Here is a 1,002,844-nt window from a genome sequence, read left to right as displayed (position 1 = left end):
CTTCACCAAACCCCAGGCAGCCACCCCCACCCCCGGGTGAGTCTCTCTATGGCCCTATTTACGTTAAACGCAAACGGCAGGTGTTAAAGTAGTACAAATATTTTGGTCACGGAGGTAGCCTAAACTGGTTTTAAGTATATTATCAGAAAATGTATATTTAATAAACCAACACCAGCCAAGAACACGAGCACTGAAACCAGTTGTGCGTGTTCGCCATTTTGCCCCAACGTGTAAATGGGATAGACTCGAGGCCCCAATTCTGTTAAGGAGTATGTGGTGCAAAGAGGGCGGGGAAGGAGCGCTACATCAGTCACTCCATTTGCCCTTCAAGGGGTTTGAAGATCATATTTTCATAAAGTGCTGCACAACTGGTTTGTACAAATGAGAAAATAAAACAAGCGACCATCACTTGTGGGGATGGGGGTTATGTTTAAATCAACCACACAGCGCATTAAATCAGCACCGCTGTGAAAGTACCACGAAGGCCCTATGATCATGAGGTCTTGCACACTTTGTAATGTATCAGCTGGGTACTAAAATAATGTCATTTAGTGCTAACCTATCACAGCTGCCCTGGGAGGGCGCAGTCTACGGGGTAACCTATAAACCCTCCTCAGCCCCTTGTGATGGCCGGGGGCTTGGCAGCTCCGTGGTTCTGAATCCTGGCGCCTTGGTATCTCTGTAGCCTTGGTCAGAGTGACACGATCAGTCGCACCTTTAGCAGAGACCCAGGGGCGTAACTAGGCCTTAACCTGTTGGGAAGGGGGGGTTCTAACCTGAAACAAAGGTGCAAGGCTAACACATCAGTCAAGTGGGCGCGTCAAACATGGCAGACAATGGGGAAGGGGCAATGCTCAAGCCATGCCGAGAAAAAAGAAGTGACACATTCTGCATCTGAAACTGGACAACAATTATAGCTCATATTTTTGTTAATTTGATGCATTTATTTGCTATTGGTCTATGAAAAAGGAACAGAGTGTACTGAAAAATTGAATTAAAAGGCTGCTTCTATATATTTTCCTACAAAGCACTTTAGTAACACAATAGAACCAAGGCCCATATTTATACTTTTTGACGCTAACTGTGCTAACACAGCTCAGCGTCAAAAAGTTTACAGCCAGCTAGCGCCATACAAAGTCCCCGGCCGGGCATCATATTTATGGTATGACGCTAGCCAGCGGTAAGGCCCGGCTAGCGCCATAGAAAAGGATGCTAGCTGGGTGGGGGAGGTGTAGGGGGAACAGGGGGTTTAGCGTCAGAGAATGACAGTAGTACCGGCAGAGGCAAAAAAAATGCCTCTGCCCATACTAGCGTAATTTTTTGATGTTAAAACCCCATGGACATGACCCCTGTCTCAGTTAAGACAGGAGTGATGCGCCCCAGCCCAATGGCCATGCCCAGGGGCCATTGGACACAGTGCCATGTATGGGGCCCCAAGTTAGGCCCCCCATGGCCATGGCCAAAACAAAAATGCTCAAGTCTACCGCAAGGGCCATACCGTAATTTTCTGGATAGGAATGCCTACCTTGCATCTCATTGATGCAAGGTAGATTTTCACATCCAGAAAATGACTTTAACTCCATAACTTTGGTGCTAGATGTGTCTAGCGCCAAAGTATAAATATGGAGTAAAGTTTGCGCTGAATTAGCGTAAAAAAAATGACGCTAATTCAGCGCAAACAGAGTATAAATATGGGCCAAGTTTCATAATGCTATTTCAAGGTGTCGACTCATTTTTTGCCAGTTGATCAACAATTGCTTCTGTAGGACAATGTGCTTGTGAAATGTATATCATTGCCAATCCATAGAGTCATTCTTACCCCATTGTTGTCTGAAGATAGGTTTTCAGTCTGCGAAGACAACTGAAGCACTATTCTGGGGATGCGGTTGTCACTAGCAAAGTGGCAAATATTCTTAGCAGGTAATATATGATGGGATAGAAGTCAATGGGACCATGGCTTAAGGTATTCATTATATTCTTGGGCCTTTCTTCAATAGGTACCTTTAGCCATGTCATTACCCCTGTATCATACTCGTATTTTAGATCCTCGTGTGTACCAGGTAAATCGTCCTCATATAAGTCAAGCGCATCCTTCAAGTTTTTAAAAGACTCCTGGTTGACAAACCTTAGTGCCAGATACTGCATTGTGCATGCCTTTTTCACATGTTGGCTGAATCTCTGTCAATTCATTCAAAAATTGTCTATTAATGGTACAAATAGTGAAATCCTATAGTAGGCCTCAGGATCGCTAGTCTTGTAATTGGCCTGTTGTGTCTGCCTGCCGGTAAGGCGTAGCATGGTCAGATATTCCCGTGCAGTGGTTTGGGCTTTCACAAAATTTCATGAAGTGCTTCTTCAGCTTTGTCTCTACTTTCTTGAATGACCTGTTTGACGTTTTCAATCTGCCTTATGCACGCCAATGTATCTGTATTAGGATTTTGGAGTGCAGCTGAAACCAGAAGCTGTAGCCCAAAAAATCGGGCTAGGATATGTAAAGCAACAATTAAGTTATGGGGCAGAACTGCTGTGAGAAACTGCTGAGCCTTGGAAGAGGCATTGTGATCTTGCCAGTCTGAGATCTCAAGCAAAAAGACAACCACAGCTGGGTACATATCAACAAAATAAACAACACAATCATTTCTTTCAACCCACTGTGTCTCCCATAAACTACTTAACAGTTTACTTTTTGTATCTGGTAAAATAGCAAATTTTGCCTTTAGCACAGCCATCTGTTTTGCAGAGCCTCTTGAAAATTTGACACTTCTTTGAGTGTTGAAAGACAATTACCGATTTCACGTATTTCACATGAATGTCCAATCTCAAGGTTCAATGAATGACTTCCACAATGTACAAAAGAATGCCTTTGGAATACGCTCTGAAACTAGTGCTTGTGCACCTTTAACAGCACTTTTCTTTGCAGTACAACCATCGTATGTTTGCACAAGCATACGATCAACATCCAGGCCGTGTGATTTTAAAGAAGTGAGAATTTTCTTACCAAATCCAGCCCCTGTTCCATCCTGAAGCTCTTTGAAGCCAAGGAATTCTTCATACACAGATGCACCCTCTATAAAACAAATTACTAGAGCAAGTTGCTCTATAGTGGCACTGTCAGTTGTCCAATCTACTAAAATGGCAAATAAATCTGGCATAGTTTGCACGTTCCACCACTCTATTTCTCATAAGAATGCTGCAAGCAGAGATAATCTTGTTCTGAATCTTTCAACTTGTGTAAGTTGCACTGGAAGGACATTTTGCCAGATGCCATGACAGAAATCTATCATCAGCCTGAAGCCATAGGCGAAGAGCAGCACAGTAATTGCCATCATTCTCCTCAGGTTCCTTTGATGTAATGGGTTGCCCATTGTCTCTGTGTCCTAGAAGAGCTATACCTTGTTTGGCACAATGCAGTATTGATTCAACTATTGACACAAGTCTTTTTCTGTTTTCCAAAATTGTTTTCTTCGAGTTGCTCTCGATCATGGTTGTAACAGCAACAGACTTCCCCTAAAAAACAGATGAGAAGTTATCTGCTACTGTCATACTCTCTTTGTGATAAATGGAGGACTCATGGAAACGAAAATCACTTTGTTCATTTTTCCATTTTGTCAAGGGCTGAAACACTGATTTCTCCCACAGCTTGATGAGAACCTATTCCAACTTATTGCTGAAAGCAACATGTTTGATTTCCGTGCTGAACTGCCATAAACCTGTATGATGTCTCTGGTGTCCAGGACGAGTGCAGAAGTTGGTAGCGTAACTCATCTGGTTTTGATGATGAAACTGTGCTGAGTCTTGATACATCTATGTGCTCTCCTATATCTAAGATGTATGAACTTTTTGACTGTTTCAAACATGGACTAATAGAAGTTGGCACACCAGGTATTGTATATGCAGCAGACCCAGAATCAAGCACAGATAAATGTTCTCATGGAGCATATCCTGAATTTTGCAGGGCAGGTTCTTCACCTAACACAGCACAAGCTGTCAAAGGGTCCTGTGTGCCTCACCGATGAGTGAAAAAATCCTCTATCTATCGCTGTTTAACATATTGTGGTCCAAAGCATCTGGTGCCTGCCATCCTGCTGTGTACGAATAGTGATGTCTAGTGAACTATACAAAAAATACAAAGGTCCTCAAGTCAATTACTTCATCTTTACAACAAAATTGAGGGAAAAATAGAATACTGTAATTTTCGACAATAAACAACAAAAAAAGCCAAGAAATGCCAGTTAAACATTCAGTACCTCCCTAACTTATCCTAAACTCTTTAAAGAAGTAAGCAAGAAGTAGCCTGATTTCTGTACAATGAATGTGCCACACACTTCCCAAATGAATAAATGTCACACAAATGGCAGGGATTTCTTATAATATAAAAATGTCCAATGCAAATCAGCCCCACACAATTGTGCAAAACCATCTGAGTATATAATTAGAAAATTACAGTTTCCAGTGTTCAACACAAATACTTCTGCCCTCTTGACATTCAGACATATGCATGTCTATGACCAAACGAAGGAACAGGACTCAAAAATACTTAGGCCAAGATATCCTAAACTTTCACACACCGCAACGTAGCCGAGGAACATGCTGCCCTGCATTGCGTGAAAGGGAGAGAGAACAAATGTGCCATATTTACATAAATCTGACACATTTTGTCTGTCTCCCTGACTGACTGGCTCACTAAGTGCAGTATAGCGCCAATGCAGATACTATGGTGCAGGGATGCCAGCATTAAGAGAAGGATTCTGTTTGTGAAGGAAGAGATACCTTCCTTCACAAAAACAGTCTGTAAAGGCATATTCATCTTTCTATGAAAGAGGAAGTAACAAGGAGAAAAAATATATTTCTGCTTGTAATGCCTGGGTCTGGGAGGTAAACCATTTGGACACAATCCCACATTTACTGACGTTAGTAATTGTGGGATTGCGTCAGAATCCATAGGAGGATGCATGGTATTCCCTAGCTCCACCCATGGAAAGACTTCCCAATGCAAGGTCACCCAAAGCAGCTCTATGCACTGCCTCACGTTACTTTGGATTTACTAAATTACACAAAGCAACACAAGGTGTTTTGTGTGGTTTAGAAAATCCCAGGTAAGGATTTGCGTTGCCTTGTGATGACTTGCATCATGCAAGGACTACCCAAGCACTTAGTAGATCTGAGCCTTATTAGCTTAACACACCTTATGTTGGGGTGTGGGAATTGCAAGTCACAGGTTTGAATGCTGCAGCTTTTTCTTCCTTCCAAGACAAAGTGAGGACCAACCGTTTGGGTAAAATTACTACATATGTTAAATAACAAAATGTTTGTTGTTATCATCCAACATTGAGTAGTTCCTGTAAAAATGGCATTTGAAATAGAGTCTGCCATTGACCCAGGAATAATAAAGGAAATTATTAGTTCAACGCATTTAAGAAAGTACTGGAATTGACATATTAGAGACAATGCTTGGCACGATCATACTAGAGGTAATGCTTACAAGAGATGTAGATACCTGTAATACCTGGCATATGGGACACCAGGACCGGTTGTGAATTCCCTTGCTTTAAAAGCTACAGCGAGGGTTGGGGTTCTTTATGGGCAACTTGGCAGATAAAACCTCATAATTAACACTAAAAAGAAACAAACAGATGGGGTTGATAGAAGGGGGAAAGAAGGATGGGCAAGTGAATACATGAGTGGGTGAAAGTATGGATGGATGAGTAGGTGAAAGGATGAGGAATGAAAGGATGGATGGATGAATGAATAAATGGGGTGAAAGGATGGATGAGTGGGCGAAAGGGTGGGTGAAAGCATGGATGATGGATGGAACGGTAAAATCAGTGGGTGAAAGGAAGGATCAGTGGATGAAAGGATGGGTGTGCAAAAGGATGGGTGGGTGAATGAAAGGATGAGTGAGTAAAAGGATAGATGGATGAGTGAGTGAAAGAAAGAATGGGTGAGTCAAAGGATGGAGGGGTGGGTGAAAGAATGGAGGAATGGGTTGGTGAAAAGATAAGTGGGTGGAAGGATGGGTAGATGAGTGAATAAAATGATTGTGATGAGATGACGAGTAGATGGGTGCTGATAGAATTGCACAGTAAATTGAAATATGAGAGGATGACTGAATGAATGGACAAAAGGATCAATTGATGGATGAAAGAATGTATTGATGCATTGGTAAGTCAAATAATGGATGTATGGGTGGATGGATGGATGCATTTATAGATGACGGATTTGTAAACGGATGGATGAAATGGGCAACGGATGCATGGAATGGTAAAAGACTGACTGATGGATCAAAGAATGAATGGATGACAGAATGTAAAGGTGAAATAGTTGATATAAACTGGTGGATGGAAGGCTGAACGGATGAATGATAGAAGTTTGCATGTAAGAGAAAAGGAAGCTGCTGTAGGGAGGTTCAAGCTCACGTGCTTCGCTTGCTTTGTGCCATCAGAGCTTTGGTTCCAAGTGGGGGGTATTTTAATTTTCTGGCTACTCCCTTGTGGAACACCCATGGCACAATACTAACACAGGCATAGTTGATGTAATTTGTGGTGTTATTAGCATAGCTGGAACAATACTGAACCCCATGGCAAAATGCCGACACTGGCAAACCAGAAGTACTTCTTGGTATGTGCTTTACCTGTGGAAAAATGATGTTGCTGACCTACTTGAGGCAATTCTTGGTACAAAGGGAACCTGTAGGAAAATGTTTGTGATCGCACATTGGAGGTAGTTCTTGGCATATGGGAGGATGAGATATGCATATCAGATTGAGGAAAACTGCTGTCCCTGATAATACTAGAGGTTTGCTTTTATCCCGTTTTATGTGCCAACAGTGCTGTAGCTTGATGTACGTTAGTATAGCTTCTGTAAACTGCACTGAAATCAAGCTACCAGTTGGCAGAAAAGTGGTGCCAGGCGTTTATGCAGACTGAATTAGTTCTGTTTCTGTCTACCTCAGGCTAATTATTCATTTTGCCCACGGTTATACAACCACCGACAAGAGCCACTGGCTCAACTTGAGTGCTTCCTCTTAGGACCTCAATCCCAAGTGAAGCAAGCTTTCACACGAGGAGATGTGGCCTAGTTGCTTGAGATACCAACCCCAAAACATGGGAACCAGGTTCAAAATCCAGTCTTGGCTCCACATCCTTTGTATCCAGGGCAAAACAGTTCACGTCCTTCAAAAAAGAAAAAAAAATGTACAACTGTTTTGTGACCTTGGACCAAGTTTGTGCTGTCGAAAACTGAAACAAAAGTAGAACGCTCTAACATTGTATGCCAGAATTAAACAAAACATTTTGATCTGAGAAAGAGATACCAATCCAGTTGCCAAATAGCACAGGATGAAACTAGAAAACTTTAGATTAATCACAGCTTCCCCTTCACCAAATTGTGTGATTCTAGGAACATAATTAATTTCACAGTTTTTCTACTGCAAAATATGTATGAGAGTGCTTGAACTACTCGAAAGTAGTAATTTAACATCCCAGTGAATTATGGAAATGCTTGGGTGCATTCCGTCATTTGCACTAAAGCAATGGTGGTGGAACAATTTTCAGAGTGGGGGGTGCTGACATCAGTGGTAATCATTGAAGTCATAGCAACTGTAAAAAATGTAAGCTTCATGCTAATAGAACAAGTGTAGCAATTGAGCTGCACTCATTCAGCAGAAGAGTAGTAAGGATGTGTTATATTGCCAGTGGTGCATTTTGTAGCACACTACTGTATATATATTACTAAATCATGGTGTGGTAGCACACTGTCAGTTACGGACACCAGGGCCTAGATTTACAACCTTTTTACACAACCCAGTACAGCAGCCAAAAATGCTACGCTGCGCTGCATGAGAAGGAGAGAGCAAGAGAGCACTACACTTACAGAAACATGGCTCTCTCCTCCCCACTCACTAGCACCGGCAATGATTTTAGCTGTTGTGCGCCACACACACAACTTTGTGCCATAGTGCAAGGATGTGTGCATGATTCTAGCATAGGTTTTGTACTGAAAGAGTACGCTTCCAGTACAAAATACTATGCTTAGACACACTTTAAAACTTTTCATACTTTGTGTGCGTGCTGCACAGTGCAGCACACACGCAAAGTATGAAAAGAAAGGAGAAATGTTGTGCTTTTAACACCTCCTTCCAAATGGTGTTAACTTTTGGGGCAAAACCCTGTCTACTATTGTTTGTAGATAGACTTTTGCGTCAAAAGGCGTGGGTGGCTACATGGGAATGCCCATGTACCACCCATGTAATGCCCCCTTGGCGCTAAGTAACACAAAGCAGTGCTTTGTGCTGCTTTGCGGTACATATAGGGTGCTTTCCAACACAAAACAAGTGTTGCACTGGAAAGTAAATTAGTAAAAAAAACATTTGTGCTGGTTAATGGCACTTTTGTGACGCTAAACCAGCGCAAAATGTTTGTAAATCCCCCTCTACATTTTCAATTAAAATGGTCATTGAATTTGAAGAGACATCCAGTTTTTTTCCTGACTGAGCTATATAGCACTTAAACAGTAATGTGGGGAAACCGTATTTCACAATATTTATCATTTGTGCATCATCAAGTGAAATGCCTTGATTGGTTTTGATAGGATTAAAATCTTTATCATCATACTTCCCAATTTAAAAAATGAACTTTATTTGTGCTTTCCTGAAGGCTGATATATATTGAATATTTTGTACAGTAAAGTTATGTTTACTTAAGCTTTGCTTTGCATTAGAAACAAAATCACATTCTATAAACTTAACATTTACATTTCCCATGCCCCTGCAAGATTGTGACATAGTTCACTTTGCAAATTCCTCCCACTTGGTTAGCAGTCAGAGAAAGTAAAGTAAACACCAGTCTCCATGTTAGAAGACTAAGCACCAATGTGACAGAAGACATAGCCTGACATTTGTCCTCTAACTTTTAATCCACAACAAATGCATCCTGATACAATCATAATATAAAGCATCTTTATTTTTCTTTCACTTTTTGAATTCCAACATGGTTATTTTGGGGGTGTTGCAGCACCCCAGGCACCTCTACTTCTGGCGACTATGCATTAAAGGGGTGGATGTAAGGGTGGTGGGATGCTGCACAGCAGAACACCAAAAAACAGGTTAGAATTCAGAGGGTGAGTGTGAAATAATAATACATTTATATTTTGATGATATCATGTTGAATTTGCTGTTCTTTAAAAGACAGAGGACAAAAGCCCAGCTATGCATTCTGCGAAAAAACACAAAACCTGACATTTAGGCTGTCCTTTTGTTTGTGTTCTCTGGAGTCGGGTTGATCAGTAGCACTGTCGTCCTGGCATCCAGCCCCTCCCGAAGATCTCGTTGTCCAGCTACAGGTCAAGAGTTTCCTGTGTTCACCTTGCCCTGCATCTTTGCCACTGTCCTTGGATGCAAAAAGAGACAGATCCACGTCACTGTTGCCCATTTATCTGGTGAGCAGCACTGTGGATGTGTTTTTTCAACAAGTGCACAAACAGCAAAACCCTGGATATTACGCCAGCAGGATTCCTTTCCAAAGGAAAAGCTTTACCTGCACTGGCCTTCACTTTCCCTCTGCTGGGCACACCTTCCCACTCCCACCCCATGCTGCAAAGCACTTCAAAAGTGCCGAGGTGAAATCCCTACCTTTCTGCAAGGCCATCAATATGCTGTAGCCCCTCCCCAAAGAAAACAAAAGGTGGGGGGCAGGGAGGGTTGCTGAAGCCCTTTAAAGCTAACTGGCACGTGGGCACTAAAAAAAAATCTCTAGCTTTGAAAACATCAAGTTAACTGAAGTGCAGCTTCAGTAAGAATGAAGAGGAAAGGAATTCTTTCACTTTTATTAAGAAAATAAACGTGAAAGAGTTCCTTTCCTCTTCGTTCTGCAGCTGATTCCATGCTCATTTCATTAAGAAACGAGCATGCAATAGGCTGAACCTTGGCAGCCCGGACTGAAGAAGATGATGGGGGGCTGAAGCCCTTTTAGCCTAATGGCTTTGGACGCATGCCGAGACCCCTACAGCTACACCCACTGTTGCTTTGTTGTCCCCCCTAGCACTTCGGTCTCCAAACCCTCATTGTAGGAAGTTGGCTCTGTATATACTATCTCAAAGTGAGAGATAGTGTGCACAGAGTCCAAGGGTTCCCCTTAGAGGTTGATAGTGGCAAAATTAGATAATACTAATGCTCTATTTTGTGGTAGTGCGGTCGAGCAGTAGGCTTATCAGATGGTAGTGTTAAGCATTTGTTGTACACACACAAGCAATAAATGAGAACACTCACTCAAAGACTTAACTCCAGGCCAATAGGTTTTTATATAGAAAAATATTATTTACTTAATTTATTTTAGAACCACACGATTCAGAATTTAGGTAAGCACATAAATTGCAAGGTACTTCACACAGGTAGGTATGGAACTTTGAATTAAAACAGTAATGTACACAGTTTTGGCAAAAATGGCAATAAGCGATTTTAAAAGTGGACACTGCAAAAATCAACAGTTCCTGGGGGAGGTAAGTATTGGTTAATTTCTCAGGTAAGTAAAGCACTTACAAGTTCAGTCTCCTGGGCATAGGCAGCCCACCGTGATGGTTCAAGTCAACCCCAAACACCCAGCACCAGCAACACAGGGACAGTCAGGTGAAGAGGTCAAAATAGGGCCCAAATAACTTAGGCGCCTATGGAGAACAGGGGTGCTCCGGTTCCAGTGTTCTAGCAGGTAAGAACCTGCATCCCCGGGGAGCAGACCAGGGGGTTTTGTAGGTCACGGGGGGTCCAAAGAGGCACACAAAATACACCCTCTGCGGTACAGGGGCGGCCGGGTGCAGTGTGTGAACAAGGCGTCGGGTTTTGTGTTGAAATCAAAGGAGGGACCTGGGGGTCACTCTGGCGATTTAGGCAGGGTACAGGGGGGCTTCTTGGGCCAGCCACTTACTGGGCTAGGATGAGGGCCGCCTGCTGGTCACTTGTGCACCAGTGGTTGATTCCTCTCTGTCCTGGGGCTGCGGGTGCAGTGCTTCTTCCAGGCATCGGGTTCCTTTGTTACTGGGCAGTCGCGGTCAGGGGGAGCCTCTGGATCCTCTCAGCACGCGTCGCTGTGGGGGTGCAGGGAGGTCAACTCAGGGTGTCCACGTCGTTGGAGTTCCCTGGTGGTCCTCTCTGCCGTGTTGGTTCTTCTGGACACGAGCCGGGCGTAGAATGCAGTGTGGGAAGACTCGCGCTTCCGGAGTAAGGCTGGAGTCTTCTTTAAAGATGGTTTCTTTGTTGTAGTTTTGGACAAAGCCGCTGTCCTCAGGAGTTTCTTTGTCCTTCAGGTGCAGGTCAGTCCTCTGAGTCCTCAGAGGTCGCTGGTCCCACTGGATGCGTCCCTGTGCAGGTTCCCTGAGTCTGGAGACAGGCCGGTAGGGCTGGGGCCAAGTCAGTTGTCGTCTCTGCGGGGCTTTCAGGTCAGCAGTCCTTCTTCTTGTTTCAGGTTGCAGGAATCTGATTTCCTGGGTTCAGGGTCGCCTGTAAATACTCAATTTAGGGGTGTGTTTAGGTCTGGGGGCAGTAGCCAATGGCTACTGTCCTAGAGGGTGGCTACACCCTCTTTGTGCCTCTTCCCTGTGGGGAGGGGGGGCACATCCCTAATCCTATTGGGGGGAATCCTCCAAAACAAGATGGAGGATTTCCTAAGGCAGGGGTCACCTCAGCTTAGGAACCCTTAGGGGTTGTCCTGACTGGTGGGTGACTCCCTCCGGACTTGCTGCCAAAAGGGGGGGCTAAATCCCGAGGGGTGGGCCTCTCCACTAGCTGGAGTGCCCTGGGGCACTGTAACACCAGACTAGAGCCTTCGAGGCTCACCTCCAGGTGTTACAGTTCCTGCAGGGGGAGGTGTGAAGCCCCTCCACCCAGTACAGGCTTTGTTCCTGGCCACAGAGTGACAAAGGCACTCTCCCTATGTGGCCAGAAACCCATCTGGATGTGGCAGGCTGGCAGAAACTGGTCAGCCTATCACTAGTAGTTGGACTGGTAAACAGGGGGCATCTCCAAGATGCTCTCTGTGTGCATTTTTCAATAAATCCCACACTGGCATCAGTGTAGGTTGATTGTGCTGGAAAGTTTGATACCAAACTTCCCAGTATTCAGTGTAGCCATTATGGAACTGTGGAGTTCGCGTTTGACAAACTCCCAGACCATATACTCTTTATGGCTACCCTGCACTTACAATGTCTAAGAATTTGCTTAGGCACTGTAGGTGCATAGTGCACCCTGCATTAGGGCTGTAAGAGCTGCTAGAGGGGTAACTTACCTATGCCACAGGCAGTGGGTTGTGGGCATGGCACTCTGAGGGAGTGCCATGTCGACTTAGTCATTTTCTCCCCAACAGCACACACAAGCTGTGAGGCAGTGTGCATGTGCTGAGTGAGGGGTCCCCAGGGTGGCATAATACATGCTGCAGCCCTTAGAGACCTTCCCTGGCCACAGTGCCCTTGGTACCAGGGGTACCACTTACAAGGGACGTGTGCCAATTGTGGAGACAAAGGTACAGTTTAGGGAAAGAACACTGGTGCTGGTGCCTAGTTAGCAGGTCCCAGCACACTTTCAATCATAACTAGCATCAACAAAAGGCAAAACGTTAGGGGGTAACCATGCCATCAGAGGCATTTTCCTACACTCATGAACATGAACTTATGAGCCGCCTTCTCCACTTTCTTTCTCAGCCAACCATTAGCCAGTCCTCTGAAAGCCTTATACTGCCTGGGCTGTTTCATAGCGCTTTACACTGCTCAGGAGTGTTTCTCTAGAATCATTGTCAGGGGGTGTTAGACACCACTTCAGTGGTGGGTTTGAGCACCGAGTGGTGCACTGAAGCCACTGGTCTAGGTGCTGGTGCAATTTGTGCCCTTGGCCCCCACCTCACCTAGGAGACAAAAGAGAAAGAAAGGCAGGTGGTGGAATTCTACTCCTGGATTCCTTCTCACAAGCGGAGAAGAGCAGGAATGATCTGGCGGCTCTCCTGTCTTGGACAGAGGGAAGAGCAGTAGTTGCCTCACCTGCAGATTGTCTTTAGTAAATAATTTGAACTTCACCACCATTTGAGTCAGAACCATTTGCAAAAGTAGTGTGGAGGAGCACCAGCAAGGCCACAACATAATTGTCAATTGGATGTTTCAATCACAACCATAAACACAATTACAATGTTTGGAGTCAACAATAAATGCTAGTTGTCAACCATAATGGCACAGGCCTGCACCCATAGGGGGCATAAGGGGCCAATACAACAAACGCAACTCAGAAGACATGGAAGCAGCGTCCCAAGGGGACGAGGCACAATGGGGGCGGAAGTGGCACTCCCTCCCCATAAGTTATACAAGAAAGGGGTCAGGCCCAGTAAAGTGCACCAAAAGATAACGGAGTGGCATGAAACGGCCGGCCAATAGGAGACAGAACATCTTTTGAAATGTGGCTGAAGGGCATCATGGTCATATTAAAAGGGGGCAGAAGCTGGGGCCAGCCACTTTTGCAGCTGGGACGGTGCCTCTGGAATTCCTCAACACTGCATGACGAGGTACCTGCTGGAAGGAATAAAGAATCATCAAGAGAAGGACCAACAGCTAGCGTCTCCAAAGAAGGCTCAGGTTTACAAGTTTACAGAGGACCGTTGCTCTAGTAGCAAAGCAACTCTGCACAGTGAAGGGTGCAGCCAGATGAGGGAGCAGCTGGAGGACCGCTACACTGGTAGCAACTTGACTCCCGGCAAAGCAAGGCTGAGTAGGAGTACTACCCAAAATCCAAACACCTACCTCCAGATGGCCTTAAAGGGGAAGCGTTGTGCAACAGTGAGCAGCCTGCAAAGAACAGCCTGCAGCGGGGCCTCGCTTCATGGGAGAGGCATCAACAACGAGGTGAGCTACAGCGGGGGAAACCAGCCTGAGTACACAGCGCTTATCCTGAAGCAGCCATTGAGTCCACATCTGAATCACCACATTGGGTGATGGCGCCATTTTGTTATTGTTACCACAGCAACGCACCAATACACAGGCAGATGCGGGGAAGGGGTGCTTGGCAAAACAGTTTAAACGTCTAGGCAACTGGGGACTTTGTCCTGCAACTGCACGATGCATATTAAAAAAAAGTTTCGACCACAGAAGCTCAAACGGGGAGAGGCCCAAGGCAGAAGACTGGGGACTAGTGAAGAGTAAAAGACTGGAACTTGTATTTTGCCCATTTACTTAATATCAAACGGACTGCAAGTAAAACGGGGAGTGGTCCTGGGCAAGGACTGCAGCTTATTGGCAATTAACGAGGAGTAGCCCTAGGAAAAATAGCAGTGAAGGGGCTGAAAGTCATTTGAACTCAGAAGCTGGTCCACGCTTTAGTGGTCAGTGCTAATTATAGTAAAAGGGGGGTAGGAGCACACTGACTCATATCCGCGCGACATTACCCCTTTGCATGCTGGTCAACGTAGTGCAGATTTTCAAGCTAATTTCAAAGTTCAGCAAAATGTTTACCAAAATTGGTGCAGCCATTGCTGTATCTCTAGACACGTGTTTCTGGATTATTCCGTCACCAGTAGAGAATTATTCTGGGGTTGTTGAACATGCTGCCACAAATTTTTTCAGGTACCAATGCCACTCCGGGCACGTAGGAGCTCCAAAGTTCGTCAGCTTGTAGGCTCTCGGGAGCCTTTTTTAACAGTAAAAGGGGGGTAGTAGCACACTGCCTCATATCCGCGCAACATTACCCCTTTGCATGCTGGGCCACATAGTGCATATTTTCAAGCTAATTTCAAAGTTCATCAAAATGTTTACCAAAATTGGTGCAGAATCCAGAAACACGTGTCTAGAGATAGAGCAATGGTTGCACCAATTTTGGTAAACATTTTGATGAACTTTGAAATTAGCGTGAAAATATCACTACATTGACCAGCATGCAAAGGGATAATGGCGCACGGATATGAGGCAGTGTGCTCCTACCCGCTTATAGTGCTAATTATAGTTCGTCAACCCTATGACCCCACTACACAAAACAAGGGGGAACAACATACAGCTTGGGACAGGAGGCTGCACAACGGCTCCAGAAAGAAGGCAGAATCTACGAACGGTGAGCAGATAAGCGTAATTGTGCAGGCTTGTTTGAAATCTTTTGTGCCTTTGCTGTATGCCTACAAGAGGGGGGCAGAAGCACTGGGGGATGACAGGGTAGAGGCAAGTGATACACTTACATCCACACTGGTCATGTGCATAGCGGGTGCTAGAGAAGAAGCTCCATCTACAAGCAGCGCACAACCAGTACCTACAGGGGCATGGGGTAATAGATCTGCGGGTAGAGTAGGAGGCCAGGAGGATGGTGATTTAGCACCAGAGGCCTATAGGAGGGGTCAATTAGTCACACGTACAAAGTAATGAGGGCCATAAGCCCAGCAAGCTTGATATCTTTGGCAATAAAAGAGAGCATCTGGCGCAAAGAGTTTATAGACATTTTCAAGCTACTAAAAATCCAAAAATAGGGACTAGACCCCATGATGTGCAAGAAGAAGGAGTAGGATGGGAGAGAAAGGGCACACATGAGAAAAGAGAGGAATTTCAATAGTTGGCTAGATGCCTTCAGGATGATGGCCTGCATGATAGCTGAGAAGTTTCCACATTGTGAAAATATTTATGGGTATGACTCAAAAGGTTACAGGCCTATAGACTGTTCGCATGGAGAAAAATGGTTTGACTATTACAAGAGCTTTAGGATGAAGCTGCAGGCTCACCCAGACATGGAATGGGATGAAGAAGATGTATCAAGCAGCTTGCATAAAATAATGGTGGCTAGGGAAGCCAGATCTGGGTCAGGAAAACAGGATCACTCCTTTCGGAAGGGCAAATTTAAACGGTAGCAGGGAAAGCGGAAGTCCTTCTGTAAGCATAAGCACTTTCAAAGATGGTGGGCATCAGGGACGAGTTCCCCAGCGGTATACTACAATTACAAGAACGATTAATGCACCTAGGCCCGGCATGTACAGAGAGTGCAGAATTATTAGGCAAGTTGTATTTTTGAGGATTAATTTTATTATTGAACAACAACCATGTTCTCAATGAACCCAAAAAACTCATTAATATCAAAGCTGAATATTTTTGGAAGTAGTTTTTAGTTTGTTTTTAGTTTTAGCTATGTTAGGGGGATATCTGTGTGTGCAGGTGACTATTACTGTGCATAATTATTAGGCAACTCAACAAAAAAAAATATATACCTATTTCAATTATTTATTATTACCAGTGAAACCAATATAACATCTCAACATTCACAAATATACATTTCTGACATTCAAAAACAAAGCAAAAAAAAATCAGTGACCAATATAGCCACCTTTCTTTGCAAGGACACTCAAAAGCCTGCCATCCATGGATTCTGTCAGTGTTTTGATCTGTTCACCATCAACATTGCGTGCAGCCGCAACCACAGCCTCCCAGACACTGTTCAGAGAGGTGTACTGTTTTCCCTCCTTGTAAATCTCACATTTGATGATGGACCACAGGTTCTCAATGGGGTTCAGATCAGGTGAACAAGGAGGCCATGTCATTAGATTTCCTTCTTTTACACCCTTTCTTGCCAGCCACGCTGTGGAGTACTTGGACGCGTGTGATGGAGCATTGTCCTGCATGAAAATCATGTTTTTCTTGAAGGATGCAGACTTCTTACTGTACCACTGCTTGAAGAAGGTGTCTTCCAGGAACTGGCAGTAGGACTGGGAGTTGAGCTTGACTCCATCCTCAACCCGAAAAGGCCCCACAAGCTCATCTTTGATGATACCAGCCCAAACCAGTACTCCACCTCCACCTTGCTGGCGTCTGAGTCGGACTGGAGCTCTCTGCCCTTTACCAATCCAGCCACGGGCCCATCCATCTGGCCCATCAAGACTCACTCTCATTTCATCAGTCCATAAAACCTTAGAAAAATCAGTCTTGAGATATTTCTTGGCCCAGTCTTGATGTTTCAGCTTGTGTGTCTTGTTCAGTGGTGGTCGTCTTTCAGCCTTTCTTACCTTGGCCATGTCTCTGAGAATTGCACACCTTGTGCTTTTGGGCACTCCAGTGATGTTGCAGCTCTGAAATATGGCCAAACTGGTGGCAAGTGGCATCGTGGCAGCTGCACGCTTGACTTTTCTCAGTTCATGGGCAGTTATTTTGCGCCTTGGTTTTTCCACACGCTTCTTGCGACCCTATTGACTATTTTGAATGAAACGCTTGATTGTTTGATGATCACGCTTCAGAAGCTTTGCAATTTTAAGAGTGCTGCATCCCTCTGCAAGATATCTCACTATTTTTGACTTTTCTGAGCCTGTCAAGTCCTTCTTTTGACCCATTTTGCCAAAGGAAAGGAAGTTGCCTAATAATTATGCACACCTGATATAGGGTGTTGATGTCATTAGACCACACCCCTTCTCATTACAGAGATGCACATCACCTAATATGCTTAATTGGTAGTAGGCTTTCGAGCCTATACAGCTTGGAGTAAGACAACATGCATAAAGAGGATGATGTGGTCAAAATACTAATACTAATAATTCTGCACTCCCTGTAATTTAGACACGTGCTCAATCTGTGGTGGTGGGGGGGGGGGGGACAATGCTTATCTGTGTCGTAGGAGAAGCATTGGATGGGAGGGCTTTCAGCTAGCGCGCTCCCCCATCAATACCCACAGGCTAAGAATACTAGCTAATCAGTATGATAATAAGGCAGACGCACAGTTACTATGCAAAGGATTTAAGAAGGGCTTCAGAATCCCAGTGTTAAGGCAAGTCCATTCAGGGGAAACCAAGAACTTGTGCTCTGCTCTACAGCACCCAGAAATTGTGCACAATAAAATCAGGAAGGAAAAAGAGTTGGGCAGGATAGAGAGCCCCTTGGGTTTGGAGAAACCAAAAAGGCTAGTAATTTCTCCAATCAGGGTGGTACCTGAGAAAGAGCAAGGCAAGTATAGGCTAATTCACCACCTCCAACTCCCCGAAGGAAAGTCTGTTAATGATGGGATCAACCATGAGGACTGCTCAGTTGGTTATGCATCAGTAGAAGACACACTTGATCTAGTGCACGCTTCGGGACGGGGGCATTGGTGGCCAAGGCAGACATAGAATCTGCTTTTAGGCTTTTGCCATTACACCCTGATAGGTACCACCTCCTGGGCTTTCAATTTGATGGGGAGATCTACTTCAACAAGTTTCTAGCGATCAGGTTTTCAAAATCCTGTGCATACTTTGAGAAGTTCTCCACTTTTCTAGAATCGACCCTGCACAGAAGACACTCATGTGGTGGCAGAGTCCACTACCTGGACGACTACTTATTTGTAGGCAAGCCAAATAGCGGGGAGTGTGGGAGTATGCTTAGTGCTTTTCAAAGGCTGGTAACTAATTTGAAAGTGCCACTGGCTGCGGAAAAAACTGGGAGACCTGCTACCAGAATTGCGTTCCTAGGGATAGAGCTAGATTCCGTGGTTGGCACCTCCCGAATCCCAGAGGACAAGGTTCAGGACTTAAGAGGCAAGATCAAGGACTTGATCGGAAAAAAAAATGGCACACCGGGCAAGCTGCAGAAGCTGATCGGTAAATAAAATGTTGCTGCAAGAGTCATCCCGGTAGAGAGAGTATTCCTGAGAAGATTGATACAGCTAACCAAAGGATCGAGGAAGCAACACCATGTCAGACTTAGCCCAGGAGCATTACAAGATTGGAGGACTTCAATGGGGTGCTCATATGGAGGGATGGATGGGTTTCCAACAGGGAGCTAGCTCTGTGCACAGGATGCCACGGGCAGCATGGGCTTTGAGGCAATTTCGGGAGACAAATGGTGTGCAAAGAAGTGTCCCCAGGAGTGGGCATAGACAGGAATAACGAGGAACATATTGTTTCTGGAAATGTTTCCCATCATAGTTGCAGTGACGATCTAGAGAGCATGGCTATGTAATATTAAACTGACCCTATGGCTGTATAACCGTTTTAGAGGTACTTTTCAGCACTTAGCAAAAGAGTAAGAGAAGAAAAGCTAAACTTTTTGGTTAGATGTACATACACTGAACTTGTTTTGTATATTTTTCTCTTATGAAAAGTACAAAATGACAAAGTGGTAAGTAGTTGCAAGTACTTATCCCACCGCTGCACAACCAATGTAGGAGGCTGGACTGGCTTGTAGTGAGTACCATGGGGTACTTACACCTTGCACCAGGCCCAGGTATCCCTTATTAGTGTAGAGGGGTGTCTAGCAGCTTAGGCTGATAGAAAAGGTAGCTTAGCAGAGGAGCTTAGGCTGAACTAGGAGACGTGTAAAGCTCCTACTATACCACTGGTGTCATATACACAATATCATAAGAAAACACAATACACAGATATACTAAAAATAAAGGTACTTTATTTTTATGACAATATGCCAAAGTATCTCAGTGAGTACCCTCAGTATGAGGATAGCAAATATACACAAAATATATGTACACAAGACCAAAATATGCAGTAATAGCAATAGAAAACAGTGCAAACAATGTATAGTCACAATAGAATGCAATGGGAACACATAGGTACAGGGGCAACACAAACCATATACTCTAGAAGTGGAATGCGAACCACGAATGGACCCCAAACCTATGTGACCTTGTAGAGGGTCGCTGGGACTGTAAGAAAACAGTGAGGGTTAGAAAAATAGCCCACCCCAAGACCCTGAAAAGTGGGTGCAAAGTGCACCTATGTTCCCCAGAGAGCACAGAAGTCGTGATAGGGGAATTCTGCAAGGAAGACCAACACCAGCAATGCAACAACGATGGATTTCCGGACGAGAGTACCTGTGGAACAAGGGGACCAAGTCCAAAAGTCACGATCAAGTCGGGAGTGGGCAGATGCCCAGGAAATGCCAGCTGTGGGTGCAAAGAAGCTGCCACCAGATGGTAGAAGCTGTGGATTCTGCAAGAACGAAGAGGACTAGGAACTTCCCCTTTGGAGGATGGATGTCCCACGTCGTGAAGAAGCTTGCAGAGGTGTTTCCGTGCAGAAAGACCGCAAACAAGCCTTGCTTACTGCAAGGGTTGCGGTTAGGGTTTTTGGATGCTGCTGTGGCCCAGGAGGGACCAGGATGTCGCCACTTGGATGAGGAGACAGAGGGGGTGCCCAGCAAGTCAGGGAGCCCTCACAGAAGTAGGCAGCACCCGCAGAAGTACCAGATCAGGCACTACGAAAAGGAGTGAACCAGAGTCCACCCAAAGTCACAAAAGGAAGTCCCACGACACCGGAGGACAACTCAGAAGGTTGTGCACTGCAGGTTAGAGTGTCGGGGACCCAGGCTTCGCTGTGCACAAAGGAAATCCTGGAAGAGTGCACAGGAGTCAGAGCAGCTGCAAATCACGCGGTACCCAGCAATGCAGTCTAGCGTGGGGAGGCAAGGACTTACCTCCACCAAACTTGGACTGAAGAGTCACTGGACTGTGGGAGTCACTTGGACAGAGTTGCTGAGTTCAAGGGACCTCGCTCGTCGTGCTGAGAGGAGACCCAGAGGACCGGTGATGCAGTCTTTTGGTGCCTGCGGTTGCAGGGGGAAGATTCCGTCGACCCACGGGAGATTTCTTCGGAGCTCCTGGTGAAAGGATGAAGCGATACAAGGTTGCTAGTAGTCATCTTGCTACTTTGTTGCGGTTTTGCAGGCGTCCTGAGCAGTCAGCGGTCGATCCTTTGGCAGAAGGTGAAGAGGGAGATGCAGAGGAACTCTGGTCAGCTCTTGCATTCGTTATCTGAAGAATTCCCCAAAGCAAAGACCCTAAATAGCCAGAAAAGGAGGTTTGGCTACCTAAGAAGGAGGATTGGCTACTAACAGAGGTAAGAGCCTATCAGAAGGAGTCTCTGACATCAACTGCTGGCACTGGCCACTCAGAGCAGTCCAATGTGCCAGCAACACCTCTGAATCTAAGATGGCAGAGGTCTGGGGCACGCTGGAGGAGCTCTGGGCACCTCCCCTGGGAGGTGCAGGTCAGGGGAGTGGTCACTCCCCTTTCCTTTGTCCAGTTTCGCACCAGAGCAGGGCTGGGGGATCCCTGAACCGGTGTGGACTGGCTTATGCAGAGATGGGCAGCATCTGTGCCCATCAAAGCATTTCCAGAGGCTGGTTGGAGGCTACTCCTCCTCAGCCTTCACACCTATTTGTTACACCCTCTTCCTTTGGAAAAAGGTGTTAGGGCTGGGGAGGAGTAGCCTCCCCCAGCCACTGGAAATGCTTCCATGGGCACAGATGGTGCCCATTTCTGCATAAGCCAGTCTACACCGGTTCAGGGATCCCCCAGCCCTGCTCTGGCGCGAAACTGGACAAATGAAAAGAGATTCTAATATTACAATAGCAAATGAACCTTAAAGAACCTCAGTACAGAATACTCAATACATCACCTATTACAACAGTGTGATCGCTATAATCTCATCTATCTAGAAATACAATCTGTAAACTTTCTTCCCAGAGTTCACAAGATTTTGCACTATGACCCACATGTTTTGGTGTTGTTGCCATTGAAACAGAATAAAAGCAAATTCTCACTCAGAGGCCCATATTTATACTTTTTCAGCGCCGCATTTGTGTCATTTTTTTATGCAAAAGCGGCGCCAACTTACAAAATATAATTGTATTTTGTACGTTTGCGCGCTTTTGCGTCAAAAAATTACACAAATGTGGCGCTAAGAAAGTATAAATATGGGCCAGAGTGCGATAAAGTTATTTGAGCAACTCACACAGTGGCTGAATGCAGATGAGCAAGGGAGGCAGGATAGTTGAGAAAACGCTTATGATAAAACTGCACTTTTTCAAGTGGTTCGGTCACACTTCTTATGGTGCAGCTCCGAGCTCAGTCAGGGCAGGCATACTGGTTAAAACAGATAAGACTGATCCTTTCATCAACAAATCTATAGCCCAATACACTAAAAATAGCACACCGTAATTTATAAAACGCTCAAAATTTGGCAACCCACACAAACCAATATTCTAATGCACAATCGTGAAAAATGTAGCCCAATCTGGCAACACTGGGTAGCGGTGTGAAGAGGAGTGGACTCTCGCTTTCTTTCCGAAGGGGGGGGGGAGCGGTTGGTCTCATTGGATTATTGTCACCTGTCGCAGGAGAGAACCACAGGAACAGGAGGGAGGACCAGTCCATTCACTGCAGTGCATCTTTGAGCGCCACTAGCTGCCGTGCCACAGAAATTCAAAACTTTCAGAGTTGCCTGAAAGGTGGGAAATCACTTCTCTATAGCCTAGGACAACAAGAACCATTACACACGTGGCGCCATTAACACACACTTCTATCCCGAAACACCTCCCCAATAATCATTTACACACACACACCTGTGTGTACAGCGTTACGGTGCTCACTTGAGAAAGGTGGCATCGCAGATGTATACAATTTAAATATATGAGCAAAGGTGACAGTTGGCACGCTCTCCACCGGCAGCAAAATCACCATCGGAGATGGCGTCTAGGGTGGGGCCAGATATATAAATGAAACTTGCAGGACTACGACTGGATAAAGCTTCACGCAACTGCAGCCTACAAGTCCATGACTGGTGGAACAATGGGGGGACAGACAAAAGGTGTGTTTAAAAAATTCAAAGTACGCATGCATGCAATAGCACACAGGTGCAGAAAGGGGGCACAGACGGGTGTTCAAGAATATTATATTTTGCATGTGTACAATAGTACGGATTCGCAAAACACTGGGGGTCTGTGACAGATGGAGTGTGTAAAACATATCATAGTGTGCATGCGTACAATAGTACGCATGCACACAAAACACAGGTGGACTGAAAGATACGAGGGCCTGACACCATTGGAACACTGGCTTCCAGGTGCCCTCTCAATGTTCAATGTTCCTGTACACAGTTACAGTGTTGAATCGCATTTCTGAAGCACACCTATAATGGTGCTCTCAAAGACACATCCAGACAGCAACCAATCGTGAAAAAAATGGTGTACTAGTGCATTGTGGGCTTCTGGGGACATTCTTCCTTGAAAGAAAAAAAAGCAGTAATCAGCAGTTCACCACGAGTTGGCAGGAATCTGTAAAATATGCCGTCTATAGCCAGACAGCACAAACTGATCCTTACTGAAGCCAAGTAACTTGTCCTAATAGATACGTTCTGCAAATTCCTTACCTTTTGAATATTCCCCAGGTATCAGACTGGATCCTGAATGTTTTTCATCAGTTCTGTTGCTCACCCCTAGGTGACGCTGCACAGCTACACACTGACACTGTTCTGCTCTGGAAACAACATGCTTGGCCTATATAAACTTTACTCCCCAGCGGTAACATCAGTTACTTCAGCGGCTGTCTGCGCCACAAGATGCAGAACCTCAACAGCAAATTGGTTTTGACCAGTGTGCAGATTCCTAGACTTGCCATCTTTTGAATGAGTACAGCCCGATTCACAGAATGAGGAGGACGAGAAGGTGGATGAGAAATCTGCTGGTTAGAGTAAGTCTCTACCAGAAAGTGTGTTGCCAAAGGTAAGAAACTTGTTCTTCTGATAGAGACTTTTAACCACAGACTCGTCACCTTTTGACAATCTGCAGCACCCACCTGTCCAATGTGATAGACTGCCAACCCGTCAAGAATAGTCGGATCCTCTCTCCAACCGTGGTTCCTGTGCTCCAGTAAGGGTCAATCAGCTATTACAATGCAGCTGTAGCCATGCTTAGCCTTAACCACGCATGTGTTACAACGCATGCACCTTTACCATGCATATCCTTAACCATGCATTTTTTTTTACACTGCATATGCCTTTACCAAGCATGCCTTTTAAACATGCTTGGTAAAGGCATATTAAGCTGTAATGATATGCATGGTAAGGGCATATGATTGGTACTAGTGGTAAGGGCATATGTGTGGTAAAGGCTTGGTAAAGGCTATCAGCATCGCAGGTCGTAAAGGGGAAACAGAAGGATCTCTCAGTTTTCTCTTTACGACCTGCGCTCCTTCTCGGGAGAGATGGCTCATCGTGTGGAGAGTGAGATAAGGGGAAGGGGGAGACGGTTTTAGGGCTGGCGGGGTTAGGCTTTTGAGCGGTTTGGATTGGTTTTAAGGCTCAGTGGGGGTGGGTATTTTTTTTAAAGGGTTGGGGCTGGGGGGGTCGCACTGGGGTCTGTTTTTAGGGTTCAGGGCAGGGGGTGTTTGGCTTTAGGGCTTGGGGTGGATGATTTAAGGGTTCAGGCAGGGGTCGGGTATTTTTTTAAAAACGGGTTGTGAGTCGGGGGTGCACTTAGGTAAGGTTTTAGGGCTCAGGGTAGTGGGATTTGGCTTTAGGGCTTGGGGCAGGGGGGACAGTTTTAGGCTTTAGGGCAAGGGTCAGGTATTTTTTAAAAAGGGTTGGCGATCGGGTGGGTCAGGTTTTAGGGCTCCGGTTAGGGGGTTCGGCTTAAGGGCTTGGGGCTCGACAGTTTTAGGCTTCAGGGCAAGGGCTGGGCATGTTTTTTAAAACGGCTGTGGGTGGAGAGGGTCACATAGGTATGGTTTTAGGGCTTAAGGCAGGGGTCAGGGAAAATCTTAACCATGCAAATGCATTTAACATACATGCTTTAACAACAACATTTATTGTAAAGGCATGAGTAGTAAAGGCATATTTGTTGTAAAGGTTATGTGTGGTTAAGGAATCCCCATTGTACCGCATGTGTGATAAAGGTGTTGTTCTATCAGAAAACTCCAGTAAGGGCACGCTAAAGGGGTTTGGCAGGTGGGGCTGCAGAGGGAGAGGGGCAGTAGACTGAGTGGTGTCCTCAGCCTGACTGTGGGGTCAACAGGTGCCACGGCCCCAAAACTGCTGAGCAACTTGCTGGGGCTGAAATTGCTGATGGAATGGGGTACCACTGCCAAAGCTGCCAAGGCCCTGCTCTCCTTGAACCGCTATACAGCAAAATGTGGCCTATCCACAAACAGAAGAGTCGCGTCAAAGGGCACGTCTATGAGGGGTGACTAGCAGCCAAGTGTGATGGCGAATGGCAACACTGGTGCCAATTGCCTGCCCGATGGAATCAGTGGTGTCCAAGCCACAACAAATTGTGAACTGTGCCGCTTCACAACTGTACTGCATGGCTTGAGTACAGACATGCTAGAGGTCTTCTTGGATACCTGGATGGACGTGAGCCACTGAATCCCAAAGAGTGTGGGATTAGCAGCCCAGGAGGCAGCTGAGAGCCAAACTGGTGGAAGAAAATACAATTTTCCCAGAGGTTTCCACATGTTTGGACTCTCCATTGGGGGGCAGTAGTCGGAAAAGTATTTTTGCTCATCCAAATTGTGGACACCTACACAACCAAGCTTTCAGGGGAGGGGTGCTGAGACAAAAACACATAGTGGTCAGGGGAGGGCAGTAGCATCTCACAATTTGGTGATTGACCGAAGGACCAGAGCACGGTTTGGCCCAGCCCCCTAAGAGGGTATCTGTAATTGCCTCACTGAAGGGCAGGAGGGGCTTGGTAGATGTTAGCCCCAGCTAGAGTACCTCCCTCAAGTCACTGTTTTTAACCTTTAAGGTCGGGGAGGTGGAGTTCAGAACTTTGGCAGCCCTATGCATAACCATTGCTTAAGAAGCAGTCTCCTCATTGACAGGACCAAAGGGTTAAAGAAAGCCCAGTTCAGGAGACATGTCAAGAGCACCGGCCCTTGAAGGGCATCATACCAGTTTTCCTTGTAATATGGTTGTCTAATGTCATCATCCACATCGCAATAATTGTTTGAGTCCGAATTCGTATGTGTCCTATCTTGTGGAGGTTGCAAGGCAAATAGAGAAAGCGGCACTTCGACAAAAGTCGATTGTGGCTTTAATCAAGGTAGTAACAGCGCCAACACAGAGTCAGGCAGCACAATGGACAACTTCTCCTCGAGCATCAGTGAATTCTGCATCTGCAGCAAGGCTCTGGGAATTGGCATGGAGCCAGAGGTGGAGTAATAGCAGGAGCTGGAAGCCCCTTGTAGATTCAGAGGCTCCAGTTGGCATGAGGGCAAACCCGCTAGCTGTAGCCCAGAAAGGGGGCCTTTCGAGCCAGAGGGAGTCAGTAGGAATCCAGTGAGTCAGAGCATGGCCTCACAGAACTCTTAGATCTGCCTCAGTGATGCAAACTGCCCCAGAAACTTGGGTTGTGCCAGAACAATTTAGGGGTGGGCTCCAAGGTTGACTGACCTCAGAAAGCCAGATCAAGTCATGACAAATGTGAGTGTCAGGAAGGGGCTGAGGCCCGCTTAGATTTTTTATGTTCTTTTTCAGCTTATCCGAAGGCTTGGGGCAAGATGACGCCCAATCTCGGGAATTACTTTTACAACTTCTGGACCAGGAACAGGACTGATCCATTGACTGGGACTGATCTCATGGCAAAGTCTTCTACTGCTTGCCAACGTATAGCTTTGTGATCTTGTATGGCATTTGGATTTATCGATGAGCAGTTACTGCAGGCCTTAGAGTTGTGGCTCAACCCCAGGCACTAGAGGCAAACCTGATGAGGGTCTGTCACAGATATTTGTTTGAAACAGTCCTTAAAGGTTTTGAATCCTGTCATCTTGGAAGGTGCCTTTTCTCTTGCACACTGTAAAATTGTGAGAGGAAACGGTCTCAAAGAGATAAGAGGTAGCTACGGATCTGCATCTGTTGGCACAAAAAGAAAGGAACTGATGTCAGTGTGCCAGTGTGGCTCCTATATGGACCTCACTAGTCATTTTTGGAGTGTAACGGAACGGCAAAGGTGCAGTGCTGCATAATGCCACGCACCAGCGTGCAGAGGTACTGCTGAAAAGGTTCCCAGCATGATGGGAGCACACATCAGATAGGTGAAGACCAAATTCAAATCCCACTGGGGCATAATGAAAGGCAAAGATGGGAAAATGTGCTTCAAACCTTTCAAGAAATGAGTCACAACAGATGACTTGAACAGGAATGGCTGATCCAGAAACTGTATAAAGGCCGAGATAGCCAATAAATACCCCTTAACTGTGCCCAGAGCAATTCCTTGCTGGGCCAATGAGAACACAAACAGCAACACCTCAGAAAAATTGGCATGAAGTGAGCCCACATGCTTCGCTGAACACCAAGCCACAAACGTGTCCCAACGACAGGTGTATACACACTTCATCAAGGGACGCTTGGCTGCCAGAATCATATCAACAATCTCAGAAGGAAGACTGAAAATACTCAGCTGTTGGCACTCAATTACCAAGCATAAGGTTGAAGCGTGTGCAGGTTCAGATGTAGGACCCTGCACCGCTGCTGTGACTGGAGATCCTCCCGAAAAAGCAGCCCAATTGGAGGCCTGGATGCTCGTGACTAGGAGTTTGGAAAACCATACCCTCCATGTTGATTAGGATGACTTACCCATTTGGTCCATATCTTCTTGAGAGTTCAGGGCAGGAGTGGTATCACTGGGAAGACATACAGGAGTCTTGAGTTCCACTCCAAGCGGAATTTGTCTCCAAGAAATAGCAGCTTTAGGAACCCCAACATGCAGAAGTGCTGACACTGCATGTTCTGGGAGGTGAATCGACTGAGCCAAGAATCCCCCAAACATGGCCCGCAAAGTGTCAAAGGCTGAGTTAGTCTGCCCTGGTATACAGATATCCTACCAGGTGTCATACGACCAAGAAGATGTCCTGACAATCCAACCATATCCAGATGCGCAGGGCCTCCTTGTACAGGGTCCTCGACCCCACCACACCCTGCTCATTGCAGTACCACATGGCAGTGTTTTTGTCTGTTAACGCCTGAACTGGCCTCCCTGTGATGGATGGCAGGAAGGGTTTAAATGCCAGGCAGTTAGTAATAAGCTCCAACAGGCTGAATTGAAACCAGGTCTCTGCCAGAGAGAGACCAGAGTTCTCTGATATCCACTTCTCCCACACGGTCACCCCATGCATCAGTCACTACTGTCAACTCTGGGACTGGTAGGTAGAGGGGCCTGTTGCTGATAATTAATGAGATTCAGCAACCACCACTTCTGATCTTTTGCAGTCTCCTCCGAAATCTGTGCCCAACCAGAGAAATTCACCTGGTGTTGTGCCTACTGGGACTTCAGATCCCACTGTAAAGCCTGCATAGGCCATCTAGTGTGCTTTACCAGCAGGATGCAGGAAGCCATCAGCCCCAACAGCCTCAGAGTCAGTCTCACAGAAATCATTGACCAAGGCTGGAACGTCAGGATCATTGCCCAAATGTCCTGGACTCTCCGCTCTGGAGGGTTGGCCCAGAATCATGCTGTGTTGAGAATGACTCCAATTAAAGGAATCGTTTGAGAAGCAGTCATGTGTGACTTTGGGACATTGAAAGTGAACCCCAACAAATTTATAAGGTTTGCAGCAACCTGGAGGTGGGTGACGACTGCCTGTAGTGAGCTTGCCTTCCACAGCCAGTCATCCAAGTAGGGGAAGACTGGGACCCCTGAGCTCCACAGATGAGCTGCAACCACCGCCATCACTTTTGTGAACAGCTGAGGAGCACTGGTGAGGCCAAAGCAGAGCACAACCAACTGGAAATGCTCCTGGTCCACTATGAAATGAAGGTAATGGCTGTGGGCCTGCAAGACAGGGGTATAAAAGTAAGCATCCTGCAGGTCCAACTCTACCATCCAGTTGCCAGGGCAGACAGAACCTGGGCAAGGGTGAGCATCTTGAATCTGTTCTTCTTCAGTAAGGTGATGGGTGGGGTGAAGGTCTAGAATAGGAAAGAGGCCTCTGTTGATTTTGGAACCAGAAAATAGCAGAAGTAGCAACCATGACCAACGCCTGGCATTGGTGCCCTCTCGATTACTTATTTGGCCAAAAAGAGCCTGCATCTCTAAGGACAGGTGGTCCTCCATGAGTTCTCAAATGGTGGCATAGGTGGCAGGGTTTCTAGAAATGGAAAAACACATTCCTGTCAAACAATCTGTAGCAGCCACTCATTTGAGGTGACAGCTTGTCAGTCTGGTAAAAAGTACCAGAGCCTGCCTCTTACTGGAGCCTGCCTCCTGCTGGATAGTGGTGTGTCGCTCAGGGCATACCACCAGATTTGGAGGGTGTGGTAGTTGGTGGGCTGGAAGACTGGGCTGCAATTTCTCCCTGGTGTCCACAGGATTTGTTGGAACATCTATCATGGCCACGAAAAGGGTGGGAAGCAGGCTGGCCTTGTAGGCATGGTTAGTATTTTGGATGAGACTAAAACCTGCTGCTGTAACCATCGAAGGGGAAAAAAGAAGAGATTGGTTGTTGGGGAACAGTAAGCATGTCCAAAGATCGAGCTATGTCTTTGCTGTCTTTAAAGCATTCCAGTGCTGTATCTGTCTCGTTGCCAAACAGGCAGGCACCATCACAGGGCATGTCTATAAGGCTTGATTGGATACCTCCTGAAAAGCCTGTAAAGGATCGCATGCACCTCCTCTGGACCAAGGGCAGCACCTTCCCCACTGAATCCCACAATGCGTGGATGCAGTGGTCCAATAGACATGCTGTGTTCACCAACTGGAAGGCCAGACTGCTGTAGGAGTAAAAACTCTTCCCAAAAAACTCCAACCTCTTGGACTCCCTGTCAGGAGAAGTGGTAGGGAATGTACTTGGGTTAACCTTGGCTGCCAAAGCCTGCATCACCAGATTCTTAATCGGGTGGAGTGCTTGGTGAGGAACGCCGAGTACCCTGGTTGCACAGCGACAGTATGTCAATTGACTGGGACCCCTGATCAGGGTTCGGACCAAGCCTGCATTAAAATACCTGTGAGGGCTTTGTTAAATGGAAGCAGGGTCTCAGTACTGGTGTGCTCAGGCCGAAGCACCTTAATTAAAACATACGTTTTAACTTCCACTGATGGAAGGTGGAGATTAAGGACTTCAGCTGCCCTCCTCACCACCATTGCCAAGGATTCACTCTCCTTAGTGGCCGGGCCAGGTGGGAGACTAAACCAGAGTCTAGTGAGGTGTCTAGCCAGCTGGAATTTCCCAGCTCCTCATACCAATTTCCTGCATGGAAAGAAAGGGCAATATCATCAGCGGGGTCAAAGGCCCTATAATCAGCATAATCATTCCTAAAGTCCATTCCAAACTCTGGACTGCCAAAGGACAGGGGCACTATGTGCCAGCCAGATGGTTGTTGATGTCCGGTTGTCGCTAGTCTTGACTTTAAGTGGGGTTGTTGCAGCACTGTCGCAGACTCGGAAAAGATAATGGCGTTGTCATCGTCCTGGGGCGTCTGTGACGTGGGTTGAAGCACCAATGGATCAAACTCCTGCAAGGACCACTGAGCTGAGATAGAGCTTAGGACCGTAGTTGGCCTGGACCAGGAGCAGATTCACAGGGCCCAACTGGCATCGGAGGAGGTCCGGGTGGCAGTGACCCACTTCGGACACCTCTTGGATCCTTGGGGACAGGAGGAGCGCCAGAGGGAATTGGTTGGCCAAAGAGAAAGGACATAGCCTGAAGAAACTTCTTAAGTTGGGCAGCAGTCGATCCGGCTCCTGGAAATTCAGGGAGATGCAGAGTTGGGTCTGGCGCCACAGGAGGAGTGTGGGAGCTGGGCCTAGAGGCAGTGTGTTGTCAGGAAATTGGAGCAGCGGCACTTCCACAACTTATTTTTCTTTGATCTACCTGATGGCAACTTGAACTTTGAGGCAAACCATTCACAGGAATGGCTCAGGGAATTGGTCCGAGATCGTCCACAGAACTGAGATTTTACATGAGTCTTGGAGCAACATGGGGTCTTCCAATGCTGTGCCATGAGGAACTTAGTTTCCTGTTCCCGAAATTGCCTTTGGGTGCACCAACAAGCAGTCAGAGCCTATGGCTCAACCTCAAGCATCAAAGACAGACCAAGTGGGGATCAGTCACAGACATCTGTCTGTGAGATTTCCTGCACAATTTAAAACCCAGAGATTTTGTTGGAGACATGTCCCTACCATATTGGGAACAATTGCAAAAAAATGCCTTGATAAAAGTCAGGATAAAGCTGGTCAAAAAGTGAGAGGTAGCTCTCTAGATCTGCCACTGCTGGTGCGTAAAGAAAGGAACTAATGTAAGTGCACTCGTGTGACGCACCTATATAGGCACCTCACAAGTCACGTCTGGCATGGGCGACATTGATAGGGAGCTGTCGGCACCCCCTCCCGACATACAGAGGTACTGCTCAGTGGAATCTGATGCCAGGGGAATATTCTAAGGTAAGGAATAAGCAGTGACAAGTCTCTTCCAGAAATTGGCATTCTCAGTGGCATTGCTTTCCTTGAAGCACTTTAGCGCCAAATTAAATTCATTGCCAAAAAGCCTTTTGTCAGAGTCTTGGCATTTTGCGTTTACTGGGCTTGTGGACAAGTCTTTGCTTGGTGTGCCCCATCTCCTCAAAGTGTTGGCAAGCACCTCTGGTTTTAGCTCCTATTCATGGGAGATGTTCATCCGTCTGCTCCAATGTTCTGGTCGCCTGTGAGGTTCATCACCACCAGCGTTGTGTTCCATTGAACCACCCATTTCCATTTATCCTGTGCTAGTTAGGGGAGCTGGAGCAACATTGTGCCCCCTTAGTTGAGGTAGAACATCATTGTTGTGTTGTGGGTCTAGACCATCACCATTTGATGGCCTTCAATGTTAGGAAGACTGTCTTCAGTTCCAGCAGGTTTATATGTCTTACTGCTTCTGCAGGGCTCCAGAGACCTGTGACTTTTAGGTTGTCCATGTGTGCTACCCACCCCATGTGGGATGCGTCCACCTTTATGGTCACCAAGGGGGTTGGGCAACTTGAAAGATCTCCCTATTGTTACATTCCTTGTATTCCACAAGTATATTTCTTTCTGAAACCCTTGCAGTGACAACCACTAGATCTTCCCAGCTCTTTGTGGTTTGTGACTATTTTGCAGAGCCATTCCTGTATGGGTCGCATGTGTAGACTTGCCTGTGGTGTGAGTGGAATGCAAGATGCCATCATGCCCATTAGTTTCATTACAGTCCTCACTGTCAGACTGATCCTTCTGGTAAAGGTGAGCTTGCTGTGTTATTGCCTTCGCTTTCTTGGTCACCAGGTAGCAATGTGCCATCCTTGAGTTGTGTTGCTCCAGAAACACTTTTTCCTATTCTGTGCACTGGGATGATTGTTTATGATTTATGGTGAACCCCTTACTGGTGCAATGTGGAGATGACTGTGTGTATGTCCTATAGGCACGTCTGTCTCAAACCTCGCTTCACTAGCCAGTTCAGTTATGGGTAGACGTGTCTGCCTATTCTCCCCTCAAGTGTGTTGCCACTGCCACAAGGCATTCTGTGAACACCATTCGTGCAGATTTTATGCTGCAGGGTAGCACCTTGAACTAATAGTTTACCTTGTCTATGATGAATGAGATACTGCTTGTGTTCTCGATTCATTGGTATGTGCAGGTAGGCATCCTTTAGGTCTATGGTGGCCATGTAGTCCCCCTTTCTTAGGAATGGAATTAGCTCTTGTAGTGTTGTGATTTTGAAGTGTTGTGTTCGTATGAACTTGTTTAGATATATGACATCCAGTACTGGTCTCACTGTTAGGTCTGACTTTGATACTAGGAAGTATGCTCAGTAGATGCCTATTTCGGAATGGGCAGCTTCTTCACAATGGCAAAGGAGTGTAATCCCACTGGCTGAGCCAGCAGCTGAAAAATAAAATGATATTTTACTATTTTAAATTTTCAGCGGCTGGCTCAGCCAGCCTGTGCAGGGCGGGGCATGGGAGGGGGCAGGGGGAGTGGAGTGCACCTAAGTGCGCATGTTAGTTTGGCCAGACAAACTGACATGCGCTCTTAGGTTTCTCCAACCCAGCTGTGTTGCACAGCCGGGTTGGAGAAACTGCACAGATTCCCATTCACTGTCTGAGCGGCAGACCAAAATCTAGGTATAGCATGAGAGCAGCGCCAGAATTGCATGGGGAGCATGTGCTGGTGGCTGGGACTGCTGGGACACCAACACCATCGAGGAAAGAGGAGCAAGGTGGCGGCAGAAGCAAAGGTACGTTTTTTAAATTTATTATTTTATTTCCCCCCCATACCCTTGCTGTCCACCTCGCCCCTTGAGATTGGCAGCAGCCGCAGCTGTTTTTCTGTCTTCCGTGGGACAGTTTTCCTGGTGTAGTTGTATGAGCTATTGCTTCCTTAGTAGTCTTTTCTTTGGGGGTGCAGGAGGCGGTTTCTTGTTGAGGTCTATTCAGTAGCCTATTTTTTTATGTTTAATATTTAATTATCTGAGGTGATTGACCTCCATTCTTAGAGGAATCCCATTATTCTTCCTCCCACTGGTGTTCTATGTTGTGGATGTGAGCTAGAGGAGTCATTTGCTTGTTTGCCACCCCCTCACCCCTTGCCAGTTGGCTTCACCCTCTCAGCTTTCTGCAAAAGGGCTGTCTTGCTGGGTGCTGCCATCATTTTAGGGGGGCAGCTGCCCAGTTTGCTGGCTCAATCCATGCTGTTGGTCGGAGGGTGGTTGGAAATCTTCCCTGCCTGCAGGGTTCCTGGGGGGGCATAGTTCCACTCTTAAAGGACCCTCAGAATTACAAAGTGCCTATTGTCATTGCAGTTCCATTGTCCTTCTTTATTTGCTGCAGTGCATTATCAACTGATGGGCTGAAGAGTGCCTCTCCTAGGAAGGGCATGTTGACGACTAATGCCTGGTGCTTAGCCTTGAAGCCTGAGACCTTCAGCCAGGCGTGTCACTTGAGAGTTGTCCCTGTGCACCTTTGTCTACTGGCCATGTCTGCTGCATCAAGGGATGATTTTAGGAAAAAGTTTGAGATGTTCCTGCCCTGCAGAAGAGGGCCTTAGCACTCTTTTTAAATTCCTCCAGGAGGTGTCCTCTTGTTCTCCTTTTCTGGCAGTGGCCTGGTTGACGTTAGGGGGGTGCCCTTTACCTGGCTGTTGCCACAATTATAAAGTCTGGGAGTGCAGTCTCTTTCATGTAAGGAGGTTCTTCATGGCTTCCTGGAATGTTTGCATTCCTTTTTGACCCATGGGGTTACAGCCCATGCTGTGGCTAGCTTCCAGTAGGTCTCTTTGCCTTCTTCAATGGTGCTAAGTGGCATGGGCAGGAATATGCTTTCCTTTTGCGATGGCATCAGTGTCTCTAGGAGTAAACAGTTGCACTTGATAGGTGTCTGCTGCCATTTTGATGAGACCATTGTATATGGAGAGGCTGTCCAGTGGTGAGGGTCTCAAGGAATATATGTTGTGGCTTTCCTCAGGTGATTCAGCATCAAGGTCTTGCCACATGTACTTGTGCTGTTCCTGGCCTTCGAGGGAAGTGGAGTGTTATTCGACATAGTCAAAGAGCAATTGGTCTTCTTCATGTTGCCCTGGCATTGAATTGGCTTGATGTTTGGCTGTTCACTCTTTCCCTCTTTCTGCTCTGAAAGTTTTAGCCGGATGTAAAATCCCTTCAAGGAGTCATTGAACTCCTTTTCACTCTGGAGGAGTGCTGCTATTTCGACTTTGAGCCAATGTTTCTTATGCTCAACTGTGAGCACTTACTGTTCAGTGTTGGTCGTCAGTGTTGCCTTCTTCTTCCAGGTTGGAAGCTTCTTGGCATTTGGTTCTTTCTCCTGTGCCCCTTCTCCTGTACCTACGGACATTGAAGGATCATCAGAAGGCTTACCTCCTTTGGGCAAGATCCATGTGGCTCTTTTTCTTTGTGCCGTCCTTTGACTGTCGAGTGTTTGACATCAAGGCAGTTTTTGAGGACTTGGAGACTGCACTTTTCGGCATTTTTGTTACCTTCTGATGCTTCTTTTTGGCGTCCTTCACCAGTTTTGTCACAGACTTGAGCTTCTCAACTTTAATGACACTTTAGTTGGCATCTAACCCTCCCTCTGGCCAGCTTAGCTTTTTTGATGTTTTCTTCTTCTTCCTCAGACTTGCCATCAGCGTCTTCAGTGTGAACTCTGTGCAGACCTCTCAGTCTTCAGCATTGTGGTCTTTCAGGAGACATGAGTTCCAAGCCTCGTGTGGGGTCTCTCTAGGCAAACATGTGGTGGACAGTTGGGGCAGAACTTAAAAGGGGTATTTTCCATTTCCCTTTGTTGCCTCACCTTTGTGCATTCTCCAGCCATGTGAGTGTTGACCTATAGGATTGCCCGTTGGACTGAGAAGGCTCCCCTCCTCCATTGTTCCACCTTCTGTGGCCTTCAGTGATATTTAGGCCCTCATTATAACATTGGCGGCAAATGCCGCCTACCACCACGGCCGCCAACATACCGTCGCCTTGGCTACCAACCATCCACAAACTTATGACCTTAGCCAGAGTCTGGCGGAATTCCGGCTACGGTCATGGAGGCAAGAGCGCCACGCCAGCAGAATGCCACCGACCGTATCATGACCCATAATACGACCTGGCGGTGTTTTTGCTGGCGGATGCTGCTGCTGGCAGTAGCACCGCATCCTGTCTCCTGCCAGAGGACCACCTGCAAGCAGGTAAGTCGGGTTCTCTGACAGGAGAGGGGGGTGGTGTGTGTGTGTGTGTGTGTGTGAGACTGTGTTTGAATGCGTTCATGCGTGTGTAATGCATGTGTGCATGAATGGGTGTGTGCATACGTGCATGTTGTGTTGTGTGATTGCATGTGTGCCTGGATGTATGTTAGTGAGTGTTGTTGTGAGTCTGTATGAATGTATGCATGCGTGTATGAATGTGGGAATGGGTGTGTGTATGGGTGTGTATGTATGTGCGTGTATGTGTGTATATGTCGGGGGTAGGGAGGGGAAGGGTGGGGGAGGACTCTGGGGAGGGAGAGGGGGCGGAGGAGACCCCTATCAGTGCCAGGGAAAAAATTCCCTGGCACTGATAGTGCCTACCTCCATGGTTTTCGTGGCGGTACAGAAACCACGGAAACCATGGCGGTGGGCCGGGTCAAAATGCCATGGGCGGACTAGTGACGGCCGCCAGGCTGGAGACTGTAGTCTCCAGCCCGGCGGTCGTTACCGCTGTGGCAGTCAGTGTGTAAACTTGGCGGTTTGGCTTTGGCCAAACTGCCAATGTCATAATAGTGGTGGTATGTACCACCAGCCTGTTAGCAGTACTACTGCCACTATTACCCCGACTGCCGGGGTCGTAATGACCCCCTTAGTGTTTTCTGTGGGAAATCTTCGATGTTTGTAGGTTTTCCAGTCAAATTTCTCTCAATTCTTCAGAGCTCCTAAAATGGGCTTGCAGACCCAATAGCGGAAAAAGAACCTTAAGATTGCAATCATGCACAGAAACTTCTGTGGCGCATGTCAAAAGAGGATGGACGATTGGCAAAAACAAAAAAAAAGAGAAAGACAACACATGATTCTGGACCCAACTACTAGATGGCAGAATACCTTGTGGGTAAATTCTTTAGGGAAAAACGCTTGTCCCACAACACCAGAACAGGATCAGAGAGAGGCTTGTTGAATGGGAGCCAGAGCTTGGAGACAAGCAGTTTTCTGCAGAATTTTGGTCACCAAATTAACTATTACTTTATCTTCAGGCAATGGGGCTCTCAAATCCTTTGCCACCTTCTGGTTAACAGCAGTAAAAGAATCAAACTCCTTAGCGATTGGACCCAAAGGGTAATCCAACTGAAGCTCCTAGGGGGGATGTCTAGCCCTCTTGCATTTTCCTCTGTCAAAATCAGTGACTATGATCTGTATGCCTCAGAGGTAGGCGATTGAATGCGTTATTTTTCCACTTATGAGTAACTATGGATAGCATTTATGCAGCATCAGAATCTTAGTTGAAGAACACTTTCATCCTAGCAAAACATGGGGCTCTGACCTAGTTCTCAAGAGGAGCACCATTCGCAAAAGAAGCACTAACTTTCTGTTTATACTATAGCACGATTTTCAGTGAGAGAGGGGACAACTCCAGCTGGCAACAGCACCAGAGACATCGGTGAGGCCTTCAGGGGAATGATGAGGGCGTGAATCTTGGAGGGCACCAAAGCAGCTTTAGCATTGCTCTCCAGGCTCAATCACCAGCAGAGCCATCCATTAAAGAAGGGTCTGTAAGTCTGAAGACTTCACAGGGCCAGGAGAGGCACCAGTAGGAGGCGGAGGAGAGGTCCTAAAAATCTGTGTCATGGCCTGGGGAAATGCTAAAAACTGTTGCTGATCTGCAGTAGGCACTGGAAACTCCAGTAACTACTTTTTCAAAATTAGCACCTGCTCAAAATCAGATTGTGATGCCGGAGTGGTAGAATTGTACCACTCACAATCAGGTGACCCAGGAAGGGGTACAACTTCTGGGGGATGAAGACTCACCTTTATGCTTCTTGTGAAGAGACTTCTCTCTGGATATCTCTCTTTTCTAGGACTTACCTACAGACCGAGGTCTAGATTGATTCTGTATCTGGTCGGCTTTGGCCGTGTAGAGTGCAGCCTTCCATCCTAGATTGCCTTCAAATGCATAGGAGCACATTTGTTGCAATAACTAGAGCTGTGCTTAAGTCCAAGCCACCACAGAAAGATATAGTGAGTGTATGAAAATGAATGGTTACTGCTACAAAATAAGTGTAAAGCATGTGAATCCAGAAAAGATTCACACTGCAAAACGAAATGTTTACTTACTAGTATTAGTGGTTTTGAAAACTTTTCTGGGTCACATGCGACCCACTGTCTCCCCAACAAATGAGTTGCAAAAAAGCTGGGCAAAGACTGCAATAACTTTCAAACATAGGAGGAAGCCAATAAGGACAAGGCAAGTTGCCTAGGGGGAGAAAAAAATCTGCCAACAGCGACCACGGACAGGGGTTTGCCGGGAGCACGTCTGACATCATGGAGGGACAGACATAACACAAAATGGCCACAGATGATGCCCAACAAAAACCCACCCCGGACCTAACCACTAGATGGTGGAATAATGCATAGCATGTGAATCTGGAAAAGATTCACGCTGCAAAAGAAACAAGTTACTTACATATAGCAATGGTTTTACAGCCTAATGCTCTTTTAGATTCATATGCGGTGTATATTCCATCCTCTAGTGGTTGGAAATGTAAAGTCCTACTTGTTTTAACCTTTTTTCCCTCTTTCCCTCTTCTTGGAGATTGATGTAACTGGTGGAACCAGAACCACGAGAGCAGGCTGTTAAACCCTCCTAATTGTAGCCAAGCCTTCAGATTATTTTTTACTACATGAAATTGTGTATGATATAATTATCGCTGTATTATTTGTTAGCTGTTTGCGTGTCTGTACCGCAAGGCTATTTTTTTCTAAGTGTCCTGTGTGATAGTGCAAAATTTTGAAGTGGTGTTCTTGGGCTTTGACGTAATTCGGTATATTATTTGAGGTTAATGGGAATGTTTAGACGTTGATTCCAGATATTTTAGCTCTAATGGCTCCGCATCAGGAGTCATTATTCCTTTAGGATGTAGATATTGATCCTGCAACTTATTTATATATTATTTTTATAATATTATGTGTGTGGCTGGGTACACACTGAAACCCCCCTACTGCATTTGGACCGGTTTGGCAATAAGTGCCCTGCCACATCCTCTTACTGATCTAACACTACAGTATACAGAGATACAGTCTGTATTTCATTAAGGCAGTAAGGTATGAGTGACTTTTTAAAGACCTTTACCCTCTGTTGCTGTAAACTGAGTTTCATTTTGTGTACTGTTACATTTTAGCACAAAAAAAACACTATGGGGCGGATTTACTAACCTATCACCCAAAGCAGAGCAGCAGCCAAAACTAAAACAAAACTAGCACTGGTGCAAATTTTAGCTGCCAAAGGCCACGCACACACCTTTGCGCGATAGTACAAGGGTATACAAGGGTGTGTGTGTGTGTGAGTCTAGCATAGGTTTTGTACTGGAAGTTTAGCCTTCCAGTACAAAATACTATGCTTAGACTTAATTTAAAACTTCCAACTTTGTAAGTGTGCTATACAGTGCAGCATGCATGTAAAGTCGGAAAAGAAAGGAGAACTAAAAACATTTCTCTTTTTAATGCCTCCTTTGAAATGGCATTACTTTTGGCGTAAAATCCTGTCTACTATTGTTAGTAAACAGGGTTTTGCATGATACCCATGTACCACCCATGTAACGCCCCCATTGGTGCTAAGTAACGCAAATCAGTATATTGCGCTGCTTTGTGTTACTTTTAGGGTATTTTCTAGCGCAGAACAAGTTTTGCACTAGAAACTAAATTAGACAAAAAAACATTTTGAGCTGGTTTCATTACTTTTGTGATGCAAACCCAGAGCAATACGTCTCTAAATCTACCCCTAAATATATAGAATATGTTACTTACCCTGTAAACATCTGTTTGTTACATGTAGTGTTGTGGATTCACATACTCTGCATACTCCTGCCATCTAGTGTTGGGCTTGGACGTTGGAAATTGTTCTTCTTCAAAGAAGTCTTTCAAATCATCAGATCTCACGGACGTCACCTCTGAATGTAGATGTGCATGGTCAACAACTCCATTGTTAGATTATTTTTCACAGCCCAATTGGTGAAACTGAGTATGGAGTACTGTGTACAGCAAAAATAATGATCATGCAAGTAGAAAGATTCATGTTAACAAGAAGCATAGCTGTACCAAGCACTGGTTTCCTGTGGGAAGGGTGGCTGCATGTGAATTTACATCACTATATGCAACTAACAGATGCTTACAAGGTAAATAACATATTCTGTTTGTAACATTTATGGCTGTAGATATACATTCTCTGCATAGACTGAAAATCAGTCAAATCAATAAATTCATTGGGACTTCTTAACCAATTCTGGCTTTTTCTCTTGATAGGATGTTTACACTATAATATTTTGTAAAAGAGTGAGGAGAGGACCAAATGGCAGCTCTACTTGAGTCTGCTATGGGTGCGTTTCCCAGAAAAAACATAGTAGAGTCACGCTTGCAGGTGGAATGGGACCAGGGGCAGGAAGGTAGGGTTCTTTTAGTTTTAGCACAGCAGGCCTGAATGCATTTAACAATCCACCTTGCAGTTCCTTCCTTCGAAATGGTGTGACTTTTATTAGGCTAAGAGAAAGCTACAAACAGCTGTTCGGCCTTGCAAAAATATTTGGTCCTGTCATTGTAATACAGAAGAGCATGCTTAACATCAAGTGTGCAGCTCTTTCATCTACCAAGTCAGGTTGTGGGAAGAAGACTGGGAGCTCAATTGACCGATTAAGGTAAAATGGAAAGACCACCTGGGGCAACAACGTACGATTGGTTATGGAAACCACTGTGTCTTTGTGGGCTTGGAAAAGGTGTTCCTGAATAGTGAGGGCCTGCAATTTGCTGATGCGTTTTAATGAGGTGATTGCGATAAGGAAGGCAACCTTCCAAGAGAGGAACGGCAGGTGCATGTATGCAGGGACTCAAAGGGTAGCCCTGTTAGACTTGTGAGGATAATGTTAAGATTCCAGACTGGGGCAGAAAGTACCCTAGGTGGATTCGCCCACTTAAGGCCCTCTATAAAGGGTTTGATAATAGAGATTTTAAAGAGAGAAGAGTGTTCTCTGTTTTGCATGTATGCAGCAATAGCAGCTAAGTGCACTGTGATTATTATATAACCCAAACCCGATATCTAAAGGTGTAGGAGGTTACAGAGAATATCCTGCTTTGTAGGAGTGAGTGGGTTAATGTTGTTTGGTAGTGCACAAACCATTTCTATTTAGTAGTTTAGCAGGTATGTTTGGTGGGCCTGCATGCTTCTCTGTATATGTCCATGCACTCCTTCAGCAGGCCAAGGGGAACAAATTCTATGACTTCAGGAGCCAAATCGCTAGTTTGATCCGCCTGGGGCCTGGGTGCCTGCCCGTGCTGTGGTCTTGAGTGAGAAGATTTGGCCTGCTGGGGAACTTCTTGTATGGGACAATAGACATCTCAAGCAGAGTGAAGAACCATGGTTGTCTGGCCCATTTTGCAGCTACCAGGTTGAAGCTGAGGATTGTGTATATCAGTTTCCTACCCACATATGGAATCAGTGAGAGAGAAGGAAAAGCATGGGCAAAGATCCTTGACCAATTCATCCACATAGCATTGTGCATGGACTGGGAGTGTGAAAACCTGGCGGCGAGGGTTCAGCATTTTACATTTTCTGCCATGACAAAAATGTCTGTCTCTGGGGTGTAGGAAAGTACCCTCTTTTTGGCATGGTTACTCCTACTTTTTGCCTGCTATCAGTGTGCTTTGACAGTTTTCCAATGGGATCCCGTTAACCAGGACCCCAGTTATTGTACTCTCTCCCTCTAAATATGGCTGCCTAGGACTTTGCACACCCCACAATTGGCATTCTGGTGCCCTCATATAAGTCTTTAGTATATGGTACTTCGGTACCGAGGGCATTGGAGCACCAGGGGTTCTCCATGTGCTGCAGCATGTATTATGCCACCCATGGGAGCCCATGCAAAATGTGCAGGGTGCATGAAAAGGTGCATGCAACTTTTCACTACAGGTCACTGGACCAGGTCACTGTAAGTCACCCCTATGGTAGGCCCTCCTAGCCCAGAGGGCAGGGTGCAGGTACCTGTGTGTGAGGGCACCCCTGTATGAGCAGAAGTGCCCCTATGAACCCAGCTCCAGTACACTGGACTTCATAAGTGCGGGGAAGCCATTTTACCTGTGTACTGGACACAGGTCACTACCTATGTCCACCTACATAATGGTAACTCCGAAATTGGGCATGTGTGGTATCAAACATGTTGGAATCATACCTCAATACTGTTGCCAGTATTAGTTGTATGATTCCATGCACTCTGGGGGGACCTTAGAGGACCCACAGCATTGCTCCTACCAGTCTTCAGGGTTCTTCCGAGCTGCCCGCACTGCTGCCACTCATTAGACAGGTTTCTGCCCTCCTGCTGCTTGACCAGCTCAGGCAGACAAAAGCAGAACAAAGGATTTCCTGTGGGAGAGGGAGGTAACACCTTCTCCCTTGGAAATAGGTGTGATAAGGCTTGGGAGGGGTAGGCTCCCCAAGCCACCAATATGCTTTGAAGGGCACATTTGGTGCCCTCCTTGTATAAACCAGTTTGCACCAGTCCGAGGACCTCCCGTCCCTGCTTTGGAGTGAAACTGGACAATAGAAAGGGGAGTAACCACTTCCCTGTCCATCACCACCCCAGGGGTGGTGCCCAGAACTCCTCCATGTGGCCACTTGATTCTGCCATCTTGAATCAAAGGTGGACAGAGGCCCGTGGGAGCATCTGAGTGGCCAGGTCTTGCAAGTGGCATCACAGCCCCCACCCAATAGGTGGTCACCTTACAGATGATCGATCCCCCTTCCTGAGCTATTTAGGGTCTCCTTCTTGAGTGGGTCCTTAGATTCGACATGCAAGATTACAGCAGGCCTCCTCTGCATTGTTTACTTCATAGCCTGGCCACTGGGAGTGCAACTGGACCCTCCAGGAACCGATAATCTGCATCTTCAGTGACAACTCCGCTCTGAAACATTGTTTCTACAGCTCCTTCCAGCAGATGCAATATTTCCCCGGCTGTGCATCCTCTGAGGGCGGCGAGTCTTCTGCCTGCACAAGAAGTAAGAAGGAATCTCCCTTGGAGTGCAGGAATCACTCCCCTTCATCTGCAGGCACCAACTGCAACGGCGACCGGCTGCGTCTGTGGTCTGGTGGTCTGGAGTGGTCCCCTTGGTCCTCTCTGCCAGCTGCCCAATTTGGATGATGGTAAGCCCTTGCCCTTCCTTGCAGGACAATACCCCTGTGCACCACAACTCTTGCAGCTACCAAGACTTGTTTGCTCCTCCTCCAAGGGATCTTCTAGCTTCTTGTAGTCCCAGCCCCTAGCACTTCTTTCTGCCAAGAATAGTCTCCTTTCTGCTGCTCCAGCGATTTGGGACTCCTTTTCAGGTGTGCTGAGTGGGCCTCACTGCGACAGCTGCGCCTGCTGCCAGTGGGTTGCCTGTGGAGGCTGCCTCCTCTTCTTGTGACTCTCCCAACTGCTGACGGCCACACAAGACTTCCCTCCTTGGCTCGAGTCCCCTGGGCCTTGCTGGTCCTCGTCAGCCTTGCAAAACCCCTTCTCAGTCTCTTGCATTTGCCAAGACTTGCTGGTGGTTCTTCAGCAACACTGACCCATTGCAATCTGACAGCGGGCGTGGGACACCATCTGCATCACTTCAGGGACTTCTCTTCAGCTCGTGTGCTGCACAGCTGGTCTTCTCGTCCACCGACAACCTGGTCCTGCATCCACAGAAGGGTGGGTAGTGGCTCCTGCCACCAACGGACACTCCATCACAAACTGGACTTGGTCCTCTTCCTTCGCAGGTTCTCTTCTGTCAGAATCTACCTTTGGGTTCTTCCAGTCTTGTCTGGGTCTTGCACAATTCTTTTCCAACATCCTCCTGTTGGTTTTGGGGTAAACCAGGTACTTACCTCTGCTCTCCTGGTCGCTGGGGGTCGCTCTAGTACTCACCTCTTGCGTTCCTAGTTCCTCCAGCTCCCCTCTAATGATTCCACATCCTTGGGTGGGGGACTGTTTCTCGCATTTCACTTTCTTAGTATATGGTTTGGCCCTCCCCCAAGGCCCTCACTATTTTCTGTTGCTTTTGCCAATGCCTATTACTTTTTATGTTATTTACTGATTGCTAATGTGTATATAATAGTATGTTTATTTACATCCAGTTGGGGGCACTGCCTTATAGTAGTGTAGTGTTTGTGTTACCACAATAAAGTCCCTTTATTTTTGTAACACTGTGTATTTCTTTCATGTGTGTTAGTGCTGTGTGACTATAGTGGTACTGCATAAGCTTTGCATGTCTTTTAGATAAGTCTTGGTTGCTCATCCACAACTACCTCTAGAGAGCCCTGGCTTCCTAGACACTGCCTACACCTCACTAGAGGGGATACCCAGACCTGGTGTAAGCTGATAGGTGCTCACCACACATCAGGCCAGCTTCCTACATGGTGTACCCCACCTGTGAAAGTAAGGGAGCTGAACTTATGAGTGTTGTTCCCACTCGTGGCCTTGCTGCTGCCTTCTCCTAAGCAGGTCTGAAAAGCAGTTGTTCACTCCTTGTTGATACTCTGCCAGGAGAAAAACCTGGTGATGGATGGCTCAGAGCCAAGTCTGATGGGCTAGAGCCGACAGGGGAGGTGAGTGTCTCCCTGCTGCTTCAGACAGAATATTGTGGTCATGTTTTTGGTATGCACAAGGACTACCTTGCCTTGAATCTGAAGGGGAAATGCTTTGAGAGCTAGTTGAATGGCTAGCAGCCCAAGTGGGTGACGTGGAGACCTCGTAGATGAGGTGGCCATATACCTTGAACTCTTACTGTCATGTTCATTAGGTGTGCCCTCTAACCGGCTAGAGATGTGTCGGTAGTAAAGGTCACCTGTGGGACAGGGTCGGCAAAGATGTACCCAGAAATAGGTTGTTGGTATTTCACAACTGCAGAGAGCAATGGATGCTGGTTCCTCCACTTGAAGCAGTATGAGATGCTCAGGAATGAGGGTGTGAGTGCAGGAGGATGATTGGTGGGGTCATGATGAGATCTAGGCAGCAGATGTGCTCGATGATGGACAAGACCCACTGGTTGAAGGTGATCCACTCCCAACTGAGAAGAAATCCCTGAAATCTCACCCTGACAGGTGTTGTGTGATGAAATTGTTGCTTCAGTCTGCAAGCATGGAGATGATTGGCAGGTTCCTAAGACCACTTATATTGGACCCTTCCTCTCTATGAGATAATACACTTTTCCATGCATCCTTTTTGAATCTAGGATTTGTCTCACTTTGCACGCTTTTTTACTATCAACTTCTGTTGGAGTTGGGGATTGCTCCATAAGCACACCTGGTTGGCAGAATTTGAGCAACGAAATGTGGAACACCGGGGGTATTCGCAGAGTTGTGGGAAGCTTGAAAGCTACTGTCATTGGATTGATTATCTTTGTTATCTGGTATGGCCCAATGTGTTTGGGTCTCAGCTTTCAGTGAGAAATGTTTTGAAGACAAATGTCTTTGCCCACTTTGTAGAAAAGTCTTGTGTTTTTTTTATATCAGCATGGTAGTTTGTTCTTACTTTTGCTTTTTTCAAATGTTTTTGTGTCTGCTGGAAATTGACTTGTAGGTTCTGATGATCTTCCTGCACCAAAGGATTAAGGAAGATAACCTGCCATTCAAAATGATGATACTCATAAGTTATGAAAAAAATGGGGACTATCCTAGGCTAGACTGTTTTGAGTTGTTGTAGACAAACTCTGCCACCCATAAATGTGCACTCCACTAATCCCTTTGTTGTATTGCTAAACATCTAAAGTATTGTTCCAGAGTATGGTTTAGGCATTCAGTAATGCCATCAGTCTCTGGGTATTAACTGGTTGACAACCTACACATCTATTTTCAGTGCCTTGCATAGGCGTTGCCAAAAATGTGCTGTGAACTGTAAACAATGATCTGTTAATATTACACTTGGAATAACATTGTCAGATGATATGTTGAGTAAAAACGTGTGCTATTGTGAGAGCTAAGGGCAGTTCTGGTAAGGCTTTGAAAGGTCCCAACTTAGTCAAATGGTCTACTACCACTAATATTGTTGTTTCCTTTACTGCCGGCAGTTCAGCTATGAAGTCCATTGAAATGGTGTCCTTGGGACTATGTGGGATCAGTATGAAATTTAACTTTCCAGCAGGTTTTTTATGTTCAACTTTGCCTTGGGCTCATACTGTGCAAGTGGCTACACAGTATTTTACGTATTTTATTAGGGTTGGCCACCAAAAGTATCGCTGGACTGCCACCTTCGTTTTATGTATTCTTGTACGCACAGTTAAGTCACACTCATGCATCCAAGTTAATACTTGACAATTCAGGTCAGGATCAGAGATAAAAAGAGCTACCTGATGGTATTACAAACCATCCTTCACAACCATGTTTTGTTCTGCTCCTAACCAAGTGCTCTTATCCACCTAAACAATATGGTCCTTTAATTGAGCTAAGAAGTTTCTTTCTGTTGTTATGAGCTCTACTTGGAGATCTATGTCATTGTTTTGAGATCCTTGAGACAGTATCAGTGCTGGGTCAATTAATGGAGTGACTTTTTCTTTATCTGATTGAATAAGGAACCTTGATAGGGTGGCAGCCATGCCATTTTGCAGCCCTGGGTGATATTTGCTTCTAAAATCAAAATCTGAGAAAACGAGTGACCAACAAAGTTGTTGAGGAGTGAGAGCCCTAGCAGACTTCAGGAACTGAAGGTTTTGATGATCAGTATATACCTCTAGTGTATGCCAGGCCCCCATCAAACAATGATGCCACTGTTCAAAATAACGTTTAATGGCGAGGAACTCCTTGTCCATAATGCTGTAATTCAATTCGCTCTGAGAAAATTTCCAGAAGTAAAAAGCTACTGGATGCATCTTAGTCGTAGCCAGGTATCTCTGTGAGAGCATCCCACCCACAGCAAAGCAAAAGGTATCTGCTGCTTCTAACTGGAAAGATTAATTCACGTCTGGGTGTTGTAACACTGGGGCTTTCGTGAACTGCATCTTTGGGATTTGAAAGGCATTTTTAGGCATTCTCAGTCCACTTAAAGGACACTCCTTTTTGCAGCAGGTGAGCAAATGAGTTGCACTATAGCTGGAAAATTCTTGATAAAACACCAACCGAAGTTTTCGAACTCCAGGAATGTTTGCAAGGTTTTTAAATGTGATGGTAATTTCCACTGGGTTATCCCTGATACTTTTCTCCCATCCATTTAAATGCCATCTGGATTGATGACATAACTCCGGAACTTTATCCCTGAGATGTGGAATTGACATTTTAATAGTTTGTCAAAGAAGCTGTATTCCTTCAATCTAGTGAGGTCTGCATTAGCATGTCAAACGTGTTCCTGAAGTTACTCTGAATAGATCAGTATGTGGTCTACATAGATAATCCAAAATACAACCAAGTATCCTTGCAGGACATCATTCATGAAGTACTGGAATGCTACTGGGGCGTTGAAGAGTCCAAAGGGCATGACTTGATACTCGAACAGCCCAAACTTGGTCCAGAACTCTGTCTTCCACTCATCACCCTGTTGAACTCACACAAGATAAGTACCCTGGAGGTTCAGTTTAGTGAAAGGAGTTGCACCTTTTATCTGTTCCAAGAGTACTGGTATGCGTGGCAAAGGGTGTCTGTCTTTGACTGTTATTTGGTTGATTGCTCTGTAATCGATATAAGCACATACCTCTTCTCCCTTCTTGCATACAAAGATGAGGGGAGAAGATGCTGGTGATTGAAGCGGACATATGAATTTTGATGCTATGTTTTTGTTTAGATATTCTCAGAAATCTTGTGTTTCATGCTCCGTCAGAACATAAATCCTACTGCAAGGAATGGCAACCCATGGGATCAAGTCTATGCAGCAGTAATACTCTCTATAAGGTGGCAGTTTACAAGCTTTTTCTTTATCAACACCTCTGTTGGAAATGGGGTCTCTAGCTGGCAGTGGTTTGCACCCTGTCCAACTAGGGACCCTCACTCTAGTCATCAGAGTAAGGGAGCCACACAGTTAAGATAACCCCTGCTCGCCCCCTTGGCACAAGCAGCCTGGCTTATCTCAGAGGCAATGTGTAAAGCATTTTTACATACATACACACACACACACAGTAACACAGTGAAAACATTACAAAAGGACTCCACTCCAGTTTAGAAAAATAGACAATATTTATCTGAATAAAACAAGACCAAAACAACAAAAATCCAATATACACAAGTAAATATATCACTTTTTAAAAATTTAAATGCGTCTTAATCCTTAGGAATCACTGATTGTATCTTTTTAGCACAAAGTACCTGGGATGCATCAAAAACAAAGATGATGCGGGCCATAGGGCAGGTGAATCGCCGAAAATCAAAGCGATGCTTCGGTTCCCTACTGCACAGGGAAGGTGATGCGTTGATTCTTTCCTCGCAGGAGAGGCGATGTGTCAGTTCCTTACTGGCAGGGGAGGTGATGCCTTGATTCTTTACTCACAGGAAAGACGATGCTTTAATTTCAAGCCCTGCAGCCTCAGTTCCTTACTGCGGTGCACGGTCGATGAGAAACTGACACTGCAGGGATGATGCATGAAAAATCCAGACATGCTGTGTTGCTGGAGCCACGGTGAAACAGGGGCCGGGTCAATTCTGCAGCCGAGAGACAGGCGCTGCATCAATTCTCTGGCCGTGGGACAGGCGCTGCATCGATTCTTCAGCCATGGTGTGTCAGTGTGTGGACTTTTTCCTTCAGGTCACCAGCTTACACTTCCAAGGTCCCATGGAGTTGGCACCACTTTGCAATTCAGGATGCTCAGCAGAAGAGTCCAGGCACTGGCAGATAAAGTCTTTGATGTCCCTGAGACTTCTTAACAGGAGGCAAGCACAGTTCAAGCCCTTGGAGAACCTTGGAAAGCAGGATGTAGAAAGCAAAGTCCAGTCCTTTCCCTCCCAGGACATAAACAGCAAGGAGCAGGCCAGCAAAACAAGGAAACAGGCAGGCAGAGTGGCAGTCCCTTTTACTGCATACAGCTCTTCTTGGCAGAATGTCCTCAGTCCAGAAGTGTTCTAACTTTGTGGTATCAGAGGTCCAGTGCTTTTACCCATTTCTGTCTTTGAAGTAGGCAAACCTCAAAGAGAATTATATGTAGTGCGCAAGCCCCTGCCCTGCCCTTCCCTGCCCTAGCCCCAGACATACTCCAGGGGGTTGGAGACTGCTTTGTGTGTGGTCAGGCACAGCCTTCTTCAGGTGCAGGTGTCAGCTCCTCCCACCCATCGTCCTACTGCTGGAAAGGACGTGGGACCCTTCCACCCCCCTACTACACTGGGGCCTGTCTGGGTCACTGCAACCCTACCCATCACTCTATTGGGGAAAACCTGAGCCGTCCTCCTTGGTATCACTCCCCAATGACATCTCAAACACTTTGGCACTCACCCAGAGGTCTGCCTCCAGTGCAAGCTTCCTGGGGTCAGAGAACTCACACTTCACTAGGTGTTGACATAGCTCTGGAAACCTGTGACTGAAAATATGCTGTCCAGCTATGGAATTGTTCAGCCCCTCACCATACTACCTTTCACCTAACCATCCAGTGCCTTGTAAGAGTACCCCACATCATCCCCCATCTATTGAGACAGAGTCTGACAGTCCCTGAAACTCAACCTCCTCTGGAGTGACTCAATACTCTCTAACCAGGGCTTCCTCTATGGGGGTACATATCTCCCTGTCACTCCCTTCTAGAGCCAGTAGAGTGTTCCTCCCACCACCAGGAATATGACTCCCCTTGCCAGTTCCCTAGTCCACCCCAGGGACCCTATGCACATCTGGGGCTACCTCATATGCCTAAGCCCACTGGTGCATGTCACCCCCTCCTTAGAAATCAAGTCTCTGGGTACGTGGACACGTTCTTTATTACTGGACATGGTAAATTCACTGTCACCGTCTGAGCTGACTTCAGTCTTCCTGGCTTCCAGCTCCCACAAACTGAGCTCCTGAGTTAAAACAGCTTCCTTCTCGTGAGACTGCCAGTCTCATTTCCTTCAAAGCCTTTTCTCTCTGCATTAACCTGAGCTTTACCAGCTCCAACTCGAGCTTCCTGGCTCTCCATCTATTCACCAGTTCCTCTGGAGAATGACCTGGAGAGGAAACACTGTTGCCAGCTCTGTAGGGAGCTCTTCCACCATTCTAGTTAGTCCTCCACCCCTACAGACGATGCTGGTTCCTCCTGCCATCTCAGGTGCAGACTTTATTCCTCCTCCTCCACAACATCATTCCTATCCTCTGGATGCTCACCATTCTTCCTGGCTGTCAACCAGGCAACTTGGTACATTTTGCAGCACCTCCGTCCTAGTGAGGCCTTTAAAAGGACATTTGAACTTCCAGCAGAACGTTTTGAGCTGAGGCACCGTACAGGTTCCCAACCTCTCCTGCACAAACACCAAATCTGAGGCTACAGCTGATGGCTTCCCAGACTGAGACATGATTGTGGCCAAAACTCAATAGTTGCAAAAACAAAAAGAGAACAACAGTATGCTGGTATGTAATGGCCTGCAATATGGAAGTAGTGTACCCCAATCACCGTATGTCAAGCACAAATACAAGTCCCATCCTCACCACTGATCACCAATGTTAGAAATATGATCTCTAGTTGGCAGTGGTTTGAACCCTGCCCAAGCAGGGACCCTCACTGTAGTCAGGGTAATGGAGCCACACAGCTAGGATAACCCTGCTCACCCCCTTCATAGCTTGGCAAGAACAGTCAGGCTTACCTCAGAGGCAATGTGTAAAGTATTTGTACACACACACGCACACACACACAGTAACACAGTGTAAACATTGCAAAAGGAATCCACATCAGTTTAGACAAATAGACAATATTTATCTGAATAAAACAAGACCAAAACAACAAAATTCCAATATACACAAGTAAAGATATCACTTTTTGAAATTTGAAATGAGTCTTAATCCATAGAAATCAATGACGGTATCACTTTAGCACAAAGTACCTGGGATGCATAAAAAACAAAGACGATGCAGGCCACAGGATAGGTGAGGCGCAAAAAAGCAAAGTGGTTCATCAGTTCCTCACTGCGCAAGGGAGGTGATGCATCGATTCTTTCCTCGCAGAAACGCGATGCATTGATTTCCAGACACACAGCCTCGGTTCCTTACTGTGGTGCGGAATTAGTGGAAAATTGATGCCCCGGGGACGATACATGGAAAATCGAGATGCGCTGTGTTGATGGAGCTGCGATGAAACAGGTGCTGTTGTCAATTCTGCAGCCGCTAGACAGGCGCAGCGTCGATTCTGCAGCCCGGGGACAGGCAATGCGTCAATTTTTGTGCTGCGGCACGTCAGCACCTAGATTTTATCCTTCAGGTCACCAGCTTACACTTCCAAGGGCCCAGGGAATGGAGTTCACCACACTTGGCAAGTCAGGACTTTTAGCAGAAGAGCCCAGGCACTGGCAGAAGAAGTCTTTGATGTCCCTTAGACTTCTTAACAGGAGGCAAGCTAAGTTCAAGCTCTTGGAGAACCTTGGAAAGCAGAATGCAAAAAGCAAAGTCCAGTCCTTTCACTCCCAGGACAGAAGCAGCAGGCCAGCACAACAAAGCAACAGGCAGTGGCAGTCCCTTCTACCACATCCAGCTCTTCTTCCTGTCATAATGTCCTCAGTCCAGAGGTGTTCTACCTTGGTGGTGTCAGAGGACCAGAACTTTTACCCATTTATGTCTTTGAAGTAGGCAAACTTTAAAGAGAAATCTTTGTAGTGCACAAGACCCTGACTTTCCCTGCCCTGACCCCAGACACACTCGAGGGGGTTGGAGACTGTTTTGTGTGAGGACAGGCACATCCTTCTTCCGGTGCAAGAATCAGCTCCTCCCACCACTCTAGCTCAGGAAGACCCATCAGGATATGCAGGGCACACCTCAGCGCCCTTTGTGTGACTGTCTAGAGTGAATTTACAATCAGCCCAACTGTCATTCTGACCCAGACATGTATTCCATAGACAGTCAAAGGCACAGAATGGATAAGCAAGAAAATGCCCACTTTCTAAAAGTGGCATTTTCAAACTTACAATTCAAAAACCAACCTCACCAAAAGTTGTATTTTTAAATTGTGAGTTCAAAGACTCCCAAACACCACATCTCTAATATCTCCCAATGGGAAGTTACACTTAAAAGATATTTCAAGGCAATCCCCATGTTACCCTACGGGAGAGATAATCCTTGCAATAGTGAAAATCGAATTTAGCAGTATTTCACTGGGAGGACATGTAAACCACACCGGTACATGTCCTGCCTTTTAAATACACTGCACGCTGCCCATGGGGCTGCCTTGGGCCTACCTTAGGGGTGACTTACGTGTAGTAAAAAGGAAGGTATGGGTCTGGCAAGTGAGTGCACTTGCCAGGTCTGTGATGGGGCACCAACTCCACCACGGACTCCAGAGGACATCCGGTATCCCAGGACGCACGGCGAGTGCCCCGGGGGGACGACAGAAAGCAGAACGCCAGACAAGTCAGAAGAGTATGACCCCCGTAAAAAGGAGGAGACACACAGAGGAAGCGTCATCGTCAACTGGAGGAGCAGAGCGGAAGCCGGGAGAGAGGCAAAAGGAGACAGACGAGAGACCGAGGTGAAGCGTGAGGTGAAGGAGAGACAAGAGGAAGACCACGGCGAGGATGAGAAAAGGATAGCGCATCGGAGGGTGAACCCTCCGCCTTCCTACCAACAGAGCTGGGGACCATTGAGAGGGAGTCACAGAGAGGAGCCCAATGCGGAGAAGAGCCGAGAGACCCGCCACGCCCCAGGAGGGACGTGGTTCATCAGGTACAGTCCCGGGACAAGTTTTCCTTTGGTTTGAAGAGGGTTGGGTCGGTAAAAGAGGAGGGGAAGCCAGATGGGAATCGCGGATCACCAGGGGTCTGGCACAGGGAGTCATAAAACAAGTTCAGAGCACAAAAGAAAATATTTTTGGCCGCATGCGGTTTGTTTGTGGTCGGGCACAAGATATATATGTATATTTGTAAGATCACCTGGTGTGCACAATAAACCCCCTTCACGACCCTCCCTTTTTTGCATGAAAGAAACATAAAAGAAAGAAAACACTTACCTGAGTGGTTCCTCTGTTCTCTTGTTGCGCATGTTCTTGGGGCAGGGAGGCACAGCAAAGACCAAAGAAAACAAAATCCCTAAAGAAAGAAAAGGAGAAAACCAAGCGAAACATCAGTGAGAAATAACTTACAGAGAACCTGGGACAAAGATAAAAAAAGAAAGAAAGAACAAACACTGAACTGAGACACAGGAAGTCCTTTAGTAGTTCCTAGTTACTTCTGTTATAGTTTATATTTTTTCTTGCTTTGGTGTTGTGAGAATCAGAAGAACACTGAAAGGATGACCAATCTGGAGGACACAATAAACATAGTTTGCCCGAGCAGATCGACTACCTGGCCTCTTTGTACACCATTTAAGACGTGTGGAGTAGGGATACAGCAGGGACCCTACTACAAGGACGAAACGGCAGTTAAAAACTGCCCACACAGACACTGCAGTGGCAGGTCTGAGATGTTTACAGGGCTACTCATGTGGGTGGCACAATCTGTGCTTCAGGTCCAGGAGTAGCATTTGATTTACAGGCCCTGGGCACACCTGGTGCACTATACTAAGGACGTATTAGTAAACCAAATATACCAATCATGGATAAATAAATCATCATCATTTGTAGAATGTGACATTTACCATTAAAGGCATCACAGCGCTATAGTGAGCACAGCAGAGTAAACACTGAGAAAAAATGTAGAACAGGCCTATCAAAAACCCCTGAGAAACCACTCTAAGGTCCCTTCACTTATTTAGGAAAAAGACAAGTTTGTAGATCTTTCCTGAAACTGGACAAATTCCTATTGGCCCTAAGTTCCTGCAGCAAACTGCCCTGTGGACTATGCAGAGGGATTTGAATATTATGTGTTTCTTCACAGGCAGCCAGTGTAATGCTCTTAAAGCTGCAGATGCATAGTCCATTCTAGATATGTTCAGGGCCAATTTGTCTGCCAACTTTGGTACACTAAACGGTCTGTTTGTAAGATATAGGAGCTCTCCCAGCATCAGAAGATTGCAATAGGCCAGTCTACTCAAAATAGACCCTTGGACCACCAGCTTATGCACTGGCTGAGGCAACAGGGGGAGAATCTTTGTCAATTTTCTCAAAAGCCCAAAACAGGTCACTGGTGTTTTATTTATGTGCGTCTCAAGAGTCAGACGATCATCCATATAGAAGCCTAGGTTACGCACCATTTGGGAGGGCTGAACATTATTAGTGGCTGCCTATGGCCAAAAAACTCTCAGGAGTACCTTAGGATGAAAGGAAGGGGTGCAGAGAAGGAGTTCTGTTTTTTTAGATGATTATTTTTTGATCACTCAGCCATCTCTTTTATACAAAGCTGAACATTTTCAATTCACTTGAAATTGTTCTTCTCATAAGTTACTATCAGTTGTGCATCATCAGCATAGTTCACTAAGGTAATCCTATAGGATCTTATCATCTTTAACAGGGGGCGAATGTAAATGTTAAATAAAATGAGGCTCAAAGCTGGTCCCTGTGGTACACCTTGTTCCAATTTCTTGAATTCAGAGCTGAAAGGGGGGATGGAAATTGCTTGATATCTGTTGGTCAGAAAGGATTCAAATCATTGCAGACAACTACTCATACCTCCTATTTCTCTGCAACATGGTTTGATGGTTAACAGTGTCAAAGGCCGCAGAGAGATCTAATAGAATTCATATGGCCATTTGAACCCCTAAACTGCCATCTTCAGTTCATCCAGTGACCCTGTCAATGCTAATTTGGTACCATGGGCTGGACGGAGACCATTTTGTTCGGTTTCCAGAATATGATTAGCTTCCAGAAAGTCAACCAATTTTCTGATCATATATTTTTGCGCTATCTTTGAGGGATAGGGAAGAAGAGATATAGGGCGGTTATTACTCATTTCACTCTGATCTGCTAGGTGTTTTTTTTCAGAAGTGGAGCTACCTGGGCTTTTTTCCACATCTCAGGCACTAGACCAGGCTCCAGGGATTGGTGACTAATATCCAACAAGCCTGGGAAGAGATCCTCTTCCCTACCTTTCCATACAAGTGTGGGTCCAGTAAGGACCCTGATGAAATACTCCATGCCAAACACCTAAATTCCTCCTGTTGTATGGGTTCCGCTCTATCAAGACTGGCTTTGGTTTCCATTGAAAGGGCCCTGTGTGCTCTCACCACTTCTACAGAATGATCCAGGTTGCTCAGCATCAAACTAATGTTAGCTAAAATACTGTGGATTTTATGATGAATATAGTTTGAAAGCATAGCACATAGTTCCTGAGAGGGAGTTATTGAATAAGAGTACATGGTGGTTTAGCTAGACTGCTAACCACACTGAAAATCTTCTATGGTGCATTTGATGCTTCAGCATTGATTTTAGAATAATAATCTTGCTTAGTTTTTCAGATTTAATTCTTATAAACTTTTAGTGCTGTATTTTATCCAAGTCAAGATGTGATATGATATGCACCATACTTGCTCAAGTTTCCTACGAAGACTCCTCTTCTCTCTCAAAACATCCACATACCAATGCTCAGATGGTCTCTCACACTTAGCCATGATTTTTTCAGGAATGGCTACATTTAAAAGATGAGTTATATGTTCATGGAGGACACTGTAATTCTCGTCCACTGTCCTCTCTACCCTGAAACCAGCTCTGGCTATCAAATCTCCTGTAGCTTATTTAGCTTGAACCAGGGTCTACCACAAACCCTATGTTTCCCCCTTAATTCACCTGAGTCTACATTTGGGTTCTCAGTAATGAAGGCGATAAATACATGATCTGATCAACTTAACGAAATAGAAATTGTAGAGCTGACTAGGTTAGGAGAGCCAAATATCAAGTCTAGAGTATGCCCTCCTAGATGTGTAGGTGATAAACCTGTCACTATTACAATGTAGACAGAGAGCACTTGCACTTTAACACTAGTCAGCAGAGGTAAAGTGCCCAGAACCCTAAAGCCAACAAAAACAGGTCAGAAAAAAATAGAAGGAAGAAGGCAAAAAGCTTGGGGATAACCCTGCAAAAAGGGCCAGGTCCAACAACCTCCTTGAAGTCTCTGTACCAATCTGGAAGGTGATTATGGAATAAACATGAGCTCTACAATCCCACATGCCTGATACCATGCTGGATTGTCTCTGTGTGACTGTTGGAGTACAACAGTTGGCAATGGTGAGTAATATATTCTGAATTCAATTGGAAGGATCGTGCAGCCCACTGTACCCAAACGTCATGTAATATTAGCCATGGCATTCCTGATATCAATCTAAAAATAAAACTTTTGAGCTTGTAGTGATTCAGCCTAACTGCATGATTACTGTGCACGTATGATATCAAACAGGACCTCGTGACGGTTTAATCTATGGCTTTTTCTGGCTCTAGCACATCCTTCTTAGTGCATGGTACTCTCAGTTTCTGGGCGAAAGGAAACCGCGTAGGAAACGGGGAAATGGGACAAAATAAGAAATTCGGCCATCCACTCACCACGCATTGTCACACTTGCACTTCTCTCTCTTAAGTCTTGATTCCCTATGTTACGACTCTGAGGAACTTCAGTCCAAGGTGTTCGTGTGTTTCAACATGGGAATATAAATACATTAACATACAGCACCTTTTAACAGTCTATGTGCTTTTTCACTTGTTGTCATTCCATTACACCTCCAAATGTGTATAAATGTCTTTATCTGGTTGGCCTTTCCAGAATGCAAAATGCTGGTTTGAGGTGATAACGCAAGACCCACTTTTTGTCAATGTCGGTTATTGTTAAACCAAGTTTTTGGCTGAATCCGCAATAGTTTTGGAGCACTTTCAATTTGTCTTGTCTTTACACAATGTCATTCAAAGTTTTAGAAAAAAAAAGTCAATTCACGTTCATGTACTAAGTCTTTAAGAAATGATTTCCACTAGGTTCTTACTATTGATCCTGTGTTAACATTAATGGCAAATTCTTGTGCTGCTAACTTTGTGATTATTAGCCTGTTAGGAGGTTAGGGGTAACTCTGGGAAATGCGAGCCATGGAAGTTAAGATTCAACTTATTGTTTTTTCTTTTCCTTTACAGTTTTTGACTTTGGAAGCAAATCTGTATAAGACTAGAAGCTGCTATAGGATCACATGGTGGGCATTCTGGTAAAGACCTTGGATAAGGTAACTTCTAACTGAGCTGGTATCCTTGCCAAGCGCCGATTGCCTTGCACTGGGCTCCGTGCAAGGGTGTGGCTTATATAGCCAGTGTTTCCAAGATGTCCACTGAGATTTATACATCTCGCAAGAGCTACTTGGAACCTTCTAGTGCTTTTTTGACTTGTCTTGGTACCAGATATGGGACCGCTTACGGTTGAGCTTAGTCCTTGCTTTCTGGTGCATATATTGTATTATATGGCATATCTCTTCTGATATATCTCGAAGGCATATTGTGACACCATATCAAGGTGAATACATAAGTTCTCATCCTGAGGGCATGCATGCTGTACATCATTGAGTTACTATTTATCACGCTGACTGGCCCACATCTTGTATCTCAAGTGCATAGTCTTGTGTCCTGATTGTTCCATACTGGGTATAGATCACATCTGTATCAGATGGCAGAGAAAAACAATAGAGTCTGTGAGGAAATGGGATGGATTATATGGTGTGGTTGTGCAAACTCACTGTGTAATAAACTCACTAACCCCTTCAGGAACCTTACGTTTTTTTTTTGTCAAACCTTCGGCTCAACCCTGAGTAGCTGAGCAGCAAGGCTTACACAAAGGAACAGGGAATAAATGTAAAGCATTTAAACCGCAGTAAAGCAATTGAAGAAGAAATAGTTGAGATAGTCAAGAAATCCAACACCAATTTATAAAAATAGACTACATTTTTATGTATTTTTAGACACTATAAAGAAAAGGATCCACTGTAGGGTCCAGCAATATAGAATTTACAAGGTAGGGTAAATCAAAGCTTTTAACTCAATTGCGAACAAGCATTGGCCAGTACAACTAATTTGACATCTAGAAACATTTTCACTGAAAGGTTTGGGCTAGTTGTAATGCAGTCACTTAGAGTCACTTTAGGCAAACAACTCCAGGGGGACCAGAAACAGAAACAGTTACCTCAGCAGGCGAAACAGTCTTTAGTCTGTTCCAGGCACTCTTATCCTTTCCAAGGCTTTCATCTGGAAGTGGTCCTGATGCAAGGGATGAAGAATGCTGAAGATGCTCAAGAATGGTTGGGGTGCAATGGGGTAACCAGGGGTCTTGCTGCAAGTACTGCTCGGTCCACGAAGGGGGTGAGGTGGTCCTAGTCACACAGTCAGTGTCCCTAGAAGTCCTTTCAGTGCTGGCAGAATTCCAATCGTCACTGGACTACCAGTTGCCCAGTAATGCAGTCATAGGCCAAGCCTTCCTGGGTCGATAACTCATTCTCTGGGAGTCCCCATTCTGTGGCATTCCAACAACACTCTTGGGGTCAGTAAATTCAGTGCAACTTTGTGAGTTGGGACCTGGGGCCAGATGTAGCAAAGTGTTTGCGCCTCGCAAACGTCGAAAATCGCCGTTTGCGAGGCGCAAAAGCCACTTTGCTATTCAGAAATGCATTTTGCGAGTCGGCTCCGACTCGCAAAATGCATTTCCGACTCGCAAATAGGAAGGGGTGTTCCCTTCCTATTTGCGACTCGCAGTGGGATGCAATTCCATTTGCGACCGCGTACGCGGTCGCAAATGGTGTCGCAGTTACCATCCACTTCAAGTGGATGGTAACCCACTCGCAAATTGGAAGGGGTCCCCATGGGACCCCTTCCACTTTGTGAATGGACCCAAAATTATTTTTTCAGGGCAGGGAGTGGTCCAAGGGACCACTCCCTGCCCTGAAAAAATACCGAAACTAAAGGTTTCTTTTTTTTTTTTAAGTGCAGCTCGTTTTCCTTTAAGGACACGAACACGGAGGTCTGCTGACTACAGCAGGCCTCCATGTTTGCGAGTGCCTATACTCGCAATGGGGCCGCAAATTGCGACCCACGTCATGAATATTGATGAGGTGGGTCATTGCGACCCCATTGCGAGTCGCAATCGGTGTCTGAGACACCGTACTGCATAGCAAATTGCGACTTGCAATTTGCGAGTCGGATGGACTCGCAAATTGCAAGTCGCAATTTTGCATTTTGCTACATCTGGCCCCTGGTCCCTGGTGCAGCACAGTGGAAGTAGGCGGTGTTCGAAGATTTTGGGCTTCCAACTTTCCCTGGCAAGCAACTTCAGCTATCAACTGGCCCTTGGAGTCTTTTTGCTTTAGCAGGGCTCTGGAGATGACTTCCCCTTGAGCAGGACACACCAGGCACAGTTTCTTTCTTTGCTAGCCACCAGGTGCAGCAAATGTAGTCCATGACGCAATGATACAGCCTCTCTTTGCCAGTTCCACTGTGCAGTAGGGCAGTCCTTCCTCGGTTGTTCTTCCAGTCCAGTTGAGATCTGAGTTCAGGGTCCTGGTGGGTGCCCCACTCATGAACAGAAAATGCCCTCTGGGCAGGATAAGGTTGGTAGCCAATAGATTACCAGGTACCCTCCTGCCTGATGACCTCTTCCTGTTAAGCGTGGCATCTGGGCATCCCGGGATGCCACATTCTGCCAACTTTCAATATGGCAGGACTCATCTCTTGGAATGTGGAGCTCCCTAGCCAAGCCCAGAGGTGTGGCTACCAAAGGCTGCTGGAAAACCGCTTTGGCAACTGGTTTCCCCTCTCCTGTCACTAGTGCTAGCCCGTCTGCCTAAACATTGGAACATCCACTCTCTCAAGTGTTACCCATTTGCCCTTCAAAGGTAGCTTCTCCTTTGAATCTTGCTTTTTGGTCCAACATCTGTGTGGCTTTCTGCAGAAGGAAGGTGACACCCCCTTCAAGAGAAGGCTCCTATTGTACAGGGAGTGCAGAATTATTAGGCAAGTTGTATTTTTGAGGATTAATTTTATTATTGAACAACAACCATGTTCTCAATGAACCCAAAAAACTCATTAATATCAAAACTGAATATTTTTGGAAGTAGTTTTTAGTTTGTTTTTAGTTTTAGCTATGTTAGGGGGATATCTGTGTGTGCAGGTGACTATCACTGTGCATAATTATTAGGCAACTTAACAAAAAAATATATATACCCATTTCAATTATTTATCATTACCAGTGAAACCAATATAACATCTCAACATTCACAAATATACATTTCTGACATTCAAAAACAAAACAAAAACAAATCAGTGACCAATATAGCCACCTTTCTTTGCAAGGACACTCAAAAGCCTGCCATCCATGGATTCTGTCAGTGTTTTGATCTGTTCACCATCAACATTGCGTGCAGCAGCAACCACAGCCTCCCAGACACTGTTCAGAGAGGTGTACTGTTTTCCCTCCTTGTAAATCTCACATTTGATGATGGACCACAGGTTCTCAATGGGGTTCAGATCAGGTGAACAAGGAGGCCATGTCATTAGATTTCCTTCTTTTATACCCTTTCTTGCCAGCCACGCTGTGGAGTACTTGGACGCGTGTGATGGAGCATTGTCCTGCATGAAAATCATGTTTTTCTTGAAGGATGCAGACTTCTTCCTGTACCACTGCTTGAAGAAGGTGTCTTCCAGGAACTGGCAGTAGGACTGGGAGTTGAGCTTGACTCCATCCTCAACCCGAAAAGGCCCCACAAGCTCATCTTTGATGATACCAGCCCAAACCAGTACTCCACCTCCACCTTGCTGGCGTCTGAGTCGGACTGGAGCTCTCTGCCCTTTACCAATCCAGCCACGGGCCCATCCATCTGGCCCATCAAGACTCACTCTCATTTCATCAGTCCATAAAACCTTAGAAAAATCAGTCTTGAGATATTTCTTGGCCCAGTCTTGACGTTTCAGCTTGTGTGTCTTGTTCAGTGGTGGTCGTCTTTCAGCCTTTCTTACCTTGGCCATGTCTCTGAGTATTGCACACCTTGTGCTTTTGGGCACTCCAGTGATGTTGCAGCTCTGAAATATGGCCAAACTGGTGGCAAGTGGCATCGTGGCAGCTGCACGCTTGACTTTTCTCAGTTCATGGGCAGTTATTTTGCGCCTTGGTTTTTCCACACGCTTCTTGCGACCCTGTTGACTATTTTGAATGAAACGCTTGATTGTTCGATGATCACGCTTCAGAAGCTTTGCAATTTTAAGAGTGCTGCATCCCTCTGCAAGATATCTCACTATTTTTGACTTTTCTGAGCCTGTCAAGTCCTTCTTTTGACCCATTTTGCCAAAGGAAAGGAAGTTGCCTAATAATTATGCACACCTGATATAGGGTGTTGATGTCATTAGACCACACCCCTTCTCATTTCAGAGATGCACATCACCTAATATGCTTAATTGGTAGTAGGCTTTCGAGCCTATACAGCTTGGAGTAAGACAACATGCATAAAGAGGATGATGTCGTCAAAATACTCATTTGCCTAATAATTCTGCACTCCCTGTATTATTTCCTGGTAGTCATAAGCACGTCTATGCAGGAGAGCAGAAAGCTATCTAAGTGACAGGACACAAAGCGTAACTGGTTTGGGCACAGGGAAATAAAGGCAACAAAACAACAAATTTGTTAAAGTTGCACTTCACAACTCATTAGAATAATTTTGACTTGAGGATTAAGTTGGGCTTAATATAACAAGTTGTTTGATACATTGGATGACCCACTTTGGTTGCACCATTCCAGACTTAACACAGCTGAGGGGTCAGTGTATAACTCTACACTCGCCAATTGGGCGACCAAGCCTTTCCACTATCAGAACCTGTAAAATACATGTTCTGCCGTGAGATATGTTGCAATCTGCCTTTGAATGCAATAAGCCTGCCATTGGGGTGACTCACACATATAACAGGGGAAGTCTGACTTTCGTAAGAATTAGAGGCACTGGGAGTAATCAAGGTCCAGCATACACATTCCCATATATAACTATCAAACATAATAGAGGATGCTGTTCCCACCCTAATCAAGGGAGATATTATTTGTGCACCTAGGTAAATAGGTAGTTGGTGAGAATGTTTTCTAATTGGAGCAAGAGCCTTCACCCACAAAAAGGGGTGGCCTGTTTCATTGTCAGGCAGCTCCTTGTTGGTCCGGCACTGCAATGCCTAATGGGTCCCTGAGATGGGGTTCTTTGCTAGAATTCTTTTACTTAATTTAAAGTGAATTAAGCTACATGTTGGATAGGAACTGATTTGAAAGTGTAGATTGGTGAAACCTTGAAAGTCAAATTAAAAGTAACTTAGGGCCATATGTAGGAAAATTGCAAATTGCGACTTGCAATTTGCGAGTCCGAGCGACTCGCAAATTGCAAGTCGCAATTTGCAATGCAGAACGGTGTCTCAGACACCGTCTGCGAGTCGGTATGGGGTCGCAGAGACCCACCTCATTAATATTAATGAGGTGGGTCGCAAATTGCGGCCCCCATACCGACTATAGGCACTCGCAAACATGGAGGCCTGCTGTAGTCAGCAGACCTCCATGTTCGTGACTGCTTCTAAGTAAAGCAGTTTTTTTTTTTTAAGTGTAGCGCGTTTTCCTTAAAGGAAAACGGGCTGCACTTAAAAAAAAAAAAACGAAACCTTTAGTTTTGGTATTTTTTCAGGGCAGGTAGTGGTCCCTTGGACCACTACCTGCCCTGAAAAAATAGTTTTGGGTCCATTCACAAAGGGGAAGGGGTCCCATGGGGACCTCTTCCAATTTGCGAGTGGGTTACCATCCACTTCAAGTGGATGGTAACTGCGATACCATTTGCGACCGCATATGCGGTCGCAAATGGTATTGCATACCACTCCGAATCGCAAATAGGAAGGGAACACCCCTTCCTATTTGCGATTCTGAAATGCATTTTGCGAGTCGGTCCCGACTCGCAATATGCATTTCTGAATAGGAAAATGCGATTTGCGAATCGCAAACGGCACTTTTTGCCGTTTGCGACTCGCAAATGCTTTCCTACATCTGGCCCTTAGTTACCCCACTTAGAGTGCTTTATTTTGGGGGTCTTAACTGATAAAAGCAATACAAGATATACAGGAAATAACGTTCCTTCATATCCTCTGCAGCTGGTCAACATTATTCTTTCCCTCTTTAGTCTATGAAGATCTATGGCAATTTATCAGGACCTTAATAATCTATTCTACATGGAATAGGACCATAACTCAATTCAGATGGTGTGGTTCAGCATGTTTGTGTTCACAAGATTTTCTACCTCTTTATATTTGAAGAGATAATCCAAAACATTAAAATGGACCTAAAAGATAAAGAATAAAATGCAGATTTTCCACAGTTTTAATGGGAAGAAAGTCATTATTTTTTTAAAGGCACAGAGGCTAATATCATGGATCATTCATTTTATTGCCTCATACACAGCAGCAACAAGGACTTAGGGGGTCATTCTGACCCTGACGGGCGGCGGAGGCCGCCCACCAGAGTTCCCCCCTCCGAAATACCGCTCGACCGCGGAGGGTATTCTAAGTTTTTCCCTGGGCTGGCGGGCGGTCGCCAAAAGACCGCCCGCCAGCCCAGGGAAAAACTCCCTTCCCACGAGGATGCCGGCTCGTAATCGAGCCGGAGGAGTGGGAAGGTGCGACGGGTGCTGTTGCACCCGTCGCGTATTTCACTGTCTGCCAAGCAGACAGTGAAATACTTGTAGGGGCCCTCTTACGGGGGCCCCTGCAGTGCCCATGCCAGTGGCATGGGCACTGCAGGGGCCCCCAGGGGCCCTGCGACCCCCCCTACCGCCATCCGGTTCCCGGCGGGCGGACCGCCGGGAACTGGATGGCGGTAGGGGGGGTCGGAATCCCCTCGGCGGCGCAGCTAGCTGCGCCGCCTTGGAGGATTCCAAAGGGCGGCGGTACACTGGCGGAATGCCCTTGGGAGCACCGCCGGCCTGTCGGCGGTGCTCCCGCGGTCCTCCAACCCGGCGGTCATTGACCGCCAGGGTTGGAATGACCCCCTTAGAATTAAAACATTAAAAACACTCTAGAACCCTTAGAACATGCATATACTCACTGAATGCATAGCCATCTTCCTTCTTGTTTGCTGTGAGGTATCCAAATGTAAATGTCACATTTCTCTGAAAATATCCAAAATCTTCTCTGAGAACTTTGTCCTGAAATATAAAATCAAACATATCAGCAAGGTTGGGTACAATGTAGGGAGGGATAATATTAGCCTTCGTGCCTTTAATAAAATCATGATTTTCTTCCCATTAAAACTGGGGAAAATCTGCATTTTATTGCAAGGTCCATAGGCCAATATTATGCAAGTTCAAAGCTCATCCAATACCCTTTTTGTACAGCATTTTCAACAGGTTTAAAATAAAAACTTTTAAATGTTGAATCATTGATGGGACTGCCCTCCTGGGCACTGACTCTGGCGGTGGCCTCCTGGCCAGTGACGATGGGGCTGGCGGTGGCCTCCTGGGCAGCGGGGATGATGGCGTTCTTCTCCGCCGTGCTGCTCTTCCCAGACTTTGGCGATTTCTTCTGCCCCTTCCCCACCTTGGGAGGAGTCACAGCTGAGTGGACACTCCCCCTGGGACCCTTGTGAGCGGCTTTGCTGGCTAGAGCCTTCCCCCACTCCCACCGGGCACTGTCCAACTTCTGGTGCTTAACACGGGGGGGACTGGCTGTGCTGTGGCTCCGTGTCACACTGTCTGCCCTGGTACCCGGTGCACTCCACATACCTCTAACAGGCACCACTGGTACCGGAGATTTTTGGGCTGAGGTGCTAGTACGGAACCTATGAATTTGAGGGGGGGTGGGAAAGAGGTCAAGCTTGGTCAGGAAAAGTTCCTTGGGAACACTGGGACGGGTAGCTGGAGGGGGACTGGGAGTTTAGGAAGAGGAGGTGGTTGTAGGAGGTGTAACTTTTGTGGCTTTGGGTGCAGGTGCATGCGCTGGAGGCTGTCGTGAGGTGGATGTATGTTGGGTGGGTGTGTGCCTGCGTTTGTGTACTTTGGGAGGGGGCGTCACAGACATACTGGGAGAGGACACAGGGGACGTGTAAATGGTAGTGGGGGTGGTGAGTGCAGGTGAGCGGGGTGTGCTGGTGGGTGTGCTGGTGCGGGACCTAGTGGCTGTAGTGATAGTGCATGCAGGTGAGAGTGTAGACGACACTGGGAGGGAGGAGGGAGACGACGAGGAGGGGGACACAGTGGAGGCAGTGGATGTTGCTGTGTCTGTATCTGTGTGATGCTTGCGTGAGTGCCTGTGGGATGTGTGGTGCTTATGTTTCCCTGAGCTTCCCTTGTGTGTTGAGGTGTGTGCAGGCTGGTCTGATGGTGTGCTTGGGATAGGCTGGGGTACAGGGTATTGGGTCTGGGTGGAGGAAGTTGGAGGGGGGGGGCTAGAGACAGGGACAATGGCTGCCATCAGTGCTGAGGCCAGAGTTTGCAGGGTTCGATGAAGGGCAGCCTGACCAGAATTAATGCCCTCCAGGAATGCATTTGTGTGTTGCAATTCCCTTTCTACACCCTGGATGGCATTCAAAATGGTAGACTGCCCAACAGTGAGGGACCTGAGGAGGTCAATGGCCTCCTCACTGAGGGCAGCAGAGGTGACAGGGGCAGGGGCTGAGGTGCCTGGGGCGAAGGTGATGCCCACCCCCCTGGGTGAGCGGGCACGGGGCGAAGGCTGAGGGGCTGCTGGGAGGGCGGTGCTGGTAGGGGTGGTGGCGGCTGTTCCTGTAGAAGTGGGGGGCACAGATTTTGCTGCCACCACAAGGGAGCTCCCATCGGAGGACGAGTCTGTGTCGCTGGTTTCAGATCCTGTGACCGCCGTGAAGCTCCCCTCGCCCTCCGTCCCACTGGTGTATTCAGAGTCTGTAGTGTGGCTCTCCATGGCCATGTGGGATGCAGCTCCCTCGTGCTCCGGTGCCACTGTACCTCCGCCTGATGATGCTGATGCACACAAGAACAGAGAGACCACAAAAAGGGGGGGGACGACAGAAGAAAGACAGGTTGAGTGCATGGCTTACCGCTACCTTTGGCGGACAATACAGACACAGCAGCCCCCTGCACTATGCCGCGCTGTTGGGCTCTACAGATGCAGTTCCTGGGATATAGTCTACATGGGTATAGTGGACATCAGCACACATAGATGACACAGGGGCATGTATACCTGTACTTGGCACTCTACAGAGGTGGGGTGGAGTGCCACATGGCCTGCATTACGGAGGGGCCTAGCCTACGGAACTCGCCCTGGCCTAGGGAAACCCACAGCCCTCCTCCTCCACCCAGACACCTTCACTGCGCGCAAAGTCCACAGAATGATGTTGTACTCACCCCCTTGTGTCTGCTGTGATGCCCTCAAGTGCCCATCCAACTCAGGGTAGGCCACCGCCAGGATCCGGAACATCAGGGGGGTCATGGTGCGACGGGCACCCCTCCCACGTTGGGAGGCCATCCCCAGCTGAGCCTCCGCCGTCTTCTTGCTCCAGCGGCAAATGTCCTCCCATCTTTTCCGGCAGTGGTGGCTCCGTCTGTGGTGGACCCCCAGAGTCCGGACGTCCTTGCCGCTGGCACGCCAAATATCCTTCTTCTGGTGGGCGCTCACCTACATGACATGTACAGGGGAAGAAGAGAAGTCATTACCAACTGCACTGTCAAAGTGAGTGGCCCACATCCCTACCCTTGCCATGTGGCCCATGCATTCACAGTCCTTCATGCATGCAGAACTGTGGCCCCTTCCTTCTTACAACCAGCCCTCTCCACACAGGCATAGCCCATACAACATGCTCCCTGTGTACTACCTGTTGGTCTGGAGGACCGTAGAGTAGCGTGTACTGGGGGAGGACCCCGTCCACGAGCTTCTCCAACTCCTGTGCAGTGAAGGCAGGGGCCCTTTCCCCAGACGCACGAGCCATTGTCTCTTCCAGACCCAGGTCACAGCAGCACTTTCAGTGTAGGTCCTCTCCTGTCGAAGATCAGGTATCGAGTGATTGCACAGATAGAAAATGGCGGTCACATCCGCGGCGGTGCGTATCATCACCGCCGCCGAACTTCGTCATTGGCTCCTGGGACCCATAGGGTCCAATGTTAACCAATGCAGCATTGCGCCGCGGTCTTCGGCCGCCTACCGCGACGGTGTACAATGCCAGCGCAGTTACCTCACATCCCATTGTCCCAGTTTAGAGGTCAGGCAGCCGCCATTTCAGGGGCCCACATGGCTTCATTTTCAACTGCGTCACACATACCTAGGCCTAGACTCAACACACATACAGACAACTTTTTGGATTATGTTTCATGTTCTGTGTAGACTGGGGTACATACCTCTGAGTTGTTTGATTCTGTGGTCGCTGTTGTCCTTCCTAGGCACCGTCCGCTGGGACATGTGAGGAGATGGCGGAATCCTCCGGTGTACCGACCGCTGGTGGACCTGTTGACAATGGAGGAGCGACATTTAATCATCACCTACAGGTTTGACCGTGCCACAATCCAGGAACTGTGTACCCAGTTGGAGCCTGACCTGATGTCAGCAATCCGCCATCCCACAGGGATCCCCCCTCAAGTGCAGGTGCTATCAGTGCTCCATTTCCTTGCAAGTGGCTCATTTCAAACAACAGTGGCCATGGCTTCAGGGATGTCCCAGCCTATGTTTTCCAACGTGTTGTCCAGAGTGTTGTCTGCCCTCCTGAAACACATTCGGAGCTACATCGTTTTCCCTCAGGTGGAGGATTTGGCTACAGTTAAAGGTGACTTCTATGCCCTTGGACATATCCCTAACATCATAGGTGCCATTGATGGGACCCATGTAGCTCTGGTCCCCCCCCCCGCCCACACAGGAGTGAACAGGTGTACAGGAACCGGAAGAGTTATCATTCGATGAATGTACAGATGGTATGTTTGGCAGACCAGTACATCTCCCAGGTAAATGCTATGTTCCCTGGCTCTGTGCATGACGCCTACATCCTGCAGAATAGCGGCATCCCTTATGTGATGGGTCAACTCCAGAGGCACCAGGTGTGGCTATTAGGGGACTCTGGTTACCCCAACCTGTCATGGTTACTGACCCCAGTGAGGAATCCCAGGACCAGGGCAGAGGAACGCTACAATGAGGCCCATGGGCGGACTAGGAGGGTGATCGAACGCACCTTCGGCCTCCTGAAGGCCAGGTTCAGGTGCCTCCATATGACAGGTTGTTCCCTATTCTACTCACCAAGGAAGGTGTGCCAGATCATCGTGGCCTGCTGTATGCTTCACAATCTGGCTTTGCAACGACAGGTGCCTTTTCTGCAGGAGGATGGTCCAGATGACGGTGTTGTGGCAGCTGTGGAGCCTGTGGACAGTGATGAGGAGGAAGCAGAGGAAGAAGACATTGACAACAGGGACTCAGTTATCCAGCAATATTTCCAGTGACACACAGGTGAGAACACATTCCTGCCTACTACAAGTACTTTCACACTTCTACCTCTATCCTGTATGTCGATTCCTTGAGTTCCAGTTCGCTTCTAAATTGCTCTTCCCTGGAATATGCTGAGTCTGCACCATGATCTCCCTGTCCAAACAAAATTTCCAAAATTCTCTTGCCATTTCTGCTTGCCCTGTTGTTCGAGGACCCCTGCTGACACTGTCCATTTTGAACAGCATACAACATTTCACTTGATCCTTCAAGAAGTTCCTCACAGCGAACCAACTCATCATCAGTTCCGAACAATTGATATGCATCTCCCTCACTGTCTTCGACCATTGTACCCGTTATCACTGAACCACACTTGGCCTCCCAACAATACATACTTGCATCTAATTAGATCACCACTTCTGAGGCTTCCCCAAACATTGCTCTTCCATTCCATACATCCATGTTCATCAACCCCCATTCCAACCCCTCTATTTTCTCCTGTCCATCCTGACTTTCTAGGAATACTTTGCCCCCATGCCTAAATGGTAACCTTTGTTTAGCCCTGTAAAGCAGGGGAGCAGAACAAAATTGCCTGAATTGACGCTGACAGAAGACCCAACAACCTCACCAATTGTCACAACAAGATCCAATCCTTATTCTTCACTCTCTACACCCTGTGAATATTTCTCACTTTCCCCATCTGTAATTTCAACACACCTTCCAAGGTCTGTATCTGAAAACCTAAAAAGTTCATCTCCTGCGCCAGTAGCAGGCAAGACTTGTCCCTATTTACTACAAATCCTAAATTCTCCAGTATAGGTGCAGATAATTCTGTCTGCCCCAAAGCCAGCACCCTCTCTACTGCCATATTTAACACATCGTCCAGATAAACTAATAGACAAACTTCCATCACCGGTCTCATGACCTGCGTAAACCTCCATGGTGCTGAAGACAGTCCGAATGGAAGGCTCTTGAGCCTCCAACGAGTCCTTTTCCACCTGAACTGAAGGTAATACCTGTGCTCCACAAACACTGCAATTGTCAGATAAATCCTTCAAGTCCAATCTCGTCAACCAGTCTTCTCTCCTTAACAAATCCCTTAACATGTGTATCCCTTGCATCTTGAAGTGATTGTAACACACACAATCATTCTATTCTCTCAAATTGATCATGGGTCTCATCTGTTTGTCCTTTTTCTTGACTAAGAAAATATTGCTCACAAACCACAGTGGGCCTTTTGCTGCCCTTTCTATTGTACCTTTCTCAAAAAGTGCCTTTTCCTCCTGAGTTACCAATTCCTCCTGTTCTCTTGAAAACCTCAGCTTCCTTAGATATACCTCCTGATGTGAGACCTCCACAAAATCTATATGATAACCCTGTACTGCACTCAACACCCAAGGATCTTGTGTAATTTCTTCCCATTTTAACCAAATGGAACCATTCTGCAGCCCAGTTTTATATAGTTACATGTAAGGTCTTTGCTTAAACTCACTGTTGTACCTCTTGCTCTTCTCTCACTCTGTGTCCTTCGTGACATTGCCCTTTGCCTTGGAAGATAACAATCCACTGTACTCTGTTGTAAACCCATAACCACAGGGTCTGAATCCCCGTGTGAAAGAGCTCAGAATGATCCCTTGACCGCAGCCAGGGAATCATCCCTGCATTCTCCAAGCCCCACCAAAAACCTTCTGAACCTGCTGTAAAGAATTAAAAGTGCCTACATATCTAGACATATCCCTGATGAATTCCTTGCCAAATAACATGCCATTGCTCACCACCCCGAATTGTTTGCTTGCTAGCTCTTCCAACTGGGGGTCTATCTTCATTAAGATACTCTTACGCCTTTTCATGCATAGTTCAGTATTTACATTTCCCAGAAGACAAATTGCCCTAACCCATTGGCATAACTCTGCCACATCCACCCCTGTATTATTTGCATGTGCTTCCTCACATAAATCAAACACTTTTGTGAGGGGTCCTAAGATATCCAACAGCCTGTCCTGGCACCCTGTCAATCCTTTGTCCAACCCCTTCCTAGGGTCACGACCTGAATGGTTGAGGAAGCTCAATATTTTGGGGTCTAACTCCGGTGTATATGATACTTTTGTTTGCAAAGTCGATCTTCGACACTCAGAATGCAGCTGAGTCTGCACCTCTTTAGGAATTTACTTGCGTAACCAATAAGATATATATTGAGCCACATGCTCTGCCGGAGACCACTGAGGCGACAGCAGATGCTGTATCAGAAGAGGGTCAAGCAATTTCATCCCAACGGGTCAACAAAATCACCCTGTTCTACCTCCTCAGAATCATCAAACTCTGAAGAGCAGGTTAATTCCACAATTCCACTTGTGGATGAACCGTCACATTATGATTCTTCTCATGTGCATTTATAGCATCCCCTGTTGTCTTTATCACAACCCCTGCCTCTGGAGCCTTACACTCTGAGTCTTTATTTTCCTTATGCATTTCTGCTTGCTTCCTTTTATATGTTCTCCTAGAGCCCCGGCCCTAGAACCACCTGCCACTGGCTCAACCTCCTCTACAGACCAATACCTCTCATCCTCCACACTCTTAATTACACTTTTCTCTTTTATGTGTCTCTCTACACAAATGTCAATCTTTTTATCTATCCTTTCTGCTAACTTCCCAAATATTTTTTCCATGAATGCCTTAACCTTATCATCCAAAACGTACTCCCTTTTAGGACTGATGTCCTTCACTATTTTCACCTTAAAGTGAATCTCACTCAAATATCATCTCGCTGTAAGCACTACACCTCTGTTTAATGAGAAATTTCCTAGCTATCGAGAAGGAAAGTTTCAATTCTATTAAGGACACGGAGGCGAGGATTATGCATCATCTTTCTCCACTTTTTATTAACAGCAGGTTCAAAGTTCAACAATAGAAAAACGAACTACAACACCCATGGGACATATCACCATGGCAACCAATGTCCAATCACTGTACTATCCGACAGTCCGCATATATATCAGTCCGTGCCGATGTCCTTCCTCGACTTCACTGCGATAGGAAGTTAAGGTGTCCTTAGGTTGGTGCAGTTTCTGTTCCTAGGAAGAAAATGAACAATGAGATTGGGACCCATGTCCTGCAATGTATAAACAGGTAAGGTAAACCAAACAGAGCAGAGATCCTACTCCCCTCATGACAAGGAACGATAATGTTTGCAAACATCATTATCCGGTTTGAACAAGTTCAACCTTAAACAACCTCATTCTCAAATCAGGAAAACCTGACTACCAACTCCAGGTCCGGTAAATCTGCTCGTGGGTAGGCGACATACCAGTAATGTCGGGCGGGATAATCCTCACCTCTGTGTCCTTAATAGAATTGAAACTTTCCTTCTCGATAGCTAGGAAATTTCTCATTCTGTGTCAGCACCGGAGGCAAGGATTATGCATGTTTAAAGCTTACTTACCACCAGTTAGGCTGCCTCGTGAATGGGTTTAAAATAGAATCTTTTAAACGTAGACTCTGATGACCTGTCGGACGCGTTCATGATATCTTCCAGCCTTCCACCTACCTGAATGGCTTTGGAGGCCATGGCCCCCCGAGTGGAGTGTGCTCCGAAGACTTGTACATTGATGCCGGCTTCCATCAAAACCCATCTGACCCACCTAGCAATGGAGGTAGAGGAAACTGCCCTGAAAGGTTTCTTTATTGAGATCAACAATTGTCTTTCCCCCGGCGGCCGGAGGTCGGCCGTCACTTCTTATGTCTTCAGACACATTACCACACACAGTTTGGGTGTATGTTCAAAAGCTGGATAAGTTACCGACCTGGTATTACACTTTGTCCATCTGGATATTGTGAAGGTCACACCCTCTGGAGGGAAAACCCTAGCGGATATATCCAGAGCTCTCACATCCAAGACTCTCTTGCACGAGATGAGGCATAGCAAAATAGCTAGCTTTGCTGACAACGTCTTCCGTGAAAGATACTGGTTGCCCTGCCAAGAGGTCAAAAGACGCAGCACTTGGTTGACGTCCCACAGCTCAGAGTATCTGGGTTCGGGAGGATGGGTCAACCTGATGCCTTTCAGCAGCTTGCACACCCAAGGGTGCTCTCCCACCAGGCAATTGCCAACAGGGGGATGTCCTGCCGAAATCGCAGACCGAACCAAATTAATCGAGCACTAAGACTGACCGGACTCCGCCAGCTCAGCCAAGAAGTTTATGACATCTGTAATTTAGGCCCCCATGGGATTGACGTGCCTGCCCACACACCAACGGGCCCAGCGACTCCAGGCCGATCTGTATCTTTTACAAGTGTTCTGGGCCCAGGCTTGTCCGATAAACTTTTCAGCTGCCTGTGAAAGTCTGTGGTCCAACCAGCGAGACCGGAAATCCTCCAAGCTACCAGAGAGAGATGGCCCTGAAGGACCAGGGGGTGCAACTGTCCCTCTGGATTCAATAGAATGGTTGAAAAGCTCGGAAGCTGAATCGGAAGGTCGCAAGAGAGTTCCAGAAGGGAAGGGAACCACACCTGAGACCTCCATAATGGAGTAATGAGGATCACTGTCACCCCTTGGCGACGTATCTGCTCTGTCACTCTCGGGATCAAGAGGAAGGGGGGAAACACGTAACTCTGATCCCGACCCCAATCCTGAACGAATGCGTCCACCGCCGTCGCAATGGGGTCTGGGCGCCAGCTGAAGTACTGCGGTAGATAAGCATTCCACCTGGATGCAAAGAGATCCACGGAACAGGGACCGCAGCGCTTCATGAGTGCGAGGAATACCACTCTGTCCAGACGCCAATCGCTGGAATCCTCCAGGTATCTGGAGTTCCAGTCCGCTAGGGTGCTCTGGGGGCCCAGAAGGTACTCCGCCATCACCGATATCTGTCGCTAGAGGCAGAAGTGCCAGAAGTCCTTCGCCATCTCCGCAAGAGCCTTCAAGCGGGTGCCCCCCAAACGGTTCACATACTGCACCGCCGATATGTTGTCCATTCTCAAGAGAATGCAACAGGAGACCTTGTCCCGCGTCAGGGACTTGATCGCGAAGGATCCCGCTAGGAGCTCCAGGCAGTTGATGTGAAGATTGAGTTCCAATTGGGTCCAACGTCCCCCAAATGAGATACTCCCACAACGAACCCCCAGCCGTAACGGCTGGTGTCCAACTCGATCACGAGGTCCGGCGAGGCTCCAAAGATCACCCTGCCGTTCCATGCCTCCATGTGGTCCAGCCACCACTGGATCTCTGTCTGCGCCTCCTGGGAGAGAGTTATCAGCTCGGAATACCTGAGGCTGCGTCGCAGGTGATGGGCCTTCAGACGTTGAAGGGCCCTGTAGTGAAGCAGGCCCTGGAGATGGCCTGAATCGAGGATGAGAGGAGTCCCACTACTTTGGCCAATTGCCGGAGTGAGATCCTGTCGCGCCTCAAGACCTTCGACAACTCTTTCTTGATTTTGGCTATCTTCGAGTCTGAGAGACTGAGGGTGGCCGCTTGGGAGTCGATGAGGAAACCCAGGAAGGTCATGGGCTGAGAGGGAAGAAGATCCGACTTCTGGGTGTTTATCACAAACCCCAAGTCTTGGAGGAGCTGAATAGTTATGCTCGCATTGGACACTAGGCACGCGTAAGACTGGTCCACCAGGAGGAGGTCGTCGAGGTAGATGATCAAACGGATCCCCCAAGACCGTAGGTACTCCACCACTGGTTTGAGCAGCTTCGTGAAGCACTAAGGTGCCGACGACAGGGTGAACGGCAGTGACGTGAACTCGAACACCTGATCCCTCCAGAGGAATTGCAGGAATCGGCGATGAGGGGGAAAAATCGGGACCGTCAGGTAAGCATCCTTGAGGTCTAGCCGAATCAGCCAATCTCCGTGCAATAGGAGGTCCCTGAGCATGTGAATGCCTTCCATTTTGAAGTGCCGGTAAACAACCCATTTGTTGAAGGCTCTGAGATTGATGACCTTTAAAAATGGCCGCCGCGTGCGCCTCTGTATGGTGGCCTCATTCTGTCAATTTCCTTTGCTTATGGGTGCGCTACGTACATGTGCTGCCCGCACTTGAAGGGCTGGAGCTCGTGAGCTCACTGTAGTGTTGTGCCAGTGACGGAACTGGTCGCCCGGCACTACCATGTAGCATGGTGCAGAAGGGGTGTGTGTAGGAAGTTGGCTCTGTATGTACTATTTCAAAGTAAGAAATAGCATGTACAGAGTCCAAGGGTTCCCAGTAGAGGTAAGATAGTGGCAAAAAGAGATAATTCTAATGCTGTATTTTGTGGTAGTGTGGTCGAGCAGTAGGCTTATCAGAGGGTAGTGTTAAGCATTTGTTGTACACACACAGGCGATAAATGAGGAACACACACACTCAAGGACAATTCCAGGCCAATAGGTTTTTATATAGACAAATATATTTTCTTAGTTTATTTTAAGAACCACAGGTTCAAGATTTACAAGTAATACTTCAAATGAAAGGTATTTCACTCAGGTATCTTAGGAATTTTGAATCAACAAAATATCATGTACAGTTTTGGCAAAAATGGCAATAAGCTATTTTAAAACTAGACACTGTGCAAATTTCAACAGTTCCTGGGAGAGGTAAGTATTGGTTAGTTTTGCAGGTAAGTAAAGCACCTACAGGGTTCAAAGTTGGGTCCAAGGTAGCCCACCGTTGGGGGTTCAGGCCAACCCCAAAGTTACCACACCAGCAGCTCAGGGCCGGTCAGATGCAGAGGTCAAAGTGGTGCCCAAAACGCAGAGGCTTCAATGGAGAAGGGGGTGCCCCGGTTCCAGTCTGCCAGCGGGTAGGTACCCGCGACTTAGGAAGGCAGACCAGGGGGGTTTTGTAGGGCACCGGGGGACACACAAGTCAGCACAAAAAGTACACCCTCAGCGGCACAGGGACGGCCGGGTGCAGAGTGCAAACAGGTGTCGGGTTTGCAATTGGTTTCAATGGGAGACCCAGGGGTCTCTTCAGCGAAGCAGGCAGGCAAGGGGGGGGGGGGGGCTTCTCAGGGTAGCCACCACCTGGGCAAGTGAGAGGGCCACCTGGGGGTCGCTTCTGCACTGGATCCTTCAGGTCCTGGGGGCTGCGGGTGCAGTGTCTTTACCAGGCGTCTTGTTCTTTGAAGCAGGCAGTCACAGTCAGGGGGAGCTTCTGGATTCCCTCTGCAGGCGTCGCTGTGGGGGCTCAGGGGGGTCAACTCTGGCTACTCACGGGCTCGCAGTCGCCGGGGAGTCCTCCCTGTAGTGTTGTTTCTCCGCAGGTCGAGCCGGGGGTGTCGGTGCAGAGTGGAAAGTCTCACGCTTCCGGTGGGAAACGTGGAGTCCTTTAAAAGTTGTTTCTTTGTTGCAAGTTTTAGTCTTTGTGGAACAGGGCCGCTATCCTCTGGAGTTCTTGGTCCTTTTAGATGCAGGGCAGTCCTCTGAGGCTTCAGAGGTCGCTGGATCCTGGGGAACGCGCCGCTGTTGCAGTTTTTCTCGAAGTGGGGAGACAGGCCGGTAGGGCTGGGGCCAAAGCAGTTGGTGTCTCTGTCTTCTCTGCAGGGCTTCAGGTCAGCAGTCCTTCTTCGTCTTAGGTTGCAGGAATCTAGTTTCCTAGGTTCTGGGGAGCCCCTAAATACAGATTTAGGGGGGTGTTTAGGTCTAGGAGGGCAGTAGCCAATGGCTACTGTCCTTGAGGGTAGCTACACCCTCTTTGTACCTCCTCCTAGAGGGGAGGGGGTCACATCCCTATTCCTAGTGGGGGAATCCTCCAAAATCAAGATGGAGGATTTCTAAAGGCAGGGGTCACCTCAGCTCAGGGCACCTTAGGGGCTGTCCTGACTGGTGGGTGACTCCTCCTTGTTTTTCTCATTATCTCCCCTGGACTTGCCACCAAAAGTGGGGGCTGTGTCCAGGAGGCTGGCATCTCCACTAGCTGGAGTGCCCTGGGGCATTGTAACACGAAGCCTGAGCCTTTGAGGCTCACTGCTAGGTGTTACAGTTCCTGCAGGGGGGAAGTGTGAAGCACCTCCACCCAGAGCTGGCTTTTGTTTCTGTCCTCAGAGAGCACAAAGGCCCTCCCCACATGGGGTCAGAAACTCATCTCTCAGCAGCAGGCTGGCACAGACCAGTCAGTCCTGCACTGAACAATTGGGTAAAATATAGGGGGCATCTCTTAGATGCCCTCAGTGTGCATTTTTTAATAAATCCAACACCGGCATTAGTGTGGGTTTATTATTCTGAGAAGTTTGATACCAAACTTCCCAGTATTCTGTGTAGCCATTATGGGGCTGTGGAGTTCGTTTTTGACAAACTCCCAGACCATATACTTAATATGGCCACAACAATGGCTAAGAATAGACTTAGACACTGTAGGGGCATATTGCTCATGGAGCTATGCCCTCACCTGTGGTATAGTGCACCCTGCCTTAGGGCTGTAAGGCCTGCTAGAAGGGTGACTTACCTATGCCACCGGCAGTATTTTGTGTGCATGGCATCCTGACGGGAATGCCGTGTCGACTTTGCCTTTTTCTCCCCACCAACACACACAATCTGCAATGCCAGTGTGCATATGCTAGGTGAGGGGTCCCTTAGGGTGGCACAACATATGCTGCAGCCCTTAGGGACCTTCCCTGGTCACAGGGCCCTTGGTACCACTGGTACCTTTTACAAGGGACTTATCTGTGTGCCAGGGGTGTGCCAATTGTGGGAACAATGGTACATTTTAGGTGAAAGAACACTGGTGCTGGGGCCTGGTTAGCAGGGTCCCAGCACACTTCTCAGTCAAGTCAGCATCAGTATCAGGCAAAAAGTGGCAGGTAACTGCAACAGGGAGCCATTTCTTTACAGTGTGTTACCCTCTTCTCACCTCGTGGTGTTTCCCCCTTTTCACGGGGCTGTATTGGTGGTGACCCGAGGTCACGTGACCTGGGGTCACCACCAATACAGCCCTGCGAAAAGGGGGAAACACCACGAGGTGAGAAGAGGGTAACACACCTCTTCTGCACCACACTACATGGTAGTGTCGGGCGACCAGTTCCGTCACTGGCGCGACACTACACTCACCACACCTTGACGATGTATCCTGACTTACGGCCTCCCCGCGTGCTGCCTGCCTCCTGCGTGAAGGCAAACACAAGAACTGTCCCGGTAAAACTGGTTTTGAATATACATGCGGTAAAAAAACACAGTGTAGCCCAACAGTTGTATTTGGCCTCCTCATTGTATTTCGTTAAGAGCCCAAGGTGCCCAATAAACCAAGTAGATGCACCGACCTTTAGCTGTCACCCAACAATCTAGAATAGAGGTGTTCCTTGTACAGCACCGCGTAAAACCTCAAACTCTCATCCTATGCAATTCTGTCTCAGTACTGTTTGCTTCTAGGAGAAACCATACCTAGTTCCCCATTCGTACCCCGCCAAGATCCTAGTGTAAAACAACACCCCAATTCAGACATGCCTCTATCTTGGCTCGTAGCATCTCAACAGTCTAACCACTGCTTAAACTCAGACTCTACACACCATTTTCATACCATTATATCTAGAACGCCTAATGCGTGGTTAAACTCATTCAAAACATGCAAACTTCATACATCATCTTAAACAAATGATAAACTGTACTTCTCTGTGTCTGAGCAGCAACAAAAGAAGGAAGATGGCTACGGGTTCAGTGATAATATTCATGTGCTAAGGGTTCTAGAGTTTTTATTAATGTTCTAATTCTAAGTTGTCATTGCTGCTGTGTACGAGGCAATAAAAGAGATGATGCATAATATTGGCTTCTGAGTCTTGCTAAAAAATGGGTATATAACCCTTAAAATGTGGGAGGTAAATATCACAGACTAGAGACCTATATCCTCTTTTTACATTTGGATAAGGTTCACCAGTCATGCCAAGAATATCCCCTGGTAAGTGTTACACCACTATACTGACCATCACAAATCTGCCCAAAACACCTCCTCATAAGTTCTCAAATGTAAAGAAATGTGCTAGTTCTTTAATGTAAAATCCAGAAAAATACCCATGAAATGAATAAAGGCTAAAAAAATAATTTAATTACCCAATCACCACTGGAATCCAGACCCTTAGTACACGTGGTATTGTGAAACCACTCAATGGTATTTTCTCTATTAGCTACTCATAATATGGGGATATTATTAATATTACAGTACCCAAAGTGTACCCAATCCTTACTGCCCTGAAAATTTCTCATCTCAACTGCTTGTGTACACTGCCAGCGTCCTATTCCGCTCCCACAGACTCGAAGGTAATGGTACAAATGGTTGAGTGATATTTTGACTCATAGTCTTGTATATCCATTTTTTTTTCATAAATCTGTTTATTAGCATTTTATCACATCTTAACACCAAGTAGGAACCACTGACATGTGGATAATTATAATTGTGCAGTTACAATGTACTTGGATACCCACACAAAATAAAAAGAAAAGGAGAAAAGTCAGGCGTCATAACAAGTTGTAGCCAGGCATCTAATCCTTTCATTAAGCCATGTCAAGCCCGAGCTCCCATAGCATATTGCTGACAAATATACAACACAAGTGCAAGATGTGCTTATGCCAGGGACTCAAAGCATGAGCGTCCATGGAGTAATGATAAACAAATGCATGGTTTAACGAATCAGACCGCAGTGTCATTACACCCCCACCCATAATTGAACATGGGCATTTCTAGCTGGTAGGCAAATACTGTAAACAGGTTACAAACAGTAAAAACAATAACAACTGCTGGTTACTAGTCATACAGGCAACAAATTACCATTCAAACGTGTCCTGACCGGCATGAGAACTAATCCACATCAACCCAGCATACCGGCGGAGGGGCAGAGCCCAATCGCGGAACCCGGCCAACATCACCCTTCAACTCACTAGTGCTGCATCAAATCACGCCAACGGGCACACACCACCCCATCGCAGCACACTATTCCCCCAGTGGACGCCCATCCGCACTAGACTGACTCCCCCACAGCAGTGCCCCCCTCATACTCCGCAGGCGCAATAGCAACTCCTCCCAGCTAGCCAACAGCGGAAACTTACGCAGCCCTAACACCTCTTCTCTCTTCAACGCCACTCCCTCGGCCCCCGCCCACACCTCAAAGGAGCATTTCCAAGCCTGCACTGATGGAGGGCCCGACGACTTCCACCTACGAGTTACCAGACGCTTAGCTGTGATCAGTCCCAGGTCCGTAAATCACACCTCAGCTCTATGCCGCTTGCCTCTGGGAAGAAACCCCAGTATAACGCCTCCCAGGTGAACGGAACCCGCTGAGTCGTGCACTCCGACAGGCAGTCAACCACTGCTTTCCAATAGCAGCACACAGGAGGGCAAGACCATAGCATATGGAGCAAATCCACATCTACACAAAAACAGCGGGGACAGGCTGCATCCTGACGAGCAAAATATCTGTTCACTCGAGCCAGAGTGAGGTAGGTTCTGTGGACAATGTAGAATTAAATTAAACAAAATCTGGAGTTGCGGGTATGTTAAGGTGGCCAGAAAGAGCTGACCTCCAATGTGCCTCTGAAATTGAGTTGCCTACATCCTCCTCCCAGGCCGCACGCAATGCACCGCACTCCAGAACAGTAGGTGTCCGCAATGCATCTGCGAACCAGCTAATCAAGCGCCGACCCCGGCCCATCACCTGCAGGGACTGAATCAGCAAAGGCGTGGGCGGAGCCACCAACACATCTCCCCACTTGGAACTCAGGGCCCTCAACAATGAATTATATAGCAGAAACTGCCCTGATGGTAGCCCCAATTCCTGAAGCCTAGAGAACGAAAGCAGCTGGCCATCCTCATAAAGATCACCTAGCGTACACAACTCCACTTCATGCCATGCGCACAGCTCCGAGTCTGACGTGATCCTGGGGCCTCGTGGTGTGCCCAACAGCGCTAAGGCCGGCGCGAGCGGGACCACCTGCCCAGTGAGCCGGAGGGATCTACCAAAACAGCTATACGCCACCCTGAGGAACAGTTGTGTAGCCGGCACGCGCGCAAGCGGATGAAATAAGTGCGAAACTTGCAGCAGAGACCAAGGACCCCGCTCAGATGCCGTATCAGCCAGCTGAAGGCCCGCCAGCCACTTGGACACCCACTGAAGCTGAGAAGCCAAGTATTAGCGCTCTAGGTTAGGGACCGCCAACCCGCCCCTCTCTGACAGTAAGTACAGTTTTTTCAGGGCAACCCTGCAACGGCCTCCATTCCAGATAAATTCCCTCAACTCTGACTCCAAAGTCCTAAAGAAGCTGGGGGGAACATAGTGCGGAAGGTTTGAAAAGAAATACAATAGACGCTGCAGGACTACCATTTTCAAAAGTGCTATTCTACCGGCCACCGACAGCGGCAGCGTCCTCCAGAATGTCATCTGAGATTTAATCGAGGACACGGCTCTCGTAGGATTGCCATCGACTAGGTCCCTCTCCCGATGGTAAATACGGATACCCAAATACCAGATAGTGTGTGGCTGCCACGGAACAGGACCCCCAGCAAGACAGAGCCCTGGATCCAGGAGCGCAGGATCAAAAGGAAACAGGCATGATTTGGACCAATTGATCCTGGGACCAGATATCATCGCAAATCGCTGCAACAGCGTCCCAATCTCCGAAGGGATCCGCGTAACATCCCTAAAATACAGGAGGAGGTAGTCGGCATACAGCGATACCACGTGCAGGCCGTCCCCTAGGGCAGTGCCCCATTCAGCCCCCCCTCCACGCAAGGCCGCTGCCAGCTCCATGGCGAGAGAAAACAACAATGGGGAAAGACCTGCCTCGTGCACCTGCATACACGGACCGGCTCCGATACCATGCCCCCCAGCTTTACCCGAACCTGCGGTCTGGTATATAAGAGCTTAACCGGTCGAGTGAAGGAGGGTCCGATGCCAAACCGCTGCAGTACCCTGAACAGGTAAGGCTGGGTCCCTCCCAGGCTTGGAAAGAGACAACAGTAACGCCTCCCTCTGGGACGCTGACAGACAGCCCCTTTGAACTGCCTCCTCATATACACGGAGCAACCGGGGCGCCAGTTGAGATGCAAAGACCTTGTAGAAGTCAGCCGGTAAACCATCTGGGCCCGGCGTTTTACCTGATGCTAGCTCACCAATACTAAACTTGATCTCCTCAAGATCAAGAGGCTCCTCAAGCGCTTCCATCGGCTCCTCCTCCAGACATGGAAGATCCTCACCAGTGAGAAAGTCGCTACAGAGACTTTCCATGGGATGCGCACCTGAGGCATAAAGCGCCTCATAATGCCTCATGAACTCAGAGTGTATCTCCCCGGGTGTATGTACCATTCCTCCTGCTTTCGAATGAATCTCCACGACCGGTCCCTTCTCGCAGTCACGTCGAATCAACCAGGCCAGTAGCCTGCCCGCCTTATCGGCCGAAGCATGGTTTCTCGCAGAGTGCGCAGCTTAATTCAAACAGCGCAAGCGCTCAAGTAACGACAGACGCTCGGTACGAGCCGCAGACAGCAGCAAATCTTCCGCCAAGCTACCAGCCACTTCCCTTTCTGTTCGCAGCATGACACGCTCTACCCGAGCCAGGTCACGTTCGATGGAGCGACGCAAATTGCACTGAGCCCCCAGGCAATGCCCACGAACGAACACTTTAAAGGCATTCCATTCCAACAAACCCGACAAAGTCGTGCCATCATTATGCTAGAAGTACTCCAGGATCGCTGCGTTCAGTGACGCTCTAAAGGCAGCGTCTTCTAACATCTCTGGTCTAAGCCTCCAAGTAGGGACAGCTGGAGGAGAAGAGCCCCAGCTCAGTCTCATAAGCAGCGGATTGTGATCCGAGTGCGTACGCCCCAAATAATCTGTGTCAGCAATCACTGAAGCCAGGTTCTGAGTGCAAAGCATCCTGTCTAAGCGCACATGCAGGGAGTGCGGGCAGAATAGAATGAATAAACCCTGTCCCAGCGTCCCGCTGCCGCCATATATCTACTAACTGCCAATGCTGCATCCAAGTCACTAAACCAATCACAGCCGCCACAACCGGGGAGGTGGGCAGCGGAGGAAAGGAACGGTCCAAGTCAATATCAAGTACACTATTGAAGTCTCCACCCAGCAACCACTAGAAATCACTCCAACCCCCCAAGTGTTGGGACAGCCCGTGCAGAAAGGAGGTCTGGTCTACATTCGGAGCATAGATAGAACCCAGCACCACAGCATGACCAGCCAGCCTCCCTCGAATCAGGACAAATCTACCCTGTGGGTATATGATCTTGCTCTTCCACCGCAAAGGGAACGCCCGCTTTAATCCAGACCACAGCACCCCTAGCATATGCTGAGTGACCTGTCCCATATAACTGCCCTCTCCAGCGCCGCTGCAATCAGGGGATCTCCGAGCGTGCCTAGTGCATCTCTTGCAGAAAAGCCAAATGGACTGAGTGCCTTCTAAGATAGGAATATATAGCATACCGGCGCTTGGGAGTATGCGTGCCCCTCACATTCCAAGTAATCGCAGTGTATGAAGACATGTCACAGAGAGCCAGCCGCCCCCGCCCACAACCACCCTACCCCCGCTTATCGCTACACCAGCGTTAACAGATTCCCAACCTCCGATCGGACGCACCGCATATGACTTCCAGCATAGCCAAAACATAACCAATACCATCAGAGCAGATAGACAACAGGTCAGCGCCCAGACCCAACAACAAAAACAGTAGCATGCAACATCGCAACCACACATTATGAATCTTCACTAGTAGGAGTATGGGGTAGGCCAATCCCACGAGGAAGCAAGCCCCACACAAACCATACAGCCCGGATATAGTGGATAACAGACAAGGGGGGAGAAAAGGAAGGCCCCAACAGCCGACCACAAGAACTAACAGCAAACAAAGACAGGCACAGTACCAGCGGCAGCCCACTCAACTCTTCAAGGCCAAGGGCCCACATTCGACAACCAGACCTGCCACACCGGCACATTTTGCTCTGCCGTACAGCCAGAGGCGCGGCCCATTGACTTGAGCCACTCCCATGCCGCCTCCGGTGTAGTAAAGAAGTGTGATTTGTTCTCAGCCACATTACGAAGCTTGGCGGGAAATAACAGAGAGTAGTTCAGGCCGAGAGCTCTGAGTCCACGCTTCAAAGGCAGGTAGGAGGCCCGATCCCTCTGCACTGCCAGAGTGTAGTCCGGAAACAGCAGGACCTGAGCATCATCCACACGAGTGGGTGGGGAGGATCTCACAGTTCTAAGTATAACGTCTCTGTCCGCATAATGGAGGAGACGGATGATGAAAGGACGGGGACCACTCCCCGCCGGTCTTGGCCGCGTGGGAATCTGATGCGCCGGCTCCACAAAAAAAAAGGAAGTTAGCGTGCCCGCCAGCACCAGCCCCCGCAGCCAGTTCTCCGAGTAGGCCACTGCATCCTGGCCCTCAGTGCCCTCCGGCAAGCCAACCACTCGAGTATTGTTCCTCCTGGAGCGCCCCTTCGCATCCTCCACCCGACGCTCCAGTTCCGCTACACGGGCCAGCACGCCCTCCATCTCCAACTTCAAACGGGATGTCATCGGCGTCAACTCATCTACCCTTGCCTCAATCGCGCCAGTTTTGTCCGCCAGCTTGCGATGATCAGCATGCAAAAGAACAAGGTCACTGGTCACCTTATCTATCTTGGCTTCTAACGATGTGCGGGCCCGCTCCAACGAGTCTCCAATGCGCTCCACCGCAGGAAAAACCGCAAGAACTTCTGCCTGTCCTGTACCGCCGCGTCCTGCGACCTCCCAGCTCCAGTAGCAGAGCGCAGATGTCCCATCCCGCTATGTTCCAGGCCACGAGGGAGTCCAACCTGTTCCCAATCTGACACCAGGCGCCACTCCACCAGCTGCACCCGCTCCGTACCTTTAATTGATCGCAGTTGGTGCAGAGGAGCCAAGCCAAAAGACTGCCACCGACAGTACAACAGTCCGATGCTGAGTGGAGCACCCAAGGCACACTCCCAACTCCACTAGCGCCCGCTGGCCTCTGGTTCCACAGTAACAGGCACCAAAGAGGATCCTCCACTCAATGCTGTCCTCGCTGTCAATAAATGGTCCACCACTCAGACTCCTTCAGCTCCGCCTCTCTCACCGCTGATCCAGACCTTGAATCGGGCCGGGTCCGCTTGCCGGCGCTACCAGTCCACTACCGCGGCGCAGCACGAGCAGCCCAGCCCTCAGTCACTGCACCGCTGGGCTCCCACCGCCGATCTCCAGCTCCACAGTCCACAGGTGGTCAGCTAGGCCAGGGGCAAATCCGCTCGCTAGTACGTGGCTCCAACGGGGCCCGTCCAGCCCCAGCCGCGCCAAGGCGCCCGCCTCAGCAAGTTAGCACACGCGGCCCTGCTTACAACTCATTCACAGAAATGAATGTTGTGCCCCAGACGAGGCACCCACTCCTCAGGGTGCCCTCCTCTAGCTGACCCCCTCTGTCAGGTCTGGCCCAGGTGCGACCGCACCCCAACTAGGCCCCAGGGCTCCGCAGGCCCAGTCCTGATCCTTTTCCTGCTCCCGGGAGGCGCCCGCCGGCAGTCCGCCCATTCTCCTCACCTGCCGCCGTATCCTTACCCCCACGGGGCATCAGCATTTGTGGGAGAGCCTCACTGCGAGGCCGCCCCCGCGTGCAGGTCCCGCCGCTGCCGCACACACAGCGCGGCCGCACCGCCGGTCAGCCCAGCTCCCCAGGCCGCCGGCCCACGCGGCCCCGGCCCAACTCTTCTGCAGTCCGCTCCAACGAGTCGTCGCGCAACACCAAAGTAATCCGGTGTCGCTCGGGCTCCTGCCCAGTCACTTGCAAGGCATTACTGGCCTTCTGCCCCCCCAGATGGCGTCGGATAAGCTGAAGGCATGGCCACCATAGTCTTGTATATCCATGGGTCAGATTAGGATAGGAACAGTATACTCTTTGTTTTGGAAATCTGGTTTTGCAATTACTTTAAAAGGCACAGTTAGACTAACAGTTTTAGCAGCTCTTCCAGATTGCAAATGGCAGGCTGGGATTCCGTTTTACTCGTATCAAACCCAGGATGACAAAACCAGTGCTGCAGTCCCTGGGGTGACCCTCTAACCTACATTTACTAATTGAGTATGAGCAAATTTGACAAACCTGTTAAATGGTAAAGGCATGGGCACTGAGATCTGGTTAGCAGGCCTCAGTGCACTCTCAGTCGAAAAACCAGCAGCACCAGTCCAAAAACCTGGGGGATGACAATACGAAAAAATACATTTCCTTATAGTGACAATGCACAATTACTTTCAGAGGAGTAGTCCCCCATACCTTTGAAGAAAAATGTGCAGAGCATGTGAATCTACAGCAACACATGCTTCAAAAACACATATATAGGTATGTATGCATATATATATATATATATATATATATATATATATATATATATATTCAATGAAAAAAACAACGTTTAAAGCTATAGTTCTAGTTAAGAAAACTTATTTTTCCAACCAAACCAAGTTTAAACTACACAAACTTCAGAAATTCTAAAGTTATAGTTATAACTTTCATTTACAATTTATCCACCACCTTCAAATTATTATAAGTAGTGGACCTTGTTACACACTCTTTTCAACTTGCTAACCAGAGAACACTAACACTATATAACTTCAGACCCATATCCCTCCTCCCAGCAGCCACGAAAATTCTGAAATCTATAGTCAACAAACTACGCTCCAAATTCAACCACCTCCTGCATCCCTCCCAATGAGGTTTCCTTTCGCATCACAGCAACAAAACAGGCCTGCTGGAAGTCTAAGAGCCGCTACAAATGTCCTTGGATCACAGCCACAATGCCACACTCTTTTTTTGTTTTTTAGCCCTGTTGGAGGCTTTCAGCACCGTCCCTCGTTACATCCTTTTGCAATGTTTATTTAACACTGGTGTCAGGAATCTGGCCTTAGACTGGCTAACCTTAGTCCTCTCTGAACGAGAGCAATCAGTCTAGGTGAAACCCCACCTTTCCAAGACTAATGGGGTCATTACAACCCTGGCGGTCAAAGACCACCAGGGCTGTTTTGGCGATTGCACTGCTATCAGGCTGGCGGTGCAATCTTGGGTATTTTGACCGCGGTGGAATCCCCGCTGTCGCACCGCCGGGGCCGGCGGTTTCCCGCCACATTTGCCCCGGTGGTGATAATCCGCCAGGGCAGCGCTGCTTGCAGCGCTACCGAGGGGATTACGAGTCCCCGACCGCCAGTCTTAAAAGGCTGGTGGTACGGGGAGTCGTGGGGCCACTGGCATGGGCAGTGCAGGGGCCCCCTGACAGGGCCCTGTGCAGCTTTTCACTGTCTGCATAGCAGACAGTGAAAAGCGTGACAGGTGCAACTGCACCCGTCGCACGGCCGCAACACCGCCGGCTACATTTGGAGCAGGCTCCTGTGTTGCGGCTGAGATCCCCGCTGGGCCGGCAGACGGAAACCAGGTTTCTGCCCACCAGCCCAGCGGGGATCTCAAAATGACTGCGGCGGAGTGCGCCTGCATTGGCGGCCGCCCGACGGTCAGATCTTTGCGGGCGGCTGAATCCGCCCGCCAAGGTCATAATGAGGGCCTAAATCACTAAAATGTGGAGTACCCCAGGGATCCTCACTTTGCCCAAATGTATTCAATGTGTATATGTCTCCACTGGCAACCCTGATAATCGTTCAGCAGCTCTATAATCTCATATGCCCATGCAACACCATGCAAGGGTACCATAATCCAATAATACAGCTAGGCATTAGTTATATTTTGGGCCATGGTAAACCGTGATAATTTTGTAGTATACCATGGTACATGGTGATGACAATTCAGTGTATAATTGGATAATGACTACACTTTGGCTGTGTTAAGTGTTAGGACCTTAGTTATAGGTATGTAGTAGGTCCCTACCTGTTACCACTTTGTTTTTTACATATTTTCAAAAATGTTTATGGCCGTGTACCGGAGTAGTTTCACAAAATTTAGTGAAATTCTGCCAAGGTACTGTAGTGACAGATGATGCTAAGTTTAAACACCTTATAACTTAAAAAATACTTACTCTACTTAACTGCAGTACACCCAAAAAGCATCATCTCTACACCGTAATGTATAATCCTGCCAAATTTGATGTAAATCCGTTCAGCTATGTCAAACACAATAGTCTATGGAAATTACATTGGTTGAAAAATGTGTTTTGGAACCCCCCTTTTATCTCTGCAACGATTCACCACCAAAATTTACATCATCTCAAAATGCAGAAAATGCTATAAGTCTGGAAAGCTTTGTGGTGATTCGTCAAATGGGTGGAAAATTATTAGGGAGGTAATGTCCAAGGATTCCTATCTTTTAGAATACTAACTATAACTACAGAAAGGCAATCAGATTTAATGTGATTTTTTTCTTTTTATCTATTGTATTTGTTATGTATTTTGTTGCACAGGAGTACATAAGGAAGATTGTTTTTGTATGGCTTGTTGGGTACAGTTTTATTATTAGAGAGCATGCAAAGAAAACGTATGTAGTTTGAGATGTATTCTATTCGTTATGTATTTGTTGATAGGTTTCAATCAGCACGTGACCATAAATGGGTCTTTCAGTTGTTCATGTAGTAAATCTGAAACTTTTACATATGCAGTTTAGTTCATCTTTTGGTCTTCCTTGCTACTTTTAGTAGTAATATGCTGCACGATATCACTAGGTTGAAAACCTTATAACTTAACATTTACTTACTCTACTTACCTAGAGTACCCAACAGAGTAATCTCCGGCCCTTAATATATAATACTGCCAAATCTCATAAAAATTCAACTGACGCTTTTTGCGCAAAGCGAAGTCAAAATTCTATGGCGTTCACCAGTAGGTAGTTATAGTTAGGTCCTAGTTTCCATAGGGAAAGCGTTTTTTGACTTGGCTATATCTTTGGCGCCGTTTGACGAATCTCAATTACGTTTTCAACAAAAAAGGGTCCTCTTGGGTTTTGTTGTGCATAGAAAGTTTCGGGCGATCCATCAAGCAGGGGCTGAGAAAAAGGGGGGATCCTCCATGTTAATTTCCACATAGATTTTAGACAAGACTGCCGACCTAACTGCTGAACGGAACTACACCAAATTTGGCAGGAAGGTAGCTCTTGGTCCAGAAAGCACGCTTTTTGTTATTTGGTGTAAATCTGTTCATCAGTTTTTGAGATATGAAAGGAAAAATAAATTTGTATTTCTGAGCGGAGACTAAGCAACTACCTTATGGTGAGATCTGATTGGCTGTCAGCACTACAACCAGAAAGCGATGGCAGCCATTCTGGGACCAATATACATGATAGCACCCTATTGAAATGCATTGTAGTGAATGGCAGGTTTTGAGGGTCACAAAAAGGAGAATGCACAAAGGGTGATAACAGATTTTAGTTACAATATAAAACATTTGTTGCTAAGCTGATTTTATCCTGTGAAAAAGCTTTCTGCTGGAATTTCATGAACATGCTTGAGAGAAAACTGTTTTCTTGTTATTTTCCCATTGATGTTATGGAAGGTGCTCCAGAAGCTAAAATGAGAGCATGTTTTCTGTAAATTCACATTATCTTTCTCAGTCATATAAGAATGAAGTCTGACATTCTTAATAAAATATGTGCTTCCAACATAAGAAGCCTGTCAGTTGATTCCCTTGTGTTCTACTGCAGCCTCCCAGAGTGTCCTAAAGAACAACTAGTGCGCTAACAGTCTTACTCATGACAAAAGTGTGGCACACCTGAAGCCATCTTCATTGAGTCAAACTGGTAAAACTTGAAACATTTAATTTGGAAAGGAGCAAAATGAGGGGTTTAATTTTGTCGAAGAAATTATGGTTAGTGCTGTAGAAAGAAGAATTAGGACACGTTTTAAGTGAGTTCTCAAACATATTCTCCTTCTATTTCATTAAAAGATTCCAACATGTAGACATGCACTTTTAACACCAGCAGCAGACTGCATGTTAGCTCCCTGTTGATCAGCAGTTTAATACAGTTTTCTAATGAACAACAGAGTCCTAAAATTCTGAATTTATGCCAAAAGCTTGCCACTTCTCACTGCCGCTTTGATGGAATAAAAGTGGAAAACTGAAAGCATTTTTACTGAGGATACTGCGGTACATTAGATTAGGGAGCTTCTTAACAAATAAATCTCCAATGATGGCCACCAGAGAAAAAGAGCCCACTGTAGCCCACATATCATCCAAATGTAGCTCAAGTATAGCCCAATGACATAAGTGTGCAAAACTCTTAATTTTTGTTTGCTTTTTTGCAGTTTTATGTAGTACTGACGTGACCTGAAGGTATTGGAGTGCTTTACATGAGCATCAGTTACACTACACAAGGACACATTCCTTTTGGGCTTTGAGGTTTGGGAAGATTAAGTCATTTACCCAAAATCATAGGATGTTGAGATGATGCAGAAACTCAAAACTGGTTAACCCGTTACATGGTTGGCAGGTCTGGCCGTAACACCACATTCTCTCCCCTAAGTGTAACATATAATCAATTGGACATAAAAACATCAAGACAGCAAATAATTTAAAAGTGCTTTCTCACTATTTGAGAACTCAGAAAATATGTCCCCACTTTAGTTTTTTAGAGCGCTAACCATAATTTCTATGGGGATAAGATCCTCTCATTTTTATAATTTCTAAAGGAAATGCTTTAGGTATTACAGTTTTGATTACATCAAGATGACGTCAGGTGTGCCACACTTTTGCAATAAATATAGAATGTTAGCAATCTAGTTGTTCATCATAATACTGTGGGGAGGTAGATGTCAGGGACATGGACTTGGATAATTAAGGGCAGGGAGTAAGGTGCAGAGGCAGCACGTTGACCACACTGGGCAGGTGGGAGTGTCAATGGCAGCACAATGGATCATGGAGGGAAGGGGAAGGGGTGCAGGGGCAACAAACCAACCAGGCAGGACAGGCAATAGAGGCTGTGGCAATGTAACAGACCATTGAGGGCAGAAGGCAGAGGCAGTGAAACCATACATGCCAAAAGACCCAATTCCGGCAGGAGACTCCTGGGGTTTTGAAGCCCAAAAGGGATTTATTATATCTGTCTCCTGAATAAAATCTCAGCTTTTTCAATGTAAGTTGTGAGGAAAATCAATTCTCCTGGTTTTTTTTCAAAATCTCCCTCTTACCGAGTTCAAAATGTTGGCAAGTATGGTACATTGGATCACTGAGGGCAGGAGGAATGGTGTAGGGACATGGACTCGGAAGACAGAGGGCAGGAGGGAGATAGGCTGGGACACCAAACTGACTTTACAAGGCAGGCATCAGGGGTTGCAGTAGCACAATACACCACACAGGGCAAGCGGGATGGCAGTGCAGCACAACAGACAATGGAAAGCAAAAGGGAGGGGACAGGGCCATGCACATTGACAACAGAGGGGAAGAGGAAAGGGCAGCAAGCTGACCATACCAGACAGATAGAAAGAACAGTTGCAGCATAACAGACCATGAAGGGCAGGAGGAAAGGGGCAGGGGTACAACAACAGACAAGACAAAGCAGGAGGGAAGGGATAGGGGCCTGCAAATGGAAAATGGAGGGCAGGGGCAGAGTTTGAACAGAAAATTGACAGTGAAGGGCAGGCGGGATGGGCACTGGAACCAAAGCACGCCATGGAGGGCAACATTGAGACTATAATGGCATACACACAAACAACGGAGGGAAATTGGGAGGGGGGCACGGGCATCAAGCTGACCACAGTGGGCAGGTGGGAGGGGCTATGGCAGCACTGAAGGCCATGCATGGGAAGCGGGAATGCAGGGCAATGATGGGGCATAGGATTAGGCAACAGAGGACAGGAGAAGTGGGCAGGCCCATCAAGCTAAATGGAGGGCAGTGGGAGCACATTGGGTCATACAGTTCAGAAAGGGGTGGGGGCTGGTGCACTGACTCAGACAGCAGAGGGTAGGGAGGAGGTGAATGGGGCAGTAAGCTAACTGTTCAGGGCAGGCGGGAAGGGCAGTGGTAGAACAATGGCCACACATTGCTGTAATGATGGAGCAGGGGCATAGACCCGGACAATATATGCCAAGGGCTTGGGGACAGCAAAGCTTGGGTGGGGGGGCAGCACAATGCCAGGCCAAGCCCTGCGTCCAATTTCACTTTAAAAAAAACGAAGTTTACATGGAAGTTATAGTAAGGCTCACATTTCAAATGTACAAAACCACAGGAATTCAGCAGTTAGAGTTATTTCAAGTAACTATAACTTGTGCCTTAAAGTAACTATACCTCGCACCTCTGCCCTGCACAGTTTTTTCATCATTACTTTTACTGCAAATATTGCAGTGATATTATCAATTATGTTATAGACTATAGGATAGTTAGCACTGTAAGTCAAAGGTACAAGTTATAGTCAGCTTAGAGCACGAGTTGTAGTTGAATAACAAGTTGCTAACCTTTGGTAATGATTTATCTGGTAGAGAAATATTCTAGTTGCAGATTCCTTACCTTAGAATTTCCCTCAGGTGTCAGACTGGATCCAGAGTTTTTTCTTCGAGCAGTACTCTTATGCGCCGACATGTGGCGTTGGTCGACTCTTATGCGTTCAGGGCGTTGTGGTCGCCATGATGACTTTGCAGTCATATATAGGCGCCACCCCCGCGTGCTGACATCAGGTTCTTTTCACATCAGTAGCGCACAGCCATGAAGAACACTGAGAATTGTGCGCCAGAACTAGGGCCCTGAAAAGGGAATCTCTGTCCTTAGAAATCAGTTCGCAGTGAGGGGAGGATGGGTGGGTCAGTAAGGAATCTGCAATTAGAATATGTCCCTACCAGATAAATCGTTACCGAAGGTAAGTAACTTGTTCATCTGATAGACACTTCTAGTTGCAGATTCCTTACCTTAGAATAGATACCCAAGCAATACCATCCATGGTGGTGGGCTGCAAACCAGGACCATACTAGAAAGTCCTGTTGGAACAAACGGCCAAAGTAGCTGTCTCTGGGGACCTGACTGTCCAGGCACTAATGTTTAGTGACCATGTGAAGGGATGCCCACATTGCTGTCTGACAGATATCCAGGACAGGAACTGCATGCTGACGCTGTGGTGGTAGCAGTTGCTCTGGTGGAGTGAGCATGCAAGCCCTCAGGGGGTTGCTTCTTTGCTAAATATTTTGATGAACAGCAGTACCCATTGGGAGATGGTACGCTTCTGCACTGCCCTCCCTTTCTTCGCACCAACATATCCAATAAAAAGTTGATTGTCCACCCAGAAATCACTAGTACGATTGAGGTAGAACGCCAACGCTCTTTTTGAAACCAGACAGTGGAGCCTCTCTTCTTCATGAGAGAGATGTGGAGGTGCGTAAAAAGTAGGCAAAGTGATGGATTGGCCTATGTGAAAAGGCGTAACAACCTTAGGAAAGAAGGAGACACTTGTACGGAGCACCACTTTGTCAGGGTGGACAGACAAAAATAGTGGCTTCGAAGAAAGTTTAAGGCTCACTTACTCTGGGAGCAGAGGGGATGGGAATAAGAAAAGATTGTCTTGATTGTTGGGAGCTGCAAGGGACAATTCTGCAACGGCTCAAAGGGGGCATACATCTGGTAAGTAAGGATTACGTTCAAGTCCCACTGGGGCATAATGAACGGGGTCAGAGGAAACAAATGGGTGGGTCCCTTAAGGAACCTTCCAGCAATGGAAGACTTGAATAAGGAAGGTTGATCTGGCAATCTAAGAATGGCTGAAATAGCAGTAATCTTTAAGGGTGCCCAAAGCAGAGCCCTCCTAAGCCAAAGAAATAATGAACAAGAAAACGTAATAGAGAGAGATGCAGAAAGGGGATCAGCAGACTTGTTGCACAAATTTATGCCAACAACAGGCGTATACCGTTTTGGTGGAGGGACGCCTGGCTGCCAGAATAACATCACAGACTTTGGTCAGAAAGTCGAAAGCTCTCAACTGCTGCTGCTCAGTCTCCATGTAAGAAGGCGAAAACTTTACAAGTTCGGGTGGAGAACCATTCCCTGCTACTGCAACAGAAGATCCTCCCGAAGGGGCAGTCTGATCAGAAGATCCGTAGCCATGCTCAGTAGCTCTGGATACCATACTCTTTGTGTCCAGTCTGGAGCCAGAAGGATTACTTGGGCCTGGTTGATCTTCTACAGAACTCTGGACAGAAGTGGTATAGGCAAGAAGGCATAAAGGAGACCTGAGTTCCACTCGAGATGAAAAACGTCGCGGAGCGAGTTCTGCCTTGGAAACTCCAATGCACAAAACAGTTGACATTGCGTGTTCTCTGCAGAGTCAAACAGATCTAACCAAGGCTCTCCCCACTGCTGAAAAAGGCCTTGCACCACCTCCGGATAGAGACGCCATTTGTGATTAACTATGCACTGACGGCTGAGTTCATCTGCTCTGGCGTTCAGAGAGCGTGCCAGATGTTGAACCACCAGGATTATGCCTGGATGTTGCAACCACGTGCAGAGACGCAGAGCCTCTTGGCAAAGAGTCTGTAACCCCACTCCGCCTTGCTTGTTGCAGTACCACATGGTGGTAGTGTTGTCCGTAAACACTTGCACCACTTTCCCTTTTAGAGAGGGAAGGAGTGCTTTCATTCGAAGCTTGATCACCTTGAGCTCCAAAAGATTGATGTGGCGTCCGGACTCCGCAGGAGACAAGAGACCTCTGTTCTCCACCCCTCCCATGTGGCTGCCTCATCCCAGGAGTGACGCATCTGTCACTACTATAAGGTCTGGTTGGAGAAGGGAGAGGGATATTCCGTTGACCCAATCATCATTCGAAATCCACCACTGCAGGTCTTTCGCAGTTCCCTCCGAAATCTGGACCATGTTGGAGAGATTTCCCTGATACTGCGCCCACTGGAACCGCAATACCAGACTGGAGGAAGAAAATATTTTCTTCCCAAGTTGATCCAGCCTTTTTGATTCCCTATCGGGGGAAGCGGATGGGTAAGAAGAAGCTATCAGTTATAACTAATTGTATCTGCTGAATTACTGTAGTTTTGTACGTTTGAAATGTGAGCCTAACTATACCGGTCCCTGTAACCTTTGTTTTTTTAAGTGAATAAATCAAAATAAAAATATATATATGTATATATATATTACCTATTGGTGGTCGCCACCAGGTAGTTATAGTTAGGACCTAGTTTCTATAGAGAAAGCATTTTTTGTACTTGCCTGTATCTTTACTGCCAGTTGATGAACTTTCATGAAATTCCCAAAAAACAAAAACGATGCTTACGTCAACTGCTGTCTGGAACGTTTCGGCAAGCGGGGACAGAGAATAGGGGCAGGTCCCAAAACATGTTTTTTCATGTTAATTTCCATAGGGATTTTGAACAGGAATGGAGTCCGGAACCCTGGTCGGAATTACACCAAATTAGGCAGAAAGGTAGCTCTTGGTTCAGAAAGAGACCTTTTTGTTATTTTATGTAAATCCATTCAGTAGTTTTTGAGATATTAAAGAAAATTCAAATTTGTGCATATAGAGATGCAGATCCTCCTCGAATTCGGGACTCCATGCGCCATCAGCAGTGTTGTGATTGGCTGACTGCTACCTGGGATGAAAGTTGCAGCCGCCATTTTGTTTACCTAGACTCAGTCCCCAAGGGGGGAACATAAAGATAAAAAGCAATAGAAGGGGGTCAGGTTAGAGGTATTGTGACCCAATGGGACTAAAGGATGGGTTTGTGAGGGACCCCTCATGGGCAAGAAATTGCTAAAACCTTTTTTTTACCACGCAAGGGTCTGCTCATCGGATCCTCAGAGATTCAGGTAGATTCAGGGATGATTCAGGGATCCAGACACCAATTAAAAAAAAAAAAAACATACTCAGAGATCCACACATATATTCACACACTCACTTACACACCCACACAACCACACACACCCATTCAGCCACAAACACACCCACTCACTGATCATCAAAACCACTCATACCCATCCAGCTTTCACACCCATACAGCCACTCACACAACCACTCATAGACCCTCAAATCCACTCACAGAGCCACACACCTTTCACACACCCACTTACATACCCACACAACCACTCACACACCCATACAGCCACTCACACCCCCTCACAGCCACTCACACTCCTACTCACACACCCACACAGCCACTTCCTCACAGACCCAGGAGGTTGCAGGGACATTATAGTTAAGAATTACATTTTTTTTTTAAACCTTAGAAAATCACTAAAAAATCAAAGGTTACAGGGACATTATAGTTAGGCTCAGATTTCACTCGTGCAAAACCACTGCAATTCAGCATCTAGAGTTATTTTAAGTAACTATAACTCGCGGCCTAAGGTAACTATAACTTGCACTCCTGCATGTACTGTTTTTTCGTCAATAATTTGACTTATTTAATGTTTCATTGATATTTTTATTGATGTTATAAAAGTTGTCGTGAGAACTGTAATATCTGGGGTAATTAGCAGTGCATGCCGGAGGCGAGAGTTATAGTTACCTTAGGCAGTGAATTATAATTACTTTAAAGATCTCGAACTGCTGAATTTCATGGATTTGTACGAGTGAAATCTGAGCCTAACTATAACATCCATGGGAAAAGCGTTTTTTTGCTTTGCTAATAACGTTGGCGCCATTTGATGAATCTTCAAAACGTTTACAAGACTAGTTGGAACTAATTCAAAACTTTGCCGCTCGTTCTAGCTGCTATCTGGGAAGTTTTGGGGTGATTCGTCAATCGTGGGCTTATTAAAAGTGTGGTCTGTAAATGATTTTTCCCTATGCAATTCCTCAGAGGGATTTTAGAAATGAGAAATGACTACAGCCCGAACTGCTGAACAGAATTGCACCAAATTTGGCACAAAGGTAGTTCTTGGTCCAGAAAGCTCACTTTTTGTTATTTGGTATAAATCTGTTCAGTAGTTTTGTAGTTATTAAAGAAAAAAGATTTATGTATATCTAGGGATGCGAATCCTCCGCAGACCCGACAGATCTCATGGTGAGATGTGATTGGCTGCCACTACTGTAACCAGGAAGGGTTAGCAGCCATCTTGGGACTTGGATCTGAACCCTTGTCCCAAAAAATGCGAAAAAACAGAAGTGGGCAAGGTAGGAATACCCTGATCCTACTAAGCCTGGTGGTGGGTTCAAAGGCACCCCGCCTGGGGCAAAAAATGTATCAGCAAATCCTTGGCAAAAAAAAAAAAAAAGTGGTCTCTTGGGCTTGTGTTTTTTTTAATGCCTCCTGGGTGGCCAGGTCCTGGGGGGAATTTATATATATATATATCTATATAATTGGGAGGGGTGCTGCTCTTGGCACCGCGTTGGGTACTGTTTTAAGACAGCAGTTACTTTTGGCGATACATGGAGCAGTGCTTAATTTGTGCTTGTTTCCCGGGTGGAGCATTGACACTTATTTTTGAGGGCCGACGCCTATTTTTCTGCTCTAAGCATTTACTGGGAGCAAAAGACACATGTGGGAAAGACGGAAGAAGAGAAAAACTAAAAAGCATCACAGTGGGAGAACGCAGAAAGCTGCAAGAGTGAGCTGAAGGGGCAGGGAGTGGCGTTAAATGGATTAAAGAGGCCCGAGATGGCTTCAGGATTACTCTGCCTCAGTATTCCGTGCTGACACATTAAATTGCAGCAGCCGCGTGCTTAAGAGGAGGGCTTCGGATACCGGCCCGTTTTTATTTACAAATTAAGCACTGACACTGAGCACTCTTTTGAGTCTGTGGCTGCGATTAGTGCAGCTTTGGGAGCTGTATAATTCAGTGGCTGCTGTTGGCACCACTTCTAATGAAGATGCCGTGACCTGTTTTTGATGGATATGATCTGACCTGTGTGGGGAAATGAAAGGTGGGCCTCAGCAGAGCCCGGGCCCATGCTCCTATATTGATCCAGCAGAGAGACTGGATTATGTGCCACTAACACAGCGCCCAAATTTTAATTGCTTGTAAATTCCTTTGCCATATTATGCATTTGCGGCACTCCTTGGTGAATCAGCGCGCTGACTGCGTGTGCTTTATAAATTATACCATTTTAAATGGTTACGTTCTGCATATTACTATTCTTTCCCGTGGGCGGGGAGGTACATACATTCTGAATGCATTAGAAAGAGGAGTATAGGTGTAGTTCATTCCAGAGTTTCTTAAAATTCCACGTTCTACTGCTTGAATTGCGATTATTTTGCTCAGAATAATAAAATCGTACATTAGTCCACACTTTGTATAAAGATCGTCAGCTGTTCACTGTGGACAGCGTTTTTAAGGATATTTGTGGGCAAAACACGATTTTATGGGAAAATGTTTCCACACTTTTAGGTTGTTTTTTAAATGTTTTTACGACTTGAGCGTAGAATGAGGAGGCCACCTGCTAAGTCTTAGATGTAATTACATAAACATGGAATCTACCCTAAACCACTGTTTCTTAACCATAATCGTTCCAGATTTGTTGATGTTATACTTTGCAAGTTAGTAAGTTTCATATATAAAGTTATTTTTCGATATAGTGTGCAAACAATACCTATACCTTCGGGATCAGACATCTGCACCAACCCAGTGTAGCTGGGAATGGGTATTGAAATAACAGATGCGGTATGTCAGACTGGAAGGCCGAAGAGAGAGCTCAGGGAGCTGTAGGCCTGCTGCTGCCAAATGTTAGGGTCTTGATATCGTCCTGAGCCTTCCACCTTTTGTGGTAGTAACCACCATAAAATGGCTAATGTCTGTCATTTAAATTACAGTGCTTAGAAAAAGATAAGGTATGCTTTTCAGTGCTATAGTCGCAACTTGGTGGTAATTCGGTTATGGTGCTTAACTTTGTAAGGTGTACTGTGGGGAAATCGACTCCTAAATATATGCAAAAAAAATATAACCAGAATAACCTGAACATAGGTTTGTTATACTTAACTTCACTCATAGGTATCATACCAACATATATCTCCAAGGATAATGGGGTTTGGAGCCAAGAATAGTAAGTATGCACTACCATTCACGCGTTCGGCATGTTATATTGTGGTTATGACATCTGTGCAGTGAACATTCTGATATATGACATTAGTGTTGCAAGGAAATTTGGTTGTGTGCGAAGGTGACATGCTACATCCATACAGACCTATTGTAGTTACAGCTAACTTGTGATAATCTCCTGAAAATCGTGAATACATCTGGCCTGTGGTCGACCATTCGCTACATATGAAACATTAACACCATCGTCAAACACACTGGTGGTCATGACGAGCTTGGCGGTCTTTTCCGAAGACCTCCATGTATGCGGGAGCTGAAAGACCACCAGTGATGCCAGTCTGAAGACCGCCGTATTACGAGTCACCAACACAACACCGCCAAAAAACAGGCAAAAATCCGACACCATTGGTCTGATCGATGGTGAGAGAGAGGCGGTTTCACCACCAGCACCGCCACACTGACAACATTCTGCCCTCCAAAGTACGATGAACAAATCAGCACAGCGGTCTTAGCACAGCAGTAATCCATTGGCGGTACGAACCGCAGCAGACAAAAACGCACCTCCACCAGAACACTACATCGGACAATTCCAATAGCCCACACCTTATACCCATACACACACACCACACAAACCTAACCACAGCACTATATACCACCCCCCACACATACCCATAATCGTTTGCACTCAGAAAGTCCGACATAGTGAGGCAAGACCACAATGACAAAAGGAACTGCACCTAGACATCACGGGCACCATCACACTGAACATGCATCACACAACACACATCAAGAGCAGCACAATATGCACATCACCACTGCACACACACACCACAAACCTCATGCACACCCTAGCACTCACCCTCACACCAACAAACAGCACACCCAGCATCCCTGCACATCACACACCCCACCACCCACAACACAACCACCATGGCACCACAAAAACACCCTTGATTCACAGCCGAGGACTTGAGAGTCATGGTAGACGAAATAGTCAGAGTGGAGGCGCAACTGTTTGGAGCACAGGTCCAGCAGACATCCATAGCCCGTAAAACAGAGTTATGGCAGAGTATCATCATCAGGGTGAACGCAGTGGGAAACCATCCACACACAAGGGACATCAGGAAGCGGTGGAACGACCTATGGGGGAAGGTACAGGCCATGGCATCACAACACCAAATCACTGTCATGAAGACTGGTGGTGGGCCCCCACCGCCGCCACCAGAGTTCTGATTGTGGGAGGAGAATGTATTGGTCATCCTACACCTAGAGGGGCTGACGGGAATACTAGGAGGACTGGACTCTGGTAAGTCAACAACCCTGTCACCCCCTCACACCACCCTCACGTGCACAAAATCAACATGGACCCAATACCCTCCCTTTCATGCCATAGCTCCCTACTAACACCATTCCCTCATAGGTCCACCTAGTGCATGGATTCCCCACACTGCAGGAAGTACTACAGCTATCATAATGCAACACTCCCTACCCTTGTATGACTGCAAAATCCACTCCACCTTTTAACACCTGCACATATAATCATGCTACCCTCTTCACCAACAAGAAATTGGAATGCACATCAGTACATGGCAATGACAGTAGGCAAGACCAATATCAACTATAGAGCCAAATTGTACCATAGCAACTTTCAACTGATGCAAAAACAAGCAGTAGTCAAGAAACTGTCAATGCCATTACTGCTCAGCAAATCCAGACAATGATGGCAAACAATCATGTGTACCACTAATACAATACCATAATGCAATACAATACCTCTCATTACACAGTTATCCCAAGTACTGCCACACAGCAAAGGATGCCAAAGACAGAAAGCCCAGCCCTGGAAGTAAGTCCAATAGAGGAGGAATCCCCTGAATGTCTGGATAGGGATAACTTACCTGGCCCATCAGGCATGACTGGTCAGTCCACCACCGCCAGCCTCACCCTGCCCACAACTGAGTCCACCTCCCCTGTGACATCCATTGCACAGCAGAGCCCACATCCACAAACCTGTGTCCAAAGGACAGATCAAACATCAGTGTGTCCCACAAAACAGGGTCATGAGTCATCATTCCAAACCCAAGACAATGAAGGTCCTGGTGTGAGTCGGAGGGGGCACACTGCACCAAGGGCACAGGCACAGGGAGGAAGGGCCGGGGGATGGCAATTGTGGGCCAAGGGATCAGCCAGCAACAGGACTCGACTGGCCAGGAGGTCATCTCCAGAGTCCTGGGAGCCTACCAGTGGTCCCAGGACTCGATGGGACAGATACTCACCATGTTGCAGGAGAACCAAAGGCTGCAGTGGAAATGCAGCAGTGGCAGGCACACAATGCCACCATGGTATCCATGTTAGTGGTGCTCAAACAACGCAACACCATCCTGCAACCATCCTCCGCCCAACAGCAGGCCCCATCCAGTGGTCACACAACACCTGTGCCCTCTACATCTGTACCTGCTACTGGAATGGAGGCCCAGCAAGAGGATCCACCGGCCACCAGCATCCCTGCCCTTGCAGCTGAGGACCCCCCCGTAATAGAGGTTGACCATGCAGACATCATACTGGACCTGGGGCAAAGACTAAACCCACCGCCAGGAAGTGATCCCTTTCCTGAACTGTCACCCTTGTGTGCCTCTGTAACACCCTGTTGACTGTCAAATGCTGAATGCCCATCCTCCCAAGGCAAATGGATAAAGGACCTGTGTAACATACAGCTGGACCACCCACTCTGATGATCACAGAAACCATGTCCCCACTCCCTCCTCAGAACTGTGATGTGAAACATTCAATAAACACCAATGAGCACAAGTAATGGTGTATGTGTCGTCATTGTTTAAAGTGGTATCTTTGTTAACAAGCAACAATCAAATACACATATCTGGACAACAAGAATGTCAGAGTGACAGATGTAGCAGGAATCTCCAGCAGGTGTGTAAGTACATCCATTTGGTAGTAACATCCAATGGCAAGGGTGCCAAAAGCCATTTCAGAAAGCAAATTGCAAACAGACGTGACCTGAAGAGGAAAAAACATGGGATAAGGTTTAATGTAGTAAGCCGTGAAGGCTGTAATTAAACATCAACAGCAGTATTTCACATACACAGGATAATTGCTGCAGCAGCTATGATACCACATATGTATAGGCCGGGATTTTCAGTCACACACATGTGTAGTAATGGTATAATTCCTTATAGGTGACATCCTCTACAGAACACCACCTTGCGTAGTTAGAACAGGTAGATGCCAGACAGCAGCTCACAATGCAACATGATAGGCCTTCAGAACAGGACAAGTCCAATAAGTGTATCTTACATTTACCCAACTATTCAGACTTAGGACCGATAAACTTGGGTTCATCTATAGGGATGAACCGTGATGGCACCAGCATTAATCACATGTAATTGGCAGCAATGCATTTCCACTTCCCCTCATGTTAAGTCAGCAACCTTTCAGGTTTGGAAACCAAGATGCAAGGCAGTAGTCTCCACACACACACATCTTGATGCATGCAACATTTAAGAACAAACTTGCATCTTCAATACATGGTCCAAGTGCACATTACATTTAAATAGCACATACCTGAGAATCATTGAAAGTATTGGTGAATCAGGTCAGTCCTGTTGTCATCTGCCTCCTCCTTGTCTGCCTCCTCTTCAGTATCATGGTCACCAGCCTCAGCCACATCTCTTGGAGTTATGTCCCCCTCCTCCAACAGTGGGATGTGCCTTCTGAGGGCCAGATTATGTAGCATGTAGCATGCAGCAATGATCTTGCAGACTTTCCCTGATCGGTACTGTAGGGCGCCCACCACTGGACACATGGAGTCAACTAAATCTAGCTTTCGAGAGGCCGAAAGCCCTCTCTATCTCCCACGTTGTCCGGCTGTGTGCCTCATTGTACCTGTCCTCCCCACCTGTAGTTGGATATCTACCAGGTGTCAGGAGCTAGGGCAGGTTGGGGTATCCGGAATCACATGAGTGGAAATGGGAACATTACAATAGGAAACAGTGATAGGCATAGTGCAGACTGCAGGGAGGTAGATCAAACGTCTGACATGGACAGCAGTAGACGTACTTATGAGCCAAGCCCTTTCTTGCTGTAGGTGTAATAGCAATGCGGGGACACTGCGGTTCCTCAGGATGTAGGAATCATGTACCAAACCAGGGCATTTCGCTGTCACATGTGATATGTATTGGTCTGCAAGACACATCATTTGTACATTAATCGAATGTGTACTCTTCCGGTTTCTGTACACCTGTTCATTAGCCCTCGGAGGTACCAAAGCAAGGTGAGTCCCATTAAAGGACCCTATTACATGTGGGATATTTGAAATGTAGTAAAACGCTGCCTTAACAATGTTCACTTCTGGATGTTGTGGGAACCTTAGGTACCTGTTCATATGCTTTAGTAGGGCATCCAGCACATCCTGTAACATCATTCTGAACATCGGCTTTGACATCCCTGCAGCCAGTCCCAGAGTCACCTGAAACGAACCACTGGCCATAAAATGCAGGACTGACAACACCTGTACTGTTGGAGGGATGACATGGGGATTTCTTAAAGCTGGCAGGAGGTCTGGCTACAACTGGGCAACCAGTTCCCTGATGGACTGACCGTTCAGTTGATAGGTGTAAGGAAATGCCTCCTTGGCATGGTTACCCCCTGACTTTTTGCCTTTTGCTGATGCCAGTTATGATTGAAAGTGTGCTGGGACCCTGCTGTAGGAGGCTGGACTGGCTTGTAGTGAGTACCAAAGGGTACTTGCACCTTGCACCAGGCCCAGTTATCCCTTATTAGTGTATAGGGTGTCTAGCAGCTTAGGCTGATAGATAATGGTAGCTTAGCAGAGCAGCTTAGGCTGAACTAGGAGACGTGTGAAGCTACTACAGTACCACTTAGTGTCATATGCACAATATCGTAAGAAAACACAATACACAGTTATACTAAAAATAAAGGTACTTTATTTTTATGACAATATGCCAAAGTATCTCAGAGTGTACCCTCAGTGAGAGGATAGGAAATATACACAAGATATATATACACAATAGCAAAAATATGCAGTATAGTCTTAGAAAACAGTGCAAACAATGTATAGTTACAATAGGATGCAATGGGGACACATAGGGATAGGGGCAACACAAACCATATACTCCAAAAGTGGAATGCGAACCACGAATGGACCCCAAACCTATGTGACCTTGTAGAGGGTCGCTGGGACTATTAGAAAATAGTGAGAGTTAGAAAAATAACCCTCCCCAAGACCCTGAAAAGTGAGTGCAAAGTGCACTAAAGTTCCCCTAAGGACAAAGAAGTCGTGTTAGAGGAATAATGCAGGAAAGACACAAACCAACAATGCAACAACGATGGATTTCCAATCTAGGGTACCTGTGGAACAAGGGGACGAAGTCCAAAAGTCACAAGCAAGTCGGAGATGGGCATATGCCCAGGAAATGCCAGCTGTGGATGCAAAGAAGCTTCTACTGGACAGAAGAAGCAGAGGTTTCTGCAGGAACGAAAAGGGCTAGAGACTTCCCCTTTGGTGGATGGATCCCTCTCGCCGTGGAGAGTCGTGCAGACGTGTTTTCCCGCCGAAAGAACGCCAACAAGCCTTGCTAGCTGCAAATCGTGCAGTTAGCGTTTTTGGACGCTGCTGTGGCCCAGGAGGGACCAGGAGGTCGCAAATTGGACCAGGAGGTAGAGGGGACGTCGAGCAAGACATGGAGCCCTCTTAGCAGCAGGTAGCACCCGGAGAAGTGCCAGAAACAGGCACTACGAGGATGCGTGAAACGGTGCTCACCCGAAGTTACACAAAGGAGTCGCCGGAGACCAACTTAGAAAGTCGTGCAATGCAGGTTAGAGTGCCGTGGACCCAGGCTTGGCTGTGCACAAAGGATTTCCGCCGGAAGTGCACAGGGGCCGGAGTAGCTGCAAAAGTCGCGGTTCCCAGCAATGCAGTCTAGCGAGGTGAGGCAAGGACTTACCTCCACCAAACTTGGACTGAAGAGTCACTGGACTGTGGGGGTCACTTGGACAGAGATGCTGGATTCGAGGGACCTCGCTCGTCGTGCTGAGAGGAGACCCAAGGGACCGGTAATGCAGCTTTTTGGTGCCTGCGGTTGCAGGGGGAAGATTCCGTCGACCCACGGGAGATTTCTTCGGAGCTTCTAGTGCAGAGAGGAGGCAGACTACCCCCACAGCATGCACCACCAGGAAAACAGTCGAGAAGGCGGCAGGATCAGCGTTACAGAGTTGCAGTAGTCGTCTTTGCTACTATGTTGCAGTTTTGCAGGCTTCCAGCGCGGTCAGCAGTCGATTCCTTGGCAGAAGGTGAAGAGAGAGATGCAGAGGAACTTGGCTGAGCTCTTGCATTCGTTATCTAAAGTTCCCCAGAGACAGAGACCCTAAATAGCCAGAAAAGAGGGTTTGGCTACCTAGGAGAGAGGATAGGCTAGCAACACCTGAAGGAGCCTATCACAAGGAGTCTCTGACGTCACCTGGTGGCACTGGCCACTCAGAGCAGTCCGGTGTGCCAGCAGCACCTCTGTTTCCAAGATGGCAGAGGTCTGGAGCACACTGGAGGAGCTCTGGACACCTCCCAGGGGAGGTGCAGGTCAGGGGAGTGGTCACTCCCCTTTCCTTTGTCCAGTTTCGCGCCAGAACAGGGCTAAGGGGTCCCCTGAACCGGTGTAGACTGGCTTATGCAGAATTGGGCACATCTGTGCCCAAGAAAGCATTTCCAGAGGCTGGGGGAGGCTACTCCTCCCCTGCCTTCACACCATTTTCCAAAGGGAGAGGGTGTAACACCGTCTCTCAGAGGAAGTCCTTTGTTCTGCCATCCTGGGCCAGGCCTGGCTGGACCCCAGGAGGGCAGATGCCTGTCTGAGGGGTTGGCAGCAGCAGCAGCTGCAGTGAAACCCCAGGAAGGGCAGTTTGGCAGTACCAGGGTCTGTGCTACAGACCACTGGGATCATGGGATTGTGCCAACTATGCCAGGATGGTATAGAGGGGGCAATTCCATGATCATAGACATGTTACATGGCCATATTCGGAGTTACTATTGTGAAGCTACATATAGGTAGTGACCTATATGTAGTGCACGCGTGTAATGGTGTCCCCGCACTCACAAAGTCAGGGGAATTGGCCCTGAACAATGTGGGGGCACCTTGGCTAGTGCCAGGGTGCCCTCACACTAAGTAACTTTGCACCTAACCTTTACCAGGTAAAGGTTAGACATATAGGTGACTTATAAGTTACTTAAGTGCAGTGTAGAATGGCTGTGAAATAACGTGGACGTTATTTCACTCAGGCTGCAGTGGCAGGCCTGTGTAAGAATTGTCAGAGCTCCCTATGGGTGGCAAAAGAAATGCTGCAGCCCATAGGGATCTCCTGGAACCCCAATACCCTGGGTACCTTAGTACCATATACTAGGGAATTATAAGGGTGTTCCAGTAAGCCAATGTAAATTGGTAAAAATAGTCACTAGCCTGTTAGTGACAATTTGGAAAGAAATGAGAGAGCATAACCACTGAGGTTCTGATTAGCAGAGCCTCAGTGAGACAGTTAGTCACTACACAGGTAACACATTCAGGCACACTTATGAGCACTGGGGCCCTGGTGAACAGGGTCCCAGTGACACATACAACTAAAACAACATATATAGAGTGAAAAATGGGGGTAACATGCCAGGCAAGATGGTACTTTCCTACACAACCCCCCCCCCAAACGAAGGACAATAAGACTAGCCATGACCTGATGAGTCTTCATTGTCTAAGTGGAAATATCTGGAGAGTCCATCTGCATTGGAGTGGCTACTCCCAGGTCTATGTTCCACTGTATAGTCCATTCCCTGTAGGGATATGGACCACCTCAACAATTTAGGATTTTCACCTTTCATTTGTTTTAGCCAAAGTAGAGGTTTGTGGTCTGTCTGAACAATGAAGTGAGTGCCAAACAGGTATGGCCTCAACTTCTTCAGAGCCCAGACCACAGCAAAGGCCTCCCTCTCTATGGCAGACCAACGCTTTTCTCTAGGGGTCAACCTCCTACTAATAAAAGCAACAGGTTGATCCTGGCCCTCAGAATTAAGTTGTGATAGGACTGCCCCTACTCCTAATTCAGATGCATCAGTTTGGACATAGAATTTTTTAGAGTAACAAGGGCTTTTCAGGACAGGTGCAGAGCACATGGCCTGCTTCAGCTCCTCAAAAGCTTTCTGACAGTTTGCTGTCCATAATACCTTTTTAGGTATTTTCTTGGATGTGAGGTCATTAAGAGGGGCTGCAATGGAGCCATAGTTCTTAATGAACCTCCTGTAATACCCAGTGAGGCCTAGGAAGGCTCTCACCTGAGTCTGAGTGGTAGGGGGAGCCCAATCAATAATTGTTTGGATTTTCCCCTGTAGTGGTGCAATCTGTTCCCCACCAACAAGGTGTCCCAGATAAACCACCTTCCCCTGCCCTATCTGGCACTTTGAAGCCTTGATAGTGAGGCCTGCCTTTTGCATGGCCTCCAAAACTTTCCATAGGTGGACCAGGTGATCATCCCAGCTGGAGCTAAAGATAGCTATATCGTCCAAATATGCTGCACTGAAAGCCTCCAGCCCTTGCAGGACTGTGTTCACCAACCTTTGAAAAGTGGCAGGTGCATTTTTCAAACCAAAAGGCATTACAGTAAACTGGTAATGGCCTCCAATGGTTGAAAATGCAGTTTTAGGTTTAGCATCTTCTGACAATTTGATCTGCCAATACCCTGCAGTCAAATCAAAAGTGCTTAGATACTTGGCAGATGCCAGTGTATCTATGAGCTCATCTGCCCTGAGTATAGGGTGAGCATCAGTTTTGGTTACCAGGTTGAGACCTCTATAGTCTACACAAAACCGCATTTCCTTCTTTCCATCTTTGGAATGGGGTTTTGGTACAAGTACCACAGGAGAAGCCCATGGACTTTCAGAGTGCTCAACCACTCCCAGTTCTAGCATTTTCTGCACCTCTTGCTTTATGCAGTCCCTGACATGGTCAGGCTGCCTATAGATCTTACTTTTGACAGGTAAACTGTCTCCAGTATCTATAGTGTGCTCACACCAAGAAGTGGTACCTGGCACAGTAGAGAAGAGTTCAGAAAACTGACCCAGGAGATTTATGCAATGGTCTTTCTGCTCAGCAGTAAGACAATCAGCCAAAACTACACCTTCCACAAGAGCATCTTGTTCTGTGGAAGAGAAGAGTTCAGGTAGAGGATCACTGTCTTCTTCCTGTCCCTTATCAGTTGCCATGAGCAGGGTGAGATCAGCCCTGTCATAGTAGGGTTTCAGGCGATTGACATGGAGCACCCTAAGGGGACTCCTGGCAGTGCCTAAGTCAACTAAATAGGTGACTTCTCCCTTCTTTTCAACAATTGTGTGGGGACCACTCCATTTATCTTGGAGTGCTCTTGGGGCCACAGGCTCCAAGACCCACACTTTCTGCCCTGGTTGGTACTGAACCAAAACACCCTTCTGATCATGCCATTGCTTCTGGAGCTCTTGGCTGGCCTGAAGGTTTTTACTGGCCTTTTTCATATACTCAGCCATCCTTGATCTGAGGCCAAGTACATAGTCCACAATATCTTGCTTAGGAGCTTTTAAAGGTTGTTCCCAACCCTCCTTTACAAGTGTGAGTGGACCCCTAACAGGATGTCCAAAAAGAAGTTCAAAGGGGCTGAAGCCCACTCCTTTCTGGGGTACCTCCCTGTAGGCAAAAAGGAGGCATGGTAGAAGGATGTCCCATCTCCTGCGGAGTTTTTCAGGGAGACCCATAATCATGCCTTTGAGAGTTTTGTTAAATCTCTCCACCAGTCCATTTGTTTGTGGATGATAGGGTGTAGTGAACTTGTAAGTTACACCACACTCCTTCCACATGGCCTTTAAGTATGCAGACATGAAATTGCTTCCCCTGTCTGATACTACTTCCTTTGGGAAGCCTACCCTGGAAAATATTTCCAGGAGGGCCTTTGCCACTGCAGGTGCTGTAGTGGTCCTTAAAGGAATAGCTTCAGGATATCTTGTGGCATGGTCCACTACCACCAAGATAAACCTATTGCCTGAAGCAGTAGGAGGGTCAAGGGGGCCAACTATGTCAACCCCTACCCTCTCAAAGGGAACCCCAACCACAGGCAGTGGGATAAGGGGTGCCACCTGTCTTGCCACTGGCTTGACAGGTGTCACAGGACTTACAAAATTCCTTTGTGTCCTCAGACATCCTAGGCCAATGAAACAAGGGAACAAGTCTGTCCCAAGTTTTCATTTGTCCCAGGTGTCCAGCTAGGGGAATGTCGTGAGCAAGAGTTAGGAGGAACTTTCTGTACTCCTGAGGGATCACTAATCTCCTGGCAGCTCCAGGTTTAGGATCCCTTGCCTCAGTGTACAAGAGATTGTCCTCCCAGTAAACTCTGTGAGAGTCACTAACATCCCCATTAGCCTGTTTGACAGCTTGCTGTCTCAGACCCTCTAATGTGGGACAGGTTTGCTGTGCCACACTCAGCTCCTCCCTGGCAGGCACCCCTTCACCCAAAAGCTCAGCAGTGTCTGCTTCAAGCTCCTCTGGTGTAGGTTCTGCACAGGGAGGGAATTCTTCTTCTTCCTCAGAAGTTGAATCCACTGTAGAGGGAGGGATAGTAGGAAGTGGTTTGCTTCTACTAGCCCTAGCTTTAGGGAGCACTTGGTCCATTGTTCCAGGATCCAAGCTTCCCTGTCCTTTTTGCTTTTTGGCCTGAGCCCTTGTCAAAGCAAAAATATGCCCTGGGATGCCCAGCATTGCTACATGGGCCTCCAACTCCACATCTGACCAAGCTGATGTCTCCAAATCATTTCCTAGTAGACAGTCTACAGGTAAATCTGTGGCTACCACAACTTTCTTTGGACCAGTAACCCCCCCCCCAGTTGAGATTAACAACAGCCATGGGGTGGCTAAGTGTGTTGTTGTGAGCATCGGTTACTTGGTACTGGTGACCAAGTAGGTGTTGTTCAGGGTGGACCAGTTTCTCTATGACCATGGTCACACTGGCTCCAGTGTCCCTGTAGGCCTGAACCTCAACACCATTTATTAGGGGTAGCTGCTTGTACTTATCCATATTAAGGGGACAAGCAACTAAGGTGGCTAAATCAATAGCCCCCTCAGAGACTAACACAGCCTCTGTGGCCTCCATAACAAGGCCAACCCCAACTAAGTTACCAATAGTGAGCCCAGCTACTCCCTTGGATTGGCTATTAGTAGGTTTGCTCCCACCACCACTGCTATTAATAGGGACACTAGGGATAGCAGTAGGGGTTGTAGTGGTAGGAGGCTTGGTGCTTTTCTTTGGACAACTGGGATCTGTTGTCCAATGGCCTTTTACTTTACATAAATAGCACCATGGTTTCTTTTCTTTGTTTTGATTAAAGGAGGATTTGGACCCACCACCCCCACCAGAGTGTTTTTGTGGGCCTGATGAAGACTCATTTTTAGATTTGTCCCCACCCTTGTCAGAAGACTTACCATCCTTCTTTTTGTTGCCATCTTTGTCACCCCCTGTATGAACTTTTCTGTTCACCCTTGTTCTGACCCATTTGTCTGCCTTCTTTCCCAATTCTTGGGGAGAGGTCAGATCAGAGTCCACCAAGTACTGGTGCAACAAATCAGACACACAATTATTAAGAATATGCTCTCTCAGGATCAAGTTATACAGGCTGTCATAATCAGTAACTTTACTGCCATGTAACCACCCCTCCAAGGCCTTCACTGAATGGTCAATGAAATCAACCCAGTCTTGTGAAGACTCCTTTTTGGTCTCTCTGAACTTTATCCTGTACTGTTCAGTGGTTAAGCCATAACCATCCAGGAGTGCATTCTTAAGAACTGTAAAATTATTGGCATCACTTTCTTTCACAGTAAGGAGCCTATCCCTACCTTTTCCACTAAATGATAGCCATAGGATAGCAGCCCACTGCCTTTGAGGGACATCCTGTACAACACAGGCCCTCTCAAGTGCAGCAAACCACTTGTTAATGTCATCCCCCTCCTTATAAGGGGGAACTATCTTATGCAGATTCCTGGAATCATGCTCTTTTGCTGGATGACTATGGGGAATACTGCTGCTGCCACCATGGGTTTCTAAATCCAGTTTCTGTCTCTCCTTCTCTACTTCTAAAGTCTGTCTATCCAAATCCAGCTGTTGCTTCTTGAGCTTCAGTCTGGTTTGTTCCACTCTCAATCTATTGAGCTCCCTTTCTAACAATCTGTCATCAGGGTGGGTGGGAGGGACATGCCTTGAAACAGAAGTATGGTGAGAATGGACAGAAGGAGACCTGTCCCTTACAGAGGGCACCCTAACAGCTTGGCTGACAGTGTAATGTGAGAGCACATCATCTGTATGATGTGACTCCACCTCAGTACCAACTATGCTAGACTGTCTTGTAATGGGAAGGCTAAGAAGTTTCTTTCCTGAACCTTTACCTGGGGGAGTCCCTGGATCAGATTGGGAACCATTAGCTACTTTTTCAACAGATAGGGCACTTTTAGCCTTATCTTGTTCTCTAAGCATGTTAAGTAACAATTCCAAGGAAGGATTCTTCCCTACACTCAAACCTCTTTCTACACATAGACTCCTTGCTCCTTTCCAGCTAAGGTGGTCATATGCAAGTTTGGACAGATCAACATTTTGGCCTGTGCCAGACATTTTTAGAAAGAGTTAAAGTGATAGAAAAAGGAAAAAAAGTTTTCAGAACTTTTAGAAAGACAGAAAAAAAACTTTTTAAACTTTTTAGAACTTTTTAGAAAGTTAGAAGTACTTTTCAGCACTTAGAAAAGAGTGAAAAGAGGAAATGCAAAACTTTTTGGCTATATGTATATACACTGAACTTGTTTTGTATATTTTTCTCCTATGAAAAGTACAATGACAAGAGTGGTAAGTAGTCTCAAAGCACTTATCCCACCGCTGCACAACCAATGTAGGAGGCTGGACTGGCTTGTAGTGAGTACCAAAGGGTACTTGCACCTTGCACCAGGCCCAGTTATCCCTTATTAGTGTATAGGGTGTCTAGCAGCTTAGGCTGATAGATAATGGTAGCTTAGCAGAGCAGCTTAGGCTGAACTAGGAGACGTGTGAAGCTACTACAGTACCACTTAGTGTCATATGCACAATATCATAAGAAAACACAATACACAGTTATACTAAAAATAAAGGTACTTTATTTTTATGACAATATGCCAAAGTATCTCAGAGTGTACCCTCAGTGAGAGGATAGGAAATATACACAAGATATATATACACAATAGCAAAAATATGCAGTATAGTCTTAGAAAACAGTGCAAACAATGTATAGTTACAATAGGATGCAATGGGGACACATAGGGATAGGGGCAACACAAACCATATACTCCAAAAGTGGAATGCGAACCACGAATGGACCCCAAACCTATGTGACCTTGTAGAGGGTCGCTGGAACTATTAGAAAATAGTGAGAGTTAGAAAAATAACCCTCCCCAAGACCCTGAAAAGTGAGTGCAAAGTGCACTAAAGTTCCCCTAAGGACAAAGAAGTCGTGTTAGAGGAATAATGCAGGAAAGACACAAACCAACAATGCAACAACGATGGATTTGCAATCTAGGGTACCTGTGGAACAAGGGGACCAAGTCCAAAAGTCACAAGCAAGTCGGAGATGGGCATATGCCCAGGAAATGCCAGCTGTGGATGCAAAGAAGCTTCTACTGGACAGAAGAAGCAGAGGTTTCTGCAGGAACGAAAAGAGCTAGAGACTTCCCCTTTGGTGGACGGATCCCTCTCGCCGTGGAGAGTTGTGCAGAAGTGTTTTCCCGCCGAAAGAACGCCAACAAGCCTTGCTAGCTGCAAATCGTGCGGTTAGCGTATTTGGACGCTGCTGTGGCCCAGGAGGGACCAGGAGGTCGCGAATTGGACCAGGAGGTAGAGGGGATGTCGAGCAAGACAAGGAGCCCTCTTAGCAGCAGGTAGCACCCGGAGAAGTGCCAGAAACAGGCACAACGAGGATGCGTGAAACGGTGCCCACCCGAAGTTACACAAAGGAGTCCCACGTCGCCGGAGACCAACTTAGAAAGTCGTGCAATGCAGGTTAGAGTGCCGTGGACCCAGGCTTGGCTGTGCACAAAGGATTTCCACCGGAAGTGCACAGGGGCCGGAGTAGCTGCAAAAGTCGCGGTTCCCAGCAATGCAGTCTAGCGAGGTGAGGCAAGGACTTACCTCCACCAAACTGGGACTGAAGAGTCACTGGACTGTGGGGGTCACTTGGACAGAGATGCTGGATTCGAGGGACCTCGCTCGTCGTGCTGAGAGGAGACCCAAGGGACCGGTAATGCAGCTTTTTGGTGCCTGCGGTTGCAGGGGGAAGATTCCGTCGACCCACTGGAGATTTCTTCGGAGCTTCTAGTGCAGAGAGGAGGCAGACTACCCCCACAGCATGCACCACCAGGAAAACAGTCGAGAAGGCGGCAGGATCAGCGTTACAGAGTTGCAGTAGTCGTCTTTGCTACTATGTTGCAGTTTTGCAGGCTTCCAGCGCGGTCAGCAGTCGATTCCTTGGCAGAAGGTGACGAGAGAGATGCAGAGGAACTCGGCTGAGCTCTTGCATTTGTTATCTAAAGTTTCCCCAGAGACAGAGACCCTAAATAGCCAGAAAAGAGGGTTTGGCTACCTAGGAGAGAGGAGAGGCTAGCGACACCTGAAGGAGCCTATCACAAGGAGTCTCTGACGTCACCTGGTGGCACTGGCCACTCAGAGCAGTCCAGTGTGCCAGCAGCACCTCGGTTTCCAAGATGGCAGAGGTCTGGAGCACACTGGAGGAGCTCTGGACACCTCCCAGGGGAGGTGCAGGTCAGGGGAGTGGTCACTCCCCTTTCCTTTGTCCAGTTTCGCGCCAGAGCAGGGCTAAGGGGTCCCCTGAACCGGTGTAGACTGGCTTATGCAGAATTGGGCACATCTGTGCCCAAGAAAGCATTTCCAGAGGCTGGGGGAGGCTACTCCTCCCCTGCCTTCACACCATTTTCCAAAGGGAGAGGGTGTAACACCCTCTCTCAGAGGAAGTCCTTTGTTCTGCCATCCTGGGCCAGGCCTGGCTGGACCCCAGGAGGGCAGATGCCTGTCTGAGGGGTTGGCAGCAGCAGCACCTGCAGTGAAACCCCAGGAAGGGCAGTTTGGCAGTACGAGGGTCTGTGCTACAGACCACTGGGATCATGGGATTGTGCCAACTATGCCAGGATGGTATAGAGGGGGCAATTCCATGATCATAGACATGTTACATGGCCATATTCGGAGTTACCATTGTGAAGCTACATATAGGTAGTGACCTATATGTAGTGCACGCGTGTAATGGTGTCCCCGCACTCACAAAGTCAGGGGAATTGGCCCTGAACAATGTGGGGGCACCTTGGCTAGTGCCAGGGTGCCCTCACACTAAGTAACTTTGCACCTAACCTTTACCAGGTAAAGGTTAGACATATAGGTGACTTATAAGTTACTTAAGTGCAGTGTAAAATGGCTGTGAAATAACGTGGACGTTATTTCACTCAGGCTGCAGTGGCAGGCCTGTGTAAGAATTGTCAGAGCTCCCTATGGGTGGCAAAAGAAATGCTGCAGCCCATAGGGATCTCCTGGAACCCCAATACCCTGGGTACCTTAGTACCATATACTAGGGAATTATAAGGGTGTTCCAGTAAGCCAATGTAAATTGGTAAAAATAGTCACTAGGCTGTTAGTGACAATTTGGAAAGAAATGAGAGAGCATAACCACTGAGGTTCTGATTAGCAGAGCCTCAGTGAGACAGTTAGTCACTACACAGGTAACACATTCAGGCACACTTATGAGCACTTGGGCCCTGGTGAACAGGGTCCCAGTGACACATACAACTAAAACAACATATATACAGTGAAAAATGGGGGTAACATGCCAGGCAAGATGGTACTTTCCTACACCTGCTAACCAGGCCCCAGCTCCAGTGTTCTTTCCCTAAACTGTACCTTTGCTTCAACAATTGGCACAGCCCTGGCACCCAGATAAGTCCCTTGTATATGGTGCCCCTGGTACCAAGGGCCCTGATGCCAGGGAAGGTCTCTAAGGGTTGCAGCATGTATTATGCCACCCTGGGGAGCCCTCATTCAGCACATGCACACTGCCTCGCAGCTTGTGTGTGCTAGTGGGTAGAAAATGACTAAGTCGACATGGCACTCCCCTCAGAGTGCCATGCGAACCTCACACTGCCTGTGGCATAGGTAAGTCACCCCTCTAGCAGGCCTTACAGCCGTAAGGCGGGGTGCCCTATACCACAGGTGAGGGCATATGTGCATGAGCACTATGCCCCTACAGTGTCTAAGCAAAACCTTAGACATTGAAAGTGCAGGGTAGCCAGAAAGAGTATATGGTCTGGGAGTTTGTCATACACTAACTCCATAGTTCCATAATGACTACACTGAAATCTGGGAAGTGTGGTATCAAACTTCTCAGCACAATAAATGCACACTGATGCCAGTGTGGAATTTATTGTAAAATGCACCCAGAGGGCATCTTAGAAATGCCCCCTGAATACCAGTCCGACTCCTAGTGCTAGGCTGACCAGTTTCTGCCAGCCTTCCACAACCAGACGAGTTTCTGGCCACATGGGGAGAGTGCCTTTGTCACTCTGTGGCCAGGAACAAAGTCTGTACTGGGTGGAGGTGCTTCTCACCTCCCCCTACAGGAAATGTAACACCTGGCGGTGAGCCTCAAAGGCTCACACCTTTTGTTACAGCACCCCAGGGCATCCCAGCTAGTGGAGATGCCCGCTCCTCTGGCCACTGCCCCCACATTTGGCGGCAAGGCTGGAGGAGATAATGAGAAAAACAAGGAGGAGTCACCCACCAGTCAGGACAGCCCCTAAGGTGCCCTGAGCTGAGGTGCCCCCTGCCTTTAGAAATCCTCCATCTTGAGTTTGGAGGATTACCCCAATAGGATTAGGGATGTGCCCCCCTCCCCTCAGGGAGGAGGCACAAAGAGGGTGTAGCCACCCTCCAGGACAGTAGCCATTGGCTACTGCCCTCCTTACCTAAACACACCCCTAAATTTTGTATTTGGGGGCACCCCAGAACCCAGGAAATAAGATTCCTGCAACCTGAAACAAGAAGAAGGACTGCATACCTGAAAGCCTTGCAGAGACGACTACTGCTTTGGCCCCAGCCCTACCGGCCTGTCTCCTGACTGGAAGAAAACTGCAACAGCGACGCATCTGACAGGGACCAGCGACCTCTGAAGCCTCAGAGGACTGCCCTGAAACCAGAAGGACCAGGAAACTCCAGAAAACAGCAGCACTGTTCACCCACAGCAACATCTTTGCAACAAAGAAGCAACTTTTAAAGAACTCACTCTTCCCACCGGAAGCGTGAGACTTCACCCTCTGCACCAAAAGCCCCCAGCTCGAGCTCCAGAGAACCAACACTACAGGAAGGACTCCCAGGCGACTGTGACCTCGTGAGTAACCTGAGACGACCCCCCTGGAACTTAACAGTGACCCATGCAGAGAGAATCCAGAGGCTCTCCCTGACCGCGACTGCCTCTAACAAGGAACCCGGCGCCTGGACCAAGCACTGCACCCGCAGCCCCCAGGACCAGAAGGAACCGAACCTCAGTGCAGGAGTGACCATTAAGCAACCCTCTGCTTAGCCCAGTTGGTGGCTGGGCCGAGAAGCCCCCCTGTGCCCTGCCTGCAACGCTAGTGTGACCCCCGGGTCCCTCCATTGATTCTAATACAAAACCCGACGACTGCTTTGCACACTGCACCCGGCCGCCCCTGTGCCGCTGAGGGTGTGTTTTGTGAGCCTACTTGTGTCCCCCCCAGTGCTCTACAAAACCCCCCTAGTCTGCCCTCCGAGGACACGGGTACTTACCTGCTGGCAGACTGGAACCAGAGCACCCTTGTTCTTCATAGGCGCCTCTGTGTTTTGGGCTCCTTTTTTACCTTTGCACCTGACTGGCTTGTGCTGTTGGTGTGGTAAATTTGGGGTTGCCTTGAACCCCCAACGGTGGGCTGTCTATGCCCAGGAACTTGAACTTGTAAGTGCCTTACTTACCTGAAAAACTAACCATTTCTTACCTTCCCCAGGAACTGTTGATTTTTGCACTGTATCCACTTTTAAAATAACTTATTGCCATTTTAACAAAAACTGTGTATATTACTGCTCTAATTCAAAGTTCCTAACTTACCTGTGTGGAGTACCTTGCATTTTATGTATTTACTTCAAATCTTGAACTTGTGGTTCTAAAATAAATTAAAAACATTTATTTTTCTATCTAAAAACATTTGGCCTGGAGTTAAGTCTTTGAGTGTGTGTTTCTCATTTATTGCCTGTGTGTGTACAACAAATGCGTTACATTACCCTCTGATAGGCCTACTGCTCGACCACACTACCACAAAATAGAGCATTAGAATTATCTAATTTTGCCACTATCTTACCCCTAAGGGGAACCCTTGGACTCTGTGCACGCTATCTCTTACTGTGAGATAGTCTATACAGAGCCAACTTCCTAGAATAGGTCATCAGGATGTGCCTCTCTTCCATAGTTTCAAGGTCTACTAAGGGCCGGTAAACTGGTGCATTCCTTATCATTTCAATTTGGCGGTATTTGGGCAGGGAGACAAACAACAATCTGAACATATCTCACAATGTAGTGACCTGTGTATGACATATGACAATCAGGAAGTATTGGCCATGTAAGTTGTCTGTCATGTTATAGAAAGACATTTCTCCACACACCACTCCTACCCAGACATTATGGCAATACCTTATATTGCCTTAACTGTGTACAGGACTTGTAGTGCTGTTCAAACAAAGACCTTCCATATGTTTCACTATACGGAATGTCAATACAGAAATGTACCAACAACTGTAGTAATGTCAGCTGACACCAACTACATATATGAGTGTTGACATATTGTAACCTACAACTAGGCATATTGTGATGATATACAGGTAATGATGCAGTGGGAACACAGGAAAATAATTAAAATATGTAAAGTGGCAGTCTCCTATCCTGCATGCAGAGGAGAGATGCAAGTGACCTTATTCTGCTGGTGGGATTCGTTATGGCAGGAGGCAGTCTGAACTGCCAAGCAACACCTCATTGGTTAACATCGATGTCTATGGGTAACTGAGGTCAATAACTATCTCGCCGGCTGTGACATTCGTGACCGCCATGTTTTTAGCCCAGCCCACTAGACTCCTGGCACTCGGGCAAGAAAGACCTCCACTTCGTGCTGCTGTGTCCTGTATCTTGGAGTGTCACGGATTCGGGCGGGTCTGATCAGGACTCTGGTTGGGACACCCCTTGAGGTCACTGAATATCCTAAAGAGGTAGTGTACTGGGGCAGAAGAGCAGCTAAAGGCATACACGGAAAGGAGAGCTATGGACAGGCACAGGAAAGTAAAAGCAGAGCAACCCTTGTGTGAACAAACAGGAAAAGGATTACTAATGGACAAACATGCTGGGGTTGTACACAGAGTAGGGCACAGAACCTCCCACAGTGACAGGGAATGTCAATGCCTCTGTGCAGTTTGCTCTTACAGATAGTCACCCTACCAGCCCCATAGAAAGGAGGCAGCAGAAGTGATTCTGTCTCTAGACCCTAGAGCACAAACACGGATAGTACTTACATACACAAGACAAGTTTTGTGGGTCCAGCTGGAAACACAGTGGTGATTCCTGGAAAAACTGCAATAGCACACTGTCACTGTTAGGCACAAAAGACAACGTATAACACTAGACAAGGATGGGGGCTGGAATTGCCTCCTGGAAACCAGGAGCCAACCCAAGTACAAAGGAGGACACTTATACACTGGTGAAGACTGATAGAACACTTACCAGACACAAATACTGAGAGGGAACAGAAACAGAAGGGACAAACTAAGAGACAGAGGCAGGAACTGGGAACAGGCTCAGGCTGAAGCAAAGGGAGGACTACGACTGGAAAATAGGGCGCAAACTTCTGGCTGGAACAAACAGAGACAGGACTGGGAAACAGAGAGCAGGCACTGGCTGGAACAAGCAAGGACAGGGCTGGAATAAGCAGAAAACAGGACTTGGAAACAGAGAGCAGGTTCAGGCTGAAACAAGGCAGGACAGAGAAACAGGGAGTAGGCTCTGGAAGAAACAAACAGGTACAAGGCTAAGAGATAGGGAGCAGACTCTGGCTGGAACAATCAGGAGCAGGGCAGAGAAACAGGAAACAGGTTCAAGCTGGAACAGAACAGGAACAATACTGGAACACCATCCAATAAGGGGTCTGTAACACAAAGGAATCGAACTCCAATGCACAACAGGGATCTTGAGGAAATGGCTGCTTTTAAGCAGTTCCAAGCCGCAGAGAACCCCAGGTGGAATCACATGACTGGGCTGCACAGGAGAGGTTTCAGGTGTGTGTAGTTTCAGACACTTGCAAGTCCTGGAGGAGAGGATCTGATGAAAAGGAGCAACTGGACTTCTCCCATAGAAAACAATGGGAAACAGAATCCAGGCTTTCCTGACTACCAGACTGTGCCTTATGGGATTTGCAGTCCCAGGAAGCAATTGTAATACTACAAAAGCATACCATGGTAAAAAGAGAAACAAATGGGAGTCAGCAACGGACTCTAGATAAGTGTTCAAGGTGATTCCCAGGCTTCTGACAGTCCCCTTACAGCGCCCCCTAGAAATTGGATGACAGAGTCGTAACATGGAGCCACAGTAGCATGCACTGCAGGGATAGGGCCCCAGCTTTTACTGCTGAGGAGCTGGATAAACTGGTGGAAGGGGTTCTACACCTGTATGAGCGGTTGTATGGGGCTCCAAAGTAACATGTCAGTACAAAGTTCGTTAACTTGCATTTTGGGTCATGTTGACAGCGAAAGTGTGTGCACATTGACCTGTGATGTCTGAATTGGGGAATTGCAGGCACATGATGTATGTGGTGCTTGGAGTATTGGCTATGTGCATGGGATGTGTATGTTATTTGTCGACAAATGTTGCAGCTGTATAGGTATGATCTACATTATAGTCTCCATTTTCTCAATGTTTCCCATGCAGGTCAGCACCCACCAAGAGAAAGGGTTATGGAGTGCCATCGCCAAACAAATGCAGACCCTGGGGGTCCACAGCCGGCGGAGCACCCACTGCAGGAAGCAGTGGGAGGACCTGAGACGGTTGGCCCACAAGACCACAGAGGCCCAGCTGGGGACAGCCCTCCCAATGTGGAATGGCCCACGTACTGGCCTACCCAGAGTTGGATCAGCGCTTCAGGGCAGCCCAGCAGCCACAAGGGGTAAGTGCAGGCTGTCAAGTGACTTCTGTATGGTTGTCTACTGTGTCCCTTACTGGACTTAGGTATTGACGAGGTCTGATGGGTTTTGGGGAGTATACATTCCTGGTTGTCACTCCAATTATGATGCACTGCAGTACAGTAGCTATGTAAATCCATGCAGGAAATTATGTGGTGGTACTGTACCACAATTTCTAACTGTAATTGTGAGGTACTCTAACATTGAGGCATTTTACTGCCTTCATACTCTATCCCTGAGTCTAGTGTACTCACTCAAAGTGATCTTGTTGGCACTGTATTTGGGTAGTGACAAGTATGTGTAGTTTTCATTGAGAGTGGAATCATTGCAATGTGACTGGCCATCTGTACAGAATGAATTCCACACATACCTGTCATATCATTTGTGTACACAGTACCTCTGAAGTCAGATTTCTTTCATCCTGTAATGACTGACATGTAGGTGAGTATGTTCATGGATTAAATTGATAGGTAAGTGAGTTGGGTAGTTGACATGAATGTAGGATGTAAAACCATGTGTCTAGGCTAAAGAGGCGAGGTAATAGGTGATAAGTTTGGTTATAGCTTCCAGGACTCTATCGTTCATAACTGTATTATGAGCTCTTATTGTCACGACTGGGGCAATTAGGTATCTTGTTAGTATGTGTACTAGATGGGTAGGTATTTACCCTATCGTCCCTTTCTTTCTCTCTCACCCTCCTCTCTCCACCTCTACGTGTGCATTAGCAACATCTGCTGAAGGAGGAAGGGCACTGGCGAGTGGGGAAGCTGCAGCCCATGGGACCCAGGATGCTGGCACCAGTGGAGCTGAGGGGACGAGTGGGATGGAAGGCGAGGGGAACACCATGGGGGAGACTAGAGCTACTAAGACATCTTCTTCAGATTCCTCTTCCGATGGCGGCTCCTTGTCGGTGGCGGACCCATCTGGGACCACCACAGCAACAGCCCTGTCCGCCACCCCCTTACCAGCACCGCTCCCCACCCAGTTGCCTGTGCCAGCTCAACTAGGAGGGTGGGCGTCTCCCTCGCCACAGGCACCTCTGCTTCCGCATCACTCATCCCTGCTGCCCTGAATGAGGAGGCTATTGACCTCCTGTAGTCCAACACTGTGGGCAGTCAACCATTGTGAATGCCATCCAGGGACTGGCATCCCAGATGCAGCAAATACCTACCTGGAAGGCATTCACAGTGCCTGGTCTGGCCTAAAGAGATCGTTTCAGGCTCTGGCCTCCTCGTTGATAGAAGCCAGTGACCCTTCATCTTCCGTCCCCACTCCAGCTACCTGTTTCCAAACCACAACCCCTTTCCCTTCACTCATTCAGAGCACGCCTACAGACCAGCATACACCCACTACAACAGAGAAGGTGTACAAAGACAAACAAAAGCACCACAAATGAACCCACAAGCATGCACACACACAACACACATCTGCATACTCAACAACAGATACTTCCCGCAGTACCTCCTCCCTTAGTCGCATCATCACTCACACCTGCTGTCACTACATCATCACACCCTGATCCTGCCACTATTACTGTCATACCCTTAGTCACCACAACAGCAGACTCACAGACACCCACCCCATACACCACTTCCACACTCACCACGACCACCTTCACTACCACCTGCAGCACATCCCCCTTACTTGCACACACCCAGACATTCACTCACACATCTTCCATTCCCTCTCTTTGCATCCCTCCCCCCTCCTCCCAAGATACACAAACTCAACCCCTCACCCACCCAACATACACCCACCACACACATTGCACACACGGCATCCACGTACAGCACACCAACATATCACATGAGCACTCCCTCTACCTCTACCTCTCACTCCAATCCCTTTTTCATGTGTCCACCCTGTGTTCCTGAAAAAAGTCTTCCTTGTCTCCCTTGGGCTGTTCCCTACTCCTTTCCCACCTTGTGTTGCCCCTAAACGTCATTTTCCCCTGCCCCTACCCGGCCCTTCTACCTCCCATTCCTCCACTGCCCCCATGGTGTTGCCCCTGGTCCTCCATCCAGTAAGAAGTCTACCCCTCTCAGAGCCAAGCCTAAACAGAAACACCCCCCTTCCCAACCCAAGCCCCCCATCCACACTTCTGAGGTGCTTGCCTGCCCCATTGATGCCCCTATGATGTGGAGCCCTGTTTGCTGTCAGGAGTACAGTTGGGGCTGTAACAAGTGACTATGGGGGTTATTCTAACTTTGGAGGAGTGTTAATCCGTCCCAAAAGTGACGGTAAAGTGACGGATATACCACCAGCCGTATTACGAGTTCCATAGGATATAATGGAGTCGTAATACGGCTGGTGGTAAATCCGTCACTTTTCCGTCACTTTTGGGACGGATTAACACCTCCTCCAAAGTTAGAATAACCCCCTATGTGCTTTGTGCACTTTTGCATGTTTGACTTGCCATTTGGCACTATTTGTAAATAGTTCATTTTTTTAAATAATGTTTCAAAATACATCTGCCCTTATTGCTGTGGTTGGCAAGATGAGATACTTGTCCTGGTTTCCTTCTGCATGGTGGTGTGACATCTGTGTGCAAGAGTGTGTGATGTTTGTGTATGGGTGGTGTCTGTGTTGTTGCATACGCTTGGTAGATAACTTGTGCCGTGTGCATGTTGTGATGTGTCTGAATGCTGGCTTGTGGGATTATATGGGGTGGTGTGTGCATCCGTTGGTATGGTGCTGCATCTGTGAATTACTTTGTATGTAGGTTGTATGTGGCATCTCACCTGTGTCATTGTTTGGATATCTGTTTGGTGATATTGATTGTGTATTGTTGCTACATACAGCTTTTTGTTTTGTGGTGTTTCTCAATATGCCTGTCTCTGACTGCGTTTAAGTGTTTGTAGTCTAGTTGTCGATTATGGGGTGGTGAGTTTGGAGGTGTATGACTGTGTTGGTGGTGTTTGTGTGCTTTGTGCTGTGTGTTTGACAAATGTCTGGTTGGCGTTGTGTGTATTAGGTACTTGGCTTTTTTGTATTTTGTGTGTGCGTGAGATGTGTGTGCTGGTACAGAACGTTTGTTTGCATGTGTGTGTGGCCTTCACTGTTGGTGCCGTGTGGGTGTGTATAACTGCCCTTCCCTCCATTGTGTGCTAGGCAGGGGTGTAGGAAGTTGGCTCTGTATTTACTATTTCAAAGTGAGAAATAGTGTGCACAGAGTCCAAGGGTTCCCCTTAGAGGTTGATAGTGGCAAAATTAGATAAAACTAATGCTCAATTTTTTGGTAGTGTGGTCAAGCAGTAGGCTTATCAGAGGGTGGTGTTAAGCATTTGTTGAACACACAGGCAATAAATGAGAACACACACTCAAAGACTTTACTCCAGGTCAATAGGTTTTTATATAGAAAAATATATTTTCTTAATTTATTTTTAGAATCACGAGATTCAAATTTTAGGTAAGTACATAAATTGTAAGGTACTTCACTCAGGTAAGTATAGAACTTTGATTAAAAACAGTAGAACACACAGTTTTGGTTAAAATGGCAAATAGCTATTTTAAAAGAGGACAATGCAAAAATCAACAGTTCCTGGGGGAGGTAAGTAATTGTTATTCTTTTCAGGTGAGTAAAGCACTTGCACAGTCAGTCTCCTGGGCATAGGCAGCCCACCGTTGGGGGGTTCAAGGCAGCCCCAAAGCCACTGCACCAGCAACACAGGGCCGGTCAGGTGCAGAGGTCATAGGAGGGCCCAAAACACATAGGCACCTATGGATAACAGGGGTGCTCCGGTTCCAGTCTGCTAGCAGGTAAGTACCTGCGTCCTCAGGGAGCAGACCAGGGGGGGTTTGTAGAGCACTGGGGGGGGGGGGACACACAAGCACACAAAACACACCCTCAGCGGCACAGGGGCGGCCGGTGCAGTGTGCAAAGTAGGTGTCGGGTTTGCTGTAGAAAACAATGCAGGGACCAAAGGGTCACTCTGGCGATGCAGGCAGGGCACGGGGGCTTCTTGGGCAAGCCACCGACTGGGCTAGGATGAGGGCCACCTGCTAGTCTCTCCTGCACTGGTAGGTGGTTCGTCTCGGTCCTGGGGACTGTGGGTAAAGTGTTTGGTCCAGGCGTCGGGTTCCTTTGTTACCAGGCAGCCACGGTCAGGGGGAGCCTCTGGATCCTCTATGCAGGCGTCGCTGTGGGGGTGCAGGGAGGTCTACTCAGGGTGTCTATGTCATTGGAGTCACCTGGGAGTGTTCTCTGCAGTGTTGGTTTCTCCAAACTTGAGCTGGGGGGCGTCGGGTGCAGAGTGGGAAGACTTACGCTTCTGGCAGGAAGTGAGAGTCTCTTTAAAGTAGTGTTCTTGTTGCTGTTTTGTAGTTCTTTCTGGACAGAGCCGCTGTCCTCAGGAGGTTCTTGGTCCTTTAGGTGCAGGTCAGTCCTCTGAGTCCTCAGAGGTCGCTGGTCCCTCTGGAAGCGTCGCTGTGCAGGTTCTTTGAGTCTCTAGACAGGCCGGTTGAGCTGGGGCCAAGTCAGTTGTTATCTCCATCGTCTCTGCGAGGCGTTCAGGTCAGCTGTCCTTCTTCTTTCTTCAGGTTGCAGGAATCTGATTTCCTGGGTTCAGGGTCGCCCCTAAATACTCAATTTAGGGCTGTGTTTAGGTCTGGGGGGCAGTAGCCAATGGCTACTGTCCTGGAGGGTGGCTACACCCACTTTGTGCCTCCTCCCTGAGGGGAGGGGGGCACATCCCTATTCCTATCGGGGGAATCCTCCAAAACCAAGATGGAGGATTTCTTAAGGCAGGGGTCACCTCAGCTCAGGGCACCTTTGGGGCTGTCCTGACTGGTGGGTGACTCCTCCTTGTTTTACTCATTATCTCCTCCAGACTTGCCGCCAAAAGTGGGGTCTGTGTCCGGAGGGGCGGGCATCTACACTAGCTGGGATGCCCTGGGGCGCTGTAACAACAGGCATGAGCCTTTGAGGCTCACCGCCAGGTGTTACAGTTCCTGAAGGGGGAGGTGAGAAGCACCTCCACCCAGTGCAGGCTTTCTTCCTGGCCACAGAGAGACAAATGTACTCACCCTATGTGGTCAGAAACTCGTCTGGTTGTGGCAGGCTGGCAGGAACTGGTCAGCCTAACACTAGGAATTGGACAGGTATACAGCGGGCATCTCTATGATGCCCTCTGTGAGCAATTTTCATTAAATCCCACACTGGCATCAGTGTGGATTTATTGTGCTGAGAAGTTTGATACCAAATTTCCCAGATTTCAGTGTAGCCATTATGGAACTGTGGAGTTCGTAATTGACAGACTCCCAGAACATATGCTCTTTATGGCTACCCTGCACTTACAATGTCTAAGGTTTGGCTTAGACACTGTAGGGGTATAGTGCTCATGCAACTATTTTTTTAAATATGTTTATTGGTATATTAACAACAAACACAGGGAAAGTCAACATCCCAGTTAAACAACCCCTCCCTGGCCCCCCTTTGCTCAGACTCCATATTCAGGTTACTTCTTGTGTTCAAGTAGTGTCTTCTTGAACGGCAGGTTAAAGTCAAAGACAGCATGTTCTGCGGACTGTGGCCTTCATCGCTGTCTGGATCATCCGATTATTTGGTTTGCCCCCGTGTATCAGTGGTTGGATCCTTAAGGCAATCCAACAATTGGTCCCATTGCCGTGAGGATTCTACAGACCCTGCCCTCTTCGCCACTTCCTGGTGCAGAGCCCTCCCTTCTGCTTCAGCCCATTTTATTAGTGTGTCCCGCCAACTTTGTATCTGCGTACCCCCTAGGATCCTTCCACTGCATTGTGATCTCCCTCTTGGCCAGGACCAATGCCAGGTCAATGTATTTAGTCATCGTTCTCTCTGTATGGGAGCGAGGAAATCACCCCCTGGAGGGCCACCAGTGGGGAAGACCGAAGTTTCCTGCCTGTTACCGCAGTTATGCTTTTTAGTACTCTGTTCCAGTATTGCTCCAACCTCGCGCAGCTCTATAGCATATGCACCAGATCTGCGTCGAGTTCAGAGCACCAGGGGCATCCACTAATCATAGTGTTGAACATCAACGCTATCTTGGAAGGAGTGAGGTATGCTCTGTGAAATACGTATAGATTGATCAGTTTGAAACAAGCATTTCTAGATACTGTGTTTATATGTGCTGTGATTTTCCCCCATTGAGGCTCATCTATGGCCGTCCCAATGTCCTCTTGCCAGAGAGCTCGTAACTTATCAAGAGGTAGTAGAGTGTCCTTATGCAATGTTTTGTAAAGTGTGGATACAACTCTCCTATCTCCTCCTATTGTGCAGAAAGCCCGACACCCAGTATGAGTGGGAGGTTCACATAATAGTGCTCATGCAACTATGCCATCACCTGTGGTTTAGTACACCCTGCCTTAGGGCTGTAAGGCCTGCTAGAGGGTTGACTTACCTATGCCACAGGCAGTGGGTTGAGGGCATGGCACCCTGAGGGGAGTGCCATGTCAACTTAGTCTTTTTCTCCCCACCTGCACACAGAAGCTGTGAGGCAGTGTGCATGTGCTGAGTGAGGGGTCCCCAGGATGGCATGATACATGCTGCAGCCCTTAGAGACCTTCCCTGGCCACAGGGCCCTTGATACCAGGGGTACCAGTTACAAGGGATTTATCTGTGTGCCAGGGCTGTGCCAATTACAGGAACAAAGTTACAGGTTAGGGTAAGAAAACTGGTGCTGGGGCTGGTTAGCATGATCCCAGCACGCTTTTAATCATAACTGGCATCAACAAAAGGCAAAAAGTTAGGGGGTAACCGTGCCAAGGGTGGCATTTCCTTACACAGCCCCCCCACCTCCAAACGAAAGAGGATGAGACTAACCTTTCCCAAGAGAGTCTTCATTTTCTTAGTGGAAGAACCTGGAAAGGCCATCAGCATTGGCATGGACAGTCCCAGGTTTGTGTCCCACTACAAAGTCCATTCCCTGTACGGATACGGACCACCTCAACAGTTTAGGGTTTTCTCCCTTCATTTGCATCAGCCATCTGAGAGGTCTGTGGTTAGTTTGAACTGTGAAGTGAGTACCAAACAGGTATGGTCTCAACTTCTTCAGGGGCCAAACCACAACAAAGTCCTCCCTATCAATGGCACTCCAACACTGCTCCCTGGGGAGTAACCTCCTGCTAATAAAGGCAACAGGCTGGTAAAGGCCATCATTATTGGTTTGGGATAGAACTACTCCTATCCCATCCTCAGAGGCATCAGTCTGCACAATGAACTGCTTTGAATAATCTGGAGCTTTCAGAACTGGTGCTGAACACATAGCTTCTTTCAGGATGTCAAAGGCCTTTTGACAATCCAAGGTCCAGTTAACTTTTCTGGGCATTTTCTTGGAGGTATGTACTGTGAGAGCTGTCACTATGGATTCATATCCCTTCACAAACCTCCTATAGTAGCCAGTCAAGCCAAGGAATGCCCCGACTTGTATCTGACTTTTTGGACCAGTCCAGAATAGTCTGGATCTTGGGTTGGAGTGGTTGAACCTGACCTCCACCTACAAGGTTTCCCAGGTAAACCACAGTACCCTGCCCTATCTGACATTTAGATGCCTTGATAGAGAGGCCTGCTGCTTGCAGGGCCTTCAAAACCTTCTTCAGGTGGACCAGGTGATCCTGCCAGCTGGAGATAAAGACAGCAATATCGTCAAGATAAGCTGCACTAAAGGACTCCAAGCCAGCAAGGACTTGATTCACCAACCTTTGGAAGGTGGCAGGGGCATTCTTTAAGCCAAAGGGCATAACAGTAAACTGATAATGCCCATCAGGTGTGGAGAATGCTGTCTTTTCTTTTGCTCCTGGTGGCATTTTGATTTGCCAGCACCCTGCTGTCAAGTCAAAGGTACTTAAGTATCTGGCAGCACCTAGTTTGTCAATCAATTCATCTGCCCTTGGAATGGGATGGGCATCTGTCTTAGTGACAGAATTAAGTCCTCTGTAGTACACACAAAACCTCATCACTCTCTTACCATCCTTGGTGTGAGGTTTGGGGACTAAGACCGCTGGGCTAGCCCAGGGGCTGTCAGAGTGCTCAATGACTCCCAATTCCAGCATCTTGTGGACTTCCACTTTGATGCTTTCCTTAACTTGGTCACACTGTCTGAAAATTTTGTTTTTGACAGGCATGCTGTCTCTTGTGTCTACATCATGGGTACACAGGTGTGTCTGACCAGGGGTTAGGGAAAAGAGCTCAGCAAACTGTTGTAAGACTTTCCTAAAGTCAGATTGCTGTTGGCCAGAGATGGTGTCTGAATAGATCACTCCATCTACTGAACCATCTTTAGGGTCAGTGGAGAGGAGATCAGGGAGAGGTTCACTCTCAGCATCCTGATCCTCATCTGTCACCATCAACAGATTCACATCTGCCCTGTCATGAAAGAGTTTGAGGCGGTTCACATGGATCACCCTTTTGGGGGTCCTGCTAGTGCCTAGGTCTACCAGGTAGGTGACCTGACTCTTTCTCTCTAGCACTGGGTAAGGGGCACTCCATCTGTCCTGAAGTGCCCTAGGAGCCACAGGCTCCAGAACCCCAACTTTCTGTCCTGGCTGGAACTCAACCATAGCAGCATTTTGATCATACCACATCTTCTGGAGTTGTTGGCTGGCCTCAAGGTTTTTACTTGCCTTTTCCATGTACTCTGCCATCCTGGAACATAGGCCCAGTACATAGTCCACTATATCTTGTTTAGGCTCATGAAGAGGTCTCTCCCAGCCTTCTTTTACAAGAGCTAGTGGTCCCCTTACAGGATGGCCAAACAGAAGTTCAAAGGGGGAAGACCCTACTCCCTTCTGTGGCACTTCTCTGTAGGCGAAAAGCAGGCATGGCAAGAAGACATCTCATCTCTTTTTGAGTTTTTCAGGGAGCCCCATGATCAGGCCCTTCAATGTCTTGCTAAACCTTTTCACAAGTCCATTGGTTTGTGGATGATATGGGGTGGTGTAGGAAAATGGCTCCCTGTTGCAGTTACCCCCCATTTTGTGCCTGATATTGATGCTGACTTGACTAAGGAGTGTACTGGGACCCTGCTAACCAGGCCCCAGCACCAGTTTTCTTTCACAAAAAATGTACCATTGTTTATACAATTGGCACACCCCTGGCACACAGATAAGTCCCTTGTAAAAGGTACCAGTGGTACCAAGGGCCCTGTGACCAGGGAAGGTCCTAAGGGCTGTAGCATGTGTTGTGCCACCCCAAGGGACCCCTCACCTAACACATGCACACTGTCATTGAAGATTGTGTGTGTCAGTGGATAGAAAGAGGGAAAGTCGACATAGCATCCCCCTCAGGATGCCATGCACACAAAATACTGCCTGTGGCATAGGTAAGTCACCCCTCTAGCAGGCCTTAACGTCCTAAGGCAGGGTGTACTATACCACAGGTGAGGGCATAGCTGCATGAGCAATATGCCCCTACAGTGTCTAAGCCAATTCTTAGACATTGTAAGTACAGTGTGGCCATATTAAGTAATGGTCTGTGTGTCAAAACAAACTCCAAAGTTCCATAATGGCTACACTGAACACGGGGAAGTTTGGTATCAAACTTCTCAGAATAAGAAACCCACATTGATGCCAGTGCTGGATTTATAAACAAATGTACACAGAGGGCATCTTAGAGATGCCCCCTGTATTTTACCCAATCCTTCAGTGCAGGACTGACTGGTCTGTGCCAGCCTGGCACTGAGACGAGTTTCTGACCCCATGGGGTGAGAGCCTTTGTGCTCTCTGAGGCCAGAAACAAAGCCTGCACTGGGTAGAGGTTATTCACACCTCCCCCTGCAGGAACTGTAACACCTTGCAGTGAGCCTCAAAGGCTCAGGCTTCGTGTTACACTGCCGGAGGGCACTCCAGCTAGTGGAGATGCCCGCCCATCCGGACACAGACCCCACTTTTGGCGGCAAGTCCGGAGGAGATAATGAGAAAAACAAGGAGGAGTCACCCATCAGACAAGACAGCCCCTAAGGTGTCCTGAGCTGAGGTGACCCCTGCCTTAGGAAATCCTCCATCTTGGTTTTGGAGGATTCCCCCAATATGGATAGGGAAGTGCCCCCCTTCCCTCAGGGAGGAGGCACAAAGAGGGTGTAGCCACCCTCAACGACAGTAGCCATTGTCTTACTGCCCTCCAAGCCTAAACACACTCCTAAATTCAGTATTTAGGGGCAACCCTGAAGCCAGGAAATCAGATTCCTGCAACCTAGCACAAGAAGGAGGACTGCTGACCTGAAAGCCCCGCATAGACATCGGAGATGACAACTGACTTGGCCCCAGCCCTAAAGGCCTGTCTCCATACTCAAAGAACCTGCACACCGACGCATCCAGTGGGACCAGCGACCTCTGAGGACTCAGAGGACTGACCTGCACCTTAAGGACCGAAAACCTCCTGAGGACAGCGGCTCTGTCCAGAAACAACTACAAAGCAGCAACAAGAGACCAACTTTAAAGAGACTCTCACTTCCCACCAGAAGCGCGAGTCTTCACACACTGCTCCCGATGCCCCCGGCCTGAGTTCAGGACAACAAACACTGCAGAGAGGACTCCCAGGCGACTCCAATGACGTGGGCACCCTAAATTGACCCCCCTAAACCCCCACATTGATGCCGGCATAGAGGATCCAGCGGATCCCCCTGACCGCGGCTGCCTCATACAAAAGGAACCCGACGCCTGGACCAAACACTGCACCTGCAGCCCCCAGGACCAAGAGGAACCACCTACCAGTGCAAGAGTGACCAGCAGGCGGCCCTCATCCTAGCCCAGTCTGTGGCTGGCCCGAGAAGCCCCCTTGTGCCCTGCCTGCATCACCAGAGTGACCCCCCGGGTCCCTCCATTGTTTTCCACAACAATCTTGACATCTACTTTGCACACTGCACCCGGCCGCACCTGTGCCACTGAGGGTGTTTTGTGTGCTTGTATGTGTCCCCCCAGTGCTCTACAAAACCCCCCTGTTCTGCTCCCCGGGGACACAGGTACTTACCTGCTAGCAGACTGGACCCGGAGCACCCCTGTTCTCCATAGGCGCCTTTGTGTTTCGGGCCCTCCTTTGACCTCTGCACCTGACCGGCCCTATGTTGCTCGTGCGGTGGCTTTGGGGTTGCCTTGAATCCCCATGCTATTTCCCATAGTGATTTTAAACACTACTACAGCCCAAACTGCTGAACAGAATTACAACACATTTGGGAGAAAGCTAGATCTTGGTCCAGGAAGAGTGCTCTTTGTAATTTAGTGTAAATCTATTCAGTAGTTTTGTAGTTATTAAAGAAAAAATATTTATGCATCTTTAGAGATGTGAATCCATGCGCCAGCAGCAATACAGTGATTGTACTGGCCGCAACCTGAGAGAAAAGTTGTGGCTGCCATTTTGTGTATCGGGATACTGTTCCTGACGCGGTGTGATGGGGGGATAAAGTAGAAACAGGAATTAAAGGGTCAAGATAGAGGTGTCCAGACCATAGGAAACTGATGTAGGGGTCTGTTAAGGACACCTCATGACCAAGAAATTGCCCAAAAATATTTTTTTGGAGCATGAGGATCCACCGAGGTGCTCAGCATGGCCCCACCATGTGACTATGTGGCAGATCCGGATCCCAATTAGGAGAAACAAAATACACCCTCTCACAGACTCACAAAACCTCTCACCCACTTCCCAGACTCAAAAAGCCAATCACACACCCACAAAACAACTCATACACCCACTCAGACCTATACACCCACTCACAGACCCACTCACTTACACACCCACACATATAAATCTGCTCACGGACTCACTCACAGACCCACAAAACCACTCACACACCCACTCACATATTCATACACCCACTAACATCTATTCACAGACCCACAAAACCACTCACACACCTATACAACCACTCACACATCCACTTACAGGCCCACAAAACCACTTGCACACCAACACAACCATTTGCTCATCCATAACACATTCAGACACACAAAACCACTCACCCACCCACCCACTCATAGACCCACACAGCCACTCAGACCCACAAAACCACTCACATACACTCTCAGCCACCATCACACCTACTCGCACACCTGGTTCCTCACCCACTCACAGACCCACACAGCCAGTCTCATTCACACACACACACACACACACTCACACCCATACCCAGACAAACACTCACACTCCCAGGTTGCAGGGACATTATAGATGGGAACTAAAGTTTAAAAAACCTTAGAAATTCACTGAAAAAAAACAAAAGTTACAGGGACGTTATGGTAAGGCTCAGATTTCACTTGTACAAAACCACTGAAATTCAGCAGAGTTATTTCAGGTAACTATAACTTGCGGCCCATGCGCCCCCGCCATGCAGTTTCTTTCTTCAGTAATTTGACTTCTGATGTTATAAAAGTTATTGTGAGTACTGTACTACCTGGGGTAATTAGAAGTGCATGGCATAGGCATGAGATAACTAACCACTGAATTTCATTGGTTTTGTACGAGTGAAATCTCAGCCTAACTATAACAATCATGTAAGCTTTTTTTCAGTGAATATATATACTACTGGCAGTCACCAGTAGGTAGTTATAGTTAGGACCTAGTTTCCATGGGAAAGGCGGGTTTTGCTTTTCTAATAACTTTGGCACTGTTTGACGAATCTTGAAGAAATTTTCAAAACTAGTCAAAATTAGTTCAAAAATTTGCCGCTCATTCCAGCTGCTATCTGGGAAGGTTCGGGGTAATTCGTCAAGTGGGGCTGAGAAAAAGGGTGGTCCCAAAATGATTTTTCCCTCTGCAAATCCCAACAGGGATTTTAGAAACAAGTACAGCCCGAATCTCTGAACCGAATTACACCAAATTTGGCAGAAAGGTAGATCTTGGTCCAGAAAGATCACTTTTTATATTTTGTTGTAAATCTGTTCAGTAGTTTTTTAGTTATTAAAGAAAAAGTATGTATGTATCTCTAGCGATGTGAATTCTCCATGGATCTGACAGAACTCATTGTGAGATGTGACTCGCTGCTACCACTTTAACCAGGAACTGTTGGCAGCCATCTTGGGACTCGGGTCTCAGCATGTGTTCCAAAAAAGTGCAAAAAAAAACAGAAGGGGGTAGGGAAGAAATATCCTGACCCTCCTAGACCTGATGGTGGGGTCAAAGGAACCCTGCCTCGGGCCCAAAAACTTTTTTTTTTAAATATGTTACCACAAATTCGCTGAGGAGCCGCAAATATGCGGCAAATTGTTTTTAAAAAAAAAAAACAAAAAGCGGTCTTTTGTGCGTGTGTTTTATTTATGCCCCCTGACCCAAGGGAGATTTATAAATATAATTGGGAAGGGGCCTGCTCTTGGCACTGCGTTGGGTACTGTTTTAAGACAGCAGTTCCTTTTGGCGCTACACTGAGTACTCTTTAGAGCCAGTGGCTGCGATTGGTGCCGCTTTCTGTGCTGTATAATTCAGTGGCTGCTGTTGACACCACTTCTAATGAAGATGGCATGACCTGTTTTTGATGGATATGATCTGACCTGTGTGGGAAAATGAAAGGTCGGCCTCACGCAGGGCCGGGCCCCTGTTCCGCTACTGATCCAGCAGAGAGGCTGCTTTGTCATATTATACATTTGTGGCACTCCTTGGTGAAGAAGCGCTCTACAGCTGTGTGCTTTTTAAATAGTACATTTATATTTTTGTTTATACCATGTTAAATGGTTAACCTCTGCATATTACTATTCTTTCCCGTGGACAGGGATGTACACACAGTGCTTTAAATGGGCCAGTACTGTCCGGTACTGAGTACCGGCACTTTTTTATTTTGAGAGGGAGAGTACCGGCACATTTCAAGAAAAACGTAATACTTTTAATTGGAGAGTGCCGGCACTTCTCGGAAGCAAGCAGGTACTCTGGCACAGAGTACCTGCACTTTAATTTTTCCATTTCAAGCACTGTGTACACACATTATGAATGCATTAGGAACAGTATAGGTGTAGTTCAGTCCAGAGTTCCTTAAAATTCCATGTGTGACTGCTTGAATTGTGTTTGTTTTGCTCAGAATGATAAATTCTTACTTGAGTCGAGCCCACAACTTTGTGCAACGATTGTCAACTGTTCAGTGTGGCCAGCGTTTTTAGGTCGAGCGCGCAATCGCTCTGGCGTGTTGTAATCTATCTTGGGGCTTTTAACTACGCCCACCATGATCACTCGTTCATGGGCTTGCCTCTCACAAATCTGTTATCATCATTGGTAAATGCTTCTGTTGTTATCATTGGTAAATGCTTTACGTTTGTCCCTCCTTGGGACAGTTTTGTTACCGCCTTGGCCAGCCACCCTATTATATGGATAATTACACTTTTGCTGATATGTTTGACTGCAAGCAAACTTCTTTTTCCTTTTGTGTCTCTCCTTTGCACTCATGGCAGCTGTGGTGATTTGAATCGGCTTGCTTATGTCAACTGTTTTACTTTTTATTTTCAATTTATGGGCAAGAAAAGTCCAATTAGGAATTTACAATGCTAATAGCTGTAACTCAAGCTAACGTGAGACCCATTGCATTGCAAAAGCTTGCTAAGTAGATTTTTAGGCTAAACACGATTTTATGGAGAACTGCTAGAAACAACTGTTTCCACACTTATAGGTTGTTTTTCAATGTTTTTACGACTTAAGTGTAGGAAGGGGAGGCCACCTGCTAAGACTTAGATGTACAAGTTACGTACCTTTGGTAACAAAATATCTGGTAGAGACATATTCTAGTTGCAGATTCCTTACCTTTGAATTTCCCGAGGCGTCAGACTGGATCTGGAGATTTTCCTTTGAGCAGTACCTCTGCGCGCCATCAGGTGGCATTGGTCGACTCCACGGGAGTCGTTGGTGTCGTGCTCACCGTGAGGACGTTGCGGTCATATATAGGGGCCACCGCGGTGTGCTGAGCACAGTTTCTTTTCACAACTCTCCACGCCAGTAGCGCGGAGCCATGAAGAACAGAGAGTGGTGCGCCAAAACTAGGGCCCTTAAGGGAAAGTTCCTGTCCCTAGAATTCAGTTCGCAGTGCGGGGAAGATGGGCGGGTTGTTAAGGAATCTGCAACTAGAATATGTCTATACCAGATATTTCATTACCGAAGGTAAGTAACTCGTACATCTGATAGAAACTTCTAGTTGCAGTTTCATTACCTTTGAATAGATACCCGAGCAATACCATCCCCGGTGGAGGGCTGTGAACCAAGATCACACCAAAAAGTCCTGCAGGACCGAACGGCCAAATGTAGCCGTCCCTTTGGACCTGATTGTCTAGGCGGTAGTGTTTGGTAAAAGTGTGCAGAGATGCCCACGTTGCTGCCTGACAGATATCCAGGACTGGAACGTCCCGTGCTAGCGCTGTGGTAGCAGTAGTAGCTCTGGTGGAGTGAGCTCGCAAACCTTCGGGAGGTTGCTTTTTAGCCAGAGCGTAGCACATTTTGATGCATAAGAGTACCCATTGTGAAATGGTCCTCTTCTGCACTGCCTTCCCCTTCTTTGCACCCACATATCCCACAAAGAGTTGATTGTCCACCCAGAAGTCTTTGATACGATCAAGATAGAACACCAACACTCTTTTTGGGTCCAGGCGGTGGAGTCTCTCCTCTTCAGGAGAGGGATCTGGGGGTGCATAAAAGGTAGGCAAGGTGATGGACCGTCCAACATGGAAGGGTGTCACTACCTTAGGTAGAAAAGAAGCCTTTGTGCAAAGCACCAATTCGTCAGGAAGTGTGGCAAGAAAAGGAGGCTTAGATAACAGAGCCCGGAGTTCACTAACTCTGCGGGCAGAAGAAATGGCAACTAAAAAGGCAGTCTTTATAGTTAAGAGCCGTAAAGAATAGTTGTGAAGCGGTTCAAACGGGGTACACATAAGGTATGTTCAGACCAGGTTGAGAACCCATTGGGGCATGATGAATGGGATAGGAGGAAAGCGATGTGTGAGGGCTTTAAGAAATCTCCCAGCTTTGGGAGATTTAAATAAGGAAGGCTGATCCGGTAACCTCAAGAAAGCAGAGATAGCAAAGAGATATCCCTTAGGAGTGCTCAAGGTGGAACCCTGCCGGGCAAGGGAAAGATTAAAGAGAAGAACTTGAGAAAGAGGAGCAGATAGAGGAACCACAGATTTGTCAATGCACCATGCCACAAACTTCTTCCAATGACAGGCGTATAGTTTTGGATGAGGGACGCCTGGCTGCCAAGATAATGTCACAGACTTCGAGTGGCAGGTCAAAAGACATCAACTGTTGCCGCTTAATCTCCAGGTTCGGGTGGAGGACCTTCCCCTGCTGCTGTGACAGAAGATCATCCCGAAGGGGCAGTCTGATCGGAGGAACTATGGCCATGTTCAAGAGCTCGGGATACCAGACTCTTCGTGCCCAGTCCGGAGACATCAGTATTACTTGGGCCCAGTCTTGCCTGATCTTCTATAGAACTCTGGGCAGAAGTGGTATAGCCAGAAAGGCATACAGGAGGCCTGAATTCCACTCACAACGTAAAGCGTCGCCGAGCGAGTGCTGCCTTGGAAACTCCAATGTGCAAAACAGCTGACATTGCGTGTTCTCTATGAAGGCGAACAAGTCTAACCACGGTTCTCCCCACCTTAGGAAGAAACCTTGTGCCACCTCCGGATGGAGACGCCATTTGTGATCGACCACGCACCGTCGGCTGAGTTTGTCTGCTCTGGCATTCAAAGAGCCTGCCAGGTGTTGAACCACCAGGGAAATGCTCTGATGTTCCTGCCAAGTCCAGAGGCGAAGGGCCTCTTGATAAAGGGTCCACGACCCCACTCCTCCTTGTTTGTTGCAATAGAACATGGCAGTGGTGTTGTCTGTGAACACCTGCACTGCTTTCCCCTTGAGGGAAGGAAGAAATGCTTTCAATGCTAGTCGAATTGCCCGCAGGTCCAGGTGACTGATATGGAGCCCAGTTTCTGCAGGAGATCAGATGCCTCTGATCTCTGCCTCTCCCATGTGGTCACCCCATCCCAGGAGTGACGCATCTGTCACGACCGTAAGATTTGGTTGGGGAAAGGAGAGGGATCTGCCCTTGACTCAATCCTGATTCGTTAACCACCACTGCAGGTCTCTTGCAGTTCCTTCTGAGATATGGACCTTGTCAGAGAGATTCCCCTGATGCTGCACCCACTGGAACTTCAGGTCCCACTGCAGAGCCCGCATATGCCACCTGGTATTTTGAACCAGCAGGATACAGGAGACCATGAGGCCCAGCAGCCTCAGTCATTCTCACCGAAATCCAGGTCAGAGCCTGAAACATCAGTATCATAGCCCGAATATCCTGGACTCGCTTTTCTGGAGGATATGCCCGAAACTGCACTGTATCCAGAACAGCTACAATGAAAGGGAGCGTCTGAGTAGGAGTCAGGTGTGACTTTGGCACATTGATAGCGAACCCCAGCAAATGCAAAAGGTTCGCTGTAGTCTGGAAGTGGGAGATGACTGTCTGGGGTGAGTTTGCCTTCAACAGCCAATCGTCGAGGTAGAGGAAGACTGGGACCCCTAACCTGTGCAGATGAGCTGCCACCACTACCATCACTTTTGTGAACACCTGAGGGGCACTGGTAAGGCCCAAGGGGAGCACGGTAAACTGAAAGGGCTCGTGACCTACCACGAATCGTAGGTAACGTCTGGGGGTCTGCAAGACGGGAATGTGGAAGTATGCATCTTGCTAGTCCAATGCTACCATCCAGTCTCCGGAATCCAGGGCAGATAGGACCTGAGCCAATGTCAACATTTTGAACTTCTCCATTTTGAGGAAGAGATTGAGGGACCGAAGATCTAACATAGGCCGAAGACCTTTGTCCTTTTTCTGAACCAGAGAGCAGCGGGAATAGCAACCACGACCTAGTTATGGCAACGGAACCCTCTCTATAGCTCCTTTGGCCAAAAGGGCTTGGATTTCCTCGCAAAGAAGTGCCATATGATCCTCCGATATCGGATTGTATGAAGGTGGCATGGCTGGAGGAGATGTCTCAAAGGGGAAGGAGTAGCCCCTTCAGACAATTTGGAGGACCCACCTGTCCGAGGTAATGGATTGCCATTGGGGCAAGTGATGGCGTATCCTGCCACCCACTGGCTCCTGGTGTACCCACGGACTAGGAAGGATTAGAGCCTGAAGAGGTAGTGGGGGTGGACTGGGTGACCCCCTGATCCCCCGGGGGCATGGGATCCCGCATCCGCGCAGGGGCTGTACAGCATGCACAGGTCGGTGGCCGGGGGGGGAAGGATGCAGTTGGGTGCCTCTTCCGTAGCCATGAAAGGTGGACTGCTGGCGTCTAGGTGCGGGCGTGAGGCCAAGGGACTGGGCTATGGCTCGGGAATCCTTAAAGCTCTTGAGGGCCGAGTTTGCTTTGTCTCCGAAGAGACATGTGCCATCAAAGGGCATGTCCATCAAGGATTGCTGGACATACCCTGAAAAGCCAGATGTTCTCAGCCAGGCGTGGCATCTCAATGCCACTGTCGATGCAACCGATCTGCCCAGAGAGTCGGTCATATCCAGTCCACAATGAATCATGAACTTCGCTTCATCCCTCCCATCTGTTACGGCTTGGGAAAGGACAGTAAGAGCCTCCGCAGGCAGCACTTGTGCGACGTATCCCAGAGAGTATGGGAATAGCGGCCCAAAAGGCATACGGTGTTCACGGACTGCAGCGCTAGACTGTTGAAAGAAGAAAACTTCTTCCCCAAACTATCCAGTCTTTTTGATTCCCTATCCGAGGGTGTGGCAGGGAATGCGCCAGATAAAGGAGCAGCCTGGATGACAAGGCTCTCAGGTGTGGGGTGTTGGGTGAGGAATTTCGGGTCCAACGGCACAGGCCGATGGCGGCGGGCAATCGTCCTATTCACAGGAGCCCCTGTACTGGGTCTGGACCAAGTACCCAAAAAGACGTCTGTCAGTGCTTCATTAAGGGGTAGAAGGGGTTTGGAAGAGGAAGACTCCTGCTGAAGCACATTGGTTAGGATATTAGGCCTAACCTCCACAGAAGGTAGCTCGAGGTCCAGGACCTCAGCTGCCCTTCTCACCACCATGGAATAAGAAGCAGCCTCTTCCGTAGCCACACTAGGAGGAGAGAGCATACCAGTGTCAGGGGAGGTGTCTAGACCACTGGCATCACCCAATTCCTGCACCCAGTCCATTTGGAGGTCAAGCTGGTATTCTAAAGGGTCCAGCGTCCCTTCCATACTCTCCCTGTATCCATACCCACAAGAATAACGGTCTGGATCAACCCTGGGCCCAGAGAGCCAATAGAGAACGGAATGGGCGTCGAGCGTCGTTGTTCCAGCCCCGGTTTGTCAGGTATGCGGATGGAATCAACGTTGATTGTGGGCCCAACCGACGTTAGGAGCATTGGCGTCTGACCTGACGCAGGGAAAGGTCTCTGTGGCATGACCGGCTTTGGGACGGATCCGCGAGTGAATCAGGAGGGGCCCTCCGGAGCCGTGGCCGAAGCCAACGACTTTGAAACTGAGGGGACCCCAACCGACTCACCTGTTCCTGAAGGCGCCGTAGGTGGGTCAGACTGCCCAAAAATGAGGCGCATGGCCTCGTAAAATTCTTTAAGTTGGGCGGCGGTGGCTCCAGCTCCCAGGAAGTCGGGGAAGCGCGAAGCCGACCCAGATGAAGGGTCCTTTGACGGAGGCCTAGAGCGTTGACGCTCTTCCCACGTCATATCATCCGTTCGACGGGGTAAAGTCGAAGAACGCTTGTCCTTCTTCGACGACTTCTTTTTGTGACCCGATGACTTGGAGGACGAGGAGTGGTGGTGACTCTGCAGCCAGTCTCAAGACCTTCCTCTCAAACGAGATAGTGAGTGCCGCAGAGTCGAGTGTCAGGCTGCCATGAGCTTTAGGGACCGCTCCCTCAAAGCTTTTGGGTTCATGGCACGACACTCGGAGCACGACTTTGGGTCGTGATTGCATTCCAGGCACCAAAGACACACGAGGTGCTGATCCGTCACCGACATAGTACGGTAACAGGAGTCGCAGGGCTTGAATCCGGTCTTGCTGGACATCCCTTGACGCATCCAGGAACTCGTCAAAAACTTTGACAAAAGCGTTGACGTAGTCAAAAAATGACTGAGGTAGCTCTCTGGGGATCTGCGCATAGGCTGGTGGAGAAAGAAAAGAACTGACGCGAGAGCGCCAGGGTGGCTCCTATATCCGAACGCGACATCATCATAGCAAGCACAACGCCCCAAGAGTCGACCAACACCACCTGACGGCGCGCAGAGGTACTGCTCTAATGAAAATCTCCGGACCCAGACTGACGCCTGGGGAAATTCATAGGTAAGGAATATGCAACTAGAAGTCTCTGTCAGATGTAGGTATCTAACATGGGACTTACTCGATACGATTGTTTCTTAAAGTGCCTTCTTTACCTTAATCGTTCCAAACTTATTATGTTATACTCTGCAAGTTAGTAAGTTTCATATGTAAAGTTATTTTTTGAAATAGTGTGCAAATAATACCTGTACGCTTGCTGCTGCCAAATGTTAGGGTCTTGATATCAACCTGAGCCTTCCACCTTTCTGTGGTAGTAACCACCATAAAATGGCTAATGTTTATCATTTAAATTACAGTGCTTAGAAAAGGATGAGGTACAATATTCAGTGTTTTAGTCTCAACTTGGTGGGAATTTGGTTATAGCACTTAACTTTGTATGGTGTGCTGTGAGGAAATTACCTCCTAAATATAAACTATAAAAATATACCCAGAACAACTTGAACATAGGTTTGTTATAGTTAACTTCACTTTTAGGTACCATACCAACATATATCTCCAAGTTCCATAGGGTTTGGAGCCAAGAATAGTAAGTCTGTACTCCCATTCACTGCGTTCGGCACGTCAAATTGTGTTTATATTTTTCCACTGAACATTCTGACATACAACATTAGTGTTTCAAGGAAATTTGATTGTGCACGAAGGTGACACGATACATCCATACAGACCTATAGTATTTACAACTAACTCGGGATGGTCTGCAGAAAATCTTGAATACATCTGGCCTGTGGTCGACCATTCGCTACATATGAAACCTTAACGCCATTGTCAAACACATTGTATTAATGTTTTACATGGATCAAACCAATATGACGTTTTGCAATCTGGTTGACATTTGCAAGATATTCTTTAAAAACAAATAGAATAACATTGTGTGCCAAACGGCGGCTTGTTGGAGGGAAAAGAGGCGGTGTTGCTCGGCGCATGGTGGGGGGGGGGGGGAGGGGGAGAAATAAAATAAAATAATATATATAAAAAAAAACACGTACCTTAATACCTCGCTGCTCCAACCTCGAGTGCAGGCATAGGCTCCCAACCTGCCCTGCGGCCTATCCTGATACTGCTCTGAGCAGCGTCAAGATTGGTTGCTGCTGTTGGGGGGAGAGGGTGACGCTCCTCCGCCCCTGCGCATGTACCTAGACCGCCATAGCAGGTCTAATAACAAATGTTGGTTATTAAAGAGAAAATGGCTAACGTGTTCGCCAGCACTGGAGCTTGCGTTATGTAGTGCAGTGGGTGTATTCTGTCTTCAGAAACTGGTTTCAGCATTCGAGACTCACTATTCTAGTCTCAAACTGAAACGTACAATGGTAATATGTAAACCCAAATTTACAATATCTAGTACCAACGCCTTGTTATCCTGGAGTCTATAGTATGGTCTGGGCACAGTCACCTCCCACCGTTCAACACACCCTGCTACATTATAAATGTTCTCTCACCCCCCCAACACAAACTACTCAGGTGGAAACAGATCTGGTTGAAAAAATAATGAAAATGAGCAGTTGTAAACCGTTGTAAGTGTGTAAAGCTCTGATTAATATACAAATATATAATACCTACTGACAGTTGCCAGTACATAGTTGTAGGTGCTGTTTGACAAATCTTCACGAAACTTTCAAAACAAGTTTGCCACTCACTTCAGCTGCTGTCTGCAAAGTGTTAGGGTGATTCATGATTCGTGGGCCGAGAAAAAGAGTAGGGGCCCAAAAACCTTTTTTTCCCATGCTATTTCCCATAGAGATTTTAGACACGACTACAGCCCAACCTGCTGAACAGAATTACAAGACATTTGGACGAAAGCTAGATCTTGGTCCAGGAAGAGTGCTCTTTGTAATTTAGTATAAATTTGTTCAATAGTTTTGTAGTTATTAAAGAAAAAATATTTATGCATCTTTAGAGATGTGGATCCATGCGCCAGCAGCAATGCAGTCATTGGATTGCCGCAACCCGAGAGAAAAGTTGTGGCCGCCATTTTGCGTATTGGGACACGGTTCCCGGCGAGATGGGGTGAGGGGGATAAAGTATAAATAGGAAATAAGGGGTCAACATAGATGTGTCCTGACCATAGGGGACTGATGGAGAGGTCTGTTAGGGACCCCTCATGACCAAGAAATTGCCCCAAAATGTTTTTTTTGGGAGCACTCACACACCCACTCAAACCTATACAGCCACTCACGCACCCACTCACTTATACTCCCTCACATATACAGCCGCTAACACACCCACCCACTCATAGACCCACAAAACCATTAACACCCACTCACAGACCCACACAGACACTTGCACACCCACTCACACACCCATACACTCACATGCCCACTCACCCCAAACATCCTCTCATGCACCCACTTACACACCCACACAAACACCAAAACCCACAAATCCACCCACACAGTCAGAACCCCTCACACAGCCACTCACACATCCATACACCCACTCACACACCTATACAGTCGAACACCCACTTACAGACCACAAAACCACTTACACACCCACTCAGACCCACACAGCCACTTACACACCCACATAACCATACACCCTGACACCCATTCACAGACCAACAAAACCACTCACATACCCACTCACAGACCCACACAGCCACCCATACACCACCCTCAAACATCCATACACCCACTCACACCAACACAAACACTCACATAACCACACACCCACAAAACCATGTACACACCCACTCAATGACCCACACAGCCATTCACACACCCACTCACACACAAATATTAATTTAGGTTAAAAACTAGAAATTCACTGAAAAAAAAAAAAAAAAAAAAGATTGCAGGGACGTTATAGTTAGAGAACATTTAAAAACTCTTAGACATTCACTGAAAAAAGACAAAGGTTACAGGGAGGTTATAGTTAGGAAAAAGCATTAAAAACATAGAAATTCACTGCAAAAAATAATGGTTATAGGAACGTTCTAGATGTGAATTGGAATTAAAAAATCAGAAATTCAATGAAAAAATAAAGGTTGCATGGACGTTCTAGTTAGGATCACACGAAACGATAGAAATTGAGCAGTTATATATTATCTGAGCTAACTATAACTTATGCCCTTGCAATGCACTGCCTATGACCTCATATATTACATCACTCATGACATGGTCAGTGACATCAGTGATGACATCATCCAGTGAGTGTGTTTTATAAATGTTTCTGAGACTTACAGATATATACCAAGCTACTGCATGAGTTAAATTACTATTCCTTCTGTACTACTGAGTGATACTATTTAACATATGTCATCTCATCTATAATCTTGTTTTTAAATCAGATTTACTATTTATCAGTAAACTAGCCTCTACACTGCCATGTCCCTTGCAGATAAATGTGTATGGTTGTGCTTTTAACAGTCTAAGCTGTTCATTGAGACTTCACTCCACATAGATGGCCGAGTATGGTTCTGAATTATGACATACTGACCAGGTTCCTTAGACCTCTCTCCTTTGTGATGAATGACTATAGTAGCAGATTACAATAAATTCATCTGTTCACTAAGATCTTCCTCTAGTATGATGGCTCAGTGTGTAGTACACATATACAACATACTCACTCTGCTCACAGCTTTCTCCAGGATAAAGAACCATTATACTAGCGGTTTGTGACATAGTGGCCTGTCAACTAACACCTGCCTACTGGTTGTATGTTTTAGTGGTTTGTGTAAATCTGCCATTTGCACTAAACCCTCTTTCCAGGTTCACAAATAATGTTGTTGTGGTTTGCAATGGACTAGCCTGTACAGGTATACAGACATTTTACTTTGGTCATTAGTGTTTATTTTAGTGATTTAGAAAATACAGGACTATCCACTGTGGAGTGCTTCTTACGTGATACGTGAGTGTAGTAGTTGATAAGATTACAGTGAGCTCTGTGCTGCACGTCTCTTACCAGTGTTGTCTTCTTACTTTAAAAAAAATAAATGGCATTTTATTAAGTATATTGAAACTTACTTTGCTGGATGATGTCATCAGTGATGTCACTTGAGATCTCATCAGTAATGTCAACAGTGATGTATTCAGTGATGTCACTGACCATGCCATGAGTGATGTAATATGTGAGGTCTTAAGCAGTGCATTGCGGGGGCATAAGTTATAGTTAGGTCACGTAACTATAACTGCTGAATTTCTATAGTTCTGTGTGTGTAAAAAAAAGCTTAACTATAATGTCCATGGAACCTTTGGTTTTTTTCAGTGAATTTCTAAGGTTGTTTTTAAATTCTAATTCCTAACTATATCGTCCCTGTAAACTTTGTTTTTTAGTGAATATATATATGTATATGGAAAAGGTCACTTACCCAGTGTACATCTGTTCGTGGCATGTAGTGCAGCAGATTCACATGCTATGCATTATTCCACCATTTAGTGTTGGGCTTGGAGTGTTCCAAGTTGTTTTTCTTCTTCAGAGTCACGGGATCGAGTGTCTCCTCCTCTCGGTCATACTGCGCATGGGCATCAACTCCGTTGTTGGATTGTTTTCCAGCGAAAGGGTGTGGGAAGGAGTGATAGAGTGTAGTAAATATAATGTATAGAAATAGTAATTAACCGCTTCTGTGCCGCGGACGTAACAGTTACGTCCTGCAGCACAGTGCTCATGTGCCGTGGACGTAACCATTACGTCCTCGGCACTGAGCTCGGTGGGAGCGCTGGCACTCCCTATGTGGGCTTCCCTCCCACCCCCCAAGGCAGGGATGGAAGGGGAAGCCCTTCCCCTTCCATCCCGCCCCCCCAACCCCCTGTAATGACGTCAGCGTGCTGGCATCATCACAGGGTGCCGGTCGCACTGGAAGCCATTTGCTTCCAGTGTGACGAGGGAGAAACAGGTGAGTTTCTCCTCTGGCGGGTGGGGGGTTTGGAACAAAGAGGCACCGGGGGAAAGGAAAGGCTTTTCCTTTCCCCTGGTGTCTCTTTGTGAATGCCCACTAGACGCCAGGGATTTTCTTTTTTTGTTTTGTTTTATTGTGCTGTATGTGTCGGGAGCGGCCCCTTGGGCAAGGGCCGCTCCCATTTTTGGGGCATGTTACCTGTGACCATTTCTGCCCCCTTTGGGGGCAGATCTGCCTATTATTTTTAGGCTGATCTGCCCCCAAGGGGGGAAGAAACCACTAGAACACCAGGGATTTTATAAAATATGTTTATTTATTTGGGGGGCGTCCCCTTGGGCAAGGGGCACCCCCCCAAGGGCGGCATTCAACTGTTGGCCATTTCTGCCCCCCCTTGGGGGCAGATGGGCCTATTTCTTATAGGCCCATCTGCCCCCCTTGGAGGCAGAAGGCACTTAGACACCAGGGATAGTGTGTGTGTGCGTTAGTGGAGGGCCGCCCCCCTTTGGGGGCACATGTACCCAGGCCATTTCTGCCCCCCTTGGGGATGGATCAGCCTATTATTTTTAGGCTGATCTGCCCCCAAGGGAGGCAGAAACCACTAGAATGCCAGGGATTTTTTTATATGTTTATTTATGTGGGGAGGCGTCCCTTTGGGCAAGGGGGGCATTGAACTGTTGGTAATTTCTGCACCCCTTGGGGGCACATGGGCCTATTTTTTTTTTAGGCCCATTGTCCCCAAGGGGGCAGAAGCCACTTAGACACCAGGGATAGTGTGTGTGTTTTTTTTTGTTGGGTGGGTGGCCCCTTGGGCAAGGGTCGCTCCCCGTGGGGTCACACTACTAAAGGTATTTTCTGCCCTCCTTGGGGAAGATAGGCCTATTTTTTAGTAGGCACATGTGCCACTATGGCAGAATCCACTTAGGCACCAATTTCTAAATGCTTGATGGTGGGATGTTTGTCAACTGACGAAGTATTTGCATTTGTGCTAATTTATTTTCCTCCTTTTTGTTCTAGTTCAAAGCTTTTGCTTTCTTTGCTGTGGCTCCTTGCGGTTTTGGCGGTGGTTGACCTGCTGTTTGCATATTTGCATGTTTTAGGTAAGTAAAAACAATTTACTCCAAAGGAGTACTGTTGCCATGCATGAATGACATGTTTGTAGGTGGTGTACTAAATGCAGGTTTGTGTGAAATTGTCCTTAGATTTGTGCACAATGATATTTGTGTTGTCTTATTTCTAATTTGCTTTTCTTTCTTTCTTCTTAGTGGGATATCATTAGTGATTGCTGTGTCTGTGCAGAGCAGTTGCTGGTGATTCAAACTTTTTCAGGCAAGTGAGCAGTATAGTTTTTGAGTTTATAACTCTTACTAATAAAGCTACTCTTTGTTACTTATCTTACACAGTGCTGGTTGTTTGTGGTGCATTTGTCCAGTTAATTTTCGTAAGAAAGATCATGGCTAGCCGCAGGATGACCGCTCAGCAGGTGGCTGGTATGCTTTTTGAGTCATTGTCTGATCATGATTATGAGACGGACTCTGCATCTGAGGCAGAGGAGGAAGTGAGAGATTCTGGCAGTGAAGTTTCTGTCGGAGAGGAATCTTCTGATGAGGAAGCCACACTCAATGCAGATGAAGGGCCTGTTTTAGAGGAGGACACTGATGTGCCTTTAGTGCAGCAACCTGGGGCTGAAAGGTTTCCCGTTAGAAGGCCTGAACTCTGGGTTGCCCCAAACATGGAGCAGCCAGAGTTGCCTGCCTTTACTGGTCTCCCGGGGTGTAGAGTCAATACAGAGAACTTTTTGCCTGTCACTTTCTTTGAGTTATTTGTGGATGATGTGTTTTTGAAAAAGATTGTTGAGCAGACTAATTTGTGTGTGGAACAGTATTTGAGGGACAACGCTGCTAGACTTATGCCACACTCTGCAGCTACCCAGTGGATTCCCATAAATTTGGAGGAGATGAAAAGGTTTTTGGGTTTGACTCTTTTGATGGGGTTGATAAGGAAGCCGTCACTGGCTTCTTATTGGTCTACTAGTCCCTTGATGGCAACAGCTATATTTCCTGCAACCATGAGTCGTAATCGGTATTTGCTTCTTCTTAGGATGCTGCATTTTATTGACAATGCATTAGCCTTGCCACGAGATCACCCTGATTTTGACCGTCTTTTTAAGATTAGGCCTGTCCTTGATCATTTTGTAGATCGGTTTCCAGAGGTGTATGTTCCAGGAAAAGAAATAGCTGTGGACGAGTCTTTGGTCCTCTTCAAGGGTCTTTTGGTTTTTAGGCAGTACATTCCTAGCAAGAGGGCACGATATGGAATTAAATTGTATATGCTGTCTGAAAGTAGTACAGGGTATGTGTATAATTTCCGTGTCTACACTGGTAGGGATTCCAGTATTGACCCCCCGGTTGTCCTCCCACTTTTGGAGTTACTGAGAAAATTGTGTGGGAACTTGGTAGACGACTGTTCAACAAAGGTCACCATTTGTATTTAGATAACTTCTACACTGGAGTGCAGTCGTTCAAAGAATAGTTACGAGTGGACACCGTTGCTTGTGGCACAATTAGTTGTAACCGTAAAGGCTATCCAAGGGAGCTTGTCTGTAAAAACGTGAGAGGGGACAGTGCAGTGCCTTGCGGAATGATGAGCTGCTAGCTTTGAAATTTTCAGACAGGAGGGATGTCTACATGCTATCTACCATCCACGATGAGAGTACTTCCCCTGTGACTGTTTGGGGCCAGGTTGCTGAAGTGCGCAAACCTGTGTGTATTTTAGATTATAATAAGCACATGGGAGGTGTAGATAGAGTTGATCAAAGGTTGGAACCTTATACTGCTATTCGTAAGTCTTACGTTTGGTATAAGAAGTTCAAAATTCACCTCTTCCACTAAGCAACTTTTAATGCTTTTATTGTGTTTAAGAATAGGTCTCCAGAGTCAAGGATGACATTTGTGAAATTTCAGGAGTCAGTGATAGAGAGCCTTATTGTGGTGGAACAGGCCAGAGTTCCTAGAGAAGCAGTGGTGGAGGATATGGCTAGATTGAAAGATCGCCACTTTGCTGAGCACATTCCTCCCACACCCAAAAAAACTTTCCAGCTAAGAAATGTAGAGTGTGTTTTCGAAGAGGTATCCGGAGGGAGACTCAAATGTACTGCCCAGATTGTCCTTCAAAGCCTGGGCTGTGTGTAAGTGGTTGTTTTAAGAATTACCACACCCAGAAGAATTACTGGGAACAACCATGAGTGTAAACTGCCTGTTTTGTATTTTCATGTGTTCAGTTTCATGGTTGGTATTTCTGTCATGTACTTAGTTAGAGCTTTTGTGTTTGTAGTTTTGTAATTATTTCTAATTAGTTAGTGTTTTTTTGTTTAAAAAAAAAAATGATGCCATTGTGTGTGGAGTGGCGCTTGGCTGACGGTGTACATATTGACTTGTTGGCTACTGCAAAACACTGCCAGCCAAACACCAGTCCACACACTCCCATCAACTGGTGTGATTGCTGTATCAGGCATGTGGGCGCATGTAAGTGATGGGCCCTTGACTGGCGCTGTCTGTCGATGCGAGTGTTGTAATGTGCTGGTCCTCGTTGCTGGCGGCGTGAATGGTCTTGTGCATGTCATGTATGAAAGGTGTGTGAATGGACTGTAAAGCGGTTGGTGCTGTGCTGTGGCTTTACAGCTCACAAGCTGTGAGTCACTGGTTCAGTTTTTGGCCTTTCAGTTATTAGCAGTGCATTTCATTTTTGTGAAATCTCTTGTTAATAAAATTTGATCCACTGAACCATCACTCACCCCCGTGCGAAATCCAACCAGTATGTGTGGTAAAAAAAATGACAAAACCTGCTCCGCTGTAATCAGGCGTCGCAGCACACCTGTGACACGCTAGGTGCCTCGGGTGGGACCCCGATGATGAAGCACGCCACCAACTTAGTTGGTGGGTGAGGGGTCTTTTTAACATAACCTAAGTGCATTGCTTTTCACAATTATAGTGTTTGGAACATCACATAAGTATGTGGACACACCAAAATGATCTATTGCAAAACTACCTGTGTTTGGGGGGGGCACCTATGGTTTTGGTTCCGGGTGCGGCATTCATCTAGGGAAACCTACCAAACCCAGACATGTTTTAAAAATGGACACCCCAAGGAGTCCAAGGATATGTGGCTTGCCTGGATCCCCCAACATTTTCTTACCCAGACTCCTGGGCAAACCTCAAAATGTGCATAAAAAAATCATATTTTCCTCACTTTTCTTTGTAGGATCACCGCTGCGGCACAAATTTCCTACCACCCAGCTTTCTCCTCAGTCCCCCAAGTAAAATGATACCTCACTTGCATGGGTCCCCAAAGCAGAGTCAGCCAAAAAGATGTATAAAAGAAAAATATGTGCTTATGAACTCGCTGTGCTATCCCCTCAATCTCTACAAGTTTTTGGCCTTTTTCTGTTGCAGGCACTTGGCCCACCCCCACAAGTGAGGTACCATTTTTATTGGGAGACTTGGGGGAACGCTGGGTGGAAGGAAATTTGTGGCTCCTCTCAGATTCCAGAACTCTCTGTCACCGAAATGAGAGGAAAAAGTGTTTTTTTGGCCAAATTCTGAGGTTTGCAAAGGATTCTGGGAAACAGAACCAGGTCAGAGCCCCACAAGTCACTGCATCTTGGATTCCCCTAGGTGTCTAGTTTTCTAAACTGCGCAGGTTTGCTAGGTTTCCCTGGGTGCCAGCTGAGCCAAAATCCACAGCTAGGCACTTTGCAAAAAACAGCTCTGTTTTCTTTGTGAAAATGTGATATATCCACGTTGTGTTTTGGGGCTTTTCCTGTCGCGGGCGCTAGGCCTACCCTCACAAGTGAGGTACCATTTTTAGCAGGAGACTTGATGGAACGCTGGGTGGAAGGAAATTTGTGGCTCCTCTCAAATTCCAGAACTTTCTGTCACCGAAATGAGAGGAAACGTGTTTTTTTGGGCAAATTTTGAGGTTTACAAAGGATTCTGGGTAACAGAACCTGGTCAGAGCCCCACAAGTCACCCCATCTTGGATTTCCCTAGGTGTCTAGTTTTCAAAACTGCGCAGGTTTGCTAGGTTTCCCTAGGTGCCGGCTGAGCTAGAGGCCAAAATCCACAGCTAGGCACTTTGCAAAAAACAGCTCTGTTTTCTTTGTGGAAATGTGATGTGCCCACATTGTGTTTTGGGGCTTTTCCTGTTGCGGGCGCTAGGCCTACCCCCACAAGTGAGGTACCATTTTTATCAGGAGACTTGGGGGAACGCTGGGTGGAAGGAAATTTGTGGCTCCTCTCAGATTCCAGAACTTTCTGTCACCGAAACGAGAGGAAAAGTGTTTTTTGGGCCAAATTTTGAGGTTTGCACAGGATTCTGTGAAACAGAACCTGTTCAGAGCCCCACAAGTCACCCCATCTTGGATTCCCCTAGGTGTCTACTTTTCAAAACTGTGCATGTTTGCTAGGTTTCCCTAGGTGCCGGCTGAGCTAGAGGCCAAAATCCACAGCTAGGCACTTTGCAAAAAACAGCTCTGTTTTCTTTGTGGAAATGTGATGTGTCCATGTTGTGTTTTGGGGCATTTCCTGTCGCGGGTGCTAGGCCTATCCATGCAAGTGAGGTACCATTTTTATCGGGAGATGTGGGGGAACACAGAATAGCAAAACAAGTGTTAATGCCCCTTGTCTGTCTCTACATTTTGTCCTTCCAAATGTAAGACAGTGTGTAAAAAAGACGTCTATTTGAGAAATGCTCTGTAATTCACATGCTAGTATGGCCACCCCGAAATTCAAAGATGTGCAAATAACCACTGCTTCTCAACACCTTATCTTGTGGCCATTTTGGAAATACAAAGGCTTTCTTGAGGCCTATTTTTCACTTTTTATATTTCAGCGAATGAATTGCTGTATACCCAGTATAGAATAAAAACCCATTGCAAGGTGCAGCTCATTTATTGGCTCTGGGTACCTAGAGTTCTTGATGAACCTACAAGCGCTATATATCCCCACAACCAGAAGAGTCCAGCTGACGTAACAGTATATTGCTTTCAAAAATCTGACATCGCAGGAAAAAGTTACAGAGTAAAACGTGGAGAAAAATTGCTGTTTTTTCACCTCAATTTCAATATTTTTTTATTTCAGCTGTTATTGTCTGTAGGAAACACTTGTAGGATCTACACAAATGACCCCTTGCTGAATTAAGAATTTTGTTTACTTTTCAGAAATGTTTAGCTTTCTGGGATTCAGCATTGGTTTCTCACCCATTTCGGTCACTAACTGAAAGGAGGCTCAAAGCACAAAAAATAGTAAAAATGGGGTACGTCCCAGTAAAATGTAAAAATTGTATTGAAGAATTGGGTTTTCTAATTCAAGTCTGCCTGTTCCTGAAATCTGGGAAGATGGTGAGCTTACCACCGCAAACCTTTTGTTGATGCCATTTTCAGGGGAAAAAACACAAGCCGCCTTCTGCAGCCCTTTTTTCCCATTAAAAAAAAAAAAAAAAAAAACTTTTCACTGTATTTTGGCTAATTTCTTGATCTCCTTCAGGGGAACCCACAAAGTCTGGGTACCTCTAGAATCCCTAGGATGTTGGGAAAAAAAGGACACAAAATTGGCGTGGGTAGCTTATGTGAACAAAATGTTATGAGGGCCTAAGCTCGAACTGCTCCAAATAGCAAAAAAAAAGCTCGGCACAGGAGGGGAAAATGCCTGTCAGCGAAGGGGTTAAAAATAGATGTCCATGCAAATGTAAATGTATATATATATATATAAATATAAAAACTGCAACGACTACAGGCTTCCGTGGAGGAAGGAGAATGCATGTGAATCTGCAGCACTACATGCAACAAATAGAAGTACACTGGGTAAGTGTCAGTCAGTCAAAATAACTTTATTCTGCGTTTTGCCATAAAAGTACACATGCATACATAAAAGTCATCATAAGATACAATACCTATTACATACATCAAAAGCAAATCTATTAAATCTGAGCTTACCGCCCAAGCTTACTAGAATGGTATAAGATAATAAATACTTATAAAAACATATATAATAATAAGACAATATGGTAATAAGACAATGTCTAGTTTCTCTTAGTAAATAGTCACATTACCAGTTCATATCGGTTCCTAATGGTGATAGCAGATTTAATAAAACTAAGAATAGAAATGCACATTTGTTTGGATGAGGGGCTTTGAATGCCAGTCAATCCTTCTTTGTAGGAAGAAGTGTGCAAGTTACGCAAAATGGGTAATAGAAAGGTTTTCCTGGGAACTGAGTAAAGTGTACAGAATAGAATAAAGTGGCAAGTGCTTTGTTTTGAAAAGTTATCGCAAGGGCATGGCGGTAGTGTTTTTTCCCACACGCATTTTATCGGGAACGCCACTCTAAAATGGATCATGTTAAATCTAAAAAGTACAAGTAAAGAGTATAAAGAAGGGGTCGGGAACCAAACAAAATAAGGTTCTAACAAGTCCGATGATAGAATTTGTATGTATGAATTAAAAAAACTCAATTTCTCTGCCACTTGGTATCTAAGATTCATAACATGCTCTTTATGTCGAAATTTAACAATTTCTTTCGCATTGGCCGGCAGGAGCTCTGGTTTAAAATACATATACTCCAAGTCCAAGTTTCGGAAGCCATTGTGAACAAAATTTAGCCATGGGATTTTGTTACAATTTGTTAATGAAATAAAGGTTAACCAAACTTTTATCCATAGCAAAAGGGGGGCAATATCTATCAAATCCGTAATGTAGCAGATTCCCAGTTCCTCATGGCATAAAATGTTCACTATGTTCTTAGGTACCATAAGTAACCGATGAAGGAATTTATTCTCTGCAAGCTGTAAAGTACTTGGACTGGTATATCCCCAAAGGCCACCCCCGTAAATCGCCGCCGAAACACATTTAGAGTTGTAGAGCGTGATGATCTGGTGGACCGGTCTGTGCCCTAATCTACGGGCAAAACGGAAGATTGCCTCAACGTTTCTTGCCAGTAGTTGGAACTTAAAATTCAGATGGCATTTCCAAGACCGAGTGGAACTTAGATACAGACCTAGATAGCAAAAGTCTTTTACCTTTGTCAAGGTGTTCCCCCCCCATTGTAAAACATTTGGTGCAAGTGTTTTTAGGACCGCAAGTCATAACGTGGGTTTTTTAAAAATTGACTTTCAAATCAAGCTCTTGTGTATGTGTTAAAAAAAGATCCAGGAGGGTCTGTAGACCATTGGCCGTGCGGGCAATTAAAACGGCATCATCGGCATATAATAAAATTGGCAACTGTCTAAAACTCATCCTTGGGAAATCCTTACCGTTTTGGACCAGACAATTATACAAGCCATTTATGTACAGTAAAAACAAAAAAGGTGCCAGTGTGCAGCCCTGTCTAACACCTCGATTGGAAGCAAGGGGATGAGACCTTTCACCATGCTGTCCAAACTGAATTAAAATAGAGAGGTCAGAGTATAAACGTTTGATCAGATTCAACAAATCTTGCTCAATCCCCATTGTGTCCATTATATCTCACAGTTTTGCTCTATTCACCATATCGAATGCGCTGGACAGATCTATAAATGCTAAGTGGATAGGTTCCCTTTTGGCAATAACATATTTATTAAGGATAAGATGTAAATTTAGGGCCTGATCCACTGTGCCTAATCCAGGCCTAAACCCGTATTGAATTGGCGATAAAATGTTTGTCCCTACAACCCAATCCTCGAGCCGGGTCAGAATGACACTCCCCAGTATCTTTGCCGTGGAGTCTATTAAAGAGATGGGTCTATAGCAGAAAGGTTCAAGCCTATTACCCTTTTTGAAAATCGGGACGATTATTGCCATTAACCATGAAGAGGGGATAGCACTTTGAATAGCACTGTTCAGAACATTTGTGATTAATGGAACCCACAGATCAGGTAGAGATTTAAATAAGTCCACCGGTATCCCATCGGGGCCAGGGGCTTTCCTCAATTTCATTTTAGTTATTGCTGCACTGATCTCATGTGCCTCAAGTAAAATGCCGCTCTTAATTGGAATTAGAGTAGCCGAACATGGGAGGCCACGTGCCTCCCCTCCATCGTTAGGATTATTTGCAGATTGGAATACGGATGAAAAATGGCCTACCCAAACCCCCTCTGGTATCAGACAGTCGTCGTCCCTATTTACCTTTCCTGAGAAATATGGGTGATTTACCACCTTCCAAAATTGAGAGGGATCCCGTAGTTCCGTCGCTGCCATAAGGTCTTCCCAAGCGCTAGTGCGTATTTCATTCTTTCTTTCTTCAAGGACTGATTTGTATCGGCCCCTGGCCTGTTTAACTAAATCAGTGGGTAAGTAACATTTTCCGTTCAATGGCATGTGTAGCTGCAGATACACATGCTATGCATAGACTACAAAGCAGTTACTCTCCCCAAGAAATGCGGTGGTTAGCCTGTAGGAGTTGGAGTTGTTTGAAATAATGTTCTTAAGACAGTTTAACCTACACTGGCCTGTTGCTTTGAAAATGTATCTATACAGTAATGCTTTGTAAATGTATGTGGTGATACCATGTGGCAGCTTTACATATGTGTGCCATTGGTATGTGTCCTAAAAATGCCATAGATGCACCCTTTTTCCTAGTGAATGTGCTTTAGGTGTGATTAAAAGTTGTCTTTTTGCCTTAATGTAACATGTTTATATACATTTAACAATCCATCTTGCTAATCCTTGTTTAGAGATAGGATTCCCTTTATGTGGCTGTTGAAAAGCATTGAAAAGCTGTTTTGTTTTTCTGAATTCTTTTGTTCTATCCACACAGTAAGTACACAAGAGCTCTTTCAAGGTCATGAGTGTGAGGGGCTCTTTCTGCAATTGGATCTGGCTGTGGGAAGAAGACTGGCAATTCCACTGTTTGGTTTATGTGAAAAGGTGATACCACTTTTGGCAGAAGTTTTGGATTAGTTCTAAGTACAACTTTATATTTGTGTACTTGGAAAAAAGGTTCTTCAAGAGTGAATGTTTGTATTTCACTAACTCTTCGTAATGAAGTAATGGCTATTAGGAAAGCAACTTTCCAGGTTAAGAATTGAATCTCACAGGAATGCATGGGTTCAAAAGGTGGGCCCATTAGTCTCATGAGTTCAATATTGAGATTCCAAGCAGGAACAGGTGGTGTTCTAGGTGGAATAATACATTTTAGTCCTTCCATGAAGGCTTTTATAACTGGGACTCTAAAGAGTGAGGTATATGGTACAGTCTGCAAATATGCTGAAATGGCAGTAAGATGAACTTTAATAGAGGAGAAAGCTAAATTTGACTTCTGTAAATGAAGTAGGTAGCATACAATATTTTGTATTGATGTAAGTGGGTCAGTATTTATAGATTGACAGTAAGAAACAAATTGTTTCCATTTGTTAGCATAGCATTGCCTAGTTGTAGGCTTGCATGCTTGTTTGAGAATTTCAATGCATTCTAAAGGAAGTTGTAAGTATCCAAATTCTATGACTTCAGGAGCCAAATCGCTAAGTTGAGAGCACTGGGATTTGGATGTCTGATTTGTCCTTTGTTTTATGTTAACAAATCCGGTCTGTTTGGAAGTTTGTAGTGAGGTACTGCTGACAGGTCTAGGAGTGTTGTGTACCAATGTTGTCGTGCCCACATTGGGGCTATGAGTATCATGGTGAGAGAGGTCTGACGCAGTTTGTTGACCAGAAATGGAAGTAGTGTGAGAGGGGGAAAAGCGTAAGCAAATATCCCTGACCAGTTGATCCATAGAGCATTGCCCTTGGACAGAGGGTGTGGGTGTCTGGATGCAAAGTTTTGGCATTTTGGCTTTCGCTTGTTGCAAATAGGTCTATTTCTGGTGTCCCCCTCTTTTGAAAGTACTGATGAGTGAATTTCCCATTCGTGTATCTGTTGGTGTGTTCTGCTTAGGAGATCCGCTAACTGATTGTGTATTCCTGGGATGTATTCCGCTAGTAGATGAATTTGATTGTGAATTGCCCATTTCCATATTGTTTGGGCTAGAAAGGACAGTTCAGATGAATGTGTCCCGCCTTGTTTCTTTAGGTAATACATGGTCGTCATATTGTATGTTTTTATCAAGAAACTCTTGTGTTTGAGAAGTTGTTGAAATGCTTTTAGGGCAAGGAACACAGCTAATAATTCTAAATGGTTTATGTGATAATTTAGCTGTTTTTAATCCCATTCCCCTTGAATGGTAAGGTTGTTGAGATGAGCTCCCCAACCTGTCATTGAAGCATCTGTTGTTATTGTGGTCTGAGGCACAGGGTCTTTAAATGACCGCCCCTTCATTAGATTGCTGAGATTCCACCATTGAAGGGACCTGTGCGTTTGGCGGTCTAACAATACTAGATCTTGCAACTGACCCTGTGCTTGAGACCATTACTGTTTGAAGCACTGTTGTAGTGTTCTCATGTTAAGTCTTGCATGCGGTGCGGTTGCTATGCAAGATGCCATCATTCCCAAAAGTTTCATGATACATCTTACAGTGTATTGTTGATTTGGTTGCATTTGTGGTATGAGATTTTGGAAAGCTTGTATCCTTTGTGGATTTAGATACGCTAGAGCTTGTTGAGTATTTAGGATCGCACCCAAATACGGTTGTACTTGTGCTGGTTGAAGGTGTGACTTTTGGTAGTTTATGGAGAAGCCTAAGGTGTGTAGGGTTTCTATTACATAACGTGTATGATTTTGGCATTGTGTACGACTGCTTGATTTTATTAGCCAATCGTCTAGATATGGAAAGACATGTATATGTTGTCTTCTTAGGTAAGCTGCTACTACTTCTAAGCACTTTGTGAATACCCTTGGAGCTGTTGTTATTCCAAAGGGTAACACTTTGAACTGATAGTGTTTTCCTTGAATGACAAACCTGAGGTATTTTCTGCGAGCAGGGTGGATGGGTATGTGGAAATACGCATCTTTGAGGTCTAAGGCTGTCAAAAATCTTGTTTTTGTAGCAGTGGGATAACATCTTGCAGAGTTACCATGTGAAAATGTTCTGATAGGATGTAAAAATTGAGGAGCCTGAGGTCTAATATTGGCCTGAGGGTGCCATCTTTTTTGGGAATTAGAAAGTATAGTGAATAAACTCCTGTTCCTAGCTGTGACTGTGCAACTAACTCTATTGCTTGTTTGAGTAGTAGAGATTGAACCTCTTTTTGTAACAGAATTGTATGTTCTGAGGTTAACTTGTGAAACCCTGGTGGAATATTTGGAGGAGTGTTTATCAATTCTAGGCAATAACCATTGCGGATAACTGATAGCACCCAGTTGTCTGTTGTGATAGTTTGCCAATGTGTGTGGAACTGCTGTAGTCTTCCCCCCACAGGAGAGTTGTGGAGTGGAATGGAGTGAGGGAAGTCACAGTTTTGTCTGGGTTGCAGGCTGTTTAGAGGTTTGGAATTTACCTCTACATCTAGAGTATTGTACTCTATATGTGCCTCTAAAACCACCTCGCTGGGTTTAGTAAGGTGGTTTTGTTTGGGAGGTTGATGCCTCTGAAGGTTGTGGTCTGAAACCTCCTCGAAACTGAGTCTTACGAAATGACCCTCTATATGGTGTAGAATAGAGTGCACCCGTTTCCTTGGCTGTGTCTGAGTCTTTTTGTAGTTTTTCTATTGCTGTGTCTACCTCTGGCCCAAAAAGATGTTTTTTTTATTATCAAAGGGCATGTTTAACACAGTCTGTTGAATTTCTGGTTTGAAACCAGAGGATCTCAGCCATGCATGTCTACGAATAGTGACTGCTGTGTTTACACTCCTTGCAGCGGTATCAGCTGCATCAAGGGCAGATCTTATTTGGTTATTAAGAATAGCTTGCCCTTCTTCTACTACCTGTTGAGCCCTTTTCTGGTGCTCTTTTGGAAGATGCTGTATGATATTCTGCATCTCGTCCCAATGGGCTCTATCGTAACGAGCTAGCAGTGCCTGTGAATTTCCTATTCTCCATTGGTTTACTGCTTGGGGCGCGACTCTCTTTCCTGCAGCATCAAATTTTCTGCTTTCCTTATCAGGAGGGGGTGCATCTCCTGAGGGCTGACTATTCGCTCTTTTGTCTGGCAGCACTAACCACTACTGAATCAGGTGGCACCTGATGGGTGATGTAATCAGGTTCAGAAGGTGCAGGTTTGTACTTTTTCTCTATTCTAGGTGTTCTAATTCTTGCTTTCACAGGCTCATAAAACATTTGATGTGCGTGCTTTACCATGCTTGGTAGCATTGGGAGGCATTGGTACCTAGAAGAAGTTGAGGATAATGTATTAAACAAAAAATCTTCCTCTAGTGGTTCTGTGTGCAGTGTAACCCCATGTTGGCTGCAGTCCTAGCTATCGCCAGATTATATACTGTAGTATCTTCAGGTGGAGATGGTTTAGAGGGGTAGCTGTCTGGGTCGTTGCTTGGGATGGGATCAGGGTCGTAAAGATCCCATGGATCAACAGTGTCTTGTTGTGAGTCAAAAGAATGCGTTGGGGAATGCAATGGTGTAGGACTCATTTGAGGAGAAGTAGGTAGGTGTGGCGAATGAGAAGACTGAGGAGGTGCTGGCTTCCCTTTCTGTTTTAGCACTTTAGCTGGGGGCTACGCAGTGTCCAATTCCTCCTGAAATGCCAGCTTTCTTTTTGTTTTTAAAGGAGGTGCTGTGATGACTCTCCCTGTTTCTTTATGGATGTGTATCCTGGACTGTCTCTCATCCATAATTTCAAGGATTGGTTCAATCTCTGTCTCTTCCTCAGAGGTTTTATGGCTTTCTCTGTCTTTTGGAAAGTCCTTGTTCCTCTGTATATCCCGTCTTTTTCGGCTCCGAAATGTGCTGTTTTTTCGGGGATCGAAAATGATGAGGAAGGTCTCGCCTCCAAAACTGTTTTTCTTATTTTCGAGTCCGAAAATTGTTGTTTACTGGAGTCTGAAAAAGAGCTTTTAATGGTTTTTGTCTACTCCGAAGTCTTCGGAGGGGTGGCCTTTTTCAGTGCCGAACCCGAGGGTTGGTCACCAACAGTCTTTTTCCATGCCTAGCCATAGCCTTCCTGCAGTGGCGTACCCAAGGCCTTCTGTTTTTTCTTATGTAGGGGTGCAGGGGCAGACATACTCACATGCTGGCCGGCTGTGACGGGTCAGTCTTCCTTGGATTCCTGCTCCGACTCTTTATCTCGGATTCAGACTGCTGTCTGCATTTGTTCTTCTGTAACGTCGAAATGTTCTCCACTCTTTGACCCCATTTCCAGCCATCTTAGTCTTCGGTCTGCCAGAGTTTTTCTGGATCGGAACTATCAACAGGCCTCGCAGTTTTCCTCCCGATGGTCTGGAGAAATGCAGAGGTTGCAAACCAGATGTTGTTCTGTGTATGGGTACTTCGTGTGGTACAGAGGACAGAATTGGAATGGAGTCCGATCCGTGATGCTCTCCACACAGTCAGCCCAAATAGGCCCGAGTTGGGCGTGCGCGCCCCAAAGGGCGAACACAATTGTTTACCAACGGTACTGCTGTCTTGATGGCAGAAGAATAACACAATGGATACAATACCGACGAAAAGGAAGGTTTTTTAAAGTTTTCCGAATCGAAATCTCTGAGCGAGAGAAAACACGTCTGAACCCGACGACGGAAAGAAAACAATCTAACAATGATGTTGATGCCCATGCGCAATGGAACCGAAGAGGAGGAGTCACTCGATCCTGTGACTCTAAAAGACTTCTTCAAAGAAAAACAACTTGTAACACTAGATGTCGGAATCCATATGCATAGCATGTGTATCTGCAGCTACACATGCCATCGAACATGGAAATACGTATCCTTGAGATCTAATGCAGTCATGTAATCTTGTTTTTGTAGTAGTGGAATGACGTCCTGCAGAGTTACCATATGAAAGTGTTCTGACTGGATATATAGATTTAGGGATCTGAGGTCTAGGATGGGTCTGAGAGTGCCGTCCTTTTTGGGTATGAGGAAGTATAGTGAGTATACTACTGTTCCTTGTTGAGAATGTGGGACCAATTCTATTGCCTGTTTTAGTAGTAGTGATTGTACCTCTTGCTGTAATAGAAAAGTGTGTATGGGGACAGTTTGTGATAACATGGAGGAATATTTGGAGGGGTAGAAATCAATCCTAGGCAATAGCCATTGCAGATAATTGACAATACCCATTGGTCTGTGGTGATATTTTGCCATTGGGAGTGGAATTGCTGCAGTCTGCGCCCTACAGGAGATGTGTGGGGTCGAGGGATGGTTAATAAGTGTAAGGAAATGCCTTCCTTGGTATGGTTACCCCCTGACTTTTTGCCTTTTCTTTATGCCAGTTATGATTGAAAGTGTGCTGGGACCCTGCTAACCAGGGCCCAGCACCAGTGTTCTTTCCCTAAACTGTACCTTTGTTCCCACAATTGGCACAGCTCTGGCACACAGATAAGTCCCTTGTAAATGGTACCCCTGGTACCAAGGGCCCTGTTGCCAGGGAAGGTCTCTAAGGGCTGCAGCATGTCTTATGCCATCCTGGGGACCCCAGCACATGCACACTGTCTCACAGCTTGTGTGTACTGGTGGGGAGAAAATGACTAAGTCGACATAGCACTCCCATCAGAGTGCCATGCCCACCTCTCACTGCCTGTGGCATAGGTAAGTCACCCCTCTAGCAGGCCTTACAGCCCTAAGGCAGGGCGCACTTTACCACAGGTGAGGGCATATGTGCATGAGCACTAAGCCCCTACAGTGTCTAAGCAAAACCTTAGACATTGTAAGTGCAGGGTAGCCATAAGAGTATATGGTCTGGGAGTTTGTAAAACACGAACTCCACAGTTCCATAATGGTTACACTGAAATCTGGGAAGTTTGGTATCAAACATCTTAGCACAATAGATTGCACACTGATGCCAGTGTGGGATTTATTGTAAAATACACCTAGAGGGCATCTTAGAGATGCCCCTTGAATACCAGTCCGACTCCTAGTGCTGGGCTGACCAGTTTCTGCCAGCCTGCCACAACCAGATGAGTTTCTGGCCACATGGGGTGAGCACCTTTGTCACTCTGTGGCCAGGAACAAAGCCTGTACTGGGTGGAGGCTCTTCTCACCCACCCCTGCAGGAACTGTAACACCTGGCAGTGAGCCTCAAAGGCTTGTGCCTTTTGTTACAGCACACAAGGGCATCCCAGCTAGTGGAGATTCCCGTCCCTACGGCCACTGTCCCCACTTTTGGTCGCAAGGCTGGAGGAGATAATGAGGAAAACAAGAAGGAGCCACCCGCCAGTCAGGACAGCCCCTAAAGTGCTCTGAGCTGAGGCGACCCCTGCTTTTAGAAATCCTCCATCTTGAGATTGGAGGATTCCCCCAATAGAAATAGGGATGTGCCCCCCTCCCCACAGGGAGGAGGCACAAAGAGGGTGTAGCCACCCTCCAGGACAGTAGCCATTGGCTACTGCCCCAGACCTAAACACACCCCTAAATTTAGTATTTAAGGGCGACCCTGAACCCAGGAAATCAGATTCCTGCAACCTGAAGAAAGAAAAAGGACTGCTGACCTGAAAGCCCCGCAGAGACGACGGAGACACCTACCGGCCTGTCTCCAGACTCAAAGAACCTGCACAGCGATGCATCTGACAGGGATCAGCGACCTCTGAGGACTGCCCTGAACCCGAAGGACCAAGAAATTCCAGAGAACAGCGGCACTGTTGAAAAATAGCAACAACTTTGCAACTTTCTAACAACTTCCAAAGAACTCTCTCTTCCCGTCGGAAGCGTGAGACTTCTCACTCTGCAACCGACGCCCCCGACTCGAGCTCCAGAGAACTAACACCGCAGAGAGGACTCCCAGGTGACTACGATGACGTGAGTAACCTGAGTTAACCCCCCTGCACCCCACAGCGACGCCTGCAGAGAGGATCCAGAGGCTCCCCCTGACCGCGACTGCCTGGTAACAAGGAACCTGATGCCTGGACCAAGCAGTGCACCGCAGCCCCCAGGACTGAGAGGCACCACCTTCCTCTGCAGGAGTGACCAGCAGGCAGCCCTGTCCCTAGCCCAGTCGTTGGCTGGCCCGAAAAGACCCCCTGTGCCCTGCCTGCATCGCCTGAATGACCCCAGGGTCCCTCCATTGCTTTCTATAGCAAACCCGACTCCTACTTTGCACACTGCACCCGGCTGCCCCTGTGCCGCTTAGGTTGTTTTTGTGTGCCTGTTTGTGTCCCCCCCCCAGTGCTCTACAAAACCCCCCCTGGTCTGCTCCCCGAGGACGCAGGCACTTACTTGCTAGCAGACTGGAACCGGAACACCCCTGTTCTCCATTGGGGCCTGTGTGTTTTAGGCCATTCTTTGACCTCTGCACCTGACCGGCCCCGTGTTGCTCCTGCGGTGACTTTGGGGTTGCCTTGAACCCCCAATGGTCGGCTGCCTATGCCCAGGAGACTGACTGTGTAAGTGCTTTACTTACCTGAGAAACTTAACCAAACTTACCTCCCCCAGGAACTGTTGATTTTTGCACAGTGCCCACCTTTAAAATAGCTTATTGCCATTTTAACTAAAACTGTGTGTACTACTGCTTTGAATCAAAGTTCTATACTTAACCTGTGTGAAGTACCTTGCATTTTATGTACTTACCTCAAATCTTGAATCTTGTGGTTTTAAAACGAATTAAGAAAATACATTTTTCTACATAAATACTATTGGCCTAGAGTTAAGTCTTTAGGTGTGTGTTCCTCATGTATTGCCTGTGTGTGTACAACAGATGCTTAACACCCCTCTGATAAGCCTACTGCTCGACCACACTACTGCAAAATGGAGCATCAGTATTATCTAATTTTGCCAATATCAACCTCTAAGGAGAACCCTTGGACTCTGTGCACACTATATCTCACTTTGAGATAGTATATACAGAGCCAAACTTCTACAATAAGTCATTGTTTAGATGGGGTAGTGGCTTGTTCTGAGGCCTGGAATTTGCCTCTGGTTCTAAAGTGTTGGCCTCTATAAGAACCTCTAAATCCCCCTCTCTGGTATTGCTGTTTTTGCCCTTGTTTTGCCTGGGAGATAGAAGCCTCTGTGGATTGTGGCTTGAATCCTCCTCTAAATTGTTGCCTACGAAAGGAGCCTCTGTAAGGTGTTGTATACAAGGCACCCATTGCTTTGGCAGTGTCTGAGTCCTTCCTGAGTTTTTCTATAGCAGTGTCAACCTCAGGACAAACAGGTGTTTTTATTGAAAGGCATTGCCTGCTGTATTTCTGGCTTGAAACCAGAGGAACGTAGCCATGCGTGACAGCAGTATTCACGCTTCTAGTTGCTGTATCTGCAGCATCAAGGGCAGACCGTATTTGATTGTTATTTATGGCCTAACCCTCCTCAAGAATCTGTTGTGCTCTTTTTTGGTGTTCTTTTGGCAGGTGTTGAATGAGTTCCTGCCTCTCGTTCCAGTGGACTATCATACCTTGCCAGCAAGGATTGCAAGTTGGCAATTCACCATTGGCTTGCAGCTTGTGTCGCTACCCTCTTGCCAGCAGTCTCTAATTTCCTACTCTCTTTGTCAGGGGGAGGGGAGCATCCCCTGACGACTGGCTATTAGCCCTCTTCCTGGCGGTACTCACAACCACTGTGTCTGGAGGTACTTGGTGGGTAATGTAAGCAGGTCTGTAGGTGCAGGCTTATATTTTTTGTCAATGCGTGGTGTTAAACCCCTAGCTTTGACTCACTGAATATATCATCTGCATGCTTAATCATGCCAGGTAGCATTGGGAGGCACTGATATCATGAGTGCCTGGACGATAAGGTTTTAAAAAGAAAATCCTCTTTTAAAGGTTCAGTGTGCATAAGCACCCCATGGTATGCTGCTGCTCAAGAAATAACCTGTGTGTATGCAGTAGTGTCTTCTGGTGGAGAAGGGTTTGAAGGGTATAAGTCCGGATCATTGGCAGGAATAGGATCCAGATCATAGAGAACCCAAGGATCAACTGTATCACCATGAGAATATTGTGATTGAGTTGGTGAAGGCAAAGGTGGTGGGGCTAGTGGGTGGTGGCAAAAAAGAAAGTTGTGGTGAATGAGGGGGAGAAGTATGGATAGGTAATGGCTTCTCCTTCCGTTTGAAAATCTTTGCTGGTGGTGGAGCAGTATCTAAATGATCTTGGAAAGCCAACGTTCTCTTAGTCTGTAGAGGAGGTGCAGTAATTATTCTGCCAGTCTCTTTATGGCTATGTGTGAGGAAATGCCTCATTGGCAAGGTTACCCCATAACTGTTTGCCTTTGTTGATGCTAAGTTATGATTTTAAAGTGTGCTGGGACCCACTAACCAGGCCCCAGCGCTCTTTCCCTAAACTGTACCTTCGTCTCCACAGTTGGCACAACCCTGGCACTCAGGTAAGTTCCTTGTAACTGGTACCCCTGGTACCAAGGGCCCTGATGCCAAGGAAGGTGTCTAAGGGCTGCAGCATGTCTTATGCCACCATAGGGACCCCTCACTCAGAACATGAACACTGCTCCACAGCTTGTGTGTGCTGGTGGGGAGAAAATGACTAAGTCGACATGGCACTCCCCTCAGAGTGCCATGCCAACCCCACATTGCCTGTGGCATAGGTAAGTCACCCCTCTAGCAGGCCTTACAGCCCTAAGGCAGGGTGCACTATACCACAGGTGAGGGCATATGTGCATGAGCACTATGCCCCTACAGTGTTTAAGCAAAACCTTAGACATTGTAAGTGCAGGGTAGCCATAAGAGTATATGGTCTGGGAGTTTGTCAAACACAAACTCCACAGTTCTATAATGGCTACACTGAAAACTGGGAAGTTTGGTATCAAACTTCTCAGCACAATAAATGCACACTGATGCCAGTGTGCAATTTATTGTAAAATACGCCCAGAGGGCATCTTAGAGATGCCCCCTGCATACCTCCCCGACTTCTAGTGTAGGCCGACCAGTTCCTGCCAGCCTGCCACACACCAGACATGTTGTTGGCCACATGGGGAGAGTGCCTTTGTCACTCTGTGGCCAGGAACAAAGCCTGTACTGGGTGGAGGTGCTTCTCACCTCCCCCTGCAGGAACTGTAACACCTGGCGGTGAGCCGCAAAGGCTCACTCCTTTTGTTACACACCCCAGGGCATCCCAGCTAGTGGAGATGCCCGCCCCTCCAGCCACTGCCCCGACTTTTGGCGGCAAGGCTGGAGGAGATAATGAGAAAAACAAGGCGGAGTTACCCACCAGTCAAGACAGCCCCTAAGGTGTCCTGATTTGAGGTGACCCCCTGCCTTTAGAAATCCTCCATCTTGAGTTTGGAGGATTCCCCCAATAGGATTAGGGATGTGTCCCCCTCCCCACAGGGAGGAGGCACAAAGAGGGTGTAGCCACCCTAAAGGACAGTAGCCATTGGCTGCTTCCCTCCCAGACCTAAACACACCCCTAAATTCAGTATTTAGGGGCTCCCCAGATCCCAGGAAATCAGATTCCTTCAACCTGAAGAAAGAAGAAGGACTGCTGACCTACAAGCTTGCAGAGAAGGGGGAAGACGACAACTGCTTTGGCCCCAGCCCTACCGGCCTGTCTCCAACTTCGAAAACCTGCGCCAATGACGCATCTGACAGGGACCAGCGACCTCTGAAGCCTCAGAGGACTGCCCTGGACTACAGGACCAAGAAACTCTCGTGAACAGCGGCCCTGTTCAAAACCAGCTACTTCTTTGCAACAAAGAAGCAACTTCCAAGGACTTCACGTTTCCTGCCGGAAGCGTCAGACTTCATACCCTGCACCCGACGCCCCTGGCTCGACCTGCAGAAAACCAACACCTCAGGGAGGACTCCCCGGCGACTGCGAGCCCGTGAGTAACCAGAGACAACCCCCTGAGCCCCCACAGCGACGCCTGCAGAGAGAATCCAGAGGCTCTCCCTGACCGCGACTGCCTGTAACAAGGGACCCGACGCCTGGAACCAACACTGCACTCGCAGCCCCCAGGACCTGAAGGAACCGAACTTCGATGCAGGAGTGACCCCCAGGTGACCCTCTACCTTGCCCAGGTGGTGGTTGTCCCGAGAAGCATTCCCTGTGCCTGCCTGCACCGCTTGAGTGACCCCCGGGTCCCTCCATTGAAACCTATACAAAACCCGACGCCTGCTTTGCACACTGCACCCGGTTGCCCCTTTGCCGCTGAGGGTGTGTTTTGTGTGCCTACTTCTGTCCCCCCCAGTGCTCTACAAAACCCCCCTGGTCTGCCCCCCAAGGACACAGGTACCTACCTGCTGGCAGACTGGAACCGGAGCACCCCTGTTCTCCATAGGCTCCCATGTGTTTTGGGCACCTCCTTGACCTCTGCACCTTACCGGCCCCGAGTTGCTGGTGTTTTGAATCTCTGTGTCCTCAGAAACATGATCAGATGGTCTCTATGACTGTTCATCAAGTGATTTTGAGCTCTGCTTAAGATGGCTCGGAAGTCCTTGTTCTTCCGAATAAGAAGACTTTTTCGGCTCCGAAGATGATTGTTTTTTCTGGCCCGAAAATACAGCCGGTTGTTTCAGGAGTTGAGCTTTTGATGAACTTGCTCGGTATCGATTGAGGTGTGACCTTTTTTGACACTGAATCTGAAGGTCGGTCGACGAGAGTCTTCTTTCGGGTCGAACCTTGGCTCTCTGGCAGTGGTCCACCCACGGCCTTCGAGGACTTTTTATGAGTGGGCGTAGGGGCAGTCCTACTCACTTACTGATCAGCAGTGATGAGTTTATCTTCCTCCGAGTCTTCTTCGGAGTTGGTGTCTCTGATGGAAAGTGCCGTCTGCTCCTGTTCTTCTTCAGTTGTCGATATGTTCGGTACCCTTCAACGCCATTTCCAGTCTCCTGGCTCTCCGATCACGCAGGATCTTTTTGGATTGAAATGATCAACAGGCCTCGCAATCCTCTTCTTTGTGATCGGGGGAAAGTCACAGATTAAATACAAGGTGTTGGTCTGTCTATGGAAATTTTGTACGCCATTGGGGACAAAATCGGAATGGAGTCTGATCCATCAGGCTTCGATGTGGTAGGCCCGAGTCGGGCACCCAGAAGGGCGAAATCTATTTTTCGACAGTACTATTGGTTAGAGTCTAGGTGGAAACGTGATTGAAACAATATCGACGGTGAAAGAGGTTTTCTAAAGTTTCCGGTTCAAAATCTCGGAGCGAGAGGAAACACGTCCGAACCAGATAGCGGAAATAAAGCAATCTAACAATGGAGTCTATGCCCATGCACAGTATGAGAGGAGGAGTCACTCGATCCCGTGACTCCGAAAAGACTTCTGTCACCAGGCAGGTCGCTCCCCCCATCTGCCACGCAGCCCCCTGTGGGTTGAACCTCCGTTGCCGCTTTTGCCGCCTGACTACTCGCTCCCTTTTTTCTGTACCCCTGCGCTTGGCTTCTGTGCCACTTCGTTTTTTCATTCTGTGCCCCTGTGTTTTGCTTTCTGTACCCCTGTGCTCTGTTGTCCCTCTCCCACCGTCTTTTCCCGCAGTTTTTTCCCCGGGTTTTTCCCTTGCTGCTGAGCCCCTGCTGCCCCGCCCCGCTCCCACCTCCCACCTGCTCCTCCCTCCCTCTGCCCTCATATGGAGGCCGCAAAGCAGTGGTAGAGAGCGACCTTTGACCCTGTCATCAGGCAGGTCGCTCCCCCCATCTGCCACGCAGCCCCCTGTGGGTTGAACCTCCGTTACCGCTTTTGCCGCCTGACTACTCGCTCCCTTTTTTCTGTACCCCTGCGCTTGGCTTCTGTGCCACTTCGTTTTTTCATTCTGTGCCTCTGTGTTTTGCTTTCTGTACCCCTGTGCTCTGTTGTCTGTCTCCCACCGTCTTTTCCCGCCGTTTTTTCCCTGGGTTTTCCCCCGGATTTTTCCCTTGCTGCTGAGCCCCTGCTGCCCCGCCCCCTTCACTCCCATTGGCCACCCCGCTCCCACCTCCCAGCTGCTCCTCCCTCCCTCTCCCCTCACATAGAGGCCGCGAAGCGGTGGTAGAGAATGACCTTTGACCCTGTCACCAGGCAGGTCGCTCCCCCCCATCTGCCACGCAGCCCCCTGTGGGTTGAACCTCCGTTGCCGCTTTTGCCGCCTGACTACTCGCTCCCTTTTTTCTGTACCCCTGCGCTTGGCTTCTGTGCCACTTCGTTTTTTCATTCTGTGCCCCTGTGTTTTGCTTTCTGTACCCCTGTGCTCTGTTGTCCCTCTCCCGCCATCTTTTCCCGCCGTTTTTTGCCCGGGTTTTCCCCCGGGTTTTTCCCTTGCTGCTGAGCCCCTGCTGCCCCCTTCACTCCCATTGGCCGCCCGCTCCCACCTCCCAGCTGCTCCTCCCTCCCTCTGCCCTCATATGGAGGCCGCGAAGCGGGCGCGCCTAAGTCAAGCCCGTCTGCACCCGTCCGCGCCTGGACCGCACCCAGCACCAGAACCCCTGGAACCCGCACCCCCCGCAACACCAGACTGCACTATGACGCAAGCACCCTCCACGCACTCAACACCAGACGAGACCACCCCTGCTACCGGGCTACCCCGAAACGCACCCAGGGGCCTTTCACCTGCCGGAACTGCAGATTCACCAGCATCCAACCCTCCACACCACCCGCCAGAGAAACCAACCACCTCCGCTGCATCCTCTTCAACACCCGCTCCGCTCGCAAGCACGCCATCGGACTTTGGGACCTCCTAGACTCCACCGCCCCCGACGTAGCCTTCCTGACGGAGACCTGGCTGAACGCCACCCCAGCACCAGACATCGCCATAGCCATCCCACAGGGCTACAAGATCTCCCGCAGAGACCGCACCAACGGAGTGGGAGGAGGAATCGCCATCATCCACAAAGACTCCATCAAAATCTCAACGAACACCGATGACACCCTCACCACCGCCGAGAACATGCACTTCCAGATCCACACCGACCCCAACACCACCCTCAGAGGAACTCTCATCTACAGACCTCCCGGATCCCGCCCACAGTTCAGTGACACCATCGCCGACCTGATCAGCACCCACGCCCTCGCTTCCACGGACTACATCCTCCTCGGGGACCTGAACTTCCACCTCGAGAACAACGATGCCAACTCCACCGCCCTGATTGACAACCTCGCCAACCTCTGACACAAACAGCTCGCAACGACACCCACTCACGCCGCTGGACACATGCTCGACCCCATCTTCTCCGCAAGCCCCCACGTCTCCTTCAACCACACCACCGAACCACACTAGACCGACCACAGATGCGTCCACTTCACCTTCAGAAAACCCACCACACACCACTGCACCAAACGGCTACAATGCCGCTGCTGGGGCAAGGTCACCGAGGACCAACTGACTACCGCCTTCGCCCTGAGACCACCCACCGACCCAGACACCGCCGTGACCAACCTCACACAGTGGATCAACGACTGCGCCAACACCCTCGCCCCTCTCAAGACCTTTACAACTAACCACACCAACAAGAAAGCCGCCTGGTTCACCGAGGACCTCCGGATCTCCAAGTACACCTGTCGGAAGCTGGAGAAGAAATGGCTCCACGACCGAACACCAGACAACCACACAGCCCTCAAGGCGCCACCCGCAGACATCACCAACTCATCAGGACCGCCAAGAAGACCGCCTTCAAGGACCGCCTAGACAACGCACACAACACCAAAGAGCTCTTCAGCATTGTGAAAGAACTCTCCAACCCCAGCTCCATCACCAACGACATCCCACCATCTCAAGACCTGTGCGACTCCCTGGCCACCTTCTTCCACCGCAAGATAACCGACATCCACAACAGCTTCAACCCCGACCCCCCCGCACCCACCACCGAGTCCACCACCCATGCGACTACCACTCGCACCAGTCGCCTGACCGTCTGGTCCAGCGTCAGCGACGAAGACACCATCAAAACCATGAACTCCATCCACTCCGGATCCCCATCGGACCCCTGCCCTCACCACGTCTTCAACAAAGCCAGCGCAGCCATCGAGCCCGCCTCTGGAAAACAATCAACTGTTCCTTCGAGACAGCAACCTTCCCAGAAAGCTGGAAGCACGCCGAGATCAACGCCCTTCTGAAGAAGCCCAAGGCGGACCCCAAGGACCTCAAGAACTTCCAGCCCATCTCCCTGCTCCCTTTCCCGACAAAAGTGACCGAGAAGATTGTGAACAAACAGCTGACCCGCTACCTCAAAGTCAACAACATCCAGGACCCTTCCCAATCCAGTTTTCGCAGTAACCACAGCACCGAGACCGCCCTCATCGCCGCCACTGACGACATCCGGACCCTGATGGACAAAGGAGAAACAGCCGCCCTCATCCTCCTGGACCTATCAGCAGCCTTTGACACGGTCTGCCACCGCACCCTATCAGCACGCCTCCATGACGCCGGTATCCAAGAGAAGGACCTGGACCACATCCTTCCTCTCCGGCAGAACCCAGAGCGTCCGCCTCCCACCCTTCCGCTCCAAAACCACCGAGATCATCTGCGGCATCCCACAGGGATCCTCCCTCAGCCCGACAATGTTCAATATCTACATGGCCCACGTCGCACCACAACACAACCTCAACATCATCTCCTACGCCGACGACACCCAGCTGATCATATCCCTCACCTAAGATCCCCGCACCGCCAAAGCTAACCTCCACCGAGGAATGAAGGCCGTAGCCGACTGGATGAAGGACAGCAGACTGAAGCTGAACTCAGACAAGACGGAGGTCCTCATTCTTGGACCCACCCCATCAGCCTGGGACGACTCTTGGTGTCCCACGTCACTAGGCACAGCCCCAGAACCAACGGACCACGCACGCAACCTGGGGGTCATCCTCGACTCCACTCTCTCCATGACCAGGCAAGTCAACGCCGTCTCCGCATCCTGCTTCAACACCCTCCGTATGCTCCGCAGGATCTTCAAATGGATCCCCCTCGACACGAGAAAAACCGTTACCCAGGCCCTCATCACCAACAGACTCGACTACGGGAACGCCTTCTACTCAGGAATTACAAACAAGCTCCTGAGACGACTCCAACGCATCCAGAACGCCTCGGCCCGACTCATCCTCGATGTCCCCCGCCGCAGCCACATCACACTCCACCTGAGAGGCCTGCACTGGCTCCCCGTCAACAAAAGGATCACATTCAAGCTCCTGATCCACGCACACAAAGCACTGCACAACACCGGACCCACCTACCTCAACAACCGACTCAGCTTCCACACCCCCACCCGAAGCCTCCGCTCAGCCAACCTCGCCCTCGCCACTGTCCCCCGCATCCGAAAAACCACCGCCGGCGGCAGATCCTTCTCCTACCTCGCCGCCAAGACCTGGAACACTCTCCCGAGCATCCTACGACAGACCCAGGACCAGCTGGCCTTCAGAAGACTCCTCAAGACCTGGCTCTTCGACCAGTAGCAGCACCCCCCCCCCCATAGCGCCTTGAGACCCTCGCGGGTATGTAGCACGCTTTACAAATGCAGTGATTGATTGACTTCTTTGAAGAAAAACAACTTGTAACACTCCTGGGCCAACACTAGATGGCGGAATAATGCATAGCATGTGTATCTGCAGCTACACATGCCATAGAGCATATATATATATTCATTCTTAATATTATTGGTTTTACTTTTTTTGGGGTATGTTGCAACAGAAGAGCAATACAATTGTTTTTTGGGCCTCATCATGCTACCTTTTGATAAAGTAAACATTATTGTATGAAAGTATAAAGAAAATGTTACCCTGTAAGCATCTATACGTGGCATGTAGTGCCTTAGATTCACATGCTTTGTATACTCCTGCCATCTAGTGTTGAGTTCAGGCGTGTACAATTAGTTTTTCTTCGAAGAAGTCTTTAGAGTTACGAGGTATAGGGACTCTTCCTATGACTGGTAAAGGGCATGGGCATCGGCTCCATTGTTATAATTGTTTTCCCGCACAGCAGGTGAGGATGGAGATGGAACACAGAAGTGACAAAAGATGACCATGAAAGTTAATGTTGAAACGAAAAGTGCAGTAAAGCAAATCATTTGCAACAACCAAAGGCTTTGGTGGAGGAGGGTGGGTGCTTGTGAATCTACAGCATTACCTGCCACAAACAGATGTTTACAGGGTAACGAATAAGTTACTTACCTTCAGCAACGCTTTTTCTGGTGGATACAGTAACTACCTGTGGATTCCTCACCTAAAGAATTCTCCCCTCGCGCCAGCCTCGACGGAAATTTCTTCTAGCTCTGCATGTCGACGATGATGTCACAATAGCCCGACTCCACACGACGCCGTATGATGTCATCTAGGCAATAAGAAGCCCTCGTCGACGTGCAGACGTCAGTTATCACCATTTTTTACGTGCCTTAGAGGCGAACAGGTTGACCTTAAAGAGAGCATAGTCACATCAAATAAATGAAAACAGAACATTTATTATAATAAAACATAAATTTAGATAACAGTAATAACTGCTCTATACAAGAGTAAAATATGTCATTCAAGTCCAAACATGTTCTCCTTGAGCGATCTAAACTTGAGAAAGAAATGTATATACAGATGCCACAACTATATACATGATTCAGGTATATACATATATACAAGGCAAAGGATGCTCACCGAAGGATTTCATGGTATGACCAGCCAGGCAACGGGGAGGCGGGCGTTACCGTGAGGAATCCACAGGTAGTTACTGTATCCACCAGAAAAAGCGTTATCGAAGATAAGTAACTTATTCTTCTGATGGATACACCTAACTGTGGATTCCTCACCTAAAGAATAGAGTCCCAAAGCAGTACTACCTCCGGAGGTGGGTGCCCAAATGGTCAAACCAAGAAATCCTAGAGCACCGAGCTAGCAAAATGGCCATCCCTCCTAACCTCAGAATCCAAATAGTAATGTTTAACAAATGTATGGAGGGACGCCCAAGTTGCTGCCCTGCAGATGTCAGCCACAGGAACACCCCTAGCCAAAGCCAAAGAAGCAGCCTTAGCTCTGGTGGAGTGGGCACAAAGCCCCACAGGTGGTTCTTTCTTCGCCAAAGAATAACAAATCTTAATCCATAGAATGACCCACCTGGATAGCGTTCTCTTGTGGACAGCTCTACCTTTCCTCTTCCCCACATATCCAACGAAGAGCTGATCATCTTGCCTGAAGTCCTTCGTCCTGTCGACATAGAAGCTCAGCGATCTTTGTGGATCCAACCGGTGGAGCCTCTCTTCCTCCTTGGATGGATGAGGTGGAGGTTAAAAGGAAGAGAGAGTAATAGACTGCCCCAGGTGAAAGGGTGTAATAACCTTCGGGAGGAAAGCCGCCTTGGTCCTTAACACCACTTTGTCCCTATATAAAGAAAGGTATGGGGGCTCTACACTAAGAGCCTGAAGCTCACTGACCCTTCTGACTGATGTTATGGCCATCAGGAACACAGTCTTGAGAACTAGCAACCGCAAAGAGCAAGAATGCATCGGTTCAAATGGGGACCCCATTAAAAATGTTAATACCAAATTAAGGTCCCACTGAGGCATAACAAATGGTGATGGAAGAAATTTGTTAGTAAGTCCCTTTAGAAATCTTAAAACAATAGGAGATTTAAAGAAGGAAGGCTGATCAGTAAGGCATAGAAAAGCCGACAGTGCAGATAAATAACCCTTGACTGTGGCAACCGCACAACCCTTCTGTGCCAGGCAAAGAGCAAATGACAATATGTCAGACAAACGAGCCTTTAAGGGATCAATTCTGTTCTCTCCACACCAGCATACAAATTTAGCCCAACGACTTGCGTAGATCGATTTGGTGGAGTGTCGCCTGGCCGATAAAATAACATCCACCACTTCTGGTGGGAGAGAAAAAGCACTCAGATTGCCCTGTTCAGTCTCCAGGCATGAAGGTGCAGGCTCTGGAGGTGGGGGTGTAGAATCTGCCCCTGCGATTGCGAGAGGAGGTCCACCCTGTAAGGGAGATGGAGCGGAGGGCACTGAGAGAGTTGGAGAAGGTCTGAATACCACACCCTTCTTGGCCAATCCGGAGCTATTAAGATGACCTGGACTCGGTCTTGGAGGATTTTCCTCAGAACTCGAGGAATCAAGGGTATGGGGGGGAAACGCGTAAAGTAACTGACCCTTCCAGGACATTTGAAACGCGTCCCCCAAAGCTCCTTGCACCGGATACTGGAGACTGCAAAATAGCGGGCACTGCGCATTCTCTTGAGTTGCAAATAGATCTATCTGTGGATATCCCCACATCTGGGATATGTACAGAACCAGATCTGGATGAAGACGCCACTCGTGGTCGACCGAGCTGCGTCGACTGAGAACGTCCGCACGTACGTTCAGAGCCCCGGCCAAATGATGTGCTACCAAGCAGATCTTGTGATCCTGAAGCCAGGACCAGAGACGAAGAGCTTCTCTGCAGAGAAGATACAATCCCACTCCTCCCTGCTTGTTTATATACCACATTGCGGTAGTATTGTCCGTTAGGATCTGGACTGACTGACCACGAATGTAAGGGAGGAAGGCCTTGAGAGCCAGACGTACTGCCTGCAATTCCAACAGATTGATGTGAAAACTCTGTTCCACTGGAGACCAAAGGCCTTTGACCTCCAGGTCCCCCAGATGAGCTACCCACCCTAGAGTGGAAGCATCCGTTACCACTGTGGCCACTGGTGGTGGCAGCGAGAACGGCCTTCCTTGTGACAGGTTGTCGACCGCCGTCCATCACTGAAGATCCACTGCAGCGTCTCTGGAGATCTTTATCGATTCCTCGAGATCTCCCTTGTGCTGAAACCACTGCCTGCCGACGCACCACTGAAGAGCCCTCATGTGCCAGCGTGTATGAGTGACCAGCAGTATGCAAGAAGCGAACAGACCGAGCAGCCAAAGGACCTTGAGGACTGGAACTACCGCTCCATTTCGAAACATTGGAATCAACGCCTGGATGTCCTGAACCTGCTGGGGTGGAGGAAAGGCCCGATTCAATGTTGTGTCCAATACTGCCCCTATGAACAGGAGGCATTGAGAGGGCTCCAGGTGAGATTTGGGCACATTGATTGAAAAACCCAGGTCGTACAACAATTGAGTTGTCGACTGGAGATGACGCCGCACGAGCTCCGGAGTCTTGGCTTTGATCAACCAATCGTCCAGATAGGGAAATACCGCTATCCCCCTTCTTCTGAGCTCTGCCGCTACCACCGCCATCACCTTTGTGAAGACTCGAGGTGCTGAAGTAAGACCAAACGGGAGGACTGCAAACTGATAATGCTGCGATCCCACCACAAACCGGAGATACTTCCTGTGCAATTTGAGGATCGGAATATGAAAATATGCGTCCTGCAAATCGACAGACACCATCCAATCTCCTTCGTTCAACACCAAAAGAGCCTGTGAAAGGGTGAGCATTTTGAACTTTTCCTGCCTGAGGAACCAATTCAAAGTCCTCAAGTCCAGAATCGGTCTCAACCGACCATCCTTTTTGGGGATCAGGAAGTATCTTGAATAACAGCCCTGACCCCTCTCCTGCTCGGGAACCAACTCTAACGCGCCTTTTGCCAATAGGGACAACACTTCCTGTTGTAATAACAGAAGATGGTCTTCGAACAGAAGGATGGGCGGGGAGGGAAGGGAGGAGGGAATTCCCGGAAGGGAAGAGCATACCCCTTATTCACAATGTCGATGACCCAGGAGTCCGTTGTTATAACCTCCCACATCGGAAGAAAACGGGCAAGTCTCCCCCCTACCGGAGACAAGTGGACAGGGAGTGGAGGAGGACTACGGCTGCTTGCAGAGCTAGAAGAAATTTCCGTTGAGGCTGGCGCGAGGGGAGAATTCTTTAGGTGAGGAATCCACAGGTAGGTGTATCCATCAGAAATGTGCTTTTTGTGGCCTGTCTAGCTGCAGATACACATACTATGCATGGATTGTAAAGTAGTTCTCCCCTAAGCAATGGTTAGCCAGAGTATGTTGCACAGAATTGAAAAAGTGTAAGTAGTATAGCCTGGCCCACTTGAGCTTCTTGATGTGGTAGTACATCTACACAGTAGTGTCTGGTGAATGTATGTGGTGTGGGCCAGGTAGCTGCCTTACAGATATCAGTTATTGGAATGTTACCAGGAAAAGTAAAGGTGATTGCCTTGTTTCGTGGCAGAATGTTGCCCAAGGGGAGCAGTGGCTGACTTTTGGGCTTGGTGAACCAGGTCTGAATAAGATAAATGGGTGCCTTGGGTCACTTGCTGTCTTTCCTGTTGGTCGGGCTTTAAATTAGCGGTGGAAGCGCTCTTCCTTGAGCATTTTAATGAGCCACTTTTTCAGTTTAAAACCTGCATGGCCAAGGATGTTTTACCATGCCAAAATATAAATCTAATACTTATTTATTAGCCTCAACAAGGAAAAGTTCTGAGGGCCACGCTAAAAAGCAGCTGTAGGGAAATGCCTCCTGGGCATGGTTACCCCCTAACTTTTTTGCCTTTGCTAATGCTAAGTTATGATTTGAAAGTGGGCTGGGTCCCTCCTAACCAGGCCCCAGCACCAGTGTTCTTTCCCTAAACTGTACCTTTGTCTACACAATTGGCACAACCCTGGCACTTAGTTAAGTCCCTTGTAACTGGTACCCCTGGTACCAAGGGCCCTGATGCCAGGGAAGGTCTCTAAGGGCTGCAGCATATCTTATGCCACCATAGGGACCCCTCACTCAGCACATGCACACTGCCTCTCAGCTTGTGTGTGCTGGTGGGGAGAAAATGACTAAGTCGACATGGCACTCCCCTCAGAGTGCCATGCCAACCTCACACTGCGTGTGGCATAGGTAAGTCACCCCCCTAGCAGGCCTTACAGCCCTAAGGCAGGGTGCACCATACCACAGGTGAGGGCATATGTGCATGAGCACTATGCCCCTACAGTGTCTAAGCAAACCCTTAGACATTGTAAGTGCAGGGTAGCCATAAGAGTATATGGTCTGGGAGTCTGTCAAACACGAACTCCACAGTTCCATAATGGCTACACTGAAAACTGGGAAGTTTGGTATGAAACTTCTCAGCACAATAAATGCACACTGATGCCAGTGTGCAATTTATTGTAACATACACCCAGAGGGCATCTTAGAGATGCCCCCTGAATACCGACTTCTAGTGTAGGCTGACCAGTTCCTGCCAGCCTGCCACACACCAGACATGTTGCTGGCCACATGGGGAGAGTGCCTTTGTCACTCTGTGGCCAGGAACAAAGCCTGTACTGGGTGGAGGTGCTTCTCACCTCCCCCTGCAGGAACTGTCACACCTGGTGGTGAGCCGCAAAGGCTCACCCCTTTTGTTACAGCGCCCCATGGCATCCCAGCTAGTGGAGATGCCCGCCCCTCCGGCCATTGTCCCCACTTTTGGCGGCAAGGCTAAAGGAGATAATGAGAAAAACAAGGAGTAGTCACCCACCAGTCAGGACAGCCCCTAAGGTGTCCTGAGCTAAGGTGACTCCTGCCTTGAGAAATCCTCCCTCTTGAGTTTGGAGGATTCCCCCAATAGGATTAGTGATCAGGGAGGAGGCACAAAGAGGGTGTAGCCACCCTAAAGGACAGTAGCCATTGGCTACTTACCTCCCAGACCTAAACACACCCCTAAATTCAGTATTTAGGGGCTCCCCAGATCCCAGGAAATCAGATTCCTTCAACCTGAAGAAAGAAGGACTGCTGACCTACAAGCCTGCAGAGAAGGAGGAAGACGACAACTGCTTTGTCCCCAGCCCTACCGGCCTGTCTCCAACTTCGAAAACCTGCTCCAGTGACGTATCCGACAGGGACCAGTGACCTCTGAAGCCTCAGAGGACTGCCCTGGACTACAGGACCAAGAAACTCCAGTGAACAGCGGCCCTGTTCAAAACCAGCTACTTCTTTGCAACAAAGAAGCAGCTTCCAAAGACTTCACGTTTCACCGGGGAAGCGTGAGACTGTACACTCTGCACCCGACGCCCCCGGCTCGACCTGCAGAAAACCAACACCTCAGGGAGGACTCCCCGGTGACCGCGAGCCCGTGAGTAACCAGAGACGACCCCCCCTGACCCCCCACAGACGCTTGCAGAGAAAATCCAGATGCTCCCCCTGACCGCGACTGCCTGTAACAAGTGACCAGACGCCTGGAACCAGCACTGCACCTGCAGCCCCCAGGACCTGAAGGAACCGAACTTCAACGCAGGAGTGACCCCCAGGTGACCCTCTACCTTGTCCAGGTGGTGGCTGTTCAGAGAAGCCCCCCCCTGTGCCTGCCTGCACTGCTAGAGGGACCCCCGGGTCCCTCCATTGTTCTATACCTGAAACCCGACGCCTGCTTTGCACACTGCACCCGGACGCTGAGGGTGTGTTTTGTGTGCCTACTTGTGTCCCCCCAAGTGCTCTAAAAAAATCCCCTAGTCTGCCCCCGAGGACGCAGGTACTTATCTGCTGGCAGACTGGAACCGGAGCAACCCTGTTCTCCATAGGTGCCTATGTGTTTTGGGCACCTCTTTGACCTCTGCACCTGACTGGCCCTGAGCTGCTGGTGTGGTAACTTTGGGGTTGCCTTGAACCCCCAACGGTGGGCTGCCGATGCCCCAGAGGTGAAATTGTAAGTGTTTTACTTACCTCCTAATCTAACCTTTACTTTCCTCCCCCAGGAACTGTTGATTTTTGCACTGTGTCCACTTTGAAAATAGCTTATAGCCATTTTTTACAAAGACTATACATGATATTGTTTTCATTCAAAGTTCCTAAAGTATCTAATTGAAGTACCTTACATTTAAAGTGTTTGATGTAAATCTTGAACCTGTGGTTCTTAAAATAAACTAAGAAAATATATTTTTCAATATAAAAACCTATTGGCCTGGAGTAAGTCATTGAGCGTGTGGTCCTCATTAATTACCTGTGTGTATACAACAAATGCTTAACACTACCCTCTAATAAGCCTACTGCTCGACCACACTACCACAAAATAGAGCATTAGAATTATCTGCTTTTGCCACTATCTTACCTCTAAGGGGAACCCTTGGACTCTGTGCACACTATTTCTTACTTTGAAATAGTATATACAGAGCCAACTTCCTACAGCAGTGCAGTAGGCTGGCAACAAAAAGAAGTGCATCCTGTGCTTCTGAAAAATCTAAAGTCCATCATGCGATTCTTAGGGCAAAGGGGGCAAGTGGCTTTGTGGCTGTTTGCCGGTTTAAAGGACTGGAGGTAGTCAAGAAAATAAATGCCTGTCTTTTCTTCTGAACAGGGGGTACTCCGAAGCCCAGTCACAATACAGAGACCGAGCTCCCTATGGTCATTGAGGATCAAGAGGGAAGAAAGTCACTAAGGACTTGTAAAGATGTTTCAGACCAGCTTCCCGCTGAGCCAAGAGGAGCAAGATAGTGGGGGCCAAACAACTAGAACCTGGAGCAGTGGCATGGATATCGAGGAGTGGGGCAGTAGGGAAGCTGCAGGGGTTGATTTAGTCTCCGATATGATTGAATCAGACGGGCTTGGACCTGGTGTGGTGGTATCTAGTTTAACTACTTCATTAAATCGGAACACAGCTATAGCACCTCCTCCTTTAGCTGTTACAACTTCACTTCAGTCTTTAATCAACCAAATTCAATTTCTGGGGAGAAACTTTTTCTACTGTTTAGTGTGGTAAATTGAGCTGCCACAAATGCAAAGTTTGTAAGACAAGGAGGGACAGGTGAGGCTGAGCAACATTTCTCCAGACTCCTGCAATGGAGCCCAACCTCTAATGTTGTGGAGCTGTGTGGAACGGATTAAGTTAAGTATGAGGCTGACAAAAAATGAATGTATAATGGTAACAATTCTGACTGAAATTCAGGCAGTTAAGAATTTGCTGGGTCAAACACTCGTTACTAGAATAGCAGAAATGGAGAAGACAAAAAAGGATTTCGGATCTTGAAGAGACTCAAACTGAAATGCTGAAAAACCAACAGCACCAGCTCAAGGAATTTGAAAACCGTACAAGAAGGTATAATCTGATTTGTGAGGATTCCAGAGTGGGAGGAAGGAAAGGCAGCTACAGCTGTTTAATTCGTGGACGATTTATGGACGAGAATTTACAGATGATTTGACAATAACTCATGCCCATCGTACTCTCTTTTTAGAATATGCAGATTATGCACATCCCCACTCAATGTTGGTAAACTTTAGGGATTATAGATTTCGGGAAAGAATGCTTGATAGAGCGAGTAAGCAAAGAGGGATAAAAGTCAGAGATGGATTTCATGTGCAGGTCTTTACAGATATGTCGTTTGAGACCTCTAAAAGACCAAAGGGGCTCAGGTAGATCATCTCTGCTTTTCAAGCTGCAGGATTCAAGCTAAGCTTCTGCATCCTGCTAGACTGAAAGTTCCTTATAAAGGAACATTTAATGTTTTAAACTGCACTGATATGGCACAAAGTTATCTGTCTGAAATGCACTCTTAAACATTATTAAGGGTGATTTGAAGATGTGCTTTATGAATTTGCATTTAAATAAGGCAATGGGTGTATTTGGAGGGGTTGGAGTTTAGCAGGGGCTGTTTATGTATTTCAAAAACGTTATAATTATACTGCAAGAAAATAGCAAGTGAATACTATGTAGTCTGTTACTTAGTAGCCTCTAGGTCAGCTTTTGTATGAGTTGAAGTGAAAGTGGTCCCAGTGAAATAGGGCAGCAGGATGGTGCATACACAGCATCAAAATGTGGAAGGCAGGGGTGTTGTGACTAGGCAACCTAGAGTCATGGCGGGAGGGTAGAGGGCTAGAGAGTATGGGGTTGAGGGTGTTTTTTTTTTTTTTAGTTGTGGATTGGGAGGAGTGTGGGGTAGGAGTCGGGGTTGACTAACAGCCCCCAAGTGGGGCTGTGGCAGGTTCCTGGGGGGAGAAAAGGGTTTCTTGCAAGGAGTGGTCATAGTAATCTAACTAGGTATATATTCTGGATGGTAAGGAAGTAGCAAAGTGTTTTAGGTACAGGGTGGAATGATTAGTCCAACATCTGGTCTGAGTGCCAGTACTGCCTCTGTGAATGTTAACGGGTTGAATAAGCCACACACGTGCGGGGCAGTTATCCAGTGGTTCATGGAGCGGAAAACAATGCTTGCTTTACTGCAGGAGACTTATTTAGAAAATCCAAAATAATGTTATCAGATTGGAGCCCTTTTCAACTTCTGGTTTACTCAACCATTCGCAGAGAGGCGTCTGCCTCTCTTTCAAGGGTCGAGGTACTCACCAGTAGGAAGATTGTGGGTAGGGCAGAACAAGGGTTTTTTGATTCATCTGGTAGATGGGCAGTGATAGAAATTCAAGTCAATAGTGAGAAGTACTCTGTTCACATTCTACGGCCCGACCTCTGATGACCCACAGCTACTACATCACTTGTTGCTTCAGTTGGTGAGTGTAGGAAGTTGGCTCTGTATATACTATCTCAAAGTGAGAGATAGTGTGCACACAGTCCAAGGGTTCCCTTTAGAGGTTGATAGTGGCAAAATTAGATAATACTACTGCTCTATTTTGTGGTAGTGTGGTCGAGCAGTAGGCTTACCAGAAGGTAATGTTAAGCATTTGTTATACACACACAGACAATAAATGAGAACACACACTCAAAGACTTAACTCCTGGCCAATAGGTTTTTATATAAAAAAAATATTATGTTCTTAATTTATTTTTAGAACCACAAGATTCAGAATTTAGGTAAGTACATAAATTGTAAGGTACTTCATACAGGTAAGTTTGGAACTTTGAATTAAAACAGTAGTATACACAGTTTTGGCAAAAATCCCAATAAGCTATTTTAAAAGAGGACACAGTACAAAAATCAACAGTTCTTGGGGGAGGTAAGTAATAGTTTCTCAGGTAAGTAAAGCACTTACAAGATCAGTCTCCTGAGCATAGGCAGCCCATCGCTGGGGGTTCAAGGCAACCCCAAACCCAGAGCACTTGCAACACAGGACCGTTCAGGTACAGAGGTCAAAGGAGGGCCCAAATAACAGGCACCTATGGAGAACAGGGGTGCTCCGGTTCCCGTCTGCTAGCAGGTAAGTACCTGCGTCCTCAGGGAGCAGACCAGGGGGAGTTTGCAGAGTACTGGGGGGGGGACAGAAGTAGGCACACAAAACACACCATCAGCGGGACAGGGGCCGCTGGGTGCAGTGTGCAAAGTAGGTGTCGGGTTTTGCTTTGAAAGCAATCGAGGGACCCTGGGTCACTCTGGCGATGCAGGCAGGTCACAGGGGGGCTTCTCGGGCCAGCCTCTGACTGGGCTAGGATGAGAGCCGCCTGCTGGTCACTCCTGCACTGGTAGGTGGTTCCTTTCGGTCCTGGAGGCTGCAGGTACAGTGCTTGGCTTAGGCGTCGGGTTCCTTTGTTACCAGGCAGTCGTGGTCAGGAGGATCCTCTGGATCCTCTCTGCAGGCGTCGCTGTGGGGGTGTAGGGAGGAGACTCTGGGTGTCCACGTCATTGGAGTCGCCTGGGAGACCTCTCTACAGTGTTGGTTCTCCTGAACTCGAGCCGGGGCCGTCGGATGTAGTGTGTGAATACTGTGAGGCGAGAGTCTCTTTAAAGTTGGTTTCCTGTTGCTGTTTTTGGACAGAGCCGCTGTCCTCGGGAGGTTCTTGGTCCTTTAGGTGCAGGTCAGTCCTCAAAGGTCACTGGTACCGCTGGATGCGTCGCTGTGCAGGTTCTTTGAGTCTGGAGACAGGCCGGTAGGGCTGGGGCCAAGTCAGTTGTTGTCTCCGGTGTCTCTGCAAGGCTTTCAGGTCAGCAGTCCTTCTTGTTGTAGGTCCTCAGGAATCTGGTTTCCTGGATTCAGGGTTGCCCATAAATAGCCAATTTAGGGGTGTGTTTAGGTATGGGGGGCAGTAGCCAATGGCTACTGTTCTTGAGGGTGGCTACACCCTCTTTGTGCCTCCTCCCTGTGGGGAGGGGGGCACATCGCTAATCTTATTGGGGGAATCCCCCAAAGTAAGATGGAGAATTTTCTAAGGCAGGGGTCACCTCAGCTCGGGACACCTTAGGGGCTGTCCTGGCTGGAGGGTGAATCCTCCTTGTTTTTCTCATTATCTGCCCTGGACTTGCGCCAAAAGTGGGGGCTGTGGCCGGGGGGGGGGGGGGCAGAGGGAGGCGGGCATCTCCACTAGCTGGAGTGCTCTGGGGCATTGTAGCACAAAGCCTGAGCTTTTGAGGCTCACTACTAGGTGTTACAGTTGCTGCAGGGGGCGGCGTGAAGCACCTCCACCCAGTGCAGGCTTTGTATCTAAACCCGTCTCATTGGTAGGCAGGCACAGACGAGTCAGTCCTGCACTGGGGGAATGGGTAAAATACAGGGGGCATCTGTAAGATGCCCTCTGTGTGCATTTTGTAATAAATCCACCACCGGCATCAGTGTGGGTTTATTATTCTGAGAAGTTTAATACTAAACTTCCCAGTATTCAGTGTAACCATTATGGAACTGTGGAGTTCGTTTTGACAAACTCCCAGCCATATACTTAATATGGCCACACTGGACTTACAATGTCTAAGAATAGACTTAGACACTGTAGGGGCATATTGGTCATGCAGCTATGCCCTCACCTGTGGTACAGTGCACCCTGCCTTAGGGCTTTAAGGCCTGCTGGAGGGGTGACTTACCTATACCACAGGCAGTATTTTGTGTGTATGGCATCCTGAGGGGGATGCCATGTCGACTTTGCCTTTTTCTCCCCACCATCACACACAATCTGCAATGGCAGTGTGCATGTGTTAGCGGAGGGGTCCCTTAGGGTGGCACAACACATGCTGCAGCCCTTAGGGACCTTCCCTAGTCACAGGGTCCTTAATAGCACTGGTACCTTTTACAAGGGACTTCTCTGTGTGCCAGGGGTGTGCCAATTGTGGAAACAATGTTAAATTTTTAGTGAAAGAACACTGGTGCTGGGGCCTGGTTAGCAGGGTCCCAGCACACTTCTTAGTCAAGTCAGCATCAATATCAGGCAAAACGTGGGGTATAACTGCAACAGGGAGCCATTTTCCTACACCATGCATCTCTGGACATGGCTGGAACAGCAGGGCATAAACCTCGCGGTTCAACACCTGGCAGGTTCTCAACGCCAGGGTGGATGAACTCCGCCGTCGATGCCTAGCGGATAACAGTGGCGCCATCATTCGGAGGTGGCACAAAGACTCTTTCAGCAATGGGGAAAGCCTTGATTAGATATGTTCGCTTCCAAAGAGAACCAACAATGTTAACAGTTTTGCACGTTGGAGTTTCCAAGGTGGGTATCGCTCTGAGAAACCTTTTGTCTCTAGTGAGTTCAGGCCTCCTGTACGCCTTTCTGCCCATAACACTTCTGCACAAAGTTCTCAAGAAGATCAATAACGACTGAGCCAAAGTCATTCTTGTGGCTCAGGACTGGGCAATGAGAGTCTGGTATCCAAAGCTTCTGAAAATGAGCATCGATCCTCCCATCAGCCTGCCCCTTCGGGAGACTCTTCTGCCACTGCAGCAGGGGAGGGTTCTCCACCCGCACCTGTCAACTCTTCGCTTCCTTGCATAGAGATTGAGTGGGGGCAGTTTGCTCCCTCCTATGCTGGCCATGGGCCGATGTGAGCGATAGTATTCCTGGGGCTGATTTGCCTCTCCCTGGGTGGATTTCATTGTCTTTTGAGGGAGGTAAATCGATGACATCATTATTTTGTGGCAGGGTGCACTATATCACAGTTGAAGGCATAGCTGCATGAGCAATAAGCCCCTACAGCGTCTAAGTCTATTCTTAGACATTGTACGTACAGTGTGGCCATATTAAGTATATGGTCTGGGAGTTTGTCAAAGCGCGCTCTACAGTTCCATAAGGGCTGCACTGAACACTGGGAAGTTTGGGATCAAACCTCTCAGAATAATAAATCCACACTGATGCCAGTGCTGGATTTATTACAAAATGCACACAGAGGGCAACTTAGAGATGCCCCCTGTATTTTACCCAGTTCTTCAGTGTAGGACTGACTGGTCAGTGCCAGCCTGCCACTGAGATGAGTTTCTGACCCCATGGTGTGAGAGCCTTTGTGGTCTCTGAGGCCAGAAACAAAGCCTGCACTGGGTGGAGGTGCTTCACACCTCCCTCTGCAGGAACTGTAACACCTAGCAATGAGCCTCAAATGCTCAGACTTCGTGTTAAAGTGCCCCAGGGCACTCTAGCTAGTGGAGCAAGTCCGGAGGAGATAATGAGAAAAACAAGGAGTCACCCACCAGTCAGGACAGCCCCTGAGATGTCCTGAGCTGAGGTGACCCCTGCCTTAAGCAATCCTCCATCTTGGTTTTGGAGGATTCCCCCAATAGAAATAGGGATGTGCCCCCATCAGGGAGGAGGCACAAAGAGGGTGTAGACACCCTCCAGGACAGTAGCCATTGGCTACTCCCCCCCCAGACCTAAACACCCCCTAAATTCAGTATTTAGGGGTGACCCTGAACCCAGGAATTCCTGAAACCTACAACAAGAAGGTTTGCTGACCTGAAAGCCCTGCAGAGACGACGGAGACGACTGCTGTCTTGGCCCCAGCCCTACCGGCCTGTCTCCAGACTCAAGGAACCTGCACAGCGATGCATCCAGCTTGACCAGTGACCTCTGAGGACTCAGAGGACTGACCTGCACCTAAAGAACCTCCCAAGAACAGCAGCTCTGTCCAGAAACAACTACAAAACAGCAACAAGAAACCAACTTTAAAGAGACTCCAACTTCCCGTCAGAAGCGTGAGTCTTCACACTGCACCCAACGCCCCCGGCTCAAGTTCAGGAGAAACAACACAGCAGAGAGGACTCCCAGGCAACTCCAGTGACAGACACCCTGAGTCGACCTCCCTACACCCCCCCACAGCGACGCCTGCACAGAGGATCCAGAGGCTCCCCCTGACTGCGACTGCCTGGTAACAAAGGAACCCAACGCCAGGGACCAAGCGGAACCACTTACCAGTACAGGAGTGACCAGCAGGTGGCCCTCTTCGGTGGCTGGCCCGACAACCCCCCTGTGCCCTGCCTGCATCGCCAGAATGACCCCCGGGTCCCTCCATTGTTTTCTACGGCAAACCCAACACCTACTTTGCACACAGCACCCGGCCGCCCCTGTGCCGCTAATGGTGTGTTTTGTGTGCTTGTGTGTGTCCCCCCAAGTGCTCTACAAAACCCTCCTGGTCTGCTCCCCTGTTCTCCATAGGCGCCTATGTTGTTTGGGTCCTTCTTTGACCTCTGCACATGACTGGCCCTGTGTTGGTGGTGCTGTGGCTTTGGGGTTGCCTTGAACCCCCAACAGTGGGCTGCCTATGCTCAGGAGACTGACTTTGTAAGTACTTTACTTACCTGAAATACTAGCCAATACTTACCTCCCCCAGGAACTGTTGATTTTTGCACCGTGTCCACTTTAAAAATAGCTTATTGCCATTTTAACCAAAACTGTGTGTACTACTATTTTAAATCAAAGTTCTATACTTACCTGTGTGAAATACCTTACAATTTATATACTTACCTAAAATTTGAATCTTGTGGTTCTAAAAATAAAGTAGGAAAATATATTTTTCTATATAAAAACCTATTGGCCTGGAGTTAAGTCTGAGTGTGTGTTCTCATTTATTGCCTGCATCTGTACAACAAATGCTTAATACTACCCTCTGATAAGCCTACTGCTCAACCACACTACCACAAAATAGAGCATTAGTATTATCTAATTTTGCCACTATCAACTTCTAAGGGGAAACCTTGGACTCTGTGCACACTATCTCTCACTATGAGATAGTATATGCAGAGCTAACTTCCTACACATGGCCTCTTGACAAAGTGTCCACGACCCCATCCCACGTTTTGCAGTGCCACATGGTGGTGGCGTTGTCCATGAACTTCCTCCTGACAGAGGGAAGAAGTGCTTTCAATGCTAGCCGAATCGCACAAAGCTCCAGCAAGTTGATGTGGAGTCCGGACTCCGCCAGAGGCTAGAGTCCTCTGATCGCCATCTTTCCCAGATGGCCACCCATCCCAGGAGTGACACATCTGTCACTACTGTCATATGTGGTTGGGGAAGGGAGAGGAATCTGCCTTTGACTCAATTGAGGTTTATCAGCCACCACTGCAGGTATTTTGTAGTTCCCTCCGAGATCTGAAACATGTTGAAGAGATTACCCTGATGCTGCGCCCACTGGAACTTCAGGTCCCACTGCAGAGCCAGCAAATGGCATCTGGCATGATTCACCAGAAGGATGCAGGAGGCCATGAGGTCCAGCAGTCTTAGAGTCATTCTCACAGAAATCCAGGATAGAGGCTTACACATCAGCATCATTGTCTGTATATCCTGGACTCGCTGCTCAGGAGGTTAAGCCTGAAATTGCACTGTGTCCAGAACTGCTCCAATAAAAGACAGCATCTGAGAAGGAGTCTGGTATAACTGTGGCATATTTATTGTGAAACCCAGCGAATGCAGGATGTCCGCCCTAGTCTGAAGGTGGGAGATGACAGCCTGGGGTGAGCCCACCTTCAACATCCAGCGTGGAGGTAGGGGGAAGACTGAAACCCCTGACCTACATAGATGAGCTGTGACCACCGCTATCACCTTGGTAAACACCCGAGGGGCGATGGTAAGGCCAAAGGGGAGCACAGTGAATTAAAAGTGCTTGTGGCTTTAACTTAAACCACAGGTAACGCATTTGGGCAGGCAGGGTGGTTATGTGAAAATACATATCCTTTAAGTCCAACGCCACAGACCAGTCTCCTTGGTCTAGGGCAGGCAAGACCTGAGCCAAAGTGAGCATCTTGAACTTCTCCTTTTGAGAAAGAGATTGATGGTTTGGCGGTCTCGAATAGGGCATTCTTCTTATGAATCAGAAAGTAGCATGAATAACAGCCACTGCCTACTTCTGATATTCAAACCTTCTCTATAGCTCCTTTGGCCTAGAGAGCTGTAACGTCCTCTCGGAGCAAAGACAGATGATCCTCTGCCAGCCGTTCTGGTGTTGGCGGTATTGGGGGAGGTAAAGATTGGAAAGGGAGGGAGTAGTCCCTCTAAATGATCAGCAAGATCAGTTTGTCTGATGTAATGGACTGACAGGGGAGGAGATGATGTTGTATTCTCCCTCCAACTGGACCCCCATGGTCTTGCAGAAGCAAACTAGAAGGGCTTAGAGGCTGCAGCTGCCGCGGGGTTAGTGTTGGACAACTCCGGCTACCAGGCCCACGGGGTCAGAATCCACTGTGTCCACATCCTCTCACAGCTTGGGAAGCTTACACAGGACGGTGGCTGGCATACAGCTGGTGTAGTGGCATGCCCCTTCCGTAGTCACAAAAGGGGCGAAAGGCAGACTGAGGGTGAGGTGTCACTAAGAGGCCTAAGAACTTAGCCGTAGCCTGCAAGTCCTTGATACGCTCCAGCGCCAAGTCTTCCTTCTCTCATCGAAGGGCATGTCCATGAGGTTGGCCTGGACATCACCTGAAAGGCCAAATTTTCTCAGCTTGGCGTGGCACTTCAAGGCTACTGTCAAGGAAACCGCTCTACCCAGCAAGTCAAGTCATATCCAATCAACACAAAATGGTGAACTTTGCAGCATCCCTCCCGTCTTTCACTGCTTGGAAGAGGATGGCCCGGACCTCCTCCAGGACCTGTGGCAGCACTTGCGCAACCAAATCTCAAAAGGTATGGGAATAACGGCCTAACAGGCATGTGGTCTTCACCGACCACAGTGCTAAGCTATTCGAAGAAGACATTTTCTTGCCTAAGCTATGCAGCCTCTTGGATTCTCTGTATGGGGGAGCAGCAAGGGAACACACCATGGGAAGCTGAGGCTTGGACTACCAAGCTCTCAGGGGTGGGGTGTTGGGTGAGGCAACTGGGATCACCCGGGGCAGGGTGATGGCAGCGATCAACTGTCCTGGTTTCAGGAGCCCCAGTGCTGGGCTTGGACCAAGTTACCAGCAGGACATCAATCAGTGCTTCATCAAAAGGCAATAGTGGTTTGGATGAGGAAGCCCTGGGCTGAAGCACTTTTGCCAAGGTTAGTCTTGACTGCCAATGAGGGAAGTTAGAGGTCAAGGACCTCCGCTGCCCTTTCACCCCCATTGCATAAGATGTTCCCCCTCCTCTGTAGCCACGGTGGACAGAAAGAGCAAGTCAGTATCTAGAGGGAAGTCCAGTCCAATGGCATCTCCCAGTTCCTCGTAACAGTCCAATGAAGTTGGGGTCTCCAACTGGTATTCTAAAGGGTCCAGTGACCCCTCCCACTCGTATCCCATGCCTGGCTGCTTCAGAAAATGCTCAGACAATGACCTAGGATCAATGGGTCCTGATGGCGCTGGAATCAGCATAAATGAACGCTGTTCAGACTCCAAGCTGCTAGGATAACCACTGGAGAAAGTTGTGTTGGTACGAATGTTGCCGATCTTGATTGGATCTGTGAGACCTCTTCAGAGCAGCGGCCAGAGCCGTCGGCGCAGAACCTGATGGAGCCTCCTCCAACCCCGCGAGGTGCAAAGGTGCTCTGGAGGAGTTGCCGGCTCGAGTATGCGGCGCATGGTATCCTAGAAATCCTTTATTTGAGCAGGGGTTGCTCCGGCTCCCGGAAACAGGGGGAGGCGCGGAGTCAGACCAATAAACGGCTTTGCAGAACCCTGCCAGGAACGCTGATGTTCCTCACTCAGCCGACGGATGAGGCGAAGTCAAAGTCTTTTTAGACGACTTCTTGTGCTTCTTCCCGGAGCATCCCAAGCCCTCAAGTGTGAGGAAGAGGACTTGGGGCTCCCGGAAAGGTCCCATGACCTTCTCATTTGGGACCACGACCTTCTAGAAGTTGCGCTAGCTGGTGCAGACTGCTGGACCACAAACAGCTTTATGGAACGCTCCTTCAAAACTTTCAACGCTATGGCCCGGCAGTCAGATCACAAATTCGATTTGTGGTCACGCTTAAGACACCACAGGCACACCAAGTGCAGGTCAGTTACACAGATGATTAAGTGGCCAGCACCACACGGCTTGAAACCTGCCTTCCTGGAGGACATCCGTCAACACACTATCAAAACTAGTCCAAAAAAAAAAGTCAAACAAACCTGTCAAAAACAGACAGAGAGGTACCTCTTATCTGGATCGCTGCTAACTGGTGCGGAAAGAATAGAACTGAAGTCTGAGCGCCTGAGTTGTGTCTATTTAAGTGATTGCACCACCGATACTGCACAGAACAGAACAAAGTTACCAGACATTCCACAGAGGTACTGCTCATGCAAACGTTTCTGGATCAAGTCCGACACCTGGCAAATTCAAAGGTAAGGAATCTGCTGCTAGAAGTCTCTATCAGATGACTGGTATTCAGAACAATGAAGCATGTTCTCTGTATTGTAAGTAGGCAGCTACAGCAGCCAAATGTACACTATTGAGGGTATTGGTGAGGCCTGACCTTTGTAGGTCCTGCACCAATGCCGTGAGAGGATTGGCATTTTTCGGAGACAGTAGTGTACAAAGTGTTTCTACTTGGCTGTGTAGCAGGCCTGTGTGCCTCTTTGAGAATAGACATGCTTTCTTACTGTAAGTTAAGGTAACAAAACTCCTAAGACCTCAGGTGCCAAATGAGTTGTTGAGGGTTGGGTTGTCAGAGTACTACAATGTTGCATAAGATGGTCCCAATCTATTGGGGAGCTTCTTGTGAGGCACTGGAGAAAGTTCAAGCTGGGTAGTGTGCTTTGGTTGACGTGCCCAGGTTGATTCCACTCAGTTAAGAGCCAGGGATGTTTGCCTCCGGAACAAAAACAGTAAAAGTGTGAGACGGAAAAGCGCAGTGAAATATCCCTGACCAGTTCATCCATCGTGCATTGCCTATGGACTATGGGAGCCTGGCACTGAAGTTTGGTCATTTTGCATTTTTGGTAGTGGGGACAAGTCTATTTGCAGAAATCCTGAATGCTGGAAGAACAGAAGGACTGGAGAGTCCAGGTCCCAATCGCGGACTTTGTTGATGCCTTCTGCTAAACGGGTCCGCTAAATCATTGTAGACCCCGGGAGTGTGTTGTATGAGCAGATGAACTGTATGGTGTATCTCCCACCGCCAGACGCCCTGAGCTACAGTGGACAACTGCAGTGAGTGTGTGCTCTCGTTTCTGTAGGGTAATCATGGTATTTGTGTTGTCTGTTTGGACTAAAACTGTTTTGTGCTGTATGAGAGGATGGAAGCCCTTGAGACTGAGCTCAATAGCCAGCAACTCCAGGTGACTGGTGTGGGGGGATTTTTGTACAGGTGTCAACTTCTGAACAGTAAGGTGATTGAGAGGCAAGCCCCAGTCGATATGTGAGGCGTACATGGTAAAGTTCTCTTGCAAGATGGCCCCAAACCAACTCTAGATCCTCTATATGACCCTCTACTTGAGACGACTGTGCCGGCAGGTACTCTTGCAACGGGCACATGTGCAATCTGACATAAAGAATTATGGCTATGCAAGATGCCATCATTCCTAACAGTCTCATTACAGTTCTGACACTTGGTGATATGGCTCAAAAAACGCAGCAGGTTTTGAAATACTTGCAATCTTGCTGGACTGAGGCAAGATTTCCACAGCTGGGTCTAGGATGGCCCTGAGAAAGGGCTGTACTTGAAGAGGATGGAGGTCAGATTTGGTCAGACTGATCGTAAAGCCTAGACTGTGCAAGGTCTGAATAGTGATTTGGGTGTACTTTAGGTATACCTGCTGCAAGGTGCTCTTGGTCAGCCAGTCCTCCAGGTAAGGAAACATGTGAATAGTGCTTCTCCTGAGATGAGCTGCCACCATGGCCAGACATTTGGTGGAGACCCTTGGGGCTGTGTAACCACAAACAGAAGTACTTTGAACTGGTAATGTTGCTCACTCACCATAAACTGCAGGTATCTTTGATGTGCTGGGTGGATATGCATGTGAAAGTAGGAACCCTTCAGATCAAAGGCAGTCGTGAAGTTGCTTTGCTGCAGTAGTGATGATGTCTTGTACAGTCACCATATGAAAGTGCTCCGACAGAATGTATTTGTTGAGAGTTCCGGGATTCAGGGGGGGTTTGAGGGAGCCATTCTTCTTGAAGATAAGGAAATATAGGGAATATACCGCTTTCTGCAGTTTTGTGGAAGAATCGGTTCTACAGTCCACTTGGCAAGGAGGGACTGTACCTTTCCTTAAGGAGCTATAAATGTTCCAAGGACAGTTTGTGATGACAGGGTGGGATGTTTGATGGCGTATTAATACCTTCTAGACAGTAATCCACCTTTATTTATTTTAGTAAGACTTTATTTCAGTTATTGCCATAAAGCAGATAGAACAATATATAAATAATAAAATCATTAACACATTAAAATCCAAAAAGTCATGACAAATAAAAAGTTAGGACGGTTCAAAAGCATAGAACCTAGCAGCATATGAGGGAGGCATTACACAAGTTAAAATATAGACCAAAAATTCATTTCAGAGCTCTGAAACATAATTATATACTGTAACATAAACCAACAGTCCATTTGAAAAACAGCATAACATTTGTGAGATCATAGAACTGCAGAGTACAACATAAGCTCAAAAAAGCCTTGAGCACTAGGTGCTAAGCATGGACTGGGCAACCCTTTTCTGTCTATGTCTCCACATGTATTCAGTAAAAAGCGGACAACGGCAAATACTATTGATTGAGCAGTGTCTGCCTTAAGTATCCTAATTGCAATTTTGTAGTTCCTGGTACCCATATTGCAGCACAACAGCAAAATCCACTTCCTCCTGTATGCATGACATTGCAGACAAAAATATAGGACATTGTAGGAAGTTGGCTCTGTATATACTATTTCAAAGTAAGAAATAGTGTGCACAGAGTCCAAGGGTTCCCCTTAGAGGTAAGATGGTGGCAAAAGTAGATACTTCTAATGCTGTATTTTGTGGTAGTGTGGTCGAGCAGTAGGCTTATCAGAGGGTAGTGTTAAGCATTTGTTGTACACACACACAGGCAATAAATGAAGAACACACACTCAAAGACTTACTCCAGGCCAATAGGTTTTTATATTGAAAAATATCTTTTTAGTTTATTTTAAAAACCACAGGTTCAAGATTTACATTAAACACTTTAAATGCAAGGTATTTCACTTAGATACTTTAGGAACTTTGAATAAAAGCAATATCATATACAGTCTTTGTAAAAATGGCAATACGCTATTTTCAAAGTGGATACAGTGCAAAAATCAACAGTTCCTGGGGGAGGATTAGGAGGTAAGTAAAACACTTACAAGTCTCAGTCCTGGGGCATAAGCAGCCCACCGTTGGAGGTTCAAGGCAACCCCACAGTTTCCACACCAGCAGGTCAGGGCTGGCCGGATGCAGAGGTCAAAGAGGTGCCCAAAACCCATAGGCGCCTATGGAGAACAGGGGTGCTCCGGTTCCAGTCTGCCAGCAGGTAAGTACCTGCGTCCTCGGGGGCAGACCAGATGGGTTTTGTGGAGCACTTTGGGGGGGGGGGGGGGGGGGCAGGGGACAGACAAGTAGGCACACAAAACACACCCTCAGCGGCACAGGGGTGGCCGGGTGCAGTGTGCAAAGCAGGCGTTGGGTTTCAGGTAGGAAACAAGGGAGGGACCCGGGAGTCACTCTCGCGGTGCAGGCAGGCACAGGGGGGGCTTCTCGGGACAGCCACCACCTGGGCAAGGCAAAGGGTCGCCTGGGGGTTACTCCTGCATTGAGGTTCGGTTCCTTCAGGTCCTGGGGCTGAGGGTGCAGTGTTGGTTCCAGGCGTCGGGTCCCTTGTTACAGGCAGTCGCGGTCAGGGAGAGCCTCTGAATTCTATCTGCAGGCATTGCTGTGGGGGCTCAGGAGGGTCGTCTCTAGTTATTCACGGGCTCGCAGTCGCAGGGGAGTCCTCCCTGAGGTGTTTGTTCTCTGGATCTCGAGCCGGGGGTGTCGGGTGCAGAGTGTGAAGTCTCACACTTCCGGCGGGAAACGTGCAGTCTTTAAAAGTTGCTTCTTTGTTGCAAAGAAGTAGCTGGTTTTGAACAGGGCCGCTGTTCACGGGAGTTTCTTGGTCCTATAGCGCAGGGCAGTCCTCTGAGGCTTCAGAGGTCGCTGGTCCCCGTCAGCTGCGTCGCTAGAACAGGTTTTCGAAGTTGGAGACAGGCCAGTAAGGCCGGGGCCAAAGCAGTTGTCATCTTCCTCCTCCTCTGCAGGCTTGTAGGTCAGCAGTCGTCCTTGTTTCTTCAGGTTGCAGGAATCGGATTTCCTGGGATCTGGGGAGCCCCTAAATACTGAATTTAGGGGTGTGTTTAGGTCTGGGAGGGCAGTAGCCAATGGGTACTGTCCTTGAGGGTGGCTACACCCTCTTTGTGCCTCCTCCCTGTGGGGAGGGGGGCACATCCCTAATCCTATTGGGGGAATCCTCCCAACTCAAGATGGAAGATTTCTAAAAGGAAGGGGTCACCCCAGCTCAGGACACCTTAGGGGCTGTCCTGACTGGTGGGTGACTCCTTGTTTTTCTCATTATCTCTTCCAGCCTTGCCGCCAAAAGTGGGGGCAGTGGCCGGAGGGGCAGGCATCTCCACTATCTGGGATGCCCTGGGGCGCTGTAACAAAAGGGGTGAGCCTTTGAGGCTCACCGCCAGGTGTTACAGTTCCTGCAGGGGGAGGTGAGAAGCACCTCCACCGAGTACAGGCTTTGTTCCTGGCCACAGAGTGACAAAGGCACTCTCCCCATGTGGCCAGCAACATGTCTGGTTTGTGGCAGGCTGGCAGAAACTGGTCAGCCTACACTAAAAGTCGGATAGATAATCAGGGGGCATCTCTAAGATGCCCTCTGGGTGTATTTTACAATAAATTGCACACTGGCATCAGTGTGCATTTATTGTGCTGAGAAGTTCGATACCAAACTTCCCAGTTTTCAGTGTAGCCATTATGGAACTGTGGAGTTTGTGTTTGGCAAACTCCCAGACCATATACTCTTATGGCTACCCTGCACTTAGAATGTCTAAGGTTTTGCTTAGACACTGTAGGGGCATAGTGCTCATGCACATATCCCTCACCTGGGGTATAGTGCACCCTGCCTTAGGGCTGTAAGGCCTGATAGAGGGGCGACTTACCTATGCCACAGGCAGTGTGAGGTTGGCATGGCACTTTGAGGGGAGTGCCATGTCGACTTAGTCATTTTCTCCCCACCAGCACACACAAGCTGTGAGGCAGTGTGCATGTGCTGAGTGAGGGGTCCCCCAGGGTGGCATAAGACATGCTGCAGCCCTTAACCTTCCCTGGCATTAGGGACCTTGGTACCAGAGATACCAGTTACAAGGGACTTACCTGAGTGCCAGGGTTGTGCCAATTGTGGAGAAAAAGGTACAGTTTAGGGAAAGAACACTGGTGCTGGGGCCTGGTTAGCAGGGTCCCAGCACACTTTCAAATCATAACTTAGCATCAGCAAAGGCAAAACGTTAGGGGGTAACCATGCCAAGGAGGCATTTCCTTACAGACATGATCTACGGTTTCCCTGGGACAGCTCAAGTCCAGTTTGACATCAGCATGGGGACAATGCAACTTAGCAGTAGAAGAGTGGCAAGGTCATGATGCAGAACTTAAATTAGAGCAATCTGGCAGCTAGGGGCTCAACTGCATCCATATAATCTTCCAGGCAAGAGGTACCTTTAAATTCCAAGAAACGTAAGGTACCTACCTTCCCAGACCTGTGGGATATCCTAATTACATGCCTCCAATCCAACTCCTTGAGCACGGATTTGGAAACCCCCCCATGACGTTCCTGGGTGGGCCCACATATTCTTGCACCCAGTCTCTTCAAGGCAGCACCTGATGAACCCCAACCATGGGATCCTAGTAGCCCCAGGGCTTTATAACATCTAGAACTCATTGATTCCAGGTGATTCCTGTTCAACCGGGCATAAATCTCTGCAGCCTTCCTCCGACAGGCATTTTTTGGGGGGAACGAGAAGAGAGTCAGGAATTTTGAAGGAAAAGTCATTTTTAGTGCATTGTTACAACTGTATCCACAGTAAAAAAGTGAAAGAGGTTTCCACGGTGGGTTTTTGGGCTGCACCGCAGTATTGTGAGCAGCAAAAGGAGCCATGCCACAAAGAACATGTTTGTAGGGCACCCATGGCTTTGCCTATATCAGTACCTTATTTGATCTTCTTCTGCATTTTGTTGACCTGAGAGCTGAAGAGATGCTGGCCAGAAATGTGCAGTCACACGTGGCGGCGCAGAAGAATGCTGTTGTTTATTGCCATAAGCAGCTGTGTCTGCGGCATCAGTGCACAGCGGACGCTGGTGTTGGAGGTAATCTTGTCCTCTGCCACCAACTGTTGCCCCCTTTGTGATACTGTTCTGGGAGATGCTGGAGGAGGTCTGCCAACCGATCCTAATGGGTGTGGTTATGCTGGGAGAATAAGCCTCTGGTGTTAGCTATTTGCCGATGAGTAGCAGACTGCACCATTACCCTTTTGCCTTAGCATCAATTTTCTTACTCTTCCTGTTTGCAGGGGGTGCGTTCCCTTGTCATCTGTGTGTTAGCTTCCTTTCTGACTGTAGGAACAACCAGAGTCAGGGGGCAATTGACCCCAAATATATTGTAGGTTAGTGGGGAAAGACTTGAACTTCTTATCAACCCTCAGTCTAATCACTCTGGCTCTCTGAAGATTTCCTTGGCTGGCCTAAGAACTCCCTTGAGCATAGGGGGGGTACTGTAGAGAATATGGGGTGGAGGAGAGAATTTCCATGAGGAAATTATCCTCCTCATGTTGCACATGCATCTCTACCTTCTGAAAGGTAGCTGTTCTGTGCAGGACGTCATGGTGCGAGGTGACATTCTCTGAAGGTGAGGGCATTGTGGGATGCAGGTCTGGGTCTGTGTCCAGTTGAGGATCATTGTCATAGTTGTTCAAAGGGTCTGGATCCTGTGTGTGATATGTAGGGTCATATGATTGCCATGGACTGTCACCACCCCACCAAGTGGAAGGAACTAGCAGAAGAGTGCTGAGGAGAACACACAAGCAGCAAACGGGAGGAAGGGGAAAGAAGGACAAGCAGGAGGCAGTGGCGAAGCAGCCCAGTCGAGTCTCTTAACCTTCTGGCCACAGGAGGATTGATGGCTTCTTCACAAGTCATTTTCCTCTTGTGAGAAACTGTGTCTTTTAGCACAAGCTGCGTCAGGATCAGACCAATGCCCATCTGGATATGGATCCCTTGCTGCTTGGCATCAAGATGTTCTTGCAGCCACTGAACGAGTCATTGTTTGAAATCCTTGGAAGCGGCAGAGGATGTAGTTGCAGAGGGCGGTCATGGTGGAGCCAAAGAGGTACGATGTCCAGATGGCACCAAAGTCTGTCTCGGCTACGAATGTTTCAGGTTGGCGTCTCTAAGATCTAAATGCTTCAGGTTACAGTGTCTTGGCTCCGAATGAATAAGGTTCACCTGTTTTCAATTCTGAAAGTGGCCGAGCCTCAATGTCAGCGATCAACACAGAGGCTTCAACAAGGACTTCAGCGCTGAGTGCGCTACTGGTGTTGGTCATGGCCGGAAGGCAGTGGAGCACCGGAAGCCTGGAAAGGTGCCCGGGAGGTCGAGACAGGTGCCTCTTTGGCAAGTAGGGAAGGTGCTAGTACTCACTGTGGTATTTGCCAGAAGCTTCTGGGCATTGACGTCAGCCTCGGAGTCACTTTCCGGATAGAATGCTGCCCCAATTTTGACAGCTGGAACCTCCAACTGTTGGACATACGACTATTCTTTCTCTGTCTACAAAGAGGTCTGGGGTGACTTCCACTCCCTTTTGTGCACCATGAAGGACAACGCAATGTAGCAAGCCCTTCGGTTCCCAAAGGTCTTTTTATTACAGACCACAAGACATGCTGAACAGGGATCTTCCCTGCGGTTCAGGGGATAACACAGATTGCAGACTTCGTGGATGTGTCTGTCTTCAGATATTTGACGTGGCAAGTAGGGCAGAACTGAAATGGAGTTGTGGGGACATTCTTGACATCAGTGATGGTGTTCCAGGAGGCCGTCTACCAAGATGGAAAAGAAGATTACGCAACCGGGAGACTAACGAGAAAGCATGATTGTTTCCACTACAGAAGAGGAACAGATTTAAAGGCCCGGCAACACCACGTAGCATTGAACTGGAGCGCACAGACACGTTTGAACTCAACAGCAAAGAAAAAACAATCCAACAGCTGTGCAGATTCCCATTGGCATTACCACTAATGGGTAGAGTCATGGGGTCCTGTGACTCGAAAAGACTTATTTGAAGAAAAACAAGTTGTATATGTCTAAGTCCAACACAACATGGTGAAAGAATGCACCTCATATGAATGTACAGCTACACATGCCACAACATACATTTTTAATAAAATCCCATCCTATTCCCATAAAAACCCAACAACCCAGTGCTAAAATATAAATTGCTAGCAGAAGTACAACAATTAAAATATACCTTGTCATGTTCAGAGAATGACTGCAATGAATCTAGGAGGCAGGAGAACAGTCTAAATGTACAAGTTACTTACCTTCGGTAACTAAATATCTGGTAGAGACATTTTCTAGTTGCAGATTCCTTACCTTAGAATTTACCCCCAGGCGTCAGACTGGATCCGTAGATTTTTCTTCGAGCAATACCTTTGCACTTGGGTAGGTGGCGTCGGTTGACTCCGCAGGCGTCGTAGGTGTTGTGGTCGCCGTGATGACGTCAGTAGTACACAGACGCCGCCCTCGCGCAGTGACATCAGTTTCTTTTAACTACTTTCCACGCCAGAGCGCAGAGCCGCTAAGAACACTGATTGGTGCGCCAGAGCAAAGGACCTGAAAGGGGGAATCCCTGTCTCTAGTAATCAGTTCACAAGCGGGGAGGATGGGTGGGCGGGTAAGGAATCTGCAAATAGAATATGTCTCTACCAGATATTTTGTTACCGAAGGTAAGTAACTTGTACATCTGATAGAGACTTCTAGTTGCAGATTCCTTACCTTAGAATAGATACCCAAGCAATGACATCCTCGGTGGTGGGCTGCGAACCAAGAAAATACTAGAAAGTCCTGCAGGACCGAACCACCAAAGTAGCCGTCTCGACGGACCTGACTATTCAGGCAGTAATGCTTAGCAAACGTGTGCAGGGATGCCCACGTAGCTGCCTGACAGAAATCCAGGACAGGAACTCCGCTTGCTAACGCAGTGGATGCAGCAGTGGCCCTGGTAGAATGAGCCCGCAAGCCGTCAGGAGGTTGCTTTTTCGCCAAAGCATAGCACATTTTGATGCAAAGAAGCACCCATCGAGAGATGGTACGTTTTTGCACCTCCTTCCCTTTTTTCGCACCCACATAGCCAACGAAGAGTTGATCATCCACCCGGAAATCTTTAGTACGATTGAGGTAGAACGCCAAAGCTCTTTTTCGGTCCATACGATGGAGTCTCTCCTCCTCATGGGAAGGATGTGGGGGTGCGTAGAAGGTAGGCAAAGTGATAGACTGGCCTACATGAAATGGTGTAACCACCTTAGGAAGGAAGGAAGCACTACTGCGTAACATTATTATGTCAGGATGTACAGACAAGTATGGAGGTTTTGAGGAAAGGGCTTAAAGCTCACTCACTCTGCGAGCAGAGGTGATAATGACCAGAAAGACAGTTTTGAATGTGAGGAGCAGCAAGGGACAGTTATGCATTGGCTCAAAAGGGGGTACACATCAAATAAGTAAGTACAAGATTAAGGTCCCACTGAGGCATGATAAATGGAGTGGGAGGAAATTAGTGAGTGAGCCCTTTAAGAACCTACTCACTATAGGAGATTTAAAGAGTGAGGGCTGATCAGGTAGCCTAAGAAAGGCGGAAATGGCAGATAAATACCCCTTAAGGGTGCCCAAAGCAGAGCCCTGCTGGACTAAAGAAAGAATGAACAGAAGAACCTTTGAAAGAGGAGCAGAAAGGGAATCAACAGATTTGTTGGTACACCATGCCACAAATTTATTCCAACGACAGGAGTATATAGTTTTAGTCGCTGAATGCCTGGCTGCCAAGATAACAATGCAAACTTTGGGTGGAAGGGCAAAAGTCGTCAACTGTTGCCACTCAATCTCCACGCATGAAGGCGGAGGTTGGACAGGTTCAGGTGCAGAACCGTCCCCTGTAGCTGCAAGATCCGCCCGAAGAGGCAGTTTCAGTGGAGATCGATGGACATGCTCAATAGCTCTGGATATCACACTTTGAGCCCAGTCCGGAGCCACCAAGATGACTTGGCCCCGGTCGTTCTTGATTTTCTTGAGAACTCTGGGAAGAAGAGGGATAGGCGGGAAGGGGTAAAGGAGACCTGAATTCCACTTGAGACGAAAAGTGTCTCTGAGCGAGTGCCGCCTTGGAAACTCCAACGTGCAAAACAGCTAACATTGTGCATTCTCTGCGGAGGCGAACAGATCTAACCAAGGCTCTCCCCACCACTGAAAGATACATTGTGCCACTTCCGGATGGAGATGCCTTTCGTGATCTACTGTGCTCCGACGGCTGAGTTTGTCTACTCTGGCATTGAGGGAACCCACCAGATGTTGAACCATCAGGGTAATGCCCTGATGTTCCAGCCATGTCCAGAGGCGTAGTACCTCCTGACAAAGGGTCCAGGACCCTACTCCGCCCTGTTTGTTGCAGTACCACATGGCGGTAGTATTGTCTGTGAACACCTGCACCACTTTCCCTTTGAGAAAGGGAAGGAAAGCTTTCAACGCAAGCCTGATCGCCCGGAGGTCCAGCAGATTTATATAGAGCCCCGATTCCGCCGGAGACCAGAGGCCTCTGATCTCCGCCTCTCCCATGTGGCTGCCCCGACCCAGAAGTGACGTTTCTGTCACTATAGAGAGATCTGGTTGATGAAGGGAGAGGGATCTGCTGTGGACCCAATTCGGATTTGAAAGCCACCACTGCAGGTCTTTAGCAGTCCCCTCCGAGATCTGGACCATGTCGGATTGATTTCCCTGATGCTGCGCCCACTAGAACTTCAGGTCCCATGCAGAGCCCACATATGCCATCTGGCATGTGTCACTAGCAAGATGATGGAGGCCATGAGGCCCAGCAGCCTCAGAGTCAGTCTCACCGAAACCCAAGACCGAGGCTGAACGATTGGAATCATAGCCTGAATGTCTTGGACTCGCTTTTCGGGAGGATAAGACCGAAACTGCACTGTGTCCAGAACTGCTCCGATGAAAGGGAGCGTCTGAGAGAGAGTTAGGTGTGACTTTGGCACCTTTATAGTGAATCACAGCATGTGCAGGAGGTTCACCGTAGTCTGAAGGTGGGAGCCGACTTTCTGGGGCGAGTCCACCTTCAACAGCCAGTCGTCGAGGTAGGGGAAGACTGAGACCCCTAACCTGTGCAGATGAGCGGCAACTACCGCCATCTCTTTCGTGAACACCCGAGGGGGGGCTGGTAAGGCCGAAGGGGAGCAAGGTAAACTGGAAGTGCTCGTGACCTACCACGAATCATCGGTAATGTCTGCGGGCAGGCAGAATGGGCGTGTGGAAATAAGCGTCCTGCAAGTCCAGCGCTACCATCCAGTCTCCTGGGTCTAAGGCAGACAGAACCTGAGCCAGGGTGAGCATTATGAATTTCTCCTTCTCGAGGAAGTAGTTCAGGTCCCGAAGGTCTAGGATAGGACGTAAGCCCTTGTCCTTCTTTGGTATCAAAGTAGCGGGAATAACAACCACGACCTACTTCTGGCACAGGGACCTTTTCTATAGCTTCCTTGGCCAAGAGAGCCGTGACTTCCTGGTGGAGAAGCGCCAAATGATCCTCCGGAAGATGATGGAAGGATGGTGGCATGTGTGGTGGAGCAGATTCAAAAGGGAAACCCACCCGTCCGTGGTGATATGTTCCCAGTGGGGCAGGTGATGGTGGATCCTGCCACCAACTGGGTGGGAGTGAGGGGACGGACTAGGAGGGTTTGGAGGCTACAGCGGGGGCAGAGGTGGACTGGACAGACCTCTGGTTTCCTGTACCACGACCACTTAGGATTCCACGTCCTCGGCCATGAATAGGCTGGCCAGGGTGCGTGGCAGGGGGGCTGGGTGGAGGACGCGACGGGGCGCCCCTTCTGTGTCCACAAAAGGGACAAAAAGCGGACTGTGGTGGGCGAGTGGCTGAAGAAAGTCCGAGGGACCGAGCTGTAGTCCGGGAATCCTTGAATCTCTCCAAGGCCGAGCCTGCTTGGTCTCAGAAGAGACGGGTACCATCAAAGGGCATGTCCAGGAGTGACTGTTGGGACATCCCACGAGAAACCAGAAGTGCGTAACCAGGCGTTGTGCCGTAAGGCCACTGTCGTTGCAGCCGATCTGCCCAGAGAGTCGGTCGTTGGGGGTAATTGTGGCCTCACGCAAAAATTTGAAAAAAAAATATGGCTTAAAACAAAGCTGTTTACTAGTGCCTCTAATTTTTTCATTACATGTGGCTGATCTGCCACAGCAGATGGACCTTATAGGAGGAGATTCCCTAAAGGTCGGGTCCTACTGGACAGGGTCATCCTATACACAGATGATATTATATTACTGGACTTGGACCCCTAAAGGTTTGCAGAAGTGGTCTAGCAGCTTTTGTGGATAGGCACTTGAAAGCTAATGTGGATAAAAGTAAAGTGATTAAATTTTATAGTAAGAGATGACACCTGAGGACGAACTATAAATGGCTTCTGGGTACAGTGCCTTTAGAATTATATAAATCTTATCCATATCAAAGAAAAATTGTCTCAATTTGCGCAAGAGGACATATTGTCCACCTGACAAATACAGCTTTATCTCATGCAAATGCACTTAAAGGCACTTTATGGCATTACTGGCAGAAGGCATTTTTTTCATTTTCTGACTGTTTACAAGATGAAAATTCCACCTACACTATTATATGGAGTGGAAACTATACACACTAGGCACTGGCACTTTATGCACTGAGTAGAAGAGAATTTTTTGTGATCATTGTGTAATTTAAATACCATGGCACAAACAGAGGCATTATGTATCAAAATGGGGCTGGTCAGCACCTTTGTAAGACGGTCAGCATCTTTAGTACCTTGGGACTATCAACCTATGCTATTCAAAAGAGAACTCCTTAAGAAAAATTATAATTATTGAATGTTTCATTTCTATAATGGGAAAAAAGACTTTGATATTTAACCTTATTGAAGCACTTAAGCACTTTAGTCTAAAATTGGTAGATCTGCAAGATATTTACTATTAAAACCTTAGAGACTATCTAAAATCCTCCATGAAATGTAAATATATGGTACAGGTTAGTCACTACTGCAAGAGACCGAAAAGGCTGGAGGAAGTAACAAGGGCTGGAAGTTTTTCAGCCCTAATTAAGGTGAAATTCGGAACATGGGGTTCGTTGCTGCATGCTTATGTTTAAATTAACTTATCTTCCTTAAAGCTGTGTTGTGGATGTGTGGCAGTGAATAAGGTGGGCTGAAAGGCGGTGTAACCTTTGCAAGGGCGCAATACAGACGATTGACCATGCATTATTCATTTGCCCGGTTTAAAAGTCTGATAGATGTCGTTTTTTAAAACCTCTGTTTCTGAAACATTGTATTAAACCAGCCAGAGAAGCCGCTCAGTTCCTTTATAACCCAGTCAATGAAACAATGTGCTATAGAATTTCTTTTTTTTTTTTCAAGAGTTTAAGCATGTATTAACTTTTGATTTATGTATTTTAACTGGCAAACCTTACTATATGTGAATGTAATCTTATGGTATTATGTTTATTGTGTTGCTATTTTACTGCTGATTTCTTTGTAGATCTAAAACTTTAAATAAAAAGTTGTAATATACAAACTAAACTTAAATACAATAAAACAAATGAATGAATTAAATATTTATTTTACAATAAAATATATTAACCATTAAAATAAATGAATTAGAATTCACTTATCACACCCTATTCCTCAACACTACATTATAAATTACAAATTAAATTAAAGCAAAAAGAAATAAACATTTAAAATTGCAACTACATTAAAAAAATAACCATTATACTAATGATACTAGCAGTTAAAGTTAATATACTAAGTACAACATATTGAAGTAAAACTGATATTTATTCCATCCATTGCAGAGTTAACGATGTTAAATACAGCACAATTCTCAAAAACAATATTACATAGCAAAAGAAATTATATTCTTACCTTAGATATTCTGTTCTACAATATTTTGGCAGTCACAATATTTTTGACACAATATTCATGTCACACAGTATTTTTAATCCAATATTTTTGTCATTCACCTTTGCATCTTAATGCAGCTGAAGACTAGACTGACGTGGCCATATCAAAAGCCCGATTTATTTCTTTTTTACCCATAACATTGTAGGTCTACTGGTTAGTACAGGATGATTGTCTTGTTGCATAACCTACTTCCACCGCAGCATAGAAAGCCTCATTCACATCTTCCTTAGCAATACCCTGGCATAGAAAGGAAATCTAGCTATGGGTGTGAGCAGACCCACATCACCAGCCCTCCACCACTATGCTTGATTTGATACACAATATTTTAGACAAACATGTTAATTACATGCAAACAACTCCATTTTGGTCTCATCTGTCCAGAGAACATTTAGTCATCAGTCTTCTGGTTCATGCAGATGCTCTTTTGCAAACCAAAGATATGCAGTAAGGTTCTTTTTGGAGAGATGAGTATTTTCTCAAATACAAATGCCAAACCTTATCAGTCTTTTCATAATGGTAGAACAATGAACTTTTAAATATTTTGTTTTGACGCAGACATGTAGTTGATTCCTGGATATAGCTTTATACTCATATCTAGTGATGAATTTGCTGGAATGCCAACTCTTGGGTAGTTTATAAATGGTCTTGAATGTTCACATTTGTAACAAAAATATTCTCTTTAATGCTTGTTATGCCAGATTCTCATTCTTTGAATTCTTCTGATACCTACAGTTAGTGTTGGAGCATTTCAAGTGATAGAAGATTTACGTTTTGGTTTTGAGAATGACTTGTGATCATTAAGCCGAAAATCACATAAGAAGGCAAACTCCTTTTATTTTAATATTTTTCTTCATCTGAATAGGTGTGTATGCTTGTGGTTCTGAAGTTAAAGATGAAATGCTTAACAAAGCTAAACTAACAGCCAACGAATTTCCATCCACAGAGGAAACGGGTGACATGAATCTACAACGATAAGCAGCAAACCGTTGGTCACATGTAACATGTTTTGTGTTGTTGTTGATCACATGCTTTGCAACAAATTAAAAGCTATGTTCCATGCCCTTGAAGTTGATGTGGACAACAAGCTGAAGCAGCTTTAGTTAATGTTCTTGAAACGATTTGCCTTATGGATGTGTTATTTCCAACATGATGGTCAACTCAGTAATATTTTGGGAACGCGTGAGCAGATAAACATATATATTATTGGCTAGCAGATATCTAAAAGGGGAAGTTGCCAAGGAAAGTCATGGTAATCTATTTGTGTAGGGATTGGTTTTTTGAATGTCCGTGAATTGCCCTTTTTTTTTTTTTGTGCAAATTCATAACAAAACTGTCTGCACAGGACAATGTACCTGATTATGCCTCCTTTGGAGATGTGTTTTCCAAGGTGTATGGGTGTTAACAAGATCAACATTTTTCTTGAAGACAGGTCTAGTCCTATATTAAGTTATGAAATACGTGAGGTCTTGTCTGACCTCTAGTGAATGCAATAACTGTTCTGCTCTGCTTAAAGGCTTTTGAAAGAACACTAGTCATTCAGTGGTCTGAGGTGAAACGGTGGTAGTGCTTTTGGAAGAAATTGTGGACATGCGCGTAGGACCACTGTATGGATTACAATGCATACATAGCCAAGACACATGCTGATACTAACAAATCTGGCAGGCGGCTCATCTGTCTCACCAAACAGGATCAGGTGAGGATTACCATCTTCTCAATTGCCCTTTCTCCCTGCACCATAGGAAAATCACATCAATTTCCACAAACATTACTGCAAGTGCTATGGCTCCACCTTCGAGAGAACCAACAAAGCTATTATGAGATTTCTGGACGGTCTAGTCCCATTAGAAAAAAGGGAAGATAGGGATGATCAAATCTCAGACAAAGAGATCAGTTTTGCTGTCTGGGAACCTGTGAACAGCAAATCTCCAAGAGGAGATGGGCTCCTACTGAGCTGTATAAAACATACACTGAGCTCCTGGTACCTAAATTAACAGAAAGGTACAGGATGGCAGCAGAGGCTAGGACATTAGAGCCTACCATAAACAAGGCTATCCATTCCTCGTTTCTTATGGATGGCAGAGGTTCCCTAGACGTGGCATCCTACAGGCTTTTTGCCATCCAGAATAATTATAAATCACTAAGCAGAATTTTGGCAAGCAGACTCATGATGATCCTCTATGATATTGCTTGCTCAAGTCTGCCCCTTCAGCCTGGCCTTACCTTGTGTATCTTGTCTTAGATGTAGAAAAAGCCTTCAAACCCCTTCAATGGCATTGTGTGTTCACTTAATCAATTCAAGCTATGTCAGGAGATGCTTCAATGGATTATATGATGTATAGTATATGCTGTGCCAATGGCTACCTACAAAATTAGCTATCTCATTCTGACATCATTGAAGAGTAACAGGGGTGGCTACTTTCTTCCTTACAGTTTGCTCTGGCTACAAAGCTGATGACAGCTAACCTTTGTCTGCTAGGGCGTGACTGGAGGATCTTCCTTGACGAGGATACTCATGTTGTCTCACTACATGCTGATGACATGATGATGTACATCTGTGATATCCACTCTTACAATGCGCTAATATCACACATATTGAATGAATTCAAAATTGTTTCTTACTTAAAGAGTAACTGGGCCAAGTTACGCCTGTTGCCCCTAAACTCAACCTGTCCACACCACAGGGCGCACAAAAGATGTTGAAAGATTGGGTAGAAAAATAGAACTTTCCAGTATCTTGGGTTACACACCTATCATTCAGACCAAGACCATCTGGATGGCAAACTGACAAAAGAAGTGGCTACCCTAAAACTGCTGATCACATTTTGGAAGTCTTCTCCCAGAGTTTCTAATATTTTCTTTCATATAAAAGCTGCACAATTAGACATTAGACAGCATGGATTATGGTTCAGCTTAGCTATTTTTCCAAAGCAAAACAAATGAACTTCAGAAAAAGTTGCAGCAGAGAGGCAGCAATTACCATCTGCATTTATGCTGGCCAATTATTGTCCTTTTAAACTATTTATTGATATACATGGCCAAGACTAATCAAGTGCTTAGGACTATCAATGCAGACCCTCTACTACTGCACACTTAAGTAATCAATCTTGGCTCACGCAAACCTACAGTCCAGATGAGGTGCACAAATGGCAGAGAAGGACTCCCCACGTGCCAAACAACATGTAAACAACCACCCTCACTCAAAGGCTGGGGTGCACATGGGGATCCAGCTAAGCCGTCACAGACTGCCAATTCCCACAGAACGTTATGTAACCCAATCAAGGTGTGGCTTCTCCTATGATCCCGCCACACACAACACGCTCCAATCCACCAACCACAATTCCACCCACAATACCAGCCATATATCTCTATTGTGCACTAGGTTGTGGCCGGCTAAGTCAAAGGGACTGCCTGTAGTACTTGGGCTGCACCAACTCTACTCAGACCCCAGGATGGCAATACAACCATGTGCCCCAAAGCTTCCTGCCACTAAGACAAGACACAAATGTGACAAAACTACAGTGGGCTCTTTCAAGAAAATTACAGGGGATGCTTTGTGCACACAAGCATCAGGCCTAAACTGGGCCCCTCTCTAGTTGATGTCCACTTACTAAGTAAGACACGGTCTGACTACACTCATGGCCCCAGTGGAAACACCTAGATATTACTAAGCAGTAGTGTAGGCCCTCACTCATACGAGAAATGGCTCTAGAGTTAGCAGTTGTATATTGCAAACTGTTAGCCAGATGATGCTCCTAAACAGACAAGGACACAAAGAAATAGAATTCATACATCTACCTCTTCGGTATTTATATGTTACTGCCTCAGTCACCAGAATTCGGGCCAAATTATCAGCAATATATTTAGCTTTACTTCTGACACGTCATTGATTCAGATTCCCAGTTTTTGTTCAATATCCATCTGGTGTGATGTGGTCCAGCCCCAATTCCCAGAGTTCTTGATAAACTTCAGTCGTTTGACTCACCTCAGTTCCCACAGCCTAATTTATTAGGAACCTAATGCAGTAGTGATACAATAGCTTTCCTATATCTGTATAAGCACATCAAAATATTGGTCATGGCTATTACGCAACATTTCCAGTATACTCCTTTGTGTTTAATGCAAAATCTCCTGGCTCAGTTCCTATCAAGACACCACCTCTTCCCTCGCATTTGTCCAGAGAACAGAAGATTTTAATTTCTGATGCGATCTCTATGAAATTGCAAAAACATGCTTAACTGTGGGACCCTGGCTAGCACAAGCTGTAGTTAAATGGTCAGCCACGTGCTTAGGTTTCTTTTCTTTAAATAGTTTTATGCTGGGTTTAGGATTCCAACATGGATAATCAATTAGTTGAGAAAAGGGAAATGCACTTACTCCCTGGACCCTAGAAGTGCAACATACTATCACTGCATTTAGACCGAAGCCACAGCAATTTTAACAATAAACATCATTATGTTCTAATCAAATACCAAGGCAGAGAGTAATGTACAAAGCCATCAGAATAGAGGTTGTGTGTGTGAGTGAAAGGTAAACTAATGAATCAACAAATGAATCCGGTATATTTTAGCAAAGAGCATTTTTATTGGTTAACATCCCTAACTTAGCACTTGATACTCTCCACAGTTATTATAAAAGGCAAAACAAGCTGATAAACTAACTTCAGTAAAACAACATAACATGTGATAAAAGACACAGAATTAAAACCACAGAATCAATTTCCTTGAGCAGTTCCCATCTTTATCACATACTGATTATTTTACGTATTGTTTACATGTCTCAGCCCAGGTCCAGCATCTGTTCAGCACCAACTGATAAAGGGCTGCCATGGCTGAAAAAGCACCCTTGGAATTTGAATACATTCCAATTTCTTTCCAGCTTTAGGGGGTACTGAGGCCAGGCTGAGAGGGGCAGAGGGCACTCCCATCAGTCAGACAGAGAAGGCAAAGGAGGGTGAAAAGGAAGCCCGTCAACAAATAGCACCTATACACTATAGCTACTATTTCTGTTCCTTCTACATTGGAAGTTTAAAAAACCACAAAGTGGGCACCTAAACACAGCCTTAAATTAAAAAGCATACTGAATATTCAGGTTCTAAACTCTATTTCTAAAAAGCAGGTGCATAATTTAGTGTGGGTTGCATTTTTAAGCACTCCAAATAAACTAAATCTGGGGAGCTATGAAGGTGTCCAAAATAACAGCTCAATAGGGAATGCAGACAAATGTGAAAAACAAATTATGTGAAGAACCCCTTTAACAGCTTTAGGTAAACCAAAGTTTCCCTTAAACCATACAACACAGAACACAGTCCATAACTATTGTGTCACTAAAACAAGGAAGATTATAATTTTTACTTACAAGGGATAAAAATTACAGTATAAAATTGACAAAACTGTTATCTGTTTCTTCCTGACAGAAACATGCCCGAGTCATAATCACATGAACTCTTCTGCTGCGGTTTCATTTTGAGAGGGAAAGAGAGTGGGGTGGGGACGTTAAGGGAAAATAACTGGAAAACAATGTACAGAAAACACATCATAAGAAAGAAAATCTGGAAGGAACCATTATCTCCCTTCATAGCCATTTGGGTGAGCAGAAGAAAAAAATCTATGTCTAAATAGAACACACATTTCTTTTTTTTTACTGAATGCTTCTTCAAAAATGTGAAGGAAAGTCTGGCCTTAAAAACTAACATCAATTGACCTTTATAAAACATGATTTTCTTACTCCCCTAACACATTTTTTACTTTTATTTTCTGAATATACATACACATTTTGCTTTACTTCCCCCGCAGGGATTTCCTCATGTTGGTTTTACCCTTCGAAGACGGCTTGGACGCCTTTCCAGCATCAGCATGTTTTTTAGATGCACTTGCTGCTGGTTTTTTAGCAGGTGCTGGCCTTGGTTTCTTGGTGGGGGTACTGGCAGGCTTGGGTTTCTTTGCTGGAGAAGGAGCTTCTTTTGCTTTCTTTAAAGGTGTTGGGAGGGCTCTCTTTGGGATGCTTTTGATGTTTCCACGTGGTTTGGGGGGTCCTCTTTTCGGTTTAGGTTTGGTCACCTGCCTTTTTGGAGGGGCAGTGGCACGACCTCTGGAAGCAGACTTTTTCTGCATCCTGTGAAGGAGAATATATGCAGCACTGGTTAGAATTAACGGAACCATATAAAATAAACAATTACATTTTTTCCTATTTTTAAAATAATGTAAGACAAATGAAAAATGCTTTCAAATGTAATAAGATAATATCAAAATTATCAGTGTTCACTTTTTTTTTGGCTCCAAAGACTTACCCTCCTCTCCCACGTGAGGGAGCGATTAGCTGTGAACCTGGTGAAAATTGCTTCAGTTATAGTTAATTAAGAAACCAATTTCTTGCCTGAAATGGTATTGCTCCTTGATGTGGTACAGATAAATAAAACGCATTGTACTATCATGAAGTGGTTGGGTTGAAAATTCAACACATTTTGTTCACTAAGGACCTGATTTGCATATTGGCGGTAAGCATACTGCGTCACAATTTGGACCGTTTATGCTTACTGCCAATATAATGGTCCGCCCACTGAATTTATATAGGGCAGACCATAGTTTGGCTTGGCGAAGTCTACTCTGTCTCAGCCATGGCCAAACATCTCAGACAACACAACAGAGTAAAGAACCGAGTAAAGGCTGTCAGAGAACTGGCTGTCTGCCCACCAAATTTACATGGATGGACATATCTATAGCCATTTTTCTTTACTGGCCATCAATGTCAGGCAAACCCCGGCAGTAAGGGGCAGTAAAACAACTATTAAAAATGCCCCCCTGCCCTGGGAGTTATCTCCCATGATAAGGGAAGCACAGTTTTTTATTTTCAAAAACAAAAACCTACTATGGAGTTTTGTTTTTGAAAATAAAGAATTGAAGATTTACCTGTGGCTCTGTCATGTTTCACAAATCCGTATGTCAAAGTTACAATAAAACGGTTTCTGTGAACGGTAGAAATGTCTGTCGCCGACGGACATTTCTAAATTTGGCAGGCAGATAATGAGTCAGGGCGATGGAGTAATTTACTATCGGTCCATCAGAACATAAATCCACCCTTAAGTATTTTCTGGGCAAAGGGGCTTCTACTGGGCAGTGTCTATAATAAGAAACATACAATGATCTGCTTTTCTTCACCTAGACTCTCCATTTGCACCATCTTTAGAATCGCTTTTGCACCATTAATATGTGCACTTGTGAATGAATATTTCAAACTGTTAAAGTGCAGGTGGGTTTCACCTGTGGATCTATTTAATCCAAAACTGCAAAAAGACAAAGTTACTAATAAAGTAATTTGGATAGATTTTAAAACCTAGACTGTTTCTCATTATTAGTCTTTGGGTATCACTTCCACTATGTCCTCCATTACAAGTTACACCAAGCTGTACCACTGGTGGGGACATCACGCACTTGATGACTCAGAGTGGACCAGTGTTTCCAGACAATACGTTTTCAGATATAGCAGACCACTGTTATCGGCCCGGGCCCACCTAACATCCCAAACTACTTGCCCAGAAATTTACTGACTGCCCTGAGGTAGCAATTTCTTTGTTGAACTCCACGGACTTGAGGGGAAGCTGTGCAAAAGGACCCACTAATCCTGTGCGCGACCAGGTATTACTCCATGCCAGGTAATCTCATTATTCTCATTAATTCAAAAGGAGATAATGTCCAGAACCATAAGTTCGGTCGCAGCTCCCCAACAAATTAACCAGGGATCTTTTAAAGGAGGTAGTAGACCCAGAAATTGCTTTGCATCTGGACCTTCCAACCCATTTTTTTCGCCCACTGTCACTCTAGACAGAAGCTGCCTTATGCAGTCTGTACTGACTGTGCTCCTCCTGCGAGCAATCCATCTCAAACTGCAAGGCTAGACCAGCTGTGCCCATGAGAAGAGGGGTCATTACAAATTTGGTTGGTGTGCCAAATCCAGAGCGATTAGTATAATATAAAGCAAAGTTGCCAAGAACCTTCCGCGTTGGGGGGCAGGGGAGGCAGGAAGCATAAGCAAATATCTCAGACCTATTCACTGAAAGACGATCCACCTTAACATTTTGTGTTTGTTGCTAATACATCGATGTCTGTTTTTCTAAACTGAGTGAATACCTCTTTTACAAATGGTTGAAGTCATTGATATTGGTGTGTTAATGACAGAAGGTGTCTTCAATTACATTTTTATTCTTATTCCTGGCCAAGTGGTAGGTAACAACATGGATTTTTTCTAAACTGTCCACTACTATATTTAGCCAACTTCGAGAGAGGAAAGAGTTTAGCCCTTACCCAACATAGCTTTGATCTTTTCTGTCATAAATGTTACCACCAAACTTGTATCAGTGCCTAACATCTTATAGCACCAAAAACATGTTTTTTTTATTCTAACCATGACACGTTTCACTGCTTTGTCCAACATCCATTGACCTTGTGTGCATGTAGACAGTTCGAATGTGTGTGCCACCAACTCAATGAATGCAACATCTGTTGTAATTGTCACATTCTGGAACTGATCTGTGAAGGCTCTGCAACTAACTGTTTGTTGTATTTATCATTTTAAGTTTTTTACCACGTTGTAAGTTATTAACAACCACTAGATCCTCCACGTCCCACCGTGAGTGCAACTACTGATTCGTGAACAAATCTGCAAGTTTTGTATCATGACACAATAAGCACATGGCATCAAACATATATGAAAGCTATTACTGATATTAATTCATCACCAGTCTTACTTCGGAGATGTCAGGAAAATTTGAATGTATTATAATTCCAGACCTTTCCCCATAAAAGGAATGGCAGATGGTCTCAGTGTCTATAAGAAAATAAGTTACTTACCTGTAACTGTGGTTCTCCAATATTGGTATCTTTCATAGAGTCACATGCTTGAATCATTCCCCATCGTCAAAGTGGGAGTCCCACGGTACATAGAAAGCAGTAGATTAAAATGTTTACATTGAAGTCAATGGAAAAGATACATTCACTTTCATATCTTCATTAGAAAAGACCATAAGTCCAGCCAATCAGGTGAGATCACCCTTTAGAACCCTCAGCACAGAGGCTCAGTCTCTCAGATTTTCCAGCTTGAGTGACATACGAAATAAAGAACAAAAGAGGTGAGCCTCTATGGGGAGGAGGGTGCGTCGCATGTGAATCTATGAAAGATACCAACAAAGGTAAGTAACTTATTTCCTTCTCCAGTATTGGGGTATCTTTAAAAGATTCATATGCTTGAATCAGAATAATCAGCACTAAACATAAAATGTTAATATCTATATGTATAAACATCATACATATTCACATAAATACATACATATCTATAAATATATACATACATATCTAATAATATATATTAAAATCTTTGCAAATTCACCTGCAAACATTAGGATTCGAGGATGGTGGGTAAAGAAAATTGTTGGCTCACCTTATGCAAATAAATTACGCAAAACTGCTTGTCCTACCATTGCGTCCATCCTATCAGTGGCTTCTAGGCAGTAGTGTTTATTAAAGGTGTGGCTGCTAGTCCAAGCTGCCGCTCTGCAAATCTGGTGTAGAGGCACTCCTGCGAAGGGAGCTGCGGAAGTAGATACCGCTCTAGTGGAGTGAGCCTTGACGTTGGATGTTAGCAGTTTTCCCACTAGCTGGTGACAAAACTGTATGGCAGTGGCGATCCACCGAGCTATAGATTGTTTGGTAACAGCAGTCCCTTTACTGAGTTGTCCATAGCTAACAAACCATTCATCACCTTTACGAAAGCTTCTATTCCTTTGGATGTAGAACCTGAGACATCTTTTGATATCTAAGGAATGTAGCGCTCGTTCTGCTGGAGTTCGAGGGTTTGGAAAGGAAGTCTTTAATATTACTGGTTTGTTCAGATGAAAGTTCGGGGGAACTTTAGGAATTAATTTAGGATTAGTTCTAAGAAAGACCATATCCGATTTAAATTGAAGAAAAGGGTGAGATTGTGAATGCCTGGATGCCACTAACCCTCTTCACAGAAGGAAGCAGAAGAAAAGTAGTTACTTACATGTAACTATAGTTCTCCAGTATTGGAACCTTTCACAGATTCACATGCTTGAATCATTCCCCGTCGTCGAGATGGGAGCCTCCAGTACAATTACACAAGTAATGATGAAACATATCAATACAAGGGCCTTGGGCCTCTTTACTTTAATAGTCTATCACAGTTATTTTAAGAAAAGGACCAAACTTGAGCATCCACCAATCAGACAATACCACCCTCTAGAATCTTCCTGAGAGAAGTTCCAGCCCCTCAGATTTTCCAAGCACAAGTGCATTAGGGAGGGAAAGAGAGAGAGAGAGAGAGAGAGAGATTCTCCGGGGAGGCGGGTGGGTCGCATGTGAGTCTATGAAAGATTCCAATACTGGAGAACTATAGTTACAGATAAGTACCTAATTTTCTTACTCCAGTATTGAAACTTTCATAGATTCACATGCTTGAATCAGAGTAACGAGCAGTACTTATGCACATTGGAATATTGCAGCCATGTACGTCACAAAACGCCTGTGTGTATGTATATATGTGTATATATATATATATATATATATATATACATATATATACACATACATACATACATACATACACACACTCTAAACAACATATCGTCTGTTCACCCCATCTTTACTTCTCTCCCTTTACTCTTTTTCTTTTTTTAAACGCATAGGATCCGTATTCAAAAGTAACAGGACATAAACAATGTGCATACCTTATCTAGGATGGAGGGATGAAAGAGATGGCTCACCTTCACCTGAAGAGGTTCCTGAGGACTGCTTGACCCACTGCTACCTCTCCTTGCGATAGTGCTTCCAGGCAGTAATGTTGTGTAAATGTATGGCAGCTTTTCCATGTCGCTGCTCTGCAGATGTCTTGCAGAGGAACCCCCGCAAACAGTGCTGCTGAGGAAGAAACTGCCCTTGGAGAGTGAGCACGGACCGATGAATGCAGTGTTTTTGCCCGTCGCTTGATGGCAGAAACGAATGGCTGAGGGTATCCATCTGGCTATACTCTGTTTGGAGAGCGGTTGACCTCATCTGGGTGCACTGTAAGCTACGAACAATTGATTGGAGCGGTGGAAGGACTTAGGGGCTGATTCTAATTCTGGCGGGCGTAATCGAGCCGGCGGAGTGGGAAGGTGCGACGGGTGCAGTAGCACCCGTCGCGTATTTCAGTGTCTGCAAGGCAGACACTGAAATACCTTGCGGGGCCCTCTTACGGGGGCCCCGCGACCCCCCCTACCGCCATCCTGTTCATGGCGGCTTTCCCGCCATGAACAGGATGGCGGTAGGGGGGGTCAGAATCCTCATGGCTGCGGAGCGCGCTCCGCAGCCATGGAGGATTCAAACGAGCAGCGGAAAGTCGGCGGGAGACCGCTGACTTTCCGCTTCTGACCGCGGCTGAACCGCCGCGGTCAGAATGCTCGTTGGAGCACCGCCAGCCTGTTGGCGGTGCTCCCGTGGTCGGTGGCCCTGGCGGCCACCGGCCGCCAGGGTCAGAATGACCCCCTTAGTCCTATCCAGGTAGAATTTGACACATCTCTTAATGTCTAAGGAGTGTAACGCTCTTTCCGCAGGAGTAGATGGATGTGGAAAAAAGGTTTTAAAAACGAAGGGCTCGTTCATGTGAAAATCCGAAGGGACCTTCGGTATGAAATGCAGGTTTGTGCGAAGTAGTAGTTTATCTTGCTTGATCTGCAAAAACGGCATCTGTATGGAGAGGGCCTGAATCTCACTGACCCGTCTGGCTGATGGGAGAGCCACCAGTAAAGCAACTTTCCAAGAAAGGTATTTGATAGGAGCAAGATGGATTGGTTCGAATGGAGGCTTCATTAACTGTGCTAGAACAATATTCAGGTTCCACAAGGGAGGAGGAGGTCTGAATGGAGGAAAAACCCTAAAAAGTCCTTTTAAAAACCGTTTGATTAATCTAGAAGAATACAGTGAAGATGAAGAGTCTAAACGTCTGTATGAAGCTATTGCCGCCAGATGCACCTTTCTGGATGAATGCGTCAGGCCTGATTGCGCTAAATGTAATAAGATTATAATTGTTTTGGGGGTGAGGACAGTGGATCAATTTGTCGCTGGTGGCACCAGAATCAAAATCTTCTCCACTTGCAAGAATAAGCCTTATTAGTGCTATCTGCTCTGGACAAAATGTCCCTACATTCCTGTGGGATATTCAGATGTGCGAAGAACTCCCTGTGTTCAGGAGCCATGCTGACAATCGCATCGACTGAGGATCTGGGTGCCCTTTGTTCATTGTTAGCAAGTGCAGAGATGGTTTGAGCGGAATGTGAGGCTTCATTGACTGAAGAAGCTCTGCGAACCAGTGTTGGAGAGGCCAGTACAGAGCAATCAATATCAGGGTGCACAGCTCTGTTTTCATCTTAGTGAGGACTCTTGGGATCAGTGGAATTGGAGGAAAGGAAAAAGCAAAGATGCCTGACCAAGCTATGGAAAACGCATTCCCCCAAGATCCTTTTTGGAGATGCCAGGTTGCGAAGTACCGGCATTTGGCGTTCCATTTCCTGGTGAACAGGTTGATTTTGGGCATTCCCCAATGGGAAAAGATGTAGTCCACTGCGGACTGGTCTAGCTCCCATTCGTGGAAGCTCGATCTTTGTCTGCTGAGTGAGTCCGCTATCTTGTTCTCTATCCCCGGCAGATGCACCACTGTGAGTCTGATGCCTTGCTGCGAGGCTCCATTCCAAATCTTTTGGGCTTCCCTGGAAAGGGTGAGAGACCTCGTGCCTCCTTGTTTGTTGAGGTAATGCATCGTAGTGGTGTTATCTGTTCTTATGACTAAGTCTGACCCCGCTATCTTTGGAAGAAAAGCCTGCAAAGCGAGATAAACTGCTCTGAGCTCTAGCAGGTTGATGTGCATCGCCCTCAACTCTAGTAGCCACTTGCCACTTATTTAAAGATCTTACAAAACAGCTTCCCAGCACTCCAGAGAGGCGTCGGTCGTGATAGTCCAAGGAGCTGGACGATGTAGGAAGGAAAGGCCGACAGACAGATGATGCTTTTGAGACCACCATGTCAGAGCTTTGACCATTGCTGGGATTATGTTTATCCGATCTTCGAAGCTTCCCGAAACCTGGAGCCACTGAAGATTGAGTTGCTCCTGGAGCGGTCGCATTTTCAGTCTGCTGATGGGAACCAGAGGTATGCATGATGACATCATGCCCAACAGGGATTTGAAAAGGCGAACTGAAACGGAGTTTCTTCCCTGTATTGACTTTGCTAGAGTCAGTAACTTCTGTTGTCTCTCTACTGTGGGACACGCCATGGTGGATTGAGTGTTCAGGTTTGCCCCTAAAAAGGTGATACTGCGTGATGTTAGGGGTTTGGACTTCTTCCAGTTGATGGTGAGGCCTAGACTGTTGAGTAAGGAAACGCACTTTTTTGTTGATCTGCGCGCTCCTGCGTAGGTGTTTGCTTTTATCAGCCAATCGTCGAGGTATGAAAATATCTGGTGTTTTCTCTTCCTGAGGAAAGCTGCGATTGGCGCTAGACATTTGGTAAATATTCTGGGAGCTGACTTTAGGCCAAAAGGAAGGACATGAAATTGAAAATGGCTTCCGGCTACCATGAATCTCAGGTACTGTCTGTGGGCAGGGTGGGTGGGAATGCGGATATATGCGTCTTTTAGGTCTAGTGTAGACATGAAATCTCCCTGGTTCAGTCGCAGAAGGACATCCTGTATTCTTATCATGCGGAAAACTGCTTTTTTAAGTAGATGTTTAATTCCCTTATGTCGAGGATCGGCCTCCAGTCTTTCCACTTCTTGTGAATAAGGAAGAACCTGGAATAAAACCCCCTTCCTCGCTGTGACAGAGGTACGTTCTCTATAGCTCATTTGAGGAGCATCTTGTTGATCTCCCTCTTGAGTTGTTCTGGATACCTTGATGGAATCCTGCGATGAGGACTGGAGGGAGGTATTTGGATAAACTCCAGAGTGTGGCCCTGTTTCACTAATTGGAGGACCCACTTGTCTGATGTGATGACTTGCCATTTCTTGAGAAACAGGGATAACTTTCCGCCTAGAACCAGAGGAGGAGGGTTGGATGTAGCCGGCGCCTTGTATGTATCAGGCTCTACGAGCCGAGTCTTTAGCAGGGCAAGTTGAGTGTTCCCTAGTGCCAGATCTACCATAAGCTGCTTGTGGTGGCTGCCTTTGTGGGTAGTATTCACGAAACTGCTGGGAGGAGGAGGGACAAGTTGAATATCTATATTGCTGATAGCCTCCTCTATATGAAGGCAGTCCACGTCCTTTAGCCCAAAAGGACGGCTTCCGAAACTGGAGAGTCGCTAGCGATCTTGCTGTATCCGTGTCGGATTCCATAGATTGTAAGGCCTCATCAACATGTTTACCAAATAATGCTTGGCCATCAAAAAGTAGGTCTAAAATCTTATTCTGTACCTCAGGCCGGAATGATGTAGCCTTTAGCCAGCCTTGCCTTCGAAGTACAGCCGCACCTGCGAGCTGGCAAAATGCATTTGTGGCTACGTCCAACACACAGTCTATGAGCTCAGCTGAGGTGCACTGACTTTCCTGTAATGTCTTCCTTGCCTCTGATCTTCCATCCTCTGGCAACTGGTCAATGTGCGGGGCAATGTCTGCCCATAGCTGTCTGTCATACCTAGCTAACACCGCTAGAGAGTTAGCAGCTCTTATCACTAAGCTAGCCATCGACGAGAACCTCTTTCCAATATTGCCCAGCCGTCTACCCTCTCTGTCTGGAGGTGCGGAAATAGGAGCAGACGGATTCTTGGACTTTCTCTGTGCCGCCTGGGCCACCACTGAGTCCGGATGAGGATGACCAATTAGACATGCTAAGGCATTTTATGGTGCCTTGTATTTTTTATCTAGCCGTGGCAGTACTGCTGTGACAGTAGCAGGGTTATGCATCACTTTCAGCCCTTCTTCCCATAAGTAGCTGACGATTGGAATAGAGCGCACAGATTTCTGGAACAGCTCTTTAAAATCATATAGGAAGCAATCGGTTTGCTTGGACGGCATTGGCAAGGCGAAACGTTTATCTGCTCTCTCCAGGAGATTATGAAATCCCCCAATGTCATCTGGCGGGGATTCTACCTTTGACTGTGAAGGAGAAGGAGGAGCAGGAATAATGTATTCATCCCACTCCGAATGAGTGTCAAGGAGCTCTCCTTCTTCCTGATCCCCTTCCGACATATCGGTGTCCTGAGGTAAAGTCATATCCGGCGTGGTAACATTTGTCAGTGGTAATGAGGTCAGTCTCTGACGTGGGGTAGTCACCCTGGAGACTGGCGACGGCAGAGGTTGCTCCCCTTGAGGAGAAAAACGCCTGCTATAATCAGCCAACATCGCACGGAGGTCAGAGAGCAAAGAGTTTGGAATGTATGCTCCTTCCTGATATTGTTGATCTCCTCCATAGTACTGAGGGTCATAAGTTTCCTCAAATTAGTCTTCGTCCTGATATTTTACGTTCAATTGAGAGGGGCTATGGGCTGTCGTCGTCATAACAGCAGTTGACGGTGTAACAGTGGAAGTCGCCGTCGGTGAAAAAAACACTCACCGACGGTCCCGACGACGCTGAGTCCGTCGTCGACGGTACATTCTTAGCTGCCGAAGTAGATGAAGGCCTTTTGAAAGCCAAAGATGGTGGTACAGAGGATGATTTCTTATGCTTCTCAGAACTGCTGGCATGACCTCTCTCGCCCCTTTCCTGGAAGATTTATGAGGTGAAGTAGATGGGCTGTGGCCCTTTTAAGACCCTGTGGTAGTCTTTTTGTGGGCTTTTCTTGGTTGTTGGGAAGGGGATCTTGTGTCTGATCTCGCCCTTTTTGATGACTTTTTGGATGTTGAAGAGTCCTCATTATCCGAATCAGAGACTGGATTAACTCTGTACTTAAGTTTCTGCAGCCAAATTAATAATCTGCCTTATCTATCCTTAAGAGTCTTAGAGGAAAAGGTACGACAAACCTTACAGTCCTTGGCTGAGTGGTCTGGAAAGAGGCAGTATATGCAATCCTGATGAGTGTCTTCTGAATGTAGACTTTTCTTACCACAGGTTTTATAATTTCTGAATAAACCCTTCTTCTCCTTGTCAGACATGCTGTAGGTGTTAACCCCTATCAGTCAAAACAAGGTTTAGTAGAGAAAAATTACTTCAAGGCAATCCAAAGGTGTGAAGAAAGAGCAGAGCTCTGAGGAGATTCCCTAGCACGACGTGTGGTAGAAAATCTGAGGGACTGGAGCTTCTCTCAGGAGGATTGTAGAGGGTGGTGTCGTCTGACTGGTGGAAGCTCAAGTTTGGTCCTTTTCTTAAAATGACTGTGATAGACTATTAAAGTAAAGAGGCCCAAGGCCATTGTGTTGATATGTTTCATCATTACTTGTGTAATTGTACCGGAGGCTCCCATCTCGACGACGGGGAATGATTCAAGCAGGTGAAAGTTCCAATACTGGAGTAAGAAGTGCTGTCTTCCAAGAGATATATTTTCGATTCAGCTTTGTGAATAGGCTCAAAGGGATGCCTCATCAATTGTGACAGAACTATATTGAGATGCCAGGGAGGAGGAGGATGGAGTTTAATGGGAGGAAATATCCTGAATAATCCCTTTAGGAATTGTCTTTATTATCCTAGAGGACCATAAAGATGATAAAGCTGCAGTACGGCGGAATCGAGAGATGGCTGCCAGGCGAACTTTGATAGATGAGTGGGAGAGACCTGATTTTGCTAGTTGCAGAAGATACAGAAGTATCTGCTCTGGGGAAGACGATAGGGGATGAATACTCAAGGTTTTACACCACATGCAAAATCTTTTCCACTTGAGTTTGTATGTCTTATTCGTAGACTGAGCTCTGTCACTGGCGAGCACCTCTCGACAGTCTGGTGGAATATCTAGGTTGGCAAATTCATAGAATTCAGGAGCCAGGCCGATAATCGAAGAGATGTCGGCTTGGGCTGACGGACCTGGCCTCGAGTCATCGTTAGCAAGTCTGGTATTGGTCTCAATGGAATGTGAGGATGTTTCAAAAGAAGTAGTAGCTTTGTGAACCAAAACTTGTGTGGTCATCTGGGAGCTATCGATAGTAATCGGCAAGGTTCTCTCTTCATCTTCTGAAGAATTCTCGAGATTAGTGGGAGAAAAGCGTAGGCATAGATCCCAGACCATTTGATCAAAAAAGCATTCCCCTTCAACCCCCTCTGCGGTTGCCAGCTTGCCGAGTACTGGCATTTTTTGTTCTCTTGTCGCAAATAGGTCCAGACTGAGCTTGCCCCAGTGAAGAAAGACGATAAAGAGTTGCCTAGTTGAGCTCCCATCCATGGCAGGTCATCGATGTTCGTCTTAGTGCATCTGCCAAGGTGTGGGATATTCCTGGGAAGTGTTCTGCTCTGAGAGTTATATGATGATGATGGGGAAGCGCCCAATACCACAGCTCCTAAAACTGGAGAGACAGCGCCGGCTATCTTGTACCCCCCTGCTTGTTGAGGTAATGGATGACTGTGGTGTTGTCGGTTCAGATCAAAACCGATGAGCCTTTGATCTTGGTGAGGAAGGCTTTGAGCGCCAGGAACTCTGCCTTTAATTCCAACGTGTTGATGTGTAGCACTGCTTCCTGTATGGTCCATTTCCCTCTCACTGTTAGGTCTTCTAGGTGCACGCCCCATTCCTCTAGAGACGCACCTGTAGTCCAAATATGCACTGGTTTGTCTTTCAGAAAAGAGAGACCTTCTAAGATGAGGGGGGTCCTCCTCCACCATTCTAAGGCTTGTCTCGTTGGTGTGATTATTAGGACAATATCGCCGAAAGATCTGCTTATCTGCTTCCACTGATTGTCTAATTGTTGTTGAATTGTTCTCATGTGAAGATTGCAGTTTGATATCAACGGAATGCACAAGGAGAGCATCCCCAGAAAAGATTTGTAAGTCCGGACAGAAGTGTACCTTCTTTTGCTGAGATAGTACACGCTAGACTCCGAATTCTCTTCCGCCTGTCCTGAGAGGCGAGAGCTTTTGCTGGCTCCGTGTCTAATACGGCTCCTAGAAAGGTGATGTTGTTTGACAGTACTAGGTGAGACTTTGGGTAGTTGACTGCTAGTCCTAACCTTTGGAAGAGGGACAGGCACTTTGCTGTGTCTCTGGCCGCCTAGGACGCTGCTTGTGCCTTTATGAGCCAATCGTCCAACTATGGAAACACTTGGATTCCCATCTGCCTGAGGTGGGCTGCCACCGGAACCAAGACCTTGGTGAAAACTTGCGCGGCTGATCTGAGGCTGAAAGGTAACACTCTGAACTGGTAGTGTGTGCCTGCAACCTTGAAGCGTAAGACTGGGATGGATAGGGATGTGGAAGTAGGCGTCCTGGTATACAAGGCCGTCGTGAAATCTCCTTGGTTGAGTAATCTTAACACATCTTGGGAGAGTGATCATCCAAAACTACTTGTTTTTTCAGGAATTTGTTTAAACTGCAAAGGTCTAAGATAGGTCGCCAGTCTCCTGTCTTTTTCTGTATGAGGAAGAAGCAAGAGTAGAAGTCTGTTCCCCTCTGAGACTTTGGTACGATCTCTATTGCTTCCTTGTCTAACAAATTGGCAATCTGTACCAGGAGCTCTTGTAGATGGGAAGGTGGGGGGTCCTCGTGGTGGTACTTCTGGAGGAGATTGTTGAAATTCCAGGGTATGTCCTTTGTTGATAATATCGAGGACCCATCGGGTCTGATGTGATCTGGAACTATTGGTGGGAGAATCTGGAAATTCTGTTCCCTATTAAAGTGTTGGGATAGGGGTTGGTTGCAGGCAAATGATGAAGGTCAGTGTTTTCTGGCCGCATCCTTGCCTCTATAAGAGGACTTTCCTCTTGTGGTGTGTCTGAAGGTTGCAGATGGTGGTTGCTGATAAGGGTGTTGCTGCTGCTGACTGGCGGTTGGACAAAATTGGCCTTGGTAGGGTTGGAACCGCCGATACTGGTGCAGGCCACCTTTGTAAGAGTAAAGTCCCCCTTCCTCTTGCCCGCCGAAAGGGCTGCTTTTTAAATTGCAGCGTACCCAGTGATCTAGCTGTGTCGGTGTCTGCAGGGCGTCTTTGACATGCTTGCCAAATAGCAGTTATCTGCTGTAAGACATGTGTAAGGAAATGCCTTCCTTGGCATGGTTACCCCCTGACTTGTTTGCCTTTTGTGGATGCCAGTTATGATTGAAAGTGTGCTGGGACCCTGCTAACCAGGCCCCAGCACCAGTGTTCTTTCCCTAAACTGTACCTTTTTTCCCACAATTGGCACAGCCCTGGTGTAGGAAGCTGGCTCTGTATTGAAAATGTCACTTACCCAGTGTACATCTGTTCGTGGCATCAGTCGCAGTCGATTCGCATGTTTCGCTGTAGATACGCATGTTTCGCAATAGCTCGCCATCTGGTGTTGGGCCGGAGTGTTACAAGTTGTTTTTCTTCGAAGAAGTCTTTCGAGTCACGGGACCGAGTGACTCCTCCTTTTGTCTCCATTGCGCATGGGCGTCGACTCCATCTTCGATTGTTTTTCCCCGCAGAGGGTGAGGTAGGAGTTGAATTGTAGTAATAGTGCCCATGCAATGGAGTGACTAAGTATGCACCTATTAAAGGTTGAGATGATACATATATAAATAATTGAAGGTAACTTCCAAACTGCTACAGGCTCCCGGGGAGGCGGGTGGGCACATGCGAATCTACTGCGACTGATGCCACGAACAGATGTACACTGGGTAAGTGACATTTTCAGTTCGATGGCATCTGTCGCTGTAGATACGCATGTTTTGCATAGACTAGTAAGCAGTTATCTCCCCAAAAGCGGTGGATCAGCCTGTAGGAGTGGAAGTAGTCTGAAATAATGTTCTTAATACGGCTTGACCTGCTGTGGCTTGTTGTGCGGATAACACGTCTACACAGTAGTGCTTGGTGAATGTGTGAGGCGTAGACCATGTGGCTGCCTTACATATTTCTTGCATTGGGATGTTTCCTAGAAAGGCCATGGTAGCACCTTTCTTTCTGGTCGAGTGTGCCCTTGGTGTAATGGGCAGCTGTCGTTTAGCTTTAAGGTAGCAGATTTGGATGCATTTAACTATCCATCTGGCTATACCTTGTTTTGATATTGGGTTTCCTGCATGAGGTTTTTGAAATGCAATAAATAGTTGTTTAGTCTTTCTGATGTTTTTTGTTCTGTCAATGTAATACATCAATGCTCTTTTGACATCTAATGTATGCAGTGCCCTTTCAGCTACGGTATCTGGCTGTGGAAAGAACACTGGAAGTTCCACTGTTTGATTTAGATGGAACGGTGAAATAACCTTTGGCAAAAATTTAGGATTGGTCCTTAGGACGACCTTATTCTTGTGTAGTTGTATAAAAGGTTCCTGTATTGTAAACGCCTGAATCTCGCTTACTCTTCTTAGGGAAGTAATGGCGATGAGAAATGCCACCTTCCAGGTTAGGAACTGTATGTCGCAGGAGTGCATGGGTTCAAAAGGTGGACCCATAAGTCTAGTTAGGACAACATTTAGGTTCCATGAAGGAACAGGTGGTGTTCTTGGTGGTATAATTCTCCTAAGGCCCTCCATGAATGCTTTAATGACTGGTATCTTATATAGGGAAGTTGAATAGGTAGTCTGCAGGTATGCAGATATTGCTGCAAGGTGTATTTTAATGGAAGAGAAAGCCAGGTTAGATTTTTGTAAGTGAAGCAAGTAACCCACTACATGTTCTGGAGTTGTGTGTAATGGTTGTATTTGATTAATATGGCAGTAGCAAACAAACCTCTTCCATTTACTTGCATAGCAGTGCCTGGTGGATGGCCTTCTGGCTTGTTTTATGACTTCCATACATTCTTGGGTAAGTTGTAAGTGCCCGAATTCCAGGATTTCAGGAGCCAGATTGCTAGATTCAGCGATGCTGGATCTGGGTGTCTGATCTTTTGGTTGTGCTGTGTCAACAGATCTGGCCTGTTGGGCAATTTGATGCAGGGTACTACTGATAGGTCTAGCAGCGTTGTGTACCAGGGTTGCCTTGCCCAAGTTGGTGCTATCAATATGAGTTTGAGTTTGTTTTGACTGAGTTTGTTTACCAGGTAAGGAAGGAGAGGAGGAAAAGCGTAAGCAAATATCCCTGACCAATTCATCCATAGGGCATTGCCTTGGGATTGTTCGTGTGGGTATCTGGATGCGAAGTTTTGGCATTTTGCGTTCTCCCTTGTCGCAAACAAGTCTATCTGAGGTGTTCCCCAGAGTTTGAAATAAGTGTTCAGAATTTGGGGGTGAATTTCCCATTCGTGGACCTGTTGGTGATCTCGAGAGAGACTGTCTGCGAGTTGATTTTGGATCCCTGGTATAAATTGTGCTATTAGGCGAATTTGGTTGTGAATTGCCCAACGCCAAATCTTTTGTGCTAGCAGGCTTAACTGCGTGGAGTGCGTCCCCCCCTGCTTGTTTAGATAATACATTGTTGTCATGTTGTCTGTTTTGACGAGAATGTATTTGTGAACTATTATTGGTTGGAAAGCTTTTAGTGCTTGAAAAACTGCTAGAAGTTCTAGGTGATTTATATGCAGTTTTGTTTGATGTACGTTCCATTGTCCTTGTATGCTGTGTTGATCGAGGTGTGCTCCCCACCCTGTCATGGAAGCATCTGTTATTACGTATTGTGGCACTGGGTCTTGGAAAGGCCGCCCTTTGTTTAAATTTATGTTGTTCCACCACAGAAGCGAGAGGTAAGTTTGGCGGTCTATTAACACCAGATCTAGAAGGTGACCCTGTGCTTGTGACCATTGTGATGCTAGGCACTGTTGTAAGGGCCTCATGTGCAGTCTTGCGTTTGGGACAATGGCTATGCATGAAGACATCATGCCTAGGAGTTGTAGTACCCTCTTTGCGTGTATCCTTTGTGTTGGATACATGCGTTGTATGATGGTGTTGAAATTTCGAATTCTTTGTGGACTTGGAGTGGCTACTCCTTTTGATGTGTCTATTATGGCTCCCAGGTATTGTTGTACCTTGCGCGGCAGAATTTTGGATTTTGTGAAATTGACGGTGAACCCTAGTTTGAAGAGGGTTTGTATGATATGATTTGTGTGATTTGAGCACTGTATTAACGAATGGGCCTTGATTAGCCAGTCGTCTAGATATGGGAACACATGTATTTGCTGCCTTCTTATGTGTGCAGCGACTACCGCTAGGCATTTGGTAAAGACTCTTGGTGCGGTTGTTAATCCGAAAGGCAGTACCTTGAATTGGTAATGTATTCCTTTGAATACAAACCTTAGGTATTTCCTGTGCGATGGGTGTATTGGTATATGGAAATAAGCATCCTTGAGGTCTAAAGTTGCCATGTAGTCGTGTAGTTTTAGCAATGGCAATACTTCTTGTAGTGTGACCATGTGAAAGTGGTCTGATTTGATGAAAGTGTTCACTACTCTGAGGTCTAGGATTGGTCTCAGCGTTTTGTCCTTCTTTGGTATCAGAAAGTACAGTGAGTAAACTCCTGTGTTTATTTGTGTGTTTGGCACTAATTCGATTGCATTCTTTTGCAATAGTGCCTGCACTTCTATCTCCAGGAGATTGGAATGGTGTGTTGTCAAATTTTGTGCTTTTGGTGGTATGTTTGGAGGGAATTGTAGAAATTCTATGCAATAACCATGTTGGATAATTGCTAGAACCCAAGTGTCTGTAGTGATTTCCTCCCATGCTTTGTAATAATGACTTATTCTTCCCCCCACTGGTGTTGTGTGGAGGGGGTGAGTGACATGTGAGTCACTGTTTAGTAGTAGGGGTTTTGGGGCTCTGAAATCTTCCTCTATTTCTAGGGAATTGCCCTCCTCTATATTGTCCCCGAAAACCTCCTCTATACTGTCCCTGGTAACTGGACGGTGTTGCTTGTGAGGTGCTGGCTTGTGTGCTCTGACCCCGAAACCCCCCTCGAAAGGGCGTTTTACGGAATGTGCTGTAATTCCCTCTGCTCTGCGGGGAGTAGAGTGCGCCCATGGCTTTGGCAGTGTCTGTATCTTTTTTGAGTTTCTCAATCGCTGTGTCCACTTCTGGACCGAACAGTTCTCTTTCATTAAAAGGCATATTGAGAACTGCTTGTTGAATCTCTGGTTTAAATCCAGACGTTCGGAGCCATGCATGCCTTCTGATAGTTACAGATGTATTAATTGTCCGTGCAGCTGTATCTGCAGCGTCCATGGAGGAGCGGATCTGGTTGTTGGAAATGGTCTGTCCCTCCTCAACCACTTGTTTTGCCCTATTTTGTAAGTCCTTGGGCAGATGTTCAATGAGATGTTGCATCTCGTCCCAGTGGGCTCTGTCATAGCGCGCAAGTAGTGCCTGGGAGTTCGCGATGCGCCACTGGTTTGCAGCTTGTGCTGCGACTCTTTTACCAGCTGCATCGAACTTGCGGCTTTCTTTATCTGGGGGTGGTGCATCTCCAGATGTGTGAGAGTTGGCCCTTTTCCTAGCTGCTCCTACAACGACAGAGTCTGGTGGCAGCTGTGTAGTGATGAAAACCGGGTCTGTAGGAGGCGCCTTATACTTTTTTTCCACCCTTGGTGTGATTGCCCTACTTTTGACCGGCTCCTTAAAGATTTCTTTTCGCGTGCCGGAGCATACCAGGGAGCATAGGCAGGCTTTGGTATGAGCTGTGGGTGGAGGAGAGTGTGTTGAATAAAAAATCATCCTCGACCTGTTCTGAGTGGAGGCTTACGTTGTGAAATTGTGCTGCTCTAGCCACCACTTGAGAATACGCGGTGCTGTCTTCTGGTGGAGATGGCTTTGTAGGGTATGCCTCCGGACTGTTATCTGACACTGGGGCGTCGTATAGGTCCCATGCGTCTTGATCTTGGTCACCCTGGCTTATGGTGGTGTGAGCTGGGGAGTGTGATGGAGTTCGTGCTGGTGAGACGTTAATCACGGGCGGAGGAGAGGGTGGTGGGGTAACTCTTTTCACCACTTTTGGTTGTGGTGTCTGTTCAGTTTGGAACTCCAACCTTCTCTTTCTTCTAATGGGGGGAAGGGTGCTTATTTTTCCTGTCCCCTGCTGTATGAAGATACGCTTTTGCGTATGGTCCACATCAGTTGCGTGTAGCTCTTCCTCAAACCTATGCTTTTGCATTTGGGAGGTTAGCGAGTGCTCTTCTGTATAAGAGCCTGAAGCTGGGTCGCTTGCAGTTTGTTTCGCCATCGAAACCCTGTCTGCGTGTTTTTTCGGCTCCGAGGTGACTTTTTTCTTTTTCGGGGCCGAAACCTCTCGGCGTCGATCTTCTTCGGTGCCGCTGTCTCGGCGTCGAGCCGTGTCCACACCGGCATCTCGGTGTCGAGGCTTGTCTCCAGCACTTTCTCGGTCCCGAGAAGGCTGCGTGCCGGTGTCTCGACCGGAGTCGGACGACCTCGGCACTGTTTGGGCCTTTTTCGGTGCCGACGGTCGGTCACCGAATTTATGGGTGGAGCCATGGCCTGATGGCAGTGGCGTCCCCTGGGCCTTGTAAATCTTTCTCTGTGTGGTTTTCGACGTCTTACTCACGGTTTGTGTATCGTCGAATCCTTCGGAGTCCGATTCTTGGATCGAGAAGGTACCTTCCTCTTCCTGCTCCTCGAACTCTCGGTGGGCTGTCGGCGCGGACGCCATCTGAAGTCTTCTGGCTCGACGGTCTCGGAGTGTCTTTCGGGACCGGAACGCACGACAGGCCTCACAGGTGTCTTCACTGTGCTCAGGTGACAGGCACAGGTTACAGACCAAGTGTTGGTCTGTATAGGGGTATTTATTGTGGCATTTGGGGCAGAAACGGAACGGGGTCAGTTCCATCAGCGTTCTTCAGCACGCGGTCGGGCCGACCAGGCCCCGACGGGGGGATCGAAAAAGTACCCCTAAGGGCACCGGAGCTCTTCGATCTTCGATGCGGTGTTGAATCTAAGTACGCCGATCCCGAACGCAACAATACCGACGAAAATCTTCTGAAATTAGCTAATTTTCCGTTCTGAAACTCGGAGCGACAGGAACACGTCCGAACCCGATGGCGGAAAAAAAACAATCGAAGATGGAGTCGACGCCCATGCGCAATGGAGACAAAAGGAGGAGTCACTCGGTCCCGTAACTCGAAAGACTTCTTCGAAGAAAAACAACTTGTAACACTCCGGCCCAACACCAGATGGCGAGCTATTGCGAAACATGCGTATCTACAGCGAAACATGCGTATCTACAGCGACAGATGCCATCGAACATACTATTTCAAAGTAAGAAATAGTGCGCACAGAGTCCAAGGGTTCCCCTTAGAGGTAAGATAGTGGCAAAAGTAGATAATTCTAATGCTCTATTTTGTGGTAGTGTGGTCGAGTAGTAGGCTTATCAGAGGGTAGTGTTAAGCAGTTGATGTACACACACAGGCAATAAATGAGGAACACACACTCAAAGACTTACTCCAGGCCAATAGGTTTTTATATTGAAAAATATATTTTCTTAGTTTATTTTTAGAACCACAGGTTCAAGATTTACAGTTAATACTTTAAATGTAAGGTACTTCACTTAGATACTTTACCAACTTTGAATGAAAGCAATATCACATACAGTCTTTGTAAAAATGGCAATAAGCTATTTTCAAAGTGGACACTGCAAAAATCAACAGTTCCTGGGAGAGGTAAGTAAAGGTTAGTTTTAGAGGTAAGTAAAACACTTACAAGTCTCAAGTTTGGGGCATAGGCAGCCCACCGTTGGGGTTCAAGGCAACCCCAAAGTTACCACACCAGCAGCTCAGGGCCGCTCAGGTGCAGAGATCAAAGAGGTGCCCAAAACACATAGGCGCCAATGGGGAACAGGGGTGCTCCGGTTCCAGTCTTCCAGCAGGTAAGTACCTGCATCCTCGGGGGGCAGACCAGGGGGGTTTTGTAGAGCACCGCGGGGGGGGGGGGGGGGGGGGGGGGGGACACGAGAAGGCACACAAAGTACACCCTCAGTGGCACAGGGGCGGCCGGGTGCAGTGAGCAAAGCAGGCGTCTGGTTTCAGGTAGGAAACAATGGAGGGAGCCGGGGGTCACTTTAGCAGTGCAGGCAGGCACAGGGTGGGCTCCTTGGGGCAGCACCACCTGGGCTAGGCAGAGGACCATCTGGGGGTCACTCCTACGTCAAAGTTTGGTTCCTTCAGGTCCTAGGGGCTGCGGGTGCAGTGTTGGTTCCAGGCGTCTGGTCCCTTGTTACAAGCAGTCGCGGTCAGGGGGAGCCTCTGGATTCTCTCTGCAGGCATCGCTGTGGGGGCTCAGGGGGGGTCCTCTCTGGTTACTCACGGGCTTGCAGTCTCCAGGGAGTCCTCCCTGTGGTGTTTGTTTTCTACAGATTGAGCCGGGAGTGTGAGGTGCAGAGTGTGAAGTCTCACGCTTCTGGCAGGAAACGTGCAGTCTTTGAAAGTTGCTTCTTTGTTGCAAAGAAGTAGCTGGTTTTGAATAGGGCCACTGTTCACGGGAGTTTCTTGGTCCTTTAGTCCAAGGTAGTCCTCTGAGGCTTCAGAGGACGCTGGTCCCTGTCGGATGCGTCGCTGGAGCAGGTTTTCGAAGTTGGAGACAGGCCGGTAGGGCTGGGGCCAAATCAGTTGTCTTCCTCCTTCTCTGCAGGCTTATAGGTCAGCAGTCCTTCTTTCTTCAGGTTGCAGGAATCTGATTTCCTAGGTTCTGGAGTGCCCCTAAATACTGAATTTAGGGGTGTGTTTAGGTCTGGGAGGGCAGTAGCCAATGACTACTGTCCTTGAGGGTGGCTACACCATCTTTGTGCCTCCTCCCTGTGGGGGATGGGCACATCCCTAATCCTATTGGGGGAATCCTCCAAATTCAAGATGGAGGATTTCTCAAGGCAGGGGTCACCTCAGCTCAGGACACCTTAGGGGCTGTCCTGACTGGTGGGTGACTCCTCGTTTTTCTCATTATCTCCTCCAGCCTTGCCGCCAAAAGTGGGGGCAGTGGCCGGAGGGGTGGACATCTCCACTAGCTGGGATGCCCTGGGGCGCTGTAACAAAAGGGGTGAGCCTTTGAGGCTCACCGCCAGGTGTTACAGTTCCTGCAGGGGGAGGTGAGAAGCACCTCCACCCAGTGCAGGCTTTGTTCCTGGCCACAGAGTGACAATGGCACTCTCCTCGTGTGGCCAGCAACATTTCTGGTTTGTGGCAGGCTGGCAGGAACTGGTCAGCCTAAACTAGAAGTCGGGTATGTATTCAGGGGGCATCTCTAAGATGCCCTCTGGGTGTATTTTACAATAAATTGCACACTGGCATCAGTGTGCATTTATTGTGCTGAGAAGTTTGATACCAAACTTCCCAGCTTTCAGAGCCGCCATTATGGAACTGTGGAGTTCGTGTTTGACAAACTCTCAGACCATATACTCTTATGGCTACCCTGCACTTACAATGTCTAACGTTTTGCTTAGACACTGTAGGGGCATAGTGCTCATGCACATATGCCCTCACCCGTGGTATAGTGCACCCTTCCTTAGGGATGTAAGGCCTGCTAGAGGGGTGACTTACCTATGCCATAGGCAGTGTGAGGTTGGCATGGCACTCTGATGGGAGTGCCATGTCGACTTAGTCATTTTCTCCCCACCAGAACACACAAGCTGTGAAGCAGTGTGCATGTGCTGAGTGAGGGGTCCCTAGGGTGGCATAAGACATGCTGCAGCCCTTAGAGACCTTCCCTGGTATCAGGGCCCTTGGGACCAGGGGTACCAGTTACAAGGGACTTACCTGAGTGCCAGGGTTGTGCCAATTTTGGAGACAAAGGTACAGTTTAGGGAAAGAACACTGGTGCTGGGGCCTGGTTAGCAGGGTCCCAGCACACTTTCAAGTCATAACTTAGCATCAGCAAAGGCAAAACGTCAGGGGGTAACCATGCCAAGGAGGCATTTCCTTACACAACGTACAAGCAACACAGGGCTGGTCAGGTGCAGAAGTCAAAGGAGGGCCCAAAACACACAGGCGCCCACTTTTAAAATAGCTTATTGCCATTTTATTTTTACAAAGACTGTAGATGTTGTGTTCATTCAAAGTTCCTAGAGTATCTAAGTAAAATACCTTTCATTTGAAGTATTACTTGTAAATCCTAAACCTGTGGTTCTTAAAATAAACTAAGAAAATATATTTTTCTATATAAAAACCTATTGGACTGGAGTAAGTCTGAGTGTGTGTTCCTCATTTATTGCCTGTGTGTGTACAACAAATGCTTAACACTACCCTCTGATAAGCCTACTGCTCGACCACACTACCACAAAATAGAGCATTAGAATTATCTCTTTTTGCCACTATCTTACCTCTAAGGGAAACCCTTGGACTCTGTGCACACTATTTCTTACTTTGAAATAGTATATACAGAGCCAAATTCCTACACAGTGACTTTGGGGTTGCCTTGAACCCCCAATGGTGGGCTGCCTATGCCCAGGGGACTGACTGTGTAAGTGCTTTACTTACCTGAGCTACTTAACAAAACTTACCTCCCCCAGGAACTGTTGATTTTTCACTGTGTCCACTTTTAAAATAGCTTATTGCCATTTTAACCTAAACTGTGTGTACTACTGTTTTTAATCAAAGTTCTCTATTTACCTGTGTGAAGTACCTTGCACTTTATGTACTTACCTCAAATCTTGTGGTTCTAACATAAATCAAGAAAATATATTTTTCTATATAAAAACTATTGGCCTGGTGTTAAGTCTTTGAGTGTGTGTTTCTCATTTATTGCCTGTGTATGTACAACAAATGCTTAACACTACCCTTTGATAAGCCTACTGCTCGACCACACTACCACAAAATAGAGCATTAAAATTATCTAATTATCTAATTGTGCCACTATCAACCTCTAAGGGGAACCCTTGGACTGTGCACACTATCTCTCACTTTAAGATAGTATATACAGAGCCAACTTCCTACACCAGTATTGGAACTTTCATAGATTCACATGCTTGAATCACACTATAAAGCAGTATTCAGAGCACAGTGCATTGACTCTACATCATTCAAATTAATCGGAGTACTGAGCTGTTCCTAATAGCATGAAAAACATTACCTTCCATACATATAATATCATTTATGTCAACACATACTTATATATTATGAAAAAAGAACATATGCAAATGAACCCTAGAAAACATAAACCATGCAATGTGCCTAATAGAAAAGAAGGATGGAGGGAGGCAATGTGAGCTCACCGTTACTTGGAACAGATGTCACAGTACTGCCTGACCAACCGCTACATCTCCCTTAGGAATGCCGTCCAGACAATAGTGCTTCGTAAACGTGAGCAGTATTCCAGGTGGCTGCTCTGCAAATGTCCTGCAGGAGTACACCCGCAAACAGTGCCATGGACCCTGAGACAGTTCTCGTAGAATGTGCCCTTACCGAGGATTGTAAAGGCTTTCCAGCTGCTTGGTGGCAAAGGTTTATAGCAGCTACTATCCACATGGCTATACTCCTCTTGGAAAGGGCATGTCCCTTCCTAGGGGCACTATACGCGACAAATAACTGAGTAGTCTTTCTAAAATTCTTGGTTCTTTCCAAGTAAAATTTGAGATTTCTTTTGAAGTCCAACGAGTGCAGAGCTCTCTCTGCTGGAGATGTTGGGTTTAAAGATTTCAAAACCAACGGTTGGTTAATATGAAAGTCTGGCACCTTTGGAACAAACTTAGGTTTTCGTACGAAGTATCACTCTATCCTGTTTAAATTGGAGGAAAGGCTCTTGAATGGTCAACGCCTGGTTCTCACTGACCCATCTAGAAGACGTAAGGGTTAACAGAGCCACTTTCCATGATGATTGCTTCAGATCCGCTCTGTGTATCGGTTCAAACGGGTGTTTCATAAGCTGAGAGAGAACCGTGTTAAGTTGCCAAGACGGTGGAGGAGGCCTTACCAGCAGAAAAACTTGAGTCCTTTGAGAAATTGTTTAATTAATCTAGAAGACCACAGAGATGGGGATGTCGGCGAACATCTGAAGCGAGCCGCTGCCAAGAGCACCCTAATGGACACATGCCCCAAGCCTGTAGACACCAGATGGAGGAGTTAAAGCAATATTCGCTCTGGCGGTGATAGTAGTGGATCAATCTGCTCCTTCTGACACCACAACAAAATCTCTTCCATTTTAAAGACTACGATTTGTTGGTGCTATATGCTCTGGCTTTTGCCAAAATATCCTGACACTCTTGGCGAATGTTTAAATGGGCGAACTCATTGTGTTGAGGAGCCAGGCCAATAATTTCAGTGATTTGGGCTCCGGATGTAAAATCTGGCCCGTTACTTGTCAAGAGCTGTGGTGAAACTTTCAGCGGAATGTGAGCAGCCTCTGAGAAGAGGAGGAGTTCCGAGAGCCAATGTCGGCAGGGCCAAAACGGAGCTATTAGGATCAGCTTGCAATGCTCACGTTTGATCTTTGCAAGTACTCTTGAGATTAGAGGAATGGGTGGAAAAACTTAGGCAAATATTCTGCACCATGCCATCGAAAAGGCATTCCCCCAAGAGCCCGGCTTGTGAACCCAACTTACATAATAGCAGTGTTTAGTGTTCTGTGGTGTTGCAAAAAGATCCAGTTTGGGTTTCCCCCAGCTCCTGAAGACCTGGTAGAGCATCTCCTGGTTCAGCTCCCATTCGTGACAGGAGGACGTCAGTCTGCAGAGAGTGTCTGCTGTCTAGTTCTGCCTTCCTGGTAGATGTTCTGCTCGTAGACTGACGCCACTGCGAATGGCACAATCCCAAATAGTCTGCGATTCCCAAGATAGGAGAAGAGACTTAGTTCCCCCTTGCTTGTTTAAATAATGCATTGCTGCAGTATTGTCCGTTCTTAATAGAACTGATGAGCTCTTTATTCTCGGGAAGAAAGCCTGCAGGGCCAGGGAGACCGCTCTCAACTCCAGGAAGTTGATGTGATATTTTCGGAAGGAGTTGGTCCACTTTCCACTGATCTGAAGATCTTGAAGATGCGCTTCCCACCTCTCTAGGGAAACATCCGTGGTGATGACTAACGGAGGCCGAGGCGGTAGGAAAGGAAGACCGACTGCAACGTTTTTCCGGTCTTTCCACCAGTGGAGCGCTTGAACCATCCGAGGAGTTACTGTGATTAAATCGTCGAATGAGCCCTCTCTCTGTATCCACTGAAGATCTAGTTCTTCCTGCAGGGTTCGCATTCTTAGTCGACAAAAGGGGACTAACTGTATGCAAGAAGACATCATCCCCAGAAGCGACTTGTAGGTGTGTACAGAAAGATACTTTTTTCTTTGTACTCTGCTTGCTTGGCAAACAAGTTTTGCTTGTCTCTACATTGATGGGAAAGCTCTGTCTTTGATGGTGTCGATTTTTGTTCCTAAAAAGGTTGTCACTCTTGTTGGCAAGATGCTTGACTTGTTTCTGATTCAGAGTGAGACCCAGCTGGTCGAATAATGCTATGCAAGCCGTTGTTGGTTCGTGAGCTGCTTGAGATGACCGTGCCTTTATGAGCCAATCGTCTAAGTAGATAAAAATTTGAAATCTTTTCTTTCTCAAGAAAGCCGCTACCGGAGCCAGGCACTTTGTAAATATTTAGGGGGCGGACTTCAGGCCAAACGGAAGAACTTTGAATTGGAAATGGCTGCCGGCTACCACGAAACGGAGATATTTTCTGTGGGCAAGTGAAATCAGAATATGAAAGTAAGCGTCCTGTAGATCCAGGGACATCATATAATCTCTGTGGTTCATGCGGAGAAGAATATCTTGCAATGTGACCATGCGAAAGGTTTGACGTTTGAGCTACTTGTTTAGGTCCCTTAGATCTAGAATGGGACGCCAAGATTCCCAGTTTTTGCACACCAGAAAGAAACCGGAGTAAAAACCTTTGCCTTTCTCCGAAGAAGGAACGCTCTCTATCGCTCCCTTTCTGAGCATGGTCACGACCTCCAGCCGGAGTTGTTTTAGATGCTTCTGAAAGAAGGTATGAGGAGGACAAGAAGGTGGGTGTTGAATGAACTCTAAAGTATGGCCAAATCAAACAATCTTTAAAACCCACTGATCTGATGTTATTTGTTCCCGCTTCTGATAGAAGTGTGATATTCTTCCCCCTATCTTCTGACTTTGTGGTAAGGCTGTAGCCGGAGCCTGAAGCATGTCATTGACATCTGGCCACCTCTTTGCCCTGACACGGTCTACCCCTAGGAGGGGGTCTGGAATAGGACGCCTGAGGTGGTTGCCTTTGGGTATATTGAAGCCGAAACTGCTGGGTAGCATAGGAGGGGTAACAAAAACTCGACCTCTAGAGACACGAAAAGGCATCCTCTTAAATTGAAGTGTCCCTAAGGACCTTGCAGTGTCTGTGTCTGACTTGATGGTTTTTTGCAAGGCTTCATCCACATGCTTGCCGAACAGAGCCTCTCTATCAAAAGGAAGGTCCAACATCTTATTCTGAACCTCTGGACGAAAGGAGGTTGTCCTAAGCCAGCCCTGAGGCTGTTGTTGCTATACCCATAGCGCACTATCACCTCAACCGAGGTGCGCTCTCCCTCCAAGAGGACTTTCTTCAACTCCGTTTTAGAGTCGTCTTAAAGGTGGTCCAGATACGGGGCAATATCAGCCCACAGCTGTCTGTCATAGCTCCTCTTGATTGCCAATGAATTTGCTGCTCTTTCTATTAGACCAGACATGGGAGAGAAATGCTTCTTGATGTTGTCCAGTCTTCTCTCCTCTTTGTCTGGAGGAGCTGAAAGTGGCGTTGATGGATATTTGGAACGCCTCTGCGCTTCCTGGGTTATAACGGAGTTCGGCTTCCGGTGACTAACTAGCCACAGCGGGGCGCCCTATGGGGCCTTATACTTTTTGTCCAACCTAGGCAAGACTGCTGTTATCGTAGCTGGATTTTTTATTACTTTGAGACCTTCCTTCCAGATGTAGCCTACTATCGGTATAGAGCAGACACTCTTTTGAAGTCATACAAAAAAACAATCCATCTGTTTGGATGGCATGGATATCGCAAATCTCTTTGCTGCCCTCTCAAGCAGATTATGGAAACCCCCAATAACTCCTGGGGGAGAATCCACCTGAGTAGGCGATGGAGATGAGGGTGTCAGCAATATACAGTTGTCCCACTCCGAGTTGGCATCCTGCAACGCTACTTCTCTCGCTCTTCATCCGAAGAGTCAGTAACCTGCATGAAAGACCTTTGCGGGGTACTTCTGGCCGATCTAGGAGATGATCTAGGCCGTGGCACTGGAGTGGCAGGCATCGAGGGAGGAGGCACCGTTTGAATGTCCGATTGTGGCGCTGATGGAAACCTCTTTTTGTAATCTGATAACAAATTTGTAGATCAGAAATAAAGGAACTCGGGACACAGACCATGTCCTCTGTACATATGCCTGCTGTCACTGAGGAGAACAATATGTTGATAATATTCCTCTTCATCCTCTTGACACTTAACTTGAAGTTGTGAAGGGCTATGGGCTGCCCCAAACGGCCCATCCTCATCGGAATCTTCCTCCAAAAGATGAGTTGGGATTAATGGTGTAACCTTGCTTGGGGATGTAGGTCTTGGAGTGATATCTCCCCTCCCAGAAACAGACTGCATTTTTCTTGATGGTGTCGACGACAGTACTGTCGATTAAGTTGTCTTCGATAGCCCTAGTGCTCCAGTCTATGGTGTTGCAGACGACAGCGTAGACATCCTCGTCAGAGTCGTCGTCATCGTTGACGATGTCTTGATCTTCAACATCGACGGCCTAGATTTTGTTACCGTCGTCGTGGATGTCGTCGACGAGGAAGAAGTCACCATCGGTAGACTGGTTACCGTCGTCGATGCAGCCGCTGTGTACGTTCTCGGCGACAACACAGTGGAATCGTCACCAATGGTCTGTCTTCAGAAGCTGAAGGCTTTCTGAACACCGTCAACACCTTTGGAGGGGGAGTAGAAGGCTCTGAGGAAGATTTAGGTAACTCTTTGATGCTGAAGGTCAATGCCTGGATTTAGAGGAGGATCTTTTTTCCTGAGGTGAGGATGAGAGACTGCGGCCTTCACCAGATTGTGAGGTCTTTTTGAAAGTCTTTGAGGGTTGTTCTGAGCCCTTTTCAGAATGAGGTGATCTTTGCCTCTTTTGTGACTTCCTAGAAGGCAATGAAGACTCCTCACTGTCAGAGGACGAGACAGGGGTTTTTCTTGAATTAAGCTCCTGGAGCAATATCAATAACCTCCCCTCTCTATCCAACATACCTTACAGTCAGTAGCAGAGTGTTCAGGATAGAGGCAATATATACGATCTGTGTGAGGGTCTTCTGAATGGAGCCTTTACTTCCCACAAGTGCTGCAGGCTCTAAAGATAATTTTTCTCTCTGTCAGACATCCTGCTGGTACAACAGGCTCCAGAAAGTATGAGTGTCAGAAACACTCAATGAGCAAATAGAAATTCAGATATAGTGATTAAATCTTCTTCTAAAATGTAGAGGTTTTATGTTATACCTGTTATGTCTTTGGGACATTGTCTTTTCTAAGGTACTGCAGACTCCCAGCTCGACGACAGGGAATGATTCACGCATGTGAATCTATGGAAGTTCCAATACTGGAGTAAAGAAAAGAACTGACGTCAGCTCGCTGGGGTGGCGCCTATATACAACTGTGTCGTCATCACGTCAAGCACAACGCCAACGGGGTCGGCCGACGCCGTCTGACGCTGCGCAGAGGTACTGCTCGAAGAAAAATTCTCTGGATCCAGTCTGACGCCTGGGGAAATTCAAAGGTAAGGAATCTGCAACTAGAAGTCTCTATAAGATACAGCAAGTGTTGGATCAAGTCTCCCATCTCATTCCACTGTTCTCAATCGTACCTAGAGAGTACGATGAACAAGTTGGCAATGTGTCAATCAGTGGCATCCCTATTGACTTCTCAAGTCAAGAAAACTTAAGACCTGGCTGTTCGAGCAGTAGCAGCACCTCCCCTCCTTAGCGCCTTGAGACCCTCACGGTGAATAGTGCGCTTTACAATTTCCTGATTGATTGATTGTCCCAGTTTGCCTGTGCCATCAATCTTTTTACTTTTTCAGGGGGAATGGGATCCCCAATGAATTTGCATGTTTGCAGGCGGCATGCACTACCAGAGAAAAACCCTGGGCATAATTAACCAAGCCCCTAACAGGTACTTCAAAGACATCACAAGTTGATTTTCACTTACCCTTAAGCATGGGTAGGTATTGTGTTGAGCAATGAGGGCCTGATTCACAAAATACCTCTGCACTTTTGGTAGAGGCTCTGCAGTTGTGTGGGAGTCTTCATACTTGGGGCAGAATTCTCCTGAGAATTCTCATTAAGATAATCGTCTCCCCGGGTCTGAAAACTGCCACAGGTACGGAGGCCCTTTGTGAATCAGGCCTGGAGTATGTGATAGGGTTTCTGCTAAGAAGTCATACTCCTCTGTGATGGTGTGTAAGAAAATCAGTTTCTTTCTTGTAACTGGAGGTCTCCTGTGTCTTTCATAGATTCACATGTTTGAATCACTCCATCGCCGAAATGGGAGTCTCACAGTACCATAATAAAGCAGTATGTATAATTACCATAGGCGCTAATGGCAATGAACAACCACTTTAATAGCTTATCTATGTCCTTTTTAAAACAGGACTAATCTTGGACTAAGAACAATCAGGCAACAGCACCCTGTAGAATACTCCCAAGAGAGACTGCATCGCTCAGATTTTCAAGCATATGTGGTATAACGTCACTCAAGCTATGAGGGGAGCCTCTGAGAGGAGGAGGAGGGTGGGTTGCACGTGATTCTATGAAAGCTACCAATACTGGCCAACTGCAGTTACAGGCAAGTAACTCACTTTCTCCTCCAGTTTTTAATCTTTCATAAACTGACATGCTTGACTCAGAATAGCAAGCAGTTACTGTAAGTATACCTTGAAGCAATGTAAGTACTCTTTGAGGATGGTGGGCAACAAACTAATACAATTACACAAACATATATATATATAATAATATATAAATATACACAAATATATATATATATATATACACACACACACACACACACACACACACACACACACACACACACTCTATATATATCACGTTTAAATACTCCAGATGTGGTGAGACAGTTATGGAGTATAAAACATAATTATATGGGTCTATACCTAAATAACAATACACACCTTCATGAACAGAGGCGCACCTTACTGGAATAGATGGCGTGACAACGCCTGTCCTACAGTTGCATGACCAAAATGTGCTGATTCCAGGAATGTAAATGTGTGGGTGCTCTTCCACGTCGCAGCACAGCAAATCTTTTCCAATGGAATGCCTACAAACAGAGCAGCCAAAGTGGATACTGACATTGTTGAGTGTGCTCTGACTTTGCCCATATGTGCTTTGCCCACCTCTGAATGGCAAAACTGGATGGCAGCAGAAATCTATCTTGCTTCTGTGACTGAAGTACCTTGTGGAGTTTGTCCATATTTTACTTAAAGTTGATCAGTTCTACCAATTTGCATAGTACAATGCAAATCGAATTTAAGACATCATTTGACATCTACAGTATGGAGAGACTTTTCAGCTGGTGTAGCCAGTTTGGGAAAAAAAGTGTAATGGGCTCAGTAATATGAAACTGAGATGGAATCTTGGCAATGAATCTTGGATTTGGTCTGAGAAATACATAATCCTCAGTCAAACAAAGAAACGGTTCCTGCATTGTGAAAGCCTGTATTTTACTAACTCCTCTCCCCGAGGTGATGGCCATTAGTAACCCCACCTTCCATGTCAGAAACTTTAGGTCTGCTATGTGAATGGGTTTGACTGTTGGTTTCATGATCTAGGAGAGAACTATATTGAAATGCCATTCCAGAGCAAGAGCTCAGATTGGAGAGAAAGCTCTGAATAATCCCTTCATGAATTGTTTGAATATCCTTGAGGAACAGAGGCAAAGAGTGTGACGAACGTCTGTATCGTGATATCGCTGTGAGGTAAACCTTGACAGATGCATGCACTAGTCCTGATTTATCAAGTGATGGGACAGAGTCAGAATCTATGCATATGATGCTTTCAAAGGGTGCAAGTTAGATTGGTGATACCATGCACATAATAGCTTCAATTTTAGTCTGTATGTTTTGTTTGTGGATTCAACTCTTGCTTTGGATAGGCTATCCCTAGAGTCCTGAGGAATGTCTAGGTCTTTGAATTAATTAAATTCAGGAGCCATGCACACAAGTGGAAAGAGGCTGGTTCCAGATGCAAGATATGGTCCTCATTCATGGTCAGTGTTGATGTTGCCGGGAGGTGAATGAGATTGCATTCAAATACCAGGAAGAACTCTGTGAACCAGTGTTGCCTGTGCCACCTAGGAGCAATCAGGATTAAGCAATAGTGTTTTACTCTCACTTGCCTGAAAATCTACGGTATGAGGAAAGGAGTGAAAAGTATACGAATAAACCCCATACCATCAGATCAAAAGAGCATTCCCACAAGAGCCTGGGAGCAGATGCTGACTGGTTTAGAACAGGCATTTGGTGTTCTTGTCTGTTGCAAAGAGATCCAGTGTTGGTTTGCCCCAACATGAAAATATCTTGTCCAGCTCTGTTTGATCTAGTTCCCATTCATGGCAACTGTCTTTTATCCTGCTGAGTGTGTCTGTTGAAGTATTGCTGACTCTGGACACATGCTCGGCTCTCAGAGATTGTTTGTGATTTGTGAGCCAATTCCACCAATCCTGGGCCTCTTGGGAGAGGTTCCGTGAACCCTCTTATCTTGTTGATATAATGCATACTGGTAATACTGTCCATATGAACCAGCAATGAAGAACCTGCTATGTGTGGAAGAAAAGCCTGCAGCGTGAGAAAAATGGCTTTTAATCTAAGTCTGTTTATTATGCATGATCTTCTGTTGTGTCAACAACTTCCCCTGAATCTGCAAGCCCTGAAGTTGGCTACCCCAGCATTGTTGACAGGCATCTTTTTTTTTTTTTTTTTTTTTTAGTTTATTCGGTCTAAAATTAGACCATTGAAAAGTGTAAAAACGAACCATACATCCAAAGAAAAACAGAGATACAATTAATACACTCCTTGTCCAACAGACCAAATGTTAAATGATACTCCTTAGTTGATGGCTCCTAGCTTATTGGATACCATTTACCAAGACAGTTTAAAAGAGAAACAGATAATATACTAAAACTTTTCTGATGTTACCTATAAAAACTGTTTTAATGCAAATTGTACATAAAAAGTAGTTTGTAGTACTTAATAAAATATTTCATACTTGCGAGAATTAAAAACTAAACATTTAAAAGGGTACCATAGAATTAACCTCATTTCTTGAATAAATTATTCCTGGGAATTGAATCTTGCCATTTACAAAGAGCTATATGAATCAGTTAAATGAGAAAACCCAATAAAAAACCGAGACAAGGATAAAATCTGATATCATAGGTGAACCAACACAAATTATCGTATTTAAGTTCCCTAATCGTCTAGAATCCTCGTCCAGTAATGGCTGGACCTCTCCTCAGCCATTAGACTAGGATCTAAAATAGTCCTGCTACGAATTGTCCATGCTGCTGACAAATATTTGGAAACAGAGCTTACTATCAACGTGGAAGTATCATATTTGCATAATATATAGGCACAGGTTCGATCATGCAGTAGCAATACCTTGCACAAAGGGATAATCCACTTTCCTCTAGGACATTTATACAAGGGGCAGAAAAATAAAACATGCTCAGGAGTTTTCTTACATAAGTGGCAGTTTATGCATTTATCAGACATGGGGCTGTTGGTCGACCAACGGGCCGTGTAACTGTTAACTGCTAATGTTCCATATCTGAACTTAAGGAATAAGGCTCGGGCACGTGCTGGTATGGGGAGATCCAGGAAATTCTCGGGCCGGGGTTCGTGTTTGACCAGCAGAAACTCTACTGTCAGCCGACCTAGCCCATTACAGTGGAAAAACTCATCGTAAATTGTTCCCCAATGTTGCTCTTTGCTCAACTTTCTAGCGTTAGCAGGGATCATCTCAGGATTCTCCCAATAACGGGGGAAGCCCAGCTTAACCAAGGCTGATTTCATCTCCCTCAATTAACGAACTTTTTCCCATCCCTGGGAAGGTGGTATAAGATCTTTGATTGCTGTCCTGAAGGGCTCAAGTTCTTCTGTTTTCCATAATCGAACCCAATATAAAAGTGGCCTTAAGCTTGCTGTGTCTTTAATGCTATTTATACTCAGGTCTAATCTTAGGGGAATCATCGGCGTGCCCTTCCCTAGCCTAGATATGTGTCTGAAAAAATTGTTTTCTTTGGTTTGTAGGTATCCAATTTTCTGTATGAACCCCAGAGTTCCGCTCCGTACAGGGCAGCAGCACGGATTTGGACTTTATAGATTTCGGAAATAGGGATCAGAGGGGGGCTTGCTACGGTATTAGCCTTTCGTTCTAGCACTCCACCTCTTTGGCTGATAATAAGTGCCCCTTTTCTTATGGCTGCATCCCAACTGCCCTTGTCTGATAATCTAATGCCCAGATAATCGTACTCCGTTACCCTCTCCAAAAGGACTGAATCCATCACTATATTTGCTTTTATCTTCTTGTTCGGGGTGCTATATATCATAAGTTTTGTTTTCTTGGCATTAATATCCAGCCCATAATCTCTGCAAAATACACAAAACTGATTAACCAGATTTTGAATTCCCATAGATGTTTTGGCCAACAGGATAGTGTCATCCGCATAAAGCAGGCGTGGCACTTTATTCCCGGCCAACTTGGGGGAATCGTTGGTACAGTTTGCTAGATAATTAATGCAATTGTATAGGAGGAAAAGGGTAGGGGCTAGGACACAACCCTGTCTGACTCCTCTTTCAATGGCGACTGGATCTGTTAAATCGCCGTCCTTACCACTCCTGATTTGTTGGTAGGTGTTCTCGTGTAGTCGGACCATAAGTTTCAGAAGACCATTTGGGATGCCCACATCAGCTAATGTCAGCCATAGCTGGTTCCTGGGGACCAGATCAAATGTGGCTCTGAGGTCAATAAAGACCACAAACATGTTACCCCCTCCTACTTCCACAGTCTTCCATTTGATTGTTAGGAATCTTAAGACTTGATCTATGGTACTAACTGCTGGCCTAAACCCTGCTTGCAAATTAGAGATGGCATTAGTTTCTAGAATCCATTCTTCAAGATGAAACAGGACTTGCTCTGCAAAAACTTTTTGGAAATTGTCAAGTAAGGAAATTGGACGATAGTTGGCAGGGTCAGAGGGGCTGCCTTTTTTAAAAATAGGAACTACTCTGACCACAAAGGGAAGGAGGGAGGCTATTTTCCATCCTGGAGAATTCTGTCTGGGCTGGTGAAAGGATTAGTGTGGGGCCTCTGATATCTACAGTAAAGGTCTGGTCAGTCTCAGGACTATCTATTCCTATTCCTTGTGTTCCGATAGTTCTGGTTACAAGATAGTTCTTATCGCAATTTCTAGTTCCTTGAGCCTTAGGTGGGCCATACGCGGGACTGACTTTTAGTCAGTCAACTTCAGAAAGAGAGGATGAGAGGGAGCTGCATCCTATCTGGGGGGCAGGCTGCGTCTGGGAACTAGTAGAACCTCTGAGTGGCATTGGCGCCCTCTTAATAACTGATGTAACTGTGTGAGGGTAAAAAGCCTGGAGTCTACACAAAGATACTTCTTCCCCTAGAGGATTGGATTTGCACAAATTCAAAGAGCTGCTGAACAAGGGTGGGTGAATCAAAATTGATAATACAATCCCCCGTACTGGGGTTCTTAATTGGACCCACCCAACCCACCCTCACCATTATTATTGAGGATACCATATGGAATGCAAATCTGGCGTTACTGTGTAACCAATGTATGACCTTATTTTTCAGTGCTATATATGATTCGGAGATGTTAGTTTTAAGCTTAGGGACACTCGTGATAACAAGAACATATGGGCAGGATTCCGGCGGTAGGTGTAAAGTTCTCAAATTGGTTCCTTCGTCCCTATACATCCGATCTATTGATGAATAGTTCTGATCAAGAATGTCTTTGTAGGATTTCGTTCTCATAACATTGGAAGGAACAGCTCCTCCATTCCCCCTCGAAAAGGGGATGGCAATCTTAGGACACTTGTCCTTTGAGGCGGTAGCCAGCCTGCCAGTTAAAACCCTCTCTGGTTGGTACAGAGGATCAGGACCGTTCATTGAAGGGTTGTGATCCATACCCGATGGTAAGGGGAGGTTACTGGCGCTGTTGCCCAGTAGGCTCGAGGGGAGAATTTGGCAGGGAAGCTGCAGGTCCGGTGAATGGCCATCTGCTTTGACTCAATAAGACCTCCCAGTTTCTCCTCAATGGCTTGTAGGCAAGCTACTATAGGGTGTAGCCTCTTGGAAAACTCATCTTTGAAGTGTTCTATTATATAATCAATTGCTGGACAATCATCAGTAAATGCTTGAGCTAATATGTGGTCCTTGTTCCGAGTTGATACGCCATGTTTGGGGGAGCTCAAGATGCGGGCCCGTTTGTTCCTTAAATTTACCTCACCTCATTTTCTTTTACCCTTTGTATTGTGCTCTGAATTGGGTACGGACCTAAGAGCGGCTGTGTCAATTCTGGTGGCTGGGTGGCATTGTCCTGGATCTCCACAATAGACTCTTGGGAAATTGGATGTGCAATAGCCGGAGCAGACTGTAAATCGGGTGGGTAAAGGGGTTGTGTTTGGATTTGCGGTGGGGATAAGGATAGGCGATTAACTGCCATCGGTGGGGAGGGGGGGGGGAGGGGGGGGGGGGGGGCGTTAGACGGCGCTCCACCATTTCAATTTCCTTTTCTAATGCTCCGACCGCTTTCTGGAGATATCCATCTAAGGTCTTATTGTTACCGGCCTTTTCCAAGGGTGCCCCCCCCCCCCCCTTTCTTCTGCCCATCTTATCTCTTTAGGTTCCTTTTAACCAACAGGTGTTTTTTAATCTCCTTGGTCAGCCTTTAGCTATAGGCACTTGCCTCCCCTGTTCCCACCCTATTTCCACCCCACTGGGGCCTTGTTGGGAAGACTAGAACGTCAAAAAGTACAAATAGTGCAAATACAGCTCACCTATAGCGGTATATTGTCTTCACGTCTGCGGTGGATTCGACCGCTGGTCACCAACCCCAATACCAAGAAGAAAATAGTATGGCCCAGCCCAGCCTCCTCCGGTCGCTGAAGGGGGCACAAAAGTTCTTAAAGGGGCCTTCGTCCCGCCCATGCTGCCGTCTCCAGGAGCGTTAATTTAGTACCCTCGGGTAATGTCCATGCAGGTTGGGAACTTATGAACTGGGTCCTACGTTCGCGGGGAAGTTCTCAGAGGGGTGGCCCAGCCCAGCCTCTGCCAGCCGCTGAGGGGAGCGCGAGGATTAATTTAAAGGGCTCCTGCCCTACGTCAAAGTGGTGCCGCCGCCGCCTCCAAACAATTGCACGTCCCGCGAAGCGGGTGCGTGAGGATTAATTTAAAGGGCTCCTGCCCTTCGTCAAAGTGGTGCCGCCGCCGTCTCCTACTCCAAACAATCACATCTGCCGTTATGACTAACTCGGAGATCTAAAGTAAAAACGTAAGCCCTCAGACAGATGAGAAGCTTGGGACCACCACTCTAAAGCAGGGCTCATTTTTGGAGTGGTAGTCATGATGTTGTCAAATGAACCTTCTGTCAGGATTCACTGTTTCTGCAATTCTTCTTGCAATGGTCTCACTTTCAGTCATGCAAGAGGCACTAGACTGATTATGGAAGACATCATGCCCAGCAAAGACTTGTACAGAGGTTTTCAAGTGGTCCTTCGTTTAGACAGCTTGACTGCCAGATTTCTTAGCTTTTGTTGTCTGTCCCAAGATAACCCATGCCTTGTTGTGTACCGTATCCAGAAGAGATCCTCAGAAACGTATAGTTTGTTTTGGAACAGTTGCAGATTTCCGAAAATCGAGATCCAGCTCGTAAAATAGTTTGTGACAGACTTGTGTGGCTCTGAATTCTTGCTGTGGTATTGGGGCTTTGAGTAGCTAATTGTCCAAGTAGTGAAACACCTGGTGACTTTGGCTTCTGAGAGTGGCTGGTACTGGTGCTAGGCACTTGGTGACTACGCAAGGTGTCAACTCGAGTCCGAATAGGAAGACTGTGAATTGGTAATGGATACCAGCTACAATGAAGCAGATATATTTTCTGTGTTTAGGACGTGTAAATATGCATCCTGCAAGTTGAGAGTCGTCATAAAATCTTAGTTGTTTAGGAGATCAAGGATATCGGAGAGGGTGATTATCTGAAAAGAGTACTTGGGTAAGAATTTGTTCAGTTTTCCTAAGTCTAGGATGAAGCTCCATTCACCCTGTTTTCTTTTGTATTAGGAAGAAGCAGGAATAGAAGTCTATGACCCTCTGTGAAAAAGGAACTCTCTCTTTTGCTCCCTTTGCCTTGGGGGATTGTTTGGCAGTCCTTGTACAAATTCTAGGGTATGACCATATGTGACCAGGTCTAATACCCATTTTCCCAATGTTATTTCTTTCCACTGGGGTAGATGATTGGAGCTCTTTGCACCCACAGGATGGGATGTATCGTCAGTAGCTGGCATCCAATGTAGGTCACTGTTCACGACCTGTGTCTCTACCCTGGCAGGGCTGCTTTTGGCAAGGGCCTTGCGTGGTATAGCCCGCTGCAGGAAGCTGACGATACTGCTGTTAGTAGGCAGGTCTGTATTGGGCTTGAAGACGCTGGAACTGTTAAAAGCATTGGCATAACCCTCTCTAAGTGGACAAACTCTTTCCACAAGCTCCACGAAAGGGCAATTTCCTAAACTGAAGGGTGCTGAGGGACCTAGCATTGTTGGTGTCCATTTTTATTGCTAGTAGCGCCTCATCTATGTGTTTCCCAAAAAGTGTTTCTCAGTGATAGGCCATATCGAATATCTTAGATTGAACTTCAGGCCTGAAAGATGTGGATTTAAGCCACCCTTGTCGTCTGAGGACCACTGCACCAGCCAGTTGACTGACGCCTCTGGAGGCGATGTCCAATGCGCAATCGAACACCTCGGAGGAGGTGCGCTCTCCTTCTTGTAGGATTTTTGTCGCTTCCTGTTTCTTTTCCTCAGGCACGAGGTCTATAAGGCTGCAGATATTGGCCCACATCTGTTGATCATAGTGACTGAGTCCGGACCACCAGAGAGTTGGCTACTCAGGGTGCATTATTACTATAAATCCAACACTGGCATCTGTATGGTTTATTGTGCTGGTAAGTTTAATACCAAACTTCCCAGACTTCAGTGAAACCATTTTGGAGCGGAGGAGTTCGTAATGACAAACTACCAGCCCATATACTCACTATGGCCATAATGCACTAAGAATGGGCTTAGACACTGCAGGGACATATTGATCATGCAACTATGCTCTCACCTGTGGTATAGTGCACCCTGCCTTAGGGGGTGGAAGGCCTGCTGGAGGGGTGACTTATCTATGCCACAGGCAGTTATTTGTGAGAATGGCCCCGTGTCGACTTTGTCTTTTTCTCCCCACCAGCACACACAAGCTGCAATGGCAGTGTGCATGAGCTTGGTGAGGGGTCCCCCAGGGTGGCATAAAACATGCTGCAGCCCTTGGGGACCTTCCCTGGCCACAGAGCCCTTGGTACCATGGGTACCTTTTACAAGGGACTTAACTGTGTGCCAGGGGTGTGCCAATTGTGGGAACAATGGTACAGTTTTTGGAAAAGAACACTAATGTTGAGGCTGGTTAGCAGGATCCCAGCACACTAAATCAAGTCAGCATCAATATCAGGCAAAAGGTGCGGGGTACCCATGTCAAAAAGGGCACTTTCCTACAGGTTGCCTGTGGGGGCTGTGACTGCTTCTGCTGACTCCCCTCCAAGGGTCGAGTCCCCCAGACCTTGCTGCGGTCTTCACTGCAAATCTCCCTTTGCTCCAATTTGCATGTGCCACAGCTTGTTGATGGCCCTCCTGACCACTGACCATCTGCGACCGGCGTGGTACATCATCTGCACAACTTCAAGGACCTCTCTGCAGCTCCTTGGCTCCACAGTTAATCTTCATCTTCCCCTGTCGACCCAGAGCTTCAGCCACAGAAGAGTAGTGACTCATGCCCAGTCTGGACACTCCTATTTGGACTGGACTCTGACCCCTTCTTTTTCAGGTCCTCTTCTTCCGGAATCCACAGTTGGGTTCCACCAGACTGGTCCTAGTCTTGCAATCTGCCTTTTTCAAGTCCCCTTGTTAGTCTTTGGGAAGACCAGGTAAATTACCTCTGCTCTCCTGGTCGCTGGGGGGTCACCTAGGTACTCACCTCTTGGGGCCAGAGTTCTCCCAGACCCCTTCTACTTACTCCACATGCTTTGTGTGTGTGTATGTGTGTGTGTGTGTGTGGGGGGGACCTCACTTCGCATTCCACTATTTTAGTATATAGCTTGGTGTCACCCAGTGTACATTTGTTCGTGGCTTGTTCTGCTGCAGATTCACATGCTGTGCATTAGTCCACTATCTAGTGTTGGGCTCTGAGTGTTACAAGTTGTTTTTCTTCGAAGAAGTGTTTTCGAGTAACGGGATTGAGTGACTCCACCTCTTCGGTTCCATTGCGTATGGCATCGACTCCATTGTTAGACTGTTTTCCCGCAGAGGGTGAAGGAAGGAGTGATAGAGTATATAGGTATAAAGTAAGAGATGTCCATGCAAATGTAAATGTATAAACACATGTACAAATGTTTGTAATTTAAACGACTACAGACTTCCGGGGAGGAGGGAGGGTGTATGTGAATCTGCAGCAGAACATGCCACGAACAGATGTACACTGGGTATGTGACATTTTCAGTTGGATGGCATGTGTAGCTGCAGATACACATGCTGTGCATAGACTACAAACCAGTTTGTCCTCCCATAAATTAGCGGTGGTTAGCCTGTAGGAGTTGAAGTTGTTTGAAATAATGTTCTTAGAACAGCTTGACCTACTGTGCCTTATTGTCGTGATAATACGTCTACACAGTAGTGTTTAGTGAATGTATGTGGTGTTGACTATGTACCTTCTTTACATATTTCAGCTATTGGTATATTCCCTAAAAAAAGCCATTGTTGCACCTTTTTCCGTGTAGAATGTGCCTTGGGAGTGACTAAAAGCTGTCTTTTTGCTTTAGTATAGCATGTTTGGATGCACCTTACAATCCATTGTGCTAAACCTAGTTTTGATATAGGATTGCCTGTATGTGTTTTTTGGAAAGCTACAAGTAGTTGTTTAGTCTTTCTAAATGGTTCAGTTCTGTCTATATAGTACATTAAAGCTCTTTTGATGTCTAATGTATGTAGAGCTCTTTCTGCCACAGAATTTGGCTGTGGGAAGAAGACTGGCAGTTCCACTGTTTGATTTATATGAAATTGTGATACAACTTTTGGAGGAAATTTTGGATTTGTTCTTATTACAACCTTATATTTGTGTACTTGGAAGAAAGGTTCTTCAAAAGTAAAGGCTTTTATTTGACTTACTCTTCTTAAAGAAGTAAGTGCCACTAGGAAGGTGTCAGGAATAAGACTAGGCGCGGTTCAGGTCTCACCCGAAATTCCGCTGCGCAACTCTGCGGCGCTTCATGCGCACCACTGGTCAACCCAGCTTGTTCCAAGAATGGCCATCAGCGTCGTCTGCCCTGTGGTAAAGCTCACGTAGCTGCAGGTTCAGGGCATTGGTGGACAAGATGCACTTATCAGTGTTATCTTATGAAAGGACTACATTTCCCATGTTTTTAGAGGCAGCGGCCATCTTGGGGTGTGGCAGGCCTATAAAGTCCAGCCACACCCAAGCACGTTGCTCACTATTTTGAAGACTGATGTAGCCAGACCTCGTGGAGGTTTCTCTGGAAAAGTCCAGAGTTTCTGAATGGCAGAGTATCGTCTAACCAACGTCCATGGTGCATCTAAAAACGAGTAGGTCGTAGTTGTAGTTGTAGCGGTAAGGCCTCGCTGAATCCAAGTTTGGAGGAAGTTAATACTTCCAAGAGGTAACGTGCTTAGAGCACATGTAATTCATGGCGTTTTCAGTTCACAGATGTAAAGCGCTCTTTTGGCTCAGTGATTCAAAGCGTTTCAGTTCACAGAGATAACGCGCTTAGTGCACATGTAATTCATGGTGTTTCCGTTCACAGATGTAAAACGCTCTTTTGGCTCAGTGATTCAAAGCATTTCAGTTCACAGAGAACGCGTTTTGTGCACAAGTAATTCAAGGTGTTTTAGTTCCCGGATATAAAACGCTTCAATTCACAGAAGGAAAAGGTTCTTGGCACAATGATCTAAGTGATTAAGATTACTTAAGTAAAAGCGCTTCCTAGTGTTATTAAGTAAGGCGCTTTAGGTTTTATAATTAGTAAAATCTTTTTGACATTTATTATTATGAATGTGAAAGTATTTTGGAGATAAAACTAATCAAAGTTTTCATTGTTCTTTGAATAACTTAAGATATGATTTCTAAGTCATGATCAAAGGTTTATGATGTGAATACATAAATGTTACAGGATTGATATTCTGTGTAAAAATCATAGTTCAACGTTCTTGCCATCTCTTGAATCTGAGGTTGAGTTTTCACAAGGGGCTTCGCCAGCATTTCAGAAGAGATCTCGGAGACACATTTAGTCAAGAGTCTATAAATGATTTACGTTTTCTATGAATGAGTAAATGCATATTGTTCTAACCATTTCCTTTTCAGATCTCTCTCCCTGCTGTTCCCTTTCCTAAATTCCCTTCCCCCGACTGGCTCCACCATAACTCTGTGCAGATCCCGAGGAAAGGACCCCGTGACAAAAGGCAACTTTCCACGTTAGAAATTGACTTTGGCACAAATTCATATGAACAGATGTACACTGCGTAAGTGAAATTTTCCGTTCAATGGCATGTGTAGCTGCAGATACACATGCTATGCATAGACTCCAAAGCAGTTAATCCTCCCAAAATAAAATAGCGGTGGCTAGCCTGTAGGAGTTGAAGTTGTTTGAAACAATGTTCTTAAGACAGTTTGGCCAACATTGGCCGGCTGCTTTGAAAATACATCTACACAATAATGTTTTGTAAATGTATGAGGAATAAACTATGTGGCAGCTTTATATATCAGCCACTGGTATATTTCCTAAGAATGCCATAGACGCACCTTTCTTTCTTGTAGAATGTGCTCTAGGCGTGATCAAAAATTGTCTTTTTACCTTAATGTAACATGTTTGTCGGCATCTAACAATCCATCTTGCTAACCCCTGCTTAGAGATGGGATTGCCTTTATGTGGGTGCTGAAAAGAAACAAAAAGTTGTTTTGTTTTTCTAAAATCTTTAGTTCTATCTATAAAATACATAAGAGCTCTTTTGAGATCAAGAGTATGAAGGGCTCTTTCTGTAACTGAGTCTGGCTGTAGAAAGAAGACTGGCAATTCCACTGTTTGGTTGATGTGAAAAAGAGATACTACTTTTGGTAGAAATTTGGGATTTGTCCTAAGTACAATTTATGTTTGTGTACTTGGGAAAAAGGTTCCTCAAGAGTAAATGCTTGTATTTCACTAACTTTGTAATGAAGTAACAGCTATGATGGAGCCAACCTTCCATGTCAAAAACTGAATTTGACAAGAGTGCATGGGTTCAAAAGGAGGACTCACGAGTCTGGTAAGTAAGATATTTAGATTCCAAATAGGAACAGGTGGTATTCTAGGTGGAATAATGTGTTTTAATCCTTCCACAAAGGCTTTTATAACAGGAACTCTGAATAGAGAAGTGTGTTGAATAGTCTTTGAGTATACTGATATTGCAGTAAGATGAATTTTAATGGATGAGAAAGCTAAATTTGATTTCTGCAAATGAAGTAGATAGCATACAATACCTTGTATTGATGCTGTAAGTGGATAAGTGTTTTTAGAATGACAGCAGTAGACAAATCTTTTTCATTTGTTAGCATAACATTGTCTAGTAGTAGGTTTATGTGCCTGCTTAAGCACTGCCATACATTCTAATGGAAGTTTTAGGTATCCAAATTCAATGACTTCAGGAGCCAAATCGCTAAATTGAGAGCATTCGGGTTTGGGTGCCTGATTTGACCTTTGTTTTCGGTTAATAAATCAGGTCTGTTTGAGAGTTTGGAATGAGGTACTACCGACAGGTCTAGGAGTGTTGTGTACCAATGTTAACGTGCCCAGAGATGGCTGACATAGTTTCTTGACCAGAAATGGAAGGAGAGGGAGGTGAGGGGAGTGGGGGGGGGGGAGGGGGGAAGCGTAAGCAAATATCCCTGACCAATTGATCCATTTAGCATTGCCCTTGGATAGTGGATGTGGGTGTCTGGATGCAAAGTTTTGGCATTTTGCATTTTCGCTTGTTGCGAGTAAGTCTATTTCTGGTGTTCACCACTTTTGAAGTACCTGAAAGTGAATCTCCCATTCGTGTGTCTGTTGGTGGTTCCTGCTTAGGAGATCCACCAACTGATTGTGTATTCCTGGAATGTATTCTGCTAACAGATGAATGTGGTTGTGAATTGCCCATTGCCATATTGTTTGGGCTAGAAGGGACAGTTGAGATGAATGTGTCGCGCCTTGTTTTTTCAGGTAATACATGGTTGTCATATTGTCTGTTTTTATCAGAACTGTCTTGTGTTTGAGAAGGGGATGAAAAGCTTTTAGGGCAAGGAACACAGCTAATAATTCTAAATGGTTTACGTGAAATTCTTTCTGTTTGGAATCCCATTCCCCTTGAATGGTGAGGTTGTCTAGATGAGCTCCCCAACCTTTGATTGATGCGTCTGTTATTGTGGTCTGAGGCACAGGGTCTTGAAATGACCGCCCCTTCATTAGATTGATGAGATTCCACCATTGAAGGGACCTGTGCGTTTGGCGGTCCATCAACACTAGATCTTGCAACTGACCTTGTGCCTGAGACCATTGTGAAAGGCACTGTTGTAAAGGCCTCACGTTGAGTCTTGCATGTGGTACCATCGCTATACAAGATGCCATTAATCTTAAAGTATATTGTTGATTTACTGTATGTGTGGTATGAGATTTTGGAAAGCCTGTATCCTTTGTATTTGTATATGCTAGGGCTTTTTATGTATTTAGAATAGCACCTAGGTAAGGTTATACTAGTGCTGGTTGAAGGTGAGTTTTTGGTAATTTAGAGTGAACCCTGGTGTATGTAGGGTTTCTATTACGTATTGAGTGTGTTGTTGGCATTGTGTAAAATGGCTTGATTTTATTAGCAAATCATCTAGGTATGGAAAGACGTGAATGTGTTGCCTTCCTAAGTAGGCTGCTACTACTACTGCTAGACATTTTGTGGACACTCTTGGAGCTGTTATGCCGAATGGCAGAACTTTGAAATGATAATGTTTTCCTGCTATGATAAACCTGAGGTATTTTCTGTGAGCTGGATGGATGGTTATATGGAAATATGCATCTTTGAGGTCTAAAGCAGTCATGTAATCTTGTTGATGTAGTAGTGGAATGACGTCCTGCAGAGTTACCCTGTGTAAGTGTTTTGACAGAATGTATAGATTGAGAGACCTGAGGTCTAGGATAGGCCTTTGAGTGCCATCTTTTTTGGGAATGAGGAAGTATAATAAGTATACTCCTGTTCCTTGTTGAGAATGTGGGACAGATTCTATTGCTTGTTTTAGTAGTAGCGATTGTACCTCCTGTTGTAATAGAACGTTGTGTTCTGGGGACAATTTGTGGTAACGTGGTGGAATGTTTGGAGGGATGGAGTTCAATTTTAGGCAATAGCCATTTCGGATTATTGATAACACCCAATGGTTTGTGGTGATATTTTGCCAATGAGAGTGGAATTGCTCTAGTCTTCCCCCCACAAGAGATTTGTGGGCCTCCATAAGACCCTCTAAATCCCCCTCTCTGATGTTGTTTCTGCTGTTGTCCCTGCTTTGCCTGGGAGGTAGAGGCTTCAGAGGATTGTGGTTTGAATCCTCCCCTAAATTGTGGCCTGCGAAAGGAGCCTCTATACGGTGCTGTGTATAATGCTTCCATTGCTTTGACAGTGTCTGAGTCTTTCCTCAGCTTTTTTATGTTCTTATCGACCTAAGGTCCAAATAAGTGTTTCTGTCAAAAGGCATGTTGAGTACTGCCTGTTGGATTTCTGGTTTAAAAACAGAAGAACGTAGCCATGCATGCCTTCTTAAATAATGGCAGTATTGACACTTCTGGCTGCTGTATCGGCAGCATCGAGGGCAGACCTTATCTGATTGTTGCTTATGGCCTGTCCATCTTCTACAATTTGCTGTGCCCTCTTTTGATGTTCCTTTGGGAGGTGCTGTAGGAGTTCTTGAATCTCATCCCAGTGGGCTCCATCATATCTAGCGATAAGTGCTTGCAAATTTGCAAATCGCCATTGGTTGGCTGCTTGTGTGGCCACTCTCCTGCCAGCAGCATCACATTTTCTACCTTCCTTATTAGGTGGAGGAGCATCCCCTGAGGATTGGCTATTAGCCCTCTTTCTAGCTGCACTCACTACCACTGAATCTGGAAGAACTTGATATGTGATGTAGTCTGAGTCTGTAGGAGCAGGTTTGTACTTCTTGTCAATACGCGGAGTAATTACTCTAGCTTTGACTGGCTCACTAAAATATTTGGTCTGCATGTTTGACCATTCCAGGCAACATAGCAAGCCACTGATATCTAGAGTGAGTGGAGGACAGAGTGTTGAACAAGAAATCCTCCACTAAGAGCTCAGTATGCATAAGCACTCCATGATAAGAAGCTGCCCTGGAAACAACCAGCGTGTATGCAGTAGTGTCCTCTGTTGGAGAAGGCTTGGAGAGGCATAAGTCAGTATCGTTATCTGGAATAGGCTCCGGGTCATATAGATCCCAAGGCTTCACTGTATCCGCATGAGAGTACTGTGAATGCGTTGGTGAAGGCAACGGTGGTAGATTATTGTATGGAGGTGCAAAAAAAAAAAAAAAAGCTGTGGTGAATGAGGAGGAGAAGTAGGGGCCGGTACTAGCTTCTCTTTTTGCTTATACATTTTTGCTGGTGGTTGAACAGTGTAATTCTTCCTGAAAAGCCAGCTTTCTCTTAGTTTTGAAAGGAGGTGCAGTAACAATTCTGCCAGTCTCTTTTTGGATGTGGATTCTGGATTGTCTTTCATCCATAACCTCTAGTATAGACTGAATCAGTTTCCTCATCAGAAGGACTATAAGATTCCTGCATTGATTGCGAACTTCGTTTGAGACGGCTCGAAAGTCCTTGTTCTTCTGTATAAGAAGATTTCTTGGGTTCTGAACTTTGGATCTTTTTCGGTCCCGAAAATGGAGTTGGTTGTTTCAGCTCCAAAGCAGGGTGTCGATGCTTCGACTCCGAGGAGCGAGGATGCTTACTGGATTCCGAGGCAGAGCTCTTTACAGATTTACTCGACTCCAAAGTCGATGGAGGAGTGGCCTTTTTCGGCGCCGAACCTGAAGGTCGATCAACAGTCTTTTTTTAGGTCGAACCATGGCCTTCTGGCAGTGGTGTACCCAAGGCCTTCGGTGTTTTTTTTGGGATATGGGCATAGGAGCAGACGTACTCATGTGGCCAGCAGTGATAGGCATATAGTTTTCCGATTTTTGCTCAGAGTCGGTGTCTCGGACGGAGACCACTGTCTGCGCCTGTTCTTCCATGACATCGACATGTTCTGTACTTTTCAACGCCATCTCTAACCTTCTGGCTCTCTGATCACGCAAGGTCGTCTTGGATCGAAAGGTCTCACAGTCCTCTTCTCAGTGGTCCGGAGAAAGACACAGATTACAAACTAGGTGTTGGTCTGTATAGGGAAACTTTGCATGGCACAGAGGGCAGAATCGAAATGGGGTCCGATCCATGAGGCTTCCACGCAGTAGGCTACAGTTGGGCGCAGGCGCCTAAAAGGGCAAAGTCTAAAATCCGACGTTACTATCGGTTTGAGGCTAGATGGACGTGATCAAAACAATACGATTAAATGAGTTTTCTAAGGTTTCCGTTTTGAAATCTCGGAGCGAGAGGAAACGTGTCCGAACCCAACAGCGGAAAGAAAACAATCTAACAATGGAGTCGATGCCCATGCGCAGTGTAACCGAGAGGAGGAGTCACTCGATCCTGTGACTCCGAAAATACTTCTTCAAAGAAAAACAACTTGTAACACTCCGGTCCCAACACTAGATGTCGAAAGAGCTATGCATAGACTTTTGGTAGTTTAGAGAGAACCCTAGTGTGTGCAGAGTTTCGATCACATAACGGGTGTGTTTTTAGCATTGTGTAAGATTGCTTGATTTTATTAGCCAATCGTCTAGATATGGAAAGACATGGATGTATTGTCTTCTTAAGTAAGCCGCTACTACTGCTAGACACTTTATGAACACTCTTGGAGCTGTTGTTATGCCAAATGGCAACACCTTGAACTGTAGTGTTTTCCTGCTATGACAAACCTCAGGTATTTTCTGTGAGCTGGGTGGATGGGTGTAGGAAGTTGGCTCTGTATATACTATTTCAAAGTAAGAAATAGTGTGCAGAGAGTCCCAGGGTTCCCCTTAGAAGTAAGGCATGTTCTTGGAGGTATGATACGTTTTAGTCCTTCCATGAAGGCTTTGATGACAGGGACTCCAAATAGAGACTTGTTTTGTATATTTTGTAAATAGGCTGAAATAGCTGTGATGCATCGATGGTCTGGAAGGGTACAGAGTTAGTACTGGGCTCCACACCCGACCCCCCCCCATGGTTTTTGGTACTGGGATTCAGAACTTATGATCAACGTCTTTGGATGCTGGCCTGGTGCGGGCATTTGATCTTCGGCATCAGAGCCCAATGTTAAACTCTACTCTGGACTTAAGGCTGCTGCTTGGTCGGTGGAGGTGCTCACTTACCCCTTCAATGTCCTCCCTGAAGATGCCAGGAGTGTCCTCATCTCTGTGCTGCGCCGTCTTGCATCAAGTGAGGTGTTGATTGTATTGATACCCGAGGGTCGCTTTGGACCAGAACGAGAGGTAGGTGGGGGCAAAAGGTTGTGTTCTCCTACGGCAAGCAAAGATACAGCCCAAATGGTGATCTTGTCATGAGTACTTCAAGTCGCATTCTTGACCGTAATTTCCATTAGTGCCTGCACATTCTCGAGAGGGTGACTGAGATGAAGGTCCCAAGGAAGGGCCAAGGCCCTGAGAGAAGGATCCAAGATACCTGTGCTTGGAACCGGGACGGAGTCGAAGAGCAAACAATTTTTTTTGTCAGTGGAAGTGGAAGCACCGGAAGGCCCCAATGGGGAGTGCAACGCAGTGTTGACTGGGAGCTTCAGCGACACACACGTCCAAACCTAACGGTGGAGAAAAACAATCTAACAATGGAGCCGATGCCCATGCACATTATTAGTCATAGGAAAAGTTGCTATACCTCGTGACCCAAAAAACTTCATCCAAGAAATACAAATTGTACACATACGAGCCCAACACTAGATCACAGGAGTATGCAGAGCAAGTGTCTCTACAGCTACACATGCTAAGGACATGTCTTTACCAGCTGGCTAAATAGGAGAGGGCAACCAGAACAAACAGACAAATTATAGTTTTAGTGAAGGAATGGTTTCTTACCTGTAACTCCAGTTCTCTCGTAGGGGTATTTCCATGATAGTCATCAGCACTGAATAGTTTAGCGCGCCTGCGGGGACCCCGGAGCACTGGTGTGAAGTATATTCTTAAGTGCAAATACCAACCCTTTGAAAAAAGGTTTGTCAAAAAACACTTAAGAATAACACTGTGCAGCCTATGTGAACAGCTACACAGGCCAAATTGTTAAAAGAAAAAACAGTTATAGTGTAAATTCACGTTTAAATATCTATTTATTTTATAAATATATAAACAAATACATTCTCATATTTTATTTACACCTCTCATGAGAATAAAACAATGCAGGGCAGTGTAGCCCATAGGCTGCCATTATACAGAATGAAAATAGAGCTGTGCCTTTAAGAAAGTAAAGTCTTCCTGTTTCCCATCATGCACAGCAAAAGGCAGTTGCCTCAGTTCTTTTTTGGAGGCTTGTAACCTGACCTGAAGAAACAAAACATTTGTTGGAGTACCAACCTCGATAATATTCATGTTCTATGTCAACTCCACCGGGGAGGAGGGAGGGTTGCTTATGACTATCATGGAAATACCCCTACGAGAGAACTGGAGTTACAGGTAAGAAACCATTCCTTCTCTCGTAGGGGATTTCCATGTATAGTCCTAAGCACTGAATAGAGTAGCAAGCCCATCCCCATAACCGCGGTGGAGTAGACAGAAAAATACTGAGAAAACATGAATCATGCAAATAAATTCTTGAGCAAGGCCTGTCCAACCTGCGCATCTGCCCTAGCGTCTGTGCCAAGGCAGTAATGCTTAGTAAAGGTATGGACCAACTTCCAAGTGGCAGCCTTGCATATTTCTGCCAAAGGGACATTTCTCAACAAGGCTGCAGTAGCTACCTTTCCTCTAGTAGAGTGGGCTTTTGGCCTACCACCAAGGGATTTATTTGCTAACTGATAACATAACATTATACATGAAACAATCCACCTGGATAAAGATTGTTTAGACGTGCCCAACCCTGTTCTAACTGGGCCATAGTTAATAAAAAGCTGTTGTGATTTCCGTAAGCTTTTTGTCCTGTCCAAGTAAAATTTCAAGACTCTCTTTACATCCAGAGAGTGCAGAGTTCTCTCAGCAGGAGTAGTTGGATTTTGAAAGGAAGTCGGTAATGAAATTGTTTGGTTCACATGGAAGTCGGAGACTACCTTAGGTAAAAACCTTGGATGAGTTCTCCTTACCACTTTCGCAGAATGAAAAACCGTGTAGGGTTCTTGAGCGCAAAGGGCCTGGATTTAGCCGACCCTTCGCGCTTAAGTGATTGCCACTAGAAAAGCAGTTTTCCATGTGAGATGCTGAAGTGATGCCTTATGTATTGGCTCGAATGGAGGTAGCATCAGACGCGATAGGACAACATTCAATTCCCATGGAGGAGATGGTCTTCTAATGGGAGGAAAAACCTTTTTTAAACCCTCCAGGAAATCCTTAATAACTGGGATTCGAAAAAAGGAAGTTTGTGAGGGGCTCTTTCAGTATGCTGTTAGAGCAGCCAAATGTACCTTTATTGATGACAATTGTAAGCCCGATTTTGCCAAGCTTAACAAGTATGGCAGAATAGACCCCTCTCCGCAGGATATCGGGTCAATGTTGTTGCCTAAGCACCACATGCAGAATCTCTTCCACTTGCTTGCATAAGTGGATCGTGTGGAAGGGCGCTTTGCTTCTTTCAGGATTTCCATACAATCCTGAGGTAAGTTCAAGTGTCCATATTGCACTAGCTCAGGAGCCATGCTGCCAAACTCAACGATGAGAGGTTGGGATGGGACATCTGCCCTCTGAACTTCGTGAGCAGGTCCGGACGATAAGGGAGCCTGATGTGTGGTTTGAGTGACCGGAGAAGAAGGTCTGGGAACCACCATTGGCGTGGCCATTCCGGAGCAATCAGGATCATTTTGGACTGAGCATTGGATAACTTCTGGAGGACCGCCGGAATCAGGGGAAGCGGCGGAAAGGCGTAAAGAAATGCTCCTGACCAGCTTATCCACAGGGCATTCCCCAATGTCCCTGGATGGTAATATCTGGAGGCGAAGTTTTGGCATTTTTTTCGTTTTCTGGGGTTGCGAATAGATCTATAGAGGGGGTACCCCATAGTGCGAAAATGGAATGAACGACGTCGTCGTGTAGAACCCACTCGTGGTTCTCGTCCATTACGCGGCTGAGAGCGTCCGCTTGAACATTCTGGATGCCCGGCAGGTGAGTTGCTACTAGCGACATGTTCCTGGCTAGAAGCCAATGCCAGATTGTCTGAGCCTCTCTGGATAAAATCCTGGACCTGGTGCCTCCTTGTTTGTTTACGTAGTACATAGTGGCCACGTTGTCCGTCTGGAGAAGGAGAGTTTCCGCTCTCAGAAAGGGAAGGAAAGCTTTGAGCGCAAGGTGGACTGCGCGAAGCTCCAGCAGGTTGATATGATAGAGGCTCTCTATCTGTGACCACTTGCCTTGGACTCGAAGATGTTCCATGTGCGCTCCCCATCCGAGCAGTGACGCATCTGTTACGATGGTTTGAGCTGGAGGCCGATGTTGGAACGGAATCCCCACCAAGAGATTGTCGGGTAGACACCACCACTTGAGGGACTGTAGGGCGTGGGGAGAAAGGAGGACTTTGCTCTCCCATTCGTTCATTAGTTGACTCCATTGATCCTCCAGGTTTTCCTGTAATGGTCTCATATGGAGGCGAGCATTGGGAACGAGATGGATACAAGACGCCATTGAGCCCAGTAGAGAAGCTATTACTCTTGCAGTGGTCTGTGGAGTCTCTTGCAGTTGTTTGCACTTTTGGAGAATCGATAATCGTCATTCCTCCTAGATTGGTATCTATAGTGGCCCCTAAGTAATGCAACCTCTGAACAGGTGTTGCTGTGGATTTCAGGAGATTTACTTGAAGACCCAGCCTCTGCAACAGCTGTAGAGTCCATTTGAAATGTTGTTGTGCCTCTAGATAACTGGAGGCCTTTATGAGCCAATCGTCTAGATTGGGGTAGACAAATATTCGATGTTTCCTCAAGTGGGCGGCTACCACCGCCATGCATTTGGAAAAAGTCCTCGGCGCTGATTTGAGGCCGAAGGGCAGAACCGCAAATTGGTAATGACGTTTTCCAACGGTGAACCTTAGGAATTTTCGATGTTTCTTGGTCACCGGAATATGAAAGTAAGCGTCGCAAAGGTCTATTGCACAGAGCCAGTCGCCCTGACGAAGATGTGGGTAAATTTGGTGCAAGGATAGCATCCTGAATTTCTCTTTGCGAATCCACTTGTTTGCTGTCCTTAGATCTAAAATGGGACGAAACTCTTGCTTGTCTTTTTTGGGCACAAGGAAATACCTCAAATAAATCCCCTTCCCTTGTTGGCTGATCGGGACGGGTTCTATGGCTCTTTTTTGTAATAGAATGGTGACTTCTAACTGAAGAGCTTCGAGGTGTCGGCTGGTTGTTTTGGGTGGAACAGATGGTGGAGGACTGGTGAATCTGAGAACGTAACCATGTCTCACAATATTCAATACCCAGGCGTCTGTTGTGATGCGTAGCCACTCGTCCAGATGATTTGAGATACTTCCCCCTACCGGAGTGGATAACGGAGGAGGGGGAAGCGAAGATTCAGGGCTTCGACGCGGGAGCCTGTCGAGTTGGCTGAGTTTGAGGTGTTGAACGACCCCTTGTCGACCTTCGTTGTGTGGAGAAACCCCTATGATGCTGCTGCTGTTGCTGGGGATGTGAAGACATCCAATGTGGAGTCTGATACCTGTGGGTGAACAGTCTTCGTTGATATGGGCGGAATACCTTTCGCTGTTCTTTCGGTCGTTCCATGCCTACTGCTTTCAGGGTATCCAGCTCACACTTCATTCTGTCCATCTCGTCATCGGCATGAGAGCCGAACAAAGTGGAGCCTGAGAAAGGTAGATTTTGTATTCTCTGCTGTGCTTCAGGTTTAAGCGATGTAAGTCGCAGCCATGCATGTCTCCTGAGCGCTATTCCGTGAGCATAGTTATGTGCGGATAGTATCGAAGAATCCGCCGCAGCACTTATAACTTGGTTAGAAACCATAGCTCCCTCGCCCACGACCTCCAGGAAATCTTCCCTTTTGTCCTTAGGAAGATGCTCCGCAAACTGCAGTACAGAGTCCCAGAGGGCTCGATCATATCTCCCTAATAGAGCAGTGGCACTGGCTGCTTTCATGGTGCTGGATGCAGTAGAGCATACTTTTCGTCCTGCAGCATCGATCTTTCTGCTCTCTTTATCTGGAGGTGAAGAGGAAGACGGTGACGTAGAATGCAGTTTCTTTGCTGCCACTATAACCACCGAGTCCGGTACTGGGTCCGACCTCAAGAATAGAGGATCTTGTTCTGGTGGACGGTATTTTTTAATAAGTCTGGAAGGAGCAGACTTTGTTGCGGCCGGTGTAAGAAAAATGTCCATTGCCGGTTCAATAAGACCCGGAACCAGTGGAAGCAAAGGTCTTGAAGATGTCCTGTGATGCAAGGTCTCGAAGATTACTGACGTCGATGGAGCCGGCACCGCCAGCGGGATATTCAGTTTGGTTGCCCCTCGCACCAAGACCTCCTGGAATGTATTCACATCATCTATGGGGGACACTCTCGGGGACGGTGAGTCCGATAGAGTTGGAGAGTAGTCCTGTGTAGACGAAGAAGAATGTCTATGACGTGAATGCTGAGATCTGTCGTGATTCATGACGATGGTGCCGAGAGGAAGACGAACGTCTAGAAGAATGTCCAGAACGCCTGACAGATCGCGTTGGAGTCCTCGGAACAGGCTCTGAAGGAGGAGCCGGAAGAGGAGCCGTAGGTGTTACCGGTGTCTGCGGCAACGGCGACTGCCGAGGCGAGAGCTGTGGAGACGCTGGAAGCAGGATAAGTGAGGCCGAGGATTCCGATGTTGTATAAACCCTTCTAGGCCTCTTTGATTGTCGTCTCGACGTCGACACACTCCTCGACGTCGAAGAGCGGTGACGGCGACCTCTGAACGTCGATTCCTCTCGCCGTGGAGAACCCCTCGACAACGACCCTCGACGTCGTTGTGGTGGCGGCGAACGTCTCCGACGGCGAGTACTCTCTCTCGACGTCGATCGTCCTCGTCGTGTCGACGGCGAGCCTGACTCGGATCTCCTCGACGTGGAACGTCCTCGATGTGTCGACGGCAACCCAGATCCTTTCGACGTCGTGTGTCCACGTCGTCTCGACGGCGAAATGGTTGTTGACGGCGAACGATGTCTTTTCCTCGCCGGCGAACCACTCCTCGACGGCGAACATGTTGGCGCCGTTCGCTGTTTCGACGTTGACGCCCTCGACGTCGTCGGAGACCTGTGCCGTTTTTCAGCAGGTCTGGTAGGAGTTATAGAGGAAACCGATTGAGCCCTGGTAGAAGCCTGACCTTCTCCTCGCTCTGTGGTGGAATGGCCACTTTTTCTTCTGTCCTCTCTCACCTGAAGTCGGATTTTCTATCACGAAGAGTTCTTCTGGAGAAGGTTTTACAGATGTCACACGACTCTGGTTTGTGGCTGGATGGAAGACAAATTATGCAGACCCTATGTGGATCTGTTTTAGCCTTTTTTCTGCCACAAGAAGGACATTTGTCAAAAAGTGAAGGCATTTCTAAACTAGAAAAACCTCAAAATTCAGTCAGAATTTAACAGAAACTAGTAGTAAATGATCACTCAATGTTAAAAACGTCGAGTGAAATTGAAATTGAAAAAGATTTTAAATGAATTTCTGTCACAAAAAACTTTGTGAGGTAGAGCTCAATGCTTCAGGGTCCTGTCAGAAGGAGCCGGAAAAAAGAACTGAGGCAACTGCCTTTTGCTGTGCATGATGGGAAACAGGAAGACTTTACTTTCTTAAAGGCACAGCTCTATTTTCATTCTGTATAATGGCAGCCTATGGGCTACACTGCCCTGCATTGTTTTATTCTCATGAGGTGTAAATACAATATGAGAATGTATTTGTTTATATATTTATAAAATAAATAGATGTTTAAACGTGAATTTACACTATAACTGTTTTTTCTTTTAACAATTTGGCCTGTGTAGCTGTTCACATAGGCTGCACATTGTTATTCTTAAGTGTTTTTTGACAAACCTTTTTTCAAAGGGTTGGTATTTGCACTTAAGAATATACTTCACACCAGTGCTCCGGGGTCCCCGCAGGCGCGCAGAACTATTCAGTGCTTATGACTATACATGGAAATCCCCTACGAGAGAAGCAATATTTACTGGCATGCCTGGTACAACTGAGGCCTCTGCATTTTTTACAGTCAACTTTATGTGCCATGAACCCTGTCAAGTAGGAAATTGATCAATCTCTCTCAGAGCAGCTATCAGCCCTGTCCTTAAAGAGGAACTGGGTGAAGTCTTAGCCACCATGGAATCATGGATAACGTCTGGCTCCACTGGATTCACAGCAGAATTCTGTAAGAAACAGGCTTCCACCCTGCTCCAAACCCGGTAGGATTATTTAATTAAGCTAAACAAACTGGTACATTAGCGTATGATTTTAGGGGAGCTACAATGTCTGCTTTCCTAAAGCCAGGAAAACCCCTGACCTTTGCACTTTATGCCAATTTATCTTGCTATTGTAATTGATGTTGAAATCAAACTAACAACCAAAGCACTGTCAATAAGGCTCATAAAAGTAGTGACCACCCAGATCAGAGCGGCTTCATGCCAGGAAGACGCACAAGACACTGTCTTCAACCCCTTCAGCTCGCCCTTGTCCAAGCTCAAGAATTCACAGGTCCATGGACCCAGATGCTCGCAGATTATGAGAAGGCATTCAACTCTGTAAGACGAGATATTCTCTAGTGTATATTGCACAAAATAAATTTTGGACCGAGCGTTCTCATACTGGTCCGCCTACTTTATTCTCAACCAGACATAATGGGCACCTGTTGGATCCTTTCCCTATTGAAAGGGGCACCCGCCAACGGTGCCCACTATTGCAATTGCTGTTTTAGTTGGCGAGAGAGACACTGGCAAGATGGATCTGGAGGAACGGTCTGGACCAGAGATTCCACTGGAAAAGTGGTATGGAAGATCAAATGTCCCTATATGCAGATGACATGAAACTATTTCTGCGTTACATATGTTGCACTATGTGATGGGCTAATGACAATCTAGACCTTTTATGGTGGTTTTTCGGAGCTTAGAGTTAACTGGGGTAAATATATAAAGATACTGACCAATTTAGAGAGGGGTCTATGGAGGGGTGAGCTGTAGAGGATAGATTACTGGTTCAACAGCATCTACACACGGGGGTCTTTAGGTACCCAGGGATATAAAACTCTACAGACATGACAGTCTGCTTGGAACTTAATTTAGCTCCATTACTGACTGACCTGCATAGAGATACTGAAACCTGGGGTGTCCTTTCCATCTCTACCAAGCTTCTCTATGACTCTTAACATTTCTTAACATTTCCTGATAGTATTAAGAGCAGCTTTTGGATCCCTTCTTTGGTGTGGGAGAGAACTTCGGATTTCCTAGTATTAATATACTCAGACAGGTATGTTGCCCAGATGGAGGCTTGGGCCTTGGCTGATGTGTGCCTCTATTAATAGGCATTACCACTATCTGTCTTAAATAAGTGGTTCTTCTGAGCTGTAGTGTGGAACACAACTATAAGAGTAGAGTTCGATTTATTTGAGGGATCTACACTTATTAACTTCCTCTATTGTTCATGGATCCATAACTCCCTACCCGTGCTCCCACAACACTATTACACGCCTGGAGAAAAGTGCAATCTTGGATTAACTTGTGAGATGAACTATCGCATGAACCTATTGTGGCATGGTGGGCAAGTCTCCCAGGTGGCAGCCCTGCAAGGATTCCAACAATGGGACTGAATTAAAGTATCCAAACTTGGGGATGTATAGGAAGCTGACAACTTAAAATAATTTGAGACACTCTCCACAAGACTCAGTACTTCAGATACATACAGTTGAGGCATGTCCTTGATAAGTGTTGCACCTAGTTGGAGGCACTTACCGAGCACAATCCCCCTGGAGGCTAAGATCACTATAGACCCATTGGGTAAAGAAGGGGGCTCAAAGACGTACAGCTTACTTATAATCAATGACCCCCAAAAGCTTTTGCAGACATATGGACCACAGGGAAGGCGATGTAGGAATACTAGAAGATGGAGATTGGGCAACAGACAAGATTACACCCTGTGAATTAGGCATTTTAGCGACTCTCCATCTAATTCAGTTTAAATTCTTGCACAGGTAATATTATACTCCAGCCTATCTACTAAAGATGGGAAAAGATTCACACTGCAAAATTGCAACTTTTACACAATATGTGGTCATGCCCAGACATTATCAGATATTGTCTTGCAGTGCAATCCACATTAGCACAGATGCTTGGACAGCCCCCCAGAGGTTTCTACCTTACAGCTGGAATGCCAAGAATAGTGGAAGAATGGAATTTGCGTATGCTACACTCATATATTGGTGGGATTGCAATGTGTACTAACAAAATGAGACTGCCTATCATTTGCTGAATGGCAGCCCTTCGCCAGTGTCAGAATGGCACTGGGGAAGAATATATGCGCTTACCTGGAAAAAGGAGTGTACCAAGCTATGGATTGTCTGAATAAACAGCTAGACCAATAGCAGTTAAGGCTAAGACATTCAGGGGAGGGGGAATAAGTTTGCATGTATGTAAGAGTTTGTGATAACGTGCAATGTACCAGACATGATAAAATAACAGCTCATTTCAAATTTGGCTTGAGTCTAGTGTTTTAGCATACTGTTTATTTCTCTGAAGATAGGACGCACAGTCTCCTAACTCGTTGGAAGCTGATTGTGAAATGCTGTAGGACGTTGGCTCTGTATATACTATCTCAAAGTGGGAGATAGTGTGAACAGAGTCCAAGGGTTCCCCTTAGAGGTTGATAGTGGCAAAATTAGATAATACTAATGCTCTATTTTGTGATAGTGTGGGCGAGCAGTAGGCTTATCAGAAGGTAGTGTTAAGCATTTGTTGTACACAAACAGGCAATAAATGAGGAACACACACTCAAAGACTTAACTCCAGGCCAATAGGTTTTTATATTGAAAAATACATTTTCTTAGTTTACTTTAAGAACCACAGGTTCAAGATTTACAGTTAATACTTTAGATGTAAGGTACTTCACTTAGATACTTTAGGAACTTTGAATAAAAGCAATATCATATACAGTCATTGTAAAAATGTCAGTAAGCTATTTTCAAAGTGGACACAGTGCAAAAATCAACAGTTCCTGGGGGAGGTATGTAAAGATTAGATTAAGAGGTAAGTAAAACACTTACAAGTCTCAATTCTGGGGCATAGGCAGCCCATCGTTGGGGGTTCAAGGCAACTCCAAAGCTGCAGCACCAGCAACACAGGGCCGGTCAGGTGCAGAGGTCAAAGGAGGGCCCAAAACACATAGGCGCCTATGGAGAACAGGGGTGCTCCGGTCCCAGTCTCCTAGCAGGTAATTACCTGCGTCCTCAGGGAGCAGACCAGGGCGGTTTTGTAGAGCACTGGGGGAGGGGAACACACAAGCACATCAAATACACCCTCAGCAGCAAGGAGCAGTGTGCAAAGTAGGTGTCAGGTTTTGTGTTGAAAGCAATGGAGGGACCCGGGGGTCACTCTGGCGATGCAGGGAGGGCACAGGGAGGCTTCTCGGGCCTGCCACCAACTGGGCTAGGTTGAGGGCCGCATGCTGGTCACCCCTGCACTGGTAGGTGGTTCCTCTCGGTCCTGGGGGCTGCGGGTGCAGTGCTTGGTCCAGGCGTCGGGTTCCTTTGTTTTCAGGCAGTCGTGGTCAGGGGAGCCTCTGAATCCTCTCTGCAGGCGTCACTGTGGGGGTGCAGGAAGGTCGACTCTGGGTATCCACGTTGTTGGAGTCCTCTCTGCAGTGTTGGTTTCTCCAAACTCGAACCGGGGGCGTCGGGTGCAGTGTGTGAAGACACCTGATCCAGGAACAACATTTGGAACTCCTAGTTACTGAGGAACCACTTCAAAACATGAGGTCTAGGGGAGGACAAAAGACCACTGTCCTTTGGGACCAGGAAGTACTAAGAGTAGCACCCTGGCCCGGTTGCTTGGTGTGTACCGAACTCCACTGTCGGTTTCTGCAGCAGAATTCCTACTGCCTACTGAAAGATTTGAAGGGGGTTGGTTGGAAGGGAAAAAGAAGAAAGGGCAATGTTGGAGGGATATGCTGACGGAGCAGTGTATACCCAATTTTCGAGTCCGACTGCTCTGAAATAATGGCCTTCCAAGTGTGTGTAAAGGAGGACATTCGTCGTCCATCTGGCACCCTATGTTCCAGTAAGAGGAAAGAGGGCTGCTTCTCTTTAGTCACTGTGGAGGAAGATGAGTAGGAGAGGGGACGGAGACGACCTCCTCCCTTGCTGCGTGGTTGGTATTTTTGTAGAGTGGGTTGGCCTGCTGTTGCTGCAGACAGGCCTGATGATGTCTGCTTGTAAAAGAACCCCCCTGGAGAAGCCATTCAACTTTTTGAATTGGCAGGAATCCATCTGCTGCGCTTTGATGACCAGGGTCTCCAGTGGTGGGGGTAATGATAAAAAGGTTGGGTTGCCCGGGCAGACCTGTATCTCCTTGCTACCACACCATTCACAGCACTGGAAGAATTAGGTTTCTCCAAAATAGCTAGGATGGGCTCAGCTAGAGCTTTCAGAGCTTCATTAGGCCCCTAGAATTAGGGCCCAAGTTAAAACTGGACAGCTCATCTTGCCCACGTTCCCAGCGAGTAGAGGGACCCCGCCAGGGAGGTCCCGGTCACTAAATCTGTTTGCTCTAGCTATGGAGCCTCTGGCGCAACAGCTTCGTCATTGGGGCCAGCAGTGAGTAATACCACAGGATGCAGACACAGACATCTTTCACTATATGTGGATGATACGCTCATTTAAGTGAGGAAGATTCAGGAGGGAATTCAGGAGATTTCACAGTTATTGGCAGAGTTTCAGGAGCCCTTGGACTTGGGGGTTAATCTGGCTAAATTGAGCGCCTTTCCATTTGGGGACCACTGCCTCCCACAAAAGGTTAAAGTTGGGCATCACCTGCTGTGATGGGAGCCTCATGTGCATAAATATCTAGGCATAAGTACTTACCACATCACACAAGATTTAATAGATGGAAACCTTACCAGAGCCATCTCCTCTCTACGCCCTCAAATGGCCTTTTGGAGCACAAAGCCACTCACAGTTCAAGGAAGGGTACCGCTATCGAAAATGATCATGCTTCCCTGCCTTTTATATTTTTTTTTCCATAACCTACCGGTCCCTATCCCTCATTCTACTTTCCACACCCTTCATGCAATGCTGGAAAAATTCATATGGAACCGGGGGCGCAGTTGAGTACCCTTGCGTACATTACAGCTGCCAGTGGACAGGAGGACTGGCTGTTCCTAATTTTGAGTCTTACTACATAGCGGCACAGTTACAGTGGCTGGTGCGATGGCTGGCAGGAAGGCAGATTTATGAATTAGGTGGCCAATGCACAGGTGCTGATCGTACACTCATGCTTCCACGAGAGGGCCCTCCTCGAGAGATTAATGGTCTTTTGTGCATTGTGTGTGCTAGCTACCTCAAGGGAGCTGAAACTTATGCCGGATATCGGCTTGTATTCTCTTGCAATTTGATTGACTTATCAAATTCTTTTGCACACTGATCGGGAAGGAGGACCAGGTAGCCTCGACTGCAGTAGGAGTGTGGACTTTGGGGGACCTATTCCCTGATGGCGTACTTCCTCCGATTTGATCAACTGCATGCGGACTATGCACTGCTAGCAGGACATTTCATTGCTCATGGCAGGTTAGTGGCGGAATTGGGTAGGCTATGGCGCATTACTGAGACAAAGCCTGAACAACATCCATTAGTGCATATGATTCACATTATGGGGGAGGGTTGTAGACTCATTACATGGTTCACCAGGGCCTTCGCCCACACCGCTCGGAACCCTTTGAAGTTGCTGCGCAGGAGCTGGGGACATGATGTGGGGTGGATCCTTAACCCCCAAGGAGGGTACAGAGTGTTACTGCACCCCTGTAAACTATCCCAAAACACAAAATGTCAGTATATCCAGCAACACATTCTCCATCGGGCCTACCTTACCACCGGCAAGCCTCCATAAAATGCTTGTGTCTTCCTCTCACTGTGTCTGATGCTGTGCATCCAACGTAGATATGGGACATACGTTTTGGGGTAGCCCGGCGGCTGCGGCGTTGTGGGGGGGAGGGGAGGTCACCCAGTCATTATCAGAAATAACTGGCTGCACAGGCATTTTGGCCATTGAGGGATTACTACTTGGCCTCTTCAAACGGAAAAAAAATCCCATGGGGTGACTAATAAGTTCCTGGGGTTGGCACTATTAATAGCTCGCTGATTAATAGCCATGCACTGGAAGAATGCCACAGTTCCGAACCTACAACACTGGTGTGCGGCAACCTTAAAATGGGGTAGGAAAGAGGCTGCAGCATTGAGGTGACAGGAGGTGAGAGGACTGCACAGACTATTTATTATGGCCTCATGGGATGCTATGCTGAAAAAACTGCAGATCATACAGGACGAGCTGCGCACTTAATCAGGGGGCCCGGGGCAGCCGGGCTGCCCAGGGCAGCTCTGAGGATCCCGCTGGTAACCACATCCTTTTCTGTGCAATCGTCCTTGGCTGCATACTGTGGGTGGCCCATGCTCTGGAATGGAGGGGCGAAGGATTGTATGTTGTCACCCACTGAGGGACATACTGCTTCTGAAGGCAGAGGCAATGCCACTGGGGATAAATGCATGATTGTCATTGTACATGTAAATATGGAGGATACTGCATTGTGGAGTTTGAGATGGTTTCTTTTCATGTAGTGCACCAGTAACTCCTGTTGGCATATTGGTTGTCATGTATGGATGCATATATTGCTGGGGATACTGTTGGCCTGGATGCATGTCACTGTACTCACTGAATAAAATTCAATAAAAATGGTAAAAAAATAAGATAAAAAGATGGGCTCATGTAAGTCCTGGTTAAAAGGCAACAAGTGCTTTGCCGAATGGGCCGTAGTGTGCAGCATGCCTGTTAACAAATACTTCCTTATACCATTAATAAAGCACACAATCATCCGCAAAGGGATATCCCGGTGCTAGAAAGCCATCCATCCTAAATCCATGTCCTTCAGTACAAAATCAAAGCAGAAATAGTCACGTCTTCAACATTCTATGAAAAGTCAGAACATTAGAAGTGGTGTAAATAAAGGTGAGGAGCATTCTAGTGGAAAACCACCAAATAAGTAAAGCAGCCGCCCCCTATTAAAGATCTGTTAATTCGCCTAAACTAAATCAAAGCCCAACTAGGCGATCGAAGGGCATAAACTGGCTTGTAAAAACCAACTCTACCATTTAGGGCTGTTGGTCCCAAATCATTAACGGTTCGATGTGCATGACAAAGTCGTTTAAAGACCGCTCTCTTACAGACTGGTAACCAATTAAGGGAATTTAGGCAAGACAACTTTGAATTCCTAGCAGGAAGACTGCAAATCAGTTGCAGTGCCGAATTCTGAATTAATTGTAGGCAGGTAAATAGATAATCAGCCATCCAAATATACAAGGCATTACCATAGTCTAATTTACTCATAATAAGAGCTTGCCAGATAGTTGTGTGCCACCCCACTTTGTGCAATCCACTGAAATATCCTGTGGAGGGTCCGTGCGAGACAGAATCAGCTCTCATACGCAGCATTCACCTAGTTCTCCATATAAAGAGCTGTCAATCAATATGTTTGCCATGGTCTCAGCGGACAGTAGTTGAAGGTCCAAAGCCGCTGCTGCCTTCCTTACTACTTCATGGTAGGAAGTGACTTCTGAGGGAGGCAACCCAGTCAGGGAGTTAAGCTCTGACTCAGGCAAGGTGTCTAAACAACTTTCGTTCTTTAAAGCAACAAACTCTAGGTCTAGAGTAGAAGACTGCCTGTCTTTGTTGTTTGTGTTGGGATACAGATCATCACACAAAGTCCCTAAAGACATATCTCCCTTCTCCTGTGAGATGCTGTCTCTCTCTTCGGGATCTGTGTGGAGGAAACTCTGTCAGAGGAAAGAAGTCCAGTCTTATGGGCTGATGCATAGGCTGCAGCACAGGTGGCATTGACTGTGGCACTGGAGGGCTCAGTGGTAAAGGCATGTCTGTTGCTGAAGGAAAAGAGCCCGAAGGTATGTTGTGGGGAGGTGGTGTCAATCGTTGCGCCGAGCTAGTGTTGGGGATGAGTTGGAGCCAGTGTTACCTGCAGCAGTGGTAGGAACAGAAAGGACTGCAGGATATTGTGTCAGAACTGCTCCAAAGGTATATAGGACCCATAAGGCCAGAAGGCGTTCCCAAAGGGGATCAATACCTCTGCAAAAAACATCAAAAATTGGGGTGAAAAAGAGTGCCTGATCCTTTCCAGGGTGGCAGAATTCAGGGTAAGTCTGTCCAGGCTAGGATCTTGGTGTCTGCACTGCAGGTGGCAGCGGGTCTGGAGCTGGAGCTGGTGCTGGGTCTGATGGTTGTGCAGGCTTGGAGTCCTCCATGAGAAGTTACAAGATCTCCGGGTGTGAAGAGGAGTCCTGCGGAGAAGAGACATTTTGACAACTTCCCTTTTGGAGGAGTGGAGCTGTGTCATTGCTTCTTCCTATGTTTCTGCTTGGACAATTTCGAGGAAAGCAGCAACTCTGGAGTCCTCAGTTTATACTGCCTTTCAATTAGATGTCTGCCCGGAGCCCAGACCACTAACAGCTTGGCGTCTCGCTGCTTGACAGTGCTGACACCAAGATCAGCAGGCATTAGCGTATTGTCTAAATTCAACAACCAGATGTGCGGGTCCGTGATTAACATTTGTCCCTCGCAGTTCCTTCAAGTCTTAAACCCTGCCTATTTTAGGGGTGACTTCTTGTACGGCTCAAGATTCCCATCAATGGAGTGGGAAGGAGGAAGCTAGTGAGGGCACCTGAGGGGGCTGTTATGGCTCCAGTGATGTTACAATGGTGCTGCTTCTGGTGCTGAAGTTGAGCCAGCATCCCTAGCAGAGTGGAGAGCTGTTAAAGTTTCGAGATTAAGACTGATGCCTGGGATACTCAAAGGATGAGGAATTTGCCAGAAGTATCATCTATCAGAAGCTCTAGTGCGCGTTACTGGTCTTCCAATTCACTTGTGAAAGACCCCTCCACCCAATTGCCTTCAATAGAGTCAGATGCTGAGGTATACAAACACAAATAACTTGTAAATCCCATTCAGCCGAAAGGGAGGAAACTTGCATGCAAGTTTTACAAATCAGCACCTTCTATCTCACATAGACAGCATGAGGAGACCTACCAATTATCAAGGTAAATTTATTGATTAGTTAATCTTGATATCTCACCTTTTCTTTGGAGGTGGCTCGTCATCCTCTGATTCCTCGGATGAAGACTCTTCTTCCTCGGAGGACTCATCTTCAGAACCTTCTCCCTCCGATGATTCCTCGTCCACACGACGCCTGTCTGGAAAGAGAACATCTGGGCTGCAAGGGAAAAAGTCAAATGAAATACTACTTCAGGGACAATGCAACTGACACCTTAGGCAATTCTGAACTTTTATAACATGACAATCTATGGGTTAACACAAAAAGAAGTTCCTTTACTGTACATAACGATCAAAGAGCTTTGTGGCACATAGGTTGCCACTCTGAATTTTCTACCTGCCAAATCCACACTTTGAATTGAAATGTAAGGAAAATATTTTTGAGCTTCCATTTATGAATACAACAGGCGCAGGTGCCATTCAAACTAAAATGATCATAGTACTACTCTTCTTTTCCAATGGCCATTAGGATGAAATTCACCTGCATTACTTGGGAAACCTGAGCTGCCCTACCCAGTATGTTTTTTTCTGGTCTGCCTCTTGTGTTTCCTGGTCTGACCTGTGTTATTCCTTCATTGACATGTTCCACTTCATTGCTGTACTCATCTGCAGAAAATTCGGGAGGGCTGACAGTTGATTTCTCAAAATGAACCCCTTGACTAAAATGGGGATATATTTTCAAGAAACGGTCAATGGGATAGAGGTACGAAAAAATGATACAATGAAGTGTTTCCAAAACCTCAAAAGACCGTATCTTTAGCATGGGGCAGAAATAGTTGGGTCCCCAGAAAGTAAAAGTACCTATTTGTAGCAGTCTGTATCTCAAAAACTATCTGTCACAAGGCAAGAACATCTATAGAAAGGCTCTCAATAGACCAAATGGTTTACTAGTTCCCACATGAAACTAAACATTAAAGTTAAAGTACCAGGTCTCAGTGAAGTGTAGGCAGTGTCTATAAGCCAGGCTCTCTAGAGGTAGCTGTGATGAGCAGCAAAGGCTAATCTAGGAGACATGCAAGACTCATGCAATACCACTACAGTCACACAGCACTCGCACGCAAGAAAGAAAACTCTTGGCTGTACAAAAATAAAGGTACTTTATTTTTTGAGCACAGTATCTGAAAATACTAGCGAGACAGCCCTCCAATAGGAGGTAAGTAAATACAAAATATATATATATATATATGGAAAATGTCACTTACCCAGTGTACATCTGTTCGTGGCATGAGACGCTGCAGATTCACATACTGTGCATTATCCTGCCATCTAGTGTTGGGCTCAGAGTGTTACAAGTTGTTTTTCGTCGAAGAAGTCTTTTCGAGTCACAAGACCGAGGGACTCCTCCCTTTTGGCTCCATTGCGCATGGGCGTCGACTCCATCTTAGATTGTTTTCCCCGCAGAGGGTGAGGTAGGAGTTGTGTATATAGTAAATGTGCCAATGAAATGGAGTAAGTATGTATGTACATAATGTGTATAAGAATAGTATTTATTTACAAATTTACAATTTCGCAAGTTTCATCCAACTTATAACGGCTACAGGCTCCCGGGGAGGTGGGAGGGCGCATGTGAATCTGCAGCGTCTCATGCCACGAACAGATGTACACTGGGTAAGTGACATTTTCCGTTCGATGGCATGTGTAGCTGCAGATACACATGCTTTGCATAGACTAGTAAGCAGTAATCTCCCCAAAAGCGGTGGCTTAGCCTGTAGGAGTTGAAGTTGTTTGAAATAATGTTCGTAATACAGCCTGTCCTACTGTGGCTTGTTGTGCTATTAACACATCTACACAGTAATGCTTTGCGAATGTATGAGGCCTAGACCATGTGGCTGCCTTACAAATTTCTGTCATAGGTATATTCCCTAAAAAAGCCATTGTGGCGCCTTTTTTTCCTAGTGGAATGCGCCTTTGGTGTAATAGGTAGATCCCTTTTTGCTTTAATATAGCAGGTTTGAATACATTTCACTATCCATCTGGCAATGCCTTGCTTGGATATAGGATTTCCTGCATGAGGTTTTTGGAAGGCTACAAATAATTGTTTTGTATTGCGAAACTGTTTTGTTCTGTCAATGTAATACATTAGTGCTCTTTTGATGTCTAACGTATGTAAGGCTCTTTCTGCTACTGAGTCTGGTTGTGGAAAAAAGACTGGGAGTTCCACTGTTTGGTTTAGGTGGAAAGGTGATCTAACTTTTGGTAAAAATTTTTGATTTGTACGGAGAACCACTTTATGTTTATGTATTTGTATAAAGGGTTCTTGTATAGTAAATGCTTGTATTTTGCTCACTCTTCTAAGAGATGTGATAGCTATCAGGAAGGCTACCTTCCAAGTTAAGTATTGCATTTCACAAGAGTGCATGGGTTCAAATGGTGGTCCCATGAGTCGTGTTAATACAATATTGAGGTTCCACGAAGGGACTGGTGGTGTTCTCGGGGGTATGATTCTTTTTAATCCTTCCATAAATGCTTTGATGACTGGGATTCGAAAGAGCGATGTTGAATGTTTAATCTGCAGATAGGCAGATATTGCTGTGAGATGTATTTTAATAAAAGAGAATGCTAGGTTAGATTTTTGTAAGTGTAATAAGTAACTTACAATGTTTTTTGAGGAAGCATGTAGTGGTTGAATTTTATTATTGTGGCAGTAGTAAACAAATCTTTTCCATTTGTTTGCATAACAATGTCTTGTAGTAGGTTTCCTATCTTGTTTAATGACCTCCATACATTCTTGTGCAAGATCTAAGTGTCCAACTTCTATGACTTCAAGAGCCAGATTGCTAGATTGAGCGATGCTGGATTCGGGTGTCTGATCTGTTGTTTGTGTTGGGTTAACAGATCTGGTCTGTTTGGTAATTTGACATGAGGTACCACTGATAGGTCCAGCAGTGTTGTGTACCACGGTTGGCGAGCCCAGGTTGGTGCTATGAGTATTAGTTTGAGTCTGTTTTAACTCAGTTTGTTTACCAGATAAGGAGTGAGTGGGAGAGGGGGGAAAAGCATAAGAAAATATCCCTGACCAACTCATCCATAACGCATTGCCCTTGGACAGAGGGTGTGGGTACCTTCGCGCAAAGTTTTGGCATTTTGTGTTTTCTTTTGTTGCGAATAGGTCGATTTTTGGTGTTCCCCAGCGTAGAAAGTAATCTCGTAGGATCTGGGGATTAATCTCCCATTCGTGTGTTTGTTGATGATCTCGACTGAGATTGTCGGCTAACTGGTTCTGAATCCCTGGGATGTATTGTGCTATTAGGCGAATGTGATTGTGAATTGCCGAATGCCAAATCTTTTGTGCTAAGAGACACAGTTGTGACGAGTGTGTCCCTCCTTGCTTGTTGAGGTAATACATTGTCGTCATGTTATCTGTTTTGACAAGAATGTGTTTGTGGGCCATCAGTGGTTGAAATGCTTTCAATGCTAGAAACACTGCCAACAGTTCTAATTGATTTATGTGCAGTTGTTTTTGTTGAACATCCCATTGTCCCACCCTATCATAGAAGCATCTGTTGTGATCACGTATTGAGGCACTGGGTCTTGGAATGGCCACCCTTGGTTTAAATTTATAGGGTTCCACCATTGAAGCGAGAAGTGTGTCTGCCAGTCTATCAACACTAGATCTTGGAGTTGACCCTGTGCTTGTGTCCATTGTTTTGCTAGGCACTATTGTAAGGGCTGCATGTGTAGTCTTGCGTTTGGGACAATGGCTATGCATGAAGACATCATGCCTAGAAGTTTCATTACAAACCTCACCTGGTAGTGTTGGTTTGGCTGCATGTTGAATATTATATTCTGAAAGGCTTGTACTCTTTGTGGACTTGGAGTGGCAATCGCCTTTTGTGTGTCAAGTGTTGCTCCCAAGTACTGTTGTATTTGGGATGGTTGTAGATGTGATTTTTGGTAATTTATAGAGAACCCTAGTTTGTGTAGAGTTTCTATAACATATTGTGTGTGAAGAAGACACTGTTGTTGAGTGCTGGTTTTTATTAACCAATCGTCTAAGTATGGGAATACGTGCATGTGCTGTCTCCTTATATGAGCGGCAACTACTGCAAGGCATTTTGTGAATACCCTTGGGGCTGTTATCCCGAATGGTAACATCTTGAATTGGTAATGCACGCCCTGTATAACAAACCTTAAGTATTTCCTGTGAGAAGGATGTATGGGTATGTGGAAATAAGCATCCTTGAGATCTAACGTTGACATGTAGTCCTGTTTTTTGAGCAAGGGAATTACGTCTTGAAGTGTTACCATGTGGAGGTGATCTGATTTGATGTAGAAATTCAGGTTTCTGAGGTCTAATATGGGTCTCAACGTTTTGTCTTTCTTTGGAATTAGGAAGTACAGGGAGTAGACACCTGTTACTTTTTGATGGTTGGGTACTAGTTCTAGTGCTTGTTTTTGTAACCATGCTTGGACTTCTAGCTGTAACAGGTCTAAGTGTTGTTTGGACATATTGTGTGCCCTTGTGGGCACATCTGGTGGGAAATTTATGAATTCTATGCAATAACCATGTTGGATAATGGCTAGGACCCATGCGTCCGTAGTTATGTTTGTCCAGTTTTGGTAGTATGTGGTAAGTCTCCCCTCCACTGGTATTGAGTGTTGGGGGTTTGTGACATTGAAGTCACTGTTTAGCTTGGGGGGTTTTAGGGCTTTGGAATTGCCTTGGGAATTGTCCACCCCTGTATAACCCTCGAAACCCTCCTCTCTGGTACTGCCCCTGATAGGTGGGTCTGGCTTGTGAGGTGGAAGGCTCTGCGGTTTGGGAACGAAACCCCCCTCTAAACTGTGGTCTTCTAAAAGTGGCCCTGCTTTGTGGGGAGTAGAGCGCGCCCATGGCTTTAGCCGTGTCTGTGTCCTTTTTGAGCTTTTCAATTGCCGTGTCCACCTCCGGCCCAAACAATTGTTCTTGGTTAAACGGCATATTTAGCACAGCCTGCTGGATTTCCGGTTTAAAACCCGAGCTCCGTAACCATGCATGCCTGCGAACGGTTACCGCAGTGTTCACGGTCCGTGCTGCTGTGTCTGCCGAGTCCAGAGCAGACCTTATCTGGTGGTTGGAAATCGCTTGTCCTTCCTCAACAACCTGTTGGGCCGTTTTTGGTGTTCCTTGGGCAAGTGCTGAATTATATGGTGCATCTCGTCCCAGTGTGCCCTGTCGTAGCGAGCCAGTAGAGCCTGTGAATTGGCAATCCGCCATTGATTGGCTGCCTGTGCTGCCACTCGTTTGCCCGCAGCATCGAACTTCCGACTTTCCTTGTCGGGCGGTGGTGCGTCTCCTGATGATTGGGAGTTTTCCCTCTTTCTGGCTGCTCCCACGACTACCGAATCTGGTGTCAGTTGCTGTGTTATAAACACAGGGTCCGTTGGGGGAGGTTTATATTTCTTCTCCACCCTAGGCGTGATAGCTCTGCCTTTCACTGGGTCCTGGAACACCTGTTTGGCGTGCTTGAGCATGCCTGGGAGGATTGGCAAACTTTGATAAGAGCTGTGAGTGGATGCCAAGGTGTTGAATAAGAAGTCATCTTCTATCGGCTCCGCATGCATTGCTACATTGTGGAAAGTAGCTGCTCTTGATAACACCTGCATATATGCAGTGCTGTCCTCTGGTGGTGATGGCCTTGCCGGGTAACAATCGGGACTGTTGTTGGAGATCGGTGCATCAAGTGCCATGCATCCGGGTCATCCTGTGTCATCCCCATGTGTGTGGTGACTGCATTGGGGGTGTTGTTACCGGGGACAGCTGTGGTGAGTGCAGTGGAGAAGGCTGTGGCGAAAACCTTGGTTGTGGTGTTCTGTCTCTAGACACCTTTCCCTTTGGCTGCATTTCCGACTCCTGGAATGCTAGCTTTCTTTTTATTTTTATTGGAGGAAGAGTTTGAATTTTACCAGTCTCTTTCTGGATGTGCAGCCTCCTTTGAGTATGGTCTGGCTCTCCCATACTTAATTCCTGCTCAAATCTGTGCCCTTGCATTTGGCTGGAAAGTCCGTGCTCTCCTGTGTAGGAGCCTATTTTCGGCTCCGAAGGTTTCGGACCAGTCCTTTTCGGCTCCGAGAAAACCTTTTTTACTTTGGGCGTGTCGCCTTCTTTGTGCCGAGATGGTTCGGAGCTGGTATCTCGACCGGAGTTGGATGTCTTCAGCTGTGGGGAGGCCTTTTCCGGTGCCGATGGTTGGTCACCATGTTTTCGGGTTAAGCCATGGCCTGTTGGCGGTGGCATCCCCTTGGCCTTTATAATCTTGGAGTGAGGCTTGGCCAGGAAAGGTTTACTCACAGTTTTTTGCTGTGCCTTCGGCTGCTCATTTTCGGAGTCATCCGAGTCCGATTCTTGAATGGAGATTCTCTCCTCTTCCTTGACGTCGATCTGTTTGGCCTGTCTCTACGCCATCTGAAGTCTTCTGGCTCTTCGATCGCGTAGGGTCTTCTTCGATCGAAATGCCCGACAGGCCTCGCAAGTATCCTCCCTGTGCTCCGGTGATAGACAGATTACAGACCGAGTGTTGGTCTGTGTAAGGATACTTGGCGTGGCAATTCAGGCAGAAGCGGAAGGGGGTCCGGTCCATGAGTTTCGACGATGGACGCGGTCGGGCCAACCAGGCCCCGCTGAAGAGTGGAAGCCCCGAAGGGCCGCCGGAGCGCTTCTACAATCAGTGTCGATGTACGAACACTAAACCGGTACTGAGCGCAAACAATACCGTCGAATTTTTCGATACTTAGCTAACTTTCCCGATTCGAAATACGGAGCGAAGACGAACACGTCCGAACCCGATGGTGGAAAGAAAACAATCTAAGATGGAGTCGACGCCCATGCGCAATGGAGCCGAAAGGGAGGAGTCGCTCGGTCTCGTGACTCAAAAAGACTTCTTTGAAGAAAAACAACTTGTAACACTCCAAGCCCAACACTAGATGGCAAGATAACGCACAGCATGTGTATCTGTAGCTACACATGCCATCGAACACACATATATATATATATATATGGAAAATGTCACTTACCGAGTGTACATCTGTTTGTGGCATTAGTCGCTGCAGATTCACATGTTGTGCACATCCCGCCATCTGGTGTTGGGCTTGGAGTGTTACAAGTTGTTTTTCTTCGAAGAAGTCTTTTCGAGTCACAAGACCGAGGGACTCCTCCCATTTCGACTCCATTGCGCATGGGCGTCGACTCCATCTTAGATTGTTTTCCCCGCAGAGGGTGAGGTAGGAGTTGTGTATGCTAGTAATAGTGCCCATGCAATGGAGTGAATACGTATGTACATAATGAAGTTTAAAGTAATATATTTACAAATTTACAAATGTTCAAGATCAACTTCTAAACGGCTACAGGCTCCCGGGGAGGCGGGTGGGCGCATGTGAATCTGCAGCGACTAATGCCACGAACAGATGTACACTGGGTAAGTGACATTTTCCGTTCGATGGCATGTGTAGCTGCAGATACACATGCTGTGCATAGACTAGTAAGCAGTTATCTCCCCAAAAGCGGTGGTTCAGCCTGTGGGAGTTGAAGTTGTTTGAAATAATGTTCGTAGTACAGCTTGACCTACTGTGGCCTGTTGTGCAGTTAACACATCTACACAGTAGTGTTTGGTAAATGTATGAGGCGTAGACCATGTTGCTGCCTTACATATTTCGTTCATTGGAATATTTCCTAGAAGGGCCATGGTATCACCTTTCTTTCTGGTTGAGTGTGCCTTTGGTGTAATAGGCAGCTCTCTCTTTCCTTTAAGATAGCAGGTTTGAATACACTTAACTATCCATCTAGCAATGCCTTGTTTAGAAATTGGATTCCCTGTATGAGGTTTTTGGAATGCAACAAATAGTTGTTTTGTTTTTCGAATTAGTTTTGTTCTGTCAATGTAGTACATTAGCGCTCTTTTGATGTCTAATGTATGCAGTGCTCTTTCAGCTACAGAATCTGGCTGTGGGAAGAACACTGGTAATTCTACAGTTTGATTCAAGTGGAACGGTGAGATCACTTTTGGTAAAAAATTTGGATTTGTCCGTGGAACTACTTTATGCCTGTGTATTTGAATAAATGGTTCTTGTATGGTAAATGCTTGAATTCACTCACTCTTCTTAGAGATGTGATGGCAATCAAAAATGCAACTTTCCATGTTAAGTATTGCATTTCACGAGAGTGCATGGGCTCAAAAGGTGGACCCATGAGTCGTGTTAAGACAATGTTGAGGTTCCATGAAGGAACTGGTGGTGTTCTTGGTGGTATAATTCTCTTTAGGCCTTCCATAAATGCTTTTATGACTGGTATCCTAAATAATGAAGTTGAGTGCGTAATTTGCAGGTAAGCTGAAATTGCGGTAAGATGTATCTTTATTGAAGAGAAAGCTAGCTTTGACTTCTGCAATTGTAGTAAGTATCCTACTATATCTTTGGCAGATGCGTGTAAGGGTTGAATTTGATTATTATGGCAGTAATAAACAAATCTTTTCCACTTATTTGCATAGCAGTGTCTAGTGGTAGGTTTCCTAGCTTGTCTTATGACCTCCATACATTCTTGTGTGAGGTCTAAGTGTCCGAATTCTAGGATTTCAGGAGCCAAATTGCTAGATTCAGCGATGCTTTATTTGGATGTCTGATCTGTTGTTTGTGTTGTGTTAACAGATCTGGTCTGTTTGGTAGTTTGACATGAGGTACTACTGAGAGGTCTAGTAGTGTTGTGTACCAAGGTTCTCTTGCCCATGTCGGTGCTATTAGTATGAGTTTGAGTTTGAGTTTGTTTTGACTCAATTTGTTTACTAGATATGGAAGGAGTGGGAGAGGGGGAAAAGCGTAAGCAAATATCCCTGACCAGCTCATCCATAACGCATTGCCCTGGGACTGATCTTGTGGGTGCCTGGATGTGAAGTTTTGGCATTTTGAGTTTTCCTTTGTTGCAAATAGATCTATTTGTGGTGTTCCCCAAATTTGGAAGTAAGTGTTTAGTATTTGGGGGTGAATCTCTCATTCGTGGATCTGTTGGTGATCCCGAGAGAGATTGTCTGCTAACTGGTTCTGAATTCCTGGAATAAATTGTGCTATTAGGCGAATGTGATTGTGAATCGCCCAATGCCATATTTTCTGTGTTAGGAGACACAACTGTGTCGAGTGTGTCCCTCCCTGTTTGTTTAGGTAATACATTGTTGTCATGTTGTCTGTTTTGACAAGAATGTGTTTGTGGCTTATTATGGGTTGAAATGCTTTGAGCGCTAGAAATACCGATAACAGTTCTAAGTGATTTATGTGAAACTGTCTTTGCTGTATGTCCCATTGTCCTTGGATGCTGTGTTGATTGAGGTGTGCTCCCCACCCTATCATGGAAGCATCTGTTGTTATTACGTATTGTGGCACTGGGTCTTGGAAAGGCCGCCCTTGGTTTAAATTTGTACTGTTCCACCATTGAAGCGAGATGTATGTTAGGCGGTCTATCAACACCAGATCTAGAAGCTGACCCTGTGCTTGTGACCATTGTGATGCTAGGCATTGTTGTAAGGGCCGCATGTGCAACCTTGCGTTTGGGACAATGGCTATGCATGAAGACATCATGCCTAGTAGTTTCATCACTAGTTTGACTTGTATCTTTTGTTTTGGATACATGGTCTGTATCACATAGTGAAATGTGTGAACTCTTTGTGGACTTGGAGTGGCAATCCATTTTGCTGTGTTGATTGTCGCTCCTAAGTATTGCTGTGTTTGACACGGCAGAAGGTGTGACTTTGTGTAGTTGATCGAGAAACCTAGTTTGTGGAGGATTTGTATGACATTTTGTGTGTTGTGAACACCGTCTTAGCGTGTTGGTTTTGATTAACCAATCGTCTAGGTACGGGAACACATGTATTTGCTGCCTTCTTATATGTGCAGCTACTACTGCGAGGCATTTTGTAAAAACTCTTGGTGCAGTTGTTATTCCGAATGGCAACACTTTGAATTGGTATTAGAACATTGGAATGCTGGGGGCTCCATTGAAAACAATGGAGTGCTGTGGGCTTTTACTGGCCGGTAAAAGCCCGCAGCGCCAACATTCCAATGTTCGCTTTGTTCACAGCAACAGCTGTGAACAAAGCCTCACGGAGCCCGAGGGGATTTAAATCCCCTCGGGCTCCGTGAACATTTTTTTTGTTTTAATAGAACATTCTGCCCTGTGTGGCAGAATGTTCTAATAGCCTTAGAACCCGCCGTAGCGGGCTCTACCGGCTATTAAAGTCCCTCTCCCTTGTTAAATGCCCGAGCCGAACGCGGGGAGCGGGCCTTTAATAGCCGGTAGAGCCCGCTACGGCGGGTTCTAAGGCTATAATGTATCCCTTGGAATACAAACCTTAGGTACTTTCTGTGTGAAGGATGTATTGGTATATGGAAATATGCATCCTTTGGGTCTAGTGTTGTCATGTAGTCTTGTCGTTTGAGCAGTGGGATTACGTCTTGTAATGTAACCATTTGAAAGTGATCTGATTTGATGTAGGTATTTAATGTTCTGAGATCTAGTATAGGTCTCAGAGTCTTGTCTTTTTTGGGTATGAGAAAGTACAGGGAGTAAACTCCTGTTTTTATTTGTTGTTTTGGTACTAATTCTATTGCTTCTTTCTGTAGCAATGCCTGAACTTCTAGTCCTAGAAGATCTATATGTTGTTTTGACACATTGTGTGTTTTCGGTGGGACGTTTGGAGGGAATTTGAGAAATTCTATGTAATAACCATGCTGGATAATTGCTAAGACCCAAGTGTCTGTTGTTATTTCCTCCCAATGTTTGTAAAACTTGGTTAGTCTCCCCCCCCACGGGTGTTATGTGTTGGGGATTTGTGACCTTGAAGTCACTGCTTGTTTGGAGGAGTTTTGGGACTTTGAAACTTTCCTCTATTCCTTTGAAATTGTCCCCCTCTATATTGTCCCCGAAAACCTCCCCGCTGATACTGGCTCTGGTAAGTGGGCTTTGTTTGTGAGGTTGTGGCTTCTGTGGTTTGCCCTCGAAACCCTCCTCGGAATTGTGTCTTTCAAAATGTGCCTCTGCTCTGTGTGGAGTAGAGTGCGCCCATGGCTTTGGCCGTGTCAGTGTCTTTCTTAAGTTTTTCGATCGCAGTGTCCACCTCCGGCCCAAACAACTGCTGTCCGTTGAATGGCATATTCAGCACAGCTTGCTGTATCTCTGGTTTAAATCCTGATGTACGCAGCCATGCATGTCTCCTTATTGTTACTGCTGTGTTGAGAGTTCTAGCAGCTGTGTCTGCAGCATCCATTGCTGACCGTATCTGATTATTGGAGATACTCTGTCCTTCTACTACTTGCTGCGCTCTTTTTTGGAACTCCTTGGGTAAATGTTCAATAAAGTGTTGCATCTCATCCCAATGGGCCCTATCATATCTGGCTAACAAAGCTTGCGAATTTGCAATACGCCACTGATTTGCTGCCTGTGCCGCCACCCTTTTGCCTGCAGCATCGAATTTTCGACTTTCTTCATCTGGAGGTGGTGCATCTCCTGAAGTATGAGAGTTGGCTCTTTTGCGCGCTGCTCCCACTACAACAGAGTCTGGTGTTAGCTGTTGTGTAATGTACACTGGGTCTGTTGGTGGCGGTTTATATTTTTTATCTACTCTTGGAGTAATGGCTCTCCCTTTAACAGGCTCCTCAAACACTTGTTTGGAGTGTTTTAGCATTCCGGGTAGCATAGGAAGACTCTGATATTGGCTGTGTGTAGACGACAGTGTATTAAAAAGAAAGTCGTCTTCAATGGGCTCTGAATGAAGGCTGACATTATGAAATGCCGCTGCTCTTGACACCACCTGTGCGTAGCCTGTACTATCCTCTGGTGGCGAAGGTCTAGCTGGATAGCATTCAGGACTGTTATCTGACACTGGTGCGTCGTAAAGGTCCCATGCGTCAGGGTCATCTTGACTCATTCCTGTATGAGTTGGGGATTGCATTATTGGTGGAGTGGCTACCGGTGATGGTTACGGAGAGTGATGTGGGGATGGTGGCGGTGTTACTTGTTTAGCCACCTTTGCGTGTGGCTGTTTGTCCTTGTCTTGGAAGGCAAGCTTGCGTTTCATTTTGACTGGAGGAAGAGTGCTGATCTTCCCTGTATCTTTTTGAATAAAGAGCCGTCTTTGTGTGTGATCTGGCTCTATTGCCTGTAATTCCTGTCCAAATCTATGTGTCTTCATTTGTGTGGACAGTCCTTGTTCCTCAGTGTAGGAACTTGTTTTCGGTTCCAAGGCCGGATTTTTCGGTACCGAAACCTTTTCGGCTGCTTTTTTCGGCTCCGACGAAACCTTCTTTACTTTCGGCGTCGTGCTCTCTCGGTGCCGACCCGTTTCGGTGCCGCTGTCTCGGTGCCGAATCTTCTCTGAGCCACTATCTCGGGCCCGAGATTGCTGTGTGCCGGTATCTCGACCGGAGTCGGATGACTTCGACACCAGCTCGCCCTTTTTCGGTGCCGATGAACGGTCACCTATTTTTCGGGTTAAGCCATAGCCTGTTGGCGGTGGCGTCCCCTGGGCTTTAGCAGTCTTATCGTGAGTTCTTGGTTTCGACGTCTTACTCACGGTTTTCGGCGTTTCCTCGGGATCGATCTCCTCAGAGTCCGAATCCTGGGTGGAGAATGTTTCTTCCTCCTCCTCGAAACGCCCTTGTCCTGTCGGCGCCGACGACATTTGCAGTCTTCTTGCTCTTCGGTCCCTGAGTGTCTTCCTGGACCGAAACGCTCGACAGGCCTCCCAAGTATCCTCCTTCTGTTCTGGTGACAAACACAAGTTACAGACCAGATGTTGATCTGTATATGGATACTTGTTATGGCATTTTGGACAGAAGCGGAATGGGGTCCGTTCCATCAGCCTTGAAGAGACACGTGGCCGGGCCGACCAGGCCCCGACGGGGATGGAAAAAAAACCCGAAGGGCCACCGGAGCTTTTCTTAATTCGGTGTTGATCTGTTGTAACTAACCCGATACCGAATGCAAACAATACCGATGATTTTTCCGAGATTCTAACTAACTTTCCGACCCGAAACATGGAGCGAAAAGGAACACGTCCGAACCCGATGGCGGAAAAAAAACCAATCTAAGATGGAGTCGACCCCATGGAGTCGAAATGGGAGGAGTCCCTCGGTCTCGTGACTCGAAAAGACTTCTTTGAAGAAAAACAACTTGTAACACTCCGAGCCCAACACCAGATGGCGGGATGTGCACAGCATGTGTATCTGCAGCTACACATGCCATCGAACATACACATATATGGAAAATGTCACTTACCCAGTGTACATCTGTTCGTGGCATTAGTCGCTGCAGATTCACATGCTGTGCACATCCCGCCATCTGGTGTTGGGCTCGGAGTGTTACAAGTTGTTTTTCTTCGAAGAAGTCTTTTCGAGTCACAAGACCGAGGGACTCCTCCCATTTCGACTCCATTGCGCATGGGCGTCGACTCCATCTTAGATTGTTTTCCCCGCAGAGGGTGAGGTAGGAGTTGTATATGCTAGTAATAGTGCCCATGCAATGGAGTGAATGCGTATGTACATAATGAAGTTTCAAGTAATATATTTATAAATGTACAAGTGTTTAAGATCTACTTCTAAACGGCTACAGGCTCCCGGGGAGGCGGGTGGGCGCATGTGAATCTGCAGCGACTAATGCCACGAACAGATGTACACTGGGTAAGTGACATTTTCCGTTCGATGGCATGTGTAGCTGCAGATACACATGCTGTGCATAGACTAATAAGCAGTTATCTCCCCAAAAAGCGGTGGTTCAGCTTGTAGGAGTTGAAGTAGTTTGAAATAATGTTCTTAGTACAGCTTGACCTACTGTTGCCTGTTGTGCAGTTAACACATCTACACAGTAGTGCTTGGTAAATGTATGAGGCGTAGACCATGTTGCTGCCTTACATATTTCGTTCATTGGAATATTTCCCAGAAAGGCCATGGTAGCACCTTTCTTTCTGGTGGAGTGTGCCTTTGGTGTAATAGGCAGTTCTCTTTTAGCTTTAAGATAGCAGGTTTGAATGCACTTAACTATCCATCTAGCAATGCCTTGTTTTGAAATAGGATTTCCTGTATGAGGTTTTTGAAAGGGGATAAATAGTTGTTTTGTCTTTCGAATTAGTTTTGTTCTGTCAATGTAGTACATTAGTGCCCTTTTGATGTCTAATGTATGTAGTGCTCTTTCAGCTACAGAATCTGGCTGTGGGAAGAACACTGGTAATTCTACCGTTTGATTCAAGTGGAACGGTGAGATTACTTTTGGTAAAAATGTAGGATTGGTCCGTAGAACAACTTTATTTTTGTGTATTTGAATAAATGGTTCTTGAATGGTAAATGCTTGAATCTCACTCACTCTTCTTAGAGATGTGATGGCAATTAAAAATGCAACTTTCCACGTTAAGTATTGCATTTCACAAGAGTGCATGGGCTCAAAAGGTGGACCCATGAGTCGTGTTAAGACAATGTTGAGGTTCCATGAAGGAACTGGTGGTGTTCTTGGTGGTATAATTCTCTTTAGGCCTTCCATAAATGCTTTTATGACTGGTATCCTAAATAGTGAAGTTGAGTGCGTATTTTGCAGGTAAGCTGAAATTGCCGTAAGATGTATTTTAATGGAAGAGAAAGCTAGTTTAGATTTCTGCAAATGTAGTAAGTATCCTACTATCTCTTTTGCAGATGCGTGTAAAGGTTGAATTTGATTATTATGGCAGTAATAAACAAATCTTTTCCACTTATTTGCATAGCAGTGTCTAGTGGTAGGTTTTCTAGCCTGTTTTATGACCTCCATACATTCCTGTGTGAGGTCTAAGTGCCTGAATTCTAGGATTTCAGGAGCCAAATTGCTAGATTCAGCGATGCTGGATTTGGATGTCTGATCTGTTGTTTGTGTTGTGTTAACAGATCTGGTCTGTTTGGCAGTTTGATATGAGGTACTACTGAAAGGTCTAGTAGTGTTGTGTACCAAGGTTGCCTTGCCCATGTTGGTGCTATTAGTATGAGTTTGAGTTTGTTTTGACTCAACTTGTTTACTAGATATGGAAGAAGTGGGAGAGGGGGAAAAGCGTACGCAAATATCCCTGACCAGTTCATCCATAGTGCATTGCCCTGAGAGTGATGTTGTGGGTACCTGGATGCGAAGTTTTGGCATTTTGAGTTTTCTTTTGTTGCAAATAGATCTATTTGTGGTGTTCCCCACATTCTGAAGTAAGTGTTCAGTATTTGGGGGTGAATTTCCCATTCGTGGATCTGTTGGTGATCCCGAGAGAGATTGTCTGCTAACTGATTCTGAATCCCTGGAATAAATTGTGCTACTAGGCGAAGGTGGTTGTGAATCGCCCAATGCCATAATTTTTGTGTTAGGGGACACAACTGTGTCGAGTGTGTTCCTCCCTGTTTGTTTAGGTAATACATTGTTGTCATGTTGTCTGTTTTGACAAGAGTGTATTTGTGGGTTATTATGGGTTGAAATGCTTTCAGAGCTAGAAACACTGCTAACAGTTCTAAGTGGTTTATATGAAACTGTTTTTGCTGAATGTCCCATTGTCCTTGGATGCTGTGCTGATTGAGGTGTGCTTCCCACCCTGTCATGGATGCATCTGTCGTTATTACGCATTGTGGCACTGGGTCTTGAAAAGGCCGCCCTTGGTTTAAATTTATACTGTTCCACCATTGAAGCGAGATGTATGTTTGGCGGTCTATCAACACCAGATCTAGAAGTTGACCCTGTGCTTGTGATCACTGTGATGCTAGGCACTGTTGTAAGGACCGCATGTGCAACTTTGCGTTTGGGACAATGGCTATGCATGAGGACATCATGCCTAGGAGTTTCATTACTAATTTGACCTGTATCTTTTGGTTTGGATACATGGCTTGTATTACATTTTTGAATGTTTGGACTCTTTGTGGACTTGGAGTGGCAATTCCTTTTAGTGTGTTGATTGTTGCTCCTAGGTATTGCTGTGTTTGACACGGCAGAAGGTGTGACTTTGAGTAATTGATTGAGAAACCTAGTTTGTGTAGGGTTTCTATGACGTAATTTGTGTGTTGTGAACACTGTTTTTGCGTGTTGGTTTTGATTAACCAATCGTCTAGGTACGGGAACACATGTATTTGCTGCCTTCTGATATGTGCAGCTACTACTGCCAGGCATTTTGTAAAAACTCTTGGCGCAGTTGTTATTCCGAATAGCAACACTTTGAATTGGTAATGTATCCCTTGGAATACAAACCTTAGGTACTTTCTGTGTGAAGGATGTATTGGTATATGGAAATATGCATCCTTTAGATCCAGTGTTGTCATGTAGTCTTGCTGTTTGAGCAGTGGGATTACTTCTTGTAATGTAACCATGTGAAAGTGGTCTGATTTGATGTATGTATTTAATATTCTGAGATCTAGTATAGGTCTTAGAGTTTTGTCTTTTTTGGGTATTAGAAAGTACAGTGAGTAAACTCCTGTGTTTAGTTCTTGTTTTGGTACTAATTCTATTGCCTCTTTTTGGAGCAATGCTTGAACTTCTAATCCTAGAAGATTTATATGTTGTTTCGACATACTGTGTGTTTTCGGTGGGACTGTTGTAGGGAATTCTCGAAATTCTATGTAATAACCATACTGGATAATTGCTAGTACCCAAGTATCTGTTATCTCCTCCCAATGTTTGTAAAATTGGCTTAATCTTCCCCCCACAGGTGTTATGTGATGGGGATGGGTGACTTGTGAGTCACTGCTTATTTTGAGGACTTTTGGGGCTTTGGAATTTTCCTCTACCTCTTTGGAATTGTCCCCCTCTATATTGCCCCCGAAAACTTCCCCGCTGATATTGGCTTTGGTAAGTGGGCCTTGTTTGTGATGTTGTGGTTTCTGTAGGTTGTCCTCGAAACCCTCCCCTAAAAGGTGTTTTGCGAAAGGTGCCTCTGCTCTGCGGGGAGTAGAGTGCGCCCATGGCTTTTGCCGTATCAGTGTCCTTCTTGAGTTTCTCAATAGCAGTGTCGACTTCCGGCCCAAACAACTGCTGTTCATTAAATAGCATATTTAGCACGGCTTGTTTAATTTCCGGCTTGAAACCTGACATGCGGAGCCATGCGTGCCTTCTTATTGTTATTGCAGTATTTACTGTCCTTGTAGCCGTATCTGCTGCATCCACTGAAGACCGTATCTGATTATTAGAGATACTTTGTCCTTCTTCCACCACTTGTTGTGCTCTTTTTTGGAACTCCTTGGGTAAGTGTTCTATCAAATGTTGCATCTCATCCCAGTGAGCTCTGTCATATCTTGCCAAAAGCGCTTGTGAATTGGCAATGCGCCATTGGTTTGCTGCTTGTGCTGCAACCCTTTTGCCCGCAGTATCAAATTTGCGACTCTCTTTGTCTGGAGGTGGTGCGTCTCCCGAGGTATGAGAGTTTGCTCTCTTACGAGCTGCCCGACAACTACTGAGTCTGGAGTTAACTGCGTTGTAATATAAACAGGATCTGTTGGCGGTGGCTTGTACTTTTTCTCCACTCTTGGAGTTATGGCTCGGCCTTTAACAGGATCCTGACAGATTTGTTTTGAATGTTTTAGCATTCCTGGGAGCATAGGTAGTCTTTGGTACTGGCTATGAGTGGAGGTTAGCGTGTTAAACAAGAAGTCATCCTCAATTGGTTCTGAATGCAAGGTGACGTTATGGAAAGCAGCTGCCCTTGCGATCACTTGTGTGTAAGATGTATTGTCCTCAGGAGGGGACGGCCTGGTAGGGTATGAGTCTGGGCTGTTGTCCGATACTGGAGCATCGTAAAGGTCCCATGCATCGGGATCATCTTGACTCATGAAAGTATGAGTCGGGGAGTGCATCAGTGGAGGAGTTGCTACTGGTGATGTGTGCACTGATGGTGGTGGAGAAGGTGGTGGAGTTGTTTTCTTTGCCACCTTTGCCTGTGGCTCCTTGTCCTTTTCGTGAAAGGCAAGTTTTCTTTTTATTTTAATTGGAGGAAGAGTGGTTATCTTCCCTGTGTCTTGATGAATGTGGAGCCTCCTTTGAGTATAGTCTGGCTCTACAGCTTGAAGTTCCTCTCCAAATCTATGTTTTTTCATTTGGGAGGCCAATCCTTGTTCCTCTGTATAGGAACCTGTTTTTGGCTCCGAGGCTGGATGTTTCGGAACCGAAACTTTTTCGGAGGTCTTTTTAGGCTCCGAAGAAACCTTTGTAATTTTCGGCGTGGTGGTGTCTCGATGCCGAATTTGTTTGGTGCCGCTGTGACGGTGCCAAAATTTCTCAGAGCCGATGTCTCGGGTCCAAGATTGCTGTGTGGCGGTATCTCGACCGGAGTCGGATGACTTCGACACCAGCGTGCCCTTTTTCGGTGCCTTGGCTCGGTCACCGCTTGTTTGGGTTAAGCCATGGCATGTTGGCGGTGGCGTCCCCTGGGCTTTTGTTGACTTCTCGTGAGTCTTATGTTTCGACGTCTTACTCCCGGTTTTCGGCGTTTCTTCGGCCTCGAGCTCTTCTGAGTCCGACTCTTGGATAGAGAAAGCTTCCTCTTCTTCCTCGAAACGCTCTTGTTCTGTTGGCGTCGACGCCATCTGCAGTCTTCTGGCTCTTCGGTCTCTTAACGTTTTTCTGGACCGAAACGCTCGACAGGCCTCACAAGTATCTTCCTTGTGCTCTGGGGACAAGTACAAGTTACAGACCAGATGCTGATCCGTATACGGATACTTGTTATGGCATTTTGGACAGAAGCGGAATGGGGTCCGTTCCATCAGCCTTGAATTCACACGTGGCCGGGCCGACCAGGCCCCGACGGGGGATCGAAAAGAACCCCGAAGGGCCACCGGAACTCTTCTAAATTCGGTGTCGATCTGTTGTAACTAACCCGATACCGAATGCAAACAATACTGACGTTTTTTCCGAGATTGTAACTAACTTTCCGACCCGAAACACGGAGCGAAAAGCAACACGTCCGAACCCGATGGCGGAAAAAAAAACCAATCTAAGATGGAGTCGACGCCCATGCGCAAAGGAGTCGAAATGGGAGGAGTCCCTCGGTCTCGTGACTCGAAAAGACTTCTTCGAAGAAAAACAACTTGTAACACTCCGAGCCCAACACCAGATGGCGGGATGTGCACAGCATGTGTATCTGCAGCTACACATGCCATCGAACATATATATACACACACACACAAATAAACAGCAAGAGGAATTATAAGGTTAGAAAATAGTGTAAAATAGTAATGAACAATAGTAGCCCTAGTGGGAGCCCGTACCATATAATAAGAAAATGGAATGCTAACAAAATGGCCCACCTAAGTAAATCGTGTAGAGGGGAACTGGGAATACTAGGAAACCATACAGGTAACTAACACAGTACGTACCAGCGACTAGGAACACTGGATTTCCCCAAAACCAACCCAAAGGATGAAAAAAAGAAAAAGAAGACACACAGAACAGCCTGCAAGGAACCAGCAATGGATTACCGAAGATGAAGACCTGTGGAAAGAGGGGACCAGGTCCAGAAGTATCTGTGGAGTCTAAGGGGAGTAGGAGATACTACCCACCCAAAGGCACCATTTGGGGTTGGTCGACGAAGAAGGAAGACAGCTCAGCGCTGCAGCACAGAAGCTGGAAAAGAGTTCATGATGCATGCAAAAGGTGTCCCACGCTGGAAGCTGGATTGCAGATTGGTGTTGGTGAAAGATTTCCACAACAAGCGTTGGCAAAGGCAAATTCACGGTTTGAGGAAAAGGGGTGCTGCCGGGGACCAGCAAGGTTCAGGAGAACTCTACCCAGAAGGGGGAGTCACAGGGGACCCTCCGCATCACAGAAGGCCAGCAGGAGCAGAGGCAGCACCCACAGGTGCCCCACGGGACAGGGGCACAGAAGTCACTGAAGCAGCCCACGCAGCACCACAGACGTTGCACCAGGTAACTACCTATCAGAGGGTTCCTCTGATGTCACCTGGCTGGCCTGGCCACTCAGGTGCTCCCAAAGTTCCCTGCCAACCTTGGAATCAAGATGGCAGAACCCTGGGACCTTTTGGAGGAGCTCTGGGCACCACCCCTGGGGCGGTGATGGGACAGGGGAGTGGTCACTCCCCTTTCCATTTTCCAGTTTCGTGCCACAGCAGGGGCTTGGGGGGGGGGGGGGGGGGGGGGGGGAAGGAATCCTTGAACCAGTGTGGACTGGTTTATGCAGAGGGCACCAAATGTGCCCTTCGAAGCAAACCAGTGGCTTGCGGAGGCTACCCCTCCTTTGCCAGTCGCACCTATTTCCAAAGGGAAAGGGTGTTACCGCCCTCTCCCAAAGGGAATCCTTTGTTCTGCCTTCCTGGGCTTAATCAGATCAAGCAGCAGGAGGGCAGAAACCTGTCTGAGGGGTGGCAGCAGCTGGGCTGCCCAGAAAACCCTGTAAGACTGGTGGGTAGGAATGCTGGGGGTCCTCTAAGGAGCGCAAGAGTGCATGGAATGATACTTCTAATACTTGAAACAGTACTGGGGTATGATTCCGACATGTTTGATACTAAACATGCCCAGGTTTGGAGTTACCATTATGTAGCTGGACATAGGTAATGACCTATGTCCAGTACAAATATAAATGGCGTCCCGCACTCATGAAGTCCAGTAAAATGGGGATGGAGTTCGTAGGAGCATCTCTGCTAGTGCAGGGGTGCCCTCACACACAGGTACCTGCACCCTGCCCTCTGGTCTGAGAAGGCCTACACAGGAGCGACTTGCAGTGACCTGTAGTAAACACAGGTGCATGCACCTGGTTCACACAGATTGCAATGGCAGGCCTGCAGATCCCTTTGCATGGGCTCCCTAGGGGCGACAAAGTAACTCCTGCAAACCACAGGGATCCCCTGGAACCCCAATGCCCTGGGTACCTAGGTACCATATACTAGGGACTTACATGGAGGCACCAGTATGCCAATTGTGGGGAGAAAAGGTTTGTAGCAACCAAATTTAGAGGAGTGAGCATAATCACTGGGGTCCTGGTTAGCAGGATCGCAGTGAACACACCAACAGGCAAAAAATTGGGGTAACACTGCCAAGAAAGCGGGCACTTTACTACAGACTACACACAATTTCTGGAGAGAAGTAAAAGATAGTGAGAAAGCTCAAATGCTTCTAAAACCGAGGTGACTTCCCCAGTCAATGGAACCAAACTCTAGGCCGGGTGTATGAAGGCACAAAATATCCTAATCTCTCTATGACAGGGGTGTTGTCAATGCAAGCACTCTGATGGTATAGGGAAGGTGAGGGATGTTGTCAAGTGGCAAGTTCTCTTAGAGAAAGGTGTCTGAAGGCCTTTGACCCAGCTGATATCTGTTATTGGTTCTTTAGGAAAGCTGGACAGTGGAGGCCTCATAACCTCTGTGGGCCATGGGCAGTCTTAGTTCCTTTTAGTTCTTTGAATCCTTTGAAAAGCATCTTGTAAGAGGTGCACTATTGTAGCAGTAACACAAAGTGTGTACTATTGGCTGTCATAGGCACTACTTTTGTGCTACATGAACTTGTGAAACAATAGTTTACCATTGCAAAATAAGCTCTTGGCTGATCCTTATTGAACTTCATACATAGAAAATGTTTACGATCTTGCATTTACCACATTTGCACAATCCACATCTATATCTCACAGGCCCTCTACATACCCTTAGAATTATTTCATTCCTGCATTATTTTCAGAAAGTATTGAGGGTCTTGCACTCACATGTCTTATCCAAAAAAGATGTAATCTCCGAATCCAAGACTTGGGTCACTGCGAGTCTAGGTCTTCTTAAAAAGTTTGCATTGTCAAATAGCACTAAAGCACCAGAAACAAATGATTATAATGACCTAACAGTGCCTTATTCTTGTTCTGTGATTTTTGCTTGAGCCTGTACTGATGCTGTCAATAGCATAAATGTGTTTCCTCAACACTGTGATTAAGTCTGCATTCCTACTGTTGATATATTTATGTTTAGGAACAGCACATTCTTTTCTTTGGAGAATGGGGTGTAAGCACCTGCCGTGTTGTGGTAACTGGCCTGCTGGCTTGTGGCTGAGAAAGCCTTTTTAACAGCCTATTGTCTACGTAGTGATAGACACTCACCATTAGTGGACTAAAGTGTTATATGATTAAGGTCTTGAATTTGGAGAAGGTGCAGGGGCAGATTTCAGGCCAAAGCTTTGATTTCATAATACTTACCATTTAATCTAAAGTACAAGTTACTTACCTTTGGTAACAATATATCTGGTAGAGACATATTATAGTTGCAGATTCCTTACCTCAGAATTTTCCTTAGGGTCCCCCAAGCGTCGGGTTCGCAATAGGTTTCAATGGGAGACCAAGGGGTCTCTTCAGCGATGCAGGCAAGAGGGGGGGGGGGGGGGGGGGGGGGGGGGTTTGGGGCGCAGAGGGAGGGCGGATTGCTCCTCGGGGTAGCCACCACCTGGGCAAGGGAGAGAGCCACTTGGGGGTCGCTCCTGCACCGGAGGTCGGATCCTTCAGGTCCTGGGGTTGCGGGTGCAGTGTCTTTACCAGGTGTTGGGTCTAAAGCAGGCAGTCGCGGTCAGGGGGAGCCTCAGGATTCCCTCTGCAGGCGTCGCTTGGGGGCTCAGGGGGGGTCAACTCTGGCTACTCACGGTCTCGTAGTCGCCGGGGAGTCCTCCCTGTGGTGTTTGTTCTCCACAAGTCGAGCCGGGGGCGTCGGGTGCAGAATGCAAAGTCTCACGCTTCCGGCGGGAAACGTGTGTTGTTTCAAAGTTGCTTCTTTGTTGCAAAGTTGCAGTCTTTGTGGAGCAGAGCCGCTGTCCTCGGGAGTTCTTGGTCCTTCTAGATGCAGGGTAGTCCTCTGAGGCTTCAGAGGTCGTTGGACCCTGTGGAACGCGTTGCTGGAGCAGTGTCTTTAGAAGTGGGGAGACAGGCCGGTAGAGCTGGGGCCAAAGCAGTTGGTGTTTCAGTCTTCTCTGCAGGTTTTTCAGCTCAGCAGTCCTTCTTCGTCTTAGGTTGCAGGAATCTATTTTGCTGTGTTCTGGGAGCCCCTAAATACTCAATTTAGGGGGGTGTTTAGGTCTGGGGGATTAGTAGCCAATGGCTACTAGCCCTGAGGGTGGCTACACCCTCTTTGTGCCTCCTCCCTGAGGGGAGGGGGGCACATTCATATCCCTATTGGGGGAATCCTCAATCTGCAAGATGGAGTATTCTAAAAGTCAGTCTCACCTTAGCTAAGGACACCTTAGGGGCTGTCCTGACTGACCAGTGACGACTCCTTGTTTTTCTCATTATCTCCTCCGGCCTTGCTGCCGAAAGTGGGGCCGTGGCTGGAGGGGGCGGGCAAATCCACTAGCTGGAGTGCCCTGGGGTGCTGTAACAAAGGGGGTGAGTCTTTGAGGCTCACCGCCAGGTGTTACAGTTCCTGCAGGGGGAGGTGAGAAGCACCTCCACCCAGTACAGGCTTTGTTACTAGCCACAAAGTGACAAAGGCACTCTCCTCATGTGGCAGGCTGCTAAAACTAGTGAGCCTACACTGGTAGTCGGTTAAGGTTTCAGGGGGCACCTCTAAGGTGCCCTCTGGGGTGTATGTTACAATAAAATGTACACAGGTGCTCCGTAACAGGGCTTCCCTCCTTCCCAAAGTGGTGACACCTTTTCACGTAGGCCAATTGTAAGGAATACCTCCTTGGCATAGTTACCCCCTGACTTTTTGCCTTTGCTGATGCCAAGTTATGATTTGAAAGTGTGCTGAGGCCTGCTAATCAGGCCCCAGCACCAGTGTTCTTTCCCTAACATGTACTTTTGTTTCCACAATTGGCACACCCTGGCATCCAGGTAAGTCCCTTGTAACTGGTACCAAGGGCCCTGATGCCAGGGAAGGTCTCTAAAGGCTGCAGCATGTCTTATGCCACCCTGCGGACCCCTCACTCAGCACAGACACACTGCTTGCCAGCTTGTGTGTGCTAGTGGGGATAAAATGACTAAGTCGACATGGCACTCCCCTCAGGGTGCCATGCCAACCTCACACTGCCTATAGGTATAGATCAGTCACCCCTCTAGCAGGCCTTACAGCCCTAAGGCAGGGTGCACTATACCACAGGTGAGGGCATAGCTGCTTGAGCACTATGCCCCTACAGTGTCTAAGCCAATTCTTAGACATTGTAAGTGCAGGGTAGCCATAAAGAGTATTTGGTCTGGGAGTTTGTCAAACAGAACTCCACAGTTCCATAATGGCTACACTGAATACTGGGAAGTTTGGTATCAAACTTCTCAGCACAATAAATCCACACTGATGCCAGTGTGGGATTTATTGAGAAATGCACACAGAGGGCAACTTAGAGATGCCCCCTGCATACCAGCCCTACTACTAGTGCTAGGCTGACCAGTTTCTGCCAGCCTACCACATCCAGACAGGTTTCTGGCCACATGGGGTGAGTGCCTTTGTGCACTGCGTGACCAGGAACAAAGTCTGTCCTGGGTGGAGGTGCTTCACACCTCCCCCTGCAGAAACTATAACACCTGGAGGTGAGCCTCAAAGGCTCTAACCAGGTGTTACAGCGCCCCAGGGCACTCCAGCTAGTGGAGATGCCTGCCCCGCGGACACAGCCCCCACTTTTGGAAGTAAGTCTGACTGGAAAATTGGGGAAAAAACTGAGGAGTGACCACCCTAGGGTGTCCAGAGCTGAGGTGACTCCCTCCCTGCAAAATCCTCCATCTTGGTTTGGAGGACCGGGACCAACAGGGATAAGAAGGTGCCCCCCTCCACAAAGGGAGTGGGCACAAGGAGAGTGTAGCCACCCTCAGGGACAGTAGCTATTGGCTACTGCCCTCTGATCCCTAACAAACCCCTAAATCTAAGATTTCAGGACCTCCCTGAACTCAGCTCACCAGATTCCTGGCAACCTACAAGAAGGACTACTAAGCTGAAAACCCCAGCAGAGAAGAAGGAAGATGACAACTGCTTTGGCCCCAGCCCTACCAGCCTGTCTCCTGTTTCAAAGAACCTTCAAGAAGACCAGCGACGTGTCCAGCGGGCCCAGTGGCTCTGTCCAAAAGAAACCTACAACTAAGGACTCCCACCTCACTCCAGATGTGCGAGTCCTGACCCCTGTGCACCCGACGCCCACAGCCCGTGCCCAGGTGGTTCCAAGCGATTGGAAGCAAGAGCCCACCCTGGGTTGACCACTCCAAACCTCCCCGACGACACCTGCAGAGTGAATCCTGAGGACCCCCTGACTGCGAGCTCTGGACGAAGATAACCAACGCATGAAGAACCACTGCACTCTCAGCCCCGGGCCTTGGACAACTCGGCGCAGCATCAACCAGCAGGCAGCCCTCCTCCCTGTCCGACCAGTGGTGTGCCCAAGACACCCCACCCGGAACCTTGCCTGCAGCCTCTAAGTGACCCCTGGGGTCTCCCCATAGAACTGCATTTGAAACCAGACGTCCGGTTTGCACCCTACACCCAGCCGCCCCTGTGCCGCTGAGGGTGTGTTTGGTGGCTACTTTGGGCCCCTCCAGTGCTCCATAGAAGCCCACGTCACTTTGGTTCCTCTTTGACCTCTGCACCTGACCGGCCCCGCGTTGCTGGTGGTGGGTGTTTGGGGTTAACTTGAACCCCCAACGACGGACTACCTAAAACCCGGAGATAAGAATTGTAAGTTGAATACTTACCTGTAAAACTGTACTATGTTTTCTTCCCTCAGGAACTGTTGAAAATTGCAGTGTGCACTTTTAAAATGGCATTTTGCCACTTTAAAGAAGACTGTATACATTGCTGATTCCATTCAAAGGCCTGATTATATCTATGCAAAGTACCTTTCATTTTAGGTACATACCTGCAAACTAAATCTTCTGGTTCTAGAAACAAATTAACAAAACATATTTTTTCTATATAAAATCCTATTGGTCTGGAGTTAAGTCATTGAGTGTGTGTTTCTTGTACAACAAATGCTTAACACTACCCTCTGATGAGCCTAACTGCTCAACCAAACTACCACAAACATAGCATTAGTATTATCTATGTTTGCCTCTGTCAAGCCTCCGGGAAACCCCTGAACTCTGTGCACACTAGATCTCATTTTGATATGGTATATACAGGGCAGGCTTCCTACACAAGGCGAGAACAACCCACCAAGGAAATAACTCAAACCTACTAACCGTCTTTTTTTTTTTTTTTAAGTAACCAGTCCAGCGGCCAACAATCAACCAGAAGGCAGCGAAGAAAGAACAAGAGAGGCCAGACAAAGAGAAATAGACAAAACTAATTTACAAAGCAAGAAGACCTAGTCATTTATTATCAGTGACTCCCTTTCAAGAGCGAGTATTAAATAAGGGAACATCGTATGTATCTACCAACAAAAGTGATATAGCTGAGAATGAGAGAGCCTTCTTCAAATTCGTGAGATCCATCCGGCTGAATTATTCTTTCAGCATGTTGGAGCCATCTGCGCATACGATTGATCAACCGTAATTTGCGGAGTTCAAACCCAAAAGCTTGTTTATGTAATTTTGAATGGTAAAACATTCAATAGATAGTGTTTTTTGTCCACTATGGTTCTGAGGAACTTTGTGTTAACTGTTTATTGGTATGTGTAGACCTATGATTTCCATGTAATTTCCTTTCCAAATTACAAGGGTGACCTCTTGCAGCAATGTCATCTTGAACGTTTGTGCTTGACTGATCTGTTGAGTACCCTTAGATCCATTAAGAGGTCTTAGTGTGTTAATTGGCGTTGGCAACAGAAATAAAGAGCAGTAATCCCCTGTTTTTTTCTCTAGGTGGCACAAGTTCTATAGTCCCCTTGCTTAACAAGTCATTTAACTCCTGTTGTAGGTGTTGTTGTTCCTCCCTCTTTAACCCTTATTTTCTCTTGTGGCATACTGGGGGGAGATTTTATCAAATCGATGCAATAACAGTGTCTAATGATACTTAGTATCCATTTTTCATAGTTGATCTTTCCCAACTCCTCTCTGATCCTTCCTCCTACTGGTCACTTCTGTGGGAGGGTACTTCCGGGGGAGTCACTTTCTTTTGTGGTTTGTCCCCTGGGGGTGCTTCCTCTGCGTAGTCAATTAAAAAGGCTGTCTTGAGGTTGAGATGTATTGCCAGAGCTGTGTTGGCTGACAGATGTATGTGTAGTGTTTGGATGCATTCCTACCCTTGCAGGTCTCTTTTTTTGTGCAATGCCCATTGGAGTGGTGATTTATTTTGTAAGGCCCCTCATGGCCTTAGCAGTCACATTATCCTTTATGCGCTATAGCGCTTCACTTACTGTTTATCCATACATGCTGCTTCCTGTGAAAGTCTTGTTTATAACTGCAGATGGTACCCCCTGTTGAGTCACAGATTCTAACCCAAGAATGTCTATGAAGGATGGTAGCACTGAATAGCTGCCTACCGGCAGTCTGCTGCATCTGATGCAGACCAGAGGCAAGTGTTAGCAACTGTCTTGCCCTCCTGCTGCACATTGTTTGCCCTCTTCTTGAACACTTCTGGTAGGTGTTGCATGATCTCCTCCATTTTGTCCCATTGTTGATAAGGGTACCTGCTTTGGTGGAGAACTGGTATTTATTTTCTACTCTTGGGGTTGTAGTGAATCCTGGTTTGTTTTAGCGGGATAACAGGAGTTAGCTTAGCCGTAGGCTTGTAAACTCGTGCCCCCGTCACCCAGTGACTTTTAACCTACTTAGCTTGCTCTGTCTTAGTCCATTTAATTATTTATTTCCTTTAAAATGGCGGCCTTGTTTATAGTTAGGCCACTTGTTGTGGGTTCTATTATCAGTGTCACTGCGCCAAGGCGTCAAGAACAAGCACAAAAGACAAACATACAGTAGGCATTCACACTTAGGGATTTTCCCTCTCTATACTTTCGAGGGATTGTTGATATTAATTGCCGTCCCAAGCATGCCTGTTATCTATTGTTATGAATAACACTTATGTCAAGGGACCTTGTAGATCTGTAGAAATACAACACACTTTTAGACAGATAATCAGAGGGATTCCGACCAGAGGGCATCGCCACCATCGCTGATACCGATGCTGCAGTCATCTTGACACTGACCCAGTCTTCGTGTTCCTGCGGAGTCTGAGATAGAGACCTCATTCCAAGGTAAGGTCGGGGGCTCCTCTCATGGACACGGCTTTGGCAGATTAGGTTTAACGAACCCAGCTCTCCTTTTTTAGGTAGGAGGTTAGACCTACTCTCCTTAGGGTATTAGGGCTTATTCCATTTTATACCTATACATATATTTCTTTCATATATTGCATAATGGTGGGGGGTCTTTATAACAAAAGACTCTCCTCTTCACAATACTGTTGCTTGGTATATTCATTATCCTAATCATTGCAATTCATGCAACTTATCACAAATTGCAGTTATGTTAAATAAAAAACTATTATAACTTCACTGCATCTGTGTTATTGCCTTTGTTTGTATGAGACATAATAATCTGTGAGAAAAGGGTAATATCCGTTTAACCAGGACAACCCTGAGAGATCTTATTTTGAGTACATGCGTAAGCGACTGCTACAAATCACCTTTTTACTATTGTGTTTCTGGTGAAGTACTGCTAGTAAGCCGGTAAGGTTTGGACAACAGTTACAACTAGTTGTAGGAAGAAACTTAGTCACCTACAAACGAAAGTACTGTCATCCTGAGACCAGCAGTCTTGCTCAGAGCAAGAGTCCAAACTACGACAGGGTTATGTGGTCTTAGCTGCTGTGGGCTCCTTAAAAGTCCCTCTCTCCCAGTGTAGCATGCTGGTAAGCACAGGGATGAATTAGCTCCTCTTTTGGTCTGGTAACAATGTCAGTTGTACTCCAGAATAATTAGCTGACCTTTTAATGACTGTGTTTTATGCAGTAATGCCATCTACTGGCAAGTGTCTAGATGCGTAGGAGCTTAACTTTTCATCTGCCAAGTCAGCGTAGGTATCCTGCCAGTCTTTGATGGATTCCACGGTCTATGAAGATTCTTGCTCTTGAAGCTCTTATTCCTCCTATTTAAAATCACAAATATTCTCTAATTGAGGTTCTAGGGTCCATGGAGGTTCCAGTTCCTCTGCCTCTTGCTCCCTACCTTTTTCTGAGTGCTGTTTAAGAAGTATTTTTTAGTTCTGCAGTGTCATCGATTTCTCTCTTCTTCTGATGAGGGCTTACAATTTGGACTTGAGGAGCCTTTTCTTTTGATAGATTGTTGCTCAACGTTAAGCTCTGCCTCATTTCTATTTTACGATGCTTATGTCGAAATTATTTTTGGTATCGCTGTAGAGTAGATCTTTGGATTTGGCTTCAACATATTTTTCCCTGATGTTCTTTTATCCCTCCCAATCCTTTGATCCTCTTTCGGGGTCAAAACTGTTTTTGAAGGTTTGCTTTCAGCACTGTCCTTTGTCTTGGACCCTTGTGGCTTTTTTCAGCCTTGTTTGGCCTCTGGCATCAATATCGATGTGGGTTTTTCATGCTTCAAGTCTGATACCATTGAGTTGGACATCGAACGCCCCTGCGGAGTTACCCTGTGCTTGGAGACTTGGTCTCTCAGCATTTTATTGTGTTTTCTTTCTGATTGGATCTCAATAACCTCAAGTTCTAGTTCTTCTCTTTGTGCCTCCTCTGTGTACTTGAGTTTGTCCTAAGACTCTCGCTTTTCCTGTGACACAGCCATGCCGTAATGTGCCCACCTCTGTTTCTGCCTTGCACACTGAGTCCTTTAAACTGTGGCCCCTCAAAAGACCGAGATTGCACACATCATGCTTTGCCTACCATGTGTACTAATGACGGTTTATTTGGCAGAATCTAAAGGGGTATCCTCTACACCCCTTTCTCATTCCTTGACCCACGTGGTCTTATTGTGCGCTGGCTTCTCACTTCCTCACTGTTTTTCATTGTGTGGGTGATATTCAGTGTGGATAAGTTACTTACCTGTAAATCCTAGTTCTCTTCCAGGGGTATCCTCATCAAAGTCATAAACATTGAATATTCCCGCCCTTGTGCGGGGACCCCGGAGCATATATAAAATACACACATATAAAGTATGAAATATGCACGAAAAATATATATATAGCATTTTTAGTAGACAAATTTTTCATACTCAACTTATATATACATGTGTAAAAACAGCAATGCAGGCTATAATCATAAACAGGCTAAAATGCTTTATTTCTATGGAGTTTTTTTTTAATCTTTACAAAATTACACTAATGGAATAAATATCTATCAAAGCCCCAAAACTGGGCTTAGGAAAATCAGCAGCAGTAATCATTAAAGAAAAAAGGAGAAAAAACTACATTGAAAAACAATGGAGCATTCTTAGCCAATAGGCTGCATGCAGGTTAACACAGGAGAACCATAAAAACTTTGGCACTGTGCCTTTAAGACCCTGAGCACCTCCAGTATCCCACCATTCCTCAGGGGTGAAGAAGAGGTGACAGTTGGTTCACAGTTAGGTCAGTACTTTTTTACGGTGACAATCTGTGTAGCCGATTCGAAAGATAGTCTGTCCTGCACTTCTAGGAGGCGTGCGTCCGGGGAGGAGGGTGGGTTGTTTATGACTTTTATGAGGATACCCCTGGAAGAGAACTAGGATTTACAGGTAAGTAACTTATCCTTCTCTTCCAGGGGATCCTCATCAATAGTCAAACATTGAATAGATTAGCAAGCCCATCCCTTGACTCTGCGGACTGTCCGATAGAAGTGCAGGAATAGATATGTATCATGCAAACAAATTTCTTAGAGAGGCTTGCCCAACTTGGGCGTCTGCTCTTGCATCCGAGTCAAAACAGTAATGTCTAGTAAATGTATGTACAGACTTCCATGTAGCAGCCTTACAAATTTCAGATATTGGAACATTATTAAGGAGGGCAGCAGTAGCCGCTTTTCCTCTTGTGGAATGCGCTTTAGGTCTAGCAAGTAGTTGTTTGTTAGCCAACTGGTATGCATTAACAATACAAGAAACTATCCATCTTGATGTAGTTCGTTAAGATGCTGCCTCTCCTGTCCTCAAATGACCATAATTTATAAACAAGTGGTTGGAATGTCTAATCAATTTTGTTTTATCCAAATAAAATTTGAGCACTCTTTTCAGATCTAGGGAGTGCAACGCTTTCTCCGCCGGAGTCTCCGGATTGGGGAATGATGGGTGAGTTCGCAGAACTACTCTATTGTCATGAAAGACGGTGTACGGTTCTTTGGAGGACAAAGCCTGAATTTCACTGACCCTCCTTGCGGAAATAATGGCTACCAAAAAAGCCGTCTTCCACGCAAGGTGTTGCAAAGAGGCTTTGTGTATAGGTTTGAAAGGAGGGCCCATAAGTTTTGACAGCACTATGTTCAGTTCCCATGGAGGGGAGGGTTTCCGAATGGGCGGAAACATTTTTTTCAAATCTTCCAAGAAATCCTTGACTACTGGTTTCGTAAAGAAGGATTCCTGAGAAGGTGACTTACGATAGGCTGTAATGGCAGACAAATGTACCTTAATAGATGATACCTGCAGACCGGACTTTGCCAGGTGGAGTAAGTAAGACAGTATGACGTCCTCCTGAGCCCGTATGGGATTCTGACCTTGCTGACAGCACCATATGTAGAATCTCTTCCACTTAAACGCATAAGAACGCCACGTGGAAGGTCGTCTTGACTCTTTCAAGATGTTCATGCACTCCTGCGAGAGTCCTAGGTGCCCATACTGCAGGAATTCAGGAGCCATGCTGTCAAGCTGAGAGAGGGTAGGTTGGGTTGCAGGACCCTGCCCTCCATCCTGCTCAGAAGATCCGGTCTGCACGGCAGCCTCCTGTGAGGTTGTTCCGATAGGTTGAGGAGATCTGTGTACCAGAATTGACGGGGCCATTGTGGAGCTATGAGAATCATTCTGGTGCTGGACCTGTAAAGTTTGTTGATCACTGCCGGTATGAGGGGAATCAGTGGAAAGGCGTAGAGAAATATCCCTGACCAGTCGATCAACAGGGCATTCCCTCGAGATCCCGGACGGTAGAACCTGGATGCGAAGTCTGGGCATTTCTTGTTTAACTCGTCTGCAAAGAGATCCAATTCAGGCCGACCCCATTGAGCGAAGATGTCTTCGACGACTTCGCCGTGTAGGACCCAATCGTGGGTGTCCTCTAGGTGTCTGCTCAGAAAATCTGCTTCCACGTTTTGTTGACCTGGTAGGTGAATCGCTGTAAGCGACATTCCTCTGGCCAGGAGCCAATGCCAGATTGTTTGGGACTCCCGAGATAGGGATCTCGTTCCCCCTTGTCTGTTCAAGTAATACATTGTGGTTGTATTGTCCGTTTGTATTAGGAGAGACTTCCCCTGAATTGATGGAGCAAAAGACTTGAGAGCCAGATGGACCGCTCTGAGCTCCAGCAGATTGATGTGGTACTTCCTTTCGTTGTCGGACCACAGGCCCTGAGCTTGAAGGGGACCTAGATGAGCCCCCCATCCTTGAAGAGACGCATCCGTTACCAGAGTGTCGGATAGAATTGCCTGGTGAAACGGAGCGCCTACTGATAGGTGAGGTTTGTGCATCCACCATTGCAATGACTGACGTGCTGCTATCGGTAACCGCACTCTGTCCTCCCAGCGACCTGTCCTTTGGTTCCAGTTGTTTTCCAACGCCTCTTGGAGGGGCCTCATATGGAGCCTGGCATTCGGGACAATGAAAATGCATGAGGCCATGGAGCCCAGCAGAGATGTCACCTGACGGGCCGTAGGTGCGTCGGATCTTAACAGGTCTTGACACTTTTTCTTTATTGAGAATTGTCGTTCCTCCGAAGGATACACTCTTTGGAGCTCTGTGTCTAGTATTGCTCCCAGGTAGTGGAGGCTCTGCGTTGGGATCAAGGTGGACTTTTGGTAGTTGACTTGAAGACCTAGAGACTCGAAAACCTTGAGCACAATGTCCTGATGGGTTCTCGCCTGCTCCGGAGAGGAGGCTTTCAGTAGCCAGTCGTCTAAGTATGGGTAAATGAAGATTTTTTGCTTTCAAAGATGTGCCGCTACCACTGCCACGCATTTCGAGAAGAAGCGGGGGGCAGATTTCAAGCCGAATGGTAGCACTTTGAACTGATAGTGCTGCGAGGCTATCTGGAAGCGCAGGAATTTCCGATGCTTGGGAACTATCGGGATGTGAAAATATGCATCCTGCAGGTCGATGGAGCGCATCCAATCTCCTTCTTGTAGCTGAGTGAATATCTGGTGAAGAGCCAGCATCCTGAACTTTTGCTTTCTTATGTACTTGTTCAGAAGCCGTAAGTCCAGAATCGGTCTGAAAACACCCTCTCGGCCTTTTTTCGCCACCAGAAAATAACGGGAGTAAACCCCCTTTCCTCTGTGCGCAAGTGGAACTTTTTCTATTGCCTTCTTTCGTAAAAGGGCGAGAGCCTCTTTGCGCAATAGGTTGACGTGAGACAGATTGCATTTGGTTGGTGGCAAGTGTGGTGGAGGTTTCCGGAAAAGAAGAGAGTAGCCATTTTCGACAATATTGAGAACCCATTTGTCTTTTGTGATAGAGCGCCACTCGTGAAGAAAATCTGTGATACTTCCCCCCACCGGAGTGGTGCACAGTATTGAGGGAAGCGAGTTTTCATTGCTTGGCCGGCGCTTTGGGTGTGGACTGTTGTGGTCTACTTGACCCTCGTTCCCTTGTGGCCTTACGAGCCTGAAAAAGAGGGTGTCCCTGTCTTTGCTGTGGCCTCTGGGACCAGTGAGGGGTTTGAACCTTCTGCTGGAAAGGGCGCCTGTCATAAGGCCTATACCTCCGTCTGAAATCCTTCTTTCTTTCCAGGCCTACTGCCCTCATGGTGTCCACTTCAGTTTTCATGCGCGCCATTTCTTCGTCCGTATGGGTACCAAACAGCGAGTTCCCATTGAATGGAAGATTTAGGATGCGCTGTTGTGCTTCCTGTTTCAAACCAGTCAACCTCAACCAGGAAGACCTTCTTGCACAGATTCCATGTGCAGACCCATGTGCAGGTAAGTCTGCCCCATCTGCCGCTGCGCTGATGACTTGGTTGGATACCAGACATCCTTGAAGGATCTCTTGGAAGTCCTGTCTGTCTTCCCTAGGTAATTTTTCTGTGAACCTGTTGAGAGAGTCCCACAGAGAACGGTCATATCTGCCTAGGAGTGCAGACGCGCTGGAGACCTTCATCATAGATGCCGCCGTGCCGCACATTTTTCGCCCCAGAGAGTCTAGATGTCTGCTCTCTTTCTCCGGCGGGACCGTGGAGGATGATGCCACTGAGTGAGTTTTTCGGGCTGCGGCCAATATGACAAAGTCCGGCGGCGAATCCGTTCTTAGGAATAAAGGATCTTGTTCAGGCGCTTTATATTTTTTCAAAATCCTAGCAGGAGCAGATTTGAGGGTGGCTGGCGCCAAAAAGGTGTCCCTGGTTGGCTGCAACAGACCAGGCACTAGCGGCAGTAGCTTTTTCGAAACTGCTCTATGCTGTAGAGTCTCGAAAATGACTGATGAAGAGGTTGATGGTTCTGGAACCTCTATATTCAACTTCTGTGCTCCCCTGAAAAGCACCTCATTAAAAGTAGTGATGTCATCCACCGGTGAAACTCTAGCTGGTGGAGAGTCTGTTAAGGTGGGGGAGTATCGTCTGACGGATGACCCTGACGATGACCATGAGGGCGATCTTCTGTGTCTTGATCGTGACCTAGATCGTCGCTGGGAACGTGACCTGCTGCGAGACGCTGTAACAGAGCACCCAGGCCTCGTGGTTGGTTGGCGAGAAGCAGAACGAGCCCGTCCTGCCCGCGCTGTCGGTGATGGTGTTCTCAGGAGAGAGGCAGTAGGAGAGTACATCAGAGAATACTGCGAATCCGGGGAGGCCGTTGGAACCACTCCGTATGGAGATCACTGGAGATGGAGCAGCCTTATCTGCTGGCGGAAGCCGATGTTCTGCTCCCTGCAAGACAGGTAAAACCTGTGTCGACGTCGACAACCGTAATGAAGTCGAAGGGACCGCCGCCGGATGTTCCTGCCTCGACGTTGAATGCCTCGATGCTGAATGTCTTGACGTCGAACGGCGATCTCTGGACCTCGACCTGCTCGCCGTTGTGTGTCTCGACGTGGAGCGGTGGGCGGCCGACGGCGAATGTCCTCGCCCTCGCTGTTGTGGCGATTTCGACGTCGTGGGGTGTGGGGCCTTCGGCGGCGAATGGGCACGCCGGCGATGACTCGACGTCGATCGGCGGGCTGCCGTCGACGGAGATATGCCCCTGCGATGGCCATGTTCTCTCGACGCCGTATCCTTCGACGTCGGTCGGGTCGCCGTCGACCTATGGCGGTGAGATGGTGGCAGCGACGACGTCGACAGGGAACAAACAGGTACTTTCCTACCTGCTGATGTCGACCTAGCCATTCTCTCCTGAGAGTGGCTTGTTGGCTGCCTGGGAAGCGAAGAGGTTGATGTTTTCTGCCTCTCGTGAAGCCCATGAAGCCTGATCTTTTCTCTGTCCTTCAGAGTCCTCTTTGACATGTTCTTGCAGTGTTTGCAAGTGTCAGGGGAGTGACTCTGAGGCAGGCACACAATACAAAGAGTGTGTGGATCTGACTGGGCCTTCTTCTTCCCACAGGAAGGGCATTTCACAAAAAGTGAAGGCATTCTTCTGTCAGGAAAAAACTTCCAAACTCAGACAATGATGTTAGATGTAGAGTAAAGTAGGAAAAAAAACGCGGTTCTAAAGTATTTTTCTGAGAAAAACCCAGAAAAACAGAGCTCAATGCTGCAGGATCCTCTCAGAAGAAGCCGGAAAAAAGAACTGACCTAACTGTGAACCAACTGTCACCTCTCCTTCACCCCTGAGGCATGGTGGGATACTGGAGGTGCTCAGGGTCCTAAAGGCACGGTGCCAAAGTTTTTATGGTTCTCCTGTGTTAACCTGCATGCAGCCTATTGGCTAAGAATGCTCCATTGTTTTTTAATGTCGTTTTTTCTCCTTTTTTCTTTAATGATTACTGCTGCTGATTTTCCTAAGCCCAGTTTTGGGGCTTTGATAGATATTTATTCCATTAGTGTAATTTTGTAAAGATAAAAAAAATAAAATAAAAAAAAACTCCATAGAAATAAAGCATTTTAGCCTGTTTATGATTATAGCCTGCATTGCTGTTTTTACACATGTGGGGGGAGTCTGAAAAATTTGTCTACTAAAAATGCTATATATATATTTTTCGTGCATATTTCATACTTTATGTGTGTGTATTTTATATATGCTCCGGGGTCCCCGCACAAGGGCGGGAATATTCAATCTTTATGACTTTGATGACGATCCCCTGGAAGAGAACTTTACCTTTCCAGCAATGAAAAAAATGATCCCTGTTCCTCTTGGTGTTGTTTTAGTCTGACGAAAAACAGACTTTTGGGATGGACCTTCTCTTTCTGCTGACTACAGAACTCTCCCTCTTGTTTTGAGACCTAGCAGAGGAAAAAAATAATCTGCAGATGAGAACTATGTTAAAGGGGTTCCAAAATGTATGTCTAATCTCAAACAAGGAGGGACATAGCACTACATAGCCCAGGGAACAAAGACCTCCACTCCACCCCCCCACCCCCAAAAAATAAAACCACCAAGAGAACAAAAAAAAAAAAAAAAAAAAAAGACTTCCAAGTAAGCTGAAATAGTAACTAAATGCATATACAAAAATCCATAACTTAATACACCATCAAATAAGAGTATAAGGTATTCCATAGTAGCCTTAACAGCCTAGTGGACACTGGAAAATTGAATATCCCTAAAACCATGTTGTATGGAATTGCCTCTTTTTGTATCGTCACCCCCAAGTCTTATGACTGATGCTGCTAGTTTTCGACTCGGAGTGCACTGAGGCCTGCTAACCAGACTTCAGTGCCAGTGCGCTGACCCTAAAGTCTATGTCGAAATGGATAACTTACCTGCAAGTCCCTAGTAAATGGTACCTTGGCACCCACAGCATGTAAGTTAGAAGGGTACCCTTGGGCCTGCAGCACTGATTGTGCCACCCTGGAGGTCCCCCCAGGTAAAACAAGTCCCCCAGTTCACCACTGCAGTCTGGCAGAGCAGTTTTGCACAGTTAGCCTGACTTGTCATTGAAGCAATGGCAAAACTACCATTTCAGCAGAACGTATGTAAGTCACCCCCTTTCAGGCCTATCGAGCCCTAAAGGCAGGGTGCAATATATAACACACGCAGTACATACACTTTACATATCCTGACAGTAAAGCACACACCACAACCGTTTTTACTGTAGAAAGGTATGGTCATCCAATTGGTGAGTACAAGGTTACACGCTGACCACTAAGCTGCGCTAACTACTGAACAGCGGAACCAAAGTGGGAACTCCAAGGAATCAAACAACTCTTTACATTAAGCCTCACTTGTATCACAAGTCTAAATTAATGTAACTTGTTGCAGTGTGCAGCTTTAGCAAAGCTACTTTGCTGCTTTAAAAAAAAACAAAAAACATGTGCCTTCCTTGGCATACATAGAGCCTGCTCCACGAGACAGCTTTCTGCCCTCCCGGAGAGACATGCCAACCACTCTCCAGATGGAGGACAATGAGGGATTGAAGGCCAGGGAAGTGTCACCTCCCTCATGCAGGAAGCCAACTGGGTGTTAGCCCAAAGAGGCAGGCTTCAAAGGTGAAGCTGCCTTTGAATGGCAGTTATGTAACACAAGGGGGAGGGAAGCCACATTATTGAGGTAAACAGGCTGGCACAGGAAGTGGAGCGAGGAAACCAGTTACCAAACCTGTTTACCCAGGGGCATAGCCACAGTCAGAGGGTGGGCTAGTAATGTCTTAACACCAAAAGGGGGTGCATCTTGGGAGTCGGCAGAATAGTGCATCCTGGGATACCCAGATGCCATACTCCACAGAAAGGGTCACCTGATGGGAGATAACCTGGTAGCCCACTGGCTACCAACCCCATCATCCCTAAGCACACTTTCTGAGCATAAATAGGGCACCCAGACCTCAGATCTTGACTGACTTATAAGAAACACCAAAGAAGGACTGCCCTGCTGCACCGAACAGAGGCAGCACAGACAGCAACTGCACCTGCTGGCTAGCAAAGGAAGGGACTGTGCCTGTGTGTCCTGCTCAGGGAGAAGACGCCTCAAGAGCCCAGGCAAGCCAGGAGAACTCCAAGGGCCAGTTGCCTGGCCTCCTATTCCCAGAAGAGGGATACAACACATGTGGAATCCTGCTGTGGCACGTTGTTAGCCCAAAGACTTCAAGCCGCTACCACCGCCACTGTGCAGCTCCAAGCCCTGACGTGCAGCGTTGCACCCAAATTCACTGAGCCCAGGAGTGCTGTCAGAGTTTCTGGGGTCCTCAGAAGGGAAGTTATTGACCCAGTATGGATTGGACTTTGACCACAATAATGGGCATCGAGACTTCGGCCAGACCAATGAGGACTTTGTGGGATGCTGACGCTGCAACCAGGACCCCATCACCATTTTTGCAGAAAGAGGATTCACCGCAGGAAGACCCCTGTCAACCGCACTGCATCCACAGCATCTTCAGCATCCTTCACCCCTTGCATCAGGACCACTATATTGGAATCCATTACAATATGAATAATGTGCTGGGAACTGCTGAAAGGCAGCTTCCTCTGTGAAGGCAACTGTTCCGGATGACCTTGCTGGACCTCCTAACTACCTTCCTGCGAGATTCGGCTGCCTCAAGTACCTGTAACCAACCGCATTAACATTTACCTAAGTTTTCTTAGAAAAGGTTCCTAGTGTCCAACTCGTTGACATTGGCAAGGCTGGTTTACAGTCAAGTGAACTTGCTAAAAAATCCCCCATTGTTTGCAAAGTGTGTGGTCATGTGCTTTATTTTAAGATTGTTTTCCAGACAAAAGGGGAGGATGAAGCAGGGGCAATGGGACACAGGATAGAGAAAAAGATAGAAAGATGACCATGCAAGTAAGAAGTAATATTAAACTCAGCGGACAAAGATGTCTGGGAAGGAGGGTGGGCGCAGGTTAATCTACAGCACTACATGCCATGTAAAAATGCTTACAGGATAAGTAACATTTTCCGTTCAAGTCATGTGTGGCTGTAGATACACTTGATGTGCATAGACTGTAAAGCAGTCCTCCTGTAAGCAGTGGCTAGCCTGTAGATATTGTAGAAGACTGAAAACGGGTATGACGTACAGACTGACCAACATTTGCTTGTTGGCGGGCTTATTAGCCTACACAATAGTGTTTAGTGAAAGCGTCTAGTGTAGAACAAGTAGCTGCTTTACAAATGCGCATAAGGGGTATGGATGCATCTAACTATCCACCTGGCTCAACCTGATTTCCATAAGGCCTTCCCTTTATGTGGTTCAGAAAAAGCAACAAAGTTGTTTTCAAAAAGGCTTCATTCTGTCCAGATAGCACATTAAGCCTTTTTTGAAGTCTAAGGTATGAAGAGCCCTTTCTGCAACAGTCAGGTTGTGGGGGAAAAACTGGGTGCTCTATAGACCGGTTACAGTGGAAAGAAGAGACCACTTTAGGAAGAAATTTGGGGTTGGTGCAGAGTAACACCCTGTCTATGAACCTGAACAAAAGGTTCTTCCAAGGTTAAGGCCTCAAGCTCACTAACAAGCCTTAGTGAGGTGAAGGCTACATGGTTACTAGGAAAGCTACTACGAGAGACCTAGTAAAGGACATGACTGGAGGGGCTGAAATGGGGGGCCCAGAATTCTGTTGAGGACAATGTTAACATTCCACAGTGGGGTCGGAGGCATGCAGGGGTGGGGTGGAGGGGGACAGAGGAGATAACCAACCACAGCCACTCATGGAGCCAAATGGAGGTGAAGGAGAGTCCACGTGTTTGGTGGTGTAGTAGGTAACAAAATGTGGTAAACTTTGGGTGCTAGGGGATCAATTTGCTTAGAAAGGCAGTAGCAGACAAACCATTCCAAATTGGCAGCATAGTAGGCACGAGTAGTATGCCTGCACAGTGTTTAAGAATGTTCATACATTCCGGAGTAAGACTGAGGTTACCAAATTCTACGTCTTCAGGAGCCATATTGCAAGGTTGAGACTTTGGGATTGGGGTGCCTGATTTCTCCATGGTTCGGGAAGAGAGGGTCCGACCTGTTGGGAAGTCTCGTGTGGAACCACCAAAACCTCGATGAGGGTTGTGAACTAGGATTGTCTGGCCAATGTGGGAGCCACTAGGATGAGGGTGAGATAGAGGTCTACCCCAGCTTCCAAACCATGAACATTCCACAGGGAGTGTTAGAAAAGCATAGGCAAACATCCCTGACTCGTCCATCCATAAGTCATTGCCCAGGGACATTGGGTGTGGGAATCTGGAGAGAAACTGAGAAGGTTGGCAAAGTCATTGCCCACCCCAAAGGGTATTCCGCTTGCAGGTGGTTCCTGTGGTGGAGAGCCCAGTGCCACAAGGGCTGAGCAAGCAAAGAGTTGAGGGGATCGAGTGCCTGCCTTCTTCTGTATGTAATATGTGGCTGTCATGTTGCCAATCTGAACTATCTTGCCCACTTTGTGGGAAAGAAAGGCCTTAAGGGCTAGATGGATAGCTATCAACTCCAGATAGTTGATGACAAGACCTCAGTGACTAGGATCCCACTGATCCTGGACAGTCAGGTTTTGGAGTTGCATCCTGCACCCACGGTTGAAAAAGGGCCATAAGTGCAACAAGCAGGTGCTGTTCCACCACTGCAGAGAGCGATGCATGTGGCGGCTGATCAGCACTAGATCTTCCCAAAGACCTTCTGACTGAGACTACTGATACAGATAAACATTCCTGCATGTGCAGTCTTGCGTGGGGTACTATGGCAATGCAGGCAGCTCTCATGCCTAGGAGAAGCATGACTGTCTGGACTGTGACCCGTTGATTTGGCTGAAAAAGAGGTAGCAATGAGTGGGAGGACTGGACTCTTGCTGGACTGGGGTAGGCTATGCCGACCTCTGCATATAGGATGGCTCAAAAATAGGTCTGAATTTGAAGGGGCTGGAGACGGAACTTTAATTCATGAAGGAGGTCTATTGTGGCTTGAGTAGTGCGCGCAAAAGGTGGAGTCCCAGTACCTCAGGACTTGAGAAGAATTCTCTTAAGATGAAGCAACATGCAAACAACCAAGCCCAATATTAGATGAAGAAATATGCATAGCAGGTGCATCTACAGCCACACATGCCTTGAACATTCTGTATCTCTGGAATCCTCTGTGGATCTCTTTTGTGGGAGAGTCTAGAAATGCACACAAATAAGACTATTTTCATAAATTTGTGTCACATTTCTTATGTGTTTTGTTGATATCTTCCTTAATTGTTTTGGTGCTGTTTAAATGCTTCACGCTTGTTCTGTTGTGTAAGTCTTGCTGTACAGAGCCACAGCTACCCAGGGTTGAGCGAGAGGGTTTAACAAACAAAACCTACTGGTCCTAAAGTGGTTGGTAAATGTAGTACAAGGTTAGGTCTCAGAACCACACAATGTTATACTTCCCATTTTCTCAAAGTCACCAAAATATTGTCATCTACTGCAGTGGTTCCCAACCTTTTGATTTCTGTGGACCCCCACTTTAACACTAATGGAACCCAGGGACCCCCACTAAATCATCATTGGAATCCGGGGATGACCGCCTGAGTCATTACTGGAAGCTGGGGACCTAATTTGTCAATATTTGTTAATATTTGTAAATATTTTTTAATTTTGTAGGCTCTCGTGGTCCCCATGAGAAGGCTTCGCGGACCCCCAGGGGTCCCTGGACCACAGGTTGGGAACCACTGATCTACTGTACTGTAAATAAGTTGGGAATAGGTCTGAACTTGTGATGCAGAAGTATGGCTACTGTCATGATTTGCGATAGTCACAGTTCTTACCCCCAGTGGAGCTACTAGACTAAGAGTCACGTAAGATCCCATGAAATTGTGTATTACATATAGTATTAAAGGAGCTGGTAGAAATGCTTAATCAAAGACAAAATAAGAGGTGATGTTTTGCATTTTACAATGAGACAGAAATACCTACTTGTGGTTCTCCAAACCTTTGTAAAATTACATTAGCCGTTTGTCGTCTACCACCACATTTTATTCTCTTGGGAGGTAGCATGCAACCAGGTTAAAGTTGTGTTCTTTTGCCGAATCCCAAAATCTCCTCTGCCATCTTTGAGAGAGGGAACAATGTCACTCACTCTTATTTAAGTAAAACAAAGCAGAGGAATTATCTGTGTATACTTGCACTACTAAGCTCGATAGTTGTGCCTGGAAGTCCTGAGAGCCACATGAATCGTATGTTTGTTCTAAAATGTGTGTTTCACTACCTTCTCTGGTTTCACTGACACCTGATATGATGGTTGTTAATGTGAACCCCCAAGTGTTATACAGCTGTTCTAGTTGCCGCAAATTATATGTGTTCATCTAATTCAAGGCCTGCCCTAGCTTGTCATTTACAACCACTAGATTCACTGAAGTATCATGTGACCTTTGACCATTGAGCCATTGGTGAACTGTCCTCGTGCATGAGGGCCATTGGAAGCAGATTAAATATGCATTGTGAATGATACCTCTCTGTAAGAGGTCAGTGTCCCGAACTTCATTGATACGGTACTTACATTGGAGTGTATTCCCCTTCAACCAATTATTGAGAAAGAATACATCTGTTTCCTGACTTTTCAAATATGCAACTTCTAGAAAATTTGTAAACATCTTTTGAACAGGCTTTTTGCTAAAAAAAGAAGCACCTGAAATTGTTATCTACTCTCACCATAATTGTTTTCTGCTTTGGATGCACGGGAATGCCAAACAATAGCAGTTGTTTAGCCCAGGGTTGCCAAGATGACCCAACAGCAGTGAAATAGCATTATGGATGCTGATTAAAGAATTAGCTGTAAAGTTTAATCTCTTTTTGGGATGATGGAGTACTCGTCCTAAAAAAAAAAAAACTGTGGTGAACCACTTTCAACAAAAGTGGAATGTGTTCATTTTTTACAACCTGAGTTTTGGTCTGATCATTGATGGTTTTGTCAAGCATTCTATTTAATAACCTTTCAGTAAGATGCCTAGAACCCACGTGTATAAGGTTATGTTGTTCATATCTCTGAACTTATTTCCTCTTGTTTCTTCATTCTAAAATGTCTGAAAAAAATAACTTCCTTATTTGAAACTACATTTACGCAAGACAGTAGTCCAGGATTTTATCTTTTCGTGGCTACTGCAACTCTTTTCCTAGGTCTTCCCAAAATATTTGGCAAACTGAGTTCAGATTATTCAAAATTCAGCAGTACTTTCTATCTTGAGCTTGAAGAAACACTGCAATATCTCCCCATACCTAAAATACCTGCACTGGATTCTCATTTGAAAACAGTGGTTTTGGTTTAGAATTTAGTGGACAGACGCAAATAGACTCAGGGTGAAAATAGTGGCAGTTGAATGAAAACATTAATAACAAAGACGACGAGCTGTGAAAAGACGGCCTGGTTTACAGTTTGGTGTAAGGTAAGGTAAGGTTACTCCGTCTGGCATTCGCAGACGTGAAACAACCACTGCCATCACTTTCATGAACACCTGAGGGGCACACTGGTGAGGCCAGAGGGGAGCTCAGCAAACTGGAAATGCTTGTGGCCTACCGCAAGTAACGTCTGTGAACCGCAAGTAATGTGGAAATATGGGCCATGAAGGTCCACTGTTACCATCTAGTCTCCGAATTCCAGCTGAGAGAGAGCCTGAGCCAAAGTGAGTATCTTGAACTTCTCTTTCCATTGAAACCCGTTGAGGGGGGGGAGATCTATCATAGGAAGGAGACCTACAACCTTTGTTTGGCTCCAGAATATAGCAGGAATAGCAACCATGTCCTAATTCTGATGTTGGCACCCTCTAAATGGGTCCTTTGACCAGCAGAGGCTGCACTTATCAAAAGAGATGGCCCTCCATTAGCCATTCTGTCGACTATGGCAAAGTAGGTGGGGTTTCCAGAAATAGAAAGGCAAAACCCCACTAGACGATTTGGAGCACCCAGTTGATGGAGGTTTTGCTTGCTAATGGGGCAGGTGGTCCTTGATCCTGCTGCCAGTGGAATAGTTGTGCTGTGTTCATGGGCCATTACAAAATTACATTATGTTACAAAAGATTTCCTGAAAGGGAAATCACACCACTAAGGCAGGTACAAACAAGTATACCACAAACTGAAATCTTGTCACATCCAAGCCCAGTGGTACAACATAAGGAAATTCCACAACCAAGACAGTAAGAAACGATTACTATACACGATGACTACATGGATCATGAAGAGGGTGAAATACCTCAAGATCAAGTCACAATCACAGGAAGTGAGAGGAATTATTATGTGACACCTATATCAGCCCCTAAAATGCCTCCTGCAGCTAGCTCACTGCCAGATGATATTGTGGGATTCCATGGCCTTTTAGAAAAAGCCGCCAAGAGGTTTGATCTACCAGTCTCAGTTCAGCAAACTGATTGCTTACTGTATGATTTTAAGGCACCAACAAGAAATTAGTGCGATCAGTGTCAATTGTCAACTATATTTGGGCTGAGGGCCTTAAGGTCATGTAAACTCCAGCTACACTGGCAGCAGTTATACTCAGTCTTGATAGGAAATACAAGGCACCTGACAACTCCCCAGCCTGTCTGACTAGTCAGCCGAAACCTTACTCAGATGTTATGTAAGTGGCACAAAGATAATCAAAAAAATCCTTAACACCACTTTTTCTTCAGCTCCTCCAGATACGGAAGGCAGGAGGATGGATAATATAGGAAAGTGTGTCTCTGCCATGGCAGTGGTCACAACAAGGGTGCCCAATGCTTTGGCTATATTGGACTGGTATGACCATCAAATGTGTTCTGACTTCACACAAGTCATTTTGACAGAGAAAAAGAAACAAAAGGCTAGATCTAGGCTTCAAAAAGGAGAAAGAACATCCTCAGAAGTTATAGATATTGCAATGGATGTAGCTCTTGCTGGATTTCGGCAAATGGCTGGAGCAGCAGTATTAAGAAGGCAAGGCTGGTTGAAGGCAACTTCGCTTAGACCTGAAGTGCAATCCTAAATATTACACATGCCTTAAAATGGAGAGACATTTTTTGGGAAACATATTGATGACGCGTTGCAATCAAAAGATGACACAAGAACAGCAATGTTGCTTTGAATGCCTTGAGAAGGAAGGTTTCAATCATTTTGTGGTGCTAGAAGCAGAAACCAATATTCCTTTAGAGGGGAATATCAGTCCTAGAGATATCAACCATAAACCACCCCAACAACAGGGATATTGACTGCAATTCTGTCAACACTTTCGCCCTTCGCCGGCAACTATTTTTTCCAGATAACCAAGTGGGAGAAAATTGGAAAGCCACCTCTTCTGACAGCTGAGTGTTAGACATCATTCAGTATAGCAACACCCTAGAATTTGTTCAGAAAACTTCATGCAATCCACCTCACGAGGGGTCGCATCATCATCTTTGTTAAGGATAGAAACACAGTCTCCTATGCTGAAGGGAGCAACCAAAAAGGCCTCACAAACTTGCAGTAACACAAGTCTTTACTCCAACTTCTTGTTGAAGAAGAAAAGTGGAAAATGGAGATAGGTTTTAGATCTGAGACAGCTCAAGAGTACCTAAAAACTACAATCGCTCAATGATTACGCTACAAGATATCATTCAATTCAAGGTTGCCAGATGTCACTACCAATACAACTCCTACCATTTGGATTAAAGTCTGTCCCAAGAATATTTACTAAGTGCAAGTGATAAGATCTTGATGGTCCGAAGCCATCTCCTATGAGGACGACACACAACTTACTACCATGGGGAACGGTCCTAAATCCACGAAGATCTGTTTCTGGAATTGTCTGGAAGAAATAGCCCTATGGATGGTGTCCAATTACCTTCAACTTAATGCAGGAAAGACTGAAATCTTGCATTTTGGAAAACCTTTCCCCTATTGGTCTGATCACTGGAGGCAGCCCAAATTAAGGCCAGCCCCCACCCCTAAAAAAGTAATACGAAATCTTGGCATACTGATAGATGGTGCCCTCTTTATGAAAGAACAAGTAAATTCCATCTTTGTGTCCAGTTTTGAAATTATGTGTCTGGTCAGAGGAGCCTTTCAATGGCTGTCTTCCCAGTCCAGAAAATCAATCACTAGGGGCAATTATTATAAGTCGCCTAGACTATGGAAACACCCTCATGGGCCCACTATGAGACTCTTGCCTCAGCTTTGGATATAAAAAAAAAAACGCTCTTGATTTAAACTTGTCTTCGGAAATGGTCCACTTTATCTACAGAAGTTACAGTTTTATGCACCCACCCGCAACGTTAGATCCAGTGGACAATTTTTACTTCACCCCTATTGTGATAATCAGGTATCTAGTTGTCAGTGTACTAATTCCTTTGTGAGGTGGGACGCAAATGCAGGATTATTCGCCGCAGACCCGCTGTTACCTTGCCCACTCGCCTGCCCATCTACTGGCCCGTTACTGCAGAACATAACTGCAGAACTCCACTGCTGCTTTTGAGACCAGAGGACTGAGTGCTGAGGAGTTGGCACCATGGGCATGACTGCTGGTCACCACTGAGCAGTCCATAGCCTTGGCAGCCAAAAGTGCTGGGGGAGGGGGGGGGGCTGAAGATGTGCAGAGTCATGTGGTGGTAGTAACAAGGCAGTGGTGAGCCTGGGGGAAGAAGGTAGGTAGGCTCAGAAGTGTGGCAGAGGCGGTCAGCATTAGGCTGGTGCAGCCTGCTTCACCTGGCAGGTCCGCCCACCTCACCTTCCCTCATTTTCCTCCCTACCCTCGCCTCTCTCTTTCCCAGTCTCCTTCCTAGCCTAATCCCATAGAGGCTGTTGCAGCTAAACAATATGAAGGAACTTGAGGGAACCCCAGAGGTAAACACACTGCAACGTTCCCAGGCTTTAGTGGCCCTAAGATCTTAGGTCTCCTTGGAGCCCTAACCTGTAGCCTTACTCGTCTCCAGATACCTAGGATACGGCTCAGGATCATCCTAAAGACCACCTGGAGAACATCTAAGGATTATTTAATGGCAACTGAGCGTGCTCATGCTCCCCTGGCTGTCGACTGTAAGACAGCATAAGACGAGGGGTGAGGCGGCGCGCCCTGGGGATTCTGACGGCAGCACTGGAGTCTTCCTGACAGTTTTCCTGGGTCGAGGCAAACTCTCCTCTTTCCAAGGCAAATTTGCACCCTCCTGTCAAGGGAGTTAATCTGGATAAGTTACTTACCTGTAAATCCTAGTTCTCTTCCAGGGGTATCCTCATCAAAGTCATAAACATTGAGTATTCCTGTCCTCGTGCGGGGACCCCGGAGCATATATAAAATACACACATATAAAGTATGAAATATGCACGAAAAATATATATATAGCATTTTTAGTAGACAAATTTTCATACTAAACTCATATATACGTGTGTAAAACAGCAATGCAGACTATAATCATAAACAGGCTAAAATGCTTTATTTCTATGGAGTTTTTTTTTTTTTTTAAACAGTCTTTTTCAAAATTACAATAAGAGAAAAAAAATACTTTACAAAGCCCCATAACTGGGCCTAGGGAAATAAGCAGTAGTAACATCAGAGAAAAAACTACATTGAAAACAATGGAGCATTCTTAGCCAATAGGCTGCATGCAGGTTAACACAGGAGAACCATAAAAATTCTGGCACCGTGCCTTTAAGACCCTGAGCACCTCCAGTATCCCACCATGCCTCAGGGGTGAGGGAGAGGTGACAGTTGGTTCACAGTTAGGTCAGTACTTTTTTACGGTGACAAGCTGTGTAGAAGATTCGAAAGATAATATGTCCTGCACTTCTAGGAGACGTGCGTCCGGGGAGAAGGGTGGGTTGTTTAGGACTTTGATGAGGATACCCCTGGAAGAGAACTAGGATTTACAGGTAAGTAACTTATCCTTCTCTTCAAGGGGATCCTCATCAATAGTCATAAACATTGAATAGATTATCAAGCCCATCCCTTCACTCTGCGGACTGTCTAACAGAAGTGCAGGAATAGATATGTATCATGCAAACAAATTTCTCAGAGATGCTTGCCCAACTTGGGCATCTGCTCTGGCATCTGAGTCCAAACAGTAATGTCTAGTAAATGTATGTACAGACTTCCATGTAGCAGCCTTACAAATTTCAGAGATTGGAACATTATTAAGGAGGGCAGCCGTAGCCGCCTTTCCTCTTGTCGAATGCGCCTTAGGCCTAGCAAGTAGTTGTTCGTTAGCCAATTGATATGCAGTAACAATACAGGAAACTATCCATCTAGATATGGTTCGTTTTGAGGCTGCCTCTCCTGTTCTCAAATGACCGTAATTTACAAATAAGTGGTTATAATGTCTAATTAGTTTGGTTTAATCCAAGCAAAATTTTAGCACTCTTTTCAAATCTAGGGAGTGCAAAGCTTTCTCCGCCGGAGTAGGTAGTGAAATAGTCTGATTGATGTGAAATTCTGACACCACCTTCGGTAAGAATGATGGATGAGTTTGTAGAACCACTCTATTCGCGTGGAAGACTGTGTATGGTTCTTTGGAGGACAACGCCTGAATTTCACTGACCCTCCTTGCGGAAGAGATGGCTACCAAAAAAGTCGTCTTCCACGTAAGGTGTTGCAAAGAGGCTTTGTGTATAGGTTTGAAAGGAGGGCCCATAAGTTTCGATAGCACTATGTTCAGCTCCCATGGAGGGGAGGGTTTCCGAATGGGTGGAAAACCTTTTTCAAACCTTCTAAGAAATCCTTAACTACTGGTCTTATAAAAAAGGATTCCTGAGAAGGTGACTTACGATAGGCTGTAATGGCAGATAAATGTACCTTAATAGATGACACTTGCAGACCTGATTTTGCCAAATGGAGTAGGTAAGACAGTATGACCTCCTCCTGAGCCAGTATAGGATTCTGACCTTGCTGACGAAACCATATGTAGAACCTCTTCCACTTGAACGCGTAAGAACGCCGCGTGGAAGGTCGTCTGGACTCCTTCAAGATGTTCATGCACTCCTGCGAGAGCCCTAGGTGCCCATACTGCAGGAATTCAGGAGCCATGCCGTCAAGCTCAGAGAGGGAAGGTTGGGGTGAAGTATCCTGCCTCCCAGCCTGCAAAGGAGATCCGGTCTGCACGGCAGCCTCCTGTGAGGTTGTTCGATAGGTTGAGGAGATCTGTGTACCAGAACTGACGATGCCATTGCGGGGCAATGAGAATCATTCTGGTGATGATCTGTAGAGTTTGTTGATCACCGCAGGTATGAGGGGGATCGGTGGAAAAGCGTAGAGAAATATCCCTGACCAGCCGATCAACAGGGCATTCCCTTGAGATCCCAGACGGTAGAACCTGGACGCCAAGTCTGGGCATTTCCTGTTTACCTCGTCTGCGAAGAGATCAAATTGAGGCCGACCCCATTGAGCAAAGATGTCTTCGACGACCTCGTCGTGAAGGACCCAATCGTGGGCGTCCTCGAGATTTCTGCTCAGGAAGTCCGCCTCCACATTTTGTTGGTAGGTGAACTGCTGTAAGCGACATTCCTCTCGCTAAGAGCCAATGCCAGATGGTCTGAGACTCCCGAGATAGGGTTAGGGATCTTGTTCCCCCTTGTCTGTTCAAATAATACATTGTGGTCGTATTGTCCGTTTGTACTAGGAGAGATTTCCCCATAATCAATGGAGCAAAAGACTTGAGAGCCAGATGGACTGTTCTGAGCTCCAGCAGGTTGATGTGGTACTTCCTTTCGTTGTCGGACCACAGGCCCTGAGCTTGAAGGGAACCTAGATGAGCTCCCCATCCCTGAAGAGACGCATCTGTTACCAGAGTGTCGGATGGGATTACCTGGTGAAACAGAGCACCTACTGACAGGTGAGGTCTGTGCATCCACCATTGCAACAATTGTCGTGCTCCTATCGGAAGTCGCACTCTGTCCTCCCAGAGGCCTGTGCTCTGGTTCCAGTTGTTTTCCAGCGCCTCTTGGAGAGGCCTCATATGTAGCCTGGCATTCGGGACGATGAAAATGCACAAGGCCATGGAGCCCAATAGAGATGTCACCTGACAGGTTCGTCGGACTTCAGCAGGTCTTGACACTTTCTCTTTATTGATAACAGTCATTCCTCCGAAGGATACACTCTTTCGAGCTCTGTATCGAGTATTGCTCCCAGGTAGTGGAGATTTTGCATTGGAATAAAGGTGGACTTTTGGTAGTTGACTTGTAGACCTAGAGACATGAAAACACTGAGCACAATGTCCCAATGGCTTCTCGCTTGCTCCGGAGAGGAGGCTTTCAGTAGCCAGTCGTCTAGGTATGGGTAAATGAAGATCTTGTGCTTTCTTAGAGGGGCAGATTTCAGTCTGAATGGAAGCACCTTGAACTGATAGTGCTGGGAGGCTATCCGGAAGCGTAGGAATTTCCGATGCTTGGGAATGATCGGGATATGAAACTACGCGTTTTGCAGGTCGATGGAGCACATCCAGTCTCCTCGATGTAGTTGAGGGAAAATCTGGTGGAGAGCCAGCATTCTGAACTTTTGCCTTTTTATGTACTTGTTCAGGAGTCGTAAGTCCAGAATCGGTCTGAAAACTCCCTCTCGACTTTTTTGCTACCAGGAAATAATGGGAGTATACTCCCTTCCCTCTGTGCGCGACTGGAACTTTTTCTATTGCTTTTTTCCGTAAAAGGGCGTGAGCCTCTTTGCGCAATAGGCTCATGTGAGACGGATTGCATTTGGTTGGTGGCAAGTGAGGAGGAGGTTGTCGGAAAAGAAGAGTACCCATTCTTGACAATGTTGAGAACCCATTTGTGTTTTGTTATGCCACGCCACTCGTGAATGAATGCTGTGATACTTCCCCCCCACCGGAGTGGTGCACGGTGCTAAGGGAAGCGAGTCCTCATTGTTTTGCTGGAGTTTTGGGGGTGGACTGCTGTGGTCTACTGGTCTCTCGTGGCCTTACGAGATAAGAAAAGGGGGCGTAGTTGCCTCTGCTGTGGCCTCTGGGACCAATGAGGGGTTTGAACCCTCTGCTGAAAAGGGCGCCTGTCGTAAGGTCTATACCTTCGCCTGAAGTCCTTTTTTCTCTCCAGGCCCACTGCTCTCATGTTGTCCACTTCCTTCTTCATACGTGCCATCTCCTCGTCTGTATGGGTTCCAAAAAGCGAGTTCCCGTTGAACGGAAGGTTTAGGATACGCTGCTGCGCTTCCTGCTTCAATCCTGTCAGTCTCAACCAGGAAGACCTTCTCGCACAAATCCCATGTGCGTAACCATGTGCAGCTAAGTCTGCCCCATCTGCGGCTGCGCTGATGACCTGATTGGAGACCAGACACCCCTCCTGGAAATCCTGCCTGTCCTCCCTAGGCAATTTGTCAGCAAACCTGCTCAGTGAGTCCCAGAGTGAACGGTCATATCTGCCCAGGAGTGCGGAAGCGCTGGAGACCTTCATCATGGAAGCCGCCGTGCCACACATCTTCCTCCCCAGAGAGTCTAGGTGTCTACTCTCCTTGTCTGGTGGAACCGTGGAGGATGATGCCACTGAGTGTCTTTCGGGCCGCGGGTGGATCCGTCCTGAGAAACAAAGGATCTTGTTCAGGTGCCTTATATTTCTTCAAGATCCTAGCAGGAGCTGATCTGAGGGGGGCTGGTGCTAAAAAGGTGTCCATGATTGGTTGTAACAGACCAGGCACTAGCGGTAGCAACGTCTTTGAAACCGCTCTATGTTGCAGGGTTTCAAAGATCACGGATGAGGAGGTTGAAGGTTCCGGGACCTCTATATTTAGTTTTTGTGCTCCCCTGAGAAGCACCTCGTTAAAGGTTGTGATATCGTCCACCGGGGAAACTCTAGCTGGTGGAGAATCCTTAGGTCGGGGAGTACTGTCTAAAAGAGGACCCCGACGATGAACAAGAAGGAGACCATCTACGATGGCGTGACCGTGACCTAGATCGTCTCTGGGAGCGTGACCTGCTCCGAGATGCTGTAGCAGAGCGTCGAGGCCTCGTGGTCGGCTGGTGAGACGCAGAATGAGCCCGTCCTGCCTGCGCTGTTGGCGATGGTGTTCTCGGGAGAGAGGCAGAAGGAGAGTACATCCTCGAATACTGCGAGTCTGGGGAGGCAGTCGGTCTATTAAGGCTCTCCAACCACCTTGGCGACAAGTTGATGGGCGAGACATGCTCAGACGATGCAGCTCTCGACCGAGATGAACCACTTCTTATGGAGACCACCGGAGATGTTGGAGTGGTCTTATCCGCCGGCGGAAGCCGATGCTCTTCTCCTTGCGAAACAGGCAAAACCTGTGTCGACGGCGACAGCTGCAACGACGTCGAAGGGAGTCTCAGAAGAAGCCGGAAAAAAAAACTGACCTAACTGTGAACCAACTGTCACCTCTCCTTCACCCCTGAGGCACGGTGGGATACTGGAGGTGCTCAGGGTCTTAAAGGCACGGTGCAGGAATTTTTATGGTTCTCCTGTGTAAACCTGCATGCAGCATATTGGCTAAGAATGCTCCATTTTTTTCAATGTAGTTTTTTTTCTTTTTTCTCGGATGTTACTACTGCTTATTTCCCTAGGCCCAGTTATGGGGCTTTGGAAAGTATTTTTTTTTTCTCTTATTGTAATTTTGAAAAGGACTGTTTTAAAAATTTTTTTTTTTTTAAAACTCCATAGAAATAAAGCATTTTAGCCTGTTTATGATTATAGTCTGCATTGCTGTTTTACACACATATATATGAGTTTAGTATGAAAATTTGTCTACTAAAAATGCTATATATATATTTTTTGTGCATATTTCATACTTTATATGTGTGTATTTTATATATGCTCCGGGGTCCCTGCACAAGGGTGGGAATATTCAATGTTTATGACTATTGATGAGGATCCCCTGGAAGAGAACTACTGCTATCTGTGACTAGCAGAATTTGACAGCTTAATAACTTGATAATTGGAAATTGGAACTATACCAAGCAGGGAAGTAAAGAGAAATAAGGTTACTAAGTAAAGAACAGCAAAGGAGGAAAATTAAAATGCACGGAACAAGGGGAAAAACAAACAAGGACAAGGAATTTTAAAGGTGTGCAAGAAACTGCCCAGATAATATGAATACTTTGATGGAACCAGACACACTGGTCATGATGGCAATAACTTCCGCTACGGAATCAGAAGGCAGACTGCACCAAGGATCAGGAAGTATGATACAGGCCACGGATACTTCTACTTTGACCTCTGCTATTGGCACCTTAATCGGGAGGGTAGTTAGCTGGGTTACAAGCTGGGTTGTGAGATGGCTCAGAATGCTAAAACATGTGCTGCAACATGTGCTGCAAGGGCCATTACAGGCTCTATAGTAAGTTTGAGAAGCATTGAAGAAAAAAAATGCATGTCTGGGGAGTGTAAGACTGGATTTAATATGAATCAAGCATCACTGCAGGATCAAACTCTTTCACTCTATCATAAAGAAGGGACAAAAGGGCATAACTAAAGGCCCAAGCACTTTCAATCCCCAAGAGTACTGGTTTAGTCAATACCATAACGAACTACTATAGATGTACTACCAACATTGATTCGCTTCACTTGTTGCCTATTTCCCCAGTTCTCTATGAGCAGCAAGGAGGTCTGGAAGATCAGGGAGAACACTGAGAGCACAGGCTTGGAGAACCTATGTAGGGCTTAATGATGACGAGCAGCCTATAACACCCTTACCACCAGTAGAACCGAAAGATCGCATTAGGGAGCTCAAAGTAGTATCAAACTAACTAGTATCACAAAGGAATTCAATTTTCAATGAGGCAACCTAGAATCAGGCATCCCAGGGTATGCAAAGAGGGGTATCGCCCCTCTTCTATGATATCTCCAATCACATTTTGGGATCAGAAAGGAGTAGACCTGAGCCTCAAAATTCCAACATGGATTTTATTGTAATGGCATGTGATGAAAAAAATCTATGCCGTGTTGACCCCAGTCTCAGCCATAACTGTTGATTCAATTCCCGCCCCAAATAAAGTGGACAACATACTGGAGCACTCATTAAGAGTGCAACTATTGCAGTCACAGTCATCTCCTATCCTTCAAGTTGTAAAAAGTCCTTATATGCTGGACATACAGGGCTTGCACTCAGTCTAGGGCTTTCTACACTAGACAATCCTAACAAACAGGACTGACCCTCAAATTAATAGTATAACATCAGATGACAAACTTCTTGGACAATAGGCCAAAAATGTATGCAAACGTTGAACTGGAGAATTAAGTTAAGGGCCAACAGATGGATGGAGTCCTAAATGGGAACGATCATCTCTGGATCAGCCTATACTTAGCATTATGAAGGTTATGTACACAACACTAGCTTCAATCACTTATGGTGCAATCCTCAAAACTTGATAGGCAGCTAGAACTTACCAGGTAATTCACAGCCTCGATAGTGACAACTGACCGTAGGATGGCACTAGAAGAGGGTGCTGTAAATGAAAACTTAAGGATGCAATCCATTCAAGAACTGAAAGAAAGCCAAATTTGTGTACACCGTTGGAGAAACTGCTGGAAGGCCCAAAGGTCACAAATGTTATTTTTGAGGATTGCAGGTCTAAGCTTAAAAATCTGGCTAGCGCTGAATCTACTATCAGAGAATCAGCCCCCAGAAAGCTAACAAATTGCCCAGAGTCATCAACCACAAGGCAAAAACCTGTGGCCCACACAGAACCTCAGGACTGTGCATGGTACAAAATAGTGGACTTAAGCATGTCCTCCATGCCCTCTGAAGATGCACCCTCTCCTCTTAGAAGGAAGGCACGGAGGAAGATGAATAATTTGAAAAGAAAAATTGGTCATTGGGAAAATTGCTTGAGCCCTGCTAAAGAAAATCAAATATTCATAATTTCAGGTAGCAAGACAAAGTATTTCTGAAGGTAGTTCAGTGAGAAATGACCGGACAAACGGTGATTTCTGAAACCAAAATCCAGGCCTGTTAAATGGAAAAATGTGTACCCTTCACTCCTGTGTAAAACGGAATACAGATCAAGTTGCACAATAAAATCAAAGAGCTCGTATGGGGGAGAGAAGATGATAAAAGAGGCAAGTGAAGAACTGCCTCATACTAAGGGTGAATCACAAGCACAGACATCTAATTTAATGCAATGGTCAAGCGGAAACATGTATAATCAAGGCGATAATTTCAACGCAGAATATTCGACTACAGCTCATTTTCCATGTGTTGCCATAGACAGCATATTTGCTCCGGGGTCCCCCGCATGTGGCCGGGAATATTCAGTGCTTATGACTAAGTTTTTCCTGGATGAGAACTAGGATTTACAGGTAAGTAACTTATCATTCTTTTCCAGAGGATCCTCATCAATAGTCATAAGCACTGAATAGATTAGCAAGCCCATCCCACATCCCTGCGGACGATGAGGTGGCAGCTCAAGCAGTTTACTTGTTCTAATTAAATAAATTTCTAAAATAAGCCTGACCCACTTGAGCGTCTTTCTTAGCATCTGAATGTAGACAGTAATGCCTTCTAAAAGTATGTACCGACCTCCATGTTGCAGCTTTGCAGATTTTGGAGATGGTTACATTATTCAGAAGGGGTGTCATTGCTGCTCTGCCCCTTGTCGAATGGGCTTTGGGTCTGGAAGTCAACTGTTTGTTAGCCAATTGTTAAGCAAATACAATACATGAGACTATCCACCTGGAAATAGTTTGCTTTGAGACAGCAATGCCTGGTTTCATGGAGCCATAGTTTACAAATAATTGATCAGATTGTCTGATATCTTTAGTCTTAAGATAAAATTATAACACTCTTTTTAGATATAGGGAGGGTTTGGGAAAGAATGTTGAAAGACAGATGGTCTGGTTAATATGGAAGTCATCACTAAGTTAGGTAGGAACCCAGGATGGGCCCTCATAACCACCCCCGGTTAATATGAAATACTTTGTAGGGTTCTTTAAAAAGAGAGCCTGAATTTCACTGACTCTTCTTGCTGACGAGAGGTTGCAAAGGGGCTTTGTGAATAGGCTCAAAGGGTGGACCCATGAGTTTAGACAACACCACATTCAATTCCCACAGAAGGTGTATGAACTGGTGGAAATACTTTCCTTATACCCTCTAGAAAACCTTTAACCACTTGCTTTGTAAAGAATGATGCTTGAGAGGGTGATTTTCAGTATGCAGTAATGGTGGACAGATGTACCTTAATTGATGAAAGCTGCAACCCTGATTTTGCAAGGTGAAGGGGTTAGGGTAGAATGACCTCTTCCTGACCCAGAATTGGACTGGACCCATTCAGGATACACCACATGCAGAATCTTTTCCACTTGAGTGGAAAAGAGCGCTGTGTTGAAGGTCTTTGGGACTCCTCTAGATTATGCATTCCTGCGAGAGGCCTAGATGACCATATTGCAGAAATTCAGGAGCCATGCTGTCAAGCTCAGCGAGGGAAAGTTGGGATGAAATACCTTCCCCTCTAGTTTGTGAAGAAGATCCGGTCTGCACGAAGCCTCCTATGAGGCTTTTCTGATAGATGGAGGAGATCTGTGTAACACCATTGACAGGGCCATTAGTATCATCCTGGTTTTAGCCCTGTAGAATTTGCTGATTACTGTGGGAATTAGGGGTGGAAAAGCGTAGATAGTTGTCTCTGACCAGTCTATCAACAGGGCATTCCCCTTTTGTCTCTGGTCAGAAAAATCTGGATGCGAAGTTTTAGCATTCTTTGTTGTTTTTGTTGGCAAACAAGTCTACTTGAGGAAAGCCCCATTGTTGAAAAGTGTCTCTTACGTCGTCATGAAGCACCCAATTGTGTGAGTCTGAGAAGCTATGGCTGCGGGAGTCCGCTTGTGTGTTCTGGACGCCTGGGAGGTGAACCGCTGTGATCGACAAGCTCCGTGCTAGTAGCCAATGCCAGATGGTCTGTGACTGTCGAGATAAAGGGCAAGATCGTGTGCCCCCCTGCTTGTTCAGGTAGTACATCGTGGTTGTGTTGTCTGTTTGGACTAAGATGGAGTTGTCCTTGATGGATTGGCAAGATCGTGTGCCCCTCTGCTTTTTCAGGTAGTACATGGTGGTCGTGTTGTCTGTTTGGACTAAGATGGAGTTGTCCTTGATGGATGGGCAAAAAGACTTAAGGGCTAGATGAACTGCCATCAACTCCAGCAACTTGATGTAGTATTGCTGCTCTTTGTCCGACCACAGGCCTTGAGCTTGGAGACAGCCCATGCAAGCCCTCCAAACCTGAAGCAATGCATCCATTACAAGCGTTTGAGTAGGAATGCTTTGATGAAACAGGACTCCTATTAACAGATGCTGTTGGTGAGTCCACCATCGTAGTGAGTTTTTTGCCTCTGGTGACAGAATCATTCCGTCATGTATAGACGTTTGTAGATTTACTTGAAGACCTAGATTCTTGAAAGTATTCAAGCTGATTTTGAGATGTTGCATTGTTTGCAATGAAGTGCTGCTTTTCATTAGCCAATCGTCGAGGTATGAGTAAATAAAAACCTTTTTCTTCCTCAGGTGTGCTGCTACTACGGTACACACTTGGAAAACGTGCATTGGGCTGATTTTAGACCGAAGGGTAGTACCCCGTGCTGGTAGTGGTGGGATACAACTACAAAGCGGAGGAATTTGTGGTGTTTCACTGCCACTGAGATGTGAAAATATGCATCCTGTAGATCTATGGAACATAGCCAGTCCCCTTGATGGAGTTAGGTGAAGATTTGATGAAGGGCAATTCTGATTTTTTCTTTATAAATGTACATGTTGAGATGTCTCAGATCTAATATGGGTCTGAAGTCTCTGTTTTGGCCTTTTTTCTGCACCAAGAAATAGTGGAGAACACCCCTTTTCCTCTCTGCAAAGGTGGAACTTATTCGATAGCCCTTTTTCGCAGCAGAATGAGAAACTCGTTTTGTAGGAGAGGTTGCTGTTGACAAGCTGTTTTTGTTGGTTGTCCTGGAAGAGGGAATTGAAACGTAGAGGAAACCCATTTTCGACAATATTTAGAACCCATTTGTCTTTTGTTATGGAGCGCCACTCGCTTATATGCGTCTTGACATCAAACAGTGCCTCTTTACTGTTGACGGAGAAACAGATCTTGACGTTCATTTGTGGGATGTTGTGGTCTTCAACGTTGACTGCTTTGAAGTCAATGGGTCATTGTGTGCCCTCGACGGAGTATCTACATGCTGGTGCTGGCTTGACATCAAGTGGTGGGATACCGCCGGTGGAGAGCTATCTTTTGAAGGCGACTGTTTTCCGCATCATATCCCTTGACATTGCGTGTGTTGCTGTTGACGGAGAGCTTCTCGACATCGGCTGACGACGCTGAAGCAACAACGACTGAACCGAAGTCGATGCGGTCGGTGAACAAACAGCTATTTTCATACCTGCTGAGGTAGATCTTGCACTCTGTTTTTCTGTTGCACTTGTTTCTCTAGAGACCTTCCTATGAAGAGAGGTGGATGTTGTCTTTTCTCTCTTGTAGGTCATGGAGCTGAATCCTTTCTCTGTCTTTCAATGTTCTTTTTTAAAGATTCTGACAGTGATTGCAGGTCTTAGGACAGTGGCTTTGAGGCAGGCACACTATGCAGACTGAGTGTGGATCAGTCTGAGCCTTCTTTTTGCCACAAGTAGGGAATCTGACAAAAAGGGATGGCATTTTGTGAGAATTTTTATTTTTTATTTTACTCAGAAATTGAAAAAGACGTTGAGTAAAACATAGAACGTTGAAAATCAATAGAATTTTTCTGGTAAAAAAAACTCAGAAAATGAGAGCTCAGTGCTTCAGGATCCTAACAGAAGGAGCCGGAAAAAAGAACTGACCTAACTGTAGCCCAACTGTCACCTCACACTCACCTCTGAGGCATGGTGGGATAATGGAGGTTCTCACAGCCTTAAAGGGACAGTGCCTGTTTTTTTGGTTCTGCTATGTTAATTTGGATGCAGCCTACTGGCTAATAATGACTTGGTATTTTCATTGCAGTTTTCTCTCTATAAGAGGTTGCTAGTGGTTTCTATGCTGTCTTCTATGATTACTAAAATGCTTTTAACTGTAGTTTTAGTACAAAAATAGGGCATTTTTTGCCTGCTTGTCAACATAGACTGCATGATTGCTTACACATGTATATGATATATATGTACTAAAATTCCCTACACAATTTATACTTTTACATACACATCTAAGGTATATACACGTGTGTTTATATATGCTCTGTGCTCCCCGCATGTGGGCGTGAATATTCAGTGCTTATGACTATTGATGGGGAGCTCCGGAAGAAAAGTAACATTTTCTGTTTAATGGCATGTGTGGCTGTAGATACAACTGCTTTGCATAGATTGTAAAGCTGTCCCTCCAAGTAAGCGGTGGCCAGCCTGTAGGAGTCGGAGTTGCTTGAAACAATTTTTCTAATCAACATTAGTTGTTGTTGTGCAAAAACATCTGCACAATAGAGTTTAGTAAACGTATGTGGTGTAGACCAAGTAGTAACTTTACATATGCCTGCTTTTGGGATGGTAGCTAAAAAAAAACCACAGAAGCACCTTTATTTCTGGTGGAATGTGGTCTAGGGGTAATAGGTAACTGCCATTTGGCTTTGGCACAGCAAGTTTGAATACATTTGACTATTCATCCGGCTATACCATTTTTTGATATTGGGTAACCTTTAGGAGGCTTTGAAAATGCCACAAAAAGTTGTTTAGATTTTCTTAACAGCTTGGACCTGTCATTATAATACTTAGGAGCCCTTTTTACATCTAGTGTGTGAAGATTTCTCTGTGCAACAGAGTCTGGGTGTAGCCAAAAAGATGGTAATTCTATTGACTGATGTGAAATTGTGAAAAATGTAAAACTACTTTTGGAAGGAATTTTGAGTTTTTGCAGAGAAAAACCCTATCTCTGTGTAACTGGAAAAAATGGTTCTTTTAAAGTTAAAATCTGGAGTTCACTCACTTGTTTTAGGCTAGTGATCTTCACTAAAAAGCTACTTTCCATGAAAGGAACTGTAAGGTGCAGGCATGCATAGACTCAAAAGATGGACCCATGACCCTACTAAGTACAATATTAAGATTCCAGGATGGTGCTGGAGTACCCTTGGCAGAATGACTCTTTGAGGCCTTCTATGAAGGCTCTGAGAACTTGAATTCTGAATAAAGAGATATGTTGTCTGTTTTGGAGGTAAGCAGCTATAACTGTTAAATGAAGATAAATAGATGAATATGCTAAATTTGCCTTTTGCAAATGCAGCAAATAACAAACAATGTCTTGGACTGAGGCTTTGAGTTGGTTAATGAGTTTAGGCATACAATAGAATACAAACTGTTTCCATTTTGCAGCATAACAGTGTCGGGTTATAGGGTTACGCGCCTCTAAGAAGGTCCATGCATTCTGGCGGAAAGTTTAAGTAAACAAATTCTATGACTTCAAGAGCCTTAGTAAACAAAACCTACGTCCTCTTTTCCAAAAGTACAAGATCAGAAAGTGCAAGCTGGCTTAGGTCCTGTGTATGCGATCTGACGCAAGAGACACAGTGAAGTCTGTCTCATACTATATTTTTTCTTTTTTGACCACATCAACTTATTGTTAATTTAAGGTCATTTTATGAAATAACTGTGCTTTTGATATGATGTTTTAAAATGTAAAAAGTATATGCAACTAATTGTTATGGCAGTTTAGCTGAAACAATAAAGAGTTTGACTCTTGACTTTATCCCTGCTGTATTCGTACTGCCAGATACCGGGGCACATCTTTTTCTTACTTGGCTCTCCATCATTGGAAAAAAAAAAAAAAAAACTATGTTTGCACATATAAGCTTGCTTGTATTTTGCTCGCTTCAAGAAATTTCTTAAAACCTGGCTCTCTTAATTCCCTCTGGTAATTCTGTCCTGTTATAGAGTGCTTAGCGTAGAGAAAACCTATAGGGGGTGATTTGTTCATGCTATTAAACATGACTAACATAAAATAGCATTACACCGGTAGCAGCCAACTTAAGACCAAATGGTCAGATATTTCCATACCTGAACAACTGGCTAATAAGAGTAACTTTGCAACAGGCTGCCATGAGTGCCACAAAAGCATGCCTTCAACTTTTCAAAACTCCGGGTCTCAAAATAAGCAGACAGAAATCGTGCTGGATTCCAAACACGAGAATTACATTTCTGAAAGCAGTTCTAGACACATACATACACACACTTTGCAAGGCTTATCCTACAAAAGAAAGGATTACAAAGATAATAAGACTAGCTTCTACCCTCTCGATAACAAAAGTCCACTTCAGTCAGGCAGTACAAATTATTTTTGGGAATGATATAATCATGCATTCCTCCGATCCCCAACTGTTACTTGTTGATGAGACCACTGCAAGAGCAGGCGGACAAACAGTGGACACGAAAGAGGTTCTTTCGACAATGTTATCAGTATAACAACAAAAATGGGAAATGCTACAAAATGGTGAAGAAGTGAGTGGCACGTGGTCAAACGAGGAAAAGAAGCACCACAAATTTCCTAGAACTAAAAGCAGTGGCTTTGGGTCTTTGTGCTTTCTTGCCAAGAATGAAGAAACCTGAGGTTTTGATTTGAATAGCCAAAATGTTTTATCTACACAAGCAAGGCAGAGGGGGGCGTGGCTTGAGGTGCCAACATGGCGGGTGGACTCTGAATGGGCTCTGCCATGAGACCCAGTTTATCCTTTGGATTCCCAGTTCAATGGTGCCGCACTTAGTGGTAAACGACAGTCTGTCACTGACGGTACACACAGGACCAGCGGAGTGACCCGGTGGGCAATGTTTAGGCCCGGGACAAGGCGGTTGCTGCACGCAGCCCTCCGGCATTAGGATGAGGAGGGCCGCCCAGCCAGTAAGTGGAGGAGGTTGGCGGCAAGAGGGACCAGAGCTGCACTTCCCAGAGGGATGGTTGCTGGCCCACAGGGATGCCCCTGCTGTTATGGTTTTGGTGGGAAGAGGGGGAGGGGGGAGGAGAGGGAGGGGGTGGTTTGCACGGGGCCCGTGGAGCTGAAGTAGAGCCTGCACCCCCCCCCCCCCCTTTGGCATACAAGTAAGCAGGAGGAGCTGGAGGCTCACGTATCCAAGGGGGTGGAGGAGGGGGAGGGGGGGTGGGTGGTCTGCTCGGGGCCCGTGGAGCTGAAGTAGAGCCTGCACTCCCCTCCCCCCCCCCCCCCAATTTGGCATACAAGTAAGCAGGAGGAGCTGGAGGCTCGCGTATCCGGGGGTGTGGAGGCCCCGGTGCTGCGCGGTCACCTGTGGAGGCATCTCTGACGTGGTGGTGTCTGTGGGACTGTCGGGAGGCCAGGAAGAGACCAGGCCCTCAGGCGAGCAGACTACAATCGAACTGCTGCTGTAAGCAGGGGGAGGTGGAGCGAGGATATCAATGGGCTCTTCGGACCGCAACGAACAGTGGGTAGAGAGTGGGGATACACACCCTTTGCATTGAGTGGTGCTGCTGAGGGGAGAGGTGCTCATCGGAGGGAACATCAGACACTCTACTACCCCCCCCCACCAGTTATTGCCCACTTGCCCATCTGGGGCAGTGGAGAAGTGTGGCACAATGGTTAGAGTGGTAGACCCTGATGCAGAGATCTGGTCCAGGACCAGGGTTTAATTCCCACCTCGGCTGGTCTTGGGCTCAATTCCCTTGCACCAGATAATTCTCGCCTTGGTGCCTAATCTAATTAATGGGTCCCACTCTGTAACTCTGGGCAATAGCTTGCTTAATCTCCACAATGGCCCTCTCAGCGCATGGATGCTTGGCTTCACCCTGGGGCTGTCTAGAAGTGGGCGCCTCACAGGGAAAAGCCAGGAGGGGTTCCACAGCGGTATGCGTACAGCGCCTTGAGACCCTAACGGGTGAGAAGTGCGCTATACAAGTGCAAAGTTTACAGTTTTTTTTTTTTTTACAGTGACAGTGGACTGACTTTGCAGTGCGACGCAAGGAGCGACTGGTGGGGCACACAATGTATGACCTTGCTGCACTGTGACCATAGTCTGTGTCCTGATCACTATCGCAGGTGTCACCTGAATTGCACCATCTTGGGGGTGTAAGCAGATCGCCACCTCTATATCATGCATTGTATACTGTCTAACTGAGGAGATAAGTGAGACCTGTTCCCAGATGCCTGTAATATGGGGCAGTTGCGCTCCAGGTCAGGAAGTGGCTCCTCGGCCCAGAGCACTGGTTCTCCATCTTCGATGGATCACGAAGTAGATGCGGTGCTGGAGGTGGTGGAGCGTCTTGGCAAGTCTCTTGACCAAACCAAATCGTCCCTGGAGCAGAAGATCGATAATGTGGCGACTGACCTCAATCTGCTCTATGCGGACCACCGGATATTGGCGGATAAAACACGCACCATGGAACACACCTTGCACAAACTTACCTTCAAACCCAACGAGTAGAAGCTTCAGTGCAATCCTTGCTTGATAGGGTGGCCACTCTGGAGCGTAGAGTGGAGGACTCAGAGGGATGCTACTGGGGGAATAACATTCGAGTGGTGGGCCTGCCGGAGGGGGTTGGGAGGAGTGACCCTGTGTCCTATGTAGAAAAATGGATAAAGGAACTGGTCCCTGCTGGGGCACTCATGCCGTTTTTCACTGCCGAGCGAGCGCACCGGGTGCCGGCATGACCCCTGCCACCAGGGTCAGGGCACGCCCTTTTTTGTTTTGCTTATTACACTATGCTGACAGAGAATCCATACTGTGTGAAGCAAGGGCACTACAAAATATTCAGGTTGACAACGCCAAGGTCATGCTGGTCCCAGACTACACTATGGATGTACAAAAGCAAAGGAGCTCCTTCCTGGCTGTGAAACAACAACTCCGGACCCTCAATTTGAAGTATTCTTTTCTTTGCCCAGGAAGACTCCGAATGGTGGCTCAGGGACAGTCAAAAATTTTAGCTACATCCGAATCGGCTGGAGGCAATGGACCAGGCTTAAAGGCCTACATCACCAGAGGCACTAGGCAGACAGCGGCGGACACGGTCAGGCTGCAGGCAAACCAAGGGACGTCACAGAGCATCTTCCCAGCGTTCCTCACATGTGCTGAAGTGCATTACAGTCAGCGGCAGCCATCGGGGAGCCGGTGCGATATTTGGACCTGGAGGAGGGGACTGACACGGTTGGCAGCGAAGACGAGTCTCTGAGTGGTAGCCGTTCAGAGACTGAGACTGTAACCTCGCCGGGTGTGACACCGCAAACGGCAGACGACATTGTATGAGCTGCAAATACTTTCGATATTGCTGCAACCTCCTGTTGTATATCCTTACTGCTGCTTAAAATAGCTGTTATGAACCAACATATATCCGATGGCTGCTTGAGTGCCCCGGTTCCCTGGAGGGAGCCTTACAGACTTCGTCTTGCCATTGCTTCTTTCAGCCTAGCATTTCCCTGTAGGAGTATCATGCCCCCCCGCATCCCTCTTTCTGCCTGTGCTTCTCTCGCCACACTTGCGGAGATGGGACGCACTTCCCGCTGGGAGACACTGTATGTGGTTGAATGTGCAATTTCTTTGCGGCGCTTGCCGAACAGTGATAGTTGACTGAGCTCTTTGTGGTGGCACTCTTCATGCGGACTCCCCTATAGGCACTTACTTCCTTATTCATTAGTTGATCTGCACCAATAAGTTTGAAAGTTTGGACAGGAGCCGTTTGTCTTTCTGCCCTTATTGAATTTGCACTAACTGTTTTGGCGCTATCTGTTTATGCCTCGTTACATTGGTTTGTTGTTGAATGGAGCCTCTATTGTTACCTTTACCCTGCAGCTCACCCATCATCCATGAAGAACCCTGATGACTGCTCTCTCCTTGATTCCTGCCATACACATATGACTCAGACTAACATTCTGACATGGAATGTGAGAGATATACACACACCAGCGCGCAGATACGCTATTTACTCATAACTCAAAAGACATTCCATACACATTGGATTTTTACAGCAAACACACCTCCACTTGTCAGAGGCCACTAGGCTACAGAGATGCTGGCGTGGACAGCTATTTGCAACGCATTTCTCCTCTTTTGCTAGAGGTGCTCTCATATGGGTTAAACCAGGTACCCCCTTTCTGGCTGAGGAGCAGGTAATAGATGCTGACAGCCGTTATGTATTAGATGTCTGAGCCCTAATTTTAAGGTCAATATATGTACCAAATACAGAAAAAGTGTCCTTTTTGCACAGACTGCCTGGTGTCCTATCCCGGTGGAGTGGTATCCCGTGGCTTGGGAAGGGGGGGGGGCGGGGGGGGAGAGAGAGAGACGACGACGACTTTAACAGCATCATTGACCCAGGCCTGGACCGCCCCTTTCAAAGGCGCCCGCAATATCTGTTGCAATGTTGCAACATCACTGCGTAACTGTCTTAAACACTGGCGCTTGCCAATCATTTGGCGCCACCGACACAGTCAGGATCGTGTACACTCGTACTATTCCACCCCACATAACCTCTATGTGCGGCTAGATGGAATCCTCTGCACTGAAAACTTAATACCCACCATTTCGCACACGGACTACTTGGGCCATGCACACACTGACCACAATCCACAATACATACAGCAGGTAGAGTATATTCTGGTTCCGGGTATACTCACTTGGCGCTTACAGCCAGAGGCGCTGGAGGACCCTCCCTTTTACGAGTCTCTCGGTAGGGCAGTCACAGCATACTTTGACAACAATGCCCAGATGGCCTCATCGAGGCACCTGGAATAGGATGCACTTAAGGTGACACTGCGGGCCACTGGGTGTGCAGTGGAATATGTTAAAGACGATTGAGGCCAGCCTGACGCAAATAGATTAAATTCGATTGGGTCAGGAAATGCATGCCCTACGTGACCTGGATGGGCGACACACCCTAGCAGATAGTCACAGGGAACAAATATCCCTGTAGGAGCATCTAGGATGCCTTAATTACGTTGCACACTCAGCCCGTACGCATGCTGCGGCGGTCCAGTCTGGGCGATTACTGGTGTGGCTGATATGTCAAAAGTGCGCCCCCACCCCAATAGTGGTGTTACACTCTGTGTCGGGTAACTTGCTGCATACCCAATGGGAAATACATGAACTTACACACTACTATACACACTTGTATCACTCTACAGTATCAGTGAGCCCCGAGGAATATGATGCATTTCTCACTTCACTTGCCTCACCTCACAGATGATCATCAAATGGAATTAGAGGAACCCCTTAACACGGACTGAGCTGCAGGAAAGTATACCTGCCCTAGCCACTGGAAAGTCCCTGGCCAGATGGCCTCCCAACTGAATTTTACTAAAACATATGCTCATTTGATTGCCCCTCACTTCCTAAAAGTGTATGAGGAGGCATTCTCCGCGGCTGTGCTCTCCGCTTCTCAACGTGAGGTGCTGCTGATTTCCCTTCCAAAACCTTGCCGAGATCAGACGATGTTAGGCTCTTATAGACCGCTGGCCATGCTCAACACAGATTATAAGATACTGGCCAAGGCGCTGACTGCATGCTTGGCGCCTTTGGTCCCACATTGGTCCACCCGGAACAGAATGGGTTTGTGCCAGCTCACAGCACATCACTGAATATCCGTCGCTTTTTCCATGTAATGAAATATTCCACGCAGGCCTGGCCAGCTGCTGAATGTCTGGTACTGCACCTTGAAAAGGCCTTTTTATTTCAAGTCCTGAGTCAATACAGTTTTGGCCTCTGCTTTCTGAGACTAGTGTGACTGTTGTGTATACAACCTCTGTTCAGAGTAAAAACTGGTTCTGTCATCCATGACCCAATCACAATGGGCAGGGGCACTTGACAGGGCTGTCCGCTTTACCCTGTACTCTTTTTGCTAGCTATAGAACCTCTGGCAACAGCTCTGCCGATGTGGGGTGAACTGGGGCATCCCACTGGGGGACGGATTACATGTGGTGTCACTATATGCGGACAACTTACTTTATTTCAGAACCATCTCAGACATCCATGCCGTGGTTGCAGAAGTGTTGCAACACTTTTCCTCCCTGTCAGGCCTATGTGTTAACTGGGGCAAGACGTGTTTGTTCCCATTTCATCCAGCGTTGAGGGACCAGCCTTGCTGCTTTCTGGTACACCAGTCCTCTGGCAACCCAGAACATTCAAATAGTTTGGGATCCGAATAGATCACTCAGACTCTGATCTGCACAATGGACACCTTAGGAGTGCGGTCACTTCCATCTGCATGCAAATGACCTTCTGGCAGACTCTGCCGTTAACAGTGATGGGCGAGTGGCCCACCTGAAGAGGGAAGTACTTCCTCACATTTTATATTACTTCTCCAAACTGCCCATTTACATACCAGCAAAGTTTTTTTTTAGAGAGTTAGAGCCCAGGATGAGGGAGTTCATATGGAATACTGACCCCTGTCGTGTTGCACTGGCGAAAATATATGCGCTGATGGATAGGGGCAGTTTGGTGGTGCCTAACCTAGAACACTATTATCTGGCTTCCAAGCTACAGTGGGTGACTGGTTGGCTTTCAGGCCAACACTTACCGGATACTATACTTTGGCCAGTATATCCCTTTTATTCCACCTAAATACACACACTAGGGCACAAGATTCCCTTTTTTCTAAGGGGTGGCGCACCAGTGCTATCGTAGAAGCATTAATCTTACACGCTCACTGACTCCCTATGCACAAGCACTGGCCATTTTGGGGACGCCCCCAGGACCACCACTCCTACGTCTGCAGCAGAGCTAGAATCCTGGCATGCAGCAGGATTACACTCACTGGGTGACCTATACAAGGAGGGCACATTGGTTCCCTTTGACACCCTGGCCTACCACTGGGACAGTTTCTGCTTTATAATTCATTGAAGGCATCTTTGCCGTAGCACGGGGGGGAGACATGTTAATGGAATTGCCAACTCACCGGACGATCCAATATATGCAGGTTATGGGTAGGGGCACGCACCTAGTACATGGGCTATTTAGCTCAATACAAATACATACTACATCTGCGTGCATGGTAGGAGGGCGACCTCACCGGCTGTTCACAGATAGGGAATGAGAGATGGCACAGGAAAGCCCCACATATGTTCCCTGGAGTGCACGCTTCCGCCTGATCCAATTTTACATACTACATAGGCCATATCTCACTCCTGAGAAGATTAACAGGTTTTTTCACCAGACTGATGCATCCTGTCCCAGATGTGCCGATTTCTTGCACATGATGTGATCGTGTCCCTCATTGTGCACTTAATGACGCAGTGTGACCTCCCACTTTTCCACCTGCACAGCACGCCCAGCATTAACTAACTGGGAAGCATGCCTTTTGGGATTGTTCCAAAGATCTAGGAAATACAAGGCACCCTCCCGTTTCTTGGACTTGGGACTTTTGACAGCAAAGCGTCTCATTACAAAGAGATGGAAGACATCCGAACCTCCCTCTCTAATGGCGTGGCTGCGTTCTTTCTCAGTGTGGGCGCAGGCGGAGGGGGCAGCATTACACAGGGAGAATAACTTGGGGCCGCGCAAATATCCATTGTTCGCTAGTTGGGAGACCATGCTCACCGAGCTCGAGATGCTGCAAGGTGAACCTGACAGTGATCTGGAGACCTAGGGGTGCATTTTGCATTGTTTGTGGGGTATGGGAGGCAGCTTAGAAGGTTGAATTACTGCATATCCTTGTCTCTAGAGAGCAGGGATGACTGAGTGGATGCATTGGGATGGAAGCAGGGAGTTGAAATTTGGATGAGATTATTCTAATAGGCTCTGGTTATGTTTGCTAAACCCACTGTTGTTACCACTTGTTATTCCAAGTTATGCCGAAACGTAAAGAAAAAAAAACAGACACATTGACATGCATAGTTGTTTGTCATAGGACTATCGGCACTGGATAGCCGTCTCCACTAGAGTATGCTTTGATTCTAGATACAACAGGAGAAATGGCTGTCCCAGTTGAGCCTCCATATAAATCGCACACAAAGTAAGCTGCAGCCGTTATAGACACAAGTGTATGAGACTATGTGTGTATTACTGAAACATGTATCTACTGGAGATGCTATGTCGGATTGTCCCTGATTATACTTAAATGTCATATTGTGTAAACGGTTAAAACTGTAACAAAAATCGAATAAAAAGATTTATTAAAAAATAAAAATAAAAAAAAAAGCAAGGTAGAATTAGGTCACATCTACTTCCCAAAGAAGCACAGGGCATCTGGAACTGATGTCCCCAAGAGAGCGCGACATGTACAAGGCAATGAAAACCAGCGAGCAATTGATTTAAGCAGATCTCTCAAGAGAATGGCATGAATGGGAAATGTAACAGTCTCAACTCAACAGAATACTCACCAGATGGGGAAGACTGCCACTGGACCTGTTCGCTATCCAGATGAACAGAAAATGCCAATATTATGCAAGCAGATACCCACATAAGGGATCATGGGGGAATGTGCTTCACATCTCATGAAAAAGTATATTTTCGTATGCCTTTCTGCCCATACCTCTAATTTCCCAGACTCTAAGCAAGATGAAAGGAGAACACTGCCGGATTATACTTATGGCCCTTGCGTGTCAACGGCAATTTTGATACATGGAACTCATCCTGTTCAATCAATGTCCCATTCCACTCAAACCAACCCCATGGTTGCTCTCCAAAAACAATGGACAAGTAATGCACCTGAATCAGGAGTCATTCTGTTTAGAGGCCTGAATCCTGAATACAATGAGTTTCACCAGCTGAATATTTTTCAACAATGCAGACACATACTGGGAAAGCCAAAGTATCAGAGTCCACAAATAAATTATATAAGGCAAAGTTGTTACAATGTTATAAATTATGTTCCTCAACTAAGTGTCACCTTTATTCTTTAACATCTGCACAGGTGTTGTCTGTTGTCGTACCTACTCTGCCTAGCTCAATCTGGATTTTCTCATAACTCAATTAGAGTCCATCTGGCAGCAAACTCGAGATTCTGAAGATCTAGAAACCAAAAGTCTCTATGGTCAGTCATACTTGCAAAGGAATTTCTAAAAGGACTATTTAGCGGTTATCTCCCAATAAAGAAAACACCAATCCATTGGCAGATAAATACAGTTCTGGCACAATTAATGAAAGGGTCTTTCAAGCATATACATAAGGCGGACATCAGATATCTTTCATGAAAAACAGCTCTTCTCATAGCCCTTACATTTGCTAGAAGAATAGTCAAAATACATGCTCCTACAATACAAAGGCAATACTTGCAATTTAAAAAGGACAGTCATCCTACGTACTAATCCTCATTCCATACCTAAAGTGCCTACAGATTTTTAAATCAATGAACCTACATTCTTAACGTCATTCTATCAATACTCTTCAAATGAAGCAGAAAGGGTAGTGTTAAGAGGTGTTTGAAATTGTATATAGAAAGAACAAAAACTTTTATAACATCTGATCAGCTTCTGCTCTATTCTGCACCGCCATGAAAGGGTCAACCTGTTTCAAGAGGTGGCATAGCGAGATGGGTGCCTGCGGCAATAGCTTTCGGTCATGAAAAAGTGGGAAGACTGCTTGCATCTAAAGTGCGTTCTCACCCAACAAGAAGTGTAACTACCTCTACAGATCCTTTTGCCAGAGTATCATTGCCAAACATATACAGAGCAACCTCATGGACAAACAAACATACTTTTACCAGCAACAACCATTCATGATGCAGATGTGGGTCAAGCAGTTCTTCGCAACTTATTTCAATGAGGTGATCTTGTACTATACATTTTAGTTAGGTTATCACTGACTGCAATTTATGTATAGGTTTATGTATATTCTACCCTTCTCCCAAAAAACCTTGTTAAACTATATTAGCTAAATTAGTTACTGCTAGCTATTCAGGTTCAAGCATGTGAATTTATGAAAGATTCAACACCAGAGAAAAAACAAGTTACTTACTTGTACACTGTGGTTCTCCAGTTTTGATATCTTTCATAGATTCACATGGGACCCTCCCAACTCCCCTTTAGTCGTTCACCACACTGATTGATAAACATTTTAATATTAGGAATTTTGTGCACTTGTGCTATGAAATCTGAGATGTGGCAGTTGTGAAGGAGAGGAATGAGGCAGGGGCTTTTTCCTGGTTGGCTTCAGTTTTGTTCTACGCAAAATTACGTGGATTGGTAAAAAGCCTTTTGGGTTTACACTTTGCTGCCTAGGGTAGCTGATTTGTACTGCAAGTTATAATTATCATCAGACTCCCACTTAGACGACGGGGAAGATTCATGTATGTGAATCTATGAAACATTCAATACTGCAGACTAGCAAATTACAACCTAATGTTTGCTTCCACAATATTAATGCTTTTAAGAGATTGGAGTTCGGCTGACTGGGTTGAAAAAGTTCCAAAGTTGAACCACAGTGCTTCTGTGATCATATGGGAGGATGAGACAGTAGTTTGTCCTTATGTTTTGTTTTGTGGGGATTTTCAGGCAAACAGCTTGCAGAGAGTCCAAAGATTTTGGGTGAGGCTTTGAGTTTAGTTTACGAGAAGCTATAGAAAACATGCATCACAAATGCCCTTGGAGTGGATCTGGATGCATAGGTCACACAAGATGTCATGAGATCTACCTAGGTACCATAGGTATTTTGTGTGAACATCAATCATAGACAATTGTCTGCAACACATGGAAAAGAGCTTATTGTCTGACAATTTCAGAAAATTAACATTTTTGACTGAGGAATTGTCGAATAACCTATATATGCCTGCTCTCGCAAATGCAGAGGTGCAGATAAAAAGGTGCCTGCTGTGCTGAATCTAGACCAGCTCCATTACTTTCCGGATGTACCATAAACGCATTTCGGGTAGAGTACAGAGACAACTGGTGCTGGGAACTCCTTAAGGCTGAAAAAAATCTGGATCATATTTAGCAACCGGGTTGAAACTTTATGTAAAGAATCTGAATATCTATTAAAACTTTAAACAGAATTGTAAAATTCTGATCACCACTAGATAGCGAAAATCAAAAAGCTTTGGTAATAGATTATTCCTGCAATGGTCCTCTGAGGAGAACTAAGGGCCGAGACGTATCAGGGCTTTTTTTTTTTTTTACAATTGAAAAAAATGCCTTTTGTTATGGACAAACCACAAACTCAGATTCTGTAAAACGTTACCGAATCACAATTTGAGTTTGCAGCCCAACAGAGATTCAGTATTTGGAAGGAGCATGTTTACAGCGTCCCTTGCAAATACCAAACCTGAATGACATGTATTAATGATTTACAAACAAAATCTGGTGGCAGAACATTAAGACTTTACTGACTACAAAGATGTAGTAGTAAGCCATTTGCAAGTGGTCCCCACGGAACTACTTCCCCTTTGAGATTGATGAAAAGGAAACTGTTACTTACCAACAGACATCTGTTTGTGGCATATAGTGCTGTAGATTCACATGTTATGCATAAGCTCGGAGTAGTATAACTTGTTTTCTTCAAAGAAGCTTTTCGAGTTACGGGATTGAGTGCTCTGGTTAATATTGCGCATGGGCATCAAGTCCTTTGTTTCTCCGCAGGTGGCAGAGTGAAGTAGTGAAAATAGAGAGTAGAATAGAAAAGGTGACCATGCCATGTATCTACATATGTACGATATTTACATATTAATAAATTGCAACGTCCACACACATCCAGGGATGAGGCAGGGCGCATGTGAATCTACAGCACAACATGCTACAAACAGATGTCTACTGGTAAGTAACATTTTACGTTCTATGGCATGTGTGGCTGTCGATACACATGCTATGCATAGACTGTAAAGCAGTGGCTCACGTGCAGAAGTTGCAATTATTTGAAAGAGTGTTTCGAGTACTGCTTGTCCAACATTTACTTGCTGGCGTTCAAATAAGTTTACACAGTAAAGTTTTGAATAGGTATGTGGTGTAGACCATGTTGCTCCTTTGCAAGTATCTGCTGTATGTATGCACAGATGCACCTTTCTTTCTAGTGGAGTGTGCTCTAGGTGCTACAGGTAATTGTCATTTTGTTTTATTATAGCAAGTTTGAATACACTTGACTATCCATCTAGCTATAGGTGCTTTAGATATAGGCTGTCCTTTATGGGGCATTGAGAAAGCCACAAAGAGCAAGTTACTTACCTTTGGTAACGCTTTTTCTGGTGGATACACTGGCTACCTGTGGATTCCTCACCTAATGAATTCTCCCCATGTGTAGCATTTGACGGAAACTTCTCTCTCTAGCTCTGCAAGTCGGCGAGGACGTCACAATTGCCCGACTCCACGCAGCTCCACCTGACGTCATCGTGGCAATAAGAGGCCCTCGCCGGCGTCAGTTTACGCCACTTTTGACGTGCCTTTGAGAGGAGTAGATAAACATCGATAACCCAAACACTTTATGATCATAACCAATAAACCTATATAGAAAACGCAAACGTGAATAACAGAAACAATACCAACAGTCCTTCGTAAAAGATGTACACCATCATGAACAAAGTTAAGAACTTGCATAAAATCGAAATGCAACTATGTGTGTATGCACATAAATACAAATATACAAAATTAAAACATAGAAATGCACATCCAAGGCGATCCCGGTATGACCAGACAGACAATGGGGAGGCAGGAGGGACCGTGAGGAATCCACAGGTAGCCAGTGTATTCACCAGAAAAAGCGTTACCAAAGGTAAGTAACTTGCTCCTCTGATGGATACAGCTACCTGTGGATTCCTCACCTAATGAATAGAGTACCAAAGCAGTACCAACTCGGAGGAGGGTGTCTGTCTGGTCACAACAGGAACTCCCGCAGCACAGACCGCGCAAAATGGCCATCCCTCCTCACCTCCGAATCCAGGCAATAGTGCTTCACAAACGTGTGGAGGGAAGACCATGTTGCGGGCTTACAATGTCTGCCACCAGAACACCTCTGGCCAGAGCCGATGAGGTTGACTTGGCCCTGGTGGAATGGGCCCGGATCCCCTCCGGAGGATCCTTCTTCGACAATGAATAACATATTTTAATACAAAGAACGACCCACCTGGATAGCGTTTGCTTGTGGACGGCCTTCCCCTTCCTCACGTATCCAATAAAGAGTTGGTCATCCAGGCGGAACTCTCTCGTCCTATCAATGTAAAAGTTGAGAGCCCTCCTGGGGTCCAGACAATGGAGTCTTTCCTCCTCCTTAGATGGATGCGGAGGAGGGTAGAATGTCAAGAGTGTGATGGATTGTCCCAAGTGAAACTGAGACACTACCTTGTCCTCCTTGTTCAACGCCATAAGCACCTGTGCTAGAGTCAGCATTTTGAATTTCTCCTGCTTGAGGAACCAATTCAAAAACATCAGGTCCAAGATAGGTCTCAAACGACCATCCTTTTTGGGGATCAGAAAGCAACCGGAGTAACATCCCTGACCCCTCTCCTGCCCTGGAACCAACTTCACTGCGCCTTTCAACAACAGGGACAGAACCTCCTGTTCTAACAACAGGAGATGGTCTTCTGAACAAAAGGAAGGACTGGGAGGGAAGGGAGGGGGAAATCTCCCAAAAGGGAAGAGCATAGCCTTTTCTCACCACACTGATGACCCAGGAATCTAATGTTATGGACTCCCACATGGGAAGAAAAAGAAAGCCTCCCCCCTACCGGAGAGACATGGGAGACTATGGCGAGAGGACTAGGGCTGCTTTCCTTGTGGCATCCCTCCTGAGGAAGAGGAAGGGTGCTGCTGCTCGGTGGTCCCTCAAGTGCGGACTCTACCCCGCCCCCTAAATGATCGATAAGGGAGGCTCGAAGACTGCTGGCTGCTGCGCTCTCCCACGAAAGGAAGCTCCTCTTCCAAAAACTTGCAGCCGCCTAAATGATCGAAATGGGGTGGAAGCAGCCTGCAGGCCCAACGATCTAGCAGTGGCCTTACATTCCTTAAAGCGTTCTAGCGCAGAGTCCGCTTTAGACCCAAACAATTTCGCCCCATCAAAAGGCAAATACAACAACGTGGCCTGAACGGCCGAAGAAAATCCAGAAGTGCGCAACCAAGCATGGTGCCTGGTAGCAACAGAGGTCCCCATGGCTCTTGCAACAGAGTCAGTGGTATCCAGCCCTGACTGAATGACTTGTGTAGCTGCCGCCTGAGCATCCGCAAGTAGGCCATGCAAGTCCTGGGGCATGTCCGGTAAAACGGTCTTTGCCTCATCCATTATAGCGTGTATGCAACTGCCAAGAATGCAGGTAGCATTGGCAGATTTTAACGCCATGCTACATGATGAAAACACCTTCTTGGCTGACTGTTCCATACGCTTAGATTCTCGGTCAGATGGAACTCCCGGAAAAGAGCCAGGGGCAGACCGAGAAGAACAGGATGCCTGCACTACCAGACTCTCTGGAGACAGATGCTTAGGTAAAAACTCAGGGTCTCCAGGTCTGACGACCGACCTGCTCACAGCCGAGGAGGTGACAGGCTTCTTCCACACCTCTTCTACTGGCTCCATAAGAGCCTCAATAAATGGCAAAAGAGGATCCACCATGGCCGTAGCAGGGTGCAGTACTTCCGTCAAAAGGTTGGTTTTGACATGAGCCGTAGGTAAGGGAAGTTCCAAGAAACTCGCAGCCTTCCTGATGACTGAGTGAAATGTGGCGGTCTCCTCCGTCTACTCCCCTGGAGAGGCCAGATTCCATTCTGGGGAAGTATCAAGACCACTAGCTGTATCCAATCCTGGAAACTCACTCTGGGGATCACCAATCTCACCCTCCTCAAGGATTTGTTGCCGGTATTCCCTCTCCTCCAGCAACGTGAGGGCCTTCTGTCTGGATCTTAACTTGGCCTCCAACCCCAGCGTCGACATGGAGTGCAACGACGTCTGTGAATGGCGCAGAGAAGGCGTCATGACAGGATCTCCGGATCCGCCAGACGCTGCAGATGGATCCATCGGCGCCATGGACATCGGGCCTGCATCCGACGCCATCCGGCCTCGAGGCTCCATCTCATCCGACAACGGCATCGAAGGTCTCTCCCTCAACGTCGACGGTTACGCCGCCGGCATAGGCACCTGGTTAGAGTCTCCTGCCGGACAGAACAGCATAAAAGGCGTCGGCCTGCATGGAGCCGGAACGCCTAGATTGAATGCCAGGGGACCGGTGGGGCCAGCCGAAGCACCACCTCCCGGAGCCATATTCTGGAATATGGTAAACATGGCATTGAGAAATGCCGCCGAATCCGTCCCCGGAGCCAGAAACGCAGGATAGCCCTGAGGGGCCGGGGCCAGCGCCGGGCTTGACTCCTGTGCACCTGGATGTGCCGGAGAAGCCTGATGACTCTGAGGCTCCACAACCTCGAAGACCGCCGGGGACGTCTGCGGAGTCACTGGCTGTGGAGACACCGTCGGGCTTACTTCCCAAGACTTACGGTGTCGAGTCGACTGAGACCTCAACGCAAACCGACTCCTGGACCGACGCCTAGAGTCACGATGACATCATTTCTTATGACTCGACTTCCCTGAAGACGAACCATGGTGACGCTTCCTCTCTTTCTTCGACCTGGCTAAGAACAGCTTAGCCTTGCGTTCCTTCAAGGCCTTCGGATTCATCTTTTGACATGACCCACATTCCTGGACGTCTTGATCCGAACTCAGGCACCAAAGGCAGTCGTTGTGGGGGATCACTCACCGACATCCGACCTCCGCACTCTCTGCAGGGCTTAATACCGGACTTCTTTGGAGCCGACATGTCGAGAAAAATACAAAGTATCCCTTCCGAAGAGCGAACGATACAGGTAGCTAGAAAAGTAACCGTTATCGAAGGCACGGAAAAAAGGGAACTGACGTCGACACGCCAGCGAGGGCCTCTTATTGCCACGATGACGTCAAGCAGAGCTGCGTGGAGTCGGGCAATTGTGACATCTTCGCCGATGTGCAGAGCTAGAGAGAGAAGTTTCTGTCGAATGCTACGCATGGGGAGAACTCATTAGGTGAGTAATCCACAGGTAGCTGTATCCATCAGAAAAGTTGTTTTGTTTTCCTAAACTCTCTTGTTCTATCTATATAATACATAAGAGCCCTTTTAACATCAAGAGTGTGTAGAGGCCTTTCTGACACAGAATCTGGTTGGGGAAAACACTGGTAGTTCTGTTGACTGACTGATGTGGAATTATGAAACTACCTTTGGAAGAAATGTTGGATTAGTTCTTAATACAATTATTTCTTTATGAACTTGGAAGAAAGGTTCTTCCAAAATTAAAGCCTAGAGCTCACTGACACGTCTATGGGAAGAGATAGTGACTTAAAAAAAAAAAAGCTACTTTCCATGAAAAGAATTGTAGAGAACAAGAATGAAGAGCCTCACAAGGGGGAGCCATAAACCTTGTGAGAACAATGTTAAGGTTCCATGATGGGGCTGGAGGAATCCTTGGTGGAATGAGTAGATTAACTCCTTCCATAAATGCTTTGATAACTGGAATTCTAAACAAAGAAATGTGCTGTTTTAAAGATATGCAGTATTGGCTGCTAAATGTAGACTAATAGATGTAAAAGCTAGATTAACTTTTTTGTAAATGTAGTAAATAACAATGTCTTGTACTGCTGACTTAAGAGGGACAATGTTTTGTGTTTGACAGTAGCAAACATTTTTTGCCATTTTGCTGCATAACATTGCCTGGTTGTGGATTTACGTGCTTCTTTAAGAATATCCATACATTCTTGCGGTAAGTGCAAGTTTACAAATTCTATGATCTCAGGAGCCATATTGTTAGGTTGAGTGATTTGGGGTCCGGATGTCTTATTTGACCCTGATTTTGTGTTATGTCTATTCTGTTAGAAAGCTTTTGATGTGGAACTAATGAGAGTTCCAAAAGTGTTATGAACCATGGTTGATGTGCCCATTTAGGAGCTACAAGGAACATGGTAAGGGAAAGACTGTTTGAGCTTCCAAACCAGAAAAGGAATGAGTGGAGAGATGGTGTAGGAAAGTAACACTGTTGGCATGGTTACCCCCTTCCCCCACACTACCCTCTGCTAACGAGGTCCTGGCACCAGTGTTCTTTCCCTAAAACTGTACCTCTGCTTCCACAATTGGCACAGAGCTAAGTCCCTTGTAAAAGGTACCCATGGTACCAAGGGCCCTGTGGCCAGGGAAAGTTTCTATGGGCTGCAGCATATATTATGCCACCCTAGGAGACCCCTCATTCAACACATGCACACTGCCTGGCAGCTTGTGTGTGACAGTGGGGAGAAAAAGGCTAAGTCGACATGGTACCTCCTCAGGGTGCCATGCCCACAAACCACAGCCTTTTGGCATAGTAAGTCACCCCTCTAGCAGGCCTTACAGCCCTAAGGCAGGGTGCACTGTACCACAGGTGAGGGCACAGCTGCACGAGGAATATGCCCTACAGTGTCTAAGCCCATTCTTAGACACGGTAAGTGCAGTGTTGCCATATTGAGTATATGGTCTGGGAGTTTGTCATTACGAACTCTACAGGACCATAATGGCTTCACTGAATACTGGGAAGTTTGGTATCACACTTCTCAGCACAATAAACCCACACTGTAGGCCGTGTGGAATTTATTGACAAATGCACACAGAGGGCATCTTAGAGATGCTCCCTGTATGTTATCCCAACTGCTAGTATAGGACTGACCGGTCTGTGTCAGCCTGACACTTTCAGATGAGTTTCTGACAACATGGGGTGAGTGCGTTTGTGCACTCTGTGGTCAGAAACAAAGCCTGTCCTGGATGGAGGTGCTTCACATCTCCCCCTGCAGGAACTGTAACACTGGGCGGTGAGCCTCAAAGGCTCAAGCCTCTGGTTACAGTGCTCCAGGGCACTCCAGCTAGTGGAGATGCCCGCCCCCGGACAAAGCCCCGCTTTTGGGGGCAAGTCCGGGGGGGAAATTAGGGAAAACAGGGAAGAGTGACCACCCCAGCCAGGACCACCCCCTAAGGTGTCCAGAGCTTAGATGACACCCTCCTTGCAAAATCCTCCACCTTGTTTTGGAGGACAGGGACCAATAAGGATAGGAAGGTTCCCCCCTCCCCAAAGGGAGTGGGCATAAGGAGGGTGTAGCCACCTTCAGGGAGAGTAGACATTGTCTAGTGCCCTCTGACTCCTAACATGCCCCTAAATCTAGGATTTAAAGGCCTCCCTGAACCCAGCTCACCAGATTCCTGGCGACCTACAAGAAGAAGGACTGCTAAGCTGAAAACCCCAGCAGAGAAGAAGGAAGACAACAACTGCTTTGGCCCCAGCCCTACTGACCTGTCTCCTGCTACAAAGAAACTGCAAGACCACCAGCAACGCATCCAGCGGGCCCAGCAACCTCTGCCAACTCTAGGATTTCCATGCACCAAAAAGGACCAAGAACTCCAGAGGATAGCGGCTCTGTCCAAAAGAAACCTACAACCAAGTAATCCCACTTAACTCCAGATAGTCCTGAACCCTGTGCACACGATACCCATGTCCCATGTGCAGGTGGTTCACACCCAGCAAGAAAAGGTCCCCTGCCGATTGGGACCAAGAGCCCATCCTGGGTTGACCCCTCCAAACCTCCACATTGACTCCTGCAAAGGGAATCCAGAGGACCCCCCTCCCTTGACCGCTTGCTCCTTACGAAGATAACCGACGCCTGAAGAACCACTGCACCTGCAGCCCCCAGGCCTCGGAGAACCCCGACCCCCTGCGCAGCATCGACCAGCAGGCGGCCCTCCTCCCTGTCGGACCAGTGGTGTGCCCGAGACACCCCCCCCACACTTCAGCCCCCCTGCTGGACCTCACCTGCAGCCTCCGAGTGACCCCCGGGGTCTCACCATAGACCTGCATTGGAAACCTGACGTCCTGTTTGCACACTGCACCCAGCCGTCCCTGTGTCACTGAGGGTGTGTGTTTGGTGCTTACTTGGGGCCCCTCCAGTGCTCTCTTGAACCTCCCTGGTCTGCCCTCCGAGACGCGGGTACTTACCTGCTGGCTGACTGGATTCAGAGTACTGCCTATCTCCATAGAAGCCCACGTTAATTTGGTTCCTCTTTGGCCTCTGCACCCGACCGGCCCAGTGTTTGCTGGTGGTTGGTTGTTTGGGGTTAACTTGAACCCCAATCAATGGACTACCTAAAACCCGGATATAGCAACTGTAAGTTGAATACTAACTTGTAAAACTGTACTACCGTTTCGTCCCCCAGGAAAAGTTGAAAACTGCACTATGTCCATTTATAAAATAGCTTTTTGCTATTTTAAAGAAAGTTGTATACATTGTTGATTCCATTCAAAGTCCCTTTCATTTTATGTACGTACGTGCAAACTGAATCTTGTGGTTCTAGAAACAAATTAACAAAACAATTTTCTATATAAAATCCTATGAGTCATTGAGTGTGTGTTTCTTCTATTGCTTGTGTGTGTGTACAATAAATGTTTAACACTACCCTCTGGTCAGCCTAACTGCTCGACCACACTACCACAAATAGAGCATTAGTATTATCTATTATTGCCTCTGTCAAGCCTCTGTGCACACTATATCTCACTTTGATATAGTATATACAGAGCCAGCTTCCTACAGATGGGGAAAATCATCAGCAAATATCCCTGACCAACTCATCCATAGAGCATTGCCTTTGGACTGAGGGTATGGGTACCTAGAGGAGAGAATTGTGCATTTAGTGCTTTGAGGAGTGGCAAATAGGTCTATTTGAGGCGTACCACACTTTTTGAGGTACTGGTGAAGGACTTGTGGGTGGAGTTCCCATCCGTGGACTTTTTGCTGCATCCTGCTGAGCAGGTCTGCAAATTGAATTTCTGTCCCTGGGAGATATTGTGCCATTATGTGAATGTGGTGACGAATTGCCCATTTCCATAATGTTTGTGCAAGATGGGACAGTTGATGAGATTGTGTCCCCCCCCGCCGCCTGTTTTTGAAGATAGTACTTGGCAGTCATGTTGTCTGTATGTATCAACTCTACTTTGTGCTGCAATTGTGGAAGAAAATGAGTTACTTACCTGTAACTGTGGTTCTCCAGTATTGGTATCTTTCATAGATTCACATGCTTGAATCATTCCCCGTCGTCGAAGTGGGAGTCCCACGGTACATAGAAAGCAATAAATAGAGATTTTTTTTTTTTTTCCATTGAAGTCAATAATTAAAAAACACCTTCAATTGTAAAACAATCAGCCTCTTTATAAAGAGCCCAAAATTCAGCCAATCAGGCGTGACCACCCCTTTAGAACCCTCAGCACAGAGGCTCAGTCTCTCAGATTTCTCCGCACTAGAGATTACAGGAAAAACCAAAGGAGGTGAGCCCCTCTGGGGAGGAGGGTGGGTCGCATGTGAATCTATGAAAGATACCAATACTGGAGAACCACAGTTACAGGTAAGTAACTCATTTTCTTCTCCAGTATTGGGGTATCTTTCATAGATTCACATGCTTGAATCAGAATAGCCAGCAGTAAGAACAAAAGTTTGATTCCTGTAACACCAATAGTATGCCTAAAATAATGCATGCTATCTGAATCTATATAGGCAGTTAACAATTGCAAATTAAGTGCTAGCCATATTAGCTATACAAACTATCTATCTATCTATCTATCTATCTATATAAATATATATATAAATATATATATAAATATATGGAAAATGTCACTTACCCAGTGTACATCTGTTCGTGGCATGAGTCGCTGCAGATTCACATGCTGTGCACAGTCCGCCGTCTGGTGTTGGGCTCGGAGTGTTACAAGTTGTTTTTCTTCTAAGAAGTCTTTTCGAGTCACGAGACCGAGGGACTCCTCCCATTTCGACTCCATTGCGCATGGGCTTCGACTCCATCTTAGATTGTTTTCCCCGCAGAGGGTGAGGTAGGAGTTGTGTATGCTAGTAATAGTGCCCATGCAATGGAGTGAATACGTATGTACATAATGAAGTTTAAAGTAATATATTTACAAATTTACAAATGTTCAAGATCTACTTCTAAACGGCTACAGGCTCCCGGGGAGGCGGGTGGGCGCATGTGAATCTGCAGCGACTCATGCCACGAACAGATGTACACTGGGTAAGTGACATTTTCCGTTCGATGGCATGTGTAGCTGCAGATACACATGCTGTGCACCGACTAGTAAGCAGTTCTCTCCCCAAAAGCGGTGGTTCAGCCTGTAGGAGTTGAAGTAGTTTGAAATAATGTTCTTAGTACAGCCTGACCTACTGTGGCTTGTTGTGCAGTTAACACATCTACACAGTAGTGCTTGGTAAATGTATGAGGCGTAGACCATGTTGCTGTCTTACATATTTCGTTCATTGGAATATTTCCTAGAAAGGCCATGGTAGCCCCTTTCTTTCTGGTTGAGTGTGCCTTTGGTGTAATAGGCAGCTCTCTCTTTGCTTTAAGATAGCAGGTTTGAATACACTTAACTATCCACCTAGCAATGCCTTGTTTTGAAATTGGATTTCCTGTATGAGGTTTTTGAAAGGCAATAAATAGTTGTTTTGTTTTTCTAATTAGTTTCGTTCTGTCAATGTAGTACATTAGTGCTCTTTTGATGTCTAATGTATGTAGTGCTCTTTCAGCTACAGAATCTGGTTGTGGGAAGAACACTGGTAATTCTACTGTTTGATTTAAGTGGAACGGTGAGATAACCTTTGGTAAAAATTTAGGATTTGTTCTTAGAACTACTTTATTTTTATGTATCTGAATAAATGGTTCTTGTATGGTAAATGCTTGAATCTCGCTCACTCTTCTTAGAGATGTGATGGCAATCAAAAAAGCAACTTTCCACGTTAAGTATTGCATTTCACAAGAATGCATGGGCTCGAAAGGTGGACCCATGAGTCTTGTTAAGACAATGTTGAGGTTCCATGAAGGAACAGGTGGTGTTCTTGGTGGTATGATTCTCTTTAAGCCTTCCATAAACGCTTTAATGACTGGTATTCTAAATAGTGAAGTTGAATGAGTAATTTGTAGGTAAGCTGATATTGCAGTGAGATGTATTTTTATGGAAGAGAAAGCTAGATTTGATTTTTGCAAATGTAGTAAATATCCTACTATATCCTTTGGAGATGCGTGTAATGGCTGAATTTGATTATTCTGGCAGTAATACACGAATCTTTTCCACTTGTTTGCGTAGCAGTGTCTAGTGGTAGGTTTCCTAGCTTTTTTTATGACCTCCATACATTCTTGTGTGAGGTGCAAGTGTCCGAATTCTAGGATTTCAGGAGCCAAATTGCTAGATTCAAAGATGCTGGATTTGGATGTCTGATCTGTTGTTTGTGTTGTGTTAACAGATCTGGTTTGTTGGGTAGTTTGACATGAGGTACTACTGACAGGTCTAGTAGTGTTGTGTACCAAGGTTGCCTCGCCCATGTTGGTGCTATTAGTATGAGTTTGAGTTTGTTTTGACTCAACCTGTTTACTACACATGGAATGAGAGGGAGAGGGGGAAAAGCGTATGCAAAGATCCCTGACCAGTTAATCCATAGAGCATTGCCTTGGGATTGATCTTGTGGGTACATGGATGCGAAGTTTTGGCATTTTGAGTTTTCCTTTGTTGCAAATAGATCTATTTGAGGCGTTCCCCAAATTTGAAAGTAATTGTTTAGTATTTGGGGGTGAATTTCCTATTCGTGGGTTTGTTGGTGATCTTGAGAGATTGTCTGCCAACTGGTTCTGAATCCCTGGAATAAATTGTGCTATTAGGCGAATGTGGTTGTGAATCGCCCAATGCCATATTTTCTGTGTTAGGAGGCACAACTGTGTTGAGTGTGTCCCTCCTTGTTTGTTTAGATAATACATTGTTGTCATGTTGTCTGTTTTGACAAGAATGTATTTTTGGGTTATTATGGGTTGAAATGCTTTCAGAGCTAGAAATACTGCTAACATTTCCAAGTGATTTATGTGAAACTGTCTCTGATGTATGTCCCATTGTCCTTGGATGCTGTGTTGATTGAGGTGTGCTCCCCACCCTGTCATGGAAGCATCTGTTATGACGTATTGTGGCACTGGGTCTTGGAAAGGCCGCCCTTGGTTTAAATTTGTACTGTTCCACCATAGAAGCGAGATGTATGTTTGGCGGTCTATCAACACCAGATCTAGAAGTTGACCCTGTGCTTGTGACCATTGTGATGCTAGGCACTGTTGTAAGGGTCGCATGTGCAATCTTGCGTTTGGGACAATGGCTATGCATGAAGACATCATGCCTAGTAGTTTCATTACCATTCTGACTTGAATCTTTTGTGTTGGATACATGGCCTGTATTACTTTGTGAAATGTTTGAACCCGTTGTGGACTTGGAGTGGCAATCCCTTTTGTTGTGTTGATTGTCGCTCCTAAGTATTGCTGCGTTTGACACGGCAAAAGGTGTGACTTCGCGTAGTTGATGGAGAAACCTAGCCTGTGAAGGGTTTGTATGACATATTTTGTGTGCTGTGAACACTGTTTTAGCGTGTTGGTTTTGATTAACCAGTCGTCTAAGTACGGGAACACATGTATTTGCTGCCTTCTGATATGTGCAGCTACTACTGCCAGGCATTTTGTAAAAACTCTTGGTGCAGTTGTTATTCTGAATGGCAACACTTTGAATTGGTAATGTATTCCTTGGAATACGAACCTTAGGTATTTCCTGTGTGAAGGATGTATTGGTATATGGAACTACGCATCTTTTAGATCTAATGTTGTCATGTAGTCTTGCTGTTTGAGCAGTGGGATTACGTCTTGTAATGTGACCATGTGAAAGTGGTCTGATTTTATGTAGGTATTTAGTGTTCTGAGATCTAGTATTGGTCTCAGAGTTTTGTCCTTTTTGGGTATTAGAAAGTACAGTGAGTAAACTCCTGTGTTTTTTTGTTGAATTGGTACTAATTCTATTGCGTCCTTTTGTAGCAATGCTTGAACTTCTAGTCCTAGAAGATCTATATGTTGTTTTGACATATTGTGTGTTTTCGGTGGGACGTTTGGAGGGAATTGGCGAAGTTCTATGCAATAACCATGCTGGATAATTGCTAAGACCCAAGTGTCTGTTGTTCCTCCCAAAGTTTGTAAAATTGGCTTAGTCTTCCCCCCACAGGTGTTATGTGATGGGGTTGTGTGACTTGTGAGTCACTGCTTATTTTGAGGGGTTTTGGGGCCTTGGAATTTTCCTCTATTTTTTGGGAATTGGCCCCCTCTAAATTGCCTTGTTTGTGAGGTTGTGGTTTCTGTGGGTGGACCTCGAAACCCTCCCCTAAAAGGTGTTTTCCGAAATGTGCCTCTGCTCTGCGGGGAGTACAGTGCGCCCATGGCTTTGGCTTTATCAGTGTCCTTTTTGAGTTTTTCGATGGCAGTGTCTACCTCCGGCCCAAACAATTGCTGTTCATTAAACGGCATATTGAGCACAGCCTGCTGGATTTCCGGTTTGAACCCAGAAGTGCGCAGCCATGCGTGCCTTCGTATTGTGACTGCAGTGTTTATTGTCCTTGCAGCTGTATCTGCTGCATCCATGGAAGACCGTATCTGATTATTTGAGATACTTTGTCCCTCTTCCACCACCTGTTGCGCTCTTTTTTGGAACTCCTTGGGTAAGTGTTCGATGAAATGTTGCATTTCATCCCAATGAGCCCTGTCGTATCTTGCCAAAAGTGCTTGTGAATTGGCAATACGCCACTGATTTGCTGCTTGTGCTGCAACCCTTTTTCCCGCAGCATCAAATTTGCGGCTCTCCTTGTCTGGAGGTGGTGCGTCGCCTGAGGTATGAGAGTTGGCTCTCTTACGAGCTGCCCCCACAACTACTGAGTCTGGTGTTAGTTGTGTTGTAATATATATTGGATCTGTGGGCGGTGGCTTATATTTTTTCTCCACCCTTGGAGTTATGGCTCTGCCTTTAACTGGATCCTGAAAAATTTGTTTTGAATGTCTTAGCATTCCTGGGAGCATGGGAAGGCATTGATACTGGCTATGGGTGGAGGATAGGGTGTTAAAGAGAAAGTCATCCTCAATTGGTTCCGAATGTAAGGAGACATTGTGAAACTCGGCTGCCCTTGCGACCACCTGTGTATAGGATGTACTGTCCTCAGGTGGTGACGGTTTTGTAGGATAAGAGTCTGGGCTATTGTCAGACACTGGAGCATCGTAGAGGTCCCATGCATCGGGATCATCCTGACTCATTGTGGTATGAGCTGGTGAGTGCATCAGTGGTGGAGTTGTTGCTGGTGATGCATGTATTGATGGTGGTGGAGAAGGTGGTGGGGTTGTTTTCCTTGCCACCTTTGCCTGTGGTTGCTTGTCCTTTTGTTGAAAGGCAAGTTTCCTTTTTATTTTGATTGGGGGGAAGAGTGGTTATCTTCCCTGTGTCCTCATGAATATGAAGCCTTCTTTGTGTGTAGTCAGGCTCTACAGCTTGAAGATCCTCTCCAAATCTATGTAATTGGGAGGTTAATCCTTGTTCCTCTGTATAGGAACTAGTTTTCGGCTCCGAGGCTGGCTGTTTCGGAACCGAAACCTTTTCGGAAGTCTTTTTAGGCTCCGAAGAAACCTTCTTTGTTTTCGGCGTGGTGTCTCGGTGCCGAAATTCTTCGGTGCCGCTGTCTCTGTGCCGAAGTTTCTCGGAGCCGCTGTCTCGGCTCTGAGGTTGCTGTGTGGCGGTATCTCGACCGGAGTCAGATGACTTCGACACCAGCATGCCCTTTTTCGGTGCCTTGGATGGGTCACCTATTTTTCGGGTTAAGCCATGGCCTGTTGGCGGTGGCGTCCCCTGGGCTTTTGTAGACTTCTCGTGAGTCTTGATTTTAGACGTCTTACTCACGGTTTTGGTTGTTTCTTCGCGCCGAGTTCTTCTGAATCCGACTTTCGGACGGCGAAAGCTTCTTCTTCCTCCTCGAAACGATCTTGACCTGTCGGCGTGGACGCCATTTGTAGTCTCCTGGCTCTTCGGTCTCTCAGCGTCTTCCTCGACCGAAACGCTCGACAGGCTTCACAAGTATCCTCCTTGTGCTCGGGGGACAAGCACAAGTTACAGACCAGATGGTGATCCGTATACGGATACTTGTGATGGCATTTTGGGCAGAAGCGGAATGGGGTCCGTTCCATGAGCCTTGAAGTCGCACGTGGCCGGGCCGACCAGGCCCCGACGGGGGATCGAAAAAACCCCAAAGGGCCACCGGAGCTCTTCAAAATTCGGTGTCGATTTGTTCTAACTAACCCGATACCGAACGCAAACAATACCGACGTTTTTTTCCGAGATTCTAACTAACTTTCCGACCCGAAACACGGAGCGAAAAGGAACACGTCCGAACCCGATGGCGGAAAAAAAACAATCTAAGATGGAGTCGACGCCCATGCGCAATGGAATCGAAGTGGGAGGAGTCCCTCAGTCTCGTGACTCGAAAAGACTTCTTCGAAGAAAAACAACTTGTAACACTCCGAGCCCAACACCAGACGGCGGACTGTGCACAGCATGTGTATCTGCAGCTACACATGCCATCGAACATATAAATATATACACATAAATACATATACCTATATCCACACACATGACACTATATACTTGAAATTATTCATCAAACAAAACACAGAGGACGGAGGGTAAGAGGATATTGGCTCACCTTATGCAAATAAATTACGCAATACCGCTTGTCCTACCGCAGCATCCACCTTGTCAGTAGCTTCTAGGCAGTAATGCTGGGTGAAAGTGTGAGCACGTGTCCATGTTGCCAACCTGCAGATCTGGTTCAGAGGGACTCCAGCGAACAGAGCTGTTGAAGTGGATACCGCTCTAGTGGAATGCGCTCTGACACTAGATGATAATGGCTTCCCTGCCAACTGATGGCACAACTGAATGGCGTAAGAGATCCAGCGCGCCATACTCTGTTTAGTAACGGCTTTACCCTTATTGATTTTTCCATAGCTGATAAATAATTGTTCAGATTTACGGAAGCCGCTTGTCCTTTGAATATAAAATTTCAAACAGCGTTTAATGTCTAAAGAGTGTACAGCTCGTTCCGCTGCCGTTTGTGGATTTGGAAAAAAAATTCTGAGAACCACCGGTTCATTTAGGTGAAAAGATGATGGAACTTTAGGTATAAACTTTGGATTGGTTTTTAAAATGACCACCTCCGGCTTGAATTGGAGGAAAGGTGGAGAAATTGTGAAGGCTTGGATATCGCCGACTCTCTTTGCTGACGTCAAGGCCAGGAGAAGGGCTGTTTTAAAAGAGATGAACTTGAGATCCACTCTATGAATGGGTTCGAACGGATGTTTCATTAATTGGGAGAGCACAATGTTCAAATGCCATTGCGGTGCAAGACGATGAATTGGTGGAAACATTCTAAATAAACCTTTAAGAAATTGTTTTATTATTCTGGACGACCATAGTGAAGGTGACAGAGACGTCCGTCGGAAACGGGATATGGCAGCCAGATGCACCCTTATAGATGAATGTGAAAGACCGGATCTAGCCAAATGCAATAAATATGGCAAAATTTGCTCAGGAGAAGACCTTAGAGGATGAACGTTGGAAGTTGAGCACCATAAGCAAAACCTCTTCCACTTGAAATTGTATGTTCGGTTTGTAGACTGAGCTCTGGCACAGGCAAGCACCTCCCTGCAATCCGGAGGGATATCTAATCCATCTAATTCATAGAATTCAGGAGCCAGGCTGATAAACGAAGAGATGTCGGGTTGAGATGACGAACCTGACCCTGGCTCATTGTTAACAATTCCGGTATTGCCTTCAGCCGAATGTGAGGTTGTTCCGAAAGTAATAGAAGTTCTGTGAACCAGAACTGGCGTGGCCATTTGGGAGCGATTAGTAGAATCCTGCCTTGTTCCCTCTTCATCTTTTGCAGAAGTCTCGGGATGAGTGGAAGCGGGGGAAAAGCGTATGCATAAAATCCCTGACCATCTGATCAAAAACGCATTCCCCTTTGATCCCTTCTGCGGTCGCCAGCTTGCGAAGTGTTGGCATTTCTTGTTGTCTCTGGTCACGAAAAGATCTAGACTGGGTTTGCCCCAACGACGAAAGAGACTGTCGAGAACTGATTGATTGAGTTCCCACTCGTGGCAGCTGGTTCGAGTTCTGCTTAAGGCATCTGCCCAGGTGTTGGTGATCCCTGGGAGATGTTCTGCTCTGATGGAGATTCGATGTTGAATTAACCAATGCCACAGTTTCTGCGCCTCCAGAGATAATGCCCGAGATCTTGTGCCTCCCTCTTTGTTGATGTAATGCATGACCGTGGTATTGTCTGTTCTTATCAAAACTGAAGAATCTCTGATGTTCGTGAGGAATGATTTGAGTGCCAAGGCAACCGCTCTTAACTCCAATACATTTATGTGGAGAGTTGATTCTTGAGTGGACCATTTTCCCCTCACAGAAAGATCCTGCAAATGCGCACCCCATCCCTCCAGGGATGCATCTGTTGTTACTACGTGCATGGTCTTGTCCTTCAGAAATGACAGACCGTCTGAGACGAGGGGAGTTTCCTTCCACCACCTGAAAGCCTGCTTTGCTGAAGGGGTTATTCGAATTACATCGTCGAAAGAGCATTCTATCTGTTTCCATTGATTGTCTAATTGTTGTTGAAGAGTCCTCATGTGTAGACGACAGTTGGTTATCAATGGAATGCAAGACGATAGCATCCCCAGAAAAGACTTGTAAGTCCGCACTGAAGCGGACTTTCTTTTGCTGAGACGTGTTGCTAAGTCTTGAAGTTTCTTTCGTCTGTCCTGCGAAGCAAAAGCTTTCGCTTGCACAGTGTCCAAGATGGCTCCTAGAAACGTGATGTTCTGGGTGGGTTGTAGGTGAGACTTGGGGTAATTGACTGTCAAGCCCAAAGCTCCGAAAAGGGAGAGACATGTCTCCGTGTCCCTGGCAGCCTTCGATGTTGTACGTGCCTTTATTAGCCAGTCGTCTAAGTACGGGAACACCTGTACCCCTAATTGTCTGAGGTGGGCCACCACTGGCGCTGAAACCTTGGTGAACACTCTTGGGGCCGACCTGAGGCCAAAAGGCAACACTCTGAACTGGTAATTAATGCCTGCAACCCTGAACCACAAGAATTTCCGATGATTGAGGTGAATGGGAATGTGGAAATATGCGTCCTGAAGATCTAACGATGTCATAAAATCCCCTCGGTTGAGCAGGCGTAGGACGTCTTGAAGAGAGATCATGTGAAAAGATTGTTTCTTGAGGTATTTGTTGAGCGAACGAAGATCTAGGATAGGCCTCCAGTCCCCTGTCTTCTTCCAGATAAGGAAAAAGCGGGAGTAAAAACCTGTTCCCCTCTGGCTCCTTGGTACGACCTCTATTGCTCCTTTCCTCATTAAAATAGCAATCTGTTCCATAAGCTCTTTGAGATGTGCTGGTGGGGGACCTCTTGGTGGTACTTGAGGGGGAGGTTGGTTGAATTCTAGTGTATGCCCCCGTTTGATAATATCCAATACCCATTTGTCTGAAGTTATTCTGGACCATTGGTGTAGAAATTTGGAAATTCTGCCCCCTAGAAGAGTGTTGATATAGGGGCTGGGTGCAGACACTTGATGAGGGTCACTGCTTTCTTGCTGTTTCTTTGGCCCTGAAAGCCGACTTTCCTCTCGTTTGCTGCCTGAAGCGAGCTGATGACTTGACGAAAGGAATGCGGTTGTTGCTGTCCGAAGGTTGAACGAAATTGACCCTGGTAAGAGGTGAAAGGACGATATTGTTGAGAGCCTCCTCTATATGAAAAGGCTCCTCTCCCTCTCGTTCTTCGAAAGGGTTGTCGTTTGCACTGTAGTGTTGCCAGAGATCTGGCTGTCTCAGTGTCTGCCTTAATAGACTGCAATGCATCATCGACATGCTTGCCAAACAAAAGTTCGCCATCATACGGCATGTCCAGAACCTTCAATTGAACTTCAGGCCTAAAAGAGGTAGCCTTAAGCCACCCCTGGCGTCTGAGTACGGCCGCCCCGGCCAACTGTCGAAAGCCTGTAGAGGAAACATCAATGGCAGAGTCTATGATTTCAGCCGAAATCTTTTCTCCTTCTTGCAGAATTCTACGTGCTTCTACTCTACTGCCCTCAGGTAACATATCTATGAATTGTGACATGTCAGACCACATCTGGCGATCGTATCTCCCCAGGATTGCTAGAGAGTTAGCTGCTCTCACAGTGGTGGCAGCCATAGTTGAAAACTTTTTGCCTATGGAGTCCAAACGACGTCCTTCCTTGTCTGGGGGGGCAGTCAGAGATGCCGATGGATTCCTGGACCTCCTCTGAGCTGCCTGCGAAATAACCGAATCCGGTTTAGGATGGCTGATCAAACATGCTGGGGAGTTGTCTGGTGCCTTATACTTTTTCTCTAGTCTCGGTAAGACTGCGGGAATGGAGGACGGAGTCTGCATGACCTTTAGGCCCTCCTCCCAAATGAAATCAACAATGGGTATGGCCCTTACCGACTTCCTAGTGTCTTCTTTAAAGTCATAAAGAAAGCAGTCTGACTGTTTCGAAGTAATTGGCAGCTGGAATCTTTTCGCAGCTCTTTCCATGACACTATGGAAGCCCCCAATGTCCTGCGGGGGAGAGTCCACTGGTGGTGGTGTAGACGGAGATGGAGTTTGGATTTGATACTCATCCCTCTCCGGAATGAGAGAATCCGAGTCCTGTATCTCCCCTTCTTCTTGCTCCTCCTCGGAAGAAGGTGAAGGAATACCCTGAACCGATGAAGGTGCTGTGGTAGGGTCCGGAAATTCTGAAGGTCTAGCGGGAGTGGACACTGGTGTCTGTGTAGGCTGTACCGGTGTAGAAGTACCAGCTGGAGGGAATCTCAAATAATAATCCTGCATCATCTGTTGAAGGTTGTTTATCAACGAGACCGGCATCTAGACTGTCTGCTCCTGTTGTTGTAGATGACCTTGATCCTGCTGGTCCGAATAAGGCTGAAGATCCTCCTCCTCATCCTCCTCTTGGCACTTAATGCGTAGTTCAGATGGACTACGTGCCACCGGAAAGAAGCCGTCATCAGAATAACCATCACCGTCATCATCTTCATCAGCAAATAGATGCTGCGGAGGAATTGGTGCAACCTTACTGGGCGATGTATGTGATGGAAGCAATAAAGAAGACTTGCTCTTTACAGGTAAAATTCTCTGCGGTAGGTAGGGAGATGTTCCAAAGTGAGGATAATGAGTCGTCGACGGAGCTGCCGTCGACGGAGCACTCGTCGATGGTGTTCTCGTCGACGGAGCCGTCGTCGGTGTAGTCGCTATTGGTGCTGCCGGTGTCGACGAAGGTGTCGTCGACGAAGTCAATATTGCTATGCCATCCGTCGGCGGGGTTGCCGTCGACAGGTGCGTCGTCGCTACTTTCGTCGGTGAAACAGACTGTGATCTTCTGAATTTTCTCGTCGATGAATGCGTCGACGGCAAAGATTTCAGCTTCTTTATCTTCAAGGTGTGCGACGACGGACCATACTTCAGACTCACCGACGTTATCGTCGTAGATGACAGCGGAGACGAAGTTACTATCATCGGTGATGGAGGAGCCGTAAACGTGGCCGTCACCGTAGTTGTCGCCGAAGGAAGGCCTGTCGTCGACGGAACACTCGTCGACGGTGTCGTCGACGGTGTAGATTTTCTGGATGTCGACGGAGGCAGTGAGCTTGAAGGCCTTTTAAGCTTCTTTGATGAAGAAGAAGGTGTGGATGGCTCTGAGTGAACCTTGCCACATGCTACCTTAGATGTTGAAGGTAGATCCCTCGGCTTGTCCTTAAGTGCATGCAGCTTCTTAGCTGACTTACTGCTCGTAGGGGATAGGCTCTCCACAGACCTCTTCCTTTTCTTTGAGGTCACTGAAGTGTCACTCTCCTCTTCAGAAAGAGCTTCCCTTGCCTTTCTTTTCTGGAGCCAAAGTAGGAGCCTGGCTTCTCTGTCCCTCAGAGTCTTGTTGGGAAAGGTCCTGCAGATCTTACAGTCCTTGACCTTATGCTCTGGATGTAAGCAGTAGATACATTCCTTGTGAGGATCCTCACAGTGAAGTCTCAATTTTCCACAGGTCCCACAAGGCCTAAACAGACCTTTTCTTGTCGTAGACATGATGGGAAAACTTCTGTAGAAAAAATCAAGTGAAAATTTCCAAGTATTTCTCTTGAAGAGATAGAAAACTGAGCAGAGCTCAGGGAGACTCCCTTACACACGACGTGCGGTAGAAAATCTGAGAGACTGAGCCTCTGTGCTGAGGGTTCTAAAGGGGTGGTCACACCTGATTGGCTGAATTTTGGGCTCTTTATAAAGAGGCTGATTGTTCTACAAAAGTTCTACAATTGAAGGTGTTTTTTCCTATTGACTTCAATGAAAAAAAATAATATTAATAATAATAATTTTCTCTATTTATTGCTTTCTATGTACCGTGGGACTCCCACTTAGACGACGGGGAATGATTCAAGCATGTGAATCTATGAACGATACCCCAATACTGGAGAAGGAACACTTTCATTGCTAGGAAGACTGCCTTCAGTTTTAGGAAACTAATGTGGAAGGATTGCTGAGTGGTGTCCCATAGCCCCTGAACTGTGAGGTGGTGGAGATGAGCTCCCCAGTCGGTATTTGAGGCATCTGTCATCAGAGTGACCTGAGGCACATTGTATAAAAAGTGCCACCCTTTCATAAGGTATGTGGTGTTTCACCAGTGCAGACAGCAATAAGTCTGGCGGCCAAACAACACTAGATCTTCCATCTGACCCTGTGCCTGACACCATTGATGAGAGAGAGAGAGAGAGAGCGAGAGAGAGCGAGAGAGAGCGAGAGAGAGAGAGAGAGACTGTTGAAGGAGACGCATATGAAGTTTGGCATGAGGTACAATTGCAATGCAAGATGTCATCATCCCCAACAGTTGCATAACAGTTCTTAGTGTGCTTGAGTCTCTGTTAATGTAGCGATCATTGTTTGGAAGGCTTGAACTCAGGCTGAGCTGGGAAACACTAGTCCTAATTGTGTGTTGAGTATCGCCCCTAGATAGGACCATATCTGGAGAAAGTGAAGATGGGCTTTGAGGTAATGGATGGTGAACCCCAGCGAGTGTAGGAGAATTGTGAGTTGAGTGTGGCTTTGACCCTTGTATGAATTAAATGGTTTTGATGAGCCAATCGTTCAGGTAAGGGAAGAAATGAATTTGTCTTCTGAAATGTGCTGCGACTATCGCAAGATATTTTGCGAATACTCAGAGCAGTTGTGACTCCGAATGGTAATACTTCGTATTGGTAATGTTTTCCTGCAACTACGAATTTTAGGTATTTGCAGTATGCTAGATGAATGGGAATGTGAAAGTGCGCGTCCTTTAGGCCCAACCCGGTCATGAAGTTACCTTGTTGCAGAAGGGGAACAGCATCCTGATGAGTGACCATACAGGGAGTGCAGAATTATTAGGCAAATGAGTATTTTGACCACATCATCCTCTTTATGCATGTTGTCTTACTCCAAGCTGTATAGGCTCGAAAGCCTACTACCAATTAAGCATATTAGGTGATGTGCATCTCTGTAATGAGAAGGGGTGTGGTCTAATGACATCAACACCCTATATCAGGTGTGCATAATTATTAGGCAACTTCCTTTCCTTTGGCAAAATGGGTCAAAAGAAGGAATTGACAGGCTCAGAAAAGTCAAAAATAGTGAGATATCTTGCAGAGGGATGCAGCACTCTTAAAATTGCAAAGCTTCTGAAGCGTGATCATCGAACAATCAAGCGTTTCATTCAAAATAGTCAACAGGGTCGCAAGAAGCGTGTGGAAAAACCAAGGCGCAAAATAACTGCCTATGAACTGAGAAAAGTCAAGCGTGCAGCTGCCACGATGCCACTTGCCACCAGTTTGGCCATATTTCAGAGCTGCAACATCACTGGAGTGCCCAAAAGCACAAGGTGTGCAATACTCAGAGACATGGCCAAGGTAAGAAAGGCTGAAAGACGACCACCACTGAACAAGACACACAAGCTGAAACGTCAAGACTGGGCCAAGAAATATCTCAAGACTGATTTTTCTAAGGTTTTATGGACTGATGAAATGAGAGTGAGTCTTGATGGGCCCGTGGCTGGATTGGTAAAGGGCAGAGAGCTCCAGTCTGACTCAGACGCCAGCAAGGTGGAGGTGGAGTACTGGTTTGGGCTGGTATCATCAAAGATGAGCTCGTGGGGCCTTTTCGGGTTGAGGATGGAGTCAAGCTCAACTCCCAGTCCTACTGCCAGTTCCTGGAAGACACCTTCTTCAAGCAGTGGTACAGGAAGAAGTCTGCATCCTTCAAGAAAAACATGATTTTCATGCAGGACAATGCTCCATCACACGCGTCCAAGTACTCCACAGCGTGGCTGGCAAGAAAGGGTATAAAAGAAGGAAATCTAATGACATGGCCTCCTTGTTCACCTGATCTGAACCCCATTGAGAACCTGTGGCCCATCATCAAATGTGAGATTTACAAGGAGGGAAAACAGTACACCTCTCTGAACAGTGTCTGGGAGGCTGTGGTTGCTGCTGCACGCAATGTTGATGGTGAACAGATCAAAACACTGACAGAATCCATGGATGGCAGGCTTTTGAGTGTCCTTGCAAAGAAAGGTGGCTATATTGGTCACTGATTTGTTTTTGTTTTTGAATGTCAGAAATGTATATTTGTGAATGTTGAGATGTTATATTGGTTTCACTGGTAATAATAAATAATTGAAATGGGTATATATTTGTTTTTTGTTAAGTTGCCTAATAATTATGCACACCTGATATAGGGTGTTGATGTCATTAGACCACACCCCTTCTCATTACAGAGATGCACATCACCTAATATGCTTAATTGGTAGTAGGCTTTCGAGCCTATACAGCTTGGAGTAAGACAACATGCATAAAGAGGATGATGTGGTCAAAATACTAATTTGCCTAATAATTCTGCACTCCCTGTATGGAAGTGTTCTGATAGAATGCAGCGGTTTAAAGGTCTGAGATCTAATACTGGTCTGAGAAACCCGTCCTTTTTGGGTAACCGTTACCTGGTGTTGCAATGGTATTGTTTTTATAGCCCCTTTGAGAGTGTGCTTCCTTTTTGAGATGAGCAAGATGATCCTGTGAGAGTCTGTGAGAACGAGGGGTAGATTTGGTGGAGTGAAAGTGAGCTCAAGACAGTAAACATTTTGGATAATTGAAAGAACCCATTCATCTGTGGCCCCTGTTGGGCCAGTAGACGCGAAACATGTAGACCTTCCATCAAGTAGGACAACAATTAGTTAGTTCCTCTTGTTTAAATGTTGAGAGCACGTGAGCATCACCACTCACCCTTTGCCTCTCTCCCTGTTTTTAACCTTGGTCTCCATCTTATCACAACTGGTTAAAATTCATGATTATAACAAGTAGGTGGATAACCAATTTTAACACTTTTCTCTCCATTATTGCGTGAGTACTTCAACTTAATTCCATCTGCAATACGGTTAAGAGCTCCCATCTGGGAGCCCATTAGGCATTGCAGCGCCGGCCTAGCGAGGAGTTTTTCCCAATGATGACACCAGACATCCAATGTGATGCTTGAGGGCTCTGACTCCTGTAGATAAAGGTTCCCCTTACTTCTCTTTCTTTCCTTTGGAACAGTGTACTTTTGTATTTGTTATAGGTCAAAGGACATATACAGACAGAAATATGAAGCAAAACCAAGCATTCCAGTAGCAGATATCCCCAGCTTCCTCAACCCAAGAACATCCTTATGTAACCAATTTGTTTATATACAGTGGTTACCAGCATTGCAACCTCCCTACAGCTGGTTGTCACCTTTTATAACCAACATAACATTCCATTAGTCAGCCATCATCATCAGTGCTCCAGTCAGCTAGACTCCTCCACACCTGTGAAGTGTTCCAATAGTGTTCCCCAGACAATTAAGTCTGCAAGTGTCCCCTACTCCCTGCGTGTCAGCCTCATGTATTGCACTTCAGCAGCACCCCATTCTACTACGTCACAGATCCAGTAAGGAACAGATGGGCTCCGAATACTCATCCAGCTCCAGCCTATAGCCACCCCACGCTTAGCCAGCACCAGAGCGAGTTGTGCAAGTCTATATGGGATGCGCCTACCCTTGGTCTCCACACTACACCTAAAAGGCAGGTCAGAGGTGTTGCTTCGAGCTCTAAACCTGTCATCCCTTCTGTAGGATAATGGCTCCCTGTTGCAGTTACACCCCCCCCCCCCCCCACACACACACTTTTTGCCTGATAAGGATGCTGACTTGACTGAGAAGTGTGCTGGGACCCTGCAAAACAGGCCCCAGCACCAGTATTCTTTCACTTACAAATGTACCATTATTCCACAATTGGCATATCCCTGGCACACAGATAAGTCCCTTGTAAAATGTACTAGTGGTACCAAGGGACCTGTGACCAGGGAAGGTCCCTAAGGGCTGCAGCATGTGTTGTGCCACCCTAAGGGACCCCTCTCCTAACACATGCACACTGCCATTGCATACTGTGTGTGTTGGTGGGAGAAAAAGGCAAAGTCCACACACATGGCATCCACTTCAGGATGCCATGCACACAAAATACTGCCCGCCCCCTGGACACAGCCCCCACTTTTGGCGGCAAGTCCAGAGGAGTCACCTACCAGTCAGGTCAGCCCCCAAGGTGCCCTGAGCTGAGATGACCCCTGACTTCAGAAATACTCCATCTTGGTTTTGGAGGATTCCCCCAAACAGGAATAGGGATGTGCCCCCTCCCCTCAGGGAGAAGGCACAAGGAGGGTGTAGCCACCCTCAAGGACAGTAGTCATTGGCTACTGCCCCTCAGACCTAAACACACCCCTAAATTCAGTATTTAGGGGCAAGCCTGAACCCAGGAAATCAGATTCCTGCAACCTGAAGAAAGGAGGACTGCTGACCTGAAAGCCACGCAGAGACGACGGAGACACCATCTGACTTGGCCCCAGCCCTACCGGCTGGTCTCCAGACTCAAAGAACCTGCAAAGCGACCCATCCGACAGGGACCAGCGACCTCTGAAGACTTGGAGGACTGCCCTGACCCCAAAGGACCGAAAAACTCCTGAGAACAGCGGCACTGTTCAAAAACTGTAACAACTTTGCAACTTTTTAGCAACTTCCAAAGAACTCTTCCTGCCGGAACCCCTGTGCCGCTGAGGGTGTTTTGTGTGCCGGTTTGTGTCCCCCTCAGTGCTCTACAAAACCCCAGTGGTCTGCTCCCAGAGGACGCAGGTTCTAACCTGCTAGCAGACTGGAACTGGAGCACACCTGTTCTTCATATGCGCCTATGTGTTTTGGGCCCTCCTTTGACCTCTGCACCTGACTGGCCCTGTATTGCTGGTGCAGTGACTTTGGGGTTGCCTTTAACCCCCAACGGTGGGCTGCCTATGCCCAGGAGACTGACAGTGTAAGTGCTTTACTTACCCGAGAAACCTAACCAAACTTACCTCCCACAGGAACTGTTGATTTTTGCAGTGTCCACTTTTAAAATAGCTTATTGCCATTTTAACCTAAACTGTGTGTACTACTGTTTTAAATCAAAGTTCCATACTTACCTGTGTGAAGTACCTTGCATTTGTTGTACTTACCTCAAATCATGAATCTTGTGGTTCTAAAATAAATTAAGAAAATATATTTTTCTATACAAAACCTATTAGCCTGGAGTTAAGTCTTTGAGTGTGTGTTCCTTATTTACTCCCTGTGGGTGTACAACAAATGCTTAACACTACCCTCTGATAAGCCTACTGCTCGACCATACTACCAAAAAATAGAGTATTAGTATTATCTTATTTTGCCACGATCAACCACTAAGGAGAACCCATGGACTCTGTGCACACTATCTCTCACTTTGAGATAGTATATACAGAGCCAACTTCCTACACCTTCTACCCTTCGAACCACCTCCCACCAAAATCGCTGCACCTGCCTGCAGGACCAAGCCAAGTTGAGAAAGGAGGCACTTATCTCCCTACATCTAGGGCACCCGGCCTCTCTTGTCGGGTCAATCTTATTAAGATGAGCAGGTGTAAGATACACACGGTGTACAAAATTAACCTGTTGTTACAAGAAACTGTGAGGACCAGCAACAGCGTCTTCCACGTCTTCTGAGGGATCCTCCAGTTCTCGATCCCAGGCCCTGCACGCTACACACACCACAGCTGGTTAATCTTCCCTGAAGTGCTTTGTAAAACAGGGTAATCAAGTGAGACTCCTCACCCGAATTTATCAGCCCATTCGATACCTTTGGTGTGGGAGGGGCCACCGGGAATCCAGACAAGACTTCTCGAACCACCTCTCCATCTTGGCATACTGTAAAAACTGACCAGTACTCAATCCAAACATATAGTTTGATTGTCTGTAATTAGTTTTTCATGTGTGGTATCCACTCGTGAGACAAATAGATGCTCTTTAACAAATGGCATGTTTAACACTGACTGTTGTACCTCTGGTTTAAAGCCTGCGCATTTGAGGCAGGAATGTTGCCTAATTATGACACTGGTGTCAATACTGTGGGCTGCTGTATCAGCAGCATTGAGCGCACACCACAATGAACTGTTTGAAATTGAGTGTCCCTCCGTTACAATTTCTACTCTTCTTTTACGTTGTTCCTCTGCGAGGTACTGTAGAAGCTCCTCCATGGAATCCCAGTGAGCTCTATCATATCGGTATAAAAACACCTGTGTGGGTGCTTGAACTGGCACTCTTTCCTGATGCATTTAATTTTTTGCTTTCTTTATCAAAAAGAGCTGTGTCTCCTGTTGATTGGCTATTAGCCCTTTTGCGAGCAGTAGAGGCAACAATTGAGTCTGGAGGGATTTGTGATTTTAAAAATCAAGGGTCAGTGAGTGCAGCCTTGTATTTTTTATCCACTCTGGGATTGATAACACTTGATCTAACTGGCTCTTTAATTATTTTCCCTGCGTGCCTGAGCATGCCTGGGAGCACTGGAAGAGAATGACTCCTTATGTGTGGCATCAAGGATGTCAAATAAAAAAAATCTTCTTCTATTGGACCTGTGTACATATGTACATTGTGATATGCCACTGCCCTAGCTATTACCTGCTGATATGAGGTGAAATCCTCAGGTGGTTAAGGTCTAGCTGACTAAAGATCCGGATCATTAGGTGTAATAGGATCCTGATCATATGCATCCCATGGGTCTTGATCGTGTAATGTATCTTCCAAATCAGGGGCCCCACACAGTGGCGGATTGGGTGAACCCCAAAGGAGGGGAAGATGTTGGTGGAGTATGTTGTAAAGTAGGTGGAGAGGCTTGATTAAGAAAAGGAGTCTTTCTTTATAATCTTTTTTTGGAGGCAGAGAGAAGTCCAGAGCCTCTTGGAAAATCAATTTCCTTTTGAAAAGGGGACAAGGTGATATTATAATCTGCCCTGTTCCCTCTTGAATTTGAAGTTGGCGCTGACTAGCATCCATAAATTCTAAAATGGGTTCCACTGATGAAGGAGTGGTTGTTGGAGAATGTCCACAATCTATAGAAGTCTTTTTTTTAAATTTCGGTTCCGAAGTCTTTTGTCTATAGGATATTTTCGGTGTTGAAACTGTGGATGAAGGTTTTTTCTTTTTTGGTGCCGAAGTGGGTGGTACCGAAATAGTCGACACCAAAGCACCATGTATCTTTGGTCATGACAGAGCCGAAGTAGAGGTGCTCGAGGTTGACGCTGAAGATTTCTGTTTGGCTTTTTTTCAGTGCCAAGCCAGAAGGCGGGGCATCCGAATTACTTTCTCGGTGCGACCATGGCGGGAATGCAGTGGCGGACCGGTGACCTCTTTCGATGTAGTTTTGGCTAAGGGTGAAGGGGGCTTTTTACTCACGGTTTGTGCCAATTGCAACGGTTGACTTTCAATGTCAGATTAAACACTGGATTTTGAGTCTTGAATTGGGAAGGCCTCTTCCTGCTCCAACTCTTCTTGTGCATGCTTGTCACCCAAGATGTCCGGTGTGTTGTCTAGAGTTAGTCATATTTCCATCTAACAAGCTCTATGAACTCTAACTGTATTTTTTGACCGAAAGAAATGGCACGCTTCGCAGGTCTGCTCGTTGTGGTTGGGGAAAGACACAAATTACACACCTGATGATAGTAGGTGTGTGGAAATTTGGAGTGGCATCGAGAGCAAAACTGAAATCCAGCCCGTTCAATTAGGGTTGCATAGTTAGATGCCACGTGGAATGGTAGGCCCGAAGAGGGCCCAAGAAGGCCGCTTCTGCGTCAAAGGGCTGAAAATCAATTCCGGGTGCAAGTTGTAATAGAAAAATAAAGTATGGAAGAATACGCAATCTGAACAATACAGACGATGATAGAAAGACGGAGAAAACACAATTTTGGATAGTATCGAGCCAAGAACTCTGATTGAAAGAACACTCATCCGAACCAGGCGGCGGAAAGAAACAATCTAACAAAGGACTCGATGCCCATGTACGCAGTATTACTGAGAGGAGGAGTCACTCAATCCCCTGACTCGAAAAACTTCTTAGAAAAAAAACAATATTTACCACTCCAAACCCAACACTAGATGGCGAGCTTATGCACAGTATGTGTATCTACAGCCACAAATATTTTTGGAGAGTAGACATTTTAAATTATTTTTTTAAACTCACTCCGTTTTCCTATAAGGAAAATATGCTGCATTTGGAAAGAAAAAAGATTATTTTATTTAAAAGCAATCACAGACACGGTAGACACCTGACTCCAGCAGGCTACCATTCATGTAATGTCTGATTCCTAGTGGGTTACATATTGCAACCTACTTCAGTAGAAGATAAGTTACTTACCTGCAACTGTGGCTGTCCAGTATTAGAATCTTTCTATTGGTACAGCTGATAAGTTAGAAATTAAATATCTGGACAATATCTCCTGAAGAGAAGGTAAACTGAGCAGAGCTCAGGGAGACTCCCTTACAAACAACGTGCAGTAGAAAATCTCTGAGACAGCCTCTGTGCTGAGGGTTCTAAAGAGGTGGTCTTGCCTTACTGGTTGAACCTTGGGCCTTTTCTAATGAAGCTAATAAGCTATGAAAGTGAATGTATTTTGCAATTGACTACAATGAAGAAAAAAAATGATATTTTCCTACTGCTTTCTATGTACCGTGGGACTCCCACTTTGACGACGGGGAATGATTCAAGCATGTGAATCTATATAAGATACCTCAATACTGGAGAAATATTAATAGAACTTATCATTTTGTGGAATTGGAAGTTCTCCATAATAGTTATCAAAAGGGTAGTGAAAAAATGTTCACTGTTAGATCTTGTGATTTTATTGAGTACCTCAAATAACATTACATTCACAATAATTGCTCCAACCTGATGGTTATCACTGCATAATTTAATTAATTATATAAATTTCGAATTTGCTACACTCTTTGATGCAATTTGTGCACAATTCACAAGAGCAAGGCAGTATCACAACTATTTATTGATATGCGTCTATCAAAGTCACTGCAAAGGGTGGCTTTGCGATCTAACCACTTACTTGCCTTCTGTAGGTACTACTGCTGGACACAACTTCTCAAAGTATTTTAAACAGGTGATGTTACTGTCACTTTCTTTCAGCGTATTCATCAAATTTGTGAGAGTTAATGGAGGGGCCTAACATGATGTACAACACAGTAAATTCATGGGCTCTCAGTGCAGTCCCATATATTATTGTGTATTAAAACATCAAAAATTATAATCAATGAATTTACACTGACAACATGCACATCCTAATATTGTTTAAAACCCTTACTTTGGATAATAGGGGAAGCTAAGCATATAGGTGCCACTGAAGCCTTTTCCAGAGATCTGTTCCAACCAGCCATTCCTTTCACACTTTTGCAGTGTCCTTTTCAGCAGGTGCACTATGAGACAAAAATGTGCCAAGCACTTAAAATGGTTCACTCTTATTAAACATTAAACGTTACAGCTTATGCAAGCATTTTCTCGAGTATTAATAAACATTTTAGGTAATATGTCACTGTACATTTAAAATTGACCTGGACAACAAACCATCAACGTTAGGGCAAATGTAACCTTTTAACACCATTATGTATGGAAGTCGGTTGCTATATACAGTTAATCACAAAGTTTACCCTCCACATGAAAGCTTTTGTACTGATTTTAAAAACTATACATAAATGTTTAACATTTTGTGTAATTCGAAGAAGGAAGGTTATTGTTGGATGGTATGAACAAGTGAGGTGTTCCTACACAACCTGCAAAATATTACAAAGACCCCCCAACATCATAAGTATGTTTTAAACCTCTTAAACAACACCCTCTCATTCCATCTCACCCATTCAAAGTCATAAGTAAAATTTCTAATACAGACAGCCAGGATCCATTACATACTCAAGAATACACCATTACAGGATTCAGCACCACAGAAGGGAGGGAGTGGAGCGAAACAATCTTATGATGGACTAGGCCCAGAGATTGCAACAGGAAGATATGGCAACAATGCAACGTCATAGTAACATATGTTTACTGGGTCACTGCCCTCAAGATGTCCAATGGATAAACCCATTTTAAAATACAAAATCAACAATTTGGAAAGTATCCAGCAGGGACTTTCTAGAAATTCACTGAAAACACCATTTTGTTCATGAGCTTCTTCAATCACGCCACCATCTTTGGAAAAAAACTCTTCTGGGGTATGCAGCAAAACTATGACAAATTTTGGCATTAATCACAGTGATCCTACCAAAAGTAGGATTTGTTCCAAGCATTATTCACCAGCAAGATGTGCTTTTGTAATATTTTGTATACCCCATCTAGAGTTCAGCTGTCTGCTTTGTAATTGGCCTGGGCTTCAGCTCTAGGAATGAAAAAACGGAAACTGAAAAAACTGTGTTGCTCTCTTTGGACACAAAAAAATAAAAAGTCGCAATCCAGCACCGAGGACGAGGAGGAGGCCACAGACACTCAAGATTCCCATCCTGAACTCCACAGAACTTTCCCTCGGACCTTGTGCGAGACTCAGGCCTGTGTGACTCTTCGCACTATCCTGCCTATGCTACTGAAGCACTCTTTTCTTTGCCAAAAATAAATATGTTGATACGTAAGACAGTACACTCATAAGGCTTCACAATGAATTTCGAAAAAATTACTGAACATCAAGGTAGCGTGGAAGAATGCAAACACAGAAAATCAGAATTAAAAGTTCTCATATGTAGCTATACAGTGGTAAAGTTATCTACTGGTGATTCTACTATTCCTACAATGAAGGCTTGCTCTTATTCCAGATCTGTGGAAAAAAAATAAAAAATCCAATAGTGGTTCAAACGAAAACTACTTGACAAAAGCAGTATAACCAAAGAGTGCCCATGGACAGGGGAAAATGGAGTGACCCTAAGAATCATTTTATTCTCCCCCTGTATCCAGCCTCTGACCACTTTCCAGTTAGGGTACAGAGTCCAAAGCAAGCATGAGGCAATCGGTAAAGCAAATCCTTTTTCCATGTGCAGAAACCGATCGTGCAATTTGTGCATGGTAGCCCTCATAACCATGTTGTATCTAACAGGAACATTCCGGGGGAATGGAATGGAAGTCACCTTGCCTCTTGTGGAATGAGAAGAGACTGACAATGGAATGCAGGCCCCACTGAAATAGCAGTTTTGGAGAGATCCTTGCCTGCATCCATGTTGCTATGACTTGTGCATGCAGGTACATGAAAACGTGTCCTGCAGGATAAGAGAACACCTTAAATTCCCTCGTTGGAGATTTGGAGAAATTTGATGGAGACAATATTCTGAATTAGTCCCTCATGTTTGTTTGAATTCTTTAGATCTAAGATACACTGGAATTCTGGTTTGGGATCTTTCTTAATAAGGGAATAACATGAGTATAACTCTTTATTTCATGGATTTCAATACTCTCACCACTGGATGCTTGACAGTGAAAGCATGATGCCCTACGGTAATTAACTTGTGTCCCCGACATGCACAGTTATCTGATTAATAATTATTTCTGCAGATGTTACAGTGACATTATCAATGGTGTTATCAAAGATGTCATGAGTGCTGTAATTTGTAAGGAAATTAGCAGTGCATGGCGAGGGCACGAGTTACACTTACCAAGGACGTGAGTTGCAGTTTCTTGACATAATTAACTAGGACGCTGAATTTCTCTGGTTTCGTGCAAGTAAATTCAGAACATAACTATAATGTCCATGTGACCTTTGCTTTTTTCAGTGAAATTCTATGTTTTGTTTTAACGTAAAGTCATTTTAATTACTATACGTTAATCCAACCACCGCTGGCCATGGACTTTGGCCATGTGCAGTGGACATTGACTGAAGGGGCGTGGCCTGTAGCCAGACTCTGCAGCCAAGCCTGTCTAACCACCCAACCCTGTGCAGCAGCAGTAGCTGGCCACAGGGTCTGGCCTGTGGCCAGGCCCCGCTGCCAAGCCCCTGTACCGCGCAGGAGAGGGGCTGGCCGCAGGGCCTGGCCACCCCTATAACCAACCAACCCCACATTACCCATAGCCTTCAGACTTGCGTGGCAGGGGCCAACTCACTGTAACCACCCAGAGAGTTTTTCTAAACTTTAATAAATTAGATTACTATATTTTAGGACAAATTGAAAAGAAAAATGTAAAGAGTGAGTTCACCTTTCGGCATGTACCTTAAATAGTCGAGTTGAAAAGAAAATGAAACAGGGAAATGACAAGTGACACACCTAGACTTGAACCCTCAACCTTCAGTGTGTATGTCTAACACCTAAACCACTAGGCCACAGGTGACACCCTACCATGCAGTGCCGAGACATAACTGACATTCTAACAAAAGATTTTTATGGGATAAAAATGTTAATGTTCCATCAATAGGAGAGCGTAATATTTTTAAAAACTACTAAATAAACAGATACACTACCACGAGATACCAGGGGTTGAACCTTCAACCTACTAAGTGACAGTCCAAGAGCTTTACCAGTATGCCAGATGTAACTGTTGTGCTGTGTACTAAAACATAACTATAGCATGCGGCCCAAACATCTTGCTAGTGGGACACTTTGAACCCATTGTAATACCAATCTCTCTGTTCCATCTCATTATGGAATGGAAGAGAAAGAGAGAGAGATAGATAAAGACAAAGTGAGAGATTGACAGAGAAGGAGACGAATTAAAAAAAGACAGAGAGAAATTGCAGTTTTTTAGGCTTTGATAAATGATATGGGTAGAATGAGATATTTTAGAACATATTAAAAAGAAAATTATATTTGTCATTTAAAACACGTAAGACCACCTTTCAGTATGAACCGTAAACCTTTAAAATGTAAAAGAAATTAAAGAAGTAAAATTACCAGGAACACACCTGAAGTAGAATCCTCAAGTTTCAGTGTGAGAGTCTGACCTTAACCTTTAGGCCATAGGTGACTCCTTACTGTGATGCGCACCAGACATACCTATGACAGTCAACCCACACATGTGACTAGAAAGAGACGTGAATGTTCCATCACTGGGAAGGTTTAACTACCAAAACACAAGTAAATAAACAAACACTGCCAAGCGATACTAAGATTTGAACCTTCAGCCTACTAAGTGACAGCACAAGACCTTGACCATTAGGCCAGAAGTGGCTCTGTTCTCTGTGCATCCAAACTTAACTATGACATTGGCATCTAACATTTTGCTAGTCTGACTCTTTGAAGTCACTGTAAGGAGAGACTATTGCAAGAACAGTCTCTCTCTCTTCCATTCCATTATAGGAGGAAAGCAAGAGAGAGAGCGAGTGACAGGACAAAGTGAGGAGCCTGAAGGCAGGCCCCTGCGGACTTAGCTGGCTCCCCATGACTTGCAGGAGTGGGCATTGCTCCATCAAACAGAAAACTGCTTTAAATAGCTCCATGCTTGTGGTTCCAATGTTTTCATCTACTTTGCTGAAAGCATATTTGTGTGCAGAGAAGCAAATGAAAATTCTGATTTCTGCAAGTCGGACTTTCTGCAAGCAGGAGTTCTTTGACAGCTCCCGCTTGCAGAAAGGGGAATTATGGTTGCTTTTCCTTGGCAGGATCTGTTGAAGCCGCCAACCAAGTAAAAGTAAACAGCTATGTCCCGGGAATGGGCACCCTGGACATAGCAGTAGCCGGCCCTCGGGCGTGGCGGTCCCCAGATACATATATGGCTTCACGAGGGGGGTCACGCAGCTCTCCTTCCACGCTGCATTTCCCTCAGGGAGATGGTCGACCACAATGGACCACCTTCATTCTTTTATTTTAGTCCCAGGGAAATGGTGGTCCCTGAGGCATGCAATTGAAACTTTGCTCAGGGAGGTGATGGTCCCCGGTGTTACGGAGATGCTCCCTCTCCCCTGCATTAAATTAAATATTTTCTCCAGGGAGGTGGCGGCCCTATGGCCTCCCCCACATTAAATCATTGTTTTGCCCCAGGGGGTAGCGTTCTCCCAGGGGTGGAGGGGGCTGCGCGTCTCCCCTGCATTTTTCTTTGGCCTTGCCCCAGGGAGGTGGTGGTCCAAGGGGCTAATAGAAGCCCTAGGAGGGAGGCACCAGGCACTCCCCCCCCACCAATTTTAAAGCCCCCAAAGCCCCCAGGACCTGTCCCACCTGGGGGCAAATAAAAAATAAAAAAAAAAAAGAAAGTTGGGAGGCCGCTCATTTTTTCCCCCCTAAATGTCAGGAAAAATCTGCGGATCCGGATATCTGAATACATGCTTTTTAGCCCTGGCAGGGTCCTTAAGGGACCACTAGATCAAGGCTAGAGGCTCAGGATGACCCTACCCTGGCCCCCGTTTTTGTCACTTTTTTTCTGGGACTCGGCCGAAGCAGAGTCCGAAGATGGCTGCCAACACTTCCTTGTTGAAATGCTGGCAGCCAATCAGATATCAGCAAGGGGCCAGCTGGATCCATGGAGCATTCACATGCCCAGATATCAGACGGATTACACCAAATCACAAAAGCGTGCTTTCTGGATCAAGGGCTAGCTTTCTGCCACATTTGATGTAATTCCGTCCAGCAGTTCAGGCTGTACTCGTATTCAAATATTTGAAAAATCCCACTGACATAGAATGTGGAAAAAGTGTTATGGTACCTTTCCGTTTTCTCGGCCCCCACTTGACAGATCACCCCAAAACTTTCAACACTGCAGCTGAAACGACTAAGGTATAAGTTTTGAAAATTTTGTGAAAATTCGTCAAGCTGCACCAAAATTATTGGAAAAATAAAAAAAAACACTGTCTATGGAAAAAATGGCCCTAACTAGAAGTACCTGCTGGCAACCGACAGTAGGTTATATGGAAAATATTACTCACCCAGTAGACATCTGTTTGTGCCATGTTGTGCTTCAGATTCACATGCTTTGCATAAGTCCGCCATCTAGTGTTGGGCTCAGAGTGTTCTAAGTTGTTTTTCTTCGAAGAAGCTTTTTCGAGTCACAAGATCGAGTGACTCCTCCTCTTAGAGCGCATGGGCATTGAGTCCTTTGTTAGATTGTTTTCCCGCAGGAGGGTGATTTAAAGAGTGTAGACATGTATATGTACACAAAAATAAATATATGGAAAATGTCACTTACCCAGTGTACATCTGTTCGTGGCATGCAGTGCTGCAGATTCACATGCTATGCATATCCTTCCGACATCTAGTGTTGGGCTCAGAGTGTTACAAGTTGTTTTTCTTCGAAGAAGTCTTTTAGGAGTCACAGGATTGAGAGACTCCTCCTCTCGGTCATACTGTGCATGGGCATCGACTCCATTGTTATATTGTTTTCCAGCAAGAGGGTGTAGTAATCGCCATCGAGATCCGCCTCCCCCCCCCCACCCCCCGCAATAACTATTTCGAATTCACCAACACCACCTTGGGAATCCACTCTTTCTCCACATTTCTCTGCTCCACCTCCTCAAGACACCTCTTCCTCCTCAACCAGTGATTCCAGCAGTACGTCTGCTGCCAAAACAGTAAGTCACCCCTTTTCGGCCACCAGTTTGGTGTCCCATCTACACTAAGGAAACCTAGATCTCGCGCCAGTCACACCCAACCTTGTGGCTACAGATTTAGGTCAAGATCCCACCTTTCTCATTGTCATCACAGATGTTCACACTTTAGATATAGAAAATATTCTTTGTCTTGACAGTCACAATCTGGTCATTCCACATCATCTTCAGGATTGTACTTGCCTACTTTAATGGATTCTCCTCCACTGAGAATATCTCCTGTAAATGATATTAACACCTTCCTAGAGGTACTTATCAGGGGTGCTAACAAACTGAATACGGCTTCACCGACCTTTACCAAATCCATGAGACATTTCATGAAATAAATGCAACTAGACCGCTTCTAGTTTTGGTTCCAGGCCGCTTAGAACCAGTGATGGAACTTTTTCTGACTCCGGATGCTGTAAAGACTGCTCCATTATGACAACAGCAGAAATACGATCACTGGATCAAGATTGCTCAGAGGCAATACCAGATTATCATTTCAGCTGCTCGTAAACTCCATGCCACAGCTCCATCTTCTACAGTGCCTTCTGACAAAGAAAGGAAGATTTTGGATACAGTGAGCAGAAATCTCTGCGGAACCTCTGCAGTTTCTATGAAAGCTCCTAGTTCAACTACTCTCCTAAGGCACGATAATAGGTCTCTTTGGGACTACATTTAAAAGATCACAGATGATCTTCCCTAAGACAGGTGTCAGGATTTCCAAGAGATCGTTAATGAATGTATGATGGTGTCAAATTAAGTTATCAGAGCTACAGCCGATTCTTCCAGACAAGAACCGCATGGTTATTGTCATGGCATGTTCGGCATTCGTCTTGGCTGAGACTTACAAGCTTGAAAGCTGAAGCCCAGCACCAGATTCTGAACCTGCCTTTTCCAAGGTAACTGTCGGAAAGTGTTATTTTTGGCATGGTTACCCCCCCTCCCACAAACATACGTTTTGCCTTATATTGATGCTGACTTGACTAAGAGTGTGCTGGGATCTTGCTAACCAGGCCCCAGCACCAGTGTTCTTTCCCTAAAAGTGTACCATGGTTCCCACAATTGGCACACCCCTGGCATCCAGTTACGTCCCTTGTAAAAGGCACACATGGTACCAAGGGCCCTGTGGCCAGGGAAGGTCTCCATGAGCTGTAGCGTGTATTATGCCATCCTGGAGGACAACTCACCAAGCACATGCACACTGCAGCTTGTGTGTGTTGGTGAGGAGAAAAAGACAAAGTCGACATGGCACCCCTCTCAGTGTGCCAAGCCCACCAACCACTGCCTGTGGCATAGGTAAGTCACCCCTCTAGCAGGCCTTATAGCCCTAAGGCAGGGTGCACTATACCACAGGCAAGAGCATAGTTGCATGAGCAATATGCCCCTTCAGTGTCTAAGTCTATTATGGGCTGGCAGTTTGTCATTATGAACTCCACAGCTCTATAATGGCTTCACTGAAGTCTGGGAAGTTTGGTATCAAACTTCTCAGCACAATAAACCCACACTGATGCCAGTGATGGATGTATTACAAAATTCACCCAGAGGGCATCTTAGAGATGCCCCTTATTTTAGTCAAATTTCTAGTTAGGCCAGACTGGTCTGTGCCAGCCTGCCACTTCCAGACGAGTTACTGACCACATGGGATGAGAGCCTTTGTGCTCTCTGTGGCCAGAAACAAAGCCTGCACTAGGTGAAGATGCGTCACACCTCTTCCCTGCATGAACTGTAACCATGAACTGTAACACCTAGCGTTGAGCCTGAAAGGATCAGGCCTCTTGTTACAGTGCCCTAGGGCACTCCGGCTAGTGAAGATGCCCGCCCCTGGACAAAGCCTCACTTTTGGTGGCAAGTCCGGCAGGAAAGTTAGGGAAAACAAGGAGGAGTGACCACTTCAGCTGGGACCGCCCTTAAGGTGTCAAGAGATGAAGTGAGCCCCCTCCTTGCAACATCCTCCATCTTGGTGTGGAGGACAGGGACCAATAGGGTTAGGTCTGTGTCAACTTCCCCAAAAGGAGTGGAAACCGGAAGAGTGTAGTCATCCTCAGGGATAGGTGCCATTGGCTACTGCCCTCTGACCCCTGTAAACCCCTAAATCCAGGATTTAAGGGCTCCCCTGAACCTAGTTAGTCAGATTCCTGGCAACCTCAAGAAGAAAGAAGGTCTGCTAAGCAGACCTCAGGCAGAGAAGACACCAACTGACTTGGACACAGCCCTACAGACCTGTCTCCAGCTTCTGAAGCCCTGCTACAAAAAGGTGACGCATCCTGCGGGACCGGCAACCTCTTAAAATCCTCAAGACTGCCTGCACACCAGAGGACCAATATATCCCGTGGACAGAGGCCCTGTCCATAAAGAAACTTCAAGAAAGGACTCCAGAACCGCAAGTCCTGCCAACTCTTCACCCAATGCCCACATCCTGTGTCCAGGTGGCCCAACCGACTAGAGCTGGTTCCCCAGTCGATTCTGACCATGTGTCCACCCCTAGGTTGACCCCTCTCATTCAACACAACAACACCTGCAGCCTAAATCCGGAGGAACCCGTGACCGCGAGAGAACCGGACGCAGATACCTGACTCCCTAAGGTGTCCCTACACCCGCAGATCCCTGGCCTTGGGTAATCTGACCACCGGTCCAGCAGACAGCCCTCCTCCTTGTCCAGCCTGTGGTTTTTCAGAACCAACCTCCTGGAGCTAGCCTATAGCATCTTTGTGACCTCCTGAGTCCCCCTACTAGAAAGCATTGGGAGCCCGACACTGTTTGCACCTTGCTGCCCCTGCGCCAATGAAGGTGTGTGTTTGGTGCTGAACTGTGGTCCCCACGGTGCATATTGTCTGGGACTCTTGAGACAGGACTCTAGATCTGGTGCCCCTTTGCTTGTTCAGATAGTACATGGTGGTGGTATTGTCTGTCTGTACCAGCAAGTTGTCGGTGATGATTGAGGGGAGAAAGGCCTTGAGAGCTAGGTGCACCGCATGTAGCTCGAGGAGACTGATGTGGTATAATGATTCCTTGGGAGACCATCGACCTTATATTTGCAGATGATCCATATGAGCTCCCCATTCGAGGAGAGAGGCATCTGTCACAATAGTCTGTGCTGGAGAATGTGGACGGAAAGGCATCCCCTTTAGGAGATTGGCTGGAGAATACCACCAAGTTAGAGATCTGATTGCATGGGCGGACAGACAAATTCGGTCTTCCCAGTTCCCCGACAGTTGATTCTATTGGTCCTCCAGGCATTCCTGAAGCGGTCGCATGTGGAGGCGAGCGCTGGGTGTCAGAAAGATGCAGGAGGCCGTGGAGCCGAGAAGTGAGGAGACTGTGCGCACTGTTGGGTGATGCATTGATCGGACAGCCTGACACTTCCGGAGAATGGATAAGCGTTGTTCCTCCGAAGGACACACTTTTGCGTGCAGTGTGTCTGTGGTAGCTCCTAAGTAGTGTAACTTCTGGACAGGAACTGTCGTTGACTTGTGAAAGTTGACATGAAGGCCTAGCCGATACAGGAGATCGCAGGTCATCTGGAAATGCAGTTTGGCTTCTGCACAGGTGGATGCTTTGATTAGCCAGTCGTCCAGATATGGGTATATCAAAATCCAATTTTTTCTGAGATGTGCTGCCACCTCCGCCATGCATTTGGAAAAGGTTCTGGGTGCTGACCTGAGACCGAATGGTAGGACAGTGTATTGGAAGTGATCTTGACCAACAACAAACCTCAGGAACTTACGATGCTTCTTCGCAATAGGGATGTGAAAATACTCATCGTGTAGATCCACTGAGCAAAGCCAGTCCCCTTGCTGAATCGGAGGATATATCTGGTGTAAGGATAGCATCCTGAACTTTTCCTTTCGGACCCATTTGTTGGCAATTTTGAGGTCTAGAATGGGTCTGAACTCTCTCCTGTCCTTCTTTGGGATGAGAAAGTATTTGGAGTAAATGCCCTTCCCCCGCTGGTTGAGGTGAACTGATTCCACTGCTTTCTTCTCGAGGAGGATGGAAACTTCCGCCTTTAAAAGGTCGAGGTGCGCAGTGGAGGGTTTCGGCCGAATGTTTGGAGGCGGGGTGGAAAACCTGAGACAATATCCATTCTGTACAATGTTTAAGACCCAAGTGTCTGTTGTAATTCTTTGCCACTCTACCAGGCAATTGGTGATGCTTCCCCCCACCGGAGTGGTTAATGAAGTTGGGGAGAGGAAATTCTCAGGGTTTTGGAGCTGCAGGTTGTCGGGAACCCTGACTGGACTGATGGGTCGATTGTGCTCTGTGCTTTACGCTGAGGCTGATAAGATCTTGTAGGGCCCATTGAGGGGTGTAGCGGCGTTGGAAAGGTCGGAAGGGCCTTCATTGTTCCTTAGACTTGTCAAGACCCACTGCTTTTAATGTGTCCACCTCAATCTTCATCCTTGCCATTTCATCCTCTGCAAGGAAGACGAATAGAGTGGAGCCTGAAAATGGCAGATTTATAATGCGTTGCCGAGCGTCTGGCTTCAGTGAAGTAAGCCGCAGCCATGAATGTCTCCTTAGTGCCACCCCATGGCAATATATATGCGCTGAGAGTAAAGACGAATCCGCCGCTGCACTGATGATCTGATTCGAGACCATAGCACCCTCCTTGGCTATCTCTAAGAAATCCTCCCTATGATCTCTCGGGAGATTCTCTGCAAACTGTAATATGGAATCCCATAAGGACCTATCGTATCTGCCCAAAAGGGCTGTTGCGCTTGCAGTTTTCATGGAGGATGCGGCCGAACTGCAGACTTTATGGCCTGTTGAATCTAGTTGTTTACTCTCTTTATCCGGGGGAGAGGTGGAAGACGAAGAGGTAGAGTGAGCTTTGCGAGCAGCCAAGATAACCACTGAATCAGGTGGAGGGTTGGAACGCAAAAACACAGGATCTTGTTCAGGAGGATGATACTTTTTTTGCAGTCTAGAGGGTGCAGGTCTTGTTGTAGCCGGCGTGAGGAAGACTTCCATAGCAGGCTCTAAAAGGCCAGGTACCAAAGGTAGCAAAGGTCTGGCGGCTATACGCTGTTGGAGAGTCTCAAATATGACCGACATAGATGGTGTAGGGGCGACCATCAGAATGTTACGTTTTGACGCACCTCGGACCAGCACTTCATGAAAGGTGCTAATATCAACCGGCGAGGACCGAGGTGGGGGTGAATCCGATAAAGTAGGAGAGTAGTCTTTTGGTAGAAGACAAAGAATCTCTCACACGCCCCCTCGAGCTTGATCTACGTCTAGATCTGTGGTGAGATCTTGAGCGTGATGGCCATGTTGTGAACGGTGGCGCGATGTAGAGCGTGGTTTTGCTGGGACACTGATAGGCAGTTGAGGCACTGGAAGTGGTGCAGGTGCCAGTAAAACCTGATCCGTAGGTCGCAGTGTCTGTGACTGAGGAGAAGTTGGTGGTAAATCTGGTGGAGGAGAGGCATGAGGAGATGCGCAAGTAGAAGGCGACGAGGGAAGCAGCACTACCGAAGTAGAATGCTCAGAGGAAGAATAAATTCTTCTCCGTTTGAGTCTCCTCGACATCGATCGGCTCCTCGACGTCGATCTTCCTCGAGGTCCCGCACAACGTCGACGACGAGACGTAGACGTCGAAACATGACGTCTGTTTTCTTCTCGACGTTGATTCCAACAACGTCTATCTGCTCCTCGACGTCGTGGAGTCTTCGATGTCGTGCGGTGCCTTGAGGTCAAACAGCGATGCTTATACAACGTCGAGCCAGACTTCGACGGCGAGCATGTCGGCGCCGTACCTTCTCTCGACGTCGATCTTCTCGACGTCGACCGGGACCAAAAGCGTTTTCTAACTGAAGAACGCCTCTCAGACCTTCCACGTCCACTGGAGGCTAAGGTATGAGCTCTGGTGGAAGGCTGACCTTCCCCTCGCTCAGAAGTCCCACTGGTTTCCTGGCGTCCTCTCTCTGCTCTCCCTTGAAGGCGAATCTTCTCTCTGTCACGCAGTGTGCGCCTAGAAAATGTCTTGCAGATGTTACAGGAGGCAGGTATGTGTGAAGACGGCAGACAAATGATGCAGACCTCGTGAGGGTCTGTTTTGGCCTTTTTTCTGCCACATTTTGGACATTTGTCGAATAAGGAAGGCATTTTTGTGTAAAAATGCCTCAATTCTTGTCAGAAAAATTCAAAATCCAAGAGAGAAAGTCAAAAGACGTAGAGTAAAGTTGTTTTTTCTCAAAGTTTTTCTCTATTTTTGAAGAAAGGAGCCGGAAAAAAGAACTGAGGTAACTGCCTCTCTCCAGGCATGATGGAATACTGGAGGACTGGCTGCTCTTAAAGGCATAGTCTCCTTTTTCTTTATTACTAACGGCAGACTATGGGCTACACTGCTCTGCAATCCTCCATAGGAGTTTTTTTTAATATAAGAAAGGTTTGTGAACTAATTTTTCGGGAAAAATATTCATTTGTTCAGGCATTTAAATGCATTTATCTCAAAAACAAACTGGATGAATACGTTTGAACACTGTAGCCTTTCCTATAGGTTTAATAGGAACATTCTTAAGTGACTTGGCAGGCCTTTCTGAAGTAAGGCGAACATGGACACTTAAAAAGTTATATTGGAAAAAGTGCTCCGGGGTCCTCGCAGGCCGGAGGGGAATATTCAACGCTTATGACTATACATGGAAATCCCCTACGAAGGAAATATTGCGAGTCTGGAGAAGCCGGTGTCTTGTTAAGGCTTTCCACCCACCTCAGAGACAAGCTTATAGGCGAGAAGTGTCCTAGAGATGATGCACTTGATGCCTCTGATGACCCACTCTGAATAGTGACCACCGAACCTTGGTGAGGTAGAGCAGTCTCAGAAGTCTGTTGCAGCCCTGTTGATGACTTCTGAGGGGGGCTGGTGCGTAGTGCAGCTCTTTGTGAGACAGGTGTCACTGGTGAGGTTTGTCTTGACGTCAATAGGTGTTGCACTGTCGTCGATGGAGATCTGCGAGTACCTGGCGTTGAGCAAGGCTTCCCCGACTTCTCAGGTCTCGACGTTGAATGCCTTGACGACGACTGGTGGCCCATTGTAGGGACATGCTTCGACGTTGAGTGTCTTGACATTGAGCAATGGGTCGACGGCGACGAGTGTCTCAATGCCGCATGATGCGGGGACCTCTACGTTGACAGATGGCAGATGTCCTGACGTCGGAGGATGGTGACTCGTCTTTGACAGCCTTTGAGCACTCATGTGCCTGCTTGATGTCGATCAGTGTGTGACCATCGACTGAGATCTATCCCAATGAGGAAGTTGGGTCCTCGATGTCATGTCTCTCGACGTCGCTTGAATCGCCGCTGACGGTGGTGAACTCTTCGACATCTGGTGATGCGATGATGGAAGGGATGAAGTTGACGGTGAACCGACAGGAACTTTCCTACCGGCTGACGTCGATCTTGCTCGCCGTTTCTCAGAAGAATCTTTAGAAATCTTCCTAGGTAGAGAGGAGGATGAAGTCTTCTCTCTTTCATGCAGACCATACAAACAAATCCTTTTTCTCTGTCCTTAAGAGTTCTTTTGGACAGGTTCTTACAATGTCTGCAGGTGACAGGCATTGACTCTGAGGTAAACATACTATGCACACAAAGTGTGGGTCTGACTGGGCCTTCTTCGTCCCACAAAAAGAACATTTCACAAAAAGTGAAGGCATTTTGTGAGAAAAAAGTTGTCACTCTACTCAGGCAATAAGGGGAGCCGTTGAGTAAAGCAGAGAAAAAAAATAGTTTTAGACAATTTTTCTGGCCAAATAACCAGAAAAATTAGAGCTCAATGCCCCCACGATCTTCACAGAAGGAGCTGGAAAAAAGAACTGACCTAACTGTGAACCAATTGTCACCTCACTCTCACCCCTGAGGCATGGTGGGATACTGGAGGTGCTCAGGGTCTTAAAGGCACGGTGCCAGTTTTTTTATTCTGCTGTGTTAACCTGCATGCAGCCTATTGGCTAATAATGCTCTTTTATTTTCAATGTAGTTTTTTCTGTTTTATTATAGATTTCTTATACTTTATATGCCTTATACTTGGATTACATAAAGTTTTGTACCTTTAATTGACGGTTTTATTTAAAAAATAGAAATAAAAAAACCTCAAAAAATAAAGCCTTTTTAGCAGGTTTTCTTAACACAGACTGCATTACTGTTTACACATGTATATATTATATTGTATTGAAATTCTCTACTAGAGTATTATTTCTCATATGTTTCACATATATATGCATGTGTATTTGTATATGCTCCAGGGTCCCTGCACGTGGGCAGGAATACTCAGTGTATATGACTATTGATGAGGATCCCCTGGAAGAGAAACCAGTAAACAGTAATAGCCAGAGAAAAGGTTAGAAAACCGTGCAAACAGCAATAACCAATAGTGACAGTAGAGGGAGCATAAACCATTTACTAAAAAAACATGGAATGTGAACACAGGAACCCCACCTAGGTAAGTGGAATGTGTAAAGGGGAGCTGGGAATACTAAAAAACACAGAGGTAAGTAACACAGCGACCAGGAAAGCAGCTGTAAATCACTGGAATTTACCCAGACCACCCAAAAGGAAAGAAAAGAAGAAATTCAGACAAGACTGCGAGAAACCAGCTGTGAATTCCAGGAGAAGACGTGGAGAGAGGAGACAAAGTCCAAATGTCACAGTGGAGTCCAGGAGGAGTAGCAGCTACTACCCACCCAGCTGTACATTCAGGAGTTGGTCAACTGTGAGGAAGAATAGGTCAGCACTGCAGCCCTAGAGCAGAGAAGAGTTCCTCATGGATGCAGATGTCCCCCGCTGGAGTGAAGATTGCAGACGGGTGTTGGCAAAGGCAAACTTGTGGTTAGTGGAAAAGTGGTGCTGCTGGGGACCAGCAAGGCCCAGTAGGACGCAACTCACGAGGGGGAGTCACAGGGGACCGTCAGCAACATGGAGAGTCCGCAGGAGCAGAGGCAGCACCCACAGGAGTCCCACTAAACAGGGACACAGAAGGAGCCCACGCAGCACTACAGAAGGGATCCCACGCCGCAGGAAAACCACATGGAGGGCTGTGTGTCACAGGAAGGAGTTGTGGGGACTGGAGCTACACGTCTCCTGAAGATCCCTGGGAGGAGATGCAAACAAGCCTTGGCAGCTGCCAGAAACGCAGTGCACAGTGGTACTGTCCTGCGTGGTAAGGCAAGGGCTTTCCTCCACCAAAGTTGGTCAGCTGGCAGAGAGGAACAAGAGAACTATTCCAGACAGTCACCCTTGATGCAGGATCCACGCAGCTCAAGATGAGGGGATATCCACGCAGCCGTGCTTAGCCGCAGCAGGTGCCTGCAGATGCAAATCACTCCAAAGGAGATTCCTTCATCTTGTGCAGGCTGAAGAGTTGCTGTCTTCTGAGGATGCACAGCCAGGGAAATGCTGCAAAGCTGGCAGGAGCCGTGAAAAGAAAGCTGCAGAAGAGTCTTCTTTGTGGATTAAAGTGTTGTCGGTTCCTAGAGGCTCCAGTCGCAGTTCCAGTGACCAGAAGTGGAGGTTGCAGAGGAATCCTGCTGGAATCTTGCAGGCCGAATCTGAGGACCCCACCCAAGAGAGAGACCCTAAATAGCCCTTAAAGGGGGATTAGTTACCTAGTGGGTAAGCACTTATCAGGAGGGGGCTCGGAAGTCACCTGCCAGGCCTGGCCACTCAGATGCTCCCAGATTTCCCAGCCATCCTTGTAAACAAGATGGCAGAACCCAGGAACCCTCTCTGCAGGAACTGAGTACCAACCCTGAGGTGGTGATGGATAGAGGAGTGGTCACTCCTCTTTCCATTGTCCAGTTTCGCACCAGAGCAGGGTCTGGGGGTCCCTGAACCGGTGCGGACTGGTTTATGCACAGAGGACACCAAATGTGCCCTTCAAAGCATAACAGTGGCTTGGGAAGGCTACCTCTCCCAAGCCAGTCACACCTATTTCCAAAGGGAGAGGGTGTTACCTCCCTCTCCCAAAGGACATCCATTTTTTTGCCTTGCTGGGCTTGATAAGCAGCAGGTGGGCAGAAACCTGCCTGAGGGGTGGCAGCAGCTTGGGCTGCCCGGAAAACCCTGTAAGACTGCTACCCTAGCTGCCTGTCCCCTTAACATGGATAAGTAAAAGCAGCACATTCAGGTAAACGGTGTTGAGGCAGAGGCCTACATGGACACAGGTGCCAGTGCCACTATCGTTACTGAAAAGTTTGTGTCACCTGCACAGCACTTACTTGGTCAGAAGTACCAAGTCACTGATGTGAATAACTCCACCCAGTCCCTCTCCTTAGCTGTAGTACACTTTAGCTGGGGTGGAGTTACTAGGCCAAACCAGGTGGCAGTCTGTCCTAACCTAACTGTTAAGTGTCTCCTAGGGAATGACCTGGAGAACTCAGATTAGGCTGAGGTAGAGTTCCTTGCCCATGCAGCCATGCTGGACATCTCCAAACATTTGCACCCTTAAATCTCCAAGCAGACTAAAGAGCAAAGTAGGGAAGGAGTCCTGGAGCCTGGAATAATGGCCCAGGACACTCCTAAAAACACAGGAATGCAGGATACCAAATTACCCCCTGCCCACCCTCCCACTAAGGAACCTACTCCTCTGAGGGAGGACACCACCCCCAGGGTGGAGCTTGTACCATAGGAGACCAAAGCTACCACAGCTGAGCTGTAAGGGGTAAAAAGTACTCCTCTGGAAGGAACCTTAGACAGAAAAGCAAATCTGCCCTGTCTTAGAAAACTTGGAGCAGCCCTCCCAGAAAAACTTTGGTGCAGCAAGCCTACCCCCACACCCCTGACACCACAGGACAGCAAATCTGTCCTTCTGTACAGCTTTTAGGACAGCAGCCCTGCCCTGCTCTGCTCTACCCCAGGTAGGACAGCAACCATATCCTCCCTTAGAGCCTTTAGGACCCTTATTTTGTCCTGCTATAGCCTTGCTAAACAGCACCCCTTTCTAGCTTTTCAACCTTTAGGACATCAACCCTGTCGTAACAGATCCCCAGTCATCTGGCCCTGCTCTATCACTTTTACCACACACAAAAAATAAGGAATCACAGGGTCCACAGTTTAAATGAGGGGGTTGGGGAGGGGGGAGGGTTAAGTTGTAGGAAAGTAGCCTCTTCCTAACTTGGTTACCCCCACCTTTTGCCTGTTTGTCAGTGTGTCTGACTGTGTTCACTGGGATCCTAATAACCGAGACCCCAGTGACTGTGCTCTCTCCTCTAAATTTGGTTGCTGGTCACTTTTAATCCCCATTGGCATATTGGTCCCCCCCATTAAAATCCCTAGTATATGGTACCTAGGTACCCGGGGCACTGGGGTTTCAGGGGATCCCTATGGGCTGCAGAAGTCATTCTGCCACCCATAGGGAGCACAATCAAAGGGTTCTGCAGGCCTGCCATTGCAGCCTGCATGAAATAGGTGCATGCACCCATTTTCACTACAGGTCACTAGAAGCCATCCCAGACGGCAGACTGCAGGTACCTGTGTGAGGGCACCCCTGCACTAGGAGAGGTGCCCTCACAAACCCCAGACTCATTTTCCTGGACTTTGAGAGTGCGGGGACACCATCACTCCCTGTGTTAAGCTACATAATGGTAACTCTGAATCTCTGCATGTTTTGTATCAAACATTTCGGAATCATACCCCAATACTGCTGCAAGTATTGAATGTATGATTCCATGCACTCTGAGGGCTCCTTAGAGGACCCCCAGCATTGCTTCTACCGGCCTTCTAGGATTTACTGGGCAGCCTTTGCTGCTGCCACCCATAAGACAGGTTTCTGCCCTCCTGCTGCTTGACCAGCTCGAGCAGAGGAAGGAAGAACAAAGGATGTGGAAAGGGAGGCAACACCCTCTCCATTTGGAAATAGGTGTTACATGGATTAGGAGGAGTAGCCTCCCAAAGCCACCTGTATGCTTTGCTGCCCTCATTGCATAAACTGGTTTGCACCAGTCCAGAGACCCCGGTCCCCATTCTAGTGTGCAACTGGACAATGGAAAGAGGAGTGACCACTCCCCTGCCCATCACCACCCAAGGGTGGTGCCCAGGGTTCCTCCAGATGGCCACTTGATTCTACCATCTTCAATCCAAGGTGGGCAGAGACCCCTGGGAACATCTGAGTGGCCAGATCAGGCAGGTGACGTCACAGCGCCCTCCTGCTAGGTGACCAATCCCCCTCTCTGGGCCAATTAGGGACTCCCTCTCGGGTGGGTCTTCAGCGTCGATGTGCAAGATTACAGCAGGTCCCCTAGGAATCTTTTACTTCGTATTATGGCCACAGTGACTGCAACTGGACCCTCCAGGAACCGACAATCTGCAAATCCAACAACAATTCTGCTGTGCAACATTGTTTCTCCAGCTCCTTCCAGCAACTGCAACATTTCCCCCTACTGTTCATCCTCTGAGGGCGACGAGTCTTCAGCCTGCACAAGAAGTAACAAGAAATCTCCCTTGGGAGTGAAGGAGTCACTTCCTTGCATCCTCAGGCACCAACTGCAATGGCGACCAGCTGCATGGTTCCTCTCCCCTCAGGAACCGCATGGATCCAGCATCACAGGTCGTGGTCTGTGGTGTTTTCCTTAGTCCTCTCTGCCAGCTGTCCAACTTGGGAGATGGTAAGCCCTTGCCTCTCCTTGCAGGACAGTACCCCTATGCACAGCGACTCTTGCAGCTACCAAGGCTTGTTTGCTCCTCCACAAGAGATCCTGAGGCTCTGTGTTGCCCCAGCCTCCAGCACTCTTCCCTGCAAAGCACAGTCCCCAGCCTGCTGCTCCAGCAACGTGGGACTACTCTTCAGGTGTGCTGAATGGGCCTCACTGAGACTCCTGTGCCTGCTGCCTGTGGGGGTTGCCTCTTCTTGTGGCTTTCCCAGCTGCTGAGGATCACCTTGGACTCCCCTCCTTGATTCGAGTCCCCTGGGCCTTGCTGGTCCTCTTCAGCATAGTAAAACCTTCTTCTCTGTCGCTTGCATTTGCCAAGGCTTGTTGGTGGTTTTCCAGCATCACTATCACGACTGCCAATGTGGGACATCACTTGCATCACTTCTGGAACTCCTCTTCTGCTCCTGTGCTGTACTGCTGACTTTCTTCATCAACCGTCGACCTGGCCCTGCATCCACAAAAGGGTGGGTAGTGGCACTTGCCACAGCTGGACACTCCAACTCGAACTGGACTTTGTACCCTTCTTTTGCAGGCTCTCTTCGGTCAGGAACCACCTTTGGTTTTTTCCCCACTCTTGCCTGGGTCTTCCACAGCCCTTTTCCAAAGTTCTCCTGTGGGTTTGGGGGAAAAAAAACAGGTTCTCTTCTGGTTGGTGGGGGCACCCTGGTACTTACCTTTTGGGGTTCCTAGTTCCTACAGCTCCACTCTACTGATTCCACTTCCTTGGGCTGGGGACTGCCTTTCACATTCCACTTACTCCTAATGTGTACATAATAGTGTGTTTACTACCTTCTAGTGGAGTATTGCCTATATAGTATTTTGGTATTTGTGTTACTATAATAAAGTACCTTTATTTTTGTAACAATCTGTGGTTCTTTCATTCGCATATGTAAAGTGTGACTACAGTGGTACTGAATAAGCTTTGCATGTCTTCTAGATAAGTCTTGGCTGCTCATCCACAGCAACCACTATAGAGCCCTGGCTTCCTAGACACTATTGTATGTACGGCATTAATGAGAAATAGGCCTAAAAAACAATAGAAAACAGTGAAATACAATAGGCAATAATGAATGGCTCGGGGGGAGTGCCAAACCATATACTAAGACAGTGGAATGTGAATGATGGGTCCCCACCCAAGGAAGTGGAATCGGTAGAGGGGAGCTGGAGGAACTAGGGAACCCAACAGGTAAGTACCAGAGTGCCCCCCCAGCGACCAGGAAGAAAGGAGAGAGTTACTGATTTTTTCCCAAACTACCAAAAGGACTGAAAATAAGGAAAATGCATCATCCAGACAGGACCATAAAGAACCAACGTTGGATCCTGAAGAAGGAAGATCTGAAAAAGATGGTGACCAAGTCCAAAAGTTGCAGACGTGTCCAGTGGAGGATGGAGCAACTACCCATCTGTAGGAAAGAGCCACTGTTAGCACGGTTACCCCCCACACACTTTTTGACTGTTGATGCCAACTTTGATTTAAAGTGTGGTGGGATCCTGCAAACCAGGCCCCAGAACCTGTGCTCTTTCCCAAAATCTGTACCTCTGTTTGCACAATTCGCACACACCTGCCACACGGTTAAAGCCCCTTGTAAAATGTTCCCATGTGACCAGGGAAGGTCCCCAAAGGCTGCAGCATGTATTATGCCACTCTAGGGGACCCTTCACCAAGCACATGTACACTGCCCTTGCAGCTTGTGTGTTAGTGGGGAGAAAAAGGCAAAGTTGGCATGGTACCCCTCTCAGGGCACCATGCCCACAAGCCACTCTATGTTGAACAGGTAAGACACCCCTCTTGCAAGCTTTACAGCCCTAAGGCAGGGTGCACTATACCAAAGGTGAGGGCATAGCTGCAATAGCAATATGTCCCTACAGTGTCTAAGTCCATTCTTAAACATTGTAAGTGCAGTGTAGCCATATTGAGCATATGGTGTGGGAGTTTGTAATTATGAACTCCACAGCTCCATAAAGGCTTCACTGAATACTAGGAAGTTTGATATCAAACTCCTCAGCGCAATAACCCCCACTGATGCCAGTGAGGGATTTACTGAAAAATGCACAGAGGGCATCTTAGAGAAGCCCCCTGTATGTTAGCCAAACTGCTAGTGTAGCACAGACCGGTCTAGGACAGCCTGCCACTTTTAGACAAGCTTCTGACCACATGGGGTGAGAGCCTTTGTGCTCTCAGTGGTCAGAAACAAAGCCTGTCCTGGGGGAGGTGCTTCACACCTCCCCCCTGCAGGAACTGTAACACCTGGTGGTGAGCTGCAGAGGTTCAAGCCTCAGGTTACAGTGCCCCAGGGCACTCCAGCTAGAGGAGTTGCCTGCCCCCGGACAAAGCCCCACTTTTGGTGGCAAGTCTGGCAGGAAAATAAGGGAAAAAAGGGAGGCGTGACCACCCTCCTAAGGTGTCCAGAGCTGAGTTGGCCCCCTTCCTGCAAAATCCTCCATCTTGGCTTGGAGAACAGGGACCAATAGGATTAGGTTAGTGTCCTCCTCCCCAGAGGGAGAGGGCACAAGGAGGGTGCAGCTGCCCTCATGGTCAGTAGCTATCGGCTACTGCCCTCTGACCCCTAAAACGCCTCTAAATCTAGGATTTAAGGGCCTCCCTGAACCCAGCTCACCAGATTCCTGGCGACCTCACAAGAAGGCTGCATAGATGAAACCCCCAGCAGAGAAAAAGGAAAACAACTGACGACTACCGGCCTGTCTCCTGCTCCAAAGAACATGCAAAAGACCAGCAACACATCCAGCAGGACCAGCGACCTCTGCCAAGCTCCAGAGGACTGCCCTGCACCCGAAAGGACCAAGAACTCCTGTGGACAGTGGCCCTGTCCAAGAAGAAACAACAACCAAGGACTCCCACCTCACTCCGAAAGCGTCAGTCCTAACCACTGTGCGCCAGATGCCCACAGCCCATGTTCAGGTGGCCCGAACCGCTAGAGAGGATCCCCAGGCAGTTCTGAGCAAGTGCCCACCCTTGATCGACCTCTCCAATCCTCCACGAGGATGCCTGCAGAGGGAATCCTTTGGACTCCCCCCTGACCACGAAGCTACGGATGAAGATATCAGACGCCTAAAGACACTTCACCTGCAGCCCCCAGACTTTGGAGAACCTGACTTCCGGAGCACCAGCGTTCAGCAGGCCGCCCTCTTCCATTTCCAGCCTGTGGTTTGCCCGAGAAGACCCCCCCCATGGACCTCGCCTGAAGCCTCAGTGACCCTAGGGTCTCCTCACAGAGAATCATTGGAGACCAGACATCTTGTTTGCACCCTGCGTCCGGGTGTATGGTTGGTGCCTACTTGTGGTCCCCCCAGTGCACCTCTAACTCACCCCAAGTCCCCCCCCAACCTCACCGCCCTGTCTGCCCTCTGAAGTCGCGAGTACTAACCTGCCTGCAGATCAGAAAACGAGTGCCCCCAGTCTCCATAGGAGCCCATGTTAATTTTGCCTACACTTTGACCTCTGCACTTGGCCGGCCTAGTGTTGCTAGTGGTGGGTGTTTGGGGATAACTTGAACCCCAACCCTGTGGACTTCCTAATCCTAGGAGTCTGGAACTGTAAGTGTTGTACTTACCTGTAAAACAATTTAATTTTTCTTCCCCCGAGGAACTATTTTTGAAAATTGTACTGTGTCAAGTTTTAAAACAGATTGTCAGTATTTCACAAACTGAAGAACTTATCGATTTCAAACAAAGTACTGTTGATACATGTGTGAAATATGAATCTATTGAAGTACTTACCTTAAACTTGAAACTTGTGGTTCTAAAAATAAAAATTATGAAAATATATTTTTGCTACATAAAAACCATTTGGTCTGGTCATTGAGTGTGTGTGCTTCTATTGACTGTCTGTGTACAACAAATGATTGCACTACCCTCTGATAAGCCTAAAAGCTCGACCACACTACCACAAAAGTGAACATTAGTATTATCTACTTTAGCATCTGTTAAGCCTCTGGGGAACCCCTAGACTGTGCACACTATATCTCCTTTGATATAGTATATACAGAGCCAGGTTCCTCCACCATCCATCTGTGGTTGCAAGGAGGTGGTCGACAGTAGGACGTAAACGGTCAGCAGTGCAGCCCTGGAGTCGGTGAAGAGTTCCTGGATGATGCAGTCGACATCCCACGCCGGATGGAAGATTGCAGTCTGTCTGAGGCATGGTAAAGCCACCAACAAGCCTTGGCAAAGGCAAGAATCGTGGCAGATGTAAAGAGGAGCTGCCACGTACCAGCAAGGTCCAGGGGGACTCAAGCCACAGAGGGGAATCACAGGAGACCCTAAGCAATGCAGAGTCCATGGACGAAGAGGAAGCCCCTCTCCTTCTCCCCCAGAAGACCCACTGGAAGAGGACCCACGAGTTGCAGAGGAGACACACAGCACAACTGAAGAATGGGCCCACTCCACAGGAGAAGCATGCAGAGGGCTGTGCCACACAGGGAAGAGTGCTGGGGCTACATGGAGTCTCAAGATCCCTTGGAGGCCAACACGCCTTGGTACCTGCAAGAGATGCAGTGCACAGGGTACTGTCCTACATGGGATGGCAAAGGCTTACCTCTACCAAAGTTGGCCAGCTGGCAGAGCGGACCAGGAGGACCACTCCAATCCACCACCAGTGATGCAGGATCCACACAGCTCTGGTTCAGGGGAGATCCACGCAGCCAGTCATTGCAGTTGGTGCCTGCCGACGTAGAGGAGTGACTCCTTCAAGCCAAAGGATATTCCTTCTTCCTTAGAGTGCAGACTGAAGACTTGTCGCCCTCAGAGGATGCACAGCCGAGGAAATGTTGCAGAAGTGGGAAGGAGCTGGTGAAACAATGTTGCAGGGCGAAATAGTCGCTGGAGCTGGAGATTGTAGGTTCCTATGAAGTCCAGTTATTCCAGTGGCAGAAGTCGAAATAGATGTTTCACAGGAGTCCTGCTGGAATCTTGAAAGTCGAATCCGAGCACCTACCAAAGAGGGAGACTCGAAATGGCCCTGGAATGGGATTGGTCACCTAGCTAGGTGACCACCTATCAGGAGGAGGCTCTGATGTTACCTGCCTTAATAGGCCACTCAGATGCTCCCAGAGGCCTCTGTCCACCTTGGATTCAAGATGGCAGAATCCCGGAGCCCTCTGTAGGAGCTCTGGGGTGGTGATGGACAGAGGAGTGCTCAATGTACTGCAGGCTCTGTAAAAGGCAGGCCTCACTATCAAGGCCTCAAAGGGCCAGATAGGTCAAAGAAAAGTGGTTTATCTGTGCCACCTAATAGGTGGAGGCCAGATCCAACCACTAAAATCCAGACCATTTTAGATTGGACTGCACCTACCACACAAACCCACGTCAGAGCCTTCCTAGGCCCAACAGGGTACTACAGTAGGTGCATTAAGAACTATGGCTCCACTGTAGACCCTCTAAATGATCTCACCTCTAAAAGGATGCCCAATAAATTGTTATGGACAGCTAGCTGCCAAAAAGCTTTTGATGACCTTAAACAGGCCATGTGCTCTGTTTCTATATTAAGAAGCCCTGACTACCTCAAGTGATATTTTGTGCAGGCAGTGGGTGTTTATGTAGGAAAGTACCCTCTTTTGGCAAGGTTACCCCCACTTTTTGCCTGCTGTCAGTGTGTTTTGACTGTGTTCACTGGGATCCTGATAACCAGGACCCCAGTGACTGTGCTCTCTCCCTCTAAACGCTGGTTGCTTTGAAGTTAGCATACCCCACAACTGGCATACTGGTGCCCCAATATAAGTCCCTAGTATATGGTACTTAGGTACCCAAGGCATTGGGGCACCAGGGGATCCCCCACGGACTGCAGCATGTATTGTGCCACCCATTGGAGCCCATGCTAAATGTGTTTGCAGGCCTGCCATTGCAGCCTGCATGAAAAGGTGCATGCAACCCTTTCCCTACAAGTCACTGCACCAGGTCACTGTAAGTCACCCCTACGGCAAGCCCTCCTAGCCCAGAGGGCAGGGTGCAGGTACCTTTGTGTGTGACAGCACCCCTGCATGAGCAGAGGTGCCCCAACAAACTCCAGCTCCATTTCCCTGGACTTCGTAAGTGCGGGGAAGCCATTTTACCCATGTACTGGACATAGGTTGTGTACCTGTGTCCAGCTACATAATGATAACTCCGAACTTGGGCATGTTTGGCATCAAACATGTTGGAGTCATTCCCCAATGTTGTTGCCAGTATTGGGTGTATGATTCCATGCACTGCGGGGGCTTCTTAGAGGACCTCCAGCATTGCTTCGACCAGTCTTCTGGGGTTTTCCAGACAGCCCATGCGGCTGCCAACCCTCAGACAGGTTTCTGCCCACCTGCTGCTTGACCAGCTCAAGCAGAGGAAGGCAGAACAAATAATTTCCTTTGGGAGAGGGAGGCAACACCTTCTCTCTTTGGAAATAGGTGGTACGTGGATTGGGAGGGGTAGCCTCTCCAAGCCACCGGTATGCTTTGAAGGGCACATTTGGTGCCCTCCTTGCATAAACCAATTTGCACCAGTTCAGGGACCCCGGTCCATGCTCTGGCACGAAACTGGACAATGCAAAGGGGCGTTACCAGTCCCCTGTCCATCACCACCCCCAAGGGTGGTGTCCAGAGAAACTCCAGGTGGCCACTTGATTCTGCCATCTTGAATCCAAGGTGAGCGGAGGCCCCTGGGAGCATCTCAGTGGCCAGGTCAGGAGGGTGACATCACAGCCCCCTCCTGATAGGTGGTCACCCTGCTAGGTGACCAATCCCCCTTCCTGGGCTATTTATGGTCTCCCTCCCGGGTGGGTCTTCAGATTTGACGTGCAAGCTTCCAGCAGGATGCCTCTGCATCGTTTATTTCATCTTTTGTCCACCTGGACTGCAAATGGACCCTCCAGTTACTGACAATCTGCAACTACAGTGACAATTACGCTCTGCAACAATGTTTCTCCGGCTCCTTCAAGCAACTACATTATTTCCCCGGCTGTGCTTCCTCTGAGGGCGACGAGTCTTTCCTGCACAAGAAGTAAAAAGGAATCTCCCTTGGAGTAAAGGAGTTACTCCCATGCATCCGCAGGCACCAACTGTAACGACGACCGGCTGCGTGGATCTTCTACCATCCAGAGCTGTGTGGATCTTGCATCACAAGTCGTGGAGTGGTCCCCTTGGTCTTCTTGGTAAGCCCTTGCCTCTCCTTGTAGGACACTACCCCTGTGCACTGCAACTCTTGCAGCTACTAAGGATTGTTTTTTCCTCCTCCAAGAGATCTCCAGGCTCTGTGTAGCCCCGGCCTCCAACACTCTTCCCTGCAAAGCACAATCTCCTGCCTTCTGCTCCAGCGAGGTGGGACTCCTCTTCAAGTGTGCTGAATGGGCCTCACCAAGACTCAACTCTAGGCGTCCATTTATTTTGTTTGAAGCCAAGTAGGGGAAGGGGAGGGAACATCTTGCTTGAGTTCCTCTAGCTTGGAGGAGTCCGACTCAAATAACTCTGGGCTGCTGTGATTACAGGCCGGAGGTTCAACATCTCCTTGGTCCTCTTCCATTCTTGCAGACTGAGTCAATCTGAGGGTTTTGAAAAGCATACTGAAGGTACTTTTAAAAGGAGGATTTGTTCAATCACCCCTTGTGGTTCTCATTCTTTTAAGTCAGTGGAAAGGTAGGAGACCGAGCCCTGACACGTGTAGAACAGTGTCAAAGTGTCCTATCTTGTCTGGATGATTTCCGTTAGGTGTATGCGGTAAAAAAAAAAAAAAAAAACATCCCCAGTGACGGGAGGCAGAAGTTCTTATCCCATAGGCACCAAGCATGAGCACTGTATGCGTCAAGTCTGGAAGACTTGTCAGCATGTGTCCAAACCTGATGGCAGAGTAAATCAATCTAGCAATGAATTTGTTGACCATGCACATTCCCTACTAAGGGAAGAGTCACAGGAACCCTGGTGAACTGAAGAGACTTCTTTGAACAAAAACAATTGGTAACTTCTCAGCACAACAGTAGATGGCAGGAGAATGCAGAGCATGTGGATATACAGCCACACGCTATGAACAGAGTATTGTCAAAGTTAAGCAACTAAAGCTAAAGAGATCAAATGGAAGCTCTCATTATTAGATTGTCAGTCTCGCTTCAGAAATCCTCAAAAGTGTCTTAGGTCAAGCATGGCTTTTTGAAGTATGTATAGGGCATAATAATCTACCACCCTCTGGGCTGATGATGGTTCACTGGCCACTACCCACCTAGAAATAATCTCCCCAAAGAGTGAAAAACTGTACTCTCCCCCTCATCAGAACCGTACAGAGGAATTTCTGCGAGGAACAGAGCAAAAGCTTTACAAGGAAACCTCAGAGTAGCCCTGTTAAGATTGGAGACCTAAGGAAGGCAGTTTGACTTCTTGGGAATTGCAAAAGCCAAATAATTGAATGTTCCGATAGTCAACATGAACAACTACTCAGGACAAAATGGACAGTGAGGGGTTGCATACAAGCATGAGGGAAAAGCATGTGGCTGTGTAGTGTAAATGCATGAATGAGCAGAATGACTAGTGTTCTGAAAAGCAGCACCTTGTCACCAGATGAATGAGCACCCTCAGGCTGAGAATACTGGAGAGCAAGAACATTGTAATACACATTATAAAAAACAGATACCAATAAAAATCATTAGAAAACAAGCAAAAACAATAACTAGTACAACTTGTGATAAGTACCATATAACATTAAGTAGCCAAGTATCCCTCCCTGAAGTTTTGACAATAGCATTTAATAAACAAAACACTATCTTGTGTAAATTTGCTTACCCTGAAAGCTTGAGTTGGTTGCAGGATAATTCTCTAGAACGTACTTCTTTATTGCAGTTGTGGAGCAAGTCTTGGGCTCATTCATGGCAGTGATGGCAGATAAAATAGCATCTTCAAACAAACTACCACCCAGCAGAGGCTTGTCACCAGATCGTTTCAGCTGTTACCAAGGAGGAAGAGGGTTAACATATGCAGCTCCATATTTACGGGGCTCCAGGTGTTCAAAATCCCCAACGCTGCCTTGTCCATGAGGATAAGACATCAAAGCAGAGAAAATTCAAACCGCATGCTTGTACAGCGAACAATACCCAAGTAAACCAAAATTTTGCAAAGTCAGACATTTCATGCATTTTTAGTAATGATTTTAAACCAACTTTTCCTGAAAAACAGGATAATAACATTTCCTTGTAAAAGCGGAGACAGCTGTATTTGGTCTACAACAAGGAATGCTGTTGAAATTTAATTTCTGAATGCAGTCACTTATTTCAGTTTAAATCTTTTTTTAATGGCTAAATCTAAAGTCGATTTGACACAGTGATTAAACTACTTACTTTGGGTAAGAAGTATTCCTGGTGGAAATTTTCTTTACATAGAACGCCTTCTGAGCAGGCACCAGACTGGTTTTGAAAGGACTCTATAAAGCAGCAGCCACAGGACCACGGGGTAGTGCCATGCGGCCTTGAGTTGTGACCATGCATCGATTCCCAACATGACAAAGTGGACCCATTATAAGCTGCCCCTATCATTAACAAACATTTCCAGCCTAAAATAAGACCAGGAATCAATAAAATCGAGCATAAGCAGTGAACTCATAAGTGGAACAAATAAACAGAGAAAGGAAATGTGTTTAGGAAACCAGCTACAACAATCATTCCTCAGTAGAGGGAAGAGGATAACTAGTAAGGAATCTGCAGGAAGGCAGAGTATCCAACCAAGTGTCAACATACCTTTTTTTTATGGATAGGACTTTAAGCAGATTCCTGGATGATTGCATCCTTAAAATACTTACTCATAATAGGTTCAACTGGAGGTGACATTTGCTGTAAACGTATGATGTTTAGTGCCAGGATGTTTGATGTGTTTGCAACAGTGGAATATTCTGAATAAACCTTTGAGGAACTGATTCTGTGTGACCAAATAGATGGCTTGTTTGGTGTAGGTTTGAATCGGGAGATGGCTGTCAGATGATTGATGTATGTTTAAAGCCTGTGGTTTCCCAGGGCACAAGGTAAAGCAATATTTGATGGGCTTGGATTTGCCAAAGGATGAAATCTGTTAGAAGCACACCATATACACTATATGTTTATCAGTAAACTTTTTTGTTGTTGACTGCCCTGGCTAGCGCTGAGACTTCCTAGCAGATGTCTAACTGTCCAAATTCATGGTGCTCAGGAGCCGTTAATTTGAGATTATAGATTGTGATGAAACTGACCTCTTCACCTGGATAAGAGGTCCGTTGACAACTTCAGTACAACTGGTTAATACTGTACCACTTGCATCATATCCGATAACTAGTATTGCTTCGGCAAGTACTGATCTATGAGAATCAGTGAGCAGGATTCCGCAGTCATTTTTGCTATTGCTTTGGGTAGCAGGGCGCTTTGTGAAAAGGCGTAGGCATACATCCTGTACAGCCTTTAAAAAAAAAAAAATAATAATAATAACAAAAAATCCCTAGAAAAGTTTGTGGGCGCCTGCTTGCGTAAAACCAGTATTTCTTGTTGGTGTCCTTTGTAAAGAGAGCTATATCTGGTTTGCCTGTACTGGAACGAACAAGTTATTTACCGTTGGTAATGCTCTTTCTGGTGCAGACCCTACCTAACCGCAGATTCCTCACCTTTGGAATATTACCTTATGCTTTACAATGGGTCTGAAAACTTTTTAGCAGTACCTATGTGCCAGTAGGTGGCGCTGTGCAGGTCTGTACTAACACGTTAGCTCTACAAATGAAGTATAGTGCCTATACAGGCTACACTCCGAAGCACTCACGTCAGTTGCTGTTGAGCGGGTTATCTCGGGTGGTGCCCCAGGGGCACACTTCGGCCGACCCGTCAGGGCCGCAAGTAGCTGGGTGGAGAGCCACCCGGCTACAATAGGTTACAAAAGGAGCCTCAGTTCCCAGGAGTTTGTTGGGCTCCCATAGACTTTCCAATGTCAGAGTCTTTTCATTTTTTCTAGGGCTTGGTCCACTTGTGAACTAAAAAGGTGTACCTAATGAAAAGGGGAATTTAGATGAGTTTGTTGAACTTCAGGTTTAAAACCGGATACACACAACCATGCGTGACTGCATAATAACACACTTGTTTTTATTCACCTAGCAGCTGTATCTGCTGCATCAAGAGCAATAGAATTGTTAGAAATTGACTTGCCCCCCCTGTACAAGCTGTTGTCCCTTCTTTTTAAATTCTTCTGGGAGATGTTGAAGAAGGTCTTCCACCTCATCCCAGTAAGCTCTGTCATATCTTGCCAATAGTGCTTGCGTGTTGGCAGTTCTCCAGTGGTTAGCTGCTTGAACCCCCACCCTTTTGCCTGATGAGTCAATAAGCTTGGACTCTTAGTCTGGCGGAGGTGTGTCTCCAGTAGTTTGAGAATTCGCTTGTTTACGAGCATTGGAAACTACTAAGGAATCTGGAGAAATGTACCCATTAATATAAGCAGGGTTTGACTGGGCAGGTATATATTTTGTGTCAACACTGGGTGTAATTATTCAAGCGCGAACAGGGTGTTTTAATATTTCACCTTCATTTTGCTACATCCCCTTTAACATGGCCAGATACTGAGATGCCCTAATGGTGGAAGGAAGGGTTTCAAATAAGAAATCGTCTTCTATGGGGTCCTTATGTATTAGGACCTGGTGGTATGCAGCAGCCCTAGCTACCAACTCATTGAATGATGTGGAGTCATCTTGTGGAGATGGGTTTGCCAGATATAACTCTGGATCTGTTTCCCCCCCCCACCCCACCCCCGTGGGGCAATATCATATGTGTCCCAAGGGTCTAATGGTGGCTGCTGTGTGTAATCATCGCTTCCCTTATAATCTACATAGGATCGTTGCAACCCTAATTAAGTTTCCTCTATTAAATCTTCTGCCTCCGAGTGTGAGTGGTGTGGTGAAGGAGGTGGAGGAGATGGTGGTAAAGGTGAAGGTATCAGACTGGTGGCTATGTCCTTTTTCTTCTGTGGAGGTTGCAGGATATCAATAGCCTCTTCAAATGAAGTCTTGGGCTTTAAGTGTGAAGATTTTGCCATGATCTGACCAGTATTTTGTTGAATATGTGTAGTATTTCGTTTCAGATCGAGCTTCTTCACCACAGTCTGTAAAAATAGGCTCCGGCACTGAAACAGACGGTTTTGATCCAAATAGTAAAACTTTCGATGACGTAGAAGGTTTTAGTTTTGGTGCCGAAATGCTCAATGCAGATGTTGTAGGAACCACAGACAGCCTAAGTTGGGTCGATGCTGAAACCTTTGAGGCCAGTTTGTGGGTGGAGTCTTTAGGCTTGGCCTACAGTGCTGAGCTGGAAGGCGGGGCATCCTTGGCAATTATTAGATGGCTACCATGGCCTGATGGCAGCGGTGTCCCTGTAGCCTTAGTTTCTGTCGAAGCCCAATGCTTCTTAGTTATATGGGCCTTTATACTCATTGCGTGGTACGCAGATGAGACCTGCTGTGTCTGCATGCCCACCTCGGATCCGGAGTCCAAAATAGATAAGGCCTCCTCTTCTACCGCAGAAGCCTCATAGAATTTCTCCTACGGCTCAATTTCCTGGAACCCAAAGATGCCCGGGGTCTTCTCGAGTTCTTTTTGTTGCATTTCTTTACGAGGTGCCTGATGATTTGCAGAATTTTCTTTGACCAAAACGATTGACAGGCCTCACAGTTCTCCTCGTTGTGATCAGGTGATAAACAAAGGTTACACACCACGTGGAGGCCCAAGTGTAATATTTGGTGTGACACCTAGGACAAAAACGAAAAGGTGTCCCTTCCATCTGCAGCACATTTCTGTTTGATACCGAAGAGTGAGAAAAAGAAGCCCGACTGAGTAAAGGCCTGAAGACTAAATTCATCAACCTGACGAAGTGTGGCTGGCGTCCCGAGTTCACAGTATATGAATTAAACGTGATCGAATACAGTATCGACAAGTATGGAAGTCTAATGTTGGTCCGAAATGGTCTCAAACGGCAGCACCGAAGAACATGTCCGAACCCGATGGCGGAAAGAAAACAATCTAACAATGGAGTTGATTCCCATGCGCAGAATCACCGAAAGGAGGGTTCACTTTGATCTTGTGACTGACAACTTCTTTGAAGAAAAACAACTTCTACACATCCCGACCACACACTACATGGCAGAAGTATGCAGAGCATGTGTTTCTACAGCCACACATGCCATTGAACCCTGTTCTTCTGCTAGGGACTTCTAGCCGCGGATTTCTCAATAGATACCAATGAAGTACCTATTTGGAGGTGGGTCTGTGGATGGACTCAAACCAAAAAGTCCTGCAGGACCTAGCAGGCTAAATGCCACTCAGCATACCTGGCTGTCCAGACACTAGTGCTTTGTAAACGCATGGATGGACGCCCACATAGCCACTTGGCAAATGGATAGGACAGGGATTCCATCCGCTAATGCTGTGGTAACAGCTTTGCCCTTGGTAGAATGAGCATGCTGTCCTTCCTGAGGCTTCAGAGCACAATCCAATGGGAGATTGTTCTTTTCTGCACAGCCTTGCTTTTTTTGCTCCAGCGAACCCAACTAACAGCTGATCGTCCATCAGGTGTTTTTTGGTGCAAATTATGTAAAAATTCAGAGTTCAATTGGGGTCCAGGCGATGCAGTGTTATCTCCTCTTAAGAAGGGTAAGGCAGAGCAAAGAACTCTGGCAGCATGATAGATAGACTGACGGAGAATGGCATCATAACTTTAGGTAGGAAGGATGTTCGCAGAACCACTATCTGGAGAATAGATGTTTGCAGAACCACCTTATCTGGGGATAGACAGTGTATGGTGGGTTAACACACGTGTCACTCACCCACACGTAAATTTAATGTTGACGAGGAACACTGTCTTGAGGGTGAGATGCCATAAGCAGAAGCGGTTTAAAAGGAGTACACTTCAGTAAAGTAAGGACCTAATTAAGGCCCCACTGTGGCATCAGAAAAAGGGGATGAAGGAAACAGATGGATGTAACCCTTAAAAAATAAAGGAAAACGCACAACGACTGAAGACAAACAAGGAAGGCTGATCCAGCAACTGCATAAAAACTGAAAGATACCATTGAACAGTGCCCAGAACAAGGGCATTCTAGGTGACTGTCAAAACAAATAAAACAACATTTAACTTTTACTGGAGAGAGTCTGGCTGGCGAGTGCTGCACCAAGCCAACTATTTGTTCCTTAGCGGGCTAGCCATTTCCAGTGGCCCAGAGGCTCCTGGCATGGGATCCATAATCCTATCACCCCTCCATTTGTTGCAGTACCATATAGCGATGTTATTGTCTGTGAACACAAGTGTACCATCCTTCCCTTGATGGAAGGAAATTAACGTCCAACAGATAGCTCTCCACTCCAGAAGATTAACATGAGGCTAGGACTCTACTAAAGACCAGAGGCCTCCAATATCCACCTCTCTTAGATGGCCGCCTCAGTCCGTAAGTGAAGCATCAGTCACCAGTCAGTTCTAGACTGGGTAGGGAGAGAGGACTGCCACTGACCCTGGTCCAGCAATTACCACTGAAGAGCTTTTGCAGTTTCGTTCATTACTTGGATGTGGTCAGAGAGATCCCATTGATGTTGGGCAACAGAGACTTCAGATCCCACTACTGAGTCTGTAAATGACACCTGGCCTGCTCAACCAGCAGGGCGCCATGAGTCCCAGCAGCCTTGGAGTCAACCTCACTGAAATCTAGGGCAGAGACTGAAAGATCGGGCTCACAGCCTGACTGTTTTAGACTCTATTTCTCAGGGAAAGGGCATGAAACCTTACCGTGTCCAAAATGGCTCCAACGGAGCGGAGCATCTGAGGAGTCAGATGTGACTTCGGCACACTGATAGTGAACCCCAAAGATGACAAGAGGTTCACAGTAATTTGGAGATGGTAAATGACTACCAGTGGGCTGGCAGAACGGGTATATGGAATTAGGCTTTCTATAGGTCCAACGCCACCAACCAGTCTTTGGAGTCAAGGGCAGACAACACCACGGCCAGGATGAGCATCTTGAATTTCTCCTTCTGGAGAAAAGCAATGGAAGGGTGAAGGACAAAAAAAGAGGAAATGCCTCCCTCCTTCTTGGGCACCAGAAAATAGTGGGAATAACAATCACGTTCTACTTCTGGCGCTGGAACTCTCTCAACAGCCCCTTTGGCCAAAAGGGCTAGCACTTCCTGCCACAAATTGGAGAGATGGTCCTCTGACAATAACGGAGGGGGTGGTGGAAGTTGCGGCGGTAAAGAGATGAAGGGTAAGGCATATCCCCGGTGAACGAACTGCAGGACCCACCTGTAGGAGGCTGGCCTGGCTTGTAGTGGGTACCAGAGGTACTTACACCTTGTGCCAGGTCCAGTTATCCCTTATTAGTGTAGAAGAGGTGTTTCTAGCAGCTTAGGCTGATAGAAGGTAGCTATGGCAAAGCAGCTTCGGCTGAACTAGGAGACATGTAAAGCTCCTACTACACCACTGGTGTCATATGCACAATATCATAAGAAAACACAATACACAGAGTTACTAAAAATAAAGGTACTTTATTTTTATGACAATATGCCAAAAGTATATCAGTGAGTGCCCTCAGTATGAGGATAAGTTATATACACAAGATATATGTACACAAACCAAAATTAGGTAAGTAATAGCAAGAAAAGTAATGCAAACAGTGTAGAATTACAATAGATTGCAATAGGAGCACATAGGTATAGGGGCAACACAAACCATATACTCCAAAAGTGGAATGCAAATCATGAATGGAACCCAAACCTATGTGAGCTTGTAGAGGGTCGCTGGGACTGTAAGAAAACAGTGAGGGTTAGAAAAATAGCCCACCCCAAGACCCTGAAAGGTAGGTGTAAAGTGCACCTACTACCCACAGAGAGCACAGAAGTCGTGATAGGGGGATTCTGCAGGAAGAACACACACCAGCAATGCAACAACAGTGGATTTCCGGACCTGAGTACCTGTAAGACAAGGGGACCAAGTCCAATAGTCGCGACAGTGTCGAGAGTGGGCAGGAGCCCAGGAAATGCCAGCTGAGGGTGCAAGGAAGCTGCCACCGGTTGGAAGAAGCTTGGAGTTCTGCAAGAAAGAAGAGAGCTAGGGACTTCTCCTTTGGAAGACTGACGTCAAAGCCATGGCGCCACCCTAGCTCAGGTGAATGCAAATGGCATGAGAGGGCAGAGTCCCACTTCTGTTTCTTGTGTTTCTTTTTTAATTTACCGGATGACTTGGATCTCCATGATGACTGGCCTCCGGAGCAGCTTCAGTGACTGCTGGAGCGAAAATGGGACCGGGACCAAACCTTGAACTTGGACCAAGGCATAGACTGATTTTGGCTAGGAGACTTGTTGCGCTTGGCAACAAAGTTTCATCTTGGATGCTTGGATGGCCTTTGTGTTCATAGATACACAGTCACTGCAGACCCAGGAGTCGTGACTCTACCCCAGACACCATGAGACATTTGTTTGTGATAGGTTCTAAATCATCCAGCAACTATCTTTTTAAGGTGTCAAAGCCACTGCACACACAAAAGAAAGTGCAAAACATTGATATACGTGTCTCAGAGGCATGGGAAAGAGATCTGGATCTGCGTCTGGTGGTGGGGAAAGAAAGGAACTGATGTCAGAGCACTGAAGGGTTGCCTATATGTGTCTTGCACGTCACTGATAAAGCATAACAGCATCAGTGTGGAGCTGCACAGTGTCACTTACTGGTGTGCAGAGGTAGTGTTGAAAAGTTTCAGGATCCAGTCAGATGCCCGCAGAATAGTCAAAAGGTGAGGAGTCTGCTGCTAGAAGTGTCTATAAGAACTTTCATTTAGTACAGTGTCCTTAACTCCCACTCATGATTCCGATTGGTCGATATGGATACCGGGTAGATGTTCCACTGTAAGAGCGACTCCATTGTAAAACCCCCAATCCATAGGTTTGGGTTTTCATTGATGGAATGTGAGAGCTTTTTCCCCCTTGTTTCAGTATGCAGAACATGGTGGAGGTGTGGGAGGAAAGACTGCAGTGCCCTTCTGAGTGCCTGTACATTATTAAGCAGGGTTTTTTCACGGGGTGTCCAGAGTCTTTTTGCTGACAACTCTTGTAGATGTGTCCCCCAGTCTTTCCATTGAGGCCCGATGGTGATAACATGGAATAAAGTTTTTGTTGGAGGAATGTAAGACCTGATCCCAACTTGTCTTGAGCTGTCCACCATGGAAGAGCTTTGTCCTACTTTAGCATTGTTACAAGTGTGCCTTTAAAGGACCCGGATGTCAGTGCCCATTACCTGTCCAGCTGTTCCTATATAGATTTCATATGAACTTTGCAGAGTGGTATTAGCACTATACAGGGCATCATTTCTAGCAGTCTTTTCAGGAGGCATACTGTTTATTTTTTTGGATGCAGTATGTGCTTTGCCAAAACTGACAATGACATGTCTCTCTCTAGCGACCAAAATGCTTTCACCTTCCTGGTATCCATTATGACTCTCAGAAAGTGAATTTTCATTGATGATGTCTGAAAGGAATTGTTTTTGTTCACTTTAAGACCTACATACTTTAACAGATATATTAAAAAATCTACTGAGGTGCTGGTAAAACTAAATGAACATTTGATCATCCAGTCATCCACATGGGGGTATATCTGATGGCCTACTTTTCAAAGATGGGCGGCAGCCGGAGCCATAGATTTGGTGAAAATTCTTGGGGCGGATCCGAGTCCAAAGGGAACTACTTAAAAATGATAGTGGCAAATGGATACCTCAAATCAAAGGGATTTGCGATGTTTCCTGTGGATGGATATGTTGAAATATGCATACTCAAGATCCAAGAATGCCATATATTTGTTTCTCATTAGAAGGTGCTGTACTTAATGAAGTATGACTTTTCTGAACGTTTGTTTTCTCAAGTAAGAATTGAGCTAGCGTTAATCCAGGATCGGTTTCCCCTCCTTTGAAACTTTATTTTATTGCCAGAAAGTATCTGTAATAAAAACTCCCCTTTTAATATTGTTTAGGGACCATGACTATGGCCTTTTTCTGTAGCATGGATCGAATATCTGCCTTCAACAAATGCAGATGATTGTGTTTTGTTTTGAGCTGAGGATGTTGAATGAACTCCAGGGTGAGACCATCCTGAATAACATCCAGAACCTATTTTTTCTGTAGTGATTGCCACAGTTGTAAAAAAAAACAGATATTCTCTCTGCTACAGGGCCTGAGATATGTATTCAACCTAGTCTGGTATCTAGCACCTGGAGACTGTCATTCACGTCTAGTGTCATGGCCTTTTCGCTGGGGTCTTTAGCTTTGTGGTTGCCTATGTAGGATTGCTACTGAAGTCTGTGTGACAATGACTGCTGTTTACCTGGCATTAGATCCTATTAGAAAAATAAAGGCGTATGCCCAAATCACCCCAAAGTACCTGGGCTACAAACATTCACATTATCAACATGGTAACCTGTAGGGATTAATCATGGAATCAACTTTAGCCACAGTGAATTCATCAATTGAACACTGCATAATAGCAGAGTCTCCCTCAGGATGACCCAATAGGCATACGGGCATATGCCTCTATTGTGTATAGTCACCCCCAGTTTTGGACTGATGCTGCCATTTATTTTCAACTCGGAGTGTACTTTGGCCTGCTAACCAGTCCTCAGTGCCTGTACCCTGACCTTAAACTGTGTATGTTTGATTGGCTTATACTCAAATTGCATAAGTCCCTAGCATATGGTACCAAGGGCTGGGATGTTGGAGAGCCAACCCAGGAACTGTAGCATTGATTGTGCCACTCTTGGTCTGACAGAAGAAAAATGTGGCTCCTAGTCTGCCACAGCAGACGGGAAGGGCAGTTTTTAACCGCTAATTAAAATTTGTCATTTTAAGTTATGGCAAAGCCAAGTCCTCCCTTTTAATATACATAAGTCACCCCTAAGTGTAGGAAGCTGGCCCGTGTGTGGTGGATACATATGGTACTTACACCTTATACCAGGTCCAGGTATCCCCTCTCAGTGAAGTGTTGGCAGTGTCAGGAATCAGGCTCTCTAAAGGTAGCTGTGGATGAGCAGACACGGCTTATCTAGAAGACATGCAAAGCTCATGCAATACCACAGTCACACAGTACTTACACACAAGAAAGAAAGAAGTTATACAAAAATAAAGGTACTTTATTTTTGGAAGACAGTATGAGAAAATACTAGAGAGGCAGCCCTCCAATAGGAGGTAAGTAAATACATTATCTGGAAAACGTCACTTACCCAGTGTACATCTGTTCATGGCATGTTGTGCTGCAGATTCACATGCTATGCATATCGAATCCGACATCTAGTGTTGGGCTCGGAGTGTTACAAGTTGTTTTTCTTCGCATAAGTGTTTTAGAGTCACAGGATCGAGTGACTCCTCCTCTCGGTTCCATTGCGCATGGTAATCGACTCCATTGTTAGATTGTTTTCCCGCAGAAGGTAACGGAAGGAGTTATAAAGTATATAAGTGAAAAAAGAGATGTCCATGCAAATGTAAATGTATATACATATGTACAAATGTGTTAACTTAAACGACTGCAGGCTTCCAGGGAGAAGGGAGGGTGCAAGTGAATCTGCAGCACAATGTGCCACGAACAGATGTACACTGGGTAAGTGACATTTTCCATTCAATGGCATGTGTAGCTGCAGATACACATGCTATGCATAGACTACAAAGAAGTTTGCCCTCCCAAAATAGCGTTGGCTAGCCTGTAGGAGTTGAAGTTTTTTGAAATAATGTTCTCAGAACAGCTTGTCCTAATGTGGCTTCTTGTTGTGATAATACATCCACACAGTAGTGTTTAGTAAATGTATGAGGTGTTGACCATGTAGCTGCTTTACATATTTCAGCCATTGGTATATTTCCTAAAAAAGCCATTGTTGCACCTTTCTTTCGTGTAGAATGTGCTTCAGGAGTGATTACAAGTTGTCTTTTTGCTTTGGTAAAGCATGTTTGTATGCACCTTACAATCCACCTTGCTAAACCATGTTTTGATATAGGAGTGCCTGTATGTGGTTGTTGAAAAGTGACAAAAAGTTGTTTTGTTTGCCTAAATTGTTTAGTTCTATCTATTAGTACATTAGAGCTCTTTTGAGGTCTAATGTATGTAGCGCTCTTTCTGCCACAGAATCTGGCTGTGGGAAGAAGACTGGCAGTTCCACTGTTTGATATGAAATGGTGAGACTACTTTTGGTAGAAAGTTTGGATTTGTTCTTAGTACAACATTGTGTTTTTTGTACTTGGAAAAAAGGTTCCTCAAGAGTGAAAGCTTGTATTTCACTTACTCTTCTTAAAGAAGTAATTGCCACCAAGAAGGCAACTTTCCATGTTAGAAACTGAATTTGGCAAGAGTGCATGGGTTCAAAAGGTGGTCCCATAAGTCTTGTAAGCACTATATTTAGATTCCAAGATGGAACTGGTGGTGTTCTTGGTGGAATGATGCGTTTTAAGCCTCCCATGAAAGCTTTAAAGACAGGAAATCTAAATAAAGAGCTATGTTGAATAGCTTGTAAATATGCAGATATTGCAGTAAGGTGTATTATTATTGAGGAAAATGCTAAATTTGAGTTTTTGCAAATGAAGTAAATAGCATACAATGTCTTGTATTGATGCTGTAAGAGGATCTACGTTTTTAGAATGACAATAATAGACAAATCTTTTCCATTTGTTTGCATAGCACTGTCTAGTAGTGGGTTTTCGTGCTTGTTTAATAGCTTCCATATATTCTGATGGGAGTTTTAAATATCCAAATTCTAGGACTTCAGGAGCCAAATCGCTAGATTGAGAGCATTGGGGTCTGGATGTCTGATCTGACCTTTGTTTTGTGTTAACAGATCTGGTCTGCACAGGAGTTTGGTAGTACAGACAGATCTAGTTGTGTTGTGTACCATGGCTGACGTGCCCATGTTGGTGCTACGAGTATCATGTTGAATGAAGTTTGACGCAACTTGTTGACCAGAAATGGAAGGAGTGGGAGAGAGGGAAAAGCGTAAACAAATATCCCTGACCAACTGATCCATAGAGCATTGCCTTTGGATAGGGGATGTGGGTGTCTGGATGCAAAGTTTTGGCATTTTGTGTTTTCGCTTGTTGATAGATCTAGGTTTGGTGTTCCCCACTTTTGAAAGTACTTTTGAAGTACTTGAGGATGAATCTCCCATTCGTGTGTTTGTTGGTGATTTCTGCTGAGGACATCTGCCAACTGATTGTCTATCCCTGGAACGTACTGTGCTAGTAGATGAATTTGATTGTGAATTGCCATTTCCAAATCTTTTGGGCTAGAAGGGACAGTTGAGATTAATGTGTCCCTCCCTGTTTGTTGAGATAATACATGGTTGTCATGTTGTCTGTCTTTATAAGAACATTCTTCTGTCTGAGAAGAGGTTGAAAGGCTTTGAGGGCAAGAAACACGGCTAATAACTCTAAATGGTTTATGTGTAGCTGCTTCTGTTTGACATCCCATTGCCCTTGAATATTGTGATTGTTTAGGTGAGCTCCCCAGCTGATCATTGATGCATCTGTTGTAATTATGGTTTGAGGCACAGGGTCAGATCGTTGCATCCCTGCCACTCGCTGCTGTGCTGCACCAGAGACCAGGACCAGACGCTTACATTTGCAGTCGAGTCGTAAGAACCCAGGAAAGTCATCGGATCAGTGGCGACTGGACGTTGACCCTGCAACCAGGAGTGCCTCACCAAGTTTGTGATCTGGGGAGAAGCAACAGAAAGACCCCCATCAACCCAATAGCATCTACAGCATCCTTGAGTGTCTTCAGCATCCTGTATCCCTTGCATCAGGTTCACTTCCATAGGAACCTATAACAAAGGGATAAAAGTGCCTGGAAATTCATGAAGACTGATACGGACTCCAAAGCAACTTTTTCTGAAGACCTTGCTAATACCCCAGAGAATGCCTGCTGGGGTTGGTCACTTAAAGTCACTCAAAGTAACTGCATTGATAGTTAGCCAAGCTTTCTTGAAAAATGATATGTGTAAAATGTGAATAGTTTGTCAATGCTTGTTTGTGGTGAAGTGAAAAAAATTTGTATTTACTATACCTTTTAATTGCCATATTTCCAGAACCCTCTGGTGAATCTTTTTCGCTGTGGTGTCTAGAAATACATAACAACAGAGTCTACCTTTATAAACCTGTGCTGGAATTCTTGAGTGTCTGTTGTATTTCCTCTTCATTTGTTTTGCTGCTGTCTGTTTAAATACTTAACACTTGTTCCTTTGTATAAGCCTGACTGCTCACAGTCACAGTTTCCCAGGGTTAAGGTTTAACAAACAAAACTTACTTGTCCTGAAGGGGTTGGTAATTGTTTTACACAGTGAGGTCGCACAGCCACGCCATATAATACACCCCACTCCCTCACAGTTTGCAACTGGTGAAATATAGTCATCACACTCATCCCCCCTAGGCTGATTTATTGGACGTAATTCTCCTTATTCCACGTCCACACATTGGTCATCATCTGAGGTGTCCATCTGGTTAGGTGGTTGAGGAAAATCCAAAAATTCCTGAACAGGTTGCAGATCTTGAGGTGGTCAGTGATTACTCTCCTAAGATGTTTATGGTGCAGGTGGTGAAGATCTAGGCATTTGTTGTGGAAGAGATAAAACTGTCTGCTGAGATGTGGCTGGAAAATGATATGTCATGGTCTTTTTTTCATAACTTTCATATGCAGTCTCATATGGGGAGTAATGGTCTCTCATACAGGTTGTGCCACAACTCAATCTTGTGCTCTATATGCAGTGGGTATTGCTCGCCGGCCTCATGTCATTCCTTCCCGTGTGGCGCCTTTCCGTCTCAAGTACTCCATGGAGCCCCCCCCTCCCCGAAGAGTGATATAATGGCCCTCAGTTCAGTTGCTCTTCAAGTTTAGACTATTTAGCACCTGCAGATATCACATGTCTATCTTTGGTAGTCTAGTTTCCACTGAACCACAGGACTGTACCATCATGCATTTAGGTTCTCTTGTACTTGTTGTCAATTACCGTCTACACCTGCTGCCTGTTAGGCCTCATATTTGTTGTATGTAATGTGATGTGATTCCTCTCCCCCCCCTCCCCTCTCCCAGGTTCACAGGAAGATTCAATGTGGGACCCGTGGCTTTCTGGAACACTCATGGCTTTCTATATAAATTATCCCCTGAAACCTACACTGTGGCTTGGCCTCAGAGCCGTAGCAGCACCTGATCCTATCCCATTCCTGCGCTAGCAGCTGCCCTGCACTCATCTCTTGAGTCGCCCGGATCTTCCAGCGTTCCTGTCCAGCACAAGGTTCGTCCCTGAAATCATCTCCCAAAACTTCATCACTCCAGTCCTGGGCACCCTCGCTCCTGTACTCATCTCTCGAGTCATCCAGAAACTTGCAGTGCTCTGGTTTTCCAAGCCTTTCTGATGACTCAGGGATCCCGATTTCGGTGAGGCCTCCAATGTCTCCCTCCATGAGCTACAACTCTGCCTCTTCTTGAACTTCTTACACTGACCTGCCTGCCATCTTTGAACTCCAGTTAAAGTACTAGTCCAGGTTAAGTACTTGCCTCCAGGTAAGTGTGCACTAATCCTTAGAGGAAGTTGGAGGCCTGTCTGTCATCCCCTTTAAGATTCTAGGCTTCAGTGCTCCTTACTTGTCCTGGCTCTGTATCCAGTTTCCAAACCTTGGCTCCTGAACGGTGTTGCTCATGGACTAGATACTGTCTGCTGAATGGACCTTATAACTTCAACCTATGTAACAAGTGTAATCTTGTTTTCTACCCTATCTTGGGAGTGCCCCCGACTCCAATCTATATACCAAGTGTAACCTTGTTTTCTAGTAAATGTTGGGAATGCCCCTAACTCCAACCAACGTACTGAGTGTAAAACTGTTTCTAGCATAATTTGGGAGTGTCCCTGACTCTAGTCCATGTTTCGAGCACAACTTTGAGAGAGTATTGTAACTCCAATCTTGTGCTGACAGTAACCCTGTTTCAAGTATAGCCTTGTTCCCAAGTTTAGCCAATATACTGAGTACAATCTTGAAAATGTTAACTCCAACCTTGTACCAAGTACACCTTTGTTCTGGTTATTATCCAGTTCAGAATGTAGCATACATACTGAGTGTAAACTATTTCCAAGAGTAACCTGGTCTCTAGCTTACCCTGAGAGTTTGTGTGAATCCCAACCTATGTACCTAAAGCATCCTTGTTCCTAATGTCCTTTGTGAGTGTTCCCACCTCCAATCTATGTATCAAGTGAAACCTTGGGAGTGCCTCAAGACTCCAACCAGTATTATAAGTTCTTCTTCCAGAGTTCTAGAAGATTTATCAGAGTACATGTTGTTCTGCTCTTATATTATGATTATGAAGAAATCTGTAAGACTGGGTAATTGAACCAATGTATTGTAACTTGTGTAGAAGAGTTGATGTATTCATGGTGATTGTCTCTTACTCTTGTTCCTAGTGTATGGAGTCTCCACGAAAACCAGAAGTGCTGGTCCTGTAAACATCCACCTTCACATAATCAGAAGGCCCCCAGGAGTGACTATCCTGTTAAGCAGAATAGTACTGTTGCTAAACAGAACCAGTACTGCAAGTGTACTTTTATTATTTTGTCACTTCCCCCTCTCGAAGTCACCTGAAATTTAGGAGTACTGTCCCTGGGCCAGCCTCTTCCTGGGAGGGAGTGGGGGGTCCATCATCAGCTCCAGTGTCATCATCATGGTTGGAACCTGGTGAGTGTGTGACAGGTCGCAATGACGGTCGTAGTGCTTTATCTTCCCAATGACAACTGTCTCACTCAGTTTGATGGTGCTGTGTTGAATTCTCCTGCTTGTCTTCCTTCTAGCAATTTAAGTGCATCTGTTCAGGACTATATGCTGAACCAAGAGAATCATCTAGATCGAATGTGTTGTCCTCTGCTTCTGTGTCCAGCAGTTTTGCTGGTGAGTGAGGTGGTATTTGCGCAGCAGCATGTGCTCCAGGTATAATGAAGTGACAGACTGCACTGCCAACGACATCTGGGCAGTCAATGGAATCGTCCATGATCGTATCGCCGACAAGTACGTTATCACTGTTGTTGTTTCATTCGTCAACAGGAGTCATTGATGATGTCACTGACGGACGGTTCGTCAGAATATTTGTTGAAAACAGGATTATCTTTCACTTTTTGTTACGGAAATGGTGGTGGAGGCACAGAGGCTGAAGAATGCCTCTTCTCATCTTGTCCTCTTTTCCTGTGGAAGACCCATTAGAAGATTTCTTTAACCAACTTTTTGTGGATTTTTCCTCACACCTTTCTGGAGAAGATGCCTTCCATTTAGTCATTAGACGTCTATTGATAGGACTTTTGTTCTCTGTTTTCATAACAAATTAAGAGGAGCTAGCCTCAAATTCATCCCCTGAAGAGATATGCTCAGAGGTTATGTTTTTTTAAGCCACTTGAGCACTCTTCACTCAAGAACATTAAGGGTTTGGGCAGAACAAAATTCTGCAAATCTTAGTGTTTGGCTTTATGGTTAGGATAGAAGCAGTATAGGCATATCCTGTGAGTATCTTCTGTGAGCACTCATTTTACCACAAAAATAACAAGGTTTTAAGTTTACTTTTTTATTTGTCTTCTGGTGCCATTTTTAGAGTCAATAGGGTCATAAATACAGCTAAAGCTTGATATAAAGGTTGAAAGTTAATTTATCTGTCATCTTCAAAGCTCTGGAACTCCCTTCTACAAAACAAAATGTGAACTCCCTGAAAGGGGTGAGTCAGAGAACTTACACCTCATTGGCTGTAGTTGGGCCTTATAAAATGAGGTGGATATGCAAATAAAGTGAACACTGTCTATGGCTGGAATAGCTGTCAGTGTTTTATGCTGCTATATATCAAAATTTCCAAGGTACTCTCAACTTCAAGGCCAGATAATTATTCAAGCATGTGAATCTATGAAAGATCCAATCCTGGTGAACTTTACCACTACTTAGGACATAGGTCAGAGAATGAAATTATTAGAAAAATGCCGCTTGACTAGGAGGTCAAATTGGCATCACTTCATGCATGGACTTCCAAACAGTAGTGCCTCGTAAACGTATGAAAGTAAGTTCAAGTAGGAGCACAGCTAATGTTATCCACAGGCATGTACCTCACCAATGAAGGGAAAACTATCCTTTCCCTAGTCGAATGGGCCTTTAAGCATTTGGAGGGTACTTCTTTGCAAAAACTTTTAATATCTTTAATGCAAACCACAATCCAGAGCGAGACAATAGATTTGTGAAGAACTCAGCCCCTCGCATAAAAGAATAAATGTAGTATATTGAACTTACTAACCATAAGCCACCCACAGATGAGCAAACTATCACTATGTGATAAAGGTTTTAGGATAACCACATTATGTACACAATCTGACAGCACCTATTTGAGAAACAGGATTATTTACTTTTTGATTGGTATATTAGAAGTGTCCAAATTTGTTACCTAAGGGTTATTGATGAGATTATGAGATGGAACTGGAAAACATAGGATTGTGATAATGCTGGTGAAACTAAAAGATAGTGATATATGAAATCCTGAAGTTCAAGTCCTGCTGATGGTATCAGAGGAAGAATACAGATTAAAATATGCTTTTATTTCTCTTTTGGTAATGTTTCAATTTGTTATTATTGGGTATTAACCTATTAAGTGCGGTTGTTGGCCAATGGCAGACACCCACACTACCTCACTAGTGCGTCTGTCAACCACTGGCTGACACTAGGGAGGTATATAAAGGCCCCTCTGCACGAGAGGGAGACCTTAATTTTATTTTTAGCTTGGGCCCAGAGTACCTGAAAAAACAAAACAAAAAAAAAACACGTTTTTTGTTGTTTTTGTTTTCTTTCTTTTTTACTGTAATGATAATTGATAAGTATGGTGCACTGACGTCATTACAGTAAAAGTGAAACAAGCCAGTGGGCTTTGTTTACTTTCACTGAATCAGTGCTCAGAGCAGATCTTTGGCACCCGGGCACTGGGGAGGTATTGTTGGATACGGGAGACTCTGCCCTTTCCAAAGGTACCGCTGCCCAAAGGATCCATGCTTGGGGATCATCCCTGTAGTGCCATTCACAAGGGTGGCTTGGCCAGCTCCCTTGGAAACTTATGAACCACAGACATTTCTGAAAACTAGATAACCAGGAAATTCCAAGGTGGTATGGTTTGCATGAGGTATTCATACCTGCAATGCCCTGCAAACCTCAAACTATGCCTGAAATAACACATTTCCTTACTTTTCTGCGATGAAAACGTAGTTAATCCGCCAGAATCAACAAAAATCCTACCGCCCAGCGTTACCCCACTTTTGGCAATAAAAACACTGCACCAGTTGTGTGACTGGGACTAGTGCCACAACAGAATAAGATCACACCAAGGTCAATAGAAGTCCCATCACACACCACCCTGTAATCTCCAGGTTGTCTATTTTTCAAAATGGTCTGCGGCTCAGAGCTTTGCATGAGTGGCACCAAAGCACACCCTCAAATACTCCATCTACCCAGGCTGCTGAGCTCTCAAAGTAGCGCTTTAGGACCTTTTTGTGTTATTGTCTCATGGCTCACCCACACAAGTGGGGCACCACTATTATCAGGGAACATGCGGGAACTCAAGGTGGTAGAAAATCCGTGGGTCCTCTCAGAGTCCAGAACTTTCCGTCAAAGTATGAGGTTTGCAAGGGATTGTGGGTAATAAAAAAACAACAAAAAAACTGGTGTAGAAAGTACCCTCTTTCTTTGGCATGATTAGCCCCATTTTCTGCCTGTTGTCAGTGTGTTTGACTGTGTCTAGTGGGTTCCTGCTGACCAGGAAAAAACACATTCAGTTTTATAACTATCAGCCTCATTAGAAAAAGCCCAAACTTCAGCCAATCAGGCGAGACCACCCCTTTAGAATCCTCAGCACAGAGGCTCAGTCTCTCAGATTTCTCTGCACTAGTGATTACAAGAAAATAAAAGAGGTGAGCCCCTATTGGGGGGTGGGGGGTGGGGGGGGGGGGGGGGGGTGGTGGGGGGTTGGGGGGTCGCATGTGAATCTATGAAAGATACCAATACTGGAGAACCACAGTTACAGGTAAGTAACTTATTTTCTTCTCCAGTATTGGGGTATCTTTCATAGATTCACATGCTTGAATCAGAGTAGTCAGCAGTACGAAAGATGGTTGAGTTCTGAAATACCAGAAGCATGCCTGCTCACAATTCATGCTATATGGACTCATAGTTTGTTTAAATATGTTAATCAACCTTCTAAAAGATTATATGGAAAATGTCACTTACCCAGTGTACATCTGTTCGTGGCATTAGTCGCTGCAGAGTCACATGCTGTGCACATCCCGCCATCTGGTGTTGGGCTCGGAGTGTTACAAGTTGTTTTTCTTCAAAGAAGTCTTTTCGAGTCACGAGATCGAGGGACTCCTCCCATTTCGGCTCCATTGCGCATGGGCGTCGACTTCATCTTAGATTGTTTTCCCCGCAGAGGGTGAGGTAGGAGTTGTGTATACTAGTAATAGCGCCCATGCAATGGAGTGAATAGGTATGTACCTAATGTAGTTTAAAGTTATGTATTTACAAATTTACAAGTGTTCAAGATCAACTTCTAAACGGCTACAGGCTCCCGGGGAGGCGGGTGGGCGCATGTGAATCTGCAGCGACTAATGCCACGAACAGATGTACACTGGGTAAGTGACATTTTCCGTTCGATGGCATGTGTAGCTGCAGATACACATGCTGTGCATAGACTAGTAAGCAGTTATCGCCCTAAAAGCGATGGCTCAGCCTGTATCAGTTGAAGTTGTTTGAAACAATGTTCGTAGTACTGCTTGACCTACTGTGGCTTGCTGTGCCGTTAACACATCTACACAGTAGTGCTTGGTAAATGTATGAGGCGTACACCATGTAGCTGCCTTACATATTTCGGTCATTGGAATATTTCCTAGAAAGGCAATGGTAGCACCTTTCTTTCTGGCTGAGTGTGCCTTTGGTGTAATAGGCAGTTCTCTTTTTGCTTTAAGATAACAGATTTGAATGCACTTAACTATCCATCTAGCAATGCCTTGTTTAGAAATTGGATTTCCTGTATGAGGTTTTTGAAAAGCAATAAATAATTGTTTTTCGAATAAGTTTTGTTCTGTCAATGTAGTACATTAACGCTCTTTTGATGTCTAATGTATGTAGTGCTCTTTCAGCTACAGAATCTGGCTGTGGAAAGAACACTGGTAATTCTACTGTTTGATTCAAGTGGAACGGTGATATGACTTTTGGTAGAAATTTAGGATTTGTCCGTAGAACTACTTTATGCTTGTGTATTTGAATAAATGGTTCCTGTATGGTAAAAGCTTGAATTTCACTTACTCTTCTTAGAGATGTAATGGCAATTAAAAATGCAACTTTCCATGTTAAGTATTGTATTTCACAAGAGTGCATGGGCTCAAAAGGTGGACCCATGAGTCGTGTTAAGACAATGTTGAGGTTCCATGAAGGAACTGGTGGTGTTCTTGGTGGTATAATTCTCTTTAGGCCCTCCATAAACGCTTTTATGACTGGTATCCTAAATAGTGAAGTTGAGTGCGTAGTTTGCAGGTAAGCTGAAATTGCGGTAAGATGTATTTTAATGGAAGAAAAAGCTAGCTTTGACTTTTGCAAATGCAGTAAGTATTTTACAATGTCTTTGGCAGATGCGTGTAAAGGTTGAATTTGATTATTATGGCAGTAATAAACAAATCTTTTCCACTTATTTGCATAGCAATGTCTAGTGGTAGGTTTCCTAGCTTGTTTTATGACCTCCATACATTCCTGTGTGAGGTTTAAGTGTCCGAACTCTAGGACTTCAGGAGCCAAATTGCTAGATTCAGCGATGCTGGATTTGGGTGTCTGATCTGCTGTTTGTGTTGCGTTAACAGATCTGGTCTGTTTGGTAGTTTGACATGAGGCACTACTGAGAGGTCTAGTAGTGTTGTATATCAGGGTTGTCTTGCCCATGTTGGCGCTATTAGTATGAGTTTGAGTTTGTTTTGACTCAACTTGTTTACCAGATATGGAAGGAGTGGGAGAGGGGGAAAAGCGTAAGCAAATATCCCTGACCAACTCATCCATAACGCATTGCCCTGAGACTGATCTTGTGGGTACCTGGATGCGAAGTGTTGGCATTTTGCGTTTTCCTTTGTTGCAAATAGATCTATTTGTGGTGTTCCCCAACTCTGGAAGTAAATGTTCAGTATTTGGGGGTGAATCTCCCATTCGTGGATCTGTTGGTGATCCCGAGAGAGATTGTCTGCTAACTGATTCTGAATTCCTGGAATAAATTGTGCTATTAGGCGAATGTGGTTGTGAATCGCCCAATGCCATATTTTCTGTGTCAGGAGACACAACTGCGTTGAGTGTGTCCCTCCCTGTTTGTTTAGGTAATACATCGTTGTCATGTTGTCTGTTTTGACAAGAATGTGTTTGTGGCTTATTATGGGTTGAAAATCTTTTAGCGCTAGAAATACTGCCAATAGTTCCAAGTGATTTATGTGAAACTGTTTTTGCTGAGTGTTCCATTGTCCTTGGATGCTGTGTTGATTGAGGTGTGCTCCCCACCCTATCATGGAGGCATCTGTGGGTATTACATATTGTGGCACTGGGTCTTGGGAATGCCGCCCTTGGTTTAAATTTATACTGTTCCACCATTGAAGCGAGATGTATGTTTGGCGGTCTACCAACACCAGGTCTAGAAGTTGACCCTGTGCCTGTGACCATTGTGATGCTAGGCACTGCTGTAAGGGCCGCATGTGTAACCTTGCGTTTGGGACAATGGCTATGCATGAGGACATCATGCCTAGGAGTTCCATCACCGTCTTGACTTGTATTTTTTGTTTTGGATACATGGTCTGTATTAAATGGTGAAATGCCTGAACCCTTTGTGGGCTTGGCGTGGCAATCCCTTTTGCTGTGTTGATTGTCGCCCCTAAGTATTACTGTGTTTGACACGGCAGAAGGTGTGACTTTGTGTAGTTGATTGAGAAACCTAGTTTGTGGAGGGTTTCTGTGACATACTTTGTGTGTTGTGAACACCGTTCTAGCGTGTTTGTTTTGATTAACCAATCGTCTAGGTACGGGAACACATGTATTTGCTGCCTTCTGATATGTGCAGCTACGACTACTAGGCATTTTGTAAAAACTCTTGGCGCAGTTGTTATTCCGAATGGCAACACCTTGAATTGGTAGTGTACCCCTTAGAATACAAACCTTAAGTACTTTGTGTGAAGGATGTATCGGTATATGGAAATATGCATCCTTTAGGTCTAGTGTTGTCATGTAGTCTTGTTGTTTGAGCAGTGGGATTACGTCCTGTAATGTCACCATGTGAAAGTGATCTGATTTGATGTAGGTATTTAATGTTCTGAGATCTAATATAGGTCTCAGACTTTTGCCTTTTTTAGGTATGAGAAAGTACAGAGAGTAAACTCCTGTTCCTTTCTGTTGGTTTGGTACTAATTCTATTGCCTCTTTCTGTAGCAACGCCTGAACTTCTAGTCCTAGAAGATCTATATGTTGTTTTGACATATTGTGTGTTTTCGGTGGGACATTTGGAGGGAATTTGAGAAATTCTATGCAATAACCATGCTGGATAATTGCCAGTACCCAAGTATCTGTTGTTATTTCCTCCCAATGTTTGTAAAAATTGCTTAGTCTCCCCCCCACAGGTGTTATGTGTTGGGGATGCGTGACTTGTAAGTCACTGCTTATTTTGAGGAGTTTTGGGACTTTGGAACTTTCCTCTATTTTTTTTGGAACTGTCCCCCTCTATATTGTCCCCGGAAACTTCCACGCAGATATTGGCTCTGATAAGTGGGCCTTGTTTGTGAGGTCGTGGGTTCTGTGCTTTGCCCTCGAAACCCCCCTCAAAACTGTTTTTCGAAATGTGCCTCTGCTCTGTGGGGAGTAGAGTGCGCCCATGGCTTTGGCCGTGTCAGTGTCTTTCTTAAGTTTTTTGATAGCAGTGTCCACCTCCGGCCCAAACAACTGCTGTCCGTTAAATGGCATATTCAGCACAGCTTGCTGTATTTCTGGTTTAAGTGCTGATGTACGCAGCCATGCATGTCTCCTTATTGTTACTGCTGTGTTGACAGTTCTAGCAGCTGTGTCTGCAGCATCCATAGCTGACCGTATCTGATTGTTGGAGATACTCTGTCCTTCTTCTACTACTTGCTGTGCTCTTTTCTGGAACTCCTTGGGCAAATGTTCTATAAAATGTTGCATTTCGTCCCAATGAGCCCTATCGTATCTGGCTAACAAAGCCTGTGAATTTGCAATACGCCACTGGTTTGCTGCCTGTGCCGCCACCCTTTTGCCTGCTGCGTCGAATTTGCGACTTTCCTTATCTGGAGGTGGTGCATCTCCTGAAGTATGTGAGTTTGCTCTTTTGCGAGCTGCCCCTACTACAACTGAGTCCGGTGTTAGCTGTTGTGTGATGTACACGGGGTCTGTTGGTGGCGGTTTATATTTTTTCTCCACTCTTGGAGTAATGGCCCTTCCTTTTACAGGCTCCTCTGTTGTAATTTAGCAGTGATTAGATTAAGCTTTAGCAGAAGACATCTTGTATTTAGTAACTATTGTGAACATTTTGCGGAATCCATTTTGTATTCATGGCAGCCATTTTCTCTGCTACATGCTGCCATGTGCTCACCATGTGCTCTGTCCTACCTTTCTGTTAACTGCTCTTGAAATCTGCCTAGTGACAAATTATATTTAGCATCTCTTACTTTCGCACATGCTCAGTAAGGTCTGCCGCTGTTAGTCCTTGGAAACTGTTAGCTCCTCCTACCTGTCGACTGTGCATTTTCCACATGACCTTACATGTATACAAGTCTTGTTTCCATAATTGTACCATCTGCTTTTATAGCCCCTGTGTGGGTATAAAAGGACCATGCTCTCTCAGTTCAGTGTGCTACTTCAGACATTACCCAAGGGTGCTGTCTGAACTGTAGTACCACCTCATGAGGTTAATAAACTTTTGTCTTTTATTCCAGTTTCTGTGCCAACTTCTTCCTACATGGTCTGAGGACTTTGTGCAGAGAAAGGTGAACCCCTTGCACTAGTAGTCCTTGCTGAGGCTTACTTCATCAAATTGGCGCACGAACAGGTACTCATCGGCGACTCGGATGCCCAACGGATTGGTCGCGACGAAGGATTGGGATCTCGCTGCGGACGATCAATGCCTGAGGAGACCCGAGTCTTGGCAACCACAGTGTTTTTCCCTTCCTTCTGACTTGACCATCCAGGTGGCGCCGGTCCTCGACTGAGATCCTTTTTGTTCATTCGTCATGCAGTGACCATTTGGTCGATTTTAGAACTTGGCAGTTGGAACCTGGACACCCTGTGATTGGTAAGAGCCGTTTTACGGCACTTGCTGTGGGTTTTGATGCCTGTGTTTGGTAATGTAGTTTAGCACTACTTACTGTGGCTCTCGTGATTTGGGTGACTAGTCAATTTGTATTTTTTGGATTTGATATATAAATTGCAATTTATATAGGCAGGTAATGAGGAGAAATTTCTCCAATTTAATTTTGATTTGAACGGCACCTTAAGTGCTACTTTGATTATAATATTGCATATTCTGCACTATTTTTGGCATGCCTGTTTTTAGCGCACTTCGTAGGATGTGTTGCTTTTGTAATGGTACCAATTTGAGATTGGAAGAATCGCAACCGGCACCCCCAGAGGGGACGCCAAATAGAGATATGTATGTTAAACATGGTCTTTCTTCTATAATGTACAGCACATTATGGAATAAATACACCCGCGCGGATCCTGAGTTACGTTGGCCTATGCATGGGTCATTTGATTTGCGAAAGATTGAGTATGTGGAACAATGTATGTGTAAGCGAAAGTCTAGGCAAGATATGTTTGACTGTGTACGAATGTGGGAGAAAGAAGCGCGTGGACGAGTGAAGCGTGAGCAAGCCTTGCTTGAGAAAGAGCAGCGGAAGAATGTATATGTGAAAGCATTGGAAATGAGAAAGAAAGAAATAAATGACTTAAAAGAGCTAGAAGAGAAAGAACGTAAGCTACAGGTAACTGGCCAATACACTGTTAGGCAACCTCTCTATCCTATCCTTAATAAACCACATGATGATGTATTGTTACTAGATCGCCCTCCACCTCCGTATGTCGTTCCTTCTGAGTTAGCTGAGGTCTCCAGTTCGAAGCAACAGAAGATGCGGGACAGTCGCTCTATGCTGCATGCTGACCGTGCGTCTGAGCTTAGATCTATTGCTCATAAAAAAATTTGTAGCGTTGTTTCTGCTTCTGAACTTTTAGACAACATGAAAGGGTGGACGGAAAAGGAGCAGCTATATTTTACGGAGGCATTTGGCTCAGAAGTTATTGAACTATATCGGAAATTTTCTGATGAGATATTAATGCATTTGAATGTAAATCTGTCTGGCAGATCCTTTTTTCAACTAAACAGGATAAAGTATTTTGGCATTTGTATTCTCTCCTTTAGGCTGCCTAATGACATTCTTATGTGACTTTGCCTGCCTTCCTGTAGAAAGGCGAACATCAACACTTAAGAAGATATTTTCAGAGAAATGCTCTGGGGTCTCCGCAGGCGGGGGTACTATTCAGAGCTTATTAATGTACATGGAAATCCCCTACGAGACAAAGTGGAATGTGAAGTGAAATCTCCCACCCAAGGATATGGAGTTGTTAGAGGGGAGCACAGGTAAGTACCTGGTCTCCCCAAGGACTAACAGGAGGACTTAGGAAAGGGATTGAGCAATAACAGGACCAATCCAGAAGAAACCAACAGTGGATTCTGAAAGAAGAGGACCTGCAAAAGAAGGGGACAGAGTCCAGTCCACCATGCAGTGTCCAATCGGGGCAGAAGCTACTACCCACCCTTCTGTGGATGAAGAACTGGTCGACAGTGAAAGAAGACCACAAACTGAAGAGGCGTCCTTGGAGCAGTGCAGAGGGTGTCCCATGTCGGTTGTGGGGTTGCAATTGGTCGGTGGTGATTTAGAACCACCCACAAGCATTGGCAATTCAAGAGGAGCAAAAGAAGAGTTGCAAGGCTGAAGGGGGCCAGCAAGGTCCAGGGGACTCAAACCTTGGGGTTTGCCAGTAAAAAGTGCTGCGGCTGGGGTTACTTGGAGCCTGAAGATCCCTCTGAGCAGGAGACAACAAGCCTTGGTAGCTGCAGGAGTCGTGGTGCACAGGGGTACTGGCCTGCAAGGAGACAAGGACTCACCGTCTCCTGAGTTGGACAGCTGCAGAAAGGACCAGGGGGACCACTCCAGACCACCACCTGTAATGCAGGATCCACCCAGTTCCAGAGGACAGCATATCCACCAAGCCAGACGTTGTTGCTGTAGGTGCCTGCAGAGGCAGGGGAGTGAATCCACTCCAATGGAGATTCCTTCCTGCTTCTCGGAGCAGGCTGAAGTCTTGCTGTCTCCAGAGAATACACTGTCAGGGAAATGTTGCAGTTGCTGGAAGAAGCCGGTGAAACAATGTTGCAAAGCGAAGTTGTCCCCGGAGTTGCTGTCTTGTCAGTTCCTGAAGAGTCCAGTTGCGGTTCCAGTGGAGAGTCCTGCACGTCGAATCTGGGGACCCACCCAGAAAGGAGTCCCTAAATAGCCATAAAAGGGGATTGGTCACCTAGCAAGGTGACCAACTATCAGTGATGTCAACTGCCTGACCTAGCCACTCAGATGCTCCCAGGGGCGTCTGCACACTAAGGTTTCAAGATGGCAGAATCAAGTGGCCACCTGGAGGAGCTCTGGGCACCCAGTCCCCTCCATGGGATGGTGATTGACAGGGGAGTAGTCACTCCCCTTTCCTTTGTCCAGTTTCGTGCCAGAGCAGGGACCAGGGGTCCCTGGACTGGTGCAAACCCTTTTATGCAAGAAGGACACCAAATGTGCCCTTCAAAGGAAACCGGTGGCTTGGGGAGGCTACCCCACACCTATTTCCAAGGGAGAGGGTGTTGCTTTCCTCTCCCACTGGAAATCCTTTGTTCTGCCTTCCCCTGCTTGAGCTGGTCAAGCAGCAGGAGGGCAGAAATCCATCAGAGGTGACAGCAGTGTGGGCTGCCTGGGAAAGCCTGCAAACTGGTAGGAGCAAAGCTGGGGGTCCTCTAGTATATACAGAGCCAGCATCCTACAGCTACCAGAACGAGGACAAGTCATAAACAAACACACCCTTAGTGAACGCTGCCACATGAAACTTTATAAAAAAACTTTATTAAAAAAAAAAATATGTTGTGTTTTATGCAGCTCAGACATCACTTTTCAGAGAACAGTGGCGTACTGGAAACAAAATGGTTATTTACCAGTAGGAGCAGTTTTGCAGCCTCCAGAGTTTTCTAGATTCACACGATGAGCATCTATGCCACCATCAACTGGTTGAGTCCGGAATCCTGTATTGTCTTTCTTCTCTTTACTTTTTAAATCTCACCTAAAACAGTACTCTTGAGACTATATGTTTTATTTTTTACTTCTAAAAAGGGGCCTTTAGCCCACCCGTTACTTATCACCTGTTTGCTTCATTGTCACTCTTATTTTCTTTCTTTCTTTGTAATGGTGGGCTTGTGGTGCGGTTCCAACTTTTGTCTTGAAGTGGAACAACTTTTCTTGTTTTGAAGTGCTGCTCACCTAGTTGTTGTTTCTTTAACCTAATTTCTAGGGAAGACGGTATTTCGCATGTGACTCCAGAAAGGCTTCAGACTACAAAACTAGTTCTACTGGTAAATAACCACTTCGTTTTGCAGCATGAATCCTTTTCTGGATTCACATACTGTGCATCTACTTATGTAGAGGTGCTTGGTTCCTTGGGAAGGATAGGATGAAATGTGGATGAGTCTTGTTTATCTGGCTGTCCACACAGTAGTGTTACCTGGAGGTGTGTGGGGATGACCACATTGAGGCCATGTATATGTCGCCAATAGATACATTTGCTAGAAACGCTAGGGTTGCGCCCTTCTTCCTGGGTGAGTGCAGCACCTTGGGCGTGTGGCTAAAATGCTTACTGCCTTTATGTAGCATGTTTGGATAGTTTCCACTATCCATCATGCGATCGTTCCCTTAGTTACCAGTGTACATTTGCTTGCCCTTGCAAAGGAGACAAAGAGTTTGTTCCCTTTCTGAATTGCTTTTGTCTCTTGTAGTTAGTAATTGAGCGCTCTTCACACTTCCAAGGTTTGTAGCGCAGTTTTGGAATTTGACTTTGAATCCTAAAAAAACGGTTGCCAGTTGAAAGCTTTGGTTGACCTGGAATTGCAATACCAATTGTGGTAGGAATGGGGGATGTTTGTTTGTAGGAGGACCTTGTCCTTGTGGGTTTGATGGTATGGTTCCTGGATCATGAGTACCTGTAGCTCACGGACTGACGTGATTGCTATTACAAATGCTGCCTTTGGGGTTAAAAACTTTAATTCCGCCTTGCATGTTGGCTCAAATGGTTCTGTCAGTACTGTGTTCACGTTCTACACTGGGGTTGATGCTGCCCTTGGTGGTGCCAGTCTTTGATCCTTCCAGGATTTTTTTTTTCACTCCCAGTTGTGTTGAGAGACTGTTTGTCTGATGTATGCGACTAAGGTGGCCTGGTGGACCTTTTAGTGATGTGTAGGGCAGGCCGCTGTCCATTAGGTGAATGAAGTATGTTACCACTGTACTGTGCCATGTCCTTCTTGCTAGCTTGTTATGGTCCCTGCACCAGTGGTATTTAATCCATTTGGAGTGCAGCGCTTCCTAGTGCTTGTTTTTCTAGCTTTCTGCAGGATTTCAATTGTCCTGGTGGGCTGCTGTAGGTGTCCAAACTCTTAGGTGTTCAGGAGCCACACTGCTAGGTTGAGTGTGGCTAGTTGTGGGTGTCACACTTCTCTGTGTTGCACAATTACAGGTCTTGTGATCCTTTGAATGGTATGATTTGCCCTCTGGAAATCTCTAGGTCTGAATACTATACCTGCCTGGCCCTCTGCGAGGCAATCCTTGGATGTCTGGCTTGTCCAGAAATCTTGGGATCAAGGGAATTGGTGGAAAGGCATATGCAGATCTCCCTGACCAGTCTCTCAACAGGGCTCCTCTCAGAATGATGGTGGGAAACTGGATGCAAAGTCTTGGCAATTAGCGTTTTATGGACCTGCAAATAGGTTATGCTTGGTGTGTCACAGCATCTGAACACGCTATTTAGTACCTGCTTGTTGAAGTGGAACACAGTCAGTCCTTGAATTTGAACATTAGGATCAGCACTGTCTGTCCCCTCACGTGCTCCTGGAATGTTTTTAGCAACATAAATAATGTCCTTAGTTCCAGGTAGTTTATGTGCTTTATGGCATCCGCAGAGCATCCTGGGCCCTTTGACCTTCAGGTAGTCCATTTATGCTCGCCAGCCCTTTTGGGATGTGTCCATTGTTCTGGTCACCGTGGGAGCTAGTAATCTCAAAAGTCGTTCTAGCCTCACATTGTTCAGAGTCCACCAGTCTATTTCCTTTTGAACCCTTGCTGTGACAACCACCAGATCCTCCCAGCTCCCCATGGTTTGTGACCATCAGTTGCAGAGCCATTCCTGTATGGGCTGCATGTGTGCTCTCGCATGTGGTGTAAGCGGGCTGCATGATGCCATCATTCCCTTCAATTTCATGACAATCCTCACCGTCAGGGACTGCCTTTTCTTGTAGAGACTCGTTTGCTTTTTTTTATTGAATGGAGGAGCTTATGGCGGTGGTCGAGGGATATCAGTCGCATCTGTGCATACCAAACCTTATTGGTTAATAGATGTCTCAGCTCTGTTTCCCATGTATTCATAAGCTTGGAGTCTCGCAACAGCCAGAGGTATATGCAAGTATTATATATATTAGAAATTAGCCTGCTCCCATCACTGTCTGCAATCACTTAAGTCAGTATAGTGAATTTGTCAGGGCCAATGGATAAGTAGGGATCTGGGTGCGCAGTGCACTCTGAAGTGGTCTTACTACAAAATGGTCCATGTATGTGGTGTCTCGGAATCGATCGTCTTCTGTACGACTAAACACATGTCCTTGCGGGAAGAGATCCAAGAATGTATGTACAGTGTGGGCTGTCAATGTGCTTTAAACCAGCTTGCGTGTTATGGGAAGCCAAAAGTTTTCTGCCAGTGGGACTGCAGGGGAATAAAGCATCCCGCCGCCCAGCATCCTAGTGAGTTTCCTCCAGGCTCAACTAGTGCTGGATAAGGGCTTTATCATTCCAGTCAAGGAAGAGGCCCGTCGGCAGCAAGGCCCACAGCGACATGTGGGCCTCTAGGTCTCGATGGGGTTTGGCATAGTGGAGGCGGGCATCAGGGTGGTACCAATGTTGAGCGTACTGACAGCGCTGCCTGGCAATATAACTGAAAATGTAGAACTCCAAATGCCCCACAGTCAAGGTGTCCCAGACAATTCTGGGTTGTTTGCCCGCCCCCATGAGCCTCAGCAGCACACCTCTCAAGGAAGCAAAAAACTAATTGGTAAGTGGAATAGGGGTATTCTGGAAAAGGTATAAGAATCAGGGCTGTACCACCAATTTTGTAATGGTGATGCGACTAGCCTTTGACAGCAGTAGTTTAATCCACCAATCTACACGCGCACTCAGCTTATCGACTGCTGGACCATAATTGAGGCATATGACTTGTTCCTTATCCTGATTTAAATGAATGTCCGGATAGTGAAGTGAGTCAGCATACCAGGTCAGTGGGAACTCACAGTATGCCTGGGCGGTTGCTTCTGTAAGCAGAAATAGTTCTGATTTGGCTCAATTAACATGCAAACCCAAGAAGGTACAAATACGAGTTATTTTGCTGAGGATCAATTTAAAATTATCTGTGGGTCGGCCTAAGAATAAAAATATGACATCAGCATATAGGGAGATTAGAAGAGGGCCTGGTTTAAACTGTAAACAACTGTGTAGATACCTCTCTTGTATGTAACAGACTAGGGGGTTCATTTCAATTGTAAGAAGCAATGGAGATACAGAGCACACCTTCTGTGTCCCCCTAGAAAGTAGAAACAGGGGAAACAGTGGACCATTCACTCAGAGCCGGTCTGCCAGAGTTGTTTGGGAGAAGATTTTACGCTCAAAGTCAATTTCCCTTTAGGAGAAGCTTTTTTTTTACCTAGGAGTATCTCTGCAAGCCATGGCCAAAAATAACCTTACCTTCTAGCTCACAGACAGCCTTCAAGTGCAAGTAGGTGCAAGAGTTACAGGCCACAGAGTTAAGTCTAAATCAGGACACCAGAGTCGTCATGAAGGTCCAAAAGGGTCTTGAAGCACATCTGCAAAGCTTAAACCTTGATTCCCTTTGCAGAGACTTTTTACCCATTTCCTGAGAATTTTGTCCAAGTTACAGAGACACAACTTCAGATCATGTTGGAGACACACAAAAGTAGCAACTGACGCTAGCACACACAATAGTGCTTAGTATACTCCAGTGATGTTACTTCCGAAGGCAAAGTCTCAGACTGCAGTTGTGTGCCTGCTACTCGGCGACACTGGTGAGTCACCCATCCCACGTGTGCTGCTATATGATAGCACTGGAAAGTCACTGGTGGGATTGAACTAGTCTGAAGCCACGAATGTGTATTCATAAGGTAAGGTGAGGAATCTGGGGGAAGATGTACAATCTGGCAAACTGATAACTAAGTTTTGTCAGCTCCCACATGCCATGAACAAATTGGCCTAGAACGCAGAGGGCATTTGAAGCGCAAAGGCTACTGAGAGCAAAAATGTAATGAGCCACAGAGTCGAAAAAACTTGACTCTACCGAGAGGTGCTTTAATAAATTTTAAAAAAAGCGTTAAGGACTTACTTTGAGAAAGAAACTTGTACTACCAGACTTTCCATGGAAGGGTGCGAGGATAAACAGCATTGCATCACCTGAGGAAGATATATGATCTGTGGTATCTGCCTGTGGAACACTGGGCTTGAAATGGGTTTCTCTCAGCTTCATTCACAAGGGCATTAGAGGACCTAAAAGAGCCTCATTACATAGTACTAAGGTATTTCCCACTAAAGAAGAGGGTTACAAGATTTTCATTAAAATGTTAGACTTTGAATCAAAACAGGGTAAGATCAATATCTAGCCTTCCGCTGCGGTCCATGCATCCTTATGACTGCTCACAGAAAAATGTAAACATCTGGGAGGAGTCCATTGTGCGCAGACATTGTTGCCAGTAGTAAATACCCCTTCATGCATTATCAGTATTTAATGGGATGATTTTTTTTCACTGTCAATCTGACTTGTCTGAATCGGACTCTTCATCCAGCTTAGTCTCTTGTAATTTAGCAGGTTTCTGAGTTGCTGCTTTGCTTGGGGAAGTGTGCTTTATCAGTTTTGCAGATGGAAACCCTCTATTTGATATTATGGTAAGTGGCGCTCTTCTTGTTTCAGGATCCGCTATTGAGAGAACGGTCATTTGTAGGGGGGGCTATTGGGACAGCTGTTGCTGCTGGGTAGTGGTCAATGGGATGCTCATGGATGTTCATTGTTTCTTAATCATCTATACGGTCATTGACTATGTCCGAGAAAGTGACACAGGTTTGAATCCATTCAGGGTAGCTGTAGTGCATACTGCTAATGTAAGGTTGCGGTAGGACTCCCACTTTGTTGACAAGAAATAATTCAAGCTTGCGAATCCACAAACATTCCAATGCTGGATAATATTACATGCCTTCCACATCTGAGCTTTCATCACAGGATGAATCCAGGATAACAATAGCGCTTCACTTCCTGGACTATGTAAATATTGTCTCCATGAAAGCCTTTGAATATATATTATGCTACAAATATTTTAAGATGCCGAGGGCAGGCAATTCTTATAACTGCTACCAAGCAGCCACATTACACAAGCCTTTCAATACTTTGCATTGGCTTTCAATCGCAGGACAAGCATTTTTTATATCAATCTGCAGAACTCACTGGACTATCCATGGCTTAGGACACATCTTTCGTCAATCAAAGCAGAGCATCTACCATCAAAAGAGGGACCTTTGATCCGTAATTCAACTGCTATTGATCTTGCCTTGGCCAAGGAAATCTTTCATTGGTATGAGTTTTTATCTCTTTACTAACATCAGAACTCTATTAATTTCTCCCTGCAAGAATAATAATATCTGACCACTACTTAGAAATCCAGAAAGGCTTAAAGACCAGTCGTTTAAATAACAGAATCTTCAAGCTAAGATTACAAGATGGAAAATACAATATCAACTGCAATCCTGTATCTCTAAATCTATTCCGTAAATTCCAGCAATAAGTGGGTCTGTGCGCCACCTGTAAGTCAAATGTAGCACACCTCCCAACATCATCTATGACCGATAACATTCAACACATTTACTTCACTATAAACCTCTCACTCTTTCAACAATGTACAATATACTGAACAGCTTCTTAACAAACCTTTTCCTTTTCTGTTGTGCACTTCGGGGTCTCTCAAAGGAACATGAAGCGCTCTGCAAATGCTACAATATAGTGATGTGGAATCATATTTTTCACATTTCTGGAGACTTTTAGAGCTCACCTGGAAAGTTCCAGATGCACCTTTGCCTGTGATCTGTTCCAACTGTCCTTTTTCAACAGCTCTCTGAATGGCATTCTTCAGCATGTGAGGCCTAAGTGCAGAAAGACATCTGAATTGAGATTACAACTCTTGACAATTTTATTTTAAAAATGAATGAAACCAGTTATTTTCTTGTAACAATAATTTTGCTGTTTGACGATGTTATAGTTTCACTTGATGTGACTGGCACGCCCTAGCATCTACAGGCTAGACATAAAAGAACAATTTACTTACCCTGTAAAGGTAGTTTTCTAACATTGATATGTTATAGATTCACATGCTATGTGAATATTTCTCCAGGCCAAGCTGAGAAACCATCACTAAGATAAACATGGAAAGTGTTCAGCCATTAAACAATTGCTCCACAACATTTGTTTTTTGCTAAACTGATCCTTGCTCATAGATATCAGCCCTGCAGTCATACACCCCCTCAAGCATGCTGCCTATTTGGATTGTGAACAGGTTTCATGTCAAACTCAATATCAAACAAACAAACAAAACCACTCCCATGTACATTGATCTCTACGAGATGGTGATGCTGTGAAACTCCCTTTGCAGGTAAGTAGGAAAATTATGCCTTTATAGCTGCAGATTCCCAGCATTGCTCCTTTTTTTTTGTTGATTCACATACTTGAATACTCCCTGTCTTTAGGCTAGGGTTCCTTGGTAGGGAAAATGTTACTTACCCAATAAGCATCTGTTCATGGCACGTAGTGCTGTAAACTCTCATGCTCTGCATATTCCTGCCATCTAGTGTTGCGTCCGGAGTGGTGGAAGTTTTTTTTAAAGAAGTGTTACGAGCCACAGGATCTAGTGACTCCTAATCTTGGTGATAGTGCACATGGGCATCAACTCCTTTGTTACATAGTTTTCCCACAGGTGGGTGAGAAAGGAGTGTAAGAAGTATAGAGGAAGATGCCCATGCAAATGTAACTACATATGTGCAAATATATACAAACAAAATTTAACTGCAATGATCACAGGCATCCAGGGAGGGCGCATGTGAATCTAAGTTACTACATGCCACAAACAGATGCTTACTGTGTAAGTAACATTTTCCGTTCTATGGCATGCTCTCCATAGACTGTAAAGCAGTCTCTAAATAGTGGTGGGTAGCCCCATGGGAGCTGCGGTTGACTGGAAAAGTGTTTGCAGCGCAGCTTCACCTATATTGGCTTGCTGACATGCTAGTACATCCACACAGTATTGTTTTGAGAATGTGTGTGGTGTAGACCGTGTAGTTGCCTTACAAAAGTCAGCTATGTGGATATTTCCAAGAAAAGCCACAGTAGCATCTTTTTTCGTAGTAGAACGTGCTCTTGAAGTAACAGGTAATAGTCTCTCATGTTTTAGCATAACAAGTCTGTATACATTTAACTATCCATCCAGCTATGCTGATTTCGGATATTGGATTCCTTTGAAGTAGTGTAAAGTCTATAAAGAGCTGTTTAGTTTGCTTAAACTCCTTAGTTATGCTAATGTAAAACAAGTGCTCTTTTAACATCTGAAGGGTGGACAGCTCTCTGCAACAGGGTCAGGATGCAGAAAGAAGACTAGTAGCTCAATGGATTGGTTTCTATGAAATAGTGAAACCATTTAAGGAAGGAACTTCGGATAACTTCCAAGAAAGGTAATGTAGAGGACATGAATGAAGTGGCTCAAAGGGATGGCCCAGGAGCCTGTCAAGCACAACATTGATGTTTCAGGATGCTGCAGGTGGCAGCCTGGGTGGAATGACAATTTCAAGGCCTCCCATGAAAGCTTTAATGACTGGGATGCTGAACAAAGAACTGTGTTGTCTGTTCTGTAGATATGCAGCTATAGCTGCGAGATACAGGCAAATTAAAGTGCAAGCTAGATTTGCTTTATGTAAATGGAGAGGACGACAAATGATCAGCTTCCATAGGGGTCGAAATGTTTGGGATGACAGTAGCAAACAAAACATTCCATTTTGCAGCTTGACATGCTCTAGTTGTGGGTCTCCGGGCCTCTCTGAGAATGTCCATACTTTCTACAGGCAACCCTAAATAACTGAACTCAATGCCCTCAGAAGTCATATCACAAGGCTGAGTGACATAGGGTCTGGATGTCGGATTGGTCCTTGGTTTTGAGTGAGAAGGTCCAGCCTCTGTTTGGGAGCTTTTTCTAGGAGACTACAGATAGTTCTTGAAGTGTGGGGAACCACTGTTGGTACACCCAAGTAGGAGCTACAAGCATCATGGTGAGAGACTTTTGTCTGAACCTCTGAACCAGAAATGGGATGAGAGGGAAAGGTGAAAAAGCATAAGCAAATATCCTTGATCAGTTCATCCCTAGAGCATTGCCCTTGGATAGAGGGTGTGGATACCTGGAATCAAAGCTTGGGGTTTTTGTGTTTTCTGCTGTTGTCTATCTGAGAAGTTCCCCACTTTTCAAAGTATGGCTGAAGGACTTCTGGGTGGAGTTCCCAGTTTTGGAATTGTTGCTGCATCCTGCTGAGCAAGTCCGCAAAGCGTTGCTCTTTTCCTGGGAGATACTCTGCCACCAGGCGGATGAGGTGGTGGAGAGCCCACTTCCATATTGTGTGAGAGAGTTGTGACAAATGAGATAACTGTGTATCCCTGGTTTCTTTAGATAGTCCGCACGGACAACATGAAAGCCATGTATTAAGACAACCTTGTGAGATAGGTGATGAAGAAATGCTATCAAGGCTAGAAACAATGCCTGAAGCTTGAGGTAACTGATGTGTAGTTTTTGGTGACTGACATCCCAGAGGTTCTGTACTATGAGGGCTTGGAGGTGAGTGCCCCAATCTGTCAGTGATGCATCTGTGGTCAGAATGACTTGACGAACAGGGTACAGAAAAGGCTGCCCTTCCAAGAGGTTGGTTGTGTTCCACCATTGCAGAGAACAGTAAGTATGGTGGTCTAACACTAGATCTTCCAGGTGACCCTGTGACTGAGACCACTGACAAGACAGACACTGCTGTAGGGGACGCATGTGTAGTCTGGCAGGGGAAAGATTGCAGTGCAAGACACCATCATCCTTAACAGTCTCATTATTGTCCTGACTAGTCACATATGATTCTCCTGACATTAAAGGAGAAGAGACTGAAAACACTGCTGTACCTGAAGAGGTTGAAGGTGGGACTTGGAAAAGTTCAGAATAAAACACAGTGTGTGAAGGAGATCCACTGACAACTCTGTATGATATTGGCACAGTTGTGAGGTACTGGATTCGATGAGCCAGTTGGCCAGATAAGGAAAGACATGGATGTTCTGCCCTCCGAGGTGTGCGGCCACCGCTACTAAACACTTTATGGAGACTCTGGAAGCAGTAGTGATCCCAAAAGGCAGAACCTTAAAACTGGTAATGTTTGCCTGCAACCACAAATCAAATCATAAGTATTTTCAGTGTGTAGGGTGGATGGCAATATCAAAGTTGCCATCCTTTAGATCTAGAGCTGTCAGAGTTGCCTAGCTATAGAAGTTGAATAACATCTTGAAGAGCTACCATGAGAAAGTGGTCAGACGGGATATATTGGTTTCGGTATCTTAGGTCAAGAATAGGCCTGAGAGAACTGCCCTTGGTGTTGCCACGGCCCCTCTGAGAAGAAGGGATTGGACCACCTGTTTGAGAAGAGTGATGTGTTCTGGACAGTATGTGGGGGTGTAGGGGAATATTGGGTGGAGTGGTGATGAACTTCACACAATAACCATGTTAGATAATGTAGAGGGACCCATTGGTCTGTGGTGACATTGACCCAGTGTGAAAGAAAACTTTGCAGCCTTCTCCTGACAGGTGTGGGATGAGCAGCGGAAGATGGAGAATGTCACTACTTTGCAGTGGAGGAAGAGCCTCAGGAGGCAGTGCTCTTACCTCTTCCTTTATTTTGTTATCTCTAAAGGAATCCCTGTAGAAACCTCTGGAGCAGTTGTATTCAAACTTTTTAATGCCATGCCCCCCAGTGAGAAAAAATAAATCGCCCCCCCTCAGAATTTTTCATAACTATTCTATTGAGTTGCCAATGTTTAAATACGTCTGGACTTATTTAAAACACTGCAGTTAAGTTCTGTTGCCTTTTTACTAATGTAATACATATTTTCTTGTTAAAACAAAGCACTATTATCTGCATAATCTTTATTTTGGCCAAAGCCTGGAGCCCCCCCTGGGATCACTTGAGGACCCCCTAGGGGGCCCCGCCCCCAGTTTGAAGACACCTGCTCTAGAGTAGGAGGCTTGAGGCTGTCTGAGTGTGATGTAAATGCCTCAGAGGATGTTGGTTTGGAGGAACCTCTAAAACCTGGGTGATGAAGTGTTCCTCTGTGTTAGAGATTGGAGGGCAGCCATTACCTTTGTTGTGTTGGTATCCTTTTTAAGCTTTTCAAGGGTAGTGTCCACTTAAAGCCCAAAAGGTGCTCCTTGTGGAAGGGCATTGTAGGAAGGTGGCTCTCTATATACTATCTCAAAGTGAGATAGTGTGCACAGAGTCCAAGTGTTCCCCTTAGAGGTTTATAGTGGCAAAATTAGATAATTCTAATGCTCTATTTTGTGGTAGTGTGATCGAACAGTAGGTATATCAGAGGGTAGTGTTAAGCATTTGTTGTGCACACACAGGCAATAAATGAGGAACACACACTCAAAGATTTAACTCTAGGCCAATAGTTTTTGTATAGAAAAATATATTTTCTTAATTTATTTTTAGAACCACAAGATTCAAATTTGAGGTAAGTACATAAAATGAAAGGTACTTCACATAGGTAAGAATAAAACTTTGATTTAAAACAGTAGTACACACAGTTTTGATTAAAATGGCAATTAGCTATTTTAAAAGTGGACACTGCAAAAATCAACAGTTCCTGGGGGAGGTAAGTATTGGTTAGTTTTTCGGGTAAGTAAAGCACTTACACAGTCAGTCTCCTGGGCACAGGCAGCACACCGTTGGGGGTTCAAGGCAACCCCAAAGCCACAACACCAGCAACACAGGGCCGGTCAGGTGCAGTGGTCAAAGGAGGGCCCAAAACACATAGGTGCCTATGGAGAACAGGGGTGCTCTGGTTCCAGCCTGCTAGCAGGATGGTACCTGCATCCTCAGGGAGCAGACCAGGGGGGTTTTGTAGAGCACAAGGGGGGTGGGGGGTGAATAGCACACACAAGCACACAAAACACACTGAGCGGCACAAGGGCGGCCGGGTGCAGTGTGCAAAGTAGGCGTCTGGTTTGCTATTGAAAGCAATGGAGAGACCCAGGGGTCACTCTGGCAATGCAGGCAGGGCACGGGGGCTTCTCGGGCCAGCCACGACTGGGCTAGGATGAGGGCTGTCTGCTGGTCACTCCTGCACTGGTAGGTGGTTCCTCTCGGCCTTGGGGGCTGTGGGTGCAGTACTTCTTCCAGACGTCCGGTTCTTTGTTACCGGGCAGTCGGGGGAGCCTCTGGATTCTCTCTGCAGGCATTGCTGTCGGTTTGCAGGGAGGTGGTCTTGGGGTTTCCACATCGTTGGAGTCGCCTGGGGGGTTCTCTCTGAAGTGTTGGTTCTTCTGCACGCGAGCTGGGGGCTTCGGGTGCAGAGTGTTGAGAACTCACGCTTCCGGAGTGAGGCTGGAGTCCCTTTAAAGTTGGTTGTTTCTTTGTTGTTTGAACAGAGCCTCTATCCTCTGAAGTTTCTTGGCCCACTGGGTTGCAAGCAGTTCTCAGAGTCGGGAGAGGTCACTGGTCCTGCTGGATGCGTCTCTACTGCAGGTTCCGGAGACAGGCCGGTAGGGCTGGTGCTAAGTCAACTGTTGTCTCTGTCGTCTCTGTGGTGCTTTCAGGTCAGTAGTCCTTGTTTCAGGTCATCAGCAATCTGCTTCCTGGGGTCAGGGTCGCCCCTAAATACTGAATTTAGGTGTGTGTTTAAGGCTGGAGGGCAGTAGCCAATGGCTACTGTTCCTGAAGGTGGCTACACCTCCTTGTTTTTCTCATTAGCTCCCCAGCTTGCCGCTAAAAGTGGGGACTGTGTCCAGGGAGCAGGCATCTCTACTAGCTAAAGTGCCCTGGGGCATTGTAACATGAAGCCTGAGCCTTTGAGGATCTCTGCTAGGTGTTAGAGTTCCTGCAACGGGGGGGCGGAGGGGGCTGTAAAAGCACCTCCAGCCAGTGCAAGCTTTGTTTCTGGCCTCAGGGAGCACAAAGGCTCTCACCTCAGTGGCAGGCTGGCACAGACCAGTCAGTCCTGCACTGAAGGATTGGGTAAAATATAGGGGGAATCTGTAAGATGCCTTCTGTGTGCATTTTATTTTATAAATCCAACAATGGCATCAGTGTGTGTAAGGAAATGCCTCCTTGGCATGGTTACACACTGACGTTTGCCTTTTGTTGATGCCAGTTATGATTGAAAGTGTGCTGGGACCCTGCTAAACAGGCCCCAGCACCAGTGTTCTTTCCCTAAACTATACCTTTGCTTCCAGAATTGGCACAGCCCTGGTACTCAGGTAAGTCCCTTGTAAATGGTAGCTCTTGTACCAAGGGCCCTGATGCCAGGGAAGGTTTCTAAGGGCTGCAGCATGTCTTATGCCACCCTGGGGACCCATCACTCAGCATATGTACACTGCCTCACAGTGTGTGTGCGGGTGGGGAGAAAATGACTAAGTCGACATGGCACTCCCATCAGAGTGCCATGCCAACCTCACACTGCCTGTGGCATAGGTAAGTCACTCCTCTAGCAGGCCTTATAGCCCTAAGGCAGGGTGTATTATACCACAGGTGAGGGCATATGTGCATGAGCACTATGCCCTTACAGTGTCTAAGCAAAACCTTAAACATTGTAAGTGCAGGGTAGCCATAAAAAGTACACGGTCTGGGAGTTTGTCAAATACGAGCTCCACAGTTCCATAATGGCTACACTGAAATCTGGGAAGCATGATACCAAACATCTCAGCACAATAAATGCACATTGATGCCAGTGTGGAATTTATTGTAAAATGCACCCAGAGTGCATCTTAGACGAGTTGCTGGCCACATGGGGAGAGTGCCTTTGTCACTCTGTGGCCAGGAACAAAGCCTGTACAGGGTGGAGGCGCTTCTCACCTCCCCCTGCAGGAACTTTAACACCTGGCAGTGAGCCTCAAATGCTCATGCCTTTTGTTACAGCACCCCAGAGCATCCCAGCTAGTGGAGATGCCCGCCCCTCCAGCAACACCCCTACTTTTGGTGGCACGGCTGGAGGAGATAATGAGAAAAACAAGGAGGAGTCACCCACCAGTCAGGACAGCCCCTAAGGTGTCCTGAGCTGAGGTGACCCCTGCCTTTAGAAATCCTCCATCTTGAGCTTGGAGGATTCCCCCAATAGGATTAGGGATGTGCCCCCCTCCCCTCAGGGAGGAGGCAAAAAGAGGGTGTAGCCCCCCCTCCAGGACAGTAGCCATTGGCTACTGCCCCCAGACCTAAACACACCCCTAAATTTAATATTTAGAGGCACACCAGAACCCAGGAAATCAGATTCCTGCAACCTGAAACAAGGAGGATTGCTGACCTAAAAGCCCTGCAGAGACGACGGAGACGACAAATGCTTTGGCCCCAGCCCTACCGGCCTGTCTCCTGACTCGAAGAAAACTGCAACAGCGACACATCTGACAGGGACCAGCGACCTCTGAAGCCTCAGAGGACTACCCTGAAATCCGAAGGACCAAGAAACTCCAGAGAACAGCGGCACTGTTGACCTACAGCAACATTTTTGCAACTTTCTAACAACAACTTCCAAAGAACTCACTCTTCCTGCCGGAAGCGTGAGATTTCACCCTCTGCACCCGACGCCCCTGGCTCGAGCTCCAGAGAACCAACACTACAGGGAGGACTCCCAGGAGACTGACCTCGTGAGTAACCTGAGACGACCACCCTGGACCCCCACAGCGACGCATGCAGAGAGAGTCCAGAGGCTCCCCCTGTCCGCGACTGCCTGTAACAAGGAACCTGACGCTTGGACCAAGCACTGCACCCGCAGCCCCCAGGACCAAAAGGAACTGAACCTCAGTGCAGGAGTGACCATCAGACGACCCTCTGCTTAGCCCAGTTGGTGGCTGGCCTGAGAAGCCCCCCCCGTGCCCTGCCTGCACCACTAGAGTGACCCCCGGGTCCCTCCATTGATTCCTATACAAAACCTGACTCCTGCTTTGCACACTGCACCCGGCCGCCCCAGTGCCGCTGAGGGTGTGTTTTGTGTGCCAACTAGGGTCGTCCCCCCCCCCCCCACCCTCAGTGCTCGACAAAACCCCCCTAATCTGCCCTCCGAGGACACGAGTACTTACCTGCTGGCAGACTGGAACCGGAGCACCTCTGTTCTTCATAGGCGCCTATGTGTTTTGGGCTCCTCCTTGACCTCTGCACCTGATCGGCACTGTGCTGCTGGTGTGGTAACCTTAGGGTTGCCTTGAACCCCCAACGATGGGCTGCCTATGCCCAGAAACTTGAACTTTTAAGTGCTTTACTTACCGGACAAACTAACCATTACTTACCTCCCCCAAGGAACTGTTGATTCTTTCACTGTGTCCACTTTTAAAATAGCTTATTTCCATTTTAACCAAAACTGTGTATGTTACTGCTCTAATTCAAAGTTCCTAACTTACCTGCGTGGAGTACCTTGCATTTCAAGTATTTACTTCAAATCTTGAACTTGTGGTTCTAAAAATAAATTAAGAAAAGGTATTTTTCTATATAAAAACAATTGACCTAGAGTTAAGTCTTTGAGTGTGTGTACCTCATTTATTGCCTGTGTGTATAACAAATGCTCAACACTACCCTCTGATAAGCCTACTGCTCGACCACACTACCACAAAATAGAGCATTAGAATTATCTAATTTTGCCACTATCTTACCTCTAAGGGGAACCATTGGACTCTGTGCACACTATATCTTACTTTGAGAAAGTATATACAGAGCCAACTTCCTACAGTGTGAGTTTATTATTCTGAGACGTTTGATACCAAACTTCTCAGTATTCAGTGTTGTCATTATGAACTGTGGAGTTCGCTTTGACAAACTCCCAGACCATATACCCTGCACTTACAATGTCTAAGAATGGACTTAGACACTGTAGGGGCATAGTGCTCATGCAACTATGCCCTCAACTGTGGTATAGTGCACCCTGCCTTAGGGCTGTAAGGCCTGCTAGAGGAGTGACCAATCCTAGGCCACAGGCAGTGGGTTGTGGGCATGGCACCCTGAGGGGGATGACATGTCGACTTTGCCTTTTTCTCCTTACCCACACATACAATCAGCACTGGCAGTGTGCATGTGTTAGGTGAGGGTGGCACAACACATGCTGCTGCCCTTAGGAACCTTCTTTGGTCACAGGGCCCTTGGTACCACTGGTACCTTTTACAAGGGACCCATCTGTGTGCCAGAGGTGTGCCAATTGTGGGAACAATGGTACATTTTTAGTGAAAGAACACTGGTGCTGGGGCCTGGTTAGCAGGGTCCCAGCAGACTTCTTAGTCAAGTCAGCATCAATATCAGGCAAAACGCAGGGGGGTAACAGCAACAGGGAGTCATTTTCCTACAAATCGTAGGTAACGTCTGTGAGCCAGCAGGACTGGAATATGGAAATAGGTGTTTTGCAAGTCCAACACAACCATCCAGTCTCCAGAGTCCAGGGGAGAAAGGACCTGAGCCAGGGTTAACATCTTTAACTTCTTCTTGAGGAAGAGATTGAGGGACCTGAGGTTTAGGATAGGGCAAAGACCCTTGTCCTTTTTGGGCACCAGAAAGTAGCGGGAATGGCAACCATGACCTACTTCTGACACAGGGACCGTCTCTATGGCTCCCTTGGCAAGGAGAGCCTTGATTTCTTCACGGAGAAGTGCCAAATAATCCTCTGACAGATGATCGAATGATTGTGGCACGGCCGGAGAAGTCCCTAAGGGGCGGGAGTAGCCCCTTCAGACGATCTGTAGAACCCACCTGTCTATGGTAATGGATTTCCAGTGGGGCAGATGGCGAATTCTGCCGCCAACTGGTCCCGGATCTCCCAACGGACTAGAAGGTTTTGAGACAAAATAAGGGGCAGGAGTGGACTAGGTGGCCAGCTGACTCCCTGATCCACGAGGTCGGTGGATCCCGGGGCTGTGCAGCATGCTCTGGTCGGTGGCTTGGTGGAAATAGACACAGTTGGCCACGAAAGGAGCGAGATGCAGACTGAGGGGGGCAAGGAGAGGCTGCGAGGCCACAGGACCAAGCCGTAGCCCGGGAATCCTTGGAACGCTAGAGCGCTGAGTCTTACTTGTCTCCGAAGAGACGAGTGCCATGAGAGGGCATGGTGAAAGATTGCCGGACATCCCCTGAAAAACCAGAATCCTCAACCAGGCGTGGCGTCTCAGTGCCACAGTCGATGCAACTGATCTGCCTAGTTAGTCAGTTCTATCCAGTCCATGGCGGATCATGAACTTGGCTGTGTCTCTCCCATCGGTCATGGCTTGGGAGAGAACATTCCGGGTCTCTTCCAGAACTTGAGGCAACACTTGCGCGACCGCATTCCAGAGAGTATAGGAATAGCGGCCCAAAAGGCATGCGGGGTTCACAGACCACAGCGCTAGACTGGCAGAAGAAAACATCTTATTCCTTAGGTTAAGTTTTTGATTCCCTGTCCGGGGGAGTAGTAGGGAATGCGCCAGAGGATGAAGAAACCTGGATGACCAGGCTCTCAGGCATTGGTTTGTGGGGTGAGTAAATTTCGGTCATTCAGCACAGGCCGATGGCGGCAGGCAATCGTCATATTTCCAGGAGCCCCTGTGCTGGGCTTGGACCAGGTCCCCAGTAGGACATCCATAAGTGCTTTGTTGAAGGGAAGAAGGGGTTCAGAGTTGGAGGCCCCAGGCTGAAGGACTTCGGTCAGAAGGTTAGGCCTGACCTCCACAGAAGGAAGCTCGAGGTTCAAAACCTCAGCCGCCCTTCTCACCACATAGAATAAGATAATCCCTCCCCTGTAGCCACGGTACAGGGAGAGAACATGCCAGTGTCAGGGGAGGTGTCCAACCCACTGGCATCGCCAAAATCCGGTACTCAGTCCAGCTAAGGTTCAAGCTGGTCTTCTAAAGGGTCCAACGATCCTCATATCCATACCCATAGTAATAGGGTTCAAGGATCAACCCTGGGCACAGCAGGGCCCATGGAAAACGGTATCGTCGTTGAGCAACGCCATTCCAGCTCTGTGTCGTCAGGAATGAGTATAGGATCGACGTCGATTGTGGACCCAATCGGCACCGGGAGCGTCAACGTCTGACCTGAGGCCAGGGATGGTCGCGTTGGCATGACCAGCGTCGGGACGGACCTGGAAGTGGATCCTGAGGTGCACTCCGGATTCAGAACCGAAGTCGCCAACTTTGAACCCAAAGGGGACCCTCATCGACTCCCCTGGCCCCAAAGGCGCTGAGGATGGGTCGGGCAACCCAAATATGAGGCGCATGGCCTCATAGAACTCCTTAAGTTGGGCAGGGGTAGCCACGGCTCCCGGAAATATGGGGAGGCGCGGAGCGGAACCAGACTGAGGCTTTGAAGATGGAGGCCTAGAGCGTTGACGCTCTTCCTGCGTCTTGTCGTGCAAGCGACGGGGCGAAGTCAAACAACATTTTGCCTTCTCTTGACTTCTTACTCGAATGTCCAGATGACTTGGACGACGAACAATGGTGGCGAATCTGTGACCGGTCTCCCGACCTTCCTCTCGAACGGAAACGACGCAGAGTCGAGTGTCAGGGCGCCATGAGCTTCAGGTACCACTCCCTCCAAACTTTTGTGTTCATGGCCTGACACTCTGAGCATGACTTCGGGTTGTGGTCACGCTTCAAACACCAGAGGCACACAAGGTGCGGATCCGTCACCGACATCATGCAGTGACAAGAGTCGCGCGGCTTGAATGCGGTCTTACGGGACATCCTTCGACTCATCAAGACTTGTCAAAAATGAATTTGACAAAATGTTGCAGTTAGTAAAAAAATTACTGGGGTAACTTCTCCAGATCTGCGTGGAGGCTGGTGCAGAAAGAAAAGAACTGACGTCAGCACGCCAGGGTAGTGCTTATATACGACCGTGATGTCATCACGAAGACCACGACGCCAACGACACCCGCGGAGTCGACCAACGCGACCTAACATCGCGCAGGGGTAATGCTCAAAGAACATTTTTACAGATCCAGTCTGACGCCTGGGGAAGTTCAAAGTTAAGGATTCTGCAATTAGAAGTCTATCAGATGAGCGTCCATGTTCTCAAATATAGGCTCCTCAGGAAAAGGTGTATCAGAAGACTAAGTAGAGTGTGTTGGGTGTTGCGGCATCAAAGGTATCGGTTTGTGCGATTTTGTCAGCACCTAAGTGGAGGCTGTAAGTGGTCGGCTCGAAACACAAACGACCCATCGGTCCCATGTGAAGGAGGTCAAACCCAAAGATGATGGCTTGGTTTTGGCTGATGTTTTCGGAGCCGGGCCAGAAGGCAGGGGAAGTGGAAGCAGTTTTTCTGTTCAGACTATGGCCTGGTGGCATTGGAGGACCGGCGACTTGTAGATGGGGGCCTCTTAATAGTCTAGGGATGAATAGGTGGGACGACTGTACTCACAGGATGCGCGGCGGTGACTTTGTGGCATCCGATATCAGACAGGATTTCAGAGTTGGAAGAGTTCTGGATGGAAAGAGCCTCCTCTTCCTATGCAGGCTCCTTCTGTGCATGTTCCTCCCCAAAGATGTTTGGGGCGTCGTCTGGCGTCTTGTGCACTATTTTCAATTGATGTGTCACTTCGGTCTCCAAGCTTCTTCTTCGATCGGATTGATCTGCAGGCATCACAGGTAACCTCTTGATGATCAGGGGAGCGGCAGAGGTTACACACCAGAGGTTGATCGGTGTGGGGCAGAAGCGTAATAGTCTGTTCCATCAGGTTGGCATATCCATCCATCATTACTGCATGGTAGGGTAACCCGGTGTTGGGCGAGGGCGCTCCAAAGGTTGCGTGCTGGTGCCCAGCCCAACAATTCAAAGATAGAAAAGCGCGAGCGGAAACAATACAGTCAAAGGAAGGTAAGATAGAGGAAAGATTTTGAACTGGAGCGAGTCGAAAGACGGAGTAAAGATACACATCCGAACCCGACGGCAGAGAGAAAACAATATAACAAAGAAGTTGATGCCCATGCGCGCTGTCACCGAGAGGAGTCACTCGATCTCATGGCTCAGAACACTTATTTTAAGAAAAACAACTTGCACCACTCCAGAACCAACACTAGATGGCAGAAGTGTGCAGAGCATAAAAATCTACAGCCACCCGTCATTGAACATCCCATTACTATGCGGACAATCTGAATAACAACACTTTTTACCACAAGGCCCACAGGGCTTCAAGTGAACTTTTTAGGTGTTTCAGACATAACAGAAAAAAAACAATTCTTTGCATAAGGGGTTGAAGGAATCTAGGGAATCTCGGAAGATGGAAGAAAACCGACGGATTTCTAGCCAACAGTTGAGAGCAGAGTAGAGCTCTGTGCACATACAACATGCAGCAGACATCAGGACCGTGACGTAGTTTAGTGAGAGGGTATCAGCAGCTACATTTAACTGGCTGAAACTCACATAATTTACAATGAGGTGGATAGCCTGCCGGGACAATGTTTTTTATCTTATTTGTAAGACTTGTTGATGTTGTACACTTCTATTACATGTAGCGGAGGCTCCCACTTCAGTGTCAGGGAATCACTCAAGTATACGAATCCATGAAAGATCCAATGCTGTAGACCAATATCACTTTATGTTTATAAAACGCCATACGTGCTAGAAACATTCAATCATCTAGAGTTGGTTCTAGTGAACCATTAGTCAAAAAAATAAACCATTCTTAACATCTTCACAGCTATGAGCAACCTTGTCCATCTGCACTCAGTTTGCCATTTTTTCAAGTTCAGCATCTCGGAGAGAAACATTGTGCTGGTGTGCACATTTTGTGCATTCTTTTTCAGGATCCAAAGCACGTGGTAAACTGACTATTCAATCTGAGGTTCAAATGAAAAATAACCATAATTCAAAAGTCCCACAAAGGGCAAAGTACAACAAACCATACAAACGGTCACAACACAACAAAAATGAGAAGATAATTAATTTTTAGTTAGATAAAATTACTACTTTCATTGCAAGCGGAATTTAACATTAACTACACTGCACCATAAACTTCATCTGGAGGGTTTACGGATCCAAGCCCTTTAAAACAAGAAATGCCATTGGACCCATTTATCTACTGGCTTTTGTCAATGAAGCCACACCAGGAAGGAGGAAAACTTCAACAAAGAGGGAATTAACCGGGTGTTTTTTTAAAAACAATTATCCTTTTGAAACAGTGGAATGAGGAATCGTGGACCAACACTGCACTAGTTACTCAAATTGGTCCCCAACCAAGGGATTATGCTAAACACATGAATTCAAATCCCCTATCTTAATCAGTTAAGAAGATAGAGGGGCAAAATTAACACTGAAACACAAAAATTTAAAAATATACATCAAGCTTTGAGGTATGACCCAGAGAATGTCTCTGCTCAATCAACTGCATCTTTCACATAAGGCAATATGTCCTAAATCAAGGAGTGATTTGCCTCTAGTTGGAACACGTTTGTAAAATTAGCCATCCTTGCACCGTATCTATAGCACAGATCACCACATAACCGACCACTGGTACTTTTGGACAGCATTGTCCAGGATGGTCCTAATACTCTAATAGAGAAAGGCTAAGAAACACCAACAGCCAAAACAGATCTAAATACAAATAATTCTGTTCCAAAACTTTATGAGTGGCTACAGGAAGCTTTCAATATCCTAATACCACTCAGAAAAACTAAACAGGACAAAAGAAAAACCAACACCTTGGAGAAACACAGAACTTAAAAAGATAAAGCAACAAATCAGAAGGTTGCAATGGACCTGGCTCAAACAAACAACACTCAAGACAAACTTCAGCTACACAAACTTAATAGAATACACAAATCATCAATCAAAAAAGCTAAAACAAAAAGGCACTACTCAAACAGAATTCTAAATGCTCAATCTCCAACCAAAGAATTTGATAAAATTCTCAATGAATTCCAAAAACCTAAATGCATGGAAGGAAGTCATCCCACTACTCAAGACTTCACAAACAAACAGGCAACTCTTTACGCAACCAAGGCAGACACATTAGACTCCTATTTAAAACAGAAAAAAACCATCAGAACCAACTAAATTCCTAAAATCCACTCTAAGAGTAAACCAACCCAGCCTCTACAGTCCTTCAAACAAATATCAAGGTGGATTTATGGATTTGGTCAAAGCAAGCAGGCCTTCCGGCTGCCCTTCTGACCCTTGTCCACCACACATCTTCAAGAACATTATTTTTATCTACTTCTGCTGCCACACCTGAAAGAAGGATTATCAATAACTCTAACTACAGGAACCTTTCCCTAAGACCTGAAAAAAAACATACATGTGTCCGTTATTAAAGAAAACAAACCTAGAGCCACAGGACCCCAACAACTACAGACCAATCTCAAATTGACCTTTCCTGGGCAAACTGATAGAAAGAGTAGCATTTACCCAGATGTCACAATTTATTGAACACAATTCCATACTTTTAGACTACCAAACTGGATTACGCCCAGCAAGAGGAACTGAATTGGCACGCATAGCAATCTGGGATGATTTAAACTACACAGTCAACCGCAATGGAGTTGCTGCACTACTTCTCTTGGACCTCTCGGCTGCCTTTGATACGATTGACACTGACACCCTAATTCAAAGACTCCACGAAGCCGGCATAGAAAGGACTGCTCTTGACTTGATTGCATCCTACTTTCACAACAGAACTAATAATACCTATTCCCCCCCCCCTTCTCGTCCAAACCCTACCTCACAAAAGCAGGGGTCCCCCAAGGATCAATCATCTCACCTTTGTTTTTCAACATCTACATGATATAATTACCAGAACTGATCAATGATTTCCAACTCACATGCTACAACGAAGCAGATGACACACAATACTACTTAATTTGGAATGCCCCAAAAACATTGAAAACACACACATCTTCAGTTGCCTCAGATCGGGGATGACTTGGAGCCATTTCTAAGTAAACACTTCCAAAACGGAAATACTCACATGTGGTGACTGGAAAAATTATGACCCACTGTGCACCTGGCCTGGCGCTCTCGGACCACCTCCTCAATTATCCAAAGAGGTTAAAAACCCTGGAATTACTATAGACTCCAAGTTAACAATGAATAGCCAAGTGGGCAAATTAACACGAACAAGCTTCATCACCTTGAAGACTCTGTGACGCATCTTCCCCCACCTCAGATTTCCACACAAGGTGCAAGTTACCATCTGTCTTGTACTATCCAAACTGGATTATGCCAATGGCCTCTACCATTAATCTTCTCTATTATGAAAAACGACAACGTATTCAGAACTCCGCTGCCAAACTATTACATGGAAAGCCACAATCCCACATCTCCCCTGCTTTGAAACCACTACACTGGTTACCTGTTGCCAGAAGATACACCTTTAAGCTGCTTTGTATCACCCACAAAGCTATACATGGAACAGGACCTCTTTTTATCAGAAACAAAATAACCAAATACATTCAACAAAGAAACAGCACTCAAGATTGGCACCCCGCCTTAGAACACCACCAACCAAGAAAAAGACATCAGGTGGTACATCCTTCTCCATCCAAGCAGCCAAACTATGGAATTCATTACCCCCAAATATAAGATCCACAGATGAATATCTTTCCTTCAGAAGACTACTCAAGAGTTGGCTCTTTCCTTCATAACCACCATATCCAAACAGCAAGGGACTGCATATTCCTGTGTTGATGAATATTTATAATCTGATTATGTGTATATTCTAGATATGCATAGTTCTTTAGGAAATATGGAAAATGTCACTTACCCAGTGTACATCTGTTCGTGGCATGAGTCGCTGCAGATTCACATGCTGTGCACAGTCCGCCGTCTGGTGTTGGGCTCGGAGTGTTACAAGTTGTTTTTCTTCGAAGAAGTCTTTTCGAGTCACGAGACCGAGGGACTCCTCCCACTTCCATTCCATTGCGCATGGGCGTCGACTCCATCTTAGATTGTTTTCCCCGCAGAGGGTGAGGTAGGAGTTGTGTATGTTAGTAATAGTGCCCATGCAATGGAATGAATACGTATGTACATAATAAAGGTTAAAGTAATATATTTACAAATGTACAAATGTTGAAGTTCTACTTCTAAACGGCTACAGGCTCCCGGGGAGGCGGGTGGGCGCATGTGAATCTGCAGCAACTCATGCCACGAACAGATGTACACTGGGTAAGTGACATTTTCCGTTCGATGGCATGTGTAGCTGCAGATACACATGCTGTGCACCGACTAGTAAGCAGTTATCTCCCCAAAAGCGGTGGTTCAGCCTGTAGGAGTTGAAGTAGTTTGAAATAATGTTCTTAGTACAGCCTGACCTACTGTGGCTTGTTGTGTAGTTAACACATCTACACAGTAGTGCTTGGTAAATGTATGAGGCGTAGACCATGTTGCTGCCTTACATATTTCGTTCATTGGAATATTTCCTAGAAAGGCCATGGTAGCCCCTTTCTTTCTGGTTGAGTGTGCCTTTGGTGTAATAGGCAGCTCTCTCTTTGCTTTAAGATAGCAGGTTTGAATACACTTAACTATCCACCTAGCAATGCCTTGTTTTGAAATTGGATTTCCTGTATGAGGTTTTTGAAAGGCAATAAATAGTTGTTTTGTTTTTCTAATTAGTTTCGTTCTGTCAATGTAGTACATTAGTGCTCTTTTGATGTCTAATGTATGTAGTGCTCTTTCAGCTACAGAATCTGGTTGTGGGAAGAACACTGGTAATTCTACTGTTTGATTTAAGTGGAACAGTGAGATAATCGTTGGTAAAAATTTAGGATTTGTTCTTAGAACTACTTTATTTTTATGTATCTGAATAAATGGTTCTTGTATGGTAAATGCTTGAATCTCGCTCACTCTTCTTAGAGATGTGATGGCAATCAAAAATGCAACTTTCCACGTTAAGTATTGCATTTCACAAGAATGCATGGGCTCGAAAGGTGGACCCATGAGTCTTGTTAAGACAATGTTGAGGTTCCATGAAGGAACAGGTGGTGTTCTTGGTGGTATGATTCTCTTTAAGCCTTCCATAAACGCTTTAATGACTGGTATTCTAAATAGTGAAGTTGAATGAGTAATTTGTAGGTAAGCTGATATTGCAGTGAGATGTATTTTTATGGAAGAGAAAGCTAGATTTGATTTTTGCAAATGTAGTAAATATCCTACTATATCCTTTGGAGATGCGTGTAATGGCTGAATTTGATTATTCTGGCAGTAATACACGAATCTTTTCCACTTGTTTGCGTAGCAGTGTCTAGTGGTAGGTTTCCTAGCTTTTTTTATGACCTCCATACATTCTTGTGTGAGGTGCAAGTGTCCGAATTCTAGGATTTCAGGAGCCAAATTGCTAGATTCAAAGATGCTGGATTTGGATGTCTGATCTGTTGTTTGTGTTGTGTTAACAGATCTGGTTTGTTGGGTAGTTTGACATGAGGTACTACTGACAGGTGTAGTAGTGTCGTGTACCAAGGTTGCCTCGCCCATGTTGGTGCTATTAGTATGAGTTTGAGTTTGTTTTGACTCAACCTGTTTACTACACATGGAATGAGAGGGAGAGGGGGAAAAGCGTATGCAAAGATCCCTGACCCGTTAATCCATAGAGCATTGCCTTGGGATTGATCTTGTGGGTACATGGATGCGAAGTTTTGGCATTTTGAGTTTTCCTTTGTTGCAAATAGATCTATTTGAGGCGTTCCCCAAATTTGAAAGTAATTGTTTAGTATTTGGGGGTGAATTTCCTATTCGTGGGTTTGTTGGTGATCTCGAGAGATTGTCTGCCAACTGGTTCTGAATCCCTGGAATAAATTGTGCTATTAGGCGAATGTGGTTGTGAATCGCCCAATGCCATATTTTCTGTGTTAGGAGGCACAACTGTGTTGAGTGTGTCCCTCCTTGTTTGTTTAGATAATACATTGTTGTCATGTTGTCTGTTTTGACAAGAATGTATTTTTGGGTTATTATGGGTTGAAATGCTTTCAGAGCTAGAAATACTGCTAACATTTCCAAGTGATTTATGTGAAACTGTCTCTGATGTATGTCCCATTGTCCTTGGATGCCTTGTTGATTGAGGTGTGCTCCCCACCCTGTCATGGAAGCATCTGTTATGACGTATTGTGGCACTGGGTCTTGGAAAGGCCGCCCTTGGTTTAAATTTGTACTGTTCCACCATAGAAGCGAGATGTATGTTTGGCGGTCTATCAACATCAGATCTAGAAGTTGACCCTGTGCTTGTGACCATTGTGATGCTAGGCACTGTTGTAAGGGTCGCATGTGCAATCTTGCGTTTGGGACAATGGCTATGCATGAAGACATCATGCCTAGTAGTTTCATTACCATTCTGACTTGTATCTTTTGTGTTGGATACATGGCCTGTATTACTTTGTGAAATGTTTGAACCCGTTGTGGACTTGGAGTGGCAATCCCTTTTGTTGTGTTGATTGTCGCTCCTAAGTATTGCTGCGTTTGACACGGCAAAAGGTGTGACTTTGCGTAGTTGATGGAGAAACCTAGCCTGTGAAGGGTTTGTATGACATATTTTGTGTGCTGTGAACACTGTTTTAGCGTGTTGGTTTTGATTAACCAGTCGTCTAAGTACGGGAACACATGTATTTGCTGCCTTCTGATATGTGCAGCTACTACTGCCAGGCATTTTGTAAAAACTCTTGGCGCAGTTGTTATTCCGAATGGCAACACTTTGAATTGGTAATGTATTCCTTGGAATACGAACCTTAGGTATTTCCTGTGTGAAGGATGTATTGGTATATGGAAATACGCATCTTTTAGATCTAATGTTGTCATGTAGTCTTGCTGTTTGAGCAGTGGGATTACGTCTTGTAATGTGACCATGTGAAAGTGGTCTGATTTTATGTAGGTATTTAGTGTTCTGAGATCTAGTATTGGTCTCAGAGTTTTGTCCTTTTTGGGTATTAGAAAGTACAGTGAGTAAACTCCTGTGTTTTTTGGTTGAATTGGTACTAATTCTATTGCGTCCTTTTGTAGCAATGCTTGAACTTCTAGTCCTAGAAGATCTATATGTTGTTTTGACATATTGTGTGTTTTCGGTGGGACGTTTGGAGGGAATTGGCGAAATTCTATGCAATAAGCATGTTGGATAATTGCTAAGACCCAAGTGTCTGTTGTTATTTCCTCCCAAAGTTTGTAAAATTGGCTTAGTCTTCCCCCCCACAGGTGTTATGTGATGGGGTTGTGTGACTTGTGAGTTACTGCTTATTTTGAGGGGTTTTGGGGCCTTGGAATTTTCCTCTATTTTTTGGGAATTGGCCCCCTCTAAATTGCCCCCGAAAACCTCCCCTCTGATATTGACCCTGGTAGGTAGGTCTTGTTTGTGAGGTTGTGGTTTCTGTGGGTTGACCTCGAAACCCTCCCCTAAAAGGTGTTTTCCGAAATGTGCCTCTGCTCTGCAGGGAGTAGAGTGCGCCCATGGCTTTGGCTGTATCGGTGTCCTTTTTGAGTTTTTCGATGGCAGTGTCTACCTCCGGCCCAAACAATTGCTGTTCATTAAACGGCATATTGAGCACAGCCTGCTGGATTTCCGGTTTGAACCCAGAAGTGCGCAGCCATGCGTGCCTTCGTATTGTGACTGCAGTGTTTATTGTCCTTGCAGCTGTATCTGCTGCATCCATGGAAGACCGTATCTGATTATTTGAGATACTTTGTCCCTCTTCCACCACCTGTTGCGCTCTTTTTTGGAACTCCTTGGGTAAGTGTTCGATGAAATGTTGCATTTCATCCCAATGAGCCCTGTCGTATCTTGCCAAAAGTGCTTGTGAATTGGCAATACGCCACTGATTTGCTGCTTGTGCTGCAACCCTTTTTCCCGCAGCATCAAATTTGCGGCTCTCCTTGTCTGGAGGTGGTGCGTCGCCTGAGGTATGAGAGTTGGCTCTCTTACGAGCTGCCCCCACAACTACTGAGTCTGGTGTTAGTTGTGTTGTAATATATATTGGATCTGTAGGCGGTGGCTTATATTTTTTCTCCACCCTTGGAGTTATGGCTCTGCCTTTAACTGGATCCTGAAAAATTTGTTTTGAATGTCTTAGCATTCCTGGGAGCATGGGAAGGCATTGATACTGGCTATGGGTGGAGGATAGGGTGTTAAAGAGAAAGTCATCCTCAATTGGTTCCGAATGTAAGGAGACATTGTGAAACTCGGCTGCCCTTGCGACCACCTGTGTATAGGATGTACTGTCCTCAGGTGGTGACGGTTTTGTAGGATAAGAGTCTGGGCTATTGTCAGACACTGGAGCATCGTAGAGGTCCCATGCATCGGGATCATCCTGACTCATTGTGGTATGAGCTGGTGAGTGCATCAGTGGTGGAGTTGTTGCTGGTGATGCATGTATTGATGGTGGTGGAGACGGTGGTGGGGTTGTTTTCCTTGCCACCTTTGCCTGTGGTTGCTTGTCCTTTTGTTGAAAGGCAAGTTTCCTTTTTATTTTGATTGGGGGAAGAGTGGTTATCTTCCCTGTGTCCTCATGAATATGAAGCCTTCTTTGTGTGTAGTCAGGCTCTACAGCTTGAAGCTCCTCTCCAAATCTATGTAATTGGGAGGTTAATCCTTGTTCCTCTGTATAGGAACTAGTTTTCGGCTCAGAGGCTGGCTGTTTCGGAACCGAAACCTTTTCGGAAGTCTTTTTAGGCTCCGAAGAAACCTTCTTTGTTTTCGGCGTGGTGTCTCGGTGCCGAAATTCTTCGGTGCCGCTGTCTCGGCTCAGAGGTTGCTGTGTGGCGGTATCTCGACCGGAGTCGGATGACTTCGACACCAGCATGCCCTTTTTCGGTGCCTTGGATGGGTCACCTATTTTTCGGGTTAAGCCATGGCCTGTTGGCGGTGGCGTCCCCTGGGCTTTTGTAGACTTCTCGTGAGTCTTGATTTTCGACGTCTTACTCACGGTTTTGGTTGTTTCTTCGGCGTCGAGTTCTTCCGAATCCGACTCGCGGACGGAGAAAGCTTCTTCTTTCTCCTCGAAACGATCTTGACCTGTCGGCGTGGACGCCATTTGTAGTCTCCTGGCTCTTCGGTCTCTCAGCGTCTTCCTCGACCGAAACGCTCGACAGGCTTCACAAGTATCCTCCTTGTGCTCGGGGGACAAGCACAAGTTACAGACCAGATTGTGATCCGTATACGGATACTTGTGATGGCATTTTGGGCAGAAGCGGAATGGGGTCCGTTCCATGAGTTTTGAAGTCGCACGTGGCCGGGCCGACCAGGCCCCGACGGGGGATCGAAAAAACCCCTAAGGGCCACCGGAGCTCTTCAAAATTCGGTGTTGATTTGTTCTAACTAACCCGATACCGAACGCAAACAATACCGACGTTTTTTTCCGAGATTCTAACTAACTTTCCGACCCGAAACACGGAGCGAAAAGGAACACGTCCGAACCCGATGGCGGGAAAAAAAACAATCTAAGATGGAGTCGACGCCCATGCGCAATGGAATCGAAGTGGGAGGAGTCCCTCGGTCTCGTGACTCGAAAAGACTTCTTCGAAGAAAAACAACTTGTAACACTCCAAGCCCAACACCAGACGGCGGACTGTGCACAGCATGTGTATCTGCAGCTACACATGCCATCGAACATATAGTTACTATGTCATAGTAATATATTATACACATACTCTTTAAGCCTGTTTAACAAATGTATGTCATTTACCCAGTGTACATCTGTTCCTGGCATGTAGTGCTGCAGATTCACATGCTATGCATAGCTCTTCCTACATCTATTGTTGGGATTGGAGTATTAAAAGTTGTTTTTCTTCGAAGAAGTCTTTTCGGAGTCATGGGATCGAATGACTCCTCCTCTCGGTTACAGTGTGCATGGGCATCGACTCCATTGTTAGACTGTTTTCTCACAAAGGGTGAAAGAAAGAGTGATAGAGTATAAGAATAAAAAGAGATGTCCATGCAAGTGTAAATGGATCTACATATGTACAAATGATAAACTTAAACGACCACAGGCTTCCGGTGAGGAGGAAGGGTGCATGTGAATCTGCAGCACTACATACCACGAACAGATGTACACTGGGTAAGTGACATTTTCTGTTCAATGGCATGTGTAGCTGCAGATACACATGCTATGCATAAACTACAAAGCAGTTAATCCTCCCAAAAAGCGGTGGCTAGCCTTTAGGAATTGAAGTTGTTTGAAATAATGTCCTTAAAACAGCTTGGACTACAGTGGCATGTTACTGTGAGAAAACATCAACACAATAGTGTTTAGTAAAGGTATAAGGAGTAGATCATGTGGCAGCTTTGCATATATCAGCCATTGGTATGTTTCCTAAAAATGCCTTTGACGCACCTTTCTTTCTTGTAGAATGTGCTCTAGGAGTGAATAAAAGTTATCTTTTTGCCTTGATGTAGCATGTTTGTATGCATCTAACAATCCATCTTTCTAAGCCTTGTTTAGATATAGGATTGCCTTTATGTGGTTGTTGAAAAGCAACAAAAAGTTGTTTTGTTTTCCTTAAGTCTTTAGTTCTATCTATATAGTACATAAGAGCTCTTTTGAGATCTAGAGTATGAAGAGCTCTTTCTGCCACGGAGTCTGGCTGTGGAAAGAAGACTGGCAATTCCACTGTTTAGTTGATGTGAAAAGAAGATACTACTTTTGGTAGAAATGTTGGATTTGTCTTAAGTACGACTTTGTGTTTGTGTACTTGGAAAAAGGTCCCTCAGTACTGAAGGCTTGTATTTCACTAACTCTTCTTAATGAAGTAATAGCTACAAGGAAGGCAACCTTCCATGTAAAGAATTGAATTGGACAAGAGTGCATGGGTTCAAAAGGCGGACCCATGAGTCTGGTAAGTACGATATTTAGATTCCAAGAAGGAACAGGTAGTGTCCTAGGTGGAGTAATGCATTTCAATCTTCCATAAAAGCTTTAATAACAGGGACTCTGAATAGAGAAGTATGTTGAATATTTTGTAAATATGCAGATATTGCAGTAAATTAAGATTTTTGTAAATGAAGTACGTAGCATACAATATCTTGTATAGATGCTGTGAGTGGATCAGTATTTTTAGATTTACAGTAGTAAACAAATCTTTTCCATTTGTTAGCATAACATTGTCTGCTAGTAGGTTTACGTGCTTGTTTAAGCACTTACATCCATTCCGATGAAGTTTTAGGTAACAAAATTCCATGACTTCAGGAGCCAAAATTCTAAGTTGAGAGCATTGGGGTTTGGGTGCCTGATTTGACTTTTGTTCTGTGTTAACAAATCTGGTCTGTTTAGTAGTTTGGAATGAGGTACTACAGACAGCTCTAGGAGTGTTGTGTACCAATGTTGACGTGCCCATGTTGGGGCTATGAGTATCATGGTAAGAGGTGTCTGACGTAGTTTGCTTACCAGAAAGGGAAGGAGTGGGAGAGGGGGAAAGGCATAAGCAAATATCCCTGACCAATTGATCCATAGAGCATTGCCCTTGGATAGAGGATGTGGGTGTCTGGATGCGAAACTTTGGCATTTTGAGTTTTTGCTTGTTGCAAATAGGTCTATTTCTGGTGTCCCCCACTTTTGAAAGTACTGTTGAAGTACTTGGGAGTGAATCTCCCCATTTGTGAGTTTGTGGTGATTCCTGCTTAGGAGATCTGCTAACTGATTGTATATTCCTGGAATGTATTCTGCTAATAGATGAATGTGATTGTGAATTGCCCATTTCAATATTGTCTGGGCTAGTAAAGACAGTTGAGATAAATGTGTCCCACCATGCTTTGTGAGGTAGTACATGGTTTTCATGTTGTCTGTTTTTATCAGCACAGTCTTCTGTTTTAGAAGGGGTTGAAATGCTTTCAGGGCAAGAAACACAGCCAATAATTCCAGGTAGTTTATGTGAAATTGTTTCTGTTTGGGATCCCATTTCCCTTGAATGGTATGATTGTTGAGATGAGCTCCCCAACCTATCATTGATGCATCTGTTGTTATTATGGTCTGAGGCACAGGGTTTTGAAATGACCGCCCCTTTACTAGATTGCTAATATTCCACCACTGAAGGGACGAGTGCGTTTGGCGGTCCATCAACACTAGATCTTGAAGTTGACTGTGTGCCTGATACCATTATTGTGAGAAGCATTGTTGTAAAGGCCTCATGTTTAGTCTTGCATGTGGAACTATGAATATGCAAGATGCCATCATCACTAGAATTTTCACGATAAATTTTACAGTGTATTGTTGATTTAGTTGTATATGTGGGATGACATTCTGAAAAGCCTGTATCCTTTGTGTATTTGGATATGCTTTTTGAATATTTAGAATAGCACCTAGGTAACGTTGTACCTGTGCTGGTTGAAGGTGTGATTTCTGATCATTTAGAGTGAACCCTTGTGTATGCAGGGTTTCTATTTCATACTGAGTGTGTTGTTGGTAATGTGTAAAATTGTTTGATTTTATTAGCCAATCCTCTAGATATGTAAAGACGTGCATGTGTTGCCTTCTTCAGTAGGCAGCTACTACTGCTAGACAATTTGTGAACACTCTTGGAGCTGTTGTTATGCCTAATGGCAAAACTTTGAACTAGTAATGTTTTCCTGCTATGACGAACCAGAGGTATTTTCTGTGAGCAGGATGGATGGGTTTATGGAAATACGCATCTTTGAGGTCTAGAGCAGTCATGTAATCTTGTTTTTGTAGTAGTGGAATGACATCCTGCAGAGTTACAGTGTGAAAATGTTCTGACAGGATGTACAGATTGAGAGGCCTGAGGTCTAGGATAGGCATTAGAGTGCCATCTTTTTTGGAACGAGGAAGTATAGTGAGGATATTCCTGTTCCCTGTTGAGAATGTGGGGCCAATTCTATTGCTTGTTTTAATAGTAGAGGTTGTACCTCTTGTTGCAACAGAACGTTGTGTTCTGGGGACAATTTGTGGTACCATGGCGGAATGTTTGAAGGGGTGGAGATTAATTCAAGGCAATAGCGATTGCTGATAATTGATAATACACAATTGTCAGTGGTGATATTTTGCCAATGAGAGTGGAATTGCTGTAGTCTTCTCCCCACAGGAGATTTGTGGGGCGGAGGAGTGGGAAGAAAGTCACTGCTTGGATGGTGTAGTGGCTTGATTTGAGGCTTGGAACCTTAAAATATTGTCCTCTGTAGGACCCTCTAAATCCCCCTCTCTGATAGTGTTTGTTGTCCCTGCTTTGACTGGGAAGTAGAAGCTTTAGAGGATTGTGGCTTAAATCCTCCTCTAAACTGTGGTCTGCAAAAGCAGCCTCTATATGGTGTGGTATATAATGCCACCATTGCCTTTGCAGTATCTGAGTCTTTTCTCAGTTTTTCTATAGAGGAGTCCACTTCAGGCCGAAATAAATATTTTTGATCAGAAGGCATGTTAAGTACTGCTTGTTGAATTTCTGGTTTGAAACCAGGAGCGTAGCCATGCACGCCTTCTAATTGTAATAGCTGTATTGACACTCCTTGCGGCTGTATCAGCAGCATCGAGGGCAGACCTTATCTGATTATTACTTATAGCCTGTCCCTTTTCTACAACCTGTTGTGCCCTTTTTTTAATGCTCTTTTGGGAGGTGCTGTACGAATTCTTGCATCTCATCCCAATTGGCTCTATCATATCTGGCAAGAAGTGCTTGCGAATTTGCAATTTGCCATTGGTTAGCCACTTGCGTGGCTACTCTCTTGCTAGCAGCATCAAACTTTCTACTTTCTTTATCAGGAGGAGGAGGAGCATCTCCTAATGACTGGCTGTTGCCTCTTTTTCTGGCCGCACTGACTTCTACTGAGTCCGGAGGAACCTCATATGTGTGATGTAGTCTGGGTCCGTAGGGGCAGGTTTATATTTTGTGTCAATTCTAGGGGTAATCACTCTAGCTTTGACAGGCTCACTAAAAATGTGGTCAGCATGTTTGACCATCCCAGGCAACATTGGGAGACACTGGTATCTGAAGTGAGTGGAAGACAGTGTTGAGTAAAAACAAAATCTTCCTCCAGGGGTTCAGAATGCATAGGCATCCCATGGTAAGCAGCTGCCCTAGAAACTACCTGAGTGTAGGCAGTAGTGTCCTCTGGTGGAGAAGACTCGGGGGGGGTAGAGGTCAGGATCATTGTCTGGAATGGGATCAGGATCATACAGATCCCAAAGATCCATTGCATCTCCATGCGAGTATAGTGAGTGTGTTGGAGAAGGCAATGGTGGTGGACTACTGTGAGGAGGTGAAAAAGAGAGCTGTGGAGAGTGAGGAGGAGAAGTAGAGAGAGGTACTGGTTTCTCAATTTGATTCTGAACCTTTGCTGGTGGTTGAGTAGAATCTAATTCCTCTTGAAAAGCCAGCTTTCTTTTAGTCCTTAAAGGGGGTGCTGTGAGAATTCTACCAGTCTCTTTATGTATATGGATTCTTGATTGTCTTTCATCCATAACCTCCAATATTGGTTCAATCTCAGTCTCTTCTTCCAAAGCTTTGAGAGATTCTTGCATGGGCTTCGAGATTTGTTTACGTTTACTCGAAAGTCCTTGTTCCTCTGTGTATGAGGATTTTTTCGGTTCCGATTTTTGAATCTTTTTCAGTCTGGAAAATAAAGTCTGCTGTTTCAGCCCCGAAGCAGGACGCAGAAACTTGGACTCTGAAGTGTGAGGATGCTTGCTAAAGTCTGAGGTGATAGTTCTCACCGACTTCCTCGACTCCGAAATGGACGGAGGAGTGGCCTTTTTCAGCACTGAGCCTGAAGGTTGGTCGCCGACAGTCTTTTTTCTGGCCGAACCATGGCCTTCCGGCAGTGGTGTACCCAAAGCCTTTGATTGTTTTTTAAATATGGGCGTAGGGGCAGACGTACTCACGTGTTGGCCAGCAGTGATGGCTCTATCATCTTCCGATTTTTGCTCAGAGTCGGTGTTTCGGATGGAGACTGCTGTCTGCACCTGCTCTTCCTCCATGATGTTGAGATGTTCAGTGCTTTTCAACGCCATTTCTAGTTTTTGGGCCATGCGATCTCTCAATGTCTTCTACGATCGAAACGGTCGACAGGCTTCGCAATCTTCTTCTCGATGGTCCAGAGAAAGGCACAAATTACAAACCAGATGTTGGTCTGTATATGGGAACTTCGCGTGGCACCAAGGGCAAAACTGAAATTGAGTCCAATCCATCAGGCTTTCCACGCTGTAGGCCTGAATAGGCCCGAGTCGGGCGCACGCTCCCCGAAGAGTGAAAATTAGATTCCGACGGTACTATAGGTTCGATTTTAGATGTAAACGTGATCTAAACAATACCAACGATTAAATAGGTTTTCTAAGGTTTTTCCGATTCAAAATCTCAGAGCGAGAGGAAACACGTCTGAACCGGACGGCAGAAGGAAAACAATCTAACAATGGAGTCGATGCCCATGCGCACTGTAACCAAGAGGAGGAGTCACTCGATCCTGTGACTCCGAAAATATTTCTTTAAAGAAAAACAATTTGTAACACTCCGAGCCCAACACTAGACGTCGGAAGAGCTATGCATAGCATGTGTATCTGCAGCTACACGCTATCGAACACATATATATATATTAAATAATAAATACAAAATATAAACTTACTCTCTTGTAAGCTTTACTCTGTCTCCCCATCACCCTACGTCTATATCAATCTATCCTCCATTCCCACTCTGACTCATCCCAAACCCATTTTACTACTTTCAGCTCCAAAATAACCCTGGACTAAGCTCTTCCCTCCTCTACCACATCTAGCTCACCCACACCTCGCTTTACTACCATGATCTCCAAAACAACCATACTAAATTCTCCCTCATTTATCTCACCTTTGACTCATCCAAAACCCCTCCTGCTACTATGATCTCCCTAACCCTTTCACAGACACTTCCCTCCTCCATCTCTCCTTTGCACATACCAAGCCTCATCTGATTACTATATACTCCCAATTAAATTAACACCTCTGGATTCTTTCCTCCTCTATCCCTTGTTACTTTAGTCAATCGAACTAAAAAACTCACATATCCTCTGCTCAAATTAACTCATGATAAAAATAATAATAATAATAATAATACTGTACTCATATTTTCCTATACTAATTCACCACTAATTCCTTTTGGGTTTCGGAGTAGCGTGCTACTCGCCGAAATGCGATTCAACGCCTCGTATAGGGTATTAAGCGCTATATAAATACTTTTACAATTATAGAGATGAACAATATGAGGGCCGATTTGTTTTTTGAGGGAGAAAGCGCAGGGTGGTTCTCCAAAGAGAAATTATGCATAACTGCAGCTACATATCTGTCAGCCTATACTATGAACAACAGGTCCAGCAATGCCCAGAAGGGCATGTGCTGTCAAATGTAGATACTAAATATATTTAGAGGGTCTATAACAGTGCAAGCTCACCAGTTCCCTTTGAAGCTCCTTGGTCCATGCAATGTTTTGTCTTCGCTTCACTAGGCCAGCAGGTCTTCACATGGCTCCTAAACAGTCTCAGTTTCTGTAAACATCAACTATGTAGAACTGTGGTCTGTGAAGAAAAGCCCAGGATCAAGGCAATCCTTCTCCTCTTTTACCAACGCATGACAACACTTCTTATCTCCACCGATCATAGGAAAACCCTTCATCCAAGACCTGTGACTTCATCCCCATCATGGGAAAAACTCAAACCCACTGGAGGTTCAGTTCTAGGCACAGTGTTCTGGTGGAGAATTCCATGAATATATACTTACTAACCCCACAAGAATCATTAAACTCCATTGGGAGAAGAAGGAAGTCTGCCCCAAAGAGCAGCCTTTTCCAAAATTAAAGCACTTTAGCCAATCTCCCACCCCAATCCCTTGTTTTGCTTTAATTATTTTTTATTGATTTTTAACAAATGATAAACTGTGACATTGAGTTAGAAACATTCGCAGAAGATGTGACTACATAGCAACAACACCCCGTGTCCCAGAATTTGAACAGTGCATTGTTAGATATAATTACCCCTGTATTTAGGTGTGTTGGAGGGGTACCACAATCATTTTGGTACCGGCGGTTCTGCGCCCCCTGGATCGTCCAGGACATAATACTCACACCAGGGGCCCCAGATCTTACAAAAAAAATTCGGGCAACCTCAGGCACTATTTGTGACCTTATCGGGCGTCATATAAAGATCCATACCCCTCCGCCAGTCCTCTATCGTTGGGTATTCAATGAGCCCGTGCCCCCACCCCCATCTGCAAGTAATATCCCTTTCAGCAACCAGAGGCCCAGGTTACAAAACAGTAGTTGTGCTCTTGGGATGTCGATATCCATAGAGATGCCCAGTAGCATATATTTGGGATCTGTTGGTAGGGATATGTTGAGGATATGACCCAAATCATTTAGTATTTCCTCCAAATACTGATGGACAACCGGGCAATCCGAAAGGAAAGGCAAAAATGCAAAAATAAATTCTGGCTGCTTTTTACATCTCAGACATTCCGGCGACACAGCCCTCCCAAATTTATGAAGCCGGACTCACTCATAATGTGCTCTGTGCAGTATTTTGTATCAGATATGCCTCAGTCTTGTTTTTATAGCTACTTCTCTAGGGTACACAAGGGCTGCTTCCCATTCAGTATCATCTATTTGACCCAGGTCCCTACCCCAGGTTTCTTAGTTTCTAGAGTGTGTCTGGGACATTATTATTTATAGTTTTATGTGTGTATGATATCGCTTTTTCTGGTACTTCTTGAAGCAACCTGCCCTCTAGTGGAGCATACGCTGGGACGTCCACTGTATCAACTCCCACAGCTTGCCAGGTATGACTCAGCTGCAATTATCTATAGCTTTGTGTGGAGAATAAGTGATAGTCTTGTTGATGAGTGGCAAAGGGAATCAACGCCAAATTTTCCAGAGGGTCTTCGACTTTAGCTATTCCTATGAGGTCCTATGATCGAAACCCTCTTACTTTCCAAATTTCTCTAAAGCTCTGACCGACCCAAAGTTGGGTCTCTCGCGTAACCTTTCTCACCCATCCAAGATATTTACTAGTTTTGAGCCAGGCCTCAAGTACCACCTGTGTTGCTGGTAGCAACTTCCTACAGCCTTGGCCTCCATATAAGTAGTGAAAGTATAGGTGTGACTGAAATTGGAAGCGTTCTACTTGGTAGGTGGGATGATCCACGGGGTGTGTCCCCCCACTCTTTAATGACGTGTCCCCCCCACTCTTTAATGACAATCAAGTGAGCCGTCCAGTAGTATGCCCTAATGTCTGGGAGGGCCAGGCCACCCTTGTGTTGATTTCTCTGTAAAGTCTGCAGAGTTATTCTGGGGGGTGTACCCCTCTTCCCCCATATTAATGTATGTATTTCTCCACTGATCTTGGTAAAATAATCTTCAGGGATGGAATAGTGCTTATTTTGCAGGATGTAAAGAAATTTGAGTAACGTTATCAATTTTAACATTGCTGCATGCCCAACAGTCAGTGGTAAGTTTGCCCATCTTCGGACGTCTTTCTGAAAGGCTGCTAGTACACAATAGAGATTTCGGTCCAGATCTCTTTCTCTGTCTATCTAGTATGACATACATACCCACATAGCTGAACCTTTCCCGTGTTGTACCAACATTAATCAACATCGTCTCCCGTCCAATTGTGTATAGATGTGACTTATCCCAATTTATAGTGTATCCCAAGTGGGTCCCGTATTTGTAAAGCACTTGCAATAATGCAGGAATAGTCTCCTCTGGGTGGGTGACATAGAGAAGTACATTATCCGTGTAGAGAGATCCTCTCTTCCTCCCCCAGGGTATCCTTATGCTGAAGCTTCTAATCACTTGGTGGTTCCGAATCAGGCAGACTAATGGTTCCAGAGTCATTGCGAACAAGTAAGGAGAGAGGTGGCAGCCGGTTTCTGTATAACCACTATTATGAATTTGCAAAGATCTGCGGGGAGGCTCCTCTCCCTCTTAGCTTCCCAATATAGCTTCAACAGATGTGGAGCCAAGATAGAAGAGTTACTACAGTCTGACTATGGCCGACTGGACCGCCAATAGAGTAATGTCCTCCTCTAGCTCCCTGGAGACTAAGCATAGGGCTATCAGCTAGGTAAGATTCAATTTGTGAGCTATTAGTTAGCACTTCATATAAGGTCTTGTAATACCTAGCGAATTCCTGCGCTATCACTATATCAATGGTATGGGCTGTGCCCTCTGCATCAACAATAGTCTGGACATACCTGGTCTCTACCTCTCTTCTTCCCAGCCAAGTTAGTATCTTGCGCACCTTATCTCCATCATATAGTCTGTGCTGGGTAGCAAGAATTTGAGCTCTCACTTCCTTATCAGCCAAAGCTTGATATTCTTCCCGAAGTAATATTATATTGTGCAGCGTCTTTGGATTCGCCATAGGATCTAGGTCTTTTTCTAAGGACAGCAGCCTCTTCGCTATACTTTCCATTTCTTGTTTTTTCTTTTTTACGTTTACGTGCAATGATATTCTACACCCTGTCTCTAAGTACTGTTTTGTACGCCTCCCACAAGACTATGGCTGAGTCAACTAAGTTCGAATTTTCTTTAAAATACAGTTCTGTGTCAGTCCTCAATTCCTTTCTGATTTGTGAGTCTCTCAGTTCCCATGGATTGAGTCTGCAACGCACCCCTGGCTTTTGGACTGTATGTCCTATGGTGATCACAAGGGACAATTCGTCCAATATCCCTCTTGCCATGTAGGTGACTGAGTATCACTGATACCTCTCCTGCTGGGGTGAAGATATGATCTAGTTGAGAGAACACTCTGACTACCAGAGAAATAGGAATACCCTCAACTCTCGGGATTGTGACTGCGCCAGAGATCAGTTAGCCCCAATGTGTCCGCGAATCTTGCTAAATGTTTCCCGCACGTCATGCAGGGCCGGTCCGAACAATCTAGAGTGGTGCACATAACATAATTAAAGTCTCCCCCTACAATATGTAAGGAAGAGTTAGTAGTCAACAGGATTTCAGTGACCTTTTCTAGTGTGACCATTTGTAGGAGTGGAGGGGCATACACATTAATGGGAGTCACATCTCTCCCCCATCCCGTGTTTTGTAGGGTTTTGGTGGGCTTACAGGGCAAAGAATCCAAGGTCAGAACACACTGAATTGTTAAGTGGTGATTACCCATACACAAAGTCCCATGGAATTCCAGAGTTTCTAGGTGAAAGTCAGACACCTAGAACATTCACTGGTGAAGGGGTGATGGGAGTGGGGCGTGGAATGGTTGTAGTCTTTCGCCAGCACTGTGTAAACCAACACAAAACAAAAGAAGATAACAGAAAGCTTACCCGCTCCCCCTCCAGCCCCAACAAAGATTTGAGAAGGGGATCCGAAGCATAGAAAGGTTTACATTTAGGGTCCCCATCTTAAATCTCACTCCACCATGGGCAAGGCACATCCCTGAGAGATACTACGCTCTTGTTCATTCATGCAAGCATTTTCTGTCACAGCTGACATCACCATTCATACATATTTTATAAACCAAACACACAAACATATATACACTTTAACATGCGCCATACCTTATTACAGCAGATAAAGGATAGACCAAAATTCACTTAGGATAGCCACTTTGCCGGCTCTCCCCATGCCGCTGGCCTACAATCACCTTGCCACCACGGTCTGTCACGTTTCAGGCTTCTGTTAAACTCACACACTACGTATTCATCAATGTAGTAGATGCTCCCCTTAACAGCAGGTATTCTCACATGGACACTTAATTTACTGTGTAAAAACAACAAAAGGAACCATATACACCAGACACACCTACCTGGCATCGACATTCAGTTTAGGATAATACTGCGCCACATATTTCTTGATCAAGCCGTATGAAGCCTCTTTGGGTTCACAGATGCGGGTGAAGGCAAGTGGAAGGATATCTTCCAATTTAACGTTTTGCTGTTCTGGTGTGGTCGACGCACTGTTCTTCTGAAAAAAAAACATAAAAATGGTCTAATTCACTACAAATAATGTGGTACAGTGATGCAATTGAAATAAAAAACAAACAGGAACAAATACTTTTTTCATTAATGTGACAGGAGAAATGTGTCAAAAATAAATATAAAATTATTGTCAAGTTTTGGTTATAAGAACTTAACATGCGCTTATAGATAAGTGACTAAACTTATTAAAGTTGTGTTACGGTTACAAAAAAACTCTAAAAACTACTGAAATTCACCAGTTATGGTTCAGTAGAATAACCAAAACTTGTATCTCATTCATGCATTGCTTATGACCTCTCATATGATATTACATGACATGGTAAATGACATACCTCATGACATCATTGATAACATATCAAATGACATAACTGATGATATCACCTATTTGCTGTGGGCAGCAGGAGTAGACCACAAGGTGGCCAGGCCCATGCACACTGCCGGAGGCAGTCCACCCTCACTGAGCATGGCCTTCAGACAGCAAGACCAGGCCTTAGGAAGAGGTTCTCTGTCAAACTTACCACAGCTACCCAAGACCTGCGATCAACCCATTGAAGGCAGCTCACCCTCGCTTCACACAACCTAACTCGCTATGGGCGAGACTATTCACATGAACCTTTTTAACTAAACTGATGTGGGAAAGCATTAAATCATAACTAATGCATACTTTCTGGTGCAACAGCAGCTAAAGGAAAACTTCCAGACCTGTGAAAACACAGGATGTTAACATCACAAAATTTAGGAAAGGATATGAAAGAGCAAATAAATTCCTCTCTGTGATCAACTTGGAAGTGCTTGTGGAAGCAGGAGACAGTAGAGAAAAGGTCTGATATTTATCCCAAGGAATTGTAGTTAATTTAATTGTGCCTCTGGTACATAAACCAATGGCAAAGTGGTACTGACACTTTCCTGATTTGCATAATTCCAATGCCATGAGTGAACCATCAGTGATGATATAACCTCCAACTTACTTTTGCAACCGACTGGACATAGAAAGGAAAAGAAAATGTTACTTACTCTGAACGCATCTGTTCATATGCCCTGCATACTCCTCCATCTCGTGTTTGGTTTGGATGTTTGCAACTTGTTTTTCTTCAAAGAAGTCTTTTGAGTCATAAGGTACATGGGGACACCTCCCTTAACAGGCAATGTGAATGGGCACTGACTCCATGTTAGATAATTTTTTTCATACAGCGGGTGAGAGGAGGATAGAGGGGTGAATGAACACAAAATGGTGTAAAGGTGTATTGCAGGAAGAAATTTCATTAAGAAAGAAAATAGATTTTTGATCAGAGCCACACGCTTCCGGGGAGGAGGGCAGGGGCATATGAATCTACAGCACTACACGCTACAAGAAGATACTTACAAGGTAAGCAACATTTTACATTTGTAGCATACACTGCTGTAGCTACACATGTGCTGCACAGAATGTAAACCAGTACCCTTCCATTTGTGGTGGCTATCGTCTGGATGATGCTGCTGTCTTAAAAAAGGTCCTTAGCACCACCTGGCTATGACATGCACAGGCTATCCTGCTTTAGATTTAAATCTATAATAACTGATAAAAACCCCACCAAAATGGAAAGAGCCCTAATCAGTGTAAACGTGTAAACAACAATAAACTCCTGCACAACCAAAAACTAAAAAGCCATTCAAAGAATGGAAGGTGAGAGAGATGAACAAGTTACTTACCTTCGGTAACGCTTTTTCTGGTGGATACACTGACTACCTGTGGATTCCTCATCTTATGAATTCGATCCTTGCGCCAGCATCCAACGGAAAGTCTTCTTCCTAGCTGTCTACGTCGACGAGGACGTCATAATGGCACGGCTCCGCGTGACTCCGTCGGACGTCAACGTGCCAATAAGAGGTCCTCGTCGGCGTACTAACGTCAGTTTCACCTCATTTTTTCGTGCCCTTAAAGCAAATAGGAGTAAACCGACCATGAAAATTGATAAATAATATAGAAAGATATACGCACACAAAAACCTTGAGCATTTAAACTATCCATTCTTATTGAGAGTTGAAATACATGAATATACGAAAATATATAGAGAAATATCACTATATACATATAAATATAAATATATATGTGCATTCATATACATATATATATATATATATATATATATAAATATAAGAATAAATATTAATCTAAATACTGCAAGATAAGAGTGTAACCAGGCAGGCAACGGGGAGGCGGGAGGGACCGTGAGGAATCCACAGGTAGTCAGTGTATCCACCAGAAAAAGCGTTACGAAGGTAAGTAACTTGTTCTTCTGATGGATACAACTACCTGTGGATTCCTCACCTTATGAATAGAGTCCCAAGCAGTAGCGCACTCGGTGGTGGGTGCCCGCCTAATTACACCAAGAAATCTTGCAATACCGAGCGAGCAAAGTGACCGTCCCTCCTCATCTCAGAGTCTAAACAGTAATGTTTTACAAAAGTATGGAGGGACGCCCAAGTTGCCGCTTTACATATATCTATCAATGGAACTCCCCTCGCCAAAGCCGAGGATGCGGATTTAGCCCTAGTAGAGTGGGCTCTGATACCTTCAGGAGGGACCTTTTTTGCCAAAGAGTAACAGATCTTGATACACAAGATGACCCACCTGGAGAGTGTCCTTTTATGTACAGCTCTGCTCTTTTGCTGACCAGCATATCCAACAAACAGTTGCTCATCCAAACGAAAGTCTTTAGTTCTTTCGAGATAAAAACTCAGGGCCCTCTTAGGGTCCAACCTATGGAGTCTCTTCTTCTTTAGACGGGTGGGGAGGAGGGTAAAAAGCAGGAAGAGTGATATTCTGCCATATATGAAAAGGGGTGACAACTTTCAGCAGAAAAGCAGCCCTGGTTTTTAGAACCACTATATCAGGGAAAAACACAGTGAAAGGGGGCTTAACGGAAAGTGCCTGAAGCTCTCCAATCCTCCTGGCAGAAGTAATTGCGATCAAGAAAACAGTCTTGAAGGCTAAATATCTCAATGGACATGAATGCATGGGCTCGAAAGGCGAACCCAATAAGAATGTTAAAACAAGATTTAAGTCCCACTGAGGCATGTGAAAAGGAGGAGGAGGAAAGCTATTCACCAAACCCTTAAGGAACCTATGTACAATGGGAGACTTGAATAAAGACGGCTGATCCGGAAGGCAAAGAAACGCTGACAGAGCTGACAAATAACTCTTAACTGTAGCTATAGCACAGCCTTTCTTCGCCAAACTGAGAACAAACAAAAGTACATCTGAAAGATGGGCCTTTAAAGGATCTTTTTGGTTCTCCCCACACCACACCACAAATTTTGCCCACCTTCCGGCATAAATAGATTTAGTGGAGTGTCGCCTGGACGATAGAATAACATCCACTACATCCGGTGGGAGAGAAAAAGAACTCTGGTTGCCCCGTTCAATCTCCAGGCATGAAGGTGCAGGCTCTGGAGGTGGGGGTGTAAAACCTGCCCCTGCGATTGAGAGAGGAGATCTGCCCTGAGCGGGAGACGGAGTGGAGGGCACTGAGAGAGTTGAAGTAGGTCTGTATACCATACCCTTCTCGGCCAGTCCGGTGACACCAATATGATTTGGGCCAGGTCCTGACGAACCTTCCTCAAAACCAGAGGAATCAAGGGTATGGGGGGAAACGCGTAAAGCAACTGGCCGCTCCAGGACATCTGAAACACGTCCCCCAACGCCCCTTGCATCGGAAACTGGAGGCTCCCGAATAACGGGCAATGCTCGTTCTCCCGAGTGGCAAATAAATCCACCTGAGGAGTACCCCACATCTCGAAGATGTGGAGGACTAGATCCGCATGGAGACGTCACTCGTGATCTAATGAGAAGTGACGGCTGAGAACGTCCGCACGTACATTCAACACTCCGGCCAAATGATCTGCCATCAAGCAAATCTGATGGTCCTGAGCCCAGGACCAGAGTCGTAGGGCTTCTTGGCAAAGCAGATACGACCCCACTCCTCCCTGCTTGTTTATATACCACATCGCGGTAGTGTTGTCAGTCAGGATCAGAACTGACTGACCGCGAAGGGAGGGGAGGAAGGCCTTGAGCGCCAAACGTACAGCCCGCAATTCCAACAGATTGATATGCAACATCTGCTCTGCTGGAGACCAACGACCCTTGACCTCCAGGTCCCCCAGATGAGCTCCCCACCCTAGAGTGGAAGCATCTGATATCACTGTGGCCACTGGAGGGGGCAGTGAAAACGGTTTTCCTTGGGAAAGGTTGCCGTCCTCTGCCCACCACAGGAGATCCACTACAGCGTCCCTGGAGATCTTTATTGAATCCCTGAGATCCCCCTTGTGCTGGAACCACTGTCTGCGGAGGCACCACTGAAGAGCCCTCATATGCCAGTGAGCATGAGTGACCAACAGAATGCAAGAAGCAAACAGACCTAGCAGGCGTAAGACTTTGAGGACTGGAACAGCCGCTCCACTTTGAAACAATGGAATCAGTGCCTGAATGTCCCGTACCCGCTGAGGCGGGGGGTAGGCCCGAAACCTTGTCGTGTCCAATACTGCCCCTATGAACAGGAGGCGTTGAGGGACCCTGGTGAGATTTGGGTATGTTCACCGAAAAGCCCAGATCGAACAACAACTGTGTTGTCATTCGCAGATGAGACAACACAAGCTCTGGAGACTTGGCTTTGATCAACCAATCGTCCAGGTAGGGAAAAACCGCCACCTCCCTCTTTCTGAGATGTGCTGCAACAACTGCCATCACTTTTGTGAAGACCCGGGGTGCTGAAGTAAGACCAAACGGAAGGACCCCAAACTGGTAATGTTGCGATCCGACCACAAAACGGAGATACTTCCTGTGCGACTTGATTATGGGAACATGAAAGTACGCGTCCTGCAAGTCGACAGACACCATCCAGTCTCCTTCGTTCAACGCCAATAGCACCTGCGCTAGGGTCAGCATTTTGAATTTTTCCTGCTTGAGGAACAAATTCAAAATCCTCAAGTCTAGCATCGGCCTTAGACGACCGTCCACTTTGGGAATCACGAAATATCTTGAATAACACCCATGACCCCTTTCCTGCAATGGTACCAACTCTATAGCGCCCTTTGCCAACATGGTTACAACCTCCTGTTGCAACAACAGAAGATGGTCTTCTGAACAAAAGGAGGGACGGGGAGAGAAGGGAGGAGGAAACTCCTGAAAGGGGAGAGCATAGACCTTTTCCACAATTCCTAGCACCCACAAGTCTGTTGTAATTGACCTCCATTGCTGTAGAAAAAGACTCAATCTTCCCCCTACAGGAGAAGTATGACTGAAAGTGGGGAAAACTAGGGCTGCTTCTGCTGTTGTCCACCAGAGGAGGATGAAGAAGAAGAGAGCTGCTGGGCTGGACCTCTAGCCCTAGCCCTACCCCTACCTCACCCTCTGAAGGCACGATAGGGCGGGTTGGCAGGTTGTTGGGCATAAGATTGAGACCTACGAAAGGCAGAACCTCTAGCAAACCCTCGAAACCTACGAAAAGGTCCATACAATGTAGCAGAAGGGGTCTGCAAACCCAGGGACTTAGCTGTAGCCCGACAGTCCTCAAACCGTTCAAGGGCAGAGTCTGCCTTGTCCCCAAACAGCTTTTCCCCATCAAATGGAAGGTACATTAAAGTGGATTGTACATCTGACGAAAAACCCGAAGATCTTAGCCAGGCATGCCTTCTCGTAGCCACCGATGTTCCCATGGCCCTGGCAATAGAATCCGTGGTATCCAAGCCAGATTGAATAATCTGCTGTGCAGCAGCTTGCGCATCTAAGAAAAGGGACCCAAAAGATTTTTGCACTTCCTGTGGCAGATCTTTTGCCATCTCCTTAGCAGAGTCCATTAGGGCATGGATGTATCTGCCTAGCACACAGGTGGAATTGGTAGCTTTTAGGGCCATGCTGCAAGAGGAGAAACTTTTCTTCGAGGATTGCTCCATCCTCTTGGATTCTCAGTCTGTCGGAACACCAGGGAATGTACCAGGGGCAGACTTTGCAGAACATGATGCCTGAACCATCACACTCTCCGGAGTCAGGTGACGAGATAGAAAAACTGGATCTCCTGGGGCACTTCTATGCCTTCTCGCCACTGCCCTGTTCACAGCAGGAGATGTCACTGGCTTTTTCCATAGGTCTATAATAGGCTCAGTCAAAGCCTCATTAAAAGGCAACAAAGGGTCAGCACTGGAGGAAGATGGATGAAGAACCTCTGTGAGCAGGTTAGTCTTAACTTCCGTCGTGGACAAAGGCAAATCCAGGTAGTCAGCTGCCTTCCTCACCACAGCATGGAAGGAGGCGGCCTAATCAGTAAACTCCCCCGGAGAAGCAATGTCCCACTCCGGGGAAGTATCCAAACCACTTGCAGTGGCAAGTCCCTGGAAATCACCAGAAGGCTCTATCTCACCTTCCTCAAGCCTTCTGTACTCCTCTTCCTCCAGAAGCCTCAACGCCTTCCTTTGAGATCTTAAATGAGTCTCCAGAGCCGGCGTCGACAAGGACTCCATCGACGCCGATGATCTCAGACCCCGAACCGGTTCAGGAAGGATCCCAGATTCAACCGGCGCCGGAGCCAGCCCGAAGTCGGCAGATGACCTCCTCGACGCCGAATGAACAGAAGGAGATGGAGCCGGTCTGGATGAGGCCATCAATGACGCCGGATGGCGCGGAGAAGGAGTCGGATGAGAAGCCGACAGATCCACGGTCCCAGGCGAAGGACTCCTGCCAGGGGAAACGCCCGGCGCCGGACCACCAGGCTCTGTAGGGCAGAAGGGCATGAATGGAGCAGCCCTGTACGACGCCGGCGAGCCCAAATTGAATGCCAATGGCCCCGTGGGACCCACCGGTGCACTAGCAGGGGCCATGGATTGAAAAACAGCATACATCGCATTCAAAAATGCGGCCGGATCCGTCCCTGGAGTCGGGAAAGCCGGGTACTGCTGTGTAGATGTCTGGGGAACATCAGGATCCCTCGGCGCCGGCGAGAAGCGAGGACTACCTTGAGTGACCTCATAGACTGAAGGTGCGGGTGACAACCCCGGACTCTCCGGCTGAGGTGTGACCGTAGGACTCATCTCCCATGTCCTCTGGCGCCGTGACGAACGAGATCTCGACCTCGAACAACTCCTCGATCGGCGCCGAGAGTCATGATGACGCCGCTTATTATGTTTTTGGGGAGAAGCATGGGAAGAAACCTTCTTGTGTTCCTTCTTCTTTGCCTTGGCCAAGAAGAGCTTCGCTTCACGTTCCTTCAGAGCTTTCGGATTCATGCTCTGGCACGAAGAACAACCTTCCACATCATGTTCGGAGCTTAAACACCAAATACAGTCCGAATGGGGGTCGGTCACTGACATCCGACCCCCGCATTCCCTACACGGCTTAAAACCGGACTTCTTTGGAGGAGACATTGTAACTTCAAGAGATCGTTACAGTTACCAACGGGCCAGGAAGAAAAAACCTTTGGCGTCGAAGCACGGAAAAAGGAAAAACTGACGTTAGTACGCCGACGAGGACCTCTTATTGGCACGTTGATGTCAGATGGAGTCACGCGGAGCCGTGCCATTATGACGTCCTCGTCGACGTAGACAGCTAGGAAGAAGACTTTCCGTCGGATGCTGGCGCAAGGATCGAATTCATAAGGCGAGGAATCCACAGGTAGTTGTATCCATCAGAATGAGCATTTTTAAAATCAACAAAATGTAACCTTGTCATACAAGGTGGCAGGAAGAAAAAAACTGTCCAATATTATTCTGCTCAAGTTTTTTTTTTCTTTCCTTTAGGCATGTCAAAAAAGGAGTATGTTACTTACCCTGTAAGCATATATTTGTAGTGTGTAGTGCTGCTGAATCACATGTTATGCACACTGCTGCCATCTAGTGATGGACTCGAACTTACAACTTGTTTTTCTCAAAGAGCCTTTTGTTGCTGACGTGGCGCCAAAACTCCTCCTCTCTGCGTGAATGTGCACGATCAACAGCTCCATTGTTTTAATGTTTCCCACCATTGTGGGGAGTAAGGACGGAGCTAGAGAAAATATAGAAATGACTAAGGAGTATATGCATAAGCAGAAAATATATGTACATAACTAAATATACTTTATTATCCATTAAATCTGACACCAAAGAATGCCTCCTAGAAAAGGAAGGCACATCTGAATCTACACGCTATGGACAGAAGCTTACACTTCTACTAATACTGACTGTCTAACAAACGCTTGCTGTCTTGCTTAGACACCCACACAATAGTCTTTAGTAAACGTGTTTGGATTAGTCCATGTAGCTGTCTGCAAATGTCATCTAAAGGAGTTTTACATAGAAATACCACATAAAATTAGCTTTTGGAAATGTTGTTAATGTTCTCTTGGCTTTAATATAACAAATCTGTATGGATTTGACCATCAATCTAGCAATGTCTCCTTTGGAAAATGTGTTTCCTTTTGTTGGGTTTTCCTAAATGGCTTAGTCCTGTCAATATTATACATCAACACTCTCTTGACATCAAGTCTATGATGTGCTCTTTTTGCAACACTCTCTGGCTTTGAGCAGAATACTGGCAGATCAAATGTCTGGAAAAGGTGAAATTATTTTAGGAAGAAACTTTAGGTTCATCCTAAGTCGTATCTTATCAGGTAAAACCTGAATGTAAGGTTCGAAAGTAAGAGCATGCATTTCACTAATCCTAAGTGTAGTGATAGCTACAAGGGAAGCAACTTTACATGACAAAAATTGAAAGACAGGAATGTAATGGCTCAAAAGGTGTTGACATATGCTGGTGGGTACAACATTTAAAATGCACAATGGGACTGGCGATGCCCTTGGAGGAATTACTTTTTTTTTTTCTAACATTCCATAAAAGCTTTAATGACTGGTATACGGAGAGGTACTGGTTTGTCTGTTTTGCAAGTATGCTGCAATAGCAGCAAGATGCAGTCTTAATGGAAGTATATGCTAATGTGATTTTTGTAAGAGTGATAAATAGCATGCCATCTTTTGTACTGTGAGGGCACAAGGATGTATGTGCTGATCTAGACAATAATAGACACAAACTTTTTCCACTTAGCTGCATGGCAGGCCCTAGTGGTGGGGTTTCTTGTTTCGTTAAGGCTCTCTATACACTCCAGAGGTAATTATAAGTACCCAAACTCTAGGACAACAGGGGCCAAATTGTAAGGTTGAGTTGTTTGTGGTTGGGAAGTCTGACCTTGCTGCTGCTGACTGAGAAGCGCTAGGGTGTTTTTTAGTATCTTGAGAGGTACCAGGACAACTCTAGAAGGGTTGTGTACAAAGGTTGACGTGCCTATGAAGGTCTGTCCTTCAGGAGATTGTCTGTGCACCATCATTGTAATGAGCGAAGGACCCTGGGTAAAATCAACATTGGATTCTCTACATTGTTCTCCGCTTGCAACCACTGAGATGATAGACACTCCTCTAGTGAGCACATGCAAAACCTGGCTTGTGGGACAATCACTATGCAGGAAACCATCATTCCCAGGAGACACATCATATTCTGACTGGCAGGCGATGATGTGGCTGAAAAGAAGGCAGTTGGCTATGGAGACTGAGAACCATCTATGCACTGGGATTCACTTTGGCTGGGACAGAACTTAGAACGACTCCCGACATAGTTGTATCTGGAGGGGCTGTGAAGTGGGATTTGGTGGCAGTGATCATGAAGCCCAATTTGTATAACAGATTGATGGTGGTCTGCATGTCCTGTAGACATCTCTGTAGACCTGCATCTACTTGGACTTTTTATAAGGCAATCATCTAGGCATGGGAAGACATGAATATTGTGTCTTCTTAAATGTGCAACCTAGAACTTAATAAAAGTACTTTATTATGGTAACACAAATATTAAAATACTGTATAGGCAATTTCCCACCAGGAGGAGAGTAAACACACTATTATATAAACATCAGAAGTCAGTGTTTAACATAGAAAACAATAGTAACCAGAAAAATAGTAGAAAATAGTGGCGGCCCCATGGGGAAACCAAACCATATACTAAGTGGAATGTGAAAGACAGTCCCCCCCACTCAAGGAAGTGGAATGTGTAGTGGGGCGCTGGAGGAACTAGGAACCCCAAAAGGTAAGTACCAGGGATACCCAGCAACCAGGAGAGAAAAGGTAAGTACCTTTTTTCCCCAAAACCCGCAGGTAAACCTTAGAAAAGGACTGTGCAAGACCCAGACAAGACTGGAAGAAACCAAAAGGTGGAGCCTGACAGAAGAGTTGGAGTGTCCGTTTGGGGCAGGAGCCACTACCCACCCTTCGAGATGCAAGACCAGGTCGACGGTGAACACAGTCAGCTGTGCAGCAGTGGAGCAGAAAAAGAGTTCCAGAAGTGATGCAGGTCAAGTTCCACGACAGAAGAAGAGTTGCAGTCAGTCAGTAGTGTTGGAAAACAACCAACAAGCCTTGGCAAAGGCAAAAGTCACAGATGAAGAGTTGCAGAGCTGCCGGGGACAAGCAAGGTCCAGGGGGACTCAACTCAAGGAGGGGAGTCCCAGGTGACCCTCAGCAGTGAGGAGAGTCGGAAGACGAGGATGCAACTCCTACAGGCAACTCACAGGCATCGGGCACAGGAGTCACAGTGAGGTCCACTCTGCACACCTGGAGAGGAGTCCCATGTCGCAGGAGCTGCAGGCAGGAGACTCAGCTTTGCAGGCAACAGTGCTGGAGGCCGGGTCTAAACAGAGCCTGACGATCCCTTGGAAGAAGAGCCAACAAGCCTTGGTAGTTGCAAGAGTCGCAATGCACAGGGGTACCGTAATGCAAGGACTCACGGTCTCCCAAGTTGGACAGCTAGTGGAGAGGAAGGATAAGTTACTTACCTGTAAATCCTAGTTCTCTTCCAGGGGTATCCTCATCAAAGTCATAAACATTGAATATTCCCGCCCTTGTGCGGGGACCCCGGAGCATATATAAAATATACACATATTATACATGTGTAACAAACAGTCATGCAGGCTATCATGTTAAAAACAGGCTAAAATGCTTTATTTCTATGAAGTTTTTTTTTATTTTTATATATTAAATACTACAATAGAGCATAAATATGCACCCAAGCTCCTAAAACTAGGCTTAGGGAAGTAAGCAGTAGCAAACTCTAGAGAAAAAATAGAAAAAACTGCATTGAAAAACAATGAAGCATTCTTAGCCAATAGGCTGCATGCAGGTTAACACAGGCGAACCATAAAAACTTTGGGACCGTGCCTTTAAGACCCTGAGCACCTCCAGTATCCCACCATGCCTCAGGGGTGAAGGAAAGGTGACAGTTGGTTCACAGTTAGGTCAGTTCTTTTTTCCGGCTTCTTCTGAGAGGATCCGGGAGCATTGAGCTCTCATTTTTTCTGAGTTTTTCTCAGAAAAATTCTTTTAAAAAGCGTTTTTTCACTTTTCACTCGACAAATAACACCTTTGTCTGAGCTAGGCAGGTTTTTTCGGACAGAAAAATGCCTTCACTTTTTGTCAAATGCCCTGCTTGTGGGAAGAAGAAGGCCCAGTCAGATCCCCACTCTCTGTGCATAGTGTGCCTGCCTCAGAGTCACTGCCCTGACACTTGTAAGTACTGCAAGAACATGTCTAGGAGGACTCTGAAAGACAGAGACAAGATCCGGCTACATGGGCTTCAGGAGAGGCAAAGAACATCGTCCTCCTCACTTCCCAGACAGCCAGAAGGCCATTCTCAGGAGAGAATGGCCCGGTCGACGTCGACAGGTAGGAAAGTACCTGTTTGTTCACCGTCGACGCTACCACCGTCTCACCGGCATAGATCGCCGTCGACGGCGACACGCCCGACGTCGAAGGGAACGGCGTCGGGGGAACATCAGAGCAGGGGCAGGTCTCCGTCGACGGCATGGTATCTGTGCGAGGAGATCTTCCTGGCTGAGGCTCACTGGCTTGAAACAGGAAGCACAACAACGCATCCTGAATCTCCCATTTGCCGGGAACTCTCTATTCGGTGCCCATGCAGACGAAGAGATGGCCCGCATGAAGACCGAGGTGGATACCATGAAGGCGGTGGGCCTCGAAAGAAAGAAAGATTTCAGGCGGAGGTACAGGCTGTATGACAGGCGCCCTTTCCAGCAGAGAGTTCAAACCCCTCATTGGTCGCAAAGGTCACAGCAACGACAGGGACGCCCTCTTTTTCAACGGAGAAACACAAGGGAGCGAGGGTCAAGTAGACCTCAACAGTCCACTCCGAAAGCACCCACCAAGCAATGAAATCTCGCTTCCCTCGACACTGTACACCACTCCGGTGGGGGGAAGTATTACGGCTTATCTTCACGAGTGGCACTCTATCACAAGAGACAAATGGGTGCTCAATATTGTCGAACATGGCTATTCTCTTCTTTTCAAACAGCCTCCACCACGCTTGTCACCAACCAAAGACAATCCATCTCATCTCAGCTTGCTACGCAAGGAGGCTCTCGCCTTCCTAAAAAAGAATGCCATAGAAAAGGTTCCACCTGCACACAGAGGACAGGGGGTCTTACTTTCTAGTGGCAAAGAAGGGTCGATAGGGCGTTTTCAGGCCAATTCTGGACCTACGGCTGCTGAACAAATACATAAGGAAGCAGAAGTTCAGAATTCACCAGATTTTCCCCCAATTGCATCAGGGAGACTGGATGTGCTCCATCGACCTACAGGATGCGTACTTTCATATCCCGATAGCTCCCAAACATCGAAAATTCCTGCGCTTCCGAGTAGCGTTACAGCATTACCAGTTCAGAGTTCTACCCTTTGGCCTGAAATCTGCCCCAAGAGTTTTCTCGAAATGTATGGCAGTGGTGGCGGCACATCTCCGAAGACAAAGGATATACATATATCCATACCTAGACGACTGGCTACTAAAGGCTTCTTCTCCGGAGCAGGCGAGAAGCCATCGGGACATTGTACTAGGAGTTTGCGAAGCTCTAGGTCTTCAGGTCAATTACCAGAAGTCAACCTTGATTCCAACGCAGAATCTTCACTACCTAGGAGCTATCATAAACACAGAACTCCAAAAAGTGTATCCTTCGGAGGAACGACTATCCTCAATAGACAGGAAGTGCCAGGACCTGTTGAGAGCCAGCGCACCTACGGCACGTCAGGTGACATCCCTGCTGGGCTCCATGCCATCGTGCATTTTTATTGTCCCAAATGCCAGACTCCACATGAGACCCCTCCAAGAGGCATTGGAGACCAACTGGAGCCAAAGAACAGGTCGCTGGGAGGACACGGTGCGGCTACCGGCGGTAGCACTTCAGTCACTGAGATGGTGGATGCACAGACCTCACCTGTCAGTGGGTGCTCCGTTTCACCAGGTGCTTCCATCCGACACCCTAGTAACGGATGCATCTCTTCCGGGATGGGGGGCTCATTTGGGTCTTTTTCAAGCGCAGGGTCTGTGGTCAGACAAGGAAAAGCAGTACCACATCAATCTGCTAGAACTCAGAGCGGTCCATCTGGCTCTCAAGTCTTTCATACCGCTAATTCAGGGGAAAACTCTCTTGAAACAGACGGACAATACAACCACGATGTATTAGTTGAACAAACAAGGGGGAACGAGGTCCCTACCCCTATCGCGAGAGTCCCAAGCAATATGGCATTGGCTCCTGGCCAGAGGAATGTCAATTACAGCAGTTCACCTGCCAGGTCAGCAGAACGTGGAAGCAGACACCCGGAGGACGTTCACGATTGGGTCCTACACGGCGAAGTCGCAGAATACATCTTCGCGCAATGGGGTCGGCCTCAACTGGATCTCTTCGCAGACGAAGTAAACAAGAAATGCCCAGACTTCGCATCCAGGTTCCACCGTCCGGGATCTCGAGGGAATGCCCTGTTGATCAACTGGTCAGGGATATTTCTTTACGCTTTTCCGCCGATTCCCACAAGACTATGGCTGAGTCAACTAAGGTCGAATTTTCTTTAAAATACAGTTCTGTGTCAGTCCTCAATTCCTTTCTGATTTGTGAGTCTCTCAGTTCCCATGGATTGAGTCTGCAACGCACCCCTGGCTTTTGGACTGTATGTCCTATGGTGATCACAAGGGGCAATTCGTCCAATATCCCTCTTGCCATGTAGGTGACTGAGTATCACTGATACCTCTCCTGCTGGGGTGAAGATATGATCTAGTTGAGAGAACACTCTGACTACCAGAGAAATAGGAATACCCTCAACTCTCGGGATTGTGACTGCGCCAGAGATCAGTTAGCCCCAATGTGTCCGTGAATCTTGCTAAATGTTTCCCGCACGTCATGCAGGGCCGGTCCGAACAATCTAGAGGATAAGTTACTTACCTGTAAATCCTAGTTCTCTTCCAGGGGTATCCTCATCAAAGTCATAAACAACCCACCCTCCTCCCCGGACGCATGTCTCCTAGAAGTGCAGGACAGACTGTGCCTGGAATCAGTTATACAAATTGTCACCGTAAAAAGAGCTGACCTAACTGTGAACCAACTGTCACCTTTCCTTCACCCCTGAGGCATGGTGGGATACTGGAGGTGCTCAGGGTCTTAAAGGCACGGTGCCAAAGTTTTTATGGTTCTCCTGTGTTACCTGCATGCAGCCTATTGGCTAAGAATGCTTCATTGTTTTTCAATGCAGTTTTTTCTATTTTTTCTCTAGAGTTTGCTACTGCTTACTTCCCTAAGCCTAGTTTTAGGAGCTTGGGTACATATTTATGCTCTATTGTAGTATTTCATATTTAAAAAAAAAAATCAAAAAAAAAAAAAATCATAGAAATAAAGCATTTTAGCCTGTTTTTAACATGATAGCCTGCATGACTGTTTGTTACACATGTATAATATGTGTATATTTTATATATGCTCCGGGGTCCCCGCACAAGGGCGGGAATATTCAATGTTTATGACTATTGATGAGGATCCCCTGGAAGAGAATGAGAGGACCACGAGGACCACTCCAGACCACCACCTGTGAAGCAGGATCCACGCAGTACCGGAGGAGAGGGGATCCACACAGCCGGTCATTGTTGCATTTGGTGCCTGTGGATGCAGGGGAGTGACTCCTTCACTCCAAGGGAGATTCCTTCTTGCTTCTTCTCCACGCTGAAGACTCGTCACCCTCAGAGGATGCACAACCAGGGAAATGTTGAAGTTGCTGGAAGGAGCCAGAGAAACAATGTTGCAGAGCAAAATCGTCGCTGGAGATGCAGATTGTCAGTTACTGGAGGGTCCAGTTGCAGTCCCAGTGGCCAGAAGATGAAGGAAACGATGCAGAGGAGTCCTGATGGAATGTTGCACATTGAATCTTAAGACAAACCCTGGAGGGAGACCCTAAATAGCCCAGGAAGGGGGACAGGTCACCTATCAGGGTGACCACCTATCAGGAGGGGTCTGTGACACCATCTGCCTGACCGGGCCACTCAGATGCTCCCAGGGGCCTCTGACCACCTTGGATTCAAGATGGCAGAATCAAGTGGCCACCTAGAGGACCTCTGGGCACCACCCCTGGGGTGTGAGACAGGGGAGCAGTCCTTCCCCTTTGCACTGTCCAGTTTCGCATCACAGCAGGGACTGGGGGTCTCTTGACTGGTGAAAACCAGTTTACGAAAGGGCACCAAATGTGCCCTTCAAAGTATACCGGTGACTTTGGGGATGCTACCCCTCCCAAGCCATGTCACACCTATTTCCAAACGGAGAGGGTGTTGCCTCCTTCTCCCAAAGGAAATCCTTTTTTCTGCCTTCCTCTGCTCCAGCAGGCTAAGCAGCGGGGGGAAGAAACCGGTCTGAGGGATGGCAGCGGTGTAAGATGCCCGGAAAACCCCAGAAGACTGGTAGGAACAATGCTGGGAGACCTCTAAGGAGCCCCCGGAGTGCATGGAATTATACAACAAATACTGTTGCCAGTATTGGGTTGTGATTCGGACATGTTTGATACCAAACATACCCAGGTTCAGAGTTAATATAATGTCACTGAACACCGGTTGTGACCTGTGTCCAGTTACATAGGTAAAACTGCTTCCACGCACTTTCAAAGTATGGGAAAATGGAGCTGCAGTTATTGGGGGCACCTCTGCTCCTGTAGGGGTGCCCTCACCCACAGGTACTTGCACTTTGCCCTCTTGGCTGGGAGGGCCTGCCATAGGGTTGACTTACAGTAACCTGGTGCAGTGACCTGTGGTGAAAGGGTGCACGCACCTTTTCACACAGGCTGCAATGGCAGACCTGCAGGTGCATTTTTGAATGAGCTCCCATGGGTGGCATAATAAATGCTGCAGCCCATGAGGAACCCCAAGGTACCACATACTAGGGACTTATATGGGGGCACCAGTATACCAATTGTAGGGTGTGCTAAGTCCTAAGCAACCAAATTCAGAGGGAGAGAGCACAGTCAATGGGGTCCTGGTTAGCAGGATCCCTGTCAAAACACATGACAGCTTGGGGTAACCATGCCAAAAAGAGGGTTCTTTCCTACAAATACGGCCACTGCATTCATATATTAAGCTTTATACATGAGTGGTTGTTAGATAATGTGCGCATGGGATGCCCAATTAAAAGAATCAAAATAATACAAAAAAAAAAACTTCAACTTCCCGATTGCCATAACTTGCTGTGAAATATAATGTCATAACCTTACTGATGTGAGGTGTGAAATGCTGGTGCTGCTGATTCGTTCCTATTAACTCTCAACGTAGGCCTGTGGAGTAATGGTTCCACGGCTCCAGTTAGGGGTACTTATCCACTTTAAGTGTGTCAGGGCAGTAAGTCACCCCTCTAGAACTGCAGCTGTCTAAGGATTGCACCTCCCCATGGCAGACGCTCACTGGAATTCAATTCAATTTTTTCAAGATAACCATCCTAGCATGTTAACTGTCCCCTCAGTCCCCCTCCACCGGCCTTTGTTAGTGGGGTTTATAGCACAACGACCTCCGCAAAGGCCAATTTCAAGACATCCCACCTCCAGTTACAAACCAAGGGAACTACTGCAGCCTTCCAGCATACAATGATGTATGCTTTTGCAAGAATGCGAGGTAAAGTCTATAAAGGTGCATGTGAGCCTCTTTTTTGTGCAGTTGAGGACTTAGAAGGAACATGATGAGGTCTTTTGGTATCAATCGTCCCGTCACTTCCATCAAATCACATATTACGGTGCCCCAGAAGAGTGATATCACCAGACATTGTCATAGCATGTGGAGGAAGTCCGCTTCATCCCTTGGCACATTTGCCCTATCCGTTTTGGTGTCAGATACATGTGGTATAATATGTAACTGAATTGCGTATAGTGAAATATGGAGTTTCTGGATATTGATTTAACTGAATTAAGACAGCATAGCCATGCAGTGGTGCTAATCGCTGTTCAAACAACTTGCTTGGGTGTGCCAAAGGCAGGCCCAGCATCTCTACAACCGCCGAGTAGAGACATGTGACCGATTTTCTGCAAGTACCATGTGTCAGTGTCACAACACAGGTTACATATCACCGGTCTGCAACTGCCTGTGCGCTAACTGAACCATGGCTGCATAACTGACCAAGACCCAGTTTCACGTATATTGTTGAAAGACTGCAGCTTAGCATTCCAACCTCAACCCCTGAGTGAGTATCATGCATCCAGGACAGTATTGTGCACTGTGGCAGTGACAACAGTTGTAGGGCCCATGGTGTCCTAATAATGTAGCTTCTCCACCACCACTGTACAACTCTCAGAAGATGATCTGGCGCCCATGCACATCCTCCGCCCATCAGCCATTCATGCAACAGAAGTCTTGTAACTGGTGTAAGACATCATTAGTCAGTAGGTCCGGAGTATATGCAGACTAGAGTGTCGGCCACTGGAGTTGGGCTGACTCATATTATAGTTCATAAATGCCCCCCAACACTCGCAATCCACCACTTGCCAACAAAGCATACAGTTGAGAAATGGGCAACTGAATCTGTTGCACCATAACAGTCAAGAGAGACTGTGCTTTCTGAAGAATTGTTTAGATGTAACAGGCAACGCTGAGAAGTAATCTAATAATCTCGTTAGGATCAAGTTCTTAAAATGGTTATTCTTCCAACTGTGGCTAGTGGGAGTGCATTCCAGAATGGAATCGAATTCCTAATTGAAGCAATTGCCTTTCCAAGATTACCATTAACCAGGTTGCATTGCTCATGAGATTTCTGAACTCCTAAGTATGTCATGGTGATTAGCAAGGTGTAGGCTCGTGCTCGGAGGATGTAGGTGGTGCTCTGCCATGTATTTGGTCAACTGGAACAGAACAGACTTGTCCCAGTTAACTTTCAGCGCTGACACTGCGGCATAATCTTGCAACAGTGCCATCACGGAGGGTAATGCTTGTCCAAAGTCTCAGGTATATTAATGCGTTGCCCACATATAATGAAATAATGTGATGGTTGTCCTCAATGGCGGCAACCCACTCAGGTCCCTCTAGCGTTTTGTGTGAGAAGAACTATGTTTAGAGGAAGCTTCTTGTGTGGAACTACAGAAAGCTTGATTAGTGTGGTGAACCATGGTCGGCGTGCCCAAGTTGGAGCTACTAGAATGAGGGTGAATGAAAGTTTGCCTGAGATTCTGAACCACAAATGGAAGAAGAGGGAGAGATGGAAAAGCAAAGGCAAATATCCCCAACACGTTAATCGATACAGCATTGCCCTTGAATAGCAGGTGTGAGAACCTGGAAGCAAAGTTTTGGCATTTTGCATTGTGTACAGTTCCAAACAGGTCCATCTGTGGAAACCCCCACTTGTCGACGTAAGGGAGGAGGACTCGGAGGTTGAATTCCCATTCGTAGTCTTGTTGCTGCATCCTGCTGAGGTCGGCTGAGTCCCTGTTAGTCCTCGGGTGGTGTTCCGCTAGCAGGTGGATTTTGCGAACCCACCTCCCGGTTTGTATAGATAACATATGGCTGTCATGTTGACCACCAGGACATCCTTGCACAGTAGGAGAGTAAGGAAAGCTTTCAATGCAAGGTGGACAGCTTGAAGCTCGAGCCAGTTGATGTTAAGACTCCGGTGTCTGATGTCTCAGAAACACTGAACTGTGAGATCCTGTAGGTGAGCATCACATCCAGTGAGGGTTGCGTCCGCTTTGAGAATGACCTGGGAAACAGGGTAGAGAAATGGCTGCCCATTTGACATTTTGTTAGTTCCACCACTGCAGAGAGTGATTTGTGCAGTGCAACTGTCTACCAACACTAGATCTTATAGGCGACCCTGAGACAGAGACCACTGGTGTGGCAGGCATTCCTGTAGCAGGTGCTTATGTAGTCGTGCATGTCGGACTACTGCAATGCAAGATATCATACTAAGAGTTTCATAACTATTTTCACTTTACTGTTAGTCAGGATGAAACCTTTGTAAAAGCATTTGGATGTTCTGAATCCTGGTTAAATTTGAGTGGGCTAATCCCTATTGTGCGTTTAGAATAGCCCCTAAATAGGGCTGAATCTGTGAAAGTTAAATGTGTGACATCTGTTTGTTCAGGTAAACCCTAGTTGATGGAAAAGATATAGAATGGTCTGAGTGTGTACTTGACACAACTGGAATATACTGGCTTTGATGAGCCAGTCAGACAGATATGGGAAGACATGAATGTTCTGCCTGCGTAGATGTGCTTATTGTAGTAAGTTGAGTACCAGTTGTAGTATCCCTTACTTTTTTTTGCCTGGTGTCAGCATGTCTTGGACTGTTGTGCACTGGGATCCTGCTAACCAGGGCACCAGTGCCCTGACCTCTAAATCTGGTTGCTTTTTACACCCACAATTGGCATACTGGTGAACTCATGTAAGTCCCTAGTATATGGTACTCAGGTACCTAGGCCAATGGTGTAGGAAGCTGGCCTGGAGTGTGGTAAATACCTATGGTATTATCACCTTATACCAAGTCCAGGTATCCCCTTATTAGTGAAGTGAAGGCAGTGTCTTAGGAAGCCAGGGTTCACTAGAGGTAGCTGTGGATGAGCAGCCAAAACTTACCTAGTAGACTGGCAAAGCTTATGCAATACCACTACAGTCATAAAGCACTTACACACATGAAGGAACCACACAGTATTACAAAAATAAAGGTTCTTTATAACAGTAGCACAAATACTAAAATACTGTTTAGGCAATACCCCAACTGGAGGTAAGTAAACACACTATTATATACACATTAGAAATCAGTAAATAGCATAGAAAGCAATAGACATTGGTAAAAGCAAAGCAATAGCCAAATCACATACTAAAAAAGTGGAATGTGAAAGGCAGTCCCGCACCCAAGGAAGTGGAATTAGCAGAAGGCAGCCAAAGGAACTAGGAACCGCAAGAGGTGAGTACTAGAGTGACCCCTAGTGACCAGGAGAGCAGAGGTAAGTACCTGGTTTTCCCCAAAACCAAAAGGATTGTGAAAGGCCAAACCAAGACTGGAAGAAACCAAAGGTGGATACGGACATAAGAGGACCTGCAAAGTAAGGGGACCAAGTCCAGTTCGAGTTGGAATGTCCGGTTGTGCCTCCCTACCCACACTCCTGTGGATATAGGACCAGGTCACCGGTGGACAAAGAAGGTCAGCAGTGCAGCAGATGAACAGAAGAGGCGTCCCCAAAGTGATGCAAGTGATGTCTCTCATCGGAGGTAGTGTTGCAGTCGATTAGTGGAGTTGGAAAACCACCAATAAGCCTTGGCAAATGCAAGAGTCGGAGAAGAAGTTTTTGCAAAGGCTGAAGAGGACCAACAAGGTCCAGGGGACTTGACCCAAGGAGGGGAGTCCGAGGTGACCCTCAGCAGCTAGGAGAGTCACAAGAAGAGGAGGGAGCCCCGCACAGGCAACTCACTGGCAGCAGGCACAGGAGTTGCAGTGAGGTCCACTCAGCACACCTGAAGAGGAGTGCCATGTCACTGGAGCAGCAGGCAGGAGACTGCTTTGCAGGAGGGAGTGCTGGGGGCTGGGACTACCCAGAGCCTGAAGGTCCCTTGAGGAACAAAAGCCTTGGTACCTGCAAGACTCAGGCGTACCTTCCTACAATGAGAGGCAAGGCCTTACCGTCTTCCAAGATGGACAGCTGGTAGAGAGGACCAAGGGGACCACTCCAGAACACCACCTGTGATGCAGGATCCACGCAGCCCTGGAGGAGAGAAGATCCACACAGCTGGTCGTCGTCCTAGTTGGTGCCTGCAGATGCAGGGGAGTGACTACTATACTCCAAGGGAAATTTCATCATACTGCTTGTGCAGGTGGAAGACTTGTCACCCTCCGAGGATGCACAGTCAGGGAAATGTTGCAGTTGCTGGAATGAGCTGGAGAAACAATGTTGCAGAGAGGAGTCGTCACAGAAGTTGCAGATTGTCAGTCCCTGGAGGGTCCAGTTGCACTCCCAGTCGCCAGAAGATGAAGTAGACGATACAGAGGAGTCCTGCTGGAATCTTGCACATCGAATCTGAGGACCCATCCAAAAGGGAGATCCTAAATAGCTGAGAAAGGGGTACTGTCACCAGGAAAGGACCACCAACCAGGAAGGGGCTGTGAGGTCACCTGCCTGACCTGGCCTCTCAGATGCTCCCATGGGCCTCTGCCCTTCTTGGATTCGAGATGGCAGAATCAAATGGCCACCTGGAGGAGCTCTGGGCACCAACCCTGGGGTGGTGATGGATGGGGGGGAGGGGGTTGTTACGCCCCTTTCTATTGTCCAAGTTTCACACTAGAGCAGGGACCAGGGGCCCCTGGACTGGTGCAAAACGGTTTATGCAAGGGGGCACCAAATGTGCCCTCCAAAGCATACCTGTGGCTTGGGGAGGCTACCCCTCTCCCAGGGGAGAGGGCGTTACCTCCCTCTTCCACAGGAAAACCTTTGTTCTGCCTTTCTCTGCCTGAGCTGGTCATGCAGCAGGACGGCAGAAACCTGTCTGAGGGGTGGCAGCAGCACAGGCTCTAATGAGCCCCCAGAGTGCAGGGAATCATGTAGCCAATACTGGCAACAGTATTGGGGTATGATTCTGACATGTTTGATACCAAAAATGTCCAAGTTTGGAGTTATCATTAAGTATCTGGCCACAGGTAGTGATCTATGGTCAGTACAAGTGTAAAATGGCTTCCCTGCACTTACGAAGTACAGTGTAATGGAGCTGGAGTTTGTAGGGGCACCTCGGCTCATGCAGCAGTGCCCTCACAAACAGGTACCTGCACCCTGCCCTCTGGGCTAGGAGGGCCTAGCATAGGGGTGACTTACAGTGACCTGGTGCAGTAACCTGTAGTGAAAAGGTGCATGCACCTTTACATGTATGCTGCAATAGCAGGCCTGCAGACACATTTTGCATGGGTGGCACAATACATGCTGCAGCCAATGGGGGCCCCCTCGTGCTCCAATGACCTGGGTACCTAAAGACTATATACTAGGGACTTATATGGGGGCACCATTATTCCAATTGTGGGGTGTGCAAAGTCCTAAGCAACCAAATTGAGATGGACAGTACAGTCACTGGGGTCCTGGTTAGCAGAAGCCCAGTGAACACAGTCGAAACACTAACAGCAGGCAATAAGAGGGTACTTTCTTACACTCAGGTATGGCAACTCTCCAATCTTCCTCTCATCTGTTGGTTTCTTCGGGGTACACTGGGAAGGGTCCTGAAACACGCCTAACTCCAACCTCTACTTCCCTGTGTTAGTCTATGGGACGACTGGTGGGTAACCATTTTGCACCTGGTCGCTGGGGACTCTTACCATACTTACCTCTGGTGTTTTCATCTACCCCCAGCCCCACACTTACCGCAGTTGGGTTCACTATTTCCCAATCCACTTACTGAGTATATGGTTTGGCCCTACCATAGGGATCTGTATATTTTATGCTGTTTCTGCTTGTTATCCTGTGGGTATATTGCACGTAGATATCTCCAAAGGGAGATATACCAATGCTAGTCTAGTGATAGTGGGGTAATGAATCCTTTATTTTTGCCACACTTTTGTGGTTCTTTCTTGTGAGTGAGTTACTGTCTGACTACTGTGGCATTGTAAGTGCTTTACATTCCTCCTGGATAAGCTTCAGCTGCTCACCTAGGGTAGCACTATAGAGCTTTTGCTATCAAGACAACTATTCATGATCACTAAGAGTTGCCTGGACTCAGTATAGGGGGCCACACTATAGGTTTACATCTTGAGCCAGCCTTCTACACTGCTATACACTGCTACTACTGCCAGTCATTTGGTGAACAACCGTTGTGAGGTAGTGACTCCGAATGCATGCGCACTGAACCGGACATGTTTTGCTACTATAACAAACCTGAGGTATTTGCAGTGAGCTGGACGATCAGGATGTGAAAATAAGCACACTTTAAGAATAGTGCTGACGTAAAGTCACCATTTTGGAGCAGTGAAATGACGTCTTAAAGAGTGACCAAGTGGAGGTGTTCTGATAGGATGTAATGATTCAAGGGTCTGAGGTCCAATATGGGCTGTAGCAATCCGTCTTTTTTGGGGGATTAGAAAGTATAGGGAGTATACTCATGAGCCATGTTGTTGAAGAGGGACAGGCACTATGGCTCCTTTGATCAACAGAGCCTACAATTCATTTGAGCAGGCTTAGATGTTCTATGCAGAGTTTGTCTCTACGAGGTGGGATGTTTGGACAAGTGGTGATGAGCTCCAAACAATACCCATGCTGGATAATGTCCAACACCCACTGATCTGATGTTATGTTTGTAGGAAAGTGCCCCTTTTGGCATGATAACCACCTGCCACCACCCTTTTGCCTGACATCTGCTGCTAACTTGAATGAGTGTGTGTGATGGAATTCTGGTAACCAGGCCCCAGCGCCAGTGTTCTTTCCTTAAACTGTACCATTGCTTCCACAATTAGATGGGATCGTCCTCCAGCGGTGGTTTTACAAATGCGAGGTATGGTGGCCAGGGCCAGCTGGGTGGAGCAGAGGGATCTGGCAGGGGTGTGGAAGGAGACGCAGAGGTTCAGGTAGGTTGGTCCTGCGCTGTGTATGGCCATTTATGTGTGGGTGAGTAGCTTGAAGGTGATTTGTTCCACGACCGGGAGCCAGTGGAGGGTCCTCAGATGTTTGAGAGAGATGTTCTCGGCGCAGGAGGTCCAGCATGAGTCTGACGGCAGCATTCTGGATGAGTTGTAGTTTAAAAAAAAAAATAATGTTTCTAGTCGTGGTGCTGCCGTAGAGGGCACTGCTGTAGTCGAGCTCCTTGTGACTAAGGCGTGGGTGACTGACCTGCGGCAGTCTGCTGGGATCCATCTGAAGATCTTCTGAAGTTTGCGGAGTGTGTGCCAGCAGGAGGAGGCGACTGAGTTTACCTGGCGGTTCATGGTTACGGAGGAGTCAAGGATGATGCCTAGGTTGCAAGCATGCTCAGTCGGTGGGGGGGTTTCCGAAGATGATGAGCTCAGTCTTGAGGGAGTTTTCTCTCATCCAGGTGTGGACGGCTTCCATTCCTGAGTGGAAGTTCCTTTTGGCCGTGTCCAGGTCTTCAGTGAGGGAAATGATTTGCTTTGTGTCATCGGCATTTGACATGATGTCAATACTGTAACTTCTGACAATGGCTACCAAAGGGGCCATGTATACCTCGAACAGTGTGGGATTCAGTGAGGATCCTTGGGTGACTCCACAGTTGACTCCTATGGGTCTGGATGTGTAGGGCGGGAGTCTCACCCTCTGAGTCCTCCAGGAGAGGCAGGAGTGGATCCATTCCAGGGCTCTTCCGCGGATTCCTAGGTCATGGAGTCTGGAGAATAGAGTGCTGTGGGAGACCGTGTTGAAGGTTGCTGAGAGATCACGGAGTATGAGCGCTGCGGTGTGGCCGCATTCTAGGAGTAATCAAATGACATCAGTGGCTGCCAGGAGGGCTGTCTCCATGCTGTGATTGCTGCGGAAACCAGAGTGGGAGCTGTCCAGGGAGTTGTTGGCCTCAATGAAATTCCTTAGTTGTGCGTTGATTGCTTTCTCCAGTACTATGGCAGGGGAGGAAAGCAGCGAGATGGGCCGGAATTTCTTTATTTCTGATAGGTCGGCCGAAGGTTTCTTCAGGAGAGGGTGTATTTTGGCATGTTCCCAGTCCTCGGGGAAGGTGCCACTTTTGATGGAGCAGTTCATTGTGCTTCGGAGCTCGGGAGCGATGGTAGTGCTGGCTCTGATGTATATGTGGTGTGGGCAGGGGGCTGTGGGGCGTCTGGAGTGGGTGCTGTTCACTATGCTGATTGTTTCCTCCATGATGAGCGTGGACCAGCTGTGGTTGGTCTGAGTGGATTCTGAGGGGGTTAGGTCGGTCGCAGGTTCTGGTGCCAGGATTTTCCGCGAGGAAGCTGTCGTAGATGTCCTGGATCTTGCGGTGGAAAAAGGTGGCGAGTTTGTCTCAGGAGTCCTGTGACGGCAGGATGCTGGTGGCTTCGGAAGGGGGATTTGTGAACTTGTTGATGAACGAGAAAAGTTCCTTGCGTTCTTGATCTTTCGGCAGTGGGCAGCAGTTGCAGCTTTGAAGGAGGTGATGACTTTGCTGGTTTGGCTGTTCCTCCATATTTTTCTAAACATCTGCGGGTACGCTTTGATTCTGGTCCCAAGGTGGCGTTTGGTCCAGGTCTCGTTAAGGAAATCGATGTCCAGTCGGGCGTTGTCTATCAAATCCCAGAGTTCGGTGGCGTGTTTGTGGTGGGAGTGGATGTTCAGGAAAAGGCAGTTGATGGGGTTGTGGAGGATGTTGGTATCTGTGTGGAGAGTACCTTCAGCTTGGTAAGGCTTCCGCTAAACTTGCAATTCCTGCAGATGAAAGATCGGTGGGTGTCCTTTGGCAAGATGGTGTAGCAGTTGCAGAGATGTCTGGTGTTGAGGAGAGGATGGTCTTGGCGTCGTAACGGAGACTGGCCAGGGGGTGGTTTAATGGATATTCAGGGTCCCTGGTGCTGGGCGCGGATTGGTGCAGATGGGCTTGCCTTTGGTGAGCGTTCGGCGCAACCACGCTGCGACCGCCATTAAGAAGGGGCTGGGGGAACGGTCAGCTGGGAGGCCGGGAAAGGTGCTTCGCAGGGAATGGGGGCCTGCAGGGGACACAGTGGCACGGGAGGGGGGACAGAGGAAAGGAAAGAGATGGAAAGAAAAGGAAAAACAAGTGAAAAAAAGGCAGAAAAAGCAAGAGTAAAAGAAAGAGAAAATACTTGTGATGGCCACGAGATCCCCAGGGATGAGGCGCAGGGACGAGCCTGCAGGTGGAAGAGGGCCTCGAACTGACAGTAGTTTGACTCTCAATTCATCCCAGGCAAAAGGCAGAGGCAGCAGTAGCAGTCAGAGGAGCAGGGGAGGGTAGCAGATGCTAACCAGTAAGTTGTGCCTCTAGCAGGCCTTACAGTATAAGGCAGGGTACACCAAAGCGAGTGGGCATAGGAAGGTGTAGCCACCCTCAGGACCAGCAGCCATTGGTTACCTCCCCCTGAGTCCAGTAACACACCTAAATCTACTATTTAGGGGCACCCCTGAACCTTCCTCACCAGATTTCTGGCAATCTCAAGAAAGAAGGAGGGCTACAAAGCCGACCCCAGCAGTGAAGACTTCAGACAACAACTGACCTGTTTCCAGCCCTACCAGAAGGTCTGCAGCTTCAAGACTCTTGCTACAAAAAGGCGACACATCCTGCAGGACCAGCAACCTCTACAATCCCCCAGAGGGCTGACTGTCCAGTAGAGGACCAAGAACTCCAGAAGACAGCAGCCCTGTACAGAAGACACCTTTCAAAAGAACTCCAGAACTGCCCCAGATCCGCTAGCCCTGTCCACTCTGCACCCGATGCCCACAGTCAGGTGTCCCACCGATCCAGAGAAGGTCCCCAGGCAACTCTGACCGAGTCCATCCTGGGTTGACCCGTCCTGGCCAACAACACGACACCTGCAGCCTGACTCCAAAGGTAAACACCCCCCGCCCCCCAAACCCACCCCCATGAACGGATCCAACTAAGATTCCCAACACCCACAGGCACCCCTGAATGAAAGGCCCCTGGCCTTGAGGAATCCGACCTATGGTCCAGCAACATCCAGTAGGCCCCTCTCCTTCTCCAGCCTTTAGATTTCCGGAACAGACCCCCTGGACCCAGCCTCCAGCACCTTTCTGACCCAAGGGGTTGCCTCATTAAAAAGCATTGGGCGCCCGATGCTCTGTCTGCACCCTGTACCCGGCTGCCCCTGAGGGTGTGTGTTTGGTGCTGGACCACCCAACTGTGCTGACCTAAACCCTCCAGATTTGTGTCCTGAAAACCACAGGTACTTACCTGCAATCCGTTTTGTTTCGAGTGCCGCCAGTCCTCATAGGATTCCATTGAAAACCGACACCAACTTTGAACGCTGCTCCCAGCCGGCCCTGTGTTGCTGGTGGTGCTCTTTTGGGGTCAATCTGAACGTACACCTTTGGACATCATAACATCCAAAGACTAGATCGTAGGTTGAGTACTAACCTGTTAACTGTACTAACACTTTTCCTCCTCTAAGACTGCATTGTTTCCAATAAGAAATTGCATTGTGTCAACTTTTAAAATTGCGAAGTGTTACTCATCATCTGCTATATCTGCAAAATCTAAACAAAGTACATTTGACACATATGCTTGATACTTACTTACTGTACTTACCAGCAACAAAGATCTTTTGGCTCCAGTGATAAAGAAACAAAATATATTGCTGCTATAAACTTTGGCCTGGAGTTAGTCATTGAGTGTCTGCCTCATTTCTTGACTGTGTGTGTACAATAAATGCTTTGCACTAACCTCTGATAAGCCTAACTGATCGACCACACTACACCAAAAGAGAGCATTAGTATGATCTACATTGGCTTCTGAGGAACCCCTGGAGTTCACTATACCTCATTTTGGTATAGTATATACAGAGCCAGCTCCTCCAGGTTAGAACTGTTGCAGTCGTCCCCTGAAAGGTGTTGGTTGCGGTGAGGAGGGAAGAATAAGAAGAGAGTCACTGTTTGGAGGTGGAGGGTGTGGTGCGAGCAGAAACACCCTTTCCGCATTCCCCCTGTATGTGCCTCTGAAATATCTCCTTGACAGAGAGGTTTGATGCTGCTGTTTGCAAGAGGCTTCTGAGGATGTAGCTTTGGCACCTTGTTTGTATACAGGCCGCGGAAAGGAGCCACAAGGAGTGGGGGGTTGCAGTGCCCCCACAGTCCTTGCTACCTCTGTGTCCTTTTTAATTTTTTCCAATACTTGGTCCTCCTGAGGACCAAACAGATGTTGCTTGTCGAGTGGGAAACTGAACAGTGTTTGCTGTACTTCTGGTTTGAAGCCAGATATGCATATCCAAGCGTCTCTACAGCAGTACACTAGGATTGAGGCCCATGGCAGATGTGTTGGCTAAATCAAGGACACACCTGAGGGAGATAGTTAATACTGATTGGCCCTCTTGGACAATTTCTTGACCCCTCTTTTTATATTCATCAAGAAGATGATGGAACAGTTACTCCATTTCATCCCAATGGGCCCTATCGTATCTTGCCAAAAACACTTGGGTTTTATCGGATGCATCAATAAGCTTTGACTCCTTCTCAGGTGGAGGAGCACCCGCTATGGCCTGGAAATCAGCCCCCTACGGGTGTTAGATACGACCAGTGAGTCTGAGGGGAGTTAGCACTTGATAGAAACCAGGTCAGATGGTGCTGCTTTATAATTTTTTTTTTTGTGTGTAAATCAGCCCTGGGTGTAATGATGCATGCCCGCACCGGGTATTTAAAAACATCATCTAAATGTCAGAACATTCCCTTCCACATAGGAGGGTACGGACATTCCCTACTGGAGATGGAAAGAGTTTTGAATAGAAAACCATCTTTGATGGGGTCCTTGTGTAAAGAGACCTGGTGAACTGCTGCGGCCCTAGCAATTAATTCCTGGAAAGAAGGTACATCAGAGGGTGAGGGATTGGCCTGGAAGAGATCTGGATCTTTATCACCTGGGGGATCAAAATCATAGCTGTCCCAAGGATCAGTGGGCTGCTGATATGTATCATCAACACCTCCCCCCACCCCCACCCCAAAAGATCCCCAGTGTAGGACTGTGGTGAGCCCTGTGGTGTAATATGCCCCATATCACTATGTGAGTGGTGTGGTGAAGGGGGTGGGGGTGGGGGTGGAGAGGGAGGTGGAAGAGGTGGTGAAAATGCAGTAAGATGAGGCTGCTGAGGACTGGTGGCAATGTTCTGCTTCTTCCTCTTCCTCTTGGGAGGCACTGGCAAGTCTATATCCTCTTCAAAGGATAGCTGGTACTTTGATGGGTGGCATGCAGGCTGTACAACTTTGGCCAGAATTCGACTAGCGAGAGGCTGTATATATATTTTTTACTGTTTTGGATCAGTTGCTCCTGCATGGTTTGGAGGATCGGTTCTGGAGCCATTTTTGGTACCGGTGTAGAGGCTATTGGTGCCAAAAGAGGTTTTGGTCTCTGCATTGAAGTGCCTGGAGCCAAAGCAGCCAGGGAGCTGTGGGCCAATGAGGCAGATTGTCGGCTCGGCGCGGAGGCTAGTTGGCTCGATGCTGAAGAAGTCAGTTTTGGCTTTGCTTTTAGTGCCAAGCCCGAGGGCAGGTCATCCTTAGTGGATGGTTGGTGCCCACCATGGGCTTGCCGGCAGTGGTGGCCTGTGAGACGTGATTTTGATCAGAACAGAGAGTCTCTTGGGTGGCTGGAGAGGGGCATGGGTATTCACAGTTTGCTGCCCTGGAAGAAGGTCCTGGGTGATAGTATTCTTGCCTTTTCGAAGCACGATGATGGAACCCGATTGAAAACAATATAGATGAGGGCGGTAGTGAATAACATCCTGTAGGAAGCTGGCCCTTTATGTGTTACGTGAACTCCGCATAAAGGGTCCAGGGGTTCCCCAGTGAGTGGACAGGGCTTGCTATGCAATCCCAAAGAGCTCTATTTAAGGGCAGTGTGATCGGGCAGCCTTAGGCTTAACACAGAGGAGTGCAAGACATCTACAAATACACACAATAGTCAATAAATGAGAACTCAAGAAGGAGATACACACCAATTTATAAAAATTAAAAAAACAGGTATCTCTAAATATGTTTAGGCATCAGAGAAAAATAGTTTCGGTAAGTATTTTTTTAAATAAGAATTCTTTTCATTTTAAAAAGTGGACAGAATGCAATTTCTGAGTTCAGCAATGTTATCCCATTGGAGGAAAAACAAGTTCTACAAATAGATAGAGTAAAGAGACCTACAAGACCACTCTCCAAAAGTTAAAGTGAGAAATGGGCAAGATCCAAGGCAGCATCGACAGTACACCCTTAGTGGCACAGGGCGGCCAGGTGCACACTGCAAAACAGCGTCAGGTGCCCAAATGCATTTCTATAGGGATCGGTCACTGTAAAAAGAGGCTGCAGGCCCTGGCCAGGAGACCAGTAGGGCTGAAGCAATAGCAGGTCTCAGGCCTCACTGTGCTCGGGCATCAGTAGGGACCTTTGGACCTCTTCTCCACAACTCAGGGCCGACAGGTGCAGAGGTTTCCTTAGGTGTCGTCTTTTTCTGACCGGAGCAATTATGGTAGAGGGGGGGGGGCTGCATGTAGAGGCTGCAGGCATCATTGGGGAGCCCGGGAGGGGTAAAACCACAATGGACTCGGACTTTGGAGGGCTGGGGAACCTTGTTGGCACCTGTGGTCCACTTTAATTCGGGTCAGAGATGACAGGTGCAGTTGGGGTTTCAGTTGTCGGGTTTTGGCAGTTTCAGAGCCTTTTGGAGTTTGTTGCAGAACAGATCTACTGTTTATGGGAGGTCTTGAGTCTTTCAAGGGCAGGCAGTCCTCCTGGGTCTCTGGAGTCACAGGTGCAGGGCGAGTCAACTTTGACGCAGATTTTGACAAGGAATGCAGACAGGTCAGTGGGGCTGGTACCAGGTCAACTGCCTCTTATCTCCTCTTCTGCTGTTGTGGCTCTTTGTTGTCCTTAGTCTGCTTAGGTCATCAGGATGTGCTCCTCTGCTGCCAGAGGCTCCCCTAAATACTGAATGTAGGGACGTAAGGAATGTGTAGGGTGGTAGCCAATGGGCTACTGACCCTTGGGGTCACTACGCCCCCTATGTGACCACTTGCTGTGGAAGTGGGCATAACCCTGTCCCAGAATTTCTACGTATGTGTAGGAAAATAACCTCTTCTAGCATGGTTACCCACACTTCGCCTATTGGTCAGTATGATTTACTATGTTTACTGTGATCCTGCTAACCAGGACCCCAGTGATTATAGTCTCTCCTTCAAATTTAGTTGCTGGTAATATTTCATCCCACAATTTGCATACTGGTGCCCCCATGTAAGCCCCTAGTATATGGTACCTAGGTACCCGGGGCATTGAGGTTCCAGGGCATCCCCAAAGGCTGCAGCATAGGGAGCCATTGCAAAGGATTCTGCAGGCCTGCCATTGCAGTCCGCATGAACTCGTTTTCACTATAGGTCACTATAAGTCACCCCTATGGTAGGCCCTTCTCAGCCCAGAGGGCAGGGTGCAGGTACCTGTGTGTTAGGGCACCCCTGCACTAGCAGAGATGCCCCTACCAACTCCAGACCCACTTTTCTGGACTTTGTGAGTGTGGGGATGCAATTGTAGGCCTGTACTGGTCATAGGTCACTATAAATGTCCAGCTACATAATGGTAACTCCGAACCTAGGCATCTTTGTTATCAAACATGTTGGAATCATACTCCAATACTCTTCCAAGTACTGGTTGTATGATTCCATGCACCCTTGGGGCTCCTTAGAGGAACCCCAACATTGCTCCTACAGCCTTCCTGAGGTTTTCCAGGCAGCCCCAGCTGCTGCCACCTCACAGGCAGGTTTATGCCTTCCTGTTGCTCGAGCATCACAAGCCCAGGAAAGGCAGAACAAAGGATTTCATTTGGGAGAGGTGTGTTACATCCTCTCCCTTTGGAAATAGGTGTTAACTGGACTAGGGGGGTGTAAGCTCCCAAGCCTACTGGTATGCTTTGAAGGGCACATTTGGTGCTCTCTGTGCATAAACAAGTCTAAACCAGTTCAGTGGCCCCCAGTCCCTGCTCTGGCACGAAACTGGACAATGGAAAGGTGAGTGACCACTCCCCTGTCCATCACCACCCCAGGGGTGGTGCCCAGAGTTCCTCCAAGGGGTCCCTGGGTTTTGCCACCTTGGATCCAAGGTTGTCAGGGAACTCTAGGAGCATCTTAGTGGCGCCAGGCCAGGCAGGTGACGTCACAGCCCCCTCCTGATAGGTGGTAACCCTAGCTAGGTGACCAATCCCCCTTTCCAGGCTATTTAGGGTCTCTCCTTTGGGTGGTTCCTGTAATTCGGCTTGCAAGACTGAAGCAGGACTCCTCTGCAACCTCTGCTTTGACTTCTTGCCACTGGAACAGCAATTAGACCCTCCAGGAACCAACAAATGCTGCTACAACGAAGAAGACTCTTCTGCTGGAAACTTTGTTTCCAAGTCGCCTGACAGGTTTGCAACATTTCCCCAGCCGTGCATCCTCAGAAGACTGCAACTCTTCAGCGTGCACAAGAAGAAGAAATCTCCCTTGGAGTGAAGGAGTCACTTCCATGCAACCACAGGCACTTACAAGTGACCAGCTGCGTGGATCTCCTCTCATCTTGAGCTGCATGGATCCTGCATCACGGTTGGTGGTCCAGAGTAGTCCCCTTGGTCCTCTCTGCCAGCTGTCCAACTTTGGTGGAGGTAAGCCTTTGCCTCGCAGGACAGTACCCCCATGCACCATGTCTATGCAGCTGCCAAGGCTTGTTTGCATTCCCTCTAAGGGATCCCCACGCAACTTGGAGCTCCAGCCCCCAGCACTCCATCCTGCAAAGCACAGCCTCCTGCATGGGCTCCTTCTGTGACCCCCCGTCCTGTGGAACTTCTGTGGGTGCTGCCTCTCCTCCTGTGGACTCTCTGCAACGCTGAGGGTCCCCTGTGACTCTGTCTTCTGGGCTGAGTCCTCCTGGGCCTTGGTGGTCCCCAGCAGCAACTATTTTTCCACTAACTGCGAGTTTGCCTTTGCCAAGGCTTGTTGGTGGAATTCCTGCACTGACACCAGACTGCAATCTTCCTTCCAGCGTGGGACTTCATCTGCATCCACCAGGAACTCTTCTCCAGTTCCAGGGCTGCAGTACTGACCAGTACTTCTTCACTGTCAATCAACTCCTGCATCCACTGCTGGGTTGGTAGCAGCTCCTACTCCTCCTGGACTCTATTGTGGCTCTTGGACTCGGTCGCCTCTCTCCACAGGTCTTCTTTCTTCTGGAATCCATTACTGTTTTTCTTGCAGTCTTCTCTTGGTGTCTTTTCCTCATTTTGGTGGTGTAGGAGGCTGGACTGGCTTGTAGTGAGTACCAAGGGGTACTTACACCTTGCACCAGGCATCCCTTATTAGTGTATAGGGTGTCTAGCAGCTTAGGCTGATAGATAATGGTAGCTTAGCAGAGCAGCTTCGGCTGAACTAGGAGACGAGTGAAGCTCCTACAGTACCACTAGTGTCATATGCACAATATCATAAAAAAACACAATACACAGATATACTAAAAATAAAGGTACTTTATTTTTATGACAATATGCCAAAAGTATCTCAGTGAGTACCCTCAGTATGAGGATAGCAAATATACACAAGATATATGCACACACTACCAAAAATATGCAGTATAGTATTAGAAAACAGTGCAAACAATGTATAGTTACAATAGGATGCAATGGGGACACATAGGGATAGGGGCAACACAAACCATATACTCCAAAAGTGGAATGCGAACCACGAATGGACCCCAAACCTATGTGACCTTGTAGAGGGTCGCTGGGACTGTAAGAAAACAGTGAGGATTAGAAAAATAGCCCACCCCAAGACCCTGAAAAGTGAGTGCAAAGTGCACTAAAGTTCCCCAAAGAGCACAGAAGTCGTGATAGGGGAATTCTGCAGGAAAGACCAACACCAGCAATGCAACAACAATGGATTTCCAGACAAGAGTACCTGTGGAACAAGGGGACCAAGTCCAAAAGTCACGATCAAGTCGAGAGTGGGCAGATGCCCAGGAAATGCCAGCTGTGGGTGCAAAGAAGCTGCTACTAGGCAGTAGAAGCTGAGGATTCTGCAGGAAAGACAAGGGCTAGAAACTTCCCCTTTGGAGGATGGATGTCCCACGTCGTGAAGAGTCGTGCAGAAGTGTTTACCTGAAGAAAGACCGCAAACAAGCCTTGCTAGCTGCAAGTCGTGCGGTTAGGGTTTTTGGATGCTGCTGTGGCCCAGGAGGGACCAGGATGTCGCCAATTGCGTCAGGGGACAGAGGGGGTGCCCAGCAAGACAAGGAGCCCTCTCAGAAGCAGGCAGCACCCGCAGAAGTGCCAGAACATGCACTATGAAGTGGAGTGAAACAGTGCTCACCCGAAGTTGCACAAAGGAGTCCCACGCCGCCGGAGGACAACTCAGGAGGTCGTGCAATACAGGTTAGAGTGCCGTGGACCCAGGCTTGGCTGTGCACAAAGGATTCCCTCGGAAAGTGCACAGGAGCCGGAGTAGCTGCAAAAGACGCGGTTCCCAGCAATGCAGTCTGGCGTGGGGAGGCAAGGACTTACCTCCACCAAACTTGGACTGAAGAGTCACTGGACTGTGGGAGTCACTTGGACAGAGTTGCTGGATTCAAGGGACCTCGCTCGTCGTGCTGAGAGGAGACCCAGGGGACCGGTGATGCAGTTCTTTGGTGCCTGCGGTTGCAGGGGGACGATTCCGTCGACCCACGGGAGATTTCTTCGGAGCTTCTAGTGCAGAGAGGAGGCAGACTACCCCCACAGCATGCACCACCAGGAAAACAGTCAAGAAGGCGGCAGGTTCAGCGTTGCAGAGTTGCAGTAGTCGTCTTTGCTACTTTGTTGCAGTTTTGCAGGCTTCCAGCGAGGTCAGCAGTCGATTCCTTGGCAGAAGGTGAAGAGAGATGCAGAGGAACTCGGATGAGCTCTTGCATTCGTTATCTAAGGAATTCCCCAAAGCAGAGACCCTAAATAGCCAGAAAAGAGGGTTTGGCTACTTAGGAGAGAGGATAGGCTAGCAACACCTGAAGGAGCCTATCAGAAGGAGTCTCTGACGTCACCTGCTGGCCCTGGCCACTCAGAGCAGTCCAGTGTGCCAGCAGCACCTCTGTTTCCAAGATGGCAGAGGTCTGGAGCACACTGGAGGAGCTCTGGGCACCTCCCAGGTGAGGTGCAGGTCAGGGGAGTAGTCACTCCCCTGCCCTTTGCCAGTTTCGCGCCAGAGCAGGGCTGAGGGGTCCCTGAACCGGTGTAGACTGGCTTATGCAGAAATGGGCACCATCTGTGCCCATGAAAGCATTTCCAGAGGCTGGGGGAGGCTACTCCTCCCCAGCCCTGACACCTTTTTCCAAAGGGAGAGGGTGTAACACCCTCTCTGAGGAAGTCCTTTGTTCTGCCATCCTGGGCCAAGCCTGGCTGGACCCCAGGAGGGCAGAAACCTGTCTGAGGGTTTGGCAGCAGCTGCAGTGAAACCCCTGAAAAGGCAGTTTGGCAGTACCCGGGTCTGTGCTAGAGACCCGTGGGATCATGGGATTGTGCCAACTATGCCGGGATGGCATAGAGGGGGCAATTCCATGATCATAGACATGTTACATGGCCATATTCAGAGTTACCATTGTGTAGTGCACGCGTGTAATGGTGTCCCCGCACTCACAAAGTCCGGGGAATTAGCCCTGAACAATGTGGGGGCACCTTGGCTAGTGCCAGGGTGCCCACACACTAAGTAACTTAGCACCCAACCTTTACCAGGTAAAGGTTAGACATATAGGTGACTTAAGTTACTTAAGTGCAGTGAAAAATCGCTGTGAAATAACGTGGACGTTATTTCACTCAGGCTGCAGTGTCAGGCCTGTGTAAGAATTGTCAGAGCTCCCTATGGGTGGCAAAAGAAATGCTGCAGCCCATAGGGATCTCCTGGAACCCCAATACCCTGGGTACCTCAGTACCATATACTAGGGAATTATAAGGGTGTTCCAGTATGCCAATGTAAATTGGTAAAATTGGTCACTAGCTTGTTAGTGACAATTTGAAAGACATGAGCGAGCATAACCACTGAGGTTCTGATTAGCAGAGCCTCAGTGAGACAGTTAGTCATAACACAGGTAACACATACAGGGCACACTTATGAGCAATGGGGCCCTGGCTGGCAGGGTCCCAGTGACACATACAACTAAAACAACATATATACAGTGAAATATGGGGGTAACATGCCAGGCAAGATGGTACTTTCCTACACAGACCCCCCCCCCCCCCCCAAACGAAGGACAATAAGACTAGCCATGACCTGATGAGTCTTCATTGTCTAAGTGGAAATATCTGGAGAGTCCATCTGCATTGGAGTGGGTACTCCCAGGTCTATGTTCCACTGTATAGTCCATTCCCTGTAGGGATATGGACCACCTCAACAATATAGGATTTTCACCTTTCATTTGTTTTAGCCAAAGTAGAGGTTTGTGGTCTGTCTGAACAATGAAGTGAGTGCCAAACAGGTATGGCCTCAACTTCTTCAGTGCCCAGACCACAGCAAAGGCCTCCCTCTCTATGGCAGACCAACACTTTTCTCTAGGGGTCAACCTCCTGCTGATAAAAGCAACAGGTTGATCCTGGCCCTCAGAATTAAGTTGTGAAAGGACTGCCCCTACCCCTAATTCAGATGCATCAGTTTGGACAATGATTTTTTTGGAGTAACAGGGGCTTTTCAGGACAGGTGCAGAGCACATGGCCTGCTTCAGCTCCTCAAAAGCTTTCTGACAGTTTGCTGTCCATAATACCTTCTTAGGCATTTTCTTTGAAGTGAGGTCATTAAGAGGGGCTGCAATGGAGCCATAGTTCTTTATGAACCTCCTATAGTACCCAGTGAGGCCTAAAAAGGCTCTCACCTGAGTCTGAGTAGTAGGGGGAACTCAATCTATAATAGTTTGGATTTTCCCCTGAAGTGGTTCAATCTGTTCTCCACCAACCAGGTGTCCCAGATAAACCACCTTCCCCTGCCCTATCTGGCACTTTGAAGCCTTGATAGTGAGGCCTGCCTTTTGCAGGGCCTCCAAAACTTTCCATAGGTGGACGAGGTGATCATCCCAGCTGGAGCTAAAGACAGCTATATCGTCTAGATATGCTACACTAAAAGCTTCCAGCCCTTGCAGGACTGTATTCACCAACCTTTGAAAAGTGGCAGGTGCATTTTTCAATCCAAAAGGCATTACTGTGAATTGGTAATGGCCTCCAATGGTTGAAAATGCAGTTTTTGCTTTTGCATCTTCTGATAATTTGATCTGCCAATACCCTGCAGTCAAGTCAAAAGTGCTTAGATACTTGGCAGATGCCAGTGTATCTATTAGCTCATCTGCCCTGGGTATAGGGTGAGCATCAGTTTTGGTTACCTGGTTGAGACCTCTGTAGTCTACACAAAACCGCATTTCCTTCTTCCCATCCTTGGAATGAGGTTTTGGTACAAGTACCACAGGAGAAGCCCATGGACTTTCAGAGTGCTCAACCACTCCTAGTTCAAGCATTTTCTGCACCTCTTGCTTTATGCAGTCTCTGACATGGTCAGACTGCCTATAGATCTTACTTTTGACAGGCAAGCTGTCTCCAGTATCTATAGTGTGCTCACACCAAGAAGTGGTGCCTGTCACAGTAGAGAAGAGTTCAGAAAACTGACCCAGGAGATTTATGCAGTGGTCTTTCTGCTCAGCAGTAAGACAATCTGCCAAAACTACACCTTCCACTAGAGCATCTTGTTCTGTGGAAGAGAAGAGATCAGGGAGAGGGTCGCTCTCTTCTTCCTGTCCCTCATCTGTTGCCATGAGCAGGGTGAGATCAGCCCTGTCATAGTAGGGTTTCAGGCGATTGACATGGAGCAGCCTAAGGGGACTCCTGGCAGTGCCTAAGTCAACTAAGTAGGTGACTTCACCCTTCTTTTCAACAATTATGTGGGGTATACTCCATTTGTCTTGGAGTGCTCTTGGGGCCACAGGCTCCAAGACCCACACTTTCTGCCCTGGTTGGTACTGAACCAAAACAGCCTTCTGGTCATGCCATTGCTTTTGGAGCTCTTGGCTGGCTTGAAGGTTTTTACTGGCCTTTTTCATGTACTCAGCCATCCTAGATCTGAGGCCAAGTACATAGTCCACTATGTCTTGCTTTGGAGCTTTTAAAGGTTGTTCCCAACCCTCCTTAACAAGTGTTAGGGGACCTCTCACAGGGTGTCCAAAAAGGAGTTGAAAGGGGCTGAAGCCCACTCCTTTTTGGGGTACCTCCCCGTAAGCAAAAAGGAGGCAAGGTAACAGGATATCCCATCTCCTGCGGAGTTTTTCAGGGAGTCCCATAATCATACCTTTGAGAGTTTTGTTAAATCTCTCCACCAGTCCATTTGTTTGTGGATGATAGGGTGTAGTGAACTTGTATGTAACGCCACACTCCTTCCACATGGCCTTTAAGTAAGCAGACATGAAATTACTTCCCCTGTCTGATACCACCTATTTTGGGAAGCCCACCCTGGAAAAGATTCCCAGGAGGGCCTTTGCCACTGCAGGAGCTGTAGTGGTCCTTGGAGGAATTGCTTCAGGATATCTGGTGGCATGGTCCACTACCACCAAGATAAACCTATTGCCTGAAGCAGTAGGAGGGTCAAGGGGGCCAACTATGTCAACCCCTACCCTTTCAAAGGGAACCCCAACCACAGGCAGTGGGATAAGGGGTGCCTTTGGAGTGCCACCTGTCTTGCCACTGGCTTGACAGGTGTCACAGGACTTACAAAATTCCTTTGTGTCCTCTGACATTCTAGGCCAATGAAACAAGGGAACAAGCCTGTCCCAAGTTTTCATTTGCCCCAAATGTCCAGCTAAGGGAATGTCGTGGGCTAGAGTTAGGAGGAACTTTCTGTACTCCTGAGGAATTACCAATCTCCTGGCAGTTCCAGGTTTTGGATGCCTTCCTTCAGTGTACAAGAGGTTGTCCTCCCAGTAAACTCTGTGAGAGTCACTGACATCCCCATTTGCTTATTTGACAGCTTGATGCCTTAGACCCTCTAGTGTGGGACAGGTATGCTGTGCCACACTCAGCTCCTCCCTGGCAGGCCCCCCTTCACCCAAAAGCTCAGCAGTGTCGGCTTCCAGCTCCTCTGGTGTAGGTTCTGCACAGGGTGGAAATTCTTCTTCCTCAGAAGTAGAATCCACTGTAGAGGGAGGGATAGTAGGTAGTGATTTACTTCTACTAGTCCTAGCTTTAGGGAGCACTTGGTCCATTCTTCCAGGATCCAAGTCACCCTGTCCTTTTTGCTTTTTGGCCTGAGCCCTTGTCAAAGCAAAAATATGCCCTGGAATGCCCAGCATTGCTGCATGAGCCTCCAACTCCACTTCTGCCCAAGCTAATGTCTCTAAATCATTTCCTAATAGACAGTCTACAGGTAAATCTGAGGCAACCACAACTTTCTTTGGACCAGTAACCCCCCCCCAGTTGAGATTCACAACAGCCATGGGGTGGCTAAGAGTGTTGTTATGAGCATCGGTTACTTGGTACTGGTGACCAAGTAGGTGTTGTTCAGGGTGGACCAGTTTCTCAATTACCATTGTAACACTGGCACCTGTGTACCTGTAGGCCTGATCCTCAACACCATTTATTAGGGGTAGTTGCTTGTACTTATCCATGTTAAGGGGACAAGCAACTAAGGTGGCTAAATCAATAGCCCCCTCAGAGACTAACACAGCCTCTGTGGTCTCCCTAACAAGACCAACCCCAACTAAGTTACCAAAAGTGAGCCCAGCTACTCCCTTGGATAGGCTATTAGTAGGTTTGCTCCCACCACCACTGCTATTACTAGGGGCACTAGGTGTAGCAGCAGGTGTTGTAGTGGTAGGTGCTTTTCTTTGGACAACTGGGATCTGTTGTCCAATGGCCTTTTATTTTACATAAATAGCACCATGGTTTATTTTCTTTGTTTTGATTTGAAGAGGATTTGGGCCCACCACCCCCACCAGAGTGTTTTTGTGGGCCTGATGAACTCATTTTTAGATTTGTCCCCACCATTGTCAGAAGACTTACCATCCTTCTTCTTGCCATCTTTGTCACCCCCTGTATGAACTTTTCTGTTCACCCTTGTTCTGACCCATTTGTCTGCCTTCTTTCCCAATTCTTGGGGAGAGGTCAGATCAGAGTCCACCAGGTACTGGTGCAACAAATCAGACACACAATTATTAAGAATATGCTCTCTCAGGATTAAGTTATACAGGCTTTCATAATCAGTAACTTTACTGCCATGTAACCACCCTTCCAAGGCCTTCACTGAATGGTCAACAAAGTCTACCCAGTCTTGTGAAGACTCCTTTTTGGTTTCTCTGAACTTCATCCTGTACTATTCAGTGGTTAAGCCATAACCATCCAGGAGTGCATTCTTAAGAACTGCAAAATTATTGGCATCACTTTCTTTTACAGTAAGGAGCCTATCCCTACCCTTTCCACTAAATGATAGCCATAGGATAGCAGCCCACTGCCTTTGAGGGACATCCTGTACAACACAGGCCCTCTCAAGTGCAGCAAACCACTTGTTAATGTCATCCCCCTCCTTATAAGGGGGACCTATCTTGTGCAGATTCCTAGAATCATGCTCTTTTGCAGGATGACTATGGGGAATACTGCTGCTGCCACCATGGGTTTCTAAACCCAATTTCTGTCTTTCTCTTTCCACTTCTAAGGACTGCCTATCCAAATCCAGCTGTTGCTTCTTGAGCTTCAGCTTGAGCTTCAGCCTGGTTTGTTCCACTCTCAATCTTTTGAGCTCCCTTTCTAACACTCTGTCATCAGGGTGGGTGGGTGGGGCATGCCTTGAAACAGAAGTATGGTGAGAATGAACAGAAGGAGACCTGTCCCAAACAGATGGCACCCTAACAGCTTGGCTAACAGAAACATCACTTCTACTATGATGAGAAGGAATACTCTTACTGTGATGTGAGACAACACTATCAGTATGGTGTGACTCTACATCAGTACCAGCTATGCTACGTTGTCTGTTAATCGGCAGGCTAGGAAGTTTCCTTTCTAATTCTTTTGCTAGGGGTGTCCCAGGATCAGATTGGGAACCATCAGCTAACTTTTCAACAGAAGTGCCACCTCTGGCCTTATCCTGTTCAACAAGCATATTAACCAATAGTTCTCTAGAGGGATTCTTCCCTACACTTAAACCTCTTTCTATGCAGAGACTCCTTGCTCCTTTCCAGCTAAGGTGATCATAAGCAAGTTTGGACAGATCAACAGTTTGGCCTGTGCCAGACATTTTAGAAAATGTTTAAGTGATAGAAAAAGTGAGAAAAAGTTTTTAGAACTTTTTAAAGAACAGGAAAAAAAACTTTTAAAACATTTTAAGAACTTTTTTAAAGTTTTAGAGGTACTTTTCAGCACTTAGAAAAGAAGTGAGAGAAGAAAAGCAAAACTTTTTGGTTAGGTGTACATACACTGAACTTGTTTTGTATATTTTTCTCTTATGAAAAGTACAATGACAAAAGTGGTAAGTAGTTGCAAAGTACTTATCCCACCGCTGCACAACCAATGTAGGAGGCTGGACTGGCTTGTAGTGAGTACCAAGGGGTACTTACACCTTGCACCAGGCCCAGGTATCCCTTATTAGTGTATAGGGTGTCTAGCAGCTTAGGCTGATAGATAATGGTAGCTTAGCAGAGCAGCTTAGGCTGAACTAGGAGACGAGTGAAGCTCCTACAGTACCACTAGTGTCATATGCACAATATCATAAGAAAACACAATACACAGATATACTAAAAATAAAGGTACTTTATTTTTATGACAATATGCCAAAAGTATCTCAGTGAGTATCCTCAGTATGAGGATAGCAAATATACACAAGATATATGCACACACTACCAAAAATATGCAGTATAGTATTAGAAAACAGTGCAAACAATGTATAGTTACAATAGGATGCAATGGGGACACATAGGTACAGGGGCAACACAAACCATATACTCTAGAAGTGGAATGCGAACCACGAATGGACCCCAAACCTATGTGACCTTGTAGAGGGTCGCTGGGACTGTAAGAAAACAGTGAGGGTTAGAAAAATAGCCCACCCCAAGACCCTGAAAAGTGAGTGCAAAGTGCACTAAAGTTCCCCAAAGAGCACAGAAGTCGTGATAGGGGAATTCTGCAGGAAAGACCAACACCAGCAATGCAACAACGATGGATTTCCAGACAAGAGTACCTGTGGAACAAGGGGACCAAGTCCAAAAGTCACGATCAAGTCGAGAGTGGGCAGATGCCCAGGAAATGCCAGCTGTGGGTGCAAAGAAGCTGCTACTAGGCAGTAGAAGCTGAGGATTCTGCAGGAACGACAAGGGCTAGAAACTTCCCCTTTGGAGGATGGATGTCCCACGTCGTGAAGAGTCGTGCAGAAGTGTTTTCCTGAAGAAAGACCGCAAACAAGCCTTGCTAGCTGCAAGTCGTGCGGTTAGGGTTTTTGGATGCTGCTGTGGCCCAGGAGGGACCAGGATGTCGCCAATTGCGTCAGGCGACAGAGGGGGCGCCCAGCAAGACAAGGAGCCCTCTCAGAAGCAGGCAGCACCCGCAGAAGTGCCGGAACAGGCACTACGAAGTGGAGTGAAACGGTGCTCACCCGAAGTTGCACAAAGGAGTCCCACGCTGCCGGAGGACAACTCAGGAGGTCGTGCAATACAGGTTAGAGTGCCGTGGACCCAGGCTTGGCTGTGCACAAAGGATTCCCTCGGAAAGTGCACAGGAGCCGGAGTAGCTGCAAAAGACGCGGTTCCCAGCAATGCAGTCTGTCGTGGGGAGGCAAGGACTTACCTCCACCAAACTTGGACTGAAGAGTCACTGGACTGTGGGAGTCACTTGGACAGAGTTGCTGGATTCAAGGGACCTTGCTCGTCGTGCTGAGAGGAGACCCAGGGGAACGGTGATGCAGTTCTTTGGTGCCTGCGGTTGAAGGGGGACGATTCTGTCGACCCACGGGAGATTTCTTCGGAGCTTCTAGTGCAGAGAGGAGGCAGACTACCCCCACAGCATGCACCACCAGGAAAACAGTCGAGAAGGCGGCAGGATCAGCGTTACAGAGTTGCAGTAGTCGTCTTTGCTACTTTGTTGCAGTTTTGCAGGCTTCCAGCGCGGTCAGCAGTCGATTCCTTGGCAGAAGGTGAAGAGAGAGATGCAGAGGAACTTGGATGAGCTCTTGCATTCGTTATCTAAGGAATTCCCCAAAGCAGAGACCCTAAATAGCCAGAAAAGAGGGTTTGGCTACTTAGGAGAGAGGATAGGCTAGCAACACCTGAAGGAGCCTATCAGAAGGAGTCTCTGACGTCACCTGCTGGCCCTGGCCACTCAGAGCAGTCCAGTGTGCCAGCAGCACCTCTGTTTCCAAGATGGCAGAGGTCTGGAGCACACTGGAGGAGCTCTGGGCACCTCCCAGGGGAGGTGCAGGTCAGGGGAGTGGTCACTCCCCTTCCCTTTGTCCAGTTTCGTGCCAGAGCAGGGCTGAGGGGTCCCTGAACCTGTGTAGAGTGGCTTATGCAGAAATGGGCACCATCTGTGCCCATGAAAGCATTTCCAGAGGCTGGGGGAGGCTACTCCTCCCCAGCCCTGACACCTTTTTCCAAAGGGAGAGGGTGCAACACCCTCTCTCTGAGGAATTCCTTTGTTCTGCCATCCTGGGCCAAGCCTGGCTGGACCCCAGGAGGGCAGAAACCTGTCTGAGGGGTTGGCGGCTGCAGCAGCAGCTGCAGTGAAACCCCTGAAAAGGCAGTTTGGCAGTACCCGGGTCTGTGCTAGAGACCCGTGGGATCATGGGATTGTGCCAACTATGCCAGGATGGCATAGAGGGGGCAATTCCATGATCATAGACATGTTACATGGCCATATTCAGAGTTACCATTGTGAAGCTACACATAGGTAGTGACCTATGTGTAGTGCACTTGTGTAATGGTGTCCCCGCACTCACAAAGTCTGGGGAATTGGCCCTGAACAATGTGGGGGCACCTTGGCTAGTGCCAGGGTGCCCACACACTAAGTAACTTAGCACCCAACCTTTACCAGGAAAAGGTTAGACATATAGGTGACTTATAAGTTACTTAAATGCAGTGAAAAATGGCTGTGAAATAACGTGGATGTTATTTCACTCAGGCGGCAGTGGCAGGCCTGTGTAAGAATTGTCAGAGCTCCCTATGGGTGGCAAAAGAAATGCTGCAGCCTATAGGGATCTCCTGGAACCCCAATACCCTGGGTACCTCAGTACCATATACTAGGGAATTATAAGGGTGTTCCAGTATGCCAATGTAAATTGGTAAAATTTGTCACTAGCTTGTTAGTGACAATTTGAAAGACATGAGAGAGCATAACCACTGAGGTTCTGATTAGCAAAAGCCAGTGTTTTAGTTCTGCATTCCTGGTGGATTGGGGGGGGGGGGGGGGGGGGGGGGGCAGTGTCCATGTATTACTTAACTTTGTGGTTTTCTGATACCCCCAGCTCCCATCTACACTTTTTACTTACCTAGGTGGGGGTACCTTTTTCGCATTCCATTTTTTTAGTATATGGTTTGTGCTCCCCCCTAGGGTAATTATTGGTTATTGCTATTTGCACTGTTTTCTAACCTTTTCAATGCCCGTTTATGATTTCTAGTGTATATATTTAGTGTATTACTTACCTCCTAAGGTTGGGTTACCTGTCTAGTAGTCTGTGGTGATTTGCTCCAATAACAAAGTACCTTCATTTTAGTACTACTGAGTGTTTTCTTTCATGTGAGTAAGTGCTGTGTGACTAAAGTGGTATTGCATGAGTTTTGCATGCTCTCTAGATAAGCCTTGGCTGCTCATCCATAGCTACCTTTAGAGAACCTGGCTTCTAGACACTGCCTACACTTCACTAAGAGGGGATACCTGGACCTGGTATAAGGTGGAAGTACCTTAGGTACCCACCACACACCAGGCCAGCTTCCTAAACTGTGCCATCTCAAAGACGGCTGCCTCTGAAAAATCGTGTCCACCTCGCAATAGCCCACCTTATGGGCGGTACTAGCCTGGACGTGGCACACCTACCTGACTAGTTAATTTTCCTGCATGTCCAGGTGCCAAATGGGCTCTGGACAGGGGTGGCTTGCTCTGCCGTGAGGGGTGTCAGATTTGCATTTCAAATGCGGTAGCCCTTTGAGGCTTCCAGCCTTAGGAAAGCTAATCTATCAGCAGATCATCCTGTGGGAAGGGGTGTGACACTTTCTTCCCGGACAAGCTTTTGTTCTGAGCCTCCTGAGAGCAGAAGGCTCTCACTCTAGGGTCTAGAACGGTGTCTTTGGTGTAGGGATGGCAGAAACTGGTCAGCAAGCACACCAGAGGCTGGTAGGATTTTAGGGGGCACTGCAAATCCAACACTGGCATCAGTGTAGGTTTACCAATATGAGATGTTTGATACCAAACGTCCCTATCTTCAAAGTGAAGCCATTATGTAGCTAGGGAACCTGTATTGACCAGCGTCCAGCACATGCATTTAAACGGACTTCCCTGGTTACTTACTATGCGTGAAAATTGACAAAGAGAGAGCACAAAGGCCAACACCACCATGTGGTCAGAAACTCGTCTGTTAGTGGTAGACTGGCACGGACTGGTCAGCCTAACACTAAACAATTGGTTAGGTTACAGGGGGCACGTCCAAGATGCCGTCAGGGTGCATTTTACAATAAATCCAACACTGGCATCAGTGTGGGTTTAATGTGCTGAGAAGTTTGATACCAAACTTCCCAGTCTTCAGTGAAACCACCATGGAGCTTTGGAGTTAATAATGAAAAACTCCTAGCCCATGTACTCAATATGGCCACACTGCACTTGGTTTCTAAGAATGGACTTAGACACCGTAGGGGCATACTGGTCATGAAGCTATTCCTTCACCTCTGGTATAGTGCACCCTGCCTTAGGGCTGTAAGGACTGCTAGAGGGGTGACTTACTTATGGCACAAGCAGTGGTTGGTGGGCATGGCACCCTGAGAGGGATGCCATCTTGACTTTACCTTTTCTTCCCACCAGAACACACAATATGCAATGGCAGTGTGCATTTGCTTTGTGTGGGGTCCCTGAGGGTGGCACAATACGTGCTGCAGCTCTTAGGGACCTCCATGGTCACAGATACCTCGGTACCACTGGTAACTTTTACATGTAGCTTAGCTGTGTGCCAGGAGTGTGCCAATTGTGGGAACAATGGCACAGTAAAGTTAAAGAACATTGGTTCTATGGCCTTTTTAGCAGGATCCCAGCACACTTTATGGCAAAAAGTTGGGGGGGGGGGGGGGTTACCATGCCAAAAGGGACACTTTTCTACACCCAGCCTTAGAGCTGTAAGGTCTGAACGAGGGGTGACATTTATATTGCATGCAGTGTTAGGGGACATGGCACACAAGCTGTGTCCCATGTTGTGTTTTCACTTTTGTCTGCATCAAGATGCAGCATTTAGTCAACCCAGAAGAGCCCTCACTCTCATCAGAAGATAGCTATTCTTGGGCCTCAATCTTTTGAAGTCAAGGTTTTCTTAGGCCTCAATCTTTTGAAGTCAAGTTGAGAGCCAGCCCTGTATATTTTTCAAAGTTTTTAGAGAGAAGATGTGCTATGTTTAGCAGTCATTTATCTCATTTGACGGAGGAAGGCAGTAAATAAAGACCTTCAGTGTCCTACGAATTTAGTATTTATTTTCCCTAAGTATGGCAGCTATGACAAGTAGGAGGGAATTTAGATTTACTTTTCTGCCTGCCCATCCGGCAAAAGACAGCCAAAATAATCAGGATATCCTCTTGCTTGTCATGGGGGGCTTTGAGTCCGAGGTGGGCAAAGAACTGTTGGGGTTTTAGGGCTTGGCTTGAGGGTATGCCCAACAACAAGGTGCCGGCAAACACAACATTTTTTTCTACAACAATAAAATATAATCCTGGTGCCTAGGGAGCTCTATGCCCCTGGAGGCAGCAGATTGGAGGTTATCGCCCTCCGCCCAATCCCAGAGGGGAGAAAAAACAGTTGGGTAATTTCTGAGGAGGTGATACCATTCTGATGTCCATGCCAAAGGAGGAGCCCCTCCCAAAAATTTATGTAAACTAATAATCCCCGGTGTTTAGTGAGCTTTCTGCCACTGCCCACCAGACTGGGCAGTTTTGGGGTGTAAACTAGCTCTAGGCGGAGTTCTGCTCTGCAGAACTCTGTGAAGTGACAAAAAATACTCTGCTGCGCTATGCGTAGTTCAGTGAGCGGTGAAGTTTGGTTAAGTGGTGCAGTTAAAAAAAAAAAAAAAAAAAAAAACTAGCTGCTGGGGAAGCTCTTCGTAGCAGCTGGACCTCTAAAATGGAAAAAAGGTAAGTCCTCTGGTGTAAGCATTGGAAGCTCCTTTAGAATTCTCAGTAGCGTCTGCCAATGGTCACAAACACACTGGGGAGGGAATTTGGGTGTTACTTGCTGGCTGACGTCCGCAAATAGAAGTTTAACAATGAGTTCAAATAACGAACCATGAATAAAAGTTTGAATAGCATGAACATATGCATACATATTTTACCTTAACTGCAGCTAATGGTCTTTGACAGATCCAGTAGTACTGCAAACTGGCAGCCAAAGTGCTGCAAGGTGTCTACAAGGGGCCTACTAGTCCAAAGGACAAAATAAACATGAACACTTTATGTCCCTGACCCTAAATAATATGTCCTGTGTGTCAGGTGATAGCAGTTCCACACTCCTAACTACTGTGACAGCAAATTTACACTCTGTACCTCTGTTCAGCCCTACCTTCGCAAATATACTCATGGGCATCCAGATACTGCCAAGGTCATCAGGTCAATTGTCAACTGTGTCTGGTTAAAATCTAGTCAATTTGTAAAAACACTCATAGTCCCCAATCTGAAGGCCTAAATCTGACAAGAGCACACAGAAGGCTGCAACACATAGTCCTGATTGAATGGACAGCAAAGTCTCGGGCACAGAAATTAAATACAGAGAATGATAGGACTCTCAGAATAAACTCCTGCAACTTTTGCAGTTTTGCTGTAGTTCTTAATAAGGTTGCAGATTCTGGAACACGTAGCGGGGGGAGCGATGCTAACAAGGATGTTAAGGAGTGCTATGGGAGTGCCCTTCACATGTATATAAAGCTGTTGAATATGTACAGAGGGGCAGCTTAAACACTTGCTATATAGCAGGGATACTTCCATTAAACCAGATCTAGATAATCTGAACGTCTGAGAGGGACTGTTTTCATTCAGAAAGTTGGTGTCTGCTGTGATGTCATTAGAGCTGAAATCAATCCCAAATCATCCTGCTGGATTCAGATATTGGGCACACTTCAAACAGGGAATTCAGACAAAGTCTCAAGAGACAGCAGGACTGATACTGGCAGACATGTCACCCAGATTGCTATTTAATAGACAAGTCACTTACCTTCGGTAACACCGTACCTGGTAGAGACAATATCTAGTTGCAGATTGCTTAATTAGAATTTCCCCCAGGCATCAGTCTAGATCTGGAGATTTTTCTTCAAGCAGTACCCCTGCTCACCGTTAAGTGGCATCGACTAGCTCCTCGTCCATCGTTGGCGTTGTGTGCTGGATAGGATGTCAAGGGTCCTATATAGGCACAACCCTGTGTGCTGACTTCAGTTTCTTTTCATGGCTTACCATGCAAGGGTATTGCTTCTTATCCAGTGCATAGAACATGTTAATGCAGAGTACGACCCCAACCCATCTGGAGATGGCTCTCTTCTGCATTCCCAACCTTTCTTCGCACCCACATAATCAACAAAGAGTTGATCATCCACTCTAAACTCTTTGGTACAATCAAGATAGAACGCCAATGCTCTTTTTGAGTCTAGATGGTGAAGTCTCTCCTCTTCCTTAGAAGGATGTGGCGGTGCGTAAAAATTAGGCAAGGTGATGGGTTGGCCTACACAAAAGGGCATGACCACTTCTGGAGAAAAAGAAGCCCTAGAAAAAGAAGCCCTAGTGTCAGGATAGATGGAATAGTAGGGAAGCTTAGATAATGCCTGTAGCTCACTTACCTTGCGGGGAGATGTAATGGCCACAAGGAATGCTGTTTTGAAAGTGAGAAGCTTGAGAGGACAATTGGGGAGAGGATTAAAAGGAGCGTACATCAGAAATGTTGAAATGAAATTCAAATCAGAGACTTAAACAATGAAGGTTTATCAGGCAACTGCAAACAAATCAGTAATAGGAGACCAATAACATTTGAGGGTGCCCACAGCAGAGCCCTGCTTGGCCAGAGAAAGGATAAACAACAAAATCTCAGAAAGAGGGGAGAAAGTGGGTTAACGAACTTGTCTGTGCACCATGCCACAAATTTCTTCAAACAACAGGCGTATTCCGTTTTCGTGGAGGGATGCCTGCCTGCCAAGATTACATTACAGACTTCAGGTGGAATGTCAAAAGTTGTCAGCTGCTGCCGCTCAATCACCACACAAGAAGAGAGACTGGTCAGGTTCAGGTGGAGAGCCCTTCCAGCTGCAGCAACAGAAGATCTTCCTGAAGAGGCAGTTCGATTGGAGAATCAATGGTCATGCTCAACAGCTCGGGATACCAGACTCTGCATGCCCAGCCGGCAGCGGCAAAGATCACTTGGGCCGGTCGTTCTTAATCTTCTTGAGAACTCAGAAGTGGTACAGGCGGAAAGGCATCCATGAGGCTTAAGTTTAAATGGAGACGAAAAGTGTCACTGAGCAATTGCCGCCTTGGAAACTCAAATGCGCAATACTGCTGGCATTGCACGTTCTCTGCGGAGGCGACCAGGTCTAACGAAGGCTCTCCTCACTGCTGAAAGAGAGGCCATTTGTGAGCAACTAAGTATGGTCAGCTGAGTTTGTCTGCTCTAACGTTCAGAGAGCCCGCCAGATGTTCAACCACCAGTAAAATGCACTGTTGTTCCAGCTATGCCCAGAAGCGCAGTCTATCTCAACAAAGGGTACACGACCCCACCCCACCCCACCCTGCTTGTTGCAGTACAACATGATGGTGGTGGTGTCAGTGAACATCTGCACTTGCAACCCTTTGAGAGAGGGAAAGAATACTTTTAATGCTAGTGTAATGGCCCGGAGCTCCAACAAATTGCTGCGAAGTCCGGAGTCCACTGGAGACCAGATGCCGCCCATCTCTGCCTCTCCCAGGCGGCGGACCCCACCCCAGAAGTGAAGCATCTATCCCTACAGTCAGATCTGGTTGGGAAAGGGAGAGGGATCTGCCGCTGACCCAAACACGGTTTGTTAAATACCAGAGCAGATCTCGTGCATATCCCTCAAAGATCTGGACCCTGTTGGAGATATTTCCTTGATGCTGTGCGCACTGGAACTTCAGGTCCCACTGCAGAGCCAGCATATGCCACCTGGCATGTGTCACCAGCAGGATGCATGAGGACATGAGGCCAAGCAGCCTCAGAGTCATTCTCACCGAAATCCAGGATAAAGGATGAAACATTGGTATCATAGCCTGAATATCCTGGACTCGCCGCTCGGGAGGTTAAGCCCGAAACCACATCATGTCCAAAAAAAGCTCCGATATAAGGGAGTGTCTGAGAGGGTGTCAGGTGTGACTTCGGCAGGTTTATAGTGAACCCCAGTGAATGCAGAAGGTCCTACGTAGTCTGGAGGTGGGAAACAAAAGTCTGGGGCTAGCCCAGTAGCCGTCATCGAGACAGGGGAAGACTGAAACCACTGATCTGCGTAGGTGAGCTGTAACCACAGTCATCACCTTAGTGAACACCCGAGGAGCACTGGTAAGGCCAAAAGGAATCATGGTGAACTAAAACTGCTTGTAGCCTTCTGTGAACTGCAAGTAACGTCTGTAGGCAGGCAGGACGGGGAAATGTAAATATGCATCCTGCAAGTTAAACGCTATCATCCAGTCTCCTAGGTCCAGGGCACATAGAACCTGAGCCAGAGTGAGCATTTTGAACTTCTCCTGTTTGAGAAAGATCGAGGGACTTAAGGATAGGGTAGAGGTCCTTGTCCTTTTTTGGCACCAAAGGGTAGCAGGAATAAGAATCACAACCTACTTCTGGCACAGGGACCCTCTCCATGGCTCCCTTGGCCAAGAGAGCTGTAACTCCTCTCGTATAATTGGCAATTGATCCTCCATTATCCATTCATAGGATGGTGGCATGGATGGTTGGTAGTCTTGAAACAGAGTGAGTAGACCCTTAGGACTGTCTGCAAAAACCACCTGTCTGATCTGATGGACTGCCAGCAGAGCAGGTGATGGCAGATACGGTCTCTGGTCACTAGTTGTGAATTGTCAGACTAGGAGGGTTTGGCGGCAGCTGGGAGGTTGTTTGCAGAGTGCTGGCCAGACTGTTGGCTCCCTGATCCACGAGGATGGTGGATCCCATGCCCCCGGCCACACACAGGTTAGGCAGCATGTGTGGCACAGCAGCTGGTAGGGAACAGATGTGGCTGGGTACCCCTTCTGTAGGCACAAAAGGGACAAAAAAAAGCAGACTGAAGGGGATGAGGGGCCACCACATTGCTCAAGGACTTGACCTTAGCAGTGGAATCATTAAAGCGCTCGAGCACCGAGTCTGCATTCTCTCTGAAGAGACGAATGCCATCAAAGGGTCTTCCATAAGATTAGCCTGGATATCTCCAGAAAAGCCAGACGTCCTCAACTAGGTGGGGCGCTTCAAGGCCATCAAGACCACTGTGTCAAAGCAACCACTCTGCCAAGTGAGTTGGTTGCGTCCAGTCCACACTGGAAAGTGAACCTTGATGCATTTCTCCCATCAGCAACTGCTTGGGAAAGTACAGTCTGGGCTTCCTCTGGGACATGTGGCAGCACTTGTGCAACTTTATCCCACAGCGTGTGCGAATAACAGCCCAAAAGGCATGCGGTGTTCACAAATTGCAAATGCAATGCTGGCAGAAGAAAACATCTTCTACCCACATGTGTCCAGACTCCCTTTCCAGGGGTCCGGAACAGAACGATCTCTGGGAATTGGATGCTTGGATAACCTAGCTCTCAGCATGCGAGTATCTGGGGAGGTATCCAGTCCACTGGCTTCATCCAGGTCCGTCCGCAAGTCCACGGGATCTTGAAGCTGGCATTCCAGAGGGTCCAACAACCCTCCTCACTGTAACCTAGACGATCGCATTAAGGCTCAGAATCCGACATATGGGGTAGGACCCCTGCGGACACCAGAGTCGGCATTGTATTACGCAATCTAGTTCTGTGATGGCAATGAGGATAGGGGTGGCCCGGCCTGGGGGCACGGGTAGCGCCGGGAGTGTCAACGTTGTAACTGGCGCTGTGGAAGGTTAAAGTTTTACAGCACTGATTTGGATCCATGACTGGATCCCTGTGTGTCCCTCAGAGCCGAAGCTCTGACTCACAAAAGGCCCCTTCCGACTCTGCGGGGCCCAAAGGCATGCCATCAGAGTTGGGCTGTCTAAAAATGAGGTGCATGACCTCATAAAACTCTTCAAGGTGGGCAGGGATTGCTCCAGCTCCCGGAAACTCAGAGAAGCACAAAGTCAGCCCAGACAGAGGTTCCACAGATGGAGGCCTCAATTGACAACGCTCCTGTGTCTCATCGGCCGAGGAGTAGCCGAAGAATGTTTCGCCTGCTTCGACGACTTCTTTTGCTTACCTGAATGTCCTGAGGACTTGAGAGATGACGAAGAAGGGGGGTTCCACGGCCTGCAATGCAATATCTGGTGCGTACAACACAGGTGACGGAAGTGCAGCCAATCTACGCCACCTAAAGGCGTGCATGAGTACTGCTCGAGAAAAATCTCAGAATCCAGACTGACGCCTCTGGGAAATTCTAAGGTAAGGAAACACAACTAGAGGTCTCTATCAGATAAGCAGATACACACAATACACACAGACCTTCCCTAAAAATACCCATGAACAACATAATATTTACAGTGTAAGACTGTCATACAATTATGTTCCAAATTAATCATGTTATATTTTACCTTCCGGCCTTTAGATTTTGGGACTGCTTTACCAGCATTCGGCACAACCACAAAGCTCCCAGAAGCTCCCTTTCCTTTTACCTAAAGTGTACAAAAGTAAACAGTTCACTTGCATTAGCATTACAATTTAGTACTGCTTAATAATGTGTAAGTGTAAGAACATATTTAGGGACACCTTGAAAGAAAAGTTACTTGCTTGTACACAGGCTATCCTGTTTTAGGTTTAAACCTATAGTAACTAATAAAGCTCAGCCAAAATGGAAAGCACACTAATCAGTGTAAACATATAAACACTGATAAACAGCTGCACAACCGCAAACTAAAATGCCATCCTAAGAAAGGAAAGTGAGAGAGAATGAGTCATGTTTCTTTCTTCCTGAGGAGGCCAGCATAATGCTGCCTTGTTCTACAAGACAACAGGAAGAAAGACAGGGCTATAGTTTCTTCTTGCTTTTGTTTTCTCTAGTTTGTTTTTAAGCTTGAATTAGGGGTGTAGGATTTAGAAGTATATTTTAGGGCCTGATTTAGATATTGGTGGATTGGTGGACGAGTTACTCTATCACAACAGTGACCGATATCCTGTCTGCAAAAATCTAAATCCCATAGGATGCAATGGTATTTAGATTTTGGTGGACTTTGTAACAGAGTAATATCTATATCAGGACCTAAGTGTTTTAGGACTGATCTAATAATTTTACACACTGGGAGTATTAAAATCATATGTGATCTTTGGCATTGTTTTTTTTTTTCCCTGACTGGTGAAATCGCTGGCTCATAAGGATCTTGACCAATATGTCCTATTACATTTACCCACAGACACAGAATGGGTAAAACCCTTTAGCACATCATCACACTTTTCTAACACAGTGCTCACAGCAGATCCACTGCCAACAATCAGTACAAAAAAAACATGCTTTGTAAAAAGTGGAAAAAAATAAAGTTTTATTTTGGGGGTTCAGCAGCTGAATACAGATAAACACTCATTTCAACAGGTTTTTAAAACTGAGAAACCACCACTGAAATTCACAAAAAATAAACAAAGAAAACAGGGCAGCCTACTCGTAAGTTACATCAAGAACACTTCTCATGCTTGGCAAAAAGTAGCCCTTTTTAAAAATAACCAATCAAAAATAATAATAAAAAAAAAAAATGTTGAACAGCACATTAAAACTATTTTCATATTTTTAAAAAAATGGAAAGCATGAAAAAGTGAACAGATATGAAGCAGCTTCTGATTAAAAAAATATACTGTCTCTTTAAGCTAGCCAAGCTACTCCATCCCAGACAGCGCTCTTTTGGCAGTTGAAAGGCAGATCACACTGAAGCCCTGTATGTGCAAACAGATAGGCAACTTGTAGGAAATTGGACTTCTGATTAAGGGAGTGAAACCCCTTCTCAAGTAACAACCACAGTCCGTCAGGGTTAACCATAAAAATCAGTAAATTAACCTCTGCTTAACCCTCTGGTAGCTTGGCACAAAAGCAGACGGGCATAACTCAGAGGCAAGGTGTTAGTAGCCCTCACACAGCAATAAAGTGAAAACACAACAAGAATAATACCACAACAATTTAGAAAAACAGTAAAATCTATTTAATAATAACAATCCAATCATTAGAGCCAGAGATACGCAATTGCAAATATTTAGATACGTCTAGCGCCTTAAAGCACAATGTCTAACTTGCAGTCATCTGATCATGCTGGACTGAGGGAAAGTCACAAGTTTAGGCAAACCGTGATGGACAACAAGCTTGGGTACAGGGACCAGGGTAGGCCAGCTGAAAAAGTTACCTTTTCAAAGTCTGGCGTGAAGATAGCGGTGGAGGGGGCTGTGAAGAGTGTGTTCCAGATGTAATGAGCAGCCCTGGCATCGCATATGGTTGTTACTGTGGCGCCTAAATTTAGTCGAGAGTCACAGATGGTCATTGCTTGAGCTTTGTGGTGGCAGTCACCACGGACTGTCATCGCAGTAGTGCAAAGTGGAGATGTCAATCGTTTGTCGCTGGCGGTCGCTTTAGTGCAAAAAGTCCGGTTCTATGGAGTTTATCACTGACGGTCATCAGGGCCAGCAAGATCTCTGCGCAAACGGGCCAATTCACTGTCGTAAACAACTCATAACTTCAGGATTTCTCCCTTTCTTTACAGGAGGATCAACTAATGGCACCCAAGGGTCCAGGACTTGGGGAGTAAGGCACCTCTTGGGGATCAGGAATTCACTCCAGCAGCGGTCAACAGGACTCAGGCAGATCCAGTTGCAGGTCCAGTGCAGTAGGTTGGCTGTGCAGTAGCAGAGCAGTCGCTGGAGCTAGTAGTGCCTGTAGCTCAGAACAGGTTGTAAGTTATCTGAACCTTGCAGTCAATCTGGTAATCCAGGGATCAAGCAGCATGCAGGCTTCTGAGGGTACAAGGTAAGCTTAAAGCTGCAAGGCAGTCCCCTCATAACAGCAGGGCAGTCCTCAGAGGTAGAAAGCAGGCCTCAAGCAGCAGGGCAGTTCTCTGGTGTGCAAGGCAGTCCTTCTGGGGTTCCACACAGGTCCCGGAATTAAACTGAATAGTGGGGGTGAGGGTCCTGTTACGGCTGGTGCTAGCTTTAAAGTAGAAGAAAGCTCTCCCCCCTCTCCCTTCCCTCCCCTCCCCTCCACAAAGTATGTTCTGGAATTTCCTTCCTTCCCCTCCAGGCTCCAAGAGGTCTAGGGTGACAAAAGAATGAGTGTGCTGGAAACAGCAACTTTGAAAAATACGTGGGGTAGGGAATAACTCCACAATTCCCATGGGAATGCCATTCTGGCAGGATGGATCATCCTGCCAAGATCTAGTCCTCCTTTGTCTCACTGTCTGGGAGGAATACACAAATGCCACATACACTAAGTAATGTGTCACAAGGCACAGACTGCAGGCACCAAATGATCAGGACAAGAAAATGCAAACTCTCTAAATGTGGTGTTTTTAGAATTGTGACTTAAAATTCAACTTTACCATTAAAGAAGGTTTTAAATTACAATTAATTTTAGTGTACACAACATTCCTACTTGCTACCAATCAAAAGTCATCACTTAATAAATATAATAATGTAACCCAAAGTTATCCTATGGGAGGGGTAAGTTGTGCAATAGTAAAAAACAAATGTAAGGATTTTTTACTACCAAGTCATGTAAAACTTATAAGTACATGTCTATAGGCGGCCTAGGAACTAGCGTAGGGATATCATATGTTTTTCCAAAAGGAAGGTTTAGGCCTGGCAAGAGGTTTCTTTTTCCAGGCTGAATTGGCATTTAAAACCTGCACACAGGCTGCAATGGCAGGCCGGAGACATGTTTTAAAGGGTTATAAAAGTGGGCGGCACAATAACTGCTACGGGCCCACTAGCAGCTTTTAATTTACAGGTCCTGGGTACAAGCTGTACCACTTTACTAAGCAATTATAAATACATTAAATGTACTATCAGGTATAGGGCAACTTTACCATGTTCTAAGGACTGAGCACAAGTATATTAACACTGGCTAGCAGTGGTAAAATGCATTTAGTCCTAAAGTCACCATAACTGAATTTCAGAATGAGTAGGTAAAAGGTTTGGGGTGGGGGATCATACTCTGGGTTGTCATGTCTAACATTACCTTTTTGAACTGTATGAATTGATTAAAAATCACAAGGATTCCTATGAAGAAGGATGTTTCCATTTCATCACTGTTACTAAAGTGAAAAAAGGGTTTTTGGCGCAGTAAAACTACTTTGAGTATTTAAACCTTGTTTCATCTTACAAGACTTTGTTATACATTAGTTTAAAAGATATAAAATAAATGAACAAATGTTGAGTCTTTACATATGCATTTTGTTCTGCTTTATTTAAACAATTATTTTACTTGTTGTAGGAAGTTGGCTCTGTATGCACTATTTTAAAGTAAGGAATAGTATGCACAGAGTCCAACGGTTCCCCTTAGAGGTAAGATAGTGGCAAAAAGAGATAATTCTAATGCTCTATTTTGTGGTAGTGTGGTCGAGCAGTAGGCTTATCAGAGGGTAGTGTTAAGCATTTGTTGTACACACACAGGCAATAAATGAGGAACACACACTCAAAGACAATTCCAGGCCAATATGTTTTTGTATAGAAAAATATATGTTCTTAGTTTATTTTAAGACCCACAGGTTCAAGATTTACAAACAATACTTTAAATGAAAGGTATTTCACCTAGGAACTTTAGGAAATTTGAATTAGCAAAATAGCATATACAGTTTTCACACAAATGACATATAGCTATTTTAAAACTAGACAGTGCAATTTTCAACAATTCCTGGGGGAGGTAAGCAGGGGTGTGGAATTTATTAAAATATCTACTTGTCCGGGGGACAGGTTGCTTCTCAAATCTACTTGTCCTGTAAAAAGATCTACTTGTCCCTTTGGTGCCATGTAGTGTGGCGACAAATTATGGCAGCAATTAATAGCCTCTCTGATTATGCCAGGGCTACTACCATAGTAGGGCTTGAATACTTGCAGTTTCAATTTGTACTGTAGCAATTTCCTTATTTTGCCACCTTTCTGCAGATCTGCATACTGGGGCTGGAGGAAACAGTAAGCAATAGTTCCAGGGCTGGAATGCCTTTGAGTCTGCAAGCCTACTAACCTGCATGTTTTAAAGATTTTTACCAGCTTCTCTCGAATATTTTCCCATAATAAGAAAGGTTGGACATTTACTCCGGACAATAGCAGAATTAGAACTTCTTCCAGAGTTGGGAAGAAAGTGGCTGGAGGGAAAATGAACTTGCAAATGCTCAATAGATTTTCACATGAGCAAATCTACACATCGTATTTACCCATGCTAAAATACAGTTCACAAATATTTTACAGGGGTACAACATATACCATGGGTGCACTTTTGTGACTTTGTTTAAAAATTTGGGGCCACATGTAGGTAGGTTCAGATTTGTGATCTGCAAATTGCGAGTCGCAAATCCGAATGTAGGATGGTGTCCTTGACACCATCTGTGATTTGCAAGGGCTTCGCAAATGCCCACCTCATGAATAATCATGAGGTGGGTCGCAATTTGCGACCCCCTCGCGAATGGTGGCCTGCTGGAGACAGCAGACCACCATGTCTGTGACTGCTTTTCAATAAAGCAGTTTTTTTTTGTAATGCAGCCCGTTTTCCTTAAAGGAAAACAAGATGCATAACAAAAATGAAACGTTTTCGTTTCATTTTTTCAGAGCAGGCAGTGGTCCGCAGGACCACTGCCTGCTCTGAAAAAATGTTTACAGCGACATTCACAATGGGGAAGGGGTCCCATGGGGATCCCTTCCCTTTTGTGAAAGTGTTAGCACCCATTTGAAATGGGTGCAAACTGCGATTGGTTTGCGCCCGCGGTCACAAAACAATCCTACATTGCACTGCGAGTCGCAATTAGGAAGGGAACACCCCTTACTAATTGCGAGTCGCAAACCCGTTTTGTGATTCGGTAACCAGGTTACTGAATCGCAAAACTGGGTTTGTGCATCGCAATGTGCTTTTTGCATGTCGCAAACAGCGAAAGTCGCTGTTTGCGACATGCAAAAAGCTACCTACATGTGGGTCTTGGTCCCTAATTAGGTCTGGTGTGAACAAAGACATTTTGTTTTTATTAAACTTCTATTTCTCTCTCTTTCGGCTGGCTTTATTGTGAGTGATCGCATTCTGCTCTTCCACAAGGAGCATATTGCCACACAAAGTAGTTTTGTTCAGTGTCAGGAACTACAGTGGCAATCAGTGACCTAACGAAACCGGAGGGTGCCCCTTTGCAAAGAACATGGAGGAGCCCGCTCTCCAGACTCACTCAGGGCAGGTGCTGTGCTGAAGGGGCCCCCTGGAGGGCGGCTGCGGGCCTTTGTTATGCCGCTGGTGGCAACGTGTGCTTTTAGAGTTCAAAAACTTTTTGGGGGGGTTTTGCCAGTGTTTGTTACAATGTTGAGGGCCTGGTAGCTCCCACAACAATAAAGTGTTACAAAAGCCATGTCAAAACAAGACACGCATTGATGAAACTAAAAGACTTATAAAAATATGTCAGATCAGTTGGCTTTGTCAGTGTTTGTTTATTTTCATGCTTCCTATAATCGTGTTGAAAATGGTTACACTGATTTTCCATTAGAAATATTTTTGGGAAATACTAGCATGCATCAACACATTTTACTAAATGACACTTCATTTGCATATAATCAGAGAGCATTCTGGGAGCATTATACTTAGCCTCTTAGCCTAAACTTTTCAAACATGTATGTACACGTATTTTTTTTTGTACTGGAACCAACGTCAGTAGTGAAGTGTGACCTTAAAACATTTATTTACAGCACTCACTCTAATAATGAAGACTTTCAAATAATGAACCATAAATACAAGTTCGAACAGCATTATCTTTTGGAAACACATTACCTCAACTGCAGAGAGTTCCACGCTCTGTAAACAGGCAGCCAAAAGGTTTGGTCTGCAGGGGGTTGGGCCTACTTGTCCCAAGGACAAAACAAACATAAAAACTTGTTGCCCTTGACCCCAAACAAGATGTCCCGGGCGTCGGGCTATAGGAATTCCACATCCCTGGGTAAGTGTTTGTTAGTTTTTGCAGGTAAGTAAACCACCTACGGGGTTCAAAGTTGGGTCCAAGGTAGCCCACTGTTGGGGGTTCAGAGCAACCCCAAAGTTACCACACCAGCAGCTCAGGGCCGGTCAGGTGCAGGGGTCAAAGTGGTGCCCAAAACACATATGCTTCAATGGAGAAGGGGGTGCCTCGGTTCCAGTCTGCCAGCAGGTAAGTACCCGCGTCGTCGAAGGGCAGACCAGGGGGGTTTTGTAGGACACCGGGGGAGACACAAGTCAACACAAAAAGTACACCCTCAGCGGTACGGGGGCGGCCGGGTGCAGTGTGCAAACAGGCGTCGGGTTCGCAATAGGTTTCAATGGGAGACCAAGGGGTCTCTTCAGCGATGCAGGCAGGCAAGGGGGGAGGGGGGGGGGGGGGGGGGGGCTCCTCGGGGTAGCCACCACGTGGGCAAGGGAGAGGGCCACCTGGGGGTCGATCCTGCACAGAAAGTCGGATCCTTCAGGTCCTGGGGGCTGCGGGTGCAGTGTCTTTACCAGGCGTCAGGTCTTTGAAGCTCCACTAGCTGGAGTGCCCTGGGGTGCTGCAACAAAGGTGGTGAGCCTTTGAGGCTCACCGCCAGGTGTTACAGTTCCTGCAGGGGGAGGTGAGAAGCACCTCCACCCAGTACAGACTTTGTTACTAGCCACAGAGTGACAAAGGCACTCTCCCCCATGTGGCCAGCAACATGTCTGGGGTGTGGCAGGCTGCTAAAACCAGTCAGCCTACACGGGTGGTCGGTAAGGTTTCAGTGGGCACCTCTAAGGTGCCCTCTGGGGTGTATGTTACAATAAAATGTACACTGGCATCAGTGGGCATTTATTGTGCTGAGAAGTTTTATACCAAACGAACTAGTTACTTACCTTCGGTAACTACTTTTCTGGTGGATACATTAGCTACCTGTGGATTCCTCACCTAATGAATACTCCCATGGCGCCAGCATTCAACGGAAATCTTCTTCCTAGCTTCTGCACGTCGACGAGGAGGTCACATTTGCCCACGTGACGCCGTCTGACGTCATACAGGCAATAAGAGGTCCTCGCCGACGTCAGTACCAACATTTTTTACGTGCCTGAGAACAATAATGTAATGCAATGAAAGATAAAGGCAACATCTCATAACATTGTAAACTACACATCATTGCAAGAGGATGGCTATAGATTTAATATATCTTTTTTTAAAAAAAATTTAAATCAATAAATATATACACTAAATATATATATACAAAAATAAATATATACAAATATCCATATATACAGAATCTATTGCAGTCCTAAAGACCAAAAGGAGCACACTCAAGGATTACTTGGTGAGACCAAAAAGGCAACGGGGAGGCGGGTGGGACCGTGAGGAATCCACAGGTAGCTAATGTATCCACCAGAAAAGTCGTTACCGAAGGTAAGTAACTCGTTCTTCTGATGGATACAACTACCTGTGGATTCCTCACCTAATGAATAGAGTCCCAAAGCAGTACCGCGCCCGGTGGTGGGTGCCCGTATGGTCAAACCAAGAAATCCTGCAGCACTGAACGTGCAAAATGGCCGTCCCTTCTGACCTCAGAGTCCAAGCAGTAATGCTTCGCAAAAGTGTGAAGGGACGACCAAGTTGCGGCCTTGCAGATGTCGGCCACAGGAACACCCCTAGCCAAGGACGAACTGCCCGACTTAGCCCTGGTGGAATGAGCTCTAATACCATCAGGAGGATCCTTCTTTGCTAAAGAGTAACACATTTTAATGCAAAGAACAACCCACCTAGAGAGTGTTCTCTTGTGGACTGCCTTTCCTCTCCTCTTGCCCACGTATCCGATGAAAAGCTGATCCTCCAGCCTGAAATCCTCTGTTCTGTCTATGTAGAAGCTTAACGCCCTCTTTGGGTCCAAGCGATGTAGTCTCTCTTCTTCCTTTGAAGGATGAGGCGGAGGATAGAACGTGGACAGAGTAATTGTCTGGGCCAAATGGAAGGGTGAAACAACCTTCGGAAGGAAAGCAGCCTTGGTCCTCAACGCCACCTTATCCCCATAAAAAGTTGTATAAGGGGGTTTTACCGATAAAGCCTGCAACTCACTCACTCTCCTTGCAGATGTTATGGCCACCAGGAAGACTGTTTTAATAACTAAGAACCTTAAGGGACAAGAATGCATAGGCTCAAAAGGGGACCCCATAAGGAAAGTCAGGACCAAGGACAAATCCCACTGAGGCATAACGAAAGGTTTTGGAGGGTATTTATTCATAAGGCCCTTCAAGAATCTAAGTACTATAGGAGATTTAAATAACGAAGGTTGGTCTGGAAGACAAATAAAGGCCGACAGGGCAGACAAGTAACCTTTAATAGTAGCCACTGCACAACCTTTCTGCGCTAAAGACAAAGCAAAAGATAAAACATCTGACAAATGAGCACGTAAGGGATCAATCTGTCTCTCTCCACACCGTACCACAAATTTAGACCACCTATTAGCGTAGATAGCGGCCAGACGACACTCCACTAAAACTAAGATAACATCCACTACGTCAGGCGGGAGAGAGAAGGAACACAGGTTGCCCCGTTCAATCTCCAGGCATGTAGGTGCAGACTCTGGAGGTTGGGGTGTAAAACCTGCCCCTGCGTCTGCAAGAGGAGGTCTGCCCTGAGAGGGAGACGGAGCGGAGGGCACAGTGAGAGTTGGAGAAGGTCGGAATACCACACCCTCCTTGGCCAATCCGGAGCTATTAAGATTACTTGGGCCCGGTCCTGGCGAATTTTCCTCAATACTCGAGGAACCAAGGGTATGGGGGGAAATGCGTAAAGCAACTGGTCGCACCAGGTTCTCTGAAACGCGTCCCCCAAAGCCCCCTGCACCGGATACTGGAGGCTGCAGAATAACGGGCAGTGCGAGTTCTCCCGGGTGGCAAACAGATCTATCCGAGGAAACCCCCACAACTGGAAGATTAGACAGACTTGATCTGGATGGAGACGCCACTCGTGGTCGGCCGAGAAGTGGCGACAGACTGTCCGCACGTACATTCAAGACTCCGGCCAGATGATTTGCTACCAAGCAAATCCGATGGTCCTTCGCCCAGGACCATAACCGAAGAGCTTCTCTGCAGAGAAGGTACGACCCCACTCCTCCCTGTTTGTTTATATACCACATCGCGGTAGTATTGTCCATCAGGATCTGAACCGACTGATCGCGAAGGGATGGGAGGAAGGCCTTGAGAGCCAGACGTACAGCCCGCAACTCCAACAGATTGATATGAAAAATCTGTTCCTCTGGAGACCAAAGCCCTTTGATCTCCAGATCCCCCAGATGAGCTCCCCACCCTAGAGTGGAAGCATCCGTTATGACCGTGGTCACTGGTGGCAACTGTGTGAACTGCCTTCCTTGGGAAAGATTGTCACCCGCAATCCACCACTTCAAGTCCGTAGCAGCATCTCTGGAGATCTTGACAGAACCTTCGAGATCTCCTTTGTGTTGAGACCACTGCCTTCAGAGGCACCACTGAAGAGCCCTCATGTGCCAGTGAGCATGCGTGACCAACAGTATGCAAGAGGCAAACAGACCAAGCAGACGAAGGACCTTGAGGACTGGAACGACCGCTCCACTTCGAAACATTGGAACCAACGCCTGAATATCTTGAATCCGCTGAGGCGGAGGAAAGGCTCGATCCAATGTTGTATCCAATACTGCCCCTATGAACAGGAGGCTTTGAGAGGGCTCTAGGTGAGATTTGGGCACGTTCACCGAAAAGCCCAGATCGACAACAACTGGGTTGTCGACTGTAGATGATGCAACACAAGCTCCGGGGACTTGGCTTTGATCAACCAGTCGTCCAGGTAAGGGAATACTGCTATCCCATTCCTTCTGAGCTCTGCCGCAACCACCGACATCACCTTCGTGAAGACTCGAGGTGCTGAAGTAAGACAAAACGGGAGGACCGCAAACTGATAGTGCTGCGACCCCACCACAAACAGGAGATACTTCCTGTGTGACTTGAGAATCGGGATGTGAAAATAAGCATCCTGCATGTCGACAGACACCATCCAATCTCCCTTGTTCAACGCCAAAAGCACCTGATCTAGGGTCAGCATCTTGAACGTTTCCTGTTTGAGGAACCAATTCAAAATCCTCAGGTCCAGGATTGGTCGCAATCGACCATCCTTCTTGGGAATAAGGGAGTACCTTGAGTAACAACCTTGACCCTTTTCCTGCTCTGGAACCAACTCCACCGCGCCCTTTAAAAGGAGGACTTGAACCTCCGGTTCTAACAGGAGGTGTTCTTCTGAACAATAAGATGGGCGGGCGGGATGGGGGGGCGGAAACTCCCGAAAGGGAAGGGTGTAGCCTTTCCCCACAATGCTGGTAACCCAGGTGTCTGATGTGATGACTTCCCACTTGTGAAGAAAATGCAGTAACCTTCCCCCTACAGGAGAGGAGTGAGTGGGAATTGGTGGAAGCCTAACGCTGCTTCCCCTGCTGCACCCCTCCAGAGGACGAGGAAGAGGCAGAGTGCTGCTGAGAGGCTCCCCTAGTACGGACCCTACCCCTCCCTCTAATTGATCTAAAGGTGAGAGAGGAGGTAGGTTGTTGGAATCCCCCCCGAAAGGAAGAGGAGGATGAGCCACGACCAAATCCTCGAAACCTCCTAAAAAACCTGGAGGAGGCAGAAGAAGCGGCTTGCAGTCCTAATGACTTGGCCGTGGCCCTGCTCTCTATAAACCTCTCCAAGGCCGAATCCGCTTTGGCACCAAAAAGTTTGTCGCCATCAAACAGGAGGTCCAACAGGGTCGACTGCACGTCCGAAGAGAACCCTGAGTTGCGAAGCCAAGCCTGTCTCCTCGCAACCACCGCCGTGCCCATCGCTCTAGCCACTGAGTCAGTTGTATCCAACCCAGATTGGATAACCTGGGTTGCAGCAGCCTGAGCATCTGACACAATATTCAAAAGTCCTTGAGGAAGCTCTGTATGTGATGATGTTATCTCGTCCATAAGAGCATAGATGTACCTCCCCAAGATACATGTAGCGTTGGTGGACTTCAATGCCATGCTACAGGACGAAAATACTTTCTTCGACTGTGAGTCCAACTTTTTGGAGTCTCTGTCCCCCAGCACTGTTGGAAAAGATCCAGGCACAGATCTAGCAGAACAGGAAGCCTGGACAACCAAGGTCTCCGGCGTAGGGTGTCTTGACAGAAAGCCAGGGTCAGATGGTGCAGCCCGATACCTCCTGGCCACAGACCTATTAACAGCCAAGGAAGATACCGGCTTCTTCCAGACCTCCAATACCGGTTCAAGGAAAGCCTTGTTGAATGGTAAAAGAGGCTCTGCCGCAGTAAAGGCCGGATGTAAGACCTCAGTTAGTAAATTCTGCTTCGCCTCAGCCACCGGCAAAGGCAGTTCGAGGAAGTTAGCCGCCTTCCTTACTACAGCATGAAAAGTGGCTGCCTCCTCAATATACTCTCCTGGAGATGACATGTCCCACTCAGGGGAAGTATCAAGGCCACTAGCTGTATCCAGTCCATGAAGACCCTCGCCAGAAGAACGAGTTACTTACCTTCGGTAACGACTTTTCTGGTGGATACATTAGCTACCTGTGGATTCCTCACCTGATGAATACTCCCATGGCGCCAGCATTTGACGGAAATCTTCTTACTAGTCTCTGCACGTCGACGAGGACGTCACTCTAGCCCACGCGACGCCGTCTGACGTCATACAGGCAATAAGAAGTCCTCGCCGACGTGCCGATGACAGTACCAACATTTTTTACGTGCATGAGAATAATAATAACCCAATGCAATGAAAGAGCAAAGCAACATCTCTTAATATTGTAAATCACACAACATTGCAATAAAATAGCTGTAGATTTAATATAACTTTTTTTTTTTTTTTTTTTAAACAAATAAATATATTTATACATACGAATCATGTATATACCCAATATATATATAGATTTATATATAAATATACACATATATACAAATATCATACATGCAAAATGTATTGCAACTTTGAAGACCAAAAGGAGCACACTCAAGGATTGCTTGGAGAGACCAAAAAGGCAACGGGGAGGCGGGTGGGACCGTGAGGAATCCACAGGTAGCTAATGTATCCACCAGAAAAGTCGTTACCGAAGGTAAGTAACTCGTTCTTCTGATGGATACAACTACCTGTGGATTCCTCACCTGATGAATAGAGTCCCAAAGCAGTACCACGCCCGGCGGTGGGTGCCTAAATGGTCAAACCAAGAAATCCTGCAGCACTGACCGTGCAAAATGACCGTCCCTTCTGACCTCAGAGTCCAAACAGTAATGTTTCACAAAAGTGTGAAGGGACGACCAAGTTGCGGCCTTGCAGATGTCGACCACAGGAACACCCCTGGCCAAGGCCGAAGAGGCCGACTTAGCTCTGGTGGAGTGAGCTCTAATGCCCTCAGGCGGATCCTTCTTTGCCAAAGAGTAACAGATTTTAATGCAAAGAACAACCCACCTGGAGAGTGTTCTCTTGTGGACTGCCTTTCCTCTCCTCTTGCCCACGTATCCGACAAACAGCTGATCCTCCAGCCTGATATCCTTCATTCTGTCGATATAGAAGCTCAACGCCCTTTTTGGGTCCAGGCGATGTAGTCTTTCTTCCTCCTTTGAAGGATGAGGCGGAGGACAAAACGTGGACAAAGTGATTGTCTGAGCCAAATGGAAGGGTGAAACAACCTTCGGAAGGAAAGCAGCCTTGGTCCTCAACACCACCTTATCCCCATAAAACGTTATATAAGGGGGTTTAACCGATAAGGCCTGCAACTCACTCACTCTCCTTGCAGATGTTATAGCTACCAGGAATACTGTTTTAATAACCAAATACCTTAAGGGGCAAGAATGCATAGGCTCAAAAGGGGACCCCATAAGGAAAGTCAGGACCAAGGACAAATCCCATTGAGGCATAACGAATGGTTTTGGAGGATATTGATTCAGAAGACCTTTCAAGAATCTGAGAACAATAGGGGATTTAAATAACGATGGTTGGTCTGGAAGACAAATGAAGGCTGACAAGGCCGACAAATAACCCTTAATGGTAGCTACTGCACAACCTTTCTGCGCTAGAGACAGTGCAAAAGACAAAACATGTGACAGATGAGCATGTAAGGGATCAATCTGTCTCTCTCCACACCACATAACAAATTTAGACCACCTATTAGCGTAGATAGATTTAGTGGAGTGTCGCCTGGCCGCTAAGATAACATCCACTACATCAGGCGGGAGAGAGAAGGAACTCAGGTTGCCCCGTTCAATCTCCAAGCATGTAGGTGCAGACTCTGGAGGTTGGGGTGTAAAACCTGCCCCTGCGACTGCGAGAGGAGGTCTGCCCTGAGTGGGAGACGGAGCGGAGGGCACAGTGAGAGTTGGAGAAGGTCGGAGTACCATACCCTCCTTGGCCAATCCGGAGCTATTAAGATGACTTGGGCCCGGTCTTGGTGAATTTTCCTCAACACTCGAGGAATCAAGGGTATGGGGGGAAACGCGTAAAGCAACTGGTCGCACCAGGTTATCTGAAACGCGTCCCCCAACGCTCCCTGCATCGGATACTGGAGGCTGCAGAATAACGGGCAATGCGCGTTCTCCCGAGTGGCAAACAGATCTATCCGAGGAAACCCCCACATCTGGAAGATTAAACAGACTTGATCTGGATGGAGACGCCACTCGTGGTCTGCCGAGAATTGGCGACTGAGACTGTCCGCACGTACATTCAAGACCCCGGCCAGATGATTTGCCACCAAGCAAATCTGATGGTCCTTTGCCCAGGACCATAGCCGAAGAGCTTCTCTGCAGAGAAGGTACGACCCTACTCCTCCCTGTTTGTTTATGTACCACATCGTGGTAGTATTGTCCGTCAGGACCTGTACCGACTGACCACGAAGGGATGGGAGGAAGGCCTTGAGAGCCAAACGTACAGCCCGTAACTCCAACAGATTGATATGAAACACCTGTTCCTCTGGAGACCAAAGCCCTTTGATCTCCAGATCCCCCAGATGAGCTCCCCATCCTAGGGTGGAGGCATCCGTTATTACCGTGGCCACTGGTGGCGACTGCGCGAACGGCTTCCCCTGTGAAAGATTGTTGCCCGCAATCCACCACTTCAATTCCACAGCAGCATCTCTGGAGATCTTGACAGTACCTTCTAAATCTCCCTTGTGTTGAGACCACTGCCTTCGGAGGCACCACTGAAGAGCCCTCATGTGCCAGCGAGCATGCGTGACCAACAGAATGCAGGAGGCGAACAGACCGAGCAGACGAAGGACCTTGAGAACTGGAACTACCGCTCCATTTCGAAACATTGGAACCAATTCCTGAATATCTTGAATCCGCTGAGGCGGAGGAAAGGCTCGACTCAATGTTGTATCCAGTACTGCCCCTATGAACAGGAGGCGCTGAGAGGGCTCCAGGTGAGATTTGGGCACGTTCACCGAAAAGCCCAGGTCGAACAACAACTGGGTTGTTGACTGCAGATGATGCGACACAAGCTCCGGGGACTTGGCTTTGATCAACCAGTCGTCCAAGTAAGGGAATACTGCTATCCCCTTCCTTCTGAGCTCCGCCGCAACCACTGACATCACCTTTGTGAAGACTCGAGGTGCTGAAGTAAGACCAAACGGGAGGACCGCAAACTGATAGTGCTGCGACCCTACCACAAACCGGAGATACTTCCTGTGCGACTTGAGTATCGGGATATGAAAGTAAGCATCCTGCAAGTCGACAGACACCATCCAATCTTCCTTGTTCAACGCCAAAAGCACCTGTGCTAGGGTCAGCATCTTGAACTTTTCCTATTTGAGGAACCAATTCAAGATCCTCAGATCCAGGATTGGTCTCAACTGACCATCCTTTTTGGGAATCAGGAAGTATCTTGAGTAACAACCTCGACCTTTTTCCTGCTCTGGGACCAACTCTACCGCGCCCTTTGAAAGGAGGACTTGAACCTCCTGTTCTAGCAACAGGAGGTGTTCTTCTGAACAATAAGATGGGCGGGGCGGGATGAGGGGCGGGAACTCCCGAAAGGGAAGGGCGTAGCCTTTTCCCACAATGCCGAGAACCCAAGTGTCCGTTGTGATAGACTTCCACTTGTGGAGAAAACGCTGTAATCTTCCCCCTACAGGAGAGGAGTGAGTGGGAAACGGTGGAAGCCTAAGGCTGCTTCCCCTGCTGCACCCCTCCAGAGGACGAGGAAGAGGCAGAGTGCTGTTGAGAGGCTCCTCTGGTACGGACCCCACCCCTCCCCCTCCCTCTAAATGACCTATAGGGGAGGGAAGAGGCGGGTTGCTGGAACCTCCCCCGAAAGGAAGAGGAATAAGAGCCACGCCCAAATCCCCGAAACCTCATGAAAATTCTAGAAGAGGCAGAGGAAGAAGGAGCTTGCAGTCCTAACGATTTGGCTGTGGCTCTGCTCTCCTTAAATCGTTCCAAGGCTGAATCTGCCTTGGCTCCAAACAGTCTGTCCCCATCAAACGGGAGGTCCAGCAGGGTCGACTGCACATCCGCAGAGAACCCTGAGTTTCGGAGCCAGGCCTGTCTTCTTGCCACCACAGCCGTGCCCATCGCCCTGGCCACCGAGTCGGTCGTGTCCAGCCCAGACTGGATAATCTGGGTCGCGGCAGCCTGGGCGTCCGAGACCACATCCAAAAGACCCTGGGGAAGCTCCGTGAATGAAGACGAAATATCATCCATCAGCGCATGGATGTACCTCCCCAGAATGCACGTGGCGTTGGTGGCCTTCAACGCCAAACTGCATGACGAAAATATTTTCTTGGACTGCGCATCCAGTTTCTTGGAGTCTCTGTCTCCAGGCACCGTCGGGAAGGAACCAGGCGCTGACTTTGAGGAACAGGAGGCTTGCACCACCAAGCTCTCCGGCGTAGGGTGTCTAGAGAGAAAGCCAGGGTCAGATGGTGCAGCTCGATACCTCCTGGCCACAGCCCTATGAACGGCCGAGGAAGACACCGGCTTCTTCCACACCTCCAACACCGGATCCAGCAAAGCCTCATTAAATGGCAAGAGAGGCTCAGCTGCAGCAGAGGCCGGATGCAATACCTCTGTCAGCAAATTCTGCTTTGCCTCTGCCACCGGCAAAGGCAGGTCCAAAAAGCTCGCTGCCTTCCTCACCCCAGCATGAAAGGAAGCAGCCTCCTCCGTATATTCCCCTGGAGATGAAAGGTCCCACTCAGGGGAAGTGTCCAGCCCACTGGCTGTATCCAGACCATGCAGTCCGTCTCCAGAGTCCTCAATCTCTCCCTCCTCTAGGACTCGCTGGTACTCTTGCTCTTCTAAAAGACGGAGAGCACGCCTCCTCGAATGAAGTCTCTCCTCGATACGCGGAGTCGACATGGCCTCCGCCGACGTCGAAGAACGGCGCCGATCTCCAGAAGCATCTGACGCCGCGTCCGGCGCCACAGGCAGCTTCGGCGCCGAGGCAGGAGCCGGAGGACGAGGTCTTGGAGCCGATGGACCAACCGGAGTTGCAGGGCAAAATCCTGACTTCGACGGAGGGGCAACCTCCGGGGCCGAAACATCCGAAGCCACCGGAGCGGCCACCGACGCCGGCACCGGCGCCGAGCCCACATTCCCAAAAGGGAGAAAGGGCATAAAGGGTGCCGGCCGAAGAGGCGCAGGATCACCCAACGAAAAGGCCAAGGGCCCCGAAGGACCAGCCGGAGCAGCTCCTGGAGCCATCTGCTGAAAGATGGTATACATCGCATTAAGAAACGCGGTACTATCGGCTCCAGGAGTGGGAAAAGCCGGATACTGGGGTGCCTGGATCGAGGGCGACCCCGACGCCGGCCTCGACGTCTGCGACGCCGGAGAAAACACAAGAGGCTGCACCACCTCAATCACTGACGCCTGACCAGGTGAAGTCGGTGACGCCGGAGAGGGCAACGGCGTCGATGGATGCGGCGTGACCGTGGGGCTGACCTCCCAAGTCCTCCGACGCCGAGCCGAAGGTGACCTCGAACGAGACTCCTTGCTGGAGTGACGTCGTGAGTCTCTACGGCGCCGGGAGTCTCGATGACGCCGGTGAGACCTTGGCGAAGAAGACTTCTTATGATGTTTCTCCTTCTTCTTTGACTTTGCCATGAATAACTTGGCCTCGCGCTCTTTGAGGGCCTTCGGATTCATGTGTTGACATGAATCGCAAGTCGAGACGTCGTGGTCGGAGCTCAAACACCATAGACAGTCGGAGTGAGGATCTGTAACTGACATCTTGCCCCCACACTCTCGACAGGGCTTGAAACCCGACTTCCTCTGAGACATTGTTACCGCAGAGAAGACTACGCAGCAGACAATACACTGTAACCACGAAGGTAACAGTAACTCCCTCGAAGATAACCGTTTCGAATGCACGGAAAAAAGGGAACTGTCATCGGCACGTCGGCGAGGACTTCTTATTGCCTGTATGACGTCAGACGGCGTCGCGTGGGCTAGAGTGACGTCCTCGTCGACGTGCAGAGACTAGTAAGAAGATTTCCGTCAAATGCTGGCGCCATGGGAGTATTCATCAGGTGAGGAATCCACAGGTAGTTGTATCCATCAGAATCCTCAATTTCTCCTTCCTCCAGGACCCGTTGATATTCCTGTTCCTCCAAGAGACGGAGAGCACGTCTCCTAGAATGTAACCTCTCCTCAATACGCCGCGTCGACATGGCGTCTGCAGAAGTCGAGGAACAACGCCGATCGCCGGATCCATCCGACGCCATGTAAGGCGCCACAGGAAGCTTCGACGCCGAGCTAGGAGCCGGATGAAGAGAGGTGCGTCTCGGAGTCTCAGATGGTCCTGTCGGGGTCACTGGCCGAAACCCCGAAGTCGATGTAGCCGAAACCTCCGGGGCCGAAACCTCTGGAGCCACCGGAGCCGAGCACCCAAGCTGAAAGCCAACGGGCCCGAAGGACCACTGGGAGCACTGCCTGGAGCCATCTGCTGGAAGATGGTAAACATCGCATTTAAAAATGCGTTATCGGCTCCAGGGGCCGGGAAAGCCGGATACTGGGGTGCCTGGATCGAAGGGGACCCAGACGTCGGAGAAAACACCTGAGGCTGTGGCACCTCAACCACTGAAGACGTCTGCCCAGGCGAAGTCGGCGAAGCCGGAGAAGGCAACGGCGTCGATGGATGTGGAGTGACTGTGGGACTGACCTCCCAAGTCTTCCGACGGCGACCTCGATCGAGACCTCTCCTTGCTCGAATGGCGCCACGAGTCCCGACGGCGGCGGGAGTCTCGATGACGTCGATGAGACTTCGGCGAGGAGGACTTTCTATGATGTCTCTTCTCCTTTCTCTTCGACTTCGCCATAAAGAGTTTGGCTTCACGCTCCTTCAGGGCTTTCGGATTCATGTGTTGACATGAATCACATGTGGCCCGTCGTGGTCGGAACTTAAGCACCACAAGCAGTCCGAATGTGGGTCAGTAACGGACATCTTGCCCCCACACTCTCGACAGGGCTTGAAACCAGACTTCCTCTGAGACATAGTAACCTCAGAGAAAAACACACGCAGCAGAAAAACACACTGTAACTTCGAAAGCAACAGTAGCTCCCTCGAAGATAACCGTTTCAAATGGCACGGAAAAAAAGGGAACTGACGTCGGCGAGGACCTCTTATTGCCTGTATGACGTCAGACGCCGTCACGTGGGCAAATGTGACGTCCTCGTCGACGTGCAGAAGCTAGGAAGAAGATTTCCGTCGAATGCTGGCACCATGGGAGTATTCATTAGGTGAGGAATCCACAGGTAGTTGTATCCATCAGAAGTCACAGTTTTCAGTGTAGCCGTTATGGTGCTGTGGAGTTCGTGTTTGACAGACTCCCAGACCATATACTCTTATGGCTACCCTGCACTTACAATGTCTAAGGTTTTGCTTAGACACTGTAGGGGCATAGTGCTCATGCACTTATGCCCTCACCTATGGTATAGTGCACCCTGCCTTAGGCCTGCTAGAGGGGTGACTTACCTATACTTATAGACAGTGTGAGGTTGGCATGGCACCCTGAGGGGAGTGCCATGTCGACTTAGTCATTTTATCCCCACTAGCACACACAAGCTGGCAAGCAGTGTGTCTGTGCTGAGTGAGGGGTCCCCAGTGTGGCATAAGACATGCTGCAGCCCTTAGAGGCCTTCCCTGGCATTAGGGCCCTTGGTACCAGGGGTACTAGTTACAAGGGACTTACCTGGATGCCAGGGTGTGCCAATTGTGGAAACAAAGGTACAGGTTAGGGAAAGAACACTGGTTCTGGGGCCTGATTAGCAGGCCTCAGCACACTTTCCAATCATAACTTGGCATCAGCAAAGGCAAAAAGTCAGGGGGTAACCATGCCAAGGAGGCATTTCCTTACACTTGTCATTTTTAAAGTGTTCCAAGATCCCATCCATAGGTGGGCCAATTTAGGGTTTATGAATTTAATTAAGATACCCTGAAAAAAGAATGTTAAAAATAAGTAATACTTTCTTCTAAAACATTTCCAAACCCTCAACTGTGAAAGGTTCTTTTGCTCTCTAAATGTGAAGAGATTTGACAAAGGGCATAGGCCAAAGGAAGCAGATTAGAAATTTCAAATTGTTTTATAATGACAATTACATCCAATCAGTCTGCAAGCTGCTAAATTGTATCTTATATTGTAACTGTGTTATTTATTGCAGCTTTCTCTTTTTTCTGCATGGAGTTTTTCATTTTACCACGGTTTATCTTCTTTTATAAGGTTTTCATGTTTCTTTGTGTTTTTACTATTACTGATACTTTGGATGTGTGGAGAGGTACAATGTTATAACAACGCCAAGTATATGATAAATGCCAATCACATAATATTTCCAATTATCATCAGTTTTGATTCTAACAAACAGTAAAAGTTAATACAATATATAATACTTTGTGACATAATAGCCAATAAACCCTGCAGCCTTTCTTAGGGATGTCCCCAATGCTCAGATTTGTGCTAACAGCTACTTGGAGATCACTTCCTGAGTTTGCAAGGCCCTATGACCGAAGATCAACTCTAGAAAATAGACAAATTGGCCAAGCTAGTCCACAAAACAGGTTTGTTTAGCTGATAACCATCCTTTATCAGACCACCTTTTTCCCCAATCGTTAGTTGTTGTTTCTCACCTAGGTTTACATAGGGGTATTCAGCGTTTGTGCATATCGGTTCTGTAAAAATTAGTGATAAAGAAAGAAAAGTTCTGTATCCTAGAGAAAAAATGCATTCTCTCAAAGCCTACACCAGGACAACCACTGCATAGCAGTCAACACAATGACGGTTTCAGTTTATTTTGAGAGGCTACTGAAATCCATGGATTATTATATCAAGAGCCATACTTCTATCACTGCAGCTCAAGGAGAAACATGGGGTAGGTACTAATTATTTAAAGAAGATAATCCTTATTAGAGAATAAATGAGTCATTTATCTGTAAGTCGATTTTTCCAGCGTTGGTATCTCATATATTCACACGCTTGAATGATGCCTCACTAATTTTACATAGCATTAAACTGTGATAAAACAAACTAGGCTGAAACAGCAGTGTTTGTTTAGCAGCAACATCCACCTAATTTGAAGCAACCCAAACTTCAGCCAATGGAGTGGGTCTGCTAGGTCTCTTCCTCCTCCTAAAGGCCATGATCGCTCAGATTTCATAGCACAAATTGTGAAAAGCATATATAATAATTGAGAATCTTACCGGGTGGAGGAAGGGTTGCATGCGAATATATGAACGATACCAATGCAAGACAACGGATGTAAGCGGGAATAGATAAGTAACTAATTTCTTTTCAGAATTGGACCTTGTATATATTCAGATGCTTGAATCATCACAACAGTTATAATAAATACAAGAAAGACGCAGACTCATCTTCCCTGAAACAGGTTGAGGAGGACTGCATGTCCCACTACAGTGTTGGCTACTACATTCACGTCTGGGGAGTAGTGCATGAATGTGTGCCTGTTCCTCCAGGTAGCTGCATGGCAGATGTCTTACAGAGGTACACCAGCATGTAGGGCTGAAGTATGTGCCATCCGCCTAGAAGAATGCGTCTTTACTCTTCCTTGGGGATGCTGCTTTGCCTTTTTATGGCAGAAGGGGGTGCAAGTTGCTAATCAATTTGCTATTCCCTGTTTGAACAGGGGTTGACGTATTCTTGGGTGGCCAAAGGATAAAAACAGTTAGAAGAGCAAATGTTTCATCTTGGCCATGTAAAATGTAATGCAACTGCACACATCAGGCGAATGCAGTGACTTCTCTGCTAACTTTGTGTGGTTTGGGACAAAAGACAGCAGAATGATAGGTTCATTCAGTTGGAAATCAATAGGTACCTTAGGTACAAACTTCAAATTGGTCTGTACAATGACTTTGGCCGTAGTAAAGCAGAGAAAGCTTTATTTCACAAAAATATGCATGCATTACATCTACTATGCGGGCCTATGTAAGCGTCCCAGAGAAGCAATATTTTTCAGGAAAGGGATTTTAGATGTGTTCTATGGGTCAGCTTGAAGGAATGGTTTCTTACCTGTAACTCCAGTTCTCTCGTAGGGGTATTTCCATGATAGTCATAAGCACTGAATAGTTCCGCGCGCCTGCGGGGACCCCGGAGCACTGTTGTGTAGTATATTCTTAAGTGCAATCATCAGCTCCTTGACAAAAAAGGTCTGTGAAAAACACTTAAGAATAACAATGTGCAGCCTATGTGAACAGCTACACAGGCCAAATTGTTAGAAGAAAAAACAGTTGTAGTGTAAATTTCACGTTTAAACCTCTATTTATTCTATAAATACATTCTCATATTTTATTTACACCTCTCATGAGAATAAAACAATGTAGGGCAGTGTAGCCCATAGGCTGCCATTATACAGAATGAAAATAGAGCTGTGCCTTTAAGAAAAGTAAAGTCTTCCTGTTTCCCATCATGCACAGCAAAAGGCAGTTGCCTCAGTTCTTTTTTGGAGGCTATTAACCTGACATGAAGAAAAAACAAAACATTTGTTGGAGTACCAACCTCCATAATATTCATGTTCTATGTCAACTCCACCGGGGAGGAGGGAGGGTTGCTTATGACTATCATGGAAATACCCCTACGAGAGAACTGGAGTTACAGGTAAGAAACCATTCCTTCTCTCGTAGGGGATTTCCATGTATAGTCATAAGCACTGAATAGAGTAGCAAGCCCATCCCCATAACCGCGGTGGAGTAGATATAAGAATACTGAGAAAAAACATGAATCATGCAAACAAATTCTTGAGCAAAGCCTGTCCAACCTGAGCATCTGCCCTAGCGTCTGTATCAAGGCAGTAATGCTTAGTAAAGGTATGGACCGACCTCCAAGTGGCAGCCTTGCATATTTCTGCCAAAGGGACATTTCTCATCAAGGCTACAGTAGCTGCTTTCCCTCTGGTAGAGTGGGCTTTTGGCCTACCACCAAGGGATTTGTTTGCTAACTGATAACATAACATTATACATGAAACAATCCACCTGGATAAAGATTGTTTAGATGTGCCCAAACCTGTTCTGATTGGGCCATAGTTAATAAAAAGCCGTTGTGATTTTCGTAAGCTTTTTGTCCTGTCCAAGTAAAATTTCAATACTCTCTTTACATCCAGAGAGTGCAGAGTTCTCTCAGCAGGAGTAGCTGGATTCTGAAAGAAAGTCGGTAATTAAATTGTTTGGTTCACATGGAAGTCGGAGACTACCTTAGGTAGAAATTTTGGATGAGTTCTCATTACCACTTTTGCAGAATGAAAAACCGTGTAGGGTTCCTGAGCTCAAAGGGCCTGGATTTCGCTGACCCTACGCGCTGAAGTGATTGCCACCAGAAAAGCAGCTTTCCATGTGAGATGCTGCAGCGATGCCTTGTGTATCGGCTCGAATGGCGGCAGCATCAGACGTGATAAGACAACGTTCAGTTCCCATGGAGGAGAAGGCTTTCTAATGGGAGGAAAAACCTTCTTTAAACCTTCTAGGAAATCCTTAATAATCGGAATCCGAGAAAAGGAAGTTTGTGAAGGACTCTTTCTGTATGCTGTTATCGCCGCCAAGTGAACTTTTATTGACGACAGTTGTAAGCCCGATTTTGCCAAACTTAACAAGTATGGCAAGATAGATTGTTCTCCACAGGAAACCGGGTCAATGTTGTTGTGTAAACACCAAATGCAGAATCTCTTCCACTTGCTTGCATAGGCTGATCGTGTGGAAGGGCGTTTTGCTTCCTTCAGAATTTCCATACAGTCCTGAGGTAGGTTCAAGTGTCCATATTGCACTAGCTCAGGAGCCATGCTGCCAAACTCAACGATGAGGGGTTGGGATGAGATATCTGCCCTCTGAACTTCGTGAGAAGGTCCGGACGATACGGTAGCCTGATGTGTGGTTTGAGTGACCGGTGAAGAAGGTCTGGGAACCACCACTGGCGTGGCCACTCCGGAGCAATTAGGATCATTTTGGTCTGAGCATTGGACAGCTTCTGGAGGACCGCCGGAATCAGGGGAAGCGGTGGAAAGGCGTAAAGAAATGCTCCTGACCAGCTTATCCACAGGGCATTCCCCAGTGTCCCTGGATGGTAATATCTGGAGGCGAAGTTTTGGCATTTTTTGTTTTCTGGGGTTGCGAATAGGTCTGTAGAGGGGGTACCCCAGAGTGCGAAAATGGAATGAACGACGTCGTCGTGTAGTACCCATTCGTGGTTCTCGTTCATTACCCGACTGAGGGCATCCGCTTGAACATTCTGGATGCCGGGCAGGTGAGTTGCCACTAGCGACAGGTTCCTGGCTAGAAGCCAATGCCAGATTGTCTGAGCCTCTCTGGATAAAATTCTGGACCTGGTGCCTCCTTGTTTGTTCACGTAGTACATAGTGGCCACGTTGTCTGTCTGAAGAAGGAGAGTTTCCGTTCTCAGAGAGGGAAGGAAGGCTTTGAGCGCAAGGTGGACTGCGCGAAGTTCCAGCAGGTTGATGTGATAGATACTCTCTGTGACCACTCGCCTTGGACTCGAAGATGTTCCATGTGCGCCCCCCATCCGAGCAGTAACGCATCTGTTACGATGGTTTGAGATGGAGGTCGTTGTTGGAACGGAATCCCCACCAAGAGATTGCTGGGTAAACACCACCACTTGAGGGATTGTAGGGTGTGAGGAGAAAGCAGGACTTTGTTCTCCCAATCGTCCCTGAGTTGACACCACTGATCCTCTAGATTTTCCTGCAATGGTCTCATATGGAGGCGAGCATTGGGAACCAGATGGATACAAGACGCCATCGAGCCCAGTAGAGAAGCTATTATTCTTGCAGTGGCTTGAGGTCTTTCCTGCAGTTGTTTGCACTTTTGGAGAATCGATAACCGTTGTTCCTCCGAAGGAAACACCTTTCCTAGCCTGGTATCTACAATGGCCCCTAAGTAATGCAACCTCTGAACAGGTGTTGCTGTAGATTTCAGAAGATTGACTTGAAGACCAAGTTTTTGTAGCAGTTGTAGAGTCCATTCGAAATGCTGCTGTGCCTCGAGATAGCTGGAGGCCTTTATGAGCCAATCGTCTAGATAGGGGTAGACAAATATTCGCTGTTTCCTCAAGTGGGCGGCTACTACCGCCATGCATTTGGAAAAAGTTCTTGGCGCTGATTTTAGGCCGAACGGTAGAACTGCAAATTGGTAATGGCGTTTTCCGACGGTGAACCTTAGGAATTTTCGATGTTTCTTGGTTACTGGGATATGAAAGTAAGCGTCGCAAAGATCTATCGCACATAGCCAGTCGCCCTGACCTAGATGTGGGTAAATTTGGTGTAAGGCTAACATCCTGAATTTTTCTTTGCGAATCCATTTGTTTGGTGTCCTCAGATCTAAGATGGGACGAAACTCTTGTTTGTCTTTTTTCGGTACAAGGAAATATCTCGAATAAATCCCCTTCCCTTGTTGGCTGATGGGAACGGGTTCTATGGCTCTTTTTTGCAATAGGATATTGACCTCTAACTGCAGAGCTTCGAGATGGTGGTTGACTGTTTTGGGTGGAACAGATGGTGGAGAACTGGTGAATCTGAGAGCGTAACCATGTCTCACAATATTCAATACCCAGGCGTCTGTTGTGATGCGTAGCCACTCGTCCAGATGATTTGAGATACTTCCCCCTACCGGAGTGGATAACGGAGGAGGGGGAAGCAAAGATTCAGGGCTTAGACGTGGGAGCTTGTCGAGGTGTCTGGGTCTGAGGTGTTGAACGACCCCTTGTCGACCTTCTGGAGAAGCCCCTCTGATGCTGCTGCTGCTGCTGTTGCTGAGGGCGTGAAGATGACCAATGTGGAGCCTGATACCTGTGGGTGAACAGTCTTCTTTGATATGGGCGGAATCCTTTTCGCTGTTCTTTAGGTCGCTCCATGCCTACTGCTTTCAGGGTATCCAGCTCCGACTTCATTCTGGCCTTCTCATCATCGGCATGAGAGCCGAACAAAGTGGAGCCTGAGAAAGGCAGGTTCTGTATCCTCTGCTGTGCTTCGGGTTTAAGCGATGTAAGCCGCAGCCATGCATGTCTCCTGAGCGCTATACCATGAGCATAGTTATGTGCGGATAGTGTTGAAGAATCCGCCGCAGCACTTATAATCTGGTTAGAAACCATAGCTCCCTCGCTCACGACCTCTAGGAAATCTTCCCTTTTGTCCCTAGGGAGATGCTCCGCGAACTGCAGTATAGAGTCCCAGAAGGATCGATCATATCTCCCTAATAAAGCAGTGGCACTGGCTGCTTTCATGGTGATAGATGCCGTCGAGCATACTTTTCTTCCTGCAGCATCGACCTTTCTGCTCTCTTTGTCTGGGGGAGCAGAGGAAGACGGTGACGTCGAATGCGATTTCTTCGCTGCCACTATAACTACCGAGTCTGGTACTGGGTCCGACCTCAAGAATAGAGGATCTTGCTCTGGTGGACGGTACTTTTTAATGAGTCTGGAAGGAGCAGACTTTGTTGTAGCCGGCGTGAGAAAAATGTCCATTGCTGGCTCAATAAGACCCGGAACCAGTGGAAGTAAAGGTCGTGAAGATGTCCTTTGATGCAAGGTCTCAAAGATCACTGATGTCGATGGGGCCGGAGCTGCTAGCGGGATATTCAGCTTGGTTGCCCCTCTCACTAAGACCTCCTGAAATGTGTTGACATCACCTATGGGAGACACTCTTGGGGACGGTGAGTCCGATAAGGTTGGAGAGTAGTCTCGTGTGGACGATGAAGAATGTCCATGATGTGATTCCTGACGACGGTGCCTAGAGGTAGATGTACGCCTCGAGGAATAACCAGAACGCCCTGCAGATCGCGTTGGGGTCCTCGGAACAGGTTCTGGAGGAGGCGCCGGAAGAGGAGCCGTAGGTGTTACCGGCGTCTGTGGTAACGGCGACTGCCTTTGCGAGAGCTGTGTTGATGCTAGAAGTAGGATAAGCGAGGCCGAGGATTCAGAGGTTGTATAAACCCTTCTAGGCCTCTTAGATGGTCTTCTCGACGTCGAAGCACTCCTCGACGTCGAACTGCGGTGACGCCGAGTGCCTCTAGACGTCGACTCGTCTCGCCGCTGAGAACCTCTCGACGACGAACCTCGACGTCGGTGCAGTGACGGTGAACGCCTCCGACGGCGAACACTCTCTCTCGACGGCGATCTCCCTCGATTCGGATCTCCTTGGCGTGGACTGTGTTCGCCGTGTCGACGGCGACCCAGATCCTCTCGACGTCGGGTGTCTTCGCTGCCTCGACGGCGAAATAGCTGTCGACGGCGAACGATGTATTTTTCTCGCCGGCGAAGCACTCCTCGACGGCGAACATGTTGGCGCCGTTCCCTGCTTCGACGTCGACGCTCTCGACGTCGTCGGAGATCTATGTCGTTTTTCAGCAGGTCTGGAAGGAGTCATGGAGGAAACAGGTTGAGCCCTGGTAGAAGTCTGACCTTCTCCTCGCTCTGTAGTGGAATGGCCACTTTTTCTCCTGTCCTCTCTCGCCTGAAGTCGGATCTTCTCTCTATCACGAAGGGTTCTTCTAGAGAAGGTTTTACAAATGTCACACGACTCCGGTTTGTGGCTGGATGGAAGACAAATTATACAGACCCTATGTGGATCTGTTTTAGCCTTCTTTCTTCCACAAGAAGGACATTTATCAAAAAGTGAAGGCATTTCTAAGTAGAAAAAAACTCAAATTCTGTCAGAATTTAACAGAAATCAGTAGAAAATGATCACTCAAAGGTAAAAACGTCGAGTGAAAATGAAATTCAGAAGATATTTCAATGAATTTCTGTCACAAAAGCTTTTGTGAGGTAGAGCTCAATGCTTCAGGGTCCTGTCAGCAGGAGCCGGAAAAAAGAACTGAGGCAACTGCCTTTTGCTGTGCATGATGGGAAACAGGAAGACTTTACTTTTCTTAAAGGCACAGCTCTATTTTCATTCTGTATAATGGCAGCCTATGGGCTACACTGCCCTACATTGTTTTATTCTCATGAGAGGTGTAAATAAAATATGAGAATGTATTTATTTATGTATTTATAGAATAAATAGAGGTTTAAACGTGAAATTTACACTACAACTGTTTTTTCTTCTAACAATTTGGCCTGTGTAGCTGTTCACATAGGCTGCACATTGTTATTCTTAAGTGTTTTTCACAGACCTTTTTTGTCAAGGAGCTGATGATTGCACTTAAGAATATACTACACAACAGTGCTCCGGGGTCCCCGCAGGCGCGCGGAACTATTCAGTGCTTATGACTATCATGGAAATCCCCTACGAGAGAATGAATGCAACATGAGTAGGTTCAGGACATTATTAGGTTGCCAGGGTACTGCTGGGTGTCGTACAGGGGGAAATGTTTAAAAATTATTTCATAAACTATTTTATGTTCCTCTGTTAAAAAAAGTGCTTGAGTTGCCTTCTGTTCTCTGAGATCATGAGTCCGCTGCCAGGTAGACTTCTACTGACAAGTAATTTAGGTGACTTTTGTCTAGGCCCGTAGTTGGAACCCAGGCTTGTGCCAGGATATTGATACAGTCCGCTGTGAGATCCAGATGACCATACTTTAAGTTGTCAGGTACCATGCTATTAGGGTCACCGATCGGAGATTTTCAATGGTATTCATGAACGTAGATAGATTCTGGTTTAGAATGGTGCAGGAAAGTGCCCTCTTTTTAGGCATGGTCATCCCCATTTTCTGCCTGTTGTCAGTATGTTTGACTGTCTAGTGGGTTGCTATTACCCCAAGACCCCAGTAGTTTTGCTCTCTCCTCTAAATTGTACATTTTTTTTTTCTGACAATTGGCATACTGGCCCCGCCATGTAAGTCCCAAGTATATGGTACCTAGGTACACAGGGCATTGGGGTTCCATGTGTGAAATGGGTGCATGTACCTGTTTTCACTACAGATCACACCACGTCACCCCTATGGTAGGCCCTCTAAGCCCAGAGGGCAGGGTGCAGGTACCTCTATGTGAGGGCATCACTGCACTAGCAGAGGTGTCCCCAGAAACTCCAGATCCATTTTCCCAGACTTTGTGAGTAGGGGGATGCCATTTTACGTGTGTACTGGACATAGGTCACTACCGATGTCCAGCTGCATAATGGTAAATCCAAACCTGGGCATGTTTGGTATCAAACATGTCGGAATCATACCCCAATACTGTTGCAAGTATTGGAAGTATGATTCCATGCACTCTGGGGGCTCCTTAGAGAACCCCCAGCATTGCTACCACCAGTCATGCACGGTTTTCGGGAAACCCATCTGCTGCCACCCCTCAGACAGGTTTCTGCCCCCCTGCAGCTTGATCTGATCAAGCCCAGGAAGGCAGAACAAAGGATTTCCTTTGGGAGAGTGTGGTAGCACACACTCTTTGGAAACAGATGTGACTTGACTTGGGAGGGGTAGCCTCCCCAGGCCACTGGTTTGCTTTGAAGGGCACATTTGGTGCGCTCTGTGCATAAACCAGTCCACACCGGTTCAGGGCCCCCGAGTCCCAGCTTTGGTGTGAAACTGAACAATGGATAAGGGAGTGACCACTCCCCTGTCCATCACAACCACAGGGGTGGTCCCAGAGCTCCTTCAGAGGACCCCTGGGTTCTGCCATCTTGTTTCCAAGGTTGGCAGGGAATTCTGGGAGCATCTGAGTGGCCAGGCCAGGCAGATGATATCAGAGCCCCCTCCTGATAGGTGCTTACCTGGTTAGGTGACCAATCCCCCTTTCAGGGCTATTTAAGGACTCTCTCTTGGGTGGGTCCTCAGATTCAGTTTGCAAGATTCCAGCAGGAGTCCTCTGCAACCTCCACTTCGACTTCTGGCCTCTGGAACTGCGACTGGAACCTCCAAGACTCGAAAAGCTGCTTCCAGGAAGAAAGGACTCTTCAGAACATTGTTTTCAAGGCTCCTGCCAGCTTTGCAACAATTTTCTCTCCGTGCATCCTCAGGAGACTGCAACTCTTCAGCCTGCACAAGAAGAAGGAATCTCCCTTGGAGTGAAGGAGTCACTCCCATGCAACCGCAGGCACCTATGACAAGCGACGACCGGCTGCGTGGAGCCCCTCTCCTGCTGAGCTGGCTGGATCCTGCATTACAGGTGGTGGTCTGGAGTAGTCCTCTTGGTCCTTTCTGCCATTTGTCCAACTTTGGTGGAGGTAAGACTTTGCCTTCCCACGCAGGAAAGCAGCCCCGTGCATCACATCTCTTGCAGCTGCCAAGGCTTGTTTGCATCTCCTCTAAGGGATCTTTAGCAGACATGTAGCTCCAGCCCCCAGCACTCCATCCTGCAAAGCACAGCCTCCTGTGTTGTTCTCCTGGGGTGAGGGATCCACTTTGTAGCGCTGCGTGGGTTCCTTCTGCAACTCCTGTGTCCCCCGTCCTGTGGGTGCTGCCTCTGTTCCTGTGGACTTTCTGTGAGGCTGAGGACCCCTTGTGACCCCACCTCCTGGGTTGAGTCCTCCTGGGCCTTGTTGGTCCCCGGCAGCACCTCTTTTCCACTAACCGAGAGTTTGCCTTTGCCAAGGCTTGGTGGAAATCCTGCACCTACACCAGTATGCAATCTCCCTTCTGGCGTGGGACACCTTCTGCATCCATCTGGAACTTTTCTCCAGCTCCTGGGCTGCAGTGCTGACCTATTCTTCAGTACCGTCGACCAACTCCTGCATCCTCAGCTGGGTGGGTAGAACCTCCTATTCTTCCTGGACTCCAATGTGACGCTTGGACTTGGTCCCCTCTCTCAGCAGGTTTTCTTTCTTCAGGAATCCACTGCTGGTTTTCTTGCAGTCTTCTCTGGGTATCTTATTTTCCTCCTTTTTGGTGGTTTAGGGAAAATCCATTGTTTTACTCCTCCATTCCTGGTCACGGGGGTGGGGGGGTTTAATGTATCAATTACCTTTGTTGTTCTCTAGTACTCCCAGCTCACTTCTACACAGTTTACCTAGCTAGGTGGGGGGTACCCTGATCGCATGACATTTTTTAGTATATGGTTTATGTTCCCCCTGGGGTCACTATTGGTTATTTCTGTTTGCACTGTTTTCTAATCTTTTCTATACCTATTTCTGATTGCTAGTGTACCTATTTAGTGTATTACTTACCTCCTAAGGGTGAGTCACCAGTCTAGTATCTTGTGGAGATTTGTGCCAAAAATAAAGTGCTTTATTTTTGTACAACTGAGTGTTTTCTTTCATATGAATAAGTGCTGTGTGACTACAGTGGTATTGCATCAGCTTTGCATGTCTCCTGGATAAGCTTAAGCTGCTTATCCACAACTATCTCTGGAGAGCCTGGCTTTTAGACACTGCCTACACTTCACTAAGAGGGGATACCCAGACCTGGCATAAGGTGTAAGTAGCATACACACACCAGGCCAACTTCCTACAAATGGTCAATAATGTGGGCCAGAGTTGCGCCTGGAGCCATGTACTTATTCAAACATAGCATCACTGCTGACAGTGTGGCTGTCGTCTTCATCAATTTTAGGACTTCTGAATAGACAAAGTCCAGTATATTATTGATTTGATTAGTGTTAAGTGATTGATCCCTTAAGTCTTATAGGAAACACTGTGGCACCCACACATATCATTGGAAGGTTAAATTTTTAGCCACTCTCTCCATTAGCACATGAAAATGGCTTATATTATAAGGCAGAATCTAGTTGGACAGGTGATTTATCACCTTTTTGTTGCCTTCTTCCTCTAATTCAGAGTAAATTGAATCTGAAGAATCTTCTTTTCCCATATCCCTAGGAGTAGGGCAGACCAGTGTTAGTGTGAGTGTCTTTGGAGGATGATCCGCTGAAGGTGAAATGGGTGGAGGTGGCGTAGAGATTCTCACAGAAGAAGTGGTAGAAACAGATTGCACATTCCAGTAGAGACTGCAATTGATCTGTGAAAGGTGGGGGCGTGGCCAAGCAAGAAGAACATCGACCGCATGTTCCGAGGGACGTTTCATAGTCCCGTCCCCCCGCCATTCGTGGGCATCCTGCGCCATTTGATGCAGTTTGGAGGCAATGGGTGTTGGCATCTGCTGTTGCGAGCAAACACTGGGGCAAGAGTACAGTGTGCAGCCAAGTGAAAGGAGGGACAAGCCCCAGCGACATCAAGATAGCAGCTGGCACTGGACAATAGGCAGAGTTGTGCCTGGAGCTCTGCAACACACAACTGGGGCAGAGGTTTATGCAAGAGCAGAGCATTGTGCCATTTAGCTCCTCGTGGGGGATTGGCAGGTTTTGGAGGCAACAGACCTGAGAGCACCTGAGTGGAGGAGTATGGCACTGTAGGTACAGGCTGGAAACAGGGCTGATTGTGTGGTGGGAGTATAGAGCGGCATGCACACCCTGATGGTGCAGTCTGGCTCTTCTGCGGTGGTCAGCAGTGCTTGGAGAACCTGTCGCCTTGGGGCTTAACTGAGCCTGAAGCATGAAGATGTACTGGAGCGACCCCCCCCCCGGCCCCCCCCAACCAGAGTCACCAGGCACCATACTATGGGGTCTGTAAGAAAGTACCCTCTTTTTTGGCATGGTTACCCCCACATTTTGCCTGCTGTCAGTGTATTTTGATTGTGTTCACTGGGATCCTGCTAACCAGGACTACAGTGACTGTGCTCTCTACCTCTAAATTTGGGTGCTTAGGACTTGGCAAACCCACAGTTGGCATACTGATGCCCCTATATAAGTCCCTAGTATATGATACTTAGGAACCCAGGGCATTGAGGCACCAGGGGTTTCCCATGTGCTGCAGCATGCATCATGCCACCCAAGGGACCAGATGCAAAATGTGTCTGCCGGCTTGCCATTGCACCCTGCATGAAAAGGTGAGTTAACCCTTTCACTACAGGTCACCACAGCAGGTCAGTGTAAGTCACTACTATGGCAGGGCCTTCTAGCCCAGAGGGCAGGGTGCAAGTACCTGTGTGTTAGGGCACCACTGCATGAGCAGAGGTGCCCCTATGAACTCCAGCTCCATTTTCCTGGACATCGTAAGTATGTGAAAGCCTGTGTCCAGCTACATAATGGTAACTCTGAACCTGGGCATGTTTGGTATCAAACATGTCGGAATCATAAATCAAATACTGTTGCCAGTATTGGTTGTATGATTCCATGCACTCTGGGGGCTCCTTAGAGGTCCCCCAGCATTGCTCCCAACAGTCTTCTGGGTTTTTCCGGGCAGATTACACATATTATGCATTCTGTTAAGGATACTGCGGCAGATGTGGCATTGATAGCCCTGGACATAGAAAAGGCTTTTGATTAGGTTCGCTGTGACTACATGCAAGCAGTTCTCACCAAACTAGGATGTGGCCCAACGTTCTTAAAGTAGGTAAAGCTGTTATACACTAGGCCAGTGGCTCAGGTCCAATTGGCTAATTATATCTAGGAGAAATGGGAAACTGAGCGGGGTACCTGGCAGGACTGCCCCTTCACCTCTCCTATTTGTGTTATCCATGGAGTCCTTTTGGGAGTATTTATGCATCATGTTGAGAGAGTGGGAAGTCCACTTAGGGGTCACGGTGCATACAATCTCACTCTATGCGGATGACATGATCCTGTATTTACGGCAGCCTAAGATAGTGGAGTTAAGACTGCTGCGCAAGCTGGGGAATTCTTAAAAGATTTCCAGTTTGAAGGTGAACCCTGACAAGTCACTGGACTTTCCAAGGGCCAGTTTGGCTGAGAGGTCACAGAAATTACTCACAGCACAGGGGCTGCGATGGGAAACAGACAAGTTAAGCTATCTGGGTATACCAGCTGCCCACATGGTAGACAAGCAATTTCAGTATAACATGGGGCAGATGGTCTCGGGCCTGCCGGGTTTGTTAGCTTTTTTGGAACAAACTTCCATTGTTATTTGTGGGTAGAATAATATTTGCAAAAATGGTGGTCGTCCCCGGTGACTGGGCACAATCCAAAATACGCAGAGAAGATTCTGCAGAACAACTTAAGTGTCTAGAGAGTCTTCTGATCACTCTGGCCTGGGCAGGCAAGAGAAGTAGAGTGGGACTCAGTGTCTTGAAAAGGGATTTGCATTTGGGAGCACTGGGACTCCCAGACTTGGAGTTATATTATCTAGCAGTGCAGCTGAAACATGCAGCCAGCTAGTATGCAGAGGGCACAAATTGGGAAAAGTGACTGCTGATGGGCGCCCCATAGCGGAATATTTGCAATTAGTTTAACAGCAGGGCCACAATTGTGTGGTCACAATTTGCAGTGAAGGAAAGGGAGAGAATAATTTAAGTGGTGCTGCACAGGCCCCTTTTCTCTCTGCAGTTGACGATAGGTGGCTAAAGCACTTCAAAGACACCGACAGGCATATGACCATGGCGCAGTGCAGAGAGGGAGGGTGTGAAACGTTGGGAGATCTATACCCAGCAGATCAGTGTATTACATTTCAGGAAGCTTGAAGAATACTTTGGAATCGACCCAGGACAATTCCTAGAGTTTGCCAAATGATGAACAGCCAGAGAAATCTGGACAGATTTCCAGAATACACCACAGATGTCACACATGCTGGAGGTAGTTGTGCATATAACCTCTCTCCAACATTTCGTATTCCGACTAAATGCGACCTCAAACAGGACAAACAAAAGAATAGATCTCTCATTGGGACGCTGGGAGGGAGACATAGGGCAACTCATGACGGACAAGGAATGTGAGGTAGCGTGTGTGCTTGTCAAGGGAAAGTAGTTAACTGGCACTTGTTGCAGTTACCCCCCCCCCCCAACCCACGGTTTGCGTGAAATTGATGCTTATTTGACAGAGTGGGTGCTGGGATCCTACTTACCAGGTCCCAGCACCAGTGTTCTTTCACTAAAATGTACCAATTGTTTCCACAATTGGCACACCTATGGCACGCAGATAAGTCCCTTGTAAAAGGTACCAGTGGCACCAAGGGCCCTCTGAGTAGGGAAGGGCCCTAAGGGGTACAGCATGTGTTGTGCCACCCTAAGGGACCCCTCACCTAACACATGCACATTGCCATTGCAGATTGTGTGTGTGTTGGTGGGGAGAAAAATGCAAAGTCGACATGTCTTCCCCTGAATTCTGGGAAGTTTGGTATCAAAACAAACTTCTCAGCACAATAAACCCACACTGATGCCAGTGTTGAATATATTTTAAAAAAGCACACAGAGATAATCTTAAAGATGCCCCTTGAATTTTACCCAATCCTCTAGTGTAAGACTGACTGGTCTGAGGCAGCCTGCCACTAGCAGATACGTTTCTGACACCATGGGGTGAAGACCTTTGTGCTCTCTGAGGCCAGAAACAAAGCCTTCTCTGGGTGGAGGTGCTTCACACCTCCCTCCTGCCTGAAATATAACACCTGGCGGTGAGCCTCAAAGGCTCGGGCCTCATGTTACATTGCCCCAGGGCACTCCAGCGAGTGGAGATGTGCCCCCCAAGGACAAAAGCCCACTTTTAGCAGCAAGTTCGGCAGGAGACTTGGGAAAAACAAGGAGGAGTGACCATTTCAGCTGGGACCACCCCTAACGTATCAAGAGCTGAATTGACACTCTTCCTGCAGAATCCTCCATCTTGGTTTGGAGGACGGGGACCAATAGGGATAGGAATGTGTCCCCCTCCCCAAAGGGAGTGGGCACAAGGAGGGTGTAGCCACCCTAAGGGACAGTAGCAATTGGCTACTGTCCTCTGACCCCTGTAGTATTCCTATGGAACAAGTTACTCAACTTTGGTAATGCTTTTTCTGGTGGATACAAAAGCTACCTGTTGATTCCTCACCTTATGAATTCACCCAATGTGCCAGCATTCAACAGAATTTTTTTCTTCCCATCTCTCTACGTCGACGAGAACGTCGCAATTGCCTGACTCGCACTCGACTCAGTCTGACGTCATCGTGGCAATAAGAGGTCCTCGTCCACGTACTGTCAGTTTTCACAATTTTTTATGTGCCTTTGAGGTGAAAAGGTGATTACCGACATCACATACTCAACATAAATACATCAATCAAATATAATACCTAATATTTATTCAAATATAAACAGTAAAAACAAATATATACTTATATATATATATATATACATACACATATACATATTCACATTCACCCAAAGAAAACTTGCTATGACCAGACAGGCAACGGGGAGGCAGGTGGGACCGTGAGGAATCCACAGGTAGCTAGTGTATCCATCAGAAAAAGCGCTACCGAAGGTAAGTAACTTGTTCTTCTGATGGATACAACTACCTGTGGATTCCTCACCTTATGAATAGAGTCCCAAAGCAGTACCGCACTCGGAGGAGGGTATCTGAGTGGTCACACCAAGAAATCCTGCAGCACCGACTGTGCAAAATGGCCATCCCTCCTAACCTTTGCGTCCAAGCAATAATGCTTAGCGAAAGTGTGGAGGGAAGCCCAAGTTGCGGCCTTACAAATGTCAACCACTGGAACACCCCTAGCCAAGGCTGAAGTGGCAGACTTAGCCCTGGTGGAATGGGCCCAGATTCCAACAGGAGGATCCTTCTTTGCCAAAGAATAACATATGTTAATACAAAGAATGACCCACCTGGACAGCGCTCTCTTATGGACGGCCTTGCCTTTCCTCTTCCCCACATAGCCAATGAAGAGTTGGTCGTCCACTAGAAATTCTCTGGTCCTTTCAATATAAATGCTTAAAGCCCTCCTTGGGTCAAGCCGATGCAGTATCTCCTCTTTCGATGGATGGGGAGGAGGGTAAAAGGACAAGAGTGTGATGGATTGCCCATATGAAAGAGAGTAACTACCTTTGGTAGGAAAGCCGCCCTGGTTCTCAGCACCACCTTGTCTGCATGGAAAGATGTGAAAGGGGGCTTAACACTAAGAGCCTGAAGCTCACTCACACGCCTAGCAGATGGTAAACACATCGGAAAACCAAATTCAAATTCCACTGAGGCATAACAAAGGGAGTGGGAGAAAACCTATTAGTTAGAACTTTTAAGAACCTTACAAATATAGGGGACTTAAACAAGGAAGGTTGGTCAGGAAGGCACAAAAAGGCCGACAGTGCCGATAACTAGCCCTTGACAGTAGCAACTGCACAACCCTTCTGCGCCAAGGACAATGCAAACAATAAAATGCATAAAGCAACTGGTTGTTCCAGGGCATCTGAAACGAGTCTACCTGAGGAACCCCCCACATCTGGAAGATGTAACGGATCAGGTCTGGATGGAGCTGCCACTCGTGATCGGCCGAGAAACACCGATTGAGACTGTCCACACGCACGTTCATTACTCCGGCCAGATGATTTGCTACTAATTAAATCTGATGGTCCTGAGCCCAGGACCAGAGCCTCAGAGCATCTCTGCAGAGAAGATAGAACACTACTCCTCCCTGCTTGTTTATATACCACATTGTGGTAGTGTTGTTAGTCAGGACTTGGACCGACTGACCGCGAATGGAAGGGAGGAAGGCCTTCAGAGCCAGACGTATCATCCACAATTCCAACAGATGGATATGAAACATCTGTTCCACTGGAGACCAATGACCTTTGACCTCCAGGTCCCCCAGATGAGCTCCCCACCCCAGAATGGCGGCATCCGTTATAACCTTGGCCACTGGAGGCAGTAGTGAAAACGGCCTTCCTTGGGAAAGGTTGCCGACCACAGCCCACCATTGCAGTGTCTCTGGAGATTGTTATAGACTCCTCGAAATGCCCTTTGAGCTGAAACCACTGCCTGAGGAGGCACCACTGAAGAGCCCTCATATGCCAGCTTTCATGAGTGACCAACAGAATGCAAGAAGCAAACAGACTGAGCAGACGTAGGACCTTGAGGATTGGAACAACCACTCCACTCCATTTCGAAACATTGGAATCAACGCCTGAATGTCCTGAATCCGCTGAGGCGTAGGAAAGGCCCGACCCAATGTTGTGTCCAGTACTGCCTGTAAGGAAATGCCTCCTTGGCATGGTTGCCCCCTGACTTTTTGCCTTTGCTGATGCTATGTTTACAATTGAAAGTGTGCTGAGGCCTGCTAACCAGGCCCCAGCACCAGTGTTCTTTCCCTAACCTGTACTTTTGTATCCACAATTGGCAGACCCTGGCATCCAGATAAGTCCCTTGTAACTGGTACTTCTAGTACCAAGGGCCCTGATGCCAAGGAAGGTCTCTAAGGGCTGCAGCATGTCTTATGCCACCCTGGAGACCCCTCACTCAGCACAGACACCCTGCTTGCCAGCTTGTGTGTGCTAGTGAGGACAAAACGAGTAAGTCGACATGGCACTCCCCTCAGGGTGCCATGCCAGCCTCTCACTGCCTATGCAGTATAGGTAAGACACCCCTCTAGCAGGCCTTACAGCCCTAAGGCAGGGTGCACTATACCATAGGTGAGGGTACCAGTGCATGAGCATGGTACCCCTGCAGTGTCTAAACAAAACCTTAGACATTGTAAGTGCAGGGTAGCCATAAGAGTATATGGTCTGGGAGTTTGTCAAACACGAACTCCACAGCACCATAATGGCTACACTGAAAACTGGGAAGTTTGGTATCAAACTTCTCAGCACAATAAATGCACACTGATGCCAGTGTACATTTTATTGTAAAATACACCCCAGAGGGCACCTTAGAGGTGCCCCCTGAAACTTAACCGACTATCTGTGTAGGCTGACTAGTTTTAGCAGCCTGCCACAAACCGAGACATGTTGCTGGCCCCATGGGGAGAGTGCCTTTGTCACTCTGAGGCCAGTAACAAAGCCTGCACTGGGTGGAGATGCTAACACCTCCCCCAGGCAGGAATTGTCACACCTGGCGGTGAGCCTCAAAGGCTCACCTCCTTTGTGCCAACCCAGCAGGACACTCCAGCTAGTGGAGTTGCCCGCCCCCTCCGGCCAGGCCCCACTTTTGGCGGCAAGGCCGGAGAAAATAATGAGAAAAACAAGGAGGAGTCACTGGCCAGTCAGGACAGCCCCTAAGGTGTCCTGAGCTGAAGTGACTCTAACTTTTAGAAATCCTCCATCTTGCAGATGGAGGATTCCCCCAATAGGGTTAGGATTGTGACCCCCTCCCCTTGGGAGGAGGCACAAAGAGGGTGTACCCACCCTCAGGGCTAGTAGCCATTGGCTACTAACTCCCCAGACCTAAACACGCCCTTAAATTTAGTATTTAAGGGCTACCCTGAACCCTAGAAAATTAGATTCCTGCAACTACAAGAAGAAGGACTGCCTAGCTGAAAACCCCTGCAGAGGAAGACCCGAAGACGACAACTGCCTTGGCTCCAGAAACTCACCGGCCTGTCTCCTGCCTTCCAAAGATCCTGCTCCAGCGACGCCTTCCAAAGGGACCAGCGACCTCGACATCCTCTGAGGACTGCCCCTGCTTCGAAAAGACAAGAAACTCCCGAGGACAGCGGACCTGCTCCAAGAAAAGCTGCAACTTTGTTTCCAGCAGCTTTAAAGAACCCTGCAAGCTCCCCGCAAGAAGCGTGAGACTTGCAACACTGCACCCGGCGACCCCGACTCGGCTGGTGGCGATCCCACACCTCAGGAGGGACCCCAGGACTACTCTGATACTGTGAGTACCAAAACCTGTCCCCCCTGAGCCCCCACAGCGCCGCCTGCAGAGGGAATCCCGAGGCTTCCCCTGACCGCGACTCTTTGAACCTAAAGTCCCGACGCCTGGGAGAGACCCTGCACCCGCAGCCCCCAGGACCTGAAGGACCGGACTTTCACTGGAGAAGTGACCCCCAGGAGTCCCTCTCCCTTACCCAAGTGGAGGTTTCCCCGAGGAATCCCCCCCTTGCCTGCCTGCAGCGCTGAAGAGATCCCGAGATCTCTCATAGACTAACATTGCGAACCCGACGCCTGTTCCTACACTGCACCCGGCCGCCCCCGCGCTGCTGAGGGTGAAATTTCTGTGTGGACTTGTGTCCCCCCCGGTGCCCTACAAAACCCCCCTGGTCTGCCCTCCGAAGACGCGGGTACTTACCTGCAAGCAGACCGGAACCGGGGCACCCCCTTCTCTCCATTCTAGCCTATGTGTTTTGGGCACCACTTTGAACTCTGCACCTGACCGGCCCTGAGCTGCTGGTGTGGTGACTTTGGGGTTGCTCTGAACCCCCAACGGTGGGCTACCTTGGACCAAGAACTAAGCCCTGTAAGTGTCTTACTTACCTGGTTAACCTAACAAATACTTACCTCCCCTAGGAACTGTGAAAATTGCACTAAGTGTCCACTTTTAAAACAGCTATTTGTGAATAACTTGAAAAGTATACATGCAATTTTGATGATTTGAAGTTCCTAAAGTACTTACCTGCAATACCTTTCGAATGAGATATTACATGTAGAATTTGAACCTGTGGTTCTTAAAATAAACTAAGAAAAGATATTTTTCTATACAAAAACCTATTGGCTGGATTTGTCTCCGAGTGTGTGTACCTCATTTATTGTCTATGTGTATGTACAACAAATGCTTAACACTACTCCTTGGATAAGCCTACTGCTCGACCACACTACCACAAAATAGAGCATTAGTATTATCTCTTTTTGCCACTATCTTACCTCTAAGGGGAACCCTTGGACTCTGTGCATGCTATTCCTTACTTTGAAATAGCACATACAGAGCCAACTTCCTACATTGGTGGATCAGCGGTGGGGTACAAGACTTTGCATTTGCTGGACTACTCAGCCAATACCTGATCACACGACAAATTCCAAAATTGTCATTAGAAATTCATTTTTGCAATTTGAAAGTTTTCTAAATTCTTAAAAGTCCTGCTAGGGCCTTGTGTGTTAAGTCCCTGTTTAGCATTGTCTTTTTAGAGTTTAAAAGTTTGTTAAAAGTTTGAATTAGATTCTAGAAACAGTTTTAGATTCTTAAAAAAGTATTCCAACTCTTAGCAGAATAATGTCTGATACAGAGATGCAGGTGGTGGAACCCGACACCACACCTTACCTCCATCTTAAGATGAGGGAGCTAAGGTCTCTCTGTAATATCAAAAAAATAACCATTGGCTCCAGACCTACCAAAATTCAGCTCCAGGAGCTGTTGGCAGAGTTTGAAAAAGCCAACCCCTCTGATGATGACATCACAGAGGAAGAAATTAGTGACTTGGAGGCCAATGTCCCTCCTCCAGTCCTAAATAGGGAGAACAGGACCCCTCAAGTCCTGTCTCCAACTGTGTTAGTCAGAAATAGTGAGTCCCTCACAGGAGGGTCCCACATTTCTGAAATCACTGAGGATGCTCTCAGTGAAGATGACCTCCTGTTAGCCAGGATGGCCAAAAGATTGGCTTTAGAGAGACAGCTCCTAGCCATAGAAAGGGAAAGACAAGAGATGGGCCTAGGACCCATCAATGGTGGCAGCAATATAAATAGGGTCAGAGATTCTCCTGACATGTTAAAAATCCCCAAAGGGATTGTGACAAAATTTGAAGATGGTGATGACATCACCAAGTGGTTCACAGCTTTTGAGAGGGCTTGTGTAACCAGAAAAGTGAACAGATCTCACTGGGGTGCTCTCCTTTGGGAAATGTTCACTGGAAAGTGTAGGGATAGACTCCTCACACTCTCTGGAAAAGATGCAGAATCTTATGACCTCATGAAGGGTACCCTGATTGAGGGCTTTGGATTCTCCACTGAGGAGTACAGGATTAGGTTCAGGGGGGCTCAAAAATCCTCGAGCCAGACCTGGGTTGACTTTGTTGACTACTCAGTGAAAACACTAGATGGTTGGATTCAAGGCAGTGGTGTAAGTAATTATGATGGGCTGTACAATTTATTTGTGAAAGAACACCTATTGAGTAATTGTTTCAATGATAAACTGCATCAGCATCTGGTAGACCTAGGACCAATTTCTCCCCAAGAATTGGGAAAGAAGGCGGACCATTGGGTCAAGACAAGGGTGTCCAAGACTTCAACAGGGGGTGACCAAAAGAAAGGGGTCACAAAGACTCCCCAGGGGAAGGGTGATGAGACAACCAAAACTAAAAATAGTAAAGAGTCTTCTACAGGCCCCCAAAAACCTGCACAGGAGGGTGGGCCCAGAGCCTCTTCACAAAACAATGGGTACAAGGGTAAAAACTTTGATCCCAAAAAGGCCTGGTGTCATAGCTGTAAACAGCATGGACACCAAACTGGAGACAAGGCCTGTCCCAAGAAAGGTTCCACTCCAAACTCCCATCCAGGTAACACTGGTATGGCTAGTCTCCAAGTGGGATCAACAGTGTGCCCAGAGCAAATCAGGGTCCACACTGAAGCTACTCTAGTTTCTGAGGGTGGGGTGGATTTAGCCACACTAGCTGTCTGGCCGCCTAACATGCAAAAATACAGACAGCAACTCTTAATTAATGGGACTAGAATAGAGGGCCTGAGGGATACAGGTGCCAGTGTCACCATGGTGACAGAGAAACTGGTTTCCCCTGGCCAATACCTGACTGGAAAAACTTACACAGTCACCAACGCTGACAATCAGAGAAAAGTACATCCCATGGCTATGGTTACTTTAGAATGGGGAGGGGTCAATGGCCTGAAACAGGTGGTGGTCTCCTCAAATATCCCAGTGGACTGTCTGCTTGGAAATGACCTGGAGTCCTCAGCATGGGCTGAGGTAGAGCTAAAAACCCATGCAGCAATGCTGGGTATCCCTGAACTGGTGTGTGTGAAAACAAGAGCACAATGCAAAGCACAGGGTGAACAAGTAGAGCTGGAGTCTGGAAGAATGGCCCAGCCTACCAAGAGAACAGGAAAGTCAGTTGGGAAACCAACTACAACACAGCAAAAGAAAGGGAACCTCTCTTCTCAGGAAGAAGTTCTGCCCTCTGAGGGAACTGAGCCTTTGGAGCTTGAACCTTATCAGGTTGAGCTCTTAGGCCCAGGGGGACCCTCAAGGGAGGAGCTGTGTAAGGGACAAGAAACCTGTCCCTCTCTTGAAGGCCTTAGGCAGCAAGCTGCTGAAGAGTCCAAAGGCAAGAAAAATGGAACGCATAGGGTCTATTGGGAAGATGGACTCCTGTACACTGAGGCCAGAGACCCCAAACCTGGTGCCACTAGGAGAGTGGTAGTGCCTCAGCTGTTCAGGAAGTTCATCCTAACATTGGCCCATGACATTCCCCTTGCTGGACATTTGGGACAAAACCAAGACGTGGGAGAGGTTAGTCAACCACTTCTACTGGCCCAATATGTCCAACATGGTTAAGGAGTTTTGCCTCTCCTGCCCCACCTGTCAAGCCAGTGGTAAGACAGGTGGGCATCCAAAGGCCCCCCTCATTCCACTTCCAGTGGTGGGGGTTCCCTTTGAAAGAGTGGGTGTGGACATAGTTGGTCCACTAGAACCTCCCACAGCCTCAGGAAATATGTATATCCTGGTAGTAGTGGATCATGCTACCAGGTATCCTGAAGCTATTCCCCTTAGGTCGACTACTGCCCCTGCAGTAGCCAAGGCCCTCATTGGTATCTTTACCAGAGTGGGTTTCCCTAAGGAGGTGGTGTCTGACAGAGGTACCAACTTCATGTCAGCATACCTAAAGCACATGTGGAATGAGTGTGGAGTGACTTATAAATTCACTACCCCATACCATCCCCAAACTAATGGCTTGGTTGAGAGATTCAACAAGATATTAAAAGGCATGATCATGGGGCTCCCAGAAAAACTCAAAAGGAGATGGGATGTCCTCTTGCCATTTCTGCTTTTCGCTTACAGAGAGGTGCCACAGAAGGGAGTAGGATTCTCACCCTTTGAACTTCTGTTTGGTCATCCTGTAAGGGGACCACTTGCCCTTGTTAAAGAAGGCTGGGAGAGACCTCTCCATGAGCCTAAACAGGACATAGTGGACTATGTACTTGGCCTTCGCTCTAGAATGGCAGAGTACATGGAAAGGCAACCAAAAACCTTGAGGCCAGCCAACAGCTCCAGAAGTTTTGGTATGACCAAAAGGCTGCACTGGTTGAGTTCCAACCAGGGCAGAAAGTCTGGGTTCTGGAGCCTGTGGCTCCCAGGGCACTCCAGGACAAGTGGAGTGGCCCTTACCCAGTACTAGAAAGGAAGAGTCAGGTCACCTACCTGGTGGACCTGGGCACAAGCAGGAGCCCCAAGAGGGTGATCCATGTGAACCGCCTTAAGCTCTTCCATGACAGGGCTGATGTGAATCTGTTGATGGTAACAGATGAGGATCAGGAGGCAGAGAGTGAACCTCTCCCTGATCTTCTGTCATCAGACCCAAAAGATGGCACAGTAGATGGAGTGATCTACTCAGACACCCTCTCTGGCCAACAGCAAGCTGATTGTAGGAGAGTCCTACAACAGTTTCCTGAACTCTTCTCCTTAACCCCTGGTCAGACACACCTGTGTACACATGATGTGGACACAGGAGACAGCATGCCTGTCAAGAACAAAATCTTTAGACAATCTGACCATGTTAAGGAAAGCATCAAGGTGGAAGTCCACAAGATGCTGGAATTGGGAGTAATTGAGCGCTCTGACAGCCCCTGGGCTAGCCCAGTGGTCTTAGTCCCCAAACCTCACACCAAAGATGGAAAGAAAGAGATGAGGTTTTGTGTGGACTACAGAGGGCTCAATTCTGTCACCAAGACAGATGCCCATCCAATTCCAAGAGCTGATGAGCTCATTGATAAATTAGGTGCTGCCAAATTTCTAAGTACCTTTGACTTGACAGCAGGGTACTGGCAAATAAAAATGGCACCTGGAGCAAAAGAAAAGACAGCATTCTCCACACCTGATGGGCATGATCAGTTTACTGTTATGCCCTTTGGTTTAAAGAATGCCCCTGCCACCTTCCAAAGGTTGGTGAATCAAGTCCTTGCTGGCTTGGAGTCCTTTAGCACAGCTTATCTTGATGATATTGCTGTCTTTAGCTCCACCTGGCAGGATCACCTGGTCCACCTGAAGAAGGTTTTGAAGGCTCTGCAATCTGCAGGCCTCTCTATCAAGGCATCCAAATGCCAGATAGGGCAGGGAACTGTGGTTTACTTGGGCCACCTTGTAGGTGGAGGCCAAGTTCAGCCACTCCAACCCAAGATCCAGACTATTCTGGACTGGGTAGCTCCAAAAACCCAGACTCAAGTCAGGGCATTCCTTGGCTTGACTGGGTATTACAGGAGGTTTGTGAAGGGATATGGATCCATTGTGACAGCCCTCACTGAACTCACCTCCAAGAAAATGCCCAAGAAAGTAAACTGGACTGTGGAATGCCAACAGGCCTTTGACACCCTGAAACAGGCAATGTGCTCAGCACCAGTTCTAAAAGCTCCAGATTATTCTAAGCAGTTCATTGTGCAGACTGATGCCTCTGAACATGGGATAGGGGCAGTTTTGTCCCAAACAAATGATGATGGCCTTGACCAGCCTGTTGCTTTCATTAGCAGGAGGTTACTCCCCAGGGAGCAGCGTTGGAGTGCCATTGAGAGGGAGGCCTTTGCTGTGGTTTGGTCCCTGAAGAAGCTGAGACCATACCTCTTTGGGACTCACTTCCTAGTTCAAACTGACCACAGACCTCTCAAATGGCTGATGCAAATGAAAGGTGAAAATCCTAAACTGTTGAGGTGGTCCATCTCCCTACAGGGAATGGACTTTATAGTGGAACACAGACCTGGGACTGCCCATGCCAATGCAGATGGCCTTTCCAGGTTCTTCCACTTAGAAAATGAAGACTCTCTTGGGAAAGGTTAGTCTCATCCTCTTTCGTTTGGGGGGGGGGTTGTGTAAGGAAATGCCTCCTTGGCATGGTTGCCCCCTGACTTTTTGCCTTTGCTGATGCTATGTTTACAATTGAAAGTGTGCTGAGGCCTGCTAACCAGGCCCCAGCACCAGTGTTCTTTCCCTAACCTGTACTTTTGTATCCACAATTGGCAGACCCTGGCATCCAGATAAGTCCCTTGTAACTGGTACTTCTAGTACCAAGGGCCCTGATGCCAAGGAAGGTCTCTAAGGGCTGCAGCATGTCTTATGCCACCCTGGAGACCCCTCACTCAGCACAGACACCCTGCTTGCCAGCTTGTGTGTGCTAGTGAGGACAAAACGAGTAAGTCGACATGGCACTCCCCTCAGGGTGCCATGCCAGCCTCTCACTGCCTATGCAGTATAGGTAAGACACCCCTCTAGCAGGCCTTACAGCCCTAAGGCAGGGTGCACTATACCATAGGTGAGGGTACCAGTGCATGAGCATGGTACCCCTGCAGTGTCTAAACAAAACCTTAGACATTGTAAGTGCAGGGTAGCCATAAGAGTATATGGTCTGGGAGTTTGTCAAACACGAACTCCACAGCACCATAATGGCTACACTGAAAACTGGGAAGTTTGGTATCAAACTTCTCAGCACAATAAATGCACACTGATGCCAGTGTACATTTTATTGTAAAATACACCCCAGAGGGCACCTTAGAGGTGCCCCCTGAAACTTAACCGACTATCTGTGTAGGCTGACTAGTTTTAGCAGCCTGCCACAAACCGAGACATGTTGCTGGCCCCATGGGGAGAGTGCCTTTGTCACTCTGAGGCCAGTAACAAAGCCTGCACTGGGTGGAGATGCTAACACCTCCCCCAGGCAGGAATTGTCACACCTGGCGGTGAGCCTCAAAGGCTCACCTCCTTTGTGCCAACCCAGCAGGACACTCCAGCTAGTGGAGTTGCCCGCCCCCTCCGGCCAGGCCCCACTTTTGGCGGCAAGGCCGGAGAAAATAATGAGAAAAACAAGGAGGAGTCACTGGCCAGTCAGGACAGCCCCTAAGGTGTCCTGAGCTGAAGTGACTCTAACTTTTAGAAATCCTCCATCTTGCAGATGGAGGATTCCCCCAATAGGGTTAGGATTGTGACCCCCTCCCCTTGGGAGGAGGCACAAAGAGGGTGTACCCACCCTCAGGGCTAGTAGCCATTGGCTACTAACCCCCCAGACCTAAACACGCCCTTAAATTTAGTATTTAAGGGCTACCCTGAACCCTAGAAAATTAGATTCCTGCAACTACAAGAAGAAGGACTGCCTAGCAGAAAACCCCTGCAGAGGAAGACCCGAAGACGACAACTGCCTTGGCTCCAGAAACTCACCGGCCTGTCTCCTGCCTTCCAAAGATCCTGCTCCAGCGACGCCTTCCAAAGGGACCAGCGACCTCGACATCCTCTGAGGACTGCCCCTGCTTCGAAAAGACAAGAAACTCCCGAGGACAGCGGACCTGCTCCAAGAAAAGCTGCAACTTTGTTTCCAGCAGCTTTAAAGAACCCTGCAAGCTCCCCGCAAGAAGCGTGAGACTTGCAACACTGCACCCGGCGACCCCGACTCGGCTGGTGGCGATCCCACACCTCAGGAGGGACCCCAGGACTACTCTGATACTGTGAGTACCAAAACCTGTCCCCCCTGAGCCCCCACAGCGCCGCCTGCAGAGGGAATCCCGAGGCTTCCCCTGACCGCGACTCTTTGAACCTAAAGTCCCGACGCCTGGGAGAGACCCTGCACCCGCAGCCCCCAGGACCTGAAGGACCGGACTTTCACTGGAGAAGTGACCCCCAGGAGTCCCTCTCCCTTACCCAAGTGGAGGTTTCCCCGAGGAATCCCCCCCTTGCCTGCCTGCAGCGCTGAAGAGATCCCGAGATCTCTCATAGACTAACATTGCGAACCCGACGCCTGTTCCTACACTGCACCCGGCCGCCCCCGCGCTGCTGAGGGTGAAATTTCTGTGTGGACTTGTGTCCCCCCCGGTGCCCTACAAAACCCCCCTGGTCTGCCCTCCGAAGACGCGGGTACTTACCTGCAAGCAGACCGGAACCGGGGCACCCCCTTCTCTCCATTCTAGCCTATGTGTTTTGGGCACCACTTTGAACTCTGCACCTGACCGGCCCTGAGCTGCTGGTGTGGTGACTTTGGGGTTGCTCTGAACCCCCAACGGTGGGCTACCTTGGACTAAGAACTAAGCCCTGTAAGTGTCTTACTTACCTGGTTAACCTAACAAATACTTACCTCCCCTAGGAACTGTGAAAATTGCACTAAGTGTCCACTTTTAAAACAGCTATTTGTGAATAACTTGAAAAGTATACATGCAATTTTGATGATTTGAAGTTCCTAAAGTACTTACCTGCAATACCTTTCGAATGAGATATTACATGTAGAATTTGAACCTGTGGTTCTTAAAATAAACTAAGAAAATATATTTTTCTATACAAAAACCTATTGGCTGGATTTGTCTCTGAGTGTGTGTACCTCATTTATTGTCTATGTGTATGTACAACAAATGCTTAACACTACTCCTTGGATAAGCCTACTGCTCGACCACACTACCACAAAATAGAGCATTAGTATTATCTCTTTTTGCCACTATCTTACCTCTAAGGGGAACCCTTGGACTCTGTGCATGCTATTCCTTACTTTGAAATAGCACATACAGAGCCAACTTCCTACACTGCCCCTATGAACAAAGGGCGCTGAGAGGGCTCCAGGTGAGATTTGGGCACGTTTATCGAAAAGCCCAGATCGAACAACAACTGGGTTCTCATCCACAGGTGATACAACACGAGCTCTGGAGACTTGGCTTTGATCAACCAATCGTCCAGGTAAGGGAATACCGCTATTCCCTTCCTCCTGAGACTTGCTGCAACCACTGCCATCACCTTTGTGACGACTTGAGGTGCGGAAGTAAGACCAAACAGAAGGACCGCAAACTGGAAGTGTTGCGACCCCACCACAAACTAGAGATACTTGCTGTGCGACTTGAGAATAGGGATATGAAAATAAGCATCCTGCAAGTCAACCGACACCATCCAATCCTCTTTGTTCAACGCCTGAAGCACCTGCGCTAGGGTCAGCATTTTGAATTTCTCCTGTTTGAGGAACGAATTCAAAACCCTAAGGTCCAGGATAGGCCTCTAATAACCATCCTTCTTGGGGATCAGGAAATATCTTGAATAACAACCCTGACCACTTTCCTGCTCTGGAACCAACTCCACTGCACCATTTGATAAAAGGACTATAACTTCCTGCTGTAACAACAGGAGATGATCTTCTGTGCAAAAGGATGGGCGGGAAAGGATGGGAGGGGGGAAACTCCCGAAAAGGAAGGGCATAACCTTTCACCACAATACTGAGGACCCAGGAGTCCGATGTGATTAACTCCAACCCGCGGAGAAAATGAAATAACCTTCCCCCTACAGGAGAAACATGAGACGTAATGGGCGGAGAACTAAGGCTGCTTTCCTTGCTGCACTCCCGCTGAGGAAGAGGCAGGGGCAGGGGGCTGCTGGGTGGCCCCTCTTGTTCTAACTCTACCTTGCCCTCTATAGGATCTATAGGGCAGACTTGAAGGCTGCTGGCCTGCTGGTTGGGGTCTCCCACGAAAGGAAGCTCCTCGTCCGAACCTCCTAAAGGATCTGAATGGGGCGGCAGTGGAAGACTGCATTGTAGTGCTTTAAAGAGAGTTGGGCTACTGCCAAGTCCTTGGGCCTGCAGAGTCAGCTTTAGCCCCAAACAATTTGTCCCCATCAAAGGGCAGGTCCAAGAGGGTCGTCTGGACATCCGTCGAGAACCCAGAAGACCTCAACCACGTATGTCTTCTGGTGACAATTTAAGTGCCCATCGCTCTGGCCACAGAGTCTGTAGTGTCCAGACCCGACTAAATAACTTGTGTAGCAGCAGCCTGAACATCCAAGGTGTCCTTGCATGTATGAATCTGCCCAAAACACAAGTCGCATTGGCTCATTTGAGGGCCATGTTACATGAAACAAAGGTCTTTTTGGTAGACTGCTCCATCGCCTTGGATTCCCTGTCTGAAGGCGTGCCAGGGAAGGAATCAGGAGCAGAATGAGACTAGCATGAAGCCTGTACCACAAAACTCTCCAGAGTCGGATGTTTCAACAGGAAACTTGGGTCCCTCGGAGCCACTCTATACCTCCTTGCAACCGATCTGCTAACAGCAGACAAAGTCACGGGCTTCTTAGAGACTTCCAGAATAGACTACGTAAGAGCATTGTTAAAGGGCAGAAGTGGCTCCGCAGCAGCTGCAGTAGGATGGAGGACCTCAGTTAGGATATTAGTCTTGACCTTTGCAGATGGTAGTGGAAAAATCTGCTGCCTGCCTTACCACAGAATGAAAAGAGACTGCCTCCACTGTAAATTACCTAGGAGACGCTAGATCCCACTCAGGGGAAGTATCTAGTCCACTTGCCGAGTCTGAACCCCGATAGTCCCCCAGGGGCTCAGCAATTTCTCCTTCCTCCAGGAGCTGCCTCTGTACTCTTGCTCTTCTAAAAGTCTGAGAGCCTTTCTCCTGGACCTTAACTTGCGTCGACATGCGTCGACATGGAATTCACTGATGTCGAAGATCTCGGCTGACGTGGACCAGGAGACATATCCCACTCTACGGATCCATCTGACGCCAGAACCGAATCCATCGGCGCGAGGGTACATGGGCCCGCTTCACCGGCGTCGAATGGGTATGGGGCAACGTCATCGGCACCATTGGTCTTGCAGGTGATGTCACCTGCGTCAAAGGTCTTCCGGGCGACACCAACGGTATCGGCGCTGGACCAACACCCTCCACAGGGCACAAAGGCATAAACGGTGCCAGTCTGTATGGAGCCGGAGCACCTACTGAAAAGGCCAAAGGACCTGTGGGACCAGCCGGTGCACCACCAGGAGCCACAGAACTGAAGATGTTGAACATGGTATTTAAAAATGCAGCCAGGTTAGCACCCGGAGCCGGGAAGGCTGGATACCCCTGTTCCTCCTGTGGTGCCGGATCCGGAATGTCTTATTTAAGGGCTTCCCTGAACCCAGCTCACCGGATACCTTGTGACCTACAAGAAGGATTGCTTAGCTGAAACCCACCAGCTGAGAAGTAGTAAGGCGACAACTCCTTTGGTCCCAGCCCTACCGGCCTGTCTCCTGCTTCAAAGAACCTGCAAAAGACCAGCGACGCGTCCAGCGACCTCTGCCCAACTCCAGAGGATTGCCCTGAGCCCAAAAGGATCAAGAACTCCCATGGGCAGTGGAGTCCTGACCACTTTGCACCAGACGCCCACGGCCCGTGTCCAGGTGGTCCACCTAGCAAGAGAGGGTCCCCAGGCGATTGCGAGCAAGTGCCCACCCTGGGATGACCTCTCCACCCCTCCACAATGACACCTGCACAGGGAATCCAGATGATAACCCTGAGAGCTAAGCTCCGGACGAAGATATACGATGCCTAAAGACACACTGCACCCGCAGCCCCCAGGCCTTAGAGAAACCAACACCCGGTGCAGCTACATTCAGCAGGCAGCCCTCCTCCCTGTCTGACTGGTGGTGTGCCCAAGACAACCCACCCCCCCCCCTAAAAGACCTCACCTGCAGCCTCTGAGTGGGGTCTCCTCATAGACCAGCATTGGAAACCCAACATCATGTTTGCACCCGGCTGACCCTGTGCCGCTGAGGGTGTGTTTGGTGTCAACTTGAGGCCTCTCCGGTGCTCCTTCAATTCCCCCTGGTCTGCCCTCTGAGCCATGGGTACTTACCTGCAGGCAGGCCTGATTCAGAGTACCCCCTTATCGCCATAGAAGCCCGTGTTAAATCTGCTCATCTTTGACCTCTGTCCCGTGCCGGCCCCGTGGTGCTGGTGTTGGGTTTTTGGGGTTAACTTGAACCCCAACCGGTGGACTTCCTAAAACCCAGACAGTGAAATTTTAAATGTTGTACTTACCTGTAAACCGATCTAACTTTTCTTTCCCCCAAGAACCATTTCTGAAAATTGCATTTGTCCATTTTTAAAACATATTTTTCCTAATATTTCAAGAACTGTATTACTTATCAATTTCAATCAAATTACTGTTGATACCTGTGTGAAATACGAATCTTTTAAGGTACTTATGTGCAACTTCAATCTTGAGGTTCTAAAGAATAAGTTACTTACCTTCAGTAACGCTTTTTCTGGTGGATACAATAACTACCTGTGGATTCCTCACCTAAAGAATTTTCCCCTCGCGCCAGCCTCGACGGAAATTTCTTCTAGCTCTGCACGTCGACGATGACGTCACAATCGCCTGACTCCACGAGACGCCGTATGACGTCATCCAGGCAATAAGAAGCCCTCGTCGACGTGCAGACGTCAGTTATCACCATTTTGTACGTGCCATAGAGGCGAACAGGTTGACCCTAAAGAGTACATATTCATCTCAAATGAATGAAAATAGAACATTTATTATAATAAAACAAAGTTAAATAACAGTAATGATTGGTTAATACAAGAGTAAAATATATATAAGTCAAGTCCAAACATGTTCTCCCTGAACTATCTTAATTTGCAAAGGAAATGTATATACAGATATTACAACTATATACATGAATAAGTTATATACAAATATACAAGACCAAGGATGCTCACCCAAGGATTTCCCAGTTTGACCAGTCAGGCAACGGGGAGGTGGGTGGGACCGTGAGGAATCCACAGGTAGTTATTGTATCCACCAGAAAAAGCGTTACCGAAGGTAAGTAACTTATTCTTCTGATGGATACACCTACCTGTAGATTCCTCACCTAAAGAATAGAGTCCCCAAGCAGTAAAACATCCGGTGGTGGGTGCCTGAATGGTCAAACAAAGAAATCTTGCAGCACCGAGCGAGCAAAATGGCCATCCCTCCTAACCTCAGAGTCCAAACAGTAATGTTTGGCAAAAGTATGGAGGGACGCCCAAGTCGCTGTCCTGCAGATGTCAGCCACAGGAACACCTCTAGCCAAAGCTGATGAAGCTGCTTTGGCTCTGGTGGAATGGGCACGAATCCCCACAGGTGGATCCTTCTTAGCCAAAAAATAGCAGATCTTAATACATAGAATGACCCACCTGGATAGCGTTCTCTTGTGGACCGCTCTACCTTTCCTCTTCCCCACGTATCCAACGAAGAGCTGTTCATCCTGTCTGAACTCTTTCGTCCTGGCGACGTAGAAGCTCAGAGCTCTTCGCGGATCCAGCCGGTGGAGCCTCTCTTCCTCCTTGGATGGGTGAGGTAGAGGGTAAAAGGAAGAGAGAGTAATCGACTGCCCCAGGTGAACGGGTGTAACAACCTTCGGCAGGAAATCCGCCTTGGTCCTCAAGACCACTTTGTCCTTAAAGAAAGAAAGGTATGGGGTTTCCACAGAGAGAGCCTGAAGCTCGCTAACCCTTCTGGCAGATGTTATGGCCACCAGGAAAAAAGTTTTGAATACTAGGTACCGTAAAGAACAATGCATTGGTTCGAACGGACCCCCCCATAAGAAAAGTTAAGACTAAGTTAAGATCCCAATGAGGCATAACGTATGGCGTGGGTGGATACCTATTAGTGAGTCCCTTTAGAAACTTTAAAACAATTGGTGATTTAAAGAAGGATGGTTGATCAGGAAGGCACAGAAAAGCAGATAGTGCAGACAGATAACCTTTAACAGTGGCAATTGCAAAACCTTTCTGTGCCAGATGGAGTGCAAATGACAAAATGTCAGACAAACCAGCTTTTAAAGGATCTGAACTATTCTCTCCGCACCAGCTTGTAAACTTAGCCCAACGATTAGCATAGATTGACTTGGTGGAGTGTCACCTGGCTGATAAAATAACTTCCACCACATCTGGAGGGAGAGCAAAGGAACTCAGATTGCCCCGTTCAATCTCCAGGCATGAAGATGCAGGCTCTGGAGGTGGGGGTGTAGAATCTGCCCCTGCGATTGCGAGAGGAGGTCCACCCTGCAAGGGAGACGGAGCGGAGGGCACTGAGAGAGTTGGAGTAGGTCCGAATACCACACCCTTCTCGGCCAATCCGGAGCTATTAAGATGACTTGAGCTCGGTCTTGGCGATCTTCCTGAGAACTCGAGGAATCAAGGGTATGGGGGGAAACGCGTAAAGTAACTGACCCTTCCAGGACATCTGAAACGCATCCCCCAAAGCTCCTTGCACCGGATACTGGAGGCTGCAAAATAGCGGGCACTGCGCATTCTCTTGAGTGGCAAACAGATCTATCTGTGGATATCCCCACATCCTGAAGATAGACAGAACTAGATCTGGATGAAGACGCCACTCGTGGTCGACCGAGCTGCGACGACTGAGAAGGTCTGCACGCACGTTCAGGACTCCGGCCAAGTGATGTGCAATCAAGCAGATCTTGTGGTCCCGAAGCCAGGACCAGAGACGAAGAGCTTCTCTGCAGAGAAGATACAACCCCACTCCTCCCTGTTTGTTTATATACCATATCGCGGTCGTGTTGTCCGTTAGAACTTGGATTGACTGACCGCGAATGGAAGGGAGGAGGGCCTTGAGTGCCAGACGTTCTGCCCGCAACTCTAACAGATTGATATGTAACTTCTGTTCCCCTGGAGACCAAAGGCCCTTGATCTCCAGGTCCCCCAGATGAGCTCCCCACCCTAGAGTGGAAGCATCCGTTACCACCGTGGCCACTGGAGGAGGCAGCGAGAACGGCCTTCCTTGACACAGGTTGTCGACCGCTGCCCACCATTGAAGATCCACTGCAGTGTCTCTGGAGATCTTTATAGAATCTTCAAGATCCCCTTTGTGCTGAAACCACTGCTTGCGGACGCACCACTGAAGAGCCCTCAAGTGCCAGCGTGCATGAGTGACCAACAGTATGCAAGAAGCGAACAGACTGAGCAGTCGAAGGACCTTGAGGACTGGAACTACTGCTCCATTTTGAAACATTGGAATCAACGCATGAATATCCTGGACCCGCTGGGGTGGAGGAAAGGCCCGATTCAATGTCGTGTCCAATACTGCCCCTATGAACAGGAGGAGTTGAGAGGGCTCCAGGTGAGATTTGGGTACATTGACTGAAAAACCCAGGTCGTACAACAATTGAGTCGTCGACTGGAGATGGCATCGCACGAGCTCCGGAGTTTTGGCCTTGATCAACCAATCATCCAGATAGGGAAACACAGCTATTCCCCTTTTTCTGAGCTCTGCTGCTACCACCGCCATCACCTTTGTGAAGACTCGAGGTGCTGAAATAAGACCAAAAGGGAGGACCGCAAACTTATAATGCTGCGATCCCACTACAAACTGGAGATACTTCCTGTGCGATTTGAGGATCGGAATATGAAAATACGCGTCCTGCAAATCGACTGACACCATCCAGTCTCCTTCGTTCAACGCCAAAAGAACCTGTGAGAGGGTCAGCATTTTTAATTTTTCCTGCTTGAGGAACCAATTCAAAATCCTCAAGTCTAAAATCGGTCTCAGCCGACCATCCTTTTTGGGAATCAGGAAGTATCTTGAATAACAACCCTGAACCCTCTCTTGCTCGGGAACCAACTCTATCACACCTTTTTCTAATAGGGATAATACCGCCTGCTGTAATAGGAGAAGATGGTCTTCCGAACAGAAGGATGGGCGGGGAGGGAAGGTAGGAGGGAATTCCCGTAAGGGAAAAGCGTACCCCTTCTTCACAATGTCGATGACCCAGGAGTCCGATGTTATAACCTCCCACATTGGAAGGAAATGGGCAAGTCTCCCCCCTACCGGAGACAAGTGGACAGGGAGTGGAGGAGGACTACGGCTGCTTTCCTTGCTGCACCCCTCCTGAGGAAGAGGCAGAGTGCTGCAAGGTGGCTCCTCTCGTACGGACTCTGCCCCTGCCTCTAAAGGATCTGTATGGCAGGGTAGAAGTAAATTGCTGTGGTCCTTGCAATCTTCCCCGAAAGGAACCACATCCAAATCCTTTAAACCTCCGAAAGCCTCTAAAGGAGGATGAGGCCGATGACTGGAGTCCCAAAGATCTAGCAGTCGCTCTGCTTTGTTTAAAACGTTCCAGGGCAGAGTCAGCCTTTGTGCCGAAGAGCTTCTCTCCATCAAACGGAAGATCAAGAAGGGTGGCCTGCACGTACGACGAGAAGCCAGATGACCGTAGCCAAGACTGCCGTCTAGAAACTATGGTCGTGCCCATAGCCCTAGCCACCGAGTCCGAAGCATCCAATCCCGACTGGATCACTTGAGTCACAGTCGCCTGAGCATCCGCTAACAGCTGCAACATCTCCTGGGACAAATTAGGGTGGCCCTTCGCCTCTTCCATAAGGGCATGGATGTAACGCCCCAGTATGCAAGTTGTATTGGAAGATTTTAGGGCCATACTGCAAGATGAAAAGGTCTTTTTTGCAGTATGGTCCATCTTCTTTGAGTCCCTGTCCGCAGGGGTCCCAAAAACGAGCCAGGAGAGGATCTGGACGAACAAGAGGCTTGCACCACTAGACTCTCCGGAGTTGGCTGTCTGGAGAGAAACACTGGATCCCCAGGCGCCGTCCTGTACCGACGAGCCACCGCCCTGTTGACCGCAGCGGTGGACACAGGTTTCAGCCAGATATCCTTAATGGGGTCCAGCAGAGCCTCATTGAAGGGCAAAAGAGGCTCAGCAGAAGCAGACGCGGGTGAAGAACCTATGTTAATAAATTTCTCTTGACTTCCGCGGTGGGAAGAGGAAGATCCAAAAAGTCTGCAGCCTTACGAATGACTGCGTGGAAGGAAGCAGCTTCCTCCGTGACCTCTCCAGGGGAAGCTAGATCCCATTCCGGGGTAGTGTCCAGGCCACTAGCTGAATCCAGTCCCTGGAAGTCACCAGAGGGTCCTATCACTTCATCTTCCTCCAGGTGTTGCCTCGCATACTCCCCTTCCTCCAAGAGCCGAAGAGCCAGACGTCTTGACTTAAGTCTTGACTCCAAGCCTGGAGTCGACAAGGCGTCGGCCTACGCCGAAGATCTTTGTCGGCGCCGAACCTCAGATCCGTCCGAAGCCGGAGGCTCCGGCTCCAAAGGGTTCCTAGACGTCGACCGGATCCGAGGCGAATCCGACAGCGCCGTAGCAGGCGTAGTCATCCTGGGCGACATCATAGGCATCGGCGCCGCTTCAGGTGCAGCAGATAAAAATGGGGTGAACGTAGCCGATCTGGAAGACGCCGGAACATCCAAATCATAGGCCAGAGGGCCAGACGGACCTGCATGACTTCCACTCAGCATCATGGAAGCAAAAATATTAAACATTGCGTTTAAAAACGCTGCAGGATCTGATCCCGGAGTCGGGAAAGCAGGGTACTGCTGCTGCTGCACCGGCTCCGGCATAGCTGCAGAGGAGGGTCCAGGTAACTCCTGGCCAGGAGAACCTTCAGGCCTCTGTGGAGGCTCGACCTCAAAAACCGACCGGGGTGACGTCTGGGTCGTAGGAGGCGTGACGGTCGGGCTTATCTCCCACGTCGGACGACACCGAGCCGACGGAGAAGCCGATCTTGACTTGGACCGTCCCTTGCTCGATCGGCGCCGAGATCCGTGACGGCGCCAAGAGTCACTATGATGGTGACGAGACCTCGAGGATCTCGAAGAAGACTCCCTCCTGTGACGTCTCTCCTTCTTCTGCTTGGACCGAGCCAAGAACAATTTCGCCTCCCTCTCCTTAAGTGCCTTAGGGTTCATGCGTTGACATGAGCTGCATGACTCGACCTCATGGTCGGAACTAAGGCACCAGAGGCAGTTTTAGTGGGGGTCAGTAACAGACATTCGACCCCGCACTTGCTACAAGGTTTAAAGCCGGATTTTCTAGGCTGCGACATCGTAACCGCCGTTGGAAACAGTAGCTCCCTGTGAGCTTCGAAGAATTAACCGTTACTCGGGCACGGAAAAAAGGGAACTGACGTCTGCACATCGACGAGGGCTTCTTATTGCCTGGAGGACGTCATACGGCGTCGCGTGGAGTCGGGCGATTGTGACGTCATCGTCGACGTGCAGAGCTAGAAGAAATTTCCGTCGAGGTTGGCGCGAGGGGAGAATTCTTTAGGTGAGGAATCCACAGGTAGGTGTATCCATCAGAAAATATATTAGGAAAATATATTCTTACTATATAAAAAACATTGGTCTGGAGTTCAGTCAGTGAGTGTGTGCTGCTTCTATTGTCTGTAAGTGTACAACAAATGTTTTGCACTACCCTCTTATAAGCCTAACGGCTCAACCACACTACCACAAAAGAGAGCATTAGTATGATCTACTTTAGCCTCTGGGGAACCATAGGACTCTGTGCACTCTATCTCATTTTCATATAGTTTATACAGAGCCACCCTCCTACAGGGAGTCTCTAGCAATACTTGCTTCAAACTGGCATTTTTCTGTGTCCTACACAGAACATACCTCTTGCCAGCGAGATAGAAGAGAATAAATCCGGACAGGTCTGACGCATGCCCTAGAAGTGGCAGAAATGGGGTGGATTTTATACATATTGTAAGGAAATGCCTCCTTGGCATGGTTACCCCCTGACTTTTTGCCTTTTGCTGATGCCAGTTATGATTGAAAGTGTGCTGGGACCCTGCTAACCAGTCCCCAGCACCAGTGTTCTTTCTCTAAACTGTACCTTTGCTTCCACAATTAGCACAGCCCTGGCACTCAGGTAAGTCCCTTGTAAATGGTACCCCTGGTACCAATGACCCTGATGCCAGGGAAGGTATCTAAGGGCTGCAGCATGTATTATGCCACCCTGGAGACCCCTCACTCAGCACATGCACACTGCCTCACAGCTTGTGTGTGCTGGTAGGGAGAAAATGACTAAGTTGACATGGCACTCCCCTCAGAGTGCCATGCCAACCTCACACTGCCTGTGGCATAGGTAAGTTACCCCTCAAGCAGGCCTTACAGCCCTAAGGCAGGGTGCACTATACCACAGGTGAGGGCATATGTGCATGAGCACTATGCCCCTACAGTGTCTAAGCAAAACCTTAGTGCAGGGTAGCCATTAAGAGTATAGGGTCTGGGAGTTGGTCAAACACGAACTCCACAGTTCCATAATGGTTACACTGAAATCTGGGAAGTTTGGTATCAAACTTCTCAGCACAATAAATGCACACTGATGCAAGTGTGGATTTTATTGTGAAATGCACCCAGAGGGCATCTTAGAGATGCCCCTTGAATACCAGTTCAACTCCTAGTGCTAGGCTAACCAGTTTCTGCCAGCCTGCCACAACCAGACGAGTTTCTGGCCACATGAGGAGAGTGCCTTTGTCACTCTGTGGCCAGGAACAAAGCTTGTACTGGGTGGAGGTGCTCCTCACCTCCCCCTGCAGGAACTGTAACACCTGGCGGTGAGCCTGAAAGGCTCATGCCTTTTTTTACAGCACCCCAGGGCATCCCGGCTAGTGGAGATGCCTGCCCCTTCGGCCACTGCCCCCACTTTTGGCGGCAAGGCCTGCCTCCTGACTCGAAGAAAACTGCAACAGCGACGCATCCAACAGGGACCAGCGACCTCTGAAGCCTCCGAGGACTGCCCTGAAATCCGAAGGACCAAGAAACTCCCGAGATCAGCGGCACTGTTCACCTACGGCAACATTTTTGCAACTTTCTAACTACTTTCAAAGAGCTCACTCTTCCCGACGGAAGCGTGAGACTTCACCCGACGCCCCCGGCTTGAGCTCCAGGGAACCAAGACTACAGGGAGGACTCCCAGGCGACTGCGACCTCGTGAGTAGCCAGAGACGACCCCCCCTGGGCCCCCACAGCGACGCACGCAGAGAGAATCCAGAGGCTCCCCCTGACTGCGACTGCTTGTAACAAGGAACCCGACGCCTGGACCAAGCACTGCACCCGCAGCCCCCAGGACCAGAAGGAACCTAACCAGGTGACCCTCTGCCTAGCCCAGTTGGTGACTGGCCTGAGAAGCCCCCCGTGCCCTACCTGCACCGCTAGAGTGACCCCAGAGTCCCTCCACTGATTACTATACAAAACCCGACGCCGGCTTTGCACACTGCACCCGGCCGCTCTTGTGCCGCTGAGGGTGTGTTTTGTGTGCCTACTTGTGTCCCCCCCAAGTGCTCTACAAAACCCCCTCTGGTCTGCCCTCTGAAGACACAGGTACTTACCTGTAGGAAGACTGGAACCGGAACACCTCTGTTCTTCATAGGCGCCTCAGTGTTTTGGGCTCTTCTTTGACCTCTGCACCCGACCGGGCCTGTGTTGCTGGTGTGGTAGTTTTGGGGTGGCCTTGAACCCCTAACGGTGGGCTGCCTATGCCCAGGAACTTGAACTTGTAAGTGCTTTACTTACCTGACAAACTATCCATTACTTACCTACCCCAGGAACTGTTGATTTTTGCACTGTGTCCACTTTTAAAATAGCTCATTCCCATTTAAACAAAAACTGTGTATGTTACTGCTCTAATTCAAAGTTCCTAACTTACCTTTGTGGAGTACCTTGCATTTTATGTATTTACTTCAAATCTTGAACTTGTAGTTCTAAAAATAAATTAAGAAAATATATTTTTCTATATAAAATCTATTGGCCTGGAGTTAAGTCTGAGTGTGTGTTCCCCATTTATTGCCTGTGTTTACAACAAATCCTTAACACCACCCTCTCATAAGCCTACTGATCGACCACACTACCACAAAATAGAGCATTAGAATTATCTAGTTTTGCCACTACCTTCCCTCTAAGGGGAACCCTTGGACTCTGTGCACACTATCTCTTACTTTGAGATAGTATATACAGAGCCAACTTCCTACACATATGATATGGCATTGTCTACTCTTATTTGCATACTGGGGAGCGGTGATGCACACACTCCGGAGAGACGCTCGTATAACCCTTGAGCACAGCATGAGACACTGTCTACAGAACTTTTTCCATGTCCCATAAAACAGACAAATGCAAATTACAACAACCATAACTTGGATTTGTGCTTGTGAAGCATAAAGTGGCTTTAAAAGGGTTATTCTTAATTGGGCCTCACAATCTCACTGGATGAGAAATACGGAAGAATGGCAGTTTGGGGAGGAACAACGTATGCAGGAAGTGAAGATGGATGAAAAGGTGGTGGAAGATTGCCAGGTGTGGGCTGAGATGCTAGAGGGGATAACAGAATACGGGGAGTGGGAACACGCAGGCAGCCTTGGCCCCTGAGCACACAGTACAGGATTCATCCTATATCTGTGATGAGTCGAGAGGGGTAGGTGCAGGAGGGGGGGTCTATGTGGAGGAGGGACCTGCTACAGGCGTCGATGTGTGTTGCAAGTTGTACCCAGGATGCCACTAATTTTGAATTGTGCCACTCCTGACGTTCTACCTGCTTAATGTGCCTACTTCAAATGATCATCTATTGTAACTTCAAAATCATGTCAACAAATATTTGAAAAGGTGCCCATCATATGATGTAATGTCATGAAACACAACAGGTATCTGCAACACCCCAAAATCTATCTAGCCACAATGAGGTGCATAGGGCTAAGGGTGATCAGCTTCAAATATCTATGGCTGTAGTCATACTTCTGGTAAGCCTTGTCAACGTAAAACTCCAGGAAATAATAGAAATCCAACTAGACACAGCTATAAGCAGTCTCAAACATTCTGGTTTTAGAAAAGCACTATCCTTGGTACCCCCACTTTTTTCCTGATGTCAGTACGTTTAGACTAGTTTACTGGGAACCTCCTAAACAGGACCCCAGTGGCTGTGTTCTCTCCTCAATTTCGTTGTTGGGCAACTTTTGCACCCTACAGTTGGCATACTGGTGCACCCACTTAGGTACCCAGGGCACTGGTACACCAGGGGTCCCCCCATGGGTTGCAGCATGTATTGTGCCACCCATGGGAGCACAGGCAAACTGTATCTGCGGGTCTGCTATTGCAGCCTGCATGAAATGGTGCATGCAACCTTTCACCACCGATATAAGGCTTACCTTATATCCTGGTCACTGCACTTAGACACTACAAGTCACCCCTCTGGTAGGCCCTTCAGCCCAAGGGCAGGGTGCATGTCCATAAGTGTGAGGGTACTCTTGCATGAGCAGGGTACTCCTACAAGCCCCAGACTCCATTCCCTGGACTTTCCAATTGTGGAGAAGCCATCTTAAGGTATGTAGTAGATATTAGTCAACATAAGTGGTCCAACTATTTAATTGCTTCTATAAACCTAGGCATCCTTGGTATCAAACAAGTTGGAATCATGCAACTACACCAATTCCAATGCTATTTACATGATCCCCCTGTACTCTGGGGGTTCCTTAGAGGATCCCCCAGTTCTGCCTGTGCAGCCTTACAGGGTCTGGCTGCCAGCCCATGCTGCTGCAGCACCTAGACATTGTTCTGCCCTCTTGCTGGTGAGCCTGGCTCAAGAAGAAGAAGGTAGAACAAAGGATTTCCAACAAGGGAGAGGTGTGACCACCTCCCCTGTGTACAAGGTGTCTAAGGGCTGGGTAGGGTGGGGTGGTTTCTGAGCGTCACCAGAATGCTTTAGAGGGCACATCTGGTGCCCTCCTTGCATAATCCGGTTTGCACCAGTTCAGGAACCCCGGGTTACTTTGCTGGTACAAATTTGCATTAAGGACAATGGAGTGATCACCCACCTATCCAGCTCCTCTCCTAGGGAGGTGCACAGAGCTCTGCCAGGTGACCGGTTTATTCTGCCATCTTGGAAACAAGGTTGGCAAACGCCAGTTAAATGACGTCCCTGAACCCCTCTGACAGATGGGTCACTACAGAAAATGACCAATACCCTTTTAGGGTTACTTAAGGGCTCTCTCATGGGTAGGGTCTCAAATTCATCAAGCAAGACTCTACAGGGGTCGCTCTGCAAGACATCTTCAGCTCCTGGCCTATGGAACAGCTGCTGCTTCTGCTGGGAAGGCTCCCACCGCAACAATGTTTCTCCGGATCCTGCAGGAATTCTGCAACATTCAAGTCTGTGCATCCTCCAGCGTCACAAGTGCCCATCGCCTGTGACTCACTTGTGAGGGATCCAACAACTTCTGCTGGCCTCCCTGTGTTCTGAGGGCCAGCCCCGACTCTTCCTCAAGGGTGGAGTCTCCTGAACCTTAATGGTCCCCAAAGACTTGCAACTGGCGACCATCAAGGGACAGCTCGTAGGAGACTCCTAGTGTCTTCTGCAGCTCCTGGACCCCGCAGCTGGATTTCTTTCATCGACTGCAGGAACTTCACCTTTAAGAGGGTGGGCATTGCCACCTGCACCACCTCAGCATCTCCAAGAGTACTGAAGTCGGTCCCCTTCCTTTTCAGATCTTCTACGTCTGGAATGCATCCTTGGGTTCCACCAGCCTGGCTCCCAGGTCGCGACAGCAGCTGGACAATCCGATGCTTCCATTGACTTCTGTGTGGATTTCCAAAATCTTTTCACCCCTATGCATACAGGTCCCCTGGAGTAGGTACTCCTGTCTTTTGCGTATTCTTGGGTGGGGGCAGTCTCCAACCTTCCTGTTGTCGGTTGGTTTATTCGGGGTCCACTAGCAAAGGGTCCTGAAACACACAAACTCCAAGCATTACTTCCCTGTGGTAGTCTATGGGATGACTGGGTAGGTGACCTCTCTGCACCTGGTCGTTGGGGGCACTTACCATACTTACCTCTGGGGTTTTCATCTACTCCAAGCCCCTAGCTAACTATCACACCTACCTTGGTTGGGTTTACTATTTCACATTCCACTTAGTACATGGTTGCCCCCTGCCCCACCCCACCACCACACACACACAGGGCCCTGTATATTTTATGCTATTTCTGATTGTTATTTTGTGTATATATTGTGTGTAGAAATCCCCAAAGGGAGATACACCAATGCTAGTCTAATGGTTAGTGCTGTATTAAAGAATCCTTTATTTTTGCAACACTTGTGTGGGAATCACTGTCTGACTACTGAGCTACTCCTAGAGAGCTTTTGCTATCTGGACCCCTAAACACTATCACTAAGGATTGTCTGGACTCAGTAAAGGGTGCCACACCATAAACTGAGCCAGCCTCCTAGATTGATGGTGCAGCAGTGGGATAAGTCACTCACACCGCTTTACAACTTCGTCAGCAGTGACTTTGCATAAGAAAGATCAATACTCACTATTGGTTACACACTACACTAGTAACTTCAGGAACTTCTAAACTTTTGCCTGGATAGTCAGGGTCTAGCATAGCCCTTTCTCAAAGCCATTTAAAAGTATAGAACCTTAGAGTATGCAGGTGCATCACATACACTACTCTAACACTATGTCCTTAGTTGAGGGAGTTAACCAGACTAAGGAGTCTAGGTATGGAGGTCTGAAGTTCCACGAACGTAGGACCCTGTGTACCGCTAGTAAACATAGGACAGGTAGCAACCCTAGCAAAGCTATTCTCCAAGACTTACTCCTTCAGGATGATATTCAGAATCCTGAAGGAGAAAGAGAATTAGATGAGGAAAGTGAGCCACCAGTGATGGAAAATGAAGTACCAGGTACATCCTAGGGCCACACTGGACATAACCATAAGGATTCTGGGGAGAACACTGAGCCTGCAGGGAGTTGTGTAGGTAGCACAACAAGGGGGGTGGGGGGATGGGAGGTCATAGTAGTATGCCCACTTTTTCTCCCCCTGGGTTGGTCGAAATGGTTCCTAGGAAGAGTAGATCTTCCTCTTTCCTTGCCTCAGCATATTCTGCTGGGACATCCACTCTAGCTTAGAAGTGGGATCCTTGGATTGGGAGTTCAGATTGCTGAAGCTTGAGAAGGCCAAACAAGCTGAAAAAGCAGCAGCTAGCTCTTGAGAAAGAGGCTCTAGCAGTGTAAAGGGAAAGACAGAACTTGGGGTTAGAACCCCATGGTGGCAGCAAAAGAGTCCAGGGTCAGGGAAGACACCTTTGATTCAAAGAATCTCAGCAGGACAGTCCCTCCTTACAAGGCTGGGGAGGACATCCATAAGTGGATCACATCTTTGGAGATGGCTGACAAAGTCCAAAAGGTCCCTCAGACGCAGTGGGCAGCTATCCTGTGGCTCTCCTTTGCAAAGGCAGACATACACATTTGACTGTTAGGGAGGAAGATGCAGATAACTACCAGGTCTTGAAAGAGGCTTGGACTCATGGGTTTGGGCTCATGACTGAGGAGCATAGGATTAAGCTCAGATAAACTATAAACAGTCCTCTCAAGACTGGGTAGACATTGTGAACTCTTCAGTTGTGGCTCTGAAAGGGTGGCTACATGATAGTAACGTACATAACTATGACGGGCTGTACAATCGAATAATCAGGGAAAACATCATTAGTAACTGTGTGGCTAAAAAGCTGCATCAGTACCTGGTGGACTCAGATCTGACCTCTTCCCAAGAATTGGGAAAGAAGGCAGACAAATGGGTTTGCACCAGAGTGAGAAAGAATTCTCACAATGGGGGTGACCAGAAGAAGAAAGGTTCATCTAAGACCCAGGTGGAAGATGGGGAAAAGGCTAATGAAAAGAAGAAAGTCTTCATCAGGCCCACAAAGTTCTTCTGGGGGTGGGTCCAAATCCTCTTCCTCCTTTTTGAAAAATAAACCTTGGTGCTTCTTGTGTAAGGAAAAAGGCCACATAGGGTAGGTGATAGAGAATGTCCTAACAAAAGCACCAAGAGTACTACTACCACTACCCCTAGGGCCCCTAGCAACAGCACTGGTAGAAGTGCCACAACCAAGGGTGTAGTTGGGTTCACCTTGGGTACTGCAGTGGACTGTGACCTAGTCAGAGAAACCGATGAGGCTGTCCGAATATCTGAGTGTGACATATTACTTTGCCACCCTGGCTGCCTAGAGTCCTAATATGAGGAAATACAAGCAGTATCTCCTTATCAATGTTATTAAGGCAGAGGCTTACAGCGACACAGGTGCAATTGTCACTATGGTGAGTGAAAAACTGGTGTCTCCTGAGCAACACCCACTTGGGCAAACTTACCAAGTAATTGACGCTCATAACATCACTCAGTGCAACCCTACGGCACTTGTTAATCTTAGCTTGGATGCTGTGGTGGTGGTGGTGGTGGTGGCTGGTGTACTGGCCCTAAAAAGTTGTAGTGGTCTTCTTTTATACCTGTAGAGTGTCTATTGGGCAATGATTTGGAGACCTCAGCTGAAGTGGAGTTACAGTCCCATGCAGCAATGCTGGGCATCCCTGAAACTGTTTTTGTAGCTATAAGGGCACAGGCCAAGAAACATGGACAGCAAGGAGCACTGGAGCCTGGAATAATGGTCCAGGAAGCTCACAAAAAGAGGCAGGATGGGTAAGAAAAGATCCTCTATCGAGTCCTCATGTGAGGGTCAGTCTCCTCAGGGAGATGATCTTGCCCCCTGTGAGGAACCTACACAAGAGGAACTTGGGCATGACATGGCACAGCTCCTGGGTGCAAGAGGACCCTCCAGGGAGGAACTGAGTCTGGGACAGTAATCCTGTCCTCTCTGGAAGGCCTCAGACTGCAAGCTGCTGCACAAGAGGCATGGGATGTCCGTAGGCCCCACAGGATCTACTGGACTCCTTTACTCTGAGGCTAGGGACAACAAATCTGGTGCACCAGGCGGTTGGTCATATCTCAGAAGATTAGGGAGTTCTTACTGACCCTTGCACATGACGTTCTCCTTGCCGGATGTCTTGGGCAAAGCAAGACTTTGAACAGACTTGTCCCACACTTTCACTGGGTTAACACGTCTGAAGACACCAAGGAGTTTTTTCTCTCCTGTGCTACCTGCAAGCCAGTGGCATGTCAGGTGGCACAACAAAGGCCCCCCAAATTCAACCCACTGAGGTCCCATTCTTATTCAGAATCAAGAACATGGGTGAGAATGCTTTCTATCACATGAACTGACAAAAAAGTGACTGGCATGGAAAGAACTGGGTCAATGTTGACGGTAGAGACATCTTCCCTGCCGTTGTAGACAACGTTCTCAAAAGTGCTGTAGCTTGAAGAGGGAGGGGACATCAACAGTGATCTCGACATCTAGAACATTGCCATCGTCGACAAAGGTCTGGTCATCGGTGGTGTTATTGTCGACAACAGTGTTTTTTTTTTCTTCACCAGAGACAACTATGACATGGTGGTCTATGGCAGAGACTGGAGATCAGCGAGGTCATCCAAGGTGCCAAGTTTTCACAATGTTTGTGTGTAGGAAGCTGGCCTGGTGTGTGGTGGCTACCTAAGGTACTTACACCTTATACCAGGTTTCCCCTATTAGTGTAGTTTAGGCAGTGTCTAGAAGTCAGGAGCTCTAGAGGTAGCTGTGGATGAGGAGTCACAGCTTATCTAGGAGACATTCAAAGCTCATGCAATACCACTGTAGTCACACTGCACTTACACACACGAAAGAACCACACAAGTGTTACAAAAAATAAATTTTATTGACACAATTACCAAAAGTACTAGATAGGCAACCCTACCATAGGAGATAAGTAAAACACACCAAATATGTACATTAGTAATCAGAAATGGGCATAAACAGCAGTGGAAAACAGTGCAGTAGCAACAGACAATAGTGACCCTAGGGGGAGTCCAAACTGTATACTAAGAATTGGAATGAGAATGCAGGACCTCCACCTAGGTAAGTGGAATGTGTAGAGGGGAGCTGGGGGAATTAGGAAACCCTAAAGGTAAGTACCACAGGGCCCCTCAGCGACCAGGAAGAAAGGATTACGTTTCTGGATTTCCACCAAACCACCCAAAAGGAAGAAAATGAAAATGCAACACAGACAAGACTGCAAGAAACCTGTGGTGGATTCCTGAGGAGGAAGACCTGTGGAAGAAGGGGACCAAGTCCAGAAGACACAGAAGAGTCCCGTGGGGGCAGCAGTTGGTCGACTGTAGGGTGAAGATAGTCAGGAATACAGCCCTGGAGCAGGTGATGAGATTCAGGAGGATGCAGTCGACGTCCCATGCCGGATGGATGATTGCAGTCAGTCAGTGACATGGAAAAGCCACCAACAAGCCTTGGGAAATGCAGATGTCACTGTGAAGCAAAAGTGGAGCTGCCGTGGACCAGCAAGGTCCAGGAGGACCCAACCCATTGAGGAAGTCGCAGGAGGACCCTCAGCATGGCAGAGAGTCCACAGAAAAAGAGGCAGCCCCCACAGGAGACCAGAAGAGGAACCAGGATTCGCAGAGGAGCCCACGCAGCACAACTGGAGAAGTGCCCCACAATGCAGGAGAAGCACGCAGAGGGCTGTGCGTCACAGAAGGAGTGCTAGGGACTGGGACTACACAGAGCCTGAAGATCCCTTGGAGGAGATGCCAACAAGCCTTGAAAGCAGCAATAGACACGATGCACGGGGGAACTGTTCTGAGTGGAAAGGCAAGGGCTTACCCCCACCAAAGTTGGACAGCTAGGAGAGAGGACCAAGAGGACTACTCCGGACCACCACCAGTGATGCAGGATCCACGCAGCTCAGGATGAGAGGAGATCCATGCAGACAGTCATAGTTGCAGTTGGTGCCTGCGGATGCAGGGGACTGACTATCACTCCAAGGGAGATTTCTTCTTGTGCAGACTGAAGTCTTGCCACTCTCAGAGGATGCACAGCCGGGGACATGTTGCTAAAGCTGGAGGGAGCATTGGAAGCAATGTTGCAAGCAGAGTCGTTGTCAAGGAAGCAAATTGGCGGTTCCTGGAGGGTAGTCACAGTTCCAGTGGCTAGAAGTCGAAATAAAGGTTGCAGAAGAGTCCTCCTGGAATCTTACAAGCTGAATCGGAGGATCCACCCAAGAGAGAGACCCTAAATAGCCCTGAAAGGGGGATTGGTCACCTAGCCTGGTGCCCACCTATCAGGTGGGGGTTCTGATGTCATCTGCCTGACCTGGCCACTCAGATGCTCCCAGAGGGCCCTGCCCACCTTAGATTCAAGATGGCAGAACCCAGGGAACCTCTGGAGGACCTCTGGGCATCACTCCTGGGGTGGTGATGGAAAGGATAGTGGTCACTCCCCTTTCCATTGCCCCGTTTAGTGCCAGAGCAGGGACGGGGGGGGGGGGTCCCTGAACCTGTGCAGACTGGTTTATGCACAGAGGGCACTAAATGTGCCATTCAAAGCAAACCAGTGGCTTGGGGAGGCTGCCCCTCCAAAGCCAGTCACACCTATTTCCCAAGGGAGATGGTGTTATCGCTCCTCTCCCAAACAAAATCCTTTGTTCTGCCTTCTTGGGCTTGTTCTGCCTTCCTGGGCTTGAGCTGTTCAAGCAGCAGGAGGCAGAAACCTGTCTGAGGGGTGGTAGCAGCCTGGGCTGCCCGGAAAACCCCAGAAGGCTGGTAAGAGCAATGCTGGGGGTCCTTTAAGGAGCCTCCAGAGTGCATGGAATCATACTTCCAATACTGGCAATAGTATTGGGGTATGATTCTGACATGTTTGATCCAAGCATGCCTAGGTTCAGAGTTACCATTATGTAGCTGGATATAGGTAGTGACCTATGTCCAGTACATGTGTAAAGCTGTGTTCCCGCATTCACAAAGACCAGGAAAATGGAACTAGAGTTTGTGAAGAAATAAAAATAAAAACAATGTAGGAAGGAAAAATCCTGTGCTTCGCTGGAGAAACAGTCCAGCTCTTTCGACCATTCGGACCCTCACTGTTCTCTGATGCCATTTTTTTTAAAATCATCAGAGCAGTTTCAGACATCAAGTTAAAACTGAAATCACCAAGGAAGGCCATGTTGAATATGGTTATGACTTCTCTAGCATTCCTGGAACACTCCTTAAAGAGTGTAGATTTACTAAATGTAAAGCCTCTGATTCCAGCAGAATGTGGAAGTAGTAATGAAGCAGTATTATGAAAGGCAGAGTTGAGAGATACAACTCTTAGCACCTGTGAAGCAAGCGAAGAAGCCAATGATTAAGGAAATGGTTACTTACCTGTAGGAGTAGTTCTGAAGCTCGAAGAAATTCCTGGATTTCTGGATGTGCATTATTCCTCCAGTTAGTGGCTGGTTCCAGAACTCTCATCTTGTATGTATATTGGTCCCTTTTCTCTTTGCTTTTTTTTGTTGTTGATGTTGGGCATCGACTGTCCTCACTATTTGGTGCTTATTCCAATCTCTTCTGACGTCTGATGCTCCTCCCTGGAAGTCTCCATGCGTAACTGCCATCTTCAGATGCTATTTTTCCCAGCGGCCGTCTGTTACTTGGTGTCTTGTGGGCTTCCTCTTGCCTGTATATTCATTAAGTCCCTTGCTAATACCCGCTCGCTTGCATGTGAATCCAGAAACTTCTTCAAGTTGCAAAACTACTCCTACAGGTAAGTAACCATTTCATTTTGCAGAACGAACCTTTTCTGGGTTCATATGCTCTGCATTGATTTTGTAGCGGGTTTATTCATTGCGAAAGCTGGGCTGGAGAAGCGGTTGAGCTTGTAAACAAATGCTTCCATACTGTAGGAAGCTGGCTCTGTATATACTATATCAAAATGAGATATAGTGTGCACAGAGTCCAGGGGTTCCCCAGACGCTTAACAGAGGCTGACGTAGATAATACTGATGCTCTCTTTTATGGTAATGTGCTCGTGCAGTTAGGCTTATCAGAGAGTAGTGCAAAACATTAGTTGTACACACAAAGACAACTGAAGAAGTACACACTAAATGACTTGACTCCAGACCAATTGTTATTATATAGCAAAAAATACATTTTCCTAATTTATTTCTAGAACCAAAGGATTCAAGTTGCAGGTAAGCACTTAAATAGATTCATATTTCACACATATATCAACAGTACTTTCTTTGAAATCGATAAGTTATACAGTTTTTGAAATATTGTCAATTATCTGTTTTAAGCGTTGACAGTGCAATTTTCAGAAACAATTCCTGGAGAGAAGAAAGGTTAGTACGATTTACAGATAATTACCTGACTCACAATTCCAGTCTCCGGGGTTAGGGAGTCCACAGGCTGGGGTTCAAGTTAACCCCAAACACCCACCACCAGCCACACGGGTCCGGATGGGTGCAGTGGTCAAAGTTGAGGCAAATTTAACATGGGCTCCGAAGGAGAGTGGGGGCATTCGGAATCTGGCCTGTCTGCAAGTAAGTACCCAGGACTTTCTTCCTGGACAGGGCAGCTGTCCAAAAGGGTTCTTGGTCCTTTCGGGTGCCGAGCAGTCCTCTGGAGCTTGGCAGAAGTCGCTGGTTCCACTGGATGAGTCACTGTTCTTGTTTAAGTTCTTTGAAGCAGGATACAGGCTGGTAGGGCTGGGGCCAATTAAGTTGTCGGTCTCTGCTGGCCAATCAGCTAAGCAGTGCCTCTTTGTCAGGTCGCCAGGAATCTGGTGAGCTGGGTTCAGGGAGGTCCTTAAACCCTAGATTGTGGGGCGTTTCAGGGATCAGAGGGCAGTAACAAATGGTTACTGTCCCTGAGGGTGGCTACACTCTTCTAGTGTCCACTTCCTTTGGGGAGGGGGCGCAACCCTAGCCCTATCGGTCCCTGTCCTCCAAACCAAGATGGAGGATTTTGCGGGGAGGGGGGTGTCACCTCAGCTCTGAACACCTTAGGGTTGGTCATGCTGGGGTGGTCACTCCTCCCTGTTTTCTCGAATTTTCCCGCCAGACTTGCCGACAAAAGTGGGGCTTTGTCCAGGGGGTGGCCAACTCCACTAGCTGGAATGCCGTGAGGCACTGTAACCGGAGGCTTGAGCCTTTGAGGCTCACTGCCAGGTGTTACAGTTCCTGCAGGGGGGAAGAGTGAAGCACCTCCACCCAGGACAGGCTTTGTTTCTGACCACAGAGAGCACAAAGGCTCTTGCCCCATGTGGTCAAACTTGTCCGGAAGGGGCAGGCTGGCACAGACCTGTCAGTCCTGTACTAGCAGTTTGGCTAACATACTGGATGCATTTTTCAATAAATCCCTCACTGGAATCAGTGTGAGTTTATTGTGCTGAGAAGTTTGACAACAAACTTCCCAGTAATCAGTGAAGCCATTATGGAGCTGTGGAGTTCGTAATGACAAACTCCCAGACCATATACGCAATATGGCTACACTGCACTTACAAGGTCTAAGAATGAACTTACACACTGTAGGGGCATATTGCATCCTGCCTTAGGGCTGTAAGGCATGTTAGGGGGGGGTCTTACCTATGCCACAGGCAGTGGTTTCTGGGCATGGCACCCTAAGAGGGATGTGATGTCAACTTTGCCTTTTTCTTCCCACCAGCACACACAAGCTGCAAGGGCAGTGTACATGTGCTTGGTGAGGGGGTCCCCCAGAGCGGCAAAATACATGTTGCAGCCCTTGGGGATCTTCCATGGTCACAGGCCCCTTGGGACCATGGGTACCTTTTACACAGTACTTAACTGTGTGCCAACTGCAGAAACAAAGATACAGATTTTGGAAAAGAACCCTAGCACTGGGGCCTGGTAAGCAGTTTTTAATCAAAGTTGGCATAAACATAAGGCAAAAAGTGGGGGGTAACCATGCCAACAGTGGCACTTTTCTACACCTACTCTGTCCTGCAGGTGCCTCTCAGTTCACCTGCACGGTGATGCAGTAGTGCAGTAGAGCTTTGTGAAGGTGTGTACTGACAACCATGTGGCTGCCATAAAAATGTTGTCTAACTGAACATTTGCCACAAAGGCTGTTGGAGTCCCTTTCTTTCATGTGGGATACGCTCTTAGTTTATTCTCTAACAGTATGCCAGCTCCCTTACAACACATCTCGATTGTTTGAGTAATTCACATTGCTGTTGTGTTCTTAGTGACTGGTTTCCCTTTATTACTGTCTGACAATGATACAAAGAGCTGTTTTATTTTCTTGACTAGCCACCTGTTGGGCGTTCAGCGTATGTAGTGCTCTTTCTGCCGGAGTCTTTAGTTCTTGGAAATAACTCTTTATTTGGATTGTATGGTTCATGTGAAAGTGTGATGACCTTTGGTAGGAAGCGAACGTTGATTCTCATGACTATTCAGTGCTTGCGTATTTCCATGTATGGTTCCTGAGTGGTGAGTGTTTGCAACTTCATTACTCTACGAAGTGTTGTTATTGCAATTAGAAAGGCTTCTTCAAGTGTGACGACTTTTAGGGTGACTTTGTGAAACTGGTTTACCAGTTTTTTTCATCTGTTGAGTGAGAACCCCATTTAGGTTCCATGTAGGTGTTGGTGCTCTCCGTGGTGGGGCTATTCTTTTGGCTCCTTCCAGAAATCTTTTGATTAGCAGTGTAGTGAAGATGCTTTTTCCCCATGTATCCACTTGTGTTGGCCACTTTCACCGCCAGATACACTTTTAGTGACACATAGGTTAGCTTGCTGTCTAAAAGATGTGAGAGGTATCTGATGACTGTGTCCTGTTCTGAAAGAGGCCAGATCTCTGCATTACCTTGTGTATCTCCCTCACTTGGCCATGTAGCATTTCCTTGTTGTCCGTCTTCTTGCTTCTGAAGACCACCACTGCTTCTTCTGGAAGTCCTAAGTGTCCGAACTCTGTCTCCAGGAGCAATGCTGCTAGACTAAGAGTGCTCGGTTCTGAATGGAGAACCTGTTGTATAGATTCTCGTTATAGTAACGAGACTGCTGGATTTGAGCGGCAGCATCAACAAGCGCAGGGGAATGAGTCTGATCCTGCGCCAGGTGACAGCAGTCGGCCTAACCCTAGCAGCCAGCTAGCAGCACCTCACCAGTACCCAAGGGTAAAAGGTAACTCGTGGCAGCCCTTCACATGACATCTGGATTTCTAAGGGAAATTGTGGCGGAACAGACCCTTTCTCTCAGTCACATATGTTTCACACATACAAAGGCAAAACGAAAGTAGGACTAGGTTTAATAGGTTTTATTGAATCAACTGCATTCTATGAAAACAAAAGCATGTATTGTGATTATAAGGATGCTAAAACATTATAAAAGCAAGGCAGTGACAAGGAAAGTGAAACATAGGAAAAGTCCCACTATGGGGTCACCACAATCGTTCTAGAATCCCTACCTGCACTACCAAGACTCTATACAAGAGAATAACAGTGTGAGCCCTAATCTGCCCATCAGGGCCCCTGGATGAAATCCATCCCCCATACTTGTGATTGTAGGTAAAAAGGTCTTCTGATTTATTGAGAATCCTCCCACATGGAGGGAGAGAAGGCATCATATCTAAGCAGAAACTGTAAAGGCAACGTGCAATATGCGATGGCAACTGGTTGAGCTTCCCCACTAAATTTAGGGGGCAGTGAGGTATTTTATAATAAAACATCTGGTGTTCTGAGAAAACTGCCCAGACGTGACAACAGACATCTGTGTAAGACAGTGGGGACGTGATGAATGCTTTGTGCCAACAATAGCTTCTAACCTATCACATTCAGACTTCAATGAAGCAAGCACAGAGTGAAAATACTGTGCAGAGAAAAGAGTAACAAAACTCTATGCGAAAGGAATGGCTCTTAAAATAATAAAAACATCTCTGCTAAACTAAAGCTTTTGCTAAAATAATAAGAAAAATAAAATAGCACATATCGGAGTGAAAAGGTGCAAGCAAGCTGCAGGCCTAGCATAAAATAACGTGCCAATGTAATAGCTAAAGTAATCTCACAACAACCTCCCCATTGTCAGTTCAAAGTGTAGAGGTCCCTAATAAAGCCGAAAACAAATCTGTCATTCCTACATCTATAACTTTAAAATCAAGTCTAAAATGTATACAATTAAATGTCTATGTTGAAAAGCAAACAGACCAACATGTGGGCCAAATTCAAACTGGTCAACTTAGAATTTAAAAAACATATCAATCAAAATAGTGTCAAATTTCAGCTGTTCAAAAATAATCACAGTCCTTTAGAAATAATTAATTTAATTAAATTTAATAGAATCCAGGAAAGACCCCACTTCAGCAGAAGCTAATGAAACCAATTTGTTGACAAGGAAGTAGAGAGAGCACTCATGTTCTACTTACTCAGCTGGGGGGGCAGTCTCCTGGGCAGTGCCGGGTGTTGTAGCACCAAGAGCCACTTGATACTCAAAGGGCAACTAGTAGGCGGTTTCCCCCCAAAAAATCTCACAATGTGCATGTTTGTTAATAAGCCCTCAGCAAGAACATCAATCGACCACCGTTCAATGAAGGTATGTGCTGCGTAGCAAGGCATACTTCTGGTGCATGCTCGAAAGGGCACCAAAAGCAGTGAAGAACGGGCTGCACACAGTTCAAAACTGGCCTAAATGACAGAGACCAGTTGCACTCCAGCTCTTCCAGGACTGTTGCTCTAAAGTACTGCATCATGCTTTCATGACAGTTGAGCTGGTGGAAGCTCCATCAGTCTTCCTTGTTGAGATGGGGCTGCCAGTGCAAAAAAAAAAAAAAAAATAGCAGCTGCAGAATACCTCCAATTAATGCCAAAGCAATAAGGAATCCCCAAAAACACTCGAAGAAACAGAGTGATGCCAAATATTGAGGGAAAGGTGCGGACAAAATGGGAACCAACAGCCTTAATGAAATGTACAATCCAGGTGGTGTTCAAGGCTTTAAAGATGCACCCAATTAATTCACCGAAGTGTCTTGGAAAGTTAGCATTTAAGAGGGACTGCATCTCTGCAGATGACCTCGTCACTAGCAGAGCATAGGTCCCTGGGCAGATGTAAGCACCATGTGTTTTTGAATCAAAAGAGCGTTTAGTCTGCTTAGATTGTCAAAAGTTACATTTGAAGTAGCGATATGAGGCCATATTTCTGCTACTTTTGTCTGTTGCGTTGGAGGAAAATGCACATTACCGCCACAGGTGACAATTTCGGAGACCAAAAAGAGGCAGACAATTCCGGCTCCAATTACACAACAGTTCTTTGTTCAGAACCACATAGCTCCCCTTCAAGGACAACTGGAATGCTGGACGAATCAAAGGGACAGGAATTCCCTTCAGTTAACGGGTTAAATTTGCTACTGGAGCATTATGTGCTCCGTGCAAGGACAGCTGTTTATAAATCATCGAATGGCTCACCAAAGTCTCACACTCGTGTCCGCTAAGAAAGACCTCTTTCATGACATTGAAGAACAAGTTACTTACCTTCAGTAACAAAGTTGCTGGAAGAGAAAGGATTTAGCTGCAGATTCCTTAACTTAGAATCCTTCCCTAGGCGCTAGCCTGGATCTGGAAACTTTTTCCCCAGCATGTCTGGGCGTTGGCAGGGGGCACTGCACAACTCCGTGATTATACCGTCCACCGGATGCAATGTCAACAGAGTCCATTTACTCCCCTCCACCTATGTGCTAAAGTCATTTTCCTCCATGACTCTTTTCCACACTCAAAACGTGGAGCCACAATAGAAACTGGAAATGGAAACAGTGTGCTTCAAATAGAAGACACTCTTCTGTGAATTATCAGCCAAATCTTAAGCCTAGGTGTAGATTTCCAATAAGAAGTCAATAGAGACCACAAAGGAGCTCAGTTCGCAGAGGGGGTAGGATGGGAGGCTCTTTAAGGAATGTGTGGTTAGAGCCTGTCTCTACCAGATACATTGTTATCGAAGGTGAATATCTTGTTAATCTGATAGCTATCTAGCCACAGATTCCTTAACTTAGAATCAGATACCAAAGCATAAAAAAGCTGACTTAGTACTGGAGAAAAAGACTAAGGAAGGAGTAAGTTACAGAATTTTTCCAAAACCACCAAAAGGACTGTAAAGTAGAATAATGCAACACCCAGACAAGACTGCAATAATCCAGCGGTGGACTCTTGAAGAGGAAAACATGAAAAAGAAGCCACTACCCACCCATCTTTAGTTGGTCACGGTAGGACGAAGACGGTCAAGTAAAGCAGCCCTGTAGTCAGAGAAGAGTTCCTGGAGGATGCAGTCGATGTCCCAAGCTGGATGGAAGATTGTATTCTGTCTGTGGCGTGGAAAAGCCACTAACAAGCCTCACCAATGGCTAGAGACAAGGTAGCAGAAAAGTGGAGCTGTCAGCTACCTGCAAGGTCAGGATTACCACCCACCCCTTATTGTCATGGGGGGAGGGGAATTCCCAAGGAACCCACAGTGATGCATTGAGTCCACAGAAGAAAAGGCAGCTCCACAGGAGACCCACTGAAGGAAGACCCAGGAGTCGCAGAGGAGCCCACGTTCCACGAAGCACAACTGGAGAAGGCTCGGACGCTGCAGGAGAATCAAGCAGACGGCTGTGCGTTGCAGGGAAGAGTGCTGGGGGTTGGAGCTGCATGAAGCCTAAAGATCCCTTGGAGGAGATGCCAACAAGCCTTGGTAGCTGCAAGAGGCGTGGTGCACAGGGGTACTGTCCTGTGTGGGAAGGCAAGGTCTTACCTCCATCAAAGTTAGACAGCTGGCAGAGAGGACCAAGGGGACCACTGCAGACCATCACCCGTGATGCAAAAGCTCAGGATGAGAGTAGATCCACGCAGCCGGTCACCGTTGCAGTTGGTACCTGCAGGTGCATGGAAGTGACTCCTTCACTCCAAGGAAGATTCCATCTTCCTTCTTGTGCAGACTGAAGACTTGCCGCCTTAGAGAATCCATAGCTGGAGAAATGTTGCAGAAGCTGGAAGGAGCCATGGAAACAATGTTGCAAGCAGAGTCTTCGTCATGGATGCAGACTGTCAGTTCCTGGAGGGTCCAGTCGCAGTTCCAGTGGCCAGAAGTCAATGTAGAGGTTGCAGAGGAATCCTGCAACCCGAATCCAAGGATCCACCCAAGAGGGAGACCCTAAATAGCCCTGGAAGGGAGACTGGTCACCTAGCCAGGTGTCCACCTATCAGGAAGGGGTTCTGACATTTCCTTGACCTGGCCACCCAGATGCTCCCAGAGGCCTCTGCCCACCTTGGATTCAAGAAGGCAGAATCAAGGGACCCCTGGAGTGGTGGCTCAACTTTCCAGTGTCCAGTTTCGACCAGAGCAGGACTGGAGGTGCAGGCTGGTTTATGTAAAGAGTGCACAACATGTGCCCTTCAAAGCATACCAGTGGCTTGGGGAGGCCACCATCCCAAGCCATGTAACATTTCCAAAGGGAGAGGAGTGTTGCCTCCCTCTCCCAGATGAAATCCTTTGTTCTGCCTCCCTGGGCTTAAGCTGTTCAAGCAGCAGGAGGGCAGAAACCCATTTGAGGGGTGGCAACAGCTTGGGCTGCCTGGAAAACCCAAGGAAGCAGGTAGGAACAATGCTGTGGGTCCTATAAGGAGCCCCCAGAGTGCATGGAATCATACAACCAATACTGTAAACCCTATTGTGTATGATTCTGACATGTTTGATACCAAACATGCCTAGGTTCAGAGTTACCATTATGTAGCTGGACATAGGCAGTGACCTATGTCCAGTACACGCATAAAATGGTGTCCCCGCACTCACGAAGTCCATGAAAATAGCACTGGAGTTCGTGGAGGAACCTCTGCTCATGCAGTGGTGCCCTCACACACTGGTACCTGCACCCTGCCCTCTGGGCTAGGAGGGCCTACCGTAGTGGTGACTTACAGTGACCTGGTGCAGTGACCTGCAGTGAAAAGAGTGCATGCACCCATTCACACAGGCTGCAATGGCAGGTCTGCAGATACACTTTGCATGGGCTCCCCATGGGTGGCATAATACATGCAGCAGCCCATGGGGGACCCCTGGTACTCCAATGCCCTGGGTACCATATACTAGGGACTTATATGGGGGCACCAGTATGTCAAATGTGGGGTGTGTGGTCCAAGTAGCCAAGTTTAAAGGGAGAGAGCAAAGTCACTGGGGTCCTGGTTAGCAGGATCCCAGTGAACACAGTCAAAACAAACTGACAACAGACAAACAGTGGGGGTAACCATGCCAGAAAGAGGGTACTTTCCTACTACGTGGATAAGAAGACTACTTGTGATCGCAAGATAGTAGCAGCAACTGAGCTAGTGGGCATATATCTATCCATTCCCAGATGTAGACTGTAAGTGCAGGTTCCACACTGTGGAAACAGAGAGCAGCACAAATGGCCATGGAGCTGAACCCCTGACCATGGAAAAGTATATCCCAATCAGACCTACACCAAAAGCCAAACATAACACAGTATCTCATACAAAGTAAACAGACAGTTGCCTGCAATGAAGAGAACAGGACTAATCATTTGGCATATGAAATAAATCACCCTCAAGAAAAGTAGTAGATACAATAAAAATATCATTAAGGAGTGTTAAATGCATATCTACAGACTTCGAAGGGAAGAGCCAACCCATATGTAGCACCAAGCATATATGAGTGTGTGTGTATATAAATAGATACATACACACACATATATATATATATATATATATGGAAAATGTCACTTACCCAGTGTACATCTGTTTGTGGCATGAGACGCTGCAGATTCACATGCTGTGCACATCCCGCCATCTAGTGTTGGGCTCGGAGTGTTACAAGTTGTTTTTCTTCGAAGAAGTCTTCGAGTCAAGAGATCGAGGGACTCCTCCCCTTTCGGCTCCATTGTGCATGGGCGTCGACTCCATCTCAGATTGTTTTCCCCGCAGAGGGTGAGGTAGGAGTTGTATATTATAGTAATAGTGCCCATGCAATGGAGTAAATATGTATGTACATAATGTGGTTTAAAGCGATACATTTACAAATTTACAAATGTTCAAGATCAACTTCAAATGGTTACAGGCTCCCGGGGAGGTGGGGGGGCACATGTGAATCTGCAGCGTCTCATGCCACGAACAGATGTACACTGGGTAAGTGACATTTTCCTTTCAATGGCATGTGTAGCTGCAGATACACATGCTGTGCATAGACTAGTAAGCAGTTATCTCCCCAAAAGCGGTGGTTCAGCCTGTAGGAGTTGAAGTTGTTTGAAACAAAGTTCGTAGTACTGCTTGTCCTACTGTGGCTTGTTGTGCTGTTAACACATCCACGCAGTAGTGTTTGGTAAACGTATGAGGCGTGGACCATGTGGCTGCCTTACATATTTCAGTCATTGGAATGTTTCCTAGAAAGGCCATGGTAGCACCTTTCTTTCTAGTTGAGTGTGCCTTTGGTGTTCTAGGCAGTTCTATTTTTGCTTTGAGATAACAGGTTTGAATACATTTAACTATCCATCTGGCAATGCCTTGTTTGGATATTGGATTCCCTGTATGAGGTTTTTGGAAAGCAACAAACAATTGTTTTGTTTTTCGAATTTGTTTTGTTCTGTCGATGAGTACATTAACGCTCTTTTGATGTCTAATGTATGTAGTGCTCTTTCAGCTACAGAATCTGGTTCTGGAAAGAACACTGGTAGTTCTACTGTTTGATTCAAGTGGAACGGTGATATGACTTTTGGTAAGAACTTAGGATTTGTTCGTAAAACTACTTTATGCTTGTGTATCTGAATAAAGGGTTCTTGTATGGTAAATGCTTGTATCTCACTTACTCTTCTTAGAGATGTGATGGCAATTAGAAACGCTACTTTCCATGTTAAGTATTGTATCTCACATGAGTGCATGGGTTCAAACGGTGGACCCATGAGCCACGTTAAGACAATGTTAAGGTTCCACGAAGGAACTGGTGGCGTCCTTTTTGGGATAATTCTTTTTAGGCCCTCCATAAAAGCCTTTATGACTGAGATCCTAAAAAGTGATGTTGAGTGCATAATTTGCAGATAAGCTGAAATTGCGGTGAGATGTATTTTAATGGATGAAAAAGCTAGCTTTGACTTTTGTAAGTGCAGTAGGTAGCTGACGATGTCTTTAGCAGATGCGTGTAAGGGTTGTATTTGTTTATTATGGCAGTAATGAACAAATTTTTCCACTTATTTGCATAGCAATGTTTTGTGGTTGGCTTCCTTGCTTGTTTTATCACCTCCATACATTCTTGTGTGAGGTCTAGATGTCCGAATTCTAAGACTTCAGGAGCCAGATTGCTAGATTCAGCGATGCTGGATTTGGGTGTCTGATCTGTTGTTTGTGTTGAGTTAACAGATCTGGCCTGTTTGGTAGTTTGACATGAGGTACTACTGATAGGTCTAGTAGTGTTGTGTACCAAGGTTGCCTTGCCCAAGTTGGTGCTATTAGCATGAGTTTGAGTTTGTTTTGACTCAATTTGTTTACCACATATGGAAGGAGTGGGAGAGGGGGAAAAGCGTATGCAAATATCCCTGACCAACTCATCCATAACGCATTGCCTTGAGACTGATCCTGTGGGTATCTGGATGCGAAGTTTTGGCATTTTGCGTTTTCTTTTGTTGCAAATAGGTCTATTTGTGGTGTTCCCCATTTTTGGAAGTAAGTGTTTAGTATTTGGGGGTGAATTTCCCATTCGTGGATCTGTTGGTGATCCCGAGAGAGATTGTCTGCTAACTGATTCTGAATCCCTGGAATAAACTGCGCTATTAGGCGAATGTGGTTGTGAATCGCCCAATGCCATATTCTTTGTGCCAGGAGAGACAACTGTGTTGAGTGTGTTCCTCCCTGTTTGTTTAGATAATAAATCGTTGTCATGTTGTCTGTTTTGACAAGAGTGTGTTTGTGGCTTATTATAGGTTGAAATGCTTTCAACGCTAGAAATACTGCCAGTAGTTCTAAGTGATTTATGTGAAACTGTGTCTGCTGAGTGTCCCATTGTCCTTGTATGCTGTGTTGGTTGAGGTGTGCTCCCCACCCTATCATGGAGGCATCTGACGTTATTACGTATTGAGGCACTGGTTCTTGGAAAGGCCGCCCTTTGTTTAAATTTATATTGTTCCACCATTGAAGCGAGGTGTATGTTTGGCGGTCTATCAACACTAGATCTTGAAGTTGACCCTGTGCCTGAGACCATTGTGATGCTAGGCACTGTTGTAAGGGCCGCATGTGCAATCTTGCGTTTGGGACAATGGCTATGCATGAGGACATCATGCCTAGTAGTTTCATCACTAATCTTACTTGTATTTTTTTACTTGAGTGCATGGCTTGTATGACGTTTTGAAAAGCCTGTACCCTTTGTGGACTTGGAGTGGCAATCCCTTTTGTTGTGTCGATTGTTGCTCCTAAGTATTGTTGTATTTGACACGGTTGTAGGTGTGACATATTGTAATTGAGTGAGAAACCTGGTTTGTGAAGGTTTTCTATGATATACTTTGTGTGTTGTGAACACTGTTCTTGAGTATTGGTTTTGATTAGCCAATCGTCTAGGTACGGGAACACATGTATTTGCTGCCTCCTGATATGAGCAGCCACTACTGCCAGGCATTTTTTTTAAACTCTTGGCGCTGTTGTTATCCCGAATGGCAACTTTTTGAACTGGTAATGTACTCCTTGGAATACAAACCTTAAGTACTTTCTGTGGGAAGGATGTACAGGTATATGGAAATATGCATCCTGTAGGTCTAGTGTTGCCATGTAGTCTTGTTGTTTGAGCAGTGGGATCACGTCTTGTAGTGTCACCATGTGAAAGTGATCTGATTTGATGTAGACGTTTAGTGTTCTGAGATCTAATATAGGTCTTAGAGTTTTGTCCTTTTTGGGTATTAGAAAGTACAGAGAGTAAACTCCTGTTCCTCTTTGATGAATTGGTACTATCTCTATAGCATCTTTTTGCAACAACGCTTGGACCTCCAGTTGTAAGAGTTCCATGTGTTGTTTGGACATGTTGTGTGTTTTCGGTGGGACATTTGGAGGGAATTGCAGAAATTCTATGCAATAACCATGCTGGATAATGGCTAGGACCCACGTGTCTGTTATTTCTTCCCAGTGTTTGTAGAACTTGCTTAGTCTCCCCCCCCCACTGGTGTTATGTGTTGGGGATTTGTGACGTTGAAGTCACTGTTTATTTGGTGGAGTTTTTGGACTCTGTAACTTCCCTCTACATTTTGGTAACTGTCCTCCTCTATAGTGTCCCCGAAAACCTCCCCGTTGATATTGACTCTGATAAGTGGGCCTAGTTTGTGAGGTTGAGGGTTCTGTGCTCTGTCCCCGAAACCCCCCTCGAAACTGTGATTTCTGAAAAGTGCCTCTGCTCTGTGGGGAATAGAGTGCGCCCATGGCTTTGGCCGTATCTGTGTCTTTTTTTAGTTTTTCAATGGCAGTGTCCACCTCCGGCCCAAACAACTGCTGTCCGTTAAATGGCATATTTAGCACAGCTTGTTGTTTTCTGGCTTGAATCCAGATGTACGCAGCCATGCGTGTCTCCTTATGGTCACTGCTGTATTTACTGTCCTAGCAGCTGTGTCCGCTGCATCCATTGCAGAGCGCATCTGATTGTTCGAGATACTCTAACCTTCCTCCACCACTTGTTGTGCTCTCTTTTGGAACTCTTTGGGCAAGTGTACGATGAAATGTTGCATTTCGTCCCAATGAGCCCTATCATATCTTGCAAGCAGTGCCTGTGAGTTGGCAATGCGCCATTGGTTGGCCGCTTGTGCTGCAACCCTTTTCCCCGCAACGTCGAACTTGCGACTCTCCTTGTCTGGAGGTGGTGCGTCTCCTGAGGTGTGTGAGTTCGCTCTCTTGCGAGCTGCCCCTACTACCACAGAGTCTGGTGTTAACTGCTGCGTGATGTACACAGGGTCTGTTGGTGGCGGCTTGTATTTCTTCTCCACCCTTGGAGTTATGGCCCTGCCCTTCACAGGCTCCAGAAACACCTGTTTGGGGTGTTTTAGCATTCCAGGTAGCATAGGGAGACTCTGGTACAGGCTATGTGTGGATGATAGTGTGTTAAATAAAAAGTCATCCTCTATAGGCTCTGCATGCAGGGTGACATTATGAAACGCTGCTGCTCTTGACACCACCTGTGTGTAGGCTGTACTGTCCTCAGGTGGTGACGGTCTCGCTGGATAACAGTCTGGGCTGTTATCTGATACTGGCGCATCATAAAGATCCCATGCGTCGGGATCGTCCTGACTCATTCCAGTATGAGTTGGGGACTGCATTAGTGGTGGAGTGGCTACAGGTGATTGTTGTGTTGAGCGTGGTGGAGATGGTGGCGTGGTTACTTGTCTTGCCACCTTTGTCTGTGGCTGCTTGTCTTTCACCTGGAAGGCAAGTTTTCTTTTCATCCGAATTGGGGGAAGAGTACTGATCTTTCCTGTGTCTTTTTGGATGTGGAGCCTTCTTTGAGTGTAATCTGGCTCCATGGACTCTAGTTCTTGTCCGAATCTATGTCCTTGCATTTGTGAGGACAGTCCCTGTTCCTCTGTGTAGGAACTTGCTTTCGGTTCCGAGGCCGGATGATTCGGTATGGAAACCTTTTCGGCAGTGACGACACTTTTTAAATCTTCGGCGTTCCGGTCTCTCGGTGCCGACTCGTTTCGGTGCCGTCCTCTCGGTGCCGAACTTGCTCTGACCCGCTGTCTCGGGGTCGAGTCTGCTCTGTGCCGGTATCTCGACCGGAGTCGGATGCCTTCGACACATGCATGCCCTTTTTCGGTGCCGATGGTCGGTCACCTATTTTTCAGGTTAAGCCATGGCCTGCTGGCGGTGGCGTCCCCTGGGCTTTACTGGATTTTCCGTGAGTTTTGTGTATCGACGTCTTACTCACGGTTTTTGGCTTCTGTTCGGGATCGACCTCGTCAGAGTCTGAATCCTCGATGGAGAAGGTTTCTTCTTCCTCCTCAAAATGTTTTTGTCCTGTCGGCGCCGACGCCATTCTTCTCGCTCTTCGGTCTCTTAACGTCTTCCTCGACCGAAACGCGCGACAGGCTTCACAAGTATCTTCTTTGTGTTCTGGAGACAAACAAGTTACAGACCAGATGCTGATCTGTATAAGGATACTTGTTGTGACATTTGGGGCAGAAGCGGAATGGGGTTCATTCCATTAGCCTTGAAGACGCACGTGGTTGGGCCGACCAGGCCCCGCAGGGGAATCAAAAAACCCCGAAGGGCCACCGGAGCTCTTCAAAATTCGGTGTCGATCTGTTGTAACTAACCCGATACCGAACGCAAAAAATACCATCGAATTTTCCGAGATTCTAACTATCTTTCTGAACCGAAACGCGGAGCGAAAAGGAACACGCCCGAACCCGATGGAGGAAAGAAAACAATCTAAGATGGAGTCGACGCCCATGCGCAATGGAGCCGAAAGGGGAGGAGTCCCTCGATCTTAAGACTCGAAAAGACTTCTTCGAAGAAAAACAACTTGTAACACTCCGAGGCCAACACTAGATGGCGGGATGGGCACAGCATGTGTATCTGCAGCTACACATGCCATCGAACACACACACACATATATATATATATATAACACCTATACGTAGATGTATATATGTCCATCACTTCATGGGATTTTTGTTTTTTTTAAAGACAAGAAGGGCCTTGGTATAGAAGTGAAAACAGTGGTCAATATAGATCAAAGGAATAAGTAGAAAATACATCACCTGTGAAAACTATAAAACTGATTGATTCTTAGAAAAAGAATCAGTCCGAACCTAATGAATACATCCAGTAACAGAATACCTTTAAGTGTGACCTGAACTACAATAGTCATGTGAAATTAAAGCAATTATACGTACTTGAGGTATCAATAATAAACCATACCAAATATGGCAGATGTAAATATTATCCTCTTAGAGAAGAAGCACCCCTGAAAAGGGGCACGACCCTTCCAAAAGGAAGTAAGTCCTGCACGCAAGTGCAGCAAATGTAAAAGAACTAAAACATTAAATAACAAGAAGTCTACACAATAGACTAAGCAAAATTGATAAAGAGCTACATCTCTAAGAAGACGTACTAAGGATTGATCGAAGTCAGGAAAAGAAATAAGAATGTGCAAAGAACATTTGAACACTATAGAAAAGTCTACACCAAGTGTAGAAAATATGTAAACTGCAAGGAATGCATAAAAGAACAATATAAGGTCAAAACAAGGAAGGTCTTCCTGAAGAAGAGAGTGATATCACAGGAAAAAGTTAAGTGTACCTGTCATAAGTAAAGCACAACAGCCAAATTATTTGACAGTACAAAGGGATGTAGTAGCCAATACTCTCAGTGGTATAAAAAACACAAAGAGCCGGTAATATCCCCAGTTCCCTAGAACGGATACTAGTAAAATTGTATAAGTGCAAAAATTAGAAAAACTAACGGTCTGCCATGGGAGAAATGGAAGAAAAAAAAATACATTAAAGGGTGCTCTTTAGCATACCAGCATAGAATGTAAATACTGCAGTCAGAGTATGACATACACCAGTCAGGTAAAGATTCTTAAGCATAAGCTTGTCTTCAGATGGAAGCAAAATATACATGTACAAAATATATACCTTATGTCAGGTATGCTATAAATGATAACCTCAAATTGAGCAACACTGACAATACTTCAAGCATAAATCATTACTGTACATGATGATAAAGAAAGAAGGCTCAAACATTAGGTGTGAAAAAGTCCACAGGGTGTCAGAGTACCACATTATTGCAATGACAAGCCTGGGAAACCAAGCACCTGGCAAGAAGGAACACCCACCGGCATTCCAATAAAGCATAACGTGATAACTGAGAGCCTCACAGTCCTACAGAAGCAAGACTGACGTAAGCAACACTGAAGAAGTAACAGCATAGTACTGATGAAGAAGCTAAAGGATAGAGAGAAACAAAGTTAACTCAATGCTACACCCCTAGTGTTTCGAAAACGTCTCAAGGCCAAGGCAGCCTGTGAACCAAACAAATGGGCACCATCAATTTGCATGTCCTATAATGTAAACTGGATTGGGTCTGAGAACCCTGAGGTTCGTAACCAGGCACAGCGAAGGAGCTCAAATGAGGAAGTCATAGTTCGACTCACAAAGTCAGTGGAATCCATGGCGCAAGGACTGATTAATTTAGCTGCATTCAATCAATCCGGAATTATAGGAGTAAGAGTACTCCTAACATTACTTGGAAGTGAGGGTAAACTGTTTGCTAGAGTCCCATTATGAATAAAAGAAACGTTCAAGAACACAAGTTGTGTTCACAGAACGCAGAGCAGAACTTGTGGAGGAAAAAATACGCTTGCAACAGAAATCCAGATCACTGGACACTATCAAGAGGAGTATGGGGGGGAAGGACAATATATCAGGGAACGTTAAAGTGGCCTGTGCCACTAAATTGCGAGGTGTAGGATGTACACGACGGTGCCTGTGGCATATATACCGGGCGACAGGCGCCCCTGTAGCAGGCTTAGCCCAAGCACCCAACAAGACATCATGTAGGGCCTCACTATAAGGAAGCACTGGCTAAACCCCGGTCTGACTTTGACGGAGCATATCAATTACGGGATCAGAAGTCAACTCCATCATGGAAAGGGCCAGACCCAACACCTCCACAACACTCTGTAGCAGGTACGCAAAGGAGAGACTCGCTTCCATAGCAAGGCCCAGAGGGGAAAGAAGGCCTGAGGCTGGAGAAGAATTCAAGCCACTAGCAGTATCCAGATCTGACAACCAACTGTTCCCTCTGGGAGGATCCGACTACAGTACTGCCTCTCCACCATCACCTGAAATTTGAACAACAGGAGTGGAGGCTTCTGGGGGTATGATTGGCGCTGTTCACTATGTCGAGAAGGCAAAATTTCGATATTGTCAGACGATATAGTCAGATGCGGAGAGGAAGTTGCCAGAGTCTGCTGAACGGACACCGGTGCCGAAAGTGGGAACCCTGAAGGTCTGTGCACCAGTGCCGTAACAGTTGTGTCAGCTGACTCTGAAGGCTGAACCGAAGCCAAGGGCAAACCCACTGGTGTGAATACACTTAAGGCATTTTGCACTTACTTGGGACCAACAGGCACTCCAGAGGAAGGTGATTGACCAAAGATTGGGCGAAGGAAAGAATAATATGCACGCACATGGTCTAGAGTGACCCCAACTCCCAGGAAGGGAGGAAGATACAGGGCGCACCCTGTCTCCACGGCCAAATAATGAGGGACGGTTGATTGTGGTGAGGTCGGTAACTGCAGAGGCCTCAACCACTTCTGAGATTTACCTTTGAACTTTGACGGAGAATGGCATCTACGAGAGCAACTCCTTGTACAGCCCCACGAACGGACATCAGACCAAGAAGGAGACTTCATGTCATGGGAAGACCGAGATTCTGACATCCGCGCCGCAACAAGCTTCATCTGATGCAGAGCCTTTGGGTGAAGTCGCCAACAGGAACTGGAACTGCATCATGGTGCTCACCCAGGCAACACACACACACACACACACACACACTGTATGGAGGTCCATAGCCAAGATTTGACGTCCACAGGAGACACAGAGTTTAAACCTCGAAGACCTAGGAAGCACACTGCTCCACGAAGACGGAAATGGCGAAGGAGGCCCAAAAATGGCCAGAACAACGGTCTCCAGATCCGCGTTGCAAGTGCAGAAAAAAAAGGAACTGATGTCAGCGCATCCAGCAGATGTCATTACGGAATCAAATTAAGCCATCTGCCGACACCCAAACATGCTAGGGGAAAATGTTTCCGATCCAGGCTGGCCCCTGGGGAGGAATCTAAGTTAAGAAACCTGCGGCTAGATGTCTCTATCAGATTTGTACGAGAAGAGCAGCTCCCACACCTCATGAATGTAACTACCTCCTAGCCTTTCATATCTGCCTACAGGACAGTACTTCAAGCACAAACTGATCTGAAGTGTGGAAATAAACAGATTAATAACCCCATAAATTAACCAGAAAACAGATGGTATTTCCACCACAGTAAAAGGTAACTTTTACAATTTTTAGGTTGTTAAGCATGACATAAGTGGCTTCTGTCTTAGCTATTATTTGCTGAGGTGCTCTAAATTAAATGCAGCAAACATCTTTTGAGATAACATATTGCCATGGAACGCAACCACTTTTAGGACTTTTAACGTCCAATCTAACTGCATAATGGACCTTAGTTGGCTTCATCGATGCTGTAAAGACATGTCATTTTGTATAATGTCAATCTCGGAGGAAATTATGTTGAGGGTGTTCATTCCATTGTCTACAACTGCTAATGCTTTCGGCAAGTTTTCCTGATCTATTTGCCTTAACCGAGCTGCGGCTTCTATTTGGGAAAGTTTCCAAATTTCATTATAAATTGCATATAAGAAGCACTTTTTTCGTGGTTTTCTGGGGCCCAACAGAAAATCTTTTAAATCTGTATCCTCTGTTAGAATAGGAGACACAGGTGTTCCATTATAGCTGCTCATATGAAATATTTCAGCCACTTGTGGCATAATTTTCCTACGCTATATGTTGTGACGATATCACAGTGTTGTGATGGTATGTAACGAAGGGCAAGTCGCCTCACTCTAAACGCCCTTGTAGTGTTTACAAAACGTGTATGACAAACATTTATGTCTGTTGACCACAATAACTGTCAGTCTGGACCTGAAAGAGTAGTGTTAAATGTTTCTTTCTGAATCCAACCATCAAACTGTTCTTCAGTGACATTTATTATTTTCAGTCAATTATTAAATTTAGCTGGTGTGGGAATTATGGGCGCATTTATTTCTTGTATGAGAATTGGGGACATGATGAACACTTTGTGCACGCAAAAACCTGTAACTTATCAGAGGGTGTCCTCGGACTCCAGTAATTACTACATGTAATTACTACATGTGGAATTTTATAGGGAGTGTCGGTGTTCCTGTCTGGACACGACGAGTTGGCATTTTGCATGCTCCTGCTGTGACGTGGTCAATTATCAAGTATTTCTGACCTTCTAAAAAGCTTCTCGATAACGGTCTGATTCAGCTTCTACTTGTGTGAGGTGGATGTCAGTCTGTTCAGCTTCTCCACCTCTCCATTGTCTATTACTATTAGATGTCTCATCATTATGGTTATGTGTCTCTAGGTGGCCCATCTCCACATCTCTTGTGTTGGCCTGGATAGAGCAAAGCATTTTGTCCCTCCTTGTTTGTTGCGGAAGAACATTTTCATTGAGTTATCCATTCCAATTTGTATTGATTTCCATCACAGATGCTTCTGAAAGAAATGAAAAGCTAGGAACACTGTTTTAAGTTTCAGTAAGTTTATGTCTTCTACTGCCTCCTGGTCTTCAGACCCCCCTCTGTTCTCAAGCTTCTCCATAGGAGATCCCTTGCCCATAAGAGAGGCGTCTGTAGTGATGGATCACTGGTGGAGTAGGCTATATGAAGGGTCTTTCTGTTATACTCGTCATGTTCCACCACACCATTTCCTCTTGCTCTCTGTGAGACAACCACTAGATCTTCTTAACTCACAGTAGCTTGTGACCACTGGCTCTGGGCCCATTCCTGTATTGGTCTAATGTGTAGCCTTGCATATGGTATTAGGGGAATGCAGGAAGCCATCATACCCAGCATCTTCTGTGCAGTCCTCACTGTCAGAATGATGCTTCAGGTACTGGCAAGCTTCTTCCATTATCCCCAGTGTCCTGTTTTCGCAAAGATATGTTTTTTCTCCCAGGAAGATCTTCTCTTGATCTGGTGTGGGTGATGATTTTTTCATGTTTATGCAAAACCCCAGTCTGTGGAATGTTGTCACTATTTTTTTAATGCTGTTTCTGTACTTATGTAATGAGTTCGCCTTTACCAGCCAGTCATCTAGGTGAAGGTGCACATGTATTCCTTTCCTTTTCAGGTGTGCCGCAACTGCTGCTAAGCATTTTGTAAACACTCTGGCTGCTGATTTTACTCTGAATGGGTGCTGTGGGAGGCTGGCAGTTTATGGTATACTGCTATGGTGTGGCACCCTATACTGAGTCCAGGCAACCCTCAGTTATAGTGTTTAGGTGTCCAGATAGCAAAAGCTCTCTAGGGGTAGCTTAGGCGAGCAGCTGAAGCTTATCCAGGAGGAATGTAAAGCACTTGCAATACCACAGTAGTCAAACTGTAACTCACTCACAAGAAAGAACCACAAGTGTTGCAAAAATAAAGGAATCTTTATTACAGCACTAACTACTAGACTAGCATTGGTATATCTTCCTTTGGAGATATCTACACCAATGTTCCCTCTAATTCTTTTCCTTTTTGTACGGTAATTATGGTACTTCGTGCACTGAAGAAAGCAACAATTTGATATGCAACTGTAGGAAGTTGGCTCTGTATATACTATTTCAAAGTAAGGAATAGTGTGCACAGAGTCCAAGGGTTCCCCTTAGAGGTAAGATAGTGGCAAAATTAGATAATTCTAATGCTCTATTTTGTGGTAGTGTGGTCGAGCAGTAGGCTTATCAGGGATAGTGTTAAGCATTTGTTGTACACACACAGGCAATAAATGAGGAACACACACTCAAAGACTTACTCCAGGCCAATAGGTTTTTGTTATTGAAAAATATATTTTCTTGGTTTATTTTAAGAACCACAGGTTCAAGATGGATAAGTTACTTACCTGTAAATCCTAGTTCTCTTCCAGGGGTATCCTCATCAAAGTCATAAACAACCCACCCTCCTCCCCGGACGCAAGTCTCCTAGAAGTGCAGGACACACTATCTATCGAATCTGATACACAACTTGTCACCGTAAAAAAGTACTGACCTAACTGTGAACCAACTGTCACCTCTCCTTCACCCCTGAGGCATGGTGGGATACTGGAGGTGCTCAGGGTCTTAAAGGCACGATGCCAGAATTGTTATGGTTCTCCTGTGTTAACCTGCATGCAGCCTATTAATAATGCTCCATTGTTTTCAATGTAGTTTTTTCTCTGATGTTGCTACTGCTTCTTTCCCTGGGCCAGTTATGGGGCTTTGGAAAGTGTTTTTTCCCTTATTGTAATTTTGAAAAGGACTGTTTAAAAAAAAAAAAAAAATCCATAGAAATGAAGCATTTTTGCCTGTTTATGATTATAGTCTGCATTGCTGTTTTACACACGTATATATGAGTTTAGTATGAACATTTGTCTACTAAAAATGCTATATATATTTTTTTCGTGCATATTTCATACTTTATATGTGTGTATTTAATGTATGCTCCGGGGTCCCCGCACGAGGGCGGGAATATTCAATGTTTAGGACTATTGATGAGGATCCCCTGGAAGAGAATTACAGTTAATACTTTAAATGTAAGGTACTTTACTTAGATACTTTAGGAACTTTGAAAACAATATCATGTACAGTCTTTGTAAAAATGCCAATAAGCTATTTTCAAAGTGGACACAGTGCAAAAATCAGCAGTTCCTGGGGAGGTAAGTAAAGGTTAGTTTTGAAGGTAAGTAAAACACTTACAAGTCTCAAGTTTGGGGCATAGGCAGCCCACCGTTGGGGGTTCAAGGCAACCCCAAAGTTACCACACCAGCATCTCAGGGCCGGTCAGGTGCAGAGGTCAAAGAGGTGCCCAAAACACATAGGCGCCGATGGGGAACAGGGGTGCTCCGGTTCCAGTCTGCCAGCAGGTAAGTACTTGCGTCCTTGGGGGGCAGAACAGGTTTTTTTTTGTAGAGCACGGGGGGGGGGAAGAGAACAAGAGAAGGCACACAAAGTACACCCTCAGCGGCACAGGGGCGGCTGGGTGCAGTGAGCAAAGCCGGTGTAGGGTTTTAGATTAAAAACAATGGAGGGACCCGGGGGTCTCTCTGGCATTGCAGACAGGCACAGGGGGGGCTTCTCGGGACAGCCACCACCTTAGCTAAGCAGAGGGTCACCTGGGGGGTCGCTCTTGCACTGAAGTTCGGTTCCTTCAGGTCCTCGGGGCTGCGGGTGCAGTGTTGGTTCCAGGCGTCGGGTCCGTTGTTACAGGCAGTCGCGGTCAGGGCCTCTGGATTCTCTCTGCAGGCGTCGCTGGGGGAGGGGGGGGGGGGGAGTCGTCTCTGGTTACTCACGGGCTCGCAGTCGCCGTGGAGTCCTCCTTGAGGTGTTGGTTTTCTGCAGGTCGAGCCGGGGGAGTCGGGTGCAGTGTGAAGTCTCACGCTTCCGGCGGGAAAAGTGAAGTCTTTGGAAGTTGCTTCTTTGTTGCAAAGAAGTTGCAGGTTTTGAACAGGGCCGCTGTTCACGGGAGTTTCTTGGTCCTGTAGTCCAGGACAGTCCTCTGAGGCTTCAGAGGTCGCTGGTCCTGTAGTGAATCCTACTTCGTTTTTAATGGAATAACAGGAGTTAGCTTAGCCTTTGGCTTGCAGACTCGTTCCCCCAGTCACCTAGTCACTTTTAACCTATTTAGCTTGCTCTATCTTAGCATATTTAATTATTTATTTCTTCTAAGATGGCTGCCTTGTTTATAATTAGGCTACTTGTTATGAGTTACATTATCAGTGTCACCACGGTAAGGCGTCAAGATCAAGCAACAAAGACAAACAGTAGGTGTTCACACTTAGGGATTTTCCCTCTATACTTTCAAGGGATTGTTTATATTAATTGCTGTCGCAAGCATGTCTGTTATCTTTTTTAGGGAACACACCAACGTCAGGGGTCCTTGTAGATCTGTATAAATACACTGCACTTTAGACAGATAATCAGAGGGATTCCGACCAGAGGGCATCGCCACCATTGCTGATATCGATGCTGCAGTCATCTTGACGCTGACCCAGTCTTCGTGTCCCTGCGGAGTCTGAGATAGAGACCTCATTCCAAGGTAACAAGGGTTGGGGGCTCCTCTCATGGACATGGCATTGGCAGATTAGGTTTAGCAAACCCAGCTCTCCTTTAGGTAGGAGGTTAGGCCTTTCATATTAGGGAATATTACATCTCGTATGCATTGCAAGATGGTGGGGGTCATTGTAATAATGACTCTCGTCTTTAAAATTCTGTTTCTTGCATTATTCATTATCCCAATCATTGCAGCCCATGCAACTTATCGCAAATTGCAGTTATGTTGAATAAAAACTAATGAAACTTTACTGCATCATTGTCATTACCTGTGTTTGTACGAGACGAACGAGTTACTTACCTTCGGTAACGACTTTTCTGGTGGATACATTAGCTACTTGTGGATTCCTCACCTGATGAATACTCCCATGCTGGCGCCATGGGAGTATTCATCAGGTGAGGAATCCACAGGTAGTTGTATCCATCAGAAATGATATATCTGTGAGAAAGGGGTAATCTCCGTTTAACCACGACACTCCCTGAGATGTCTTATTCTCGAGTCCATGCGTAAAGGCTGACACAAATCACCTTTTACTATTGTGTTTCTGGTGAGGTGCTGCTAGTAAACCGGTAAGGTTGGGACAACAGTTGCGACTTGTTGTAGGAAAGGCATAGTCGCCTACAAGCAAAAGTACTGTCATCCTTTAACCAGCAGTCTTGCCCAGAGTAAGAGTCCAAACTACGACAGTCCCTGTAGGATGCATCGCTAGAGCAGGTTCTCGAAGTTGGAGACAGGCCGGTAGGGCTGGGGCCAAATCAGTTGTCTTTCTCCTTCTCTGCAGGCTTGTAGGTCAGCAGTCCTACTTTCTTCAGGTTGCAGGAATCCGATTTCCTGAGATCTGGGGTGGCCCTAAATACTGAATTTAGGGGAGTGTTTAGGTCTGGTAGGGCAGCAGCCAATGGCTATTGTCCTTGAGGGTGGCTACCCCCTCTTTGTGCCTCCTCCCTGTAGGGAGGGGGGCACATCCCTAATCCTATTGGGGGAAATTCTCCAAAGTCAAGATGGAGGATTTCTCAAGGCAGGGGTCACCTCAGCTCAGGACACCTTAGGGGCTGTTCTGACTGGTGGGTGACTCCTCCTTATTTTTCTCATTATCTCCTCCAGCCTTGCCGCCAAAAGAGGGGAAGTGGCCGGAGGGGCGGGCATCTTCACTAGCTGGGATGCCCTGGGGCACTGTAACAAAGGGGGAGAGCCTTTGAGGCTCACCTTCAGGTGTTACAGTTCCTGCAGGGGGAGGTGAGAAGCACCTCCACCCAGTACAGGCTTTGTTCCTGGCCACAGAGTGACAAAGGCACTCTCCCCATGTGGCCAGCAACATGTCTGGTGTGTGGCAGACTGGCAGGGACTGGTCAGCCTACACTAGAAGTCGGATATGTATTCAGGGGGCATCTCTAAGATGCCCTCTGGGTGTATTTTACAATAAATTGCACACTGGCATCAGTGTGAATTTATTGTGTTGAGAAGTTTGATACAAACTTCCCAGTTTTCAGTGTAGCCATTATGGAACTGTGGAGTTCGTGTTTGACAAACTCCCAGACCATATACTCTTATGGCTACCCTGCACTTACAATGTCTAACGTTTTGCTTAGACACTGTATACACTCATGCACATATGCCCTCACCTGTGGTATTGTGCACCCTGCCTTAGGGCTGTAAGGCCTGTTAGAGGGGTGACTTACCTATGCCACAGGCAGTGTGAGGTTGGCATGGCACTCTGAGGGGAGTACCATTTCGACTTAGTCATTTTCCCCCCACCAGCACACATAAGCTGTGAGGCAGTGTGCATGTGCTGAGTGAGGGGTCCCTATGGTGGCATAAGACATGCGGCAGCCCTTAGAGACCTTCCCTGGCATCAGGGCCCTTGGTACCAGTTACAAGGGACTTACCTGAGTGCCAGGGATGTGCCAATTGTGGTGACAAAGGTACAGTTTAGGGAAAGAACACCGGTGCTGGGGCCTGGTTAGCAGGGTCCCAGCACACTTTGAAATCATAACTTAGCATCAGCAAAGGCAAAAAGTTAGGGGGTAACCATGCCAAGTAGGCATTTCCGTACAGCAAATATGTGCTGTGTGCAAGCTACCAAATTCAGTGGCTAGCAAAGGTATCATCAGCCTGAATTTAAACCAGAATAAATTGACCTCTCCTCACCTTTGGCTTGGTATTAAGAGAGATCCATTACAGGGTCGCAGTGAGCTCCTTGCACCTCTGAGCACTGGTGAGACTGAATCTTGCGACCCTAATCACTCTACATACCATTCCTGTCACTTTGCTATCATCATTAATCTCTTATCTCCTCCTCTCACTTTTTCTTATCTCTAGCCACTTCCAGTCTATCTCTCTCGCTTGTCCTTCCCTTGTTCCTCTCTTTTTGCAATGTTTTTGTCTGGTCTTCTTGCGCCTCCTTATCTTCGCCACTTTTCTTTCTCCCATTCCATTCCCCTCTACTACCTCATCCTGCCTCCTCTCTCTTCAATCTACAGCCTACCATTCTCTCTTTCTCAAACGCTCTCTAATCTTCATGTTCTCTCTCTCTCTCCTTCTACCCTTTCTCTATCAAATCAATATCTTGACTATGATTCTCTTCTACTCATCTCGTTGCTTATCTTTCACCTCTTTGGTTGTCCTCTTGGTCTATCTTTCTCCTTTTTTTTGAAAATCTGTTTTACTCAAGTTTAATTTGTTACATTTGAAGAACACCACAACTCCAAAACAACCCCACTCCCCCCGATGAGAGCTCTTAAGCAGCAATCATGTGCAAAACCACTGAACTGCACTTATTTAGGAGATTAACCTATTGAACTAGTGCACTGATGATGCCCTGATAGTCCAATTGTCCCTTTAAATCCTTTTGCCCCCCTCCTCTGGTTACTGGTCACTTTTTGTTTGTTCTTATTGCCATTCCTTCTGTTTTCCTTGTTTCTGTCCTTTCTATGTTTTACACCCCTTTCTTTCTTTTCCTCAGCATTATTCACATCTTCCTTTTTATTTTCACTTCCATAGCTCATCCTCTCCATACATGCCTCCTTTTCTCTTTACATTCAAATCCCTCTTTCCCTCATCCCCCTCCTCCAAATTTTCTTCCCTCTCCATCTTTCTATTAATTCTGTCTTTCCTATTATTCTGCTTTCCTATTCTGCACCTTTTCTTTCTTTCTAGGCTTATCTGTTCTTATCTTTTCTCCTCTTCTCTACTCTCCCATCTTCATCATCATTCTGGCTTTCCTACATGCTTTGTCCATTTTCAAACGCTAGAACTCTCCTGACTTTATTCTCTTTACTTCATATCCAATTCTCACTGTACCCTTCTGTACCCCTTCTTATTTCCTTCCTCAAAATCACTCCTTCATAGTTGCCCACTCCTCCTCCCAACTTGTTTCTATACAGAACTACTGCATTCCAACCTTCTGCTATTCTTCATTTCCATTTCCTTTTCATCGTATCTATCAACTTCCACCCTGTCCCCTTGCCCTATTGCTCTTCTAAGACATGACAAGCTCCTACACAAACCCAGTGAAAGAATGTTTGGCCTTGCACTCGAGATGAGAACCCTCATCACTGATGACCTCCCCCCTTTTTATGAGTAGCCTTTGGCTCTTATGCAACATGACCCAAACTCTTGCACCTCCTGACCTCAGGTTGCCGGCTTTCGAGCATTGTAGGTATATGGGGCATAGGTTGCAAGCCATCTCCCGTTGGCCACAATGCATCTGGGGGTACCCTGAGCCTGTGCCAGGCCTCAGAAGGCCCCTCTAGCTGAGGTAAACTCACTATGCACACATGCATGCCCTGCATTTCACCAAATGGAACAGTGGAGAGCTGTGTGTAGGAGTGCAAATCTGCCTTCATGCCCCATGTGCTGAGTCCCCCTCTTCACAGAGATCTAACTGAATCCATTTGCACTAAGGTTCCTTCACTGAGCCCTCCAGAGCCCAGTGCTGATGTCCCCATTCACTCTGAGTTTTCTACAGTACTGACATGCTTCTTCTCTGCGATCCTTGCATGCCAATCTACAAGTCCTTCAAATCTCTGCTCCTGTGCTGACATGCCCCTCTCCAACACTCAGACTGCCAAACTCTACCTCCAGTGCTAACTCCTATCCTCTAGTGAGAGCAGACTGATTCTCTGAACTCCATTTCATATGGGTAAGGATTATGGTATGGCTTGCTACTCATTCTCATTTGCACAGAAGCGTACAGCCAAACGTAATACCTTGAGGAACTGTTACCCAAATCATTGTTACTCAGTCTATCAACCTCGGATGAAAGGCTTACCTTACATCCAAGCCCGAAATTCTCCTTAATCCGTCTCACTATTCCACGAACAGAGCTCTTCCCAACCTGCCATCTGCAGGTCTGGTGCTGCCACAAGACACTGAAACTCTTCCCAAGACCACACACATGTGCCGTCCTCTCACTACCCCCTCTATGATACCCTTACATATGATGGACTCTGAAGAGTGGAGAGAGGATAGTGCATGAGCAAGATGCTGCTGGCAGTGGAAGAAAAGAGGTATCGGAGTAAGGTGGGGCGGCTGAGTAAAGGGCACCCTCAGGAGAGAGGCTGGGACTGAAGCCTTAGCAGTGGATTAGACATAACTGAGATGCTCTAAGCAGGGCCGCCTTATCACACCTACTCAAATACTGCCTTGTGCCCTTAAATACTGCACAGCTGTCTTTATTTGAACTTCAGAGATATCAGCGCAAAAAGTAGGACTAGGGCAGGAATCTGTGGTTTTAAACTGCCTTGGACTAGACTACTGTTCTTCTGGGAGACTTGTTTTGGAAACATGATTTATCTTTCAGGCAAAACCCTAATTTTTTAGCACTGACTGATCACACCTCCCAGCCCCTTCCCAAGAGGCATGCAGCACAAAGATCTTGGAGCTGTGCTCCTCCAGCTCTAGCTGTGGCTGTTGGCAGATGTGCAGGGCCCAGATCAATGCCAAGAACAATTATAATTTTACATTAAGATAAAAACAGTTATTCAATTTTAAATTTTAAAAAAAACTTTATTTTGTTTCAAAAATCATATATTCGAACTATGAATTCACACATCAATTGATGGGGAACTATTAAACTCTTTACAAATTGTTTACATTTTGTTTACCAAAAAACAAAAAAACAAACAAACAAAAAAAGTGCCAACTGACTTAATGGGAATGATATAAGTAGGAATCTCTAAAATGCAGCACTATCAAATATTGAGCTCATGGTATATATGGAATGTTTCTACAATGATCAACACAATAGTTCCCTCACGTATTTGAAGGACCTCTGATATGATTATGAATGAAAAAGAGGCTCGGTGAAAAGAAAAAAAAAAAAAGAGAAGTATTTGCCAAGTTGTAGGAAAATGGCTCCCTGTTGCAGTTACACACCCCCCCCCCCCCCCACACCCACACTTTTTGCCTGATATTGATGCTGGCTTGACTGAGAAGTGTCCTGGGACCCTGCTAACTAGGCCCCAACACCAGTGTTCTTTCAATAAAAATGTACCATTGTTTCCACAATTGGCACACCCCTGGCACACAGATAAGTCCTTTGTAAAAGGTACCAGTGGTACCAAGGGCCCTGTGACCAGGGAAGGTCTCTAAGGGCTGTAGCATGTGTTGTGCCACCCTAAGGTACCCCTCACCTAACACATGCACACTGCCATTACAGATTGTGTGTGTTGGTGGAAAGAAAAAGGCAAAGTCGACATGGCATCCACCTCAGGATGCCATGCCCACAAAATACTGCCTGTGTAGCAGGCTTACAGCCCTAAGGCAGGGTGCACTATACCACAGGTGAGGGCACAGCTGCATGAGCAATATGCCCCTACAGTGTCTAAGTCTATTCCTTAGACATTGTAAGTACTGTGTGGCCATATTAAGTATATAGTCTGGGAGTTTGTCAAAACTAACTCCACAGCTCCATAATGGCTGCACTGAATACTGGACAGTTTGGTATTAAACTTCTCCGAATAATAAACCCACACTGATGCCAGTGTAGGATTTATTACAAAATGCACACAGAGGGCATTTTAGAAGATGCCCCCTGTAATTTTCCCAATCCTTCAGTGCAGGACTGACTGGTCAGTGCCAGCCTGCCACAGAGACGAGTTTCTGCCCCCCTAGGGTGAGAGCCTTTGTGCTCTCGGAGGACAGAAACAAACCCTGTACTGGGTGGAGGTGCTCCTCACCTCCCCCTGCAGGAACTGTAACACCTGGTGGTGAGTTTCAAAGGCTCAAGCCTTTTGTTACAGCACCCCAGGGCATCCCAGCTAGTGGAGACGCCTGCCCCTTCGGCCACTGCCCCCACTTTTGGCGGCAAGGCTGGAGGAGATAATTACAAAAACAAGGAGGAGTCACCCACCAGTCAAGACTGCCCCTAAGGTGCCCTGAGCTGAGGTGACCCCTGCCTTTAGAAATCCTCCATTTTGAGATTACAGGATTCCCCCAACAGGATTAGGGATGTGCTCCCCTCCCCTAAGGGAGGAGGCACAAAGAGGGTGCAGCCACTCACGAGGACAGTAACCATTGGCTACTGCCCTCCTGACCTAAACATACCCCTAAATTTAGTATTTAGGGGCAACCTCAGAACCCAGGAAATCTGATTCCTGCAACCTGAAATGACGCCGACAACGGCTTTGGCCCTAGCCCTACCGGCCTGTCTCCTGACTCGAAGAAAACTGCACAGCAGCGCATCAGACAGGGACCAGCGACCTCTGAAGCCTCAAAGGATTGCCCTGGAACCCGAAGGACCAAGAAACTCCTGAGAACAGCGGTACTGTTCACCCACAGCAACATCTTTGCAACAAAGAAGCAACTTTTAAAGAACTCACTCTTCCCGCCAGAAGCATGAGACTTCACCCTCTGCACCGGACGCCCTCGGCTCGAGCTCCAGAGAACCAACACTACAGGGAGGACTACCAGGCGACTGAGACCTCGTGAGTAACCCGAGAAGACCCCAGCCCCCTCCCCCCCCATTCCCCCAGCGACGCATGCAGAGAGAATCCTGAGGCTCCCCCTGACCGCAACTGCCTATAACAAGGAACCCGACACCTGGACCTGCACCCGCAGCCCTAAGGACCAGAAGGAACCGAACGTCAGTGCAGGAGTGACCACCAAGCGACCCTCTGCGTAGCCCAGACGGTGGCTGGCCCGAGAAGCGTCCCTGTGCCTTGCCTGCACCGCTATAGTGACCCCCCCCCCCCCCCCGGGTCCCTCCATTGATTTCTATCACAAACCCAACGTGTGCTTTGCACACTGCACCCTGCTGCCCCTTTGCCGCTGAGGGTGTGCTTTATGTGCCTACTTGTGTCCCCTCCAGTGCTCTACAAAACCCCTCTGGTCTGCCCTCTGAGGATGCGGGCACTTAACTGCTGGCAGACTGGAACCAGAGCACCCCTGTTCTTCATAGGGACCTATGTGTTTTGAGCTCCTCTTTGACCTCTGCACCTGACCGGCCCTGTGCTGCTGGTGTGGTAACTTTGGAGTTGCCTTGAACCCCCAACGATGGGTTGCCTATGCCAAGGAACCTGTAAGTGCCTTAATTACCTGACAAACTAACCATTACTTACCTCCCCCAGGAACGGTTGATTTGTGCACTAAGCTTCTTGCCATTTTAACCAAACCTGTGTATGATATTGCTCTAATTCAAAGTTCCTAACTTACCTGTGTGGAGTACCTTGCATTTTATGTATTTACTTTAAACCTTGAACTTGTGGTTCTAAAAATAAATTAAGAAAATATATTTTTCTATATAAAAACTATTGGCCTGGTGTCAAGTCTTTGAGTGTGTGTCCCATTTATTGCCTGTGTGTGTACAACAAATGCTTAACACTACCCTTTGATAAGCCTACTGCTCAACCACACTACCACAAAATAGAGCATTAGAATTATCTAATTTTGCCACTATCTGACCTCTAAGGGGAACCCTTGGACTCTGTGCACACTATCTCTCACTTTGAGGTAGTATATACAGAGCCAACTTCCTACACAAGTCTTTAAACAAAATAATCAAGCTCAAGGCGTTTTTCACACTGCTCCAGATCGGCCTCCTGAAATTCTCCATTCCTGAACTAAAGGAAGGAGCAGCATCTTTGTCTTTGGTGTGTGTCATGGACGTTGTCTAAATGTCTTCATTATTATCCCTTTTGGTCCTGGAAGTGGCCAGGGCGCTCCCAGGCTCTGGGCACAGGGAAAGGCAAGGCTGCAACGCTTAAAGGGAGCATAGATCTACACACAACATATAAACAAAATAACAAGCAGAAATAGCAGAAATATACAGGGCTCTTTCGGGTGTGGGGTGGGCAGAGAATTATATACTAAGTGGCATGTGAAATAGTGAACCCTACCAAGGTAAGTGTAATAGGTAGGGGCTAGGCGTAGATAAAAACACCAGAGGTACATACAGTAAGTGTCCCAAGCAACCAGGTGAAGAACAGTTACCTATCCAGTCGACCCATAGACTAACACAAGGAAGTAGTGGTTGGAGTCTGTGTTTCAGGACCCTTCCCCAGTGGACCCAGAGAAAACCAACAGACAACAGGAAGGGTGAAGAGTACCCCCATCCCCAGAATACCCAAAAGACTGGGGTACCTACACCAGTGGACCCAGATGACTAGAGGAGAAGGGACTCCCACTGAAGTCAATGATAGCCTCGGATTGTCTAGCTGCTGTCGCAACCTGTAGGCCAGACTGATGGAACTCAGGGAAAGATTCGGGATGTGGAGGACCAGAAAAGGAAGGGGACAGAGTCTAGCACCGTTGGAGGTTCCCCGTTGGTGCAGATGGCAATGCCCACCCTCCTAGAGGTGAAGGTCCTGCAAGTCGGTTGAAGAAGAAGTCCAGCTGCAGGGTCCAGGAGCTGCAGAAGATCCCAGGAGTCGCCTAGAAGCTGTCTTTCGACAGTCACCGGATTGCAGGAGGGTCAGTGGCCAGCAAGGTCACCAACAAGCACTGGCAAATGCAAGCAACAGCTATAGATGTACTTGCAAAGTTTTGGGGACCAGCAAGGTCCAAGATATTGTACCCTTGAGGGGGAGTCCAGGCTGGCTGTAAGCACGCGGGAAAGCTGGCAGAAGTTGATGGAGCCCCCATGAGTGACAAACAGGCGATGGACACAGGGAGCCACAAGGAGGTCTCAGCAGCACAACAAAGGAGAATTCCCAAGTCGCAGGAGTTGCAGAAATGGGGTTGATCTTCAAGTTTCAAAGTGCTAGAGGCCAAGGCATCCTGGTGCCTAAAGATCTCCTGGGAAGGGTCAACAAGCCTTGGCAAGAGCAACAGTCACAGTGCAAAGGGGTTCCAGTCCAGTGGCAGGAGCAGGGGCTCACAGTCTCGCAAGCTGGTCAGAAGACTAGCAGGGCCCAGAGGAGGCCACAACTCACCATCTGTGATGCAGAGCCTTTCTATGTCCATGGGACAGCAGACCCCACCAGCTGGTCGACATTGTCTTGAGGTGCCTCCGGATGCAGGAGAAAGACTCCTTCAATCCAAGGGAGATTCTTTAGTACTTCCAGGTGCTAACAGAGTTCTTGTGACGTTGGAGGATGCACAGCCTTGGATGCTGAAGAATTCTTGCAGGATCCTGAGAAACAATGTTGCAATAGGAACCTTCCGACCAGAAGCAGACTTGTTTTGGTTCCAAAGCAAACCATCAGCAATTAACGGGGGTCAGGGACGTCATCTAACTGGCCTAACCTGTCAGATGCTCCCAAATGTCTCTGCCCACCTTGTTTCTAAGATGGCAGAATCAACCGTCCACCTGGCAGACCTTTGTGCACCTCTCTAGGGGAGGAGCTGGACTGTGGTCACTTCCCTGTCCTTGTGCAGTTTCGTGCCAGAGTGGAAACTAGGGTTTTCTGATCTGGGGCAAACCGGATTATGACAAGCGGGCACAAAATGTGCCCTTCAAATCAGACTGGTGGTGCTCAGAGGCCACCCCAGCCCTTAAACACATAGTACACAGGGGGAAGTTACACCTCTCCCTTGCAAGAAGTCCTTTGTTCTGCCTTCCTCTGCTTGAGCCATGCAACCAGCTGGATGGCAGAAGTGTCTGGGGTTGGCAACAGAGTGGGCTGGCAGTCAGACTCCGTAAGGCTGCAGAGGAAGAACTGAGGGATCCTCTAAGGAACACCTAGAGTACAGGGGATCACGCAACTAGCACTGAATCTGTGTAGTTGCACGATTCCAACATGTTTGATACCAAACATGCCTAGGTTTGGAGAAGCCATTATGTAGTTGGACCACTCATGTTGACCAGTGTCTACTAAATACCTTAAGATAGCTTCCCCACACTTACAAAGCCCAGGGAATGGAGTCAAGGGTTGGTAAGGATACTCTGCTCGTGCAAGGGTACCACCACCCCCCCCCCCCACACTTAGGAAACGCACCCTGGCCTTGGGCTAAAGGGCCTACAAGATGGCTAACATAATGTCCAAGTACAATGACGAGGATATAAGGTAAGCCTTATATTGGTGGTGAAAGAGTGCATGCACCATTTTACTCAGGCTGTAATGGCAGGCGTGCAGGCATAGTTTGGCTACCATGGGTGGTACAATACATGCTGTAGCCCGTGGGAGACCCGTAGTGCACCAATGCCTTGGGTAACTAAGTACCATATACTAAGGATTTACATGGGTGCACTAGTATACCAACTGCCAGGTGTAAAGTTCACCAGCAACCACATTTAGAGGATAGAGCACAGGCACAGGGGTCCTGGTTAGCAGCATCCAGTGCACTAAGGTGTAAGCACACCAGATATCAGGCAGAAAGTGTGGATAACTATGCTAGAAAGATGGTACTTTCCTACAGTTGCACCCTGAATTGGTAGTATGTTCAGTCTATAATGAAGTGCAATACTTTTTTTTGTGCTGCGTTTCATTGAGAGTGTAGGTGCCATATACATTTTTCTTCAGCTGTTGCAATATATTGTCCACTGCACTCCCAAAAAGCTGCTCTGTTGAATGTGGTGATGATGATGTTGGCTTGACCCTCATTTTGTTAAGTCTGACACCCGCAGCCAGGCATGCCTTCTTAGGGTTGCCCCTGCCATCATTTGTGTGCAGCATCTAGTGCAGATTTTTAACGTGTGTATGCAATATTCCTACCTTCCTCTGCAAAGGATGCCACTCTCGTCCGATAATGCCCTGGTAGGTGTTTCATTAGCTCAGCCATTTCTTTCCAGTGTTGGTAGGAATATTTGTTGAGTAGGGCATTAGAGTTTGAGATGTGTCATTGGGTTACTGCTCTCCTTCGAAACTTCCTCCCCACCATATCCATCCTCTGGCTCTCTTTATGTGGAGGTGGACAGGAGGCAGTTGGTAGGTTTGCCCTTTTCCTTACGGTGGCTTTGATGATGGGATCTTCTGGCACATTACCTTTGATGAATGCAGGGTCCTTGGAAGAGTGTTTATAAAACACTGCCCTGGGAAGTCACTGACCTGCAGGCTCCTTGAAGGCCTGTCTCCTCCTGCTCCAGGATGCTCGGGAGCATAGGCGAACGCTAACTCTTACTCTGTGAGGGTAGCAATGTCTTGAGTAAAAAGAAATGTTTGAAATTTCTCCTCCTCCAATCGGATGTCATACTTGTCTGCTGCCCTGTTTATTAGCTGCCTGTACGTAGCAATATTTTCGGAGGCGAAGGCCTCAACGGGTATATGTCTATTACTTTCTTCAGGGAAATCGGCGTAGAGATACTGCCATTGTTAATCGAGGCATTCCGAACCTTCGGTATCCAGAAACAGACCTTGGGACTCTGGAGGCTCTGCCTCGTAGAAGATCTCCTGATCCTCTGCTTCCTATGGCTGTAGTCATTCGAGACTCCAGTTACCCAGAGTCCTTGTCATGTTGTGTATGCTCCATCAAAGGGTTCAATGGGATTCGGAAATCTTGGAGGGATGCGTTTAAATCATTCTTCCAGAGGATCATGGCATTTTGGCCTCGAGATGTCGTTTCTTCCGCTCGATCGTGCACTCTTCGGCAATAAGTGTGGGTGTCGATCTCTTCATTGACTTTGATGTCCTTTTCTCGCCTTCAGTTGTCCTTCGACACCAGTATCTTTTTGAACAGCACATCTGCCTATGTTCTCCTTGGTGTGGGACTTTGGCTTGCTGTCGGTCGGCGAGCACTTCTGCGCAGAGGCAGCCTTATGGGCTGTAGAGTCCAGAGTTCGATACTTAACCACACTGTACTTTTCAAACGTTACCTGCAGCCGCTTCTCCTTGTGTTTTCTGTGTTCTCGCTTGACAGAGATGACTTCCTTTTTGACATCAGAACTCTCTCCCTCCGCTCCTTCGGCAGTGTTGTCCTCCGACGAGCTCGACATACCCAAGTCCTTCAGCGTCAGAATTTCCTTCTGCCCTTGCATGGCATAGTGTGCATGTCTTTTTCTCTTCCTTTTAAATGTTTGGGCTCGAATTTTGCACCAGCATTGCAGATCTCAGTACTGTGGTCTCTTGGTAGGCCAAGTTTGCACATCTGATTGTCCTTCTGGGCAAACTTGTGGTGCCACTCAGGGCAGAAGTGAAAGGGTGTGTTCTACATGTCCCTCGGAGCAGGGGGCCCCCTGCTCGTGCATTCTCGGATATTCCTTCAATGTGTAGCCTGTACTCCCCATATTTCTCTGCAGGAAGAAAAACCCAGACTGGATTTTTCATAAATCAGACTTCTCCTCCGAATACGGTATCAATGGTTTCCCCTCTATAACTTCGACAATGCTTCTGACAAACCTTCAGTATATTATTTTTCTTTCGACAACTGAAGAACTTTCAGAGATGTCTACACACCCAACAGAGGCAAAAAATCTGAAAGTGTCCAAGAAGAAGGGGGAAAAGAGGAGGAGAGGGGGGAAAGAGGAAAACAGTAGAATGGAAAGCGAAAAGAAAAGAAGCGAAAAGAAAAGAAGCGAAAAGAAAAGAAGCGAAAAGAAAAGGAAAGAAGCGAAAAGAAAAGGAAAGAAGCGAAAAGAAAAGAAAAAGGAAAGGGAAAAGAAAAGGGAAATTAAATTAAATGTAAAAGGGGCCTATATTCACGAGGGGATCCTTTTGGATCTAGAAATAAAGAAACAAAGTATATTTTTGATACATAACAATTGGCCTGGATTTAGTCATTATGTGTGTGCCTCATTTCTTGACTGGGTGTACAACAAATGCTTAGCACTACCCTCTGATAAGCCTAACTGCTCAATCACACTGCCACAAAAGAGAGAATTATCTACTTTGTCCTCTGTAAAGCCTTTGGGGATCCACTGAACTCTGTGCACAGTATACCTCAATTTGGTCTAGTATATACAGAGCGAGCTTCCTACACAACCTTCTGTAATTCTTAGTGGCACATTTGTCAGCCCTTTTTGGTTAAGTATTAGATCACCATTTCCTGTTTTCAGTTTCTCAGTGTTAAGTATCATGCAGTGGTGCTAACAGGCAAATGTGTCATGTTTCAATTTAGCTGGTTGGATAAGTAGCTAAAGTTGACATTTTTTCCTGAAAAAGGAACGGTTGCTTAATTGGAGTTTTGAGCTTGAAGAGTTTGTAGATTGACTTGCTGAGCATTATTTCACGATCTAGTGCTTGGGATCCGAATAGTCTTTCGTCCTCTTTTTGTTGCTGATAGGTATAGTCGACCATTTGGTTCTATCTCCTTTCTGGGACATCAGATACTCACAGTGTAAACCTCTGTGTGTAATTGCCATCTTAGGATTCTTTTCTCCAGTGGTAATTTGTAGTGTTTTTTGGGCTTTGGTCTTGCCCTTACCCTGCTTTAACTCCAGGTTCAGAAACACCCCATCCACTAGAAGGTGGGGGGGGGATGCATATAAATCTAGAAAATCATCAAGCCACAAAACAACTCCCCCAGATAAGGAAATTTTGTGCGCCTTGTGAATCCAGAAAAGATTATAAATAAGAAATGGTTTCTTACCTGTAACTCCAGTTCTCTCGTAGGGGTATTTCCATGATAGTCATAAGCACTGAATAGTTCCGCGCGCCTGCGGGGACCCCGGAGCACTGTTGTGTAGTATATTCTTAAGTGCAATCATCAGCTCCTTGACAAAAAGGTCTGTGAAAAACACTTAAGAATAACAATGTGCAGCCTATGTGAACAGCTACACAGGCCAAATTGTTAGAAGAAAAAAACAGTTGTAGTGTAAATTTCACGTTTAAACCTCTATTTATTCTATAAATACATAAATAAATACATTCTCATATTTTATTTACACCTCTCATGAGAATAAAACAATGTAGGGCAGTGTAGCCCATAGGCTGCCATTATACAGAATGAAAATAGAGCTGTGCCTTTAAGAAAGTAAAGTCTTCCTGTTTCCCATCATGCACAGCAAAAGGCAGTTGCCTCAGTTCTTTTTTGGAGGCTATTAACCTGACATGAAGAAAAAACAAAACATTTGTTGGAGTACCAACCTCCATAATATTCATGTTCTATGTCAACTCCACCGGGGAGGAGGGAGGGTTGCTTATGACTATCATGGAAATACCCCTACGAGAGAACTGGAGTTACAGGTAAGAAAACATTTCTTCTCTCGTAGGGGATTTCCATGTATAGTCATAAGCACTGAATAGAGTAGCAAGCCCATCCCCATAACCGCGGTGGAGTAGATATAAGAATACTGAGAAAAACATGAATCATGCAAACAAATTCTTGAGCAAAGCCTGCCCAACCTGAGCATCTGCCCTAGCGTCTGTATCAAGGCAGTAATGCTTAGTAAAGGTATGGACCGACCTCCAAGTGGCAGCCTTGCATATTTCTGCCAAAGGGACATTTCTCATCAAGGCTACAGTAGCTGCTTTCCCTCTGGTAGAGTGGGCTTTTGGCCTACCACCAAGGGATTTGTTTGCTAACTGATAACATAACATTATACATGAAACAATCCACCTGGATAAAGATTGTTTAGATGTACCCAAACCTGTTCTGATTGGGCCATAGTTAATAAAAAGCTGTTGTGATTTTCGTAAGCTTTTTGTCCTGTCCAAGTAAAATTTCAATACTCTCTTTACATCCAGAGAGTGCAGAGTTCTCTCAGCAGGAGTAGCTGGATTCTGAAAGAAAGTCGGTAATTAAATTGTTTGGTTCACATGGAAGTCGGAGACTACCTTAGGTAAAAATTTTGGATGAGTTCTCATTACCACTTTTGCAGAATGAAAAACCGTGTAGGGTTCCTGAGCGCAAAGGGCCTGGATTTCGCTGACCCTACGCGCTGAAGTGATTGCCACCAGAAAAGCAGCTTTCCATGTGAGATGTTGCAGCGATGCCTTATGTATTGGCTCGAATGGCGGCAGCATCAGACGTGATAAGACAACGTTCAGTTCCCATGGAGGAGAAGGCTTTCTAATGGGGGGAAAAACCTTCTTTAAACCTTCTAGGAAATCCTTAATAATCGGAATCCGAAAAAAGGAAGTTTGTGAAGGACTCTTTCTGTATGCTGTGACAGCCGCCAAGTGAACTTTTATTGACGACAGTTGTAAGCCCGATTTTGCCAAACTTAACAAGTATGGCAGGATAGATTGTTCTCCACAGGAAACCGGGTCAATGTTGTTGTGTAAACACCAAATGCAGAATCTCTTCCACTTGCTTGCATAGGCTGATCGTGTGGAAGGGCGCTTTGCTTCCTTCAGAATTTCCATACAATCCTGAGGTAGGTTCAAGTGTCCATATTGCACTAGCTCAGGAGCCATGCTGCCAAACTCAACGATGAGGGGTTGGGATGAGATATCTGCCCTCTGAACTTCGTGAGAAGGTCCGGACGATATGGTAGCCTGATGTGTGGTTTGAGTGACCGGTGAAGAAGGTCTGGGAACCACCACTGGCGTGGCCACTCCGGAGCAATTAGGATCATTTTGGTCTGAACATTGGACAGCTTCTGGAGGACCGCCGGAATCAGGGGAAGCGGTGGAAAGGCGTAAAGAAATGCTCCTGACCAGCTTATCCACAGGGCATTCCCCAGTGTCCCTGGATGGTAATATCTGGAGGCGAAGTTTTGGCATTTTTTGTTTTCTGGGGTTGCGAATAGGTCTGTAGAGGGGGTACCCCAGAGTGCGAAAATGGAATGAACGACGTCGTCGTGTAGTACCCATTCGTGGTTCTCGTCCATTACCCGACTGAGGGCATCCGCTTGAACATTCTGGATGCCGGGCAGGTGAGTTGCCACTAGTGACAGGTTCCTGGCTAGAAGCCAATGCCAGATTGTCTGAGCCTCTCTGGATAAAATTCTGGACCTGGTGCCTCCTTGTTTGTTCACGTAGTACATAGTGGCCACGTTGTCTGTCTGGAGAAGGAGAGTTTCCGTTCTCAGAGAGGGAAGGAAGGCTTTGAGCGCAAGGTGGACTGCGCGAAGTTCCAGCAGGTTGATGTGATAGAGACTCTCTCTCTGTGACCACTCGCCTTGGACTCGAAGATGTTCCATGTGCGCCCCCCATCCGATCAGTGACGCATCTGTTACGATGGTTTGAGATGGGGGCCGTTGTTGGAACGGAATCCCCACCAAGAGATTGCTGGGTAAACACCACCACTTGAGGGATTGTAGGGTGTGAGGAGAAAGAAGGACTTTGTTCTCCCAATCGTCCCTCAGTTGACACCACTGATCCTCCAGGTTTTCCTGCAATGGTCTCATATGGAGGCGAGCATTGGGAACCAGATGGATACAAGACGCCATCGAGCCCAGTAGAGAAGCTATTATTCTTGCAGTGGCTTGAGGTCTTTCCTGCAGTTGTTTGCACTTCTGGAGAATCGATAACCGTCGTTCCTCCGAAGGAAACACCTTTCCTAGCCTGGTATCTACAATGGCCCCTAAGTAATGCAACCTCTGAACAGGTGTTGCTGTAGATTTCAGGAGATTGACTTGAAGACCAAGTTTTTGCAGCAGTTGTAGAGTCCATTCGAAATGTTGCTGTGTCTCGAGACAACTGGAGGCCTTTATGAGCCAATCGTCTAGATAGGGGTAGACGAATATTCGCTGTTTCCTCAAGTGGGCGGCTACTACCGCCATGCATTTGGAAAAAGTTCTTGGCGCTGATTTTAGGCCGAAAGGTAGAACTGCAAATTGGTAATGGCGTTTTCCGACAGTGAACCTTAGGAATTTTCGATGTTTCTTGGTTACTGGGATGTGAAAGTAAGCGTCGCAAAGATCTATCGCACATAGCCAGTCGCCCTGACGTAGATGTGGATAAATTTGGTGTAAGGCTAACATCCTGAATTTTTCTTTGCGAATCCATTTGTTTGCTGTCCTCAAATCTAAGATGGGACGAAACTCTTGTTTGTCTTTTTTCGGTACAAGGAAATATCTCGAATAAATCCCCTTCCCTTGCTGGCTGATGGGAACGGGTTCTATGGCTCTTTTTTGCAATAGGATATTGACCTCTAACTGTAGAGCTTCGAGATGGCGGTTGGCTGTTTTGGGTGGAACAGATGGTGGAGGACTGGTGAATCTGAGAGCGTAACCATGTCTCACAATATTCAATACCCAGGCGTCTGTTGTGATGCGTAGCCACTCGTCCAGATGATTTGAGATACTTCCCCCTACCGGAGTGGATAACGGAGGAGGGGGAAGCAAAGATTCAGGGCTTAGACGTGGGAGCCTGTCGAGTTGCCTGAGTTTGAGGTGTTGAACGACCCCTTGTCGACCTTCGCTGAGTAGAGAAACCCCTTTGATACTGCTGTTGTTGCTGTTGCTGGGGGCGCGAAGACATCCAGTGTGGCGACTGATACCGGTGGGTGAAAAGTCGTCGTTGATATGGCCGGAAAACCTTTCTTTGTTCTTTCGGTCTTTCCATCCCTACCGCTTTCAAGGTATCTAGTTCAGCTTTCATTCTAGCCATCTCGTCATCGGCATGAGAACCGAACAAGGTGGAGCCCGAGAAAGGCAGGTTTTGTATTCTCTGCTGCGCTTCAGGTTTGAGTGATGTAAGTCTCAACCATGCATGCCTTCTGAGCGCTATCCCGTGTGCATAATTGTGTGCGGATAGCACCGAAGAGTCAGCTGCAGCACTTATAATTTGGTTAGACACCATGGATCCCTCACCCACGACCTCCAGGAAATCTTCCCTTTTATCCTTAGGAAGATGTTCCGCAAACTGTATTAAAGAGTCCCAGAGGGCACGATCGTACCGCCCTAATAACGCAGTAGCGCTGGCTGCCTTCATCGTGACGGCTGCAGTAGAGCATACTTTTCGTCCTGCAGCATCTATCTTTCTGCTCTCTTTATCTGGAGGTGAAGAAGAAGATGGTGAGGTTGAATGCAGTTTCTTTGCCGCTACTATGACCACCGAATCAGGAACTGGGTCCGACCTCAAGAATAGAGGATCTTGTTCTGGTGGACGATATTTTTTAATAAGTCTGGAAGGAGCAGACTTTGTTGCGGCCGGTGCAAGGAAAATATCCATTGCTGGTTCAAGGAGACCTGGAACCAGTGGAAGCAAAGGTCTGGAAGATGTCCTGTGATGCAAGGTCTCGAAGATCACTGACGTCGATGGGGCAGGTACCGCCAGCGGGATGTTCAGCTTGGTTGCCCCTCGTACTAAGACCTCCTGGAACGTATTCACATCATCTATGGGGGACACTCTCGGGGACGGTGAGTCCGATAGGGTTGGAGAGTAGTCCCGTGTAGACGAAGAAGAACGCCTGTGATGTGAATGCTGAGATCTCTGTGGGTCATGACGGTGTCGAGAGGAAGAAGAGCGTCTAGAGGAATGTCCCGAACGTCTTACAGACCGCGTTGGAGTCCTCAAAACAGACTCTACAGGCGGAGCCGGAAGAGGCGCCGTAGGTGTTACCGGCGTCTGTGGCAATGGTGATTGTCGAGGAGAGAGTTGTGGAGACGCTGGAAGGAGGATGATTGAAGCCGAGGATTCTGAGGTTGTATAAACCCTCCTAGGTCTTTTTGATTGTCTCGACGTCGACACACTCCTCGACGTCGAAGTACGGTGACGGCGAGTGTCCTTCGCCGTCGATTCTTCTCGCCGTTGAGAATCTCTCGACGACGACCCTCGACGTCGCCGTGATGACGGTGAACGTCTACGACGTCGAGCACCCCTCGACGTTGATCGATCTCGCCGTTTCGACGGCGAACCGGATTCAGATCTCCTCGACGTGGAACGTCCTCGCCGTGTCGACGGTGACCCAGATCTCGACGGCGAAAGTCCACGCCGTCTCGACGGCGAAATCGTCGTCGACGGCGAGCGATGTCTCTTTCTCGCCGGCGAACCACTCCTCGACGGCGAGCATGTTGGCGCCATTCCTTGCCTCGACGTCGACGCCCTCGACGTCGTCGGAGACCTGTGCCGTTTTTGAGCCGGTCTGGTCGGAGTTATAGAGGAACCAGTGTGAGCCCTGGTAGAAGACTGACCTTCTCCTCGCTCTGTGGTAGAATGACCACTTTTCCTCCTGTCCTCTTTCGCCTGGAGTCGGATCTTCTCCCTGTCACGAAGGGTCCTTCTGGAGAAGGTTTTGCAGATGTCACACGACTCCGGTTTGTGGCTGGATGGAAGGCAAATTATGCAGACCCGATGTGGATCTGTTTTGGCCTTTTTTCTGCCACAAGAAGGACATTTGTCAAACAGTGAAGGCATTTCTGAAGTAGAAAAACCTCAAAATTCTGTCAGAATCTAACAGAAAAAAGCAGAAAATTATCACTCAATGTTAAAAACGTCGAGTGAAAATGAAATTCAAAATATTTTAAATGAATTTCTGTCACAAAAGGATTTTGTGAGGTAGAGCTCAATGCTTCAGGGTCCTGTCAGAAAGGAGCCGGAAAAAAGAACTGAGGCAACTGCCTTTTGCTGTGCATGATGGGAAACAGGAAGACTTTACTTTCTTAAAGGCACAGCTCTATTTTCATTCTGTATAATGGCAGCCTATGGGCTACACTGCCCTACATTGTTTTATTCTCATGAGGTGTAAATAAAATATGAGAATGTATTTATTTATGTATTTATAGAATAAATAGAGGTTTAAACGTGAAATTTACACTACAACTGTTTTTTTCTTCTAACAATTTGGCCTGTGTAGCTGTTCACATAGGCTGCACATTGTTATTCTTAAGTGTTTTTCACAGACCTTTTTGTCAAGGAGCTGATGATTGCACTTAAGAATATACTACACAACAGTGCTCCGGGGTCCCCGCAGGCGCGCGGAACTATTCAGTGCTTATGACTATACATGGAAATCCCCTACGAGAGAATTGTTGTTGTAGTATTCTACTCCATTTTGAGACTGGGTTGGGATGATAATATATTTAACAGGTGTTTTAGTACCTTTTATCCCACGTAACCTTCAGTGTTAGTTTGAATGTACAAAAATAGTGTTTTGTGAAGGTATGTACAGAAGACCATTTGGGTGCCACGCAGGTGTCACTGATGATATAAACGGCTAGTATCATCCTTTTTTTAGTTGTGGAGTGCACTTTTGTTGTTTATCCCAGGGCAACTCTCTGTTTTGTCTTTGCTTTCCATCTTGCAATGTTCCATTAGAAGTATTTACTTGCTGATGCAAAGGAAACAATAAAAATCATTCCCGCTTTCTGATTTATCTGGTTTCTGCAAGTAATATGTAACTGTCCATCTACTGTGTGGAAAGCCCTTTCATCATTTGACCTTGGCTGTTAGAAAAAGGCTAGTAGACAGATCTTGGTTCTCTTGGAGAAACTGTGGGTTCATCATCATTACTACTTTGTCCTTGTACATTTGTAGGCAGGGTTCTTATACTGTGAATGATTTCTATTAGCTAATTCATCATGATGTGATCACGATCAGAAAAAAAGGTTATGAGCATGTGTCTAAGGTCTGCCTTGTGTATGGGATCAAGGAGGAACCTCATCATAAGAAGTGGTAATGCTAGGTGTCAACAATTATGAGTGTGAAGACCTTGGTGGTGCATTCCCCTTTTGTCCCTTTAGGGACCTTTTGTTAACTGGTATACTGAAAAAAAACCTTCTTGTAATAGTGCCCCCTGTGTAAGCCATTATGGGAGAATGCAGACAATTTGTGGCATCTAGCAGGGAAAGGAGGCTCTTGTCAATAGTGACATCCTTTGTTCCTCTGTCCAATAAGCTCTACTTTGTTGCACCAGTAGAAGAACCTGTTCAGATTAATGGTATTTCATTTTTGTGTGGAAGGTCTCCTAGCAACTCAGAGTACCTCCATGCATCTTTGAGAAAGTGCCAGGTATCCAATTTCCAAATCCTCAGGGGCCATGCTGCCAAGCTGGGGGTGGTTGGCTCTGGGTGGCACACCTGCCCATTTGTGCATTGTTGGTAAGTCTTAGTAGGCTGGAAGCTTCATAATCATACAACGTGCCAATTGAATTGTATTGTATTGTAATAGTATTTGTATAGCGATTACTACCCCTGAAGAGGCATCAAAGTGCTTTTCGGCGAGTAGCACGCTACTCCGGAAACCAAAAGGAATTAGTGGTGGATTTCCAGAGGCCCAGAGAACTAAGGGCTTGATTTAGAGCTAGGCGGACAGGTTACTACATCACAAATGAGACTAATTGACGTCCACCGTATTATGATCTCCACAGGCTATAATGGGATCGTAATACGGCGGGACAGGATATCAGTAACATTTGTGAATGAGAAACCCCTCCGCCAACCTCTAAATCAGGCCCTAAGTCTGTCTGGCCCATTGAGGAGCTATCAATAGTTGTGTCATGGGTGTTTGCTTGCATTTGGCTAATGGTATCAGTGGTCCTTAGGGAACAGCTTATGCTGACCAATGTACCGGTAAAGCATTCACCTGGGACTCCTGGTGTGTGTACCTGGATGGGACATTTTGAGTTTTCATGTGCACTTTTCTAAGACTTTTCTTTTTGCTATGTCTTGCTTTAGCTCCCACTCGTCTGTGGTACCCGTTTGTCTGCTTATATGATCTGACCCCCAACTGGTGTATGGCTATTAGGATTATGTCCCTTAGGATTGCCCACTTTTATAAGTCCTAGGCTAGCTTGGTTAGTGTGGGTGACCTTGTTCCTAGCAGCTTGTTGAGGCAGAACATAAAAGTTGTACAGTCTGTTTGGATTTGCATTGCTTTCCCCTTGAGTTGTGTGTGAGAAGTTCCTTTTAGGCTACGAAAACAGTCTTCATTTTAAACACATTTATTTGTCTGACAGTTTCCTCCAGGTTCTATGTGCCCCTGACTTCTAGCTTTCCCATGTGTGCTCCCCAACCTGTGATGGATGCATCCATGGTGAAGGGTCTACCCAAGGTGATGTTTTCCTTATCTCTCCAATCCCTGGATTTGGAACATGAGTAACCTGGCATGTGAAATGAGTGCAATGCAGAATGCCATCTTACCTATTAGCTCCATTGCTGTCCTCACGGTCAGACAGTCCCTGCTGGTAGAAGGGTGCTTTAGTCCTCAAAGCCAGGACACTATTGGGGACTAGGCATGCTATGGTCTTTTTTGAATTGTTGTCTCCCAGGAACATCTCTTCTTGTTCTGGAGCTGGGAATGATTTCTCTAAGTTTAGACTGAAACCTGCTTGTGAAGTATTATCATCACCATCTGGATGCTCTTCTCACATTGCACTAATGAGCTCGCCTTTACCAATTAGCCATCCAGATAGTTAAACATGTGTCCCCTGTTTTTTCAGGTTTACACTATTTCTGCCAGACATTTTCTAAAAACTCTGGAGTTAATTTTAGGCCAAACCATAATACTTTTAACTGGAAGTGAACCTGGAAAACTAAATAATCTGAGGAACCTCTGCGGCCTGGGGTTCATCATTATGTGCAAGTAGGCATCCTGGAGGTCTAATGTGACCATAGAGCCCTCCTGTAGTGTGGGCATTTTGAACCGCTGTGTCATTATGAACTTGTTCAGCTGTCTGAGGTTTAGTATTGTTCTCAGTGACTGACCTGGTTACGGTACTAAGAAGTAGAGAGATTACTCCTCAATTAATTTCTCTTTGGCACTTCTTCTATGGTTTGCTTTACCTGAAGCTCATTTATCTCTTCTTGCAGGTAAGACAACCCTTTCCTGGTATGACCTTTCGATCTTTGCTGAATTCTAGCCGTCTTTATTAGCAGCCTATGCAGTATTGGTACTCTATAAAGGTCAGTATTCACCTGCCTGAGGTGATTCGCTCTTCACTGGGGAATGAATCCACCTAATCTGATTCCTCCTTGGTGCCTGTTGGCAGCTTATTCTTAAAGTCACTTAGTGGCAGACCCCTTTCCTTTCAGAGTCTGCCCTCTTTCTCCAAAAAGGCTGGAAAAGCATTGAGAGGTATTGCCATTGTGATGATATGCTCTGCATCTCCGACAGAGGAGTAAAAGATGTTTCGGGTGTGCTTCTTCAGAAATAGTCTCTGCATGATTGTCTTCTAGCAGTTGTTAATCCCCTGCTAAATGAACCCCAGAACTTCCAAGGATCCCATCACATTTGCTCTCCTTGTTTTTATAGGTCTGGTGTTAGCCAAGACCTTTTGATTTAACTAATTTAGCTATATGGACATTCAGCCACACTCTTTTTCTACTGAAAGGTTGCTTTATCATTCAAATTTCCCTTACCACCCCCACCACAGAATCAGGCAATGGGCTAACTTCAATGTGATGTTATTTTGCTCTCACAAGATCACATCCCAACACAAAGGAGTTCACTGATGTGCCTGAGACATCTGGGGCTGTGTGTGCTTTTTGAAACCAAAAAAAAAAACTTTTTATTTTTTGTTTAAGTTGACGAGGGCCCAGTACCTTCTCCAACAATAACTGTTTACAAAATACATGACAAAACAAGCAAGCACTGAAAAAAACAAAAGGTTGGTAGCCAACACAGCATTATTGGCGTTGTCACTGCTTGTTTAATTTTCTGCAGTGTCTCATCCACTGCAGCACTGAACAGGTTGTCCACCTGCAAAGGTCACGTTTATGAACAAGGCCTGTGTTTCTAGTTTGAAACTTGATACTCGCAAACTAGCAAGACTCTTTAGGTTTGTGCTAGAAAACATCTACCTGCTTGCAGTATCCACAGTATCTAGTACCGAAGCAGGTACTAGAGATTGTCTAGCCTTGCTGTATGAATGTCTCCGCCTTTTCCCTACACTGCATGTTAAGGTGTTGCATCAGCTCTTCACTTTCTTTCGATTGTTGGTGGCCATAGCAGTTGAAAAGTGAGTTTGAGTTAGCAATTTTCCATAGTGTAGCTGCTGGCTGCCATTTCTACTTTTCGGCTCTCCATTTCCATGCTCTCTGTGTCTGAGGGTGGTCCCAGTTTATGGTGGGAGATTGACTGCATCAATAAAGAAGTGAACACCACCCAGGTTGGGGGGTTGGGGGGTGGGGGGGAGAATCACAGAAGTGGTGGAAGTAAGTCCTCAAAAATGCTACCTTCCACTGGTGGAGGTACAGGTTTTTCTATAGACTATGCTACTGGGCCTCTAAAAAGAAACCCAACTCTGCCTGCACTTCTTTGGGGTGAACCCAGCAAGTGCCTGCTGCACATTAGATCAGGGGGTTTGACTCTACTTTCCCACCGGTCAGTTAGTGTTGAGGTCCTTGCGAGTAGTCTACAGGGGAGCCTGGATATTGAAAGGAGGCCTACAACCATTGCTTTTCTGGGTCAGAGTATGGACTACCCCTGAGCTACCCACATATAAGGAGTCTATTCAAGACATTCTAGTTAGACCAAATGTTCTTACCATTCCTTGGTTCAATCACATCTCAAAATGGTTTTACAGATTGGGTCTTAGTGAGTTTTGGAGCCATCCAGAAAGTATAAGGAAGGATCAGAAGAACTATTTGAAAACTGTTTACTGGATATATGTCAGGGAAAACCACCTGATGTGCTCAACAAACGGTAGATTGACCTCGTAATTGTTTGATTTTAAATGGTATCCGTATCTGGAACCATTTATGGATACAATTCTTGATCCATTAAGTAAGAGTTTATACATTCAGTTCAGATATGGTTGCCTGCCTCTTAAATCTTATGGTAGTACACGGAGTCTGACTATAAGATCTGATCCCTGTCCTAGTTGTAATCGCACTTCTGAATCTATTGTACATTTTATGTTTATTTGCCCTGCATATATGATTGCGCGAAGGAAGTGGTTACGACCTGTGTGTAGAAATATGGGGATAAGACACTGTATGGCTGCCTTGAGGATCATGATGAGGGATACGTCCCTCTCTCTATCTTGTGCGGTTAGCAAGTATATTGTAGCTGCTTGGCATATACGTATCAGTTCCCTGGGGAAAAATGATGAGGAACAAATTTTAAATGGGGGAAAAAAAGAAAAAAAAGGAAAGTGTTTTAGCTGCTAAATTTTAACTATGCACCGAAGACTGAAATAAAACCCTATGTTTAATTTAAATGATAGATATTAGGGGTCAGGTGCATTCTTGATGGAATGTAATTTTATGTGTTTTAAGGCTGAACATATACTATTCTATTTTATCCTTATTCCTTTTTTAACTAAACTTCTTTTTCTTTTTTATTCAATTGTTGGTTGTTTGCTTTTATGGTTGAAAGTAACCGAATAAAGCTATGTGAACTCGAAAGGAGGCCTCTCCAACATTACCATTATCCACACAGAAGAAATGTTTGGGCTATTCATAAATGTAACATACTTGGGAGGAATTTTCACAGATAAGTTTACTATTGCACTTTGTAGCAAATTGACTACTTTGGACTATTCACAAATGGAAGAGTAAAGTTACTACGAAGTCTAGACCAACACCTCCAACCTCACTATAAAGGTGGAGGAGCCATATTATGAGTGTTACGTTACTACACACGTTGCCAACCAATGCAACTGCAATTCCCTCCCATAAAAATAAACAGAGGTATGGACGTAAAGTAATATCCGAAATGAATTTTTGTTAAATAGTTTAAAAACATAAATGTAATTTTTATGAAAATCCTTTCACTATAGAACAATTATTTCAAATATTTTTGTAAACTTTTTGACTGTAAACATAAAAGCACCAATTTCTATTAGCCAATAAAAACGAAATTACTTTTAACTAAATCTATTATTTAACTTTATTAATTAATATTTAATAAAATATTTTGTTTGTAGGTGAGATTTATTTTACATTCAACTTCAAAAACATCACAAATATTTCATTTAATACATTTACATAATGTGTCATTTTTACGTGTCATTTTCAACTCAAAATTAAATTAGCGCTCTGGCATTATTTTTTATTTTGCACTACATTTAAAATAAATACATACACTTAATTTATGTTAATACTTACCATAAAAATATTTACAAATTTTTCCACGTTTGACAAAGGTTTCAATTTTCCCGATACTTGTGCAGTGCTGCAATTACTCAAGCTCTGAGCTTGAGTAATTTACTACTGCTTTGGGTCACGTTTTGGCTGTAGTAACTTTAGGAGGACTGTTGGGCTTATTCTTTTGTAGGTAAGTAAACGTTAATCTCACAAACCCTCCCTAAATCCCTTACTCCTCCCTAATCCCCTTCAATTTAGTCATAAGTACTCTCTATTTTCTGTCCCTTCCATATTTACTAATAAAACGCATACTTACGTATGATAAGACTCTTCTGCCAGGGCAGAGATCTCTGCACCAAAAAAAGGTAAGAGGCAGCGTCTTAATTTCCACATGTATGCTTGTGAATAGCATTTTGGAGTACATTTGTAGTACTACAAAATTCAGTATCTGGATAGGTCAACTCCTGGAGTTGTTAGATACTGAAGCTCAGTGTGCCCCTGTTCAATAGTCTTCAGCTCCTTCATCTTGACAGGTTTAGAAGGGTCTCCTTGAGAGACTTACCAAAGTCTTTCTTCAATTTTAAGAGGGCTGCCATTTCTGCTTTGAGACAATGTTTCCCCCCACAACACACACACCAATTCAGCATTCTTCGTTTTTTTTTGCTTCTTGCCTAGTCTCGATCACTTTTTGATATCAGTGTGAGTTGTGAGGGGATGCATCTGGTAGCGTCTTTATATTTGGATCTGGGAGACTCTTTTCAGTTTTTGCTGCACTTCAGTCATTGAGCGTTTCAACGCATAAGGGGTCTTGGCGGACTTAGAGTCTGGTAGTCTTGACTCTGATCCGCAGCTACAGTGTGGCTTTACCTGCTGATATTTTCAGAGTTAGCCTTCTTTGGGTGCCTTCTTCGACGATTCCTACGTTTCAAGATAGATGCCTACATCTTTCCGGCTGCCTCTCCCAGCGCCAAATCAAGTTCCTCAGTGTTTTCTCCTCATCACTAGACAAGCCGAGATGCTTAATTTCAGTCTGCTTCTGCTGTTAATGGATATATGCACAGTGTGCTCACCTTTGTTTCTCTCTTGCTTTCAAGGCCTTGGGCTGGAACTCGGTGCACACTTCACAGTCTTCAGAGCTATGGTGATTTGATAGGCACAGGATACAGATGCTGTGAAACTTGTGCCGATACATAGAGCACATTGTTTCTAGAATCTGTCCTATCTCTCTTGATGGCCCAGAGCCCCCAGATGCACAGTTTCCAATTGACTGGTCAGCTTCTGTGGAGGTAATTTTCAGTGAAGGGTTCGGATTTTAGAGGTGCAGTCCAAATTTGTTTGACGTCCCTCTGACTAAATGTTGCAATTGTTAAACAGTTAATTATCCTCGAAGTTTTGTCAGTGAGTTCGATTATTCTGTAGCTCTTCCTTTTGCTTCCTGACTCAACGATGGAAAAAAGAGCGTGAAGGTGGGCGCACACATATGGCCTTACAAGATATTAGTCAGATATCACGAAGGGAAGGACAACGCATTAAATGTAACAAAAACACAGACAAATACGGCTCCAACCACTAGATGGCACTATTATGCATAGTATGTGAATACAGAAAAGATGCATGCCACAAAACATATTTTACCGATATATGTATCAGGATCTCGCACAGATACAGAGACAGTGAACATTTTATGAATATCGAAGAGGACTCTTGGTTTAGGAAAATGAAGCGGTATCTAGTACATCCCATGTATTTCAAGAAAAACGATCTGCAACATAAAACTTCAGTCTCACCCTTCCTGTCCTCTATAACTTTGCCCTAACAGCTCAATGGACGTTTATTGTTTTAAGCTCTCAGGTGTTTACATCTTAAATTAATATTGGGACGTTATGATAACTTTCTTGGAGATGTACAATTATAAGAAACAAAATTAAATAATGGCAAGGACTTTATTATCCTTATGAAAGACAGCACAATTTGACAGAAAGAATGATATATCGGAGCACATTTAACTAAAACTGTTTCAAATACGATTGACCACCTTGGGCATTTACTATGGAATCAGAGTCCAAGCAGTAGAGAATTTTAAACGTTTAGACAGTGTTGAGCCCTCTTTTTCAGCCCCACAGTAGGAGTCTACCATCATGTATTTAAAAACATATAAAGGAACCCACAACTAACGAAAGAAACTGCTATACATATTTTGCAATACTTTTCTTTTTAAGATGCATAACCAATTACATGCTCATTACCTGTCGGATCATGCCCCTCTGTAACTCGCGCTTCAGTGCTTGCTTCAATAGATATCCTCTCCTCTCAAGGTCCAGCGATGGATACTTTTTGATGATATATTTTCGGATTGCCACCACAGAGGCACCACCTTTGTGGAAACATGCCTATAAAACAGAATTAATTTTAACTTAACGTTTGAAGTCAGAGTGATATATATATGTTTATATAGACAGAGGTATAACATGGTGCAACTAGGTTAATTCTGAAAACTGAGATACTACTTCAATCAATCAAGCAGTACTATAGTGCGGCTAATCAGTTGTAAGGGTATCCAAGCGCTGGCTTGCTGGGCTAGTAGTTTAAGAGACAGGTCTTGAGTTTCTCTCGGAAATCAGTCAGCGAAGGTTAAGTTCAGGGAGGCGAGAGAGGGCATTCCAGGACTTGGCAGATAGGTGGGAGAATGAGCGGCATCTGCTGTGGATACAGCAGAGGCATGGTGTCTGAGGCAGGACAACGGAGGCAGGCAAAGCAAAGGTTTCTGGACGGTTGGTGGAAGTTCAGGCAGTGGTTCATGTATACTGGTCCGTCCTACATCGTGGAGAGCTTTGAATGCGAGTCAGCAGTTTGAACTGGCATCTTTTCTGGACAGGGAGCCAGTGGAGTTCCTGCAGGAGCTGGGTGATGTGGGTATGTGAGGAAGAGTATGGCCGCTGCGTTCTGTACCTTTTGGAGTATCCCCATGAGTTCTGTGGTCCTTCCTATGTACAGAGTGTTGCAGTAGTCTAGACAGCTGGGTGATTAGGACTTGTGTGATTGTTTTTCTCGTGCTTAAGGCAAGCCACTTGAAGATTCTTTGGAGCATGTGGAGTTTGTGGAAGCTCGTAGAGGACAGTGTGAATCTGTCGTTGCATGGTGAGTTTACTGTCCAGGGTGATGCTGAGGTTGGAGACGTGGTCTTTTTGGGGTGAAGTAGGTGAGAGTTCTGCAGGGCAACAGATGTCGTTCCAGAGGGAGGTGTGGTTAACTAAGAGCAGCGTTTTGGTCTTGTCCATGTTGAGCTTCAGACAGTTGCCCTTCTTCCAGGCTCTGACGTTCTTCAAACAGTTGTGGAAGTTGGTCTTGGTTGTGCTGAGAGCAAGAGGATAAGCTGGGTGTCGTCAGCGTAGGATATGATGATGATAATATTGCGGGTTCTGATGACTGCTAAAGGCATCATGTAGGTGTTCAAGAGTGTAGGGCTGAGAGATGAGCCTTACGGGACACCACAGATGACGCTTGTGGGTTCCGAGGTGAATGGGGAGGGGGTGGTGGTGGTGGTGGTTGGGGGGTGGGCACAGATTCTCTGCACGAGTCCCATGAGGAATTATTGTTTTCATCTCAGTTTTTTTCATGCTCGAGTTGCCACACCTGAAAACTGGAATGTGGCTGGAAAATGGCTAACTAGAAACCTATTTCTTTATCCATCACAATCGAACTCTGTACACCAACAGGTCCCAACCTTTTGACTTCTGTGGACCCCCCACGTTACTATTGGAATCCAGGTGTAGGAAGCTGGCCTGGTGTGTGGGTGAGGACCTATGGTGTTACCACCCTATACCTGATCCACCGTATCCCCTATCAGTGCGGTGTAGTCAGTGTCTAGGAAGCCAGGCTCTCTAGAGGTAGCTGTGGATGAACAGCCAAAGCTTATCTAGGAGACATGCAAAACCACTTCAGTCACACAGCACTTACACACATGAAAGAACCACACAGTGTTACAAAAATAAAGCTAGGTATTTTTTTTTTTTTGTGACACAAACTAATACTACAATAGGCAATACTCTACTAACAGGTGAGTAAACGCACTATTATGTACACCTTAGTAATCAGTAATGGGCATAGAAAACAGTGAAATAACAGTAAGCAACAGAGACCCTAGGGGGAGACCAAACCATAAACTAAAAAACAAATGGAATGCGAAGATCAGACCACCAACCAGGTAAATGGAATCTGTAGAGGGGAGCTGGAGGAACTAGGAACCCCAAAAGGTAAGTACCAGGGTGACCCCAGCGACCAGGACTGAAGAGGTAAGTACCTAGTTTTTCCCAAACCCAGAGAAATTTTGTGAAAGGACTGCAAGATCCAAGCAAGACTGCAAGAAACAGAAGATAGCTCCAGACAGAGGAGGACCTGCGAATGAAGGGGACTAAGTCCAGTTCCAGTTTTAGTGTCTGGTTGGGGCATGAGCCACTATCCACCCTTTTGTAGATGCAGGACCAGGTCGATGGTGAAAAACAGGAGTCAGCTATGCAGCACAGGAGCATAGGAAGAGTTCCAGAAGTGATGCAGTTGATATTCCATGTCGGAAGGAGAGTTTCAGTCCGTCAGTGGTGTGGAAAAACTACCCAACAAGCCTCGGCAAAGGCAAGAGTCGCAGAAGAGAAGTTGCAGAGTTGCTGGTGACCAGGAAGATCAGAGGGGACTCAACCCAAGGAGCAGAGTCTCAGGTGTGTCCCCGCAGTCAGGAGAGCAAGTAGTCGAGGATGCAGCCCCCATAGGCAGTAGACACAGGAGTTGCAGTGCGGCCCACTCCGCACACCTGGAAAGGAGTCCCACGTCGCTAGAGCAGCAGGCAGGAGACCAAATGTTGCAGGGAAGAGTGCTGGAGGCCCGGGCTACAAGGAGCCTGACTATCCCTTGCAAGAAGAGCCAACAAGCTTTGTGAGCTGCAAGAGTCTCGGTGCACAGGGATACTCTTCTGTAAAGAGAAATGAAGACTCACCACCTCCAAAGTTAGACATCTGGTAGAGGGAACACAGAGGACAACTCAAGACCAACACCTGTTACAGGGTCTACGCAGAGTTGCAGGAGAGAGGATCCACGCGGCCGGTCGTTGTTGCAGTTGGTGCCTGCGGATGCAGGGGAGTGACTCCTTCACTCCAAGGGAGATTCCTTCTTGCTTCTTGGTGCAGACGGAAGACTTGCCGCCCTCAGAGGATGCACAGCCGGGGAAATGTTGCAGTTGCTGGAAGGAGCCGGGGAAATGTTGCAGTTGCTGGAAGGAGCCGGAGAAACAATGTTGCAGAGTGAAGTAATCGCTGGAGCTGCAGACTGTAGGTACCTGTGAAGTCCAGTTGCAGTTCAAGTGGGCATAAGTCGAAGTAAACATTGTAGTGGAGTCCTGCTGGACCCATCTAAGAGGGAGACCCTATATGGCCTTAAAAGGGGGAATGGTTACCTAGTAGGGTGACCACCTATCAGGAGGGGGTTGTGATGTCACCTGCCTCACCTGGCCACTCAGATGCTCCCAGAGCCCTCTGCCCACCTTGGATTCAAGATGGCAGAATCAAGTAGCCACCTGGAGGAGCTCTGGCCACCACCCCTGGGGTGCTGATGGACAGGGGAGTGGTAACTCCCCTTTCCATTGTCCAGTTTCAAGCCAGAGCTGGGACTGGAGGTTTCTGAACCAGTGCAGATTGGTTTATGCAAGGAGGCAAGCATACTAGTGGCTTGGGGAGGCTACCCCTCGCAAGCCATGTAACACCTATTTCCAAAAGGAGAGGGTGTTGCCTCCCTCGCCCAAAGAAAACCCTTTGTTCTACCTTCCGCGGCTTGAACTGTTCAAGCATCAGGAGGGCAGAAACCGGTCTGTAGGAGGGCAGCAGCACAGGTTGCCTGGCAAAACCATGCAAACTGGTAGGAGTAAATCTGGGGGTCCTCTAAGGATCCCCCAGAGTGCATGGAATCATACAACCAATACTGGCAACAGTATTGGAGGTATGACTCCGACATGTTTGATACCAAAGGTTCAGATTAACCATTATGTAGCTAGACATAGGTAGTGACCTATTTAGAGTACAGGGCTATTTTGGCTTCCCCACACTCACCAAGTCCAGGAAAACAAAGCTGGAGTTCGTGGGGACAACTCTGCTCATGCAGGGGAACCTCCTACACACAGGTACTTGCACCCAACCCTCTGGGCTGGCAGGGCCTGCCATAGGGGTGACTCACAGAGACTAGGTGCAGCTACCTGTAGAGAAAGGGTGCATGCACATTTTCACGCAGGCTGCAACTGCAGGTTTGCATACACATTTTGCATGGGCTCCAAAGGGTGGCATAATACATGCTGCAGCCCATGGAGAACTCGTGGAGCCCAAACGCCCTGTGTACCATATAATATGGGCTTACATGGGGGCACCAGTATGCAAATTTTGGGGTGTACAATGTCCGGGGCAACCAAATTTAGGGGAAGAGCGCACAGTCACTGGGGTCCTGGATAGCAGGATTCCAGTGAACACAGTCAAAAACACACTGACAGCAGGCAAAAAGTAGGGGTAACCATGAAAAAAGAGAGGGTACTTTCCTTGGGGACCCCTCACTGAGTCAGTACTGAAAGCTGAGGACCTAATCTGTTAATCTTATTTAATTTCTAAGCAGTCACGGACCTCCTGAGGAGGCTTTGCGGACCCCCAGGGGTCCCTGGATCACAGGTTGGGAACTACTGTTGTACACAGCATCCACAAACTCTAGCTAAACAGGTTTCTTTTCCCTCTGATGTAACAGTTATCATGGTCAGATGGCAAATTCTAACTATAAATAAGAGGTAACAGACGCACACAAAACAAATGGGACATTAAATTAAAAAAAAAAAAAATATATTAACTTACTGCAAGCCGCTGTGCCACTCCCCTGGCTCAACTTCCAGGCACAGGCTCCCAGCTTGCACAGCCGCCAATCCTAACACAGCTGGCAGCATGAAAGTAGCTTTAAGATTGGCTAGAGCGCCCTGGCTTGGCGCTCTGAGGCAGATTGGAAGCCTCTGGCTGCTGTCTCCAACCTGGAAACACAGTGCAGGATTGGAGAGAGCTCAGTGCGCGTGTTTGTCCAGCGCGAAACAGCCAGCCAAACACACATGCACCTCCGTCCCTTTAACAATAAAACTATAATAAACATAGCTTAGTATCATTTTACTGTTAAAGGTTTGAAGCTGCTGCTGTTGTCAGAGCGGGGGCGACGCTCCTCTGCCATAGCGGAGGAGCCGTCACTGCCCTTTACCTGAGCAGGTGCATTCATACTTTGATAACTTACAAGTCAAACAAACTTTTTTTTAGAAAAACTTGGGTAAGTATCAATGCAGTTAATTGGAGTTACCTTGGGCGACCAACTCCAGCAGAAAACATGTCAGGGGGGACCAGCCACGTCCACAGAAACAGTTATCTTGACAAAAGAAGCAGTCTCCAGTCCAGTTCCAGAGTCACTGGCTCCTTGCAACTCTAAGGAGTGGTCCTGAGACAAAGGATACAGGATGCTGAAGATGCTGGGAGGTTGATGGGGGTCTTCCATTGGCTACTCTCAGACCACCAGCTTGGGGAAAGATCCTGACCACAGAGGGTTCAAGTCCCTCGAATCCTCTCGAGGGTGGAGAAAGTCTAGTCGCCACTGGGCTACTATTCCTACTTTGCAGTAAGAGTAGTTTTGCAGTTCAGAGAATTATCTGGATTCACATGCTGTGCATTATTCCACCATCTAGTGGTTAGGCCCTGAAACTTTTTAGTCCTCTTTCTCTGGGAATAGTCTGTAGCCATTTAGCTCCATGTCCGTACTGCTGTGAAGTCAGACACGCAGCCTGGAAGCCATTGTGCATAGTCGTCAACTTGCTGGCTTCCCTTTTATCTGTTGGTTATCGTACCATCCTTCCCTCCTTTTTTCCCGGGGAGGTAGAGGGTCGCGTGTGAATCTTGAAAATTCTTCAGGCTGCAAAGCCGATACTGATAACTATAGGAAGCTGGCCTGATGTGTAGTGGACACCTATGGTGTTTGCACCATACACCAGGTCAAGCAACTGCTATTAGTGACTGAAGACAGTGTCTAGGAAGCAAGGACTCTAATGGTAGCTGTGGTGAACCAAGACTTATCTGGGAGGAGTGTAAAGCACATGGAATACCACAGCAGTCACATAGCAACTTATACTCATCACACCTGAAAGGAACCAGTCAGTGTTACAAAAATAAAGGTACATTATAGTAGCACTGAACTAGATTACTTATAGGTAGTACCCCAACTACAGGTAAATACACACTAGATGGAAAATGTCAATTACCCAGTGTACATCTGCTCATGGCATGTTGTGCTGCAGATTCACATACTTTGCATAAGTCTGCCATCTAGTGTTAGGCTCGGAGTATTACAAGTGTTTTTTCTTTGGAGAAGCTTTTTCGATTCACAAGATCGAGTGACTCCTCCTGTGATAGTGCACATGGGCATCGAATCCTTTGTTAGATTGTTTTCACAGAGGAGGGTGAAGTAAGGAGTGAAGAAATGTATCTGTACATATGTATATAGTAAGAAAAAAAGATGTTCATGCAATGTATATACATATTCACATAAAGAAAGTACTGCAATGGCTACAGGCTTCCAGGGAGGAGAGAGAGTGCATGTGAATCTGCAGCACTATGAGCTATGTCTACTGGGTAAATGACATTTTCCGTTAGATGGCATGTGTACCTGTAGATACACATGCTTTGCATAGACTGAAAAGCAGTACTCCCCCTAAAATAAGCGGTGGCTAGCCTGTCGGAGTTGGAGTAGGTTGAAATGGTGTTTTAAGCACTGCTTGACCAACATTAGGTTGCTGGCGAGATAGCACATCCACACAGTAGTGTTTAGTAAATGTGTGTGGTGTGGACCGTGTGGCTGCTTTGCATATGTCTGCCATTGGTATATTTCCTAAGAATGCCATTGAAGCTCCTTTCTTTCTAGTAGAATGTGCTTTAGGAGTCACTAATAATTGCCTTTTAGCTTTAAGATAGCAAGTTTGAATACGCTTTAATATCCATCTGGCTAATCCCTCTTTTGAAATAGGATTACCCTTATGAGGCTGCTGAAAAGCCACTAAAAGTTGTTTAGATTTTCTGAAACCTTTTGTTCTGTCTATATAATACATGCAAGCTCTTTTGACATCCAATGTATGAAGAGCTCTTACAGCAACTGAATCTGCCTGTGGAAAGAAGACTGGCAATTCCACTGACTGACTGATGTGAAATAGAGAAATCATTTTGGGTAGGAATTTTGGATTTGTCCTAAGTTGTGAATTTGAAAGAAAGGTTCTTCTAAAGTGAATGCTTGAATTGCACTAACTCTCCTTAAGGAAGTGATTGCTATTAGGAAAGCAACTATCTATGAGAGAAGTCAAAGAGTGCAAGAATGCATGGGTTCTAATGGTGGACCAATAAGCCTTGTGACCAGGCAGGAGCTGGTGGAGCTCTAGGTCGAATAATTCTTTTAAGGCCTTCCATGAAAGCTTTTATGACAGGAATTCTAAACAGATAAGTATGCTGTCTGTTTTGGGGGTAGGCTGATATTGCTGTTAAATTAACTTTAATAGATGAATATGCAAGATTTGCTTTTTGTAAGTAAAGCAAACAACAGACAATATACTGTACTGATACTTTAAGTGGATCAATGTTTTTGGGTTGACAGTAACATACAAGACGTTTCCATTTAGCTGCATAGCACTGTCTAGTTGTAGGTTTACACACCTCTTTTAGAATATCCATACAAGTTTTAGATATCCAAACTATGATCTCAGGAGCCAAATGGCTAGGTTGAGCATACTGGGATTGGGATGCCTGATCTGACCTTTGTTTTGAGTCAATAGGTCCAGTCTGTTTGGGACCTTGTGATGTGGTACTACAGACAGATCCAACAGTGATGTGTACCAATGTTGACGTGCCCCCGTGGGAGCTATGAGAATCATAGTGAGGGAGGTGTGACAAATTTTGTTGACCACAAATGGAATTAGTGGGAGGGGGGAAAGTGTAAGTAAATATACCTGACCAGTCGATCCACAGAGCATTGCCTCGGATCAAGGGTCTGGGAACCTGAATGCGAAGACTGGGCCTTTTGCATTTTCGCTAGTTGCAAATAGGTCTATGTGTGGTGTTCCCCACATGCAAAGGTACTGTTGGAATCACTTGTGGGTAAACTTCCCATTTGCGGATCTGTCCCTGCGTCCTGCTTAAGAGTTCTGCTAGCTGGTTGTGTATCTCTGGGATATACTCTGCTAGTAGTTGAATGCGATTGTGAATTGCCCATTTCCAAACTGTCTGTGCTAGAAGGAACAACTGAGATGAGTGTGTCTCCTCACCCCTGCTTTTGCAGATAATTCATTGTTGTCATGCTGTCTGTCCTTATTAACACTGTTTTGTGTGTTATCTATGACTGAAATGCTTTAAGTGCTAAGAACACGGCTACCAATTCCAAATGGTTTATGTGGTAAGTTTGTTGGATTGAGTACCATTCTTCCTGTATAGTAAGATTGTTGAAATGGGCTCCCCAGCCTGTCTTTGAAGCATCTGTGGTGATTATGATCTGTGGCAGAGGGTCCTGAAATGGCTGCCCTTTTGATAGTTGGTGTGATTCCACCATTACAGAGCGCTGTAAGCTTTGCAGCCCAACAACACTAGATCGTGAAATTGACTCTGTGCCTGAGACCATTGTTGCGAGAGACACTGTTGTAGGGGTCTCATGTTTACAGGTACATTCGGTACTATTGCTATGCACAATGCCATCATTCCCAACAGTTTCATGATAAACCTTACTGTGTAGGTTTGACTGTATTGTAGCTGAGATATGAGATTGTTTAAAGCTTGAATTCTCTGTGGGTATTGGGTAAGCTAATGCTGACCGAGCGGTTAGAATTGCTCCCAGATATGGTTGTATTTGCGCAGGTTTCAGATGAGAGTTTTGGTAATTGATTGTGAACCCTAGGCTGAGTAGGGTATCGATTGTGTATTGTGTGTGCTGCGGACAGGTTTGAATGGTGCTGGCTTTTATGAGCCAGTCATCCACATAGGGAAAGAAATGTATATGTTGCTTCTGACATATGCTGCAACCACTCCTAGGCATCTGTTGAATGCCCTTGGTGCTGTTGTTACCCCAAAGGGTAGCACTTAGGATTTGTGATAGCAGGCAAGCACTACCAATTCTAAGTATTTGCGATGTGCTGGATGTATGGGAATATAAAAGTAAGCATCTTTTAGATCTAATGCAGTCATGTAGTCCTGTTTTTGTAGTAAGGGAATGACATCCTGAAGAGTGACCATGTGGAAAGGGTCTGAGATCCAGGATTGGTCCAAGAGAAACATCCTTTTTGGGTATGAGGAAGTATAGAGAATATTCTCCTGTCCCTTGTTGAGGTATAGGAGTGACCATGTGGAAATGCTCTGAGAGAATGTACTGATTGAGGGGTCTGAGATCTAGGACTGATCTGAGAGTACCATCCTTTTTTGTTATGAGGAAGTATAGAGAATATACTCCCGTCCCTTGTTGAGGTATAGGTACGATCTCTATGGCACCTTTGAGTAGAACTGATTGTACTTCTTGTTTTAACAAAATGAGGTGTTCTAGAGAAAGCCTGTGTCAGCGAGGAGGAATGTTTGGTGGAGTAGAGATGAGTTCTAGGCAATAACCATTGTGGATAATTGACTGCACCTATTGATCTGATGTAATGTTGTGCCATTAATGGTAGAAATGTTCCAGTCTTCCTCCCACAGGAGATGTATACTGTGTGGGCATGTGGAGAAAGTCACTGTTTTAATAAGGTGAAGGCATCTCTTGTGGTAGTGGATTTCCCTCTACGTCTAAAGGTGTATCTTCTGTAGGATCCTCTGAAAGACCCTCTGGAGTGATACTGTTGTCCCTGATTTTGTTGGGATGTAGAGGGCTCTGATGGTGATGGTTTAAAACCACCTCTGAAGTGGGGCCTGCGAAAAGCACCCCGAACAGGTGTTGAATAAAGGGCACCCATGGCCTTAGCTGTGTCAGTTCTTTTTTAATTTTTATATGGTGGTATCCACCGCTGGTCCAATTAACTGCTGTTTGTTAAAAGGCATATTAAGTACAGCTTGTTCTCTCTCAGGTTTGAACCCTGAAGATCGCAACCAAGCATGCCTTCTGATGATTGCACTAGTGTTAATACCCCTAGCTGCGATGCCTGCTGCATCTAGGGCAGATCTAAATTGGTTGTTGGAAATAGCCTGTCCCTCAGCAACTACCTGCTGTGCCCTTTTTAGAGATCCAGTGTGAGATATTGTAGAAACTCCTCCATCTCATCCCTATGGCCTCTATCGTATCTGGCTAAAAGATTCTCTAGTGATTTGCATCTTGAGTTGCCACTCTCTTTCTTGCTGCATCAAATTTATGGCTTTCTTTATCAGGGGAGGGGCATCCCCGGTGGACTGACTATTTGCCCTTTTAATTGCTGCACTAACAAAAATAGAATTGGGTGGCAATTCTGGTGTGTTGGAGAGGATCTGATGGCGCAGCTTTCTATTTCTTGTCCAACTTTGGTGTAAGTACCCTAGCCTTTACTGGCTCTTTAAAAATGTCATCTGCATGTTAAGCATGCCTGGTAGGCATTGGTAATCCTTGTGTGTAGAGGACAGCTGCCCTAGCAATGACCTGATTATAGGCCATAGTGTCTTCGGGTGGATATGGCCTAGTGGGGTATACATCAGGATAATTATATGGAATAGGGTCTGGGTCATACAAATCCCTGGCGTCTAACATTGTAAGGAATTTTACCCAAGTCATCCCCATGTGAAAAAACAGGATTGCGGAGAAAATTGTGTAGATGAAGGTGGAGTATCAGGTGGTGGAGAAGTGGGAAGCAAAGGAGAATGCGGTGGTGAAGGCTGATGTACTGCCTTTGGTTTCTCCTTGTGTTTGCAAATCTTGGCAGGTGACGGCCCAGCTTCCAAAATCTCTTGGAAAGATAATTTCCTTTCAATTGCAGAAGGAGAAGCAATAATCCTTCCAGTATCCTTATGGATTTGAATTTTGCGCTGTTTATCACCCATCATTTCAAGTATGGACCTAATGTTTGATGATTCTTCTGTAGTTGGAGCATATTTCTTTCCCACAGGTTTGATCTCAGGAAGCTTGGAGACCAAATGTTTTAATCGGGCTGAGAATGTCGGCCCGAAACGAACTGAACCTTTTTTGGCTCCAAAATGGATGATGGGTGTTTCGCCTCTGAGGTGGAAGATGGATGTTTCGGCTCAGAGGTTGAAGCCTCCACTCCGAGTCGATCCTGAAACAGGTGTGGAACGCTGTTCTGTCGACTCCAAATGCATTTTGGTCTTTTTCGATGCCGAACCAGAGGGTTGGTCACCGAGATGTATCTTTCGGGTCCAACCATAGCCCGCAAGCAGTGGTGGGCCCAAGACCAGTTGTGATGACGTTTTGAATGGTTTTGGTGATAGGAAGGGGCTGGTGTACTTGCGTACTGCGCGGCTGGAACTACTTGGCTGTCCTTATTGGAGGCACGGTCGGAATCAGAATCTGCAATGGAAACTGCAGTCTGAGCTTGTTGCTCACTGAAAATGTAGTGTGTTTGTTCTATCAACTTGGATGCCATCTCTAACTGATGCACTCTTCGATCCTGCAGCATTTTCCTTCAGCGGAAGGATCAATACACGCCTCACAGGTTTCCTCCTTGTCAGTGGGAGAGAGGCAGAGGTTGCACACCGAGTGTTGGTCAGTGCAGGGAAGTTGGCATGGCACTGAGGGCAAAAGCAAAACGAGTCTGATCCATCAGCCTGCATCAAAGTAAGCCAGAGAAGGGCGCTGTCGACTGAAAGTGCGTTTAATCGATCCAGACGATACAATCGGATCGAGTATAGTCAGAAAAATGTGATTGAAAACCGATACTGATGTTTAGAGAAAAGGTAGAGAAGTTCAGATAGTACCAAAACGAGATCTACCGGAGCGAGAGGGAACACATCCGACCCGACTGCGGAAACACAACAATTTAACAAAGGACTCGATGCCCATGCGCACTATCACCGAGAGGAGGAGAGGTAGACTTAAGCAAAGCATGTGTATCTACAGCTACACATGCCATCGAACATATACATACATACGTGGAAAATGTCACTTACCCAGTGTACATCTGTTTGTGGCATGGAGTGCTGCAGATTCACATGCTATGCATTGCTTCCGCCATCTATTGTTGGGCTCGGAGTGTTACAAGTTGCTTTTCTTCAAAGAAGTCTTTTCTGAATCACGGGAGAGGAGTCTCCTCCTCTCTGTCATACTGCGCATGGGCATCGACTCCACTGTTAGATTGTCTTCCCGCAAAAGGGTGTGGAAAGGAGTGAGATTCTAAGAACGTCAATGTGCTCTAAAATTAGTAAGTAAAAAAATAGGATGTCCATGAAAATGTAAACGTATATACAAATGTACAAATAAGAAAACTGCAATGACTATAGGCTTCCGGGGAGGAGGGAAGGTGCATGTGATTCTGCAGCACTACATGCCACGAACATATGTACACTGGCTAAGTGACATTTTCTGTTCAATGGCATGTGTAGCTGCAGATACACATGCTGTGCATAGACTACAAAGCAGTTGCACTCCCCCAAAAAATGTGTTATCTAGCCTGAAGGAATTGGAGTTGTTTGAAATAATGTTCTTAGGACAGCTTGACCAACAGTAACTTGTTGCTTTGAAAATACACCTACACAGTAATGCTTTGTAAATGTATGTGGTGTAGACCATGTGGCAGCATTGCACATATCTACCATTGGTATGTTTGCTAAAAAAAAAAATGCCATAGTTGCACCTTTTTACCTAGTGCAATGAGCTTTAGGTGTTATTAAAAGTTGTTGTTTTGCCTTAATGTAACATGCTTGAATACATTTAACAATCTATCTAGCTAATCCTTGTTTAGAGATAGGATTAACTTTATGTGGGTGCTGAAAGGCAACGAAAAGCTGTTTAGTTTTTCTAAATTCTTTTGTTCTATCCACATAATGCATTAGAGCTCTTTTAAGGTCAAGAGTGTGAAGGGCTCTTTCTGCAGTTGAATCTGGCTGTGGGAAGAAGACTGGCAATTCCACTGTTTGTTTTATGTGAAAAGGTGATCCAACCTTTGGCATACATTTTGGATTAGTTCTAAGTACAACTTTATGTTTGTGTACTTGAAAAATGGTTCAGAGAGTGAATGCCTGTATTTCACTAACTCTTCTTAATGAAGTAATTGCTACTAGGAAAGCAACTTTCCAAGTTAGAAATTGAATCTCACTGGAATGCATGGGTTCAAAAGGTGGGCCCATTAGTCTTGTGAGTACAATATTCAGATTCCAAGCAGGAACTGGTGGTGTTCTAGGTGGAATAATATGTTTAGTCCTTCCATGAAGGCTTTGATAACTGGAACTCTAAAGAGACAGGTAGGTTGTATAGTCTATAATATATTGATATGGCAGTAAGATAAATTTTAATAGAAGAGAAAGCTAAATTTGACTTTTGTAAATGAAGTAGGTAGCATACAATATCTTGTATTGATGCTGTAAGTGGGTCAGTGTTTTTAGATTGACAGTAATAACCAAAACGTTTCCATTTGTTAGCATAGCATTGCCTAGTTGTAGGTTTGCGTGCTTGTTTGAGAACCTCCATACAGTCTAATGGAAGCTGCAAGTATCCAAATTCTATGACTTCAGGAGCCAAATCGCTAAGTTGAAAGCACTGGGATTGGGATGTCTGATTTGTCCTTTGTTTTGTGTTAGCAAATCCGGTCTGTCTGGATGTTTGTAGTGAGGTACTACGGACAGGTCTAGGAGTGTTTTGTACCACTGTTGTTGTGCCCACATGGGGGCTATGAGTATCATGGTTAGAGAGGTTTGACACAGTTTGTTGACCAGAAATGGAAGTAGTGGGAGAGGGGGAAAAGCGTAAGCAAATATCCCGGACCAGTTGATCCACAGAGATTTGCCCTTGGACAGAGGCTGTGGGTGTCTGGATGCAAAGTTTTCGCATTTTGCGTTTTTGCTCGTTACGAATAGGTCTATTTCTGGTGTCCCCCACCGTTGAAAGTACTGATGAAGTACCTGAGAGTGACTCTCCCATTTGTGTATCTGTTGGTGAGTTTTCTTTAGGAGATCCGCTAGCTGACTGTGTATTCCTGGAATGTATTCTGCTAGTAAATGAATGTGATTGTGAATTGCCCATTCCCATATTGATTGGGCTAGAAGTGACAGTTGAGATGAATGTGTCCCGCCTTGTTTCTTTAGATAATACATGGTTGTCATATTGTCTGTTTTTATCAAGCAGTCTTGTGTTTGAGAAGTGGTTGAAACGCTTTTAGGGCAAAGAACACAGCTAACAATTCTAAATGATTTATGCAATAATTTTGCTGTTTTGAATCCTATTACCCTTGAATGGTAAGGCTGTTGAGATGAGCTCCCCAACCTATCATCAATGCATCTGTTAATGTAGTCTGCGGCACAGGGTCTTGAAATGATTGCCCCTTCATTAAATTGCTGAGATCCACCACTGAAGGGACTTGTGGGCTTGGCGGTCTAACAACACTTGATCTTGCAACTGACCCTGGTCTTGAGACCATTGCTTTGAGAGGCACTGTTGTAGTGTTCTCATGTTTAGTCTTGCATACGGTACTATTGCTAAGCAGGATACCATCATTCCCAATAGTTTCATGATAAATCTTAGAGTGTATTGTTGATTTGGCTCCATTTGTGGTATGAGATATTGGAAAGCTTGTATACTTTGTGTATTTGGATAGGCTAAGGCTTTTTGTGTATTGAGAATAGCACCTAGGTAAGGTTGCACCTGTGTTGGCTGAAGATGGTATTTCTGGTAATTGAGAGTGAACCCTAGTGTATGTAGGTTCTCTACTGTGTATTGAGTGTTTTGTTGACATTGTATAAAATTGCTTGATTTGATTAGCCAATCGTCTAGCTAAGGAAAGACATATATGTGTTGTCTTCTTAGGTAAGCTTCTACTACCGCTAGACATTTTGTGAATACTCTTGGAGCTGTTATGCCGAATGGCAGAACTTTGAATTGGTAATGCTTTCCCTCTATCACAAACCTTAGGTGTTTTCTGTGAGCTGGATGGATGGGTATATGGGAATATGCATCTTTGAGATCTAATGCAGTCATGTAATCTTGTTTTTGTAGTAGTTGAATGACGTCCTGCAGAGTTACCATGTGAAGGTGTTCTCACAGGATATATAGATTTAGTAGTCTGAGATCTACAATAGTTCTGAGAGTGCTATCCTTTTTGGGAATGAGGAAGTATAGGGAGTATACCCCTGTTCTGTGTTGAGATTTTGGGACTAATTCTATTACCTCTTTTAGTAGTAGCGATTCTACTTCTTGTAAGAAAATGTATTCTGGGGACAACCTGTGATAACGAGGAGGAATATTTGGAGGGGTAGAAATGAATTCTAGGCAATAACAATTGCAGATAATTGAAAGTACCCATTGGTCTGTGGTGCTATTTTGCCATTGGGAGTGGAATTGCTGCAGTCTGCCCCCCCCCCCCACAGGAGATGTGTGGGGTTGTGGTATGCTTATGGAGTCACTGTTTTGATGGGTCAGTGACATTTGATGAGGCCTGGAATTTGCCTCTGGCTTTAAAGTGTTGGCCTCTGTAAGAGCCTCTAAATCCCCCTGCCTGGTACTGCTGTTGGTGACCTTGTTTAGGCTAGGAGGTAGAAGCCTCTGTAGATTGTGGCTTGAATCCTCCTCTAAATTGCTGCTTACGAAAGGAGCCTCTGTAAGTGTTGTATATAGGGCTCCCATTGTTTTAGCAGTGTCTGAGTCTTACCTCAGTTTTTCTATTGAGGTGTCAACCTCTGGACCAAACAGGTGCTTTTTATCGAAAGGCATATTCAGTACTGCCTGCTGTATTTCTGGATGGAATCCAGAAGAACGTAACCATGCATGTCTGCGTATGGTTACAGCAGTATTCACACTTCTTGCTGCTGTATCTGCCGCATCAAGGGCAGACCTGATCTGATTATTATTTATTGCCTGACCTTCTTCAACAATTTGTTGAGCCCTTTTCTGATGTTCTTTTGGCAGGTGTTGTAATAGCTCCTGCATCTCGTCCCAGTGAGCTCTATCATACCTTGCTGGCAAGGCTTGTGAATTTGCAATGCGCCATTGGTTAGCTGCCTGTGTATGAGTCTGGGTCATTAGCTGGTATGGGATCTAGATCATACATATCCTGAGGGTCAACTGTATCACCATGAGAATAAGTCTGTGAGTGAGTTGGTGAAGGCAATGGTGGTGAGCTAATGGGTGGTGGTGAAAACAAAGTTGTGGTGAACGTGGGGGAGAAGTATGCAAAGGTAATGGCTTCTCCTTCCATTTAAAAATCTTTGCTGGTGGTGGAGCAGTATGTACATGTTGCTGGAAAGCCAACTTTTTTAGTCTGTGGAGGAGATGCAGTAGTGATCCTCCCATTCTCTTTATGGATATGGATCCTTGATTGTCTTTCACCCACGATTTCCAAAATAGGGTGAATGTCAGTGTCCTCAGAAATGTATTCTAATGGTTTTGATGCTTTTGAGGACTGTTCATCATATGGTTTGGAGCTCTGTTTTAGGGGGCACGAAAGTCCTTGTTCTTCTGAGTAAGAAGACTTTTTCGGCTCCGAAGTTTGCAATTTTTTCGGGCCCGAAAAAACTGCCTGGTGTGCCGGCTCTGAGGCAGGACATCGAGGCTTCAACTCCTAAGAGTATGGACGCAGACTTGGTTTGGAAGTTGAGCTTTTGGTGGATTTGCTCGGCTCCGGTATCGAAGTCGGTGTAACCTTTTTCGGCGCCGAACCCAAAGGTCGCTCGCCGAGTATTTTCTTGCGGGTCGAACCATGGCTCTCTGGCAGTGGTGCAACCAAGGCCTTCGATTATGTTTTTTGAGTGGGCGTAGGGGCAGTCGTATTCACGTGCTGACCGGCAGTGATGAGTTGGTTATCTTCCTCACAGTCTTCTTCGGAGTCTGTGTCCTGAATGGAAACTACTGTCTGGGCCCATTCTTCCTCAAGGGTGTCGATATACTCGGTGCTATTCAACATCATTTCCAGTCTCCTGGCTCTCCGGTCACGTAGTGTCTTCTTAGATCAGAACGATTGACAGGCTTCACAATCCTCTTCTTGGTGATTGGGAGAGAGACACAGATTACATACCAGGTGTTTATCTGTGTATGGAAATTTCATGTGGCATCGGGGACAGAATCGGAATGGAGTCTGATCCATCAGGTTTCGGCGTGGTAGGCTCGAACAAGCCAGAGTTGGACAATCGCACCCAGAAGGGCAAAATTTGGTTTTCGACTATAGATGGAAACACGATCAAAACAATACAGACAGTCAAAGAAAGTTATCTAAATTTTCCGAATTGAAAATCTGGGAGCGAGAGGAAAGATATCCGGACAGCAGAAAGAAAACAATCTAACAATGGAGTCGATGCTCATGCGCAGTATAACCGAGAGGAGGAGTAACTCGATCCCATGTCTCCGAAAAGACTTCTTCGAAGAAAAACAACATGTAACACAACAATAGATGGCGGAAGCAATGCATAGCATGGGTATCTGCAGCTACACGTGCCATCGAATGAATATTATATATATATATATATATATATATGGAAAATGTCACTTACCCAGTGTACATCTGTTCGTGGCATTAGTCGCTGCAGATTCACATGCTATGCATATCCCGCCATCTGGTGTTGGGCTCGGAGTGTTACAAGTTGTTTTTCTTCGAAGAAGTCTTTTCGAGTCACGAGACCGAGGGACTCCTCCCATTTCGACTCCATTGCGCATGGGCGTCGACTCCATCTTAGATTGTTTTCCCCGCAGAGGGTGAAGTAGGAGTTGTGTATGCTAGTAATAGTGCCCATGCAATGGAGTGAATGCGTATGTACATAATGAAGTTTAAAGTAATATATTTATTTACAAATGTACAAATGTTTAAGATCTACTTCTAAACGGCTACAGGCTCCCGGGGAGTCGGGTGGGCGCATGTGAATCTGCAGCGACTAATGCCACGAACAGATGTACACTGGGTAAGTGACATTTTCCGTTCGATGGCATGTGTAGCTGCAGATACACATGCTGTGCATAGACTAGTAAGCAGTTATCTCCCCAAAAGCGGTGGTTCAGCCTGTAGGAGTTGAAGTAGTTTGAAATAATGTTCTTGGTACAGCTTGACCTACTGTTGCTTGTTGTGCAGTTAACACATCTACACAGTAGTGCTTGGTAAATGTATGAGGCGTAGACCATGTTGCTGCCTTACATATTTCGTTCACTGGAATATTTCCTAGAAAGGCCATGGTAGCACCTTTCTTTCTGGTTGAGTGTGCCTTTGGTGTAATAGGCAGTTCTCTTTTAGCTTTAAGATAGCAGGTTTGAATGCACTTAACTATCCATCTAGCAATGCCTTATTTTGAAATTGGATTTCCTGTATGAGGTTTTTGAAAGGCGATAATGAAAATGTCACTTACCCAGTGTACATCTGTTCGTGGCATCAGTCGCAGTAGATTCGCATGTTTTGCAATAGCTCGCCATCTGGTGTTGGGCCGGAGTGTTACAAGTTGTTTTTCTTCGAAGAAGTCTTTCGAGTCACGGGACCGAGTCACTCCTCCTTTTGTCTCCATTGCGCATGGGCGTCGACTCCATCTTCGATTGTTTTTCCCCGCAGAGGGTGAGGTAGGAGTTGAATTGTAGTAATAGTGCCCATGCAATGGAGTGACTAAGTATGCACCTATTTAAGGTTGAGATGATACATATACAAATAGTTGAAGGTAACTTCCAAACTGCTACAGGCTCCCGGGGGGGCCGGTGGGCACATGCGAATCTACTGCGACTGATGCCACGAACAGATGTACACTGGGTAAGTGACATTTTCAGTTCGATGGCATCTGTCGCTGTAGATACGCATGTTTTGCATAGACTAGTAAGCAGTTATCTCCCCAAAAGCGGTGGATCAGCCTGTAGGAGTGGAAGTAGTCTGAAATAATGTTCTTAATACGGCTTGACCTACTGTGGCTTGTTGTGCGGATAACACGTCTACACAGTAGTGCTTGGTGAATGTGTGAGGCGTAGACCATGTGGCTGCCTTACATATTTCTTGCATTGGGATGTTTCCTAGAAAGGCCATGGTAGCACCTTTCTTTCTGGTTGAGTGTGCCCTTGGTGTAATGGGCAGCTGTCGTTTAGCTTTAAGGTAGCAGATTTGGATGCATTTAACTATCCATCTGGCTATACCTTGTTTTGATATTGGGTTTCCTGCATGAGGTTTTTGAAATGCAATAAATAGTTGTTTAGTCTTTCTGATGTTCTTTGTTCTGTCAATGTAATACATCAATGCTCTTTTAACATCTAATGTATGTAGTGCCCTTTCAGCTACGGTATCTGGCTGTGGAAAGAACACTGGAAGTTCCACTGTTTGATTTAGATGGAACGGTGAAATAACCTTTGGCAAAAATTTAGGATTGGTCCTTAGGACGACCTTATTCTTGTGTAGTTGTATAAAAGGTTCCTGTATTGTAAACGCCTGAATCTCGCTTACTCTTCTTAGGGAAGTAATGGCGATGAGAAATGCCACCTTCCAGGTTAGGAACTGTATTTCGCAGGAGTGCATGGGTTCAAAAGGTGGACCCATGAGTCGTGTTAAGACAATGTTGAGGTTCCATGAAGGAACTGGTGGTGTTCTTGGTGGTATAATTCTCTTTAGGCCTTCTATAAACGCTTTTATGACTGGTATCCTAAATAATGAAGTTGAGTGCGTAATTTGCAGGTAAGCTGAAATTGCTGTAAGATGTATTTTAATGGAAGAGAAAGCTAGTTTAGATTTTTGCAAATGTAGTAAGTATCCTACTATCTCTTTTGCAGATGCGTGTAAAGGTTGAATTTGATTATTATGGCAGTAATAAACAAATATTTTCCACTTATTTGCATAGCAGTGTCTAGTGGTAGGTTTTCTAGCTTGTTTTATGACCTCCATACATTCCTGTGTGAGGTCTAAGTGCCCGAATTCTAGGATTTCAGGAGCCAAATTGCTAGATTCAGCGATGCTGGATTTGGATGTCTGATCTGTTGTTTGTGTTGTGTTAACAGATCTGGTCTGTTTGGCAGTTTGACATGAGGTACTACTGAAAGGTCTAGTAGTGTTGTGTACCAAGGTTGCCTTGCCCATGTTGGTGCTATTAGTATGAGTTTGAGTGTGTTTTGACTCAACTTGTTTACTAGATATGGAAGAAGTGGGAGAGGGGGAAAAGCGTACGCAAATATCCCTGACCAGTTCATCCATAGTGCATTGCCCTGAGACTGATGTTGTGGGTACCTGGATGCGAAGTTTTGGCATTTTGAGTTTTCTTTTGTTGCAAATAGATCTATTTGTGGCGTTCCCCACATTCTGAAGTAAGTGTTCAGTATTTGGGGGTGAATTTCCCATTCGTGGATCTTTTGGTGATCCCGAGAGAGATTGTCTGCTAACTGATTTTGAATCCCTGGAATAAATTGTGCTATTAGGTGAATGTGGTTGTGATTCGCCCAATGCCATATTTTTTGTGTTAGGAGACACAACTGTGTTGAGTGTGTTCCTCCCTGTTTGTTTAGGTAATACATTGTTGTCATGTTGTCTGTTTTGACAAGAGTGTATTTGTGGGTTATTATGGGTTGAAATGCTTTCAGCGCTAGAAACACTGCTAACAGTTCTAAGTGGTTTATATGAAACTGTCTTTGCTGAATGTCCCATTGTCCTTGGATGCTGTGCTGATTGAGGTGTGCTCCCCACCCTGTCATGGATGCATCTGTCGTTATTACGTATTGTGGCACTGGGTCTTGAAAAGGCCGCCCTTGGTTTAAATTTATACTGTTCCACCATTGAAGCGAGATGTAGGTTTGGTGGTCTATCAGCACCAGATCTAGAAGTTGACCCTGTGCCTGTGACCACTGTGATGCTAGGCACTGTTGTAAGGGCCGCATGTGCAACCTTGCGTTTGGGACAATGGCTATGCATGAGGACATCATGCCTAGGAGTTTCATTACTAATTTGACCTGTATCTTTTGGTTTGGATACATGGCTTGTATTACATTGTGGAATGTTTTGACTCTTTGTGGACTTGGAGTGGCAATTCCTTTTACTGTGTTGATTGTTGCTCATAGGTATTGCTGTGTTTGACACGGCAGAAGGTGAGACTTTGAGTAATTGATTGAGAAACCTAGTTTGTGTAGGGTTTCTATGACATAATTTTTGTGTTGTGAACACTGTATTTGCGTGTTGGTTTTGATTAACCAATCGTCTAGGTACAGGAACACATGTATTTGCTGCCTTCTGATATGTGCAGCTACTACTGCTAGACATTTTGTAAAAACTCTTGGAGCAGTCGTTATTCCGAATGGCAACACTTTGAATTGGTAATGTATCCCTTGGAATACAAACCTTAGGTACTTTCTGTGTGAAGGATGTATTGGTATATGGAAATATAATATACATCCTTTAGATCCAGTGTTGTCATGTACTCTTGTTGTTTGAGCAGTGGGATTACTTCTTGTAATGTAACCATGTGAAAGTGGTCCGATTTGATGTATGTATTTAATATTCTGAGATCTAGTATAGGTCTTAGAGTTTTGTCTTTTTTGGGTATCAGAAAGTACAGTGAGTAAACTCCTGTGCTTAGTTCTTGTTTTGGTACTAATTCTATTGCTTCTTTTTGGAGCAATGCTTGAACTTCTAATCCTAGAAGATTTATATGTTGTTTTGACATACTGTGTGTTTTCGGTGGGACTGTTGGAGGGAATTCTAGGAATTCTATGCAATAACCATGCTGGATAATTGCTAGTACCCAAGTATCTGTTATCTCTTCCCAATGTTTGTAAAATTGGCTTAGTCTACCCGCCACAGGTGTTATGTGATGGGGATGTGTGACTTGTAAGTCACTGCTTATTTTGAGGACTTTTGGGGCTTTGGAATTTTCCTCTATTTTTTGGGAATTGTCCCCCTCTATATTGCCCCCGAAAACTTCCCCGCTGATATTGGCTTTGGTAAGTGGGCCTTGTTTGTGATGTTGTGGTTTCTGTAGGTTGTCCTCGAAACCCTCCCCTAAAAGGTGTTTTGCGAAATGTGCCTCTGCTCTGCGGGGAGTAGAGTGCGCCCATGGCTTTCGCTGTATCAGTGTCTTTCTTGAGTTTATCAATAGCAGTGTCGACTTCCGGCCCAAACAACTGCTGTTCATTAAATGGCATATTTAGCACAGCTTGTTGAATTTCCGGCTTGAAACCTGACGTGCGCAGCCATGCGTGCCTTCTTATTGTTATTGCAGTATTAACTGTCCTTGCAGCCGTATCTGCTGCATCCATTGAAGACCGTATCTGATTATTAGAGATACTTTGTCCTTCTTCCACCACTTGTTGTGCTCTTTTTTGGAACTCCTTGGGTAAGTATTCTATCAAATGTTGCATCTCATCCCAGTGAGCTCTATCATATCTTGCCAAAAGTGCTTGTGAATTGGCAACGCGCCATTGGTTTACTGCTTGAGCTGCAACCCTTTTGCCCGCAGCATCAAATTTGCGACTCTCTTTTTCTGGAGGTGGTGCGTCCCCTGAGGTATGAGAGTTTGCGCTCTTACGAGCTGCCCCGACAACTACTGAGTCTGGTGTTAACTGCGTTGTAATATAAACAGGATCTGTTGGCGGTGGCTTGTACTTTTTCTCCACCCTTGGAGTTATGGCTCGGCCTTTAACAGGATCCTGAAAGATTTGTTTTGAATGTTTTAGCATTACTGGGAGCATAGGTAGTCTTTGGTATTGGCTATGAGTGGAGGATAGCGTGTTAAACAAAAAATCATCCTCAATTGGTTCGGAATGCAAGGTGACGTTATGGAAAGCAGCTGCCCTTGCGATCACCTGTGTGTAAGTTGTACTGTCCTCAGGAGGAGACGGCCTGGCAGGGTACGAGTCTGGGCTGTTGTCCGATACTGGAGCATCGTAAAGGTCCCATGCATTGGGATCATCTTGACTCATAGCAGTATGAGTCGGGGAGTGCATCAGTGGAGGAGTTGCTACTGGTGATGTGTGCACTGATGGTGGTGGAGACGGTGGTGGAGTTGTTTTCTTTGCCACCTTTGCCTGTGGCTCCTTGTCCTTCTCTTGAAAGGCAAGTTTTCTTTTTATTTTAATTGGGGGAAGAGTGGTTATCTTCCCTGTGCCTTGATGAATGTGGAGCCTCCTTTGAGTATAGTCTGGCTCTACAGCTTGAAGTTCCTCTCCAAATCTATGTTTTTGCATTTGGGAGGACAATCCTTGTTCCTCTGTATAGGAACCTGTTTTCGGCTCCGAGGCTGGATGTTTCGGAACCGAAACTTTTTCGGACGTCTTTTTAGGCTCCGAAGAAACCTTTGTAATTTTCGGCGTGGTGGTGTCGGTGCCGAATTTGTTCGGTCTGAGCCGATATCGAGGGTCCGAGATTGCTGTGTGGCGGTATCTCGACCGGAGTCGGATGACTTCGACACCAGCGTGCCCTTTTTCGGTGCCTTGGCTCGGTCACCTATTTTTTGGGTTAAGCCATGGCCTGTTGGCGGTGGCGTCCCCTGGGCTTTTGTTGACTTCTCGTGAGTCTTATGTTTCGACGTCTTACTCACGGTTTTCGGCATTTCTTCGGGCTCGAGCTCTTCCGAGTCCGACTCGTGGATAAAGAAAGCTTCCTCTTCCTCTTCGAAACGCTCTTGTCCTGTCGGCGCCATCTGCAGTCTTCTGGCTCTTCGGTCTCTTAACGTCTTTCTGGACCGAAACGCTCGACAGGCCTCACAAGTATCTTCCTTGTGCTCTGGGGACAAGCACAAGTTACAGACCAGATGCTGATCCGTATACGGATACTTGTTATGGCATTTTGGACAGAAGCGGAATGGGGTCCGTTCCATCAGCCTTGAAGTCACACGTGGCCGGGCCCACCAGGCCCTGATGGGGGATCGAAAAAACCCCGAAGGGCCACCAGAGCTCTTCAAAATTCGGTGTCGATCTGTTGTAACTAACCCGATACCGAACGCTAACAATACCGACGATTTTTCCGAGATTCTAACAAACTTTCCGACCCGAAACACGGAGCGAAAAGGAACACGTCCGAACCCGATGGCGGAAAAAAAACAATCTAAGATGGAGTCGACACCCATGCGCAATGGAGTCGAAATGGGAGGAGTCCCTCGGTCTCGTGACTCGAAAAGACTTCTTTGAAGAAAAACAACTTGTAACACTCCGAGCCCAACACCAGATGGCGGGATGTGCACAGCATGTGTATCTGCAGCTACACATGCCACCGAACATATATATATATCACTTACCCAGTGTACATCTGTTCGTGGCATGTTCCAAATTTTGGGGCGTGTTCGGTTCAGAGGACAGTAGCCTATGGCTACTGTCCCGGAGGGTGGCGACACCCTCCTTGTCCCCACTTCCTTTGGGTAGAGGGGCACATTCCTATCCCTATTAGTCCTAATCCTCCAAAGAAAAATGGAGGATTTCTCAAGGAGGGGGTCACATCAGTTCTGGACACCGTAGGGGTGGTCCTGGCTGATCAGGGTGACTACTACTTGTTTTACGTAATTATCCCTCTGGACTTGCCGCCAAAAGAGGGGGCTTGCCCGGAGGGCAGGCATCTCCACTAGCTGAAGTGCCCAGGGGCACTGTAACACAAGGCCTGAGCCTTCCAGACTCACTGGCAGGTGTTACTGTTCCTGCACTGGGAGGTGTGAAGCACCTCTGCCCAGGACAGGATTTGTTTCTGACCACAGAGTGCACAAAAGCACTCACCCCACGTGTTCAGAAACTCGTTTGAAAGTGACAGGCTAACAGTTAGGCTAGCATACAGGGGGTATCTCTAAGATGCTTTTGTGTGCATTTTTCAATAAATCCCACACTGGCATTAGTGTGGATTTATTGTGCTGAGAAGTTTGATACCAAACTTCCTAGTACTCAGTGAAGCCATTATGGTGCTGTGGAGTCTGTAATGCCAAACTCCCAGACCATATTCTTAATATGGCTACACTGCACATACAATGTCTAAGAATGGACTTAGACACTGTAGGGGCATATTGCTCATGCAGCTATGTCCTCACCTGTGGTATAGTGCACCCTGCCTTAGGGCTGTAAGGCCTGCTAGAAGGGTGACTTACCTATGCCACAGGTAGAGGTTTGTGGGTGTGGCACCCTGAGAGGATTGCCATGCTGACTTAACCTTTTTCTCCCCACCAGCACACACAAGCTGCAAGGCAGTGGGCATGTGCTGAGTGAGGGGTCCCCAGGGTGGCACAATACATGCTGCAGCCCTAAGGGACCTTCCCTGGCCACGGGCTCTTGGTACCATGGGTACCTTTTACAAGGGACTTAACTGTGTGCCAGAGCTGTGCCAATTGTGGAAACAAAGGTACAGTCTTAGGGAAAGAACACTGGTGCTGGGGCTGGTTAGCAGGGTCCCAGCACACTTTCAATCAAAGTTGGCATCAACACTAGACAAAACGTGGGGGGGTAACCATGCCAACAGTGGTATTTTCCTACACCTAATCAGCTGCTGCTTCTTTTAATCTTCTGCAGGTGCGACTCTTCTTATTCCTTTGCTTCTTAGGTCATCAGGATCTAAGTTCTAGGGTTCAGGGGTGCCACCTAAAAAAAAAGTCAGGTTAGGGGCGTTAAGGGAAGTGCCAGGCGGTAGCCATTAAGCTGACCACCTTTAAGGTGATTACACCCTTCTTATGACCACTTCAGCTGGGAAGTGGGCATAACCCTAACCCTAGCAGCCCAATTCCTTCCACGCAAGATGGAGTAATTTTAAAACTAGTGTCCACTTCAGCTCATCCACCTTAGGGGTGGGACTGGCATGAAGTTGACACCTTCTAATATGCCTAACTATCCCGTCTATGCTGCTGCCAAAAGTGGGGTCAGGGCAGGGTGGTCGGTCATCTCCACCACCTGGACACACCTCGGTCGCAGAGCAAACGCGGCTAACTATTTGAAGCTTCCCACCCTGGAATGTTCATCCTGCCTGGGTGAGGCAATAACACCACCGCCCACTGTAAGCTTTTGTCTCAGGCCCTCGAGAGCGCTGGCTCATCTTGGGGGATGGAAACAAGACTATGGTGGCTGAGCTGGTCAAGAACTTTCAGTCAACCCACTAGTAGATGGTAAGTTTCCAGGGGACACCTCTAATGTGCCGTGTGGGTGCAGTTATCAATAAATCCCTCACTGGCATCAGTGAGGGTTTATTAACCTGAGATGTTTCATACCAAACTTCCCTATATTCAGAGAAGCCATCGTGTAGCTGGGAAACTCATATTGACCAATGTCCAGCACATGCATTTAAAATGGCTTCCCTGGTCACTTACCATCTCTGCAAATCCTCTAAAGACTTAGGAGGGGCATAGCTGCTTGTGCAGCTATGCCCTCATGTAATATAATACACCCTGCCTTAGGGCTGTAAGGCCTGCTAGAGGGGTAACATATATACTGCATTCAGTGTTTACGAGACATAGCACACAGACTGTATGCCATCATGTTTTCACTTTTGTCTGCACCAAGACAAGCAGCCTGCAACGGGAGCCTGTTATGTGCTTGGTCAGGGGTCCCTTAGGGTGACAATTCCTGCTGCAGCACTTAGGGACCCTCCTTAGTACCCCACGCTCTAGGTACTAGGGGTACCATTTACTAGAGACTTGAAGTGGGTGCTAAAGGTTTTGCCAATTGGACAAAATTACTGCAGTTTTGGGAGAAAGCTATTTGGCACTGGGGACCTGGTTAGCAGGAATCCAGTGATTTTCAGTTGACATTACTCCAGAAAACCAGGCAAAAAGTGTGGGGTGTGGGGGGAGGAGAAAGGGTGTGTGACCATGTCTAAAGTGGCATTTTCCTACATAACCCCCTCCCAAATAAAAGAGGATGAAACTAACCCTTGCCAGGAGATTCTTCATCTTTTAAGTGGAATAACCTGGAAAGGCCATCTGCATTGGCATTGTCACTGACAGGTCTGTGTTACACTGCAAAGTCCATTACCTGTAGGGAGATTGACTACCTTAACAGTTTGGGGTTTTCACCTTTTATTTGCATTAGCCATCTCAGAGGGCAGTTTGAACTAGGAAGTAAGAACCAATAACTATGGTCTCAGCTTTTTCAGGGACCAAACCACAGCAAAGGCTCCTCTCTCAATGGCACTCCAACGCTGCCCTCTGGAGAGTAAGCTACTGCTAATGAAAGAAACAGGCTGGTCATGGCCATGATCATTGATTTGGGACAGGACAGCCCCTATCTCATGTTCAGAGGCATCTGTCTGCATTATGAACTGCTTGGTGTAATCTGGAGCTTTAAGAACAGGTGCTGAGCAAATTGCTTCTTTCAGGGTGTCAAGGGCTGTTTGACAACTTACTGTCCAGTTTACTTTCTTTGGCATTTTCTTGAAGGTCAGTTCTGTGAGAGGAACCACACAAGTGCCATATCCTTTCACAAACTGAGTCACGCTAGGGAATGCCCCACCTGGAGTCTGGGTTGTTGGAGCGCCCCAGTCCAGAACTGTCTGGATCTTGGCAACTAGTGGTTTAAATTGTTCTTCACCTACAAGGTGGCCCAAGTACACAACCTGGCTCTGCCCTATCTGGCATTGCTTGTCTTTGTAGTGAGGCCTGCCTTCCACACATCTTTGAGGACCTTTCCAAGGTGGATCGGGGGATCCTGTAAGGTAGAGCTAAAGACAGCAATATCATCAAATTATGCTGCAATAAAGCCTTCTAACCCAGCAAGGACTTTGCTCACCAACCTTTGGAAGGTTGCAGGGGCATTCTTTAGTTCGGTGGGCATAACAGTGAACTGATAATGCCCATCAGGAGTGGAGAATGATATTTCTATATCTGCCAGTACCCTGATGTGAGATCAAAAGTACTGAGATATTTGGCTGCCCTTAACCTGTCAATTAGCTCATGAGCCCTGTGAATAGGGTGAGCATCTTTTTTGTAACAGCTTTGAGACCCCTATAGTCCACACAAAACCTCATCTCTTTCCTTCCACCCTTGTAATGATGATTGGGGACTAAAACTACAGGCTTTCAGTGCTCAATGACCCCCAACCCCAGCATGATTCTGACCTCAGCTTTGATTCTCTCCTTGATATGATCAGACTGTCTGTAAATTTTATTTTTGACAGGTAAGCTGTCCCAGTGCTTACGTCAGGTGTCCACCAGGTAGTCTGACCAGGGGGCAAGGAGAAGAGCCCAGCATACTGGTGTGAGACTTGCTTGCAATCAGCCTGCTGTTGGTCAGAGGGTGTCTGAAAAGACCACTCATTCTAATGAACCATCTTTGGGGTTGCTGCAGAGGAGTTCAGGGAGAGGTACACACTCAGCTTCCTTACCCTCATCAGTGACCATGGGCATGGTCATCTCAGCTCTCTCGTGACAGGGTTTAAGGCGGTTTACATGGATAACCCTTTTGTGGTTCCTGCAAGAGCCGAAGTCCACCAGGTAGCTGACTTCCCTTTTTCTTTCTGGTATGGGGTAGGGTCCACTCCATTTCTCTTGGTGGCCACTAGGAGTCAAAGGCTCCAACATCCACACCTTCTGCTCTGGCTGAAACGCCATCAGTGCAGGCTTTTGGTCATACCAGAGCTTCTGGAGCTCTTGGCTGGCTTCAAGATTTTTTAAGTTTTTTCCATGTACCCAGCCATTCTCGAACGAAGGCCAAGCACAGAGTGCACAATATATTGGTCAGGCTCTCTAAGAGGTCCCTCCCATCCCACCTTCACAAGAGAAAGTGGTCTCCTTACCGGATGCCCAAACAGAAGCACAAAGGAGGAAATCCTACTCCCTTCTGTGGCATTTCTCTGTAAGCAAACAGCAGGCATGGCAGTAAGACCTCCCATCTCCCGAGTTATTCAGGGAGTCACCAATCATATCTTTCAATGTCTCATTGAATCTTTCAACAAGACCATTGGTTTGTGGGTATTAAGGGGGTAGTGAACTTATAAGTCACATTACTTGCAGTCCATTTGTGTTTCAGGTAGCCAGCCATGAAGTTAGTACCTCTGTCTGACACCACCTCCTTTGGAAAGCCCACTCTGGTGAATATACCAATGAGAGCCCTAGCTACAGTGGGGCTGTAGTAATCCCCAGAGGAATTGCTTCAGGATACCTGCTTGCATGATCCATTACAACCAGTATAAATCGGTTTCCTGATGCTCTTGGAGGGTCAAGGGGACTGACAATATCAACCTTTACCATTTCAAAGGGAACCTCCAACCACTGGAAGTGGAATTAAGAGGGTCTTTGGGTGGCCCCCCTGTCTTGCCACTGGTTGACAGGTGGCCCAGGAGTTACAAAACTCCTTAACTTTCTGGGACATACTGGCCATTATAAGTGATTTACCAACTGACTCCATGTTTTGGTATGACCATGATGTCCAGCTAGGGGGATATCATGGGCTAAAGTGAGGAGAAACTCTCTAAACTGCTGAGGCACTACCACACTCCTAGTGCAAGGCTCGAAAAATCCTGAAAATGTTACTAGACCTGCAGGTCAAGTAACTTAAATAATCTACTCGACCTAACCGTTGTATACTTGACCCTTGAACGGGTCTCAAATTGTGTCATCCTAGGTAAATAGTTTACAGAGTCTTTTTCTCAATTCTCACATATGATTCCACCTTCAAATATGTGAGCTCAGCATTTCTGCAGTACAACAAAAAACCTCTTGTTTCATTAAGTAGACTAACGTCTGCTACATGCATCACAAGAATCTAGCCCACATACCCATGAGGTCTAGCCCACATAACCTAGGACTTCTTTTATTTTACTAACAACATTGCCATCAGGGCAGGAGTGTTTCTCATTTTGTTTAAACACTCAATTTTAATAAATATATTACTAAACCATGATGTGGCAACATATTGTCATCTGAACACCTTCCAAGAAATGTCAAAACACCTCTCCATTAACTTGCAGCTTTACTCATAAAACTATATAGTATATTAATCTGTGAAAATTGGGTTTCAGAAAACATATCCTTTGCACATCAACATGTAAAGTATTCTGATTTGTGTTCATCCTGTTAAAATACTTTTTCATCACACAGAAATATTAAAAAAGGGCTTTCACAACTACTGAAATATTTTGAAATGTTAGCACAGTTGACTTAGTCATCTAAATGTTGTGTGTTAAAAAAACCTGACACCCTATATCCTTTTTTTTACATTCTAAGTAGCAGGTCAAACAGTTCACCTTACAAAGCCCTGGAACGCTTCAGTCAGAAGGAAAATTAATTGTAAGAAAAACTGACTTTTGACCTCTGTCTGAACAGAGAGCAAATGTGACACAAGAACAAGATTTAAAGGCATCTTTTATTGACCCTCTACTTTTCAACAGAACAGAACACCTGTTCAGTGTCAAGTTACCAGAAGGGACGAGTAAGTAATAAAAATAGCTTGACCTCATCAAATAAGACTCGCCAATGCGAGTGGTCGAGTGGACTTTGAGCCCTATAGTGGAACCAGGCTTGGGGTCCCTGGCCTCAGTGAATAGGAGTACCTCCTCCCAATAGGTCCGATGGGAGATACCGATAGCTCTTAGGCCCTCAAGAGTGGGACAGGTCCTCTGATCCTGCCCCTCTGATCCTTAGAGCTCTGCTGTGTAAGGCCCAAGCTCCTGAGGCTCTGTTCCCTCTGGGACTGACAGGTCTTCTCCCTGAGGAGAGGGGAGGGGACTTGGTCTGGTGTCCGATTGGAAGCTGTCGTCCCATACTTTTTGCCTTTCCTCTTCATAGCTTGGCCCATTATTCCAGACTCCAAATCTACCTTTTTACCCTGGGTCTTGCTCTGTTTTTTTTTTTTTTTTTTTTTTTTTTTTTTTTTTTTTTTACACAGGCCCATTCATGAATACCCAGTGTAGGAAAACACCCTTTTTGACATTGTTAGCCCCCACTTTTTGCCTGGTTTCCCAGAGCCAGATCTCTTTCCCCAAAACGGCACAGTTATTTTGCATGTAGGAAGCTGGCCTGGTGTGTGGTGGGTCCTTCTAGCCCAGAGGGCAGGGTGCAAGTACCTGTGTGTGAGGGCATCCCTGCATGAGCAGAGGTGCCCCTGCGAGCTCCAGACACATTTTCCTGGACTTCATAAGAGTGGGGGAGACATTTTACCCATGTACTGGACACAGGTCACCTGTGTCCAGCTACATAACAGTAACTCAAGACATGTGCATGTCTGGCATTAAACATGCCAGAATCATACCCCAATACTGTTTCCAGTACTGGTTGTATGATTCCATGCACTCTGGGGGCTTCTTAGAGGACCCCAGTTTTGCTCCTACCAGTTTGCAGGGTTTTTCTGGGCAACCCGAGCTGCTGCCATCCTACAGACAGGTTTCTGCACCTCCTGCTGCTTGACCAGTTCAAGCCCAGGAAGGCAGAAAAAAGGCAACACCCTCTACCCTTGGAAATAGGTGTTACATGGTTTGGGAGGTGTAACCTCCCCAGGCCACTCTTATGCTTTGAAGGGCACTTTTGGTGCCCTATTTGCATAAACCGGTTTGCACCAGTCTAGGTAACCCTGGACACTGCTTTGGCGAGAAACTGGACAATGGATAGGGGAGAAATCACTCCCCTGTTCATCACCACCCCACGGCGGTGCCCAGAGCTCCTCCAGGTGGCCACTTGATTCTGCCATCTTGAATCCAAAGTGGGGAGAGGCCTCTGGGACCATCTGCGTGGCCAAGACAGGCAGGTGACATCACAGACCCCACCTGATAGGTGGTCACCCTCCAAGGAGACCAATTCCCCTTTCTGGGATATTTAGGGTCTCCCTCTTGGGTGGGTCCTCAGATTTGACGTGCAAGACTCCAGCAGGTCTCTTCTGGCCACGGGAACTGCAATTGGGTCCTCCAAGAACAAACAATCTGCAACTACAGCAATGACTCTGCTCTGCAACATTGTTTTTCCAGCTCCTTCCAGCAACTGCCCCTTTTGGTATGGTTACCCCCACACACACTTTTGGCCTGATATTGATGCTGACTTCACAGACTGTGCTAGGATCCTGCTAACAAGGCCCCAGCACCAGCACCAGTGTTCTTTCCTTAAAAATGTACAACTGTTCCCACAGTTGGCACACTCCTGACACACAAGTCCCTTGCAAAAAGTACCCAAGCTACCAAGGGCCCTGTGGCCAGGGAAGGTCCCCAATGGCTGCAGCTTTTATCATGCCACCCTAGGTGACCCCCCCTCACCAAGCACATGCACACTGCCATTGCAGCTTGTGTGTGCTGGTGGTGAGAAAAATACAACATTGACATGGCACCCCTCTCAGGGTACTATGCCCACAAACCACTGCCTGTGGCATGGGTAAGTCACCCCTCTAGCAGGATGCCCTATACTACAGGTGAGGGCATAGCTGCATGAGTAAAATGCCCCTACAGTGTCTAAGTCCATTCTTAGACATTGTAAGTGCAGTGTGGCGGCCATATAAAGTACGTGGGTCGGGAGTGTGTCAATACTAACTCCACAGCTCCATGATGGCTTCACTGAAGACTGGGAAGTTTGGTATTTAACTTCTCAGCACATTAAACCCATACTGATGCCAGTGTTGCATTTATTGAAAAATGCATCCCGATGGCATCTTTGAGATGCCCCCTGCATTTTAGTCACATTTCTACTGCAGGTCTGATCAGATGAATTTCCGACCACATGGAGTGAGAGCCTTTGTGATCTCTGTGGCCAGAAATAAAGCTTGCATCCCCACCCCTTGCAGGAACTGTACTGGAGGTGAGCCTCAAAGGCTCATGCCTCTAGTTACAGTGGCCAAGGGCACTCCAGCTAGTGGAGATCCATGCCCCCCCCAGACAAGGTCCCACTTTTTGCAGCACGTCCAGCTGGAAAATTAGGAAAAACAAGGATGAGTGACCACTTCAGCTAGGACCACCCCTAAGGGGTACAGAGCTGAAGTGACCCCCCCCCCCTCCCTGCGGAACCCTCCATCTTGGTTCGGAGGACAGGGACCAATAGGGTTAGGTGTGTGTCCTCCCTCCCCAAAGGGAGTGGACACTGGAAGGGTGTAGTCACCCTCAGGGACAGGTTGTGAGAAAGTAGCCTCTTTCTAGCATGGGTACCCCCACTTTTGGCCTCTTTGCGAGTGTGTGTCAGCGTGTTTTTACTGTGTCACTGGGATCCTGCTAGCCAGAACCCCAGTGCTCATAGATAAAAACCTATATGTAAGTGTGTTTTGCCTGTCTCACTGGGATCCTGCTAGCCAGGACCCCAGTGCTCATAGTTTGTGGCCTAATGTATGTGTGTGTCTGTAGTGCTTAACTGTGTCACTGAGGCTCTGCTAATCAGAACCTCAGTGCTTACGCTCTCTCTGCTTTTAAATTGGTCACTGTAGCCTAGTGACTTCATTTACCAATTTCAATTGGCACACTGGAACCCCCCCCCCCCCCTTACAAGTCCCTAGTATATGGTACCTAGGAACCCAGGGCATTGGGGTTCCAGGAGAGCCATATGGGCTGCAGCATTTCTTCTGTCACCCACAGGGAGCTCAGACAAACCCTTGCACAGGCCTTCTATTGCAGCCTGTGTGAAATACGCACACATTTTACAGCCATTTTTACGGCACTTAAGTAACTTATAAGTCACCTATATATCTAACCTTCACTTGCTGAAGGTTCGGTACAAAGTTACTAAGTGTAACAGCACCCTTGGACTAGCAAAGGTGCCCCCACATAGTTCAGGGCCATTTCCCGGGACTATATGTAGCTTCACAATGGTAACTCCAAATATGGCCACTCTGGAGGCCTCTGAGTGGCCAGTGCCAGCAGGTGACGTCAGAGACCCCTCCTGATAGGTCCATACCTGATATGGTAGCCAATCCCCCTCTGGGGGCTATTTAGGGTCTCTCCTGTGGGTTCTCTTCAGATTCTGCTTGCAAGTTTCTTTCAAGAATCCTCTGCAACAACTTCAGCTTCCTCTGACCTTGGATCAACCGAGCCTGCTCCAAGAAACGCTGTAACTCCAACCAAGTATCCACCTCAGATACTTTTCTTCAGCAACCTCAGCTCCAACCAGCATCTGCAACAGTTTCCACGGTGTGCATGCTCTAAGGACTCCCTGTCTTCCTCCTGCACCAGAAGGACCGAAGAAATCTCCTGTGGAGTGACGGAGTCACTCCCCTGCTCCAGCAGGCACCTTCCAAGACGACAACCGGGACCTTGGACTCCTCTCACAGCGACGAGCGTGCTCCTAAGGACACAGAGGGTGGACATCATCGACAGACTGTCCTGAGATCCTGCTGACGCAATTTGGAGGTGGTAAGACCTTGCCTTCCCAGAGAGCGACGGTACCCCTGTGTACTGTGTCGTCTTCACCTCCTGAGGCCTCTGTGCACTATTTGCAAAATTTCATCGTGCACAGCTGGCCCAGGTCCCCAGCACTCCATCCTGCGAAGCTCAACTCGCTGAGTTGTTATCTGGGGGCGTGGGACCTTCCTTTGTTGTGCTGCATCAACCGCGTTTTGCACCTCCTTTGTCCCCGTGTCCTGGGACCTCCAGGAGTGCTCGCTGACATCCTGAGGGCTCTCTAACGTGCTGAGAGCCCCCTCTTCCTCCTCACACAGAGTTGAGGCCCCCAGGTCCCTCCTGGGTCCATCCAGCGCCATTTTGACGCAAAACGCACTTTTGTTGTATCCAAGGCTTGTTGGCGACTTCCAACACGAAATCACGTCTGCAACGATCTTCACATCGTGGGACATCCTTTGCATCACGCAGGAAAGCGATGGCACCTTCCTAGGGTGCATTTCTGCACTCTTCAACTAACCGTGGACTCTTCTTTTGCACCCTCTTCTGGGTTGGCAGGGGCTCCTGTCCTTCCTGGAACTACTTTCGACTTCTGGACTTGGTCCCCCCTTCCTTTGCAGGTCTTCAGGTCCATGAATCCAGCAGTTCTTCGCAGACTTGGTTGGCTGCTGTAAAATCCCAATCATGAGGTGTAGTGTGTCCTAAGGAAAATTGCAGTACTTTACTCCTGCTTTTCTGGGCTCTGGGGTGGGGACATGTACTTACCTTTACTGTATTCTTACTCTCTCAGCGATTCTGCACACACTACACTTGTCTAGGGGGGAATTTGTGATTTGCATTCCACTTTCTTAGTATATGGTTTGTGTTGCCCTTAGACCTATTTTATTCCATTGCATTCTATAGCAGCTCCTATTGTTTGCATTGTTTTAGGACTACTTGTCTAATTTTGGTGTCTAGTGTATATATTGTGTATATTACTTACCTCCAGAAGGAGTTTTGTCTCTAAGATATTTTTGGTACTGTGTCACCCAAATAAATACCTTTATTTTTGTTAACACTGAGAATTGTCTTAACTTGTGTACAAGTACTGCGTAACTATAAGTGGTATTGCAGGACTTTGCATGTCTCAGTAGTTCAGCCTAAGCTGCTCTGCTATAGCTACCTCTATCAGTCTAAGCTGTTAGAACACTACTACATTTCACTAATAAGGGATAACTGGACCTGGTATAAGGTGTAAGTACCCAAGGTACCTACTACAAACCAGGCCAGCCTCCTGCACAGGTGCCATTGGTTACTGCCCTCTAACCCCTGTAACGCCCCTAAATCAAGGATTTAAGGGCTTCCCTAAATTTAGCTCGTAAGATTCCTAGCAACCTCAAGAAGACAACCAGAAGAAAGAAGGACTGCCAAGCTGCCCCCCCGCAGAGAAGATAAAAAAAAAACACCAACTGATCAGGTCCCAGCCCTACCGGCCTGTCTCCAGCTTCTGAAGCCCCTGCCACAAAAAGGCAATGCATCATGCAGGCCCAGCGACCTCTTAAAAGCTTAAAGAGGACAGTCTGCACCCCAGAGGACAAAGATTTCAGGTGGACAGCGGCCCAGTCCAGAAAGAAACTCCAACAAAGGACTCCAGAACCGCACTGAATCCGCGAGCCCCACCAACTCTGCACCAAACACCCACGGCCCATGTCCAGGTGGCCCAGCGGACTAGAGCAGGTCCCCAGGCGATTCTGACCTAGGGTCCATCCTGGGTTGACCCCTCCTATCCACCACAACGACATCTGCAGGCTAATTCCAGAGGACCCCCTGTCTGTGAAGGATCTGGGCGAAGATACCAGACACCAAAAGGTGCCCTGCACCAGCAGACCTCAGGCCTACAACATCCGGTGCAGCAGGGGGCACTCCTCACAGTCCAACCTGTTGTTTTTCCGAACCAACCCCCTGGACCCACCCTGCAGCCTAATTGTGACACCAGGGTCCCTCTACTGAAAAGCATTGGAAGCCCGACGATAAGTTTGCACCCTGCATCCAGCCACCCCTGTGTCGCTGAGGGTGTGGGTTTGGTGCCGAATCTTGTGGTTCTAGAAATAAAATAAAATACATTTTTGCTATATAAAAACAATTGGCATGGAGTTAGTCATTGAGTGTGTGCTCCATTTATTTCCTGTGTGTACAACAAATGCTCTGCACTACCCTCTGATAAGCCTAACTGCTTGACCACACTACCACAAAAGAGAGCATAAGTATTATCTACTTTGGCCTCTGTTAAACCTCTGGGGAATCCCTGGACTCTGCACACTAAATCTCATTTTGAAATAGTATATACAGAGCCAGCTTCCTACAGCTATCAACTGTCGCCACTCACTCTCCACACAAGGAGTCAGAGTTGACAGGTTTGAATGGAGGATTCTCCCTTTCTGCTGAAACAAAAGATCATTCCTAAAGGGCTGCCTGACCGGAGGATCGATGCTCAATTTCAGAACCTCTGGAGTAACAAAAATGACTTGGGGCCGGTTGTTCCTGATCTTGAGAACTCTGGGCAGCAATGGTATGGGTGGAAAGGAACACAGGAGGTCTGAACATCACTCGAAAATGAAAAGCGTCTCCGAGCGATAGCTGCCTTGGAAACTCCAAAACGCAAAACTGCTGACATTATGCATCTATTCCAAGGTGATCCAACCTAACCAAGGCTCTCCCCCGCTGCTGGAAGAGTCTTTCCGCCACCTCTGAATGGAGACACCACTTGTGATCCACTAGGCATTGAAGGCGGATTTTGTCCACCCTGGTGTTCAGAGAACCAGCCAGGTGCTGAACCAGGAGGGATGTGCCCTGCTGTTCCAGCAATCCCCAGAGGCACAGGGCCTCTTGACAAAGTGTTCATGATTCCACTACGCCCTGCTTGTTGCAGTACCACATGGTGGTGATGTTGCCTGTAAACACCTTCACCAACTTCCCCTTCAGAGGGAAGAAATGTCTTAAATGCGAGCCAGATAGCACGGACCTTCAACAAGTTGATGTGAAGCCTGCATTCCAACAGACATCAAAGTCCCCTGATCTCTACCTCTCCCAGATGGTCGTCCCATCCCAAGAGTGATACATCTCTCACTACTGTCATATCTGCCAGGGAAGGGAGAGGAGTCTGCCTTTGGCCCTATCCAGCCAACACTGCAGATCCTTTCCAGTTCCTACCTACATTTGGACCATGTCGGAGAGATTTCCCCCGATGCTGCATCCACTGGAACTTCACGTCCCACTGCAGAGCCCGCATATACCATCTGGCATGATTCACCAGCAGGATGCAGGAGGTCATGAGGCCCAGAAACTTTTGAGTCCTTCTGATCAGAATTCATAATCGAGGGTGAAACATCAGTATCATAACCTGAATATCCTGGACTCCCCCTGCTCGGGAGGCTAAACCCGTAACTAAAGTGTGTCCAGAACATCTCAGATGAAAGGGTGAGTCTGAGAGGGAGTCGGGTGCGGCTGCGGTACATTGATACTGAACCCCACAAAGTTTTCTTGGCTTAGGGTAGACAAGACCTGAGCAGAAGTGAACATTTAAGAATTTCTCTTTTTTGGAGGAAGAGATTGATGGTTTGCAGATCTAGAAGAGGGTGAAGACCCTTGCTCTTTTTTGGTAATCAGAAAATAGTAAGAATAACAACCACTACCTACTTCTGACATCGGAACCCTTACTACAGCTTTCTTGGTTAAGAGCTGAAACTTCCTCTCAGAGCAGAGACATATGATCCTCTGCCAGACGATCTTGAGTTGGCAGTATAGGGAGAAGGAAAATAATGGAACAGAGGGGAATAGTCCCTTCAAATGATCTGCAAAACGCATGTGTCCGATGTTATGGACTGCCAGTGTAGGAGATGATGTCATACTCTCCTTCCAACTGGGCAACCATGGTCTTGCAGAACCAGATTAGGAGGTCATAGGGGCTGAGGCAGCTGAGGGTGTTGGTGGACGACAACTTTGGACTACCAGACTCACTGGGTGGGAATGCACCACTTCCACAACTTCACACAGCTTGGACAACTGGAGTAGGATGGTAGCTGGCACAGTAGCACGTCGCTTTCGTTGCCATTAAAGGAACAAAAGGCAAATTAGGGGGTGAGGTGTCACTGAGAGCCCAAGTGTAGGAGGCTGGCTCAGTTTATGGTGTACAACTATGGTGTGGCACTCTATATTGAGTCCAGGTAACCTTTAGCAATAGTGAATAGGTGTCCAGATAGCAGAAGCACTCTAGGGGTAGCTGAGGTGAGCAGCAAAAGCTTACCCAGGAGGAATGTAAAGCACTTACAATACAACAATAGCCAAACAGTAACTTACTCACAAGAAAGAACCACACAAGTGTTGGAATGATAAAGGATATTTTAATACAGCACTTCTACTAAACTGAAGTATCTCCTCCTGGAGATATTACACACAATATACACAAAAAATAACCATCAGAAATAGCATAAAAATACACAGGACCCTAGGGGAGGACCAAACCATATAATAAGAAAGCGGAATGTGAAAGAGTGACCCTAGTCAAGATAAGTGTGATAGTTAGCTACGGACTGGAGACAGTTAGAAAAGTCAGAGGTAAGTAAAGTAAGTGACCCTAGCAACCAGGAGTAAGGTAGTTTCCCACCCAGTTGACCCACAGCCTAACACAGAGCGTAGTGGTTGGAGTTTGGGGAATTCAGGACCCTTCCCAGTTGACCCGAGGAAACCAGTGGGCAAGAGGATTGGTGGAGAGTGCCACCACTCCAGTATACCCAGAAGAGAGGAGTACCTGGACTCTCTAGGAAGACTGTGAATGCCTCTGATTGTCCAGCTGCTGTCAAGACCTGTGGACCAGGGCGGTGGAACCCAGGGGCAGATTCCGGACCTTGAGGACCTGCAAAGGAAGGGGACAGAGTTCAGCACCCTTTTGGGTGCCCATGTGGTGCAGGTGGCAATGCCCACCTGCCTGAAGGTAAAGTTTCTAAAAGTCAGTGTGTGAAGAAATCCAGCTGCAGCGTCTAGGAGCTGCAGAAAATCCCAGGAGTAGCCTACAAGCTGTCCCTCGACCGTCACCAGGCTGCAGGAGAGCAAGTGACCAGCCAGGTCACCAACAATGAATGGCAAGTGCAAACAGGAGTTGCAGAAGAGTTTGCAAAGTTTTGGGGACCAGCAAGGTCCAGAAGACTCTACGCAGCAGGGGCGGTCAGTGCTTTCCCTAAGCACACAGGAAGGCAAACAGAAGTCTATGGAGCACCCACGAGTGACCCACAGGCACTCGATACAGGCAATCACAAGGAGGCCTTACCTGCACGATTAAAGAGAAGTACCATGTCGCAGGAGCAGGCTGATCTTCGAGTAGCAGAGTGCTGAAAGCCGGGGCTTCTTGGAGCCTGAAGATCTCCCGGAGGAAGAGTCACCAAGCCTTGGCAAGTGCAATAGTCGCGGTGCACAGGGGGGGTGCCAGTCCAGTGGCTGGAGCAAGGGCCCACAGTCTCTCAACTTAGATAGAAGCCCAGCAGGACCAAGAGGAGGCAACAGACTCACCACCTGTGAAGCAGGATCTTGAGATGTTTGGACAGCAGAACCCACCAACCGGTCAACGTTGTCTTGATGTGCCTGAGGATGCAGGAGAGTGACTGATTCACTCCAAGAGAGATTTCTTGGTCCTTCCTGGTGCACAAGTCCTTGTGACCCTGGAGGATGCACAGCCTTGGATGTTGCAGAATTCGAGTCCAATCTCAAGAAACAATGTTGAAATGTGAGCCTTACCATCAGAAGCAGACTTGTTCGGTTCCAACGAACACAAGCAGCAGTTTCAGAGGCCAGGAGCAGATGTTTTTCTTGCAGAGACTTCCTTGGAGAGTTCTTTCATAATCTGAGGACCCACCCACGAGGGAGCCCTTAAGTAACCCTAAAAGGGGGTTGGTCACTCTCTGCAGTGACCCATCTATCAGAGGGGGTCAGGGACATCACCCACATGGCCTAACAAGTCAGATGCTCCCAGGTGCCTCTGCACAACTTATTTCCAAGATAGCAGAATCAAGTAGCCACCTGGCAGAGCTCTGTGCCCCTCCCTTGGTGAGGAGCTGGACAGAGGGGTGGTCACTCCCCTGTCCTTTGTGTAGTTTTGGGCCAGCGCAGGATTTAGAGGTTCCTGAAATGGTGCAAACCGGATTATGCAAGAAGGGCACCAAATGTGCCATTCAAACAGCCTGGTAGAGCACAGAGGCCACCTCTTCCCAGCCTTTAAGACACCTAATACACAGAGAGAGGTAGTCACACTTTTCCCTTGCAGGAAATCCTTTGTTCTGCTCCTCCGGCCTGAGTCTGGCTCACCAACAGAGGGGCAGACAAGTGGCTGGGGTCAGCAGCAGCACAGGCTGGCAGTTAGAGCCAGTAAGACTGCATAGGCAGAACTTTGGGAACCACTAGGGAACCCCTAGAGTACATGGTATCATGCAACTAACACTGGAATCCGCGTAGTTGCTTGATTCCAACATGCTTAATGCCAAACATGCCTAGGTTATGAGGACCCATTATGTAGTTGGACCACTTGTGTTGAACAGTGTCGACTACACACCTTATAATGGCTACTCTGTACTTAAGAGTCCGGGAAATGGTCTGGGATCTGTCGGGGTACCCTGCTCATGCAGGAGGAACACTCACACTTAGAATGATGCACCATCTGCCCTTAGGCAGAAGTGCCTACGAGAGGGGTGGTAAGGTTGGCAGTGAAATGATGCACCCTTTCATGTAGACTGCAACGGCAGGCCTGCAGCACAGTTTGCATGGGTTCACAAGGGTGGCATAATACATGCTGCAGCCCATGGGGGACCCCTGGTGTACCAATGCCCTAAGTACCTGGGTACCATATACTAGGGACTAGAATGGGTTCACCAGTATACCAATTGTGGGTGTGAAAGGTTACCAACAACTAACTTTAGGGGAGAGAGCACAGTCACTGGGGTCCTGGTTAGAAGGCTCCCAGTGAACTGCAGTCCAAATACACTGACATCAGGCAAAAAGTGGGGGTAACTATGCCAGAAAGATGGCACTTTCCTACATAATGTTCACTGACTGCAAAGGTAGACTAGTGGGAGACAACATTTTCTAGCCTAAGCTACCCAGCCTCTTGGATTCCCTGTCAGGGAAAGCGGTAGGGAATGCATCATGGGAAGTTGAGGCTTGACTATCAAGCTCAAAGGGGTGGTGTGTTGGGTGAGGAAACTAGGATCACCCTGGGCAGGCCAATGGCGAACATCAATCAGGGCTTCTGATTGAACTGGATGTTTTTGAAGGGTTAGCCCCAAATGTTTTGCCTTCTTCCTCGATTGGCATATCTGATTTACCAGTAAGTCCCTAGTATAGTGCACCATATGTGCCCAGCACTTGTGAATCAAATACTACTAGTTGGACTCCAGTACTGATTGTGCAACCCACATGAGTAGCCCTGCAAACATGTCCCAGGCCTGCCACTGCAGTGCATGTGTGTGCAGTTTCAGAACTGTCATGTCAACCTGGAAAGTGCACCCAATTACAGGCCCAAACCTTCCCTTCTACTACATGCAACTCACAACTAAGGCAGCCCCATGGGCAAGGCGCAGGACATGTACTGGTGTATTTTACATGTTTGTATAGTAAAATACTGCCAGATTTTCACTACTGCAAGGCCTAGCTCTCCCATAAGGTAACTGTAGACAACTGGCACTTGTGGTAGTTACCACCCTTTACCCCACACACACACTTTTTGCCTGATATTGATGCTGACTTGACAGTGTGTGCTGGGATCCTGTTACCCAGGCCCCTGCACCAGTGTTCTTTCCCTAAAAATGTACCATTGTTTCCACAATTGGCACACCTCTGGCACACAGATAAGTCCCTTGTAAAAAGTACCAGTGGTACCAAGGGCCCTGTGACCAGGGAGGGTCCCTAAGGGCTGCAGCATGTGTTGTGCCACCCTAAGGGACCCCCACCTAACACATACACACTGCCATTACAGATTGTGTGTGTTGGTGGGAAGAAAAAGTCAAAGTCGAAATAGCATCCTCCTCGGGGTGCCATGCCCACAAAACACTGCCTGTGGCAGAGGTAAGTCACCCCCCTCTAGCAGGCCTTACATCCCTAAGGCAGGGTGCACTATACTACAGGTGAGGGCATAACCGCATGAGCAATATGCCCCTAGTGTCTAAGTCTATTCTTAGACATTGTAAGTGCTGTGTGGCCATATAAAGAACATGGGTTCGGAGTTTGTCATTACCAACTCCACAGTTTCTTAATGGCTTCACTGAATACTGGGAAGTATGGTATCAAACGTCTCAGCACAATAAACCCCCACTGAAGCCAGTGTGGGTTTTTTGTTTTTTTTTAAATGCACACGGAGGGCATCTCAGAGATGCCCCTTGTATTTTACCCAATCCTCTAGTGTAGGATTGACTGGTCTGTGCAAACCTGCCACTAGCAGACAAGTGTCTGACCCCATGGGTGAGGGCCTTTGTGCTCGGAGGCCAGAAACAAAGCGTGCCCTGGGTGGAGGGGCTTCACACTCCCCGCTGCAAGAACTTAACACCTGGTGGTTAACCTCAAAGGCTCAGGCCTGGTTTTAGAATGCCCCAGGGCATCTCCTGTGTTAACCTGCATGCAGCCTATTGGCTATTAATGCTCCATTGTTTTTCAATGTAGTTTTTTCTCTTTTTTCTCTAGTGAGTACTACTGCTTATTTCCCTAAGCCCAGTTTTGGGGGCTTGGGTAGATATTTATTCTCTATGGTAATTTTAAAATAAAAAAAAAACTTCATAGAAATAAAGCATTTTAGCCTGTTTATAATTATAGCCTGCATTGCTGTTTTACACAAGTATATATGAGTTTAGTATGAAAAATATGTCTACTAAAAATGCTATATATATTTTTTTCGTGCATATTTCATACTTTATATGTGTGTATTTTATATATGCTGCGGGGTCCCCGCACAAGGGCGGGAATATTCAATGTTTATGACTATTGATGAGGATCCCCTGGAAGAGAACCAGCTCCTCTTTTGCGCTCTGACCAACCTCTGGGTGGTCATTTCCAAGGAGTCAATCAAGGGGAGGTCTGTGCTGACTACCACTCTTCTCCAGCTAAGAGACACATCTATTTTTAGGGCGGCTAAAACCACAGGCCTAGCAGTGACCTACCATGATATAACCCTTACCCTGGCAGTTTCTCCCAGAATATTCTGGTCTGAGAACACAAGCCTGTCATGCCCAAAAGTGCATCTAGCACAAGTGTCTCTCAGGACACTGGCTGGGCTTCCAGTCACCAGTAGTTGGTGGAAGTGCTTACCTCCCTCTAGAATCTCCAACTCAACTTTTGGCCCACTTCCCAATTAAAAGCTAAGAGGGCCTCCTCATCTAAGGAAGCATCCGCCATGGCTACAATGGCAACCCCTGATTTTTAGAACAGGCAACGTCCTTTTTTTTGTGCCCCGTCTACACTCAGGGCACTGTGCCTTAGTGGTAGCCCAGTTCTTACTCAGTACTCACTTTTGTTGTTAGAAGTGACATGAGACCCACTCTCTTGAACAGATGGTTGGAAGCCTGAAGGAGTTTCTTTCTTTTAATCCTTAAACTTCTCCCCATCCTTTTCCTGGAACTTGGAGTTCTTCTTTCCCAATTCTTGGGGACAGGTCAGATCAGAGTCCACCAGGTATTGGAGCAGTTTTTAAAGATGTGCTCTCTCATTATCAAATTATACAGCCCTTTATAGTCAACAAAATCTACCCAGTCTTGTGGGAACTCTTTCCGACTGTCCCTGAACGTAAACCTGTATTGCTCAGTAGTAAGCCCAACCCCATCAACCAGAGCCTCGTTCAAGACTTGTTAGTTGTCTGCATCTTCTTCTCTAACTGCTAAGGGTTTGTTTCTGGCTTTGTATGCAAAGGAACGCTACAGGATAGCTACCCACTGCCTCCGATGGACCTTCTGGGCTTTACAGGCCCTCTCTAAAGCAGTGATCCATTTATGGATATCATTCCCAGCCTTGTAAGGAGGGACTAGTCTGCTGAGATTTCTGGAATCAAGTGTGTCTTCCCTGGACTCTCCATTGCTGGAACCAGGAGGTTCTAATCCCAAATTATTTCTCTCCCTCCATCCTTAAGGTCTCACTCAAGCCAGATCCTGCTTTTTCAATTTGAGTTTGGCCTGCTCAAGTCTCAGCAAACTGAACCCCCTATATAGGTATGCTTCATCCGAGATAGAGTGAATAGTGCCAACAGCAGACGCTGAGGCAAGGAAAACTGAAGATGAGGAAGGTACTCTCTTTAGTAACCTTGGGGAAGTAAAGTGGGTCTACTACTACAACCCTCTCTTGTGCTACCAACACAACTCTCTGCAGTTCCAAGGTTTTCCCCAGAATCCTCATTGTCTTGCCCAATATGGCCAGAGGAAGTACCTAGTACCTCCCCTTCCAACAGTGGGGTTCCACCCTCTTCATCTAGTTCCCACTACCGATCAGTATTCGGTATGTCATCCTGAACAAGTAGGTTGAAGAGAATAGCTTTGATAGGGCTACTACCAGTCTTCGGTTTCGTAGCTGTGCACAGGGTCCTGATTTCCTTAAACCTAAGAACTCCATAACTAGACTCCCGAATCTGTTCAGCTCCCTCAACTACAGACATGGAGTTAGAGTAGGTAGGTGCATCCTATACACTACTCTAAGTTTCTAAACTTTTAAAAGGCTTTGGCGATAGGGCTATGCTAGACCCCTGACTACTCAGGCAAAAGTTAGGATTTCCTGCAGTTACTAGTGTAGTACACACAAGCACACAAAACACACCCTCAGCGGCGGCAGGGTGCAGTGTGCAAAGTAGGTGTTGGGTTTGTAGTTTTAAACAATGGAGGGACCCGGGGGCCACTGACTGGGTTAGGATGAGGGCCGCCTTCTGGTCACTCCTGCACTGGTAGGTGGTTCCTCTCGGTCCTGGGGCAGTGGGTGCAGTGCTTGGTCCAGGCGTCGGGTTCCTTTGTTAGCAGGCAGTCACGGTCAGGGGGAGTCTCTGAATCGTCTCTGCAGGCGTCGCTGTAGGAGTGCAGGGAGGTCGTCTCAGGGTGTCCACGTCGTTGGAGTCGCTTGGGAGTCCTCTCTGTAGTGTTGGTTGTCCTGAAAGCGAGCCAGCATCGGGTGCAGAGTGTGAAGACTCACGCTTCTAGTGGGAAGTTAGAGACTCTTTAAAGTTGCTTTCTTTGCTGTTGTTTCTGGACAGAGCCACTGTCCCCGGGCGGTTCTTGGTCCTTTAGGTGTAGGTCAGTCCTCAGAGTCCTCAGAGATCACTGGTCCCGCTGGATGCGTCGCTGTGCAGGTTCTTTGAGTCTAAAGACAGGCCGGTAGGGCTGGGGCCAAGTCAGTTGTCATCTCCGTCGTCTCTGCGGGGCTTTCTGGTCAGCAGTACTTCTTTCTTAAGGTTGCAGGAATACCATTTCCTGAGTTCAGGTTCGCGCCTAGATATTCAATTTAGGGGTGTGTTTGGTCTGGGGGGCAGTAGCCTATGGCTACTGTCCTGGAGGGTGGCTACACCGTCTTTGTGCCTCCTCCCTGAGGGGGAAGGCAGGAGGTGGTGGGGGGGGGGGGGGGGGGGGAGGGGGTGACAGAACGTACAATTCCTATTGGGGGAATCCTCCGAAAACAAGATGGAGGATTTCTTAAGGCAGGGGTCACCACAGCTTAAGACACCTTAGGGGTTGTCGTGACTGGTGGGTGACTCCTTGTTTTTTTCTCTATCTCCTGTGGACTTGCCACCAAAAGTGGCGGCTGTGCCCGGAGGGGCGGGCATCTCCACTAGCTAAGATGCCCTGGGGCGCTGTAACAGGCATGAGCCTTTGATGCTCACCGCCAATTGTTACAGTTCCTGCAGGGGGAGGTGAGAAGCACCTCCACCCAGTGCAGGCTTTGTTCCTGGCCACAGAGTGGCAAACGAACTCACCCCATGTGGCCAGAAACCCGTCTGTTTGTGGCAGGAACTGGTCAGTTTAACACTAGGAATTGGACTGGTATACAGGGGGCAGCTCTAAGATGCCCTCTGTGTGCATTTTTCAATAAATCTCACACTGGCATCAGTGTGGATGTATTGTGCTGAGAGGTTTGATACCAAGCTTCCCAGATTTCAGTGTAGCCATTATGGAACTGTAGAGTTAGTGCTCGACAAACTCCTAGACCATATATTCTTCATGGCTACCCTACACTTACAATGTCTGAGATTTGGCTTAGACACTGTAGGGGCATAGTGCTCATGCAACTATGCCCTCAAAGGTGATATACTGCACCCTGTCTTAAGGCTGTAAGGCCTGCTCGAGGGGTGACTTACCTATGCCACAGGCAGTGTGAGGTGGGCATGGCACTCTGAGGGGCGTGCCAAGTCGACTTAGCCATTTTCTCCCCACCAGCACACACAAGCTGTGGGGCAGTGTGCATGTGCTGAGTGAGGGGGTCCCCAGGGTGGCATAATACATGCTACAGCCCTTAGAGGCCTTCCCTGGCCACAGGGCCATTGGTACCAGGGGTACCGGTTACAAGGGACTTGTCTGTGGGCCAAGGTTGTGCCAATTGTGGGAACAAAGGTGCAGTTTAGGGAAAGAACACTGGTGCTGGGGCCTGGTTAGCAGGATTCCAGCACACTTTCAATCATAACTAGCATAAAAAAAAAGGCAAAAAGGTAGGGGGTAACCATGCCAAGGGAGGCATTTCCCTACAGAAACCAAGTGGCAAAGCAATGCAAGTATCTTATCCCACCGCAGCACCACCAATGGGGGGTTCAATATAAACAAATTGAAAATGTCACTTACCCAGTGTACATCTGTTCGTGGCATCAGTCGCTGAGATTCACATGTTCTGCATTAGCTCACCAGATGGCGAGCTAATGCAGAACATGTGTATCTACAGCGACAGATGCCATCGAACTGAAAATGTCACTTACCCAGTGTACATCTGTTCGTGGCATCAGTCGCTGAGATTCACATGTTCTGCATTAGCTCACCAGATGGCGAGCTAATGCAGAACATGTGTATCTACAGCGACAGATGCCATCGAACTGAAAATGTCACTTACCCAGTGTACATCTGTTCGTGGCATCAGTCGCTGAGATTCACATGTTCTGCATTAGCTCGCCATCTGGCGAGCTAATGCAGAACATGTGTATCTACAGCGACAGATGCCATCGAACACTAAATTACCAATTCTTTAAAACTTGCAGGACCAATCACAATTGAAAAAGCCTATTTGTAAATCAATACAGCCTTTGAAATGGAGTATGTACACAAACACAAGACAACCACTGAAGTAGAAGTCACCAAATACTGAAAGTCACTTTCCCTTACTTTGATGGCATCGGTGAGAATGGCATCCATCTTGGGACGTGAAGATGATGCTAGGTGTGTCACCTTTTGTGCCCGAGCCAACTGGCTAGCACTTAACGTAGCCCAAACTGGAATAGTTTTCTTCACTTTTTTCTCCTTCGCTTTAGATGTGTCCTTCTCACTAAAGAACGAAAAAAACATTTAAAAAAGTCTTATTATAACACTTTTTGTGACTTGATTAGTTTGTACTGCACTGTAGAACACGTAACTTACCTTCAGTAACAAATTATCTGATAGAGACATATTCTAGTTGCAGATTCTTTAACTTACAATTTCACCCAGGCATCAGACTGTATCCGGAGACTTTTCTTCAAGCAGTATCCTTGCGCGTCAGTTGACTCCACATCCATCGTAGCCATCGTGGTCGCCGTGATGACGTTGTGGTCATATATAGGTGCCACCCCGGTGCACTGTCAGTTTGTGTTCATGACTTTGCACGCCAAAAGCGTGGTGCCATGAAGAACATTGAGACTGGTGCACCTATGGCCCTGAAAGGGAGGCCCTGAAAGGGAGTCCCTAGCCTTATAAATCAGTTGACACATCGGGGACGATAGGTGTGTCAGTAAAGAACATGCAAATAGAATAGGTCTTTACCAAATACCTTTTTGCCAGATTAAGTAACTTGTTCATTTGACAGAGACTTCTAGTTGCAGATTCCTAACTTTAGAATACATAACCAAGCAATAACATCCACGGAAGATAGTCTGCGAACCAAGATCATACTAGGAAGTTCTGCAGGATCAAACAGCCAAAATAGTGTTTGGTAAATGTGTGCAGGGATGCCCACTTTGCTGCCTGGCAGATGTCAGGGACTGGAACTCTACGGCCTAACAAAGTGGTTGCAGCTGTTGCTTTGGTGGAGTGAGCCCATAAACCCTCAGGGGTTGCTTTTTAGCCAAAGCGTAGCACATTTAGATGCAGAGAACAAACCACCTGGAGGTGGTTCTCTTCTGCACCACCCGTCCTTTCTTCGCACCCACAAAGAGTTGATCATCCATCGGGAAGTGTTTGGTACGACTAAGGTAAAACACCTATGCTCTTTTTGGATGCAGACAGTAAGGTCTCTCCTCCTCACAAGAAGGATGGGGGGGGTACGTAAAAAGTAGGCAAGGTGATGAATTGGCCTATGTCAAAGGGTGTGACCACTTTAGGGAGGAAAGAGGCCCTAATACGAAGCACGATTTTGTCAGGCTGGACAGAGATAAAGGGTGGCTTCAAAAAATACAGCTTGTAGCTCACTCACTTTCTGTGCAGAAGTGATAGCTACAAGGAAGGCAGTTTTAGGAGCTAAAGAGGACAATTATGCAGAGGCTCAAAAGGAGCAGACATGAGGAAGGTAAAGGCCAGGTTCTAATCTCACTGGGGCATTATAAACGGGGTAGGTGGAATCAGGATAAGTTACTTACCTGTAAATCCTAGTTCTCTTCCAGGGGTATCCTCATCAAAGTCATAAACATTGAATATTCCCGCCCTTGTGCGGGGACCCCGGAGCATATATAAAATATATACACATTATACATGTGTAACAAACAGTCATGCAGGCTATCATGTTAAAAACAGGCTAAAATGCTTTATTTCTATGAAGTTTTTTTTTTTTTTTTTTTTTATTAAATACTACAATAGAGCCTAAATAAGTACCCAAGCTCCTAAAACTAGGCTTGGGGAAGTAAGCAGTAGCAAACTCTAGTGAAAAAATAGAGAAAACTGCATTGAAAAACAATGAAGCATTCTTAGCCAATAGGCTGCATGTAGGTTAACACAGGAGAACCATAAAAACTTTGGCACTGTGCCTTTAAGACCCTGAGCACCTCCAGTATCCCACCATGCCTCAGGGGTGAAGGAAAGGTGACAGTTGGTTCACAGTTAGGTCAGTTCTTTTTACGGTGACAATTTGTATAATTGAATCAAAATACTGTCTGTCCTGCACTTCCAGTAGACGTGCGTCCGGGGAGGAGGGTGGGTTGTTTATGACTTTGATGAGGATACCCCTGGAAGAGAACTAGGATTTACAGGTAAGTAACTTATCCTTCTCTTCCAGGGGATCCTCATCAATAGTCATAAACATTGAATAGATTAGCAAGCCCATCCCTAAACCCAGCGGACTGTCCGATAGAAGTGCAGGAATAGACATGTCTTACGCAAATAAATTCCTTAGAGAGGCCTGCCCCACTTGGGCATCCGCTCTTGCATCTGAGTCTAAACAATAATGTCTTGTAAAAGTATGGACAGACTTCCATGTAGCAGCCTTACAAATCTCAGATATAGGAACATTGTTAAGGAGAGCAGCAGTAGCCGCTTTTCCCCTTGTGGAATGCGCTCTAGGCCGCGCTAGCAATTGTCTATTAGCTAGCTGGTAAGTATTAACAATACAAGAAACTATCCATCTTGATATTGTTCGCTTAGATGCTGCTTCTCCTGTCCTTAAATGACCATAGTTCACAAACAAGCGGTTAGAGTGTCTAATCGATTTTGTCTTGTCCAGATAAAATTTCAGCACTCTTTTCAAGTCTAATGAGTGCAATGCTTTGTCAGCCGGAGTTTCCGGATTGGGAAAGAACGTCGGTAAAGTTATGGTCTGATTAATATGGAATTCTGACACCACCTTCGGAAGGAAAGATGGGCGAGTTCGTAGAACTACTCTATTGTCATGAAAAACCGTGTACGGTTCTTTTGCAGACGAGGCCTGGATCTCACTGACCCTCCTCGCTGAAGTAATGGCCACCAGAAAAGCCGTTTTCCACGTAAGGTGTTGTAAGGAGGCCTTATGGATAGGCTCGAAAGGAGGGCCCATAAGTTTTGCTAGGACTATGTTCAGTTCCCACGGAGGAGAAGGCCTCCGAATTGGAGGAAAAACTTTCTTCAAACCTTCTAAGAAATCCTTGACTACAGGTTTCGTAAAGAAGGATTCCTGAGAAGGTGACTTGCGATAGGCAGTAATAGCAGACAAATGTACCTTAATAGATGATACCTGCAGACCGGATTTCGCTAGGTGAAGCAAATAGGACAGTATGACGTCCTCCTGCGCCCGTATGGGATTATGGCCTTGCTGACAGCACCATATGTAGAATCTCTTCCACGTAAAAGCGTAGGAACGCCGCGTGGAAGGCCGTTTGGACTCTTTCAAGATGTTCATGCACTCCTGCGAGAGTCCTAAGTGCCCATACTGCAGGAATTCAGGAGCCATGCTGTTAAGCTCAGAGAGGGTAGGTTGGGATGCAGAATCCTGCCCTCCATTCTGCTCAGAAGATCCGGTCTGCACGGCAGCCTCCTGTGAGGTTTTTCCGACAGGTTGAGGAGATCCGTGTACCAGAATTGTCGAGGCCATTGTGGCGCTATAAGAATCATTCTGGTCCTGGATCCGTAAAGTTTGCGGATCACTGCCGGAATGAGGGGAATGGGCGGAAAAGCGTAAAGAAATGTCCCTGACCAGTCGATCAACAGGGCATTCCCTAGAGATCCCGGACGGTAGAACCTGGATGCGAAGTCTGGGCATTTCCTGTTTACATCGTCTGCGAAGAGGTCCAGTTGAGGCCGACCCCATTGCGCGAAGATGTATTCTGCGACTTCGTCGTGCAGGACCCAATCGTGAACGTCCTCCAGGTGTCTGCTTAGAAAGTCTGCTTCTACGTTCTGCTGACCTGGCAGGTGAACTGCTGTGATTGACATTCCTCTGGCCAGGAGCCAATGCCATATCGCTTGGGACTCTCGTGAAAGGGGTAGGGATCTCGTTCCCCCTGGTTTGTTCAAGTAATACATCGTGGTTGTATTGTCCGTCTGTATCAATAGAGTTTTCCCCTGAATTAGCGGTGTGAAAGACTTGAGAGCCAGATGGACCGCTCTGAGTTCTAGCAGATTGATGTGGTACTGCTTCTCCTTGTCTGACCACAGACCCTGCGCTTGAAAAGGACCCAGATGAGCCCCCCATCCCTGAAGAGACGCATCCGTTACCAGAGTGTCGGATGGAAGTACCTGGTGAAACGGAGCGCCCACTGACAGGTGAGGTCTGTGCATCCACCATCTCAATGACTGAAGTGCTACCTCCGGTAGCCGCATTGTGTCTTCCCAGCGACCTGTTCTTTGGCTCCAATTGGCCTCCAATGCCTCTTGGAGGGGTCTCATGTGGAGTCTGGCATTTGGGACAATAAAGATGCACGATGCCATGGAGCCCAGTAGTGATGTCACCTGACGTGCCGTAGGTGCGCTGGTTCTCAACAGGTCCTGGCACTTCTTGTTTATTGAGGACAGTCGTTCCTCCGAAGGATACACTTTTTGTAGTTCTGTGTTTATGATAGCGCCTAGGTAGTGAAGACTCTGCGTTGGAGTCAAGGTTGACTTCTGGTAATTGACCTGAAGACCTAGAGCTTCGCAAACTCCTAGTACAATGTCCCGATGGCTTCTCGCCTGCTCCGGAGAAGAAGCCTTTAGTAGCCAGTCGTCTAGGTATGGATATATGTATATCCTTTGTCTTCGTAGATGTGCCGCCACCACTGCCATACATTGAGAAAACTCTTGGAGCAGATTTCAGGCCAAAGGGTAGAACCCTGAACTGGTAATGCTGTAACGCTACTCGAAAGCGCAGGAATTTTCGATGCTTTGGAGCTATTGGGATGTGGAAATACGCATCCTGCAGGTCGATGGAGCACATCCAGTCTCCCTGATGCAGTTGAGGGAAAATTTGGTGAAGCGCTAGCATTCTGAACTTCTGCTTTTTTATGTATTTGTTCAGCAGTCTTAGATCTAGGATTGGCCTGAAAACGCCCTCTTGACCCTTCTTTGCTACTAGAAAGTAACGGGAGTAGACCCCCTTTCCTCTGTGGGCAGGTGGAACCCTTTCTATGGCATTCTTTCTTAGGAGGGCGAGAGCCTCCTTGCGTAACAAGGTGAGATGAGACGGATTGTGTTTGGTTGGTGGCAAGTGTGGTGGAGGCTGTTTGAAAAGAAGAGAATAGCCATGTTCGACAATATTGAGCACCCATTTGTCTCTTGTGATAGAGTGCCACTCGTGAAGATGAGCAATAATACTTCCCCCCACCGGAGTGGTGTACAGTGTCGAGGGAAGCGAGACTTCATTGCTTAGTGGGTGCTTTTGGAGTGGACTGTTGTGGTCTGCTTGACCCTCGCTCCCTTGTGTTTCTTCGCTGAAACAGAGGGCGTCCCTGTCGTTGCTGAGACCTTTGCGACCAATGAGGGGTTTGAACCCTCTGTTGGAAAGGGCGTCTATCGTACGGTCTGTACCTCCGCCTGAAATATTTCCTTCTTTCGAGGCCTACCGCCTTCATGGTATCCACCTCGGTCTTCATGCGGGCCATCTCTTCGTCTGCGTGGGCACCGAATAGAGAATTCCCGGCAAATGGGAGATTCAGGATACGTTGTTGTGCCTCCTGTTTCAAGCCAGTGAGCCTCAGCCAGGAAGATCTCCTCGCACAGATACCATGTGCGTACCCATGAGCCGCCAAATCCGCCCCATCCGCTGCCGCGCTGATAACTTGGTTAGATACCAGGCATCCTTCCTGTAGAATCTCTTAGAAAACTTGCCTGTCTTCTCTGGGCAGTTTTTCTGTAAATCTACTGAGGGAATCCCACAGAGAACGATCGTACCTGCCCAGGAGCGCAGACGCACTAGAGACCTTCATTGCTGAAGCCGCTGTCCCGCACATCTTTCTTCCCAGAGATTCTAAATGCCTGCTCTCTTTATCCGGGGGTACCGTGGATGAAGATGCCACTGAGTGGGTCTTTCGGGCGGCAGCTATGATCACTGAGTCTGGTGGCGGATCCTTCCTAAGGAATAAAGGGTCTTGCTCTGGAGCCTTGTACTTTTTAAGAATCCGAGCCGGGGCAGACTTAAGCGAGGCTGGGGCCAGAAAAGTGTCCATGGTTGGCTGCAACAAACCAGGCACTAGAGGCAGCAACTTTTTCGACGCTGATCTCTGTTGTAGTGTCTCAAAGATGATTGATGAGGAGGGAGACGGTTCTGGAACCTCTATATTGAGTTTCTGCGCTCCTCTTAGCAACACCTCGTTGAATGTGGTTATGTCATCCACTGGTGAGACTCTAGCAGGTGGTGAATCTGTAAGAGTAGGTGAGTAACGCCCGACAGAAGAGCCTGATGAAGACCAAGAGGGTGATCTTCTTGAGCGCGACCTGGATCTCCGTTGAGAGCGAGATCTGCTGCGGGACGCTGTAGCCGAGCGCCTAGGCCTCGCGGTCGGCTGTCGAGGAGCTGAACGAGCCCGTTCTGCCCCGGCTGTCGGCGTTCTTGGCGGGGAGGCAGTGGGTGAATACATTCGCGAATATTGCGAATCTGGGGAGGCCGCTGGTCTGTTGAGGCTCTCCAGCCATCTCAGAGATAGGTTGATGGGCGAGACATGCCCAGGAGATGCTCTTGACCGAGAAGAGTCGCTCGGTATGGAGACCACTGGAGACGGAGCCTTGTCTGGCGAGGGGCGATGTTCTGCTCCCTGTTGGACAGGTAAAACCTGCGTCGACGTCGATGGCTGTTTCGACGTCGAAGGACGCCCAGTCGGTTGGTCCTGCCTCGACGTTGAGTGCCTCGACGTTGAGTGCCTTGACGTCGAACGGCGTTCCTTGGACCTCGACCTGCTCGCAGTCGTGTGCCTCGACGTGGAGCGATGGGAGGTTGACGGCGGATGTTTCTCGTGCCGTCGTGGAGATCTCGACGCCGTGTGTCCTGACGTCGGGGGGCGCACAGCCTTTGGCGGCGACCGGGCATGCCGGCGATGGCTCGACGTCGATCGGCGGGCTGCCGTCGACGGAGACCTGCCCCTGCTCTGATGTTCCCTCAACGACGTTCCCTTCGACGTCGGGTGTGTCGCCGTCGACGGCGATCCATGCCGATGGGACGGTGGTAGCGACGACGTCAACGGTGAACAAACAGGTATTTTCCTACCTGTCGACGTCGACCGGGCCATTCGCTCCTGAGAATGGCCTTCTGGATGCCTGGGGAGTGAGGAGGACGATGTTCTTTTCCTCTCCTGAAGCCCATGAAGTCGGATCTTCTCTCTGTCTTTCAGAGTCCTCCTAGACATGTTCTTACAGTACTTACAAGTGTCAGGGCAGTGACTCTGAGGCAGGCACACTATGCACAGAGAGTGGGGATCTGACTGGGCCTTCTTCCCACAAGCAGGGCATTTGACAAAAAGAGAAGGCATTTTTCTGTCAGAAAAACCTTCCTAGCTCAGACAAAGATGTTACTTGTCGAGTGAAAAGTGAAAAAACGCTTTTTTAAAGAATTTTTCTGAGGAAAACTCAGAAAAACTGAGAGCTCAATGCTCCAGGATCCTCTCAGAAGAAGCCGGAAAAAAGAACTGACCTAACTGTGAACCAACTGTCACCTTTCCTTCACCCCTGAGGCATGGTGGGATACTGGAGGTGCTCAGGGTCTTAAAGGCACGGTCCCAAAGTTTTTATGGTTCTCCTGTGTTAACCTACATGCAGCCTATTGGCTAAGAATGCTTCATTGTTTTTCAATGCAGTTTTCTCTATTTTTTCACTAGAGTTTGCTACTGCTTACTTCCCCAAGCCTAGTTTTAGGAGCTTGGGTACTTATTTAGGCTCTATTGTAGTATTTAATTAAAAAAAAAAAAAAAAAAAAAACTTCATAGAAATAAAGCATTTTAGCCTGTTTTTAACATGATAGCCTGCATGACTGTTTGTTACACATGTATAATGTGTATATATTTTATATATGCTCCGGGGTCCCCGCACAAGGGCGGGAATATTCAATGTTTATGACTATTGATGAGGATCCCCTGGAAGAGAATGTGGGTAACACCCTTGAGAAATCTCACAACAATGAGAGATTCAAACAATGAGGGTTGATCAGGAAGTCTGAGGAAAGCTGAGATTGCACACAGATAACCCTTAAAGGTGCCTAAAGAAGAGCTCTGCTGGACAAGAGAAAGGATAAACAAAAGAACCACAGATAGAGGTGCAAAAGAGAATCAGCAGTTTTTATTGGTACTCCATGCCACAAATTTATGCCAACGACATGCCTATACCGTTTTGGTGGAGAGACGCTTGGCTGCAAGGATAACATCACAGACTTCGGGCAGAAGGTCGAAAGCTATCAACTGCTGACATTCAATCTCCACGCAAGGAGACTGGACAGGTTCCGGTGGAGAAGCCTCCACTGCAGTTGCGACAGAAGATCCTCCCAAAAAGGACGTTTGAGTGGAAGATCTATGCCCATCCTCAGAAGCTCGGGATAAAATACTCTCCATGCCCAGTAAGGAGCAACAATAATTACTTGGTCCCGGTCGTTCTTGAACTTCTTGAGACCTCTGGGCAGAAGTGGTGTTGGCGGAAAGGTGTACAGGAGGCCCGAGTTTCACTTGAGATGAAAAGTGGCACTGAGTGAGTACCTCCATGGAAACTCAAAACAAATCTAACCAAAGCTCTCCTCACAGCTGAAAGACCTTGCGCCACCTCCAGACGGAGACGCCAATCATGCACGTCTATGCATCGACGGCCGAGTTTGTCTGCTCTGGCATTCAGCGAGAGCCCGCCAGATACAGAACCACCAGGGATATGCCCTGCCAGTCCAGCCATGTCCAGAGACACACGGCCTCTGACAAGGGTCCACGCCCCGCCCCACCCCACCCCACCCCACCCTGCCTGTTGCAGTACCATATTGCGGTGGTTTTCTCTGTGAACACCTGCACCACTTTTTCTTTGAGACTGAGAAGGAATACTTTCAAAGCAAGCCTGATTGCCCTGAGCTCCTGCCTCTCCCATGTGGCTGCCCCATCCTGTTCAGGTTAGGAAAGGGAGAGGGATCTGCCTCAGACCCAATCTTGGTTCGTTAGCCACCACTGCAGATGGTCCATAGTTCCCGACGAGATCCTGATGCTGTGCCCACTGGAACTTCAGGTCCAACTGTAGAGCCTGCATATGCCATATGGCATGTGTGACGAACAGAATGCAGGAGGCCATGAGGCGCGGCAACCTCAGTCATTCTCACCAAAACCCAGGATAGAAGCTGAAACATCAGTATCAAAGCCTAAATATCCTGGGCTCGCCGCACAAGACGATAAACCCAAAATCTGCACTGTGTCCAGAACAGCTTTGATGATAGGGAGTGCCTGAGAGGAAGTCAGGTGTGACTTTGGCAAGTTTATAGTGAACCCCAGCGAATGCAGGAGGTTCACCGTAGTCAAGAGGTGGGGGGACAACAGCCTGGGGCAAGCCCACCTTCAACAGCCAGTCATTAAGGTAGGAGAAGTCTGACTGAAATCCCTAGCCGGCACAGATGATCTGCGACCGCTGGCATCACTTTTGTGAACACCTGAGGGGCGTTATGAAGACCGAAGGGGAGCATGGTGAACTGAAAATGCTTGTGACCTACCATTAACTGTAGGTAACATCTGTGTGCAGGTAGGACAGGAATATGAAAATAGGTGTTCTGCAAGTCCAATGCTACCATCCAGTCTCCAGGGCAGAGAGGACCTGAGCGAGAGCTAGCATTTTGAACTTCTCCATCCTAAGGAAGAGAATAAGGGCCCACAGGTCTAGGATAGGACGAAGGCCATTGTCCTTTTTCGGCACCAGAAAGTAGCAGGAATAATAACCACAACATACTTCTGCCCAGGGACCCTCTGTATGGCTCCCCTTGGCCAAGACAGCTGTAACCTCCTTGCAGAGAAGTGCCAAGTGATCCTCCGTCATACAATCGTAGGACGCTTGCATGGCAGGAGGGGTAGTCTCTAAGGGGAAGGAGTAGCCCCTTAGGACGCTTTGCAAAACCCACCTGTCTGTCGTGATGGACTACAAGTGGAGCATGTGTTGGTGAATCCTTCCACCAACTGATCCGTGGTGGGACGACGGACTAGGAAGATTTGGAGGGTGGGCAGCATGCGTGGCACGGTGGCTGGAGGGAAATGGGTGCAGTTGGGAGCCCCTTCAATAGCCAAGAAAGAGGTGACAAGCGAAATGAGGGGGTAAGGGAACAGCTGTGAGGCCAAGAGACCGAGCCGTAACCTGGGGCTCCTTAAAGAGCTCTAGTGCAGAGTCCGCCTTCTCTCAGAACAGATGGGTGCCATCGAAGGGCATGTCCATAAGTGACTGATGGACATCCCCTGAAAAGCAAGAAGTCATCAACCAAGCGTGATGCCAAAATGGACACTGCAGACTCAACCCAACTGCCCAGTGAGACAGTGGTGTCCAGTCCACATCGAATTGTGAACTTAACAGTCTCTTCTATCAGCAACAGCTTGGGAGGGAATGGCCCAGACCTCCTCCAGAACCTGTGGCAGCACATGCACTACCATATCCAATAAAGTATGGGTGTAACTGCCCAAAAGACATGTCGTGTTCAAGGACCGCAATGTCAGACTGGAGGAAGAAAACTTTTCCTTCCCAAGTTGGTCCAGTCTTTTTGATTCCCTGTTTAGGGTTCCGTGAGGTAGTTTTAATGACTAAACTCTGGTTTAGATGTAGAAGACCCGGGCTGAAGCACCACAGTTAGAAGGTTAGACCTGACCGCCACTGAAGGCAGCTCGAGACCCAGGACCCCGGCCGCTCCTCACACCAGCATCAAAAAGGAGGCTTCCTCCTCTGTAACCACAGTAGGAGAAAGGCATGGTGTCCAACCCATTGGCTTCACCTAATTCCTAAGCCCAGTCTATGTAAGCGTCTTTGAGCTGGTATTATAAAGGATCCAGCGACACTGCCATACTCTCACCATACCCATAGGTATAAGGGTTAGGATCCAACCTGGGGAGAAATGTCCACATCATAGTCTGAATCAGCATCAGGCGATGTCATTCCTGCTCAGGGTCGGAGTTAGGAATAGGTATATGTAAGGAAATGCCTCTTTGGCATGGCGACCCGCTGACTTTTTGCCTTTGCTGATGCCAAGTTATGATTTGAAAGTGTGCTGAGGCCTGCTAATCAGGCCCCAGCACCAGTGTTCTTTCCCTAACATGTACTTTTGTTTCCACAATTGGCACACCCTGGCATCCAGGTAAGTCCCTTGTAACTGGTACACCTGGTACCAAGGGCCCTGATGCCAGGGAAGGTCTCTAAGGGCTGCAGCATGTCTTATCCCACCCTGGGGACCCCTCACTCAGCACAGACACACAAGCCAGCTTGTGTGTGCTAGTGGGGATAAAATGACTAAGTCGAAATGGCACTACCCTCAGGGTGCCATGCCAACCTCACAATGCCTATAGGTATAGGTAAGTCACCCCTCTACCAGGCCTTACAGCCCTAAGGCAGGGTGCACTATACCATAGGTGAGGGCATAAGTGCATCAGCACTATGTCCCTACAGTGTCTAAGCAAAACCTTAGACATTCTAAGTGCAGGGTAGCCATAAGAGTATATGGTTTGGGAGTCTGTCATGCACGAACTCCACAGCACCATAATGGCTACACTGAAAACTGGGAAGTTTGGTATCAAACTTCTCAGCACAATAAATGCACACTGATGCGCCAGTGTACTTTTTATTGTAACATACACCCCAGAGGGCACCTTAGAGGTGCCCCCTGAAACCTTAACCCACTACCCATGTAGGCGGACTGATTTTAGCAGCCTGCCACACACCAGACATGTTGCTGGCCATATGGGGAGAGTGTCTTTGTCACTGTGACTAGTAACAAAGCCTGTACTGGGTGGAGGTGCTCAAAGGCTCACCCCCTTTCTTACAGCACCCCAGGGCACTCCAGCTAGTGGAGTTGCCCGCCCCTTCTGGCCACGGCCCCACTTATGGCAGCAAGGCCGGAGGAGATAATGAGAAAAACAAGGAGGAGTCACTGGCCAGTCAGGACAGCCCCTGAGCTGAGGTGACCCCTGCCTTTAGAAATCCTCCATCTTGCAGATGGAGGATTCCCCCAATAGGGATAGGAATGTGCCCCCCTCTCCTCAGGGAGGAGGCACAAAGAGGGTGTAGCCACCCTCAGGGCTAGTAGCCATTGGCTATTAACCCCCAGAGCTAAACACCCCCCTAAATTCTATATTTAGGGGCTCCCTAGAACCTAGGAACTCAGATTCCTGCAACCTAAGAAGAAGAGGAGTGCTGAACTGAAAAACCCTGCAGAGAAGACAGACACCAACTGCTTTGGCACCAGCTCTACCGGCCTGTCTCCCCACTTCTAAAGACACTGCTCCAGCGACGCGTTCCCAGGGTCCAGCAACCTCTGAAGCCTCAGAGGACTACCCTGCATCTAGAAGGACCAAAAACTCCCGAGGACAGCGGCTCTGTTCCCCAAAGACTGCAACTTTGCAACAAAGAAGCAACTTTGAAACAACACACGTTTCCCGCCGGAAGCGTGAGACTTTGCACTCTGCACCCGACGCCCCCGGCTCGACTTGGGGAGAACAAACACCACAGGGAGGACTCCCTGGCGACTACGAGACCGTGAGTAGCCATAGTTGACCCCCCCCCTGTTTTCCCACAGCGACGCCTGCAGAGGGAATCCCGAGGCTCCCCCTGACCGCGACTGCCTGCTTCAAAGACCCGACGCCTGGTAAAGACTCTGCATCCGCAGCCCCCAGGACCTGAAGGATCCGACCTCCAGTGCAGGAGCGACCCCCAGATGGCCCTCTCCCTTGCCTAGGTGGTGGCTACCCCGAGGAGCCCCCCCCTTGCCTGCATCGCTGAAGAGACCCCTTGGTCTCCCATTGATCTCTATTGCGAACCAGACGCTTGTTTGCACACTGCACCCGGACGCGCCCGTGCCGCTGAGTTGGGTGTTTCAAACTTCTCCCTACTGTGATGTTCCTTGCATTCCAAAACTTTATATCCTTGAATACTCTGTCTCTGACAACCATGAGATCTTTGCAACTCTCTGGTGATTGTGACTACTGACACTGCAGTCATTCCTGTAGTGGTCTCATGTGCAGTGTAGCATTTAGTAAGAGTGGTATGCATGAGGCCATCCTCAGCATCCGCTTCTACGAAGTCCTCATTGACAGAGCCTGCCCCTTCTGGAAAAGGCGAACTTACTGTCAATGCTAGGATTCTCTTCTGTGCAGCAAATGCTTTCCCTTCTTTAGAGTTCATTCTGGTGCATGAACTGTCTTTTTGCTTTCCTGTGTTGGGGACAATTTTTCCAGGTTTATGGAAAACCCTAGATTGTATAATGTTCTCATTACTGTCCTTATGCTGCCCATGCATTGTTTAAACAATTTTGCCTTTACCAGTCAATCATCTAGGTAAGGATAACCCTTTCTTCCTTAAATGCATCTTTATCACTGCTAGGCATTTTGTGCCAGATGTACAAAGCCATTTAGCATTTCTTAGCAGTCCAAATTACTATTTTGGGCTGTTAAGAAATGTTAAATGGGATTTTCAGATGCACAAAGCCCTTTAGGGAATCGGAAATTGTGATTAACTAGTAGAAATCGTAAAGTGCGATCCTCTAAATAGGGAATCGCAAATAGGGATTACATATTTGTGATTCCTATATAAATGTACAAAGCATTTCCTAAATGCAAATTAGGCATCTAGGAAACACAATTACCACTGATTCCAAGTCGATGGTCACTATATACTATTTAAACAAGCATTTGCAATGCAATGGGTCTGCAATTTGCTTGAGTTAGAGGTATGGGAATTGAATGTGGTCTTGTCTAGACTTATGCCCACTCCTTTTGAGCCCATCCATAAAGCTTCTTTGCAACACCTTACGTGGAAGGCAGCTTTTCTAGTAGCCATTACCTCGGCTAGAAGGGTCAGTGAGATTCAGGCTCTATGTTCAAAGGAACCCTACAAGGCTTTCCACAATAACAGTAGTTCTAAGAACCCGCCCATCGTTTTTGCCTAAGGTAATGTCAGACTTCCATATTAACCAAACGATATCACTTCCAACTTTTTTTCCTAAACCTGTTACTCCGGCGGAGAAAGCCTTACTCTCCCTGGACCTTATGAGAGTACTGAAATTTTACCTTGATAAGACAAAGGCAATCAGACTATCTGATTGCTTATTTGTTAATTATGGACATATGAGAACAGGGAGAGCGGTCTCAAAACAGACTATTTCTAGATGGATAGTTTTGTGTATTGTGACTGCATACCAATTGGCTAACAAGCAATTGTCGGATAAAGCTCACTCCACAAGAGGGAAAGCGGCAACTACAGCCCTTCTTAAGAATGTGCCCATCTCCGAAATTTGCAAAGCTGCCACATGGAGAGCCATACATACTTTTACCAGGTATTACTGTCTAGATTCAGATGCCGAAACAGGCACTCAAATGGGTCAGGATTCTTTAAGAAATGTATTTGCATAAGACAAATACGTTACCTGCACTTCTATCACTTCGCCCGCAGGGATATGGGATGGGCTTGCTAATCTATTCAGTGTTTATGACCATTGATGAGGATCCCCTAGAAGAGAAAGATAAGTTACTTACCTGTAAATCCTAGTTCTCTTCCAGGAGGATCCTCATCAAAGTCATAAACAACGCACCCTCCTCCCTGGACGTTATTTTTAGAAGTGCACCACTACTCATTTGTCTCTTCTATGTCTCCTTGTAACAGGGGAAAAAAAACTGACCTAACTGTGAACCAACTGTCACCTCACTCTCACCCCTGAGGCATGGTGGGATACTGGAGGTGCTCAGGGTCTTAAAGGCACGGTGCCAGTTTTCTGATTCTGCTGTGCTAACCTGCATGCAGCCTATTGGCTAATAATGCTTCTTTATTTTCAATGTAGTTTTTTCTATTTTATTATAGAATACTTATACTTTTCTATACCTTATACTTGGATTACAGAAAGTCTTTTACCTTTAATGAAAGGTTTTTATCTCATGTTTAAAACAAACAAAAAAAGAAAGCTCTAAAAATAAAACATTTTAGCCTGTTTTTCTCAACATAGACTGCATTACTGTTTACACATGTATAGATTATATTAGTATTGACATGCTCTACTAAATTATTATTTTTCATATATTTCACATACATATGCATGTGTGTTTTTATATGCTCTGGGGTCCCCGCACGTTGGCAGGAATATTCAGTGTTTATGACTATTGATGAGGATCCCCTGGAAGATAAATATATGCTGTCTATAATGCCACAGGCAAGCCATCACCGTTGCCACAAACATCATGAAGAAGCGATGGGCTTGAAAGTAGCCTTTCTTAACACAAAAAATGTTTTCAAGTAGATGTGAATGGGCATTAAGCTGAGTGAGCAGTATGGGGTCTCTCAGTCATATTTATATGTTCCCTCATAATGGGGTCTACAAACTATTTGTCAAGAGTGATACTGGACCACTCTTGAAGATGGGCAGAGAACCTTCCATCCACATGACAGGAGAGCAAGGGGGAGGAAGAAGCAGCTTGAGCCAGTGGGTAGTCACTATCCTCTTGTGATTTCAAATGTCCCCCTCCATGGTTTTTAGACTAAGGGCAGTAGAACTGTGGTGTTCAGTTATTCTAGGTGGCTGAGAGGGCTAGTACAGCCTTCTTTAATTAACCAATTTGGCTTGCTGTTAGTAATATGGCTAAGCTGGATGAAATAACTGTGGTGTACTGCCTTATGCCCCTCAAATGAGCTCTGGCTGTCAGGTTTATAAGATGTCCAATGACTTTGCTCTTCTCAGAGTTTTGTTGATGTGTTTGAAGTGCTTTCTCATTGTGGCAGCCAAAAAACATGTCTATCATCTAAAGCCATGTCATGAATATCTCTCTTTACTTCCTGGTGGATAGAAGTGCAATGGCAGCCAAGCCTGGCAATCAAGAACCTCAGCCCCAGCAAGATGTTGAAAGCATAGGGTAGACTCATCTATAAATGCATCAATAATATTGGTAGATGACCATTTCCCACCTCACACAAGATTGCGCTGGTTCTTCCCTTATTTCTTTAGGAATTAAATTAAATGGATGATGCAATGGCAGCGGAGGTTGTTGTGGCTGTTTATTTGATAGTAGCATGTTTGGCAGCTGGATAACAAGTGTTGCATAATTCGAGTTTGTGGAACAGGTAGGAACATTATATAGTAATGCATCATTTTCATGGACTGAAGATCACAGATTAAATCTACAGGAACCTACATCAGAGGGGGCTTGTGGTAGTTAAACTCATCACATCTATCATCACCATATTACTCATAACCATGTTTATTACAGTGTGAATGGCGGTAACGAACTGTAACCTTCCTCTTCCCCATCATAGGACGGCAGGGACATCTTGTCCTGGATCATTATCATTGTAGGAGGCCGGATCAGATTATGGTGTGGCACCGTATACTGGGTCCAAGCAACTCTTAATGATAGTCAATAGTTGTCCAGATAGCAAAAGCTCTCTATGGGTAGCTGAGGTGAGCAGCTAAAGCTTTTCGAGGAGGAATGTAAAGCACCTACAATACCACAGTAGTAAAGACAGTAACTCACTCAAAAGAAAGAACCACAGAAATGTGGCAAAAATAAATGATTCTTTGTTACAGTAGAACTACTACAAGACTAGCATTGGTATATCTCCCTTTGAAGATATCTACAACCACATATACACAAAATAATCAGCTGAAATAGAATTACATGTACAAGGCCATATTGGGGTGGGTGGGCAAACCATATACAAAGTAAGTGGAATGCAAAATAGTGAACCCAACCAAGGCAAGTATGGTAGTTAGCTAGGAAATGGGGAAAGCTGAAGGCACCAGAGGTAAGTACAGCAAGTGTCCCCAGCGACCATGTGCAGAGGGGTTACCTAACCAGTCATTCCATAGGCTAACATAGGAAAGTTGTGGTTGGATGCATTTCAGGACCCTCCCAGTTGACCCCGAGGAAACCAGTAGACAAGTGGAAGGTTGGAGTGTGTCCCCACCCCAGGATACCCAGAAGACAGGGGCACCTACACCAGGAACCCAGATGCAGAGGGAGAAGGGACTCTTTCTGCAGTCAGTGGAAGCCTTGGATTGTCTAGCTGCAGTCACGACCCGTGAACCATGCCAGCGGAACCCAAGGAGAGATTCCAGACATGGAAGACCAGAAAAGGAAGGCGACCGAGTCCAGCACCCCCCAGAGGTGCCCTGGTAGTGCAGGTGAAGTTCCTGCAAGTCAATGTAGGAGGAAGCCCAGCTGGGGGGTACAGGAGCTGCTGAAGGTCTCATGAGTCCCTCACGAGCGGTCCCTCAACGGTCACCAGATTGCAGGAGGGCAGTGACCAGCCAGGTCACCAACAAGCAGTGGCAAATGCAAGCAGGAGACAAAGATGGAGTTACAGAGTTTTTGGGAACCAGCAAGGTCCCAGGAGACTCTACCCTGGAAAGGGAGTCAGGGCTGGCCCTCAGCATACAGGAAGGCCAGCAAAAGTCATTGGAGCCCCCATGAGTGACCCACAGGTGACTGGCACAGGGAGTCACAAGGGGGCCTCAGCAGCATAACTAAACAAAAGTCCCACGTCGCAAGAGTTGCAAGACAGGAGTTGATCTTCGAGTTGCAGAGTGCTGGAGGCCAGGGCTTCTTGGTGCCTGAACATCTCCCAGAGGAAGTCTCAACAAGCCTTGGCAAGAGCAACAGTCATGGTGCAAAGGGGTTCCAGTCCAGGGGCAGCAGCAGGGGGCCCCACAGTCTCCCAAGCTGGTCAGAAGACAAGCAGGACCCAGAGAAGGCCACAGACCTACCACCTGTGATGCAGAGCCTTTCAATGTCAGCAGACAGCAGACCCCACCTGCTGGTCAACGTTGTCTTGAGGTGCCTGCGGATGCAGAGTGACTCCTTCACTCCAAGGGAGATTCCTTCGTGCTTCCAGGTGCAAACAGAGTCCCTGTGATCCTGAAGGATGCACTGCCTTGGACGTTGCAAAATACTTGCAGGATATGAAGAAACAAGGTTGCAATGGGAGCCTTCTCACCAAAGGTAGTTTGGTTCCAAAGCAGACCAGCAGCGGTTCCAGAAGCCAGGAGCAGAAGATGTCTTGCAGAGAGTTCCTTGTAGAGTCTTGTTCTACGAATCTGAGGACCCACCCTCGAGGGAGCCCTTAATTAACCCTAAAAGGGGGTTAGTCACTCTCATAAGTGACCCACCTATCACAGGGGGTTAGGGACGCCATCTCATTTACCTGGCCTAAAAAGTCAGATGCTCCCAGGTTTTCAAGTTGGCAGAATCAAGTGGCCTGACCTGACAGCGATCTGTGCACCTCCCTAGGGGAAGAACTGGACGGGGGGGGGGGTTTACTCCTCTGTCATTTGTGCAGTTTCACGTCAGAGCAGGAACCAGGGGCTCCTGAATTGGTGCAAACCAGTTTATGCAAGGAGGGCACCAAATGTGCCTTTCAAAGCAGGCTGGTGGCACTCATAGGCCACCCAAGCCCAGCTCTTAGACACCTAATACACAGGGGGAGGTGGTCACACCTCTCCCTTGCAGGAAATTCTTTATTCTGTCTTCCTCTGCCTGAGCCATGCTCACCAGCAGGACAGCAGAACAGTGTCTGGGGTCGGCAGCAGCATGGGCTGGCAGCCAGACCCCGTAAGGCTGCACAGGCAGAACGGAGGGATCCTCTAAGGAAACCCCAGAGTACAGGGAATCAAGCAACTAGCACTGGAATCGGTGTAGTTGCATGATTCCAACATGTTTGATACCAAACATGCCTAGGTTCAGAGAAGCCATTCTGCAGTTGGATCACTTTTGGTGCATGTCCCAGTTCAAGCAGGCTACAATAGCAGGCCTGCAGAAACAGTTTACATAGGCCCCCATCAGTGGCACAATACATGCCGCAGCCCATGGGGTACCCCTGATGTACCAATGCCCTGGGTATCTAGTACCACATACTAGGGACTTACATAGGTGCACCAGTATGCTAAAAAAGGTTTACCAGCAACATAATTTAGAGGAGAGAGCACAGACACTGGGGTCCTGGTTAGCAGGATCCCAGTAAACTAGTCTAAACACACTGGCATCAGGCATAAAGTGGGGGTAACTATGCTAGAAAGATGGTATTTCCTATAGTCATCAATGCCTACATCCAGACATTTCACATTTAGAGCACTTGGGCTCTATGCTGGCCTCAAGGGATCATCATCTTTATAGTTCTCCTCATCTCCCCTTCCCCCTTCACAACTGTATCCTCAGTCTTAGTGGGAAGTAGAGGAAGTACTTTGCTGGGTGATGTTTGAGCCGGTAACAGGTGAAGGCTATCTTATTGCATGATTTCTTTGTGGATGGGATAGCGGATGATGATGGCACTGTTGAGGAATCATTAATAACGTGGTTGTAGATAAACTCTTCTTCACAGAGTTGCCAGAGGCCTAGTTCTTGCCAACTGCCTCTACACAGAAGACAATGACTGGGACTTCTCCAGTGACTGTGTAATGAAGATCATCTCTTCGAGGAAGAAAACTGAGAAGATACAGACCCTATTACAGGGCTTGTATTTTGGTAACAGAACTTTATGTGGAAAAGCTTCTGGCACAGAGCCTCCCTCAGTCTTTCTTGTTTGCCAACACTTTATTAAACTTCTCAGGAGGCTTATTAGAACTTAGATTGCCAGCTGATACAGATTCTTAAGGTAATATACCTCTGGGAATGCCAGATTGTCTTTTTTATTCCATTTCTGAGAATGACACAGGGGCACTGTGAGAAAATATTTTTTTTGTTCCTTACCTGTAAAGAAGCAGTCTCTTTGTATCCTGAAGGGTTTTGGTGGAAAGCCATGTATAATGCTAGCATTGTTCAGGCTTATTTTCTGAATGTAGGAAATAAATCAATCTGTCAAGAGCATCATCTGCATAAAGGTGTTTTTTTGTCACAACCAGAGTTATTGTAGAGGGCCTTTTTAGGAGCTTCTTACAATAATCTCAAAGGAAAAAGCAACGGGGGACGTTGGGTTGATTCAAGAAGTTTAGAGCAATCTTAAACCAGAGACATGTATTGAGCTTTGACAAGAAACAATTCCGAAACAAACCAATAGATGGTGGAATGATGCACAGCATATGAATTCGGAAAAGATTCATGCTGCAAAATATAAGCTACGGTATCAAGCCATTATACAATTCTGCAGTCAAGCTCTCGTTGCAGCTTTTGGTTCCCACACACTTTTGTATAAATGTCAAGAGGCCTTGCAAAATCATAAAATTATTGCTAGACCTGCAGGTCGAGTAACTCATAATCCACTCAACCTCATTGTAATGTACTTGATCCGTAAAATGGTCTCACATTGTGTGATCCTGGACAAATATTTTAGTTTATAGAGTCGTCTTTTCTTCATTCTCACATATGAGTGCATCTTTAAATATGGACAGTCAGCATTTCTGCGGTACAAAAAAAACTCTTCTTTTGATTAAAGAGACTAAATATTTGCTCAATGTATAATTTGAATCTAGCCCACATATAGGAGACACATGAACCATGGCTTGACTTTTAGGGCCATATGTACGAACACTTTTTCCCATAGACACAGAATGGGTAAACACCTTTGCTACATCTGGCCCCAAGTTCACTAATAGCATTGACATCTGGGCAGGATTATTTCTCAGTTTATGCTTAAACACTCACTTTAACATATTACTAAAGTATGATGTGGTAGCACACTGTCATTTACAGACAGTAAGTTTCCAAGAAATGTCGAAAAACATAAACCTCCCACTAACTTGAATCTTTACTGAAAACTAAATAGTGTATTATTCTTTTCATCACACAGAAGCACATAAAATGGGCTTTAACAGCTACTGAAATTGACTTTGAAATGTTTGTTTTTTTACAGTTGGCTTAGTTATTGAAATGTGTGTTACGAAAAACCTGACATTCTATAGCCTTTCTTTTCATACTGTCTGTACAGCAGGTCAGACAGTTTACCTTGCAAAACCTTGGATTTCTGCAGTCAGAAGGAAAAATAATTTTAAGGAGACAAACGGACTCTGAACACAGAGCAAATGTGACAAGAACAAGATTTAAGGGAGTCTTTATTGGTCCTTCACTTTCTCACTGAACAGAAAACACGTTCTTTGTCAACTCACCAGAATGGGTGAGTAGGTCCTAAAAATGGCTCAACCTGATAAAATATTACTTGCCATAGCGAGTGGCAGAGTAGATTTTTAAAGGCTCGGTTAGGATGGTAAAGCTTCTGTCAATTTTCAAAGAAAGAGTCAAGGTTACCCAGGAGCAACCCATCATTAAAACTATTGGTTCATTGAAAATAAAGCCAAGGTATGGCGCCCCCAATAACATGATTCTCATTTCCCACATGCTACAGACATCCCGAACAAGTTACCTGTCTGGAAAATTTGCCAAAAGTGGTATAGAGACAACATGTCTGAGTATACAAAGTTGACTTCTTGAGTACTTCCTTTCTGGCCTCTTACCTGAGAATTGTAGTAAGAGACAATAAGGAAAATGTTACTCACCTAGTAATCATCTGTTTGTGGCATGTAGCGCTGTAGACTCACATGCTTAGCTTAACCCTGCCATCTAGTGTTGGGCTCGGATGTGTGCAAGTTGTTTTTAGTTTGAGCGCGCAAGCGCTCTGACGTGTTATAATCTATGTGTGGGCTTTTAACCACGCCCACTGCATGCTCATCGCTATCACTCGTTCATGAGATTGCCTTTCAAAAATTATTTATCATTGTTGGTAAATGCTTTACGTTTGTCCCACAATGGTGAGGTTTTGTTATCGCCTTGGCCATCGACCCCTGTTACATGAATAATTGCACGTTTGCCAATATGCTTGACTGCTAGCGAACTTCTTTTCCCTTTTGTGTCTCTCCTTCGCGCTCTCGCTCATGGTGGCCGTGGCACTTTGAACTGGCTCGCTTATGTCAACTGTTTTACTTTTCATTTTCAATCTATGTGGCAGGAAAAGTTCAGTTAGGAATTTACAACGCTAATAGCTCTAACTCGAGCAAACGCAAGACCCAGTGGATTGCAAATGCTTGTTCTTTTAAGTAAGTTTTTCAAGTCATGAGTAGTGACTCCTCCTCTTGTTAGAAATGCACATGGTCATCAGCTCTACTGTTAAATTGAATTCTTCTGCCTCTCATAGGAAGCTAAGTGCAAGGCCTTCTAATCCTTTCAGTCCAAGAAGATGATGCGTGACCATCAAACACGACGCCTTGAAGTGTCCCGCCACAGCATCGAAGAAACCCTGTGCCCACTCTACCTCAACTCAGACCCTAGGAGACCACCACAACGGGTCACCTACTGTAGGAAGTTGGCTCTGTATGCACTATTTCAAAGTAAGGAATAGTATGCACAGAGTCCAAGGGTTCCCCTTAGAGGTAAGATAGTGGCAAAAAGAGATAATACTAATGCTCTGTTTTGTGGTAGTGTGGTTGAGCAGTAGGCTTATCAAAGGAGTAGTGTTAAGCATTTGTTGTACACACACAGGCAATAAATGAGGAACACACACTCCGAGACAATTCCAGGTCAATAGGTTTTTGTATAGAAAAATATATTTTCTTAGTTTATTTTAAGAACCACAGGTTCAAATTTGACATGTAATACTTTGAATGAAAGGTATTGTAGGAACTTTGAATAATCACAATAGCCTATATACTTTTCAAATAAAACACACATACCTATTTTAAAACTAGACACAGTGCAATTTTCACAGTTCCTAAGGGGAGTAGGAGTTTGTTAGCTCTTGCAGGTAAGTAAACCACCTACGGGGTTCAAGTTTGGGTCCAAGGTAGCCCACCGTTGGGGGTTCAGAGCAACCCCAAAGTTACCACACCAGCAGCTCAGGGCCGGTCAGGTGCAGAGTTCAAAGTGGTGCCCAAAACTCATAGGCTTCAATGGAGAAGGGGATGCCCTGGTTCCAGTCTGCCAGCAGGTAAGTATCCGCGTCTTCGGAGGGCAGACCAGTGGGGTTTTGTAGGGCACCGGGGGGGGACACAAGTTAGCACAGAAAATACACCCTCAGCAGCACAGGGGCGGCCGGCGGCAGTGTGCCAACACACGTCGGGTTTTCAATTGGAATCAATGGGAGACCAAGGGGTCTCTTCAGCGATGCAGGCAGGCAAGGGGGAGGGGCTCCTCGGGGTAGCCACCACCTGGGCAAGGGAGAGGGCCTCCTGGGGGTCACTCCTGCACTGGAGTTCCGATCTTTCAGGTCCTGGGGGCTGCGGGTGCAGAGTCTTTACCAGGCGTTGGGATCTGGGAAGCAGGCAGTCGCGGTCAGGGGGAGCCTCGGGATTCCCTCTGCAGGCGTCGCTTTGGGGGCTCAGGGGGAGCAACTCTGGCTACTCACAGTCTCGTAGTCGCCGGGGAGTCCTCCCTGAAGTGTTGTTTCTCCACAAGTCGAGCCGGGGGCGTTGGGTGCAGAGTTGCAAGTCTCACGTTTCCGGCGGGAAACGCAGTTGTCTTGAAGTTGCTTCTTTGGAAACAAAGTTGCAGTCTTTGGTGAACAGGGCCGCTATTCTCAGGAGTTTCTTGGTCCTTCTAGAGCAGGGCAATCCTCTGAGGATTCTGAGGTCGCTGGTCCTGGGGAAATCGTCGCTGGAGCAGTTTCTTCAGAAGGAGGGGGGAGAAAGGCCGGTAGAGCTGGGGCCAAAGCAGTTGGTGTCTCCGTCTTCTCTGCAGGGTTTTTCAGCTCAGCAGTCCTCTTCTTCTTAGGTTGCAGGAATCTGAGTTCCTAGGTTCTGGGGAGCCCCTAAATACTGAATTTAGGGGTGTGTTTAGGTCAGGGAGGGCAGTAGCCAATGGCTACTAGCCCTGAGGGTGGCTACACCCTTTGTGTCTCCTCCCAAGGGGAGGGGGTCACATTCCTATCCCTATTGGGGGGATCCTCCATCTGCAAGATGGAGGATTCCTAAAAGTAAGAGTCACTTCAGCTCAGGTTGCCTTAGGGGCTGTCCTGACTGGCCAGTGACGACTCCTTGTTTTTCTCATTATCTCCTCCGGCCTTGCCGCCAAAAGTAGGGCCATGGCCGGAGGGGGCGGGAACTCCACTAGCTGGAATGCCCTGTGGTGCTGTAACAAAGGGGGTGAGCCTTTGAGGCTCACCGCCAGGTGTTACAGCTCCTGCAAGGGGGAGGTCATAAGCATCTCCACCCAGTGCAGGCTTTGTTACTAGCCACAGAGTGACAAAGGCACTCTCCCCATGTGGCCAGCAACATGTCTTGAGTGTGGCAGGCTGCTAAAACCAGTCAGCCTACACAGGTAGTTGGTTAAGGTTTCAGGGGGCACCTCTAAGGTGCCCTCTGGGGTGTATGTTACAATAAAATGTACACTGGCATCAGTGTGCATTTATTGTGCTGAGAAGTTGGATACCAAACTTCCCAGTTTTCAGTGTAGCCATTATGGTGCTGTGGAGTTCGTGTTTGACAGACTCCCAGACCATATACTCTTATGGCTACCCTGCCCTTACAATGTCTAAGGTTTTGCTTAGACACTGTAGGGGCACAGTGCTCATGCACTGGTGCCCTCACCTATGGTATAGTGCACCCTGCCTTAGGGCTGTAAGGCCTGCTAGAGGGGTGACTTATCTATACTGCATAGGCAGTGTGAAGTTGGCATAGCACCCTGAGGGGAGTGCCATGTCGACTTACTCGTTTTGTCCTCACCAGCACACACAAGCTGGCAAGCAGTGTGTCTGTGCTGAGTGAGGGGTCCCTAGGGTGGCATAAGATATGCTGCAGCCCTTACATACCTTCCCTGGCATCAGGGCCCTTGGTACCAGGGGTACCAGTTACAAGGGACTTACCTGGGTGCCAGGGTGTGCCAATTGTGGAAACAAAAAGTACAGTTTAGGGAAAGAACACTGGTGCTGGGGCCTGGTTAGCAGGCCTCAGCACACTTTCAAATCAAAACATAGCATCAGCAAAGGCAAAAAGTCAGGGGGTAACCATGCCAAGGAGGCATTTCCTTACACAACCCCCCCCCACCCCCCCAAACGAAAGAGGATGAGACTAACCTTTCCCAAGAGAGTCTTCATTTTCTAAGTGGAAGAACCTGGAAAGGCCATCTGCATTGGCATGGGCAGTCCCCGGTCTGTGTTCCACTATAAAGTCCATTCCCTGTAGGGAGATGGACCACCTCAACAGTTTTGGATTTTCACCTTTCATTTGCATCAGCCATCTGAGAGGTCTGTGGTCAGTTTGAACTACAAAGTGAGTACCAAAGAGGTATGGTCTCAGCTTCCTCAGGGACCAAACCACAGCAAAGGCCTCCCTCTCAATGGCACTCCAACGCTGCTCCCTGGGGAGAAACCTCCTGCTAATGAAAGCAACAGGCTGGTCAAGGCCATCATCATTTGTTTGGGACAAAACTGCCCCTATCCCATGTTCAGAGGCATCTGTCTGCACAATGAACTGCTTGGAGTAATCTGGAGCTTTTAGAACTGGTGCTGTGCACATTGCTTGTTTCAGGGTGTCAAAGGCCTGTTGGCATTCTACAGTCCAGTTTACCTTCTTGGGCATTTTCTCAGAGGTGAGTTCTGTGAGGGCTGTCACTATGGATCCATATCCCTTCACAAACCTCTTGTAATACCCAGTCAAGCCAAGGAATGCCCTGCCTTGAGTCTGGGTTTTTGGAGCTGCCCAGTCCAGAATAGTCTGGATCTTAGGCTGGAGTGGCTGAAACTTGACCTCCACCTAAAAGGTGTCCCAAGTAAACCACAGTTCCCTGCCCTATCTGGCATTTGGATGCCTTGATAGAGAGGCCTGCTGATTGCAGAGCCTTCAAAACCTTCTTCAGGTGGACCAGGTGATCCTGCCAGCTGGAGCTAAAGACAGCAATTTCGTCAAGATAAGCTGCACTAAAGGACTCCAAACCAGCAAGGACTTGATTCACCAACCTTTGGAAGGTGGCATTGGCATTCTTTAAACCAAAGGGCATAACAGTAAACTGATAATGCCCATCAGGTGTGGAGAATGCGGTCTTTTCTTTTGATCCAGGTGCCATTTTGATTTGCCAGTACCCTGCTGTTAAGTCAAAGGTACTTAAGAATTTGGCAGCACCTAATTTGTCAATCAGTTCATCAGCCCTTGGAATGGGATGGGCAGCTGTCTTGGTGACAGAATTAAGTCCTCTGTAGTCCACACAGAACCTCATCTCTCTCTTTCCATCTTTGGTGTGAGGTTTGGGACTAGGACCACTGGGCTAGCCCAGGGGCTGTCAGAGTGCTCAATGACTCCCAATTCCAGCATCTTGTGGACTTCCACTTTGATGCTTTCCTTAACTTGGTCAGACTGTCTGAATATTTTGTTTTTGACAGGCATGCTGTATCCTGTGTCCACATCATGGGTACACAGGTGTGTCTGACCAGGGGTTAGGGAAAAGAGCTCAGCAAACTGTTGCAGGACCTTCCTGCAGTCAGATTGCTGTTGGCTAGAGAGGGTGTCTGAGTAGATCACTCCATCAACTGAGCCATCTTTAGGGTTTGATGAGAGGAGATCAGGGAGAGGTTCACACTCAGCTTCCCGGTCCTCATCTCTTACCATCAACAGATTCACATCAGCCCTATCATGGAAGAGCTTAAGGCGGTTCACATGGATCACCCTCTTGGGGCTCCTGCTAGTGCCTAGGTCCACCAGGTAGGTGACCTGACTCTTCTTCTCTAGCACTGGGTAAGGGCCACTCCATTTGTCCTGAAGTGCCCTGGGAGCCACAGGCTCCAGAACCCAGACTTTCTGCCCTGGTTGAAATTCAACCATTGCAGCCTTTTGGTCATACCAAAACTTCTGGAGCTGTTGGCTGACCTCAAGGTTTTTACTTGCCTTTTCCAAGTACTCTGCCATCCTTGAACGTAGGCCAAGTACATAGTCCACTATGTCTTGTTTAGGCTCATGAAGAGGTCTCTCCCAGCCTTCTTTCACAAGAGCTAGTGGTCCCCTTACAGGGTGGCCAAACAGAAGTTCTAAGGGTGAGAATCCTACTCCCTTCTGAGGCACCTCTCTGTAAGCCAAGAGCAGACATGGCAAGAGGACATCCCATCTCCTTTTGAGTTTTTCAGGGAGCCCCATGATCATGCCTTTTAATGTCTTGTTGAATCTCTCAACAAGGCCATTAGTTTGTGGATGGTAGGGTGTAGTGAATTTATAAGTCACTCCACACTCATTCTACATGTGTTTCAGGTATGCTGACATGAAGTTGGTACCTCTGTCAGACACCACCTCCTTAGGAAAACCCACTCTGGTAAAAATACCAATGAGGGCCTTGGCTACTGCAGGGGCAGTAGTCAACCTAAGGGGAATAGCTTCAGGGTATCTAGTAGCATGATCCACTACTACTAGTATGTACATATTTCCTGAGGCTGTGGGAGGTTCAAGTGGACCCACTATGTCCACACCCACTCTTTCAAAGGGGACCCCCACCACTGGAAGTGGAATGAGGGGGGCCTTTGGATGTCCACCTGTCTTACCACTGGCTTGACAGGTGGTACAGGAGACACAAAACTCCTTGACTTTCTGGGACATGTTGGGCCAGTAGAAGTGGTTGACTAGTCTCTCCCACGTCTTGGTTTGTCCCAAATGCCCAGCAAGAGGAATATCATGGGCTAAGGTCAGTATGAACTCTCTGAACTCCTGAGGCACTACCACTCTCCTAGTGGCACCAGGCTTGGGATCTCTTGCCTCAGTGTACAGGAGTCCATCTTCCCAATAGACCCTATGTGTTCCAGTTTTCTTGCCACTGGACTCTTCAGCAGCTTGCTGCCTAAGGCCTTCAAGAGAGGTAGTGGTTTCTTGCCCCTTACACAACTGCTCCCTTGAGGGTCCCCCTGGGCCTAAGAGCTCAACCTGATAAGGTTCTAACTCCATAGGCTCAGTTCCCTCAGAGGGCAGAACTTCTTCCTGAGAAGAGAGGTTCTCTTTTTGTTGTTGTGTTGCAGCTGGTTTCCCAGTTGTCTTTCCTTTTCTCTTGGTAGGCTGGGCCCTTTTTCCAGGCTCCAGCTCTACTTTTTCACCCTGAGCTTTGCACTGTGCCCTTGTCCTGACACACACCAGTTCAGGGATACCCAGCATGGCTGCATGTGTTTTCAGTCCTACCTCAGCCCATGCTGAGGACTCCAGGTCATTTCCAAGCAAACAGTCTACTGGGATATTTGAGGAGACCACCACCTGTTTCAGGCCATTGACCCCTCCCCACTCTAAAGTTACCATAGCCATGGGATGTACTTTAGTCTGATTGTCAGCGTTGGTGACTGGATAAGTTTGTCCAGCCAGGTATTGACCAGGGGAAACCAGTTTCTCTGTCACCATGGTGACACTGGCACCTGTATCCCTCAGGCCTTCTACACTTGTCCCATTAATTAAGAGCTGCTGCCTGTATTTTTGCATGTTAGGAGGCCAGGCAGCCAGTGTGGCTAAATCCACCCCACCCTCAGAGACTAATGTAGCTTCAGTGTGACACCTGATTTGCTCTGGGCACACTGTTGATCCCACTTGGAGACTAGCCATTCCAGTGTTAGCTGGAGTAGAGTTAGAAGTGGAACCTTTCTTGGGACAGGCCTCGTCTCCAGTTTGGTGTCCAGGCTGATTACAGCTACGACACCAGATCTTTTTGGGATCAAAGTTTTTACCCTTCTACCCAAAATTGTTTTGTGAAGAGGCTCTGGGCCACCCCTCCTGTGCAGGTTTTTGGGGGCCTGAAGAAGACTCTTTACTATTTTTGTTTTTGGATGTCTCAACACTCTTCCCCTGGGGAGGCTTTCTGACCCCTTTCTTTTGGTCACCCCCTGTGGAAGTCTTGGTCACCCTAGTCTTGACCCAATGGTCCGCCTTCTTTTCCAATTCTTGGGGAGAAATTGGTCCTAGGTCTACCAGATGCTGATGCAGTTTATCATTTGAACAATTACTCAATAGGTGTTCTTTCACAAATAAATTGTACAGCCCATCATAATCATTAACACCACTGCCTTGAATCCAACCATCCAGTGTATTCACTGAGTAGTCCACAAAATCAACCCAGGTCTGGCTCGAGGTTTTTTGAGCCCCCCTGAATCTAATTCTATACTCCTCAGTGGAGAATCCAAAGCCCTCAATCAGGGTTCCCTTCATGAGGTCATAAAATTCTGCATCTTTTCCAAAGAGTGCGAGGAGTCTATCCCTACACTTTCCAGTGAACATTTCCCAAGGAGAGCACTCCAGTGAGATCTGTTCACTTTTCTGGTTACACAAGCCCTCTCAAAAGCTGTGAACCATTTGGTGATGTCATCACCATCTTCATATTTAGTTACAATCCCTTTAGGGATTTTCAACATGTCAGGAGAATCTCTGACCCTATTTATGTTGCTGCCACCATTGATGGGACCTAGGCTCATCTCTGGTCTTTCCCTTTCTATGGCTAGGATCGGTCTTTCCAAAGCCAATCTTTTGGTCATCCTGGCTAACAGGAGGTCCTCTTCACTGAGGCTATCCTCAGTGATTTCAGAGGTGCTGGCCCCTCCTGTGAGGGAAGCAGCATCTCTGACTAGTATATTTGGAGACAGGGCTTGAGGGGCCCTGTTCTCCCTATGTAGGACTGGCGGGGGGGGGAAGTCTCCTCCAAGTCACTATCTTCATCCTCTGGGATGTCATCCTCAGAGGGGTTGGCTTTTTCAAACTCTGCCAAAAGCTCCTGGAGCTGTTGTTTGGAGGGTCTTGAGCCAATTGTGATTTTCTTTATTTTGCAGAGAGACCTTAGCTCCCTCGTCTTAAGATGGAGGTAAGGGGTGATGTCGAGTTCCATCACATTCACTTCTGCACTAGAAGAACGAGTTACTTACCTTCGGTAACAACTTTTCTGGTGGATACATTAGCTACCTGTGGATTCCTCACCTCATGAATACTCCCATGGCGCCAGCATTCGACGGAAATCTTCTTACTAGTCTCTGCACGTCGACGAGGACGTCACTGTCTCCCACGCGACGCCGTCTGACGTCATACAGGCAATAAGAGGTCCTCGACGACGTGCAGACGTCAGTACCAATCATTTTTTACGTGCATGAGAACAACCAGGCAATGCAATGAAAGAGCAAGGCAACATCCATTATATTGTAAAAATACACCACATTGTATGAATAACTGTAAATCTTTTTATGTACATATATATATATATATATATATATATATATATATATATATAAAACTCTCTCTTTTAAAATATATACACACACCAAGTATATACATAAAGATATATACATATATATATATATAAATATATTATATATACATCTATTGCACCCTCAAAGACCAAGAGGAGCGCACTCAAGGATTACTTGGCAAGACCATAAAGGCAACGGGGAGGCGGGTGGGACCGTGAGGAATCCACAGGTAGCTAATGTATCCACCAGAAAAGTCGTTACCGAAGGTAAGTAACTCGTTCTTCTGATGGATACAACTACCTGTGGATTCCTCACCTCATGAATAGAGTCCCAAAGCAGTACCACGCCCGGCGGTGGGTGCCTAAATGGTCAAACCAAGAAATCCTGCAGCACTGACCGTGCAAAATGGCCGATCCTTCTAACCTCAGAATCAAAACAGTAATGTTTTGCAAAAGTGTGAAGGGACGACCAAGTTGCGGCCTTGCAGATGTCGACCACAGGAACACCTCTGGCTAAGGCCGAAGTGGCCAACTTAGCTCTGGTGGAATGAGCTCTAATGCCCTCAGGAGGATCCTTCTTTGCCAAAGAGTAACATATTTTAATGCAAAGAACAACCCACCTGGATAGTGTTCTCTTGTGGACTGCCTTTCCTCTCCTCTTGCCCACGTATCCAATAAACAGCTGATCCTCCAGCCTGAAATCCCTTGTTCTATCGATAAAGAAGCTCAACGCTCTCTTTGGGTCCAGACGGTGCAGTCTTTCTTCCTCTTTGGAAGGATGAGGCGGAGGATAGAACGTGGACAAAGTAATTGCCTGAGCCAAATGGAAGGGTGAAACAACCTTCGGGAGGAAAGCAGCCTTGGTCCTCAACACCACCTTATCCCCATAAAAAGTTGTATAAGGGGGTTTTACTGATAAGGCCTGCAACTCACTCACTCTCCTTGCTGATGTTATAGCTATCAGGAAGACTGTTTTTAAAACCAAATACCTCAAGGGGCAAGAATGCATAGGTTCAAAAGGGGACCCCATAAGGAAAGTCAGGACTAAGGACAAATCCCATTGCGGCATAACGAATGGCTTTGGAGGATATTGATTTAGAAGACCTTTCAAGAATCTGATAACAATAGGGGATTTAAATAAAGATGGTTGGTCTGGAAGACATATGAAGGCTGACAAGGCCGATAAATAACCTTTAATGGTAGCCACTGCACAACCTTTCTGCGCCAGAGATAGAGCAAAAGACAAAACGTCCGATAGATGAGCATGTAAAGGATCAATCTGCCTCTCCACACCACGCAACAAATTTAGACCACCTATTAGCGTAGATAGATTTAGTGGAGTGTCGCCTGGCCGCTAATATAACATCCACTACCTCAGGCGGGAGAGAGAAGGAACTCAGGTTGCCCCGTTCAATCTCCAGGCATGTAGGTGCAGACTCTGGAGGTTGGGGTGTAGAACCTGCCCCTGCGACTGTGAGAGGAGGTCTGCCCTGAAAGGGAGACGGAGCGGCGGGCACATTGAGAGTTGGAGGTCGGAGTACCACACCCTCCTTGGCCAATCCGGAGCTATTAAGATTACTAGAGCCCGGTCTTGGCGAATCTTCCTCAATACTCGAGGAATCAAGGGTATGGGAGGAAACGCGTAAAGCAACTGGCCGCACCAGGTCATTTGAAACGCGTCCCCCAACGCTTCCTGCATCGGATACTGAAGGCTGCAGAACAACGGACAATGCGCGTTCTCTCGAGTGGCGTACAGATCTACCCGAGGAAACCCCCACTTCTGGAAGATTAAACGGACTTGATCTGGATGGAGACGCCACTCGTGGTCTGCCGAGAAGTGGCGACTGAGACTGTCCGCACGCACGTTCAAAACTCCGGCCAGATGGTTTGCTATCAAGCAAATCCGATGGTCCTTTGCCCAGGACCATAGTCGAAGAGCTTCTCTGCAGAGAAGGTACGACCCCACTCCTCCCTGCTTGTTTATGTACCACATCGTGGTAGTATTGTCCGTTAGGACCTGTACCGACTGACCACGAAGGGAAGGGAGGAAGGCCTTGAGAGCCAGACGTACAGCCCGTAACTCTAACAGATTGATGTGAAAAATCTGTTCCTCTGGAGACCAAAGACCTTTGATCTCCAGATCCCCCAGATGAGCTCCCCACCCTAGAGTGGAAGCATCCGTTATGACTGTGGCCACTGGTGGCGACTGCTGGAACGGCTTTCCTTGTGAAAGATTGTTGCTTGCAATCCACCACTTCAAATCCACAGCAGCATCTCTGGAGATCTTGACAGTACCCTCTAGATCCCCTCTGTGTTGAGACCACTGCCTTCGGAGGCACCACTGAAGAGCCCTCATGTGCCAGCGAGCATGCGTGACCAACAGAATGCAGGAGGCAAAAAGACCGAGCAGACGAAGGACCTTGAGGACTGGAACTACCGCTCCATTTCGAAACATTGGAACCAAATCCTGAATATCTTGAATCCGCTGAGGCGGAGGAAAGGCCCGACCCAATGTTGTATCCAGTACTGCCCCTATGAACAGGAGGCGCTGAGAGGGCTCTAGGTGAGATTTGGGCTCGTTCACCGAAAAGCCCAGGTCGAACAACAACTGGGTTGTTGACTGCAGATGACGCAACACAAGCTCCGGGGACTTGGCTTTGATCAACCAATCGTCCAAGTAAGGGAATACTGCTATCCCCTTCCTTCTGAGCTCTGCCGCAACCACCGACATCACCTTCGTGAAGACTCGAGGTGCTGAAGTAAGACCAAACGGAAGGACCGCAAACTGGTAGTGTTGCGATCCCACCACAAACCGGAGATACTTCCTGTGTGACTTGAGTATCGGGATATGAAAGTAAGCATCCTGCAAGTCGACAGACACCATCCAGTCTTCCATGTTCAACGCCAAAAGCACCTGTGCTAGGGTCAGCATCTTGAACTTTTCCTGCTTGAGGAACCAATTCAAGATCCTCAGGTCCAGAATTGGTCTCAAACTACCATCCTTCTTGGGAATCAGGAAATACCTTGAGTAAACTCCTTGACCCCTTTCCTGCTCCGGGACCAACTCCACCGCGCCCTTTAAAAGGAGGACTTCTACCTCCTGTTCTAGCAACAGGAGGTGTTCTTGTGAACAATACAAAGGGCGGGGCGGGATGAGGGGCGGAAACTCCCGAAAGGGAAGGGTGTAGCCTTTTCCCACAACACTGAGAACCCAAGTGTCCGACGTAACAGTCTCCCATTTGGTGAGAAAATGCTGTAATCTTCCCCCTACAGGAGAGGAGTGAGTGGGAAATGGTGGAAGCCTAAGGCTGCTTCCCCTGCTGCACCCCGCCAGAGGATGAGGAAGAGGCAGAGTGCTGCTGAGAAGCTCCCCTGGTGCGGACCCTACCCCTCCCCCTAAAAGATCTATAGGGATGGGAAGAGGCAGGTTGCTGATATCTTCCCCGAAAGGAAGAGGAGGAAGAGCCACGCCCAAATCCACGAAACCTCCTGAAGAATCTGGAAGAGGCCGTGGAAGAAGGAGCTTGGAGTCCCAACGACTTAGCCGTGGCCCTGCTCTCCTTAAACCGTTCCAAGGCCGAATCAGCCTTAGCCCCAAACAGTTTGTCCCCATCAAACGGGAGATCCAACAATGTGGACTGTACATCTGCCGAAAAGCCCGAGTTACGGAGCCAGGCCTGTCTCCTTTCCACCACAGTTGTGCCCATTGCTCTGGCTACCGAGTCGGTGGTATCCAGTCCCGTCTGGATAATTTGGGTCGCAGCAGCCTGGGCATCAGAGACAAGATCCAAAAGACCCTGGGGAAGCTCTGTAAACGAAGAGGAGATGTCATCCATCAGAGCATGAATATACCTCCCCAGGATACAGGTTGCATTGGTGGCTTTTAACGCCAGACTGCAGGACGAAAAAATCTTCTTCGACTGCGCCTCTAGCTTTTTTGAATCTCTGTCCCCAGGCACCGTCGGAAAAGAACCAGGCGCTGACTTGGACGAACAGGAGGCCTGCACAACCAAGCTCTCCGGCGTAGGGTGCCTAGATAGGAAACCAGGATCAGTTGGAGCCGTCCGATACCTCCTGGCCACGGCTCTGTGAACTGCTGGGGAAGATGCCGGCCTCTTCCACACCTCTAAAACCGGATCCAGCAGAGCGTCATTAAAAGGTAACAGAGGCTCCGCCGCGGCTGAGGCCAGATGCAACACCTCTGTCAAAAGGTTTTGTTTCGCCTCCACCACCGGCAAAGGCAGGTCCAAAAAACTAGCTGCCTTCCGTACCACTGTATGAAAGGAAGCAGCTTCCTCAGTATATTCCCCCGGGGACGAAAGGTCCCACTCAGGGGAAGTGTCCAGCCCACTGGCCGACTCTAGTCCACGCAGCCCATCACCCGAGTCCTCTAGCTCTCCTTCCTCTAGGGCTCGTTGGTACTCCTGCTCTTCTAGTACCCGGAGAGCACGCCTCCTTGAATGCAGTCGTTGCTCAATCCGCGGAGTCGACATAACCTCCGCCGAAGTCGGAGATCGGCGCCGATCTTCCGAAGCCACCGACGCCGCATCCGGCGCCACAGGTAACTTCGGCGCCGACTGAAGAGCAGTTGAAACGGATGGACCCACCGGAGTCACAGGCCGAAATCTCGACGTCGACGGGATGGAAATCCCTGGGGCCAATCCCTCCGAAGCCACCGGAGCGGCCACCGGCGCCGACACTGGCGCCGAGCCCACGTTCCCAAACGGGAGAAAGGGCATAAAGGGTGCCGGCCGAAGAGGCGCAGGATCACCCAAAGAAAAGGCCAAAGGCCCAGCCGGAGCACCCCCTGGAGCCATCTGTTGGAAGATGGCATACATCGCATTCAAGAATGCGGAACTATCGGCTCCAGGGGTGGGAAAAGCCGGATACTGGGGTGCCTGACTCGGAGGCGACCCCGACGCCGGCCTCGGCGTCTGCGCCGGAGAAAACACTTGAGGCTCCAATACCGCAATCACCGACGCCTGTCCAGGCGAAGTTGGAGACGCCGGAGAGGGCAACGGCGTCGAAGGATGCGGCGTCACCGTGGGGCTGACCTCCCATGTCCTTCGGCGCCGATCCGGAGACCTGGAACGAGCCTCCCTTGAATGACGCCGAGATTCTCTACGGCGCCGGGAGTCTCGATGACGCCGATGTCTTGGAGAAGACTTCTTGTGATGCTTCTCCTTTGACTTGGCCATAAACAGCTTCGCCTCATGTTCTTTAAGGGCCTTCGGATTCATGTGCTGACATGAATCACAAGTCGAGACGTCGTGGTCGGAGCTCAAACACCAAAGGCAATCGGGAATGAGGATCCGTCACCGACATCTTCCCTCCACACTCACGACAAGGCTTAAATCCAGACTTTCTCTGCGACATTATTTCCACAGAGAAAGAGTACGCAGCAAGATATACACTGTAACCGCAAGAGTAACAGTTGCTCCCTCGAAGATAACCGTTTCGAATGCACGGAAAAAAGAGAACTGACGTCTGCACGTCGTCGAGGACCTCTTATTGCCTGTATGACGTCAGACGGCGTCGCGTGGGAGACAGTGACGTCCTCGTCGACGTGCAGAGACTAGTAAGAAGATTTCCGTCGAATGCTGGCGCCATGGGAGTATTCATGAGGTGAGGAATCCACAGGTAGTTGTATCCATCAGAAATTATGTTTCTAAAAGTTGGAATACTTTTTAAGAATCTAAAACTAGTTCTAGAATCTGATTCAAACTTTCACAAAACTTTTAAACTCAAAAAGAAATGCTAAACAGGGACTAACACAAGGCCCTAGCAGGACTTTTAAGAATTTTGAAAAATAGTTCAAATTGCAAAAATCAATTTCTAATGACAATTTTTGGAATTTGTCATGTGATCAGGTATTGGCTGAGTAGTCCAGCAAATGCAAAGTCTTGTACCCCACCGCTGATCCACCAATGTAGGAAGTTGGCTCTGAATGCACTATTTCAAAGTAAGGAATAGTATGCACAGGATCCAATGGTTCCCCTTAGAGGTAAGATAGCGGCAAAAAGAGATAATACTAATGCTCTATTTTGTGGTAGTGTGGTCGAGCAGTAGGCTTATCAAAGGAGTAGTGTTAAGCATTTCTTGTACACACACAGGCAATAAATGAGGAACACACACTCAGAGACAATTCCAGGTCAATAGGTTTTTGTATAGAAAAATATATTTTCTTAGTTTATTTTAAGAACCACAGGTTCAAATTTTACATGTAATACTTTAAATGAAAGGTATTGCAGGTAGGTACTTTAGGAACTTTGAATAATCACAATAGCATATATACTTTTCAAATAAAACACATATAGCTATTTTAAAACTAGACAGTGCAATTTTCACAGTTCCTAGGGGGAGTAAGAGTTTGTTAGTTCTTGCAGATAATTAAACCACCTACGGGGTTCAAGTTTGGGTCCAAGGTAGCCCACCGTTGGGGGTTCAGAGCAACCCCAAAATTACCACACCAGCAGCTCAGGGCCGGTCAGGTGCAGAGTTCAAAGTGGTGCCCAAAACACATAGGCTTCAATGGAGAAGGGGGTGCCCCAGTTCCAGTCTGCCAGCAGGTAAGTACCCGCGTCTTCGGAGGGCAGACCAGGGGGGTTTTGTAGGGCACCGGGGGAGGGGGGGGGGGGGGGGACACAAGTTAGCACAGAAAGTACACCCTCAGCAGCACAGGGCGGCCGGGTGCAATGTGCCAACACACGTCAGGTTTTCAATTGGAATCAATGGGAGACCAAGGGGTCTCTTCAGCGATGCAGGCAGGCAAGGGGGGAGCTCCTCGGGGTAGCCACCACCTGGGCAAGGGAGAGGGCCTCCTGGGGGTCACTCCTGCACTGGAGTTCCAATCTTTCAGGTCCTGGGGGCTGCGGGTGCAGAGTCTTTACCAGGCGTCGGGATCTGGGAAGCAGGCAGTCGTGGTCAGGGGGAGCCTCGGGATTCCCTCTGCAGGCATCGCTGTGGGGGCTCGGGGGGGGGGGGGCAACTCTGGCTACTCACAGTCTCGTAGTCGCCGGAGAGTCCTCCTTGAAGTGTTGTTTCTCCACAAGTCGAGCCGGGGGCGTCGGGTGCAGAGTTGCAAGTTTCACGATTCCGGCGGGAAACACAGTTGTCTTGAGGTTGCTTCTATGGAAACAAAGTTGCAGTCTTTGGTGAACAGGGCCGCTGTTCTCAGGAGTTTCTTGGTCCTTCTGGTCCTGGGGAAAGCGTCACTGGAGCAGTTTCTTCAGAAGGGGGGGGGGACACAGGACGGTAGAGCTGGGGCCAAAGCAGTTGGTGTCTCCGTCTTCTCTGCAGGGTTTTTCAGCTCAGCAGTCCTCTTCTTCTTAGGTTGCAGGAATCTGAGTTCCTAGGTTCTGGGGAGCCCCTAAATACTGAATTTAGGGCTGTGTTTAGGTCAGGGAGGGCAGTAGCCAATGGCTACTAGCCCTGAGGGTGGCTACACCCTCTTTGTGCCTCCTCCCAAAGGGAGGAGGTCACATTCCTATCCCTATTGGGGGGATCCTCCATCTGCAAGATGGAGGATTCCTAAAAGTCAGAGTCACTTCAGCTCAGTTACCTTAGGGGCTGTCCTGACTGGCCAGTGACGACTCCTTGTTTTTCTCATTATCTCCTCCGGCCTTGCCGCCAAAAGTGGGGCCGTGGCCGGAGGGGGCAGCAAATCCACTAGCTGGAATGCCCTGTGGTGCTGTAACAAAGGGGGTGAGCCTTTACAGCTCCTGCAAGGGGGAGGTCATAAGCATCTCCACCCAGTGCAGGCTTTGTTACTAGCCACAGAGTGACAAAGGCACTCTCCCCATGTGGCCAGCAACATGTCTCGAGTGTGGCAGGCTGCTAAAACCAGTCAGCCTACACAGGTAGTTGGTTAAGGTTTCAGGGGGCACCTCTAAGGTGCCCTCTGGGGTGTATGTTACAATAAAATGTACACTGGCATCAGTGTGCATTTATTGTGCTGAGAAGTTTGATACCAAACTTCCCAGTTTTCAGTGTAGCCATTATGGTGCTGTGGAGTTCGTGTTTGACAGACTCCCAGACCATATACTCTTATGGCTACCCTGCCCTTACAATGTCTAAGGTTTTGCTTAGACACTGTAGGGGCACAGTGCTCATTCACTGGTGCCCTCACCTATGGTATAGTGCACCCTGCCTTAGGGCTGTAAGGCCTGCTAGAGGGGTGACTTATCTATACTGCATAGGAAGTGTGAGTTTGGCATGGCACCCTGAGGGGAGTGCCATGTCGACTTACTCGTTTTGTCCTCACCAGCACACACAAGCTGGCAAGCAGTGCGTCTGTGCTGAGTGAGGGGTCCCTAGGGTGGCAGAAGATATGCTGCAGCCCTTAGAGACCTTCCCTGGCATCAGGGCCCTTGGTACCAGTTACAAGGGACTTACCTGGGTGCCAGGGTGTGCCAATTGTGTAAACAAAAAGTACAGGTTAGGGAAAGGACACTGGTGCTGGGGCCTGGTTAGCAGGCCTCAGCACACTTTCAAATCAAAACATAGCATCAGCAAAGGCAAAAAGTCAGGGGGTAACCATGCCAAGGAGGCATTTCATTACACCTACCCACCCCAGATTGGCCAAAATCCATAGTTAGGCTATCACTGCCTTCAGGCAGTGGTCGGCACTGACCGTCTGCCTTGAATACACCCAGCTTCAACTCTGTACCAAAACAACAAGACAGATAAGCCTAAAAATTACCAGCCAGACATTGTGATCCACTTGGTAGTGGCATCAGATATGCATCTTTAACCTTAGAACTCTCTGTAAACAAAGTAACCCCTACTCCCTTTCAGTGGATGCTAATGAACTCACCTCTGGCACAAGTAGCATAATTCAGCTGGTTTTGTGACAGTTCACTAGAAGCTTTTATTAGGGAGTACAGAACTCTTTCTCACTTGGAGAATTAACATGCAAAAATGATAAGCGGTAACTAGTCTCGACACTGGGATAGCATTTTATAAGCAGCCCATATTTATTTGCAAGTATCTGCTATTTACCCCCCAAGTAGAAAGCCGCTTCTGCACGGACGAGAGATATATATATATATATATATATATATATATATATACACACACACCACACACATATACACAAGTAATGGTCAGGCAGGTCATACAAATTTAGCTGTGCTGTTTAATAAGGTTATTCAAACAAAATACTGCATCCTATAAGGTTCTTATACTCTCTAATAAAAGTTGTGTGTCATCAAGACAACAGAGTGGACATTAGGAACTCAACTAACAGGTGAAAGAAAAAAAAAAGACTGTCAAACAAATTACGCTTAAATGGCACGTTCACCAAATATATGCAATGCCTTACTCTTTTTTTGTATCTGTGGAGGGCTTGCTTTCATCCTTTCCCTCCCCAGGGTCAGTTTCTGGATCCTTAGGCTGTTCTGTCTCACTCGATGTTGCAGGGGGAGTTTCAGTTTCCTGGTCCTCACCAGTAGAGACAGATTCCTCAGAGCTAATTTCAGTATCTAAAGGATACAAGTTAAGACCAGAAATGTGAAAGGAATTGAAATCTAGAAAGTGTCACACATACAATCTGACCAGATGTTATATACCTACATTTCCATGATAGTCCCAGGTCCATTCTCGGTCTCGCTCTTTTTTCAGCCTCCCTCTTTCGTCCATGCCACATACGCAAATAATCAAAATAAGAAAAACCTTACTTACCTATAATTCTAGCTAACCATAGCTAACCATTAAGAATCCTCGAATCATACTCAAACATGCATGGTCCCAAAGCACATTTATAATCTATACATTCAAAAGACAATAATAAAAACACAGTAACTAGAACATGCCTGCAGAACGCAATATTGTCTGTCTTTTCTGGATGCATCCAATTAAAATAAATCTGTCACTCTAAGGTACATTTTACTAAAACATTACTCAAGAAAATCATTTTTAACTTAAAACAAAGAATACAGAGCTATTATTATGGTTTGGCTACGTCAAGAATGGAAGCTGCCTAAGAACTCAGAAAGCTGCCTTGACTCATCAAGTACTACAGCATTAGTTAGGTAGTTCCTTTTTTTCAAGATCAACTCTAGGAAGGGTCTAATTAGTTTGACTAAACTATACTTGTGTTCCACTGAAAATAGGGTGGAAAATGTTTAACTCTGAAAGAAGACCCGTTATTATGTAACGTTTGACTCTCCCTTGTGGGACACTCATTGATATTCGTAAACATTAGGGAAAAAAGCTTGACCGGGTCGAATACTGGCTTAACTTGGCTGTAAGCGCAATTCAGTTTCAGTCATAACTGGCTTAGGGGGTCAAGCAGCTCATTACCTGCGTGCATGAGCATTTGCGCCACGTCTCCAGATTCCTGTTTGCAGTCATGGCTTCCTGGTTCCCAGTCTTCAACTTGATCCTGTTACTTTGTTGCTGGAGCCCTCTCTGATATTTTTGCGAGGACTTCTGCTGCACTGTTCTAATTCACCTGATCAGCTGCCTTTTCACTGAACTACTAGAACTGAAGGTTAAAACCCTATGCAAAGTTTGACAACTATCCCCAAAATTCATCAAGAGTGATGCGAGTAGAGTTTAAGAAAGTGCTTCAGAAATAATCAGTGTATTTATTCACTTGGCAACATGCTGGTCACCTAGACATAACATGAGAACCTGGTCCTACAAATCAGCAAAATCTACTTGCAAGCATTTGAAGCATTCCAAGATGACAGTGAATTTCAACTCTCTAGGGCTGAGGCACACTAAACCATTGAGAACTGTAATCAAGGAGATTTGGGCTATAACCATCTATCAACTTTAAATCCACTTATGTCTGATTTTGCAAGACCAAACTCATGCCATTCCGACATTTATAGCCATTGATGAAATTGGATTTAGATCAAAATCCATATTTTGCACTTCAAAGTCAGAGAAAACTAGCCGACAACAAATACGCGACTGTTTAATAAAATTATACCCCCAATTACCTACATTTACATCATCTCTTGACGCTGTGAATGAGGAAATAGCTGACAAAATGGTGAAATTAACCCTCTATCAGCTGTAATAACTATAACCGAGATAAAAGAAACCTTGCATGCAAGAAGTTGATTGCGCAGTAAGTCAGACAATTACCTTGAAATGGATTTTAAATATCAAACAGAAGAAATCGCAGAAACCTAACAAACCAGTCAGGATCACTCTTTGGCTAACTCTTTGGACAATTCAGAATTGTTGATAGAATTATCTGTGATTTATCCCCAAAGTCCTCAATATGCCCTCAAACCTCTGAATCTGAAAGGCTGACCATTTATCATCGCATGAATCGGGCCTAAAGATAATCCCTCCTGCTCACTCAATACTTGCAGTGACTGGGGCAATTAGTACCTGTAAGGAAATGCCTCCTTGGCATGGTTACCCCCTGACTTTTTGCCTTTGTTGATGCCTGATATGAAAGTGTGCTGGGGCCCTGCTAACCAGGCCCCAGCGTTCTTTCCCTAAACTGTACCTTTGCTTCCACAATTGGCACAGCCCTGGCACCCAGATAAGTCCCTTGTAAATGGTATCCCTGGTACCAAGGGCCCTGATGTCCGGGAAGGTCTCTAAGGGCTGCAGCATGTCTTATGCCACCCTAGGGACCCCTCACTCAGCACATGCATACTGCCTCACAGCTTGTGTGTGCTGGTGGGGAGAAAATGACTAAGTCGACATGGCACTCCCATCAGAGTACCATGCCCACCTCACACTGCCTGTGGCATAAATAAGTCACCCCCCTAGCGGGCCTTACAGCCCTAAGGCAGGGTGCACTATACCACAGGTGAGGGCATATGTGCATGAGCACTATGCCCCTACAGTGTCTAAGCAAAACCTTAGACATTGTAAGTGCAGGGTAGCCATACAGGGTATATGGTCTGGGAGTTTGTCAAACACGAACTCCACAGTTCCATAATGGCTACACTGAAATCCGGGAAGTTTGGTATCAAACTTCTCAGCACAGTAAATGCACACTGATGCCAGTGTGGAATTTATTGTAAAATACACCCAGAGGGCATCTTAGAAGATGCCCCCTGAATACCAGTCTGACTCCTAGTTCTAGGCTGACCTGTTTCTGCCAGCCTGCCGCAACCAGATGAGTTTCTCGCCGGAACAAAGCCTGTACTGGGTGTAGGTGCTTCTCACCTCCCCCTGCAGGAACTCTAACACCTGGCAGTGAGCCTCAAAGGCTCATGCCTTTTGTTACAGCACCCCAGGGCATCCCAGCTAGTGGAGATGCCCGCCCCTTCGGCCACTACCCCCACTTTTGGCGGAAAGGCGGGAGGAGATAATGAGAAAAACAAGGAGGAGTCACCCACCAGTCAGGACAGTCCCTAAGGTGCTCTGAGCTGAGGTGACCCCTGCCATTAGAAGTCCTCCATCTTGAGATTGGAGGATTCCCCCAATAGGATTAGGGATGTGCCCCCCTCCCCTCAGGGAGGAGGCACAAAGAGGGTGTAGCCACCCTCCAGGACAGTAGCCATTGGCTACTGCCCCCAGACCTAAACACAACCCTAAATTTAGTATTTAGGGGCGACCTGAACACAGGAAATCAGATTTCTGCAACCTACACAAAGAAGAACTGCTGACCTGAAAGCCCTGCAGATGACTGGCTTGGCCCCAGCCATACCGGCCTGTCTCCAGACTCAAAGAACCTGCACAGCGATGCATCCAACAGGGACCAGCGACCTCTGAAGCCTCAGAGGACTGCCCTGAACCCAAAGGACCAAGAAACTCCAGAGAACAGCAGCACTGTTCAAAAACAGCAATAACTCTGCAACTTTTTAGCAACTTCCAAAGAACTCACTCTTCCCGCCAGAAGTGTGAGAATTCACACACTGTACCAGACGCCCCCAGCTCAAGCTCCAGAGAACCAACACTGCAGAGAGGACTCCCAGGCGACTGCGACCTCGTGAGTAACCTGAGACGACCACCCTGCACCCCCACAGCGAAGCATGAAGAGAGGATCCAGAGGCTCTCGCTGACCGCGACTGCCTGGAACAAACAACCTGACGCCTGGACCAAGCACTGCACTCGCAGCCCCCAGGACCAAAAGCAACCGAACTCCAGTGCAGGAGTGACCACCAGGCGACCCTCTGCCTAGCCCAGTCGGTGGCTGGCCCGAGGAGCCCCCCTGTGCCCTGTCTGCACCACTAGAGTGACCCACAGGTGCCTCCATTGATTCCTATTGAAAATCTGACGCCTGCTAAGCACACTGCCCCCGGCCGCCCCTGTGCAGCTGAGGGTGTGTTTTGTGTGCCTGCCTTGTTCCTCCCCCCCCCCCCCCCTCCCCCCCCAAGTGCTCTACAAAACCCCCTTGGTCTGCCCTCTGAAGACACAGGTACTTACCTGTTGGCAGACTGGAACCGGAGCACCCCAGTTCTCTATAGGCGCCTATGTGTTTTGAGCTCTCCTTTGATCTCTGAACCTGATCGGCCCTGTGTTGCTGGGGGGGTGACTTTGGGGTTGCCTGGAACACCCCCAACGGTGGGCTGCCTATACCCAGGAAACTGAACTTGTAAGTGCTTTACTTACCTGAGAAACTAACCAATACTTACCTCCCCCAGGAACTGTTGATTTTCTGCACTGTGTCCACTTTTAAAATAGCTTATTGCCATTTAAACAATATTGTGTATGTTATTGCTCCAATTAAAAAGTTCCTTACTTACCTGTGTGGAGTACCTTGCATTTTATGTACTTACTTAAAATCTTGAATCTTGTGGTTCTAAAATAAATTAAGAAAATATATTTTACTATATAAAAACTATTGGCCTGGAATTGTCTCTGAGTGTGTGTTCCTCATTTATTGCCTGTGTGTGTACAACAAATGCTTAACAAAAACCCCTGATAAGCTTACTGCTCAACCACACTACCACAAAATAAAGCATTAGTATTATCTAATTTAGCCACTATCAGCCTCTAAGGGGAACCCTTGGACTCTGTGCACGCTATCTCTCACTTTGAGATAGTATGTACAGAGCCAACTTCCTACTGTACCATTTTATTTCAGGAGTCTGCTATTTTGACTAAACAATATTGCTTACAGAATAAGTTTCTATTTTAAAAAATACATACAACAAAAATAAAAGTACTACATGAAGATTATAAACCTTTAGGAAATATCGAACAACTTCATTTGCAATCAACAGTACCAATTTCTCCCATACTGATATCCGCTACAGCTACAGTGAGGGAGGGAGTGGCTAAGTCAGCCATGAAGGCGGACGCAACGCTCCACGGCTCCGCTAGCTGGCCCATGCATAGACTGCATTCCGGCCCTGGACCCCTTGACGTCTTGCCAGGCGCTGCTAACGCAAGTTGCCACCACTGAGGCATCTCAGCCATGCTTTTGGTGGCATCCAACAAGCTCTTCCAGGCGGCATGCCCGTACACCAGGGCAGGCTTCCACCCGGCCTTGAACAGTGAAAGGAGTGCTGTGGACTAGACCCCTTAAACGGACATCCCACCAACAAACCCAGCCATTGTGGGACCTGCAGGGGCCCCAGACAGAATGCAGGGGGGGGCTTCTACGCTGCATCCAGCCACCCTAATCCTGCTGAGGCTTGCCACAACCCTCACAGCCAACACACAGTGACGCCCCTTTCCCCTCAAGCTTCAAAGCCCCTGGCTGGAACATTGAAGGGGATACAACACCGAGGTGGCGGCTGGCCTGGGTTGTCCACGGCACTGCCACACATGATCCCTATGCTCTCTCCCTACAAGAGCACTCTGATCGGTTGTAGGAAGCTGGCCTGGTGTGCGGAAGGATCAATGGAAATTATGTTGCAAGAAGAGCCTTCGTCGTGGATGCAGATTGTCGGTTCTTGTAGGGTCACTCCCCTTTCCATTGTCGAGTTTTGCACCAGAGCAAGAACTGGAGGTCCCTGAAACAGTGCAGACTGGTTTATGCACGGAGGGCACCAAATATGCCTTTCAAAGCATACCAGTGGCTTGAGGAGGCTACCCCTTCCAAGCCATGTAACACTTATTTCCAAAGGGAGAGGGTGTTACCCCCACCTTCCCACCCCCACAGGAAATTCTTTGTTCTGCCTTCCTGGCCTTGAGCTGTTCAAGCAGCAGGAGGGCAGAAACCGGTCTCGGGGTGGCAGCAGCTTGGGCTGCTTGGAAAACCTTGGAAGACTGGTAGGAGCAATCCCAGAGGTCCTTTAAGGAGCCCCCAGAGTGCATGGAATCATGCTTCCAATACCAGCAACAGACGGGGGGAAGGTATCTCACACGTTTGATACCAAAAATGCCTGGCTCGGAGTTACCATTATGTCCAGTACACGCGTAAGAAGGCGTCCCTGCACTCATGAAGTCCTGTAAAACGGCACTGGAGTTCGTGGGGGCACCTCTGCTAGTGTAGGGGTGCCCTCACACACAGGTACTTCCACTCTGACCTCTGGTGTAGGAGAGCCTGCCATAAGGATGACTTAGCGACCTGGTGCAGTGACCTATGGTGAAAAGGGGTGGATGCACCTTTTCACGCAGGCTGCAATGGCAGGCATACAGAACACTTTGCTTGGGCTCCCCACATGCTGCAGTCTACGGGGGTCCCCTGGTACCCCAATGTCCTGGCTAGCTGTGTACCATATACTAGGGACTTTCATGGGGGAGCCAATATGCCAAATGTATGGTGAAAATGTTACAAGTTACCAAGTTAGAAGGGAGAGAGCATAATTACTGGGGTCCTGGTCAGCAGGATCCCAGTGAACACAGTCAAACACACCGACAACAGGCATCAAATGGCAGTGAAAATTTCAAGAAAGAGGGTACTTTCCGACACACCCACAAACGAAGGACAAGGCGGCTAAACTTGCCCAGACAAGTCTTCATTGTCTAAGTGGAAATATCTGGAGAGTTCATCTACACTGGAGTGGTTACTCCCAGGTCTATGTTCCACTGTATAATCCATTCCTTGTAGGGATATGGCCCACCTCAACAGTTTGGGATTTTCTCCTTTCATCTCTTAACTACAGGAGGGACTTGTGGTCTGTCTGAACAATGAAGTGAGTGCCAAGGAGGTATGGCCACAGCTTCTTCAAGGCCCAGACCACAGCTAAGGCCTCCCTTCCTATGGCTGAACAACGCCTTCCCTGGGGGGTCAACCTTTTGCTTATAAAAGCAACTGGTTGTTCCTGGTCCTCAGTGTTAAGTCAAGAACTGCCCCAACCCCTAACTCATAAGCATCTGTTTGTACTATGAACTTCTTGGAGTAGTCAGGGCTTTTTAACACAGGTGCAGAGCACATGGCCTGTTTGAGTCCTCAAAAGGTTTTTGAGAGCTAGCTGTCCATAAAGCTTTTAGGCATTCTTTTTGAAGTGAGCTCATTAAGAGGGGCTACAATGGAGCCATTGTTCTTAATGAACCTCCTGTAGTAACCAGTGAGACCTACCAGGTGGCCCAGATAAACAGCCTTCCCCTGCCCTATCTGGCACTTTGAGGTGTTGATGGCGAGGCCTGCTTTTTGCAGAGCCTCCAAAACATTCCAGAGGACGACCAGCTAGTCCTCCCAAGTGGAGTTTAAGACAGCTATATCATCAAGATAAGCTACAATATTGGACTATTCACCAGCCTTTCAAAAGTAACAGATGCATTTTTCAAACCAAAGGGCATCACTGTGAAGTGATAATGCCGTCCCAAAGGTTGAAAATGCAGCTCTTGCTTTAGCATCATCTGATAACCTGATCTGCCAATAGCCTGCAGTCAGGTCAAATGTGCTAAGATACTTGGCAGATGCAGTGTATCTATGAGCTCATCTACCCTAGGGACAGGATGCACATCAGTTTTTGGGACAGTGTTCAGCCCTCTAATCAACACAGGACCTCATCTCTCTTTTCCCATTTTGAGAGTGAGGTTTTGAAACCAGTACCACTGGGCTAGCCCAGGGGTTGTCAGAGTACTCAATGACTCCTAGGTCCAGCATCTTTTGCATCTCTGCCTTGATGCAGTCTCTAACAGGGTCAGATTGCCTGTAAATTTTACGTTTGATAGGCAAACTGTCCCCTGTATCACTGGTGTGTTCACACCATGTTTGACCAGTTATCAGATGAAACCGTTCTGAGAAGTGCCCTAGGAGGTTCCTGCAGTCTTCTTTCTGAGATTCAGAAAGACAATATGCTAGGACAACCCCATTCACTGAGCCGTCAGCTGCAGTGTTGGAGAAGAGGTCACGGAGAGGGTCACTCTCTTCTTCCTGTCCCACATCAGTGGCCATGAGCAGGGTCATATCAGCCCTGACATAGTAGGGCTTAAGGCGGTTCACATGAAGCACCCTGAGGGGGCTTCTGGGAATACCCAGGTCGACCAAATAGATAACCTCACCCTTTTTCTCTACTATATTGTGGTGACCACTCCATTTGTCCTGGAAGGTGCTGGGAGCCACTGACTCCAGGACCCACACTTTTTGCCATGACAGGATAACCTTCTGGTCATGCCACTTCTTCTGCAGACCTTGGCTGGCCTGAAGATTTTTAGTGCCCTTTTTCATGTACTCAGCCATTCTGGGTCTGAGGCCAAGTACATAATCCACTATGTTGTGTTTAAGGGACTTGAGAGATTACTCCCAGCCCTCCCTTAGAAGAGCCAGTGGACCTTTAACAGGGTGTCCAAACAGAGGTTCAAAGGGGTTGTAGCCCACTCCCTTCTGAGGAACCTCCCTGTAGGCAAAAAGGAGGCATGGCAGGATGAACATCCCACCTCCTTCTGAATTTTTCCAGAGAGTCCCATGATCATGCCCTTGAAAGTTTTATTAAACCTCTTTAGCAAACCATTGTTTGGGGGTGGTGAACTTATAAGTTACACCATATTACTTCCACATGGCCTTAAGGTTTGCAGGCATGAAGTTTTTACCTCTGTCAGATACCACCTCTTTTGGGAGGCGCACGCTGGAGAAAATTCACAGGTTTTTTTTTGCCACTGCAGGGGCTGTAGTGGTTTTTAGATATATAGCCTCTGGATACCTGGTGGCATTGTCCACCACCACCAGTGTAAATCTGTTTCCGGAGACAGTGGGTGGATTTAGGGGGGCAACAGTATCCATCCCAGCCCTCTCAAAGTGAACCCCAACCACTGGAAGTGGAATTAAGGGGCCTCTTGAGTGCCACCTGTATTGCCACTGCCTTGACAGGTGACACAGGAATGCCAAAATTCCTTGGTATCTTCAGACATATGGGGCCAGTGAAAGTGTGGGACAAGCCTGTCCAAAATCTTGATTTGCCTCAAGTGACCTGCTAGGAGTATGCACAAGGGCTATCAAAAATTCTCTATACTGCAGAAGTACTACCAATCACCTGGTGGCACCAGGTTTGGGTAACATTGGCTCTGAGTATAAGGCTGTCTCCCCAATATACCCTCTGGATACCACTGACATCTCCCCTGCTTCCTGAAGGACAGCTTGCTGTCTTAACCCTTCCAGTGTTGGACAGCTTTTCTGAGCCATACCAAATTCCTCCCTGGAAGGCCCATTGGACCTAAGAGTACTGCTGTGTCAGCTTTCAACTCTTCAGGTGTAGGTTCTGCCGAGGGAATAGATTCCTCCTCCTCAAAGAGGGGAATCCTCACTGGACGGTTGGGTAAGGGATAACTTTTTGGCCTTTCTACCCTGGCTTTAGGAGCCTCTAGGGCCATTATTTCAGGTTCCAAGTTTTTTTTTTTTTTTTTTTTGCTTTTTGGCATGTGCACTAGTTCAACCAAAATATGCCCTGGGATGCCCAGCATTGCTGCATGGGCCTCCAACTCTACTTCAGCCCACACTGAAGTCTCCAAGTCACTCCCTAGTAGACACTCTACAGATAGGTTTGTGGACACTACAACTCTCTTTGGACAAGTTCCCCCGCCCACCCTCCAGCTCCCCCCACCCCAGCTGAAATCAACAAATGACATTGGGTGGCACACAGTGTTATTATGGGTGTCAGTCACTTGGTACTGGTGACCAAGTAGGTGTTCCTCAGGGGTCAACAGTTTTTCACTCACCATAGTGACATTGGCATCTGTGTCCCTGTAGGCCTCTGCCTGAACACCATTTATCAAGGGCAGCTGTCTGTACTTAACCATGTTAAGGGGACAGGCAGCGAGGGTGGCAAGATCAGTGCCCCCCATCTGAGACTAAAACAGCCTCAATCTCTCAGACTAAACCAGCCCCCTCTACACTTCCTAAAGTGAGCCCAGCTACATCCTTGGACTGGCTATTGCTACCAGACCTACCACTACTCCTGTTACTACGGACACTAGTGGTAGAGGTGAGGGTTGTAGTGGCGGGTGGCTTGGTGCTTTTCTTAGGGCAGGAGCTGTCTCCTGGCCTAGGGCCTTTGGTTTTACAAACATAGCACCAAGGCTTTTTGCTGTGGAAGAGGAAGAGGTTTTGGACCAACCACCTGAAGAATTTTGTAGGCCTGCTGAAGACTCTTTAGGTTTGTTTTTTTCCCCACCCTTGTCCTGAGACTTACCTGCTTCCTTTTTCTCGTCTTTGTCACACCCTGTGTGAGCTTTTCTGCTCACCCTTGTCCTGACCCATTTGTCTACCTTCTTTCCCAATTCTTGGAGAGAGGTAAGATCTGAGTCAACCAAGTATTGGTGCAACAAATCAGACACACAATTATTAAGTATATGCTCTCTCAGAATAAGATTGTATAAACTCTCATAGTCACTGACTTTGCTACCATGCAGCCAGCCTTCCAAAGCCTTTACATAATTATCCACAAATCAACCCAATCCTGGGAGGACTCTTTGCTGGTCTCCCTGAACTTTATCTTGCATTGTTCAGTGGTAAGACCAAAACCATCCAAAAGAGCAGACTTCAAAACTGGGTAATTATCAGCATCTTCTTCCCCGACAGTGAGGAGTCTATCCCTCCCCTTGTCAGAGAAGGAGAGCCAAAGGATAGCAGCCCACTGTCTCTGGGGGACCCTTAGTAATATACAGGCCCTTCCCAGAGAAGAGAACCATTCGTGGATGTCATCCCCCACCTTGTATGTGGGGGTAGGGGGGTTGGGGGGGAGAACTTTACTAAGGTTTCTGGAATCAAAAGAGTCCTCCCTGACCCTAAGAACCCTGATACCAAAGTTGCTGCTGCCACCATGGGTTGCTAACCCATGCACCTCTCCACTCCCAATGCCTCAGTGTCTAGAGCTAGCTGCTGCAGAATCAGCTTGGCCTCCTCCAGTCTCAGTTGCCTTTGTTCCCTACCTAGAGAATCTTCCCCTAGAGTTGTGCAGTGGGTCCCCTTAGATACTGAGGAAACGTGAGAGTGGGCAGAAGAGAATCTATTCCTATTCTGGGGCATCCTCTGAATCAACCCACTAGGGGCAAAGATGGACCTACTGTTGTGTTCTCCCCTTCTCGTTACACAGCGCTCCTATCAGGTCTGTGGATGTAACTAGGTGTTACCTGATCCTCCCTGGGTGTCCCCTGACCCACTTCAGAGGCTAAACTGTCTTTTTCTAGCACTGGGAGGGGGGCAGAGTCAACTTTGTCTCCCTTCTCCTCCTGGCTACCAGCATGTTCCTGGAGGAGCAGGCTTAGAAGTAGAGTCTTGTTGGGATTTCTCCCAAAATTTAGCTTACTTTCTGCACACAACTCTCTAAGCTCTGGGAAGGTAATTTCCTCATAAGGAGACTCCATGACCTGATTTGTGTGCTCTGCTGTAGACAGGTCCGCTAGTTAGAGTGGTGTAGGATCCCTAACTACTCTAAGTCCCCAAAAAGAAGTCTGGAATAAGGGCTATGCCTAAACCCTTCGCTTACCCAAACCCAAGAGACTGTTGTCAGGTATAGAGTAGATCCCTAGCTAATAAAGGGTCATTCCTCTGGAAAGTACCAAGTGACAGAGTGGTAAGGCAATTGCGAGTGCTTATCCCACCACTGCACCACCAATGTAAGGAAGCTGGCATGGTGTGTGGTGGATACCTAAGGTACTTTTGCACATTATACTAGGTCCAGGTATCACCTATTAGTGAAGTGTAGGCAGTGTCTCAAACCCAGGCTCTCTAGAGGTAGCTGTGGATGAGAAGCCAAGGCTTATCTAGGAGACATGCAAAGCTCATGCCCACTGTAGTCACACAGCAGTTACCCAGATGAAAGAAAACACTCAGTTGTACAAAAATAAAGGTACTTTATTTTTGGTCACACAATACCACAAAGTACTAGAAGGGCAACCCTCCAATAGGAAGCAAATAATACATTAATTAACTAAACAAATGGAATGCGAACACAGGACCCCCATATGTAGAGGGGAGCATGGAGTACTAGACAACCACAGAGGTAAGTAACCCAGCGACCAGGAAATCTGGAGTAAATCACTGAAATTTCCCTAAACCACCCAGAAGGAAGACGAAGAAAAGAAGACACCCAAACAAGACTGCAAGAAACCAGCGGTGGATTCCTGGAGAATAAGACCTGTGGAGAGAGAGGACCAGGTCCAAAAGTCACAGTGGAGTCCTGGAGAAGTAGGAGCTACTAGCCACCCAGCTGTACTTGCAGAAGTTGGTCGACAGTGAGAAAGAACAGGTCAGCACTGCAGCGCTTGAGCCGGAGAAGAGTTCCTGAGGGATGCAGATGATGTTCCACGCTGGAATGAACATTGCAGACTGGTGTTGGTGGAAGAATTCCACCAAAAAGCCTTGCCAAAGGCAAATTGCAGTTAGTTGAAAGGTGGTGCTGCTAAGGACTAGCAAGGCCCAGGAGGACTCAACGCAGGAGGGGGGGGAGTCAGAGGGGATCATTAGCGACACAGAGCCCACAGGTGCAAAGGCAGCACCCACAGGAGTCCCACAGAACAGGGACACAAAGTTTGCAGAAGGAGCCCACGCAGCACTACAGAAAGGGATCCCACACTGCAGGAAAACCACACAGCGGGCTGTGCGTCAGAGGAAGGAGTGCTGAGGGCTGAAGCTGCAGGTAGCCTGAAGTGCCCTTGAGGGAGATGCAAACAAGCCTTGGCAGCTGCAAGACGCGCGTTGCATGGGGGTACTGTCCTGTGTGGGAAGGCAAGGGCTTACCTCCACCAAATTTGGACAGCTGGCAGAGAGAACCAAGAGGACTGGGGTGGTGATGGACAGGGGAGTGGTCAATCCCCTTTCCATTGTCCAGTTTCACACAAAGCAAGGACGGGAGGTCCCTGAACCAGTGTAGACTGGTTTATGCACGGAGGGCACCAAATGTGCCCTTAAAAGCATACCGGTGGCTTGAGCAGGCTATACCTTCCAAGCCATGTAACACCTATTTTCAAAGGGAGAGGGAGAGGGAGAGGGAGAGGGAGAGGGAGAGGGTGCCCCCCCCCCCCCCCAGTAGGAGAAATGCTGGGGGTCCTTTTAGGAGCCCCCAGAGTGCATAGAATCATACTTCCAATACTGGCAACAGTATTGGGGTATGATTTCAACATGTTTGTAACCAAACATAACTAGGTTCGGAGTTACCATTATGTAGCTGGACTTAAGTAGTGACCTATGTCCAGTACATGTGAAAAATGGCGTCCAAGCACTCACGAAGTATATGAAAATCACACTGAGTTCTTAGGGACACCTATGCTAGTGCAGTGGTGCCCTCACACACAGGTACTTGCAGTCTGCCCTCTGGGATAGGAGGGCCAGCCATAGGGGTGACTTATAGTGCCCTGGTGCAGTGACCTATGGTGAAAAGGGGTGCATGCACCCTTTCACGCAGGGTGCAATGGCACACCTCCAGAATACTTTGCATGAGCTCCCCAGGGGAGGCATAATACATGCCCATGGGGATCCCCTGGTACCCCAATGCTATGGGTGCCTGTGTACCATATGAACGAGTTACTTACCTTCGGTAACGACTTTTCTGGTGGATACACTAGCTACCTGTGGATTCCTCACCTAATGAATTCTACCAATGCCCAGCATTCGACAGAAATTTTCTTCCCAGCTCTGCACATCGACCAGGATGTCACAATTGCCCTACTCCCACGGGACGCTGTCTGACGTCATCAAGGCAATAAGAGGTCCTCCCCGGCGTGCTGACGTCAGTTTTCACCATTTTTTACGTGCCTCCAAAGGCGACCAAGTGACTACCGACAATACATCCTTGACATGAATACATCAGTCAAATATAAAACATAACCTTTAATCAAATATAAACAGCAAAATATCATATATATATATATATATATATATATATATATATATATATATATATATATATATATATATAAACCACCTATATGTACATATATCAAACATATATATAAACCTCTTTATAAACATATACACCCTAGGATATCTTGGTAAGACCAACCAGGCAACAGGGGAGGCGGGTGGGACCGTGAGGAATCCACAGGTTGCTAGTGTATCCACCAGAAAAGCATTGCCAAAGGTAAGTAACTTGTTCTTCTGATGGATACAACTACCTGTGGATTCCTCACCTAGTGAATAGAGTCCCAAAGCAGTACCGCACTCGGTGGCGGGTGCCTGAATGGTCACACCAAGAAATCCTGAAGCACGGACCATGCAAAATGGCCATCCTTCCTAACCTCTGAATCCAAGCAATAATGCTTCGCAAAAGTATGAAGGGAAGCCCAAGTTGCGGCGTTACAAATATCATCCACAGGAACACCTCTAGCCAAAGCCAAAGAGGCAAACTTAGCCCTGGTGGAATTGGCTCTAATTCCAACAGGAGGAGCGTTCTTTGCCAAGGAATAACACATTTTTATGCAAAGAATGACCCATCTGGATAGTGTTCTTTTGTGGACTGCCTTGCCCTTCCTCTTCCCCACGTAGCTGATGAAGAGCTGATCTTCCACTCTAAATTCACTCGTTCTCTCAACGTAGAAGCTTAAAGCTCTTTTAGGGTCAAGCCGATGGAGTCTCTCCTCCGATGGATGGGGAGGAGGATAAAAGGATGAGAGCGTTATAGACTGCCCTAAATGGAAGGGTGTAACAACCTTCGGTAGGAAAGCCGCCCTGGTCCTCAGCACCACTTTGTCTGCATGGAAAGAAGTAAAAGGGGGTTTAACACTAAGCGCTTGAAGTTCACTCACTCACCTAGCTGATGTGATGGCTATAAGAAAAACAGTTTTCAACACTAAAAACCTTAATGGGCAGGAATGTAAAGGTTCAAACGGTGAACCCATCAAAAATGTGAGTACTAAATTCAGATCCTATTGAGGCTTAATAAAAGGAGAGGGAGGGAACCTGTTAGTAAGACCTTTTAAGAACCTTATAACTATTGGGGATTTAAACAAAAGAGGGTTGATCAGGAAGGCACAGAAAGGCAGACAGCGCCAACAGATAGCCCTTAACAGTTGCAACTGCACAACCCCTCTGCGCCAAGGACAACGCAAATAATAAAATGTTCGACAAATGGGCCCGTAAAGGATCAATTTGCTTCACTCCACACCAGGCTACGAATTTTGCCAATCTACCCACATAGATTGATTTGGTGGCGTGTCGCCTGGCCCATAAAATAACGTCCACCACTTCTGGCAGGAGACACAAGGAACTCATATTGCCCCGTTCAATCTCCAGGCATGCAGGTGCAGACTCTGGAGGTGGGGGTGTACAACCTGCCCCTGCGACTGTGAGAGGAGGTCTGCCCTGTGAGGGAGACGGAGCGGAGGGCTCAGTGAGAGTTGAAGAAGATCTGAGTACCACACCCTTCGTGGCCAATCCGGAGCTATTAAAATGACTTGGGCCCGGTCTTGGCGAATCTTCCTCAGAACCAGAGAAATCAAGGGTATGGGGGGGAAACGCGTAAAGCAATTGGCCGTGCCAAGACATCTGAAACGCATCCCCCAATGCCCCTTGCACCGGATACTGGAGGCTGCAGAACAACAGGCAGTACGCATTCGCCCGAGTGGCAAAGAGGTCTACCTGAGGAAATCCCCACATCCGGAAGATGTGAAGGATCATGTCCGGATAGACACGCCACTCGTGATCGACTGAGAAGTGTCAACTGAGACTGTGCGCACGTACGTTTTGAACTCCGGCCAGATGGTTTGGTACTACGCAAATGTGATGGTCCTGTGCCCAGGACCAAAGCCGTAGAGCCTCTCTGCAGAGAAGGTACGACCCTACTCCCCCCGTTTGTTGATGTACCACATCACAGTAGTGTTGTCTGTCAGAACCTGGACCGACTGACCGCAAATGGAGGAGAGGTAGGCCTTGAGAGCTAAACGTATCTCTCTCAATTCCAAAAGATTGATGTGAAACATCTGTTCCACTGGAGACCAATGACCTTTGATCTCCAGGTCCCCAAGATGAGCTCCCCACCCTAGAGTGGAAGCATCCGTTATCAACGTGGTCACCGGAGGCGGCAGTCAAAACGGCCATCCTTTGGAAACATTGCCGTCCACAGCCCACCATCGTAGATCTGCTGCAGTGTCTCTGGTGATCTTTATCGACTCCGAGATCCCCTTTGTGTTGAAACCGCTGCCTGTGGCACCACTGAAGAGCCCTCATGTGCCAGGGTGCATGACTGACCAACAGAATGCATGAGGCGAACAGACCAAGCAGAAGAAGGACCCTGAGGACTGGAACGACTGCTCCATTTTGAAACATTGGAATCAATACCTGAATATCCTGAATCCGCAGAGGCGGAGGGAAAGGCCCGATTCAATGTTGTGTCAGGTACTGCCCCTATGAACAGGAGGCGTTGAGAGGGCTCCAGGTGAGGCTTGGGCACGTTTACCGAAAAGCCAAGGTCGAACAACAACTAGGTTGTCATCTGCAGGTGAAGCAACACGAGCTCTGGAGACTTTGCTTTCATCAACCAATCGTCCAGGTAAGGGAATACCGATATCCCCTTCCTCCTGAGATGTGCTGCAAACACCGCCATCACCTTCGTGAAGACTCGAGGCGGGGAAGTAAGACCAAAAGGAAGGACCGCAAACAGATAGTGTTGCAACCCCACCACAAACCAGAGATACTTCCTGTGCGACTTGAGAATAAAGATGTGAAAGTAAGCATCCTACAAGTCAACAGACACCATCCAATCTTCTTTGTTCAATGCCAAAAGCACCTGCCATAGGGTCAGCATTTTGAACTTCTCCTGCTTGAGGAACCAGTTCAAAACCCTCAGGTCCAGGATAGGTCTCAAACGACCGTCCTTCTTGGGGATCAGGAAATATCTCAAATAACAACTCGACCCCTTTCCTGCTCTAGAACCAACTCCACTGCCCCTTTTGACAATAGGGTCTGAACTTCCTGTTGCAACAACAGAAGATGGTCTTCTGTGCAATAGGAGGGACGGGGAGGGATGGAAGTGGGAAACTCCCAAAAGAACGAGTTACTTACCTTCGGTAACAACTTTTCTGTTGGATACATTAGCTACCTGTGGATTCCTCACCTAATGAATACTCCCATTGCGCCAGCATTCGACGGAAATCTTCTTTCTAGCTTCTGCACGTCGACGAGGACGTCACAATTGCCCATGCCGACGTCTATACCAACATTTTTTACGTGCCCGAGAATAATAGGCCATTGAGATAAAAGAACAAATAGCAATATTTAATGATATTCCAAATAAATGCATCATTTTAAGAACTTAATTCTTCCTCTTTTTTTTTTTAAAACAAATGAATAAATACATGAACAATATATATACATATGAACATATATACAAAATATATACAAGTCCACAAAACCAAGAGGAGCACACTCAAGAACAAACTGGTTAGACCAAAAAGGCAACGGGGAGGCGGGTGTGACCGTGAGGAATCCACAGGTAGCTAATGTATCCACCAGAAAAGTCGTTACCGAAGGTAAGTAACTCGTTCTTCTGATGGATACAACTACCTGTGGATTCCTCACCTAATGAATAGAGTCCCAAAGCAGTACCGCACTCTGTGGTGGGTGCCTGAATGGTCAAACCAAGAAATCCTGCAGCACCGACCGTGCAAAATGGCCATCCCTTCTGACTTCAGAGTCCAAGCAGTAATGCTTCGCAAAAGTGTGGAGGGATGACCAAGTTGCGGCCTTGCAGATGTCAACCACAGGAACACCTCTAGCCAAGGCCGAAGAGGCAGACTTCGCTCTGGTGGAATGAGCTCTTATACCATCAGGAGGTTCTTTCTTTGCTAAAGAGTAACACATTTTAATGCAAAGAACAACCCACCTGGAGAGTGTTCTCTTGTGGACTGCCTTTCTCTCCTCTTTCCCACGTACCCGATGAACAGCTGATCCTCCAGCCTGAAATCCTTTGTTCTATCCATATAAAAGCTTAGCGCCCTCCTTGGATCTAAGCAGTGAAGTCTCTCTTCTTCCTTTGAAGGATGAGGAGGAGGATAAAACGTGGAAAGAGTAATCGTTTGGGCCATATGAAAGGGTGAAACAACCTTCGGTAGGAAAGCAGCCTTGGTCCTCAACACCACCTTATCCCCATAAAAAGATGTATAAGGGGGCTTCACAGATAGAGCTTGCAACTCACTCACTCACTCTCCTTGCAGAAGTAATTGCAACCAGAAAAACCGTCTTTAGGACCAATAATCTTATGGGGCAAGAGTGCATAGGCTCAAAAGGGGACCCCATAAGGAAAGTTAGAACCAAGTTTAAATCCCATTGAGGCATAACAAAAGGAGTAGGAGGGAATTTATTAAAAAGACCTTTCAAGAATCTAAGTACTATAGGGGATTTGAACAAAGAAGGCTGGTCTGGAAGACAAAGAAAGGCTGAAAGGGCAGACAAGTACCCCTTAACCGTAGCCACTGCACAACCCTTCTGTGCTAGAGACAATGCAAAAGATAAAACATCTGACAAGTGAGCACGTAAGGGATCAATCTGCATCTCTCCACACCAAACCACAAATATAGACCACCTATTAGCGTAGATAGATTTAGTGGAGTGTCGCCTGGCCGCTAAGATAACATCCACTACATCAGGCAGGAGAGAGAAAAAACTCAGGTTGCCCCGTTCAATCTCCAGGCATGAAGGTGCAGGCTCTGGAGGTGGGGGTGTAAATCCTGCCCCTGCGACTGCGAGAGGAGGTCTGCCCTGAGAGGGAGACAGAGCGGAGGGCACAGCGAGAGTTGGAGAAGGTCCGTGTACCAAACCCTCCTCGGCCAATCCGGAGCTATTAAGATGACTTGGGCCCGGTCTTGGCGAATTTTCCTCAATACTCGAGGAATCAAGGGTATGGGGGGAAACGCGTAAAGCAACTGGTCGCACCAGGTCATCTGAAACGCGTCCCCCAACGCTCCTTGTCCCGGATACTGGAGGCTGCAGAATAACGGGCAGTGCGAGTTCTCCCGAGTGGCAAACAGATCTATCCGAGGAAACCCCACATCTGGAAGATTAGACGGACTTGATCTGGATGGAGACGCCACTCGTGATCGGCCGAGAAATGGCGACTGAGACTGTCGGCACGTACGTTCAAGACTCCGGCCAGATGATTTGCTACCAAGCAAATCCGATGGTCCTTTGCCCAGGACCATAGCCGAAGAGCTTCTCTGCAGAGAAGGTACGACCCTACTCCTCCCTGTTTGTTTACATACCACATCGCTTTAGTATTGTCCGTCAGGACCTGAACCGACTGACCGCGAAGGGATGGGAGGAAGGCCTTGAGAGCCAGACGTACAGCCCGTAACTCCAACAGATTTATATGAAACATCTGTTCTACTGGAGACCAAAGACCTTTGATCTCCAGGTCCCCCAGGTGAGCTCCCCACCCTAGAGTGGAAGCATCCGTTATTACTCTGGCCACAGGTGGAGCTTGCGAGAACGGCCTTCCTTGGGAAAGATTGCCGTCCGCAATCCACCACTTCAAATCCGTGGCAGTATCTCTGGGGATCTTGACAGAACCTTCGAGATCTCCTTTGTGTTGAGACCACTGCCTTCGGAGGCACCACTGAAGAGCCCTCATGTGCCAGCGAGCATGCATGACCAACAGTATGCAAGAAGCAAACAGACCGAGCAGACGTAGGACCTTGAGGACCGGAATAACCGCTCCAATTCGAAACATTGGAACCAACGCCTGAATGTCCTGAATCCGCTGAGGCGGAGGAAAGGCTCGATTGTTCAGTGCCAAAAGCACCTGAGCTAGGGTCAGCATCTTGAACTTTTCCTGTTTGAGGAACCAATTCAAGATCCTCAGGTCCAGGATTAGCCTCAACCGACCATCCTTCTTGGGGGATCAGGAAGTATCTTGAGTAACAACCCTGACCCCTTTCCTGCTCTAGAACCAACTCCACCGCGCCCTTTGAAAGGAGGACTTGAACCTCCTGTTCTAGCAACAGGAGGTGTTCTTCTGAACAGTTGGAAGGACGGGGCGGGATGGGGGATGGAAACTCCAGAAAGGGTAGGGCATAGCCTTTTCCCACAATGCTGGTAACCCAGGAGTCTGATGTTATGACCTCCCACAATTCAGTAACCTCCCCCCTACAGGAGTGGAGTGAGAAGGAATTGGCGGAAGCCTAAGGCTGCTTCCCATGCTGCACCCCTCCAGAGGATGAGGAAGTTGCAGAGTGCTGCTGAGTGGCTCCCCTGGTACGGACCCTACCCCTCCCTCTGAAGGATCTATAGGAGAGAGCAGAGGTGGGTTGTTGGAATTTTCCTCGAAAGGAGGAGGAGGACCCATGACCAAATCCTCGAAACCTCCTAAAAAATCTGGAGGAAGTAGAAGCAGTGGCTTGCAAGCCGAACGACTTGGCAGTGGCCCTACTGTCCTTGAACCTTTCTAAGGCCGAATCCGCCTTGGCGCCAAAAAGCTTGTCACCATCAAAAGGAAGGTCCAATAGGGTCGATTGCACATCAGAGGAAAATCCAGAGCTATGAAGCCAGGCCTGCCTCCTCGTAACCACAGCAGTGCCCATTGCTCTAGCAACAGAGTCAGATGTATCCAACCCAGATTGAATAACCTGGGTTGCAGCTGCCTGAGCATCAGAGACCAGGCTCAATAATTCCAGAGGAACCTCTGTGTGAGTCGATTTAATCTCGTCCATCAGGGCGTAAATGTATCTCCCTAAGATGCATGTAGCATTGATGGACTTCAACGCCATGCTACATGACAAGAAAACTTTCTTGGATGACATGTCCATCTTCTTAGAGTCTCTATCCGAGGGTACAGTTGGAAAGGACCCAGGAGCAGATCAAGCTGAGCACGAAGCCTGGACCACTAGGCTTTCAGGTGTTGGATGCCTGGAAAGAAAGCCTGGGTCAGCCGGTGCAACCAAATACCTCCGAGCCACAGATCTATTGACGGCTGAAGAAGACACCGGCTTCTTCCAGACTTCCATAATGGGATCCAGTAGTGATTCATTGAAAGGCAAAGTTGGCTCTGCAGATGTAGAGGCAGAGTACAATACTTCCGTCAAGATGTTCTGCTTGGCCTCAGTCACTGGCAAAGGGAGGTCCAGAAAGTCAGCCGCCTTTCTAATGACAGCATGAAAAGAGGCTGCCTCCTCCGTGTACTCCCCAGGTGATCACAAGTCCCATTCAGGGGAGCGATCTAGACCACTGGCAGTGTCAAGTCCATGGAGACCCTCACGAGAGTCCTCGATCTCCCCTTCCTCCAAAGTTTATCTCCGGTATTCCTGTTCTTCCAGGAGGCGAAGAGCCAGCCTCCTCGAATGCAGCCTCTCCTGTATCCTAGGCGTCGACATGGCATCAGCAGACATCGAAGATTGACGCCGATCCTCGGATCCGTAAGATGCCGGGTCTAAAGGCACCATGGTTGACTTTGGCACCGAACATGGAGCCGGACGGAGAGAAGACTGTCCCAGAGTTGGAGGAGGTCTAATCGGCATCGCTGGCTGAGACATCGAAGCCGCAGGAGCCGAAGTCGTAGGAGCCGAAGCCACAGGAGCCGAAGCCACAGGAGCCGATACCGGCACCGAGCCCACGTTTCCCAGTGGAAGAAAGGGCATAAAGGGTGCCGGTCGAAGTGGAGCCGGAGCACCCATGTTGAAGGCCAAAGGGCCTGAAGGACCAGCCGGTCCACCACCTGGAGCAATCTGTTGGAAGATGGAAAACATTGCATTCAGAAATGCGGTACTATCAGCTCCAGGGGCCGGGAAAGCCGGGTACTGAGGTGCCTGGTTAGAAGGCGACATCGACGCCGGTCTCGACGTCTGCATAGACGGAGAAAACACCTGAAGCAGCGGAACCTCAAACACTGAAGGAGGATGAACCGATGACACGGGTGAAGTCGGTGAAGCCGGAGAAGGTAACGGCGTCGTCGGCTGGGGAGAGACAGTGGGACTGACTTCCCAAGTCTTCCGACATCGAGTTGATGGTGACCTCGATCGAGACCTCTCGACGATGCCGGGAGTCCCGATGACGCCGATGAGACTTCGGTGACGTTTCTTCTCCTCCTTTTTCGATTTCGCAAGAAAAAGTTTGGCCTCACGTTCTTTCAGGGCCTTAGCATTCATATGTTGACAAGAAACGCACTTATCAACATCATGGTCGGAACTAGGACACCACAAGCAGTCAGAATGTGGGTCCGTTACCAACATTTTGCCACCACACTCACGGCAAGGCTTGAATCCTGACTTTCTTTGCGACATTGTAATGTCTCAAAGTAAAAATAGACAAAAACACACTAACTGTCGATACAGCAACAGTAGCTCCCTCGAAGATAACCGTTTCAAATGGCATGGAAAAAAGGGAACTGACGTCGGCGACGACCTCTTATTGCCTGTATGACGTCAGACGGTGTCGCGTGGGCAATTGTGACGTCCTCGTCGACGTGCAGAAGCTAGGAAGAAGATTTTCGTCGAATGCTGGCGCAAATGGGAGTATTCATTAGGTACCCCTCCCTGTAAATGACGTATAGGGAAGCGTAGGTAGTTGTTGGCCAGCAGGCTGGGGTCTGCTCCGAAAGGAAGAGCCTCGTCCAAACGCCCTGAACCTTCTGAATGATCTGAACGGGGTAATGGTTGAAGCCTGCAAACCTAGGGACTTAGCCGTAGCCCTGATCTCCTTGAAGCGCTCTAAGGCAGAGTCAGCTTTAGAGCCAAATAGCTTGTCCCCATCAAATGGCAAGTCTAAAAGAGTTGTTTGCACATCAGATGAAAAACCAGAAGATCTCAGCCAAGCATGTCTCCTGGTTGCAATGGACGTTCCCATCGCTCTGGCCACCGAACCCGCAGTATCTAACCCTGACAATGACCTGAGTCGATGCCGCTTGTGCATCAGCCAAAAGACCTGCATATCCTGAGGCAAATCCGGCATCTCAGCCTTAGCCGCATCCATCAAGGCATGGATATATCTTCCTAAAAAAACAAGTGGCGTTAGCAGACTTCAGGGTCATACTGCATGAAGAAAAGAGCTTTTTGGCCGACTGCTCCATCCTTTTCGACTCCCTGTCTGATGGAGCCCCAGGGAATGATCCAGGAGCAGGAGGCCTAAACCACCAGACTCTCTGGAGTCAGATGCCTAGAGAGGAAGCCCGGGTCCCCAGGAGCCACTCTGTATCTCCTCACCACTGATCTGCTAAATGCAGTTGAAGACACCGGTTTTCTCCAAACCTCAAGAATGGGTTCAGTGAGAGCCTCATTAAAAAGGCAGGAGTGGCTCTGCAGCCGCCGAAGTCGGATGTAACACCTCTGTGAGGATATTGGTTTTCACCTCAGCTGCAGGTAATGGGAGATCTAAGAAGTCTGCTGCCTTCCTCAGCACTGAGTGGAATGAAGCAGCCTCTTCAGTAAACTCGCCTGGAGAAGCTAAGTCCCACTCTGGGGAAGTATCAAGACTGCTGGCAGAGTCCAAACCTTTAATGTTCCCCAGGGGCTCTGCGATCTTGCCTTCCTACAGGAGCTGCCTCTGATACTCCTGCTCCTCCAACAGCCTCAGAGCCTTACTTCTCGAGCGCAACCTGGCCTCTATCCTCGGCGTCGATAAGGAATTAGCCGACGACGACCTCGGCTGATGCTGATCTTCGGATTCTTTCAACGCCAGATCCATCGGCACCATGTAAAGGCGAGCCCTCTTCGCCGGCGTCGAATGGAGTTGTGGCGAAGTCAACAGCGCCACCGGATCAGCCGAAACCACCGGCGTCGAATGTCTTCTCGGCGACATCAAAGGCACCGGTGCCAGACCAGCACCTTCCACTGGACAGAAGGGCATGAAAGGCGTCGGCTTGTATGGAGCCGCAACGCCCAAACCAAAAGCTAATGGACCTGAGGGACCAGCCGGTGCACCGCCAGGAGCCATGGAGCTGAAGATGCTGCACATCGCATTTAAGAATGCCGCCGGATCAGCACCTGGAGCTGGGAAAGCAGGATAACCCTGCGGCGTCGGCGCCGACTGTGACGTCAGCATTGGATCCGGCACCTCTGACTGTGTAGGCGAGAAAGGCAGGACTCTGGCGAGGCTGGTCCACTTCAAAAACCGAAGGCGCTGGAGAAGCCGGAGGGCTTTGTGGCTGTGGCGTCACTGTCGGGCTGACCTCCCACATCGTACGACGCCAAGCAGATGGAGATCTCGAACAAGATCAGTCTTTCTCCGAACGATATCGGGAACAATGCCGACGCCAAGAGTCATGACGCCGCCATCTCTTATGTGAAGATTCCGAGGACGACCTCAGATGTGGGTGCTTTTCCTTCTTTTTCGATTTAGCCAAAAACAGCTTGGCTTCACGCTCTTTCAGCGCCTTTGGGTTCATCTGCTGACATGACCCACACTCCTCCATGTCGGGCTCGGAGCTCATGCACCATAAACAGTCATTATGCGGGTCCATCACCGACATACTGCCCTGCACTCCCTACAAGGTTTGAAGTAGGACTTCCTAGGTGGAGACATTTTTAATACAAAGTATCTCCTCCGAGAAACAGTAGCTCCCCAAAAACCAGGAGAAAAAAAGTTACTCGAAGGCACGGAAAAAAAGGAACTGACGTCAGCACACTAGTGAGGACCTCTTATTGCCTCAATGACGTCAGACGGCGTCGCGTGGGAGTCAGGCAATTGTGACGTCATCAACGTGCAGAGCTGGGAAGAAAATTTCCGTCAAATGCTGGCTCATTACGAAAATTCATTATGTGAGTAATCCACAGGTAGTTGTATCCATCAGAAACTAGGAACTTACATGGGGGGCTCCAGTATGCCAAATGGGGGGTGAAAATGGTACAAGTTACCAAGTTAGAAGGGAGAGCGCATAATCACTGGTGTCCTGGATAGCAGGATCCTACTGAACACAATCAGGCAGAATATGGGGATAACCATGCCAAGAAAGAGGGTACTTTTCTACATCGGTGCACAAGGTAGGACACACCATTGATGCAGCAGCCTCCCCCAGGTGCCTGAGACCCAGCTGTAGATTTCCTCCCGCCTGGGGATTCTTGGAGCACTGTGGACCACACTTACCACCTCAACCGCAGCGACTAAACTGCATCACGGCTCTGGACTTCACCCCACAAGGAGACTCCAGGTGAGCCGCGGCCTCAGATAATACATTGCAACCTGCACTGTGGCCCGGTGTGGCACCCTGGGTTATCTCCTTGTAGGAAGTTGGCTCTGTATACACTATTTCAAAGTAAGAAATAGTGTGCACAGAGTCCAAAGGTTCCCCTTAGAGGTAAGATAGTGGCAAAAGTAGATCATTCTAATCCTCTATTTTGTGGTAGTGTGGTCGAGCAGTAGGCTTATCAGAGTGTAATGTTAAGCATTTGTTGTACACACACAGGCAATAAATGAGGAACACACAAAGACTTACTCCAGGCCAATAGGTTTTTATAGTGAAAAATATATTTTCTTAGTTTATTTTAAGAACCGCAGGTTCAATATTTACAGTTAATACTTTAAATGTAAGGTACTTCACTTAGATACTTTAGGAACTTTGAATGAAAGCAATATCACATACAGTCTTTGTAAAAATGGCAATAAGCTATTTTCAAAGTGGACACAGTGCAAAAATCAACAGTTCCTAGGGGAGGTAAGTAAAGGTTAGTTTTGAAGGTAAGTAAAACACTTACAAGTCTCAAGTTTGGGGCATAGGCAGCCCACCGTTGGGGATTCAAGGCAACCCCAAAGTTACCACACCAGCGGCTCCGGGCCGGTCAGGTGCAGAGGTCAAACAGGTGCCCAAAACACATAGGAGCCTATGGGGAACAGGGGTGTTCCGGTTCCAGTCTACCAGCAGGTAAGTACTTGCGCCCTCGGGGGCAGACCAGGGGGGTTTTGTAGAGCACCGTGGGGGACAAGAGAAGGCACACAAAGTACACCCTCAGCGGCACAAGGGCAGCCGGGTGCAGTGAGCAAAGCAGGTGTCGGGTTTTAAATTGAAAACAATGGAGGGACCCGGGGGTCACTTCAGCGGTGCAGGCAGGCACAGGGGGTGCTCCTTGGGGCAGCCACCAAGTGGGCTAGGCAGAGGGTCACCTGGGGGTCGCTCTTGCACTGAAGTTTGGTTCCTTCAGGTCCTGGGGGCTGCGGGTGCAGTGCTGGTTCCAGGCATCGGGTCCCTTGTTACAGGCAGTCGCGGTCAGGGGGAGCCTCTGGATTCTCTCTGCAGGCGTCGCTGTGGGGGCTCAGGGGGGTCGTCTCTGGTTACTCACGGGCTCGCAGTCGCCGGGGAGTCCACCCTGAGGTGTTGGTTTTCTGCAGGGCGAGCCGGGGGCGTCGGGTGCAGACTGTGAAGTCTCACGCTTCCGGCAGGAAACCTGCAGTCTTTGAAAGTTGCTTCTTTGTTGCAAAGAAGTTGCAGGTTTTGAACAGGGGCCACTGTTCACTGGAGTTTCTTGGTCCTGTAGTCCAGGGCAGTCCTCTGAGGCTTCAGAGGTAGCTGGTCCCTGTCGGATGCGTCGCTGGAGCAGGTTTTCGAAGTTGAAGACAGGCCAGTAGGGCTGGGGCCAAATCAGTTGTCGTCTTCCTCCTTCTCTGCAGGCCTTTAGGTCAGCAGTCCTTCTCTCCAGGTTGCAGGAATCTGATTTCCTGGGATCTGGGGAGCCCCTAAATACTGAATTTAGGGTTGTGTTTAGGTCTGGGAGGTCAGTAGCCAATGGCTACTGTCCTTGAGGGTGGCTACACCCTCTTTGTGCCTCCTCCCTGTGGGAAGGGGGGCACATCCCTAATCCTACTGGGGGAATCCTCCAAACTCAAGATGGAGGATTTCTCAAGAAGGGGTCACCTCAGCTCAGGACACCTTAGGGGCTGTCCTGACTGGTGGGTGACTCCTCCTTGTTTTTCTCATTATCTCCTCCAGCCTTGCCGCCAAAATTGGGGGCTGTGGCCAGAGGGGCGGGCATCTCCACTAGCTGGGATGCCCTGGGGCGCTGTAACAAAAGGGGTGAGCCTTTGAGGCTCCCCGCCAGGTGTTACAGTTCCTGCAGGGGGAGGTGAGAAGCACCTCCACCCAGTGCAGGCTTTGTTCCTGGCCACAGAGTGACAAAGGCACTCTCCCCATGTGGCCAACAACATGTCTGGTGTGTGGCAGGCTGGCAGGAACTGGTCAGCCTACACTAGAAGTCGGGGAGGTATGCAGGGGGCATCTCTAAGATGCCCTCTGGGCGTATTTTACAATAAATTGCACACTGGCATCAGTGTGCATTTATTGTGCTGAGAAGTTTGATACCAAACTTCCCAGTTTTCAGTGTAGCCATTATGCAACTGTGGAGTTCGTGTTTGACAAACTCCCGGACCATATACCCTCATGGCTACCCTGCACTTACAATGTCTAAGGTTTTGCTTAGACACTGTAGGGGCATAGTGCTCATGCACATATGCCCTCACCCGTGGTATAGTGCACCCTGCCTTAGGGCTGTAAGGCCTGCTAGAGGGGTGACTTACCTATGCCACAGGCAGTGTGAGGTTGGCATGGCACTCAGATGGGAGTGCCATGTCGACTTAGTCATTTTCTCCCCAAAAGGCACACACAAGCTGTGAGGCAGTGTGCATGTGCTGGGTGAGAGGTCCCTATGGTGGCATAAGACATGCTGCAGCCCTTAGAGACCTTCCCTGGCATCAGGGCCCTTGGTACCAGGGGTACCAGTTACAAGGGACTTACCGGAGTGCCAGGGTTGTGCCAATTGTGGAGACAAAAGTACAGTTTAGGGAAAGAACACTGGTGCTGGGGCCTGGTTAGCAGGGTCCCAGCACACTTTCAAATCATAACTTAGCATCAGCAAAGGCAAAAAGTTAGGGGGTAACCATGCCAAGGAGGCATTTCCTTACACTCCTCCCCTTTTGCATAGACATTCTAATCGTTATGCGCAAAGGGGCTTCCTCATGCTGAAGACTTCAACTCTTGTGCAGTGTGGCCCTCGACACTGCCAAGCAAGGAGAGTCGTAGGCCCTGTAATTACTCTGCAGCCTGAAATGGGGCCCTGGGCCTTCTCCCTCCCCCTCATTATCAGCGCTCTCAACAGTGCGCATGAGGCGGCCTGCACATGTTGAAGACTTCTGCTTCTGGTGCTGGGACATCTCTGCACGCCCCCATACCTTTATTGACCCTGGACTCTTTGTGCACTTTTTCCTACTGTGCATCAAAAACCGTGGGTTCCAGGGGTGATTCCATCTCGCTCCCCCTTGTTTTTAACCTGGGGGCCTGAGTAGATCGCTGCCCTTATTCTCTGCTACTGATTTCCATTAGGACCCTACTGAACTCTCCCACTACCCACCCCCTAACATCAGCGCTCAAATCGTGTTTGGAGGGCCTGCCTCATTAAGCGACACCAGCACATGGTAACGGGGCTGCCGCAACGCACTTAACATATTGCCAACTACAGGACGCCTACTCTGGGCCTTCACAACTTCATTAGGGCATAAAGAATTCTCAAACAGCCCACTGCTTGCTGTCCAGTCAACACCTATAGCCCAATATCTTACTTGATATCCTCTCCACAACCTCGCCTACACATCAGTGCTCTACTCGGTGCCTGGGGCTCAATGCGCTGGATGTGCAACCCACTATTCCACCATTCCCTCTTGCACTGGTGCTGGCGACCATGGGGGAAGACTCCTTCAGGTACTATTGCCATCCGACCTCTCCCCCAAACCTCTGGTAATCCCACAAGACGAGCCTTTCCCCCGCACAACACTTCTGGTCTCAACAGTAAGAAAGGGGGATTGCAGGGGAGGGAGAAGGCTTGAGGGTTCCCTCCAGGTGCCTCACGAATACTCGGAGGGAGGTAGTACCCTCTAATTCCTATCATGGGCACACTCGAATCAGCCACTCTTCAACCGCGGCGGTTCCTCTGTCAACCATCCCAAAATGCTATTGAGCGGACCTCCCATGGCGATGTCCTATTTTGATAAATTGGACCATATGTTGGCTGCCATAGAACACTCCTGCCTCTCGATGGAGAAATGGCTACCGAGTTCAGCTTCCCCCGCAATGATCACTGCAAACTCTCCAACTAGGTCACGGAAGGCAAGAAAAGTATAACTACCCTGCAACCCATCATGGAGGATAACAAATGTGCTATTCGGGATCTAAAGGAGCAAGTCCGCTAACTGGAGGAAAGCGCAGAGGACACTGATGTCACTCTCGGAGGAGCAATGTAAGAATATTGCAGTTGCCGCAGGGAGTCAAGGGCCAACATCCCATTGCCTACCTGGAAAACTGGTTTAGGTCATTCACCCCTAAGCTCGGATCTCGCCCCATTTTTCACACTGGAAAGAGCACATCAAGTGCCAGCTCTGAAGCTCCCCTCCGTGCCCGATGTTGGCTAAACTACTCCATTTAAGGACTGGGATGCATCCCTCCATGCAGCTTGCTGTACAGGCCCCCTGAGTCAAAAACAAAGTGGTCATGTTGTATCCCGATTACACTAGGGCAGATCAGCATCAACAAGCCTCTTTCTAGAAATTAAACAACACTTGTAGCAACATGGAGTCCAGTGCTCACTCCTGTTCCCAGCGCACCTTAATATTATGTTCGAAGGCACATCACACTTCTTCATTGATCCCAAGGGCTGGGCAGACCAACAGTATGGCACAACCACACTGCCACCAAGTCCAGCCAGGAACAGCAGAGAAAAACCCAACACACCTCGGCATCACAATCCTCTCCAATGACACCACCAACTTTGGAACAGATCATAGAAAACAAACATCAGGCCCTACAAGCTGCTGCCGACATGGGTACCGCTACCAGTGACACACATAAGGACAAGGGGCCCACACATTTTTATCATGGATGAGGACACTCTCCTCTCAGACAGCTCACAACAGGGCTCACCAACTCAGAGTGTGATCCCGCAAACCGCAGACACTTATACAACGCAAACCTGCCTGATCTTGCCCGAACTAATGCATCCTACCTGATGACGTGCTTTGCTATCGTAAACTTAAACCAAATTTTTCTTGCCATACACCGCCCTCCGCAAGTTCTTATGGGGATAAACACCTGCCTTCCCCCGGCACCTCCCAGGCTCCCCACACATGCACTATCCCCTCAGCGCCCCTGACACGCCCCCCCCCCCCCAATAATCAGAGAAACATCTGATGCCTTACCTTCTACTCCTACGTGTCATCACAGGAAATTCCCTCGGCGCCCGCTGGCGGGAGGCCCTCCCCATCTGTCCTTCTCACACACATGGGCCCATAAGCAATAGTCTTATCACTTAAACCTTGGTCAACACCCCCACTGCTCCTTGGGTCTCTAGCTATAGACTACTTGTTTGTGCATACTGCCAGTTGCAGTACGCTCCCCCTGTTCAATTCTTATCAGCCCCACAATGGTTCTCTACCCCTGATTTACCCCCCCCCCCCCCCCCTTTGATTGGTATATTACAGCAGGGCAAGAATATGTGATCCTCATGCCATGGACGAGTCAAAGTGGAATCTAATACCCCCAGCAACTGCCCCCCCACCACCCAAAAGACATCATGCAACCTACAAACATTGATTTTCGCCTCCTCACATTGTATGCTGTGTGCATGCTACATACGTTCAAACAATACAAAGTCTATTCCTACATAAAACATCAGAAAGCCCAGATTGTCCTATTGAAAGAGGCACACCAGGGGTGTGGAATTTATTAAAATATCTACTTGTCCGGGGGACAGGTTGCTTCTCAAATCTACTTGTCCTGTAAAAAGATCTACTTGTCCCTTTGGTGCCATGTAGTGTGGCGACAAATTATGGCAGCAATTAATAGCCTCTCTGATTATGCCAGGGCTACTACCATAGTAGGGCTTGAATACTTGCAGTTTCAATTCCTACTGTAGCAATTTCCTTATTTTGCCACCTTTCTGCAGATCTGCATACTGGGGCTGGAGGAAACAGTAAGCAATAGTTCCAGGGCTGGAATGCCTTTGAGTCTGCAAGCCTACTAACCTGCATGTTTTAAAGATTTTTACCAGCTTCTCTCGAATATGTTCCCATAATAAGAAAGGTTGGACATTTACTCCGGACAAAAGCAGAATTAGAACTTCTTCCAGAGTTGGGAAGAAAGTGGCTGGAGGGAAAATGAACTTGCAAATGCTCAATAGATTTTCACATGAGCAAATCTACACATCGTATTTACCCATGCTAAAATACAGTTCACAAATATTTTACAGGGGTACAACATATACCATGGGTGCACTTTTGTGACTTTCTTTAAAAATTTGGGGCCACATGTAGGTAGGTTCAGATTTGTAACCTGCAAATTGCGAGTCGCAAATCCGAATGTAGGATGGTGTCCTTGACACCATCTGTGATTTGCAAGGGCTTCGCAAATGCCCACCTCATGAATAATCATGAGGTGGGTCGCAATTTGCGACCCCCTCGCGATTGGTGGCCTGCTGGAGACAGCAGACCACCATGTCTGTGACTGCTTTTCAATAAAGCAGTTTTTTTTTGTAATGCAGCCCGTTTTCCTTAAAGGAAAACAAGATGCATAACAAAAATGAAACGTTTTCGTTTCATTTTTTCAGAGCAGGCAGTGGTCCGCAGGACCACTGCCTGCTCTGAAAAAATGTTTACAGTGACATTCACAATGGGGAAGGGGTCCCATGGGGATCCCTTCCCTTTTGTGAAAGTGTTAGCACCCATTTGAAATGGGTGCAAACTGCGATTGGTTTGCGCCTGCGTTCGCGGTCACAAAACAATCCTACATTGCACTGCGAGTCGCAATTAGGAAGGGAACACCCCTTACTAATTGCGAGTCGCAAACCCGTTTTGTGATTCGGTAACCAGGTTACTGAATCGCAAAACTGGGTTTGTGCATCGCAATGTGCTTTTTGCAGGTCGCAAACAGCGAAAGTCGCTGTTTGCGACATGCAAAAAGCTACCTACATGTGGGTCTTGGTCCCTAATTAGGTCTGGTGTGAACAAAGACATTTTGTTTTTATTAAACTTCTATTTCTCTCTCTTTCGGCTGGCTTTACTGTGAGTGATCGCATTCTGCTCTTCCACAAGGAGCATATTGCCACACAAAGTAGTTTTGTTCAGTGTCAGGAACTACAGTGGCAATCAGTGACCTAACGAAACTGGAGGGTGCCCCTTTGCAAAGAACATGGAGGAGCCCCCTCTCCAGACTCACTCAGGGCAGGTGCTGTGCTGAAGGGGCCCCCTGGAGGGCGGCTGTGGGCCTTTGTTATGCCGCTGGTGGCAACGTGTGCTTTTAGAGTTCAAAAACGTTTTGGGGGGGGTTTGCCAGTGTTTGTTACAATGTTGAGGGCCTGGTAGCTCCCACAACAATAAAGTGTTACAAAAGCCATGTCAAAACAAGACACGCATTGATGAAACTAAAAGACTTATAAAAATATGTCAGATCAGTTGGCTTTGTCAGTGTTTGTTTATTTTCATGCTTCCTATAATCGTGTTGAAAATGGTTACACTGATTTTCCATTAGAAATATTTTTGGGAAATACTAGCATGCATCAACACATTTTACTAAATGACACTTCATTTGCATATAATCAGAGAGCATTCTGGGAGCATTATACTTAGCCTCTTAGCCTAAACTTTTCAAACATGTATGTACACGTATTTTTTTTTGTACTTGAACCAACGTCAGTAGTGAAGTGTGACCTTAAAACATTTATTTACAGCACTCACTCTAATAATGAAGACTTTCAAATAATGAACCATAAATACAAGTTCGAACAGCATTATCTTTTGGAAACACATTACCTCAACTGCAGAGAGTTCCACGCTCTGTAAACAGGCAGCCAAAGGGTTTGGTCTGCAGGGGGTTGGGACATAAAAACTTGTTGCCCTTGACCCCAAACAAGATGTCCCGGGCGTCGGGCTATAGGAATTCCACATCCCTGCACACACTACAAAGGAAGAACTTGTGTGCCTTTGTAGCATTGGAGGGGCATAATCCACGCAACTACATACTCAGCATATGGACGAGGTGTCCTAGTCTGAATCTGGCCAGTTACCCCTTTCAAGTGATAGACACTACCACAGATAAGGACAGACGCTACATGCTTCTGGAGGGTTACCTTGATGGATGACCCCTAATCCTCAGAAGCATGTTCGCCCCAAGTCCTAACACTTCTGGGTTGCCCTCTCTTTGGCCTAGCTCACAAGACCACACTCCTCTGGATTTGTGGTGTGGACTTCAACAGTGCATTGGACCCAACCCTTGATAGGCCCAGTCCTCCTCCACCATCCTCCCCTCCACATACAGTAGATGCACAAATCCAGAAATGGATGCACAGACAATTTGTGACGCATATTTTCAGATCATGAAGCACACTTCATTGCCCTGCGGAAGACAACTCCAAGACTGCCGACACCCATTGGGAGTCATCAACACAAATGCATAGAAGAACAAGCCTTCTGTGATGAGAAGCCCTCCGCCCCCGTATTCGCCACTACTTTAATGACAATCGGAACACGGCATCCACTGGAATGACAAATGGGATGCCTTCAAAGTAGTACTTAGGGGTGACAGTATTCAGCAGATAGTAGGCGTTCAACAGACGCTTCATAGAGAGATCACAACTGCCAAACTGGGGAAAGCAGCGGACCTCGATCTTGTATTGACCACACAACTCAAAAAGCCAAAATGTCCTATACTGCAATATTGGAGTGCCTCTGCCGTTTCACCTTTACTGCTCATGTGGCAAGAGTCCCCAGGGAAGGTGACAAATGCAGATGCCTCCTGGCCTGGCTGATACCACATGATTGCACGATCACCAAGATATCATCCGCCAGCGTTGCGGTCGGCACACAAGAGGAGATACTCCAATCCTTTCATGACTACTACTCAGCAGTTTACAGAGCTCCTTTTAACTCTTTAGAGCAGTATGTTTCCTAACTGGGATTGAGATGCACTGATTGCCTACCACTGCCAATCAGACTCTTGATGCAAAAATAACCACAGAAGATGTAGGTGAGGAAATTAGAGACCTTGCCCGTAAAAAGGTTTTTGGGATAGACGGCCTGCCTCTTGAATATTATAGCACTTTTTCAATGCTCCTGGCCCCCTGCCTGGCTGAAATGAATGAGGCTGCAATACTGCAAGGGAACTAGCCCCTTTGTTGGGTGAATCCCTCTTTGTGTCTCTGTGCAAGCCAGGAAGAGACCCTCTACGATTATCATCATATCGCTCAACATTATAAAATACTTTGGAAAATCGTTGCCAATCGTTACACTTGTGTTCTCCCAGAATTTGTTAATTTAGATCAAAATGGATTTGTTCCACGATGTAGCATGTCACAAAATATCTGTCGCCTTTTCCATGTCCAGGATTGCGCACAGGGATGACTTCTACAGCCTGGCTGCCTTATACTGGACCTGGGAAAGGCATTTGGTACGCTGATGTGGCCATACATCTTTGTGCTCACTCACTTGGGAGTGGGCCCTAGATCGCTAGCTTATATCAGACTACTTTACACCAACATGAACTTTAGGGTGCAACTAGGTTCGCTCTGTCTCTGCGTCGGTACATCGGGGGACAAGACAAGGGTGCCCTCATCTTTGCTCTACTGATGATGCCCCTTGCCATACAACTGCAGATGGAGGGACACAATTGGAGTATTCCTCTGACGGACAGGACCCATTCTGCGTCGCTATATGTAGATGACTTGCTGATATAGCTACAGGACATCGCCCTAGATCTCTCCCCAATATAAAATACCTTGACCGAGTTTACCGCAGGACTGCCAGTGAACTGGGATAATTAAGCCATATACCTTCTCAACCTGGCCTAATCTACATGACCTGTATGTTGGGGTGAAACATCCCCTCACTGGCAAGGATCGGCACTCCGCTTCCTGTGGATCCGTTTATGCCACAGCCCGCTCGACCTGTATGAGGGTAACCTTTTTGCAGCTTTGCCTGGCATCAGGGCACAAATTAATTTCTGGCAGTCACTACCTCTAGCCCCTATTGGTCGGATAGCCCTGGCTAAAATCAAAGATGTCCTTCATTATGAAGAAGTGCAACATCTATGCAAACAGCCCATCTCTTTCCACTGGGCAACCCTATAGACACAATTCTTAGAACATACTTGGAACGGAGCTTCCTCCCTAGACATACAGATCCTCATTACCACACCCCACCACTACCAGTAACCTTCATCCTTACCTAACATGTAGAATGCAACACTGTGGTTTCCCCAGCTCGGCCTTCCTGGCTGTGTTCATCCCACTTCACACTCCCTCCTACGCTATCTGCCATTTTGACCTGCCGCCCTTATCCTTTGTTTTTTTTGCCTTGTTCAACAAGGCTTACTAACCACATTCCTGCCATACGTTTACTGAAGAAATGTAACATAAAAGTGGCAACTAACAAAGGTAATGGTAAAACAAATGGAACATCTAACTCCCTTTAAATCCATAAGAAAAATTATCTCTCTAATGAAATCAAAGTGAATTAATTGAACCACTGTCATCTATTCAAGCATCAAATATAGGAACAGATTTGTATCTCCTCTCGAGATATCCTCCCCTAGGTTCAACACATACCAGCTAAACTTTAACTTATAGTCAAATTGTTGGAAAGGGGGTTACAACCTGACCCACAATCACGACCAGACTGGGTCAACCAATTGACATACTGCATGTCATGTGAAATAATACATGAGCTAAATAAAACTGCACAGGCGTTTGCTTTTCTGGCTAAAAAGGCTCACAACTTCCAATCAATCAGGCAGTAAACAAACCACCAGTACATCATACGATTAGTCTAAATGATTACACAGACTTCGATATGTTACCATCTTCTGGACTAACAGGTAGCACACAAGGTGGTTTACAGTTAAAATTACAATCCAAAACCACAGCACCCCTAAAAGATGGGCCTGTAAACTTGAATTTGTTGCATCCATTACTAGAAACCAAAACTTTAAAGAAATCATACCTCTCAACAATAACTATAAAAGTCAGTAGGCCAACACAACATTTTAAACCACCATAATATCCTCAAAATAACACATTTACCAAAATTAGAGGACTTCAATTCGACAAGTGTCTGATTTAACAGTAATTGAACAAAGTGGGTCTGTAGAAGTACAGTTTGCAAGATCAGGGCAAGGAGAACTGACCTGGAAGAAACGGGCACCACTGTTTGTTTAGCTGAAAAGTCTACCTGCAGGCAACCCGCTCACAGAGTTGTCAGCCCAGTTCGTATCAACACTACCTATGGAAAATCCGAATCTTCCACAGCATTCTTAACACACGGAACAATTATATTACAATTCAAAATTTAGCTTTTTCCAATCCACTTAGGGAGCACTGCAGGTGTGAACAGATACTTCTTGCCTGGGGAAAACAACCTATTCACATATTTAAACAATATGCAACTGATTTGTTCCCAAGACTCTTGGAACAACTCACTGCTCAATTTATCAAACGTTATCACTTGTGAAATTCTGGCTGCAAAAATTGAGCAAAGGATGTCTAATTTTACTAACAATTTAACAATTAAATCCCCGGCTATGCAAATCACATGTTGATGGGTTTATTGGAAGAAAGACATAAGAAAAAAAAAATCATAGTAATAAGCGTCTATTTTCATCCAACACTAACAGAAAACACACAAATATCTTTCAACCTTAAATGAATTAGAATGTGTTTGTGAGTCCTACTCATATTGTAGTAATATTATATTGACAGGTGACTTCAATCAATACTTACTTCCTTTAAATACAGGAGTCTGTACTGAAGATTCACCTGACATGTCATAATATTCAAGGACCACTTAACTGTACTCAAAGAAAATAAAAAGATACACTCAGTGATCAGCAACCATACACACATCTTACTCAACGATTTTTGTTACTAATCATTAAGTGAAAGACCTATAAGCAATCAAACCACTAAGAACACATTCCAATACGGAACAGCAACTAGTATACTTGATTATACATTTACACATTTATTCACTATTCTAAATTTCACTTCCGTGAGAATTTTGAATCTGCGTCTCGATGATAAAGTGATCATGATATCAAGTGATCATAATTCAACTTGACTATAATCATCTCAAACTTAAAATGCCCATAAACAATGAGTCACTTATCTCAATAAAGAAGACATAATTCAGACCTTTCCTCTTAAATATAAGGTTATCAAGGAGTAGACTTTATATTAAGTAGATTGCACAATCTTTCATATGATCAAAAGCTGACAGACTGGGTATTAGACTGGGAAGTATTGCTATACTTAGTTAATTTTCCTTCATTGGAGCCACCTGCTTGAGCTAAGCCAAGAAACAGTCTTGATTCACAACACAGAACTAACAGTTCAATTAATGTTCTTTTTATACAGTGCCGACCTACCAGGCCACTTGGATGGGGAACATGTTTCGAGTCCTAAACTCGATAACAAAGGTATTACCCATCTGGCTTACACCGGTCTGAAATATAAGCTATCCAGACTTATTGATAATATTCTGAAAAATGACAAATGAGTAGCAAGAAGTACAACGAGTAGACAATGGTTATACACAGCTGCAGAGGCTTACCCAGGGCGCTTGGGAGAATGGGCGAAGTGAACAATGTAACAAACGTTTTGTATGGCAACACACTCGTTTTCCGCTGTCGACCCCTTGCTATGGCCAGGTATCATCCAAGTCGCAGGTGTGGGAGAACAACATACTAGGCTGCAGGTCCAGATTGCTTAACGTATGGCAGCGCACAGCATACGGCAGCAGTCCATCAGGTAGACAAGAGACGCAGAGGAAGCGATTAGGGGCAAGGAGCCTCAAATGTTGGTTCACTGCTGATTGCTACTACTCTGCTCCACCTGCTACTCCCACAGAAGAGGTGGATTCACCCATAACTTGCCTCAACTGCAGCCACAGTCAGCACTGGGGGAAAACGCTGTCTGGGCATAGACTATTATCAAGCTCTACTCCAACAGCTGCCGTATGTCTAAAATTACTAAACAGTGCGGGCCAAAAGGAAATCCGGCATCTACTGGTATTTATCTGATTGTGCTGCACACGTTGACTGCTGGAACTCAAGTCTGACCAATTCAAGTGGCTTCTACCAATACATGCCTGCGACTGAAGGCACGTCGCTTTGCCTTTCTTCACCACCAGTAGTGCGCCATGGAGCACAGCAAACCAGGAGAAGGGCTTCACTGCGGGTGAACGCTTACAGCGCATTGGACTTCTCACGCCCGGGCCAGGAACAGGCCCCTCTTTGCTTGTCTTCGACCAGAAGAGATAGGGCTGGGCCCACTCTCTTGGCACTAGACTGTTTGAACCAGTTAGGTGAGTGGCCTTCTCTTCATTATTCCCCTTTTGTCTTCAACTGATTCATGTAGTTAGACTGCTGTGGAAGTATTTTTTTCCCACTTCTGTTAGTCGGCGTGGACCCCCCACTGCACCCTTAGGATATTTAGGGTATGGTGGGCTTTACCTTTAATCCAACTCAATCTCGCCCAAGATGGGGGACAGAAAAACCCTGGGGGCCATGGACAAGGATAGCTCTCTTCGGGAAGCCCCAATACAACCTTGGGACTCCTTTCTGGCCACAGTTGTAGGGGTTGTTGCCAAGGAAATAGACGTAGTGGACTAGTGGAGCGGCTATGTCTTGAGCTCTGTAAACACCAAGCAGGGTCAGGTTTACCTACACTGGTCAGTAAGGTCTTTGGGAGGGGTGGGGTGGGTCTGTTAGATGGTTCCCATGGCTGGTTGTGAAACTGCGTGGAGGACCTGGATTGCCAGCCACAGAGACCACGTTCAGATCTCGGTCTTTCTGTTTGCTAGAAAGTGAAGAAAGATCCCCTTCAAAAAGAAAACGCCATTCCAAAAGAGTCTGTGGTACAATTAGGAAAGAGTCAATGTGCCAGAGAATGACGAGCCTGCCCAGGTCCAAGTAGTTAATGAGATCTCTGGGCACATCAATAATGAAATCTTCAAATCTATCTTAAGGGGTCTCACACACTTCTAAATCTCCCTTCAGAGTGCTACCCATGTGCTGCTGTATTAACCAGTGTTTCATCCTTGTCTCCACTAACTGAGAAGTTCACGGTTCAACTCAAGAACAAGGTCTGTTTTTGGTTAAGACAGAACTCGGCCTTTCATTTAAATGAATGCAAAGGCATTTTATTTGTCAGGAGAAATGGCTGGGTTGGTTCTCTGGATAAGCAGCTGAAAGTGGACTGTGTGGTCATCAATTGCTGATCTCCAACCACAAAAAGAGAGGAGGTTAGACAGTTACTTCTTGTCACCAGCAATGGACTACCTTTTGTGACCAGTAATAGGTTTGCCACCCTGTCAAGTTTAGAGGACACTGACTGATTTACAACTAGTGCCAAATTCCCAGTCGGCTAAACACTTCCGGCCATAACAGACACTGAAGCTAATAACTCTGTATCCATGGATGTCTCTTCTGTGACTGTTTCCTGGGCACTGTCCCCTTTTCATCTTCTGTGGTGGAATATTGCAGGATATCAATCTAAGATTGGAGATTAGGATTGGTTTGATTAAATATCTAAATTTGACATTGGGATGATGCAGGAAATATGGTTCCTGGGCCATATAACATGGGATGGTTTTGTCAGTGTCCCTTCTATTGATGTTCCTAGGTGCAGGGCCAGGGGAGGGAGTTGGTGACTAATTCGAATTGCCAAGGCTGCTAAGCATCAGGGGATTTTAATTGTATAGGTTGTTCTTTCCAATAAGTGTAATTTTTTGTCATTAGTTTTTATAACCCTGGGAGTGAGTTAGGCTGCCAAATTGATGATGTATTTTCTGTTTTAGCTCCTCTTAAGAAGAGGTCTGTCCATATGCTCAATGAATTCCAGGTTGTAGAGGGTGAGGATTTTTAATGCTCAAACAGGTACTTATAACGCCGTACTTGATCCATTTACGATAAGGGACACATTCATATAACCAGAAAGTGGAGCAAAACTCTTAAAGGCAGTTTTAAGTCTGGGCCTGAAAAATGTAATTGATAAGAGGGGTGATTTACCTGTGCAGATGCCCAGTTTTGTGGGATGGGGCCAAGGGACAGTGACCGATTATATATTTGTTTGAGGACCCGAGTCAGCTGGTTATGGCTGGAGAGTGTCAAGGGGCATAAATATAGCGACCACAACCCCACAGAAATGGTTCTTGATATACCTGTCCAGAGATGCCTTTGAAATCTAGTAGGGCGCCTATGTGATATGGTAGGGCCAACAGGTTTGGGGACAATGGGCTTAGGGTCAGCTGTTGAAGATCACACATTCCGTCTATATTGACCATTCTGGTGGGATCTAATTGATGTCTAATTCTAGATACCTTATTGGTAGACAATCACTCTTCGTCGTAAACCCTTTTGACTTTTAAGAAACTGGATAGCTCAGGAAGGGACTTGTTTAATTGCAGCCAATACCAGTAAGGAGGCCCTACACTGGCTGGTTTGACAGCTCACGTAGAGCTGCAAAAATGAAACTGCACCTGGCTCTTAACCACGAGCCTAGACATAAGACAGTGGTGGCAAACACCAGGCACGATTTTAAACAAACCATTAAAGACAGCAGACTGGGATAAAGAGGGAAATGTGGGAGAATCCTGCCAAGGCTTGTAAATCAAAGTATGCGATGAGATTTTGGAGTACAGTGAACAAAGGGAGTTTTAGTGCTGTAACCTCAGAGGGCTTAGGAACTAACACCCACAACCATCACCACCCACCCCACCCACCTTGAATCCTGGCATGACCATTTTAGTTGGATTTATTACTGGGGAAGGATGGGAAGGTTGTAGTTTCACACTTTCCCTTGGATTAAAAATGTTCTTCAGTAGCAGCTATCAAGGAGAACCCTTCTAAAAAGGCACCAGGTCCTGACGGGGTGCCAAAGAACCTTTATAAAGTGAATATCCATCTGTGAGCGCATATCATTGAAAACATCCATTAATGTCACCGCCTCCAATGAAATATTCAGCTCATGGAAGTCAGCTTGCATAGTACAGGAAGGACCCCAAAAGTTATTGAAGGAAAGTACCCTCTTTTTGGCATGTTACACCCCCCCCAATTCCTGCCTGATGTCAGTGTGTATTCCACTGTGTCACTAGGATCCTGCTAGTCAGGACCCCAGTGCTTATGGTTTATGGCCTGCTTGTCAGTGTGTTTTACTGTTTTCTAAATTGTCATTGGAGTCCTACTAATCAGAACTCCAGTGCTCATGTTCTCTCTTTCTAAATTTGTCACTACAGTCTAGTGACTCAGTATTCACTCCAAATTCGCATTTTGGACCCCCCCCAAAAAGTCCCTGGTATATGGTACATAGGTACCCAGGGCACTGGGGTTCCAGGGAATCCTTATGGGCTGTAGCATTTCCTTTGCCACCAATAAGACCACCATACAAAGATTTGTTCAGGTCTACCATTGCAGCCTCTGTGAAATGGTGCATGCACTATTTCACAGCCATTTTCACTGCACCAGGTAACGTATAAGTCACCTATATATCAGGACTTCCAACCCTGAAGGTTAGGTGCAAAGTACCTGTGTGTGAGGGCACCCCTGCATTAGCAGAGGTGACCCTTGTCACCCAGGCCCATTTTCCCAGACTTCTTGAGTGCAGGGGATGCCATTTTAAGTGTGCACTGTACGAAGGTCAATACCTATGCACAGCTTCAGAATGGTAACTCCGAATGTGGCCAAGTAAGGTGTATATCAACTGGGAATTGTACCCAAATACTGATCCCAGTTGTGACTGCACAATCCCATGCACTTTGGGGGCTCCACAGTGGACCCCCAGTACTGCCAAACCAGCCTTCTGAGGTTTCTACTGCAGCCCCAGCTGCTGCCACCTCACAGACAGGCTTCTGCCCCCCCCCCCCCCTGAGGCTTGAGCAGCTCAATCCCAGGAAGGCAGAACAATGCATTTCCATTAGGAGAGAGGTGTTACACCCTCTCTCTTTTGGAAAAAGGTGTCACAGGCATGGGAGGGGTATCCTCCCAGAGCCTCTGGAAATGCTATGAAGGGCACAGATGGTGCCCTCCTTGCATAATCCAGTCTACACTGGTTCAGGGACCACCAGTCCCTGCTGTGGCACGAAACTGAACAAAGGAAAGGGGAGTGACCACTCCCCTGTCCATCACCAACGCAGGGGTGGTGCCCAGAACTCCTCTAGAGTGCCTCTGAGTTCTGCTATCTTGTTTTCAGGATGCTCAGGGAACTCTGGGAGCATCTGAGTGGCCAGTGCCAGCAGGTGATGTCAGAGACCCCTCCTGATAGGTGCTTAACTGGTTAGGTGACCAATCCCCCACTCAGGGCTATTTAGGGTCTCTCCTCTGAGTGTTTCTTCAGATTCGGATTGCAAGACTCCAGCAGGAATCCTCTGCATCCTTTACTTCATCTTCCACTGACGGATCAACTGCTGACTGCTCCACAAAGAAACAAAGATGACTTTTGCAACATTGTAACTTCAGCTCCTGCCAGCATCTGCAACAGTTTCCAGGTCGTGCATCCTCCGAGGACTGCCTGTCTTCAGCCTGCACCAGAAGAACCGAAGGAATCTCTCATGGAGTGAAGGAGTCACTTCCCTGCTACAGCAGGCACCTCTGCAGCGACAACCGGTGGCTTGGGTCCCCTCTCCAGATGACAGACGTGGATCCAGCAACATGGGTGGTGGACTAAAGTGACTCCGACAGTCCCAACGTCCAGCTGTCCAACTTTGGTGGAGGTAAGAGCTTGCCTCCCCACGCAAGGCAGCACCCCGTGCACCGTGTGACTTGGAGTTGCCAAAGCTTGTGTGCGACCTTCCAAGAAGTTCTTCGTGCACTGCACAGCTAAGGCCCCCAGCACGCCATCCTGCGACGCACAGATGAGTGGTTCTCTGGCGGTGTGGGAATCCTTTGTGTCGTGCTGCGAGGGCCTCCATTTGCACCTCCTTTGTCCCCATGCTGAGGGACTCCTGTGTGTGCTGCCTGGTCTTCTGAGGGCTCTATGAGTTGCTGAGAGCCCCCTGTGTCTCCCCATCCCGGGTAGAGGCCACCAGTTCCTTCCTGGTCCCGGGCAGCTCCATTTTCTGCCAAGCGCATTTTTTGCGTGAGCCAAGGCTTGTTGGCGGAATCCAGTGATGCAAACCAGACTGCATTCATCCATCACTTGTAGGACATCTGCACCAACCAGGAACCCGCATCTGTCTTCTTTGGTGCAATACTGACTCTTCTCACCAGTGGTTCTTCTTTTGCACCTTCATCTGTGTTAGTGGGGGATCCTTTTCTCCCTGTACTGTTCAGTGCTTCTTGGACTTGGTCCCCTTCTTCCACAGGTCTTCAGGTCCAGGAATCTATTGCTGGTGTCTTGCAGTCTCTTCTGGTTCTTGCATTATCTTCTATCACAACTTCTAGTGTGTTTTAGGAAACTTGCTGTGTTTTACTCCCGCTTTCATGGGCTATGGGGTGGTGTATTTTACTTACATTTGGTGTTATCTTACACTCCCAGCACCCCTCTACACACTACACTTGCCTCGGAGGCAAACTGACTTCCGCATTCCACTGTTTTGGTATATGGTTTGTGTTCCCGCTACGCACATTGCAAACTATTGTGATTTTCACTGTTTGCACTATTTTCTGACTATTTACTTACCTGTTTTTGGTTACTACTGTGTGTATTGTGTAATATACTTAACTTCTAAGGGAGTATAGTCTCCAAAGTATTTTTGGCATTGCGTCACTAAAATAAAGTACCTTTATTTTTGTAACACTGAGTATTGTCTTTCATGTGTGTGAGTACTGTGTAACTACAGTGGTACTGCAAGAGCTTTGCATGTCTCCTAGTTCAGCCATGGCTGCTCTGCTTACAGCTACCTCTAGACAGCCTGGCTTCTAGACACTGACGACATTTCACTAATAAGGGATAACTGGACCTGAAATAAGGTGTAAGGACCTTTGGTACCCACTACAAACCAGGCCAGCCTCCTACATTTAAAGGCTGATTTCTTCACTGGACTCGGTAGTTGAAGATTTTGGGTTGTATTATTTCACACAGAATTGAGAGATTGGCCCAAGAAAACTATAGCCTCAGTTTTGCGCAGTATGGGTCCTGCAAAGGTCACAGGACCCAAGAGCAGTGTTTAAATCTACATTTGATTAATGAGATATACACAAATGCCAACAAATTAACCCTATATCCTGCTTTTTTGGACCTCAGCGGTGCCTTCAAAAGGGCAAATCGTTCTAAACTCTGGGAAAAACTTTCTAAGCTGGGCTTGCCTAATACGTGCTCTACACGAGGGGGTTAAAGCATCAGTCAGGTACAGAATGGAGGGTGAGAGCAATGATTTTTAAAAATCTTTTTAGGGGGTGACAGGGGTGTCTCGGCCCCCATTTTTTCTCTTTTATATATTAATGATCTACACCCCTTTTAAGTCTCCCTGTGTCAGGATCTCCCATTAGGGAATGGTAAACAAGTGTTGGGTCTACTATATGCTGATGATGCAGTTTCCTTTCATGGATTTCTAATGGCTTGCAGGGCCTTGTAAATACATTTGTCAAATACATGGAGGACCTAGACCTGAAAGTTAATACATCAAAAACTCATTATGTGGTTTGTGGTAAGCCCCATCAGCAAACTGGGCCTATGGCGATAATGAGGCAATATATTAGTTGGATCAATGAGTTCTCTTAATTGGGGGTAACCTTCGATTCTAGAGGTAGATGGCTACCCTGTCTCTCTAAATGGTGTTCTGGCTTCAACGCCTCAGTAGGGGCTGTTTTTGAGTTGATAACACAAGCTGACAATAAACCAATCTTGCCACTACTAGAGGTCTTTAACCTCAAGTGTTAACCCATTTTAACCTTTGGGGCATCCATAAAGGGGTATCTGTGACCCCCTGTTAGAAATTGTGTGCCTACCCCTAACAGCTCCACTCCAGATGCAGAGAAGGTGGCCCTCCAGATCCACAACTGAGGCACTGTGCCAACCTCCCTGGGTATATTTTGCTTACAGTAATCGGGGGTCATGTATGTACATATTACACTATAACTAATCAATCTAAGATTATGCTAGGAGAGAAATGGGCAGAACATATAAACTAGCCTATTACAGAGGCATATGCTTAGAAATGCCCTGAGATTATCTTGGAATGCCCACTTCAAACTGATTGATTTTTATCAGATACATCCAGCGTGCACCACCCCGAGAAGGATTAAAATAATATACCTAGTTACATGCCTCATTGATAGATATTTTATAAAGCTCTTTAGGTCTTCTGGGCCCACATCCTCAATGTGGGTGTATAATGGGGTAGAATGGGTTGCAAAAGTGTGAACCACAGCCCAGCTGCCTTCCACTCAAGATCCCTGTTCATCCATTATGTGCATTATGTGGTTTAGCCAGTTTATATTTTGGCTTTGCCAATAGTGTGTCTTGGTACTTTTGTTGCATCACTGGAAGATTCAACAGTAAGGCTAGCCATGTCACCTTGGCTTCATTCAAGAGACAGCGTTAACAGTGTTTTGTATGTTCAGTGTTACAAAGTTTGACCAAGCTCTGAATATGGTATTATTATAATTATAAATCAAGAAGATATGTCTCAAGATGTGCAACACCCTCTTGATGGGGGTAGGTTTCAAAGTCATAAAGCCAATGATTTCCCCTCTAATAATGTCTTTGAGAGTCTCCTAGAGTGCCTCAGGTGATTCACATCTCTACTGTATTGCAGAAAGTACCTTTGTGTACCCGCAACTACGTGAGATTTACAGTCTTGAGTCAGTCAGCCACCGTGTATTGAAGGGCCATCACACCTTACTGGATATGAAACCTACATTTAGAATTACTACCAGAGAGTTGTCAGAGAGGCCTCTAGGTAATTTGTATGCCTGATACTTTGAAGATTGCTATATTTGGTAATACAAAATACTCTAGCTATTAAACTAATTTATGACTGCCAGAATAAAATGTCCAGAGTGTTATGTTGGATATAACCATTTAGCTATACATCCGACTCTCTCAAAGCATCATACTTGGGAGTTCCTACTGTATAGCTGAAGTAATGCCCCAATAGGTGCAAAGGTCAAACTATATTTATATGCATGTGCTTTATGTTTGTGCCCATTCATGAAATCCCTACTGAACTCACTGCAGAGCACAGTAAAATATTGCTACTCACTGGAAAAGAAGTAGAGGACATCTTTACTCTATCAGTGTCTTAAGGATCTTCCCAGAGTTAAAGATTCTAATATACCACCAGTTGTGGTCTCTCACTCCCACATGTCAAAGATAAAGTGAACACAAGTGGAGAGAGTGATAGGTAATGGTCTACGGGGCAGATGATCCTTTTCTGAGCGTGAGTTTTAATCCTCCACCAGCATGCTATCTAAGTTGGCCTCAACTCTTTGTTTCTATCGCTCTGTTCACTTTCCCTCACAGAGTCTGACGTACTCCTGTTCAAGTGCCCTTTATAACACGTTCCTCACAGTATTCTCCCCCTTCTAGGAAGCTGGCCTGGTGTGCGTTGAGCACCTATGGTGTTATCACCTTACACCAGGTATCCCCTTTTAGTGAAGTGTAGGTAGTGTCTAGGAAGCCAGGGATCTCTAGAGGAAGCGGTTGACGAGCAGCCAAGTCTTATCTAGGAGACATGCAAAGCTTATGCAAAACCACTACAGTCAAAGAGCACTTACATGAAAGAATCACACAGTGTTACAAAAATATAGGTACTTTATTATAGTAATACAAATATTAAAATACTGTATAGGCAATGCCCCAACTGGAGCTAATTAAACACACTATTAGATGCACATTAGAAATCAGTAATTAGCATAGAAAGCAATAGTAACTAGTGAAAGCAATAGCAAATAGTGAGTGCCCTAGGGGACAGCACAACCATATACTAAAATAGTGGAATGTGAAAGGCAGTCCCACACCGAAAGAAGTGGAATCAGTAGAGGGGAGCTGAAGGAACTATGAACCCCAAGAGGCGAGTACCAGGGTGACCCCAAGCGACCAGGAGAGCAGAGGTAAGTACCTGGTTTTCCCCAAAAACGAAGTGAGAACTTTGGAAAAGGATTGTACAAGACCCAGTCAAGACTGGAAGAACCCAAAGGTGGATCCTGACAGAAGAGGACCTGCAAAGAAAGGGGGCCAAGTCCTGTTCGTGATGGAGTGTCCTGTTGTGGCAGGAGCCACCACACACCCTTCTGTGGATGCAGGACCAGGTTGACGAAAGTGGTCTGCAGTGCAGCACAGGAGCAGATGAGTTCCAGAAATGATATCAGCAGTCGGTTAGTGGTGCTCGAATAGCACCAACAAGCCTTAGCAAATACAAGAGTCAGAGAAGAAGGTTTTGCAAGGCTGAAGAGGACCAGCAAGATCCAGGGGACTCGACGCGAGGAAGGTCAAGTCCCCTGGAGGGGAGTCCGGGGTGACCCTCAGCAGCTGGGAGAGTCAAAAGAAGAGGCGGTACCCCCCCTCCCCCCCAGGCAACCCACGGGCAGCAAGCACAGGAGTCACAGCAACGCCCACTCAGCACACCTGAAGAAGTGTCCCAGGTTGCTTGAGCAGTAGAGGACTGTGCGTTGCAGGAAGAAGTGCTGGGGGCTGGGGCTACACGGAGCCTTAAGACTCCTTGGAAGAGGAACAAACAAGCCTTGGCAGCTGCAAGAGTCTCGGTGCCCAGGGGTACTGTCCTGCAAGGAGAGGCAAAGGCTTACAGTCTACCAAGTTGGAAAACTGGTAGAGAGGACCAAGGGGACCACTCCAGACCACCACCTGGGATGCAGGAACCACACAGCTCCGGAGGAGAAGATCTACGCAGCTGGCCATCGTTGCAGTTGGTGCCTGCGGATGCAGGGGAGTGACTCCCTCAGTCCAAAGGAGATTCCTTCTTACTTCTTGAACAAGCTGAAGACACGTCGCCCTCAGAGGATGCACAGCCGAGGAAACGTTACAATTGCTGGAAGGAGTCGGAGAAACAATGCTGCAGAGCGGAGTCGTCACTGACGTTTCCGATTGTCTGTCCTGGAGGGTCCAGCTGCAGTCCCAATGGTCAGAAGATGAAGTAAATGATGCAGATGAATCCTGCTGGAATCTTGCACGTCGAATCTGAGGATTCACCCAAGAAGGATACCCTAAATAGCCCAGGAAGGGAGACTGGCCACCTAGCAGGGTGACACCCTATCAAGAGGGGGCTGTGACGTCACCTACCTGACCTGGCCACTCAGATGCTCCCAGGGGCCTCTGCCCACCTTGGGCTCAAGATGGCAGAATCAAGAGGTGACGTGGAAATGATCTGGGCACCAATACTGGGGTGGTGATGGATAGGAGAGTGGTCACTCCCCTTTTCATTGTCCAGTTTCGCGTAAGAGCAGGGACTGGGGGTCCATGGACTGGTGCAAACAGAGTTATGAAAGGAGGGCCCGAAATGTGCCCTTTAAAGCATTCCGGTGGCTTGGGGAGGCTACCCCTCCGAAGCCATGTAACAAAATGGTTACTTACCAGTAGGAGTAGTTTTGCAGCCTGAAGAGTTTTCTGGATTCATATGCTGTGCATCATTCCGCCATCCAGTGGTTGGGTCCGGCATGGTCTCTTTCTCTCTCCCCCCACCACCCTTTTTTAGCTGTCGTTTACCACCATTTGGTGTTAGGTCCATCCCTGCATTATGTCAGACGGTGCCCTGGAAGTTCCTGTGTGTGATATCCATCTTCTAATTCTTTTTCCTGTTTTTGCTTTCTGGTTTTCCCTCTTTACTTCTCTTTTTCTTTTTTTTTTTGTTTATATTTACTCTGACCTCTTACCCACCCATTTGTCCTGTTCTCCTTTCTGGGGAGGTGGGTGGGTCACATGTGAATCCAGAAAACTCTTCAGGCTGAAAAACTACTCTTACTGGTAAGTAACCATTTTGTTAAATGGCTTGGGAGGGGTAGCCTCCCCAAGCCACCGGTATGCTTTGAAGGGCACATTTGGTGCCCTCCTTGAGTAACCCGGTTTGCACCAGTCCAGTCCTTTGGGGAGGGTTTATTCTTTTCCACGCTCGGTGTAAATCCTTTACCTGCTGCAGTTTCCTTGAAGGCTTCCTTTCCCTGGTTTAGTATGCTGTGTAACATAGGAAGGTATAGGTTCCCTTAACTTGTTGGTATGAATGTCTCCAGTAGGAAGCAGGAATCCCCTTTCTCTTCCTCTAGGGGTACCGGGTATGTGTCCGCTGGCCTCTTCACCAGGCTATTGTAGCATGTGATGTCATAGGGAGGTGAAGGTTTCTCTAAGATGCCCTCTGGGTGTATTTTACAATAGATTGCACACTGGCATCAGTGTGCATTTATTGCACTGAGAAGTTTGATACCAAACTTCCCAGTTTTCAGTGTAGCCATTATGGAACTGGGGAGTTTGTGTTTGACAAACTCCCAGACCATATACTCTTATGGCTACCCTGCACTTACAATGTCTAAGGTTTTGCTTAGACACTGTAGGGGCATAGTGCTCATGCACATATGCCCTCACCTGTGGTATAGTGCACCCTGCCTTAGGGCTGTAAGGCCTGCTAGAGGGGTGACTTACCTATGCCACAGGCAGTGTGAGGTTGGCATGGCACTCTGAGGGGAGTGCCATGTCGACTTAGTCATTTTCTCCCCACCAAAACACACAAGCTGTGAAGCAGTGTGCATGTGCTGAGTGAGGGGTCCCTAGGGTGGCAGAAGACATGCTGCAGCCCTTAGAGACCTTCCCTGGTATCATGGCCCTTGGTACCAGGGGTACCAGTTACAAGGGACTTACCCGAGTGCCAGGGTTGTGCCAATTGTGGAGACAAAAGTACAGTTTAGGGAAAGAACACTGGTGCTGGTTAGCAGGGTCCCAGTACACTTTCAAATCATAACTTAGCATCAGCAAAGGCAAAAAGTTAGGGGGTAACCATGCCAAGGAGGCATTTCCTCACACAGCATGAGAGTCCAGAAAAGGATTCATGCTGCAAAACACCTGTTTCCAAGGGAGAGAGGGTTACCTCCCTCTCCCACAGGAAATCCTTTGTTCTGCCTGAGCTGGTCAAGCAGTAGGAGTGCAGAAACCTATGTGAGGGGTGGCAGCAGCACAGGCTGTCTGGAAAACCCCAGAAGACTAGTAGGAGCAACGCTGGCGGTCCTTTAAGGAGCCCTCAGATTGCATGGAATCATACAACCAATACTGGCAACAATATTGGGGGATGATTCCAACATGTTTGATACCACTCATGCCCATGTAATGGAGCTGGAGTTTGTAGGGGTACCTCCGCTCATGTAGGGGTGCCCTCACACACAGGTACCTGCAACCCTGCCCTCTGTGCTAGGAGGGCTTACCATATAAGTGACATACAGTGACCTGGTGCAGTGACCTGTGGTGAAGAGGTGCATGCACCTTTTCACGCAGGCTGTAATTGCAGGCCTGCCGACATTTGGCATGGGCTACCATGGGTGGCACAATACACGCTGCAGCCCATAGGGAAGTGGTGGCCCAATGCCCTGGGTACATAGTTACCATATACTAGGGACTTAAATGATGGCATCACTATGCCAACTGTGGGGTGTGCTAAGTCCTAAGCAACCAAATTTAGAAGGAGAGAGCACAGTCACTGGGGTCCTGGTTAGCAGGATCCCAGTGAACACAGTCAAAACACACTGACAGCAGGCAAAAAGTACTTTCCTACACCCCTATTCTGTTTTTATTCAATGTCTGGTCACTCTCGGTCACTGATCTTTGGGTTTTGTGGTCATCTTGGAGGAGACACTTGCTCCCTAATTTATTTGCCCTAGGTTTCTGACTTAAGCCCCCCCCCCCACCCCCACCCCCACCCAGCCTTCATCTGGGTAACAACAAAAGTGTGCTTTGTTTTGAAAGAGGACTTACATATCAGCAGAGAACAATTACATATATATGTTTGCCCTCATTTCTTCTGTTTTATCTTGTAATTTGTCCTTGTCTAGTTATATTTTTTGTTTGTTTCAATTGTACCTCATTTCTCAGAGAGGTAGGCGAGTGGAATGTGAATACTGAAAATTCTTCAACCAGCACAACTAGTAATGATTTAGCTTTGCAGCACGAGCCGTACATGGATTCATGTGTTGTGCACTGATTTCACAGTAGTTTCCTTGTTTATCTTTTGGAGGTTGGGCTCAAATAATAATTTTTGCATTTTCTGATGTTGAAACAGGTTTATTTGGTGTACTCCATTCGTCCAACTCCCTTTGAAGTACCATTTGTTTTAGCTTGCAATTGCGCAAAACTGTTGCTCATCTGGTCTGCTTAACCTATCTGCTTGTACATTCTCTAGACCTGGGAGGTTTATTGATAAAGGTTATTTTTCACAGGGATGACCCATCTCCAAATATCCTGTGCTAGCTTTGACAGTAGATATGGTGTTGTCCTTCCTTGCTTGCTGAGGTAAAAAGATGATGTGTTGTCCACATAGATTTGCATGGTGGTCTCCCCACACTCCTGTTCGGAAGGCCATTAAGGCTAGTCTTCAGCTCAAGCACATTTATGTGATAGACTGCTTCCCCAAATTTCCTGATGTTCAGATTTCCCATGTGCCCTTCCCTTCTTGTGTGGGAAGCACCCACAGTAACCATCATCATTGGAGTTGGTTGCATGAAAGATCTGCCGGCTGTTATGATGTTCATGTTCCCCCATGTCATCTCTTTCTGCGATTTCTACATTACAATCTCTACATCCTCCCAATTCCCCATTCCTGAATTGATTGCATAAGAAGTCTTGCATAGGGAACCAGTGGGATGCAGGAGGCCATCATGTCTATCACTTTACCCAGTATCCTCACTGTCAGCGATTGACCACTCCAGGAATGGCAAGGTTGGACTATTAATGTCTAGATCCTCTTGGTAATGGTGAAGGCCCTTTCCTTCATGATGCTGATCATTTGTCCTGGAAAGGTTTTTTCTCTCCTCAGCTTTGGTGACGCTTTCCCTGGTTTTATCATGAAACCTAGGATGAGAAGAATGTCCATTGCCATCCTGATGCTCCACCTGCACTGAGAGAACAAGTTTGCTTTTAGCAGTCAGGTAACTGGATAGAAGTATATATATCCCTTTCCTTTGCAGATAAGCTAGCACTATGACAAGGCATTTTATGACCACTCTGGGTGTGGATTTTATGCCGAAGGGCAGCACCATGAATTAATAGTGAACTTTGTTTACAACAAAGAGCAGGAATAGTTTGTGATTCTTGGGAATGTGTAGATAAGCGTTCGTTCAGTCTATTGTTGGCATGCAGTCTTTCTCCTACAGCTGCAGGAAGACCAAATGGTGTGTTGTCTTTTTGCAGTGAAGGTCCAGAAATGTCTGTTTTTGCCCAAGCACCACCACCTCCTATTGTAAACATAACTGTTCTTCCTTTGTATGAGATTTCTTTTTGTTTTTACACTTTGCAGGTTTTAAAAGTTCAATGCTATAACTGTGCTGATGATCTAGAGTATTCATTTGTCTGATGGGACCTTTCTCAATTCTTGAAGGAAGGCCCCTATTCTCATTGGTGTTATGTGGTGGGGTTTTTGTCGAGCAGAGTCACTTGTTTGAGAAGCCTGCTCCTCTGAAAGGCTGTCCCCTTGTATGCAAAACGACTGTACATTGGTTCAGGGGGCCTCTCTGTAATTGTGTCTCATTACCTATGAGTGACTTTATATTATTGTCACAGTTAATCTAAAATGTCAATCTCTCTAGACTGTTAGAGCGTTACACATTTCAGAAAGTTAAACAGGATATTTAACATTTCTATACATTCAGAGCTTTTCACAAATAAATTAACTGTAAAATTTGTCAAAATAAAACCCAGAAGGACATCTATTTTGTTTCTACGAGAAGCTTGACATTCAATGCTGTGAGGCGCTGAGCAGGGTCTATGCACATCTCTTTGGTTTCCATTCTGAGGGATTGGCAGTCTAAACAACATATCCATCGATCTTTAACTATAACCCATTTCCATGGTGATGTATTCTACCTTCCGCCTCACACTGGTGCATTTACTTGGCAGACTGATTTAGAAGAAAATATATATATATATTTTTTTTTTTAAAGAGCTTATGGTATGTCGAATTACCAGAAAATGTACTTTAGATAAATACATATTGCTTGCTCATTTTTTGTTTATGTTTTAATTCTTGTATAACTCTTAGACCAATATGTATTAGCGTACCGTCAAGTGTAACAACACCATGCATTGCATCTAAAGAGAAGAAATTAACTAAACTGTGCTAGTTGAAAACGGAATAGAACTTTGGAGCACTATGAAGCAGGCATGAGATGGAGCTACAGAAGTGAGAGGCATTTGAGAGACTGAAGCATCCTAGGAGCAGGGGACAGAGCACAGCTAACATAGTAACTCTTGCTGTAGTTTCCACACATTCACGTTCGGTGGGAAGACAGTTCCAGAGCCCTGTGGCTGCTCCTCTGAGCTCTGGCAGATCAGACGTGCTTAGATTCAGGACTTAAGTTTTACGTGCTTCTAAAATCTTAAGGAGGTGGTTAGGTTACATAATCTCTGCGGTTTCAAAACCTAAACTATGGAATTTGAAGTAACTAGCAAGCAGTTGGAATATGTATGTCTATGCATGGTTTACCTTTAGGTTGGTGAGTACAAAGCGTACAAAAAAAACAAACAAAAAAAAGGGGGTGGGGGGGGGGGGGGGAAGAGAAAGAGAAAGAAAGAGAGAGAGATAGAGAGAGAGAGAAAGAGAGAATATATATATATATATATATATATATATATATATATATAAGCAAAGACATGGCCGTAAGTAGGCAGAATAAGCATGTGAGGCATTTATACTCTGCCACCAAACTATATTAGTCTTTATCGTTAAAGGGTGTCTTCATATGTGCGCAGTCAATTCAATTCCAAGGTGGAGTGTTTTATGGAAAGACATCTGTTATTGTTTTGTGAAAAAAGCTTGCTGAACTACCTTACCAGCATAAAACATGCTTGGAGGAAAAGCATACACTTGTGTAGTTTAAAGACTCAGCATTTTAAATTGTTCCTTCCACAATCATCGTGTGGACGCTTCGGTTGTAGTTATTTTCAGAGGGAAATAGACGAGATAAGGTTTACATCAAGAAAGAGAGCCAGGCGCATAATGTTATTTTTAGGTATAAGGGCATACTTTAGAAAAGGTAATGGACTGTTTCTGTTCAGAGCTGCAACAGAAATCAAAGTTGATGTTTCAGTCCCTAGGCTGCATCTCGTGAGCAGGGCTGACATTTCTGAGATAACGTAACGCCTCCTAGCCTGCCATCTGGCGTTTTCAAACGGAATCACACCCTAGCATGAAGATATTAGCATGGGACCTACATGTAAGCAATGTTTTACTGTATGGATAAATTACTTTTTTGTAATAAAAATAAATAAAAAAATACTTTTTTCGATATACTAAAATAATTATCTTAACTGTAGAAATTTTGGGGAAAATTAAATGTTTTTAAATTGCAATTGAATGGTAACATTTCAAAAATGTAGTTTTATTACATTTTGCTACAGTTTATTAAATTTTTATTTAAAATGTTGTAACTATTCTTAAAGTCTTGAAAATTATACTGGCAAGTTTTAATTAAAAATAATCTGAAATTATTTAGAATTAAATTATGAAAATAGAATAAATCTGGATTATTTATGAAGTATTAAGATTTATTTCTATATTAAAGTAAGTTTATTTAAATGTTCATAAAACATTTGTATTGACTCATATTACTGAAATAAGATCTGTTGTTGGGAGTATATATTCCAATATTTATTAATCTAAACGTAATGTAATTTACATTATAAAAATTATAAAATTTGTTTTGTTTTGTATTTTTTTTTATATATCCAATGATTTTTACATTTTCCTTTGGACCTAATCAAGTGTGACACTGATTTATGGCGGTCATTGTCAACAAATGTTTTCAACAACTCACTAAGTAGTAAGATTCCCCTAGTCCTGGTTTCTTTCCACTATAATTCCGATTTGCAAAAAAGAGGATCGTAACTCACCCTAATGCTCCTGCCCATCACCTTTATAGACAGAACTATTAAGATCATGAGAAGGGCAACATTCAATCGTCTAAAGTCATTGGAAAATTCCAGTAACGCCCTGTGTCCCTATCAATTTCGGTTTTGACAGACAGGACTGGGTACAGAATTATTCCGACAATCCTGTGAGCTTCTCTGACAGCGCGGCTTTATGCAGTCGATGCAGTACTTCTGGCACAGACCCCAGTGGCCCAGCGACTGTTGGTGGAACCCTCCATATTCTTTATGATTGAACTGGACCTAGCCACAAGCCATGGAGAATCATGTTACAGCATGTGGGTCCGGAAAGAAACATATGACCAAATTAATGGTTGTGGAAACCACTGAGAAGTGCGAATGATTTTAATTACTTGAGAGTTGTTTTTAATAGTGCAGGGTCCCAACACTCTCAGATTAGTAACGCTTGCCTGAAGCTCAGTTGAGAGGCAAGTGCTTTATTTAATTTTTCTCAGGCAGTCTGAGGCGATACAGTATCTCACATTCTGAATGTCTACAATGCCCAGTGCATTTCTGCGGCTCCCTAAGGTGCAGGGGATTGGGGCTATCATGATGTTAATACCATGCAGATTGAAGAAAGGTGCATTTGTAGGCAGATCCTGCATTTACATCCCACGAGCTCCCATTTCACCATACATTCCGAGCTTAATCTTAAGTATATCACAGATGAACGAGTTACTTACCTTCGGTAACGACTTTTCTGGTGGATACATTAGCTACCTGTGGATTCCTCACCTAATGAATACTCCCATGGCGCCAGCATTCGACGGAAATCTTCTTCCTAGTCTATGCACGTCGACGAGGACGTCACTCTAGCCCACGCGACACCGTCTGACGTCATACAGGCAATAAGAGGTCCTCGACGACGTGCCGACGTCAGTACCAACATTTTTTACGTGCATGAGAACAACCACCCAATGCAATGAAAGAGCAAGGCAACATCCCATAACCTTGTAAAATACACAATATTGCAATGAATAGCTGTAAATTTAATATAACGAACAAATATATGCAAATCATGTATGTACACAAAGATATATACATATATATATATATATATATATATATATATATATACACAGATAAATATACACAAGTATCCATATATACAACATCTATTGCAACCTTGAAGACCAAGAGGAGCGCACTCAAGGATTACTTGGTAAGACTAGAAAGGCAACGGGGAGGCGGGTGGGACTGTGAGGAATCCACAGGTAGCTAATGTATGCACCAGGAAAGTCGTTACCGAAGGTAAGTAACTCGTTCTTCTGATGGATACAACTACCTGTGGATTCCTCACCTAATGAATAGAGTCCCAAAGCAGTACTACGCCCGGAGGTGGGTGCCTAAATGGTCAAACCAAGAAATCCTGCAGCACTGACCGTGCAAAATGGCCGTCCCTTCTGACCTCAGAGTCCAAACAGTAATGTTTCGCAAAAGTGTGAAGGGACGACCAAGTTGCGGCCTTGCACATGTCAACCACAGGAACACCTCTGGCCAAGGCCGAAGTGGCCGACTTAGCTCTGGTGGAATGAGCTCTAATGCCCTCAGGAGGGTCCTTCTTTGCCAAAGAGTAACAGATTTTAATGCAAAGAACCACCCACCTGGAGAGTGTTCTCTTGTGGACTGCCTTTCCTCTCCTCTTGCCCACTTACCCGATGAACAGCTGATCCTCCAGCCTGAAATCCTTTGTTCTATCAATAAAGAAGCTCAACGCCCTCTTTGGGTCCAGACGGTGCAGTCTTTCTTCCTCTTTAGAAGGATGAGGCGGAGGATAGAACGTGGACAAAGTAATTGTCTGAGCCAAATGGAAGGGTGAAACAACCTTCGGGAGGAAAGCAGCCTTGGTCCTCAACACCACCTTATCCCCATAAAAAGTTGTATAAGGGGGCTTTACCAATAAGGCCTGCAACTCACTCACTCTCCTTGCAGATGTTATAGCTACCAGGAAAACTGTTTTTATAACCAAATACCTTAAGGGGCAAGAATGCATAGGCTCAAAAGGGGACCCCATAAGGAAAGTCAGGACCAAGGACAAATCCCATTGCGGCATAACGAATGGTTTTGGAGGATATTTATTTAGAAGACCTTTCAAGAATCTGATAACAATAGGGGATTTAAATAACGATGGTTGGTCTGGAAGACAAATGAAGGCTGACAAGGCCGACAAATAACCCTTAATGGTAGCCACTGCACAACCTTTCTGCGCTAGAGACAGAGCAAAAGACAAAACGTCCGATAGATGAGCATGTAAGGGATCAATCTGCCTCTCTCCACACCACGCAACAAATTTAGACCACCTATTAGCGTAGATAGATTTAGTGGAGTGTCGCCTGGCCGCTAATATAACATCCACTACATCAGGCGGGAGAGAGAAGGAACTCAGGTTGCCCCGTTCAATCTCCAGGCATGTAGGTGCAGACTCTGGAGGTTGGGGTGTAAAACCTGCCCCTGCGACTGCGAGAGGAGGTCTGCCCTGAAAGGGAGACGGAGCGGAGGGCACATTGAGAGTTGGAGAAGGTCGGAGTACCACACCCTCCTTGGCCAATCTGGAGCTATTAAGATGACTATCGCCCGGTCTTGGCGAATCTTCCTCAATACTCGAGGAATCAAGGGTATGGGAGGAAACGCGTAAAGCAACTGGCCGCACCAGGTTATCTGAAACGCGTCCCCCAACGCTCCCTGCATCGGATACTGGAGGCTGCAGAATAATGGACAATGCGCGTTCTCCAGAGTGGCAAACAGATCTACCCGAGGAAACCCCCACCTTTGGAAGATCAAACGGGCTTGATCTGGATGGAGACGCCACTCGTGGTCTGCCGAGAATTGGCGACTGAGACCGTCCGCACGTACATTCAAGACCCCGGCCAGATGATTTGCTACCAAGCAAATCTGATGGTCCTTTGCCCAGGACCATAGTCGAAGAGCTTCTCTGCAGAGAAGGTACGACCCTACTCCTCCCTGTTTGTTTATGTACCACATCGTGGTAGTATTGTCCGTCAGGACCTGTACCGACTGACCACGAAGGGAAGGGAGGAAGGCCTTGAGAGCCAGACGTACAGCCCGTTACTCCAACAGATTGATATGAAACATCTGCTCCTCTGGAGACCAAAGGCCTTTGATCTCCAGATCCCCCAGATGAGCTCCCCACCCTAGAGTGGAAGCATCCGTTATGACCGTGGCCACTGGTGGCGACTGCGCGAACGGCTTTCCTTGTGAAAGATTGTTGCTCGCAATCCACCACTTCAAGTCCACAGCAGCATCTCTGGAGATCTTGACAGCACCTTCTAGATCTCCTTTGTGTTGAGACCACTGCCTTCGGAGGCACCACTGAAGAGCCCTCATGTGCCAGCGAGCATGCGTGACCAACAGAATGCAGGAGGCAAACAGACCGAGCAGACGAAGGACCTTGAGGACTGGAACTACCGCTCCATTTCGAAACATTGGAACCAATTCCTGAATATCTTGAATCCGCTGAGGCGGAGGAAAGGCTCGACTCAATGTTGTATCCAGTACTGCCCCTATGAACAGGAGGCGCTGAGAGGGCTCCAGGTGAGATTTGGGCTCGTTCACCGAAAAACCCAGGTCGAACAACAACTGAGTCGTTGACTGCAGATGATGCGACACAAGCTCCGGCGACTTGGCTTTGATCAACCAGTCGTCCAAGTAAGGGAATACTGCTATCCCCTTCCTTCTGAGCTCTGCCGCAACCACCGACATTACCTTCGTGAAGACTTGAGGTGCTGAAGTAAGACCAAACGGAAGGACCGCAAACTGATAGTGCTGCGATCCCACCATAAACCGGAGATACTTCCTGTGTGACTTGAGTATCGGGATATGAAAGTAAGCATCCTGCAAGTCGACAGACACCATCCAATCTTCCTTGTTCAACGCCAAAAGCACCTGAGCTAGGGTCAGCATCTTGAACTTTTCCTGTTTGAGGAACCAATTCAAGATCCTCAGGTCCAGGATTGGTCTCAACCGACCATCCTTCTTGGGAATCAGGAAATACCTTGAGTAACAACCTCGACCCCTTTCCTGCTCTGGGACCAACTCTACCGCGCCCTTTGAAAGGAGGACTTGTACCTCCTGTTCTAGCAACAGGAGATGTTCTTCTGAACAATAAGATGGGCGGGGCGGGATGAGGGGCGGGAACTCCCGAAAGGGAAGGGTGTAGCCTTTTCCCACAATACTGAGAACCCAAGTGTCCGTTGTAATAGTCTTCCACTTGCGGAGAAAATGCTGTAATCTTCCCCCTACAGGAGAGGAGTGAGTGGGAAACGGTGGAAGCCTAAGGCTGCTTTCCCTGCTGCACCCCTCCAGAGGACGAGGAAGAGGCAGAGTGCTGCTGAGAGGCTCCTCTGGTGCAGGCCCTCCCTCTCCCTCTAAAAGATCTATAGGGATGGGAAGAGGCAGGTTGCTGGAATCTCCCCCGAAAGGAAGAGGAGGAAGAGCCACGCCCAAATCCCCGAAACCTCCTGAAAATCCTGGAAGAGGCAGAGGAAGAAGAGGCTTGGAGTCCTAACGATTTGGCTGTGGCCCTGCTCTCCTTAAAACGTTCCAAGGCCGAATCTGCCTTGGCGCCAAACAGCTTGTCCCCATCAAAAGGGAGATCCAATAGGATTGACTGCACATCCGCAGAAAACCCCGAATTACGGAGCCAGGCCTGTCTCCTTGCCACCACAGTCGTGCCCATTGCTCTGGCCACCGAGTCGGTCGTGTCCAGCCCAGACTGAATAATCTGGGTCGCGGCAGCCTGGGCATCTGAAACAACATCCAAAAGACCCTGGGGAAGCTCCGTAAACGATGAGGAAATGTCATCCATAAGAGCATGAATATATCTCCCCAGGATACAAGTTGCGTTGGTGGCCTTCAACGCCAGACTGCAGGACGAAAAGATGTTCTTGGACTGCGCATCCAGTTTCTTCGAGTCCCTGTCCCCAGGCACCGTCGGGAAAGAACCAGGCGCTGATTTGGATGAACAGGAGGCCTGCACCACCAAGCTCTCCGGTGTAGGGTGCCTAAAAAGAAAGCCAGGGTCAGTTGGTGCAGCTCGATACCTCCTGGCTACGGCTCTATGAACCGCTGGGGAAGATACTGGTCTCTTCCACACCTCTAGCACCGGATCCAGCAAAGCGTCATTAAACGGCAATAGAGGCTCTGCCGCAGCTGAGGCCGGATGAAGCACCTCTGTCAGAAGGTTCTGTTTTGTCTCTGCCACCGGCAAAGGCAGGTCCAGAAAACTAGCTGCCTTCCGTACCACTGCGTGAAAGGAAGCAGCCTCCTCCGTGTATTCCCCTGGAGACGAAAGATCCCACTCAGGGGAAGTGTCAAGCCCACTGGCTGTATCTAGACCATGCAGTCCATCACCCGAGTCCTCTAGTTCTCCTTCTTCCAGGACTCGTTGGTACTCCTGCTCCTCTAATAAACGGAGAGCACGTCTCCTCGAATGAAGCCTTTGCTCGATACGCGGAGTCGACAATGCCTCCGCCGAAGATCGGCGCCGATCTTCAGAAGCCACCGACGCCACGTCCGGTGCCACAGGTAGCTTCGGCGCCGATGAAAGAGCACTCGGAGCGGATGGACCCACCGGAGTCACAGGATGAAATCCCGACGACGGAATGGAGATCTCCGGGACCAATCCCTCCGAACTCACCGGAGCGGCCACCGGCGCCGAGCCCACATTCCCAAAAGGGAGAAAGGGCATAAAGGGTGCCGGCTGTAGAGGCGCAGGATCACCCAATGAAAAGGCCAAAGGGCCAGCCGGAGCACCCCCTGGAGCCATCTGTTGGAAGATGGTATACATTGCATTTAGGAATGCAGTACTATCGGCTCCAGGGGTGGGAAAAGCCGGATACTGGGGTGCCTGTATCGAAGGCAAACCCGACGCCGGCCTCGACGTCTGCGACGCCGGAGACAACACCAGAGGCTGTACCACTTCAATCACCGACGCCTGTCCAGGTGAAGTCGGTGACGCCGGAGAGGGCAACGGCGTCGATGGATGCGGCGTGACCGTGGGACTGACCTCCCAAGTCCTCCGGCGCCGATCCGAAGACCTGGAACGAGTCTCCTTGCTTGAATGGCGCCGTGATTCTCTACGGCGCCGGGAGTCTCGATGACGCCGATGCCTTGGCGAAGAAGACTTCTTATGATGTTTTTCTTTCTTCGACTTCGCCATAAACAACTTCGCCTCACGTTCCTTGAGGGCCTTTGGATTCATGTGCTGGCATGAATCGCAAGTCGAGACGTCGTGGTCGGAGCTTAAACACCAAAGGCAGTCGGAGTGAGGATCCGTAACTGACATCTTGCCCCCACACTCACGACAAGGCTTAAAACCCGACTTTCTCTGCAACATTATTACTGCAGCGAAGGACAACGCAGCAAAAAATACACTGTAACCACGAAAGTAACAGTTGCTCCCTCGAAGATAACCGTTTCGAATGCACGGAAAAAAGGGAACGGACGTCGGCACGTCGTCGAGGACCTCTTATTGCCTGTATGACGTCAGACGGCGTCGCGTGGGCTAGAGTGACGTCCTCGTCGACGTGCAGAGACTAGGAAGAAGATTTCCGTCGAATGCTGGCGCCATGGGAGTATTCATTAGGTGAGGAATCCACAGGTAGTTGTATCCATCAGAAAAGGCCTAGCTTGCACTCCTTTTATTGTGGGTTAGTGTGTGAAACAATACAGAGGCTAACATCAATAGGGAAATTATGTTGGATGGTATGAGATTAGACAAGGGCCTTTCAATCTCTTGGCTGGCTTAAGGAGGTAAAACTTGTGAAGCATTGAATTTATCAGATATGTCTGACACACCACTCGCAATATGAAAATCCAATAAGATGATGGTGAAGTCACGGTTCTTAGAACTCTGCCATTCCCAGAAACTAGAAAATGAAATAACTAAAGGGACGTAAATATCTTATGTTTTCTGTAACCAAGGCCTCCGTGCTGTGTCTTGCAATACCCCCTTCTAGTTGGGAGCAGTTTGTACTTTTTCACTTCAGGGCTGGCACTGTGGTTTGGCTTTTGAATTTTCCTGGAACGAGCACTCACACGGGGACACCACTGTTGGCTTGCCCCTATGATGGATATTCAGAGCAGTCAGTGACGCCTTTTGTTGTTCTGCACTTTTTATAAATTCTATTTTGAACTATTTATTAAACAGATTTTAAAACCTTTGAGGTTTAGGAGATACAGGGATGCACTGTCTTATCTTCAATTTTTAAGTATTCACAATGTTTGCTGTGGTGTCTGTGCTTTTCTAGAAGCAGCGGTGAGATCAAGGAGAACGATGGCGAGCTAAGAGCGGAACCCAATCTTGTTTTCATGGGTATAGGTAAATGGGCTGATATTGGTATTGGAATGCGCTATGGGAGGTGTCTTAAGATAAATGAGGGGGTCGTTACATTTTGTACTCAGTATTTTTATGTACTTTAGGTATGGTCTATTGATGTTTTATCAGTGATTGTATCTTTTATGGCTACTCATGTGCCGAATAAAGTATTGAATGATGATTTCTTTTTTTTTTTTTTTTATGTTGTGTTTCAACATTTAGGGAAATTAATAGATAATGGAATATATAATTTTTAAATAGTGATTAACAGTTGGTTTAATGTTTATGGTTCATTTTAAATATGTAGGCTTTTGGTTTAGGCTATTATGTCTCCTTAGTGGTCTCTCCTCTGCCTTTCCTGACTGGTCTCACACTCTTTTCTCCCACCCTCTGCCTTCACCTATGCTTCTTTCACTCTTTGTGCCACTTTTCTTTACCGCTTTATGCCTCGACTGGTCTCTTGCACTTTTTTCTCTCATTCTCGACCTTCACTTGTGTCTCTTTCTCTCTTTATGCCACTTTTCTTTAACTGCTTTGTGCATCTTTCTCATTCTTTTCTGCTTTGTGCCACTTTTCGATGTGTGCTTCTGCACCTCTCTGGTTCTCCCCGGCCTACAAAAAAAAAAAAAAACACCCTCCTGTGCTTTTCTTCCCAGCTCCTTACGTGCTTCACGGAATCTTTTTTTGTCTCCTGTTAGCCACGCCCACAGCCTCCATGCACTCTTCTCCCCTCCCAGGATCTACCTAACGGCGTCCGCACAGAGGGCGCGCCAGTCGCAAACCCTGTCTGTGACTTGATCGTGGCCAGCTCCCTGACCTCTGGTCCAACAAACTTCCACAGCTACACTGCAAATGACGTCTACATGATGAACCCTTGCCCACTATTTCCACTGCTTCTACTCCAAGCTTCATACTGTTGTAGGTCCTTTCACCTGCTCACACCTTCTAAAACACCCCCCATGCACACCCCCTGACAAGCCTTTACACACGCCTCAACCGCAAACACCCTCCCCCACCTCGTCTGCATGCTTCTCAACACACGCTCACTGAATAAACACACCACCGAGATCTGGGACCTCAGTGAAACACACACCTCAGACAACCTCTTCCCCTCGGACATCTGGCTTAACTCCATATTGTCACCAGTAATCACCACAATTATCCTGACAGACTACAATCTAGCACACCAAGACAGACCCTACAAGTCAGGAGGACATCTCACCATAATCCACAAAGACATGATTCACTGCTCCTCATTCGCAGACAAGAACACACCATTCACGGAACACATGCATTTCAACCTACAAATGGAAAATCCCCCCCTCCACCTGCACACCACTTTCTCTAATGTCATAGGAGACTTTGTGGTCCCCCACGCCATCAGCTCTAACATCAGACATGCCTACCTCAACCACCAAAAACCTGCAGTCTCTCATACATATTCCACTAATTCACAGAAGAGCCAGAGGTTGCGCTTTCTTCTATATCATCGCCAAGCCCTGGAATGATCTCCCCTAACGCATAATGACATCATCCTCACTACTCAACACCCGCAAGAAGAGGAAGACCTGGCTGTTCAACTAACCTTGCAGATCTCTTCCAGACATCTCACAACTACTCCTGTTCGACCTACACACTTGCTCAAGTGCTTGGATACCTTTGAGGGTGACAAATGCACTAAAAAAAACAGAGACTTAACATTTTAACACTTTTTATTATATATAGATAAAATACTGTGGGATTATGAAGTATTGATTGTGTATATTAACCTTTTAGTGTCCATCACATTTCCTACAATAGTTTAGATTGCATCAGGACTAGTAAATGTATCCCCTTTAGTGTCCATCATCTTCCCCAAATGTTTGAGGTATGATTGGGAATAGTAAATGTCCCCCTTTTAGTGATACATTTCTTTGTTAAAATCTATTTCTATTTAGAAGGATTAGATTATGGCATTTAAATACTATTGTTGATATTTAGAAAGATAATCAATTTATGGCGTATTTATTATTATGATTATTATTTTTTAACTATTAACATTTTTTACCATTTAGTTGTTTCATATACATAGTCTGAACATAATTACATTTTTAAAAAACGGTTATTTTTGTGTGTATTAAATAATTTTTTTAAGATTTTTTTTTTTTAACAACTTTTAAAAGATTTATTTTAACATTTAACAAATTCCCATTCACTTCTACGGGAAGATAGAGTTTTCTTTTGTTAGTTTCATATAGCAGCCATTTATTTTTACCACTACCTTCTATTTTGTAGTGTTTGTGCCTCATTTTTAGTCTATTTTCTGGGGTGATTTATGGAAGAGTAGAGGTTGCTAATACTGGTATTTTTTTTTTTTTTTAAAGACATTTATTTGTAGTAACTGTCGTGTTTTTCACTAGTGTGTTGGTTTAGGTTTTCATACAGTGTTTTTGTAATGTACTGATGTGAGGAATCCACAGATAGCTATTATAGCCACCAGAAAAATGTGTTACTGAAGGTAAGTAACTTGTTCTTCTCATGGATACAATTACCTGTGGATTCCTCACCTTATGAATAGAGTCCCAAAGCAGTACCGCACTCTGAGGTGGGAGCCTGATTGGTTACACCAAGAATTCCTGAAATATAGATTGTGCAAAATGGCCATACCTCCTAACCTCAGAGTTCAAACAATAATGCTTTGCGAAGGTGTGGAGGGACGCCCAAGTTGCTGCCTTGCAAATGTCTACCACTGGAACCCCTCTTGCCAGGGCCGAAGTAGCGGACTTAGCCCTGGTGGAATGGGCTCCGATACCCTCAGGGGGGCCTTTATTTGCCAACGAGTAGCAAATCTTGATACAAAGAATGACCCACCTGGAGATTATTCTTTTATGAACTGCTTTGCTCTTCCTCGTCCACTATACCCCACGATCAGCTGGTCCTCCAGGAGAAAGTCTTTCGTCCTTTCAATATAAAAACTAAGAACCCTTTTAGGGTCCAAACAGTGGAGCCTCTCTTCCTCCTTCGAGGGGTGAGGAGGAGGGTAGAAAGCTGGAAGGGTAATGGTCTGTTTTATGTACCAGAAACTTTAACGGGCAAGAGTGCATGGGCTCAAAAGTTGATCCCATTAAAAAAGGTTAAAACAAGATTTAGGTCCCACTGAGGTACACGAAAAGGAGTGGGAGGAAACCTATTAACTAAACCCTTCAGAAACCCAATCACAATAGGTGATTTAAACAATGAAGGCTGATCCGGGAGGCAAAGAAAGGCTGACAGAGCAGCTAAATAACCCTTAACTGTAGCCACTGCACAACCCTTCTTTGCTATATCTAAAGCAAATAATAAATATCGGAGAGGTGGGCCTTTAAAGGATCAATTTGTCTTTCTCCACACCAATCCACAAATTTTACCCACCTGCCAGCATAAACGGTCATAGTGGAGTGTCGCCTGGCAGATAAAATAACATCCACTACATCTGGTGGGAGAGAAAAGGAACTCCGGTTGCCCCGTTCAATCTCCAGGCATGAAGGTGCAGGCTCTGGAGGTGGGGGTGTAGAACCTGCCCATGCGACTGCGAGAGGAGGTCTGCCCTGAGAGGGAGACGAAGTGGAGGGCACAATCCGGGGCTATTAAAATAACCTGAGCCCGATCTTGGCGAATCTTCCTCAGAACCCAAGGAATCAAGGGTATGGGGGGAAATGCGTAAAGCAACTGGTTGCACCAAGAGATCTGAAACACATCCCCCAAAGCTTCTTGCGCCAGATACTGGAGGCTGCAGAATGACGGGCAGTGCGTGTTCTCCTGAGTGGCAAACAGATCTATCACTGGAGAATCCCACATCTGAAAGATGTGCAGGACCAGATCCGGATGGAGACGTCACTCGTGATCGGCCGAAAAATGTCAACTGAGAGTCCGCACACATCTTGAGCACTCCAGCCAGATGATTCGCTATCAAGCAAATCCAATGGTCCTGAAGCCAGGACCAGAGGCACAGAGCTTCTCTGCAGAGAAGATACAACCCTACTCCTCCCTGCTTGTTTATATACCACATTGCGGTAGTGTTGTCCGTCAGGACCTGAACTGACGGACAGCGAAGGGACGGGAGGAACTCGTTGAGAGCCAAACGTATCGCCCGCAATTCTAACAGATTTATATGAAAAGTCTGTTCCACTGGAGACCAACAACCCTTGATCTCCAGGTCCTCCAGATGAGCTCCCCACACTAGAGTAGAAGCATCCGTCATGAACATGACCACCGGAGGCGGCAGTGAAAACGGCCTTCCTTGAGAAAGGTTGCCGTCCACAGCCCACCATTGTAACTTCGCTGCAGCGTCTCTAGAGATAGTTATCGACTCCTCGAGATCCCCTTTGTGCTGAAACCACTGCCTGCGGAGGCACCACTGAAGAGTCCTCATGTGCCAACGTGCATGAGTGACCAACAGAATGCAAGAAGCAAACAGACCGAGCAGACGTTAAGACCTTGAGGACTGGAACAACCACTCCATTTTGAAACATTGGAATCAACCCCTGAGTGTCCTGAATCCGCTGAGGCGGAGCATAGGCCCGATTCAATGCAGTTTCCAGTACTGCCCCTATGAACAGGATGTGTTGAGAGGGCTCCAGGTGAGACTTGGGTACATTTATCAAAAAACCCAGACTGAACAACAACTGATTTGTCATCTGCAAGTGATGTAACACAAGCTCTAGAGACTTGGCTTTGATTAACCAATTGTCCAGGTAAGGGAAACCCGATACTCCCTTTCTTCTGAGACTTGCTGCTATCTCTGCCATCACCTTCGTGAAGACTCTAGGTGCTGAAGTAAGACCAAACGGAAGGAACTCAAACTGGTAGTGTTGCGACCCTACCACAAAGTGGAAATACTCCCTGTGCGACTTGAGTATAGGGATATGAAAGTAAGCATCCAGTAAGCCGACAGACTCCATCCAATCCTCTTTGTTCAACGCCAGATGTACCTGTGCCAGGTTCAGCATCTTGAAATTTTTCCTGTTTGAGGAACAAATTCAGAAATCTCAGGTCTAGAATTGGTCTCAAATGACCGTCCTTCTTGGGGATCAGGAAGTATCTTGAATAACAACCCCGACTCCTTTCCTGCTCTGGAACCAACTCCACTGCATCTTTTGACAATATGATCTGAACCTCCTGCTGCAACAACAGGAGATGGTCTTCTGTGCAAAACGAGGGACGGGGAGGGATTGGAGAAGGAAACTCCTGAAAAGGGAGAGCATATCCTTTTCTCACAATGTTTAGAACCCATGGGTCTGATGTAACTAACTCCCACTCGTGGAGAAAAAGACGTTATCTTCCCCCTACAGGAGAAGTGTGGTTGATAAAGGGGAGAAAACTAGGGCTGCTTCCCTTGCTGTTGTCCTCCAGAGGAAGAGGATGATGCAGGGTGCTGCTGGGTGGCCCCTCTTGTCCGAACCCTCCCTCGCCCTCTGAAGGATTGACATGGGAGGCTGGGAGGCTGCTGGACCGTGGACTGGGGCCTCCCATGATAGACAGCTCCACGCCCAAAACCTCTGAACCTCCAAAAGGACCTGAAAGGGGTAACAGAAGGGGCTTGCAGACCCAAAGACTGCGCCATAGCCAGACTATCTTTAAAGCGTTCTAGGGCAGAGTGCGCTTTATCACCAAACAGTTTCTCTCCATCAAAGGGCAAATCCAATAAAGTAGCCTGTACATCCGAAGAAAACCCAGAGGGCCTCAACCAAGCGTGCCTCCTGGTAGCAATAGATGTACCAATTGCCCTGGCCACCGAGTCCGTGGAATCCAGACCAGACTGGATTATTTGTTTTGCCGCAGCCTGAGCATCAGATAGGAGTTCACCAAATGGTCTCTGTACATCCTGCGGCAGGTCACGAACCATAGCCTCGCGGAGTCCATCAGGGCCTGGACGTATCTACCAAGAACACAGGTAGCATTCGCAGCCTTGAGAGACATGGTGCAAGAAGAGAAAGTCTTCTTTGCGGATTGCTCCAGCCTGTTGGATTCCCTGTCTGATGGAATCACAAGGAAGGGGCCTGGAAGAGACTGTGTAGAGCAAGAGGCCTGAACAAAAGGGAACGGACGTCATCACGCCAGCGAGGACATCTTATTGCCACTGTGTCGTCAAACGGAGTCACGTGGAGCCGTGAAACTGTGACCTCCTCGTCAACGTGGAGAGCTGGGAAGAAGATTTTCCGTTGGATGCTAACGCATGGGTGAATTCATAAGGTGAGGAATCCACAGGTAGTTGTATCCAGCAGAAATGTTATGTTACTTGTTTAATAAGTATAATGCATATGCGATTTTTGATTGCCCTGTTTTTAGCAAGTGGGTATTCTGTTTTACTTTGCAGGTTTTTCTTGAAGGACGTTAACTACAAACATTTGGATTTAACAGGAAATCTGTTGTGGCTTCTAATAAACCAATATTTTTTCTTTGATTTTCTTTTTTGTCGGGTTTCCGGGGGGCGTTCCTTTTTGTAAACATTTTTTCAGGATTCTGTATGGTCGTTGAATACTTTTGATTGCTTTGAAGGATCTCTACAGGAATGGTTTAATTTTTGCTTTTTTGGAGGGGCTTTTTGGCAAATATTTTTCCAGTTTTTGGTGGTTTATATTTTCTGACTTCATGGGGACAGAGGATGAGCTGCAGGTACAGAACAGCAAGTCATATTTAATTTATCTGTTTTGGATGGAAGATGTTATATTTAATTATTTAAGTGCTATATGATTGTTATTTAGCACTGTATATTTTCTGTGTTGAAATTATTTTTCCCAACGGAGTGAGTTTGTTGTTTGAGTTTCTGGTTGGGGAGGCTTAGGTTCTTTATATAAATATTATGTATTATTTTACCAGTCTTATTTAAAATTGGAGTTTTATTTGAGGTTTTAACTGATGCAGTAAAAGGAGTATGAAAGCATCTGTTCATAGCGTGCAGTGCTACAGGTTCACATGCTATGCACGCTCCTGACAGCTAGTGTTTGGCCTGGACTCTGCAAGTTGTCTTTCTCAAACACATTTTATGGTCAACATTGTGTGTCACATCTCTACCTCCTCAAGGCATTCCACATGTTCAACGGCTCCTTTGTTAGAATATAATGTATTTCCCCCATATGGAAGTGAGGATTCGGGACCAGATTACGAGGCTGGTGGTCCGAAGACCGCCAACCTCGCGGTGGCTGTAGGACCGCTGCAGCTTTGGCAGTCTGACTGCCACATTACGAGGTTGGCAGGCAGACCCGCCAACTTCCTGCCATCCCCACCAGGATTTCAGATCCCAACGGGATGACAGCGGTGCAGGTTGCCACCAGCCAGGGTGGCGCTGCACTGCTGATTACAACCTTGTTCTCTGCAGCCTTTTCATGGCGGTCCCCCTGCCAAGCACGCTCGAAATGCGCACTCTGTTGTGGACAGTACAGGGGGTCCCCATGCCCAGCACGCTCGAAATGCTGTGCAAACAATGTGTATTTCAAGGGTGCTGGTGCCCCCTGCGGGAAGCAGCAATGCCACTGGCTCTACTGGGACAATGCTGCCGCTCCTATCCAAAAGGGCTGACCGATCGACACCATGGTTTCCGCCGGTCAGCCTAGAGGGTTAGTCGTAATGGGGACGGCAGGGAGGTTGACTGCATGGCGGCGCCCACCCTGTCAGAAGTTCGGCAGACTGGTCTTTCCGTCCATTGAACTCTTAATCAGCCCCATAGTCTGTTGAGTTCTGTTTGTTGTTGAACATGCTTAAAGTTCAGTGTATTAGTGTCACCACCTATTACCTGCGAGGGAAGTAGGAGGGTGCATGTGAATTTGCAGCTCTACACTCTATGAATAGGAGCTCACAGGGTAAGAAGCATACTCCATTCGTAACACGTGATAGATGAGGATACACCTGCTATACATAAACTGTAAAGCAGTACCCCTCTCGCGATGGCCTAAGCATCAAATGGTGCACTCGCATGAAAAAATGTATGTAGAACTATTTGTCCCACTAAAACCTGTTGTCTGACTTGTACATCTACACAATGTTTAGTAAAAGTGTATGGGTTTGTCTATGTTGCCGCTTTGCAAATGTTTGTTAGCAGGAAGTTTCCCAAAAAATGTCACTGGTGTTTCCTTTTTCTGTGTCGAATTAGGTCTTGGCATTGTAGCTAGTGTTCTTTTTGCTTTAATGTAGCAAATTTGTATGCATTTTACTATCCATCTTGTGATTCCTGCTTTAAAGATTGGATTGTTTTCCCTTGGGTTAGAAACACTTACAAATAGTTCCTGAGTGTGTCTGTTGTTTCCACATAGTACATAAGGGCACATTTTTCTCCCAGTGTATTTATTGCCCTAGTAAGGGCACACTTTACTTCCAGTGTAAGTAATGCCCTTTCTGCAACGGTTTCTGGTTTTGGAAAGAAGACAGGCAAGTCTAGTGTTTGATTTAAGTGGAAAGGCGATAACAACCTTTGGCAGAAACTTTAGGTTTGTGCATAGGCAAACTTTGTCTTGAAATACTTGAAAGTAAGGTTTCTCAATTGTGAGTGCATGAAATTCACTGGCACTTCGCAGTGATGTAATTGACACAAGGAATGCCACTTTCCATGTTAAGAACTGTATTTTGCATTTGTGCATTGGCATTGCAGCACCTGCCCAAGGAGTGATACCCAATGATTATCCATTTCACCTAATGGTGGGTGAGGGCTAATGCTTTAGGTGACCGTTCTCGATGAACAGATTTTGAGGCATCTCACATTTTGGAATAGTGTACCTGGTTAGCTTGTACATTTACAGTTTGGGAGACTGTACACTGGGCTGAGTTAATTCTCCCTTTCTTTTTCATAATGGGATTGTTCCTTTAGCAGCTTCATAGCTGGGCACCGTGGGGCCAGTCTCAATGCCCCCACAGTCCCTGACAGTTTCCGGCCTCCAGCAGGAGCCAGCATTGATCTCGAACACAAGGAGCACCAAAAAAGGCTTCTCCCTGTGCAAGAGCATTTTGTCTGTTTACCTGCCTGCTTAAAAGAAGCCAGGAAAACAGATGAAGACCACACGCAGCGAACAGTGGCAGTTTTCCTACACGTGCCTGCTGGGAGCAGACTTACAGTTTGCTGTCGCTTGGTGGGAGCCGTTATATTTTTGAGTGAGAATTAGAACTATTTTATTATGTTAATTTTTAAAATATTTGTATAATTTTGCCTAATGTTTATTTTGAGGTTTTGTTTAAGGTAAAAACACTAGATATTTTTATATATATTAATGGTAATGTAATTATTTTGGATATATTATTGTAGTTGATGTTCTGTGGGGTGATATTTTTGACTATTCACATGGTTATTTAAAACAATATTGAATCTGCCCGGATGTGGTCCTTGATCAACTTATATGTTAATGTGGTCTCACATGAATCTACTATAACACCTGTACAGCCTTGAGAAAGCCCCAGGTCTATACACCACTAGGGGGGAGAAACACATGTCGGCATTTGCTCATTATCTATGTATGTTGAACTGGCTCTTTGTTATCCATGCAGCTTAAAATCAGCTCACTCGATTTACTGATTGGACTGGATGTATTGACTACAACTGAAACTGGAATATTGAAGACATGAACTAATCCACTGAAGCATGGGTTTAACCAATATTTTGCAACTTAACTTCATTTACAGAGGTCAACTCAAGAGGTCTACACCTCCTTGGTAACCCATAATCGCCAATAATAGGGCCTTTAGAAAGAGAGTCTGGACCCTTTTTTTAGAGCACATCCCTGTTCTGTGTCTGGGTCTTCCTCCTGCACTACGTTTATGTCCTCCAGGTTCGTCTTGTGGCTCAAGTCTTACGGCCTGAGTAAGTTTAGCGGTCAGGCGAAATGACCCCCAAACTCACGGGGATGAAACCCCCATCAACTTGACGGCTTCACCCCCTAGTCGTATTACGATGTTTCCACTGAGCTGACTGGCGGGATCATCTTATTTTAATGTGCCCACCGGTCAGCCCAGTCTCTTCCAGCAGACATAAGGGAGCCGAAGCCAATAAAGTAGCACAACAGCACCCTCGGAATGCACACTATCTGGTTAAAAAACCATGAAAAGGCTGGCGCAAGAGGGGACTCATGATCAGCACAGCAGTGCTGAACTCAGCACCACCGTGGCTCAGAGTCTGACCGCCGTCAGCCTGTCGGGAACAGAGGTCTGACTGCAAGGGTCGTAATGTGGCAGTTGACCGCCAGGAGTGCGGTGGTCTGACTGCCACCACAAGGCTGGCGGCATCAAGACCGCCAGCCTCATAATGAGACCTCAAGTTCCTTCAGTAGCAAACTGATTTTCTTTTGTGCTTGCATGGTGGCCTTGTGAGCCTGCCTCTGCTTCTCTCTGATTAGAAACGTTGTTTGGCTGGAACTAAGCACAAACTTTGTAGCCCTTGGTAAGCAGATGTTGCAGACCTGGTGGTTGTCTCACTGGCTGAATTTATGGAGGCACTTTGGGCAGAATCTGAAAGGCGTATTTTCTATCCACCTTGAGGATTCTGGCCTCTAATCAGTTCTTTTTCAAACCATGCTGTAGGAGTTTGGCTCTGTATATACTATTTCAAAGTAAGAAATAGCATGCACAGAGTCCAAGGGTTCCCCTTAGAGGTAAGATAGTGGCAAAAAGAGATAATTATTATGCTCTATTTTGTGGTAGTGTGGTCGAGCAGTAGGCTTATCAGGGGGTAGTGTTAAGCATTTGTTGTACACACACAGGCAATAAATGAGGAACACACACTCAAAGACTTACTCCAGGCCAATAGGTTTTTATATGGAAAAATATATTTTCTTAGTTTATTTTAAGAACCACAGGTTCAAGATTTACAAGTAATACTTCAAATGAAAGGTATTTCACTCAGGTATTCTAGGAACTTTAAATAATCACAATATCATGTACAGTTTTGGCAAAAATTGCAATAAGCGATTTTAAAAGTAGACAGTGCAAAAATCAACAGTTCCTGGGGGAGGTAAGTAAAGGTTAAGTTCACAGGTAAGTAAAACACTTACAAGTCTCAAAGTTGGGTCCAAGGTAGCCCACCGTTGGGGGGGTTCAAGGCAACCCCAAAGTTACCACACCAGCAGCTCAAGGCCAGTGAAGTACAGAGGTCAAAGAGGTACCCAAAAAACAAAGGCATCAATGGAGAATAGTGGTGTCCCGGTTCCAGTCTGCCAGCAGGTAAGTACCTGCGTCCTCGGGGGGCAGACCAGGGGGGTTTTGCAGGGCACCGGAGGGGGACACAAGCAGGCACAGAAAGTACACCCTCAGCAGCAAAGGGGCGGCCGGTTGCAGAGTGCAAACAGGCGCCGGGTTTTGTATAGGAAGTAATGGGGAGACCCAGGGGTCTCTTCAACGATGCAGGCAGATTCGTGGGGCTCCTCGGCGTAGCCACCACCTGGGATAGGCAGAGGGTCGCTCCTGCACTGGAGTTCGGTTCCTTCAGGTTCTGGGGGCTGCAGGTGCAGTGTTGGTTTCAGGCATCGGGTCCCTTGTTACAGGCAGTCGCGGTCAGGGGGAGCCTCTGGATTTCCTCTGCAGGCGTCGCTGTGGTGGCTCAGGGCGGTCGTCTCTGGCTACTCACAGGCTTGCAGTCGCCGGGGAGTCCTCCCTGTAGTGTTGGTTTTCCGCAGGTCGAGCCGGGGGCATCGTGTGCAGAGTGGAAAGTCTCACGCTTCCGGCGGGAAACGTATAGTCTTTAAAGTCATTTCTTTGTTGCAAGAAAGTTGCAGATTGTTGAACAGGGCCGCTGTTCACAGGGGTTTCTTGGCCCTTGGTTGCAGGGCAGTCCTCTGAGGCTTCAGAGGTCACTGGTCCCTGTTGGATGTGTCGCTATCGCAGCTTTCTTCGAAGTTGGGAGACAGGCCGGTAGGGCTGGGGCCAAAGCAGTTGTCATCTCCGTCTTCACTGCAAGGCTTCAGGTCAGCAGTCCTTCTTGTGAAGGTTGCAGGAATCTAGTTTCCTAGGTTCTGGGGTGCCCCTAAATACTGAATTTAGGGGGGTGTTTAGGTCTGGGAGGGCAGTAGCCAATGGCTACTGTCCTTGAAGGTAGCTACACCTTCTTTGTGCCTCCTCAGTACAGGCTTTGTTCCTGGCTACAGAGTGACAAAGGCAGTCTCCGCATGTGGCCAGCAACATGTCTGGTGTGTGGCAGGCTTGTAAAAACTAGTCAGTATACACTGGAAGTCGGGTATGTTTTCAGGGGGCATCTCTAAGATGCCCTCTGGGTGTATTTTACAATGAATTGCACACTGGCATCAGTGTGCATTTATTGTGCTGAGAAGTCTGATACCAAACTTCCCAGTTTTCAGTGTAGCCATTATGGAACTGTGGAGTTCGTGTTTGACAGACACCCAGACCATATACTCTTATGGCTACCCTGCACTTACAATGTCTAAGGTTTTGCTTAAACACTGTAGGGGCATAGTGCTCACGCACTTATGCCCTCACCTATGGTATAGTGCACCCTGCCTTAGGGCTGTAAGGCCTGCTAGAGGGGTGACTTACCTATGCCTCAGGCAGTGTGAGGTTGGCATGGCACTCTGAGGGGAGTGCCATGTCGACTTAGTCATTTTCTCCCCACCAGCACACACAAGCTGTGAGGCAGTGTGTCTGTGCTGAGTGAGGGGTCCCTAGGGTGGCATAAGACATGCTGCAGCCCTTAGAGACCTTCCCTGGCATCAGGGCACTTGGTACCAAGGGTACCAGTTACAAGTGACTTACCTGGGTGCCAGGGTTGTGCCAATTGTGGAGACAAAGGTACAGTTTAGGGAAAGAACACTGGTGCTGGGGCATGGTTAGCAGGGTCCCAGCACACTTTCAAGTCATAACTTAGCATCAGCAAAGGCAAAAAGTCAGGGGGTAACCATGCCAAGGAGGCATTTCCTTACACATGTACTCAGTCCCCCATGTGGTCTACCAATAATTTTCAGTGTTCTTCAGTTGTTTTTTGTTTCTCTCTACAGATTTTGCCTGTAGGACACTTTTTCTCAAGAATCACTTGATAATCAGTCAAAATCTCTGGCTTCTTTTTCAGCATCCGAGGAGCTTCAGCTGTTGCTTCCAGATCATACAGCGCAAAAAGAATCTGAAGATAATGACCACAACATAAGAATGAGACAGAGAGACAGGCTTCAAAACCTAGCTATTAGCGGCAATGAGGTTAGTAGGGGTGGCATTGCATTTAGGGAGTGCTGTGAGCATTCTATTTATGAATGTTATGTATCCTCCAGTTCAAAAATGCAACCTTCTGACTAACTCCATCTACAGCATTATGAAGGCCCTTACACATGAGAAAGGCATGTAGAGAAACTTCACTAATCTTAGTTTTCAGCACCCATCTTGATGATTAGATATTCTCAAGGTTTAGTTCTGTGGAGTTAGGAATGTCCAGAGGTGGCACTGGTAACTCACCCATGTACAGCAGGGACCCATAAGGTCCTCCACCAAAGCCTTGGTTATATTTATCCATCTTCTTATGTGAGGGATTCATTCCCAGCTTTGTATTTTACCATGAGGAAGTGGAAAGTGGAGAAGCAGACCTCGCAGGCCTTTAAACACACCATCAAGCGATTACCTGATATAAAGGAGTATCTTAAGTGATACTTGGCTAGGCAATAGTTTCAGGTATAGACATCAACCGTCAGCCTTTCCTTGCGCAGGTGCACATGAAGTTCGGCCATCCAGTGGAAGCATCTAGAGTCACACACAAATTAATTAATTACAATGTCAGTCCGAGAGATCTAGATTTCCTCTTCCAGCAGACTCATTCTTAAGCTCTGCCTTTCTTTGCATCTCTCAATCGCTGTGACAGAGCCAATTCAAGAAGTCTGCGAGTTTCCCACTGTGCATCAGAGTAATTATCAATTCTGATGGATGAAAGAGTACTCACACCTATGCTGGATACAAACTTAAAACATCAATACCAAACTTCTTAGATGTGGTGCTACATTAAATACCTTCAGCCATTCATCTCCTTTGGTGGTTAGCAGAGACTTGCCCTCAATTAACTTCAAGATGGCAGGACATATTATAAACAACCGCCAGACAATGGCATCACTCAGCTGTAGCACTGCTTAGGTCTTCAAGAGATTAAAGCTTCCCTGGATGATAGTAGAAAGACTTACGCCAACAATCACTTCTCACATGGGATTAACAGCAGGCCTGACAAAAGCCCCCCAGCCAATCATCTCCTCCCCACACCACACATCTACCTGAGCACTATCATCATCTTTATTCATTTCACCTTGAGTGGCGCCTCCACCTAGAGCAGGAAAGCATAGGCTTCTTTCAAAGTGTCTAAATCTAAGACCCATCCTTCCCGATCCTTTCAGCTACCAAGTTAACCAACAACAGCAAAAGCCACGTCACAGACCTCCGAGACAGCAAGGAGAGATGCCATCATCCTGGCCCACCAGTTCACTTCAGAGGTGCAGACAGTTTTTCGTGCTTCTTCCCTCAGCTATCACTCTTCACTTGTTACGAATGGCAGGCAACGGCAATGCCCAGCTGTAAGGAAATGCCTCCTTGGCATGGTTGCCCCCTGACTTTTTGCCTTTGCTGATGCTATGTTTACAATTGAAAGTGTGCGGAGGCCTGCTAACCAGGCCCCAGCACCAGTGTTCTTTCCCTAACCTGTACTTTTGTATCCACAATTGGCAGACCCTGGCATCCAGATAAGTCCCTTGTAACTGGTACTTCTAGTACCAAGGGCCCTGATGCCAAGGAAGGTCTCTAAGGGCTGCAGCATGTCTTATGCCACCCTGGAGACCCCTCACTCAGCACAGACACCCTGCTTGCCAGCTTGTGTGTGCTAGTGAGGACAAAACGAGTAAGTCGACATGGCACTCCCCTCAGGGTGCCATGCCAGCCTCTCACTGCCTATGCAGTATAGGTAAGACACCCCTCTAGCAGGCCTTACAGCCCTAAGGCAGGGTGCACTATACCATAGGTGAGGGTACCAGTGCATGAGCATGGTACCCCTGCAGTGTCTAAACAAAACCTTAGACATTGTAAGTGCAGGGTAGCCATAAGAGTATATGGTCTGGGAGTCTGTCAAACACAAACTCCACAGCCCCATAATGGCTACACTGAAAACTGGGAAGTTTGGTATCAAACTTCTCAGCACAATAAATGCACACTGATGCCAGTGTACATTTTATTGTAAAATACACCACAGAGGGCACCTTAGAGGTGCCCCCTGAAACTTAACCGACTATCTGTGTAGGCTGACTAGTTTTAGCAGCCTGCCACAAACCGAGACATGTTGCTGGCCCCATGGGGAGAGTGCCTTTGTCACTCTGAGGCCAGTAACAAAGCCTGCATTGGGTGGAGATGCTAACACCTCCCCCAGGCAGGAATTGTCACACCTGGCGGTGAGCCTCAAAGGCTCACCTCCTTTGTGCCAACCCAGCAGGACACTCCAGCTAGTGGAGTTGCCCGCCCCCTCCGGCCAGGCCCCACTTTTGGCGGCAAGGCCGGAGAAAATAATGAGAAAAACAAGGAGGAGTCACTGGCCAGTCAGGACAGCCCCTAAGGTGTCCTGAGCTGAAGTGACTCTAACTTTTAGAAATCCTCCATCTTGCAGATGGAGGATTCCCCCAATAGGGTTAGGATTGTGACCCCCTCCCCTTGGGAGGAGGCACAAAGAGGGTGTACCCACCCTCAGGGCTAGTAGCCATTGGCTACTAACCCCCCAGACCTAAACACGCCCTTAAATTTAGTATTTAAGGGCTACCCTGAACCCTAGAAAAGCAGATTCCTGCAACTACAAGAAGAAGGACTGCCCAGCTGAAAACCCCTGCAGCGGAAGACCAGAAGACGACAACTGCCTTGGCTCCAGAAACTCACCGGCCTGTCTCCTGCCTTCCAAAGATCCTGCTCCAGCGACGCCTTCCAAAGGGACCAGCGACCTCGACATCCTCTGAGGACTGCCCCTGCTTCGAAAAGACAAGAAACTCCCGAGGACAGCGGACCTGCTCCAAGAAAAGCTGCAACTTTGTTTCCAGCAGCTTTAAAGAACCCTGCAAGCTCCCCGCAAGAAGCGTGAGACTTGCAACACTGCACCCGGCGACCCCGACTCGGCTGGTGGAGATCCGACACCTCAGGAGGGACCCCAGGACTACTCTGATACTGTGAGTACCAAAACCTGTCCCCCCTGAGCCCCCACAGCACCGCCTGCAGAGGGAATCCCGAGGCTTCCCCTGACCGCGACTCTTTGAACCTAAAGTCCCGACGCCTGGGAGAGACCCTGCACCCGCAGCCCCCAGGACCTGAAGGACCGGACTTTCACTGGAGAAGTGACCCCCAGGAGTCCCTCTCCCTTGTCCAAGTGGAGGTTTCCCCGAGGAATCCCCCCCTTGCCTGCCTGCAGCGCTGAAGAGATCCCGAGATCTCTCATAGACTAACATTGCGAACCCGACGCTTGTTTCTACACTGCACCCGGCCGCCCCCGCGCCGCTGAGGGTGAAAATTCTGTGTGGGCTTGTGTCCCCCCCGGTGCCCTACAAAACCCCCCTGGTCTGCCCTCCGAAGACGCGGGTACTTACCTGCAAGCAGACCGGAACCGGGGCACCCCCTTCTCTCCATTTTAGCCTATGCGTTTTGGGCACCACTTTGAACTCTGCACCTGACCGGCCCTGAGCTGCTGGTGTGGTGACTTTGGGGTTGCTCTGAACCCCCAACGGTGGGCTACCTTGGACCAAGAACTAAGCCCTGTAAGTGTCTTACTTACCTGGTTAACCTAACAAATACTTACCTCCCCTAGGAACTGCGAAAATTGCACTAAGTGTCCACTTTTAAAACAGCTATTTGTGAATAACTTGAAAAGTATACATGCAATGTTGATGATTTGAAGTTCCTAAAGTACTTACCTGCAATACCTTTCGAATGAGATATTACATGTAGAATTTGAACCTGTGGTTCTTAAAATAAACTAAGAAAAGATATTTTTCTATACAAAAACCTATTGGCTGGATTTGTCTCTGAGTGTGTGTACCTCATTTATTGTCTATGTGTATGTACAACAAATGCTTAACACTACTCCTTGGATAAGCCTACTGCTCGACCACACTACCACAAAATAGAGCATTAGTATTATCTCTTTTTACCACTATTTTACCTCTAAGGGGAACCCTTGGACTCTGTGCATGCTATTCCTTACTTTGAAATAGCACATACAGAGCCAACTTCCTACATTGGTGGATCAGCGGTGGGGTACAAGACTTTGCATTTGCTGGACTACTCAGCCAATACCTGATCACACGACAAATTCCAAAATTGTCATTAGAAATTGATTTTTGCAATTTGAAAAGTTTTCTAAATTCTTAAAAGACCTGCTAGGGCCTTGTGTTAGATCCTGTTTAGCATTTCTTTTAGAGTTTAAAAAAAGTTTGTAAAAGTTTGAATTAGATTCTAGAACCAGTTGTAGATTCTTAAAAAGTATTCCAACTTTTAGAAGCAAAATGTCTAGCACAGATGTGACTGTGGTGGAACTCGACACCACACCTTACCTCCATCTTAAGGTGAGGGAGCTAAGGTCACTCTGTAAAATAAAGAAAATAACAATGGGCCCCAAACCTACCAAAATACAGCTCCAGGAGCTTTTGGCAGAGTTTGAAAAGGCCAACCCCTCTGAGGGTGGCAACTCAGAGGAAGAGGATAGTGACTTGGAGGAAAATTCCCCCCTACCAGTCCTATCTAGGGAGAACAGGGTCCCTCAAACCCTGACTCCAAAAATAATAGTCAGAGATGCTGGTTCCCTCACAGGAGAGACCAACACCTCTGAAATCACTGAGGATAGCCCCAGTGAAGAGGACATCCAGTTAGCCAGGATGGCCAAAAGATTGGCTTTGGAAAGACAGATCCTAGCCATAGAGAGGGAAAGACAAGAGATGGGCCTAGGACCCATCAATGGTGGCAGCAACATAAATAGGGTCAGAGATTCTCCTGACATGTTGAAAATCCCTAAAGGGATTGTAACTAAATATGAAGATGGTGATGACATCACCAAATGGTTCACAGCTTTTGAGAGGGCTTGTGTAACCAGAAAAGTGAACAGATCTCACTGGGGTGCTCTCCTTTGGGAAATGTTCACAGGAAAGTGTAGGGATAGACTCCTCACACTCTCTGGACCAGATGCAGAATCTTATGACCTCATGAAGGGTACCCTGATTGAGGGCTTTGGATTCTCCACTGAGGAGTACAGGATTAGGTTCAGGGGGGCTCAAAAATCCTCGAGCCAGACCTGGGTTGACTTTGTTGACTACTCAGTGAAAACACTAGATGGTTGGATTCAAGGCAGTGGTGTAAGTAATTATGATGGGCTGTACAATTTATTTGTGAAAGAACACCTATTGAGTAATTGTTTCAATGATAAACTGCATCAGCATCTGGTAGACCTAGGACCAATTTCTCCCCAAGAATTGGGAAAGAAGGCGGACCATTGGGTCAAGACAAGGGTGTCCAAGACTTCAACAGGGGGTGACCAAAAGAAAGGGGTCACAAAGACTCCCCAGGGGAAGGGTGATGAGACAACCAAAATTAAAAATAGTAAAGAGTCTTCTACAGGCCCCCAAAAACCTGCACAGGAGGGTGGGCCCAGAGCCTCTTCACAAAACAATGGGTACAAGGGTAAAAACTTTGATCCCAAAAAGGCCTGGTGTCATAGCTGTAAACAGCATGGACACCAAACTGGAGACAAGGCCTGTCCCAAGAAAGGTTCCACTCCAAACTCCCATCCAGGTAACACTGGTATGGCTAGTCTCCAAGTGGGATCAACAGTGTGCCCAGAGCAAATCAGGGTCCACACTGAAGCTACTCTAGTTTCTGAGGGTGGGGTGGATTTAGCCACACTAGCTGTCTGGCCGCCTAACATGCAAAAATACAGACAGCAACTCTTAATTAATGGGACTAGAATAGAGGGCCTGAGGGATACAGGTGCCAGTGTCACCATGGTGACAGAGAAACTGGTTTCCCCTGGCCAATACCTGACTGGAAAAACTTACACAGTCACCAACGCTGACAATCAGAGAAAAGTACATCCCATGGCAATGGTTACTTTAGAATGGGGAGGGGTCAATGGCCTGAAACAGGTGGTGGTCTCCTCAAATATCCCAGTGGACTGTCTGCTTGGAAATGACCTGGAGTCCTCAGCATGGGCTGAGGTAGAACTAAAAACCCATGCAGCAATGCTGGGTATCCCTGAACTGGTGTGTGTGAAAACAAGAGCACAGTGCAAGGCACAGGGTGAACAAGTAGAGCTGGAGTCTGGAAGAATGGCCCAGCCTACCAAGAGAACAGGAAAGTCAGTTGGGAAACCAACTGCAACACAGCAAAAGAAAGGGAACCTCTCTTCTCAGGAAGAAGTTCTGCCCTCTGAGGGAACTGAGCCTTTGGAGCTTGAACCTTATCAGGTTGAGCTCTTAGGCCCAGGGGGACCCTCAAGGGAGGAGCTGTGTAAGGTACAAGAAACCTGTCCCTCTCTTGAAGGCCTTAGGCAGCAAGCTGCTGAAGAGTCCAAAGGCAAGAAAAATGGAACGCATAGGGTCTATTGGGAAGATGGACTCCTGTACACTGAGGCCAGAGACCCCAAACCTGGTGCCACTAGGAGAGTGGTAGTGCCTCAGCTGTTCAGGAAGTTCATCCTAACATTGGCCCATGACATTCCCCTTGCTGGACATTTGGGACAAACCAAGACGTGGGAGAGGTTAGTCAACCACTTCTACTGGCCCAATATGTCCAACATGGTTAAGGAGTTTTGCCTCTCCTGCCCCACCTGTCAAGCCAGTGGTAAGACAGGTGGGCATCCAAAGGCCCCCCTCATTCCACTTCCAGTGGTGGGGGTGCCCTTTGAAAGAGTGGGTGTGGACATAGTTGGTCCACTAGAACCTCCCACAGCCTCAGGAAATATGTATATCCTGGTAGTAGTGGATCATGCTACCAGGTATCCTGAAGCTATTCCCCTTAGGTCGACTACTGCCCCTGCAGTAGCCAAGGCCCTCATTGGTATCTTTACCAGAGTGGGTTTCCCTAAGGAGGTGGTGTCTGACAGAGGTACCAACTTCATGTCAGCATACCTAAAGCACATGTGGAATGAGTGTGGGGTGACTTATAAATTCACTACACCATACCATCCACAAACTAATGGCTTAGTTGAGAGATTCAACAAGACATTAAAGGGCATGATCATGGGGCTCCCAGAAAAACTAAAAAGGAGATGGGATGTCCTCTTGCCATGTCTGCTTTTCGCTTACAGAGAGGTGCCACAGAAGGGAGTAGGATTCTCACCCTTTGAACTTCTGTTTGGTCATCCTGTAAGGGGACCACTTGCCCTTGTTAAAGAAGGCTGGGAGAGACCTCTCCATGAGCCTAAACAGGACATAGTGGACTATGTACTTGGCCTTCGCTCTAGAATGGCAGAGTACATGGAAAAGGCAACCAAAAACCTTGAGGCCAGCCAACAGCTCCAGAAGTTTTGGTATGACCAAAAGGCTGCACTGGTTGAGTTCCAACCAGGGCAGAAAGTCTGGGTTCTGGAGCCTGTGGCTCCCAGGGCACTCCAGGACAAATGGAGTGGCCCTTACCCAGTGCTAGAAAGGAAGAGTCAGGTCACCTACCTGGTGGACCTGGGCACAAGCAGGAGCCCCAAGAGGGTGATCCATGTGAACCGCCTTAAGCTCTTCCATGACAGGACTGATGTGAATCTGTTGATGGTAACAGATGAGGATCAGGAGGCAGAGAGTGAACCTCTCCCTGATCTTCTGTCATCAGACCCAAAAGATGGCACAGTAGATGGAGTGATCTACTCAGACACCCTCTCTGGCCAACAGCAAGCTGATTGTAGGAGAGTCCTACAACAGTTTCCTGAACTCTTCTCCTTAACCCCTGGTCAGACACACCTGTGTACCCATGATGTGGACACAGGAGACATCATGCCTGTCAAAAACAAAATCTTTAGACAGTCTGACCATGTTAAGGAAAGCATCAAGGTGGAAGTCCACAAGATGCTGGAATTGGGAGTAATTGAGCGCTCTGACAGCCCCTGGGCTAGCCCAGTGGTCTTAGTCCCCAAACCTCACACCAAAGATGGAAAGAAAGAGATGAGGTTTTGTGTGGACTACAGAGGGCTCAATTCTGTCACCAAGACAGATGCTCATCCAATTCCAAGAGCTGATGAGCTCATAGACAAATTAGGTGCTGCCAAATTCTTAAGTACCTTTGACTTGACAGCAGGGTACTGGCAAATAAAAATGGCACCTGGAGCAAAAGAGAAAACAGCATTCTCCACACCTGATGGGCATTATCAGTTTACTGTTATGCCCTTTGGTTTAAAGAATGCCCCTGCCACCTTCCAAAGGTTGGTGAATCAAGTCCTTGCTGGCTTGGAGTCCTTTAGCACAGCTTATCTTGATGATATTGCTGTCTTTAGCTCCACCTGGCAGGATCACCTGGTCCACCTGAAGAAGGTTTTGAAGGCTCTGCAATCTGCAGGCCTCTCTATCAAGGCATCCAAATGCCAGATAGGGCAGGGAACTGTGGTTTACTTGGGCCACCTTGTAGGTGGAGGCCAAGTTCAGCCACTCCAACCCAAGATCCAGACTATTCTGGACTGGGTAGCTCCAAAAACCCAGACTCAAGTCAGGGCATTCCTTGGCTTGACTGGGTATTACAGGAGGTTTGTGAAGGGATATGGATCCATTGTGACAGCCCTCACTGAACTCACCTCCAAGAAAATGCCCAAGAAAGTAAACTGGACTGTGGAATGCCAACAGGCCTTTGACACCCTGAAACAGGCAATGTGCTCAGCACCAGTTCTAAAAGCTCCAGATTATTCTAAGCAGTTCATTGTGCAGACTGATGCCTCTGAACATGGGATAGGGGCAGTTTTGTCCCAAACAAATGATGATGGCCTTGACCAGCCTGTTGCTTTCATTAGCAGGAGGTTACTCCCCAGGGAGCAGCGTTGGAGTGCCATTGAGAGGGAGGCCTTTGCTGTGGTTTGGTCCCTGAAGAAGCTGAGACCATACCTCTTTGGGACTCACTTCCTAGTTCAAACTGACCACAGACCTCTCAAATGGCTGATGCAAATGAAAGGTGAAAATCCTAAACTGTTGAGGTGGTCCATCTCCCTACAGGGAATGGACTTTATAGTGGAACACAGACCTGGGACTGCCCATGCCAATGCAGATGGCCTTTCCAGGTTCTTCCACTTAGAAAATGAAGACTCTCTTGGGAAAGGTTAGTCTCATCCTCTTTCGTTTGGGGGGGGTTGTGTAAGGAAATGCCTCCTTGGCATGGTTGCCCCCTGACTTTTTGCCTTTGCTGATGCTATGTTTACAATTGAAAGTGTGCTGAGGCCTGCTAACCAGGCCCCAGCACCAGTGTTCTTTCCCTAACCTGTACTTTTGTATCCACAATTGGCAGACCCTGGCATCCAGATAAGTCCCTTGTAACTGGTACTTCTAGTACCAAGGGCCCTGATGCCAAGGAAGGTCTCTAAGGGCTGCAGCATGTCTTATGCCACCCTGGAGACCCCTCACTCAGCACAGACACCCTGCTTGCCAGCTTGTGTGTGCTAGTGAGGACAAAACGAGTAAGTCGACATGGCACTCCCCTCAGGGTGCCATGCCAGCCTCTCACTGCCTATGCAGTATAGGTAAGACACCCCTCTAGCAGGCCTTACAGCCCTAAGGCAGGGTGCACTATACCATAGGTGAGGGTACCAGTGCATGAGCATGGTACCTCTGCAGTGTCTAAACAAAACCTTAGACATTGTAAGTGCAGGGTAGCCATAAGAGTATATGGTCTGGGAGTCTGTCAAACACAAACTCCACAGCCCCATAATGGCTACACTGAAAACTGGGAAGTTTGGTATCAAACTTCTCAGCACAATAAATGCACACTGATGCCAGTGTACATTTTATTGTAAAATACACCACAGAGGGCACCTTAGAGGTGCCCCCTGAAACTTAACCGACTATCTGTGTAGGCTGACTAGTTTTAGCAGCCTGCCACAAACCGAGACATGTTGCTGGCCCCATGGGGAGAGTGCCTTTGTCACTCTGAGGCCAGTAACAAAGCCTGCATTGGGTGGAGATGCTAACACCTCCCCCAGGCAGGAATTGTCACACCTGGCGGTGAGCCTCAAAGGCTCACCTCCTTTGTGCCAACCCAGCAGGACACTCCAGCTAGTGGAGTTGCCCGCCCCCTCCGGCCAGGCCCCACTTTTGGCGGCAAGGCCGGAGAAAATAATGAGAAAAACAAGGAGGAGTCACTGGCCAGTCAGGACAGCCCCTAAGGTGTCCTGAGCTGAAGTGACTCTAACTTTTAGAAATCCTCCATCTTGCAGATGGAGGATTCCCCCAATAGGGTTAGGATTGTGACCCCCTCCCCTTGGGAGGAGGCACAAAGAGGGTGTACCCACCCTCAGGGCTAGTAGCCATTGGCTACTAACCCCCCAGACCTAAACACGCCCTTAAATTTAGTATTTAAGGGCTACCCTGAACCCTAGAAAAGCAGATTCCTGCAACTACAAGAAGAAGGACTGCCCAGCTGAAAACCCCTGCAGCGGAAGACCAGAAGACGACAACTGCCTTGGCTCCAGAAACTCACCGGCCTGTCTCCTGCCTTCCAAAGATCCTGCTCCAGCGACGCCTTCCAAAGGGACCAGCGACCTCGACATCCTCTGAGGACTGCCCCTGCTTCGAAAAGACAAGAAACTCCCGAGGACAGCGGACCTGCTCCAAGAAAAGCTGCAACTTTGTTTCCAGCAGCTTTAAAGAACCCTGCAAGCTCCCCGCAAGAAGCGTGAGACTTGCAACACTGCACCCGGCGACCCCGACTCGGCTGGTGGAGATCCGACACCTCAGGAGGGACCCCAGGACTACTCTGATACTGTGAGTACCAAAACCTGTCCCCCCTGAGCCCCCACAGCGCCGCCTGCAGAGGGAATCCCGAGGCTTCCCCTGACCGCGACTCTTTGAACCTAAAGTCCCGACGCCTGGGAGAGACCCTGCACCCGCAGCCCCCAGGACCTGAAGGACCGGACTTTCACTGGAGAAGTGACCCCCAGGAGTCCCTCTCCCTTGTCCAAGTGGAGGTTTCCCCGAGGAATCCCCCCCTTGCCTGCCTGCAGCGCTGAAGAGATCCCGAGATCTCTCATAGACTAACATTGCGAACCCGACGCTTGTTTCTACACTGCACCCGGCCGCCCCCGCGCCGCTGAGGGTGAAAATTCTGTGTGGGCTTGTGTCCCCCCCGGTGCCCTACAAAACCCCCCTGGTCTGCCCTCCGAAGACGCGGGTACTTACCTGCAAGCAGACCGGAACCGGGGCACCCCCTTCTCTCCATTTTAGCCTATGCGTTTTGGGCACCACTTTGAACTCTGCACCTGACCGGCCCTGAGCTGCTGGTGTGGTGACTTTGGGGTTGCTCTGAACCCCCAACGGTGGGCTACCTTGGACCAAGAACTAAGCCCTGTAAGTGTCTTACTTACCTGGTTAACCTAACAAATACTTACCTCCCCTAGGAACTGCGAAAATTGCACTAAGTGTCCACTTTTAAAACAGCTATTTGTGAATAACTTGAAAAGTATACATGCAATTTTGATGATTTGAAGTTCCTAAAGTACTTACCTGCAATACCTTTCGAATGAGATATTACATGTAGAATTTGAACCTGTGGTTCTTAAAATAAACTAAGAAAAGATATTTTTCTATACAAAAACCTATTGGCTGGATTTGTCTCTGAGTGTGTGTACCTCATTTATTGTCTATGTGTATGTACAACAAATGCTTAACACTACTCCTTGGATAAGCCTACTGCTCGACCACACTACCACAAAATAGAGCATTAGTATTATCTCTTTTTACCACTATTTTACCTCTAAGGGGAACCCTTGGACTCTGTGCATGCTATTCCTTACTTTGAAATAGCACATACAGAGCCAACTTCCTACACCAGCATATACAATGCTGCTCCAATGATTGCCAGCACAGGCAGAACAGTGCCGAATTGATGGTGCCAGCGTGGTAGCACTAGGAGATTGTGTCCACTATGTTGTCCTGCAAACCACTCCTTCTGAATGCTGCAGTGTTAAACTGAGTTTTATTCTCCACTTTCAAAAAAAGTTCTTAAAACGTGGAAAGAGAAGAAATGCTCTTGTACAGTTAAAATGTTTAAATTAAAAAATGTTAGTTTCTCCAGTATCTAGTCTAATGACAAGGAATTATTCTCAACTTATGATCTGATGCAGGACTGCACTAATTTCAGCTGGAAATTTAGCTTAATATTGGTTCTATTAAAAGTTTCAACAAAGCAACCTTTGAGCACAAGCTCAACCATTTACTCTGAGGCACAATCTACATCTTAAACCATACCTTTTTTCTCTTCTTCAGGTTGAACCTCCGGTTCAGCTGGGCGGCTTTTGGGGGCAGTCTCCTTCTTGGAGTTTACAGCTCTGCGGATTGGCATGGTTCCTGGTCTCTAGAATCCACAAAAAATAATCAACAAGGGTAGAATGTAAACTTGTTGAGTTTACAGCAAAGAATGCAAATGCATGGAATGTCACTGTGAAATAAATATATCAGTCCTCTAATTTTGTTGAAAAGCAGCAGCACGTCTATACATTTGTATCATAGGGAAAAAAAAAATAACAAAAACACTTCAAAGCTTCATTACAATTATTGTGCTCCAGTGGAACCCTTGTAATGGCTCCACCAGGACAATTATCAGTTACCAAACCTCTAAAAGGGAGTGCTGGAGGGAAGGAATGTGGCTGATGAACCATGACTTTGACAGGGCCAGAGCATCACTGATTTACCCCGGGCTTCCATTCCACCAAACTGTAAACTAAATAGAAAGAAAACTGCTATCTGATTGGAAACGTAGAGGCTCACTTAAAAACCACATTTCATTTCATAACAAACAACCTTTCCCAAGGCACTGTCTTTCACTCTATTACACGGGCAGTTATCTGTTTGCAGTTACAAAGGAGGTAGTTGTTGGTCCTGTGCAGACACATTTTTTTTTCTGATCCCACTAACTGTAATTGTATCGACTGCTTTATAGGGGTTCGGGTCAAACTACTTACTTGTTGAACAAAAAAGGTTTAAATTATGCTACAGAGTGCGTGATACCCAAAAAGACAAGTTTCATGTGTGGTGGGCCTGCAAGACATATGTGACTTTCTGGAAAGAGGTTCTATCTCAAGTTAAAAACATTACAGGGTTGCAGATACCCACCAACCTTGATGTAGATATACCGGATCAGTTATAATGAAAACATACATATATTAGCATTTGTCCTCCGTCATCAATAACTTGTAGACCGATCTTCAGGGGTGTGCAATTTTATCAAATATCAGCTTGTCTAAGGGACATCAGAAATCAATTTATCCTCGAAGGAAATCCACTTGTCCCTCTTGGAGCCATGGGCTAAGGTGACAAATTAAAGCAGCATTCTAATGATATCAGCGCTGATAAAAGCATCTTTGTTTAAGTTAGGTCCCACAGAATGGCAGGGTCTGAATTCTATCAAGGTTCTGATTTTGCCACCTTTCGGCTAATCTACATAAAAGGGGTTAAGTGAGAAGCGGTAGCTCCAAGGATGTAATGTTTGGGCTGACTGTGTACACCCACAAACGCATATATTTTGGGATAGTGAACCCCACTCAAAAAAATAAACACAAGAAGGAAAAAAGAAAGGGAGAAAGAAAGAATGTAAGAAATAAAGGGAGAAACAAAAAGCAAAAAAAAGAAAGCAAGCTGGGAAGAAAGAAACCAAGAAAACAGGAAAGATGGAATGAAAAGATAGGAGCCAAAAGAGAAATAATGTAGGAAAGAAGGGATGAAATAAAATAAGAAAGCAAGAAGGATGGAATGAAAGAAAAAAGTAGGCAATAAATTAATGAAAAATGCATAAGAAGAATGAAAGAAAAGAGGAAGAAGATGGGACAGTGAACTAATGAAATAAACAAGGAAAGAAAGAAGGAACAAAAGAATGAATTAAAGAGTAAAGATGGAATGAAAGAATAGAAGGAAAGGATGAAAGAACAAATGAAAGAAAAGAAAAGAAGTAACATAAGAAGGAAAGGAAGGAATGTAAGAATGAAAGTCAAAAGGAAATATGAACAAAGGAATGAAAGCAAGAAACAAGGAAAGAAAAGCAAATAAGGAAGAAAGGAAAAAAGGAAAGAAGTGAATGACAAAAAAAGTTTCACAAAAGCTGCAAATTAAACACAATAAACAGTGTTTTTCTTCCTGGGCAAAGTTTATCGGAGAAGCATTGGAAAAATGGAGTCCAAAATAAGCGTGTTCTGAAAAAATGGAGACTTATGAATTCAAATGTATAATGCTGAAGCTTTCAATAAATTAATACAGAACAGTGTCAAATGGACGCAATCTGTTATGCTGTGAAATACTAACAGTCAAACAGTAAATAAAGGACACTCCAAAAGGAACTCATAAGAGCATTGGGCAGGAGACAGGAACTGAAAGCATGGAATGTGGTTTGCCCTCACATCTGATATAGCGTCCTGCTGTCACATCAGACTCTAAACACAAAGGCAACATCAAAGTAATAAATAAAATATTGGCACAGAAGGGAACTAGCTTATATGTAGGTGTGCTCCTTGCAAAAGAGTAAAACGCAGTTACTCAAATTAATGTGATCCCTACGCTGAAGTGGGCTGACCTCCTGCCCCATGCTGTAAGCTGTAAGCTGTAAGCTGTAGTGGGCAGAAGCAAAGCATGAATGACACACCTAAAGACCAATGGATGAAGTAAGCTGGCTGAAAGCACTTTTAATCCTTTCACTGCCAAGCATTTTCCTCCTCTTGTGCCAAGCCTTTTTTTGGCTATTTGCGGCAGTTTGTGCTTATGCCCTTGTAACGTTTTATCCACAGAAGCTATCCACACCAAATGTACGTCCTTTTTGCCAACATTCTGGGGATTCTAAACGGAACCCAGAGTTTCTAGGTTTCCTTGGAGGAGACCAAAAAATTCGGGAAAAAACAACTAAAATGTGGGTTTTTGGGGAAAAATTGGGGAAAAAAAGTGCTGCAGAAGAAAACATCTGTTTTTTCCCTGCAAATGGCATCAACAAAGGGTTTGCGGTGCTAAAATCACAATCTTCACAGCTTTAGGAGCAGGCAGACTTGAATCAGAAACACATTTTCAACACAGTTTTGGCATTCTAGTGGGACACAGCCCATTTTTACTATTTTTTGTGCTTTCAGCCTCATTCTAGTTAGTGACAGAAATGGGTGTGAAACCAAAGCTAGATCCCGGAGAGCTAAACATTTCTGAAAAGTAGACAACATTCTGAATTCAGCAAGAGGTCATGTGTGTAGATCCTTCAAGATTCTCCTATAGAGAATAACAATTGAAATAAAACAATATTGTCATTGAGTGGGGTGGGGGAGAGAACAGCGTTTTCTGGCTATGTTTTCTTCTGTAACTTTTTCCACCTATGGCAGATTTATCATTACGTCTGCTGGGCCTTTCTGGTTGTGGGGATATATAAGGCTTGTAGGTTCATCAAGAACCTAAAGGTACCATTAGCCAATAAATGAGCTGCACCTTGCAATGGGTTTTCATTATATACCAGGTATGCAGAAATTAATTTGGTAAAATTTAAAGAGTGAAAAATAGGTACCAAGGACACCTATATAATTCCGAAATGGGCACAAGATAAGGAGCTTAAAAGCAGTGGTTAGTTTCACATCTCTAAATTCAGGGGTCTCCCTGCTAACAGGTGAATTGGAAGGGCTGGCAACGGAAGCCGTGGTGCAGTGGATGTAATGGGTACGTCCATTGGCAAACGGGTATTAAAAAAGTATATTGTGCCTATTATTAAAAACAAAAGTGGTCTTAGCTAACGCCAGACCCAAACAATTAGGATGCACACCAAAACCCAGAATGTCCTAGCATCTTCTGTTTCAAGTTACAAACCCAAACATCTTTTAGTTCCCTCGCTCTATCCAGTGGATATGCCATTAACAATGAGACCGACAGCAAATGTAAAATTCTGTAGTGAATGCATCAGGTCGGTTGACAATTCAGAGAATTTCTCAAGTACAAAGAGGCTTTTAACTGAAAGCATGTAAATAGCAATATGGATATCCAGGGTTTATTTTGAAGCAGCCATTTGTGGTACCCAAGGATGCTCTAAAATAAAAGGACTGGGTTACCAATGAGTTTAATGCTTTAAGATGAGTCCATCGAAAAAGTAATGTCTGAGCAACTTGCAAAATGATTTATGCACCTGGGAGGTCTGCAACACAGCAAGTAGAGCCACATTTGACTAGATAGCACCTTGAAAGAGAATAGAAGACATCATAAATGTAATGGAAAGTGAGTTAAACATAGTATTCCTGTCATCAAGACAGCTAAACATGGGCAGGTTGAAGCTAGTGACCGTTTGCCAGTGCCGGGCAGTGAATTGACTTGAAGCACTGTAGTGAAATAACCATATCATGCCATATCAAATTAATTTTGTATAGCACTTTAACCTCAGACTATGAATGTGCTTTCAAAGTACCCAATAAGTGTTGGAACAAAGATGTATCCTTTGACAGGCCTTCAAAGAGGCAAGACCAAGTATCAGTCTAATGGCGAGAGGAAGAAAGCTCCAAAAGTTTAGAACTTCAAGTAGCAACTGTCTTCCTAACAAGAATTTCTCAAACAATACTTTTTTTAAATCCACAATCTTGTTAGCACTAATTGAGCATATATCTCTTCACAATATATACAAGTAATCGGGCTCTGCTAAATGGAGCCAACTGCCTGGAACACAAATGCATCATTTCTCTCTGCCTTGAACTGGGAGCCAATTCAAAGATCATAGCAGAAGCATAGCATAGGCTATACCATCCTATCTGTAAGCTTTCTGTTCTTTAAAGCAACTCATAAGTATACTCACCACTGTAACAGTTACTTGCAACTCCAATCAGATATGGCCTGTAGCACCAACTGATATCACTGACATGCTCTTTCAGAGCTATTCATTCAGAGAGGGCAGCTTGAGATCGAAACCAAGTGTTTTACTTTGTGAAATGCTCCTCATCCCTAGCTACAAAAGGATTGGATACTCTGATCTAATTTCTTCAGGACAGTTTAAGATGACAATCGTTAATTCAACTAGTCTTTAATTTGAGGCCACACAATTTTTACCCATCACTAAAATATAGGTGTATTAGTTGCTCAACTTTCTGGTCAGTAACTTGCAGTATATTACAGAGAATCATAGGCTGCATAGTGGTTGGCAGGAATCAATCACCGACAAAGCAGTATTCAGTCCAAACCTTGGGTGCCTGCTGAATAATCCAATCATCAGGTCAAAGTGTGTTTATGAACTATAAAGAAGACGGGCAATCTATAAGTCTGAAGATGGAAAAGGCTAGCCTTTATCCCCACAATCAAGTATTCACAAACAAACAAAGCAACTCTCAAGTTAATCAGATTTACTTAAGGAGATAAAAGGGCTCAACCTTTTTTTTTTTTTTTTTTTTTTTTTTTTTTTTTAGGTCGACCATAGCAGCTCGCAAGCACTGCTCTTTGACATGTTGTAATCTATTCTGTGGACTTTAAGCACTCCCATCACTTTCATTCGTTCCTTGGCCTGCCTTTCAAAATTCCAGTGATTTCCTCTGTAAATGCTTTACATTTGTCCAACCTTGAGGCGGCTTTGTTATGCCTTGCAGACTGACCCAGTTACGTAGATTATTGCACGATTGTCCATATACATGTGTGCGCATTAGTTTTTTCTTTCGTCATTCTGCTTTGTGCTGGTGGCATTTATGACTCTAAAGCTACATATAGCACAAACTCGTATTGAGCGCTTTGCATAGGCACCAGTTAAGTCACATTGTTGCTGAATCAGTCATTTAAATTCACAACCCCATTCCTAAATTCTTCCCAGGTTTAGGGGTTGAAAAATGTACAAACTGCAGCCGTTTCAATAGGAAAATGAAAAACAGAATCCTCAACGTAGCTCTCCCGGCACAGTGGGAGAACAGATAATATATAACATTCACTGCACTGCGGAAACTTGCCCCATAATGCTTTACGGGGCATTCCTCTGACAAACCTCTGTCTAGGTCATCTCTGGCTCCCCACACTAGTTTAGTGGGGACCACCAAAATAATAACCATCCCAATACTCACTGTCATTTTAAGCTCTCTCATTGCTGGTTCTTTTGTTTTACAGCTGGGAGTAGTTTGTGTTTTAAGGCCCTTGTTTGTAGTAGTATTGAAGTGGACCTGCTAGGCCTGAAAATGTGTAAGGCACTACACTCTCTAGAGACCACATGAACAAGTTACTTACCTTCGGTAACGCTTTTTCTGGTGGATACAGTAGCTACCTGTGGATTCCTCACCTTATGAATTCTCCCAATACACCAGCATTCAACGGAAATTTTCTTCCCAGCTCTTCACGTCAACGAGGACGTCACAATTGAATGGCTCCGCACACGACTCAATCTGATGTCATCGTGGTAATAAGTCCTCGCCGGCGTGCTGATTTCAGTTTTACCATTTTTTACGTGCCTTCGAGGCGAACAGGTGAATATTGACCTCACAAAAATAATACATGCCTATCCAAATTCAAATATAAACCACAATATCGGTTTATATAGAAACACCAAAAACATATATATTACACATTTATAATGGTAATAAAAAGTCTTGGTATGACCAGACAGGACACGGGGTGGCAGGTGGGACTGAGGAATCCACCGGAAGCTAGTGTATCCACCAGAAAAAGCGTTACAAAAAGGTAAGTAACTTGTTCTTCTGATGGATACAACTACCTGTGGATTCCTCACCTTATTAATAGAATACCAAGGCAGAACAGCACTCGGAGTTGGGTGCCTGACCGGTCACACCAAGAAATCCTGCATCACAGAATGTGCAAAATAGCCATGCCTCCTAACTTCCGAGTCCAAGCAATAATGCTTCGTGAAAGTGTGGAGGGAAGCCCAAGTTATTGCCTTATAAAAACTAACAACTGGTACACCTCTAGCCAAGGCTGGAGTAGCAGACTTAGCCCTGGTGAAATGGGCCCTAATACCTTCAGGAGGAATCTTCTTTGCCAATGAATAACATATCTTTATGCAAAGAATGACCCACCTGGAATGGGTTCTCTTGTGGATGGATTTGCCCTTCATCTTGCCCACATATCCAACGAAGAGTTGATCATCAATACGAAAGTATGTCAGTTCAATGTAAAAACTCAAAGCCCTTCTTCGATCTAGGCGATGAAGTTGTTCCTCCTCCTTTGAAGGATGGGGAGGAGGGTAAAAGGAAGATAGTGTTCTAGATTGCTCCATATGAAAGGGAGTATCAACCTTGGGAAGGAAAGCTGCCCTGGTTCTCTGCAACACCTTGTCAGCATGAAAGGATGTAAAAGGAGGTTTCACACTAAGAGCCTGGAGCTCACTCACATGCCAAGTAGATGTGATGGCTGTGAGGAAAACTGTTTTCAAAACTAAAAATCTCAACGGGCAAGAATACATAGGCTCAAACGATGAACACATTAAAAAAGTAAGAACCTAATTCAAATCCCACTGAGGCATGAGAAATGGGGTGGGAGGAAACTTGTTACTCAGGCCTCTCAAGAACCTAATAACTATAGGAGACTTAAATAAGGAAGGCTGACCAGGAAGGCACAGAAAGGCCGACAATATCGATAAATAACCCTTCACTGTTGCAACTGCACATCCCTTCTGTGCCAAGGAAAGGGCAAAAAGCGAAACATCAAACAAAGGGGCCTTCAAGGGATCAATTTGCTTCTCTCCACACCAAACAACAAATGTTGCCCATCTGTTAGCATAGAAAGTGATGGTGGATTGTCGCGTGACCGATAAGATAACATCCACCACTTCTGGGGGGAGAGAAAAGGAACTCAGATTGCCTCGTTCAATCTCCAGGCATGTTGGTGCAGGCTCTGGTGGTGAGGGTGTAGAACCTGCCCCTGCGAGAGGAGGTCTGCCCTGTGAGGAAGAAAAAGCGAAGGGCACAGTGAGAGTTGGAGAAGGTCTGTGTACCACACCCTTCTTGGCCAATCTGGAGCTATTAAAATGACTTGAGCCCCATCTTGACGAATCTTCCTCAGAACCAGAGGAATCAAGCGTATGGAGGGGGGAGGAGGGGCTTGTAAAGCAACTTGTCACACCAAGACATCTGAAACGCGTCCCCAAACGCTCCCTGCAACGAATAGTGGCGGCTGCAGAACGACGGGCAGTGCGCATTCTCCTGAGTGGCAAACAGGTCTATCTGTGGAAACCCCCACATCTGGAATGATGTGAATAACCAGGTCTGGATGGAGACGCACATTGAGAACTCCGGCCAGATGGTTTTCCACCATGCAAATCCGATGGCCCTGTGCCCAGGACCAGAGCCGCAGAGCCTCTCTGCAGAGAAGATACAACCCTACTCCTCCCTGCTTGTTGATGTACCACATTGCGGTAATGTTGTCCGTCAAGACTTGAATTGACAGACCACGAAGGGTCGGAAGAAAGTCCCTGAGAGCCAGACATATTGCCTGTAATTCCAACAGATTGATGTGAAACATCTGTTCTACTGGAGACTAATGGCCTCTGATCTCCAGGTCCCCCAGATGAGCTCTCCACCCTAGAGTAGAAGCATCCGTTATGACCGCGGCCACCTGAGATGGGAGGCAAAATGGCCTTCCATGGGAAAGGTTGCCGTCCACAGCCCACCATCGTAGATCCGCTGCAGCGTCTCTGGAGATAATTATCAACTCCGAGATTGCAAGTCATGCAGCACAAGCTCCTGGGACTTCGATTTTATCAGCCAATCGTCCAGGTAAGTGAATACAGATACTCCCTTCCGAGGTCCACTGCGACCACCATCATCACCTTTGTGAAGACTTGAGGTGCGGAAGTAAGACCACAAGGAAGGACCGCAAACTGGTAGTGTTGCAACCCTACCATGAACTGGAGGTACTTCCTGTGCGACCTCAGAAAGGGGATATGAAAATAAGCATCCTGCACGTCGACAGTCTTCCTTGTTCACCGCCAGAAGCACCTGTGCTAGAGTAAGCATTTTGAATTTCTCCTGTTTGAGCAACCAATTCAAAATTCTCCGGTCCAGGATAGGCCTCCATCGACTATCCTTCTTGGGAATCAGAAAATATCTCAAATAGCATCCCTGACCCCTTTTCTGCTCTGGAACCAACTCCTTTGCACTATTTAACAAAAGGATTTGCACCTCCTGCTGAAGTAACAGGAGATGATCTTTAAAAAAAAAACGAATGACGGGGAGAGATGGGAGGGGGAAACTCCCGAAAAGGAAGGGCATAACCTTTCCCCACAATATTTAGCACCCAAGAGTCCGATGTGACTAACTCCCACTCGTGGAGAAAATGAAATTGCCTGCCCCCTACGGGGGAAGCATGAACCAAGATGGATAGAAAACTAGGCCTGCTTTCCTCATTGGGTTCCCCCAGAGGAAGAGGATGAGGTAGGAGGCTGCTGGTGTCTGCTCGGGTTCTAACATTCCACCGCCCTCTAAGAGACCTATAGAGAGGGTTGGCAGGCTGTTGCATGCTGGACTGAGGCCTTCCACGAAAAGAGGATCCAAGGCCAAACCCCCTGAACCTCCAAAAGGATCTAAAGGGTGTGGATGCTGAAGCCTGTCGCCCCAAGGATCTTGCAGTAGCCCTGCTGTCTTTAAAACGTTCCAAAGCAGAGTCAGCCTTGGACCCAAACAACTTCTCGCCATCAAACGGAAGGCCCAACAAAGTTGGTGGAACATTCGCGGAAAAGCCAGAAGACCCAAGCCACACATGCCTCCTGGTCGCCACTGAAGTGCCCACTGCCCTGGCAACTGAATCAGATATATCCAGACCCGACTGGATAATCTGCTTGGCTGCAGCTTGGGTGTCCAAAAGGAGCTCATCAAACTGCCCCTGCACATTCTGAAGCAAGCTCAGCCTACAGCTCTTGCCGTGTTCATCAGGGCATGAACATACCACCCCAGCACACAGCTAGCATTGACCGATTTCAAGGCCATACTACATAAGGAGAAACCTTTCTTAGCTGCTTGCTTCGTCCTCAGACTCCCTATCCGATGGAGTAGCAGGAAACAAGTCTGGTGCAGATCGGACAGAACAAGAAGCTTGAACCACCAAGCTCTCAGGAGTTCGGTTGGAGACAAAAATTGAGGATCCCCAGGAGCAACTCTGTACCTCCTAGCCACAGTCTTGGAAACCGCTGTAGTCATGACAGGTTTCCCCCAAATGTCTAAAATGGGCTCAGTAAGGGCACCATTAAAAGGGAGTAGGGGCTCCGCAGACGTAGAGGAAGGAAACAACACTTCAGTCAAGATATTTATCTTACCTACGATGCTGGTAACAGAAGTTCCAAGAATTCAGCAGCCTTCCTTTTAACACTATAAGATGCTGCCTCCTCTGTAAATTCGCCCGGGGATGAAAGATCCCACACAGGGGATGTATCCAGTCCACTTGAAGAGTAAAGATCTTGAAATTCCCCCATAGGCTCAGGAATCTCTCCTTCCTCCAACAGCTGTTGCTGATACTCCTGCTCTTCCAAGAGCCTCAAGGATCTCCTCCTTGATCACAATCTGGCCTCCAATCTCCGCGTCGACAGAGAATTAGTCGAAGTGGACGACGCCAGTTTCAAGGCGGATGGACGCTTTAGCAGAGGCGATGGTGGAGAAATACTGCGTCCCGATCGGGATCCTTCCGCCAACATCATCTGGGGTGACGTCATTGGCGCCAAACCAGCACATACAGCTGGATAGAAGGGTACAAGCGGAGCCTGTTTGTACGGCGCCGGCGAACCCAAAGACAAAGCTAATGGACCCGTGGGACTAGCCAGTGCATCAGCAGGGGCCATAGCCATTGCCTTTTTAAAAATGCTAAACATAGCATTAAGGAACACCGCTGAATCTTCTCCCGGAGTCGAAAAGGCAGGAAACCTCTGCTCATCTGGAGGCGCTTGGGTCAGATCTGAAACTTACGCCACCAGCTCCTGAGCTAACACGGGTGAAAAGAGAATCAGAGGACTCGCCGGGGACTCGATGACGTCAATCAACAACAGCACCGGAGAAGCCTGAGGACTCTGAGGCTGAGGAGTGATTGTCGGACTGACCTCCCATGTCCTACGACGTTGTCTCGGAGGGGACAGAGAGAGACCGATCTCTGGAAGAACGGCATCAAGAATCGTGCCAGCGCTGCTTTTTAGGAGATCTCGAGGACTTGTGTGAAGAAGAGTCCCTTGCCTTAGATCTTCGATGACCCTTGTGCCCCCCTCTTAGCTTTTGCCAAGAGCTTAGCCTTTCTCTCTTTTAAGGCCTTTGGGTTCATCCGCTGGCAGGACACGCACCCCTCCACGTCGTGGTCCGAACTTAGGCACCACAAGCAGGCCTCATGAGGATCTGTGACTGGCATTCACCCCCCGAACTCATGACAAGGCTTAAAACCTGATTTGTTTGGTGAAGACACAGTAACTAGTACAACAAGAACACCCTTGACAAAGTAGCTGTTCGAGTGCCAGGAAAAACCGTTAGTGTCGAAGGCGTAGAAAAAAAGTGAACGGACGCCGGCGAGGACTTCTTATTGCCACGATGACGTCAGACGGAGTCGCGTGCGGAGCCATGCAATTGTGACGTCCTCGTCGATGTGAAGAGCTGGGAAGAAAATTTACGTCGAATGCTGGTGCATTGGGAGAATTCATAAGGTGAGGAATCCACAGGTAGTTGTATCCATCAGAAATATGGTTACACTGCATTACGTTCTGCTGTTCTGTTTTCATGTGGCTATGTCGTCCGGGAGCTGACAGTAGGGTTACATGACCATGTTTCTTCCAAATGCTATTTTTGTTGAGGTGCCATCTAATGGCTGCTCTTAACATTAGTCTCATACCAAACGTTTATTTCTGATATAGGTTTTTATTGGGTGTACATGATGACTATGTGTTTTATTAATCTCTCCTTACTGCAATTATGACCACGATTCAGCCAACGTGCCATCCTTATTACACTATGACTATCTGAACACTCTTGATATGTTTGGGTGACCCTTCCTCCGTGGCTGTCTTGTGTCTTTTTTTGGAGAATTGTGTTAGCCAGCCAGGAACTCTGATATGATGGGGTGGTGAAAGTGATATTATATTGGAATTAGTATGGCAGATTTAAATTAGGATGCTAAAAAGGCAACATTTTCATTTTTGGCTGCAGACAGAGGCAGAAGGTAAATGGAAGTGCTGAAGTTATTTTAAGGGCCAGTGGAATTATGCGGCAGGAAAAGACCAAATTATGAGGCAGGGTTGACAAGAAAGGTCTAACTGAGCATTTTAAATGCCATTATCTCCAACTCTCGCAAATGCAAGACCTACTGCATTGCAAATGCTTGTTTTGTCTAGTTGAGCTTCCCCTTCAGCAAAATTAAAAGTCAGGAAGGGGCTGGAGGAGTGCTGCAGTAGACTGGAGCAATTAGTTTTCAACATGTCAATGAAAAAAGAAATTCCTGCTTTCCAGTGCTCTGGATGTTAGGGAATGTGAAGTGATAAAAGCCTGATTGCCATTATCTGTAGGGCAATTATAGCTTAAATACCCTTTCCTCCCAGTCTTGTTATTGCCCATAAGTGAGGAAAAACATATTTATAAACCGTGTTTGAAAGTGTAATAACTTATTTGTTTATTGCACTTGTTACTGCAGTTTTGCAGTTCCTAAACAGTATATCAATTATATTGAAGATGATAGGCCAAGTTAGCAGTGCTGAGTTAAACTCAGTGCCTTTGGGGTTGTATATGTACCAAAAGAACAAGTTACTTACCTTCGGTAACGCCTTTTCTGGTGGATACATTAGCTACCTGTGGATTCCTCATCTACAGAATTTTCCCCACGCACCAGCATTCAACAGAAATTTTCTTATAGCTCTGCATGTCGACAATGACGTCACAATTTCCCGACTCCCACGCGACACCGTATGACGTCATCCAGGCAATAAGTCCTCGTCGACGTGCAGACATCAGTTATCACCATTTTTTACGTGCCTTTGAGGCGAACATTGCCACTACAGATGTGATATGAACACGTCAATTAAACTTGTATACTGTAAGGAAATGCCTCCTTGGCATGGTTACCCCCTGACTTTTTGCCTTTGCTGATGCCAAGTTATGATTTGAAAGTGTGCTGAGGCCTGCTAACCAGGCCCCAGCACCAGTGTTCTTTCCCTAAAACTGTACCTTTGTTTCCACAATTGTCACACCCTGTCATCCAGATAAGTCCCTTGTAACTGGTACCCCTGGTACCAAGGGCCCTGATGCCTGGAAAGGTCTCTAAGGGCTGCAGCATGTCTTATGCCACCATGGGGACCCCTCACTCAGCACAGACACACTGCTTGCCAGCTTGTGTGCGCTGGTGGGGAGAAAATGACTAAGTCGACATGGCACTCCCCCTCAGGGTGCCATGCCAACCTCACACTGCCTATGGCATAGATAAGTCACCCCTCTAGCAGGCCTTACAGCTCTAAGTCAGGGTGCACTATACCATAGGTGAGGGCATAGGTGCAGGAGCCCTGTGCCCCTACAGTGTCTAAGCAAAACCTTAGACATTGTAAGCACAGGGTAGCCATAAGAGTATATGGTCTGGGAGTCTGTCATACACGAACTCCACAGCACCACAATGGCTACACTGAAAACTGGGAAGTTTGGTATCAAACTTCTCAACACAATAAATGCACACCGATACCAGGGTACATTTTATTGTGAAATACACCCCAGAGGGCATCTTAGAGATGCCCCCTGAAAACATACCCGAATTCCAGTGTGGGCTGACTAGTTTTAGCAGCCTGCCACACACCAGACATGTTGCTGGCCACATGGGGAGAGTGCCTTTGTCACTCTGTGGCTAGTAACAAAGCCTGTACTGGGTGGAGGTGCTTCTCACCTCCCCCTGCAGGAACTGTAACACCTGGCGGTAAGCCTCAAAGGATCAACCCCCATTGTTATAGCGCCACAGGGCATCACAGCTAGTGGAGATGCCTGCCCCCTCCGGCCACGGCCCCACTTTTGGCGGCAAGGCCGGAGGAGATAATGAGAAAAACAAGGAGGAGTCACTGGCAAGTCAGGACAACCCCTAAGGTGTCCTGAGCTGAGGTAACTGACTTTTAGAAATTCTCCATCTTGCAGATGGAGGATTCCCCCAATAGGATTAGGGATGTGCCCCCCTCCCCTCAGGGAGGAGGCACAAAGAGGGTGTAGCCACCCTCAGGGCTAGTAGCCATTGGCTACTAACCCCCCAGACCGAAACACACCCCTAAATTGAGTATTTAGGGGCCCCCAGAACCAAGCAAGATAGATTCCTGCAACCTGAAGACGAAGACCGACTGCGGACCTGAAAGCCCTGCAGAGAAGACGGAGATACCAACTGCTTTGGCCCGAGCCCTACCGGCCTGTCTCCCCATTTCAAGAAAAACTGCAACAGCGACGCGTCCCCCAGGGTCTAGCGACCTCTGAAGCCTCAGAGGACTACCCTGCATCTAAAAGGACCAAGAACTCCAGAGGACAGCGGCTCTGCTCCAAAGAAGAAACAACTTTGCAACAAAGAAACAACTTTTAAAGGACTGCACGTTTCACCCCGGAAGCATGAGACTTTCCTCTCTGCGCCTGACGTCCCCAGCTCGACCTGCGGAGAAACAACACTACAGGGAGGACTCGAGACTCCCCGGCGACTGCGACCCTGTGAGTAGCCAGAGTTGACCCCCATGAGCCCCCCCAGCGATGCCTGCAGAGGGAATCCAGAGGCTCCCCCTGACCGCAAATGCCTGCTTCTAAGAACCTGACGCCTGGTAAAGACACTGCACCCGCAGCCCCCAGGACCTGAAGGATCCGACCTCCAGTGCAGGAGCGACCCCCAGGTGGCCCTCTCCCTTGCCCAGGTGGTGGCTACCCCGAGGAGCCCCTTCATGCCTGCCTGCTTCACTGAAGAGACCCCTGGGTCTCCCAATGAACTCCATTGCAAACCCAATGCCTGTTTGCACACTGCACCCGGCCGCACCCGTGCAGCCGAGGGTGTACTTTTTGTGCTGACTTGTGTCCCCCCCGGTGCCCTACAAAACCCCCCTGGTCTGCCCTTCGAAGTCACGGGTACTTACATGCTGGCAGACTGGAACCGGGGCACCCCCTTCTCCATTGAAGCCTATGCGTTTTGGGCACCACTTTGACCTCTGCACCTGACCGGCCCCGAGCTGCTGGTGTGGTAACTTTGAGGTTGCCCTGAACCCCCAACGGTGGGCTACTTTGGACCCAACTTTGAACCCTGTAGGTGGTTTACTTATCTGCAAAACTAACAAATACTTACCTCCCCAAGGAACTGTTGAAATTTGCACTGTGTAGTTTTAAAATAGGTTATTGCCATTTCTACCAAAACTGTACATGCTTTTTTGCTGATTCAAAGTTCCTATGATACCTGAGTGAAATACCTTTCATTTAAAGTATTGATTGTAAATCTTGAACCTGTGGTTCTTAAAATAAACTAAGAAAATATATTTCTCTATGTAAAAACCTATTGGCCTGGAATGTTATTTGAGTGTGTGTTCCTCATTTATTGCCTGTGTGTGTACAACAAATGCTTAACACTACCCTCTGATAAGCCTACTGCTCAAACACACTACCACAAAATAGAGCATTAGAATTATCTCTTTTTGCCACTATCTTACCTCTAAGGGGAACCCTTGGACTCTGTGCATGCTATTTCTTACTTTGAAATAGCACATACAGAGCCAACTTCCTACATATACCAACATTTTCACTAATATGAAACATAACCAAGAGAAATAAGCAATACGAAATATGTGCATAAATATATACACACGTCTTTTTTCCCCCAAAAAAATATATATATACAGAAACAAATATAAATAATTGCATCAGCATATGCATACGTAGAACATACGGGTACTCACCGAAGGAAATCTTGGTAAGATCATCCAGACAACCGGGAGGCGGGTGGGACCGTGAGGAATCCACAGGTAGCTAGTGTATCCACCAGAAAAGGCGTTACCGAAGGTAAGTAACCTGTTCTTCTGATGGATACAACTACATGTGGATGCCTCAACCTAAAGGATAGAGTCCCAAAGCAGTACCCCTCCATCCCCCCCGTCGTGGTTGCCTGAATGGTCACACCAATAAATCCCGCAGCACTGAGCGTGCAAAATGGCCATCCCTCCTAACTTCAGAGTCCAAACAATAATGCTTGGCAAAAGTGTGGAGGGATGCCCAAGTTGCCGCCTTGCAGATGTCAACCACAGGAACACCTCTAGCTAAGGCCGATGAAGCCGCCTTAGCCCTGGTTGAATGGGCACGTAGCCCCACAGGAGGTTCCCTCTTTGCTAAAGAATAACTAAATTTGATGCAAAGAACGACCCACCTGGAAAGCGTTCTCTTGTGGACAGCTTTGCCTCTCCTCTTCCCCATGTAACCGACGAAGTGCTAATCGTCTTGTTTGATCTCCCTCGTCCTGTCAACGAAGAAGCTCAACGCTCTTCTTGGGTCAAGTCGGTGAAGCCTCTCTTCCTCCTTGGATGGATGAGATGGAGGCTAGAAGGAAGAAAGAGTGATGGACTGTCCTAAATGAAAGGGTGTAACAACCTTCGGTAGGAAAGCTGCCTTGGTCCTTAACATCACTTTGTCCCTTTAAAAGGAAGTATATGGGGTTCTACTCTAAGAGCCTGGAGCTCACGCACCCTTCTAGCAGATGTTATGGCAACCAGAAAAACAGTTTTTAAAACTAAAAGCCTCAATGGACAAGAATGCATCGGTTCAAACTGTGAACCCATAAGAAAGTTCAATATTAAGTTAAGATCCCACTGTGGCATAACGAATGGAGTGGGCGGAAACTTGTTAGTGAGACCCTTAATGAACCTCAAAACAATAGGCGACTTAAACAAGGAGGGTTGGTCTGGAAGGCACAAAAAAGCAGACAGTGCGGATAAATACCCATTAACAGTGGCAACTGCACAACCCCTCTGTGCCAAGGATAATGCAAACAACAGTATATAAGACAAGTGGGCACTCAAAGGATCGATTTGATTCTCTCCACACCGATTCACAAATTTAGCCCACCTGCTTCCATAGATAGATTTGGTGGAGTGTTGTCTGGCCGATAATATAACTTCCACCATCTCAGGCGGGAGAGAAAAGGAACTCAGATTGCCCCGTTCAATCGGCAGGCATGAAGGTGCAGGCTCTGGAAGTGGGGGTGTAGAACCTGCCCCTGCGACTGTTAAATAATAATCCGAGATGTATTTGCCTCAGACTTTATTTCTGCGTATTCCATTAATATTGCCATGTGCTCGACAAAGCTGACTCTTCATTTAAACTGTGTAAGTTGACTTCCCTGTGAACTCAGTTTTTGTCTAAAACCATTTCCTTCTCTGGGCCTCTTCACTTATCTAACCAAGCTGACTTTCAGGATACCGAGCCACAGCTGTATCCTTCTTATCATTGTGCACGAACAGAACTGTACCTCTTCCCACCGCATTCCAGGGGCCTCCTGCAAGGGATATCCTCGTAAATTATCAAACCAACTGTGATAAGACTGACATTTGACAAATGAACTGTCACTTTGCCGTGTATTAGCAGGATACTCCCGAGACAGTGGGAGTACAAGCAGGAAAGACTAATCAAATGTATGTACGTCAGCAGGAAGCTCTCGGGTTAAAAGGAGAACTGTTTGAAGCTTTTGTGTTCGCCAGATATGGAGGGGTGGCTTCCTGGCTGAAGGGGGGCAGCTTAACTATATAAGATTGTACGCTGCAGAATGAAGCAGCCAGCCTCCGTAGGAAAGTCATTCAGACTGTCCTGGGACACTGTGCTCAGCTCGAGCTATTATCTGTTTTGCTAATAAAACTTTTCTCTTCCTCATCAGTCGTGACTCCGCCTGTTGTGTTCTTTGCTGGTAAGAGACCCTGAAGGCCTAGGGTGTCCCCTCCACCGCTGGGAGAGGTGAGCCTGCCTTTCCCGGTTCTTCAGTTGGCGCCCGAACAGGGACTCCATCAGTGGCACCCGCCGTCTACTCGGAAGGAGGAGGAGGTTCACTGCAGGACTACCAAAGGGGGCGCCCCACAACTGATTTGGGAAGTATCTTTTTCCTCGTGGACCTGCGGTACTCCAGCGGTGCTCCCCCCTCTTTGTCTCAACGGGCGCCGGCGGCTCTGCCCCGACTGGAGTTCCTGACATAGCTGGCCCTGAGTTCGGAGTCCTGACTGAGGAGGAAGACAAGAGTAAGGTAAGGACAGGGTTAACCCCTGTCTTTTCTGTGTCTGTCTGGTAGGTGTTATTCGATCTTTGCAAAGACCGAAGTCAGTGGATGTTTTGTAAAATAATTAACTGTCATAATATATAGATTGCATATTTGCTTCCGTTGTTTCTGTTTTCCATCCACTGATACTAAGTTACAACTGTCTGTTTAAAATAATGCCGGCATTCAGTAAATTAAGGAAATGGTGCTGTTTTTGTTGTCAAGCGGACTCCCGCTTGGAGGAGTCTTGTCCGGCTCCTCCAATTGGAACTCCTTGCCATGAAATGTATGTAAAACACGGGGTGGGAAGTATAATATGGACTGACATATGGCGTAAAAAGACTAGGCATAGTGCTGAATTACAGTGGCCACTGCATGGGACTTTTGATGAACTGAAAATTGATTTTTTAGAAGAAAGATTATTTGCAACCAAAAGTAGGCCTGGTATGTTTGATTCACTCAGGTTATGGCAGAAAGAGGGTAGACAAAAACGAATTAAAGCAGCAAAGGATGCTAAGAGACATAATGCAAAATCAGATGCTGAGAAAGCCCAAGAATATGACCGGCAGAATGCAGAGCAGGGATGGGCCCAGATAGATAGAAGACACCAGTTAGATACAGACAGGATATATGTGGTTCAACAAACACCTGAAAAAAAGAAAAGAGACTCCGAAAAGGATCCTCTCATGCAAGATGTCCTAGACTGCCCCCCTGTTTATACCCCGACAATATATCCAGCTTTACCCCAATTGCTCAGATGCCCCAGCCATTAGGTTCACCAGTGAATGCAGTAACATTTGCCCACCCACCACAATCTGAACACCAGAGACCCCCAGCATCAGCTCCAGTGACCCCCAGGTCAGACCCCCCAAGCACTTCAGCCCCCTTGCTACAAATAAAAGACGAGAGCTCAGACGATGATGGCCTCACAATATCACCTCCCCCAGGACGTCCACGACGCAATAAACTGACAGAAGAAAGGAAAATTAACACAATGTTGCATAAATATATCTTAACACAGCCAAGCCTGGAGACTATTTGGCAGAATTTTGCTCAGTTCCAAGCAGTACAACAGGCAGACATGATACAACGTATGTGTGAGATACTAATGGAAAAATGGGACGAAAATTTAGATAGCAATCCCCCCTTGCAGGTACTCAGAATAAAACAGGAGGTAGCCACAGGCTATCATCAGGGAAAGGACCTTAAGGACTACCTCCGTCAGCTGTTAAGTTATAGGAAGAACTATCACCACAAGAGGGATAAAGAAACAGGTTCAGCCAGTCCTTCACGTATTCCTTCCACTCACACAACACAGCACCCCTTAAGGGAAGTCCCACCCAGCTACGTTCCAGCCACAGGAGAGGGTGCCGCGGTAGTGCCCGCTCACTGGAATGAAAATGTCACTTACCCAGTGTACATCTGTTCGTGGCATTAGTCGCTGCAGATTCACATGTGTGGCACAGTCCGCTGCCTGGTGTTGGGCTCGGAGTATTACAAGTTGTTTTTCTTCGAAGAAGTCTTTTTGGTCACGGGACCGAAGGACTCCTCCCTCCTCGGCTCCATTGCGCATGGGCGTCGACTCCATCTTAGATTGTTTTCCCCGCAGAGGGTGAGGATGGAGTTGTTTGGTATAAATAGTGCCCATGCAATGGAGTGAATATGTATGTACGTTAAGAGTTTCTAATAATTATTTACAAATGTTCAGATGTTTAAGATTTATGATCTACTTCTAAACGGCTACAGGCTTCCCGGGGAGGTGGGAGGGTTCATGTGAATCTGCAGCGACTAATGCCACGAACAGATGTACACTGGGTAAGTGACATTTTCAGTTCGATGGCATATGTTGCTGCAGATACACATGTGTGGCATAGATTATAAAGCAGTTACCTCCCCTAAAAGCGGTGGTTTAGCCTGTAGGAGTTGAAGTAGTTTGGAATAATGTTCTTAGTACAGCTTGGCCCACTGTAGCTTGTTGTGCATTTAGTACGTCTACACAGTAGTGTTTAGTAAACGTGTGAGGCGTAGACCAGGTTGCAGCCTTACATATTTCGCTCATAGGAATGTTTCCTAGAAAGGCCATTGTAGCACCTTTTTTTCTGGTTGAGTGTGCCTTTGGTGTAATAGGCAATTCTCTTTTGGCTTTAAGATAGCATGTTTGAATGCATCTGACTATCCATCTAGCAATGCCTTGTTTAGAGATTGGATTTCCTATGTGTGGTTTTTGAAAAGCTATGAACAGTTGTTTTGTTTTCCTGATTAGCTTTGTTCTGTCAATGTAATACATTAGTGTTCTTTTGATGTCTAATGTATGTAGTGCCCTTTCAGCCACAGAATTTGGTTGTGGGAAGAACACTGGCAATTCTACTGTTTGATTTAAATGGAATGGTGAGATTACTTTTGGCAGAAATTTTGGATTTGTTCTTAGAACTATTTTATTGTTGTGTATTTGAATAAATGGTTCTTGTATGGTAAATGCCTGTATTTCACTTACTCTTCTGAGGGATGTGATTGCAATGAGAAATGCGACCTTCCAGGTTAGATATTGCATTTCACAGGAATACATGGGTTCGAAAGGTGGACCCATGAGTCTTGTTAAGACGATGTTAAGATTCCATGAAGGAACTGGTGGTGTTCTTGGTGGTATAATTCTTTTTAGCCCTTCCATGAATGCTTTAATAACTGGTATTCTAAATAGAGACGATGAATGAGTAGTTTGTAGGTAAGCAGATATTGCTGCGAGGTGTATTTTTATAGATGAAAAAGCGAGATTTGCTTTTTGCAAATGTAGTAAGTATCCTACTATGTCTTTAGTAGAGGCATGTAATGGTTGTATTTGATTGGAATGGCAGTAGTAAACAAATCTTTTCCACTGAGATGCATAGCAGTGTCTAGTGGAAGGTTTTCTAGCTTGTTTTATGACCTCCATGCATTCTTGTGTGAGGTCTAAGTGTCCGAATTCTAGGATTTCAGGAGCCAAATTGCCAGATTCAATGATGCTGGGTTTGGATGCCTGATCTGTTGTTTGTGTTGTGTTAACAGATCTGGCCTGTTGGGTAGTTTGACATGCGGTACTAGTGAAAGGTCTAGTAGAGTTGTATACCAAGGTTGTGTTGCCCACGTGGGTGCTATCAGTATGAGTTTGAGTTGGTTTTGACTCAACTTGTTTACTAGATATGGAAGGAGAGGGAGAGGGGGAAAAGCGTACGCAAATATCCCTGACCAACTCATCCATAGAGCATTGCCTTGTGATTCGCGGTGTGGGTACCTGGATGCGAAGTTTTGGCATTTTGAGTTTTCTTTTGTTGCGAACAAATCTATCTGGGGTGTTCCCCAAATTTGAAAGTACTTGTTCAGAACTTGGGGGTGAATTTCCCATTCGTGGACTTGTTGGTGGTCCCGCGAAAGGTTGTCTGCTAGTTGGTTTTGTATTCCTGGAATAAATTGTGCTATTAGGCGAATGTTGTTGTGAATCGCCCACTGCCAAATTCTTTGTGTTAGGAGGCACAATTGTGTTGAGTGTGTTCCTCCTTGTTTGTTTAAATAATACATTGTTGTCATGTTGTCTGTTTTGACAAGAATGTATTTGCGTGTTATTATGGGTTGGAAGGCTTTTAACGCTAGAAATACTGCTAACAGTTCTAGGTAATTGATATGAAATTTTGTTTCGTGTATATCCCATTGTCCTTGAATGCTGTGGTGATTGAGGTGTGCTCCCCACCCTGTCATGGAAGCATCTGTTGTTATAACGTATTGAGGCACTTGGGCCTGAAATGTCCGCCCTTTGTTTAAATTTTTGCTGTTCCACCATAGAAGCGAGAGGTATGTTTGGCGGTCTAACAACACCAGATTTTGAAGTTGACCCTGTGCCTGTGACCATTGTGATGCTAGACACTGTTGTAAGGGTCGCATGTGTAGTCTTGCGTTTGGGACAATGGCTATGCATGATGACATCATGCCTAGAAGTTTTAGCACATGTTTTGCTTGTATCTTTTGGTTTGGAAACATAGCACTTATTACCTTGTGGAATGCCTGCACTCTTTGTGGACTTGGAGTGGCAATTCCTTTTGATGTGTTGATGGTTGCTCCTAGATATTGTTGTGTTTGACACGGTTCTAGGTGTGATTTTGTATAGTTGATGGAAAACCCCAGTTTGTGAAGGGTTTGTATGACAAATGTGGTGTCGTTTGCGCATTTTTTTACTGTGTTGGTCTTGATTAGCCAATCGTCTAGGTAAGGGAACACATGTATCTGTTGTCTCCTGATGTGTGCTGCTACTACTGCTAGACATTTTGTGAACACTCTTGGTGCAGTTGTTATTCCGAATGGCAACACCTTGAATTGGTAATGTATTCCTTTGAATACGAACCGTAGGTACTTTCTGTGAGAAGGGTGTATTGGTATATGAAAGTACGCATCCTTTAGGTCTAATGTGGTCATGTAATCTTGCTGTTTGAGCAGTGGAATGATGTCTTGTAGTGTGACCATGTGAAAATGGTCCGATATGATGTAGGTATTTAGTGTCCTGAGATCTAATATTGGTCTTAATGTTTTGTCTTTTTTTGGAATTAGAAAGTACAGGGAGTAAACTCCTGTGTTTTTTTGTTGTACTGGTACTAACTCTATTGCATCCTTTTGCAGTAGTGCTTGAACTTCTAGTCCTAAAAGTTCTAAATGTTGTGGTGACATTTTGCGTGTTTTGGGGGGGGATGTTTGGTGGGAAGTTGTGGAATTCTATGCAATAGCCATGTTGGATTATTGCTAATACCCAATTGTCTGTTGTAATCTGTTGCCAAGATTGGTAGAATTGGCTTAGTCTTCCCCCCACTGGTGTTGAGTGAAGGGGTTGCGTGACTTGAAAGTCACTGTTTAGGTGGAGGTGTTTTTGGAGTTTGGAATCTTCCCCTACTCCTTGGGAATTGACCCCCCCCGATATCCCCTGAAACCTCCCCTTTGGAAGGAACCCTGATATGGTGTGGTTCTTGTTTGTTGGCTGGTGGTGTCTGTGGGTTGGCCACGAAACCCCCCTCTAAATGGAGTTTTTCTGAAAGAGCCTCTGCTCTGCGGGGAGTAGAGTGCGCCCATGGCCTTGGCCGTGTCTGTGTCCTTTTTAAGTTTTTCAATGGCTGTATCCACTTCAGAGCCAAAAAGTTGTTTCTCGTTGAAGGGCATATTAAGGACAGCCTGCTGGATTTCAGGTTTGAAGCCTGAAGTGCGTAGCCAAGCGTGTCTCCTTATGGTGACAGCAGAGTTGACTGTTCTTGCTGCAGTATCGGCTGCGTCTAGTGAAGAGCGGATTTGATTGTTTGAGATCGTTTGTCCCTCTTCCACTATTTGCTGCGCCCTTTTTTGGTATTCCTGGGGAAGATGGTCTACGAGAAGTTGCATCTCGTCCCAGTGTGCTCGGTCATATCTGGCCAGCAGCGCTTGTGAATTTGCGATGCGCCACTGGTTGGCTGCCTGTGATGCTACTCTTTTCCCTGCCGCATCAAATTTTCGGCTTTCTTTGTCCGGAGGTGGGGTGTCGCCAGATGTATGTGAATTTGCTCTCTTGCGAGCTGCCCCTACTACCACGGAGTCAGGTGGTAACTGCGAAGTAATAAACACTGGGTCTGTGGGTGGTGGTTTGTATTTCTTATCCACCCTTGGGGTGATGGCTCTTGATTTTACGGGCTCTTCAAAAATTTGTTTTGCGTGCCGTAACATCCCTGGTAGCATTGGGAGACATTGATATTGGCTGTGTGTAGCCGAGAGGGTGTTAAATAAAAAATCATCCTCTATAGGATCGGAATGCAGTTGGACATTGTGGAATTCTGCTGCCCTAGCCACCAGTTGCGAGTATGAGGTACTGTCCTCTGGCGGTGACGGCTTTGTGGGGTATGACTCGGGATCATTGTCCGGCACTGGGGTGTCATACAGGTCCCAAGCGTCTTGATCCTGATCGTCATGACTTATGGTAGTTTGCGCTGGTGAGTGCATTTGTGGCGGTGTTTGTGCCGGCGATGCCTGTGGTGGAGAGGGCGGAGGCGTGACTTTTTTAACCACTTTGGCTTGTGGTTGTGCGTCATCCTTTGGAAGTTCGATCCTTCTTTTCCTCATGATTGGGGGAAGGGTTGATATCTTCCCTGTGTCGTGCTGGATGTACAGTCTCTTTTGTGTGTAGTCCGATTCTACACTTTGGAGCTCTTGTCCAAATCTGTGCATTTGGCCACTTATTCCTTGTTCCTGTGAGTAGGATGAAGGTGTGGTATTTTTCGGCGCCGAGAGAGAATCTTTTTTCGGTTTCGGCACCGACAGAATTTTTGTTCCTTTCGGCATGGATTCTCGGTGCCGATGTTTTTCGGTGCCGGTATCTTGTTTTTGTCTCTCGGAGCCGCTTTCTCGGCTCCGAGGTTGCTCCATGGCGGTCCCTCGACCGGAGTCGGGTGTCTTCGCTATGGGCGTGCCCTTTTTCGGCGCCTTCGACGGGTCGCCTGTTTTATGGGTCGAGCCATGGCCTGTTGGTAGTGGCGTCCCCTGGGCTTTCGGTTTGTCGATGGATTTACTTTTCGACGTCTTACTCACAGTTTGTTGCTGTTGTTCGACGTCGGAGTCTCCGGATTCTGATTCCGGAACCGAGAATGTTTCCTCTTCCTCGTCGAAACGTTGTTTTGTCGACGTGGACGCCATTTGTTGACGCCTGGCTCTTGGGTCCCGGAGTGTTTTTCTGGACCGGAAGGCTCGACAGGCTTCACAGGTATCCTCCTTGTGCTCGGGGGACAAGCACAAGTTACAGACCAAGTGCTGATCTGTATAAGGATACTTACTGTGACATTTTGGGCAGAAACGAAACGGGGTCCGTTCCATCGGCTTCGATGTCGCACGCGGTCAGGCCGACCAGGCCCCGGTGGGGGATCGAAACTACCCCAAAGTCTTCCGATGATCGGTGTCGATGTACCTAACTATCCCGATACCGAACGGAACAATACCGACGCTTTCTTCCGAGATTCTGACTAACTTTCCGAACCGAAACACGGAGCGAAAAGGAATACGTCCGAACCCGACAGCGGAAAAAAACAATCTAAGATGGAGTCGACGCCCATGCGCAATGGAGCCGAGGAGGGAGGAGTCCTTCGGTCCCGTGGCCAAAAAGACTTCTTCGAAGAAAAACAACTTGTAATACTCCGAGCCCAACACCAGGCAGCGGACTGTGCCACACATGTGTATCTGCAGCAACATATGCCATCGAACACAACAATTTGTGTACCAGCAATGGGATAGAACAGAGGTCCTAGCGCTAAAAGCCCACTTGCCTGACCCACGCAAGAATCCTGCCGGCTTCTATAAAGAATTTTCCCAAATAATAAGTCCACAAATATTGACTCTCATGGACATTAAAATGTTGTTTGGTACCCTTGTACCACAGGATATCTGGAAGACTATCATACAGAAAGACTATCCTGTTGAGCTAGGCGGTACCTGGGATCAACTGGACCACGAGGACAAAGACAGGAAGCCTGGTGACAAGCCGGGAGCCTTAATAGTAGCTCTCCCTGACAGACTTCTTACGCTTATACAGAAGTCCTTGCCCCCGCGATTAGTAGACTGGGATAGAATAGATACATGTAAACAAAAGAAAGATGAACACATAGCTGACTTTTTCTCTCGGTTTGAAAGGGCATACACTGACTTTAGTGGACAAGACACCTCTACCGAAGGTGGTATGCGGCTGTTTGTAGATAAATTTGTAAATTGCATATCACCTGAGGTGGCCTCAAAAATTCGGTTGACTGAGAGTACCTGGTCGACAAGCACTCCCATTGAGATACTTAATATGGCCCAATATTACGAGAATAGGGTTCATGAAGAGAAGGACAGAAAAGACAAACAAACAAAAGAGTTAAAAACTAAAATTCTAGTACAGCAGGCGTACCCCCAGAATAGGTCAATTCCCCGTGGACCTCAGTACCAAAATAATGGTTCCAACAGTTATCAGCCCCGCTATTCCCTGAGCTACAATCAGTGTGCCTATTGTAAAGAGGAAGGTAATTGGAAAAATGATTGCCCAAATAAAAACGGGTTTGCGCCCCAGACAAGAGGTAGAGGAGCGCCCCGTGGAGCACCCCGAGGTAGAGGACGGGGAGGTCCCCCACAGCAGGGACCTAATAGAGCCCATCAACAGCAAAATATAGCAGCCGCTGAAAATTACTTTGACAATAGTTCTGCCCAACGCCAGTATTATAATGATAATTATGATCCGGAAGAAGGTCAGGGCTTCTATTCCTGCTAGGACAGCTTAGGACAAGGGAGGATAGGACCCGTCCCAATCCCAGTTAAACAGAATGGCCCACATGTAGAAGTACAACTAGATGGTACTTCTAAGAATTTTTTAATTGACACTGGAGCCACTAAGAGTTCTGTTATGAAGGATGCGGTCCCTGGGGTCCCTTTGTCCAGCAATACTAACGTGTCTGTAGGATTCTCAGGCGTCCCAGTGATTAACCCCGTATCCAAGCCACTGGAACTCACAATTGGTCCCTACACTGTTGATTCTCCTCTAATACTTACCTCTGGTTGTAGTGAAAATTTGCTAGGTCTCGATTTACTGAAAAGATTACACGCCACTATATATTGTTCCCCTGATGGCGTGTACGTCACCATGGGTCCTCACGTGACACCCACCCAGTTCATAGCGTTACCACTCCCGCCTGAGCTAGAGATGCTCCCCGCTACACTTTGGGCTTCAAACAATGAAGATGTGGGCTGCCTTGATATCCCCCCTTTCTCCATCAAGTTAAAAGAGCATGCACTACTTCCCCGTCTGCCACAGTACAAGTTACCACATCACACTGAACAGGCCCTCAAGGACATTATATTGCAGCTGATTGATAAAGGGGTTGTTGAAGAGACCAGAGGTAATACATGTAACAGCCCCATACTCCCAGTACTCAAAAAGTCCGCTGATTCTTCCCATCAGCCCGGCCTACGCTTTGTGCTTGACCTTCGAGCAGTTAATAAAGTAGTGGAGCCTCAATTCCCTGTTGTACCCGACATTACCACCCTCCTAACAATGATACCCTCCACTGCTACCTGGTTCTCTGTAATTGATCTCAAGAATGCATTCTTTAGCATACCCATTCACCCGGACAGCAGACACATTTTTGGATTCTCCCTGGGCGGTCGCAGTTTCCGGTTCTGTCGCGCACCTCAGGGGTACACGGAATCACCCAGTGTTTTTAGCCAGGTGCTCAAGGGACAGTTGGATTCCTTTCAATTCCCCGCTGGTTCCGCCCTGGTACAATATGTTGATGATCTCCTTATTGCTTCTGACTCCCAAGAAAATTGCAAAAAAGACACAGTTGCACTTCTCACTCATCTATCCCAACACCATCACAAAGTATCCCTCACTAAATTACAGTATTGTCAACAGCAGGTTACCTATCTTGGTCACCTGCTGTCGAAGGAGGGACGTACACTTACCCCGGCCCGGGTACAAGCCATACGCAATATACCTGTCCCCACAACACAGAGGGAGGTCAGGGGATTCATTGGCATCACATCTTTTTGCCGCCAATGGATACCTAATTTTTCTCTCCTTATCAAGCCTTTCTTAGCACTCACCCACAAAGACTGCCCGGACACCGTTGTCTGGAATACTGAATGCCAGTCCAGCTTTGAAGATTTGAAGGACGCTCTCTGTTCAGCCCGTGTGTTAGGCACGCCTGACTATCATAAGCCCTTTACATTGTTTGTAAGTGAACATAACGGTTGCTCTCTCTCAGTCCTGACACAAGAACATGGTGGCAAACAGCGACCATGTGCTTATTTTTCAGCCCTTCTGGATCCTGTTGCCAGGGCTCTTCCAAGCTGCCTACGGGCTGTAGCTGCAGCCGCAGTAGCAGTGCGCCAATCAGCTGGAATAGTTATGGATACTTCATTATTATTGTTGGTCCCACATGCCGTTGATGCCCTACTTAACAAAACTAAGACACAACACCTTACAAATGCCCGCCTAACCAGTTATGAGTTAACACTTCTTGCCAGTCACATCACCATCAAAAGATGCACTACCTTGAATCCCGCAACGTTATTACCCCTGACTGAAAGCTCTGAAGATACACATACTGATATACATGACTGCATTATCAGGACAGAGGAGGAAACGAAAGGAAGGGTAGATCTGCAAGACACGCCTCTAAGTAACCCCCAAGGCACCTTGTACATTGATGGTTCATGTCTCAAATTACCTGATGGCACCACATCAGCTGCATATGCTATCACAACACTAACGGCAGTAGTTGAAGCACGTCGGATACCACATAATTCAGCACAAGCGGCTGAGTTAGTGGCACTGATTAGAGCCTGTGAAATAAGCACAGATTTAGATGTCAATATCTACACTGACAGTCAATACGCGTTTGGAGTGGCACACAATTTTGGCAGATTGTGGGCGGAAAGAGGCTTTCTCACATCACACGGCACCCACATACAACATGGGGGGTTAATACACAGACTGCTCTCCGTTCTAGCCCTGCCACGGACCATGGCCATTGTGAAATGCAGCGCACACAGAAAGATCACTGATCACGTAGAGAAAGGGAACGCCTTTGCAGATCAGGTAGCGAAGGAAACAGCACGTCAGACGAAAAACAAGATGTATGTAGCGGGACCAGCCAGATGGGTCCCAGATAACGGGATGTTTGAGGACACGGTAGAGAGTGTGAAAAGCATACAGGCAGAAGCGACGGAAGTTGAATTGGCATCATGGAAGGAGACACACGCGAGGTTTAATGAAGAAACAGGGAGTTGGACAGACTTGTCAGAAGCCCAGAGATGGATGCTTCCTGATGGGTATGTCCTTCCTGTAGTGACAATGGCTCATGGTCCAGCACACATCAGTCCAGCAGGGATATGCAAACTTCTTGCCCCTGTCTGGTACAACAAAAACATTCCAAAGGCAGCTGAGAAGTTGGTTAAACACTGTATGATTTGCATGCAACACAATCCTGGCAAGGGCATTAAAGTACCTCCCGGCCATTTCGCGCCCCCTGATTATCCATTTGAAGCTATACAGATGGATTACATCGAAATGGAAAGATGTAACAATTTGAAGTATGTATTGGTGGTCGTCTGCATGTTTAGCAAATGGGTAGAAGCCTATCCTACAAGGGATAACACAGCCCTTACAACTGCTAAGGTACTCTTGAAAGAGTTCTTTCCCCGGTTTGGAATGCCTCGAATTGCATGGTCAGACAATGGCAGCCATTTTACAGGTCAGGTGATGAAAAAGGTGTGTGAAGGATTGGGAATTAGACAGAAATTCCATGCTGCCAACCATCCACAAGCTGCAGGACTAGTTGAGAAATATAATGGTTCACTCAAATTGAAGTTGTCCAAAATATGTGCTGACAAAGGCATATCGTGGCCTGATGCTCTCCCCCTGGCCCTATTGTCACTTCTGGCTACACCACATTCCAAGTCAGGTCTCTCGCCATATGAAGTGGTCATGGGGAGACCGGCTAATGTGTGGGGAGTTCCAAGGCCAAAGAAATACTCAGATTTACCATACCCTGTATTGATGGATTACCTCAATGAACTCACTAACTCTTTACGTCTCATTCATCAGCAGGTGAAGGATATTCTGCCACCATTACCTCTTACTCCAGGCCACTGTATCGAGCCTGGTGACTGGGTCCTCACCAAGAATTTCCAGCGCAAAAAGAGTCTCGAGCCCTGGTGGAAAGGCCCCCGCCAAGTACTCCTTGCTACCAGGACTGCTGTGAAAGTCGAGGGAGCAAAGAATTGGATCCACGCTTCACACTGCAAAAGGGTACCTTTGCCCTTACCATACGATCAGTGGGTGAAAGAGGGTCAAGGTGACGACGAATGCGAGAAAGTACCCACTTTTGTTCCTTTCAGTGACGCGCAGATAGAGTGGACAGCCACCCAGGAGGAGAGTGATTCGGTCCTTCGGGGAGCGACACCTGAAGGTGTTCCAGTTGTTCCCTTGTTTCCGGATCAGACTGAGCCTGGTTCTGCGAGATATGACCTCCGCAAACGTCACCAACATTGAATAGATGATTCATCGTTTACCTGTTGCATCCAGCCAAACATTCGCTGCAGGGCCGTGATTTTGTCCGGTGTGGCGGACCAGAGAGTGTCAATAGGACTGCTGGAATCACCCACCGGTGGAGCAACCACCAGTCACGGGCAGCACCTAGGGGAGGCTGAGTGGCACGCAGGTACTGAATAACTAAATTTGATATTGATCACTGCCAGTGAGAAGAGCAGACTTGAGAAAGGAAAAGGACTATGTATTCAGATTACGAGAAGAGCGTACAGAGACAGAAACTGAGAAAAATTAAACATTTTAAAAAATTGTTTGGTCCACGTACAACGTGTCTGGCGATAATTGTAGTGCTTCTTGTCATATTAGCGTGCATTGGCTGGACCATCCACACTGCTACAGAGAAAAGACAGCCTCCTACGCCAACGTCTGCGCCCTTGCATACACATGTATCTCTACCACCTGAGATACATGCCAGGAGACAAGAATATGACAATAATACGTTCATCCAGATGCTACATCAACATCAACTTGTTACAAACTTGACAGACTGTTGGGTTTGTGGTCATTTTCCTCACACGGCTGCTCATGCATTTCAGTTTCCAGTCTTTCCTGTAACGGCTGCCTACACTTGTTCCTTAATGTCCAATGTTTCAATACAGACCCCCCTACCCGGTTCTAGGCCTGTGAGACGACCCGGTATCATAACGAACAACACACTCTTTGAAGACTTTATCCTTCAGTTTCAAGCCAAGATACACATCGCGTGCAATTGTACGGATTCTCCAACAATGCGTAGGATCATGACCTTGCCCCGCTATCCACTCATGGAATATACATTTGGTCCGGTCTCCATGAAACCAAAAACAATATCTATCAGACCTCGGCAGGCCCCGCTCTGTATCTGCGGACAAGGACGCATACCTGTCGGAGTCAGTGTCTGTAATGCGACCATCACATACAACACCTCCACCCCTTACCTCAATGCACCTACAGGACTATACTTTGTATGTGGGAGTAAGGCCTACACCTGGCTGCCACCTGGTTGGAGCGGCATTTGCTATATTGCCTTCCTTCTCCCACCAACGTTCTACAAGCCACCGACGTATCATCGACAAAAAAGAGATACTGTAGACCAGACACTTCCGCACAGCTGTTCATGGATATAACAAAAGGACTGCTACCCTTTTGGGGGCCCTCGGTGAACAGTCTGCAAATACGACGACTAACGCGAGTCTTGGAGGCTACGATAAATGAAACAGCTGGAGCACTTGCCAATAACACCGCAGAACTCCAAGCTACCAGGATGGTAGCTCTTCAGAACAGAATGGTGCTTGACGTCATACTAGCAGATAGGGGTGGAGCTTGTCGCATCATAGGGGCCAGCTGCTGTGTTTATATACCAGATAATTCACCCTCAGTATTTGCAGCCATTTCAAGATTACATAAAATAGCATCGGTTATACATGAGGACAACGGTACGCCTTGGTCTTGGACTTCAGGTCTGTGGCAGGTGTTGGTCTCCTGGGGTTGGAAGGTTTTGATATTCCTGGCTATCATAGCTGCCACATTCTTCACATGCTGTCTATGCGTACAATGTGGTCCTGCATTGTGTGGGGTCTGTGCTTCGATGTTAACACCCAAACCCACCAATATCAAAGAGCATACTGAGCGACTAATGCTTCAACAACAAATTGATGAGCTTCTAAAGATAGAAGTGAACTGAACAGAAATTTGCCTCGCAATGGCAAAAGGAGGGATTGTTAAATAATAATCCGAGATGTATTTGCCTCAGACTTTATTTCTGCGTATTCCATTAATATTGCCATGTGCTCGACAAAGCTGACTCTTCATTTAAACTGTGTAAGTTGACTTCCCTGTGAACTCAGTTTTTGTCTAAAACCATTTCCTTCTCTGGGCCTCTTCACTTATCTAACCAAGCTGACTTTCAGGATACCGAGCCACAGCTGTATCCTTCTTATCATTGTGCACGAACAGAACTGTACCTCTTCCCACCGCATTCCAGGGGCCTCCTGCAAGGGATATCCTCGTAAATTATCAAACCAACTGTGATAAGACTGACATTTGACAAATGAACTGTCACTTTGCCGTGTATTAGCAGGATACTCCCGAGACAGTGGGAGTACAAGCAGGAAAGACTAATCAAATGTATGTACGTCAGCAGGATGCTCTCGGGTTAAAAGGAGAACTGTTTGAAGCTTTTGTGTTCGCCAGATATGGAGGGGTGGCTTCCTGGCTGAAGGGGGGCAGCTTAACTATATAAGATTGTACGCTGCAGAATGAAGCAGCCAGCCTCCGTAGGAAAGTCATTCAGACTGTCCTGGGACACTGTGCTCAGCTCGAGCTATTATCTGTTTTGCTAATAAAACTTTTCTCTTCCTCATCAGTCGTGACTCCGCCTGTTGTGTTCTTTGCTGGTAAGAGACCCTGAAGGCCTAGGGTGTCCCCTCCACCGCTGGGAGAGGTGAGCCTGCCTTTCCCGGTTCTTCACGACTAATAGAGGTGGTCTGCCCTGTAAAGGAGACAGAGTGGAGGGCACAGAGAGTTGGAGGAGGTCCGAATACCATACCCTTCTTGGCCAATCCGGAGCTATTAAGATGACTTGGGCCCGGTCTTGGCGGATCTTCCTCAGGACCCGAGGAATTAAGGGTATGGGGGGGGGACGGGGACGGGGACACACAAAGCAACTGACCCTTCCAGGACATCTGAAACGCGTCCCCCAAAGCTGCTTGCATCGGATACTGGAGGCTGCAGAATGACGGGCAGTGCACGTTGTCCCGAGTGGCAAACAGATATCTGTGGATACCCCCACAGCTGGAAGATGTAAAGGACCAGACCTGGATGAAGACGCCACTCGTGATCGGTCGAGATACGCAGACAGATCGTCCGCACTCACATCAGAACTCCGGCCAAATGGTTTGCTACCAAGCAAATCCGATGGTCCTGAACCCAGGACCAGAGCCGTAGAGCTTCTCTGCAGAGAAGGTACGACCCCACTCCTCCCTGCTGGTTTATATACCACATCGCGGTAGTGTTGTCCGTTCGGACTTGAACCGACCGACCGACCGCGAAGGGAAGAATGCCTTGAGATCCAGACGGATCGACCGCAATTCCAACAGATTGATGTGAAGCCTCTGTTCCCCTGGAGACCAATGACCTTTGACCTCCAGGTCCCCACAGATAAGCACCCAAACCCTAGAGTGGAGGCATCTATTATCACTGTGGCCACCAGAGGTGGCAGCGAGAACGGCTTTCCTTGGGAAAGGTTGCAGTCCGCAGCCCATCACTGACAATCCCCCGCAGCAACTCTGGAGATCCTTATTGATTCCTCGAGATCTCCTTTTTGTTGAAACCACTGCCTGTGGATGCACCACTGAAGAGCCCTCATGTGCCAGCGTGCATGAGTGACCAGCAGAATGCTAGATGCGAACAGACCGAGCAGACAAAGGACCTTGAGGACTGGAACGACCGATCCATTCTGAAACATTGGAATCAATGTCTGAATGTCCTGAATCCGCTGCCGCGGAGGAAAGGCCTGATTCAATGTTGTGTCCAGTACTGCCCCTATGAACAGGAGGCGCTGAGAGAGCTCCAGGTGAGATTTGGGCATGTTCACTGAAAAGCCCAGATCGAACAACAACTGAGTTGTCGACTGCAGGTGACGCCGCAGGAGCTCCGGAGACTTGGCATTGATCAACCAATCATCCAGTTAAGGAAATACTGCTATCCCCCTTCTTCTGAGCTCTGCTGCAACCACCGCCATCCCCTTTGTGAAGACTCGAGGTGCCGAAGTAAGACCAAACGGAAGGACCGCAAACTGATAGTGTTGCGACCCTACCACAAACCGGAGATACTTGCTGTGTGACTTGAGTGTTGGGTTATGGAAGTAAGCATCCTGCAAGTCGACAGACACCATCCAATCTCCTTCGTTCAACGCCAAAAGAACCTGTGACCGGGTCAGCATCTTGAACTTTTGCTGCTTGATGAACCAATTCAAAATCCTCAGGTCCAGGATTGGCCTCAACCAACAATCCTTTTTGAGGATCAGGAAGTATCTTGAATAGCAGCCCTGACCCCTCTCCTGCTCTGGAACCAACTCTACTGCATCTTTCGACAAAAGGATTAGCACTTCCTGTTGTAGTAAAAGAAGAGGGTCTTCCGAACAGAAGGATGGGCGGGGAGGGATAGGATGGGGAAACTCCCAAAAGGGAAGAGTATAACCTTTCCCCACAATGTCGGTGACCCAGGAGTCCGATGTTATTGACTCCCACATGTGAAGAAATTGAGACAGTCTCCCCCCTACAGGAGATGCGTGTAAAGGGAGTGATGGAGGACTAAGGCTGCTTTCCTTGCTGCACCCCTCCGGAGGAAGAGGCAGAGTGCTGCTGGGCTCTACCCCTGCCCCTGAAAGATCTATAAGGGTGAGCTCCTGAAGATTGCTATCCTGCTGCCTGGAGCCTCCCTCGAAAGGAAGAGCCATGCCCAAACCTCCTAAATGATCTTAAGGAAGAGGAGGTGGCTGCTTAAAGTCCCAAAGATCTTGCCGTGGCCCTACTCTCCTTGAACCGCTCCAAGGCAGAGTCAGCTTTTGCTCCAAATAGTTTGTCCCCATCAAAGGGCAGGTCGAGCAGGGTTGTCTGTACATTGGGAGAGAATCCTGAAGACCGTAGCCAGGCATGTTGTCTTGTCACTATGGACGTGCCCATAGCCCTGGCCACATAGTACGAGGTGTCTAGCTCAGATTGAATAACCTGGGTTGCCGCCGCCTGAGCGTCCGCCAAAAGGTTAAGCACCTCGAGGCAATCCAGAGTGCCCCTTGGCCTCGTTCGTAAGAGCATAAATATACCGTCCTAGAATACAAGTAGCATTTGTAGATTTGAGGGCCATGCTACATGAAGAGAATGCTTTCTTAGCAGACTGGTCCATTCTCTTAGACGCCCTGTCCGTGGGAACCCCTGGAAAAGATCCCGTAGCAGAGCGAGAGGAGCATGAAGCCTGCAGAACCATACTCTCCGGTGTCGGGTGTCTGGATAAAGACGCCAGATCACCTGGAGCTACTCGATACCTTCTTGCCACCGACCTGTTCACAGCAGTCGAAGTCACAGGCTACTTCCACACCTCCATAATTGGGTCCATAAGCGCCTCATTAAACGGAAGAAGCGGCTCTGCCACAGCGGACGATGGATGCAAAACCTCAGTGAGAATGTTGGTCTGGACATTCGCAGCTGGAAGAGGAAGGTCTTCCAGACCACCGTATGAAAAGAGGCAGCCTCCTCAGTGTACTCCCCCAGAGAAGCAAGTCCCACTCAGGGGAAGTGTCCAAGCCTTGCAGGTCTCCTAGTGGCTCCACAATCTCTACCGCCTCCAAGAGCTGCTTCTCATACTCCTGCTCCTCTAGCAGCCTCAGAGCCAACCTTCTGGAGCGGAGCCTGGATTCAATCCCCGGCGTCGATAAGGCGTCAGCCGACGCCGAAGACTTCGGACGGCATCGACCATCGGAGTCAGACATCGGATCCACCGGCGCCATAGGCTTCTTCAATGTTGATTGAAGCTGTGGCGAACTCATCGGCGCCGGGGCAGTGGACATCGGCGGAGTCACCGGTCTTCTAGGCGAGGCAATTGGTACCGGCGCTGAAACAGCACTTCTGTTAGAATTCATTTTGAATTGCTTCGTTTCTTTTACACGTGTAAGTTTGAGCTTTTGTTGTCTCTGAACGCACTGTCTATCACATATGTTATCTTATGTATATTTGTTTAGGTAAAATAAGCCTGGTTCCACGCCATAGGCTTGCAGCTGGTTCCTTTCCCTAACTGGGGCACTGTACTCATTATAATTGTGTGTTCAAATAACTAACTGACCTCGGCTGTGGTATTTTAGGGAGGGAAAGGCTGATATCTATACCTTTGAACCACGTAATCCTTTGAAGGGTCTCAAGAATGTGGGGAGTCAGGCAGCTGCAGAAGGGAGGCAAGGACAAAGCTGGGAATGGAACCAGTGTGTGGAAACTGATTAACTCCTTAAAATATCTGTATGACGTATATCATTATTTACACATTTTATGTATCCTTTGATGTATGAGTATAAATATCACTGTTAAACGCTTTATGCTAGCACACTTTACTTCGGGCCTGGGATGCCAGTGGTAAACCTGTCCTCTTTGCTGCAGCAAAAATAAACAGACCTTTGGTCATTGATTTTTCACTCCGGCTCTCCGTGTCAAAACTCCTTTGTAAATGCATTTGTAAGTATCTGCAAATATGTGCATTTGACAATTTGGCGCCCGAACAGGGACCTTCCAGTGGATATCTTCAGTAGCTCTGTCACGAGACGTGCTGCCAGTGGGGGGACGCCGTTCCGGAGGTGTAGATTCCAGGGGCCCCTGCACAAAGACTTAGTTTCAAAAGCAGCTGCATCTTATCCACCGGGCAGGCCTCTCCCCGCTTTCTCATGATGTCCCAGCGAAGTCCCTGAAAACATCGGTGTTTATCTTGACTGATTAGTCTGACACGGGCGGCCGGAGAGAAATCCAGGAAAAGCAGATAGTCAGGTAAGACTGTTCCTCGCTGGCTACTTGTCTGCTTTAACTTGCATTTGAGAGAATAATTGTTTTTGGATAACTTATCATTTTTGGGAATGATTAGTTCTTGGTAAATTTGCATTTGTACAAGGTACCATTTGACAATTTGTATTACACGTGTTTTTCTTGTTTGAGTAATTTGCCCAGGCCTGGAGCAATTTGTAAGTTGGTAAATATTTGAAAAAGGGTTTTTTTTCTTCTTTGGTGCATATTTGAAAAAGGTTTTTTTTTCTTCTTTGGTGCACATTTGAAAAAGGGTTTCTTTGGTGCATGTTACATTTTAAAATTTGGTGTGTGTTGTCTTTTGAAAATTTAAAAGGTTAGATATGGGAAATAAGAAATGTTGGCAAGGGTTATGTCTTTGTTTTCGCCGAAATCATGTGCCACGTTTAGATAAAAAGCAACCGATCCCAAAAGAGGGAACACCAGGGTGGGACATGTTAAAGGATTATGGTTTAGAGAACAATTTGTATAATAGTATATGGCGCAGATATACTAGACATTGTCCTGACCTCCAGTGGCCAGAGGATGGGTCTTTTGATTTAAAGAAACTAACCTACCTACAGGAATGTTTGTTTCATAAAAAGGCTAGACAACATATGTTTGAGGTGTACAGAAAATGGGAAATGGAGGCCAATAAAAGAAAAATTAAATCAGATAAACTGATAGAGAGGGAAAATAGGAGAACCATCATGCAAAAGGCCGCCCTTTATCACCAGTCCCAAACCCAGAAAGGGATTGAATCTGAAGATAGAGTCCATAGGGCTCAGGTGGAGGGAAGTTATGTATCAAAGCCAACAGAAACCAAACATGCATTAGAGGAAGATGAGGTAATGCTACAGCTATTAGATAATAGCCCTACTGCACCTCCACCTTACACACCCCCTGCAGTAGCCCAACCTATCATGGGGGCACAGCAACAGCAGCAAGGGCAAGGACACAATTTGGGAAATCCAGGTGCACCACTACAGCAGCATGTGCCACAACCACCACAGCCTCTAGCCCAAGCTACCCCAATAGCCCAAGTCCTAATCCCTCCACCACCTGCCCCACCACTAACAGCCAGCACTGCAAGGTTACAAATAATGTTCCCTGCCCCTAATACCCCAAATGGACAACGCCGACAGTGCACAGCCATACACTCACTTTCACCCATATGGAGCACACCTATTAAGTCGATTTCGCCCCCTAGTACTCGCTCCACTATTGGGGATGGGGAAAAACGGGTTATCAAGAATCAGTCAGAGAACTGGATGTCACATCCTATTTACACCCACACCGATATTATGGACACAATACAACAGATGTCACATTTTGGACAGCAATTAGCACTGCTGTATATGATTGAAAAATTGGAGAGGGATTGGAAGTCTTGTATTACAGATTCTACCCCTCTCCCTTATGAACAAGAATTAAACCAATTATGGCGGGACAGTGTGGCTTGTATTCTTGATAGTAACAGCATAAATGAGGGAGTACGCATTTGTGTCATAGCCAGGGAAGATATTCTAAATAGATATGACAAGGGGTACCCAATGAGGGAAGTGCACCCTGATATGCCCACTGCAGCTGCAGTTGCAGCAGCAGCTGCCGCCGGACAACCAGCTCCCGGGCCGGTGGCCCAATTTGTCCATATACCATGGAAAAGGGAGGAGGTAATGGCTATAAAGAAAGACTTGCCAGACCCTCGAAAGAATCCAGCTGGATTCTATCGGGACCTTAGAATTGCCATTTCCACCACAACCATGACACTCAAAGACATTGACTATTTTGTTGGTGTTTTATTGGGTCCTGAAGTTTGGCATAAAATTAGAAGAGTAGATGATGCACCTACTTTGGGAAATACATGGGGGGGTTTAAAAGCACGAGAAGCACAAAGGGCACCAGGAACCCTGCCGCATCAGGATATTTTAGATTTACCTAACCGGATATTGACTAAGTTAGAAACTGTTATACCTCTTCAGACTGTGGATTGGGGAAAACTTGCCACTTATAAACAGAAAATAGGTGAAGATGTCCCAGATTATTTTACTAGAATTGAACAAGCTTTCATAGATTTTAGCGGTCAAGACCTCGCCACCGTAACAGGTGTCACACTATTTGTAGAACGCTTTGTTAATGGCCTTCTACCTGAAATATCACAAAAATTAAAAGCAACAGAGAGTTCGTGGATGACGAAGGGACAGGCAGAGATTTTGCAGATGGCGCAATACTATGAGAGCAGGTACAAGGAAGAATTAGAAAAGAATGAGAAGTCAGTAAAAGAATTGAAGAAAAAGGTATTATTACAGCAGGCATACCCTCAGCGGGATACAACCCCTCAGCAAAGGGGTGGCCCACCAAGGGGACGGGGAAGGGGTCGAGGCCGAGGTGCATCTGCACCACCCCAAGACCGCCGATTAAATATCAACCAATGTGCCTACTGTAAGCAGGATGGACATTGGCGTGATACTTGCCCATTACTGGAAGGAAGACAAAGTATGTCACTTCATAGAGGGAACGCGGCAGGTAATGCACGAGGAAGAGGTAGAACTGATCAGAATTCGCAGAATGAGAATCAGGTCCCGCGTAACACTAATATTTTTGACAATGCATTTGAACGACAATATTATGCTGATGATTTCTTTTCTGAATCCTACAATTATTAGGACAGCCACAGACAGGGCCAGGGGCGAGTAAGTATTCCTGTAGATCAAAATGGTCCCTACATTGATGTAAAAATCGAAGGAGAGGGCCATAAGTTTCTTCTAGATACTGGTGCCACCAGAACATCTATTGCACATTCTGCAGTCCCCGGGGCTCCCCTGTCTGGGCTTCATACCACATCAATTGGGATTTCTGGAATCCCCGTGGTGAGCCCCATCTCAACACCTATGAGAGTAACTGTAGGCCCATTTACAGTACACACGCCACTCTCTTTAACATCAGGTTGCAATGAAAACTTGTTTGCATTAGATTTGTTAAAGAAATTAAATGCAGTTATTCACTGTTCAATGGATGGTGTCTATGTAACTATGGATAGTGTTTCCCCAACTCGGTGCATGTTCTCACAGGAATACGACTTACCCCCAGAGCTAAAGGAAATAGACCCTCGCTTATGGGCCAGAGGCAAGAATGATGTAGGCATTATGGATATCGACCCTATTGTAATAAAAATCAAACCAGGTGCCCGGTTACCTCGTGTTCCTCAATACAAATTACCTAAATCAAGCGAAAAAGGGCTCAAGGCAGTCATATCTGATCTTGTGCATGCAGGTGTCATAAAGGAAATAGTGAGCAGCCCATGTAACAGTCCAATCCTTCCTGTTGTAAAGAAACGAAATGATGCTAATAGATTAGATGGTGAGCAATCATTTACTGATAACACAGTATATCGATTAGTTATTGATCTCCGAGAAATTAATAAAATAGTAATTCCCCAGTTTCCCGTGGTCCCAGACATGAATAGTCTTTTCACCATGATTCCACCCTCTGCGTGTTTTTTCACCGTAATCGATTTGAAGAATGCGTTCTTTAGCATTCCAATTGCCGAAGAATCTCAATATTTGTTTAGCTTCGCGATTTTTGGTAGATCATTCGCGATGACAAGAATTCCTCAGGGATTTGTTGAGTCCCCGAGCATATATAGTCAATGTCTTAAACGTCAATTAGACCAATTCAATCCACCTTCAGGCTCTGCATTGTTGCAGTACATTGATGATATTTTAATTGCCTCAGATTCCATGACACAATGTAAGACTGATACTGTTGCATTATTACATCATTTAGCACCTCTGGGCCATAAGGTGTCCCTTCCAAAATTGCAGTATTGTAGAGAGGAGGTCACCTATCTAGGACACCTCCTCTCTAAGGAGGGAAGGAGATTACATCCAGACAGAATTAAACTGGTTCATACAATGACTGCACCACGTACCCCTTCTGAAGTCCGAGCATTTTTGGGATTTACATCCTTTTGCAGACAGTGGATTCCAAATTTTTCACTTATAGCAAAACCATTGACTGCTCTGACACTTTCAGATGTGCCCTCTCCTGTACCTTGGACTGACAAATGTGAGGAGGCTTTTCAAGAATTAAAAAAGGCGATGTGCTCTGCTCCTGTATTGGGTAATCCGGATTACAGCAAACCATTTGTTTTATTTGTGCATGAAAAGCATGGCTGTACATTGTCTGTTTTGACACAGGATCAAGGTGGGAGACAACGCCCTTGTGCATACTTCTCTTCCACCTTGGACACTGTGGCGCAAGCTTTGCCTACTTGTCTTAGAGGAGTGGCTTCTGCAGCAGCTGCGGTGAAACAAAGTGAAGGGTTTGTTGGTGGCAATCCGCTCACTGTGATGGTTCCTCATGCCGTTGATATTTTGTTAAACAAGACACAGACGCAGCACCTCACCAGTGCTCGTCTAACGGGTTACGAATTAACATTGTTCAGTCCAAATATTACTTTGAAGCGGTGCAATGTCTTGAACCCAGCTACGTTACTACCCCTCCCTCAGGACAATGTGGAATTTGATCATAATTGCATTTTTGCCACTGAGGAAGAAACCAAGGGACGGGTAGACTTAACAGACACTCCCCTATCTGACCCACAGGGAGAGCTGTTTGTAGATGGGTCTTGCTTCAAGTTACCAGATGGTACGACCACTGCAGCCTATGCCGTCACCACAGTCAAAACAGTGGTTGAATCTCATAGAATCCCGCAAAATTCGGCACAGGCTGCAGAATTAATTGCCCTCACCAGAGCTTGTGAAATAAGTGAACATCTTAGTGTTAACATCTACACTGATAGCCAATATGCGTTTGGAGTAGCTCATAATTTTGGGCGACTCTGGGAGAATAGAGGCTTTATCACGTCACATGGCACTACCATTCAGCATGGCAACTTGATTGTGACACTTTTGACTGCTCTCAGCCTGCCCCGTCAGGTCGCAATCATTAAGTGTAGTGCCCACAAAAAAATTACTGATGATATAGGACGAGGAAATGCTTTTGCAGATGCTACAGCGAAAGCAACAGCACGAGCACCATTTGACAATGCATATGTTGAGAGTAGCATCAAGGGAGAGCCCCAGTACGAAGTATTAGAAAATACCATGCAGTGTGTGAGAGATATTCAAGCAGAAGCAACAGCAGAGGAAAGGGAACAGTGGGAGAAGAACGGTAGACTAGACAGGGAGGGTTGTTACACAGATGACACAGACAGAAGAAGATGGATGTTACCTAATTGTTATGTACACGCTATGGTTACTATGGCCCACAGTCCTGCACACATCAGTGCCCAAGGCATCAAGACAACTTTGGACCATGTTTGGAGTAATCCTCTGATATCCAAAGCTGCTAATAACCTGGTTAAAAGTTGTATGGTGTGTGCAGTGCACAATGCAGGAAAAGGGACCCCTACGCCCCCTGGCCACTTTGCCCCCCCTGATCTCCCCTTTGAAGCTATACAGATGGATTTTATCCACATGGAACCGTGTAACAAACTGAAATACGTGTTAGTGGTAGTATGCATGTTTTCAAAATGGATAGAGGCCTACCCATTAAAAGACAATGGTGCCCTCTCTACCGCCAAAATATTACTAAAAGAATATTTTCCTAGATACGCCTTGCCACGATTAGTCTGGAGTGACAATGGCAGTCATTTTTCTAATGAGGTAATGGAGAAGGTCTGTACCGCCCTTAACATCAAACATCGATTTCATGCTGCAAATCACCCACAATCAGCGGGCCTTGTAGAAAGGTATAATTACACCTTGAAGAGCAAAATAGCTAAGATTTGTGCTGAGACCAACTTAAAATGGCCAGATGCTTTGCCCCTAGCATTAATGTCCATCAGGATGACTGCCAGTAGCAAGTCACGATTATCCCCCTATGAAGTTGTCATGGGGAGGCCAGCCAATATCTGGGGGGTACCACGACCAAAGAAGCTTTCTGAAGTGCAATATCCTTTGTTTGTAGATTACTGTAAACAATGGACTAAAGATTTGCGTTTGATCCACCAACAGGTCAAGGCCAGCCTACCGACTCCTCTTGAAGGCCCTGGTCACCCTTTTAAGCCAGGGGATTGGCTTATGACAAAGAATTTTCAAAGAACCAACAGTCTTCAGCCCAGGTGGCGGGGGCCAGCCCAGGTACTGCTTGCAACACAGACCGCGGTGAAAGTGGAAGGAAGGAAAAACTGGATACATGCTAGCCACTGTAAGCGTGCACCAATTCCACTACAAAGTACTCTAACAGCAGAATTACCATTGTCTCCTGATTACAGAAAAGTAGGGAGACAGGAAACACCTCCACAGGTTTCAAGTGCTACTTCTGCTCCTGAGGTGACACAGCAGCCTAGTGACGAAGAGTTGCTGTTTGAAGATGAACAAACTCATCGATACAACCTGCGTCCTCGCCCATCCAAATGAACAGAATTTTGAAGGTGCGTAAGGTGGTGACCCCTACGAAAAGCTACATTTACATCACCCTGATAGCTCCTAGCTTGGAATTGCAAACTGAGGTCTCTTCTGAATGGCCAAGGAATCCTCTGCTCAGCAGAATACGGCACGCCTACCTTCGTGAAATACAGTTCCCCGCTTTCACCGCCACCGGCATTTCCGATGCCATTGATGTACCAGCATTAAAACGAGCTATCCTCACTGTTGTTACGCACACTTTGGGCGACGAGGTTGTAAATGACTGTGATGACTAAATTTCCAGCATGAACAGGAACACGGGTGACTAGCCTGTGCAACGACACCAGAACATTGGTCAGAACAATTGTCTCAACGAGAACACAAGCATAGTGGGATGCAGCTTGTGCAACGCTATTCAAGCAGTGGGTAAATGGAGTTAACAGTTCTGTAACTGGCGAGAAAAAACCAAGTACCAGTTCTACGGAAGCGGCCAGCCATTAGGGTTGGTGCGGTTTGTAGTCCCAGCGGTAAAAAAAAAAAGGTGCCCTTTTTCTGTTTAATACCCAAGCACATCACTGATCTGGTTGAAACTTGCTGGCCTCCGCCCTCATTTTTGCTGAGACACTGAACGAAACTGACAAACTATACTGAAGACGAACTTTGAAGTATCGCGACTTACTCACTGGGAGTTGAGACTCACCAGGAGTTAAAACTTGAAAAGGAGAAGATAAGGGACCTAGGATCAAGCCAACATCTATTGTCCTGTATTTGAAAAAACTTGTTCATGGACCAACCGGTGCAGCCTAACTGCTAGAGTGGAAAGCACGGCGGTGCTGAACCCTAGTGGGTGTGAACTTTGAAGAAAAATTTACTTATCTGTATCTATACGTATATGATTATTAGTATAGTGATATCAATATTTTGCATTTACATATTTGGTAATTGTGTGGATATATTTTTGAACACGCGTAGGCGGTTGAGACGAATAAAACGGTATCATAGAAAGGTTGTAGGACCAAGGAGGAGAGCACAATAAAATTATGAAAATATATCCATTTGGCAGGACAAATATCCCTCTAGAGAATAGGGAAGAGTGGCCTTATAACTATTTCTACAAAACAATAATGAAGTACCTAGTGACCCTTATGTTAATATGTATAATGTCCAGTGGTGTTGCATCATTGTTGCAAAATCCTACCTTACATCCATTGATAAAGGTTCATGGAAAATTAGCGGAGACATTAAGTCTCACTGACTGCTGGATTTGCCGGCACTTGTCTAGACACCCCGAGGATCCTATAGGCCTTTATGAAGTACCAGTATCACCAAGCGAATATGAAAGAGGGGAAGTGTGTCTTGTACCAAATACCACTTGGAGATGTGACCAACAAGAATATCAATGGTACCCTAGGTGTGCGGTGCTTCCTAATACCCAGGCAGAATACAAGCTCTCCCCGATGCCTGGAGAGAATGCCACACTTAAAATGTTTCCCATATGTTTTGGTACCTATTTTTATGGGCAAAACCCAGAGGCAAAATACATGGGAAAGATCCCTCCTGAACAGTGTGTTTACACTTTGTTATTTGATATAAAAACAGGGAATTGGGATCTTGAAGGAGAGGAGAAAATAGACAGAAATTGGACAGCGTTAATTAATGGGACTCATCAAAATTACACTGTAAATTATTGGAACCTGACTGTGGGAGAAAATGAGATTCTAGTAGATCCAGAAGGATTGTTATATGATCCCTCCAGAGAACAAGATAGAAATGGGAAAAATTCACCTGTAATATTGTCCCGGGTTTTCCTTGGCCCCCTCTGGACGGCTAGATGTTCATATGTTGCACCCTGGGCAAATGTATCATTGCTAAATACAATCTGGGAAGATTACAAGTATTGCAATAATTCTGAGCATGACACCCCAGAGGGTGTAGGATTGCCCCGAATAAAATACAGCATTATAAATTCACAAATCCAGGGAGGCATGTACTTCGTATGTGGAAGAACAGCATATAAAGTACTACCTTTAAACTGGGAAGGGATATGTTCACTGGCATATTTGGCACCCAACATTACTGTGATATCAAATATATCATCTTCCCAGCCCCTTAACATGGGGAGTTTTGCACATAGGTACAAACGAGGGACACCCATACTGGAGGAGCGAAAGAACTGGGTATTTCAAGTATTACATGTTCTTATTCCAGGATTTGGAATTTTCGATTTACAACTGGCAATGATGAATATGTCAGCTGAATTAGCCATTGCATTTAATGCCACCAGGGAGGCCATAGGAAGTATACAGATAGAGATAAACTCTGCAGCCCAATTGGCGATACAAAATCGGCTTGCCCTAGACTTGATTACAGTACAACAAGGAGGAGTATGTGTTTTAATCCAACATCAGTACCAGCAAAAGTGCTGTTATTTTGTCAACAAGTCATCAGAGATAGAATTGGATATTGGGAAAATAAAAGAAGCAGTACAGGTATTTGAAAAGGGGGGCCAATATGAAGGAGGCGATTGGAGTTTATCATGGTTATGGTCTTGGTTTGGGGGGTGGGGCTGGTTGTTTAAAGACATACTTTTTATAATAATAGCTATTGTATTAAGTTGTTTATTAGTACAGTGCTTACCTGCTCTCTGTTCCTGTTTAAAATTGTGTAAATTTCCGCCAGTGAAAATACTAGAAACCAATCGAGCTATGATGCAGAGAGAAGAGATAAATTCCCTAATGGCTATTGACCCCACTATCCTCACTACAGATACTGGTTGCTCATACCCATCGGTTGTTTATGTCCCCATGAATGCAAATTTCAATGAAGTAGGAGTAAAATTCAACATATATGAGGAAATTTAGAACTATTCAAAACGTTTATTATGTTCAGAAGAAAAAAAAAAAACTCAAAAAGGGTCGATTGTTAGAATTCATTTTGAATTGCTTCGTTTCTTTTACACGTGTAAGTTTGAGCTTTTGTTGTCTCTGAACGCACTGTCTATCACATATGTTATCTTATGTATATTTGTTTAGGTAAAATAAGCCTGGTTCCACGCCATAGGCTTGCAGCTGGTTCCTTTCCCTAACTGGGGCACTGTACTCATTATAATTGTGTGTTCAAATAACTAACTGACCTCGGCTGTGGTATTTTAGGGAGGGAAAGGCTGATATCTATACCTTTGAACCACGTAATCCTTTGAAGGGTCTCAAGAATGTGGGGAGTCAGGCAGCTGCAGAAGGGAGGCAAGGACAAAGCTGGGAATGGAACCAGTGTGTGGAAACTGATTAACTCCTTAAAATATCTGTATGACGTATATCATTATTTACACATTTTATGTATCCTTTGATGTATGAGTATAAATATCACTGTTAAACGCTTTATGCTAGCACACTTTACTTCGGGCCTGGGATGCCAGTGGTAAACCTGTCCTCTTTGCTGCAGCAAAAATAAACAGACCTTTGGTCATTGATTTTTCACTCCGGCTCTCCGTGTCAAAACTCCTTTGTAAATGCATTTGTAAGTATCTGCAAATATGTGCATTTGACACTTCCCGAAGGAAGAAAAGGCATAAAGGGCGTCGGTCTATATGAAGCCGGTACACCCATGTCGAAGGCCAATGGACCTGAAGGCCCCGCATGCACACCACCCGGCGCCATGGTGGAAAAGATGTTGAACATTGCATTGAGGAATGCGGCCGGGTCTGCGCCCGGCACGCCGGATAACTTTGTGGAGCCGGTGCATGAGGCGAAGCCGGCGTCGGCTCAGGCATCTCCATCTGCGCCGGAGAGGTCCTCGGCTCCTGATGTGGATCAACTTCAAAGACAGACAGTGGTGACGTCGGGGAAGCTGGAGTCCTCAGAGGCGGAGGTGTAACAGCTGGACTGACTTCCCAAGTTGGTAGACGCCGTTCCGATGGCGACCTCGAATGGGAGCGGTCATTACTTGACCGGCGCAAGATCCATGCTGGCGCCCGGAATCTCAATGACGACAGTGAGATCTGGAGGACTTGGAAGACTCACGGCGAAGATGCTTCTCCTTCTTCTTGGATCTTGCCAGGAACAACTTGGCCTCCCGCTCCCTAAGGGCCTTCGGATTCATGCGCTGACATGAACCACACACCTCGACCTCACGGTCAGAACTCAGACACCACAAACAATTTTCGTGGGGGTCTGTGACCGACATTCGACCTCCGCACTCCCTACTGGGTTTAAAACCAGAATTCCTTGGCTGCGACATTGTTACACACGAAGTGAAACAGTAGCTCCCTTGTAGCCTTGAAGAAATAACGGTTACTCGAAGGCACGGAAAAAAGAGAACTGACGTCTGCACGTCGACGAGGACCTCTTATTGTCTGGATGATGTCATAAGGCGTTGCGTGGTAGTCAGGCAATTGTGACGTCATTGTCAACGTGCTAAGCTAGAAGAAAATTTCCGCTGAATGCTGGCGCATGGGGAAAATTCTTTAGGTGAGGAATCCACAGGTAGTTGTATCCATCAGAAAAACATGTTATCATCCTGCCCCCACCGCTCTTAGCCTGGCACAAATGCACCATGCAGTACAACCGAAAGAGCATGTATTACACATCAATTCTTAGCATCTAGGCACCAGGACAGACACTTATGATCCATTAACCTGAACAACTTTCACTAACCTTGTGACTTTTCTCATGGGCGAACAACCATTACTGGCTTTTCTCAGGTGTAGATGACTATCCATAACCAGCTATTTCTGTTGTAGAGCCATTTTAGTGATGTCTCTGGTCACGTTATTTTAGCAACTAGGCCTGCTGCTTGGGCCCTTTAGCCTAGTAGTGTTTTATTTTATTTCATTTTATTGTTTTAGAATCAGTCTCCTTCATGAGGGTGTTTTATTTTTCTGTATCTTGTCATTTTGCCTAGGAAAGCAATACATTTCTTAGCACGACATTATTTGACTCTCTGCATTCCTCAAGGCTGCAGCGAGATCGGATTGTGAGTGGTACATGTATTTGTACATGGGGACACTTTTTCATAACATCAGTTATTTTATTATAAAAACATTTCCCTGTCCCATGCACGTTAGAGGAAGGTTCCAGCCAGATGACCATGACTGTATGTTTTTGGACTTCATTACAGCTGCTTACTGAGTCTACCGGTTCCATGGCCTATATGGGGACAGGCTTCTCCACTACTGTCATACTCGGGGATGATGTCTTCCCAGCAGGGAATACAGAGGGGCAGATTAAGGCTCAACCTGCTGTGCTCTAAAATAGCTTAGGTAGGTATTACATATATCATGCATAGGGACAGTATGGTGGGACTTTTCCTGTGTTTCACTTTTCTTGTCAACATTTTGCTTCTAGTGTGTTTCATCATTCTAATTATTGCATTTTTTTTGCCATTTTATCTAAGACGCAGCCGCTTCAATAAATCTTATTGAACCATTTCCTGCCGGTTTGTCTTTGCATGTGTGAGACTAATGTAGCAGAGAAAAAAGGACGAGATCTGATCCATCACAATTTCCCTGAGAAGTCACAAAGTCATGCACCCGGTTGTCACAAATCGTCCCTGCTCTTGGGCAGAAATGAGGCTCTGTTAGCTGTCCAGAAAAGGATTAGGCCAACAGTTGTCACATGGTGTGGGACTGAACTCAGTTCCCCACTATTCAGGTGATGCTGCCGCCCAAATCCAGCAGCCTCACTGGTACAATGAGAACCAACGCAACAATTCCTTATTTAATATATCCACACCTGGAAGGGAGAGTAAGAAACAAAGACTGAAATGACTTGCAATGCTTAAGTTCAGAAATGTGATCAGAGGCAGCTGCTACATAAATATAAACACACACACACACACACATTAGGGATCACCTCATGTGTATTTGTAAAGCACATGTTCACACAGAAGGGTATCAAGGAGTACAAGTTACATGTTTATTGTCAAAGGTATTCATTATATCGACCACAGGAGGAAAGGTTAAATAAACACAACAGGATTCATATCTGTGGCCCTAGCCCAAACACAGGTTCCTGAAGCGGATGCAATAATTCATTCAGCCCCTAGATCCAACCGAGATTTAAAAAACACTGTAATGTGTCAGGTAGAGTGACCGACAACACCTCTGCCCTACAGCACTCCAAATCCATGTTTGACTTGGTGCCAACAAGCACAAATTTCCAATTTTACAGAACGTTTTTGTATCTCAACCACAATCTCTTACTCCCTCATTGTAATAAATACTTTAGGGTTTTAAATACAACCACACAGAGGGTAAAGAATGAATGTGAAGCCTCGAGGGGTTATGCGGACCCTCCCATCTTTCAACAATCAGAATTAATGGGCTATCACTCACTCATGCCTTTTTTGAACGCCATTTCTCAAGAAGTACTGAACAAATTTCGTCCAACCCAGGTTTTAAAATCCTGACAAGTTTAATGTAGATCACTTCAGTGTTTCTTTTGCTTACCTGGGAGCAAACTTTCCTACTCAAGCTAAAATGTGAAAACGTACATTTTTTATCCTACCTCCGTCCCCTTTACCTTTTCTCCCTCGGGTGGTGAACTGTAAAATACTTTCAATGGAAAGTTCGGCTGAAATAGAACCACACTGTGGCAAGAATGAAAAATATGTATGTATATAAGATCAAAGCGATGTTATATTAAGTTGAAAATGCAGTTAGAGAAAAACAATTTGAAACAAAAAAATTAAAAAATAATTTACGAGTTATATTTAAGGGCCAACTAGAACTTGTGCACCACCATGCATTGCTTATAACCCCACTACATAACTCAGGACATGTACAATGACATAATTTATGCCATCATTGACAATACCTCAAATGGCAATTGATGCACCAGTGTACATCATGAAAAATGTCCACTCAACTCTATTTATTTTTTCTCAGTTCAGTAAATCAAGTCCCTCATGAGCGTTTACTCGGGTCAAAACCACTTGAACTAAATTGTTCAGGTTAATCCATTCAAATTCATTTGAATTCCACAGATGCGCGTATTCTAATCATAGCTCAGTCATCACAATCCAGGTATGTTTCACATCATAAATCAAATTGGGCATTGTGCATTGACACCCTAGCTTATTCGGCGCAACAAGAGCTTAAACAAACAAAAGAAAATTAAAATGGGCAATTCTAACCCAACACAGATCAAACATCTTCTCAAACAGGCTTGGGGCATCATTTAGATCTTGGGGATCACACCACGCTATCTCCGCAGCGGATCCCAACATCAAGTAAACCATCTTCCTCACACGATATTTAGATGTTACAGCTCTGCAAGCAAATTGACCGGCGACTGATTGCTCAACGAGGGAGACGGCAGCAGGAACCAAGGTACTTCTCACAATGGCAGGGATTATGGAAGCAAGGTAAGTCACACATACACACTCTACCTTTGCCCATATGTGCCCCCTGCACTACACAAAACACTACATAACCACAATAACCCATTGCTATTTTGACATAACACAACCCGTACATGCCGAAAACACACTGACATCAATCCATGACAACATCCACACACCATTGACACTACACCCACATACAACTACATACACATCTGCCACATACCAACCACACTCACTTGAATGTCAGACGGCAACACAACATAGGTCTCACATGCAAGTGACATACATACAAACAACCACATCACCAACTCAAGCTCTCTACACGCCAGCCAATCGAATTGCATACATGTACTGACACACACAACTCGCAGCACCATCATGACGGATAAAGGCCACCTGGCAATTTGCACATGGACACACTTTACAGGTGTGAATGTACCACCATTGTGGTGCCAGCATTCATTTGCCAATGAATACCAGCACCATAATGACAGTTGTATATGTGTGCGATTTGTTGTGTAGCACTGTCCCCATTTGTGCCCAACACACACTGACACACGTCAGAGTGATTTAAAAAAAATAACTGACATGTATATGCCTGCAGTGGTCCCGGCCACCCATCCAGTGCCCACCCAGCGTACCCTGGCAATGCAGCGTCCCTTAAGATTCTGGCATTTGTGGGGCGGGGGATTGTGGGCAGTATTCCTTGGCGGAGACAGCATTTCAAATGCAGGCTTTCAGCTATGGGAATGCCAGCTCCTAAATATGGCAGTCAGACCGTCACAGCAGTGGGTGGGTTTCCAGTCAAATGTCTACTGTGGGACCGTTACCGGCAAGATCTAAATCAGGCCCTTACTTTCCAAGATTCATGGTTAACTCTTCACTTACATTAAAGCCCTCCAGTGCAAGGGTTCCTAGTTCTATTATCGACTTTGATTCAAGTCTCCTCAATTCAATTGCACCATCACCACCTCTTATTTTTAGGTCTCCCCCAGGCAGCGCATTCAGCCGCGGTCTCTTTCGAGACACATATCTATAATGTGAGCTTAAAGCAAATCCCATCTTTTCCTTTCATTTCCTGTTACTACCCTTCCTAAATGGCTGCTTTTGTTTGGTGAATATGCTTAATTACTCCCCACCTTTTGGAGTTTTGGATCATTCCATTTTTGTTCCTCCATGAACATGTTTTCTTCTTTTTTTTTGGTTTGCCTCGGCTCGTGTATCAGCATGGCACCCGCTTCATGAACACCGCACTTCATGTTTTCTACGGCATATGTTTGCAAACTTTCTTTTGTTTTATGAGCATGCCGTTTTCTTCACAGACACCGTGCTCCATGTTTCATGACTGATTGGGATTCCAGCCCCCACTGAAAGAGCCCCGTACCGGAAACTACTCACCAACAACCCTATAAGGGCGGTCGGACACCACTGTGCTGCCCTCCCCACGAATGCGTGCCTGTCATGTTTTGGATTTATGTCCCGTAGCTGAGGCACTGCATGGCTTGTGTTTGATGAGGTACCAAAGGTTAATTTGGATTTTATTTTTTTTAATAGCTTACTTCATATTTTGGACATTTACTAATGGTGTAGCTGCAGGGGCTGTGTAGGCAGAGTTACCAGGTTTCAAAGGGCAGAGTCTTGGCGCCGCAGGAAATGCATTTGCTGAGGCACCAGGCTAAGAAGGCCACCCTTACCATATGTATGGTTTATGAAATAAGATTTCCTGTCGGGCTTGAAGCTACCTCAGTTGCTTTCCCACTATTTTATTAATATTTGGGCTCATTTTTATAGGACGGTTGTTCTTTGTTTAAGGGCATTTACTAATTGCATGCCACAGTAGCTGCGGCACTGCAGGGGATGTGTTTGCCGAGGCAATGGGCTTGAAAGGGTCGTGGCTCAGCACTGCAGGGCCCGTTTGCGCTGAGGCACCAGTCTTGGCACTGCAGGGGCTTGGCATGCAGTCATGGGGCTAGGAAGTACCTTGTCTACAGTATGTACTATCTTTGCACAGATCCTCCTCTACCCCTCCCCCCCCAAAATAGCTTCTGCCCCCAACCCGCCACATGTTGGTTTACTAAATTTCTAACTATGCTTTTCACAATTTTATTTTGTCTATTCTTTTACACTGCACCAACAACTAAGTGCTGAAGCGCTTCATAAAAGCACCAGTTACTTTATATATCCTGCAGGCAGCTCGCTGCTTGCCCCCGCTAAACTCCTGTTGCACCACTCTCATACTCAGCCAACATGCCCTCCGACTACCAGTTCCTGATGTCTCTGAACTTGCTTGTTGAAACCGAGGACTGTTTTTATATAGTGCCAACACTACCTGAAGGTATGGTAGCACTTTACATTTGTGGGCTTACTCTATAATTATAGGGGCCTTACTAAATTATCAATGTGCAGTTGGTGTTGTTTATATAGCATTGCAAGATTTCAGTCTACCGAGGCAGCTGGCTTAAAACGGCCACACCTCGGCACTGCAGGGGCCATGTTTGCTAAGGCACCAGGCTTGGCGCTGCAGAGGCCATGTGTGCTGGGGCACCATGCTACAAAAGGACTGAATCTACCATATGTACTACCTTTGCACAGATACCCTTCTCTGCAGGGGCTTTGCATACAGAGTTACCGGGCTACAAAGGGCCAAGCCACAGCGCTGCACAGGACGTATTTGCTGAAGCAGGAGGCTTGAAAAAGCCATTCCTATTGTATGTAATGTTTATTAATAAGGCTTCCTGTCAGACTTGAAGCTGCTAACATTTCAGTCCCACTATTTCCTTAATACTGGAGCTCGTTTTTTAGCTCGAGCTCTGGCCTGTTGTAATCTATCTGTGCACTTTTAACCACGCCCTCTGCACGCCTATAACTATCACTTGTTCGTGGGCTTGCCTTTCAAAATCCTTTGTGATCATTGGTTAATGCTTTGTCCCTCCTTGGGGCAGTTTTGTTACTGCCTTGGCCATCGACCCTGTTACAAAGATAATTGCACTTTTGCAGATACTTTGACTGCGAGCGAACTTCTTTTTCCTTTTGTGTCTCTCCTTTGCGCTCACAGCGGGTGTTGCGCTTTGAATCGGCCCGCGTACGTCAACCGGTTTACTTTTCATTTTCAACTTATGTGGCAAGAAAAGTCCAGTTAGAAATTTATAACACTAACTTGAGCATCCCTGAGACTCATTGCATTGCAAATGGTTGTTTGGGATTGCCGTTCTTTAAGGGTATTTACTAATCGCATCCATCTGTAGCTGCAACGCTGCAGGGGTTGTGTTTGCCGAAGCACCAGACTTGGAAGGGCCATGCCTCGGCACTTCAGGGGCAGTGTTTTCCGTGCCACACGGATCGGCGCTGCAAGGGCCAAGTAATGCAGGGTCACCAGGCTAGAAAGGGCCTGGCGTACCATATGTACAACCTTTGCATAGATCCCCACCAACCCCCAAATCACTTCCGCACCCAAACCTGCACATGTTCATAACCAAAACAAAAAAAACAATAACAAATGAGCATTACAACAGGCAGAAAGAAGTTGCCACTATGGCAAGGACAAAAAAGACAGAAAACACTTTATAATAAATATTGTTTAATAAGGTCTGTCATTTGTGCACAATATCCTCTTGGGGATATATAAAGATAACAAAAATGCTTTTAACACTTTATTATAAATTATCAACATGCTGCAGCACAGACAATACTGTACAACATAACTTACAAACTTAGCTAGAACTATGGGTTTTTTCCAAACTCTTATGAGGTCCCAAAGGCAAGACCTGTTGGCTATGCCAAGGCTAGTTTAGAATGATCAATCACAAAAAAAGCATTGCATCTTATCTTTGCTCTCATGCATATCCCTGAAGTGCCTGGCTACCGGATAGCATGTATCCGCATTCTTTGAAGCCTGTACATCCTCCAGGAGGCTGTAAAAACGTTACTGCCCATACAGGTCTTACAACAGGGGCCTCATAACACACACAGACAAGAAAATGCTTTTTTTGTTTTGGTAATAACTTTGGCGCCATTAAACGAATCTTCTCGAAATATCTTAAAAAAGTAAAAATTAAAATTAAAAAAAAAAGTGCTCTTTTTTGACTTGCTCATGAAATGTTTGCGGTGATCCATCAATTGGGGACAGAGAAAATTAGAGAGGTCCTAAACCCAAGCTCCCCTTGCATTTTTTTTATAACCTTATGTAGGCCACGATACCACAAAAAAAGAAAAGAAAATCTGAGCTGTGCCCAGTTATGGTATATAAAATTACATGGAGAAACAAATTTTGAGATCCCCCTTTTCTTCGGCCTCCACTTGCCACTAACTCACACAACAGCTAGGATCAAACCATAACTTGCAGACCCACTCATAACTTTGCCCTCGGAGAAATAAGATAAATTACAAATATTGTAAATAATCTTCCAAATGAGATTACATTACCATTGCTGCTTTGCCAGTTATCATTTACTGTTTTGAATATCTGTTTAATTGCATTTTGCTTTTAAGAGTTGTTTTTTATTGGTGCAAATTCTGTGAGATCATACGCACTGCAATGAGTGTCCGAGTTATAGTTTTCATGGCTGTTGTGCAAGTTATGGATTGTGGTATTGGCCAAGCACAGGGGGGATAGCCCGCAAAGCTTGGTCGTACCCAGCTCACAACTATCAGCAGGTGGACAACCTCCACTATACACAGACTTCAGTCATATGCATTGGAGATTGGCACATGGTTGGCCTTGCCTTCAAGTGGCAGTGTGTGGGCAGCCGCTGCTGTGCAAGGGCTTTAGCAAGCAGGGCTTGGAGGCATGGCTCTATCACACTGAATGTGGCCAACCCCAGCAGTGTATGGCCTTCTGCTGTGCACAACATGGGTTGTCAGCAGGGACTAGTCTGGGGCAAATCCCACTTACAGCCATTGGCCAAACACAGCAACAGTGCACTGAATACATATTTTCCTCATTTTTATATTATTTGCAAATCCTTTTCTGGATTCACAAATCCAAGATTTGCAAATTCAGCATATGATTTCCTGCAATAAAAATACTATTTTTTAATCATTCTTTTATTGGAAGGGGTACCTCTGCCTCTCCCACCCCCCACACACATGGAACTGAGGATCACGGTAGGCTCACTCTGCCAGTTTTCTTTTAATTGTTCCTAAACGGATCTTGGTGTACCATGCTGGTTAACTGTGGCTGTCTCAGAAATATTCTGTGACAGCCAACCAACGAGAGGGCGTCGGACTGTATAAATAAATGGGAAAACTAGAGATGAAAGACCATCAAGGTTGAATAGTATGTTTATACTGGCATTACTGGACACAGTAAGAAATTCAAACGTTAAGGTGTCACCTTCATTGAAACTTAGAGCTTATCCAAATTTACATGGTTTCCGGTATGGGGAAAAGACCGATAAGATGTTCAGCTTATGCTGATGATGTCTTACTTATTATCTCGAATCCGAAATCGTCACTTCTTTCTTTTCCATTCGAAGTACAGAATTTTGCTTCTATTTCAGGGTATAAGTTAAATAAAGATAAGACCTCTTGTTGGTCCAGTAATAAGCCTGTGTAAGATCTTAAACATATGCTTTTTGAATGTTCATATACATCTCAATTTTAGGTTAAAGTAAGGAGTCAAATTAATACTATTTTTAAAACTCAAGTTACCTTAAGCTTTACAAATATATTTTTAGGCAGCCTTGCAGACGACTGGTCCCGTCTTCCAAAAAGTTCCATCTTAATCTTAGATGTATTATTGGCGGTTGCTTTTCAACAAATTACGAAAACTTGGAAGGACTCTTCTAAATTATCCTTTCAAGCTTGGTGGTATGGTATACGTTATAATCATAGGCTGGATAGAGCTTATGTTTCCCCGTATCCCTTGCTATTAAAAGAGATAGGTTATGGTTACCTATTACAAATTACCTAAACTCTTTAGCTTATTCTTCGTGTAATCATTCTCCTAGAAATTAGGAGGTTTCTGAACCGCCACGGAATTGTTTATCTTTACCTTTTATTGTACTTATTTGCATTGTTTATAACTTCCTCTCCTAATATATGCATATATACTTATGTTTTAAAGTATTAATATATCTACTGTGTGTCTTCATAAGCACTTTTCATGAAATTCAACTGTAATTGTATTTTCACTCCTGTCAAATGTATTTATATCTGTTAAATATTGTATTAATTATCAATAAACCTTCTCTTTAAACTTAAAAAGGTGTCACCTTCAGCCTGTTCCCCCAAGCACACGCACTGAGTGTCAACTACCACATTTCCAATTAAGATAGAACACTTAAAACTAGTTGTGTTTTACAGATACCGAAAGATTTCAAGCACACCAAAATGAAATCATAATGTAGCTTTGTAGTGTGTCTTCTATCAAAGAAGTCTTTTTTTCATGCAACCTGGTACAGCATTTGAAGTGTTTTTATCAAATTCAGTAATCTTAAATCTAAAAACAGGATAACAGATTTTTTTGTAGGCAGCGTGTTTCGTCAGCGTTAGCTGTACATTAGCAGACTCCCTCAGGGCTATAATATCATATAAAATATTCAAAAAAGTTTTGTGTTATGGACTGGTTCTTAACATGTATATATCTGCTATTATAGCCTTGAGGACGTCTGTTGATATAGAGACAACAGACTAAACACGTGCCAGCTATGAAAATTTATTTGTTATCCGGTTTTGAGATTGAAGGTTGCGGAATTGGACAAAGAAACACTTGGAATGCTGTACCAGGTTGCATAAAAATAAAGACTTCTTTGATGGAAGGCACATTATGAAGTTACATTATGGTTTAATTTTGGAGTGCTTGAAATCCTTTGCTGTTCTGTGGACTTTCCCCAACTGAAGAAGGAGGTGGCTTTCCTTCATTTCAAGCACCCAGCTTAATTTGGAATAGCTTACTTTAATTGATTAATAGGTGATTACTTTGCGGGGGATGGGAGGGGGATGGTGGGGGTGCATTCCCAGCCACTGATTGCCCTTTTTTTTTTTTTTTTTTTACAGATAGTTTGTAAATAGGTTTGTGAATGCTTGCATGGTGGTGTGAATAATGCGCACAACTTTTGAAGTACAACATTCTTAAATGGTGGGTGGGTGTGTGTGCTGGAAGGCTTTTGTAATCGCATGTATGTTGGCAGATAAATGTGTGTGTTATCTCTGGTGGGTGTTCAGCTGCTTGATGGTTATTGTGCTGCTGTAGGATGGTAGATGTGTGTGTGATAACTCTGGTGGGTGTTCAGAAGTTTCACAGTAGTAGCATTTGTGTTCAAGTGTGGCTGGGTATCACAAAGTTTTTACTTGACAAACTCTGAAAAATTATGTGCTACAGAACATTCTTTGTATTACCATACAAAAAGTTGTTTGAAGACTATTCTTCTGTACTAAGAGAATAAAGCATTATGAAATGGTGACCCTGTGGGTGTATGAAGGTTATTGTTTTGTCACATGATGGAGGATATGTTCTTCTATTATGGTTGCTGTGAGCATGTACTATGGTGGGTATTTGGATGCATGAAGATAAATGAGTCTGGCTATGGTCAAGCCTAAATAGAATTAGAATGGTTGGTTTTGCAAACAAATGTGGTTAAATGATTGTGCGGATGTATAAATACTGGTGGATTGTTTGCTTGTGTAGTAAAGTAACTAAACTTAAATAGTGGCCTAATTTTGCCCAGAATCGTTCATACAGAAAAGAATTGTGAATAGAACTATGAGACAAACTGATTTATGACTCAAACATAATACACTGAGTTTATTTTAATTAAATCTGATCAAATAGAAGAAGCACAACAATTAGCTCCACTTGTGAAACTGTTAATAGTCAAAGACTTACTTGTAAGAAGAGAACAATTTATTTTGTACCCTGTGCATACATTATAAATCTCAATGACTGATTTTGGGTGTTGCATGAGTGGACCGTGTACTTAAGAGAGGTATGAACTTAGTAATGTTATCTCAAGCTTTCATAGTGAATTCACTATTTTAATTAATTTTTATGATACTATATTTTACATTTACATGTGTAGGTTTAAAAGAATGTAAAGAATGAGGATCCAATTTTACTTCTGAATTATAGCAGTATGATATTCAAAGAAAGATTTTCAGTACTACTACAAGCAAAACGCCTTCAAATTAAAAGTCTACAAAATGCAAAGAAACAAAAATAATCTTAAGCATGGTTATGTCTATTTGAAAATAAAAATGGAATACAATGTGATGCCATGTTTGCTTAACATTACTCTGACATTACAGATGTGGTCATACAATATATCAACAACCAAGATAAAATACTCCCTGGAGGGTCAGCAAATATATAATCAACAATACATCAAACAAAAAATATACCCAAAGCATCACCAATTCATAATTTACTGGCTATTCAAAGAAACAAACTAGGACTTGCAAGTAACATCCTAAAAGAAACACATTAATTTTACTGGTGGTATTTCAATGCTTTGAAGGAAAAAATTTTTTTTATTTATTTATTATATATATCTCAATCAAATTATTAATGCAAAGAGCAGTAAAACACAAATGCCCAGCATGACTGCAAGAAGTTTAAAAAAATAAAAATAAAAGTTCACTTGGAAAAAGTAATTTGTCCTAAATCAAAAAAAAAAAACAAAAAAAAAAAATCATTAATTCTCTAAAAAGAGAATGGAAAACAAAAAATATACTGTGTAGATAGACAATGTGGAGCAATATACCAAAGTACTTTAAAATGCATTCATCCTAACATTTTTAATGCTAAAAAGAGCTATAACATATACAAAAAGCAATGGACCGAATGACTAACTTAATGCCAGACAATCTTAACCACTGGTAATTATTCAGGGCAGCATCCCAGTCCATCATTATATTGCACATCGTGCCACCTCAGTTCGGACCCAGACATATGCAAATCAGTCTTGGCACTACTCCAATAGGAACTGTCCTGCCCATCTGTCAGGCCAGGTCCTCCCTGAAACAGAACACAAGCAACCCAAGACCGGTTTCGCTATGATCGGGCTTCTCTGGTCAGGTGTAGCTTACTTCCAGTGGTGCAGAGAGATGAGGACCTACAACTCGGCATATCCGTCACACCAGTGGCTAAAATATATCCAAACATCCCATCCATACTTTTGTCTTTGCTATAGTGTGACAGGTATGTCCAGAAGCGGGTCCCATGCTCAATTTGTCACTAGATGCAAGCTGCACCCCAATGAAGTGCCCCCAGTTAGGGCAAAACTGGTCTTTGCTTGTGTTATGGTTCAGAGAGAACTTGGCTTAGCAATTTGGGTTGACTACTCCTACTAGGGCAGGGTCAAGGATGATTAGTATATGGCTGGTTCTACATTGAGGTGGCATTTTAAGCAAAAACAACTATAGACTGAGATGCAGACTCAAGTAATTAACAGTGGCTGAGAATTTCAAGCACCACATCCATCACTTTTTGTTAACTTAAAAAAATAAAACCACACACACACACACACACACACTTTCATCATAAAGTCTCTTGATGAGGAGGCAAAGAGTCAGCAGGGTGAACTACTGAGAGAACGGGATGGTCTTCACTGTTTCCTACATGCTGCATGGGAGCAGGCGGCCTTCAGGCTGCAGGGTAGAGCATTTAATAACTGAGATACCATAACAGAGAAGGATCATTCACCCCAAAACTTTTTTTGATTGTGGGAGTCTTTGAGAAGAAGTTGTTGCAAGTGGTGGGGTAAATGTGCAGGATTATTTCTTGCAATTCTGAAAACTAGATAAGAGGAAGTCTATCCAAATAGGCCATTCTGGCACACACATAGAACCTTGAAACATACTCTGGCACATTCATGACGTCAGCAAAGGTATCTCAATAAATGGATTAGCTCTCATAAATCATGGCTCATAAGTTATTATTTAATTTTAAGTAACTGAGGTTGGAAAAAGTGGAGGCTAAACAAAAAAGTTTTATTCATGCCAATTAAATATGGTCATTGCAGAAACCAAGACATGAGCCTACAAGTGTTTTCCATTTAGCTTTATGTGGAGGATATATTTTCTCCAGTCGGGCACGTATCCGTATCAATGAGGTGCATTCTGCTACCTCTTTCCTTCCTGTGAGTCCCATATTCTTCCTTTAATTGCAGACAAGGTTATATGCGGTCCACGAGAAGAAATGTAATAAAAAGTGATCATTTTTAAATCTACATAGAGCAGGCAATGAGTACGAAGGACATAAACAGTATAAAAATATTCACTGGTAAGGTACCCATCACAGTATGTCTTATTCTTATTATTTGATCACTGTTTTATGGCTAGTTGAAAGTCAGTAAGCTCCTGGACCGCCACTGTTATATGGTTATCCTTTTGTACACTGTCTTTTTTTAGTTGAATGTTGTTTCAGTTGTATAGCACACATTAATGCTGTTGATGTGTGGATACGGAGCCCCTCTGACTTTGTTGGAATACCTTTAAACCCTGAGGCAGAACAGTAATGTGTCAATTTGTTCAGTAAAGCAAGGATGGAAGTCTCTGGCCTAGTCAGGGAAAGCATGGCGTTGTTTACAAAAGCAATGACTTTCAACATGTCCAGGCCCAGTTTCACTCCACTAATAACAGAGTTACCCCTCACTTTCTGCACAAAGGGTTCGAGGGTAAGCAGAAGAGGATGACTGATAAAAATACTTTAATTTAGCTCACCGCTCACCCCGATTCTAACACCTGTTTCATTATTGCACTTTAATGTCCTGCACCAAGGACAGAACCCCAACCTCTACAGGGTATCCATTATAAAAGACAATCCAACACAATAAAATGCCTTCTTGTCATCAAAAAACAACTTAGCTTCTCCACTGATGTCAATGTGGAGCAATGGTAGTGTTGACACATTTGTCTCCCAGAAATGAAGTGTGCATGATTAGGGTGGCTTAAGCCCCAATGTAGACCCTCTAATCTGGACGAGAGAATAGTAGAAAAAAAGCTTTGCATCCAGTTTCAGTAATGATATACTGAAAATTAAAGGGGGGGGGGGGGTGTAGAAGCTTACTTAGTAGTTTAATTTACTTATAATTATCTTATATGACAGTGGCCACTTTTACTAGGGAGATTCCATTCGTAAGCCCTAGTAATTAAAGAAAACCATCTGGTTTGTTAAAAGGACTCACACCCGCTGGATAACTCAGTGGCATGCTTCATCATTGAATCCTTGCCACAAATTCCAGTACTGTATCCTGAAGGCTCTACCTCTTTTGTCCGAGGGATCTTTGTGTGGTATTTTTTATAGTCTATGGTTGGGGGAATCTAAACTTAAAATTGCCTAGGATCACCCTGATTCAAAGTATTGCACCCCCAATTAGGAATGCCGTTCACCTAGACATTTTGTTTTATTAAAATTCAATTTCTCTCTCTATCCATCTATTTGCTGGCTTAACTGTGAGTGACAACATTCTGCTCTTCCACAAGGAGCATACTGCCACACACAGTAGTTTTGTTAAGTGCCAGGAACTACTGTGGCACTGTGTGGATTTTGAGACCAAAAATGTTGTTTCTGCCAAAGTACGTTACAATGGTGAGGGCCTGACAGCTCCCACAACAATAAAGTGTTACAAAACCATGCCAAAACAAGACACGCCTTGAAAAAACCCAAAAGATTGACCACCAATGTTGAATCGGTTGGCTTTGCCAGGGCTAGTTTATTTTCATATTTCCCCTATTCATGATGAAAATGGTTACACTGATTTTCCATTATGAATATTTTTGGAAATACTTGCATGCATCAAAACAAGTTACTAAATGATGCCTCAAAGAAATATTACTTAAATTTTCACAGTAATTTGTCAAAACTTGTTTTCCTACTTGCATTTTTTAACATTTTATTTTGATGCAAAGAGTTATCAGTCTTGCTTACAAGCTTCTGCAAACATCTGCATCTATTAAGAGAGCATTGTGGGAGGATTATACTTAGCTTCATATTGTCAAGCTTTTCAAACGTGTGTACACACATTTTTTTACTGGAACCACTGTCAGTAGTGCAGTGTAACCTTAAAAGGTTTATTTAGATTGCTCATCCCAATAATAACGGCTTTGCATTAATTAAGCATAAATACAAGTCCGAACAGCATTCACATATGGACACAAATATTACCTCAACTACTGACAGTTCCCTTCCCTGTAAACTGGCAGCCAAAGGCTTTGTGCTGTATGGTGTGAGGCCCAATTGTCCCAAGGACAAAATAAACATGAAAATGTGTTGTCCTTGACCCCAAAAAGTATGTCCTGGACATCGGGCTACAGGAATTCCAGACCCCCTGCTCCGATTACTCCATAGGGGGCTTGGATGGTCAGCCTTGTCACACTTTCATTAACAGAAATGATTGGTTCTGAACCCTAGTTGCCCCCCTTTGCACCTGTCACCATTCACCCTAAATCTAGCATCCTGGTTCAGATATTGCACTTTGATGCCCTTCACAAGTCAAGGATAAAACCCAACCTCTACCAGATATCCATTATAAAGTCCCATTTAACACAATCAAATGCCTTCTAGTCATCAATATAGAATACGACTGTTGCTTTACCTCCTCCACTGGTCATGAAAATAATGTGGAGAATTTTCTTTATGTCGTCACATTCAACTCCCAGAGATGAAGTTGCTTGATTAAGGTGGATCAAGTCCTGGTGTAGACTCTCTAGTCTGTACTAGAAAACAGTAGGAAAAAAGGTTTCCATCCATGTTCAGTACTGATATAAACCTGTGTTATTGGCATCTAGTGGGGTCCTTGCTTGGTTTGTGGATTAAACATACAGGGATGTGGAATTCCTATCGCCCGACGCCCGGGACATCTTGTTTGGGGTCAAGGGCAACAAGTTTTTATGTTTACTTTGTCCTTGGGACAAGTAGGCCCAACCCCCTGCAGCACAAACCCTTTGGCTGCCTGATTACAGAGAGTGGAACTCTCTGCAGTTGAGGTAATGTGGTTCCAAAAGATAATGCTCTTCGAACTTGTATTTATGGTTCATTATTTGAAAGCCTCACACTTCACTACCGACGTTGGTTCCAGTACCCCAAAAAAAAACGTGTATATACATGTTTGAAAAGTTTAGGCTATGAGGCTAAGTATAATGCTCCCAGAATGCTCTCTGATTATATGCAAATGAAGTGTCATTTAGTAAAATGTGTTGATGCATGCTAGTATTTCCCAAAAATATTTCTAATGGAAAATCAGTGTAACCATTTTCAACACGATTATGGGAAGCATGAAAATAAACAAACACTGACAAAGCCAACTGATCTGACATATTTTTATAAGTTTTTTAGTTTCATCAATGCGTGTCTTGTTTTGACATGGCTTTTGTAACACTTTATTGTTGTGGGAGCTACCAGGCCCTCAACATTGTAACAAACACTGGCAAACCCCCCCCCCCCCCCCCCAAAAAGTTTTTGAACTCTCTAAAAGCACACCAGCAGCATAGCAAAGGCCCAGGAGCCGCCCTCCAGGGGGCCCCTTCAGCACAGCACCTGCCCTGAGTGAGTCTGGAGAGGGGGCTCCTCCATGTTCTTTACAAAGGGGCACCCTCCAGTTTAGTTACGTCACTGATTGCCACTGTAGTACCTGACACTGAACAAAACTACTTTGTGTGACAATATGCTCCTTGTGGAAGAGCAGAATGCGATCACTCACAGTAAAGCCGGCCGAAAGAGAGAGAAATAGAAGTTTAATAAAAACAAAATGTCTTTGTTAACACCAGACCTAATTAGGGACCATGACCCACATGTAGGTAGCTTTTTGCATGTCGCAAACAGCGACTTTCGCTGTTTGCGACATGCAAAAAGCACACTGCGATGCACAAACCCAGGTTTGCGATTCGGTAACCTGGTTACCGAATCGCAAAACGGGTTTGCGACTCGCAATTAGTAAGGGGTGTTCCCTTCCTAATTGCGACTCGCAGTGCAATGTAGGATTGTTTTGTGACCGCGAACGCGGGCGCAAACCAATCGCTGTTTGCACCCATTTCAAATGGGTGCTAACACTTTCGCAAAAGGGAAGGGATCCCCATGGGACCCCTTCCCCATTGTGAATGTCACTGTAAACATTTTTTCAGAGCAGGCAGTGGTCCTGTGGACCACTGCCTGCTCTGAAAAAATGAAACAAAAACGTTTCATTTTTCATTTTTGTTATGCATCTCGTTTTCCTTTAAGGAAAACGGGCTGCATTACAAAAAAAAAAAACTGCTTTATTGAAAAGCAGTCACAGACATGGTGGTCTGCTGTCTCCAGCAGGCCACCATCCCTGTGAGGGCCGCCATTCGCGAGGGGGTCGCAAATTGCGACCCACCTCATGATTATTCATGAGGTGGGCATTTGCGAAGCCCTTGTGAATCACAGATGGTGTCAGGGACACCATCCTACATTCGGATTTGCGACTCGCAATTTGCAGGTCGCAAATCTGAACCTACCTACATGTGGCCCCAAATTCTTAAAGAAAGTCACAAAAGTGCACCCATGGTATATGTCGTACCCTATAAAATATTTGTGAACTGTATTTTAGCATGGGTAAATACGATGTGTAGATTTGCTCATGTAAAAATCTATTGAGCATTTGCAAGTTCATTTTCCCTCCAGCCACTTTCTTCCCAACCCTGGAAGAAGTTCTAATTCTGCCATTGTCAGGAGTAAATGTCCAACCTTTCTTATTATGGGAAAATATTAGAGAGAAGCTGGTAAAAATCTTTAAAACATGCAGGTTAGTAGGTTTGCAGACTCAAAGGCATTCCAGCCCTAGAACTATTGCTTACTGCTTCCTCCAGCCCCAGTATGCAGATCTGCAGAAAGGTGGCAAAATAAGGAAATTGCTACAGTAGGGATTGAAACTGCAAGTATTCAAGCCCTACTATGGTAGTAGCCCTGGCATAATCAGAGAGACTATTATCAGAGCACTTACATAATGAGATTGCTGCCATAATTTGTCGCCACACTACATGGCACCAAAGGGACAAGTAGATCTTTTTACAGGACAAGTAGATTTGAGAAGCAACCTGTCCACTGGACAAGTAGATATTTTAATAAATTCCACACCCCTGAACATATGTAGGCCTCTGTCAGGTTTGCCGTTATGGAGGACTGTGGCATATTATTTATCAATAATTACTAACAGTCGAGGGAAGAATATTTTATAGGAGAAGGCTGTGAAATCATGTAGGCCCGAAGATTTCAATGATTTAAGGTTCTGTATGACTTTCAGGACTTGTACTTTAACTGTAGGTTGCTCCAGCTCCTCCCATATAGAAGAAAAGTGCACATTCGATACATTTTACTCTCTGGTATGCGGGTAATGTGATTCAGCCAAGTATAGCTTACTGTGATGTGTGAGAAAACAGGTCAGTTTATCTGAGACAAGCCTCCTCTGACTTCTTCTGTATATTTTTATTATACTCAAAATGATATTTGGCATTGAATCAGCTGAGAAAGTAATACATCCTACCTAAATTCAAGCTCACATTTGTGCTCTGAGATCCAACACTTTCTCCCAGCCCTTGTGAGCTAAAGTAGCTTTATATTTGGTTCCATTTGTAGCAGCTGTTTTTTTAATGCTATGCAACCTCTACAATAAATTGATTCCAGACTCTGGCTTTCAGTATGTTGCCATGTTAATATCCTTTCAATAGTTTGTGTTGTACATGGTCTTTATTGGACGGGACTCTGTGGATTCTGAGCAAAATGTTTTTTAGCATCATGTTGTTGAGCCTCTAAAGGTCCCTACGAGCTGATTGTTTATCTACCTCCCAATGCAGTGAGCAACTGAGGACACCATAGCCAGATAGTGTGATAGGCAAACGGTTGGCCCATATTGTAGAATAGGGCCCTAACATGAAGTGGTCTATACTGGCAGATGTCTAGTGAGTGGTTGAACAGTGGGACTACTCTAGGGTGATGGATTCCTATGTAGCCATAACTTTATCTTGCCCACCTCTGTTAGCTATTATTTCCCAGTGGGGGAGAATCGCAGACCCACCCCCATTTCTGTTACAGTGAACTTAATTCTCCAGAATCATCTTATTTAAACCTCCTCCCCACAGAAACAGAGCACGTGGCTTTGTGTAATATTTCTCCCATTAACTCATTAAGATAGTGTTCCTGACACGCACTATGGGCATGGCGCGCCCTCAACACAGTCCATTAGAGGCCAAGCTTCTGTTGGTTACTCTACCCAAGGGGGATCTCCCATATTTACCGCTCCCTGGTCATTAACACCCCAGACATGTTTGTGCTGCTGCAGGCTCAGTGGGAGGAGTGGTTTTGACCCCTAGAGCACAAGGATTGGCGGGATGATAGGCTGGCCCCTCCCACCATTGCAATCTCTTCCAGGTTAAGATTAGTGCAACTCTATTTCCACCATCCCTATGACACCCCTATCCATCTTCACCGGGTGCACTTCCTTTCCAGTCTTGTCTGTTTCAGTTGTGCTTAAGAACCAACAGACGTCTATCGCATTGAATGGCTATGCCCAATGATTGCTAGTTACTGGGGAGAGGTGGAACAGAAGCTGTTGCAAATGTTGGGCTGGGATGTAGTTCTGTCACCAAAGATAGCCTTGCTGGTAAATTGTGAGGGGGTGGGGGTGAGACAAGCCCAGATTAAGCATTGGTCGGCATAGCTACAATGGTTGTGAAGAGGGATATAGCCCGGAGGTGGAAAGCACCCACACCACTCTGGTTATCTCAACTGTGTCAGGGGGTGGGGTGGGGTGGATTATACAGCTCAGCTGGAAAAGCCAGTGTATAAAGCATGTGGCTACCCAAAAACATAATATATGGTGCAAGTGGTGGGACTACTGTGGACTTGATGTTCTCTTTAATGTATTCTTGTGTGCATGCAATGGGGTTGGGATGATGTCTTGCTGTGATAAGCTTAAGGCACTGCATTGCAACTATGTTTGTCTCGGTGCTCATGCTCGTTTCTGTTTATAAATTTCCTTGTATAAAAAAATAAAATAAAATAAAAAAAATAAAAAAAAACAAACAAAAATCAATAAACTTGCTTATAATTTATTTTATTTTTTTAAATTTTTAAGATAATGTTCTGTGTAGGGAACATAAATAGATGCAAGTAAAAGTATATTTCCGGGTAAGAACCGGCAGCCTTCCTTATCCTCTGAGAGATCAAGATCTGTAGAGTCTGCCATTTATTATAACAGGGCGCCTACACCGGCCACCTTTTTGTAGGTAAAAGACCCAGGCAATTTTGGAAAGCACAGAGAATAGAGTGTGAAATTCTCACTATGCAGGAGGTGGGATTCTTGCAGTATGAATACACAAGTGTTGATGCTTTCTACTACTGCCTTTAGAATATCAATGATTTTCGTCACGCTGTTAAGAGCCCGTAAATATATTTAGTTTATATATTTATGGAGAACTCATCTTCTATAGGAATCAAATGATGGGTTAATATGTCAGTGGGTGTACTGAATCGTGTTGAAAAGGGAATAATTTCGATTTAATGTCATTAGTTGTGCTAATCATTCTCCTAATCCTTTATCAAGTCCTCACCCACCACCTGTACAATTTACAAGCTAGTGGCATGGAGTGTCCTACAGTGGAGTGGGGGAGTAGAGTGTCGTACAGTGGATTTGTTGAGTAGAGTCTCTGAGGGGAGTAGAGTGTGGAAGAAGAGAGTAGAGTTCAGTGGTTCAGCTACTGCAGTGGCAGAGTGCAGCGGCGCAGAGTCCAGCGGCATGGAATCGGTTGGAGTGGACTGAGGGAGTGAGGTAGATTGGAATAAAGTAGACTTGGGTGGATAGACTGGATTGGGGTGGATTGAAATGGGTGGGGTGGTTTAGTGGGGAACTGATTAGACTGGTTTGGGGAGGGTGAATTGGATTGGTGACAGGACTGGGGTGGGAAGGATCAGATTGGATTAGAGTAGGGTGGTTTGGCATAGGGTGGATTAAAATTGACTGGAGTGAATGCATTGGAGTGGGTTGGATTGGAGTGGGGTGCATTTGAGTGTGGAGGGCTGGATTGGACTGAGTAGGGTGTACTGAACTGGGGTGGGGTGGATTAAATTTGGGTAGACTGGGGTGGATTGAAGTAGAGTGGGGCGGGTACATTGGACTGCAGTGGGATGGAGTGGATAAGACTGGAGTAGGGTCAGTTGGGGTGGGGTGGGGTAGGATGGAGTGAGGGGAACTGAGGAAGCGTGTGGTGGATTGCATTGAGGTGGGGTGTAAGGGAATGGGGTGGATTGGAGTGAAGTTAATTGGATAGCAGGGAGGTGGACTGGACTAAAGTGAGTTGGATTGGATTGATTTGCGGTGGTGTGAACTGGATCTGGAGGGTGGATTGGAGTGGGGCAGATTGTTTTGGACTGTGTAAAGAAGGTGCAAAGGCAAAGGTCTCTTTTCCTGGTTTGTTTATTGTGAGCATCCCATCCACACTGCCGAACGGATCTGGCAAACCTCAACCTGAGGACTTAGAATCCCCTCACATTCTACATTCTATCAATGATGCAATGTAATTCCGACTCTAATGCAATGTAACTCCTATACCACACACCTTTCCCCATTAAATTCGAACATAACTTGAAAACAACAGATAATAAAATAAGATAGCGAACCCCCATAGCAAGGTTACAATACACATTCACCCAAAAATTCATTTCTTGGACTTTGGCTCGGTTGAGGTTCCATATCCTCCCGTCCTTGACTTTGACCGCATTCCCGAAAAGTTTAACAACCTTGAAAGGTCCCATGAACCTGCTTCCACTTTTGCACAGAACGGGTTTCTTTACTAGAACAAAATCCCCCAGAGTTATTCCCACATCTGTCACTCTCCTACTGGCATCGTAATACTCCTTTCTTCTTCCTACACATCTTTTCTCACATTAATTTCCATCCTTCAACTTGGACCAGAGCACACAGTCATCTTTACCCCCAAAACACCCAACTGGGGGCTAGTAACGTGTTACCCTTACTCCCTATGAAAACTTCAAAAGGCACTTCACCAGTAGCAGTATGTGGTGTAAATCTGTAAGCATGCAAAAAATTCTTCCTTCCAACTCCTACCAGCAGAAATCTCTAACTGTATGCACTCCTTAATACTTCTATTGAATCTCTCAACAGTACCATTCCCTTCAGGATGATATAAAGCACACTGTTTTTGCCTAATACCGCTGGACTTGAGAAACGTACCCATCTCCGAGACACAAATTGAGGTCCATTGTCCGTCACAATTGTGTTAGGCAAACCTTCACAACTAAAAATTTCATTGAGAAACTCAATAACTCTCCTGGTTTCAATGCTGCTGACTACACCTATTTCAGCCCACCTGGAAAACTGATCCAAAATCTCAAGGATATAGTTGGTCCCCCCCCTTTCCATGAATAGATCCTACAGTATCTATTGCTACAGTATCCCACGCGTCTACCAAAAGACTCTCTAATACACATAGGTGGTACCCTAGTCTTGTATACTTTGTCACTATTGCAACAGTTTGGACACTCTCTATCATCAGGTCCATCCCTGGCCACCAATAATTGAGCCAATTTCTAGCCTTTGTTTTGCTCATACCTTGATGTCCTAAGTGTCCCAACGCCATTATTCAGTCGACCAAAACTGAGGTAACAATTAATCTAGAACCACGCAAAAGAAAACCGTCAGACAACTCATCCTTCACCTTCCAATAACTACAAAGAGTCCCATCACGCTTCACTCTCGTACTCCATCCTCCCCCAAGTGCCTGACACACTTGCTGCAGAACAGGATCCTCAACCACAGCTTCCAACCACTCCTCTTGTTGCACAATCCCCTCAGTAATACTGCAGACTTTGATTTCTTCTTCTTCAACCACATTTTCTTCCTCCAGTTTTGACTAAGTCTAAACAAACAGTCAGCAACCTTACTGTTGGGTCCAGGGACATAAGAAATATCAAAGCAAAAGTCCTGAAGACTGACAATCGACCTGCTAATCCTACTAGAAATCATGTCCAAACCTTTCTTTGTGAAGACCTTCACCAGCGGTTTGTGTTCTGTGCACATAAAAAATTATCTTCCCCACACACACAAAAATTCTTGAACTTATTAATTCCCCAAAACAAACTCAGAGCTTCTCTTTCAATTGTGGAGTATTTTAGTTCAGCTGCTCGCAAGGCTCTTGAAGCATACGCTATGGGTCTGAGATCATTCCCACTCCCTAAATCTTGTAACAAAAAGAGCTCCCAGACCCTTCAAACTCACATCAGTCATGACTACACTTTCCTTCACAGGATCGAACGAACTCAAACAATCCACTTCAGACAACTCCTTTTTTATACTCAAAAATTCCTCTGCACATTCTTCACCCCACATGATTTCGAGCCCCTTTTTAAGCAGCCTTCACATGTTTCCTGTTTTGGAAGCAAGATTGGGTAAAAACTTAGAATTTTATGCTATCATGCCAAGAAAGGACAACAATTCATCCTTCCCTGTGGGATCTTGTAACCCTAAAATGTTCGTAACCAATTCCCTCTTAGGGGATAAGCCATCAGAAGTTATTTTGTAAGCCAAGTACTGAATTTCAGTCCTATTGAAAGCATTTCTTCAATTTGAGAGTCAAACCATGGTCTCTCAAAATGGTTAATACATTTCTTACTCTCATGTCATGCTCTTCTTCAGTCTGACCATGAATCAAAATGTCGTCTTGAAAGTACTTAACTCCTGTCTCGGACCGAAGTAAGTTGTACATCATGCAATGGAAAACAGCTGCAGCTGAAACCATACCAAAGGGCATCCTCTTAAACCGATAGGTTCCAAAAGGAGTAATAAAAGTGGTGTAGTCTCTAGAGTCTGGGTGTAACATGATTTGATGATACGCGGACATCAAGTCTAACGTGCTGAAAAATTTAGATCCATGAAGAAGTGATACCATCTCATATAATACTGGGAAGAGGCAACTGATAGCTGACTATGCATTTGTTGAGACCCCTCAAATCAACACACAGTCTGATGTCACCCGATTGTTTACGTGCTACAACGATTGGTGCAATCCACTCAGAACACTCAACCGGTTCAATCACACCATCACTGCATAGTCTTTCAATTTCTCTCTCAACCTCCTCCTTCATGGACAATGGGATAGGATGTACTTTAGCAACAGGTATAGCATCACATTTAATTTTTATACGATGAGCAAACCCCTTTAGGCACCCTAACTTGTCACTGAATACTTCTTTAAACTCGTAGAAGAATTTGGGCACAGATGCTACTTCTCTGTCCTCAATTGTAAGTTCATGCACCCGATTAGTGCGAATGCTCTCCACAAATTCACTCTAAATCATAACAGGCATAGGGGAATTAGGGTCTAAAATGACAATGAGCTCTCTTTGATGTGGCCAGCTGAAAACACTATCCCCTTTTACAGGAACATACATTTTTCCAGAGATCGAGTTAGATTTAAAGAGAATACCCGATTCGAAATAACCTCTTAGTTCAATAACCTGGCCACCATATGCACCTGGAATCACATCAGGTTCTTGCAGGCACACTCAATGACTTAATTCCTTGTCAAACAGTTCATTGGACATGAGGGTTAACCACGCTCCTGAGTCAAACAAAAACTCACTCTCCAGACCCATGACAGTGACATTATCCCTCGGGTGCTTCTTTTGTTGAGGATCACCAAACACCAACAAGATACAATCCTCAACAAGTTTTACTGGTGCAACACTGGAAGACTTGCCAGACTTGCAGCACTTGGCAAAGTGACCCTTTTTGTTGCACACCTTGCAAGTCATGTTGAGAGCTGGACACTTCTTAAACAAAGCAAAGTGCCCCAAATTCCCACACCTGAAACATTTTACATCTCTGAACCTTGCCCCATGTAAACTTATCCTCATCCTTGTCTCCTTCTCTGACTTTACCCTGATCACTTTCAGCATAAACCTAATTCACTGTAGGATTCTTGTTCTTTTCTAATTCCTCAACACACGCTAGAGAGTGTTCCACACCCTTTGCTAGGATGATAACTTCATGCAAGGGAGGGTCATCCTTTCCCCTTAGTTCAGATCTTATTTTATCACTACAACACCTCAGCATGAATTGATCCCTTATGCGCTCCTCAGTGGTGGAACAAAATTTACATGAAGAGGCTAACTTTCTAAGAGCTGTAACATATCTACACTTTCATTCGGTTTCTGCTCCCTCATGCCAAAATTATAACTTTCTAAAATGGTACTAATTTTAGGTAAATAGTGTAAGTAAAATTTTTTTTTTTTTTTTTTTAAACACAAATCAAATTCGTTCATTTCAGTGAAATCATCTCCAGGTTCGGGGAGCGTTTCAAAAACTTCTTGGCCTTCACTCCCAAGACAGTGCATAAGTAGAGACGTCTTCCTTTTATTAGATAAATTAGTACCACAAACTCCGGAGTAATGAAGGAATGACTTTTTCCACTTCAACCATTTGATGGGAGGATCACCTGGAATGGTCAAGAAAAAGGGTGGAGGAGGAATGTTCTGCATTTGGTGTCGGGGAACAGTACAAAATATAATTATAAATCTTCACAAATGTGTACATTCTGCAGTTAATAACTGCAATTCTCGTTGTGTACTTCCTCAATGCAAAATGTAGTTACCAATCCTCACAACATGTGAAATACTGAAGAAACTCTGCAGATAATGACAAACGTTAGAACCCTTGTTGTTTACTTCCTCAATGCCAGAAAATTCGGTCAAGCACGAGCAATCCACCTCTTTTTTTTCTTTAAATACACCCTGAAAACGCTGTGAGCGTTTTCTAAGGGAAATCTTCTTTTATTGCCGTCCTGACGTGTGTCTGTCACGTCGGAACACGTCGTAGTGTGAGGAGCCGGGGAAAGGCTGGTGCACGTGAGAGGACACGTTTCCAAGGAGCCACAAGCCAGAAAACTCCTGTAAGATTTACTTTTGAAATGCGCTTGAGCGAAGCGCAGAGTTAGATTAATTAATAGATTAAATAAGGCGCGTGAGACATAAGAAAAGGAGTTGCGAGTGAAGCCAGATGTTCAGCTTTTTTTTTTTCTTGAAGGCAGCGAGCAAATAAATGATAAGCGCTACAAAGTCAAACGGGGGCGCTGGAGAGTAGCGCTTAAGAGTAGTACGGAAATACCTTAACCGGGCTGCATCCGTACTGTGGTTGATACAGTGCTGAATGTAGTTTCGATGAGCGGTTGCCCACAGCTTACAGAAAGGCAGTTGACGTTTCAGTGAGAGCTTGTCCACAGCTCACGGAGAGACAGTTGATCACGTAGTGTAGATAACAATGTAGACTGTAGGTGTTGGGATACTCGAATCCCATCCTCATTGCCAGTGTAAAGAAGGTGCAAAGGCAAAGGTCTCTTTTCCTGGTTCGTTTATTGTGAGCATCCCATCCACACTGCCGAACGGATCTGACAAACCTCAACCTGAGGACTTAGAATCCCCTCAATTTCTATCAATGATGCAATGTAATTCCAACTCTAATACAATGTAACTCCTCTACCACAGACTGAAATTGAAATGGGGCTGATTGCTTTGAACTGGGGTGGGGCAGATTGTTTTGGATTGGAGTAGGTCAGGCTAGAAACGGGAGGATCCACTTTGTGTGTTGGGGTAGAAATCCTCTTCTTGGGCTGCTTTACTGACTTCCTCAGTGTCCATGTCTAAATACAGAATATTGCTTGTTTCAGTCAACGATATCATTGACCACTGATTGCCAAATTAAAGGAGATGGGAAACAGATTTCCTCATCAACGCCACTCTCCTTAGCTGGTCAAAAAGCAGGTCCCTTTTCAGAAACTTCCTTTCTTCTGAAGCATTAGGGAAGTAGAGATTTTAAAATAGAAAGCTCTCCATGTCGTTGTATAAGGCTGAACTGGAAGATCTTCTGATTTGCAAAATACTCTGCCTTCATACCTGTGGAGGCTGGCCAGGATATCTAGAAGTAGAGTTTGGTTCGTCTGGGTACTAGTATGTTGATGCTCAGTGGGACATTAGTTTGTTTTACTAGGAGGGCTTCTAACACAACTGCATGAATTTTCTAATGTCCTTCTTTGCCTTACACAACCTATGGGACTCTATACATGCAAACTTTCTTCCACCATGAGTGGTCTTCTAAATCTTGTGTTCTTAGAGTAAAATGCATGCCACATATTCCTCCAACTTCAAGGTTCTTGCCTCTTTCACTCTGTTCTGTAATGTAATTGAGGAATTTCCGCATGAAGCTGCCCTATCGTCACTTTTGTCCTGGGTGGTCACCAAATTCTGCGAGTCTTGATCTGGACGTTTAACATGTCTACCTCCTTGTTCTCGTCTTTCCCCTGTTCCAGTGTGTTGCACTAGGGGCCATATACACCATGCATTTTTGCAGTCACAGAAGGCCAATCAAGCCGTTTGCGAACGTAAAAATGCATTTTGGTATGTATGAATTCCAATTGGCGATTCAGTAACATGTTACTGAATCACAATTTTGAATTACGCATACATACAGATTCAGTACTTGGAAGGGGTGTGTCAAGGGCATCCCTTCCCAATACCAAATCGCAGCTGTATATAGGAATGTTTTGTGATCGAAATGCGGTTGCAAAACATTTTCATTTTACCACCTACTTTAAGTAGGTGGCAACCCATTTGCAAACGGAAATGGACCCCTTCCCCTTTGTGAATTTTAGTGAAAACATTTTGTAAGAGCAACTCCGGACCACTGCCTACTCTTAAATAAACATTTGCAATACATTAGGTCTTGTGAGAGTTAAAACTATTGTCATTGTAAATGCATAATAGGACTTTTATTGCCACATACATTGGTCAGCCCCACCTCATTCTTTGGTCCCTTCCTGCCACATAATTCCAGTTGCCCTGCATATAACTAAAGTACTTCAATTTACCTTTTTCCTTCTTTCTGCAGCAAAAAATGAAAATGTTGATATTTAGCATCCTAAGTTAAAACTGCCATTGTAATTCCAAAAGAGCATATTGTGGCTTTCTGGTGGCTTTCCCAGTGGCTATGGCAAACATGCATAGTGTTTACTTTTCACAATTCCCATGCTGCCCATCACAGAAAGAGGCAGCAGATCCTGCATTACCTACTGTATGACGCTTTGCTGACAAAGGTTGCACACAGATGCGTGAATCTGCAGAGACGTATGGAAAGAGGCAGGATTCATTCTAAAAGTAAAAGATCAATTAATGTTGGCTGTAGGTTGAGCAAATAAATAAGTCTGCAAACATATGACTGCCAATCACCACGGCCTAAATCCCCGCATAAATAAAACTTGGGACCTGCACGGGGCACCAAGGCACACAAGAACAATCCTAGCCTGCCGGATGCAACAAATTGTGAGACAGACACTGAAATGCTGTTCCAAGATAGCAGGGCTTGCAAAAAGTTTACTGCCTGAATACATACAAGCTATCGAAAGATGAGATGGGAACAATATGTTCTAAGCTTCACCCATAGCCAAAATGAATATCCTGTCTTTCCTTTTGGGGTTCAGGTCATCGTTCACAAGCCTGCAGTTCAGTAACATATGTATTTACACTCTTCACTTACCAAAACAAATTACAGGTGCAGCAGTGAAGAACAATTTCAGAAATGTGCAAAAAAGTCCTGCATAGCATCCTATCACCATCTCTGAATTACAGACCAGCTACAAGGATGGAGGCTCGGTGGAAAACACAGCACCCCAGTACATTATGAAGCAGAACATTATCATGGTCTTCGTTTGCCAAAGAAAAATATTTATTGAAAAGTACATCAACTCTATAAGAAATGGTTGTGTTTTTCAGAAGATATGGCCGCTTTCACTCCACTGGGCAAGATATAGAAACGACATGCCAACATTACAGTGTAAATGTGCTTCAATTAATGCAATGGGAATCCACTTTTAGCTGCGCACAACCACCGGGAAGGAAATGTTCAGGTACAGTTTTCAGTTTTGTGGAATCCTTAGTAGATATCGGACAAATATAAATTACAGTATTATAATTTTCAAAGGGCCTTATGGTTACTGCACAACTATCCAAAAAATACAGTGTTCCAGAACCTTCTAAAAAACACATATCAACTAATGGATTCAACTAACGTGTCTTAAAAACAATCTGCAGCTAAACATCCATGAGATCTGGTAAAGAATGCTTCAGAAGCATGGGATTGTGCAATTACCACTTATAATTCCAAAATGTATGGCGACAATACACCAGCCCATACCAGATTTGCGGTCAGCACAGAGGTGCCATAAACAATTACTGATATACATCCGGGTGTACAGACCCAACACTGGTGTTGAAAATGAACGTCAAATATGACCTGTAAACAAGGGAGCTCTACGAAATGTCCCTTGTAGACACATCACTACATGAGTAAAGGAAGACACAAGAACACACAGTATAGGTACCCTTCACCCTCACAAAGACTAGAGCACATAAGTTCTATTCTTAAAGATGCAACTAGGTGGATAACCTACATGTCATTTGTTAAGTTTTCTTTGCGACAAAGCAGCATTCATATTCCAATGCTACATTACTTCAATGGCATAACTTGTAGAATAAGCCATAAAGCAATGCAGGTATGTTTGTGTAAGTTATTTCTAAAATGGGAACCTAGCCAAAAGGCAGTGCCACAAGCAGTGCCCCTTTCGACCTTGTGATTTAGGGATGGGCACATGTGCAGTGGCAGGTTCCGGGATGTGCAGATTTTATACTTACTATGGATAACAAACGCAGGCGTGCAAAACAGTTCTTATTTCTTCTCCATAGCGGCACCCTTTTACACAAACCACTGCATGATTCTGGGTAAGACTGGATAATATTCTACTGGCAGGAGAGCGACTCCACCCCTTCACAGTTTTTTTTTTAAATATACTAGAGACTGAGCATTAGGTGACAAGCAAGCGCTTGGTGACTAAACCTCTCACCAGAATGTCCGCCCCCTTTGTAATATGAAGGATTAACGCGTTTAACGTTGTATAAAGCATCTGCAGTGATCTATTGGTTACATAGAGCCCATTTGCGGCAAAAAATACAAGGAATGTGCATTTCACAAACTTGGTCATAATTATTTATAATTTTTTATTTTTTTTTTATTTTTTTAAACAGGGACTCTATGCCAGCTGAGCCAGAGTAAGGAATGGGGTGGTGGGGGAGGTTACGTACGAGGATTCTCTCTGCTGGAGATGGAATTCCAGCAGTGGTTGCAGGCCTGCATGGAAACGGGGAGTGGCAGGCCCTATATATTAACAAGGGGCTGCGAAGCAAAACAGAGCCCCGTCATGCCGTTAATGACATCACCTCGCAGGACGTGCGGCCGTCATCTTAAACTGGGGTAATACACATTAAATAATGTAACAGTAGCGATTTTCTCCAAGCATCAGCAGCACGTAAGGAAATCAATGTAAACATATATGTGGTCATGATTGTCTCTGCATGGGGACAGCAGAGGGTGGAAACTGGTGCCCTCGTAAAACAACCTTTAACATTTGACCCCAGTCTTTGAATGCACAGCACATGTAACCAGAGAAGAACACGATTTATAGCCCTGTTTACAGAAACAGACTGGAGGCACTGAAGACATCAAGCGCTCTGGTCAAATGCTCTTAGCCTAAGAAAAAAGTAGTCCCTGAGCACATGATACAGTGGCAAAAGTGGAAGGGTACAAATACTGTGGCCATGCTCTAGGGGAGTGTACAACTGAGGAAAAGGTGGAACAAAGAGGAAGGCTTGACCACTAGCAAGCAAGGTTTTTTTTTAGGACACCTTAAACAAATCATTGAAAAGCAGAGAGTCCAAAAAGAAGTATTTACTAAAGCAGTGGTTCCCAACCTTTTGACTCCTGAGGACCCCCATTGAATCATTACTGGACCCCCAGAAATTTGTACGATGTAATTTTTAAACATTAAAACAGTAATTCACAAAGAATATAACAAGTACACACCAAACAAATACTCAAATTACTAAAGATAAAATTCTTTTATATTGAAAAAATATGCAAAAAATCGAAACATTTTATTGGGAAGGTTGGCGTTGCATCTCGGCAACTACCTTTTCAAATGTTTGGTTTTATTTAGGAAAGGTGAATCCTCAGGTCAGATTCTACATTTCCGGAGCAATTTCTGTTTTTAGTTTTTAGGTATTCAAGATTTGAGAAAGCTTTTTCTCATAAATAAGTGAAGGGGAAAGGAAGAAAACCATAAGGGCCTCTCATCTCTCCCTAGCCTCTCTGTCACACGTACTTCATTTGTTTTATACCACCTCTCATACCACTGTAGGGTGTCAGGGCACTTTAGTAAGGGGACTACAAGATATAGGATTCACGTTATCCACACTGGTAGGAATTTTTCTAAGAGTGCTTGGTCCGGAGAAGCACAAATTTAGGATTCGGAATACACCACAGTGATTAACGATGACGTTAGCACAGTGCTTAATTTGCAAATAAAAATGTGCCGTGCCCAAAGCCCTCCTCAAAAACACATGGCTGTTGCAATTAAATGTGGGTACACGGAATACTAAGGCAGCATAATCCTAAACCATCTCGGGCCTCTTCAATCCATATAAAGCCACTCCCTGCCACTTCAGCTCACTCTAGCAGCTTTCTACTTTCTCCCTGTGTGACGCTTTTTCATTTTTCCCTTTCTCCGTCTTTCCGACATGTGTCTTTTGCTCACAGCAAATGCTTGAGGCAGAAGAATAAGCCACGCCCTCAAAAATAAGTGCTGGTACTCAGAACCGGAAACAACAAGCACAAATTAAGCACTGCATTAGCAATAAGAATGTATTTCTACACAAGCAAACATTTTTAGCAGCATAAGGAAAATGAAAGACTAGGAAAGAAACAACTTTCTAATTTGTGCCATGTGGTTTGCATGCAGCTCTTTAATGGCAGTTCACAGCTAACTGTGCTAGATTACGATTATGAACTGCATAGTAACAAACTAATATCTCACACAAAAGCAGTAACCCACTGTGCCATGCACATAAAATACAGTTTTTTGCATGATACACATTCTTTGCAGCAGGCATAATAACCATCTGCGCTACCTTTGAGTCAAAACTGCCACTGCACAAAACTCCCATCTCTCTCCAGCAAATACATTAATCACTTGAGTTAGCTTGACGCTTTTATTTTTACAGTACATGGAGCTTTGCAGTGCATTTAAAACTGCTCAACAAAGGAAGTAATAAATATGAAAACACACATGAACGTGTTTGTCAGAGGCCCCAGCTGGAGAAGTACTTTCTTCCCAGCCCTGGCCTGAGGACCCCCTGGGAATGTGTCACGGACCCCTGGGGGTCCGCGGACCACAGGTTGGGAACCACTGTACTAAAGGATATACAAGAGGTCGTGAATGCTCACCCTTCAGCGCAAGGGTATTATTTGCAGGTGTGTTTTTGCTGGGGTGCCTTAAGGTTCCACTTTGATGGAAGTAGTCCAGAAGAGCCCCCTGGACTGGAGCCGCTTATTTGGAGTGTCTTGGCCTCTCGAAGAGAGGCATATAATTATAATTCTCTGGTGTGAGCACGTCACCTGTCTTTTGCGGGTGGCATACAACTGTTTAAATTTGGGGAGGCAGTGGGGTGCTTTAATTTGAAGGGGCAAAGAAGAATGCTCAGTATTAAGAGTCTCAATGGCTCACTCTTTAATTTAACCAAATATACAGACAGGCGTCCCCAGAGCATACAACCAGAGCCTCATTTGTTTACCTCTCTATATTTGCCTTGTGGACCTACACAAGCTTCTGCTATTCCTGGTATAATGTGCTGGATCCTCTTCTCTCTTCTGGTACTCTTCCCTCATCCCGTACCGCAGAGTTGTCCTTCAAGATGCTCCAGTTTTTTTTTTTTTTGGTGGGGGGGGGGGGGGCACAACCTGATCAGCAATGCTTCCTCTACATCCCTTTCTGACCCTGTGCTTCAGCCCCAAGGCTCACACAGCCATGGTGGAATTAGGTGGAGGCCTCCAGGGACAGCTCTCCTCTTCCCAGCACCCTAGCTATAGTGTGCCTCCCCAGGGTAGCTGAATCTCCTGCTCAGCACCAACAGTACCTTTCAATGATCTTCTTACATCCATCCCTTTCAGGGTGGTTTTTAGTTCCCACTGGGTGGCCTTTTTGCAGCACAAGAGGATCTGGTCTGCCCCTTCACAAGCTTTTTAACACTTCATTTTATTTATCCAATGGAGGTAATCGGCATAATAATTAAAGAACATGTTAAGTAATTTGGTATCTTTTGCTAGTGGAAAAATAGCTTCCAACCTATCAGAACATAATATATGTGGTACTTGGTGTTTTAAATTATAGGTGCGTATGTTTAGGAAGCAATGTACATTCAAGAGTTGAACCATAAGAATGGCTTGCCACTGGTCTGATGTGTGAATTGTACAGGACTCCTGGATCAAGTGGGCAGAGCTGCATGTCACCAAGTTTAACGCAGCAACATATTTTGAGTGTACAAGAGTTAAGTTAAAGTTCTTTGCATTTTGTGGCAAGGGCTGGAGTGCAATACTTTCAATATTACAAAAGAAGTCCCTCTGGTGCCATATAATTATTTTACCTGTAGAGGTTCAAGATATTCAACATATTTCAGGTTCATACCCATTTTTTGGTCATAAATTAAGTTCTTGCCTCTTTACTTACCATATATCCCAAAACACACTTAAGTTTCAAAGTTTATTTATTTCATGACCTGGAACTCCTATGAGGTCCACATGCATAGCCGATACATATAATAACATAAAACATTATCAGTAAAATTCCTAAATAGGATTAAAATACTATCAAATATACAATCACAGTAATACCATTCAAACATTACGTATCAGAATTTATCACAGGAACGATCTAAAATTGTTCAAGTATAGCAGGTTAAAAGAGAAAAAAACTTGCTGCGTATGTGCAAAACATTAAGACTCAAGTAAAACCATAAAGTGCTTCAAACAGTGCAAAAAGGTACCCTAAAGGAAACCACTCATGTTAAAAACCCTAGCACGCCGCAATATTTTCTTGAATAAGGATGGTTGTGCAGCTTAAACTTCCAGTCTGAAATAAAAAGTGACCAGTAAAATCCAAAACAGCCAACCCACAGCTCATAAGGGAAGCATTAAAGAACAGCAGACACTGCCCATACAGTAAAGGATATAAGTGAGAAAATCTCTCCTTTAATACACGTAGATAGAAAATCTAATAAATCCTCAAAGCTGCCTTGAATAGTTCACTTACAATCATCCTGATTACCACCAATACTAGAAGACTCAGAAAAAGAGTTAAAAATTACTGGAAAAAAATTAAAAATCCTAAAACAAAATAAATTCATGCAGGAGATTCTAGGCACGGTACAAATGAGACTGTTTAAATTACTGATTTAGTTAGTGAGGCCAATCTCCTCTTCAGACTAAAAGACTAAGTCTGAAGAGAAGCTTTTGGACCAAGTCACCTCTTGCAAGATTTGTTTTAAATTAGTAGGTGGAAACTATTGAATCAGATCTTGGTTTAACTCAAGCAATTGCATAGCTAGATTATGGTTCCGAAAAAAAACTTAGATTTCTCTTTTAATCTGCTGAAAATTTCTATATAAGCAAAGTATCTTATAGTGGATACCCTACAATGAGCTAAGCTACAAGCCCTCTGGACCACCGCTGCTTGACCCTGTACAGAAGTGTTCTTAATACCAAATTCCAGCCTTAAAGATGCCACTGAGGCAGAGTTGTTACAACAGGCTAGGCGTCTTAGGATCTGCCCTTCCATCCTGTCAAGAAAATTCCATTTAGAGATTTCTATACACACCACAGCATGCAAAAGGGTGGCCAGGATCTTTGTTTGATAAGCAGTAAGTAAATGATGGAAATGGCGCCTGGAAACTGCTTTACAAAAAGGCCATTAAAACTTAAACTTGAGATTGAGCCTTAGTAGCATTATTACGCATGTGATATTGGTTACTGAGTGAAGACGATAACGTTTTCCCCAGGAAGCAATAAGAATTTACCCGCTCTAACTTGTGTTTACCCAGGGACCAAGAAAAGTTCATTTTCTTACCCAGTTTTTTCCCCAAGAAAACATACTACTTGCAACTTTGTTAGATTAATCTGCAAATGGCGCTGTATGGAGTAGATTTAATCCCGCCAAACTCTGATTTAGACCTTTTAGAGTAAGGTCAATCACAACTATATCATCTGCGTATAAGAGGCAGGAGAGTGAATGTCCTCCAATTTTGGGTGCAAAGCCAACAGCATTCTGCAGACAACAGGGCAGGTCATAGATGTATAGAGAAAATAACAGTGGTGCCAATAAGTAGCCTTGCTTCAAGCCATTTTTTGTGGGGAATTTGGACGACAGGTCCTGTTCTCTTCCCAACAAAATTTTGCACCAGGTTGAAGAGTGCAAAAAGGTTTGGAGGTACAGCTAACTCATTTACTTTTTTCCACAAAATGTTCCTATCCAGCCTATCAAAGGCCATAGAGAAGTTTATAAATGCAGCATATACTATTCCACCCCTGATCTGAACATATTTTTCCATTTATAATATGCATCAATAAGATATTATCCAATGTACTATGTTCCTTTCTGAAACCTGCTTGTTCCAGAAGGAGTATCTCATTTTCCTCGACCCAGGAAATTAAATGCGTTAATATACTTTTCGCAAATATCTTGCCAGTTGCATCCAATAGTGACATTTGATGGTAATTTATGGGCAGAGATTTATCTCCCTTTTTATATAGTGGGACGATGACACTCCCAATTTAGGAGTCAGGAATTATACTTTTTGAATAGCAGACGCAAAAGACCAGATGGAGAATTCTTGTCCAGAGAAACGGTCCCTGTTTAATTAAGGATATCGGCACCTCATCAGGACCCACTGCTCCAGATGTCCTCATCGACCTAATAAACCCCTCGATCTCAGTCACAGAATGGGGACCCCAGCAGTCCACTTCAGTTCTGTTGCTTATGCTCCAATCCATTTCCTACGGCGCTTTCTCCACGTTTTCTGCGTAAAGGGTAAGTATGTACTTTCTCCAACCAGCCTCCGATGTTGGAGGAGTGCTGGATGATTTACGCTTCCCACAGCCTTTGGAGATGATAGCCCAGAATTTATGGGATTGTTTTGTCACCGCAGCTTCCCTCAGTGCCACCCACATCTGCTCGGCCTCTTCCCTCCTCTATACCCAACTTCACACGCGTTCTTCTTTTTAATAATGATATTCTACTACTCCTATCCTTGGGCTCCCATTCATATTGTCTCCTTACCAATTTATTAATTTCTCTATTTAACAATAGAATGGATTGCCTTACTTTCTTTTGAGAAGGCTTACAGCGTTGATATGGATCACTTTGGGTTATGTGTTCAAAAAATTTGGTGAAGTTATTTAATGGATTCACATTCCATTCATCAATATCTCCCACTTAGCATTCGAGAACTTTAACCAACATTTTGGCAGGGGTCCAAATAAATTCTACATGTTTTCCCACAGAAACTAATGACCGTGCCAAAATGATTCCAAGATTCTATGGAGGAGAGCTGCATTTTTAATGAAAGGATCAGAATCTTATGGTCACTGAAAGATGAATTCTTGACCATCATATGCTCCACTGACTGGGCAATAACTTAAGAAGCCAACAATTAATCAATAATGGAACTGCTCCGTGGAGATGCCTTTTCTGGTAGAGACTAGCTGCAGTTTACTCTCACCTTGTGAACAAATGTGGAATGGGTCAGAGCAGAAAATCCTATGGGATAGATCGGGCAAAGTATCTGTCCAACAGAAACCTTCTGTCTAGGCAATAGGGTTCTGTGAATGTTTGGAAGGACACCCACACAGCTACCTTGCAAATGACCACAACTGGAATACCATACACTACTGCAGTCACAGTAATCTTTGTGTTAGAGGAATGGGTGTGCAAGCCTTCTGGGGGCTGCTTTTTAGCTAGTCCACTGCAGATTTGTTACACTTAACACAACCGATCTGGAGTTTGTCCTCTTTTGCACCACTTTGCTCCAGACACTCATGATCCATGGGGTACTGTTGGCTGAGGATATCTGAACAGATGTTCCACCATGCTTAGTTGGTTGACAACCATCTAAAGCCCCTACTGGCACGCAGAGGACCACAGTTTGAACTGGTCAACAAAGAGGGTGAGATCCTACTCCTCCTTGCCTGTATATGTACCACAACGTTGCCATACCTTTTGTAGGAAAGTGCCCTTTTTGGCATGGTTAGCCCTCACTTTTTGCCTGGTTTCTGATGCGATTTCGACTGTTAGTACACAAAGTCCCTGCTAACCAGGTCCCCTGGGCCAGATCTCTTTCCCAAAACTGCACAGTTTTGCACAATTGGTACACTCTTTAGCACCCACTATAAGTATATAATAAATGGTGCACCTGGTACCTAAGAAGTGGGGTACTAAGGAAGGTCCCCAAGGGCTGCAGCACCAGTTGTGCCACCCCCAAGGACTGTTTCTGAGACATGGTAAGTGAACAGGGAAGCCATTTTAAATGTATGTGCTAGACACTGGTCATTACAAGTTTCCCAACTAAATGTTGGCTTCTGGAATCCTGGGATGTTTGTTATCTCAGAATAATAAACTCACTGATTCCAGTGACAGGTTTATTAATAAATGCACCAAGATGGCACCTTAGAGGTGCCCCCTGAAAACCTTCCAGCTACTAATGTGCTGACTGAGTGGTCCTGACCAGTTCAGCCACCACAGACGCATTTCTAGCCCTCCAAGATGAGTGCCATCAGTCTCAAAGACCCGAGACAAAAGCCTGCACTGGGTGGAGGTGTTTTCACCTCACCCAGGCAGGATGGACATTCCAGGGCGGGGAGCTTCAAAAGGCATAGCCACCTTCGTAATGCAACCCAGGTCTCTCTAGATGGCGGAAATGACCAACACCCCCCACCCCACCCACTCCAGTCTTGACCCCACATTTAGCTTCTGCATAGGAAGGAAAATTAGGCAGATTACGAGGTGTGCCCTCTTAACGCCTGTCCCATCCGTAAGATGGACGAGCTGAAGTGGAAACCACTTTTCAAGATCCTCCATCTTGTTTGGAAAAAATAAGGCCACTAGAGTTAGGGTTATGCCCACTTCCCAATAGAAGTTGTCATTGAAGGTGTGTAGCCACCCTAAAGGCTATCTGGCACTCCCTATAATACCCCTAAATAGAGTATTTAGGTGGCACCCCTGAACCCTTGAAATGAGATCCTGACGACCTAAGACAAAAAAGACAAAGAAGAGTTGCAACCACAGAACAGGAAAAGACAAAGCAGTTGACCACACCTGACTGCCTGCTGACCTCAAAGGCCCAAAAAGCAGACTTGTCCTGCCTTCCATAAAGACTCGAGTCTCTCATGAGCAGCGGACCTGCTCTGGAACAAAAGCCTCAAGGAAGGACTCTGCAGCGTCTGGAACCACAAAGACTGTTGGGCACCAGACACCTTACTGCACCCAACTGCCCCAGTGCCATCAGCTGTGACTTGCTGGTGTGGTTCTGATCAGTGCCTGGTACTTAGCTTTGTTCCCTGAGACTGGCCTTAAATGATTAACTACAAGGTTATAAATAACAGCTCACTAACTATGCTGGAGTGAGCAGCAAAAATATTTTGTTACAAGTGCAATGTTTGTAGATGCCTTACTACTATCTTTCTGCCTAGACTGCATTTAGAAACAACCATATTTAGGGACAGCGTAACAATGTCAGCAGACTAACCTCACCTCTGTGTGATTACAATCAACTATCCTCCAAGATAAAACAATAAATAAAAAAAACTGCCAGACTGATGACTGATGTTCAAGAGCAACCAACTGACTGGTTAATTAATTGCTCCATGTATCAGATGCCAAAAGGTGAAGATTTTGCAATTTTGACTCTACTACTCGCCTGTTTGGTTCACCTTCACCAGCAGGCTACTGGCAAACAAATCTAAATGAAAGTTAACTTTCAACAATAAGATGTGGCTGATGTCTCACAGTCCAACTATAGGAGAAGAAGACAACGTGTTTGAAAAATGATTCTCTTTGAAAATGTTAAGGTGAAAGGAGACTGATTCAGAAATCTAGTGTTGCCACAGAAGTGACTGGCATGGGATGTTCTGTAAATGGGGTGCACTATGTTTTCCAAAAGTGGATGTTTTGGGGGTGTTTTCATAAACTGTATGTATTTTTGGTTTACTAAACTGACCCTAAAACATCACTTCACTTTATTATTTTCCAATGTATATTTTTCTCCAAAACTGATGTATAGGTACATTTTCAGCAAAACCTTGAAAGTTTTTCTTTCATACATTAGACGTCATAAAGTCAAAGTACTTGCTCAACTTCTGTAGTCTTCCTTTTCTGCCTTGGCAACATTGTTTGTTTCCGTCTTCCCTTGCTAGTCAAGGTACTGAAAGATATTTTTACTTTTGGAAGTAAATTTTGCAAAGAGTGAAGTCACTGGTATTTCAGAATGGTTTTGCCTAAGAGTCTGCAAATGAGAATTAAAGGTGTTATCAATTTAACACTATGTGACTGGTGTAAAGAATAGTCTTACTGTTCCTTGTACAAATCATCACCAACTAATCGAGCACATAGAAGGTTCAAGTAAACAGCACAGACATTTTGATTTTGTTTTTTGTGCTTCACACACTGATGGATACCAGGGGGCAAGTGGCTCCTAGAAGCAGGAGTAGCAACGACAAAAGATCCGGTTCTCCGGTGGTGACAAAGCTAAGATGCTGGACCAACAACAGTTTGGGTGTCACACCATTAGGTAGAAGAGTACTCCTACAACTCCAGGATATGTTGTATTTCATTTTGTACGCAATTTATGATTATCGATTGGCAGAATATGTGGCTCGCTTGCAATGGATGTGGTGAAGTGTTAAAGAAGAATGACTAAATACCATTTAAGCACAACAATTATGCCATGTCAATGCAATCAGAATATTTGGGCTGTTTTCCATGCAGTGTGCTTAACTTTTGTCAAAAACATACTTAGTGTTGAGGGGAGGTCACATTCGTTTAAACTAGCAACACCATAGTATGGAAGAAGGGGAAGGTGACAGTACTTCCACTTCTGCTGCAGCCCCTGCAGATGCAAATTCACAGATGTTGGAGAGTCTTCTTCAGGGTCCAACAAAAGAAAAATAAGCAAATGACCCCAATGTCACTGTGACTGTAGTCTGCAGCAGCTATGCACTTCTTGAACACTAAAAAGAACTGGTAGGAAAACTGTACTGTCAGCCATGGCCTCCTGTATCCCACGAGTTGTGAGTAAAATAGACAGTTTCCAAACCTCTCTTTGCTGTACGGCTTCTACCTCCTCCATTAGCATCGCACCGTCCAGGAACACCGAAATGGTTTAAAAACAGACAATGTTTTGGTTGCTTTCAAGTACTCATAAACATCAACTGTTTTTTTTATTTACCGAACCACATAAATAAATGCCATGCCGCAGACAGGTGCATGCCTCATGTTGTTTATGTGACTGAACGTAAAAATGGTGCAAAGTTCAATAAGGATACTTAAACGCTATGTGTCCCATTCTGGTGGTGATTTAGATCGATGGTGGCAATATGGAGTGGCACTTCTGTCTCTCCATTCTTTTCAAACATGGGAAAAAGGCATGCTGACGTGTAGTATGTGTTGTACAAAAGAAAGCGCAAATTTTTTATTAGTAAATTTAAATTCCCTATGTTGCACTGGGGTAATACTGTAATTGTGTTCATATTGTGCTTACTCCCCCTGGTGGCGCTGAAGCGCTTTGCAGCAAGTGGCATGCTCTGAGGTCGAATTGGGCGGGATCGGAGGGGCACAACGTGACCATACTTGTTTTTTTGATTTATGAAAAAAAACTTTTCCTTTTTTTTGTAAACAAGAAACCATCCCAGTTCATTCTGCTAGTTCAAATGCTTCAGCTGAAGTGTCATTCAGTGAGTATCCTGTGCTTTGAAAACGAAGCCAGGGAGACAGCTAAACATGCCTTCCTGTCTGGGTGCCTGCTTGCCTCAAAGAAATGCTAAATGTGCGCAGCTACTTAATCTGCAATTGTAAAGGGTAATCTGCAAGTGTAAATAAAGTATGCTTGGAAGCCGGTACAACCTCTAATTGATCGAACCGCTCGAAGCTTTGTGATGACAAAGATTTATTATTTTTGAGTCGCAGTGCAAAGAGTTGTTAACTGAGCTGTGAAGTATGTGCTATTAGTTGAAACTGTATTTATTTAGATTTTTCTACCCCTGACGAGGTGTTGAAAGGACCACTGTGTAAAAAAATCCCATTACATACATTCTCGGAATTACTACAAATCTATATTTTGGAAGCACCATTTTTATTTTAAACAGTTTGGTGCATTCTGTAGCAGTCTATTGCGTACTGTGTGTAATGCAATTTTACAATAATAACTTATTATTCACAGTGCTTTCTATTACAGGCTGGGACCTCAACAAAGATTTAATTCTGTCTCTCTCTGGTCACACACAGACCTCTGCAGCGGATTAACTAATAAAGGTTGTATAGTGTTGTTAGTCGGAAATGCACTATAGTATTTTTTTTATTATTAACTTTTTTTTATTTATTTAGGCTGCGTGTTTTTTGATACGTAGCTACCTGACGGTGAAAGGCCAAAAAATAACGAACTAAATAAATACTTACAGAACATTGTTTTTTAGCGCCACATTTGACCCAGCTCCCATGCTCACTTCCCCTGCCCCATTGCATGCAGTATCAGTTCCCATACTTTTTTTGATTTCTTGTGTGTTTAGTAGAGTAGAGACAGAATGATCTGAATAGGATTTGAAAGGGAAAGTATTGAGTTGTTTCTGTGAGTAGTGGTCGTTTGTGTCTTAATTGGGTGACACGGCTAAACAAGCATTGTCAAAGCCAATGTGTTTTGCCTATTGGCTTTGTCAAGGTTTTATTTATTTACTTTTTAAAGATGCCGCACAGCTATGGAATTGGAACCTTGGGGTATTCGTGTGGGGCATACCACCCACATGGTTTCCCTAAAAGCAGATGATGCGCTAGTATATCTTCGTGAGTCCAGTGCTTCGGTGCCTGTGTTGTTGGAGGCTTTTGGGGCCGTGTCTGGCCTCCAGGTGAGTAGGAAGAAATCACCTCTGTTCCCGTTGGGTTCCCTCTGTGGTGTCCCCCCAGAAGGAGTTCCCGGAGGAGGGCTCAGGTGGAAGCTTGAAAGCTTTAGATATTTAGGTTACACACACTGTGGTGGTGCATGAGAAACTTAATGTGGAACGAGTGGGGTCCAGCCTTGAGGGCTCGGTTCTGTTTTGGAACTACCTATCTCTTTCGGTGATTGGGAGGGCAGCTGTGGTGTCTTTATCAGATTCAGAACTCTCTGTTTCCACTATCTACTCGGCTCGCCTAGATAGTTTGTTGATTTCAGTGGTGTGGGCTGGATGACCTAGTAGGGTGGCACTGTCGACGTTGCAGAGGGACATGGCAGAGGGAGGACTGGCAATTCCCAACATAAGACATTATTATTACGCAGCACACTTGCAGCACGCTGCAAAATGGATGACTGAGTCAGACAATTGGGAGAAGAGAATATTTGCAGGAATGCTGGGTGGGAGGGCGTTGGCCCATCTATTGATGTTGGGCGGCCGATCTGCTTCGGATGTCCCACATCTGGTTAAGACTACTGCCAGAATTTGGGAACAGGTGGTTAGAAAAGTCCTTCGGCCTGCCCAGTTTGATAGAGAATTAAAGATTTGGGATTTAGCTCTCTTTAGGGACATGGACAATTTAATGTCAACCAAGCCTGAAGATTGGGAGGAAGTGATGTGGCAGGAGATCTATACCCCAATGGGGAGTTTCTCTCATTCCCAGATGCTAGGGACACATTTGGATTGGGTCCCAGACAGTTTCTACAATATGCCAAAATGGAAAGTGTGGCAAGGGAGATCTGGTGTAGTTTTCCGGTGGCCCCCCTGGCATCGATTGTGTTGAATGGGCTACTGAATTGGGGTGAGGGGACCCATCTGAGCACTTGGTTTTATAAAGCCTTTCGGGATGATCACCGGGTGTAATGAGTGTTGCTCGCAGGGCCTGGGAGCATGAACTGGGGACCCTCACGGAGGACACGGACTGGGCAATGGCATTATCGCTGGTGCGTACGGTGTCATGCAACAATAGGTTTAAATTATGACACTTCAACTTTGTGCATAGGATATACATCACACCTGACTGCCTTAATAGGATTGACCCAACAAAAAGGGCTAGGTGTCCCAGGTGTGGCACATTCAATGCTTCCATTATACACCTGGCTGGGTCCAGTAAGATGGTGCACCGATACTGCTGGGAGGTGGTTGGGAGGGTAGAGAAGGTAACAGGACTGGGGCTAGAAATAACGCCTGTGACATGCCTTTTAGGGGTGGTGAGAAGACCTTGAGGTAGGAGCATCCCGTGTAAGCTCCCACAATTGGCTTAGGGTGGCCATTTGCTGGATGAGCGCCCGGAGCCCCTCCATCCCTTGTTGGATCTGAGACTTAATGGAATGGGGTGCTGCTGAAGAACAGTATATGCGGATGACACGCAGGAAAGAGGGGACACTAACTGATGGAACAGTTCACTGGGGTGGAAGAGTTAAGTACAGAGGGGAGCACGGATGAGGATGATTGATTAAATTTACATTGCCTTGATTGGAGAAGTGACAACCAACTGTGTTGGGACTGCAACTATGCTATTCATGAGATATGTATGGATTGGTTTCATGTGTATTCTCTTAGGGTGGGAGGGAATCTGCTGCTGCAGCAGGTGCCTTAGGCCCCGGGTCCGGATTGTATGCTTGCTCTGTCCTTCAGGAATGTGACAAAACAGATTCTGTAATAACTTGCATTGATATGCACTGCATTGTTTCTGTTGGTTATGTTTCTAAACGTAATAAAAACAGAGTGAATAAATAAATAAATAAAAAAAAGATGTGGCACAGCAGCGATAAATGCTGTGGTGCTTTTTTTTCCTTTCTTGTAAGCCTGCCCTGCTGTGCAACATCTTTAAAAACACTGACAACACCACTAGGTCTCACAAAAGAGAAACATATGGACTTTGCCAACGCTTTTTTTAATTTCAAGAGATTTTTTTTAAAAGCATAGCTCAAGAACTGTCAGACGAAACCCAATAATTTAAAAGAAACTTCGCTAGCGCTGTGAAGGTGAAAGCTAATGAAGAACCACTGCTTTAAAGAATCGTCAAAGTATCTGCAATTAAATGTGACCAGCAGAAAGCAGGCTTGAGCTATTTTCTTATATCTGCTTAGAGTACACTTCATAAGAGTATTCATATGTTTTGTTTAAAGTACTCCACACTTCACAGGCTGATAAGAGCAGGAGATGCCAATGCCCAAACAACAAAATAAACAGAATGCAACACCTGCCTTAAGCTATGAAGAAATTCCTTCCTTGTAAAGCAGATGGAGACAGTTTGTTTAACAGTTGCTTGCAGTACACAGTCCCTACCAACCACAGAAACAGCTTTGTAATCTACCTCAGTCCAGAATATAATGACAAGCATGCCTCTGGGCTGGTGCAGGCAACGATGTGGGGCAAGTGGCACTGGTTGCAAGTGAATGTCTGGAAGGAATACAAAGAAGGGGGGAGGGGGGGGAGGAGGCTGTCCGAAAACATGTGCACACTTGTGGAGTGCTAGAACGTTTAAAAAAAAAAAAAAAAAAAAAAAAAAAAGTACCCCATGCATATGGCCAGTGGAAGGACACTGGCCGTCAGTTGGAAACTGTACTTGGTGACACCTTAGGAAAGAGGAAGTGAAACCCGATATGGCGCAACCCTGATGCTGCTGACCAGTGAAAAGCAAGAAAATGACAGTGATCATTAAGTCAACGAATGGTAAGTAATGGGCGGGCTTGTAAGCCTCTTTTAATTTGAAAAATAAATAAATACAAGAGCTTTCAGAAGCACTGCACAAGTGAAACCTAAAAAGGAGGGAACGTTTGAGAAGGATGTTTGGGGGTTCAAAGTGGTCAGTAAGGTTTTGGATGAGTTAGAGAGAAGAGATGGGTCAATGTTTAAAGGAAGCTTTTTTTCAATTTTTTATATATCAAGAAACTGAAATTAACTTTATATATATATACACACACACACACATATATATATATACACATATATATACACACACACATACACACGTTACTAGTACGGTTGAATTAGTCGGAGAAAACCCCTCTACATAAAACCTATATGTGCACAGGAGCAGTAATATATACATGGTCTGATGTGCACATATCTAGTGGTGAAGTATGCCATTTTTTTCACATTTCTTTGAGTAGTATTAGCACACAAACTTCTGTAAATGCACATACAGACACATAGAAGTAGCTTGTGTGTGTGTGTGTGAGGAGCTTTGGTGGGGAGTTTTTAGTACACGTCTTGTGGGTGGTGTGAGTGTGTTTGCAAGTGCAGAACAGTTTTAAGACAAGTTGGGTTATGGATGTATGAGGTTTGCAAGTGCGATTGTTTTGTGACAAATGTCCAAAAAAAGAAAAAAAAAAGGGCAATTTTTTAACGAGCAGACTTAAAATCCATACTCTTCCAGTGTGCTGTGTGCAACAATTTGTATTGATGGTGGAGTGTGATTTGTCTATTATGTGCTTCTGTAGTGGATGGTTTGTAAAATGATGCAAATAATGTCACTGTAAATTTAAACACCATATATATTCCACTGTGCTATTATGTATATTTAGGTTCTCCCAAGGCATGGCCTTCGGCCTCAGTGACTAGGTGTGTGTGTCGTTTGTCCCATTTGTATACTTTTTACTAGTCCTTGCAAACCTTTCCAATGAAGTGGAGTACTGCTGTAACATAGAACTTGAGCGACCCAATTTTTCTGTTTTGTTTGCTATGGAGCTGCCATTACAGATAACACATGTGCAATGGAAACTACCATTACATTCACCCTGAAATACGATTTTAACTATACACAATTAAATGAGCAAATGTCACCACGATACTTTTTGACCATACTCAAATCACCATACTTCAGAATTACAAAAAAAATTGCTTTGTGTGGTAATTACGATATATTCTCAAAGCAGTTTGTGTGTGCCAGAAAAAAAAAAAAAAAAAATACACCCTCTCCTCTCACACGCCTACTCAGCAGGATCGTCACATTAATTCTTTCACTTTGACGTCAGAGAAAGAAAAGTAAACACTAAGCTCTCTGGGAAGACAGAACCCGTCATCTGACTTCTGTCTTTGAATGCACAGCAAAAGTGACAAGATAATAACTAGATTTAAAGGCCTGTTTACAGAAAGATTGTTTGTGAAAGAACTGAGTAAATAACGTTTGAGTAACCGGGGGGGGGGGGGGGGTGAACTCAAGCTGGACAGCCTAAAACAAACAAAGCCAGCAAATGAAGACAATGGTCAGCAAGTGCGAAATGCATTCTCAGGGAAACTTTCAGAATGCCCACAAGAGATTGTAAGCAAACCGGGCGGCTGTACTGTCTGGTAGGCTTCAACCCAAAAATGCTTCCACAGAAACTAATATTTGTTTAATGAGTTTTTCAACTTAAAAAAATAAAATAAAATAAAAATTAAAAAAATGACTGAAAATGTACACAAAATTATCTGTGATCTGACTTTATGTCAAGTTTGACGTAAACCTAAATAGTAGTTTTTGTTGTACTAGAACGCACAAATTAACAGGATAAATCCTGAGCATTAAGTATCCATTGGAGAGGATCACTATAATCTGCGACTCTCATGGGAACGTGCACCATTTAATTTAACCAAAACCCCGACCTATTTCAGACGAAGATACTGACTGCTTGGGAACACATCTCATCATCTTGTTTACTACTCTTCAACTTCAAAATAACGCACCTCCACTTTCACCTGTATAGACGGGAAAAACGGCCCTACACAAATAGCAAAAGAACAAGCATCGTAACACGAAATGCATTTCTTTTTACGGTGGGAACGAGAAATGCAAAATGGTGGGTGTCTCAGAAAATAAACACACAAGTTATACGTGAATCGGTGATTTAATACGGACTGAACCTCCAAATACTAGAATTACCGAAACAAACATTACAAAGAGGTACCCAAAATGATAGTAGTAGAACTTACACAGTGAACAAGAGACAAGCATATGTATTTCTAAATTACATTTCTGTTTAAGTTTATGTCTTAAATACAACCTCGATAAAATGCCGGTGGCGGAGACACATCGTTCGGAACACTAAAGCGGTACCACTTTCTGCCTTTTAGGCAGCAGGTGCCCTTACACAATTTTCTACCACATTTACATACTGGAACGCGCTATCCCCTAATTAAGCACTGTGGGCAACTTACTGTAGAAAACATTACATGCAGGGAAGAACATAATACGAGGTAATGACTGGCGAACATCCATCCCTTTCTGTGGTCAATGAGGTGGGATTCCACTTCAGAAGAATCTGGCGCTGTAAAAGCACCTTTGTCTGAGATAGTAGCAAATCCCTCCGCAGAGGGCGTACTCAGGAAACATTCTGCTCGACATCACAGTCAGATGACAAGTGTATTCAATTCTGTTTTGACTGGTATTGACGATGTACAAAACATGTCAAAGCTTATTGCTTTGAACAACATCTGAAACAGTGCTCTGCGAATCTGTTATCACATTTGGAAACCTGGACGGCAGTGTTATTTGGACCCCCATCAAAGCTTTCACGGACCCAAAGCTCTATGGACCTAGTCGCATCTCTGGAGCAGAAGAGGACAATGGCAACAGGGGGCACCCACCAATCAGAGGTAAGCGGGGGGGGGGTGGGAGCACACAAAGAGGAAAGGAGGGGCTACGCACAGCTCCCGCGGATCGCAGCCAATTCTCACCATCCGGCATTTTTCCCTCTGCGCACCCCAACCAATAGAATTCATGTAGCATCATTACAACCACCAACCAAAACTACCTTTCATTTTTCGAACAGGGGAAGGCATAAAAAACAGTCGACATAATGACCAGCACAGAGACAGCGCATGCGCACATTGAAAAACAACGGACCATGGCGGGGAGGAGGCGCTGAGGTGCTACGTTTTCCTATAGGAGTAAAGGAAGTACAGATTACGGTTTACAGACCTACGAGCTATCACAACCCAACTAAAATGATGTTCTCTGTGCCTTTTCCCCTCCCGATTAGCCCGCCCTTGAAACGTCGACGCATTTACATTTTTAACTCACGTTTATTCGTGCGTCGGTGTAGGTCCGTTCCACCCTTCTTGTCCACAGTCTACCTCACAAACCTATAGTGCGTATTGTTTCTCTCCGGGTACCTCAGCGCTCTGCACCTCGCTCGCGCCTACAACAAACGGTCACGCCCCCTCCACATTCGCCCGCTTGTATCAAGCGCGTGTACACCACAACCACGCCCCCTCAGCGCGCACGCAGGAGAGTCGCGCGTTCCCGAGTTTGCTTCTCAGCTCTCGCGTGCGCGCCTTCACGTAACCTACCGGATTATATTAACTCGAAACTGCGTGACTGTGGCAAGAAGGGTGGCGGTTATTTTGTAAGCTTGCTAAAATAGTTTTAAACGTATTTTTTTCTTACTGCAGGTATGCTTGGATATTAGACATAAATAGAGTGTGCAACATTTTGCCTGACTGTAGCGTGTCATTTTGTGGACATGCGCAGTTTGGTGTGAATTTAGCTAATTTATCAGGCTTCAACCGTGAGCATGCGCTTACGTCCTCGGTGTTACATGGGGCTGCACACGTAAAAAGTAACATGGTTGATGTTACCGTATTGAATATTCATACATTATATTCCACCGAAAATTCAGAGGGTTGGCCTTTTTGACCTAGTTTTAAAAAAAAGCATTTCTTTCGAAGAATGTTTATCTTTTTCGAGGTATTGTTTAGATAGAACAGCGAGTTATTTTAAAAGCAGACAGCAATAAGGCAGTTAACTTATTTCGCAACCTTTTCTAATAAAGATGATGTTTTTTAAAGATGATCCCGGTGAAATCACTTTCGGAGGAGCAATTTGCGGGTGGGTTCGGATTTTACAACATAGAGCAATATAGATGGGCCACATAGATTAGGTTTTTATGAGAGCAGAGGATCTTAATAGGTTTCAGCGAGGCGGAGAATGTCCCGTTTGAGAGTAAGGTTTTGCGGAGTAGATTGGGTAGCTGTTGAAGAGGTCTCAACAGAGGAGGAAGGCAGCAGGTGAAGTGGGAAACACAAGGAAAGGGGTCCAGCAAGATGAAGACACAGGAACCACAGGTGGATTAACTCTTCTTTTATTCAAAAGATAAGTGGTACAAAGGAAACAGGTCCGTACCGTAAGACACCGAGGCTCAACTGACATAGGGAGACTCCACACATCATAGACTTTGGAATCCCCTCGTGTCACGGGCCATAACATTCTGCCCTAAGAATGAGAATAAGCACACACAACACCCCCCCCCCCCTTTATTCTAAAAAAAAAAAAAAAATGGTTTAATAGAAAACAAACATACACAGTGTAATAATATCCCAGACACACCTAATAGAGATACCCACCCTTTGGGTATTCGGAGTAATTGCTGTGTGTCCTAACACAAAATCCTTCAACCAACAAGGACATATCATCTTCCTTTTCCTTTCATGCAAAACACCATCTGAATGCCCCGTCACATGATCAGATGCATGCTTCTCACCACCTTCACACTCATTAACACCCTCCTCACAATCATTGACACAATTACCCTGATCAAGGATAGAAAAACCATCCTCCTTTCCTGATACTCTATGTCCCTCCACTTCGTCCTCCAACCGATCAGCCGTTCATTTCCCATCCATTGTTCCATTCATACCTTCATCATTACACATAAGATTTTGCTTATAGTTAAGCAAAGCCACACGTTTAAGATTCCAAACTCTACCATCACTCAATCTGACAGCATTATGTAACACTTCCATTACCTGCTCCAGTCCGAAATACTGACTCTCGCCCTTCGTAACCTTATAAGGCTTCTTAACACAAACCCAACCACCTACATTCATCTTGACCGGCTTCACATGATGAAGTTTATCATAATAGAATTTAGTTTTTTCTAGTGACTTGTCCAAGCAATCTCTCACCAACTCCATAGACCAGTGTCTAATTCCAGTATCAACTAACCAAGCAGGGTTATGTTTACTTCTAGGATTTCTTCCCCTCATAATAACAAAATGACTTAATCCTGTTGCTCCATTCTCAGTGATTCTATATGCCCACATCGCCTTGAAAACAGCTGTATGCCAATCCTCACACTTTTCCATAGCACCTTGAATAACACCCTTGATGACCCTATTGAATCTTTCTTCTGTGCCATTACCGCTTGGATTATACAGGGATGTCGTTTTGTGTTTGATCCCCACTCTCTCAAAATACTTTCTTGCAGCATCAGAGACAAATTGCACATCATTGTCACTCAATAATTTTGCTGGGATACCTTTGGATAAAAATGCTTTGTCCAAGAACTCCAAAACTGTAGTGGTGTCAGCCCTCTCCACTATTCCAATCTCCGGCCATTTAGAAAACAAGTCAATGAGTACAACTACATACTCTTGAGCATCGCCAGCTGGTCCAAACAAATCCACAGCAACACATTCCCATGGTTGCTTGGGTAAAAGCATTTGCTCCGTAGATGGTCTCAGGGTACACAAACTCTTATCAGCTGAGGAACACACTTTACAAGATTTAACGAATCTTTCCACCGCCCTGTCCACACCCGGCTACCAATATAAATCCTTAACTACCGATTTGGTCCTGATGATGCCAAAATGGCCCTCATGGCACAATTCCAAGATCGCTTCCCTCACACCACACAGAGGAAAGATTTTATCTCCTCTCAAAACAACATCGTTCACTACAGAAAGCTCATATCTAACTTCCCAGAAGTACCTACACTGCTCTGTTAGCTGGTCCTTCCTAGGCCACCCTTCTAAAACATACTTCAAAACAGATTGCAATACAGCATCCCCATCCATTTCCTTCCCCCAACAATCTTTATAAAGGGCAGATTTACCAGAATCATGTACAAGAGCAACACTAAATTCACTCCACGGATCATCTACACACCTTTCTAACGGACTTGGCAATCTGGACAAGCAATCCGCCATTAAATTGTTTTTTCCAGGGACATACACTATGCGGTACGTGAAATCCTGCATGCGCCTGGACAACCTGAGTATTCTCGCTGATGCCAAAACACTACCTTCACACGTAAGTAACTTGATCAAAGGTTTATGATCACACTGAATAGTAATATTCTTACCCCACACAAACACACGGAAATGTTCCAATACCCAAGCACAAGCTAAGGCCTCTTTTTCAATAACAGAATACCTCTCCTCAGATGGTGACAATGACCTGGAAGCAAACAATATGATGCTCTCCCTACCATCCCTGTCTCTCTGAGATTAAACAGCACCCAGTCCTGTGTTACTTGCATCTGTGGTCACAAAAGTCTCTAATTCTGGGTCAAAACTCTCTAAATTAGCTACTTTGCTCAAATCCCTTTTAATATTTCCAAACTCTCGTTCACATACATCATTCCATACAAACCGTGTATTTTTCTTAAGTAGAAGTCTCAAGTTATAAACTTTCCCTGCAAAATTTGAGATAAATTTTGCGCAAAATTCCACCATTCCCAAGAATGACCTTACCTCATCCTTAGTTGTAGGAGTTGATGCATTAACGATAGCATCAACCAATGACGCCGTAGGTTTTACCCCCTCTCCACTGATCTCATGTCCCAAATACTACACACTTTGCTCAGCAAATTTACACTTGCTTAATTCTACAGTCAAACCCTTGCTTTCCAACACCTCCAACACATGTCGCAACCTTCCATCATGTACATTCCTCTCTTTCCCAAACACCAAAATGTCTTCCTGGAAACACATCACCCCCATGGACTTTCCAAACAACTTATGCATTAAACGTTGAAAAACTGCCCCAGCTGACGCTAGTCCAAATGGCATCCTCTTATATTGGAAACACCCAAAAGGTGTAATGAAGGCTGTAAGTTTTTTTGATTCTGCTGACAGGGGAATCTGATGATAGTCTGCTCATATGTCAATCGTGCAAAACCAACAGGCACCCTGAAGACTGGAAACCATTTCAGTGATCTTTGGAAACGGAAAGCGATCAATAACAATGTTATCATTCAAATATCTTAAGTCAACGCATAAGGGAATCTTCCCATTGCTACGCCGTGTAATTACCACAGGTGAAATCCATTCCGAACTTTCGATCAGTTCTATAGCATCCATTAACATCAATTTTTCCAATTCCTTTGAAACCTCCTCTCTTATCATCATAGGCTCCGATCTCACTTTATGGATTTTTGGTATAGCGTTTTTCTTTAATACAATTTTGTGTTCAAAATCTATAAGTTTTCCCAGTTGTTTATCAAAAACTTTAGGAAATTTCTTTTCCATTTCTGTGGCCAAGGAATGCCCTTCACCCACCACCATCACTTTTCCTTGCCGTTTGGATCTAAAACCATTTGTAGCTGTCCTTGATCTTTCCAGCTGAGTACTGACGGTCCTCTTTTCGACACAAATAGCTTTCCTCTGGCACTCCTGTTTTTGAAAGAGAACAAAAGCCATCTGAAACCTAATAAGTCATTTTTTTCACCAGTATAACTTTCAGGTTGAATATTTGGTTGTAATAATTGTGTGCCTATTTTATCCACGAATGTTTTGTTCCACACTTCCTCATTTATTATGGTGAATGGTGAACCAGAGTCTGCATACCTTGTAACAGGAATCCCACCAATTTCCATGTCGCACACAGGTTTTCCTTTGGTATTCACATCAGTTATATTCAAAATAAAGTTTCCATCCTCCACAATTCCTCTGGACTCAATAGTTTTCTCTTCAGTATCACTTCCTATTTGATCACTGTCTTCATATATACATTTAACTATCTTTTTATTTCTGCATACCCTTGCAAAGTGGCCCACAATACCACATTTGCTACACTTACGTTTTAAGGCTGGGCATGTCTTAGCGTACGCCAGATGTTACTTGCTATCACATCTGTAACATCTTCTCTCACTATCCCCACATTGTGGAGTTTTCTGCTCCTTCATCACTTTACGATTCACCACTTTGTAAATGCCGTCAGCACTTTTCTCTGTTAACCTTAACTCAGAAACACACCTTTCAGAAATTATTGCCTTCCCTACGATGGTAAAGATGTCCTCAAGTGGAGAATCACCATTTATCCATAATCTTTCTTGGATGGATTGATTGTTACCATGCATAACTACTCGATCCCTTATTAGGTCATCATGGATTGTGCCAAACTGAAGTCTGCAACATAGTCATCCATGGACTCCCCTTTCTCTTGTTTCCTTTGGAAAAACTTGTATCTAACAATTCCAACGCAAACCTGTGGCGGAAAATATTTATCAAGATCTTGCATCGCTACGTTAAAAACACATATGTCCCCACTCACAGGACATTTGGGCATTTTATTGTATGTCTTTAATCCAATAGGCCCCAACGAATGCAACAAGATCCTTTTCTTCTGTTCTGCAGCCGTTTTATTCTCTACGTCAATGGCACCTAGGTAATTCAGAAAATAGTCTTTCCATTCCACCCACTTGATAGGTGGTGCACTTCCTGGAGCTCAAAATGCGTGCGGGGGGATAATTGTAAAATTCGGTTGTGCCATACTGCACCACGTCCCAGTGCACAGTTCCAGTGAAATCACACAACTTCCATGTAGCTACTAGTGACCGCCTTAATGATCAAATACTCCGGACCTGTTTCCACTTGCCATTAATTCCTAGAGAATATGCATCGTAAAAAAAACAACAAAAGCGTTCTAGTTGTCAAGGTGGTGCCACAGGCCAAAGGAGAGAAGAGGAGAAAAAATGAAAAGAAGAAAAAATAAATAAAATAAAAACGTGTTACGCGTCCCCGTTGCCAAGGAGAAGCACGCATAGGGAAATGCTCTGACTCCTCTGTAATGCTGCGTCCCCGTTGCCAGGAGACGCACGCTTAGGGAAATGCTCCAGCTCCTCTGTAATGCCACGTCCCTGTTGCCAGGAGACGCGCGCGTAAGGAAATGCTCTGTCCCCGTTGGCAAGGTGCCGTGCGAGCGTCCGTGAGGGCAACAGTTTCCGCTCGTGCGTTTCTTTTTAAACTGCGCGTGCGTGGATAACCACTCTGACGCCCTGACGCAGGAGTCCACAAACTCCTCAAAAACATAATGAATTAAAAAACAGTCACCTAGGTAGCTGAACGCTGCCGACTGCATGGTCATCCCTGCTGGTGTGCGCCGGCCACGGTCAGGAAATACCGCCCAAACGTGTAGTCTCTGTCAGAGTACGCCGGCCACTACACCATCAACATCCTCGTCGCCAAATTGAAGTGGGGGCGGCTCAATGAAGACACAGGAACCACAGGTGGATTACCTGTTCTTTTATTCCAAAGATAAATGGTACAAAGGAAACATGTCTGTACCGGAAGACACCGAGGCTCAACTGACACGGGGAAACTTCACACGTCATAGACCTTGGAATCCCCTCGTGTCACTGGCCATAACATTCCACCCTAAGAATGAGAATAATCACACACAACAGCACGTATATTAGTGATTCACAGACTGGTGGCCTTTAGGGAGGAAAAGGTGTTGACGTGCCCCTATATGGTCACTGAGGCGAAGGTGTGTCAAGAGAGAAGATGTCATGGCTGACAACCTATTGTTTGTCAGAAGGGTCAACTCGGTACGGATTTTGTTGATAGAACATTGAAACCTGATGTGGAGATTTTTGAAATTCGTGATGTATGATGGAATTTAGTTATACGCTTCATGTAGTATATATATGTTAGAAATGGGGTCTCTAGCTGGCAGTCGGTTTGCACCCTGTCCAAGTAGGGACCCTCACTCTAGTCAGAGTAAGGGAGACACCTGCTCAGATAACCCCTGCTCACCCCCTTCGTAGCTTGGCACGAGCAGTCAGGCTTATCTCAGAAACAATGTGTAAAGCATTTACACATAACACACAGTAATGCAGTGAAAACACTACAAAAGGACGCCACACCAGTTTTAGAAAAATAGCCAATATTTATCTGTGTAAACCAAGACCAAAACGATAAAAATCCAACATGCAGTGCTAACAATATGAATTTTGTAAGATTTATCTTAAAAGTACAGTTCCTTGAATGGAGCTATCATGGCGTCGTGATCAACAAAACCAATAGTTCAGGCTGGCCGCAGCGTCGCAGGCCTGCTACGGTGTTGGGAAGACCTGCAAACATTACCTTGGATTTGCAGGGCGTCATGATCCTCGCGGTGAGCTCCGGAGAGCGGCATCGCTGGCGTCACGGTGTTGGTGTGGGAGTCGTGGGGCCCTTGAAGTCACAAGCGTGCAGATCAAACTCCAGACTGATGAAGTCATGAGTCCTGGCGTGGATGGTGTTGGGGCTGCAGTGCGAAGTGGGACGATGCGACGTGCCCACAGGTCACGGTGCAGGCAGCGGCTCGGTGATGGCGCCCAGCAGCGTTGTGAGACCAGCGCTGCGGTGTGAAGCGGGCGGTGCAACGTGCTGTGTCATCAGGTCACGGTGCAGGCAGCGGCATTGTTGTTGCTGAAGCACTTTCGTCGGTAGGCCCACGCCAGCAGTGCGGGACGAGACAGTACTTCGGGACCCTCACAAGCGGTATCCACATGCCACGGAGCAGACTGGATGCCATGTGATGACACTGGAGTTGATGATGCTGGTGTTGGTGGACCGGGGTTGCGGAGTGGGATGGGATGGTACTCCGTGTACCTAACGAGCGGTGGTCACATGCCACAGTGCAGGCAGCGGCGCCGGTACCAGCAGTAGCGACGGCGTCAGTGATGCCCAGGCTTTGGTGTGCAAAACAATTACTTTCCAAAGAAAAAAGGAGCATATATACAGCATAGATATAAGTCACATTCACAATAATTTCTTTATTATTATTTATAAACAAGTTATTTTCTAAACTTTACTCAAAATTCCTAAGAAATCCTACCCTCCCACATACAAACACAGAAGGACAAAAAAGTGCCAAAGAAAACGTGATCATAATTTAGAACCACAAAGACCAAGAGTAAATCACCCACATATCCATTAACATCCACAATTAAAAAATAGCCTTCTGGTAACCATTCTTGTCAATGAATCACCACTTATTTCCCTCTGGGTACATCTTCCCATTTCAGTCCTTCACTTCATTCCAAATAAAGGCAAAGACAAAACCAATCCAGGCCAATAAATAACCCGTTGACGTTTCCACCTGATGTAGGAAGAATAGGAACACATCATATACATCACATACATACAAACATAAGTTCCCAAACCCCAATACAAACATTTTAGGCTAGGGATAGTTGTAAACCAATGTAAGTAGTAAAAGGCTTAATGCATGACATGATAAAAAAGACAGACTGTGAGTTCAATAGAAAAGGCAGGTCATATTTAGGACAAACAAACACTTATTACTTAGGAAACCTATACACATGCTGCATTGTTAAGTTAGCTGTGCTGAAACACACAAGAGGCCCAAGCCACATTAGAATGAAAGTTTATCTTTGGAGCTGCATCAATTGTTGCTTTCAAAATTTTCACTTAGCACGTACAGGGTGGAACAAAAGGATGTATCCTGCCTAAGCACAAGGGTCTTAAAAAACACAAGTCATTCATATCTTGGTGAGGGGAACTGTGTAAGGGTCAGATGAGCATTTGCACAAGGCAGGGCTACCGTGAGCATCATGTAACATATAATCACTTGTTGTGCAGAAAGATAGAGATGTTGAATGACGTCAATGTTACTTACCCACCCATGAGGCGACCAATAATTGTGCACGTGCTCTTTTCGAGAGGTACCTCTCCCCTATTATCTTATCTGTACTGCTTGTTCTTGCTTACATCAATGCTGAACTTGTGCCGTAGTTTTTTAATGGTTTTTACAGTTGTAAATGCCACTGCTTGTGAACTAGAACTTTGAACTTCAGTCATGGCCTCTATGTTGAAACTGCCTGCCGTTCCCAGGTGAAAATCGATTAAACCTATATTACTTTGTCAAATTGATCTGTCTTATTTCGTTAACAGATTTCCCTCTAACATATTGGCCAGCTAAGCCAGGAGCTCTACTTTGATCTCACCAACTGCTGGCCCTGCCTGTCTCCACAAGGTGATTTGCGTACTTCTTAAAGAGGTAAGGGAGATTCCAACATTTAAGTAAAAATCTCTGATTTCGTGGGGAACGGATGGGACTCAGGTGTTTGGCATTAAGGTGGACAAAGTACGAGGTCTGTTCCTTTTATTTTATAAAGACATTTACAATTGTGACACTGTAATGTATATCATTTTGGTATTTGCATGCAAGATTGTGTATGAATTGATACAATATTAAGGGATCCTGGTGGAACGTCCGGAAGATACAGGGAACTTGACTAAGTAGTCAAAAGTGGTCAAGAGTAGTGTTGGACTTGTGGCTGAGCAATCAGTGTATATTCTAAAGAATACTCAAGTCAACCTAACCCAGACCTTAAGTCTGGAAGTCACAATTTGTAGTTGCAAATAGTGAAAAGTTGTCCCCTCTATGAATCCGGAGGGATGTGACCAGTAGTATTTTGTTTGCCCTAGTATGAAATTAAGAATGACTATGTATGGATATGCATATGTAGATAGAAATGTGGCCACCTAATAATGTCAATGTCAATATAGAAGTTTATGTTATTTAGTGTATAATTTAGGAATAAGTATTAGACCTCCTATTCTTATGAAGGTTAAGTTATAACAGTATACTCAAAAGTAAAGTAATTGACTGGATTGAGCAAATGTCCCAAAAAGTCAACTAATTAATTCCACATCCCTGAATTAATTATTCATTTTTATAACGAACAGGCTGTCGCCCTCTGCAACAGAACTGACCTTAGTAGACCAGCAATATCAATACCATAGAATCATTTTCTTTTAAGTCAGAAGTTTATGAATGCCTAGTTATTTATAGTATATCACCTCTAGGCCTTAAAACAACCTACATTGACATAAGAGAAATGCCCGTTAGACAATTCTAAATAATTATTAAAAAAACGAATACAAGGACATTGTCCTCTAAGTTAAATGTAGTGTAGTAGCCCCATGAACCCCATAACAAATACTGACACTATAACTATTATCCCCATTATGAAACTATATAGCTGCAAGATTGGAGGCTAGATGAATTATCAAACAGAATAGACTGGGGCATATACACATATCTTGAAGGTATACAAATAGAAGAAGAATTATCAGCTACTATACATACATATATATTTAACTACCTTTCATATAGTTGTGAACAGGACCTTTGGATATTTAGAATAAAAGATTTTGTGAAATCTACAAAACCTGTTGCAGTTGTCTTTCCAAGAGTGGGGCACCTCTTTGAAGGACTCTAAAATATTCAGTTTAATTTTTCATGTGTGACACTGGTGCCACCTTGTGGCCAGAAAGTGAATATATTGAAGTCACTGCAATTTTTCAGTGGAACCATGAGCAACAGTTACGTGAATTCCCTCCAATAATAACAGACTCATTTTTAGCATTAGACCTCCTATTGTAAGCATTTGTTAGGGACCTCCCAGTGTGGATTTTAGGATATGAGTAACTTATAAACATGTATATATATATATCACAATAACATTATTGTTTGTTGTGCCAGGCAAACAAACTTCTTAGGCCACACATAAATGCACTTACCTAATATATATATATATAAATGAACAAAGTTTTTCAGAGATTAGGGATATATATATATCTGATGTTCACCTTCACAGCCTAATAACAGTTTATGTGAAGTCTGGAAATACCCCAGGAAGTAAATAGAAGTCCATTTATAGTGTAAACCATATAGTACAAAAGATTAAGGGCCAGATGTAGCAAAGGGTTTTCCCCATTCTGTGTCAATGGGAAAATGTGTTCGTACATATGGCCCTTAGTTCACTAAACAGACATGGAGTCTCCTTTAGAAAAAATGGTTAAAGTGTTCTCAGGAGACAAGGATAGGATAGGAAAATACTGTAAGGAATGGCACAAAGCAACATTAAAACTTGCACATGCGTGGCCCAAAGAGGGCACATTTGATAATACAACAATAGAACACATGGCCACCTTCCTACAGAGTAAATTCAAGGGAAATAAACTAGAGGAAAGGAAGATCCCACTAGACCTATGGAGGGTCTTTTGTGAAACAAATATGAATGAGTCAAAGACAAAGCCTCAGACCCTCCTTTCAGCTCCTCCACCCCCTATCAAGACGTGCAATTAAGGTTAGGCAGTGCAAAGGTACAGGGCATGTATAAGATGCAACCTGGTGCCCCACACTCACTACCCACCTCTTCACATCCCCCTGCTGTGGGATATACAGACCCCAAGTATAGCCCACCATTAGAATCTTTTTCTGAACATAGAGAATATGTTCACCAATCTCCATTTCTTCAAATGGCCAGTACACCACAGGAAATGTTGGGTGGGGGCAGTACTAAATACATAGGGACAGTAGATGCCACATTTACACTTCATTTGGAGGACGAGATGTCCCCCACAATTAGGTGTTTTGCAAAAACCAAGTGCCAACATTAAAAATGAGACAAGAAAGTTAGCTTACTCACCAGAAAGTTCATGCACCCAGGAGCAGAGGAGAATAGTGTAGGCAAGGGAGTCATAGTGCAGGAAGATGGACAGGTAGGCCAAAGAGCGACTTGGGAAAAGGAGGAAGGGCCCTTGAGGCAGTCAAAGGCCCTCACTGGCCCACAAATTATTGAACAAGAAGGACTAGAGGACACAGTCTCCACACATAGCAGCTTAGGTGAAAAAGATCTGGATTTAGAAAAATCCTACAAAGGATCAGAGGGGGTTTTAGATGACATCACTGAACATGTTAAAAGAATGTCCCTTCTTGAGGACCATAACAGGGAACAGACACAATATGCCTATGAGGGAGAAGAAAACAATAAGACAGGACAGACTTTACAAAAAAAGCCAAGAAAATTACAAAGATTAGTATTTGATGGGGCACATGCACGCCCATATGGGAGAAAGGGAACATTTGATATGGCAGGAAAAATGACACTGAGGAAAAACATGGCACATGCATTCCCAGTATGCCCTGGCAATAATTTGACACCCAATGAAATAGTAGCTCAGTATGAAAATAGTTGGTATAATGTTGTCCCTTTTACTGACAACCTAGCAGGTTGGACAGAAATATTGGCATCACAGATGACACCATGGCCGCGAGAGGGTTCCTTTGAACCCCGAGACATGGCTAATGCAGAAATGTGCATTTTTCAGGGCACAGGGGATCCTTACTGGGATTATCCCTGTATCCAGAAAAGTCTAAGAGTGTGGTAGAAATATGCTTGTAAGTATGACTCTCGTCACCCTACTGGCAATAGGACTACGGTCGTGATAATCAAGGGCCCAGGGGTGCCTCAATATATACCATGGCTCCAGATGGACAAAGAAAATCTTAAAAAACAGTTGCCACAACTTGCTAAGGGTGCTGGGAAATGGATAGCAGCTCTGGAAAAACATACCACAGGGATTACTTTTGCAATAGGGGACATTAAGAGTTTACTAAGTTCCCTTATAGGAGATGAGACAGACCTACTGTTCACAAAGGCAGGAGAAAAGGATGTGACATCGACCAACCCAAAATGTGATGGGGCACCCTTTAATAGAGTAAGGGGAATTGTTTGGAAACAACTGAGGAAAATGTATCCAGACAGGTCAGACATTTGGTCCCTTATGGTACAAACAATGCAGCCAAATGATGACCCAGCCCAATTCCTTAGCAGAATGAAGGAAAAATGGACACAGGAAGTGGGGGAGAGTTGGGATGTAGCTAAACAGAATGCAATACTATTTTGCAATATAGTGAAAAAGGGTCTGCCAGCTGAAGTGCAGGATATATTAGATAATATAGTGGCCTGAGAGGCCAAACCATGGACAGAGATACAAGCACACATAATACATTTGTGTACGAAGAGACAACAAAAGGAAAAGAGCAAGAAAGATAAAATAGAGAAGGCAGCAGCTAAATTGGTCCAGCAGAAACTGGCTAAGAAAACAGAGGAAGGAATTGCCACTGCCACCACCCAATTAGCTGCAGTGTCCCTGGGCGTGCCCCCTTCAGGCACCCAATGCAACCCTACCAGTATGCCCAGAGAAGCAATAACAGGAATAATGGAAGAGGAGGGCAAGGAAGTTTTTGGGGGAAATAGAGTAAACACATTCCAGAGTGGACAGACATGCCACTATTGCAAGATGACAGGACATTTCATTAGAGACTGCAGGTTTAAAAAGGAAGATGAACTTAGCAACCAGACAAGGGCAAATTATAGCCAACAAATGGCACCGCCTAATGGCATTGTAGCACAACCTGCCACGAGTCCCCAAGTGATATATCTCCCACAGCCCCAAATACAACAGCAGCCTCAATCACAGATACAGCCTCAGCAGTTACAGCAATCAGTGCCCCAAATACAGTATGGGCCACAGCAGACAGTGCAGCCCACCTTGCAGCACCAGAACTTACAAGGAGGGGTAACTGTCAGAGGAGGGAATCCATTCCAGCAAAGCTACATGGCAGGATATGCCCAATGAAGGTGCCCAAGGAGAAGTCTCATGTGTCCAGTCTTATCGGTAACCCACAGGCCAGACAAGGAACCCACTGTGATGGTAGCCATAAATGACAAGTACACCTTTCTCATCGACACTGGGGCCACTAGGTCCTGTATCCGTGAGAGGGGACTTCCATTGTCAAATTTATCAATGGACACACAGGGGTTCTCTGGGGCTGTGATGAGGGTTACATTCACTAAACCTGTGGAGATAGAAATAGGGGGGAGGTATGTTGATGGAAGTTTCTTATTCTCCCCAAATGCACCAGCTACTCTGCTAGGACGTGATCTCATGGCAAAATTAAACTTGACTAGTCACTTTGAAGAGGATGGGACTATGATCTGTTCAACACCTGGAGTATCTAGAACACGCATCATGACACTGGTTACACCCCCCCCAGATGGTAACCAAGTTAGAGCCAGACCTGTAGACATTTTAGCTTTTACTAGAGCAGTATACACCATCATAGCAGAAACACCGGAACTGACAGGGAAGCTAGTTGAATTACCCAAGAGCTTTCTCTTTAGACGACAGGGCCCCTATTTTGAAATAAAGATAAAGATCTCATTCTGGAAATACAGGCTCTAGAAGTATCCCCCGCCTATGAGACACTGATGGCAAGTGACCACACTGGGGCAATGTTGGCATGTGTCATCTTTTATAATCCCAAAATGCAGGTGGGCAACATATTAGATGACCATTTGTTTGCTGATGACCTTAGAAGAACAGAGATTGTTTTTCAAAACAGTGTACCTTTACGCACCACACTGGAGACAAGGCCTGTGATACCAAGAAATGTCTCCAGTCCTATCAAAGATAATGACCTTGCGCAGGTACCCTCCAACTTGTGGACAAAAGGCCCTTATGATGTAGGCCTTGTCCGCACAGTAATACCATTCAGAATAATTTTGAAGGAAGGAGCAATACTGCCAAGAGTGAGGCAATACCCTGTATCCAAAGAAGCAGAGGAAGGCATTGCATCTGTTATACAGGCATTGGTGGAGCAGGGAGTCATATACCCAGGTGTATCCCCCTGCAACACCCCAATTTACCCTGTAAGGAAAGCCAAGGGAAATTTGTGATGCATGATTCAAGACCTGCTCCCCCTTAATGAATTCCCTGTAGTACCTGACCCTGCCATCATCCTAACCAACATACCCCAAGATGCTAAATACTTTTCAGCCATAGACTTGAAGAATGCATTTTTTAGTATTCCCCTGCACCCAGACAGTCACTATTTGACTGCATTTTCCTATCGCGGTTCACATTACCTTCATTCCCGATTACCTCAAGGGGACTGTGAGTTCCCTAGTGTCTTTAACAGGACGGTCAATAATGACCTCACCAATTTTCAGTGTGACAGCACAGTGTTGCAGTATGTCGATGACCTACTGATCTGTAGTCCAGCAGAGAAGCATTGTAGAAAGGACACTGTGTCCCTGTTGTGCACCCTTGCTCAAAGAGGTTACAAGGTGGACAGGGACAAATTACAGCACTGCCAGGAAGAAGTTCAATACTTGGGGCAACTACTGTCGGCATCTGGCAGATTAATTATGCCCAGGAGAGCAGAAATCATTCAGCAGATGACAGAGCCTGAGACAGTGAAAGGAATGCAGAAGTTCCTAGGCTTATGTAATTATGTCAGACAATGGGTTTTTGACTACAGTACTTTAATATTCCCAGTGCTTGCATCTATCAAACAGGCGAAAACACAGAAAGACAGGATAACATGGACTACGGAGATGGAACAATCCTTCAGTAAGCTAAAAACAGAGATAACAAATGCACCAGTGTTAGGAACACCAGACTACAACAAAGAGTTTTTTCTTTTTCTTTTTTGCTACTGTATTGGCCAGGTGATGACGGCTTCCCTCACCCAAAAGTATCCTTTAGGCCACAAACCAATTGCATATTTTAGTGGCCTACTTGATTCTGTCATGAAAGGCCATTCCCCTTGCGAACAAGCACTAGCCACAGCAGCCTTTGCAGTAGAGAAAAGTGCCCCCATTGTCATGGGTGCACCTCTGACACGGTATGCTGAACATGCTGTGTTTGCAATAATTCAGAAAGCTAAAACAACACTAACAACACAGAGAGTATCAGGCTACGAGATAATATTATCATTACCATCCTTGAAGGTGGTTAAATGACACATAGTCAATCCTGCTACCTTCTTTGCACACCCCATTTCAGACACTGAAGATGACGCCCATGATTGTGCCACATATACTCCAGATGAGTGTAGCCAAGCAACAGAAGCCCCATTCCAGGTAGTGTTGTATATTTTGTGGATGGGTCTTCCACAATAGATAAGGACACAGGGGTGTAAGGAAATGCCTCCTTGGCATAGTTACCCCCTGACTTTTTGCCTTTGCTAATGCCAAGTTATAATTTGAAAGTGTGCTGAGGCCTGCTAACCAGGCCCCAGCACCAGTGTTCTTTCCCTAACCTGTACTTTTGTTTCCACAATTGGCACACCCTGGCATCCAGGTAAGTCCCTTGTAACTGGTACCTCTAGTACCAAGGGCCCTGATGCCAGGGAAGGTCTCTAAGGGCTGCAGCATGTTTTATGCCACCCTGGGGACCCCTCACTAAGCACAGACACACTGCTTGCCAGATTGTGTGTGCTGGTGGGGATAAAATGACTAAGTCGACATGACACTCCCCTCAGGGTGCCATGCCAACCTCACACTGCCTATAGGTATAGATAAGTCACCCCTCTAGCAGGCCTAACAGCCCTAAGGCAGGGTGCACGATACCATAGTTGAGGGCATAAGTGCATGAGCACTATGCCCCTACAGTGTCTAAGCAAAACCTTAGACATTGTAAGTGCAGAGTAGCCATAAGAGTATATGGCCTGGGAGTCTGTCATACACGAACTCCACAGCACCATAATGGCTACACTGAAAACTGGGAAGTTTGGTATCAAACTTCTCAGCACAATAAATGCACACTGATGCCAGTGTACATTTTATTGTAAAATACACCCCAGAGGGCATCTTAGAGATCCCCCCTGAAACCATATCCGACTACCAGTGTGGGCTGACTAGTTTTAGCAGCCTGCCACACACCAGACATGTTGCTGGCCACATGGGGGGAGTGCCTTTGTCACTCTGTGGCTAGTAACAAAGCCTGTACTGGGTGGAGGTGCTTCTCACCTCCCCCTGCAGGCACTGTAACACCTGGCGGTGTGTCTCAAAGGCTCACCCCCTTTGTTACAGCACCCCAGGGCGCTCCAGCTAGTGGAGTTGCCCGCCCCCTCCGGCCACGGCCCCACATTTGGCGGCAATGCCGGAGGAGATAATGAGAAAAACAAGGAAGAGTCACTGGCCAGTCAGGACAGCCCCTAAGGTGTCCTGAGCTGAGGTGACTCTGACTTTTAGAAATCCTCCATCTTGCAGATGGAGGATTCCCCCAATAGGGATAGGGATGTGCCCCCCCTCCCCTCAGGGAGGAGGCACAAAGAGGGTGTAGCCACCCTCAGGGCTAGTAGCCATTGGCTACTAACCCCCCAGACCTAAACACATCCCTAAATCGAGTATTTAGGGGCTCCCAGAACACAGCAAGATAGATTCCTGCAACCTAAGACGAAGAAGGACTGCTGAGCTGAAAAACCTGCAGAGAAGACGGAGACACCAAGGATCCGACCTCCAGTGCAGGAGCGACCCCCAGGTGGCCCTCTCCCTTGCCCAGGTGGTGGCTACCCCGAGGAGCCACCCCCTTGCCTGCCTGCATCGCTGAAGAGACCCCTGGGTCTCCCATTGAACTCCATTGCAAACCCGACGCCTGTTTGCACTCTGCACCCGGCTGCCCCCGTGCCGCTGAGGGTGTGCTTTTTGTGCTGACTTGAGGCCCCCCCCCCCCCGGTGCCCTACAAAACCCCCCTGGTCTGCCCTCCGAAGACGCGGGTACTTACCTGCTGGCAGACTGGAACCGGGGCACCCCCTTCTCCATTGAAGCCTATGCGTTTTGGGCACCAATTTGACCTCTGCACCTGACTGGCCCTGAGCTGCTGGTGTGGTAACTTTGTGGTTGCCCTGAACCCCCAACGGTGGGCTACCTTGGACCCAACTTTGAACCCTGTAAGTGGTTTACTTACCTGCAAAACTAACAAACACTTACCTCCCCCAGGAACTGTTGAAAATTGCAGTGTCCAGTTTTGAAATAGCTTATTGCCATTTGTGTGAAAACTGTATATGCTATTTTGCTAATTCAAAGTTCCTAAAGTTCCTAAGCGAAATACCTTTCATTTAAAGTATTGTTTGTAAATCTTGAACATGTGGTTCTTAAAATAAACTAAGAAAATATATTTTTCTATAAAAAACCTATTGGCCTGGAATTGTCTTTGAGTGTGTGTTCCCCATTTATTGCCTGTGTGTGTACAACAAATGCTTAACACTACCCTCTGATAAACCTACTGCTCGACCACACTACCACAAAAAAGAGCATTAGAATTATCTCTTTTTGCCACTATCTTACCTCTAAGGGGAACCCTTGGCCTCTGTGCATGCTATTTCTTACTTTGAAATAGTACGTACAGAGCCAACATCCTACAAGGGGTAAGACATACAAGTGCTGCAGTGGTCAGAGCGATGCAGCACAACTCTTCAGACACACTGCAGATAACCGAACAGATAACTTTACCATCTCAGTATTCAGCCAGGCTGCTGAATTAGTAGCTTTAGTGGCAGCCCTCAAACAAGGAGAAACAATAACAGTATACTCTGATTCAGCCTATGTCACTACGACAGTGCATTCCAGCATTATGCGGTGGAACAGACGTGGATTTCTCAAGTCTGATGGAAGCCCTGTCATGCACCGCCCCCTTTTAGAGGATTTGATACAAGCTTTAACACTGCCACATGCAGTTGCAGTAGTGAAATGCGCAGCCCACACTAATGCTCAGAATCTTGTGTCCTGTGGAAATGCCCTGGCTGATTGGGCAGCCAAAGATGCTCTTAGTGACACACATACCACAGTTTTGTTAGCTAGTGAAACATTGTCACCTTCAGACCCTTTGATTGCTTCCAGACATTACACAGAGACAGCTCATCTGCATATAAGAGAGATACAAGAAAATGCACCAGAGCACGAGAAACAGTTGTGGGAAGCCAGAGGATGCACACAGACAGGAACAGATTTAATACACAGACAAATGTCAACAGGGAAGCCTGTCATGCCCCAAGCATTGCTACTGATAGCTCTAAACCAGCTGCATCTTCCTTCACATACTGCTAGAGACAATGGGGGTCATTTTGACCCTGGCAGTATAAGACCGCCAGGGCTAAAATGACGGAAGTACCGCCAACAAGCTGGTGGTGATTCCAGGAGTATTCCGCCACTTTTGCCCCGGCGGTGATAATCCAGGGGATTACGAGTCCCTGACCGCCAGCCTTTTTCTGGTGGTTTGCACTGCCAGGAAAAGGCTGGCGGAATGGGGAGTTGTGGGGCCCCTGGGGGCCCCATGCAGCTTTTCACTGTCTGCTATGCAGACAGTGAAAAGCACGACGGGTGCAACTGCACCCGTCGCACGGCCGCAACACCGCCGGCTCCATTTGGGCTCCCATGTTGCGGCCCACATCCCCGCTGGGCCGGCGGGCGGAAACTTGGTTTACGCCCGCCGGCCCAGCGGGGATGTCAAAATGGGCACCGCGGGAGTGCGGCCGCAATATGTTCCTCCAAATACGTCAGGATTGGTTTGTCCCTAACTTACATGAGATGATTACAATGTACATACACACCTGCACAGTGTGCCAGCAGTATTCACCAAGTCCCACCTTTAGGGTAATAGCTTCCACAATACCTCACCCACAAGGTCCCTTTAAGGAACTGCACATTAATTACATTGATATGATTGACAGATGCAATCATTATCGCTATCTTACAGTTGTAGTCTGCCCAGTCTCAAGGTGGATTGAAGCAGGACCTTGTGTTCACTGTGATGCTGAGTCTACTGCTAATTTTCTGATCTGTGAGGTAATACCACGATGGGGTGTCCCTCAGGGGATCAGATCCGACAATGGCACCCATTTCATCAGTAATATCTTTTCTCACCTCACCACCTTGTTAGGAATAACACACAAATTGTCCTCAGCTTATCATCCGCAAAGCAGTGGAATTGTGGAGCGCCTTAATGGCCTCCTCAAGAACAAATTAAATAAACTATGTGTGACATTGAAAAAGAAATGGTTGTACTGTCTCCCATTAGCACTCTACAACTTGCTTGTAGAAATACCCCAGGATCAGATCACCATTTGACTCCTCATCAAAAAGTGACAGGTAAAACAATGAGCACATTTGTGCCATCAACTAGACATAAGTTGGAGACTGAGAGTGCACCTGAAGTTGTACAAACTGAAATGAATGAATACATGTCTGAGCTAACCAAAGTTGCAAAGTTCTTCTCTAAACAGGTTACATGTGAAGCCAATAAGCGTGCCCACGCATCTCCTGTAAAGGATTAACAAACACCATTACCTTTGGGAACTTTAGTATATATTCACAATTTTGTAAGGAAGTGGAAGGACCGCAAATTCGATGGACCCTTCCCAGTGACAGACAGCACAACTACAGCAGTGAAATTCCAAGGCCACAAACCATGGTCCCACCTCAAGGACATCCACCTGGCCCCGACCATGCCATCCATCCCTTTGGACACCGAGCAGGAAAAAGAGGGGGGAGAACAGGAGAAGCAACCGGAGTAAAGCCTTCCTCTAAAGCTCCAATATTAGACAAATCTTCTTTCCAGGTATGTATTTTATGTTTGTTTTTCCTCCTCGGTGCACAGATATTGATGTTTTTAGCCCTTGGATATTTTTATTTTTTTGATCCTATATCAATTATTACACGCATGCGTAGAACTGTTGATAATGGTAATGACCATCACCCTCTCCATACTGCTTGGTTTGATAATATGTGGTATCAGCACATGCATAGTATAGGCACATCCATGTCCAACACTAGTTGTTATGTATGCTCTCTCATCCCCCACGCTGCTGGAATAAATAAATTGCATCTCCCTAAAGAGGTATCCCCAAACATTACACATTGTCTCCTGCACCTATTTTTATGCAGAATGAGATCACTGCTACAACCAACTCACGTTAATCCTGTTACTGCACTAGTTAACACAACTAGATTAGACACCTCCCCAGAAGTCCTACAAGCCCTGACAGAGAAACAAGAGATAATGGAAGAGATAGCAAAAACAAAGAAAGCAGGGCAAAAGAGGTCCCACCCAGATTAGGAAAAAGGGGTATTACGTTGAGTTTTTTTTGGAAGGTCTTACCCATCATCTGAATGTAGTAACTATTTAGCTAAACTCCGGCCTCCTTATAGCGCAGGCAGGCCAGTTCTTAGTATCACAGGATTAGTATTTGCCCATGATAAATTGTATACCAAGGCCAAGTTCATATGTAGAGTAATATCATTATGGAATGCCACAGAGGCACAAGGTCCACTAAGTTTTAATAAGATAATAGGCCAATGTCAGGAAATATGGGATGCGAACATACAGAGATATACATGGACAGGAACTACTATACACCCTAGAACAGCAATGAAATTAACACAGTTTTCTCTTCGTTTCAAAGGGAATGGGACAGTGAAGGTGGGGAGTAACCTCAACTGCAACATCACCACCTACAACGCTGATATGCCGGGCGGAACCTCCAGCCTGATGGATCACTACTGGATGTGTGTGGCCTGGCTCCACATACAACTACCCCCAAACTGGAATGGCCTCTGCTCCCTAGTGACTTTGCACACCCCTCCCTGGTGATACCAGGTGTGGACATACCTCAGTTACATGACTATCCCATGAGCCGTCCAACAACCTTGCTTCACCATTACCAGCCAAAAATAGCTGCTGAGTATTTTGGTACTGCAGTGTGGAAAGACGTTCCACTGGAACATAGACTATTTAATGGTGCCCAAATCTTTTTTGGTAGCATCCTACCATTTATTCAGGTGAAAGCAACTGCACACTGGCTGCAGATCACCTGCTTTGAATTGATGAAGACAGTAAATGCAACCGAAAATGGGTTCAGTGCTATCAAGGAAGAACTCCCAGCCCTTAGGCTGATGGTAATGCAACACAGATATGTACTTGATTTAATGACGGCCATGGAAGGAGAGGTGTGTAAGAAGATTGGATCAGCCTGCTGTACTTTTTTGCGGCCAATGATGTGGACAATGGGACATTAACTCAGGCCATTCAGACATTGCATGATCTACAAAAGAAAATGATCGATGAGGCGGGTGCCCCTGATGGGTGGTTCGAGGGCTAGTTCGAATGGGTGCCGTCCTGGATGTCAGGGTTGTTCAAGGCCTTGTTGCCTTTGATCGTGTTGTTGCTCTTGATGTGTCTTATTTTTCAGGTAATAATAGGAAAAAGGATGACAGCTAAATTGGGAAGGACAGAGTAGTGGGTATGTGGTGATTCCCCTAGTTTCATTAGTAGATGGGAAGGTAGGAAAAGTAGTTGAATAATCAACTAGAGGGAGGAATGATGTAGGAAGAATAGGAACACATCATATACATCACATACATACAAACATAAGTTCCCAAACCCCAATACAAACATTTTAGGCTAGGGATAGTTGTAAATCAATATAAGTAGTGAAAGGCTTAATACATGACATGCTAAATAAGACAGACTGTGGGTTCAATAGAAAAGGCAGGTCATATTTAGGACAAACAAACACTTATTACTTAGGAAACTTATACACATGCTGCGTTGTTAAGTTAGCTGTGCTGAAACACACAAGATACCCAAGCCACATTAGAATGAGAGTTTTTCTTTGGAGCTGCACCAACTGTCGCTTTCAAAATCTTAACTTAGCATGTACAGGGTGGAACAAAAGGGTGTATCCTGCCTTAGCACAAGGGTCCTAAAAAACACAAGTCATTCATATCTTGGTGAGGGGAACTGTGTAAGGGTCAGATAAGCATTTGCACAAGGCAGGGCTAGCTTGAGCATCATGCAACATATAATCACTTGTTGTGCAGAAAGATAGAGATGTTGAATGACGTCAATGTTACTTACCCACCCATGAGGCGACCAATAATCGTGCACGTGCTCTTTTCGAGAGGTACCTCTCCCCTATTATCTTATCTGTACTGCTTGTTCTTGCTTACGTCAATGCTGAACTTGTGACCGTAGTTTTTTTGTGGTTTTTACAATATAAATGCCATTGCTTTTGAACTAGAACTTTGAACTTCAGTCATGGCCTCTATGTTGAGACTGCCTGTCGTTCCCAGCTGAAAATCAATTAAACCTATGTTACTTTGTCAAATTGATCTGTTTTATTTTATTAACAGATTTCCCTCTAACAGACCCACTGATAACTCTTGGGCCAGTTCTAAGCCCCCACACGGGTCTTCCTCAGGACTGAGAGGTAGGAAACATCTAAACAATTCCAAAAAATCTAAAACTTATTAGCCACTTACTAATAAATCTATTTTATTCTATGCTGAAAAGACAAACCCATCATTACTCACCTCCAACTTACTCAACCTCCAAACACACATATCTTCTTAATTCAGTCTTGCACCATATCTTCCATAGTCCACAGATCTAAGAAAGATAATAATAAACTCGTCCCATCAAAAAATCCATCACCCCCTAAGTAACCAAGGAAAGTCACTACTGACCAAGCTTTTACCTACATTGCATTGTTAATCCTTATTATTATCCACTCCTCGGGACACTATTTCCACCAAATTCAATGGTAAATTCTTCCTAACCAAAACATTGATCGGGCCCTTTAAAAACCAACATATACAGAAAGTTTTATATAAATTGCCCTTAACTTAACAGCCATACCACATTTCACAAATCTCTGACTCAAAAAGAACACACCCTTCTGACCGTATTTAATCAAAAAGGTCGGCCGTAAGCATTATCACTAATCTCATAATATACCCAACCTCCTCTTCACTCATATAGCATCAACACTAGAGACAAAAGTAAACGGATCTCACTCCCATAGGTTAAAATCACAATCAGCTCAATCCCGCAATACCTGTGCATTCAGGTCACTATTTGAAACGAGTTCGCGCGGCACGCATCTCGCGTCTTGAGTGTTCGGACAAACCAGCCCGAATCAAACCGGCATTTAAATCACATCCTGCTGCGTCTTTACGTATAACAAACACAAGTGTGTTAGGAATGTGAACGTACCAAAGTTCCTTTCTTACTGCCACTTCAAAATTGACCTACTGAAAAACATTACGCTTTCATCCAGACGTATCCTGAAGAACTCGTCAATTACAAACGAATTTGCTACAAAGTAGCATACAAAGTGCAGTGCATCATATTATTAGTAGATAAAAATGTCTACTCCTCTCAAAAAAGAACCATAGCTACATACAACCTTTCATCAACATCACCAAAAAAGGCACTGGGAGCAACGCGTGTCGAACTAAAACTAAAACATCAGATTGTGCATCAGTAGACATGACATACTTGATTATTAAATCCAACGATTGTTAAAATTACATCACATCCACTCAAATCAATAGCAAAGTAAACATCCCACTATTACACCAAACATATTTACACACCTTACAATTCTATAACCCTGGAGTCACACCTCATGTTAATATTAGCTCGGCCGACACTTACATTAACAAGTGCCAAATGGGGTGGTCCTACATCTCAGACCTCCTCACCATCCCAATCTTTTTAAACTCATAAAACCACCATCTTCTTATATGTACCATATGTCTTAGCCATTTGATAAACTTGCTGTTTGTCTAGCTATCTCTTCATATTCATTCAAACCCTGGGTCACAGAGTCCATTTACATTCACGCAAGTTCAGAATACTAGTTATGACACCTCCACGTCAGTTTACAATAACTTTGTCAATCACCCCCCCATCTCAAAGAGTCTTCAGAGTGATTCATTGTCACAAAATGGTCAACCAGTGGTGCACCCGGTACCTTACATCTTATATGGCTACAATGTTGTAGAATGCGCACTTTCTGTCTGCCCCCCATATATCAAATCACATGGGCATTTAATGAAATAAATTACATTATTACTGTTATAATTAGTATATTCTTTAAGTGTCACTGACACCTGCTTATATTGAAACGTTTTAATTTCCATGCAGAGCATACAAGCTTTACAAGTTCCAAATTTATAATGACCCAAAATCTTCTGTAAATTCCACATTGTAAGTAAAGAGGGTTTGAGGGGGTTTCTAAAAAAGAACTCACCACCCAATCTTTAATATTCTTACCCCTCTTAAAAGCATACATCGGGGTATCTTGTGTCTCAAGCTCATCCGAAATTAGGGACCAATATTTATTAATGATCTTTTTAATTTCAGTGCTCCGTGTGCAGTACGTAGTAACACATATCATCCTGTTATTCCCTATATTTGTCCGCTCCTTAGGTTAAAGTAGTTCCTCTCCATGACAGAACCACGCTCTTTTCCATGATCTTCTCACTAAAGTCTTGGGGTAACCTCTCAACAAAAGTTGGCCAATCAAATCTTCCGATTCTTTAAAGTAATCCTGCTTATGTGAGCAGTTCCTCCGGAGATGGAGTAATTGGCCAAAAGTAAGATTATCTCTCAAATTGCAGGGGTGATGACTCCTATATTGCAACAAATAGTTGTTCTCACTTTCTTTCCTATATAAGGTGGTATATAATTGATTCTCTTGCACTTTGACAATCACATCTAAAAAAATTAATTTCTCGCAAACTATATTGGATGGTAAATAGTATATCATCTGATCTTTCATTCAACCATTTATGAAAATCCAACAGGTCATGTTGTGTACCTGTCCAGATCATTAATACATCATATATGACTTAGGAATTTGGAGTAAAGTTTAGAAAATAACTTGTTTATAAATAATAATAAAGAAATTATTGTGAATGTGACTTATATATTCTCCTTTTTTCTTTTTTTTTGGAAAGTAATTGTTTTGTTATTCTAAATTGTTTAATGTAAATGATTGTTACCTTGTGGATCAATGTTTTTTGGTACTATAATTAACCCAAATCCATCGGTATAATTACTGGGTGACCCTGTGTGGTTTGTAATATACAGGCTGGGGGTGTGAGCAGGCGATGCCGGAGTGCAGGGCCCACAGGTCGCGGTGCGAGCAGCGGCTCGGTGAAGTTATCCAATGACAGCGTCGGTGAGACCAGGGTCGCGGTGCGAAGCGGGGCAGTGCAACTCCGTGTCGTGTCAGCAGGTCACGATGCAGGGCAGCGGTGTCGTTGGCAGAAAGATTCTAAAAGTCTGGGGTTTTGGGTCTTCTTCTTATACTCTGTTCTGCCTTTTGAAGTTGGCAAACTTCAAAGCAAAGTCTCAAGTGTTTGCAAGATCCTTCCTTGTCCAGGCCAGGTCCCAGCCGCACACCAGGGGGTCGGAGACTGCATTGTTTGAGGACAGGCACAGCCCTTTCAGGTGTGAACGACCACTCCTCCCTCCCCTCTAGCTTAGATGGCTCATCAGGATATGCAGGATACACCCCGCCCCCTTTTGTTACACTGTCTAGAGCGGTGCAAAACAGCCCAACTGTCAAACTGACTCAGACAGACAATCCACAAACAGGCAGAGTCGCAGAATGCTTTAAGCAAGAAAATGCCTACTTTCTAAAAGAGGCATTTTCAAACATACAAATTAAAAACCAACTTCACTATAAGATGTATTTTTAAATTGTGAGTTCCGAGACCCTAAACCCCACATTTTTATCTGCTCTCAAAGGGAATATGTGGTTTAAAGATATTTAAAGGCAGCCGCAATGTTAACCTATGAGAGAGAGAGGCCTTGCACAGCGAAAACCGAATTTGGCAGTATGTCACTGTTAGGACACAGAAACACACTAGTATATGTCCTACCTTAAACATACAAGGCACCCTGCCCATGGTGCCTTACTTGCCAATAAATATATATTTCCTACTAGTCATAGCCGGTAGTTATAGTTAGGACCAACCTTTCTCATAGACAAAACGTTTTTTCTTTTGCTAATAACTTTGGCGCTGTTTGACGAATCTCCACAAAATAGTAAAAACTAGTTTGCCACTCACTTCAGCTGCTGTCTGGAAACTTTTGGGGTGATTCATCAATCGTGAGCAGAGAGAAAGGAGGGTCCTAAAATGCTTTTCCCCCATGCATTGTCTGTGGGTATTTCTAAATTTTTACACTCGGCTAGAGCCCGAACTGCTGAACAAAATTACACCTAATTTGGCAGAAATCTAGATCTTGGTCTAGAAAAGCTGTTTTTGTAATTTGGTGTAAATCCGTCCTATAGTTTTGGAAAAATTGAGATATCTAGTGGACGCTGGTACCTGGGAGAACTTGCAGATCTGTGGTAAAAGCAAGGCCCTGATTGGCTAGCCGCAACCTAAAAGTTTGGCAGCCATTTTGTTCCTTGGGTGGGGCCCCGGGTAGAAAACAAAAACACACATAAGGGGTCAAGATAGAGGTATCCTGACCTCAAAGGGTGCATGGATGGGTCTCTAAGGGACCCCTCATGGGCAAAAAATTGACCAATTTTTTTGGGCCAATCCGAGAATCCACCACAACACACGCGCAACTCCAAGTGTAAATCTGCAATGGCTCCACGGATACAAAGCCCAGTGGAAAAAACACACAATACCCTGCCATGCACGGCGAAATGCCCTGCCTAGTAGCGTAATATGCAATTGTGTGCCTGCCGGGGGGGTTGTTAGCCACGAGTTACAGCTTCGTAACATAAGTATAACTATAACTGCTTAATTTATTTGGGTTTATGTGGGTAAAACGTGAACCTCACTGTAACGTCCCTGTAACCTTTGTGTTTTTTAAGTGTAAAAAATATATATATATATATCGTCAGTAGGTAGTTATAGTTAGGAACTCGTTTCCATAGCAAAAGCATTTTTGACTTGTCTATATCTTTGGCACCGCTTGACAAATCTTCATGAAATTTTCAAAAAAAAAGTGCCTTCTAGAATCTTGTATTGAGTGGAAAGCTTCGGGGTGATCCATCAGGTGGGGGCTGACGAAAGGGGGAGGGGGTAAAAAAAGTGCATTTCCCATGTTAATTCCCACAGACTCTTTGGACACGGCCGCAGCCCGAACTGCTGGACGAAATTGCACCAAATTTTCAGAAAGGTAGCTCTTGGTAGGCAGATGAGCCTTTTTCTTATTTGGTGTTAATCCAATCAGTAGGTTAGGAGAAATTTTAAAAAATCCAAATTTGTATATATAAGGTCACTGCAATTCCACGAATACCGATAATCTCATGCAGAGATCTGATTGGCTGCCAACACTACATTCAGGAAGTGTTGGCAGCCACTTCGAGACTCGGCTGAAGCAGTCTCAAAAACAAATAAAAAAAAATAAAAGGGTGCCAATACCCTACCCCCCCACCCTTAGTGCAGGGGTCCCCCAGACCTCTTCTTCCCAAGCTTTTTTTTATTTTATTTGTTTAAGTTGCGGCAAAAATCACCACTATTCACAAATTTTGGCACAATTAAAAAAAAGAAAAAAGAGCAGGCTCCAGTGCTTGCTTTTAATATTTCCCCCAAGTAGGCCAGGTACCAGAGGCGGTGCAAAAATATAAGATGGGCACACAAAGCACCCCCCTCTCCTAGGGCTTATCAAAGCCCCAGGGACTGCCTGCTCCACAGGGCAAAAGTTTATAAATTAATGTGGGGGAGCCCACACGCAGTCCCTCCGCAACCTTGCGGACTGCCACCTCCCAGAGCAAACGTTTATAAATGAATACATGGTGCCCACCACCTTCCCGGGGCAATGAAAAATATGTATGGGAGGGGGTGCCCACTTTGCACGCACCGGGGACCGCCAGCACCCCAGGGAAAATTACGTTAAATGAATGCAGGGGCTCTGGGGAATGCTACCTCCCTGGGGCAATTCATATAATTTATGGGGGTACTGGCCCCCCAACCCCTGCAGCCCCACTGTCACCTCCTCAGGGCAAAATATACAAATTATGGGGGGGCTCCCCCCGCAGCCCTGGGCATCGCCACCTTCCTGGGGCTGAAAGAAATTAATAAAGGGGGTCTGATGCAGACCTGAGGCCCGGGGACCACCCTGCCCGGGTGTAAGTACTACAATGGAGAGGGGCTGCACGGCCCCCCCTTGTGGAGCCATAGATGGCCTTGGGGTCCGCCACAACCCTAGGGCTGGCTCCTGCCACCTCCTGAGGTGCCCACCCTCAGGAGGTAGTTGTTTCCTTTTGCTCAGTGGAAGCTGACACCTCCCACCAAGCAAAAGCAAACAGAGCTCCACTTTCTGGAAGCGTGAGCTGTCAAACTGCTCCTGCTTACAGAAAGCAGAGTTTTAATTTGTTTCCCTGCACGCAAATATGTGTGCAGGGAAAAAAATGAAAACATTGCTCCCGCAGGAGTCAGGGGCTGACTGGGAGTTCAGGGGCCTTGAGGCTCCCCGTGGTCCCTAAAGCTATTTCCTTGCCGTCCTTTACGAAGCTGTCATATAGGAGATGCACTATACATTTACCTAAGGAGGTAATACTCACTAATAAGCCAATAGAAGGCCCTCCAGTTGGGTAGACATTTTGCACAAAACAGTGGCCTCTTCTTGGATAAATACACATGGCAGGACTCTTTTAGTACAATGGTAATTTTACAGAAATTAAACCTCAGTGGTCGCTGAGGTTTAATTTCTGTAAAATGACCCATAGAACAAAGCAAGTGCTCATGTTGAAGCACCACTTCTGTAAAGTACTAATCAGCCTAACTTTGTGCAAATGGCCAAGGCAAAGCAATTGTGTTTTCTCTGCATTTCCCCCCTTGAAAAGTTACTTGTAATTCTTGATGGTGGTGTTGGCGTCCTTGCCTTTTTCAAGCACAATATCTCCTGTAGTGACTGTGACAAGTGGGTTCTTTCTTGTCATCTGCTGCTGATTATAGAGGTTGGTTGCGGGGACTGGCTGCAGGCCAGGCCCTAGGCCAACCCAGTCACGCCTGGCCAAAGGGGGTGTGCAATGTTGGGTTCTGTGATTATAAAGGGCTGGCCACAGGTTCTGGCTCCCAGCCAGGCCCTGCGGCAGCAGTGGTTGAATTAACATATAGTAATTAACATTACTTTAACCCCTTCACTGCCAGGCCTTTTCCCCCTCCTGTGCCAGGCCTTTTTTTGCCTATTTGGAATAGTTCTCGCTTAGACCCTCATAACTTTTTGTCCACATAAGCTACCCACACCAAATTTGCGTCCTTTTTTTCCAACATTCTAGAGGTACCCAGACTTTGTGGGTTCCCCTGAAGGAGGCCACGAAATTAGCCAAAATACAGTGAAAATGTTGTTTTTTTTCAAAAAAATGGGAAAAAGGGGCTGCAGAAGAAGGCTTGTGTTTTTTTCCCTGAAAATGGCATCAACAAAGGGTTTGCGTTGCTAAAATCACCAGCTTCCCAGCGTTCAGGAACAGGCAGACATGAATCAGAAAACCCAATTTTTCAACACAATTTTGGCATTTTACTGGGACATACCCCATTTTTACGATTTTTTGTGCTTTCAGCCTCCATCCAGTCAGTGACAGAAATGGGCGTGAAACCAATGCTGGATCACAGAAACCTAAACATTTCTGAAAAGTAGACAAAATTCTGAATTCAGAAAGGGGTAATTTGTGTAGATCCTGCAAGGGTTTCCTACAGAAAATAACCACAGAAAAAAAAAATATTGAAATTGAGGTGAAAAAAAACAGCAATTTTTCTCTACGTTTTACTCTGTAACTTTTTCCTGCAATGTCAAATTTTTGAAAGCAATATACCGTTACGTCTGCTGGACTCTTCTGGTTGCTGGGATATATAGGGCTTGTAGGTTCATCAAGAACCCTAGGTACCGAGAGCCAATAAATGAGCTGCACCCTGCAGTGGGTTTTCATTCTATACCGGGTATACAGCAATTCATTTGCTGAAATATAAAGAGTGAAAAATAGCTATCAAGAAAACCTTTGTATTTCCAAAATGGGCACAAGATAAGGTGTTGAGGAACAGTGGTTTTTTGCACATCTCTGAATTCCGGAGTGCCCTTACTAGCATGTGAATTACAGGGCATTTCCCAAATAGACGTTTTTTTTTACACACTCTCTTATATTTGGAAGGAAAAAATGTAGAGAAAGACAAGGGGCAATAACACTTGTTTTGCTATTATATGTTCCCCTGAGTCTCCCGATAGAAATGGCCTAGCGCCCGCGACAGGAAATGCCCCAAAACACAACGTGGACACATCCCATTTTTTGACAGAAAACAGAGGTGTTTTTTGCAAAGTGCCTACCTGTAGATTTTGGCCTCTAACTCAGCCGGTACCTAGGGAAACCTACCAAACCTGTGCATTTCTGAAAACTAGAGACCTAGGGGAATCTAAGATGGGGTGACTTGTGGGGCTCTGACCAGGTTCTGTTACCCAGAATCCTGTGCTAACCTCAAAATTTGGCTAAAAAACACGTTTTCCTCACATTTTGGTAACAGAAAGTTCTGGAATCTGAGAGGAGCCACAAATTTCCTTCCACCCAACGTTACCCCAAGTCTCCCGATAAAAATGATACCTCACTTGTGTGGGTAGGCCTAGTGCATGGAAAGTGACAGGAAATGCCCCAAAACACAACTTTAACACATCACATTTTTTGACAGAAAACAGAGGTGTTTTTTTGCAAAGTGCCTACCTGTAGAATTTGGCCTCTAACTCAGCCGGCACCTAGGGAAACCTACTAAACCTGTGCATTTCTGAAAACTAGAGACCTAGGGGAATCTAAGATGGGGTGACTTGTGGGGCTCTGACCAGGTTCTGTTACCCAGAATCCTGTACTAACCTCAAAATTCGGCTAAAAAACACGTTTTCCTCACATTTCGGTAACAGAAAGTTCTGGAATCTGAGAGGAGCCACAAATTTCCTTCCACCCAATGTTCCCCCAAGTCTCCCGATAAAAATGATACCTCACTTGTGTGGGTAGGCCTAGTGCCCGGAAAGTGACAGGAAATGCCCCAAAACACAACTTTAACACATCACATTTTTTGACAGAAAACAGAGGTGTTTTTTGCAAAGTGCCTACCTGTAGATTTTGGCCTCTAGCTTAGCCGGCACCTAGGGAAACCTGCCAAACCTGTGCATTTTTTAAAACTAGAGACCTAGGGGAATCCAAAAAGGGGTGACTTGTGGGGCTCTGACCAGGTTCTGTTACCCAGAATCCTTTGCAAAACCTCATAATTTGGCAAATAAAACACATTTTCCTCACATTTCGGTGACTGAAAGTTCTGGAATCTGAGAGGAGCCACAAATTTTTGACCGAAAACAGAGGTGTTTTTTACAAAGTGCCTACCTATGGATTTTGGCCTCTAGCTCAGCCGGCCCCAGGGGGGAGCAGAAATGGCCTAAAATAAATATGCCCCCCCAACCCCCTGGGGATCGACTCTTGCCTACGGGGTCGCTCCCCCTGCGTGACATTGGTGCAAAAAAAAAGATCCCCGGTGCCTAGTTGTTTCTGCCCCCCTTGGGGGCGTATTGACCGAAAATCGTCCGATTTGCCCCCAAGCGGGGCAGAAATGGTCTAAATACAATTTGCCCCCCAGGGGAGCGACCCTTGCCTAATGGGTCGCTCCCCATCTCTAAAACAACAAACAAACAAAAAAAAACCACAACAAAAAAATTAGCTCTGGTGCCTAGAGGTTTCTGCCCCCCCCCCCCGGGGGCAGATGGTGTCAGAAATGGCCTAAAATAAATTTGCCCCCGCCCCCTCGGGAGCGACCCTTGCCTACGGGGTCACCCCCCTTGCGTGACATTGGCGCAGATCGGCCTAATTAAAATAGGCTGATCTGCCCCCCAGGGGGGTAGAAATGGCCTAAAATAAATTTGCCCACCAGGGGAACGACCCTTGCCTAAGGGGTCGCTCCCCTTGCGTGAAATTCACGAAGAAAAAAAAACTCCTTGGTGTCTAGTGGTTTCTGTCCCCCTTGGGGGCAGATTGGCCTCATAAAAATAGGCCAATCTGCCCCCAAGGGGGGCAGAAATGGCCTAAATGTAATTTGCCTCCTAGGGGAGCGACCCTTGCCTAAGGGGACGCTCCCCACCTCTAAAAAAAAAAAAAAAAAAAAAAGATCACTGGTGCCTAGAGGTTTCTGCCCCCCCGGGGGCAGATCAGCCTAATAAAAGGCCTTAAAAAAAATGCCCCCTCCCCCCTTGGAGCGACCCTTGCCCAAGGGGTCGGTCCCTCATGCCAGTTTCCACTTTCAAAATAAATCCCTGGTGTCTAGTGGGCGTTTCAAAAGCCGGATTGCTTTACAATGCGGCTTTTGAAACGCTGAGAGAGACTTCAAAGGGAAGGAAATCATTTCCTTCCCTTTGAAGCCTCTCCGGCCTCCTTCACGTGATCAGAAGAGAAATGCAAAGAAGCATTTCTCTTCTGAGCGCGCTGGAAGCTAAGCTTCCAGCGCGAAGGAGGAGGCCTCTTTGACAATCAGCGCGCAATGCGTGCTGACCTCACAGGATGGGGGGGTGGGGAGGGGTCGGGTGGAAAGGGAAGGGATTCCCCTTCCATCCACGACCTGGGGGTGTGGGTGGGGAGTCCATGGGGGGAGCGCTAGCGCTCCCCCCAGTTCCTGGGTGCAGGACGAGGTGATCACAGCACCGTAGGAGTTAAGTTAAAAAAAAATTCACTGGAAATAAACAAAGGTTACAGGGACATTATACTTAGGCTCACATTTCAAATGTACAAAACCATAGAAATTCAAATGTTATAGTTAGTTATCTCAAGCAACTATAACTTGTGCCCTAAGGTAACAATAACTCACTTTCGCCATTCACTACTAATTACCCCACAAACTACGGCACTCATGACATCTTTGATAACATAATTGATAATATCAATGTAATATTTGATGTAAAAATTTTCATGAACAAAATGTCCATGGCTAGGGCACGAGTTATAGTTACCTGAGAGCATGAGTTATAGTTACTTGAGATACCTCTAACTATAACAGGAGAATTTCTATGGTTTTGTAGGTTTAAAATGTGAACCTAACTATAACGTCCCCATAACTTTCATTTTTTTAAGTGAATTTCACTTTTTTAAAATTCTATTTCCTAACTATAACACCCCCTTAATCTTTGTTATTTTCATTGAATATATATATATCACACTTATGTGTTTAAACAGCTGCGTTTATACAACATTAGCTGTGGTAGGACCTCCAACCTGAGCCCCCCACCCTCTTCCCCACTCTGTCATCCATCTCATGCTACCACCTGTGCTGACTAAAAGAAACAGATAATAAACTAAATCACTTAAGACGTTAGAGGCTCTGTTGAAAGGAGAGCATAGTTTAAATTCTGCTTTGTGGAATGACTTAAGCTTTCTCCCAAAAACTTGGGACATGTATTGAAAATTAAGAAAGGTGTTGGGACTCCAGGACAGTCCTCTGAAAACCAGGATTATCCAGGAAAATCTGTGACGTCTGGTTTCCCTAATATTGCTATAATTTAGCTCTTGCACAAGATTTCCTGTTTTATTTGCAGGTGGATGCATGGAGATCAGCATCATGACATAAAACTGTTTAGAAGGAGTTTGAAAGTGAGTCAGGGTGTTTTAACTAAGTAGGGTTTAAGCGAGAAGAGGAAGTATCCTTACTTTCCTGGAGAAACATTTGAAAGAACAATTACTGCTCTGGGAGTGCTTCTTTTGGCTTTTATACTATTTGGCGTTGTGGGGAAAAGTGAATGGATAGCAGGATGGCAAATACACCTGTGGTAATGATTTTAGTATGGTAGTGAAGAAAGAGAGAGGAAATCAAAGTACACCTTTCCCTACCCCTACTAAATGTGTTGAAAGGTGAGGCAAAGTTACTGAACGTTATTACACCATCAATGCTGACAAATGCATTCCCCTTCAATTCCTACAATTTAACAAACTTCTTCTTAACCTTGGTGCATTTTATACACTGCTACAAGGGTTGCCATTCTTTATACATCAGTGTTTCATCCTGGGCTTTGACACTGGACATGCTTATGTCTATCCTTTTACAATAATGTCCTTCTATTTGTTAACATAAAACAGATATCTTTATCTAATAATTCCATTACACACAATTTATGGTTCTGGAATTACCAGACTGCCCTCTTTAATGGCAATGGCTTAATACCAACTTTTTAAGCATTTGACTATCTGCAAGAAATCAGGTTAACATTTGGAGTGGGATTCGGCCACCTCAGAATCAGACCACGACAGGGCTGCATATCCTTAGACATTGAAAAAGCATTTGATACTCTTGATTGGTCATTCCTAAGAGCAGCCTTGAAGTTCATGGGATTTGGCCCAGTGTATATGAATTGTATTGACATCCTGTACTCCAATCCCACGGCCAGGGTCAAAACCGGCAAGATCATTTCAGATAGCTTTCCCATAGGCCGAGGCACTAAGCAGGGATGCCTCTTGCTGTCGCTCCTGTACGCCATAGCTATGGAGCCTCTCACAGCTCAGCTCAGACTGCGAGCACAGCAGTGGGGCATCCTCGATGGAGCCGGACATCAGATAGTATCCCTTTATGCAGATGATGCGCTAATATACCTGTATGAGTGTGCGGCTTCGCTTCCGGGCTTGCTACAGTTACTGAACGTTTTGGAGACATATCGGGATTATGTGTGAACTGGTCAAAATCCTGTGTTTTTCCGTTGACAGTGATTCCAGAACGCCTGCGTGCTGATTCCAGTGCATGTGGAATACCCTGGTGTTACTCTACATTTAAATACCTGGGTATACAAGTATACCATAACTTAGTTGATCTGAGGGAAGGCAATTTAGGACGTGCAGTCCGCTCCATAAAAGGTTCGTTGGCGTTCTGGAACTCCTTACCATTACTACCAGTGGGCAGGGTGGCTACTGCGAAGATGATAGTGCTCCCCAGACTCCTCTATTACTTCACGGCCCTTCCACTAATAATTCCTAGCTCTTTCTTTAAACTCCTGAATAGCCTTTTGACGGATCTAATATGGAAGGGTGGTCGTAGCCGCGTAACTCTCACAACCACTTACATGCCGCCCTCACAGGGTGGATTAGGTGCACCAAATTATGAAATATATTATGCAGCCTGGCAACTTAAATGGTCATTTTTATGGATGCAATACCTCCCCAATGTAAAACTTGTATCAGTACGTGAAACACTGGGGAACACTAATGTGCTGGGTTGGCCACAAGACAACACAAACTCTCCACGGCACACAAACATCTTGTTGACAGTGGCTAGATGCTGTTGGCACCGTTAAGTCCTTAAAGGGGGAAATATTCCTCCCTACACTCCCAGGATCCCATTACTGGCTATCCAGGGAATAAAGAAACTGAGTATACACCGCAACCTAGAATCATGGTCCACATTAGGCATACGAACAATAGGTGACACCTTTAGTGACACCTTTAAAGGTGACACCTTTAGAGTAATGCCATACTCTTAAATTGCACTCACCTATGATGTAGGACCAGGGCGATTCTTAACTTATGAGGCATTGCGACAACTCACATGTCAGATATGGCATAATGGTGCCAACGAACCAACAGTTCACCCACTACTACATACACTGCTAGCGAGCTCAGGAATACAATATACCATTTCCCAGTTATATAGGGAGTTGCTAGAGAACACTGTAGATGCACACGTTAACACGCGGGCTCATTGGGACCATGTCCTTGTGAAGTCGTTGTCACAACCGGAATGGAACATGGCACTCAGCATGGTCAAAGTGGTGTCACGTAATCCATGTTTCCGCTACACCCAATTTAATTACTTGCATCAAACCTATTTATCCCCACATAGGCTATTGCGTATGTTCCCTCATAATAGCCATGAATGCCCTAGATGTGGGGAGAAAGAAGCTCATTTTTACCACATGATATGGGAATGCCCACAGGTTCTCTGCTCTTGGCACACCATCACCTTTCTGATGGCTGAACTAGTGGAATATTCACTATAAACCACACCAGAATCTTGCCTTTTGAGAGCCCGTAAGAGGTCAGCTAAGGGAAAACAATTACACAAGTGTATTGACTTGGCATTTGTATTATTTAAGCGCCTGCTGGCGATGCAGTAGAAAGCAACATCCACACCGCATACACAGCGCTGGTTGAGTGACTTGTTAAAATGGGCTAAAGCAGAAGCACAGGGTCTCCATGTACTGCAGGATAGGGGAGTACAGATAAAAGGGGTTGAAATATGGGACGCATACATAGCCTCAATAGAAGCTAAAGATGATATCAACCCCCCATGAGTGCACGCGGGGAGACACTAGGACATGGCGCCCATGCAAAGTGGGCACAGTATATGAAATGCAGCTTACGGGCGCATAGCACGTCGGCGTGGGCTGCCCCCACCCGCACTACCATAACCTATAATGTGAGGCAATACCATCACTAATCTCTAGAAAAAGTACAGTACAATGACCATAACCGACTAGGCTCAGTCTACGTGGAGCCGACAGTTATGAGCGCACAATATGAGCACACCCTCAATAATACATCAACCCATTGATATCCCTCACAACACGCAATCTGAGGAAAATGGTGTATTAGAAACAGACAGAACACGCTGGTTACCTTAAAGGACACATAAATGTGTGTCTAAGTGTTGTCCCCACCACCTGCCTAGAAACTAAGTTGTACCATAAATATCTTGTATTATGTATAATGATTTACCAAATGTATACTAGTGGACTGCCTGGCCGATCGTGCAATGGGCTGTGATATGCTCTTTCTGTTTCACATTTTATGTTACACAATAAACAGAGTTAAAAAAAAAAAAAAACATTTGGAGTGGGTGGCTACCCACCTCAAGGAGTAATGCAATCCTTGTCAGTGTGAACACCGGAGACGCTAATTTAACCTGAGCTCAACCCCTCTGTAGCTATAGCACGAAACAGACAGGCAGGGTTAAAGTATTTATACAATACCAAAATAGTAATTAAGTCAAAATGGGAAGAAAAATACCAAACCAAATGAGAAAAAAAGTAGAATTTAATAAACAAAATAGCACCAAAATGACAAAAATCGAATTCTGGGAACTGGAGGTATGACTTTAAAATACAAATTTATTTAGAGATAGTGCCATGAAGCTTAAAGTACCAATGAAGGTCAATAGTCGTGTTAGACTATGACCTAGGCTCAGTTTGAGGCTGGCTGCAGTGAAGTGCAGGACAGATACACCAACCAGGTTTGCCCTGGTCAAAGATTTTACCTTCTGACTTAAGGCCTCATTACGAGTTTGGCAGTCTTCTGACCGCCAAACTCACAGTGGTAGTTGGGCTGCCGCACTCCTGGCTGTCCGACTGCCAGATTATGATCATGGTGGTTGGACCGCTGCCACCGCTGGGATCACAACTCCCAACAGGGTCACGGCAGTCAGAGTTGTGGTCAGCCATGGCGGTGCCCATGGCAGCTCCCCCGTGCTGATCACAACTTCAGTTTCCGCCAGTCTTCCCATGGCAGTTGCACTGACATGGAAAGGCTGACGGAAAGCCAGTGTTGAGGTCCACAGGCGAGCCCCTTGACTGCCACAACAATGTGGTGGGCAGTGCAGGGGCCCCCTGCCAGCATCCTCGGAATGCACAGTCTGCTATGCAGACAGCGCGTATACTGAGGGTGCTGGTGTGCGACGACATTGGCCTCGGGTCCCGAGGCCAATGTCCCCACACACTGCACACTGTTTCCACCAGGCTGACTGGCAGAAACGTCATAATACGCCATCCAGCCCAGTGGAAACATCGTTATATGACGGTGCTGAAGCCACTGGCTTGACGGCGGCCTCATCTATGCACCTTTGGTGGTCCGTTGGTCAGACCACCAAAGTCATAATGACGCACTGAGGCCCTCATTACAACCTTGGCGGTCGGTGATAAAGCAGTGGTAATACAGCCAACAGGCTGGCGGTAAAAAAAATGGAATTATGACCACGGCGGAAAACTGCTCACACAGACGGACACTTTAACACACCAACTGCCACGGCGATAGCAACAAGCACCACGGCGGTAACCGCCAGCAGCCAGGCGGAACACAATGTACCGCCCACTAAGACAGGCCTATCCATCACCTTTTCTAGGGCGGTACCAACGACATCAAAAGCACGGCAGAAACAGAAAACATAAGGGAAACGACTCACCTCTGGAGACTCAGGGAACAACCACGACGCCATGGAGCCCGAGTTGTACATCTTCCCCATGCTTGTATACTCTTCCTGCATTATAAACATCAACGCCGGCTAAGATGACCACAGTGAGTACTGCTGCCTACAACACAAAGGGAGGGGGTGGGGGAGAGAGTGACACACACACGCAACACGCAACACCCCCACACCCATACACACAACCAGATGCACTAATATTACATATCCTCACCGTACCCCTCAGGAATAATGCAAGGACAAAAGGAATTGATTAAAGTGAGTATAATAAGACAAGATAGTATAAATAAGTGCTTCAAATTCAAAATGTATATACATATTTCCAAATGGACGGACACTGCCCAGTCCTCAATGTCCGTGGGCCACAGGGCCACAAAACATAGGCCAAGGCCCCACCATACTCCTGCAATAACACGAAGAGAACACTGCAGGGACATCAGGTCGAAAATACACAGGCACCTCAGGGGGATGGGGAATAGGGAGGGCACCTCAGACAGAAGATGGTACAACGCCACTGGTCCTTGAGGGGGCTACATGCCCAGTTCGATGTCCTGGGGAGTGCAAAGCCACAGTGTCTCTAGTAGGTGGTTTGCCCTCTGCTTGGTCCTGGGGAGTGCAAGGCCACAGTCTCTCTAGTGGGTGGTTTGTCCACTGCTTGCTGGGGAGTGCAAAGCCACAGTCTCTCTAGTGGGTGGTTTGCCCACTGCTTGGTCCTGGAGAGTGCAAGGCCACAGTCTCTCAAGTGGGTGGTTTGCCCACTGCTTGGTCCTGGGGAGTGCAAAGCCACAGTCTCTCTAGTGGGTGGTTTGCCCACTGCTTGGTCCTGGGGAGTGCAAGGCCACAGGCTCTCAAGTGGATAGCATCTCCACTGGTTCTGGAGGGGAACTTGTGCCCAGTGTGCTTCATCCTGGCAAGGTTGGGGTGAGTGGATGGCTTCTCCACTGATTCTGGAGGGGGCCTTGTGCCCAGTGTGTTGCATCCTGGCAAGAATGGGGTGAGTGGATGGCTTCTTCCACTGGTTCTGGAGGGGGACTTGTGCCCAGTGTGCTTCATCCTGGCAAGGATGGGGTGAGTGGATAGCTTCTTTCACTGGTTCTGGAGGGGGCCTTGTGCCCAGAGGTCTTCATCCTAGCAAGGATGGGGTGAGTGGATGGCTTCTCCACTGGTTCTCGAGAGGGCCTTGTTCCCAGTGTGCTTCATCCTGGCAAGGATGGGGTGAGTGGATGGCATCTTCCACAGGTTCTGGAGGGGGCCTTGTGCCCTGTGTTGTAGCACTTGGGGAGAGCAAGGTCACAGTCTCTCACCTGGGTGTCACACCTACAGGATTTGCAGGGTCCAGGATGCACTACAGCCCATGGAGGCAGGGCTACACACTGTCTGCCGGCAGTGACGGATGCTAAGTAGTGGCGGTGCTGGCAGTGGTGGGGGGAGGCTCTACCCCATCCCCTGCAGTCTCTGAAGGCTGCCCACTGGGGCTGGTGGCGGTGCTGGTGGCGATGCTGGTGGCGGTGTTGGCAGTGGTGGGGGGAGGTTCCAGCCCAGCTCCTGCAGCCTCGGACGGCTGCCCACTGGGGTTCCTGCTGCTGGTGGAGGTGCTGGCAGTGGTGGGGGGAGGCTCCAGCCCATCCCCTGCAGCCTCGGACGGCTGCCCACTGGGGCTGCTGCTGCTGGCAGTGGTGCTGATGGCGGTGGTGAGAGTGGTGGGGGGAGGCTCCAGCCCATCCCCTGCAGCCTTGGACGGCTGCCCACTGGGGCTGCTGCTGCTGGTGGCGGTGCTGGTGACGTTGGTGGCGGTGGTGGTGGGAGGCTCCAGCCCATCCCCTGCAGCCTCGGATTGCTGCCCACTGGGGCTGCTGCTGCTGGTGGCGTTGTTGGTGGCGGTGCTGGCACTGTTGGGGGGAGACTCCAGCCCATCCCCTGCAGCCTCGGACAGCTGCCCACTGGGGCTGCTGCTGCTGGCAGTAGTGCTGGTGGCGGGGCTGGCAGTGGTGGGGGAGACTCCAGCCCTTCCCCTGCAGCCTCTGATGGCTCAACCGCCATGGTTGGTTGTGGGGGCTCAAAATCTGTCCCAGCACCAGGCGTCCTGTCCTTCCTGCCTGCTGGTGCAAGCCCCTTGCCCTTCCCTTTGGCAGCTGGTGGCGCCTCCTTACCCTTCCCTTTGGCAGCTGGTGGTGCCTCCTTGCCCTTCCCTTTGGCAGCCGGTGGTGTCTCCTTTCCCTTCCATTTGGCAGCTGGTGGTGCCTCCTTGCCCTTCCCTTTGGCTGGTGGTGGTGCCTCCTTGCCTTTCCCTTTTGCAGCTGGTGGTGCCTCCTTGCCCTTCCCTTTGGCTGGTGGTGGTGCCTCCTTGCCTTTCCCTTTCGCAGCTGGTGGTGCCTCGTTGCCCTTCCTTGATGCACATGGTACATGGACACTTTCAGTGCTGCTGCCTGGTTCCCTGGAGCCTCTCCCACCTTCAGTAGCTGTCATTACTACTGTGGGCGTGGACTGGGTGGTTGAGGTGCTCGCCTAGATTCTGACCACCATGGCCCGATGTGAAGGAAGTGGGGTGAGGGTTAGGGAAGAGGTCAACGGTGGAGAGGAAAAGCTTCCTAGGGACACTGGGGTGGGAAGAGGGAGAAGGTTTGGGAGTAGAGGAAGAGGGAGTGGTTGTAGGAGGTGTCACTCTGCTGAGTTTGGGTGCAGGTGCATGGGCTGGATGCTGTTGTGAGGTGAATGGCTGTTGGGTGTCTGAGTGCTTGCGTTTGTGTACTTTGGGAGGAGGGGGCACAGACACAGTGGGAGAAGTCACTGGGGTCATGTGCATGGATGTTGGGGTGGTGACCGCTAGTGAGGGGTATGTAGTGATAGGTGTGATGGTGATGGAGGTAGTGGATGAGGATGTAGTGTGTGCAGGTGTGAGTGTAGATGCTACTGGGAGGGAGGTGGAGGATGAGGAGGAGGGGGCCACAGTGGAGGCAGTGGATGTTGGTATGTTTGGATGGTGTTAGTGTGAGTGCCTGTAGGATGATGTGTGGTGCATTAGTTTGTTGCAAATGGGCTGCCAGCCCCTGGAGGGCATTCACAATGGTTGACTGCCCAACAGAGATGGACCGCATGAGGTCAATAGCCTCCTCACACAGGGCAGCAGGACTGACTGGGTCAGGGCCTGAGGTGCCTGGAGCAAAGGAGATGCCCACCCTCCTGGGTGAGCGGGCATGGGAAACACGCTGAGGGGCTGCTGGGAGGGTAGTGCTGATACGAGGGGGAGCTTTCATCGGAGGAGAAATCACTGTCAGAACTGTCCCCTCCTGTCTCCGCTGTGGTGCTCCCCTCGCCCTCCGTCCCACTGGTGCCCTCACCGTCGGTGGATTCGGCCTCATGGGCCCTGTGGGATGCAGCCCCCTCCGTCGCCGTTGCCTCTGCTCCTCCGCCAGATGATGCTAATACACATAAGGACAGGGTGACAAAACAAAAAGTGGGGGAAGAGATAGAGGATACACTTGGTCAATGGCTGCTCCAACACCACCGTTGGCGTACACGACACACACAAACACAGGGAACAGCCCTACGCACTAGGCAATGCACAACCAGTCACAATGCTAGTCACCAGGCCAGGGACAGGAATACCTAATGCCAATAGCAGCATACCTGAGACCCCTGAGCCCAGTAGTGGATGCCTACTAGCTTGGTTGGAGGTGGTTCCCATCAGACCCTGCCCAACATGGGACCTACCCTGCAATGTCCGGCCTGGCCTAGGGGCACCCAGAGGTTCACATCCCCCACCCGGAGACCACCTCACCACACGCATGTAGTATATTGGGAAACAGTACTCACCCCCTTGTGGCTGCTGTGATGCCCTCAAGCACCGATCCAGCTCTGTATAGGCCTGCGCCAGTATGCAGGCCATCAGAGGGTCAGGGTTCGATGGGCACCCCTTCCTTGTTGGGAGGCCATCCCCAGCTGGGCCTCTGCTGTCTTCCTTGCCCAGCATCTCAGGTCCTCCCACAGTTTGCAACAGTGGGTTCTCCGCCTGCCGTAGTCCCCCAGGGTCCGCACGTCCTTGGCGATGGCACGCCATATACCCTTTTTCTGATGGGCACTGACCTGCAGAAAAATACACATAGAAAAAGGTATCGGTCAGACCATCCGGCCTGTTACACTCATGTCCCTCCATAGCCCCCACATCCGCTTACGCACAGACATTGCCCACCATACATGCAGCACGCTGCCTAGGACCCTTCCACCAAGCCCTCCCCCCAGGAGGCCCTCACACACAGCACCCCATGCATTCATGCCCCATGCATCGTGCTCATAGTGTACTCACCTGCTGGTCTGGAGGCCCATACAGCATTCAGTACTGGGGTAGGACCCCATCCACCAGTCGCTCCAACTCCGCAGCGGTGAAGGCAGGGGCCCTTTCCCCAGTGACACAAGCCATGGTCGGTTCCAGACACAGGTCACAGCAGCACTTGCAGTGTAGATCCTCTCCTGTTGAAGGTCAGGTAGCGAGTGAGTGAAAAGATAGAAAATGGCGGTCACGTCCGCGGCGGTGCGTACCATCACCGCCGGCGTACATTACCATTGGCCACTGTAACCCATAGGACCCCATGACAATCAATGAGGAGTTTCACGGCGGTACTCGACCACCTCCCGCAACGGCGCACAACGTCAGCGGCATTACCTCATTTCCACATGTCCATCGACACAGGACAGGCAGACGCCATTTCAGTGGGGGACAGCCATTGCACCTAATTGCATCACAGTACACATAGGCACCATTTGGACCTATACAACAATATACTGTTACAGTCACAACATGCAATGCAGTGTAGTGTTTGGAAATGTGGAATACTGAGCAGCTGCTCCACGTTTTGCCCCCTAGATTACAACCGCTGCGGATGCATAGGAGATGGAGACATCCCCCCATGTACAGACCCCTGGTGGACTTGGGAACAATGGAAAACAGGCAAATTATCCTCACCTATAGACTGGACAGGGCCACAATCACAGAGCTGTGTGCCCAATTGGAGCCTGACCTGATATCTGCTATCCGTCAGTCCACCGGGATCTCACCTCTTGTGCAAGTCCTATCTGTGCTCTATTTCTTCGCAACTGACTCCTTCCAAGTGACAGTGGGCTTGGCAGCAGGAATGTCACAGCCAGTGTTCTCGTTAGTGCTGACCAGAGTGTTGTCTGCCCTGATAAAACACATGCGCAGCTATATCGTTTTGCCCAGGTGGAATATTTGGCCACAGTGAAAGCTGAATTCTATGCAATGGGACCTATCCCCAACATAATTGGGGCTATTGATGGTACACATATTGCATTTGTCCCCCCCCCCCGGAGAAATGAACAGGTGTTCAGAAATCAAAAGAGCTTTCACTCCATGAATGTGCAGATAGTGTGCCTGGCGGACCAGTACATCTCCCATGTCAATGCAAAGTATCCTAGCTCTGTGCATGATGCCTTTATCCTGAGGAATAGCAGCATCCCATATGTGATGGCTCAATTCCAGAGGCACCGGGTGTGGCTAATAGGTGAGCCCTGGTTCCCACCCAGTGGATGTTGGTGTATGGGTATGGTGTTGGGAATAAGGGTTAGTGTGTGTCTAACAGGTATCCCTCAATATTTGCAGGTGACTCTGGTACCCCAACCTCTTTTGGCTACTGACCCCAGTGAGGAATGCCAGGACAAGGGCAGAGGAACGTTACAATGAGGCACAAGGGCGCACTAGAAGGGTTATCGAGAGGACCTTTGGCCTCCTGAAGGCCAGGTTTCGTTGCCTCCATCTAACTGGTGGATCCCTGTGCTACTCACCCAAGAAGGTCTGCCAGATAATCGTGGCATGCTGCATGTTGCATAACCTTGCTGTGAGACGCCAGGTGCCTTTTCAGCAGGAGGATGAGGCTAGAGATGGGTGTGTGGCAGCAGTGGACCCTGTGGACAGTGAAGATGAGGATTCAGAGGATGAGGATGAGGACAACAGAACAGCAATAATACAACAGTACTTCCAGTGGCACACAGGTAAGACGCTGTAACTTCACTTTACTTTGACAGTTTTGTGTCGGACAATGTACTATGCAGGCAGAGTCTCCAAAGTCTATGGCCACTTACTGTACCCTTTGGCATCTCTATTTTCAGATATCTGTGCCCCACTCTGGCACCTGGTGTGTTGACTGCAGCCTACTATGGGTCGTTCCTATGCATACATTCCTGTACAGTTGTATTGCAGTGTTTAAAGCTTGTTAAACTAATACATAGTTCAATCATTTGCCAGACTCCATACTTGTATTTTTTTTAATGGTGGTTAGTTAAGTGCTAATAAGTAGAGGGGTATGTGAAATGGGTTGGGGTGATGGTGGAGGAAAGTCCAGGATAGAGTCCAGTTTATTTGTATCACAGGTGCATTGTCCAAGGGGGCATAGGAAGTGGAGCAATGGCAGTTCAAGGTGGACAGGGTGACAGAGTGGGACACAAGGGTGACAATCAAGGGAGTCCTATTTCCTGGCGGGGGTCATGGCAATGTGCTCTGGCTTCTGCCTGGATCGCAGGGACCGTTTGCTGGGTGGTTCTCCTTCTGCAGGGGGAGGGGTGCAGGTGGCAAGTTGTCCCTGTGGCGGGGCCGCCTGTCCACTAGCGGCAGCGGAGGTGGGGGGCTGTTCATCGGTGTGGCTAGTGTCAGGGGCCCGGTGGTGTGCCACTGCTTCCCTCATGGTGTTGGCCATGTCTGCCAGCACCCCTGCAATGGTGACAGGGGTGGTGTGGATGTCCTTCAGGTCCTCCCTGATCCCCAGGTACTGTCTCTCTTACAGCCACTGGGTCTTCTGCAACTTGTGCTGTATCTGGCTCATCATCTCCTGGGGATGGTGATATGCTCCCAAGATGTTGGTGAGTGCCTCCTGAAGAGTCGGTTCCCTGGGCCTGTCCTCCCCCTGTCACGCAGCAGTCCTCCCAGCTTCCCTGTTGTCCTGTGCCTCTGTCCCCTGAACCGTGTGCCCACTGCCACTGACTCCAGGTCCCTGATCGTCCTGTGTTTGTTGGGTGGCCTGGGGTCCCTGTAGTGGTGGACACATTGCTGATTGACGTGTCCTGGGGACAGAGGTATGGGCCCTCTGGGTGGGTGCTATGCTGGTGTTTCCTGAGGGGTGAGGCTCTGTGGTGGTATGGGACTGTGCCTGGGTAACCGACTGCCCGGAGATCCCTGATGGGCCAGGTTGGTCATCCAGATCCAGGTGTCCAGAGCTACTGTCATCACTGTGGGCCTCTTCTGTGGGGGGGACTGGATGTTGCTGGCACCTCCTCTCCAGTGATGTTGGGTGGGGGACCTATGGGGATGTAAATGCAGTGTTATTGTTTCTGCGTTTGACAACTTGTGCATGGGTGTGTTGCCCTCTATGATTGTGACTGCCCTGTCAGCTTTGCCTTGTGTTAGTAGTGATTTTGTGGGGTAGGTGATTCTCTATACTGTGCATGCTTTAGTGATGGGTGTCCATGCAGGTCTGTGATGGGGGTCCGTGCATTGGTGTTACGTGCAGGGCTTGGTATTGGGATGGGTCGGTTGTGATGGTGGGGTGTATGTGAGGTGGTGGACTGATGGGGGTGAGAGTAGGGGTAGGGGTATGTGATGGCATGCAGGTAAGGGGGATGAAAGTAGTAAAGAGTTGACTTACCAGAGTCCAGTCCTCCTGCTACTCCTGCCAGGCCCTCAGGAATCATGATTGCCAAGACTTGCTCCTCCCATGTTGTTAGTTGTAGGGGAGGAGGTGGGGGTCCACCGCCAGTCCTCTGTACTGGTATCTGGTGTCCTGCTACCACGGAATGCACCTTCCCCCATAGGTCGTTCCACCTCTTCCTGTTGTCATCCCTTGTTCTCGGGTGGTGTCCCACTGCGTTGACCCTGTCCACGATTCTCTGCCATAGCTCCATCTTCCTAGCAATAGATGTCTGCTGCACCTGTGATCCGAATAGCTGTGGCTCTACCCTGATGATTTCCTCCACCATGACCCTTGGCTCCTCCTCTGAGAACCTGGGGTGTCTTTGTGGTGCCATGGGTGTAGTGTGAGTGGTGTGTGTGAGGGTGTGATGTGTTGGGGTGTATGCTGTACGGTGCGTGATTGGTGTATGGGTTATGGTGTTATGTGGCTCTGGTTCTCTGGGTGCTCTTGGTGTCTCTCTCTCTCTTAGCTGTCAATTTGTTTTTAGTTGTAAAGGTTTGTAGGTAGTGTGGGTGTGTGTTTTATAGTGGTGTGGGTGTGTGGGTATGGTGTGTGTATGTGTGTCAGGTGTGTGTAGTTTGAATTGTCCAATGTAGTGTTGTTTGAGTATGTGTATTTTGAGAACACCGGTATGTACCGGCAGTGGTTTACCGCGGTTGAATGTCTGCCACGGTGATTCGTGGGTCATAATGCTGTGGGAGTAGTTCTGTTGGCGTAACGGTGTGGGTTTTGATACTGCCAGTTTATCACTGACCTTTGGGCTGGCGGACTTGTGTGTGTGGCGGTATAGTGACGGATTGCTATATGTGGGTCATAATATGGGTAGCGGTAATCCGCTGCGCCGGTGGTATGTTGGCGGCAGTCAGCATGGCAGTAAGCTGGACTTACTGCCAATGTAATAATGAGGGTCTTAGTCCTTTAAGTCATCAGTATACCAAAGGAAAGAAGTATGAATCTTGCATGACCTAAAATACAACAAAGAAATACCACCATAAATGGTAGGGAAAGGAGTGGAGAACTATTATTTGGACCCATCCAACAGTGTAAAGGCATTGGAGATATTTGAATAGGTCACCTAACCCATTTGTATTGTCTCATGCTTCATCATAGGTGACCTGTCCACTATAGGTCACCTTTCTGTTCTTCTGTGGTCTTCTGTCTTCTGTTCTTCGTCTTCTGTACCTTCTTCTGTGGTCTTCTGTCTTCTGCTCTTCGTCTTCTGTCTTCTGTTCTTCGTCTTCTGTCTTCTGTTCTTCCCGCGCCTGTCCTCCTGCTCCTGTCTCGTCTCTCCCCCTCACTCGCCTCCCCCTCTGTATCACCCCTATCTTCCTATCCTTTCACTCTACCTCTCACCCTCACCCACCTCTACAACCCCCCCCTATCTTCCCAACCTTACTCCTATCTCTCTCCCTAAACTCCTAAACTTCCTAAAACTCACCCCCCACCACCCTTAAACCCCCCTCCCCCAGCTCTTCTCCCCTCTACCTGTCCCCCCCACCCTCCGCTTTCCCGCCGCCACCTCCTGCACGCCCCGCCCCCCAGCTCCCATACGCCCCCAGCTGACCCCTTCCCCCCCTCCTCCCTCTTATGGCGGCCGCTGCGCGACTGCGCAGCGGGCGCGCCGGAGGCAAGCCAGAGGCAAGCCCGTCTGCGCCCGTCCGCGCCTGGCCCGCACCCAGCGCCACGACCCCTGGTCCTCAGCACTCCCAAACCCCTCTGCTCCGCTACGACCCCACCACCCTCCACGCCCTCAACCCAGGACGCTCCAACACCTGCTTCCAAGCTAACCCAAAACGTACCCATGGACCTTTCGCTTGCCACTCCTGCAAATGTATCTTCCACCATGCAACTACCATGACCACCAGCCCACGCGCCATCAACCACCTCAAATGCATCCTGGTCAACGCTTGATCCGTCCACAAGCACGCTGTTGAACTCTGGGACCTCCTGGACTCCACAGCACCGGACGTCGACTTCATCACGGAGACCTGGATGAACGCCTCTTCGGCCCCAGACATCGCCATAGCCATCCCCGAAGGCTACAAGATCTCCAGGAAAGACCGCACCAACCAAGTAGGAGGAGGAATCGCCATTGTCTTCAAAGACTCCATCAGCGTCACCACCTCCACCGAAGACACCCCCCTCGCCGCAGAACACCTGCATTTCCAGATTCGCACCGACCCCAGGACCACCCTCAGAGGATCCCTCATCTACCATCCCCCCGGACCGCGCGCCCCTTTCAGCGACTTCATCACCGACTTCGTCTCCCCGCACGCCCTCACCTCGCCGGACTACATCCTCCTAGGCGACCTCAACTTCCATCTGGAACAGAACAACGACCCCAACACCACCGCCCTGCTCGCCAACCTCGCCAACCTCGGCCTCAAGCAACTGGTGAACACCCCCACCCACATCGCCGGACACACGCTTGACCCCATCTTCTCCGCCAGCAAACACGTCTCCTTCAACCACGCCTCCGCTCTACACTGGACCGACCACAGCTGTGTTCACTTCACATTCCGACGCGAGACCCGCCACCTCCGCACTCAACCCATCCCTCGTCAACGGTGGAACAAAATCCCCGAAGAACAGCTCTTCTCCGCGCTCACCGTCAACCAACCTACCCTCACCACCGACCCCAACGACGCAGCCCTCAGCCTCACGAACTGGATCACCAACTGCGCAGACAACCTTGCTCCCCTCAGACGCACGCATCGACAGGCCATCACCAAAAAACCTCTCTGGTTCTCTGACACCCTTAAGGAATAGAAGAAAACCTGTCGCGCCCTCGAGAAAGCCTGGCGCAAGGACCACACCGCTGACAACATGACCGCCCTCAAGAAGGCAACCCGCGAACACCACCACCTGATCCGCGCAGCCAAAAGGAATTTCTTCACCGACAGACTGGACAAAAACAGCCACAACAGCAGAGAACTCTTCAGCATCGTTAAAGAGTTCTCCTACGCCAACCCCAACGCCATCACGCCCTCTCAAGACCTGTGCAACTCCCTCGCCACCTTCTTCCATCGCAAGATCACCGACCTCCACGACAGCTTCGGACACCAGACCCAGCCAAGCAACACCGAACCCACACCCCCTGCCATCACCCTCAACGCCTGGACCCACATCAACACTGAAGAGACCAAAACCACCATGAACTCTATCCACTCCGGCGCCCCCTCGGACCCCTGCCCTCACTTCATCTTCAATAAAGCCGACGACATCATTGCCCCGCACCTCCAGACCATCATCAACTCCTCTTTTTCATCTGCAACCTTCCCCGAAAGCTGGAAACACGCCGAAGTCAACGCCCTACTAAAGAAACCTACGGCTGACCCAAGCGACCTGAAGAACTTCCGCCCCATCTCGCTCCTCCCCTTCCCTGCCAAGGTAATAGAGAAGACCGTCAACAAACAGCTTACCAACTTCCTGGAAGACAACAACCTTCTCGACCCTTCACAATCCGGATTCCGAACCAACCACAGCACTGAAACCGCCCTCATCTCAGTCACAGACGACATCAGAACCCTGATGGACAACGGTGAAACAGTCGCCCACCTCCTCCTCGACCTCTCGGCTGCCTTCAACACCGTCTGTCACCGCACCCTAATAATCCGCCTCCGCTCCCCCGGGATCCAAGGCCAGGCCCTGGACTGGATCGCCTCCTTCCTCTCCAACCGCTCTCAAAGAGTCTACCTCCCACCTTTTCGCTCAGACCCCACCGAGATCATCTGCGGCGTCCCTCAAGGCTCCTCGCTCAGCCCGACACTCTTCAATGTCTACATGAGCCCCCTCGCCGACATCGTACGCAAGCACAACATCATCATCACCTCCTACGCCGACGACACTCAACTTATACTTTCCCTCACCAAGGACCCCGCCAGCGCTAAGACCAACCTACAATATGGCATGAAGGACGTCGCAGATTGGATGAGGCTCAGCCGTCTAAAACTGAACTCTGACAAAACGGAAGTCCTCATCCTCTGCAACACCCCGAACGCATTGGACGACTCCTGGTGGCCCACGGCCCTTGGCACCGCACCGACCCCCTCAGACCACGCCCGCATCCTCGGCTTCATCTTGGACCCTCTTCTCACCATGACCAAACAAGTCAACGCCGTGTCCTCCTCCTGCTTCCTCACCCTCCGCATGCTCCGCAAGATCTTCCGCTGGATCCCCACCGACACCAGAAAAACCGTGACCCACGCCCTAGTCACTAGCCGCCTGGACTACGGCAACACCCTTTATGCTGGGACCACCGCAAAACTCCAGAAACGTCTGCAACGTATTCAAAACGCCTTCGCCCGCCTCATCCTCGACGTACCCCGCAACAACCACATCTCCGCACACCTGAGACACCTGCATTGGCTTCCAGTCAGCAAAAGGATCACCTTCCGACTTCTCACCCACGCACACAAAGCCCTCCACGACAAGGGACCTGAATACCTCAACCGACGCCTCAGCTTCTACGCCCCCACCCGTCTCCTCCGTTCCACCGGCCTCGCGCTCGCTGCCGTCCCTCGCATCCGCCGCTCCACGGCGGGTGGGAGGTCTTTCTCCTACCTGGCAGCCAAGACCTGGAACACCCTCCCCACCAGCCTCAGGACCACCCAGGACCACTCCGCATTCCGGAGACTCCTCAAGACCTGGCTTTTCGAGCAGCAGTAACCCCCCTTCCCCCTAGCGCCTTGAGACCCGCACGGGTGAGTAGCGCGCTTTATAAATGTTAATGATTTGATTTATGTAGGTCCAGCTGTGGTTTGAAGAGTGTGCTTGGAGATACCGCATTTATGCCTGGCACAAGCTAGTGAGTGAGAATAATTCCTGGGCACATTCTAACCAATGGGATTAAAAGTTCCCAGGGCTAACCCTGCCCACTGTGGACATTTTCAAGATGGTGAAAGTGCTGCAACACTAAACTTGGGCTCCTACTGCTGGGTGTGTGGGGAGTATACTATCATAATCCTAGTGTCCTCCCACATCTAACACTAAAATCCAGTTTGGTGCAGCCACTGTACCCGCAATAAACCCAGAAACAGAAGTCTGGTAGGACAAAAGCAAGATTTTTCAGCAACCTGATAGTGGATACACAAGAATTGTCTTGACATCCCGTTCCCTCCCTTTCAAATGCTCCCCAAGTGTTATATATAAAACCTAGAGAAAGAAGTCTGGTAGGACAAAAGCAAGTTTCTTTAGCAACCAAAAAAGTGGATACATAAGAATTGGTTTGGCATCCTGTACTCTACCTTTCAAGGGCGTCCCAAGTGTTATATGTAAACCCACCTGACCTGTCAAGCGGGATTTGATGCTCCAGGAGGATTTAACAGTGTAATGTGAAAAAGGATTCCCACAGCCCCACCCTGCATATTCTGTACGGTTCACAGTAGTCATCTTTGCCCATTCAGGTCAGCCTACTGTGTGCTCCTAGGAGACTCTTAAGACACCTTTTTTTTTTTACACCTGTTCAAATGCTAATCACTTGTTGTGAGAAGTTGGAGAGCAAATGCAAATTAGCCTCTAAGAACTTTAGACAGGGAAAATATAATTTTCTAAAAGTTCCTTTTATTTAATATTCATTACAAAATCCAACATAATAGTTGAATTGGATGTTAATAACCATTAAAATAGTTGTTTAACTGGTTTTCTAGCTAGTCCCATTCCCAAAATACAGTATTGGGATTTTAATCTCTACTCTGGTTTCTACACTAGGACAGCTAGGCCTGCCACAGTGAAAAATAGTTTTTGAGTCCTAGTCACTGTAACTACATGTTAACATTACATTTCTACATGTCTTACTTTAAATACCATGCCACCTTCCTTGTGGGCTACAATACCTATATAGGGATGACAGTAATATTTTAAAGGAAGGTTTTAATCTGTCAAAAGGTTTAATGCTGACATATCAAATTGCAATTTTTACACTGACACATTCAGGCTGCATTGACAGGCTTGACGCCCTGCTTGCAGTGCCACTGTAGAGGATGGCGCAATAGGCACTGCAGACCACTAGTAGCATTTAAAGTCCATACTCTGGGTACACTTTGTACCATATACTAGTGACTCATAGGTAAATTAAATATACCAATTAGGAGTATGCTAGTTCGACCATCTTTAAAGGGGGATCACAGGTACTTTATAACTGGTTAGCATGGTTAAAGTGCACAGACTTCTAAAGCCAGCAAAAAATAGGGACAAGCAAAAGTCAAAAAATCAAAAAGCAAATTTCATACACTATCTAATTTTAGTATTGGAATTTCTGGTGCTTAATTTAACCTTTTCTCCCTTATCTTCCTGACTTTGACATTGCTTAATGCCAACCTTCTGAGCAAAGTACACCTTTCTCTTTCTCCAATGTTATCATCAACTTGGTCTTTCGTCTCCTTCCCAAATCATCAAATAGGAGAAGGAGCACACTTTAATCAATATAGGCTGTCTCCCAACCCGTCCTGGTGAACCAGTCTTTGTTGTTTCTTAAATTGACTCACACACACTGCGATTCCTAGTGGGTTGCTTCATCCTCAAGTTCTCATCCAGATACTCTCGACTTTTGACCATCAAGGGAGCACTTGTTTTTTAGTGTAGAGAGTGATCCATGAGTAAAAATGTCTAGAAGTACCCCAAGGGTTCCCAAAGTATTTATTCTAGGGTCTCCTGGCAAGATTAAAAACAGAAATCAATGTGATCTTGGAGGAATTACTTAGCTCTATCATCTGAGGGTCTAAATGTTCAGCCAAAATGGTATACCTGACTGGCAAATTGGCTTTCTTCAGGATCAAATTTAGATCTCTACACAGTCCCTATTGTATGAAAATCTAAATATATCATTTGTGTTAAAATCATGTGTAGTTCACTCATTCATACATGCCACATATACAAACCTGACTGAGATATTTCCTCAATTCCATATCTGTGATGGCTTTAACAGCTAGAATGTTCATGCTGTGAGACACATAGTGAACACCGCACACAACTATTTATAGTGAAAAAAGGGGTGCCCTTTCATTGCCATTTATAACTAAACCTTTGTCCTTGTGTTTAGTGAACTTATCCTAGTTACTGCTAGTTATAACAGTTGCATTGGTCACATATGTGAGATGGAATATGATAATTTTCAGATTTGGTAGTTGCACTTCATGCCACATAGGATATTAGTGTTGGACGGACCTTGTAGTCACACACTAATAGCGGGGGGAGAAACAAATGTAATTGTTGGATGTATGATGGAATAATGCATGCCTTTACCACACAGTTTTTACCACACATGCCACTACCATGCATGTCATTACCACAAACTTACATAGAGTTACATTATAAGTACCATAACACACATACCACTACCACGCTAAAGGTTACCACACAATGTTTTTGTTGTTGCTGGAAAATGAAGTGAATGATCAAAAAAATGCAGTTATAAAAAGTAAAACACTACAAATATATACGTTTTTAATGATATTTTATATAGTATAAAAAAACAATCATATGAAAAAAAATATTTTCCAGAAGGTTTTGTGTTGCATGGCATATCTCCAAGCAACACAACACATGCCAGCGCAATATACTGCAAAACCATGCCTTGTATCTCTGCGCAACACACATTTTTTTAAACAGGAAACTACCGTGCAACCATGTAGAAATCACACAACCCTGCGCAACTCTCTAAAACAGCAAATGGCCATGCAGTCCTTGTAAAAACTATGCAGCACTGCACAACTCTACATAACATTGTACTTTAACAAAACAAACCATGGCAATAGTATAGGATTATTTTTCAAAATATTTAGTAATACACAAAAATAAAAAAACATAACTGAATAATGAGAAACATTTTACATTTTATAAAATAGTTTTACAAAAATACACATCTCCATCATCAGAGAAACCCTTGCTGAAACATTTACAACCCTGGGGTCCCGCCACAGCTTCCGCAACTCCATCCCGGACTTCATTGCCCCACTGGCTATCGACTCCAACCACTACATCTTCCTGGGAGACCTCAACTTCCACCTACAGGACCCCAACGACTCTAACTCCACCTCCCTCTTCGAGAACATTAGCATCATTGGCCTCTCTCAACTCGTCAATGCACCCACACACAGCTCAGGACACACACTGAACCCCATCTTCTTCAACAGTGACAGAACCAAGTTCTCCCACACCACTGAGGTCACAAAGACTGACCACCACATCATCCACTTCACCATTGAGGAACGATCGGAAGCCCCATTAAGACCACCGACCCCCCTGTCGTAACTGGAGCAGAATCACAAAAACAACCTGGACCTCTGCCCTCAAAGAAGCAAGACCCATCACAGTAGACATAGAGGACAACGTGTCCAAAACTTCACCAACTGGATCTCCTCAGCAGCCGAAACCGTAGTCCCCCTGAAGACCACCACTAGTAGAAAACCCACCAAGCAGGCCAGATAGTTCACCCCCGTACTCCTAAGCCTCATACGCCACTGCAGAAAGCTAGAGAAATACTGGCTCAGCAACAAGACCCCCACCAACCTCGACCCCTTCAGGACTACCCTAAACAGTTACCACCACCATATCACAGTGACCAAGAAAGAAGCACTAAACACCTGCATCAAGACCAGCACCAACCATGCCAAATAATTATTCAGCATCGTCAGAGAATTCTCCTGCCCATTCGCCTCAGAGAACACTATCCACCCCTCACAAACCCTCTACGACACGCTCTTGGACTTCTTTCACCACAAGATCGCCGACATCTACAGCAAATCCGACCCCCAGCCCACCAACCTAGACCACCTCCGCAGCCCAACCCACTCCTCCCTACCCCCTCAGATCTCCGAACGGAAACAGCTCTCCACCGAAGACACTGTCGCCATCATCACCTCCATCCACTCCAGATCACCCACAGACCCATGCCCTAACCGCTTCCACAACCTAGTAAAAGAAGTAATAGAAGCCTCCCTCACAGAAATTCTCAACTCCTCCATCTCAACAGCTACCGTCCCCGATGCCTGGAAGCATGCCGAGGTCAAGCCCCTCCTGAAGAAACCCTCAGCTGACCTTAACAAGCTCAAGAACTACCGCCCTAACTCGCTCCTCCTTTCCCCCACCAAAGTCTTAGAAAAAACATCAATTGCTAACTTAAGGACTTCCTTGAAGACAACTGCCTGCTCGACCCATCCCAATCTAGCTTCCAGCCCAACCACAGTACCAAGACTGCCCTGATGGCTGCAACCGACGATATCAGACAGCTCCTTGACTTAGGAGGAACAGCAGCCCTCATCCTCCTCGTCCTTTCTGCGGCCTTAAACACCGTCTCCCCCCACACCCTCTTCACCAGACTGCACAACATTGGCATCCAAGACAACGCTGGATCACCTCCTTCATCTCCAGCTATATGCAGAGGATCCTCCCCCCTCCCTTTCATCTCCGCACCTACAACATTCACCAGCGCTCCTCCCTCAGCCCCACCCTCTTCAACACATAAATAACTCCACTGGTCGCACCCACTGCTTGAACATCATCTGCTTCCCGATAACACTCAGCTCGTCCTATCCCTCGCCGCCGCTGCCACATGAAGGAACTTCCAAAACACTGTGACTGAAATCACCAGCTGGGTGAGAACCAACTGCCTCAAACTAAGCTTGGATAAGACCGAAATCCTCATCTTCAGGAACAAGCCCTCCCCTGGGATGACACGTGGTGGCCCGCCTTCCAAACCCTTCCAACCACGCACACAATCCCGGAATTATCCTAGACACCCAACTCACCATGAAACAGATCAACGCCGTCTCTCCCTCCTGCTTCCATATCCTCTGCATGCTCCACAAGATCTTCCATTGGATCCCCATCGTGACCAGGAAGTCAGTCACCCACTCCCTCATCTCCAGCCGCCTCAACTATGGCAATGCTGTCTACGCAGGAACCACGAAGCAGCTCCTTAACCGCCTCCAGACCATCTGGAGCGCAGCAGCGAGACTCATCCTCAACCTCCCCAAAAGAACCAGCATCTTTCCACACCTCAGGGCCCTCCACTGGCTCCCCGTCCAGCAAATGTGCCACTTCAAGCTCCTCATGCACACTTACAAAGCCCTCCACGACACCAGACCTGCCTATATCAACAAACGCATCACATTCCAGCTACTCACCAAAGAGCTCCGATCTGCCAACCTCGCCCTGGCCTACATCTCACTTCATCCATAGTGAACTCCTCGATGGCCGTTCCTTCCCTCCTCAAAGCCATACCCTGGAAGGACCTCTCCCTTCAACTGCACACCTCCCTGTCTCTGGAAGACTTCAGAAGACAGCTAAAGACTTGGCTTTTCAACCGCCACCTCCAGCCGGCCAAGGCTCGCAGACCTGCCCCCAGCGCCTAGAGACCCACGGGACTGACAAGTTTGCGCTCCATAAATCACTGTGATTGATTGATGTACATAATAGTCTTTCATTTCAATTTGAACAATGTCCCACGTCGCCTACTAAGATGTCTGTTGCAAACTGTGTAGAGGGTCAAAAACATGTTATTTTTTCCACAAAAATAATTAAACATTTAGGGCCTCATTACAAGTCTGGTGGTCTCTAGACCCCCAGACTAACCATGGCAGTCGGACGGCTGCACTCCTGGTGGTCCGACCACCGGAAGCCTAGTGGTTGGATCTCCACCTCCAGGAAGATGGTTGGCGAAAGGGTGGCAGCCGTGCCAGCCACGCCAGCGCTGAGTTCAACACCGCCGTGATGATCACGTGTTCTCTTTCCGCCAGCCTTTTCATGGCAGGGTCCCGCCATGAAAAGGCCAGTGGAAGGACAGTGCTGGGGCCACCAAGTCATGGGCAGTGCAGGACCTCCCCGGTGGCCAAGTTGTGGGCAGTGCAGGTGGCCCACTGCCCAACACCCTGCTTCCGCAGACTGTGCACATTCCAAGGGTGCTGGGGGCCCCCTCTGTGTGACGGCACTGGCAAATGCCACTGCACTGTTTCTACTGGGCTCAGTCAGAAACCACCTAATATGGAGGTTTCTGCCAGTCAGCTAAGTAGAAACATCATAATAGGGCCAGGGGAGGGAGACCGCCAGCTCCGGGGTGGTCTTCTCCCCAAGAGGCTGGGGGGCCGGTGGTCGGCCCGCCAACCTCATAATGATCACTATGGGCCTCATTCCGACCCGGACGGGCGGCGGACGCCGCCCGCCGGGGGCGGAAACCGCCCAAACACCGCCCCGCGGTCAGAAGACCGCGGGGGGCATTTCAACTTTCCCGCTGGGCCGGCGGGCGATCTGCAAAAGATCGCCCGCCGGCCCAGCGGGAAAGCGCCTTCCACGAGGATGCCGGCTCCGAATGGAGCCGGCGGAGTGGAAGGTGTGCGACGGGTGCTGTGGCACCCGTCGCGCTTTTCAGTGTCTGCTAAGCAGAGACTGAAAAGCAATGTGGGGCCCTGTTAGGGGGCCCCTGCAGTGCCCATGCCATTGGCATGGGCACTGCAGGGGCCCCCAGGGGCCCCACGACACCCGTTCCCACCAGCCAGGTTCTGGCGGTGTAAACCGCCAGAACCAGGCTGGCGGGAAGGGGGTCGGAATCCCCATGGCGGCGCAGCTTGCTGCGCCGCCATGGAGGATTCCCATGGGCAGCGGGAAACCGGCGGGAGACCGCTGGTTTCCCGTTTCTGACCGCGGCGTTACCGCCGCGGTCAGAATGCCCATGAATGCACCGCCAGCCTGTTGGCGGTGCATTCGCTGCCCTCGGCCCTGGCGGATTCAATCCGCCAGGGTCAGAATGAGGGCCTATGTCTTGATTTAAAACGGGAATAAAGACACTTTCCAATGCATATTTTGTTGTAAATTACTATTCTAACTCTGCCAGGTGCTTACCTCAGGGCAGATGCTGGACAGTGGCTAGGGGTCATATTTACCATTCTAACTCAACCAGGTATTTACCTCAGGGCAGATGCTGGACAGTGGCAGACGGAGCAAAAAATATATATACTAAAGCCACAGATTGCTTACCTCAGGACAGGTGCTGAATAGTGGTTAGGGTGGCAGAATTACTATTCTGACTCCACCGAGGACTTACCTCAGGGCAGGAGATTGACAGTAGATAGGGGTCAAAATTACTATTCTAACTCCACCAGGTACTTACCTTAGGGCAGGTGCTGGACAGTGTTTGGGGCAAGATTACTATTGTAACTAAAGATAATACCTCGTTTTCTTTTCCTTAGATTTCCATGCACTAAAATAAAAGAAAACCCTACACCTAGTTCACAAGCAGAAAGAAAAAAACATACCCCATACTTGAGGAAATTTAGCAGTATATAGGTAAGTAGAACTAAAAAACATACTAACTAAACACTTACTAAAAACAAAGCAGAAAATCAACTAAATTAGAAAATATTTCACAGTTCTGTTTCTATGTTTGAATGGAAGTATAAGAAGCCACCAACCCTAACAAACCAGATTACCACTACAATCCACCTCTGGAGTTTTGGAACACCTTACATGGACAGGAAAAACCAACAAGGCAATACATTTTTTGTTAAAAAAATACATACTTCCAAACCTAACAATTTTTTTTACAGAGATTTTAACCCTAAGGAAAAAAAAATTTTTACTCTATTTTTCCAGATGTAAAGTAGCTATTTTTCGTCTCTTGTTTTCTAAACAGACAGAATTTAGTGAGCAAAAATAAAAAAACACTTGTAGAACATTATACTTATGCATTTATTTGTTTCTTTTTTTCCACATATCGTTGAAAACATGGAAAATGTAAACAAAGCAAGGTACATGCTATCTAGAATAAGAAACAGGCTTCTGAAAACTGGTGGCTACATTTATCGTAAGGGAAGATTAACTGAGCCCTGGAGTCATTGGAGGTATTAAGTATTTTCCATCCCATTGCAAAGGTAGAGCTGTTACTCTGGTTGACACTGGAAAGGACCACAGAGCATAACTACTCTGCCTCTGTTATGGAGACTCAAGTTAGGGAAAACTTCCAGCAAATAAAATTACTTGCAGCCATTTTTAATGTTAAATGTTTGTGTTATGTTTTTTTGTGCATAATAATTTGCTATCATTTCAATGCATTGACATTTATTTTGATGTGGGATTTGTAACATATGTCATTGTATTTGTGACATGAAGATGTTGTTCCTCTGTCATTGACAGTTGTATGCAAAATGGTATAATTGTTATGTACAATGAGGAATTAAAAGGTGATCACAATGATTAAGTTGTGTTATCACAATTGAAATCATTGTGTTGTCTAAACAGAGTCAGCACTGGTATTTGTTTGTTCTTTTGACAATTAGAAAGTTGGCATTTTCTTACTTTAGCCATTTGATGCCTTCTGCCTGTCTCTCAATACACGTCTGGGGTGTATGACAGCTCAGCTTTGTGCATTCCTTCTAGACACCACCCACAAAGGGAGTTTAGGTGTGACTGATGGGCCATCCACAAACTGATGGGCAATCCTGAGCAGAATGGGAGGGAGGAACTGACATACCTGAATAGGTTGTATCCCATCCCCATACGAAAACCACCCTGTAGTGAGTCTGGAGCCAGGGCAAGAAGGGTGGGGACTCTCTGAACTTTAAAGGCCCTTCTTTGAAGTCTCATGCACTTCAAAGGCACAACTGGGACCTCAGACACCACCAACTAAGTACACTTCTGGACTTGTGGATATTCTGCTAGGAAGAAGGACTGCTGTGCTGCTGAAGGACAGCACTGAGGGACGGCTGCTCTGGAAGAACTGGTTTCTTGTTGTGCTGGTGTGCTGCCCTACTTGCCTGGGTAAGAAGGACTTGACCTACTTCACTTGAATCCAACACTCAGAGTGACTCTAGGCACCAGCTGACTGATCTCCTATTTACCAAAGTCTCAGGGACACAAACTACTTCCATCTCACCTGCTACAGCACCCGGTCTCTGCCAACTGTGAGTCTTGCACTGCCAAGTTGTGCCAGTCCAGTCCTGAGCCCTGCGACTTGGGTATAAAGTGCTGTTCTAGCAGGAATCCACGCATCAACGCCATTGCGCAACTCAGAACCGGAATATCTCCTTCGACACAAAGCTGCAAGGATCAAAGTGCATTGCATCGCCAACAGTGAGGCACATCGCCTTCATTTCTGATGCATCTCTGACTGTGCCTGGCTTAAAACCGAGGCATCGGCTACATCCTGAGGATCGACGCTGACGCATCACCTCCTCTGCTCCTCGCATCTCCCTCGCCGTTGACGCAAACAAGGTACTTTGCAGCAGACCAAGGCTGGTCCCTTTTTCCAATCCGCGCTCTATCGCGGTCAGCCTCAACTTTCAGATTTGACCCGGTCTAATGCGACTAGCCCGGCCTAGTTGGCACTTTATACTTTTAAGCACTGCATTTCAGTTTATTTTTTTAGAAATTCATAACTCCTGTTCTACTCATTTGATCTTGGTCTTGTTATGTTCATTAAATTAGGCTCTATTTTTCTAACCAGGTGTGAAATCTTTTTGTGTGATGTTTTCACTGTTTTACTGTTTGAAGTGTTGCACAATACTTTAACACATTGCCTCTTAAGTTAGGCCTGACTGCTCTGTTCCAAGCTACCAGTGGGTGAGCACAGAATAATTTATAATGTGTTTGTGACTTATCCTGACTAGGATTGTGGTTCCTGCTTGGACAGGGTGCCTACTTCTGCCAACCAGAAACCAATTTCTAACACCCCCAATACCAAGTTTAAGGAGAATGATTCAGAGACAAAAACAGACAATTAATCCCCAAAGAATAGCACCCCAAACCTACTCATGTCTTAACATGCTTCCTGATCTAACAGTTACTTTTACTAATGAACCTTTCCTACTGCATGACAATGAGAATCCGGTCAGACGAATACTAATCTTCCAGGCATGAATTGATAACCCAGGAAAATATTGAAATTTGGATGATGGGTGGTACGTTTAAGTCTGAATCCCATCCATCATCACAAATTCACATTATTCATAGCAACATTAACAATACCACTGTCCCATTAGTAACAGCTTACTCCCTGACAAGCAATCCTCAACTTACAATGAGTTTTTATCAGTCATAAAATCCAAAAGTGTGTATGAAAGCCCTAGGAAAATTATAATTGATTTTGAATTACAAATTATTTTCCACTTTTCCCAGGAATATTGGCAGCATTTAAAAACAAAATCCTTAGGTGAGTAGTACATGTCAGACAGTAAATTGAAGTATGAGTTATACAACCAGAATACTTTACAGAAAATGAGGACAAATTGGCTCCAGTACTGAATTATTTTCAAAGATACTTTGGCCAACTAAACAGGTCAGGTCACGGGTGGAAGCCAAGGTTCCATATTGACTGGTGGAACTATTAGTTCTCCTGCTTGGAGAGAGGGCAAAACAAACAATACCATAGAGGGGTGGCATAATTTCTTCAACAGTTCTATTGGTATATCACACTCTAACCTATATCATTTCCTGGAAATTTTAAAAAAAGAACAAAGGGCCTGATTTCAAGCTTGGTGGTCATAGTACCGCAGCGGTGGTGGTGGAATCACTGCCACACCGATGGCTGTCCAACCACCCTATTACGATGCATGTAGGTACACAGATGAAAGACTGCCATGGTTCCACTGTGCCTGTGGTGGCGGCAGGATAGGCTATTGCGTCTGTCAGAGGGCAGCTCATCAGTGCTACCGCCGGCCCAGTTATGAAGTGCCTTCCTGCTGATTTGGCTGTGGCAGTCCAACCACCACATCTGAGCTAGCAGAAAGGGAGGGATATAAGACTGAAACTCACTTTTATTCATCTTCTTATGTCCTGTGCCGCCATGGAGCTGATCGTACACATCCTGCCGCTGCTGGTTCTGCTTGATAACATCCAAAACCGACACAGTTGTGGACGCAACAGACGGTAAGCTTAACTTTCACCCATTTCCATCGACCTCTCAGCAAGTAGATGCCCCGCCATGGACCTGGTAAGGGTTATATGGTCCCTGGGCCAAACATATTTTGTGGTCCTCTCTTCAGAATTGTTCACAATGTATGAACCGATTACAGCTCCATGATTCCCTCTTTGGCCAGGCCACTAACACTGCACAGGCACACTTTACAAAAGTTGACATGTGTTTACATCTCATAATCAGGGATAGTGATGGATGCATTACATTGTGTCACACCACAGCACCTCCTCAACAATTACACACCTATTAATCTGAATGAAACTCATATTGTCCATGTGCTAGGTCCTGTTGTGATATCTCTGATACAGCTGTATTGATGTGTCATGTAACTTAAACACACCTTCTGTGCTAAATCTGTATAATGGACACTCACACATCACCCATATTTAAATGACATGTTAGGTAAATGAGATTCAAAATAATCAGTGTGAGAAACATTCAAAGGTCACAGTGTAAAGAGCCTCTGCAGATTAGGTTTGCCTCTACCAGGAGGACCCCTGGAAGGCTGGGTCCATGTGCCACAATCCACTTTGAACATGCCTCAGAACATTTATGTGCACAGGACCTGTGACTTGAAGTATATCAGGGACAGCCAATAGCATAACCAAGTGACATGAACATGTGGGTAATGTGTAAGTGCAAGGTATGAAAGCGACCTTGAGCAGTTGTCACAGTGTCCAGAGTAACTGATATGAAGAGTAATCCAAAAGTCATGTGACAGCAGTAACAGCATTTGTCTCACAGTAGTGTAAATCAGATGTAAGGTGCACACACAAAAATGGACACATCAATTATAATTCCTAATAAGGTATGACAATTTAACAACCTCCATGTGTGGATCGACAAATAACTAATTTGCACACATCAAAGACATATCCAACCTGTATCACAGGGAGAAGTGCAACCTAATTAATGTTGACATTGGCCAAGTCAAGATGAAATACTTACCATATGAAACACCACCCAATGCAATTGCTGCTTCAATTGGATTTCATCCCCCATATCTAGCCATTAAACATTTCCACTTATCCTGTGTAACTCCTGCACTGGTTCCAAGGTCAGATCATACTAACCAGTTCAAATCGATCAGCAATCACGAATGAAACAAACACAACTGTAGTCACACATCACAAAGTATCCAACTACATCAAATTGTTAGAAAAATAATGGCAGGATTAATGTGTTCCAAACAAAGCAAATCTTAAATTTGATATAAACAGATTGAAGAAATCAAAGGCCAATGGCCAGTCCATATAAACATTGTGTGCACAAGCATGCTGCTGTGTCACCACAGTTACCCATTTTGACACTGCCAGGGAATCTCCATACAAAGGGGCATCCATTGGGCAGGGCAGGCATCTCAAAGATCTCATTTGGGAGTGGGACATTTGGGTTTGGGAAAGGTGGGTTTAGTTTGGGAAGATGTGGGTTGGGGAGAGGAAGGGGTGTGTTTAAGAGGGGAGTTTGGGGAGTGGAAGGGTTGAAAAGATGTTTTGTTTTACTTTGGGACCTGGAAGGGGTGGATGGGTCAATAGTAGGGGTAGATTTGGTGGTGGGAGAGGTAGTCTCAAGTGTGGGGGGGGTAGGAACCTTCTTTGGAGTGGTGTTTGGAGGTTTGGGTGGGGTTTAGGGCCAGAGAAAAGGAAGCATCTTCAATAGGGTAATTAGGAATGGGAAGGAGTGACGTTTTGGAGGGAGAGGGAGTGATTGTGGCTGATGTACTGGGGTCTGTTGTGGATGTAGGTGCATGTGTGTCAGGTGTATGTGCTGTAAGTATGGATGTGTCCTGTGTAGATGGTGTCTGTTGGGTGCTTGATTGTGTGCATCCGTGTTTCATAGGTGTGTACATGGGGACTGTTATATCTGTGGATGTTGCTGCAGTGTAAATGCTGGGTGTGGGTGTTGAGGATGTTGATGTGGTAGTGACAGTGAGTGTGGCTGTGTGTAGTATGTGAATAGATGTGATGGAGTGTGAAGAGGTTCATTTAGGTGTGGTATTTTTTGTGCTGGATGTGTGTGTACTGTCTTCTGTGCATTGTGTGGCATTGTGATGCAGAGTGGTGTGAGTATGTGGATATGGTGTTGTTAGTGGTAGTTGTGGTTGTGACGGTGGTGTGGGTGTCTGTGGGATGGTGGTGGGAGCAGCGTGCCTTTTTTTCTTTTTTGTGCTTATGTGTGGATGTGCTGCTTGAGTCCCTATGAGTAATGTAATTGGTTTGGGGAAGGAGTGGGGGAGGAACACAAGGTTGGGGGGGAAGGGAGGCTGAACTGAGAGAAGATGCCGGAGCCTGAAAAATCTTTGTAGGCCAGACATTGAACTTTGAATGCCTTCCAAGTAGGCCATCTGCTGCAGGCCGCCTTGCCCCTGGATAAAATTCAGAACGGCAGTCTGACTCACAGAGATGGTTCTCAGGAGGTCAATAGCCTCCTCACTTTGTGCAGCAGGCGGGACGGGCAGGGGCAAAGGTTCCTTGAGCAAAGGAGAGAGCTCCCTTCTTAGGAGAGCGGGCCTGTCCAACTAGGTTGGGAGCACCCGGGAGGGTGGAGGTAAATGAAGTAGGAATAGATCCTGTGGATCCACCACCACTCAGGAGTGTCCATTGGAGGATGACTCTGATGATGACTCTGATGATTATGTCAAGCTTTCGTCCTTCATGGCACTCCTCACACTCTCTCAGCCATTGGGTCCCTCCGTGTCTGTAGAGTCATAACCGGAACCACTATGGCCAGCTGCTTCCACAACAACGTTGGCCCTATCTCCTTCACTTGCCTTGAATTAATCTGAAATGACACATGAAAAATGGTTGATTGCACCTGCGTTAACACACCTGACCATCATATTCAAACACAAAACATTACAGAAGGGCACATATTACTCCAGATGCATGGTTCACGACATAGACTTCAGCATTAGCATGTGCATGCATGCTACATTAGCTCAAAACAGATGGTCACAGTGATGTCATAACCACAAAAATATCCTATACCATGAATTAACATGTCTACACTCCCTCCTTGGGTATATCCTAGGACAGTTAATCACCTTGTATACTCTGGCTGCTGTGGCATGCCATACTGAACTGATGTCACAAGATATGATGACTCACAACAATACATTCCTACAATGTCCACACAAGCTCTCGAATTCAGCTACTGTTTCCCCGAAACAATATCATGATGTGATGGTGGCCAAGTCATACAGCAGTGTAACTGCAATAAGTGCTGTCGCAGAAATTAAGTCACATGCAAAGGTTCTGTTCACACTAATCTAATGTTTTCCCTTGTCACTACCTCATATGTCCATTGTCAAGACAGTAAAATGAAAGCTGTACTGAGATAGCCCCTCTCCAAATCACATGTGGCATAGAAAAGTAGGCTGGAGAGAATCATGGCCTAAGCGTTGGGATATATCTATTACAAATGCACATATCAAGAAAGTCCAAATGGCCCTATGAACATCCCCAAATCCTGCTTAGTACTGGTGACAGCACCATTCTTTGATTGCGTTCTTAAAAGCAAATACACCTTTGAAGATTGTTGTGTGTCAGTAAATATCTGTGACATGAAGTGGTGGACACACTTCAGTCATAATGGGATGGCACATCACAACAGCATTTAGGGCCTGATTACAACTTTGGAGGAGGTGTTAATCCATCCCAAAAGTGACGGTAAAGTGACGGATATACCACCAGACGTATTACGAGTCCATTATATCCTATGGAACTCGTAATACGGCTGGTGGTATATCCGTCACATTTGGGACGGATTAACACCTCCTCCAAAGTTGTAATCAGGCCCCCTAATATTGAAACCACGAAGGGCCTTGTAAAACTGGGTGCAGACACTCACATATGATCCCTACATTGCATGTCATTGATGCATGTCACCAGTTAGTGAATAAACCTTTACAAATCAACATGTGCAACTCACGTAGCTGATTACTTCCACATCAGTAGCATGGAAATTCACATTGTGGGAAATTACTGTAAATCTACCTGTCATGTCCTCCATTGCTTCATCAATTGGACCGACTAATAACATTGAGTAATGGCTTAGGCTATGTGTGGCCCACCAGCCAATGTTTACACCCTCCTGTCTGTGGTAACACATGAACTGTATACCCACCATAACTACTTTCCAATACAGTTTGGCTTACACACATATGTGTTGGAATCAGCCATCTACGTATGAAGACATGTAGCTCATGTGTGAAGCAGTAGTGTAGATGATACTACAAAAGGGAAAGGTACACATGCCAACATGTAGGTAGTAATACTGATGGCGCCAGTGATGTTTGCTATTTCTTGTAACTGTAAATTCACCACTTACCAAGGGGAAGTATTGCTCAGTGACTGCACCCAAAGTGCACTGTATTCTATGTCACATGTAAGAGTGTCACCATCACGAGACACAGTAGTGAGGTAGCATCACTCTTGACACACTGAAGACAAGTGGCCTCTTGGGTACAAATGTCACCCACTACATCACACAACGGGCCATATGTATGAAAACATGAGTTTGCGAATCGCAAATAGCGATTTTTAAGAAATCACTATTTCCGAGTCGCAATTGGCCATGTAACAAAATTGCGATTCGGAATTAGCGATTTCTTAAAAATCGCTATTTGTGGTTTGCGAAGCCCATTTACCAAATCACAATTTGCATTCTCGCAATTTGTGATTTTTTAGCGATTCAGTAAAAAATCGCAAATTGCGAGAAAGTTTGAGAATGCACACCTGGAGGAGCCTGATGACATCACCAGCAGGAAATGAGTAATCCCAGGCAGTTTCAGGTGCCACACCCAAACCAGCATCCTGAGAGAGAGCAGCCCAGCCACACAGAGCAGCACTCAGCAGGAGCAGAAACACCTGATCCAGGATGGAGACCCCAGGCCCAGCACAGGAGAAGGCATAAAGGAAGCGCAAGCTTAAATTTAGTGAACAGGAGCTTGAGGTCCTGACTGAGGAGGTGGTGAGGAGCCATGACCGCCTGTTCGGGAAAAGTTCACTCCAGGTTCCTGAGAGTGAAAAGAGAAGATTATGGCTGGACATCCAATCCAAAATCTGCGCCATTGGATTGGCACAGCGCTCCATCGAGGAAATTAAAAAAAGGTGGTACAACCTGTGCTCCCGTGCAAAGGAGAGGGTGGCAAGGAGACTTGCGGAGGCCAGGGGTACAGGTGGCGGACCACCAACAGAAGCACCATCCACACCATTGGAGGACCTGGTGGAATCCACACTCCTCCCTGAAGCTGTGACTGGGGTCACAGACATCGACACCTCCGGCACACCGAGTACCAGCCAAGGTAAGTGCAATGATGTTTGGGAACCCGATATGTGTATGCACAAAAGCCCCTTAGGAATTAGCATATAATGTGAAGCAGTGTGTGAAGTAGTCCAGTCCACATCTAAGAAGCAGCACAACAATGCATTATGGGAGTAGCAGTCCACAAACTAGTACAGACAGTAGCATAACAATGTAATGAAGTATAGTGACACCCAAGGTAACACAACACCGTGTAGAGCAGTACCTGTACCTTTATTGCCATTTTCTGACAGATAATGTAACATACAGAACTGACATGCTGCATATTGTTGTTGCAGGTGGGCCAGGCCCAGCAGCCACACAAAGTACATGTGTAGGAGAGACAGACACCCATCAGCCCTCGGATACCAACACCAGTGGGTCCCTGCACATGTCCACTGTCCGCCGCAGGCCCAGGGCAAAACCACTGCCAGAGTTCAGCGGCGACTCTGATGAACACTTGGAAGGGCCAAGCACACCGTCAGCACCAGACAGGCGCAGCCAGATTCTGGAGTGTAGGGGTCAGCCAGCACCATGCAGGATTGCAACAGAGTCCCAGCAACAACATGAGGCAGGTGAGGGTCCCCGCTTATTCGGGGGCCTTTAGGCTGCTATGTTGCAGCAGCAGCGTCTGCAAAATAAGCGGATCCTCAGTTTAGACCGGAACCTGCCAGTACACAACAGAAACATGATGGGCCTGCATCGCCAACTGGACTCTGTTCATTAGTTTATTTGCTTTTGTGACATCACCTATTTCATTTATTTCTCAATCATTCATTACCTGACGTAAGGTAATAAATTTATATCACTACAGGTACAGTTGTCAGTGGATTTTTGTCATTCATACTCACGTCTGAAATGGTTGAGTGTGATGTCGGCACGCCTTTGCCTTCCCTCTACTGCACTGGTCCTGTCTGCTGGCTGTAGAGGTGGTATGGGATCGTCATCCTCATCTTATTCAGTGTCACTGATTTCTATAGGTATGCCCCTGGTTGTAGCTATATTGTACAAGATTGCACAAGTTGCCACTATTCTACATGTGGTCTCTGGACTGTACTGTAGTGCCCCTCCACTTTTGTGGAGGCAACGGAAGCGACTCTTCAGCAGTCCAAATGTGCGCTCCACCACGTTGCGGGTTGCCCTGTGTGCTGCATTGTATCTCCGTTCTGCTGGTGTTGTGGGATTGAGGTAGGCTGTCATCATGTAGGTGCTCACTGCGTAGGCACTGTCTCTTGGAAGGGACAGAGGGTGTGATGAGTAACTGAGCCATCTGACATGGGTTCGCCATCTATGCACCAGTGTACAGAGTGACATTACCTAGTAGATATCCTTCACCAAACTCCCCAGCTAGCAGTCTTGTGTGAATGCCGCTGTGGCGAAAGATGTACGAATCATGTGTGCTCCCTGGGTACCTGGCCACGAAATCTGTTATGATATAGGAAACATTGCATACCACCTGAATATTCATGGAATGTTGGTATTTACGGTTTCGGTACACATACTCTGTGGCTGATGGTGGACAGATTGCCACATGTGTGCCATCTATGGCACCTAGGACGTGGGGGAACTGTGCTATCTGGTAAAACTCTATTTTTGTCTGCTGTGGGGTGGGGGGGAATCTGATGTACTGTTTGAGTTTGCTTAGCATGGCTTTGATAAATGCATTGAAAAATCTGGAGAGGGTACTCTGTGAAACCCCTCCAGCTGCTGCTATGACCCCTTGATAGCTCCCTGAGGCAAGTATGTGTAGGGAGCATAATACCTGCACATGGGTGGGTATGCTGTGAGTCCTTAGTGTTCTGCACTGCAGTATGGGTTGTAGCTCAGCTATCAGATCAAGTATCATGGCTGAGTTCAACCTATACCTCTCATATACTTCCACATCTGTCAGGTCAAAAAGGGTAATGCGCACTTTGAAAATGCGCTCCTGTCTCCTCCTCCCTCTCTTCAAACCTGCCAAGATCCTCATCCTCCTCGCCATGACGTAGAGTGCAGCCATTGTGGAAAGGACTCTGAGGCCTTTTGGGCCTCTTTATATAGGTTGCACCTGTTTACCACCTAGTTTCACTTAGTGGTATTTTGCATGTGCAAAATGCCATTCTGCGAAAAATCGCAAATTGCGATTTTTTGATGCATCTATTTGCGACTTGGATTTTGTGAATCGCATTTTGCGCCTCGCAATTTCCTACTGGAAATACCGAATCGCAAAATGCAACTCGCAAAACTAGGTCGCAACGCAAAAATCACAAATTTTGCGATTTCTTATTTTTGGTCTGCTAATGCCTTTCATGCATCGCAGACCACGTTTTTCCACTCGCAAACGGCCGATTTTTGCGATTCGCACCGTTTGCGAATGCAAAAACTTTTCATACATCTGGCCCAACATGAGCTGATCAATCACTTTACTCAGGCGTGTGTGTGCTAATGACAGGAAATTTGTAGTGGACTGGAGTCTGCTGTGTTCCTAGTCACAGGGCCACTATGCAAAGTACATGAGCAAGCACCTAATACCAGACCTAAACAAACAATAACTCTTCTTGTGTGTCGCACATGGTCCACTTCTAATATTGATGGTGAGATGCCTGTCTGTAACACACAAAGTTGGCAATGTAATATGTGTGACTCTGGCCAGGTCTCAACCTCTTGTAGCTTCTGTGAGTCCCTTAACCACCCATCAAGCTCCAGATAGGCCACTGCCAATATGGGGGCCATTAGACCGGTCAGGGTAAGGCGAGCGCCCGGTCCACATTGGGAGGACAGCCACAACTGGACCTCCATGATCTTAACGGTCCAGCATTTCGGGTCCTCTCACCTTTTCCGTCAGTGGGCGCTGTGCTGGTGATAGCCCACCAGGGTACGCACCTTCTGGGCGATGGCTCTCCAAATGGCTTGCGTCTCATGCATGTTGACCTGTATGGATGCAATAGATGAATAAACAGATAATAATTGCAAATTTTAGGATATCTGCTTGGTTAACACACATTTTGTATAAACCCAGCACACACATCATTAAATTATCAACACACTACTTTTGCACATCTCACATGATGAAATGTATAAAACATAAATACACAATTTGTAGTCATCTGATGACTATCCTCAACTCTAGTCATATCCTACACTGATTAAGCCATTCCACTAACATCATGTAGCCTAGGGCCATCCGACGTACTGTGATGTGAGCAACTGTGAAACACAACACACCTTTGTGACCTTCTGAAGGGTAAAATATTTGTGCATGACTGCACAGACACCCTTACAGCCAGGCCCATTGAGTTGTTGAATACGGTCCATTAAGGCTAGTACCATAGTATAGACTACATCCTAAGACTTGGGTCAGGATGAAACAGCTGGCAAGTCTGTCACTGAGAACTTCCTCTCTGGGGATGTGTGGACATGTGGACTACTTAATGGAATATCCTAATATGCCTGATTGAGTTTGTGTGGTCTGTACTGACATCACATGACACACTTTTTGCCATATGTGGCACTGTTATATAGATGTCATTCAACATACCATTGTATGTTTTGTTTCATTGGTTGAATGTAACAAAGCTAGTGATTCGCATATAATGATCTCTTCATAAGTAACCAACTATCTGCACTGTTAATTTGTCACATGTACAATAGGCCTGTACATTGCAAACATGACCTATGGAAAAGTGACAACAGACCTGTGGGGTTAAGGGGCCTATCATTAGTAAATGTCACACATTGACACTGTTGGTCACTTGATAAAAGTATCAGGTCAGGGGGTTATCTATGTCACCATTTCAAATGTGATCCATGTAAAAGCAATCAGGGCTACTATTGCTTCAAAAAAGGAATTTTGGGAGCATCCAAGGATCTGCAGGTCTGCAAAGAGATTATTCTGTGCATCAGTTGTATTGCCACAGTAACTCTGCCACAGCCTGGGACACGGCCCATAATGAGGACAACTCATTGTCGGACCTTGCTCTCGGCAGGCTGAGCGTTCTGAACCTACATGAACATCACATTTCATCATAAGTACATCATGTGGCCATCCAATACGTATGCTCAAGGTTGTGTAGCATTCTGAAGGGGTCATTGAGGTATAACTAGCTTTCAGACAACAGTTTGGCAAGGCCTGATCTGGGCTGACTGTACACAGAGCTAACATCATCCTCAACTGCTGTTAAAAGTATATATATATATATATATATATATATATATATATAACGTTCAGGCTGTAACGCACATACATCCATTTTCTCATTTGCCATGATCTGACAAATAAATATCTCATAGGTACCCTGATAAGTATACCTGCATAGAAATGTTAATGCACCACAGGTAGGGACTGTGGCATATCACCCATCACAGTGGTGATGTTAAGTATACAAATACAGGACTCCACAATCCATTACGTTTTTATACTATGTAGGTACCACAAAACGTTACTAGTTATCTGATTTCACTCTGGGACTCAGAGGCACATTGTAGCCTGTAGGAATGTAAAGGATGGAGTTGAACAGAGCATAATATGTGTATGAGATAGTTACCTGTTTCCCTGGTGAGCCATAGAGCTGGCCAGACAGGGGAAGGACCTTATCAACAAGTTTCTCTAGTACTTCTTGAGAAGGCAGGGGCCCTCTCATCTGCTTAGCCTGGCATAATTGCTCCCAGAGGTGGCAGACAGCATCTAAAGTGGAGGAGGTGTCGATAGCAGCAGTGTCGGGAGGCAAGTGAGTTATTTTTCAAACCACGGTATACATGTACGCCAGTACGTGGTCATCAGCGTAGACGGACACAGCCATTACCCCGCGACCGTCACAGTCAGCAACGTTAACCTATGGCTGTGTCAGCCATGGATGAAACCATCCACCACGTGGTCGACTTCCGCCAGCGGGGGAAGCTTCCAAGTGTCTAATATGCGAGGTCAGGCATCTACCATTTTAGCGGTAGACACTACAGTACTGGTGACTGTTAAGTGCATCACCACCACTACAATTGTATTATAACCCGTTTAAATATGTATCATTCCATTGTTCTGTAAATTATTTTGCACAATCATCAGTAGTGCGTATATAAGTTACTCTGGACACTGTGACTACTGCTCAGATTTTTTGTTTTTCACACACCCTGAGAGAGGGAGGAGACAACAACCTCAAGTGTACAACCCATTTCCAGATCTTCAAACCCTGGAAGAAAGGGATGTGATAAAGAAGTTTTGTTTGAATGGGCAAACAATACAGGATTTATGTCATGAGTTGAAGCTTGATCTCCTGCCTCAAAACACTAATTCTACATCTATTACACCTATTATGAGACTTATGGCAGTATTGCATTTTCTGGCCACTGGATCCTTTCAGTATACAGTGGCTATATCCAGTGGCATGTCACAACCTATGTTCAGTGGTGTATTACAAGATGTGTTTTCATCAATGATGAAACACATTGACAGCTAGATCAGGTTCCCTAGATGTGAGGATTTAACCAATGTGAAGGTTAACGTTTATGGATTTGGTCGCCTCCCACATGCTGTTGGAGCCAATGATGGCACCCATATTGCATTAGTTCCACCACAAGCTAGTGAACAGGTTTATCGGAAGAGGAAGAACTTCCATTCTCTCAATGTGCAAGTTGTTTTCTTGTCAGATTTGTATATTTCAAACGTCTGTGCCGGTTCCCAGGTTCAGCCTATGATTTCTTTGTACTGCAGAACATCACCATACCCCAGCTGATGTCAGAAGGCCTGGCTTGTTGGTGGGATCTGTCCTAACTTTGTGTGTGTAATGTCACATACTATAATCAGAAAGTGTGTGACTTATTGTAGCACTTATGTCTTTATTCAAAACAGGAGACTAGGCATATCCAACCGTCCTTTGTCGTCGACACGCTGAGGAATCCTACTATGTCATGGGAAGTCTGCTTAAATGAGGCCCATGGAAGAACACTGTGTCCAGTGGAGCGGGCTTTTGGGCTCCTGAAGGCCAGATTTTGCTGCCTGGACAAGACGGGGGAGCCCTCCTCTACTCACCCGGGAAGGTGTGTCAAATCACGTGGCCTACTGCATGCTCTATAAAATCACCCTGCTATAGAACATCCTTTATATTCCATAGGATGGAGAACCTGAAATACCACCGGATGAGGATCCTCAAATGCCAAATGACGATGACAGTGGTGAAGAGGAAGGAGCTGATTTGCGTCAAGATCTCATCGACAACTACTTCTCATGAATATAAGTATGTTATGAGATGTTATGACTTCGACCATTAAAGCAACTCTTGTTGTGATGATGTGAGAAATATGTTTAGGGAAACTGTTAGGAAGCTGAAGCCCTGGCAAAAGGTGTTTGTGGAAGAAGGGTTTGAGACATGCTCATTTTGTGTCTATTGATTTGTTTAGCTTAGATTTTTTTCATGGACTGTGTTCTCCAGAGGTTTACTATGTGTCATAGATATGGTTTTGTTATGCTCTGACACGGTAATATAGTGAAAAGAGCTTTATTTAGAAACCACCAACCCAACAGCAGCATAAGCTCCCATTCCTTCAACCGTCCAGTATCTCTCTCTGTTAGACTCTGCTTGAGACCACTCAATCAAAATCTGAATGACAGAGATTCTAGACTGTGCCCAACATTCTTAAGCAGCCACAACACATCCCCCTTATTACACTAAAGAAGGAATACATAAGGAAAAAGAAAAGAGAAAATAAATACATATGTGTGTGGATAAAAACAAATGGCAACAATATGACAATATCATGGCAGAAATTAATATGGTAATACAGAAATTTGAATTGCACAGAAGTATGCAGGAAAGGAAGCGTCAGAATTCAAGAAACATAGGGCCTGATTCTAACTTTGGAGGACGGTGTTAAACCGTCCCAAAAGTGGCGGATATACCACCTACCGTATTACGAGTCCATTATATCCTATGGAACTCGTAATACGGTAGGTGGTATATCCGCCACTTTTGGGACTGTTTAACACCGTCCTCCAAAGTTAGAATCAGGCCCATAGTCCTTCCACCACAATGGTTTAGAACAGAGTCTGAAAGGAGTTTTCTTGCACGGTGTTACCTTGGACTCATCCCTTGTGGTGTGGTTTGCTCCACGGTTAGTCAGATTGTCAGAATCAATCAATCCTGGGGCTGTTCCATTTTTGCAATTCTAGACATACTCCACACATCACCATTATCCAGCACAACCACATTTTTCCTCACCTCCTTTATACGGAAAGGACCTTTGAAACTTGACCTCCCTTTTGTTTTGTAATTAGGGTCTTTCAGCAATACCAAGTCATCAACCTTCCACGCAACATCGGACACACAAGATTTGGAATCATACTGCAGTTTGTACTTATGTTGATGATTGCTCCTACGCATGGACGCTTTACCAAGTTTCTCCTGGTCAAGTTTCTCCGAAACACATGATCCCAATTTATCTCTGAACCACGCTGGGAACATCTTGATACAGCCCAACCTTCCCCTCATATACTCAAAAGGGGCGATTCCAGTAACGCAATTGGGAGTACTACGATATGCCCACCATTGGTCTCTCAGGAGATTCCCAAGAGGAACCCGAGTCTCAACTGCTTCCTGGACACAGTACTTCACCATCCTGTTCATACTTTCTGCAAGACCATTGGCCTGGGGTAAGTACAAGGCAGTTCTCAAATGCACAATAGCTAAAGAGTCCAAGAAGGACTTCATCTCCACAGATGTCAACTGTACCCCGTTATCTGTAACCAAATGGCTGGGTACACCCTTTCGTGAGAATTCTTCCATTAAAAACTCAATCACCGTCCTGGTATCTATGGAGTTAACACACTTGGTCACTACCCATCTTGAAGTATAGTCCACCATGAGTATGACGTACCGTTCACTAGCAGGGAGAAGATGGAAAGGGCCCATAAAATCTAGACCTAGCTTCACCCAGGGCCTCTCAGGCACATCAACTGGGGAAAGTTGGGGTTTCGATACCACTTTACTCTTGTCATTTCGTGAACACGTCACACAATCTTTAACCACCGCTTCGAGTTCACGATCCAACCCTGGCCACCAATATATCAATCTCAACCTTGATTTGGTCAAATTCCTGCCCAAATGACCCTCATGAGCCAAATTGATGATCTTACTTCTTAAACCAATGGGAGGTATACATTTAGTACCCCTTAATACCTCACAACCACTTAAAGACAGTTCATCCCTAATGTTCCAGTAACTCTTTAAAGGTTCAGGAATGTCCTTATAGTCCGGCCACCCTCTCACAATGAAACTAGCAAGCTCATGTCTAATGGAATCTTGATCCACAGCAGTCTTCCACTCATCTTCATTTATAGCCAACTCATTCACCCAGCTAATGACACTCTCAGCCTCGCTTTCATCATAACTATCAATTGAACTTCTAGACAAGAAATCTGCTACCGTATCATTCGGCCCGGGTACATACTCGACAGAAAAATTATACTCCATTAATCCTTCAACCCACCTCTTTATTCTAGGTGTCAATCCCTCACTTTTCTTTGAAGAGAAAATTTGTACCAGGGGTCGGTGATCAGTTCTCACAACAAAGGGTAATCCCCACAGATAGAACCTGAAGTGCTTGACTGCCCATGAGCACGCAAGAGCCTCCCTCTCAATAACGGAATACTGTTGTTCTGACCCCTTCAGAGAACGGGAAGCAAAGGCAATGACTTTCTCCCCTTGACTCACTCTTTGGATTAACACCGCCCCTAGTCCAGTTACACTGGCATCAGTGTACAAAAAGGTTTTAGCGTGTGTGTCGAAAGGGCCTAAGGTGGGCATTTTCCCAATGCAGTCTTTCACGAAGGTGAAGGCAGCTGCACAGTCACTAGTCCATGCAAAATCGTTTCCCTTTTTCAACAGGGATCTCAAGGGTTGGGTCACGCTCGAAAAGTTGGCAGCAAATTTAGAATAATACTCTGCCAGCCCTAAAAAGGATCTCACACCCTCCTTGTCTTTGGGTTCAGGGGCGCTGACAAAAGAATCAACCAACTCAAACTTGGGTTTAATCCCTTCACTGGAAATAGTATGACCAAGGTAGGTTACAGAACAAACTCTAAACTTACACTTTTCCTTCTTTACCGTGAGGCCAGAACCGGCCAGTCTACACAACACTTCTCAAAGGAATTTGTCATGTTCCTCTAATGTTTTGCCATGAACCAAAATGTCGTCTTGAAAGAATAGGACTCCCAAGACCCCCTCCAAAACTTTCCTCATAATGCGTTGGAAACAGGCAGCAGCGGAGGCCAACCCGAAAGGCATTCTACGAAATTGATAGGCTCCTAGCGGTGTCACAAATGACGTGAGGTGTCTAGAATCTGGGTATAAAACAACCTGGTGATATGCTGACGACAAATCTAGTACACTAAATACATTTGAACCACCCAGCCCTGACAATTCCTCAGAAATATTGGGCAGGGGTTGGCGATCCACCCAAATATGCTTATTAAGGTCTCTGAGGTCCACACACATGCAAATTCGTCTCCCATTGTCCTTTGGCACTAGAACAATGGGAGCCAACCATTCAGAGGACTCTATCTCCTCAATTACACCAGCATCCAAAAGCTTGTTAAGCTCCACTTTGAGAGGTTCTAACATTAATTTTGGAACTCTCCTCACTTTATGCACAGAAGGAATGGCATTCTTCTTCAGAATAATTCTGTGTTCAAAATTGGACAGACAACCTAGTTCTTCTCTGAACACAGTAGGGAAATCCTTCAGAATATTAAGATCCATGTTGCTATCATTCACTACCATAACCTGACTCTTGGCATTGGGGTCCAATTTAATCCCCATATCACGTTGGTGACGCCAACCTAGTAGATTGTTCCCACGTTTTTCTACATAAACCTTTCCTACAGTGGCCTTACTTTGGAATTGAATACGCATGATCTTATAGCCAATCACTTCTATTTTAGACCCCCCATAACTGACAGGGTTGATATCGGGTGCTGTTAACGAATGGAAATCCTCCCCAAAAATTGACCGGTAGTTCTTGTCACCCACCATGGTATAAGGAGAACCTGAGTCGGCCAATACTGTCACAATTTTTCCATCAAGCTTAATAGCACACTCAGGCATGGTTACAGGTCCTATATCTACCATTCCAGAATCATTCACAATGTTGCTGGTATCTGAATCAATGCATAGGATCATCTTGTTAACATTCTCAGTGACAGCATCTATATTGTTCTTGTCACTATTGCAGACTCTAGCATAGTGCCCCTTTTTCCCACACTTCCTGCACTGAGAATTCCGCACGAAACAATTAGGGCTGTTCGCAGTGTGTCCTGTATTGCCACAACGGAAACAACATTGAAGTCTAGGCTCTTTCTTCCTCTCTTGGGTAATTCCTGGGGTTTTACTGTCACTGTCACTGCTAACCCTCAAGACTTCCTCTCGAAGATGCGGTGCTTGAACCATGCACAAATCGTTCTCTCCATTCATCTCCTTAATCCAACTATTGGTGCTCTCCATCCCTTCAACAATTGCAATGGCTTCTCTTAAGTCTGGATTTTTCGTCAATAACATTTCCTGAACTCTTTTGTTGTTAGTACATCGGACGAGTAGGTCACGGATCAGGAAATTCGTTATGTCACCAAAATCACAAGTGCGTGCTAACGTGCGCCAAACAGCAACATAATTACCCACACTTTCAGACTTCCCTTGTGAGCGTGCAAAAAACTTGTGTCTCTCAAGAACAACATTGAGTTTGGATTCAAAGTGTGCTGCTAAAATGGCCACAGACATCTCATAGCAGTCTCTGGGTTCGCCTTCTGCCCCTCCAAAAGACAAGGTCTCAAGACTATCATAGATATTCCTGCCTTCAATTCCTAAATTGTGCAACAAGACTGCTTGTTTCCTGGCAGGAGAGAACTTTTCCCCTCCTATCGCTATTAAATAGGAATCAAAAAGATTCTTCCAACGCTTCCACTGAAGAATCGGGTCACCTTTATCCGTTAGAAAAGGAGGAGGCTGAGACATTGTAGGAGTAGCCATAACGTGTACACAATAAGGTAACTTGCAGTTGTAAGTCTTATTATACACCAATGTAGAAGAAAGTCTCTTTAAACAATGTAAACACTGTTCAAGGTACGAAGTCCGCAATTATTAACTAATAGAATAGATGCTCCCAAAAAAATATATCTGGCTTGGACGATTGAAACGCGAGCGCGTTGCTAGGCAGCGTTGCTATGGCTGCGCACGCAATGCAGGCTCGCGTTATTAAGCCTCTCGTATGCTTCCCGTTGCCAGGGCCGCGTTGCTAGGCTCCTGTAGCAACGAAACGCGCGTGCACCCTCGAGCGCGCAAGGTCCGTTAGAGGCCCAAAAACTATGCGCCGGTCTTAAAACTGCAGCCGGCTGGAAATCGGAAGAGAAGAAAAAAAAAAAGGGAACAAAAACAAATCCACTATTCAGAACAGATAGGAAATGTTCCTGAACCGTGTGCTCACACCCACCAAGTGAAGGCCGCCGAAAACGCTTACACTGCCGCTGACACAGAGAAGACTTGATGGAGGCCGCCGAAGACGCTCACACTGCCGTCAACACAGAGAAACCATCCTTACAACCCAGAAAGCAGGCCCCTTCACCCGAGCAGGTAGGAAAAGCGCAGCAACCCCATGGGAGATGGCGTAACGACAGGAGAGCAGAGTAGGAAAATCCATGGGTACTGGGTTGGTGGTCACCTCGTCGCCAGTGTTATGCTCTGACACGGTAATATAGTGAAAAGAGCTTTATTCAGAAACCACCAACCCAACAGCAACGTAAGCTCCTATTCCTTCAACCGTCCAGTATCTCTCTCTGTTAGACTCTGCTCGAGACCACTCAATCAGAATCTGAATGACAGAGATTCTAGACTGTGCCCAACATTCTTAAGCAGCCACAATAGGTTTCATTGCTAATCTCTTTGTTTTGAGGTGTTTTAGATACCTTCACCATGGCATCTTCATTTGGACATTTCAGAGCTGTGTGATTAGCAGGTATATGATGCTTTTGGGACATACAAAGTGAACATGGATTGTTCCTGGGAATGTCTGTCACAGACTTTGGATGTACAAAATCTGTACCAAGACAGTTTGCACAGGGATAGGATGGAAGTTAAGGAGAATCCATTGGACTTGTTCCTAGTCGTATGGTGGCTATAATGCATTATGTGTGCATCATGTGCTCAAACAATATGTTGTTGTAGGCCCAAATCATGTCAGTTTCTCTCCATATTGGCTAAATATTAATTTTGTCTGAACTGTATGTAGCTGTGTCTTATCAGTGTAGGCCAAAATGTTTGTGGCACATCACTGACATTTGTTTGTAACATTCCACCAGTCCCAGACATACTGGATTGTAATGACGTGTGATCAGATACTGTTGTTCTGCCATCTGTCTGAGACTAGCTTTAAATGATGTAGGATTCCTTTGGTGAGGTAGGCAATATGGCTCCAGGTGATGACATAGTCCAATTTTATTATTGCCTATTCTATAGGAAAATGTCTGATCTATCCCCTCATTCCATGTTATTAGCCTCTGTACCTGTAAATGTGATCACATACACCTTCTAATTGAGTCATGTATGTTTTGCTATGTTTCAGACATTGGGGGTCATTCCGACCGCGGCCGGGGACCACGGAAGCACCGCCAACAGGCTGGCGGTGCTTCCAAGGCCATTCTGACCGCGGCGGTAAAGCCGCGGTCAGAAAAGGGGATCCGGCGGTTTCCCAACGGTTTTCCCCTGGCCCTGTGAATCCTCCATGGCGGCGCTGCTTGCAGCACCGCCATGGGGATTCCGACCCCCTTCCCGCCATCCTGTTTCTGGCGGCTTTTACCGCCAGGAACAGGATGGCGGGAACGGGTGTCGTGGGGCCCCTGCACTGCCCATGCCACTGGCATGGGCAGTGCAGGAGCCCCCTAACAGGGCCCCTCCATGATTTTCACTGTCTGCTTAGCAGACAGTGAAAATCGCGACGTGTGCTACTGCACCCGTCGCACCCCTGCAACACCGCCGGCTCCATTCGGAGCCGGCTTCTATGTTGCAGGGGCTTTCCCGCTGGGCCGGCGTGCGCCCTTTTGGCGGTCGCCCACCGGCCCAGCGGGAAAGCCAGAATGGCATCCGCAGTCTTCTGACCGCGGAGCGGCCATTTGGCGGTTCCCGTTTGGCTGGCGGCGCCCACCGCCAGCCAAACTTGGAATGAGGCCCATTATGCCAGACTATGATTGAAAAAATGTAATAAAGATGTTAAATGACAAGATCCTTGTATGTATGTCTTGGTGTGACATGGCTATGATCCCGAGCTAAACATTGTGCACATACAACAAATCCATGTCTACACAAGTAGCTTGTTTTTTCATTGTATAGTTCACATGGAATTACGTATCTTTATTGCTAAATGTGAAATTTACTACAGCAGGCAATGTGTTTGTGACTTGTGAATTTATTCAAGTTGTAAAGGTAAAGACATATTGAGTGCAAAAACAAACATAACAGAAAAGTTAATTAGTCATGGTGAATTATACCATAGATGTAGATGCCAAATTATCTGAAATCCAAAGTCCAAATTACTCCTCACATCAGAAATGGAAATGTGTCCAGAATTAGTTCACAGAGTTATTGTGTGATACACAATGAAGGAAATTATGGTTGAGGTATCTTGCTGGCAGTGATGGGTGTCTTGCCATCCACACCTCCTGGATTTTTACATGGACGTCCCCGCTTGCAAGGGTGGGGGGCTCCGCTAATGCAGAGACAGTGGTGTCTGTATGTCTTTCTTCCTCTGGCAGAGCCTCCCTTCCTGTGGCTGCCACAGATATAGATGGGCGTGATGTAGTTGATTCACAGGAAGAGGTAGATGGTGGTGGAAAAGCCCTGCTCAGAGTTGTATGGGTGTCCATCAGCACGCCTATTAGGGATACCATGTTGGAGTTAAGGGCCTCCATCTGTTGATGTGTGTCCCTCTGCAGCTGCCTCATCTCCTGGAGTTTGGGAAGTACCTAGCCCATCACACCTTGGGACTCCTGATAGATGCCCAAGACTTGGCTGGTGATGTCCTGGGTGTGAGTGCCCACAGCATCCCTCCTAAAGACCCTCCTCCCTCGACTCTGTGCCTTTAGCACAGGGTGCACTCTTCCACTGGGTCCTGGTTCCTCTGTGTCAGGGCTGGTGATTCTCAGCTCAGAATCTAGGACTGGGGGGCACACGATGGGTCTAACTGTGTTAGGGTTACAGGTTGGGGGGGCTAGGGTTGGCTGAGAAGTTGTTGCAGGTGGGGTGGGAGGTGTTGGTGTGGGCACAGTGAGACTCACTTTTGTCATCTGCCCAGGCTGACCAGATGTTCCAGGTCCTTCATCCACGTCCACATGTCCAGGAGGGTTGTCATTACAGAGGGCTTCATACTGGGGTGGAGTGGGAGTCTGTCCGGTGGCCAATCTCTGCCCAGGTGCTGTGCCGCATCAACCTGTTGTGAAATAGAAAACAGTGTATTGTTGGAAGTATGGAATCTACATCCAAATGTTTGGTGTCACAGTAAGTAGAGACCTAGGAAAATCTAAATAGGTTGGGATTACCATTGTGATATGTTTTGATGGTAATGAACTTGTTCACAAGACATTTGCAGACACTGAAAACATTTGTAGACACTGAAAAAGTATTTGAATTGAATAGCTCACTGGATGTGCTGAAAAGTTACATTTTGGATTAATGAATAAACATGACATCTCACAAAAATTGATGCCAAGACAGTGGAAAAGTAAAATGTATTTGACAATTCCAAGGCCTAGTTTTCTATGATACAGGTGAACATACAACTTGGTCGTATATGTAGCATTAGTCATTGTGTGAGCATTGCTGAGTTAATGGGTTACCTGCCACTAACAATCAGCTGACCTAGCTTTATGCCTTACAAATAATTGATATACACACTTGGTATTGTGTCATTCATGCCATCATTAGTTTTAGTTTGAAGAGACCAGGACACCATCAAGCTAAGTAGGCAGACATGTATCTGAGTAGAGTGTTATAGTTTGATCGTTCAGTGCTTATGAAGTGAACATCAGTTGTTAAATGTCAGACAAGGAAAATGGGCTAATTGAGAATTGCATCTTGTTTTCTGGTACAGAGACAGGGCCTCATGGTAGTTGTAGTCATGTCACTTTCTACCTCCCTTCCCACTTGCCAAATGGTAAACTCCATGAGAAGTAAACATCAGTTGTAACATGTCAGAAAAGTGATAATGGGCAAATTGAGAATTGCATCTTCTCCAGTATTGGATCTTTCATAGATTCACATGCTTGAATCATCCACGTCGTCGAGGTGGGAGCCTCACGGTAACTTTAAATACACAAAGCAGTAAGTCTGTAAGTTTAAAACCAGTAGGCCTTATAGGATATTTTATAGCCTATCCACCTTGTTTTGTGAAAAGACCCAAACTTCAGTGTCAACCAATCAGGATTCAGCCCCTCCCTAACACTCCCAACAGAGGCTGAATTCCCTCAGATTTTCTACTGCACGTTGTGTGAAGGGAGTCTCCCTGAGCTCTGCTCAGTTTACCTTTTTTCTGACTGAAAATTGTTTCTCTCAGGAACTCAGCTTTCCAACTTTACCATGTCTGAAAAGACAAAGAAGGGTCTGTTCAGGGACTGTGGCAGTTGTGGGAAGAAAAGACTACATGTTGATGACCCCCACAAGAAATGCATCTACTTCCTCCATCCAGACCACAAGGTGAGAGACTGCAAGATCTGTCGCACCTTTAGTCAAAAAACCCTCAAAGACCATGAGGGTAGGCTTCTATTGTGGCTACAGAAGCAAGAAGCCATGGAACATCCTTCCTCAGACGAAAGTGAAGCGTCACCTCATGCTTCTCAATCCCAAAAAAGAACAGGTGAGAGAGGAAGATTGCCTGATGAGCCACCAAGGAAGATGGCTAGAAAGATGAAACAGGTCTCTACTGAGACAAAAAAGGGTGTTCCCCATTCAGAGACACACACAAGTTTGCCAAAAAAGGTTCATTCAGAGCCTACTACGCCTTTACATAAGAAGAGTACCGCAAAAAAGGCATCCCGGTCTCTGTCACCCCAGAAAGATCCGGAGAAATTCTCTTCAGGAAAAAGACAGCCATCGACGACCACCCCGTCGACGACGGTGTGGACGGTGACATCTACGACAGTGTCGTCGACGTTTACAACGGCGGTCTCACCGATGATTATGACGTTGTCACCGTTATCGTAGACGACGATAATTATGGCAAAAATATTTTAAAAAGCTTAGTTGGCGAACACGTCATCGACGGGGAGGCTTCATGGGTCCACCAATCGACCAAGGCACTTCCGTCTATGAAACACCTCTCAATGAGGTCTAAAAAGAGCACACCATCGCCGACGACGGCACCGTCGGCGACTCAGAAGGAATGCTCGACGAAGAAGCCGTCGACTAAAGACCCGTCGACGAAAGCGCCGTCGACTAAGGAACCGTCGACGAAGAAAGCTGTGGCAATGTATAGACCATCGACCCTCATGGGTACTCCACCACACCAATCTTCAACTATGGTGCCTTATTCTCAAGACGATTCAACGAGATTCTTACCCCTTTCTCTCATTACCATGGGGAACAAAGCTTCCGATATTCTGCCAATGCATACCTCTCCAAGCAAAGTATTGCCATATCCCACACAACATCTCTTGGATGATGATGATGATGCATACTCCCAAGACAAGGGAATGTTTGGGGCAGCGAGTAGCCCATCTCAGCTGCATGTAAAATGCCAGGATTTTGATGACGAAGTTGAAGACCAGTACCAGCCCAGCTATGCTTCAACATAATACCCCCCCCAGCAGAACAACAATTATCCCTCTCCATGCCAAGCACATTAGTGGCAGACCTTCAATCTATGCTCAATGACTACTACAGAAGGTTTCCACCATCAACACCTACCACACCACCCAGGCCTGAAACCTACCAGACACCTTGTCAAACCCAGACTACCATTCTCCCGGAGACACCACAGGCTAGCATACCATTGACTAGCCAAACGCAAGAAGCTCATCCCTCGTCAGACAACGAAAGGGAAGAGGGTGAGTTAAGAGATTCTGTGACCAGTGAATGGGATGACTACCTCGTCCCCACACCATCTCCACCTCCAGCAGGTCCAGTGGATTCGCCTCCAGAGGACATAGGAGGTTTTCATAATTTGATAGAGAGGGCGGCAAAGCGTTTTGGCCTTTCTATTATCTCTCATGGAACAGAGTGCTTCCTTTACGACTTCAAGGAACCATCAAAGAGATCGGTAAGAGCGATACCGATAGTAGATTTCTTATGGCAGGAAGGGTTGAAGGCGATGAAGAATCCAGCGACAGTGCCTTCACAAATGCCAAGGCTAGAAAATAAATATGAGGCCCCAGATGATTCTCCGGCCTGTTTAGTTTCACAGCCGAAACCTGATTCAGTAATATCACAGGCAGCGCAACGACGTTCTAGAAACCCCTCCACGCCTATAGCATCTCCCCCAGACAAAGAGGGCAGGAGATTAGATAATATCGGGAAAACATTCTCCTCAGTAGCGGCGGTCACAGTCAATGCAGCTAACTCCCTCGCCATCCTAGGGAGATATGATCGCCAGATGTGGGCAGACATGTCTGCTTTCTTGGATCTCTTGCCGGAGGATGTCAAGGTGGAAGCAAAAAAGGTGTTGCAGGAAGGGGAACGGATTGCTGCAGAGATTATAGACAGCGCAATAGACATTTCTTTAACTGGTTTTAGACAATTGGCTGGTGCAGCAGTCTTGCGTAGAGAAGGATGGTTAAAGGCTACATCATTTCGACCGGAGGTCCAGAGTTGCATTCTCGACATGCCTTTCGATGGTGAGAGTCTGTTTGGAAAGCATGTCGACGACATGTTACAAGCCATCAAAACAGATATGGATACAGCAAAATCACTAGGAACCTTACAATATAAAAAGCAACCTTTTCGTGGAGCAAGGGGAAGAGGAAGTTATTCCTTTCGACGGGGCTACCATCAGTACAGACCCCAGTGTCAGTCTTCCTCCACAGGATCCCGACAACAGTACCACCAGCAACAGCAGCATTACAGGTTGCCACAGGCTGCGGAATATAAACATCCAGCGAGAGGAAGAGTGGCTGCCCGAGGAAGGGATACGGGCAGGAAACAATGACCCACCAACCATTCCAGCGTTCTTCCCCCCACCAATCTCGAGGGTTGGAGGTCGCATCACTTCCTATTTCCTTCAATGGGCGGCGATAACATCAGACAGATGGGTGCTCGATATAGTGGCCAGAGGCCATACTCTGGAATTCACACAAGCACCACCAATTGTTCCTCCATCGTGCCCTCCACCCCGAGGGTGAACCAACTCCTCAAGGAAGTGCAAGTGATGCTGGGCAAAGGAGCGATAGAACCGGTCCCTTTTTCTCAAATGAACAGGGGATTCTATTCCCGCTTCTTTCTCGTAAAGAAACCCTCCGGGGACTGGCGCCCCATCCTGGACTTAAGAGCACTAAACAAGTTTCTAAAGAAACAATCGTTCAGGATGGTAACATTACAGGATGTCCTGCGCCTTTTAAATACTGGAGATCTGATGGCATCCCTAGACCTCCAGGATGCTTACTTTCATATTCCAATACACCGCAAACACCACAAATTCCTCAGATTCAGAGTAGGTGGTATGCACCTCCAATTTTGAGTTTTCCATTCGGTCTCAAATCGTCCCCCAGAATTTTCACGAAAATGTTGGCTCCGGTAGCAGCACATCTCCGCCAGTCGGGCATGCAGGTTTTTCCTTACCTAGACGACTGGCTCATAAAGGCACCTTCAAAGCCTCAGGTGAAACGTCATATTTTGGTTTGCCTTCAATTGCTAAACAGCCTGGGGTTTGTCGTCAATTATCAAAAGTCTCAGCTTCACCCCACACAAGTATTAAATTTCTTAGGAGCAATACTAGACACGGTCCACAGCAAGGAGTATCCGTCTCACGAGAGGAAACAAAAACTAACCTCCTTAGCACGCAGGCTCTCTACAAAAAAGTGTGTTTCAGTCCGCATCTACAAATCATTGCTAGGGATGATCTCATCATGCATTCCGCTAGTCCCAGATTGCAAGCTCCATATGCGACCCCTGCAGGAGCAATTAGATGTACAGTGGACTCAGGTGCGCTGTTCGTTCGAAGACAGAATTCGCATAACACCTCTAATGCAGACGAAGTGGTTGGCGACGCTGGCCAATTTGTCCAACGGACTCACATTCCTTCATCAAGTACCCAGTTACATAGTTACAACGGATGCTTCCCTCGAGGGATGGGGTGCACACTGCCAAGATCTGCAAATCAGCGGATCCTGGAATGCAAAGGAGGTTCAGCTCCATATCAATTACCTAGAGCTCAAAGCGATAGACCTAGCTCTAAAAGCTTTCTTGCCAAAACTACAAAATTCAAGCGTCTTAATCAGAACGGACAATACGACCAGCATGTTTTATCTAAACAAGCAAGGGGGTACAAGATCCCTATAACTCTCGCAACTAGCTCAGGATATCTGGACATGGGCCATCAAACACAACATTTCACTCAAAGCGGAGCATGTGCCAGGACAAACCAACGTTCTGGCAGACTCCCTGAGCAGGACAGTGATACCTTATCACGGGTGGGAGCTAGACCAGAAACTTCTCAATCGATTTTTCCTTTTATGGGGCAGACCAAATCTCGATCTATTTGCCACACTCGAGAACAAGAAATGCCAGTGTTATGCAAGTTGGCTTCCCCAGAAAGGATCGTGGGGAAATGCGTTTTCAATGAGATGGTCTGGGGTCTATGCCTATGCTTTTCCTCCGATCCCGCTCATACCGAGAGTCATCAACAAAATGAAGACGGAGGGGTGTTGCCTCCTATTCATAGCTCCCAGGTGGCCCAGACAGGTCTGGTACATGGAACTCCTAATGCTCTCCGAACAGCCACATGTGCAACTCAAACAGAGTCTGACCCTCTTGACAATGCACCAGGGACAAGTCAGGCATCCAGATCCGTCATCTCTTCACTTGTCGGCTTGGCTCCTGAATTCAATGAATATGTAAATCTGAACATTTCCTCGGAGTGTAGAGACATCTTAGCCAAAACTAGAGCGGACACTACCAACAAAACCTACAAACTTAAATGGAAACGTTTTTGTATATGGTGTGCAACAGAAGGTATACATCCCATTTCCGCTCCTCCAGAACAGTTACTTCCATATCTCTTGCTTTTGGCAAAGTCAGGACTTTCATAATCCTCCATTCGAGTGCATCTGGCAGCAATCTCGAGAGACCATAGATCACAACACATGGTCTCATTATGTTCCACCAGAATTGTGAAACAATTCATGAAGGGCCTTTTTCATGGTTTCCCACCAGTTCGGAAACCTCCACTGTTATGGTCCCTGAATGTTGTATTAATGCAGCTCATGAAAGCTCCCTTTGAGCCGATCCACAGAGCCGATCTAAAATTCATCTCATGGAAAACAGCTTTACTACTAGCTCTTACTTCAGCCAAAAGAGTCAGCGACATTCAGGCTTTCACTACTAAAGAGCCTTTCCTCCAATTTACAAATTCCGGGATAATCCTAAGAACAAATCCCAAGTTTATCCCAAAAGTTCCTTCAACTTTTCATTTGAATGAACCAGTCATCTTAAAAACCTTTTTTCCAAATCCACAAACGGTAGCGGAGAAGACATTACATTCTCTAGATATAAAAAGGTGTCTAAAATTCTACTTACAGAAAACACAAGTCATCCGTCATTCTGACCAATTATTTGTTGCATTTGGTGGAACAAGAAAGGGACATGCAGTTTCCA

At 46.4% G+C, this 1,002,844-nt stretch overlaps 1 protein-coding gene across 2 annotated transcripts; it reads right to left on the bottom strand.

The window, feature by feature from the left end:
* Positions 1–207,574: 207,574 nt before the first annotated feature.
* HP1BP3 (heterochromatin protein 1 binding protein 3) lies at positions 207,575–914,730 on the bottom strand. Of its 2 annotated transcripts, none has more exons than XM_069240026.1 (12): positions 914,551–914,730; positions 819,161–819,266; positions 731,601–731,760; positions 692,325–692,484; positions 644,919–645,062; positions 523,544–523,624; positions 470,501–470,658; positions 436,635–436,725; positions 402,906–403,065; positions 375,326–375,437; positions 272,962–273,099; positions 207,575–209,126 (listed from the first exon to the last, which is right to left on the bottom strand). In XM_069240026.1, exons 2-12 carry the CDS (start codon positions 819,252–819,254, stop codon positions 208,793–208,795), a joined length of 1,632 nt encoding a protein of 543 aa, XP_069096127.1. In that variant the 5' UTR covers positions 819,255–819,266; positions 914,551–914,730; the 3' UTR covers positions 207,575–208,792. The 2 variants fall into 2 exon arrangements, with proteins under 2 accessions (XP_069096127.1, XP_069096126.1); XM_069240025.1 differs by lacking the exon at positions 914,551–914,730 and adding an exon at positions 913,686–914,092.
* Positions 914,731–1,002,844: the final 88,114 nt, after the last annotated feature.

Source organism: Pleurodeles waltl, chromosome 6 (assembly GCF_031143425.1).
Source record: "Pleurodeles waltl isolate 20211129_DDA chromosome 6, aPleWal1.hap1.20221129, whole genome shotgun sequence".
Taxonomy (NCBI): domain Eukaryota; kingdom Metazoa; phylum Chordata; class Amphibia; order Caudata; family Salamandridae; genus Pleurodeles; species Pleurodeles waltl.
The sequence above is the reverse complement of the archived record's forward strand: the minus strand, read 5'-3'. Positions and strand labels throughout refer to the sequence as shown.

What these genes read in the sequence shown, in the direction of transcription:
- HP1BP3 (XM_069240025.1), bottom strand. Translation starts at nt 913,742, where the DNA reads ATGTTCGCCAGTCATTACCTCGTATTATGTTCTTCCCTGCATGTAATG. An exon ending in TGCATGTAATGTTTTCTACA is followed by an intron (nt 819,267 to 913,685) that starts GTAAGTTGCCCA and finishes TGTGGATTCTAG; the next exon opens with AGACCAGGAACCATGCCAAT. An exon ending in AAACTGAATGTCGATGCCAG is followed by an intron (nt 436,726 to 470,500) that starts GTAGGTGTGTCT and finishes TTCTGCACTTAG; the next exon opens with GCCTCACATGCTGAAGAATG.